Genomic DNA, 926,538 nt, shown 5'->3' with positions numbered 1-926,538 from the left:
TTTGGGCTGTGGGATGAAATCGGAGCACCCAGAGGAAACCCACCCAGACACGGGGAGAACGTGCAGACTCCGCACAGACAGTGACCCAGCCGGGAATCGAACCTGGGACCCTGGCACTGTGAAGCAACTGTGCTAACCACCATGCTACCTCGCTGCCCCATGGTGCCTTGCAGATGGTGGACAGGTTTTGGGGAGTCAAGAGGTGAGTTAGTCGCCACAGAATTCCCTGCCTCTGACCTGCTTCTGTAGTGTTATGATCCCAGTTAATGTTCTAACTGGATGGGAAGATCCCAGATTTGAACCCGGCTCAAAAGACCACAATTGTTTACTTTTTAAAACAAAATGGGGAGGAACAGAGCCACAGGACTGTTAATTAGTTTTAACAATGAGAAAACAGATTATTAAACACTGAAAAATTGGATTATAATATGATGCTCCCCCTTTAGCTTAACAATTACACACAGGTTTACGAGTAACACAGATTACAAAGCACACCTTAAGATCATTTACACAGTCCTTTTTAAGCACACAAGGTGACTGTGGTAAGACATACTCCTCTCTGAACTTAATGTCTGTGGATTTCTCCTCAAAATCCCCCCAGAATGATTCTTGTACAGCAAGCCACCTTGTCTCACTGAACTTTTAAATCTTCTAAATTTTAAAGTCACACTTTTAAATCTTCATTTAAATTATACTTTCCCCCTCAAGGTTTGGCTTTCAGGTTTTTCACTTCTCCCTTCAGGTTTCCTTTGTCTTACAGGCTTTTACACAAACTCGGAGGTCCAGCCACTGATCTCCACAATTTTTTCAAACAATGGGTGGGATTCTCCGTCAGCGGGATGCTCCGTTTTGCCGGCAGCCCGGGGGTTTCCTGACAGGGTGGGGCTGCCCCACAATGGGAAACCCCATTGACCGGCCGGCGTAACGGAGCGTCCCGCCAGCGGGGTGAGGATGAAATGTGGCGTGGTGGGATGGAGCATCCCACCGAGTATCTCTCAAACTGTAGTAATTTCTCACAAACCTTAACGCTACTGCAGATATCTTTCTGGCCTCTCATGATCTAATGCCTTTTCAACTCTATGACTTTACTAAACAGTAACCTATTCTGGTTCCCTGTTTCCTCTGTACCCTTAATTCCAGACTACTTCAAAACTTCTCTCAATTTCTCTACTTTCCTTAACTAGCTGGACTTTATGTCTCCTTAACCACGACTCCATAGTATGGCTTTTCTTCTGGCAAGGCTGAGAGAGATGCTCCAGCTGCCTTCTAAAACCAATTGCTTCTAGCAGAGCTGTGAGAGCTTCCTTCACTCTCACTAGTTATCTCCAACTGCAATCAAATTAGCTGAACTAAAACGTAAAAGCTTCTCTACCTTACAGGGCCCCGGTTGCTAAGCAACCGCTGTCGGTTTATTTACTTTTCACTTTTGTAGTTCTCTCTGAGCACAATGGGCTGGATTCTACAGCTGCGCCCTCCACAAGATCACCACGGACAGGATGGGGACCATGTAAAGGTCCGTTGACCTTAGACGAGAATTTCTTGTCACCGGGCAGGTGCAGCCAAAGAATCCCGCTCAATAGAGTCACAGTTGGAATTGAAACCAACCCCCGCACGCACAAACACCTTGTCCAGCAAGAATCTAACTATATGTTTTAGCCTTCCAGGCATAGAAACATGAAATTAAATCCACTTAAAACTATATCTTATTTCTAATGTTTACCAATACAAATATAAATTCCTTAAAACTACCTTTGTTTTCCTAACAGTAGCCACAATATTTATATGGCTAGTCCAGTTGCATTTTAGGTCAATGGTAACCCCCAGGACGATGATAATGAGGGATTCAGTGATGGTAATGTCAGAGGAAGGTGATTAGACGCTTTCTTATTGAAGAACTACATTTCCTTGTAAATATTTGATACACTGCATCATTTGTTACATTGTAACAGCAAGAAACCTCCCATGTCTGGATTAGAGAGGCAATATTAAAAAAAGAAAGTAGGGAATGGGATGAAACAAAACAAACTATTCTCCCCTCCTGTCAGCCATGACTCAAGCTGTAGTTAGAAAGCCAGAATAAGTAACACAAATGTTGCAAAATGTTGGCAGGTCCATCCGGAAGTGAAAAGGATTAAATTGTTTTGTTTCAGATGTTGACGCTTTGCTGAATTAATGTGTCAGGCGCAGCTTTCCAGATGCAGGAATTGGAGGCTTTGCTTTGAATTATATTGAAAGGGGAAATTCTAGTGGAGGGAAAAATAATGAATAATACATCAACAATAACAGCTTGCATTTATATGGAATTTTTTTTACATAGAATAACATCCCAAAGCACTTCACAAGAGTGGTCAGACAAAAATGTGAAACAGAGTTGCATAAGGAAATGTAAGGGCAGGTAACTAAACATTTGGTCACAGAGGACAGCAAGGTGTACACAGGTAGCTTTAGGGAGGGGATTCCAGAGTTTGGAGCTTGACAGCTGCCAAAGGTGGGGCAAAGAAAATGGGACGGGGGGGCGGGGGGGGGGGGGGGGGGTTACACAGAAGAGGCCAGAGTTAGACGAACACAAAGTTCCCAAAGTTTTGTCGGGCTGGAGGAGGTTACAGAAACAGGGAAGAGCAAGACCAAGGAGGGATCTGAGAACAAGGATGAGAATTTAAAAATTGATACTTTGCTGATATAGAGGCTACGCTGGAAAATCCATGGTGATGGTAGAGAAGACCTGGTGCAAGTTAGGATATGGGCAGCAGAGTTTTGGCTGAGCTCAAGTTTAAAGAAGGCAGAAGATGAGAGTCCGGCCAGGAGAGCACTGGAATAGTCCAGTCATGGATGAAGATTTCAGCAGGAGCTGAGTGTGGTGATAAGCATCACTGTAAATACACAAGGGGTTAATGTAAATATACGTAGACTAGCTAGACAATAGAAGGAGCACCAGAGACATCATGACACAGACATTCAACCAATAGGCCAGTAAGATAGGACGCGACCAATGGGCATTCGCGATAGACACAGAGGTGACACTACCACAGGGGGGCATTAACCAACCCATATAAAAGGACACAGCACGCATGATCTTCCTCTTTCCAGTGGAGACACTTCGTGAGTAGACAGGGTTGATTTGAAACACATCACACCCACCACGTGGATTGTAGCAGACTGGTTCGTCAGTCTGAGTAGCTATAGCAGGATTAACAGGAGAGTCGAATCCAAGTAGGAGAATTGTTAACAGTTTAAATAAATGTGTTAAATCTATCTCCAAGTCTGAACCTTCCTTTGTCAGAGTGCACATCAAGGAAGCAGCTTATGCTACGTCAAGAGCATAACAAAACACTGAGCTGAGGCGAGGGTGGAGATGTAAGGAGGCATTCCTGATAAGGGAGCAGATAAGGGGGTCAGACACGCCTCACAGGTGCTAAAGGTTGTGAAGTGCCTGAGTCTTTAGACAGGGACTGATGGAGTCAATGCAGTTGTTTGCCACAGTGACAGTTTTAGATAGAGGATCTGGACTGGCGCAGGCTTGGAGGGCCGAAGGGCCTGTTCCTGTGCTGTAATTTTTCTTTGTTCTCTTAGCTGGACTCGGAAACCCATCTGGCAACAATGAACTCTCAAAAAGAATCTCATTCTGAACAAACCTTGGCCTTTTTCAGGGGCTAGTGGAAATGCTGTGCATTTATAGCATTTCATGTTTCTACTTCACAATCGACATGACAGATTCCATGGCGACAGGAGTTCCAGCATGTTTCAGGAGACATCAGATGCATTCTATCCAGACCTGACCGCTTTTGAACTTTGCAGCTGTTTACTCATTTCATTACCATTTGTTATATTCTCCGTCACCTGAGATTACGGTTTGAGAGTACCACTGACATCTCGCAGTCGTGATAAGTTCCTTTGATTACTTCACCTGACAGTTAGCCAATCTGTTAGCCCTGCTTGTCGTCATGCCGATGATAAGAGCTATACTTTTAACTCTTTGCTTACTACAGACATATCAACAAAATCTCATTGTTTCCTCATTGTTCCCCTTCTGACTTTAATTTTCTCCCTGGTTAATATCTTAACATCCTTCACTTTGCTTTTTATTATTTTTATACAGATCCCTCAATCGACATTACCCGAGCAGAGTATCAGGTCATTCTCAACTTTCTTAGCGGAAACTTGTTCTGTAGGTCTGATGTGGCTCAGGTGTTGTTGGAGCTGCGCCTGGAGCTGCAAGTGGAGAATATTCCATCACACTCTCTGTCAGCTTTGACAAAGGGTCATCGGACTCGAAACGTTAGCTCTTTTCTCTCCCTACAGATGCTGCCAGACTTGCTGAGATTTTCCAGCATTTTCCCTTTCATTCCATCACACTCCTTACTGCCTTGTAGACGGTAGAGAGGCTTTGGGGAGTCAGGAAGTGAATTACTGCAACAGGCAATTTATACACAGCAACATCCCACAGCAGCAATGTATCATTGACCAGAGAATATGTTATTAGTGATGTTGGGAGGGGGATAAATAATACTCATGACGCTAAGAAAGCAGATTGAGCCTTTGTTTCATCATCTCCCCATGACAATCAATGGCTGAATCGCTGAAATCAGCCACTACCAACATCCTGGCCGGTGACCAGAAACTGAACTGGACTAAACATATAAATACTGTGGCTATAAGAGCAGGTCAGCGGCTGGGAATTCTGCAAAGAATAACTCACCTCCTGACTCCACCATCTAAAAGGCACAAGTCAGGAGTGTGATGGAATAATCTCCACTTGCCTGGATGGGTGCAGCTCCAACAACACTCAAGAAGCTCAACCCTATCTAGGACAAATCAGCCTGCTGGATCGACACCTCATCCACCACTTGCACATTCACTCCCTCCATCACCAATGCACAGTATAAGAAGAGTACCATCTACAAGATGCACTGCAGCAACTCACCAATATTCCTTCGACTGCACCTTCTACATCCCCATCATTGACAACCTAGAAGGAAAAGGGCAACAGGCGCACCTGCAAGATCCCCTCCAAGCCATGCACTATCCTTACTTGGAAATATATCGGCATTCTTTCACTGTTGCTGGGCCAAACTCCTGGAACTCCCTCCCTAACAGCACAATGGATACACCTACTGCAGTGGTTCAAGAAGGCGGTTCACCATCAACTTCTCAAGGTCAAATCAGGAGGAGATAAAAATGTTGGCCCTTCCAGCAACTCCCACATCCCATGAATGGATATTTTTAAATGTCTCAGCTGAAAGACAGCTCCTCCAACAGTGCAGCATTCCCTCAATACAGCCCTAGCGTGACATCCTCAATGACATACTCAATTGTTTCAAGTGGGAATTGAACTCATACCATTCTGACTCAGGAATGGGAGTACTACCAAGTGAACCATGGCTGACACCTTTTAGAGAGAATTGCCTTATCTGTCTTAAATTAATAAACAAGTAAAGATCTCTGGGAGGAAATAGCTGCCTTTGAAATCTGATGCTCAGGCATATGCTTAAAATTTCATACACGGACCATAGGACAAATGAAGAGATGACAAGGAAGCTGCAAAAATGCAGACTTCCCAAAGAACCAGATAAAGTCCAGACAACCAGGGAATTGGGACAGAAGGAATGTCTTAGGAAGACTGAAGTTAAGGGAAATTAGGCCAAAAGGTTGAGCAAGGTATTGTTCAGGGAAATTCAAGGGAAAAGCAGATGAAGTGAAAGAAATTGAAGAAACAGCTGCAATAATCAGATTTAAAGTGGGACAGCAGCCTTCAGAGGTAAATCAAAGGTTTGGTGCCATCTTAATACAGTCTGGGATCGATAGTTAAAGCAATTGTGAAGAGTTTGTGCAACCATAAGACCATAAGACATAGGAGCAGAATTAGGCCACTCGGTCCATCGAGTCTGCTCCGCCATTCAATCATGGCTGATATTTTTCTCATCCCAATTCTCCTGTCTTCTCCCCATAACCGCTGATCCCCTTATTAATCAAGAACCTATCTATCGACTTCCGGTGGCGGCTATGAGGGAATAGGTTGCACATTTGGTGGCTCCTGTTTCGGTCGGACTTTTGGACCTTGTCCCCCGACTTTTTTGCGCTTTTGAGCGCGGAACTAGAAAGCAATAGTACTCAGGCACTGAACCCATACAGAGTTGTATGGACTTAAGAAGCTGGAGGGACCGTAAACAGCAGAAGAAGTGGTCAAGCAAGGGCACGGTGGAGGCTGTGAGAGAGATCAATATGGCCAATGTCCAGAGCAAGGTGCCAACAGCCCAGCCTACAATAGAGCAGGTGCTACAGGCCATGCAGGAGGGCTTTTTGGCTCTGAAGCACGATAATTTGGAGCCGCTCCAGAAGTCGTTTGACCAATTGGATAAAAAGGCTGGATGATCAGACTGAGAAGCTCCAGGAGCTGGCGAAGACGGTGGAGGAGCAGGCTGACTTTCAAAAGGTGGCGGACGTGGATATTCGGAGGTTGAGGGATCATCAAAAAATGCTCCTGAATGGCTGGAGGACCTGGACAACAGATCTCGCCGGCAGAATGTAAGAATCGTTGGCCTCCAGGAGGGAATTGAGGGGCTGGATGCTGCCGCATATGTGGAGGGTATGTTTCAGAAGCTGCTGGGGAATGAGGTGGTCCCTCACCCGCCTGTTGTGGACAGGGCACACAGAGTGCAGGTGAGGCAGCCGCGATGAGGGGGTCCCGCACGAGCGATGGTGGTTTGGTTCCACGGGTACCTGGACAAGGAGCGGGTTCTGCAATGGGCCAAGAGCACACGAAGCTGTACTTGGGACAATAGCACCCTGCGTGTTTACCAAGACCTGAGTACTGAAGTGGCCAGGAGGAGGGGAGGCTACAGGCAGGTGAAGGAGATTTTGTAGAAGAACAAGGTGAAATTCGGGTTGCTTTTTCCGGCGCGATTGTGGGTTACGTATGAGAGTCAGCACCACTATTTCGAGGAACCCGAGGAGGCGATGGACTTTGTTAAGAAGCAAGGGCTGGTCCTGAGCTGAGGACTCTTGGACTCCTGGTAGAACTTTTAAGTCTATTTTGTTTCTCTCTCGTTTTGAGAGATGCCTGCATGCTTGGGTCCGTTCTTTTCGTTTTGTTCGACCTTTTTAGGTCGATGTATTTTGGTTGTGGTGGGTTTTTCTTGTTCTTTTTCGTGGTTTCCTTGAATGTTTCCTTTTTGGGGTCTCTTGTTTGGTTGGAGTTTTGGTAGAAGGAAAATAAAAAATAAAATAGCTAAAAAGGTGTGGTTATGATGGGGGTTTTGGGGTTTTTTTTTGCAATCTTTTTCTGTGTTTGTAGGGGAAGGGCTGAGAGTGCCTGGTACTTCTTATCTCTATCTGTTTGATCTAAATTGCATTATTGTTGAGGATGTCTCTGACTTGTATAGAGTATTTGTTTAAGCAGGGCTGGTTTAGGGAAGTGGTATGGATGGGTCGGGGGGGGGATGGGAGCCAGGGAACAATGGGTGAGAGACATGCTGCCGCCGAGGTGGGGAGCCACCAGGCTAGCTGGGTGGGCTAGTCAACAGAAGCCAGGTGGGGGGTGTTCATATAGTTAGATTAGAGCAGGGGTTCGGTGGTAGGATGGTGTTGCTAGGGGGGAGAGGGGGGAGTTGATCTGCTGACGAGGATGGAAATTGGACATGGCAACAGTGAGGAGGTCATGGGTGGAGCCAGCCAGGAGGCGGGCCAGAGGAAGCGCAACACATAGCTGGAGGGCTGGCCAAGGAAAGGGGATGGCTGATCAGCAGGGGGGGAGGGGCGAAGTGCCCCCCAATCAGGCTAAACGGGCCAGTGAAGAGGGCGCGTGTGTGTTCGCGCATTTGCAGGTTCTGAAGGCAAACGTAGTCATGCTGCAGGAGATGCACCTGAAAGTGGCAGACCACGTTAGGTTAAGGAAGGGCTGAGTTAGTCAGGTCTTTCATTCGGGGCTCAACACTAAGACTAGGGGGTTGCGATCCTGATTAATAAAAGGGTTCAATTTGAGGCGGAGGGTACAGTTGCGGATAGGGGCGGCAGATTTGTTATGGTTAGGGGTAAGCTCGAAGGGGTGAGAGTAGTCCTGGTTAGTGTGTATGCCCCTAATTGGGACTATGTGGATTTTATCAGGAGGTTGCTATGGACGATCCCTGACTTGGACTCGTGCAAACTGATCATGGGCGGGGACTTTAACACAATCCTGGACCTGAGCCTGGATCGGTCGTGCTCCAAAACGGGCAGGTTGTCAGCGATGAGAGGATTCATGGAGCAAACGGGGGGAGCTGATCCGTGGAGATTTAGCTGGCCGTCGGCGAGGGAATTTTCGTACTACTCCTACATCCACAAGGTGTATTCCTGAATTGATTTCTTTGTCATGAGTAGGGACTTGCTGGCCGGGATGCTAGGGGCAGAATATTTGGCAATTACCATATCGGACCATGCTCCGAACTGGGTAGATCTACAGATTTGTAAGGATAGCTTCCAGCGCCCACAATGGAGGCTGGAAGTTGGATTGCTAACGGATGAGGTGGTGTGTGAGAAACTCAGGAAATGCATGCAGAATTACCTGCAGGTAACTGATACTGGAGAAGTCTCAGCAGCAGTGATCTGGGAGGCACTGAAGGCAGTGGTGAGAGGGGAGCTGATCTCAATCCGGGCTCAAAGGGACAGGACAGATAGGGCAGAAACGGACCGACTGGTTAAGAAAATTTTACAGACAGATAGGAGCTATGCGGGGTCCCCGAGGCCAGAATTACTCAGGAAACGACAGAGGCGGCAGGCCAAGTTCCCGGTGCTGACTATTGGCAAGACTGTAGAGCAGCTTAGAAAGGCAAAAGGCGCAATATATGAGCATGGAGAGAAGGCCAGCAGAATGCTCGCGCAACAACTAAGGAAGAGTGAAGCAGCTAGGGAGATAGGAAGGATAGCGGATGGGGAAGGAAATCTGGTGGGGGACCCGCAGGACTGAACAAGATGTTTAGGGACTTTTATAGTAAGCTCTACACTTCGGAAGCCCCAAGGGACCAGAGGGGATGAGGCGATTCCTGGACGGACTGACCTTCCCAAGAGTGGGTAGGGGGTTGGTAGACGGACTGGGGGTCCTGGTCAGGATCAAAGAGGTATTGGGGGGCCTGAAGGCCATGCAGTCGAGTAAAGCCCCGGGGCCGGATGGGTATCTGGTGGATTTTTACAAAAGGTTTGCCAAGATAGTGGGGCTGGTGCTGGTCAGGGTTTTTAATGAGGCAAGAGACAGAGGGGTTCTATCCCCGATGATGTTGTATGCCACTATTTTGCTTATTCTGAAATGGGATAAAGACCCGGAGGCTTGTGGGTCTTACAGGCCAATCTCTTTGATCAACGCAGACGCTAAGTTACTGGCCAAGATCTTGGTGACTAGAATTGAGGACTGTGCACTGGACATAATTGCGGAGGACCAAACCGGGTTCGTAAAGGGGAGGCACCTGGTGGCCAATCTAAGAAGGAGGCAATGATTTGGCCTCCGCAGCATTTTGCAGAAATGAGTTCCACAGATTCACCACCCTCTGGCTGAAGAAATTCCTCCTCATCTCTGTTTTAAAGGATCGTCCCTCTAGTCTGAGATTGTGTCCTCTGGTTCTAGTTTTTCCTTTCTACATCCACTCTATCCAGGCCTTGTTGTATCCTGTAAGTTTCAATAAGATCCCCTCTCATCCTTCTAAACTCCAACGAGTACAGACCCAGAGTCCTCAACCGTTCCTCATACAACAAGCTCTTCATTCCAGGGATCATTCTTGTGAACCTCCTCTGGATCCTTTCCAAGGCCAGCACATCCTTCCTTAGATACGGGACCCAAAACTGCTCACAATACTCCAAATGGGGGTCTGACCAGAGCCTCAGAAGTACATACCTGTTCGAGTCTCTCGACATGAATGCTGACATTTCATTTGCCTTCCTAACTGCGGACTGAACCTGCATGTTAACTTTAAGAGAATCGTGAACAAGGACTCCCAAGTCCCTTTGTGCTTCTGATTTCCTTAGCATCCCCCATTTTGAAAATAGTCTACGCCTCCATTTCTCCTTCCAAAGTGCATAAACCTCAAACATTTCCACATTGTATTCCATCTGCCACTTGATTGCCTACTCTCCTAGCCTGTCCAAGTCCTTCTGCAGCCTGCCAGCTTCCTCAATATTACCTGTCCCTCTGCAGATCTTTGTATCATCTGCAAACTTAGTAACAGCGCCTTCCGTTCCTTCGTCCAGATCAATAATGTATATTGTAAAAAATTGTAGTCCCAGCACCGACCCCTGAGGCACACCACTAGTCACCGGCTGTCATCGTGCAAAAGAGTCAAGGCACAGACATGGGGTGGGTGGGGGGGGATTTAAAACCTGAAGGTGAATCATGGATGAAAGCTGCTGAAGGAAAGCATTAGTTTAAAAGAAATTTTGAAAGTGTGACTTTTTGAAAATGGAATTTGAAATCACTTGTGTGAATGCCGGAGTTCAGTGAGACGGGGACGGCGGGGGGGGGGGGGGGGGGGGGGGGGGAGATTGTTCTCTGCCTGCCTTGCGCCTGGTGCACATCCCACTTTACTGGGTGAATAGTAAGAGAGCCGTAAACAGGCTCTGTGCCGGACGCCCAATGCAGCGCAATGCTCCCGGCCTGCTGCTGGTGACGGAAAATGAGCATTTAAATATGCTGCGTCCATTTAAAGCCAGATTCTCCCAGCTCCCGGAAATTAGATTGGAGAAATGCGAACAATTGCACAAGAGATGGGCACGCAGAGGATCAAAATTCTCCAGACAGGAGGTTTAAAGCAAATGCACTTTGGAACAGCAATACAAACGGCAGTTACAGACCATCAAATCTCATAGCGATCACCCCTGGATTTAGTTGACACACGTCTCAATGCCTCTGATGGCACTAAAATGCTGGAACCCCCTGCACCAGCGCGGTGAAAGGGACAGAGATGATGCTTAAGGCAACTTGAAGGGTCCCTGTACAAATGGGGCAGCAAAACTATCTGGAAATTGCAGATTTTTAATTGAGGCTACTGTAATAAAAATCGGGGGGGGGGGGGGGGGGTTATTTATAAAAAGCAAGTGACTGGCCTCTCCCCTTGACAGAGGAGACAGTGAAACTTAATGTAACAAAAATCCCAAACACACGGTGGCTCCCATGCACTCGACTCATCGTTGGGAGACCCTGCTCAGAGATTGCCAACTAGTAATGGCTTCAGGGTCAGGTGTGTAAGGACCTGCCCAGCCTTGAAATGGGCGTCAGTGCTGCTGGCAAGTGAAGGAGTCATTCCTAAATGACTACACCTTCAGGAATATACATTCCTGGCCTCCAATGCTGGAATTAAATGGATACCCTGCTGGTGATCATCCTTTCATTAATGAAATTACCTCTCATTAAGTGCAGTATTATAATTAACAATTATAAGTATAATGGACAGAAGTTGTAACACGGTAGTACAGTGGTCAGCACTGTTGCTTCACAACGCCAGGGTCCCGGGTTCGATTCCCGGTTTGGGTCACTGTCTATGCGGATTCTGCACGTTCTCCCCGTGTCTGCGTGGGTTTCATCCGGGTGCTCTGGTTTCTCCCCAGAAGTCCCGAAAGACATGCTGTTAGGTAATTTGGACATTCTGAATTCTCCCTCAGTGAACCCAAACTGGCGCCTGAGTGTGGCGACAAAGGGATTTTCACAGGAACTTCATGGCATGCGTTAATGTAACCGTACTTGAGACAATAATAAATATTATTATTATTAGTAGTACCCCTTTCCCAACCCCTCCTTCCTAACTACCCGCACTCTATACACACACAGACAAACAATTCAGATGGGACAGGGTGGTGAAAAGATAAAGAAAATATGAATAAAATAAAAGGATAAGGATCTTTGTGGCCCTGGGATAATTTCCGGTTAGTCGCTCTCCAAAGTTCAGCTTGCTTTTGATACTTCTTCCTTCTAAGCTTGAGATGGTTCTCTCTGGTTGTCTACCTTCTCTGCAGACTCAGCATAATTTCCAGTTCACAGCAAAGGATGTGCCAGGCACTCACTGCTTTCAGAACATTAGAGCAGTTATTTCACCAGTGGCGAGAGAGAGAGAGACCATTCTTTCACTTCCAAGGTCTAAACACCTCTGCCCAGTTCTCTCAGAAAGTATCACTGACCGCTGTCAGGCAGAACACTGTCCCTGGCCAACCCACCAGTTGCCAGCCAACCAATCAATCTGACTCCCTCCAAACCTGGTTCCTAAGATCCACTCGGTGCCGAGGAGTCTGACTTCTCCTTTCCAAAAACAGAACCTGGGAACACAGTGTCCTGACATGCAGGCTGCTTCAACTTCAAGTCTTCTGTTTAAAGGCACATCCCAATTATGGGTCCACAGGCCAAAATAATTAAATAACATTTTAAAAATGTGAACAAAGGAAATAGACAGGATGTGCCCTTACATATACTGCTTCACAATATAAAAAATCATCCAATGCGGGTGTCGCTGGTAAGGCCGGGATTGGTTGCTCACTCCTAAACGTCCTTGAACTGGTTAAACAGTTGGCTCAGTAAGAAGAAGCAAAGAATAATGGTTGATGGATGTCCTTGCACCTGAAAAGTTGTTTCAAATGGTGTTCCACAGGACTTGGTGTTGGGACCCTTACTGTTTATGTTATATATTAACGATTTGGACATGAACATAGGGGGCACGTTTAGGAAATTTGCAGACAACACCGAGATTGGTCGAGTAGTGGATAGTGTAGAGGATAGCTACTATCTCCAAAATGATGTAGATGTGTTGGTGGAGTGGCCGATAAAGTGGCAGATGGAATTTAACACAGAGAAGTGTGAGGTCATGTATTTGTGGAGGTCAAATAGTTATAGGAGTACACAATAAATGGGAATATACTAAGAGGGGTAGGTGAAGTGAGAGATCTTGGCGTACAGGTACACAGGTAACTAAAGGCAGCACTTCAAGTAGACAAGGTTGTAAAGAAAGCACATATACAAAAGAAGCAGGCGGAGGCCATTCAGCCCTTTGAGCCTGCTCTGCCACTCATTATGATCATGGCTGATCATCAAGTTCAATATCCTGATGCTGCCTTCCCTCCATATCCCTTGATCTCTTTAGCCCCACGATCTATATCTAATTCCTTCTTGAAATTACACAATGTTTTCACCTCAACTACTTTCTGAGATAGTGAATTTCACAGATTCACCATGCTCTGGGTGAAGAAATTTCTCCTCACCTCAGTCCTAAAAGGTTTATTCCTTATCCTCAAAATATGAGCCCTAGTTCTGGACTCCCCCACCATGAGGAACATTCTTTCTGAATCTACCCTGTCTAATCCTGTCAGAATTTTGCAAGTTTCTACGAGATCCCCTCTCACTCTTCTAAACTCTAATCAATATAATCCTAACCAATTTAGTCTCTCCTCATGGGACAGTCCCACCATGCCAGGAATCATCCTAGTAAACCTTCGCTGCACTCCTTCCATCGCAAGAATATCAATTATTACTTCATGCTGCAATCCTTGGAATAAAGAAGGCTGAGGGGTGACTTAATTGAGATGTACAAGATTATGAGAGGAAGAGACAGAGTGGACAGGATAAAATTGTTTCCCTTGGTGGAAAATTCTAAAACCAGGGGACACAGATTCAAGATAAGTGGCAGAAGGTGTAACGGGGACACAAGGAAGAACTTTTTAATGCAGAGGGTTGTGGGTGTCTGGAATTCACTGCCCAAATTGTTGGTGGAGGCGGAAACCCTAAACTCTTTTAAAAAGTACCTGGATCTGCACCTTAAATGCTGTAAGCTGCAGGGCTGTGGGTCGGGTGCAGGAAGGTGGAATTAGAAAGGGCACCTGAGTGTCCTTGGACTGGCATAGATAAGATGGGCCAAAGGGCCTCCTTCTGTGCTGTAATTTTTCTATGGTTCTGAGTTGCTCGCTCGGCCATTTCAGGGGCAGTTCAGAGTCAACCACATTGCTGTGGGCCTGGAATCACGTGTCGGCCAGACCAGCTAAGGATGGCAGATTTCCTTCTCTAAAACCAAAGGGTCATAGTTGTCATGGCCAACATTACCAAAACTAGTTACAAAAATCCCAGATTTTTATTTTATGAATTAAATTCCACCAGCTGCCATGGTGAGATTTGAACCCATGTCCCCATACCATTAGACTGGGCCTCTGGACTATTAGTCCCATATGATTACCACCACGCCACCATTTCCCATGTTTTCCCCATAATCCTTTAATACCTTTGGCTAACAGGTGTCTATGGATGGATTTCCTGGCCCTTCCCACTTCCTGGTAAGTTTGACACCCCATGATGGGTTCCCGGATGCGAGGCCAGCAGGCCACACAAATAACCATTGTCCTCGGCGAAACTGGAAGATAGCTCACCGCCTCTGCGGCAGGCTTGAAAATCCTTGCCTACAAGGCTCAGCTTTAAAATAAAACTTGCTGTATGAATGGAAATAGCCCACCTGATTTGTTCCAGAGCTCTTCATAGGAGCATCACAAAGCAAAATTTGACATTGATCCACGTAAGGTTGATGTGTTGGGCTGGCTGGGTCTATGTTGCCTGCATTTGATGCAGTGTAGAGAGAGAGACAGGCTTCCAACACTTGATGAGATGCAACACGATTTTATTTAACATCTAACGATATTACATGCTTAACTGTGGGTTGACACTATGCTGACTTGACTGGAGACCTGAGGCTAGCCTGACCAGACTTACTGGCTACCACATGGTGCTTGCACTGGCTACTGCTCACGAGCTCTGACTGTCTCAGAGGCTGGATCCCAAGAGAGCAGGAAAACTGGTGCCCTCTGGCTTTATAGTGGTCGTGTCCTGTCTGGTGATTGGCTGCTGTGTTCTGTGTGCTCACTGGTCATCCTGTGTGTCAATCACTGCCTGTCTGCACTCCATCATATACATGGATGTATATTATGACAAAGGTGATGAGAGGTGAGGTGACGCTTGTTCAAAGAGGTAGGTTATAATTTCAAGGAGCATCTTAAAGAAGGAAACAATGGTAGAGGGAGAGAGATTTTGTAATGGCCATTTGGGAGGGGGGTGCAGATTACAGAGAAAGGGAGGGAATGAAGCCAGAGGCGAATTTGAAAACTAGGGTGAGAGTTTTAAAATCGAACCATAGCTTAAGCGAGGGCCAATATAGGTCAGCAGGCATGGTCGTAAGATTTTCTGGAAGTGGTAATAAAAAATAAAACAGCAAAATGATACATATAGATGTGGCAGCTGACTGCAATCTCTATTCCAGCACTGTAGAGTAATCCACAAACCACAAAGACCAGTCATTGAGTTTTGCAAATCTACTTTCCAATTGGAATGATCATTGGATTCAGGAACATCTGGTGCTGTACGCTATTAATAAGCCAATCAGCAACACAGAATGGCACAGTGGTTAGCACTGCTCCCTCACAGCGCCAGGAACCCGGGATCAATTCTGGCCTTGGGTGACTGTGATGGAGTTTGCACTTTCTCTCCATATCTGCGTGGGTTTCCTCCGGTTTCCTCCCACAGCGCAAAGATGTGCAGGTTAGGTGGATTGGCCATGCTAAACTTCCCCTTAGTGTCCAGGGATGTGCAGGTGGGGTTGAGGGGTCGTGGGGATAGAGCGGGGTGGTCGGAGGAGTAGACCGAGGTAGCATGCTCTTTCGGAGGGTCAGTGCTGACTCATTGGCCTCATTCTGCACAGTAGGAATTCTATGATAACATATCTCAATGCAAGTATCAAAATATCTAAAACAGATTACATTTAGTAAACATTGTCAGACCATCTTAATGTATAGTTATACAATGAATGTTCTAGATTGTAGAAAACTAACCTTGTGGGAGAACTTTATCTATTATTTTTAACTTTATTAATGTTGAAGAGCCCTGTCTATGAACACTGGGACTTAAATCAGCAAGTTCCAATTAGAGAAGAATATGGTTAAAGCAGTATAATTCTGATCAGCCAGTTCTGCATTTTACTAACACAAATACCAATTCAAACCGTACCCTTATATATAATATACATTCCAGTTTCATCTAAAGATGGTAAATAAGCTTTCCTTTGGGTAGTGGCTTTTTTATTCCTTAGGACTGTCCTTTTTCCACACTACAGCAATCCAGAGCAGTTGTTGGGGAGAGTTGCTATGGTTACAGTTGGTGTAACGAGCCATCTGTCAAGTTTCTTCTGAGTGTGCACAAAATAAATTCAATTTTCCATGTATGTGAGAAAACTGTGCCATGTGGTGTTACTGGGCATAAAACATTGCAGTAAACAAAACTTCACTGTTTCTTCAGGTTGACCCTTAACACTAAAATTGCTTCTTGTACAATCTCTATAGCATCTCTACAGTGAATTTAAAATTGTCTTTGAATACCTGAATCTGTAAAAGAGGATTTTGTATTTGGGATTAGAAACCAACCAATACATAAAACTCTTTGAGAACATCCACATGAAGTAAGCTGAATGCAGGGATAGATGAGCTATGATACCTTGGTCTAGGTTCTGATCTAATTATACTCAGTCAAAACATTGATGTGTACGATTGAAAAGGATGTGAACTATGGCCCCTGAAAGGACTCTATGCATAGAATACGATTTCATGGCGTGTGGGTTCTGCTGGCTGGGCCAGCATTTCTTATTGCCCTTTCCTAATTGCCCTTGAGAAGTTGGTAGTGAGGTGCCTTCTTGAACTTCTGCAGTCCATTTGGTGCAGGTACATTGGGAGGTGACAATGGATTGGATTTGTTTATTGTCACGTGTACCAAGGTACAGTGAAAAGTATTTTTCTGCGAGCAGCTCAAACAGATCATTTACATGAAAATAAAATAAAAATAAAATATATAATAGGCAACACAAGGTACACAATGTATATACATAGACACCGGCATCAGGTGAAGCATACCGGAGTGTAGGATTAATCAGGTCAGTCCATAAGGGAGTCATTTGGAAGTCTGGTAACAGCAGGGAAGAAGCTGTTTTTGAATCTGTTTGTGCGTGTTCTCAGACTTTTGTGTCTCCTGCCCAACGGAAGAAGTTGGAAGAGTGAGTAAGACGGGTGGGTGGGGTCTTTGATTATGCTGCCCACTTTTCCCAGGCAGCGGGAGGTGTAGATGGAGTCAATGGATGGGAAACAGGTTTTTGAGATGGACTGGGCTGTGTTCACGACTCTCCGAAGTTTCTTGCGGTCTTGGGCTGAGCAGTTGCCATACCAGGCTGTGATGCAGCCAGATAGGATGCTTTCTATGGTGCATCTGTAAAAGTTGGTAAGAGTCAGTGTGGACACGCCGAATTTCCTTAGTTTCCTGAGGGAGTATAGGCGCTGTTGTGCTTACTTGGTGGTAGCGTCAACTGGGTGGGCCAGGACAGATTTTTGACAGCAACCCGAGGAATTTGAAGCCATCAACCATCTCCACCTCAGCCTCGTTGATGCTGACAGGGATGTGTACAGTACTTTGCTTCCTGAAGTCAATGACCAGCTCTTTAGTTTTGCTGGCATTGAGGGAGAGATTGTTGTTGTTGCACCACTCCACAGGGTTCTCTATGTCACTCCTGGAATGACCATTGGCCTGGATTTTGCTTTCAGTGCCCAAGGAACTAATTTTCCTGTTTACCTCGCTGACAGTTACTTGTCAGCAGGGATTGCCACAACTCTGGCATCTGTTTTAATGCGATGCTCTCTACAGAGAAATCTTTGGCATCCATGAGGCTTTTGAACCAGTCAGATTGAGAATCTGCATTGAGCTGTCTAAGGTCCAAACTAAGAAGCTTAAAGCAGGAAACAAATTAGGTTTGAATTGTGTACGGAAAGTGAATTAAAGATGGAATTAAAAGCAGACAAGCTGAAAAGTAAAAAAAATATATATTTAAAATAAAAATTTTGTAACATAAATGTTTTCTGAAGATATTAAACTCCACATTTCTAAACATAATTTTTCAGTGTGGACATGCCGAATTTCCTTAGTTTCCTGAGGAAGTATAGGCGCTGGTCGATCAGAAGTAATTATCACTTACTATGCTATTAAAAACTCTACTATTTCTAAATGCATAGGCCATGACTTATTCAGTCACTTTTAATGCAGAATTAGTGTGCAATTGCCCAGGTTGATTCCTTCATAGTGATAAAGGTTCCAAGTCAATTATGAGGACTGCAACAGCACACCCTGTGGAGGAACAGAGTATCTCTGGCAGAAGCTTCCAGATTTTTATCAAAAACAGAAAATACTCGACAATCCCAGCAGATCTGACAGCATCTGTGGAGAGAAAAAGGAGCTGACGTTTCAAGTCAGTATGACTCTTTGCCAAAGCTGGAGAGAACTGGAAATAGGATCAGATTTATGCTGTAGTGTGTGTGTGGGGGGTTGGAGAGAGGGCCAGCGCTCGGTGGCAAGCACTAAGAGGGAAATGGGCAGCAAGGAAGGTGGACAGGGAAAAACAGACAAGCAGAAATCTTGCTTCAGGGTAGGCATTCCTGGAAGAGACGTGGCAGTGAATTAAACACAAAGAAAAAAGAAAATTACTGCAGATGCTGGAATCTGAAGCAAAAACAGAAAATGCTGGACAACCTCAGCAGGTCTGACAGCATCTGTGGAGAGAGAAGGGAGCTAACGTTGAGAGTCTGGACGACTCTTTGTCAAAGCTCGTGTTTGAAACAAACCTGTTGGACTTTAACCTGGTGTTGTAAGACTTCTTACAAAGCTAGAGAGAACTGGGAATGGGGTCAGATTTCCTGTTTCGAGTTCTCTCTGGCTTTTCCACTTCTCTCTACACTGAACCCTGAAGAAATGTGAATGATTCAGAGCTTTGCCAATACTATTACGGCAAAATCTTAACCATTGTGCCTTTAAAAATGTTTTCCAATTAAGGGGCAATTTAGCACATCTTTGGGTTGTGGGGGTTGTAGTGATATCATGGTCATGTTGTAATTCACCAACTTACCACTAGGATTCTCATTAGTATATAAGTGAATGTTAGAGTCAGGTGACCTCAGACTGACTAGGGAGCTGGGAGAAGAGGTTGTTTGTACATGCTCATACTGTTTTTCTTCTGTTGTTTTGTATATATTTGACCCACAATTAATGTTAATAAATCATTTATAGCTTTAGCCACAAGTGTTAGAACATACAGTGCAGAAGGAGGCCATTTGGCCTATCGAGTCTGTACCGACTCACTTAAACCCTCACTTTCACCCTATCCCTGTAACCCAATAACCCCTCCTAACCTTTCTGGACACTAAGGGCAAGTTATCATGGCCAATCCACGTAACCTGCACATCTTTAGACTGTGGGAGGAAACCGGAGCACCCAAAGGAAACCCACGCAAACACGGGGAGAACGTACAGACTCCGCAGACAGTGACCCAGTGGGGAAATCGAACCTGGGACCCTGGTGCTGTGAAGCCACAGTGCTAGCCACTTGTGCTAACGTACTGCCCTCAGTTCTTGTACTATAAATCAGGCCATCCGACAAGAACGTTACATGGTACCAGGGTTTTATGGTATTAAACACTGATAAAAAAAACTATCAGCCTGCCATGAGGTCCACAGAGGTTTGAAGATTTTGCAGACTGCTAGAATGAACCATATGGAGTTGTTGAAGCCACCAATGAGTCTCAGATTTCATGGTAATGGGGACAGCGACTGGCTTGTGTTTAAGCGACAATTTAATCTGTTTCTTACTGCAGTACATTTAGGAGATCAATCAGATTCGCATAAGGTAGCGATGTTCCTAACAGTGTTTAATATGTTTAAATTTGCAAATGATATAGATGGTAAAAATCCTAACAAAGTAATTCAAATATTTAATGAATATTGCACCTCCAGAAAGAGAGAAATTTATGAATACTGTGTTTAGATCACATTTACAGAAGACAGAGGAGTCCATAGATCATTTCATCACTAATTTAAAATTAAAAGCTAAAACCTGTAATTTGTCTGCGGTGGAATCTTCCATGATTCGGGACCAGATTGTGATTGGTGTGATAAGCTGAGGGAATGGTTGCTGAGGGAATCAGAGCTGTCCTTGGAACAAACAGTTAAGATTTGTCAGGCTCCAGTGATGAAACATCATTGTTTGTTGGAGTAATAACAGAAAAGAATATTTTTTTGGAGACATCAGAATATTCTCCAGCACTTTAAAAAAAAAATGCAAACGCATACTTCATTTAAAATAAATGCGGTTGATGAGGACAAATGGCTGCTACCACTTGAAGTGAATGGTACCGTGGTCCAATCGAAGTTAAACAGTTTATTCTGGCCTATTCTGTATTGTGTCCGAGGGCTTGGATTCATTATCAGGTGATCAGACCTGTGACGAATTAGGTCTAGTGCAGTTGGTACACAGGATCCACACAGGATTGGAGTAGTACTCCAACGATTTTGAGAACATTATCAGCAAATTCAGAGATGTGTTCACAGATTTTAGTGCACTACCATTCGCCAACGAGAAACAACTTAAAGAAGATGCATTATCTAAAGTACCTATACAAACTATTAGTAGTGAAATTGCTGAACATGTAGATGTAGAAGTCAATCTCATTTCTACCCTACCACCTGTATCAGATACAAAACCGCAAGTTATCAAGTAGAAGAACCTACCAGTGGGGTAAACCCCATGGTATGTGTGTGTGTGGTGATATGCATGTGCACAGTAATGTACATAGTTATCTGTTAATGTATATAGTTACCAATATGACCTCCAACCAGCAGGTGTCGATAGAAATCCACTATGTGACTCGAGATATCCAGCTGTTGGGAGTAAATCGTACTAGAGGACAGTTACACTAGACATAGCTCCAGGAGAATTCACTGAATTCATTTATTCGTTACCGTTTGTATCATAGTTCGTTAGTTATCTTTTCATGTGTTCATTTTGTTAATAAACTATCTTATTAGTCAAAGCACTAGATGCTGTGTGCATCTGTACTAAAGGTCACAGCACAGAACATAACAGCGTGAAACAAAAAATTGGTGATGCTTGTATAGGCGTGGATCCCAAAGATGTTAACGAGAAAAGTGTACATATTGTAAAACAATCATTACAGAAAGCCAATCTGATCCATATCTCGCAAAATTGTGTTAAAAAGCGTTACGATTGTCACATGGTAGATCGCCAGCAGAGTTACTCAGGAATAGAAGGTTGCGTACCACACTTCCATACTTGGTAAAGAAGGAGAATGCAGTGGTACTGCGGGAAATGTAAAACATTAAAACAAAACAAAAACAGTCTATGATAGAGTGTCTGGAACTTTACCACCCGAGTAGTGGTGACATTGTGACAATAGAGGATTCAGGCAATTGGTTGAGAAAAGCCATTGTACTTGAAGTAGCACCTCATCCCTACACTGTACAAACAGAGGAAGGGTTGGTTTTAAGATGGTGAGCAGGTTTTGGGGAGCCAGATTAGTTACTCCCTGCAGGATTCCTAGCCTCTATCCAGCTCTTGTAGCCACAGTATTTGTACTGCTGGTCCAGTTTAGTTGCTGGTCAATGGCAGCCCCCTCAGGATGTCAATAGTGGGAGTTACCATTAACCAGAACCTGATAATTTGCTTCCACATTAGCTCACCCAATTAGCTGCCATAATTTCAGCTTTAACAGAAGTCACTCCCCATACTGTGTACTTTAAGGCTGAGCAGTCAAATCATTCAACTGGAGACAGTTAATAAGGTGCAATACTTCAGTTGTCACTTTGTCTACCTTCCCTAACAACATGCCGGATGTGTTGGTTATCTTGGCTATGGCTGTATAATTATTCCAGAACTTCCAATCTCCAGTGGTGGTGGTGGTACCCTGGAAGTATCACAGATGATGTGCTGGGGAACCCCAGAAGTCCCCACTTACAGACTTTATGAGAATAGCTCAGGAAGTTTAAACTTCTGATAGGAAATTATTCTGCACTGGGAACATCCAAAGTCTACAATTGTACACTTTGGATGTTTCCAATTCTCTTAGCACAGGTTACCCAGGAAAGGTCAGAAGGATAAAAATCATTTCCAACTCCTGGGAACTATAGTACCGACTCGATCCACCCCCCCCCCCCCCCCCCCTACACTTCTCAAAGTGACATTTAAACAAGGGACCTTTAAACTTACCTGATTTACAGCAGCTAGTGCCAGTAAAATGGGTACCAGTCATCACCCCCCCCCCCCCCTCCCCCCATATCAATGCTGTTGTCTTGCATTAAAGGACTCGGGAACTAGTCATTTCTGACTAGGCACTGATTGGAAGGTCAGACGGGTGATTGCCACTCTACTGATCTTAACAAACAGGTTGTTTTGCTTCTGCTGAATATCAGCTCCATGTCCCTGTCTTTGCTGTTCATTTCTCTGGGAATGAAACTAAATTGGATACTTCCAGTCACTTAACAGAAACTGACTCAACAGGCCAAAGCAAAAATATGACCGTATTAAACCTCTATAAAGAGGATTTCTCTCCTGGAGCATCAGTATAAACAATCTTAGTTTATGTAATGTTTCTCATTTCCATCTTGCACAATACAAAAACCTATTTCCAAAGAGGATCAAATAAAGGTAGCTACAGATCAATGAACTGAATTACCTCGCTTATTTCAGGAATATATTTTAAAAGTAGTGAGAGCTCAGTGAGAATGACAGAATAAATCTACAGTAGATTTCAAAAATAGTCTGAATAACCGTACAATTTTATGAACTTGGCTGTGATTCATGAGGGATTGTTATATTTGTTGCATGTTGCAAAGTGACCAATAACCAGTTGGTGAACTCCCATTTGCTTTTTTTAAATATTCGTTCATGGATTTGAGTGTATATTGCCTATCCCTTAGAGTCAACCACATTGCTGTGGGGCTGGAGTCACATGTAGGTCAGACCAGGTAAGATTTCCTCCCTAAAGGACATCCGTGACCAAATGGGTTTTTACAACAATCAACAATGGTTTCATGGTTGTCATTAGACTTTTAATTCTAGATTTTTATTGAATTCAAATTTCACCATTTGTAGTGGTGGGATTCGAACCCAGGTCCCCAGAGCATTACCCTGGGTTTCTGGTTTACAAGTCCAGTGACAATACCACTACACCGCCACCTCTTCCTTGCTGATGTCTATCATCTTGTGGCCCACGATAACATATGACAACCATGCATCACTTTATAACATGCCTGTACTCATCCAGTCAGGCAAAAGCATTAAATCTGCAACAACTGTCATTATCAGTGACAACACTTTAGGCACTGGACGGATTCACTGATCGGGGTAACACGATGGCGGGGCCAAATGAGTAGTTACTGACCAAAAAAAGATTGCCCAAAGTAACATGTGCTGCTGCAATTTTTAAACGAGAAGTTAACGTGTGCATATTTTCTGGAATTAAGAGTGGGCATGTGGTATGTAGCAATATAAACTCTCAACTACATTCTGATGATATAGTTTTGTACCTTTAAACATGTGCAGGGCCTTTCAAAAGGTTATCAATATTGTTACAAATGCTGGACTTTAAGATGGGGGGGGGGCCTATGTTTTAAACTGTCGCCGTTAATTCAAAGTAAAATGGAGTAGCTTGGAGAAGGCTGTGTGACTGCTGACAAAACCTGTCCAGGAACAAGCCTACGAGACCTCATACTAAATCGGTTCTGAGGCAAAAGCATGTGACCTGCTGGTTAGAAAAACTCAAATTGAAACTTGTTGAAAGGAAGGTGCAAATTTTAATACCTGAACCCAAAGGAGGTGCAGGTGGTCCTGCTGCAACAGACTGAATCAGTTAGACAGAGATACCTGGAGACAAAGACCTACAACAGGTGCTGCTATGCCCAGAAGAAAAGGAATGTTTTTGTATTAACCACTAGAGTGCTGGCGAGGACCGGTTCCCAGTTCAAAGAAATGAGGCTTGTGTAGAGTGAAAGACTAGGGGGTTACCAAGGGGTGCCTGCCTACTGGATTGAGTGAAGGGATTTTGTTTAAAAGGAAAAAAATTGTGACCTACCAGCTTACATGAAGGTAAGGACTGAAATGGTGTTTGGCATGCTTTGAGGACATCTATGCCAAACCCGTAACATCCATTGGGCCTAGAGAAGGTGCAGCTGCAAACCAACAATGGCAATATGAACTACCAGCTCTGTGGACATCTATGCCAATCTTACATTGAACTGTTCAATCATAAGAGGACCCGCAGAAGACAATAACTTATTTACAGTTTGGACATACTTGAAAAACAAGGGATCAACCACCACCATTCAACACACTGCCTGGAGATTTGGAGTAATTATTTATACCTCTGCTTGGTTATATTGCCATCTTCTAACTATATAATATATATAACATATATATATATATAACAAATTGTGCAAACAAAAAATCCTTTAAAAGGATTGAGTAAAACAATGATCTTCAAATATAATCAGCTTTATTGTATAGTAAAATAGTTTATACATTCTGTTAAAAAAAAATCGTTTTTATACAATCTCCACAGGTAATTTTTCAATAAATACACAGAATCTCACACTCATGACAAGGAAAATGTACAATATGTCTACAGTGCATCAGGTTATTGGAATATTGGTCTGATCGGAAAAGGCACTATCCTCCAGGAATGTCTTTGGGGAGCAGCAACAAGAACCAATCCATCACTTGGCTCCACAGAACGTGAAAGCAGCACTATTTAGAAACTCGGATGCATCACAGAACTGAACGGTATTTACATGCAAACATAATCCAGACTGCACAGGCAGACTCAGGATATGGATACACTCTCACACGGACAGCCAGTCGGACCTGGTCCCCTCGACAGCAAATTATTTCCTCACAGAATGGAGATCTAAAATGGAAAACAATTAAAACACGAGTTAATACCTAGGGCTCAGAGGCACACTCGAATCAAATGATCGTGGGTTGAAGACCCACTCCAGAGACTTGAGCACAAAATCTAGCCTGACACTGGAGTTACATAATTAAATAAAAAGCTACGGACCACAAAATATCTGTTAAAAAAACTCAAGTTCGCCAATGTCGTTTAGGGAGGGAAATGTGTCACTGTTAACGTGGTTTGGCCGACATGCGATTCCAGACCCACTGGAATGTGGTTGACGCCAGACCTTCTGAAATGGCCCAGCGAGCTATTCAGTTGTACTCAAATTAGGGATGGGTAATAAATGCTGACCTTGCCAATCAAATTACAAAAAGTAATGAGGGAGTGCTGCATTGGCAGAGGTGCCATCGTTCAGAAAAGATGTTAAAACAAGGCTCTTTTAGGTGGATATAAAATATCCCATGGCATTATTCCGAAGACAACCAGGCAAGTTCTGCCCAACATATCTCTCCATCAGCAGCATTAATCTGAGAATATCTTGTTATAATCCCCTTGTTGTTTGTACTGTTCACAAACTGGCTGCCCGGTTTTCTATATTAACAGTGACTACACTTCATTGGCTATAAATTTCATTGGGATGTCCTTATTGTGAAAAGGATTTTAGAAATGCAAGCTTTTTTAAAAGATGATTTTAAAAAGGCAACCCATCAAAAAGATCATTTTCCTCAATAGCAAGTCCATCTATTCAGTTAAGTTATTTATACTTTTGGCTGGATGTAATTTCCTCTTGTTCAAGTTTAGAAATTAAGCTACTTAAAATGTTAAGTTGGCAATAACTCCAGAGAGTGAAAGGAGCCCCAGTGTACTGTTCTTTAGACAACATTGCAACAGCTTCCAATTCACAGCCTGTCAGAACAGATTGATACAAATATGCAAAGATCTGGCAATAGTCATGGGAATTACGATCTTCAGAATTTTTTGGGGGGGGGGGGGGGGGGGGGGAAAGAGGGAAGGAGTGATAAAACACAGCATACTCACTGCATGAATCAATCATTGTTACACTATGTATACATCTGGCTCTTCATACACATCACATTTCAAACAATATACTGACTTAACCTCTGGTTGGATTACTCGTGTTAATGTCTAGGATTCATCTTCATGAACATCTTAAAGTAAGTTACACCCTCTTACCCAAATTGCTATAGTCCAGAGACTAGACACCAACACTCCCTCTCGTTTTTTGGCAACAGTGCAGGCAATTTAATTAAGAACATGACCCGTTTAGGTTTTACTAATCACTCCCCGTGTCGGCAGGGATCTTACCCTCACAACCCAAAAAGATGTACAGTGTGGATGAATTGGTCTCCTAAATCGCTCCTTAATTGGATACTCTATAAAAAGGTTTATCACATCTCGTGGAAATTTGAAGGGTTCTCCAATGCCTTCACACACATCCTGAAGTGCAATGCCCAGGATGGGAAGCAATACTAGAGCCAAGGCTGAACTAGAGCCTTATGCAAGTTCAACATAACCTCTTTGCTCTTGTGCTCTATGACCCTATTAATAAATCCTAGGATAATGTATGCTTTATTCACCATTTTCTGCGCCTGTCTCGCCACCTTCAATGACTTATGCACATAGACATCCAGGGTCCCTTTGCTCCTGCACACCATTTAGATTGTACCATTGGTTTTATGTTGTCTTACAATCATAGAATGCCTACAGTGCAGGAGGATTCCACTTGGCCCATCGAGTCGACACCAACCCTCTGAAAGAGCACCTTACCTCAGCCCGCTCCCTCACACCTACACATTTTTGAACACTAAGGGGCAATTTTACCATGGCCAACCCACCTAACCTGCACATCTTGGACTGTGGGGGGAATACCGGAGCACGTGGAGGAACCCACTCAGACATGGGGAAAAAGTGTAGACTCCACACAGACAGCCACCCAAGGCCAGAACTGAACCTGGATCGCTGGCACTGTGAGGCAGCAGTGCTAACCTCTGTGCCACCGTCTTTCAGTGCTCTTCCTACCAAAATGAATCACTCTACAATTCTTGGTATTGAACTTCATCTGCCATCTGTCCTGTCCACCCATTCCACCAACTTATCTCTTATCTTTTTGAAGTTCTACACTATCCTTCCTCACAGTTCATAATGCTTTTAAGTGTCGTATTATTTGCAAATTTTGAAACTGTTCCCTGCACACCAAGATATAAATCATTAAAATATATCAGAAAAAGCAAGAGCCCCAATACTGAACCCTGAGGAACTCCACTACAAACCTTCCTCCAGCACAAAAAACACCCATTAACCACTACTCTCGATTTCCTGTCACTCAGCCAATTTTGTATCCACGTTGCTATAGTCTCTTTTGTTCTATGAGCTACAACTTTACTCATAGGTCTGTTGTGTGGCACTGTATCAAATGCCTTCTGCCGACTTCAGAATTTTAATCAGATGGGACAAAGCGCTCTCAGCCAACCAGCATGTTTGATACTGGTTGACTGGGTTTCCTGGGCTAAGCCTATCAATCAGGCTGACCTCCGGGCATTGAGCTGGTCAGGGTTAAAAGTCTCACACTGCATGTGGGTTTCTCGTGTGCTACCAGATTCCAATCTCTGCTACTCCCAACAGTCGATAATTAAAAACTGCCCCACACAAAATGCTCTCCATCTTGTCATTCTATCAGTAGGGGTGCAACTTGGAGTCAAGGTATGCCCCCAGGGAGAAAACAATTGGAGTACTTGGATATTGCTCTAAAGCCCGTCTGAAGGAAGAAAGCAAATCATCTCTTAACAGTATGGATGACAGAAGCTAATTTAATTCAATCAACTTAAAAGCAGGTCTTCACTCTGGAACTTCCCTTTCATGGTGATTGTGCTGTAGATTCTCAATGGGTTAGCATTAAGTCATTAGAGAAAAGGATCAGCAACAGTTTCAGACCGTTAAATTTTACTGCCTTTTCATCAAATGTGTTGAATTGTGATCCATGTGTACTTTACCAGTGTACAAAACCTTAATGTATTGCAATATAATTGCTGTTTATGCATTAATAACTCTTGAGTTGTGTAATCTACCCTCCCTGCGCGCGCGCACACACACACAAAAAAACAATCACTTTGTGGAGATGGTCAGGATTTACCGTAAACATGTTGCAAATGCTCTCCTAGGATTTCGATGCACAAAGTGAATAGGGAAGCCTTTAAAGGTATGTCCATCAGGCACTGCTCTTTTGATAGCATCCTGAAACTCTTCATTGCCTGCGGACACTCCAGTTGTGCGTTCAATCTCGTACGCAGCAAGTGCTGGTGAGAGCAGGTAAGACAGATGGTCATCCCAGACAGTATTCAGATTGAGGTCCTATTGTATTAGAAAGTATTACAGTAAGAGGTTACAGGGGAAGCCAGAAAGCAAGTAACAACACCTCAACTATTGATTAACATCTCAATATAATACATCCTATATCAGCCTGAAAAATCTATGGCATATACTGTATGAGATGTGGTTATTAAGTCAGGCCTTCTCAACCTTGCCCCTCTCTGGAAGTGTGGTGATCCTCATGTTAAATCACCACCAGTCAGCTCTCTACCACAAAGGGGAAAGCAGCCTATGGTCATCTAGGACTAAGGCAACTTTACCTTTATGAGATGTGGATATATGATTAAACATTATGGTATCAAAAAGTTTTTTATTATCTCAGCATTATTACTGAAATATGAAAAGCCACAATAACAAATTACTCCACTAATCTTTCCGAATGTTGCACGTTGTATTGCACAGTAACTTCACAAGGTTTACAAAAGAGCACAGTATGACACAGCTAAAGCAACAAAATGATAGGAATTGAAGTCTATATAATGGGACTTTCTGTGCCCCATCCCAAATAAAGGAGGTTTGTCTTTATGCCAAGTGTAGAGATGTTCAACTCCCAAATTAAAGCAATGGCCAATTTGCTCTGACACACAGAGCAAGAAATAAAAAGATGTTTTAGCAGCCTGTTGAATGACACAAAAGCATGCATTTTAAAAGGCCAGCAATTCTGTCATTACTTCAGTCAGAGCATCTTCTATTCAATTTACATGGAGAATGATGTGGAGATGCAGACGTTGGACTCGGGTGAGCACAGTAAGAACTCTTACAACACCAGGTTAAAGTCCAACATGTTTGTTTCAAACACTAGCTTTCGGAGCACTGCTCCTAGATTTCACCTGAGGAAGGAGCAGTGCTCCGAAAGCTAGTGTTTGAAACAAACATGTTGGACTTTAACCTGGTGTTGTAAGACCTCTTACTGTACATGGAGAATGACAGGGTCTTAACTTTTCAACCTATTTAACCCTATTGCAACTGGGAACCTCAATTGATTTGCTCAATTTTGTTAAAGCTCTTTAAAGTTCTGTACATTAAATCTTACTCAAAATGCTTCATGCCGTCTGAAAGAATACCTGCACTCAATATTAATAAAAATTATTTACTTTGTACATCGCATTTTAGAACAATTCTCCGCAAAAGGTAAAGTAGTGCTGGAGGGGCAGAAGTTTTTTAAATTATTGCCGAGAAAGTTAGGCTATAGGCATTTCTAGATCCAGTGGGTGAATGGTCCGGTTTCTGAAAGATAATTTAATTTAAATGTACTTCTACACACGTGGGCAGGATAATGTAAAACATGCTTGCAAATATAAGGCTTTTAAGTGGCAGAAAATCTTGGGATAGCCTAATCTCTAGCCTCTTGGCATAGACTGTGCATCTTTAGAACGCCAAGGTCCATTATCAAAATGATTAACTATGAAACAAAATATACTATATTATCCTTACATAAGGCCTTAGTTCGGTCTCATTTTGAATAATTCAGAGCTGCAAGTTCAGGATGCCAACACATTGGCTAGGAAATCTAGACTCCCTCTACACTGATGATATAAAAGAAAGTTATTAGAGTAAAAACTGCTTAATTTAGTTTCTGTCCTCTTTAAATATACTTACATAAAGAATGGTGATTCAGGGATGTGGTTTACTAATCCCACCTTGTGTTTGGATACGTAGAAATACTATCACTTTACTGAAGATCACAAATACTTTTTCACTTTTGGCAATCTCCTTACCTTCCTGTGCTCAGAAATCAGACTCCTCAAAACCAGCTCGATCTCATTGCTTGCAGCTGCACCATCCATCACAGGGGCACATAAAGGTGGAAATGCTGGCAGTGAAATAGAGGACCCAGGAGAGCACACGGATTTAATGGCCTCAGTACTCATGGATTTCCACTTTGATTCGTCATTTAGGTCAAAGTGACACAATTCGACTATGTCAGATGGCTGGCAATTAGCATGAAAGTTCTGGTGATTGAAAAGGCAGCCTATTGAACAATACGGATAGGCTCTTTTTGGCTGTTCTACTAGTGGTGGGTCATCTGGTCTTACAGGCCTGTGGACATATCTAAAACAACAGGAATAGATCAGCTTTAAATGTACAGAGATTTCAATGATAGTCAAGAACATGTATATAAACATTCAGGATTGTCAAAAAAGAAACAAACCCCCTTGGATTATGTCCAAATAGGAATGCTGCTGGTGGACTGGAGCAAAGAAACATTTATAAAGGACATAGAGGTAACCCTGGGAACTACAGACTAGGAAAGTGGACATCTACTTATGAATAAAATTGTGGGGCAGGCTTGATGGCCTAGATTGCCTGTTCCTGCCCTTCATTTTTAGTTTCTAAACATTGCCGCATGCTGAAAGAAGTAATTAAGCAGCAAGAATTATTGTTTTAAACAATAGTCAACATGATTTTCCAGAAGCAAAGTCTGACAGATTATTGAATTTCAAGGTTACTCATGGAGTGTCTAAAATCCACAACTCCATCGCTTTAAGGCAGAGCTTCCTCGGCCGACTTCTGCTCGAGGAAGCAAGTCATAAAAGAATAAAATTGCAGGCGGGGAAGCTTCTGGGGAGATTCAGAAATTGTCTCAAGAGGAAGCAAGGGTTGCTCAAGGACTCAGTCCTGGTCTGTTACCCAAATTTAACCCATTACTGCAGATTGGGGCTTTTCGGTCCTACTCAAGAAAGAAATTAAAAAATAAAAAGTTGGCATCAGTGAAAATAACTGTCAACCGTGATAAAACTCAACTGGCTCACTGGTGGCTTTTAGTGAAAGTAACATGTGATCTTTATCCAGAATAGCCCAACCTGCTGCCCGTATAAACCACTTAGCTCCATCAAAAACCACAGCAAGGAATGTTGCAGATGTTCAAGGCGGTGGCATGCCAATACTTTCCCAGGACAACTAGAGATGGGAATGAATGGTGGCCTTGCCAGTGATACTCATCCAAAAATGGTACTACAAATACAAAATTCTTCAGATGCTTTGGCAACATCCCGTTTTTCAGCAATATTCAGGTTCTGTCCTACCAAGTGACTGTTTATAAGATTGTTATTTTAGGACTGCCTTTTAATTTAGGATAAAATGGAGGAATGTAGGGATGGTTACATGACCTGCTTGAATTCTACACAACATTAAACTCGAGTGGTAGGTTGCTAAAGGTTAAAGGGTTGGCCAGGTTCTTTACTGAGAGGGTGATGATGCAGTATGTTCCCACCTGTAAACAATGGGAAGAGCATCTGTGCTATCCGTTAGTCTCAAACGGAAGTGCTAGAAATGTCAGATTTTATAAACAGTTATAGTTTAAACTGCCTATTTAATTCCAAGATAGAATAGTGTTGGGGCTCATTTGGATTTTTACCAGTTTGCAAGGCGCATGTGATTCATAATGCCAGAGCCATGAGATTTGGGAAGGATTAAGCCCTTAGCAAACAACTGAAGTATCAGGTCACAGGGTTTCATCGAAAATACAAGCTGGAGGTGGCCATTCAGCCCTGCTCCGCCATTCATTATGATCGTGGCTGATCAAGTTCATACCCTTATCCTGCTTTCCCCCCATATGCCTTGATCCCTTTCGCCCCAAGAGTTATATGTAATTCCTTCTTGAAATTACACAATGTTTTCACCTCAACTACTTTCTGTGGTAGTAAATTCCACAGATTTATCACTCTCTGGGTGAAGAAATTTCTTCTTAGCTCAGTCCTAAAAGGTTTACCCCCATATCCTTAAACTATGACCCCTAGTTCTGGATCTCTAGTTTTGTTAGAGATCACAAAACCTCAAAGACCTGGTCTTTCTACCAGAATCAGAAAGCAAGTAGCAAGAGACAAAGGTCTTGTACCACAGTGAAGATGGGAGCTCGCACTCAAATTGAAGAGACCAAGCACGCAAGGATTTGAGAGAGGCTGGAAGAGACCCCTAGCTTTGGTTAGGGGGAGATGTCTCAGTGTAACCCTCACCTTTAAAGTCAGTTCAGGGATTCAAAGTTACCTGGATGGAAAAGGAAAAAGGACAGCAAGAGAGAATAACTGAACGACTTCTGAGAGAACACAACATCCACCTAAGGGACAAAGTATAACCGTAGCATGGGATAATATCATTTTATAAGTTAAATGGGGGGTACTTTTCTATATGTATAAGTTGCCTACTGAATAATGCTCAGCCAATGTTTCTTTTAATTTGTTACAACAGAAGTCTTAAAATTGGAAATCATGTCATGTGACCTTCCAGTCTATCACTGGGAATCCAAATATCTGTGCACGTGCTCCCCGTGTCTGCGTGGGTTTCCTCCGGGTGCTCCGGTTTCCTCCCACAGTCCAAAGATGTGCAGTTTAGGTGGACTGACCATGCTAAATTTCCCGGAGTGTCCAAAAAGGTTAGATGGGGTTATTGGGTTAGGGGTGGAAGTGAGGGCTTAAGTGGGTTGGTGCAGACTCGATGGGCCGAATGGCCTCCTTTTGCACTGCATGTTCTATGTTATCTAGTCACTACACTATAATTGTGTAATCCCTGGTATATGTTTAGCTGCTCTCCACCTTTTCCCCTGTTTTTCAAAAGGACGCAGAGGAATGATACATGCCAAAGCTATGAGGAAACATCAAAACAAGAAAAGACAGTTAGTGACATTAATTGAAATTTAAGATTCCAGGGAGTACAGATAAACTAATAAAATGTTGAAAGAACCATCATTTCTGCAAACACAGGCCACAGACCTGTGCTCAAATGAGAAGTGGCAAACAAGACAGTTTAGATTTAATAACTTCACACAAGAGTTGTGAGCACATGGAACAGATTGCCTCAGGAAACAGTCAAAACAGATAGCACCAGCAAATTAGAGGGGAACTGGTTAGTTGTCGGGCAATAAAAGTAACTAAGATACAACACAAAAAATGGTATTTCTGAACCTTGTAGTCTGTTCTGGTCCTACACATCCTGCCTTTTAATTAAAGGCAAGGGGAATATTCCAACTCGAATTTTCACAAGGTGAGAATGCCGAGATACTTTCTACTGAAGTAAATCACACGTAATTATATTAAGATTCAATATATAGAGTATGTTCAGGAGCTGGAATTGAGGCAAGGTCCAGTTATTTTGCCATGTCTTGATCAAATCTACCAACATGATCTGGTCAGTTCACTGAGCTGGCAAATTAATTATGTGGCTTTTTAAACACACAGGACATAGATCAGAAGGCTGCAAAGCCTCCTGTGCAACTGCCCCAGAAATCTCTTGTGGGCTGCCTGCATATTCACCTGCTCAGTCATTGAATGGTGCATACGAGGGCCAGTAGAAAAACTCACTGGTAAAACCCATTGGTTGAATAATAGATCTGCTGTGTTTAAGAGACTTGATTTGTTTATGGATGGCTTCAAAACCACAAGCACCCTGATTTCACCTGTGTCCAGTTAAGCTCTCCCAGAAAACGACAGCTCCATCAGTTCCATAAGTCATCACCCAAGTGTGGGGGACCCTTTTTGCTTTTGTTCCAACACACACATAGGCATCCAATCCAAAACCCAGCAGCAAACTGCACAGTAAATTGGCATGATCCTCACAGTCTCCCTGCAGGTTACCAACAGTGACATTGATTGTAGACAACAGAATGATTTTTCAGCATATAACAACAATACATACATATACCAGAGTATTTTACTTTAATTTTCCCTCTCGTGTACTTTTCTATTCTCCTCCCAATTATTGAAATAATAGGATGCAATTTGTCAGCATAATAGCAAAGACTTCTTGTCAATAAGTAATTAACTGGATGTAAAGTGCTTTCAATCATCCTGAGAATATAATCAGCTGTAATATAAATGCAAGTTTCATTCTTTATAACTTACAAAAAGCCTGAAGAAGGCCCCGTCACTGGTGAATTAGGAAAATATTTAACCGGGCAAGTTGGCATCTAAAATTTCTCAACTAGTTTTGAGTCAAGTACAGTCTGAACGCGGTGGGGATCAGGTAGAGGAGGAGTAGGGAGGTGTTCAGTGGACTAGTTAGTAGATATGATGTGCAAGTGCTCAAGTGTAAGTACAGGAACAAAATAACGAAAATGGACATCAGAGGGGACAGTTATATGTCATTCTTCTAAGACAGGGGTGGGCAAACTACGGCCCGCGGGCCGCATGCGGCCCGCCAAAGGTATTTCTGCGGCCCACCAAGTCATTAAAAAAAAAAAAAAAAAAATTTTTTTTTTTAAAATTTTTTTTTTTTTTTTTAAATTTTTTTTAAGGTTAATGGTGGGGGCTGTTGGGTTACTTACTGGTATAGAGTGGATACGTTGACTTGAGTAGGGTGATCATTGCTCAGCACAACATCGAGGGCCGAAGGGCCTGTTCTGTGCTGTACTGTTCTATGTTCTATATGAGGCGCCCAGAATCATAACCGGGTGAAGTAATTATTTTACTTAATATACTATGCGGCCCTTTGTGAATTGTGAATTTCTGAATGTGGCCCTTGCACAGAAAAGTTTGCCCACCCCTGTTCTAAGATGTCGGAATGACAAATAGCAGTTGACTCTGGCGGGAGTTTCTGCAGAAAAATCAGAGACATGATAGAAGGGGAGCAGTTTAAAAGAGTAGTCACATCAATGACAGATGGGAAGCAGGAAGTGGAGGAGGAATGATGAGCGAGGACATAGAAAGGAAGACTAAAGAACAGCTCACAACAGGGCGGAACATTGGTTAGCGCTGCTATCTCATAGCGCCAGGGGCCCAGGTTCAATTCCAGCCTTGGCCGACTGCCCTTGTGGAGTTTGCACTTTCTCCCCATGTCTGCGTGGGTTTCCTCCCAGTCCAAAGATGTACAGGTTAGGTGGATTAGCCATGCTAAATTGCCCCTTAGTGTCCAAAAGGATAGGTGGGGCCACTAGATTACGGGGATAGGGTGGGGGAGTAAAGACTAGGTAGGGTGCTCTTTCAGAGGATCAGTGCAGACTCGATGTAGAATAGGTGTGCCTAGATAAACATGAAGCTTTCAAAAGATATTCAAAGTTTTCATTCTCCTTGGGAAAAAGGGAATTCTTCAGGTCAGGCATTAAACAAACAAGAGATGGCTTGAGGTTGGAAAGAGGCAAAGATTAACATCACACCTAAATACATGAGGCGTGAATAGTTAGACAGAGGAGCACAATCCTTTACCATTCAGACCAAGAGCCCCAGTATTATTTGCATCAGATGCTAAAGTAAGGGGTATATTGTGTAGATTGGAAAATATTGTGAAAGAGGCAGGAGAGCAGTCAGTTATTATGGGCCATTTGGGAACCAACCATACAGCTATAGAACGGTCTAAAATTCTACGAGATGAATTTAGAAGATTAGGACATATTTCAGGAGCAGGTGGTAACTTCAGCATCCATAGGAATAACAGGAGTAGGGAGACTTGCACACAGCCCAAAAACACGGGCCTTAATTTTAATGGCACCCCATCTCCTCCTGATAGGTACCAAAGAGTTGCGTATGGGGTTCAAATACTGAGCGTCAAAATCCCGCTTCATTCCAAGCTGCTTGAATGTCATGGCAGCAATTTAGGTCCTGGGTGATGGTCACACCAAAAGCAGGCAGGGACCTACTTAAGGTTCAAAAGCTATAACCCAATCTGATTGTTCTGGAACACCTCCGCTCACTTCCAGCTGGCACGTGACTCCATACAGTGGTTAAACTTGTTATTGGATATTGAATCTGACCATGTGCTAAGCAGAAGTCCAGTCTTGCCTTTATTTAACTGACAGCCTGTCATTAAGATTGGATGTGCCCCCACATCCCAATAAATAAAATCTAGTAGCTCTTGCATCTACGTATTGCTTTGGCGCATTGGGATTTGTAACCTTTCAAAAGAAAGAGGAAAACAGGGCAAACACCTATGGGAATTCTGGTGTCACAGCATTGGGGCAAGGAGAACGAGGATGCTCTAGAACTAGAATTAGGAAAAGGCAGAAGTCAGGAAACCAAATCAAGATTTTGATTAAAAAGACCTTGTTCAGCCTTGGCCCCCTGACAAAGACAGAATTTACAACTATCGTTGAGAACAGAAATGACAAAAAGAATACCTTGCCTCTGCACAGAAAAGGCAGCAGAGTACACCACTGCTCCTGCTTGGATCCACCTCCCACCACTGCTGCTCTTTCATAACCAAGAACATTGACAAATCGGGCAGCCTGCCTCGGTGTGTCCAGAAGCCTTCCAGCTCGCAATGGTCTTACATAGGAGCAAACGGGACGGTTCACACCATTCTCATCCTGAGGTGGGGGACAGGGAAGAGGAAAATAGTCAGCCCTTCCGCTGAGGAAAATCAAGTCAATTTATAAATATTTAAGCCAAATGCAAACAAATGAAGGTCAGAAGCAGTTAAAAAAGGTGTAATTAAACAGCTTGTAGGCAGTTGAATCTTCCGAGAGAAAGCATCCCATACAAGGTAAAGAATATTAAATTGAAACTTAAAGGAATACCAGCAGAAAGCATTTCGAACTTCAAGACTCAAACATGTGTTGTACCTCCAATTATGTCAATCTTAAGTTAAAGCATGAAAGGATTTTGTTGATTGGAGCGTGCACCAAATTCAATTCAATTTGTCTACTCATCATTTACATAAATATTTGGAGAGAATTCCGCACTGAAAAATAAATTAAATGCTTTTTTAAAATTTACAAATTTAATACAACGTGGTTAAGCGTCAGGAAGTTGAGCCACACAGACAACGATGATTCCAGGTTCAACCCTTAGGCTGAGCATTAAGTTGACTGCAACCAGGACACCAGTAGCAGCGTTGGAGGAGAATGGTTCTTAAAAAGGTGAATTACCTGCTGCAGAATTCCCAACATTTGACCTGCTTTGTCACCACAGCATTTTGATGGCTGGTATAGTTCAGCTACTAGTTAATGCTGACCCCAGGATGTTGATAGTGCGGAAATTCAGCAATGTTAATGCCACTGAGCATCAAGGGAAGATGATTAGATTCTCCTTTGTTGGAGATGATCATTATTTGACACTCAAGTCCAAAGATGTGCAGGTTAGGTGGATTGGCCACACTAAATTTCCCCTTAGGGTCCAAAGGTTAGATGGGGCTACAGAGACAGGGCAGGGGGAGTGGGCCAAGGTAGGGTGTTCTTTCAGAGAGTCGGTGCAGACTCGATGGGCCGAATGGCCTCCTTCTACACTGTAGGGATTCTGTTGTTAAGTGGCAATAACATTTGTACGGCAGATCAGCCCAAGCCTGAATATTACTTTAGGCCTTCCTGCGTGCAGGCATAAACTATTGAACAGTTGTGATTGGTACTGAACTCTGCAGTCATCAGTTAACATCCCCATGTCTGACCTTACGATGGAGGGAAGTTCACTGAGCCTTAGTGAGCAAGTTACTGGTGAGTACGTACAGCAGGATAGGACTGCCCATGACTCCTATCATTACTTTGTTGATCATCGAAGGAATGACAAATGGAGCACTAATTGGCCAGATAGAATTTGTGCTGCCTTTTGTGAGCAGAATATAGCTGGCCAGTTTATCACATTGACAGGTAGATGCCAGTGTTGTATGGTCACAGCTTAGCTAGAGGCCCAGCTATTTATGGGAGCTTAGGATGGTACAGTTTCATATCTGACCCAGCACAATCATGACTCATCCAATGAGTTCATCTTTACTATTCCTCCAGATGAGGCAAACAGTGAAACATCATTGTTATCCCATCTTTCTATTACTCCACCTTGGGGGATTATTCTGCACACAATTAATACATTAGATAGGACATAATAAAACTGGGCGATAGTATTTTAGTTGGCCATTTCCAACAGTCCAATCTATACATCAGCCTAATTAATTAAAAATAGTATATAGTTTTGTCTTTTAAAGGGAACAGCTATGAAAAAGAATATTAACTATCCAAGCAGCGAACAGGAAAATACTGGAGATACCAGAAATCCGAAACAAAAGCAGAAAATGCTCAGCAGATCATACAGCATGTGGATAAAGGAAGAAAAGTTAATATTTCAGATATTACCCTTCAATCATCAACCTTGACAAACAGCATGTAAGGAGGAACACAGTGGAGGTGGGTGATGGATGGGGAAGGATGGTTTTGAAAGATCACATGATAAAGAATGATTTGAAAAATGATTAGGTGAAGAACAGATGGTTAAACAATAGAAGTGTTAACAATAAAGGAAGCATGGTGAAAGAGAAATTATTTTTCTCCAACCCTTTTTGCTCCCGAAACATGGTGACTGTTCAGCAACTCCCAACACCAAGCCTTGCGCGCGGACAATATAGATACAAACCTGTGCAAATATTTTCACAAGTCTTGTGTTATGTGAAGGACGGATCTGCAGATACTCTCTCCACCACTGTTTGGCATAGACAAGATATAAGCGTTCCTTTTCTGCAGTCTTCTGACGCTCTAAAGCTAGCTGTAAATTTGAAGTGAAGTTAAAAATTAAAATAATTACTTTATGGACACAACAGAAAAACAAATCCTTTGACAGATCACAGTACTGTGCCATGCAATAAGGGGTGGGTGTCACCACTGTCATTTGGTAGAGTTTAGATCTGACTGTACAGTCAGGGTCAAGGTGCTTACCCATATTCAGAGAATACATTTTTTCTATATTGTGCCAATTATTTCTCCTTTTCTGAAGTTAATGAGCATTAAGACCAAAGAGTTCCTTGTCCAAATGGTTCCTGATTGAGTTACCCTAGAAAAAGTTGGACAAATTTATGGGACGAAAGGAGGCCATTCAGTCCATCAAGTCCATGCCAGCACTCTTGGAACAATCCAGTCAGTCGCACTCATCCACTTTGGTTCCTGTAGCCCTGCAAGGTTACTTCCTTCAAATTCCATAGAGTTTCCTATTGAAATCATTGGTTGTTTGTGCTTCACCACCTTAGTGGGCAGTGAATTCTAGGTCAGGGAGGAACAGTACGCGATCAAAGTGACAGGGGATTATAGTCAGGGGATAAGACAGGAGTCTGTGCAGCAGTAAACGTGACTCCAGGATGGTGTGTTGCCTCAGAGGTATTAGCATCAGCTCTGGGGCAGTACAGCCTGTATACGCTGGACAGTTTACACCTCAATAGGACTGGGATTAATATCCTTGCAGGGAGATTTGCTAGTGCTGTTGAGAGTTTAAACTAGTTTGCTGGGTGGAACCCGAGCGGTAGCCCAGAGAATAGCAAGTTAATAGGTGGACTTGGAGAAAGGGAGAAAGTAATGGAGTCTAAATCAAAGTTATATTACATGTGTGTGAATTTACAAAGTTGAGTTAATAAGACATGCGAGATACAAGCACAGGTTACCATGTGCAATTATGATGCTGGGGTGATAACGGAGACCTGGCTCTCTTGATTGCGATGATTGAACCTGCCTCCACCACACTTCCAATCTGTGGATTCCAGATCTGAACCACTCACTGTGTGAAAACATTTTATCTCACATTTAATTTGCTTCTTTTGTAAGTCACTTGAAACCTGTGCCCTCTCGTTCTCAATCCCTTTACGAGGGGGAACAGTTTTTCCCATCCACTCTCAATCCCCCCTGATTTTAAACACCCCTATCAAATCTTCTTCCTTCCCACTCCCTGGCAATCTGAGATTAAGACTCAATATCTGCTCTCTGTCACTGGTACCAATGTGCACCACAGCTTTCTTCCGACAACATATGTCAGGAGGGTGATAAAATACCCTTCACTTCCCTGGATGAGTCAATAACATTCAAGAAACTCAGCACCATCCAGGAGAAAGGTGGCTGCTTGATAGGCATCCCATCCACCACCTTCAACATTCACTCCCTCCATCACCGTCGCACAGTGGGTACTACATACAAGATGCACTGCAGCAACTTACGAACACTCCTTCAACATCACTTTCCAACCTCAGAGCCTCTATCATCTAAAAGGACATGAGCAGCAATGGCCAGATGCAGGAGAACACTACCACCTGAAAATTCCCCTCCCAATACACACACACCATTGTGATTTTGAACGATATTGCCATGCCTTCACTGCTGCTGGGTGAAAATCTGGAACTGGCACTTTAGGTGTACAGTTAGACATCCGACTGCAGTTTTACGGCATGAGGAATGATAAGAAACAGATGTAGATCTCGAGAAAATTGCAACCTTTTCATTCATATATGAAAAACAAACCAGTTTGCCGTTCATCAGTTTTAGCTTAGTTGGCTGGACAGCTGGTTTGTGATAGAGCAAAGCCAAAAAAGCGTGAGTTCAATCCCCATACCAGTTGAGGTTATTCATGAAAGTCCCGCCTTCTCAACCTTGCCCCTCGCCTGAGGTGTGGTGATCCTCAGGTTAAATGACCACCAGTCCGCTCTCCCCCTCAAAAGGGGAAAGCAGCCTATGGTCATCTGGGACTATGGCGACTTTACTTAACTTTTAAATTCACCAGAAAGCAACTTACTCCACCTTCTGGAAAAGTGAGGGTCTGCGCATGGTAGCATGTGCTTGATTATAATATTTAATACATGAAACAACTGGTTCATTGTTATGTCCCTGGTCATGCTATATACATTTGACAATAAAATTACTTTCTATATCCTGGAGGACAATGATTTCCAGAATTTGACTGTTCACTGGGATCAGTGGAATACAGCCCTCTGGAGGAAATACAGTGAGCTGATATCATTGCAGGCTTCAGGCAAAAAGAAAAATATTTTATAATCTGAACCTAAATGATACATTTCTAGTTATACAGAGATACGGTGAGGAAGTGAATTTATAATCATACCTCATTCAGAATCAAGTTCTTTATCTGCTTTATGTGTGAGATGCTGAACTAAGTTTATAACCTCCAAGAATTTTTAAACAGCTAAAAAAAAACAAAAAATCTGGTTGACACATCTAAAACAGAGCAGGAACAGGATTTGCAAATGTGATGTGTGATGTTTATACTCAGGTAAAACTAGAATTCTTTTTCTGGCTGCTTTATCAGATGATGGGATTGTCTGATATCAGTAGACGGGACTGTCTGATATCAGTAGACGGGACTGTTTTATACAAGATTCCCTTCTCAGGTTTCTTTTTCTGGCTGCTTTATTAGTAGACGGGATTGTCTGATATCAGTAACCGGGATTGTCTGATATCAGTAGACGGGACTGTCTGATATCAGTAGACGGGAGTATCTGATATCAGTAGACGGGACTGTCTGATATCAGTAGACGGGATCGTCTTATATCAGTAGACGGGATTGTTTTATACAAGATTCCCTCCTCAGGTTTCTCATCAGCAAAACAATTTCTCCAAAACACTGGACTCAGCCGCACAATACCAGCAATTTTCCAACTTCTCTCTCCAAAAGTGACAGTGAAATAATTTTAGCAGGAACCTACAGAAATGGATATTAGTTTAGCTCAATGCGAATGCCACCCGAAAATGCTTTCTCTCAAGATAATTAGAATTCACTGTTTCCTCCCAATCCAATAGAGAGGAAGAGATTGTACCCCAGACAGATTATAAGGCAAACCCTACCTGCGTATTTACCCGAGACAGATTATAAAACAAAGCAAACCCTACCTGCGTATTTACCCGAGACAGATTATAAAACAAAGCAAACCCTACCTGCGTATTTACCCTAGACAGATTATAAAACAAAGCAAACCCTACCTGCGTATTTACCCGAGACAGATTATAAAACAAAGCAAACCCTACCTGCGTATTTACCCGAGGCAGATTATAAAACAAAGCAAACCCTACCTGCGTATTTACCCGAGGCAGATTATAAAACAAAGCAAACCCTACCTGCGTATTTACCCGAGACAGATTATAAAACATACCCTACCTGTTTATTAACCCTAGACAGATTATAAAACATACCCTACCTGAGTATTTACCCCAGACAGATTATAAGGCATACTCTACCTGCATATTTACCCTGGACAGATTATAAAGCATACCCCTTGACAGATTATAAGGCATACTGTACCTGAGTATTTACTATTTCCTGGATCAGTGGCTGCACCAAATGGGGATATATTTCAAGTCTTATATTTAAAACTCCAACTGGAACTTTTGACTCTGTGCCTGAAAGTGGAAGAATTTGTTTGAGTAAAGATTTAATGTCAAATGCATTCAAAACTATAATCTTCATACTAACGCAACTACAGATCTATGAAGTACGTAATAAAAGAAAAATAGGAATACACAATAGATTAGCCAGCATCAGTAAATAAAATGACACCTCGGGTATGTGCCCTTCCAGAGAAAGTGGGGTGCTGCTGCACCAACAGATTCAAAAGCAGCTCCTTGCCCGCCTTTAACACATTCTTAAATGGTCCTCTTATGGACTGAACTGATCTTTCTACACATCTTCTCTACAGCTGTAGCAGTATATACTCCGTATGCTTCATCTGATGTCTATGGTTTATTGTAGGTCCTGTTTTTCATGTATGGAACGATCTGCCTGAACTGTGCGCAGAACAATACTTTCCACTGTACCTCGGTACACGTGGCAATAAATCTAAATCTAATCCTGAGCAGGTGCCTAATTACTCAATCAGTGAAGGCCACATTTACACTAATTAATGATATTTTTCCAGTAACTCTATTGCTTACATTGAGGCTATTCGGTCAACAAGAAATCAATACAGAAACATTTAAATTGTTACTTCCTGCAGGTTTACACATCTACACATTTAGTTACATTTTAAAAATTCAGAAACTTGAAATCTGTATTTTTGAAAGCATTAGTGTGAACATCAACATTGATTGGGTTTGTAATGGCAGTGATGGAGATGCAATAAGTGCATGTGTGACTTACTGCACATATGCCTGCACAGCAAAAATATCATAACCAAACTTGGATTAAACTTGTACTGGACAAAATTAACTAATCATTAAATGTAAATGTTTAACCAAGAACATGCAATGTAATTCTTACCTACACCCAATAGTTCTAAAGATATGTTCATTTGTCCATCTGGTGAACTCAGCAAAGACCGCCATTCTAAGTAGTGTGAAGCCATTAAGGTTGTTTCTCCAGACGTATCGGTCTTTATAAGAACCATGTGCACAGGATCACAGATTGATAATAGAGCCGTTGCATCAGCCATCCTACTGCCATCACCTAGGAAAAAAGTAGTATCAGGTCACATGAGCTACAAGCACAAGTTCTTCAGGAAGCACAATCTGGCTGTACAATAAGCAGTTCTATGATGTTGATGATTGGGTAAAGCCACATTTTGTGGCTTTATAGAATGCAGCCAACAATCTATATGAAAATGCAGCTTTTTAAAAGATTCTTCCATGGGATTTGAGCATCATTGGCAAGGCCAACATTTGTTGCCCATTCCTAATTGCCCTAGAAACAGTATGCTGTCTCAACAAAGTTCTCCTGAACATTTGGTATGTCCTGGGATTATACCGAAGTCTTCTAACAGTTCCACCACAGAAACCCTGCTCCTGTGCATAAATGGGATTTCCAGTTCTAGCAGGAGAGTGCAAGAAACAGAAGCATGTCCTTCACCTGCAAACTCTTGACACTCAAACACAGGGGCAGCAATGTTGTGGGAATGCTCATCTCTAAATTCCTCACCAAGTGACCCAGTGGATCATGTACTTACCAACTAAGCTATTGACAGAAGATTTTATGATGTTCTTGGATGCGGGAAGTTTTGAACTAGTTTCCATTACACAGGCAAGTGTGAATTTTGGGTGTGATGTGCTCTTTTGTGTACTGCACAGGGGCCACATTCCAGACATTACAACTCGAATGCGACTCGGTTATAAATACTACAGACTACTGATGCAGACGGATCTTACTGTCCTCAGTTCATTCTCTTTAATCCCAGTTCCTTGCAAGCTGCACCCATAAATTTTGAGTTCTCATCAGTGGACTGATTTTACAAACAAATTTGGTTACTTTCACCCAAACTCACCTGAACTGTCTTTATGAACTTCCAGTAGAAACCCATCCTGCAGATCAGGCTCACAGGCACACGGCACTGGCTTGGAGCGGAAGCGCTGGTTTCGGAAATGTAAGAGGAGCGTAAACGTAGAGCATATTTGTCCTGGTAACGGCTGTGGTTCTTGCAAATGCTCAAGGAAAGCTTTACCACCCAAAACCTGAAGGTATAGGTTTCGTCTGGTGGGATCAATGTTTGCTGAAATGTGAATTAAAAAACATGAATACCCAGGCTTTATAAAAGACAGAGTTACAATTTATATAAGCACCTTTCACACCTTCAGAAGAACCCAAAGCTCCGAACAGCAAATAAAGTACTTCTGAAGTGTAAAAGGTAAAGTTGCCATAGTCCCAGATGACCATAGGCTACTTTCCTCTTTGAGGAGAGCTGACAGGTGGTGGTTTAACCTGAGGGTCACCACACCTCGGTCGAGGGGCAAGGTTGAGGAGGAATAACTTCATGAATAAATTCTGAAATTGTTTTAATGTAGGAAACTGCAGCAACAATTTGACTACAGTAAGCTCCAGACAATGATTAGGTGTTGGCCAGAAAACATGTTTAGTGATATCGCTGAGGGATAAATCATGACCAGATATTCCCTCTTTCAAAAATTGCTGAAGGACTGTTTTCATCTTTTATCAGTTTAACATCTATCCAAAAGAGAGCAAGTGCAGCGCACACTTACTCCAGTGATGTACTAGATTAAATGTACAAAACACAGGATGAGATTTGAACCCACAACCTCTGATCCACCATTGAGCTGTAAGCTCACAAGTACCAATTTATCAAATAATGAAATAAGATATTATTTCCACTTGGCTTTGACTGTCACTTTACATTTTATGTGAAACATTTATGGAAGAGGGGGGTGTAACTATCTCAGTGGCTTCCAAAGCACATTCTAACCTTTATTCCTCTAACCACATCCTGTCAAGGTTTGCAGTGCCATCTGCTCCCTGGGTAAGCCATGCTTGACAAACTTACTTGAGCTCTTTGAGGATGTAACCAGCAAGGTGGATAATGGGGAACCTGTAAATGTGGCATATCTAGACTGTCAGAAGGTGTTTGACAAGGTGCTGCATAAAAGACTGATCCAGAAGGCAAGATCACAGGAAGAGTACTAGATTGGATTGAGGATTAGCTGACTGACAGAAAGCAGAAGCTTGGAATAAATGGGTCCTTCTCTGGCTGGTGAACTGTAACTAGCGGGGCGCTGCAGGGGTCAGTCCTCGATCTCAACTGTTTACAATCTATATAAATGATCTGCAAGCAGGGACAGAGTGTAACATAGCAAAATTTGTGGATGGTACTGAAATAGGCGGGAAAGCACGGTAGCATTGTGGATAGCGCAATTGCTTCACAGCTCCAGGGTCCCAAGTTCAATTCCGGCTTGGGTCACTGTCTGTGCGGAGTCTGCACATCCTCCCCGTGTGTGCGTGGGTTTCCTCCGGGTGCTCCGGTTTCCTCCCACAGTCCAAAGATGTGCGGGTTAGGTGGATTGGCCATGGTAAATTGCCCAGTGTCCAAAATTGCCCTTAGTGTTGGGTGGGGTTACTGGGTTATGGGGATAGGGTGGAGGTGTTGACCTTGGGTAGGGTACTCTTTCCAAGAGCCGGTGCAGACTCGATGGGCCGAATGGCCTCCTTCTGCACTGTAAATTCTATGAAAGTAATTCTATGAAAGCAGGCAATGAAAAGGAGATAAACGAGTTTAGACGGATACGGGTAGGCTAGGAGAATGGACCAAAATTTGGCAGATGGAGTTTAATGTGGATAAATGTGAGCCGAAGAAATAGAAAAGCAAATTATGATCCAAATGGAAAGCAGATTCAAAATGCATCTGCGCAGCGGGATCTGGGTATCTTTGTTCATGAATCGCAGAAGGTCGGTATGCAGGTACAGCACGTAATTAGAAAGACAAATGAAATTTTAGCGATAGTTGCAAAAGGACTGGAGTATAAAAGCAGAGAGGTGTTGTTGCAATTGTGTAGGGTGTTGGTGAGACCACAGCTGGAGTATTGTGCCCAGTTTTGGTCTCCTTATTTGAGGAAGGATGTGGTGGCATTGGAGGCATCTCAGAGGAGGTTCACCAGATCGATTCCGGGGATGAAAGGGTTGAAAGGGGGCAGCAGGGTAGCATGGTGGTTAGCATAAATGCTTCACAGCTCCAGGGTCCCAGGTTCAATTCCCGGCTGGGTCACTGTCTGTGTGGAGTCTGCACGTCCTCCCCCTGTGTGCGTGGGTTTCCTCCGGGTGCTCCGGTTTCCTCCCACAGTCCAAAGATGTGCGGGTTAGGTGGATTGGCCATGCTAAATTGCCCGTAGTGTCCTAATAAAAGTAGGGTTAAGGGAGAGGTTGTTGGGTTACGGGTATAGGGTGGATACGTGGGTTTGAGTAGGGTGATCATGGCTCGGCACAACATTGAGGGCCGAAGGGCCTGTTCTGTGCTGTACTGTTCTATGTTCTATTGTATAAGGAGACATTGAACAGTTTGGGCTTATACTCGCTGGAGTTTAGAATAATGAGAGGGGATCTGATCGAGGTATATAAAATACTAAGAGGAATTGATAAAGTAAACGTAGACCAAATGTTCCCCTTTGTAGGCTAATCTAGAACGAGAGATCATGGATATAGATTAAGAGATGGTAGATTTAAAATTGAGATGAGGAGGAACTGCTTCTCGCAAAGGGTGGTGAATTTGCGGAACTCGCTGCCCCATAGTGCGGTGGAATCTGTGTCATTAAATGGTTTAAAGAAAGAGATAGATATATTTCTGATTTAAAAATGGGTTAGAGGGATATGGGGAACAGATTTTGAGACCAGGAAGAGATCAGCCACGATTTGATTGGCAGAGCAGGCTCAAAGGTCTGAATTGCCTATTTCTGCTCATAATTCCCACTTTTCCTGTCTACGCACAAAGCCCCTCAGCCATCGACAAAGCTCAAGTCAGGAGGGCCAGACAATACTCAGTCCTCATGTGGACGGCTGCAGCCACAATTCTCCAAGTTCAGAACCATCGAAACAGAACACTTCGCCTGATTAATACTCCTGCCACTACACTGATATTGATCCTCACCATCATCAGCACACTGACTGCAGGCAGTACTTACAATCTACAGGATGCACTGCGGTAACTCAGGTCCCTCACCTGCAAACTCTGACACACAAATACAAGAGCAGCAATGTTGTGGGAACAAACCTCTAAATTCCCTGTCATATGACCCATCATTCCTCCCTTGTCAGTCAGTCACCATCCTGCAATTTGCGACCCAGCACCATGTAGAAGCACCATCAGTATAGCAATGGTTTAAGAAAATGAACCACTCCACAAAACTACGAGATGTAAGCAATAAATAGAGACGCTCACATCCTAACACATTAAAGATAAATGTTTCTGAGCATCACCTCTCAATGAAAAACGTTATGTGAGCCATGAAAATCAAGAAAAAATAAATTACAGAAAGGAAGTGGGAATCTAAACATACTTTACTGTACTTAGCTTGTTTGAACCACCTTTTTTCATGAGTAACTGGGTTTATTCCACTGAGTTTCTGCCTGAAATCCCGCTACTTTGGCTCTTTTTCATGTGTAATTTTCTGGGATTAATTTAATCTCCTTTGTTAATAATGATTCCGCACAACAGTGTGATCGCCAGCTAGCTAGCGGATGAGAAAACAGTGTCTTCAACATTCAGACCCTTGATGGAACCACATTCAATACATTTAACCAGTAAACATTACACCCAAAATGCTTGCAACAGACACCGACTTTCTAACCTGAAAGGCAGCCGGTTATTTCTCCTGGATCACCTGCAGCTTTCCCTTTCCTCTGCATAGAAGAGGTCAACAGGGGAAAAACACAGACTGAATCAAAGTGAGGGCTGAGTTTCTACAAACCTACGTTGTGTTTGCCCACTCAAAATAACAGCTGGCATATTGTACAATTAGGGGACGAGATGCGGTGCACTTCACTGTTTAGCTTTTGCCAGGCTAGATTTGGATTATGTGCAAAAATCACTAACAATATTTAATTTAAGAAAACAATGAAAACGCTAACAAAAACACACTGCGTCTGTACATTTTACAGGATTACAAAGCAAGTATGAGAGGGCTGAAATTGATACGGTGACAGAAGTACTCACTTTTCCTTAATTCCACCGGTTCCTTGTCAATAAAGTGTGTTGCCGATTTTGAATTGGGTGTACTTTCTTTGACCTGCACTTCCCAGAAATGAAAAATGTCTTTATTCTATTTCATTAAAAATGTAGGAAACACTGGTCATGTTAAAATATGGAATTACAGCATTCCAAGCTAAAACACACTTTAATTGCAGGCATGGGAAAAGGATGCAGAGGAAGCCATTGGATAGATCAAGTTATCAGTGTAATCATAGAATCCCTACAGTGCAGAATGAGGCCATTCAGCCCCTCGAGTCTGCATCAACCCTTTGTATGATCACTCTGCCCATTTATGTGTGTCCCTCCTGCCCTACCCCATAGTCCCATAACCTAACCTGCACATCCCTCGACATTAAGAGGCAATTTGGCATAGCCAATCCACCTAACTTGCATATCTTTGGACTGTGGGTGGAAACCTGAGCACCCGGAGGAAACTCACGCAGACACGGGGAGAAAGCACAAACTCCACACAGAGTCACCCGATGCTGGAATTGAACCCGGATCCCTGGTGCTGTGGGGCAGCAATGCTAACCACTGTGCCGTGTAATGGATTGGATTGGATTTGTTTATTGTCACGTGTACCGAGGTACAGTGAAAAGTATTTTTCTGCAAGCAGCTCAACAGATCATTCAGTACATGGAAGAAAAGGGAATTAAACAAAATTCAAGAAAATACATGAGAATACATAATAGGGCAACACAAGGTATACAATGTAACTACATAAGCATTGGCATCGGCTGAAGCATACAGGGTGTAGTGTTAATGAGGTCAGTCAATAAGAGGGTCATTTAGGAGTCTGGTGACAGTGGGGAAGAAGCTGTTTTTGAGTCTGTTCGTGCATGTTCTCAGACTTCTGAATCTCCTGCCCGATGGAAGAAGTTGGAAAAGTGAGTAAGCCGGGTGGGAAGGATCCTTGATTATGCTGCCCGCTTTCCCCCGGCAGCGGGAGGTGTAAATGAAGTCCATGGATGGGAGGCAGGTTCGTGTGATGGACTGGGCGGTATTCACGACTCTCTGAAGTTCCTTGCGGTCCTGGGCCGAGTAGTTGCCATACCAGGCTGTGATGCAGCCTGATAGGATGCTTTCTATAGTGCATCTGTAAAAGTTGGTAAGGGTTAATGTGGACATGTTGAATTTCCTTAGTTTCCTGAGGAAGTATAGGCGCTGTTGTGCTTTCTTGGTGATAGCGTCGACGTGAGTGGACCAGGACAGAATTTTGGTGATGTGCACCCCATGGAATTTGAAACTGCTAACCATCTCCACCTCGGCCCCGTTGATGCTGACAGGGGTGTGTACAGTACTTTGCTTCCTGAAGTCGATGACCAGCTCTTTACTTTTGCTGGCATTGAGGGAGAGATTGTTGTCGTTACACTACTCCACTAGGTTCTCTATCTCCCTCCTGTATTCGGACTCGTCGTTATTCGCGATCCGGCCCACTATAGTCGTATCGTCAGCAAACTTGTAGATGGAGTTGGAACCAAGTTTTGCCACGCAGTCGTGTGTGTACAGGGAGTAGAGTAGGGGGCTAAGTACACAGCCTTGCGGGGCACCGGTATTGAGGACTATTGTGGAGGAGGTGTTGGTGTTCATTCTTACTGATTGTGGTCTGTTGGTCAGAAAGTCAAGGATCCAGTTGCAGAGTGGAGAGCCAAGTCCTAGGTTTTGGAGCTTTGATATGAGGTTGGCTGGGATTATGGTATTGAAGGCGGAGCTGTAGTCAATAAATAGGAGTTTGATGTAGGAGTCCTTGTTTTCGAGATGCTCTAGGGATGAGTGTAGGGAAATGGCATCTGATGTGGACCGGTTGCGACGGTATGCAAATTGAAGTGGGTCAAGGCATTCCGGTAGTATGGAGGTGATGCGCTTCATGATCAGCCTCTCGAAGCACTTCATTACAACTGACGTCAGGGCCACCGGGCGATGGTCATGTTGCCTCATACTGGCTGGATCCGGGAGAGGCCAAAGAACCCATGGTTCGCCACACAAGAATGCAGGCGAAAGCTCACGGTTGGATTGAAAAGATTAAATCCGGGAGTTAAAATGAGGCGAGTTGCCTAATGTGGGATGAGCCTCTGCGTAAAGAAAATATCATTACGAATACCAGTTCTTAGAGTGCAAGTTGCCAGGCGAAGAGAAAAGAAATAAACCCTTGGGAGCCATCACGTGGAATTGATTCTAGCAAAATTGAACATTTATGTGAAGGAGAATGTAAAGTTAATCTGTGAAATGTGTTTTGTTTGCTTCTCTGAGCATGCTCGGATACATACATTCAGGGGCCTGTGCTTTTCTCCCTTTACTGAGTACCACCATTTATTTTTTAAATTTAGTACAACTACCCTATCTATTTTTTTTTTATATTCATTTTTTCATCATAGAATTTACAGTGCAGAAGGAGGCCATTCGGCCCATCGAGTCTGCACCGGATCTTGGAAAAGAGCACCCTACTCAAGCCCACACATCCACCCTATCCCCGTAACCCCAGTTAACCATTTTTGGGCACTAAGGGCAATTTAGCTTAGCCAATCCACCTAACCTGTACATTTTTGGACTGTGGGAGGAAACCAGAGCACCCGGAGGAAACCCATGCAGACACGGGGAGAACTTGCAGACTCCGAACGCACAGACAGGGATGTAGGCTTCGTTGGTTAGGCCAGCATTTGTTGCCCATCCCCAATTCCCCTTGAGAAGGTGGTGGTGAGCTGCCTTCTTGAACCGCTGCAGTCCATGTGGTATAGGCACCCACTGTGCTGTTAGGGAGAAAGTTCCAGGATGTTGCCCCAGCGACAGTGAAGGAACAGCGATATATTTCTAAGTCAGGATGGTGAGTGACTTAGAGAGGAACTTCCAAGTGGTGGTGTTCCCATGTATTTGCTGCTCTTGACCTTCTAGATGGCAGTGGTCGTGGTTTGGAAGATGCAGTATAAGGAACCTTGGTGAGTTACTGCAGTGCATCTTGTAGATGGTACACACGGCTGCTACTGTGCATCGGTGGTGGAGGAAGTGAATGTTTGTGGAAAGGGTAGCATCAAGCGGGCTTTGTCCTGGATGGTGTTGAACTTCTTGAGTGTTATTGGAGCTACACTCATCTAGGCACGTGGAGAGTATTCCATCACACTCCTGACTTGTGCCTTGTAGGTGACCGACAGGCTTTGGGAAGTCAGGATGTGAGTTACTTGCCACTGTTCAGTTTGTGGTCAATGGTAACCCCTAGGGTGTTGATTGTGAGGGATTCAGCGATGGTAATGCCATTGAATGTCATGGGGCAAGATTTGATTCGCTCTTACTGGAGATGGTCATTGCCTGGCACTTAGTATGGCACAAATGTTACTCGTCACTTGTCAGCCCAAGCCTGGATATTGTCCAGGTCTTGCTGCATTCGCACGTGGACTGCTTCAGTGTCTGTGGAGTCATGAACAGTGCTGAACATTATGCAGTCATGAGTGAACATTCTCACTTCTGATCTTGTAAAAGGAAGGTAATTGATGAAGCAGCTGAAGATAGTTTGGCCTCAGACACCACCCTGAAGAATTCCTATAGTGATGCCCAGTACGGAGATGGCGGACCTCCAACAGTGACCCAGGGCTGAGATCGATCCCGAGTCCTCGGTGCTGTGAGGCAGCAGAGCTAACCACTGCGCCACCCATTTTACAACAGAGTTAATGCACTAATAGATCTCAGTAGCTGAGTGTCAGGAAGCAGAAATTTGCGGAGAATGGGTATTTTTCAGACTGGGATTCCCAAGAATCAAGAATGTGGCAGGGCGGGTTCAGAATATGGTTATGAAGGCAAGACATCCTGAGCTTTATAAATAAGAGGTCTAGCAAAATCAAAGAGGTGATGGTGAATCTTTGTAAGACACTGCCTCAGCCTCAACTGGAGTACTGCATCCAGTCCTGAGCATCACACTTTAGAAAAGATGGAAGTCATTAGAGCGGATGCAGAAAAGATTCCTGAGAATAGTTCCAGGGATGGGAGACTGCAGTTACATTGGTGGATTGGAGAAGCTGGCACTGTTCTTTTTACAGAGAAGGTTGAGATGAGATTTGATCAAAGTGTTAAAAATCATGAGGGATCAAGACAGAGAAAACTGAAAGAAATGACTTGTTCCCATTGGCAGCAAGGTTGAGAACAAGACACAGATTTACGGTGAATGGCAAACGAATCAACGGTAACATGAAGAAAAGCTTTTATGCAGCAAGTGGTTAGGATCTGGAATGTTCTACCAGAGTGTGGTGTCATGCGAGTGTCCCTTTAAGAAAGGTTTGGTCAAGGGCAGCACGGTGGCGCAAGTGGTTAGCATGATTGCCTCACGGCGCCGAGGTCCCAGGTTCGATCCCGGCTCTGGGTCACTTCTCCCCGTGTTTGTGTGGGTTTTGCCCCCACAACCCAAAAGATATGCAAGATAGGTGGATTGGCCACACTAAATTTCCCCTTAATTGGAAAAAATGAATTGGATACTCTAAATGTATTTAAAAGAAAGGTTTGGTCTTACCACATGGCTTGTGGTTGACCATGGCTGACCACCCTGTCAGGTGAGAGGGGTTTTAGGATTTTAGTTTGTGGCTTTGGACTGCAGAAGCAAAAAAACATTGTTTCCCTGTTTCTGGTTAAAAGCTGCTCCAGGAACTGAAAGCACATTGAGTGTGGCAAACTGCCTTGGTAACTGCTTTCCAGAAGGAGTTTTGAATTGCTGGTTGGAGGCTGGATCTCAGGGAAAGGACCAGTCCCATTCAAGTGAGATTAGTGTGCTGGGCCACACCCTTGAATGTGTTTAGGTTTATTGGATTTTGTATTCAACTGGAACAGCTACTAAGGGGGATTCATTAAAAGTTATATACATAGATTACTGTAGCTGTTGTGTGTTTTATCATGTTTGTAATTGAGAACAACTTCTTGCTATGTGTTTTATATATGTTAACTACATTCTTATAATAAATTTGTTTTAATAAAAGTGCCTAGGAAGTCTGATGAATAACACCTGAAATGAAAGCTCTTGTGCTCATCCTAGCCAAATTCAACATAATAGGTAATTGGTCAGGTGAGCTTCATGATACACTTTGGAGTTTCTAAGTCCTGGTCCATAACTGTGGTACATGCAGATTCAATCATGGCATTCAAAACAGAACTAAACAATTATGAGATAAATAATTTGCAGGGCTACAGTGAAAAGGGAGGACAGAGTTGTTCTTTCAGAGAGCCAGCATGAACACAATGGCCCAAATGGCCTCAGGCTGTAACATTTCTACACGACAGCCTCTGTATAGAAGGAAACAGTTGCCTCGTTACAGCTTTCCAGTGACATGACTGCCTACCCCGCAATTCCAAACATGTCCATTTGTTTTAATGGGGACATCGAGACTCGTGATATTTTAAATCCACACTTTTCAGTGATCACATTAAATATAAACCAACAATTTTCTTTGTAAATGAGATTTTGATGCTCGGATTTTAATACTAGAGAAATCTCTAGAATGGGACTTGAATTTACGACATTATGTTTCAGCGGTGAGAATGCATATTGGTACTCTGAAATCCTCACAGAAATTCAAAAGTCCATAACACAAGACTGTTACAATGCAATAAAATGCTTACAGTTAAAAATTGGAGTTCCTTCATGACATCATCTACAATGCCACGGCGTTGCAATGCTTTAATGAGATCGGCCTCAGATAAAGCTCGTGAAGAAACAGCCAGTTCTTCCCGGACTGACTCGGCCAAGATTTCTCTAATCTTTTCATGGACATTCATCTGGTCAAAAAAATAATTAGCAAGTCATTAACGTTGACAAACGGGTTTAAATTTAAAAGGAACATAAAAAATACATGTTGAATCTTTTAGAAAACGGTTTGTATCTTAAAGGTAACCGGGCTAAAAATAACTCCTCTGCTCAAATATACCACATGTAAGGTGGAAAAAGAATCTCCTTGTGGCACGGGCAAACAATATAAACGCGATCACCTAAACCTCAAAATAGGTCAGACTTAAATCTGATGTTTCCATAAACCCTTGGATTGCACAAATGATTAACACAGATCACCGGTTTGTAGACTCCTGATCTATCTATTAAATTTATGTTTAAATCTGATCTTAATTAACAATGCTGAAAAAGTAAATCTGCAATGTATGACAAAGCACGTGGAACCCAAAAACAATACCACCTCAAAGCAAGATTCCCACAAAGATCTCTGTGGCATGGATTCTGCTTACACAGCCAGTGATGGTGTTTAGCAGTGCACCATTAAAAACCCAGGTACACCTCATTCAACAAAACAACAACTTTTTCCAAGGAATTCCACAGCATGCTAAGAATGGAATCTCGGACTTCTGGTGGCATAAATGTAGGGGCATGCACAAGATGGCTCCCACTGGAGTACTGCACTTTTCACCCCTTTTCTTAGTACCACGGATTGTTTACTCTAGAAAACCCAGTTATTGTAACAGTCTCATGTTACGGACTTTTGAATTTCCATGAAAATTTCAGAGTACCAATGTGCACTCTCACCGCTGAAACAGAATGTCGCAAATTCAAGTCTCATTCTAGAGATTTGAAGAGATAATCTAAACCGACACCCTGGTGAGGGACTGATGCAGGGTTGGAGCTGGCATCTTTGGGCTGAAACATGTGCCTGATATGGGTATAAAAGATTCCAGAGCCATTTTTAAAGGTGGGAAATCCTGGCTGATATTTATCCTTCAACCAATATCACTAATAAAAAATGATCCAGGGATTTACCTGATTGCTGTTTTGGGAGCTTGCTGTGGACGAACTGTTTGCTGCACTTTCTTACATTACAATAGCGACTACGCGTCAAAAAGTACTTCATTGTCTGTGAAGCATCTGAGACATCCTGCAGTCATGAAATATAAATGTAATATAATTGAAAGTCCTTTGTTTTTTTTAGATTTAATATAGAATGCATTTAAATATGTACAGCAAGCTGCCACAAACAGCAATGTGGCCATGACAAAACAATGTGTTGTAGTGATGCTTATTGAGGTATTTTTTTTAAATGTTGAACACTCAAGCTACTTGAGAATTTTATTTTGCTGTACAGTAAAAATTTAAGCGATGAGGGAGATTGTCTTCCAGGCCAGTGGATGTCTACAATAACAGTCACTTCTGTTTCTCGTTCATTTTTGTCTGAGCCTTGTTACTATTTGACCATCTTATTAGCAGCCACATTTCTTTTTGGCGACCGTGCGACGTTTACATTTTGGGCGTTTCCATGCTTTTCTACACTTTGGACATTTTTGCGCTTTCTGTTTCTTACAACCCATCGCTGTGTCTGAGCTTGATCCAAAGACATTGAAATCCTCTAATATTACCCTTTACTTTTACATTTGAGATTTGCCAAAGTAAGGGCTCTTCTATCTCTGCCTGACTGTTTGGGAGCCCACTGGAAACTCTCAGCATCACGATTGCCCCTTTTTGTTTTTAAGTTCCACCCATATGGCCTCAACTGAGGAGCCTGCTCAAATATCATCCCTCCTCAATGCAGTAATTGACTCCTCTGTCAATATTGTGACACCACCTCCTCTTTTACACAGTGCCGTCTCGCATGAAGACTATATTCTGGAATATAGAGTTGTCAGTACTGTCCCTCTCTTAACCACGGTACACGGCACGATAGTACAGTGGTTAGCACTGTTGCTTCACTGCACCAGGGTCCCAGGTTCGATTCCCGGCTTGGGTCACTGTCTGTGTGGAGTCTGCACATTCTCCGTGTCTGCGTGGGTTCCTCTGGGTGCTCCGGTTTCCTCCCATAAGTCCCAAAAGACGTGCTTGCGCCAGAGCGAGGCGACTTTTTGCAAGCTGTGCCCAGCATACCGTCTAATTCTATCTTCTACTCTTGCTCAATGCTTCTAAAACTTCATTCCAACTCTTTTAAACTCTCTAACAATGTTCTAATTCAACTACTTGCAGATTTAGCGATCTTTAGGACCCTGGAGATGCCTGAAACTGACCCCACACATACTCTATTCCACCTTCTTCCGTCAGGAAAAAGATACCAAAGTTTGAGGTCACGTACCAACCAACTCAAGAACAGCTTCTTCCCTACTGCCATCAGACTTTTGAATGGTCCTACCTCGTATTTTGTTCTTTTCTCTACACCTTGCTATAACTGTAACATTATATTCTGCAGTCTCTCCTTCCTTTCCAATGTACGGTATGCATGGTTTGTACAGCATGCAAAAAACAATACTTTTCACTGAATACTAATACATGTGACAATAATAAATCAAATCAAATTGGACATTCTGAATTCTCCCTCCATGTAGCCGAACAGGCGCCGGAGTGTGGCGGCTAGGGAATTTTCACAGTAACTTTATTGCAGTGTTAATGTACGCATACTTGCGACAATAATAAAATATTATTATTACCATGCCTCTGCAAGAGCAATATTATCATACTCCCATGTATTGCGTTAATCAATGCCTTCAATTCATCTGCCTTACCGGTAAGACTCCTTGCATTAAAATGCCATCTAGCTCTGTGTCTCAATATGTCTATCTGCGTTCTACCTTCCAGACTGACTTCGTTTGTCTTCTACATTTAGATGTGCATCATTCTCTACTGAACGTCCTTCTGTAACCCACCCTGTGCCAAGTTAACCTGCATTCTGTAACCCACCCCCTGCCCACAACACTCGCAAACCTTCCCGTAAGGGTGTTGGTCCTGTTCCAGTTCAGGTGCAAACCATCTGACTTCTACAGGTCCCACCTTCCCCCAAAACAGACCCAGTAATGCAGGAATCAAAAGCCTTCCCCTCCTGCACCATCTCTTCAGTCATTCATTCACATATCCTCCTATTCCTATAATCACGAGCATATGGCACCAGGAATAATCCAGGGAATACAACCTTTTAGGTCCTGCTTTTCAATCTGCTACCGACTTCCCTAAATTCTTGTTGTAGGACCTCATCCCTCTTTCTACCTATGTTGTCGGTATCAATGTGAACCACGACCTCTGACCATGCACCCACCCCTTCAGAATGCCCAGCAGGTGTTCAGTGACATCCTTGACCCTGGAACCAGGGAGGCAACACACCATCCTGAACTTACTTCTGCAGCCGCAAAAACACCTGTCTTCACCTCTCACTATTGAGTCTCCTGCCACAATTGCTCTTTCGCTCTTAGTCCTCCCCTTTTGTGCAGCTGAGCCACCCAGAGTGCAGTGAACTTGGCACTGGTTGCTCTCAACATTTTCAACACAGGTAAACATTTCTCAAGTGAGTTGCACTCTTGGGGTTTTCCGCACTACCTGCCTGCCCCCCTTCTGACTGGTGACCACCCATTCTCTCCCTTACTGGCCTTCAACATCATAATCCCAGCCAAGCTCATATCAAGACTCCAAAACCTAGGACTCGGCTCCTCCCTCTGCAACTGGACCCTCAACCTCTTGATCCATAAACCATAATCAGTAAGGATAAACAACTCCTCCTCCACAATAGTCTTCAAAATTGGTGCCCTGCAAGGCTGCGCACTGAAGTCTCTACTATACTGTCTATACACATGACTGTGTGGCAAAATTCAGCTCCAGCGACAGGTTTGCTGATGACACAACCATAATGGGTATATCTCAAACAATGATGAGTCAAGAAGGGAGATAAAGAACCTATTAACATAGTGTAATGATAACACTTTCTCCCTCAATATCAGCAAAACTATGGAGCTTGTCATGGACTTCACCACACACATCCCTGCCTGCATCAATGGTGCCATGGTGGAGATGGTTGACAGCTTCAAATTCCTAGGTGTGCATTTCATCAACAATCTGTCCTGGTCCACCCACGTTGACGCTACGACCAAGAAAGCACAACAGAGCCTACACTTCCTCAGGAAACTAAGGAAATTTGGCATGTCCACATTGACTGTTACAAATTTTTACAGAAAGCATCATAGAAAGCATCTGGCTGCACCACAGCCTGGCATGGCAACTACTTGGCCCAGGGCAAGAAACTACAGAGAGTCGTGAACACCGCCCAGTCCATCACACAAACACGCCTCCCATCCATCGACTCTATTTACACCTCTCGGTGCTTGGAGAAAGCGGGCAGCATAATCAAAGACGCCTCCCACCCGGCTTACTCACTCTTGCAACTTCTGCCATCGGGCAGGAGATAGAAGAGTGAGAGAACACGCACAAATAGATTCAAAAATAGTTTCTTCCCCGCTGTTACCAAACTCCTAAATGCCCCTCTTATGGACTGACCTGATCTCTCCAAGCATCTTCTCTACAGAGTACTATTACACTCCTGTACGTTTCATCCGATGTCTGTATCTATGCATTTACATTGTGTATTTATTGTATGTTCTATGTTTTTCAAGTATGGAACGTGTGGTGAGCCACGTATTGCTATTGTATTTATTCACTGTTGATCTATTGCTGTTATTATTGTTGTCATTATTATTGTATATGCTCACTGTTACTGTTGTTCCATTGCTAGTTATTGCTGTTGTTGTATTGATGCTGCTGTTGGCTCTGCCTGTGGTTCCGCCCCTCTGAGGAGATATATAACCGGCCGATCTGGGACAGGCTCTCAGTGCGGGAGGAGCTACTGGTTGGCACAACCACTGTTCTTCGATAACAACCGACTCGATTGAATTGATGGTTATCAATTTAATCAAATACTTTTTTTTAAGCAATGGATGCCGGTCTAAAAACAGAATGATTCGAACTTGACTCGCAGGCGCCTGAAGCTACGGCCATCTTCGAGCATTGGCTCAGTTAATTAGAGTCCTACCTCAGCTCCTTCGCCGCCGAGGTCACCCCGGAAATCAAACACCATCCCGGCCTCATACGCGGAGGGAGTGGAGCTGCTCAGAAGACAGTTTGTGGGGCCAGTAAACGAGGTACTCGCTCGACACCTCCAGACCACGTGGCGCCAACGCCAGGGTGAGTCGCTGGCAGAATATCTGCACGTGCTGAGGGTACCCGTCCGCAGTTGCAACAGCAGGACGATCACAGCAGTGCAGCACGCAGAGCTGATGATCCGAGACACCTATGTGACACGTGTCCGGTCCAGCTACATCTGGCAACGGCTGTTCGAGAAAGGGGCCCTCGACCTCGAGGAGTCGGTGAAACTGGCTACCTCGCTGGAAGTGGCTTTCCAGAGCCCGGTGCCTTCCCATCCGACCACGCGGAATCCTCGGGGACGTCAGAGGCGCAGCCATCACCCGACCCAGGTGTGCCTCATACCTGCGCCGCGGGGGAGCCTGCCAGCTCTGGAGGGCCCGTACTTCTGCGGGCAGTGCCAGCACCCCCGGCAGCATTGCCTGGCTCGCAACGCTACGTGCAACGAGTGTGGCAAGTAGGGATACTACGCTAAGGTACGCCTAGCCAGGCCTAAAGTCCAAGTTCAAAAATCAAAAGCCTACCAAGCCTGGTCTGAGACTCAGCCCCCAGAGCGTGGCAGTGTGCCTGCCAGGACCACCCCCTGCTGACGCGTCACTCGCCTTGTGCGACCCGTGGGGGCCGCCATCTTGTCTGACGTCCTCAAAGTTGACCGCCGTGTATGATCCATGGGGGCCGCCATCTTGTCCGACGTAGTCGGCGTGCCCGCACGTGCGACCCATGGGGGCCGCCGTCTTGTCTGACATCATCAACGTCGACCGTCGCGTGCGATCCATAGGGGTTGCCAGATTGGCCGACTTCGTTGGTGCCACCAATTCGGAACCAGCACGACGATGCCGAGGCTCACAGTCATCAACTCAGCTTGATCCAACTCGACCAGTCCCGGCCGTTCCGCCATCAAAACTCCCATGATGTCCGTCAGACACAACAGGCAGGAGACATCCTGCCTCTTAGACTCCGGGAGCATGGATAGCTTCATCCACCCGGACATGGCAAGGCGCTGTTTCCTCCAGATCCTCCCCCTCTCACAAACCGTATCCCTTGCTTCCGGATCTCATACTGTGCAGATCCGGGGGTATTGCACTGTCAACCTAGTGATACAGGGCGTCGAGTACGCCAATTTCAACCTCTACATCCACCCCCATCTCTGCGCCCCTCTTCTACTAGGGTTAGACTTTCAATGTCGCCTCCGTAGCCTAACCCTAAAGTTCGGGGGACCCCTGCCCCCTCTCAGTCTGCAGCCTCGCGAGCCTGAAAGTCGCCTGTACCTCGCTCTTCACGAACCTCACCCCAGACTGTAAGCCCGTTGTCACCTGAAGCAGACGGTATAGTGCTCAAGACAAGGCCTTCATCAGGTCAGAGGTCCAGCGGCTCCTGAGGGAAGGGATCATTGAGGCTAGGAGTAGCCCCTGGAGAGCACAAGTGGTGGTTGTCAGGACCGGGGCGAAGAACCGGATGGTAATCGACAGCAGTCAGACGATCAACCTGTACACGCTGCTCGATGCGTACCCCCTCCCGCGCATATCTGACATGGTCAATCAGATTGCACAGTATTGAGTCTTCTCTACGGAAGACTTGAAGTCCGCGTACCACCAGCTCCCTATCTGGCGGGAGGACCGCCAATCAACTGCCTTTGAGGCAGGTGGCCGTCTCTTTCATTTCCTCGGCGTTCTTATCGGCGTCACCAACGGGGTTTCGGTCTTCCAACCAACGATGGACCGAATGGTTGACCCGAGTACTCACGGGCCATGTTCCCGTACTTGGATAATGTTACCATCTGCAGCCATGACCTGCTGGACCATGACGCCAATCTTCAAAAATTCCTCCGCATCGCCCGACTCCTTAATTTGACATACAATAAGAAGAAATCCGTTTTCCACACAACCCGACTAGCCATCCTCGGCTATGTCGTGGAAAACTGGGTCCTAGGGCCTGACCCCAACCGCATGCGCCCTCTCCTGCAACAGCCCCTTCCCCACTGCCCCAAAAACGTGCTTTGGGTTCTTCTTTTACTATGACAGTGGGTCCCCAATTATGTGGACAAAGCCCACCCACTCATTAAGTCCACCACTTTTCCCCTGATGGCTGAGGCCCACCTGCCCTTCAACCGCATCAGAACCGAGATTGCCAAGGCCACAATGCACGCTGTGGATGAATCCATACCGTTCCAGGTAGAAAGCGATGCGCCTGACTTTGCCCTGGCAGCCACTCTTAACCAGACAGGGAGGCCTGTCGCAATTTTTTCCCGTACCCCCCATGCCTCCGAGATTCGACACTCCTCTGTTGAAAAGGAGGCGCAAGCCATTGTGTAAGCTGTGCTGCACTGGAGGCATTAACTGGCCGGCAGGAGATTCACTCTCCTCACAGACCAACGGTCGGTTGTCTTCATGTTTAATAACACGCAGCGGGTCACAATTAAGAGCAAGATTTTGCGGTGGAGGATCGAGCTCTCCTCCCATAACTACGTCTTGTATTATCCTGGGAAGCTCAATGAGCCCCCAGATGCCCTGTCCCATGGCACCTGTGACAATGTGCAGGTAGACCGGTTATGAGCTATCCACAATGACCTCTGTCACCCGGCTTCTTCACTTTGTCAAGGCCTGCAACCTGCCCTACTCCACAGAGGTGGTCAGGGCCATGACCAGGGACTGCCAAATCTGTGCGGAGTGCAAGCTGCACTTCTATCGGCCAGACAAGGCCCACCTGGCGAAGGCTTCCCGCCCTTTTGAGCGCCTCAGCATGGATTTCAAAGGGCCCCTCCCCTCCACTGATTGTAACGTGTACTTTCTCGACGTTTTTGATGAGTACTCACGTTTTCCTTTGCAATCCCATGCCTCGACATGTCTTCTGCCACTGTCATCAAGGCCCTGCGCAGCATCTTCACCCTGTTCGGTTTCCCCACTTATATACATAGAGATCGGGGCTCCTCATTTATGAGTGATGAGCTGCATCAGTACCTGCTCAGCAAGGGCACGCCTCGAGCAGGACTACCAGCTACAACCACCGGGGAAACGGGCAGGTGGAGAGGGAGAATGCTACAGTTTGGAAGGCCGTCCTTCTGGCCCTACGGTCTAGAAGTCTCTCAGTCGCCTGCTGGCAGGAGGTCCTCCCCGACGCACTCCACTCTATCCAATCACTCTTGTATACTGCCACTAACGAGATCCCTCACGACCGTCTATTTGTCTTTCCCAGGACATCGATCTCTGGGGTCTTGCTTCCATCCTGGCTCACGACACCTGGGCCAATACTCCTCCGGAAACACGCAAGGAGCCATAAGGTCGACCCCTCGGTCAAGAGGGTTCAGCTTCTCCACGTGAACCCTCAGTATGCCTACATGACACACTGCAACGGACGGCAGGACACAGTCTCTCTCAGGGACCTGGCCCCCATGGGTATCCCTGCACCCACCATCACCTCATCCCTTCCTTCTACCTCTCCATTCTATCTACCCCATCATCCTTGGGTATCCTCACACCCAGCATCACCTCATCCCTTCCCTTCTACCTCCCATTCTACCCCATCATCCTTTCCCGGGTGCATTAGCACCGCCCCTGTGCTGTCACCCTGTTGTGAGGACGACGTGCTCCCGGAGTCGAAGGTCTCGACGCCAGCACCTACACTGCAGCCGGGGCTGAGACGTTTACAGCGGACGATACACCCTCCTGTGAGACTGAACCTATGAGTCCGCTTCACCCCCACAGGTCTTTTTTTTAAACAGGGGGGTGAATGTGGTGAGCCACGTATGGCTATTGTATATATTCACTGTTGATCTATTGTTGTTATTATCATTGTCACTATTATTGTATAAACTCACTGTTACTGTTGTTCCATTGTTAGTTATTGCTATTGTTATGTTGATGCTGCTGTTCACCCCCCCTGTGGTTCCGCCCTTCTGAGGAGGTATATAACCAGCTAATCTGGGACAGGCTCTCAATACAGGAGGAGCTACTGGTTGGCACATTTCTATTTGGTTACAACCACTATTCTTCGATAACGGACTTGACTAAATTGATGGTTATCAGAACAATCTGCCTGGACTGTACGCAGGACAAACAATAAATCTAAATTTTAAGTCGCGGGGTGACCACATTGATAACCCTGCTGTCCACGAACCCCTCAGCCTGTCGGATGCACCGCTGTGCCTCCAGCCCAGGGTCCAGCTCCCAAACCCGGCTCTCAAGCTGGCCAAACCGGTGGCACTTGCTGCAAATGTGGACATCCAGACTGCACGGAGCGTTGAGGAATTCCCACATGCTGCATAGTCCGGAATTTACTGAGAGGACCAAGGATTTAAATGGCGATTGACCAATTGATTAACCCTAAGAAGCAGAGCTGCAGAACAGGGCTGCCAGGCACGGCGGCTCCAAACTGCACCTGAGGCGAAGCCGCAAAGCCAGGCCTGATCCTCCCCCCCAACTCTTCGAGCGGGGGCACGGTTGTGGCTCACCTGGGTCAGTTGGTTGCGAATGATTTGCTTCAGTTCAGAAGCTTTGTCAGGCGTCAGCGACATGTTGGAGAATATTTTACCGGTACTGTCACCGTGCGCAACAGCAACTCCCCCTCCTCCCAACAACCTCCCACCCACCGACTGCCAGTCCCTGGCTTCTGATTACAAACCCCACCCCTTGGTCCAACGGCTAACAGGCCCCGCCCATTAACACCCCGTCAATCACCTCTAAGCCCGGCCTCCCACCGTACCCCCGCTGTCCGGATCTCAAACGGCGCTAAGCTCCACGGTCATCAAGCCCCGCCTCACAGTTACCCTCCAATAGTCGTCGTGCTCCGCCCCCAAACCGGCAACCAACAACCACCAAAGCAGCTGGCCACCAAGCCCCGCCCCCTGGCCAACTGTACCCGAGCCCCGCCCCTAACAGGGGCCAAGCTCCGCCCCATTGCCGTCAATTGCCGCGCCGCAGTTCCAGCGTTTGAAATTCTGGCGCCAGAATCGAGCGGGAATTCACCCACACCGCGCCTGACGTTAAAAAGGGCCCCACACCCACACCAAAATCCCCAGCAACCGGCAATGTTCAGTTAAATTTGTAAGAAACAGCCGCGGCTGGCTGCTTCGTCTTTGATTTAAAAGTTTGTTTTAAAACAAGTAAAAGGGGCGGGCGCGTGCGTGCGTGCCTCACAATGTCCGACGTTCTGTGTAAAAGGTCCCCTCCGTGTGGCGTCATTAGAAAGCGTCAAGCAGGAGGGTGAGAGTTGGACAAGTTGTCAAAGCGGCAGAATGGAGACGGTTTTCATCCCGAGTGGGAATTGTTGTGTAAACCTGAAAGGTTACACTCTTATCATGGTGGGTAGTTGCATTGAAAATGTGCAGTCTTTAATAAAGTGTAGTCAATTCTGGTCAACGTTGACATATTTGTAGTGGAGATTCTGGTGATTAAACGTCAAACTCTCTTCCATTCATTAATTGTTCCAAGTGTTGGTATTGAATTATCTGAAGTATTCTGCATGCAATCCCTTATTACAATGAGATTGGATAGGGCTAGTGTCCAGTATGGGCCAGTAGGGCTGAGATTTTGTGCTGTTAAATTCTGTCATGTCGTTCTGTGTAGAATGTGCTAGAAGCACAGGTTTGACAGAAGGTGCTGGGCTTGCCTGCAAGCCAGGCTCACCGTAGGACGTTGTTGGGCATCTAAAATGCTTGGCCTCTTCTTGGATGTACTTGACCTGACTTTCTGGCATCTTTTCTTTCTGATTCCCAACTTATGAGATATTTTGCTATTAGTTCATTTTCTTCACTCTGGAATTATTGTTGCAGGTCTGGGAAGCAAATCCGTTGCATGAGGTGCCCTATCTATGATTAGAAAGGACCCAAGGGATGGTAATTTCACCCAGCTGTGTCACCAGGATGGAAGACATAGGAACGGGAGCAATAGGAATGAACATAGGTGATGATTCACTTTCATCCTGTTTTCCCTTTATGACATTCATATTTAGAAATCTGTCAATCTTGGCTTCAAACGGGGCTGCATGGTGGCGCAGTGGTTAGCATCGCTGCCTTACTGTGCCGAGGTCCCAGGTTCGATCCCGGCTCTGGGTCACTGTCCATGTGGAGTTTGCACATTCTCCCCGTGTTTGCATGGGTTTAGCCCCCACAACCCAAAGATGTGTAGGGTAGGTGGGTTGGCCACACTAAGTTGCCCCTTAATTGAAAAAAATGAATTGAGTACTCTAAATATATTTTTTAAAATCTTGGCTTCAAGCATGGTAGCACAGTGGTTAGCACCTGCACATCTTTTGAGTTGTGGGGTGTAACCCACGCAGTCATGGGGCGAATGTGCAAACTCCACAAGGACAGTGATCCAGGGTCGGGATTCGAACCCAGGTCCTCAGCGCTAACCACTGCACCACATGCCACCCTAACTGTGGGTCGCACAGTGGTTAACACTGTTGCTTCACAGCTCCAGGTTCGATTCCTGGCTTGGGTCTTTGTCTGTGCAGAGTCCGCACATTCTCCCTGTGCCTGCGTGGGTTTCCTCCGGGTGCTCCGATTTCCTCCCACAGTCCAAACATATGCAGGTTAGGTGGATTGGCCATGGTAAATTGCCATTAATGTCCAAAAAGGTTAGGTGGGGTTACTGGATTATGGGGATAGAGTGGAGGTGTGGTCTTTCCAGGGGCCGGTGCAGACGCGATGAGCTGAATGGCTTCCTTCTGCACTGTAAATTCTATGATTCTATTCTATGAAGCAAACTGAGCTAACACAGCCCCCTGAGTAAAAACATTTCTCCTTATCTCGGTCCCATATTTTGAAATTGTGCCCCCTGGTTTTAGACTCTCCAACCAGGGGAAACATCTCATCTGCATCTACTCTGTTTATTCTTTTAAATATTTTGTAGGTTTCAGTGAGATCACCTGTCATTCTTGACCGGCCCAGTTTTCTCCATCTCTCCCCATAGGATAGTCCTGCCATCATGCTGGTGAACCTTTGTTGCACCCCATCCCTGGCAGCAATATTCTTCCTAAGGTAGGGGGACTTTGCTCCTCCTGTACTCATCCTCTTGCGATAAGGGCTAACATACCATTAGACTTTCTAATTGCTTGCTGTACCTGCATTTTAGCTTTCAATTACCTATTGACCAGCACATCTATGCTTTCTAATCATTTAGCTGAGGGTATTGTGCGCCATGTTCCTATAGTTTGTCATTTGTGACTTTTTGATAAAAGCAGTTTCAGTGCTATACAGAGACAAAACCTGGAATTGCAGGAAGGATCGGCATTGATTTGGGAACTGACCACATTCTGAGACTTTAGAGACAAAAGGGCGGTCACCTGAAATGAAAATGAAAATCGCTTTATTGTCACGAGTAGGCTCAATGAAGTTACTGTGAAAAGCCCCTAGTCGCCACATTCCGGCGCTTGTCCGGGGAGACTGGCACGGGAAACGAACCGTGCTGCTGGCCTGCTTGGTCTGCTTTAAAAGCCAGCGATTTAGCCCAGTGAGCTAAACCAGCCCCATATCTGGTGATAATTGCAAAGACAGAAGGGCCGAGGCTGGGCATTTTAAAGTGAAGTACATAGAAGCTACAACGTGGACATTTGCTATTTAGCCCAACTAGTTCTTGTTGATGTCAACCTCCACATGAGCAAATAGTTCACCATTCATTTGCTCTCTTCTGATAACAAATATGCAAATTAGCTGCTGTTGTGAAAGAATATTTGATTCCCAAAATGAGAGCGTATTCAATTTTTCAACATTCCTTGAGCACTAAATCTATGTGCAAAATTATGGATTACTTTCAGCTAAATGCTGCTGTTGTTTGGTGCTGTGGAATTGCATAACCAGCTGGATGTTTGCGCAGGAGAACACTGCTTCCACAAAACCTTGCGGTGTAGTAGGCTGTTGCACTGCGTGTCAACTGTGGCTTTGTGGTAAGAGTCTCTCCTCTGAGTCGCAAGATTCTGGATCCAAGTCCCACTTTGTGACTTGAGCAGAAACATCTAGGCTGACCCCTCCCAGTACAGCATTGAGAGAGTGCTGCACTGCCAGAGGTGCCGCCTTTCAGATGAGACGTTAACCAGAGCTTTGTCCAAAGACTGGTGGACCTAAAAGATCCCGTGACACTATTTTGAGCGAGAACAGGAGATTTATCACTTTGGGCTTGACCAATATTTATCCCTCAAATATCAAATAAACAGATGATCTGGTCATTATCACATTGATGTTGATTGCTGTTTGCTGTGCACAAATTGGCTGTTGTGTTTCGTGCATTACAACAGTGACTACGTTTTCAAAACTACTTTATTGGCTGGAAAGCATTTAAGACATCTGGTAGTTGTGAAAAGTAATAACTCCACCCATGGATTAATATAGAGATACTTTCTTAACATTTTGAGCTATTGTAACATCATGTCTGTTGTGTAGGGAGAAGTAAAAAATGGGTCAGAGTGGTGGAATACAGTTTGACATGAGGGATATTCCTATAGAGTGTGTTCCCAATATCAAGGCTACAATTGTGGATGAAAATGAGGGGAACAAAGCAGTGGGCGGTGGCATGTGGATGTGAGATGTTTTGTATTCTAATACGTGAAAAATTAAGGTGGTAAGTCAAAGGCTTTATTGCTGCTATTGTCATGTGAGAGTACCTTTAAGAAATTGGTGTTTTTTATAGAATAACTAGTGGGTGTACCCTTAAGAAATGGGTGTTTATTACTGCAGTGATGTCAGAGTCTGGGTTGAGCTGAGCTGTCTGTTACCTTTTAGTTTCACTTTGAGATAAGCTTGGGTGTATCTTTTTTTGGTTTTGTTTCAATGTTGGAGCTGCAATCAGCCACTGAATGTGTAATGTTGTTCTCTCTGCCATGTAATGTTGTTCTCTCTGCCATGTAAAGACTATCTCTTGATCATTTGGTGAATTCAGAGTTATAACTGTTCTCAGTAGTGAATTTAAAGCTGATGTGCTTCTGTTAAAAGTTTTTTAGAGTCCGATGGATGTTAAAAGGAAAGTAAGGATTACTTAGTGTTGTATTCTTTAGGGGTTGTATTTGAATTAATGGTTGCTAAGATGTTCACTATGTTTTAAAAAGGTTAACTTGAGTTCATAGAATGAAATTCTATCGGATTGGTTTAGTGAACTTAAAGGCAGTGAGGGGTGAGCATATTTTGGTTGCTTTTTAGGTGTGGTATTCCAGTTTAAGTGAGGAGTCTGTTGTGGATAATGGCTTTTTCAGAGGCTCTGACGTTTTTTGGGGGTGGAGACTAAAAGCAGACTGATAGATTTGGCAAAAACATTGCAGTTAACATTACCTGACAAAATGTGAAAAGATGAGGTAATTATGGTGGTGGCTAAGCATTTAAAGTTGCCTGAGATACAGTTTGACTCATTGGAAATGGCAAAAATTCAGTTACTAATGGAACATGAGAAAGAATTAAAGCAGCTTGAGTAAGAAAGAGAGGAAAAAGAAAGATAGAGAGAGGAAAAAGATAGACAGGACAAAGAAAAGGAGAGAGAACGAAGGAGAAAAGAAAGAATAGCCCTAGCAGAACAAAAAGAAAGAGAAAGGAAGATACAGATCAGGGAAAAAGATAAAGAGAGAGTTTGAACTTCAGAAAATGGCCATGAAACATGACAGTCAGTTAAAATTGGCAGACGTAAAGGGAAACGTACATTTGGATGATGGTGATGTGAATAGTGAGAAAGAGCGTCATAGTCGAAGACTTGATGGGGATTTATTTAAATATGTCCAAGCATTGCCAAGGTTTGATGAGAAGGAGGTAGAAGCCTTTTTCATTTCATTTGAGAAGGTAGCTAAACAAATGAAATGGCCACAGGACATGTGGGTATTACTGATTCAAACAAAGCTTATAGGTAGGGCTAGTGAAGTGTTAGCATCACTACCGGAGGTGGTATCTGGGACGTATGAGGAGGTGAAAAAAAGCCATCTTGGTGCATATGAACTAGTGCCTGAAGCCGACAGACAAAGGTTTAGAAATTTAAGGTAAGAATTTGGTCAAACATACATGGAGTTTGAAAGGCTCAAACAGAGTAATTTTGATAGGTGGATAAGGGCTTTGAAAATAGACCAAACATATGAAGCTCTCAGAGAAATTATGCTTTTGGAGGAGTTTAAAAATTCAGTTCCTGATGTAGTGAGAACTCGTGTGGAAGAGCTGAGGGTTAAAACTGCAAGATTAGCAGCAGGCATGGCAGATGATTATGAATTAGTTCATAAATCAAAGATTGGTTTTCGACATCAGTTTCAGCCTGTGAAGGATAGAAACTGGGGACATGAGAAATACTCAAGTGGTAAAGGTAAAGGTGATCTGATGGGAGATAATAAGGGGAGTGTACCTCAGATTAAAAAAGAAATCCAGGAGGATGGAAGAGACACAAAAAATTTCAAATGTTTTCACTAGGCCATGTAAAGTCAGTGTTGGTGGTTAAAGAAAAGCACTGGGAAGGCCGATGTGGTAAAACAGGATAAGACAGTGGGGTTTGTTAAAGTGGTAAAGGAACGCCCAAGTGAAGCGAAGGAGGTGCAAAAGATTGCATAGCCTGATCAAGATGTGATTGATAAAAAGGTGCCAGATCTCTTTAAGGAATTTACTTGTGTGGGTAAAGTTTACTCGTGTATCAGGAGGAGCAGGTAAAGAATTTTAAAGAGATACGGGAACTAGTCAGTCTTTAATGGTAAGAGATGAGGAGTTATGTAGTTTGGGAAGAATATTGCCAGAAAAGGTGGTAATATGTGGAATTCAGGGTGAGAGTAGTGTTCAATTATATAAGGTAAGGTTGGAAAGTTCAGTGAAGAGCGGTGAAGTGGTAGTAGGAGTAATCGAGAAACTATCTTGTCCAGGAATACAGTTTATCTTGTGTTATGGGCCCGGGTTTAGAGAACCCCAAAGTGTATCATGGAGTTCACCTGATCCGCAACTTTTAATAGATTGTGGTATGGGGAGCACACAGCCCACTCTACAGGTGTGTTGCAGTAGAAGTGGAAAAGTATTTTTTAAAGCAAAACAATGTTTATTCTATGAACTCAAGTTAACCTTTTAAAACATAGTGAACATCTTAGCAACCATTAATTCATATACAACCCCCAAAGACTACAACACTAAGTAATCCTTTAAGCTTTCCTTTTAACATCCATGAGATTGAAAAAAACCTTTAAACAGAAGCACATCAGGTTAAAGTCACTACTAAGAGCAGTTATTAGTTTTAAATCACCAAAGGATCGATTTACAGTTGTTAGATTACCGAGAGAGAGACTCATACACCTTCTGGTTGTGACTGCAGCTATCCAGCTCTGAAAATGAAACTAAAACACACCCTGCAGCAAAGAGCCTAAAAGTAAAAAGCTGCCAGGCAGCCCAGCTCCCCCCACACTCTGACATCACTGCAGTAATAAACACCCATTTCTTCAAGGTATTCTCACTTCAGATATTTATATACACACCCATTTATAAACACCCATTTCTTAAAGGTACTCTCACATGACACTTGGGTGTCATGTGAGACATGTATAGCTGGATCGCAGGTGATGCCGAGTGTGGTTGATAAGTCAGTGGAAAATCAGACAACTGAAGTGTTGAAGGACAAATATCCTGGGATTTTTCCAGATTGTGTAGTAACAAGGTCGTAAAGTCACATGTTAAGACAAGAGGAGAAATCAAAGAGTGAAGTTGAAGTTCGATTATCAGAAACGATTTTTGCTCAGATGGTTGAAAAGGAACAAGAACAGGTGGAGGATGAGGCAGATATTTTTAGTTCAGGAAAATCGGCAGAGTTACAACAAAAAGATATAGAAATAAAACGGACGTATCAGAAAGCATCTACTGAAGAGGAATCTGAGTGTATACCAGAATGTTATTACCGTAAAAGTGATGTCTTGATGAGAAAATGGAGACGTTTACATATGCAGGCGGATGAAAAGTGGACAGAAGTTCATCAAGTAGTATTGCCGATAGGGTATAGAAAGGAGGTATTGCGAGTAGCGCATGAGGTACCAGTGGGAGGTCATTTGGGAATAAGGAAAACTCGAGCTAAAATGCAAACACATTTTTATTGGCCTACATAAAGATGTAGTTAAATTTTGTCGATCATGTCAAGTGATAGGGAAACCTCAAGCAGTAATAAAACCAGCACTCTTAATACCCATTCCAGCATTTGAGGAACCTTTTACAAAGGTCTTAATTGATTGCATAGGACCGCTTCCTAAAACGAAAAGTGGGAATCAATATCTTTTGACTATAATGGATGTGTCTACTAGGTTTCCAGAGGCCATTCCAGTACGTAATAGTGTAGCTAAATAGATTGTGGATGAGTTACTTAAATCCTTTACTAGATATGGACTACCCACAGAAATACAATCGGATCAAGGATCAAATTTTACCTCGAGGTTATTCAAAGAAGCTACGGATAGCTTAGCAATAAAACAATTTAAATCAACTGCATACCATCCAGAATTGCCGGGAGCATTAGAAAGGTGGCATCAGACATTAAAGACAATGTTGAGGGCTTATTGTCACGATTATCCAGAGGATTGGGATAAAGGAATTCCATTCGTACTGTTTGCAATTAGGGATGCACCTAATGAGTCAACCAAATTCAGTCCTTTTGAACTAATTTTTGGTCAAAAGGACCACTTAAATTGATTAAGGAAAAATTGGTGAGTGAGAAATCGGAAATTACATTCTTGGATTACATGTCAAATTTTAGGGAACGATTAAATAGAGCAGGTGAATTGGCTAGATAACATTTAAAAGTTGCACAAAATGTGATGAAAAGGGTAGCAGACAAGAAATCCAAAGTCTGTAGTTTTGCGAATGGAGATAGAGTTTTAGTGTTGTTAACAGTGGTGGGTGAGCCTTTAAAAGCTAGGTTTTGTGGACCGTCTCAGATTGAAAGGAAATTAAATGAGGTGAATTATGTGGTAAAAACACCGGATAGAAGACTCACCGGGTGTGTCATGTCAATATGCTGAAAAGGGAAGGAGAGAAAAAAGAGGAGGTTTTAATGATTCTAACTCAAAGTGACAAACCAAATCCAGATGACTGTGAATTTGACATAACCTCAAATTAAATTGGAAAATGAAGACATTCTTAAAAATTGGGATAAATTGTTGAGTTACCTTCCAGAGGAAAAACGGACTGACCTGAAAGAGTTATTGATATCACATGGGCATTTTTGTGGAGATAAATTGGGAAGCACTAAAATGGCTATACATGAAATGATAATCGCTTATTGTCACAAGTAGGCTTCAAAATGAAGTTACTTTGAAAAGCCCCAAGTCGCCACATTCCGGCGCCTGTTCAGGGAGGCTGGTGCAGGAATTGAATTGTGCTGCTGGCCTGCCTTGGTCTGCTTTAAAAGCCAGCTCTTTAGCCCTGTGCTAAACCAGCCCCTATGATGTAGATGTGGGGGAATGCTGGTCCAATCCAACAACATCAATAAAGACTTAACCGTTTAAAATTGGCACAGGTTAACAAAGAGATTGAGAGTATGCTTAAACATGGCATAATTGAAGTGGGTTTCAGCCAATGGAGCTCACCCATAGTGATGGTACCTAAACCAGATGGTACCCAATGGCTGTGTGTGGACTATAAGAACGGACTCTTATCCTATTCCACGTTTGGAGGATTGCATTGAGAAAGTGGGACAATCAGCTTTTATTTCCAAACTGGATTTACTTAAAGGTATCCAAAAGGGCAAAGGAGATTTCAGCTTTTGTGACTCCAGATGGTAGAGACCAATTCAAAGTTGTGACATTTGACATGAAAATCGCCCAGCCACATTTCAAAAGTTAACTAACAAAGTTGTTTCAGGATTACCCAATTGTGTGGTATACAGCGACGATCTGGTAATTTTCAGCCAGACGTGGAAAGAACATTTAAAACATCTGATGGAGTTATTCGATCGACTTCAGGAGGCGGGTTCGGTGATAAACCTAGCCAAAAGTGAATTTGGAAAAGCCCAAGTCACTTTCCTTGGCCATACAATCGGACAGGGTTGAATGGTCCCACGGGATGTGAAACCAAAAGTTATTGAGGAGTTTCCAATACCTCGACAGGAGGGGAAATAATGCGATTTCTTGGCATGAGTGGATTTGATCGAACATTTGTGCAAAATGTTTGTAGCGTGGTTGCTCCACTGATGGACTTGCTGAAGAAACGTCGAAAATATCAGTGGACAGCGGAGTTTCAACAGGCATTTGACTGCCTGAAAGCTGTGATAACCAATGATCCTGTATTGGAGAATTACAAGGGACTCTGTGATCAGATTGAACTAAAGTATCTGACTTTAAAGAGACATGCCGAGGTGTAGAGAAGTGGATGGATTGTGCAGAGACCTTTTTGTTCAAGAGATTGTCAATTAAGAGGGATTCCAGGTGGAGGAAGAAGAACAAAAAAAAAGGACTATAATATTATACCTGTTTGTGTTCTTTTTTGAAATGTAAAAAGTATATTTACTGTGTGCATTTCTTAAAGGATAGTGAAAAATTGTTTTTTTTTTTGTTGGGTGGAAGTATCATGTGAGAGTACCCTTACGAAATCGGTGTTTTTTTAATAGAATAACTGTAGTGGGTGTACCTTTAAGAAATGGCTGTTTATTACTGCAGTGATGTCAAGAGTGTGGGTGGAGCTGGGCTGTCTGTCAGCTTTTAGTTTCACTTTGAGAAAAGCTTGGGTGTGTCTGTATATTTTTGGTTTTGTTTCAGTGTTGGAGCTGCAGTCAGCCACAATGTGTAATGTTCTCTCTGCCATGTAAAGACTATGTCTTGATCATTTGGTGAATTCAGAGTTATAACTGTTCTCAGTAGTGAATTTAAAGCTGACGTGCTTCTGTTAAAAGTTTTTTTAAAAGTCTTAGGGATGTTAAAAGGAAAGTAAGGATTACTTAGTGTTGTATTCTTTGGGGGTTGTATTTGAATTAATGGTTGCTAAGATGTTCACTGTGTGTTTTAAAAAGGTTAACTTGAGTTCATAGAATAAACATTGTTTTGCTTTAAAAAATACTTTTCCATTTCTGCTGTACCACACCTGTAGAGTGGGCCGTATGCTCCCCATAACCACAATCTATTAAAAGTTGTGGGTCAGGTGAACTCCATGATACACTTTGGGGTTCTCTAAACCCTGGCCCATAACACTATCTTCGCATTCACATGCACTGCTGCATTAGCAGAGACAGGTATATTGGCCACGTGTCTCATAATGACTCTGGCGATTGTGTGACCTGTTGTGAATGGGACGGATGGGGTAATGGGTAATTACAAAATCAGGAAGGCACTTTATTTCTGTGGTCCTACAATGGATCAGTTTGATTGCCAGTCAGAATGTGGTGAAATTGTCATTTTCAATTATTTGATGTTTTTGCTGTTGCAGCCAGTTGTGTCTGTGGGAAATGTTGGTCAGCTAACGGTGGACCTGATCATTTCTACACTCACTTTGCCCCGGGTTGGTTATATCCACAGTGACTGCCTCCTTCCAGTGGTAGGAAACAATCCATACGCCACAACTTCCAAGAATTCAGCGGAAATATGCATCTGCTCTGAGGGTGAGTGAGAGGAGAATGAGGGTGAAGAACTCTTGACGTGTTATAAATATGTAGGAATTTAAATTTATGTTTTTATGTGGAAAATTTTCAAAAATCCTTTGATTGGAACTGTGTCAAAGGATTGGAAAACTGTCAAAATGGGGAAGGCCGCAAAATGCAGGAAATTAAAGACCAGTTAGTCTAACTTCAGTTATTGGAAAAATATTAGAATTGATTATCAAGGAGAGAATAGCAGTCCATTTGGAAAGTCCGAACCTAATGAAGTAGAGTCAGCATGGTTTCATGAAGAGGAAATCATGTCTGACAAATTTACTTGTTATCAGCTAGAGTTGACAGAGGTGAACCAGTTGATGTATATTTGGATTTTCAAAAGGCATTTCATAAGGTGCCACACAAAAAGCTACTATGCAAGATAGCTCGTGATGTTGGAGGTAATATTCTGGCATGGATAGAAGCTAGCTAACAGGAAGCAGCGAGTAATGATAAGGGAGTCTTTCTCAAGGTAGAGGAAAATAACCAATGGAGTGCCACAGGGATCAGTGCTGGGACCGCAGCTCTATATTAATAATTGTAGGTAGGAACAGACAACTGTGTTCAAACGTGCGGATTATACAAAGGTGGGAGGGGGGAGGCATTCTGTAGGATGTAAATAGTTTATAGAGAGAAACGATATTGACAGGTTAAGTGAGTGGGTAGAAAATAGGCAAATGGAATTCAATGTGGGAAAATGTGACATTGTTCATTTTGGAAGAAAAAATGAAAAGGTAGATTATTATTAAAATGGAGAGAGACTGCAGAAAGCTGTGGCAGAAATAGACTTTGGGTCCTTGTTCATGAAACTCAGAAAGCTAGTGCACAGGTGCAGTAGGTAATACTGGCTTTTATTAAGAGGGCTGGAGTATAAAATAGAGGTATTTTTGCACAGCACGGTAGCACAGTGAATAGCATTGTGGCTTCACAGCGCCAGGGTCCCAGGTTTGATTCCCCACTGGGTCACTGTCTGTGCGGAGTCTGCACGTCTCCCCGTGTCTGCGTGGGCTTCCACCCACAGTCCAAAGACGTGTGGATTAGGCGGTTTGGCCATCCTAAATTGCCCTTAGTGTCTGAAAAGGCTTAAGAGGTGTTTTTGGGTTACGGTGATAGGGTGGAACAAGGGCTTAAGTGGGTTGGTGCAGACTCGATGGGCTAATGGCCTCCTTCTGCACTTTATGTTCTATATATTGCTACAACTGTACAAGGGACAAGTGAGGCCACATTTAGAATACTGTGTATGGTTTTGGTTCCCTTATTTAAGAAAAGATACCACGTCCCCCGCATGTATTTAATTTCGTAGCCCCCAGCCACACCGAGGCACTGAATGGAGAAGCTGAACTCCACTCCAGCAGAACCTGCCTGTGAGCGATCAGCGAGGCGAAGGCCAAAACATCTGCCCTGCCACCTCGAATATGGCCTCTAGGGGACCCAGCTCCCTGCTTAAAATCGCCAACATGGTGCCGAAGAAAGAGTCCTAAACGCTTTGCCCGTTCTGGTGTGGGAGGGGGCCCAGCGAATCATACACATACTTTCTGTATGTGCGTGATTAGCTGGGCCCTTTCCCACACCTCCCGTACTTATCCGCTGCTCCTTCAAACACCCGACTCATCCTTGCCCTTGTTAAGTGTGCCCGATGCACCACCTTCAATTATGTAAGCCCGAATCCTGCAAATGACAGCAGCACACTGGTTAGCACTATGGCTTCACAGCGCCAAGGTCCCAGATTCGTTTCCCAGCTTGGGTCACTGCCTGCAGAGTTTGCACATTCTCCCCGTGTCTGAGTGGGTTTTCTCCTGGTGCTCCGGTTTCCTCCCACTGTTCCCGAAAGACATGCTGTTAGGTAATTTGGACATTCTGAATTCTCTCTGTGTACCCGAACAGGTGCTGGAATGTGCCGACTAGGCGCTTTTCACAGTAACTTCATTGCAATGTAAGCCTACTTGTGACAATAAAGATTATTATTATTATTGCTGTAGCATTCATCCTCCACAAGGCTTCACACCACACCCCATGACAATGGGAGACTATCCCACCTTGATAGATCTGCTCATCAAGCTTGTAAAATTTAGCTGAAATGCAAGTTCGTCAGCCGAAACGGCAACTCCCCAAATTAGTTCCCCTCCCCGATGGGCTGACTGGAAAACATTCACTTTTGTCCCAATTCGATTTATACCCAGAAAAAGCTCAGAACAACTTTAGTATCCCCATTATGTCCCCCGTTGTCGGGACAGGTTGTTGGCATACAGAGGCACTCTATGCTTCCCCCTCCACTTGTTCTAGCTCTTCAAGGCGATGGCCAAAGGCTCAATCGCTAATGCGAATAGGAGAGGGGACATAGTGCACCCCTGCCTCATTCCCATATGCAGTAGGATGTAACCCAAGCTTACGTTATTTGTCCTCACACTAGCCTTTGGCTATTGATACAACAAATTAACCCACGGAACAAACTTCGGCCCTATCCTGAATCACTTCAGCACCGCAAACCGATAACTCCACCCTATCACCGAAAACGGATATCTCCACTCCTCCACCCTATCAAAGGCCTTCTCCGAATTCAGAGCCACATTCACTTCCTCCTCAACCCCTCTGTTCGAAACAGCACCACATTCAACAGACACTGCGTGTTGGAAGACAATCGCCCTTCACAAAGACCCTTCACAAATCCTGTCTGATCTTCCCTAATGACCTGCGGGAGACACCCCTCCAACCTGAGCACTAACACCTTTTTAAAAATCTTTGCATCCACATTCAATAACAGAATTGATTGGTATGACCCACATTCCACCGTGTCCCTATTCTTCTTCAGAAGGAGTGAAATGGAGACCTGACTGATCATTTCTGGGAGCGCTCCCCGAGCCACAACTCCTCAAATGTTTTGCCCGCAAACCTTTTATAAAACTCCACTGGCAACGCATCTTCCCCCCCCCCCCCACTTCCGCTCCTCCTGTTCCATCCTTGGACACTCCAACCCCTCCAAAAAATCAACTATGTCCAAATCATCCGTTGGAGTTTCTGGGTTGTACAGCTTTTTGTAAAACGCATCAGGCATACTATTCACCTTCTCTGGGGCTGAAACCAACTCACCGGAGGACGGTTGGAAATTGCAATCACAGAGTACTCCGCTTTCCTTAATCCTGGCAGCAGAGCCCTCTTCATTCTTAAAAAAAAATTTCCCATCACCATCACATGCTACCCCCCCTGATCTTCCACCACCCTCCCTATGTGGAACCGGATTCTTTTGGTTATCAGAACTGCCACACACGCAATGCAATACTTGCTTACCCACTCTTTATTTTGATAATAACAGTAATATTTATTGTTACAAGTAGGCTTACATTAACACTGCAATGAAGTTACTGCGAAAGTAGGAGGAGCTGTACCTGGAACTTCACTCGGAAGTATGTCTCCTACAACACCACCACATCGGCCCGTACAATATGGCACCTTACCCCACCCAGTGGGTACTCCAGCCACACAAATGCACATCAGCCCCCCCCCCCCCCCCCCCCAAGTTACCAACATTAAGCTTACCCATTCCCCTTCCCAGAAATCCCCCTACTACCACTTCCTCTCAAAACCACCTGATTCCCCACTCTATCCATCCCCCTACTATTCACACCTCCTGCCCCATCCCACCAATCAACACTGCCACCTGAAAAAAACCCAAAACCCCCACCAAAGGACCAGCTCCTGAACCCTTACCCCCTCCTCAGCTACTCTCCAAATAGATAAGGGCATTAGATCAGCTAGGCAAACAAATATACAAATTTATCGAAACATGTCCCCAACACAACACCAATGTTTCTCATCCGCCATGATCAGCCAAGTCCCAGAACAAATGCCCCCATCTCCTCCGCCATCTCGAAATAATGGTGTCTCCCATTGTGCATGACCCTCCATTTCAGCAGTGGACCACCCCGAAGCACACTCCACTCTTATACAGTGCTGCCTTTTTGCCAAATCCACCGTGAGGTCCTGGTCAATTCTAATCGCAGTGCCTTCCCACTTCGTCTCCCATGTCTGCTGAGCCCACCTCAACACCTTCTCCTTTGCCTGGTAGCTACGAAAGCACATGATCATCGCTCTCAACGGCTCATTCACCCGTGGCTTTGGCCAGTGCGATCGGTGGGCACGATCCAATTTCACGGGGGGGGGGCACAGGTGCACAAACATTTTCCTCTTCCCCCATCAGTTTCCTCAGGATCTCCACTCTAAACTCTTGGCCTCCATGCCTTCCAGCAGCCCCACAATCTTTTACTTCTCCCTCTGAGACCGGTTCTGCACATTTACTCTCAGGCTGCTATTCTGGTCTTCCATTTTGGCTTCAAGCGAGGAAACTGGTCACTGTGTCTTCTCCACCCTTTTCAATACCTTGCCCTGCTCCTGTGCTGTCTGCAACATTCTTCTGAGTGTCTCCCTAATCGGAGCCAAGTCCTCCATCGAATGCCTGAGGCGCTCCAGCATCTCCTTCCTTTGCCCCTCAAAGTGTTCATTGAACTGCCGTTCGAATTCCACTTCCATCATCTCCGTCAATGTATCCTCCGTTATCTAGGCAGCCTCTCCCGGCCCACTCGCCTCCGCCATCCTCCCTGCCTACGCACCCTTCATTGTGCTTGAGCCTTTATTGTGCTCGAAAGGATTCGTGCTCGAACACTTCCTCCCCTGCTTCTTCTGCAGGTTCTTGGCCATCCTCCACCAACCACTCGATGGGGACAACTTTTCATGCAATGTTCCCCACAAAAAACGGGTAAAAGGGGCCTAAAACCCAGGACTCTGACGGGAGCAACCCAACATGTGACCTCCTGCTACATGCCTCCACCGGAAGTTCTGAGATCGATTAGGTTTTGAATCAGTTCGGAAATTAAGAGTTATGGAGATGAGGCAGGAAAGTGGACTTAGTGAATGTTAGATCAGCCATGATCATGGCTGAGCAAGCTTGAAGGGCTGAATGGCCAATTCCTGTTTCTATTTCTTGTGGTCTTATCTGCTCTGAAGTTTTTAAGACTATGAAAGGGATGAATGAAATTTGAGGTAGATTGTTCAATTGTTATCTGATGCTTTAAGGGTTATAAATTGTCAAATAACTTATTAAACATATTGAAGTTCGATGTAATTTATGTCCAGTAAATCCATTTCCTGCTGTGGATAAGACATTGAGGATTGAGACTTGAACTGATGTAGCTTATTGGTCTGTTCCACAAGCTTAGGACTATACCAACTTTGTCCCAGTATCATTTTGGTGAATCTAAAAGAGTTAATTTGTGGGAACAGGTTGCATGGACTAGGCTGCCTTTGATTATAGAAGATTAGTGAGTCATATAAAGGAGACCTTGTGTCGCAGTGTAGCGTCCCTACCTCTGGCCCAGAAGCTCCAGGTTCAGGTACAACGGCAGACTTGTTGGCCACAGAAGGAGAGTTCAACATGGTTCAACGGGCTAACAATCAGCTTGGAAATGCTTCCGTCGCTTCCCTTACTATTCCCCAAAGGGAACAAATCAATGTGGGTGCGAAGATATACTAAAAAATATGGGGTCATATAATTGAGGTGTTCAAGGTGATTGAAGGAATTGGTAGGGTAGATAGAAAGAAAATACGTTTGCGGGGCAATCCAGAACAGGGAGACATAACCTTAAAATTCGAGCAAGTCAGCTCTGGGAAAGAGGAAATCTCATCCCTCAGGGCTTTCAAAAATAAAAGCAGCTGCATCTAGACCTGTTAAACATAGCAAAACCAAGATTGATTTTGTTAGGCAAGGATACTTCTTTCATGGAATGTGAGCATCACTGGCAAGGCCAGCATTTGTTGAACATCCTGAATTGTATGGCTTGCTAGACCATTTCAGGTGGCAGTAAGACTAAGCTACAATGCTGTGCGTCTGGAACCACAGGTAGGCCAGACCAGGTATGAATGACAGATTTCCTTCCCTAAAGGATATTAGTGAACTGGTGGAGTTTTTAAGGCAATCGATGGTAGTTTTGTGGTCACCATTACTGAGACGAGCTTCATGTTCCAGATTTAAGAATAAAATTTAAATTCCATCAGCTGCCGTGGTTGGATTAAAGGGTATAGAATGATTAAAGAATGAAGGTGGATGGAAGGAGTTAAGATACAGATCAGCCAATATTAATTGGAAGACTGGACAGGTCTGTGAAGCTGAATTGCCTTCTGTTTCTGTGGACGTCCGTCTGTTATTGTGGTTCTGTATAAACACACTCAAGAACATGAGAACTTGGAGCAGGATTAGGCATCTGGCCCCTCTAGCCTGCCCCACATTCAATAAGATCATGGCTGATCTTTTTGTTACTCAGTTCTACTTACCTGCCCGCTCACCATGGTCCTTAATTCCTTTACTGTTCAAAATATCTATCTTTGCCTTAAAAACATTCAACCAGGTAGCCTCAACTGCTTCACTGGGCAGGGAATTCCACAGATTCACAACCTTTTGGGTGAAGAAGTTCCTCAACTCAATCCTAATAAAAAAGATACATACATCTTTCTTTCTCTGTAACACAGACCTCACTAACATACTGTAGTATGTTTTCCAAAGGCAGCCATTATAATTAGTAATAATGAAATTGGAGCCGGTTTAGCTGACTTGGCTAGACAGCTGGTTTGTGATGAGAGCAAGGGCCATCAGTGCTCAATTCCTGTACCGGCTGAGGTTAGTCATGAAGGCCTCATCATCTCAACCTTTCCCCTTGCCTGAGGTGTGGTGACCCCCCCTTTCAGAGCAAAGCAGCCTATGGTCATCTGTGACCTGCATCCATGGACAATGTGGTTTCTTGTTCTATTTGTGAAGGAATATCCCTTGATATTCATTTACCTAGTAAGACTGGAGGTTTTTATTTCTTGAGGATATGCTGTATTAACACCATGGGGAGGCAGTGGTATAATGATATTGTCACTGGACTAGTAAACCAAAGACCCAGAGTAATGTTCTTGGGAACCAGGTTCAAATCCTGCCACTGCACATGGTGAAATTTGAATTCAATAAAAATCTGGTATTAAAAGTCTAATGATGACCATGAAACCATTGTCGATTGTCGTAAAAACCTATCTGGTTCATAAATGTCCTTTAGGGAAGGAAATCTGCCGTTGCAGTCTGGCCTACATGTGACTCTGGAGCCACAGCAATGTCGTTGACTTTTAACTGCCCCCTCAAGGGCAATTAGGGATGGGCAATAAATGCTGGCACGACCCATGGCCAAATTTTTTTAAAAACTGGTTCCTAAACAACAAAACTTCAAAGTGATAACTCAGTGGCCTTGTGTGTTACTTATGTGATTATTTTCTGTGTTTCAGTTTATGCATCAACAGATCGGAAGTTGGCGGTCCTACAGATTCGGTCACCAATTATTCAGGTATTCAGTGTAGCAAAATTGGGCGATTTTCTGACTTTGTTTAATTATGTTTTAAAACAGTTGGATTTTAAGCTCTTTTACCACCTGTATATGATGATAAAATCTGTGACATGAAATGTTTGTGATGAGTTGCTAAATTAAAAATTAATTCCAGAAACTTTGTTTTAGTATGCACTTAATTCTGCATTGCATCGAGATATTCAGCGAGTAGATATGTCCTGGTTAAAATTGTTGTGACTGATCATGACTGATGAAACAGCATGGATGGAAATATACGTAATAGGAGCAGAAATAGGCTATTTGCCCCTCGCCTTCTCCATCATTCATTTTATTTTAGATTTTCCAATTATTAAGGGGCAATTTAGCATGGCCAGCCCACCTACCCTGCACATCTTTTGAGTTGTGGGGTGAAACCTGCACAGTCACGGGGAGAATGTGAAAACTGCACACAGACAGTGACCCGGGGCTGGGATTGAACCTGGGTCCTTGGCGCCATGAGGCAGCAGTGCTAACCACTTTGCCACTGTGGTGCCCTTCTCCATCATTCAATAAGATCATGACTGATCTGGTTGTATTTGAATTTGCACATTCCCATCATAAATTTGAGAATCAATCTACCTCTGCATTAAAAATATTCATTGCCCCTCCTTCTTGCAGAGTTCCAAAGTGCAACCCCTAATTTTCAAGCAATGCCCCCTAGTTCTGAATTCACCCACAAGAGAAAACATCTTTGTCACGTCCACCTTGTCATGACCTTTCAAACGTTGCTTACCAAACACACTTGTCCTTTTATGCCACATAAGATTGTGACTGCAGTGTCACATCATTTCAGAGGATTTGAAATATGAAGAAGAAAGGAAAGAAGTTATTCCTTGTTCTGTTTATTTATACCATTTCTCCAGTAGTTGTAAAGGTGCAGGGCAGGTTAAGCACAGCGAAGGCATGCCGCAATTCATACTGCATGTGAATAATGTCATGAGCAATCTGCGAGTTAATTGGGGTGTTCTGGGATCATAGGATCCCTACCGATCAGAAGGAGGCCATTTGACCTACTGGGTCTGCACCGAACCTTTGAAAGGACACCATACCCAGGCTCCCACCCTTTCCCTGTATATCTTTGGACTGTGGGAGGAAAGCATATAGACATGGGGAGAATGCACAAACTCCATACAGCAGTAACCCAGGTCCCTGGCTCTGTGAAGCAACAGTGCTGACCATTGTGCCACCGCGTTATTGTGCATACTGTGCTACCCTGTTCCCTTCATTGAATAATGTCTCTTGAACGAAACTGTGAAAGGCTTGGTTTAAATAACAACGGATTATTGTGATAATACTGTGGATGCTGGAGATCTGAAATAAAAATAAAGTGCTGGAAAAACTCCGGTCCGGCAGCATCTGTGGAGAGAGAAACAGCTAATGTTTCGAGCCCAGCATGACTGATTTTTGTAGAAGAGTCCAATTGGATTTGATATGTTGACTTTGTTTCTTAGATCATAGATCATAGAATTTACAGTGCAGAAGGAGACCATTCAGCCCATCGAGTCTGCACTGGCCCTTGGAAAGAGCACCCTACTTAAGCCCACGCCTCCACCCTATCCCCGTAACCCAGTAAACTCACCTAACCTTTTGGGCACTAAGGGGCAATTTAGCATGGCTAATCCACCTAACCTGCACATCTTTGGACTGGCACAGATGCTGTCAGACCTGCTGAATTTTTCCAACGGGATCTGTTCTTCTAATAGATTATTGTGATCTGCTAATTACTAAACCAAATGCATGAAGTGTTTGACAGTAATGTTATGATGAAGTTGTATTCATTGAATTCACGTTGCTTCAGTAAGACCACGACCTGGTGGTCATAGTAGCATCTCCTGTTCTGAGATGAAAAGGCAATACATTAAACCATTCTTGTTTTGGAACATAATCATTTTACTTACAGGCAGCCCAGTCCTTTCGAAGGCAGGACATTGGCCTCATTTAAGAAACAGCAAAGTGTTTCATTGGAGGTAGAGTTTCTAATTTGGAAGTATGTGATCAGATGGGCTTTTTTTCATCTAAATCTTTCTTGTGACATATTGGGTTGTTGCGTTTGAGCTCCAGGGTGTTGTGCCTTTTAGAGAGGGGGGGGGGTCTTGGTATTACTCACACGAATGAAGGGGGTTGGCCAGGTTGCGATCACTTGGTGTGGATATCTTCTTCCCTGAGCTCAGGGCTCCTCATCAGCGGTGCCTGCTCCTGGGGGCTCCCAGGGTGTCGCTGATGATGTATTCCAATGTTCCTTTCATCCAGGTTCTGCTAGTGCTGAGACATGATACACACACCTGGCCTGAGTTCTATTGTCTCATCAAGACTTAAAATAATTAATAGAAGTAAGTAGGATACTCCTGTTTAACCAGGTTGATTTAATCAAGATCTATTGTCATCTGAAAACTCTTGGCTGACCAGCTATTTGCCAGTTAGAGCCTGATGACCTCTTTGTTTATTGTTATTCCTGTTGTAAAGTATATTTTACTGTCTCAGTTATTTACATATTCATAGCATGGTCTTTTTGTCCTTTTCTGTTAACATGATAAATATTGTAATTGGGTGATCATAGAAGTTCTGTTCAGCCATTATGTTTCTCCGCCTTCCTGAGTGGTCTGGCAGGCGGCCAATATCAATTCTGGCCAGGACCTTATTTGGTAGTTCCTGTTTTTGGCCTACATGTAGTTTTCCCCTCTCAGCCTGTCCCTGGTACCACAACAGAGTGATCAGAATGTGAAACTTACTGCTGCCAGGAGCGGTTGAGTCAAATAGTTTAGATGTGTTTCAGAGATGCAAGAGAAGTACGAGATAAATGCTTGAGGGGGAGAAAGGAACAGAAGAATGTCTGTTGGGGTGAGAGGAAACTTGTATGGAGCATAAAGCACTAGCTTTGACCTGTTGTACTGAATGTTTTTTAAGTTGTAAATTCCAGAGACTAACCAGAATTTCATCTGCCCGTTACAGGGTAAACACCGCTTGTTTCGACAGCAACTCCTTTCCTGGATTAAAGAAAGTGAATTCAGCAAAGTTGTAACCCTGTCCAGCAGTTATGCCTACCAACGTGTTGACCAGCAGCTCATTGGGTAGGTTCAGCATCAACATTGCGATTGGCTTTTAGAGACGGAATAATTGAGGTTTGAAAGATCTAAGGGAGACTAGTGCATCACTGATCCCTGGAGGTTGGGTCTAATTTGCGAGATTTCCAACAAAAACAACCCATCGAGTTTGCATTTGGACAGACTACTGAGCTAGGTGCCTGTATAATGTGTGAGTGGACTGCTTTGTGTTTAAAGGTAGGAACAAGTCTAGAAGAACAAATGTGTGCCATTTTTAGTGTTATTGCACTATTTGTTTAATTACTCCTGTTACAAGGCTCTTTGTCTAAAGATGCATTTTGCTTACCATATTAAGCCTGACCTTGTCCGAGGCTCAACTATCTTCATATGCTTCATCTATGACATTCCCTCCATCATAAGATCAGCAGTCAGGATGTTTGCTGATGATGCACAATGTTCAGCATAATTACCAACTCCTTTGATACTGAAATGGTCTGTGCCCATATATAGCAAGACCTGGACAACATTCGGGCTTGGAATGACAAGTGGTAAATATTCGTGCCAGGCATTGACCATCTCCAACAAGAGAGAACCAACCTGTCTCCCTTTGACAATGGACAATTCAGCAATGGTAATATCATTGAATATCAACACTCGGTGTACCATTGACCAGAAACTGAACTGGCCCAGCCATATAAATACTGTGGCTGCTGGCGCAGGCCAGAGGCTGGGAATTCTGTAGCGAGTAACTCTCCTCCTGACTCCCTAAAACCAGCCCACCATCTACAAGACACAAGTCATTGGGATGATGGAATAGTCTCCACTTGCCTGGATGACTGCAGCTCCAACAACACTCAAGCTTGACATCATCCAGGACAAAGCAGCCCACTTGATTGGCACCACATCGACTATCGGCGCAACAGTGGGTACCATTTACAATATGCACTGCAGCAACTCGCCATGGCCTCTTTGGTAGCACCTTCTAAACCCACAATCTCCATCACCTAGAAGAACATGGGTAGCAGAAGTATGGGGACATCACCGCCTACCTGTGTGTTCCCCTCCAAGCCAAGCACTGTCTTGACTTGGAAATATATTGCCATTCCTGCACTGTCGCTGGGTCAAAATCCTGGAACTCCCTCCCTAACAACACTGTGGGGCAGCGGTTCAAGAATGTAGCTCCCCACCAGTTTGACGAGGACAATTGGGGATGGGCAATAAGTTCTGGCCTAGTCGGTGATGCCCATGTCACATGAAAGGGGGAAAAAAACTTTGCATATTAAGCTATGCACAAATTTTGATTCCTCATGTATTAGGGCAGAAGGTGTTTTAAGCCGGAGCCCTTTCTGATCAACGGGACGAGAAGTTGGAAGTGAACATAGCACTTCCTGGTTCCCGGTGGATCGGTGGTGGGCGGGAGGGGGCACACACATTCCATTTAACTGCTTGCTCTACAATTTGTATAAAACATGAGAATTGCCACAACTTAATTGCTTGTTCGATTGCATTAAAAGAAAATAAACCAATGCAGTCAGACTCTTTAAAAGCTGCATTCCTTTTTCACAGCACTCCTCTGCGGTATTTGGCAACGCCTGCTCTGCAGACCATTGTGGGAGACAAATTCCACACCCTCAAGTGGAAAGAACTTGAGCGGGTAGCAGCGTTCCCTGGGATTAACGAGATGGAACAGGAGATCTCCATCCCAGGAGGCGGCATTACAAAATCACTCTATAGTGACAGGTAGGGATGTTGATATGTCTGAGGTACTGCACCTGGTGATGCTCTCGAACTGAGAACAAAGCTTCGCTATGTAACTGAAGGGACCAGTGTGACACAGGGCACGTGAGGTCTCCCAAGTCCCGAGAGGAACAGAATATAACTGAAATTCATCACAACATGTCCAAGGCTGAAGCAAATTAGGTTGGTACAACCTGCTCCTTATTTACAATTTTGTAACAGAAACTTTGTAAACCTAGAATGCTCTGTACCATACCACGCATTCTAGGATGATGGAGACTCGGGAATTCAAGCTGGTCAAGTTATTCTCATGAATGCTGGACTGATACAGCACTTTTAATGTAAAAATGGAATGTTTGAAGAAGAAATGGAAGCTTTGCCAGGAGGGTGCCCAAAAGCTTGGATGAAGTGATGTGTCCTCACAAGATTTGCAATGGAGGGAAGGAAAAGCGGTGAGTTAATAGGATTTGTCGAGGAATTTCCAAAGAATGAGACCAAGGGAACTGAAGACTTTCCTGCAACGATAGAGCGGAGAGAGAGAACAAATCATGGTAGACACAAGGCAGTCAAGAGGACATGGATGCTGTGGATGGGGCAGGTGTATAGACCAGGCACACCAACCAATACAAGTCAGAAAGGATGAGTGAATGGAACTCTGCCGAGAAGGAGGCTGTCGATGATTTGGAGTTACTGAAGGTGTAGTCGCCAAGGGGCACAGGGATGACCAGAATGGGTAAAGACAGAGAAACCATGTGATAGTTTGGAAGCTTAGTTTTGGGTTGAACAAAGCACTGAGGCTGTGTACAGTATGATTTGGCCTGAGCGAGCAGGAGAGAAGAGGGTGGACGGGAAGGAAAAGGTTTTTGGTGGGATTAAAAACAATGGCATTGATCTTGATATGTAAGAAATTTTGGTTCATAGCTTAATCTCAGACAGGCAATTGTTATCAAATTAAGACTGGAAAAAAAACTGCTGGAAGATTGTGCTGAGCTTGGGCTCCTCCTTTTGGTATGGCACGTGGATTCCAATCACAGGCTGAAAACATTTCACCTTTCCCTCTTCTGTTCAGAAGAGGCCCTATCAGAAGAGGCAGCACGGGAGCACAAGTGGCTAGCACTGTGGCTTCACAGCGCCAGGGTCCCAGGTTCGATTCCCCACTGGGTCACTGTCTGTGCGGAGTCTGCACGTTCTCCCCGTGTCTGCGTGGGTTTCCTCCGGGTGCTCCGGTTTCCTCCCACAGTCCAAAGACGTGCAGGTTAGGTGGATTGGCCTTGCTAAATTACCCTTAGTGACCAAAAAGGTTAGGAGGGGTTATTGGGTTAGGGGTGGAAGTGAGGGCTTAAGTGGGTCGGTGCAGACTCGATGGGCCGAATGGCCTCCTTCTGCACTGTATGTTCTATCTTCCATTTAAATCTCCTTTGGTGCGGGTAGTTCTTTTATTCATTGGCTGCCCGAGTTACATGATACGTGTATTAGGAAGCTGCCTGTTGGAAACACCAATTGCCAGAGTTCCCAACAATTAAATCCACGTCTTTCAAATCCAAGTCATTGATTGGTTGGCTTCAGGTGCTAATCTCAGGTGGGCCACAAGAGGGTGCTCTTTGTCATAAAACTACCCAAGCATATTAAAAAGCTGACTCGATACAATGCACAAAAATACTAAATAGCATTGACTGGAGCTCTGAGCAGTCTCTGGTCGTGTGGCCTGCTGAACACAGCAATAGTGAGGGCCCAAAGGATTGAATCATTTTTGTACAGATAGCCCTTATTTTACCCAAGGTACAAATATTGCTGTACCTGTTTGTGTGCTAACTCTTCTCCTTATTTTGTTTGTGTGTAGTTGCACAGAAGGAATCCCGTTGGCAGTGCTCCTGATTTTTTGTTCCGAAGGGGATAATATCCCTGATGCGTTCAACCTTCTGAGCTTCCTGAATGAGTGGATGGAGCTGATAGAAAAAACTGTAAGTTGTGCCATTTATCTTTGTGATTACTAAGATTATTTGAACATTGGCTTGATTATGGTGCACTTTCTCTATCAAAATATCAAATTTTCAATATAGCGAACCAAAGCTTTGCGTGGAAAAAGCAGCGAGTGTTTGCCACATGCCGTTATTGATGCAAAGTCAGCCAGCATGCTCCAGGGAAGAAGAAATATGTCATCATTTGCCAACCTCCGAATCTTTCTTAAAAGCAAATTACTGCGGAATCTGAAACGAAAATTGGAAATGCTGGGAAATCTCAGCAGGTCTGACAGCATCTGTGGAGAGAGAACGGAGCTATCCTTTAGAGTCCTTCGTCAGAAGAGTCTGTTTTTAATCTGGAATTTACTGTTTGATTTGTCACTCCATAGATTTGCACCGTCTCTTGACATTAACCTTCCTGTAATATTCAAGACCTTGCTGGATTTGCACATCATTTGTGTATTAAACATGCTACAGAAAGCACACAATTCACACACTGTTTGTTAATGAAATGTCAATCCATCTCTCATAGTCATTTACAGTGCAGGAGGTCATTTGGCTGATCCAAATGCATTCTCGCTCTCCACTTGTTCCATTCCTCAACTTGTTCCCTATAATCCTGCAAGTTTATTTCCTTCAAGTGCCCAACCAATTTCCTTTTGAAATTGTTTATTGTTTCCATTTCCTCCACCCTTGTGGGTACCAGGTTCCTGGTCATCCAGGATCCTGGTCATTCCCACTTGCTGGTCAAAAGGTTCTTCCTCACATTCCCCCTCTGTGCCCCCTGGTCCATGTACACAATCATCTAATAACAGTTTTCCCTTGTCTACCTTATCTAAACCTGCCATAGTCTTGTACACCTCAATCAAAACTCACCTCAATTTTCTTTGCTTTAAGGACAGCTACAGCTTCTCCAACCTTGTCTTGTAGTGAAAATCCCCCATCCTTGGAACCGTTTAGGTAAATCTCCTCTGCATCCACTCGCACATCCTTTTCCTTTCTAATGCGTAGTGACCAGAATTGGACGCAGTTCCATAGATGGGTCCTTACCAGAGCTTTTGCAGGTTCAGCATAACTCACCCTGCTTTTCCCAAGCAGCAATGGAGGCAAGGTAATTAAATATTGAAAATTGAGGTAGATTGACTCCCTTGATAGTCAATAATCTAATGGTGTAGTGGGTAGGCTTGTAATTGGAGCTGAGGCCTGGGGGGATTCCTGGTATGTAGTCTGAACACGGGTGTTTTTTTTAAATTTGTGTGGGTTATTTTTTGTGTGCTTTTTTAACATTTATGGTTTACTTCTTTACTCCTTGGAGAAAATCTGCCTTCATATTGCTTAATTCCACTTTGGCAGGAAGTAGGCTATACCATCACTTAGAGCGACTGGTCTCATACAATCTTACAGCCGGTTCTATATTTGTCCTACCCACTCTGGGCTTTCCTGGTACTTGTGTGGTCTGCCTAGCCTCTGCGACAGTGTAACTTAGATACTGTATGCTTGTTACCATTCCTGGGTGACCCCAACACTGCATTTTACACAAATGTGTCTCCTTTTACCCCTATCACTTTCACCAAAGCTCAATTATTGTTGCATTCTGTTGCCTTTTTTTTTTTAAGAGCTGTTCTTGCTGTCAAAAAGACATTTTGGAATATTATTTCAGCTTCAGATGTTATCTGTGCGGAGGTGATCATTGAAGAACACTAATCTAGGTCACAGGTCGCACTCTTGCACCGCATGTAATTCTGGGGCTGGTTTAACACACTTCGCTAAATCGCTGGCTTTTAAAGCAGACCAAGGCCGGCCAGCAGCACGGTTCAATTCCCGTGCCAGCCTCCCCGAACAGGCGCCGGAATGTGGCGACTAGGGGCTTTTCACAGTAACTTCATTGAAGCCTACTCGTGACAATAAGTGATTTTCATTTCATTTCATTTCATGATTCCCAAGTGAAGCACTGCCGGTCTTTATTATTTTCTCCTCTTCCTTTTTAAAGATTTTCTCTGCATTGGCCCCAACTGTATTGTCTGAGCTGCACAGATCCAATTGGTTAAATAGCAACTTGTTACACAGATTATAAACATGCACTTGGATTTCTTAAGTTACAGCGGCACAGTAGCACAGTGCTTAGCACTGTTGCTTCACAGCTCCAGGGTCCCAGGTTCGATTCCCGGCTTGGTCACTGTCTGTGTGGAATCTGCACGTCCTCCCTGTGTCTGCGTGGGTTTCCTCCGGGTGCTCCGATTTCCTCCCATAAGTCTCGAAAGATGTGCTGTTAGCGAATCCGAATTCTCCCTCACTGTACCCGAACAGGCGCCGGAATGTGGTTTTATAGCTGATCAAGTGGAGCATTCAAGCGCAGATAGATGTAAAGGAATATGATCTAGTTGGGTTCATGGAGACATGGCTCCAAGGTGACCAAGGATAGGAACTAAACATCGAGGAGTGCTATTCAGTTTTTGGGAAGGACAAACAGAAAGGAAAAGGTGGTGGAGTTGCTTTATTGAATAAAGAAAGTGTTGATATAATATTGAGGAAAGATATTAGCACAGATGATGTAGCATCTATGTGGGTCGAGTTAAGAAACACCAAGGGGCAAAATGATTCATTGGGGTGGTGTACAGCCCACCAAACTGCAATGGTAATGTTGGGAATAGCATTAGGTAGGAAATCAGAGATACATGTGATAAAGGAACATCTGTGATTATGGGTGACTTTAATCTGCATATAGATTGGGTGAGTATAGATTGGGAGGGCAGCACAGTAGCATGGTGGTTAGCACAACTGCTTCACAGCTCCAGGGTCCCAGGTTCGATTCCCGGCTTGGGTCACTGTGCGGAGTGCCCTTAGTGTCCAAAAATTACCCTTAGTGTTGGGTGGGGTTACTGGGTTATGGGGATAGGATGGTGTGGGCTTGGATAGGGTGCTCTTTCAACGAGCCGGTGCAGACTCGATAGGCCGAATGGCCTCCTTTTGCACTGTAAATTCTATGATTCTATGAGTCATAACACATTAGAGGAGGAATGTCTGGAGTGTATACAGGATGGTTTTCTGGACCAATACATTGAAGAACCAACAAGGGAACAAGCCATCTTGGACTCTGTGTTGTGCAATGAGAAAGGATTAGTTGGCAATGTACTTGTGAGAGAACCCTTGGGATGAACGACCATAATATAATGAATTCTTTATCAACATGAATAGTGAGGTAGTTGATTCTGAGACCAGGATCCTGAACCTCAATAAAGGTAACCATGATGATGTGAGGCACGAGCTGGCTGTGATGGACTGGGAAACATTACTGAAAGGAAGGGCAGTGGACAGGCAATGGCAGACATTCAAGGAACGAATAGGTAAACTCCAAAAGTTGTTTATTCCTATTTGGTACAAGAGTAGAAAGGGAACTGTGGCCAAACCTTGGCTTACAAGGGAAATTAGAGATTGTGTTAGATTCAAAAAAGAAGCATACAAACTCGCAGAAAAAGAACCTGAGGATTGAGAACTGTTTAAAATTCAGCAAAGGTAAACCAAGAAATTGATTAAGAAGGGAAAAATACAATATGACAGGAAGCAACAGGGAACATAAAAACTGACTAAAAGAAAACGGGAAACTATAGGCCAGTGAGCCTAATGTTGGTAGCAGGGAAGTTGCTAGAGTCCATTATCAAGGTTTTTGTAGCACAGCAGTTGGAAAGCAGTGGTATAATCAGTCAAAGTCAGCACCACCCTTTCAGGCAGTGAGTTCCAGATTCCAACCCCCACCCTCTGAGTGTAAAAGTTTTTCCTCATCTCCTGTAAACCTCCTGCCCATTACCGTAAATCTATGCCCCCCGATTATTGACCCCTCCACTAAAGGGAAAAGTTCCTTCCTATCCATCCTATCTATGTCTCATAATTTTCTACACCTCAATCAGGTCCCCCCTCGGCTTTCTCTGCTCCAGGGGAAACAGCCCCAGCGTATCCAGTCTCTCTTGATAGCTGAAACGATCCAGCCCAGGCAACATCCTGGTGAATCTTCTCTGCACCCTCTCCAGTGCAATCACTTCTTTTCTATAATGTGGAGGTGCCGGCGTTGGACTGGGGTGAGCACATTAAGAAGTCTTAAAACACCAGGTTAAAGTCCAACATGTTTGTTTCAAACACTAGCTTTCGGAGCGCTGCTCCTTCCTGAGGAGAATTCACCTGAGGAAGGAGCTGCTCTCCGAAAGCTAGTGTTTGAAACAAACATGTTGGACTTTGGTTCCTTTCTATAGTGTGGTGACCAGAACTGCATACAGTATTCCAGCTAGGGCCTGCATTTTATACAGCTCCAACATAACCTCCCTGCTCTTGTATTCAACCCCTCGGTTAATAAAGGCAAGAATCCTAAAGCTGCCTTAACTCCTAATCTACCTGGCCTGTGGTCTTCAGGGCTCTATGTAATTTTCTTCAGGAGACCTGATGATGGTGCTGTGCTCCAAAAGCTAGTGACTCCAAACAAACCTTTTGGACTTTAACCTGGTGTTGTCAGGCTACTTACTAGAATATTTTGAACTGGCCCCAAAAAAGGAAAAAATGAACTGTATTTTATTCTAGTAGGTAAAAACTTTTCTCAGAAATTTAAATTTCTTGAACTTTTTTCTCAATCCAATCTGTCTTTCCCTGTCATTTACTTTTCTTTATCTGATTTGACTAATTCGCCCTCCTCCTCTCTCATTCCTTTTGCTTTTTCAATTGGCGAAGGAGCTGCTCCTTGCTCTTTTTTTACTTGAGAGCCGAAGCCAATTTTATGCAACCTGTCCTAATAGTTCAGCACTTTTGGGAAGTGGTAAATCCTGGGCTATATATCTCAAATGGATATATCTTTCCATATGGAGTTGTGTTTCAACTTCTAGTTGAGCCATCTTCGTCAGCTTCCACCAAAACACAATCTTGTGCTCATCCTCTTTTTGGCCACTCATTTGAGGCTGAACCATATCTGTACTTTGTTTGTATCCTGATCAATACATAAGCAGAATACTTCATATTGACAGCATTATCTGTCCCCATCGATCTGCGATCCAATATTGAATATTATGTAGCTGTGTGTGTATTAGAGGATATGTCCCAGTATGGCAGATTGTTTAAGCCGACTATGGCAAACGGGACTTCTCAATTAGTATGGTGGCACTTACAGGGGGTTTCTATTTGAGGCCACCTCCCAAAGTAAAAACCAAAAACTGTTTGATATTTATTTTTGTCAAATTACTAAATGTTCCCTCCCAGTCATCTATTTTCCAGGAGCGATCCAGCCATTTACTAGGCAGTGTATTGGGTTTGCTAATGTTTGGGGATTCAATGCTTGCCACTGTGCCCCAGAACTAAAGGCGAAACTTGGAGAGACTAGTGTTGAGAAATGACATCTGACTTGGCAGGCTATGAATAACACTGCCAGTCACTCCTGATTAATGCTATTCTATTTGCATATGGAGTTTGAACATTTTAGGGAAGACTCTTATGATCTAATGTTCTGGCTATAGCACCATGGTGTTTGATTAACTGAAAATGCTTTACTTCCTCAGAGTGATCAAAACACCATGGCACAGACACAATGGAAGATCCCGAGTTCTTGGAGATTACTGTTTGGCAGTGGCATCCCACCAGCTCTCTTCTAATTCAGCAGATCTAACTAAGGTGACCTTAAATGGGTTGAAGCTGTGTTTACAATCCAAGACTTCTCGTTGGTCAATAAATGACATAATGGCAATATGCTAAAAAATACTTCAATAATCTTGATCTAAATTATGTACTTTGTATCTATATATCAGCTGTTGAAACCATGCTGCTAGCAGTTATTAAATCCATTATAAAACATTCAATTCTAGATATGTGTGCAGATAATTGTAAAGAGGCTCACATAGAATTGACTTGTAAACTGCCTGTGTTAGTGTGTGTCAAATGTGTGGGTGATGTATTTTAAATGCTACGTTTGCATGTGCAGATATTGAAATATGAACAGCTGATAGTAGAAAGAGGGAGAATGTATCCTCTTGTAGGGAAAGAGCATAACTAGAAGCCATCAATATAAAATAGTCACCAAGAAATCCAATGGGGCATCTTTTTAATTTGTGATTGAATGGGATTAGTGAGAATATGGAACTTGCTGCCACGGGGAGTGGTGGAGCAAATGGTATGGATGCATTTAAGAGAACCTACGCAACAAGCACATGCAGTTCTGATAGATTTAGATGAAATATGGGAGGCGGTTCAATTGGAGCATAGGCACCTCGGACTCTATGGCCTGTTTCTGTGCTTATGTTTTGCACAAGAACCTTCGTTTTCAGAAGCAGTTGTACATTGTTCAAGTCTGATTTTATTGTTTCCTAGATAGCATTTATGCACCCTCTTCAGTCTCAATTGAGCCAGAAACAAGATTTCAGAATATTGTTACTTAAAAATAATAAAATATTTTCTCTACTCTTGGCATCTTGCTTTTTGTTTTTAAATTGTTATTTATAACTTTCCCCTGTTATCTACACCAGTCACTGAGGCAGTTGACAATGGTTCAAAGAGCTTAAGGATGAAGTTGACCTTGACCTAGGAATCTTGGCATGGTCCAACCAAGCTAGAGAAGTCATATTCAAACTGTCCAGTTCACTGTCTAAAGAGACTAATAGAAATCTCTTCAAAAGCCTACCTGTTCTGAGATACAGAAGTTTTAGTGAGGAGCTGAAGGAAATTAGTATTAGTAAAGAAATGGTTTTGGGGAAATTAATGGGATTGAAGGCGGACAAATTTCCAGGGTCTGATAATCTTCATCCCAGAATACTTAAGGAACTGGCCTGAGAAAGAGGAGATCCCTTGGTGGTCACTTCCAAAATGCTTTGGACTTGGGACGTTCCTACAGATTGGAGGATAGCGAATGTAACCTTGCTATTCAAAAAGGGAGGTAGAGAGAAAACAAGGAACTATAGACCAGTGAGCCTAACGTCAGTAGTCGGGAAGTTGCTGGAGTCCATTATCAAGGATTTCATAGCACAACGTTTAGAAAGCACTGGTATAATCAGACAAAGTCAGCATGGATTTACAAAGGGGAAATAATGCTTGACAAATCTATAATTCTTTGAAGATGGAACTAGCAGCGTTGACCAGGGAGAACTGGTGGATGAACATAGAACATTACAGTGCAGTACGGGCCCTTCGGCCCTCGATGTTGCGCCGACCTGTGAAACCATCTGAAGCCTATCTGACCTACACTATTCCATTTTCATCCATATGTCTATCCAGCGACCACTTAAATGCCCTTAAAGTTGGCGAGTCTACTACTGTTGCAGGCAGGGCGTTCCACACCCCTACTACACTCTGAGTAAAGAAACTGCCTCTGACATCTGTCCTATATCTAGTACCCCTCAATTTAAAGCTATGTCCCCTCGTGTTGGTCATCACCATCCGAGGAAAGAGACTCTCACTGTCCACCCTATCTAACCCTCTGACTATCTTATATGTCTCTATTAAGTCACCTCTCAGCCTTCTCCTCTCTAACGAAAACAACCTCAAGTCCCTGAGCCTTTCCTCGTAAGACCTTCCCTCCATACCAGGCAACATTCTAGTAAATCTCCTCTGAACCCTTTCCAAAGCTTCCACATCCTTCCTATAATGTGGTGACCAGAACTGCACGCAGTACTCCAGGAGCGGCCGCACCAGAGTTATGTACAGCTGCAGCATGATCTTGTGGCTCCGAAACTCAATCCCCCTACTGATAAAGGCTAGCACACCATATGCCTTCTTAACAGCCCTATTAACCTGGGTGGCAACTTTCAGGGATTTATGTACCTGGATGCCGAGATCTCTCTGTTCATCTACACTACCAAGAATCTTGCCATTTTCCCAGTACTCTGCATTCCTGTTACTCCTTCCAAAGTGAACCACCTCACACTTTTCCGCATTAAACTCCATCTGCCAGCTCTGCAGCTTATCTATGTCCCTCTGTATCCTATAACATCCTTCAGCACTATCCACAACTCCACCGACCTTCGTATCATCTGGAAATTTACTAACCCATCCTTCTACACCCTCTTCCAGGTCATTTATAAAAATGACAAACAGCAATAGCCCCAAAACAGATCCTTGCGGTACACCACTAGTAACTGAACTCCAGGATGAACATTTGCCATCAACCACCACCCTCTGTCTTCTTTCAGCTAGCCAATTACTGATCCAAACCGCTAAATCACCTACAATCCCATACTTCCGTATTTTCTGCAATAGCCTACCGTGGGGCACCTTATCAAACGCCTTACTGAAATCCATATACACCACATCAACCGCTTTACCCTCATCCACCTGTTTGGTACCTTCTCAAAAAACTCAATAAGGTTTGTGAGGCATGACCTACCCTTCACAAAACCGTGTTGACTATCGCTAATCAACTTGTTCTTTTCAAGATGATTATAAACCCCATCTCTTATAACCTTTTCCAACATTTTACCCACAACCGAAGTAAGGCTCACAGGTCTATAATTACCAGGGCTGTCTCTACTCCCCTTCTTGAACAAGGGGACAACATTTGCTATCCTCCAGTCTTCCGGCACTATTCCTGTCGACAAAGACGACATAAAGATCAAGGACAAAGGCTCTGCAATCTCCTCCCTGGCTTCCCAGAGAATCCTAGGATAAATCCCATCTGGCCCAGGGGACTCATCTATTTTTACACTTTCCAAAATTGCTAACACCTCCTCCTTGTGAACCTCAATTCCATCTAGCCTGGTCGACTGAACCTGAGTGTTCTCCTCGACAACATTGTCTTTCTCCAGTGTAAACACTGACGAAAAATATCCATTTAACGCTTCCCCTATCTCCTCTGATTCCACACACAACTTTCCACTACTATCATTGATTGGCCCTAATCTTACTCGAGTCATTCTTTTGTTCCTGATATACCTATAGAAAGCCTTAGGGTTTTCCTTGATCCTATCCGCCAACGACTTTTCGTGTCCTCTCCTCGCTCTTAACTCTCCCTTTAGGTCCTTCCTGGCTAACTTGTAACTCTCAAGTGCCCTAACTGAGCCTTCATGTCTCATCCTACCATAAGCCGCCTTCTTCCTCTTGACAAGTGCTTCAACTTCCTTAGTAAACCACGGTTCCCTTGCTCGACAACTTCCTCCCTGCCTGACAGGTACATACTTATCAAGGACACGCAGTTGCTGTTCCTTGAAAAAGCCCCACATTTCGATTGTACCCATCCCCTGCAGTTTCCTTCCCCATCCTATACATCCTAAATCTTGCCGAATAGCATCATAATGTAGTTTATTTAGACTTTCTGAAGGCCTTCAACAAGGTCTCCATCAGATTACTATGTAAAGTTAATGCACATGGGATTACATGTGCATCTTGAGATGGATAGAAAGCTGGTTAGCAAACAGGAAGCAAAAAGTTGGAATAAATGGGTCTGTTTTCCATTTCCGAGGAATTTTTTCCGAGGCGCTGAAGGAAGTGGAAGAGACATTATTGCAGCACAGTAATATACTTACCTCGATGGGGAGGAGATGCGGAAGGTGATGGAGATCACCAAGGATCTGCGAGACAAAATGGAAGACCTGGAAAACAGATCCAGGCGATAGAATTTGAAGATTGTGGGGCTGCCGAAGGAGTGGAAGGACCGAGGCCGGCTGAGTATTTTGCCACGATGTTGGCGAAGCTATTGGGGGAGGGGGAGGATCCCTCCCAATATGCACTGGAGTGGGTTCATCGGTCGAGGGCCTGTACCAAAGGCGAGTGAGCTGCCAAGAGTAGTGACTCTGTGCTTCCGTAGGTACAGTGTGAAGGAGAAGGTCCTGTGCTGGGCCAAGCAAAAGTGGGTGGTGCAGTGGGCTGGAGCTGGTATACGCGTATACCAGGACTTTACGGTGGAGCTGGCGAGGAGGCAGGCTGCCTTCAACCGGGTGAAGAGGGCACTGTACATTAGCAAGGTGCAGTGCGACATTGTATATCCAGCGATTTTTCTTTGTTTTTTCTTCCACCGTGGGAGGGTTTGTTTTATTTGATGCATATATTGTATATTGACAGGTGGGCCGTTGGGTGGGAGGATGGGATAGTTGTTGATGTTAAGGGTATTGACTTTGTATTTGTTACCGTTTACTGCTTGTTGGGGGGATGTCAATTTTGAAGGAAAATGTGAAAATGGAGAATAAAAATATTTTTAAAAAATGTATCTAGACAGATATATGAATGGGCAGGGAGCAGAGGGATACAGATCCTTATAAAATAGGCGATAGTTTTGAAATGAAATGAAAATCGCTTATTGTCATGAGTAGACTTCAATGAAGTTACTGTGAAAAGCTCCTAGTTGCCACATTCCGGCGCCTGTTCAGGGAGGCTGTTACAGGAATTGAACCATGCTGCTGGCCTGCTTTCAAAGCCAGCGATTTAGCCCAGTGTGCTAACAGCATCCTGTTTATGGAGAATACCATGTGTGATGTTACTTCATAGTAGCTCCGTGAAATGACTTGAAAAAGTTAGTTACATTTGTGCCACATAATTGGGTTATTGCCAGGCAACGGCCTGGAAATCCCGTTCTGGCTGAAGTAGACTTGGGGCCTGCCTCCTTATCTTACATGTAGTTTTTTTTTTAAATCATGCACTTTGCCATGGTACCTTAAATGGAAAATTCAAGAAAATTGATTGGCTTTGAAGCATTTATTCCTCACTATATATACCCAATTATTTTTCTTGTATATCGATATCATGGTTATTTCTAAAATTTTAAAAACTGAACAACAACCTTTAAATTGGTTGAAGCTGTCTATGAACCCAGAACAAAAGAAGCCATTTTGCAGTTTCAAAACTCTCATACCTCATTATTTCTGAGGAGCTAATAATGATCACCTGGAGACTGCACAGCCAAAGGAAACTGCATTGTATTTGATAACCCAGGCTTGCCAGCAGAGATAGAACATGTACTCAGACAATGGCCCACTCCAACATTCCCTTTAACCCATGGCAGCCCTGAAGACCAAGCCACGTTCCAGAGCCTGGACAGCATTCTCTTGCAGTGAGGTAATGACCCCCTGACCTAAAGCCTCTGGCTTGTTGAACAAATTAATGCCACTCAGTTTTGGTAAAACAAAGCAGTTTGAAGAAAACAATCAATGTTGCCCAAGAAAGATTAACATTTGGAATAGCACACTGCTCATTACAATTTTTACAACTAAATCTGGATTGAACGGGTTCGGCCCAATGACTTGTTTCTGTGCTGCATATCCATTCTAATACTGATCTTTTACAAAGTCCTCTTAAATGTACCCTTTTATTAGAATTATTAAACTACCCTTTCCTGCAACTTCTGTTTATATAACACCTTTACTGGAATAAGATACCTGTGAAGCTCTTTGGGATATTTTATCAAACAAAATTTGACCCTGAGCCATATTATATTAGAATATCACATCATATTAGAATAACACATCATACCACATCATATTATATTAGACTGGGTTAAAGGGAGGTTAGTATTCTTGATTAATTTTAATCGACGCAATTCATAAAATATGAGGAGGCAACAATAAACCAATGTTTCTTTCCGTTTTTTTTAATGATTTTTGCTGTGGTCTGACCACAGCTAATTACAAGCATAAAATATTTTTGACTACAACAGCACTTAGCAACATCATCTGTAAAGTATTGCAATACCAGACCATAGGTCTATAAACTATGACATCACCATTGCTTAATTAATAGAGGCAAATACACAGGTTTAAATTTTTTGTTGATAATGTTATGGAAATAAGCAAATACTGTTTTTAAAAATCCATAAAAGCAAATTTTGCCATTATAGGTCACATCGATTGCTATTAATTGTACAAAATTACATTGTACAGTTAATATTTCTGCCAGCATCACCTTCTGATAACAGAACATAAGGAACATTCAAATTTTTCTGATATTGCTGTACATGATATGTGTTGGTAACATTATGGGCCTTCTAATGGTTTGAAAGCTACTTTGAAATGTCCAGTAACTGACACAGCAAAGCATGAATAAAGACCAGCAAAAAACTAACAGCTAGAATGCTGACATTTGCATTTGTATATTCTGATCTGTGCAGCATTGCTATATTAGAAAAAGTTCTCTATATGAAAATGTTTGTCTTCAAGGAACTGTAAGGATACATATCAATTGATAAAATGCTAAACATCTGTTAGAACCAACCGTATTTGCAGTTCATTATTAGACCAGATAAGCTACATATTTTGGATGATTCTATTCAGGTTACTATTAATGGAGTTGGCAGAGGTTCTTGTGTAAATTATTATAAATTGTTTTAACTGGAACAATAAAAATTCCTGTATTTGAGGAGGTTTGATGGACTTTTACATCGTCTGCCCGTCCACTCATTTGCTTCAAATGTACGTGGCAGAGTTGTAAGTTAGTAAAATTTCTTACCATGCGACTCCTTTGGAAAAATCAGAGTTATTTTTCCCTTTTCACGGTCAATTTGGGATTGGGAAGTGCCATAATTAATTCCACCACTTGATCACAAATTTTCCAATTTTGTATGACAAACCTTGGCCAAAACAGAATACAAATTACCCATTTAATTTTTTAATTCAAAATTGGTGACTAGATTCTGGCTCAAAATGCCAATGTACCTCTGGAGGCTGTCATTGTGGCTATGCTGTACAGCAGTGAACCATTTTGGAGAGGTGCAAACCACCAGCTCCAATTGTTTGGTAGTTCCGCCTATGATTCAGCACTTGAATCTCTCAGATTAAAGGCATTGTACTATATTGTTTCCTTCAAAAAAAATGTCAACATGAGGACCTGATTCATCCTATTGAAGTTGTTTTGAGAATTTATCCCATTCCAATTATTTTTAATACTTTTAAACAATTTTGACAAGTTATTTTTTTCCTAAATATGATTTTATATTTAATATAATTCAAAGAATTAAATTATTAAAAATGACTTCCTTTAAACTAATACTGGTCCAAATGAGTGACAACTGAATGACGGACAAAATAAAATTGTGAATATTCTGTTGCATTTTTAACGGCAACTTAGCAAATCTTCACTGCAAAGTTCCATTAAGAATTCTGTTACATACAAATGAATGAACTACCTCCCCAACTAAGGAGATAATAGTCAAGCTGAGTAATTTCAGCTTTTTACTTCAGCATTATAGGATAACTTTTAGGAAAATAAAGTACATAGATTTTTTTTCTGTATGTATTTCTTTGCGAGCTTTTGTTTACAAAAAGGACAAAGCACATGGTAGGCATTCATAAATTCTATGCCATTGTGTTAAAATTTATGTAATTTATACATTATCATACATTATTAACAATGTCCTTTTACTACCCATTGGGCAGGATATGTGCATAATATATTCAAGTTATATACAGCACCTTACAAATAAACATAAGAGACAAATAACAAAAGAAGCACCATATTGAAGTGAGGCACAGCAAAGGTGGGAGCTCAAGAGTGCAAGGGGATTCCTATATCTGCTCAAACCTGAAAATGAGGCACCTTATCTGCTCACATACTAGTAACATGCAAGCCTCTTCAAAAAATACATAGATCAGTTCTACCACAGCTTACAGAACAAGGCAACATAGAAAGCATAAAGAGATTTCTTCACACATCGTGTCTTGTGATATGCCACATGATTATTATAAGCTGACATACAAATTATTTAAAGCAATAGCAGCATTAGAAGCAACAGCAACAATAGCACTGAACAAGTTAACTCTGGCAGTCTTTAGAAATCATACACCTATGATACAAAAAAGGAACCCTTCAGAATCAAATAAACATAGTGACTGAGATTGTTTATCTTTCATTCAAAAGTCATACAGGATACTGCAATGCATGAAGAAAAGTCATTTATGAAAAATTATTCTTTTAAAAATAGCAAAAATGCAATATTGCCTGGTGTTGAAAAAATACATCTGCAATAGTGAAGATGCATTAAGTGTTAAGGTATTTATTTTATTCTAGCATGTCTAAAAAGGTTCATCTCGTCTAAGTTCCTACCCCAGATCATCCCTAACTTGAGGCTATATGCAATGAGAAAAGGCTAAAGTAGGAGGCAAGATTCTAAAAAGATCCTTCAAAGCCCTTGAGAAAACAGACCTAAAGCTAATCTAAACATTGTAAAATGTGTCTGTCAACTTATTAAACCTGTGACTGGTGAATTATAAATGTTCACATTAGTCTATAAAGAATGTGCTCTTTGAAGTGAGATACATTATTAACCAATAGTATCTGTGGTATAAACAGTAAAAAGGACACAAAAGGTCAAGCTAAGAAACAGTGAACAAGTTGGCTGGATGACTTACTGTTCAGTTCTAACCATTTACTATTCAAATCCGCAGCTGTTATCTACTTCAATTATAATGCCTATCGATTGAAGAAACACCATACCAAGAGATTGGATATACACGTGGCAGTTATATGTCCTATTATGATTGTGCTCACTGCATAACTTCCGTCATTAGCACAGACATTTCTGTGTCCACAAAGACTGGTTTCAAAGCATGATTCTGGAGAACTCTAAATCTTTGCATTCCACGTTACAGCTGCATGGGAGTAGGAGGAGGGTGTAGTGTTGGGAAAGGGAGGGTAAATGTTTTGCAATCATGTGAAATTAATAAAAAAATGTTTATTAGCGTGAAACTCCACTTGATTAAGAAAATAAAGTAACTTTGCTACTTGTGAGTTACCATCTAAGATGGCTGTGCCATATAACTGAAAACATTGTGCGCTGAGTGAACTTGTAAGTTGAGTTGCAAGTTATAATAAAGGAACATGACCTTCCAGTTTTTTGAAAACGAGGGTGCTCTTTCCAAGGGCCGGTGCAGACTCAATGGGCTGAATGGCCTCCTTCTGCACTGTAAATTCTATGATCTACTATTATTTCTGCCCATGCCTATTTTTATTAGCAACAATGAAACATGGAAAAAATATGTAAGTATTATTATTCAACAGTGCTCAATTTTACCGCTATGCAATTCAAGATTAATATCTTTGCACTCTCACTTCAACAACAGATGTATACGAAGCCATGAAGAAGTGAAATATATAAGCATTATTTATTACGTGCATCTGCTAAACATTACATCTTGGGACTCGGTTGCATGATTTTCTTTCAATTTTCTGAAACCAAAAGTCTCAAGGATGCTTTAATGTGAAAAGTTATACAGTACTGCCTGTTTTCCACAGGCTGTGAAAGTGCACAAAGGCAAAAAGCAAGAGGTAAAATATATGCAGAAATTTAGTAAACCGCAACTGTTTTGCATTTTTAACTACAACTGCTGAGGACTACAGAAAATTGACAAAAAGTCAATATAGTTTCAAGTATTCGTATTACATGTCACTTCAAAAAGGTAGTTTGGAAATGTGAGGAATGAAACACAACTAATCGTTTGTAACGTGGAATGCAGTCAGTACAGACTGTATTTGTCACCTCCTGGGAGATTCTCAGTGCCTCCTATGTCTCTGGCAATACTTCATTCTAATTTCTACAGATAGACATATAACCAAATGAACAGATTGAAAATAATACAGTCACAATTCACATGGAAGGACTTTTGCTTTTGTTGAAATATCTTGCACATGCTGAACCTCAGTTTTTGCTAAAAATGTGTCAGGCAAGTGTTTGAAAATTTCCAAAAGCAACAGGCAGTAATTAGCTCCAATTTGTTGAGGAAAAACCTTTCTAAGATGTGAGCATTTTAAGAGAAAAAAAACTAATAACAATAGATCCACATGTAATGTAATGCGAATCTTGGTCACTGCAATTCAAGACTGAATTTAAACTAATCTATAATCTATGTTTCACTTCTGGAAATGAACACAAGATTTCCAAGTCTAAACATTCATGTTTTTTTTCTGCAGACAATACAATTAACTAAACATTTATTGCACGTTTGCAAATTTCGAAGCTCTTATGAGAGAGCACTCTAATGAAAACTTAGTGATATGTTGCACAGTCATTTTACATAACGCAATGTAACTAATTTAATGAGACTAAGGTTAAGCATGTGCAAAAAGGCTGATATCTTTGAGCAGTTGAAATTATGCATTTATTCTAAACAGCTGCAGAATTGGAGTAATTGAGCTTTAAACCACCTTCCATCTAGTAGACTTCAAGATGGAAATTCTCATCATATTGTGTTCCTAATAGTTATTGCAACAAGAGTTAACAGTTTGTGTCCCTGTATTTTCCATTTCTTGTGTAAATAGGCATTAGGCTGGAACCGGAAATCTTTTTTCAAAAACAACCTCCATACACTTAAAACACTAACTAGTCCCCTGCATCCTTAGAAATGCTTCTCCATATGTCCATGTGTGAAGACAACAGTTTATGTTTTCCCCTAAAGCAACTCCCCTTTTTTCAAACAAAAAAATAGTGCAACATTTCAATTTTTCACAAACAAGTTAAATCATTGCATTTTTCTTTCACCTTTTTGTCTTGGCACTCAAAAGGAATTTCAATTTTTTGTTTGAAAATATCACAGAACTGGCCAAAAAATGTACAGTTATCATTCAACAACTTAAGCATCCATCTCAGGCAATTCAGTTACTACAAAAAATCTACAAGCCAACAGCAGATTCTGTGTTAAAGATCTTTAAAATTAAATAATTCAGATAAAAAACTTTGCCAAAAACTGCTAGTTTGCCAAAGTGGAAGTTATACTGTTAGAATCAATATTTCATGCACTCCCGTAAAGAAAACTAACAACTTTTTGTTTGGTATTACTAAACTGTAGCAGTTCCCACTGAACAACATATTGTGCCACAGGAGTGCAGCCCAATGGTGCCACAACTGTTTCAGTTCACGCATCCACCGAGGCAGTCAAACAATTTTTCCTGTGTTTAAGTCCTTCCCTTCGAATGGGACAATTGTGCCGTCTTCACTATTCTGTTGAAAATGGTATCCACTGCACCCGTGTGTTGAAGCATGTGTGCTCTGCTGGTGATGGAAAAAAGCTGACCCTGGGTAGTGACCCATGACCTCACTGTAAGTGGGTGGTGGTCCTTCCATCCTTCCATTACTGCTATAATTTGTTGCACTTATGCCCGAATTGTTGCTTGGTGGGCGTGGTCCTCCATTGTACATAGCGACATCGATCAAGTCACTATCAAAGATAGTTCTGTTAGGTGGAGCCCTAACAGACTCACGGTTGAGTTCCAATTGTTGTTCTGGATCTCTAAGTTGCAATGTGCATAACCCCTGATACGGAGGAGGTTCCTCTCCATCTGACAGTGAAATGGTGGGAGGAAGATCAATCTCATGTTGCATGTAGGGGTATGTGGGTTGGAAGCGGCTAAAGCGGTCCCTCTGCATGAACGATGGGGCTGTAAATCTGTCTGTTGATCTTGGAGTATACATCAACTGAAAGCAAAAAAAAGAAACATTTTAGGGTTGCAGTTGGACTGAGATTATAAGTGATGATTTTTATATGGCATCTGTTATTACATTAAACATTTTTACAGCCAACCTCAGGAATGCAACTATCTAAAGAATCATTGATTTTTAGAAGAATGATTTTGAGCCTCCATGTACCGATGAATAAAGAATGTCTAAAACCACTGTTTTCTGTGTGATAATGGCAAGTGAATTTTAATATGTATCAATGCAAAAGTGACACTATACGATAGCGGTCAAATTGACAATCTGATTTAGATTATTGTTAGGGTTCTTACCCAGTGTGGCTGGTGCAAAGCTAGGTTTAAAAATTGCCAAATCAGTCCAGAAAGAAAGGGAGTGCACCTCTCGCATCAAAACCTGGGAGCGGCAGCTAGCAGTCTAATTTAGATCTGCCAGTTATTTACTGCAGTAAATAGGCACTAGTCTTAGACATGAATTTGTAATATCACAGCACTGTAAGTTAAAAATGATCCGTAGTAAAAGCCAAGGGCAACTTTAAAAATATAAACTTTAAAGGTATGAGGATGAACTAAAACCAACTGTTAAGAACTTCAAAAAATACCAGAGAAACAGTGAACACTTTAAAAATTGTACTGAATACAAAAGGTAAATAGTTATCCACAAAAAAGGTAAACAAGCAGTTCCTCAAATTAATTTTTAAAAAGCAATCGAAATAAATGAGAAGGATGATGAAAAAGCAACTTCAACAGGAAAAAAATAAAATGGAGAACAATGGGAGGTTTATAATAATTTGTAAAACATTAAAATAGATTTTCAGTTTTGAAAAAGGGAATTGAGCTGTAGCATCATACTTGAAACATCTTTGCAGCACCCAGAATAAAAAGGTAGTTATAGAGGAAGTTAAAATTCTATGAATGAAAGTGGTGATGAAGCTGATGTTTTGAAATATTAAATTGAATCTCAGCTTGATTTCCATACATCCAGTATACCAGAGGAATTTGATAACGGTGTAGCAGGGGTACTTGATTAGAATCAACTAACCTCGGGCCCATTTAGTAATTGTAACAATATAATATTGAATGATAACTGAGCAGAAAAGCCATGTTTTATTTGCAACACAGGTTTACAAACATGCAAAATGGTGGGAGACAATCATTCTTTGAGCATGGCACAAAGACAGTGTCTTTTAAAACTTTCTGCTCCATCTAGTTGGATTGGAGAACAAGTCCATTTGTCTTATTATATTTACACATCATTATATAGAACAGTACAGCACAGAACAGGCCCTTCGGCCCTCGATGTTGTGCCGAGCATTGTCCGAAGCCAAGATCATTACTTTTCTGATCTCCTTGCCTTGACGCCACATTTCCCTGTAGATTGGGAAACAATCAGCTGAGTCTGATCCAGACTCGACGGCCCATGAGCAGGTCCGCTGGCGCGACTCCCGTTGTAGCGTGTAGCATGGTCCTGTAATTTGGACCATTAGTCTTCCATTTTCAGATGGTTTATACATTTCATATAGAGAAGTGTTTAATAGTATTCAAATAGAGCTTTATATCATGAATCATTTAGCTGGAACATACCTCTGAAGCAGTATGACGAGATATTGTGCTATCTGATGGGCACAGGTACCCTTCCTATTGAAAAGAAGCAGATAATTACATCAATTGTGCACTACTGATTATCAGTTCTCATTACCTTGTCCGAAACAAAAAGTAGGTAAAACCTTCTGCAATCAATAACGTTTACTGGTTATGCAGTGAGTGACAACAATCTGCTGTGCAAGCACCAGAATTATGTTTAGTTATAACCAATACATTCAACTCCCAACAAGTTGGGCCAATACCAGACGCAATTAAGAATGTCTAATGGGGGGGAAGCATGGTGGCGCAGTGGGTTAGCTCTGCTGCCTCACGGCACCGAGGTACCAGGTTCGATCCCGGCTCTGGGTCACTGTCCGTGTGGAGTTTGCACATTCTCCCAGTGTTTGCGTGGGTTTCGCCCCCACAGCCCAAAGATGTGCAGGGTAGGTGGATTGGCCACACTAAATTGCCCCTTAATTGGAAAAGATTAATTGGGTACTCTAAATTTAGAAAAAAAAAGAATGTCTAATGGGATGATATGACCAATGTTGGTTATGTTTTATAGACAGATCTCTATGAATAGCATCGTGCAGTGGGTTAGCCCTGCTGCCTCACGACGCCGAGGTCCCAGGTTCGATCCCGACTCTGTGTCACTGTCCGTGTGGAGTTTGCACATTCTTCCCATGTTTGCGTGGGTTTCGCCCCCACAGCCCAAAGATGTGCAGGGTAGGTGGATTGGCCACGCTAAATTGCCCCTTAATTGGAAAAAATTAAATGGGTACTCTAAATTTAGGGAAAAAAAAGAATGTCTAATGGGATGATGTGACCAATGTTGGTTATGTTTTATAGACAGATCTCTATGAATAGGATCGTGCTTTATGCACTAATCCCTCTTGTTAAGCCAATTAGAACATAAATAACTCTTGTCTTGAATTTATAATTACACAGTAAGCTTGGAACTGCCCGAGTGTAAATTAACATAAATTATAGGAAAAAAATTGCAAAGCACTTTCTTTTTTTATCATGAATATTAATGTAAAAGTTCGTAAATTTCATGCCCTACATGGGAAATAAGCCCCCCTCAAGCCTTTCCACATTCAACTAAATCATGGCTGATCTTCTAACTCAACATCATTTTCCCACACTAGCCCATATCCTTTGATGTTTTTAATACCTATAAATCTATTGATCTCGTCTTGAATATCATCAATAGCTGTGCCACCACAGCCATCTAGAATGGAGTGTTCCAAAGATTCACTACCCTTATTTACTCTGCTTCTGGCCTACTCCTTATTCTGATGATGTCCCCGGTTCTAGGCCACCACCCTCCGCCAAGAGAAACATCCCTCCTGCATCTACGCAGTGGAGCCCAAGTTGCAATGAGATCACCTCTCACCCTTCTAAATTCTAATCAATAATAATAATAATCTTTATTATTGTCACAAGTAGGCTTAGATTAACACTGCAATGAAGTTACTGTGAATATCCCCAGTTGCCACACTCCGGCACCTGTTCGGGTACACAGGGAGAATTCATACTGACCTCACCTAACAGCACGTCTTTCGGGACTCGTGGAAGGAAACTGGAGCAGCCAGAGGAAACCCACGCAGACACGGGAAAATGCAGACTCTGCACAGACAGTGACCCTCGCCAGGAATTGAACTAGGGACCCTGGCACTGTGAAGCAACTGTTCTAACCACTATGCTACATTAATGTCACAAGATCCCACTTCTTTAATAATTTAAAAAAAAATTTTATATAAAAGACTTAAAGAAAAATGAAGCACTATTAACAATAATATAAATCTTACATACTCCGGTTTATTTCCCACTTTCCCCAAGAATTCTCTTATATGACACATCAACCTGAAAGTTATTTACTTTTGTAGGGTCCACCCAAGAATGTCACAGTGCCCTGGAGAATGCACCTTAGCTCCAGCTATTCTCGGAGGTAAAATTTTCATTTACCCTCTCTTAGCCAACCACCGTTAGCTGCTTCATCAGTGACCTTCCTCCCATCATAAGGTCAAAAGTGGGAAAGTTCACTGATGATTGCACAATGTTCAGCACCATTCGTGATTCCTGAGATACTGAAGCAGTCCATGCCCATATGCAGCAAAACCTGGAAAATATCTAATCACCTCCCTGGGACATTCAATGTCATAACTATCGCTGAATCTCCCTCTATCAACATCCCACGGGGTTACCATTGACCAGACACTGAACTGGACTAGCCTGTGGCTAGAAGAGCAGGTCAGAATCTTCAGGTCACCTCCTCACCCTCCCCAAAGCCTGCTCACCATCGACAAGGCACAAGTCAGGCCCAGTCTCCTGATACTCCCCTCATCAGACAATCCCACCAACCAAGGAATCATTTGGGTGAACCTTCATTCCACTCCCTCTATGGCAAGCATATCCTTCCTCGGGTAAGGAGATCAAGCAATCACAATACTCCAGGTGCTGTCTCACCTAAGTATATACAGTTGCAGCAAGCCATCTTTATTCTTGTACATATATCCTTTTGCAATAAAAGTCAACATACCATTTGTCTTCCTAACTGCTTGCTGTACCTGCATGTTAGCTTTCAGTGACTCATGAACAACGACACCCAGATCCTTTTGGACATCAACACTTCCCGAATCTGGGCAGCACAGTAGCACAGTGGATAGCACAGTTGCTTCACATCTCTAGGGTCCCAGGTTCAATTCCTGGCTTGGATCACTGTCTGTATGAAGTCTGCACGTTCTCCCCGTGTCCACACTTCGGGCAGAATTTTTCTGCCCCGCCCACCACGGGTGGGATGTGGACCATTGACCTTGGGTGGGAATTTCCGGTCGCTGAGCGGGCGCGGCTGGAGAGTCCCGCCCTTAGAATTTTCATGCAGTGTGGAACGAAAGTCACTAGCAAGACTCGCTCCTCAGAGATCGGGGCACCATTTTGGAAGAGTGTTTTAGTAACTGAGGAAGTCAGTGGTAGTGGAAGAAGGATTTATTGACAATGTTTATATACAATACACTGCCCAGGGCAGTAAATCTCTCCAATTCAGTCTCTGTTAGGACAACCAACTGGTCCAGGCCCTGCTTGGACCGGTGTTATACGTAGGCCTAACGATCTCCAGATGGGTGGCCTCCACCCCCTACCTGGGAAGCTTGTACCTAACAGGGCGATTGACAATGGTTTCCTCGTGGTCCTCATCAGGGTTTTAACACCCTTTCCCCCACCAACGTCCATAAGCTCCCCTTCAGCCGCTAACGAGACTGTGTTTCAGCGGTTCTGGGTCAGGCAGTGTGTATCGGTTCGTCAACTACCTTTTCCTGGCTGGTGTCCGAAGTGTTATCGCTGGAACCTAGGTCCCGGACATGACTTTGTCTGTCTGCACGGATGCGTCCATGTCCATTTTCAAGCCGGAGTCATCCTCATCCTGCTGGTCTGGGCACTGGAATACAGGCGGCTGAGTCCCCTGGCCTAGGGATGGTTCCTGCCATATAGGGGACATAAATGTTGCCGGTAAGACGTTGTGAAGTGTGGGCTCCCGCTTCTTGAAGTAGTCCAAATGCTTCCGCTGAACTCTCCCTTGAATCCAAACTTTGTAGACCAGTCCTGTTCTCTCCAGCACAACACCTGGGAACCAAAGTGCCCCATCTCCAAAGTTGTGGGTATAGACCGCGTCCCTTGAGTGAAACTGCTGCCCTGGCATTCTCCGGTAATGGTGCTGCTTCTGCGCCTCCTGCTGCACCTCCACTTTCCCGTTGAAGTTCAGAAATGTGAGGTTCAACTGGGTTCTAAGCCTTTGACCCAGCAGCAATTCTGAAGGGGATATCCCCGTCGCTATGTGTGGTGCTGTTTAAAAGGAACTGCAGCAGTCTCTGAACAGATTGTGCCTTTAAATCTGGACATGTTCAATGATTCCCTCTCCCAGGGATGGTGCCTGTGTTGTTCCTTGTGTCTTGATAAAGCTCATAGTCTCAAAGTTGAAGTAGATGCTTTTATTGTGAGTTTGTTCTGTCTTCAGTGCTTAACTTAAAGTTACATCGATGCTGCTAGTGTGTGTCTAGCTCCCAGTTCCCGTTCTGTGAAGTGTGTCCTCACTTCCTGTTCCTCTGTATTTATATCTCTCCCGTGCTCCCTCTAGTGCTTCCTCAGTTGTATTGCATCTACACTGATATACAATCACCACATCCCCCCTTTTTTCTTTACATATTTTCTGTACACTGTTAAAGAAAATTGTACAAAAACAGTTAGATTACTTACAATATGTGTATCTATACAAGTGATGGTTGTAATGCATATTTTACAAAGCCAATTTATATTTATGAGTCCAATCTTAATAAAAACATTTATGAGTCCAAACTTGATTAATTTGTTCATTGAGTTTTTTATTTTTCGTTGTTGACGTGGTGATATTGCTACTGAAACTCCGTTGTGAATGTTGTCGGTGTTCTTGTTATTTTAAGTAACCAATACGTCATCCCGAGGTGTTTGAATGGTCGAACCACTGATGTTGACTGACATGGACTTTTTTCTGTGCTTGTGGTATCGATTTAGTGTGTCATCTGCCTTGAAAGCTGGTGTGCTTGCTTGTTCTGGATCAGATGTGAGTTTGTGAGATTCATTGTCATCCCATGGCATGTTTGTAGTCTTGTCATTGTTTTGCAGTGTGCTGTGGCATTGTCCTTCATGTGCAGAGTTGTACCATTTTGTATATTTTGTAGTTTCATTGTTGTTGTTTCTGTCTTTGTTGTTTTTGTTGTCGTTCTAGTTGCTGTTTTTGTCATTTCTGTCTTTGTTTTCATTGTCGTTTTTGTTGTTGTTTTTGTCGTTTCTGTCTTGGTTCTTGTCGTGCTTGTTGTTGTCTTGTTATGCTGCTTGTTGTTTTTGTTGTTCTCCTTGTAGTTTTTGTCGTTGTGTTTGTATTGTTTTTGCAGTGCTTCTTGCGATTTTTGTTGTTCTTATCGCGCTTCATGTTTCTTTTGTTCTTGCTGTTGTGTTCTTGTTTCTGCTGTGCTTCTTGTGGTTTTTGTTTTTCTTGTTGTGCTCAATGAGTGTCCCGTGTGGATAATTTGAGTAATTGTCACAGTTATTGGTGCGAGTGTCCTTTGTGGTATCTGTTATATTGAATGTTTCGTCTAGAGAATGGTGAGAATGATCTGATGTTGCATTGATGCTGGTGACATCAGTCATTTGTGGTGGATTTGATTCCTCTTCTTTGCTTTCTTGGTGCTCCTCTTCTGGAGTCAAATTCTTCACAATTTCATTTTCTTGTTGGTCTTTGTATTCCGTATTCCTCTTTCCTCTTCTGGAGTCATTTGTAGTGGATTTAGTTCCTCTTCTTTGCTTTCTTGGTGCTCCTCTTCTGGAGTCAAATTCTTCACAAATTCATTTTCTTGTTGGTCTTGGTGCTCCTCTTCTGGAGTCAAAATCTTCACGATTTCTATTGACGTGGTCTCTCTGGACTCTTGGTGCTCCTCTTCTGGAGTCACAATCTTCACGGTTTCTATTGACGTGGTCTCTCTGGACTCATGAGTGGCCCTACTCTGTGCTTCTGTACAGACAAGCTGAGATCTGTCAGTCTTGCTGTGATCCTGCACCTCCTGTATGTCGAGTGTGATCACATTGTCACTGTTTTCGCATGCAGAGGGTAGATTTACATTGTCTTCTTCTTGATTATGTGAGCTTGGTAGACTTTCATAGTCTGCTTGTGGTTGCTCAGATACGGTGGGTTGACCTTCATGGTCTTGTTCATGCATGGTGTTCGCTAGGGAGTGTTTGCTTGCTTCCATTTTGGAGTCTTTCAACGAGCTGTCTGTGGAGGCTCGCGTCACTCTCTTTGTGGAGTCTTTCATCGCACTCTCTGTGGAGCCTGTCATCGCTCTCTTTGTGGAGTCTTTCTGTGCTCTCTGTGTGGCGTCGTCTTCATCTTGGGTATTGCTGTCATCCAAAGTATCGACAATCTGCCATGCCACCACGGTGTTGGATTCAGCAACCATGAGTAGAGTCGTGTTGAGTTTTGCGACCGTGTCGCTGATGCTGTGATCAGCATATCTGAATAACTCAGCCATGTCTGAGTAGTATTGTTCGAAAAACAAATAATCTTTTTTTGTTTTGGAATTGTTTTTGTTCTCTTCACTTTGGGTGGTGCAGACTGCTTGTTCCAGGGTGTTGTGAGAGTTATTGTCAACTGCTGGTGTAAGTTCAGGCGTTTTTCTGTCTTTTGAGGTAAGAAAATTGGGTTTTACAGCTTTAAAATTCTTGTTTTTAATTTTCGGGCATTTCCCTTTTAAGTGGGCGTGGTCCTCAGAAGTCATGACGCTCGTGATGTCATGCGTAGGAATCGATTGCGCATGCGCAAATCGGTCTTCCTTTACTGTGCGGTTTTGTGTCCACTACGCATGCGCGGCTTGCGCATGCGCAGAACCATCTTCGAATGGTGCACTCGTTCCTTTCAAATGGGCATGCGCGGCTTGCGCATGCGCATAACGATCCGCAACCAAAACTTTTTTTAACTGCGCCTAAAGTTATATTGATGCTGCTAGTGTGTGTCTAGCTCCCAGTTCCCGTTCTGTGAAGTGTGTCCTCACTTCCTGTTCCTCTGTATTTATATCTCTCCCTTGCTCCCTCTAGTGCTTCCTCAGTTGTATTGCATCTACACTGATATACAATCACCACAGTGCCCTCTACCCTTACTGAGGCCTATATCTCTTTGCTTCTTAAGAGGGACAAAGACCCAACCGAGTATGGTTCGTGCCGTCCTATTTCACTTTTGAATGGGGTTGTCATGCTACTTGCCAAAGTGCTGGTGCTTTGGTTGGATCCTTGCGTCCCAAATATAATCTTGGAGGATCAGGCGGGCTTTGTGACAGGTTGACAATTGTCGGCTAATATACATCCCTTTGATAGATGTTGTCCTTTCCCCCTCCTCAGTGCCCGAACTGGAGATGATTGTATCTGTTGATGCTGAAAAGGCATTTGAGAGAGTGCGGTGGGAGTATTTATTTGAGATTCTTGGGAAGTTTGGTTTTGGCCACAAATTTAGTTCTTGGATTCATTTACTGTATACTGCCAGTGTTCGTACGAATGTCCTGAACTGTGATTATTTTCCTTTGAATAGGGGCACGAGGCAGGGCTGCCACTGTCCCCACTCCTATTTGCACTGGCAATAGAGCCACTCGCTATAGTGCTGAGGTCCTCTGTTGAGTGGGGGTGGATTAATCAGGGAGGGGTGGAGCATCGGGTGTCACTTTATGTGGATGACCTACTTCTCTATATTATGGACCCAGCATCCTCCATGAACGACATAATGAAGTTGCTTAGCACCTATGGCCCCTTTTCTGAACTTAGGCAAGAGTGAATGTTTCCTGGTCAACCTCTCTGGGAGGAGAGCCCAACTGGGGATGTAATATATTCGCCTTGCCAAAACAAGGTTACGTTATCTTGGGTCCTCGTGGTCCACAACTGGGCCTCACTTCATAAATTAAATTACAACAGTCTGGTTACTGGTATCAAAGCAGATTTGCAGAGGTGGAGCACCTTCCCATATCTTTGGCACATAGGGTTCAGACTATTAAAATTAACACTCTCAAGATTTTTATTTCTCTTTCAGTGTCTCCCCATTGGTCCTCGTGGGGAAAGTGGAGTTGCACGAGGCACTTCACAAAAAGTGGGAAGACCGCTTTGAGGAGCTGGACGTTCGCACGAGGCGAAATAATTTGAGGATCCTGGGCCTGGCGGAGGGGCTGGAGGGGTCGGATCTCCCGGCGTATGTGACCATGATGTTGAGCTCGTTGATGGGGGCGGGGTCCTTCCATTTGCCCCTGGAGCTTGAGGGAGCTCACAGTGTGCTAGCCAGGAGGCCTAAGGCAAATGAGCCCCCGAGGGCGGTGCTGGTGCGGTTCCAGCGATTCAGCGACCGGGACTGTGTGCTGCGCTGGGCCAAGAAAGAGAGGAGCAGCAAGTGGGAGAATTCGGTAGTGAGAATCTACCAGGACTGGAGTGCGGAGGTGGCTAAGCGGCGGGCCGGGTTCAACCGGACGAAGGCGGTGCTGCATGCCAAGCAGGTCAGATTTGGAATGCTGCAGCCTGCGCGCCTGTGGGTGACATACAAGGACCGGCACCACTACTTCGAGTCCCCGGAGGAGGTGTGGGCCTTTGTACAGGCGGAGAAGCTGGACTCGAACTAGGGCCTGGGGACACACTATGGCCGTTGCTGTTTTCGCTGTTGCTGTTCTTTAACTTTGACATGTGTGTTTTTTATGCTGGTTTTCTTTTTGTTCTGTTTCCGGCTGGGTCTGTCTGTTTGGTATGGGTGTGGGGAATGTTGGGGGTTTGTATTTTATATGTTCTCTTCTGTACGGGGCTGGGGGTTGGGGTGAAACTGGATTTTGGGGAACTGCGTCAGAAGGGTGGGGTGTGGCAGTGTGAAAGCGCGGACTTTCCTCTGGTTTCCCGCGCCGCGGGGCGGGGGGGCGGAGCTGGCGGTGGGGGGCGTGGCCTCTACTGGTTTTCTTTCCCGCGCTGATGCGGTGCCAAGGAGGTGTGGCAAGAGGGGGATGACCCCATGCCGGGAGGGGAGGGGTTTTGGCGGGAGCTGCCGGGGTCAGCAGAAGTCAGCTGACTCACGGAAGTACCATGGAGGGTGCGTCGCGGCTAGGAGGGGTCCTAGCCTGGGGGGGGTTGGGGGGGGGGGATACCGGTTGCTGCTGGAACGGTCAGGAAGGAGCTGGTGTGGGCCGGGGGGGGTAGAGGAGCGGCGTTATCGCCATGGGGAATGGGTCGGGCGGGGCGAGCTGGCCTGGGGCGAGCAGTCGATAAGCTATGGCTAGCCGGCGGGGGAGGGGGGCGGGTTGCCCTCTGATCCGGCTGATTACCTGGAACGTGAGGGGGCTGAATGGGCCGGTTAAGAGAACTAGGGTATTTTCTCATCTGAAGGGGTTGAAGGCGAACGTGGCTATGCTCCAGGAGACCCACTTGAAGGTGGCGGACCAGGTTCGTCTGAGGAAGGGGTGGGTGGGGCAGGTTTTTCACTCAGGATTGGACGCGAAGAACCGGGGGGGGTGGCGATTCTGGTGGGGAAGAGGGTGGCGTTCGAGACGGCTGAAGTGGTGTCGGACAAGGAGGGAAGATATATTATGGTGAAGGGTAGGCTGCAGGGAGAGAAGGTGGTGCTGGTTAATGTATATGCCCCGAATTGGGATGATGCTGGCTTCATGAGGCGATTGTTGGGCCGCATTCCGGACCTGGAGGCAGGGGGCCTGATCATGGGGGGAGACTTTAACACAGTGCTGGATCCCCCACTGGACCGGTCCAGTTCAAGGACGGGTAGGAGACCGGCGGCGGCCAAAGTACTGAGCGGATTCATGGACCAGATGGGAGGGGTGGATCCCTGGAGGTTTGGGAGACCGAGAGCACGGGAGTATTCCTTTTTCTCTCATGTCCATAGGGTTTACTCACGAATAGATTTTTTCATCCTGAGCAGGGGATTGATCCCGAGGGTGCAGGATGCCGAGTATTCGGCCATAGCAATTTCAGACCATGCTCCGCACTGGGTTGATCTGGAGATGGGGGAGGCGCGGGACTAGCGCCCGCTCTGGCGCCTGGATGTGGGGATGCTGGCTGATGAGGAGGTGTGTAGGAGGGTCCGGAGAAGTATTGAGGGGTATCTTGATACCAATGACACAGGGGAGGTCCGGGTGGGGATGGTTTGGGAAGCTCTGAAAGCAGTGATCCGGGGGGAGCTGATCTCCATCCGGGCCCATAGGGAAAGGAGGGAGAGGAAGGAGAGGGAGAGACTGGTGGGGGAGCTCCTGGATGTGGACAGGAGATACGCGGAGGGGTTGCTGGGGGAACGGCGTAGTTTGCAGGCCAAATTTGACTTGTTGACCACCAGAAAGGAGGAGACACAGTGGAGGAGGGCACAGGGCGCGGTATATGAGTATGGGGAGAAAGCGAGCAGGATGTTGGCGCATCAGCTCCGTAGGCGAGATGCTGCTAGGGAAATTGGTGGAGTGACGGATGGGGGTGGGAATGTAGTGCAGAAGGGGACAGAAGTAAATGGGGTTTTTAGGGACTTCTACGAGGAACTGTACCGGTCGGAACCTCCGATGGGGAGAGGGGGGATGGAGAGCTTCATGAACAGGCTATGTTTCCCAAGGGTTCAAGAGGAGCTGGTAGAGGGGCTGGGGGCGCCGATAGAGTTGGAGGAGCTAGTCAGGGGGATTGGACAAATGCAGTCAGGTAAGGCCCCGGGGCCGGACGGGTTCCCGGTGGAATTTTATAAAAAGTATGCGGATCTGGTGGGCCCCCTGTTGGTGCGAGCCTTCATTGAGGCATGGGAGGGGGGGGCTTTGCCCCCGACGATGTCGCGGGCACTGATCTCTCTGATCCTAAAGCGGGATAAGGACCCCTTGCAGTGTGGATCATACAGGCCTATCTTGCTCCTCAATGTTGACGCCAAGTTGCTGGCGAAGATCCTGGCCACCAGGATAGAGGATTGTGTGCCACGGATGATACACGAAGATCAGACAGGATTTGTCAAGGGACGGCAGCTCAACACGAATGTGCGGCGACTGCTAAATGTTATCATGATGCCGGCAGTGGAGGGGGAGGCGGAGATAGTGGTGGCGCTGGATGCAGAGAAAGCGTTTGATAGAGTTGAGTGGGGGTACCTGTGGGAGGTGCTGGAGCGGTTCGGATTTGGGGAGGGATTCACCAAATGGGTGAGGCTGCTCTACGCGGCTCCGATGGCGAGTGTAGTTACAAATGGAAGGAGATTGGAGTACTTTAGGCTCTACCGTAGGACCAGGCAGGGGTGCCCCCTGTCCCCCTTGCTCTTTGCACTGGCGATTACCTCTGGCTATGGCGTTGAGGGAGTCAGGGAGATGGAGGGGTCTGGTGTGGGGTGGGGAGGAACATCGGGTATCGCTGTATGCGGACGACCTGCTGTTGTATGTGGCGGACCCAGAAGGGGGACTGCCGGGGGTGATGGAGCTGTTGGCGGAATTTGGTGGCTTCTCGGGCTATAAGCTAAATTTAGGCAAGAGCCTAAATTCAGGAGGAGGGAATTGGGAGGCTCCCGTTTAAGAGGGCAGTGAAGAGTTTCAGATATCTGAGGGTGCAGGTGGCCAGGAGTTGGGGGACTCTCCATAAGCTTAATTTTACCAGGCTGGTGGAGCAGATGGAGGAGGAATTTAAAAGGTGGGACATGGTGCCGCTATCGTTGGCGGGTAGAGTGCAGTCCGTCAAAATGACAGTTCTCCCGAGGTTCTTGTTCCTCTTCCAGTGTTTGGCCATCTTTATCCCTAGGGCCTTTTTTAGAAGGGTGACCAGCAGCATCATGAGCTTTGTTTGGGCGCATGGGACCCCGAGGGTGAAGTGGGTCTTCTTGGAGCGGGGTAGAGATGGGGGGGGCTGGCGTTACCCAATCTCTCGGGGTACTACTGGACAGCCAATGTGTCGATGGTGCGCAAGTGGGTGATGGAGGGGGAGGGGGCAGCATGGAAACGGATGGAGAGGGCGTCCTGTGGAGATACAAGCCTGGGGGCGCTGGTAACGGCGCCGTGGCCGCTCCTTCCTACGAGGTATACCACGAGTCCGGTGGTGGCGGCTACCCTCAAGATTTAGGGGCAGTGGAGGCGACATAGGGGAGAAGTGCGGGGCTCGATGGAGGCTCTGTTAAGGGCGAACCATAGGTTCGTCCCGGGGAACATTGATGGGGGTTTCAGGGTTGGCACAGAGCGGGCATCAGACAGCTGAGGGACCTGTTTATTGATGGGAGGTTTGCGAGCCTGGGGGAGTTGGAGGAGAAATTTGGGCTCCCCCCCGGGAAACATGTTCAGGTATCTGCAGGTAAAGGCATTTGCTAGACGGCAGGTGGAGGGATTCCCTTCGCTTCCCGCGAAGGGGGTGAGTGACAGGGTGCTTTCGGGGGTCTGGGTCGGAGAGGGGAAGATATCTGATATCTACAAGGTTATGCAGGAGGTGGAGGAGGCGTCAGTAGAGGAGCTGAAAACTAAGTGGGAGGGGGAACTGGGGGAACAGATCGAAGACGGGACATGGGCTGATGCCCTGGAGAGGGTTAATTCTTCCTCCTCGTGTGCGCGGCTTAGCCTCATCCAATTCAAGATGCTGCACCGGGCCCACATGACTGGGACGAGGATGAGTAGGTTCTTTGGGGGTGAAGACAGGTGTGTCAGGTGCTCGGGGCGTCCAGCGAACCATGCCCATATGTTCTGGGCATGCCCGGCACTGGAGGAGTTCTGGAAGGGGGTGGCGAGGGTGGTGGGATCCAGGGTCAAGCCAAGATGGGGACTCGCGATTTTTGGGGTTGGGGTGGAGCCGGGAGTGCAGGAGGCGAAAGAGGCCGGTGTTCTGGCCTTTGCGTCCCTAGTAGCCCAGCGAAGGATTTTGCTACAATGGAAGGATGCGAGGCTCCCAAGCGTGGAGACCTGGATCAATGACATGGCGGGTTTTATTAAGCTAGAGAAGGTCAAATTCGCCTTGAGAGGATCGGTACAAGGGTTCTTTAGGCGGTGGCAACCTTTCCTCGACTTTCTGGCTCAACGATAGGGTACTGGGACAGTAGCAGGGGAGGGGGGGGGGGAAGGGGAAGGGAAAAGGAACGATGACTATGTTTGTTTATTTAATTTAATTTTTGGTTAATTTAATTTAAATTTATTTTTAAGTTCTCTTGTTGGGGTTGGGGGGGGTATGATACATGCGTTGATACTGTCTGGGGGGTGTTACAGTTGTTATGGGTTATTTTGTTGCATTTCATTGTTTCTTGTTATATTTTATATTTTCTGTAAAAAATTCCAATAAAAATTAGTTTAAAAAAAATCTTGCTGTGTGTTGGACGGGCAGCATTTTCTCTTAGAGACATCGATAGAGAATAGCAATGCAGAAGGAAACAAACAATTGACTGGCTATTAGTTCTGCCTTTGTGATTATTGTTAACAAAATTTAACATGGAAAGGGAAGAGCAGATGTTTTCTTTTCCAAATGTAAGCAGAGGGTTTTCCATGTTTGCAATTATCGACTGAAGAATCAGAAGTTGGAAAACTGCAGAAGGAATAGAATTTCTTATATCTCTGCAGCACTTTCTGGTAGTTTGCCAGATGAATGCACTAGCCAGTGTGGTATTAAGTTTGAATGACCAGCAGGAAACAGTTTTTGTTTTTTGTTCTTGGCTATTGCAACAATTGGGCTGGAGGGAAGAGGCTAGGTGAAATCAGCCAGGTTTCTGCCCATGATTGTTAACTAGCGAATTGTGCTGAGACGTGTATAGTTAGAAACATTGGGTGGCTCACCTCTAATGCCCTGTATAGTCAGATAACTTGGTGATGACCAAGCGGTTGAGGTAATGCCAGATTGCTAGCATTCATAAACTATTCCAGCAACAGCAGACCCCCAGGTGAAAGAGAAGTAAATCAACAAAAAAATATAATCAAACATACTTTTAAAAAGTTTAATAAAATCAGTTCATAGGAACATAGGAATTAGAGCAGAAGTAGGCAATTCAACCCTTTGAGCCTGCTCTGCCACTCAATCAAATCGTGGCTGATCTCTTCCTGGTCTCAAAGCCACCTCCCTACCTGTTCCCCATATCCCTTCAGAAATACATAAGAAATATATCTATCTCCCTTGTGAAATCATTTAATGATTCGGATTCCACTGCACTATGGGGCAGCGAGTTCCACAAATTCACCACCCTCTGCGTGGAGTAGTGACTCCTCATCTCAGTTTTAAATCTCAACCTATATCTGTGACCTATTCAGTTCAGTTTAGCAATTTGTTAGATTTTAATTTTGCATAGTCTGCAAGATATAGCGTATCTTTTTTATACAATGGGTTTCCCAACTATAGGGTCGGGAAAGAAACAGTTTCTTAATTCCTGTCAATGCCATGTTGAGTACAAAATCAAAGACGCATGAAGGAATCATTTATTTACGTCCTGTGGGCAGTACTTCCTTACTGCTTCTTAAGTTTGCAAGATGAAGTTGAGAATTCACTGTGTGGAGAATCTTGTGTTGCATTGCATCTTCAGTATTTTGTGGCAATTTTAATGAATTTATTTTTAAAATGTTAAGCGCCATCTAAGAGAATGTACAAATCTACAAATATTCAGAAGTGAAAAATAAGGCTGAATAATTTGAGAGCTGCAGATTACATCATAAACCTCAATTTGGAGACGGAATGGTTTATGACAATATTAGAATTTATAAATAAATTAATTATTCTCTACCATCCACTGTTCTTAGTATCATATTATTGTTTTAGTAAAATGAGAACAATGACAACTTTGAGATGTAGCACACTAATCACACCTATTGTCTGTAAGTTTAATATTGTTATTTATAGAATCAGACTGTCATGCAACGTGTAAGAATGTTACGGATATTTATTCAGAATTTCAGGAAACATATTTAGAAGTCTGTAGTATCTATTACATATATCAGACACATATTTCATAAAGGTCTAACAATACTGTCCAGCTTTAGCTATAAACCACTACTCAACTATTTAGACAACAGAGCTACCAATTTTACCTTGGAGTGGGATTTGGTCAAGAAGGGTGGTGTGAATGTAAACTATCCCTGAACACGACATGAACATGAGAGGCCCAAGCAATTTAATTCCAGCATCATTTTGAGTAGAATGCAATGGATGGCCAATGGACCTGAATGGAAGTTTAGACAGCAGGACGGTCCCAGCCAGCACCAGAAAGAGGTTTGCCGACAAGCAAGTAAAATGGATTGGATTGGATTTGTTTATTGTCACGTGTACCAAGGTACAGTGAAAAGTATTTTTCTGCGAGCAGCTCAAACAGATTATTTAGTACATGAAAATAAAATAAATTAAAAATATAAATGCATAATAGGGAAACAAAAGGTACACAACGTAAAAACATAGGCACCAGCATCGGGTGAAGCACACAGAGTGTGGTGTTAATGAGGTCAGTCCATAAGAGGGTAATTTAGGAATCTGGTAATAGCGGGGAAGAAGCTGTTTTTGAGTCTGTTCATGTGCGTTCTCAGACTTTTGTATCTCCTGCCCGATGGAAGAAGTTGGAAGAGTGAGTAAACCGGGTGGGAGGGGTCTTTGATTATGCTGCCCGCTTTCCACAGGCAGCGGGAGGTGTAGATGGAGTCAATGGATGGGAGGCAGGTTTGTGTGATGGACTGGGCTGTGTTCATGACTCTGAAGTTTCTTGTAGTCTTGGGCCGAGCAGTTGCCATACCAGGCTGTGATACAGCCAGATAGGATGCTTTCTGTGATGCATCTGTAAAAGTTGGTAAGAGTCAGTGTGGACATGCCGAATTTCCTTAGTTTCCTGAGACGCTGTTGTGCTTTCTTGGTGGTAGCGCGATGTGGATGGACCAGGACAGATTTTCGGTGATGTGCATCCCAAGGAATTCAAAGCTGTCAACCATCTCCACCTCGGCCCCGTTGATGCTGACATGGGTGTGTACAGTACTCTGCTTCCTGAAGTCAATGACCAGCTCTTTAGTTTTGCAGGCAGTGAGGGATAGATTGTTGTCGTTGCACCACTCCACTAGTTCCAGTATTGAGGACTATCGTGGAGGTGTTGTTGTCTATTCTTATTGATTGTGGTCTGTGGATCAGAACGTTGAGGATCCAGTTGCAGAGGGAGGAGCCAAGTCCTAGGTTTTGGAGCTTTGATAAGAGCTTGGCTGGGATTATGGTGTTGAAGGCGGAGCTGTAGTCAATAAATAGGAGTCTGATGTAGGAGTCCTTGTTGTCGAGATGCTGTAGAGATGTGAGGGAGATGGCGTCTGCTGTGGACCGGTTGCGGCGGTATGCGAATTGCAGTGGATCTAGGCATTCTGGGAGTATGGAGTTGATGCACTTCATGACCAACCTCTCAAAGAACTTCATTACAATTAATGTCAGGGCCACCGGACAGTATTAATTGAGGCATGTTTCCTGGTTCTTCTTTAGCACCTGTATGAGGGTGGTCTTCTTGAAGCAGGTGGGGACCTCGGACCGGAGTAGGGACCGGTTGGAGATGTCAGCAAACACATCTGCCAGCTGGTCCACGCAGGCTCTGAGTGCACGACCAGGGATCCTGTCCGGGCCCGTCACCTTCCGAGGGTTCACTTTCAGGAAGGCCGATCTGATTTTGGAAGGGGAGAGGTTTTCAGAAGTATCTCAGGGGAGGGAAGAGGATAGCCCAGTGCAGGATGCCTAAAAGTATCTTGCAGAGCCCAAAAAGAGCTCTCCTGAGAATTTTGCACCCATAAGAAAAGCAAATAAAATTTCTTAAAATTGAAGAAACCAGGTTCCAGGCACAACATTAATCTGGCTGTTTTTAACTCTCTGCCGTGCTCGGTTCCAGAAAACCAGTGGTGAAGGATGAATTGAGACAATCTTTACACTCTTTTATATTTACTTGCAGAGGTAAGTATTATAAGCATGCACCTCCTTACTCAAATCACCACAGTTTTAATTTGTTTTTATTTATTAGGGACTTAAGTGAATCCCCAGTTCAAGATCATCATCTGCATACAATTAATACACAATCAATAATTTTCTTTTCTCACTTTAAATAAAAATTAGAGTTAATATGTACAGTCAAATTTCTAAACAAATTAAATCAAATACTTCTAATGTTCCACGTAAAGCACTATATTATGTGACCTCCACCCCCTCCAGGACCTCTAGAATTTCTACTTTTGTAAAACAATCTAACAATTGATGACTTGATTCCAAAGAACTAATTTTAAAGATTTATTTTCCCTGCAGCATTTGTTTCAAGCCAGCAATGTCAAGCTTTTCTCTGACTCTATTTTTGTAGAATGTATATTATCTCACAACGAATGATTATCTACACAATGTGTATACTACCTTCAGCACACCCATTGCACAGAATTGCACTTAAATATTTGACAAGTCAATGGCCTAACAATGGCCATCTCTCAGTAGCTAAAGCGCTTTTAACAACCCCTTTTATTTTCTTTAAACTAAAGACCATTTCCCAATGGCACCAAGATACCCGAGGTGGTGGGATCTATCCTTTCACCTTGGAGATCTCGGGCAAGTGCCGTTCAGCATTGGTCCCCACAAATGGAATGGCACTCGTGGGGCTCTCCCAGGGGATCGGACACCCCCAGGTACATGCCCTTTAGGCAGGGTGGTACCCTAACTGCTGCTACCACCTGGGCACCCTGGAACTGCAAGTCTAGAACTCTGGCAGCCTGGCTGCCAAGGTGCCCAGGTGGCACTGCCAGGGTGCCAGGTTGGCACTGCCAGTGTGCCAATCTGGCATTTTATGTGAGCTGGCAATCGGGGCTGGGGGTGCCCTACGCAGGTGTGTGCGGTGTGCAAGAGAGGGGGACATGTGTGTGTCTGTGTATTCAAAAGAGAATTGGATTGCTCTCTGAAAAGAAAGAATGTGTAAGGTTACAGGGATAAGGCAGGGGATTGGGACTAGGTAGAATTCTCTTTCAGAATGGCCTCCTACTGCACTGTAACAACTCTGTGATTCTCTGTGATATTTGCCTGACATTTATTCACTCCCTATTGCTTCAACATCGACAAAGGCTGCTAATGGATTCAAATGCTTTCTATATAAGTTTTCATAGGTTTTGTCACCCAAGCGCAATACCTTCCTTTAGTTCTTACCGTCTGTATAAACTCTACTTGGAGACTATTTTGCACTCCCACCACCCGCCCAAACCCACAAGTAGATCTTGAAATTTTTTTCAGATAAGATAATGGAAAAAGGAGATGGCAGAAGAATTGAATAGGTATTTTGCATCACTCTTCACTATAGAGGATACAAGTGTCATCCCAGAAGCAGCTAAAAACAAGGAAATGTGTGTTCGGTTTCCTCCCACAGTCCAAAGATGTGTAGGTTAGGTGGATTGGCCATGCTAAATTACACCTTCGTGTCAAAAAGGTTAGGTGGGGTTATTGAGTTACAGGGATAGGGTGGAGGTGTGGGCTTAAATAGGGTGCTCGTTCCAAGGGCGGTGCAAACTTGATGGGCCGAATGGCCTCTTTCTGCGCTGTAAATTCTATGATTCTGTGATAAGAACCTGAGGGGTATTGGCAGAGTGGATGTGGAGTGGATGTTTCTTCTTGTGGGAGAATCTAAAACTAGAGGCTCACTGCTTAGAAATAAAGGGTCGTCCATTCAAAATGGAGATGAGACAAAATGCTTTTACTCAGAGGGTTGTGAGTCTTTCCTGTGAACTCTCTTCCTGAAAAGGTTGTGGAGACAGAGCTCTTGAATATTTTTAAGGTAGAGGTGAATAGATTCTTGGTAAGCAAGGTGGTGATAGGTTATCAGGAGTAGGCGGAGTGCAGATTTGAGGTTACAATCAGATCAGCCATGACGTTATTGAATGGTGGAGCAGGCTTGAGGGACGGTTGCACAGTGGTTCGTACTGCTGCCTCACAGTTCCAGGGACACAGGTTTGATTCCAACCTTGGGTGACTGTTTGTGTGGAGTTTGCATGTTCTCCCTGTGTCTACGTGGGTTTCCATAAGACCATAAGACATAGGAGTGGAAGTAAGGCCATTCGGCCCATCGAGTCCACTCCGCCATTCAATCATGGCTGATGGGCATTTCAACTCCACCTACCAGCATTCTCCCCGTAGCCCTTAATTCCTCGCGACATCAAGAATTTATCTATCTCTGCCTTGAAGCCATTTAGCGTCCCGGCCTCCACTGCACTCCGCGGCAGTGAATTCCACAGGCCCACCACTCTCTGGCTGAAGAAATGTCTCCGCATTTCTGTTCTGAATTTACCCCCTCTAATTCTAAGGCTGTGCCCACGGGTCCTCGTCTCCTCGCCTAACGGAAACAGTTTCTTTGCGTCCACCCTTTTTAAGCCATGTATTATCTTGTAAGTTTCTATTAGATCTCCCCTTAACCTTCTAAACTCCAATGAATACAATCCCAGGATCCTCAGCCGTTCATCATATGTTAGACCCGCCATTCCAGGGATCATCCGTGTGAATCTCCGCTGGACACGCTCCAGTGCCAGTATGTCCTTCCTGAGATGTGGGGCCCAAAACTGGACACAGTACTCCAAATGGGGCCTAACCAGAGCCTTATAAAGGCTCAGTAGCACATCGCTGCTTTTATATTCCAACCCTCTTGAGATAAATGACAACATTGCATTCGCTTTCTTAATCACAGATTCAACCTGCATGTTTACCTTTAGGGAATCCTCGACTAGCACTCCCAGATCCCTTTGTACTTTGGCATTATGAATTTTCTCACCGTTTAGAAAGTAGTCTATGCTTGGATTCTTTTTTCCAAAGTGCAAGACCTCACATTTTCTCACGGTGAATTGCATCAGCCATTTCCTGCACCACTCTCCCAAACTGTCTAGATCCTTCTGCAGCCTCCCCACTTCCTCAGCACTACCTGCCTGACCACCTAACTTTGTATCATCGGCAAACTTCGCTAGAATGCCCCCAGTCCCTTCATCCAGATCATTAATATATATGGTGAACAGCTGCGGCCCCAACACTGAACCCTGTGGGACACCGCTGGTCACCGGCTGCCATTCCGAAAAAGAACCTTTTATCCCAACTCTCTGCCTTCTGTCAGATAGCCAATCCTCAACCCATGCCAGTAGCTCACCTCGAACACCATGGGCCCTCACCTTACTCAGCAGCCTCCTGTGTGGCACCTTATCAAAGGCCTTTTGGAAATCCAGATAGACCACATCCACTGGGTTTCCCTGGTCTAACCTACTTGTCACCTCCTCAAAGAATTCTAACAGGTTCGTCAGGCACGACCTCCCCTTACTAAATCCATGTTGACTTGTTCTAATCCGACCCTGCTCTTCCAAGAATTTAGAAATCTCATCCTTAACGATCGATTCTAGAATTTTACCAACAACCGAGGTTAGGCTAATTGGCCTATAATTTTCCATCTTTTGTCTTGATCCTTTCTTGAACAAGGGGGTTACAACAGCGATCTTCCAATCGTTCGGGACTTTCCCTGACTCCAGTGATTTTTGAAAGATCTCAACCAACGCTTCCGCTATTTCTTCAGCCACCTCCCTCAGAACTCTAGGGTGTAGCCCATCGGGGCCAGGAGATTTGTCAATTTTAAGACCTTTTAGCTTTTTTAGCACCATCTCTTTTGTAATGGCAACCATACTCAACTCAGCCCCCTGACCCTCTATAATTTTTGGGATATTACTCATGTCTTCCACTGTGAAGACAGACGCAAAGTACTTATTAAGTTCTCCAGCCATTTCCTCGTCTCCCATCACTAGCCTTCCGGAATCAGTTTGAAATGGCCCAATGTCTACTTTGGCCTGTCGTTTGTTTCTTATGTATTGAAAGAAACTTTTACTATCATTTCTTATATTACTGGCTAGCCTGCCTTCATATTTGATCCTCTCCTTCCTTATTTGTCTCTTTGTTAACCTCTGTTTGTTTTTGTAGCCTTCCCAATCTTCTGATTTCCCAGTGCTTTTGGCAAACTTTATAGGATCTCTCTTTTTCTTTGATACATTTCCTGACCTCCTTTATCAGCCATGGCTGTCTAATCCCTCCCCGGATAATCTTTCTTTTCTTGGGGATGAACCTCTGTACAGTGTCCTCAATTATGCATACAAACTCCTGCCATTTTTGCTCTGCTGTCTTCCCCACTAGGGTCTGCTTCCAGTCGATTTTCGCCAGTTCCTCTCTCATGCCCTCGTAATTACCTTTATTTAACTGTAACACCATTACATCCGATTTTGCCTTCTCTCTTTCAAACTGCAGACTGAACTCAACCATATTATGATCACTGCTTCCTAAGTGTTCCCTTACTTTAAGATCTTTTATAAAGTCTGGTTCATTACATAGCACTAGGTCCAGACTAGCCTGCTCCCTTGTGGGCTCCATGACAAGCTGTTCCAAAAAGCCATCTTGTAAGCATTCCATGAATTCCTTTTCTTTGGATCCACTGGCTACGTTATTTACCCAATCCACCTGCATATTGAAGTCCCCCATGATCACCGTGACCTTGCCTTTCTGACATGCCTTTTCTATTTCCCGGTACATGTTGCGCCCCTGGTCCTGACCACTGTTAGGAGGTCTGTACATAACTCACATTATGGTTTTTTTGCCTTTGTGGTTCCTCAATTCTACCCACACAGACTCCACATCATCCGACCCTATGTCGTTTAGTGCCATAGATTTAATTTTGTTCTTAACTAACAAGGCAACCCCACCCCCTCGGCCCACCTCCCTGTCTTTTCGATAGGTTGTATATCCTTGGATGTTTAACTGCCAGTCCTGAACCCCCTGCAGCCATGCCTCTGTGATGCCTACCACATCATAATCATTCACGATGATCTGTGCCATTAGTTCGTTTCCTCTGGGTGTTCCGGTTTCCTCCCACAGTCCAAAGACATGCATGTTAGGTGGATTGGCAATGATCAATGAGCAGGCTTACGGGTATGTTATATTACTGTATTGTAATGTAAATATTACTCTTTTGTCTTGCCGGATTGTATTGAATTCTGATGAGAAGTAGTCGAAGTCTTCCATATGATGACAAATTATTTATTGAGGAATATATAATAATCTTGTGAGTTCTTTCACTTTAATAGTAGACTAGTAAAACAAGTAAGTAAGTTAAGATTAAACTAACAATTATGATATTACACTGCACTCTGATCTGATCACGTCATCACTCTAGCTGTTCTCCACACACACTAACCTACAGAAAGAGCGGGAAACTCCTTATATAGCTCCTATTAGTGTTGCCATCTAGTGATCATCTGTCTGTACTTACTTTACATTAGCTGAACATATATTAACACATAACACATAGATCACTACAGGGTATACAGCGGGAGAGTAGGCCTAGGTAGAGTGCGCTTTTGGAAGGTTGGTGCAGATTCGATGGGCCAAATGGCTTCCTTCTGCACTGTAGAGACTGAATGGCGTGCTCCTTCTCCTTGATCACATGTTCATAAGCTGACTCAATAATTGAGAGCACTATTACCCTGTTATCACTATGGTAGGAAGGAGCACAAGTTTTTAACAATTTATACCAACAGACAAAAATCAGCCCGCTAGTTTCTTCTGATTGTGGGGCTTGTGGTAGAGGTTGGGCAGGAGTGGAGGAGGGGAGAGAAATTCTTTCCATCACCAATAATGTATTCCACACAACGTGCTGGCTAGTAAAACATGGGCATATGGGAAACCACCACCTGCAAGTTCTCCATTAGCCACACATCATCCAAACTTGGAACTATATCACTTTTTCTTCACTGTCGCTCGATCAAAATCCTGAACTCCCTTCCCAACCACACTGTGGGAATACCCAAAGCCGGTGGTTCAGAAGATAGCTTACCATCACCTCCTCAAGAACAATAAGGAATGGACATCATATGCTGGTCTTGCGAGCATTGCACACATCGCATGAAAGAATTTTTAAAAATTAAAATCCTACAACAATTCCGGGAATTGCAAAACACCTTTGCCAACTTGTCCACTTCATAGATCTATTTACCCTTATGTAAATTATATGTACTCCCAATTATCTTAATTTGCACTTTAATCACTTGAGAATTTTTTTAACCCCCCACATTATACTCTTTAAACACATATAGATTCTTAACATAATGAAACCAAATATTTTATGATGTGTATTAATCAAGGCTATTTCTGAGCAAAATCTCTGCAAACATTTGAGGCAGAAAATTTGAAATTCCTAACCTTAAAAAGTCTGTGCATTTCACTTCAAATTCAACAGGTTTCTCATTACATAAAATTACATAATAAATTGTAGAAGCCACTGTCTACTGTCCAAAAAATGCACATTTTGCAAAAATGGACCAATAAAGGTTTAAAAAGGTTTTAATTTGGAACATTCTTACACTTCCTGCAACTAGTCAAAGTTATGAAAAGTTAATAAAGAGCTTAATAACAGTGGAATGAGCAAATTAGGAACAAAAGTTAGCATATATTTAGAAGGTCCTTTGGAATGATCTGGTAATGTGTTCACAACATATATTTCCACACTTATTTTGTAAAATAGTTTCAATTTGAACAATAAGTGTACAGTGTTGAACTTACTGGCTGCAGAGCTTCCTCTTGCCGCCTGTCTTGACTTTGTCGATTTATGAAAGACCGTGTTAAAAGTTTGTAGTGGTTCAGCAAGCAAATGATTACAACGACCATCACTGTCATTACTACAACAATGATGATTATCTTGACAAATTCTTGTTCAGCTGAAACAACAGAGGAAAACAAATTGCTTAAAATTGCCAGGATTGATTTTTTTTCAAAAATATACTTTATTTATGAAATTTGTAATAAGCACATTACAAAACATTGCAAATCGAATATTACTGAAAATGTGATTAAATTCAACTTTTCTGCTCTGTACATGATCCTCTAAGGTGTCTCAATGTAATTGCAATACTCTCGATACTTACAATAGACATTCCATGTCAGGCAGAGAGCAAAAGGTCAAAATACTTTAAATTGAATAGTACAGAAAATGCAATATAATTCAACTTTTCTCCATACAGCATGTTGTATTCTGGAGGTGCTTCATCACAATTTCAATATTCATTCTATGTCAGGCATTTGGCCCAGAAATTCTACAGTTTCTAGCCTCTCAGTGTAATATGGCTAAAACGTCTTAAACAGCAACCTTTCCCCATTGTACCTCTGTATCGTTTGCCCCAAGCTTATTGCGTCCTTCAGTGAGGACAGATCACACTTTTTTAAAATGCAGATCCTTATAATTTGCAATGTTTGCTTAAAATGGCTTCCTTGATAGCATTTTGATAGTTGCACATTATAGTTCAACAAACTCCTGATTGTATCTAGTCGAAACATAAAAATCTAGATAATTATTGAAAAAAAGTTCTCTCCTGCTGAAGCTAAAATACATCTTACAAGATTTAAAAAGAGCTACCTTTTTCCCAACTCCAGTCATTTGACTGTGTAACCTTCACATTGGTGACATTCACTTCATCACTCTGCATCATCAAGATGTGGAATTCAGCAATGCACATCCAGCTGCACTTGAACATGTTACATTAGCAGAGTGAGGCAGACTTCAGAGGCAGTGTGAAGCTTCACAATGTTTGCATGTGCTGTAGATATCACAAATACTCAGGTGCTAGACTTAAACGCTGTGGCAGAGACAGCAGACTATGACGACCACAAATTAACTGAAATCAATGGACGAGAACACACACAGTGTGGCAGGATGTTGCTTGCACTGTGGAAACAGATTAATATTCTTATGGCCTTGTCTCTTTTGCTTGGCAAAGGAGTTTTTTTGGCTAGTTGTTTACTAAAATTAAATCTACAGGAAAAGAACTAGACATTTCAACTTCTGGGTTCTTCAGCCAGCTCACCACAAAGGAAACTAGAACAGCACATGAGAGTATGTGCAAAGTCCAACGGACGGATGAGGCAACACCCTCTAACTTATGGAGAATTCTTGCTACTTGCCTCACAACCCTGAAAATTGAAAATATCAGCTTGTATTAGACATCATCCTCTATATTCGTAAACCAAACATTTTTGGCAAGTTCTATTGCAAGTTAATCAATATTTGGGGTTTTGAAATATACATGTTCAGGGCAACATTCTGCACTCAAAGCTCTTCGAAACATTCTGTCATGCCACTGCACTATTTTCCAATGCTTTAGATTTAGCCATTTAGTTGTCAAAAATCATTTTTTAAATTGTGCTTGGCAGTCCACACAAGAAACATGTAGTATTTCTTCTTTAACTAATGAATCTATGACACATTCAACAAGCTGAGCTTTACTTATATACAGTCAGGATGAGTACTAATGCACAATCCTCCCTGAGAGTGAAACTTCCATAAACAGTATGTGTAAGCAGTTATTATAACCCGTTCATTTCCTGCTGGGCACAGTAGAACAAAAATTAGCAGGCAAAGAGAGTGTGTCTATGTTTAAAAACATGGATATTTATTATTAACATGATGTCACCAAGTTAACAAGATCTTGGTAGCCATCTATAATGTTTGCACATGATCTGCATCTCCATTAAAAAAAATAAACAATTGCATATCACAAAATCAGGGGATCGGGAATGGTTCAGAAATAAAGATCAAATATTGCACAGATCTATGAAACAGCATTTTTAAAGGAAACGACGCAATTTTTTTTGGTTGGCTTTTTTTGGTTACTTGTTTTTATCGATTTTTCTTTCTTTTTGTTAGATTTCCATAATATTAAAGTAGGATGTGTCAATGTAAATGTGTTGTATTTTTTTCTCCTTTATCTTAAAGAATCAAGGAATCATGAGAAGTTACATAAGGCATAATAATATCTGTTGCTAACTGGCAGGGAGGTACTAGCCTGCATGTAAAATACTGAGATGAATTCTCCGCCTCCCCACCCACATTAGCAGCTTGATTCTCCGTTCCGCTGCTGGCCAATGGGATTTTCTATTGTAGCCACCCCACAAAGCTGGGAAACCTGCGGGCGGGTGTGCGCTGCCGGAGAAATGGAGAATCTCGCCAGTGGAGAATGCATCCCACTGTTTTGTTTCTCATTTATTTATTTTTCAGAGATTTGAGTTTTATTTTATCCATCTCTTCTGCTACATTTCCAGACTGGACCTATTTTGTATTAATGGTGCCAGTTTATCGACACCATTGTAAATGATTACTGAAACTGTTGCCAGGAGTTCCAGTGGTGGCCATGGAGTGAATGGTCACACACAGGGCAGCCCCAGCTCAAAGGCGTAGATCTGAGCTCTTTCTACCCCAAAACGGGAGAATTTTGACGGGAAAGTGTAGTTGAAGGTGTGGAGGTGAAGATCCCACTGTGAGTGGCATGTCTGCTGGTTATCAGACCCGGCAGAAGAAGGTGAAACACCTGGCGAGGAACTGGAAGAGACCTGTGGCGCAGTAGCAATTGGAAAGATGGCGGAGAGGGAAGGATTGTCGTAGGTTGGAAAACCCCAGATGGAGCAGTGAATGGCGTTTATTAGAGAGGAGTTTCGCCAACAAAGAAAGGAAATGCAGGAAGACCGACCGAAGAGCATCAAAGGAACGGTTGCACCCCTGAAAGGTTCGATGGAAAGGGTCGACAAGTGTTTCGAGGCACAAGGGTCGCAGGTCCGAGAGATGGAGAGGGTGATGTCGAACCACAATGCTCGGGTGGTGGCATTGGAGGGGAAGGTTGGACTTCTGGGGGGACCTTTACAAGTCATTAAGAGGAAAGATAGAAGAGCAGGAGAACAGGCCTAGAAGGCAGAATCTGCGTATCGTCGGCCTGCCTGAAGAGTGGAAGGAACGAGTGCCACAAGATATGTCTCGAGGGTGCTGGTGATGCAACCATCAATTTACTTGAGACATGAGTAGAAGTAAACCGTGGCTTTAATCAACTTAGAACAGTGCCTGCCTGCGATTGAACCAATACTGAGAACCGCCTACAGGTCGACTGCTCTTTATACCTCTCTTCAAAGGGAGGAGCCATGGGCGGAGCCCATACATGCCCCAACATGTTCCCCTATGGATATTGCCATACAATGGCCCATAGGAGAAGCCCACAAGGGCAACAGCATAGCACAGATACAAATACACTGGGGGATTATTGGTATAATACATTCACCACATTCACCCCCTGTTAAAAAAATGAAGTCCGGCGGGGGTGACGGGTTCATAAGTTCAGCCGGTCTGGCGCATGGATTTTGCGCTGTGATCGCTGAAGCTCTGGCGTTGTTGCTGGCCCGGGTGTCGAACTCATCTGTGCTGGCATCGGTAGTGAGGGCGCTGGTGCGGGTACAGACGTGGACTCCGGGAGCGTCTCTTCTGGAGCTTCATTCCTGTGGATCGGTGAAGGGGGGATGGCGGGCGGGAGGGAGCGCGGGAGCCATATGGGGCGGGGGCGCTGGTCATGGTTGGTTGGGCGGGATATGGTGGAGGGTCGGTGGTGGTGGTGGTGGAACCGGCGGGCGCCAGGTCCCGGAGGGAGACCGTATCCTGTCGGCCATTGGGGTGTTCGATATAAGCGTAATGGGGGTTGGAGTGTAGGAGCTGGACCCTCTCTACCAGAGGATCGGACTTATGGCTCCTGACGTGCCTTCTAAGTAGGACTGGCCCCGGTGTCTTCAGCCAGGATGGAAGCGAGGCCCCTGAGGTGGACCTCCTAGGGAAAACAAATAGGCGGTCATGAGGGGTCTCGTTTGTGGCCGTGCAAAGTAGGAACCTAATAGAGTGGAGTGCATCGGGGAGGACCTCCTGCCAGTGAGAAATTGGGAGATTCCTGGACCGCAGGGTCAGTAGAACGGTCTTCCAGACCGTCGCTTTCTCCCTCTCCACCTGCCCGTTTCCCCTGGGGTTATAACTGGTAGTCCTGCTCGAGGTGATGTCCTTACTGAGCAGGTACTGACGCAGTTTGTCGCTCATGAACGACGAGCCCCAGTCATGTGGACATAAATGGGGAAACCAAACAGGGTGAAGACACTATGAAGGGCTTTAATGATGGTGAACGTGGTCATATCGGGGCAAGGGATTACAAAGGGGAAGCGGGAGAACTCATCAATAATATTGAGGAAATATGTATTGCGGTTATTGGAGGGGAGGGGCACTTTTAAATCGATACTGAGGCGCTCAAAGGGCCGGGATGCCTTTACCAGGTGGGCCTTATCTGGTCGATGGAAGTGCGGTTTACACTCCACACAGATCTGGCAGTCCCTGGTCATGGCTCTGACCTCCTCGGTGGAGTAGGGCAGATTGCGGGCCTTGATATAGTGGATAAGCCGGGTGACCCCTGGGTGGCAGAGGTCATCGTGGATAGGCCGTAGTCGGTCATCTTGCGCGCTGGCGCATGTGCCGCAGGACAGGGCATCTGGGGGCTCGTTGAGCTTCCGAGGACGATATACTATATAGTAATTATGGGTGGAGAGTTCGATCCTCCACCTCACGATCTTATCGTTCTTGATTTTGCCCCGCTGTGTATTGTCGAACATGAAGGCTACCGATCGTTGGTCGGTGACGAGGGTAAACCTCCTACCAGCGAGGTAGTGCCTCCAGTGCCGTGCGGCTTCCACGATGGCTTGGGCCTCCTTCTCGACTGAGGAGTGCCGAATTTCGGAGGTGGCGAGGGTGCGCGAAAAAAATGCTACTGGCCTGCCTGCCTGATTGAGGGTAGCGGCGAGGGCGACCTCTGATGCATCGCGGCTTTGGCGATGTCCGCCTTGATGCAGCTGAAGGCCTGGCGGGCCTCAGTTGCCAGTGGGAAGATGGTGGCCTTGAATAGTGGGCGGGCTTTGTCCGCATAGTTGGGGACCCACTGGGCATAATATGAAAAGAACCCGAGGCACCTCTTCAGGGCCTTGGGGCAGTGGGGGAGGGGAAGTTGAAGGAGGGGGCGCATACAGTCAGGGTCGGGTCCTAGAACCCCATTTTCCACGATGTAGCCGAGGATGGCTAGTCTGGTTGTGCGGAAAATGCATTCCTCCTTGTTGTACGTGAGGTTTAGGGTTTGGGCGGTTTGGAGAAATCAGTGGAGGTTGGCGTCATGGTCCTGCTGATCATGGCCGCAGATAGCAACATTGTCCAAGTATGGAAATGTGGCCCGCAGCCCGTACTGGTCCATCATTCTGTCCATTCTTCTTTGGAACACCAAAACCCCATTCGTGACGCCAAAGGGGACCTGAAGGAAGTGGAAAAGGCGGCCGTCTGCCTCAAAAGGCGTGTAGTGGCAGTTTTCCGGGTGGATTGGGAGCTGGTGGTATGCAGATTTCAGATCCACCGTGGAGAACACCCGGTAGTGTGCGATCTGGTTTACCATGTCTGCAATCCTGGGAAGGGGGTACGCATCGAGTTGCGTGTACCAGTTTATGGTTTGGCTGTAATCTACAACCATCCAGTTCTTTTCCCCGGTCTTGACGACCACCAACTGAGCTCTCCAGGGGCTATTGCTGGCCTCAATTACTCCCTCCCGCAAGAGTCGCTGGACCTCGGACCTGATAAAAGTCCTGTCCTGTATGCTATAGCGCATACTGTGTAGAGTGGGGGAAGGTCGACTTTTAGGGTCGCGAGGCTGCATATGGTGAGTGGGGGTAGGGACCCCCCGAACTTCAGGTTTAGGCTCCTGAGGTTGCATTGGAAATCTAGTCCCAATAGGAGAAGAGCGCAGAAGTCTGGGAGCACATAAAGTTTAAAATTGGCGTACTCGGAGCCAGAGCCCTGTATTGCTAGGGTTGCGGTAGTGCACCCTTGGATTTGCACCGAGTGCGACCCAGAGGCGAGGGAGATGGTTTGGTGCGCCGGGAAAATTGTGAGCAAGCAGCGTCTTACCATGTCCGGGTGAATGAAGCTCTCTGTGCTCCCAGAATCGAAAAGGCAACGCGTCTCGTGCCCGTTTACCCGGACGGTCATCATAGAGCTCTGGAGGTGCTTGGGTCGCGACTGGTCCAGGGTGACCGCGCTGAGTTGTGTGTAGTCGGCGTGGTCGGAGGTGTTGGGGCGGCTCTGTGATGGCTGCCCTTGTTGATCGTACGCGTCGAGCGCGTAGCAGATGGCGGCCAAGATGGTGGCCCCCCTTTGGTCGAGTGTGGCGGGCGGTGAGGAAGTTGCCGTCTAAGATGGCGGCCCCCATGGATCGCACGTGGACGGCGGCGTGGGGGGAGGATTCCCAAGATGGCGGCCCCTGTGAGTCGCATGTGCTATGAGGGCTGGAAGATAGCTGCCCCCACGGATAGCACGAGGCTGATGACTTGTCTGCAGGGGGTGGAGTCGGCAGACACGCTGCCACACTGCGGGGTCTGCGGACCTGTGAGTCAGAGGATCGGGCCTGTGAGTTAGAGTTCTTGGACCTGGCCAGGCAAACTTTGGCGAAATGTCCTTTTCTCCCGCAGCTGCTGCAGTTCGTGTTACGGGCCAGGCAGTGCTGCTGTGGGTGTTGGGACTGGCCACAGAAATAGCAGGGTAGCCCCCCATGTTGGGCGGGCGGCCGTGCGGCACAGGCCTGGGGTAGTCTTTGGTCGGTGGTCCACGAGGGGGTCACGTAGTCAGCCGGGAACGGGTTAAGGCTCTGAAACGCTACTTCCCGAGAGGAGGCTAACTTTACTGTCTGATCCAGGTCCAGGGTCCCCTTTAGGAGTAGACGCTGTCTCACATAGGTGGACCGAACTCCCGCCGCGTAGACGTCTCGGATGGCGAGTTCCATATGTTGAGTGGCCGTAACGGCCTGGTAGTTGCAGCTGCGTGCGAGGACTTTGAGGTCGTGTAGGTAGTCTTCTAGCGATTCCCCGGGACGTTGGCGGCAAGTGGTGAGGATGTGTCGCGCGTAGACCTCGTTCACGGGCCGTACATAGTGGCGTTCGAGCATCGCGAGGGCATCTGCATAGGAGGAGGCCCTGTCGAGTTGAACAGAGATTTGATGGCTCACCCGTGCGTGGAAGAGGCTCAGCTTCTGTTCGTCGGTGACGGAAGGCGTGGAGAAGGCTGCGAGATAGGCTTTGAAGCAGCGGAGCCAGTGCAAAAAAATTTATTTCGCCTCTGCGGCCTGCGGATCGAGTTCCAGTCGGTCAGGTTTGAGGGCCGATTCCATAGTTGCATTTAAGTTGATTAAATTGATGCGACAATCAATTTAGAACATCAATTTAGAACTAGAAGAGTGCCTGCCTGCGACTGAACCAATACTGAGAACCGCCTACAGGTCGACTGCTCTTTATAACTCTCTTCCAGGAGAGGAGTCATGAGCTGAGCCCATACATGCCCCAACATGTTCCCCTATGGATAATGCCATACAATGGCCCATAGGATAAGCCCACAAGGGCAACAGCATAGCACAGATACAAATACAAGGGCAACAGCACAGATGCAAATACACTGGTGGATTATTGGTATAATACGTCCACCACAGCTGGCAAGGCTGGTGGCGGACGGGATGCTGGACAAGGCCCCAGAGGTGGATAGAGCGCACAGGTCTCTCAGGCAGAAGCCAAGAACAGGGCGAGCCACCGCGAGTGGTGATTCTAAAGCTCCACATATTTGTGGAGAAGGAAGAGATCCTGAGGAGGACCAGGGAGAAACAGAACTGTGCATGAGAGGTGAACTAGTTCTGAATATACCAGAACATTGGGGCAGAACTGGCAAAAAGGCATGCTCGGTTCAAAAGGGCCAAGGTGGCTCTCTTTCAGATCAGGTTTGGGGTGCCGCACCCGGTGAAAATGTGGGTGACTTTCGAAGGCCGGGAGTACAATCTTGAAACCCCAGAGGAGGCCAATTACTTTATCAAAGAGATGCAACGTGGCGGTGTTGGATGAGAAGCATTGTCATGGGGAGAGAAGGGGGCCATTTTGGATGGGCCTGGTATAGGGTGAAATTAAAAGGGACAGAATTGGTAGGGGAGGATGGCGGACAGTAGAGGGGAGTGGAGGCGCAGGCCTCCGGTAAGGCTCATAACATGGAACGTGTGGGAGCTAAACGGGCAGGTGAAGAGATCTCGGGTCTTTCCGCACCTAAGGAGTTTGGAAGCAGGGGTGGACTTTGTACAGGAGACGCACCTCTGCGTGAGGGATCAGGTTAGGCTGAGAAAGGAATGGGTGGGTCAGATATTTTACTCGGGGTTTGACTCAAAGTCACAGGGGAGTGGCCATTTTGCTGAGTAAAAAGACGGGGGGGCTGGATTCTCCGCAGCCCCGTGCCGAAATCGTGTTTCGCAAGGGGACGCTGATTCTCCAGGACCCGAGAATCAGCGTGATCACGGAGTACTCCGCATGGCTGAGGGCCCATTGACAGAGGCCAGCCCAGCGATCCTCCACCCCCGACTGGCCGAGTTTCCGACGGCGTGGAACTAACTTGCTATTGCCGGTCGGGATGCTCGTGTGGTGGCTGCGGACTCAGGCTGCGGCTGCTCTGGTGGGGGGGGGGGGGGGGGGGGGGGGGGGGGGCATCGGCGGACACCGGGGGGTGGGGGGTCCTTATAGGCCACCGGGAGACAAATCCGCGCGGTCAGATGCTCGGGCGCGCGGCCGATTGGGGTGGGGGTATCTAGTTTTTATGTGTGGCTCCGTGGTCTGAGTCCGCCATGGTGCTCAGCGCGGCCGCTGTCGTGCACATGCGCGGACTCAAAACCGGAAGTGCGGGGGCCCGTATCCGCAGCTAAAGCTGTGTGAATTACTCTGGGTCCCTGCTAGCCTCCAGCGTTTTTACGCCGGTGTGCAGACATAGTCCTATTTTGGGAGAATCCAGCCCGGGTTTGTGAGTGCGAAAGAAGTGAGGGGTCCGGGCAGGAGTAACGTGCTGGTGAGCGGGGTGTTGAAGGAGGTGCTGGTGAATGTATATGAAGTTGATGTGGGGTTCGTGAGGATTCTGCGAGGAGGGATTCCGGACTTGGCCACACATCAGTTGATTATGAGAGGAGAAATGAGAGGAGGGGTTGAGGGGAATATAGTTTGGGGAGTATGGAGTGAGGCACTGCATTGGGTGAATGCGACCTCTTGGTGTGCGAGGATGAGTTTGATACAGTTTAAGGAGGTGCACAGTGTGCACTTGTCTCGGGCGAGGATGAGTGGGTTCTTCCAGGGGGTGGCATACGAGTGTGAGAAGTGTGGGCAAGGACCAGCAAATCATGCGCATATGTTCTGGGGCTGTGAGAAGTTAGAAATATTGGGCGGGAGTGTTATGGACACTAGCAAAGATTCTGGGGGTGGATGTCGGGCTGGACTCGATGGTGGCGATATCAGAAAAACCGGAGCTGATGGAGGCGAGTAAGACCGATGTTGTGGCCTTCGCCTCTCTGGTTGCCCGGCGAAGAATTTTGCTGGAATGGTGGTCGACCACATCGCCTGGAAGGAGGCTGCCAGCCGCCGCCGTTTATCGGGCCTGGGCGCAGGTGGCAGAGGTGGTCAGCACCATGGGCAACACTGCCCAGACCGGCTTATCGTGCCAGAAAAAACTGCATGACCAACTCAGGGCGGCCAGGGTGAGTAGGCAGCACTGTGTCCCAGGCACCAACCTCCATCAACAAGCCCGGAAGGTGGGTGAACCCCACCCTGCACCACATATTGGCACCCATACCGGCTGCCATGGTCGGGTGCCAAGGCACTGAAACCACCAGCTCCCGACTTCCTGGACTGCATGTGTCAGACAGTCTAACACTCAGGAGAAGGACACTCATAACTGTCGGGAGTGGGAGAAGGCTGGAGGGGGACTGCGGGACCTGCATCCCCTCACCGCAGTGGAACAGAGGGCACTGGAAATGATGGCAGGCCCAAAGAAAGGGCAGTCGCCGGGGTGCAGGTTGGCATCAGGCAAGGAAGTGAGACCTCACTGAGTTGTGGTTCCCCATGGCATGTGTGTCATCCCTGCACAACACCCTCACACCCCATGGGGAGGCGGTGGCATAGTGGTATTGTCGCTGGATTAGTAAAGCAGAAACCCAAGGTAATGCTCTGGGAACCTGGGTTCTAATCACACTGCAGATGGTGAAATTTGAATTCAATAAAAATCTGGAATTAAAAGTCTAATGATGACCATGAAACCATTGTCGACTGTCGTAAAAATCCATCTGGTCCTTACCTGGTCTAGCTTACATGTGACTCCAGACCCACAACAATGTGGTTGACTCTTAACTGCCCCCTCAAAGGCAATTAGGAATCGGCAATAAATGCTGGCCCAGCCAGCGATGCCCACATCTCATGAACAAATTAAAAAAAACACCCATTACCCTCACAACCCCCAACAATACACACCCACACCTCCCCAACACACCCCCACTACCCCAGGCCCGCAGTGCAATCATGCGCCTTTTCTTGTGTATTGCTGGTGGTGATGTGACGGACCCCAGCCTCTGCCATAGCCACAGGCAGAACCCCAGGTGCCAACCAGTAATGATGACATCACTGACACAGATGGGAGCACTCGACCCGAATCCCAGGACACACCGGAGCCCAAGTCCGGGGATGACACTGACTTCCCAACACAGCTGTCTCCAACACCCTTCACCATCCCAGAGACAGTCATCTCGGTTGGGCACTTTAGGGACACTATCTGGTACGCACCACATAAATGCTCTGGTACAGCAGGTGGAAGTAGGAACTCCTGAGGGGTGGACATTCAGAGGGCGGATCAACCCCAGGGGCTAACTGCAGTCCAGACGGGTTTTGGGCTTCTGGAACAGACGGTCCCATTGATCGTGGAGATGCAGGGACTACATGAGGGGTTGTCGGTGAGAATCCAGCACCTGCAGGTGTGGTTGGAGGAGTCCAACCGTGTGCAAGAGCAGGAGGTGGCGTCGACCAAGCATGCCACCCAGGCCAACACCGCACGGGTGGTGTACGCAGTGGAGGCCTTTGGGGCGAAAGTTTCGGGCATGGATCAACCAACATATCCAAGGCCTGGGCCACTCTGTGCAGGTGGTGGCTGAGGGTTTGGATTTGGATTTGTTTATTGTCACGTACAGTGAAAAGTACTGTTCTGTGTACAGTCCGGACAGATCATTCCATACATGAGAAAAAAAAACTTAGGGAAAACAGGAGCAGGAAAGGGCTTCTCACTGGCAGTCATGTGCCAGGGCCACCTGGACTTGCAGCGGCGCTCGTGAGCATGGCCCAGTCACAGTGGGAATGTTCCTCTGGGGCAGGATCCACTGCTGCACACTGCGCTGCTGTGGCTTCCTCCTCCTCGAGCAGCACCAGCTCATACAGTCGTAGGGCATCCCCCAGGGTTGCAGTGACTAGCAGGAAGCAGCCATTGCTGGTTGAATTCCAATATCCATCGTCTTCAGGGCATGAAAGGCTGACATGTTAGCATGGTGCGAAATCCCCTGTCCAACCAGGTCTAACGGGCTACATGGTGGCCCCAGTTGGCACTGTGGGCTCTGCACCCGCATGTCCTCCCCCACCCCCCCAATCTCCACACACCAGGCCCCATCGGTGGCCAGCACCATGGAGGCCTCTGGCCCTGGCGCCCATTCCTGCTGCCAGACGTACCATCAGCTGCCGCTCCCCTTGCCAGCAGTACGCTCACCCAGTGCCCCTGTAGGGGCTACTGTGGGCGTGCCCTGGGTAGGCTGTCTGATGCCCTGCCAGCGGGTGGTGGCCGGTTGGGTGGTGGGGGTATGGCGCAGGGTGGGGTGTGGGGTATGGGGTGAGGTGGTGGGCTGGGGGCATCCATAGGGCCAGTGTCACTCTGTGGAACTAGGGGCCAAGGTGGGTGGTCAGTGGCAGCAGGATAGCTGCCTTGCAGGCCACGGCAATGGCGGTCCATGGCTGGGCATTGCCCCAGTCCTGTGAGGGGGATCACTCTGACCACTTGGCCCGTTCCCCCGTCACCCTCTCCCCCCCTAGCCAGCCCGGTCAATGTCCAGCCCGGCAACCCACAGTCGCGCCTCTCTCTGTCCTACCCTCTCTCTCCCTCATCAGCCACGACGCCAGTTTCACGATTTTTAAAAGCACAAATGAAATTTCCCCGAGAATTCGGGCCATTTGAGTTGGAGAATCGCGGACGCCTCGAAGAATACCAGGTCAAGCCTGCTAATTATATGCAAAGGGTGTTTACTGTACGTACATTCCGGAATGCACTGACGCCGTTGTCAAGGTGACGGAGAATTGAGATTTGGTGTCAGGTTGGCACCCACTGTGCTTTCGGTACCGGAACCAATTCTCCACCCAATTGCATTTCCCTATTTCGGCATCGGCCAAAATTTCCCCTGGAATTTCCTCCGTACATCTCTCGCCTTACCATTCTCAATTAAAACCATTAAAACCTACCTCTTTGACTGAACTTTGTCATCTGACCTAAAATCTACCGATGTGCCTTGCGATCATACTTCGTTTTATAATGCTCTTGTGAAGTGCCTTGGAATTTTTCATTATGTTAAAGCGCTATAATTTGTTATTGTTGTCATATTAAACTTCTTAGACTGCACATTTTAATACCAGTGTGTAATTCTGGCCAATAAGTCACAGAATAATACATTCAAACCTGAAGAGATAGTAAAGGGAACTGTCAAGAAATTGATGCTACATTCAATGGATCACGGTGTAGTAAAAGAATGCAGGAAGTGAAAATAACGAGTGGCTTTACAGAAGTAAGATAATGAAACAGTTTGTAGAATTGGACAAGAAATCCGGGGGAAGTGAGTTCAAACATGGAGAGTTGTGAAATTAGAATCAATAAATTTGGTGAATTGTATTTGAACAGCACAGTCCAAAGATGTGCGGGTTAGGTGGTACTGTTCTATGTTCTATGTATGTTGGCACCAGAAACATCACCATTAAAGCTGCCAGATCGATTCACTAATAACCTTTAGGGAAGAAAACCTACAAAATAATTGCTCAAGGTGACCTGCTATCGCCTTTTCAGTGGTAATAAATATGGGTTGTATTCCAAGAATGAATGAAAATGTAGTAAAAAGTGTAGATAAGTGTGGTGAATGTAATATAGATGTATATATGTTAATTCGCACTGTCTTTGTAAGCGCAGTAGCGCTATCCTACCACTAGGGGGAGTAGCGCTGGGAGCACTCAGGAACTTGTACTGGGCTCCACCCTTGGCTCCGCCCATGACTCCTCCCCCTAGTGCAGCTGTATAAATACCCGTGTCCAGAGTCAGCCTGGGTCACTACGAGTTCATCGACAGGTAACAGGCTGGCTCTGAAGTAAGTCGATTAAAGCCTAGATTCACATCGGAAACACGTGTCTGGTGAATTGATGGTTCCATCAATTTAATCGACTTAAGAACAGTAAAGATCGATTATGGAATCGGCCCTCAAGCATGGACACCTGGAACTCAACCCGCAGGATGCAGAGGCTAAAGAAATCTTCTCCCACTGGATCCGGTGCTTCAAGGCCTACCTGGCCGAAGCGAGCACAGCCGAAACTACAGAGGATCAGAAGCTAAGTCTACTGCACACGAGGGTGAGCCACAGAATCTCTACGCAACTAAACTCGGCCAGTTCATAAACTGCGGCGCTAGCAGTTCTCGAAAAAATGTATGTAAGGCCCATTAATGAAGTTTACGCTCGCCATGTGTCCACGACTCGCCGTCAGCGGCCTACGGAATCACTCGCCGAATTCCTGAGAGAACTTAATAATTTGTCCAACACAGGGAATTGGCGGTACGCGATGATTTTGTAGCGGGCCTCAGGACTAACTATGTGCGCCAACGACTGCTGGAAAAGGGGGCCCAGGACTTAGAAACGACTGTGGAAGCTGCGACCATGATGGAGGTCTCCTTCCGCAGCCTTAACTCGTTCCCCGCGGACCCCATGACTCCATCATGGGCCCCCGACCAGCGACTCCCCCAGGCCTGTGCTATGTGGCCGCCCAGCCATCATGCTGCCCCGGCCAGCCACTATGCTGCTCCAGCCAGCCACTATGCTGTTCCAGCCTGCCATTTCTGCGGCCAGAATCAGCACCCACGGCAGCACTGCCCGGCCCGCAACGCGGCCTGCAGCAGCTGCGGGCGAAAAGGACATTATGCAAGAGTGTGCCTCGCAAAAAGGGCCCCAGCTTCCAACACCCCAGCGACTCGCAGTAATCGCTCCCCTCACTCGCAGCCCCGCGGGGCCCGAAACGCTGCGACCTATGCCCCGACTCCGCCCCCTCCAGCCACGTGCGATCCATGGGGGCCGTCATCTTGGAAAACCTCCACCACACGGCCGGCCACGTGCGACTCATGGGGGCCGCCATCTTGGACGCCATCTTCCTCGCCGCCCGCCACGTGCGATCCACGGGCCCAATCGGCATCTCCGCGCTTGGACAACTCAGCGGAGGAATTCGAACTCAGAGGGCAGTCATCACGGGGCCACTTCAGCACAGCTGATCGAGCCGCCGACTACCCGCAACTCAGCGCGGTCACCCTGGACCAATCACGACCAAAGAATCTACGAAACTCGATGGCAGAGGTCCATATCAACGGGTACAAAACGCCATGCCTCTTCGACTCCGGGAGCATAGCGAGTTTCATACATCCAGACCTGGTAAGACGCTGTTCGCTCCCCGTTTTCCCCGCGCAGCAAACTATCGCGCTCGCTTCAGGCTCCCACTCAGTCCAGATCCAGGGACGCACTGCCGCGACACTCACAATCCGAGGCGCTAGTTACTCGAAATTCAAACTCTACGTTTTTCCCGAACTCTGCGCGCCACTCTTATTAGGCCTAGACTTCCAATGCAACCTCAAGAGCCTCACCCTCAGCTTCGGAGGGCCCCTGCCCCCACTCACGATCTGCAGCCTCGCTACGCTGCGAATTCCCCCCCTCCTCTCTTTGCCAATCTCACTAAGGACTGTAAACCCGTAGCCACTCGTAGCAGGCGGTATAGCCTGCAGGATAGGGTATTTGTCAGAGCAGAGGTCCGAAGGCTACTCAGTGAGGAAGTTATAGAGGCCAGCAATAGTCCCTGGAGAGCTCAGGTGGTGGTCGACTACAGTCAGACTATAAATAGATTCACGCTCCTCGCGCGTATCCCCTCCCCAGGATTGCAGACATGGTAAACCAGATCGCCCAGTACTGGCTATTTTCCACGGTGTATCTGAAGTCTGCATACCACCAGCTCCCAATCCGCCCGGAGGACCGCCACTACACGGCATTCGAGGCTGATGGCCGCCTCTTCCATTTCCTCCGGGTCACTTTCGGCGTCACTAATGGGGTCTCAGTGTTCCAACGAGCAATGGACCGAATGGTGGACCAGTACGGGCTGCGGGCCACGTTTCCGTACTTGGACAATGTCACCATCTGTGGCTATGACCAGCAGGACCACGATGCCAACCTCCACCGTTTTCTCCAGACGGCACAGAAACTGAACCTCACGTACAACAAGGAGAAATGCGTTTTCCACATTCAGACTAGCCATCCTCGGATATGTCGTGGAAAATGGAGTCCTGGGCCCCGACCCGGACCCTATACGCCCCGTCTTAGAACTCCCTCCCCTCATTGTCCCAAGGCCCTCAAACGGTGCTTGGGATTTTTTTCCGACTACACCCAGTGGGTCCCTCAATATGCGGACAAAGCCCGCCCACTCTTTAGGACCACACGATTTCCCCTGTCAGCCGAGGCACGCCAGGCCTTCGACGGCATCAAGGAGGACATCGCCAAAGCGGCCATGTGGGCTGTGGATGAATCCACCCCATTTCAGGTAGAGAGCGATGCCTCAGAGGTAGCTCTTGCAGCCACGTTAAATCAGGCAGGGAGACCCGTTGCATTTTTCTCCCGTACCCTCTCCGCTTCAGAACTCCGACACTCTTCAGTCGAGAAAGAAGCACAAGCCATTGTGAAGGCTATCCGTCACTAGAGGCACTACCTCGCAGGTAGGAGGTTCACCCTCATCACCGACCAAAGATCGGTTGCCTTCATGTTCGACAACTCGCAAAGGGGCAAAATAAAAAACGATAAAATTCTGAGGTGGAGGATCGAACTCTCCACCTACAATTACGATATCAAATATCGACCCAGGAAGCTCAACGTGCCTCCGGATGCCCTATCCGCGGGACATGCGCCAGCGCGCAGATCGACCGATTAAAAAGCAACCACAGTGACCTCTGCCACCCGGGGGTCACCTGGCTCGCCCACTACATCAGGGCCCGAAACCTGCCTTTCTCCAACGAGGAGGTAAAAGCGGTCACCAGGGACCTCCCGATCTGTGCAGAGTGCAAACCGGACCAGACAGGGCCCACCTGGTCAAGTCTTCTAGGCCCTTTGAACGCCTTGCGATTGATTTCAAAGGGCCACTCCCCTCAACTAACAAGAACGTTTACGTCTTAAACGTCGTAGACAAATTCTCCCATTTTCTATTAGGGCCCTGCATAGCATCTTCACCCTGTTTGGTTTCCCCAGCTACGTACACAGCGACCGGGGTTCGTCCTTCATGAGCGACGAGCTGCGTCAGTACCTGCTCGAAAAGGGCATTGCCTCGAGCAGGATTACCAGCTACAACCCCAGGGGGAACGGGCAGGTGGAAAGGGAGAACGCGACGGTCTGGAAGACCGTCCTACTGACCCTCCGGTCTAGAAAGCTCCAAGTCTCCCAGTTGCAGGAAGTCCTCCCAGACGCGCTCCACGCTATTAGGTCCCTTTTGTGTACGCCGACCAACCAGACCCCTCACGAGAGGCTCTTCATTTTTTCCAGGGGCACTACCACGGGGGTCTCACTTCCAGCATGGCTGAGGACGCCGGGCCCCGTACTCCTGAGAAAACACGTCAGGGCGCACAAAACCGAGAAGGTGCGCCTGCTCCACTCCAACCCCCAGTACGCATTCGTCGAATTCCCTGACGGCCGTCAGGACACTGTATCCCTCCGAGATCTGGCGCCGGATCCAGCGCCCCCTATACCCCCACAGAAGGATCTCTCACCCTATACCCCATGCTGCCACCCCCTTGCGCTCCCGAGCCCACGAGCTAGCTCCACCAGTTCCGCGCGCCCACGCCAGCCAGCCCCCAGCGCCCCCAGTCTCCGGTCGAACCAGGAGAGTATGAAGCTCAGTCACAACCCTCCCTGGAGTCGCCCATCGTACTCCAGCACACTACACCCATCCAGCCACCGCAAGAGGCTGCAACCCCGGTGCTCCGCAGATCTCAGCGGACAATTCGACCGCCAGACAGACTGACTTTATAGACTAGACCACCACCCCCGCCGGACTTGATTTTTTTGAAAGGGGCGTATGTGGTGAATGTAATAAAAATGTATATATGTTAATTCACACTGTCTTTGTAAGCGCAGTAGCGCTATCCTAGGGGGAGTAGCGCTGGGAGCACTCAGGAACTTGTACTGGGCTCCACCCTTGGCTCCGCCCACGACTCCTCCCCCTAGTGCAGCTGTATATATACCCGTGTCCAGAGTCAGCCTGGGTCACCACGAGTTCATTGACAGGTAACAGGCTGGCGCTCTGAAGTAAGTCGATTAAAGCCTAGATTCACATCGGAAACACGTGTCTGGTGAATTGATGGTTCCATCAATAAGGTAAATTAATAGTGCTGCTTTAATGCAAACCAAGACATTAGACACAAAATGAACATTTAGAACAGATATTGTTGAGCATTGCTTCATGCAAAATGTGAACACTTGAAATGGTCTTCCAGATAAATACAAATCTTTGATTATTTCAAGATATCATTAAATGAAACAATGAGGGAAGATTTAAGCTTTATAAAATAATTTTGGATGCATATGCCATGATGCCCTCATCTAAACTTATCTAATGAACGTAGTGCTAACGTCATTGTGGAAATCCAAAATCTTACTCAAAGGTGTTCAATATTTTTCTCATGAAGCAATGACCTGTAACTTACTCAGAGTGGAAAGCCCTGGTGGATTGCTCGCGTGGATGGACTCACCCTTGCTGAAATTCCAAAGCCCCTGTCTTGTCTTACTCACTCAGACTGGGTGAAGGAGGAGCAGCGAAGCTGCATCAGCAAGGAGTAACTCGGGTCCTGTTTTTACGGCACTAGCAGGGGTAAAGGAGATATTTAAGGGGACAATTTAAAGGGAGACGGTAAGTTTCAAAGGTAAGTGGTTCGGACAATCGGGGGGGGGAGACTGGAATGGAGGAAGTGGGTGGGTGGGGGGGGGGGGGGGGGGTGATTGGGTCAGACCGGAGAAGGGAGGGGGTGTGGGGGATGGTGTGAGGGATCCACTGGGGTGAGTGCCGGGTGTTCCGTACAAGACTTGGTCTGGGTGTTTAAATAGTTACTCTGGAGTTAGGAATTATCTTTTTCCTTCTAACTCTTTCTAACTATTAGGGTAAAACTGGCAGAACTATTAGACGTTAGCGATTTAAATAATTTCTGTTGGATGGTTCCCAGTTCAGCACAATTGTCCAGGGGAGGTTAGCACTTCTGGAGATTTCCCGGTAAACCCTTACATGGGATCTTCTTAGAGCAATTTCCCAGCGCATCATTGGGGTACCCCCTAACTGTGTCGCTGGGGAACCAGAAGTTAAGGGTCAGTGCTTCACCTGGACCCATCTTTGATGCCTCAAAGTAAAAAAAACAATGTCTGTTAGTACCTGTAATCTACAGGAACTTTTAAATCAGAGCGGCATTTACAGGCGCCGGAATGTGTCGACTAGGGGCTTTACACAGTAACTTCATTTGAAGCCTACATGTGACAATAAGCGATTTTCATTTCATTTCATTTGAAGTCAAAGGTCATCCAAACCTACTGGGAGGTACAATTTAAAAATACATTTATCCCAAACAAACTATATCAAGGGCACAACATTACATCTCAGCAGTTGACCAAATACATGGAATACAGCAGAAACTAGATAATATACAGCACTCTAAGGATTGTGCTTTCAAAGCAGATGCTGCTCAGGAATGAAACAGGACAAGTTTTAAATGCTTACTCCTGGTGCCCTTGTAGTTAAGAGCATTTAGTACTGTGTGAATATTACACTTGGATACCTTTATATTGCAAAGCAAAATCATTAGAGGTACAAAATAAAAATATGATTCCATTCCTTCAATTATTTTATTTAAGGAACAGTAAACTTAAAGATGTCCTTAAACTCATTACACCATCAAACTTTTTGGTTGTGCAAATTCATTATGAACATTCATAAATTGGTCTTTAACTTTGGTGATTATCTAATTTTAAAATTTCAAACTCTTGGGAAAAACATTTGACATTTCACTGCATTCAAATAATTAGCCAAGAGCTACAGTACACAGAAATATTTACATGTATTTACTCTGAAAGTGAAGAAGCAGTGGGAGGCTTTCTTTTGTTTTATTCAGGTTTGGCTATTATATAACGATGAAGCAAAGCTGTGCAGCTCCGGAAGGCTGATGTATTGGCTAGACAGTCAGGTATTAGATACTCAAGCTGTCTGAATGCTATGAAAATCTAATTGTGTTAGTGGCTGCTGTCAATGTGACAAGGCAGAGCAAGGCTCATTTTTATTCCACACACAAGGCTATGCTTGTATTAGTCTTTGAGTGCCTGGTATATTTGTCACTTCAAATGCATCGACGATAAGCTATTCCACGTTATCTATAGCTTTTCACCAGGCAGTGCAATGAAAGGATAAGCATAACCTAATAGCCTATGCAGACATGAAATCATGAAATCTGTCAGCTCTGCATAAAACATAGTTTCACTAGACTATGGGGAGTTGTTGCTCTGTGAATCACATTTTTTACTCGTCTTAAATTGCATTTTTCATTCAGGCAATATCAATGGAGTTCTTCTCGATTGGAAGGATGCTGGTACTGTATAAACCGATTTACACTATTACTTATTACGAGCAACAAAATAATATAATAATCTTTATTAATGTCACAAGTAGGTTTACATTAACACTGCAATGAAGTTACTGCGAAAATTCCCCAGTCACCACACTCCGGCGCTTGTTCGGGTACACAGAGGGAGAATTCAGGGTGTCCAATTCACCTAACAGCACGTCTTTGGAGACTTGTGGGAGGAAGCTGGAGCACCCGGAGGAAACCCACTCAGACACGGGGAGAACGTGCAGACTCCGCACAGTGACCCAAGCCAGGAATCGAACCCGGGTCTCTGGCAATATCCAATTAAATGCAATTAAAACAATGAAAGTAAATTAACCATAAATTGAGTCCTGGATAGCCATGGGATAATAAGGGTCTAATCTCCTGAATAAATGCACAGTGCTGAAGGGCTATATGCCCATCAACCTACTTGCTCACAATTTTTTTTAAATTTCCAATTAAGGGGCAATTTAGTGTGGCCAATCCACCTACACTGCACATCTTTGGGTTGTGAGGGTGAGACCAACACAGACTCTACACGAACAGTGATTTGGGGCCAGGAGTGAACCCGGGGACACGGCACCACTTTTATTACAGAGATTCAAAAGAAGGCCTCTTGCGAGATTCAATGGCCTTGACACGTCACCAAGTCGGGCGTGACAAGCCTGGTAAATCTCTTGACTGTTGATATCTTGCTGTGCTCAAAATTATTGAATTTATTTTTTTAGGAAACATTTTATTGAGGCATTTATAATTTTAACATTTAACATATTAACATTCTAAATAACAGAACGATCCAACACATGCAAAAATCTCACAGTTACATACCCAACTTCCCCCGCCCTAACTCCTAACTACCCATATATTAGATTCCCTGCCCTTATTCTCCACTTCCATGCCTCCCTTTTCTCCCTCCCCCATTCCCCTCCCCCACTTCTGTTGACGGTCAGTTTTCCTTAAAAAAGCCGATGAACGGCTGCCACCTCCGAGCGAACCCATGTATTGAACCCCTGAAGGCGAACTTAATTTTCTCTAGCCTGAGAAACTCTGCCATGTCACTGACCCACACCCCCGACTTTGGAGGCTCCGAGTCCCTCCATCCCAGCAAAATCCATCTCCGGGCCACCAGGGAGGCAAAGGCCAAGACGTCAGCCTTTCTCCCCCCCTGGGCTCCCGGATCTTCCATCACTCCAAATATTGCCACCTATGGACTCGGAATCACCCTCCCTTTCAGGACTTCTGACATGACATCTGCGAATCCCTGCCAAAATCCCTAGCTTCGGACATGCTCAAAACATATGTACATGCATGGCAGGACTTCCCCCACACCTGTCCTCCACCTCCTCAAAAAGCCTACTGATCCGGGAGACAGTCATATGAGCCCTGTGGACCACTTTGAACTGGATCAGGCTGAGCCTGGCACACGATGAGGATGCATTGATTCTTTTCAGGGCCTTCTCCCATAGCCCAACTTCCAACCCCCCCCCACTCCTACTCATCTTCCCATTACCTCTTCACCTCCCCGATTGGGAACCCTTCCCACTCCATCAATTCCTTATATATTTCCGAGACCCTCCCCTCCCCAACCCCTGTTTTTGACATCACCTTATCCTGTAGTCCCCTTAGAGGGAGGCGAGGGAAGCTTGAAACCTGCCTCCGGACAAAGTCCCATACGTGCAGGTACCGAAATCCGTTGTGACCCGGTAACTCAAACTCCTCCTCTAGCTCCTCCAGGCTCGGGAAACCCTCCTCAATTAAAACATCCCCAAATCTCTCAACTCCTGCCCGCTGTCACCTCATAAAGCCCCCATCCAACCCGCCCCGGGGCGAACCGGTGATTGTCACAGATCGGTGACCACATCGACACCCCCTCCAGTCTCATATGCTGCCTCCATTGCCCCCACACTCTCAGGGCTGCCACTACCATTGGGCTTGTGGAGTACCGAGATGGCGAGAACGGCAGCAGAGGGGCCGTCAACAGAGCCTCCAGACATGTGCCCTTACACAATGCAACCTCTACCTGCTCCCACACCGACCCCTCCCCCCATTACCCACTTCCTCACCATCGAAATATTAGCCGCCGAGTAGTAATGAATAAAGTTCGGAAGGGCCAAGCCTCCTTCTCCATGCCCCCACTCAAGAAAGACATTCGTCACCCTCGGGGCTTTCCCAGCCCATATAAATCCGAGATCGCTGCGTTCATTTTCCTAAAAAATGCCTTGGGGATAAAGATTGGGAGACACTGAAACACAAACAGCAATCTCGGGAGGACTGTCATTTTCACAGTCTGTACCCTCCCCGCCAATAACAGCGGGAGCATGTCCCATCTGTTATATATAGGAGCAAATTGTCCGAGGAGGTTCACAAGAATGAGCCCTGGAATGAAGAGCTTGTCATATGAGGAGCAATTGAGGACTCTGGGTCTGTACTCATTGGAGTTTAGAAGGATGAGGGGGGATCTTATTGAAACTTACAGGATACTGTGAGGCCTGGATAGAATGGACGTGGAGAGGATGTTTCCACTAGTAGGAAAAACGAGAACCAGAGGGCACAACCTCAGATCAAAGGGGCAATCCTTTAAAATAGAGATGAGGAGAAGGCTCTAAGAAGTACACCAACTTCATGTCTCTAGCCTGAGAGAACACTCAGAGCAAGTCAGTGTAGCTGGCAACTGTGCCTGAAATGCCACCCATTGCAGGAAGAGGATGAATGATCTCATCTGTTCTGCCAGGGTAAGTCATCCTTCAACACCCTCCAATATCAAACTCTGATCATGCACTCAAAAAGGCTCCACTCTTCAGCAATCTTACGCAACCATTAACAGGGGATACATGTCAACATTCATTCTCTCGCAAAGACTTTCACATCACCACCATACCATCTATCATTTTGCTCACACTCCATCGTCTGGCCCTTCTGAGGAGGGCCCACCACACACATACAGGGGATATGCATCTTACATAACCTCGGCGCCATCCCTTCTCATCACATGCCTTTCTTTCATCTTCATAAAAGGCAAGCTGGCACACAACAGGCAGGAAAGATCACACACCAGATGAGAGACAGCCTGACATTATTGCTCCCGCTGAATTTGAGGAGGTTGCAGCCGAGCTGGTTGAGGAGGGCAGGGATCATTCCTGTGGAGAAGGGGAGATCGGCATCCCCCAGCAACCTAGATCATAGCTCCATCACTTCATCAAATCCTGACAATCACTGAGTCACGTGTAGTCTTATTTAGCTCATGCTCATCAACTGAAACTCTATTCTCTATTTTCTAAACATTAGCAGATAAAGACCCACAAGGCAGCCGGGCAGCAGTCTGAGCCCCCAGATCACATCTGAAGAAAAGAACCATCATAATGTTCACCTGAACCCTCCACCAGCGCAGAGACGCACACATCAGTGGGGCCCAGCTGACTTTCTGGCGAACACCTCACTGACACGTCCCCATGACAGTCAGAGGCAGTGACATCCCAGGTCTTTAGCACTTGAACAGCAGATAGAGAACACTCAGTCTGAGTTAGATAAGGAGCCTCTGGAACTGGCCGCCAACTCAATGCTGTACATGTAACGACAGGTGGCAGTACATCAGGCAGAGATCTGACAGCCATTCAGAAGACTAGAGAAAACAATGGAGGAGGCCATCCATGTTCTGTCTGCTGTTGCGGCTTTGAGTGCCAGGAGGTCACCATGGGAAGGTTGGTGACTACCAAGGAGACCTTGGTCCAGCTGGTGATGACAGATTTGCACTCAGCCCTCTATTGCCACACATCTTGGTGAGCACCATCATAGTGGTGACATGGGGACAAAGCATCTTGAACTCTCACCAGGTGCACCATCGTTTGCAGGAGTCAGGGCAGGGCCCTCGGGCACCCACAGGGAGAGTGAGCATCATCTGGACACCCCAGGGTATCCTCTCAGGATAGTCAAAGGGTGTGCAGCCGCTCCCAGATCCCTCTGTCTGTGACCCCATCTATTACAGCTGCTCAGGACGCTGAGGACACTTTTGCCGATGAGCAGGAGACCCTTATCAGGCTGGCGTTGGACTACCTGAGGATTTCCGGCAAGGTCATCACAGATATCAGGATTAGCAGATAGCTGCCTCCACCTCTGCTATCAGGGTTATACCAAGGTGTAGCTGTAGGTTAGGAAAGTTAAGAAATTTTGACATCATTTTTGAGTGACGGTGTGCTGTCACTGTAAAGAAATTGCAATTTTCTGAATACTTTTGATGGTTATGTGAATGTTTTGGTCAACTGAAGGAATTGCATATTTGTACAGTGGAATGCTTTTATATTGAGGTTTGGACACCCTTCCACTCAGTGATAGTGTCCCACTATGAGATTAACATTCATGTGATGTCAACCTTTGTTGAACTAATCTCCACAGCCTTGTGTGATGTCAAGGAGACGTGTTTAAATCTTTACTTGAAGTGTGTGATGTAAGCTATTCTAGCCATTCTTCCTAAAGGAACACAATTGAATGAGGGCAACTCATCAGCATTGATATTCCAGGGGCATCTGTGACTCCTCAGCGGCAGCAGCAGAAGGCAAGACATGCATGGGAGGAGCAGGTCCCTAGTCACACCAATGTTTGCATCCTTAGATGGCGGCAAAAGCTTCCAAGTTCTCTATCGCATTGCTCTTACTCCTCCATGAACTCTCAGTTCCCATTCACAGGGTAGCGCGTACCAAAGCAGAGATCATGGCCTGGTGATTCATGAAGCCAGAACGTGCAACAGGACTCATTCTTGCTGTGAGTGGCTGGATATCTCCTGAGATGAAACAGAATGGCATTGAGGGCTAGGAGAGATGTGGTCATGTGTCCTCCCTTAACTTTATTCTTCCTGGAACTTGTCAGCAATAAAGTATCATGGGCACATCTCCCATGTATTCCTTCCTCAATGGTTTCATAGCACCCATATTGATACTCAGCAGTCTCCTGAGGTTCCTGGGCCTCCTGACCTTCATCCTCCAATGAGCTCTCACCCTCCTCCAATTCATCCTTTGGCAAGGGATCACCTCTTTGTACTGCCAGGTTTTGAAGGGGACAGACAACACTCTGCTATCATGTGGGAAACCCTTTTCGGAGTGTATTCCAATGAACTACCTGAGTAGTCCAAGCAACTGAAGCGTATCTTCAGAAACCTTATAGTTTTCTCTATAAGAAACCATATGAACAGCATCGTACCTCTCCTCAGCATGATTTTGAAGGCAAAGCACCAGTTTCAGTGGGTACTCTTTATTCAAAGCAGCCACCCTGCAGGCATACTAACCCTACACAAATCTCAGACACCTGGGAGTGACTCAGGATGTAAGAGTCATGGCAATTCTCAGGATGCTATGCACAAACCTGCAGTATGTGCTTCTGATATTCACACACCAGTCGTACATTGTTGGAATGATAGCCCTTACTGTTTATAAACATTAGGTGCTACTACCATGGAGCCCGTATGTCCACATGAGTGCAGTCGACAGCATCTTCCACTCTTCGGAAGCCTGAAATGGCAACAAAACAGGTGAATCTCCAGCCTGGCTATCATTGTCCAGAGCAAACCTGACGAAATGATGGGCATTTTTGTAAAGGACATCCGTAACCTCCTTTATGCATCGATGTGTTGCAGACTGAGAGATACTGCACAGGTCCCCTGCTGACCCTGGAAAGACCCAGTGGCAAAGAAATTGAAAGCGGCGATTACCTTAATTCAAAGACACTGGAATGGGATAGCCTCCATGTGGCATAAAGTCTTCATGAACAAGTTTACATTATGTGATGTACCAGATCTTGGGATAAGTGTAGATATTCCCAGCATTGCCTCTCACTTACTTGTAAATAGTAGACTCTTTTACGATAAATACAAGGTCAGGCGGGTCACCTCTATTGTCTGGGTCTCTCCTCTTCATCCTCCTGCTCATGCTCTGGCTCCCCTTGATCATATCCCTCCTGCTGCAGCTGCACTTGGCGTCACCACTCCGTCCTTTGCCTCCTCCATTGTATTTTATTTTAGCGTGTGCAGGAATCACTGAGCCAGGCAATAGCTTCTGCAGTAGCTAAATGGAGCTCTCTGCATCCTCTGCTGAATTTTGCCATTGGGCAGGCTTTAATGATGTGAGTCCAGGTTTTCAATTTGCTGTACCAAGGCCTTGGCCAGTACGCAAACAATTTACGAGAACTCAATGTTGGCATGTGGGATCTGTTGTGAGGAAGTGGTTGTTAGTGGTGGTGTGTTTGTTCCATTTCTGCTGCCATAGGGCCTCAGCTATTATTTCTTGGCATGGTCTTAGCCATACAGGCTGATGTAATGGGAGGTGAGCAACAGTTGGATTATTTTTTTATTTTTTAAATATAAATTTAGAGTACCCAATTCATTTTTCCAATTAAGGGGCAATTTAGCATGGCCAATCCACCTAGCCTGCACATCTTTGGGTTGTGGGGGCGAAACCCACGCAAACACGGGGAGAATGTGCAAACTCCACACGAACAGTGACCAAGGGCCGGGATCGATCCTGGGACCTCGGCGCCATGAGGCAGCAGAGCTAACCAACTGCGCCACCGTGCTGCCCTAACAGTTGGATTATTAAGGTCCTTGTGAAGCGGGAGGCTTGGGTTGATGAAAATATCTTCCCGGAGCTTTGGGTGTCTATGGATCAGCGTTTACATTGTGTCATCCATCAGTACACAGTAAAACCTGCGGAAGTCAATGATCCTGCAAGCAAATCAAATTCAGCAAGCTCAGGCTTCGAGAATCCCGGTATCATCACATCTAAAACTGCCAGCAATATGAATTCCATTGCATTAGGACTCTGACAAAGGCAGCATTGAGTCCTGGGTCCATTTGTCCTTTTGCCTTCTCTCTGAAATTAAACGTTTAAATGGAGAATGATTAAAGAGTCAAGAAAGTAAAGCTCTGAATATGAAACCCATGAGAAAGAGAAGGATCCACAGCTTTGCCTGCCCTACTTGCATGGTGGCTGATGTAGCCTTGTCCTTGAGACGCTAGCACACGCATGGAGGTGACTAAGTTGGCATCCCAGAAATGTGACACCTGGAATCGTGTGGGGGATGCTCAGGTGCAAATGAGATGAGTGACCCCAAACTAGATCTGTGCTCTAATCTCTGATGTGGCATACTAATGACTATTCAGTTGCTCATGATCAAAGAGTGGATACCCTTTGGCCCATTATAAATGCTGATTCTGGTGATCACATGACAGGCTTTCATAGATGGAATACCATATATGATGCAGCAGTATCTCCTTCACTATTGCCTGAATTCACAATGTCTACAGTCCTAGGTGTTATTTTTGAAATGCAGCAACTGTGATGTGAGCCATCGGGTTTTGAGTTTTCCTTTTAACAGCGCTAATGAAGGCATTGCCTTTCAGTAGCTTTCTTCCCAAGGAGATCTTCTTTCTTTCAAACTAAACTGACTCCTCTTAACTCTTCTGACGCCAACAAGTTAGAGGTCACCCCCAGAAGGGGCCACTTAGCCCAACAGTGCACGCCTCCCACACTGCCACAGATCCCTCCTGCTCAGATTCACTGTTACTTTTGGTTTGAGCTAGCACCATTACTGTGGTACAGCAGGATGGTGGTCCTTCACTATTATTTCCAAATGGAATTTTACACTCCCTCTCTCACTGTCCATGTGCCAGATATATACCTCGAACTTCACAATGTGAAGATAGAGCTTCTTCCTGTTGTACTCCAGCCTTCCTTGGCACTGAGGCAGCAGTGTAATCCCTGTGCCACCGTGCTGCCTTCAATGAGAAGAATAAGAGGTGACCTTATTGAGACATATAGGATTCTCAGGGGGCTTGACAGGGTAGATACCGAGAGGATGTTTCCTCTTGTGGGAAAGTCTAGAACCAGAGGGTGTAATCTCAGAGTAAGTGGTCATCCATATAAGATGGAGATGAGGAGGAATTTCATCTCTCAGGGGGTAGTAAATCTCGAGAATTCCTTACCGCTGAGAGGTTGGGTCAAGGCTGAGTAAGACAGATTTTTAATCAGTAAGAGAATCAAGAGTTATGGGCATAAGGCAGGAAAGTGGAGTTGAGGATTATCAGAGCCATGATCTCATTGAATGGCGGAGAAGACTTGATAGGCCAAATGGCCTACTTCTGCTCCTGTATCTTATGGTCTTATTATTGATAGGGATTTTGTCTTCACAGTGAAGTCTACACATCTTTATCTGGTAAATCTAACAAGCTGGCAAGTATTCTGAGAGGTACAGGGTCAGGTAAATCGTTGATTTTAACACTTAACACCTCTTGTGCAAATAAGCATTAAAACACTGACAAAAGAGATCACAGAAAACAAATTTATAACCTCATACAGATGTTAATCAAGCAAAGTCAACACTCTCTGCATCTGCGTAAACAAACTCATTCACATAATCCGATAACAGTCTGGACACTCAGCCAAGCTCCTTAAATTTTAAATGTCAATTATTTCTGCTAATGCTATTAACCTTGGGTGGGATTCTTGAACCACCGCCGGGTCGGAGAATCGCCGGGGGGCGGCATGAATCCCGCCCCCGCTGTCTCCCGAAGTCTACGGCATCAGAGATTCGGCGGGGAGGGGGCGGAAATTACGCCGCGCCTGTCGGTGGGCCCCCCCGCCCGGCGATTCTCCGGCCCGCGATGGGCCCAAGTCCCGCTGCTGTCATGCCGGTCCCGCCGGCGGGAATCAAACCACCTACCTTACCGGCGGAACCAGGCGGCGCAAGCAGGCTCCGGGGGGCGCAGGGCGATCTGGTCCCGGGGGGTTCCCCCACGGTGGCCTGGCCCGCGATCGGGGCCCATTGATCAGCGGGCGGGTCTGTGCCGTGGGGGCACATTTTCCTTCCACGTCAGGCATCAGCCTTCACGATGGCGGATGCGGAAGTGACCCCCTCTCCTGCGCTTGCGTGGGGATGACGTCAGCAGCCGCTGACGCTCCGGCGCATGCGCGGACTACCGCCGGCCGGCGAAGTCCCTTCGGCCCCGGCTGGCGTGGTGCCAAAGGCTCTCCCACCGGCTGGTGGGGCGCCAACCACTCCGGCGCTGGCCTATACCCTCAAGGTGAGGGCTTGGCCCCTAAAGGTGCGGAGAAATCCGCATCATTGGGGCTGCCCGACGCCGGAGTGGTTCACGCCACTCCATCCTGCCGGGACCCCCTGCCCCGCCGGGTAGCGGAGAATCCCGGCCCTGATCTTTGTTAATTGTAGCAAAACATGTAGTGAGAAATCTCAGCAATTGACAAAACCATTCTGCCTTTCAATAAATACAGCTTATTTGAAACTTTAGCAAACCTAGCATACCCATATTAATCTGTGGATTCTAGATCCTGCAGTGCCCACAACTTTGCTGCGATACCGTTAGAGCCCGTTAATGCTTGAAGGGAAAGTTGAACACCCATGGATTAACTGACAAAATTATGGTGGGAAAGGCAAGAAAGTGGAGGTATGATCAGATCAGCCATGATCTTGTCAAATCGGAGAATGGGCGTCAAACCCAAGTCGGGTCCGACCTTGCTCCCCGGAGAATCGTGGGAGCAACGTCGGACCCGACTTGGGTTTGACGCCTATTCTCTGATTCAGCCCCGGGAGAATCGCCGGCAATCGCTCGCGCACGCATGATCTGGAGGAGGGGGGGCGTTTTCGGTGTCGGTGGGTCGGCCATGTCGCGCGGGACGGCCAACACAGGCTGCCGCCGTGCGCATGCGCGGACCCCCGACCGGAAGTGCAGGGCCCCGTATCGGCAGCCGGAGCTGTGAGGAGCACTCCAGTGCCCTGCTAGTCCTCTGCAAATCAGAGAATCACCCTGGACTTTCTCCAGGTAAGTCCAGAGTGATTCGCATGTGTTTTTTCGCAGGTGTGGGGACATAATGCCATTATTGGAGAATCCCAGGTTTTATGGGCCGAAAAGTCTATTCCTGGCCTAGTTTTTAAAAAAACATTTTTTATTCTTCTCCTTTTTCACGTTTTCTTCCAAATTTACACCCACCAAAAATAAACAATAATCAGTAACAAATATGTCAATCCCCATATCAATAACAACGATCACATCCTCCCACCAAACCCCAAACATTAGCCCGCATGTTCACACAAACAAATGACAAAAAGGAATTAGGGATCACCCAGAGTCGCCATTAACACACACAGCCCCCCCTTCCCCCAACCCTCCCACCCACATGCCCCGAATAATGTTCAATGTTATCCAGTTCTTGAAAGTGCATAATGAACAATGCCCATGAATTGTAGAACCCTTCCAGCCTTCCCCTCAGTTCAAATTTAACCTTCTCAAAAGTCAAGAATTCCAACAGGTCCCCCCGCCAGGCCAGGGCACAGGGTGGAGAGGCTGCTCTCCATCCCATCAGGATCTGCCTTTGGGCGATCAACGAGGTGAAGGCTACAACATCTGCGTCCGCACCGTTTCCAACCCTGGCTGGTCCGACACCCTGAATCTGGTCTCCTGGCGGCCCGTTTCATGTGCACCAGTTTCATGTGCACCATTTCAGAAATTTCCCTAAAAACCTCCTTCCAGAAATCCTCTAGCTTTGCCCCCCCCCCCCCAGCGCAACGTTCACACACATCGTCTACTCCTTCAAAGAATCGGCTGATTCGCGCCCTTGTGAGGTGTGCTCTGTATACCACCTTCAGCTGTATCAGCCTCAACCTCGCGCACGAGGCAGAGGCATTCACTCTCCGAAGCACCTCATACCAGAACCCCTCCTCCATATCCTCTCCCAACTCTTTCTCCCACTTTGAATCAGAGAATTTACAGTGCAGAAGGATGCCATTCAGCCCATCGAGTCGGCACTGGCTCTTGGAAAGAGCACCCTACCCAAGTCCACACCTCCACCCTATCCCCATAACCCAGCAACCCCACCCAACACTAAGGGCAATTTCGGACACTAAGGGCAATTTAGCATGGCCAATCCACCTAACACATCTTTGGACTGTGGGAGGAAACCGGAACCCGGAGGAAACCCACGCACACACGGGGAGAACGTGCAGACTCCGCACAGACAAACCCAAGCCGGGAATCAAACCTGGGACCCTGGAGCTGTGAAGCAATTGTGCTATCCTCAATGCTACCGTGCAGTTGTTCATATTATTTTCTCATGGTAATTTCCTCCCACCTTTAGGAAACAGTTCAGTGATGTAAATATAGCATTGCAACTGGCTTTCCACTCGTGACATTCATAACTGATAACAATGCAAGGCAGGGAATCACATGATGTGAGCCTGGGAATAGCTGTGTTTCCATGAGCTTCGGCACTACTCAGTCTATGATCCTTACATTTATCGTGCTCACACAGTTTGTGCTTAAATAATCTGAGACTGAGAACTCCATATTATGTTCCAGGACAATTTCTGGCTAAATGTTGGTGACAAACTGCCGAGAAATAAATATTGTCGACAAAAAAGAGCAGACAGAAGTGATTGGGGTAGAGACAACTCCTCAACGTGACGACTTAGTGAACTAACAGGCTCTCGATCCAGCACTCTCAAAGACATTACAACTGATGACTGCTAATATTCTGAAGGTCATTGACGAGAAACTTGGTCTATTACCACAAAATATAAGTGCTCATACCATAGAACAAAGAACAAAGAAAAGTACAGCACAAGAACAGGCCCTTCGGCCCTCCAAGCCTGCGCCGACCATGCTGCCCGTCTAAACTAAAATCTTCTACATTTCCGGGATCCGCTATTCCCATCCTATTCATGTATTTGTGAAGATGCCACTTAAACGTCACTATCGTCCCTGCTTCCACCACATATGCCTCCCAGTAATTGACCCCTCTACCCTGGGAAAAAGTCTCTGACTATCAACTCTGATGATGCCCCTCATAATTCTGTAGACCTCTATCAGGTCACCCCTCAACCTCCTTCGTTCCAGTGAGAACAAACCGAGTTTATTCAAACTCTTCTCATAGTTAATGCCCTCCATAACAGGCAACATCCTGGTAAATCTTTTCTGCACCCTCTCTAAAGCCTCCACATCCTTCTGGTAGTGTGGCGACCAGAATTGAACACTATACTCCAAGTGTGACCGAACTAAGGTTCTATAAAGCTGCAACATGACTTGCCAATTCTTATACTCAATGTCCCAGCCAATGAAGGCAAGCATGCCGTATGCCTTCTTGACTACCTTCTCCACCTGTGTTGTCCCTTTCAGTGAACTGTGGACCTGTACACCTAGATCTCTCTGACTGTCAATACTCCAGAGGGTTCTACCATTCACTGTATATTCCCTATCTGTATTAGACCTTCCAAAATGCATTACCTCACATTTGTCCGGATTAAACTCCATCTGCCATCTCTCCGCCCAAGTCTCCAAACAATCTAAATCCTGCTGCATCCTCTGACAGTCCTCATCGCTATCTGCAATTCCACCAACCTTTGTGTCGTCTGCAAACTTACTAATCAGACCAGTTACATTTTCCTCCAAATCATTTATATATACTGCGAACAGCAAAGATCCGAGCACTGATCCCTGCGGAACACCATTAATCACAGCCCTCCAATCAGAAAAGCACCCTTCCATTACTACTCTCTGCCTTCTATGACCTAGCTAGTTCTGTATCCATCTTGCCAGCTCACCTCTGATCCCATATGACTTCACCTTTTGGACCAGTCTGTCATGAAGGACCTTGTCAAAGGCCTTACTGAAGTCCATAAAGACAACATCCACTGCCCTACCTGTATCAATCATCTTTGTGACCTCCTCAAAAAACTGTCAAGTTAGTGAGACACGACCTCCCCTTCACAAAACCGTGCTGCCTCTCCCTAATACGTCCACTTGCTTCCAAATGGGAGTAGATCCTGTCTCGAAGAATTCTCTCCAGTAATTTCCCTACCACTGACGTAAGGCTCACTGGCCTGTAGTTCCCTGGATCATCCTTGCTACCCTTCTTAAACAAAGGAATAATATTGGCTATTCTCCAGTCCTCTGGGGCATCACCTGAAAACAGTGAGGATCCAAAGGTTTCTGTCGAGGTCTCAGTAATTTCCTCTCTTGCCTCCTTCAGTATTCTGGGGTAGATCCCATTAGGCCCTGGGGACTTCGCCACATTAATATTTTTCAAGACGCCCAACACCTCGTCTTTTTGGATCTCAATGTGACCCATGCTATCTACACACCTTTCTCCAAACTCAACATCCACCAATTCCTTTTCTTTGGTGAATACTGATGCAAAGTATTCATTTAGTACCTTGCCCATTTCCTCTTGCTCCACACATAGATTCCCTCCCCGTCCTTCAGTAGGCCAACTGTTTCCCTGGCTACCCTCTTGCTTTTTATGTACGTCTAAAAAGCCTTGGGATTTTCCTTAACCCTATTTGCCAATGACTTTTCATGACCCATTTTAGCCCTCCTGACTCCTTGCTTAAGTTCCTTCCTACTTTCATATATAATAATATAATGTACAGTGCAGAAGGAGGCCATTTGGCCCATCGAGTCTGCACCTGCTCTTGGAAAGAGCACCCTACCCAAGCCCACACCTCCACCCTATCCCCATAACCCAGTAACCCCACCCAACACTAAGGCCAATTTTGGACACTAAGGGCAATTTAGCATGGCCAGTTCACCTAACCTGCACATCTTTGGACTGTGGGAGGAAACCGGAGCACCCAGAGGAAACCCACGCACACATGGGGAGAACGTGCAGACTCCGCACAGACAGTGATCCAAGCCGGGAATCGAACCTGGGACCCTGGAGCTGTGAAGCAATTGTGCTAACCACTATGCTACTGAGCTGCCCAAATATTTCCTTATATTCCACACAGGCTTCGTCTGTTTCCAGCCTTCTAGCCCTGACAAATGCCTCCTTTTTCTTTTTGACGAGGCCTACATTACCTCTCGTTATCCAAGGTTCCCGAAATTTGCCATATTTGTCCTTCTTCCTCACAGACATGCCGGTCCTGAATTCCTTTGAACTGACATTTGAAAGCTTCCCACATGTCAAATGTTGATTTACCCTCAAACATCTGCCCCCAATCTAGGTTCTTCAGTTCCTGCCTAATATTGTTATAATTAGCCTTCCCCCAATTTAGCACATTCACCCTAGGACCACTCATATCCTTGTCCACCAGCACTTTAAAACTTACTGAATTGTGGTCACTGTTCCCAAAATGCTCCCCTACTGAAACTTCTACCACCTGGCCGAGCTCAATCCCCAATACCAGGTCCAGTACAGCCCATTCCCTAGTTGAACTATCTACATATTGTTTTAAGAAGCCCTCCTGGATGCTTCTTACAAACTCTGCCCCGTCCAAGCCCCTAGCACTATGTGAGTCCCAGTCAATATTGGGGAAGTTAAAGTCTCCCATCACAACAACCCTGTTGCTTTTTACTTCTTTCCAAAATCTGTCTACCTATCTGTTCCTCTATCTCCCACTGGCTGTTGGGAGGGCTGTAGTAAACCCCCAGCATTGTGACTGCACCCTTCTTATTCCTGATTTCTACCCATGTAGCCTCGCTGCCCTCTGAGGTGTCCTCCTGCAGTACAGCTGTGATATTCTCCCTAACCAGTAGCGCAACTCCTGCATCCCTTCTACATCCCCTCTATCCCGCTTGAAACATCTAAATCCTGGAATGTTTAGCTGCCAATCCTGTCCTTTCCTCAACCAAGTTTCTGTCATGGCAACAACATCATAGTTCCAAGTACTAATCCAAGCTCTTATCCAAGTTCATCTGCCTTACCCATTATACTTCTTGCATTAAAACATATGCATTCTGGCCACCCGAGACAGAACTGCAAAAGTTTGACGAAGTGGAGGAGAGAATTAGTACTGTTGAAAATGCAACTTCCTCGGTAGAGGCGCGTTTAATATCCTCGGAAAAGCAGCTGTGTGGTATGCCAGAATTTTTTGATCACATGGAAAACCGAGGCTGGCACACTGGTTGGCCTACTCAGTATGCTCTTTGGAGGATCAGTACAGATCAATGGGCAGAATGGCCTCCTTCTACTCTGCAGGACTTCTGAGGAGTCTAAGAATGTCCAGATTACCAGTTTGCCAGGAGGAACTAAAGGTAATTTCCCAGTTAAATTGAGAGCTGGCTGCCACATCTTTTTAATTTAGAAACAAAAGGTGGGCACATTAAATTAGAAAGGCACATCATATCCTGTCTCCGAGGTCCAGGGACAACCAACCACCCCAGCCAATAATTGTCCATTTTCATAACTTCAAGGATCGGCAAAGAGTATTGAAGGCAGCCAGACATAATGGGGCCTTGGTCTATCAAAGAACGACGGTCTTTTTTTCAAGATTTCCCGGTGGCGAAGCATCAGAGACGCATGGAATTTGATCAAGTTAGAAGACACCTGAAGGGGACACCTGAAGGCCACTGAAGTGTAATATGCTCTACTACATCCTGTTACATTGAGAGTGACATCCCTCAACAAAAGACATTCAACAATCCGGCTAAAGCCCTGGCTTTTGTGAACTCCATGTAAGGCAATAATTTGGAGTAACAGATTCCAGCTCACTGTATAATCTGGACTCCATGCTTTGTCATTATAATTTCTTCCTGATTCCGAGTTGATATTTTTCATTCTGACAGGGACAATTTAGCAATTGAGCACTACAGTGAGTTTTTATTGTTAATAATAATAAAAATCCCTTATTGTCACAAGTAGGCTTCAATGAAGTTACTGTGAAAACCCCTCGTCGCCACATTCTGGTCCCTGTTCGGGGAGGCCAGTACGGGAATTGAACCCGCGCTGCTGGACTTGTTCTGCATTACAAGCCAGCTGTTTAGCCCACTGTGCTGAATAGCAGGGACTTCCAGCTGTCTTCAATGAAAATTACTCCTCAGCATGGTCCTTCTAGTTAAGGAATACGCTGTGCTTGTGTTATGATACTAGGGCTGTGTGAAGAGTATTCTGATTCCTTTCTTTTCATCCGTACCTTAGAATGGAGGTATATGTTTTATGGTCTCCTTTGTTCTGAGCATGATGTTTGCTGTCTGACCAAAATGTTCAGGGTTGTCTCATGCTATGTAGCATGATCTAAGACTGTTCACCATACCGTATCTGTACTAAATTTTGATGTCACTTGTCTGACCACTGTGTATTTATTAGAATGATAAAATACGTTGGCTTTCTGTACTCAACAAAAGGCACCAATCATTTGGTAAACACATTGTGGTTCATTGATTAAAACAAGGCATATGAGAACACTGAATACTGCAAAGGCTGTGGGCCTTGACAATATGCCGGCAATAGTATTGAAGGTTTTGATCCCTTTAGCCCCGAGCTATATCTAACACCTTCTTGAAAACTTACAATGTTTTGACCTCAACTGCTTTCTGTGGTAGCGAATTCCACAGGCTCATCACCCTCTGGACAAAGAAAATTCTCCTAATCTTCACCCTCACAACCCAAAAATGGTCAGACCCCATTTGGAATATTGTGAGCAGTTTTGGGCCCCATAACTAAGGAAGGATGTGCTGGCCTTGGAAAGGGTCATAGAATTTACAGTGCAGAAGGAGGCCATTCGGCCCATCAAGTCTGCACCGGCTGTTGGAAAGAGCACCCTACCCAAGGTCAACACCTCCACCCTATCCCCATAACCCCACCCAACACTAAGGGCAATTTTGGACACCAAGGGCAATTTATCATGGCCAATCCACCTAACCTGCACATCTTTGGACTGTGGGAGGAAACCGGAACACCCGGAGGAAACCCATGCACACACGGGGAGGATGTGCAGACTCCGCACAGACAGTGACCCAAGCTGGAATCGAACCTGGGACCCTGGAGCTGTGAAGCAATTATGCTATCCACAATGCTACCATGCTATCCAGAGGACGTTCACAAGAATGATCCCTGGAATGAAGAGCTTGTCGTATGAGGAAAGGTTGAGGACTCTGCGTCTGTAACCGTTGGAGTTTAGTAGCATGAGGGGGGATCTTATTGAAACTGACAGGATACTGAGAGGCCTGGATAGAATGGACGTGGCTAGGGTTTTTCCACTTGTAGGAAAAACTAGAACCAGAGGACACAATCTCAGACTAAAGGGACGATCTTTTAAAACAGAGATGAGAAGGAATTTTTTCAGCTATCGGATGGTGAATCTGTGGAACTCTTTGCTGCAGAGGGCTGTGGAGGCCAAATCACTGAGAGTCTTTAAGACAGAGATAGATAGGAGCTTGATTAATAAGGGGATCAGGAGTTATAGGGAGAAGCCAAGAGAATGGGGATGAGAAAAATATCAGCCACGATTGAATGGCGGAGCAGACTCGCTGGGCTGAGTGGCCAAATTCTGCTCCTATGTCTTGTGGTCTTATGTGCAGGATAGGTGGATTGGCCATGCTAAATTGCCCCTTAATTGGAAAAAAATAATCGGGTACTCTGTACACAAATATTTTATTTAAATGTTTCCGTGTATCGTCCAGCGGGGAACGTGTCTCTTCTAACAGTCCGCATATAGGTCCCCGCAGTTCCCCCTTCCTAGGTTGCCCGCGCCCAGCAGTTCCTCTATCATTGAGTGTCTCGGCGTCCATGGGTATGATGTCATCTTGCGGAGGAAGTTTTTGATTTGTAAATGCCGTAATGACCTTATAACAGCAAAACGGAACTATGATCAAAGGATGAGTTACTGACAGAGAAAGGGGCCATTACTAATTTGCTATCTCAACCATAAGATTTGAGGGTTTTAAGTCTGGGAGGATGTTCCAATCCTCACTAGACACAAAGGAGGAAACCGGAGGACCGGAGAAATGTGAACGCGGTACCATTGTTTAAAAACAGATCAAAGGAAATGTCGAACAATTATAGGCCAGTTAGTCTTACATCGGTGGTGGGCGAATTAGTAGAATTTTGAACCCTCTTCCCATGCAAATTAACTAACCCTTTGAGTTCATCCTATTCAAAGGTTGCTGTGGGGTTATTACTGGAAAATTGGATCACAAAAACCAAGGGGTTGGGAAATATGCCACTACTTGTAAGGAGGGAAACAAATCAAACAGCTTTCTGTTTATGGAAGTGTGATGAGAGGAGAAATTGGTGCTGTTTATCTCCACACTTCTCCTGTTCATTGCATATGCCATTTTGTCTTTCCCAACACATTTCCTTCTAATGCCACCCCTCTGCATCCCACTCCCCAATTTCTTATCACCTACTACCCCACAATACTTCCAGCCAGGGTAACTTTTGGGACCCCGTTACATTCTGCAATACTTTTCTCCATTAATCTCAGGACTCCGCCACTACAAGGTGCAAATCAGAAATGTGATGGAATTATCTCTACAGATCAGGATGAGTGCAGCTCCAACAACACTCAAGAAGCTTGACATCATCCAGGAGAAAGCAGCCCGCTTGATCAGCACCCCATCAAACATCTTAAGCATTCACTCTCTCCACCACCGATGCACAGTGGCTGCAATGTGCACCATGCAAGATGAATGGCAACAGCTTACCAAGGCTCCTTCGACAGCACTTTCCAAACCTGTGATCTTCACCTAGAAAGACAAGGACAGCAGCTGCATGGGATTCCTTCACTGTTGCTGCATCAAAAACCTGGGGCGCGATTCTCCGCAACGGCCGACGCCGGAGTGAAACCCGGAGTGTTTCACTCCGGCATCGGAGGCCGCTCCTCACCCCCTATTCTCCCCCCCCCCCCCCCCCCCCCCCCCCCCCGGAGGCTAGGAGCGGCATTGCGAGAAACTCGGCCGCCGGGCCTTGACGCTTGCGTCAAAGCGGCGCACCGAGAATGACACGGTGCCTAAGTGACGTCAGCCGCGCATGCGCAGGTTGGCTGGCTCCAACCCGCGCATTCGCGTTTGCCGTCTTCCTCTCCGCTGCCCCGCAAGACGTGGCGGCTTGATCTTGCGGGGCGGCGGAGGGGAAAGAGTGCGTTTCTTAAGAGACGCCGGCCCGACGATCGGTGGGCACCAATCGCGGGCCAGTCACCTCACGAGCACGCACGTGGTGTGCTCGATCCTCTATCCGCCCCCCCCCCCCCCCCCCCACAGGTCCCACACTTACCTGTCGCGCGATGTTCACGCCGACAGCGACCAGGTGTGGTTGCCGCCGGCGTGAACCCGTCGGGGTCGTCAGGCCGCTCGGCACATCCGGGCTGGAGAATCGCTGGGAAAAACGGCGAGCGGCGATTCTCCGAGCGGCGTGTTGCAAAAGGCGACACGCCATTTTGGGGGTGGGTGGGAGAATCACGCGGGGTGCCAGGGCGGCGTGGCGTGATTCGCCCGGCCCTCCCGCAATTCTCCCACCTGGTGTGGGGAGCGGAGAATCGCGCCCCTGGGATTCCCTTCTTAACATTATTTGTGGGATGTGGATATCGTTGGCAAGGCCAGCATTTGTTGTCCATCCCTACTTTCCCTGACTTGCTAAGAAGGCAGTTAAGAGTTAACCATATTACTGTGAGTCTGGAGTCATATCTAGGCCAGACCGCATAAGGACAGAAGACTTCCCGTACCAGCCTCCCCAGACAGGCGCCGGAATGTGGCGACTAGGGGCTTCTCACAGTAACTTCATTGAAGCCTACTCGTGAGAATAAGCGATTTTATTTTATTTTTTTTTCCTTTCTCAGATATACAGTGACGAGGATGTGCTGAGAACATCAGGTGGTTCTCCTCGCGCAAACCTGAAAAATAGGCACTTTTTGCTCGAAAAACACCTGCAAACGATACAAATCATCTCCACACTACTAACAAAACGAAGAAAGAAGGAAAGATGCCGAACAATAGCCAATCCAGATGACGAGGGGAGACCAGGAGTGGAAAGAGCCTGGACAAATAGCAATCGGCTGAACTGACCAGCGCACGAGGCAGCGAATCTCGGACTTTGTCAGAGCGCGAGGAACCGACCCGCCACATGAGAAGCCCCCCTCACCAGGGGATGGATGGAGGTTGTTCGTCTCAAGAGAGTTGAAGGAACACCGAAAAGAAATGAAATCGGACATACAAGCTGCGGTGAAGGGTGTGAAAGCCGAAGCTCTGGCGAACATGCAGATAGACTGGACAAAACCAAAAAACAATTGGAGGGCCAGGAAGCAACAATTAAAGATCTGAAGAGGGCTGTTCGGACCATGCAACCAGATCATCGATCATGGAAAAGGAGGTGGCCAGGCTGCTCACGACACAAGGCAACCTGAGAGGAAAGGTTGAGAATCAGGAGAATCGATTGAGCAGCAGAACCTATGAATCGTGGGCCTACCGGAGGGGATTGAAGGTAGAAACCCCACAGACTATGTGCCCCAAATGCTGGTTGACCTGGTGGGAAGGGACAGCTTCCCCAACCCATCAGAAATCGTTAGAGCTTACCTGTCGCTCCGACCAAAGCCCAAAACCGGGGAACAGCCAAAGGCGATAATTGCTAAAATGCACCGGTACCAGCAACAGGAAAGAATCCTGCGCTGTGCAAAAACTGCAGCTGGGAAGGTCACAAGATCCGGATCTACGAGGACATTGGGGCTGACCTGGCCAAGCGCCGGGCCAAATTAACAACCGACGGCTGTGCTGTATAGAAACGGCATAAGACTCGGAATGCTGTACCCAGTCAAGCTCTAGATCACACATCAAGGCAGAGAACACTTTTTCATGGTCCCTGCGAACGTTGACAAGTTTGTTGCAGAGAGCGGACTGGAGAAGTGGCAGCAGGTGCAGCGATGAAGAGCTCACAGAATAAGACTCTTATAACGCAATGTTTTAACAAACAAATTTATCTCCATTTTACAGTCTGTACAGCCAAGAGTAGATCATTGCCACATCGACTGCTTTACGTGGGAGAACACTGCCTCGTTTTGGAGACATGAGCATAAGAGAGGAACGGATGATCAAGTACAGCTACGCACAGGGGAAGATGAGGGAAATGGCGGACAGGGAGCACAGAGACCGGGCAACGGGAGGACGTGCAACAACCCCAGGGAGGGTGGCCACCATACTAGCAAAGTAGCTAGCACCAGGATTCATGAGGAAGATAGAGGCCGCGGCACATCCCCCACAAGGGTGAAGGCGCCTGGTTGGGGGGGGGGGGGGGGGGGGGGTGTGTGTGTGTGTGTGTGCAGATAACAGGCCCGGAGGGTTACCCAGGGGAAGAAGTGAGGAGAAGGGGGAAAGGGGGAACAGGGGGTTTAGCTACTGGACGAAAAGGGGGGGGGGGGGGGGGAAGAAAGAAGATAGGGGGGGGGGGGGGGGAAAGACACCATAAGGGAGAAATATGTTAAAAGAGATGGAGGGCATTAGACTGGCTATAACAGGCCACACGTGGTGACTTAGAACAAAATGGCGCTGCAAGCAACCACTTGGGAAGGTCCCCGGATAAAGGGAAATAGCAGAGTGTAACGGCGCACCCACATGGTGAATTCACAGTTTACAGCCATTTTGGGTGCCTCCTGGACAAAGGGAAACCCTGGAGCGCAGATGCACGACTTCATGGGGAGAACAGTGACCATGGCCATTTTGGATGGCTTCCTAACAAAGGGAAACCCCGGAGTGCAGGTGCTATCCACCATCTAAGTATGGTTGATCCCACAGGATTGGGGGGGACAAAACCCCCCATCAGGCTTGTCACCTGGAACGTCAGGGGACTTAATGGTCCAGTGATAAGATCCAGAATCTTCGCCCACCTGAAAAACATGAAAGCCAACATAGTCTTCCTCCAAGAGACGCTCCTGAGGGGGAAGGACTGACTGGATAAAGAATAAGGGGGAGCAAGGGGGATGGTACGTCATGGTCAGCGGTGTCCTGGAGGGGCCACCAGTGGCCCTGGTCAACATGTACGCTCCCAACAAGGACGACACAAAGTTTATAAAGAAGGCCATGGCGGAAATCCCCGACATGTTTACGCACCGGGGGGGGGGGGGGGGGGGGGGGGGGGGCTTTAACTGTGTACAGGACCCACGGACAAATAGGTCTTTAAAAATGGGAAATACCTCCAACATAGTGAAGGAACTATTCATGGAGCAGATGGGGACGGTGGACCCATGGTGATTCACCCACCCAGGGGACAAGGAGTTCTCCTTCTTCTCTCAGGTACATTACGTCTATTCACGGATCGACATCTTTGCAGTGAGAAAATTGGTGCTTCCAGGGCTAGTAAGGGCGGAATACTCCGCGATCGTAATCTCCGACCACACTTCACATTACATAGATGTGAGGTTGGAGACGCGCAATGCCCAATCTCCCCCATGGAGGTTGGAAACGGCTCTCCTGGCCGACAGGGATTTTAGTGAGACAATATCACAGGCGATATACGAGTATATTACTAATAACCAGAACGGGGATGTCTCACCCTCCACTTTTTGGGAGGTGCTGAAGACTGTGATCAGGGGAGAAATTGTCGCTTATAGAGCACAAAGGGACAGAGAAGAGAGGGCAGCTGGGCACCATACTTGAAGATGACTGGCGATACTCCAAGGCCCTGACCGTAGAGCTCCTGGCGGAGAGGAAAAAGCTACAAATGGACTTTGATCTGCTCTCCACAAGGAAAGCAGTGCATCAACTTCACCAGCACGGGGGATCCTGTACAAACATGGAGACAAAGCTAGCCTCCTGCTGGCTCACCAGCTGAGAAAACAGGCAGCCATGAGGGAAATATCACAGATCAGGTACAGCAGAGGCAAATTTGTAGCAGAACGGACAAGGTGAACAAAGTGTTTGATACCTTCTACCAGGGGCTGTACACCTTGGAGCCCCAGAAGGGGACTTGGGGATGAAGCAGTCGTGGGGTAGGACAGGAGATGGGGCCTAAAAGCACTGCTAGAATTGGGGGAGGTCATGGAGAGTATTAGTTCCATGCAGGTGGGGAAGGCGCCGGGACGGTTTCCCGGCGGACGTCTACACAAGATTCACGTCAGCACTGTTCCTGCACCTGCAGCAGATATTCACAGACTCGCTGGCGAGGGGCATACTGCCTCCATGCTAGTACAAGCCTCAATCTCTCTGATATCTAAAAAAGACCCAAAAGAATGCAGTTCCTACAGACCCATCTCGCTTACAAACGTAGATGCAAAAATACTGGCCAAGATCTAGCCAAAAAGCTGGAGGACTGTGTACCAGAAGTGGGGGCAGCATGGTAGCTTAGTGGTTAGCACATTTGCTTCACAGCTCCAGGGTCCCAGGTATGATTCCCGGCTTGGGTCACTGTCTGTCCGGAGTCTGCATGTTCTCCCTGTGTGTGTGTGGGTTTCCTCCGGGTGCTCCGGTTTCCTCCCACAGTCCAAAGATGTGTAGGTTAGGTGGATTGGCTATGCTAAATTGCTATTAGTGTCCAAAATTGCCCTTAGTGTTGGGTGGGGTTACTGGGTTATGGGGATAGGGTGGAGGTGTGAGCTTGGGTAGGGTGCTTTTTCCAAGAGCCGGTGCAGACTCGATGGGCCGAATTGCCTCCTTCTGCACTGTAAATTCTATGATGTCCTATGATGAAAACCAGACAGGCTTTGTCAAGGGTAGACAGCTAACTTTGAACATCAGACTCCTGCTGAACGTGATCATGACCCCATCCGGGGACAGAGTACCTGAGGTAATCATCTCCCTAGATGCTGAAAAAGTCTTCAACAAAGTCGAATCGAAGTACCACTTGAAGGTACTGGAGCAGTTTGGGCTTGGAACAGGGTTCATCGCCTGGGTGAAATTCCTGTACAATGCTCCCACGGACAAATACTACCAGCTCTAAGTACTTCCAGCTGCACAGGGGCACAAAGCAGGGATGCCCGGTATCCCCGCTGCTGTTCACCCTAGCGATCGAGCCATTAGCCACCTTGCTCAGGCCGGCAAAGAATTGGAAAAGGAGCCGAGAAGAACACAGAGCATAGAGTCTCGCTCTATGCAGATGACGGGCTCCTCAAAGTCTCGGACCCGCGAAGCAGCATCGAAGGAATCATGGCTCTCTTGAACGAGTTTGGAACCTTCTTGGGCTACAAACTTAACGTGAGCAAAAGCGAGATCTTCCCAGTGAGTCTGCAAGGTGGAGGGGAGGCGCTTGAGGGCCTGGCACAAATTCCGCTACCTGGGGATCCAAATCGCTCATGACTGGACAGGGACACGCAAGTGGAACCTGACCAGCCTGATGGAGGAAGTTAAAATGGACCTGCAAAGATGGGACACACTATCACTCTCCCTGGCAGGGAGGATGCAGACGATCAAAATGAATGTACGGCCTGTGGTGAATGTAATATATATGATATAATTCACACTGTCTTTGTAAGCGGAGTAGCGTTATCCAACCACTAGGGGGAGTAGCTCTGGGAGTACTCAGGAACTTGTCCTGGGCTCCACCCTTGGCTCCACCCACGACTCCTCCCCCTAGTGCTGCTGTATAAATACCCTTGTCCAGAGTTAGCCTGAGTTCACTAAGAGTTCATCAACGGGTAACAGGCTGGCTCTGAAATAAGTCGATTAAAGCCTAGATTCATATCGGAAACACGTGTCTGGTGAATTGATGGTTCCATCAATTTCATCGACCTAAGAACAGTAAAGATCGATCATGGAATCGGCCCTCAAGCCTGGACGCCTGGAACTCGACCCGCAGGATGCAGAGGCTAAAGAAATCTTCTCCCACTGGCTGCGGTGCTTCAAGGCCTACCTGGCAGAAGCGAGCACAGCCGAAACGACAGAGGATCAGAAGCTAAGTCTACTGCACGCGAGGGTGAGCCACAGAATCTCTACGCAATTAAACTCGGCCAGTTCATATACTGCTGCGCTAGCAGTTCTCTATAAAATTTATGTAAGGCCTATTAATGAAGTTTACGCTCGCCATGTGTTCACGACTCGCCGTCAGCGGCCTACAGTCGCCAACGACTGCTGGAAAAGGGGCCCCAGGACTTAGAAACGACTGTGGAAGCTGCTACCACGATGGAGGTCTCCTTCCGCAGCCTTAACTCGTTCCCCGCTGACCCCGCAACCCAATCATGGGCCCCCGACTCCCCCAGACCTGTGCTACGCGGCCGCCCAGCCTCCATGCTGCCCCAGCCAGCCACTATGCTGCTCCAGCCAGCCACTATGCTGCTCCAGCCTGCCATTTCTGCGGCCAGCACTGCCTGGCCCTGCAACGCGACCTGCAGCAGCTGCGGGCGAAAAGGACATTAAAGAGTGTGCCTCGCTAAAAGGGCCCCAGCTTCCAACTCCCCAGCGACTCAAAGTAATCGCTCCCCTCACTCGGAGGCCCGCGGGGCCTGGAACGCTGCGGCCTATGCCCCGACTCCACCCCCTCCAGCCACGTGCGATCCATGGGGGCCGCCATCTTGGAAAACCTCCACCATGCGGCCGGCCACGTGCGACTCATGGGGGCCGCCATCTTGGACGCCATCTTCCTCGCCGCCCGCCACGTGCGATCCACGGGCCCAATCGGCATCTCCGCGCTCGGACAACTCAGCGGAGGAATTCGAACTCAGAGGGCAGTCATCACGGGGCCACTCCAGCACAGCTATTCGAGCCACAGACTACCCGCAACTCAGCGCGGTCACCCTGGACCAATCACGACCAAAGAATCTACGAAACTCGATGGCAGAGGTCCATATCAATGGGTACAGAACGCCATGCCTCTTCGACTCCGGGAGCACTGAGAGCTTCATACATCCAGACCTGGTAAGACGCTGTTCGCTCCCCGTTTTCCCCGTGCAGCAAACTATCTCGCTCGCTTCAGGCTTCCATTCGGTCCAGATCCAGGGGCGCACCGCCGCGACACTCACAATCCGAGGCGCTAGCTACTCGAAATTCCAACTCTACGTTTTGCCCGAACTCTGCGCGCCACTCTTATTAGGCCTGGACTTCCAATGTAACCTCAAGAGCCTCACCCTCAGCTTCGGAGGGCCCCTGCCCCCACTCACTATCTGCAGCCTCGCTACGCTGCGAATCCCCCCCCCCCCCTCCTCTCTTCGCCAATCTCATAAAGGACTGTAAACCCGTATCCACACGTAGCAGGCGGTATAGCCTGCAGGATACGGTATTTATCAGAGCAGAGGTCCGAAGGCTACTCAGTGAGGGGATTATAGAGGCCAGCAATAGTCCCTGGAGAGCTCAGGTGGTGGTCGTTAAGACCGGGGAAAAATTCCGTACGGTGGTCGACTACAGTCAGACCATAAATAGATTTACGCTCCTCGACGGGTATCCCCTCCCCAGGATTGCAGACATGGTAAACCAGATCGCCTAGTACCGGCTCTTTTCCACGGTGGATCTGAAGTCTGCATACCACCAGCTCCCAATCCGCCCGGAGGACCGCCACTACACGGCATTCGAGGCCGATGGCCGCCTCTTCCATTTCCTCCGGGTCCCTTTCGGCGTTACTAATGGGGTCTCGGTGTTCCAACGAGCAATGGACCGAATGGTGGACCAGTACGGGCTGCGGGCCACGTTTCCGTACTTGGACAATGTCACCATCTGCGGCTATGACCAGCAGGACCACGACGCCAACCTCCACCGTTTTCTCCAGATGGCACAGAAACTGAATCTCACGTACAACAAGGCGAAATGCGTTTTCCGCACAACCAGACTAGCCATCCTCGGCTATGTCGTGGAAAACGGAGTTCTGGGCCTAGACCCTAGACCCCTCTTAGAACTCCCCCTCCCCCATTGCCCCAAGGCCCTCAAACGGTGCTTGGGCTTCTTCTCCTACTATGCCCAGTGGGTCCCTCAATATGCGGACAAAGCCCGCCCACTCTTTAGGGCCACACAATTTCCCCTGTCAGCCGAGGCACGCCAGGCCTTCGACGGCATCAAGGAGGACATCGCCAAAGCGGTCATGCGGGCGGTGGATGAATCCACCCCATTTCAGGTAGAGAGCGACGCCTCAGAGGTATCTCTTGCAGCCACGTTAAATCAGGCAGGGAGACCAGTCGCATTTTTCTCCCGTACCCTCTCCGCTTCAGAACTCCGACACTCCTCAGTCGAGAAAGAAGCACAAGCCATTGTGGAGGCTATCCGTCACTGGAGGCACTATCTCGCAGGTAGGAGGTTCACCCTCATCACCGACCAAAGATCGGTTGCCTTCATGTTCGACAACTCGCAAAGGAGCTAAATTAAAAACGACAAAATTCTGAGGTGGAGGATCGAACTCTCCACCTACAATTACAATATTAAACATCGACCCGGGAAGCTCAATGAGCCTCCGGATGCCCTATCCCGCGGGACATGCGCCAGCGCGCAGATCGACCGATTAAAAGTCATCCACAATGACCTCTGCCACCCGGGGGTCACCCGGCTCGCCCACTACATCAGGGCCCGAAACCTGCCTTTCTCCAACGAGGAGGTAAAAGCGGTCACCAGGGACTGCCCGATCTGTGCGGAGTGCAAACCGCACTTCTATAGACCAGACAGGGCCCACCTGGTCAAGTCTTCTAGGCCCTTTGAACGCCTCGCGATTGATTTCAAAGGGCCACTCCCCTCAACTAACAAGAACGTTTACTTTTTAAACATCGTAGACGAGTTCTCCCATTTCCCATTCGCTATCCCGTGCCCCGACATGACCTCCCACACAGTCATTAGGGCCCTGCATAGCATCTTCACCCTGTTCTGTTTCCCCAGCTACGTACACAGCGACCGGGGTTCGTCCTTCATGAGTGACGAGCTGCGTCAGTACCTGCTCGACAAGGGCATTGCCTCGAGCAGGATTACCAGCTACAACCCCAGGGGGAACGGGCAGGTGGAGAGGGAGAACGCGACGGTCTGGAAGACCGTCCTACTGACCCTCCGGTCTAGAAAGCTCCAAGTCTCCCAGTGGCAGGAAGTCCTCCCAGACCCGCACCACGCTATTAGGTCCCTTTTGTGCTCGGCGACCAATCAGACCCCTCACAAGAGGCTCTTCATTTTTTCCAGGGGTACTACCACGGGGGTCTCACTTCCGGCATGACTGAGGACGCCGGGCCCCGTACTTCTGAGGAAACATGTCAGGGTGCACAAAACCGACCCCCTTGTTGAAAAGGTGCGCCTGCTCCACTCCAACCCCCAGTACGCATTCGTCGAGTTCCCTGACAGCCGTAGACACGGTATCCCTCCGGGATCTGGCACCCGCCGGATCCAGCGCCCCCTCTACCCCCATAGAAGGACCTCTCACCCTACACCCTATGCTGCCGCGCCCGAGCCCACAAGCCCGCTCCACCAGTTCCGCGCACCCGCGCCGGCCAGCCCCCAGCGCCCCAGTCCCCGGTCGAACCAGGAGAGTATGAAGCTCGGATACAACCCTCCCTGGAGTCTGCCATCGTACCCCAGCACACAACACCCATCCAGACACCGCAAGAGGCTGCACCCCGGTGCTCCGCAGATCACAGCGGACAATTCGACCACCGGACAGACTGACGTTGTAGGCCACCACCCCTGCCGGACTTGATTTTTTTGCAGGGGGTGAATGTGGTGAATGTAATATATATGATATGATAATTCACACTGTCTTTGTAAGCGCAGTGGCGTTATCCAACCACTAGGGGGAGTAGCTCTGGGAGTACTCAGGAACTTGTACTGGGCTCCACCCTTGGCCCTGCCCACAACTCCTCAACCTAGTGCTGCTGTATAAATACCCTTGTCCAGAGTCAGCCTGAGTTCACTAAGAGTTCATCAACGGGTAACAGGCTGGCTCTGAAGTAAGTCGATTAAAGCCTTGATTCATATCGGAAAGACGTGTCTGGTGAATTGATGGTTCCATCACTGCCCAGGTTCCTCTTCCTGTTTAGATCCATCCCAATCTACATCTCCAAGGCCTTTTTCAACTCATTGGATAAACTGATTATGGCGTTTGTTTGGGAGGGGAAAAATGCAAGAATCCCAAAGAACGAGATGCATGGGTGGGCCTAGCCCTCCCAAACCTACAATAGTATCACTGGGTCGCGATCTCAGAGAGAGTAAAGGGATGGATAAAGGAGCCAGGAACTGTGTGGGTGCTAATGGAGGAGGGCTCCCGGAGAGGGACTCCCATCCTCACCTAACAAATATTCAACAAGCCCAGTGGTGATAGTAACACTCCAGTTATGGAACAAATTACAACAGCATTTCGGGCTGATATGTCCGAAAAGGCCCCCATCTGCAACAACCACAGATTCACGCCAGCAACTATGAACACCACCTTCAAAAGGTGAGGCAGGTCAGGAGGGATGCTGGCAGGGAATTGTACACTGACTACGCTCGAAAGATTCCAGCTGATGGGGGGAAACAAGGACGTACACACGATGACCACAACAATCACTGCTAGAGGACCTGCTGGATGTGGACATCTTGGGGAAAAGGAACTGTTGTGACATGTACGGGCGACTGCTTAGAGGGACCAACACCCACCTTGATGAGACAAGGGAGAATGGGAGGAGGACTTGGGGTTTGAAATAGGGTGGGGACTCTGGAGCGAAGCACTGCACAGGGTCAATTCCACCATGCGCAAGGCTAAACCTAATGCAGCAAAGGTGGTACACAGAATTCACTTAACCAGAACCCGAATGAGCACGTTCTTTCTAGATGTGGAGGACAGATGCGAATGGTGCCAAGGAGGCATGGCCAACCACGCCCATATGTTCTGGTCTTGCCACAGACTTGCTGGGTTCTGGACAGCCTTTGAGGCAATGTCCAAAGTGGTGGGGGATGAGGGTGGTGCCTTGTCCAAGAGTGGCAGTCTTCAGGGTATCAGAACAGCCAGATCTCTTCATGGGGATGGGGTCCGACACCCTTACCTTTGCCTTCCTAATCGCCCGCCTGAGAATCCTGCTTGGCTGGCGGTCAGCAGCACCGCCCAAAGCTGCAGACTGGCTTTCCGACCTGTCAGAATTTCTCCAAATGGAGAAAATTAAATTTGCCATCCGAGCACTGGAAGAAGGCTTCCACAAAATGCGTGAGCCATTCACTTGGTTGTTCCAAGACCTGTTTGTAGCCAACAACTAAGAAACCAAAGATTAGGAGGGTGTAGCCACGACACAGTAAAGAAGGGGGGGGGGAGTGGGATCAAGAGAACCAGGAGACACAGCGGGGGAGGAGGCGGCAACAAACGACCTGACCCAAAGGGAAGAAAAGCAAAGGGAAAACCAATGGGAAGCAAAACACAAGGGACCACAATCGCCACTGCAAACACTGTAAGGAAGGAATAAAAGGAAAGGAAGGGGAAATTGTGATGGATCTATGTAAATAGTCAAAACCGATCTATATGTAAATAGTTCTACTTTTACTTCTTATATTCTCTTGTTTAACTGTCACTGTTTGTTCGTATTTATATTTGTTTTGTGTACCAAAAACTCAATAAAAACATTTTTAAAAAAAAGAGTTCCTTCCCTCAAGGGCATTAGTGAACCACGTGGGTTTTTAAAACAATTGATGATGGTTTCATGGTCATTACCACTGAGACTAGCTTTCAATTCCAGATTTTATTAATTGAAGTTAAATTCCACCAGCTGCTGTGGTGAGATTTGAACCCATATTCCCAGAGCATTAGGTGGGTGACATTGCCAGTGACATTAGTCCAGTGACATTACCACTATGCTCCCATTTCTTCCCAATGATAGATTTCATGATTCAGGAAGAGTTTGCAGAACCTAAAAGGGAAGAAAGTTAATTTAAAAATGGGGAAAATCAGAACAAACGTAAGCAGAACAATAGAGTGCCAGCACACTGGAGTATTGATGTTTGGCACCATCGCACTGTGAATAAAAGTTTAATGCCAAATGCATTTCACATCTCAGTTGTATCAGTGTCAAGAACTATTAAATGGAAACACAGTGTTTCCCAAAAGATGTGAGAAAATAGTTTAACATTTGCAAGGTAACATCGCAGTACAACAGAAGTCTGGGAGCAGTTGCCTGCCTCTCAGCTGCCATTGGGGCATAATAGTACCAAATAAGAAATAGTATTTTTTTAAAGCATTGTATTAAGGATTTATATTCATGGCATAACTATATCTTCCACTTTATATAATATGTAACCAAAGGTCATCAATTTCAAATAATTGACGAGAATTGACTTTGTCAGTTATTTTAAATCGATCACTTCTATAGGCGAAATGAAGAGATTGCACTATATGATAGGATGGTGGGAGCAGATTTATAGCAGCTTTGAAATGACAATTGGATATGTACTTGAAGAGGACTAATTTGCAGGGTTGTGGGAGAAAAGTTGAGATGTGGGGCTAAACTGGATAACCTTTTCAAGACACCAAGCTGAATAGCCTCCTTCTATGCTGAAAAATTCCATGCATTAATTTCATGGTATGGTTTATTTCTTTTATTCTTCAAAAACTTTTCTAATTAAGGGGCAATTTAGCAAGGCCAATCCACCTACCCTGCATATCTTTGGGTTGAGACCCACGCAGATGCGAGAAGAATGCAAATTCCACACGGACAGTGACTCGGGGCCGGGATGGAACCCAGGTGCACGGTGCCGTGAGTCCGCAGTGCCAATCATTGCGCCACCGTGCGACCCCAATTTATTCCTTTCGTTCCAACTTTAGTTCCAACACAGTACAAAACTTGACAATTGTAGTTACACAATACAACAAGTGAAAAAAAAATCAAGTTATTTACATGGGCACATGAACAAAGTTACAAAGTCAACAAGAAGGATGTCTACATCAAGAAGCCATGATGTGGAGGTGCCGACTCTGGACCGGGGTGCTCCTTCACCTGATGAAGGAGCAGCGCTCCGAAAGCGTGTGATTGCAAATATACCTGTTGGGCTTTAACCTGGTGTTGTGAGTCTTCTTACTGTATATTCAAGAAGGATGTCAAACATTATCTTCTTACGGTCAAGTATAATTTTTGGATATCCTAGTGTGATGTTCTTTGTGATTCTTGTTCTCAGTATGGATGTTGTAGTGTTCACAAAGACCAGAGAAGCTAAGTTCATTAACAAAGCTAACATTTATTTACACTACTCAATTAAGCTCGACCACTTACTCGTCTAGTAAACAATAGTCTACTAATCTACAATCTAAACTCAACTGACACTGGTTTCTACACTCTCTCTAAAACTGTACTGTCCTCTCTATCACTGCTCTCTCTAGCTCTCCTCCAGCTCTCTCTCAGAAGCCTGTGAGTCAGTGCTTTATATAGTCCTGCATTTAGCTCCACCTAGTGGTTAATTATGATATGACATTAACCCTTTGTATTCTGAACATTTCCCATAATGTATAACTTAGTTCCCCACTCCTATTACTTGTTGACAGCACACCAACCTCACCCAGTTTAGTTTATTTACCCTTTTAGCCGTGTAACAGAGCAATTCCACCAAGTTGAGACTGTATGCCTGCGGCGCATATTCCACATTTACAACTCACACCAAAGGTTGACAGGGCCAAATTCTACACTAATTCCGTCCAAAGACTCAAGAACAAACTGCTTATATGTATCATGTGAACATAAAAATTTAATAAATTTTGGAGAAGATTTCAGCAAAACAAAACTGAAGATGGTAGAAAAATCTACACAGAATTTCACCCTACCAAAGTAATGTGGAGTAGAACTTCGTGAACTGAGCTTTCAAGGTAATGATTGGGATTTTCCAGTCTCCCAACCGCGTATTTCTTGGCGGCGGGAGGCAGCGCGTTGTTTGCTAGTGGCAGGATTCTCTGTTCTCGCCACTGTGAATGGGATTTCCCACTGAAGCCACCCATCACTGCTGGAAAAGCCATGCATGGGTGTGCTCAGCTGCTGGCATGAATCGTTTGTGAATCACTGAAAACTAGTACGCAGGTACAGCAGGTAATAAGGAAGGAAAATTGAATTTTGGCCTTTATAGCTAAAGGAATAGAATATAAAGTAAGGAAGTGTTGCTGCAACTGTACAAGGCATGGTGAGACCGCACCTGGAGTACTGAGTACAATTTTGGTCCCCTTATTTGAAGAGGGATGTGGTTGCATTAGAGGTAGTTCAGAGGAGGTTCACTTGACTGATTCCAGAGATGAGGGCTTTGTCTTATGACAAGAGATTGAGCAGTTGAGGCCTATACTCTCCCATTGTTTAGAAGAATGAGAGGAGATCAAATTGAGGTATATAAGACGATAAAAGTTATTGACAAAGTAGACATAGAAGCAGACGCTTCGTCTTGTGGGGCAATCTCGAATGAGAGGTCATAATTTTAGGATAAGGGGTAGCAAATTTAAAACAGAGATGAGGAGAAATTGCTTCTCTCAAAGGGTCATGAATCTGTGGAATTCACTACCCCAGATTGGGACACTGAGTAAAGTTAAGGAGGAGATAGACAGATTTTAAATTAGTAATGGGTTGAAGGGTTGAGAACAAGCAGGAAAGTGGAGTTGAGGTGGAGATGAGATCAGCCCTGATCATATTGAATGGAGGAGCAGAATCGAGGGGTTGAATTGTCTACTCCTTCTCCTAGTTATTATGTTCTTATTTCCTAAACCTTTCCCCACCTGAGTGAGAGTGGAAGTCCCTTGTCGAGCCAATTTGGTTAATGCTGCAGGGTAGCCTAGATTGGTGGGGGATGGGTTTCCTCCTGACTCTTCAGGTGGCAAGGCAGGAAATCCCACCGTCTGCAAAATCCTACCCCACAGTCAAAGCTCTATGTGATTCGAGTTGCTGCTATATAGCAACCACGTTTATGGCCAAAGAAGAATAGGAAATCAAAAAATGTGTCTCTTAAGTCACACCTAGCTTATTTAATATAGGTTAATTTAAAAAACATAAAGGGTAACAGAAAAAGCAGGAAAATGAAATAGAGCTATCAATAGTAGACATGATGGGCTAAATGGTTTTCTGTGCTGAAATTTCTATGAATTTTAAATTGTGCTCAATCACATAAAACACAAACAATAAGGGGCAACCATCAAATAAACAGCTGTGTGGGCATGTGATTTAACACAGATTATTGCTTGATGAGGAAGTACAATGTTAATAACACGTGCACCCTTAAATAGACTGAAGAAGAGGAAATAGGTGGATATTCATCAGCTTTTGTAAAACACATGGCTGCACAGTAAAGTTTAATATATATATTATATATTTGGCATGTAATGAGCTTTTGAGGCCCACCCTTCCTTTGGAAGAACTTTGTGTTAACATCTAGTATACAAAGCAGTAGAGCACCGCATAACTTGGCAGTAATGCCATGCAACGGCATTGTGTACGGTGCGCAACGGGATGACGCTATTTCAGAGGGGGCAGGGACTTGCAAACCGCCGGCGGCCCCGATTTGGGCGTCGGATTGGATTCTCCACCCGATTGTCTATAACGATATCGGCGTCGGGCTATGGAGAATCCCACCCCACATCGTCAACCATAAATACTGCTAATGCTAGAAATCTAGGGCGGGATTCTCCGTTTCTGAGACTAAGTGTTGACGCCAACGCAGATTTTATGGACTTTCACGACAGCAAAACTGGCGCCGCACCTGGACCGATTCTGCTACTGTTAAGGGGCTAGCACTGTCGCCATGTGGAACACAATCGATTCTAATCTGAAACGGTGCCGGAATCGGCGGTTCCGCGATTGACACTCAGGAGGCTGACAAGCTGCAGTTGTACATACACACTTTACTCCCCACACACACCATCCCAGCCAACAAGGTGGCAGCGAGGAGAGCAGCCCTGAGGATTACCAATGCCGAGCTGAAGACTCTCTTGGGCGCAGTGGAGGAGAGGTGGATGACCCTGAACCCCGGCCCTGGATGGATGTTGTCAGCCACCACCATTTGCCATGCCTGGGCGCAGGTGGCAGAGCTCGTCAGTGCAATGGGCAACACCGTACCGACTGGCCAGCGGTGACGTAAAAAACAGAACAACCAGCCAGGGTGAGTAGGCAGCATTGTGCTCCTGGCACCAACCCTCATAACCCCCCCCCCCCCCCCCCCCCCGGCGCCAGGAGAAGGCTGCACACAACCGCCGGGTGTGGGAGAATGTGGTATATTGGTGATAACCCTGTCGATGATCTGGCATGTCTTGCAGAGGTTTCCATGGCAGGGTTGTGTGATGTGGTGGTCGCTGTTCTCCTGAAGGTTGGGAAGTTTGCTGTAGACAATGGTTTGCTTGAGGTTGCGCGGTTGTTTGAAGGAAAGTAGTGTAGGTGTGGGGATGGCTTCATCGATGACGTGTTGAAGGCTCCAAAGAAGATGTCATAGTTTCTCCCCACCCCGGGTCACTGTCCTTGTGGAGTTTACACATTCTCCCCGTGTCTGCATGGTCTCACCCCCACAACCCAAAGATGTGTGGTGTAGCTGGATTGGCCTGGCTAAATTGCCCCTTAATAGAAAAAAAAGAATTGGACACTTTAAATTTTAAAAAAGTTTTGGAAGTCCTTCAGTTCAGGTTAGTGTTTCAGTGAGGTCTTCAATTAGCCGCTTGGAGTCTAGAATTCTGTGCTCTGGGAGAGTTCCATTTTCCAGCTAGGTGTTGCTATGGTCATAACCAGCTACCAAACACCATGGGCTGGATTCTCCGAATTTGAGACAAAGTGCTGGCGCCGGCGAGAAAACAGTGGTGTTTTACGACAGCAAAAATGACACAACAGGTGCACCGATTCAGCAACTCTAAATAGGCTAGCACCATCGCCACGTGGAACATAACCGGTTCCAAGCGAAACGGCGCCAGATCTGTGTTTGCCGTACATGGGCTCACACACCGCAGCCGCGCTTAAATGATCCATTCCCCACACACACAGTCCCACTCAACAAGATGGCTGGAAGAAGAGCAGCGCCACGGTTCAGGGATGTTGAGCTGGACACCCTCCTGGACGCCATGGAGGAGAGAAGGATGACCTGTACCCTAGCCTGGGAGGAAGGTCGTTAGGCGCCGCCGTTCGCCGTGCCTGGGTGCAGGTGGCAGAGGCAATCAATGCTGTTGGCTACGACGTCCGGGCTGGCATCCAGTGCAGGAAGAAACTGCAAGACCTCCTCAGAACGACCAGGGTGAGTAGGCAACGCTGTGACCCCGGCACCAAAACGCCTCCCCCCCCCCCCCAACACACATGTAACCCGACCCCCCTCTCCCCGGGGAACAGCTGAAACCCCCCCCCCCCCCCCCGCCCTGCTCCACATCCAGCCACAATGGCAGGGTGCTCCGGCCACTGATGCCATGATCTTCTACCCAACCCCGGCGCCTGAAGCGCATCTTTGGCGTCAAACCGGCATCTACCGCGATTTCGGTGTCGGAAGCTATTCTATGCCCAATCGCATTTCACGATTTTGGTGTCAGCAAACGGAGAATCCAGCCCCATATTTCTCTTTTATCTCTTATCTGAACGTTTCACCTTGGACCAGGCTTTTAGCATACAAGTATCAATTGTATTCTTATATTTCCACTTTGAACTAATCTCTTCAACAGTTTTAACACCTAAAATGCTACATTCCAGTGTTCCCCACATCACTGAAGTAAACACTTGTTTCCATTCATGCTAAGCCAATTCACATATCGAAAACATTCCAGACAGCTGGATTCTTATCAGTTCCCCTTTTATCCAATTCATTCCTTTATTTTATCCAAAACTTCTTGAATCTTTATTCTTAAACCTTCATTTTATTTCAAGGTCTTGTCAGCTCTTCACAGTCTTAGAGCAACAAAAGGTAGGAGATGCCACAAATGCCATTTGCAGATTTATATTGAAAACATAATCACAAAGGGATCAAACAATATTGACTATTATTGTGCTCCTTTGCCCAACCTTATTGTCCACGTGTTTACTTCAGTATACAAAAGTATTCCTTAAGAAGATTTTGCATCCACAGATTGCAAGGCAAATATGTTTTTACTGACAATCACTGTGAAGGTCTCATCAAATAATGGCCATTTGAGTGAAGTACTGTACTGTAATTTGACTGACCCAGGAAACGACTGAAACATAGTCACACATACTGAAGAGCAGAATAGGGACAAATTTGCTGGAAAAGTAAAAAGTGGTTCTGATGAAACCATAAAATATACAAACAAAAATGAGAAAAGCCAAATCACTCCACCTGAGGTTACTTAAAGGTAACACTCTCGGCAGCGTTGGATCTTGTTCTAGGGAGTGAAATCAGGCAATTGAAGCATGTTTGAATGGTAGGGCATGTTTAATAGAAATATTTACTTTATCATACAGTCTATCAGTAAAATGATGAGGGGAACCTAGCTATAACAATTTGTGATGCAGAATGCATGAAACTGTTGTGATCATATTGTTAGATTTAGAGCAATAATGGAAATGGATAATGTTCAATGGTGAAGATACTGAACAGGGGGCTTTCTGGTGGTGGCCATGGAGTGAACGGTCGCACACAGGGCAGCTCCTGCTCAAAGGTGTTGGTTTGGGCATTTTATATCCATTAGTGGGATAGCTCCGGAAGGAAAGTGGTGCAGAAGGTGAAGAGGGAGAGGTTCACCCCAAGATTGGCATGTCTACTGGCCACCAGGCCCGGCAAAAAACATTTACAGACCTGGCTACGGAATTAGAGGGGACCTTTGGTGCAGCAACAATTGCTAGAATGGCAGAGGGGGAAGTGTCGTCGTCAGTGGGAAAGCCCCAGATGGAGCAGTTGATGGTCTTCATCAAGGAGGAATTGTGCCAACAAAGGAAGGAGATGCATGGCGACTGGTGAAAGGCCATTGAGGGAGCAGTAGTACCTCAGCCAGGATCGATGGGCCAGGTAGAGAAGTGCCTCGAGGCACAAGGGGCGACGATATGCAGGATGGAGAAGGTGATGTCCGACCAGAGTGATTGGATCATGTCCTTGAAGGCAGAGGTGGGGTTACAGGGGCATCTATTTAAGTCGCTGCAAGTGATGGTGGAGGAGAAGGATAACAGGGACAGGAAATTGCAAATTGTGGGTCTGTCAGAGGGTGTGGAAGTAACAAACGCCACAAAGTATGTGACGAGGATGCTGGCCAGGTTAGTGGAGGAGAGGGTGCTGGAAAAGGTGAGGTCAGTGATTGGGGATTATTTGGAGATTAATTAGAATGGGATGATGTCAGTGGCCATGTTCTGGGATACATTGAAGGCGGTGGTCCGAGGGGAGATTATCTTGTTCATGGCGCACAGTGATAGGAGAGGGAGGTGCATGGATGGCGGCTAGACAGATAGTCGAGGTGAATAGGAGATACTCGGGGGCTCCGACTAAACAGCCGTTGGTGGAGAGGAAGGGGTTGCAGGGCTGTTTGATAGATTGACGATGGGAAAGGCGGTGGGGCAGTTACAGAGGGCGAGGGAGTGCAATATGAATATGCAGAGGAGGCGAGCCGTATGCTGGATCACCAGCTGCGGAGGCAGGCAAGGGAAATTCTACGGGTGCAGACAGAGAAGGGGGAGATGTGGTTAGACCCAGGGAGGATAAACGAGGTGTTCAGGGGGTATTATGGGAAGCTGTACAACGTACTAGCCGGGTGGAGAGGATTAGGATATTGGACGGTTTTTGGATGGGTGGGAATTTCAAAGGTTGGAAGAAGAGAGGAGGCTGGCATTGGAGGAGCCGCTGGGGCTGAAGGAGATCATTGATAGTATCAGGGGGATGAAGTCGGAGAAGGCCCCAGGACTGGATGACTTCCCGGCAGAGTATTATAAGGAGTTTGTGGCAAAGTTGACACCGCATTTGTTGGGGATGTTTAATCAGGCGTTGGAGAAAGGGGAGTTGCCAGTGACGTTGACACAGGCATCGATCATGCTAATTCCAAAGAGGGAGAAAGGTCCATTGGAGTGTGCGTCATATAGGCACATTTCTTTGTTGAATATGGACGTAAACATACTGGCTAAGGTGTTGGCAGGGAAGAGACCTGTGGCCAGCAACAATTGGAAAGATGGCAGAGGGGGAGGGTTTTCGCATGCTAGAAAACCCCAGATGGAGCAGCTGATGGCATTCACCAGAGAGGAATTCCACCAGCAATGAAAGGAGATGAAAGGGGACCAATCGATGGCCTTCGAAGGAGTGGTAGCACCCTTGAAAGGCTCGATGGAGAGTCAAGAAGTGCTTGGAGGCACAGGGGTTGCAGATCTGGGAGGTAGAGAGGGTGATGTCTGACCACAGCGATCGGGTGGTGGCACTGGAGGTGGAGGTGGGGCTCCTGGAGGACCTTTGCAAGTCACTAAGGGCAAAGGTAGAGGAGGAGGAAAATAGATCTAGAAGGCAGAACCTGCGTATCGTTGGCCTGCCTGAAGGCGTGGAAGGCACGAGTGCTATGAGATATGTGTCAAGTATGCTGGCTGGGCTGGTGGCGGAGGAGGTGTTGGACAAGGCCCCAGAAATGGGTAGAGCAGGTTCAATCTAGAGCAGAAGCCAAGAGCGGGGGAGCCACTGCAGGCGGTGATTGTGAGGCTCCACAAGTTTATGTAGAAGGCAAAGATCCTGCGGTGGGCCAGGCAGAAGCGGAAATGTAAATGGGAGGGGAAACAACGTCCAAATATATGGACCTGGCGAAAAGGCATACTGGGTTCAATAGGGCCATGGCAGCTCTTTATGAAAGGTAGATCACGTTTGGGGAGCTGTACCTGGTGAAACTTAGGGTGACGTTTGAAGGCCGGGAGTACTTTTTGAAACCCCATAAGAGTCCAATGGCTTATTAGCGATCATAAACTGGAGGAAGAACTGAACATGATGGGAGACGGAGGAGTTGGAACAACGGAGTTTGGAAGATGCGGGTCGTGTGTGCAGGAAGGGGGCGGGGGGGGGGGGGGGGGGGGGGGGGGGGAATTCTCAGGTGGGGATGTTATTGTTCCGGTTATTTGTTAAGGGGCAGTGGAGGAGCAGCATAGTCATGGATGAAGAAAAGGACCATCTTGGATGGGCGTGGTTTAGGGTGAAATTGGAATCGGAAGGGGAGGATGGTGGAAGGTAGAGGGGAATGGAGCCACAAGTCTCCAGTAACGTTTGTACTATGGAACATGCGGGGGTTGAACCGGCCGGTGAAGAGATCTCGGGTCTTTACGAACTTGAGAAGCTTGAAGGCGGGGGCTGGTCTTCCTGCAGGTGATGCACCTCTGGGTGAAGGACCAGGTGAGGTTAAGAAAGGGATGGGTGGGTCAGATATTCCACTCGGGGTTTGATTCAAAGTCATGCGGGGTGGCATCCTGTTCAGTAAAAAAACGGGTGTGTAAATGCCAAGGAAATGCGGAATCCAGGGGGGAGATACGTGATGGTGGGCAGTGAGCAGGGTGCGGGAGCAGACGCGGTGGTGCTAGTGAACTTATATGCACCTAATTGGACGATGTGAGGTTTGTGAGAGGGTTACTGGGAACGGTCCAGACCTGGACACGCATCAATTGATTATGGGAGGGGACTTTAATTGCGTGCTGGAGCAGAGGGTGCATAGGTCGAACCCCAAATCAATGGGAAGGCAGAGAATTTGATTTGATTTGATTTGATTTGATTTGATTTGTCACATGTACCGAAGTACAGTGAAAAGTATTTTTCTGCAGCCGAGGGAACGTACACAGTACATACATAGTAGACAAAAGAATAATCAACAGAGAACATTGACAAATGGTACATTGACAAACGGTGATTGGTTACAGTGCGGAACAAGGAGCCAAACAAAGCAAATACATGAGCAAGAGCAGCATAGGGCAGCGTGAATAGTGTTCTTACAGGGAACAGATCAGTCTGAGGGAGAGTCGTTGAGGAGTCTTGTAGCTGTGGGGAAGAAGCTGTTCCTATGTCTGGAATGAAAGAGAAAATGCTGGAAAATCTCAGCAAGTCTGGCAGCATCTGTAGGGAGAGAAAAGAGCTAACGTTTCAAGTCCGATGACTCTTTGTCAAAGCTAACAGACAGGAGAAACTGGGAAATATTTATACTGCGGCATGAGAATGAAAGATGAGTCATAGCCACAGAAACCCAGGGAAACCGGGTGCTAATGGCCACAGAAACCAAGGGGAAAGAGTGCTAATGGCAGTCCCCAGAGAGGAAAAAAGACGTGAAAGGTCAAACAGCAGGGAAACTAATGATGGAACCATCAATTCAGCGAACACGTGTAGTTGGATCTGAACAGAGACTTTAATACACTTACAATAGAGCCAGCCTATTCATCGTTGAACTTCAGGTGAAATGGCAGGCTGGCTCTAAGGCACTGATCTTTATACATCGGTCCCAGGGGGAATAGTCCTGGGCGGAGCCAAGGGAGGAGCCCAGTACAAACTCTCGCGTACTCCCAGAGCGACTCCCCCTGGTGGTCGGATAGTGCAACTGCACTTACAATGGGTAGATAACGAACATATATACATGGAGTGATATTGGCAACTATATATAGTGTGAATCACATTATAGTGATATATAGTATTAGTGTGAATCAGAGGATGAACTGTAGGTGTGGGGGAGGGGAAGGGGGAAGCAAAGAGGAGAAAGGTGCAAGAAAGGTGGAAAAGATGGGGGGGAATTAAATGTATATAAGAAAGAAAGAAATGGTAAAAGACAGTTAAAATGAAATGAAAACAAATGGGTCGAGGTGGGACTGATCATCTGAAGTTGTTGAATTCGATGTTCAGGCCCCACCTTTCTCTATTGCACATCTGTAGAAGTTTGTGAGAGTCGATGCAGACATGCCAAATTTCTTTAGCTTCCATAGGAAGTAGAGACGTTGTTGGGCTTTCTTGACTGCTGCATCGACATGGGTGGACCAGGAGAGACTGTTGGTGATGGCGAAGGAGCTGGGAGGGTTTATGGAAAGGATGGGCATGGTGGACTTATGGAGGTTTAAGAACCCAGGGGAGAGGGAGAACTCCTTCTTCTCGCACGTGTACCAAGTATATTTCTTGTAGTGATCTCTGTATGTAGTACTACATGATCAGACTATGTTAAGCAAGTACAGGCAATTGAACACTAGATGGCCACACTATCAGGACCTATAAAAAGATTTTCCTGCTCTTTCCTGGAGGAGAGTGCAAAGAGTACAGAAGAATGAAATGAGAATGAATGAAATGAAAATCGCTTATTGACACAAACAGGCTTCAAATTAAGTGACTGTGAAAAGCCCCTAGTCGCCCATATTCCGGCACGTGTTCGGGGAGGCTGGTACAGGAATTGAACCCACGCTACTGGCCTTGGTCTGCCTTACAAGCCAGGTATTTAGCCCACTGTGCTAAACCAGCCCCTTTTAGAGACAGCTAGAGAGAAGAAGTTAATAGATATCAGTATAGCATTATCTTATTTAATAGTTAATCTACAGTTATTTGTTTGTTTACTAGTTCCGTATTAAATTTTTAAAAACTCATGAGATTATTTCATATTACTCATTAAATACTTTATCATCACTGGAAGACTATGGGCGGTATTAGAACATAGAACAGTACAGCACAGAACAGGCCCTTCGGCCCTCAATGTTGTGCCGAGCCATGATCACCCTACTCAAACCCACGTATCACCCTATACCCGTAACCCAACAACCCCCCCCTTAACCTTACTTTTATTAGGACACTACGGGCAATTTAGCATGGCCAATCCACCTAACCCGCACATCTTTGGACTGTGGGAGGAAACCGGAGCACCCGGAGGAAACCCACGCACACAGTGGGAGGACGTGCAGACTCCGCACAGACAGTGACCCAGCCGGGAATCGAACCTGGGACCCTGGAGCTGTGAAGCATTTATGCTAACCACCATGCTACCCTGCTGTCCTATCCGCTCACGATAAAAATCAGGATGGCCGTCATAAAATCGGCCGAGGTTCACGACGGCCTCAGGGCCCGCTCCCCGCACCTAATTCACCCCCACCCTGGGGGCTAGGAGCGGGCCTCCGTCTTTCCCGGCCGCGACCTTGTCGCTCCGGAAATGACGCACAAAATGGCGCATTTGTGAGGTAATCCGCGCATGCGCGGGTTGCCGGGTCCAACCCGCGCATGCGCGGATGACTTCATCGCGCAGACGGCGCGAACCGCGCATGCGCGGTGGCTGTCTTTCTCCTCAGCTGCCCGGCAAGACGTGGCGGCTTGATCTTGCCGGGCGGTGGAAGGGAAAGAGTGCGTCCATTTTGGACGCTGGCCCGACGATCGGTGGGCACCGATCGCGGGCCTGTCCCCTCCCGAGCACAGTCGTGGTGCTCCCGTGCCAATCGGGCCCCTAGATGCCCCAAACGGGCATCTGGCGCCCGTTTCACGAATGCAGCAACCAGGTGTGGTTTCTTGCATATTGAAACGGGCGTGAAGGGCCGGCCGCTCAGCCCATTGGGCTCAGAGAATCGGCGTTCGCCGTTTTAAACGGCGAGCGGCGATTTTTTCCGAGCCGGGGGGGGGGGGGGGGATCGCTGGAGGCACCGGGGGGCGTGAAAAATGTCGGGAGGCCCTCCCACGGTTCTCCCACGCCACATGGGGAGCGGAGAATTCTGCCCGTCTATATTTCATCAACTCAGCTAGACAAACAGAGTAATATATACATTACAATATCGTAATATAACATGGTACCAGGTCTGAATAAGCTTTAAGAAAGACTAGTAAGTAAATTAAAACAAAGAAGATAAAATTCCGATCCTGACTATTTGACTGGTGAAGTCATCGCAGAAACAGAATCCTCAACAATGAATCGATTTTCGTTGGACTAAGTGCAGGCTCCCAGACATCCGAAGACAACCTTAATCTTAATTGGAGACTGTTTAAGCAACAATTCCAGCTTTATCTGGAAGCTAAAGATTTAAATACTGTTTCAGAAGCTAGAAAAATCGATTTGTTTCTGTCTCTAGCAGAACAGTAAGCAATTGAAATCTACAGCACATTTATTTTTGCTGCAGGCGAAGATAAATCTAAAGTTGAACATATAATCGCTAAATTCGATGGTCACTGCAGAATGCAAACAAACAAAATATTGGAGTGATTTAGATTTCATAAGCAAGTTCAAAAGATTGGAGAATCTGTTAATTACTTCATAACTGATCTAAAACACCTAACTCAGACTGTAATTATGCTGATCTGCATGACTCTATAGTGAGAGATCAAATCGTCTATGGTATAACAGATGAATCTTTAAGAGAAGCCTTATTGCGTCAAAATGATCTTATGTTAAACATTGCTGTTGAAAAATGCATCTTCAGTGAACAAATTAAAAGTCAATACTTAGAGTTTCATCCGAAAGAAAAAGGCGCGAAAGTCCACCACAAGGCTGAGAATATGAAAATGGTATCGCAGGTAGCTCAGAGCCATGTTCGAGACGGCAGCTATTTTGCGCATTTCCCAACTCGGGACATGCGCACTTCGTATAGAAATGTGAGACTCCGCAAAAGAGGTCTGCGCATATGCACGAACGTCAATGATGCGTCACAGCAACAATGTGATGACGTGTCACAGATGTGGCAACAGCCATTTAAAGGGAAACTGCCCAGCTTTTGGAAAGCGCTGTTTGAGCTGTTCAAAGATGAATCATTATGCTTCTCAGTGTCAGTCTTCAGCAAATTATCTCCCTCCTACACACAAAAAGAATTATAACGTGAGAGCAATTGAAAAAGATGAAAAAGTCAATTCACCGCAAGATATTTCCCAAGGTGATGAAATTTTCTCATTGGAAAATATATTGTTTGTCGGAGTGATTGAAGCATCAATGAAGACAGATCGTCAAGCAACAAAGGAAGCTCTTCATGCAACTTTGAAAACTCTTCAAGCAATAAAGAATCTGCAACTCAACATCGTCAGTAATGAATGGATGACATTATGTATCAACAGTATGTATCAACAATAGCCCAATAACATTTAAGTTAGATGCAGGCGCATCAGCAAATCTACTCAACTCCAAGGACTTGACTACTATCATAGGTGACTATGACATAGTACCTGCGGAATGTTCACTGAAAGATTACAATGGAAATCAAATCATTTCGCATGGCTCTTGTTATCTAATGCCAGGGCATTCACATGAAGCTAAGATTTGAAATTGTGGATGATCACCGATCTTCGCTATCGGTGCTCAGGCATGTAAAGATTTACAGCTGATTCATAGAATCTTTTTTTTTTTTTTTTTGAAGTTTTTTATTTAACACAAATTGTAACAGTTACAAAGCGAAAAATGGCCCTGTGCAAAGAGCCTTAACATAGTGAAACGAACAGTGGGAAAGAATAACATGTTAATAAATGTTGAAACCAAAAATCCTTCCATACGGCACTTTCCCTGCCAGCTCTGTTTACCCCCTGCCACACGTGTTCAACTACACTAAGCTAACGTGGCCCTAACCCTCTTCTCCCTCCCCGCCCCCCCCCCCCCCCCCCCCCCCCCCGCCTGGTCTCCCCTACTCCCCCAGGCCTGGCCTGCCAGGTCAGCCCTGCGCTTGGCCCTAGCCCGCCCCCCCCCCCCCCCCCCCCCCGATCTCCCTGGTGCCCCCTGACCTACACTAGTCACACTGACCCCTGCCCTTGGCGCCTACCTGTCTCCCGTCCCAGCGCTCAGGCCCTCCCCCCACCCACCAGGGACCCATTAACCTAATTGTATCCCACCGAGCCCTTTCAAGTCCCGTGACTAGCCCCTAGCCCATCCCCCCATCAGAGGCCCCGATCTCGCACCAGAAGGTACCAAGCACAGGCCCCCCCCCCCCCCCCCCCCCCCCCATTGCGATCCCCCCAAAGGACCCTAAACAGTGCGCCCTCCAACCCCCACTCTCTGTCCAGGCTGAAAACAATCTTAGATAAAACATTACAGTACAGGCTAGTTTAACAAACCGCCGCCACACAAAATGTCTGAAAGCCCCGAGTCCTTTAGTTCCAGTCCAGCTTCTTTTTCTTAGTAAAAGTCCTAATCAGAGCAACTTTAAGTTAACAGGCCGCCGCCACTGTACAGCACTGAAAGAACTCAGTGCCCATTAGTTCAAGTCCAGCTTCTTGTCTTTGATAAAGGTCCAAACCTGTTCTGGTGTCTCAAAGTAGTAGTGGAGTTCCTCAAACGTAACCCAAAGCTTTGCAGGATATAGCATTCCAAACCTCACCTCCTTTTTGTAGAGGGCTGCCTTTACCTTGATGAATCCTGCACGCCTCTTGGCCAGCTCCGTTCCCAAGTCCTGGTAAATGCGCACCTCGCAGTTCTCCCATCTGCTGCTCCTCTCCGCCTTGGCCCATCGCAGCACACGTTCCCTGTCAGCAAGCCGGTGAAAGCGGACCACCAAGGCCCTCGGTCGGTCGCCCGTCCTGGGCTTCCTTGCGGGGGCTCTATGTGCCCCATCCAACTCCAGGGGTTGAGGGAAGGCCTCCGGTCCCATCAGCGCCTCAAGCATACCCGTCACGTATGCGCCCACATCCGACCCCTCGCAGCCCTCGGGGAGGCCAACGATTCTTAAATTCTGCCTCCTGGCTCTGTTCCCCAGCTCTTCAAGCTGCTCCTGCATCCTCCTCTGACGGGCGTTCAGCTCCTCCACCTCGTGCTCCAGCTCCGTTACCGTGCCCTCCTGACTGGAGAGCTTCGCCTCGACCTCCCTTGGGCCGCCTGTGTCTCGACCATTCGGTCCATCACCGCTCTCATCGGGTCCAGCGTGTCCCTCCTCAGCTCGGCGAAGCAGTTCTTGAAAAACTCCATCTGCTCCTCCCTTGGCCAGTGAGCCTCCGCTCCCCGGTCCCCGCCGTCCGCCATGCTTGGCCGCCCAGCCTGGGTTCCCCGCTGCTCCCGCTTCGATCCTTGCCGCTCCACTCGACCGCTTCTGGTCCAGCTGCCCATACCCCGGGAAGAAAGCCTCTTCCCTGTCGTCTCCTCCACCGATTCAGGCTGCCAGGTCCCTAAAAAGTCCGTAGACAAAGGTCCGTTTGCCCATCTCGGGCGGAACGATCCGACCTGCGACCTGCCTCCTCGAGGGCGCCACCGGAAACCGATTCAGAGAATCTTAATAAATACTTCTGAGACATCTACAATAGAAGATGACATCCAACAATTATTGAAAGAATACCCTGATGTTTTTCATGGCATGGGCACATTGCTATATCAATATAAAATTCTTCTTAAAAAAGATGCCAAGCCAGTGATACATCCACCAAGACGAGTACCGGCACCAGTACCAGAGAAAGATTGAAAGCTAAACTCACGAGACTGCAATTTCAAGGAATAATATCGAAAGCGACACAACCAACAGATTGGGTGAGCTCCCTAGTCAGTGTAAAAAAAAAACATCTGGTGACATAAGGATATGCATGGATGACTAAAGACCTCAACAGAAACATTTGTTGAGAGCATTACCCAATACCTAAAAGAGAGGAAATCATCTCAGAAATGGCCAATGCCAAAATATTCACCAAATTAGATGCCTCAGAAAGTTTTTGGCAGATGCAGCTTGATGACTCCAGCAAGCTCCTCTGCACGTTCAACACACCTTTTGGGTAGTATTGTTTCAATAGAATTCCCTTCGGGATTATTTCTTTTTTTTTTAAATAATTTTTATTGAAAAATTTTGATTTTATACAACATTGACACACCTTAGTAAAATACCGAAAATAACAATAATATTAACAATCATATACATTCGCCCCACCTCCATGAACAACACAGCATTTTTAACAACAACGCAAATTAACACACTATAAAGTTACAGAATAGACACTACAATAGTGCAACCCCACCCCCCACCCCATCCATCCGGGTTGCTGCTGCTATTGACCAAGTTACCTATCTCTGAGCCAGGAAGTCCAGAAAAGGCTGCCATCGTTTATAGAACCCTTGTATTGATCCTCTCAGGGCAAATTTGACCTTTTCGAATTTTATAAATCCCGCCATGTCACTGATCCAGGTCTCCACGCTTGGGGGCCTTGCATCCTTCCACTGTAACAGAATCCTTCGGCGGGCTACTAGGGACGCAAAGGCCAGGACACCGGCCTCTTTCGCCTCCTGCACTCCCGGCTCTACCGCAACTCCAAAGATCGCGAGTCCCCACCCTGGTTTGACCCTGGATCCAACCACCCTCGACACCGTCTCCGCCAACCCCTTCCAGAATTCTTCCAGTGCTGGGCATGCCCAGAATATATGGGCGTGGTTCGCTGGACTCCCCGAACATCTGGTGCACCTATCCTCACACCCAAAGAACCTACTCATCCTAGTCCCAGACATGTGGGCCCGGTGCAGCACCTTAAATTGGATGAGACTAAGCCTCGCACATGAGGAGGAAGAGTTAACTCTCTCCAAGGCATCCGCCCAAGTCCCGTCCTCTATCTGCTCCCCGAGTTCCTCCTCCCATTTAGCCTTCAGCTCCTCCACTGACGACTCCTCCACCTCCTGCATTACCTTATAGATGTCAGACACCTTCCCCTCTCCGACCCACACCCCCGAAAGCACTCTGTCCATCGTCCCCTGCGAGGGCAGCAAAGGGAATCCCTCTACCTGTCGCCTAGCAAATGCCTTTACCTGCAGGTATCTGAACATGTTCCCTTGGGGAAGGCCAAATTTATCTTCCAGTTCCCCCAGGCCCGCAAACCTCCCGCCAATAAACAGGTCCCTCAATTTGCTGAAACCGCCCTTTGCCACCCCCTAAATCCCCCATCCGTGTTCCCCGGGATAAACCGATGGTTGCCACCCAGTGGAGCCTCCATCGAGCCCCCTGTTTCCCCCCAATGCCGTCTCCACTGTCCCCAGATTCTTAGGGTCGCCGCCACCACCGGGCTCGTGGTAAACCTCTTAGGGGAGAGCGATAACGGTGCCGTTGCCATGGCACCCAGGCTCGTACCTCTACATGACGCCATCTCCATTCTTTTCCATGCCGCCCCTCCCCCCTCCATCACCCATTTACGCACCATTGACACATTGGCTGCCCAATAGTACCCCAGAAGGTTGGGCAGCGCCAGCCCGCCTCTATCCCTTCCTCGCTCCAGGAACACCCTCTTCACTCTCAGAGTCCCATGTGCCCACACAAAGCTCAAAATACTGCTAGTCACTCTCCTAAAGAAGGCCCTGGGGATAAATATGGGCAGGCACTGAAAGTGGAACAAGAACCTCGGAAGCACCATCATTTTGACGGACCGTACCCTCCCCGCCAACGACAATGGCAGCATGTCCCACCTCTTGAACTCCTCCTCCATCTGATCTACAAGTCTGGTGAAGTTATGCTTGTGAAGAGTCCCCCAGTCCCTGGCCACCTGCACCCCCAGGTACCTAAAGCTCTCCCCTGCCCGCCTAAGCGGGAGCCTACCAATTCCTTCTCCTGGGTCTCCAGGGTGCACCACAAACACCTCGCTCTTGCCTAAATTTAATTTATAACCTGAAAAGGTCCCAAACTCAGCTAGCAACTCCATCACTCCCGGCATCCCTCCCACCGGGTCCGCCACATACAGTAACAGGTCATCGGCATACAACGACACCCTATATTCCTCTCCACCTCGCACCAAGCCTCACCACCTCTCTGAATCTCTCAACGCCATCGCCAGCGGCTCGAATGCCAGTGCAAACAACAAGGGGGACAGGGGGCAACCCTGCCTGGTCCCTCGGTAAAGCCGGAAGTACTCCGACCTCCTCCTATTCGTGGCCACGCACGCCAATGGGCCTCATATAGCAGCCTTACCCATCTAATGAACCCTTCACCAAATCCAAACCTCCCCAACACCTCCCATAGGTACCCCCACTCCACTCTATCGAAGGCCTTCTCCGCATCCAGCGCCACCACTATCTCTGCCTCCCCCTCAATCGCCGGCATCATGATGACATTCAGCAATCTCCGCACATTCGTGTTCAGCTGCCTTCCCTTCACAAAACCTGTCTGGTCCTCGTGCACAACCCCTGGCACACAGTCCTCTATCCTGGTGGCCAGGGTTTTTGCCAGCACCTTAGCATCCACGTTGAGGAGAGATATGGGCCTGTATGAACCACACTGCTGGGGGTCCTTGTCCTTCTTTAAAATTAACGAGATCAGCGCCCGCAACATCGTCGGGGGCAAAGTCCCCCCTTCCCACGCTTCATTGAGTGTCCGCACCAGCAAGGGGCCCACTAGGTCCACAAACTTTTTATAAAATTCCACCGGGAACCCATCCGGCCCCGGTGCCTTCCCTGACTGCATCTGCCCGATCCCCTTAACTAGCTCCTCCAGCTCAAACGGCGCACCCAGCCCCTCCACCTTCTCCTCCTGCACCTTTGGGAAAGAAAGCCTGTCAAGGAACCTCTCCATTCCCCCCCTCTCCCCGTTGGCTCCGACCGGTACAGTTCCCCGTAAAAGTCCTTGAAGACCTCATTCACCTCTACCCCCTTCCGCACCACATTCCCACTCTTGTCTCTCACTCCAGCAATCTCCTTAGCCGCATCCCGCTTGCGGAGCTGATGAGCCAGCATCCTACTCGCCTTTTCACCATGTTCGTACACTGCCCCTTGTGCCTTCCTCCACTGTGCCTCCGCCTTTCTAGTGGTCAGCAAATCAAATTTAGCCTGCAAGCTGCGCCTCTCCCCCAACAGTCCCTCCTCTGGTGCCTCTGCATACCTCCTGTCCACCTCCAGCATCTTTCCCACCAGTCTATCCCTCTCACTCCTCTCGCTCCTCTCCCTGTGTGCTCGGATGGATATCAGCTCCCCACGAATTACTGCCTTCAGGGCTTCCCAGACCATCCCCACCTGAACCTCCCCCGTATCATTCACCTCAAGGTACCCCTCAATACTTGCCCGGACCCTCCTACACACCTCCTCCTCCGCCAACAACCCCACATCCAACCGCCACAACGGACGTTGGTCCCGCACCTCTCCCATCTCCAACTCTATCGAATGCGGAGCGTGGTCGGAGATTGCGATGGCCGAATACTCGGCCTCCTCTACTCTCGGAATCAGTCCCCTACTCACCACGAAGAAATCTATCCGAGAGTAGACCCTATGTATGTGGGAGAAGAAAGAGTACTTGCATGCCCTCGGCCTCACAAACCTCCATGGATCCACTCCACCCATCTGATCCATAAACCCTCTCAGTACCTTGGCCGCCGCCGGCCTCCTACCCGTCCTACAGCTGGACCGATCCAGTGAAGGATCCAACACCGTATTAAAGTCCCCCCTATGATCAGACCTCCCGCCTCCAGATCCGGGATCCGTCCCAACATACGCCTCATAAAGCCCGCATCATCCCAATTTGGGGCAAAAACACTAGCCAGTACCACCTTCTCTCCTTGTAGCCTGCCCCTAACCATAACATACCTACCCCCTTTATCCGCCACCACCTCCGATGCTCCTTCGAGATTATTTCTGCATCAGAAATATTTCTTCGCACAATGGAGCAAATGACAGAGAACATTGAAGGTGTTCCTGTTTATGTCGATGGCACAATTATCTAGTCTACGACAACAGAAGAACACATAATACGTCTCAGAAAGGTTTTCAAGAGAATACATAAGTATGGTTTGAAGCTCAACCAATCGAAGTGTATGTTTGCCACCTCATCACTAAAATTTCTTGGTGACAACATAACAGCACATGGTATCAAACCTGACGATGTTAAAATTTGAGGTATTAAAACAATGCAGCAACTGAAAGACAAGAAAGCTGTCTTGCGCTTTCTTGGGTTTGTGAATTTCCTGGACAAATTTATATCAAATCTTTCAACCAGAACTACTGCATTACGTCAGCTCATCAAGAAAAACACTGATTTTGAATGGACTCAGTGTCACAATGATGAAAGGTTAGATCTTACACAACAGCTGATCCAGGCTCTAAGCTTGACATTTTTTGACCCGACAAAGCCCACGAAAATTTAGACTGAACCGTCAGAATGGCATAGGTGCCGTTTTGTTACAGCAAGACAGCCACAACAACGGGATCCCATCGCCCATGCATCCAGATCAATGACATCAACTGAGTGCAGGTACGCCCAGATTGAAAAGGAATGTCTTGGACTTGTTATTGGAATTACAAAATTTCATGATTATGTATACAACTTACCAAAATTTACTGTGGAAACAGACCATCGTCCACCTGTTAACATTATCGACAAGAATCGTAATGATATGACACCTAGACTACAACGGCTTATGATGAAATTGGGCAGATATGATTTTAACCTTATCTATACTCCAGGTAAAGAGTTAATCATAGCAGACACTCTGTCAAGATCGACTGACACAGATATCACATCAACCGAATCAATCAATGAAATTGATGCTCATTTACATGTATTTAGAGAACTACTGCCTGCGTCCGATCACAAACCTCAACAGATACGTGAGAAACACAGAAGGATGCCACTTTGACCAAAGTAATCCATCACTTGTAGAATGGATGGGCAAAAAGTCAATGTCCACAATACCAGAGTATACAGTCTGAACTGACGATATTAGATGGTATTCTACTGCAACATGACAGAATCGTCATTCTAGAGAGTCTAAAGTCAGAAATGCAAAGCAAACTTCATGAAGGCCATCTCGGCATCAAGAAGTGCAAACGAAGAGCGAGGCAAGCTGTATACTGGCCAGGTATTAATCAAGATATCATACATATGATCATGTCATGTTCTAGTTGCCAAAAATACCAAAGTCAACAGTGCAAAGAAAAATTGCAACAGCATGACATTACCATGTCACCATGGGTGAAAGTAGGTATCGACCTTTTTCATTCATATGGCAAAGATTACATTTTAGTCATTGACTATTATTAAAATTTTCCAGAAGTCATGAAACTGACTGATCTCACATCTCACAGCTGTTATTAAAGCATGCAAATACATCTTTACGAGATATGGAATACCGCAAACCATAATGTCTGATAATGGTCCGTGTTTTACCAGCTGGGAATGGAAAGAATTTGAAACAACATACAATTTCAACCATATCACCTCAAGCCCTCATTTCCCACAGTCTAACGGAAAGTTTTCAGGTTCATGTTATCAAACAATTATTAAGTAAAGCCAGATACTCACATGGAAGATAAGTGAAGCCAGTGAAGCTCAACGCAAGTTGGAGGAACAACATCTCATCTTCCGGTCTTTCGGTCTCAACATCGAATTCAACAACTTCAGATGATTAGCTCTACCCTGCCTCAACCCATTTGTTTTCATCCCATTTCATTTTAACTGTCTTTTCCCATATCTTTCTCTCTTGTCTTTCTTTATATATATTTAACCCCCCTCTATCTTATCCACCTTTCCTTACCCCTTCTCCCCTTTGCTTCCCCTTCCCCTCCCCCCACATCTACATGTGTCACAGTTTACCCTCTGATGTTAGTTTCCCTGCTGTTTGGCCTTTCACACCTTTTGTTCTCTCTGGGGACTGCCATTAGCACTCTTTCCCTGTGGTTTCTGTGGCTATTAGTACTCCATTTCCCTGGGTTTCTGTGGCTATGACTCATCTTTCATTCTCACTCCACAGTATAAATATTTCCCACTTTCTCTGTCTTATAGCTTTGACAAAAGGTCATCTGGACTCGAAACGTTAGCTCTTTTCTCTCCCTACAGATGCTGCCAGGCCTGTGAAATTTTCCAGCATTTTCTCTTTGGTGCCAGAGACTCACAATCTGACTTCTATTTAGCTTTGTTAACTTACAGATCATCACATTTCACCTCAGGATTATCTCCAGCACAAATGTCTTTTAACAGAAACATTAGGGCTATATTACCTCAACTGCATATTACTGATCCTGATCAACATGATGTTGTACAAAAACTTCATCACCAACGTCAAAAACAGAAACAGTACTATGATCAACATGCCAAGAATCTGAACCTCTTGAAGTAGATGAGATTGTTCGCATCAGACTTCCTGAAGGAGGTTGGTCGGATACTGCTTGAGTTCTCAGACAGGTTAAACCTAGATCATATCTGGTAAAAACATCAAATGATGTACTAATCAGAAGAAATCGTCGTGATCTTCTACAAGTTAAGGTTCACACACCAGTTTTTCCTGATTTTGATTTACATCAATCTGTTTCAAGACATGTTCATAATAATAACCTTTTATTGTCACAAGTATGAAGTTACTGTCGCCACATTCCGGCGCCTGTTCAGGTAAACTGGTACGGGAATTGAACCCACGCTGCTGGCCTTGTTCTGCATCACAAACCATCTGTCTAGCCCACTGAGCTAAACCAGCTTCTGTTGAACAACAACATTCTATTCCATCACAGAGCAAGAATATAAAAACTTCTACATCACCGTTGAAATTAAGAAGATCTACCAGAAGTAGAAGAAAACTAAATAGACTCAATCTATGAACTTTAAAGTGATTCTAGTATTTGCTGTACTATGGAAACCACTGCATTTCTAATGTAAAAATTTATTTTGTGTACACAAGAAAATGTTAAAAAAGGGAGATGTAGTGATCTCTGTATGTAGTAATACATGATCAGACTATGTTAAGCAAGTACAGGCAATTGAACACTAGATGGCCACACTATCAGGACCTATAAAAAGATTACATGTACACAAAAACATTCAATAGTACAAGTGGGGGGGGGGGGGGCAAAAACCTTCAACAAACTGTAAATCGTGAGAGGCGGAGAATGTACTCTGACTTATTTATGTTTTTGTTCTTTTGAATATGTTTGGAATAAAATACATTTAAAAGAAAAGATGAGTGCGAGAGGTGTGGATGGGGGCCAGCAAATCATGTACCCATGTTTTGGGGTTGCAAGAAGCTGGAGGGATACTGGGAGGCAGTGTTTGGGAAGCTATCTAAGATTGGGGGGGGGGGAGGTCAAGCTGGACCCATCAGAAGTGCCGGAGCTTCTTGATGGGAACCTGACGTCCACCCCCCACAATCATAGATAGTGTCCCAAACACTGCATCCCAGTATCTCTCCAGCTACTTGCAACCCCCAAACATGTGCAAATGATTAGCCGGCCCCCGTCGACACTTCTTGCACTTATCGGCCACCCCTGGAAGAACCCACTCATCCTCGCCCGAGTCACATGTACCTTATGCGCCACCTTAATCTGGATGAAGCTCATTCTCACGCAAGAGGAGGTTGAGTTCACCCTCTGCATTGCCTCGCACCACAGTCCCCAGTCTACTTCCCCCCAACTCCTCCTCCCATTTGTTCTTGATCCTCACCACTTGCTCCCCCAACACCCGTATATATCTCTAAACCTACCAGCCCCCAACACTTCTGGGTGCAGCAGTTGCTCCAATAAGCTGTGCCCCGGCAACATGGGAAATACCCTCCACTCTTTTCGCTCAAAGTCCCTCACCTGCAAATATCTAAATTCAGTCCCACTCGGTAATTCAAACGTCTCCCGCAACTCATTCAGACCTGCAAACTTTCCTTCCGAGTACAAGTCCCTAACCCTCTCCAGCCCCACTTCCCTCCATTTCCCATACATCCCATCCACCTCCCCCAGCTTAAACCTGTAGTTTCAACACAGTGGCGTCAACACTGACATCCCCATCAACTTAAAATGTCTCTTCGGCTGTCTTCACACCCTGACCGTCGACTGTACCGGGCTCCCCTTATACTTCCCCGGAGCTAATGGCAGCCGAGCTGTCACCATAGCACTCAGACTGGATCCCCTACAGAACTCCTCCTCGATCTTGATCCACTCAGCACCTCCCCCCACCCCCCCCCCACCATCACCTCACCTTGTCCACATTTGCCGCCCAATATTAGTGCAGCAGATTTAGTAAACCAACCCCCCTTTATATCTGCCTCTGTAGCAGAGCCGTCTTTATGTTGGCACCTTCCCTGCCCATATGAACTCTGAGATCACTGTCTCCAGCTTCCGGAAGAAGGCCTTAGGGAGAAGGATCGGGATGGTCAGGAAAACAAACAGGAACCTTGGCAGCACATTCATCTTTACCACCTGCACCCTCCCTGCCAGTGTCAGGTACAACGTAGCCCATCTCTTAAAATTCCCTTAATCCCCTCCACCAACATTGTTAAATTCCACCTGTGCATCGCAGGTGTCACCTGAATCCCCAAATACCTAAACCTTTCCCTCGGTATATTGAACGGCAAACCTCCAAGTTGCCCCCCACCCCCTGCCCGCCCACCCCACCGCGTTCACCAGAAGCATCTAATTCTTCCCAACATTTAACTTACAACCGGAGAAGGCTCCAACCCTCTCCAATATTCCCATGATCCTACTCATACTCTCCAGCGGATCCGACACAAAAAGCAACAGGTCATCTGTGTACAACAACACCCTGTGCTCCCTGCTCCCCTCACAATCCTCTGCCACTCCACAGACTCCCTGAGGGCCATCGCCAAGGGCTCAATTGCCAGCGCGAACATCAGTGGTGACAACGGACACTCCTGTCTCATTCCCCTATGCAGTCCAAAACTCTGTGAGCTCATCTCGTTTGTACTTCACTTGCTCCCGGGAATACATACAAAAGGCACACCCATGCCACAAACTTCAGGCCAAACCCAAACCTAGCCAAAATTTCAAATAAATACCTCCACTCCATCAATCAAAGGCCTTCTCTGCATCCACAGAAACAATAAACTCTGGCACCCCTGACGGAGTCATAACCACATTTAACAGCCTCCTGAAGTTGCCAGCTCTTTACAAAACCCGTTTGATCCTCAGAGACCACCCCTGGCACACATCCTACCATCCTCCCTGCCAACTACTTAGCCAGTACTTTCACGTCCGTATTCAACAATAAAATGGGCCACAGGCCAACGGATCCTTCCCCTTCTTTGGGATTAGCGTAATCAGCGCCTGTGTCAACGCCTTTGGCAACTCCTCTTTTCTAACGCCTCACTAAACATCCCCAACAAATGTGGTGCCAACTTTCCAGAAATGCGTTAGAAAACTCCACCGGGAAGCTGTCCGGTCCTGGGCCCTTGCCTGACTTCATTCCTCTGAAACTATCAACCACCTCCCTCAACCCAAGCAGCTTCTCCAACGCCTGCCTCTTCTCTTTCTCCAACCTTGAAAACTCCAACCCATCCAAAAAATGCCCCATATCCACTTCCTCTCCACCTGCCCCAGCCCTATGCAGCTTCTCATAATACCCCCTGAACACCTCATTTATCCTTCCAGGCTCTGACACCACCTCCCCCATCTCTGTCTGCACCTGTAGAATTTCCCTGGATGCCGCCCATCTCTGCAGCTGGTGGGCCAGCACAAGGCTCACCATCTATCCCTACTGATATTGCCCTCCTTAACTGCTCCATCGTTTTTCCCGTCGTCATCCGATCAAACTGCCCCTGCAACCTCTTCCTCTTTGCCAACTGCTCATTCGTGGGAGCCCTCATGTATCACCATCCACCTCGCCTGTCGCATCCATGCTCCTCCCTCCTCCCATCTCTGTGTGCCTTGAATGTGATATTCTCCCCTCAGACCACCACCTTTAACCCCTCCCAGAATGTGGCTGCCAACACCTCCCCATTCTGACATAATCTCCAATTGCCAGCCTTATCTTTTCGCAAAACAGCTTATCTGCCAGAATATCAAAATCTGGTCTCAGCCCAGCCTCTACACTTGCCCCGAGCTAAGCCTCACCTCCAGCCAATGTGGCGCATGATCTGAAATCACAGTTCCCGGATATTCCGCCCCATCACCCCCTTCAACACCGCTCGACTCACCACAAAGAAATCAATTCTAGAGTACACATGTGAGAAGAAGGAATACTCCTGGGAACCCCTGGGTTCCTGAACCTCCACGGGTCAACCATTCCCGTACCTCCCATAAACCCTCCCAACTCCTTCGACATCCTCACCTTCCTATTGGCTTGGGGCTCGACCTGTCCACCTTCGGATCCATCACACAATTAAAATGTCCACCATGATCAGCTGGTGCGCATCTAAGTCTGGGATTGCACCGAATAACCCCGCATCATCCTATTTTGGCGCATATACGTTGACTAGCACCTCCGGTGTCCCCTCCAACACCCCACTCACTATCACATATCTTCCCCCCCGGGTCCCGGACTTCCTTGGACCGTACAAACTCCGTCCTTTTGTTCAACAAAATGGCCACCCCCGTGACTTTGAGTCAAACCCTGAATGAAATACTTGTCCCACCCATCCCTTCCTCAACCTAACCTGATCCTTCACCCGGAGGTATGTCTCCTGTAGAAAAATCATCGCCTTCAAACTCCTCAGGTGCGCAAAAACCCTGGACCTCTTAATCAGCCCGTTTAACCTCGGGCGTTCCAAGTCCCAACTCTTACCAGAGCTTATGCCTCCATTCCCCTCTACCATCCACCATCATCCTCCACCAGTTCTACCTCACTTAATCCCGTCTTGAACCAGGCCCATGAAAGATGGCCCCCCTCTCCGCCCATGATCAGGCCCAGTCTCCAATTCTGCCACATCACAATCTCCCTCCCCTCCCACCCCCACCTGGCCACCTCTTGCGACCTCCTCCCCAGCTTCACCTCCATTCACCAGCTTTACCTTGCTAACGTGGCAACTCCCACTTAAATGCCCCCCCCCCTGCACACTTCTCCCCCACCTTCTCCGCAAACGTGTGCAACTGCACAATCACCCCACTGCGGCGGCTCTGATGCCCTCGGCTTCTGCCTTGGGGACCTGTGAGCCTGGTTCATCTCTGGGGCCTTGTCTAGCACCCTCTCCACCGCCAACCCGGTCAGCAACCTCGACACACACTCGTTCCTTCAACACCCTCTGGCAGACCCAAATTCGCAGGTTCCGTCGCCTGGACCTGTTATCCTGCTCCCCACCTTTACTCGCACTGACTTGCATAGATCTCTCAGTATCCCAACGTCCACCTCCGAAGACACAATCTGATTGCTTTTGTCGGACACAACCTTCTCCACCTCACGTATCGTCGCACCTTGTGCCCCGGGCACTTCTCTATCCTGTCAATCGATCCTCACAGAGGTGCTACTGCTCCATTAATGGCCTTTGGACCAGTCACCATGCATCTCCTTCCTTTGCTGGTGAAATTCCTCCTTGATGAAGGCCATCAACTGCTCCATCTGGGGCTTTCCCACTGACAAAAACTGCCATTCTTGCAATAGTAGCTGCGCCACAGGTCCCCCCAATTCCTTAGCCAGGTCCTTAACTGTTTTTGCCAGGTCTGGTAGCCAGTAGACAGGCCAATCTTGGGGAAAAATTCTCCATCCACACCATCCGCACCACTTATCTGCCGGAGTTATCCCGCTAACAGGTATAAAATTCCCAAACCATCCCCTTTGATCCGGAGCTGCTCTGTGTGTCACCACTCATTCCATGGCCCACCATCGGAAATCTACAGTCTTCTAAATTGATATCTGGCAGATTTTCAGAGAGTATCCTGCCGGCTCTGCCGGCGAGTTCCCCACTGCTATCCAATGACACTTAGGGCGTAATTCACCCAAATGGGAACAAAGTCCATAGCGAGCGCTTTTGGCCGCATGTTTCCCGGCACTCACAGTGCCGAGAAACACATGGTATTCAACATGACTCGCATTGTATAAGGGGCCTCAACGGGGAACATGCGGATGAGTCTGCGCATATTCCCGTTTTTTACAGTGGGGAGCTCCACTCGCTGGAACTGGCACCCCGAACTCCCAGGCCCCCGACGCGATCCCTGACTTCTCCCCAGCCCGAACACACTTATGGGAGGGTCCCCACCACACTCTCCTCCACCACATCCCCCCAACACCCCACAGGGCACCCCGGCCCGATCACGCCTGCGCAAACAATGCCAACCTGGCAGTGCCATGTCATCTGGCAAATGCCACCTGGCACCTTGGCAATGCCAGGTTGGCACCCAGAGGGCCACTCAGCACTATCCCTGATCACCTCCAATGGCCTAGCAGACTCCCAGGTGCCATTCCGCCTGGTCCACGTTCTTGTGGACCAGTACTGATCTGCGCCCGGTTGCAGCCCCCCAGCAGAGGCCGATAGATCGAGGGAGGCCAGTAGATCCTGAGTAGGTAGGCCTTAAGTAGGTTTAAGACCTACTATAGCGGGCGTCGTTTGGTTCCATAATTGCGTTAGCAGTGCAGAGAAGGTTAACTTGACTCAATCCGGGGATGAGGGGCATACTTTATGAATCATAGAATTTACAGTGCAGAAGGAGGCCATTCGACCCATCGAGTCTGCACCGGCTCTTAGAAAGAGCACCCTACTTAAGCCCACACCACCACACTATCCCTAAACCCAGTAACTCCGGCTAACCTTTTTTGAACATTAAGGGCAATTTACCATGGCCAATCCAACTAACCTGTACGTCCTTGGACTGTGGGAGGAAACTGGAGCACCCGGAGGAAGCCCACGCAGACACGGGGAGAACATGCAGACTCCAGACAGACAGTGGACCCAAGCCGGGAATCGAACCTGGGACCCTGGAGCTCTGAAGCAACTGTGCTAACCACTGTGCTACCGTGCTGCCTTGTGCTACCGTGAAGAAGATTGAACAGGTTAGGCCTAGATCCATTGGAGTTTAGAAGAATAAGAGGTGATCTTATTGAACCATATGAGATCCTGAGGGGATTTGATAGGGTAGATACCAGGCAGATGTCTTTGGGACAGACTAGAACCAGGGACATACTTTAAGAATAAGAGGTCTACTGTTTAAGCTGGATATGATGAGAATGATGACATTCAAGATTGCAAATGGTGATGATATGTAACACTGATCCAGGGGGGTAAATTAGCACAGTGGTTTGCACAGTTGCCTCACAGCTCCAGGGTCCCAGGCTTGATTCCTGGCTTGGGTCACTGTTTGTGCGTAGTTTGAACGTTCTCCCCATGTCTGCGTGGGTTTCCTCTGGGTGCTCCGGTTTCCTCCCACAGTCAAAAGATGTGCAGCATAGGTGGATTGGCCATGATAAATTGCCCTTTGTGTCCAAAAAAGTTGGGATGGGTAGGGTTACGGGGATAGGGTGTGGACTTAGGTAGGGTGCTCTTTCCAAGGACTGGTGCAGACCTCAATGGGCTGAATGGCCTACTGCACTGTAAATTCTATGATGACGTGGTAGCACGGGTAGCATTGTGGATAGTACAATCGCTTCACAGCTCCAGGGTCCCAGGTTCGATTCCGGCTTGGGTCACTGTCTGTGCGGAGTCTGCACATCCTCCCCGTGTGTGCGTGGGTTCCTCCGGGTGCTCCGGTTTCCTCCCACAGTCCAAAGATGTGCAGGTTAGGTGGATTGGCCATGATAATTGCCCTTAGTGTCCAAAATTGCCCTTAGTGTTGGGTGGGGTTAGGGCGGAGTTGTTGTCCTTGGATAGGGTGCCTTCTTTCCAAGAGCCGGTGCAGACTCGATGGGCTGAATGGCCTCCCTTCTGCACTGTAATTCTATGATTCTATGATCGTCCCAGCATGTAACTGCCAAACAATTTTCCCAAACTACCAGGGAATGCAGGCTTTAGAAGAATCTCCCTTAGTGTGCATCACAATATACAATATTGAATAAGTTTTAAATCAACAAATGCCATGGGGTGGGTTTCTGGCTGTTCTCGTCAGTGCAACCTTCCAGTCCCGCCGATGGTGAAAATGAAATGAAAAATGAAATGAAAATCGCTTATTGTCACGAGTACACTTCAATGAAGTTACTGTGAAAAGCCCTTAGTCGCCACATTCCGGCGCCTGTTCGGGGAGGCTGTTACGGGAATCGAACTGTGCTGCTGGCCTGCCTTGGTCTGCTTTCAAAGCCAGCGATTTAGCCCAGTGTGCTAAACAGCCCCTAACAGTTTCCAGTTTCCTGCTGGTAGGGAGGGATTCAATGGGAAATCCGATTGACAGTGGTGGACCAGAAGATCCTGCCGACAGCCAATGACGGGCCACGTCCTGTCACTAAGAAACACAATGTGGAGATGCCGGCGTTGGACTGGGTGAAGGAGCACTGCTCCTTCATTCACCTGAGGAAGGAGCAGTGCTCTGAAAGCTAGTTGATCTGAAACAAACCTGTTGAACTTTAACCTGGTGTTGTACGACTTCTTATGAAGAAACACGCCATGGGGGCATGGAAAACTCCCCCCTGAGCTTCTCTACATGTTTCTTGGATTTGTCAGCTGAGAAAATCAACTGAATGCTCTACAACCAGCTTGAAATAAGCCATGGTTTCTGGAAAAAAAAAATCCTGCTATTGTGCAGTCATCGAGAGAGCATGACAGAGAACTTTATCTACTATCAATAAGTAACAAAATTATACAGTGACTATGGTACGAGAGATAAACTTTTGTGTTTGCAGAGATGCACAAGGTTGGCATCTTTAAACTACTTAATTTTTTTAACAAAGCAATAAATTTATGATGCTGCCAGATGTATCCTTCTTGAAGTTTGCCCAGAGCTTTCATATAATTATATTGTGACTCAGATATGATGGGTCAATGGTTTACTTGATTCCAAGAGTTTCACGTAATAGTCAAATCACAACAGGTGTCATGATCTTCAGTGCATCAGTCAGGTCCATCCCAGCATCCTCTATAGAGGTTGGACACAACATTATGTAGCAGGCAAACATATTTTGTGAACACATGTCCACCACCATTGGGGAATATATGATGTTAATAAAAAATGAGTCAATCTCATTTTACATGCTATGGGAGGGCCCTTAAGGCGGGTCCTCAGAGAGAGATTATCTGATATTGAGTGGTCTGACAATAATTGGCTGGGCTGGAGTTACTTTGACTGAATGATCACTCTCTTAAGTAAACCTCACCATCCAGTAGTCAGAACAGAAATTATACCACACATATGAAATGAAATGAAATCGCTTATTGTCACAAGTAGGCTTCAAATGAAGTTACTGTGAAAAGCCCCTAGTCGGCCACATTCCGGCGCCTGTTCGGGGAGGCTGATACGGGAATCGAACCGTGCTGCTGGGCCTGCCTTGGTCTGCTTTCAAAGCCATCAATTTAGCCCTGTGCTAAACAGCCCCAGTGATTACCCGTGCAATGTTGCACTGGTACACAATAACAGAAAATCAAGTGCTATTGGTCAGAATAAGACAGGTCCAGATGTGTTTTATTTTTTGGCATGTTGAAACATGCTCTTCATGACTCTTCCATGTTGCATGCAGGTGGCTAGGAGGAGAATGCTATTGGAGTTAAACAGTCAATTTCTTGGCATGCAATTATCTTTTCTTATGGGGTGTAATCACAGCTGACCCCAGCAATTAAATCCTCCAAGGATTGTTAGTTTGTCATTTTGTGACATTGACAGCGAGGCCTTTAGAGACTTTCAAATATGAGTATCCCCTCACCACCACATTTGAGAATTTCTGATAAAGTAGCAACATCAAGCAGGAAAATTTAATCTGCTACTTGGACTAACCAAACTACAATGTTATTATCTGTATTAACAGAGAGTATTTTCATCATACCATACTTAAAAATGTCTATCGACATAAACTTGACTAAAAGAGGAATACAGCGAAGAACAGAATTTCAGTGAACAGTAATGTGCTGCCTATCTTTGTGGCCTTTGGCTAATTATGGATGGATGGAAACCAGACACTTAGTCAGAGTCCTAAGAGGGTTATTCTTTGATAGCCACTAGTGCCATGTTGTATAGCTTGCAAACGCTTGCTTTGTAACAATTCTGTCATTTTAAGAGACAGAGGGTGCAAAATGCAAGAGTCCCATGTCGAGTACCTTTAGGCCGGGTGCTCTTGAGACACCCCTCCCCCTATGCCCCAACTCACCTAGAAAAGGGTAATCAGTCCCCCCCACACCCCACCTAATAAGGGCTGGACACTCCTGGGCCCGATCCCCGGCGTGGGCAAAATGCCACCTGGGACTTTGGCACTGTCAGCATGGCACCCTGGCAGTGCCACCTGGGCACTCTGGCAGGGGAACTACCAGGGTGGTCAGGCTGGCACTGCCAGGGTACGCAGGTGGCATCAAGGGCACCCCCCACCCCCCACCCCCGCATAGTGCAGGTATACCTGGTCCCCATTTGTGGAGATCAGTACTAATTGGCTTGGGGGTTAGATTCCACACCTTAGAACCTAGAACATTACAGCGCAGTACAGGCCCTCCGGCCCTCGATGTTGCGCCGACCTGTGAAACCACTCTAAAGCCCATCTACACTATTCCCTTATCATCCAAATGTCTATCCAATGACCATTTGAATGCCCTTAGTTACACGTTGGGTAACTCATGCGAGTGCATATCAAGCAGCACTTTAATATGGAGATTAGCCAGATCCGGCTGTGTATTGTCCAGATCACAATGTCTCGTGAGATCCCATTAGATCTCGCGAGGCGTGGTGTGTCTAGCAAATCCCACGAGAGGCCTTCCACGAGATTTACCGTCCGCGTCCGCTCCGGTCCGGGTGCGACGTAACCGTTTGATATTTGCCCCCAAAAATATTTTAAACCTATTATCCCGATAAAATTAGGACAATTAAATGTCCCGCTTTGGATTTCTTTTAATATCCAGGCACCATCACTGATGTGGTGGTTGTTTAGGTGAAATGTGACATTCTGGAATTCTCCCTCAGTGTACCCGAACAGGTGCCGGAGTGTGGCGACTAGAGGATTTCAGAGTAACTTCTTGCAGTGTTAATGTAAGCCTATTGTGACATTAATAAAGATTATAACAGTCCCAACTTCTCCAATCTATCTATTTAATTGAAGGTACTCATCCTTGGAACCATTCATGTGAAACTTTCTGCAGGCTCTCTTCATATCCTTCCTGAAGTATAGGGCATAGAACTGAATGTAATATTCCAGTTGAGGGCCGAACCATTTTGAAATCTATGCCCCTATTATGCTTTATTATCGCTCAAATCAACATGTTTCATCACCTTCAATGATTTATGCACTGACACATCAGGGTCCCTTTACCATCTACAGAATTGTACCCTTTATTCCATATTGTCTCTCAGCATTCTTCCAACCTAAATGAATCACTTTAATGCTTCTCTGCATTAAATTCATCTGCCACTTGACTGCCCATACCACCAGCCTGTCTATGTCTTTCTAAGATCTACATTGTCCTATTTACAGTTCGCAATATTTCCAAGTTTTGTATCGTCCACAAACTTTGAATTTGTGCACTGTGCACCAAGGGTTCTAATACTGTCCCCTGGGGGAACTCCACTATAAGCCTTCCTCCAGCCTAAAATACATCTGCAAACCATTACTCTCTGTTTCCTGTCACTCAGCCAAATTTCTTATTGGCAACTTCAGTTCATTTATTTTATTTCATGTGCTTAGCTTTTCTGAACAAGTCTGTTATGCTGCACTTTATCAAACACCTTTTGGAAACATCTTGGCATGCCAAGGCTACATTTCATGGAGCAGACAGCAACTGGCTCATTTTGTTCCAGGGATTTGTGGACAAGGGAAGGAAGCAGGACAGCTACTGGCTCATTTGTTCCATGGGATTTGTGGACAAGGGAAGGAGGGAGGGAGGGATGGAATAGGAAAAGCTTGAGAGGAACAACAGAACTGGCTACTCAGAATAACAGAATCTTTAAGCGTAGAAGGAGGCCATTCAGTTTATTGAGTCTGCATTGACTCTCTGAAAGAGACATTCCACCTCCTCCTACTGACCTTCCGTATCCCTGTAACCTTGCACATTCTTGCTTTTCATAGAGTCATAGATGTTTACAACATGGAAACAGACCCTTCGGCCCAGCTTGTCCATGCCACCCAGTTTCTATCACTAAGCTAGTCCCACTTGCCCGCATTTGGCCTATGTCCCTCTATACCCACCCTGCCCATGTAACTGTCTAACTGCTTTTAAAATTTTTATATAGGGAAATGTGGACAATACTAAACAACAAGCAGGCACAGAGCCTGGATGTACATTTGGGAAACAGTCAGCAGAACTCTGGGTCGATTAACATATTGATGGCCCATCTCCGAGGGACAAAGGACTAATACTCAGGTAGCCGATACTGTCGCAGACATCCCGGCGCCAGTACCCCAACCGAAAGACACAAACAAAGCAAGGCCAACGGCCACTTAAGACACACCCAGCCATCAGGGCACCCACCCCTTTATTGGTTTTGATCGATGACAATGATCAAGAAGCTGCCCAATTAATTGGGACCAAGTTAAGGCCGCCTAAAAGCACGCAAAGTGCCTCCAAGTATAAGAAGGAATCCCAGCAAAGATTCAGTCTCTTGGATTCGGCTCTCAAGCGGAGAGACCCATCCACCAGCATCACCAGAAGCAGTGAGTTCAAGTCAATGCTCGCTACCAGACAGACGACCTTAGCTGTTCTCCTGTTACCAATCTCTTCGAATCCAACAGCCTCAGATCCAAACAACGGCCATTGTTCCTCTGACCTAAGTGGGCACCCGAAGTTAAATATAGGTGTTAGTGATAGATATAGGTTAGCCTGTAGTTTTATTGTGCAGTGAGTAGATCTTACTGTGTGTAAATAAAGTAGTATTGACTTTGAACTAACTAACTGGTGTATTGGCTCTTTGATCTGTATCCGGGTTGAACCTTGTGGCGGTATCGAGAGATACCTGGCGACTCTGAAAGCATACTCATAATTAGGATTAAGAAAAGTGACCTTATAACCGCCGTTATTTATAACCAAATAAATATAGCAACAGTATCTCTCCCCTCTCACCTGAAACATAATGCCTTCTTGTGCTAGACTACTCTATCTTTGGGAAAATATGTTGACTATATACTTTATCTATGCTCCTCATTATTTTATAGACCTCTATAGATCACCCCTAAGCCTCCTATGCTCCAGGGAAAAAAAGTCCCAAAATATCCAGCCTCTCCTTATACTCAGACCATCAAGTCCTGGTAGCATCCTCGTAAATCTCTTCTGCGCTCTTTCCAGTTTAACAATATCCTTCCTGTAATAGGCTGACCAGAACTGAATACAGTATTTCATGTGTGGTCTTATGCAACTTCAACAAGATGTCCCAACTCCTGTATTCAATATTCTGACCAATAAAACCTAGCATGTTGAATGCCTTCTTCACCACCCTGTCCACCTGTGACTCCACCTTCAATGAGCTATAAACCTGCACTCCTAGATCCCTTTGTTCTGTAACTCTTCCCAACTCCCTACCATTAACTGAGTAGGTCCTGCCCTGATTTGATCTACCAAAACACATCACCTCACATTTTCAGATAGTAATCCAATTCCCTTTTGAATACTTGATTGAACCAACCTCCATCACCCTCTCAGCAGGTTTGTTCCAAACTCCAACAACCCGAAACTTTTCCTCACATCACTTTTATTCCTTTTGCCAATGATTTTGAGTCTGTGCTGTCTAGTTTTTGATGCTCTCTTGAGTGGGAGCAGTTCTCAATATGTACACTATCCAAACCCCTCAGCATCTTAAATACCTCCATCAAGTTTCCGCTCAGCTAACATTAGCGGGGGGTGGGGGGTTTGGGGGAGGGGTACTGTATATGTTAATGATGACTATGGGTGATTCCTGATTCCTTTTTGTTATTTATTTATGTTAACATGCGGGCTGCTGTTTGAGGGTTTGCCGTTGTTGCTATGGGGATTGACATTGCATTCGTTATTGATTCTTGTTGGTGGGTGTAAATTTGGGAGAAAATTGTGAAAAAGGAGAAGAATAAAGATATTTATTGAAAAAAGTTTCCGCTCAGCTTTCCTCTCTTCAAGAAAAAGTGGCCCAACCTCTCCTCATGGCTACAGTTCTTAATTCCTGAGATCATTCTTGTGAATATCCTCTGTACTCTCTGCAATCCCTTCACATCTTTCCTCAAGTATAATACCCAGAACTGGACACTACTCCAGATGAGGCCGAACCACTGTCATTTACAAGTTCAACATGACCTTATTATTCTTGTCCTCAATGCCCTTATTAATAAAGGTTAAAATGCTTTATGCTTTATTAGCTGCTCTCTCAATCATGCCCTGCTATCGTCAATTACTTATGTACATAAATGTCAAAATCTCTATGTTCCTGCACTTCCTTTAGTTTATAGTGTTTTTCCATATTCTTCCTGCCAAAATGAACCATCTCACATTTCTCTGCATTGAACTTCACCTGCCACTTGTTTTCCCAATCCACCAACATGTCTCTGTCCTTTTGAAGTTCAAGACTCTCTTCCTTACAATTGACAACATTTACAATCTTTGTATCATCTGCAAATTTTGAAATCATGCCCTGAACACCACTGTCTAGATCATTAATATATATCAGGAAGAGGGTTCCAACACTGATCCCTACAGAACTATATTAAAAACCTTCCTCCAATCTGAAATACAAACATTGATTTTAATACGGGACAATTCACCGCAGCTAATTGCTTCTTTTCAAAAAGCAGTCAACTTGTAAAATTGAAAAGTGGGAAGAATACAACTTGAAACATTTAGGAATACAAGAAAATACAATACTTAAAAATGAGAAGAGATCGAAAGGCTGAAATGCCACAGAATAACTAGCAGGAAGCCTCCCTGCCAGTGATCTGACAAACTACGGTCAAGCTTAAGATGAAGGTATTCTCATGTTAGACATTACGGAAACTAGATGTAGAATCAAATGGATAAAAAAGTATTGCGTTAAGAAGCAGAAGACAATACTTTAAAATAATGTAATGTAATCAGCAAGGCTGTTAGAAGGGTGATATATATCCTGAATCGCTCTCAGCCAGGCACTCACTCTGACTCTCAGCTAGCAGTGTGATCTTGGTCATGGGAAGAACTGAACACAAAAACCGAGCAGAACTGCAAAACAACCAGGAGAAAACCACAGATAAAGAAGAGAGATTGTCAAGGAGGCCCAGGAAGGTCTGATCAACCAACCAGGAGAATCCAGAAGCAAGTTCTTTTCACTTCTCTGTAAAACAGTGATTTTATCTTTTAAAAGAAAAAATAATGATAAAATAACTTTAAAGTTTTAACCTGAAACAGTGGTCATTACAAAGTCTACTTTGCTTACTTAGCAATGCGGGACCCAGGATCGATGCTACTAAGTGGTAAGTAGATAAAATTCTTCTATGAAGATATGGTTATGCCGGGGGATAACTTTAAAAAAAAAAATTTATTTTTTCTCCTCCTTTTTCACATTTTCTCCCAAATTTACACTCACCAACAATAAACAATAATCAGTAACAAATATGTCAATCCCCATATCAATAACAACGATCTTACCCTTCCACCAAACCCCAAACAGTAGCCCGCATGTTCACATAAACAAATAACAAAAAGGAATCAGGAATCACCCATAGTCACCATCAACACACACCGCCCCCCTCCCCCAACCCTCCCACCCACCCCCCAACTAATGTTCGATGTTATCCAGTTCTTGAAAGTGCATGATGAATAATGCCCATGAATTGTAGAACCCCTCCATCCATCCCCTCAGTTCAAACTTAACCTTCTCAAGAGTCAAGAATTCCAACAAGTCCCCCCGCCATGCCAGGGCACAGGGTGGAGAGGCTGCTCTCCATCCCATCAGGATGCGCCTTCGGGCGATCAACGAGGCGAAGGACACAACATCTGCCTCCGCACCCGTTTCCAACCCTAGCTGGTCTGATACCCCGGACATGGCCTCCCGGGGGCCCGGGTCCAGTTTCACGTGCACCACTTTAGAAATTACTCTAAAAACCTCCTTCCAGTAATCCTCTAGCTTTGGACAGGACCAAAACATATGAACGTGATTAGTGCCCCCCCCCCCCCCCCCCCCCCCCAACGCAACGTTCACACACACCTTCTACTCCTTCAAAGAATCAGCTCATCCTCACCCTCGTGAGGTGTGCTTTGTATACCACCTTCAGCTGTATCAGCTCCAACCTCGCGCACGAGGTGGAGGCATTCACTCTCCGGAGCACCTCACACCAGAACCCCTCCTCCATATCCTCTCCCAACTCTTCCTCCCACTTTGCTTTGATCCCTTCCAATGGTGCCTTCTCCTCTTCCAAAATAGTTCCGTAAACCACTGACACTACCCCCTTCTCCAGTCTCCCTGTCATCAGCACCTCCTCCAGCAATGTAGAGGCCGGCTCCTCCGGGAAGTTCTGTATCTCCTTTCTGGCAAAGTCTCAAACCTGCATGTATCTAGACATTTCCCCCTGCTCCAGCCCATACTTCGCTTCCAGCTCCTTCAATCCTGCAAACCGACCCCAAAGAAACAAATCTTTCAGTGTCTTAATCCCCTTCTCCTCCCATTTCCGAAAATTTCCATCCCACCTCCCTGGCTCAAATCTGTGGTTCCCCCGAATCGGCATTTCCTTTGACCCTGCCCCCAACCCGAAGTGTTGGCGAAACTGCGTCCAAATTTTCAATGAAGCTATTATTACGGGACTCACTGAGTACTTCCCTGGGGCTAACGGGAGCGGCGCTGTTGGTAGTGCTTTCAATCCCGACCCCCTGGACAAATTCTCCTCCATTCTGACCCACTGGGAATCAACCCCTCTGACCCAGCTCCACACCTTCTCCACATTCGCCGCCCAGTAGTAATATATCAGGTTCGGAAGACCTAAACCCCCTGCCTGCCTTCCCCTCTGTAGTAGCACCTTTTTAACTCTGGCCACCTTCCCTCCCCATATGAACGACGTAAAACTTCCCTCAATCTCTCTAAAAAAGCCTTTGGCAGGAAAATCGCAGGCATTGAAAAATAAACAAAAATCACGGCAACACGTTCATTTTAACCACCTGTACCTGACAGAGGGAGACTGTCCCACCTTGCCAATCAGCTTTCACTCTCCCACCAAACTAGAAATGTTGTACCTGTGGAGCTCCCCCCCCCCCCCCCCCCCCCCCCCCCCACTCCCGGGCAACCTGCACCCCCAGGTACCTAAAGTGAGTCCCTGCCCTGCCCTTGGCCGAGACACCACAAAATACTCACTCTTGTCGAGAGTAAGTTTGTATCCCGAGAAAGGCCCAAACACTCGAAGCAGCTCCAATATTCCCCCTATCAACACACTCGGTTCCGACACGTATAACAGCAAGTCATCGGCATACAAGGACACCCTATGCTCTATTCCCCCCTGCACTATTCCTTTCCATACCCCCGACCTTCTTAATGCGATGGCCAATGGATCAATCGCGAGTGCAAACAGCAGGGGGAACATAGGACATCCTTGCCTCGTCTCACGGTGGAGAGAAAAGTATCTTGAGCTGATGTTTTGTGTGCGGACACTCGCCCTCGACCCCTTATATAATAGCTTTACCCAGTTCACAAATCTTGATCCAATCCCAAGCCACTCCAGAACTGCCATCAAGTACCCCCAATCTACCCTGTCGAACACCTTCTCAGTGTCCAATGCCACAACCACCTCTGTTTCCTTCCCCTCTGCCGGTGCCATAACAACGTTCAATATGCCGGGGGACAACTTGAAACACTAGTTTGACCCGAATAGCACCCACCTAAGTCTGCATAGGAGTCAAGGAGTGAGAATCCCTGTTCACCATTTAGAATATCTTGACCCTTTTTTGGTATAGAGGGAACTCTAAGAATAGTGGTGAGTTTTTTAATTCATACCTCCTCAAAAAACTCCAGAAAGTTAGTTAAACATAACTTTTCCTTAATGAACCCACGTGGGCTTTCCTTAATTATCTTGCACTTTTTAAGTGACAATTGATTTTGTCCCGAACTATGGTTTCCAGACATTTCACTGCCACCAAAGTCAAACTGACTGGTCTGTAGTTGCCGGCTTTATCTGTGTACCCCTTTTTGAACAGAGTGTAACATTTGCAATTCATGATTTCTTAGAAAATGTTGTCCAATAGTATTATGCATGAGCAATATGAGTGGTATTTGCCACTAACAGGATACTGCCGTCAAGCCAAAACGATGAACTGCCTATCACACAAATGATTAACATAGTATATGAATTTCAGTGTGATGCCAGATACGTAGGCCAGACATCCCAAAGACTGGCGGACAGTATCAAACAGCATGGCCCTTCCGCTGTTTGCAATGGAAAATACCATAGCCAACCAGCCCGTACTTGCAAAACACTGTGTCGAACATTAGATGTGATTCCACAATTGGACAACATTTGCAACATGATTATCACTGAGCTAAAAATTATGTTGATAACCACTTTAAGACTGTCAGTCGTTCTCGCAATGTGGCACATTTGTGTGTGCTGGACGCTACATATATTAATACACGGGCCCTGTTCTTTGCAGACACAAAGAACATATACAAACATTGTGCCTGTTCAGCTAAACAAAAGAAGTAATAGCCATTTGATGGTTCATTCGACAGGGCAATGCCTTGACTAATCAAAGTAAAGTTGATTGGTTTAAATTTAAGCAATGCATGGGTGGCATGTGGCACTGTGGATAGCACTGGGACTGCGGCACTCAGGACTCGGGTTCGAATCCTGGCCCTGGGTCACTGCCCGTGTGGAGTTTTCACATTCTCCCCATGTCTACGTGGGTTTTACCCCCACAACCAAAAGATGTGCAGTTTAGGTGGATTGGCCATGCTAAATTGCCCCATAATTGGAAAAAATATATATAATTGGGTACGCTAAATGTATTTAAAAACATTTTTTTAAATTTAGCAATGCTTGGCAGTTAACTGTCAGTCATCATCAACTGGTGCATTCTCGATTACAGCATTGCTACCAATCAGCAATACTCAAGTTCTGTATCACCAAATTACTATTTAATGACAAAGGGTAATCTGATATAGCTACAATTTTGAAACAACCAAAATCACAATTCATTCAGTTAGTGCTTACTGACTGATAACTGTAGTAACATCTCCAAACCTACAACCATATTAACAGAACGGAGATCCTGAAGAACACCCAAGGCGACACAAATGACCTCAAGTACAAAAAAATTAGTCAAATAAGAGAAATTAACCAGCCAATTTAGTTTGGAAATTGAATCTGATGGGGTTAATGCATTCAAACTGAATTTATTTACAATGTAATACCATGGTCCATTCTCCCTGCCATCTTATTCAACCCTTGTCACTGAAACATAATTAATTTAATAAAATAGTTAGAGCACCTATTATCTACGTCCTTCAGATGGATTTGCCAATGATTTGCCCCCGAATTTTACCTTTTGATGTTTAATTACAGTAAGTTCTGGAAATGCTTTACTTGAAAGCCGGGTGAGCCACCTGATGCTCCAGGTGGAAAACAAAATAGACGAACAAGTCAAAGTAGGAATTTTCGAGCATCTTTTAGCAACCAGCACAGAAATATGGGAACAGGGTGACCTTGAGCTCAGGGCATGAAATATATGCCTTGCAGAAGTATTTGAGTAATACAAGTCAGCTTATGCTTATGTTAAACTCATTGGTGGAAGAATTCATTAACACAATTTTATATGCACATTTATGTATGTGAAGGGAATAAATGGGCAATTCGATGGCAAGTTGTGCCAGCAGCTGCCACTTACTTTGACAGTTGGGCACACTTCAGTCTGCAGTCATGATCCAAAACCAAGTCGCCAAACTGAAGTTCCTGTTTGCAGACATACATAAGCTGACTTATTTTTATTTCAGCAATTTCTTTGGAAGTAGCAATTGTTGCTAAATGTTGCTAAGTGTGCTTTACACTTAATTGCTCTGTTTTATAACCTTGCTCTAGAGTCGGCAGGTATCTTTATGATACCACTACGAGGTTCAAGTTCACGTGCTGATCAATAACTCAATACACCAGTTAGTAAGGTTCAAATCAAAACACATTTATTATATACACAGTCAATCGCTACTCAGGCATAAAATACTAGTCACTAGGCTATTTCTAGCGCTAACAGGCCAATAAGCTTTGGAAAAGGGACCCACTAGGTCAGGGGAACAATTGGCCTTTCATTCGATCCTGAGTCAGGCTTCCAGCTGGTATGGACTAAGGGTTAGGAGCGCCTATCTCGTAGCGTGCGTTGACTGGACACTTACTTGGTTGGTGCAGCTGCTAGGCAGGTCACGGTCAAGAGTTGTTTCGAGCTGCTGAGAGACCCTGCCAAGAAGAATGAATTGAACTTGGGGACTCTACTTTATAGTCCCCAGGGGCTTCGCGCCCTTTTAGGCGGACCCCGTACCTGGTTCCAAGTGATTGGACTGAGTTCTGATCACTTGGATCGATTTCTCCAATACTGGAACTGTTCCCTGATCGCTGGGCGGTTCCTAAATGTCCGTTGACCTTCCTTTGTCTTGGCTCCTGCTGGCGCCGAGGAGTCTGGTTTGGTCTTGATTACTTTAATGTATCTAATTGTTCCTGGGGATTGCTCATTAATATGTAGATAGCTTTTGGTTTTGGTTCTGTCAGGGTTCTGCAAGTCTTGATACACAGGAGATTTTGCACCTGCTTGTTTTTCTGTCCTTGGCTGAATTTCCCTGCATTCTTAGCGAATCTCCATTTAAAAGTCGGGAAGTGGCCAACCCAGGTGGCTACACAATACATAGCAATATGTCTCCTATCAGCTAAAAAATAACTCAGCATTGTTAAGAGTACGAACATGTTAAAACCATATCCCACAGCTTTGCTGAAAGAGAACAGAGACCAACAGTCAATTAAAATACAGAAAGAATGGAAACTATATTAAATAAAACACTGGTTATAAACAGTATTGTGTCACACTAAGAAGTGTGGTCCAGGCATTTTATGTTAATACTTAAATTTGCTCTAAAAAAATCAATGTAAAGGCAAGAGATTTAAATGGGGGAGATGGACAAAGAGAAAGGGGCAGCTTAAATAAATATAAATATTTATATTAGATAGAGAAGATCTACAATTAACATGATTTTCTCAGTCCAGCTGCTACAAGTAAGATATCGTGAACAACGGAGACCACACGACATTGTCTTCATCTATCTCACAAAGGCATTCGGCCATGTGAGCAGAAGCAGTCTATTTAAGCTGCTGGAGAAAATTGGCTGTCTGCCGAAGCTGCTCAATGTGATCTCCTCTTCCCACGACAACATGATGGGTAAGGTCAGCTATGACGTTGCAACATTGGAATCCTTTGAAATCCTCAGTATGGTCAAAACAGGGTTGTTTTCAGGCACCTACATGCTTTTGCATATTCCTCTCTTTACTGGTGCCATATGCCTTCAGGTTATCTACAGGAGGTGTCTTAATAAATATTAGAACTGGCAGAAAGCCATTCAGCCTGGTCCGCCTGAGATCCAAGGTGCGCCCAGTCCTCAGAGAGTTGTGCTATGTTGATGATGCCTCCAGCATTGACAATCTGATGTTGGGAGTTGTTTGTTGATAGCTTCACATATCTAGGTTCCACAATCACCAGAAATTTGTCACTTGATATTGAAAGCAACACAAAGGTTACAGCTGTTATTACCAAGCTGAGTAAAAGGGTCGGATTCTCCGTTCCTGAGGCTAAGTGTTGACAGTGGGGCAGCATTAGTGGACTTCTATGGCAGCAAAACTGGTGCCGCACCTGGACCTTGAGGGGCTAGCACCGGCGCCATGTGGAACACAATCGATTCCAATGAGAAAGGGTGTCAGATTCGCCAGGTACGCAATTGGCACTCAAAGGCTGACAAGCTGCAGATGTAGAAACACACTTCACTTCCCATACACATCATCCCAGCCAACAAAATGGCAGTGAGGAGATCAGCTTTACATATGCCAAGCTCGAGACTCTGCCAGATGCCATGGAGGAGAGGCGGGCGACCCCGTACCCTGGCCTGGGAATGTGGCTGCCAGCCGCTGCTGATGGTTCAACCTGGGTGCAGGTGGCAGAGGCCGTTAGCGCTGTCAGCAACACCAACCAGACAATGCGGGAAGAGACTGCACGACCTCCTCAGGGCGGCCTGGTGAGTAGGCAGCACTGTGCCCCTGGCACCAACCCCTATTCCACACACATAACTACACCCCCCACACCCGCAGAGCGGCCGAGCCCTCACCCTGCACCACATGCCGGTACTCATCCCGACTCCCATGGCCGAGTCCCTGGCCACTGAAGCCACCAGCTACCAATGGTTTCCCATTGCGGGGCAGCCCCACACCATCGGGAAACTCCAGGCTGCTGGCAAAATGGAGAATCCCGACAGCGGAGAATTCAGCCCATTGTCTCTGGCAATTGCAGTTTTCAACCCCACTCCTAGAACTTCAAGATCAGCATCACAGCTCTGGACACCAACAGAGGGTCAACACTCTCATGTTTTTTAACTTTCCAGCATTGAACTTTAATTTGGCTAAGAAAGTAACGACCTATAGTACAACTTGTAAATTTTGTATGCTTGTGTATGGGCGAATGTGGGTGGAAAGTTTGAGATCCGACTTAACTTTTAAAACATTTAAATATCTTTATATGGGCAGGATTTTAACACAGTAAAAACGAATCCTTCTTCATTTTAAACCCAAGAAAGCTTGCCAGACTCATTTTTTTTGTCATCAGCATGTAAATGTTTAAGCACAGTCATTGAGTATTGAATTATAGAATTATAGAATTTACAGTGCAGAAGGAGGCCATTCGGCCCATCGAGTCTGCACCGGCTCCTGGAAAGAGCACCCTACCCAAGGTTAACACCTCCACCCTATCCCCATAACCCAGTAATCCCACCCAACACTAAGGGCAATTTTGGACACTAAGGGCAATTTATCATGTCCAATCCACCTAACTTGCAGATCTTTGGACTGTGGGAGGAAACCGGAGCACCCGGAGGAAACCCACGCGCACACAGTGATCCAAGCCGGAATCGAACCTGGGACCCTGGAGCTGTGAAGCGATTGTGCTATCCACAATGCTACCGTGCTGCCCAAGGTGGAGGGAGTGAGCATTTAAGTTGGTGTGTCACATGCTGAATGTAAATACCTACATTCTTCTAAATTCACATAAAGAATGACTGTGGAGTCAATTTTACTGATTCTTACATGGCCATAACAGTGTGGCATCATGAAAGACAATTGGAATCAGGGGAAAACTTTCCATGGTTGGACTCATATCTAACACAAAAGAAGATGGCTGTGGCTGTTGGAGATGCACCATGTCAGTCCCAGCACATCATTGCAGGAGTTCCTTAGGGTGGTGTTCTCGACCACCATCTTCAGCTGCTTAATCAAGGCCCCCACCTCTCCCTCCATCAGGAATACTCTTCACTTGCCAGAATGAGAGCACCCCCAGCAACACTCAAGAAACTTGACATCATCCAGGACAAAGCAGTCTGCTTGATCAGCATGCCACACACCAACTTAAATGCTCACTCCCTCCACCATCAATGCATAGAGGCAGCAGTATGCTCTATATACAAGGTGGACTACAGCAACTCACCAAAGTTTCTTCAAAATACCATTCAAAGCCATGATTATTGGGTATTCAAGGTATTTCTAGTGTTTTCCCCACAGTGGAACAAGGGCATTTTAAGAGACTAATCGGAATTACATCATTGGCTGTTTGTCCTGGCAAATGGGCAGTGTAACATAGCACCCTGTAGTGTTAACATCTTCTAATAATGTTCTTTGTTTGTTTGAACCTCTGAAGCCTGCAAACCTAATTTTAAAACCACGACATGAAAACTGGCAGCGAGGTAGGCAAGCAGTGTTTGTAGGCACCTGAAAAAAAATGTTGAACAGTGTTTGTAAGGACCCAAAAATAAAAATAAATAATTAAAATTGATGCTCCATGAAAGCTGGCGACAGGGGAGCCAAACAATAGTTGTAGCCACCAGAGAAACTGAAAACTTATTGAGGAATTCGAAGAAAACAACTTTGAAAAGAAGATTGCCACGTGTTCTGCCTGAAACAATCTGGAATATTAGCAGGAGCGAGTAGCAGGTACTCCGCAACAACAAATTTAGAGCGGAAGGTACAAAATACAAAAGGAAGTCAGGCGTATCTCTGTAGGTGCATGCACACAAGGGGTTAATGGGTAAATAGAAGCACCACATGATCACTAGAGGGCTGGAACCAACAGGGGTATAAAAAGCAGCCACACGGAGTCACTCTCTCTCTCGTGGGTGTACTGTGAACAGGGTAACATCAGAATCACATAGATAGTTAGTGGAGTTACGTTTAGTTATCATTGTTAAATCTTGTTAACCAATTCCTAGTTTCCATGTTAAGGTAAAGAACTCATGCATTTATAGTTATAGTTACTCAATAAATCTTTGGACGTCTTCTTCAACAAGATTCAGAGGATCTCACCATCAACCAAAGATTGAGTAACACGTGTTATCGACCACGCGGGTAACACTACATGGTACCAAGGAGTGTTGGCCTTAACATCAAAAACAGAAACTAGCTAGATTGTAGAAACTAGTTCGACAATCAAAAATAAAAGAAGAGACAAAAAAAGGAGAAAATTTCGGATAAGATATTCGGCCAAGGAAGGCATTGCAACACTTGGATCTCTCGGGCACAAACTGGTAAGATGGAATCACTTCCAGCTCCAGAACACCTCAGAACCTCTGATAATCTCCAGTATAACTGGAAGATTTTCCTGCAACAATTTAATTTGTTTCTGGAAATTAAGGACATGGCCGCTGCGCCAGATTCCAAAAAAATAGCATTCCTCCGAGCTGCGGCAGGGAAACCGGCCATGGAGATATATAATTCGTTCAATTTCTTGGAAGGTGAAGACAAAACTAAATTTAAAGTCATTATCGCAAAATTTGAAGAACACTGTAAAAGTCAGTCTGGTGAGATGCTGGAAAGACTTAAATATCATAATAGGTGCCAGAGATTCGGAGAGTCAATCACTGATTTCATTGCAGACCTCCAGGTACTAGCACAAGGCTGTAATTATGCTGATGTCAGAGATGTTATGATAATAGATCAATTAATTTATAGACTATCTGATAAAACTTTAACGAGAAAACGTTCACAACAACCGTATCTAACTCTAGACATCGCGATTAAACAGTGGGTAGTGCATGAACAGAAAAAAAATCAGTACCTTCAATCTATCCAAAGAAAAAACGGTGCCAAAACTTACCACGAGGCAGAGGCAGGATCTCACTCGATGCAGCAGCACTTTTTGATTGGCAGCCATCTTGAGTGAGAGCGTTCCGGCCAGTATGCACATGCGCATTTCTCAAACAGAGAAAAAAACGGCAAAATACACTTGCGTGCATGTGCGAGAAGCCGCGCATGCGCAGTTGCGAAAAGAGCGCACAGTACAGAAAACTTGGACTGCGCATGCGCAGCTGATTCGTATGCGTTACGTCACAAGCGTCATGACGTCAGAGGAACAGGGCCAAGCTCACTTGAAAGGGAAATGCCCGAAAATTGCAAATAAGAAATTTAAAGCTACAAACCACAGATTTCTTTCCTCGGACGACAAAATAAAGCCCGAGCCTCCACCCAGAGTTAAAGATTACCGCCGCAGCACCCTGGAACAAGCAGTTTGCAACACCCAAAGAGGAGAGCACAATGACAAATCCAAAGTAGAAAGAGAGAATTTGCTCATTGACTATTACTGCTCAGACATGGATGAGTTATTCGGAATTGATGATCGTTGCATCAGCAACACGGTTGAAAAGCTCAACACGAATCTTCTCATGGTAGTTGAATCCAATACCATGATGCCATGGCAGATTGTCGATACATTGGCTGACAGCAATACCCAAGAAGAAGAAGACAACGCCACACAGAGTGCACAGATCGACTCCACAGAGAGAACAGTGCAAGACTCCACTGAGGGAGTGATACCGGCCTCCATAGCGTTGACAGGCTCCAGAATGGCCGCAAGCAAAGACTCCAGAGCGACAACTGTGCACGAAGAAGACTATGAAGGTGTATCCACCTTATCTAAGCAACCAGCAGCAGACTATGAAAGTCTACCCAGCTTATTTGAGCCACCAAAAGACTATGAAAGTCCACCCAGCTCATTTAACCGGCAAGGAGACACTGAATGTCTACCCACTGTATGTGAAAACAGTGACACAGTGATCACACTCGACATACAGAGTGTGCAGGATTACAGCGAGACTGACAGATCTCAGCTCGTCTGTACAGAAGCACAGAGTAGGACTACTCTTGGGTCCAGTGAGACCACGTCAATTGAAATCTTGAATATTTTAACTCCTGAAGAGGAGCATAAAGACATCACAGATGATTCAAATGTACCGGAAATATCTCCAGCAGAGAAGCACCAAGGCAGCAAAGAAGAGCAATCAAATCCACCACAAATGATTGATGTCACCAACATCAATACGACATCAGATCATTCTCACAGTTCTCAAGAAGAAACGCTCAATGTAACTGACACCAATAACTGTGACAATTACTCAAATTATCCACACGGAACACACATTGAGCGCAACAAGAGTACAAACATGCCATGGCATGGCAACAAATCTCACGAATTTGCATTTGCTCCACAACAAACAAGCAAACCAGCTTTCAAGAAAGATGCAACACAGAATCGTTACCACAAGCATTAAAAAAAGTATAAATCAGACAACAAAGTGATTCGACCATTCCGATGTCTCGTGATGTCCTCATGTACACACATAAACACTGACAGTGGTCACAACGACATGACAACATCAACACTGCCACCTCAACGACAGGCGAAGAGATCAACCCACCTGATCAAACTCATACAGTCTGGACTCACAAAGTTTTTCGTTGGATTGGACTTTTTAAACGTTGATTGACTTTGTACAGTCATTATTACCATCGCATTCTGTACACAGCGTTAATTGTTTTATCTGTTCCCAGTTGGCTTAATTCATTATGTTTGTTCAATTTTCGTTACACCATACAGAAAATCTGTAACACATTAAAAAGAGGGGGTGGAGTGATCTCTGTAGGTGCATGCACACAAGGGGTTAATGGGTAAATAGAAGCACCACATGATCACCAGAGGGCTGGACCAACAGGGGTATAAAAAGCAGCCACACGGGGTCTCTCTCCCTCTCTCTCGTGTGTGTACTGTGAACAGGGTAAGATCAGCATTACATAGATAGTTAGTGGAGTTACGTTTAGTTATTACATAGAACATAGAACAGTACAGCACAGAACAGGCCCTTCGGCCCTCGATGTTGTGCTGAGCAATGATCACCCTACTCAAGTCAACGTATCCACCCTATACCAGTAACCCAACAACCCCCTCCCCCCCCCCCCCCCCCCCCCCAATTAACCTTATTTTTTAGGACACTAAGGCCAATCCACCTAACCCGCACATCTTTGGACTGTGGGAGGAAACCGGAGCACCCGGAGGAAACCCACGCACACACGGGGAGGACGTGCAGACTCCGCACAGACAGTGACCCAGCCGGGAATCGAACCTGGGACCCTGGAGCTATGAAGCATTTATGCTAACCACCATGCTACCGTGCTGCCTGTTTTTAATTATTATTATTGTTAAATATTGTTAACCAATTCCAAGTTTCCATGTTAAGGTAAAAAAACTCATGCATTTATAGTTATAGTTACTCAATAAATCTTTGTTGTTACTGGATGAGTTTAAGTCTTCTTCAACAAGATTCAGAGGACCTTACCATCAACCAAGGATTGAGTAACATGTGTTATCGACCACGCAGGAAAAACCACAAGGCTGAGTTCAGGTTTACCTTGTTTTGGGGAAAAAGGAAGCAACATAGTGATGAAAATTCGTGGCACATCGTGCACACGCACTTCCTTGCAGAATGAAAAATGGGAGGACCTTTTGGCGCTGTGGGACCATTTGAGGAAAATACAGGGCAATGGACCTCATACAGAGAGAAATTTTACTATTTTGTTCAAGCGAACAAGATAGTAGCAGATATAAAAGTCCCAACTTTCCTGAGCATAATGGGGGAGGGGGAAACATTTAACTTCCTGAGGAGTCTGGTAAAGCCAGAAAAGTCAGGCACGAAAACCTACAATGAAATAGTGGAAATATCGCAGGACCACTATTCACCGAAACCTTCAGTCATTGCCGAAAGGTTGAGATTTCATAAATGCAACCAATAAGATGAATTGTTTGCACAGTTTGTAGTTACCCTGAAAAAACTGGTTGAATGATGCGAATTCGGGGATGTATTAAACAATACCAGAGAGAGATTAGTCTGTGCTTTAAGGAACAAAGCTATTCAAAAGCAGTTGTTAACCAAAAGCAACCTGACCTGGCTTAGGAAGTTACTGGATCCATGGAATTAACAGCCAAAGGAGCTCAACAGTTTAGTTCGAGCACAAGAATTCACAAGATGTTGGTTGCAACTCGAACACAGACAGATTTGCCATAGGTGTGCAGAAACCAGGCACTCAGCAGCAGATTGTTGGTGCAAAGACATCATGTGTAACAATTGTGGCAGAAAGGGCCACATTGGATGTGCTTGTTGCAAAAAGAAACAAGCTTCAGCCAAAAGTTGGAAAAAGCAAGAGCCAAATAAATCAAATGGGAAACTAAACAAAGGAAAAAGCATCCATGTGATACAAAAAGAACATGAGAAGAAACTTTATTCACAGTCCGAAGACGAACTGTCAATAAAAGTACTGGCCATTGCTTATGAAACAAACAGTTACTGGGCCACTCTATTACTCAATGGTCAACCGGTGAAGACGGAGGTGGACACTGAGGCAGCTGTCATGTTGGTACCAGAAACTGCTTATCAAGAAAAGCTCCAACATACTGCTTAGAAACCCTCGAAGATAGTGTTAAAAACCTATACTACTGAAGTGGTTCCGCTGAGGGGCCATATTGATGAATCAGTGCAATTAGTTGGGTGGCAGAATTGTCTTTGCACATAGTCAAAGGAAATCAGCACTAATGGGTAGCACTTGGCTGGAAAAGGTCATATTAAATTCGACCACGGTAAATTTCATGACTGATTCCAAATCAGGTCTACCAAAATCCTGAAAAAATATGCCATCGTCTTCAATGGTGAGCTGGGAAGCAAGAAGGATATCTCAGGAAAGCTAAAGATCAAGGAAGGAAGTCAGGCGTGATGCTTAAAGGCTAGGTCATTGCCGTATGCAATCAGACCTAAGGTAGATTCAGAATTAGAACGGCTGGTCAAAACGGAAGTCCTTGAACCCATTAACGTGAGTGATTGGGCCACGCCAATCGTACTCGTGATGAAAGAAGACAGATCAGTACATATTTGTGGTGATTTTAAAGTCACTACTGTATTAATCCTGTACTGTGTGCCGGGCAGTACCTTTTGCCCTTGATTGATGACAAACTCGCTGGGTGGCTGGAGAGCAACACTTCAGTAAAATTGACCTCAATGAACCATATCTTCAAATGAACGTGGATCAAGATTCACAACAGTTCTTGATGATTGTGACACACAATCAATAACAAAGACTACCATTTGGCATCAATGAATCTGGGGAAGGGTGTGTAGATAGCTTGGGTCCCCCGGAGATCAAAAAGGAGGTGTTGGGCGTCTTGAAAAACAATAAGCTAGATACGTCCCCAGGGCCTGATGGGATCTATCCCAGAATACTGAGGGAGCCAAAGGAAGAAATTGCTGGGGCCTTGACAGAAATCTTTGTATCCTCACTGACTACAGGTGAGGTCCCAGAGGACTGGAGAATAGCTAAAGTTGTTCCTTTGTTTAAGAAGGGTAGCAAGGATAATCCAGGAAATTACAGACCGGCTAGCCTTACGTCAGTAGTAGCGAAATTATTGGAGAGGATTCTTCGAGACAGGATTTACTCCCATTTGGACGAAGGTGGACATATTAGCGAGAGGCAGCATGGCTTTCTGAAGGGAGGTCGTGTCTCACTAATTTGTGGGCGACTGTTGGTGGGGGGTGGGGGGGCAGGTGGAGACTGGGGAGCTGAATATACATTTGGGTGCCGGAGAAACAATTACAGTGGGCAATACTCAAATGGGTTTGGTGTTGGTGTTGTCGCTTGCTTCTCCTGGACGGATCTCGCTGCCGTCTCGCACTCACCTCCGCTTCTGCCGTTCCTCCCATCTTTTGTCTTTATTCTCCTCGTTCCCTGCTCCTGGAGATGCCTTGTTCGTTATTGTATCCCGTGCCTTCCCTCCGGCTCTCGTTTCCCTGCCTCCCCCCCACCTCCCTGGTTCTCCTCTCTTGTTCCCTGTCTCTTCCCTCTCCACCCCCTCCTCTCCCCCACCTCTTGTGATTCGCCTTTCTTTCCTCTTAGGTTTAGCTGTTCCCCCCCCCCCCCCATCCCGGTCTATCACTCCCTCTCATGCTTTGGCGACTTTCTCCTGATTCTTGGCTAGCTGTGCACCACCTTAAACTGTATCAGGCTCATCCTTGCACAGGAGGAGGTCCCATTAACCCTATGCAGTGCCTCACTCCATACTCCCCAATTGTTCTCCCCTCCCAATTGCCCGTCGGTTTTCTCCTTGATTTTCACCACACACCCGCCTCCCTGTCACCCCCCCCCCCCCCCCCCCCCCCACCCCGGTCACCCCCAGCCACTTGTATATATCCCCAATTCTTCCTTCCCCATCCACATACAGAAGCAACAGTCGTTCCAGCAGGGTGTACCCTGGCAATCTAGGGAACCACCTCCAGACCTTTTGCGCAAAGTCCCTAACCTGCAGATACCTGAACTCACTCCGCCTCAGCAGCTCTACCCTCTCCCTTAGCTCCTCCAGACTGGCGAACCCCTCCTCCCCTTAGCTTGGCCAGCCCCACTTCCCTCCACCTCCTGTATACACTATCCATCCCCCCCGGCTCAAACCCATGATTCTCGCACAGCGGCGTTAACACCGACTTCTCTTCCACCCTAAAATGCCTCCTCAACTGATTCCATATCTTCACCGTGAATTGCATCACCGGGTTCCCTGAATGCCTACTTGGAGCCATTGGCAACGCTGCCGTCACCATTGCCCTCAAACTAGACCCCACTTCTAGTGTTTCCTCACTAGCAGCTTTGCAGTGGAACAGGGGCACTTTAAGAGACCAACCACGTGACATAATTGGAGATGATATCATTGGTAATTTGCGCAGGCAGACGGACAGTGTAACTGAACAGCCTGTAGTGTTATCATCTTCTCATTTGTTTGTTTGTTTGAACCTCTTGAGGCCTGCAGACTTAATTTTAAAACCATCACAGCAACTTCTACCACCCAGAAACACATGGGCAGCAGAAGCATGGGAACACCTCAAGTTCTCTTCCATGCCACACACCATCTTGACTTGGAACTAAATCATTGTTCCTTCTCTGTTCCTGGATCAAAATCATGGAACTCCCTTCATAACAGCATTGTGAGTGCGCGCACAACAGATTGACTGCTGCGGTTCAAGGAGGTGGCTCACCACTAGCTTCTCAAGGGCGATTATGGATGCAGATGTTGGCCTTTCCTTTTTTGACATTTGTTTTAACAGTACCCAATTATTTTTTTCCAATTAAGGGCAATTTACCTAACCTGCACATCTTTGGGTTGTGGGGGTGAAACACATGCAGACACAGAGAGGATGGGCAAGCTCCACACGGACAGTGACCCAGGGCCGGGATTCAAACCCAAGCCCTCAGCGCCGCAGTCCCAGTGCTAACCACTGCGCCAGATGTTGGCTTTTCCAGAAACAAGCACATCCCATGAAAGAATTTAAAAATGTAACATTTCAAGTGTACCATTAATATTATACACTCTGCCATGTATTGATAGAATTATCACAGAATCCCTACAGTGCAGAAGGAGGCCATTCAGCCCATTCAGTCTGCAACTACCCTCTAAAAGAGCACCCTATCTAGGCCCAATCCCCCACCCTATCCTTGCAACCCCATAACCCCATCTAACCTTCACAACCCTGGACACCAAGGGGCAATTTAGCATGCTCATCCACCTAACCAGCACTTCTTTGTACTGTGTGGGGAAACCGGAGCACCCGGAGGAAACCCACCGAGACACAAGGGGAAAGTGCAAACTCCACACTGTCACCCATGGCCGGAAATGAATGCGGGTCCCTGGTGCTGTGAGACAGCAGTGCTAACCACTGTGCCACCTTAACCATCGACAACAAAAATAAATATGTGGAGATGCTGGCGTTGGACTGGGGTGAGCACAGTAAGACGTCTTACAACACCAGGTTAAAGTCCAACATGTTTGTTTCAAACACTAGCTTTCGGAGCACTGCTCCTTCCTCAGGTGAATGAAGAGGTATGTTCCAGAAACACATATATAGACAAATTCAAAGATGCCAGACAATGCTTAAAATGCGAGCATTTGCAGGTAATTAAATCTTTACAGATCCAAAGATAGGAATAACCCCAGGTTAAAGAGGTGTGAATTGTCTCAAGCCAGGACAGTTGGTAGGATTTCGCAAGCCCAGGCCAGATGGTGGGGGATGAATGTAATGCGACATGAATCCCAGGTCCCGGTTGATGCCGCACTCATGTGTGTGGAACTTGGCAATAAGTTTCTGCTCGGCGATTCTGCGTTGTCGCGCGTCCTGAAGGCCGCCTTGGAGAATGCTTACCCGGAGATCAGAGGCTGAATGCCCTTGACTGCTGAAGTGTTCCCCGACTGGAAGGGAACATTCCTGCCTGGTGATTGTCGCGCGATGTCCGTTCATTCGTTGTCGCAGCATCTTCAGAACAGCGACCACGACATCACACAACCCTGCCATGGCAATCTCTGCAAGACCTGCCAGATCATCGACATGGATACCACCATTACACGTGAGAACACCACCCACCAGGTACGCAGTACATACTCGTCCGACTCGGCCAACGTTGTCTACCTCATATGCTGCAGGAAAGGATGTCCCAAAGCGTGGTACATTGGCGAGACCATGCAGACGCTGCGACAACGAATTAATGGACATCGCGCGACAATCACCCGGCAGGAATGTTCCCTTCCAGTCAGGGAAGCCGGGGAAGTTTCTGGAACATACCTCTTCATTCACCTGAGGAAGGAGCAGTGCTCCGAAAGCTAGTGTTTGAAACAAACATGTTAGACTTTAACCTGGTGTTGTAAAATAAATATGATCTGGAATGAATCCAGCAGAGATGGAATTATTGAATACTGTAACAGCATCGTCAGCAGGTCCTTGAATCAACTGCTTTTGCAAGAGAAATGCTCAAGTTCATATGATAAATTGCCAAGACGATGCAGACAAAACTCTAATTTCATAGATGTCTATGCGTTATAAGGTATAACTTTCAATCTTCCAATCAAAACTTGCATTTTTAAAAAATGTCTCTAACCAAGAAGTAAAGTAAAAACAGTTATAGTGCCAGACTGCAAATTTAATTTAAATTACATCACTCCAACTTGTCTTGCTGCAAAAGCCAGCGATTCAGTTAAATGTCTCCGAACAAATTATAGCGCATGTGCTTGTGGAAAGGGATGGGTAGGGCAGGTTAGAAAAATAAATCACACATGCCCCTTTAATCCCACAATCGGAGAATACAAACAGTCAATTGCACCTATTATGGACAAATGAGTACCCAATTCAATCAACCTCATTTTAACTGAAATGCACACCACCCACATTTCTAAAGCACATCTTCAATTAAAAACCATTAACATTTCGGCAATGTTTACCATTATTTTTGTGAAAGCTTACATCTTTTCTCTTTCCCTCTCAACCACTCAATAAACATTGCAATGAAACAATGAGGAATCAATGCAGAGACATTGGGCGGGATTTTCCCGACGGGAGTCTAAGTGCCGACGCTGGAGTAATAACTGGAGTGTTTTACTCCGGCATCGGCACCCATTCCCAGACCCCCATTCTGGGGCCTCCGTAGGCTGGCAGGGGAGTGACGTGATTTGAGGGGGCGGGGCCTCAGCGTGGCATTGGAGACCCGGAGGCGCGTAAAAGCCTTGGGTCCCGCGCATGCGCAGTTGGGCAGGCACCAACTAGCGCATGCGCAGTGGCCGTCCTCCCACAGGCCGCCCCGCATAACAATGGCGCAGGGCTATAACATTGCTAGTGGAGGAAAGGAGGCCAGCCGACAGAGGCCAGCCCTCCGATCAGTGGGCCCCGATCGCGGGCCAGACACCATCAGAGCCCCCCCCCCCCCCCCCCCCGGCCGCCCCCGAGTGTTCCCGCAGAATTCCCGCCGGCAGTGAGCAGGGGTGAACAGTGCCTGCGGGACTCTGTCGTGTCGGAGCGGCTGGTCGGCCCAGCCAGGCCGGAGAATCGGCGCCCTGCCGATTACAGCGGCCCGCGCCAAACGCGCCGGCGTAAATGGCGCCAATTCTCCGCACCTCGGAGACTCGCTCGCCAGTGTCGGGAATCGTGGCGCGGTTGCTCCGATTCTCCGCCCGGCGAGGGGCTCGGAGAATCGCCCCCATTGCATACATTGGTGGTGTTTGAACTACATTGGAAATATTTGTTTCAAATCAATGCTGTCCTGTGTAAATTAACCACACTTCTAATTTCTTTGTTGCCTAGAAAACTCTCTTTCTGCATTCCTTCAGGCATCCAATGCTCCACAAGTAATAGATCAAGGACTGAACTACAGAAACAAAACGCAAAAAAGTTACTATACTTACATATTTCCATACTCTGGTGTTGTGCATTCTGCAGTTACAGGAGCAGGACACATTGCTATTTGGAATGACAGTGCTGTTTGCAATTATTAAGTTATACATTAGTAACAATGAGCAGAAACTGCAGCTATAGCAGCTTAGTGACCAACCTTTACAAGCCTACTGTCAGAAATTAACACAAATATCCATACTTTACACCATATTCATAGACAAAACTCTTGCTGTGATGATGCATTGGTTTGTTCATTGAGGAGAGCATTTGCTGTTATCTGATCTTGGGGGTTGGGACAAAGTATGAGACAGACAAATGAATGAAGGTGTTCAGACAAATTCTCCACTGAAGGCGACAGTGGCAATGGAATGGTCTAGCCGTGGGGGAGGGAAAAGAATTCTGATTATTCATTAAGAGCCGCCACAACCAATCAATGTAGCAATCGAAATAGCTAACCTTAGGCTGACCTGCAGTGTAAATGATCTTCAGCAGATGCGCTAGGCCCCATACACCCATAGTGGTGAGTTTATAAATAACCAAACCAGTTAAAACAGTTTCTTCCTTTTTGATAATTGTAGCAGCATAAAACAATTGCCAGGGGGCTGACAGGTAACATCTGATTGATCAGTAATCCAGAAACTCCAATTAAAAAAGAGGAGGGCTTTCTCTGCCTCATCTGTACCAAAGAAACATATTCTCCGCTCCCGGGACTAAGTGCCCACGCCAGCGTGAATGCCGTTGCATTTCACGACGGCGCGAACAGGTCCTGGGCATGACCTATTCTGGCCCCCACAGGGGGCCAGCACGGCGCTGGAGTGGTTCACGCATCCCTATGCAGCGGCAAATGGGCACGCCAACCTACGCATGCGCAGTTGGGGCAGCTCAATCCTGCGCATGCGCAGTTGAGCCGCGCCATCCTGCGCAGGAAACTACTTATGCGTGTCGGCCACTCACCAACATGGCGCCGGTGTTCTGGGGCCGGCCACGGAAGGTGGTCGGCCCGGGTGGGGAAGAGGCCAGCCTGCCGATCGGCGAGCCCCGATCGCAGGCCAGACTCCATCGGAGCCCCCCCCCCCCCCCCCCACCCCCAGCGTTCCCGCACAGTTCCCATCGGCAGTGACCAGGGGTGGACGTCGCCGGTGGGAACCTGTCATGTCGGAGTGGCCGCTCGGCCCATCCGGGCCAGAGAATTGCCGCTCGGCGTTTGCAACGATTCTCCGAGTGGCCCGGCACGATCCGCGCGGCGCTGGTTTCAGAGAGGGGGGGGAGTGGAAGAATTGCGTGCGGGGGGGGGGGGGCGGGGTGGCGTGACGTGATTCGCGCGGCGCCCCGGGGATTCTCCCACCCAGCATGGGGGGGGGGCGAAGAATACTGCCCAACAGTCGCAAGTGGAAGCAATTTCTGAAATTTTTACATGTTTAGCTAATTCAAGTGAATAAGTATTCAAATTATAGTTTTGGGAATGTAAAATACAAACAATCAATTAGTAGTGGGATCTGAATGCTACTGTAAAAAAACGTCACAGCTTTTATTGATGAAAATCCAAGACAAAATGCTGGCCAAAAAAATGAAAACGGTTTCCTCCAAAGGGAAAAATAAGCAAAACCAATCAGACAGTTCACAGTCTTAGAAAGTGGTAATAAAAATGGTAATAAATGTGAAATACATCTTACAAATACTGTCTCCAACATATTTTCTAAAGATTGCCTGTCTACGTTGTCTGCCAAAAACTATGCACTTTATTTCCCTCCTTCCTTGCAGAATACAAAAAAATTTGGAAATCTAATTTCTTGTTGGCGTTTGTCATGTTAGTACCATCGGCAGACATTTTTAGCTGTACTGATAGCATAGTCTCGAGGGTGGAATTCCTCAATGAGAAATTGGAGAAAGCCGATTTACTGTGTAATTAATGACATATTTAAAAGCTGTGCACATCCATCATTTTGTCAGAATGTTAATGGGAAAATAAAAGAAGCTGCCCATTTGGGGAGGCGGGGAGGTGGGGGGGGGGGGGGGGGGGGAATGCACCCCCAAGGTGCTCTGAACACTATGTTATTGCATGGTTGTTCTTCTGCATGAGAACCTCCAAGGCCACGATTAAGATTAAGTTCTCTTTCGATCCCGGCTCTGGGTCACTGTCCGTGTGGAGTTTACACATTCTCCCCGTGTTTGCTTGGGTTTCGCATCCATAACCCAAAGATGTGCAGGGTAGGTGGATTGGCCATGCTAAATTGGCCCTTAATTGGAAAAAAATGAAGTGGGTACTGACCATAAGACACAGGAGCAGAATTAGGCAACTTGGCCCATCGAGTCTGCTGCGCTATTCAATCATGACTGATATTTTCTTCATCCCCATTCTCCTGCCTTCTCCCCAGAACCCCTGATCCCCTTATTAATCAAGAACCTATCTATCTCTGTCTTAAAGACACTCAGTGACTTGGCCTCCACAGCCTTCTGCGGCAAAGAGTTCCACAGATTCAACACCTTCTGGCTGAAGAAATTCCTCCTCATCTGTTTTAAAGGACCGTCCCTTTAGTCTAATAATAATCTTTATTGTCACAAGTAGGATTACATTAACACTGCACTGAAGTTACTGTGAAAAGCCTGAGGCTGTGCCCTCTGGTTCTACTATTTCTTACTAGTGGAAACACCCTCTCCACATCCACTCCATCCGGGCATCAAGTTTCAATAAAAGCCACCCCTCATCCTTCTAAACTCCAACGAGTACATACCTAGAGTCCTCAACTGCTCCTCATATGACAAGCTTTTCATTCCAGGAATCATTTTTGTGAACATCCTCTGGACCCTTTCCAAGGCCAACACATCCTTCCTTAGATACGGGGCCCAAAACTGCTCACAATGCTCCAAATAGGGTGTGACCAGAGCCTTATACAGCCTCAGAAATACATCCCTGCTCTTGTTTATACTGGTCCCAACTCCCTCCAGAATTGGTCCCAATGTCCCAGGAATTGGAACGCAACCTGTAGTATTATAACTATCGTAAGAAGTCTTACAACACCAGGTTAAAGTCCAACAGGCTTGTTTCAAACATTCCTTCCTTAGGAGCAGTGCTCCGAAAGCTCGTGTTTGAAACAAACCTGTTGGACTTTAACCTGGTGTTGTAAGACTTCTTACTGTGCTCACCCCAGTCCAACGCCGGCATCTCCACATCATTATAACTATCAGCATTACAAGGGTTAATGTAGTGTGAAGAGTAGCCAGTAGAAGGAGCTGTAGATACAATTATATAAAGTGATGCTAGATCTTAGGGGAGGTGTGTATGCAGGAGACAGCTAATGAAGGTCATAAGAGCAGTTAGTGTGAGAAGGTTAGATTATCATAGAATCATAGAATTTACGGTGCAGAAGGAGGCCATTCAGCCCATCGAGTCTGCACCGGCTCTTGGAAAGAGCACCCTACCCAAGGTCAACAACTCCACCCTATCCCCATAACCCCATAAACCAGTAACCCCACCCAACACTAAGGGCAATTTTGGACTCTAAGGGCAATTTATCATGGCCAATCCATCTAACCTGCACATCTTTGGACTGTGGGAGGAAACTGGAGCACCCGGAGGAAACCCACGCACACACGGGGAGAATGTGCAGACTCCGACAGACAGTGACCCAAGCCGGAATCGAACCTGGGACCCTGGAGCTGTGAAGCAATTGTGCTATCCACAATGCTACCGTGCTGCCCTAAAGTTTATAATTTATACCAATAGTGAGATTAGCAATAGAGTGAGTGTAGTTAGCTGTTATTGATCGATTCTGTATTCTAAAGGGCTAAGTGTCGAAACCCAGTTTAGTAGTGTAAATAAAGTCATAGCTTTCTTTAAGTAAAAGCTATACTGTGGTCTTTATGCAACACTATGCCAACCATCCAAAATAAACAACACAATGAACACCACACAACCCTCGCAAACTCTCTTCAGCCACATATTCATCTGATACATCCTGCTATTTCTGCTCTGTCTAGCACCCGCCACTAGTTGTAATTCTGAGATCACTACCTTTGAGGTCCTACTTTTCAACTTATTTCTTAATGCCCTAGATCCTGCTTTTAAGACCTCATCCTTTTTTTGACCTGTGTTGTACCAATGTGTACCATGATCACTGGCTTCTCACCCTCCCTCTCCAGAAAGTCCTGTGGCCGCTCTGAGACATCCTTGACCCTAGCATCAGGGAGGCAACACACCATCCTTTGCGGGTCACAAAAATGCCTATCTATTGCATTCCCACACGTTGTACTCCTCCCACGTGCAGCAGAGCATTGAATTTGGCTGTTGCTGCTTTCACTTGAGAGATCATTTCCCGCTGGAGATTCTTTTTCTGCCTGGTGTTCATCTATTCTCTTCCGGTCTGTGGAATATTAGCCGGCAGTGTGACCACCTCTCTATATGTGGCTATCCACAATACTCTCCTTCTCGCGGATGCTCCACAGTGTTGCCAGCTGCTGCTCCAGTTCCAAAACCGTTGCTTCCTGGTGTTGCAGCTGGAGACTCTTCCACCACACATGCTGGCCCCAGGCACTGGAAATGTCCTCGCTTCCACACAAAGTAGGAGGAGCACACCGTGGCTTTGATCATGACTTACCCCTTTACATTAAACCTTTTGGAAGATACCTAAAATCAAATAATATCAATTCCACTAGGTACCTTCTCTCTGGTCCTCGTTAGTACAGAATATCCCTTACAAACTGTGGACCACAAAATATAGACCTTGCAACGTATTAGTGATAGAAGTGGTAAATAGCTACGCGATTATACTCAACCAAAAAAGCTGATTCCATTTGCCCCATATCACTTTTGATTCCTGACGTCCCCTCAGGAGCTCCAAACTCCAATCTTGCACTCCACTCTCAGTGTCGCTCTTTCTCGGGGTCTTTTATTTCCCAGCTCTGCTCTCAGTCTTGTTCTTTTGCGGGCTCTTTTATCCTCTCCACTCTGCTTTCAGCGCTTTTATTAGCTCTTTCATGTGCTAATTTATCTCTCTGGCTCCACTCTCAATCTTTCTTGCGCTCTTTTATCTCTTTGGTTTCTCTCTCGTTCATTCTTGCACCCTTTTATCCTCCCCGCTCCATTCTCAGTCTCGCTCTTTCTTGCGCTCCTTTATCTCCCTAGCTCTGCTCTCGACATAGTTGTACAAAGTTGCAAGCTGCAAAGTAAAAAATAAAAAATCCTCTTGCTGAAAGCTCACATTGCTTACACTGCAGGCAACAAACCGAATGGTCCTCCTTGCCAGTACAGCACTTGAGACAACACTGACATTCCCTATGGCCAGGAACACTCATTTAACTGAGTTAATACAGCTGCACAGACTAAACAGATCAGAAATTTACAGACATGCATCTCAACTGAACCTAAACTGTCTGCTTGAAATGATAATTTTACTTTGTTCTATATCTGTTGATTCAACATTGCAATTAAATTGAGCAAACAAAAGGAACCGTTTCAAAATATTGACCAGTTGAGGGAAGTTGCACGTACATTTGTCAGCCATTTGTCATAACCAAAAAAGGGGAGAAAACAGATATGTATCCATGCCATATTAAATCTGTTTAATGGCATACACTCCCAATACCTTTCATGCAAATTCATGTGTAAATTTATTACAGTGCTTGTTAACCCTTTAGTTGATGCCATCATATGAATCTTCACATCTTGTGACACATGCAGTATATTAACAATCCATTAGATGCACTGAATAAATATTTGATTTGATTTGATTTATTTTCTTTGATTTATTATTGTCACATGTATTAGTATACAGTGAAAAGTGTTGTTTCTTGCATGCTATACAAACAATGCATACCTTGCATAGGGAAGGAAGGTGAGACTACAGAATATAATGTTACAGTCATAACTAGGATGTAGAGAAAAGATCAACTTAATACGAGGTAGCTCCATTCAAAAGTCTGATGGCAGCAGGGAAGAAGCTGTTCTTGAGTTGGTTGGTACGTGACCTCAAACTTTGGTATCTTTTTCCTGACAGGAGAAGGTAGGAGAGAGTATGTCCGGGGTGCATGGGGTCCTTAATTATGCTGGTTGCCTTTCCGAGGCAATGGGAATTATAGATAGAGTCAATGGATGGGAGGCTGGTTTGCGTGATGGACTGGGCTACATTAACAACCTTTTGTAGTTTCCTGCGGTCTTGGGCAGAGCAGGAACCATACCAAACTGTGATACAACCAGAAACAATGCTTTCAATGGTGCATCTGTAAAGGTTGGTGGGAGTCGTAGCTGACATGCCAAATTTCCTTAGTCTTCTGAGAAAGTAGAGTCGTTGGTGGGCTTTCTTAACTACAGTAGTCCACCTTTATAACGCGGGTGTTGGGGTCCAAGACCCCAACCCGCGTTGTAACCGAGCCGCGGATATCCATGATGGGGGTTTTAAATTTATTTAAAAATCTATGCTAGCGCTTCCCATTGTGAGTCTACGGGGGGCGGGGGGAGAGGTCAGACCCCCGTAGACTCACAATGGGAAGCGCTAGCATAGATTTTTAAATAAATTTAAAACCCCCATCGTGGATCCAATTAAAATTTCAGCGGCCGGCTCACTTTGATCCGGAGAGGGAAGCTGCTCTCACTGAAATCAGCCGGCCGCTGAAATTGACACTGCCCGCTGCTCTCTCCCTCCAATCCAACTTTTAAGTTTTAATGTTTCTGATTGGAGGGAGAGAGCAGCCGGCAGTGTCAATTTCTTTTTTTCCCCTCCGGCTCGCCCCCTCTCCCCCCACATCCTCCAACTAGACCCCTCTCCCCCCACACCCTCCGGCTCGCCCCCTCTCCCCCCCCAACACCCTCCGGCTCGCCCCCTCTCACACAACACCCTCCGGTTCGCCCCCTCTCCCCCCACATCCTCCAACTAGACCCCTCTCCCCCCACACCCTCCGGCTCGCTCCCTCTCCCCCCCAACACCCTCCGGCTCGCCCCCTCTCCCCCCCTCCCCCCACACCCTCCGGTTCGCCCCCTCTCCCCCCACATCCTCCAACTAGACCCCTCTCCCCCCACACCCTCCGGCTCACCCCCTCTCCCCCCCCAACACCCTCCGGTTCGCCCCCTCTCCCCCCACATCCTCCAATTAGACCCCTCTCCCCCCCACACCCTCCGGCTCGCCCCCTCTCCCCCAACACCCACTGGGCTCTGTCTCCTCCTCTCCCCCAACACCCACTGGGCTCTGTCTCCTCCTCTCCCCCAACACCCACTGGGCTCTGTCTCCTCCTCTCCCCTCCCCCCACCCCACCCACCTCACACCCTCCGGCTAGCCCCCTCTCCCCCCACAATCTCCAACTAGCCCCCTCTCCCCGCACACCCTCCTGCTCGCCCCCTCTCCCCCCCCCCCCCCACACCCTCCGGCTCGCCCCCTCTCCCCCCACTCCCCCACACCCTCCTGCTCTCCCCCACAGCGTCTAGCTCGCCCTTCTCCCCCCACACACTCCGGCTCGCCCCCTCCCCCCCCCTCCTCCTCCCCCCCTCTCCTCCTCCCCCCCCTCTCCTCCCCCCCCTCTCCTCCTCCCCCCCCCCCGCTCCTCCTCCCCCCCCCTCCTCCTCCTCCCCCCCCTCTCCTCCCCCCTCCCCCCACACCCGCAGGGCCCTCCTCTCTCCCCCAACACCCGCAGGGCCCTCCTCTCTCCCCCAACACCCGCAGGGCCCTCCTCTCTCCCCCAACACCCGCAGGGCCCTCCTCTCTCCCCCAACACCCGCAGGGGGGTCTCCCCCACACCCGCAGGGGGGTCTCCCCCACACCCGCAGGGGGGTCTCCCCCACACCCGCCCCCCCATCCTCTCCCCCCCAACACCCGCCCCCCTCCTCTCCCCCAACACCCGCCCCCTCCTCTCCCCCCCAACACCCGCCCCCCCTCCTCTCCTCCCCCAACACCCGCCCCCCTCCTCTCCCCCCCAACACCCGCCCCCCCTCCTCTCCCCCCAACACCCGCCCCCCCTCCTCTCCCCCCCAACACCCGCCCCCCCTCCTCTCCCCCGCAACACCCCCCCCCCCCTCCCCTCCCCCCCAACACCCGCCCCCCCTCCTCTCCCCCCAACACCCGCCCCCCCTCCTCTCCCCCAACACCCGCCCCCCCTCCTCTCCCCCCCAACATCCGCCCCCCCCCTCCTCTCCCCCCCTCCTCTCCCCCCCTCCTCTCCCCCCCAACACCCGCCCCCCCCTCCTCTCCCCCCCAACACCCGCCCCCCCCTCCTCTCCCCCCCAACACCCGCCCCCCCCTCCTCTCCCCCCCAACACCCGCCCCCCCTCCTCTCCCCCCAACACCCCGCCCCCCCCTCCTCTCCCCCCCAACACCCGCCCCCCCTCCTCTCCCCCCCAACACCCGCCCCCCCTCCTCTCCCCCCCAACACCCGCCCCCCTCCTCTCCCCCCAACACCCGCCCCCCCTCCTCTCCCCCCCAACACCCGCCCCCCTCCTCTCCCCCCCCCCAACACCCCGCCCCCCCCCTCCTCTCCCCCCCAACACCCCGCCCCCCCTCCTCTCCCCCCCCAACACACCCGCCCCCCTCCTCTCCCCCCCAACACCCGCCCCCCCTCCTCTCCCCCCAACAACCCCGCCCCCCCTCCTCTCTCCCCCAACACCCCCCCCATCCTCTCCCCCCACACCCCCCCGCCCCTCCTCTCCCCCCTCCTCTCCCCCCCACACCCGCCCCCCCTCCCCCCCCCCCAACACCCGCCCCCCCCTCCTCTCCCCCAACACCCCGCCCCCCTCCTCTCCCCCCCAACACCCGCCCCCCTCCTCTCCCCCCAACACCCGCCCCCCTCCTCTCCCCCCAACACCCGCCCCCCCTCCTCTCCCCCCAACACCCGCCCCCCCTCCTCTCCCCCCAACACCCCCGCCCCCCCTCCTCTCCCCCCAACACCCGCCCCCCTCCTCTCCCCCCAACACCCGCCCCCCCTCCTCTCCCCCCAACACCCGCCCCCCCTCCTCTCCCCCCAACACCCGCCCCCCTCCTCTCCCCCCCAACACCCCGCCCCCCCTCCTCTCCCCCCAACACCCGCCCCCCTCCTCTCCCCCCAACACCCCCCCCCCCTCCTCTCCCCCCAACACCCGCCCCCCCTCCTCTCCCCACAAAACACCTGCCCCCCCCCTCCTCTCCCCCCAACACCCGCCCCCCCCCTCCTCTCCCCCCCAACAACCCCGCCCCCCCTCCTCTCCCCCCCAACACCCGCCCCCCCTCCTCTCCCCCCTCCTCTCCCCCCCCAACACCCGCCCTCCCTCCTCTCCCCCCTCCTCTCCCCCCCAACACCCGCCCCCCCTCCTCTCCCCCCTCCTCTCTCCCCCACAACACCCGCCCCCCCTCCTCTCCCCCCCTCCTCTCCCCCCCCAACACCCCGCCCCCCCTCCTCTCCCCCCCTCCTCTCCCCCCCTCCTCTCCCCCCCTCCTCTCCCCCCCTCCTCTCCCCCAACACCCGCCCCCCCCTCCTCTCCCCCCCCAACACCCGCCCCCCCCCTCCTCTCCCCCCCAACACCCGCCCCCCCTCCTCTCCCCCAAACACCCGCCCCCCCTCCTCTCCCCCAACACCCCGCCCCCCCTCCTCCTCCCCCAACAACCCGCCCCCCATCCTCTCCCCCAACACCACCGCCCCCCATCCTCTCCCCCACCACCCGCCCCCCATCCTCTCCCCCAACACCCGCCCCCCATCCTCTCCCCCAACACCCGCCCCCCCTCCTCTCCCCCCCAACACCCGCCCCCCCTCCTCTCCCCCCCAACACCCGCCCCCCCTCCTCTCCCCCCCAACACCCGCCCCCCCCTCCTCTCCCCCCCAACCCCACACCCGCCCCCTCCTCTCCCCCCCACACACCCCCCCCCTCCTCCTCTCCCCCCCTCACACCCGCCCCCCCTTCCTCTCCCCCCCAACACCCGCCCCCCCTCCTCTCCCCCCCAACACCCCCCCCCTCCTCTCCCCCCTCCTCTCCCCCCCCAACACACGCCCCCCCTCCTCTCCCCCCCCAACACCCCGCCCCCCTCCTCTCCCCCCTCCTCTCCCCCCCAACACCCGCCCCCCTCCTCTCCCCCCCAACACCCCCCCCCCTCCTCTCCCCCCCAACACCCGCCCCCCCTCCTCCCCCCCCCAACACCCGCCCCCCTCCTCTCCCCCCCAACACCCGCCCCCCCTCCTCTCCCCCCCAACACCCGCCCCCCCTCCTCTCCCCCCCAACACCCGCCCCCCCTCCTCTCCCCCCAACACCCGCCCCCCCTCCTCTCCCCCCCAACACCTGCCCCCCCTCCTCTCCCCCCAACACCCGCCCCCCCTCCTCTCCCCCCTCCTCTCCCCCTCCTCTCCCCCCTCCTCTCCCCCTCCTCCCCCCCCTCCTCTCTCCCCCTCCTCTCCCCCCCTCCTCTCCCCCCCCTCCTCTCCCCCCTCCTCCCCCCCTCCTCTCTCCCCCCTCCTCTCCCCCCCAACACCCGCCCCCCTCCTCTCCCCCTCCTCTCCCCCCTCCTCTCCCCCCTCCTCCTCTCCCCCCTCCTCTCCCCCCCCTCCTCTCCCCCCCTCCTCTCCCCCCCAACACCCGCCCCCCTCCTCTCCCCCCAACACCCTCCCCCCTCCCCCCAACACCCGCCCCCCTCCTCTCCCCCCCAACACACCCCCCCCCTCCTCTCCCCCTCCTCTCCCCCCCAACACCCCCCCCCCTCCTCTCCCCCCCCAACACCCGCCCCCCCTCTTCTCTCCCCCCCAACACCCCCCCCCCCAACACCCGCCCCCCTCTTCTCCCCCCCAACACCCACCCCCCCAACACCCGCCCCCCTCTTCTCCCCCCCAACACCCGCCCCCCTCTTCTCCCCCCCTTCTCCCCCCTTCTCCCCCCCCTTCTCCCCCCCCCCCAAACACCCCCCCCTCTTCTCCCCCCCCCCCAAACACCCGCCCCCCCTCTTCTCCCCTCGCCAACACCCGCCCCCCCTCGGCAGTGTCAATTTCAGCGGCCAGCTGATTGTTTCAGTGAGAGAGCAGCTTCCCTCTCTGGATCAAAGTGAGCCGGCCGCTGAAATTGACACTGCCCGCTGCTCTCTCCCTCCAATCCAACTTTTAAGTTTTAATGTTTCTGATTGGAGGGAGAGAGCAGCGGGCAGTGTCAATTTCAGCGGACGGCTCACTTTGATCCGGAGAGGGAAGCTGCTCTCTCACTGAAACAATCAGCTGGCCGCTGAAATTGACACTGCCCGCTGCTCTCTCCCTCCAATCCAACTTTTAAGTTTTCATGTTTCTGATTGTCAATTTCAGCGGCCGGCTGATTATTTCAGTGAGAGCAGCTTCCCTCTCCGGATCAAAGTGAGCCGTCCCGCTGAAATTGACACAACTGACAGTTGGGGTCCATCAGCCCCCCCGCGGTATATCGCGAACCGCGGTATTGCGGAGCGCGGTATAACGGGGGACTACTGTATATTGTCAGCATGGGGAGACCAGGACAGGTTGTTGGTAATCTGGACACCTAAAAACTTGAAGTTCTCGACCCTTTCTACTTTGTTCTCATTGATGTAGACAGGGGCATGTTCTCCTCTACATTTCCTTAAGTTGATGACAATCTTCTTCGTTTCGTTGACATTGAGGGAGAGATTATTGTCGGCGCACCAGTTCACCAGATTCTCTATCTCATTCCTGTACTCTGTCTCGTCATTGTTTGAAATTCGATCCACTACGGTAGTGTCATCAGCAAATTTGAGAATCGAGTTGGAGGGGAATTTAGCCACACCATATAGCAGCGTTCTTCTCCTGGTCCATCTTATTTATGCCTCACAGACGTTAATTTCCTATTCCCTGACCTCCTCATTTAATCATCTACACTATGATTCACCTGTACATCACAGATCCTCCTCTTTCTGCCCTCTCCCAGCCTCCCTCCATCTTGTACAACTTTGCACTCTACAATATCCATTTTAATCCTTTTCTTCGGCTATTTGTTTCCCCACCACACACTGGCTGAGCTTACCATATTGGAAACACTTCCTCTTTTTCCCAACATTATTATAACTTTGTTTCGTGGCATTTGATTCTCCCACCAACTGTTCCCTAGGTCTTTAACTCTCATATGACCATTGGCTATATTTGTTTTCTTTCATGGGATGTGAGAGTCCCCAGCAAGGCCAGCATTTGTTGCCCAGCTTTAACTGCCCTTTAGAGCCAACCACATTGTTGTGAATCTGGCACCACATTGGAGTGACTCAGTGGCACAGCTGCCTCACAGCGCCAGGGACTCGGGTTTAATTCTGATCTGACTGTTTGGAGTTTGCATATTCTTCCCGTGCCTGCGGGGGTTTCCTCCGGGTGATCTGGTCTCCTCCCACAGTCCAAAGATGTGCAGGTTAGGTGGATTGGCCATGATAAATTGCCCTAGGTGGGATTACGGGGTGGGGTTTGGCCCTAGTTACGGTGCTCTTTCAGAGGGTCGGTGCAGAAATCATGGGCCAAATGGCCTCCTTCTGCATTGTAGGGATTCTATGATTGACACGTAGGGCAGACTGAGTAAGGATTTGAGGTTGTAATTAGTATAACCAGGGGGGGCATAAGGGGAAAACTGATGGATGTAGTAAACCTGGATTTTTAGAAGACATTCAATAAGGGGCAACACAAGAGGCTGTTACCCAAGATTAGGTCTCAGAAATGGAGATAATACATTGGCATGGATTGAAAATTGATTAATAGACAGAAAGCTGGAAGTAGGAACAAATTAGATGACAGAATGTAACTAATTGAGTGCTGTAGGGATCATTAAAATCTATATCAATGACTCAGATGAGGGACCAAGTGTAAGATATCCAAGTTTGCTGACAATACATCGATAGTGGGAAAATAAATCGTTATGAGGATATATCGAGGCTGCAAATGATATAGATTGGTTAAGTGATTGGACAAGAATGTGGCAGATTAAATAAAAATATGGATATGTGAAATTATCCACTTTGGTAGAAAGAATGCACAAGTTGAATATTTTTTCGAATTTAGAAATTGGTAAAGTTGGTATTCAGAGGATCAATGAAGTTCAATGAAGAGTGCAGGAGACCATGCCAAGAACAGAACCAGGCATCCCAACAATGTCATGCTAAGCTGTTGAAGGTAAAACACAATGGTGGACAATGAAACAACTAAAAGGAGGCTGCGGAGCCACAAATATCGGCATCCTCAATGAAGGGGTAGCCCAGAACATCAGTGCAAATGACAAAGCATCTTCTGCCAGAAGTGCCAAGTAGATAATCTAGCCCAGCCTCCTCCTGAGGTCCCCAGCATTACAGTTTAAAGTTTCCGGCCAAGCTGGATTTGGATTTGATTTATTGTCATGTGTACCAAGGTACAGTTCTGCGTACAGTCCAGACAGATCATTCCATACACGAGAAAACATAGGACATACATAAATGCACAATGTAAATACATAGGCACAGGCATCGGGTGAAGCATACGGAGTGTAGTGCCACTCAGTGAAAGAAGATGTTTGAAGAGAAAAGAGCTAACGTTTCGAGTCCAATGACTCGAGTCATCGGACTCAAAACGTTAGCTCTTTTCTCTCCCTACAGATGCTGCCAGACTTGCTGAGATTTTCCAGCATTTTCCCTCTCGTTTCATTTCCAGCATCCGCAGTAATTTGCTTTTATTAGATGTGTGAAGAGATCAGTTCAGTCCATAAGAGCGTCATTCAGGAGTCTCAAAGGTTAGAGATAATGTTAGTATGAGAATTAAGTTTTAAAACGTTAGTACGGTTCTAAGCGATGTAGGAAGAGGAACTGTGGGAGAGCGCTTGCAGAGAGTCACCATGTCTCATGTGATATCAAAAGTTTATTAGGAATGGGCAATAAATACTGGCCTTGCGAGTTACACCCATATTCAAATAGAAATATTTTTAAAAAAAGAGATGGCTAAAGGCACAGGGTACAGACATGGCTGTGGGCCCTTACAACATCCCAGCAGCAGTACTGAAGACTTGTGTTCTACACGTTAAGTGGTGGGGAAACTTGTGCACTCCGACGATGCCTTGAGTAATGGCGCTGAGAGATCCTTTGCTCTGGTAGAGTATCCCATGGCGGCAAGATCGAGGGGAAATAGCAGATAATTTTGGTCCAAATTGTCCTAAATGGTAGAACAGGCGAAGGAAGATTCTACATCTCATCAATGGTGAAGTCGGAAGAAGGCTGCAATGGCAACGATGTCCCAGCATCGTGGTTGACAAGTCACCAAAATCTAACCACCAACCCATCAATATCACGTAGACAATGACAGAGCCCAAAGGGCCTACATTAAGCAAAATCACAAGCAGGCTGAAATTAAAGATATTTGCCGAGTTCTGTAGCATTGGGGAAGTGGCTGAAAGTGCCAAGGCAAGAATCTCTGCACAAGCTACAGATGCATGATGGTCTTCGGATACCTGTGTTGAGACAGATGTGTATTTGAGCAGCAGGATCTGTAACTGAGTAGGCCTCTTCAGAAGACTCTTTGCTCACCCCAAATGGGAATGGGTCTGGAAAAGGCTGTTCCACTTTTTCCTGGCTTGGGAACCACACTTTTCAGAATCACCATCTTTGTGATCAAAGAAAACAAACTTTAAATTTTGAAGCTTGGAACTGTGAGGTACGGTGACCTCACAGTTTTTATTATATATACTCATTGCTATTTCTAAAATATTAAACCTGAACAAATATCTTTAAAATGGCAGCCCTCCACCCCCGCCCCCAATCCCGGCTGTGCCCCCCTGTATAAAAGAGTTACTTGGCAGTTTTGGGAAAACTCGCACCTCCTTATCTCTGAGGAGCCACCAATGACTCCCTGTGGACTGTACAGCTCAACTTCAAAGGGCTATGTAAAGCCCATCTGCATTTAATAACCCAGGTTGACCACAAAGGGATGGATCGTCTGCTGAGACAAAAGCCCTGCATCATTCCCTTCAACTCTCAATGGCCGAGATATTTAAGTCTTTGGAATCCAGGCGCTGGATACACATCCTTTTGTCAAAGATCTTTTGGAAGGGTGGAAGTCAAGTGACATGGACTTCTGGCTTGTGGAACAAGTAACTTAGTAGTTTTTTACATTTTTATTCACCATATTTTCATAATTTTTTGCCATACAAAGAAAAACAACAGCAATATAAAACATGTAACATAGTCTCGGAGAACAAAACAAAACAACGCCCCCTCCCTCCCCCCGTGGCATTCAACGGCAACCAACTCCCGAAATTGCATGATAAACAAACCCCAGGAATTGTAGAAGCTCTCCTTCTCCCCCTCAGCTTCATCTTCACCGTCTTCTTTCCGCACCTTTGGGGAGGCCCGACGCTGGAGTGGTTGGCGCCACTCCGCTACGCCGGGACCCCCCGCCCCACCGGGTAGGGGAGAATTTTGTCCATGATTATAGAACATTTGGAAAGCATTAACGGGATCTGACAAAGCCAGCATGGGTATATGAAAGACAAATGATGCTTAGCCAATCTGCTGAAATCTTTTGAGGATGTAATTAATAGAATAGATAAGGGAGAATCAGTAGATGCAGTATTTTTCAACTTTCAGAAGGTTTTTGATAAATAACAAAGCAAAATTAAAGCACATGAGCTAGGGGGTAATGTATTGGTATGGATCGAGAATTGCTGCAATCATTCTATACTTTATGCCATTTTGGCATCTTGGTAAAGTAATTTCTAAATTCTAGAATCATCACTCAGTAATGAGCTCATATACCCAACACATTTTGCAAAATACAAAGTATTACATAAATGTGCTGAATTAGCTTAAATTTCATTTTCTTAAAAGTGATAAATCATATGAAACAATACTGTGCATAAATTGAACACAGGAAAAAGTGGGTAGCTAAACTTCAAATTAATTACTACTAAATATTTACAACAATAATAATGCAGGCAGTGAACCAGTGGAATTACTCAAAATGTTTCTCAAAAATTCTTTTGGCTGTAATTATGGTTTCTTTACTAAGCTGAGAACTTACTATTGGAAATGAGATACAAGACAAGAAAGATTATGACTTAAATAATTTGGTCCTGCCTGCCACTCAAATCATAATGGAGGGGATGACTAATTTGATGGACCAGTGATAGGTCCATTGACCTCAGGCGGGAATTATCTGTGACTGGGCAAGCAGGATCAGAAAATTCTGCTTTACAATTTATACAGTGAATAGCACGATCCTCCATTCAAATGTCTCAATATATATATACAGTTAGAAGTGTGTATCTATTCAAATCCTTAGGCTTGAGTTCATGAAGCCCCCATGACCACCTTTTCAGTTGAGGTTCCGAAAAGATTATGGCTCAGTTGGGAGCATTCCCGTCTCTGAGTCACAAGTTCCCACTCCGGGCTTGAGCATAAAAATCTAGGCTTCAGTATTGAGGTAACGCTGCACTGTTATCTTACGGATGCGACATTAAACCAAAGCCCCATCAGCCTGCTCAAGTGGATGTAAAAGATCCCACAGCACTATTTTGGAAAAGAGCCGGGGGTTATTCTGGTGTCCTTACCATTATTTATCCCTCAATCAACATTGCAAAAAATTATCTGGTCATTATCACATTGCTATTTGTGGGAGTTTGCAGTGCACAAAATTGCCTTTCGCATTTCCTACAGCACAACAGTGACCACACTTCAAATGTACTTCATTGGCTGTAACACACTTTGAAAAATCGGGTGGGCATGAAAAATGCAAATTAATGCAAGTTTTTTCTTTATTCTTTCATGTGATGTGAGCATCGCTGGCAAGACCAGTGTTTGTTGCTCATCCCTAATTGTCCTTGAAATAAGTGGCTTGCGAAGCCAATCAGAGGGCAGTTAAGAGTCAACTACATTGCTGTGGTATGGAGTCATATGTAGGCCAGACCAGGTAAAGATTTCCTTCCCTAAAGGACATGAGCGAACCAAGTGGGTTTTTACAACAATCGATGATAGTTTCATGGTCACCATTACTTAGACTAGCTTTATATTGCAGATTTAATTATTTAAATCCACCTTCTGCTATGGTGAAATTTGAATCCATGTTCCCATGGCGTAAACCTGGGCCTCTGGATTACTAGCTCAATTAAATTACCAGTACACCAACACCTTTTATGTAAATAGAATTCTCAGGATTATAAATAAGATTGGTCATTCCTGCTTGAGCTGCAGCACAACCACTGTCAACTTTGTGAAGCACTATCTTGCCAATCCTTTCAAGTCACTGAGCAGTAAAAATAACAAAATCAGTGGTGGGCTTTGGTTATAAAACATTAATGATGATGTAAGCATTAATTTTTAGGTTTTTCAATGACAACATTAAAAGAAAAAAAGTCAATTTACATACTCTGTTCTCTCATAACAAAACTGGGAATGTACATGAGACAGCCAAACAAACATATCAGAGGTCAAAATGGCAACGTTTAAAAAAAAATTCTGCGTGATTGCTTGTGAGGAATATCATCGTGGACGCATGTATAGAGGAGTCGCAAGACCACTTTAGGATTGTGCATGTGCTTGGATCATGCATGAGCGAAAAGCACATAGCCTTGCCAAACCTGGATCCACTTTCTGACTGCATTGGTGGTGAACCACCAAATAGAACAGAATCACAGAATTGTTACAATACAATAGGCGGCCATTCAGCCTGTTGTGTCTGCACCATTTCTTCCAACATGCAATTCGCCAACTGCTATTCCCCCCTTAACTCTACACGTTCTTCCTTTTCAGATAGCAGTCTAATTCACTTTTGAATACCTCAATTGAACCTGCCTCCACCACACCCTGAAGCAGTGGACTCCGGGCCTTAACCACTTGCTGTGCAGAAAAGATTTACCTCATGTTGCTTTTGATTCTTTAGCCAATGCCTAAATTTATGGGGCGCGATTCTCCGCTGCCCACGACGGGTCGGAGAATAGCGGGAGGGCCTTCCCAACATTTTTCCCGACCTCCCGCTATTCTCCCCCCCCCCCCCCCCCCCCCACGGCTGCCCCACGACACGAATCGCTGCTCACCGTTTTTTTTACGGCGAACAGCGATTCTCCCCTGGCCGATGGGCCGAGTTCCCAGGCCTTTACGGCCGTTTTCACGAACGCAAACACACCTGCTCTCACCGTTCGTGAAAACGGCCGCAAAGTGCCGTCCCGGACAACCATGGCACCGATTGGCACGGCCGCACCACGGCCGTGCCAGGGGTGGCATGGGCCCGCGATCAGTGGGCACAGTGCGCGGGTGACATCACCGTGCGCATCAGCCGCCGTGACGCTTGGCGCGTGGGCTTAGCGACGGTCGCTAAGCCCGCGATGCCGTGCTTCACAGGGCCGTGCTGCTAGCCCCGCCCGGGGGGGAGAATCGGGTCCCGGGAGGGGGCGCGGAGGCTGCCGTGAAATACGGCCAGTTTCACGGCAGCCTTTACGACTCGCCGCATTTGCGGAGAATCGCGCCCATGCTCTCTCATTCTTGATCCTTTCATGAGTGGGAACAGTTTTTCCCTATCTACTCTGTCCAGGCACATCGTGATTTTGAATATCTCTATCAAATCTCCTCTCATCCTTCTCTTCTCCAAAAAAAACAGTCCCAACTTCTATAATCTATTTTCATAACTGAAGTTCCACATCCCTGGAACCATTCTCGTGAATCTATTCTGCCCTTTCTCCGATGCCTCCACCTCTTTCCAGAAGTGCAGACCCAAAACTGTACACAATACTCCAGCTGAGGCCGAACATAGTGCCTATTACAAGTTAATAATCTCCATGGCTCTTGTACTCTATGCACCTATTAATAATGCCAAGGATATTGTATGTTTTATTAACTACACTCTCAAAATGTCCTGCCACCGTCATTGATTTATATACACATACACCCAGGTCCATCTGCTCCAACAGCCCCTTTAGAGTTTAATTTTATTTTGTATCTCCAGTTTCTTCCTACCAAAATGAATCATTTCACATTTCTCCACATTGAACTTCATCTGTCACTTGCCCACCCATTTCACCAACTTATTATTCCCTTTTGAAATTCTACACTATCCTCCTCACAGTTCACAGTGCCTCCAAGTTTCATTTCATCAGCAAATTTTGAATTTGTGGCCTGTACACCATGGTCTAGGTCATTAATATATATCAGGAACACAGGATTGCTTTTCCTCACTATTCATAGTGGAATGGCTTTGCCCCTGTGTGAAGATTCCGAAGCTAATATAGGCTAGGCAACGAGAGTAAGGAAGCTGGTGTGGATGTGTTGCTGGCCAGTAGGGTTTCTACGCTAGCAGCTGGTCAGGCTGCGATGACAGCCGAAGGAAGGACTTAAGACACATATTGGACCAGAAGGGTTGCTCACCACTGTGGCTACAACCAGCAATCATGCTGCAGCAGGATGTTGAATTTTAATTAATATTTCTGTCTTAAAGATTTTGCTCTTGGTCAGCATTGACTTGTTAGCAGAAGTTTATGGACTCATTCATGTCTCACTCCAAGACGTAAGAATCAAAATCTAGACTGACATTACAGTGCAGCAGCGGGAGAGTTCTACACTGTTGGAAGTGCCATGTTTCAGGTAGATGTTAAATAAAAGTCCCATCTTTTTGTGTGGGTGGATGTAGAAGGTTCCATGGCACTTTTTTGAAGAGCAAAGAAGGGAGTGATTCCCATTGTCTTAGTCAACATTTATCACTCAATCAAAATCACGAAAACAATCATCTGGTCATTATCTGTTTGCAGGAGCGTGTTGTATGCACATTGGCAGTCATGTTTCTGACATCACATGAGGGAGATTTGGAAAGTTAAAAAGAAATGACAAAAGACAAGAGCAGAGTAGCGATACATGTAATAGTAACCAGAGTGCAACAGGAAAGTAAATAGCGCACAAATGCAAGAGTGCATCAGCAAATATGGTCAGAAAAGGGATAAATTGTTAAAAACTAACAGAAGGGGGGAGAATTCAGGTGAAGCGAGATCGAGGAATCCAAAAATAAAAGTTCAGGCAATTGAAAAGCATATTGACGTGGGTAAGGACAAGCTGAATGGGACAGGACGTATCGGTGAATTTACCAGTAATAATGCCCAAAGCATAAGATACATACAGTAGTAATTAATCAAATTGAAGTCACTTTATCTGAACTTGAAAGCATCCAAAAAAAGATAGCTGAACCTGTGACACAAATAGAGATAAATGGTTTAAATCTAATCACCATTACAGAGACATGGTTACAAGGTGACCAAGGTTTGTAAATAAGTATTCCAGGGTACATTACATCCCAAAAAAAAGAGGAGGGGGCTGCACGGCGGTGGAGTGGTTGGGTTCGATCTCAGCACCGGGTCACTGTCTGTGTGGGGTTTGCATATTCTCTCCGTGCTGATTGTGTGTTTCACCCACACAACCCAAAGATGTGCAGTGTAGGTGGATTGGATAAGCTAAATTGTCCCTTAATTGGAAAAATTAAAAAAGGAGGAGATGGGATTGCCCTGAAAATAAAGGATGGCGTAAGGACATCTGTCAGAAAGGATCTTGGTTCAGAAAAATCATGATGTAGAATGTGTATGGCTAGAAATTAGGAATAGCAAGAGTCAGAAAACATTGGTGGGAGGATTTTATAACCCCTAATAGTAGTTATACTATTGGACAGAGCATTAAACAAGAAAATATTGGAGCTTGTAAAAAAGGCAATGTAATAGTTTTGGGGGCTTTAATCTTCATATAGACTGGACCAATCAAATTGGAAAAGGTGATCTTTTGTTGAATGCTTTGAGACATTTTCCTAAAACAATATGCTTTTTAAAAAATATTTTTATTGGTATTTTCAATTTTTACACAGTATGTTTAATATTTACAGTGCATGTGTTTCTTATATATACATCCTGTTATCTGTGTTGATGCGCTTCTTCCCCCCACCCCCCTTTTGGTACCCTCCCTATTCAAGCAGGGTGAACTGTTGCCTGGCTTCTACTCTGCCCTTCTCCCCGCCCCCTTCTTTCCTTTGTGCTTTCTGCTGTGTCTGCCTTGCGGGTTGGGGGGGTTGTGCTGATCCCCTCGGTTCCCCTGAGTTCCCTCCTCTCTTCCTTCCCCCTCCCCCCAGAATTGTGTATTCCTGTTTGTCTTCTCCCATCTCTCATTTTTTCCTCTAGTTACTGTTCGCTTCGAACAGGTCTTGGAACAGGCCGACAAATTGCCCCCATGCTTTGAGGAAGCCTTCCTCCGAACCTCAGATGGTATACTTGATCTTCTCCAAGTGGAGAAATTCTGCCAGGTCTCCCAACCAGTCTGCAGCTTTAGGTGGTGCTGCTGATCGCCAGCCAAGCAGGATTCTCCGGCGTGTGATTAGGGAAGCGAAAGCAAGGGCATCTGCCCTTTTCCCCTTGTGTAGCTCTGGCTGTTCGGATACCCCAAAGATTGCCACTCTTGGGCAGCGCTCCACCCTCACAGCCTTGGGCATTGCCTCGGAAAAGGATATCTAGTACCCTACAAGTTTAGGACAGGACCAAAACATGTGGGTGTGGTCCGCCGGGCCTCTCTGGCACCATTCATATTTATCTTCCGCCTACGGGAAAAACCTGTTCATTCGGGTTCTGGTTAGGTGCGCTCTGTGCAACCTGAACTTCATGAAGCTGAGCCTTGCGCAGGAGGAGGTGGAGGTGGCCCTGCTCAGTGCCTCGCTCCAGAGCCCCTAGCACACTTCTGTCCCCAGTTTGTCTCCCCTTTCCGTCTGGTCTCGTCCAATGGCATTCGTGCCCTGTCCAGTAACTGTCCATACAATTTTCCGCAGTTTCTCCCTTTCTTGCTGTCCATATTTATCAGGTCCTCTAGTAGTGCGGTCTCAGGGGCCTTGGGGTATCCTACTGTTTCTTTGCAAAGGAAGTGCTTTACTTGTAGGTGCCTTAGTTCCTGTCCTGTCGGTAGTTCGAGTTCCTCCGTCAGTTTCCCCTGTGTTGCTAGTCTGTTTCCCATAGAGAAGTCCCTGACTGTCAGCGTCCCGTCTTGTCTCTATTGCTTGAAGGTTGTGACTAGCATGGTTTCTGCAGATGGGGGCCATGGGAAACATCTCGGTCAGCCCAAAGTGTTGCCTCATTTGATTCCACGACCTTAGTGTGGCTACCACCACTGGGCAGGATGTGTACTTTGTCGGGGGGGGGTTTGCTGCCTTGGCGAGGACCCGGAGGGTCATCCCCTTGCAGGAGGCCTCCTTCATCTTTATCCATTCCTAATTGGGTTCACGTACCCATCCCCTCACTCTTTCTGCCGTGGCTGCCCAGTGGTAATATTGCAGGTTTGGAAAGGCCACCGCTATTTTTTCTCCTTTGCAGTATTGCTTTGGGGACTCTCAGGTTCTTACACCCCCACACAAACTCCATTCTGTCTATCTTTTGGAAAAAGGACTTGGGGATGAAGATCGGTATTGATCTGAACAGGAAGAAGAACCTCGGCAGTGCGTTTATCTTGATTGTCTGCACCCTCCCTGCTAGGGAGAGTGGGAGCGCGTCCCACCTTTGCAGGTCCTTTTTGACTTTCTCCGCCAGGCTGGTCAGATTTCACTTGTGGATCTGTGTCCGGTAGCACAGTGGGTAGCACTGCTGCTTCACAGCTCCAGGGTCCCAGGTTCGATTCCCGGTTTGGTCACTGTTGTGTAGATTATGCACGTCGTCCCCATGTCTGCGTGGGTTTCCTCCGGGTTCTTCGGTTTCCTCCCACAAGTCCCGAAAGACGTACTGTTAGGGCATTTGGACATTCAGCATTCTCCCTCCATGTACCCAAACAGGCAACGCAATGTGGCGGCCAGGGGCTTTTCACAGTAACTTCATTGCAGTGTTAATGTAAGCCTACCTGTGACAATAAAGATTATAACAAATATAAAAGAAGTTCCTGGCTATTTGGATCCCCAGGTAGGGGAATTTGTTTTGGGCTAGTTTGAATGGGAGTCCCTCCAGATCTGTCCCTTCCCCGTATGGGTTCACTGGGAATGCCTTGCTTTTGCCCAGGTTAAGTTTGTAACCCGAGAAGGTTCCAAACACTTTCAGGGTCTGCATGGTTGCTCCTAGTCCTTCCTGCGGTTTCGAGACGTAGAGGAGCAGGTCATCTGCATAGTGTGAGACTGTGCTCTTTGCCTCCCCTTTGGATGACCTTCCAGCTCTTTGCGTCTCACAGAGCTATCGCCATGGTTTCGATTGCTTGGGCAAACAGGTGCGAGGACAGTGGGCATTCCTGCCTTGTGCCTCTGTGAGCTGGAAGTATTCAGAGCTGGTGGTGTTGGTTCAAACGCTTGCCTTGGGGACGTTGTACAGGAGTTTCACCCAGGAAGTGGATCCTGCTACTAGCCCTAACTGAGGAGGTACTTCCATTTGACTCTGTTGAAGGCCTTTTATGTGTCCAGGGAGACGATCACCTCAGGTGTTCTCTCCCCGGGTGTCATTATTACATTCATCAGCTGCCTGATGTTTGCAGTGAGTTGCCTACCCTTGACGAAGTCTTGGTCTTATGCGACCACCTCTGGTACGCAGTTCTCCAGTCTTTTGACCAAGACCTTCGCGAGTATCTTTGCGTCTACATTCAGTAGTGAAACGGGTCTGTATGAGCCACATTCCGTGGGTCTTTGTCCTTTTTGGGTATCAACGATGTTGCGGCCTGTGCTAGTGTAGGAGGCAGGGTGCCCCTTGCGACCGAGTCTGCGAACATGTCCCTTAAATGTGTGGCCAGGGCCGGAACAAATTGTTTGTAGAAGTCCACCAGGAACCCGTCCGTTCCCAGTGCCTTCCATTGATCAGCCCATCTCACCAGCCCATCTATATCCTCCTGTAATCTAAGGCTATCCTCCTCACTATTTACCACCCCACCAATTTTCATGTCTGCAAACTTAATGATCAACCCTCCTACATTAATGTTGAAATCATTTATATAAACCACAAATAGCAACAGCACGAACACTGATCTCTGCAGGACCCCACTGGACATAGGCTACCAGTCAGAAAAACACCCCTCGACCATCAACCTCTGCTTCTGCCACTCAGCCAATTCTGGATCCAATTTGCCAAATTTCCTTGGATCCCATGGACTCTTACCTTCATTATCAGTCTCCCATATAAAAGTAAGGTAAAGTTGCCATAATCCCAGATTACCATAGGTTGCTTTCCCCTTTGAGGGGGAGAGCTGACGGGTGGTGATTTAACCTGAGGATCACCAGACCTCAGCCAAGGGGCAAGGTTGAGACGGCAGGCTTCATGAATAACCTCAGCCAGTAAGGGGATTGAACTTGCGCTGCTGGCTTTGCTTTGTAACACAAACAAGCTGTCTAGCCAAGTGATCTAAACCGGCCCCCAATCCAGTCCCCCATGAGGGACCTTATCATAAACCTTGCTGAAGTCCAAGTAGGCTTCGTCAAATGCATTGCCCTCATCCACACACCTCTTCAAAAACTTCAACCAAGTTGGTCAAACATGAAATGAAATGAAAATTGCTTATTGTCACAAGTCGGCTTCAATGAAGTTACTGTGAAAAGCCCCTTGTCACCACATTCCGGCGCCTGTTCGGGGAGGCTGGTACGGGAATTGAACCGTGCTGCTGGCCTGCCTTGGTCTGCTTTAAAAGCCAGCAATTTAGCCTAGTGTGCTAAACCAGCCCCTGGGGCTCCATGATCTCCATTTAAGGGGGAAACCCACAGATATTCCCCTTGATCCTCAATGGGCCTAACCCTTTCCCTGGTTATCATCTGCCCATTGATATGGGTGGCATAGTAGCACAGTGGTTACCACTGTTGCTTCACAGCGCCAGGGTCCCAGGTTTGATTCCTGCTTGGGTCACTGTCTGTGCGAAGTCTGCACGTTCTCCCCGTGTCTGTGTGGGTTTCCTCTGGGTGCTCCGGTTTCCTCCCACAAGTCCCGAAAGACGTGCTTGTTAGGTGAATTGGACATCCTGAATTCTCCCTCTGTGTACCCCGAACAGGCGCCAGAGTGTGGCGACTAGGGCATTTTCACAGTAACTTCATTGCAGTGTTAATGTAAGCCTACTTGTGACAATAAAGATTATTATTATTAACAGTGGTCAGAAGACATATTGTATTCTAGCCTGTATTATCCAAAGCGGAGAGTTTAAGAGCATGGAGGTTATATTGGAACTGCATAAAATGTGGGTTAGGTCACAGCTAGAGTATTGTCTGCAATTCTGGAATCCACATTATAGGAGGGATGTGATAGCACCAGAAAATGGCAGAGGAGATTTACCAGGGTATGGCCTGAGCTGAAGAGCTTTAGCTTTGAACAGAAACTGGATAGACAGGGTTGTTATCCTTGCAGCAGAGGAGACTGAGGGGGACATGATTGAATGTATAAAATTATTAGAGGAATCAGTAAGAAACTTTTTCCCTTGGTGGAGGAATCAATGACCAGGGGGCTTAGATTTAAGGTGAGGGGCAGGAGGTTTAGAGGGGATGTGAGGAAAAACATTCGGAACCCACTGCCTGAAAGGGTGGTGGAGGCAGAGAACCTCACAACACTTAAGAAGTATTTAGATGTGCATTTGTGATGCCAAGGCATACAAAGCCATGGGCCACGTGCTGGAAAATGGGATTAAAACAGTTACGTAGTAGTTTTTGACCAGCGCAGAAATGATGGGCCGAAGGGCCTTTGACTCTACGACTCTGAATCTAAGCAGTCAGGAACGGCATGGAAAAAGCAGAGGACAAAATAAATGACCGGATGGCAGAAAAGAAACCCCATCAAAAGGAAAAAGTAGAGTAATCTATATCGTCACAAGTAGGCTTCCATTAACACTGCAATGAAGTTACTGTCAAGCCCCTAGTCGCCACATTCCGGCGCCTGTTTGGGTACACTGAGGGAGAATTCAGAATGTCCAATTCACCCAACAGCAGGGGCTGGTTTAGCACAGTGGGCTAAACAGCTGACTTACATAGAACATAGAAAAATACAGCACAGAACAGGCCCTTCGGCCCACGATGTTGTGCCGAACTTTTAGAACATAGAACATTACAGCGCAGTACAGGCCCTTCGGCCCTCGTTGTTGCGCCGACCGTGAAACCCCTCTAAAGCCCATCTACACTATTCCCTTAACTTCCATATGACTATCCAATGACCATTTGAATGCGTTTAGTGTTGGCGAGTCCACTACTGTTGCAGGCGGGGCATTCCACGCCCTTACTACTCTCTGAGTAAAGAACCTACCTCTGACATCTGTCCTATATCTATCTCCCCTCAATTTAAAGCTATGTCCCCTCGTGCTAGACATCACCATCCGAGGAAAAAGGCTCTCACTGTCCACCCTATCCAATCCTCTGATCATCTTGTTTTGTCCTAGATTAAGAACAAATTAATCTCCACCCCATTATTCTACCGTAATCCATGTACCTATCCAATAGCCACTTGAAGGTCCCTAATGTTTCCGCCTCAACTACTTCCACAGGCAGTGCATTCCACGCCCCCACTACTCTCTGGGTAAAGAACCTACCTCTGACATTCCCCCCTATATCTTCCACCATTCACCTTAAATTTATGTCCCCTTGTAATGGTTTGTACCACCCGGGGAAAAAGTCTATGTCTGTATTCTCTATCTATTCCCCTGATCATCTTATAAACCTCTATCAAGTTGTAATGCAGAACAAGGCCAGCAGCGCGTGTTCAATTCCCGTACCGGCCTCCCCGAACAGGCGCCGGAATATGGCAACTAGGGGCTTTTCACAGTAACTTCATTGAAGCCTACTTGTGACAATAAACGATTATTATTATTATTATTTCAGGATTAGTGGGAGGAAACCGGAGCACCTGGAGGAATCCCATGCAGACTCAGGGAGAATGTGCAGACTCTGCACAGACAGTGACCCAAACCGGGAATCGAACCTGGGACCCTGGTACTGTGAAGCAGTAGTGCTAACCACTGAGCTACCATGCCGCCCACTCTCTGGATCACCTGGCCCTGGGACTCCAGCCTTTGTTTCACTTTCTCGATCCCCACTTTAATTGGCTCCACCACTTTGGCCAAGTCTTCCAGGGCCTCCTTCCTATAGTGACTGAACTTTGCATTTGAAAATTCCACTAGCTGTTCTGTTAACCACTGGGTGTGCAGAACAGCCCCTTTGCTTCACACCATCTTATCCTGTGGCCCACCACGAAGACATTTCTGTTCCAGCAGCTCTTTTCTTCTCGGCCCACTCTTAGTTTGTGGATCCATTCACCAGCCACACCAGAGGACTAACACCTTCTACAGGCATTCCTGCATCTCTTGCCATCAAACACTTTGCCTTTCGGGTGCGGAAAAGACCAGAAAATACAGCCTTAAATTGGAGCCACCAAATGTGCGACCGTTCACTCCATGGCCGCCACTGGAAGTCCATTAATGGGCCTTTAAGGAAGGAAACCTGTTGTCTTCACCTGGTCTGACCTACATGTGACTCTAGACCCAAGCAATGTAGTTGAATCTTAACTGCTCTTTGAAATGGCGTAGCAAACCACTCAGCTATATGGAATCGCTATGAAGTCTAAAAGGAATTAAACTATACACCTCTCTAAGCATCGATTTAGGCACCGGAAATTACAACAGCAAACCAGGCCTGTTGACCTTTCAAAATTCTCATTACTGACATCTTGGGGCTTCTAGCAAACTTGGGAGAACTGTCCCAAACAACAGCCTGACATAAACTATGTCCCAGACTCCACTATTACCATCCCTGGGTATGCCCTGTCCCATTGGCTGCAGGGACACCACAGAGGTGGGTGCACAGTGGTATACAGTTGGAAGGGGGTTGCCCTGTGATTCTCAACATGGAGCCTTGACCCCATGCAATCTCATGGCATCAGGTCAAACATGGGCAAGGAAACAAGGTAGATTACTACTTACGATTGCCCATCTGCTGATGAATCAGTACTCCTCCATGTAGAACGTCAATTGGAAGAGGCACTGAGTGAGACAAGGGCACAAAATGTACTCTGGGTGGGGTATTTTAGTGTCCATCACCAAGAATGACTTGGTAGCACCACTAATAAAATGTGAGAAAAAATTGTTTTCATACAGCGCATGGTTCGGGTCTGGAATGCACTGCCTGCAAGTGTGGTGGAGGCAGTTTCAATCGAGGCATTTAACATTGCATTAGATGATTATTTGAATAGAAACATTGTGAAGAGGCATGAGGGATATTTGTTTAGAGAGCTCGAATTGCCAAATGGCCTCCTTCTGCACTGTGACAATTCTGTAATTCTGACTGAACTCGCCAATTCTTAAAGAAAATAGCTTCTGGACTGGGTCTGTGGCAGGTGCTGAGGGAACCAACAAGAGGGAAAACCCTACTTGACTTCGTCCTCAGCATCTTCCTGCGATAGTAGTGGTAGAAGTTACCACTGCACAGTCTTCGTGGAGACAATATCGCATCTTCATCGTATTGTGTGGCATTATCATCGTGTTAGACTCTGTAGATTTTGAACAGGTTTAATAGCTCAAAACTGGACATTCATGAGGTGCAGTGGGCCAACAGCAGCACCAGAATTCTATTCAACCACAATCTGCAACCTCATAACCTGGCACTTCCCCCATTCTACCATCACCATGAAGCTGGGTTTAATGCTCAATCAATGAGGAATGCAGGAGGACATGCTACGAGCAGCACCAAGCATACCTAAAAATGAGATGTCAACCTAGTGAAGCTACAACACAGGACTACATGCATGCCAAACAGCAGAAAGAGCAAGTAAGAGACAGAGTTAAGCAATCCCACAACCAATGGATCAGATCTACGTTCTGCAGTCCTGCCACGGCCAGTCATGAATGGTTCTGAACAATTAAACAACTAATAAGAGGAGGAAACTCTGCAAATATCCCCATGTTCAATGATGGTGGTGCCCAGAACATCAGTGCAAAAGGCAAGGCTGAAGCATGTGCAACAAACTTCAGCCAGAAGTGCCAGGTGGATGATTCATCTCAGCCTCCTCCTGAGATCCCCAGCATCACTGATGCCTGTCTTCAGTCAATTCCATTCACTATATCAATAAACGGCTGAAGGCTATGGGCTCTGAGAACATTCCATCCATAGTACTGAAAGATTGCTCTCCAGAACTAGCTGCACCTCTAGTTAAGCTGTTCCAGCAGAGCTACAGCACTGGCATTTACCCATAAATGTGGTAAATTGCCCAGGTATGCCGAGTTCACAAAAAGCAGGACAAATCTAATCTGGTCAATTACAGCCCCATCAGTCTACTCTTGATCTTCAGCAAAGTGATTAAAAGTGTCATTGTCGTTATTAAGCGGCACTTACTCAGTAATTACCAATACTCAGCTTAGGTGCCAGCAGAGCCACCCAGCTCCTTATCTCATTACAGCCTTAGTCCAAACATAGACAAAAGAGCTGAACTCAAGAGGAGAGTTGAGACTGATTGATATCCAGACAACATTTGACCAAGTGTACCATTAAGGAGTCCTCGTAGAGCTGAAGTCTATAAGATTCTACTGGTTGGAACCATACCGAGCACAAAGGAAGATGATTGTGGTTGTTACAGGTCAATAATTTCAGTCTCGGGACTACAGGACAGGGTACATAAGAACATAAGAACTAGGAGCAGGAGTAGGCCATCTGGCCCCTCGAGCCTGCTCCGCCATTCAATTAGATCATGGCTGATCTTTTGTGGACTCAGCTCCACTTTCCGGCCCGAACACCATAACCCTTAATCCCTTTATTCTTCAAAAAACTATCTATCTTTACCTTAAAAACATGTAATGAAGGAGCCTCAACTGCTTCACTGGGCAAGGAATTCCATAGATTCACAACCCTTTGGGTGAAGAAGTTCCTCCTAAACTCAGTCCTAAATCTACTTCCCCTTATTTTGAGGCTATGCCCCCTAGTTCTGCTGTCACCCGCCAGTGGAAACAACCTGCCCGCATCTATCCTATCTATTCCCTTCATAATTTTAAATGTTCCTATAAGATCCCCCCTCATCCTTCTAAATTCCAACGAGTACAGTCCCAGTCTACTCAACCTCTCCTCATAATCCAACCCCTTCAGCTCTGGGATTAACCTAGTGAATCTCCGCTGCACACCCTCCAGCGCCAGTACGTCCTTTCTCAAGTAAGGAGACCAAAACTGAACACAATACTCCAGGTGTGGCCGCACTAACACCTTATACAATTGCAACATAACCTCCCTAGTCTTAAACTCCATCCCTCTAGCAATGAAGGACAAAATTCCATTTGCCTTCTTAATCACCTGTTGCACTTGTAAACCAACCTTCTGTGACTCATGCACTAGCACACCCAAGTCTCTCTGAACAGCGGCATGCTTTAATATTTTATCGTTTAAATAATAATCCCGTTTGCTGTTATTCCTACCAAAATGGATAACCTCACATTTGTCAACATTGTATTCCATCTGCCAGACCCGAGCCCATTCACTTAACCTATCCAAATCCCTCTGCAGACTTCCAGTATCCTCTGCACTTTTCGCTTTACCACTCATCTTAGTGTCATCTGCAAACTTGGACACATTGCCCTTGGTCCCCAACTCCAAATCATCAATGTAAATTGTGAACAATTGTGGGCCCAACACGGATCCCTGAGGGACACCACTAGCTACTGATTGCCAACCAGAGAAACACCCATTTATCCCAACTCTTTGCTTTCTATTAATTAACCAATCCTCTATCCATGCTACTACTTTACCCTTAATGCCATGCATCTTTATCTTATGCAGCAACCTTTTGTGTGGCACCTTGTCAAAGGCTTTCTGGAAATCCAGATATACCACATCCATCGGCTCCCCGTTATCTACTGCACTGGTAATGACCTCAAAAAATTCCACTAAATTAGTTAGGCACGACCTGCCTTTTACGAACCCATGCTGCGTCTGCCCAATGGGACAATTTCTATCCAGATGCCTCGCAATTTCTTCCTTGATGATAGATTCCAGCATCTTCCCTATTACCGAAGTTAAACTCACTGGCCTATAATTTCCTGCTTTCTGCCTACCTCCTTTTTTAAACAGTGGCGTCACGTTTGCTAATTTCCAATCCACCGGGACCACCCCAGAGTCTAGTGAATTTCGGTAAATTATCACTAGTGCATCTGCAATTTCCCTAGCCATCTCTTTTAGCACTCTGGGATGCATTCCATCAGGGCCAGGAGACTTGTCTACCTTTAGCCCCATTAGCTTGCCCATCACTCCCTCCTTAGTGATAACAATCCTCTCAAGGACTGTCATAGCCTCATTTCTATCAGTCGCTGGCATGTTATTTGTGTCTTCCACTGTGAAGACCGACCCAAAAAACCTGTTCAGTTCCTCAGCCATTTCCTCATTTCCCATTATTAAAACTCCCTTCTCATCCTCTAAAGGACCAATATTTACCTTAGCCACTCTTTTTTGTCTTATATATTTGTAAAAACTTTTACTGTCTGTTTTTATATTCTGAGCAAGTTTACTCTCATACTCTATCTTACTCTTCTTTATAGCTTTTTTAGTAGCTTTCTGTTGCCCCCTAAAGATTTCCCAGTCCTCTAATCTCCCAGCAATCTTTGCCACTTTGTATGCTTTTCCCTTCAATTTGATACTCTCCCTTATTTCCTTAGATATCCACGGTCGATTTTCCCTCTTTCTTCCGTCCTTCCTTTTTGTTGGTATAAACCTTTGCTGAGCACTGTGAAAAATCGCTTGGAAGGTTCTCCACTGTTCCTCAACTGTTCCACCATAAAGTCTTAGCTCCCAGTCTACCTTAGCTAGTTCTTCTCTCATCCCCTTGTAATCTCCTTTGTTTAAACACAAAACACTAGTATTTGATTTTACCTTCTCACCCTCCATCTGTATTTTAAATTCCACCATATTGTGATCGCTCCTTCCGAGAGGATCCCTAACTATGGGATCATGAATCAATCCTGTCTCATTACACAGGACAAGATCTAGGACCGCTTGTTCCCTCGTAGGTTCCATTACATACTGTTCTAGGAAACTATCGCGGATACGTTCTATAAACTCCTCCTCACGGTTGCCTTGACCGACCTGGTTAAACCAATCGACATGTAGATTAAAATCCCCCATGATAACTGCTGTACCATTTCTACATGCATCAGTTATTTCTTTGTTTATTGCCTGCCCCACCATATCGTTATTATTTGGTGGCCGATAGACTACTCCTATCAGTGACTTTTTCGCCTTACTATTCCTGATTTCCACCCAAATGGATTCAACCTTATCCTCCATAGCACCGATGTCATCCCTTACTATTGCCCGGATGTCATCCTTAAATAACAGAGCAACACCACCTCCCTTACCATCCACTCTGTCCTTCCGAATAGTTTGATACCCTCGGATATTTAACTCCCAGTCGTGACCATCCTTTAACCATGTTTCAGTAATGGCCACTAAATCATAGTCATTTACGATGATTTGTGCCACCAACTCATTTACTTTATTCCGAATACTACGAGCATTCAGGTAAAGTACACTTATGTTGGTTTTTTTACCTCTGTTTTGAATCTTAACATCTCCAGTTTTATTCCTTTTGTTATTACTGGGCCTATTCACTGGGCCCTCAGTCACTGTACCTTGTACTGTCGCCCTTATGGATTTCTGACTATGTCTTCTCTGCCTTGCACTTTTCCCCTTACTTCCTTTTGTTTCTGTCCAATCACTTTCAGCTGCATCATCAATGACCTCCCGTCCATCATAAGGCCAGAAGTGGAGATGTTCGTTGATGATTGCACAACATTTAGCATCATTGGCGACTCATCAGATACTGAGGCATCCTTTCTCCATATGCAGAAAGGCCAGGACAATGTTCAGGCTTGGGCTGATAAGTGGCAAGTAACAGTCACACCATACAAGTGGCAGGCAATAACCATCTCCAACAAGAGAGAAACCAACCATCTCCCCATCGAGGGCCGAAGGGCCTGTTCTGTGCTGTACTGTTCTATGACATTCAATGGCATTATCATCACTGAATCCCAACTATAAACATCCTGGGGATTACCATTGACCATAAACTGAAGTGTACCAGGGCAGCATGTTGGCACAGTGGTTAGCATTACTGCCTCATAGCTCCAGGGACCCGGATTCAAATTCTGGCCATGGGTGACTGTCTGTGTGGAGTTTCTTCCCGTGTCTGCATGGGTTTCGTCCGGGTGCTCTGGTTCCCACCCACAGTCCAAAGATGTGCAGGTTGGGTAGATTGGCTGTGCCAAATTGCCCCTTAGTTTCCGAAAGGTTAGGTGAGGTTATAATCTTTATAATCTTAATTATTGTCACATGTAGGCTTACATTAACACTGCAATGAAGTTACTGTGAAAAGCCACACTCCAGCGCCTGCTCGGGTACACTGAGGGAGAAATCAGAATGTCCAATTTTCCCTAACATAACATCTTTCGGGACTTGTGGGAGGAAACCGGAGCACCCGGAGAAAACCCATGCACACACGGGGAGAACGTACTGGGTTACAGGGATAGGGTGGAGGAGTAGGCTTATGTAGGGTGCTCTTTCCAAGGGCCGGTGCAGATCCAATGGGCCAAATGGCCTCCTTCTGCACTGTAAATTCTAGGATTCTATGATATAACTACTGTGCCTACAAGGACAGGTCAGAGGCTGGCAATTCTGGGGCAAGTAACTCACCTCCTGACCATATACACCAACTACAAGGCACAAGTCAGAAGTGTGATGGAGTCTTCTTTTGCCTGAATAACTGAAGCTCCAACAATGCTCAAGAAGCTCGAGACCATCCAGGACAAAGCTGCCAAAGTAATTGGCACTCTATTGTTATGGACCAGGGTTTAGAAACTCCAAAGTATATTGTGGAGTTCACCTGACCTATAACTTTTTGTTGAATTTTGTTAGGATGAGCACAAGAGCCTTCACTTGAGGTGTGATTCAATTGTCTTCCGAGACACTTTAATCAAAAACAAGCTTTATTCTAAGAATTTAGTTAACATTTATATAAACACACACAGCAAGAATTTTTACCAATTACAAACATAAAAACCCCACACAGCTACAGTAATATATGTACAACACTTAATGAATTCCTCCTTTTACTATTCCAATTCAAAAACAAAACCCATAAACCAAAAAAAAACATTTTCAAGGGCGTGGTCCAGCAATCTGCATTCTCACTTGAATAAGAATGGCTTTTCCTGAGATTCTGACCCCCGTCTCACCAGCAGGTTTAAACCCTTCTGGAAAAGAAACTATATCTTTTAAGGGGAGGGATTCTCCGACCCCCCGCCGGGGCGGAGAATCGCAGGGGGCCGGCGTGAATCCCATCCCCGCCGACTGCCGAATTCTCCGGCACCGGGGATTTGGCGGGGGCGGGAATTGCGCCACGCCGGTCGGCGGCCGCTGGCAGCGGCTCCCCTGGCGATTCTCCAGCCTGCAATGGGCTGAAGTCCCGCCTGTTCTATGCTTGTCCCACTGGCATAAATTGGAGTTGGTCCCTTACCAGCGGGACCTGGCGGCGCAGGCGGGCTCTGGGGTTCTTCGGGGGTCGTGGGGGGATTTGGCTCCAGGAGGTGCCCCCACGGTGGCCTGGCCCGCGGTCGGGGCCTACCGATCCGTGGGCGGGCCCGTGCCGTGGGGACACTCTATTCTTACACGCCAGCCGTGTAAGCCTCCACAATGGCCGGCGCGAAGGTGAAGTCCCCTGCGCATGCGCGGCGATGACGTCAGCAGATGCTGGTGCTCCCACGCATGTGCGGACCTGCGCCATCCGGCGGAGTCCCTTCGGCCCCGGCTGGCGTGGCGCCAAAGGCGTTCCATGCTGGCTGACGGGGCGCAAACCACTCTGGCGCCGTCCTAGCCTCTGAAGGTGCGGAGGATTCCGCACCTATGGGGCAGCCAGACACCGGAGTGGTTCCTGCCACTCCACTGCGCCATTTCCCCCCGCCCCGCCAATTCCCGGAGAATCCCGCCCAAGTTACCAAAACAGCAGGTCGCTAAAATCAATGTGTTTCTATTGGAACAAATATTTAAAATGAAAATAGAGAGACAGGCCAAAACATTTCTGTTCTCTGAGTCCACAGTAGCCAAATGTGAAAGCGAAACCAATAAACAGCTCACAGAGTCACAGCCTTGCTCCACCCACACAATGACATCACTGAATCCATGTGATAAGACAAAAACCTTTCTTAAAGGGACACACATGACACTATCCACTACCTTCAACATCCGCTCCCTTCACCACCAATGCACAGTGGCAGTTATGTATGCCATCTAAAGATGCATGGCAGCAACGCACTAAGAATCCTTCGACAGCACCTTCCACACCCATGACCTCTACCACCTAGAAGGAAAAGCCAGCAGACGCATGGGAACACCACCAAATGCAAGTTCCCCTCCAAGCCACACACCATCCAGACATGGAACTATATCGCCGTTCCGTCACTGTTGCTGGGTCAGAATCTTGGAGCACACTTTCTAACAGTATTGTGGGTGTTCCTACACCACATGGACTGCAGCAACTCAAGAAGGTAGCTCACTACCACCTTTTCAAGGGCAATTAGCAATGGGCAAAATGCTTGCATAGCCAGCAACACCACATCCCATGAATGAATAAATAATGAAGGAGGTTAAGGATAGTATTTAAACTAAAATAACACGCTTATAATAATGCAAAGAAAGGTAGTAATTCAGAAGATTGGATAATGAGGGATATTGTGAACCGCGTTAAATAGAAAAAGGAGGCTTTTGTATTGCCTAGAAGGGTGGGGACAGTCTAAGCCCTTGAGGAGTATAAAGAAAGTAGGAAGACACTTAAGTGGGAAATTAGGAAGGCTAGGAGAGGTCAAGAAAAGTCCTTGGCAAGTAAGAAGACTTACAACACCAAGTTAAAGTCCAACAGGTTTATTTTGAATCACTAGCTTTCGAAGTGCAGCTCATTCAGGTGAGTTACCTGATGAAGGAGCTGCACTCTGAAAGCTAGTGATTCCAAATAAACCTGTTTGCCATTAACCTGGTGTTGTAAGACGTTTTACTGTGACCACCCCAATCTAACGCCAGGATCTCCACATCTTGGCAAGTAGGAGTAACGTGAATCCATAAGCTTTTTATTCATATGCAAAAAGCAAGAGGGTGGCCAGGGAAAGTATTGGACCTCTTAAGGACAGTGAATGGAATCTATGTGTTGGGCCAAAGGAAATGGACGAGGTACTGGGCATGGATAGGATAGGTATAGAGGGATACAGCACAAAGAAGTGCTGAGGGTTTTGGCCGAGGTTAGTATCTTGACTGGTACAGGCTTGGAGGACCAACGGGTATGTTCCTGTGCTGTATTGTTCTTTGTACTAAATGAGGACTTTGCATCAATGTTCACCAAAGAAAAGGAATTTGTGGAAGATGATTCTTCGGTAGGGTGTGTGGACAGTCTGGGTAACGTTGACAGCAAAAGGAGGAGGTGTTGGGTCTTTTAAAAGATATTAAGGTAGATAAGTCTCCTGGGCCGGATGGGATTTACCCCAGAATATTGAGGCAAGCAAGGGAACAAATTGCTGGGTCCTTAACTGGCATCTTTGTATTTTCATTGGCTGCAGGTGAGATCCCAGAGGATGGAGAATAGCTAATGTGATACCGCTGTTTAAGAAAGGTAGCAGGGATAATCCTGGAAACTATAGGCGGTGACCCTCAAGCTGATAGTGGGTAAATTATTGGAGAGAATTCCCAGGAACAGGATTTATATCCATTTGGAAACAAATGGACTCATTAGCGACAGGCAGCATGGGTTTGTGAAGGGGAGATTGTACCTCACTAACTTGACTGGGTTTTTTGAGGAGGTGACAAAGATCACTGATGAGGGAGGGCGGTGGATGATGTTTGACAAGGTGCCTCATGGCAGACTGGTACAAAAGGTGAAGTCACATAGGATCAGAGGTGAGATGGTAAGATGGATACAGAACTGGCGCGGTTACAGAAGGCAAAGGGTAGCAGTAGAAGGGTGTTTTTCTGAATGGAAGGTTGTGACTAGTGGTGTTCCACAGGTATCGGTGCTGGGGTCTCTGTTGTTTGTGGTGTACATCAACTAATTGGAGGAAAACGTAGCTGGTCTGATTAGTAAGTTTGTGGATGTCCCCAAGGTTGGTGGAGTGACAGTGTTGAGGATTGTCAGAGGATGCAGCAGGACATAGATAGGTTGGAGACTTGGGCTGAGAAATGGCAAATGGAGTTTAATCCAGACAAATGTGAGGTAATGCAGTTTGCTAGGTCTAACATAGAGAGGAAATATACTGTAAATGGCAAAAATAGAATTTAGAAAGTCAGAGAGATATGGGTGTGCAGGTCCACAAATCATTGAAAGTAGCAACACAAGTGGACAACGTAGTCAAGAAAGCATACGGAATGCTTGCCTTCATTGGACAGGGCATCGAGTATAAAAACTTGCAAGCCATGCTGCATGGAACCTTGGTAAAGCCGCACTTGGAATATTGCTCACAATTCTGGTCGCCACACTACCAGAAGGATGAGGAGGCTTTGGAGAGGGTGCAGAGGAGGTTTTCCAGGATGTTGCCTGGTCATGGAGGGTGTTAGTTGTGTGGAGAGGCTGAATAGACTCGGACTGTTTTCACTAGAACTAAGGACGTTGAGGGGTGACTTGATAGAGGTCTACAAGGTTATGAGGTGCATGGATAGAGTGGATGGGCTGGCACTCTTTCCCAGGATAGAGGGGTCAGTCACCAGGGGGCATAGGTTTAAGGTCTGTAGGGCAAAGAGTCGAGGAGATGTGCAAGGCAGGTTTTTTACACAGAGGGTGGTGAGAGCCTGGAACGCATTGCCAGGGGAGATTGTGGAAGCAGATACATTAATAGTGTTCAAAAGGCATCTTGACAAATACATGGATAGGATGGGTAAAGAGAGATGCGGCACAAGGAAGTGTTGAGGGTTTTGGTCGAGGTTGGTATCATGACCGGTACAGGCTTGGAGGCCAAAGGGCCTGTTCCTGTGCTGTTTTGTTCTTTGTTCTTAAAAGGGTCACATTGAAGGTAATGAACATGCCTCTATGAAGAGGGTTATGTATTCCTGTGTGTGTAGAATGTGAAGTGCATAGTTGTATTCATCTGCCTTGGGCAATTATTTTTCCAGGTTTCAACAGCACATACTTGACTGTCGCTGAAAAAACATATTTCATACATTCTCTCCAAATGCTCAGTGGCAGATAATTTACACACATTAAGCTCCTGCAAACAGCAATAAGCAAATAATCTGATTTTGTGATGTTGATTGAGGGATAAGTATTGGTCCAGACAATGGGAACAACTCTGCTCTTCTTCAAAGGCGTGCATGGGCTCTTTTACATCTACTTGAGAGGGTAGTTGGGGCCTTGGTTTAACATCTCATCTGAATGATGGCTCCTCTGTCAATGCAGCAATCATTTAGCACTACAAGCGTAAGCCTTCTTTTTGTGCTTCAGTCCTGGAGTGAGATATTTACCACAAGCTTTGTGTAATTAAATTGCCATTTAGGTTTGAATACATGGTTGCATTTTCTGAACAGATTTAATTTGCAGTTTTTCTATACGCTTCTACTTGAATATTAAGTCGTTTTTATGGTTTTAATATTTACTTAGCAGTAAAGTAAAATGTTTAGTTTTTCAAATGAGAGCTAACAGTTTGAATTAAGAGCAACTAGAGTTCTGTCCATAAACTTTGCTAATACTGCCGTAAATAGCAAATAAAGTATAACCAAGTGCAATATTGTGATTACTCTCTTTGGTTTTTCTCCATTCCAATGGGTTGCGATGTTCTCTGTTTTTCCTGTCAGGATGTTTGAGTGCGCAGTGTTGAACAAAGAGCATCAAGCTAAGTAAATTAACAAAGCTGATATATTTACACTACTTAAATAAGATTCAAACATGTTAAAAGATAAAAGTTATTAAATTAAACTATACGGTATCTCTAATCACAGATCTCTCAATTATACAACTAATCTCTCTCATGCCTAAACACCTTCTCCCCGAATCCCAGGAGTCACATGATATTTATATGACTGCTCCTTATCTCCATCTGGTGGTGAGAAGTATTAACATCAAATTATTAACTCTTTGTCTTCTTTACAATATACATATTGTTACATCCCCCTTTCTTTGAAGATGTTTGTACATTGTCACAAACATATAGACATGATAAGCAATGTATGCTGTATTGACATAAATGCGTATTGTTATGTGTTAAAAAAAATTCAACTTTTTACAGTTCATAGATTGAGTCTGTCGGCTTTCTTTTGATTCGAGTCGACCTTCTCAATCTTGGTTATTCAGCAGCAGGTGTTCCTATCTTTTCCTGTGTGAATACATCTTGATTTTATGATGTTGAAGTTGTAGCAGTTGCTTTGAGTAGTTCTTTGTTAAACTCAATATTCAGAAAGATCGGATAAATCGCCTTCACTTTTAGAAGGGCTCTCCTGTTTCTTCTTAGAATAGAACCGTCATTTGTCATCATGACACACAAGTGTGGAGCTGCCTAGCGAATCACACGTGCCATGCAGGACCATCCTCCACTGGGAATTTGTACCTTGACGTAATAACCTGGTTCTAGCTTTGCTAATTCCTTAGCCGTTCTGTCATAATACTGTTGTTCCATGTGTTTGTTCTGTCTCATCTTGTTTACAACATCTTCAGTATCAGGATCTGGGGCGGGATTCTCTGACCCCCCGTTGGGTCAGAGAATCGCCGGGGGGATGGCGTGAATCCCATCCCGCCACTCCGCGCCGGCTCCCGACTTCTCCGGCGCCGGTTTTTTGGCAGGGGCGGAGATCGCACCGCGCCGGTCGGGGGCCGTTGGCAGTGGCCTTCCCAGCGATTCTCCGGTCCCCAATGGGCCAAGCGGCTGCCCGTTTTCGGCCAGTCCCGCCGGCGTGGATTAGACCAGGTCCGTATTGGCAGGACCTGGCTCTGAGAGCGGCCTGCGGAGTCCTCGGGGGTGGGGGTGGGGGGCACGGGGGTATCTGGCCCCGGGGGGCCCCCATGGTGGCCTGGCCCGCGATCGGGGCCCACCAATCTGCGGGTGGACCTGTGCCGTGGGGACACTGTTTCCCTCCACGCCGGCCTGTGTAAAGCTCCGCCATGGCCGGCGTGGAAAAGAAACCTCCTGCGTATGCGCAGGAATCACGGCAGCAGTTCTGGGAACACGCTGACGCTCCTGCGCATGCGCCAACTCGCGCCGGTCGGCGGAGGCCCTTTGGCGCATCGCCAACCACTCCAGTGCCGCGCGTAGCCCCCGAAGGTGCGGAGGCCCGCCCCTCTGAATACCAGAGAATCCCAGCCAAGGTGTCTCTAAGTATAGAAACATTGTACGTAGCTGTCGATTCATTAGCAATTCAGCTGGTGATAAACCTGTAGCTAATGGTGTAGCTCTGTAGCTTAGTAGAGCTAGAAATGGATCACTTGCTGAATCCAGCGATTTCTTTAAGCGTTTCTTCGCAATGTGAACACCTATTTCCGCTTTTCCGTTTCATTGCGGATGTAATGGGCTACATGTTATGTGTTTAAAATCATATTTCTGTGAATATTCTGTCCAATCCGTGCATGGACCGTTGTCTGTCATGACAGTGATCAGGGTCCCATGTTGAGCAAACACTTCTTTGGTGGCTTTGATTACTGCTTGTGAACCAGAATTGGATAGTTGTATCACCTCAAGGTAATTCGAATAATAAGATGATTAGTAAATAATCTTTACCGTGGAGGTAAAATAGATCGATACCAATCTTTGACCATGGAGTCTTTACAAGATCATGCATCGTCAATGTTTCTTTTTGTTGCTGTGATTGGTTGCATTGATATATCTCACACTCTGACACTAGGTTAGTGATGACTGCAGTAATACCTGGCCAGTAGACTGACTGTCTAGCTCTTTGTTTGCACTTTTGAATTCCTTTTTAAAAAAATGTATTTTATTACAAAATGTGTGAAAGCAAATTACAGCCAATAAACACCCCAGGAAACAAACTTCCCACAACAATCAACTGTATAGTCTGGACAGATTTTTCTCCTTTTTCAGCCCCCTCTCCCACCACACATCCCCACCCCCCTGCGACAAACAGCTGCTCAAACACGGTCACAAAAATCCCCCACCTTTTCTCAAACTGCCCTGCTCAGCCCCTTAACTGATACTTTATCTTCTCTAACCGCAGGAAGCTATAAATGTCACCCAACCATACCGCTACCCCTGGTGGCAATGTCGACCGCCACTGCAGCAAAATCCAGTACCGTGCAATCAGAGAGGCGAAGGCCACGACACCAGCCTTCCTCCTCTCCATGAGCTCCGGCTTCTCTGAAACCCCAAATATCGCCATCAAAGGGTCCGGGTCCACTCCCTCCTCCACTATCCTGGCTAAGACCGCGAACAGTCCCGCCCAGAATCTTCCCAATTTTTCGCAACCCCAATACATGTGCGCATGATTTGCTGGCCCTCGCTCACACCTCTCACACTCATCTGCTACCCCCTGAAAGAACCCACTCATCCTCGCCCGAGTCATATGCACCCTGTGCACCACCTGAAATTGTATTAGGCTCATCCTTGCACAAGAGGAGGTCCCGTTTACCCTACACAGTGCCTCACTCCATACTCCCCAATTGATCTCCATTCCCAACTCCGCTCCCCATTTCTCCTTGATCTTCAACACCAGCTCACCTCCCTGCTCCCTCACCCACTTGTATATATCCCCAATTCTTCCCTCCCCTTCCACATCCGCAAGCAGCAGTCACTCCAGGGGTATCCCAGTAACGTAGGGAACCCCCTCCAAACCTTTCGCACAAAGTCCCAAACCTGCAGATACCCAAACTCACAACCCCTCGGCAGCTCTACCCTCTTCCTTAGCTCCTCCAAACAGGCGAATCCTTCCTCCAAATCCTACAGACTGGCGAATCATTCCTCCAAATCTTACAGACTGGCGAATCCTTCCTCCAAATCACTTTTCGATTCCCAAGCGTCTCTCGTGAACCTTGGTTAAAATCATTTGCCTTAGCGTTGTTAGAATCACTATACGGTCTTGCCTTAGCGTTGTTAGAATCACTATGCGGTCTTGCCTTCACGTTGTTACAATCACTATGCGGTCTTGCCTTAGCAGGAATCCATTGATGCTACTTAGATCAGCTCGAATGTTTCTATAACTAGAACAATTTCCTTTAGGCCAACCATCTCTCATACCACGCATTACACGCTGTAATGTGCCATCTTTGCTGGTTTCATCTTTTATTAATCTGAGTTTCTCATCTGATACTGGTAGATCTGTTTCTAAGAAGTTAGCTTGAGCTTCCACTTCCTGGACTATGTAATTCATTCCAGTATCTTCTTCAGTTGCACGTGACAGTGCATCAGCTACCACTGGGTGTGTATACAGCTCAAAGTCATAACGTCGAAGTTTCATTATGATTCGTGGTAGTCTCGATGACATATGATTCAAATTCTTTGTAATAATTGTTACAAGTTGACGATGATCTGTTTTTCTACAGTAAAGGTCGGTAACCCATATACATAGTCATGGAACTTCTCGATTCCTGTGAGAAGGCCTAGACATTGTTTCTCTATCTGCGCTTGCTCTGTTCACTATTCACAACGCCCTATGCTGTTCTTGCTCATGTATTTGCTTTGTTTGGCCCCTTGTCCCGCACTGTAACCAATCACTGTTTGTCGATGTCCCATTTGTCAATGTACTCTGTTGATAATTCTTTTAGTCTACTCTGTACGTTCCCTCGGCTGCAGAAAAATACTTTTCACTGTATTTCGGTACATGTGACGATAAATCAAATCAAATCAAAATTCAGTCGGAGTCATCGCACTGGGTTGCCATTGCTCATCAGATGTTTTCTGAGGTAGCGAGACTTCCGGTTGCGGCTATGACTAGCTAAGCCACACATTTGGAAGCTCCTGCGACAAAGGTGTTTTTGGGCCAATTGGAGGGCCCCAGCGGTGCTGAAAAGACGAATCCCGGTGGGGGAAGGTCCCCTGAGGAGAACTAGACCGATTTTATGGTCGGTACCCGGAGTGGAGCGGCAAGAAAAACGGCAGCAGCTCCCCAAAAAAAGCGGGGGAAGAAAATCAAAATGGCGGCCGGCGGCGCATCGGAGGAGTGGAAGAAATGGGCGGAGGAGCAGCAGGCCGCTCTCCTCCGTTTTTTCACGGAGATGAAAGTGGAGCTCTTAGAGTCCATGAACGCGACGGCCACCAGGTTGGTGGGAGCCCAGGCGATCCAAGAGGCGTCGATTAAAGAGCTGCAGCAGGAGATGACCGCGAGGGAGGAGGAGGCCACAGTCATCGGGGCAAAGGTGGAGGTGCACGAGGCACTCCACATGAAGTGGCAGAGCCGCTTCGAGGAGCTGGACACTCGGATGAGGAGGAAAAATTTGAGGATCCTGGGCCTGGAAGAAGGCCTGGAGGGGTCGGATCTCCCGGGATATGTGGCGGAGATGTTGAGCTCCCTGATGGGGGAAGGGGCCGGTCCGGCGCCCCTGGAATTGGAAGAGGCATACCGGGTCATGGCCAGGAGGTCTAGGGCAAACGAGCCCCCGAGGGCGGTGCTGGTGCGGTTCCAGCGGCTAAGTGATCGAGAGAAAGTCCTGAGGTGGGCAAAAAGGGAGAAAAGCAGCAAGTGGCAGAACTCGACGGTAAGGGTGTACCAGGACTGGAGTGCGGAGGTGGCAAAGCGGCGGGCCCGGTACAACCGGACAAAGGCGGTGCTACACGCGAAAAAGATCAAATTTGGAATGCTGCAGCCGGTGCGCTTGTGGGTCACCTACAAGGACCAACATCATTATTTCGAGTCCCCAGAGGAGGCCTGGACCTTTGTACAAGAGGAAAAGTTGGACACGAACTAAAACCTGGGAGCACCGGCGGTCGTAGCCGCCTGGGGACTCTTGATTGAGCAAGTGGCCCTTTTCTTTTTCAGGCCAGGTCGGAACTGGGTAACAGTTTCGTGGATTGTTTGGGGTGTTTTTTCTCGAACGGTTGACTTTTCTGAATATCTTGAAGGTTTCGAGTTGTTGGGTGTTTCTGTATATTTGTACTGTTGAAATCTCTATTGTGGGTCGTTGGCTTCTTATGGGGTGTTTCTTCCCGTTTCCAATTTCCCTTAGTTATTTACCCCTTTTACCCTTTTCCTTTGGGTGCTTGGGGGGGTTTTTTTGTTCTTTTTTTTCTTTTCGGGTTATGGTTATCTGCGGTTATTTATACTGTTTGATGGAGGGTGATGGTTGGGCACACTGTTAGTTGATAGCTAGTTAATTATTTTGTTATTTAAGTATGTAGTTAAGTATTTATGTATTTAGTTGCCATTGGGTATTTATATCGTTAAGTTGGGGAGACGGGACGGGGGGGAGCGGGTTGATTATGCGGGTCTTTCTCTGGGGTTTTAAGGGGATCTTTCACGGGCGCAGATGGGGTGAACCGGGAGGAGTCGGAATGTGGCAGGAGCAGCCGGGTCAGCGGAGACCAGCTGACTCTCGGGAGTACGATGTTGGGTACATCGCGGCTAGGAGGGGTCCTAGCCGAGGGGGGGGGGGGGGCACACCGGGTTGCTGCTGGAAAGACCAGGGACGAGAAGGGGAGAGCCGGGGGGGGGGGGGGTGGGGGGGGGGGGGGGGGGGGGGGGCATCGCTATGGGAAGCGGGTCAGAAAAGGAGGGATGACCCGGGGCGAGCAAGGGACAAGACATGGCTAATCGACAGGGAGTAGGGACGGGTCGCTCTGCGATCCGATTGATCACGTGGAACGTAAGGGGGCTGAATGGGCCGGTCAAAAGATCAAGGGTCTTCTCACACCTGAAGGGACTGAAGGCTGATGTAGCAATGCTGCAGGAGACTCATTTGAGGGTAGCAGATCAGGTCCGCCTGAGAAGGGGGTGGGTGGGACAGGTGTTCCACTCAGGCTTGGATATCAAGAACCGGGGGGTGGCGATTTTGGTGGGAAAGAGGGTGTCGTTTGTGGCGGCAGAGGTGGTGGCAGACAAGGAGGGCAGGTATGTGATGGTGAGGGGTAGGTTACAGGGAGAGAATGTGGTACTGGTAAATGTGTATGCCCCGAACTGGGACGACGCGGGTTTTATGAGGCGCCTGCTGGGCCTCATCCCGGGACTGGAGGCAGGGGGCCTGATCATGGGAGGGGACTTTAATACGGTGTTAGACCCTGGGCTGGATAGATCGAGTTCCAGGACGAATAGGAGGCCGGCAGCGGCAGAGGTGTTAAGGGGGTTCATGGAGCAGATGGGAGGGGTAGACCCATGGAGATTTGGTAGGCCTAGAGCGAGGGAGTATTCTTTTTTCTCCCACGTCCACAGAGTGTACTCTAGGATCGATTTTTTCGTATTGAACAGGGGGCTGATACCGAGAGTGCAGGACACGGAGTACTCGGCCATTGCGATATCGGACCATGCACCACATTGGGTGGACGTGGACATGGGGGAGGCGCGGGATCAACGCCCGTTGTGGCGCCTGGATGTCGGGCTGTTGGCGGACGAAGAGGTGTGCAGAAGGGTGAGAACGGGCATTGAGAACTATCTGGGTACGAATGTCACAGGTGAGGTGCAGGTGGGGACGGTCTGGGAGGCCTTGAAAGCAGTGATTAGAGGAGAGCTGATCTCCATAAGGGCACACAGAGAGAGGAAGGAGAGGCAGGAAAGGGAGAGGCTGGTGGGGGAGCTCCTAGAAGTAGATAGGAAATATGCGGCGGCACCAGAGGAGGGGCTATTAAGGGAGCGGCGTAGCTTGCAGGCCAGGTTCGACCTACTGACCACTAGGAAGGCGGAAATGCAGTGGAGAAGGGCGCAGGGTGCGGCGTATGAGTACGGGGAAAAGGCGAGCAGGATGCTGGCACACCAGCTTCGTAAGCGAGATGCAGCCAGAGAGATTGGGGGAGTGAGAGAGAGGGGTGGGGACGTAGTGCAGAAGGGGCAAGAGGTGAATAGGGTCTTTAGGGACTTCTATAGGGAATTGTATAGGTCTGAACCGCCGAAGAGGAGAGGGGGAATGAAGAACTTTCTCGACAAATTGGGGTTCCCAAAGGTACAGGAGGAGCTGGTAGAAGGGTTGGGGGCACCGATAGAGCTGCAGGAGCTAATTAAAGGGATAGGCCAGATGCAGGCGGGGAAGGCGCCGGGGCCGGATGGGTTCCCGGTGGAGTTTTACAGGAAATTTGTGGACTTGGTGGGTCCAGTGCTGGTGCGAGCCTTTAATGAGGCGCGCGAGGGGGGGGTTCTGCCCCCAACAATGTCGCAGGCCCTGATCTCCTTGATTTTGAAGCGAGACAAGGACCCGGTCCAGTGCGGGTCCTACAGGCCCATCTCCCTCCTGAATGTTGACGCCAAGCTGTTAGCAAAGGTCCTGGCAACCAGGATAGAGGACTGTGTGCCAGGGGTAGTCCATGAAGACCAGACGGGGTTCGTGAAGGGACGCCAACTTAACACAAATGTCCGGAGATTGTTAAATGTGATTATGATGCCAGCAGTGGAAGGGGAGGCGGAGATAGTGGTAGCGTTGGACGCGGAGAAGGCATTTGACAGGGTGGAGTGGGAATACTTGTGGAAGACGTTGGAAAGGTTTGGGTTTGGGGAGGGATTTATCAAGTGGGTAAAACTGCTCTATTCAGCTCCGATGGCAAGTGTGGTAACAAACGGGAGGAGGTCAGAATATTTTGGGCTCCATCGAGGTACTAGGCAGGGATGTCCCCTATCCCCCTTACTCTTTGCATTAGCGATTGAGCCGTTGGCGATGGCACTGAGGGGTTCAGGGGGGTGGAGAGGACTGACAAGGGGAGGGGAGGAACATCGGGTCTCGCTCTATGCGGATGATTTGTTGTTGTATGTGGCAGACCCGGAGGGGGGAATGCCGGAGGTAATGGGGATACTAGCGGAGTTCGGGGACTTTTCGGGGTATAAATTAAATCTGGGGAAAAGTGAGGTCTTTGTAATACACCCGGGAGACCAAGGGGAGGGAATTGGGAGGCTCCCCTTCAAAAGAGCAGTTAAAAGTTTTAGGTATTTGGGGGTGCAGGTGGCAAAGAACTGGGGGACCCTCCACAAGTTGAACTTTTCCAGACTGGTGGAACAGATGGAGGAGGAGTTTAAGAGGTGGGACATGGTGCCGCTGTCGCTGGCAGGGAGGGTGCAGTCAGTTAAAATGACGGTCCTCCCGAGGTTCTTGTTTTTGTTCCAGTGTCTGCCCATCTTCCTCCCCAGGGCCTTTTTCAAGAAGGTAACGAGTAGTATCATGGGGTATGTGTGGGCACATGGCACCCCGAGAGTTAGAAGGGTCTTTTTGGAGCGGAGTAGGGATAGTGGAGGGCTGGCGTTACCCAACCTTTCAGGATATTACTGGGCGGCAAATACATCGATGGTACGAAAGTGGATGATGGAAGGGGAGGGGGCAGCCTGGAAGCGCATGGAGAGGGCGTCCTGCGGCAACATAAGCTTAGGGGCACTGGTAACGGCACCATGGCCGCTCCCTCCCACGAGGTATACCACGAGCCCGGTGGTGGCGGCCACCCTCAAGATCTGGGGGCAGTGGAGGCGACACAGGGGGGAAGTGGGAGGTCTGATAGGGGCACCACTAAGAGGGAACCACAGATTTGCGCCGGGAAACACAGGAGGGGGATTCCAGAGCTGGCAGAGGGCGGGTATTAGACAACTGAGGGACTTGTTTATAGAGGGGAGGTTTGCGAGCCTGGGAGAGCTGGAGGAGAAATTTGGGCTCCCCCCGGGGAACACGTTCAGGTACCTCCAAGTGAAGGCATTTGCCAGATGACAGGTAGAGGGGTTCCCCGCGCTCCCCGACAGGGGGGTGAGTGATAGGGTGCTATCAGGGGTCTGGGTCGGGGAGGGGAAGATCTCGGACATCTATAAGATTATGCAGGAGGTGGAGGAGGTACCAGTAGTGGAGCTGAAAGATAAGTGGGAGTTAGAGCTGGGGGAACAGATAGAGGACGGGACATGGGCAGACGCCCTGGAGAGGGTCAACTCGTCGTCGTCATGTGCGAGACTAAGTCTCATTCAATTTAAGGTACTGCATAGAGCCCACATGACGGGGACAAGGATGAGTCGGTTTTTCGGGGGTGAAGACAGGTGTATTAGATGTTCGGGAAGCCCTGCGAATCATGCACATATGTTTTGGGCATGTCCGGCACTGGAGGAGTTCTGGAAGGGGGTGGCAGGGACGGTGTCGAGAGTGGTGGGGTCCAGGGTCAAGCCAGGATGGAGACTTGCGATCTTCAGGGTTGGGGTGGAACCGGGGGTACAGGAGGCGAGGGAGGCTGGAATATTAGCCTTTGCGTCCTTGGTGGCTCGGAGGAGGATCTTGATTCAGTGGAGGGACGAAAGGCCTCCGAGTGTTAACACCTGGTTAAACGACATGGCAAACTTCATCCAATTGGAAAGGATCAAATTCGCCCTGAGAGGGTCGGTGCAGGGGTTTTTCAGGCGATGGCAACCCTTCCTAGACCTCTTGGATCAGAGATAGAAACTGAGGCCGTGACAGCAGCAACCCGGGAGGGGAGGGGAGGGCGGGAGGGAGGGGGGGGGGGAGGGGGGACAAAGACGAAGGAAGTACGGTAGCGGTGGTGGCACGGGCAAGGCCTGCCCGAGGACGCTGCTAGAAATGATAAGTTGGTCTGACTGTCGGTTCGCCGGCGGGGGGGGACGCGCGAGTAGGGGGGGGGGGACTTTTCTCTTTTTTTGTTAAGTAGGGGGGTTTGACTTTGTTTTGTTATAATTTAAATGTAAATGTAGGGGGGGTTAATATGTTTGTATTTTGAAAAATTTCTTCAATAAAAATTATTTTAAAAAAAAGATGTTTTCTGAGGTAGCATAGCTCCTGTGCCATCCTTACTTGCATTGATTGAGATTTTCGTCTCACTCATTGGGTTGAAGAATGATATTACTCGTGCTGTAGTGAGCGCTGTCTTCAACTCAGACCACTCCTTTTCATGTTCTTTCTGCCATGTGAACAGAACATTCGTCTTTATCAGCTGTCTCAAAGCTGTTTTTCTTGATGATAAGTTTGGAATAAACTTTCAAGGAAGTTCACGACACCTAGCAGTCTGAGAACCGCTTTCTTGTCCTTGGGCACAGACATCTTATTAATTGCTGCAATTTTCTCAGTCTGGCTGCACACCTTGAGCAGAAATCTGGTCACCCAAAAATGTGAATTTGGATATACCGAATTGGCATTTCGTTCGATTGAGCTTCAAACCAAACTTGTCTATTCATTGCATTAGTTGCAGTAGTCTGGCATTATGTTCTTCACGAGTTGCTGACCGTACAATTATACCGTCAACGTAGATTCCTACACCGTCAAGTCCTTCGGTCATTTGCTCCATTACACGATGGAATATCTCTGAGGATATTATGCCAAAACGCATTCTGTTAAGGCAATACCGGCCATAGGGAGTATTGAACGTGCATAACTTTCTGCTGGATTCATCTAGTTTCAATTGCCAGACCCCTTTCAAGGCATCTAGTTTAGAAAAAACCTTGGAATCTGCCAATTCATTCATGATCTCTTGACGTTTTGGATAATGTTTCCTTTTTATATTCTGATTGAGGTCTTTTGAATCAATGCAGATTCTGAGATCTCCATTTGATTTTTAAGTATTTTTATTAAGGTATTTGCAACATTTTTAGAACAATAACAAAAACAATAACATTAACATGGTAAAATAAACGCCATTTGATTTTTTGACACATACCATTGAAGTAACCAAGTCAGTGGGCTCTATCACCATCGTGATGATTCCCAATTGCTGCATGCGGTTGAGTTCCTGTTTCATGCGTTCTCTCAAGGCAATGGAGTTACTCTGAAAATCCCCTAGTCGCCACAATACAGCGCCTGTTTGGGTACACTGAGGGAGAACTCAGAATGTCCAAATCACCTAACAAGCACGTCTTTCGGGACTTGTGGGAGGAAACCGGAGTACCCGGAGGAAACTTGGAGAGAACAGGGAGAACATGCAGACTATGCACAGACATTGAACGAAGCCGGGAATCGAACCCCAGTCCCTGGCGCTGTGAAGCAACAGTGCTCAAAGGGGAAAGCAGCCATAGATCATCTGGAGCACAGTAAGAAGTCTTACAACACCAGGTTAAAGTCCAACAGGTTTGTTTCAAACACGAGCTTTCGGAGCGCAGCTCCTTCCTCAGGTGAATGTGAGGAAGGAGCTGCGCTCCGAAAGCTCGTGTTTGAAACAAACCTGTTGGACTTTAACCTGCTGTTGTAAGACTTCTTACTGTGCTCACCCCAGTCCAACGTCGGCATCTCCACATCATTAGATCATCTGGGACTATGGCGAGTTTGACTTTACACTAAGGAAAGGAGGCAGTGGCGCTGTGGTATTGTCACTGGACCAGTGAACCAGGAACCTAGGATAGTGCTCTGGGGACCTGGGTTTGTATCCCGCCACTGCAGATTTGAAATTTGAATCCATAAAATTCTGCAACACGAAGCCATTGTCGATTGACGTAAAAACCCATCTGATTCACTAATGTCCTTTAGGGAAGGAAATCTGTCATCCTTACCTGGTCTGGCCCACATGTGACTCCAAAAGCCACAACAATGTGTTTGACTCTTAACTGCCCCCTCAATGGCAATTAGGGATGGGCAATAAATGCTGGCCCAGCCAGCGACGCCTGCGCCCCACAAACTAATTTTTAAAAACTTAATATTCAAATACCAGGATTTCACTCAATCTGTAGAATCTGCTATTTTGTCTTGAAACAAAAATACAACCAGGCACCTAGATTGCCAAGTTGGCCACTGATCCGAGTCATGAAACAAATATAATAGGGTGGTGAAAAAGGCATATAGGACATTTGCCTTCAGCAATCAAGGCATAGATTACAAAAGAGGTTATGTTAGAGCCGTAAATAACTTTGGTGAGGCCACAGCGGGAGTAATGTGTGAAGTTCTAGTCACCACATTATAGGAAGGATATGATTGCATTGCAGGAGGTGCCAGGTGATTTATTGGGGTGCTGGCTGGGATGGGACATTTAAATTATGAAGAGAGGTTAGATAGGCTTGGGTTGTTTTCGTTGGAGCAGAGAAGACTGAGGGGTGACTTGATCAAGGTGTACAAGATTATTGTGACTAAAAGATTATTGTACAAAATTAAAGCGCATGGGATTGGGGGGAAATGTATTGAGGGACATAGAAAACTGGTTGGCAGAGAGGAAACAGAGTAGGGATTAATGGCTCCTTTTCAAATTGGCAGGCACTAACTAGTGGGGTGCCACAGGGATTGGTACTGGGACCAGCTATTCACAATATATATTAATGATTTGGATGAGGAAACAAAATGCAACATCTCAAAGTTTGCAGATGATACCAAGTTAGGTGTGAGGGTGAATTGTGACGAGGATGCAGGGATCCTACAGCATGATCTGGGCAGGCTGGACGAGTGGGCAAATCAATGGCAGATGCAGTATAATTTGGATAAGTGTGAGGTTATTCACTATGGAAGCAAAAACAGGAAGGCAGATTACTATCTGAATCATTGTAAATTGGGAGAGGGGAGTGTGCAGCGGGACCTGGGTGTCCTTGTGCACCAGTCGCTGAAGGTAAGCATGCAGGTGAAGTTGTCGGTAAAGAAGGCTAATGGTTGTTGGCTTTCATTGCGAGAGGTTGAGTATAGAAGCAGGGATGTGCTGCTGCAATTATACAGGGCCTTGGTGAGGCCACACTTGGAGTATTGTGTGCAATTTTGGTCTCCTTCTCTGAGGAAGGATGTTCTTGCTCTCAAGGGAGTGCAGCGAAGGTTTACCAGACTGATTCCAGGGATGGCGGGACTGTCATATGAGGAGAAATTGACGAGGTTGGGATTGTTCTCGCTGGAGTTCAGAAGAATGAGGAGGGATCTCATAGCGACTTATAACATTTTAACGCAACTAGACAGGGTAGATGCAGGGAAGATGTTACCAATAATGGGCATGTCCAGAACCAGGGGTCGCAATCTGAGGATTCAAGGTAAACCGTTTCAGGACAGATATAAGGAGACATTTCTTCACACAAAGAGTGGTGAACCAGTGGAATTCATATGTATTATGAGGGGCATGGACAGGGTGGACAGGGAGCAGTTGTTCCCCTTAGTTGAAGTGTCAGTTACGAGGGGACACAAGGTCAAGATGAGGGACAAGAGGTTTAGGGGGGATGTGAGGATAATTTTTTTAATCCAGAGAGTGGTAGAGGCGGGTTGCTCACATCATTTAAAAAGTGCCTGGATGAGCACTTGGCACATTATAACATTCAAGGCTATGGGCCAAGTACTGGTAAATGGGATTAGGTAGGTAGGTAAGGTGTTTTTCACGTGTGCAGACTTGATGGGCCGAAGTGCCTCTTCTGCATTGTGAAATTCGTGATTCTGCGAAATATAAAGTTGCATGCATTAAAAAAGGAGTATGACAGGATCACAGAATCAGGGACACTTTTTTTTTAGTGTATCTTCACACCCAAACTGTTTTTTCACCCTTTAGATAATAGTGGTGGAAGGATTTCTGAGTTGATACCCAAGCACGTTGAACCGCATTATGAATGCTCCTTCTGTGGCCAACAAGTCCTGACGTAGGACTTGAAATCTGGTGAACTGGTGTGACGACAATAATCTCGCCCTCAATGTCAACAAAATGAAGGATATTGTCATCAACTTCAGGAAACATAGTGGAGAACATGCCCCTGTCTGCATCAATGGGAACGAAGTAGAAAGGGTCGAGAGCGTCAAGTTTTTAGGTGTCCAGATCACCAACAACCTGTCCTGGTCCATGGGGTTCTGTAATGAACCAAGCAGGCCGTGAGTGCAGCGCCAGAGGGAAATCTCAAGGATGAACATCCACTGCCTCTAAATCCGGTAGTCGCTGCGCCTGGAGAAGCGACCTCTGCGAAAATGGAATCTGTGGAAAAGGTGGCCTTCTGGATCGAATGTGGTCTAAATGCTTGCGTTGGATATGACCCTGGGCTTGCACCTGGTAAGAGATTGGGCCCATTCGGCGAAAGATAACGCCGGGTTCTGTAATGAACCAAGCAGGCCGTGAGTGCAGCGCCAGAGGTGGGTGCGAAGTCTGCGACCCAATGGGAGTTCAGCGGGAGTTACCCCAGTCACCGCATGCGGAGTGGTCCCCTAAGACAACAAAAATATGAGCCAGTCTAGTGTCCATGGACCCGGAAGACTGTTTCTTGAGGCCCAGTTTGAACGTCTGCACTACGTGCCCAGCAACCCATTGAAACCGGGTGATATGGAGTGGTGTGGTATGCCGTTCATCTTCATGAGCCCTGTGAACTTCTCACTTGCGAAAGGAGTGCCATTGTCCGTGACGAGCACCTTGGGGAGGCCATGCATGCTAAAATATAAACGCATCTTCTTGATGGTTGCATCTCTAGCCACTTTGATTGGGCATCATTCAATAAGTGGAACATGGATCCTTGAAAAGGGTCGGCAAAATCTACATGCAAGCGGGCACAAGACTGCCTTGGCCACTCCCAGTGATGTAGAGGCATGGCCGGTGGAAGCTTTTGATGCTCTTGGTAAACGGAGCAGTGTTGAGCCATTTTCTTAATGTCGGCGTCGAGGCCCAGCCACCAGACATAACTTCGTGCCAACATTTTCATTTTGGTCACGCCCGGATGACCATTGTGGAGGTCTTCCAGTTTGCTTGATGGTTATGGTAGAGTGATGGATATGATGGGCCGTGAGGTTTTCCACCCTCTTGAGTTGCTAGATCTGTTTGAAATCTATTGCGCTATTTTGTAATCCGAAACAAGACGAACAAGAAAAACAACATTGTACCTTGGAATCCTTTTCCTCCAATTGTCTTGATATTCAGAGTTTAAGTTAGCAAAATCATCATTTGCCTGACCATAAAAAATCTTCCAACAGACTGCAGAAATGAAATAGTGATAAACTTTGCAGAATGCGCTGGGCATTACGTTTCCAGCCAGTTTCTGTGGTTTAAAAGCTAATCATCCAGGTATTTAGCTGTTTACTCCTGCAGACTTGCTTAGCATAGAAATGGGACATCTGCCCAGGATAATGAGGTAATGTCTAGGTTTCACACCAATCTGCAGCACTGGTAAGACACTACTTCAACATTCTCCTGCAATAAAATTTGTTTGAACGACGCAATTATATATTAACAATTAATTTGTATGGTTTCCTGTTTTCTGCATTGAACTTAATTGCAATTAATAATTTTACAACATAATTTAGGCACATCTACTCGAATATTTGATTAAAATATTATCATGTCTGAAAGACATTAATATGAGAAACAAACCAAATAATGCCGAACTGAAAAGCAATAGTCATCTTTTTCATTTAAATGCAACTTTTAATTCCTGCTCCCTTCTGAAATTTCAATTCTTGGTAACCCTGTAGGTGGCATCAACCTACGTGAACTTGATTTAATTGGTAACTGTTCATATGTGAACATTAACCTGAGAATTATGAAGCTATTTGTGCAAGAAAGTCATCATACCCGAGATCCACACACATGCTTGTCAGTATCTGTCACCAAATAGTAAAAAGAGCTGTAACCCGAGCTATTTTTTTCACTTACCTAATCCAGGAGCACAAGTTAATTGTATTTGTTGCAAATATCTCATTCATAATTCATTGCGCGATTCAACAGAAAACAGTTAAAAGTCCATTTTTGGACACGTTTAGTGGGGTGTTCCTTGGCGGCAGCAGCCCCAAGATTCACGCCACTGTTCACCGGCACTTAGCCAGTTTTTTGGGCCCCGGGGAGTTTCTCCCCGCCGATGCCACACTTCAGACTTTTCCTGATGGCGAGATCAGGTCCTCGCAGATCGGGGTGACATTTTGAACAACAGCCCCAATCTCTAGATGCCCCCCTTTCAGGCCCACCCTGCTTTATTGACCCTGCCCTTCAACTTCCCCAAACATTCTCGAGGCCCCTGGAACACCCCCCCCCCCCCCCCCCCCCCCCCCCCCCCCACCCCCCTCCAATGGGCAAGGCCCCCTTGGGCCTGATCCCTGGTCTTGGCAACCTGGCCATCTGGCACTGCCAGCCTGGCATGCTCACAGTGCTGCTGGAACGCTGGCAGTGCAACCTGGGCACACTGGAAGTGCCAGAGTGGCTGAATTGTGCATTTTAGGGAATAACTTTTAGTTTTAGGAATTAAAGTTTTAATCAAAGAAAATGGGAGCATCTGATTGAGAAACTGGTTAAAAACAACTGATGCAAATAAAAGTCAAACAAGCCGAGGGTTATTACACCATAAGACGTTGGAGCAGAAGTGGGCCATTCAGCCCATTAAGTCTGTTCCGCCAGTCAACGAGATCATGACTGATCTGTAATCTTCAACTCCACTTTCCCGTTTTATCCCCATAGCCCTTGATTCCTTTATTTATGAAAAATCTGTCTGTCACAGCCTTGAGCATGCTTAATGAGCCAGCCTCCACAGCCTTCTGTGGTAAATAATTCCACACTCACTACCCTCTGGGGGAAGTAATTCCTCCTCATATCTGCTTTAAATGGGGGACCCCTGACTCTGAGATTATGCCCGTTGGTCCTCGACTCTCCCATAAGGATAAATAACCTCTCAGCATCTGTCCTCTGAAGCATTCTGAGAATCCTATATTTCTCAATAAGGTAGCCTCTCATTCTCCTAAACACCAGTGAATACAGACACAACCTACTCAACCTCTCCCCATAAGAAACTCCCTCCATATCCGGGATCAACTTCGTGATACTTCTCTGGAGTGCTTCCAATGCCAGTGTATCTTTCCTTACATAGGCGGATCAAAACTGTTCATAGAACATAGAGCAAGGAACAAAGGACAATACAGCACAGGAACAGGCCCTTCGGCCTTCCAAGCCTGTGCCAATCACGTGTACTCTCTAGACCAACCGCCTGTATCCTTCTATACCCCGTCTGTTCATGTGCCTGTCCAGATAAGTCTTAAAGGTCGCTAATGTATCTGCCTCAACCACCTCACTTGGCAGTGCATTCCAGGCCACCACCACCCTCTGTGTAAAAAACTTACTCCGCATATCTCCACTGAACCTTACCCCCCTCACCTTGAACTTGTGCTCCCTTGTAATTGTCATTTCTGCCGTGGGAAAAAGTCTTCAACTGTTCACCGTATCTATACCCCCTAATAATTTTAGAAACTTCTATTAGGTCGCCCCTCAGCCTCCATATCTCTAGGGAGAACAATCCCAGTTTATTCAATCTCTCCTCACAGCTAATACCCTCCATACCAGGCAATATCCTGGTAAACCTTTTCTGTACTCTCTCCAAAGCCTCCACGTCCTTCTGGTAGTCCGGTGACCAGAATTAGACACAGTATTCCAAATGTGGCCAAACCAACATTCTATATAACTGTAACATAATAGTCGAGCTTTTATACTAGAGGGTAGTGAGTGTGGAATTCTTTATCACAGATGGCTGTGGAGGCTGGTACATTAAGCATGTTCAAAGCTATGTTGGACAGATTTTTAATCAGTAAGGGAATCAAGGGCTATGGGGATAAAGTGGGAAATTGGAGTTGAAGAAGTGGGCTGAATGGCCTACTTCTGCTCCAACGTCTTATGGTGTAATAAACCTAACACCGTCCTATGAAGGCAAGCTTGCCATATGCTTTCTTCACCACCATTTCCACCTGTGCTGCCACTTTTAAGGATCTGTGGACCTGCACGCTTAGATCTCTCTGTGTCTCCTGATGGTTCTGCAATTTATTTTATAGCTCCCACCTGACTTGGATCTACCAAAGTGCATCACCTCGCATATGTCTGGGTTAAATTAAATCAGCCATTTCTCTGCCCAATTTTGCAGATGGGCGGCTCTACCACTTTTTAAGGGTTCCCTTCGGTGTCACTAACGGGGTCTCGGTCTTCCAGCGAGAGATGGACCGAATAGTTGACCGATACGGTTTACGGGCAACATTCCCGTATCTCGATAATGTCACCATCTGCGGTAACGACCAGCAGGACCACGACACCAACCTCCGAAAATTCCTCCAGACCGCGAAAATCCTTAACCTTACGTATAACAAGGATAAATGATAAATGCGTGTTTAGCACCGATCGCCTAGCCATCTCGGCTACGTAGTGCGAAATGGAGTTATAGGCCCCGACCCTGAACGCATGCGCCCCCTTATGGAGTTCCTCCTCCCTCACTGCTCCAAGGCCCTGAAGCACTGCCTAGGTTTTTTTTCTTACTACGCCCAGTGGGTCCCCAACTATGCAGACAAGGCTCTGATCCAATCCTCAGTTTTTCCCTTGTCGATAGAGGCCCGCCAGGCCTTCAGCCGCATCAAAGGAGACATTGCAAAGGCCACGATGCATGCCATCGACGAGTCCCTCCCCTTCCAGGTCGAGAGTGACGCATCTGACGTAGCTCTGGCGGCCACCCTCAACCAAGCGGGCAGACCCGTGGCCTTCTTCTCATGTACCCTCCATGCTTCCGAAATCCGCCACTCCTCAGTCGAAAAGGAGGCCCAGGCCATAGTAGAAGCTGTGCGACATTGGAGGCATTACCTGGCCGGCAGGAGATTCACTCGCCTCACTGACCAACAGTCGGTCGTCTTCATATTCGATAATGCACAGCAGGGCAAGATAAAAAACGATAAGATCTTGCGTTGGAGGATCGAACTCTCCACCTATAACTACGAGATCTTGTATCATCCTGGGAAGCTAAACCAGCCTCCTGATGCCCTGTCCCCGCGGCACATGTGGACCGCCTCCGAGCCCTCCACGAGGACCTCTGCCACCCAGGGGTCACTCGCTTCTTCCATTTTGTCAAGACCCGCAACCTGCCCTACTCCATTGAGGAGGTCACGACAGCCACCAGGAATTACCAAATCTGCACGGAGTGCAAGCAGCACTTCTACCGGCCAGAGAAAGCGCACCTGATAAAGGCTTCCTGTCCTTTTTAACGCCTCAGTATGGACTTCAAAGGTCCCCTCCCCTCCACCGACCGCAACACGTACTTCCTGAAAGAGATTGACGAATATTCCCGATTCCCATTCGCCATCCCCTGCCCCGACATGACCGCAACCACTGTCATCAAAGCCCTCCATAGCATCTTTACACTGTTCAGGTTCCCCACTTACATACATAGTGATAGGGGGTCCTCCTTTATGAGCAACGAACTGCGTCAATTCCTGCTCAGCAAGGGCATTGCCTCGAGCAGGCCGACCAGTTACAACCCCGGGGTAACAGACAGGTAGAGAGGGAGAACGGTCTAGAAATCTCCCAGTCTCCCGCTGGCAGGAAGTCCTCCCGGATGCCCTCCATTCCATCCGGTCACTGCTCTGCACCACGACCAACCAAACACCTCACGAACATCTCATTGTTTTCCCCAGGACGTCCTCCACTGGGACCTCGCTCCCGACCTGGCTGGCAGCCCCTGGACCCATCCTGCTCCGAAAACATGTGCGAGCGCACATGTCGGACCTGTTGGTCGAGAGGGTCCATCTTCTCCACGCTAACCCCCAGTATGCCTACGTGGTGTATCCCGACGGCTGACAAGACACAGTCTCCCTACGAAACCTGGTGCCCATCGGATCCCCGCGCACACCCCCGCAACCAGTCCCACCCCCCATCCCACCGGTGCACCTTACAGCTGCCCCCTTCCCAGGAGGATCGGTTCTTCCGCCGGCCCCGTCTAGGCTCCCCCGCCCACTGATGCACCCCGCAGACGCTCCCTTCCCAGGTCAATTAGCTTCCCCACCAGCGCCGTCTAGGGGTGTTGAAGCAGTCAAATCCATGTTGACTATCCCTGACTAGTCCATGCCTTTCTTTGTGACAGTTAATCCTATCTCTCAGGATTGATTCTACCAATTTGTCCACCACTGACGTAAGGCTAACTGGCCTATAATTGTTCAGCATTTCCTTTGATCCCTTTTTAAACAATGGTACCACGTTTGCATTTCTCCAGTCCTCTGGTACCTCCACTGTGACTAATGAGGATTGGAAAATCATCCTCAGAGCATCCACTATCTCCTCCCTGACCTCCTTCAGTAGCCTCAGAAACTTGGCGACTTACAAACTTTCAAGGATTTCAATCCTTCGAGTACTTCCTCTCTCGTTATATGATTATCCCATCCAGTATCTCACAGTGTTCCTCCAGGACTACTATATCTTCATCATCCATTTCCTTTGTAAACTCAGAGGCAAAATATTTGTTTAAAACCCTTGTAATAGCCTCTGCATCTACACACAAGTTCCCGTCTTCATCTCTGACAGGTCCCACTTTTTTCCTTAATTAACCGTTTACTATTAATGTATTGGTAAAACATCTTTGAGTTTTTTTAACTTTAATCTTTCTTCATGCCCTCACTTTGATTTCCTCTTTCCTTTTTGACTTTGTTCCTGCACTTCCTATACTTGTCTGCAATGCTTAGTTCGTTATGCCTATCGTATGCTTTTTTTTTCTGATTGACATTCCCCTGTATTCCTTGAGACAACCAGGGGGGTATAAATTTGGCAGTACCACTCTTATTTTTATACCCCATTCCCTCTGTAATAAAGGCTAACATTTCATTTGTCTTCCCAATTACCTGCTGAACCCTATTCCACCTGAAAGTTAGCATGTGTTTATCTTGCAAGGTCATAGTTGATAGTGAAAAACCTTGAACAATGAATGATCCATCTCTAGGCTTGTAATAGAACTAATGAGTCTGGAGGGAGGGAAATTGCATCTATTAGAAATATAAATCATTCATAAAAGTTGCAGAATCTAAGAGTTGCATTGAAGGGAACTGTTTGTGTTGAACATTTGCATTTATGTTTGAATCATCCAGAGCATGTCATGATGCATGGAGATAGTGATTCAGAATGGAACTTTCGTTAGAAAGTTATTTTGTTCAACTTATGTGTGTGCGTTTGCTGACAGTTCAGTTTGGGTTTAATAAGGGAAAAGCAGCTGTAAGGATTGCTCTCGCTTGCAACTATTGGAAGCAATTTACAGTGGACTTACAGAGCCTTGTTGCAGAAAGCAGTCAGATTGAATACTTAGGTTTGTAAAGAACGATATAGCAGCTGCGGGAGCAGACTTTGAAAATGCCATGTATATATACCCACAGCCAGGCAATGAGTTGAAGAATCCTCATTAATAAAGTCTTCAAAGAAAATTGGAAGATCGCTGAGACAAAAGTTAATTGAAGGATCCCATGAAATTTGTATCTTAAGGAATAGATAGAATATTAAGGAAAATTAAAGCAAATTCCAGAGGGTTGTGACATACCTTTGGATTGGTCCCAGAAAAAGTGAATAAACCGTCAAGATTTTTTAATGTATGAGAATTCTTGAGGGGGGCAGCAAAAGTAAAAATGAAAGTTAATAGTGCGTAATTTAGATAGTTAATTTTTACATACAATAAAATTTATTTCTGCTGTAAAATGAGAAATCTTGCGGCATAGCTCTTTCAGTTATTTGATGGGTGTTCTGATTTCTCTTTAAACGTCAACAGTTCTTAACAGGATCCTAACATACTTCTTAAATGCTGCCGATACTAAGAGTGTAGATTATAAACTGAATTGTATATCACAGCATAATGGTTAGGTTGCTGGACTGGAATCCAAAATCCTCAACTAATACTAAGGTACAAGTTCAAATTTGATATCAGCTACGGAATTTCATTTTTTTCTGCTGTTGAAGCTTTTCATTTGGGCACTCATCGAGACAGTTTGCAAGAATAGTAATAGTAAGGGAACAACAATTTATATTTCATGAGAGGAGAATGCAGATTGATTGGCAAGTGGACTCTGACTGGTATCGGCATTGCAGTATAATAATAATCTTTATTATTGTCACTGTTCAGCACTGGTTTAGCACAGTGGCTGGCTTAGCACAGTGGGCTAAACAGCTGGCTTGTAAAGCAGAAGAAGGCCAGCAGCGCGGGTTCAATTCCCGTACCAGCCTCCCCGAAAAGGCACCGGAATGTGGCTTTTCACAGTAACTTAATTTGAAGCCTATTTGTGACAATAAGTGATTTTAATTTTCAAATAGGCTTACATTAACACTGCAATGAAGTTACTGTGAAAATCTCCTAGTCACCACACTTTGGCGCCTGTTTGGGTACACAAAGGGAGAATTCTGAATGTCCATTTCACCCAACAAGCACGTCTTTCGGGACTTGTGGGAGGAAACCGGAGCACCTGGAGGAAACCCACAGCACGACAAGTCGTATTCTCCACTAACATGATGCTGCCATCTCTAAAAAGCTGTTCTGCATATCACACAGATGAGTAATGGGGTATATGAATTCCATTGCCAGTGTTATGTCAGGTATGTGAGCCACACGTTCCAATGACTGTGGGTCATGTCAAACTCCATGTCCGTTTGGTTTTTACAAGAGGCAAAATTCCCGTGGCTTCAAAACTCAAAACACAGTGTCCAACAATAGATGTGATTCTGAGATTGGACACTTGCTAAACAATCCTGATTATGCTAAGAATTACACAGAAAATCAATTTAAGATTATCATTCAGGATCACAATGTATTTCACTTACGCATGCTAGAAGCTACATACGTTCACTTTGCAGACAGAAGGAGAATGTCCATGCATTGTGCCTTTTTCAACCAAACAAAAGCTTGGGAGACAACCATTCCCTGGTTTGTTCTCCATGGCATGCATTACCAAATTACTATTTAATTTGTTAATTAAGGGTGCGATTCAGCAGACTTGAAACAAAGTGGGACTTGAAACAGGTGGAACTGCCAAGATAGCACCAGCAGAGCCAGGGCACCACCCTGCCCAAAGAGCTTGGCGCCTCTGATCCCCTGGTAGACCCCACGAGTGCTGTTCTGTCCGATCCCCGTTTGTGAGGACCAGTGCTGAACAGCGCTCGCCCGAGGTCTCTAAGGTGAAGGGGATGAATTCCAAAGCCTCAGGTACCTCGCGATTCTGCACATCAGAGTGAGACTAACTGTCTCCCTCTAATATATAGATTTACCAAATCATGATCTTGCCCACAATGGGTGAGATTTACATCGCAGCATCTTGTGAGATTGTGTTGGATCTCGTGAGGCATTGTGCGCTGGGTATATCCCAGAAGCGGGGTCTCCAGGCATTTAACAGCCATGCTGCGCCACAGCGAGTTGCTTTTGGATGTAGCGCGTCCACTGGATCGCACCCAAAGTGTTTTCACATCTCAAGAGCCATGGCACTGATATTGCATTCCTTCAAGAAACTTGGCTTTGTATTAAAGATCTTAGCAGATTAGATAAAGCATGGCCAAATGTTTCATTCCAACCTCAATGGCAAAGCTAGGGGATGTCAATTATGATTACAAAAGAACACAGTTACCTCCTTTAAACATAGAACATACAGTGCAGAAGGAGGCCATTCGGCCCATCGAGTCTGCACCGACCCACTTAAGCCCTCACTTCCACCCTATCCCCGTAACCCAATAACCGCTCCTAACCTTTTAAGGGCAATTTATCATGGCCAATCCACCTAACCTGCATGTTTTTGGATTGTGGGAGGAAACCGTAGCACCCGGAGGAAACCCACGCAGACACGGGGAAGATGTGCAGACTCCGCACAGACAGTGACCCAGCGGGGAATCGAACCTGGGCCCCTGCCGCTGTGAAGCCACAGTGCTATCCACTTGTGCTACCGTGCTGCCCAAACATAATCTCAGACCCTGGAGGATGTTATACAATAGTCAGTGGCATACTTTTTCAAATCCCTGCAGGTTTGATGCCTTTGACAGAGATCATACAAAATTTATCACATCGCTTCAAGCCTCCCTTCCTAATCAAGACACCCAGCATTTATTGCGGATAAGATGGCCACCAAGAGTGGCTCGATAATATCATCACAGACTGAGCTGGCTGCATCCTAAAGGACATAGCTGCTGGACTGGGACTGCAGCAGGTGGTGAGGGAACCAACAGGAGAGAAAAAAATACTGACTTCATCCTCACCAACCTGCCTGCTACAGATGCATCTGTCCATGACAGTATTGGCAGAAGTGACCACCGCATAGTCCTTGTAGAGACAAATTTCCATCTTCACATTGAGGATCCCCTTCATCATGTTGTGTGGCACGAACACCATGATAAATGGGATAAACAACAAACAGATTTAGCATCTCAAGACTGGGCATCCATGAGGCACCGTGGGCCATCAGCTGCAGCAGAATTGTACTCAACCATAATCTGCAACCTCATGGCCCGGCATATCACGGTAGCACAGTGGTTAGCACTGTTGCTTCAATAGCGCCAGGGTCCCTGTTTCAATTCCTGGCTTGGGTCACTGTCTGTGCGGAGTCTGCACGTTCTCCCTGTGACTGTGTGGGTTTCATCCCGGTGCTCCGGTTTCCTCCCACAAGTCCCGAAAGACGTGCTTGTTAGGTGAAGTGGACATTCTGAATTCTCTCCCTGTGCCGAACAGGTGCTGGAATGTGGCGACTAGGGGCTTTTCACAGTAACTTCATTGCAGTGTTAATATAAGCCTACTTGTGACAATAAAGATTATTATCATATCCCCCACTCTACTATTACCATCAAGCCAGGGGATCAACCCTGGTTCAATGAACAGTGCAGGAGAGTAGGCCAGGAGCAACACCAGGCATACCTAAAAATGAGGTGTCAACCTGGTAAAGCTACAATACAGGACTACCTATGTGCCAAACAGCATAAGCAGCAGGTAAAAGATAGAGCCAAGCGATTCCACAACGAACACATTAGATCTAAGCCCTGCAGTCCTGCCACATCCATGAATGGTGGTGGTCAATTAAACAACTCATTGGAGGAGGAGTCTCCACAAATATCCCCATCCTCAATGATGGAGAAGCCCAGCACATCAGTGCAAAAGACAAGGCTGAAGCATTCGCAACAACCTTCTGCAAGAAGTGCCAAGTGGATGATCCATCTCGGTCTCCTACGGAGGTCCCCAACATCACAATGTCAGTCTTCAGCCAATATGATTCACTCCATGTGATATCAAGAAATGGTGAAAGACACTGATATTCAAAAGCTATGGGCCCTGACAATATTCCAGCAATAATACCAAAGACTTGTGCTCCCGAACTTAATGCATCCCTAACTCCTGAACTTACTGCACCCCTAGCTAAGCTATTCCAGTACATCTGCATCACTGACATCGGGACTTCCGGTAACGTCACATGCGGTGAGGACGCACACATCGCAGCTCCCTAAAGGACTTGCTTTTCAGAGCCTTTTTTGCCCATTTTTGGGGGGAATTTTCTCTCGCCAAAACATTTTCTACTGATTGCACAGGATCCCTCATCCACCAAATGAAGAAAAAAGGAAACAAGCAACCCGCAGAACCACATTCTTCAACAGATTCAGAGGCATCGAGCAGCTTCCTTGTGGACAAAATGGCGGAGGCTGCACCGCCGGCCTCCTCGATCATCGCAGACATGCTAGCAAGCCTGCTAGTTAAAGAATTTGATACTCGCTTATTGATCCATGGATTAAGTAGGGGTATTAGGCAGGGTTGTCCCTTGTCACCTTTCCTGTTTGCCCTAGAGATTTGCCATTAGCGATTGCGTTGAGATCCTCAGGTAAATGAAGATGGATAGTGCAGGGAGGGGGAATGGATAGTGGAGTGTCCCTATATGCTGATGACCTGCTTCTTTATATTATGGACTTACGGACCCAGTCTCTTCTATGGATGAAATAATAAAGCGACTCAGGAGCTTTGGCACCTTTTCGGGATACAAACTGAACCTGAAGAAAAGTGAATGTCTTCCGGTTACCCCCCCAGGGAGGGGAACTGATCTGGGGATATTACCTTTTCACCTTGCCAGAGGTAACTTTTGTTATCTGGGTGGCTTGCGTCTGACCATCGCTCCATAGATTGAACAACACTCATTTGGTCAGCAGGGTGAGGTCCGACTTGCAAAAATGGGATAACCTCCCTCTGTCCTTGGCGGGCAGTATCCAGATGATAAAAATGAATATTTTCCCGATGTTTTTATTTCTTTTTCAGTGCCTCCCGATCTTTCTCCCCATAGCCTTTTTTGCTAAGATTAATAAGTTTGTGGCCCCCTTTATTTCGGAGGTAAGATTCCAATAGTCCATAGGGCTTTCCTTCAGAGGGACCGGCAGTCAAGGGGTCTTGCAACCCAACTTACTCATTTACTATTGGGCGGCCAACATTGAGAGGTATTGGAATGGTTTGGGGAGCTGGTCCCCATGTGGAGACAGATGGAGGCAAGCTCCTGTAGAGGCTCTAATAAAGGGGATTTTGCAACAGCTCTGCTTCCCTTCTCTTTGATGAGGTTCTCTTTGAATCCAGTGGTACTGCCTTCTCTTAAAATATGGCGGCAATTTAGGCAGCATTACAGATTAACATCCATCAATTTGCTGGCCCCTATCTGCGGCAACCATCTATTTGCTCCTTTGGGCTTAGACACAATGTTTAGGTCATGGGAGAAGAAAGGCCCATGGGATTTTTAGGGTTTTTTTTGTGGAAGGACTGTTTGCTAGTTTTTGGGTATTTTTCGACAAGGTTTCAACCCCCAGGAATTAACTTGTTCCGTTACCTCCGGGTGCGTTGTTTTGTTCAAAAGGTTTTTTTCTATATTCCCCTTGGCTCCGTAGCCCTCCTTAGAACATAGAACACACAGTGCAGAAGGAGGCCATTCGGCCCATCAAGTCTTCACCGACCCACTTAAGCCCTCAGTTCAACCCTATCCCCTTAACCCAATAACTCCTCCTACACTTTTTTGGACACTAAGGACAATTTAGCATGGCCAATCCACCTAACCTGCCCATCTTTGGACTGTGGGAGGAAACCGGAGCACCCGGAGGAAACCCACGCAGACATGGGGAGAACGTGCAGACTCCGCACCGACAGCGACCCAGCAGGGAATCGAACCTGGGACCCTGGCGCTGTGAAGCCACAGTGCTAACCACTATGCTACCGTGCTGCCCTTGCTGAGTAGGATCCTATCATTTCCAGGGTCTGGTAGGGGAGCATTTCCAACATCTATGGGCAAATAAAGATAAACATAGCGCAGAGTAAGAGCAGGCAGAGGGAAGCCGCAGAGCTCAGCGGGACTGTAGGCCTGGAGTGCGTTTGTTTCATTGCAAGTTTAACAGGTAAAACAGATGAACTGAGAGCCTGGATTACTGCATGGATCTATGATGGAATTTCAATTATGGAGACATGGCTAAAGGAGGGACAGGACTGGCAGTTTAACATTCAAGGATATTGTTGTTTCAGGTGGGACAGAGTGGCTATTTGAGGGCAAATCCACGTCTGACATGTGGGAGGCATTTTAAGGCCAGTTGATTGAGGTACAGGACAGGCGTGTCCCAGCAAAAATGAAGGATAGAAATCACAGGATTCAGGAACCATGGATGACAAGGGAAATTGTAAACTGAGTCAAAAGGAAAAAGAGGTGGGGGTGTTGCATTGCTGATTAGGGAGCAGATTACAGCTGTGTTAGGGAGGACACACTGGAGGGCTCTTGTAGTGAGACATTATGGGTGGAGCTCAGGAATAAGAAGGGTTAAATCACAATGTTGGAGTGTAATATAGACCTTCCAACAGCCCGCAGAGGACAGAGGAGCAATTGTGTAGTCTGGTACTGAAAAGGTGTGAAAAACCAGGGGCTGGTTTAGCACAATGGGCTAAACAGCTGGCTTGTAATGCAGAATGTAGATCATATAGACCCATTTCGCTGCTTAACATAGATGCAAAAATACACACAAAAGTCCTGGCCAAGAGACTGGAAAACTGTGTACCAGAAGTGGTCGCAGAGGGCCAGACGGGCTCTGTCAAGGGTAGACAGCTAACTGCGAACATCAAAAAGCTCTTGAATGTGATACCAACTCCATCCGGGTAGAGAACATCAGAGGCGATCATCTCCCTGGACGCAGAAAAGGCCTTTGACAGAGTCGAATGGAAGTACCTCATTGAGGTACTGGAGCGGTCTGGGCTAGGGACGGGATTCATCTCATGGGTGAAACACTGGAAAATGCCCCCAAGGCGAGCGTTCGGACTAACATACACCACTCTGAATACGTCCAGCTGCACAGAGGGACCAGGCAGGGAAGCTCGCTGTTCCCGCTCCTATTTGCCCTGGCAATTGAAATCCTGGCGATTGCACTGCGAGACTGCAAAAGGCTGGAAGGATATCTGAACAGGAGGCAGAGAGCATAGAGTCTCTATGCAGATGGCCTGCTCCTCTACATCTTGGACCCGCGGAAAGGTTTGAAGGAAACTATAAGGCTCATGGAAGAATTTGGGGCCTTCTTGGGCTACAAACTTAACCTGGGCAAGAGTGAGGTATTCCCAGTGAACCCGAATGGGGGAGGGACAGAGCTGGAGGGTCTACCATTCAAACTAGCCCAAAATAAATTCCGCTACCTTGGAACCCAGATAGCCAACCACTGCATACGGGTCCACAAATGGAATCTCACCAGTCTGAATCCCACAGCAAAATGATGGAAGGAGACATTAACAGTGCTATCAAGCAGCGCTTACTCAGCAATAACCTGCTCACGGGCGCTCGGTTCGGGTTGCACCAAGGTCACTCAGCTCCTGACCTCAGTACAGCCTTGGTTCAAACATGGATAAAAGAGTTGAATGCCAGAGATGTGGCGAGTGTGACTGTCCTTGACATCAAGGCAGTATTTGACCTATAATGGCATCAAGGAGCCCCAGCTAAACTGGAGAAAATGGGAATCAGGGGGGAAAATCTCCGCTGGTTGAAGTCATACCTGGCACAAAAGAATATAGTGGTTATAGTGGTTGGAGGTCAATCATCTCAGCTTTAGGATATCACTTTTGGAGTTCCTCAGTGTAGTGTCCTGGGCCCATCCATCTTCAGCTGTTTCATCAATCACCTCTCTTCCATCATAAGGTCATACGTGGGGTAGTTCACAGATGACTGCACAATGTTCAGCACATTTGCAACTCATCAGATACTGAAGCAGTCCATGTCCAAATGCAGCAAGACCTGGACAATATCCAGGTTTGGGCTGACAAGTTACATTTGTGCCACACAAGTGCCAGGCAATGACCATCTCCTAAAAGAGACGATCTAACTACTGCCCCTTGACATTCAATGGCATTACCATCGCCGAATCTCCCACAATCAACATGCTGGGGGTTTCCACTGATCAGAAACTGAACTAGACTAGCCATATTAATACTGTGGCTACCGGAGCAGGTCAAAGGCTGGGAATCCTATGGCTAGTAACTCACCTCCTGATCCCCAAAGCCATCTAGAAGGCACAAGTCATGGAATGGAATGCTCTCCACTTGCCTGGATGAGTGTAGCTCCAACACTCAAGAAGCTCGACACCATCCAGGATGAAGCAGGCCACTTGACTGCACCCCCTTCCACAAACATTCAATTCCTCCACCACTGACGAACAGTGGCAGCCGTCTATACCATCACAAGATGCACTTCAGGAACTTGCCACGGGTCCTTTGGCAGCACCTTCCAAACCCACGACCACTACCATCTAGAAGAACAAGAGCAGCACATACCTGATAATCCCACCACCTGCATATTCCCCTCCAAGTCACTTTATTTGTTCATGGGACGTGGCCGTCTCAGGCTGGGCAGCATTTATCGCCCATCATTAATTGCCCTTGAGGGCAGCAGTTAAGAGTCAACCATATTGCTGCTGTGGATCTGCAGTAACATGCAGGCTAGACCAGGTAAGAATGATAGATTTCCTTCCCTAAAGGATATTAGTGAACAAAATGGGTTTTTATGACAATTCACAATGGTTTCATGGTCATCATTAGATTTTTAATTCCAGGTGTTTCTTAAATTCAAATTTTACCATCTGCAGTGGTGGGATTTGAACCTGGGTCCCCAGAGCAATACCCTGGGTCTCTGGTTTACTAGTCCAGTGACAATACCACTATGCAACCGCCTCCCCATGTGTCATTCCTTCACTGTCTGTGGGTGTATCTACACCTCAGGGATTGCAGCAGTTCAAAAAGACAGCTCACCACCACCTACTGAATACTGAAGGCAACAAGGGATGGGCAATAAATATTGGCCTAACCAGCGACGCCCACTGTAATGAACTCCAATTGGCTTTATTGGTTGGCCAATTGGAGTATGAGCTCCCTCAATGATAGCTCATTGAGGGGGCCCATATAATCACCTGTGTAGGCTTTGTGTGCAGTCTTAAATTGACTGGACTGCTAGCAGCACTGTTTGTAGCTGCTCTTGTAATATCGTTATTGTAAATAAATATTGGTGTGGTGACGGAACTCCTGCCTCCCGTGGATTACTACAGTGGCGACGAGGTAAACTACGAATTTTGCGGAGACCAGCTGCCGCACTCGGAGGATAAGCCTTGCCATTTTAAAAATGCCGTTTTTTGGGAGGTTAGAGGCATTCAACCCGGCTATTAAGGACTGGTCCCAGTATGTGGAGAGATTGTGTTCCTTCTTCCGGGCAAATGATATACTGACGGACAAAAGGAGACGGCTTATCCTGCTGTCGGCGTGCGGACCCTCCGCTTTCGCCATTATACGTAGTCTGACTTATCCCGATGCGCCGGACACGAAAACTTTCCAAGAAGTAACGGAATTGGTGAAAGAGCACTACGACCCAAAACCACCCCTCATTTTGCGTAGGTACAGATTCTACACAGCAAAGCGGGAAGACAGAGAGTCAGTCACGAATTTCTTGACCCGCCTGAGAAGGCTGGCGGAAAAATGTGAGTTCGGCCCGACGCTAAATGAAATGCTTCGGGACCGGTTAGTGTGTGGTATAAACGACCTCACAATACAGAAACGCCTGTTGGTGGAAATGGAGCTAGACTGCAGGCAGGCGTTGCAGCTCAAACTGTCCCTAGAAAAGGCAGCAAGTGGGGCGCAGGAACTACAGGGCACGCCAATGGAGGTAGATACCTGTGAGAGGGACTACCACAACGGGTCCTGCTACCAGATAGCCGCTCTCAGGAAAAACCTGAGGAATAGAGGGAAAAAGGAAAACCGCAGAACTGCCCCCAAGTCTGCCAGGACTAACTGGAGACAGAGGGAAGTACCGGCTGAGGCTCCCCAACAGAGAAGGACCGTTTCTGGCACCAGTGGGGTAACAACGACAGAAACCCGAGAAGCAGGTGGCAAAAGAGGAATAGCAGGTGGGGGCGCAGGGAAGTACACAACCTAGACACCCCATCCTCCTCCGAAGGGGAACAATTATAGAATATTACAACGAAGAAAGCAGAACCCATTAGGATTACCCCACGGGTGAACGGGCGGCCGACAATAATGGAAATAGACACGGGTGCGGCCGTATCAGTAACGGGAGTGGCAGCATTTAGAAAAATCAAAGATGGACTCCAGCCACTAACCCTAACAAAAACATCGACGAAACTTAAAACCTACACGGGGGAACCCCTGGAAGTTCTAGGCACGACTCATGTACCTGTGGAATATGAGAAACAATTGCTCAGGTTACCGTTGACAATAGTAGAGGGCTTCGGACCGAGCTTAATTGGACGGAACTGGCTGAAAGACCTAAAATTAGATTGGATGAAAATTTTACAGAGTGGAAGCGGGCAGTTGAGTGGAGTACTCCAAAAATACCCGGAGGTCTTCCAGGAAGGTTTGGGGGAAATCATAGGCACCAAAGCAACTTTGCACGTGGACCCAGAAGCCCTTCCGAAATTTTGTAAGGCCAGGCCGGTACCTTTTGCATTAAGGAAGAAAGTAGATGACGAAATAGAAAGGTTATGGCGCGACGGCATTATCAGACCAGTACAATTTGCAAAATGGGCAGCGCCGGTGGTACCAATTTTGAAGCCAGACGGCTCGATACGTCTCTGTGGAGATTTCAAACAGACAGTAAACAAATACGCACTGCTGGACAAATACCCAATCCTGAAAATAGACGACCTATATGCCAAATTGGCAGGTGGGGTTTTGTTCACGAAACTAGACATGAGCCACGCCTACCTGCAGTTAAAACTGGAGAAGGGCTCCCAGAAGTTCGCTACGATCAACACCCTGAAGGGCCTTTTTCGTTATACTAGGCTACCTTTTGGAGTGTCATCAGCCTGCGTTATATTCCAGCGTACGATGGAAAATATTCTGCAGGGACTACCGCAGGTGGCGATTTATTTGGACGATGTCTTAATCACGGGTAGGACAAACAGGGAACACTTAAGGAACCTGGAGGAAGTGCTCAGGCGTTTCGCAAAGGCAGGCGTACGGTTAAAAAGGGAAAAATGTGTTTTTCTGGCCCCACAAGTGACGTACCTGGGATATAAAGTAGACGAGTCAGGCTTACATCCATTAGAAGACAGAGTAAGGGCAATAAAAGAAGCCCCAGCTCCCACCACGATCCAGGTGTTACGATCATTTCTAGGGTTGGTAACCTATTATGGAAAATTTATTGAAAATAGGGCGTCCATCCTAGAACCCCTCCTCCAGCTACTAAAAAAGGGGCAAGAATTGAAATGGTCCACCCGCCAAAACCGAGCATTTAGGGACATTAAGGAACAGCTGTCATCTGAAAATGTCCTAGAGCATTATGACCCAAGGAAGGAGTTGGTGGTCACTTGTGATGCATAGGAGCCGTCTTAGCCCATTGAGGAAGGAATGGGGAAGAACGGCCAATAGCCTATGCTTCGAGGACCTTGGCGATGGCTGAGAGGAAGTACGCCCAAATCGAGAAGGAAGGACTGCCGGTGATATTCGCAGTAAAAAATTTTCACCAGTATCTGTACGGGCGGACATTCACCATAGTGACGGACCATAAGCCGTTATTAGGGTTATTAAAAGAAGACAAGTCAATACCCCCGATTGCATCAGCTAGAATCCAACGCTGGGCGTTGCTACTGGCGACATATAGATACGTTCTGGAGCACAGACTGGGAACGCGAGTAGCACATGCAGATTCTTTGAGCAGACTTCCCCTCCCGGACACTCCGCCGCAAATACCAAAAGTAGAGGAGACAGTAATGACTCTAAATTTTTGGACACCCTGCCAGTAGACGCACAACATATTCGGTTGTGGACGCAAAAAGACCCAGTTTTAGCCAAGATGAAGCATTTACTGCTAACAGGGGAACTGGAAAGACCAGTGGAGCCCCAGATGCACCCATACTGGAGCAGAAGGGACCAAATAACCGTAGAAGACGGTATCCTACTATGGGCCGTCAGGCAATCTTAACTGAGTTACATCACGGACACCCAGGGGTGTCTAAAATGAAGATGCTAGCTCGAAGCTATGTTTGGTGGCCAGGTTTGGACACAGACATAGCAGCCTTGGTACGTCGGTGCCAGGAGTGCCAACAGGGGTAAAGAATGCCACCAGCGGCGTCATTGCACCCGTGGGAATGGCCAGGCAGACCGTGGACCCACCTGCATATTGACCACGCCGGCCTTTCATGGGCTCAATGTTTTTGGTGATAGTGGACGCCCACTCCAAATGGTTGGACGTCCACCGGGTAAACACGGCAAGCACAGCATCGACAATTGAAAAGCTCAGGGCCTCGTTTGCAACACATGGACTTCCGGAGGTATTGGTGTCGGACAATGGAATGGCATTCACAAGTGGGGAATTTGGAAAATTCCTGAAGGAAAACGGAGTCCGTCACATCAAAACGGCCCCTTACCATCCAGCGACCAATGGCCTGGCAGAGAGAGTGGTCCAGACACTTAAAGCGGGACTCAAGAAGCAGCCAGCAGCGTCAATAGACACAAAGCTCTCCCGCTGGCTGTTTGATTACAGGACCACACCGCATTCCACAACGGGCATACCGCCAGCTGAACTTTTAATGGGAAGGCGAACGAGGCTGAGTCTCTTTTTACCAAATTTAACGGGGAAAGTGGAGAAACAACAGGAGGCCCAACGCAGGGGGCATGATAATAGTCGGCAGCAGAGACATTTCCAGGTGGGGGTACCGGTTTGGGTCAAGAATTATGGGAATGGACCAACGTGGGTCAAAGGCATGGTAGAGTCCCAAACAGGGCCCATATCCTATGAGGTTTCAATAGGAGGTAAGGTGCTGAATTAGAATTAGAACAGTACAGCACAGAACAGGCCCTTCGGCCCTCAATGTTGTGCCGAGCAATGATCACCCTACTCAAGCCCACGTATCCACCCTATATCCGTAACCCAACAACCCCCCCCTTAACCTTACTTTTTAGGACACTACGGGCAATTTAGCATGGCCAATCCACCTAACCCGCACATCTTTGGACTGTGGGAGGAAACCGGAGCACCCGGAGGAAACCCACGCACACACGGGGAGGACGTGCAGACTCCGCACAGACAGTGACCCAGCCAGGAATCGAACCTGGGACCCTGGAGCTGTGAAGCATTGATGCTAACCACCATGCTACCGTGCCCCCTGAAGAAACACCTAGACCAAATCAGGGCAGCGGAACCACACCTGGAGGCAGGCGAAGCAGGACCGCCTCAAGCTGGGATAGCCCAGACGGAAAGGATACCCACACCCCAGCCCCGAGCAATTTCTCCAGACCCCGTCATCCAGTCATAAGAGTCGGAGATGGACACACTCGACGAGGCCGCCGCGACACCTCTCCCCGAGGAGGAGGAAGAACAACTTCCAAGGAAGTCGTAAAGGAAAAGGCGGGCACCTATAAGGTACACCCCGCCCACTTCGGAGAACGACCCGGCGGACGACACAGAGGTGACAGACCCAGACATGAGGAGCAGGAAGAAGCTCAGAGGAATGCCAGCTGGCAGGAATTCCTCAGACCTTGGGGGGGGGGGGGGGGGGGGGGGGGGGGTGTAATGAACTCCAATTGGCTTTATTGGTTGGCCAATTGGAGTATGAGCTCCCTCAATGATAGCTCATTGAGGGGGCCCATATAATCACCTGTGTAGGCTTTGTGTGCAGTCTTAAGTTGACTGGACTGCTAGCAGCACTGTTTGTAGCTGCTCCTGTAATATCGTTATTGTAAATAAATATTGGTGTGGTGACGGAACTCCTGCCTCCCGTGGATTACTACACCCACATCCTGTAAATTCATTTTTTTTTAACTCATGGAATGACTGTAGCCCTCTAAGATGGACACCTACTACAAAATGGAGAACTGCTAAGGCTGCAGGGAAAAACAGCCATAGTAAGGAGACACAGCTTGCAGAAGCATTTAACATTTTGCACGTACAAAACCGATTTTCAAGGCAGCTGCAGAAACTCAGCCAAAGGTGCAAATAGGAAAGCGATCTGCATATTAATGAGGTGATACCGGCCAGCCCAGATACAATAGACACATTTAAGTATCGATTGATACTTTCTATAGCTACCCAGCCAGAATGGCGCCAGAGAACCCAGGTCAATGACCCCTAGGAACCACCCCCGCCATCGGGGAACGACTCCAGGATAGGGGAATTCGAATGATAAGGATTGGGAAAGACCCAATCGATACCTAGCAGATGAAAGAGCCCGCCCCAAGGGGCACGGACCTCTGGGGACCTATAAAAAGAAGGTCAAGCACATGATTCGGTCTGTTGCTTCCAGACTCCGGCCTAGGCTGTTGTGTCCTGACTCCGACCCCAGCCTCCAGATCCTGTCTTTCATCACCGGCCGTTGAGCATCAGCCATCTTTCAGTAAGTGCCAAACAACGATCGCTACGTGACCCAGGCATTGCTTATACTCTTGCCGACTATTAGTGAACAGAAGGTGCAGACCAGAAAAGGAACAAAGGCCTTGTCCCCTGACCTTGCTGGTTCCTACTTAGATAAGTATTTAGTCGTTTAATAGTAGAAATAAGTATTAGTCTTTTAGCGTGTGCATGAGTATTTATTATATCTGTTATAATAAACACTAATTGTTTAGACTTACTGATCGGTGTTTAGACTTATTGCTTTGAACTTGACCTTGATAACTTGTGACGGTGTCTCTGACATTCACCTGGCGACTCCTGAGCATAGATACAGATACAGAGCCAAACCAGTGTTAAGCACATGTCCTTTAAATGGAGGTGTGTTAATCACACTAACAGTAGAACGAGCAACATGACCAACAATGCCAGTACACCATAGGCCTTCGCTGGTCTCCCCTTCTGCCTCTCAGCCAGATAGGTGGCCGGGCCTTCAGAGTGTGTGGTGGTCGCTGCACATGGAGTCCCGCCTGTATTGTTGCTGCTGCCTTCTACAGCATCTGCCTGTGTCAGCTGCCACAAGCATAACAAGGGCAGCCTCTGTGGATTCCACACCAGCAAACATTGCTTTTTCTAGAAGAAATTGGAGAAGGAGAGAGACCGACAATCCGTTAGGGCTTCCATCCCAGGACCCTCAAAACCCCAAGTACCACTGCCTCCCCCTATCCCCCTCACCTTTAGCATGACTGTCCCGCTTTCTCTCAGAGTGCCATCCAGCGAGAAAGTTGTGCTGGCAACTTGCCACCGGCCAGATCAGGAGCCCCTGGACCCTAGACCTCTGCCAAGAACATTAGGGAGGCTGTGCTCAGCTGTCCTCCGCTCATCCAGACACTTACCCTTTGGCCGTGAGAGGATCCTCGGTGGTGAAGCCCTGCTCTTTACTGTTTGATTGTTGGCAGCTGCCTCTGGTGCTGATGCTCCAAGAGTACAGGCACACTGTTCAGGTTTCAAATTTGCTGGACATGCAGTGCACTAATCATCCGCTGAGACGTGGTGGCACCTGTGATTTCGAGGAGGCACTTAAGAGTTGAGAATATTTTGTTTATTAAATGGTCAACAGTAAGAGTTAATTTTCAAATCTGTAAGTTAAATTCCACATATCATACTAACCATTAAACAACAAGGAAATGTCACCGTTCCATATTGGTACCAATACAAAACTATATCAGCTCATGTTTTTTTTAAAAAACCTTCGCAGGCCCCTCAACAGAAATGGAAGATAAGCCTGAGAATATGTTATCATGTCCAGAACTTTGTCGTAGAAATGATCTGTCCATCAATGCTTTACTTCTTCCATGTGTCAGTGCCATTCTCTGTCCAGGGGTCGCAGCTATCAGGCCCTCCCACACGAACAAATCTCACCAGAACCAAATCCTGGCATCCACATAGTCCCTAACGCTCAAGGTACAGTTGAACATCCTTGACTTGCAGCACATTTAACCCGCAGTGACATGCCAATTACATGCAGCACTCATCATCCAATCCCTGAAAGAGTACCGTAAATGACACCCATGAATTGTAAACCGCCTCCCCAACTCCTCCCCCCCTCCACTTCCTCTTATAAAACTCCTGCCCCCAACCTCTGTTCCTTCCCCCCCAACTTTCCACCCCGGTTAGACTCATCGGAACCTGTTCTGCTAGGCTCCGATGGCCGCAGCTCCTCCCCCCACCTCACTCCCGTTCACTGGCCGGCTTAAACCGGCCAGCGTGGAGGCCCCCGCCCGGATCTCTTTCCCCCTTGCCCGGTCCCAGGAAAACCAAGAAATCCCCTTTAGCACACAAACCCCACATACACACCCAAGCCCCAAAGAACCATCATTGCAAATGAAAGTCCCAACTCTTCCCTTGTCGAAATATATACAACATTGGTTCATTTAGCACATACACCAACCGCAGTGAAAAAATACAGTTACATGAGACTACATCGGTACATGACCATTTCTCAATTCTGCCACAGTCCTTCTGCCTTCGCAAACTCCTCCGCTGCTTCCGCCATCCCAAGATAAAAGTATTGTCCTTCTTTCTGGCTCCAGAAAAAGATGGAAACAGCAACAGCAGCCTCCAGACATTTGCAGTCATAAGCAGCAGCAAGCACCAAACACAACCTGCAACTTAAAGTGCTCTCGCAACTAACAAAGCAAATTCCTCATTTGAAATAGCATTCAGCTGTGAAGCTAAAGGCTGCTCATAGTCAACGGGGGTCAAATTGACTTTCAGGAAAGAAGCTTCAGCATGGTTCTGTCCTGGAAGAGTTTGTTCCACACAGGCTGCAGCACTGGTTGTCCATGTTATGGGTCTCCACAATATTTAAAGATGACTTGAAGGCCTAACAGATGCCAAGCCCCTCACCCCCTGGCCCAGCGTTACTCCCAAACCTGGAACGCTTTAGTCCCCTGACCAAGCCCAACCCCCTGAGTGTACACCTGCGCCCGCATCCCCCATCTAACATCTTCACTTCCCCTCAGTAGCCACTGCACCAACTCCCAATTTTATGCACCATAATGTCAATGCCCTCAGTGATGTTCCTCAGTGACTGGACCATGCTCTGGAGTACCTCAATAATGTCACCTGCGTCTAGGACACGCCCCTCAGCGACTGGGACATGATATCGAGGCTCTCAGCCAATGTCATCACAGACTGAGCCACCATGTGCCTTTGGCACCACCACTCCAGACATGGTTGTCATGCTTCAGGTTTTCATTGCAGTCGCCACCCTAGCAGTATTGGCCTCGGTGCCATGCATTGTCGGCACCGACTCCTGCGCCCGGAAGCCTTTAGGATTCCTCCAATCAGCTATGCACTTGCTGAAATGTACCTGACATCTTCATCTGAATGTCATGGCTCTGGCCTATCATCTGCATCAGCCCAGGGAGAACCTTGGCCAGAGGTTGTTGTTGTCCAGAACCTTGATCACAACGCAGCTGGTGAATGCCGGGAGAGGCTTGCAGCGAGCCTCCCGACAGGGTCTGCATCTCTAAGGATTCTCCGAAGTCCCGCAAGATGTATGAGTCGGAACCCTGCCCCAAATGGGAGTGACTGAATGATGCTCTTGGAAGTAGGTTGTAAACCTACAGAACGGCGGAATGGCACACGGGAGGTCTCCCGGGCCATTGGACACGCCAGGGTGGTCAGGAGGAGGCCGAGGTGGATCAACCACTCCGCCAGGATGAGGCCGAGGTGGATCAACCACTCCGCCCTTTTGACTGAAGATGGTTGCTAGTGATTCAGTCTTGTCTCTTGCACGTATGTGTTGTGCTTCCCCATCATTGAGGATGAGGATATTTGTGGAGCCTCCATCTGTTCCGGTTAGTTGTTTAATTGTCCACCACCATTCAAGGCTGGATATGGCAGGGTTGCAGTTTTTTGATCTAATCCATTGGATATAGGATTGCTTAGCTTTGTCTATTACATGATGCTTCTGCTATTTGACATACATGGAATCCTGTGTTGAAGCTTCACCAGGTTGACGCCTCATTTTTAGGTGTGCCTGGTTCTGATCCTGGCATGTTCTTCCGCATTCTTCATTGAACCAGGGTTGATCCCCTGACTTAATTGTTAGGATAGAATGAGAAAAGTGCTGGGCCAAGATATTACAGGTTGTAGTTGAATCCAATTCTGGCTGACCACCCACAGCACCTCATGGGTGCCATGTTTGGAGTTGCTAAGTCTGGTTTGAATTTAGCATATTTAGTACAGTGTTAGTACCGCATAACACAATGGGTAGTATCCTGTGTGAAGATGAGGCTTCGTCTCCACAAGGATTGTGCATTGTTAGGGCAGCACGGTGGCCTAGAGGTTAGCACAGCTGCCTCACGGCGCTGAGGTCCCAGGTTCGATCCTGGCTCTGGGTCACTGTCCGTGTGGAGTTTGCACATTCTCCCCGTGTCTACGTGGGTTTCACCCCCACAACCCAAAAATGTGCAGAGTAGGTGGATTGGCCAAACTAAATTGCCCCTTAATTGGAAAAAATAATTGGGTAATCTAAATTTATTTTAAAAAAAGGATTGTGCATTGTCACTCCCACCGATAATGCCATGGACAGATAATGCCTGTGACAGGTAGATTAATGAGGATGAGGTCAAGTAGGAATTTTCCCTCTGGTTGGTTTCCTCACCATCTGCCTGAGAACCAGTCTGGCAGATCATTTATTCAGGACTTGCACAGCTCGATCAGTAGTGGTGCTACTGAATCACTCCTGATGATGGACATTGAAGTCACCCGCCCTGATATTCCAGGTGCTCAGGCTAATGCTCAGGTGACATTGGTTGAATTACCACCATAACAATAGGTTGAGGTTCAAATCCCACCACTGCAACAGGTTGAGTTTAAATTCAGTTAATTAATAAAATCTGGAATTGAAAGCTAGCTTCAGTAATGGTGATCATAAAACTATCATTTGTTGTAATAATAACTCACCTGATTCACTAATGCCCCTTAGAGAAGGAAATCTGCCGTCCGGCAGATGTATGGGAACACAGCCACATCCAGGTTCCACTTGGGTTACTATCCTAACTTGGAATTATAGTGCTGTTTCTTCATTGTTGATGAGTCAAAATCCTGGAACTCCCTCCCTGACACTTTGTGGGTGTACCTATATCTCATAGACTGCAAAAGTTCAAGAAGTTGCCTCACCATCATAATCTCAAGGACAATTAGGGATGTGCAATAAATGTCAGCCTTTCCAACGACACTCATCCCAAAAGACGAACAAATACATTTCTCCCAGAGCCTTTTAATTACAGCATCCAATAGTTTAAATGTACTCTCTTAGCTTCATCTCCTTTTGCATTTTGACACTTTTCAACTCAGTCATATGCTCCATGATTGGAGTAAATTGGGTCTATATCTCTAGAATTCAGAAGAATGAGAGGTGATCTCATTGAAACATAGAAGATTCCGAAGGAACTTGATAGGGAAGACACTGAGAGGTTGTATCCCCAGGCTGAGAAATCTACAACACGGGGACACCATTATAGGATTAGGGGCTGACATTTAGTACTGAGGGTTGTGAATATCTGCCAAGGATAAGGTGAGCAGGTGAGAAAGTGACATCAAGGCTGAGGATCAAGACTTCCGGTGGCAGTGATGCAGCAATAAGCCACACATGTGGGAGCTCCCGTTTTAAAGAGATTTTTCGGCTCTTTTGAGAGTCCAAAACGGAAATTTTTCGACGTCTCCCGGTGGGGGAAGGTGTGCTGAACGACTTTCTCTGCAGTCCATGCCTCGAACTCGGAGTGGAAAGGTGGAAAAAACAGCAGCAGCTCCTCAGAAAAAACGGGGGAAGGGATCCAAGATGGCCACCGACAGAGCTCCAGAGGAGTGGAGACTCTGGGCCCAGAAACAACAAACTGATCTCCTGCGCTGCTTTAAAGAATTCAAGGATGAAGTACTGAGCTCTCTGCAGGAAACAAACAGAAGGCTGTCAGAGATTCAGTCCACCCAGGGTGCTGCCATCAAGAAGTTGCAGACGCAGGCCATTGAACGAGAGGAGGAGGCCGTGGTCCTCGTGAGTAAGGTGGAGGGGCACGAAGCACTCCACAAGAAGTGGCAGGAACGCTTCGAGGAGCTGGATCACCGCATGAGGCGGAAAAACCTGCGGATCTTGGGCCTTGCGGAGGGGCTGGAGGGATCGGACCTGACAGCCTATGTGGCTGTAATGCTGGGTTCGCTAGTGGGGGCCGGGTCTCTCCATCTGCCCCTGGAGCTGGAGGGAGCACACAGAGTACTGGCCAGGAGGCCTAAGGAGAATGAACCCCCGCGTGCGGTGCTGGTGAGGTTCCACCGGTTCAGTGATCGGGACTGCGTGCTGCGCTGGGCCAAGAAGGTGAAGAGCAGCAATTGGGAGAATGGGGTAGTGCGGATCTACCAGGACTGGAGTGCGGAGGTGGCTAAGCGGCGGTCCGGATTTAATCGGACGAAAGAGGTGCTTTATAGAAAAAAGATAAAGTTCGGAATGTTGCAGCCGGCGCGCCTGTGGGTAACTTATTTGGACCGGCACCATTATTTCGATTCCCCGGAGGAGGCGTGGGCCTTCGTGCGGACGGAGAAACTGGACTTGAACTAGGGGTTGGGGGTTGCGAGGTCGGCTGTAAGATATTAGTGCTGGATTCGGCTGTTGCTGTGTTCTCTTTTTCTTCTGTTTTTTTCTTCTTGTTTTAGTACTTTTGCAATTTTGATATGGTTATTTACGGGGGGTTGTTCTGCTATGTTTTTGTTTTTGTGCTTGGGGCATTGTTTGGGCTGTGTATCTTGCGGGGAGGGTCGGGGGGGTATGTTGTATTCTATGTCGGAGTAGGGGTATGGAGGGGGGCTGATATTTGGGAGCTGCGTCAGAAGGGTGTGGTGGGGCAGGGCGAAAGCGCGGGCTTTCCTCTGGTTTCCCGCGCTGCGGGGCTGGGGGGCGGAGATGGTGACGTGGGAGGTGGGGCCTTAACTGGTTCTTCCCCGCGCTGGAGCGGTGCCAGGAAGAGGGATAGATTGGGGGATGATCCCACTTCGGGAGGGGTCGGGCTATTGGCGGGAGTTTCCGGGGTCAGCAGAAGTTAGCTGACCCACGGAAGTACAATGGAGGACGGTTCGCGGCTGGGAGGGTTCCTAGCCTGGGGGGGAAGGGAGGGGGGGAAAGGGGAATACCGGGTTGCTGCTGGTAGGGTCAAGAAGGAGCTGGTGGGGGCTGGGGGGACAGAGGTGACGGGTTGTCGCTATGGGGACGGGGTCGAGCAGGGGATGCTGGCCTGGGGCGGGCAGTCGACGGGCTATGGCTAGCCGACGGGGGAGGGGGGCGGGACGCCCTCTGATCCGGTTGGTCACCTGGAATGTGAGAGGGTTGAATGGGCCGGTGAAGCGGTCAAGGGTACTGGCTCACCTGAAGGGGCTAAAGGCGGATGTGGCAATGCTTCAGGAGACCCACCTGAGGGTGGCGGACCAGGTCCGCCTGAGGAAGGGATGGGTGGGGCAGGTTTTCCACTCGGGGTTGGATGTGAGGAACCGGGGAGTGGCGATTCTGGTGGGGAAAAATGTGTTGTTTGAGGCATCGGAGGTGGTGGCGGATAAGGGGGGTAGGTATGTGATGGTTAGGGGCAGGCTACAAGGAGAGAAGGTGGTACTGGCTAGTGTGTATGCCCCAAATTGGGACGATGCGGGCTTTATGAGGCGTATGTTGGGACGGATCCCGGATCTGGAGGCGGGAGGTCTGATCATAGGGGGGGACTTTAATACGGTGTTGGATCCTTCACTGGATCGGTCCAGCTCTAGGACGGGTAGGAGGCCGGCGGCGGCCAAGGTACTGAGAGGGTTTATGGATCAGATGGGTGGAGTGGATCCATGGAGGTTTGTGAGGCCGAGGGCACGTGAGTACTCTTTCTTCTCCCACGTACATAGGGTCTACTCTCGGATAGATTTCTTCGTGGTGAGTAGGGGACTGATTCCGAGAGTGGAGGAGGCCGAGTATTCGGCCATTGCAATCTCTGACCACGCTCCGCATTGTATAGAGTTGGAGATGGGGGAGGTGCGAGACCAACGTCCATTGTGGCGGTTGGATGTGGGGTTGTTGGCGGAGGAGGAGGTGTGTAGGAGGGTCCGGGCAAGTATTGAGGGGTACCTTGAGGTGAATGATACGGGGGAGGTTCAGGTGGGGATGGTCTGGGAAGCCCTGAAGGCAGTAATTCGTGGGGAGCTGATATCCATCCGGGCACACAGGGAGAGGAGCGAGAGGAGTGAGAGGGATAGACTGGTGGGAAAGATGCTGGAAGTGGACAGGAGGTATGCAGATGCACCAGAGGAGGGACTGTTGGGGGAGAGGCGCAGCCTGCAGGCTAAATTTGATTTGCTGACCACTAGAAAGGCTGAGGCACAGTGGAGGAAGGCACAAGGGGCAGTGTACGAACATGGTGAAAAGGCGAGTAGGATGCTGGCTCATCAGCTCCGTAAGCGGGATGCGGCTAAGGAGATTGCTGGAGTGAGAGACAAGAGTGGGAATGTGGTGCGGAAGGGGGTAGAGGTGAATGAGGTCTTCAAGGACTTTTACGGGGAACTGTACCAGTCGGAGCCAACGGGGGAGAGGAGGGGAATGGAGAGGTTCCTTAACAGGCTTTCTTTCCCGAAGGTGCAGGAGGAGAAGGTGGAGGGGCTGGTGCGCCGATTGAGCTGGAGGAGCTAGTTAAGGGGATCGGGCAGATGCAGTCAGGGAAGGCACCGGGGCCGGATGGGTTCCCGGTGGAATTTTATAAAAAATTCGTGGACCTAGTGGGCCCCTTGCTGGTGCGGACACTCAACGAAGCGTGGGAAGGGGGGACTTTGCCCCCGACGATGTCACGGGCGCTGATCTCGTTAATTTTAAAGAAGGACAAGGACCCCAGCAGTGTGGGTCATACAGGCCCATATCTCTCCTCAACGTGGATGCTAAGGTGTTGGCAAAAATCCTGGCCACCAGGATAGAGGACTGTGTGCCAGGGGTTGTGCATGAGGACCAGACAGGTTTTGTGAAGGGAAGGCAGCTGAACACGAATGTGCGAAGATTGCTGAATGTCATTATGATGCCGGCGATTGAGGGGGAGGCAGAGATAGTGGTGGCGCTGGATGCAGAGAAGGCCTTCGATAGAGTGGAGTGGGGGTACCTATGGGAGGTGTTGGGGAGGTTTGGATTTGGTGAAGGGTTCATTAGATGGGTAAGGCTGCTATATGAGGCCCATTGGCGTGCGTGGCCACGAATAGGAGGAGGTCGGAGTACTTCCGGCTTTACCGAGGGACCAGGCAGGGTTGCCCCTTGTCCCCCTTGTTGTTTGCACTGGCAATCGAGCCGCTGGCAATGGCATTGAGAGATTCAGAGAGGTGGAGAGGCTTGGTGCGAGGTGGAGAGGAACATAGGGTGTCGTTGTATGCCGACGACCTGTTACTGTATGTGGCGGACCCGGTGGGAGGGATGCCGGGAGTGATGGAGTTACTAGCCGAGTTTGGGACCTTCTCAGGTTATAAATTAAACTTAGGCAAGAGCGAGGTGTTTGTGGTGCACCCTGGAGACCAGGAGGAAGGAATTGGTAGGCTCCCGCTTAGGCGGGCAGGGGAGAGCTTTAGGTACCTGGGGGTGCAAGTGGCCAGGGACTGGGGGACTCTCCACAAGCATAACTTTACCAGACTTGTAGATCAGATGGAGGAGGAGTTCAGGAGGTGGGACATGCTGCCATTGTCGTTGGCGGGGAGGGTGCAGTCCGTCAAAATGACAGTGCTTCCGAGGTTCTTGTTCCTTTTTCAGTGCCTGCCCATATTTATCCCCAGGGCCTTCTTTAGGAGAGTGACCGGCAGTATTCTGAGCTTTGTGTGGGCACATGGGACTCCGAGAGTGAGGAGGGTGTTCCTGGAGCGAGGAAGGGATAGAGGTGGGCTGGCGCTGCCCAACCTTCTGGGGTACTATTGGGCAGCCAATGTGTCAATGGTGCGTAAATGGGTGATGGAGGGGGGAGGGGCGGCGTGGAAAAGAATGGAGATGGCGTCATGTAGAGGTACAAGCCTGGGTGCCATGGTAATGGCACCGTTGCCGCTCTCCCCCAAGAGGGTTACCACGAGCCCGGTGGTGGCGGCGACCCTAAGAATCTGGGGACAGTGGAGACGGCATCGGGGGGAAACAGGGGGCTCGATGCAGGCTCCACTGGGTGGCAACCATCGGTTCATCCCGGGAAACACGGATGGGGGATTCAGGGGATGGCAAAGGGCGGGCATCAGCAAATTGAGGGACCTGTTTATTGGCGGGAGGTTTGCGGGCCTGGGGGAACTGGAAGATAAATTTGGCCTTACCCAGGGGAACATGTTCAGATACCTGCAGGTAAAGGCGTTTGCTAGGCGACAGGTAGAGGGATTCCCTTTGCTGCCCTCGCAGGGGACGACAGACAGAGTGCTTTCGGGGGTGTGGGTAGGAGAGGGGAAGGTGTCTGACATCTATAAGGTAATGCAGGAGGTGGAGGAGTCGTCAGTGGAGGAGCTGAAGGCTAAATGGGAGGAGGAACTCGGGGAGCAGATAGAGGACGGGACTTGGGCGGAGGCCTTGGACAGAGTCAACTCCTCCTCCTCATGTGCGAGGCTTAGTCTCATCCAATTTAAGGTGCTGCACCGGGCCCATATGTCCGGGACTAGGATGAGTAGGTTCTTCGGGGGTGAGGACAGGTGCACCAGATGTTCGGGGAGTCCTGCGAACCACGCCCATATGTTATGGGCATGCCCAGCACTGGAGGAATTCTGGAAGGGGGTGGCGGGGACGGTGTCGAGGGTGGTTGGATCCAGGGTCAAACCAGGGTGGGGACTCGCGATTTTTGGGGTTGGGGTGGAGCCGGGAGTGCAGGAGGCGAAAGAGGCCGGTGTCCTGGCCTTTGCGTCCCTAGTAGCCCGTCGAAGGATTCTGTTACAATGGAAGGATGCAAGGCCCCCAAGCGTGGAGACCTGGATCAGTGACATGGCGGGATTTATAAAATTGGAAAAGGTCAAATTTGCCCTGAGAGGATCAATACAAGGGTTCTATAAACGATGGCAGCCTTTTCTGGACTTCCTGGCTCAGAGATAGGTAACTGGGTCAATAGCAGCAGCAACCCGGGGGGGGGGGGGGGGGGGGGTGCATTATTGTAGTGTTTATTCTGTAACTTTATAGTGTGTTAATTTGCGTTGTTGTTAAAATGCTGGGTTGTTCATGGGGATGAGGCAAATGTATATGATTGTTAATATTATTGTTATTTTCGGTATTTTACTAAGGTGCGTTATTGTTGTATAAAATCAAAATTTCTCAATAAAAATTATTTTTTAAAAAAAGGCTGAGGATCAACCATGATCGTGTTGATTGGCTCGCAGGCTTGAGAGTCCATATGATCTACTGCTGCTCCTATTCTTAACTGTTCTTCTTTCCTATGTCTGGTCTAAATTTCATCTCATTATTCCCTCAATACACAACTCATCCTCATCGCTCCATCAACTGTTCATTTCCACTTGCTTTTCCTTTGGGGTGAGTGTTCAGCAGCCCAGTTATTCTCAACCATTTTTTGAGAAAAGTTATTCCTTTCTCGGAGTTACAATGCCAAAGCGCAGAGTGGACAGGGCAAGCCCTTAATACATAGCCTTGGTTGCTCCAAAACCAATTCAAATTCAAGTTGAATCAAATTCATGTTCCCCACAAGAGTCACATACTAGATCCAAGCTGACGAGCAGCATTACACCAGATCTTGGGCTTGATTGTAGCCAAAAGGATGAGATGTTATCCTCAATTCTCTGTTATCCCTGTCTCCCCTCCTCTCACTTTCCTCATGCTTTTCCTACTACTCCTTTCCTCTTAGACATATTATGATTGCATTACCCAAATTCAACTTAGCAACAGTTCTGGATAAAAGTGCCAGGTCCTCCAAGTCCAACATTTTGAGAGAGTTTTTTGAGTGGTCCTTAATACGTTCAAGTATAAACTTCAATGAAGTAATACAAAGACACAAAAAAGTGATTATATTTATGTAGCTGTTGTTATGAACCACTAACTACTTTTCCATGAATTTCCCCCCAGAGTAATTGATCTTTCTAATGTTTAAACAAAGGCTTTAAACAAAGTTTAATATTCCAAAAGGTTCAGAAAGAATTTTGAGCAATCCATGGATGCAGTTACGTTATTTTATGTTCTTATTGCTAACTATCATCTATTGTGCGTGTGTCTATGCATGGCTTTCATTCAGATATATGAAAATTATTTGGAGCATTCTGCCACATGCAGTTAATACCAATAATCTGATCAAACCTTAAATTTGATAGTGTCATTTGACTAAAGGAGACAACTGGTAGAGCTGGTGCACACTGCCAAGATTACTCATTTGTTGTTTGTTTTTTTGTCTAGATTTCAGAGGCGTTAAAGACGATAGCGAGATGACTGTTAATGCAGCTGTAGGGGAGTTTGCCAATTATAGATAAAGGCATTCAAATCTGCTGAGCTTGGAGTTTATCTAACCATTGTTGTAGAAAAGAAAAAAATATTTCTTGAATACAATTTAATTCAGCAACAAATAATGCAGCAAGATATTTCTATTATATATTTATCATATGAATAATATAAAGTTAGTTTGAGCTGCATGTGGTTGTATACAGTCCCGGTCCTTCAGAACATATTTAATTCTTGATGAAAAGATACAGGAAATAATTTTAAAAATTAGAATAAATTTGTAATTCATCCATAATCAGCCAGAGTCCACAAGGGCAGTAGGGATATATCTCTCACTGTTGTGTGTCAAGAGCATAAGCAGCAAATACTAGACAGAGCTAAGCGATTCCACAATGAATGCATCGAATCTAAGCTCTGCAATCCTGTCACATCCAGCCATGAATGATATTGGACAATTAAACAACTCACTGGAGGAGGAGGCACCACAAATAGCCCCATCCTCAATGACGGAGGAGCCAAGCACATTTGTGCAAAAGACAAGGTTGAGGCATTCGCAACAATCTTCAGCCAGAAGCGCTAAGTGAATGATCCATCCCAGTCTCCTCCAGAGGTCCCCAGCATCACAGATGTCAGTCTTCAGCCAATACGATTCACTCCACGTGATATCAAGAGATGTCATAGAATTTACAGTGCAGAAGGAGGCCATTCAGCCCATTGAGTCTGCACCGGCTCTTAGAAAGAGCACCCTACCCAACGTCAACAACTCCACCCTATCCCCATAACCCAGTAACCCCACCCAACACTAAGGGCAATTTTGGACACTAAGGGCAATTTATCATGTCCAATCCACCTAACTTGCACATCTTTGGACTGTGGGAGGAAACCGGAGCACCCGGAGGAAACCCACGCACACACGGGGAGGATGTGCAGACTCCGCACAGACAGTGACCCAAGCCGGAATCGAACCTGGGACCCTGGGGCTGTGAAGCAATTGTTCTATCCACAATGCTACCGTGCTGCCAAATGGCTGAAGGCACTTGATACTGCAAAGGCTATGGTCCCTGACAATATTCTGGCAATAGTACTGAAGACTTGTGCTTCAGAACTTCTTGTATTCATTGTATTCAAGAACTAGCCAAACTATTCCAGTACTGCTGCAACTCTGACATCTATCCAGCAATGTGGAAAATTACCCAGGGTGACCTGTAGACAAAAAACAGGACAAATCCAACCCAGCCAAATACTGCCCTATCACTTTACTCACCATCATCAGCAAGGTGGTGGAAGCAGTCATCAACAGTGCTATCAAGCGGCATTTACTCAGCAATAACCTGCTCATGGATGTTCAGTTTGGGTTCCGCCAGGGTCACTCAGCTCCGGACCTCATTACAGCCTTGGTTCAAACATGGACAAAAGAGTTGAATGCCAGAGGTGAGGTGAGAGTGACTGCCCATATCAAGGCAGCATTTGACCGAGTATGGCATCAAGGAGTCCTAGCTAAACTGGAGTCAATGGGAATCAGGGGGAAAACTCTCCGCTGGTTGGAGTCATACCTGGCACAAAGGAAGATGGCTCTGGTCGTTGGAGGTCAATCATCTCAGCTCCAGAAAATCATTGCAGGAGTTCCGCAGAGTAGTATCCTAGGCCTAACCATCTTCGGTTGCTTCATAAATGACCTCCATCATAAGGTCAGAAGTGGTGATTTTTGCGGTTGACTACACAATATTCGCACCATTCGCGGCTCCTCATATAATGAAGCAGTCTATGTCCAAATGCAGCAAAACCTGGACAATACCCAGGCTTGGGCTGAGAAGTGGAAAGTTACATTTGCGCCACACAAGTGCTAGGAAATGACCATCTCCTACAAGAGAGGATCTAACCATTGCCCCTTGACAGTCAATGTCATTACCATCGCTAAATTCCCCCACAATCAACATCCTGATCTGACCACTTCCACTCCTTGTTTTGACACAGCATGTTATGCGACGGTTTTAAAATGGTCCCCAAATTTGGCACAAATCCTAAGGATTGCAACTGGTCAACACTCTCAGAGACGCGGGTGCCTCTGTAATAGCCTTTACTTGTGAAGGCGTGTGGCATCTATTACATGTCCCAAATACTCCACTGAAGACTGGACGAATTTACACTGTTCCTTGTGGACTCTCAACATAGTCCTTGAATCTCTGAGGAGTGGCATCCAGATTCCGAAGATGTTATTCTTTGACTTTACCGGTAACCAGAATGTCATCTAAGTAATGCTGTACTCCGCTTAGCCCACTCAGGATTTGGACGTCCATTGCTCTTTGGAACAATGCTGGAGCTGATGTGATACCAAAAGGTAACCTTTGATAGCGAAATAACCATTTTGGCGTAATTTAATTAAATGGGGACAAAGTCCCATAGCGTTTATCCGCTTGTTTCCCAGTGCTCTCAGCGCCGAGAAACACATGGCTATGAAACACGACTTGCATTCATTAGGGGGCATCAACAGGGAGTATGCGGCCTCCCTATTTTGTACACTCCTCAGTGTAGCGAGAGATCAGGACACCATCTTTAAAGGGCGCCTGATCTTTGAGGTTCCCGAAGTGACACCCAACGCCCCCACCCCAACGCACTATGGGAGGGTCTCTGCCCCTCCCCCCCCACATGGTTGTGCAGGTGACAGTGTTCAGGCAATGTGTCCGAGCCGCAAAGTCCGAGTGGGATGCCAGGCAGTCACACCAGCCTGCGACATGGCATGTCAATCCACGGGAATCCACTTGGGAGCTGGTGAGTGCTCATATTACTAGCATTGCCAATTCCTTCCTAGAGATAGCCCTCAGCTGTGCGGGGAGAGGCCACCATGGTCATTGGGGGTTAAAGCGACATATGCCACATTACCACGAACAGGGCTCTGTCCTGTGGTGTTTAGTGCGACGGACAGGACACGGCTGAGGTCGCCCCTAGTATGGATATACATGATGGGGGGGGGGGGGGGGGGGGGGGGGGTGTGGCATGTCGGACCAACGTGCGTTGGGCCCTCCGCCCACCCCAGTCTACGGGCGACCCCCCCACTGGTGGCAGCCGCCATCCCTGACCGGGCCCGCCCCTGCCCCATGTGAGCTCTGGGGCAGCCAGAAATGGCTACTCACCTCCTCCGATACCCACAGCAGCCATTTCGCCAGCTTCATGTTTTTATATAGGTGTTCTAAAGCTCACCCGCGTGACGGCTCGCTGGGTATATTACAGGAGGCCATTAGAAAGGGGGTCCTTCCCGTTGATGGGATGGAGATTGGCCTTAATTGGTGATTACTGGTTTCTCGCCACGCCGCTGCTGGATCTTGGTCTTGCTAACGGGAGCATGCCGGTTAGATCAGAAATCGATCGGTGCCTTGCGCGCTTCCAGATTTGGAACTCTCCTGCAAACTAACTGGCCCTCTTGGATTCATACTGGCACGGCTGTTAGATTGCACAATCTGTCGCATTCAACTGCCATTCGTTAAGGGATCACTTTGTCCATATTATTTCCAACATTTCACTGTTTCAATATGAGAAATTGAACAAATGAATTGGATTGAGGCATTAGATGGTGAGTTGGAAAAAAAATCACTTGAACAAAATGACAGATCTGTGGCCTGATTTGCTTGAACTGACAGTTTTCCTGCATTTATTCTTCCAGGTTTACAGTCGTATCCTATTTGTATATTGGGGGGTTGAATTTATCTCTAAAAGGAGGAATACTGTTTAATTTTAGGGCACCAAAAATACAACTGGTTAAGCTTCCAAATGATGATCCACTAGCCAAGACATTTTAAGTGGGAACAATTGTTTGAGAGGCAAAACCTAAAAATTTTGGCGATAGTAATACGACAGAGTTTCTATCATTGACAATATGCACATACAGTACAAAGTGTATGTAAACATGCCATTTGAGCTACTAAGAAAAAAGGGTATTCCTAATTATTTTCGGGCTTCTGTTTGAATATTTCCACGTATGTCCTTACTGTGAATTTTTGGGAATGAATTCTGTGTATTGCTGAATTTGTTTTTGTGTGTTTTGGGTTAACTCAAACACAGCCAGTCACAAATAACATGGATCAAAAATATAGTAAGTAAATCTGTTACTTTTGAGAAAATAAAACCAAACCACTTCACTGCCACTTTAGTCAGAAGATTTTGCTGCACTCCATGTTTGCAACAGCTTCTTCTGAATCACAGCTGTACTACATTTCCATTGTTGGCAAAAGTCTTGGGAGAAGACTAAGTGAACTTCAAAATTGTTTCATGTTCCTGTAAAGTCTCAGGCAAGAGACCAGTCAGAAGTGATGACCGTAGAAAAGTTTTGATTTATTCCCCTTACTATTTACACCTCCTACTCCCTGAATGATCTTCCGTGGCCAGCCCACAGCCGGGGTATTTATGTCCCGACAGTCCTAAGAAAAGGGGAGCAGTCTCACTCCCTCCCTCATCTGGGTAAATCGTATTCAGATGTGGCCATAGGGACTTTGAGGTTGCAGGCCTGCTGTAGGGTTATAACATGCCCCTCACCCTCCCCGCTCCAGTCTAATACATCGTCCATTTCAACGGGAGAGGGGAATCCTTTGGGATGAACTTCCTGTAATAGTTTATAAGGCCCAAGAATGAGTTCTGTGGGATCTTCGGTATGGGCGACTGCCCGTTGCCCTGTACTTTATTGTCTACTGGGTGTAGTCAGTGTCTGTCCACCCAGTAGCCCAAACAGACCACCTCCTTCGCGTGAAAAATGCACTTTTTGCGCCGCAGGCAGACCCTGGTTGCCTCAAAACGACATAGCACATTCTCTAGATTTTTGAGGTGCTCCCAGTTGGAGGAATTGGTGATCAAAATATCATCCAGGTAGACTGCCACCTGTGGTAATCCTTGGAGGATATTTTCCATCACTCTTTGGAACGTGGCACATGCTAAAGAGACTCCAAATAGCAGCCCAGTGTATTCATACAACTCCCTTTGTGTGCTGATGGTCACATATTTGCGTGAGGACGGGTCCAAGACCAATTGAAGATGGGTGGGGCCCATGTTGAGCTTGATGAAGATCTTTCCTTCGCTGAGCTGTGTATGTAGGTCCTCAATCTTTGGCATGGGGTAACGTTCCAGACAGGATACTCAGTTGACTGCCATTTTATAATCTCCACAGAGGTGATCGGAACTGTCAGACTTCATTACAGGCATGACCGGGGCAGCCCACTCTGTAAATTGCCCCAGGCGAATGATTCCCAACATCTGCAAACAGTCCAGTTCTGCATCGACCTTCGGTTTCAAAGCGTAGAGAATGGGTGTGCCCGGAAATAGCATAGTTGGGCTTCTGGGTCCACCGACATCTTGGGGGCGACCCCTGAAGAGTACTGAGGACATTCTGGAATATCCCCGGGAAACATGCCAATACCACATCCGACCCGTCGTGCTACTTCCAGCATACTTGCTGCCAGTCCACCCAGAGACATTTCATTCAGACATGCCCCAGCAAATTTGGGCCCAAATCTTTTACCGCTAACAGTGGCAAGTTCGCTGACTGAGCCCCGTATTCCACGGGGACTTCTGAGGTGCCCGCGATCTCCAGTGGCTCCCCGATGTACATCGCCAGCCGGCCCTCGGTATCTCGTAATGCCAAGACGCTTATCCCTGAACGAATTTGGTCGTATGTGCGGCGGCTGATCACAGAAACCGTGGCTCCGGTATCAGGCTCCATCCATATCAGGAAACCATTGATCTGGACCACTTGGCTAGGCGCCATCCGTGGTGCCAAAATGCAGTAAAGGTGGTGGGCCCCCTCCAGTTCGTTTTCAAAGGAATGCGTCCGCCCTCTGGGACGGTCATCGGGTTGGTGGTGACTGGTGGGCGTAATTTCTCACTGGTGTCTGACCCGCCAACTCATTCTGGTGCCGGAACATTCATCCCGTGCATCAGGGATCTCCAGCATGCGAGAAGCATGGCGTCCCTCGTCAGGAAAACGTTGTCTTCGGTCCTGGTCACCCGGAGTGCGACCCCAATGGTGGGAGTCCGGAAATGCAGTACGGGAGAGGGGCAATCCGAACCCATCTCTTCTGGGCTGCAGAGAAACATGGAGTGGGAGGGTAAAGACCCAGTTGTCGTGGTCCACGTAGGTACCAACGGCATAGGTAGAGCAAGAACAGAGGTTCTGCTAAGGAAGTATGAACAGCTAGGAGCTAAATTAAAAAGCAGAACCAAAAAGGTAATCATCTCCGGATTACTACCTGAGCCATGAGATAATTGGCACAGGGTTAATAAGATTCAGGAGGTAAATGCGTGGCTCAAAGATTGGTTCACGTTTTTCAAAAGGAGTACTAATTGGTGCCAGCGTGAGCACTTGTTGGGGAGGCTGATGAATAACGGGAGGCCTTTGAATATAGGATCACTCTCGTTGATTGTATGGAAATGGGGCTTAAGTGGTGATAATTATTTCTCGGCATGCTATAGCGAGATCCTGATATTGCCTACAGGAGCATGCCCTGTTGGGAGACCGAGGTTCAGGAAGGCCATCCTTTGGAGCACCTGGACACCGCGTTCTGGCTCTCCCAGGACAAAGCTATCTCGGTCGCTTTCTTCAGGTCCAGTTTGGTTTCACCCAACAAACATTCTTGGGGCGCCCCCATCTCTGATCCCGCAAACCAAACGGTCTCTGAGTGCCTCAGATAATGTCGGGCCGGCGAGTTTCCACAGTTGGCCCAGGAATTTCTGTTACAGGTTCGCCCAGGTGTTGAGAAGCTGTGTGAAAACGAAAACGGCCAACGATTAGCAGTGGTTTTCGATCAAAATGTTTGCTGACCATTGTAACGAGCTTCGCAAATTGGCGGCTGTCAGGGGAGTCGTGGAAAGTTAATCTTTTAATAATGCTGTAAGTCTCCGCACCACAAACCATGAGGAGGGTTACCGTCAATCTGTCATCCCCGACTATGTTATTCAGACGAAAAAAGTAGCGCATTGGCTCAATGTACTAGGTTCAATCCCCTGTTTCGGCATTGAACACCTCTAGCTTACTGATGAGTGGAATATCTGCTGCCTGAATTGGAAGTGACAATGACCATCTCCAACAAGAGAGATTCTAACCATTGCCTCTTGACATTCAATGGCATTAAAATCACTGAATCCCCTACCATTAATATCCTGAGGGTTATCATTGACCAGAAGCTGAACTGGACCTGACAGATAAATACTGTGGCTTCAAGAACAGGTCAGAGGCTGGGAATTCCGTGGCCAGTGTTACGACACCCTGGCAAATGCGAAGTCAATTCCTGCCCCACTCGTCCCAGAGTCACAACACAAGTGAATTAAACAATAATTATTTTAAATACCCAAAATCTTTGACCGTTGGCTGTCCAATAAATACAGTCAGCAGGTTTGCAAGTTTAAACACAGTTGCTGTTTATTTATAACTAGAACAAGCATGAAATGTGGAGTAAATGCAGCTGCTTAGTGACAAGCTAATAGACTCCCCCTTTAACTGCCCCACACACGACACAGTCAACACAGAGAGGTGGAAAGGGATAAAGAATAATAAGAATTATGGTCAAAAGATGGGCGGAATTCTCCGCTCCCCACGTGGCGTGGGAGAATCGTGGGAGGGCCTCCCGACATTTTTTACGCCCCCCCTGGTGCCCCCAGCGATGCCCCCCCCCTCCCCCCCGCCGAGCGGCCGGCCCTTTACGCCCGTTTCACCACGGCAGCAACCACACCTGGTCGCTGCATTCGTGAAACGGGCGCCAGATGCCCGTTTGGGGCATCTAGGGGCCCAATTTGGACGGGAGCACCGCGACTGTGCTCGGGAGGGGACAGGCCCGCGATCGGTGCCCACCGATCGTCAGGTCAGCATCCAAAACGGACGCACTCTTTCCCCTCCGCCGCCCGGCAAGATCAATCCGCCACGTCTTGCCGGGCGGCGGCGGAGAAAGAAGGCACCACGCATGCGCGGGTTCGTGCCATCTGCGCGCTGATGTCATCCGCGCATGTGCGGGTTGGAACTGGCAACCCGCGCATGCGTGGATGACATCAGAAAAGTGCCGTTTGCGCGTCATTTCCGGCACGACAAGGTCGCGGCCGGGAACGACGGGGGCCCGCTCCTAGCCCCCCGGGTGGGGGTGAATTAGGTGCGGGGAGCGGGCCCCGAGGCCGTCGTGAAGCTCAGCCGATTTCACGACGGCCATCCCGATTTTTATCGTGAGCGGTGAATACCGCCCAAGAGTCCTTGCTTCAGATGATGAGTTCTTTAGTGTACTTTCTTCACAGTATGAGTATGGATTAAAGTCTCTGGTTTACATCCTGTAATGATCTTTCTTGCAGTTAACAATATCTTATTTGCAGCTTTTCCAGGTGAGACCACTGCCTTCAGATCAGTCTGTTCTGCAGGGAGAGTTGTCAGATTATGGCTTCTGCTTGCATCAACCTTTTCTGCAGAGGGAATTGGTTCCCACAGTGGCCTTTAGGTGAGAATTCGCTGGTTACTTCTGGAGAAAACAGAGGGGGGGGGGGGAAAGAGAGGTTTTCTCCCTTATCTGCCAAAGCAAAACTGAAAGCTCCTAAGGTCTCTGAACCAATCGCCCCTTGTTACTGGGCAGACACAGCCTTTTGGACCAATCCATTAGCTGTCAGCCAAATCAATCAGAACAAAACTCAGCCAATCTCTGTCATTGGTGCCAGTCAGTCCACAACTCCAGTCCAAACCAGCACAGGCTTTTGCTCAAATCAAAGATATAGGCCATTTTCCTTAAAGACACATGTCCATAAATCATTCATGGATCAAAAATGTAATGGCAAAAATAAAAGAAAGGGGAAATAAGGGAATAAACAGGGAACAAACAGGACAACGTGACTCCCCAAAGCCTGTCCACTGACTACATGACACAAATCAGGAATGTGATGGAATGCTTTCCATTTGCCTGGATCCGTGCAACTCCAATAACACTCAAGAAGTTCAACGCCATCCAAGACAAAGCAGCACACTCAATCAGCATTCCACCCACCAATTTAAACATTCACGCTCTCCACCAGTGAAGTACAATGGCACCAATGTGTACCATCTACATGATGCACTGCAGCAACTTGTCAAGCCTCCTTATACATCACCTTCCAAACCTGCGACCGTTACCACCTAGAAGGACACGGGTAGCATGGTGCTCTTTCAGAGGGTTGGTACAGATGTGATGGGCTGAATGGCTTCCTTTTGCTCTGTAGGAATTCTATTGATGCTTAGTAACATCACTCATGAAAGTTCCACTTCAAGCCACATAACATCCTGACTTGGAACTACATCATTATTCCTTCACTGTCGCTGGGTCAAAATCCTGGTACTCCCTCCCTAACAACACAGTAGGTGTAACACCACATGGACTTCAGTTGTTCAAAATGGAGGCTCACCACCACTTTCGCAAGAGCAATTAGGGCTGAGCAATAAATGCTGGCCTTTCCAGCAACTCTCACATCCCATGAAAGAACAAAAAAAGGTTGGAACCATTAATTTCATCTTGAACTGATGTGCTTTCTTTATAAATATTTAAATTTTTAATTTGTTAAAGTAACTGGCTCTTCCTCCTTGAAGTACAGTCCAACCTCGCCAATCTATCTACATAATTAAAGTTTCTCAACCATTCTTGTAAACCTCTTCTGCGCTCTCTCCAATCCATTCACATCCTTCCTATAATGTGGCACACAGGACTGTGCACAATATTCCAGCTGAGGCCCAACTAGTCTCTTGCATAAATTCAGCATAACCTCCTTGCTCTCATACTTTATGCCCCTATTAATAAATCCCAGGACATTGTATTATTTATTAACTGCTCTCTCCACCTGTCCTGCCACCTTCAATGATCTATGCATATATATGCCCAGGTTCCTCTGCTTCTGCATCCCTTTAAGAATTTTACCCCTTATTTTATATTGTCACTCTATGTGCTTCTTCACAAAATGCTTCATACTTCTCCACATTAAACTTCATCTGCCACCTCTCCGCCCACTCCCCCACCTTGTCTATGTTCTTTTGAACTTCTATACTGTCCTCTTCAGTGTTTACAATCCTTCCAGGTTTTGTGCCCTCCGCAAACTTTGAAATTGTCCCTTGCACACCAAGATCTAGATCATAACTGTATATTACAAAAATCAGGTAAAGCAAGGGTCTCAATACCGACTACTGGTAACACCATTATAAACCTCTGGAAACCTCATTAATATTTGAATGTTGTGCTGCTATGATGCAATTATGATCCAGTCAGTGGACCAGGACAGATTGTTAGGAAGATTAAGGGTGGCACAGTGGTTAGAGCTGCTGCCTCACAGCGCCATGGACCCGGGTTCAATTCCAGCCTCGGGTGACTGTCTGTGTGAAGTTTGTACATTCTCCCCATGTCTGTGTGGGTTACCGCCGGTTTCCTCCCACAGTCCAAAGATGTGCAGGATAGGTGGATTGGTCACCTATTGTTCACCGTAAGTCCAAAAGGGGTTACAGGAATAGAGTGGGGGAGTGAGCCTTGATAGGGTACTCATTCAGAAGGCCGGTGTAGACCCGATGGGCCGGATGACTTCCTTCTGAATATTGGTGATATTCACGCCTAGGAACTTGAAGCTGTCAACTATCTCCATTTTGACACCATTGATACAGACGGGGGTGTGGACGACACTTCTCTTCCTGAAGTTGATGACCAGCTCCTTTGTTTTGTTGGCATTGAGGGAGAGATTGTTGTCATTGCACCTCTCTGCCTCTCTACACCTCTCTGCCTCTTTACACCTCTCTGTCTCGCTACACCTCTCTGCCTCTCTACACCTCTCTGCCTCTTTACTTCACTTTCCTCCTTTAAGTCACTCCTAAAACCTACCTCTTTGAACGAGTTTTTTGTCATCTGACCTAATATCTCCTCATGTGGCTTAGTGTCTATTTTGTTTCATAATGCTCCTGTGAAGTACCTTTGTTTATTATCTTAGAGGAACCATAAAAGTATAAATTGCTGTTTCAGCTGAGCAATCATGGAAATCACTAAGGACATACATATGCCACATCAGGGCAGTACAATGGCACGGTGGGTTAGCCCTGCTGCCTCACGCCGCCTAGGTCCCAGGTTCGATCCAGGCTCTGGGTCACTGTCCGTGTGGAGCTTGCTCCCACAACCCAAAAGATGTGCAGCGTAGGTGGATTAGCCATGCTAAATTGCCCCTTAATTAGAAAAAATAAATTGGGTACTCTAAATTTTAAAAAAACATGCCACATCAAAGAGGTGAAACTTGGTAACAAAAGGCTTAAGGTCCAAAAATACATTCTTATTGCTGTCGGGTCATAAGGAACGCAAATTCTCCTGTTCGGGACCTCTTCTAGATCCTCACCTGCTTGCCACCATGTTTCACTGATAGGTCCAGAACTGTGTTAGCCACAGTCAGCAGTTAACATCACACTAGATCGTAATTGCATCATAATAGCCCGACATTTAAATGTTAATGAGGTTTCCACCTCCCTTAAATGGACAACATCATTTAAGAACAAAGGGAGAAATGTGCGTCTATTTTAAACAGCCAGGGTTAAAAATCGACTCTTTAATTTTTGGCCGGCATTGTAGCACAGTGATTAGCACTGCTGCTTCACAGCGTCAGGGTCCCAGGTTCAATTCCCGGCTTGGGTCACTGCCTGTGCGGAGTCTGCATGTTCTCCCCATGTCTGCGTGGTTTTTCTCCGGGCACTCCGATTTCCTCTCACAAGTCCCAAAAGACTTGCTTGTTAGGTGAATTGGACATTCTGAATTCTCCCTCTGTGTACCTGAACAGGCACCGGAGGGTGGCAACTGGGGGATTTTCACAGTAGCTTCATTGCAGTGTTAATGTAAGCCTACTTGTGACACTAATAAAGATTACATTAAGATTCAAAACGGAGGTATAAAAGCCAACATAAGGGCACTTTACCTGAATGCTCGTAGTATTCGGAATAAGGTAAATGAGTTGATGCCGCAAATCATCGTGAATGACTATGATTTAGTAGCCATTACATGGTTACAGAATGGTCACGACTGGGAGTTAAATATCCATGGGTGTAAAACTACTCGGAAAGACAGAGTGGATGGTAAGGGAGGTGGTGTAGCTCTGTTATTTAAGGATGACATCCGGGCAGTAATGACGTATGAGATCCGTGCTATGGAGGATATGGTTGAATCCATTTGGATGGAAATAAGGACTAGTAAAGCGAAAAAGTCACTGATAGTTGTAGTCTATAGGCCACCAAATAGTAACATTATGGTGGGGCAGGCGATAAACAAAGAAATAACTGATGCATGTAGAAATGGTACAGCAATTACCATGGGGGATTTTAATCTACATGTCGATAGGTTTAACCAGGCAGGTCAAGGCAGCCTTGAGGAGGAGTTTATAGAATGTATCCACGATAGTTTCCTAGAACAGTATGTAATGGGAACCTATGAGGGAACAAGCGATCCCAGATCTGGTCCTGTGTAATGAGACAGGATTGATTAATGATCTCATGGTTAGGGATCCTCTCGGAAGCAGCGATCACAATATGGTGGAATTTAAAATGCAGATGGAGGGTAACAAGGTAAAATCAAACACTGGCTAAGGTAGACTGGGAGCAAATACTTTATGGTGAAACAGGTGATGAACAGTGAAGAACCTGTCAAGTGATTTTTCACAGTGCTCAGCAAACATTTATACCAACGAAAAGAAAGGACGGTAGAAAGATGGAAAATAGACCGTGGATAGTTAAGGGAATAAGGAAGAGTATCAAATTGAAGGAAAAAGCATACAAAGTGGCAAAGACTAGAGGGAGACTAGAGGATTGGGAAATCTTTAGGGGGCAACAGAAAGCTACTAAAAAAGATATAAAGAAGAGTAATTATTCAGATTATGACAGTAAACTTGCTCAGAATATAAAAACAGATAGTAAATGTTTCTACAAATATATAAAACAAAAAAGAGTGGCTAAGGTAAATATTGATCCTTTAGAGGATGAGAAGGGAGATTTAATAATGGGAGATGAGGAAATGGCTGAGGAACTGAATAGGTTTTTTGGGTAGGTCTTCACAATGGAAGACACAAATAACATGCCAGTGCCTGATGGAAATGAGGCCATGACAGGTGAGGACCTTGAGATTATTGTTATCACGAAGGAGGTAGTAATGGGCAAGCAAATGGGGTAAAGATAGACAAGTCTCCTGGTCCTGATGGAATGCATCCCAGGGTACTAAAAGAGATGGCTAGGGAAACTGCAAATGCACTCGTGATAATTTACCAAAATTCACTAGACTCTGGGGTGGTCCTAGCGATTGGAAATTAGCAAACATGACACCACTGTTTAAAAAAGGAGGTCGGCAGAAAACAGGTAATTATAGGCCAGATGGCTTAACTTCAGTAGTAGGGAATATGCTGGAATCTATCATCAAGGAAGAAATAGCGAGGCATCTGGATGGAACTTGTCCCATAAAGGCAGGTCGTGCCTATCTAATTTAGTGGAATTGTTTGAGGACATTACCAGTGCGGTAGACAATGGGGAGCCAATGGATGTGGCATATCTGGATTTCCAGAAAGCTTTTGACAAGGTGCCACACAAAAGGTTACTGCATAGGATAATGATGCATGGCATTAAGGGTAAAGTAGTAGCATGGATAGGGGATTGGTTAATTAATAGAAAGCAAAGAGTGGGGATTAGTGGGTGTTTCGCTGGTTGGCAATCAGTAGCTAGTGGTGTCCATCAGGGATCAGTGTTGGGCCCACAATTGTTCACAATTTACATAGATGATTTGGAGTTGGGGGCCAAGTGCAATGTGTCCAGGTTTGCAGACGGCACTAAGATGAGTGGTAAAGCGAAAAGTGCAGAGGATACTGGAAATCTGCAGAGGGATTTGGATACTTTAACTGAATGGGCTAGTGTCTGGCAGATGGAATACAAATGTGCGGTTATCCATTTTGGTAGGAATAACAGCAAAAGGGATTATTACTTAAATGATAAAATATTTAAAAATGCTGCTGTGCAGAGGACCTGGGTGTCCGAGTGCATGAGTCGCAAAAAGTTGGTTTAGAGGTGCAACAGGTGATTAAGAAGGCGAATGGAGTTTTGCCCTTCATTGCTAGAGGGATGGAATTTAAGACTAGGGAGGTTATGCTGCAACTGTATAAACTGCTAGTGAGGCCACACCTGGAGTATTGTGTTCAGTTTTGGTCTCCTTACCTGAGAAAGGACGTACTGGCACTGGAGGGAGTGCAGAGGTTAATCCCAGAGTTGAGGGGGTTGGATTACGAGCAGAGGTTGGGTAGGCTGGGACCAAAGAGAAAATGCTGGAAAATCTCAGCAGGTCTGGCAGCATCTGTAGGGAGAGAAAAGAGCTAGCATTTCGAGTCCAGATCACCTTTGTCAAAGCTGACAAAGTAGACTGACGCCGTACTCGTTGGAACTTAGAAGGATGCGGCGGGATATTATAGAAACATATTAAATTATGAAGGGAATAGATAGGATAGATGCAGGGAAGTTGTTTCCACGGGCGGGTGAAAGCAGAACTAGGGGGTATAGCCCCAAAATAAAGGGAAGTAGATTTAGGACTGAGTTGAGGAGGAACTTCTTCACCAAAGGGTTGTGAATCTATGGAATTCCCTGCCCAGTAAAGCAGTTGAGGATCCTTCATTAAATGTTTTCAAGATAAAGATAGAAAGTTTTTTGAAGAATAAAGGGTTATGGTGTTCAGGCGGGAAAGTAGAGCTGAGTCCACAAAAGATCAGCCATGATCTCATTGAATGGCAGAGCATGCTCAAAGGGCCATATGGCCTAATCCTGGAGCTCCTAGTTCTTATGTTCTTATATTATTATTTTGGATTTAATAGAAAGCAGGTAGCTGTGTTCCTAAACATCCAGGATCAGCAGTGCCACCAGACAGAAATTGATCAATCTGTAGACTACACAAATCAGAGTTAACGTCAATAATGTTATCACACATCTTTCCCCAGAGCTAAATAATGCAGAACGTTAAACTGTGATAACTATTGACTTGTTACATAAAACAGAGGATGTTTTCAAGACTGCAAACTAATATCTGCATTGATTGATATTTGATTATAAGAGAAAATGCCCTTACTTTCTCTATTACCTAAGCCAAAGTCATAGTTTATGCTACATCTTCACTGGGCACAGTCTGTCTAGACAGTATTCATGATCCATCTGCCTTGTTCAGCCAGGATGATGACAAACACTATTAGAATTCACAAGCTTTCGCTGTGCAAGTCAGTAATCCCACTCTGAAAATTACTATCAATGTTAAAGCTCTTAAAATAGCATCATCCATTTCATTAACATCTGCACTAGACTACTAAATATTTAATGAACTTGATAAATTTCACCTCCACAAAAGCTGCTGCATATGAAAGCAGAATCCAACTATTCAGCTAGCTCTTTCAGTTTTAAAAAACAATCCTATCCCTGTGTTGAAAGGGGAATAAGCAACTGAAAAAAATGTTAACTACATTCTTTAATATGAGGGTAAAATAAGAAATAACTGATTCAGTTGGTAGCACTCTCATCTCCAATTCAGAAGGTTCAAGGTTCAAGCCCCGCTCCTGAAGCTTGAGTACAAAAATCAAGGCTGACCTCCAGCGAAGCACTGAGGGAGCAGTGCACTGTCGGAAGTAAGCCTGCTCAGGTGGATGGAAAAGAACCTATGTCACCTTTTCAAAGAATAATAGGGGAATTATCCCCAGTGTCCTTGACAATATTTATCCTTCCAGCAACACCACAAAAACAGATTATCTGATCACTGTCACCCTGCTGTTTGTGGAAGTTTGCTGCACGCAAAATTGACTGCCATGTTTCCAACATTACAACAGTGGCTGCAATTCAGAAGTCATTCATTAGCTGTAATATGTTTTGGGGCCTCTTGAGGTCTGGAAATGAACTTCATAAATGCAAGTCTGATTCTCTTTTCTCTAATAACCTCAGGATGTCTGAAGCACTTTGCTGCCAATGAAGAAGTGCTGTAACCGCTGTACTGAAAGATATAACAGGCAATCGGTATAAACAGCAAGATCTAGTTTCTACACCTAGTTTTAAAATAAATCATGCTGTGAAACAACATGCCCTGGATTTTTATTTTTAGAGTACACAAGTGATTTGTTTAAGTGCATGGCCCCTTTAAATGCATGTAAATGTTGTGTAAAGCTGACCTGTCTGTGACTTGCACAGAAGCACTTGGCTTGCAGCAAGGCCACGCAGGTTGGAGACAACATTGCTGTAGAAAATGTATTACTCAGCATTATTGACAAAATTTGTTAATTTGCCATTTTATTGTATGTTGGATGTTTAGCATAAACAGAAAATAGTCACTGTTTTGGGGTTGCCGTTCCAACTGAAGCCAGTGCAAATTTAAACCAGTATGAACATGTCTCATGGCAAGGTCTCACAATGTTTGGTTTTAGCATGTAGTCTAGTGTCCCAATTACACAACCACTTTCATAATGACCCACTTACAAAACACTTTGTGCCACTATGGAAGTGCCAGAATAATTAAAGCAGACGAGAACTCAAACTGAATCAGGATATTCTTTCCTGTTATGGAGTATACCCACTCATCCTACTTAACTGAACCCAGAATATTTAGATACGTTTTGGCAACTAAACCATCTAAGTGGATTGCTTTATCATTATCATTTCGACAATGCTTCAGGAAGGCAGAACCCAGTCATTTAATAGGAAGTTTTTAAGATTTGAATTAAAACAGAAAATTCTGGAAAGGCTCTGCAGATCTGGCAGCATCCATTGAGAAAAGCAGAGCTCTGAAGGAGAGTCATATGGAGTCAAAACTTTTTTTAAAGCATTTTATTGAAGGCATTTTCAATATATACATAACCAAGAAATACAAAAGCGACCACGGCAACAGGAAACAAACCCCTCCCTCCCTACACCACCCCAATAAGCACCCAGCCACTCACTCCACTGCCACCCCAATACACTTAGATAGTTTAGTTGCCAATTTTTCACCACCCACCCAGACAAAAAAATAAGATGGAACCCGTAACCCACTGCCCGACACCTCAATACTCCTTAAAGAAGTTAATGAACAGCTTCCACCTCGAGGTGAACCCCTCCTCCAAACCTTGAATGGTGAATTTGATCTTTTCCAAATGCAGGAACTCTACCAAATCGTTCACCCGTACCCCTGCCTTTGACGGTTCCGAGTCCCGCCTACACAACAAAATCCACCTCCGGGCTATCAGGGAGGCAGAGGTCAACAGTCAGCCTCTCTCCTCACCTGCACTCCCGGACCTTCCGACATTCCAAATATCCCCAACTACGGACTCGGAGCTACCTCTACCCCGGACATTTTTGATGATACTTTCGAAAATCCCTTCCAAAACCCTCTCAACCTCAGACACGCCCAAAGCATATGCACATGAGTCGCCGGACTCCCCGCACACCATCCACACCTATTCTCCGCCCCTGGAAAGAACCAACTCATGCTGGACACTGTCATGCGGGCCCTGTGCACCACTTTAAATTGTATAAGGCCTAGTCTCGCATAGGACGGGGATGGATTCACCCTTGCAGAGCTTCACTCCATACTCCGGCCCCCAGTGTCCCACCCCGTCGGGCGGCACGGTAGCACAATGGTTAGCACTGTTGCTTCTCAGCACCAGTGTCCCAGGTTCAATTCCGGCTTGGGTCACGGCCTGTGTGGAGTCTGCACATTCTGCCCATGTCTGCTTGGGTTTTATTTTATTGAGGCATTTATGTATGTACACATCGAACACAACCATAAAACAAAACAAGCAAACAGGGTTGCAAATAATCAAAGCAACTAAATACCTAACACCCCACCATCCCGCCCTCCGCTCCCCAACTCCCCTACCTCCTTTTCTAACCCCCCCCCCCTCACTGCTGACACCTTAACTATTCTCGAAGAAGTCGATGAATGGCTGCCATCTCCAGGCAAACCCTTCCATAGACACTCTCAACACAAACTTTATCTTCTCCAGCCTGAGGAACTCTGCCAGGTCGCTCACCCAAACCCCCGATTTCGGCGGCCCTGAATCCCGCCATTCGAATAAGATCCATCTCCGGGCTACCAGGGAGAAAAAGGCCAAGACTTCGGCCTCTCTCACCCCCTGGACTCCCAGGTCTTCTGACACTCCAAAGATTGTCACTTCTGGACTTGGGAGCATCTTCACCTTCAAGACCTCCGGCATAACATCAGCGAACTCTTTCCAGAACCCCCCAAGCCTCGGACAGAGCCAAAATATGTGGACATGATTGCGGGTCCCCCCCCCGCGCACCACCCACACCTATCCTCCATTCCCTTAATCCCAAACTCGAGTCTTTACAAGAGGCTGCCTCTATCTGCACCCTTACCGATCCCTCCCCCACTACCCACTTCCTAACCATGGCTATATTCACCGCCTATAGTAATTCAACAATTTTGGAAGAGCTAACCCCGCGCCCTCTCCCGACCCCATTCCAGCAGCACTTTCTTCACCCGCGGGGCTTTAACTGCCCAAACAAACCCCAAAATCAGTGCATTCACCCTCCTAAAAAAAGCATTTGGCAGGAAGATCAGGAGATTATGGAACACAAACAAGAACCTCGAGAGAACCATCATCTTCACCGATTGCCACTGTCCCGCTGGCGACAGCGGGAGCACATCCCATCTTCTAAAATCCCCCTTCATCTGTTCCACCAACGGAGCCAGATTCAGCTTGTGCAACTGCTCCCACCCCCGCGCCACCTGAATGCCCAAATACCAAAAGCTCGCCCCCACTACTCTAAACGGCAATTCCCCCAACCTCTTCTGCCCCCTCTCTTGGATTGGAAAAATCTCGCTCTTCCCCATACTCAATTTGCATCCTGAGAACTGGCCAAATTCCTCCAACATGCTCATGATCTCCCCAATAACTTCCAAAGGGTTTGATGTATAGAGCACTAGATCGTCCGTGTACAACCGAGACCCAATGCTCCACCCCCCCTGCACCTAACCCTGCCAGTCCCTTGATGTCGTAAGTGCCATCGCCAATGGCTCTATAGCCAAGGCAAAGAACAATGGGGAGAGTGGGTTTAAGACCTACTTCTGGGAGTGACGTTTAGTCCCATGAGTGAGTCCCGTGAGGCACGGAGACTGCCGCAAAGCCTGTGAGAGGGCTATCCTGGGATTCTCCAGCCACATTGTGCTCTCACTCGAGCGCAACATGGCCAAAGAATCGCGCCCGCGTTTCAACCTGCAACAAATGCCACGTGCCACTATGTCAAGACCAGTGCTAAATGTCAACTTTAACTTCAACTTTAACTTCTATTTCCAGCATTTCAAAAACATTTCACCTACTTCAAAGCATCAGTTGGTATAATATCTGTTAATGCAGTAAATACACAGGTCTCAAAACAAATTTCTAAAAGCCTCAAATAATACATCGAAACATAGGTAGAAAATAGAAGCAGGAAGCCAATCGGCGCTTCGAGCCTGCTCCACCATAATATGATCATGGTTGACCTTCAAGTACAAGGGGAGATGGTGGCGTAATGGTATTGTCACTGGACTAGTAAACCAGAGACCCAGAGTTCAAATCCTGCCACTTGCAGGTGGTGAAATCTGAATTCAATAAAAATCTGGAATCAAAAGTCTAATGATGACCATGAAACCATTGTTGATTGTCGTAAAAACCCATCACTAATATCCTTTTGGAAAGTCTGGCCTACATGTCACTCCAGACCCACAGTAATGTGCTTAACTCTTAACTCCCCTTCAAAGACAATTAGGGATGGGCAATAAATGCTGGCACAGCCTGTGACAGGAACGCCTTCCCCCATATCCCTTGATCCCTTTAACCCCAATAGCTATATCTAATTCCATCTTGAAATTAAACATTCCGTGATAGTGAATTCCACAGATTCACCACTGAAGAAATTTCTCCTCACCTAAGTTCTAAAAGTTTTACCCCTTATCCTCAAACTATGACCCCTAGTTCTGGACTCCCCCACCATCGGGGACATTCTTTCTAAATCTACCTTTTCACTCTGTTCATCCTGAATTTTATAAGTTTTTATGAGATCCCCTCTCACTCTTCTAAACTCCAATGAATATAATCCTAACCAATTTAGTCTCTCCTCATGTGACAATCCCGCCATCCCAGGAATCAGCCTGAAACCTTCGCTGCATACCCTCCACAGCAAGAACATCTATTAATACTTCATGCTGCAATCTCATTTTCAAACAAATTGACATAAGTAACCATAAAAACATTATTATTTTTCCAACCGTCCAACGCAGTAATGAATAGGAGCTAAGTTCAACACTTACAATTAAAGATTGTTGGGGGTGGATGCTCAGTTACTAGCGGGCAGTTTTCTTCATCACTGTTATCTCCACAATCGTTTAGTTGGTTGCAAATCAAATTTCCATATTTTAAACATCTGTCATTGGTGCAGTGGAACTTGCACTCTGTAAAAGAACACGTCATTATTTACTGGTAGGCATTATCCATTAAGGTACTTTTTCCTCAATCTCAACAGTCACTATTAAAAAGAATTTGTGAGAGAGTTTTAGAAATTTTGAATTCCAGAAGTTTTAAACATTTAAAACTTTGAAGTCTTGCAATGAAACACTACAAAGTAAGTCAGACTGCCAAGTTACTGAATGACCTTTTCAATAATCAATTACAGTACAGTAGTTAATACCTTTCTATTCATTACAAATGCAGTTAGGATTCCACAGCAGGAAATGTGTGGTCAGCAAAGTCTGACAAACAGAAATGAGGTTCTTCTTTATTATCTTCCTTACCTATCAACATGAGGTAATACATCTCTTCCACTTTACATCCAGATCACTCCCCGGGTTATTCATAAATAAACACAAATCTGATTTATGTGGATAGATCATTAGCAAGGCACTCAAATCCCAAACAAGGAGGATTGCTGAGATGTGATGTGAGGGATCACTTTGTGACATAAAATTTGAGCCTTGATCCGATTGTATTTCCTTAGGTAATTCATATCTTGTAAAAGATTGAACTAATTTTTCCACTTTTGCCATAATTTTCCCCAAAGGCATTCGCTCAGGAAATCTTGTTGAAACACCCATAATTGTTAAAAGATGCTGATTCCTCTTCTGGTTTTTGGTAGGGGTCCTACACAATCTATTAAGACTCTGCTAAACAGTTCTTCAAAATCTGGGTATCAGAATTAAGCGTGAAGGTCCAATTGATGGTTGGGGATTCCCCACTACCTGTTGTGTATGACATTCCCATACCAGCCTCCCCGGACAGGCGCCGGAATGTGGCAACTAGGCTTGGTGTGGTGACTAGGCTTTTCACAGTAACTTCATTGAAGCCTACTCGTGACAATAAGCGATTTTCATTTTCACATGCCTGACAGAATTTAACCATGAGAGTAATTGTCTGTTCCTAAGGCTAAGTGCCGGTGGCAAGGGAAGATCTGTGGTGTTTCACAATGGGAAAATCAGTGTGAAACTCTCACTGATTCTGCTACCGTTGAGGAGCTAACATCGGCCCGTGGAACACCCGTGGATCACGCGGAAAACGGCTGGAGAATCGCCAGGTCCCGGGCTGCACATGAGAAGGGCTGACAGGCTGCAGCTGTGCACGCCTACACCCCCACCGTTCGCACCAGAAAACATGGTGCTGGCCGTGCTGGATTGCCCACCCAGCCCATCCTCAGGCCACCCCCACCACTCCCTCCAGCCCTAGCAGCCAGCGGCACCGATCCCGACCGAGTGTCGATGCTCTAGGTACTGATCGCTGGGACCACACGTCAGGAACTACACCCATCTGAGGTGGAGCATCATGGATGGGCCGGCTGATGACACGTCAACGGCATTGCGACTGTGCACGGAATGCGTCTCGTTGATGCCGATTTAGAGAGGGCGGAGCATCATGAACTGGCATGAAACTGCCGCCTGACCCGATTCCGCCGTCGGAAGCCATTTTTTGCCTGATCGCTGTTCCCGATTTTGACGTCGGGCTACGGAGAATTCAGCCCCATTGTCTTTATGTGTTCCTGGCCAATAAAATTTTAAAAATATTTTAGCCTGCGTTTTCCGCATACCTAAGTGACTTGCCATTAGAATTTCCTGAGCCTCTTGTAAAATTCCATTATGATATTCAGCCTGAACTACCACCCATTCGACATTTGTTGGTGTTTGAGGTGGCCTCCATTTCCTTATTTAAAAAAATATATATTTTACTAAGGCATTTATGGTTTCACAATAAACAATACAAATACAAATGCACACATAGTTCAGTACGTAACACATCCCTCCATTTACCATTGTTCCTGCCTACTCTAAACACAAAATAGCATAACTCCCCACTACCCACCCTCTCTTATTGAATCTGCTGACAGTTTAGTTTTCTCCGAAGAAGTCGATAAACAGCTGCCACCTCCAGACGAACCCTAATGTTGATCCTTTCAGGACGAACTTAATTTTCTCAAGTCTGAGAAACCCAGCCAAGTCACTAACCAAACCCCTGATTTTGGGGGCTTCGAGTCCCTCCACGCTAATAAGATCTGTCTCCAGGCTACCAAGGAGGCAAAGGCCAAAACGTCAGCCTCTCTCTCCCCATGGACTCCCGGATCTTCCGACACTCCGAAAATCGCCACCTCTGGACTCGGCGCCACCCTTGTTTTTAGTACCGTGGACATGACATCCGCAAATTCCTGCCAGTATCCCCTAAGCTTTGGGCATGACCCCCAAAACATATGGACATGGTTTGCTTTCCCTCCCGCACACCTCACACACTTGTCCTCTATCCCAAAAAACTTGCTCATCCGGGCCACCGTCCTGTGTGCCCGGTGAACCACCTTGAATTGTATCAGGCTGAGCCTGGCACATGTAGACTCTGCTCAGAGGATCCTCCCACAGACCTGCCTCTACCTCATCTCCCAGCTCATCTTCCCATTTATGCTTTAGATCACCTATCTGAGTTTCCTCCCACACCATGAGTTCTTTATAGATATCTGCTCCCTCACTGCCGTTTTAGAAACTACCTTCTCCTGTATCCCCTGTGGCGGTAGAGGTGGAAAGGTTGCAATCTGCCTTTGTGCAAACCCTCTTATCTGCATTAATCGAAACCCATTCCCTCCCAGCAATTCAAACTCCTCCTCCAAGTCCTCTAAACATCGAAAGCTCTGATTAATAAATAGATCCCCCAGCCTCTCAATCCCTGCTCTCTGCCAACTCCGAAACTCCCCCATCTAGCCTCCCCGGGACAAACCGGGTGATTACCACAAATTGGAGCCCACACCGACACTCCCTCCACTCCTATATTCTTCCACCACTGCCCCCAAACTCTCAGACCAGCCACCACCACCGGGGTTGTGGAGTGCCGGCCCGGCGAGAATGGCAGAGGAGCCGTTACCAATGCCCCCAAATTTGTGCCCTTACATGATATCCCCCCCCCCCCTCCCCCATTACCCACTTCCTGATCATGGCTATATTTGCCGTCCGCCGGCTCATTCACCCGCGGCTTCCTCGCAAGCTCAATATGTGCCCTGTCCACTTCCAGGGGTCAAGAAAACGCACCTTCGCTAAGCAGCTTCTCAAACATACGTGTCACGTATGCCCCTGCGTCCGATCCCTCGATGCCCTACGGGAGGCCAAAGTTTGTCAAATTCGTCCTGTGCGACCTTTTCTCCAAATCCTCCACCTTCTCCTGCAGCCTTTTCTGATGGTCCCTCATCAGATCCATCTCCATTGCCATCGTGGTCAGCTGGTCCTCGTGCTCAGCCACCTTCTCTTCCACCTTCTGGATCGCCAGTCCCTGGGCTTTCAACCTTTGCTCCACCCGATCAATCCCCGTCTTAATCGGGTCCAGGTACTCTTGTCTTTGCTTGGCGAAACTCTCCTGGGAGAATTTGATCAGCTGCTCCATTGACCATTGGGCCAGCAATCCCAGCTCCTGACCCTCCGCCATGATTTCCTGTACTAAAGACTCCACTCTCTTCTTTGCCCAACAATCTCTTCTTTGCAGACCACTTCTGGTCCACGACTCCATAAACCGGTGGCGGATTCCTCTTCTCTGCCTCACCAGTCTCCAATTTTACTGGTCAAAAACCAATAAATCGGGGGAAAAGGTCCCAAAAGTCCACCACGAGCGGGAGCTACCAAATAAGCGATCTTTCACTTCATGGCTGCCACCGGAAATCCCCTCCATTTCCTTATTAACACTTTATCTTTTAAATAATAACACTCTGGTACAGGCTCTTGATTCACTCTCTAAGTAGGCTATTTGCTACTGCTCTCTCAACTCAGAATCAACCTGCAGCTTTTTAAAAAAATAATTTTTATTGGAATTTTTTTACAGAAAATATAAAAATATAACAACAACTATAGCAACAAGCAGTAATATGCAACTAACAGCCCCATAACACCCACAATTCCCCCCAAACCGTAACATCACATGTATCACACTCCCCCCTCCCCCCCCCCCCCCCCCCGGGTTGCTGCTGCTGCTGTCCCAGTACCCTATCGTTGAGCCAGAAAGCCGAGGAAAGGTTGCCACCGTTTAAAGAACCCTTGCACCGATCCTCTCAGGGCGAATTTGACCTTCTCAAGCTTAATGAAGCCCGCCATGTCATTGATCCAGGTCTCCACGCTTGGGGGCCTCACGTCCTTCCATTGTAGCAAAATCCTTCGCCGGGCTACTAGGGACGCAAAGGCCAGCACACCGGCCTCTTTCGCCTCCTGCACTCCCAGCTCTACCCCAACCCCAAAGATCACGAGTCCCCATCCTGGCTTGACCCTGGATCCCACCACCCTTGACACCGTCGTCGCCACCCCCTTCCAGAACTCCTCCAATGCCGGGCATGCCCAGAACATATGGGCATGGTTCGCTGGACTCACCGAGCACCTGACACACCTATCTTCACCCCCGAAGAACCTACTCATCCTCATCCCAGTCATGTGGGCCCTATGCAGCACCTTGAATTGAATGAGGCTAAGCCGCGCACACGAGGAGGAAGAATTTACCCTCTCCAGGGCATCAGCCCATGTCCTGTCTTCGATCTGTTCCCCCAGTTCCCCCTCCCACTTTGTTTTCAGCTCCTCTACTGACGCCTCTTCGACCTCCTGCATAAGCTTGCAGATATCGGATATCTTCCCCTCCCCGACCCAGACCCCCGAGAGCACCCTGTCACTCACCTCCCTCGCGGGGAGCGCAGGGAATCCCTCCACCTGCCGTCTAGCAAATGCCTTTACCTGCAGATATCTAAACATGTTTCCCGGCGGGAGCCCAAATTTCTCCTCCGACTCCCCCAGGCTCGCAAACCTTCCGTCGATAAACAGGTCCCTCAGCTGTCTAATGCCCGCTCTATACCATCCCTGAAATCCCCCATCCATGTTCCCCGGGACGAACCTATGGTTCCCCCTTAACGGAGCCTCCATCGAGCCCCCCACTTCTCCCCTATGTCGCCGCCACTGCCCCAAAATCTTGAGGGTAGCCGCCACCACCGGACTCGTGGTATGCCTCGTGGGAGGGAGCGGCCACGGCGCCGTTACCAGGGCCCCCAGGCTTGTATCCCCACATGACGCTCTCTCCATCCGTTTCCATGCTGTCCCCTCCCCCTCCATCACCCACTTACGCACCATCGACACGTTGGCCGCCCAGTAGTACCCCGAGAGGTTGGGCAACGCCAGCCCCCCCCCCCCCCCCCCCCCCCCCATCTCCACTCCAAGAAGACCCTCTTCACCCTCGGGGTGCCATGCGTCCAAACAAATCCTATGATGCTGCTGGCCACCCTTTTTGAAAAGGCCCTAGGGGTAAAGATGGGCAAGCACTGGAAGAGGAACAAGAACCTCGGGAGAACCGTCATTTTGACGGATTGCACTCTGCCCGCCAGCGATAGTGGCACTATGTCCCACCTTTTAAATTCCTCCTCCATCTGTTCCACTAGTCTGGTGAAGTTAAGCTTATGAAGAGCCCCCCAACTCCTGGCCACCTGCACCCCCAGGTACCTGAAACTCTTCACTGCCCTCCTGAAGGGGAGCCTCCTAATTCCCTCCTCCTGATCTCCCGGGTGCACTACAGATACCTCGCTCTTTCCTAAGTTTAGCTTATAGCCCGAGAAGCGCCCAAATTCCGCTAACAGCTCCATCACCCCCGGCATTCCCCCCTCTGGGTCCGCCACATATAACAGCAGGTCGTCCGCATACAGCGATACCCGGTGCTCCTCCCCACCCCACACCAGACCCCACCATTTCCCTGACTCCCTCAACACCATGGCCAGCGGTTCAATCGCCAGTGCAAAGAGCAGGGGGGACAGGGGACACCCCTGCCTAGGTCCCACGATAGAGCCTAATAACCTGCAGCTTTTGTACTACAGAAGATGAGCTAATCATGTCAGCCTCATTCTCTTCACCTTCCTCTTTTTTGCTTAAGTTTTTGAAAATAATGTCAGGTAACTAAGTTTCTAAATCATCTCCCTTTTGTATATGTTCTGCCTCTTTCCTCTCCAATTTCATAGACACTTGGAACTAGTCACAACACAGTCAGGAAACAATCCAGGATATTTCTGCTGTATGTCGTATCACAGTTTCTTTCACGTCAACAGGTTGTTCCAACACCCTCGGTGAAGCTAATATTTTTGAGCCAAACAGGTCATTCCCAAGATAAAATCAATTCCTGCTATAGAGATTTGATGTATGACTCCAACCTCTTCAATTACTAAATCATTCTTTCCTCCATTTGTCCCTCTCGAAGACAAATTGTATCTTCAGACAGCATCAATGACTGGTTTGCTCCAGTGACTCTCAATATCTTTATCTTTATTGGTTTGCCTCCTTGATTAGAAGAATAAGAGAATATCGCTCCTTTATAAACAAAATCTTAAAATCTTTCCATGGTTTGTTTTTCCACGTTTACTTGACTAATCTGAGAAATTATCCCTACCTAGATTCTGAGCTTACTATGCACCTGCAAAATGGTTACTGTTTTATCACTTCTCTCCTTTCTGAAGTTAACAGTTACTAAAGGTATTTTAGGCATCCCTATTACTGCAAAATGTCCACCAATTAATAAGCAGCAATTAGCTTTGGTACGTCCAGTTATATTGCAATGGAAGTGTAGGTTGGATTCTTCGGCCACACCTGCCGCAAGATCGCCATGTAAAGGTCCGTTGACCTCAGGCGGGAATTTCTGGTCGCCGGGCGGGCGCGGGAGTGAAGAATCCAAGCCAAACTGTTTTCTTTATATTACTTTTAGGTTCTAGCGTATCCTCTTTACTATTTTAATGTGCTTCTGTCTATTCCCTCGAACTAGTATCTTATCCATCACCAGACTATCCATTCTTCCAATTTCTCTATCAATTCCCTTGTGACATTTCCGCACAAGTAACTGCCTGTGTGAGATATTAACCAAAACTGCTGCTTCTTGGATCTTTGTTACTTGACGTTCATCAAAAAAGTCTTAATGGTTACTGGGTACAGTTCTGGAATTCTTTCACAATCATTTTTTAAATATAAATTTAGAGTACCCAATTCATTTTTTCCAATTTAGGGGCAATTTAGCGTGGCCAATCCACCTAGCTTGCACATTTTTGAGTTGTGGGGGTAAAGCCCATGCAAACATTGGGAGAATTTGCAAACTCCCCACGGACAGTGACCCAGAGCCGGAATTGAACCTGGGACCTCGGTGCCGTGAGGCCACAGTGCTAACCCATTGCGCCACCGTGCTGCCCATTCTTTCATAATCATAATTACCCTCACATTCACAAACTGCTTTTCTAACTTCAGTGATCAAAACCACTGTTCTCACAGCCATTCATTTTCTCTTGCAAATTCTTCAAATGTCTGATTAGGTTTCTTTCATATGGTCCTAAACATTAATTGATAAGCTCCAGAAACAATCTTATAAGCATTTGAGTATTGGTTCTTAACCACTTCATAGTGTCTTCTGACAGACTCATTTACACCTTCATAACTGTACCTGACAGGACACTATAACATTAAGGTCCAAGCATCTTTTGACTACTTCAATTCCACAGCTATCTTTTCAAATGAGGTGAAACATCTTTCAAATTCGTCCTCTGTAAACTTTAAAAAATGAAGGCTTTTAGTTGAATAAAAAATCCTCAGCCGAATCAGAATCACCCTCTGAACCACAATTTCTCCTTTCTTTCTTAATTTTAAGCTTTTCTCTAACAGTCATATTGTTTGATTTCCTTCTCTTTGAAGCTCAACTTTAAGCTTTCACATTTCCATTTCTCTTTCTTTTTCTTTCTCCACTAAAGCTTCTGTTTTTCTCTATCTCCTTCTATCTCAAGCTGCTTCATTTGCAACTGAATCTTAGCTAACTATAGCTGTGACACATCAACTTCAGATTCTCCAATTCTGGGGCTATGTCCCCACACTGGCGTGGGAACGGTTACACCTGGAAAACTGGCACAAAATGACCACTGATTCCACGTTTTGCTGGGGGCTAGCAGGAAGGCGGCGTAGAGCACCCGGCTCTAGCTGCTGATATGACCCGGAACATTGCTGGGACCATGGCCGCGCATGCGCACAGTGGCTGCCTGCAGCAGCCACACCGTGCTTCATGGCGGAGGCCGCTCGCGGACATGGTCCGCCAAATGTTCGCGCGCCCCGGACTGCCCCACTACAGTGCCCCTAGCCCCAGATAATGCCCCACTCTGCCTGCGGATCGGCTGTCCCCCGACTGGACTGAGTCCGCAGCCGCCACGCTGAGTTCCCGACGGATGAGACCGCACGAGCATCGGGGGCCAAGCCTCATCGATAGGTGGTGCGGCGTACTCTGCAAGTATGCCGATTTGGAGGGGGTGGAGCATTGCGAAAGCGGCGCGCCCCTGATTCAGTCGGGAAATGTGATTCTACGGCCGTTCGCCAAATGCAATTTCGCCGTTGGCGACCAGAGAATCCAGCTCCAGGTTTCTCTCCTTTCAATTCTAAATTCTGGGTAATAACTTTCATCATATAATCCTTACGAACTGCTGCTTTCATTTCTACCTACAATTTAACTGCTAACTCTTACAATTCAGCCTTAGCCAAATAATCCACTATTACATTTTCTATTCCCAGAAAAGTCTTAGCAACAATCAAAGCCATTTTTGAGTTTCAACTGGTGTAAAATACTTCACAGTAAATCCTGTGCCTATATCCAATACTTTCATGTACTAGTTTCTTAAAGGAATCACAGATCACACTTAAATTCAAGGATTTTTAATCTCGCAAGTGCCCCACTTTGTTATGATCACAGCTGATGTTAATACTGGACAAGGACTTAGAATGGCAGTGATGTGGTGAGCAGTTGCACACATGGTGGCTCCTACCAGGGTACTTGGTTTTTGGCCCTTTCTGCTTGGTTCTTGGGAGATTTCTGGGAGGAAATTGACGTAATTTGATTAAATAACGTTCTTGTTCGAGTAATGTGGGCAGAAGTAGTTCAAAGCAGAAGTCGGGCAAGGGAGCAGCGACAGAATCAAAGGTTCCTAGATCCCTACCAGGGGGTAACATGTTGGCGGCTTCTGCTGAGTTTGTGGTCCCTCAGTGGATGACTGAGAGGTTGGTTAGCTTCCTGACCGACAAATTTAGGAAGCAATGACAGGCAGTCGCCGAAGATCTTGAGAAGGCAATAGAGGGGGCTTTGGCCCCAATTTGGGCGACCATGGACAAGATGGACCGGAGTAAGGGCAGCACGGTGGCACAGTGGTTAGCACTAGGACTGCTGTGCTGAGGATCCGTGTTCGAATCCTGGCCCTGGGTCACTGTCCATGTGGAGTTTGCACATTCTCCCCATGTCTGCGTGGGTTTCACCCCCACAACCCAAAGATGTGCAGGTTAGGTGGATTGGCCACACTAAATTGCCCCTTAATTGGAAAAAAAAATGATTGGGTACTCTAAATTTATTTTTTAAAAGATGGACTGGAGTACAGAGGTACATGGGGCAACAATACAGAAGGTTGAGGTGGCGCTGTCTGACCACATGATCAGATTGCCTCCTTGCAGGCAGAGATGGTGGTACTGGTGGAGGAGTGGAGGGTGCTAAAGGCGTCAAAATGTGAGGATCATTGGGCTGTGGAGGGCTTGGAGGGCTCCAACTCCACAGACTATATGTCCAAGATGTTCGTAAAGTCGATGGGGAAGGGGTCTTCCTGACCCCTCCTGAGTCAGTAAGAAGTCTGACAACACCAGGTTAAAGTCCAACAGGTTTGTTTTGAATCGCTAGCTTTCGGAGCGCAGCTCCTTCCTCAGGTGAATGAAGAGGTGGGTTCCACAAACACATACATAGACAAATTCAATGATGCAAGATGATACTTTGAATGCGATTCATTGCAGGTAATTAAGTCTTTACAGGTCCAGATGGTGCGACTGGAGAGAGGGATAATCACAGGTTAAAGATGTGTGAATTGTCTCAAGCCAGGACAGTTTGTGGGATTTTGCAAGCCCAGGCCAGATGGTGGAGGGTGAATGTAATTCGACATGAATCCAAGGTCCCGGTTGAGGCCATACTCATGCGTGCGGAACTTGACTATCAGTTTCTACTCGCCGATTCTGCGTTGTCACGCATCCTGAAGTTGGACCGTGCCTGTAAATCACTGATGCAACTTCGGGTGATCATAGTCAGGTTTCAGCGTTAGCTAGATAAGGAGTGGGTGGACGAAGGACAATCAAGACTGTAGATGGGAGGGTCATGTCATCAGACTGATTCAAGATGTTGGGGCAGAGCTGGTGAGAAGGCATGCGACATTTAATGAGGCCGAGACCACGCTGCACAAGAACAACGTGAGGTTTGATGTGGTGTACCGGCTCATCTTCGGGTAACGTTCCAGGACAGACTATTATTTCCATACGCCGGATGATGCAAATGAATTTGTCAGGAAGCACGGACTGGGGGTGAACTAAAGTGCTTGAGGACTATGGAGTTTGTTGTTTGTTCAATGTTAAGTTTATCTGTATTTGTATCTTGTAGTGTAGCCACCGAAGCTGGCCACTTCCCAACATAAAATGGAACATTGAGTTGCATGCAGGGAAAATTGGACAATGACAGAGAGACAAGCAGGTTGCAGAACCTCTCTGTGGATTCTGTCTGTGAAAAAACCAGACAGCACAGAAACTAACAAGCTGCGCATATTAATTGAGCGATTCCCGGTGATTCCCAGGCACAATGAACACAACAATTAGAAGAGATTGAAACATTCTATAGCAGCTCAGACATCCCGGCGCCAGTGGAGTCTGAAGGACACAAATAAGGTGGAAAGAACCGCCCAGTGATCGAGGAACAGTCCCGTTATTGGGGAAATTCAAATCAATCGATTGGGAAGAGACCCAATCAATTGCAAGTTTATAGAGGGTCCGCCCAGATGGGCGCGAAACCCAAAACAGTACAAGACAGAGACCCCGACCCCAGTTCTCTCTCTTAGCCAGGCTCTCTTAGCCAGCCCTCCTCGCTCTCAGCCAGCCCTCCGCTCTTAGCCGGCCCTCCCAGCAGAACACCTTTGCAGCAGCTCTCCAGGAACTTGGACGTGAGAAGGAGAGGCCTGGCCAATTGCTACACCGACAAGTGTCATACAACGCACGCTACGAGAGTAGACACTCCTGACCCCTTTAGTCCACACCAACTGGAAGCCTGCGGATCCAGGACAAAGCAAGAGGCCATTGTTCCCTGAATCGGCAGTTCCCTTATTCCAGATAAGTATTGGCCTAGTAGTGGTAGGAACAGTTTAGTCTTAGTATTATGTGCATGAGTAGTAAATAACTGTGTAATAATAAACGTGTCTTGTTTGAACTTACTAACTGGTGTATTGAGTCATTGATCTGAACTTGAACTTGAATCTTGTGGCGGTATCATAAGGATACCTGGCGACTCTAGAGCTAAGGAATAAAACAGAGCCAATTGACTGTAAAGCACACTCACCCAGAACGAGCAACATTTAGTGGCGAACTCTGACGGGACTCGACTAGAAGTGCCCCCCCCCCCACTCCGAGAGAACCCAGCAATTTTAATCAGAAATCCAATTGGGAAAAGGAAAAAAAAAACACAAGTGGTCAAGTAGTTCACATCAATCCTTATAATTCGGAAGTGTGTGTTTTTTGCATGTGTAACTAACAGGGTTATAAGGTAAAACCGAGAGATTTTTGTTGCGACAAACTGTCGGGAGTTTATAATTCGGAAAATAGCGAAAGCCGTACCTGCAATTCATAACACCGCCTTAGCATCCCTTGTTCTAAATTTAAAAGAGAGCATAAGATAGAAGAGATGGCCATGCAGGCAATGGAACGCCTCATGCACCCCCAAGAGTTTGTGGTCGCAGCGACCAGCAGAGTAGGTCAGTGTCCCGTTTGGGAACAAGAGGTCAGAAGTACCTCAAAGGGAAAGGATGGCCCCTTTGGAGCGAATTCTGTTCGAATGAGGAAACAGGCCCCGGGAGTATAGGACATACTTGGTGGGGAGTTTTTGTAATGTAGGGGAGGCCTTGGGCTTGCGCCTGGGCATTTTGGTGGGTGTTTGTTTTGGGCGAAGTTGAGGATTATATATTGCATTGTGGAGTTTTTTTGGGCGGGAGGTGGACTGGTGCTGTTTTTCCCCTAGGTTCTGTATTAAAGTTTGGTTTGGTTTTGACATATTGTTGTGTTGACTTTGATTTTTACCCTGTTTGCGAATAACCCTGCTAGCTGTTTAGCTAGTTTTTCAAAAATATTATTATTAAGGCATTTATAAATATATACATAAAACACAATCCAAAACCAAGAACAAGAAAAAATATACAGGAAATCATATAGCCAATAAATAATACCCCAACATCCGAGGTCGCTTATCCACACCCCCGGTTTTGGCAGCCCTAAGTCCCTCCATACCAACAAAATCCGTCTCCAGACTACAAGGGAGGCAAAGGCCAAGATATCAGCTTCTGTTGCCCCATGGACTCCTGGGTCTTCCGACACTCCGAAAATTGCCACTTCTGGACTCGGGACAACCTTCACACTCAGTACTTCAGACATAACGTCAGCAAACCCCACCAGAATCCCTCCCGTTTCAGACAAGCTCAGATCATGTGGGCACAACGGCCACACCTATCCTCTACTCCTTCAAGGAACCTGCTCTTTCTGGCCACCGTCATAAGCGCCCTATGGACTACTTTAAATTCAATGAGGCTACAGCAGCATGGTGGCGCAGTGGTTAGCACTGTTGCCTCACAGCGCCTCACAGGCTCTGGGTCACTGTCCGTGTGGAGTTTGCACATTCTTCCCATGCTTGCGTGTGTTTCGCCCCCACAACAGAAAGATGTGCAGGGTAGGTTGATTGGCCACGCTAAATTGCACTTAATTGGAAAAATGAATTGGGTACTCTAAATTTAAAAATAAATAAATAAATTGAATGAGACTAAGTCTAGCACACAAAGAGGATGTGTTCACTCTCCTCATAGCCTCTTCCCATCTCCCCTCCCCAACTCTTCCTCCCACTTCCGCTTAACTGCCCCGATTGGAGCACCCTCCCAGTCCATCAATTCCTTATAAATCTCCGACAGCCTACCCTCACTGACTCCTGTTTTTGACACCACCTTGTCCTGCAGCCCCAGGGCGGCAGGTCAGGAAAGGACGACACCTGCTTCCTAATATAATTCCGCACCTGTAAGTATCGGAACCCATTCTCGTTGGGCAGCTCATAGTCCTCTACCAGTTCCTTTAAGCTGCCCCCAAAAATAGGTCCCCAAACTGTTCGATCCTGGCCCGCCGCCACCCCCGGAACCCCGCATCCAGCCCCCCGGAGCAAACCTATAGTTCCCACAAATCGGAGCCCAAAACGAAGCACCCTCCAACCCCAGGTGCTGCTGCCAGCCCCTCCCCCGCTCCAGAAGCACATTCTTTACCCGGGGAGACTTCCCGACCCAAACAAGCACCAAAATTAGGGTGTTGATTTTCCTGGAAAAAGGCTTTTGGGATAAAAATCGGGAGGTTCTAAAAAGCGAATAGGAACCTTGGGAGCACCGTCATTTTCACGGTTTGCACCCACCCGTCAGCGACAACGGGAGCATATCCCACTTCTTAAAATCCCCCCTCATCTGCTGAACCAGCTCTGCTAGGTTCAGTTTGTGCAAATATACCCATCCCCTTGCCACCTGAATGTCCAAGTATCTAAAGTTCTTCCTCACCACTTTAAACAGCAGCTCACCCAGCCTCCTCTCCTGTCCCCTTGCTTGATCTCTAAGCCCCATTGCCAGTGGCTCTCTCGCCAGGGCAAAAAGCTGCGGGGTGAGTGAGCATCCCTGCCTTGTCCCACGATGTAATCCAAAATACCCCGTGCTCACCCGATTCGACCTTACACTTGCTACCGGCGCCCTATATCGCAACTAATCCACCCTGTACAAACCTGAACCCTTCCTGAACTTCCCACAAATATTCCCATTCTACCCGATCAAAGGCTTTCTCCGCATCCATAGCGGCTGCCACCTACACCTCCTGTCTCACCGGGGCATTATAATCACATTCAATAAGTACCTAACATTGGCTGACAAATGCCTCCCCTTTACAAATCCTGTCTGGTCCTCCCCTATCAACCCCGGTACACAGTCCCCAATCCGCGACACCAAGATCTTTGCCAGCAGTTTGCCATCCACATTCAGCAGCGAGATCGGGCGATAAGTCTCACACTGCTCCGGGTCCTTATCCTTCTTCAGTATTAAGGATATCGAGGCCTGCGATACCAGCAGGGGTCCCAGGTCCCTAGAAGACTTCTGAAACAATTCCACCAGGAACCCATCTGGACCCAGGCCTTCCCTGCCTGCACCACCCCCATACCCTCCAGCACCTCCACCAGTTCTACCAAACCCTCATCCACTTTGGGGAGTTCAGCCCATCCAAAAAACATTGCCTCTCCATTCACCCCCACCAGATCCAAGACCACTCTTCCCCTCCCATCCTTCATCTTTCCGATCTCCCTCGCCGCCTCCTGCTTCCTCAGTTGATGAGCCAACATTCTACTTGGCTTCTCCCCATATTCATATACTGTCCCTGGCCTTCCTTAATTGCCCCACTGCCATCCCTGTGGACACCAACCCAAACTCCATCTGGAGTTCCTGCTGCTCCTTCAACAAGCGTGCCTTCGAAGCCTCCGAATATCTATTTTCCCGGTTGAATCTGGCTTTCCTTTTTGCCAGTTCCTCGCCCAGGTCCTGATATACCCGAAGCTCGTTGACTTCCTAGGTACACTTCCATATTCTGCCTGGCCCACCACAAGATCATCTCTTTGGCCAGAAACAGGTGTAACCTCACCACCATCGCCCTCGGTGGCTCATTTGCCTGCTGCTTCCTCATAAGCGCTGTAGGTGCCTGATCAACCTCCAGGGGCCGGTTGAAAGCCCCCTCCCCCATTAGCTTCTCCAACATCTTGGCCACATAAGAGCCTGCGTCCGCTCCCTCGATGTGCTCCGGCATCCCCACTATTCTCAGATTCTTCCTTCCGGGAGCAATTCTCCAAATCCTCCACTTTGTCCTTCAGCCACTTCTGCATCCCAACTTCGGCCGCCAACAAGGTAAGCTGCTCCTTGTGCTCCCCACCACCTCTCCCAACTTCTGGATCGCCTGGTTCTGGGTCTCCAGCCTCAGCTCTACCCGGTCGATCCCTGCTTTCAGCGCGTCTACCACTTTCACCAGGTCCTTCTGAACCTCCCTCCTCTGCTGGCTGAACGTTTCGTTAAGAAAGTCAACCAACTGTTCCGACAACCATTGGGTTGGTAAGGTTGACACTTTACCCAACGCCATTGTCCCCTGTGTCGTACAAAGAGTTTCTAGCTCCTGCAGCTCCTTTCTTCTGGACCCACTTCTGGTCCACGCATCCATCCACCTACCTCGCCAGTGGAGTATAGCTTTCCTCCACCACCTCTGCACCTTTTCCTCCAAAACATCCACCCGGCAATCAGGGAAAAGGACCAAAAAAAAACTGCCTCAAGCGAGAACTGCCAAATGTGCAACCACTCACACCATGGCCACCACCGGAAGTCCACTTCAGGTAGTTAATGGGAGTGCAGAAGTGGGGGGGATGTCTTGTTTGGGCCTGGGGACTGGAGTAGAAGGGGGGAGGGGTCTTTTGCTCTTCAGTTGGTTGGTCCTTAGGATGGATTGGGGTTGGGTGGGGGGAGAGAGGGAGAAGGGGGTGACTGCTGACAATGACTATATTTTAATTTGGGAACTGGCTTTATGGGGGATGTGGCGGACATCTTGGGTGGGCCGGAAGCTGGCACAGGCATAGGCACTGCTGGATTGCCTCACAGGGTTGATATGGATAATCCTGGGTTGGGGGGCAGAGGTCCCTGATCCGGTTGACATTCTGGAATGTGAGGGGGTTAAACGTCCCGGGAGCTTGCATCTGTGAGAAGTTTGCAGGTGGATGTGTTTTTTTTTACTGGAGACCCATGTAAGTATCAAGGATCAAACGAGGTTGAGGAAGGGATGAGGGATGGGTGGGGCAGGCATACTACTCGGGTTTTGATTGAAGGGCGTGGGGGGCCCGCTGTGTTGATTAATAAGAGGGTGGCTTTTTCTGCGAGCAATATATTGGTGGGCTCAGGTGACAGATAAGTAATAGTCAGTGGGTCGTTGGTGGGTACGCCGGTGCAGCAAACGGGATTACTATTTAAACGATAAAATATTAAAGCATGCCGCTGTGCAGAGAGACCTGGGTGTGCTAGTGCATGAGTCACAGAAAGTTGGTTTACAGGTGCAACAGTGATTAAGAAGGCAAATGGAATTTTGTCCTTCATTGCTAGAGGGATGGAGTTTAAGACTAGGGAGGTTATGTTGCAATTGTATAATGTTAGTGAGGCCACACCTGGAGTATTGTGTTCAGTTTTGGTCTCCTTACTTGAGAAAGGACATACTGGCACTGGAGGATGTGCAGAGGAGATTCACTAGGTTAATCCCAGAGCTGAAGGGGTTGGATTATGAGGAGAGGTTGAGTAGACTGGGACTGTACTCGTTGGAATTTAGAAGGATGAGGGGGGATCTTATAGAAACATAAAAAATTATGAAGGGAATAGATAGGATAGATGCGGGCAGGTTGTTTCTACTGGCGGGTGAAAGCAGAACTAGGGGACATAGCCTCAAAATAAGGGGAAGTAGATTTAGGACTGAGTTTAGGAGGAACTTCTTCACCCATAGGGTTGTGAATCTATGGAATTCCTTGCCCAGTGAAACAGTTGAGGCTCCTTCATTAAATGTTTTTAAGGTAAAGATAGATAGTTTTTTGAAGAATAAAGGGATTAAGGGTTATGGTGTTCGGGCCGGAAAGTGGAGCGGAGTCCACAAAAGATCAGCCATGATCTCATTGAATGGTGGAGCAGGCTCGAGGGGCCAGATGGCCTACTCCTGCTCCTAGTTCTTATGTTCTTATGTATGCACCGAACTAGGATGATTGACATGGCATTCATTAACAAGGCGCTGGTGTCTATCCCAGATCTTCATTCTCATCAGCTAATTATGAGGGGGAACTTTAATTGTGTTTTGGATCCTGGACTGGATAGGTCGAGTCCCAAGTTGTGGAGTCCATTTGGGGTGGCAAAGGAGTTATTGGGGTTAATGGAACAGATGGGGGGGCAGTCCCTTGGAGGTTTAAGTTTCCGAGGGATAAGGAATTAACTTTTTTTCTCATGTCCAATGGTTGTACTCCTGAATAGACTTCTTCGTGATGGGTAGTTCTCCACAGGGTGAGGGGGCAGGGTACTCAGCGATCGTGATATCGGATCATGCTCTGCATTTTGTGGACCTGGTGTTGGAGCCGGGCCGCTCGCAAAGGCCTTGGTGGTGACTGGACACGGTGTTGCTCGCAGATAAGAGATTTTGTTTGCGAGTAGGGTAAGTTCCACAGGAATGAGGAGGAATCGCTGTCCACGCTCTGGGAGGCCCTGAAGGTGATGGTTAGAGGGGAAATAATTTATTTTAAGAGATAAATCTGAGATGGTGGAGAGGCAGAGGTTGGTGGCTTCCATTCACTCGGTCGCCCCAACACCGGAGTTACTGGTGGACAGAAAAACATTGCAAATGGAGTTTGAATTGTTGACAACGGGTAAGGCAATGATTTGGTTGCATTGCTTGATGGGGACTTTCTATGTTTTGGGGAGAAGGCCAGTCGTCAGCTGGCTCACCAGCTGAGGAGGCAGACAGCTTCACGGGAGATAGTACAAGTCAGGGTCTCGAGTGATAGTTTCTGCCCCAGAAAAGGTTTTTCTTAATGATGTATTTTATTCCAAACATGTGTAAAAAAACAGCAACATATACAAAAACACACCACACAAACTCACACAGTCCACAGTTTGTACAATGTTCCCCTTTTACACCCCTCCCCCCACCTGCCACCACCCCCTCAGTGACGAACAGTTCCTAAAACATTGACATGTACAACCCCACTGTGTCCCGAAGCCCTCTGCTGACCCCCTCAATTCAAATTAAATATTTTCCAACCGGAGAAAATCGTACAAATCCCCCAGCCAGGCGGCCACCTCCGGCGGCGTACCGGCTTCCAATTTAGCAAGATCCTTCACCAGGCAATTAGAAAGGTGAAGGACACAACATCAGCCCCCTTCCCCTCCAGCATCTCTGCGACTTCTGATACCCCAAGGATCGCCACCATTGGGTCCAGCGTGACCTCCACCCCCCCAATTCTAGATAACATCCCAAACACCGCTTCCTAGTAACTCTCCAACTTCTCGCAACCCCAGAACATGTGCACATGATTCACTGACCCTCACCCACAATTCTCGCACTCATCGGTCATCCCCTGAAAGAACTCACTCATCCTCGTCTGGGTCATATGTACCCTGTGCATCGCCTTGAACTGAATCAAGCTCTCCTCACGTAGGAGGAGGTTGAATTCACCCTGTGCATCGCCTTGCACCACACTCCCCAGCCTATTTCCCTCCCCAACTCCTCCCCTTTGTTCTAGATCTTCACCATCTTCGCACCCTTCCCCCTCCCCCGCTCCCCATATATATTTCCAATCCTGTCCTCTCCCAACTCATCCGGGAGCAGCAGTTGCTCCAATAAGGTGTACACCGGCAATCTGGGAAATGTCCTCCACTCTTTTCACGCAAAGTCCCTCACCTGAATGTATCCAAATTCACTCCCCCCTGGACAACTCAAACTTGTCCCACCACTCATCCAGATCTGCAAACTTCCCTTCCAAGTACAAGTCCCTCACCAGGCCCGCCTCCCTCCACTTCCCATTTATCCCACCCATCTCCCCCGGGTTAAACCTGTGGTTCCTGCACAATGATGTGAACACCGTCATCACCTCCAACTTAAAGTGTATCCGCAGCTGATTCCACAGGCTGACCGTCGACTGTACCATCGGGCTCCCTGTAAACTCCCCCGGAGCTAGGGGCAGCTGAGCCGTCACCAAAGCCCTCAGACTGGAGCCCCTAAAGGACTCCACCTCCATCTTGACCCACGCCCTCTTGACCCACTCCACCCCTCCACCAACGCCTCCCCCTCTCCATATTTGCCGCCCAATAATAGTGCAGCAGGTTCGGGAGCACCAACCCGTTTTCTGTCTCTGCCTCTGTGACAGGGCCCTCTTTATCCTCGGCACCTTCCCAGCCCATATAAAGTCCGATAACATTGTCTCATATTTCTGGAAAAGGGCCTTGGGGAGAAAGATCAGGAGGGTCTGAAAAACAAACAGGAACCTTGGCAGCACATTTATCTTTACCATCTGCACCCTCCATGCCAGTGTCAGATGTAATGTATCCCATCTCTTCAAATCCCCCCTAAATTCCTCCACCAATGTTGTCAAATTCCACCTGTGCATCGTAGCCCATTCCCTCGTCACCTCAATCCCCAAATATGTGAACCTTTCCCTTGCTACCTTGAATGGTAACACCCCCAAGTTGGCCCCCCACCCTGCCGCATTCACCGGAATCACCTCACTCTTCCCGACATTTAACTTATACTCAGAAAAGATCCCAAACCTCTCCAATATTCCCAATATCCTACCCATACTCTCCAACAGGTCCGACACAAACAACAACAGGTCGTCTGCATACAGCGACACCCAGTTCTTGCTGCTCCCATTCACAATCTCCTGGCACTCCACTAACCCCCTCAGAGCTATCACCAAAGGCTCAATCGCCAGTGCGAACAACAACAGCGACAGCGGACACCCTGTCTCTTCCCCTGTGCACAGTCCAAAACTCCGTGATCTCATATCATTTGTATGAAAACTTGCCACCGGGCCCAAGTACAACAGGTGCGCCCATGCCACAAACTTTGGCCAAACCGAAACCTACCCAAGATCTCAAATAAATACCTCCACTCCACCCGATCAAATGCCTTCTCTGCATCCATAGAGACAATAACCTCTGGCACCCGCCCCACTGACGGAGTCATAACCACATTTAACAGCCTCCTGATGTTACTAGAGAGCTGCCTGCCCTTTACAAAACCCGTTTGATCCTCAGCGACCATCCCTGGCTCATATCCCTCCATCCTCCCCACCACTAACTTAGACAGCACTTTCAGGTCTGTGTTCAACAACAAAATGGGCCTTTGCGACCTGCACACCATCAGATCCTTTCCCGTTTGGGTACACTGGGGGAGAATTCAGAATGTCCAATTCTCCTAACAAGAACGTCTTTTGGGACTTGTGGGAGGAAACCAGAGCACCCGGAGGAAACTCATAAAGACATGGGGAGAATGTGCAGACTCCGCACATAGAGTGACCCAAGCAGGATTCAAAACCGGGTCCCTGGTACTATGAAGCAACAGTGCTAATTACTGTTCTACCATGCTGCCCACCTTTTCCACCTTGCGTATCGTCTTCACTTGTGCCTCAAGGCACTTCTCTAGATGGTCCATCGATTTTTGCAGAGGCGATTCTACAACTCCTTCCTTTGCTGGCAAAGTTTGTATTTGATGAAGGCCATAAACTGGTCCATCTGGAGCTTTCCCACTGCCGACGACCTTTCCCCCTCCGCCATTCTCGCAGTTGTTGCTGCACGACAGGTCCCCTCCAATTCCTTAGCCAGGTCTTCAACTGTTTTTGCGGGACAGGAAGCCGTAGACATGCCAATCTTGGGGAGAACCTGTCCCTTCTGCACCACTTTCCTGCCGGAGCTACCTCACAGGTATAAAGTGCCCAAACCACCACCGTCAAGCAAAAGATGCCCTGTCACCCACTCACTCCATTTCCACAACCGGAAGTCCCCCCAGAGGTTAATGAGGTGTTTGAGGCCTTCCACCGTGGGTTGTATGCGTATGAGCCTCCAGCCTATGAACACACGACTGTGTGGCAAAATTTAGCTCCAACACCATCTACAAGTTTGCTGATGACACGACCCTAGTGAGTCGGATCTCGAACAACAATGAGTCAGAGTACAGGAGGGAGATAGAGAACCTAGTGGAGTGGTACAATGACAACAATCTCTCCCTCAATATCAGCAAAACTAAAGAGCTGGTCATTGACTTCAGGAAGCAAAGTATCGTGCACACCCCTGTCTGCATCAGCGGGGCCGAGGTGGAGATGGTTGGCAGCTTCAAATTCCTAGGTGTGCACATCACCAGCTATCTGTCCTGGTCCACCCATGCGATGCTGTGGCCAAGAAAACATAACAGTGCCTGTACTTTCTCAGGAAACTAAGGAAATTCAACATGTCCACATTGACTCTTACCAATGTTTACAGATGCACCATAGAAAGCATCCTATCTGGCTGCATCACAGCCTGGTATGGCAACTGCTCGGCTCAAGACTGATAGAAACTGCAGAGAGTCGTGAACACAGCCCAGTCCATCATGCAAACAGCCTCCCATCCATTGATTCTGTCTGCACCTCTTGCTGCCTTGGGAAAGCGGGCAGCATAATCAAAGACCCCTCCCACCCGGGTTATTCACTCATCCAACTTCTTCCATTGGGCAGGAGGTGCAAAAGTCTGAGAACACGCATTAACAGATTCAAAAACAGCATCTTCCCCGCTGTTACCAGACTCCTAAACGACCCTCTTATGGACTGATCTGATCTCTTCACACATCTTCACTAGTGAGAAGTACTACACTCCTTATGCTGCACCCGATGCCTGTATCTATGTATTTACATTGTGTATTTATGTATACCTATGTTTTTTTCATGCATGGAACGAAATGTCTGGACTGTACACAGAACAATACTTTTCACTGTACCTCGGTAACATGTGACAATAAAACAAGCCCAAATCCAGATCCAGTAGGGGGGCTCAACAATAAGACAACTTTTGGATGGGCTGACCTTCTCGGAGATGGAGCAAAAGAGGAGGCAGAAGTTGGAGATGGCAATTGGGTTGAAGGAGATCATGTGTTGTATTTGGTTAATGCAGCTGGGCAAAGCACCGGGGCTGGATGAGTTCCCCACTGAATCTTACAAAACGTTCCGGGTCAGTTGGTCCTACTTTTGCTGGATATGTTTAACAATTCCATGTTCCGTGGGTGTTGCCGGCCACGCTGATGCAGGCATTGATTTTCTTGATCCTGAAGGAGGACAAGGATCCCGTGGAATGTGGGTCGTAACGGTCTATTTTGTTGTGAAACGCTAAGTTGTTGGCTAAGGTGTTGACGATGAGGTTGGAACCCGGCCTACCAGAGGTGATTTCAGAGGAGCAGACTGGATTTGTTAAAGGTCGGCAGCTGTTGGGCAATATTAGGAGATTGTTAAATGTTGTGTTGTCGCCCTCCTTAGAGACCAGGCCAGAGGTGATTATTTTGACGGACTCAGAGAAGGTGTTTGATAGAGTGAGCGGGGTACCTCTTTGAGATCCTGGGGCGTTTTGGCTTTGGGACAAAATTTATTTCATGGATTAAGTTATTATACAGGTCCCTCATTGTGAGTGTATGTTGTAACGCTCTGGGTTTGGGTTATTTCTAACTGAACAGAGTTACAAGACAGGGGTTTCCATTGTCTCCGCTGCTGTTTGCCTTAGCAATTGAGCCGCTGGCCATTGCATTGTGGTTGTCCATCGGACGGAGGGGGCAGAGTGTGGGGGAGGAATCAGAGTGTTCTTATATGTGGACAATCTGTTGCTATGTATTGCGGACCTTCTCTCCAATGTGGGGGAGATAATGGAGCTGCTCAGGAAGTTTAGCTCGTCTTTGGGGCACAAGCTAAATCTGGATAAGAATGAATTTTTTCCAGTGAACCACTCAGGGAGAGGAGCTGATCTGCAGAGGCTGTTGTTCCGTCCAGCCAAGATTAGCTTCCGGTATCTGGCTGGCCCATGATTGGGCCACGCTTCATAAACTTAACACGTCTAATCTGGTGGATGGAGTGAGGGCCAATTTGAAAAGATCTTAGAACTCCTGTCTTTCCTCTCTGACATATAAGCTCTGAACTTCTTTTCTGTCTTTTCCTGTGTTTCTATGTGTCGCTGTGTCCCAGTCGCTAGGCAACAGAACAGTTTTTCTACTTAGTATTTTTCCCTGAATCACTAAACTACTAACTCCTTTGTAATCCACCTCTGCACTTCAACGGTTGCGAAACCTCATTGAAATGCATGAATACAATTAAATATTGAAACCTGTTCCTTTTGCTAGGAGGCCCTCCAGACCTCCTGGCACCAAGCTCACAAAAAAATAAAGAAAACGGAATCCATGACTTCCGGTGGTGGTCATGGTGTAAGTGGTCGCACACAGGGTAGCTCCTGCTTGAAGGCGTAGAAAAGAGCTCTTTTTACCCGAAATCGTGCGCAGCTTCGATGGAAAAGTGGAACTGAAGGTCGGAGGAGAAGATCCCTCCGGGAGAGGTATGTCTGCTGGTATCAAACCCGGCAGAAGAAGGTAAAGGAGATGGCTAAGGATTTGGAAGGGATCTGTGGCGCAGCAGGCAGTGGAAGAATGGCGGAGGGGGAAGGGCCGTGCAAGTAGCAACGCCCCTGATTCAACAGTTGATGGCGTTCATCAAGGAAGAATTCCACCAGCAGAGGAAGGAGATGCAGGAGGATCGCTCGAAGGCCTTCAAAAGGGTAGTGGCACCCCTGAAGGGATCGATGGAGAGGGTAGAGAAATGGTTGGAGGCACAGGGGCTGCATATCCGAGAGATTGAGAGGGTGATGTTGGACCATAGCAATTGGGAGGTGGCATTGGAGGCGGAGGCGGTGCTTTTAGGCGACCTTTGCAGGACATTGAGAGCAAAGGTGGAAGAGCAGGAAAATAGGTCAAGGCGGCAGAATTTGCGGATAGTGAGCCTGCCTGAAGGAGTGGAAGGTGCGAGTGCCATGAGGTATGTTTTGAGGATGCTGGCAGGACTGGTGGCAGAAGGAGTGCTGGACAAGGCCCCAGAGGTGGACAGAGGGCCACATCACTGAGGCAAAAGCCCAGAGCAGCTGTGGGCAAGTTCGTGGGGAAGTGGAAGATTCTGCAGTGGGCCAGGGAGAAGCGCAACTGCGAATGGGAGGGGAACAAGGTCTGAATATACCAGGACATTGTAGCTGAGCTGGAAAAACGGCATGGGGGTTCAACAGGGCTAAGGCGGTGATGTATCGACAACAGATCAGGTTTGGGGTGCTCTACCCGGTGAAACTATGGGTGACCGATAAAGGTCGGAAATACTATTTTGAGACCCCAGTAGTGGCCAATGACTTTGTCAAGGAGCATAAACTGGGGGAACTGAACTGAACAATTTTGGGAGACAGAGGAGCTGGCACTTTGAAGTAATTTAGAACACGGGTAGAGTGGGGGTTGGAGGGAGGGGGTGATTTTTCTTTTCCTCTGATGTGGAGGGTTTTTTCTTCTTTTTACTATCGGGTCAACATGGGGCAGCAGGGGTGAAAGTTTGTCAGGGGACAGCTGTCCCCATCCCCCTCCTGCTGCCTGGGACTGTGTTTTTTCTTTTTGTTTTGTCTTTGGGGGAGGTGACCTGTGGTTTGAGATGAGTCTTTGTTTGGGTGGTGGGCGGTGGGGGGGGTGTCAGCAGGGTGTCTTCTTCACAGAACAGAGAGGTGAGGGCGGGGAGGGGTGGGGGGTCAGTAGGAGAAGCCTTTTGGAAGGAGTTGCTACACTGGCAGGAATTGCTGGTGAACGGAAGTGAGGTGGGGGAGAAGGCTGAGAGAAGTGGCCATAGATGGGAGGAGGCAGTGGGAGGGGGGGGGGAAGGAGAGGGGAGGAAGGGTGATGCGACGAGGCGTGGTTGGAGAAGAAACATAGTCGGGGCGGAGAAAGCGGCCAACTTGGATGGGCCAGGTACAGGGTGAAATTAATGGGGGAAGAGCTGAAAGGTGAGGGTGGCAGATGGTGTAGGGGAATGGAAGCGTAGGCCTCCGGTACTACTGATAACATGGAACTTGCAGGGGCTCAATGGGCCGGTGAAGAGATCTCGGGTCTTTTCACACCTAAGGAGTTTAAAAGCTGAGGTAGTCATTCTGCAGAAGTCGCAGCTCCACGTGAAGGACCAGGTTAGGCTGAGGAAGGGATGGGTGGGTCAGGATTTCCACTCAGGGTTTGATTCAAAGTCGCGAGGGTGGCAATTTAAAAAAATATATATTTTATTCAGGTATTTGAAAATTTTTATAACAGTAACAAAAACAATGACATCAACATGGTAAAATAAACAATTCCCCCCCCCAAAGCCCAATCTTCACACACCTCAACCATACAACCCCCCCCCCCCCCGCTTTGGAATACTGCATCGGCTGACATTTCAAATTTTCCCTGAGAAAGTCAACGAACGGCTGCCACCTTCGGGAGAACCCTAACATTGACCCTCTTAAGGCAAACTTTATTTCCTCAAGACTGAGAAACCCAGCCATGTCACTAACACAGGTCTCTACACTCGGGGGCTTCGAGCCCCTCCACATTAATAAGATCCGTCTCCGGGCTACCAGGGAGACAGAGGCCAGGACGTCGGCCTCTTTCGCCCTCTGAACTTCCGGATCTTCTGACACTCCAAAGATCGTTACCTCCAGACTCGGCACCACCCGTGTTTTTAGCACCGTGGACATTGCCTGAGCAAAACCCTGTAGCATTGTGGATAGCACAATCGCTTCACAGCTCCAGGGTCCCAGGTTCGATTCCGGCTTGGGTCACTGTCTGTGCAGAGTCTGCACATCCTCCCTGTGTGTGCGTGGGTTTCCTCCGGGTGCTCCGGTTTCCTCCCACAGTCCAAAGATGTGCAGGTTAGGTGGATTGGACATGATAAAGTGCCCTTAGTGTCCAAAATTGCCCTTAGTGTTGGGTGTGGTTACTGGGTTATGGGGATAGGGTGGAGGTGTTAACCTTGGGTAGGGTGCTCTTTCCAAGAGTCGGTGTAGACTCGATGGGCTGAATGGCCTCCTTCTGCACTGTAAATTCTATGAAAACCCTCTAATCTTTGGGCATGCCCAAAACATGTGGGCTTCCCACACACCTCGCACACCTATCCTCTACACTGAAAACTTGCTCATCCTAGCCACTGTCATGTGTGCCCGGTGGACTACCTTAAATTGTATCAGGCTAAGTCTGGCACACGATGAGGAGGTGTTAACCCTGCTTAGGGGATCCGCCCACAGACCCGCCTCTATCTCTCCTCCTAGCTCGTCCTCCCACTTGCCCTTAAGCTCCTCCACCTCCGAAAGCTCCTGGTAAATATCCGATACCTTCCCCTCTCCCACCCAGGTACTGGAAAATACTCTATCCTGTATCCCCCCGTGGCGGCAGCAGCAGAAAGGCCGGTACCTGTTTTCTCAGGAAGTCGCGCACCTGCAAATACCTAAAACCATTCCCTGCTGCCAATTTAAATTTATCCTCCAAAGCTTTCAAGCTGGGAAAGCTCCCATCTACAAATAGATACCTCATCCTTCTAATTCCTGCCCTCTACCAACTCCAGAACCTGCCATCTAGCCTGCCCGGTACAAACCTGTGGTTGTTATAAATCGGGGTCCAAATCGATGCTCTCTTCACTCTCTTATATCTCCTCCACTGCCCCCAGATCCTCAGAGCCGCCACTACCACCGGACTTGTGGAGTATCAGGCCAGTGAGAACGGCAGAGGTGCCGTTACCAATGCTCCCAGACTGGTGTCTTTACATGACGCCGCCTCCATCTGCTCCCATGCCGACCCCTCCCTCACTACCCCCTTCCTGATCATGGCTATATTAGCTGCCCAGTAGTAATTGCAGAAGTTCGGAAGCGCCAACCCACCCTCCCCCCAACTGCACTCCAGCAACACTTTCTTTACTCGTGGGGTTTTACTCGCCCACACAAAGCCCAAAATAATCTTATTCACCTGCTTGAAAAAGGCCTTAGGGATGAAGATGGGGAGGCACTGAAAGACAAACAGAAATCTGGGGCGGACCATCATTGTCACGGTCTGTACCCTCCCCGCCAATGATAGCGGGAGCATGTCCATCTCTTAAAGTCCCCTCCCATTTGTTCCACCAACCGGGATAGGTTTAACTTGTGTAGTACCTCCCATTTCCGGGCCACATGGATTCCCAGATATCGAAGGCTCTTCCCTACCATTCTAAGCGGCAGCTCTCCCAGTCTCTTCTCCTGCCCTCTTGCCTGGATCGCAAACATCTCGCTTTTCCCCAGGTTCGATTTATTCCCCGAAAAATTGCCAAATTCCCCCAAGATTTGCATTACTTCCCCCATCCCCTCCAACAGGTCCGAAATGTGCAAGAGCAGGTCATCTGCGTAGAGCAAGATCCGGTGCTTCCCCCCGCCCCGCACCCCCCGAAGCAGCCCTTTCCAGTTCCTAGAGGCTCTTAACACCATGGCCAATGGCTCTATGGCCAGAGCAAACAGTAATGGGGAGAGGGGCACCCTTGCCTTGTCCCTCGGTGTAGTTCAAAATACCCCAACCTCAGCCGGTTCGTACGCACACTCGCTACTGGTGCCTGATAGAGCAACCGCACCCAGTCAATAAAGCCCTCACCAAACCCAAACCTTCCCAGCGCCTCCCACAGGTAATTCCACTCCACCCGATCAAAAGCCTTCTCCGCATCCATAGCCACCACCACCTCTGCCTCCTCTCCTCCTGAGGGCATCATAATAGGGGCTGGTTTAGCACACTGGGCTAAATCGCTGGCTTTTAAAGCAGACCAAGGCAGGCCAGCAGTATGGTTAAATTGCCATACCAGCCTCCCCGAACAGGCGCCGGAATGTGGCGACTAGGGGCTTTTCGCTCGTGACAATAAGCGATTTTCATTTTTATTTCATTTCATAATAACATTTAAAAGCCTTTGAACATTGGCCTTGAGTTGCCTGCCCTTAAATCTCGTCTGGTCTTCCCCTATCACCCCCGGGACACATTCCTCTATCCTTGTATCCAATATCTTAGCCAACAGTTTGGCATCCACATTCAGTAGAGAAATCGGCCTGTATGACCCGCATTGCTCCGGATCCTTCTCCCGTTTCAAGATCAATTAAATCGAGGCCTGCAACATTGTTTGAGGGGAGGACTCTCTGCTTTCTTGCTTCGTTAAATGTCCTCACCAGCAGTGGGCTCAATATCTCTGAAAACTTCTTATAAAATTCCACCCGGTAGCCGTCAGGCCCCGGGGCCTGGCCCAACTGCATGTCCTCCAGCCCCTTGACTATTTCCTCAATCTCAATTGGGGCTCCCAATCCCTCCACCACGCCCTCCTCCATCCTCGGGAACCTTAACTGACCCAGAAATTGCCTCATCCCCTCCACCCCAGCCGGGGGTTCTGACTCACATAATTTACTATAAAAGTCCTTAAACACCTCGTTCACCCCCGCTGGGTCCAGGATAGTATTATCGTCTCTACTCTTTACTTTACCTATCTCCCTGGCCACCTCTCTTTTCCCGAGCTGGTGCGCCAACATTCTGCTTGCCTTTTCCCCGTACTCATTGGTCGCCCCCCTTGCTTTCCTCAACTGTTCCACTGCTTTCCCTGTGGTCAACAGCCCAAACCCCACCTGTGACCTCCGCCACTCCCTCAGTAGCCCATGTCTGGGGCCTCCGAGTATCTCCTGTCCACCTGGAGTATCTCCTCCACTAATCTATCCCTCTCAGCCCGTTCCACCTTTTCTCTGTGGGCCTGTATCAAGATTAATTCCCCTCTGACTACTGCCTTCAAAGCTTCCCAGACCGTCGCTGCAGGGACCTCCCCAGTATCATTTGTGTCTAGATAGTTCTGGATGGACTTGTTAACCCGCCCACAGACCACCTCGTCCGCTAGCAACCCCACATCCAGTCTCCACAGCAGGTGTTGCCCTCTCTCCACACTAACCCGTAGATCCACCCAGTGCGGGGCATGATCCGACACTGCAATTGCCGAGTACTCAGTATCCACCACCTTCGGATCAAAAAAGTCGATGCAAGAGTATACCTGTGGACATGTGAAAAAAAGAAAACTCCTTCGTCCTTGGCCGTGCAAACCTCCACGGGGCTATGCCCCCCATCTGTTCCATAAAACCATTCAATTCCTTTGCCGCAGCTGGCCTCCTCCCTGTCCTGGGTTTTGACCGGTCCAAATCCGGATGAATGACTGTGTTGAAGTCCCCTCCCATGATCAGGTTATGTGACTATGTCTGATATGTTACCTAACACCCGCCTCATAAATTCCAACGTCCCAATTCGGAGCATATATGTTCACAAGTACCACTCGCACCCCCTCCAGCTTCCCACTCACCATTATGTACCTACCCACCTACACGATTCTCCCTGCCTCGAATGCCTCTCATTTGCTGATCAAGATCGCTAACCCACTGGTCTTTGAGTCCAGTCCTGAGTGGAACACTTAGCTAATCCACCCCTACCACAATCTCGTCTGGTTTGTAACCTTCAGGTGTGTCTCTTGTAGCAATGCCACGCCTGCCTTCAGTACCCTCAAATGCGCAAACACGCGAGCCCTCTTGACCGGCCCATTCAGTCCTCTCACGGTCCAAACCCCCCCCCCCGGGCCGACCCACCCCCCCCCCCCCGGGCCGCTCCCAGGTCCTGATAAATGCGCAACTCACAGTTCTCCCACTTGCTGCTCCGGTCTTTCTTGGCCCACCGCAAAACGTGTTCCTTGTCTATGAAACAGTGATAACGTACCACCATGGTCCTCGGTGGTTCGTTTGCTCTGGGCTTCCTCACGAGGGCACTATGCACTCTGTCCAATTCCAGGGGCCGAGGGAACACCCCAGCCCCCATCAACTTCTCCAACATGTCCGTCATAGGTCCGCGCATCCGATCCCTCACTGCCTTCAGGGAGGCTAACAATTCTGAGATTCTGTCTCCTGGACCTATTCTCCAGGTCCTCCAGCTTCTCCTGCATTCTTTTCTGACGGTCGTTCATCATCACCACCTTGCTTTCCAGCACGGTTATATACACCTCGTGCTCGGATAACTTTTGTTTGACCTCCTGGATCGCTCTCCCGTGGGTTTCCTGATTCTGAACCACTTGATCAATCGAAGCCTTAATCGGGTCCAGCGTGCCCTTCTTCAGCTTGGCGAAGCAATCCTCGAAAAACTTCACCGGCTGCTTCATTGACCACTGTGCCGTCTCCCTGCGGCCCTTACCCTCCGCCATGCTGTCCCGTGTTACCAGCTCTGCTTGTGTCTCCCTTGTAGGACTTTGTCGTCTCACACAGCCACTTCAGGTCCAATTTGCCGTACACCGGAGGGGGATTTCTCCTTACTGTCTCACTCTTCACTGCTTTATCCCATAAAATCAGAAAAAAAACAAGGGAAAAAGGTCCAAAAGTCCGTTACAGATGGGAGCTATCAAATGTGCGACCTATGGCATGGCTGCCACCGGAAGTCCAGGGTGGCAATTTTGATGAGTAAGGAAATGGGGTGAGGGATCTGGGTGAGAGATATGTGATGGTGAGTGGGGTATTAGAAGAGACGCCGGTGGTACTGGTGAATATGTATGCACCGAATTGGGACGGTGTAGGTTTTATGAAGGGGTTGCTGGCAGCAATCCCGGACATGGCCATGCATCAGTTGATTATGAGATTTTAACTGTGTCCAAGAGCCGAGGGTAGATAGGTCAAGCTCCAGGTCAATGGGTAGAATACGAATGGCAAAGGAGCTGGGCGGGTTTATGGAAAAGATGGGTATGGTGGACCTGTGACGCTTCAAGAACCCAGGGGGAAGGGAGTATTCCTTTTTCTCACGTGTATAGGGTGTATTCAAGATTCAACTTTTTTGTGGTGAGCCAGGAGGTTTTGGTTGGGGTGGAGGGGGCAGAATACGCGTGGATGGTAGTCTCAGACCATGCACCCCACTAGCTGCAGATTTGGCTTAGATCGGGAAGGGAGCAGAGGCCAGGGTGGAGACTCGATTCGGGGTTGTTGGCAGATAGAGGGTTTTTTGTGTGCGAACCAATGACATGGGTCGACCGAACTTTGAACTGCACAGGGGAACAAGGCAGGGGTGCCTGCTGTTGCTGCTGCCATTTGCGCTGGCTACAGAGCCTCTGGCAATGGCTCTTCAGAGGTCAGGAGAGTGGCGAGGGATTACGCGGGGACGAAGGGAGCATCAGGTGTTGCTGTACACGGACAACCTACTATTGTATGTTTCGGACCCGCTGGAGAGCATAGAGAGGATCATGGGCCAGTTGGGGAAGTTTGGGCCGTACTCAGGAGATAACTTAAATGTAGGGCAAAGCAAAGTGTTCCCGGTGAATGAGTTGGGTCGACAAGCTAATCTAGAGGGGATGCCATTTAAGGTGGCCAGACAGGTTTAGAAACCTGGGGATTCAGGTAGCAAGAGAGCGGGTGATGCTACACAAATGGAATTTAACAAAACTGGTGGAGGAGGTTAGGGAGGATCTGAAGAGGTGGAACACGCCGCGATTGATTTTGGCAGGGAGGATCCCAGTGGTGAAGATGAACATTCTGCCGAGGGTCCTTTTCATATTCCGGACACCTTCGATTTTTGTACTGAAGGCCTTCTTTAGAAAACTGGATATGGGGGACTTCCGGTGGCGGCCATGGAGTGAGTGGTTGCATATTTGGCAGCTCCCGCTCATGGTGGTCTTTTTGTGGCCTTTATGCCGGCTTGTTGCAGGAATTTTGGAGGAAAAAGGTACAGAAGTGAGAGCAGAAGAGAGAGACTTCTAGTTTATGGAGCTGCGGTCCAGAAGTGCCCGGGAAAAAGTGAACCAGTTGGTTGAAGCGAGTGAGGCGCGGACAACGCATGCGGAGATGGCGAATGGGCAGGGTCTGGCACTGTTGGCTCAGTGGTCAATGGACCAGTTGGTGAGCTTCCTGAATGAGAAGTTTCACCCAACAGCAGAACGAAAGTGTGGAGGACTGGCCCGGGCGGTGGACTCGATCAAGGTAGTGGTTGACCACGTGGAGATGAGACTGACGGCCCAGGGACAGATGATCAGAGGCTGGAAGAGCAGGCGGGGAACCATGAGGAACAGTCCATCCCGATAGCAGCAGAGATATGGCTGATGCATGACCAACAGAAGCGACTGCTGGAGAAAGTGGAGGACCTGGAGAACCGTTCTCGGAGACAGAACATCCAGATCGTGGGTCTGCCGGAGGGAATCGAACGATCGGATGCACGTCAGTATGTTGGGAAGATGCTGGAAAAGCTGCTTGCGGAAGATGCGTTTGACCGGCCTTTGGAGGTGGATCGGACCCACAGGGCACTGATGCGCAAGGGGGTGAGCAGCCAAGGGCGATGATCATAAGGTGGGCAAGGCAGACGAGGCGATGTACTTGGAAAGATGTCGAGATCCGGGTGTATAAAGACTTGGGAGCAGAGCTCACGAAGAGGAGGGCGAATTTTAATAGAGTCAAGTCGGCCCTGTACAAGAAGAACATAAAGTTCGGACTACTGTACCAAGCTCGCCTTGGGTGACCTATGGCTGGGAGTTGTACTTTGGCTCGGCGGAAGAGGCAGCGGACTTTATGAAGGAGAATAGACTGGCAGGAGAAGGAGGACCTTGAACTTCGATTGGGGAAAACTGAACTATGTTGTGAAAAATTTTGGGTTTATGTTGTTTGGATTTTTTTCGTTTTTTCCGTTTTTCGGTTCTGGTTGGGGTTAGGTCAGTTTACAGTGCTTTGTTAAGGGATGACGGGTGGGTCTTTGTGTTTGGACCTTGGGAGGATTGTTTGTTTGTTTTTACTTCTTGCCTTTGTTTTGACTGTTTGCACTAAGTGCGGGGAGAGGAGAATCAGTGGGGGGTTGAATGCTAGGGGCCATGGACGGGGGCTGCCAGGCTAGCTGTGCAGGCTAATTCACGGAAGCAAAGTGGGGGTGAGCTGAAGATCGATGTGGCGGGGCGGAATGGAAGGGGAAGGGGGAGTGGGAGTGGGGGTGTTGGGCGGGGGGAGGGTTATACTGCTGATGGGAAGGGGACTTTCAAAGTGGAGGAGGAGGGTTGCTGACGGTAGTTGCTCGAGGGCAGGCCAGGGCAGGTGCAGGACATAAGCCATAGACTGGCCTAGAAGAGGTTATGGCTGATCGGCAGGGGAGGAGGGGCGCGGACTGAATGGGCCAGGGAAAAGGGCCCGTGTGTTCGCGCACTTGAGGCAACTGAAGACGGACGTGGCCATGTTGCAGGAGACACATCTGAAGGTGGGGGATCAGATTAGGTTAAGGAAGGAATGGGTTGAGCAGATGTTCCATTCGGGATTAGATTTTAAAACGTGGGGGGTGGCGATCTTGCTTAATAAGCGGGTGGCATTCGAGGTGGGGAATATAGAAGCGGACCCGGGGGGTAGATATGTAATGGTTAGTGGGAAGCTGAAGGAATGGCCGTGGTATTAGTAAATATATATGCCCCGAACTGGGATGGCGTTGATTTTGTTAGACGGGTACTGGGGAAGATTCCGGACCTAGATTCACATTGACTGGTTATGGGGGAGATTTCAATACGGTCCTGGATCCAAGATTGGACAGGTCGAGTTCTAGGTCTGGGAAGGTATCAGCTATGGCAAATGAGTTTTGGGGGTTCATGGAGTGCATGGGGGGGGGGGGGGGGGGTCGAGTCGTGGAGATTTGGGAGGCCGAGGAGAAAGGAGTTTTCATTCTACTCGCATGTGCGTAAGGTGTATTCCCGGATAGACTTCTTTGTGATGGACAAAACGCTGCTGGTTGAGGTGGTAGATGCTGAATATTCAGTAATAGTGGTGTCAGACCACGCCCCCCCACTGGGTGGAGATGCAAGTTAGCGAAGGAAAGGCCCAGCACCCGCAATGGAGATTGGATGTGGGGCTGCTAGTGGAGGAGGAGGCATGTGAGCGGGTGAGGGAGGCCATTCGGGATATATAAGGATCAATGACACGGGTGAGGTTTCGGCGGGGGTGATTTGGGAGGCACTGAAGGCGGTTATTAGGGGGGAATTCATCTCAATTCAGGCCCATAAGGAGAAGGCTGAGCGGACGGAGTTGGACCGATTGGTAGGCAAAATTTTACAGGTAGACAGGAGGTACGTGGAGTCTCCGGATGACGGGCTTTTGAGCAAGCGTCAGAGACTGCAGCTGGAATTTGGGCTCCTGTCCACAAGTAAGGCAGAGGGACAGCTGAGGGGGGTAAAGGGGGCAGTGTATGAATAGAGGGAAGAATCCAGCAGGATGCTGATGCACCAGCTGAGTAAACAGCAGGTGGCGAGAGAGATTGGGAAAGTGAGAGATACAGGGCGGAAGGTGGTTCTGGATCTGGCGGGGATGAATGATGTGTTTCGGGAGTTTTATAGTAAATTATACTGATGGGAAGGAGGGGAGGAGGGCATGAAACGATTTTTTGGGGGGCTGGAGTTCCCGAGAATAGATGAGGAGTTTGTGGAGGATTTGGGAGCCCCAATTGGGCTTGGGGAGGTTGCAATCGGGTAAAGCCCCGAGACCAAACGGATACCCGGTTGAGTTTTATAAAAAGTTTTCCGGGCTGTTGGGGCCGCTCCTGGTAAAGGCTGTTAATGAGTCAAAGGAGCACCTCCTCGTGTGCGAGGCTGAGCCTCATTCAATTTAAGGTGCTGCATAGAGCTCACATGACGGGGACAAGGATGAGCCGGTTCTTTGGGGGTGAGGACAGGTGTGTCAGATGTCTGGGAAGCCCAGCGAACCATGTGCATATGTTCTGGGCATGTCCGGTGCTGGAAGGGTTCTGGAAGGGGGTGGCAAGGACGGTGTCGAAGGTGGTGGGGTCCAGGGTCAAACCAGGATGGGGGCTTGCGATCTTTGGGGTCGGGGTAGAACCGGGGGTACAGGAGGCTAGGGAGGCCGGAATACTGGCCTTTGCGTCCTTAGTGGCTCGACGAAGGATATTAATTCAATGGAAGGACGCGAGGCCTCCAAGCGTTGAAACTTGGATTAACGATATGGCTAGCTATATTCAGCTAGAAAGAATCAAATTTGCCCTGAGAGGGTCGGTACAGGGATTCTCCAGGCGGTGGCAACCTTTCCTTGACTTTTTAGATCAGAGATAGACGTTCGGGGTCGTGGCAGCAGCAACCCGGGGGGGGGGGGGGGGGGGGGAGGGGAGGGGGGGGGGGGGAAGGGGAGGGGGGGGGGGAGGGAGGGGGGGGAGGAGGGGGGGGAGGGGGGGAGGGGGGAGGGGGGGGAGGGGGGGGAGGGGGGGGGAAGGGGAGGGAGGGGAGGGAGGGGGGGAGGGGGGGAGGGGGGGAGGGGGGGAGGGGGGAGGGGGGGGGGGGAGGGGAGGGGGGGGCAGCAAGGGTCGTGGGGGGGACATGCACGACTGTAACGCGGGCAAGTCTGCTCGCTGCTCATGTCTGAAACTGTAGGCTGCCTTGTTTGTTAAGGTTGCCTGGGGGGGGGGGGGGGGAGGACTGGTGCGCGCGAGAGGGCGGGCAAGGGAGGGACATTTGCCTAGAGGGATTGTGTTGTAAATAATTTAAAAATTAGTAGGGGTAAATGTTTGTATGGAAAAACTCTTTCAAAAAAAAAAATATTTAAAAAAAAAAAATGAGTCAAAGGAGCTGGGAGTGCTCCCCCCAACGTTATCGCAGGCATTGATTTCCCTTATTTTGAAGCGGGATAAGGATAAGCGAGAGCTGTGGTTTGTATAGGCCAATCTCCCTGTTAATATGGATGCAAAATTGCTGGCAAAGATCCTGGCCACACAGATAGAGGATTGTGTTCCGGGGCAGTAGGGGAGGACCAGACCGGATTTTTGATGGGACGAGACCTGGCGTCTAACATTAGGCGGCTCCTAAATGTAATAATGGTGCCTGCGGAGGGGCGCGAGGTCGAGGTGGTGGTGGCCGTGGATGCAGAAAAAGCCTGTGATTGGGTGGAGTGGAAGTATTTGTGGGATGTCCTGGGAAGGTTTGGGTTTGGGCAGCGATTTGTGGACTGGGTCCGGTTACTATATCAGTGGCGAACGCAAGGACAAACCGGGTTCGATCAGAATATTTTAGCCTGTACCAGGGGACGAGACGGAGGTGTCCACTCTCCCCACTGCTATTTGCCCTGGCCATAGAGCCTTTGGCAACGGCGCTGAGAGCATCGAACACTTGGCGTGTGAGAGGGGGGTGTAGAAGATAGGATCTCACTCTGTGTGGGCGATTTGCTCCTTTATATAACAGACCCATTGGGGGGAATTGCAGGAATTATGAGGATACTGAAGGAATTTGGTCGGTTCTCAGGTTACAAACTGAATATGGGCAAGAGTGAGGTTTTGCGATCCAGGGAGCAGGAGAGGAGACTGAGGGAGATGCCCTTCAAAGTGGTGGGAGGGTGCTTTAGGTAATTGGGGATTTAAGTGGCAAGGAACTGGGGTCAGCTTCATAAACTAAATTTGGGCAGGTTGATTGAGCAAATGAAAGGGTACTTCGGTAGGTGGGACGTACTCCCGCTGTCATTGGCAGGGAGGGTACAGACTGTGAAAATGATAGTCCTCCCGAGATTGCTGTTCGTGTTTCAGTTTCTTCCAATTTTCATCCCCAAAGCATTTTTTAGGAGCATGAATGCAGCGATTTCAGGTTTTATATGGGGAGAGAAAGCCCCGAGAGTGAAGAAGGTCCTTCTTAAGCGGGGGCACGGGGAGGGGGGCTTGGCCCTTCCGAACTTTATTAATTACTACTGGGCGGCTAATATATCGATGGTTAGGAAATGGGTAGTGGGGGAGGGGTCGGTGTGGGAGCGAGTGGAGGCGGCTTCTTGCAAGGGAACAAGTCTGAAGGCTTTGGGTTTTTTTTGAATAGATTTAGAGTACCCAATTATTTTTTTTTCCAATTAAGGGGCAATTTAGCGTGACTAATCCACCTAGCCTACACATTTTTGGGTTGTGGGGGTGAAACCCATGCAAACACAGGGACAGTGACCCAGGGCCGGGATTCGAACCCAGGTCCTCAGCGCTGCAGTACCAGTGCTAACCACTGCGCCACATGTCGCCTTCTGAAGGCTTTATTAATGGCACGTCTGCCGTTCTCACCGGCTCCGTACTCCATACATTTACAGTGGTAGTGGCAGTCCTGAGGGTGTGGGGGCAACGGAGGCAGCGCATGAGACTGCAGGGGGCGTCGGTGTGGTCGATGATTTGTGATAATCACTGGTTTGCTCCAGGGGAGTTCGACTACAGCTATTTGATAAACACCCATTTCTTAAAGGTATTCTCACATGACAATATATATATATATATATACTTAAAAACTGAAACCACGTTCCTTCTCTCTTAACACACAAATACAAATGATGAATGGAGCACACCAGAATGACAGGGAGTGGGATAGCTTGATCTTGGTTTCGGACAAAGCTCGGCACAACATCGTGGGCCAAAGGGCCTGTTCTGTGCTGTACTGTTCTATGTTCTATAAATTAATCTGGAAGTTATACATTGTTCCTAATTTATATCTGAGAAAAACAAGTTGTTTATATTTTGTTATGATCCTGTCAGGGACTGCTAACGTTTGAACAGAAATCCAGCAATAAAATCCAGTCCGACAACACCATGCCTCAGGATTTCATTTTAAAAAATAAAATAAAACTGTTTAATACAAGCACTATTAACGTAACATTCCTGTTTACAACTTATAAATTCAGTTTTACTTTTATCTCCATCCCTCAGAATTCCCTTATACATTACAGCAATCTTAAAAATAGGTGTATCGCAAGATCCAGCAGCCCAGGGGACGGGAGAGACCGACATCCTGGCCTTTGCGTCCCTGGTGGCCAGGAGACGGATCTTACTAGGGTGGAGGTACTCGGAGCCCCCGAATTCAGGGGTTAGCGACATGGCTGTGTTTCTCAGACTCGGAAAAATTAAATTTGCTTTGAGGGTTTCGTTGCAGGGGTTTGCTCGGAGGTGGCAGCCGTTCATCGACTTCTTTGAGAAAAATTAAGCTGTCAGCAGGGGGGGGGGGGAAGGGGAGGCATGGGAGTTGGTTGGGGAAGGTGGCACTGTTTGTGTAAGCCATGTTGGCTGGGGTTTGTGCCCGGGGGGGTTTGTTGGGTATATTGTTGTGGTATAGTTTTTTATTGAAATTTGATGTTTAAAATTGTTAAAATTAGAAATGCCTCAATAAAATATTTTCTAAAAAAAAAAACAATCTTGAAAGCATATTTACTTCTCTAGAGACCAACCCAATGGTATGCCACATCCCTCCAAAATTCACTTTAACTCCCCTCAGTGTTCCAGCTTTCCTCCAAGAAAAGACACCATGTGAGCCCTTCCATTAGATTTTGAGCTATGCAGCCCTTTCTTTACAGACCACACAAATGTGGATGCCTCAGCTCTTGGTTTGGTTGCCGGCACACATGCAACTATCTTCCCACAGATTTCCACGTGAACTCTGCTGACTCCATTCTGCATAAGACTCAGTGAGGTTCTGGAATCCATAATAATATTATATATTTTTTTTTTTAAATAATTTTTATTGAAGAAATTTTTCAAAATACAAACATTTTAACCCCCCCTACATTTAAATTTAAATTATATCAAAACAAAGTCAAACCCCCCCACTTAACAAAAAGTCCCCCCCACCCCCTACTCGCGCGTCCCCCCCACCCCACCCCCCCCCCCCCCCCCCCCCCCCCCCCCCCCCCCCCCCCCCGCCGGCGAACCGACAGTCAGACCAACTTATCATTTCTGGCAGTGTCCTCGGGCAGGCCTTGCCCGTGCCACCACCGCTGCCGTACTTCCTTCGTTGTTGTCCCCCCCCCCCCCCCCCCCCCCCCCCCCCCCTCCCTCCCGCCCTCCCCTCCCCTCCCGGGTTGCTGCTGTCACGACCTCAGTTTCTATCTCTGATCTAAGAGGTCCAGGAAGGGTTGCCATCGCCTGAAAAACCCCTGCACCGACCCTCTCAGGGCGAATTTGATCCTTTCCAATTGGATGAAGTTGGCCATGTCGTTTAACCAGGTGTTAACACTTGGAGGCCTTTCGTCCCTCCACTGAATCAAGATCCTCCTCCGAGCCACTAAGGACGCAAAGGCTAATATTCCAGCCTCCCTCGCCTCCTGTATCCCCGGCTCCACCCCAACCCCGAAGATCGCAAGTCCCCATCCTGGCTTGACCCTGGACCCCACCACTCTCGACACCGTCCCTGCCACCCCCTTCCAGAACTCCTCCAGTGCCGGACATGCCCAAAACATATGTGCATGATTCGCAGGGCTTCCCGAACATCTAATACACCTGTCTTCACCCCCGAAAAACCGACTCATCCTTGTCCCTGTCATGTGGGCTCTATGCAGTACCTTAAATTGAATGAGACTTAGTCTCGCACATGACGACGACGAGTTGACCCTCTCCAGGGCGTCTGCCCATGTCCCGTCCTCTATCTGTTCCCCCAGCTCTAACTCCCACTTATCTTTCAGCTCCACTACTGGTACCTCCTCCACCTCCTGCATAATCTTGTAGATGTCCGAGATCTTCCCCTCCCCGACCCAGACCCCTGATAGCACCCTATCACTCACCCCCCTGTCGGGAAGCGCGGGGAACCCCTCTACCTGTCGTCTGGCAAATGCCTTCACTTGGAGGTACCTGAACGTGTTCCCCGGGGGGAGCCCAAATTTCTCCTCCAGCTCTCCCAAGCTCGCAAACCTCCCCTCTATAAACAAGTCCCTCAGTTGTCTAATTCCCGCCCTCTGCCAGCTCTGGAATCCCCCTCCTGTATTTCCCGGTGCAAATCTGTGGTTCCCTCTTAATGGTGCCCCTATCAGACCTCCCATTTCCCCCCTGTGTCGCCTCCACTGCCCCCAGATCTTGAGGGTGGCCGCCACCACCGGGCTCGTGGTATACCTCGTGGGAGGGAGCGGCCATGGTGCCGTTACCAGTGCCCCTAAGCTTATGTTGCCGCAGGACGCCCTCTCCATGCGCTTCCAGGCTGCCCCCTCCCCTTTCATCATCCACTTTCGTACCATCGATGTATTTGCCGCCCAGTAATATCCTGAAAGGTTGGGTAACGCCAGCCCTCCACTATCCCTACTCCGCTCCAAAAAGACCCTTCTAACTCTAGGGGTGCCATGTGCCCACACATACCCCATGATACTACTCGTTACCTTCTTGAAAAAGGCCCTGGGGAGGAAGATGGGCAGACACTGGAACAAAAACAAGAACCTCGGGAGGACCGTCATTTTAACTGACTGCACCCTCCCTGCCAGCGACAGCGGCACCATGTCCCACCTCTTAAACTCCTCCTCCATCTGTTCCACCAGTCTGGAAAAGTTCAACTTGTGGAGGGTCCCCCAGTTCTTTGCCACCTGCACCCCCAAGTACCTAAAACTTTTAACTGCTCTTTTGAAGGGGAGCCTCCCAATTCCCTCCTCCTGGTCTCCCGGGTGTATTACAAAGACCTCACTTTTCCCCAGATTTAATTTATACCCCGAAAAGTCCCCGAACTCCGCTAGTATCCCCATTACCTCCGGCATCCCCCCCTCCGGGTCTGCCACATACAACAACAAATCATCCGCATAGAGCGAGACCCGATGTTCCTCCCCTCCCCTTGTCAGTCCTCTCCACCCCCCTGAACCCCTCAGTGCCATCGCCAACGGCTCAATCGCTAATGCAAAGAGTAAGGGGGATAGGGGACATCCCTGCCTAGTACCTCGATGGAGCCCAAAATATTCTGACCTCCTCCCGTTTGTTACCACACTCGCCATCGGAGCTGAATAGAGCAGTTTTACCCACTTGATAAATCCCTCCCCAAACCCAAACCTTTCCAACGTCTCCCACAAGTATTCCCACTCCACCCTGTCAAATGCCTTCTCCGCATCCAGCGCTACCACTATCTCCGCCTCCCCCTCCACTGCTGGCATCATGATCACGTTTAACAATCTCCGGACATTTGTGTTAAGTTGGCGTCCCTTCACGAACCCCGTCTGGTCTTCATGGATTACCCCTGGCACACAGTCCTCTATCCTGGTTGCCAGGACCTTTGCTAACAGCTTGGCGTCAACATTTAGGAGGGAGATGGGCCTGTAGGACCCGCACTGGACCGGGTCCTTGTCCCGCTTCAAAATCAAGGAGATCAGGGCCTGCGACATTGTTGGGGCAGGACCCCCCCCTCGCGCGCCTCATTAAAGGCTCTCATCAGCACTGGACCCACCAAGTCCACAAATTTCCTGTAAAACTCCACCGGGAACCCACCCGGCCCCGGCGCCTTCCCCGCCTGCATCTGGCCTATCCCTTTAATTAGCTCCTGCAGCTCTATCGGCGCCCCCAACCCTTCTACCAGCTCCTCCTGTACCTTTGGGAACCTCAATTTGTCGAGAAAGTTCTTCATTCCCCCTCTCCTCTTCGGCGGTTCAGACCTATACAATTCCCCATAGAAGTCCCTAAAGACCCTATTCACCTCTTGCCCCTTCTGCACTACGTCCCCACCCCTCTCTCTCACTCCCCCAATCTCTCTGGCTGCATCTCGCTTACGAAGCTGGTGTGCCAGCATCCTGCTCGCCTTTTCCCCGTACTCATACGCCGCACCCTGCGCCCTTCTCCACTGCGTTTCCGCCTTCCTAGTGGTCAGTAGGTCGAACCTGGCCTGCAAGCTACGCCGCTCCCTTAATAGCCCCTCCTCTGGTGCCGCCGCATATTTCCTATCTACTTCTAGGAGCTCCCCCACCAGCCTCTCCCTTTCCTGCCTCTCCTTCCTCTCTCTGTGTGCCCTTATGGAGATCAGCTCTCCTCTAATCACTGCTTTCAAGGCCTCCCAGACCGTCCCCACCTGCACCTCACCTGTGTCATTCGTACCCAGATAGTTCTCAATGCCCGTTCTCACCCTTCGGCACACCTCTTCGTCCGCCAACAGCCCTACATCCATGCGCCACAACGGGCGTTGATCCCGCGCCTCCCCCATTTCCACGTCCACCCAATGTGGTGCATGGTCCGATATCGCAATGGCCGAGTACTCCGTGTCCTGCACTCTCGGTATCAGCCCCCTGTTCAATACGAAAAAATCTATCCTAGAGTACACTCTGTGGACGTGGGAGAAAAAAGAATACTCCCTCGCCCTAGGCCTACCAAATCTCCATGGGTCTACCCCTCCCATCTGCTCCATGAACCCCCTTAACACCTCTCCCGCTGCCGGCCTCCTATTCGTCCTGGAACTTGATCTATCCAGCCCAGGGTCTAACACCGTATTAAAGTCCCCTCCCATGATCAGGCCCCCTGCCTCCAGTCCCGGGATGAGGCCCAGCAGGCGCCTCATAAAGCCCGCGTCGTCCAAGTTCGGGGCATACACATTTACCAGTACCACATTCTCTCCCTGCAGCCTACCCCTCGCCATCACATACCTGCCCTCCTTATCTGCCACCACCTCTGCCGCCACAAACGGCACCCTCTTTCCCACCAAAATCGCCACCCCCCGGTTCTTGATATCCAAGCCTGAGTGGAACACCTGTCCCACCCACCCCCTTCTCAGGCGGACCTGATCTGCTACCCTCAAATGAGTCTCCTGCAGCATTGCTACATCAGCCTTCAGTCCCTTCAGGTGTGAGAAGACCCTTGATCTTTTGACCGGCCCATTCAGCCCCCTTAAGTTCCACGTGATCAATCGGATCGCTGAGCGACCCGTCCCTACTCCCTGTCGATTAGCCATGTCTTGTCCCTTGCTCGCCCCGGGTCATCCCTCCTTTTCTGACCCGCTTCCCATAGCGATGCCCCCCCCCCCCCCCCCCCCCCCCCCGGCTCTCCCCTTCTCGTCCCTGGTCTTTCCAGCAGCAACCCGGTGTCCCCCCTTAAACCCCCCCCCCCCCCGGCTAGGACCCCTCCTAGCCGCGATGTACCCAACATCGTACTCCCAAGAGTCAGCTGGTCTCCGCTGACCCGGCTGCTCCTGCCACATTCCGACTCCTCCCGGTTCGCCCCATCTGCGCCCGTGAAAGATCCCCTTAAAACCCCAGAGAAAGACCCGCATAATCAGCCCACTCCCCCCCCGTCCCGTCTCCCCAACTTAACGATATAAATACCCAATGGCAAATAAATACATAAATACTTAACTACATACTTAAATAACAAAATAATTAACTAGCTATCAACTAACAGTGTGCTCAACCATCACCCTCCATCAAACAGTATAAATAACCACAGGTAACCATAACCAGAAAAGAAAGACAGAACAGAAAACAAGCACCCAAAGGGAAAGGGTAAAAGGGGTAGATAACTAAGGGAAATTGGAAACGGGAAGAAACACCCCATAAGAAGCCAACGACCCACAATAGAGATTTCAACAGTTCAAATATACAGAAACACCCAACAACTCGAAACCTTCAAGATATTCAGAAAAGTCAAACGTTTGAGAAAAAACACCCCAAACAATCCACGAAACTGTTACCCAGTTCCGACCTGGCCTGAAAAAGAAAAGGGCCACTTGCTCAATCAAGAGTCCCCAGGCGGCTACGACCGCCGGTGCTCCCAGGTTTTAGTTCGTGTCCAACTTTTCCTCTTGTACAAAGGTCCAGGCCTCCTCTGGGGACTCGAAGTAATGATGTTGGTCCTTGTAGGTGACTCACAAGCGCGCCGGCTGCAGCATTCCAAATTTGATCTTTTTCGCGTGTAGCACCGCCTTTGTCCGGTTGAACCGGGCCCGCCGCTTTGCCACCTCCGCACTCCAGTCCTGGTACAGCCTTACCGTCGAGTTCTGCCACTTGCTGCTTTTCTCCCTTTTTGCCCACCTCAGGACTTTCTCTCAATCACTTAGCTGCTGGAACCGCACCAGCACCGCCCTCGGGGGCTCGTTTGCCCTAGGCCTCCTGGCCATGACCCGGTATGCCTCTTCCAGTTCCAGGGGCGCCGGACCGGCCCCTCCCCCTTTCAGGCAGCTCAACATCTCCGCCACATATCTCGGGAGATCCGACCCCTCCAGGCCTTCTTCCAGGCCCAGGATCCTCAAATTTTTCCTCCTCATCCGAGTGTCCAGCTCCTCGAAGCGGCTCTGCCACTTCATGTGGAGTGCCTCGTGCACCTCCACCTTTGCCCCGATGACTGTGGCCTCCTCCTCCCTCGCGGTCATCTCCTGCTGCAGCTCTCTGATCGACGCCTCTTGGGTCGCCTGGGCTCCCATCAACCTGGTGGTCGTCGCGTTCATGGACTCTAAGAGCTCCACTTTCAGTTCCGTGAAAAAACGGAGGAGAGCGGCCTGCTGCTCCTCCGCCCATTTCTTCCATTCCTCCGGTACGCCGCCGGCCGCCATTTTGATTTTCTTCCCTCGCTTTTTTTGGGGAGCTGCTGCCGTTTTTCTTGCCGCTCCACTCCGGGTACCGACCATAAAATCGGTCTAGTTCTCCTCAGGGGACCTTCCCCCACCGGGATTCGTCTTTACTGCACCTTTGGGGCCCTCCAGTTGGCCCGAAAACACCTTTGTCGCAGGAGCTTCCAAGTGTGCGACTTAGCTAGTCATAGCCGCAACCGGAAGTCCATAATATTATATTTAACACTTTAATCTCCAACCTAAGTTATATTCTGTTCTAAAACATTATATGAACCAAATTTTCAGAACAATCTCTAGCTTTTAACAAATTGGCTCTTGCTCTTCTCTGCTCAGCCTCCAGCAGTTCAACATCTTCCTTGTGTCTCAGCAGAACTTGATGCAATATTCAAAATGCATTCTAACCAGAGTTCTAAACAGTTAGGTCATACCTTTCTCAAACTCCCGTTCTATTGTTTTCGTTGTGTAGTTCAAAATTATATCAACTCTAATTTTGGCAAGGATTCCGAATAGTTTTGAAGGATCAGAAGATGAGCTAGTTATCACAGAGTACCAAGTCTCATTCTGAGTATTGTAGGAAGTGTTGATTCAGCTGGCAGAATTAAGCATCAAGTCAGTACTAACAACCAAGATGTTGATGCTGGTGCACTTGGCAATGGTGTTACGGTCAAAAGTCCGGGAAAGGTGGTAAGGTTCTTTTTATTGGTGTTATACGCAACTTCTCAGCCAGTGCTGAATGTCAGACAAGCAGTCTGATAATTTAGTGACAGTGCATGAGTCAGCACAGTTAGATGTCATCTACTTATGTGTCAAAACACTCTCTGGGTTTTTGGAAGATGCCCCCGAGGGGCAGCGTTTGAATTAGATAGGTGGAGCCAAGCTAGATCATAGAAACCCTGCAGTAGGAGGCCATTCGGCCCATTGAGTCTGCACTGACACACCAAAACAGCCCCGTACATATTTCCACTCTCCCACCCTGTAACTTCATAAGCCCCTTCACCTTTGGGCACTTAGGGGCAATTTAGCTTGGCCAATCCGCCCAAGCTGCAGATCTTTGGACTATGAGAGGAAACCGGAGCACCCAGAGGAAACCCTTGCAGACACAGGGAGAACATGCAAACTCCACACTGTCACCCAAGGCTGTAATCGAACTCAGGTCCCTTTGGGGGCAATTAGAACGAACTGTGTGGAAGCAAGTAGAGAAGCCATTACAAGTGATACTTGGTTATGCGTTGATTTTTTAAAAATTTAGTGTACCCAATTATTTTCTTTTCCAATTAAGGGGCAATTTAGTGTGACCAATCCACCTAACCTGCACATCTTTGGGTTGTGGGGGTTAAACCCACGCACTAACGGGGAGGATGTGCAAACTCCATATGATGTGGAGATGCCGGAGATGATGTGGAGATGCGGGGCTGTCAACATGGACAGTGACCCAGGGTAGGGATTCGAACCCGGGTCCTCAGCGCCGTTGTCCCAGTGTTAACCACTGAGCCGCGTGCCACCCTGGTTATCATAGAATTTACAGTGCAGAAGGAGGCCATTCGGCCCATCGAGTCTGCACCGGCTCTTGGAAAGAGCACCCTACCCAAGATCAACATCTCCACCCTATCCCCATAACCCAGTACCCCTACCCAACACTAAGAGCAGTTTTGGACACTAAGGGCAATTTATCATGGCCAGTCCACCTAACCTGCACATCTTTGGACTATGGGAGGAAACCTGAGCTTCCGGAGGAAACCCACGCACACACGGGGAGGATGTGCAGACCCGCAATGATAGTGACCCAAGCCAGAATCGAACCTGGGACCTGGGGCTGTGGAGCAATTGTGCTATCCACAATGCTACCGTGCTCCTGTTATGCTGAGATAGCAAGAATGGAACCATGCATCGATTTAGGAGATGACAACACAACCTTGGACTTGAAAGGAAAGGGAATTTGAACACGGGACAGCAATTTGTAAAGACAGTGGGGTCAAGTATTGGTATTTTAAAGAGAGGGGTAATGACAGAACATCTAAAGAAGGGAGGGATAGTGCTTGAAGCGAACCAGTCACAATATCAGCTAATGTTATGATTAGTAAGAGAACTTCAGTTAGTAGTTTCGTGGGAATACGGTCAGAGAGCTGGTTTAGCTCAGTGGGCTAGATAGCTGGTTTGTAATGAGAACAAGGCCAGCAGCACGGGTTCAATTCCCATGCCAGCTGAGAATTCTGAATTATCCCTCTGTGTACCCAAACAAGCGCTGGAATGTGGCGACTAGGGACCTTTCACAGTAACTTCATTGCAGTGTTAATATAAGCCTACTTGTGACAATAAAATATTATTATTGGGGCTAGTTTAGCACAGTGGGCTAAACAACTGGCTTGTAATGCAGAACAAGGCCAGCAGTATGGGTTCAATTCCCATACCGGCCTCCCCGAACAGGCGCCGGAATTAGGGGCTTTTCACAGTAACTTCATTGAAGCCTACTTGTGACAATAAGCAATTATTAATATTAAGAAAGCAAGAGATAGGACTCATTGATGAGATGCGCTCAGAGAGGGCATGACGGGAAATAGCAGAAAAACTAGAGTGTTAAGCACCAGTGAGAGGAAAGCTTGAGAGATAGTTTGACTTGGTAGACTACGGGAAGGGAAGCAGACAGCTAATCCAATGTTCTCAACCTTTTTTTTGAAATCGACAAAGAAACTTGCGCACATTTAATTCAGCATTTTCAAAATGTAACCTCAACGATTTATAAGAACGGGGAAACCAAACAAATGCCGTCCTTAACTAGGGTGCAAAACACCTTAAAGAATAGAGACATAAAGTCGCAAACAGAACGATGCCGAAGTCTATAGATTAAAGCTGGGAAAAACGTTTCCTCCTCCTGCTCGCTCACTCTCTCTCTCTCCCCAATGTTCTCAATCTTAATGACAAAATAGTTACCGAGTTTAGTGTTGTGCGTCATGTTTGCATGCCAGGATGATCCTGAAGTAGTAAGGCGTTTTAGCAGATGGAGCAGTACCCGCCTGTGCTTTATGTCAGATCTGGTGGTGAATGGCTAAACTAGTTGTCTGTAATAACCACCACAGAGGGTAGAGATGGGTGCCATGGCAGGGGAATGGTCAGGCTGTGAGTCAGTAATGGTTTTCGTGACGACTATGACATCAAATCTGAAGTTAAGAGAGCGGCTGAGCAAATTAGTACTTGCAGAAACATCATGGCCAAAAGCTAGACAGTTTGAGTTTTGAAAGAAAAACAGAATGTGATACAATTAATCAGCAGGTAATGCAGCATCTCTGAAGAGAGAAACAGAGTTAACATTTTGACTCAATATGACTCTTCTTTGTGGGGGGGGGGGGGGTTTCCAGTACTTCGTTTTTATTTCAGATAACCAGCATCCACAGTATTTTCCTTTTCTTTTATTGGATTTTGAAAATGCAGTTTTAAACAAATTAAGGGGTAATCTTTTCCAGGGTGGACACAGAAGGAAGGGTTGAGACAGGAAAGGGAAGTTTGAATGGAGACTGTTACAAGAAAATGATCAGAGATAGCTTTATCTAGAAACATAAATATAGGAGCAGGAGTAGGCCATTTGGTCCTTTGAGCCTGCTCCGCCGATTCAACATGATCATGGCTGACCCTCTATCTCAAACACCATACTCCCGCTCTCTCTCCATACTCCTTGACACCTTTAGAGTCTAGAAATCTATCTATTTCCTTCTTAAATATATTCAGCGACTTGGCTTCCAAAGCCTTCTGTGGTAGAGAATTCCATAGATACACCAACCTCCAAGTGAAGAAATCTCTCCTCATCTCGGTCATAAATGGCCTCACCTGTATCCTGAAACTGTGGCCCTTGTTCTAGCCCCTCCAGCCAGAGGAAACAATATCCCAGCATCCAGTAATTGAGGCAAAAACATTAAAGCAAAAACCCAAAGTAATTGAGGCAAAAACATTGTGTAATTCCAAGAAGGAATTAGATATAGCTTTTGGGACAAATGGATTAAGGGATACGGGGAAGGCGGGATCAGGGTAATGAACTTAATGATCAGTCATGATCATAATGAATGGTGGAGCAGGCTCAAAGGGCTGAATGGCCTACTCCTGTTTCTATTTTCTATATATGTTTCTATGTATCGCTTCACTCTCTCTATAGCAAGTATATCCTTTCTCAGATACGGAAACTGAAACAAAAAAGGAGACCAAAAAGCACATAATGCCCCGGGGGTTGGATTCTCCGGTCGTCGACGGTGAAATTGGGTTCGGCGATCGGCCGGAGAATCAAAGTTCCCAACAAAATCGGGGGCCATGCCGCTTTTGCGCTGCTCCGCCCCCTCCAAACCGGCGTACTCAGAGAGTACACGGCGCCACGTATCAACGGCCTCAGGATGTTGCCTGAGGCCTGCCCCCCCCGATGCTCTGCCCCCTACCGGCTGAGTTCCCGACGGCGTGGGTCTCTCCTGGTCTCACCCATCGGTAACTCGGCATGACGGCTGCGGACTCAGTCCAACGCCACTACAGTCGGGGAGAGCCGATCCGTGGGCAAGGGGAACTTTAATAGGGCTGGGGGAACTGTTTGGGGGTGACCCGGGGCTTGGGAACCGGCCAAAGGGGGGGGCACTATTTCGCAGGCCATGTCCGCGAGTGGCCGGTGCCACGTTGCACGGCACGGCCACCACCATGCGCATGCGCGGCCACGGACCCGGCAATTCTTCGGCCCGTATAGGCAGCTAGAGCCGGGTGTTCTACGCTGCCGGCATGCTAGACCCCAGATACACGAAGGATAATTTCCGGGCGTAAAACGCCACCATTCCCACGCCACGTGAGGGCATAGCCTCACAATCGGAGAATCCTGCTCCAGGTGTAGTCTCACCTCGGCCCTGTAAAGCTGCAATAAACCATCCTTGCTTCTGTATTCCATGTCCACTTGCAATCTGTGATCAATATGATGTGAGTAACGGGGTCACGTCAGAAGGCAAGGTCAATAAGGTGGCCTTGTTAATGGTTTGGGGAGTTTACATGGTGGGAAAGATTTAAGAAGAATAAGAGGACATCAAACTCAAAGGAGAGAGCATAATGAATTGAAATGAAGGTTGAAAAATCACCAAAGAAGTCATTCAGTGCAGAGGTTGAGGAACAAAATTGTGAAGACATCATGGTCCACTATTAATTATTATTACTGAATTGGGACACTTTCTCATTGATATCAAAATTATTTCTCAAAGGCCAATGTGAGATGAAGCACCAAAGGAAAGATTTCAGAACCAGAAGGCTGAATTTGGACCGCTGGTCTGCTTTGTGCTTTTCACCAACAAATTTTGTTTTCATTATAAATTCAGACACAGAAAATTAAAATGGAAAAACATTTATCACAGTTGTGTGACAACAGAAAGTTTTTACAAAGATTTTGAATAAGACAAATGATGCTACATTTACACACACGCTTACATGTCTATTCGAACCCGGGTCCTCAGCGCTGTTGTCCCAGTATTAACCACTGAGCCGTGTGCCGCCCTGGTTATGCTGAGATAGCAAGAATGGAACCAGGCATCGATTTAGGAGATGACAACACAACCTTGGACTTGAAAGGAAAGGGAATTTGAACACGGGACAGCAATTTGTAAAGACAGTGGGGTCAAGGATTGGTATTTTAAAGAGAGGGGTAATGACAGCACATTTAAAGCAGGGAGGGACAGTACTTGAAGAGAACCATTCACAATAACAGCTAATGTTATGATTAGGAAGATAAATTGAGTAGTTAGTAGTTAGTTAGTTTCTCCTGCAAAAAAATATACCCAGAGATTTTAAATAATGAAGGTAACCTGAATTACAACAAAATGTGTTATTGCTTTATGCCACGAGGAAAATTCAATTCACAAAACTGAAAACCAACACAAATTACATGGATCACCATTCACTGATAAAAACAAAATTAGAATGAACACTCCAGCACAACTACGTAAATACTGTACCAGTTAATTTATGCATTTAAAGATTTCCAACTACGTGATCACTAAATTTATAGAGCAGCAGATGCCAACAATTCATTAAAGTAATGAACAAGAGAGCATCATAGAATCAATAGAGAAGCAGGTACATCAAATCAATAAATTAATGAATCACCAGACACCAACCAATTCATAAATTAATGGAGTTATAGCACATGAATTAATCCAGTCTTGAAGTAACTTGTCCTGCAAACCAATAACTTAATGGAGCATCAGGAATCCATGAGTCAATAATGGCAGTGCAGGGGTGGCATCAGTAAATCAATAAATCAATAGAACTGTGGGCACACTAACAATTCATTAGATTAATTGAAGAGCAGGTGCCAGTAATATATTTTTGAAGCAGTTGACATACAAAATATAATTAATAGAACAGCTGGAGCACCAAATAAAATAATGGACCAGCAGGCCTAGCAATTAATACTTGATGGAGCTGCAGGAGCAACACTCAACAGTGAATTAATAACTTAATGAACACAACATGTCGGGATGTTAGTGGAACAGCAGGCTTCAGTGAATCAATAAAACAATGGAATTCACCAATAACTCAAATTAGTGGGGCGTAGGCACCATTGAATCAATAAATTATATACCAATCAATAAATTTATGAAATAAATTCGGCCCACAATCTATGTTAACGGTTCAGTGCAGTACAGAAGAATAGTTGCACTGTTGAAGTTCCATCTTTGATATGAGATTTTAAAACAATGCCCCATCTGCCCTTTCGGATAGCCATAAAAGATCCTGCAGCAGTAATCAAAGAGGAGGGTCATTCCCCTCACTACCGAGGCCAACATTGATGCTTCAACCATCTCTAAGAAACTGCCTAGCTGTATGCAGACAGGCTACCAGTTTCCTGCCTTATAATAACTACGTTACAGCAGTATTTACTGTCCTGGAGAAGCAGAATAGAGGGAATCTGCATATAATGCAGGTATAATATTTGTTTTGTGGGTCGGTTGGTTCAGTTGGCTGGATGGCTGGGTGGTGATGCGGAGCTCTTTCTCAAAATGGGAGAGAGTCTATGATCCTCGGGGACTATGGTGACTTTCAATATTTGCTTTTACACAGAAAATGCTATTTTTCTGGGAACAATATCAGAAATAAGGGGCGTCCCACTAACAGGAGAAGCACTAAGTGCCGTAGCGGGCATGATTTCCTAGGTGCTTCCCGACAGCTGATCCGGTGAGACAGCAGCCGGTGTCTAATGTCAATTAGGATCGGAAATGATCCCTTACGAGCTGCAGGGCAGAAATGGCCATCCTGCCAGCTGATTCGCTTGGACTGCGCCTGGCAGCTCCTCACTTATAAGGGGCAGCAGCACACAAACCGCATTCTCCGAATACACTCCAGACAGCATACAGCCATGCCACCACGGACACCTACCTGCTCCACGCTTCGGGGACGCCGACCTGGCCAGGCTGATGGCAAGATGGAACACCCTGTTCCCCCGAGTGGGTCAGAGGATTAGCCACCGGGCCGCCAATGCCACCTGAGAGGCAGTGGCAGCAGCCGTTAGTTTGGGCAGCATGACCAGGAGGACCTCAGTCCAGTGCAGGAAGAAGACCTACAACCTCCATCAGGTCGCACTGTAAATTGACACTGGCCCCCTGTAGGGGGCATCGATCCTGCCTGCCATCCCCACTGACCTCTGCACCCTACCAACCCCCCTCTCAAGTGGGTAGTGCATGTCAGACAAAATTATTCTTTCCTCTCACTGTTGACATGCCCTTTCTTTCGCAGGCCAGGCCATCTGGTGAGCACCACAGTTGCTGATGCACCTCAGGTGCAGGCTGGAACATCCGAGGGAGTCAGCAGTCGGAGGTCTGCTGGATCCCAGGATGCAGCTGGGTCCCAGTCAAATGCTCACCCTCTGGATAAGGTTATCCTGGAGCTGGTGCAGACGCTAGGACATGACAATGAGAGACAAGAGGGGATGTCAGTGACACTCCAGCGAGTGCGTAGCCGATTGGAAGAGTCCTAAAGGCTACAGGAGCAGGAGATATCGTTGGCAATGCATGTCACCGAGGACAACACTGCAATGGAAACCCTGGAGCACGACGTCAGCGTCATGAGTGGTGGTGTCCAAGGAGTGGCTCAGTCAGTGACGATCATGGCTGAGGGTCTCGACACCATGCCCGGCTGATCGTAGAGGGATGTGTCCCAGAAGCAGGTAGGCATTGCCATGGCACTGCGGAGCATGTCTCAGTCACGAAGGAGCATGGGTGAAGGTGTTGACACCATGATGCAGACAATGGGGAGGTGCCAGGACCGGACGACGCACGGGCATCTGGAATTCACTCCAGCTGCACTCCTTCTCATGGAGTCCCCCAGGGCCCTACATGCAACGCCCGGGAGAAGGGAGCACTGGAGGCCGACCCTGAGACTCCTGCCAGGGAGACGACGGCTGACTCCACCTCTCCAGAGTTTCCCCCTCCTTACCCCGTCCTGAGATCAAAGGGCAGAACAGTGTGGCACAGCGACACAAGTAAGGCGGGCGAGGCCCTCCAGAGGACGCCCACCAGGAGCATCAAAGGCCACAGGGTGCGAAAAGCAGCAGGCTGCCTCTATCTCCGATCCTCATCCTGGGGACACACCTAGGCATAGCGGCACGACATGGAAGCTTAAGAAGGTTGAGGATCAGAATGGGCACTGGGGGTGAAGGGGGGCACCATCATTAGCTAGGGACAGTTAGGGTTTCGTAAGTGCACCACCAGAGCAGTCCAGGTATCGGAGCCGCATTTTCATCAGTCTCCACATCGGTCTCCGGCCTCCGTACCGGCCTAATCAGCCAGGATCTCAGCGGGTACCCCTTATCCCCAAGAGCCAACCCGTCATCCTGGAGTGGTCCTTGAAAGCGGCGGGGACCTCGGGACGTGTTTCAGGATGTAGCTGTCGTGCACACCCCCTGGGAAGCGTGCACACACATGTGCATGATTCATAGGTGGTGGTGGCACAGGAGATGAATATTCAGTGAGTGGAACCACTTCCTGTTAATGAAGGGTGCTCCCTAATGCTCTGGTGCATGCAAGGAAACATGCGTCCCATCAATTACCCCCTGGATGTTGGGCATCCCAGCGATGGCAGAGAATCCTGATGCCTGGGCATCTTGATGGGCTTGGTCCAGCTTGATGTTTATATAGTCAGCTGTCCAGGCATATTCACTTGTGCGTTGCAGGTTGTGATTTGCCACACAAGTTTGTTCAAGCCCTGGAATTAACCTGCATGTGTGGCGCATTGGGAACTACGCATCTGCATTTTGGGACCTGGGAACATTCCCAGAGCCTTGTGGGATTTCCCATTCATGACATCGTCGACACTCGAAAAAAAGTGCAGATTTTGGAATTTTTCGGTTTTCGGTATTTCGGATAATGGATGCTCAACCAGTAATGAGCTTGTAGAATGGGTTGCCCTCCTTCAGAATTTATTTTCTCAAAGATTTGAACTCACATGTATGTTCATTTTACCCTACTTAAGATAAATTCATATCATTTTTTCTATGCCTTATTTCATTAAAAAAAAATTTGCATCAATACTTAGCATCAAAATTACAAGAACAATTTATGGGACCTACACAATCAAAACAGTTGTGTGAAACAGCACGAGGAACTGTGCATTACTCTAGCGGCACGGTGGCACAGTGGTTAGCACTCTTCCTCACAGCGCCAGGGATCCGCATTCGATTCCAGTCATAGGTGACTGTGTGGAGTTTGCACTTTCTCCCTGCATCTGCGTGGGAGTGCAGGGGAGTGGGCCGAAGTGGAGTGCTCTTTCAGAGGGTCGGTGTAGACTTGATAGGCCAAATGGCCTCCTTCTGCACTGTAGGGATTCTATAAACAGCGAAGTTGACAACAAACATTCGCAAATGGAGATAAGGTCAGAAAAAATATTACACTTTTACAGCAGAGGACACTTTTCCAAGGTGCATGGCAGGACACAAAATAACTGAACTAAATCCTAATTCTGATTAATTTTGATAAATCTGGACAAGAGGTAAAATAATTCACTTGTCCACTTGAGATGTCTGGACACAAAACAATTAAAAATGACAGCCCAAGATCTTCAATGTTAAGTTTAGAAGCACAAGGTTCCAGACTCTCTTAAACTTAATCTCTAACCCTAATCAATACTCATATCAGGTCTTGAAAAAATATTTATGTTAATTTACGTTTCGTAGAATCATAGAAGTTTATTCATAGAATGGCACAATTCAGTTCATCTTCTCTGTACTGTCCAAGAAAAACATCCAGCCTAATCCAACTTTCCGGCACTTGCTCTTTAACCTTGTATGTGCCTATTTTCTGCAAGAATAATTCAACAATTCTCATCCCACTAGCGCCGTGAACACTCCCGCCCAGAATCTCTCCAACGTTTTGCAGCCCCAGAACATTTGTGCGGGATTCACTGGTCCCCACCACTCGTCTGCCACCCCCTGAAAGAACCCACTCATTCTTGCCCGCGTCATATGTACTTTGTGTATGACCTTGAACTGTATCAGGCTCACCCTTGCGCACGAGGGGGTCGCATTTACCCTCCATAGCACCTCACTCCATACTCCCCAGTTTACCTCCCCTCCTAGCTTCTTCTCTCACTTTTCCTTAATCTTCACCACCCGCTCACCTCCCTGTTCTCCCAGCCACCTGTATGTCTCCGATCCTGCCCTCCTTTTCCACATCCAAAAGCAACTGTCGCTCCAGCAGGGTGACCCTCGGCAACCTGAGGAACTCTTTCCAAACCTTCTGCGCGGAGTTCCTTACCTGCAGGTACCTAAACTCATTTCCTCTTGGGAGCTCTACCCTCTTATTCAATTCATCTGTACTGGCAAACCCTTCTTCCAGATACAAATCCCTCATCTTAATCAGCCCCATTTCTCCATTTCATTTACATGCCATCTATCCACCCCCAGCACGAAATGGTGGTTTTCACACAACGGCGTTAACACCGACATCTCCTCTACCTTAAAGTGGTTCCAGATCTTCACCGTGGACTGCACCACCGGGCTCCCTGAGTATTTGCTCGGCGCCATTGGCAATGCTGTCATCACCATAGCCCTTAAGCTGGACCCCTATAGGATTCCTCCTCCATCCTAACCCATTCTGTCTTCTCTCCTTCCTACCATTCCCCCACCTTCTCAATGTTCGCTTCCAATATTAATTTAGCAGGTTCGGCAACGGCAACCTTCCCTGCTGCCTCTGGCTCTGTAACAAGTTCTCTGTTGGATCAGAAATACATCAACTCACAGCCTTTCTGATGTGAGAGAGAATAAAGGGTGTGGTCCAGGCCTCAACTCTGCTTTCCTTAGGTCTCTGGAAATCATCCCTCTCAGGCAGGATCCAATCACCACCTGTTACCGGGCAGAATATGGCCTTTTGGGCTATATTCGTTGGCCACCAGCCAACCAATCAAATTGAGTCCCCATCTTTTGGGTGCCAAAACGTCTGGATTCTGTTGTCCAAAGCTAGCAGCACCATGTACTATGTTGCAACTTCTTGAATTCCTTATTCTCTCTGCAGCTTGACTCAAAGAATAATGTCCATTAAGCATCCATGGATCAAAAATGACAACTGCAAAACTAAAGAATAGGGAAATAAGGAACCATCAGGATGGACCCTTACATTATAAACACAGCTTCAAGCTTCCTTTGCTCCCCAAAATTCTTGAACGTGTTGTCAAATGTACATTGATGGCACCCACTACCTCTCTCGCCTCCTCCACTATCTCCATACTGCCAGACTGATTATCCGGCGTCTAGCACTGGATGAATAGGAGCCTCCCCAAACAATAATGCTGGGAAGATTGGAACTATTGTCCTCAGCACAAACTCTGTTCTGTAGCCATCAACTCCACACATTTCCTGACACCTCCCTGAGGCCAAACCAGAACGTTGACATCCGTTGTGTCATACAACCTTGCCAGAGAAAACCATCTCAAGCATAGAAGCAAGAAGTATCAAAATGAAAGCTGAACTTCAGAAAGACACTAGCCAGAGTCACCCCAGTGCATCAAAGACCCTTATTCTTTTATTTCTATTAATATTTTTTCTCTTCCACCACACTTTCTCCTCTGTGTTTTGTGTATAGAGAATGGGGGTAGTTAGGAAGGGGGAGTTGGAAAAGGGGGTTTAGATAGTCAGTTACATTTCCTGTCCGTTTAATTATAATACCGTACATAATAAAAGGTTATTTCTATTTAAAGTTACAAACTTGGTGATGCAGTTTATTGGGCTCAACCAAGTATCACGGGTTTAAAAAAAAAATCTTATTTCTTCTGTGTTGCAACGCTTACTAGCCCAGGGTATTGTGACAATGGAAGGAGGATCATTGATGAAATAGCTGGAGCTGCTTGGGCCTAGGACCGACCCAGAGGAGGTCTTGAAAGATGTCCTAAAACTGAGATGGTTGAGCTCCAACAAGTATGAGCATCTTCCTTTCTGGTCAGTATGACTCCAACCAGAGAGTTTCCACCCTGATTACCATTGACACCAGGTTTGTTAAGACTTCCTACTGCCACACTCAGTCAAATGCTGCATTCATGTCAGGGGCAGTCACTTCCATCTCACCTGTGGAGTTCAGCTTTACTGATGGTGAAGAGTAAACTAATAATGCAATAATTCACCAGTTTGCATTTGTCCTGCTTTTTGTGTACAGGAGATACCTAGGCAATTCTCTACATTGCTGGGTAGGTGCCGGAGCTGTTGCTGTACTAGAACAGCTTGGCTCGGGGTGTGACAAGTTCTGGAACACAAGTCTTCAGTACTATTGCCAGAATTGTGACCAAAGAATAGAACCATATAATTCCTACAGTGCAGAAGGAGGCTATTCAGCCCATTGAGTCTACACTAACCCTCTGAAAGAGAACCCTACTTTATTTTTTTAAAAATTTGCAGTCCCCAATTTTTTTTTTGCAAGAGGCAATTTAGCAAGGCCAATACACCCTACCCTGCACATCATTGGGTTGTGGGGGCGAGGCCCACGCAGACACGGGGAGAATGTGAAAACTCCACACGGATAGTGACCCGGGGTCGGGATCGAACCCGGGTCCTCAACGCTGTGAGGCAGCAGTGCTAACCACTGCGCCACCATGCTGCCCTAGAACACTACTTAGACCCATGCTCCCACCTTATCCGTGTAACCCCACCTAACCTGCACATCTTTGAATACTAAGGGGCAATTTAGCATGGCCAATCCACCTAACCTGCACATCTTTGGACTGTGGGAGAAAACCAGAGCATCTGGAGGAAACCCACGCAGAGAACGTGCAAACTCCACACAGTCACCCAAGGCTGGAATCGAACCTGGCTCTCTGGCGCTGTGAGGCAGTTGTGTATCCACTGTGCCACCAAGATTTTAGGAAAATTGGATCAATGTATTGGACAATTTAAGGGTTAAAAGCCTGGGGGTATATGTAATTGACTGCAGTGATCCTGATTTTTAAAAAATGGATTCTATTTTGCAGGTCCTCGGAACTTTAGCAACCAGAAAGTGACATTGTCAGAGGAATATGTTTTTCAGTCTGGGCTAATGCACTGTGGTTTGACCAGGGACAGTCCCTGCAGAGGTAATGTACTTTCGGTCCCCCGAAAGTTAATTTGTTTTAAACCTTGGGGAGATTATGTCATTGCTGGATGGAGCTAAAAGATTCAGAGAGAGATTTTTTGTGAAAAGTTAAAGTCTGATCTGGTAATCCTTGTTTTGACCACAAGTAAAGACAATTCTTTCCCAGTAGGACAATTTAAAAAGGGTAATACAATTTTAAAACAGAATAGTCTTGTCTGAAGGCAAGGAAGAGGCTGAAACAACCCAGTTGAAGCAGCTATTTGAAGACATTCAGCCAGAGTCTGCAGAATTTCTAACTGGGGCCCAAACCTGTTCTGCAGAGCAAATATTACTCTTTGTCCAGCAGATTTATAATAATAATCTTTATTAGTGTCACAAGAAGGCTTACATTACACTGCAATGAAAATCCCCTCGTCACCACACTACGACGCCTGTTTGGGTACACCGAGGGAGAATTCAGACTGTCCAATTCACCTAACAAGCACGTCTTTTGGGATTTGTGGGAGGAAACCCACGCAGGCACGGGGAGAACGTGCAGACTCAGCACAGTGACCCAAACCAGGAATCAAACCCAGGTCCCTGGCGCTGTAAAGCAATAATACTAACCGCTGTGCTACCGTGCCGCCCATTTTAAGATAGATTGAGATCTGTATGTTTATTTTCTTGTTATTTAATGGGGAATTGAGTAGTAGTGTTATGGAGTAATTGAAAGTTGTTATTTTCGGGTGTGAAGTTCGGGGCAGCAGGGTAGCATGGTGGTTAGCATAAATGCTTCACAGCTCCAGGGTCCCAGGTTCGATTCCCGGCTGGGTCACTGTCTGTGTGGAGTCTGCACGTCCTCCCCCTGTGTGCGTGGGTTTCCTCCGGGTGCTCCGGTTTCCTCCCACAGTCCAAAGATGTGCGGGTTAGGTGGATTGGCCATGCTAAATTGCCCGTGCTAAATTGCCCGTAGTGTCCTAATAAAAGTAAGGTTAAGGGGGGGGGGTTGTTGGGTTACGGGTATAGGGTGGATACGTGGGTTTGAGTAGGGTGATCATGGCTCAGCACAACATTGAGGGCCGAAGGGCCTGTTCTGTGCTGTACTGTTCTATGTTCTATGAAGTTAACGAGTTTAATAGCGTAGTCATAATAAAGTTTTGTTTTAAAATACCACCGCCTTATTTTTTCTTTTCATCACTCTTGGAGCGAATCATTCTTTCCACACAGTCTTACAAAATAAAATAAAATATTGTGGTTTTGGTCAGTATCCTAGCCACTGTTGGGATGTGGTCTGGGATTGTAATAGAATATTATCAGGGCCCATAGCCTTTGCAGTATCCCGTACCTTCAGCTGTTGCTTGATATCACATGGGATGAACCGAATTGGCTGAAGATTGGCATCTGTCATCCTTGGACCATCCGGAGGAGGCCGAGATGGATCATACACTTGGCACTTCAGGTTGAAGATTGTTGCAAATATTTCGGCCTCATGTTTTGCATGATGTGTTGGGTTCCCCCATCATTGAGAATGGGGATATTTCTGGAGCCTCTTAATTTTCTTGCCTGTTTCTTCATCATTGACTCCCACAACAACATATATTTGTACAGACCCTTTCAACATAATGAAGCAACCCAAGGACTTCAGAGGAATATTATAAAACAAAGTACAACACCAAGCTACATTTGTAAATATTAGGTCAAGTGATCAAACACTTGGCTGATGAGATATGTGGTAAGCGGTGCAGTAAAAGAGGAAAGCAAGCTGTAGAGGTGAAGGGATATCGGAAGGGAATTCCAGACCTCGCAGATTAGGCAACTGTAGGTGCAACCACCAATGAAAGAGTAATTATAATTGGGAATGCAATAGTGGCCAGAATGAGTGGAGTTCTGCTATCTCGGAGGGTTATGAGGTTGGAGGAGAATAACAGAGATAGGGAGGATCAAGGCTATTGAGAGATTTGAAAACAAGGATGAGAATTTTAAAATTGGCAGGGTGCCAATGCAAGTCACCCAGCCCAGGAGTGACTGGGGAACAGGAAATGCTGCAAGTTAATACAAAGGCAGCAGAGTTTTGGATGGCTTCAAGTTTACAGAGTGTAGAATGTGGGAGACCAGGTAGGAGTGCAATCAAATACTTGAGTTAGGAGGTAATGAAGGCATGAATAAAGGTTTCAGCAACAGATGAGCTGAGATGGATTCAGGGGGCGACAACACATTCTAGAACTTTGGAGACAAAGGGCAAATGGGTAGGGATGTTTCTTATGAAGAGGTGATGATCAAGATAGATTAAAAGGAAAGAGGACAACATTTGAAGAGAGAGAATTGTTTATAACATTTGTTAATATGGGGATCCAGGGGTGCCGCGGTGGCGCAGTGGTTAGCACTGCTGCCCCACTGAGGACCCAGGTTCGATCCGGGTCTGTGTGAAGTTTGTACATGCTCCCTGTGTTTGCTTGAGTCTCATCCCCACACACAGATGTGCAGGCTAGGTGGATTGATCACGCTAAATTGCCCCTTAATTGAAAACAAAAGGAATTGGGTACTCTAAATGTATTTTAATAACATGGGGGTCCAGGCGGGGAAGTTGGGTGATCAGCAGTTTAGAGGGAATGGGATCGAGGAAGCAGGTGGTACGTCTCATAGATCATAGAATTTACAGTGCAGAAGGAGGCCATTCAGCCCATCGAGTCTGCACCGGCTCTTGGAAAGAGCACCCTAACCAAAGTCAACACCTCCACCCTATCCCCATATCCCAGTAACCCCACCTTACTAAGGGCAATTTTGGACACTAAGGGCAATTTATCATGGCCAATCCACTTAACCTGCACATCTTTGGACTGTGGGAGGAAACCAGAGCACCCGGAGGAAACCCACGCACACACGGGGAGGATGTGCAGACTCCGCACAGACAGTGATCCAAGCCGGAATCGAACCTGGGACCATGAAGCGATTGTGCTATCCACAATGCTACCGTGCTGCCCTGTCATGAACAAGATGAGCTCAGAGAGGGCACATGGAGAGAAAAATGATAAACTAGAGAAAGATGCGAGTTTGGGACTTGCCCAAGGAGAAGCATTAAAGGCAGAACGACCAGGTGGGCTAAAGCAAGGGGGTATCATAGTAGAGGCAGATGTTCTGATGGGATGGTCTTCATCTGAATCATGCTGGGACCAGAATCCTGGTGAATCGTACAACTAGGGCTGTAGATAGGGCTTTAAACTGAATCGAGCGGTTCAGTTGCGGGGAAAATTAGAAAACCAAAATTCGAGGAGGAGTAGGAGTGCAGGTTAGTGATATGACGGATGATTAGCAGAAAATAAAGGTGAGGGACAGAATGAGTGAATGTCTTTTTGCAACAAGGAATTATAAAAAAGTAGGGAAATTCGACAATCAAACAAATTTAAAAGATTTGTATCTAAATGCACAAAGCATTTGGAACAAAATTAATGAGTTAGCGGCACAAATATAGAGGCTAAAGGGTATGATTTGGTGGTGATTACTAAGACATGGGTACAAGGAGACCAGGTCTGGGAATTGAATATCCAAGGTTACTTGGTATTTTGGAAAGATAGACTGAAAGGAAAAGAAGGTGGTGCAGCTTTGCTGGTGAAGAAAGGGATCAGTGCTGTAATGAAAAACAATATAAGCACTAGAGATCAACATGTGAAATTAGTCTGGATACAAATAAGAAATAGCAAAGGGAAGATGTCCCTGGTAGGAGTAATCTATAGGCTCCCAAACAGTAGTTCCGCAGTGGGGCACATTAGTAACCAGGAAACATTGGAGGCTTGTGAGAAAGGTACGGCAATAATCATGGGTGATTTTAATATGCACATAGACTGGATTAATCAAATCCACAAGGATAGCCTCGAGGGAGAGCTCATTGAATGTATTTGAGATTGTTTCTTGGAACAATATGTTGTGGAACCAATCAGGGAGCAGGTCATTCTGGATTTGGTATTGGCTAATGAAGAGGGATTAATTGATGATCTCCTAGTTAAGGATCCTCTAGGGAATAGTGACCATAGTATGATAAACTTCAAATTTCAGTTTGGGGGTTTTAAATGCTGCAAATGGACTTTAACCTGCTATCCACTAGGAAAGCAGTGTACCAACTCCGCCAGACACGGGGGACCTTCTACGAACACGGAGACAAGGCTGGCTGCCTGTTGGCTCACCAGCTGAGAAAGCAGGCAGCCACGAGGGAAATAGCGCAGGTTAAGAATAGCAGAGGCAGACAGGTAACAGAGCCAAAGGAGGTCAATCGGGCATTTGAGACCTTCTACTGGGGACTGTACACCTCCGAGCCCCCCAAAGGGGATGTGGGAATGAAACAGTTCGTGGACAGACTGGAACTACCAGTGGTGGGGGAAGACAGATGGGGGGGGGAGCTAGAAGCACCAATAGACCTGGGATAAATTATGGAGAGCACCAGCTCCATGCAGGCGGGGAAGGCACCGGGACCCGACAGGTTCCCAGAGGACTTCTACAAAACATTTGCACCAGTCCTGGCCCCACACCTAAGGGGCATGTTCGCGGACTCACTGGCAGGGGCCACCCTGCGCCCCACGCTAGCGCAGGCCACAATCTCACTAATACCTAAAAAAGATAAAGTCCTGATGGAATGTGGATCATACAGACCCATTTCACTGCTGAATGTGGATGTGAAAATACTCGCGAAGGTCCTGGCCAAAAGGCTGGAGGGCTGTGTACCAGAGGTGGTCGCAGAGGACCAAACGGGCTTTGTCAAGGGGAGGCAGCTCACATCGAACATCAGGCGGCTGCTGAATGTAATAATGACCCCCCCCCCCCCCGGGAGAGAACACCAGAGGTGATCATCTCCTTGGACGCAGAAAAGGCCTTCGACAGAGTCAAATGGAACTACCTCCTTGAGGTACTGGAACGGTTTGGGCTAGGAGCAAGATTCACCGCCTAGGTGAGGCTCCTGTACAACGCTCCCAAAGCGAGTGTCGAACTAACACCACCAGGTCTGGCTATATACAGCTACAGAGAGGAGCAAGACAGGGCTGCTCCTTGTCCCCACAGATCCACAAGTAGAACCTGACCAGCTTGGTGGAGGAAGTAAGAAAAGACCTTCAACGGTGGCGCTCACTCCCACTCTTCCTGGCGGGGAGAGTGCAGATGATCAAGATAAACAAACTGCCAAGGTTCCTCTTCTTGTTTACATCTATCCCGATCTTCATCCCCAAGGCCTTTTTCGAAAATGTAAACAGTCTAATCAAGGTGTTTGCGTGGGGGGTAAGAACCCAAGAATTCCCAAACCGACACTGCAAAGAGGAAAAGTCAAATGGGGATTGGTTTTACCGAACCTACAATACTACCACTGGGCAGCAACGGCAGAAAAAGTGAGGGGATGGGTACAAGAACCCGACTCAGATTGGGTAAAAATGGAGGAGGCATCCTGCAAAGGAACGGCCCTCCGAGCCCTGGCTACAGCAGCACTCCCATCCTCCTCAACAAGGTACACAACGAGCCCAGTGGTAGCCGCCATGCTGAGAACGTGGACCCAGTTGAGACAGCACTTCGGGATAACTAAAATGTCCCCCATGGCCCCCACCTGCGGCAATCACAGAATCCCCCCAGCCATGCTAGATACCACCTTCAGAAAATGGAGGCGGGATGGGGGCAGCGAGGTGGCGCCTCTGGAGTAAAGCACTGAGCAGGGTGAACTCCACCTCCTCCTGCGCAAGACTGAGCCTAATGTAGCTCAAGGTGGTGCACAGAGAACACCTGACCAGAACCCGAATGAGCAGATTCTTATCGGAGGTGGAGGTCAAATGTGAGCGGTGCCAGAGGGGCCCGGCCAAGCACACCCACATGTTTTGGGCTTGCCCCAAGCTTGCTGGGTTGTGGGCAGCCTTCACCGAGGCAATTTCCAAGGTTGTGGGGGTGAGGGTGAAGCCTGCCCAATAGTGGTAATCTTCGGGGGGGGGGGGGGGGGGGGGGGGGGGAATCATAGACCGATCCAGAGGGCAACGAAATGTACATAAAGTTAGTTAAATGAAGGACAAAATAAACCTCTCTATAAAATAAAGTAAATTAGCACGGGCAAGAAAAATGTAAACTATATACAGAACAACTGCTTAGAAATATGAGAAAAGCCAATAAAAAGATTTTCCAAAAAAAGTTAAGTGGGGGTGAGAAAGTGGAGTCCCACACTAGCGTTCTGGAACTAAACAAAGGTAATTACATAGGCATTAGGACAGATTTGGCCCAAGTAGAGTGGGCAGATGAGCAGTGGCAGTTATTTAAGGAGATGCTCAATTCTGCACAACTAAAATATATTCCTGGGCAGCACTGTGGCGCAGTGGTTAGCATTGCTGCCTCACGGCGCCAAAGTCCCAGATTCGAACCCGGCTCTGGATCACTGTCTACGTGGAGTTTGCACATTCTCCCCATGTTTGCGTGGATTTTACGTCCCATAACCCAAAGATGTGCAGGGAAGGGGGATTGGCCACGCTAAATTGCCTCTTCATTGGAAAAAATGAATTGGTAATCTAAATTTAAAAAAAAAATTTTTAATACATTTTTAAAAATATATTCCAGAGAGGAAGATGGTAAAAGGGATAAAAGCATCCATGGCTAAGCAAGGAGGTTATCGACAATATAAAGTCAAAAGCTAAGGTGCAGCATGTGGCAAAAGCCAGTGGCAGGCTGGAAGATTGGGAAACTTTCAAACATAAACAAAGGATTACAAAAGAAAATAAATAAAAGAGCTAAGGTAAATGATGAAACAAAGCTAGCGCAAAATATCAAAAATCCCACAAGAAGCGGCGGCAGAGAGCAGGACACTCGCCTGGTATGAAATGAAAATCTCTTATTGTCACAAGTAGGCTTCAAACGAAGTTACTGTGAAAAGCCCCGAGTCGCCACATTCTGGCGCCTGTTTGGGGCACTGACGTCACATACTCTGGGCATGAAATTACAAAGAACAATACAGCCCAGGAACAGGCCCTTCAGCCCTCCAAGCTGGGACCGGTCAGGATACCACTCTTGGCCAAATCCCTCAGCACTTTCTTTAAGGAGGAGTTTCCTCTGTGTTGTAAGACCATAAGACATAGGAGCAGAATTAGGCCACTCGGCCGAGCGAGTCTGCTCGCCATTCAATCATGGCGGATATTTTTCTCATCCCCATTCTCCTGCCTTCTCCCCATAAGCCCTGATCCCCTTATTAATCAAAAACCTATCTATCTCTATCTTAAATAAACACTTAGTGATTTGGCCTCCACAGCCTTCTGCGGCAAAGAGTTTCACAGGTTCACCACCCTCTGGCTGAAGAAATTCTTCCTCATCTCTGTTTTAAAAGATCGTTCCTTTAGTCTGAGATTGTGTCCTCTGATTCTGGTTTTTCCTACAAGTGTAAACATTCTTTAACATCCACTCTATCCAGGCCACACAGTATCCTGTAAGGTTCAATAAGATCCCCTCTCATCCTTCCAAACTCCAACGAGTACAGACCCAGAGTCCTCAACCGTTCCTCATACGACAAGCTCTTCATTCCAAGGATCATTCTTGTGAACCTCCTCTGGACCCTTTCCAAGCCCAGCACATCCTTCCTTAGATACGGGACCCAAAACTGCTCACAATACTCCAAATGGAGTCTGACCAGAGCCTTATATAGCCTCAGAAGTACATCCCTGGTCTTGTATTCTAGCCCTCTCAACATGAACGCTAACATTGCATTTGCCTTCCTAACTGCCGACCAAACCCGCATGTTAACCTCAAGAGAATCGTGAACAAGGACTCCCAAGTCCCTTTATGCCTTTGATTTCCTAAGCATCTTCCCATTTAGAAAATAGTCTATGCCTCCATTTCTCCTTCCAAAGTGCATAACCTCACACTTTTCCACATTGTATTCCATCTGCCACTTCTTTGCCCACTCTCCTAGCCTGTCCAAGTCTTTCTGAAGCCCACCTGCTTCCTCAATACTACCTGCCCCTCTACAGATCTTTGAATCATCTGTAAACTTGGCAACCATGCCTTCAGTTCCTTCCTCCAGATCATTAATGTATATTGTGAAAAGTTGTGGTCCCAGCACTGACACCTGAGGCACACCACTAGTCACTGGCTGCCATCCTGAAAAAGACCCCATTATCCCCACTCTCTGCCTTCTGCCAGTCAGTCAATCCTTTATCCATGCCAGGATCTTACCCTGAACACTATAGGCTCTTATTTAATAGTCTCCTGGGCGGCACCTTGTCAAAGGCCATCTGGAAATCTAAATAAATCACGTCCACTGGTTCTCCTTTGTCTAACTTCCTTGTTACTTCCTCAAAGAACTCTAACAGACTTGTCAGACATGACCTCCCCTTGACAAAGCCGTGCTGACTCAGTCCTATTTTGTCATGCATTTCCAAGTACTCCACGATCTCATCTTTAATAATGGACTCTAAAATCTTACCAATGACCAAAGTCAGGCTAACCCGCCACTAATTTCCTGTGTTCTGCCTCCCTCCCTTCTTAAACAGTGGTGTTACATTAGCCACTTTCCAGTCCTCTGGGACCCTTCCTGCCGCCAGTTATTCCTGAAAGATCATCACCAATGTCTCCACAATCTCCTCAGCTATCTCTTTTAGAACCCTGGGGTGTAGTCCATCCGGTCCAGGTGATGTATCCACCTTCAGACCTTTCAGTTTCCCCAGAACCTTCTCCTTAGTAATGGTCACTGCACTCACCTCTGCCCCCTGGTTCTCTTGGAGCTCTGGCATCCCACTGGTGTCTTCCACCGTGAAGACTGATGCAAAGTAACTATTCAGTTCATCTGCCATTTCTTTGTTTCCTATTATCACTTCTCCAGCCACATTTTCCAGTGGTCCAATGTCTATTTTTGCCTCTCTCTTACCTTTTATATATTGAAAAAAATTCTTCCTATCTTCCTTTATATTACTAGCTAGCTTGCACGCATACTACTTCTCCCCCCTTATTGCTTTTTTAGTTGTCCTCTGCTCGCTTTTAAAGGCTTCCCAATCCTCTGGCTTCCCACTAATCCTCACCACTTTATATGCTTTTATGCTGTCCTTGACTTCCCTCGTCAGCCATGGCGGCCCTTGTCCTCCCCTTAGCATGTTTCTTCCTCCTTGGGATGAATTTCTGTTGTGCTTCCCGAATAACCCCCAAAAAATCCTGCCATTGCTGTTCCACTGTCTTCCCTGCTAGGCTCCTTTTCCAACTCTGGCCAGCTCCTCCCTCATGCCTTTGTTGTTACCCTTATTTAATTGTAATACCGTTACATCTGATTGCAGCTTCTCCCTCTCAAACTGCAGGGTAAATTCTATCATATTGTGGTCACTGCTCCCTAAGGGTTCCTTCACCTTAAGTTCCCTAATCAAGTCTGCCTCAATACACATCACTAAATCCAGAATTGACTGTTCCCTAGTAGGCTCTGTCACAAGCTGCTCGAAAAAGTCATCTCTTAGACATTCCAAATTCCTTTTCTTGGGATCCACTACCAATCAGATTTTCCCAGTCGGTCTGCATACTGAAGTCCCCCATGATTATTGCAATATTGCCTTTTTTACATGCCTTTTCTATCTCTTGATTTATTTTCTGTCCCACCTCCTGACTACTGCTAGGGGGCCTGTACATAACTCCCATCAGGGTCTTTTTACCTTTGAGATTCCTCAACTCAACCACAGAGATTCTATGCCTTCTGATCCTATATCGCTCCTTGCTATCGATTTAACTTTATTCACGTCTCTAAGATGCCCATAACATCGTTCCGGCCAATTTCAATGTGCGCAACAAGCTCATTTACCTTGTTCCATATACTGTGCGCATTTAGGTACAACACCCTCAATTCTGCATTGATCACCTCCCTTTTCATACTTGTCACCTTTTTTGCTCTGTCTGAGGGTGATGTTGTTCTTTTATTTTGATTCTCTATTGCCCCTTCAGTTATTTGTAGCTGACAGCAAGCAAGCAACATGTGAAGAGTTGAAGATGGATCTTTTAGGACTAGGGAAGAGATGGACAGGGACACAAACAGGCCAGGATTTCACAACTGAATCTGCTGGAGAGAGATTTGCAGGACAGCTCAAGGCAGTACGTGGCAGTGCTGTGAGCTCCAGGATCTGATGAACAACCCATACATAAATTAAACATTGAATGATGAAGCAAGTGAGATCGTGAGGACCAAGCAGGCTCATCTGCCACATTAAAAGTAAGCAGAAATGGTGGCAAGGTTTGGGTGGAGTGGGTTGCGAAGGTTGGCCAGCATCAGTCGCAAAGGTCGGCTAGCGTGGGTCCCTAAGGCCAGCCAGTTGGCAAAAATGGTTCCCGGAAAAAAAGTTTGAAAAAAACGGTCCAAGGGCATTAAAGGAAGTGGCAGTGGGGATAGTGGATCCATTGGTTATAATATTCCCAAATTCCCTGGGCATGGTAAAGGTTCCAGTGGATTGGAAAAATGTTAATGTAACACCCTTATTCAAAAAGGGAGGGAGGCAGAATGTAGGAAGTTCCAGACTAGTTAGTTTAACATCTGTTGTTGGGAAATCATTAGGATTCATTATTGAGGAAGTAATATCAGGACATTTGGAAAGTCAAAAAGCAATCCATCAGTGTCAGCATGGTTTTATGAAGGGTAAATCATGTCTGACTAATTTGCTAGAGTTCTTCAAAGATGTAAGAAGCCAAGTGGATAAGGAGGATTCTGTAGATGTAGTATATTTTGACTTCCACAAGGCGTCTGATAAGGTGTCACACAGACGGTTAATACACAAGGTTAGATCACATGGGATTGGTGGTAATTTAGGGGTAATTTATTAGCTCAGATAGAAGACTGGCTGACGGACAGAAGACAGAGAGTCGGGATAAATTAATATTTTTCTGGATGGCAAGATGTAACTTGTGAGGTACCACGGGGTTCAGTCCTTGGGCCCCAACTATTTACAATCTACATTAATGACTTGGATACAGGGATAGAAGGTTCTATAGTCAAATTTTCAGATGACACTACAATTGGTGGGACAGTACGTTGAAATGAGGAAATGAGAACCGTACAAATGGATATAGTTAGGCAGGTGAGGTGAGGGGGGCACGGTAGCATAGTGGTTACACAGTTGTTTCACAGCTCCAGGATCCCAGGTTTGATTCCCAGCTTGGGTCACTGTCTGTGCGGAGTTTGCACTTTCTCCCCGTGTCTGCGTGAGTTTCCTCCAGGTGCTCCGGTTTCCTCCCACAGTCCAAAAATGTGCAGGTTAGGTGGATTGGCCATGCTAAATTGCCCTTAGTGTCCAAAAAGGTTGGGTTGGGTTACTGGGATAGGGTGGGAGTGTGGGCTTAGGTAGGGTGCTCTTTCCAAGAGCCGGTGGAGACTCAATGGGCGAATAGCCTTCTTCTGCACTGTAAATTCTATGATTCTATGAGTGGACCAAAATGTAGCAGATGGAGTTTAACATGGATAAGTGTGAGGTCATCCATTTTGGTCAAAAGATGAAAAGGCAACTTATTATCTAAATGGGGAGAGATTTGGAGTGTTCCGATGCAGAGGGATCTGGGTGTCCTCGTGCAAGCGCCGCAGAAAACTAGCATGCAGGTACAACAGGTAATAAAGAAAGCAAATGGAATATTGGCATTATAGCTAAAGGAATAGAGTATAAAGGTAAGGAAGTGTATGAGGCATTGGCAAGACCGCACTTGGCGAATTGTTGACAGTTTTGGTCCCCTTATTTGAAAACAATTTTTTAAAAATAAATTTTTCAATTCATTTTTTTTCCAATTAAGGGGCAATTTAGCATAGCCGATCCACCTAGCCTGCATATCTTTTGAGTTGTAGGGGTGAAACCCCACAAACACGGGGAGAATGTACAAACTCCACATGGACAGTGACCCAGAGCCGGGATCGAACCTGGGACCTCGGCGCCGTGAGGCAGCAGTGCTAATCATTGCACCACTGTGCTGCCCTTGGTCCCCCTATTTGATGAAAGATGTAGGTTCACTAGATTGATTCCAGAGTTGAGGGCCTGGATTCTCCGTCCCACCGCGTCGGATTTCTGGTTCAGTAGCCCGGCGGGATGCTCTGTTTCGCCGGCTGGTTAATGGGGTTTCCCATTGTGGGGCAGCCCCATGTCGGGAAACTCCTAGGCTGCCAGCAAAATAGAGCATCCCGATGGCAGAGAATCCAGCCCAAGGAGTTTGTCTTATGAAGAGAGATTGAGCCGTTTATGCCTTTACTCTCCAGAGGTTAAAAGAGTGAGGGGAGATCAAATTGAGGTCCAGATGATGATAAACGGTATGGATAAAGTAGATGTGGAGCGGATGCTTCCTCTTGTGGGGCATTCTAGAACGAGAGACCACAGTCTCAGGATAAGGGGTTGCAAATTTAAAACAGAGATGAGGAGAAAATATTTCTCCCAAAGTGTTGCGAATCTGTGCAATTCGCTATCTCAGAGTGCGGTGGATGCTGGGACAGGGAATAAATTTAAGGAGGACTTAGATTTTTAATTCGTAATGGGTTGAAGAGTGAAGGAGAACGGACAAGTTGGTGGAGTTGAGGCCTAGATGAGGTCAGCCATGATCGTACTGAACGGTGAAGCAAGCTCGAGAGGTTAAATTGCCTACTACTGCTCCCAGTTCTTATGTTATTTTATAAGAAAGAACTATTCAATCTAATTCCACATTCCAGCTCTTGGTCTATAGCACTGTAAGTAACAGCACCTCAAGTACAAATCTGTTCTTAATTAATAAGGGGATCAGGGGTTGGAGGGAGAAGGCAGGAGAAAGGGGATGAGGAACATATCAGCCATGATCGAATGGTGGAGCAGACTCGATGGGCTGAATGGCCTGATTCTGTTCCTATATCTTGTGATAGGATTGTCTCAACCTTAGTGACAAAGAGGTCCATAAGCTCATTGCACTTGTTGGTGGTGAGAGTGGAGTGGAAAGGGGACAGGTGTTTGAGAGTCTACAGTCAAAAGAAGGTATCTTGCATTAATTGGTCTGGCCAATCTGGCAATGGCTGGTTAAGCCAGTTGTTTGCCATATCCTTTCAAGATTGCATTCTTAGACTAAAGTGAGCAGAGATGAGGGCTATACCATGGGGAAATGGTCAGGGAGAGAGAGGGAGTAAATCCATGAAGTATAATCTCTGCATTAATAACACTATGCTTGATTAAACTAGTGGTTCTTGAAGCCTGTCTTTCTTTGTCCCATTTGATCAACAAAAATTATAAGAAAACAAAGTACTTTTTTTAAATTCCCAAATGACCAGAATACAAGAGTGTGATGACTCCAGAATGATAAATGGATCCCAAACTGGACAGTGAAATATGAAACTGAAAGCAAATCCTTTTTTTTTAAAGTATTTTTATTGGAGTTTTCCATTTTTACAGAAATCGCATCACAAAACAAACCAAAAGTATAGCCATAGGTAACAATGTACAACAAGTACAGCACACAGCAATAGTCAATGGAAGAATGGGAACGAATAAGAGCGGATAAATCAGGGACAAGATCCCCAACATATTCCCTTCACAGATACAAGACCTGTCTACACCAGAACAGGATACAGGCAACATCACAGACCTACAAAATGACAGAAGGAAGAAAATAATGTCCTCAAAGTAAAGGGAAAATCGACTAATACTCACAGAATAAATTACACTTGTCTCCAGGCCCAAGCCAGAACAGACAGTCATGACATAACTACAGGATGAACAGGGAGGACTGGGCACCACAAAGCCTCAAATCTCAACCTAGAGTCTCCTATTAAAAAATGGATACACCGATCCAAGAAGCAAGAGGATATTGATCATTGATCCTGGAGCTGAACTTGGCCTAACCCGGCATCATCACCAAATAAAAACTCAGGAGAACTAAGCCCTAAGTATTATCATCATACCTGGCAAAGAGGGAGGCCCATAACAGGAGAAACAACTGATTCGTCCCCAAGGGGGAACCAGACAAGTCCCAATACTCCACAGGATAATACACTGTCCGCCAGGGCCTGAAAACGGAAAGGTGCTAAACAAAATAAAGACAAATTCACAATGAGTAACCTTCCTCAAACACAGCAAGGGCAGAACTAATCCTGCCAACCCCTCCCACCCTTGTCCTGCTCTGGCTCTACTCATTCTCCCACCAAGGATACATTAGGATAAAGAGACACTGTACAAATTCTAAACACAACATTCAGCATAACATGATGTAACTTATTAAATCAGGATAACCAATGGTGCAGGACATCAACCCAAATTATTCACTTCCCTGCAAGCAAATGTATTGGCAACATCAACATACAACACATAATTACGTGGGAGTAAAGTCTAGAATACCAACTGAGATTCGAGGCCATTATCAGGATAAAAACTTCTGCTCTGGCACACAAAGAAAGTAGAAGCAAGGATAAAGTAGAATCAAAAACAGTGAGCAATCTTCAGGATCTTCCATGAATTCCAAAGATCGAAGCACAAAACCATATTGCTTCCAACATGCCGTCTCACTCGAACCTCTTGCTTCTTGGATCGCTGTATCCATTTTTTAATGGGAGACTCTGGGTTGAGATTTGAGGCTTTGTGGTGCCCAGTCCTCCCCTGTTCATCCTGTAGTTATGTCATGACTGTCTTGCCCTCAACCTAGGCTCCAGCGGGAGGAAATGACCTGGCCGGCTTAGCCATCTCCAACCTCTCTTAACTGATGCCGGGACAACATGGGGCCAAAGGTCGGGAGGCCAATTCCACTCCCAGTCTCGAAGACAGGATTAAATGTGCTCCACTGACAGTGTGGATTCTGCAACATGAACCTCCTTGTGCGTCTCCAATGCCTCCATAGAAACGCCTCGAACTCTTGACATTGGTTTTGATGACCTGCACCACAGAGCCGAGACATTCAGAAAGATTAATAGCATGGTAAGCAGCCATCATCCATCGGTATACAACACACCGTCAGGGCAGTAGGCCGCCCAAAAGTAGCTACAGTGCTGAAGGCAAGGCCCCACCCCAACTCCTTCCAGTCACCAGAGATCAATGATGATTTAAGCAATTTGTCTTGACTCATTGGTGCCAAAACACTGACCAAGAAATCTCAGAACATAGTAAAAATGATGTAAACCAAGAAAAGACATAAAGGAAATAGGCACACGGATTTTCAATAAAGGTTAGAAGATGACCAGAACCGGAACGCAATAACCCAACTGTCCCAAACTCACATCACATCTCAATGCAAATCATTTTCTTGATAATAGGTTTATTTACAGAATGCAATCTCACACATCTGCCTTCTGTCTACTACTAGGTGTACCTGCACTCCCCCTTTATAGGTGCGGGAAGCACTTAATCAAAAAATGCCCTTCAGCTGTGTATCTTAACAACTTAATTAACATAATATTCGAACAGGAATGGTCATCCAACCAGCTTTTATTTTCCTTGGTGGGGCAGCCATGCCGGCGCCCACTGACACCTCGGCTGCTGCCGTAGGGTGAGGGAGCGCCCTTGTGGCTGGAAAGCTGAGATGAAGACCAACAGGGTGATTCGCCAGCGGTTAGGTTCGGATCCTTCTGACCCTCTGACTCTGACTGACCCAGTACCCCTGGCTACTGACTCGGGTGCAGCCGTTACGCCTCACACTACCATCACCCAGGAACACCCACAGCCCGGTGACATTTCGTCATCGGATGACGGGTCCGGTGACACTTCTGCGCAAGCCCCTGTGGTGGCAGTAGTGAGGTGCGTGACCTCGAACCAGAGGGTGCTCTGTCCCAGCCATAAATTCTGAAGAGAAGCATTGAGAGACAAGGAGTCAGCTTGGAGAGGCCTTCAGAGATAGTGGTCTCCGCGGTGTGTGACCTGCTCCTCCACAAAATGGCATCACTCCAGGTTCATTCCAATAGATGAACACGCCCAGTCCCCGAAAGAAAAGAGGCAGGGGGATAGTGAGGAAATCCCAGCAGCTGCCGCTGGCACCCGAGCAGGGTGCTTCAGGGTCGGAAGGGACCCTAGGGGGCCCGTTCCACCCAGTACAATTAAGCACCCTGGATGTGTTCAATTTTCTCAGGGGAGGGGCACAGCGATAACCCTCTGTCCCAATCGCTGTCTTCAGGCACGTCTGCCACCATCCCGAAGCTGTTTCCGGAGTTGTTTTCAGGACCTTCTGGTGACTAGGCGGCGGGGGCGGAGCAGGGATCTGCACCACCGCCTCCGGCTGGCCCAACACTAGGAGGAGCCTGAGGAGACCCCGCCTGTCGATCCCGGTGGCAGGATCAAGGCAGGCTCTGGGTTGGTTGATGGGCCCGTGTCGCCCACCGCGCTCAGTGTGGTGGAGGATCCAGGCCCGGAAGGCGATAGTCCGATGGCTGACAGCCGCCCAGTGTCGGATTCGCAATGAGGCTCTCTGCAGTGGGGTGCAGGGCTCACACGTCCCTGACACTGTGTCGCCCCTACCCCCTTTGGGGGACTCTCGGAATCTGGCACATCATAATTGATGGACCTTTTGTTATTCTGCTTCCTGAACTAGTACAGGCAGTGCCCTATTGGGCCCCCCTCCACCAACACCCCAACTCCCTCCCTCCCCACCACCCTCCTTTCTCCTCTCTCCCAACACCCCCCCCCCACTTCCTTTCCCTTCTGTTGGTACTGAGGGGGGGGGGGGGGGGTACCCTGTTTCTCCAAAGCAAAATTAGTGTTTTTACCGTTTGGCCTTTTAAAACTGTGTTGTGAACTGTTTTAATAATCAGAGTATCCTACCCCTATGTTGGTACAGAGGGGAGGGTACCCTCTTTCCTCCAATGTTAAATTAGTGTTTGTACCGTTTGGTCTAGTACAAATTTGTAACTGTTTTAATATAAAGATATGTAGTTTTTATCACCCATCCCTACTTGTCCTTAGGGTTAAAATTGATCACATTATTAGAATTAGAGTCACATTAGGTGACACCAAGGCAGGTACCCCTCCCTGAAAGACTTCTATGAACCAGGTGAGTTATTTTAAAAAAACATTTAATTAGGGTATTTGTAGTTTTCATAATAATAACGAGAACAGCAATATAAACATGGTGTAAAAAACATTTCCATCCCTATCGCATACTTCTCACCCCCAATAATGAAACAATAGCCTAATGCTGCCCCACCCTCTAGATTTCTGCCTCTGCTGACATTTAAATTTTCTCTGAGAAAGTCGACGAACGGCTGCCACCTCCGTACGAACCCTAACACATTGACCCTCTTAGGGCGAACTTTCTTTTCTCAAGACTGAGAAACCCAGCCATATCACTAACCCAGGTCTCTAATTTTGGGGGCTTAGAGTCCCTCCACATTAACAGAATCCATCTCCGGGCTACCAGGGAGGCAAAGGCCAAAACGTCAGCCTCTTTCGCCCCCTGGACTCCCGGCTCTTCCGACACTCCAAAGATCGCCACCTCTGGACTCAGCACCACCCGTGTTTTATGTACTGTGGACATAGACTGAGCAAAACCCTGCAAAAACCCTCTAAGCATCGGACATGCCCAAAATATTTGAACTAGATTTGCTGGACCTCCCGCGCACCTCGCACACCTGTCCTCTACCCCAAAAAACTTGCTCATCCGGGCCACCGTCATGTGTGCCCGGTGGACTACCATAAATTGTATCAGGCTAATGATGAGGATGTGTTAACCCTGCTTAAGGCATTCACCCACAGACCAGCCTCAATCTCTCCCCCTAGCTCATCTTCCTATTTGCCCTTTAGTTCCTCTATCTGACTTTCCTCCGACTCCTTAAGTTCTTTGTAGATATCTGATACTTTACCCTCTCCCACTCATGTTCTGGAAACTATCCTGTATCCACTGTGGTGGCAGGAGCGAGAAGACTGGAACCTGCCTTCTCAGAAAATCCCGCACCTGCAAATACCTAAAGCCATCCCCTGCTGGCAGTTCAAATTTCTCCTCCACATCCTTCAAGCTAGGGAAGCTCCCGCCTGTAAATGGATCTCCCATCCTCTCAATTCCTACTCTCTGCCATCTCCAAAACCCTCCATCCAGCCTTCCCGGCACAAACCGATGGTTGTTGTAAATCGGGGTCCAGACCGATGCTCCCTCAGCTCTCCTATATTTCCTCCACTGTCCCCAGACTCTCAGAGCCGCCACGACAGACCGGGCTTGTGGAGTACCAGGCCGGCGAGAACGGCAGAAGTGTCGTTATCAGTGCCCTCAAACTTGTGTTCTTTCACGATGCCGTCTCTACTCGCTCCCACATTGACCCCCCCCCCAAACTACCCACTTCCTAATCATGGCTATATTAGCCGCCCAGCAGTAGTTAGAAAGGTTTGGCAGTGCAAACCCACTCTCCCCCCAATTACGCTCCAACAACACTTTGTTCACTCGCGGGGTTTTTCCCCCAGAATCCTCATAATTTCTTCCATCCCCTCTAATGGGTCCGATACATACAGGAGCAGGTCATCTGCGTAAAGCAAGACTCTGTGTTCCACTCCCCCTCGGACCAGCCCCTTCCAGCCCCTTGAGGCTCTCACCGCAATTGCCAGCGGCTCAATGGCTAACGCCAACAAGTGTGGAGAGGGGGCATCCCTGTCTCGTCCCCGATACAGCCTAAAATAGTCCGATGTTGTCCTATTCGTCCGTACGCTTGCAATAGGAGCCTGACACAACAACCTGACCCAGTCAATAAAACCCCTCCCAAATCTAAAACCGTCCCAGAACTTCCCACAGATATTCCCATTCTACCCGATCAAAAGCCTTCTCTGCGTCCATTGCGACCACTACCTCCACCTCCCTACCTTCCAGTGGCATCATGATCACATTTAACAACCTTCTTACATTGGACACCAACTGCCTTCCCTTAACGAACCCGGTCTGGTCCTCCCAATAACGTCCGGAACACAATCCTCAATACTAGAGGACAAGATTTTGGCCAGCAGTTTGGCGTCCACATTCAATAGAGATATCGGCCCATAGGACCCACACAGCTCCGGGTCCTTGTCCCTCTTCAGGATCAATGAGATCGTGGCCTGTGACATCGTCAGGGGAAGCACCCCACACTCCCTTGCCTCATTGAATGTCCTCACCAACAGCAGCCCCAATATCCCAGATAACATTTTATGGAACTCCACTTGGTAGTCGTCCGGCCCCGGGGCTTTACCCGACTGCATGGCCTTCAGACCCTCTGCTATCTCTTCCAACCCGATCAGGGTCCACCTTCGGGAAATTCAGCCCCCCTAAAAAGTGCCTCATCTCCTCCGGCCCCGCTGGGGGTTTCGACCCATACAGCCTGCTGTAAAACGCCTTGAACGCCTTATTCACTCCTGCTGAGTCTCCAACCAGGATCCCGTCCCCATCCTTTACTTTCCCTATCTCCCTGGCTGCATCCCTCTTTCCAAGCTGCTATGCAAGCATTCTGCTGGCCTTCTCCCTATGCTCATAGATCGCCCCCCCCCCCCCCCCCCCCCCCCCCTACTCACCTTCCACAGCTGCTCTACACCGCCCTCCCTGTCTGTAGCCTCCATCATTCCCTTAAAAGCCCTGCCTCTGGGGTCTCCGCATAGCTCCTGTCGACCTGCAATATCTCCTTTATCAGTCGGTCCGTCTCTGCTCTGTCTACCTGCTCCCTGTGGGCCCATATCGAGATCATCTCCCCTCTAACCACCGCTTTCAATGTCTCCCAGACCATCGTTGCCGAAACGTCACCCGTGCCGTTGACTTCCAGGTAGTTCTGAATACATTTCCTCAGCCGCCCGCACATCTCTTCGTCAGCTAAAAGTCCCACGACCAGCCTCCAGTGTGGGCGCTGGCTACTCTCCCTGCTAACCTGTAAGTCAACCCAGTGCGGGGCATGATCTGAGATTGTGATCGCCAAATACCCCGTGTCCTCCACCCCCGTCAGTAGAGCCCTATTCAAAATTTAAAAATGAATCTGGGAGTACACTTTATGCACGTGTGAGTAGAAGGAAAACTCCTTCACTCTTGGCTGCCCAAATGGCTCCTTTGCCATTGCCGGCACCCTGCCCGTCTTTGAGCTTGACCGGTCTAAACCAGGGTCAATAACTGTGTTGAAGTTCCCTCCCATGATAAACTTATGTTAAACTAGGTCCGGGATCTTCCCCAGCATCCTCTTTATAAAATCCACATCATTCCAATTTGGTGCATACACATTTATTAGTACCACCTGCACCCCCTCCAGTTTCCCACTGACCATAATGTACCGGCCTTCCACATCCGTAACTATTCTTTCCACCTCAAACACCACTCGCTTATTAATCCGGATCGCGGATTAATAAGCGCCCCTTAATTAACACCCCTCTAGTCTTCGAGTCCAGCCCCGAGTGAAAAACCATCCCTTCCTTAATCTGATCTGATCAGCTACTCTAAGGTGCGTCTCCTGTAGCATTACCACATAAGAACATAAGAACGAGGAGCAGGAGTAGGCCATCTGGCCCCTCGAGCCTGCTCCACCATTCAATGAGATCATGGCTCATCTTTTGTGGACTCAGCTCCACTTTCCGGCCCGAACACCATAACCCTTAATCCCTTTATTCTTCAAAAAACGATCTATCTTTACCTTAAAACACTTAATGAAGGAGCCTCAACTGCTTAACTGGGCAAGGAATTCCATAGATTCACAACCCTTTGGGTGAAGAAGTTCCTCCTAAACTCAGTCCTAAATCTACTTCCCTTTATTTATAGGCTATGCCCCCTAGTTCTGCTTTCACCCGCCAGTGGAAACAACCTGCCCGCATCTATCCTATCTATTCCCTTCATAATTTTATATGTTTCTATAAGATCCCCCCTCACCCTCATCCTTCCAAATTCTAACGAGTACAGTCCCAGTCTACTCAACCTCTCCTTGTAATCTGACCCCTTCAGCTCTGGGATTAACCTAGTGAATCTCTTCTGCACTACCTCCAGTGCCAGTACGTCCTTTCTCAAGTAAGGAGACCAAAACTGAACACAATACTCCAGGTGTGGCCTCACTAACACTGTATACAATTGCAGCATAACCTCCCTAACCTTAAACTCCATCCCTCTAGCAATGAAGGACAAAATTCCATTTGCCTTCTTAATCACCTGTTGCACCTGCAAACCAACTTTCTGTGACTCATGCACTAGCACACCCAGGCCTCTCTGCACAGCATCATGCTTTAATATTTATCATTTAAATAATAATCCTTTTTGCTGTTATTCCTACCAAAATGGATAACCTCACATTTGTCAACATTGTATTCCATCTGCCAGACCCTAGCCCATTCACTTAACCTATCCAAATCCCTCTGCAGATTTCCAGTATCCTCTGCACTTTTCGCTTTACCACTCATCCTACTGTCATCTGCAAACTTGGACACATTGCCCTTGGTCCCCAACTCCAAATCATCTATGTAAATTGTGAACAATTGTGGGCCCAACACAGATCCCTGAGGGACACCACTAGCTACTGACTGCCAACCAGAGAAACACCCATTAATCCCCACTCTTTGCTTTCTATTAATTAACCAATCCTCTATCCATGCTACTACTTTACCCTTAATGCCATGCATTTCTATCTTATACAGCAACCTTTTGTGAGGCACCTTGTCAAAGGCTTTCTGGAAATCCAGATATACCACATCCATTGGCTCCCCGTTATCTACTGCACTGGTAATGTCCTCAAAAAATTCCACTAAATTAGTTAGGCACGACCTGCCCTTTATGAACCCATGCTGCGTCTGCCCAATGGGAAAATTTCTATCCAGATGCCTCGCTATTTCTTCCTTGATGATAGATTCCAGCATCTTCCCTATTACCGAAGTTAAGCTCACTGGCCTATAATTACCCGCTCTCTGCCTACCTCCGTTTTTAAACAGTGGTGTCACGTTTGCTAATTTCCAATCCACCCCAGAGTCTAGTGAATTTTGGTAAATCATCACTAGTGCATCTGCAATTTCCCTAGCCATCTCTTTTAGCACTCTGGGATGCATTCCATTAGGGCCAGGAGACTTGTCTACCTTTAGCCCCATTAGCTTGCCCATCACTACCTCCTTAGTGATAACAATCCTCTCAAATTCCTCACCTGTCATAGCCTCATCTCTATCAGTCACTGGCATGTTATTTGTGTCTTCCACTGTGAAGACCGACCCAAAAAACCTGTTCAGTGCCTCAGCCATTTCCTCATCTCCCATTATTAAAACTCCCTTCTCATCCTCTAAAGGACCAATATTTACCTTAGCCACTCTTTTTTGTCTTATATATTTGTAAAAACTTTTACTGTCTGTTTTTATATTCTGAGCAAGTTTACTCTCATACTCTATCTTACTCTTCTTTATAGCTTTTTTTAGTAGCTTTCTGTTGCCCCCTAAAGATTTCCCAGTCCTATAGTCTCCCACCAATCTTTGCCACTTTGTATGCTCTTTCCTTCAATTTGATACTCTCCCTTATTTCCTTAGATATCCACGGTCGATTTTCTCTCTTTCTACCGTCCTTCCTTTTTGTTGGTATAAACCTTTGCTGAGCATGGTGAAAAATCGCTTGGAAGGTTCTCCACTGTTCCTCAACTGTTCCACCATAAAGTCTTAGCTCCCAGTCTACCTTAGCTAGTTCTTCTCTCATCCCATTGTAATCTTCTTTGTTTAAACACAAAACACTAGTATTTGATTTTACCTCCTCACCCTCCATCTGTATTTTAAATTCCACCATATTGTGATCGCTCCTTCCGAGAGGAACCCTAACTATGAGATCATGAATCAATCCTGTCTCATTACACAGGACAAGATAAGATCTAGGACCGCTTGTTCCCTCGTAGATTCCATTACATACTGTTCTAGGAAACTATCGCGGATACATTCCATAAACTCCTCCTCAAGGTTGCCTTGACTGACCTGGTTAAACCAATCGACATGTAGATTAAAATCCCCCATGAAAACTGCTGTACCATTTCTACATGCATCAGTTATTTCTTTGTTTATTGCCTGCCCCACCATAACGTTACTATTTGGTGGCCGATAGACTACTCCTATCAGCGACTTTTTCGCCTTACTATTCCTGATTTCCACCCAAATAGATTCAACCTTATCCTCCATAGCACCGATGTCATCCCTTACTATTGCCCAGATGTCATCCTTAAATAACAGAGCTACACCACCTCCCTTACCATCCACTTACCATCCGCCTTCAGTTCCCTCAGATGCGCGAACACGCGTGCGCTCATAACCGGCTCATTTAGTCCTCTTACATTCCAGGTGATCAGCCTAGTTGGGAGACTCATCGCCCCTCCCCCTCCACCGATCAGTCATCACCCTTCTTGGGCCAGTCTCCAGCCCACGCCCCATGCCTCCACCAGCCCGCCCCCAGGCAGCCTCCGCCCCCGACCACCTTTCTGTCCCTCAGCAAGTCCCTCCCTCGTCAGCAGAACATCTTCCCCCCTCCCCCCTAGTAACAGCACAATGTAAACTGACCCCTTCGACAAGCATAACATCTGCTCACCCCTCACTGCGCTTCCGTGAGCTAGCCCGCCCAGCCAGCTTGGTGACCCCCGCCCATTGCGTCAGACATTCTCCCACCTATTATTCCCTCCCCCTCACCCCGCTCATACACACATACTCAAACGAAAAACCAGTCCCAACACAATTGCCCTAGAAAAGATCAAACAGAAGATCCAGCATCTAACAAACACACCTCCATCGCCCATCAGTGCAAATGTAACTTTAACTCACTCCGCTCTGCCACTGGCCCCAAATCAATACAGAAGGCATTACAAATAACGTCCGAAAAACGGAAAACAAGAAACTTTTTTAAGGTGTACGTTGCAGCAAAGTTCAAAGTCCTCAGTCCGCCACCAGTACTTTCCTTTTCGCAAAGTCCATCGCTTCCTCGGGCAACTTGAAATAAAAATGTTGCTCCTCATACGTGACCCAGAGACGGGCCAAACTTCACCTTTTTCTTAAAAAGGGTCGACTTTATCTGATTGAGCCCCGCTCTTCTCCTGGCAACCTCTACACTCAGATCCTGATAGATCCGCAGGATACTGTTCTCCCATTTACAACTCTGTGGCTGCCTGGCCCACTGTAATATATGCTCCTTGTCCAAGTACCTGTGAAATCTCACCACCATTGCCCTTGGGGGGTCCCCAGTTGCGGCTTCCTCGCGAGCGCTCTGTGAGCTCTGTCCACCTCCAAGGGTCGGGGGAAATTCCCATCCCCCAGCAACTTCTCGAACATGTTCGCTATGTATGCCCCAGCGTCCACTCCTTCGGACCCCTCCGGGAGACCGACGATTCTCAGGTTCTGCTGGCGGGACCTGTTCTCTGGGTCCTCCACCTTCTCCAGGAGCCTTTTCTCCTGGTCTCTCAGCATCCCCACCTCCAATTCCAGCGCAGTTTGATGTTTCTCCTGCTCAGCCAGCGCCTTCTCTACTTTCTGGATTGCCCGATCTTAGGCATCCAATCTGAGCTCCAGCCGCGCAATTGATTCTTCAATCGGGTCCAAGCATTCCTGCTTATGCTTGTCGAAGCCCTCCTGGATAAATTGCATCAGCTACTCTGTTGACCACTGGGTCGACAAGCCTTGGGTTGACCGAGCCTTCTCTGTTCGTCTGTTTCTTCCTTTGTGAGCACTTTTAGTTCGCCTCTCCATCCATCACCTTGGGAATCCAATCGACAATTGCGTCTACTATCAATTTTCCAAATCAAGTCCGGTAAAAAATCGGGGGAAAAGGTCCAAAGGTCCGACCTGAGCGGGAGCCACCAAATGTGCGATATACTCTTTCATAGCTGCCACCGGAAGTTCTGCATTTGCCTTCTTAACTTCCGACTGAACCTGCACATTAACCTTAAGAGAATCGTGAACAAGGATGCCCAAGTCCCTTTGTACTTCTGATTTCCTAAGCATTTCCCCGTTTAGAAAATAGTCTACGCCTAAATTCCTCCTTCCAAAGTGCATAACCTCATACTTTTCCACATTGTATTTCATTTGCCACTTCATTGCCCACTCTCCTAGCTTGTCAAGTCTTTCTGCAGCCCCCTTGCTTCCTCAATACTACCTGCCCCTCTACAGATCTTTGTATCATCTGCAAACTTAGCAACAGTGCCTTCAGTAACTTCTTCCAGATCATTAATGTAGATTGTGAAAAGTTGTGGTCCCAGCACAGACCCCTGATGCACACCACTAGTCACCAGCTGCCATCCTGAAAAAAAAAACCTTTAACCTTGATTGGGGCAGCAGGGTAGCATGGTGGTTAGCATAAATGCTTCACAGCTCCAGGGTCCCAGGTTCGATTCCCGGCTGGGTCACTGTCTGTGTGGAGTATGCACGTCCTCCCCCTGTGTGCGTGGGTTTCCTCCGGGTGCTCCGGTTTCCTCCCACAGTCCAAAGATGTGCGGGTTAGGTGGATTGGCCATGCTAAATTGCCCGTAGTGTCCTAATAAAAGTAAGGTTAAGGGGGGGTTGTTGGGTTACGGGTATAGGGTGGATACGTGGGTTTGTGTAGGGTGATCATGGCTCGGCACAACATTGAGGGCCGAAGGGCCTGTTCTGTGCTGTACTGTTCTATGTTCTATGTAACCCCCCTCTCAGCCTTCTGCCGTTCAGCCAATCCATGCGAGGATCTTACCCTGAACACATGGGCTCTTAATTTATTTAACAGTCTCCTATGTGGCACCTTGTCAAAGGCCTTCTGGAAATCTAAATAAATCACGTCCACTGGTTCTTCTTTGTATAACTTCCTTGTTACCTCCTCAAAGAACAGCCCAAACTTCACCTGTAACCTCCGCCGCTCCTTCAGTAGCCCCGTATCTGGAGCTTCCGAATATCTCCTATCCATAGAACATAGAACATTACAGCGCAGTACAGGCCCTTCAGCCCACGATGTTGCACCTTCCTGTGAAACCCCTCTAAAGTCCCTCTACACTATTCCCTTATCGTCCATATGCCTATCCAATGACCATTTGAATGTGTTTAGTGTTGGCGAGTCCACTACTGTTGCAGGCAGGGCATTCCACGCCCTTACTACTCTCTGAGTAAAGAACCTACCTCTGACATCTGTCCTATATCTATCTCCCCTCAATTTAAAGCTATGTCCCCTCGTGCTGGACATCACCATCCGAGGAAAAAGGCTCTCGATGTCCAGCCTATTTAATCCTCTGATCATCTTGTATGCCTCAATTAAGTCCCCTCGTAACCTTCTTCTCTCTAACGAAAACAGCCTCAAGTCCTTCAGCCTTTCCTCACATGATCTTCCCTCCATACCAGGCAACATTCTTGTAAATCTCCTCTGTACCCTTTCCAATGCTTCCACATCCTTCCTATAATGTGGCGACCAGAACTGCACACAATACTCCAAATGCGGCCGCACCAGAATTTTGTACAACTGCAACATGACCTCATGGCTCCGATACTCAATTCCTCTACCAATAAAAGCTAACACACCGTACGCCTTCTTAACAACCCTCTCAACCTGGGTGGTAACTTTCAGGGATCTATGGACATGGACACCGAGATCTCTCTGCTCGTCCATACTACCAAGAATCTTTCCATTAGCCCAGTACTCTGCCTTTCTGTTATTCCTTCCAAAATGAATCACCTCACACGTTTCTGCATTAAACTCCATTTGCCACCTGTTAGCCCAGCTCTGCAGCTTATCTATGTCCCTCTGTAACTTGTAACATCCTTCTGCACTGTCCACAACTCCACCGACTTTAGTGTAATCTGCAAATTTACTCACCCATCCTTCTACGCCCTCCTCCAGGTCATTTATAAAAATGACAAACAGCAACGGCCCCAAAACAGATCCTTGTGGCACACCACTAGTAACTGGACACCAGTCAGAGCATTTCCCATCAACCACCACTCTTTGTCTTCTATCAGCTAGCCAATTTCTGATCCAAACTGCTAAATCACCCTGAATCCCATGCCTCTGTATTTTCTGCAATAGCCTACCGTGGGGAACCTTAACAAACGCTTTACTGAAATCCATATACACCACATCAACTGCTTTACCCTCATCCACCTGTTTGGTCACCTTCTCGAAGAACTCAATGAGGTTTGTGAGGCACGACCTACCCTTCACAAAACCAAATTATTCCTTTCCAGATGATTATACATCCTATCTCTTATAAACCTTTCCAAGACTTTTCCCACAACAGAAATAAGGCTCACTGGTCTATAGTTACCGGGGTTATCTCTACTCCCCTTCTTGTACAAGGGGACAACATTTGCTATCCTCCAGTCCACTGGCACTATTCCTGTAGACAAAGATGACTTAAAGATCAAAGCCAAAGGCTCAGCAATCTCTTCCCTAGCTTCCCAGAGAATCCTAGGATAAATCCCATCCGGCCCAGGGGACTTATCTATTTTCACACTTTCCAGAATCGCTAATACCTCCTCCTTATGAACCTCACGCCCTTCTAGTCTAGTAGCCTGTATCTCAGTATTCTCCTCGACAACTTTGTCTTTTTCCTGTGTGAATACTGACGAAAAATACTCATTTAGCACCTCTCCTATCTCCTCGGACTCTACGCACAACTTCCTACTACTGTCCTACTCTTACCTTAGTCATTCTTTTATTCCTGACATACCTATAGAAAGCTTTAGGGCTATCCTTGATCCTACCTGCCAAAGACTTCTCATGTCCTCGCTTGGCTCTTCTTAGCTCTCTCTTTAGAGCCTTCCTAGCTAACTTGTAACTCTCAAGCGACCCAACTGAACCATCACGTCTCATCTTCACATAAGCCTCCTTCTTCCTCTTGACAAGTGATTCAACTGCTTTAGTAACCTATGATTCCCTCACTCGACCAGTTCCTCCCTGCCTAACAGGTACATACTTATCAAGGACACGCAGTAGCTGTTCCTTGAACATGCTCCACATTTCCATTGTGTCCATCCCCTGCAGTTTTCCTCTCCGGGCAATGCATCCTAAGTCTTGCCTCATCGCATCATAATTGCCTTTCCCCCAGCAATAACTCTTGCCCTGCGGTTTATACCTATCCCTTTCCATCGCTAAAGTAAACGTAATCGAATTGTGGTCACTATCACCAAAATGCTCACCTACCTCCAAATCTAACACCTGTCCTGGTTCATTACCCAGTACCAAATCCAATACGGCCTCACCTCTTGTTGGCCTATCTACATACTGCATCAGGGAACCCTCCTGCACACATTGGACAAAAACGGATCCATCTAAAGTACTCGAACTATAGTGTTTTCAGTCAATATTTGGAAAGTTAAAATCCCCCATAACAACTACCCTGTTATTTTCGCTCCTATCCAGAATTATCTTTGCAATCCTTTCCTCTACATCTCTGGAACCTTTTGGAGGCCTATAGAAAAGCCCTAACAGGGTGACCTCTCCTTTCCTGTTTCTTAACTCAGCCCATACTACCTCAGTATTCGAGTCCTCATCAAATGTCCTCTCAGCCACCGTAATACTGCCCTTGACTAACAATGCCACCCCTCCCCCTCTCTTACCACCTTCCCGGAACTTACTGAAATATCTAAACCCCGGCACCTGCAACAACTATTCCTCGCCCTGCTCTATCCATGTCTCCGAAATAGCCACAACATCGAAGTCCCAGCAAGCTCACCCACCTTATTCCGGATGCTCCTGGCATTGAAGTAGACGCACTTTGGACCACCTTCCTTCCTGCCGGTACACTCCTGCAACTTTGAAACCTTACTCATGACCTCACTACTCTCAGCTTCTTGTGTACTGGAGCTACAATTCAGGTTCCCAATCCCCTGCTGAACTAGTTTAAACCCTCCCGAAGAGCATTAGCAAACCTCCCCCCGAGGATATTAGTACCCCTCTGGTCCAGGTGTAGACCATCCCGTTTTTAGAGGTCCCACCTACCCCAGAATGAGCCCCAATTGTCCAGGAATCTGAAACCCTCCCTCCTGCACCATCCCTGCAGCCACGTGTTCAACTGCTCTCTCTCCCTGTTCCTCGACTCGCTAGCACGTGACACAGGTAACAACCCAGAGATAATAACTCTGTTTGTTCTAGCTCTAAGTTTCCACCCTAGCTCCCTGAATTCCTCCCTTACATCCCTATCCCTTTTCCTACCTATGTCGTTGGTACCTATGTGGACCACGACTTGGGGCTGCTCCCCCTCCCCCTTAAGGATCCCGAAAACACAATCTGAGACATCGCGGACCCTGGCGCCTGGGAGGCAACACACCAACCGCGAGTCTGTCTCGTTCCCACAGAATCTCCTATCTATCCCCCTAACTATGGAGTCTCCAATGACTAATGTTCTACTCCTTTCCCCCCTTCCCTTCTGAGCAACAGGGACAGACTCTGTGCCAGAGACCTGTACCCCATGGCTGACCCCTGGTAAGTCGTCCCCCCCCAACAGTATCCAAAGCGGTATACCTGTTACTAAGGGGAACGACCACATGGGATCCCTGTACTGACTGCTTACCCACAGCCCCTCTCACCGTCACCCATCTATCTTTATTCTTTGGCATAACTACCTCCCTGAAGCTTCTATCTATGACCCCCTCTGCCTCCCGAATGATCCGAAGTTCATCCAGCTCCAGTTCCCTGACACGGTTTCTGAGGAGCTGGAGTTGGGTGCACTTCCCACAGATGAAATCAGCAGGGACACTGACGGCGTCCCTCACCTCAAACATTCTGCAGGAGGAGCATTGTACTGCCTTCCCTGACATCACCTCTAGATTTTTAAAAAACAAGAAAAAGAAAGGAAGAGCTTACCTGATATTCCCTCAAACCCTGCTCCCGCTGAAAGGTAAGCAAATTTAAAGGCACTCACTCACCTTCACGACAGGCCCCTGCTCCCGCTTCCCAACGACCGTGGGTTTTTTTTGGTTAGAGGAGGAGGTAGGGGGGGAAACACTGACGAAGTGTTTCGGGTTTAACTGTCACTTGACAACAGCCCCTCCACAAACCACCTTCAAATCAGGCTGACCGCACTGCGAGTATGCAAATTTCCCCGGAACAGCCAATCAGTAGCTCTGCTCTGCTGCCCTCTGCTGGATGCTTGCCTTCACTCGAACTCCTCGGGTCTCTTTCGCAGGTACACCTTCAAATTAGGCTGACCGCACTGCGAGTATGCAAATTTCCCCGGAACAGCCAATCAGTAGCTCTGCTCTCCCCAACCAAGCTATCCCTCTCTGCTCGTTCCACCTTTTCCCTATGGGCCCGTATCAAAATTAACTTCCCTCTAACCATTGCCTTCAGAGCGTCCCACACTGTTGCTGCCGAGACTTATCCCGTATCATTTATTTCCAAATAGTTCTGAATGGACTTGCTCACCCGCTCACACACCCCCTCATCTGCCAATAGTCCAACGTCCAACCTCCATAGCGGGCACGGCCCTCTCTCCATACTAGCCTGTAGATCCACCCAATGTGGGGCATGATCCAACACTGCGATTGCCGTGTACTCGGTATCAACCACCCCCTGCAGTAGAGCCCTGCTCATGATAAAAAAGTCGATCGAGAATATACTTTGTGGGCATGGGAGAAAAAAGAAGTCCTTCACTCTTGGCCGTTCGAACCTCCAGGGGTCCATGTCCCCCATCTGTTACATAAACCCCATTAATTTCTTCGCTACGGCTGGCACTCCCCCAGTCCTAGATTTTGACCAGTCCAATCCTGGATCAATGACTGTATTGAAATTTCCCCCCATGATCAGATTATGTGATCTAGGTCCGGGATCTTACCTAACACCCGCCTCATAAATTCCACATCATCCCCATTTGGTGCATATTCATTCACGAGTACCACCCGCATCCCATCAAGCTTCCCACTCACCATAATATACCTGCCCCCCGCGTCTGACACAATTCTCCCTGCCTCAAATGCCACCCGTTTGTTAATCAGGATCGCGACCCCCCCTGGTCTTAATAGTCCAGCCCTGAATGAAATACCTGGCCGACACACCTCTTCCTCAATCTGGTCTGGTCTATAACCTTTAGGTGTGTATCTTGTAACATTGCCACGTCTGCCTTCAATGCCCTCAGATGCGCGAACACGCGACCCCCCCCCCCCCCCCCCCCCCCCCGGGCTTGGACATACATATTCAAAGCATCACAGTCCCCAGTAAACCAACAGTAGAAAAAAATCTTGCCACCCAACTTCCAATGGAACTGAGTTAACTTTACATTTCTGAGCAGCTGCTCAAACATCTTAACACAACGAAAACCAAAGGAAATAGGAAGGGGCAAAAGCAACCAAAGAAAAAAAAACAAGAAACTAAAATAACCCCTTGTTACAGAGAGCACTGCATATTCAAAACAACACAGAAGTGACTTTGACCAAATCACCACTGCAATGCCCTCCCCTAAGGTTCAGTGACCCTGCTAGCCTTTTGTCCTTGATAAGGTTCATCACTTAGTCCGGTAATTCAAAGTAAAGTTCCCGGCCCTCAAACCCGACCCAAAGAGGCGCTGGATACAACATCCCGAACTTCACCCCCTTCTTGAAGAGGGCCGAATTTTCCCTATTAAATCCGGCTCACCTTCTGGCCAATTCCGCGCCCAGGTCCTGGTAGATGCGCAACGCACAGTTCTTCCACTTACAGCTCCACATCTGCTTGGCCCACCGCAAAATCAGTTCTTTGTCCAGGAACCGGTGCATTCGCGCCACCATCGCCCTCGGCGGTTCATTCGCCCTCGGCTTCCTTGCAAGAGCTCTATGCGCTCTGTCCACTTCTAAGGGTCGCGTAAATGACCCATCTCCCATCTTTCCAGCATACTTGCCACATATGCCCTCGCGTTCAATCCTTCACTGCCCTCAGGGAGGCTGACGATCCTCAGGTTCTGTCTCCTGGACCTGTTCTCCAAGTCCTCCAGCTTCTCCTGCAACCTTTTCATCAGCCCCACCTCGGCCTCCAAAGCGGTTAGATAGTCCACGCGATCGGACGCCTTTTCCTCCACCTTCTGAATCGCCCGTCGGTGGGTTTCGAGACTCTGTTCCACCCAATCAATCGATGCCTTAATCGGGTCAAGTGTATCTTTCCTTCGCTTGGTGAAGCTCTCCTCAAAGAACTTCACCAGCTGTACCGGAGACCACTGTGCCACCACCCCAGGATCCTGCACTTCCGCCATGCTTTCCTTTGCTGCCGGCTCTGCAACCATCTTCCTTGCTTCACTATGTCTTCTTACATGGCCACTTCTAGTCCAATGCTCCATACATTGGTGGGGGATTTCTCCTCACTCTCCACCGATTTATTAAGTAAAATTCCGAAAAAAAACAGGAGAAAAGGTCCAAAGGTTTTGTCACAAGCGGGAGCTATCAAATGTGCGACCTCCTACTCCATGGCTGCCACCAGAAGTCCTGAACCAGGTGAGTTTTTAATGATAATCTGGCGGCTTTCAGTTAATTTTTGCCTGGTGAGAATTTACAAAATCCCAGATTTATCAAATTCCACTTCCTGACTCTCAACCCTGTGATTTGAACTCAACAATTCTGGGCAGATAGTCTAGTATCTTAATCATGAGGCTGCCATGCAGCTGGAAAAGCTCATTCTCATCCAAGTTATCAAAGCCAGATTAATAATAATAATAATAATAATAATCTTTATTGTCACAGGTAGGCTTACATTAATACTGCAACAAAGTTACTGTGAAGATCCCTATAGACGCCACATTCTGGCACCTGTTCCGGTACACAGAGGGAGAATTCAGAATGTCCAAATTACCTAACAGCACGTCTTTCGGAACTTGTGCGAGGAAACCGGAGGACCCAGAGGAAACGCATGCAGACACATGGAGAACGTGCAGATTGCGCACTGACAGTGACCAAAGCAGGGAATCGAACCTGGGACGCTAAAGCTGTGAAGCAACAGTGTTAACCACTGTGCTACCATGCTGCCCATATACCAAACAGACTCCTGAATGACCCTCTTATGGACCGAACATATCTCTCCACACATCTTCTCTATTGAGTAGTACTAAACTCTATATGCTCACACGATGCCAATGATCATGTTCTTACATAGTGTATTTTTGTTTTTTCATGTATGGAACAATCTGTTTGGACTGTACGTAGAACAATATTTTTCATTGCACCTTGATACACGTGACAATACATCAAATCCAAAACCACCAATGAATGAATGAAAATAAAAACAACAACTTGAAGGTGCTGTACAAAATATTAGAACAAAGAACAATACAGCACAGGAACAGGCCCTTCGGCCCTCCAAGCCTGTACTGGTCATGATGCCAACCTTGGCCAAAACCTTCAGCACTTCCTTGTACCATATCCCTCTATATCCATCCTATCCATGTGTTTGTCATGATGCCTTTTGAACGCTGTTAATGTATCTGCTTCAACAACCTCCCCAGGCAATGCGTTCCAGGCACTCGCCACCCTCTGTGTAGGGCGCCCAGATCTCTCTGACTTTCTATATTCCCAAGAGTTTTGCCATTTACGATCTATTTCCCCTCAATGTTAGACTGACAAAATGCACTACCTCACATTTGTCTGGATTAAACTCCATTTGCCATTTCTCTGCTCAAATCTCCAACCTATCTATGTCCTGCTGTATCCTCTGACAATCCTCAACACTATCTGCCACTCCACCAACCTTGATGTCATCCGGAACTTACTAATCAGACCAGCTACACTTTCCTCCAAATTGTTTATGTATACTACAAACAACAGGGGCCCCAGTACAGATACCTGTGAAACACCACAAGTCACACCCTTCCATTCAGAAAAATACCCTTCTACTACTACCCTTTGCCCTCTGTGACCGAGTCATTTCTGTATCCATTTTACCACCTCACCTCTAATCCTGTGTGACTTCACCTTTTGTACCAGTCTGCCATGAGGCACCTTGTCAAAGGCTTTACTGAAGTCCACGTAAACAACATCCACTGTCTTTACCTCATTAATCATATTTGTCACCTCCTCAAAAAACTTGATCAAGTTAGTGAGGCACGACCTCCCCTTCACAAACCCTTCTTCATTACATAAAGAACCTTCTTCATTACATACTGACTGCGCCACAGTGTACTACCAATGTACAATTTGTGATCAAAAAACTATGTTCTGAATCTCAAACCTCAGTTTCTCCATGTTTTGCAGTGTATACTCTGATACATAATATTCACAATATACCATAAGACACAAGGGCACTTGGTTCTCAAAGATCCTTTTATAATAAAGGAGCATAAATTTATAAGCTCCAACTCTAGTTCTATGCTTCCGGTCTATAAACCTACAAAGGGAGTGGTCACTGACTGGTCTTGTGTATCTCTTTGCAGTTATCTAAAGAATGGCACCATCAAAAAATACCCATAGTCCAATCAGCCACAGTTGATGTATCACCTGAAGAGCGCAGTCTAGAACATTTGCCAGCCTGTCACAGCAACATTTACCATTTCAACTAAGATACTTGTGTTAAAATGATATGGCACAGGAGGAGGCCATTCAGTCCACCTTGCTTGCACAGGGTCTTTCCAGGAGCCCTCCAATTAGGCTCACTGACCAGCTGCACAAATTGCTTATTAGGCCACAGCTGGAGCATTGTGAGCAGTCGCCATACTGCAGGAAGGATGAGATTTCACCAGAGGGGGTACAGAGGTGATTCACCAGGATGTTGCTTGGCCTGGAGCATTTCAGCTATGAAGATGTAAGGTAAGGGGCAGGAGATTCCGGCGGGATTTGACGAGAAACCTTTTCACCCAGAGGGTGGTGGAAATCTGCAATTCAGTGCCTGAAAGGGAACTCCTACAACATTTAAGAAGCATTTTGATGAGCACTTGAAATGCCATAGCATACAAGGTAACAGACCAAGTGCTGGAAAATGGGACTAGAATAGATAGGTGCTTGATGGCCGGCGCAGACGCAATGAGCCGACGGCCTCATTTTCTGCAGTGAAACTCTGACTAATTACGTTAAATCCATGTCTTCTGGTTATTGACCCACTTGTCATTGGAAAGTTTCTCTATTTACTCAAACTTGATTTCATTCCAAATGTTATTGGTCACTCAATTTGCAATTAGAATATACTGCACCCTGAAATTAATTTTGTCACAGTATTGATCTAAAATAACCATTTTTCTGATGCAGAATCTATGGGAAATCTCTACAGTAGATACCATTGTAAGAACACATACCTTTTAAAGCATTTGTGGCTTGAAAATCAGCTTCCTGCATACTGTTTTCCAAGCAATGCTTGCAAATCCAACTTCAACCTATCCTCACTGGGCAAAACTGAACAGGAAGCAGCCAGGACACTTCCATTGCCGGTCTTGACAGTCCATTTCTAGCTGCAGTGCATTTCATCTGCCAACAATCTCCAGAAGCAGTTGTGCAAACAGAAGTTGAAGTTCCAAGCTGATAAAGATATTAGCAAAGTATTATCCGCCAAGCCACAAAACCTTTGCCATTGTGAGTTTGAAAATCACGGCAGAGTAAGAAACTGTCCCCACCAGCGTCTTTTTAAAAACGCATTTACTGTATAATCTTCTCCAGGATTCAGTCACAAGCACTTTTCATTCCCATCCTATGATGCTTCATGCAATGTCCTGAAAAATTAAAAAGCAGAGATTATATTTTGATGAATTTTAGACTTATTAAAATGAATATGTCTGACTAAAGGAAACCAACTTCAAGGGCAGCTATAGTTCACATCAAAGACCTTCAAAAATAAAACAAATGCCGTCCAACAATTCTCAGAACAGAACTATTCTGTTGACTTTGAAGTACAAAGAAATAGGGTTGCAATCTATTTCACACACACATCAAGCTAATCATTTAAAAAAGAAAAAACTGATCAATGCTTAATGATCTTCGCTGCTGCCCCTCTTTAGATGCAAACTTTTACGCAGAAGCTATTCATAACTGAAGAACATTTTCACCTAAATAGAAATTTGGTTGGTAAATTAAAACATTTGTTATTTAGTGATGTAAAGTGGTTTTCCATATTGCATTTCTAACAGAAAGCATTTAACTAGCAAATACCGTTACAATTGTGTGTTAACCAGTTCCTGCAACTTGTTAAAAATAGGTTTTGTTTTATAATAAATCAATCATTCTGAGTTTATTGATAGAAGCCTGTTAAAGTCTGGGTACAAATAAGGTAAATAATTGGCCATTTTGATGGGTAAATTAAACTTTTGAACTAATGGAGTGTCTGTGGAGTAGTGGGGCTTGATAATCTGTGTACTCCTTCCACCTTGGTCGTGAGAAAAGTAATTTTCATATTATAGTTTAAAATGGTACTGTGGTGAGGGTTTAATGAGTGTTTCAAAATATTTCCAGAAAATTCACAGTAAAAATAATTCTGTCAAATTATTTTGATTGAACATTAACAAACGGATAAATCCGATTTATGTCAGAGGGCGCAATTCTCCCAAAAGGGAACAAAGTCCCCTACCGAGAGTGTTCAGCTGCATGTTTCCCGGCACCCGCAGCGCTGAGAAACACATGGCTACTCAATGCGACTTGCGCTGAATAAGGGGCCTAAACTGACTATGTGCGGCCAAGGCTGCACATAGTCAGATTTGTACAGTGGGGAGCTCCGGCGAGAGATCAGGACACCATTTTTAAATGGCATCCCAATCTCTGAGGCCCCTGAAACAATCCCCAAGCCCCCAGCTCAAACACAATATGGGCCCGCCCCCAACGTTACCCCCCCCCCCCCCCCCCCCCCCCCCCCCCCACCAAACACTCACGCCGGGCAACCCCGGCCCAATCGCGTGATTGTGTAAAATGGCAGCTTGGCAGGGTCAGGCTAGCACTGCCAGGGTACCCAGGTGGCACCAGCAGTGCCAGGGCACCACCCTGCCCACCCAAAGGGCATGCAGCTGGGGGCCTCCAATCCCCTTAGAGAACCCCACGTGTCCGTTTGTGGGGATCAGTGCTGGATGGCACGCGCCCGACATCTCTGAGGCGAAGATGCTGAATCTCAAAGCCTCAGCTACCTCAGGAATCTGAACATTAGAGTGGGATCCGGCTTTCAATGGCCATGTTACGTTGCGGCGAGCTGCTTTTCTGGCGCAGCGTGGCCATTGGATCGCGCCGTGAGAGTTTGAAATTAGCCAAGTTTCATATAGCTAAGTAAAGTTGATTCAAATCATATATATGTCTTCACACACATTTTACAACTTTGTAAAATATTTTTATTCTCCATTTTCACATTATCTTCAGAGTTTACACCCCACTCACAAGCAGTAAACGGTAATAAATACAAAGTCAATTCCCTTATCAACAACAACGATCCCATCCTCCCACCACCCCAAACAACAACCCACCTGACAATGTAAGCATCAAATAAAACAAACCCTCCCACGGTGGGACAAACAATGGAGAAATAAAAGAAAAAGGAATCAGGAATCGCCTATGGTCACCATTAACCTACAGAGTCCCTCCCCCGGACATTTAATGCCATCCAATCCCCGAAAGAGTACCATAAATGACACCCATGCATTGCAAGCCCCCACTCCCCAACTCCTCCCCTCCACTTCCTCTTCCAAAACTACTCCCCCCAACCTCTGTTCCTTCCCCCCATCTGTCCACCCCGGCTAGACACATCGGAGCCTGTTCTACCAGGCTCCGAAGCCGCAGCCCCTCCCCCCGCCTTACTCTCGTTCACTGGCCGGCTTAAACCGGCCAGCGTGGAGGCCCCCTCCCGGGTCCCTTTCCCCCTTGCCCAGCCCCAGGAAAACCAAGAAATCCCCTTTAGCACACAAACCCCGCATACACACCCAAGCCCCAAAGAACCATCATTGCTAGTGAAAGTCCCATCTCTTCTCTTGTCCAAGTATGTACAACGTTGGCTCATTTAGCACATACACCAGCCGCAGTGAAAAAATACAGCTACATGAGGCTACATCGGTACAAGACCACTTCTCAATTCAGCCACAGTCCTTCTGCCTTCGCAAACTCCTCCTCTGCTTCCGCCGTCCCGAAATAAAAGTCCTTGGATTTGTATGTCACCCTCAACTTAGCTGGGTATACTATGCCGCATTGCACCTCACTGATGTACGGTGCATTCTTCACCCGACTGAAGGCACGAGGTGGAGGCATTCACTCTCGGGAGCACCTCACACCAGAACCCCTCCCTCCATACCCTCTCCCAACTCTTCCTCCCGCTTTGCTTTGATCCCTTCCAGTAGTGCCTTCTCCTCTTCCAAAATAGCCCCGCCAACACTACCCCCTTCTCCAGTCCCCCTGTCGTCAGCACCTCCTCCAGCAATGTGGAGGCCGGCACCACCGGGAAGCTCTGTATCTCCTTCCTGGCAAAATCTCAAACCTGTATGTACCTAAACATTTCCCCTGCTCCAGCCCATACTTCGCCCCCAATCCTGCAAACTGACCCCCAAGAAATAAATATTTTAGTGCTTTAATCCCCTTCTCCTCCGATCTCCGAAAATTTCCATCCCACTTCCCTGGCTCAAATCTGTGGTTCCCCCAAAACGGCATTTCCCTTGACCCTGCCCCCAACCTGAAGTGTTGGCGAGACTGCCTCCAAATTCTCAATTGAGCCATTTTTACCGGACACCCTAAGTATTTCCACGGGGCCATCGGGAGCGGTGCTGTTGCTAGCGCCTTCAATCTCATCCCCCTACACAAACTCTCCTCCATTCTGGCCCACTGGGAATCAACCTCTCTGACCCAGCTCCGCATCTTCTCCACATTCGGCGCCCAGTAATAATACATCAGGTTCGGAAGACCCAAACCCCCTGCCTGCCTTCCACTCTGTAGAAGCACCTTTCTAACTCTGGCCACCTTCCCTCCCAATATGAACGAGGTAATCATTCCTTCAATATTTCTAAAAAATGCCTTTGGCAGGAAAATCGGCAGGCGTTGGAAAATAAACTGAAATCGCGGCAACACGTTCATTTTAACCATAAGACATAGGAGCAGAATTAGGCCACTCGGCCCATCGGCTTCACCGTTCAATCATGGCAGATATTTTTCTCATCCCCATTCTCCTGCCTTCTCCCCATAACCCCTGATCCCCTTACTGATCAAAAACCTATCTATCTCTGTTTAAAGACACTCAGTGATGTGGCCTCCACAGCCTTCTGTGGCAATAAAGTTCCACAGATTCACCACCCTCTGGCTGAAGACATTCCTCCTCATCTCTGTTTTAAAAGATCGTCCCTTTAGTCTGAGATTGTGTCCTCTGCTTCTAGTTTTTCCTACAAGTGGAAATATCCTCTCCACGTCCACTCTATCCAGGCCCCACAGTATCCTGTAAGTTTCAATAAGATCCCCCTCATCCTTCTAAACAACGAGTACAGACCCAGAGTCCTCAACCATTCCTCATATGACAAGCTCTTCATTCTTCTGAACCTCTCTGCACCCCTTCCAAGGCCAGCACATCCTTCCTTAGATAGGGGCCCAAAACTGCTCACAATGCTCCAAATGGGGTCTGACCAGCGCCTTTTACAGCCTTAGAAGTACATATTTGCTCTTGTATTCTAGTCCTCTCGAAGTGAATGCTAACATTGCATTTACATTTCCTAACTGCTGACTGAACCTGCTCATTAACCTTAAGAGAATCTTGAACAAGGACTCCCAAGTCCCTTAGTGCTTTTGATTTCCTCAAAGACCACTAACAGATTTGTCAGCCAAAACCTCCTCTTTACGAAGCAGTACTGACTCAGTCCTATTTTATCATGCACTTCCAAGTAGTCCGCGATTTCTTCTTTTTTAAAGAAATACTATTCTCCTCCTTTTTTACATTTTCTCCCAAATTTACACCCACCAACAATAAACAAAAGCAGTAACGAATATAATGTCAATCCCCATAGCAACAACAATCCCATCAACTCCCAAACAACTGCCTGCATGTTAACAAAAACAAATAACAAAAAGGAATCAGGAATCACCGATAGTCACCATTAACACCAGCCCTGCCAACCCCCGCGCCTCCCCACTAGTGTTCGATTTTATCCCATTCTTGAAAGTGCAGAATGAATAATGCCCATGAATTGTAGAACCCCTCCATTCTTCCCCTCAGTTCAAACTTAATCTTCTCAAGAGTCAAGTATTCCAACAGCTCCCCCCGCAATGCCAGGGCACAGGATGGAGAGGTTGCTCTCCATCCCAACAGGATTCCACTCCCGAGCAACCTGTAGCCCCAGGTATCTAAAGTGTGTCCCTGCCCTAAGGAATGGCAGCCTCCCCACCCCTGCCCCCACTCCCGGCCGAGACACCACAAAATACTCACTTTTGTCCACAATTTCATCTTTAATAATGGACTTTAAAATCTCACCAATGACCGAAGTGGCCTATAATTACCTGTCTTCTGCCTCCCTCCCTTCTTAAACAGCGGTGTTACATTAGCCACTCTCCAGTCCTCTGGGACCCTTCCTCCCTCCAGTGATTCCTGAACTATCACCAAGCCTCCACAATCTCCTCAGCCATCTCTTTTAGAACCCTGGGGTGTAGCCCATCCGGTCCAAGTGAATTATCCACCTTAAAACTTTTCAGTTTCCCCAGAACCTTCTCCTTAGTGATGACCACTGCAGTCACCTCTGCTCCCTGATTCTCCTGGAGCTCTGGCGTCCCACTGGTGTCTTCCACTGTGAAGACTGATGCAAAGTAACTATCCAGTTTCTTTGCTTCCTATTATTACTTCTCCACATTTTCCAGTGGTCCAATGTCTATTTTTGCCTCTCTCTTACCTTTTATGTATTGAAAAAAACTCTTCCCATATTTTTTTATATTACTAGCTAGCTTGCACTCAGATTTCATCTTCTCCCCGTTATTGATTTTTTTAGTTGTCCTCTGCTCCCTTTTAAAGGCTTCCCAATCCTCAGGTTTCCCACTAATCCTCACCACTTTGTATGCTTTTTCTTTTATGCAGTCCTCGACTTCCGTCGTCAGCCATGGATGACTCCCCTTAGCATGTTTCCTCCTCCTTAGGATGAATTTTTGTTGTACCTCCCGAATAACCCCCCAAAACTCCTGCCATTGCTGTTCCACTGTCTTCCCTGCTAGGCACCTTTTCCAATCAACTCTGGCCAGCTCTTCCCTCATGTCCTTGTAGTTACCCTTATTTAATTGTAATAACGTTCCATCTGATTGCAGCTTCTCCCTTTCAAACTGCAAGGTAAATTCTATCATATTGTGGTCACTGCTCCCTAAGGGTTCCTTCACCTTAAGTTCCCTAATCAAGTCTGCCTCATTACACATCACCAAATCCAGAATTGCCTGTTCCCTAGAGGGCTCTGTCACAATCTGCTCCAATAAAACATCTCTTAGACATTCCACAAATTCCTTTTCTTGGGATCCACTACCAACCTGATTTTCCCAGTCCACCTGCATATATTGAAGTTCCCCATGATTATTGTAATATTGCCTTTTTTTGCATGCCTTTTCTATCTCTTAATTTATTTTTTGCCCCAGATCCTGACTACTGCTAGGGGGCCTGTACATAACGCCCATCAAGGTCTTTTTACCTTTGTGATTCCTCACCTCTACCCACTATGCCTTCTGATCCCACATCGCTCCTTGCTATTGATTTAACTTTATTCCTTACTAACAATGCAACCCTGCCCCCTTTGTCCATCTGCCTGTCCTTTCGATAGGACACATATCCTTGTATATTTAGATCCCAGCCCTGATCCTGTTGCAGCCACGTCTCTGTGATGCCCATAACATCATACCAGCTAATTTCAATGTGCGCAACAAGCTCATTTACCTTGTTCCGAATACTGTGCGCATTTAGGTCCAACACCCTCAGTCCTGCATTGACCACCTCCTTTCTCATACTCGTAACCTTTTTTGCTCTGCCTGAGGGTGATGTTGTTCTCTTATTTTTGTTCACTATTTCCCCTTCAGAAAATATAGCCATGGTAAGGAAGTGGGTTGTTGGGGAGGGGTCAGTATGGGAGCGGATGGAGGCAGCCTTGAGTAAGGCCACTAGCTTGGGGCCACTGTTGACGGCGCCTGTGCCGATCTCGCCAGTCAGGCACTCCAGAAGTCCGGTGGTGGTGGTGGCCCTGACCGTGTGGGGACAATGGCAGCAGCACCTGAGGCTAGAAGGGACCTCGGTTTGGGCTCTGATCTGTGGGAATCACAGGTTTTTTCCAGGGTGGGGGTCTGGACACGGGATTCCAAGGTTGGTGGCGGGCGATAATTGAACAGTTTGGGGATCTATTTGTAGGGGGCAGCTTCCCGAACTTGGAGGGCCAGGTAGAGGAGTATGAGTTGCCCAGCGGACAACAGGTTCTGGTACTTACGGTGTGAAATTATGTGAGAACACAGGTGCCGTCCATTCCCGATCTGCCACCCCCAGGATAAGGTGCATTCAAAAACAGATGTTGGTGAGCGCAGGGTGTCAGAGATTTATAATGAATTAATGGATTGGGAGGGTGCCCCAATAGGAGTAGTTAAGCAGAAATGGGAGGAGGAGCTGGGGGGGAGAGTTGGAGGCTGGGTTATGGGAGGAGGCTCTAAAGAGGGTGAATGCATCCTTTTTGTTCGTCAGGCTGAGTCTCACTCAATTTAAAGTAGTCCACAGAGCGCACATGATGATGGCTAGAATGAGTAGGTTCTTTGAGGGGGTGGAGAATAGGTGTGGGCGGTGTGCGGGGATGTATTCGGGGTTAATAAGAAAAGATGGAGGCAGAGAGGTAGAGGGACATGGTAGGGAGGACGAGTTATGATTGCTGGTTCCTTATTTAGTTATGATGTGATCTCCTGTTTGTACTCTTTTTGGTCTTGGTTGCGTTTGATGCTTATTTCTAAACCCCATATAAAAATATTTATTGAAAAAACTAATGGTGCTGACGTTGTGCACCAGGCTCTCCACTGCAGTCACCACCCCAGCAGTGTTGGCCTCGGTGCCACTCATTGTTGGCAACATCTCCACTGCCCGTAGCCTCTGGGACTCCTCCATTTGGCAATGGACCTGCTGGAGTGTCACTGACCGTTTCTATTAACTCTGAGTAACCCTGTACCAAAGGCTCAGCATCAGGCTGGGACCCAACTGAGTCCTGTGATCCAGCAGACCTCCGACTGTTACCTCACCTTGGGATGCCTGTCTCCACCTGATGTACATCAGCAGCTGTGTGGTGCTCACCAGATTGTGCCCCAGAAACCTGACCAATAACGTTTCCCACCGAGGTGCGTGTATCTGCACTGGTAGAGGGTGGGGATGACAGCTATGATGCTGCGACCGTGACTTTCTCGGAGCTCCCCTCTGAGATGGTCTCCTGGGAGGCTGGAGAGGGGGCCACCCGTGATGGGCCAGTGGGGGACCTGCGGGAGAATGGCCATGTGGTCAGTGGGAGGGATGGATCAGACAGAAACTCACGTTTTGACAGGTCATCCAGATGGGGCCCGGTGGTTCCTAACCCTACGGATTCCACCAACTTCCGCATGGGTGACCTACAGGGGCCGTTCCTCAAAGGAAGTGAGGAGCCCGGCACCCACTGCCCTCTCCCGACGGTTGTGCGAGCGTGTTTCCTGAGGAGACATCATTAGTCACATGCATGGTTCACAGTGGTGTAAGGGGGTTGTAAAGCAAGAGTTGGAGGAACTGAAGGGAGGGGGTGGTGAAGGGAGGGTTTGGGGCCGCATGGCAAGTTGGGGGGGGGGGGGGGGGGGTGTTGGATACTGGATACTCGTGTGGGGGCGGTGGTGTTGGTGTCAACTCACTCGTGCTGCCTGGTGTAGGTTGTTGACCTCTTTTTGGCACGGGAGGCCAGTCCTCCTGGTCACACTCCCAGAGCTTACAGCCACCGCCACCTCGTACCAAGCAGCACTGACTGCCCTGTAGCTCTACCCTTGGGGGAATAGGACATCTCTCCTGGCCTCCACTGCGTCGAGGAGCCTCCCCAGGTCTGCATCGCCGAATCTTCAGGCCTGTCTTCTCGCCGCTATTGTTACGAGCTGACTGCTGTTGGCTGAGCAAGTGCTGCTTGACCTTGTTGGGGGGGGGGGGGGCTGGTTTATTTATTTATTTATTTATTGAATATAAATAAATTTAATAAGATTGCATTTATTGAATGATCGTATCAATAATGAAACAGACTTAAGATGTGGGTGCAATAAATGCATCAATTAAATATATTTAAATAGTTAAACATTTTTAATCACTGTAGCCACCTGAGTTGGCCACTTCCCGACTCCAAAATGGATGCCCGCTAAGAATGCAGGGAGAAATGGCCAAGCACAGGAAAACAAGCAGGTGCAAAGTTTCCTGTATATTAGAACTTGCAGAAACCCAGACAGAACCGAAACCAAAAAACCATCTGCATAGTAATGAGCGATCCCCGGGAACAATTGGTAACATTAAGAGTAATCAAGACCAAACCAGACTCCTCGGCGCCAGCAGGAGCCAAGACAAAGGAAGGCCAACGGACACTTAGGAACCGCCCAGCGATCAGGGAACAGCTCCAGTATTGGAGAAATCGATAGAAGCGATTGGAACTTAGTCCAATCAATTGGCACCAGATACAGGGTCTGCCCAAAAGGGCGCGAAGCCCCTGGGAACTATAAAATAGAGTCCCCAAGTTCAATTCGTTCTTCTTGGCAGGTCTTCTTGGCAGGGTCTGTCAGCAGCTCAAAACAACTCTTGACCTTGACCTGCCTAGCAGCTGCACCAACCATGTAAGTGTCCAATCAACGCACGCTACGAGATAGGAGCTCCTAACCATTAATCCATACCAGCTGGAAGCCTGCAGACTCAGAATCGAACAAAAGGCCATTTGTTCCCCTGACCTGGTGGGCCAGTTTCCAAAGCTAAGTATTGGCCTTTTAGTGTTAGAGATAGTCTAGTGAGTATTATTTTATGCATGAGTAGCGATTGACTGTGTATATAATAAATGTGTTTTGATTTGAACCTTACTAACTGGTGTATTGAGTTATTGATCAGCACTTGAACTTGAACCTCGTGGTGGTATCATAAAAGATACCTGGCGACTCTAGAGCAAGGTGATTAAACAGAGCAATTAAGTGTAAAGCACACTTTGCAAATTAGCAACATCACGAAAAAGACTAATTAATTTATCATTTGACAGCTCCATTTCAAAGTTTAAGCTTACATCTATTTTTTCCAAGTAGGGGTAACATCAAGTTAGCTGATAGATGATAGACAAACAGACAGAAAAATAAGCAATAAAAAACATTTCCTGCAAAAAAATCAAGGTTGTCTTTTGGGTACATGACACTACCGTTCTGAAATTAGGACAGGAAAGTGTGTAGGTGTTTGCAGGAATTCACACACAGACCTCTAAAGTAAAACATTAGTTGGTTTATTACCTCAAAACTATCCCATAGATATGCCGTGTAAAGTAAATTTGGATTGAAATATCACAACACCAAAATGTATGTCTTTCTTCCAGAAATGTAAAAGCAAGTTGCAATTGGTTGAACAAGTTGGCCCAATTACATTAGGCATACTTAGAATTACAAACTAGTTCTGAAAACCACTTACTTTAGGGAATGAACAGATTGCTAAAGAATTTTGATGAATAAAAAATAAATTAAATTACCATAACACCACAGTAAAGCTTTCTGGATGTCAAGTGAAGCCTTAATCGATGACTGTTCTCTGAAGTATATCAGTCAGCTGGTGTTCTGCTCAATAATTAGCATAATTAAATTATTTATTGTTCTACAAGAACGTTGTTTCAAAATCAATTGCAAAGTTTCTGTTTGCATTCGTCAGCAAATTTAAACTCTTGATGGAGAACATATCTATCTATATTGTCCATCAAAATGAATTTCTAAAATATATTTCATCAAGAATCTGTAACCACTCTTTGGTGAGGACACGCAGCGCTTACTTTGAAAATTAGTTGATTTCTATAGCACTGCTAAAAGGCAATCGGGGTTCTACTACACTGTTGTGGTGCTCCAGCAAGCCAAAGCTGTGTTTTACCTGGCCTTTCACTTTAATGCCATTAGCGAGATGCCTGCAGGGAATATGCTCTAAATCGGCATATTATGCCAGTTGATTAGAGGCTATGTGTAAATTCTCAGGCCCAGAGGTTTCAATATTCAGGAGAGTCATACTGTGACCATATTCACTTGCAACATGTGAAGTAAAGCAGTTTAATTATTTGTTTTTGCCCTCATCAATACGTTTTTCCGTTCACCTTTGAAAGAGTGAAGATGCACAAGACACATGCAGAAGATGTGATCAAATTCTGATCACAAGTCACCATTGTGTCGCCCACAGTTTACGCCTTCATATAATTAGATATTCAATACTTTCTGGTTTAGGGTTCCCATAACGGAAGAAAGACAAAGACTAAAACTATGTATTTGTTTTAAATAACGTGAAGACAGGTGAGGCAGGCGGAGCAAGACGTGAACTTACAATCCAAGGAGGGGCATTGGAAAAGTGCAGCTGACCAACTGTTCTTCATGACTCAGGAAAAGGCAGACGCAAATCTCACCCATGAACACTTTGACTGCCTTCAGCCACCTAGACTCCAGGTTTTAGAGTTCTCTCCCAAGATTTCCTTCCAAACTTACTTCATTGGCCATTAATTTCTTGGTTGACTTGGTGCCATTTTTATCAAGTCTCTGAAGCACCTGAGGAAAAGTTTCTTTTCAAAATCAATTCCCAAATAAGGGCAATTTGGCATGGCCAATCCACCTACCCTGCACATCTTTGGGTTGAGGGGGTGAGACCCATGCAGACTCAGGAGAATGTCCGAACATCCGCACGGACAGTGGCCCGGGGCCGGGATCAAACACGGGTCCTTGGCGCCGTGAGGCAGCAGTGCTAACAACAGCGCCACCGTACCGCCCAAAAGCTTCTTTAAGTTAAAAGCATTATATAGTTGTAAAAATGTTGCTATTCTTGGGAGTTCAGTGCCTGAACGATATCCAAGACAGCTGTAAAACTTGCAGCTGACATTCTTAGTAATCTGCTTCATCCCAATAGCTAATTTTCATCTGGTTCATATAAATTACGCTACAAAGGTGGTTATGAAATCTTTAATCACAAATATCCTATAACATATTGCTATTAAAGGTTGCTAAACCATACACAACTAGAAAGTGCATTTTTTTAAAAGCAGGCTAGTGAAATACACAATGGAAATGACAGATCAAGTGTAGGTTCACATTGAGGATCTTACTTGAACTTTAAAATGATATAGTTACCTTAGATAAACATTATGAGGCCTCCCATCACCATCATGTTTCTTCTAAAATGATTACTTGCGGTGTAGTTCCTTCCTTCAGATGTTCCCCAGGGCCAGTTTTTCCCTCTGTCTTTCTTCATATGAATAATTTTCTCCATTCATCATTTAAACCTGTCCACTCTTCTGATTCTTCCTCTTTACATCTTTATTCACCTACTGTGAAAAAAATTAAACAAACACTTTTGTCAAAGATTTAGCTTAACTCAAACTCCTTCAATTATGCCACGGCGCATGAAGGAATTAAAACCTATCTTCCTTCACAGAAATATCATCCCAGCCTGACTCAATATTTTGTTCCAACAATTATTTAGTTTGTCTGTTGGAGGGGAAGCAAGCTATACATTTCAAATGCAAACCATCTAATTTGTTCAAACAATTTACTGCAGATAAGGGCTTCTAAATCAAACAGATGTATAAGATAACCCCATGTTTTCAAAGCCAAGAATCATGCTTTTGCATTACTTAGCATATTAGTCAACTTCCACCATCCCCCTTTTAGCTGCAAAATGCTATACTTGCATTAATTTGGCCTCAAAAGTTCACCCCGCAAATGCATGCTTTTTTTAAACTTATTTTACAGGAGGTGGGCTTAGCTGACTAGGCCAGCATTTGTTGCCCATCCCTAATTGCCCTTGAGATGGTGATGATGAGCTGCCTTCTTGAACCGCAACAGTCCATGTGGTATAGGTACACCCACTGTGCTATTAGGGAGAAGTTCCAGAATTACGACCCAATGAGTGAAGGAACAGCGATATACTTCCAAGTCAGGATGATGAGGGACTTAGAAGGGAACTTCCAGGTGGTGGTGGTCCCATGTATCTGCTGCCTTTGTCCTTCTAGATGGTAGTGGGCGTGGATTTAGAAAGTGATGTCTATGGAGCCTTGGGTGAGTTCCTGCAGTGCATCTTGCGTGATTTGTTCCAGCCCACTTCACCCAGTCACAATACATGTAAAATTAAATTTTTTATTACTACCCATGGTTTTCGTTGAGTTAAATTGACTACAGTTACCGGGTTTGAAAATTTAAACATGAGTAATCTTTTATTATTAACAATAATTAGAATAAAATAAGCAAAAAATACTACTGGCTATCTACTATCTGACTCCAACCCCTACCCCCGCCCACTTTCTAACTCCCCCCACTCTCTACACACACACACACACAGACAAACAGCTCACAGGGAAAAGGCTAGTTGAGAGGTAAAGATAATATAATAAAATAAAAGAATAAAGAATCTTTGATGCAGATGGATGTCTTCCAGGTGGTTTTTATCACAAGGTTAGGCCTTTTCTGTTCCTCCAGCATGTAATGATCTTCACTGCAGACTCACATAGACAGCAGACAATGGGCAGCAGAGAGAGGGAGAAAACAGAGCTCCTCTTCTTTTGAGGGTCTAGAGGCTTCTGGCAGGTTCTCTCCAAAAAAAACCTGGCAGGAACAACTCGCTGAATGTTGTCAGGCAGAACACTGTCCCTGGTCAATCACTGGTTGCCAGTTCGGCAATCGAAATCTCTTCCCCCAAAACTGGTTCCTAAGATTCATTTGGCGCTGAATACTCTGGTTTCTCTTCTCCAAAATACAAAATCTAGGAACACACTGTCCTAGCAAGCACTCTTCTGCTTCAAGGCACATTCTGATTATGGGTCCACTGACCAATAATAATAAACAAAAATAAATGGGAACAAAGGAAATAAACTGGAAGGACTTTTCCATAGGTATGACTCCAACCATTTTCCCTGATTCCCATTGAATCCAGTTTTGATAAGGCTCCTTGATGCCAGATGCGATCAAATGCTGTCTTGATGTCAAGGGCAGTCACTCTCACCTCACCTCTGGAATTTTGGTCTTTTGTCCATGTTTGAACCAAGGCTGTAATGAGGTCAGGAGCTGACGACCCTGGCGGAACCCAAACTGAGCATCAGTGACAAGGGGCGAAATTCTCCGATTCCCTGCAGGGTCAGTGGCGTGGCGTGGGGGCACTCTTTTTCTTCCGCTGCTGCCACGGCCTCCACTATGGCGGATGCGGAAGAGAATACCCCAGTGCGCATGCGCCGGGCGTCAAAGGCCGCTGGAGCCGGTTTGGGCGCCAGTCGGTGTGGTGCCAACCGCTCCGGCACGGGCCTAGCCCCTCAATGTGAGGGCTTGGCCCCTAAAGATGCGGAGAATTCCGCACCTTTGGGGAGGCCCGATGTCAGAGTGGTTGGCGCCACTCCGCTACGCCGGGACCCCCCGCCCCGCCGGGTAGGGGAGAATCCCGCCCAAGGTTAGTGCTAAGTTAGTGCCTAGGTTGATTGCACTATTGATGACCCATTCCATCACTTTGCTGATACAAAAGAGACCAGAGGGGAAATTTCTTCACACAGAGCATGGTGAGCATCTGGAACGGACTGCCAGAGGCAGGTACAATTTTGTCCTTTAAAAAGCAGTTGGACAGTTACATGGACAGGGTGGGTTAGAGAGATATGGACCAAATGCAGGCAAGCGGGACTAGCTTAGTGATTGAAACTGGGCAGCATGGACCAGCTGGGCCGATGGACCTGTTTCCATGCTGTAAACATCTGTGACTTTCTGAGAAATAGGATCAGGAATAGGTCATTTGGCCCTTCAAGCCTACTCTGCCATTTAATAAAATCATGGCTGATCTAACACTCACTGAGTCCACTTTCTTGCCTTATCTCCATAATTCTTAATTCACCAACAAATTCTCCATCTTGAAAATGTTCAAGGACTCAACCTCCACAGCTTCCTGGGGTAAAAGAATTCCAAAGATTCACCACACTTTGGGAGAAGAAATTCTTCCTCAATTCAATCTTAAATCAGTACCCCCTTTTCTGTGACTATGCCCTCCGGTGCTACATTCTCCCATGAGTTGAAACATCTCCCAACATTTGCTCAGTCGAGCTCCCCTAAGAATCTTACAAATTTCAATTATATCACCTCTGAACTCCAAGGAGTACAGACACAACCTGTTTAATCTTTCCTCACACAGCAGTCCCTCAATACCCAGGATCATCCTAGTAAACCTCCTCTGTCCTACCTCCAATGATATTTCTTTCAGGAGACCACTGTGCCAACCACCAGACTGACTCCTGGGATGGCAGGACGGTCTTATGGGCACATGGGGCTGGATGTTCATGAGTAAGTGGGATCTGGAGTGCAGGATTTGCTTCCTTTCATTCTCTACCACCACTCTGCCTCATCATTAAGATGTTGGTACTCAAAGCATGATACACCTTGATGGACAATTGTCACCATTCTCAATGACAGGCAGTAAGCTTCTCCCAGTCATTAAGGTCAGTGCTGCCATGCTTCGGAGTATGTTTGAAGCATTTTTAAATTGTCCTTCCCTGGAACGTTAGCCATTTAAGAGTTGGAGAACAGGACCTGCTAGCGAAGATGGCCGTGAGACAAAAAGATCTGAAAATCAGTGCTCAAGACCAAAGGATCTGAAATTTTTCTAAAAGTAATCATGTAATTAACTTTTTATGTTCTGCAGTGAAATGCAAATGTTTCTAGCCACTTCAAATAGGAATTATTAGACTTCAAGTGGTTGAAATATTAATTTTCTCTTTGTTTACCTCTATTACCGACAATAGTGTATTTATAGAAAATCACCAAAGTGACTTTAGCATTTCAGCATTCAATGGGGAAAATGCTTGAATCCATTATCAAGGACTTTATGGCGGAACATTTAGAAAGCAGTGGTAGGGTCAATCAGAGTCAGCATGGATTTATGAGGGGAAAATCATGCTTGACAAATCTGTTGGAATTCTTTGAAGAGGTAACCAGTACAGTCGACAAGGGGGAGCTAGTCGATGTGATATATTTGGACTTTCAGAAGGCGTTTGACAAAGTCCCGCCTAAGAGATTATTGTGCAAAATTAAAGCACATGGGATTGGGGGAAATGTACTGAGATTGATAGAAAACTGGTTGGCAGAGAGGAAACAAATAGTAGGGATTAATGGGTCCTTTTCAAATTGGCAGTCAGTAACCAGTGGGGTACCACAGGGATCAGTGCTGGGACCCCAGCTATTCACAATATATATTAATGATTTGGATGAGGGAACAAAATGTAACATTTCAAAGTTTGCAGATGATACCAAATTAGGTGGGAGGGTGAATTGTGACGAGGATGCAGGGATGCTACAGCAAGATCTGGACAGGTTGGGTGAGTGGGCAAACCAATGGCAGATGCAGTATAATTTGGATAAGTGTGAGGTTACTCATTTTGGAAGCAAAAATAGGATGGCAGATACTACCTCAATGGTTGTAAATTGGGAGAGGGAAGTGTGCAGCGGGACCTGGGTGTCCTTGTGCACCATTCGCTGAAGGTGCAGCAGGCGGTAAAGAAGGCTAATGGAATGTTGGCCTTCATTGCAAGAGGTTTCGAATATAGAAGCAGGGATGTGTTGCTGCAATTGTACAGGGCCTTGGTGAGGCCACTCTTGGGAGTATTGTGTGCAGTTTTGGTCTCCATCTCTGAGGAAGGATGTTCTTGCTCTTGAGGGAGTGCAGCAAAGGTTTACCAGACTGATTCCAGGGATGGCAGGACTGTCATATGAGGAGAGATGACTAGGTTGGAATTTTTCTCACTGGAGTTCAGAAGAATGAGGGGGGGATCTCATAGAGACTTATAAAATTCTAACAGGACTAGACAGGGTAGATGCAAGGAAGATGTTACCAATGATGGGTGTGTCCAGAACCAGGGGTCACAGCCTGAGCATTCAGGGTAAACCATTTCGGACAGAGATAAGGCGACATTTCTTCACACACAGAGTGGTGAGCCTGTGGAATTCATTACCATAGGAAGTAGTTGATGCTAAAACTTTGAATATATTCAAGAGGTGGCTGGATATAGCACTTGGGGAGAATGGGATCTAAGGCTATGGGGAGAAAGCAGGGTTAGGCTATTAAGTTGGATGATCAGCCATGATCATGATGAATAGCGGAGCAGGCTCGAAGGGTCAAAAGGCGTCCTCCTGCTCCTATCTTCTATGTATCTATGTGTATGTAATACAAGATGAAGTCCATACTAACCACAGAACAGAACTTTTGTGGATTATGTACATGTGTGCAAAGCAAGGGACAAAGGCAGTGAGTAGTTCACAAACTATTTTCCACTTTGACTACCACCTTCCTTTCTCAAGAGCAATTAGAGATGAGCAACAAAGGATGTGAGCAACAAAGATTGGCACGTTGCCAGTGGTGTCTACATCCCATGAATGAATATATAAAAAACACTTGAAAGTTAAAGTGACCCCGGAGTTCCGCAAAAACAAAACAGCAATAAAGCAGCACAGTAACATTTGGTATGTTATTATTAAAGTTCATGTTTTAGACATGAACATAAAATATAATTCATCACTGGAATATGAAAATCTGTGTTTTTATAGTACTTTCTAAAAATGTTATTTTATATATGCATGTAGGCTTCAGCCAAGTTCTCCATTTTCCATGGTGGCAGAAGATTCATTGAAGCCCTCTCCCCTCTCCCATAAATTGTAATCTGCTCCTCTCCCTCGACACATACCCTTTTTCTCACCTACTTTTACCCCACACACTCATTCAATCGGCATCCCCTCTTCTCGAACTCTCATTCCTTCACTCATGCCCTCCCTCCCCACAGCCCGCCCATTTATTCCCACTCAGTCCCCTCTCGCTCTCCACTCAGTCCCTCATCATTCTCCATCTTCCACCCAACCTAGATTTCTCAAACTTGCCCAGACTCGGCTCTTTGTGGGCAGCTGTGGCTCCTTGGCCAGAACTGGATCTGTATTTCCGGGGAAGAGGTGAGCCACCTTCCCAGGGATTTGAGCTGGGACCCCAGGGGCTCAGATCCCAGCAGGTCAGAAAGCTACATCTCTTCTATTACTGGGTGTTCGAGTAGCCTGGACGGCAGAAAGTGGCAACTGCTGCTGAGGCAAGGATGTGGCTGAGACCTTGGCCAGCTGGAATCTTCATTCTACCAGGGTCAGACTCTGAGCCAGATGCGGAGCAGCGGGCTGTGATCGGGTCGAGGCCTCGGATTGAGCAAACAGATCCAGTCTTACTCTGCCAATGGCAGTGATTACTCCAACAGGGGCAACACCAGGAAGATGGCCAGTACAAGAAGGCACTTTGCAGGCTGTACATGGGAGCAGTGGCTCCTAGGGGCAGAGCCTCTGCATCTCCTAATCATGCAAAGCCAAGTCAGAATTGGCAGCTGATGGACTTCCAGTGACGGTGGACGGGAGGCAGCCACACGCTGGAGGGCTCCCACTCGGGAATAGAAATTTTGGGGTTTTAACACCTGGTCCCAGGGGCAACAGACGCTGCAAAAGCTGTAAGAAGGCACAGGCAGGAGAAATGTCCAAGTTTGGGGAAAAAACGGCCGTGAAAAAGGGGGTTAATGAAAGTCCGCCGGTGAGTGGAAAAGTCAGTGCAGCAACTGTAAGGAAAGCGGAGGCTGGGGCACCAGGAGAGGCCGCATTGCTCACAGCAGAAGAAATTACCACAGTGATGGGTGTGGAACTTGAAAAACAGTTCACAAAGCACATGGAAGCGATGGAGAAGGAGATGGGGGCGGTATTGAAAGTGCTGGTGGAGTAGGCGATTGCCCCGGTGAGGGCGGCGGCGGAGGTGTGGGAGCAAGGTGAGACACTGAAAGAAGTGGAAGAGGCATTATCGCAGCACAGTGATCAACACACCTCAATGGGGAATGAGTTGCGGAAGATGATAGAGACCAACAAGGATCTGCAAGCCAAAATGGAAGACCTGGAAAACAGATCCAGGCGGCAGAATCTGAGGATCGTGGGTCTGCCGGAAGGGGTGGAAGGCCCGACAGAGTATTTTGCCACAATGTTGGCAAAGCTATTGGGAGGTCTATACCAAAGGTGAGTGAGCCGCCAAGAGTAGTAACTGTGTGTTTCCATAGGGGCAGCACGGTAGTATTGTGGATAGCCGAATTGCTTCACAGCTCCAGGGTCCCAGGTTCGATTCCAGCTTGGGTCACTGTCTGTGCGGAGTCTGCACATCCTCCCCGTGTGTGCGTGGGTTTCCTCCGGGTGCTCCGGTTTCCTCCCACAGTCCAAAGATGTGCAGGTTAGGTGGATTGGCCATGATAAATTGCCCTTAGTGTCCAAAATTGCCCTTAGTGTTGGGTGGGTTACTGGGTTACGGGGATAGTGTGGAGGTGTTGCCCTTGGGTAGGGTGCTCTTTCCAAGAGCCGGTGCAGACTCGATGGGCCGAATGGCCTCCTTCTGTACTGTAAATTCTATAATTCTATGTATAGAGTGAAGGAGAAGGTTCTGTACTGGGCAAAGCAGAAGTGGGTGGTGCAGTGGGCTGGAGCTAGTATACGCATATACCAGGACTTTGTGGTGGAGCTGGCGAGGAGGCAGGCTGCCTTCAGCCGGGTGAAGAAGGCACTGTACATCAGCAAAGTGCAGTGCGGCATAGTATATCCAGCTAAGTTGAGGGTGCCCGACAAATCCAAGGACTTTTATTTTGGGACGGCGGAAGCGGCGGAGTAGTTTGCGAAGGCAGGACTGTGGCAGAATTGAGAAATGGGACTGGGAGCGGGTCATGTACCGATGTAGCCTCATGTAACTTTATTTTTTCTACTGTGTGTTGGTGTTTGTACTAAATGAGTCGACGCTGTATATTTGGACAAAGGAAGAGTTGGCACTTTCATTGGCAATGACAGTTCTTTGGGGCTTGGGTGTGTATGCTAGGGTTGTGTGCTAAAGGGGATTTCTTGGTTTTCCTGGGACCGGGCAAGGGGGAAAGAGACCCGGGCGGGGGCCTCCACATTGGCCGGTTTAAGCCGGCCAGTGAACGGGAGTGTGGTGGGGGGGGGAAGTGCTGCGGTCATCGGAGCCTGGTAGAACAGGTTTCGGTGAGTCCAGCCGGGGTGAAAAGTTGGGGAAGGAACCAAGGTTGGGGGGAGGAGTTAACAAGAGGAAGTGGAGGGGAGGAATCTGGGGGGTGAGTTTGGGGGGGGGGGGGGGTCTACAATTCATGGGTGTCATTCACGGTACTCTTTCGGGGATTGGAAGGCATTGAATATTAGAGGGGGGGTGGACTATATATGTCAATGGTGACCATAGGCGATTCCTGATTCCTTTTTCTTTTTTCTTCCTTGGGAGGTTTTGTTTTATTTGATGCTTACATTGTCAGGTGGGCCGCTGTTTGGGGGGTGGTGGGAGGATGGGATCACTGTTGTTAATAAAGGGATTGACATTGTATTCGTTACCGTTCACTGTTTGTTGGTGGGGTGTAAATTCTGAAGAAAATGTGAAAATGGAGAATAAAAATATTTTTTAAAAAAAGAATTGCCAGCTGATTAAAGTGAGAGGGGCTGAGTGACAGCTCCCCTGGATCTGGCGGGGGTCAGGAAAAACATTAAACGGGCAGAAGTCTGTGATCCAAAATTTGGAATTCCACCAAACAGCAGAAATTTCTAAATCCTGGAGATGGTTTTCGGCCACCTGGACGTGGCTTCAAGGAACACACAAGCATTTATTCGATGGTCCTCCCATTGGATCTGCAGATGTGGCGCTGGCATTGCTGATGAAATATCATTTCCTCATCACGATTTTTCACTGACCTACATTGGTTCACAATCTGATAACAACATGATTTTTACATTCTCAACCTTGTTTTCTCCAAGGTGGTAACTTCCTCCAGGCCTACACCAAGATCACTGTGCTCCTTCAGTTCTGGCCTCTGATTTTTAACTGGGCAACTTGCCTTCAGTTGCTTCGGTCCCAAGCACAGGAATTCCCTAAAATATAAACATTCCTTTTTACTACGTGTGATTGTGGTGTAGGGGAAACATATTATGAATAAAGGATTGGTTGGCCAACAGAAACTGTGTAGGGATAAACGGGTATTTTGCAGGTTGGCATGCTATAACCAGTGGAGTGCTGTTGGGATGCTGGGGCCACAACTATTTACAATCTATATAAATGATTTGGATGAAGGGACAGAAAGTAAGGTTGCCAACTCTGTTAATGAGACAAAAATAGGAAGGGAAGTAAGTTGTGAGGGGTATACAAAGAGTCTGCAAAGGGATTTAGATAGGTTAAGTGAGTGGGCAAAAAAATGGCAGTGCAGTATAGTGTGAAAAAATGTGAACTCGGCCACTCACGGAGGTAGTATGTAGTTAAATGGAGAAAGTTTTCAAAACTTTGCAGTAATGAGGGGTCTGGGTGTCCTAGTACATGAATCACAAAAAATTAGTAGACAGCAGCAAGTGATTAGGAAGGCAAATGGAACTTCAGCGACATGTATGAGAGACTGGTAGAAAGGGCCGACACCGTACTGGACGGAAGAAGAAACAAATGGGAGGAACACCTGGGGATTGAAATAGGGTGGGGACTCTGGAGCGAAGCACTGCATAGAGTCAACTCCATTTCCACGTGCGCAAAGCTCAACCTGACGCAACTAAAAGTGGTACATAGAGCCCACTTAACAAAAACTCAAATGAGTAGGTTATTCCCGGAGGTGGAGTATAGATGTGAACAATGTCAAGGAGGCCCGGCCATCCACACCCACATGTTCTGGTCTTGCCAAGACTTGCAGGGTACTGGACAGCCTTCTTTGAGGCAATGTCCAAAGTGGTGGGGATGAGGATGGAGCCTTGCCCGAAAGTGGTGGTCTTCGGGGTATCAGGCCAGCCAGATCTATTACTGGGGAGGAGGGCGGACGCCCTTGCCTTTACCTCCCTGATCGCCCGCCGTAGAATCTGTTCGGTTGGCGGTCAGCAGCACCACCCAAAGCTGCAGCTGCAGACGGGCTGTCTGACCTCTCAGAATCTCTCCAAATGGAGAAAATCAAATTCGCCATCTGAGAGTCAGACAAGGGCTTCCACAGAACATGGGAGCCATTCACCCAACTGTTCCGGGACCTGTTTGTGACCAAAGGACAAGCAGAAGAATAGCCAGGCAGCCAACAATCAGGGGAATGTAGCCAAGGCGTGAGAGGAAGGGATAGACCGGGGGTGGGGGGTGAAACTGCTAAACCTAAGAGAAAAGGAAAGCGAACCACAGGAGAAGGGGAGGAGGGAGGGAGGGGGGGGGGGGGGGGGGGGGGGGAGGAGACAAGGAACAATAGAGGGGAACCAGAGAAATGAAATGAAATGAAAATCACTTATTATCACAAGTAGGCTTCAAGTGAAGTTACTGTGAAAAGCCCTGAGTCGCCACATTCCGGCGCCTGTTCGGGGAGACTGGTACGGGAACTGAACCGTGCTGTTGGCCTGCCTTGGTCTGCTTTCAAAGCCTGCGATTTAGCCCTGTGCCAAACCAGCCCCAGGGGAGGATGGAGGTAAGGGAATGATAGCTGGAAGGAGAGCATGGGAAATGATAACAAACTTGGGAAACACAGGAACAGAGAGCGGAAAATACGGGCGAAAGACGGGATGAGCAGCCAAAGCGGAGGTGAACGCAAGACGACAATGGCAGCGAAAACCATCCGGGAGAAGCAAGTAACAACACCAGATCCATTCTCGTATTTCCCTCTCTGTATTGGACGTAACCAATGTAATTGTTTCTCCGGCACCCAAATGTATATATACCTCCCCAGTTTCTCTCTCCCCCCCACAAACAGGTGCCTACTTATGCGTTAAAAATAATATTGCTAACTGTACAGAGTTCCTGTTGTTGAGTTCGTGCACAATATCCTACCAGTTTTTTGTTTTCTTTCATTTTCTTCTCTTCTATGTATATATATTTTATTCTGTGGACATAACTGTAAATATACTTTGTTCAAAAACCCAACAAAAAACATTTATATAAAAAAAAAGGAAGGCAAATAGAATGTTGACATTTCATAGAATCCCGAGTGCAGAAGGAGGCCATTCAGCCCATCGAGTCTGCACCAGCCTATGGAAAGACCATCCTATTTAAGGCCACGCCTCCATCCTATCCCCATAACCCTACCTAACCTTTTAGACACTTAGGGGCAATTTAGCATGGCCAATTCACCTAACCTGCACATCTTTGGACTGTGGGAGGAAATCGGAGTACCTGAAGGAAACCCACGCAGACACGTGGAGGAAGTGCAAACTCCATGCAGACAATCACCCGAGGCCAGAATTGAGCCCAGGTCCCTGGAACCATGAGGCAGTAGTGCTAACCACTGTTCCACCCTTTGTTGCAAGGAGGATGAAATATAAAAGCAGGTACGTTTTACTAGTATTGTATATTGTGAGACAATACCTGGAGTACTGCGTACAGTTTTGGTCTCCTTACTCAAGAAAGGATATAATTGCATCAGAAGTTAAAAGAAGCAGGCAGCACGGTGGCACAGTGTGTTAGCACTGCTACCTCAATGCGCCGAGGTCCCAGGTTCGATCCCGGCTCTGGGTCACTGTCCGTGTGGAGTTTGCACATTCTCCCCGTGTTTGCTTGGATTTCGCCCCCACAACCCCAAGATGTGCAGGGTAGGTGGTTTGGCCACGCTAAACTACCCCTTAATTGGAAACAAAATGTATTGGGTACTCTAAATCTATTTAAATAAAGGAAGTTAAAAGAAGGTTCAGTCGACTGATTCCTGGAATGAGGGATCAGCTCATGAAGAAAGGTTGGGCAGTTGGGCCTGGGCCTGGAGCTATGAGAGCTTAGATGACTGAGAGGTGGTCCTAGAGATGAACTTAGAACATGGATCAGTACTTGGAACTACGATGTTGTGGCCATTAAGGAGACATGGATTTCACAGGGGCAGAAATGGTTGCTAGATGTTCCGGGGTTTAAATGTTTTAAGAAGAATAGCGAGGGAGGTAAAAGAGGAAGGTGTGTGGCACTGTTAATTAGGGAGTGTATCACAGCTGCAGAAAAGCAGGTAGTTGAGGAGGGTTTGTCTGCTGAGTCAGTATGGGTGGAAGTGAGAAACAAGAAAGGAGCAGTCACTTTATTGGGAGTTTTCTATAAACTCCCCAATAATAGCAGAGAGATGGAGAAACAGATTGAGCAGCAGATCTTGGAAAGGTGCGAAAGTAACAGAGTTGTTGTCATGGGTGACTTTAACTTCCCTAATATTGACTGGAACCTCCTTACTGCAAATGGTTTGGATGGAGCAGATTTTTTCAGATATGTACAGGAAGGATTCCTGACTCAATATGTAGATAGGCCGAATAGGGGGGAGGCCATATTGGATTTTGTGCTTGGTGTCTCGGTCAGATGTCTCGGTGGGAGACCATTTCGGTGACAATGACCACAACCCCTTGACCTTTACCATAGACATGGAGATGGATAAGAACAGACAGTATGGGGAAGTATTTAATCAGGGGAGGGGAAATTATACTACTATTAGACAGGAACTGAGGAACAAAAAGTGGGAACAGTTGTTCTTGGGGAAATGCACAACAGCAGTGTGGGGGTTGTTTAAGGAGCACTTGCTGCGAGTGCTGGATAGTTTTATCCCACTGAGACGTGGAAGGAATAGTAAGGTGAAGGGGCCTTGGATGACAAGAGAAGTGGAGCTTTTAGTCAAGGGGAAGATGGAAGCTTACGCAAGGTTGAGGAAGCAAGGATCTGGCACAACCCGAGAGGATTACAAGGTAGCCAGGGAGGAACTCAAAAATGGACTTAGGAGAGCTAGAAGGGGGCATCAAAAAGCCCTGGCGGGCGTTCTACACTTACGTGAGAAATCAGATGATGATTGAAGTGATGATCAAAGGATGATCAGGGATAGTGGAGGGGACTTGTACCGAGAGTCTGAGGAGATAGGGGAGCCCCTAAATTAATATTTTGCTTCTGTATTCACTAGAGAGAGGGACCTGTTGCTCATGAGAACAGCGTGAACCAAGTTAATAGACTCGAACAGGTTGATATTAAGGAGGAGGATGTTCTGGAAATTTTGAAAAGCAACAGGAGAGATAAGTCCCCTGGGCCTGGAGGAATATACCCAAGGTTACTACAGGAAGCGAGAGAGGAGATTGCTGTGGCGTTTGTAATGATCTTTGAGTCCTTTCTCTCCACTGGAGTAGCACCGGGTGATTGGAGGGAGGCGAATGTTGTTCCCCTGTTCAAGAAAGGGAATAGGGAAATCCCTGGGAATTACTCAACAGTCAGTCTTACATCTGTGGTGAGCAAAATATTGGAAAGGATTCTGAGAGATTTGATTTATGATTATTTAGTAAAACATAGCTTGATTAAAGATATGATGTGGAGATGCCGACGTTGGACTGGGGTGAGCACAGTAAGGAGTCTTACACCAGGTTAAAGTCCAACAGGTTTGATTCAAACACGAGCTTTCGTGTTGCTTTCATGACCTGAGGAAGGAGCTGCGCTCCGAAAGCTCGTGTTTGAATCAAACCTGTTGGACTTTAACCTGGTGTTGTAAGACTTCTTACTGTGATTAAAGATAGTCAGCGTGGCTTTGTGAGACGCAGATCATGCCTCACAAGCCTCATTGAATTCTTTGAGGATGTGACAAGACACATGTATATGGATATGGTGTATATGGATTTCAGAGAGGCATGGTAGGCTCATTCAGAAAGTTAGGGGGCATGGGATACAGGGAAATTTGGCTGTCTGGATACAGAATTGGCTGGCCAAGACAGCGAGTGGTACAAAAGGTGAAGTCACACGGGATCAGAGGTGAGCTGGCAAGATGGATACAGAACTAGCTAGGTCATAGAAGGCAGAGAGTAGCAATGGAAGAGTGCTTTTCTGATTGGTGGGCTGTGACTACTGTTCCGCAGGGATTAATGCTGGGACCTTTGCTGTTTGTAGTATACACAAATGATTTGGAGGAAAATGTAACTGGTCTGATTAGTAAGTTTGCGGATGACACAAAGGTTGGTGGAATTGCGGATAGCGATGAGGACTGTCAGAAGATACAGCAGGAATTAGATTGTTTGGAGACTTGGGCGGAGAGATGGCAGATAGAGTTTATTCCGGTCTAATGTGAGGTAATGCATTTTGGAAGGTCTAATACAGGTATGGAATATACAGTGAATGGTAGAACTCTCCAGAGTATTGACAGTCAGAGAGAACTAGGTGTACAGGTCCACAGGTCACTGAAAGGGGCAACACAGGTGGAGAAGGTAGTCAAGAAGGCATACAGCATGCTTGCCTTCATTGGCCGGAGCATTGAGTATAAGAACTGGCAAGTCATGTTGCAGCTGTATAGAACCTTAGTTAGGCCACATTTGGAGTATAGTGTTCAATTCTGGTCGCCACACTACTAGAAGGATGTGGAGGCTTTAGAGAGGGTGCAGAAGAGATTTACCAGGATGTTGCCTGGTACGGAGGGCATTAGCTATGAGGAGAGGTTGAATAAACTCGGTTTGTTCTCACTGGAATGACGGAGGTTGAGGGGTGACCTGATAGAGGTCTACAAAATTGAGGAGCATAGACAGAGTGGATAGTCAGAGACTTTTTCCCTGGGTTGAGGGGTCAATTACTAGGGGGCATAGGTTTAAGGTGTGAGGGGCAAGGTTTAGAGGAGATGTACGAGGCAAGTTTTATTTTTTTTACAGAGGGTAGTGGGTGCCTGGAACTCGCTGCCGGAGGTGGTGGTGGAAGCAGGGACGATAGTGACGTTTAAGGGGCATCTTGACAAATACATGAATGGATGGGAATAGAGGGATACGGACCCTGGAAGTGTAGTTGATTTTAGTTTAGACGGGAGCATTGTCAGCGCAGACCTGGAGGGCCGAAGGGCCTGTTCCTGTGCTGTACTTTTCTTTGTTCTTTGTTGGTAGTGAATGGAAAGTATTCCGCCTGGAGGTCGGTGACCAGTGGTGTTCTGCAGGGATCTGTTCTGGGACATCTGCTCTTTGTGGTTTTTATAAATTACTTGGATGAGGAAGTGGAAGGGTGGGTTAGTAAATTTGATGATGACACGAAGGTTGGTAGAGTTGTCGTGTCGAGGGCTGCTGCAGGTTACAACAGGACATTGACAGGATGCAGATCTGGGCTGAGAAGTGGCAGATGGAGCTCAACCTAGATAAATGTGAAGTGATTCATTTTGGAAGGTTGAATTTAAAGCTGAATACAGGGTTAAAGGCAGGATTCTTGGAAGTGTGGAGGAACAAAGGGATCTTGGGGTCCACGTACATAGATCCCTCAAAGTTGCCACCCAGGTTGATAGGGTTGTTAAGAAGGCGTTTGATGTGTTGGCTTTCATTAACATGGGGATTGAGTTTAAGAGCCGTGAGGTTTGGCTGCAGCTTTATAAAACCCTAGTTAGACCACACTTGGAATATTGTGTCCAGTTCTAGACGCCTCATTACAGGAAGGATGTGGATGCTTTGGAGAGGGTGCACAGGAGATTTATCAGGATAATGCCTGGACTGGAGGGCATGTTTTATGAAGAAAGGTTGAGGGAGCTAGGGCTTTTCTCACTGGGGCAAAGAAGGAAGAGAGGTGACTTGATAGAGGTGTACAAGGTGATGAAAGTCATTGATAGAGTGGATAGCCAGACTTTTCCCCAGGGCGGAAATGGCTGTCACGAGGGGACATAGTTTTAAGGTGATTGGAGGAAGATATAGGGGAGATGTCAGAGGTAGGTTCTTTACACAGAGAGTGGTGGGTGCATGGAATGCACAGTCAGCGGAGGTGGTGGAGTCAGAGTCATTAGGGACATTTGAGCGACTCTTGGACAGGCACGTGGACAGCAGTAAATTGAAGGGGTGTAGGTTAGGTTGATCTTAGATTAAGATAAATGGTCAGCACAACATGGGCCGAAGGGCCTGTACTGTGCTGTACTATTCTATGTTCTATGGGGGGTTTGGAGGCAGAAAGGAATGTTCCCCTTGTTGGAGAGACTGACACCAGGGGACACAGTTCTAAATAAGGACTCTCCCACTTAAGATGGCAATGAGAATTTTTTTCTCTCATATGGTCATTGGTCTGTGACATTCTCTTCCCCAGACAACAGTGAAGGCAGGGTCATTGAATTTTTAAAAGTGTTTTTATTGAATTTTTCACACCTTATATTTAAAAATTTGTTTTATATTACACATTTTTAGTTCCAACATTAAGTTACAGGTGTAGTACCTGAGAATAGTATTTTACAAAAGGTAATCAGGGTGCATTTCTGGTTCATACAAGCAGAATTTTTAAAACGGATACCTGTTACAAGAAAAAAAAAAAGAGATTTGACAATAAAGAGAAAAAATAGAAAATTTAACAAGTTCTGCGAAGACTGGGCTCGCTGTACATATTTACAATTCACACTTTGTCTCTTTGGTGGCTGTGAGCCTTATTTAGCCGGTCAGCCTCTTCTGCATTGCCTGTTGTTGGCCCTGGCATGTGCTTCTCCGTTTGTTGTTATGCCCTCTCGTCTTCTTTTTGCCCTTGGGTTTATGCGTCTGCCTCTGTGCCTATGCAACTTGCAGTCTTCTTGTGGGTGTCCCCCAACCTTCCTTTCCATTTGCTATGGCTCATCTGTTTCTCCCACCCACCCCGCCACGCTCTATCGGTTGTTGACTACAAACAGGTCCTGGAACAAGTTGGTGAATGGCTTCCATGTCTTGTGGAAGCCCTCTTCCAACCTCGGATGGCGAATTTGATTTTCTTCAATTGGAGAAATTCCGATAGGTCTGACAGCCAGACTGCATCTTTGGGTGGTGTTGATCGCCAGCTGAGCAGGACTCTTCGGCGGGAGATTCGGAAGGCAAAAGCAAGGGCGTCAGTCTGTGGCCATGGTTCATCTTTCATTCCCCCACCTTACAGTATAAATATCTCCCACTTTCTATGTCTTTTAGCTTTGACAAAGGCCATCTGGACTCGAAACGTTTGCTCTTTTCTCTCCCTACAGATGCTGCCAGACCTGCTGAGATTTTCCAGCATTTTCTCTTTTGGTTTCAGATTCCAGCATCCTCAGTAATTTGCCCCCCCCCCCCCCCCGGGCCACCACCAATGGTTAGTTGGTGGCTATTGATGTCGGGGATTTTTGCCTTGATCTTCTTTATAAACTCCGTGTCGTCCCAGTTGGGAGCGTACATGTTTTTTTTTAATTTATAAATTAAGAATACACAATTGTTTTTTCTCCAATTAAGGAGCAATTTAGCTTGGCCAATCCATCCAACCTGCACATCTTTTGGGTTGTGGGGCTATAACCCACGTAGACATGTGGAGAATGTGCAAACACCACAAGGACAGTGATCCAGGGTCAGATTTTGAACCCGGGTCCTCAGTGCTAACCACTGCGCCACGTCGCCCTAACCATAGCTGGCGTGGTAGCACAGTGGTTATCACTGTTGCTTCACAGCTCCAGGGTCCCAGATTTGATTTCCGACTTGAGGAACTGTCTGGGCGGAGTCTGTATGTTCTCCCTGTGTCTGCGTGGGTTTCCTCCGGGTGCTCTGGTTTCCTCCCACAGTCTAAAGACGTGCAGGTTAGGTGGATTGGCCATGCTAAATTGCCCTTCGTGTCCAAAAAGGATAGGTGGGGTTATTGGGTTACAGGGTTAGGGTGGAGGTAGGGGCTTGAGTGCATTGCTCTTTCCAAGCGCCAGTGCAGACTCGATGGGCCGAATGGCCTCCTTCTCCACTGTAAATTCTATGATCTAAAGGGAACATACATGTTGACCAGGACCACTGGTGCCCCACTCAGGTCACTGCTGACTATGGATGTACCGTCCCCCTTGGTCCATAACAGTCCTCGTTGCAGTAAATGCTGTCCTCTTATTAAGTAGTAGGGCTACTCCCCTAGCTCTCGTCCCGTAGCAAGAATGGTATGGCTGTCCCACCCAGCCTTTCTTTTTTTTTAAATAAACAATTTTAATGAGGTATTTTTTGGCATTGTAAACAATAGAATTACAGAACGAGAAAACAAAATGACCGTAAACAAATTACATTGTGCAATTGCCGCAGCCCACCCCACCCAGATCTGCCTAATTGGCCCGCTATACTACATTCTCCTAACCCCCCCCCCCCCCCGCTGACGCGATTAATTCTCCGCAAAGAAGTCAATGAATGGTTGCCACCTCCGGACGAACCCTAACAACGACCCTCTCAAGGCAAACATGATTTTGTCTAAGCCCAGGAAACTCGCCATGTCTGACAGCCAGACTTCCGACTTCGGGGGCTTTGAGTCCCTCCAAGCCAGAAGTATCCATCTCTGGGCTACCAGGGAAGCAAAGGCCAAGACATCGGCCTCTTTCTCCCCCTGGGCCACTGAAACCCCAAAAATCGCCAACTCTGGACTCATTGCCACCCTCGTGTTCAATACTCTGGACATGACATCCTCGAACGCCTGGCAGTACCTCCTAAGTTTTGGACAAGCCCAAAACAGGTGGACATGGTCTGCCGGTCCTCTCAGACACTTTACACACCTGGCCTCTACGCCGAAGAATCTGTTCATCCGGGACACTGTCATGTGGGCCCGGTGGACGATCTTAAATTGAGTCAGGCCCAGCCTGGCACATGTTGCAGTCCCATTAAGCCTGCTCAGCGCGTCCGCCCACAGGCCTTCCTCAATCTCCTGTCCCAGCTCCTCCTCCCATTTATGCCTCAGCTCCTTGGTCTGCGTCTCCTCCGCCCCCATGAGCTCCTATCCGAGACACTTCCCTCCCCCACCTATCCTCTAGACCAGGGATGGGCAAACTTTTCCGTGCAAGGGCCACATTCAGAAATTCACAATTTTAAAGGGCCGCATAGTATATTAAGTAAAATAATTAATATTTTAAATAGCCAAAATAAAAGGTCTTTAAAGAAAAAAAAGCACATTTATTTGAAAAACAAAGTAACTCAGTAAGTAACAGAACAATGTCAATGAGAATGATGCATCTGACTGCAGTCATTTACCAGTTTGTTGAAATCAGGTGTCAAGTTGCTTGTGCTGATCCTTAACACTGACAGAAGCACAGCCTAGCCGAGTCAACGATAAAAACGCACGTAGTGGAGTGGATGAGTGGGGCTGCCTTATTGGTCGGTTCAGTTGGGTGTGCGACCAATAGGAGTCCAGGTTACAAACAATAATAAGGCTTATTGTTTGTAACCTGGACTCCTATTGGTCGCACACCCAACTAAACCGACCAATGAGACAGCCCCACTCATCCACCCCACTACGCGCGTTTTTATGCGGCCCACCAATGAGGTGCCCGGAATCATAACCGGCATTTTTGAAAAGCCGCCGGGGAAAAGCCACTGAAGTAAATGCGCTTATTGAATAAGCGCATTTACTTCAGCGGCTTTTCCCCGGCGGCTTTTCAAAAATGCCAGTTATGATTCCGGGCACCTCATTGGCGGGCCGCATAAAAACCTTTGTCGGGCCGCATGCGGCCCGTGGGCAGTAGTTTGCCCACCCCTGCTCTAGACACTACCCTATCTTGGATCCCCCTTAGTGGCAAGAGTGGAAAAGATGGCATCTGCCTACGCACCTGAATATACCGGAATTCATTCCCCCTCGTCAACCCAAATTTGGCCTCCAGCGCCGTCAAGCTATGATCCCTTCCAAAAACAAATCTCCATTCCGCTCAATCCCCGCCCTCCGCCATACCCGAAACCCCCCCCCCCCCCCCATCTAACCTCCCCGGGGCAAACGATGGTTGTCACATATCGGGGATCAGACCGTGCTCCCGTTGCTCCCACATGCCTCCTCCACTCTCCCTAGATCCGAAGGGCCGACACCACTACAGGACTGGCGGAAACTGCAGAGGCGCCGTCACCAACGCCCCCAGACTGGTACCCCTACATGAGGCTGCCTCCACCCGCTCCCAGGTCGACCAACTCCCCCCCCCAACACCCACCACCCACTTCCTTATCATGGCTATGTTAGCCGCCCAATAATAGTTGCTGAAATTCGGCAGTGCAAGCCCCCCTTGCCCCCAGTTCCGCTCAAGCATCACGCTCTTCACCCAGCCTTTCTTAACCGCAGTCGGTCCTTCTCCCTCATGTGTCTCTTTGAGGAGGATTATGTCGGCTTTCATACTTTTCAGGTGGATGAAGACTCTGGATCTTTTTACTGGGCCGTTAATTCCCCTGGCGTTCCAGGTGAGTACTCTGATGGGGGTTCTGTCATCCTCCCCTCCTGCGGGATCAAGCATACTTACCATGAGAATGCGCCCCTGCACTCCGTGGTTTCCCTTTGTTAGGGGGCCATCCAAAATGGCCACGGTCACTGTACTTACCATGAGGTCGGATCCCTACCCTCCAGGGTTTCCCTTTGTTCAGGGGCCACCCAACATGGCCGCCAACAATCTGTGCACTATATGGGTGAACCCTGGGCTCCAGGGTTTCCCTTTGCTTGGGTACCCTCCAAAGTGGCTGTTTGCGGTGCCATTTTGATCCATGTCACCATGTGTGGCCTCTTGTAGCCAGCCTAGAGCACTTCCCCCTACCCCTTGTCCCTTTGTTTCCCTTATGATTCTGTTTCCCCCGGCCTCCTCTCCCCTTTCTATTTGTCCCCCCCTAGCTATCCCCCTGCTGGTGTTTATACCACCCGTCCCCCCCTCCCCTGGTTGCCAGCTGCTCTCTCTCTCTTCCCCCCTGTGGAAGATTTGCTGTGGCCCACCTCCTCACTCTTACCTCCTGGCGCTAGCTTTCCTGCTGATGTAGTGACATCCCTCCCGGCGTTGGTTATGAACCTACCCTTCGCCTGCAATATAGTCTCCTCCCTTTTCATCCTCTTCACTCTCTCCTGCACTCAGTAGCACTCGCCCCTTCCTTCCTACGTTTTCACTTCCAGATTCGGAGCGAGGCGGTACAGTCTCGTGCAAAGTGTCTCAGATAATTTTAGTCCCTTTGGGTGATCTTTTCATCACTGCCATTGTTCCTGTTTTCCAAGCCCATTTACCTGGACGAATTTGGCGTCCACAGGGGTCGTGAAATAATGCTCCCTGCCCTGGAAATGTAATCCATAGTTTGGCCGGGTACTGCATCCCAAACCTCACGTTGCTCTTGTGCAGAGCCGCCATCGCTCTGTTGATTTCCGTGCCGTGCTTGGCCAGGTCTGCCCCAATGTCCTGATCTGGTGTCCTTCCCAGTTTCAGCTCTTTGTTTGCCTGGCCCAGCACATGATTCTTTACCGGTCTTGGTACCGGTGCATTTTTGCGATTATCATCCTTGGCTGCTCTCCAGCCGGAGTGACCTGTGTTCTCTGTCTATTTCTGGCAGGTTGGGGAAGCTATCCTTTCCCACCAGGTTTCCCAGCATCTGGGCCAGATAGCCCCTGGGGTCCCTGCCTTTGGTTCCCTCCTTTAGTTCTGGCGCCATGACCGGTTCTCCTGGTCCTTTATTTTAGACTTCCCTGCGTCGCCACCAACCTCGTCATCTCTGTCTCTAGGGTGGCGATCCGGTCGCTCTGATCCATTGAGGTTCTTTCCAATTCCTTGATGGTGTTCCCCTGGGCCTCCAGTTGTCTCTCTGCCTTGTCCAGGACCACCTGCATCGTGGCCAGGGTTTCAGTGATTGCCACCCTGACCGCCGCTTTAATGTTGGTCTTGATTTCATCCTTGAGCTGCCCTAGCTCGCTAGTGAGGAACTTCCTCCATCCACTCGCCGGGGGGGGCACGTGCTGTTACCTCTTGTTCTGGTGTGGCTGGCGTTTCTTCGCCTCGTGCGTCCGTCTGGACCACTCGCATCTCTTGTCTGCCGCTTTTTGTTTCTTTGTGGCCTCTGGAGATCCTGTGTGGAGTTTTCACGTTCTCCCTGTGTCTGCGTGGGTTTCCTCCGGATGCTCTGGTTTCCTCCCACAGTCCAAGGATGTGCAGGTTAGGTGGATCGGCCACGCTAAATTGCCCTTAGTATCCAAAAAAGAGTAGGTGGGTTACTGGGTTATGGGGATAGGGTGAAGGTGTGGGGTGTTCTTTCCAGGGGTTGGTGCAGACTCGATGGGCCAAATGGCCTCCTTCTGCACTGTAAATTCTATGTCTATTCTATGTCTATTTCTAATCAATTCTCCTCCTTCAGGTGCTATGCCCTTACAGGGCATTGGTAAACATGGACTTCGATTGGATTAGTCCATAATTACGCTTGGCAAAGGTCAGCATTATGGCTGACCAGAAAACTCTCATTGAGTCACATTGCTGCGGGTCAGGAGTCACATGCAGACCAGACAGGGTGACAGATTTCCTTCCCTAAAGGACATTAGTTAATCTGATGGGTTTGTACAATTAAGACTTTTAATTCCAGATTTTTTTTTTTACTGAATTCAAATTTCACCACCTGCCGTTGTGGGATTCAAACCCAGATCCCCAGAGCATTGCCCTTGGTCTCTGGATTACTTGTCTAGTAAAAATACCACTGCGCCACCACTTCACACAATAGGATAAGTTATGGTCAGCAGTGAATTAGATAAACTGAAGTTTAGAGAGTGAGAATGAAGGTCAGAAGAGAGAATATGCCTTTAGAAACACAAATGAATTTGCTACAAGAAGAAAATATTATTTATTTATCTACAAGCTATTCAGTGATACAAGTGATATAAATTCATGGACCTTTTAAATCATTTTTCAAATATTACAGGTGCCTCAAACATTTTAAAATAATTCCAAATTTTCCTTTTTGTAATTAACTCCAAGTCAAAGGCTTGCACCCCCCCCCCCCCCCCCCCCCCCAACCACCACCACTCCCCTTGGGAAAAATAAAGCTTTTCCGTAGTAACGTTTTCTTTACGACAATATTCAAAATACAGCAAGTTCTTAACATCATAAACATTTTAACCAATAGCATATTGCATGTTACAGAGGTAGTAACAATACATCATATTTAAAAGACAAGCTTCATTACAAACGCAAAGTTTTACTTGAAGCACCAAAACAGACTTTGGTCCTTGGATTTGAACTTTTCTCGGAAGACTAGTGGGTTGCGGTGGACTAGTACTTAAGAGTTCCAACTCTCTGCCAAACTTGTTTCTTTTATTCTTGGTTGATTCACTTTTTCATTTTGCCTAGACCATACAACTTTTCCATGTTCTTGCTGAAAAGATTGTAATGTTGCTTTTTAAAACCTGTACTGGATTATGCAAAGACTGAACCCTCTGATGGGCCCAAAGGTTTTTGCAATATTTTTTGGTCTGGTTAACTTTATCAAGAACATTACTGATTGCTGGCAAACCATCTGCTTCTGTGAATTGAATCAAATGCTTGTCATATTGCTTCTGACTGTCTGGATTCAGCTATTTCCTTTGCTCTCCTTTAAAAATAGACAATAATTGTCATCAGGGTTTCCACTATCTAAACAGACATGGAACTACTCTGATCAGTTTTTAAACTCGACCTCCATTTTACTCCATGTCTTTTAATGTTCAAGTCTTGGAAAAAAATTTCAACCACTAAATTTTCCTTCATAACAATTGAAAAAGATTGGAGTACAGGATAGCGACGTCTTACTTTAATGGTATAGAACCTTGGTTAGACCACATCTGGAGTAACGTGTACAGTTTTAGTCCCCTTACCCAAGAAAGGATATACTTGCCATAGAGTGAGTGCAACAGAGATTCACCAAACTAATTCTTGGGATGGCAGGACTGTCCTAGGAAGAGAAAATGAGTCTGTATTATCTAGAGTTTAGAAGAATGAGAGGTCACCTCCTGGAAACTTACAAAATTCTTGAGAGGCTAGACAGGTAAGATACAAAAAGGATGTTTCCACTGGTTGGGGAGGGCTAGAACCAGGGGACACAGTCACAGAATAAGGAGCAAGTCATTTAGGACTGAGCTGAAGAGGAATTTCTTCTGTCTACCCAAGGGCTGTGGAAGCTCAGTCATTGAGCATGTTCAAGACAGAGATTTCTAGATACTGACATCAAAGGATATGGGGATAACGTGAGAAAATGGTGTTGAGGTAGATGATCAGCCATGATCTAGTTGAATAGCAGAGCAGGCTTGAGAGGCCGAATAGCTTACTTCGGCTCCTAAATTCCTATGTTTCTATGTTTCATCTCATCCTAGAACAAAGAACAATACAGCACTGGAACAGATCCTCTGGCCCCCCGGTACCGGTATCCTGTACCGGTCATACCACCCTTGTCCAAAAACCCTCAGCATTGTCTAGTGCCGTATCCCTCTATACCCATCCTATCCATTTATTTGTCAAAACGCCTTTTGAACGCCATTAATGTATCTGCTTCCACAACCTACAATGCGTTCCAGGCACTCACTACCCTCTATGTAAAAAACCTGCCTCACTCAACTTGCCAGTATTTACACTCTATGCCCCGTCCAATGAAGGCAAGCATTCCAAATGCTTTCTTGACTACCTTGTCCACTTGTGTTGCCACTTTCAAAGATCTTTGAACCTGTAAGCCCAGATCTGACTTTATATATTCCTCAGAGTTTTGCCATTTACTGTATATTTACCCTCTATTTTAGACCTATCAAAATGCATTACCACACATTTGTCCGGAATAAACTCCATTTACCATTTCTCTGCCCAAGTCTCCAACCTACCGGTGTCCAGCTGTATCCTCTGACAATCCTCAACACTATCTGCCACTCCACCAAACTTGGTTGTCATCCATGAATTTACAAATCACACCAGCTACATTTTCCTCCAAATTGTTTATGTATACTACAAACAACAGAGGCCCCAGCACCAATCCCTCTGGAACACCACTAGTCACAACCTTCCATTCAGAAAAACACCCTTCTACTGCTACCCTTTACCTTCTGTGACCGAGCCAGTTCTGTATCCATCTTATCACCTCACCTCTGATCGCGTGTGACTTCACTTTTTGTACCAGCCTGCCATGAGGAATCTTGTCAAAGGCTTTTCTGAAGTCCATGTAAACAACATCCACTGCCCTTCCCTCATCGATATTCTTTGTCACCTCCTCAAAAAACTAGATCAAGTTAGTGAGGCACGACCTCCCCTTCACAAAACCATGCTGTCTATCGCTAATGAGCACAGTAAGAAGTCTTACAACACCAGGTTAAAGTCCAACATGTTTGTCTCAAACACTAGCTTTCGGAGCACTGCTCCTTCCTCAGGTGAATTCACCTGAGGAAGGAGCAGTGCTCCGAAACCTAGTGTTTGAAACAAACATGTTGGACTTTAACCTGGTGTTGTAAGACTTCTTATTGTGCTCACCCCAGTCCAACGCCGGCATCTCCACATTATCGCTAATGAGTCCATTTGTTTCCAAATGGGCATAAATCCTGTCCCTGAGAATTCTCCACAATAATTTACCTACCACTGACGTGAGGCTCACCGGCCTATTGTTTCCAGGATTATCCCTGCTACCTTTCTTACACAGCGGTACCACATTAGCAATTCTCCAGTCCTCTAGGGATCTCACCTGTAGCCAATGAGGATACAAAGATGTATCCCAGCAATTTCCTCCCTTGCTTCCCTCTGTAATCTGGGTAAATCCCACCTGGCCCAGGAGATCTACCTTAATGTCTTTTAAAACACCCAATACCTCCGCCTTTTCGATGTCAACGTGACCCAGGCTATCCACCCACCCTATCCAAGAACCATCTTCCACAAAGTCCCTTTCTTTGGTGAACACTGATGCAAAGTATTCATTTAGTACCTCGTCCTTTGGCTAAACACAGATTACCTCCACTGTCCTTAAGTGGTCCAGTCCTTTCCCTGGCCACTCTCTTGCTTTTTACATATGGATAAAAAGCTTTGGGATTCACCTTAATCCTACTTGCCAAGGACTTTTCATTACCTCTCCTCGCCCTCCTAATTTTCTGCTTAAGTACCTTCCTAGGGGCAGCACGGTGGCCTAGTGGTTAGCACAACCGCCTCACGGCGCTGAGGTCCCAGGTTCGATCCCGGCTCTGGGTCACTGTCCGTGTGGAGTTTGCACATTCTCCCCGTGTCTGTGTGGGTTTCACCTCCACAACCCAAAAATGTGCAGAGTAGGTGGATTGACCACGCTAAATTGCCCCTTAATTGGAAAAAATAATTGGGTAATCTAAATTTCTTTATACTCCTCAAGGGTTTTGACTGTCCCCACCCTCGTTATCCAAGGCTCCCATACTTATCCTTCGTTCTCTCAGGAACATGACTTTCCTGAATCCTAATCAACTGTCGCTTGTTCGATGTTGATTTACCCTCCAACAGTCAATCCAAATTCTTCAATTCCTGTCTAATGTTAGCGTAATTTGCCTTTTCCCAGTTTAGCACCTTGCCCTCATCCCTATCCAAAGGGTACTTTGAAATTTACCGAATTGTGGTCACCACTCCCAAATTGTTACCCTATTTCTTGAAACCTCAACCACCTGTCCAGGCTCATTCCCCAATACCAGGTCCAGAACTGCCTCTTCCCTAGTTGGACTATCTACATATTGCATCAAGAAGCCTTCAATTTTCTGTTGAATAAAATCATCTTTAGTTGCTTTTAAGAACTTAATTAAAGTTATGTTGATGCTCACATAAAAAAGCTGAATATATTTATTTAGTTAATGAAGGGGTTGGTTTAGCTAACTAGGCTAAATCGCTGACTTTTAAAGCAGACCAAGCAGGCCGGCAGCATGGTTCGATTCCCGTACCAGCCTCCCCGGACAGGTGCCGGAACGTGGCGACTAGGGGCTTTTCACAGTAACTTCATTGCAGCCTACTTGTGACAATAAGCGATTTTAATTTTCATTTCAATTATCTGAATGATAATTTTTCTGTTCATCCTCTCATTGAATTCAAACTTTATCGAATTCCTTTTTAGCAAGAGTAATTGCCTTGTCATTTTGAAGTAATCTACATTTGAGAACACATATCCTTCCTTGTAGTTCTATAATATCTGCACAGGATTCAGCTTTCCCCCTCTCCTTCAAAGCATTCATTTCCTTTGTTTCACCATTAGCTTTGAGTACTGCTGCTAAATGTTTCACCTGAGGAAGGAGCAGTGCTCTGAAAGCTAGTCTTTCGAAACAAACTGTTGGACTTTAACCTGGTGTTGTAAGACTTCTTACTGTGCTCACCCCAGTTCAACGCCGGCATCTCCACATCATGGCTAAATGTTTTGTCACACCTTGATCATGCCATTCCTGCATTTTTAATTCAGATAGCATCAACACATCCCCAACTGCCATTAACGTTTTCTCCTCAAACTGATGCTCCAATATATCCTTTTAAAGTTAGCAGACAAATTTTCTGACTGTTTGGACATATCTCTATTCAAAACATTATTTTTTGTCACAGAGTTTTAAAAAACACTATTTTTTAACACATTCTGCTTTTCCTACACCTCAGTTTCAACAGATTTCCTGAAACCACTGAAGACGGCAATACCTTATCTCAACCAAGACATATCCTAACAAGAAATCAATACCGTCAACAGATAAAGAAGGAACGACACCCACAGAAACAAAACTAGTGACAAAGCCACATTTCAAATTAACCTTATATGAAGGAACAGGTAAACAATTTTCATCAATACCCAAAATCAAAATATTATTCCGCTAACATGGCACCTACCATCACTGTGCTGCTCCTGTATCTCTCTGGATAACAACTGACTTGCTTTTTTAGAAAAAAATGTTGTTAAGGCATTTATAAATATATACATAAAACACAACCAAAAACAAGAAAAAGATAACAGGAAGTCGCATAACCAATAAATAACACCCCACCACCCACCCTGCCGTTCCCCTCCATCCACCCTGCCTTCCCCATTTGTACCCCCTATAACCCTCCCCATTGCTGAGTGACGTCTTAACTATCTTTGAAGAAGTCAATAAACGGCTTCCATCTCCAGGCAAACCCTCCCACAGACCCTTTCAAGGCGAACTTGATTTTTTTCCAGCTTCAGGAATTCCGCGAGGTCGCTCACCTACACCCACAGTTTCGGCGACGCCTCGTCCCTCCATTCCAACAAGATCTTCATAGTGAAGAAGTTTATATAAGATTACAACAGGATCTTGACGAATTGGACCAGTGAGCCGATGAAGTTTAATTTGGATAAATGTGAGGCGATGCATTTTGGTAGATCAAAACAGGGCAGGATCTGCTCAGTTAATGGTGGGGAGTTGGGGACAGTTACAGAACAAAGAGATCGAAGGGAATAGGTTTATAGCTTCTTGAAGGTGGAGTCTCAGGTGAAATCACTGAGTGTCTTTAAGACAGAGATAGATAGGTTCTTGATTAATAAGGGGATCAGGGGTTATGGGGAAAAGGCAGGAAAATGGGGATGAGAAAATATCAGCCATGATTGAATAGCGGAGCAGACTCGATGGGCCGCGTGGCCTAATTCTGCTTCTATGTCTTATGGGCAGGGTGGTGAAGAAGGCATTCAGCATGCTAGGTTTTATTGGTCAGAATATTGAATACAGGAGTTGGGACGTCTTGTTGAAGTTATACAAGACATTGGTAAGACCACGTATGGAATACTGGGTTTAGTTCTGGTCACCCTATTATAGGAAGGATATTGTTAAACTAAAAAGAGTGCAGATGAGATTTACGAGGATGCTACCAGGACTTGATGATCTGAGTTATAAGGGGAGGCTGGTACTTTTTTTCCTGGAGCGTAGAAGGCTTAGGGGTGATCTTATAGAGGTCTATAAAATAATGAGGAGCATAGATAAGTCAACATCTTTTCCCAAAGGTAGAGGAGTCTAGAACTAGAAGGCATAGGTTTAAGGTGAGAGGGGAGAGACACAAAAGAGACCAGAGGGGAAATGATTTCACAGAGGATGGTGAGCATCTGGAGCGAGCTGTCAAAGGCAGTGGTAGAGGCGGGTACAATTTTTTGCTTCTAAAAAAGTTAGACAGTTACATGGGCAGGGTGGGTATAGAGGGATATGGGCCAAATGCGGCCAAGTGGGACTAGCTTAGTTATAGAAACTGGGTGGCATGGACAAGCTGGGTCGAAGGGCCTGTTTCCATGCTGTAAACATCTATTACATCCGTCTCCGGGCTACCAGGGAGGCAAAGGCCAGGATATCGGCCTCTCTCGCCCCCTGGACTCCCAGGTTTTCATTGCCTATGGCTCTATCGCCAGGGCAAAAAGCAACAGAGAGTGAGCATCCCTGCCTTGTCCCACAAAATACCCCAAACCCACCCGATTCAACCCAACACTCGCTACTGGCGCCCTATATTGCAACCGGACCCAATCGACAAATCGCTGCCCAAAACCCAACCATCCCAGTACTTCCCACAGATATTCCCATTCTACTCGATCAAAGGATTTCTCCGCATCCATAGTGACTGCCACCTCCACCTCCTGTCCCACAAGAGGCATCATAATCACATGTAATAAGCGCCTGACATTCGCCGACAGATGCCTCCCCTTTACAAACCCCGTCTTGTCCTCCCCAATCACCCCCGGCACACTGTCCTCGATCCGCAAAGCTAAGATCTTTGTCAATATCTTGGCATCCACATTTAGCAGCGAGATCGGGTGGTAGGACCCACACTGCTCCAGGTCCTTATCCTTGTTCAGAATTAAGGATATCTCCAACCAGCGGAAAGTTTCCCCCTCCGATTCCCATTGACTTGTTTAGCTAGGGCTCTTTGATGCCATACTCAGTCAAATGCTGCCTTGATGTCAAGGGCAGCCATTCTCACCTCACTTCTGGAATTCAGTTCTTTTGCCCATGTTTGAACCAAGGCTGTAATGAGGTCAGGAGCTGAGTGACCCTGGCGGAACCCAAACTGAGCGTCCATGAGCAGGTGATTGCTGAATAAGTGCTGCTTGATAGCATTGTTGATGAATGCTTCCATCACTTTGCTGATGATGGAGAGTAGACTGATTGGCTGGGTTGAATTTGTCCTGTTTCTTGTGCACAGGGCTCACGTGGGCAATTTTCCACACTGCTGGATAGATGCCAGTGTTGAGCTGCACTGGAAGAGCTTGGCATGGGGTGCGGCAAGTTCTGGAGCACAAGACTTCAATACTATTGCTGGGATATTGTCAGGGCACAAAGTCTTTGCAATATCCAGTGCCTTCAGCCATTTCTTTATATCATGTGGAGTGCATCTTGTTGGCTGAAGACTGGCATCTGTGATTCTGGGGACCTCTGCAGGAGACTGAGATGGATCATCCACTCAGCACTTCTGGCTGAAGATCGTTGTGAATGCCTCAGCCTTGTCTTTTGCACATAGGTGCTGGGCTCCTTTATCATTGAGGATGGGGCTCTTTGTGGAGCCTTCTTCTCCAGTGAACTGTTCAATTGTCCACCACCATTCATGTCCGGATGTGGCAGGACTACAGAGCTTCTATCTCATGCATGTGTTGCAGAATTGCTTACCTCTGTGGACAGCACGGTAGCACAGCAGTTAGCACTGTTCCCACTTGGGTCACTGCCTGTGCAGAGTCTGCACGTTCTCCCCGTGTCTGCATGGGTTTCCTCCGGGCGCTCCGGTTTCCTCCCACAAGTCCCGAAAGACGTGCTTGTTAGGTGAATTGGACATTCTGAATTTTCCCTCTGTGTACCCGAACTGGCGCCCGAGTGTGGCGACTTGGGGATTTTCACAGTAACTTCATTGTGGTGTTAATGTAAGTCTACTTGTGACAGTAATAAAGATTATTATTATGCTCTGGGGTCCTGGGTTCGAATCCCGCCTTGGCAGATGGTGAAATTTAAATTCAATAAAAATCTGGAATTAAAAGTATAATGATGACCATGAAACCATTGCCGATTGTCATAAAAACCCCTCTGGTTCACTAATGTCCTTCAGGGAAGGATATCTGCCGTCCTTACTGGTCTATATGCAAGTCCAGACCCACACAGCGATGTGGTTGACTCTTAACTGCCCCCATTGAAATGGCCGAGCAAGCCCCACAGTTCACAGGCAATTAGGAATGGGTAATAAATGCTGGCCCAGCCCAGCAATGCCCACATCCCAAGAACGAAAAAGAAAACTCCAAAAGGTTTGTCAAACATGATTTTCTTTTCATAAATCTGCCAAATGTTATTATTTTCTAAGCGTCCCGTTATCACATCTTTTACAATAGATTCTAATATTTTCCCACTGATGTCAGGTTATCAGGTCAATTTATATCTCACTCCTTTCTTAAATAATGGTGTTACATTTGATAACCTTTCAATCTGCAAGCACCGTTCTACAATTTTGGAAGATGGCCAAAAATGCATCCACTATCTCTACAGCCACCTCTTTCAATACATGGGACATAGATCATCAGATCCTTATATGTGTTCAGGGGGGTACTACGAGAAGCTGTACAGGGCGGGGCTGGATGGAGAGGAAGGGGATTTGAAACGGTTCATGGATTGATGTTGGGAATGTTTAGTGAGGCGTTGGGGAAGGGGGACGCACACACCAGTGTCGATCATGTTAATCCTGAGGAAGGGGAAGGATCTGTTGGAGTGTGGGTCGTATAGGCTCATTTTGTTGTTGAACACAGACGTGAAAGTGCTGGCTAAGCTGGTGGCGGGGTGGATGGAGGGATGCATGCCAGGGGTGGTCACTGAGGATCAAACAGGTTTAGTAAAGGGTAGGCAGCTCTCCAGTATCAGGAGACTGTTGAATGTGGTTATGACTCCGTCAGTGGGGCTGGTGCCGGAGGTGTTTCTATGGATGCAGAGAAGGCTTTTGATCAGGAGGAGTGGAGGCATTTATTTGAGATCTTGGGTAGGTTTGGGTTTGGTCTGAAGTTTGTGCTGTGGGTGCGCTTGTTATATGTAGCCCCGGTGGCAAGTGTCTGTACAAAGGGGATGAGTTCACGGAGTTTAGGGTTGCATAGCAAAAAGAGACAGGGGTGTCCGCTGTCACCGTTTTTGTTTGCGCTGGTGATTGAGCCCTTGCCGATGGTCCTTAAGGAATCTGTGGAGTGGCAAGGGATTGTGAGGCGGAGCAGGGAACAACAGATGTCGTTGTACGCGGACAACCTGTTGTTGTTCGTGTCAGACCCGTTGGAGAGTATGGGATATTGGAGAGGTTCGGGGCCTCCTTATTCATAAGATATATCGGCCCATCGGGTCTACTCCACCATTCTCTAGTCCCAGCTCCACTGTCACGCCTCTGGGTAGAAGTTAAATGTCAGAAATAGTTTGCGGTGAATGCTGTGGGGCGGGGGGCCAACTTGGGGATGTGGCCATTTAAGGTAGCCAGGGAAAGGTTCATACACTTGGGGGTTCAAGTGACGAGGGAATGGGCTACGCTGCACAGGTGAAGTTTGACAATGTTGGTAGAGTAGATTAGACGGAATTTTAAGAGATGGGATACATTACACCTGACACTGGCAGGGAGGCTGCCAAGGTTCCTGTTTGTGTTCCAAACCCTCCAGATCTTTCTCCTGTAGGCCTTCTTCCGGAAATTGGAGAGTGATTTTGGGCTGGGAAGGGGCCAAGGGTAAAGAGGGGCCTGCTATAAGGCTGTAACCTGGGAGCCCAGTGGTACAGTTGATGGACAGGGTGTAGAATCAACCACGGAAACACTTTAAGTTAGAGGGGATGTTGGTGTTGGCACCACTGTACGGGTTTAAGCAGAGGGAGATGGATGGGATGTTTGGGAAGTGGAGGAGGCTGGGCTGGTGAGGGACTTCATAGAATTTACAGATCATAGAATTTACAGTGCAGAAGGAGGCCATTCGGCCCATCGAGCCTGCACCGGCTCCTGGAAAGAGCACTCTACCCAAGGTTAACACCTCCACCCTATCCCCATAACCCAGTAACCCCACCCAACACTAAGGGCAATTTTGGACATTAAGGGCAATTTAGCATGGTCAATCCACCTAACCTGCACATCTTTGGACTGTGGGAGGAAACCGGAGCACCCGGAGGAAACCCACGCACACACGGGGAGGATATGCAGACTCCGCAGACAGTGACCCAAGCCGGAATCGAGCCGGACTTGTATCTTGAAGGGAGGTTTACAGATCTGGTGAGTTGTGGGAGAGGTGTGAGTTGCCGAGGGGCAATGAATTTAGATACATACAGGCGACTTTGCACAAAAGGATTTAGAGGACGTTTCCCAGGTTGCCGGGGTACACCCTATTAGAGCAACTGCTGCTCCCAGCTGAGTTGGAAGAGGGTAGGATTGGGGACATATATGGGTGGTTGGGAGAGTGGGGGCGGCGGTGCAAGTGATGAAGATCAAGAACAAATGGGAGGAGTTGGGGGGAAGGAAATAGGCTGGGGATTGTGGTGCGATGCAATGCACAGAATACATTCAAACTCCTCCTGCATGAGGATGAGCTTGATTCCATAAGACCATAGGAGCAGAATTAGGCACTCAGCCCCCATAGGGTCTGCCATTCAATCATGTCTGATATTTTTCTCATCCCCAGTCCCCTGCCTTCTCCCATAATCCCTGATCCCCTTATTAATCAAAAACCTATCTATCTCTGTCTTAAAGACACTCAGTGATTTGGCCTCCACAGCCTTCTGCGGCGAAGTGTTCCACAGATTCACCACCCCCTGGCTGAAGAAATTCCTCTACATCTTTGTTTTAGAGTATCGTCCCATTAGTTTGAGATTGGATTGGATTTTGTTTATTGTTACGTGTACCAAGGTACAGTGAAAAATACTTTTCAGCGAACAGCTCAATTGATCAGTAAGTACATGAAAAGAAAAGGAAATAAAAGAAAATACATGATAGGGCAACACAAGGTACACAATCTAACTACAAAGTTCTCTGACTTTTGTATCTCCTGCCCGATGGAAGAAGTTGGAAGAGTGAGTAAGCCGGGTGGGAGGGGTGTTTGATTATGCTGCCCGCTTTCCCCAGGCAGCATGAGGTGTAGATGGAGTCAATGGATGGGAGGCAGGTTTGTGTGATGGACTGGCTGTGTTCACGACTCTCTGAAGTTTCTTGCGGTCTTGGGCTGAGCAGTTGCCATACCAGGCTGTGATGCAGCCAGATAGGATGCTTTCTATGGTAGATAGGATGGTTTCTACTGGTTGTGTCACCTGGTTCTAGTTTTTCCTACATGTGGAAACATCCTCTCCGCGTCCACTCTATCCAGGCCTCGCTGTATCCGGTAAGTTTCAATAATATCCCCCCTCATCCTTCTAAACTCCAACGAGTACAGACCCAGAGTCCTCAACCGTTCCTCATACGATAAGCTATCGATTCTAGGGATCATTCTTGTAAACCTCCTCTGGACCCTTTCCAAGGCCAGCACAACTTTCCTTAGAAACGGGGCCCATAACTGCTCAGAACACTCCAAACGGGATTGGACCAGAGCCTTATACCGCCTTAGAAGTACATCCCTGCTCTTGTATTCTAGCCCTCTAGACATGAATGCTAACATTGCATTTGCCTTCCTAACTGCTGACTGAACCTGCACGTTAACCAAAAGAATCTTGAACAAGGATTCTCAAGTCCCTTTGTGCTTCTGATTTCCCAAGTATTTCCCCATTTAGAAAATAGTCTATGCCTCCATTCTTCCTTCCAAAATGCATAACCTCACACTTTTCCACATTGTATTCCATCTGCCACGTTTTTTTGTTATAAATTTAGAGTATCCAATTCATTTTTTCCAATTAAGGGGAATTTAACATGGCCAATCCACCTACCCTGCACATCTTTTGGGTTGTGGGGGAGAAACCCACGCAAACACGGGGAGAATGTGCAAACTCCACACGGAAAGTAACCCAGAGCCGGGATCGAACCTGGGACCACAGCGCCATGAGGCAACTGTGCTAACCACTTGCTATGAAGCAACCGTGCTAACCATCGTGCTGCCAATCTGCCACTTATTTAACAGTCTCCTGTGCAGCACCTTGTCAAAGGCCTTCTGGAAATCTAAATAAATCACATCCACTGGTTCTCCTTTGTCTAACTTTGTTACCTCCTCAAAGAACTCTAACAGATTTATCAGACCGGACCTCCCCTTGAAGAAGCCGTGCTGACTCAGTCCTATTTTATCATGCACTTCCAAGTACTCCGCGATCTCATCTTTAATAATGGACTCTAAACGTCTACCAATGATCGAAGTCAGGCTGGCCGGCCTATAATTTCCCATCTTCTGCCGCCCTCCCTTCTTAAACAGCAGTATTACATTAGCCACTTTCCAGTCCTCTGGGACTCTCCCTGCCACCAGTGATTCCTGAAAGGTCACCACAAATATCTCCACAATCTCCTGAGCTGTCTCTTTTAGAACCTGGGATGTAGTCCATCCGGTCCAGGTTATTTATCCACCTTCAGACCTTTTGGTTTCTCCAGAACCTTCTCCTTAGTGATGACCACTGCACTCACCTCCACCCCCTGATTCTCCTGGTGTTCTGCCATCCCACTGGTGTCTTCCACCGTGAAGACTGATGTAAAGTAACTATTCAGTTCCACTGCCATTTCTTTGTTTCCTATTATTACTTCTCCGCCACATTTTCCAGTCGTCCAATTTCTATTTTTGCCTCTCTTACCTTTCATATATTGGAAAAAAAACTCTCCCTATCACCTTTTATATTAATAGCTAGCTTACACTCAAATTTCATCTTCTCCCCCTACTGCTTTTTAGTTGTCCTCTGCTCACTTTTAAAGACTTCCCAAACCTCTGGCTTCCCACTAATCTTCGCCACTTTGTATGTTTTTTCTTTTGCTTTTATGCTGTTCTTGACTTCCCTCGTCAGCCAAAGATGCCTCGTCCTCCCCTTAGTATGTTTCCTCCTCCTTGGGATGAATTTCTGTTTTACCGCCTGAATAACCCCCAAAAACCCCTGCCATTGCTATTCTACTGCCTTCCCTGTTAGGCTTCTTTTTCAAACAATTCTGGCCAGCTCCCCCCTCTCATGTCCTAGTAATGACCCATATTTAATTGTAATACCGTTACATATAATTCCAGCTTCTCCCTCTCAAACTGCAGGGTAAATTCTATCATATTGTGGTCACTGCTCCCTAAAGGTTCCTTCACCTTAAGTTCCCTAATCAAGTCTGCCTCATAATAATAATAATCATAATAATCGCTTGTCACACGTAGGCTTCAAGGAAATTACAGTGAAAAGCCGCTAGTCGCCACATTCCGGTGCCTGTTTGGGGAGGCAGCTACGGGAATTGAACCCATACTGTCACGTTTACCAAGGTACAGTGAAAAGTATTGTTCTGCAAACAGTCCAGACAGATTGTTTCATATATGAAAAAACATAGGACATCCATAAATACACAATGTAAATACATAGGCACAGACATTGGGTGAGCATACGGAGTGTTGTATTACTCAGTAGAGAAGAGGTGTGAATAGATGATTTCAGTCCATAAGAGGGTCATTCAGGAGTCTGGTAACAGCGATAAAGAAGCTGTTTTTGAACCTGTTAGTGCGTGTTTTCAGACTTTTATATCTCCTGCCCGATGGAAGAAGTTGGAAGAGAGAATAACCCGGTTGGGAGGGGTCTTTGATTATGCGGCCCGCTTTCCCAAGGCAGCGGGAGGGAGGTGTAGACAGAGTCAATGGATGGAAGGCTGGTTTGTGTGATAGACTGGGCTGTGTTCACGACTCTCTGTAGTTGCTTCCGATCTTGGGCCGAGCAGTTGCTAAACCAAGCTGGCATTGTTCTGCATTGCAAGCTAGCTATTTAGCCCACTGTGCTAAACCAAATCCAGAATTGCCTGTTCCCTAGTAGACTCTGTCACAAGCTGCTCTAAAAAATACATCTCTTAGACATACCACAAATTCCTTTTATTGGGATCCACTACCACCCTGATTTTCCAAGTCCATCTGCATATATTGAAGTCCCCCATGATTATTGTGATATTGACTTTGTTTGCACGCCTTTTCCATCTCTTGATTTATTTTCTGCCCCACATCCTAACGACTGCTCGGGGGCCTGCCCAGAACGCTAACCACAGAAATTCTGTGCCTTCTGATCCGATATTGCTTCTTTCTATCGATTTAACTTCATTCTTTGCTAACAATGCAACACCGCCCCCTTTGCCCATCTGCCTGTCCTTTCAATAGGACACATATCCTTGTATATTTAGATTCCAGCCCTGATCCCCTTGCAGCCACATCCCTGTGATGCCCACAACATCGTACCGGCCAATTTCAATGTGCGCAACAAGCTCATTTACCTTATTCCGTATACTGCGCGCAGTAAGGTACAACACCCTCTGTCCTGTATTGACCATCTTCCTTCTCACACTTGTCACCTTTTTTGCTCTGCCTGAGGGTGATGTTGTTCTCTTATTTTTGTTTCTTTTCCACTCTGTTTCCCACCGCCTTGCCATCCTAGTTTAAATCCTCCAGAGTGACTCGAGCAAACCTCCCAGCCAGAATATTGGTGCCCCTCTAGTTTAGATGCAACCTGTCCTTCTTGTACAGGTCCCATCTGCCCCAGAAGAGATCCTAATGGTCCAGAAAGCTCAAACTCTCCCTCCTACACCACCAGTTTAGCCACGTGTTTAGCTGCACTATCCTTCTATTTCTTGCCTCACTGGCACGTGGCATAGTGCGTAATCCTGAAATTACAACCCCAAGAGGTCCTGCTTTTTAGATTACTGCCCAACTTCCTGAATTCCTTCTGTAGGATCTCATCACACTTTCTGCCTATGTCTCTAGTACCTATGTGCACTACCCCCTTCAGGATGTCCTGTGTTCGTTCAGAGATATCCTTGACCCTGGCACTAGGGAAGCAACATACCATCCTGGAGACTCTTTCAAGACCACAGAAGTGCCTTTCTGTGTCCCTTACTAGAGTCCCCTACAACTATCGCTCTTCTACACTTTTCCCTCCCCTGTTGAGCAACAAAGTCAGTTGTGATGCCACAGTTCTCTGGCTGCTGTTCAAGGTGGTGCACAGGGTACATATGACCCAGATGAGGATGAGTGGGTTCTTTCAAGGGGTAGCCGATGAGTGCGAGAAGTGTGGGCGTAGGCTGACAAATCATGCACTCGTTATGGGGTTGCGAGAAGCTGGAGCGTTACTGAGAAGCGGTTGTTGTGACGTTATCTAAAATTGTGGGGATGCAGGTCAGGCTCGACCCAATGGTGGTGATCTTTAGAGTATTGGAAATGCCCAAGCTGCTGAAGGGGAAGGGGGCCAATGTCATGGCCTCTCCAATTGCACGTTCAAGGATCTTGTGAAATTGGGGGTCGGATATGCCACCGGATGTGGCTGTCTGGCTGGGGGACCTTTATGACTTTCTTCGGTTGGAAAAGATCAAATTTCAGTTGTGGGGGTCGGGGGAGGGCTTTGAGACATGGTGGGAGTTACTCATGACAATGTTTGAGGAACTGTTCACCACAGGGTAGGGAGGGTAGGGGGCAAAGGGGGGACAAATTGTACAAACTGGAGTGAGGTTGTGGACTGTGTTGTTGTGTATGTTTCTGTTCTTTTACACATATTTGGAATAAAATACATTTTTTTTTAAAAAGTCACCAGGTCCCAGGGATTTCTTTACTTTCTTCAATTAGTTATTTTGTTTACTTTAACTTTGGTGAATACCACGCCCTGATTTCTTGGGATTTCCTCTCTGCTGACCTCTTCCTCTACTTTAAATACTGACACACAAGTCACTGTTCAGCATGTCCACTATTTCCTTATTTTCACGCCCTTGGCTTTTTTCAACATTGTCAAAGTAAACAACCAAACCTTTCTCTATTTGAGCTGACACTAAGGATGATCACAACTGTGGGCAAAAGTAAGTTAAAGGCCAAGTTTTTGAAAGAGGCTGGCTGAGCCTTTCAAATATATAAAAACCGATCTACAGTGAGGTAGTCTCAACTCTTTTCAGTTACTGATAGGTTAGGTTAAGATTATCCTGGCTGGACTTACAGGATTTGTTGCTTACTTTTTTAAACATTCGTTTTTACAGCCCCATCATTGGCTGGCCAGCATTTATTGCCCATCCCTAGTTGCCCTTCAGAAGGTGGTCGTGAGTTGCCTTCTTGAACCGCTGCAGTCCCTAAGGTGTAGGTACACCCACAGTGTTGCTAGGTTGGATGGGGTTCCAGCATACTGACCCAGCGACAGTGAAGGAACGCTGATATATTTCCAAGTCGGGAGTAGTGAGTGACTTGGAAGGGAACCTGCAGGTGATGGGGTTCCCAGGTATCTGCTGCTCTTGTCCTTCTAGATGGTTGTGGCCATGGGTTTGGAAGGTAATGTCCAAGGAACTTTAGAGAGTTACTGCAGTGCATCATGTAGATAGTACACACGACTGCCACTGTTTGTCGGTGGTGGAGGGATTGAATGTTTGTGCAAGGGGTAGCAATCAAGCAGCTGCTTTGTCCTGGATGTTGTCAAGCTTCTTGGGTGCTGTTGGAGTTGCATCATCCAGGCAAGTGGAGAGCATTCCATCACACTCCTGACTTGTGCCTTGTAGATAGTGGACAGGCTTTGCAGGCAGCACAGCGGTTAGTGCTGCTGTCTCACAGCGCTAGGGACCCGGGTTCAATTCCAGTCTTGGGTCACTGTCTGTGTGGAGGTTGTACGGCCTCCCAGTGTCTACGTGAGTTTCCTCCGGGTACACCCACAGTCCAAAGATGCGTAGACGAGGTAGATTGGCCATGTTAAATTTCCCCCGAGTGTCCAAAAGGTGAGATGGGGTTATTGGGTTACAGGGATAGAGTGAGGGCTTGGGCCTAGGTAGGTGCTCTTTCAGAGGGATGGTGCCGCCTCGATGGGCCGAATAGCGTCCTTTTGCACTGTAGTGATTCTGCATTCTTTGGGGGGGGGGGGGGGGGGGGGGTTTAGGAAGTGAGTTACTCGCCATAGGTTTCCTGTTTCCTAACCTTTGACCTGCTCTGGTAACCACAGTATTAATATGGCTAGTCCAGTTCAGTTTCTGATCAATGTTGATTGAGGGGGATTCAGCGATGGCAATGCCATGATGTCAAGGGGCCATGGTTAGATCCTCTCTTGTAGGAAATGGTCATTGCCTGGCATTTCTGTGACCAACATAACTTGCCACCCCAAGCCTGGATATGTCCAGGTCATGCTGTATTTTGAGATGGACTACTTTGTTATCTGATATCACAAAAGGTGCTGAACATTTGTGCAGTCATCGGTGAACATCCCCACTTCTCATATTATGATGGAAATGAGGTCATTAATGAAGCAGCTGACGATGATTGGCCTAGGGCACTACACTGAGGAACTCCTGCAGTGATGTCCTGGAGCTGAGATGATTGACCTTCAACCACCACAACCATTTTCTTTTGTGCCAGATATGACTCCAACCAGCCCAGTTTTCCCCCTGATTCCCATTGACTCCAGTTTAGCTCGTGTTCCTTGAAGCCATACTTGGTCAAATGCTACCTTGATGTCAAGGGCAGTCACCTCACCTCTGGCATTCAGCTCTTTTGTCCATGTTTGAACCAAGGCTGTAATGAGGTCCGGAGCCAAGTAGTCCTGGCGGAACACAAATGGAGCATCCAAGAACGGGGCAGCACGGTAGCATAGGGGCAGCACGGTAGCATAGTGGTTAGCATAATGCTTCACAGCTCCAGGGTCCCAGGTTCGATTCCCGGCTGGGTCACTGTCTGTGTGGAGTCTGCACATCCTCCCCGTGTGTGCATGGGTTTCCTCCAGGTGCTCCAGTTTCCTCCCACAGTCCAAAGATGTGCGGGTTAGGTGGATTGGCCATGATAAATTGCCCGTAGTGTCCTAATAGTAAGGTTAAGGGGGGGGGGGTTGTTGGGTTACGGGTATAGGGTGGATACGTGGGTTTGAGTAGGGTGATCTTTGCTCGGCACAACATCGAGGGCCGAGGGGCCTGTTCTGTGCTGTTCTATGTTCTATGTTAACAGGTTATTACCGAGTAAATGTCGCCTGATAGCACTGTTGATGACTTCTTCCATCACTTTGCTGATGATGGAAAGTAAATGGATAGGACAGTAACTGACTGGGCTGGATTGCTCCTGTTTCTTGTGTACAGGACACCCCTGGGCAATTTTCAACATTGCCGGGTAGATGCCAGTGTTGTAGCTGTACAGGAACAGCTTAGTTTGGGGTGCGGCAAGTTCTGGAGCACAAGTCTACAGTAATATTGCCAAAATATTGTGAGGGCCCATAGTCTTTGCAGTATCCAGTGCCTTCATCGGTTTCCTGATGTCGGAGTGTATCGTATTGGGCTGAAGGCTGACATCTGCGATGATGGGACCAGCAAAGGAGACCGAGATGGATCAACCACTCTGCACATCTGGCTGAAGATTGTTGTGAATTCTTCAGTCTGGTCTTTGGCACCGATGTGCTGGGCTCCTCCATCATTGAGGATGGGGATATTTGTGGAGCCTCCTCCTCCAGTAAGAGTTGTTTAATTGTCCACCACCATTCACGGCTGAATGTGAAGGACTGCAGAGCTTAGATCAGATGTGTTTGTTGTGGAATCACTTACCTGTGTCTTATTTGCTGCTTATGCTGTTTGACACACAAGTAGTCCTGTGTTGTAGCTTCATCAGTTTGACACCTCATTTTTAGGTATACCCAGTGTTGCTCCTGGCATTCTCTCCTGCACTCTTCATTGAACCAGGGCTGATCCCCTGGCTTGGTGGTAATGGCAGATTGGGGGAAATGCCAGGCCATGTGGTTGCAGATTCTGGTTGAGTACGATTCTGCTGCTGATGGCCCACAGCGCCTTGTGAATGCCCAATCTTGAGTTGCTAGATCTGTTCAAAGTCTATCCCATTTAGCATGGTGGGAGTGCCACACAATATGATGGAGAGATCCTGAATTTGAACAAAGAACAATACAGCATAGGAACAGGCCCCGGCCCTCCAAGCCTGTACCGGTCATGATACCAACCTTTGCCAAAACCCTCAGCACCTCCACCGTATCCCTCTATACCCATTCTATCCATGTGTTTTCAAGATGCCTTTTCAACGCCGTTATTGTATCTGCTTCCACAACCTCCCCTGGCAACGGATTCCAGGCACTCACCACCCTCTGCGTAAAAAACCTGCCTCGCACATATCCTCTAAACCAGGGGTGGGCAAACTACGGCCGGCGGGCCGCATGCGGCCCGCCAAAGGTCTTTATGCGGCCCACCAAGATCAAGTCATAAAAAAATAAATTAAAAAATTTTTTTTTTTATATAAGGTTAATGTGGGGGGCTGTTGGGTTACTGGTATAGGGTGGATACGTTGACTTGAGTAGGGTGATCATTGCTCGGCACAACATCGAGGGCCGAAGGGCCTGTTCTGTGCTGTACTGTTCTATGTTCTATATGAGGCACCCAGAATCATAACCGGGTGAAGCGCCATTTTTGAAAAGTAGAGATAAAGAGGGCTAAAGGCAGGATGCCGCCGGGGGAAGCGCTGAGGTATATGCCGCACGCTAATTGGTTACAACCGGGACTATTGATACTATGCGGCCCTTTAAAATTGTGAATTTCTGAATGTGGCCCTTGAACGGAAAGGTTTGCCCACCCCTGCTCTAAACTTTGCCCCATGGACCTTAAACCTATACCCCTGGTGACTGACCTGTCCACCCTTGGAAAGAGTGCCTGCCCATCCACTCTATCCATGCCCCTCATAATCTTGTAGATGGGACTTTGTCTCCACAAGGACTGTGTGGTGGTTACTTCTACTGATACTTTCATGGACAGATGCATCTGCACCAGGCAGGTTGATGAGGATGAGGTCAAGTATGTTTTTTTCCTCTTGTTGGTTCCCTCCACCTTCTGCAGTCCCAGTCTAGCAACTATGTCCTTCAGGACCCTACCAGCTCGGTCTGTGCTGGTACTACCGAGCCACTCTTGGTGATCCGAGCCACTCTTGGTGATGGACATCGAAGTTCCACACCCAGAGTATATTCTGCGCCCTTGCCACCCTCAGTGTTTCCAGCAAGTAGTGTTCAACAGGGAGGAGCACGGATTCAGCAGCTGATTGTCTGCGGTACGTGGTAATCAGGTTTCATTGCCAAGTTTAACCTGAAGCCATGAATTTCATGGGGTCCAGAGTCAATGTCGAGGAGTCCCAGGGCAATTCCCTCCCAAATGTACACCACTGTACCACTACCTCTGCTGGGTTTGTCCTACCGGTGAGACAGGACATACCCAGGAATGGTGATAGTGGTGTGAGTATGACTATGTCACGCTTTTGCTTGACTAATCTCTGAGACAGTTCTCCCACATTTGGCACAAGCCCCCAGATGTTAGTAATGAGGGTGTTGCAGGGTTGACAGGGCTGGGTTTGCCTTTGTCGCTTCCAGTGCCGAGGTTGATGCCAGGTGGTCCATCTGGTTTAATTCCTTTATTGTGTTTTCGTAGCGATTGAGTACAATTGAGTGGCTTCTGGGCCATTTAAGAGTCAACCATATTGCTGTGGATCTGGAGTCACATGTATGCCAGACCAGGTGAGGAAGGCAGATTTCCTTCTCCAAAGGACATTAGTGAGCCAAATGGACTTTTATGACAATTGACAATAGTTTCATGGTCATCATTAGACTTCTCATTCCAGATATTTTTATTGAGTTTAAATTCCACCATGGGACTCGAGTCCCCAAATCATCATCCTGGGTCTCTAGATTACTAGTCCAGCATGGATAATACCACTACTCCCAGCTAGCCTGGCAGCCCCCGCACATGGTGCCAAACATTCTACCCCCCCACTGATTCTCCTCCACCCCCCTGCTTGCACACATGATGCAAATAATAAGAAAAAAGGTGCACTCACCCAGCACAATCCTCCAGCATCCCACCAAAGAACACCACAAGAAAAAAAAAACGGCCAGAGTGAAAAGAGGTTCTCCCCTGACCACCCCCCAAAAAGAAACAAAGCAATAAAAACAAACAAAATCCAAAAAGGGGGACAAAGAGAACCAACATCCATTCACACATTCTCCGAAGTTCAATGTCCTCTTTCTCCTGCCAGTTCATTGTCTCTCACAAACTCCATCGTCTCCTCCGGTGCTCCAAAGTAATACTTGCAACCACTGTGGGTCAGCCAGAGGCAGGCCGGGTACAGCATGCCGAACTTCACCCCCTTCTTAAAGAAGGCAGTCTTGACTCGGTTGAATCCGGCTCTACTCTTGGTCAGTTCCACACCCAGGTCCTGGCATACCCGGAGCTCTTTACCCTCCCAGGTACATCTCCTCATCTGCCTGGCCCACCTCAAGATCTTCTCCTTATCCAGGAATCGATGGAACCTCACCACAATCACCCTTGGCAGCGCGTTCACCTGTGGCTTTATCAGCACCCTGCGCGCCCGATCAACATCCAGGGGCCTGCAAAAGGCCCCATCCCCCAACAGCTTCTCCAGCATTTTGATGACCTAAGAGCCTGCGATTAGGAGCAAAACTTCCATATTAGTTTAACATGCCCCAAAACAATCAAAAGTTGATTTATGCTTTGAGGTGCAGGTTACAAGTTGTATTTTTGAAGGCAATTTGTGCAGTCCCTTTGCATCTATGACCTAAACTAGACATTCAATGGAAGATTTGAAGAATTCACATTTATCTTTTCGTACTCGTCTGTAATCTTATCGTCTCCATGTGCAGCATCCAAATTTTGAAGATGGTCTTCATTCTTTCCAGCAACTAAGAAATCATCTACGTAGCACCAGATCCTTTCTAGTTATGCTTAGAATTTGATCCAGGGCATGGTGGAACACCGCCGGTGTGTACGTGATGTTAAATGGAAGCCTTTTACATCTGAATAGCCCTATGTGGGTCATGATTGTCAAATATTGTTGTGAATCTGGATCCACATTTATCTGGACATGAGCTTACCTACCGTCAACTTTACTGAAATGCTGGCCTCCAGCCCAGCAGATAAATCATCAAATAAAGGCCATGATAAATTGCCCTTAGTGACCAAAAAAGTTAGGTGGTGTTATTCGGTTACGGTGATAGGATAAGTGAGGGCTTAAGTGGGTCGGTGCAGACTCGATGGGCCGACCAATAAATAAATAACCTTTATTGTCACAAGTAGGCTTACATTAACACTGCAATGAAGTTACTGTGATCCGACGCGTGTTCAGGTACACAGAGGGAGAATTCAGGATTCTCAGCTTGTAGGGGAATTGAACCCACGTTGCTGGTCTTGTTCTGCATCACAAACCAGCTGTCTAGCCCACTGGGCTAAACCAGCCTTTCATACAACCAAGCCAGCCCTCCACACAGACAATGACAATTCATCATCTTACAGTCATTCTGATCGTATTTTATCCTTTTTGTGATACCTGGATTATTTTCTCTCTATTTGGTTTTCCATTTGATACACTTGGTTCTTGCTTTTAATAGTTCTTATTTGGATCTTGTTGTTTCTTTCCCTAACATTCAAGTTTGATGTGCCCCTTTTAACTACAATTCCTGCATTTTGCATCTTTGCTCCAGCAGTCGGCTGCTTTGTGCTCAGTTTTTGCACATCGATGGCAATTTCAAACCTGTGTCTGTAATCGGGTGTCAGCTGACATTTTATGGATTCTAGTGCTCCATCTTAATTGTTGGGCTTCCTTAGCTACTAATTCCATAGAGATCGCGACTTCTAAACCCGTCTTTAGGTTTAAGGTGCTTTCAATTAACAGCCTTTTTGGGTAGCTTTGTTTCTTTTCTAAAAAAAATATTTTTATTTAAGTTTGCATTTTTACACTGTACAAGAAATGGATGAAAACGGTGACAATTTACATGTTGTTCTTTTTCGGCAACCCCCCTCCCCTTTTCTGCTGTCTCCAGGTCCTATCCTAGGCCTTTTCTTTCACCGTAGATGGTTTGTTTGGTGTTTGTCTTATTATTATAGCTTTTTTTTTAAAAAGAGTAACCAATTAATTTTTTCTAATTAAGGACCAATTTAGCGTGGCCAATTCACCTACCCTGCACATCTTAGGGTTGTGGGGGCGCAACCCACGCAAACACGGGGAGAATGTGCAAACTCCACAAGGACAGTGACCCAGGGCCAGGATCGAACCTGGGACCTCGGTGCCATGAGGCAGCAGTGCTAACCGCTGCACCATTGTGCTGCCCATTCTTATGGCTTTCTGATGGGTGCTCTGGTCCCCATGTTGCTCTCTCCCCGAGTCCCCTTTGGCATTTCCTTGGGTCTCTCCCTCATTGCCACACACCCGCCCCCTCCATTCCGGTCTACAGTCTGTTGGCCCCCGTGCACCCCCCCCCCCCCCCCCCCCCCCCCTCCACCCACCCCCCATTCTATCAGTTGTTGGCTTTGAACAGATCTTGGAACAGGCTGATGAATGGTCCCCACGCTTTGCAGAAACCATTTTCCTACCCTCGGATGGTGCACTTGATCTTCTCCAGCTGGAGAAATTCCGATAGGTCTGGCAGCCAGCCTGCACCCATGGATGGTGCTGATCGCCAGCCAAGCAGGATTCTTCGGCAGACGATTGAGGAAGCAAAGGCAAGGACGTCAGCTTTGTTTACACTAGTTTGTCTCTAATGTCACAGAAAACATAGATACATAGAACCCCTACAGTGCAGGAGGCCATTCAGTCCAACGAGCCTGCACCAAGCCTCTGAAAGTGCACCCTGCCAAGGACAACTCCCCTTCCTGGAGGAAACCCACACAAATGCGAGGAGAACGTACAGACTCGTACAGACACCAACAGACAATCACGCAAGGTTGGAATTGAACCCGGGTCCCTGGCGCTGAGAGGCAGCAGTGCTATCCATTGTCTCACTGCACCACCCCAAGACATCTCCAAATTCATCGCTATGAATTGTGTGATTGATTACCCCTTCTTGTTGGTATAGAACCTAAACCTCTTGGTGATGACCAATGGCTTAGGCAAGAGGTGACCCTGCAATATCATCATAGGTTTTCGAACCTGGATTTCCTGACTACACCAGACTTCCACAGGAAGTTGTATGTTGCCCCCCCGTCCCCCAATTGTAATCAGGAGGTCGGGATTACATTATCTGCCGCAATTTTATTTGCTTCGACAAAATAATCTAAACTTTCAGTGTAGGAGCTCCATCACTCGGTGTTCCCCTCATACAGTCCCACGGTGCCAAATATTCCTGCCATTTTTACTATGGAAAGGGCTTGTGTAAGCACGATGTGCCACTAAATATTTAATACGACCGTGCTTGTTTTTCAAACGAGGTTCAGCCCGTTTCCTTCCAAGTTTTGGAACACCCATGTGGCAAGCTTATTTTTGATGCCGTTTCCTCTGAAATCTACATTTAAATTTCAGTTCCCCCGATGGCTGTTCCGATATTTAGCACCCCTCCAATGCCAGCTTTGATGTAGCAAAGTTTTTAGCTTCTTAATCCTCTGATGATTTTCCCATTTTTTTTACTTCTTCAGGAGTCTGTCAGCATGACCTCCTCCTCCTCACCAGTTTTCTGTACTGTTAAAGGATAGGCTTGCAAACCACGAAGGTACAAACAAACATGAGCTTTATTGGAAAGGTGTTTACTCTATAGGCTGTTAGGATAGCCTACCCTTTACCTGTGCAAACAGCCAATGACATAATCAATACATCACGTGGTCGTGCTCTTAAAGAGACCTTGTTCCAATCAAGAGTAAGACGATAGGACCATAAGATATAGGAGCAGAATTAGGCCACATGGCCCATCGAGTCTGCTCCGCCATTCAATCGCGGCTGATATTTTCTCATCCCCATTCGCCTGCCTTCTCCCCATTACCCCTGATCCCCTTATTAATCAAAATTATCCATTGTCTATCTCTTTTTTTAAATATATTTATTCAAAGTTTTTCAAAAAGTTTTACTGACCACTCCAAAAAGGAAAGTAATACAAAGAGAAATGGGCAACATGTCAATCGAACATGCCCTCTAAACGATAAACAGTTTAACAAACTAACACACAACTCAAAATGAAATAGGCCCCTATGAAAGCGCCCCTTTCAAAAAGGAAAATAAATCACCCCGGGTTGCTGCTGCTGTTGACCTCCACCTAACATTCCGCAAGAAAGTCAAGGAACTGTTGCCACCGCCCAGAGAACCTCTGCAAGGACCTTCGCAAGGCATCTTCTCCAACCTACGAAATCCCGCCATGTCATTGATCCAAGCCTCCATACCTGGGGGCGTCGCGTCCCTCCACAATAACAAGAGGCTACCAAGGAGGCAAAGGTCAGAACTCCGGCCTCTTTCGACTCATGCACTCCCGGATCCTCTGATACCCCAAATAACCCTATCCCCCAACTCGGTTTTACCCGAGTGTCCAGGACCTTGGACATGACCTTTGTAAAGCCCTTCCAAAACTCCGCAAGCGCCGGGCACGCCCATAACATATGGGCATGATTTGCTGGGCTCCCCGAACACCTCACACATCTGTCCTCCACCCCAAAAAACCTATTCATCCTCGCCCCTGTCATATGCACCCTGTGCACCACTCTGGATCAGGCTGAGCCTGGCGCAAGATGAGGAGGAATTGACCCTGCCCAGGGCATCAGCCCACAGGCCCTCATCCAGCTCCTCACCCAGCTCATCCTCCCATTTGCCCTTCAACTCCTCCACCGAGGCTTCCTCCGCCTCCTGCAGCTTCTGGTATATCTCCGAGATTTTACCCTCTCCGACCCACACAGCCAAAATCACCCTGTCCTGTATCCTTCGGGCAGGCAGCAACGGAAATTCTCCCACCTGCTTCCTGACAAACGCCCGAACCTGCATGTACCTGAAGGCATTTCCCGGGGGTAACCCAAATTTCTCTTCTAGTGCCTTTAAGCTGGCAAATGTCCCGTCAATGAATAGATCCCCAGCCTTCTAATTCCCGCCCGGTGCCAGCTTCGGAACCCACCATCTATCCTACCCGGGGCAAACCTATGGTTATTCCGTATCGGGGACCAGACTGAGGCCCCCGTCTCCCCTCTGTGCCGCCTCCGTTGCCCCCAAATCTTCAGCGTTGCCATCACCACTGGGCTCGTGGTATACCGCGTCGGCGGAAGCAGCAACGGTGCCGTCACCAGTGCCCACAGACAAGTACCTACACAAGACGCCTCCTCTAGTCTTTTCCATGCCGGCCCCTCTCCCTCCTTCATCCACCTCCGAATCATCGACACATTTGCTGCCCAGTAGTAGCTACAGATTCGGCAGAGCCAACCCCCCCCCCCCCGACTGCGCTCCAAGAACAGTCTTTTAACCCTCGGGGTCTTATTGGCCCACACAAATCCCATGATACTCTTGCTCACTCGCTTGAAAAAAGCCTTAGGGATGAGGATGGGCAGGCATTGAAACACGAACAAAAACCTGGGGAGGACCGTCATCTTGACAGACTGCACCCTACCCGCTAGGGAGACCGGTAGCATGTCCCACCTCTTAAAGTCCTCCTCCATCTGGTCCACCGCCGCATCAGATTGAGCTTATGCAAGACCCCCCAACTCTTCGCCACCTGAATACCCAAATACCAAAACTCCTCTCCACCATCTTGAGCGGCAGCTCCTCCAACCTCTTTTCCTGGCCCCGCGCATGCACCACAAAGAGCTCGCTCTTCCCAACATTAAGCTTATACCCCGAGAAGTCTCTAAACTTCCTGAGGGTCTGCATAACCTCCCCCATCCCCTCCACCGGGTCGGTAATATAGAAAAGCAAATCATCCGCATAGAACATTACAGCACAGAACAGGCCCCTCGGCCCTCGATGTTGTGCCGAGCAACGACCACCCCACTCAAATCCACGCATCCACCCCACACCCGTAACCCAACAACCCCCTCCTCTTAACCTTACTTTTTAGGACACTACGGGCAATTTATCATGGCCAATCCACCTAACCCGCACATCTTTGGACTGTGGGAGGAAACCGGAGCACCCGGAGGAAACCCACGCACACACGGGGAGGACGTGCAGACTCCACACAGACAGTGACCCAGCCGGGAATCGAACCTGGAACCCTGGAGCTGTGAAGCATTTATGCTAACCACCATGCTACATATAATGAGACACGGTGCTCCTCCCCCACACCTCGAACCAAACCCCTCCAGCTTCTAGATTCCCTCAGCACCATGGCCAATGGCTCAATCGCCAAAGCAAACAGCAGGAGGTACAGAGGGCACCCCTGCCTCGTTCCACGATACAGTCTGAAGTACTCTGACCTCAACCGGTTCGTCGATACACTCGCCCCCGGGCCTGGGTATAACAATTTAACCCACCCTATGAACCCAAACCCAAACCTACCCAGCACCCCCACAGGTACTCCCACTCCACCCGGTCAAAGGCCCTTCTTCACGTCCATAGCCGCCGCCACCTCTGCATCTCTCTCTCTCCTCCCCCCCGCCCCCCCCCCCCCCCCCCTACTCCAAGGGCATCATATCACATTCAGAAGCCTCCGTACATTTGCATTCAACTGCCTGCCCTTCACAAATCCTGTCTGATCCTCATGTATCACTCCCTGGACATAATTCTCAATCCTAGTGGCCAGGACCTTCGCCAACAACTTGGCATCCACATTAAGGAGTGAAATCGGCCTATACGAGCCACACTGCAGGTCTTTGTCTCGCTTAAGAATAAGCGAGATCAGAGCTCTCAACATCGTCTGGGGGAGACTACCTTTTTCTCTCGCCTCGTTAAAAGTTCTCAACAGCAACAGAGCCAACAGTTCCGAAAACTTCCTCTAAAATTCAATCGGGAACCCATCCGGTCCCGGGGCCTTACCCGCCAGCATACTCCAAACCCCTTAACCAGCTCCTCCATCCCAATCGGGGCCCCCAAGCCCTCTATCTGCTCCTCCTCCACCCTCGGAAACCTCAATTGGTCCAAGAACCGCCGAATCCCCCCCCCCCCCAACCTGGGGCTTTGATTTATACAAGTTCTCATTAAAGTCCCTAAAGACCTAATTTATTCTGACTGGACTCCGCACCATATTCCCTCCGTTGTCCCTGATTCCCCCAATTTCCCTAGCCACCTCCTTCTCCGCAGCTGATGCGCCAGCATCCGGCTCACCTGCTCCCCATATTCATACGCAGCTCCTTGTACCTTCCTCCACTGGGCTTCAGCTTTCCCCGTCGTCAACAAGTCAAACTTCGTTTGGAGGCTCCGGTGCTCCTTCAACAGCCCCTCCTCGGGAGATTCCGCATATCTCCTATCCACCCTAAGTATCTCTCCTACCAATCTATCCCTCTCCCTCTTCTCTCTGTGAGCCCTGATGGAGGTCAGCTCCCCTCTAACCACCACCTTCAGCGCCTCCCAGACCACAATCACAGAGGCCTCCCCATTGTCATTGGCATCCATATACCTCTGTATACACCCCTGGATCCGCCTACAGATCTCCTCATCCGCCAATAATCCCACATCCAAGCGCCACAACGGGCGCTGGCCCCTCTCTTCTCCCAACTCCAGCTCCACCCAATGCGGGGCGTGATCCGAAATCGCGATGGCAGAGTACTCCGTCCCTTCTACTCTCGGGATCAGTGCCCTGCTCACCACGAAAAAGTCTATCCGTGAATAGACTTTGTGCACATGGGAAAATAAGAAGAACTCCCTCGCCCTTGGCCTAGCAAACGTCCACAGATCCACTCCTCCCATCTGATCCATAAACCCCCTCAGAATCGTGGCCGTAGCTGGCCTCTTACCCGACCTAGACCGATCCATTGCCGGGTCCAGTACTGTGTTGAAATTCCCGCCCCCATAATTAGGTTCCCCACCTCCAAATCCAAGATCCGACTTAGCATCCACTTCATGAACCTTGCATCGTCCCAATTTGGGGCTTATACATTCCCGGACCACCCGGACCCCCTGCAGCATACCACTCACCATCACATACCGGCCCCCTTTATCCGCCATAATGCCCACCGCCTCAAAAGTCACCCGCTTGCTCACCAAGATTGCTACCCCCTCTGTTCTTCGCGTCCAACCCGGAGTGAAAGACCTGACCTACCCATCCCTTCCTCAGCCTGGTCTGATCTGCAACTTTCAGGTGCGTCTCCTGTAGCATGGCTACGTCTGCCTTCAGTCCCTTTAAGTGTGCAAATACCCAGGCCCTCTTGATCGGCCCATTTAGGCCTCTCACATTCCACGTGATAAGCCGGATCGGGGTACTCCTCTCCCCCGCCACCGACTAGCCATCTCCTTTTTTGGGCCAGCCACGTGCACACGTCTCCCACTCCTTCCAGCCCCCCAGGCGGAGGCTCCCTGCCTCGACTCCCTGTTATCTCCAATTCCCCCTCGGTCAATACAGCAGCAACACAGTAACCCCCCCCCCCTCCTCCGGCCAAGCAATTGCTTGACCCCCCCTACTTCCCCCATTGCACTCCCATAAGTCAGCTGACTCCTGCTGACCCCAGCCGCTCCCGCCTCTGCCACCGATCCCCGCAGAGTTCCCTCCTAAAACCCAAGTCCCCCCCCCCCCCCCCCCCCCCCCCACACCCCCTGCAAACCAATGTGGACTCCAATCCACTACCGCCTCCCCGCGTCCGGCCCCGCCCCCTCTTTCTGCAGGAAAAGAAAACCCGTGCTCCCAGTCCGGGCTGACCCTGCCCTCTATGGCGCAGCTCCATTCTCCTGCAACCTCACCCCCATCCCCAGAGGCCCAGGGTTCCCGGCCCCTTCCCCCCCCACCGAACGTGGGGAACAACCCCTCCCAGACCAGCACCCGCACAGAAAAAAAAAGAAACACAAATATCACCCTCTCCCACTCCACAACATCCCCCAAAGCATGCTACAGATCACTAATTTGAGTCCAGCTTTTCATTTTTGATAAAGGTCCACGCCTCGTCCGGCGTATCAAAATAGTGGTGACGGTCCTGATATGTGACCCACAGTCCCGCGGGCTGCAACAGCCCAAACTTCCCTTTCCGTGGAGAACCGCCTTGGCCCGATTGAATCTTGCCCTCTTCTTGGCCAGCTCTGCACTCCAGTCCTGGTAAATTTCAGCATTCTCCCACCTGCTGCTCCGCTCCTTCTTCGCCCATGTCAAGACACACTCCCTGTCGGGTAGCGGTGAAACCTCACCACCACAGCTCTCGGCGGCTCATTCGCCCTCGGTCTCCTCGCCAGGACTCTGTGCGCCCCATCCAGCTCCAAGGGCCTCGGAAAGGCTCCCGCACCCATCAGCATGCTCAGCATCGTGGCTACATACGACCCAGCATCCGACCCCTCCGCACCCTCAGGGAGACCCAGAATCCGCTAATTCTTCCTTCTCGACCTGTTTTCCAGGTTCTCGAATTTCTCCTGCCACTTTTTATGGAGCGCCTTGTGCGCCTCCACCTTCACTGCCAGGCCCAGGGTCTCGCCCTCGTTATCAGAGGCCTTCTGCTGCACCTCTTTAATCGCTGTTCCGTTCATCCTCTGGGTCTCTACCAGCCTTTCCATCGACGCCTTCATAGGGGCCAACATCTCTGCCTTCAATTCCGCAAAGCAGCTTCGTAGAAACTCTTGCTGCTCCCGCGACCATTGAGCCCACGCCGCCTGGTCTCCGCCCGCCGCCATCTTGCTTTTTTGCACCCGTTCTCCTCTCTTCTCTAATGCCCCTTTTTTGACCGCACCGCTCCTGGTCCACTCCATACAGTGCTGGGGGGACCTTACTGCCGTCTTCCCACACCGGGAATCGTCAACCAAGTGCTGCTGGGGCTCCTTAAAAGGGCCCAAAAGTCTGTTTTCGGCAGGAGCTGCCGAACGTGCGACCTACCCAGGCATAGCCGCAACTGGAAGTCGTGTCGATCTCTGTCTTAAAGACACTCAGTGAATTGGTCTCCACAGCTTTCTGCGGTAAAAAGTTCCACAGATTCACCACCCTCTGGCTGAAGAAATACCTCCTCATCTCGGTTTTAACGGATCTGAGATGGTGTCCTCTGGTTCTAGTTTTTGTAAACATGAATACACAACATCTCGCAAAATGACCCCAAGGATGAACCCAAGATGGCAAGCAATAAATTACTGGAAAGGAAAAGATACTTGGCATAATTTCCTAATTTTGTTCCAGAAAGGAAGACCTGTGTTTGAAGTAAAACCGAAATGAAGCATCAATCGTATCATTGGCAGTTAAGTGAAACAACCAGATACAAAAATGCAGATTTGGACAAAGAGCAGCAAGATGATTTGAGAGGAAGGGTCCAAATGTTTTGCTATGGGTATTTGAAATATAATTTCAACAATGTTTGGCACTAGGATCAAGAACCAGAGGTTCATTTAAGATGAATAGCACAAGCATCTATAGCAACTGGAGAAAAAACTTTGACAGAGCAAGTATGAGCTGGGAGGATATGCTATATAAAATATTTGTTGGATTATGGCAGTTCTTGTCACCTCATTATGAAAGAGGTGATTGCATGAGAGGAGATTTAAGAGGCTATTGCCTGGACTGGAAAATGTAGTTAGGAGAAAAAATTGGAGAGGCTAGAGTTGTTTTCTTTGTAACAGAAAGGGGTTGAGGGAGATCGATAAAACTGAGGGGCTTAGATAAAATGGACAGATGCCCCTATTTCCCTTGTGGTGGGGATCTAGAACTCACTGCCTAAAAGGCTGCTGGAGGCAGGAACCTTCATAACATTTAAAAGTACTTAAATAGACACATGAAGTCCCATATCATACAAGACTACAGACCAGGAACTAGAAAATGGGATTATGTTGGATGGCCACCTGTCAGTTCGCACGGACAATTACCAAACGGCCTCCTTACATGCCGCAAATGTCTATGATTCTACAAGTAGTTAGGATCTGAAATACATTGCCGGGGAGACTGGTGGAGGCAGATTCAATTTTGGCTTTTATACGGGAATTGGATAAGCATACAAACCGTGAATATTTTCAGGGAAAGAGAGCAGGAGTGGAAAGAGTTGATTTGCTTGCAGGGTGCTGGCATGAACACAGCTGGCCAAATGTCCTGCTTCTGTGCTAATTCATAGAATAGAATAATACAATCCCTACAGTGTGGAAGGAGACAATTTTGCCCATGGAGTCTGCACCGACCCTCCGAAAGAGCACCCTACCTAGGCCCACTCCTTGCCCCATCGTTGTAACTCCACCTAACCTTTGGACACTGAGGGACAATTTAGCATGGCCAATCCACCTAACCTACACATCCTTGGACTGTGGGAGGAAGCCAGACACCTGGAGGAAACCCACACGGACACGGGAGAACCTGCAAACTCCATAATGACAGTCAGCCAAGGTCGGAATTGAACTCAGGTCCCTGGCAATGCAAAGCAGCAATGCTAACCATCGTGCTGGCCCAATGGATTCACTGGTTAGTGACAGAACTATAAACATTTTTTCATCTTCTTACAACAGTGACTACACTTCAAAAGTACCGCATTGTCTGTAAAGCATTTTGTCACATCCGGTGGTCATGAAAAACGAACACCGCAAAGTCTTTCTTTTATATATAAGCATATGCATGTGCAGGATTTAAAAAGGAATGGATTGTTTGCAACTATTTTGTGCTTGAAAATAATGCTCATGACATCATATGAACACAAGTCACCTGAAGCCATAATCGTTTTTTGAAATCATAACATTGTATAAGCGCAGCAACATGCTGCACCTCTCAGTCATGGGATGCGGGTTGGTGGCTACGATCCTTCACAACCGAAACACCAAATCCCAAAGGCAGAAAGGTCAGGGACCCAATTAAGTTCAAATCTCCCCCAAAAATATCAGGAAGGCGTCATCGAGTTTGAGGCGCTTTTTCATCCTCCCAGAAGACAAAGGGAACAAATACATGTCAAAAATAAATGACTCCTCTTTCAAACTTCACACTGCAAATATGCTAAAATATCCATCCAGACATTATTGGCATGGGGGGGGGGGGGGGGGGTACTGCGTTCAGCACAGACTGCAGCAAGATGTATCCAGGATTTGGCATTGAAGGGCATAATCGAAATGAAAAAATAAATCAGGGGATTAAGGAACGACAGATTAATGTTTGCGCCCGGACAGGCTCGGAGTTTATCATTCATGGTTATTCAACAGTCCAAAAGCAACTCAGAACCAAGGTGAGCCACCATGAAGCATCCTCAATCACCCTGCACTTTCGCAACAAACTTTAAAAATACAAACAAGTTCGACCCTTCCTGCAATGGAATTATGACATATTGAACTCGATTAATACATCAGTAGCCTCTTGGCACAGCTAGCAAGCGCCCAGATTTTTTTTTTCGGGTCCAGTTTATTAACCACAAAACAAACCAGCTGTTCAAGCAATTTAAACAGCCAACGCAATGACGAAGAATGCCCATCATATGTTTTTAAATCACCAAACTGCCTCCGATTGCGCTGCAATAATTACTTGAGGCACAAGTTCTGCGAGGCACGTGTTGTACTTTAAAGGGTTTTTTATTTTGCTGTCACCAAGTGTGAGGTTTTTTTTGGGGGGGGGGGTTGTTACTGGACGTGCTGTTGACTTTAAACTTGGGCCTCTGGCTAAACACAAGAGGCACGGCGACAGACAGCTTTTTTTTAATGTGTGACTGCCCCCAAGTCTGGCTCGCAGCTCTCCTCCCTGTCTGGCTCCGATAGGAACACAAACACACAAATCTGCAGCCAGACACCGCAAACAACCATTTTTTAAAAATACAACCCGCCGCTCGCAATCGGCCGAGCGACGGGGATGATTATCGCCAAAATAGCACAATCGCGCTTCCCGAATTTCAAAGAACCCCATTCCCCTCCGCCCTGCCAATAAATAAATAAATAAACCGTGGATAAATGCAATGACAGCGAGACTCACACACTCTCTCTCAGCCCCGCGGCTCTTGTCTGGCGTCTTTCTCACTGACTGAGTGACTGAGCTGCGCTCGAGCTCCTCCTCCTCCTCGCGCCGCCGCTCCCCCCACTCCTCACCAACCGTCCTAACCGTCTCTCACACACAGCCTCCGCGCGCGCGACCCCCCTCCCCCGCCGCGTGTCGTCACCCCCTCCTCCGCCGCGTGTCGTCACCCAACTCGAGCTCCATTCATACAAACCCGGGGGGCGCGAGCAGCGGCAAGGACAAGGGTAAAGAAACCTCTCTGCCCCTTCCACCCCCCCACCCAACCACCGCGCTCATCTCCCCTCGCCGTCACCGCGCCACCTGCAGGACGGGAAGGTGACAGACACCACACCGTCTGGGGGGTGGGCTGTGTCTTTCCAGTGATGTTGCGCGCCACTTTTAGGTGAGTTGGAGGAATTTTCAAAAGTTTCTCACGGAGTCAACGCTCTTGCATATTTGTTTATCTTAACGAGCTGTTCAAAGAGACAAAAAAACACGTCGAGTTTCACTTTCTCGGAACAAGAGCATTTCCAAAATCGAAAAAAATTATTCACTACCAAGGGTTGTAAATAAAATTTGTTTATTCATGGCAATTTTTCTCAATTGCCTCAGGGTGAGTTTTTGTGCACAAGAGGCGAGGAGGCAGTGGCGTGGTGGTATTGTCACTGGATTAGTAATCCATTGGAATATAGGGACTGGAGTTGGCCATTCAGCCCCTTGAGCCTGCTCCACCTTTCAATGAGATCATGGCTGATCTGTGACCTAACTCCATATACTTGCCATTTGCCCATTTCCTTTAACACTTTTACTCACCAAAAATTTATCTATCTCAAATTTAAAATGAACTGATCTAGCATCGGTGTCATTGCCATTTGTGATGTGGAGATGCTGGCGTTGGACTGGGGTGAGCACAGTAAGAAGTCTTACAACACCAGGTTGAAGTCCAACAGGTTTGTTTCAAACACGAGCTTACGGAGCATAGCTCCTTCACCTGAGGAAGGAGCTACGCTCCGTAAGCTCGTGTTTGAAACAAACCTGTTGGACTTCAACCTGGTGTTGTAAGACTTCTTATTGTCATTTGTGGAAGAGAGTTCCAAGCTTCTAGCACCCTTTGTATGTAGAATTGCTTCCCAACATCTCCCCTGAATGGTCTGGCCCTAATATTTAGACTATACCCTAGTTCTAGAATCTCCAATCAGTGGAAACAGTTTATCTTTATCTACCCTGTCTTTTCCTGTTAATATCTTGAAGACATCGGTCAAATCACCCCTTCTAAATTCTAGAGAAAACAGGCCCAACAAGCCACTTAGTTGCTTCATATCGCTAAAAAGTCTAAAGACAACGGCATACGCAGCCCCTGCAAAGTCTTCCTTACTAACTGGGAACTAGTGCCAAAATTATGAGAGCTGTCTCACAGACTTGGTAAGCAACAGCCTGACATTGTCATACTCACGGAATCATACCTTACTGACAATGTCCCAGACACCACCATCACAATTCCACCAGAGGAGGTAGCACAGTGGTATACAGTCAGAAGGGAGTTGCCCTTTCGACTCCAGGCCCTATGAAGTTTCATGGATCTGGACAAAAATGGGCAAGGAGACCCCTACCTAATTACTGCCTACCATTCCCATCAGCTGATGAATTGATTGATTGATATTTATTGTCACGTGTACTAAAGTACAGTGAAAAGCATTTGATTTGATTTGTCACATGTACCGAAGTACAGTGAAAAGTATTTTTCTGCGGCCAAGGGGACGTACACAGTACATACATAGTAGATAAGAATAATCAACAGTGTACATTGACAAATGGTACATCGACTGTGATTGGCCCCTTGTTCGGCACTAACCAAACAAAGCAAACACATGAACAAGAGCAGCATAGGACGTTGCGAATAGTGTTCTTACAGGGAACAGATCAGTCCAATGGGGAGTCAATGAGGAGTCTAGTAGCTGTGGGGAAGAAGCAGTTCCTATGTCTGGATATGCGGGCCATATTTTTCTGCAGCCACGGGAACATACATAGTACGGGGACATAGTAGAAAAAAGAATAATTGACAGTACATTGACAAATGGTACATCAACAAATAGTGATTAGTTACAGTGCGGAACAAGGGCCAAACAAGCAATACATGAGCAAGAGCAGCATAGGGCGTCGTGAATAGTGTTCTTACAGGGAACAGGTCAGTCTGAGGGAGAGTCGTTGAGGAGCCTAGTAGCTGTGGGGAAGAAGCTGTTCTTCTGTCTCATCAGTACCCCTCCACATTGAACACCATTTGGAGGAAGCACTGAGGGTTGCAAGGGCAAAGAAGTACTCGAGGTGGGGGACTTCCATGTCCATCACCAAGAGAGGGTCGGTAACATCACTCCTTACCAAGCTGGCTAAGTCCAAAAGGGCATAGCTGCAAGACTGCATCTGTGGCAGGTGGTAAGAAAACCAACATGAGGGAAAAACCGACTTGACTACTTCCCCATAAACCTGCCTGCCGCAACTGCATCTTTCCATGACAGATTAGTTGAATGACCACCTTACAGTCCTTGTGGAGATGAAGTCCCGTCTTCGCATTGAAGATACCGTCTATTGTGTTGTAGCACTACTGCAATGCTAAATGGGATAGATTTAGAACAGGCCTAGCAACTGAAGACTGGGTTGATCATTAGGTGAATTGAACATTCTGAATTCTCCCTCAGTGTACCCGAGCAGGCGATAGTGTGGCGACTAGTGGATTTTCACAGTAACTTTGCAGTGTTATTTAAGACTACTTGTGACACTAATAAGGGTGGCACAGTGTTTAGCACTGTTGCATCACAGCACCAGGGTTCGATTCTGACCTCGGGTGACTGTGGAGTTTTCACTTTCTCCCCGTGCCTGCGTGGGTTTCCTCTGGTTGCTCACAGTCCAAAGATGTGCAGGCGAGGTGGATTTGCAATATTAAATTGCCTCATTGGGTTGCGTTTCAGGAATAGGGTGGGGGATTGGGCTGAGGTGGGGCGGTCTTTCTAAGGGTCGGTGCAGACTCGATGAGCCAAATGGCCTCCTTCTGCACTGTAGGGACTCTATGAAAGATTATTATTATTAGATACTGTGGGCCATTAGCAGCAGCAGAATTGTACTCAACCTCATGGTCCAGCATATCCTCCACTCTACCATTACTGCCAAGCCAGGGGATCAAACCTGGTTCAACAAAGATTGCAGGAGGGTATGCCAGGAGCAACACCAGGCATACCTAAAAATGAAGTGTCAGGAGGCCATTCGGCGCCGGCCCTTGGAAAGGGCACCCCCCTCAAACCTCACACCTCCACCCTATCTCCGTAACCCCACCTAACCTTTTTGGACACAAAGGGCAATTTCACATGGCCAATCCACCTAACCTGCACATCTTTGGACTGTGGGAGGAAACCAGGTCACCTGGAGCAAACCCATGCAGACACGGGGAGAACATGCAGACTCCGCACAGACAGTGACTCAAGCCGGGACTTGAACCCGGTGCTGTGAAGCAACCGTGCTAGCCACTGTGCAACCATGCCGCCTTCAACTTTGATTTGATTTGATTTGTTATTGTCACATGTATTAGTTTACGGTGAAAAGTATTGTTTCTTGCATGCTATACAGAAACGCATATCGTACATAGAGAAAGAAGGAGAGACTACAGAATGTAATGTTACAGGATCTGAGTGCACAATCAGGGACCTGTCAGGACCCGTTGCTTTCAGAGGGTTCACTTTCAAGAAGGCCGATCTGACTTCGGAAGCTGTGACCGTAAGAATGGGTGTGTCCGAGGCTGCTGGGGCAGTTGTCAATGGCTAATAACTGATTTTTCAAAATTGTGATTTCAGATTAATTTTTTTTTTTTTTTTAAATGGTAATGGATTTTCTTTCAAATTAAGGAAAATAAGTAACAGAATGAAGTTTTCATGATGAGATTTAATAGGTGGCGATCAGGCTACATCAATCAATCCATATAGATTATTGGTTGGCCCTGATTACAATCCTTGGTTTCAATTCTGAGGCTATGTCCCCACGCCAGCGTGGGAATGGTGGTGTTTTATGCCCGAAAAAATGGCGCAAAACGGCCACCGATCCTCCGTTTGGCTGGGGGCTAGCAGCAAGGCAGCGTAGAGCACACAGCTCTGGCTGCCGATACGGCCCGGAGAATTGCTGGGTCCGTGGCTGGGCATGCGCACGGCAGTGGCCGTGTGCGGACCTAGCCAGTGAAATAGTGCCCCCCCCCCCTTTGGCTGGCTCACGTGCCCCAGACAACCCCCCCCCCACAGTGCCCCCAGCCTGCAGCCGTCTCCCCTTCCCGCAAATCAGCCCTCGCCCAACTGTGGCAGCGTTAGACTGAGTCCGTACCGAGTTCCAGACAGGATGGGAACACACGTGATCCACATCATTGGGAACTCAGCAGGTCAGTGATGGATCATTGGGGCATGGTCCTCAGACAATGTCCTGACGCCGTCGATACGTCGTGCGGCATGGCTTTGGAGAGGTGGAGCATCGCGAACGCGGTGCCCCCCTGATGTGGTCGGGATCTGTGATTCTCCGGCCGATCGCCGAACCCGATTGAGGCGTCAGCAACCGGAGAATCCAGCCCAATGTGTCTCAGAAAATTAAGAACAGGGTGGGCCATTTCATTTTTGAATTCTTCTAAATTCTTCAAATACCGTGTATAAAACACAGTATCCAAGGTAATTTTTTCTAGTCATTCATATATATGTACTTTCTGTCTCTTCTTTCTTAGGCAAGATTATGACAGGACGTCCTACAAGAGAGGAGAAAAATTAAAACATGCTAAATTTGAAGGCAGCAGAACTTGTCCATCTGTTAGATGTCACTTTGGCATACACAAATGTTGATCTGAAAGAGATCACTGAAAACCTAAATCTTGAAACTTATGTAACTGTTCAAATAAGCACAAAACTTAAGTAAGTTAAATAAAGCTGTATTAAAATCAAGCTGTTGTGAGGACTGATTTGTCTGTTTTGTCAGTTGACGCCAGTAGAGGGCAGCAACATATTGGCACCCCATATGGAACATGTCCAATGGCCCGGCCTGGAGTTAAACATCTCAAACGCCCAGCCTGGGCCTGAATTAAGAAAGCAGTAACCTCACGTGATGGTCAGGATTAAATGGGTGAAGGGAGCATAAACAAAGGATTGGGTAGCCGATTAGTTCCGAGGGTGTGCTCGAACTACTGACGTTGAGACAAATTATTAAAGCAAAGGATTAGAGTGACTTCATCAGCAAAAGTAACCTCCAATAATCAGCCTTGAGGGATGTTCAGCAGACCTCGAGTGTGTAGACGAGGAGAGACCAGACAGGAAGTTAGTGACAAAGGTACCTGGGAAGGAATTGTAACGGATTAAGGAGAGACACCCTCTCCTCTTCCTCTCCGCACCGAACCTCAAAAGCAGTCAATTCCCATGTTGATTAACTGAGTTCTGAGAAATGGCCGAGTCTCAGTGGAATGGGAATCGGCCCTCAGGGAGTACCTAAACCATAAATGGCCTAAGTGGATAGACAGTTTGGGGAAAAACTAAACGGTCTGGGACCTGTCAGACAGAGACAGTGGAAGAACCCCACCCTGAGTTAGCAAAACCTGTGTCTACATGTGAGACAGCCATAGCAATACTTAGTTGTATACAAGAGTTAAAAGAAACAGATAGAATATTTAAGACATGATAAAGACCTGGAGATAGAAAATTTAAAACGAGTTGAAAGCTGCAAAATCAGATTTACTGACAGAGGTGCAAAAGAATCAGATGAATTTGGTACATATAAGCAAATGGAAACTGAGAAAGTTTATCTGGAAAAGGAGTGAGCTGTTAGTGAATGAAGCTCAGCCCAGAAAGAAATCAAAAGGGTAAAGAAGAGATATACTAATTGGGTGGCACAGTGGTTAGCACTGCTGCCTACAGCGCTCAGGTCCCGGGTTTGATCCAGGTCACTGTCTGTGTGGAGTTTGCACATTCTCCTCGTGTCTGTGAGTTTCACCCCCATAACTCAAAAATATGCAGGTTAGGTGGATTGCCCCTTAGTTTGAAAAAAAAATTGGGTACTCTAAATTTATTTAACAAAAGAAATGTGCTAATTTACAAGCAACCATAAAAGCTTTGCATCAAACAAGTAAAACGGTTCGACATCACGCTACCGATCATTTGAAATGTCAGCACGAGTCAGATAAGTTGAAGTCGCAACTCCAGATCTGGAGGGTCAGATGTGCGCCTTCAAAGCTGTAGAATTAAAGAATATGAAGGGAGTGTACGGTGGGGTGTATGGAGATCAGGAGGAAATCAAGAGGTCTGACCATTCTCCTCCTTGGTCTGAAGATCCAAGCCCCAGTCCCTCCGCTCCACAAGGAGAACCAATTCCCATGAACCACATCACAAAAACTCGGACTTGAGGCATGGAGTATGACATGCCACATACAGTGGCCCAGTTATTGGAAATAGCAATAAAGGTCCTCAAGAGTTCTTTATTACTTCCAGCAACGGGGGATTGTTCAGGGTTTAAATATGGATGAGGGGAGGAAACTCTTGTTGATGTGTTTAGGTTTGGCTGTTTGCTCAGTCTCACCCAGGGGGAGCACAGTAAGAAGTCTTACAACACCAGGTTAAAGTCCAACAGGTTTGTTTCAAACACTAGCTTTCGGAGCACTGCTCCTTCCTCAGGTGAATGAAGATGTATGTTCCAGAAACAGAGATATAGACAAAGTCAAAGATGCAAGACGATACTTTGAATGAGAGTCTTTGCAGGTAATTAAGTCTTTACAGATCCAGAGAGAGGGGTAATCCCAGGTTAAAGAGGTGTGAATTGTCTCTAGCCAGGACAGTTGGTAGGATTTCGCAAGCCCAGGCCAGATGGTGGTGGATGAATGTAATGCGACATGAATCCAAGGTCCCGGTTGAGGCCGCACTCATGTGTGCAGAGCTTGGCTATAAGTTTCTGTTCGGCGATTCTGCATTGTCGCGCATCCTGAAAGCCACCTTAGAGAACACTTACCCAAAGATCAGAGGCTGAATGCCCTTGACCACTGAAGTGTTCCCCGACTGGAAGGGAACATTCCTGCCTGGCGATTGTCGCACGATGCCCGTTCATCTGTTGTTGCAGCGTCTACATGGTCTCGCCAAAGTACCACGCTTCAGGACATTCTTTCTTGCAGCGTATAATGTAGACAACGTTGGTTGAGGCGCACAAGGGGACCCAGGGGAACCCAGGGGGAACACTCGAGAAAGTGGCCATCCCAACAGCTGTGGGATTCAGTAGAGAGGACCCGGTAAAAGGTCTGAATAAGTGAAATGAAAATGAAATGAAAATCGCTTATCGTCTCGAGTAGGCTTCAATGAAGTTACTGTGAAAAGCCCCTAGTCGCCACATTCCGGCGCCTGTTCGGGGAGGCAGTTACGGGAAGTGCAGGCAAAGGAAAGGGGAGCATCACATGTCCTTTGCTAACCACCTGTGGACACTAATGCTCCAAGGCCGTGACACTACAGTTAAGAGAATCAGAACACCTACACTCCTCGCAGACAAGACCGTTCATGCCAAAACATAAAGGGGGGAAACCCGGGACACCTGGGCCGGGGCCACCACCGCCCCGCCCTTAACATTTTTCTTGAGGCACAGATGACGGATGAGGATTTGAAACAAATCAGGGGTGGAGCATTTCCGGCATCTCATAACAAATCGAAAGCTAACATAAAGGACAGTCTCGTCCTTAAGGGTGGAAGTTATGTGGTGCCGACCCAGGATCGGAACCCCCCCCCCCCCCCCCCCAACCCCACACACATACACAACATTGAATTAAAACAAGGAACTCCTTTAACTGCTCAGGTGATGCAGAATGCCATGACCCTATTCGGAATAAAACGGAGCCTCTCCTCCACAGTATAGCGGTATAATGGAAAGAATGAAATTAACTTTGAAAGACATGAATCCGGTAAACTGCCCAACAAAATAACTCTACTTGGAAAGCAGTTCTGCCCTTTGTCCTAAAGATATTCCGAAATACCGGATCCAGCTGAGCAGGTTTTACTCCCCATGTCCCGATGACAGGATGCCCCATGAGAGGAATGGAACCCTTGCTGGGATTGGATATGTCAGAGCCAGAATGAACAGCTGTCAGCCACACTGTACAACAATTGATGGATAATATCCAAGCCTCCCATATGGCTGCTGCAGTTAAAATGGGACAGAAAAGGAAGGGCAGCAAAGCACATTTTGATGGGAAGGTCAAGCCTGTGGAGTATGAGATTGGGAAAAAAAGTCATGTTCCAAATTCTGGAATGTTTTTATCCCCTAAATATAGTGAACCACATTCTGTAGTAGACAAAACAAAGTCCCTTGGTGCACAAAGTATTGTAAGACTCTGGTAAAAATGGGTGGTACCATGTAAACCAGTTGAAGATATTCAACTCTCCGGGCAATCACCAGCACCATGTGTTGCTAGATGTGCGAGGGTTTATGTGATGGACATGTTGGCGAAGTTGATGGGGGCTGAGGCGTTCCCTCGGCCTCTGGAAGTGGATAGAGCACACAGAGCCCTCACGAAGAAGCCCCGAGTGAACGTGCCGCTGAGGGTGATGGTGGTACATTTTCACCATTTCCTGGACTAGGAACTCGTTCTGTGATGAGCCAAGAAAAAACGGAGCAGCATGTGGGAGAATTGTGAGCTGCGCATTTATCAGGACCTGCGCGCGGATTTGGCCAAGAGGTGAGCTGGGTTTAATCGGGCAAAAACAGCCCTCTTTAAGAATGGGGTGAAGTTTGGGATATTGTACCCAGCCTGTCTGTGGGTCACACATGAGGAACGGGACTTCTACTTTGATGTCCGGACGATGCATGAATGTTTATTAAAGAAAAAAGACTGGACGTGAACTAAAAGACACTGAAGCCTTGGAGAGTACTGTGGTGGCGATTTGTTGTGCTGGGCTGTATAAGTGGTGTTATGTGTAATAAGGGGTTGTTTTGATGGCTAAAGTTAACTTTGTCTGACAGGGAAGCTGGAGGGGGTGCGGATGGTACTTGTGAACAAATATGCTCCGAATTGGGACGATGTGGAATTTATGAGACGGGTGTTAGGTTAGATCCCAGACTTAGAGTCACATAACCTGATTAAGGGAGGAGATTTTATCACAGTCATTGATCCGGAATTGGACCGGTCAAAATCCAAGACAGGGAGGAGGCCGGCTGCGGCAAAGGAATTGAAGGGGTTTATGGAACAGATCGGGGAAGTAGACCCATGGAGGTTTACACGGCTGAGGACGAAGGAGTTTTCTTGTTTCTCCCATGTCCACAAGGTATAGTCTCGCATTGACGTTTTTGTTCTGAGCTAATACCGGGGGTGGTGGATACTGAGTACTCGGCAATCGCAGTGTCGGATCATGCCCCACATTGGGTGGATCTACGGGTTAGTGTGGAGAGAGGGCAACGCCTGCTGTTGAGGCTTGATGTGGGGTTGTTAGCAGACGAGGCAGTCTGTGGGCGGGTTAACAAGTCCATCCAGAACTACCTGGAAATAAATGATACGGGGGAGGTCTCTGCAGCGACGGTTTGAGAAGCATTGAAGGCTGTGGTCAGAGGGGAATTAATCTCGATACGGGCCCACAGAGAAAAGGCGGAACGGGCTGAGGGGGATAGGTTAGTGGAGGAGATACTCCAGGTGGACTGGAGAAACTCAGAGGCCCCGGACGCGGGGCTACTGAGGGAGCGGCGGAGGTTACAGGCAGAGTATGGGCTGTTGACTATAGGGAAACGGTGTAACAGTTGAGGAAGGCAAGGGGGACAATTTAGGAGTATGGGGAAAAGGCAAGCAGAATGTTAGCGGACCAGCTCAGAAAAAGGGAGGCGGCCAGGGAGATAGGGAGAGTAAAGAGTAGAGGACGGAATAGTGTCCTGGACCCAGTGGAGGTGAATGAGGTGTTTAAGGACTTTTATATGAGTCGCAACCCCCGGCTGGGGTGGAGGGGATGAGGCAGTTTTTGGATCAATTGAGATTTCCGAGGGTAGAGGGGATCTAGTGGAAGGGTTGGGAGCCCCAATTGAGATTGAGGAAATAATCGAGGGGCTGGAGGGCATGCAGTCGGGCAAGGCCCCGGAGCCTGTCGGTTACCCGTTGGAATTCTATAAGTTTTCTGAGATATTGAGCCCACTGCTGGTGAGGACATTTAATGAAGCAAGAGAGAAGGGACTCCTCCCCCCAACAATGTCGCAGGCCTCGATTTCATTGATCCTGAAACGGGAGAAGGATCCGGAGGAATGCGGATCATACAGGCCAATTTCTCTACTGAATGTGGATGCCAAACTGCTGGCTAAGATACTGGCCACAAGGATAGAGGACTGTGTCCCGGGGTTGATAGGGGAAGACCAGATGGGATTTGTAAAGGGCAGGCAACTCAAGGCCAATGTTCAAAGGCTTTTAAATGTTATTATGATGCTCTCAGAAGCAGAGGAGTCGGAGGTGGTGGGAGCGATAGATGCGGAGAAGGCTTTTGATCAGGTGGAGTGGAATTACCTGTGGGAGGCGCTGGGAAGGTTTGGATTTGATGAGAGCTTTATTGACTGGGTGCGGTTTCTCTATCAGGCACCAGTAGCGAATGTGCGTACGAACCGGCTGAGGTCGGGATATTTTAAACTACACCGAGGGACGAGGCAAGGGTGCCCCCTCTCCCCGTTACTATTTGCTCTGGCCATAGAGCAGTTGGCCATGGCGTTAAGAGCCTCTAGGACCTGGAAAGGGCTGGTTCGGCGGTTGGGGGGGGGGGGGGGGGGAAGTGGAGCAAAGGGTCTTGCTTTACGCAGGTGACCTGCTCTTGTATATTTCAGACCCATTGGAGGGGATGGGGGAAGTAATGCAAATCCTGGATTGGGCAATTTTTCGGGGTATAAATAGAACATGGGGAAAAGCGAGATGTTTGTGATCCAGGCAAGAGGACAGGCGAAGAGACTGGTAGAGTTGCCGCTTAGAATGGTAGGGTGATGAGTGCTGATTCTGGCCGCAAAAGTGGCAGGGCGGCCACGCGGCGCAGGCCTGGGGGAGTCGCTGGTCGGGGGCCCATGACGGGGTCGCGGGGAACGAGGTGAGGCTGCGGAAGGAGACCTCCATAGTTGTAGCAAGTTCAACAGTTGCTTCAAGATTTAGGGCCCCCTTTTCCAGCAGTCGCTGGCGCACGTAATTCGATCTAAGGCCCGCAACAAAGGCATCACGTACAGCAAGTTCTCTATGTTTCGCCGTGGTTACCGCCTGGTAATTACAGTCACTAGATAAAGTTTTAAGCTCTCTCAGGAATTCTGTGAGCGATTCCGTAGGCCGCTAGCGGCGAGTAGTGAACACGTGTCGTGCATAGACTTCATTAACAGGCCTCACATACATTTTGTCGAGTAGCGCTAGGGCTTCAGTATAGGAGCCGGTACAGTTTAGTTGAGTAGAAATTCTGTGGCTCACCCTCGCATGCAGTAGGCTCAGTTTCTGCTCCTCCGTTGTTTCGGCTGTGCTTGCTTTCAGCCAGATAGGCTTTAAAACACTGGAGCCAATGAGAAAAAAATTATTTTGCCTCTGCATCCTGTGGGTCGAGTTCCAGTCGCTCAGGCTTGAGGGCTGATTCCATGATTGATCCTGACTGTTTCTTAAGTAGATTAAATTGATGAGACCATCAATTCATGAGACACGTGCTTTAAGATATGAACAGTGGTTTTAATCTACTTACAACAGAGCCAGCCTGTAACACGATAAACCCTGGATGAACTGGTCGGCTGGCTCTGGGCATCGATCTTTATACAGCAGTCCAGGGGGAGGAGCCGGGGGAGGAGCCGTGGGTGGAGCCCTGTACAAACTCCTATGCATTCCCAGTGCTACTCCCCCTAGTGGTCGGGAAACACAACTGCGCTCACAATAATATGGTATCATATATATTACAGTGTGAATTACATTCACCACATTCACTCCCTCCAAAAAAAATCAAGTCCAGCGGGGGTGGTGGTTCACAAATGGAGTCTGTCCGGTGGTCGAGTCGTCCGCTGCGATCTGCGGAGCACCGGGGTTGCAGCCTCTTGTGGTGGCTGGATGGGTGTTGTGGGTTGGGGTACGATGGCGGACTCCGGGGGTGATTGCTGTCCGAGCTCCATACCCGTCTGGTTTGACTGGGGGCGCTGGGAGCTAGCCGGTGTGGGGGCGCTGGGAGCTAGCCGGTGTGGGGGCGCTGGGAGCTAGCCGGTGTGGGGGCGCTGGGAGCTAGCCGGTGTGGGGGCGCTGGGAGCTAGCCGGTGTGGGGGCGCTGGGGGTTAGCCGGTGTGGGGGGGCTGGGAGCTAGCCGGGCGCAAAACAAATGTAGCGAGCTAGTGGGCTCAGGAGCGCGAGGGGGCGGCTGGGTGGGGTGTAGAGTGAGGGGTACCTCTGCAGTGATAGTGGGGATGCTGGATCCAGCGGGTACTAGGTCCCGGAGGGAACTCTACAAAGGCGTACTGGGGGTTTGAGTGAAGCAGGCGCACCTTCTTTACAAGGGGGTCAGTTTTGTGCACCCTGACATGCTTCCTGAGAAGTCTTCAGCCATGCCGGGAGAGAGACCCCCGTGGTAGTGCCCCTGGAAAAACTAAAGAGATGCTCATGAGGGGTCTGGTTGGTCGCGGTACATAAGAGTGACCTAATAGCGTGGAGCGCGTCTGGGAGGACTTCCTGCCAATGGGAGACTGGGAGATTCCTGGACCGGAGGGTCAGCAGGACGGTCTTCCAGACCGTCGCGTTCTCCCTCTCCACCTGCCCGTTCCCCCTGGGGTTGTAGCTGATAGTGCTGCTCGAGGCGATGCCCTTGTCGAGCAGGTACTGACGCAGCTCGTCGCTCATGAAGGACGAACCCCGGTCACTGTGTACGTAGCTGGGGAAACCAAACAGGGTGAAGATACTATGCAGGGCCCTAATGACTGTGTGGGTGGTCATATCGGGGCACGGGATAGCAAAGGGGAAGCGGGAGAACTCGTCTATAATGTTTAGGAAGTAAACGTTCCTGTTAGTTGAGGGTAGTGGCCCTTTGAAATCGATCACGAGGCGTTCAAAGGGCCTAGAAGCCTTGACCAGGTGGGCCCTGTCTGGTCTATAGAAGTGCGGTTTGCACTCCGCGCAGATCGGGCAGTCCCTGGTGACAGCTTTTACCTCCTCGGTGGAGAAAGGCAGATTTCGGGTTTTGATGTAATGGGCGAGCCGGGTGACCCCCGGGTGGCAGAGGTCGTAGTGGATAACTTTTAGGCGGTCGCTCTGTGCGCCAGCGCACGTCCAGCGGGATAGGGCAACTGGGGGCTCGTTGAGCTTCCCCGGTCGATACTTAATATCGTAGCTATAGGTGGAGAGTTCGATCCTCCACCGCAGAATTTTATCATTTTTAATTTTGCCCCTTTGCGAGTTGTCAAACATGAAGGCAGCCGATCTTTGGTCGGTGATGAGGGTGAACCTCCTACCTGCGAGGTAGTGCCTCCAGTGACGAATAGCCTCCACAATGGCTCGTGCTTCCTTTTCGACTGCCGAGTGTTGGAGTTCCGAAGCAGAGAGGGTTCGGGAGAAGAATGCGACTGGTCTCCCTGCCTGATTTAAAGTGGCTGCAAGAGCTACCTCTGAGGCATCGCTCTCAACCTGAAAGGGGGTGGATTCATCCACCGCCCGCATGGCCGCTTTGGTGATGTCCTCCTTGATGCAGTTGAAGGCCTGGCGCGCCTCAGCTGACAGGGGAAACAGTGTGGCCTTAAAGAGTGGGCGGGCTTTGTCCGCATAGTGAGGGACCCACTGGGCGTAATACGAAAAGAATCCCAAGCACCGTTTGAGGGCCTTGGGACAATGAGGGAGAGGGAGTTCGAAGAGGGGGCGCATACGGTCCGGGTCGGGGCCCAGGACTCCGTTTTCCACGACATAGCCGAGGATGGCTAGTCTGGTTGTGCGGAAAATGCATTTCTCCTTGTTATATGTTAGATTTAGTTTCTGAGTCGTCTGGAGAAAACGGTAGAGATTGGCGTCCTGGTCCTGCTGGTCATAGCCGCAGATGGTAACGTTATCCAAGTACGGGAACGTGGCCCATAGCCCGTACTGGTCCACCATTCGTTCCATTGCTCTTTGGAACACCGAAACCCCATTTGTGACGCCGAAGGGAACCCGGAGGAAATGGAATAGGCGGCCATCGGCCTCGAACGCCGTGTAGTGGCGGTCCTCCGGGCGGATTGGGAGCTGGTGGTATGCAGACTTGAGATCCACCGTGGAAAAAATCCAATACTAGGCGATCTGGTTAACCATGTCTGTAATCCTGGGGAGAGGGTACGCATTGAGGAGCGTAAATCTATTAATGGTTTGACTATAGTCTACGACCATGCGGAATTGTTCCCCGGTCTTGACGACCACCACCTGAACTCTCCAGGGACTATTACTGGCCTCTATGATCCCCTCACTGAGGAACCTTCGGACCTCCGATCGAATGAACACCCTATCCTGTAGGCTGTACCGCCTGCTGCGAGTGGCTACGGGTTTACAGTCCGGGGTGAGGTTGGCAAAGAGAGGAGGGTGGGTGATTCGCAACGTGGCTAGGTTGCAGATAGTGAGTAGGGGTAGGGGCCCGCCGAAACTGAGGGTCAGACTCTTGAGATTACACTGGAAACCAAGGCCTAATAAGAGCAGGGCACAGATGTCGGGCAGGACGTAGAGCTGGAATTTTGCATAGCTTGCGCCTTGGATTGTGAGCGTCTCGGCGGTGCGCCCTTGGATCTGGACAGAGTGGGAGCCCGAAGCGAGGGAGATAGTTTGCCGTGCAGGGAAAATGGGGAGCGAACAGCGTCTTACCAGATCTGGGTGCACAAAGCTCTCAGTGCTCCCGGAGTCGAAAAGGCACGGCGTGCTGTACCCGTTGATTTGGACCGTCGCCATCGAGTTGCGTAGATGCTTCGGGCGCGATTGGTCCAGTGTGACTGCGCTGAGTTGCGGGTAGTCGGCGGCTCGATCAGCTGTGCTGGAGTGGCCCCGTGATGACTGCCCTCTGAGTTCGTAGTCGTCGAGGTGAGTTTCAGAGTTTGAAGGGGATGGATCCCAAGATGGCCACCCCATGAGTCGCACATGGCCGGCAGCATGGAGGTGGATTGCCAAGATGGCCGCCCCCATGAGTCGCACATGGCCGGCCGCATGGAGGTGGATTGCCAAGATGGTCGCCCCCATGAGTCGCACATGGCCGGCCACATGGAGGAGGATTGTCAAGATTGCCACCCCCATGAGTCGCACATGGCCGGCCGCATGGAGGATTGCCAAGATGGCCACCCCCATGAGTCGCACATGTCAGGTGGGGGCGGAGTCGGCATACAGGCTGCAGCATTTCGGGGCCTGCGGGCCTGTGAATTCAGGGAACGAGTGCTTTGAGCCGTGGGAGGGTTAGAAGCTGGGGCTTTCTTCGCCAGACACACACTGGCATAGTGTCCTTCTCGCCCGCAGCTGCTGCAGGTCGCATTACGGGCCGGGCAGTGCTGCCGCGAGTGCTGATTCTGGCCGCAAAAGTGGCAGTGTGGCCACGCGGCGCAGGCCTGGGGGAGTCGCTGGTCGGGGGCCCATGACGGGGTCGCGGGGAACGAGGTGAGGCTGCGGAAGGAGACCTCCATAGTTGTAGCAAGTTCAAGTTCAACAGTTGCTTCAAGATTTAGGGCCCCCTTTTCCAGCAGTCACTGGCGCACGTAATTCGATCTAAGGCCCGCAACAAAGGCATCGCATACAGCAAGTTCTCTATGTTTCGCCGTGGTTACCGCCTGGTAATTACAGTCACTAGATAAAGTTTTAAGCTCTCTCAGGAATTCTGCGAGCGATTCCGTAGGCCGCTAGCGGCGAGTAGTGAACACGTGTCGAGTGTAGACCTCATTAACAGGCCTCATACATTTTGTCGAGTAGCGCTAGGGCTTCAGTATAGGAGCCGGTACAGTTTAGTTGAGTAGAAATTCTGTGGCTCACCCTCGCATGCAGTAGGCTCAGTTTCTGCTCCTCCGTTGTTTCGGCTGTGCTTGTTTCAGCCAGATAGGCTTTAAAACACTGGAGCCGATGAAAAAAAAATTATTTTCCTCTGCATCCTGTGGGTCGAGTTCCAGTCGCTCAGGCTTGAGGGCTGATTCCATGATTGATCCTGACTGTTTCTTAAGTAGATTAAATTGATGAGACCATCAATTCACGAGACACGTGCTTTAAGATATGAACAGTGGTTTTAATCTACTTACAACAGAGCCAGCCTGTAACACGATGAACCCTGGATGAACTGGTCGGCTGGCTCTGGGCATCGATCTTTATACAGCAGTCCAGGGGGAGGAGCTGTGGGCGGAGCCAAGGGTGGAGCCCTGTACAAACTCCTATGCATTCCCAGTGCTACTCCCCCTAGTGGTCGGGCAACACAACTGCGCTTACAATAATATGGTATCATATATATTACAGTGTGAATTACATTCACCACATAGGAAAGAGCTTTTAGTATCTGGGAATCCAGGTGGCCGGGGAAAGGGAGGCACTGCACAAGTTAAACCTATCCCAGCTGGTAGAACAAATGAAAAGGGACTTTAAGAGATGGGACATGCTCCCGCTATCACTGGCCGGGAGGGTACAAACCGTGAAAATGACGGTCCTCCCCAGATTTCTGTTTGTCTTTCAATGCCTCCCCATCTTCATCCCAAAAGCCTTTTTCAAGCGGGTGAATAAGGTTATTTCAGGCTTTGTGTGGTCGGGTAGAACCCCGCAAGTGAATATAGTGTTGCTGGAGCGCAGTTGGGGGGGGGAGGGTTAGCTGGCCCTGCCAAACCTCTGCAATTACTACTAGGCAGCTAATATAGCCATGATCAGGAAGTGGGTAGTGTGTGTGTGTGTGTGTGTGTGTGTGTGTGTGGGGGGGGGGGGGGGGGGTCGGTGTGGGAGTGGATGGAGGTGGCGTCATGCAAAGACACAAGTTTGGGAGCATTGGTAACAGCACCTCTGCTGTTCTCGCCGGCCTGATACTCCACAAGCCCGGTGGTGGTGGCGGCTCTGAGAATCTGGGGGCAGTGGAGGAGAGCATCGGTTTGGACCCTGATTTATAATAATTATCGGTTTGTGCCGGGTAGGCTGGATGGTGGGTTCTGGAGATGGCAAAGGGCAGGAATTAGAAGGATTGGGGAATCTATTTATAGACGGGAGCTTCCCCAGCTTGAAAGCCTTGGAGGATAAATTTGAATCGCCAGCAGGGAATGGGTTTAGGTATTTGTAGGTGTGAGACTTCCTGAGAAAGCAGGTTCCGGCCTTCCCGCTGCTGCCACCATGGGGGATACAGTTGTCTCCAGTACCTGGGTGGGAGAGGGGAAGGTATCAGACATTTTTACAAGGAGGTGTGGGGATGCGGAGGAAACCCCGGTGGAGGAGCTTAAGGGCAAGTGGGAGGACGAGCTAGGAGGAGAGATAGAGGCGGGTCTGTGGGCGGATGCCCTAAGCAGGGTTAACACCTCCTCATTATGTGCCAGGCTTAGCCTGATACAATTTAAGGTAGTCCACCGGGCGCATATGACAGTGGCTAGGATGAGCAGGTTTCTCGGGTCAGAGGATAGGTGTGCGGGAAGCCCAGCAGACCATGTCCACATGTTCTGGGCATGCCCGAAGCTTAGAGGGTTCTGGCAGGGTTTCACTAAGGCAATGTCCATGGTACTCAAAGCACAGGTGGTGCTGAGTCCGGAGCTGCCATTTTTTGGAGTGTCAGAAGAGCCGGGAGTTCAGGGGGTGAAAGAGGCTGACGTCTTGGCCTTTGCCTCCCTGGTAGCCCGGAGACGGATCTTATTAATGTGGAGGGACTCGAAGCCCCCGAGTGTAGAGACCTGTGTTAGTGACATGGCTGGGTATCTCAGTCTTGAGAAAATAAAGTTTGCCTTGAGAGGTTCACCCGGAGGTGGCAGCCATTCGTCGACTTTCGCGGGGAAAATTAAACTTTCAGCTGTAGCAGTATTCCAAGGGGGGGGGGGGGGGGGGGAGAGAAAGCGGGCCGGATTGTTGTTTCATGGTTGGAGCATATGAAGATTGGGGTAGCAGGGTGGGAGTTTATTGTACCACGTGCATGGCATTGTTCTTGTTATTTTTATTATTATAAAAACTTGCAAATACCCTAATAAAAACATTTTAAAAAAAAACAAACATCTGGTTCACTAATGTCCTTTAGGGAAGGAAATCTGCCATCCTTACCTGGTCTGGCCTACATATGATCCACAGCAATGTCGTTGACCCTCTAAAATGCCACTCAGGGGCAGCACGGTGGCCTAGTGGTTAGCACAACCGCCTCACGGTGCTGAGGTCCCAGGTTCGATCCCGGCTCTGGGTCACTGTCCGTGTGGAGTTTGCACATTCTCCCCGTGCCTGCGTGGGTTTCGCCCCCACAACCCAAAAATGTGCAGAGTAGGTGGACTGGCCACGCTAAATTGCCCCTTAATTGGAAAAAATAATTGGGTAATCTAAATTTAAAAAAATAAATAAATAAAAAAATAAAATAAAATGCCACTCAGTTCGAGGGCAATTAGCGACAGGCAACAAATGATGGCCTTGCCTGCAACGCCCACAGCCTATGAAAGAATAAAGAAAAAAAAAGTCAATCCCAAGAAATAAGGCTGTGAAATCTGGGAAAAGAAAATGGTAGGAAATTAAAGTATTGATTGAGGTGAAACATGCCTTCCTAAAGACAAGATGCCATCTGATGGGGCAAGGGCAATAAAGGGATTCATTTTGTATTAATACTGATGTATATTCACCCATTCACCACTCAATAGAAGTCATTTTAACTTTTGCAACAAGTGTAAAATAGACAACACTAGATCAACCGATCATCATCCACCTCTCCATTGATTTCAGATATGTGAAAAGAGAACTCCCTTAACCTATATTACTCAGCAGCTCCTGTTACATGGTACAGTGGTGATGCCCTCTTGGGTAATATTTAACATTGAGCACATTGACGGTACTTTCTGCTGTAAATGAATTTGGAAACAAAGTTAATATAGCAGTGGAGTTTACACCAGTGAAGCTCGGTTAGGTTTGTTTAAGTAATAGACTTGTCACATGGAACAATATGAACTTAAGAATTCAGAGCTTTTCTGTGGTGTGTCATTCCTGTGCAATGTCACCATGGAGAAATTGAAATGAGGAACCAACATATGGGGCGGGATACTCCATTGGTCAACTCCAAAACCAGGAAAGGCAATTGGGCGGAGAATCGATTCCGACGCTGAAATTGCTACAGGCTCCAATTTGAAGCCAAATCGCAATGCTCCAGCACCTCGACAGTGACATCAATGCAGTCCGGAACACACGTGCAGTCAACACCGTTTGTATATTAGTGGGCCCAACCCGGTATTCTCCAGGGCCTCCGCGATTCTCCGCCTCTGATGGGCTGAGTTCCCGACGGCGTGGTTCACTTGTGCTTTTAAAAATCGTGAAACCGGCGTGGCTGCTGCTGAGGGAGAGAGTTATAGCTTGTAGGGCTAATGGGATCAAAGGATATGGGGGGGGGGGGGGGCAGGGGGAGAGGGAACAGGTTCTGAGTTGGATGATCAGCCATGATCATAATGAATGGTGAGCAGGCTTGAAGGGCTGAATGGCCTAATCCTGCTCCTTATTTCTGTTTTACGATTAGCCACCTCTCATTGCCCACTCCAACCCTTTACGCTCAAGATAAAAGCATATTATTCCGGATGCTGGAATCTTAAACAAAAAACAAAAATGCTGGACAATCTCAGCAGATCTGGCAGCATCTGTGGAGAGAGAAGGGAGCTAATTTTTCGATTCTAGACGGCTCTTTGTCAAACCTAATGTTTCAAGTCTAGACGGCTCTTTGGCAAAGCTAATGTTTCAAGTCTAGACGGCTCTTTGGCAAAGCTAATGTTTCGATTCTAGATGGCTCTTTGTCAAAGCTAATGTTGAGTCTAGACGGCTCTTTGGCAAAGCTAATGTTTCGATTCTAGATGGCTCTTTGTCAAAGCTAATGTTGAGTCTAGACGGCTCTTTGTCAAAGCTAATGTTGAGTCTAGACGGCTCTTTGTCAAAGCTAATGCTTCGAGTCTAGACGGCTCTTTGGCAAAGCTAATGTTTCGAGTCTAGACGGCTCTTTGTCAAAGCTAATGTTTCGAGTCTATACGGCTCTTTGTCAAAGCTAATGTTTCGAGTCTAGACGGCTCTTTGGCAAAGCTAATGCTTCGAGTCTAGACGGCTCTTTGGCAAAGCTAATGTTTCGAGTCTAGACGGCTCTTTGGCAAAGCTAATGTTTCGAGTCTAGACGGCTCTTTGTCAAAGCTAATGTTTCGAGTCTAGACGGCTCTTTGGCAAAGCTAATGTTTCGAGTCTAGACGGCTCTTTGGCAAAGCTAATGTTTCGAGTCTAGACGGCTCTTTGTCAAAGCTAATGTTTCGAGTCTAGACGGCTCTTTGGCAAAGCTAATGTTTCGAGTCTAGACGGCTCTTTGGCAAAGCAAGCACTATCAAGGCTGCTCTCAGTGAGGGAAGTGACCCGTAATTGGATTCTCCCATCAGGAGATCTGCCTGTGGAATCACAACCAGCTTGCTTCAGAGTACACAGATGAAGCCCAAAGGTCAAATTCTTTTATCTTTGAGCTTCTTGCATTGGACATCTATTAATAATGCAGTCCTAAAGGCTTGGCTCCAAAACAGGCCCAAATGGAGTTTCGCCCCATTTTTTCCAACTGCTGTGAACACAATTAAAGAATTTGTGTAACAGAAGTACAGTAACTGAGGGTTACAAACTGAAGAACATTGGACGTAAATAAGATTGATAAATTGAACCGAACAGGCTACAAAGACTGTATTAATGCAATGAAATACTCTCCACTTGCCTGGATGAGTGCAGCTCCAACAACACTCAAGAAGCTCGATACCATCCAGGATAAAGCAACCCGCATGATTACTCCCCCTTCCACAAACATTCAAACCATCTACCACGACAAACATGGGCAGCCATGTGTACCATCTACGAGATGCACTTCAGAAACTCACCAAGGTTCCGTGGTCAGCAGCTTCCAAACCCACGACCACTACCATCTAGAAGGACAAGAGCAGCAGATACCTGGGAATCCCACCACCTGGAGGTTCCCCTCCAAGTCACTCACCACCCTGACTTGGAAATATATCGGCGTTCCTTCATTGTCGCTGGAAATCCCTCTTTAACAGCACAGTGGGTGTACTAAATCCAAGGACTGCAGCGGGGCAAGAAGGCAACTCACCACACCTTCTGAAGGTGAACTAGGATGGGCAATACATGCTGGCCTAACCAGCGACACCTACATCCCGTAAATGGATTAAAAATAATTGCCTTTTTAGCTGAGGATGTGCTAGTTTTGCACCAAATACAAAAAATGATTCCACATATAAAAAGTTCCAACTCCCTATGTGCTCAAAAAACAGGCACTCTCCACGAACACAGTGTAGCATAGCCAACTGTCCTATGAAACCAATAAAAAGCCACAAGCTTTTGATTTGGCATCATGAATATTTCATCAAGTCAGTTATATGTGGTAAAACTTTCCACTTAATCCACTGACTTGTGGCACTATCTACTCGACACTATTTAAATGGAAAATTGAATTATATGCATTTTTAACGTGAATTAGAAAGCGTCAAAACACTTGGCACTCAGTCCTCATTAAAATAAGCCACCATACATTTAAACTTAGTCTCAAAAACAATTGTGATTAAGTGGGTGATTCCAGTCTCAGCAAGATCAACCAGAATATAGCAATGTGGTTAAATGCAGCATCTCAGGGCTTAGTTGAGGACTGATATCAAAGGTGTGGGAATTATTTGTTGATTCAATCCTCCTGAAGTGGGTAGTACATTGACAAATGGTGGGATTGCGAAAGACAGAGAAAGAGTAGCAAAGCTTGGCAGAGAAGAGTTTTGAGAATTTTGTTTTATTTTCTGCTATTCTCCTAATTTATTTGACAAGGCAGCAAAATTCTACACTTAATCTGGCTTTTGGAACAATTCACTGACCGCTGATTCTTCCACAAGTTATTGTGACACATCGAACAACAACTGCTTTCAGAATCTAAATGTTCGGACCTCCCACTACATCCAACAATTGCTTAAAATTTGGCAACTCTTGAAAATGTTCTCAAAGCTCCTAATTTATTCTGTAAAGGGAAGAAACTGGCAGGAAAACCTGATTTCTGTGCATTCCTGAGCAACTGAAGGGAAGAGAGACTTAACAAGTCAAATCTATTGTTAGCCATTTGCACAATGGAGACATTGAACCACAAAATGTTTTGAGCAGGGTTGAGCAGTGAGGCTGGATAGACATCCAGTGATAGGTGGAGGCCGGGGAGAGATTAATAAAGATGTTGTGGACAAAAAGGTACAGTGAATGTAAACGATGGTGACCATGGCTAAGAAGAGTGCTGATAGTGACACAGTAAGTCATCAGAATATGTTAATGAAAAAAGAAAGGTAAGCAGTGTGTGAATGGATAACCTGGAACAGGTGGCCCTGGTGGAGTGGGGTGGGTAGGGAAGACAATGGTAAGGGAAAACCAAGATGGAAAGCTGGATGAAAAGGGGGGGGGGGATGGAAAAATTAATCAACGGAAGAAATTAAAATAAATTGATCTCATCCTATTTCCAGTTCTCTCCAGCTCCAGCAAAGTCATCCAGACTTGAAATGTTAGCTCTGCTCTCTCTCTCCACAGATGCTGTCAGGCCCACTGAGATTTTCCAGCATTTTCTATCTTTGTTTGATGTACTTTCACATTCAGTTCGAAGGGGAGAAGTGAGAGTCTAAGATCAACGTTCTAAACCAGAATAAAGGTCATTATAAGGGTATGAAGGCAGGGCTAGCTGAAGGAAACTGCAAGGCACACTTAAAAAAAGAATTAATAATGCTCAGCAAATATTTATTAAAGTGAGAAAGAAACACACTTTGAAAAGGGTATATAAGGAAGTTAAGAACATAAGAACTAGGAGCAGGATTAGGCCATCTGGCCCCTTGAGCCTGCTCCGCCATTCAATGAGATCATGGCTGATCTTTTTTGGACTCAGCTCCACTTTCCGGCCCGAACACCATTATCACTAGTGCATTTGCAATTTCCCTAGCCATCTCTTTTAGCACTCTGGGATGCATTCCATCAGGGCCAGGAGACTTGTCTACCTTTAGCCCCATTAGTTTGCCCATCACTACCTCCTTAGTGATAACAATCCTCTCAAGGTCCTCACCTGTCATAGCCTAATTTCTATCAGTCACTGGCATGTTATTTGTGTCTTCCACTGTGAAGACCGACCCAAAAAACCTGTTCAGTTCCTCAGCCATTTCCTCATCTCCCATTATTAAAACTCCGTTCTCATCCTCTAAAGGACCAATATTTACCTTAGCCTCTCTTTTTTGTTTTATATATTTGTAGAAACTTTTACTATCTGTTTTTATATTCTGAGCAAGTTTACTCTCATACTCTATCTTACTCTTCTTCATAGCATTTTTAGTAGCTTTCTGTTGCCCCCTAAAGATTTCCCAGTCCTCTAGTCTCCCACTAATCTTTGCCACTTTGTATGCCTTTTCCTTCAATTTGATACTCTCCCTCATTTCCTCAGATATCCACGGCCGATTTTCCCTCTTTCTACCGTCCTTCCTTTTTGTTGGTATAAATCTTTGCTGAGCACTATGAAAAATTGCTTGGAAGGTTCTCCACTGTTCCTCAACTGTTTCACCATAAAGTCTTTGCTCCCAGTTTACCTTAGCTAGCTCTTCTCTCATCCCATTGTAATCTCCTTTGTTGAAGCACAAAACACTAGTGTTTGATTTTACCTTCTCACCCTTCATCTGTATTTTAAATTCCACCATATTGTGATCGCTCCTTCCGAGAGGATCCCTTACTATGAGATCATTAATCAATCCTGTCTTATTACACAAGACCAGATCTAGGACCGCTTGTTCCCTCGTAGGTTCCATTACATACTGTTCTAGGAAACTATCGTGGATACATTCTATAAACTCTTCCTCAAGGCTGCCTTGGCCAACCTGGTTAAACCAATCAACATGTAGATTAAAATCCCCCATGATAACTGCTGTACCATTAAGGATAGTATCAAATTGAAAGAAAAACTGTAAAATCAGAAGATTGGACATTTTAAGAACCAGCAAAAAGTGACTAAAAAAATACAATAAAGAGGGGGAAGAGTTGAATATGAGATAACACTAGCTAGAAATGGAAAGACAGATAGTAAAGTTTCTACAAGTATTTACAAAGGAAAATAGTGACTAGTCTTCGTGTTGGTCCTCTAAAATGTGATTCTGGGAAATTGATCATGGAAAACAAAGAAATGGCAGATGCCTTGAACATATGGATTCAGCAACCCCATTGTGCCGGGCGCAACGGGTGAATTGTGCACGAGCCCCAAATCGGGCTGATCTCGAGTCACATGACTCACTCCACCTGGTGCTATCTGGCTCTCACCCTTACTGCAATGTGTTGGTGACGGCAGTCAATGCCAGCAGCCTGACACCGAGGATGGGCATCTAAACCTGCAAGAAAATGAATTACCTGCTGTAAGGGTGAGTTCCCACCTGTCGCCTCCTGGCATCAGTCCCATCTGCACACCTGAAATCTCACACTTAATACACTCGCAGCACCTCACACCCTCGCAACATCCAACCTCCCAGTATCCTCCTCAGAAGCCCTCAGCACACCTCATCGCAACCCCTTCATGTCTGGGCATGGTGCCCACACATGCCACCCACTATAGACCCCTACTGGCTAGCCATCCATCTCACAATGTTCTCTTTTTATTCCTGCAGGAGTAGATAGTCCAAACTAAGAGAGGATGTAGACAGGTGGGGGATTCCGGAGTTGCGACTCTTTGGCCCCTATGGAGAAAGGGCCATGGAGATCACAGGGGTGAGCGAGGAGCAAGTAGTGACTGAGAGCGAGGTTGGCTGGTGTTAGAGAAGTGGGGATCTGCTGCACCTTCATCCAGGTGACCTGCCTCAAATTAGTTCTTTATTTCCCAGGCCCTTGTCCATAAGACATCCGAACAGAATTAGGCCACTCAGCCCATCAAGTCTGCTCCACCATTCAATCATGGCTGATATTATCTCATCCCCATTCTCCTGCCTTCTCCCCATAACCCCTGATCCCCTTATTAATCAAGATCCTATCTATCTCTGTCTTAAAGACACTCTGATTTGGCCTCCACAGCCTTCTGCGGCAATGAGTTCCACAGATTCACCACCCTCTGGCTGAAGAAATTTCTCCTCCTGATTGGATTTAGTTTATTATTGTCACATGTGTATATATAAATATACACACACACACAGTGAAAAGTATTGTTTCTTGCATGCTGTACAATGCATACCGTACACAGGGAAGGAAGGAGACTGCAGAATATGTTACAGTTATAGCAAGGTGTAGAGAAAAGATCAACTCCTCATCTCTGTTTTAAAGGATCGTCCCTTTAGTCTGAGATGGTGTCTTCTGGTTCTAGTTTTCCCTACAAGTGGAAACATCCTCTCCATGTCCACTCTATCCAGGCCTTGCAGTATCCTGTAAGTCTCAATAAGATCCCCCCTCATCCCTTGTCCTTCCCATTCACTAAAACCATGTCTCGTGTTGCAGGACTGCCATGGGATGAGGCCGGGCCATCCGGACTTGCTGCCCCCCCCCCCCCCCCCAAACACAGGAGACTACCTAGCAGGAGAGCTCTGAGGAGAACACCGACAACACGTCACAACTATCACCTGCACCTTCCACCAAAACACCTCGAGATTACCAGACAGGCTTCTGGCTCACAATCTGGTGAGCACCACACAACTGTTAATACACATCAGGTGCACACAGGAACGTCCAAGGGAGTGGGCAGTCGAAAGTCTTCTGGATCCTAGGACACAGTTGCCCCCAGCCAGATGCCATGCCTCTGAAAAAGGTTCCGGCGATTAGATTGGATTTGTTTATTGTCACGTGTACCGAGTTAAAATGAAAAGTACTTTTCTGCGTGCAGCTCAAACAGATCATTTCGTACATGAAAAGAAAATACATAATAGGGCAACACAAGGTACACAGTGTAAATACATAGACGTAGACATTGGGCGGAGTATACAGGAGTGTAGTATTAATCAGGTCAGCCCATAAGAGGGTTGGTTAGGAGTCTGGCAACAGCAGAGAAACCATAAAATCCAGGAGGGGTTGTCAGTAACTGCAAGGCTGATTGGAGGAGTGCTCGAAGGATCATCAAGGCCTGTACACCATAGGGCTACGTCAGTGTACTCTTCTGGCCCCTCCTCAGCCTGATGGGCAGCCAGGTCTTATGCCCGAGCTGTGGCTGCCTGATGCTGTAGTGCAGGCTCCAGCCTGCATTGGCCTTGACACAGTCGCCGATGTCTGTCTGCCTCAACTCCTTAAAAAAAAAATGTTTTTATGGGATGTGGGAGTCACTGGCTCAGCCAGCATTTGTTGCCCATCCTTAATTTCCCTTGAGAAGATGGTGGTGAGCTGCCTTCTTGAACTGCTGCAGTCCATGTGGTGCAGCTGCATCCACAGTGCTGTTAGGAAGGGAGCTCCAGGATTTTGATCCAGCGGCAGTGAAGGAACGGCGATACATTTCCAAGTCAGGATGGTGAATGACTGGGAGGTAAGCTTCCAGGTGGTGGTGGGCCCAGCTATCTGCTGCCCTTATCCTTCTAGATGGCAGTGATGAGTTTGGAAGATGCTGCCCAAGGAGCTTTGGTGAGTTCTTGCAGCGCATTTTGTAGATGGTACACACAGCTGCTGTGTGTCGCTGGTGAAGGGTTTGAATGTTTGTGGAAGGATGCCGATCAAGCAGGCTGCTCGGTCCTGGATGGTGTCAACCTTCTGGAATGTTTAAAAAAAAATTTGGAGTACCCAATTCATTATTTCCAATTAAGGGGCAATTTAGCGTGTTCAATCCACCTACCTTGCACATCTTTGGATTGTGGGGGCAAAACCCACGCAAACATGGGGAGAATGTGCAAACTCCACACGGACAGTAGCCCAGAGCCGGGATCGAACCTGGGACCTCGGCACCATGAGACTGCAGTGCTGCCACTGCACCAGTGTTGCCCAAGCTTCTGGAATGTTGTTGGAGCTGCACTCATCCAGGCAAGTGGAGAGTATTCCATCACAGTCCTGACTCGCACCTTGTAGGAAGTGGACAGGCTAGGGAGTTAGGAGAGTTACTCGCCTCAGGATTCCTAGCCTGACCTGCTCTTGTAGCTACAGCATTTATAAGGCTAGTCCAGTTCATTCTCTGGTCAATGGTAACCCCCAGGATGTTGATTCAGTGATCGTAATGTCATTGAACGTCAAATGGCGATGGTTTGATTCGCTCTTATTGGAGATGGTCATTGCCTGGTACTTGTGTGGCGCGAATGTGACTTGCTACTTCCCAGCCCAAGTCTGAATATTATCCAAGTCTTGTTGCATTTGCACATGGACTGCTTCAGAGTCTAAGGAGTCGCGAATGGCGCTGAACATTTTGCAATCATCGGCAAACATACCGACATCTGACCTTACGTTGGAAGGAAGGTCATTGATTAAGCAACTGAGATAGTTGGGCCGAGGTCACTATCCTGAGGAATTCCTGCAGTGCTGTCCTGGGACTGAGATGACAATCATCTACCTTTGTGCCAGTTATGATTCCAACTAGTGGAAAGTGTTCCCCGATTACCATTATCCAATTTTGTTAGGGCTCCTCTGCCATGCTTGGTCAAATGCTGCCTTGATGTCAAGGGTAGTCACTCACCTCCAGAGTTCAGCTTTTAGAATCTATACAGGCAGAAGGCCATTCAGTCCATCGAGTCTGCATGACCATTTGAAAGAGCACCCAAACTAGGACCCCTCCCGCACCCTATCCCCACAACCCACCTAACCTGCACATCCCTGCAAACTAAGGGGCAATTTATCATGGCCAATCCACCTAACCTGCACATCTTTGGACTGTGGGTAGAAACCAGAGCAGCTGAATGAAACCCACGCAGACACAGGGAGAAGTGCAAACTCCACAGTCACTCAAGGCTGGAATTGAACCCGGATCCCTGGCACTTTACTGATGTTTGAGTGTAGACTGATAGGGCGGTAATTGGCCAGGTTGGATTTGTCCTGCTTTGTGTGCACAGGACGAACCTCAGCAATTTTCCACTTGCAGAGTTGTAGCTGTACTGGAACAGCTTGGCTAGGCGTGCGGCCAGTTCTGGAGCACAAGTGTCCAGTACTACTGCCGCAATATTGTCAAGGTCCATAGCCTTTGCAGTATTCACTGCCTTGTTTCTTCACGTAGGGTGAATCGTATTGGCTGAAAACTGGCTTCTGTGATGCTGGGGACCTCCGGAAGAGACCGAGATGGATCATCCACTTGGCACTTCTGGATGAACATTGTTGCCTCGTCTTTTGCACATATGTGCTGGGCTCCTCCATCATTGAGGATAGGGATATTTGTGGAGCCTCTTCCTAGAGGTGTTTAATTGTCCACCATCATTCATGACTGGATATGGTAGGACTGCAGTTTAGATCTGATGCATTTGTTGTGGGATCGTTTAGCTCTATTACTTGCTGCTTATGTTTTTTGGCTTGCAAGTAATCCTGTGTTGCAGCTTCACCAAGTTGACATCTCATTTTTAGGTATGCCTGGTGTTGCTCCTGACATGCCTTCCTGCACCCTTCATTGAACCAGGGTTGATTCCGACTTGGTGGTAGTGGTAGAGTGGAGGATACGTTGGGCCATGAGGTTAGATCGAGTCTGAATACAATTCTGCTGCTGCTGCTGGCCCACAGCGCCTCTTGGATGCCCAGTCTGGAGTTGTTAGATCTGTTCTGAATCTATCCCATTCAGCACAATGGTAGTGCCACACAACACGATGGATGGTATCCCCAATCTGAAGACTGCGGCAATTATGAAGATGGCCAACTCGTCTGGCTCAATCCCAAAATTCATCTTTAATCTGGGAAGTGGAGGAGAGAGAGCAAGTAAGATCATCCAATACCCCTTGTACTCATGACCCCGGAGGCTGATAACACATCACCATCCCTGGCACCCAGCACCACCTTGAATATCTGCTGCTCATAACACATCGCCTCAACTACCACAAGGCAATGGCCCCCTCCTGGCCATCCATAATCCCATTCAACAGTTCCCTCCCTTCACTTCAGCAATGGGATCCTTCATTTCAGCAATAGGGTCCTTCATGTGCTGGAGAACATGGATGCCCATGCAATGCCGGATGGCTCCTGCATCCATCAGTAATCATGTGACCAGTGCTGCAAGGCACTCTTGCCTACCTCTCACGGTGCCTGGTCCATGGTCCTCTGCCCTTGCCAATGAGGGATTCTTTCCCTGACCTGGAAAGTGAATCAGCTGAGAGATGAATCATGATGGCCAATTGGTTGGATGAGCACGACTCTTAGGAATGCAAGAGGTCACAAGTACTATCAGAGGCAATAAAACAATATTGAAGCAACCAGTTTTCTAATAGTGCTGATAATTAATATAACCGCGGACAGGGGCGGCATGTGGCCCAGTGGATAGCACTAGGACTGCGGCACTGAAGACCCAGGTTCGAATCACGGCCCTGGGTCACTGTCCGTGTGAATTCGCCCCATGTCTGCGTGGGTTTCACCGCCAGAACCCAAAGATGTGCTGGTTAGGTGGATTGGCCATGCTAAATTGCCCCTTAATTGGAAAAGAAAATTAATTGGCTACTCGAAATTAAAAAAAAAAATTATATATATAGAACAGCAGACAGAAAACATAGTAGGGATATGATGCATATTTTGAACAAATCAGAACTGTGTCGTTAAATCCATTATAAATCAGGACTTATTCCTGGAAAAGAACAAAATCTAAGTACCTATTCAGTATTTAACTCCATTTTCTTGATTGCTTCAAGTACTGCCACAAAATAAAGCTGCAACATCTGCAGGATAATTTTCTGATTTAAAATTGACGAAATGTCTTGAAAGTCATCAAGTTTAATTTACAATACTGACTTTATTTCAATTATACAGCATAAAAAACTATTCCAATGTATACAAAATGACCACAAAAATAAAGCTTGTGCAAAATAATTCAAGTTATACAATACTGAAGGAAAGACAGAAACCTGTATAGCTTCCTGCTATAGCAAGCTGGCATCTTTATTTAGTATACTACAAATGTCTACCAAAATACTTTCTCTCCTTTTCAAGAGTCACTGTGCTGATGTTAAATCCCACTGGCACCAGTGTATAAATATCTCCATTTACAAAATACATAATTTAAAGAGTTGTACATGAAAGGTGCATTTTCCATTTGTTACTGTAAAATTCTATATATTATTTCCAGTGGAACATATTTTCTTCTTGGGAGTAGACCTCAAAAGTTCAACCAGGCACTTATTTTGACAAAAGTTAATTTTTGTTCACTCTTTTCTGACAGCTTCACCAATAAGTCGAATAGGGAAACTTCCACATGTATCGGTTTGTATCACGAGCAGTGCCTCGAATCTTCCGTCTGACTCCGGTTTGAACCGGACGGGTAGATTGATGTAGTGTTGAGCACTAAACAAAAAAAAAGTTAATTCATGAAATAAAAGCATCTTGAAAAAAATTTGAATCAGCTTTTCCCGCCCAAAAGATCAAGTAATTGTCCATTTCCATCATACGTTTCAGACTAAGATTGCATCTTTAAAGATGATAGCAGCAGCATTCACATTTCTATTCTTTGCTCTGTTAACTTCATTTAGGAGGGGACAAATTGAATATAATTGAAACCCATTTGAAGATTAAAGTTCAAATTGAGAATCCTAAAAATGTACAACATAGGAGCTCATATGGCTCAGCAAATCCAGGACGACAGAGGGGTTAAAAATTACATAAATCTCTGGTTAGACTCCATTTAGAGTACTGAATTTTTTACTGGCCACCACACCCAGGAAGAATGCCTTGGGAGAAGGTGCAGAACAGATTCGCTGGAATGATACTGGGGCTAGAAGGGTTAAATTGTAATAACAAACCGAGAAGAGGCTTCTGTACTCTCAAGTGAAAGATTAAGGGGTTACTGACATATGTGTATGTTTGGGGTGGGAGGTAGGAAGAGAACAAGGGATAATAGCCTTGAAATCAGAGCTGGGCTAGTCAGGGCTGGTATCAGGAAACATTGCTTCACACAAGAGAGCAACTAAAAAGGGTAACTGGAAATCTAGAACTCCCTTCCTCAGGAAGCTGTTGAAGCATAGGGTCAACTGAAGTAGTCGAAACAGAGACTGATAGATTTTTGTTAGTCAAAGGGTGACAAAACTAAGACTGATACATGTAGTTAAGATACAAACCAGCCACTACCTAGTAGAATGGCAAAGAGCTCATGGGGTTACTACTGTTCTTATACTTTGTTGTCTGGAATAACTCATCAGACCCACAGGGATGACCCAATTCATCTCCCCGTGGAGCTAGTGGCATCTGAGGCTCGTGAATCTAGTGCTTAAAAGCCAGCCCGGATTGGGACCGACATGATTGGTCGCGCCGGCTGGGACTTGTGCACTCTGTGCTGCGGCCTTTACTTTTGTTTACCAGACAAATTCTCATTTGTGAAACCTTCTTTTCACAGGGGCTTTTCACAGTAACTTCATTTGAAGCTTACTTGTGACAATAATCGATTTTAATTTCTTTGGACTCTTGAAGATTTTATACTGTCCATGACATACAGCTGTGTAGTGTTCCTTTGCTTTAGATATTTAACAATTTAATTTTATTGTTCCTTATTCACCAGATGAAGCACTTTATGGGGGAGGGGGATCCATAATTAATCCAAATTTCCACATTGCTCTGTCCGTAAATCTGGTGTCATGTGAGAGTGCCTTTAAGAATTGGATGTTTAAGAAATGTACCGTTAAGAATTAAAGCTGATCATATTACTGAAGTGATGTCACCGGGGGGGGGGGGGGGGGGGGGGGGGGGGGGGGGGGGGGGGGGAGAAAGGGGGAAGGAGGAGAGCTGAACTCGTGTGGCTGCGAGCTGCATCGCTGGTGATCTCTGCCATGAAGGACTATCTCTTAATCCTTTGGTGAAATCAGAACTGTAAAAGGGTCTCAGTATTGAATATAAATCTAATGTGCTTCTGTTTGAAGGATTTGTTAAGTCTTTTGGATGTGTAAAGGAACAGTTTGCAGGATTGGGTAGTGTTGCATTATTTTCGGGGTTATCTTTGAAGTAAGGGGTGCTAAGAGATCCAATGTTTATTTAAAAGGTTAATTTGAGTTCATGGAATAAAGATTGTTTTGTTTTAAAAGCCACGTGTCCATAATTGTAATACTCCAGCTGGGGAACAAGCCATGTGCTTCAAAAGCAACAATCCATTAAAGGTGGGGGTTGGTTGAACTCCATGATACATTTTGGGGTTCTGAAAACACCTCTTCCATAACACTGCAAACAGCTCATTGAAGGGAAAGCAAGATTGGGAACTAATTTATTTCTTGGGAAGTGATTTGTCGATAATACAACACAAATCAAAACACTTTCTAAAAGTTCAAATCGAAGATTAATGCCATTCATCTTCTGGGAGATAGATGGAGGATTATTGAAGAAGGAAATGATAAATAGGGGTTTCATACAGCATCCAAGTCCTCATGGTGTGTTAAATCACTCACAGCTAAATTAATTAGTTCTCAAGTGCAAACATTGTCCAGACTCCATGCAGACCAGGGGACATCACAAATTCAATCCCTTGCAATTAGCAATGCTAATAGATGCAAGAAGGATGTTACCGATGGTGGGGGTGTCCAGAATCAGGGGTCAGTCTGAAGATACAGGGTAGACCATTTAGGCCTGAGATAAGGAGAAATATCTTCACCCGGCGTGTGGAAGTTTCTACCACAGAAAGTATTTGATGCAAAAACATTGTATGTTTTCAAGAAGCAGTTAGACATAGTACTCAGGGCGAAGGGGATTGAAGGATGTGGTGGTGGTGGGAGGAGAGAGAGAAAGAGAGAGAGAGAGAAGAGAAAGAGAGGCGGGATGAGGCTATTGAGTTGGTTGATGAGGCATGACAATGAATGGCAGAACAGGCTCGAAGAGCCTCCTCCTGCTCCTATTTCATGTTTCAACTGGGATTCGGTAGGGAAAAGGTGCTACAGTAGACTTCAGCACCCAGTGGGAAAGGAAGTCAGTTAAAGGCATGTAAGTATTAGATGAGCAAAGAATTACGCTTTGCTGTAGTTTCACACCTCCACCCCTCCAAGATTGAAAACTGCGACATATATATATATTTGTCACACAATTATCAATTTTAAACACAATATATGTTTTGATTTAGTTCCAAGCAGTATCATTTTGGTGATCAGGATTGTGAAATCAGGGCAGCACGGTGGCCTAGTGGTTAGCACAGCTGCCTCACGGCGCTGAGGCCCCAGGTTCGAATCCCGGCTCTGGGTCACTGTCCGTGTGGAGTTTGCACATTCTCCCCGTGTCTGCGTGGGTTACACCCCCACAACCCAAAAAAATGTGCAGAGTAGGTGGATTGACCACGCTAAATTGCGTCTTCACCTGAAATCAAATTTCAGGTATTTATCAAAGAAATCCTTGTTCGGTAATATTCTTCATTCATTTTGGCCTCATATTTCAAGCTGATATTCTCAATCTTGGATCTCATCCTCTCAATAGCTTTCAAGTAAACACACACTATGAAGAGAATTACCAGCCATTAGCGTGTTCTGTTTATCATCCACCACAAGGAAATATTCTTCTCTACAGTGAGCTACATCAAGATGCTGAGGACATAGCATAATCATAAGAGCCAAGAACAAGCATAAAACCCAAATTTCTTGTACAATGTTTCAATCATTGAGGTTTGAAATTTAGTACGCTCACTATTCAAAGTTTTGCCTCCTCGTTACTTTAGACTTTTATTGATCACTCACCGCAATGAATAATTGGAATGCTTGAGATAAAATGGCTCCCTGGGATTTATAAATTTCAGCTGCAAATCAACACCAAGAGCATTAGTACAGCTACAAGCAAATACAAACACATGCACATCATAAAATACGTGCTTTGTTAAATTAAAGTTTACGCCCAACAGCCACTTAATCCAAACAAGATATTTTAAGAATGGGTCACAATTTTAGCATAAAGCAAGAACTGTTGTTTTCAAAGATATATGCACCACTTCAAATTATCTGTATTAATTGACATGCCTCAATTACATAATTTATCCTGCCGTCCTAGATCACTTAACATATGAAAAAAAACATGTAAACAAAAAGGTTGTTAAATTTAATAAGCGAATACCCAACCTACATAACCAGCACCTGATGTCAGAAAATGAGAGCTGTGGTTAAGATCTGAACAAAGTCAAATGATGAGGCTGATGAGCCTGGAGAAAGACAATTGCTGCTCCGCGAGCAGCAAATGAACTCCACTTAAACCCCTTTCCTGTTATGTTTTCCTTCAAGTGCAAGAGATGCAACACCTACCCTTTATTCTACTACACATGGTCTAGGACCCTCACTCTTTTCAGGCAGGGCAGCAATTTACTTGTACTTCCACTTTATTGTCCTGTATTGGCTGCTCAGAATGCAGTCTCCTCCACATTGAGTGATTGCTTTATTGAACACCACCTTCCGTTTGCAAAGGCAATGCTGAACTCTGGCTTGCTGCCACCTCAATTGTCCTTCCCTGTCTAATCTGACCTTGGCCTCCCGAGTTTCAATGAAGCTCAATGCAAGCTTCAGGTACGGTTCCAAATCGCAGGTGATTTGATTTCTCTTTCACTTCATCCTACTCACAGTCGTTTCTATTCTCCACAACCCCTTTCCCTAGCACTATTCTTCCCTATAAGTTGTCAATTTGCAATTTAAAGAAAGGCCATCTACCTCCCCCTTTAAATACAGCCATATGGACAGCAGGGTGTATTATCTGAATGAATCATACTGCAACTCAAGCAGCTTGCAGAGAAGGAGGAAGGAAAAGTTGAAAGGAGTCGCATCACTAAATATCTATTATTGCAACAAAACAGGCTTCATGTGCACATGAAGTACAGACAAATTTAAAATGCAGTGGAAACCAGAAACTGGATATGGTATATTTCTATATTTACAAATGTCATTTGTTTCAGGTCTCCAGGGAGACAAATTCTAAAATCACAGATGTGCCTACCCTCTCCGAGAATACACCTGAATTAATATATATTATTTGTTCATGGGATCACAAGCAAGGCCAGCATTTGTTGGCCATCCCTAGAGTCAACATTACTGTGGATCTGGAATCGGTGGTGCAGACCAGTCAGGGATGCCAGATGTATTTCTGGGAAGGATATTGATAAAGCAGATGGATGTTTTATGACAATCAATTATAGTTTAATAGTCATCATTAGTTAGATATAGCACTTAGGGCAAAGGGGATCAAAGGATATGGGGGAAAGTGGGATGTTATTGAGTTGGATGACCAGCCATGATCGTAATGAATGACGGAGTGGGCTTGAAGGGCTGAATGGCCTCCTCCTGCTCCTATTTTCTTTTCTATTACTGCGACGAGCTTTCAATTCACATTTTATTAATTAAATTTAAGTGACCCTCACAAGTTTGCAGTTTCCTAAACGAATGCCAGGTAGGCCTCGGAATTTGAAAACAAAGCAGTCTCATACTTAGCATGCTTCTGTTCCGACACAATTTTACACCATAATGATGTGCTCAACCCATTTAGCAGGTTTACAAAACACTGCATGTGGTTCTTCAGTCAAGTTTAAAATAAAATCCACACAAAGAATCCAATGGATGCAGATATTAAAGTATTTTGTCCTCAATGCAGTTGAAGTCACTGCTTTGAAATACAGTGAGTAGTGGCTGCACAAATAAAACATGCTTATGCATAATGCACCCCATGCTTTGAAAAAGGTACGTGACAACTGTATTATTCATATGTGTTGCTAAAGTAAATTAGAGTGTGGTTCAAAACATCATTGATCAGAGTCTTTGTCACCTTGTCTTAATATCTTTATGGCTTGGTGTCTATAGAAATACAAGTTAATGCTTCATGTCGTTGCCATGACAAAGGTAAGAGCGAGTAAAGCCCACCAGTTAATAGTTATTAAAAAATATTACTGGAATTTATGACTGCTTTTCTGCAAGTTAAGACAAGGGAATCCCTCAAATATCTTGCTTTTATATGCCCAATTCTTTCTAGAAAGTTGAAATAACAGCTCAGCAGCATAGATATCGTGGTTACCATAAAAACATGTTCAACCCAACCTCAATCACAGACATCAGCAACAGCCTGCCTCTGCAGAGTGCGTTTAACCTCTTAAAACAGAAAAAACCCTCACAGGTGGAATCAAACAACAATTGACACAAGCCAAGGCCAATTAAATAGGTGACCATAAACCTAGTTGTAGGTCTTTAGAAGGGACTTGAAGGAAGTGGTTTAGGAGTTATCTTCATAGCTTCAGGTCGGAATAGTTGACCACATGACCAACAATGTTAGGATGAAGGAAGTGAGGGTTGCATAAGAGACCAGAATTGGAGGAACATGGGAGTATTTAAATTTTGTGCTTAAAGATAGAGAGGAATGGCACCATGAAGGATGAGAACATTCAAATTGAGGCATGGAGTCAGTGAATGACAGAGAGCGCAAGGAAGAATAGGACTTGATGCAAGTTCAGATACAGGTAGCTGAATTTTGCATAAGCATCAAGTTAAGAGTGTGTGCAAGAAGGGGATCTGCCCAAGAGAACAATTGAATAGTCAAATCAGAAATCAAGAATAAAGGTTTCAGCAGAAAGAAACTTTGGAGATGAAATTTATGTTTTCAAGGGCAGAGGACCTTTTTTTGTGAAAGGGTAATGATGACAGATTTGAACAATGGGGACACCATTAGAAGAGATGGAATGCTATTTTTAAAAATTGTTCATGGGGATGTTTGCAAGGTCAGCATTTATCATCAACTTATTATTTCAAGGTTGTGGTGGCAGCCGCTTTCTCCTTCTGCTACAATACTTAACGGTGTAGGCAGTTCCAGGATTTTGACCCAATGACCAGGATACATTTCCAAATCCAAATAATCTGAATTAGAGTGAAATTGCAGGTAGCAGTTCCATGCATCTACGACACTGGCTTAGGTAGAAGTGGTTGGGGTTTAAAAAGGTTTGTAATGTCAGTTAGCAAGGGCGCCTGGAACAAAATGCGTTGTCAGTGGTTTTGTGGGAATAGGGCAGGGAGCAAAAGGTGAATCCCATGGTCAAAATGTTGAGGAAGGAGAGAAACTGGAGGAAGATAGAACTTTCTGGGAGAGGGTAGAGAAGCTTGACTTAATTTGGAACAGGAAGGGAGAAAAGTACCTGAATCTTCAAGACAATGAAGTCTGCAAGTTCCATACACTTCTTATTGGAGGTGAGGGTGGTGGAAATTCCCAGATTGACGGCTTTTATTAGAGCGGGGTTTCGCCAACAAAGAAAGGAAATCAGGAGGACCGGTCAAAGCACATCGAAGGAACGTTGCACCCCTGAAAGGCTCGATGGAGCGGGTTGAGAAGTGTTTGGAAGCACAAGGGTCGCAAGAAAAGGAGTTGGAGAGGGTGATGTTGGACCACAGCGATCTGGTGATGGCATTGGATGCGAAGATGGGGCTCCTGAGTAACCTTTGCAAGTCATTAAGGGCAAAGGTGGAACAGCAGAACAGGTCGAGAAGGCAGAACCTACGTATCGTCAGCCTGCCTGAAGGAATGGAAGGCACAAGTTCCACGAGATACGTCTTGAGGGTTCTGGCAGGGCTGGTGGCGGAGGGGGTGCTGGACAAGGCCCCAGAGATGGATAGAGCGCATAGGTGTGTAAGGCAGAAGCCAAGAGCAGGGGAGCCACCACAGGCGCCGATTGTAAGGCTCCACAAGTTTGTGGAGAAAGAAATTATCCTGTGGTGGGCTAGGGAGAAACAGAACTGTGAATGGGAGGGACACAAGGTCTGAATATACCAGGACATTTGAGCAGAGCTGGTAAAAAGGCATGCCAGGTTCAACATGACAAAGGCGGCTTTCTATTGATGGCAGATTAGGTTTGGGGTGCTGTACCCAACAAAATTGTGGGTGACTTTCGAAGTCTGGGAGTATTATTTTGAAACCCCAAAGGAGGCCAATGACTTTATTTAGGAGCACAAACTGGGGGAGAACTGAACTTTGATGGTAGATGAAGGAGTTGGCACAACGGAGTTCAGAGGTCATGGCTAGTGTGGGGTTGGAGGGTGGGGGCTTTTCTTTCTTCTCAGGTGGAGGGTTTTCGAGGGACAACTATTTATGGGGATAATAAGTTGTAAGGGGTCAACTGCCATGCCCTCCCCTCTCCTGCCACCTGTGCTGGTGTTTATTTTTTTGGAGACGGTGACCTGTGGTTTTGGATGGGCCTTTGTTTGGGTGGATGAGGGGGAGGTCCACGGGGAGTTGTTTACACAAATCAAGGAGGAAAGGGTGTGTGTGGGGGGTGGGGGTAGATGGGAGGAGCCTTCAGGCAGGAGCTGCCATGCTGGCAGGTACTGCTGGTGAAAGGACATGAGGAGGGTGAGATGGCTGCGAGGGATGGTCGCAGGGGTCCGGGGGGGGGGGGGGGGGGGGGGGGGTCTTTCTGCAGGAGGCGTTAGTTATGGGGGGGGGGGGGGGCATTTTGTTGAGTAAAAAGATGGGGTTTGAGAGTGTGGAGGAAATGAGGGACGCGGGTGGGAGATACGTGATGGTGAGCGGGATGTTGGAGGGGAAGCCAGTGGTGCTTGTGAATGTATACAATGTTTGTGATGGGGTTCCTGGGAGCTTTTCTGGACTTGGCCGCAATCAGTTCATTATGGGAGGAGATTTTAATTGTGTGCTGGAGCAGAGTGGACAGGTCGAGCCCCAGGTCAATGGAAAGGTGGAAAGGCTGCAGATGGCAAAAAGCTGGGACGGTTTATGGAAAGGATGGTTATGGTGAACCTGTGGAGGTTTAAGGGCCCTCGGAGAGGAGAAGAGTTTCAGGTGCCTCCTTCTTGCAGGTGTACGAGGTATTCTCCAGAAATTTTTTTTTTTTTTTTTTAAAAGTGGTGAGCCATGAGGTGTTGGTGGGGGCAGAGTATGCGGGGATAGTAATCTCGGACCATGCGCTGCACTCGCTGGAGGTTCGACTTAGTTCGGGACAGGAGCACATTCCGGGATGGTGGTTAGACTCGGGGCTGTTAGTGGACAGGGGGTTTTGCGATAAGGTGCGGTCGGTGATTAAGGATGACGTGGAGTTGAACCAAAACTGATGTATTGGCAGCCACATTCTGGGAGGCATTGACGGCGGTGGTTCAGGGGGAGATTCTCTCATTCAAGGAGCACGGAGAGGAAAAGAAGAGGAGTACGAACGACTATTGGTCGAGATATTCAAGGTGGGTAGGGAGTATTCAAGGGCCTCCATCGTGTAGAAAAAAGTTATAGGAATATTTTGACAGCTGGATGACGGGAAGGGCGATTGGACAGCCACAGAGGGCGAGGGGATGCAGTACAAATATGGAGAGAAAGCGAGCCACAAGTTAGCCCATCAGCTACGGTGGCAGGCCGGGTCCAGGGAAACCTTGAGGGTACGGACAGGGAAGAGGAGGTACTGTCGGAGCCGGGGAAGATAAATAAGGTGTTCAGGGGATATTATGAGGAATTGTACAGGGCAGGTCCAGGGAGTGACGTTGGCAATATGAGGCAGTTCCTAGATGGGTTTGAATTTCCGGGCTGGATGAGGAGGGGAGGGAGGCGCTAGAGGAGCCTCTCGGGCTGAGGGAGGTAATGGAGAGTACAAGAGGGATGAAGTCAGGGAAGGCCCCAGAGCTCGATGGGTTATCCGGCGGAATTTTATAAGGAATTCCTGGCGGAATTGGCACTATACCTACTGGGGGCATTTAGAGATGAAGGGTCTGTTCCTGTGCTGTATTGTTCTTTGACACTGAGACCAAAGACAGGCCCATATCGCTGTTAAATACAGACGTGCAAGTGCTGGCTAAGTTAGTGGTGGGGAGGATGGAAGGATGCGCTCTAGGGGTGGTTGCACAGGACCAAACGGACTTCGTAAAGGGCAGGCAACTCTAGAGCAATGCAAGGCGATTACTGAATATGATCATGACCCCATCTAGAGGACATGTACCGGAGGTGGTGGCGTCTATGGACGCAGAGAAGGCTTTTGATTGAGAGGAGTGGCAGTACCTGTTCAAGATCCTGGGCAGGTTTGGGCCAAAGTTTGTGCCATGGGTTCGTCTGTTGTACGTGGCCCCGGTGGCGGGTGTATGGACCAATGAGATTAGCTCATGGAGTTACAGGTTGCATTGGGAACGAGGCAGGAATGCCTGATATCACCGCTACTGCAATAACCTTTAGGAGGGGCGGGGGAGTAGGGAGTACTGGGTGTCGATGTACATGCTTGATCTAGTATTATATGTGTCAGACCCATTGGAGAGTATGGGAAGGATTATGAGCTTATTAAAAGTTCTCGGGTTATAAGTTGAACATGGGGAAAAGTGAGGTGTTCCTTGTGAATGAGCTAATTTAGGGAGGTTGCCATTTAGGGTAGCCAGGGATAGGTTTAGGTACTTGGGGATCCAGGTGACGGTAGAGTGGGTTCAGTGGAGGGCTTTGAAGCATGGTGGGGGCTGTTCGTGGCCATGTTCGAGGAGTTGTTCGTCGCGGCGTGTGGGGGGGGGGGGGGGGGGGGGGGGTAACGTGCACAGACTGTTAAACTGAGTTGGGGAGTGTGTTCCACGGATTATTTATGATTTTCTACTTTCTGAATGAGCTTGGAATAAAATACATTAAAAAAAAACATTCCGGCTGCATCTCTTAGATTTAAGGAAGTGAAGATGAAGGCCAGACCACTGGAATGGGCAGGTTGGAAGAGAGGGTTTTACTGGGGGCAAAGGGAAATGTGGAGGGGAATGTGTGACAGAGCACCTGGAAGGTGCAGAAGAATTGTGTTGAATTAAAAAGCAAGGTTAAACAGTTGGGAGTTTCAAAGTGCTGCTTTAAGTGACTTGCAAAGAGATTTTTCCTGGAAATACCAGCAGAGGTCGTAGACAATTGGGGCAAACACAAGTTACCTCACAGTTTAAACACAAGTGTGACATTGTGGCACTGGTCCCTCACAGCATACAAGATACCTAGGCAACATAGTGTAGGAGATATAAAGTTTGGGGTGTAATATAATTCTTACACTTGCCCCCCAGGCATCACTGTGGCAATAATTCTCAAGCAGAATCAAATTGTCTTGATTATTGGAAGTAAAGTCAAAAAGATACATTTTCTCTGTAATTCTGATACTACAGAAGCAATCCGGGTAGCAACTTATTTCAGTTGTATATCCCAGATTTGAGCGCAGTGGTTAGCATTGCTGCCTCATGGCGCCAAGGGCTCGGGTTTGATACCGGCCTGTTCTACTGTCCGTGTGGAGTTTGAACATTCTCCCCGTGGCTGCGTGGGTCCATCCCAAAGATGTGCAGGATAGGTGAATTGGCCACGCTAAATTGCCCCTTAATTGGAAAAAAAGAATTGGGTACTCTAAATTTATTTTAAAAAGTAAACTCCAGGGCAGCATGGTGGCGCAGTGGGTTAGCACTGCTGCCTCATGGCGCTAAGGTCCCAGGTTCGATCCCGGTTCTGGGTCACTGTCTGTGTGGAGTTTGCACATTCTACCAGTGTTTCCGTGGGTTTCACCCCCACAACCCAAAGATGTGCAGGCTAGGCGGAGATTGGCAAAGCTAAATTGCCCCTTAATTGGAAAAAATGAATTGGATATTCTAAATTTATTTAAAAAAAAAGTATATCCCAGATTTGTTTAAATGATTTTTAAATTTAGGAGAAATGTTTCCGTGTTTGATCTCCACAAAATCTGGATTTAGCAATACTGAAAACGAAGAAGAAACACAAAAAATAGTTTATACAATGTTATATGTCCTCAGGATAACTCTGAGCACTTCATCATCAACAACCTCCGAAGCGGTTACTGGTGTGAGTAAACATATTTTGCTTTTGTCCATCACAATCCTGTTTTTGGAAATGTAGATTTTGGTACATTTTAGTCTGATGATAATTTAGCAGGCTGCGTCTTATAACATCTTCAACCTTACTGTACGGGAAAAAACTCACCATGTGCACAACAGACGAACTATTACGCAAATTAACCTTTAATGTGCTCGATTCCCCAACAGGTGTTGCCGGGAACAAGTATAAATCCTCAGGAGCGAATACACCTTTGTGAACTGGCTGTTCTTGTCTGAAAAGGACAAACTTAAAATTTTAGTTATCAATTTGATTGGCTCAAAGATCACTTGGAATAATTGTAATGATCCCAAGATAGATATGCATCTGGGCAAACATAGCAAATACATAATCCATCTTTCCACACCCCCCCTTGGCCATCAGGGAAAGGTGGGATCATTGAATCATAAGAGCCAAGTTCAGAAGGAGGTCATTTGCAAATTTTCATTTGACATGATCCTTGCATGGTCCAGGACAGGCCAAGACCATGCCCATTACAGTCATGGTCCAGGACAGGCCAAGACCATGCCCATTACAGTCATGGTCCAGGACAGGCCAAGACCATGCCCATTACAGTCATGGTCCAGGACAGGCCAAGACCATGCCCATTACAGTCATGGTCCAGGCACACAATCTTGGATTGGGAATTAGTTGCATTTGTCCTCAAATTATGAAGTCTTATTTTCTGGAATTGTCACAGCTCCTTCGAGCAATCAAAACACTTTAAACTAAACAAGCCCATCACTGAGGAAAGACAAAACCGCCTCACGGCGCTGAGGTCCCAGGTTCGATCCCGGCTCTGAGTCACTGTCCGTGTGGAGTTTGCACATTCTCCCCGTGTCTGCGTGGGTTTCGCCCCCACAACCCAAAAATGTGCAAAGTAGGTGGATTGGCCACGCTAAATTGCCCCTTAATTGGAAAAAAATAATTGGCTAATCTAAATTTATAAAAAAAAAAGATCTGTTCAGATGATTTCTATACATAGCATTCTAACAGCACTGTGGGTGTACCTACACCGCAAGGATTGCAATGGTTCAAGAAGGCAGTTCACCACCACTTTCTGAAGGGCAACTAGGGATGGGCAATAAATGCTGCCCGAGTCAGTGATACCTAATTCCCGGAAATAAATTTAAGAGAAAATATGTTCTGCTATTTTTCCAGACATTTGTTAAATCTATCCACAATCAAACCTGAATGCCTCCCAAGTGGTTCATTATGTTTAATGGCTCAGTAAGTTAAGTAACTGAATCACACATACCAGGAAACCTCCAGGTTCAGGCCCCAGTATACCAAATTAACTTTGAAGAACACTCATTTGCTTCAAATGCTTAAGGGTTTGCAGGACGGTGTGGAAAAGGAGAAGAAATAATGTGGTTGACTGACTTATCAGATAAGGATAAGATGTAAGGAACCTCATGTTAAAACCTTGCTTTCCCCATTTAAATCTGGCTTTCCTGTGTAAGGTTTGGATTTGATTTGTCACATGTACCGAGGTACAGTGAAAAGTATTGTTCCGCATAAAGTCCAGACAGATCGTTACATACATGGAAAAACATAGGACATACGATAAATACACAATGTAAATACATAGACACAGACATCAGGTGAAGCATCAAAGTGTCCTTTTTGTGGGACCCCTTTATGTTCTATTATGCTGGATTCCACAATTCTGCAGACTTTGATTTTAAACTGAAACACCCCCTGGTACAAGGTGCTATTTGAACTGACCCGAGGACTCCCCTCAGTGAAGGGTGCTTTGTGGCATAGTCCAACGATGCCACATTTTGATGGATTTGGCTAGCAGCCAGTCAGCTCCCCTGGTATCCTGGGGTAACTGGTTTTCAATTTGGATTGGTTGAAGGAGTTTCAGAACATTTTGGCAAAGAATACAAACACATTTTGGGTCAGTTCTGTTTAAGCACAGGAGAGCGCACGTGAGGACTCTAGCCAGGTCTGTGAAAGCCTAACCTCTGTTTGAAAAGCTGAGGAAGGCACAGTGCTGATACTGCTTTCCTGAGACCTCTAAAGAGAAGGAAGAAAAAACATTTTTCTTGTTCTGTACCCTGCAGCCAGAGAGGCAGAGTGGATGGAAAACCCTCTTTTAAATTCTCAGGCAGAAAATTCGAAGATAGTCTCAGTGAGACCAAGAGCCAAATCAGGTGGAGGTCAGTCAAGTGAAAGTGACAACCCAGAGGAAATTCTACACCCTGCGGGTTCGAAATTGAAGGCACAAACTAGAAGATCTGATGCAACCGGTGGAGTTCAACACTTCATTTCCAGAGAAGATCGCTGACCTCAAAAGACCACAAAATCAGCAGCGAAGATACTCATCTCTCATGCCCTTTTAATCCCCATTATTTTGATCCTTCCCTACCCCACTATGTGTCTGTCTTATGTGCATGTGGGAGGAGGGTGGGACAGTTGTTGGGGAACAATTAGATGTGCAGACTGGGGCCTTTGGAGCTGGAGTTGACAGCGCACTCGCTCAGGGTATCGTAACACAAATTGGGGGCTTGTCTTGGATATGGAGCATTAGATGGCAAATTTGAGTTACAGTGTAGAGACACCAGGTTTGTTGTAATATAACAGGATGGCTATGGAAGCTGCTAAGCATTTTCTCCAGGTGGAAGACTCAACTCTGGTCTACTTATTGGGGCTTAATAAAGAAAAACGTGTCAAGTTGGCACGTGAATTACAAATGAATGTATCAGCTAGAGCTACAAAGCCGGAGAGAATTAACCGTGCACTCGCCTGGGGTGTCGTAATAAAGATTAGAATTGGCTGTAGCTCTTGTTGAACAAGCGATTCACATATGTTGTCAATACACTTGTGGCCCAAAGAACTAGAACTCAAGAAGGAATCAACACTTGCAAGATTGGAGGAAAGAATAGGAAGTTGGCAACACAACAATAACAAAAAACCTGAATGTACGAGAGCCAGTCTTTCACTGATTCAAGATATTTGACAGGGTAAGCATTCTCCTAGCTGGAGAATCAAACACAGAGCCAAATTTCAGGATAAGGGGACAAGAGATTCTTTCATCCAAAGGGTCTTGAATCTTTTGGAATTCTGCACTGCAGAAGGTGGGTAACTCATCATTGAATACATTTCAAGCTGAGATCTAGACAAGAGTTTTGGTTCTCAGAGAATCAAGGGATATAGGGCGCAGACATGAAAGGGGAGTGGAGATTGTACTGAAATGGTGGAGCAGGCTTAAAGAGTCATATGTTCTACTCCTGTTCCTACATACATAGAAACATACTTGGAAAATAGGAGTAGCTGGATTTGGCTGTTCAAGCCTGCTCCGCCATTCATCATCATGGCTGATCATCAAGTTCAATATACAGTAGTCCCCCGTTATACCGCGCTCCGCAATACCGCGGTTTGCAATATACCGCGGGGGGGATTATGGACCCCAACTGTCAGTTGTCAATTTCAGCGGCCGGCTGATTATTTCAGTGAGAGCAGCTTCCCTCTCTGGATCAAAGTGAGCCGGCCGCTGAAATTGACACTGCTGGCTGCTCTCTCCCTCCAATCAGAAACATTAAAACTTAAAAGTTGGATTGGAGGGAGAGAGCAGCCGGCAGTGTCAATTTCAGCGGCCGGCTCACTTTGATCCAGAGAGGGAAGCTGCTCTCACTGAAATAATCAGCCGGCCGCTGAAATTGACACTGCCGAGGGGGGGGGGGGGGGGGGGGGGGGGGGGAGAAAGAGGGGGGGGGGGGGGGGGGGGGGGGGGGGGGGAGAAGAGGATCGCAAGATGGCGAGGTTTTTGCACTGAATTGATCCCTTAAGTGATGCTGTTTGGAGCTCCTTGGTCCTGATAGGGTCATCCATGACAGCAAGGTTGGTGTTGGGGGGGGGGGGGGGGGGAGGGAGAAGAGGGGGGGGGGGGAGAAGAGAGGGGGGGGGGAGTTGGGGGGGGGGGGGGAAGAGGAGGGGGGAAGAGGAGGGGGGCGGGTGTTGGGGGGGGGAGAGGAGGGGGGCGGGTGTTGGGGGAGAGGAGGGGGGCGGGCGGGGGGGGAGAGGAGGGGGGCGGGCGGGGGGAGAGGAGGGGGGCGGGCGGGGGGAGAGGAGGGGGGCGGGCGGGGGGGGAGGAGAGGAGGGGGGCGGGCGGGGGGGAGACCCCCCTGGGGGTGTGGGGGAGAGAGGGTGGACCTGCGGGTGTTGGGGGAGAGAGGAGGGCCCTGCGGGTGTTTGGGGGGGGGGGGGGGGAAGAGGAGGGGGGCGGGTGTTGGGGGGGAGAGGAGGGGGGCGGGTGTGGGGGGAGACCCCCCTGTGGGTGTGGGGGAGAGAGGGGGGCCCTGCGGGTGTTGCGGGAGAGAGGGAGGTCCTGCGGGTGTTGGGGGGGGGGGGGGAGGAGAGGTGGGGGGGCGGGTGTTGGGGGGGAGCGGGTGTGGGGGAGACCCCCCTGTGGGTGTGGGGGAGACCCCCCTGGGGGTGTGGGGGAGACCCCCCTGGGGGCGTGGGGGAGGGAGGGTGGACCTGCGGGTGTTGGGGGAGAGAGGAGGGCCCTGCGGGTGTTGGGGGAGAGAGGGGGGCCCTGCGGGTGTTGGGGGACGGGGGGAGGAGAGGGGGGGGGGAGAGGAGGGGGCGAGCCGGAGGGTGTGGGGGGACAGGGGGCAAGCTGGACGCTGTGGGGGAGAGCAGGAGGGTGTGGGGGAGAGGGAGCGAGCCAGAAGGTGTGGGGGAGAGGGGGCGAGCTGGACGCTGTGGGGGAGAGCAGGAGGGTGTGGGGGAGAGGGGGAGAGGGAGCGAGCCGGAGGGTGTGGGGGAGAGGGAGCGAGCCGGAAGGTGTGGGGGGAGAGGGGGCGAGCTGGAGGGTGTGGGGGGAGAGGGGGCGAGCCGGAGGGTGTGGGGGGAGAGGGGGCGAGCCGGAGGATGTGGGGGGAGAGGGGGCGAGCCGGAGGGTGTGGGGGGAGAGGGGGCGAGCCGGAGGGTGTGGGGGGAGAGGGGGCGAGCCGGAGGGTGTGGGGGAGGGGGGGCGAGCCGGAGGATGTGGGGGGAGAGGGGGCGAGCCGGAGGGTGTGGGGGGAGAGGGGGCGAGCCGGAGGGTGTGGGGGGAGAGGGGGCGAGCCGGAGGGTGTGGGGGGAGAGGGGGCGAGCCGGAGGGTGGGGGGGAGAGGGGGCGAGCCGGAGGGTGTTGGGGGGGAGAGGGGGGCGAGTTGGAGGATGTGGGGGGAGAGGGGGCAAGCCGGAGGAAAAAAAAATAAGAAATTGACACTGCCGGCTGCTCTCTCCCTCCAATCAGAAACATTAAAACTTAAAAGTTGAATTGGAGGGAGAGAGCAGCCGGCAGTGTCAATTTCAGCGGCCGGCTGATTTCACTGAGAGCAGCTTCCCTCTCCGGATCAAAGTGAGCCGGCCGCTGAAATTTTAATTGGATCCACGATGGGGGTTTTAAATTTATTTAAAAATCTATGCTAGCGCTTCCCATTGTGAGTCTACGGGGGTCTGACCTCTCCCCCGCCCCCCGTAGACTCTCAATGGGAAGCGCTAGCATAGATTTTTAAATAAATTTAAAACCCCCATCGTGGATATCCGCAGCTCGGTTGCAACGCGGGTGGCTGTCTTGGACCCCAACACCCGCGTTATAAAGGGGGACTACTGTAGTGACCCTGCAGTGCCCCATATCCCTTGATCCTTTTAGCCCCAAGAGCTATATCTAATTCTTCCTTTAAATCACACATTTTGGCCTCAACTACTTTCTGAGGTAGTGAATTCCACAGATTCATCACTCTCTGGGTGAAGAAATTTCTCCTCACCTCAGTCCTAAAAGGTTTACCCTATATCCTTAAACTATGACCCCTAGTTCTGGATCCTCCACCATCGGTAACATTCTTTCTTAATCTACACCTCTAAACCGGTCAGAATTTTCTAACTTTCTATGACATCCCCTCTCACTCTTCTAAACTCTAACCAATATAATCCTAACCAATGTGGTCTCTCCTCACGCGACAGTCCCGCCATCCCAGGAATCAGCCTGGTAATACTTCACTACATTCCCCTCAAAGCAAAAACATCCTTCCTCAGATAAGAATACCAAAATTGCACACTACTCCAGGTGTGCAATTGTACGAAAACATCCCTATTCCTATACTCAAATCCTCTTGTTACTTCAAATCACTTGCCTTCTTTACTGCCTGCTGTACCTGCATGTTTACTTTCAACGACTGATGCACGAGGACACCAAGGTGAAGCTGAGTATCCATCTTTCTCAATTTACGCCCATTCAAATAATAATCAGCCTATTTTTACTAAGCGTGGATAACCGCACATTTGTCCACATTATACTGCATCTGCCATGCATATGCTCACTCACTCAGCCTGTCTAAATCACGCTGAAGCATCTCTGCACCCTCCTCACTACTCACCTTCCCACCCAACTTTGTATCATCTGCAAATTTAGAGATAATACATTTAGTTCCCTCGTCCAAATCATTATTATATAATGTGAACAGTTGGGGTCCTAGCACAGATCCCTGTGGTACCCCACTAGTCACTGCCTACCAATTGGAAAGACCCATTCATTCCAACTCTTTGCTTCCTGTCTGCTAACCAGCTTTCTATCCATCTCAAGACACTACCCGTAATCCCATGCTCCTTAACTTTACATATTCATCTGCTGTGAGGCTTTGTCAAAAGCCTTCTGAAAGTCTAAATAAATCACATCTACCGGTTCTCCCTGGTCAACTCTACTAGTTATATGTTCAGAGAATTCTATGACTTTGTGTGACTTTACCACTGCGTTCCAAATGCTGTGCCACAAATTCCTTGATAATGGACTCTCGCAACTTCCCCACTACAGACATTAGGCTCGCAGGTCTATAGTTCCCTGTTTTCACTCTACCTCCCAATAGCAGGCTTACATTAGCATTCTTGTTACATTACATTTTTATTATGTTAACAATTTTTCTACTGACCCAGTTCTGGTCAATCTTTCTGATAGTGATTTCCTCGTTTTCATTGCTATTTCAGTTTTCACCAGTTCAGTCGCTGAATCATTTTGCTTTGAGCTCCCTTTAGCCTTTGTCCCCTGAAGAGAGATGAATTGTGTTTGTTACTCAACTGTTAGCAATGAAACAAACAAAAAATACCAATAATCATATCATATTTACACTTCTATGTGGAAGGCAGATTCCTTTATCCTTTCAGCTTTACCAGCTACCCCATTGTATATTTCTTTTCACTCTCAGGATGTGGATGCCGTCAGGAATGCCAACACTTGTTATCCACCCTTCAGTCCTTTTCAGAAAGTGATAAGCTGCCTTCTTGAAATTGCTGCAGTCCCATGTAGTGTAGATACACCCTAACACTGTGATATTAGGTAAAGACTTCTAAGATTTTAATCCGGCAACAATGAAGGATCAGTGATACATTTTCAAGTAAGGATAGCGCGTACTTTGGAGGTGGTGGTGTTCCCATATCTGCTGACCATGTCCTTCTAGCAAGCAGAGGTCACAAGTCTGGAAAGTGCTGGCTTAGAAGCCCTAGCAGTGCATCTTGTAGATGGTGCACACTGCAGCCACAGTGCACTGGTGGTGGAGGTAGTGAAGGGGGGCAGATAGGGCATCAATACATACATAGATACATAGAAGATAGGAGCAGCGGGAGGCCTTCTGGCCCTTCGAGCCTTCTCCACCATTCATCACGATCATGGCTGATCATCCAATTCAATAGCTTTCTCCCCATAGCCTTTGATCCCATTCTCCCCAAGTGCGATATCCAGCCACCTCTTGAATATATTCAAAGTTTTAGCATCAAGCCGTTCACTTTGTCTTGAACGGCATTCAGCATTTTGAGGGTTGTTGGACCTGTATCATCCAGGTAAGTGGAAAGTATTTGATCACAGTCCTGACTAGTGCCCCATAGATGGTGAAAAGGCTTTGGGGATTCAGGTAGTGAGTGAGTTGCTGCAGAATTCCCAGCTTTTGACCTGCCCTTGGAGCCACAGGATTTATATACTGGTTCAGTTCAGCTTCTGATCAATGGTGACTCCATGACGTTATTTGTGGGGGAGTCAGCTACGATAATGCCACTGAATGTCAGGAATGTCACTCTTGGTGCAGATGGTCATTGCCTGGCTTTTGTGGCACAAATCGTACTTGCTCTTGCTGCATGCACACACGGACTGCTTAGTCATTTAAGGAATTGTGAATGGAACTGAACACGGCAATCAACAGACATCCCCATTTCTGACCTTATGATGGAGGCAATGTCATTGATGGAAGCATTCATGGTTGGACAGAGAATATTCCTGAGAAACTCCTGCAGTGACTTCCTGGGACTGAGATGGTTGGCATCCAAACAGGCATGATTCCAGTTAGCCCAGTTCCCATTGACTTAAAGTTTACTGGGGCTTCTTACTGCAACACTCAGTCAAATGCTGCCTTCATTACAAGAGCTGTGACTCTCTCATCACCTCTTGAATTCAGCTCTTCTGTCCATATTTGCACCATGGCTGTATTTGAGGTGTGAAGCCAAGTAGTGCTGGTGGAACGCAAATTGAGCAACTGTGAGCAGATTATTGGTGACTTGATATCATTGATTACCCCTTCCTCCAGGGTTGAAAGTGGACCAATGGGTTGGTTACTGGCTGGATTTTATTTGTCCTGCTTTTGAGAGACAGGAGGTAGCTGAGCAATAGAAACATAGAAACTGCAACATAGAAACAGGGGTAGACCATTTGAGGAAGTGAGCAAACGAATATGCTGGACAGTAGGACCCTGAGGGTAATGAGTTCACAGACAGAGAACAAAGGGATGAGCAAAGCATGGCTCGGGGGATGGTAGCCTCGTAGAGAGAATGGTGAAAAGGATGTTGGGTAACAAGAGGCCCAGGATAAGTGAGCCAATTAGGATATATGACCAGGTGAGGAGGTGTGTAAAATGACCAATGGGAAGTTTGTATGCGAATCTTGATGTAATTTGAAGTATATCTCCAGTGTTCCTTTGTCCTGAGGTTCTCTTTATCCTGGGCTCTCAGAAGACAGTGTGTGTGTCCTGAGGTCCTATGGATTGAGTCAGCCTTGCAAGTTAGTTATAATTAAATGATATGATACCTGCAAATCCATCTCAGATTTTATTGAATCCAGACTAACAGCAAAATAATCAGGAATTAACATTTGGTGCCGAAACCCGGGATTTCTCTATATGCTTGCCTTTCATCTGCGAAATCAGAATTGGACTGCTCTCGGAAGGGGAAAAAGGAAATGGGCCCACGATATGAATAGATAAAACTTGCCATATCGATTTTCCTCTGTCTCGTATTCTGCTAACAGTCTAATCACTCGCATTTGATCAGGTAAGATTGTCTCGACGAAATCAAAGGTCAGTCTGATGGATTAGAAGAATTGATTTCAGTCAATGCAGGTACGGCTGAGGGTTGGAATGAGGTAACAATTCAGTTGGTGACTGAGGGAATGTTGCCTGGTCAGTCAGTTGTACGCGAGTAGAAAATTAAAAATTGGTTCTATTAAATTACACTTTAATTCGGTTAAGGTCTTTAACGGATTGATGTGATGTCGCTGAAACAGTTCAGTAAAAGACCGCTGATGAGATGTTTGCGGACAGTTCAATTCCGTACAATTCGAATTGGCTAAAATTGGTTAAGGTCTTTATCGGGTTAATGCGATGTCGCAGAACAGTTCAGTAAAAGACTGCTGATGGAATGTTTGCGGACAGTTCAATTCCGTACAAATATAATTGGTTACGCTAACATTTATTATGGGAAGATATGGGTTGTTTGAATGAAACAGAATTGGGAGATGAATGGTCACTAGGGGGAACCAGAGACAAACTTGTGTGTTGATAAATGAAAGTATAATGGTTTGAATTATTTAGTTTGAATGGAGATCTCCAATGAATGAATGAGTCTGTTTAATAAGAATGTGATATCCTCTGTTCCTAGTTTTGTGAAATGTTGTGTTTTAGGAGGTATTAAAGTGAGATTTAAAACGGAGTAAGTATTTGAAAGTTCTTTAGAAACTTAGTAATAATGATTAACATTGTGGGAGTTAATTAGAACATAATTCTCAGGAAATAAACACAAAGTGAAATCAAAATGTATAAATTGGGATTTGTAAATTATTACTGTAGTTGCAACTCGGCATAGTTTTGGCTGCTAAGAAAAATAAATAAATAAATAAAATAGTTTCACATCAATTAGAAGTTATAAATGGCAGGCAAGAAATGTGATCAATATTATGAGGTAGAAATTTAATATGCTCAGCACTAAATTGATCTTCGCATAAACACAAAGAGAAGTTTTACTCCCAAGCAGTCAGAGCTCTGTGCAGGAAATTACTTTGAAACTAACGGGTTGAAATTGACACGGCACAGCTCCACCAGGGTCCTAGTACCCGATGCATCACTAGAAAGTTACTAGCAGTAGAAATGAAGTTTAGAGTGTTAAACATATTGTAGAAGGAGCTTTAAGGAATAAAGATATTAGACCAGAAGTTAGAGATTACATTATAGAGGGGGTATTAGGCAATAGAAACGTTAGACCTGAAGTTAGATTAGGAGAATTACTTGCAGTATCAGGAAATAAGAATCTGATGACGGGGAAAGATTTAATAAAATTATGATGCAGGAAAAATTAGGATATTAAAACCAATTGATGACAGAGAGGAAGTGTGAGAGAAACTGCCGAATAAAACCACAGGAGAAGTAATCATAAAAAATTTGGGTGAACATACAATTGTATTAGAGAACCATGGCGTCTGGAGCAAAAGAAATTGTGTCAGAATTTAAAAATCTGGTCAAATTGAACAATAACAGAGGAATTATGATACTCCATCGGCAGCCTAAGGGCAATGAGCGTAGGAATGTAATCAGTAAAGATTTAAATATATGGAATGATAGAACAAGGGCGGTGATTAATGGCCCTCAGTTTAAAATGGTTCACAGTGAGCATCAGGAAACCACAAGTCAGGACTGTGGGACATTCTGTAGCCCGAATGTTTGGACTGGTAGTAGTCATATGAGACCCAGGAGACGGTCAGATACTGGGTATTCAGGAGAATTGATAATGCATTTGCAAAGACAGCGATGGGATGCTGCAGCCCCCAGGGAGATTTGGGGCATTCAGTTTTGTCATGGTTGTTTTGTGAAATATCAGGCAACTTTAATGATTGAGGTTTGTGACCACAGGGGGGATTTTGAATCCAAGAAGTGTCAGTGTAAGTGGGATGGTAGATTAATGACAACGTGCAATTACTGCAAGGATAATTTGGCCGACAACAATGTGACTCTAAAAGGCTGTGCAAGCTTGTGGACAAGTGACAGACTTGTGGTATCGATTTGTGAGGAAGTACGTGGTTTATGCTGTTGGGATGACCTGGGGATGTAAAATGAGCCTAACAGTGTTAGAGACTGTATCACTGCAATGATGCCGTGCCACAGGATAGATCATATCCCCAATTCGCTCAGACAAGGGAAAAATGAATGTTTGGGTGTGGGTGTCAGGATGCCAGTGAATTGAAACCTGTTAGCAGCATCAATAGGACAGATGAATCAGTGAAAATATTATGTTCGGAACTTATCCTGTCACAATCAGAATTAAAAACATTGAAATAGATGCAGTAGCAATATCCAAAATGTATCAGGGAAAGTTTCGACCTGATTGAATCACTGAGTTAGAAAAGAGGAATGGTAGCAATGGAAATCCGGAAGTCCTGGAGATGGTACTTCTGGAATATCCAAACAAAGATAGGAAGATGCAAATCAAGAAATAGGGCCCTCTCCGCCTTTGACCTGTTCATTTTAGTTTCAGATGAATTAACAATAATACAGATGAAGAACCTGAACAACACTCTGCAGAAGAATGTTTCAGACAGTATGGGAAAAAAACTAATGATACAATTGGCTACATGTTTGAGGGAATTGAATGATAGAGCCCGGAAGAAAAACCTTACGGGTTAGCAACAAATCAAAATATCAAATTATTACTGAATACTGAAACCGTCAGACATCTCTAACGGGACGTTAGCTGATGGGTGATCTGTGGTCTCCAGGAAGGACGTATTTCGCGGTGGAGTTATTAAGGGTCTCGGCAGACAGCAGCGACTGACGAGGAACCCCCGTATTTTAAATGACAATAGTCTAGAATTTTGGCAGCTTGCTGCCGCGAGGGGAATTGTAACCAATGCAGCAACCAATATAGCATTGGAGAGTATAACAGTTATTACAGATGAAATGTCCTGTAATTGTTAGGGACTGTTATGTATAAATTCAATTGGGTTGTAACCACAAAAAGTTAACTGTACTAAGTGTGAGTGGTGTTTAACAAAAAAACAAATAATGGCAAGTATACACTCCATGCTGTAAGGAAAATGATAACAGACAACAGGGGTTTGAAGAAAACCGAGCTATTGTCTCAAGTAAGCCAGGGCTGGCAGGCTACATGATTCAGTACAATGTTCGACGTCAGAGTCAGGAAGTCAGGAATAGAAACAGGATCGGTTGAAGCTCCTGCAATTAATACAGCAAGATAATCAGTGCATGATACATGATATCATAATTTACCATTCCTATGGGAAACGGAAAGCACTTCCTACAAAAAACCCCCAGTGAGGGATAAGGACCTTTTGGTCGCTGATGGACTGAGTTGTGTGCTGCTTCTAAGGGACATGAGGAAGCTTTTATGGTGCTACTACCCCAAGGTAGTCAGATGCCTTGGAGATAGTGGAACAACCGGATATGGCTATTGTGTTACCTTCCTGAGTAGCGCCAGCTATGGTTCACGGTGATTGGGACTTGAGGAAAGCACATCACAAAGGGTCTATCAACACTGGTCTGCGAGATGGATGCATTTACCATTGATTTTCCTGCACAGTTTACAAATCATGACATGTACATACGAATGACAAGGCTGAGGGATAGTTGCTAGTCAGTATAACTATAAGAAGGATATAAATCCTAAGGGCAACACGGTAGCATTGTGGATGGCTATCTATCTTGTCGGATTCAGCTCAGTGTTCTCTCATAGCTCGGTCATGGGGTTTTACCTGATGCATGGATTGATAATACTTGTTATTATAATTGTATACTGCATAATCATTGGATGCCTTAATATGTGTTGTACGCTGGCTAGGGCTCGGATGCTGCCGATAGGCTTGGCCCATCATTATTCACCAAAGATGACATCTCGTTACTGGTGACCATCACACCAGACGGAAGAGGACAGAGAGCCAGAGGCTGTAAAAATGTGATGAGGTGTTTATGTACGGAATACCGGTTCAGTTAAGTTCTGATAACGGGCCTCATTTTATTGGACAGATTAACAAGGAGTTCTGCTCCCAGTTGGGCATACGCCAGCAGTTACACTGTGCGTACAGACCGCAGGCGGCCGGGTTGGTTGAGGGACACAATCAGACCCTCAAAACTAAATTGGCTAAATTAAGAACGGACACAGGACTGACATGGCTTAAGTTGCTCCCCGTTGCCCTCTTTCAGCTGTGGGTCACACCTGCAGGAGCGGCCTGGCTCTCTCCTGCCGAGATCTTTTACGGCAGGCCCATTAGAACACCTTGCCACCTGCCTGTTCCCAGATTTGTCCAGTTTCACCATCTGACTAAAGAAAGGACTAACTATGTTCTAGCCCTCACTAACGTCAAGGAGCTCCATGGCCAGGTCCGCGCAGCTCACCCGTCGCCGTCCCTATCACATAGCTTGCTCTCAGTGCAGCCTGGTAGTTATGTCATGGTCAAAAAATTGGACTCGGAAAGGGTCAGAGCCACGATGTGAGGGGCCCTTCCAAGTTCTCCTTACCACCCCCACTGCAGTTAAAGTGGAGGGGCGGAGTGCTTGGGTCCACCTCCACCACTGTAAAAAGGTTGGTCACTAACCTGCCTCCCTTCCCCAGCGCTGTTTTACAGGTGTGAAGCATGATGGGGTGGCTACACACCACCTGTGAGATCTTCGGCATCGCCTCGCTTGGAGTGACATCGGCGGCGGAAATGGAACAGGGGAATATCATCTACATCTGTAACCCCAACCGAAGTATGCGGACATTTCACCTCTGCAGAGGTTCTTCGCTGCCCCCATATACGAGGACGTGGCATGGACTCATGGAAGGTCATCCGGCTAACGGACCGTGCAGGACTTATGAAGCAATTGCACCGGTCTCAACGATGGGAAGAGAAGACTGCATGGACATTGCCTTGTTTTTGGAGTATATGTAAATTTGATTTTGGATGCATTAACCTTGGTGCCTTACAGGTAAAATCAGACTGTGAGGAGGGGGTAGGAAGAGGTTGTGAGAGTGAGAGAGGGACTAGACAGAGGAAGGGCTGTGTAAGGAGGGAGGTACAACTAGAACTTAGGTTATCAGGAGGTGTACTTAATTCATTTAGGACCAGGAATGAGGGAAACCTGGACAGTATGAATCTCTTCTACTAGATCTACCACCACTTGTATGGCCAGGGACGGGTTGTCTGCTACCCGAACCCCGCATCGGTGTCTAGGTTATTTTCTGTTTCACCGCTTTGGGGCACTCCCCAAACTGTGGTTCATTGTCAGCGTTCCGAGCCACCACCCGAGCAAGTCACTCTTCCTTACGATCCGGCTTCCGCACCACCGGCTATTTGCCTTCCCCTTCCTCGGGATAATTCCCACTCACAGTCTTCACTGTTAGGATCCACGAGCGTGCAGCGGCCGATGGGGTGCTGCAATAGGATTTAGAAATGCAGCAACGAGTTTTCTTAGCAGAGGGGCCATAACTACAGCTTGGACCGATGGGTTATCATGAAATGATAAAAGGAGGGAATGAGGAAGTGAGCAAACGAATATGCTGGACAGTAGGACCCGGAAGGTAATGAGTTCACAGACAGAGAACAAAGGGATGAGCAAAGCATGGCTCGGGGGATGGTAGCCTCGTAGAGAGAATGGTGAAAAGGATGTTGGGTAACAAGAGGCCCAGGATAAGTGAGCCAATTAGGATATATGACCAGGTGAGGAGGTGTGTAAAATGACCAATGGGAAGTTTGTATGCGAATCTTGATGTAATTTGAAGTATATCTCCAGTGTTCCTTTGTCCTGAGGTTCTCTTTATCCTGGGCTCTCAGAAGACAGTGTGTGTGTCCTGAGGTCCTATGGATTGAGTCAGCCTTGCAAGTTAGTTATAATTAAATGATATGATACCTGCAAATCCATCTCAGATTTTATTGAATCCAGACTAACAGCAAAATAATCAGGAATTAACACATTCAGCCCCTCGAGCTTGTCCTGCCATCATGGCTGATCTGTGGCCTAACTCCATATCCCTTAATCTATCTATCACAGATTTAAAATGAACAACTGTTCATGCTTCTACTGCTGTTTGTGACAGAGAGTTCCAAACCTCTACCACCCTTCGAGCGAAGATCTCTCCTGAATGGTCAAGCCCTAACTTTTAGATTATGCCCCTTGTTTTGGAATCCCCAACCATTGGAAACAGTTTGTCTTTATCTACCCTGTCTTTCCCTGTTAATATCTTAACTATATCTTAATCTTAAATCCTTAATCTTTTAAATTCTGGCGAAAACAGGCCCAATTTGTGTAATCTCTCCTCGTAACTTAACACCCGTTGGCCGGAAATCATTTTAATAAACCTCCGTTGCACTCCCTCTAAGGCTAAAATATAATTCCTTAGGTGTGGTGCACAGAACTGCTCGCTGTAATCCAAGTGGGGTCTAACGAGGGTTTTGTGTAGCTCCAGCATAACTTGTGTCTTTATACTCCAATTGTCCAGATACAAATGCTAGCATTCTATTAGCCTTGTGATTATTTTCTGCATTTATTCATGACATTTTAAGGATCCAAGCACCTGAACTCCAAAGTCTCTGAACATCTACTGTACTTAACCTCTTTCCATTTAAAAATACTCTGCTCTATCCTTTTTCGTCCAAAATGGATAACCTCACACTTGATCCGTGTGTCTGCACTCCTAGGTTCTCTTGTTCCCCACACTACTGAGAACTTTAGCAGGTAGCATATTTCCATTCTCTTCTTTTCCACAGAATGAACTGTTTCACACTTATCTTTGTTAAACTGCGTGTTCCACATAACTGCCTACTCATCTAACCCATATACATAATGCTCACCCATTCAAAATGTCAGTCCTCCCATTCAAAAAGTAGAAATGTAAATGTCAGTTCAAAAAAAGTATAAAGTTACCGACTGAACCACTTAGATGGTTCATTTTTTAAAAAAGGTAAATGAAGGCCGTGTAAGATAAAGCTATAACTATAACAGCACTTACCACCCCATGAAGTTGAAACCGAATCTTGTGCTTCATATGTGGCTCGGCAGCCAGGCGGCATTCCAAATCCCAGAACTGAGAATAGTCACCCTTATCTCGAGGCATAAAGGTAATCGGCAACTTCAAAAAATAAGATTCATTTCAGTACATCATTAATTTTTCTGCACGTTTGAGTTTCAGATACTGCAAAATCCATTCTGCATCAACTTAGTTTAATAATAATCTTTTATTAGTGTCACAAGCAGACTTACATTAACACTGCAATGAAGTTACTGTGAAAATCCCCTAGTCGCCACATTCCGGCGCCTGTTCAGGTACACAGAGGGAGAATTCAGAATGTCCAATTTACCCAACAGTACATCTTTCGGGACTTGTGGGAGGAAACTGGAGCACCAGGAGGAAACCCACACAGACACGGGGAGAACCCCCAACTAGGCTGATCACGTGGAGGGCTAAATGGGCCTGTTAAGAGACCACGCGTGTTCACGCATTTGAGAAGACTGAAGGCAGACGTGGTAATGCTAAAGGAGACGCACCTTACGAGTAACTGATGAGATCAGATTAAGGAAGGGATGGGTCGGACAGGTTTTTCACTCGGGGCTGGACTCGAAGACTAGAGGGGTTGCAATCCTGACGAATAAGCGAATGGTATTTGGGATGGGAAGAATAGTTGCGGATGTGGGAGGCCGGTACATTATGGTCAGTGGGAAACTGGAGGGGTTGCAGATGGTACTAGTAAATGTAAACGTGCCAAATTGGGATGATGTGGAATTTATAAAGAGGATGTTGGGGAAGATCCCGGACCTGGATTCGCACAAGTTGTTCATGGGAGGGGACTTTAACACAGTTATTGACCCTGGGTTAGACCGGTCGAGCTCAAGGACAGGCAGGGTGCCAGCAATGGCAAAAGAGCTAAAGGGGCTTATGGAACAGGTGGGGGGGGGGTGGTCCCATGGAGATTTGGGCAGCCAAGAGCGAAGGAGTACTCCTTCTACTCACATGTGCATAAAATGTACTCCCGGATTGATTTTTAAAATTCTGAATAGGGCTCTACTGATGGGGGTAGTGGGCACGGGGTATTTGGCGATCACAATCTCAAATCATGCCCCGCACTGGGTTGGCCTACATTTTAGCAGGGAGAGTAGCCAGCGCTCACACTGGAGGCTGGGCATGGGGTTTTTAGCTGACGAAGAGGTGTGCGGGCGGCTGAGGAAATGTATTCAGAACTACCTGGAAGTCAACGACACAGGTGAAGTTTCAGTGGCGGTGGTCTTGGAGGTATTGAAGGCGGTGGTTAGAGGGGAGCTGATCTCGGTATGGGCCCATAGGCAGAAGGCAGACAGAGCAGAGACGGACCGACTGATAAAAGAGATATTGCAGGTCGACAGGCGTTATGCGGAGACCCCAGAGGCAGGGATTTTAAAGGAACGACGGAGGCTACAAGCGGAGTTTGGCTTGTTAACGACAGGGAGGGCGGTACAGCAGCTGAGGAAAGCAAGGGGGGTGATCTATGAGCATGGGGAGAAGGGCAGCAGAATGCTTGACAGCAGCTTAGAAAAAGGGATGCAGCCAGGGAGATAGGGAAAGTAAAGGACGGGGGCGGGATCCTGGTTGGAGACTCAGCAGGGGTGACTAAGGCGTTCAAGGAGTTTTACAGTAGGCTGTATGGGTCGGAACCCCCAGCGGGGATGAGGCACTTTTTAGGGGGGCTGAATTTCCCGAAGGTGGACGGCGGGTTGGTAGAAGGGCTGGGGGCCCCGATCGAGTTGGAAGAGATAGCAGAGGGTCTGAAGGACATGCAGTCGGGTAAAGCCCCGGGGCCGAACGGGTACCCAGTGGAGTTTTATAAAAAGTTCTCTGGGATATTGGGGCTGCTGTTGATGAGGACATTCAATGAGGCAAGGGAGCATGGGGTGCTTCCCCCGCGATGTCACGGGTCACAATCTCATTGATCCTGAAGTGGGACAAGGACCCAATGCTATTTGGGTCCAACAGGCTGATATCCCTATTGAATGAGAACGTCAAACTGCTGGCCAAAATCTTGTCCTCTCGGATTGAAGACTGTGCTATGGACGTGATTGGGGAGGACCAGACTGGGTTCGTTAAGGGTAGGCAGTTGGTGGCCAATGTAAGAAGGTTGTTCAATGTGATCATGATGCCCCCAGAAGGTAGGGATGTGGTGGTAGTGGTCGCAATGGACGCAGAAAAGGCTTTTGATCGGGTGGAATGGGAATATCTGTGGGAGGTTCAGATTTTGGGGGGGGGGGGGGGCTTTACTGACTGGGTCAGGTTGTCGCGTCAGGCTCCTGAGCGTATTGACGAATAGGACAACACCCAGAGGGGCTGGTTTAACTCACTGGGCTAAATCGCTGGTTTTTAAAGAAGACCAAGCAGGCCAGCAGCACGGTTCAATTCCCGTACCGGCCTCCCCGGACAGGCGCCGGAATGTGGCGACTAGGGGCTTTTCACAGTAACTTCATTGAAGCCTACTCGTGACAATAAGCGATTTTCATTTCATTTTCATTTCAGGTTGCATCGGGGGACGAGACAGGGATGCTCCCTCTCCCCACTGTTGTTCGCGTTAGCCATAGAGATGGAAGAAAGTATGAAGATTCTGGGGGAATTTGGCTGGTTTTCGGGGTATAAACTAAATATGGGGAAAAGTGAGATGTTCGTGGTCCAGGCAAGGGGCAGGAGAGGCGATTGGGGGAACTGCCGTTTAGGGTGGTAGGGGGAAGCTTTCGGTATCCAGGTGGCATGGGAATGGGAACACAAGTTAAATTTGGCCCGATTAGTAGACCAAATGAAGGATGATTTTCGGAGGTGGGACGCGTTCCCGTTGTCACTAGCTGGGATGGTGCAGACAGTGAAAATGACGGACCTCCCGAGATTCCTGTTTGTTTCAGTGTCTTCCTATCTTTATGCCACGGTCCTTTTTTAAATGGGTCAATGGGTTTGTATCACTGGCTTTGTATGGGTGGGTAAGACACCTAGTAAAAAAGGGAATGCTTGAGCGCTGCCAAATTTTAGAAATTATTATTGGGCGGCGAATGCAGCCATGATCGGGAAGTGGCTGGTGGGGGAGGGTCGGTGTGAGAGGGTTTTGAGGCAGCTTCATGCAAGGGCACCAGTTTGGGGGTACTCCACCAGCCCCTTGGTGGTGGTGGCCCGGAGGGTTTGGGAGCAATGGAGGAGGGAGCATTGGTGTGGTCTCCAATCTGTAATAATCAACGGTTCGCCCCGGGAAGGTTGGATGGAGGGTTTCGGAGATGGCAGAGAGCAGGGATTGAGAGGATGGGGGAATATGTTTATAGAGGGGAGCTTTTCTAGCCTGAGGGAGCTGGAGGAGAAATTTGGATTGGAGGGGAGAAATTAATTTAGGTACCTGCAGGCGCAGACTTCCGACGCAGGCAGGTCTCAACCTTCCCGCTCCTACCACCAAGGGGGATACAGGATGTGGTAGTTTCGAGAGTGTGGGTGGGAGAAGGGAGGGTTTCTGACATTTACAAGGAACTCATGGGGTCAGAGGAGACGCAGACCGAGGAGTTGAGATGCAAATGGGAAGAGGAGTTAGGAGGAGAGATAGAGGATGGTCTCTAGGCGAACGCTTTGAGTAGAGTCAACGCGTCCCACAACATGTGCCAGGCTTAGCCTGATACTGTTTAAGGTTGTGCATCGGGCCCATGTGACAGTGGCCCGGATGAGCAGGTTCTTTGGGGTAGAAGATATGTGCGCAAGGTGTGTGAGGGGGTCAGCAAACCATGTCCATATGTTCTGGGCATGCTCGAAGCTCAGGGGACTCTGGCAGGGGTTTGAGGAGGTCATGTCCACAGTATTAAAACAAGGGTGGCTCAGAGTCCAGAGGTGGCTATTTTCGGTGTGTCGGAAGATACGGGAATCCAGGAGGAGAAAGGGGCAGACGTTCTAGCCTTTGCTTCCCTGGTAGCCCGGAGACGGATTCTATTAGCTTGGAGGGACCCAAAGCCCCCGATGACAGACGCCTGGCTAACTGACATGGCTAGCTTTCTCTGTCTGGATCAAGTTCGCCTTGAGAGGGTCAATGTTAGGGTTCGCCCGGAGGTGGCAGCCATTCGTTGACTTCTTTGCGGAAAATTAAACGTCAGCAGAAAGGGCGGGGGCTGGGGGTTAGATTATTTTAGAGTAGGGGGTTAGTAAAGGTGGGACGGAGGAAGACGGATTTTGCATTATGTTCATAAATTCATGTACATTGTGTATTTTGTTGTTGTTGTAGTAAAACCATAAATACCTCAATAAAATGTTCATTAAAAAAAGATAATATTGAGGCAAACATCATCCTTTCTTCTAGAATAATTTATACCTTTTTAGCCATTCATAATATTTCCCCCCCTGAATTTGGAGCAATTAATGCAATGCCAATGGGCTATGGCACAGCGTCAGAATGGGAAAATAATGCAAGATTGTGAACCACCAATTCTGAAGTGCTAACAGCATGATTGCTACTGCTCATCTGAATAGCCAGCAAAAAGGGTGGCACGGTGGCGCAGTGGTTAGCACTGCTGCCTCACAGCACCGAGGACCTCAGTTCGATCCCGCCCCTGGGTCACTGTCCGTGTGGAATTTGCACATTCTCCTCGTGTCTGTGTGGGTCTCACCCCCACAACCCAAAGATGTGCAGGGTAGGTGAATTGGCCACGGTAAACTGCCCTTTAATTGGAACAAAAAAAAAAATTCGATACTCAAAATTTGTTTAAAAAAAATAACCAGCCAAAGAATAAAAACCGCTACTCGAGAAGAAGCAAATTGTAAGTGTACTGTTTTTTAAATGTATGAAATCAACTTTAGAAAAAGGTACATTTTTATTCTCCTAATATCACACGGTAGGTAGGTGACTAGTGGTGGGCTTTTTCACCATCCTCCACTGCAGTTCTTGCGCAGATGGTGCTCAGACAATGATGCTGGGCAGAACACTGCGGGAGTATGAAAAAGCGATGGAGGCATGTCCAAATTAGGATGGAGGGTGACCATTTTATGGTCTTGTATATGGTGTGAACTGAGAAACAGAAAGAATTACATGGGTTCTGGAGGATAACCACCATTACAGCTTTTTTTTAAACCATAAGTTGTAGCTGTGTGCAACAGAGACAATATTCCAAGTACCCAAACACAGCTAAAATGCAAGTTTTTGCTAAAGTTGGTGTGAGATGGAGGAGTTAGTCCGCGAAAGTTGGGTGTTATGGTCGTTTTGTGTTGCCGGAGGGTGGGAATTTTTTCGATAGTTATAACTTTGTAAGAGGGTGATATTCCCCCCCACCCCCTTTGTTGTATTTTGTTTAGGGAGGAGGTGATGTGTGATTTGGAGTGCTTTTCTTTATGTGTAAGGTGTGTGTATAGTGGGGCCCTTGGATGGGGTGTTGGTTAGGTGGGTGTTCAGGGGGGTAAGGGGCCTGTTGCACAGGCTAAGGAGGGACTGATGGGGGAGGGATGTGCAGGTGTGGCCTTTGAGCGGGAGTTGTCACGCTAGCAAGCAATGCTAGGTGAATAGAGATGAGGTGGCGAGAGGTGGCCAGGTGGGCTTGCGACATGGCAGGGTTGGAGGTTGGTTGAGTGTGGTCATGGGAGGGGAGGGGGGCCAACTTGGATGGGCCCAGTTTAGGGTGGTATTAAGTGGGGCAGGACTGGTGGGCGAGGCACAAGTCTACGCTAAGTGTTGTGACGTGGAACGTCCGGGAGCTAAATGGGCCGGTTAAGAGGTTCTGGGTTTTTGCGCACCCGAGGAATTTGAAAGCGAGGTGATTTTTCTGCAGGAGACTTATCCCTGGCTGAAGGATCAGGTTTGGCTGAGGAAGGGATGGCTGGGACAAGAATTTCACTTGGGTTTGATTTATTTGAAGTTGCGGGGTGATGGCCAGTTTGCTGAACCAAAGGATAGGGTTTGTGGGGGGCAAGATTCGTGATAGTGAGTGGGGTTTTGGAGGGTACGGCATTGGTGCTAGACAACGTATGTGTGCCTAATTGGTATGATGCTGGGTTTGTAAAGGGGTTAGTGGGAGCGATCCCAGACTTGAATATGCACCAACTGATTATGGGTGGAGATTTTAATTGTGTGTTGGAGCCGGCAAATCTTAAAGTCAATAGGAAGGTCGAGGATGGCAAAGGAGTTAGGAAGGTTAATGGAACATATGGGAACGATATTAGGGGGTAGCATGGTAGCACAAGTGATTAGTACTGTGGCTTCACAGCGCCAGGGTTCCAGGTTCGATTCACTGCTGGGTCACTGTGTGCGGAGTCTGCACATTCACCCCGTGTCTGCATGGGTTTCCTCCTTGCTCCAGTTTCCTCCCACAATCCAAAGACGCGCAAGTTAGGTGGATTGGCCATGACAAATTGCCCTCAGTGACCAAAAAGGTTCGGAGGGGTTATTGGGTTACAGGGATAGGGTGGAAGTGAGATCTTAAGTGGGTCGGTGCAGACCCAATGGGCCGAATGGCTTGCTTCTGCACTATGTTCTAACGGTCGATCCATGGAGGTTCAGAACCCCGGGTAAAGGTTGTACTCCAGAATTCATCTCTTTCTGGTCAGTTGTGCAGTGCTGATGGGAGCGGAGTATGCAGGAATTATGATCTCGGAAGAATGCGCCGGATTGGCTGGAGAGGAGGCTTAGCTCGGGGCAGGTGAAGAGGCCGAGACGGAGGCTAGACTTGGGTCTCTTAATAATAATCTTTATTGTCACAAGTAGGCTTACATTAACGCTGCAATGAAGTTACTGTGAATAGCCCCTAGTCGCCACATTCCATTGCCTGTTCGTGGAGGCTGGTATGGGAATTGAACCCACGCTGCTGGCCTGCCTTGGTCTGCTTTAAAAGCCAGCTATTTAGCCCACTGTGCTAAACCAGTGGTAGATAAGGGGTTTTGCAAAGAGGCGAGGTCGGCGATTGGGGAATATGTGGAGCTTAATCAGAATGGGGAGGTGTCGGTGGCCACGTTCTGGGAAGCATTGAAGGTGGTGGTTCAAGAGGAGATTATCTCTTTCAAGGCACACAGCAACAGGAGGAGCATGGACAGCTGCTGGATGAGATAGTTGAGGTGGACAGGAGATACTTGGGTGGGTGGGGGGCCCACTAAGGAGTTGTTGGCGGAGAGGAAGTTGTAAGGGCAGTTCGATAGGTTGTCGACAGGAAAGGCAGTGGGGCAGTTACAGAGGGTGAGGGGGGTGCAGTACGAGTAGAGAGAGAAGGCGAGCCTCATGTTGGCCCACCAGCTGCGCAGGCAGGTGGCGTAAGAGCTGGGGAGGATAAACAAGGTGCTCAGGGGGTATTATGAGAAGTTGTATCGGGCTGAACCAGGTGGAGAGAAAGGGGATATGGGGCAGTTGCACAGGTTGCTGTTCCGAAAGTTGGAGGAAGAAAGGCAGGCGTTGGAGACGCCGCCGGTGTAGAGGGAGGTGATAGATAACATCAGGGGAATGTATTCGGGGAAAGCCCCAGGACCGGACAGCTTTCCGGTGGAGTTTTATACGGTGTTTGCGGTAGAGTTGGCACCTCATTTGTTGGGGATGTTTAGTGAGGCTTGGAGAAGGGGGGAGTTTCCAGAGGTGCTGACACAGGCGTCAATCACACGGATTCCGAAGCAGGGGAAGGATCCGCTGGATTGTGGATCGTATTGACCCATCCCGTTGTTGAATACGGCCGTGAAAGTACTGGCTAAAGGTGTTGGTGGAGAGGATGGAGGGATGTGTGCCAGGGATGGTTTCCGAGGACCAAACGGGTTTTGTAAATGGCTAGCCGCACTCTAGCAATATCAGGAGGCTGCTAAATATGGTAATGACTCAGTCAGGTGCAGCAGGCACCGGAGGTTATTGTTTCTATGGATGCTGAGAAGGCCTTTGATCGGGTGGAGAGGAAGCACTTATTTGAAATTCTGGGAACGTTCGGGTTTGGATGAAAGGTTATGACGGCGTGTGATGTGTGTCCCCACTGGCAAGTGTGCGCACAAATGAGATGAGTTCACCAACTTTGGGATTGCACAGGGATTGGATTGGATTTTGTTTATTGTCACGTGTACGGAGGTACAGTGAAAAGTTTTTTTCTGCGAGCAACTCAACAGATCATTAAGTACATGAAAAGAAAAGAAAATACAAAATAGGGCAACACAAGGTACACAATGTAACTACATAAACACTGGCATCGGGTGAAGCATACAAGGGTGCAGTGTTAATCAGGTCAGTCCATAACGAGGCAGGGATGTCTGCTGTTGCCGCTGCTGTTTGCGCCGGCGACCGAAACCTTGGCGATGGCCCCTCAGAGTTTACGAGTTGGCAATAGATTGTGAGGGGGAGCAGGGTGCCGGCTGCCATTCTAAGTGGACGTCCTGTTGCTGTTTGTGTCGGACCTGCTGGAGAGTATGGGCAGGATCATGGGACTGTTGGAGAGATCTGGGGCCTTCTCCGGGTAGAAGTTGAATGTCAGGAAGTGCTAGGTGTTCCTGGTGAACGCGGCGGGGCGGGAGGCTAATTTGGGGCGATGCCGTTTAAGGTAGCTAAAGAGAGCTTTCGATATTTTATCGAACCTGGGCCCCTGGCGTTGTGAAGCTATATTGCTAACCACGATGCTACCATGCTGCCCACCGTTAAGGGGGGTTTTAAGAGTTGGGATACATTGTGCCTGACGCTGGCAGGGAGGGTGCAGGTATTAAAGATGAGTAAGCTGCCAAGGTTCCGGTCTGTTTTCTAGACTCTCCTTTCTCCCCAAGGCCTTCTTCTCGAGGTTGGAGACAGCGATTTCTGAGTTCATAAGGTGCCGAGGGTAAAGAGGGCTCTGTTGCAGAGGCAGAAAGGAGGGGTTGGCACTCCCAAACCTGCAGCACCACTATTGGGTGGCGAATGTGGAGAAGGTGAAGTGATGTTGGTGGGGGTGGGCAGAGTGGGTCAGGATGGAAGAGGAGTCCTGTAGAGGATCCAGTCCGAGTGCCATGATGACGGCTCTGCTGCCTTTAGCTCCGGGGAAATACACTGGGAGCCCCGTGGCTGCAGTCGACAGTCATGGTGTGGAATCAGCGGAGGAGGCATTTTAAGCTGGAGGGATGTCGGTATTGACGCCATTGTGTGGGAGCCACAGGTTTAAGCCGGGGGAGATAGATGGGATTAATGGAAATGGAGGGAGGACAGCCTGGGGAGGGTCAGGAACTTGTACTCGGAAGGGAAGTTTGCAAGTCTGGATGAACTGCGGGAGAGGTTTGAATTCCCAAGGAATAGCGAGCTAAGATACATGCAGGTGCAGGGCTTTCTGTGGAGTGGAGGCATTTCCCCGGCTGCTGGAGTACACGCTGATGGAGCAACTGCTACTCGAGGATAAGCTAGGGGAGGGCAGGATTGGAGATATATACAGGTGGTTGGGGAAGCAGGGCAAGTGGTGAAGATCAAGAATAAATGGGAGGAGGAGTTGGGGCGGGGAGCGGGGGGAGAAAATAGGTTGGGATTGGGGTGCAAGGTGATGGAGAGTGAACACAACCTCCTCCTACGCGAGGATGAGTTTGATTCAGTTCAAAATGGTGCAGAGGGTACATGAGTGGGTTCTTCCAGGGAGTGGCCAGTGGGTGCGAGAAGTGTGGTCGGGGCCGGCGAACCATGCGCATATGTTCTGGGGTTGCGAGAAGCTGGAGAGATACTGGGAGGTGATGTTTGGGACACTATCTAAGATAGATTGTGGGGTGGAGGTTAAGCTGGCCCGATGGTGGCGATTTTGAAGTACTAGAGGTTTGGGAGGGGAAGGGGGCCGATGTTGTGGCCTTCAACTCTGTAATTGCCCAGCGAAGGATCCTATTAAATTGGAGGTCGGATACGCTGCTGGGGGTGGCGACTTGGCTGGGGGATTTGTATGACTTTCTCCGGTTGGAGAAGATTAAGATAGAGTTGAGGGGGTCAGTGGAGGGCTTTGAGTTGTGGTGGGGGTTGCTCATGATGCTATTTGAGGAATTGCTTGTTGGGGAGGGGGGGAGAATGTACAAATTGTGGATTGTGATTGTATGGAGTGTGTATTTTAAAAGAAAGCTCTATGAAAATTGATTATTACCTTCTCTTTACAGTGTGCCTGCAGTGTTCCAGACACTCTAGAGCATCTAAAGACTGTATAGGTTGCTCTGTAAATGTCTCCACTCTCATCCACCCCCTGTTGGGTATAATAAAAACATTTATGTTTAACTCGTTTATTTATCAACAGGGCATAATTTTTAACTATACACCAATAACAGTGCAGTACATCAAGACAACAAAATACAATTACACCATCACACATGCGCCATGACAGTATGGGGAATAACAGTCACACATCCTACCATTAAAAAGAGTGCATTCTTCTTGATCCCCTTGAGCTTAACTATATTTAAAAAGGTAGAATATTGATATGAATAGAACAGAAAAAAAGTGTAGCAGTATTGCTGTGCGAGGGTAAAGTTCCTTCCATTCCCAAGTTTTGAACACTATTGCCCGAATTTAATATTTTTCTGGAAACTGGCTGGAAGACACAGGATGGAGAGCCAGTCACCTTGCCAACTTCCCCCTCATTAAGACAGGGCAGAGACGAGCAAGAGCTACCTTCCTACTGGAAGCCAACTAAGGTGCTGAACTGGCCTTAGCACATCATGGCAGGCCTGCCTGCAGACTGGCAAAGTGTTCCGGCAAGGCATCCCACTGGGAAGACCCCTTCTGACAGAATCCCTCCCTCCCCCACCAGGGCCTAAGTGACTGGCCCCACCTCAGTATTTCTACCTCACTTATCTCTCATCCGGGCCTTTGGCTCTGCTTCTTGTCCTAGGCCTCTTGTGCTGCTGGCACTGAAGAGATGCTGGCTTCTGACTGACCAACAGGTCCTAGAGGCAGGACCTTAATCTTCAACGGCACAGGAATCCCAATAGTAGAAAGTGAGTGCCTGATTAGAATTTAATCCCATTGCTGCTCCTGGAAGTGACCATAGCAAAGTTGCCACTGGTTATCTGGCCAACGATGGGGCCACCGCTGTAGCCACTAAATTCAGTCTTACACGTGGGCAATCCGTCACCCCACTCCCCGGAACAGCTTGGTGGGTCAATACATTGTATATGCAACAGTAGGTCACACAGACAATGTTCCAAGTTTTTCATCTGTCCAGAGAACTGATGTCAGTTGAGAAGTGGTAGGACCATAAACAAGGAGCAGTACTCGCTGGTATTTCATGTTCCACACACCATTTACCTTATAATCTATCTCAGTTCAATTTTCCAGAGAGCTATGCCCACATTTTACAGTGGTAATGACATTGTCAGCAGTCATAGATGTTAGTTGTTGAAACTGACAGCAACCTCCGAAGTCTGCAGTTAAATGCAGAAATTGTCACATTGCCCACAGTGCGCCGAGGTTTGCAATCAAGTAGTAATTTGAACTAATGAAAATCTGCCATTTAAAGTTATTAGCCTTACTGGGAAAAAACTCTTGAAGAAAGTTATAACAGTTGAATGAGGTGTAACTGGATGTTTAATCTGCATAGTAACATTCTAATTGCTGTCAAAATACCTCACTGTACCTGAAAAACTAATTTTATACTTGTGGACTCTTCTGATAAGTTTTAGCAATCATAATGAAGACAATGCTAACAAACTACTCAGATGAAAATTAATGATTTAACATCGACAAATTCTAAGGCCTGTGAAATAAGCAAAACCTACTGAAACATGATTTCTTTATCTCAGAAACCGTTATTGCGCTAGCTCACCTTTACATATGGAGGTGCAAATGACGATAAAAACCATTTCACGGTTTCTTCACCTTCATTTTCAATTTCCAGTAAGGATTCTGTGTTGAGATTTACACATTGTTAGTAATTTTAAAACCAATAGTAACACTTTTGTGCTGTGTCAACCTTGGCTCAGTCCCTTGATAAGGTGGCTGTCAGTTCAAAGCCCATTCCAGACTTAGGCTGCTATCACAGTTCAGTATTGAAGGAATACTCTGTTATTACAGAGGCTGTTATTTGGATTGGATTGGTTTATTGTCACGTGTACTGAGGTACAGTGAAAAGTATTGCTCTGTGAGCAGCTCAAACAGATCATTCCGCACATGGAAATAAAATACATTAAAGGGCAAACATAAAATACATAATGTAAATGCATAGACACAGGCATCGGGTGAAGCATACAGGAGTTTAGTACTACTCAGTAGAGAAGATGTATGAAGAGATCAGATCTGTCCATAAGTGGGTCATTTAGGAGTCTGGTAACAGCGGGAAGCTGTTTTTGAACCTGTTTGTGCGGCTTCTCAGACTTCTGTATCTCCTGCCTGATGGAAGAAGTTGGAAGAGTGAGTAAGCCGGGTGGGAGGGGTCTTTGATTTTGCTTCCCGCATTCCCAAGGCAGGGGAAGGTGTAGATAGAGTCAATGGATGGGAGGTGGATTTGAGTGATGGACTGGTCGATGTATACGACTGTGTAGTTTCTTCCGGTCTTGAGCCGAGCAGTTGCCATACCAGGCTGTGATGCAGCCAGATAGGATGCCTTCTATGGTGCACCTGTAAAAGATGGTGAGAGTCAAGGTGGACATGTCAAATTTTAAGTTTCCTGAGGAAGTATAGGCGCTGTTGTGCTTTCTTGGTCGTAGCATCGATGTGGGTGGACCAGGACAGATTTTGGTGATGTGCACACCAAAGAATTTGAAGCTGTCAGCCATCTCCACCTTGGCACCACTGACCAGACAGGGGTGCGTACAATGCTTTGCTTCTTGACATCAATGACCAGCTCTAGTTTTGCTGACATTGAGGGAGAGATTGTTGTCGTTACACCACTCCACTAGGTTCTCTATCTCCCTTCTGTATTCGGACTCATTGCTATCCGCAATCCGACCCACTACGGTCGTCAGCAAACTTGTAGATGGTGTTGGAGCCATATTTTGTCGTATGTGTACAGGGAATAGTAGGGGGGTAAGTATGCAGCCTTGCGGGGCCCTGGTTATTGAGGACTATCGTGGAGGTGGTGTTGTTGCTTATTCTTACTGATTGTGGTCTGTGGGTCAGAAAGTCGAGGATCTAGTTGCAGAGTGAGGAGCCAAATCCTAGGTTTTGGAGCTTTGATATGATCTTGGGATTATGGTGTTGAAGGCAATAATAATTTATTGTAGTCAATAAATAGGAGTCTGATGTAGGAGTCCTTGTTGTCGAGATGTTCCAGGAACGAGTGTAAAGCCAGGGAGATGGCGTCTGCTGTGGACCGGTTGCGGCGGTATGCGAATTGCAGTGGATCTAAGCATTCTGGTAGTAGGGAGTTGATGTGCCTCATGACCAACCTCTCGAAGCACTTCATTACGATCGATGTCAAGGCTACCGAATGATAGTCATTGAGGCACATTGCCTGGTTTTTCTTTGTCATCGGTATGATGGTGGTCTTCTTGAAGCTGGTGGGGACCTCGGAACGGAGAAGGGAGAGGTTAAAAATGTCCGTGCACACATCTGCCAGCTGGTCCGCACAGGATCCGAGTGTACGACCAGGGCCTGTCGCCTGCCAAGGGTTCACTTTCAAGAAAGCCCATCTGACTTTGGAAGCTGGGACGGTGGTGGGTGTGGAAGTGGCCGGGGCTGCTAGGGCAGTAGACAGTTTCCTGCTTGAACCGAGCATAGAATGCATTGAGTTCATCAGGGAGGGGTGCGCTGCTGCTGGAGATTCTGCTCGGCTTTGCTTTGTGGTCAGTTATGTTGTTTAAGCCTTGCCACAACCGACGAGAGTCTGTAATGCTTGGCACTGAAAGGGTAGGGCCTGGGGGACATTGCCCATGAAAGGGGGCATGAGTGGGAGTTTGAGGGGGTCGAAGAAAAGTGTGCGTGTCTGTGTGTGGGGAGATTGGGGATTGGAGAGTCACCAAGGACTAAATGGGCCAAACCGCATCCTTCTGTGCTATATAACCAAGGACAAAGATGACTATTCTCGCAGACCTATTGGTGTGCACTCTTCAATTTATCTTGAACTGCACATAAATCACGGAAACACCATACAGCCAGCACAGTTAATAAAGTTCTTGATTTTTACCTGAACTAGAACCAGCTGCTGTTGAGGAAAAACGTATAGTTCTGTTCTTTATCTTTAGTTTGGTAGGAGGGGACTTTAACAGAGGCTTTTCCAGATGAAGGTTAGGTGTCCAAGGTTCTGTATCCAGCATTGCAGTTGGGCTTAATACAGCTGCAGACACATCCATTATAACATCTTCTCGGATTTGTACTTTAATTAACTGAATAGGAAATAAAAACATTTATCTGATGTAATGGCCAATGTACAGCAGATAATTAAAATAAAGGATCTAGGTATCTGTGAATTAATTTGTGGAATTAGTACTTGGGAGAGATATTAGGAGGGGGTAAACCAAGGGCTTGGCCCACAGTGGGTTTAAAGGACAGTCCTGACCAAGGGAGGAAATGCCACAGCGTGGAATTTTGTTTGGAATTCGTGGGAGCTTATTATGTTCAAGAAAGATTGATAGATTTCTAGATACTAATAGAACAAAGAACATTACAGCACAGGAACAGGCACTTCGGCCCACCATGCCTGCAACGATCCAGATTCCTTATTTAGACCTACCACTTATTGCCCAAATGATGTCCACCTCCATTCCCTGCCCATTCATGCAGCGATCTTGTTGCTAAAGTGCCTGCCTCCACTGGCAAAGTGTTCCAAGCACCCACCACCCTCTGCCTGAAAAGCTTTCCCCGCATATCTCCCCTAAATTTTCCCACTCTCACCTTGAACCCATGCCCCCTTGTAATCGAGTCTTCCACCCTGGGAAAATGCTTGACTATTCACCCTGTCTATAACGCTCATAATTTTGTCGACCTCTATCAGATCTCCCCCTCAGCCTTCCGCTTGCCAATGAAAAAAATCTGAGTTTATTCAACCTCTCCTCATAGCCAACACCCTCCAGATCAGGCAACGTCCTGGTAAACCTTCCTTGCACTCTCTCCAAAGCATGCACGTCCTTCTGGTACTGTGGCGACCAGAGCTGCATGCAATCATGTTATGAAGGGAAATGGGTATAGTACAGGGAATAGTGCAGGATATAGCACAGAGGTAAATGATCAGCCATGACTTGTTTGCAGAAACTAGCAAGGAAAGACAACACCTTACTTGGGCTCACACAAATTTATTTAAAAAGGGTATAATTCTTATATGCAGTACTACTGGCCTAGATAAAGCAATAAAGGGGGCAGAAATAAACTTTAAAAAATATACAAATAGATTACCCAATGGAAATTTCCCTGTTGCACTTGAGCAGTTCTCGTTCTCGTTGTGTTTTACTGGATAATCTACTTGGAAACTAACCTTTACTTATGCACACAATAGTCCAACAAAAGTAACTAAAATAAATTTTAAAATCACCTTAATTAAATTATACATTTCCTACCTGTTGTGCGTTGTCACAGTGCACATAGATCTGTCCACTCCATGGTATAGCAGAAGGTTTAGCAACGAGAGAAGGGTTTGGACTGACAAGAATTAGTAAGTGGCTCCTGAAAAAAAGCACAGCTTATTTTTCACCATAACAATCAAAATAGAAACCTTGCAAATTTTAAATTCTTATTTATAAACTTTGTCAAATTAACATTTATTAACCGTTGACCTCTTTGTATTGGACTGGTTCTTAGTAATCCAGCCGTTTCATTTCCCTGGCTAACTGAATAGGGAACTACCCCAGTGACCCGAACATTGGAAGTAGGAAAATTGTTAAGAGTCCATTATCAAATACTTCACAGCACAGCATTTGGAAAGCAGTGGTATAATCAGACAGTCGGCATGGATTTACGAAAGGAAAATCATGATAAATCTACAAGAATTCTTCTAAGACGTGACTAGTAAAGTTGACCAGGGAGAACTGGTAGATGTGATTTACCTGGACTTTCTGAAGGCTTTCGACAAGGTCTCACATAGCAGACTACTATGTAAACTTTTTTTTTTCTTTTAATTTAGAGTACCCAATTCATTTTCTCCAATTAAGGGGCAATTTAGCTTGTCCAATCCACCTACCCTGCACATCTTTGGGTTGTGGGGGTGAAACCCACGCAAACACGGGGAGAATGTGCAAATTCCACACTGACAGTGACCCAGAGCTGGGATCGAACCTGGGACCTCGGCGCCGTGAGGCAGCAGTGCTACTCACTGCGCCACCGTGCTGCCACTACTATGTAAACTTAAAGCGCATGGGATTATGGGTAGTGTCTTGAGATGGATAGAAAGTTGATTAGCAAACAGGAAGCAAAAAGTTGGAATGAATGGGTCTTTTCATAATTGGCAGGCAGTGACTAGTGGTTTCTGAAGGACTCTGTGCTACGACGCCAACTGTTCACAGTATATATTAGTGATTTGGACAAAGGAACTAAATGTATTATCTACAAATTTGCAGATAATACAAAGTTGGTGGGATGGTGAGCTGGGAGGAGAATGCAGAGATGCTTCAGCGGGATTTGGACAGGCTGAGTGACTGGGCACGTGCATGGTAAATGCAGTAAAATGTGGATAAATGTGAGGTTATTTGCTTCGGTAGCAAAAATAGGAAGGCAGATTATTATTTGAATGGGTGTAAATTGAGAGAGATGGATACTCAGCGAGACCTTGGTGTCCTCATGCATCTGTCGCTGAAAGTAAGCGCGCAGGTCCAGCAGGCGGTAAAGGCAGCAAATGGTACGCTGGCCTTCAGAGCAGGTGGATTTGAGTATAGGGACAGAGATGTTTTACTGCAATTGTATAGGGCATTGGTGTTGCCACACCTGGAGTATTGTGTGCTATGCAAATAGTGCAGGAAGGTTTACCAGGTTGATTCCTGAGATGGCAGAACTGTCATACGAGGAGAAACAAGTCGAAAGAATGTTCACAATGGTGAGGGTTAAGTTAATAAGATTTGGCGACCTATCTGCAATGTAAACTGCCTTTATTACATGGTTTTCTTATGGAAAAATTATTTTCATTTATCATGTAGTTTTTAAATAAGGAAAACATTAGGAGTTCTAAACGAGGGGTAGCTGTAGTTCCATGCACCCCCCCCCCCCCCCCCCCCCCCCCCCCGACCCCCTGCCGACACACCAGTTATCCACCATGAATTGTTAATCGTTTAAATATAAAATACTGCTAAAAAAAAATCTTTAATTCTTGAATGAGTGGAGACTCATCCATTCAGAATGTAGCCACTCTGGTGGAGGAGCCCAATTACAGAAGTACACACTCCTGAATACATAGCTTCCTTAAAGGGAGGATTCTGCCAGGCTACATGGGCAACAACAGTAAAAGTTCAGAAGTAGAACGACAATGAGGCCCACAACCTCACTTGTCATATTTATAAAGTTGCAATGTGCCTGACTTTGTGCAGGGTAGGTGGATTGGCCTCGCTAAATTGCCCCTTAATTGGAAAAAATGAATTGGGTACTCTAAATTTATTTTTAAAAACTTGATGTGACATGGGGAAGGTGTTGGGATAGATTAAGAGGTTATAGCTGGGCACTTAGACAAGCCCAAGGTAACTGGGAAGAGTCAGATTGGCTTTGTGAAAAGGAAATCATGTTTAACCAATTCACAAGAGTTTTTTTGAAGGTGTAACATGTGCTTTAGATAGTGGGGAGCCTGTAAATGTACTGGGATTTCCAGAAAGTAAGGCTTCACATCAAAAATTAGTGCTAAACATAAAAGGTCATGGTGTAGGGGGTAACATATTAGCCCGAATTGAAAATTGGCTGGCTGGCAGAAAACAGACTGCACAAATGGGGTTTGTCTGATCAGCATATGACCATTTAGATCAATGATTTAATGAGGGAAGCTAAGTTTGCAGATGGCCCACATACAAGTAGGAAATATGTTGTGAAGGTGACTTACAGAGGTTGCAGATGGATATAGATAGGTTGAGTGAGTGGGCAAGCACAAATCTGGCAGACAGAGCTTAATGTGGGAAAATGAGAAGTTGGTCACTTTGGCAGAAAAAAAAAAGCAGAGTATTAATGAAATGGAGAACAACTGCAGAATGTCGAGGTGCAAAGGATCTAGGTGTACTTGTGCAGCAGTCACAAAAGGTTTGTATGCAGTGCGACATGTAATCAGGATGGCCAATGGAACACTATCCTGCATTATGAGTGGAATTTACATAAAATAAGGATGTATGCTTCAAGGCATTGGTGAGAGAGACCGCATCTTGCATAATGTGGTTACCTAGATTGATACCTGGAATGAATGGGTCGTCTGAGGAACATAGATTGGAAAGGCTGCACTTGTTTCCATTGGAGTTTAGAAGAATGAGGGGTGACTTGATTGACGTATCCAAGTTTCTCAATGGTATTGACAAGGTGGTTGTAGAAATTATGTTCCCTCTGGTGAGTCCTGAACTAGGACGCAGTGCTTTAAAATTAGGAGTCACCCTTAGAGGACAGAAGGAGAATTTTTTTCTCAAGCAGCATGTTCAGCTTTGGAAATCTTTGGCTCAGAAGGCGGTGGAAGCAGGCTCACTGAATATTTTTAATGCAGAGGTAGATCGATTCCCTTGCCCAACAAGAATCAATGGGGATGGGGCTAGACAGGAATGTGGAAGTCAAAACACAAACAGATCTGGCAGCACAGTGGCACACTGCTGCCTCACGACACCAAGGGTCTGGGTTCGATTCTGGCCCTGGGTCCCTGACTGCGTGAAGTTTTCACATTCTTCCAGTGTCTGCGTGGGTCTCACTGCCACAACCCAAAAAGATGTGCAGGCACATTGCACCTTAATTGGAAAACAAAATTGGATACTCTAAATTCAGTGCAAAACAAAAACACAAACAGATCAGCCATGATCTTATTGATTGGCGCAGCAGATTGAAGGACCGAATAGCCCACTTCTGCTCCCATTTTGGTAGTTTGTATGTTCTTGCCATGCACACACAGGTCCCAAAGGCATTGTGCTGAAAAGGATATCTGGTATTTTGATACCGTAAAAAGTTCGAAGCTCTCGAAAAATTAGGCAGCTGTTAGACAGCAAGTACACATTGCTGACCGTAAAATACAGCCAATAGCTGAGAGACCTCAGCATATTCATATCGACAGAATTACAAATTCAAGCTAGTAAAATTTGTTATGCTACCAGTAATGAATCACAATCATCAACAACGTAAATATCCCTCACTTCAAGAATCATTTAAATTGAAAATGTGAGATTATACATACTCTGGATCAACGATTCCATGTTGGGGTGTCACTGTTAAAGAGTGCGCTGGCCAAGACAGCTCAAAAGACAAAGACCTAGGGGAGTGATTTATAATCTGTACATGCCCAGTCTGCGTCGATCCATCTATAAATGTAGAAACAAATTTCAACATTAGAAGTAGTGAGACTTTACATTATCAAATTCCCAAGCCCATGGTAGCCATGCACATCATCATTCATAGGATTGAGAATCAGTGTCTATGGTGGCATCACTTTCCAAAATAAGCCAACCTTCAAATTTGCTACGTGCTGCAAGTAAACCTACAAATCACATGACTGTGGCTGTGACTAATGCTATAAAGACATTATCTCCCATGGACAACCAGTGCATATATTTTACCAAAAACTGGATAAAGAATGTTGCTTTCTCAAATGTGGAGTATTATGTCAGCTTATATGACCCATTACCCAGGTGATGGGATAAACCCAAGTTATGTTTCCTTTCCACCGTTTACTTCTTCAAAGGAAAAAGAAGTTTCAATCTGCCTGGTTCCTCTTATTTTCTCATCAACAGAACTGCATTGCAACATTACTCACCAACTGATGGCACAGAAAGAATTAAATATTCAGGCCGTACAGTCCACGATGATTTTGCTTTGGGTGACTGGTTCTGCATTTGATTAGAAGCATTCAAAGATAATGGAGAACCTTGCGGTCCTCTCACTGGAAGAACATCCAACGATGCACTTGATGCATTTCTTTCTGAGCTTCCAAGTACACTACAACAAAATGATATCAGATCAATGTCACTTATCTAATATTTTTGTTAAACATATTGACTTTAAAAAAAATAAACAAGAAACCAATTTACTTCTCAGATAAATATTTAAATTCTATTCAAGTATATGTACAAAAGGTGACTATTTTCCCAAGAGCATAAAGAAAAAGGCTGCAGCATTACTGACTGAACCCTGAGAAAATGCAGCTGTCAGACTGGGGCTATGGGAGGTGGTGAGGGAACCAAGAGGGAAGAACCTACCTGATCTCCTTCTGGCCAAACTACCTGTCACAGGTACAGTTGTCCATGAGTGTTAGTAGGTGACCACCACACAATCCTTGTGGAGACAAAGTTCTGTCTTCACATTTAGAATACCCCCTATGGTGTGATTTTAAAACTTATTTCATGGATTTGGGCATCACTGGCCAAAATGTCATTTAAATGTCCGTTCCCAATTGTCCTCGAGAAGGTCACACTTAGCCACCTTCAACAGCTGCAGACCTTGTGGTGCACTCAGTGCTGTCAGGAAGGGAGTTACAGAATTTTGACCCAGTGACAGTGAAGAACTGGTGAGATGGTTCCAACTGAAGATGGTGCGTGGTTTGGAGGGAAACTTGCCAGCGGTGATGCCTCTATGCATCTGCTGTCCTCATCCTCCTAGATGGTAGAGGTCATGGGTTTGGAAGGTGCTATGGAAGGAGCCTTGGTGAGTTGCTGCAGTGCATCCTGTTGATGGTAGTTAGTGCTACCACTGTGCATTGGTGGTGGAGGGACTCGATGTTGAAGGTGGTTGATGGGATGCCAATCTAGTGGGCTGCTTTGTCCTGGATGGTGTCAAGTGAGTATCGTTGGAGCTGCACTCACCCAGGCAAGTGGCTTGGTCAGTCAGGAAATGCGTTAGTCTTTGTAGAATCTCAAGCCTCTGACCTGCTCTTGTACTATCATATTAATGTAGTATTTATTAGCTAAAGGCTTGGAATCCTACGTTGAATAACTAACCTCCTGACCCCCCCCCCCCCCCCCAAAGCCTGTCCACCTCCTGACCCCCCAAAGCCTGTCCACCATTTACAAGGCACAAGTCAGGAATGTAACAGAATATTCTCCACTTGCCTGGATGAGTGCAGCTCAAACAACACTCAAGAAGCTCAACACCATCCAGGACAAAGCAGCCCACTTGATTGCTCCCCCATCCACAAACATTCAAACCCTCCACCACTGACAACAGTGGCAGCCGTGTGTACCATCTACAAGATGCACTGCAGTAACTCACCAAGGTTCCTTCGACAACACCTTCCAAACCCACGACCACTATCATCTCAAGGACAAGAGCAGCAGATAACTGGGAACCCCATCACCTGGAGGTTCTCCTCCAAGTCACTCCATCCTGACTTGGAAATATATTGCCTTCACTGTCACTGGAAGAACATTTTGGAACTCTCTCCTGAACATCACAGGGGATATACCTACACGTCAATGACTGCAGCGCTTCAAGAAGGCAACTCACCACCAACTTGTGAAAGGCAACTAGGGTTGGGCAATAATTGCAGGCCTAACCGCATCCTGCAAAATGAATTTAAAAAAAAACAAACATTTTTATAAATGGCTAGCCCAGTTTGGGTTCTGGTCAATGATAACCCCAGGATTTTGACAGGGGGATTCAGCATTGAATGTCAAAGGGAAATGGTTAGATTCTCTATTGTTGGAGATGATCATTGCCTGACATTTGCGAAGTTTGAATGTTGCGAGTCACCTTACAGCCCAAGCCTGAATGTTGCCCAGGTCTTGCTGCACACGAGCACAGAATGCTTCAAGGTCCAAGTTGCAAATGGTAACAATAATAAACTTTGTTATTGGCACAAGTAGGCTTACATTAATACTGCAATGAAGTTACTGTGAAAATCCCCTATTCGCCACACTCCTGTGCCTATTCGGGTACACTGAGGGACAATTCAGAATGCCCAAATTACCTAGCAGCATGCCTTTTGGGATTTATAGGAGGAAACCGGAGACGGAGGAAACCCATGCAGACACGGGGAGACTCTACACAGACAGTGTCCCAAGCCAGGGATCAAACCTCGGACCCTGGTGCTATGAAGCAACAGTGCTAGCCACTGTGCTACCGTGCTGCCCATATCATCAGTGAACATCCTCATTTCTGACCTTATAGTGAAGCAGCTGAATGTGGTTGGGTGTGCGAGACTACCCTGCGTAACTCCTACTAGAGTGCTTCCCCAGGACCAAGATGACAGAACACCAATAGCCACAACCATCTTCTTTTGTGCTCCAACTATTGGGGAGTTTCCCCATTGGTTCCCATTTATTCCAGTTTTGCTAGGGGTCCTTTAATGCCAGACTCCCTCAAATGCTGCCTCAATTTCAACGATAGTTACTCTCAACTCATCTCTTTGATCAATGTTTGGGTGAAGGTGGTCAGTGAGTAGGTTATTGCTAAGTACCACTTGATAGTGCATGATGACACATTCCAATATTTTGCTGATGGTTGAGTAGACTGATGAGGTTGGTCAGGTTGGATTTGCCCACCCTTTTGGTGGACATGAAATACGTGGGCAATTTTCTACATTGCCAGGTAAATGCCAGTGTTAAGACCATAAGACATTGGAGCAGAATTAGACCACTCGACCCATCGAGTCTGCTCCGCCATTCAATCATGGCTGATATTTTTCTCATCCCCACTCTCCTGCCTTCTTCCCATAACCCCTGATCCCTTTATTAATCAAGAACCTATCTATCTCTGGCTGATGAAGTTCCTCCTCATTTCTGTTTTAAAGGATCAACCCTTTAGCCCTCTAGTTTTTCCTACAAGTGAAAACATCCTCTCCACGTTCCCTCTATCTAGGCCTTGCAGCATCCTGTAAGTTTCAAGAAGATCCCTCCTCATCCTTCAACGAGTACAGACCCAGAGTCCTCAACCGTTTCTCATACGACAAGCTCTTCATTCTGAGGATCATTCTTGTGAATTTCCTCTGGACCCTTTCCAAGGCCAGTACATTCTTCCTTAGATACCGGGCCCAAAATTGTTGTAGCTGAACTGGAAGAGCTCGTCTTGGGGCATAGCTAGTTTTGGAACACCAGTCTTCAGAATTATTGCCAGAACATTGTCAGGGCCATACCCTTTGCAGAACCCAGTGCCATCAGCAATTTTCATAATACCATATGGCATGATTCAAATTGGCTGAAGACTAGGGTCTGTGATGCTGAGGATCTCAGGAGGACGACAAAATGGATCTTTCATTCTGCAGTTCTTACTGAAGAATGCTGAAAATGCTTCAGCCTTATCTTTTGCACTGATGTGCTGAAGTCCTCCATCATCAAGGATGGGAATATTCATAGAGCTTCCTCCTCTAGGTAGTTGTTTAATTGTCCACCACCACTCATGACTGGATGCGGCAGGACTGCAGAACCTAGTTCTGTACTTTGGGCGTGGGATCACATAGCTGTTTATCACATGCTGCTTTCGCTGTTTGCCATGTGCCTAGAGACAACACCAGACAGTATTCAAAGGCCTCAATTGGTATGCATCTCTCCCGGTAACAAGTTCAGAATGGAAGTTTAGATAATAATTAAATGTGAATAGCTTATGGAGGAGTGTTATTGAAAATATGGAAAGATGTGTCATTTGAAACGTGGAAGTCTGGCAATATCTGGTCTGAGAGAAACATCAGAGGATACAGGGAAAGATCCCACGAAGTGTTAATAGCAGCTGCAAAGAGCAGGATTATAAAATACAGATTCTTTCTCTCAAGCAGGCATGGCAAGCACACAGGATTTTTGTGTGAAGCTAAAAACAATGGCTCACACCTTCATTGAAAGTAACTATCTTAGTAGGCATCTGGAAAAGCATGGATGAGAGTTTCAGTTGAGCTAAGTGATAAATGTAAACCTTTCAAGTTATAACCAAGTGGATTTTAGCATACAGCTAAAAGCAATGTTTCACACCTTTATTGAAATTAACTATCTTAGTAAGCAGCTGGAAAGGAAAGGATGAGATTCAGTTGAATTTGGTGACAATTCTAGGTGTGAAGTTCTGCCGATATCAGGTAAATTAAAGAAAATTGGAGACAACCGGTCTACGAGAAACATAATTTAAAGCCAAAATCAAAGTCAAAATTATGAGCTGAGGATACAATTAGAAAATAAAACTATAGAAATGACAGGAACCAAACCAAAATTCACACCTCTATTGAAACCAAAGCATTTTTGAATATCACAAGGGAACTTTGAACATCACAAAAGAAACAATGTAATCAGAGACCTGAGAGGTGAGGTCATGTCAAAATGAATACTTAGTTGTATTAGAATGTTTAAATCAAAGATACATTTTATAATCAAAATGAAATAAAAGTTACTTTACAATGTCATAAAAACTGAATAACTGTTAGAAAGAGAATATAAATCCAGAGACCAGAGCAGGAACTACCAGAACCAGAATTCAGAGAGAAGGAGAGAAGGCACAAGAGAAGCAAGCAGATTCAGTTTACAGCCAGCTCGGTCATGGGAAAGATAAGACATAGCAGCCGAGCTAAAACAGCTAATAAATCTAAGGAAGACTAGAATTTAAACAGGAAGCAGAGTCAGCTCAGAGATAGCCAGCAGAGCCAGCTCTCATAGCTCAGTACATGGGATCGACAAGACATAGCAACCGAGATAACCAGCGAATACATCTAAAGAAGAAGACTTTAAAGAAGATGGATTGTCAAGCTGGGCCTGAAGGTCCCTTCAACCAACCAGAAGGATCCAGAAGCAAGATCATTTTACCTTTCTGTAAAGAAAGTGATTGTAGTTTTTAAAAGAAAAAAATATAATAATAAAATAACTCAATTTAACCTGAAACAGTGGTTATTCCTAAGTCTACTTTACTTACTTAGCAATGCGGGACCCAGGATCGATGCTACTAAGTGGTAAGTAGATTAAATCTTTGGTGAGGGTATGGGTTATACCGGGGATAACTTGAAAATATAGTTTGACCCGAATAGCACCCACTGAAGCCTGCATTGGAGTCAGGGAGTGAGAATCCCTGTTCACCATTTAGAATGTCGGCCCTTTTTGGTATAAGGGGAATTCTAAGAATAGTGGTGAGTTTTCAACAACAGGAGAAACAAATTATTTAAGATAGGGAAGGTCCATAAGATATACATATAGTCATGGAGGTTGACAGGTGAAGGCAGGTGAATACACAGAAGGCATAATCAAAGAACAAAGGTACATATGCCCAGACCCAGAGAAGCCAGGAGAAACATTTAAGATCTAGCAGTCTCAGAAAACAGACAGGCCAGTCTCCAGCTACTAAACCTGAATGCCATGTTTACAGCAAACAAGCTTCCAAGGCTTAGAGCCGAGACAGTGCAGAAAACCTTTGTAACAGCAGTTTTAACATATATTTGCTGGACCAGGAAAAAGATGGTTCCCAGATTTGAACATCATCCCTGCACTGTGTGGTAACTATGGTTGGCTATTCAATTTGGATATTATTTGGGGAACAGAAAAAGTCTTAGAGTTCAAATTCATTGATATATTTTATAACAAGGGTAAGTTTTATAGAAACTGTGTGCGTTTTGCAAATATAGAGTATAGTCTTATTTGTCTTTTCTTTACTATAATAAATAGTCTTTAATAATTGTTACCCAACAAGTGGACTATTTATTCTCATTGGGGTTTTCATTTGTCTCCTTGCACCAAAACAAAACTATACACCCTCACGAACCAGTGTACCAAGTTGGGATAATATCCCAATTATTTGCATGACACATGCAAATAATCCTGTGTTGTAGCTTCACCAGGTTGACACCTCATTTTTAGGTATGCCTGGTGCTGCTCCTGGCATACCCACCTGCACTCTTCAACCAGGGTCAATCCCTTGGTTTGATGATAATGGTATAGTGGACAATCTGCTGGGCCACAAAGTAATAGTCTTTCTTAGTGTCACAATCAGGCTTACATTAACACTGCAATTAAGGTACTGTGAAAATTCCCTAGTCGCCACACTCTGGTGCCTGCTCGGGTACACAGAGGGAGAATTCAGAATGCCTAAATTACCAATCAGCACGTCTTTCGGGACTTGTGGGAGGAAACCGGAGCACCGGAGGAAACCCATGCAAACACGGGGAGAACATGCCAACTCCGCACAGACAGTGACCCAAGCCAGGAATCGAACCTGGGACCCTGGAGCTGTGAAACAACAGTGCTACCCACTGTGCTACCGATTATTGCAGGTTGTAGCCAAACAAAACTCTAATGCCTCACGGATGCCCAGTTTTGCGTTGCTAGATTGATTTTAATTAAGCATGGTGTTTGCGCTTCACAACACAATGGAGGGTATCCTATATATGAAGACAAACTTTGCTCAACAGGGGCCTACTCTGCCTGTAGTACAGATTGTAGAAGAATATATTTCTGCTACTGTTGATGGCCCACAGCACCTCATGGATGGCCAGTTTGAGTTGTGAGATCTGTTTGAGACTTATCCCATTTAGCACAATGGTGGTGCCCCACAACCCTATCTGGTCTGGCCTACATGTGACTCCAGATCCGGAATAATGTGGTTGAGTCTTAACCCTGTCCTCTGAAATGGTCCAGCAAGCCACTCGGTTGTATCAAAACCAGTGGTCACTCCTAACAATACTGTTGCCATGCTCTGTAACAGGCAGGACTGACGAGGACTAGGTCAAATAGGTTATTCCCCTCATGTTGGTTCCTCACCACCTACCACAGACCCAGTCCTGCAGGTATGCCCATTATGACGTGGCCAGCTGCGTCAGTGGTGGAGTTACTGATCCACTCTTGATATTGAAGACCACACGCAGAGTACATTTTGTGGTGTTGCGATTCTGTTTCTTCAAATGCCGTTCAATATGGAGAAATACTGACACATCAGCTTGGGGAGTGGGGCTGATACCATGAGACTTCACAGGACCCAGTCAATGTTGACAGCTCCTCGGGCAACTCTCTCCCAACTGCATGGCACTGCGCCACACCCTCTGGTGGGTCTGTCTTATCCTCTTGTCTTATTGCAAACAAGAATGCTGGTGGTGGTGTCTGGGACATTAACGGTATAATTCCACACGCATGACTGCGTCAGACTATTGATTGACTTGTGTGCAAAATGTCTCTCATCATTTAAAAAAAAAATTTAGAGTACCCAATTATTTTTTCCAATTAAGGGGCAATTTAGCATGGCCAATTCACCTAACCCGCACATCTTTTTGGGTTGTGGGGCCGAAACCCACGCAGACACGGGGAGAATGTGCAAACTCCACACAGAGTGACCCAGGGCCGGGATTTGAACCCGGGTCCTCAGCGCCGTAGGCTGCAATGCTAACCACTGTGCCACCGTGCTGCCCGTCTCTCCCAATTTTGGCACAAACCCCCAAATTTAAGGAGGACTTGCAGGGTTGACAGGGGTCATTTCAGATGACCAGGTTATGCTGGGTGGTCCAACAGGTTTCCTTTTTTTTTCGATTTTGTAGTGGTTTTGATACAACCAAGTGGCTTGCTGGACCATTTCAGAGTCAACCACATTATTGTGGATCTGGAGTCACATGTAGGCCAGACCTGATAGGGCTGTGTGGCACTACCATTGTGTTAAATGGGATAAGTCTCAAACAGATCTAGCAACGGAAACTGGGCATCCATGAGGTGCTGTGGTCCATCAACAGTAGCAGAATTGTATTCTTCTACAATCTGTAATACAGGCAGAGTAGGTCTCTATTGAGCTTTCTCTGCCATTCAATATGATTATGGCTGTAATTCTACTTTGATATCTTTTTTCCCACATTACCCCCATTTCACTATGTCATTGGAATATAGAAATCTCGTCATTCTCTGCTTTAAATATACACAATGACAAGAAATTCCACAGCCCCCTGAGTAGAGAATTCCAAAGATTCACAAACTTCTGGAGTAAATTCCAACCTTGGGTCACTGTCCATGTGGTGTTTGCACTTTCTCCCTGTGTGTGCACGGTTTCCTCCCACAGCCCAAAGATGTGCATGTTAGGTGGATTGGCCATGCTAAATTTTCCCTAGTGTCCAACGGTTAGGTGGGGTGATGGGGATAGTGCGGAGGAGCTGGCCCAGGTAGGATGCTCTTTCGGAGGGTCGGTGCAGACTCGATGGGCCCAATGGCCTTTTCTGCACTGTAGGAATTCTATGATAATCCCTGGGAACAAATCTGGTGAGCCTTTTTTGCACTCCCTCTATGGCAATACTATCCTTCCTAAGAGACCAAAACTGCACACAGTACTCCAGGTGTCCCAAAACACATGCAGTTTGGTAATTTGGACATTCTGAATTGTCCCTCAGTGTATCCGAACTGGCACTGGAGTGTGGTGACTAGAGGATTTTCACAGTAACTTCAATGCAGTGTTAATGTAAGCCTATTTGTGACAATAATAAAGATTATTATTAGGTGTTGTCTAACCAAGGTTCTATGCAATTGAAGAAAGACTTTGCCACTTATCACTTGCGATAAAAGCCTAATACGCCAAGAGCCTTCTAATTGCCTTCTGCACTGCATTTTAGCTTTCAATGACTTATTGATAAGAACACTTAATCTCTCACCTATTTAAGAAATACTCTGCACATTTGTTCCTCCTCCTAAAGTGGATAATCTCACATTTTGCACATCCTTTCCTCCTCCGAAAGTGGTTAATCTTGTATTTTTCCATATTGTATTGCATTTGCCATGTTATGACCAATCAACAAGTCTGTCCAAAACCTCTTGCAGCCACTTTGCATCTTCATCACAAGACCCATTCCCACACCTAGCTTTGTGTCACCCATGAACTTGAAAATATTACATTTGGCTCCACATCCAAATCATCGATATATATTGTGAATATCTAGGGTTCCAAGTACTGATCCTTGTGTTACCCAACTAGTCACAGCCCACTGTGAGAACGATCCCTTTATTCCTATCTATGCCAGTTTATTACACCTATCCCATGTGCTTTAATTTTGCTAACCAGCCACAACTGGCGGACTTAATCAAAAACCTTCTGAAAATCCACCGACGGCCTGGCACTCTACCATTACCATCAAACCCTGGTTCAACGAAAAGTGCAGAAGTATGCCAGAAGCAGCACCAGGCTTTTGTGATGAATATCGGAATTTTTAAATCTATGTGGTCTTTTCAGCAATGGTATTAAAATATCTTGGGTTCAGGTATACAGTTTATATGCCTGCTAAAGCTGTGATTAAGGGGTTAACAGCATTAGCAGATCGAGATGTCATAGGAGGGGCTGGGTCTGTTTTTAGTTTCGTTTTCAGCACGGTCCCGGGTCTGTTGTTTCGTATTTTCATTTTTGAAGTTCTGCTCTGGGCCGGGATTCTCCCCTACCCGGCGGGGCAGGGGGTCCCGGTGTGATGGAGTGGCGTGAACCACTCCGGCGTCGGGCCGCCCCAAAGGTGCGGAAGTCATAGGCTAAAGAAGTCTCCGCACCTTTAGGGGCCAAGTCCTAACATTGAGGGGCTAGGCCCGCGCCGGAGTGGTTGGCGCTCCGCCAGCTGGCGTGGACGGCCTGCCGTTTTTCTCAGATTGAATTCTGAAAACTTCCTAAAGACTGTGAATAAACTTCCTAAAGACTGTGAATAAACTGTAAGCCACTGAGTGTTAACTGTATATTAAGTGGCATTTGACCTGTGTGTTCATTTTTCTTAAAAGTTTAAAAGTAGATGGGAAAAGTAAGCGCAAATGCTTTTCATTTTTAAAGAAAAAAAAGAACTGTTTAACTGTTAATTGAAAAAATGTTTCTCAGAGATGTTAATTCATCGTTAAGTGATTGCCCCTGACATCAAGGCAATATTGGTAGTTTCAAAATCAAGGTTTTAGTGTGGCCATCATTTTGTAGTCTGAATTACTATGTTATTTTGCATTTTGTGCCAAATTGGCAAAAGTCATTAAAAAATCTAAGCCTGCAATCTTGTAAACAAACCAGATTAGTTAAATAGACAGCCTTAATTGAAGAATAAGTGCTTAATATATGTATTTGTAAGGCTGGTAATGTATTATGTAATACAAAAGGTTTATAATACTTAATTTTAAGTAAGCATTCTTCAAATGTCATGAGAATTGTAATTTGCACCCAGCCCAATATAAAAAGATAACTTTCTGACTTGTAACTTTTTTAATAGTTCTGAATTACCCATTTAAAGTGTTCTTCCTTGCCACATGGTTATGTCTGTAGAACCTGGTATGATTTACAATTGCGCAGTTACTGCAAACGAGTGAACCCCATAAATCTTAGTTCAAATAAAAACTCATTGTCACAGTAGTATTTGACTAGAGTGTTGCATCAAGGCGCCACAGCAAAAGCTGGAGTTAGTGGGAATCAGGTGTGTGTGGGCGGGGAAAGAGAGAGTAGAGAGAGAGAGAGAGAGAGAGCGAGAGCGAGAGCGAAACTCTCCTGCGGTTGGACTCATACATAGCACAAAGGAAGATGGTTGGGGTTGTTGGCGGTCAATTCTGAACAGCCACAATTCTTTCAAAATCATATCATGCACAATTAAATCCATACACTTAAATCTAGTTTTCAAGTTCGGAAATAATATTTCTACATGTTCAAATACCTTTCGGACCCAACACTCATGTTCGATGATGGAAATGAATTCAAGGCTTCTGTATCAATGTTCTCAGTTGCAGAACTTCCAGTGACAGAGAGTATCACCGTATTCAGATTTCCATAGAAAATCCGCATATCATTTGGCCTCCTTGGTATGTCATAGGCTATAGAGAGAAAAAATAAAACAAAACAGCTTCAATATTTTTTTCAAAAGTTACTTTATTCAAATATATTCATCTATTTTGCAAGTTGGATCACTCAACTGAGTTATGCTTCTGTGGTAAATAGTGCAATCAGGAGAATCAGATACAAGTATGCCAATCAAGGTGCACATGACCATCCTTGACCAAAATGCTATCAAGAGTAGGCATCCTCATGAATAGCCTCCCTAGCCTCCTACCCAGAGGGTTCCTATTACTGCCATGGCAGACTGAAAATAAAGTCTAACTTTCTGGGTCTGCATGGAATTGCCTCTTGCCAACTTAAGCTACTGTGACATTTGGGGGGGGGGGGGGGGGGGGGGGGGAGAGGAGATGATGATGATGTGTGTGTTGGTGTGACGCGGGAGGGGGTGTCGCTGTGATTTGACAATGGATGGAACTCTATTGCTGATTGGTCAGTCTGCTGCCTTTGTAAAAGGTCAGTACATTAATATTCATTGACACAGTTGATCAATGTACTGACCTATTACGAAGAGTATATTGCCTGAAATGTTGAGGCTTAAAAGTTCTTCCAAGGAACTCTTCGGGGTGGGGTGCAGCACGGTGGTTCGATCCCAGCTCTGGGCCACTGTCCGTGTGGAGTTTGCACATTCTCCCCGTGTTTGCGTGGGTTTTGCCCCCACAACCCAAAGATGAATTGGCCACGCTAAACTGCCCCTTAATTGGAAAAAATGAATTGGGTACACTAAATTTATTTTTAAAAAGAATGAATTCTTCAGGTAACAACTGCCTTTCAGAGCAACTTTTACATGGTATAGCCATAAATTTGTGTTACTTAATGTAGTTGTTTTCACTGAAAACCTTCAAACAACTTTTGACATGAACAGAATTAATTAAACACAAACTCTCAATTTAATATCTAAAATACGATTGGTTTGATAACCGTGTTGGTGGTGTGCCACAGCTGCAACATTTGGCGAGTTTATGGAGATCACTGGTGATCCTGGACAACATATGAAGTAATTGCATGTAATTCAATGTTAGATAGTGGTAATGTTACTGAAGTGCGAGAAAACTGGGTTGGTGATCTGGGGACACAAGCTCAAATACTACCACAGCAGCTGCCAGAACTTAAATTTTAATTAATTCAATTAATTAATACCAATCTGCAATTGAAAGCTAGTTTTAGAAATGATAACAATTATGCTAACCAACAGTCAGATTGTTGTGAAAACCCATCTGGTTCATTTATGTCCTTCAGGGAAAAGATCTGTTCTAATGTGGTCTGGTCTACATGTAACTCCAGATCTTCAGCAGGGGGAAATCATGCCTGACAAATTTATAAGAATTCATTGAGGTGGTAGTGAGCAGGATAGATAAAGGGGAACCAGTAGATGCAATTTACTTGGATTTCCAAAAAGTAATTGATAAAGTCCCGCACAAAAGACTATTTAATAAGGAAAGAGCCATGGTATTGGGAATAGTATATTAGCATGGCCCGAGGATTGGCTAACTCCGGGGTTTTCAACCAGTGTGCCACGACACATGAAATGTGCACGTGTGCCGCCACCTGATGCAGGGATGTTTCGGTGAGTGTAGTACTTGAATGTGGAGGCTCAATGGGCATGCACAGTACCAATCAGCCTCCAACTCCCACCATGCTGCGGGCTCATCGGGCATGCGTGCTGGCTTGTGAGCGCAATGCTGGACACTCGCAGCCTCCGTTTCCCTGACCCACCATCCCAGAACTTGCTTCACAAACTCCAGTCAGCAGTGCAGGATTGATGAAAAGATAGAACTGTAGCCGGTTACTGCTATTCACAAATGCTGAACTCGCTGTGGTTTGCGCTGCAATTGTGTGTGTAACGTACTGAAGATCAAATACAATTTTTAAAAAAAAACTGCATGGAAAGGTTTCTTTTAGTTACACTCTGAAACATCAACAGTGTTCACCATTTCTTGCTTTGGTATAATATTGTTTTTCAACTGAGCTAATAATAACTATTTAAAAATCTCTGACTTTGTCATCAAACCTGCTGACAAAGAAGGTGCTGTTGTCGTCTGGCGTACCGACCTCGACCTCGCAGAGGATGAGCTGCAACTCTCAGATACTGCCTCCGACATCCCCCCCGGACCATGACCTGACCACTGAACATCAAGCCGTTATCTCTAACACCGTTAGCGACCCAATTTCCTCCAGATGCCTTCCCCCTACGGCTTCCAACTTCAGTTTCCCAACCCCAGACAGCCTGCTTTTACCTACTTCCCAAAATTCTCAAAAAGGATTGTCCCGGTAGGCCCATTGTGTCAGCATGCTCCTGCCCCACCAAACTTATTTCCTCTTATATTGACCCCATCCTCACTCTTCTGGTCTATTCCCTCCCCACCTACATCCGGGATTCCTCTGATGGCCTGCGTCATATTGACAGCTTCCAGTACGCAGGCCCCAACCGCCTCCTCTTCACCATTGGATGCGCAATCTCTCTACACCTCCATCCCACACCAGATGGCCTGAGAGCTCTTTGCTTCTTTCTCAAAAAGAGGCCCGGACAATTCCCATCCACCACCACTCCCCTCCGCCTGGCTGAACTCGTTCTCTCTCTCAACAACTTTGTGAGGGGTGAAGGACGGGGGCTGAACTGAATATGAAATTTGATTTCTCATGTTATGGCTGGGAAGGTATTTGTTTTGTGTTTCACATGTTTGGTTGTTCAGAAGGATTGGGTTTTGACTTCTGTTGGCTTTTGATATGTGGGGGGAGGGGGCTCTGATGGGGGCCACCTCACTGGCAAACTTAAGTTGGCTAGTGAATACGTGAGAGGTGAGGGGAGGGGCTGCAACCAGCCGAATGTGGGTGGACCGGTTTCGACTGGCCTAGGTGTGAAGGTGCATTGATGGGAAGCATGCAGAGAGGAGCGGTTTCGAGAGGAAGTGATTGGGGTGGAGAAAGAAGTCTGGGGTAGTTGGTGGATGGTAACCACCCATGGTGTGGTCATGGCTGATGGGATGGGCAAGGGCTGGGATGAGAGACCCTCAGTCCGATTGGTAACACGAGGGGATTGGGTGGACTGGTGAAGCAAGCGAGAGTCTTTTTGCATTTAAACAGATTGAGAGCCGATGTGGTGCTGCTAAAGGACACCCATCTGAGAGTGAAGGACCAGGTAGGGTTGGGTGAGCCAGGTGTTTCACTTGGGCTTTGTTAGCCGTGCCTGGGAGATAGCGATACTGGTGGGTAAGAGGGTTAGGTTTCAGATGGAGAATGTGATGGCCGATCAGGGGGCAGATAAGATATAGTAATGGCCGATTAGGAGGGCAGGTTGGTGTGTGTCGTTGGTTAGCTTGTATGCCCCAAATTGGGATGATGTAGATTTATGAAGAGGATTTTGGTGGTCATCTCAAGCCTGGACACGCATCAGTTAATTTTAGTTGGGGATTTCAAGTGTTGCATCCAAAGATGGATCGATCTAAGCCATGCTCCTTGACCTTTTTGATGAGAGCGAAGGTATTGGCAGCGATTCAGAGGGAGATGGGGTAGCGGACCCGTGGCGGTTTTTACATCCAGAGGTTCAAGAGTATTCCATTTTTTCACCAGTGTCATAATATATATTCAAGGTTTAATTTCTTCATTATGGAGAGGTTATTGTTGTCGGGGGTGAAAAAAGCAGCACAATTGGCGATTGTTATTTCAGATCACGCTCCACACCTGGTGGATGTAGTCTTGGAGAAGGGGCTTGCAAAGAGGCCGGCATGGAGGAAGGATGTGGGAATGCTTGCGGATCCGGGTTTTTGTGTGAGGATGGCAAAGGTGATTGACAATAATGTTGGGTTCAATAAAAATGGGGCGGTCTCGCAGTCACTGATATGGGATATGTTAAAATTGGTGGCATGGGGCGAGATCATCTTGTATCAGGCGCAGGTAGAGAGGGAGGCAAGAGAGGAGCGGCAGTGGCTGGTAGACAAAATTTTAGAAGTTGATGGGAAGTATGCTGAAGATCCCACTCTGGAACATTTGGCCAGTCGAAAGGTACTGCAGATGCAGTTTGACCTACAGTTTGGTCTACAGGGAAAGCGGTATGCCAGTTGAAGCGGGTACAGGATGTGGTGTACAAGTACGGGGAGAAGGTCAGTCACTTGCTGGCATGATAGTTTCACCAGTTGGTGGCCTCCCGGGAGATTGTTCAGGTCCGGGATAGGGTGAGGTGGCTGGTGACTGTGTTGCAGTAGGTGAGTAGACCATTTGAGGAGGTTTAAAATAAGTTGTATAGGTCGGAGCCCCCGGGGTAAATGAGTTGGTTGTATGAGGGTGTTTTTGGAGGTTCCAGTGGAAGAGGAGGATAGGGCAGGGTTGGAGGGGCCAGTGGGGATCGAGGAGGTTCAGATGGTGACAGGGAAAATGCAAACAGGTAAAGCATCGGGGCCGGATGGGTTCCCGGTGGAAGCTAGGGAGGCATTTCTGGAGACAGGCATCCATTTTGCTTTTGTTAAAAAAGGACAAGGACCCAGTGGAGTGTGGGCCGTGTCGGGCAATATTCCTGTTAAATGTGGATGTCAAGATTCTTGCCGAAACGTTGCCGCTTAGGCTGGAGGAGTGCCTCCCGCATGTGGGTGGGGAGGAATAGACGGAGTTTGTAAAGGGTAGGCAGTTTTCCTCATATATGCAGTACTTGCTAAAGGTCTCCCCAGCAGAAGGAGGAGCGGGAAAGAGAGAGAGAGAGAACAGAAGGTGGTGGTAGTGCTGGATGCGGAGAGGGAGTTATTTGTTTGCGATGTTGGAACGGTTTGGGATTGGACCTATGTTTGCGGCATGGGTCAAATTGTTATACAAGGAACTGAAGGCGAGTGTTTGTACGAATGAGGGGGAATTGGGATATTTTCAGCTGCATAGTGGAACGAGACAGGGGTGTCCTCTGTTCTCCCTTTAGTTTGCGCTTGGCCATTGCACTGAGGAACTCGGATAAATGGAGGGGGAGGCGTGTAGCATGTGGTATTCCCTATATGCCGACAACCAGTTGTTATATATTTCCAACCCTGTTCCCAAGGTGGGGGATATAATTGGGCTGTCCAAGCAATTTGGGGCTTTTTCGGGATACAAACTGAATTTGAATGCTTTTTGGTTTCAATTCCGGGGACAGGAGCTGGCTTGGGGGGGATTGTCATTTCGTGTGGCGACTACTCACTTCAGGTATCTGGGGGTGCAAGTGGCTCGGGATTGGGCATGGCTCTGTAAATTGAATTTTACAAGCCTGGTGAGCAGGGTCAAGGTGGGTCTGTTCAGGTGGGCTAGCCTCCCCCTATCATTGGCAGGTCAGGTACAGTTAGTAAAGATTAGTTTTTATGGGTGGTTGATTTTGTCGTTTGTTTGGGCAAGTAAGGTGGTGAGGATTTGGAAAACAGTTGAGGGATGGAGGGCGTAGGATTTTTCTGTTTTTTTGTTTGCTTTGTATAGTCTTGTTTTATGTATTAAATGTTAAAATCCGAATAAAAATATTATTTAAAAAAAGGATAGCTGAAGGAGAACAAGTGGATATAGGGTAAAAGCAAATTACTGCGGATGCTGGAATCTGAAACGAAAGAGAAAAATGCTGGAAAATCCCAGCAAGTCTGGCAGCATCTGTAGGGAGAGAAAAGAGCTAATGTTTCGAGTCCAAAGACTCTTTGTCAAAGCTATAGGGGGGTTGGATTTTCAAAAAGCATTTGATTAAGGTTTCATACGAGAGGTTATTGCACAGGGCACAAATTCAAAATTTATAGATGACAACCTGCAAATATTGTGAACTGAGGAGGAAAGTGATAGACTTCAAGACAACATATGCTGATGGAATGGGTGGATATATGGCAGGTGAAATTTAATGCAGCTAAGTGTAGACTGATAGATTTGCCAAGGAAAGACAACATAAGGATACAATTCCAAAGGAAGTGGAGCAGCAGAGGCATGCACAAATCATTGAATTTGACAGGACAGGTTAAGAAAGTGATTCAGGTATATGAGATCCTGGGCTTTATAAACAGAGTAGAAAGCATAGAGTACAAAAATAAGGAAGTTATGGTGAACCTTTATGAAACATAGCTTTAGTCCCAAATGGAGCATAGTGTCCAGTTAGGAAGGACGTGAGGCCATTAGAGAGGTATAGGTAAGATTTTAGAATTGTTCGAGGAACAAATTCAATTCTGTGGATAGACAAACAAAACTGGGGAGTTCTCCTTCCCGTGAAGATTGAGAGGAGATTTGTTGATTTTGAACAACAGGGATATGGACAGTTGTTAGAGGGACTGTTCTCATTGGCAGAAGGAGTGAGAACCAGAACATGGATTCAAGGTTAATGCAAAGAAACAGAGGCGACATGAAAAAAGCTTTTCTATGCAGCAAGTGGTTAGGAATGGAATGCACTGCCCAAGAATGTGGTGGATACAGATTTAATTATGACTATGAACTGGATAATTTCTGAAGAGAAAATTTGAAGGGTCATGGGACTAGTTGAATTATTACTGCAGAGATCCATGGACACAAGTGGTCTAAATGGTCTCCTTCTGTGCTGTAGCCATTGAGTCTAACTGGTGCTCAAGAGATTGGAGTACTATATTAGCATCAATTGATGACTGATTAATGGTCATAAAACAGAAATGTCACTGTTGGCAAAATGCAACTTACGGGGTTCTGCAAGGTTCAGTACTTAGGAGTTACAATCTATAATTAATGCTTTAGAAGGACGAGACTCTATTCAAGTCTGATGATGCAAAGTTGGGAGCAATATGCAAAGATTCTGCCAAGGATATAGACACTGCAAATGGCTAGACAAAAATGTGGCAATGAATAATGGAAAATATATTATTTTGGTAGAAAAAATGGAAAGTAAAATAATTTTAAATGACAAAACTAGGAAATATTAATATTCAGAGGGCCCTGCTATAGGAGTTGCAGAAAATTAACATGCAGGTGCAGTAAACAATTAGGAAAGCAAATCTTATATCAGCCTTTCTTGCAAGTATCAGAATACTGAACTCCTACTGCAATTGTACATGAGATCATGGAAAAATTATACTTGGAGTAGAGTTTTGGTCTTCTTACAGAGTGTTATTATTATACATCTTATTTAGATTCATCACTGATGTCATCAGTAAGTGCTGTGATGTCATTACTTGTTGTTGTCACCTGTGTGAGTCCATACTGTATCTTAAACTCCATTAATTTTATATCTTAAAGATCAACTTTTACTGCATTTTTGACTACCGTTTTGTGGTCAAGTTACCACAGGTCTCCTTACCCAATGAAGGATACATGTCTTCAGAATGCAACAAAGGTTCATTAGATTGATTTCTAGACTATGATGAGAAGATTTCCCTACATGAGAGCAAGTAAGTTAGACCTTAGAATTTATAGGAATGAGCTGATCTCACAAAACAAACTTAAGGGGCTCAACAAGAGTCGACAACTGTGGGGTCATAGTGTCAGAATATGGGGTCAGCCATTTCAGATTAGAATCAAAGAGCAATTTAGTGTGGTCGATCCACCTAACCTGCACATTTTGGGGTTGTGGGGGTGAAACCCACACAGACACGGGGAGAATGTGTAAACTCCACACAAACAGTGACCCAGAACCGGGATTGAACCTGGGTCCTCAGCGCCATAGGCAGCAAGGCTGACCACTGCACCATTGTGCCACCCACAGAATTCTAGAATTTACACTGCAGAAGGAGGCCATTCAGCCCATCAGGTCTGCACCAGCCCTCATAAACAGCACCCGACTTAAGCCCATGCCTTTATCCAATCTCAGTAATCCCACCTAACCTTTCGACACTAAGGGGAAATTTAGCATGGCCAATCCACCTAATCTACACACCTTTGGACTGTGGGAGGAAACCGGAGCACCTGGAGGAAACCCAGGCAGACATGGGGAGAAACTGCAAACTCCACACAGACAGTCACCCGAGGCGGGAATTGAACTCGGGTCCCTGGAGCTGTGAGGCAGCAGTGCTAACCATTAGGACTAAAATGTCTTTACTCGGAGGGTTGTGAAAGTTTGAAATTCTCTACCCCATGGGGAAGTGGATGTTGACTATATTCAAGACAGAGTTGTAGGTCTGATTTTTGTATAGTAAGGGCGTGAAGACGTGGGTGAATATCAGAGGAAAGGGAGCAGAAGTAGAAGTACAGCTAATATCTTAATCACAGAGTGGGCTCAAAAAGGCATACAACATTTTCCTGCTCCGTTTTCTCACGTTCTTGTATTGCACCTGAAGTCCTGAGAATGGTTAAGGAATTTTGGTTGAACAAGTGTCAGGGGGCCCTTTGGATTTACCAGCTCCATCGTTTACTTGAGCCATTGACTGGTGTATACTCATAACCACAAATACTAATTTACATAAAACCCTTTATCCAAGCCCTAGCAATTTGCTGTTAAATGTATCATAAATTTGGACTTCCGGTGGCTGTGATGGAGTAGGAAGCCACACATTTGGGAGCTCCCGTTTTAAAGAGACTTTTCGGCTCTTTTGAGAGCCCAAAACGGAAATTTTTCGACGTCTCCCGGTGGGGGAAGGTGTGCTGAACAACTTTCCCCGCAGTCCATGCCTCGAACTCGGAGTGGAAAGGGGGAAAAAAACGGCAGCAGCTCCTCAGAAAAAACGGGGGAAGGAATCCAAGATGGCCACCGGAGGAGCCCCAGAGGATTGGAGGCTGTGGGCCCAGGAGCAACAAACTGATCTCCTGCTCTGCTTTAAAGAATTCAAGGATGAGGTGCTGAGCTCTCTGCAGGAAACGAACAGAAGGCTGTCAGAGATTCAGTCCACCCAGGGTGCTGCCATCAAGGAGTTGCAGACGCAGGCCACTGAACGAGAGGAGGAGGCCGTGGTCCTCGTGAGTAAGGTGGAGGGGCACGAGGCACTCCACAAGAAGTGGCAGGAACGCTTCGAGGAGCTTGATCACCGCATGAGGCGGAAAAACCTGCGGATCCTGGGCCTTGCGGAGGGGCTAGAGGGGTCGGACCTGACAGCCTACGTGGCTGTAATGCTGAACTCGCTAGTGGGGGCCGGGTCTTTCCATCTGCCCTTGGAGCTGGAGGGAGCGCACAGGGTGCTGGCCAGGAGGCCTAAGGAAGATGAACCCCCATGTGCGGCGCTGGTGAGGTTCCACCTGTTCAGTGATCGGGAGTGCGTGCTGCGCTGGGCCAAGAAGGTGAAGAGCAGCAAGTGGGAGAATGGGGTAGTACGGATCTACCAGGATTGGAGTGCGGAGGTGGCTAAGCGGCGGTCCGGATTTAATCGGACGAAAGAGGTGCTTTATAGAAAAAAGATAAAGTTCGGAATGTTGCAGCCCGCGCGCCTGTGGGTAACTTATTCGGACCGGCACCATTATTTCGATTCCCCAGAGGAGGCGTGGGCCTTCGTGCGGACGGAGAAACTGGACTTGAACTAGGGGTTGGGGGTTGCGAGGTCGGCTGCAAGATATTAGTGCTGGATTCTGCTGTTGCTGTGTTCTCTTTTTCTTCTGTTTTTCTCTTCTTGTCTTAGTACTTTTGCAATTTTGATATGGTTATTTACAGAGGGGTTGTTCTGCTATGTTTTTGTGCTGTGGGGCATTGTTTGGGCTGTGTATCTTGTGGGGAGGGTTGGGGGATCTGTTGTATTCTATATCGGAGTGGGGGTATGGAGTGGGGCTGATATTTGGGAGCTGCGTCAGAAGGGTGTGGTGGGGCAGTGCGAAAGCTTTCCTCTGGTTTCCCGCGCTGTGGGGCAGAGATGGTGACGGGGGAGGCGGGGCCTTAACTGGTTCTTCCCCGCGCTGGAGCGGTGCCTGGAGGAGGGATAGATTGGGGGATGATCCCACTTCGGGAGGGGTCGGGCTATGGGCGGGAGTTTCCGGGGTCAGCAGAAGCTAGCTGACCCATGGAAGTACAATGGGGGACGGTTCGCGGCTGGGAGGGTTCCTAGCCTGGGGGGAGGAGGGGGGGGGGGGGGGGGGGGGGGGAGGGGGGGGGGGGAAATACCGGGTTGCTGCTGGTAGGGTCAAGAAGGAGCTGGGGGGACAGAGGTGAGGTGTTGTCGCTATGGGGACTGGGTCGGGCAGGGGGTGCTGGCCTGGGGCGGGCAGTCGACGGGTTATGGCTAGCCGACGGGGGAGGGGGGCGGGACGCCCTCTGATCCGGTTGGTCACTTGGAATGCGAGAGGGTTGAATGGGCCGGTGAAGCGGTCGAGGGTACTGGCTCACCTGAAGAGGCTAAAGGCAGATGTGGCAATGCTTCAGGAGACCCACCTGAGGGTGGCAGACCAGGTCCGCCTGAGGAAGGGATGGGTGGGGCAGGTTTTCCACTCTGGGCTGGATGTGAAGAACCGGGGAGTGGCGATTCTGGTGGGGAAAAATGTGTTGATTGAGGCATCGGAGGTGGTGGCGGATAAGGGGGGTAGGTATGTTATGGTTAGGGGCAGGCTACAAGGAGAGAAGGTGGTACTGGCTAGTGTGTATGCCCCAAATTGGGACGATGCGGGCTTTATGAGGCGTATGTTGGGACGGATCCCGGATCTGGAGGCGGGAGGTCTGATCATAGGGGGGGGACTTTAATACGGTGTTGGATCCTTCACTGGATCGGTCCAGCTCTAGGACGGGTAGGAGGCTGGCGGCGGCCAAGGTACCGAGAGGGTTTATGGATCAGATGGGTGGAGTGGATCCATGGAGGTTTGTGAGGCCGAGGGCACGCGAGTACTCTTTCTTCTCCCACGTACATAGGGTCTACTCTCGGATAGATTTCTTCGTGGTGAGTAGGGGACTGATTCAGAGAGTAGAGGAGGCCGAGTATTTGGCCATCGCAATCTCCGACCACGCTCCGCATTGGATAGAGTTGGAGATGGGAGAGGTGCGGGACCAACGTCCGTTGTGGCGGTTGGATGTGAGGTTGTTGGCGGAGGAGGAGGTGTGTAGGAGGGTCCGGGCAAGTATTGAGGGGTACCTTGAGGTGAATGATACGGGGGAGGTTCAGGTGGGGATGGTCTGGGAAGCCCTGAAGGCAGTAATTCGTGGGGAGCTGATATGCATCCGAGCACACAGGGAGAGGAGCGAGAGGAGTGAGAGGGATAGACTGGTGGGAAAGATGCTGGAGGTGGACAGGAGGTATGCAGAGGCACCAGAGGAGGGACTGTTGGGGGAGACGCGCAGTGTGCAGGCTAAATTTGATTTACTGACCACTAGAAAGGCGGAGGCACAGTGGAGGAAGGCACAAGGGGCAGTGTACGAACATGGTGAAAAGGCGAGTAGGATGCTGGCTCATCAGCTCCGCAAGCGGGATGCGGCTAAGGAGATTGCTGGAGTGAGAGACAAGAGTGGGAATGTGGTGCGGAAGGGGGTAGAGGTGAATGAGGTCTTCAAGGACTTTTACGGGGAACTGTACCGGTCGGAGCCAACGGGGGAGAGGGGGGGAATGGAGAGGTTCCTTGACAGGCTTTCTTTCCCGAAGGTGCAGGAGAAGGTGGAGGGGCTGGGTGCGCCGATTGAGCTGGAGGAGCTAGTTAAGGGGATCGGGCAGATGCAGTCAGGGAAGGCACCGGGGCCGGATGGGTTCCCGGTGGAATTTTGTAAAAAGTTTGTGGACCTAGTGGGCCCCTTGCTGGTGCGGACACTCAATGAAGCGTGGGAAGGGGGGACTTTGCTCCTGACGATGTCGCGGGCGCTGATCTCGTTAATTTTAAAGAAGGACAAGGACCCCCAGCAGTGTGGTTCATACAGGCCCATATCTCTCCTCAACGTGGATGCTAAGGTGCTGGCAAAAATCCTGGCTACCAGGATAGAGGACTGTGTGCCAAGGGTTGTGCACGAGGACCAGACAGGTTTTGTGAAGGGAAGGCAGCTGAACACGAATGTGCGGAGATTGCTGAATGTCATCATGATGCCGGTGATTGAGGGGGAGGCAGAGATAGTGGTGGCGCTGGATGCGGAGAAGGCCTTCGATAGAGTGGAGTGGGGGTACCTATGGGAGGTGTTGGGGAGGTTTGGATTTGGTGAAGGGTTCATTAGATGGGTAAGGCTGCTATATGAGGCCCCGATGGCGTGCGTGGCCACGAATAGGAGGAGGTCGGAGTACTTCCGGCTTTACCGAGGGACCAGGCAGGGTTGCCCCCTGTCCCCCTTGTTGTTTGCACTGGCAATCGAGCCGCTGGCGATGGTGTTGAGAGATTCAGAGAGGTGGAGAGGCTTGGTGCGAGGTGGAGAGGAACATAGGGTGTCGTTGTATGCCGACAACCTGTTACTGTATGTGGCGGACCCGGTGGGAGGGATGCCGGGAGTGATGGAGTTGCTAGCTGAGTTTGGGACCATTTCAGGTTATAAATTAAATTTAGGCAAGAGCGAGGTGTTTGTGGTGCACCCTGGAGACCAGGAGGAAGGAATTGGTAGGCTCCGCTTAGGCGGGCAGGGGAGAGCTTTAGGTACCTGGGGGTGCAGGTGGCCAGGGACTGGGGGACTCTTCACAAGCATAACTTCACCAGACTTGTCGATCAGATGGAGGAGGAGTTCAAGAGGTGGGACATGCTGTCATTGTCGTTGGCGGGGAGGGTACAGTCCGTCAAAATGACGGTGCTTCCGAGGTTCTTGTTCCTCTTTCAGTGCCTGCCCATATTTATCCCCAGGGCCTTCTTCAGGAGAGTGACTAGCAGTATTTTGAGCTTTGTGTGGGCACATGGGACTCCGAGAGTGAAGAGGGTGTTCCTGGAGCGAGGAAGGGATAGAGACGGGCTGGCGCTGCCCAACCTTCTGGGGTACTATTGGGCAGCCAATGTGTCAATGGTGTGTAAATGGGTGATGGAGGGGGGAGGGGCGGTGTGGAAAAGAATGGAGATGGCGTCATGTAGAGGTATGAGCCTGGGTGCCATGGCAACGGCACCGTTGCCGCTCTCTCCTAAGAGGTTTACCACAAGCCCGGTGGTGGCGGCGACCCCAAGAATCTGGGGACAGTGGAGACGGCATCGGGGGGAAACAGGGGGCTCGATGGGTGGCAACCATCGGGTCATCCCGGGGAACACGGATGGGGGATTTAGGGGGTGGCAAAGGGCGGGCATCAGCAAATTGAGGGACCTGTTTATTGGCGGGAGGTTTGTGGGCCTGGGGGAACTGGAAGATAAATTTGGCCTTCCCCAAGGGAACATGTTCAGATACCTGCAGGTAAAGGCGTTTGCTAGGCGACAGGTAGAGGGATTCCCTTTGCTGCCCTCGCAGGGGACGATGGACAGAGTGCTTTCGGGGGTGTGGGTCGGAGAGGGGAAGGTGTCTGACATCTATAAGGTAATGCAGGAGGTGGAGGAGTCGTCAGTGGAGGAGCTGAAGGCTAAATGGGAGGAGGAACTCGGGGAGCAGATAGAGGACGGGACTTAGGCGGATGCCTTGGAGAGAGTTAACTCTTCCTCATGTGCAAGGCTTAGTCTCATCCAATTTAAGATGCTGCACCGGGCCCACATGTCCGGGACCAGGATGAGTAAGTTCTTTGGGGGCGAGGATAGGTGCACCAGATGTTCGGGGAGTCCAGCGAACCACGCCCATATGTTCTGGGCATGCCCAGCACTGGAAGAATTCTGGAAGGGGGTGGCGGAGTCGGTGTCGAGGGTGGTTGGATCCAGGGTCAAACCAGGGTGGGGACTCGCGATCTTTGGAGTTGCGGTAGAGCCGGGAGTGCAGGAGGCGAAAGAGGCCGGTGTCCTGGCCTTTGCATCCCGAGTAGCCCGCCGAAGGATTCTGTTACAGTGGTAGGATGCAAGGCCCCCAAGCGTGGAGACCTGGATCAGTGACATGGCGGGATTTATAAAATTGGAAAAGGTCAAATTTGCCCTGAAAGGATCAATACAAGGGTTCTATAAATGATGGCACCCTTTTCTGGGGGGGGGGGAATGCACTATTGTAGTGTCTATTCTGTAACTTTATAGTGTGTTAATTTGCATTGTTGTTAAAATGCTGTGTTGTTCATGGAGGTGGGGCGAATGTATATGATTGTTAATATTATTGTTATTTTCGGTATTTTACTAAGGTGTGTCAATGTTGTATAAAATCAAAATTTTTCAATAAAAATTATTTTAAAACAAAAAGTATCATAAATTTGGAGACATATGTTCTATTTTAAATAAATGAAGCATGCTTGTAAAATACAGGCCTGTTTTCCAAACTTTGCAACAATTCAAAGCAAGCATACATTTTTAAAATCCACCTTTTTCCCTCAAATTAAGGTTGAACATTAAAAAAGGGTTGAAAATTAGAACTTTCAATGAAAGTTTCACCTATATTAAAATGAAATCCATGAAAAATTAACTTTGCAGGCTAAATGAAAGATAAATAAACAATTAATTACCTTCTGACACTAACTCTTCCCCAGGAAACTTTTGATCAAAATTAATCTTCCGAAGTGGACTGCTTCCATAAACTATCTGTTCAACTCCACGACGATTCTGGCTCAGTGCTCTGAGGTAATGATTGGGGGCAGGGAGGGAGAGAAGAAGACGACGACGAGGTAAGGTAACAATCAAAGTTAAGTGTAGGCTGATAACTAAAGCAACTAGCCTAATGTTCAAAGGACTGGTTCTCTGATTTAGTACATTTACATTTTAAGCTTAAAAAATTGCTATTTTGTTCTCATTTTACAGTGAATCTTCATGCTGATAACAAGGAATACTAATAAAACACACTTTCTGAATGGACAAAGATTCCGAAGAAAGCCAGCTATTCAATAAAGTTCCCTCTCTCTCCTTGTATGTCATAACTCAGAAGGCCAACCTTTTACTGAAAGACTGTAAACTCTTTCCTCATGTCATCAAGTCTGAAGGAATTTGCTAATGAAAAATTGTGAATAGTTTAAAATTGTGGAATTTCCTCAAGTTTGGTTTGTAAACAATGTCGTTAACCTCAACTATTTTAGTCTCGTCTTCTGACAGATGCAATTTACATTATGTCCACACAGCAATCGGTAGACACCCTTTAGAACCCTGGATGATTTTTGTCTGTAGTCCAGATATGCAGATAACAAATATCCTGATTCAACTACTGCCAGACAAATGTTTTTAAACGAGTCACCAGGGTAACAGAAGAAACTACTAAATTTACTGCTAGAAAAAAAGTCAGAAGGAATGGACAAGTATAATCTTCTCAAACTTCCAAAGTAACACAAATTGTAAACATGTCACTTACCTTCTTAGCTGCTGTCGTGCCACCTCGTCTCCACAAAAGAAACAAATTCTACAAAGCAATGCGGAATCCATTTTACAGTGAAGGTATTCTCTTAAAGTGGAGTTGCAGGTTACTGTAATTATCTGAGAAAGAAGTCACATACACATGGATCAAAACCAAACTAAGGTCTGACACCATACACAACAACCAGTGAATGCTGGAAATTTGAAAACAAAGAAACTGGAAATACTGAATAGTTCAAGTGGCATCTCTAGAGACAGAAACAACAAGTTAATATTTCATCAGAACTGGAAAAAGTTAGAAATGCAATAAATTTCAAGAACCTGTACAGGCAGAGAAAGAAGTTAGGAGACTAGAGAACAAACAAAAGAGAATATGTTGCCAACGCAGTCAAGCTACTCTCTATCTTGCAAAGAATACCGTGACTCAAACACCACACATCGCACCATCTTCTCCAGGTCTGCCACTAATCTAAACTCTTTTTAAAAATTCGTAGGTTATATCTACAATACCTGAACTCTGTAAAACTTCCCCTGTTCCTTAAACAACACCCAAAGTAAATAAATCTCTATAAGATGAAACCAGTTTATAATTATCACTCAATATATTTATTCTCACTGGGCTTTCACTTATCTCCTCACACAAAACAAAACTATACACCCTCACGAACCAGTGTTCCAAATTGGGATACCCTCGCAGATATCATCAGTGTGCTTCATGACAGTACACCCATAGAGATGCAAGACACAGAGTTCCAGGATTTTGACCCAGCTACAGTCCAAGAAACAGCAAGATATATATCAAGTCAGGATGGGAAGTGGTTTGGAGGGGATCTTCCAGGTGGTGGTGTCCAATGAGTTTGTTGTTCTTGCCCTTTTAGATGGTAGTGGCTGTGGGTTTGGAAGGTGTTATCTCAGGAGCCTCGGTGAGCTTCTGTAGTGCATCTTGTAGATACTGTACACTGCTGCGGTTCTGCAATAGGTTAGGCGGGGTAATGGGGATAGGGCGGGGTAGAGATAGGGTGCTCTTTCAGAGGGTTGGTGCAGACTTGATTTGCCGAATGGCCTTCTTCTGCACTGTAGGGATTCGATGGAGAAGAGTGTGCGAGTATTTGTGGATGGGGTGCCAATCAAGCGGGCTGCTTGATTGTAAAGTCAGAAAGTTACCTATTTTCTTAGAAATTAGTTATTCTTGTTCTTTACTACACACTATCTTACCTCTCGAGTCCGTTCCTTGAGTACAAATTGAGCTGGAGAAATATTTATAACATTGGTGGTCATAAAAGTTTTCATCTGTGAATCCATGAAACAAGCTGCCTTAATGTAAGCAGCCCGAGAGCCAGTGTTTCTCATACAGAAAGTTATCTTGTTCATTTTGTCTGGGGCGATATTGTTTAAATTCACCATATAGCTGCCTGATTGTTTATTAACATCTTCCAATATAATGTTGCTTGTTCCTCCATAACCGGAAAGTGGAATCTGCAAACAAAGGTGAGGTTTTGATGCACGCACACAATTAGTTTCAACTTATTGGTCACTTGCAGAATCTACAATACAATTACAATCTTATCCTGACTTTCCTTTCTTGGGAATCATATGGGCCATCTACATAATGCAGGGAAGTTACCAGTCAGACAACCTTTACAAAGAATTAGAATTTATGAAAACAAATTAGCTTCAGGAGGACAGCTACAATTTATGCTGTTCACATAAGCATCGATTTTTATCCTGATGGTTTTCTTAGCCCTTTCCCAGTTTGTTTTTGTTGGGAAAAACAGGAGTAAATGCCGCTAAACAAAAAAGTTCAGGAGGTAGGAATTTATTCATCAGGATCCCAAATACTACCAAGAACTGGGACAGATTGATTTGGGAAATGAATTCATGATTACAGACAGGTTAGATTCTAGAGCACTCTGACCCAACACAAATCAGATGGGCTACATCTGAATATAGACGACCATTAACGGGAGGATGACAGACACTGAAAAGAAACAGTTAATCCAGAGCAAAAGCCACTCATGGCTTATGTGTTTTGATAATGAAATAGAACTAACACTAGGTTGCTTTAACTACTGGCAGATAGGACCTCCTGGTTTATCATTCGCAAAAGAAAAATTACATTTTGTGAAGCCCCTATACAGCATTGACACACAATACCTAAAAGAAACACATTAGAACTGCTGGTATGATTGTGAACTGCTCTTTTAATGTTTCGCTAGTTTGACTGCATCCAGGGTTACCTGCAATCATGTTTCTAAGAGCAAGACCTTGTGGGGTTTGACATTTTGCCACGTACTGCTTTGGATGACCTTGTCGTAGGAGAAGTGATTTTTAAAAAAAAGAAAATATTTTATTGAGGCATTTATAATTTTAACATTCTAAACAACAGAGCAGTCCAACACATGCAAAACCCCCAAAATAACATACCCAACTTCCCCCCCACCCTAATTCCTAGCTACCCATATATTAGATTCCCTGCCCTTAGTAAGGAAAGTAATTTAAGCTACTGTGCATCTTTCAGAATTTAAAAGACCAAGTAATTGAACTGATCTGTTTTGCAGCATTTATTTTGTTTTAGTTTTAATTAATTATATACTTACGGTGAATTTTACTCCTGGTCGAGTTGAACGTATCCCAGACTGCTTAATTTCGAGCCTTGCCAACATGCAAGCAACCCGTGTTGGTGCAAATAAAAGATGCACACAGACATCTTCTTTAGGGCAAACCATCAACTCGCGATTATTAGTTAGTCTTTCCTCAGGACCAAATGTGCTCTGTAACTAAAAAAGAAACAATTGTTCTATCAGAAATTAAAGAATACCTTGACTAACATTTTCAAAACTACTGCCGACAGAAACATCAGAATTTGTATCAGTTAGAAAATATACCATTTAAAAACCACAGCAAAAAACAAATCTCAAGTGTAAAGCTCGGCTCATTTTGAGTGCCGACTGCTTGCTCAAGCACAAATATTTATTAGCACAACAGAGAACCACCTGAAAAGATGTGAACTAGACTGGATGGTGTTTTTCCTTGGCCAAGGTCAAGTCAAGTCCTTGGTACAGTGGACCATTGATATACATTGTGACTACTAGCTTCAGATATTAAGGGTAATAAATTTAAATTTAATTAATCATACTTTCTATTTTGCAGATGGGTGAGCTTACAAAATAGTGGATGCATCATTTTGCTCACTTTTAACCTGACCAATGTTTTTTTTTAGAAAATATTTTTTTGAAGCATTTGTAATTTTCACAGTTTAACACATTAACATTTCTTACACAACCGCGTGGGCCGCCACATGCAAAATACCCAAACAAAAAACCCAGAAAACAACGCCCCCAACTACCCCAGCCCTATTCCTGAATTACCCGAATACGAAGTTCCCTGTCCTCATCTAACATTGCCATGCGTCCTGTTTCTCCCCCCACCCCCTTCCTGCTGCGTTCAATTTTCCTTGAAGAAACCGATGAACGGTTGCCATCTCCGGGCGAACCCCTGAAAAGCGATTTTCATTTCATATCATTCAAGGCAAACTTGATTTTTTTTTCCAGACCGAGAAACCTTGCCTTTTGCTGACCCACACTCCTGCCTTCGGGGGCTCAGAGTCCCTCCACCCCAGCAAAACCCGTCTCCGGGCCACGAGGGAGGAGAAAGCCAGGACATCAGCCTCCCTCTCCCCCCTTGGCCCCCAGATCTTCCAATACCTCAAATATTGCCAGTTCTGGACTTAGAGTTACCCTCCCTTCCAGGACTTCTGACATAACGCCCGCAAATCCCTGCCAGAATCCCCACAATTTTGGACACGGCCAGAACATATGTACATGGTTCGCTGGGCTACCCGCACACATCTGTCCTCCACTTTCTCAAAGAACCTGCTCATCCAGGCCGCCGTCATGTGGGCTCTGTCCACCTTGAACTGGATCAAGCCAAGCCCGGCACACAACGAGGATAAATTGACCCTCTTCAAAGCTTTTCCCCACAATTCAATTTCCAGCACTTCTCCCAGCTCCTCTTCCCACTTCCTCTTCACCTCTCTGATACTCCATCAACTCCTTGTATATCTCCAAAACCCACCTCCCTCCAACCCCTGTTTTTGACATCACCTTGAACTGTAGTCCCCTCAGGGAGAGGCGGGGGAAGCTTGGAACCTGCCTCCATACAAAGTCTCGTACCTGTAGTTACCAAAACCCATTCCCACCCGGCAACTCAAACTCCTCTAATACCTCCAGGCTCGGGAAACCCTTGTGAATGAAGAGATTCCCAAATCTCTCAATCCCTGCCCCCATCCAACCCCCGGGGCAAATTGGTGGTTGTCACAAATCGGTGACCACACACGCCTCTTCCAATCTCATGTGTTGCCTCCATTGCCGCCACACCCTCAGGGCTGCCACCACCACAGGGCTTGCAGATTACCGGGCTGGCGAGAACGGCAGAGGCGCTGTTAGTAAAGCCTCCAGGCTCATAACCTTGCATGGTGCCGCTTCCACTCGCTCCCAACCAGACCCCTCCCCCACCACCCGACCCTTCCCCCACCACCCACTTCCTGACCATCGATATGTTGGCCACCTAGTACTAGTTAATAAAGCTTGGGAGGGCCAAGCCCCCCTCTCCGCGACCCCGTTGCAAGAGCGCCTTCTTTACTCTCGGGGTTTTACCCACCCACACAAAACCCGATATTGCCGTGTTCTTTTTCCTGAAAAAAGCCTTTGGGATAAAAATCGGAAGACATTGAAAAAAGAAAAGCAGTCTCGGAAGGACCGTCATCATCACCGTCTGGACCCTCCCCGCCAGCATCAGCAGGAGCATGTCCCATCTGCGAAGTCCCTTTTCATTTGATCAACCGCTTTGCCCAGATTTAACTTATGAAGCTGCCCCCAATCCTCAGCACTCGAATCCCCAGATATCTAAACCTCCTCTCAGCCAGTTTAAAAGGTAACTCCTTCAATCTCCCTTCTCATGAACATCTCGCTCATTCCCATATTTAAATTGTAACCTGAAAATCGGACAAATTTTCCTCGTATCTCCATGATTTCGGCCACCCCCCCCAACCGGGTCTGTGATATGGAGCAGCAAGTCGTCCGCATAGAGAGAGACCCTGTGCTCCACCCCCCCCCCCCCAAACCTCACTATCCCCCGCCCAGGCATTCGATGATTTAAGGGCTATAAGGGCTCTATGGCCAGGGCAAACAGTAATGGGGAAAGCAGGCATCCCTGCCTTGTCCCCCGACAGAGAATAAAGTATTCTGGCCGGACTCAGTTGGTTCTTACATTCGCCACCAGAGCCGGATATAACATTATAATATTAAGAAGCCGTCTAATATTGGATGTCAGGTGCCTGCCCTTCACAAATCCTTCTGATCCTCCTAGATTACCTCCGGGATACAATCCTCTATTCGGGTGGCCAAGATAATTGCCAGCAATTTGGCATCCACATTCAAAAGGGAAATTGGCTTGTACGATCCACAGCTCTCCAGGCCCTTGTCTCACTTCAGAATGAGAGATTGATGCATGTGATAGCTTTGGGGAAAGCACTCCCAGCTCCTTGGACTCGTTAAAAGCCTTGACCAGAAGCGGCCCCAGCAGCCCAGAAAACTTTTTATAAAATTCCACTGGGAAACCATCGGGTCCGAGGCCTTGTCCGATTGCATCGCCCCCAATCCGTCTATCACCTCCCTGAGCCCAATTGGGCCCCCCAGGACTTCCACCAGCTCATCTACCTTTGGAAACTCTAGCCTCTCCAGGAATTGATTCATACCCTCCTCCCCCACCGGGGGTTCTGACTCATATAATCGACGATAGAATTCACGGAACACGTTATTAACCACCCCCGGATCCATCACTACCTTCCCCCTCATATCCTTTATTTTTTTCTATTTCTCTCGCCGTCTCCTGCTTCCTCAGCTGATGCGCCAGCATCCTGCTAGTCTTCTCCCCATATTCATATATTGCCCCTTTTACCCTCCTCAGCTGTCCCTCCACCTTATCTGTGGAAACGAGTCCAAATTCAATTTGGAGTCGCTGATGCTCCTTTAGGAGCTCCTCATTCGGAGACTCCGCATATCTCCTGTCCACCTATAAGATTTCTCCTACAACCTGTCCTGCTCCGCCCGTTCAGTCTTTTCCCTGTGGGCCCGAATCTAAATACATTCCCCTCTAATAACCGCCTTCAATGCCTCCCACACCACCCCAGCTGCGGTCTCTCCCGTGTCGAATGGCCTCCCTCACAGATCTTGTCGTCCGCTAACAGTCCTGCATCTAATTTCCACTGCGGGCGCTGGGACTTTCCTGTGCTGACCCGCAGGTTTATCCAATGTGGCGCATGGTCTGACACCACAATTGCTGAGTACTCAGTGTCCTCCACCCCCGCTAACAGTGTTTTATCCAGTACAAGGTAATCTATCCTGGAGTATGCCTTGTGCACATGAGAGTAGAATGAATACTCCTTGCTCTGTGGCCTCTCAAATCTCCACGGATCAACCCCTCCCATGCGCTCCATGAACCCCGCAGTTTTTTCGCCATTTCTGATACCTTCCCTGGCCTGGAACTCAAACAGTCCATCCTCGGATCTAGGACCTTGTTGAAGTCACGCCCATAATCAACCGGCGCGAGTCAAGGTCCTGGATCTTTCCCAGCACCTTCCTGACAAACGCGACATCATGGGGTATATATATTTACTAACACCAATGCCCCCCCCCCCCCCGCTTCAGCTCTTCCTCCCGCTTTGCTCCCCATACAACCTGACCAATGTTTAAAGACAACCTACATTATAATGTCAGATGCAATAACAGTCATGAAAGCCAACTTGGAAGCAGAAATTATTTAAGTATGACTTAAACAAAAGCCTATTTTCTTGCAGAAAGAACAAAGAAGAACAAAGAATATAAAAGTGAAAACTAAATGATTAATTCAAATGCCCTGGAGGAAAAAAGCCCCTCAGGTTTCCAAATGCAAGTTGCATATTAATGCATACTTTCATTTCAGACTTACTTGAAAACAGTCTTGATCTTGACCTTTGATGAACAGACGCAACTGCTGAGTAAGAGATGAAGAATTGTTTCTGAGAATAAGCTTCTGTTGACTGCAAGACAAAAAAAATTAGAAAACGTACAAACTAGCAAAAAGGAACTTTGTAAATTAGAAATAAGACACAAGAGGAATAAACTTTCACTGATGGTTTTCAGAACAATTTCGGCTCTCTAGATAAAGGAGTTAATTAATGGGTTATTTGGTTGAACATAGGTTCACTGCCATTCTAGGTTATATGAAAGTCGCCATAGTCCCAGAGGATCATTGGCTGCTCTCCCCTTTTGAGAGCTGACTGATGGCGATCTAACATGAGGGTCACCTCACCTCAGGGGAGGTGCAAGATTGAGGTGGGGCCCTTCATAGATAACTTCAGCCAGCACGGGAATTGAACACACACCGTCAGTGTCACTCTACATCATGAAGCAACTGTCCAGCCAACTGAGCTAATCGACTCCAAACTAGATTATACATCTTTACAGTGTTTATGAATACAGTGACAGTAAGCTAAAATTTGTGAATACAACTATACAATTATACATGTAAAAATGGAAGAAAAAAAGTCAAAGAGGAAGACAAATTTATGATGCCCAGTATGTTGACTTCCCTCCTTTCATATGCTCCTAGAGATCTGGAGGAAAGATTGACAACACAGCCATGCGTTGGAAGTAACATGGGTGAGAACGAGTGGTGCATTTTACTGCAAACAAAGTTTGTTTACTCAATAAAGTCTACTTATAAACGCCACCATGGAACTGCAGCAAATGGATTTTGTGTTCGATTGAAACTACAACAATTTCACCTGATAAAACACTGAAATCCAAGAATGGAAGATCGTTATATACGCAATTATATACGCAAGATCAAGTTCAGTCACTTACTGCATTGATTGACGGCAGAATTACCAATCATTACTGTTCTGGCCAGGAATACTGGTGCCATTGTATGCCGACACTTAATCTTCTTAAAACAATGAGTTTGTTCACTGGATGCAGGTGCTGTTGGCACCAGCAGCACTGATTGCCTGAAGATATGGTCATGAGCCAGCTTCTTGGACTGCTGCAATCTGTGTGGAGTGGGCTACAGCCACATTGTGGGTAGGCAAGGATTTCATCATCAGAAAGATCAAGGAACAGCTTGAAGTGATAGATATGAACTAGTTTGTACAACTGGCTCTGGTGAGGGATATTTCCCATTAAGGTTACTGATTGCTGGATATTACACATTATTTGAGAATAAAACATACTAGAAACCATCATCTTATTAAGCGTGCTTCAAGTTATATTCTTTTGATGGCCCTTGGAAAGCACAGCATAGCAAATGAACTAGCCTGGGGTACCAAGCACAAATTGATTGATCTCTAAAACAAATTACATAATACAATCTTGTAATAATAATGGGACCTCTCTATTGCATCGTTTAGGAATACTTCAACCCTTGCATGCATTTTTAGACATGTGGATTTAGTATAAAAGTGTTCAGTTATTGATACAAGTCTGACTCTACCGGTTTGCATCAACAAAAACAACAAATAAAATTGACCTTTCTGCAAAACTGGCCTTTCTGGGCAGCACGGTAGCACAGTGGTTAGCATTGTTGCTTCACAGCGTCAGGGCGCCAGGATCAATTCCCAACTTGGGTCACTGTCTGTGCGGAGTCTGCACGTTTTCCCCGTTTCTGCGTGGGTTTCCTCCGGTTTCCTTCCACAGATCCCCAAAGACTGCTGTTAGGTGGAATGGACATTCTGAATTCTCCCTCTGTGTACCCGAACAGGTGCCGGAATATGGCAACTCGGTGCTTTTCACAGTAACTTCATTGTAGTGTTAATGTACTACTTGTGACACTAATTTTTTTATAAATGTTTTTATTCAGTTTTCATATTTTATATTGAACAAATTACAAATTGTTAGGAGAAAGAAAAAAAAACAAACACGCAAAAATTAACATACATATTTACAGGTAAGCATCTTCGTAGTAGTAACTGCGCCCCCCCCCCCCCCCCCCCCCCCCTCAACATGTTTATTTAGTTTGGTTTTGGGGCCTTAGCTAGCCATCGAACCCCCGTAACGAACCTGTAGCCCCCCCCCCCCCCTCCCGCTACCTTCCCCCGACTATTCTTCCTCTTGTACATTGGCCACAAATAGGTCCCGGAACAGTTGCATGAATGGCTCCCACGTTCTGTGGAAGCCGTCGTCCGACCCTCGGATGGCGAATTTGATTTTCTCCATTTGGAGAGATTCCGAGAGGTCGGACAGCCAGTCCGCAGCTCTGGGCGGTGCTGCTGACCGCCAGCCAAACAGGATTCTACGGCGGGCGATCAGGGAGGCAAAGGCAAGGGCGTCCGCCCTCCTCCCCAGGAATAGATCTGGCTGTTCTGAAACCCCGAAGACCGCCACTATCGGGCATGGCTCCACCCTCACTCCCACCACTTTGGACATTACCTCGAAGAAGGCTGTCCAGTACTCCACGAGTCTGGGGCAAGACCAGAACATGTGGGCGTGGTTGGCCGGGCCTCTTTGGCACCGTTCACATCTGTCTTCCACCTCCGGGAAGAACCTACTCATACGGGTTCTTGTTAAGTGGGCTCTATGTACCACTTTTAGTTGCGTCAGGCTGAGCCTTGCGCACGTGGAGGTGGAGTTGACCCTATGCAGTGCTTCGCTCCAGAGTCCCCACCCGATCTCCATCCCCAGGTCGTCCTCCCATTTCCTCCTTGTTGCGTCCAGTACGGTGTCGTCCCTATCTACCAGTCGGTCATACATGTCACTACAGTTCCCTTTCTCTAGGATACTTGCGTCCAGTAGGTCTTCCAGTAGTGTGTGTCGTGGCGGTTGTGGGTACGTCCTTGTCTCCTTTCGTAGGAAGTTTTTGAGCTGCAGGTACCGTAGCTCGTTCCCCCCAGCTAGCTGAAATTTCTCTGTCAGTTCGTCCAGTGTTGCGATCCTGTCGTCCGTGTATAGGTCCCTGACTGTCAGTGTCCCCCCGTCCTGCCTCCACCTTTTGAAGGTGGCGTCGGTCAGTGCTGGTTTGAACCTATGGTTGTTGCAGATGGGAGCCCTGTTCGACATTTTGGTCAGGCCAAGTTGCTGCCGCAGTTGGTTCCAGGATTGGAGGGTGGCTGTCACCACTGGGCTGCTGGAGTGTTTTTTGGGTGGGGATGGGAGTGCTGCCGTGGCGAGGGCCCGGAGGGAGGTTCCCATGCAGGAGGCCTCCTCCGCACGCACCCACTCAGCTTCTGGCTCCTGGATCCATCCCCTTACTCGCTCGGCTGTTGCTGCCCAGTGGTAGAATTGTAGATTCGGGAGGGCTAACCCTCCCCTGGTTTTTGTTTTTTGTAAGACCTTCTTTGGGATCCTAGCATTTTTACCCCCCCATACGAACGCCATGATGAGTTTGTCCAGCGCTTTGAAAAAGGCCTTGGGGATGTAGATCGGAATGGATCTAAACAGGAAGAGGAACCTGGGCAGTACGTTCATTTTGATCGTCTGAACTCTCCCCGCGAGGGAGAGCGGGAGTGTGTTCCATCTTTGCAGGTCCTTTTTAACTTCCTCCGTCAGGCTGGTGAGGTTCCATTTGTGGATCCCTTTCCAGTCATGGGCTATTTGGATCCCCAGGTAGCGGAATTTATGTCGGGCTTGTTTGAACGGCAGCCCCTTTAGTGCTGCCCCCCCCCCCCCCCCCCCCCCTTGCGGGTGTACTGGGAAGATCTCACTTTTGCTCATGTTGAGTTTGTAGCCCGAGAAGGTTGTGACACTAATAAAGATAATTTAAAAACCTGCACCAAGCTAGCTTTGGAACAAAACAACTTTGATAATGTAACTGTACACTCCTCAAAAATAATTTCACAAATATCAAAAGTGGATTCCGCCGCTGTTCACAATTCCTTCCCATGACCAGAAAGATGCTGCACATAATTTTCACCCTGTACATTACAAGACACCAAGAATAAAGAAACAAGATCTAGGCCAACAGGAAGTTTTGAAACTTTTACTACAAATCATAGTAAAACTAAGAACTTTCAATTGAAATTTAAACACCCGAGTATACGACACCTCACAACTTTCACATCGATTTCCATCTCTGAACAGTGCTACACAGCCTGCAGCTGGTAAGCACAACTGCATATTTGATTCTGTAGCCAAACCCTATTACCGCTGATAGTCATTCAAGGCATCACATTGAAAATAGCCCTCCCCATCTCCAGATCCAGAAATGCCACAGCAAAACCCTACATACTAAAGGACAGATTGACAACAGTGAAGAAAGCAGGATTCTGGAGGTAGCATTCCGTCTTGGCAAGATAATGGCTTGCGCCATGGTGGTCAACTCTGTTAAGCATTCCCTGTTGAGGCTCAGGAGCCTGACACAAATACAGCAGTCTGTGATACATTTGCTGCAGAGGAAGACAGTGCGCCAAGGTACATAATTCACTTTCCTCCGTTTTCTCTGGGCTTCCTTCTTGACCAGCTGAGCTTTTGGTGTGCCTCTTCCCTTCAGTCTCCAGAGGTTATGGCCATCATTGACCATCTCTCAGACGTTACGTCAAATGTTTCCCATCTTCACAACGCTCGCAAGTGACCTGGTGGTGGGGGCATGGAAGCACAGGAGATTGTGATAGTGGCCAGTTCACTGGAAAGACGATCTTTGGATATAGGTGCATTGCAGATGTTACTGGCATAGCAATGAGGATATGCTGACACAATTAGCGCACTCCTGCGTTGGTGACACAGTCCTGCCAAAAGACTATGTTGAGAATACGTTAAAGTCAGTAAGGGTGGAAATTGTTCAGTCTTTTCTCCTGCCTGGCATGTTGTCCAGTGTGAAGATACAGGCTTGGCACATGTGCACTTTGGTATTCTCAGTCAGGTTGTTGTTCCATATTCTCTTATTTAGCTTGGGTTTAACAGTTGCAACTTTTGCCATGTGTATTGATTTCAGCATCAAGTGACAGATTTCTCGTGATCATGGACTCCAAGGGCGGAAATTTCCCCAATAATGGCAAAGACTAATTTTTGGTGCTTCCGGATTGCAATCTTTAGGTACTTTAAAAACGCCTCGGGGATGCTGCATGTAAGCAGCTCCATAGCACCGTCTCTGATTCAAGCGAGGAAACCAGCTCCTCGATACAAAGAGTGGGCCCTCACCCGTATGCTAGATGCGGGCAACAAATACCCTCAGGGTTTATGGAAGCGGTCCAGAGGATGCCCACCAAGGGATTCTCAGGCAACAAGTTGTGGAAGGCAGCAGACCACCTCCACTTTCGATGTGCATCCTGGGAATACACCGAGACATACTGGGAGGGTTTGGAAGGTTAAGGGTTTGAAGGGACAGAGAGTGGGCACAGGTGAAGTTAAGCAGATAGCTGGGTGTTTGAAATCAAATATCACAAATGCACATGTTACCACATTAAAAACTCTTTGTTATTCATAACCTTAACAACTTACTGTCGTTAACCCTCCACCTAGTAGGATAGTGCTTCACCCCATCTGAACACAGGTCTTCTCAGAGGCCCTCAAAGTCAGGCAGGCCCAATCAAAGTGAAAATAACATAATTCCTGGAAGGACTCCGGCATTAATTAGTGAGCCCCAGACCCTTGTCCCTAATCCCCCTCTAGTGCAATGCAACAAAGGGATTTAGGGCAGAAACTCACTTGCCCATGAGCCGGGGAGTCAGCGCGCTGGCAACAGACAGACAGGAGTCAAACATAAGCAATAGCTGAGGTGCATCACAGAGCTTTCCTCACTATGATTTATCATCACCTTCCTGAATTTTCTTTTGTTTTTTAAACAAACAATTTTATTGAGGTAGTTTTTTGGCATTGTAAACAATTACATACATCAACAGAAAGAAAGCAAAAAAGGCAAAAATGTGCAAACAACCACGTACATTCAAGACTTCGATCGTAACATACTGCACAAGCCCGCTCCTCTCCCACCGGCACTACCCGCCAATTTATCCCTCCTACTCTACTCTAACCTCCCCCTCCACCCCTCCTCTGCTGACGCTCACTCTCCCGCAAAGAAGTCAATGAATGGTTGCCACCTTCGGGCAAACCCCTGTACAGATCCCCTCAGGGCGAACTTAATTTTTTCCATACCCAGGAAACTCGACATGTCCGTAAGCCACAACTCAGTCTTCGGGGGATTTGAGTCCCTCCATGCCAATAATATTCGTCGCCGGGCTATCAGGGAAGCAAAGGCCACAACATCGGCCTCTTTCTCACCCTGGACTCCCGGGTCTTCCGAAACCCCAAAAATTGCCACTCCTGGACCCATCGCCACCCTTGTTTTTAGCACCCGGGACATGATCCCCGCAAATCCCTCCCAGTACCCCCTAAGCATTGGGCATGCCCAAAACATGTGTACATGGTTCGCTGGTCCTCCTGCGCATTTGTCCTCTACCCCAAAGAATTTGCTCATCTGAGCCACCGTCATGTGGGCCCGGTGAACAACCTTAAATTGAATCAGGCCGAGCCTGGCACATGTTGCAGTCTAATTCACCCTACTCGGGGCTTCTGCCCACATCCCGTCCTCCATTTCCCCGCCTAGCTCCTCCTTCCATTTGAGTTTCAGTTCCTCCGTCTGGGACCCTTCCTCCTTCATGAGCACCATATAAATATCAGAGACTCTACCCTCCCCTCCTTCCCCCCCTAGAGACTATTCTGTCTTGGATCCCCAATGGCGGGAGGCATGGGAAGGATGAGACCCGTCTACAGACAAAGTCCCGCAACTGCAGGTACCTGAAATCATTTCCCCTTACAAGACCAAATTTCTCCTCAAACTCGCAAAGCTCCCTTCCAGGAATATATCGCCCACCCTCCCCACCCGCCACCATGCCAGAAACCCCCATCCATACTCCCAGGGGCAAACCGATGGTTGTCGCAGATTGGCGCCCAGACAGACGCCCCCATCTCCCCTACATGCCTCCTCCACTGGCCCCATATCCGCAGGGTCGCCACCACTACCGGGCTGATGGGAGTACCTGGCAGGCGGCAACGGAAGAGGAGCCGTGACCAGGGCTGCCAAGCTGGAGCCCCTGCACGAAGCCACCTCCACCCGTTCCCAGATAGACCCCGTACCCACCATCCACTTCCTTATCATAGCGATATTAGCCGCCCAGTAATAGTTAATCAGACTCGGCAAAGCCAGCCCTCCCTTGCTGCGGCTCCTCTCAAGCATCGCCTTCTTCACCCGCGGGGATCTTCCCGCCCAGACAAAGCTCATGATCATCTTGTTAACCCTTTTGAAGAAGGACTGTGGGATAAAGATCGGGAGGCACTGAAAAATAAACAGGAATCTAGGGAGGATTGTCACCGTTACAGTCTGCACCCTCCCTGCCAGCGACAGCGGGAATCATCCCATCTCCGAAACTCTCCCTTCATTCGCTCCACCACCCTGGCCAAATTTAACTTGTGCAGCCTGCCCCAGTCTCGCGCCACCTGGGTCCCCAAGTACCGGAAATTTTCCTCAACCAGCCTACATGGTAGCCCTCTCAATCTGTTCTCCTGGCCCCTCGCCTGCACCACAAACGTCTCACTCTTGGCCATATTCAATTTATATCCTGAGAACAGGCCGAACTTCCTCAACATTTCCAGTATGCTTCACATCCCGGCCACTGGATCCGACACGTAGAGGAGCAGGTCGTCCACATAAAGAGAGACCCTATGTTCCATCCCGCCCCTAACCATCCCCTTCCATCCCTTTGCGGCTCTCAGTGCAAATCGCCAGCGGCTCTATGGCCAGCGCAAACAGCAGCGAAGAGAGCGGGCATCCCTGTCTTGTCCCACGGTATAGTCTAAAATACTCGACACTTCTCTGTTTGTCCTGACGCTGGCCTTGGGGGCCTGATATAACAACTTGATCCAATTCACCAGTCCCTCCCCGAACCCAAACTGTCCGAGCACCTCTCATAGATAACCCCACTCCACCCGGTCAAAGGCCTCTCGGCATCCATCGCCACCACTACCTCCACCTCCCTGCCCGTCTGGGGCATCATTATCACATTAAGTAATCTTCTCAAGTTGGCTGATAGTTGCCTGCCTTTCACGAACCCAGTTTGGTCATCCCCTATCACCTCCGGAACGCAGTCCTCAATTGTGATCACCAGTACCTTTGCCAGGAGCTTGGCATCTACATTGATCAGGGAGATTGGCCTGTAGGACCCGCACGCTTCCGGATCTTTACCCCGCTTCAATATCAGTGATATAGTGGCTTGCGACATCGTCGGCGGCAGGGTCCCTCTGTCCCTTGCCTCATTAAAAACCCTCGCCAAGACTGGGCCCACCAGCTCAGAACTTCCTGTAAAACTCAACTGGGTATCCATCCGGCCCTGGAGCTTTCCCCGACTGCATGGCCTTTAGCCCCCCCAATACCTCCTCCACACTAATTGGGGCCCCCAGCTCATACACTCGCCCCCCCACCTACTGTTGGGAATATTAACCCGTCCAGAAACCTTTTCATCTCCTCCGGTTCTTCCGGAGGCTCCGAAGTGTACAGCTTGCTATAGAAGTCCCGGAATACTTTATTCAATCCTGCCGGGTCCTCCACTCTGCACCCCTCCCCATCCATCACTCTACTTATTTCCCTGGCCACCTCCCTCTTCCTGAGTTGCTGCGCTAACAATCTGCTCGCCTTTTCCCCATGCTCGTACACCACGACCCTCGCCTTCCATGGCCCTACTCGTGGATAGCGCTCCCAGTTCCACCTGTAGTTTCTGCCTCTCCCGGAGTAAAACCTCCCCCGGGGACTCCGCGTGTTCCTCATCTATCCGCCACATTTCCCTAACCAATCTGTCCATCTCTGCCCTGTCCGCCCCAATTGAGATCAACTCTCCCCGCACTACTGCCTTTAGCGCCTCCCACAGGGTCGCCGCTGAGACCTCCCCCGTATCATTCACCTGCAAATAATTTTGCATACACCTCCGAAGCCTCTCACAGATCCCCTCCTCCGACAGTCTAGCCTCCATTGTGGGCGTTGGTGCTTCACCCCTGACCTGCAGGTCTACCCAGTGCGGGGCATGGTCCGAGATAGTGATTGCCGAATATTCCGTGTTCTTTACCTCCCCTATACAGTCCCTGCTTAGGACAAAGAAGTCTATCCTAGAATATACTTTGTGAACGTGCGAGTAAAACGAGTAGCCCCTTACCGTCGGCTGTCTCGCTCTTCCTGCATTTTCTGATCAGCATGCACAAGGACTCCTCAGACCCAGCACCCTGATGAGGAAGGTTTACTGCGACCCTCCTTCCATGGTCGCAGAGGCGTTAGCACGGTCTTGGGGAGGGGTGGGACGTCTTGAGCTGTAAGACTATATGGTGTTCCTATAGTGTGAAGCAGGAAGTGATGAGGGCAGCCCTGGTCATTCTGCCCATGCGATCTTTCACCTTGGCCTGCCCTCCATCCTCTGGCTCCTCTCCTGCCTCTTCCTTTACACCTCCCTTCTCATCCTTGGAGATGTTCCGTTACTCCGAGTCTTCAGCAGTAAGGTGGCACTGCTGTTGTGCCAAGTCATGTAGGTCACAGCAGACCACCACAATGTGGGACTCCCTCTGGGGCTGTACTGCAGGGCCCCGTCGGACACGTTGAGGGAGCAGAAGCACATTTTAGCCCAATGCACCGCTCTATCACAGAGCGGGTGGCACGGTGAGCCTCGCTTCAGCGGGCCTCTGCTTCAGTCTCGGCTCCACCTGTGTCATCAGCAAAAGCATTAGCCCCAAACGCCATCCCTGAAGCCTTGGATGACCCTCGAATATTTCATGGATTTAAGATTGCCCAAGTATGTAGCTGTCATGCACGCTCCCTGGAAAACATGCACATACATGCATGAACCTCATCTGGTGGTTACACACCAGCTGGACATTAAGGGAGTGGAACCACTTCCTGTTATGAACAGGACTCCCTGATGCCATGGGGCACATAGAGCGACATGCGTGCAATCGATTGCCCCGTACATCTGTGACAGACCAGCTATGGTAAAGAATCCCACAGCCCTCTCGTCATGCTGGGCCTGGCCCAGGTTGAAATGGATAAAGTCCAGTGCTCTCGCATAGGGCGACATGGTGGCACGCTGGTTAGCACTGCTGCCTCACACGCCAGAGATCCGGTTTGATTCCGACCTCAGGTGACTGTGTAGAGTTTGCACATTCTTCCCGTGTCTGCGTGGGTTTCCTCTGGGTGCTCCGGTTTCTTCCCACAGTCCAAAGATGTGCAGGTTAGTGGATTGCATATGCTAAATTTTCCCTCGGTTGGGTTGCAGGGATAGGGTGGGTATTTGGGCCTTTCAGAGTGTCGGTGCAGACTCAATGGGCCGAATTGCCTCCTTCTGCACTGTTGGAATTCTATGACCTCGCTGACGCATTTATAGATGGATGACTGCGAGATGCCATACAGGTCACCCATAGAGTGAAGAAACGAATCCGTTGTGCAGATGTTGAGGGCTGCTGTGACCCTCAGTCACAGGGAGGGGGTGCACCCCCACCTCCACGTTGCCCCAGGTTGTGGACAGAATGTGGCACAGGTACTGCACCATCTCCCTGATGAGGTGGAGTCTCCTGCGGCACATGTTGTCCAAGAGTTCCATGAAGGAGACACTGGTCTTGTAAACCTTCAGTCTCCTTCTTTGCCTTCATGCCCCCTGCTCAGCTGCTACTGCCTCCGGCACTTAAGCCTGTTTTTTAAAGCAATATTCTGTATCAACAGATAAGGCAGGTGAAACTACATTACTGTCAAGCACTGAAGAAATTAAACATAAATAATCTACTTTCAACTTGTTTTAAAATCAATGTACAAAATTACTAAACTTTTCTTGGGTGCAAGCCTTGCGTTCTTCAGTTGTGCTTAATAAAAAAGTTAGCTAACCCAGTTTGTTGTACAGAATCTAAAACAGCTCAAATTCAAGGCATGCGTTCATTCATTATTACGATCCCAGACCAGACCCGAACAGTGGCTAGGAAACTGGACAGAAACCCCAATAATTCATTTTAATTTTGCAAGACTGTGAGGAGTGATTTAACACAAAATAGCTTTCCGGTATGTTAAAACAATCTTCATTACTACCACAGTATTAAAATATCTTTAACATCGCACAAGAAAATAGCTTACAATTGCCCCGTAAACAATGCTAATCAATACAGTGACACAATAACCCATAACTGCTATCTTGATTTCCACTCAAAACAGCAAAAACATTTCCGGTCACAAACCATTTTTAAATACAGTTAGTGATCAGGAATACTTGCTGTAAAGAGGGGTCTTGGACACTCCACTTTAAGAACGATCTTTTGAGGCTGCTTGAAAGGAAGAGACCTGACACCCCATCAGAACAATGCAGGATCTCTGGCTGTATTCTTCAGAAACCTTCTCAGCTCCCCTTTCAGCCAAAAACTAACTCTGAAAACCTCAACACCTGACTGCTTCAACCCCGGCTCATTCCATTAACTACATCATCTTACTAACTGAACACAATGTCCTAATTATTATTCCCCAGGGAACCCTCTTAATATAAATAAAAGTCCATTAGCACAATTTTTTATGGTGCTTTAACTGCACCTCTCTCCAAAAAGCCTAGCTGTCTTTCAAACCAGGATTTTTAAAACATGACTGCAGCAGTCACATGCTATCCCAGGCTTTTAACCCTCAATGCACCAAATATGTATAATACACTATATTCATCACATCCTATAAACATTTTAGGTAATTAATTTTCATTTCACCCACTACTGAGCCCGTTTTCTTTTTCTCCTCCCATTTCAGTCAGTTGTCATTTTTCACATGGGAATAATTGTTATCTCAGTTCTCCCCTTCATGGCATCACGGTTTTCACAGAAACTTGATTCAAGGGTGGCAGACGATACCTTGCCACTTAACGGAGTGCTCCGACACCTGGCCAGTCTATAACTTGTGTTCTTGCAAATTAACACCGTCTCCATCCCTTTTTCCATGTTCACTTTTCTCACTACTTGACTTGTCTCTACAGATTTCTGCTCCACTACATACTGAAAACAGACCTCATTAGTCATAAATAACATTCTTTGTAACTGCAATCATCCAGCAATACCTCCCCCACCCCCCCCCCCCCCCCCCCCCCCCCATCATTTGCAGCAGCGTTTGACACAGGTGCCCATATCATCCTTCTCCGAAGCCCTTCTCTTCACTGTCCAAACCAAACTGACATTGCTCCACCCTTACTTATCCAAATCAGCTAAACCTCATGTTGCAATGCAAGTTTTAACCACGTTAAACACTTAAATGTGCGGTTGGCAGAATGCAATCAGTGGTTTTCAATCAAGTGCATTTTAACAATTGCGTTGATGCTCTATGTTATTTATGCCTCTATAATATTTTACAATGCCAATTCGTTAAAATTCCTCAATTTTACAATAGGATCTTTAAAAAATTTGCAAGTGAAAAGTAACCCTCAATTAACAGGAGTAGATTGTAAAATAAAGGTTTGATGGTTTATTAAAAACAATTAACTTAAAAATAAAGATGATCAAGTTCCATGAGTTCCGTCATAATTGGAATTCAACATTAATAGCATCTTAGAATAATGTTAATTGCCAATAGCAACAGTACTTACACTGTCCTTCCAAGAGAAACACCACCCCACGACATAAATTGCTTGTTGGACAGAATTGGTGGTACATCAACTAAGGAATTTGAAGATGAGGAGATTGATTGGACTGATTCAGGTCTCCCAAGCAATCCTTTCAAACCAACTTCATACTGGGGACCAAAAGGCTGGACCAGAATAGTCAAATGGCTAGAAAGAAGAATAAATTATTATTCACACTATCAACATCTAGGTTTCCCTGGTTTCAATTTCTTCTCCCATTTAAAAGCACAAATTTATTTTTTAAATTTCAAAAAGGTTTCTCGGGGTAAAAATAGTGTGTCACTTGAAGGAATGATTGAGATACAGAATTACTTTATTCATAATCAGGGACTTTTCACAGTAACATCATTGCAGTGTTGTAAGCCTACTTGTGACAATAATAAAGATTATACGGCATCGTTAGCATAATGAAACCTCTCAAGGTGCTTTACAGAAACATCATAAAACAAAACATGACATAGCCAACAGGAGACATGACCAAATATTTGATCAAAAATGTAGATTTTAAGGAGTATTTTAAAGGTGGAGAGCAAACTAGAGAGGTTGGAAGATGGAGGGAGGTATTCCAAAGTTTGCCACCAAGGTGACTGACGGCATGGCCACCAATAACACAGCAAATTAAAGCTGGAGATGCACAAGAGGCCAAAATTAGAGGACGACAAAAATCTTGAGATTACAGAGATAGGGAGAGATGAGGCCGTGGAGGAATTTGAAAACAAGGATGCAAGATCTGAAAACAAGCATGAGAATTTTAAAATCAAGTTGTCAATGCAGATCACGGAGAACAAGGATGATAGGGGAACAGAGACTTGCTACAATTTAGCATACAGGCAGCAAGCTTTGAATGACCTCAGGTTTACGGAGGGTAGAATGTGGAAGACAACCATTGAAATAGTCAAGGTTAGAGCCAATAATGAGGGTTTCAGCAGCAGATGAGCTGATCAAAAGAACATAAGATTTTAGAATGAGTAGACTAATCAGCCCATTGAGCCTGTTCCAGTATTCATTAATTACGGGAGTGAAGGTGGTTTAGTAATAATGTCACTAGACTGAGGATCCAGAGGTGGGATTTAAATTCAAATCAATAAAATCTGATTGAAAGCTAGTTTCAGTAATGGTGATCACGAAAAGTTGATCGAATGTTACAAAAACCCATCTGATTCACTAATAGAACATAGAAAATACAGCACAGAACAGGCCCTTCGGCAATGTCATCTAGAGAAAGAAATTTGCCATTTCCCTAGTCTAGTCTATATTGAAATCCAGGCCCAGAATGTGGTCGATTTAAAAAAAAAATTTAGAGTACCCAATTATTGTTGGGTAATCTAGAGTGGCCAATTAACCTACCCTGCACATCTTTTGGGTTGTGAGACCCACACAGGCGGGGAGAATGTGCAAACTCCACATGGACAGTGACCCAGGGCTGGGATCGAACCAGAGTCCTCAGCGCCAGGCAGCAGCAGTGCTAACCATTGTGCCACCAGCCGCCCAAACATGGTCCACTCTAACTGCTCTCTGAAATAGCCCAGCAAGCACTCCGTTCAAGAGCAAATAGATGGGCATTAAATGTTGGCCTCATCAACAATGCCCAAGTCCCATAAAAGAAAAAGATAATGCTGATCTAGCCCCAATCCAAAATAAATGTTTATCCCATCCAGGGATGGCTGCCAGGCCTCCATAATGCTCGATTCCCTTGTCAATCAAAAATCTGTCTAACTCAGCCTTGAATATATACGAACAAGGAAGTAGGCCATTTAGCCTCTTAAGCTTACTCTGCCATTGAATAAGATCATGGCTGCTCAACTGGGAACCTAAACGAGCCAGCCTCACTCTTTTTGCTGGGGAGGAGAATCCCAAATGCTAACAACCCTCAGAGAAGAAATTCCTCATCTGAGGGTGGCCACTTATTTTTAAACTGTGCTCCCAGCTCTCCAAGAGAGGAAACATCCTCTCAGCATCTATACTGTCAAGCACCCTTCTATGTTTCAATCAGATCATCTCTGATTCTTCTAAACTCCAATGAGTAGAGGCCTAATCTGAACCTTTCCTCATAAGACAACCCTTTAATAACAGGAATCAGCCTACTGAGCCTTCTCTGAGCTGCTTCCATTGCAAGTATATCTCTCCTTAAGTAGGGAGGCCAAAGCTGCATCATATTCCGGGTGCAGTGCAGTCTCACTAATATAATGTACAGTGTAGCAAGACTCCCCAACTTTTCAGAAGTGTTAATTGTTTCTCTCTCCACAGATGCTGCCAGACCGGAGATTATCCAGCATTTTCTGTTTTTATCTGTTATTCATATGCCCTGATCAGATGGGTATCTCTTCTTCCACGGTGATATGAAGATGCCTGTGCTGTTAAAAGTCAGGTTCAATTCAAAATTTTGAAATAATCAATGCTTGTTTAACTTTGCTACTGTGAATTACTTACATGCAAACCCAAAAATAATGTTAACCTTATCCAGGCTACAAAGAATTGCACTGATGAGAACAGAGTAGATGCTGCAAGCATTTTCTCTTCATTGGAGAGTCTAAAACAAGACAAAGTTTCAGAACAAAGAGTCGGCTATTTAGGACAACGGTAAGGAGATATTTTGTCACTCAGGGTTGTTGGTCTTTGAAATGTTCTACTTCAGGCGCTATTGATGTTCAGCTGGTTACTGTATTCAAGATTGAGCTTGATAAGATTTTGGATACCAAGGTAATCAAGGTATGTGGGAATAGAGTAGAGGTTGAAAATTAGCCATAATCTTACTGTTTGGCAGCGCAGGCTTAAGGGACTGTTTGGCCTACTCCCATTTCGTATCTCCTTGGCCCTGTTCGTAATAGCAAGACTTTAAAATGTAGCAATGTTTCCTGGATATGAATGGATCTATTAAAAACTCGTAACAACATTAACATAGTGCTTCACAGATGACAATTAAGCAGAAGGAGGTAGAACCAAGAAGCGAGGGGTTAAAAGGGGTGACTAATAGATTGGTTGAAGAGATAGGTTTTGATGGTTTTAAGCGTTGTAGAGAGCCATCAACATTTAGCTAGGCAATTCCTCAAAGTGGAACTCAGAAGGTTGCAAGACAGTGAAAAGATATGAAAATGTGTATCTTCATTTTAACAAGTTGTGGAGCAGGAGTCAATGTGGGCACATGAGGATAGGAGCTGAGCATGACTGACTACTCCAGAATGTGAGTGACAAAACGTTTAATAAATTGGAGTTCACAGAAGATGGGAGGAAGAAAAGTATCATCTGGAGATAGCTTAGACATACATGAGGACTCAAGTGAAGAATTGGAGGTACTGCATAGATGGACATAATCAGTTATGGTGACAGAACGGATATTGGCAGTTCAGTGTCGAGCAGAATAGTAATGGACTTCGTGAGTAAGAGGCAGCATTCAAAGAAGAGGAAATAAAGGATTATAAGATCAATTATTGAGCAAAACTAAAAGGCGAATGATAATGGTATACCTTTGTATCTCACTTTGAGTATTCTGTGGAGTAAATGAAACTGCAACTTCCAATTCTTCTCCAGGTCGAATTAAAAGATTTTCTGGCTTTGCTAAAAAACAGCATTCTGCAGTCTAAAATAAATTAAGAGACAACTCAGCATTAAATATCCGTAATGTAAACAAACATCGCCAAGTTCATGTTTTCAGCAGTGAACTTTATTGAAAAAATGTGATTTTAAAAACAGCTGATATTAAGCAGGTACTGTTTCTCACTTGGTCGATTGATGATATGGAGGTACATGTTTATATCCCCAATTAGCAGACAGATCTCAGTATACGAATGATCATAACATTTTCATTTTCATTTATAAAAGGAAGCAATGTGAATAATTCTACACAAAGTATTCTGACCAATAAATACCATTGATGTGCTTAAGAATGCAGTTGTAGGGTATTACGATCCGGAACCAGACCCCAACAGTGGCTAGGATACTGGACAGAAACCCCAATATTTTATTTTAATTTTGTAAGATTGTGAGGAAAGGATACCTCGCTCCAGGAGTGATTTCACAGAAAACAGGGATATGGGGCGGGTTTCCCCATCCTGCCGTACCAGATTTCTGGTGCAGCACGCTGTCGGGATTCTCCGTTTCGCCAGCTGGCCAATGGGGTTTCCCATTGTGGGACAGCCCCACGCTGTTGCAAAATCCCCGGGCGGCTGGCGAAACGGAGCATTCCGACGGCGCAGAATTCAGCCCATGGTATATTAAAATAAACTTTATTACTAACAGTATTAAAACATCTTTAACATCACGCAAGAAAATACCTTACAATTACCCCTTAAACAGTGCTAATCAATACAGTGACCCCCAAAACCCTTAACTGCGATCTTTATTTCCACTCAAACAACAAAACCATCTCAGGTCCCAATCCAATTTTACATACACCTAGCAATCAAGAATACTTGCTGTCTTGAATTCCACTTTGAGAAAGAGTACCTTTTGAGACTGCTGAAAAAAACCAGACCGCTCTGGCTGTATTTCGTCAGAAACCTTCTCAGCTCACCTTCCAGCCAGAAACTATAACTGAACCTCAACACCCGACTGCTTCAACGCCTGGCTCCCCCCATTAACTACCTCATCTTACTAAACTGAACACAATGTATCTTATTAATGACCCCACAGGGAAGCCTCTTAATATAAATAAAAATCCAATTAAGCCTAAAATTTTAGGATGCTTTAATTGCACATCTGGCTCCAAAAAACTTAGCTGCCTTGCAAACCAGGATCTTTAAAAACACCACTGCAGCAGTCATACACAAACAAACCCAAGCTTTTAAACCTTACTGCACCAAATACATATATCTGAAATTCCTACATTAAATCACACAGGGGAATAGTTAGTTGACTACCAAGATCAAGTATTCAACCCAGTTTTCACCAGACAAGTAATTCATTAAAAAAAATTTTTCCCCAATTAAGGGGCAATTTAGCATGGCCAATCCACCTAACCTGCACATCTTTGGGTTGTGGGGGTGAAACACATGCAGACACAGGGAGAACGTGCAAACTCCACATGGACAGTGACCCAGGGCCGGGGTTCGAACCCGGGTCCTTAGTGCCGTAAGCAGCAATGCTAACCATTGCGCCATGTGAGATAGAGAACCTAGTGGAGTGATGCAGCGACAACAATCTCTCCCTGAATGCCAGCGCAACTAAAGAGCTGGTCATTGACTTCAGCAAGCAAAGTACTGTACACACCCCTCTCAGCATCAATGGGGCCGAGGTGGAGATGGTTAGCAGTTTCAAATTCCTAGGGGTGCATATCGCCAAAAAATCTGTCCTGGTCCACACATGTCGACGCTACCACCAAGAAAGCACGACAGCGCCTATACTTCCTCAGGAAACTAAGGAAATTCGGCATGTCCACATTAACTCTCACCAACTTTTACAGATGCACCATTGAAAGCATCCTATCTGGCTGCATCACAGCCTGGTATGACAACTGCTCGGCCCAGGACCGCAAGAAACTTCAGAGTTGTGAACACAGCCCAGTCCATCACACGAACCTGCCTCCTATCCATTGACTCCATCTACACCTCCCGCTGCCTGGGGAAAGCGGGCAGCATAATCAAAGACTCCTCCCACCCGGCTTACTCACTCTTCCAACTTCTTCCATCGGGCAGGAGATACAGAAGTCTGAGAACACGCACAAACAGACTCAAAAACAGCTTCTTCCCCGCTGTTACCAGACTCCTAAACGACCCTCTTATGGACTGACCTGATTAACACTATATCCCTGTATGCTTCACCCGATGCCGGTGCTTATGTAGTCACATTGTATACCTTGTGTTGCCCTATTATGTATTTCTTTTTATTCTCTTTTCTTTCCATGTACTTAATGATCTGTTGAACTGCTCGCAGAAAAATACTTTTCACTGTACCTCGGTACACGTGACAATAAACAAATCCAATTCAATCCAATGTGCCGCCCCTCCAGACAAGTAATTCACAAGACCAAGCAAGCAAATTGCATTTCAGGATTTTGTTTTCCCTCAGTTTACTTAATGCTAACTTTTAAATGCTAAAATTTTATGTATATACAAAGCAAATTCATACTATCTAACAAATAAAACCCTAGGAAAGTGAGCTGCTACCTGAAAAAATGGCATCAAGCATCCATTTTAGCAGCTGAATAATGTGAGAGTGCTGGGAAGAGCCATCTTAACAATGTGGCAGTATACACGCTATCCACCTGGATGGGTGCAGACACAAAATCACTCACTACCGGTCAGCCAGGACAGAGTATTTTGCTCATTTGGCACCTCTACCACTCGACTTAACATCTAAACCCACCCTCCAATACCACTGGTACACTCTGGCTGCAGTACAATATACTGTAGTATCCCCCCCCCACCAGGCAACCTTAGCATCAGGAAAGGCAAGAGCAGTGATGTTGCAAGAATACCACAATCTCCAATAATGTTTTTCTTAAGACACACACCATCCTGATTTACACATAGTCTGTTGTTCCTTCATTCTTGGTGGGACAACAATCTTCAATTCCCAATCGGAGACCATAATGGGACATTTAGCACCACAGGATTGCAGTGTACATCACGCAACTAGAGTCAGGCAATAAATACAATGATGGCTCGCTTTGCTCTCTTCAAGAACAAATTGAACTATGCAAGCCTAATTTGTTTTTTTTTTAAATTGGCATGATATTTCTAAATAAAAGTATTTTTTTAAACCTCTTTTCAATCCCCCTGCCCTCAAGCCTTATTGCTGCTGACATAATTAAGAGGATTTTGCAAGAACAACTGCATACGTTTGTAGGAAACAAAACTAAAAGGGAAATAGTGTGATAAATGCAGGATTTTAGATGTACTAGATTATAAACGTTTGGCAATTTAAGGGCTAAAAGCCTGGGTTAGAGTTTGTCATGTTTTTAAAAAATAATCTCGTTTTGCAAGAGCAGATAGCTTTTAGGAGGCAAAGGTGAAACTAACAAGAGTAAAAAGCCAGGGCAATGTTGCTTGATTAGGGGGAGTCCATGTGTTTTCAGCCTGGGGTGTTAATTTCTTTTCATTGCTAGGTGGAGCTACGGCATTTGGCCATTTTGGGAAAGCTTTTGAGTTAAGTTCTGATCTGCTAACATGGAGTCTTCAAGGTAGTTTGCTCTCACAGTAGGATAGTTAAAAAAAAATTAATGGTCTTTAAAGCCGTGCAGACTTGTTGGAGGACAAGGGGGAAACTGAAACAAACCAGTTGAAACAGCTTTTACAAGACACCCAGTCAGAGTCTGCAGGGGTTCTAAGAGGTGCCAAATCTGTTCTGGAAAGCAAGTATACTCTGTGTCATTGGGATGTAGGATGGATGGAGGGCTGTATGTTTTTTTTCTAGTTGTTTAATTGAGAATGGAGATTGTAATTAAGGGGTAACTGTAAGCTATTTTCAGTTATGTTAAAGAGTTTAATATTGTGTTTTTAAAAATAAATTTAGAGAACCCAATTCTTTTCTTTTCCAATTAAGGGGCATTTAGCATGCCCAATTCACCTACCCTGCACATCTTTTCTGTTGTGGGGGTGAGAACCACACAGACAGGGGAATATGAAAACACCGCACGGACAGTAACCCACGGTCGGATTCAAACCTGGGTCCTCAGCGCCGTGAGGCAGCAGTGCTGAACACTGCACCACCATAGAACATAGAACAGTACAGCACAGAACAGGCCCTTCGGCCCTCTATGTTGTGCCGAGCAATGATCACTCTACTCAAACCCACGTATCCACCCTATACCCGTAACCCAAACAACCCCCCCTTAACCTTACTTTTTAGGACACTACGGGCAATTTAGCATGGCCAATCCACCTAACCCGCACATCTTTGGACTGTGGGAGGAAACCGGAGCACCCGGAGGAAACCCACGCACACACGGGGAGGACGTGCAGACTCCGCACAGACAGTGACCCAGCCGGGAACCGAACCTGGGACCCTGGAGCTGTGAAGCATTTATGCTAACCACCATGCTACCGTGCTGCCCATGATAGTGTGTTAATAATAGTTTGTTTTTAAAAATACCAAATCCCTATTTCTTTGTGCAATCACCCCTGGAGAGAAGTATTCGTTTCGCACAGACTTACAAAATATTTTTTTTTTTTTTTTTCTTTTCTTTTTTTAAAAATTTTAGATTACCCAATTGTTTTTTCTATTAAGGGGAAATTTAGAGTGGCCAATCCACCTACTCTGCACATTTTTGGATTGTGGGGGCGAAACCCACGCAGACACGGGGAGAATGTGCAAACTCCACACGGACAGTGACCCAGAGCCGGGATCGAACCTGGGACCTCAGCGCCGTGAGGCGGTTGTGCTAACCACTAGGCCACCGTGCTGCCCTAGACTTACAAAATAAACCAAAAAACAAATATTGGGTCTGGTATCCTAGCCACTGTTGGGTCTGTTTTGGGATCGTAATGAATAGTATGGGTTACACCATTAAAAAAGACTCGAGTTGTTTCATAAGGTGACTAACAACTCACCTGAATCTTGAGCTGTGCAGCAATATTTCCTGCATTTTTCAGGGGGAGGATTTGTTTCGCTGTCATACCAGGCTGAGCACACATTACAAGAGTCTAAATGTAAAAACAATGAAAACCTCAGAGCATGTGCAACACACACTGCAGTAATAACAGAATCCACTCATCTTCAGTTTCCATACTTGTACAAAAAAATGTCAACAATTTGTCTCTGGAAGATTGGCATTCACAAAAAACAGCTGGTCTTCAAAACGTTTTCATTATGTGATTTCCTATGCAGCAGATACTTATAACCTCCATTTAGAAATACATTCTCTTGCCAATTGCAACTGTAATTTGGCTACCTGACCCAAATGCTCAGCCACTGTTTGAACTGAATCATAAGCTGATATTGCTAAGGGCCCTTTAAAATATAACCCAGTTGATCCATTTGTTAACATAGAAAATTACTTCAGGCATTACGTCTAGCAGAAAAAATAATTAGATTTCACAGCGTCCCAGCACTTGGATTTTCACTTTTGTCCCCCTTCCTTCCACCCCCATGCTAACAATTTATACTTGTGTACAAAGAGAGATGACAGCAGTGGAAAATGGACTATGAATTGACCGGTTTGTTTGCATGGCTTAGTGCTAGATCAGGCATTATGTCTACCCACAAGGCTGCCAGAAAATCTAAGAATAAATCCGTTGATGTCTTCAAGTGCTTGTTTCAGCATACCTGCAGGTCTTTTGGAGCATGTATTCTAGCAATTCCAACTTTGGCACAGAGTGGTACACTGTTAATAACGTTGCTGGGGCCAGGACTGTCAACCTCTACATCAATTCTTGCAAAATAGTCCTCAGCTTCACCTAAAGGATCTGAAATAAAAATCATAACATTGAAGTTATAATACAATTTAAAGCTCAAGGTTTCTGAATGAACTAGTTTTATCTCACAGAAGACAGAGAAGCCACTTGTCTGTGCCAGCTATCTGAAATTCATTTAATCCCATTTTTCCACTACCATTTTATTATTTACCATCTAAAAGTGAACATGGATTCCACGTCCGCTACCATGTTAGAATATCGCATGCTGCAACAATCCTCTGCATTAAAAATATTGTTGGCATCTTCCATCTACGAAAGATGATGAACACCAAAGAAAACAAGTCCATTTCAGATGGGGGGGGGGGGGGGGGGGGGTCTTCATTTGCCACATCTTTGCTGTTGGCTCAGCAGGCCAATCCTTGAGAGGCAGGTTCCGTCACAAGTGCTGAGGCTACCAAGTGTTCTTGGTTTCAGTGTGGACTTGTTTTCAGAATTGTCAAGCCACTGGTCATTGTGCTGGTGCATGCGAGCCCATGAAGGCAGTGTCACTATTTCCTCCCTTGTCAGTTAGTGACTCCAAGGTGCAATAACTGACATCTAGGACTTTTAGGTCACACATGTAAGCATCCTTGACAGAGCTTTGGGCTTCCAACAACTTCCATCTTTGCTGTCTGCTGCAAATTATGGGTCTATATCCTGGAAGGATAAAAATCACAAATGCGGCAGTCCTCTCGAAGGCAGAGTTCGAAGTTTGTTAGCACTCAAAACAAAGGATGCTTAATTGGCTCGGGCACATCTGCAGGACAGAAGATGGTTGCATACCCATCAGCTTTCTGCATGGTGAGGTAACCAGTGCAAAACACCATCACGGCGCAGTAAAAATAACTTCTTCCTTTATTCTTTCAACACCATCTAAAAATATACCGTCAATATGAACTCACGAATCAGGAGAATAACTTCCCTCATCTTCCTTAACAAAACCATTCATTATTTTGAGCATCATTATTAAATTTCCTTTTAAGCATTTCTGTTGCAGTTTAAGGGGAGTCAGTTTCTCCTCATAATTAAAACCTTATACCTAATAATAATAATCTCTATTAGTGTCACATTAGACTTGCAGACTCCGCACAGAGTGACCCAAGCCGGGAATCAAACCTGGGACCCTAGTGCTGTGAAGCAACAGTGCTAACCACTGTGCTACCGTGCCACCCATCTATCCTAATACCGCCACTATTTCATAAAATTTCTGTATATAGTGCTGCATTGACATTTTGTCCCCAAAGTAGGGCATAGTATTCGACATTTAGCCGTATTAAAGATTTGCATAAGTTTACAATTACATTTTTGTTTTTAAGATTTTCTGACCCTAGTTATTAGACCCAGGATCCCTTGTGCTCTTTAAAAAAAATGGTTTCTAGTTTACCAACTAATGTAACAAAGCAGTTACAGTTTTGATTAAGGACTGGTGTCGGAAAGCATGGATACTGTCAAATCATATTTGTTCAGCTATATATAGATATAATTGTTTTGATTTTAAATAGAAGAAAACAAAATAAACAAATAACACATTAAAATGATTAATATAAGAAACAGAATAGAAAATAAACAAATAACTCATCAAAATGCTTAACATAAGAAATAGGAGGAGTGGCCATATGGGCCTTTGGGTTTATTGTGCCATTGAATAAGATAATGGCTGCAGCTCCACTTATCAGCCTGTTTCCCATAACTCCCAGCACCCTTACAGTTCAGTTCAAGAATCTGCCTATCTAATATTGAATATATTCAAAGACTCTGGGTAAACAAAGATTCACAACCCTGAGATGAAATTTGTCTTCATTGATGTCTTAAATGTCCTTAATAAAAACACTGCCCCCTCGTTCTAGCTTGGGGCCGATTTAGCTCAATTGGCTAGACAGCCGGTTCATGATGTAGAGCAGTGTTCTTCAAAGTCAGTGGCGAGTGTCGGGAGGGTCGCTGAGCCGTTGTCCGCGGTGCTCCCGATCGCGCAAATCCCCGCGCAGCAGCCGGCATTTAATAAAAATAAAAAATCGGCCGCATTGCGCATGCTTGCCCGATCATCGTGCGCACATGCGCGCAATGCAGCCAAGTTTCATTTCAACATGTTTGCAGAATGCTCATGCGCGCCGATAATCGGGCACGTATGCGCAGTGCGGCCGTTGTTTTTTTTAAATGGTTGCAACTTTTTGGTTTACAAGTTCTGTCGTGGTTTTTATTCATTTAATTTTTATTTTTTTCATTTATTTTATTAATTTTATTTTTTTACAAGTTCGGTGGGGTTTTATTCATTTTTTTCATTTATTTTACTCTTTTTTTTTTACAAGTTCGGGGAGGGGGGTTTATTTGATAAAAATTTACAGGAAAAATATGCAGAACTTTGGACATATGGAGACTCCATGCTTTCCGACACCGGAAGACTTCACCTTCATCCAACAGGTTCCATTGGAGGAGCGTGTACGAGGGCCAAAGGGACCCAAAACCATTTCCTCCATTTTTGTCAGCAGCAAACAAGGTAAAAGAAAATGGTGGGTCGCGCAGGATGGCCGGCGTGGGTCGCAAAGGTCGGCCGGCGTGGGTTGCGAAGGTCGGTCGTTTGGTAAAAATGGGTCCTCAGAGAAAAAGTTTGAAGAACACTGATGTAGAGCAAAGCGTGGGTTCAATTCCCAGACTTGCTGAGGTAATTTATGAAGGCTTGCCTTCTCAACTTTGCCCTTTGCCGGAGCTGTGGTGATCCTCAGGTTAAATCACCACCAGTCAGCTCTCCCCCTCAAAGGGGAAAGCAGTCGATGGTCACCTGGGGCTATGCAGCCTTATGTCATCTATGGCAACTTTACCTTTCACCTTGGTTCCAGACTGCCTTATCATCTTCTCAGCATCCACCCTCTCAAGCCTCTTCAGAATCTTAGTCTTTTAATAAGATCACCGTGTATTTTTCTCAATGAGTATAGGTCCAACCTGCTCACCTTTCAACCCAAGAACCATCTAGTGCAGTCATTTTCAAAGTTGGGGTTGCAACCCGCAGGTGGGTAACGGAGCCATCCAACGCAGTATTCCCAATCGCAGGAATTAATGCACAACGGCCGCAGCAGCCGGCTTTTAAAAATGACGGCCGCGACCTGTTTTCAAACTGCGGGCACGCTGTGCATGCATGCCTCTCATCAATGCACAGGCCCAGAGCCCAGTAAGAAACACCTCCTCACATCAGCGCGCTGACCCAGGAGAAGAATTTTTCCAAGGGAGTCTTCGTGCCTGAAGCAAGGGAGAGAGCAGGTCACATGCTCCAAAAACAAGTCACGTGCTCTGGGCACAATTGGGATTCTTCCATTTCGTCAGCAGCAAACAAGCAACAGGAGGGTAAAGTTTAGAATGGATTGTTTTGTAATAAGAAAGAGGGGGCAAGAGACACAAACAGGCCAGGATCTCATAACTAAATCTGCTGCAGAGAGTGGCTCAGGAGAATCCATAGCAGGACGAAGCAGTGGTGGTGTGAGCTATTCAGGAGAATCCACAACAGGACAAAGCAGTGCTGATGTGATCTCCAAGACCTCTGATGTACAACCCATACAGAAATGCAACATTGAACGACAAAGCAAGTGAGATCATGAGGACCAAGCAGTCTCACCTGTCAAATTAAAGTAAGAAATCTTACAACACCAGGTTAAAGTCCAACAGATTTGTTTCGAATCACTAGCTTTTGGAGCACTGCTCCTTCCTCAGGTGAAGGATTCACCCGAGGAAGGAGTAGTTCTCCAAAAGCTAGTGATTCAAAACAAACCTGTTGGACTATAACCTGGTGTTGCAAGACTTCTTACTGTGCTCACCCCAGTCCAACACCGGCATCTCCACATCGTCGAATTAAAGGTAAGCGAAAATGGTGGGTCGTGAAGGCCGGTCGGCGTGGGGCATGAAGGTCGACCGGCATGGGTCCCGAAGGTTGTCCAGTTGGTAAAAATTAGTCCCCAGAAAAAAAGTTTGAAAAACACTGATCTAGTGAAACTTCTCTAACTTGCCTCCAGTGCAAGAATATTCCTCCTTAACTAAGGAGACTAAAACCGTACACAGTACTCTTGGCATGGTCTCACCAATGCCTTGCATAGCTCTAGCAATACATCCCCAAGTTAAACCCCATTTCCCATGTAATAAAAGCCAACATTTCATTTGTCTTTCAAGTACTTGCTGTATTCACATGCTTCATGTGAAGGACACTAAGATCCCCCTGAAGCACAGTATTCTGGATAACCCTAAATATTCTGTTTCTACTCCATTTGGTAAATTTTGCCCACTTACTTTACATGTCCACATATCCTTGCAGACTCTTTGCATCCTCCTCACAACTTGTTTTCCTACCTATCTTTGTTTCATCAGCAGATTATGCTGCAATACCCAGGCTGCCTCATGCAAGTCATTAATACAGATTAAGATTAGTTGAGGGAGAAAGCCTGAGATATAATTGTTCAAAACATTTCAAAGTGCAAAATTAAATAAATACCTGAACTACTGATGTATTTTTGAGGTGCATGAAAATGAACCCACAGAACAAAACTTTCAGGCTCCTGTTTAAAAAAAAAAGAAACAAACTTAAAATCATAAAATGCTGTAAAAGGTCCATTGAAAAAAAACAAAGTGAAGAACATACAGATTTGTGGAATGTTGTGTCAAAACATTCTAAACTTAGCTAAAGTATATAAAAGGGTGGCACAGTGGCAAGCACTGATGCCTCACAGCTCCAGGGACCCGGGTTCAATTCTGGGCTCGGGTGATTGTCTGTGTGGATTTGCATTGTCTGTGTGGATTTGCACTTTCTCCCCGTGTCTGCGGTTTCCTCCCACAGTTCAAAGATGTGCAGGTTAGATGGACTGGCCATGCTAAATTGCCCCAAAGTGTCCAAAAGGTTATTTGAGGTTATGGGGATAGCGTGGATGCGTGGGCTTAAGCAGGGTACTATTTCCAAGGGCTTGTGCAGACTAGATGGGCCGAAAGGCCTCCTTCTCCACTGTAAATTCTATGATTCTATGATAATTGGTACTCTCAGTGAAGACAATGGTCATGAATGTTTCGGCTGACCAGCAGTTTCAGTGTTTCTAATCACCATCTTCTTTAGAACCACGGTTTTGTTTTAAAATATATACTAGGGAGTAGTTTCATCAAGTTTATGCCTCTTGGTTATCAAGCATGGATAGGCAGAACATCCATTTGATGTCTACAACAAGAGATTAAGTATTCTAACTGGAGCACTAGACGCAGTAACTGTTTTTTGATCACTGGTGCATGTATTTTGAAAAATACAATTCGATTCAGTGGCATTGGTAAAGTCACAATAGCTAGCATCACACTCTTTGAAGAACATGAAATTAAACAATGTATTTTAGCAATGCTCGAATTACTAATAAAGGACTTTTTAAAAAAAAAAGCTTTTTGCCATTTCCCCAAACTACGATGCTTGCAGTTCTCAGTGAATTGCCCCTAATACCATTCAATGGTTGTGAAAATGTATAAAGTCAGCTTGGGATAATGGGCTCTCCAATTTCCTTTCCTTCATTTGGAAGTGATTAGCCCATACTTTGCATCTGTCACAGTTTCACAGCTTTGGATGGTGGATCATTTATATTTTTTTTAATACCGATACACCACTCAGTGAGGCAGTCAATTGAGAGCATCCCAAAATTGGTCCAAACATGGCTTCGAACCAACTAGAGAGCTGATTTGCAGCTAGATGATACTGGGAAACCATGATGAGAATGCACAGTATTCAACAGATAATAAATTCTAAATCCTTCAGATTTACACACCACTCAGGTCAGTCCAGAGCCAAGGTCACTGTTATTTTCCCGAGGTCACTGCAATGATTGGGAATACTTTCATCAATGACCGAAAATATTCTCACAGAGGAAGGGAGATCCAATCGTCTGTGCCACTCATAGGTTAGGAAAGTATTTTCTCGCTTCCAATAGATCATGTAAATTAAAACACTGTTAAGCTTGCCTTCAGGACACAGAAAAGCAAAATTTCAACAACAGCATTAAATCTTTCTAAAAATAATTTTTTCTCAGCACAGAACAATCTGGAAAGTTTGGCGTCCATTTCATATGAACATACGAATGAGGAGTCGTCGGCCACTCAGCCCCTCAAGCCTGCTCTGCTATTCATTAAGATCATGGCTGATCTGATTGTAACCTCAAACCCACATTCCTCCCTACCCCCAATAACCTTTCACCCCCTTGTTAATCAAGAATCTTTCTTGCTCTGTCTTGAAAATATTCAACCCTGCTTTCACTGCCTTTGAGGGAGAAGCTCCAAAGATTCACCACAGACCATAAGAAATGTGAAGAGTACTTCATTCAATCCTTTGAGCCTGCTCTGCCATTTAATAAGATCATGACTGATCTAACACTCACTAAATTCACTTTCCTGCCTTACCTCCATAACCCTTAATTTCCCAACTGATTAAAAACCTATTGATCTCGGCCTTGAAAACGTTCAAGGACTCGGCCTCCATATTTCCCTGGGGAACGAATTCCAAAGATTCACCACTCAGAAGAAATTCTTCTTCAATCGGTCTTAAATAACTACGCACTTATTCTGCGATTATGTCCTCTGGTCCTACAATCTCCCATGCGCGAGTGGAAACATCCTCCCAACATTTAGCATATCTAACCCCCTAAGAATCTTATATATGTTTTAATCATATCACCTCCCATTCTTCTGAACTCCAAGGAATACAGTCCCAACCTCTTTAAATCTTTCTTCAACAGGCAGTCCCTCCATACTGGTTGGGGGGGGTCATTCTAGTAAACCTTCTCTGTACTACCTCCAATGAGAATTTACACCTTCCCTTAAATAAAGGGACCAATTCTGTACACAGAACTCACAAATCTCACACTGACTGATATATGCAGCCTTTCAAAATGTATAAATGATCCTGTGACAGAAATAAATTCTAAACAGAATGAGCACTTTTACTCTTGAAAAAAGATCGAAAATGAATATTAAATAACACATTTGAGCCGAGGCTCAGAATTTCTCATTACCTCTCCATCATAGCTGGCTCTCATCACATGATTCATGACTGACGGGGCCACCAATGGAGAGATTCTCTCAGTCTGTGGCGCAGTTTCTGTCAACGTGTCAGACTTGGAGAACGTAAAACATCTCCATGCAACAGCATTCTGTATAGCACAAAATATATTTAGATTTATTGCTAACTGACATGACACTGCTAAAGTAAATCAAGTTTTCCTGTTGAGGACAGGCTGTCTCCTGTTTATGTAGAGGACAGTGGATGGTGCACTGGGTTAGGATACTGCTCATGGCAGAAGACTCTGGTTTTTCTAAGATCTTAAGTAACAAGATATCTTGAAATGAATTTCAGGTTATAGTTTAATCACCTAATACAAGTATGGAACACAACAAAATTGATTGGTCCATGTCAAAATACCTTTGCTGATACAGTACTTACTTTGCTGATACTTGCTTTCACTTGGAGCATAGTGTTCAATTCTGGTCGCCACACTACCAGAAGGAAGTGGAGGCTTTAGAGAGGGTGCAGAAGAGATTTACTAGGCTGCTGCCTCGTACAGAGGGCATTAGCTATGATGAGAGGTTGAATAAACTTGGTTTGTTCTCACTTGAACGACGGAGGTTGAGTGGCGACCTGATAGAGGTCTACAAAATTATGAGGGGCATAGACAGAATGGATAGTCAGGAGACTTTTTCCCAGGGTAGTGGGGTCAATTACTAGGGGGCATAGGTTCATGGTGCAAGGTTTAGAAGAGATGTACGAGGCAGGTTTTTTTTTTTTTAAACACAGAGGGTAGTGGGTGCCTGGAACTCACTGCCGGAAGAGGTGGTGGAAGCAGGGACGATAGTGACGTTTAAGGGGCATCTTGACAAATACATGAATAGGATGGGAATAGAGGGATATGGACCACGGAAGTGTAGAGATTTTAAGTTTAGACGGGCAGCATGGTCGGAGCAGGCTTGGAGGGCCGAAGGGTCTGTTCCTGTGCTGTACTTTTCTTTGTTCTTTGTATGCAACAGCATAATCCCTCAATAACATAGCAATAGGATGTCAGGTACCATAGCTATGGAAGTTACAAACGAGGAGAATTCACAGCTTCAGTTCCGCATTCTACAAAGTCATGTCCAACAGCATCAGCTCCGCATTCTACAAATTCATGTCCAACAGCATCCATTTTCTCAGGATGCAATGTTTAAAGCCAGTCATCATTTCACTTCATTTTTAAATTTCTTTGAATTTAATATTCACTGGTTAAAGCTGAGCAAAGAACTGAATGTCAGTCAGAACCAGTCAGCTCCAGATCTTAGTACAAACTTGTTCAAACATAAATTAAAGAGCTAAACTCCAGAGAGAAGACGAGGATGACTGCCCATTTGACCAAGTGTGGCATCAAACAGAGCCTAATAAAAACTGTGGGGGGCTGGAAGAGAAATAGTCTGCATGATTGACATCTCATGCACTATTATAGGTGCCGGAATGCGGCGACTAGGGGCTTTTCACAGTAACTTCATTGAAGCCTACTCGTGACAATAAGCGATTTTCATTTTTTTTTTCATGAACATTCAATTCATCCACTACTGATGCACTGTGACAGCATTTTGTGCAATCTACAAGATGCACTGTAAAATTCCTCATGTTTTCAACTGTACCTCCAAAACACTCAGCCGTTGGCACTTGGCTGGACACTTGGGAATACCATAATTCTATGATCTCAGTTTCTCTCCAAGTGACACACCTGTGACATTATACAAATGTACAGCGTGTGAAGAGTTAATGTGAAGACTAGCCACTAGAGGGAGCTAAGGGACAATACTACTGTATAAACTGCACTGGCTCTTAAGTTAGGGGGAGGAGTTTAGACTGAAACTGAAGAAGATGAGATTCAAAGTGTATTGCAGAGCTAGTTAAGATATAATAGTTATAATTAGTAGATAGAGATTGTGTTAGTGAGTGTAGTTTAATTCTCACATGTATGTTTGCTATTCAGAATAAATGTCAAATTCAAATTTAGTGTTAATAAAATTAGTTTAGTTCTTCAAAAGAGCTTTGTGTATCTTTGTGATCACTACACTTTCCATCCTGGAAACCTCTCTCAAAGATCACAACACCATCCTGACTTGGGAATATAATGCTATTCCTTCCTCATCACTGTATCAAAATCCTGGAATTTGCTCCACATTAGTACTGTGGGTAAACATACACCACATAGATTGCAGCAATTCATCACCACATGGAACATAATTAGAACTGGGCAATAAATGCTGCCATTGCCAGGTGCACCACATCGTGAATGACTAAAAACAATTTAAACAAGACTCTGCATTTTGTAGGCTATTGACATATCAACTGTCTGACATCAGGACAAAGAGGTTAAGTCTTAATGCAAATGGCAAAGATAGCTTTATAACTGACCAAAATACATTAATTTAGTAAATTTGTCAATATTTAAAGACATTTTAGAAACTTACTGCATTGATGACGAGCCGAATGGGAACAGTGGCATGAGTCTCATTAATCAGTTTGAGAGAGAGTGTTTTACCGCCACCAGGCACCAAGTCACCAAAATCCAAGCTTTTGCTTTTCCCAGCCAAAACCTATAATTTAGACAGGATATAAGAATTTCAGAAATAGAAGTACGAGTAGACAATATGGCCTGTCCAGCCGATTCCAGCACTCAATATGATTGTGGTTGATCCTCGGTTTCAACTCCACTTTCCTGCTTGTTCGAAATGCCCCTGGTTTCCCAAAACAAAAACCTGCCAAATTCAGGAGTCACAATCACCTGGGGTACAGAATTCCAAAGATTCACAACTCTTAGCATGAAGAAAGTTCTCCTCATCTCATCCCTAAATTATCAGTCACTTATCCTGAGATACTGCCCCCAGTTCTAGATTCCCCAACCAGGGGAAACACAATGTATACCCTGTAAAATCCCTTTGTACGTCTCAAGATCACCTCTCATTCTTGTGAACCAATTTACTCAGCCTATCATCGCAGGGAACGTTCACTGTATCCCCTCCACAAAAGTATATCCCCTCCACAAGTATGGAGACCAAAACTGCTCACAACATTCTAGATGTGGTCTCACCAAAGCCCTGTACAATTGTAGAACAACATATTTATTCTTGTACTCCAATCTCTTTGCAATCCAGATCAACATGCCTTTTACCTTTCTAATTGCTTGTTGTGCTGGCATGTTAACTTCTTCTATGAGAATACCCAAGTCTCTAGCATTTAAAAGTTGCAGGTCTTTTAAAACAAAAATCTGCTTTTCTATTCTTACAAAGTAATCTCTTGCATCCCCAAATAATATTTCATCTGTGACCTTGTTACACTTCACATGTCTATATCTCTTTGCACCCTCTGTCTCCTCCTCACTTTTGTATCGTCAGCAAACTGAGATACATTATTCTTGGTCTCTTCGACTAAATAAAGGGCTGCTGCCCTTGCATGGATTCTTGTGGCACTCCATTAGTTACAGCCGAACAACTTGAAAATGCCCCATTTATCCCTGCTCTGTTCTATGTCTGTTAAGAAATCCTCTGCTCATACTAATCATATTACACCCAACTCCAGAAGTTCTTATCTTGCCAAACTTTTTGTGGCACCTTATTAAATGCCTTCTGGAAATCCAAGTATTCTAACACCTACTGGTACCCCTTTACCTACTCGTTACAGCCTCAAAAAAACTAATAAATTTGCTAACTACAATTTCTCTTCTGTAAAACCATGTTCACTTGCTATGCTTTTCTAAGTGCATTGTTAACACTTCCTTAATAATGTATTCCAGCATCGTCCTGACAATTGATGCCAGGTCAACTGGCTTGTGGTTTCCGCTTCTTCTTTCTCGCTTCTTTCTTGAATAGCGGTGTTGCATTGTTAACTTTAAATCTGCGAAGACGGTTCTAGAATCTAGGGAATTCTGGAAAATCGAAACCACCACATCAATTACTTTTGCAGTTCTTTTAGAACCCTTGAATGTAGACCATTAAGCCCTGGGGATTGGTTGGATTTCAGTCCCTTATGTTTTCCAGTATGTTGTCCTCTGCTGATATTTACAACGTTAAGTTTCTTATTATCTGGTAGGTTATAAGACCATAAGACATAGAAGCAGAATTACGCCACTCGGCCCATCGAGTCTGCTCTGCCATTAAATTATGGCTGCTATTTTTCTCATCCCCATTCTCCTGCCTTCTCCCCATAACCACTGATCCCCTTACTGATCAAAAAATGATCTCTGTCTTAAAGGCACTCAGTGATGTGGCCTCCACAGCCTTCTGCGGCAAAGAGTTCCACAGATTCACCACCCTCTGGCTGAAGAAATTCCCCCATATCTCTGTTTTAAAGGATCGTCCCTTTAGTCTGAGATTGTGTCCTCTGATTCTAGTTTTTCCTACAAGTGGAAACATTTTCTCCACGTCCACTCTATGCAGGCCACACAGTAAGTTTCAATAAGATGCCCCCCCTCGTCTTCTAAACTCCAACGAGTACAGACCCAGAGTCCTCAACCTTTCCTCATTCGACAAGCTCTTGTGAACCTCCTCTGGACCCTTTCCAAGGCCAGCACTTCCTTCCTTAGATACGGGGCCCAAAAGTGCTCATAATACTCCAAATGGAGTCTGACCAAAGATCCTATATAGCCTCAGAAGTACATTGCTGGTCTTGTATTCTAGCCCTCTCGACATGAACGCCAACATTTCATTTGCCTTCCTAACTGCCGACTGAACATGTACATTAACCTTAAGAGAATCGTAGACAAGGACTCCCAAGTCCCGTTGTGCTTCTGATTTCCTTAGCATCTTCCCATTTAGAAAATAGTTTATGCCTCCATTTCGCCTTCCAAAGTGCATAACCTGACACTTTTCTACATTGTATTCCATCTGCCACTTCTTTGCCCACTCTCCTAGCCTGTCCAAGTCCTTCTGAAGCCTGCCTGCTTCCTCTCAATACTACCTGCCCCTCTACAGATCTTTGTATTATCTGCAAACTTAGCAACCATGCCTTCAGTTCCTTCTTCCAGATCATTAACGTATATTGTGAAAAGTTGTGGTCTTTCACCGACCCCTGAGGTACACCACTAGTCATCGGTTGCCATCCTGAAAAAGACCCCTTTATCCCCATTCTCTGCCTTCTGCCAGTCAGCCAATCCACTATCCATGCCAGGATCTTACCCGGAACACTTAACTTATTTAACAGTCTCCTATGCGGCACCTTGTCAAAGGCCTTCTGGAAATCTAAATAAATCACGTCCACAGATTCTCCTTTGTCTAAACTCCTTGTTACTTCCTCAAAGAACTCTAACAGATCTAACCTCCCCTTGACGAAGTCTTGCTGACTCAGTCCTATTTTACCATGCACTTCCAAATACTCCGCGATCTCATCTTTAATAATGGACTCTAAATCTTACCAAATCGGCCTATAATTTCCCGTCTTCTGCCTCCCTCCTTTCTTTAACAGTGGTGTTACATTAGCCACTTTCCAGTCCTCTGGGACTCTTCCTGCCTCCAGTGATTCCTGAAAGATCCATCACCAATGCCTCCACAATCTCCCCAGCTATCTCTTTTAGACCCTGGGGTGTAGTCCATCCATTCCAGGTGATTTATCCACCTTCAGACCTTTCAGTTTCCCCAGACCTTCTCCTTTGTAATGGTCACTGCACTCATCTCTGCCCCCTGGTTCTCCTGGAGCTCTGGCATCCCACTGGTGTCTTCCACCGTGAAGACTGATGCAAAGTAACCATTCAGTTCGTCTGCCATTTCTTTGTTTCCTATTATTATTTCTCCAGCCACATTTTCCAGTGGTCCAATGTTTATTTTTGCCTCTCTCTTAACTTTTATATATTGAAAAAAAACTCTTTCTAGCTTCCTTTTTTAACATCCAATAAATCCATGTACACATTTCTCCCTCCCACCGAACCAAACCCCCCTCCCGGGTTGCTGCTGCTGCCGGCCTATTTCCCTACCGTTCCGCCAGGAAGTCTAGGAAAGGCTGCCACCGCCTAAAGAACCCTTGCACCGACCCTCTCAGGGAGAATTTCACCCTCTCCAACTTGATGAACCCCGCCATGTCATTGATCCAGGCCTCCACGGTTGGGGGCCTCGCATCCTTCCACTGAAGCAAAATCCTACACCGGGCTACTAGGGACGCAAAGGCCAGAACACCGGCCTCTTTCTCCTCCTGCACTCCCGGCTCCGCTGCTACCCCAAATATCGCGAGTCCCCAGCCTGGTTCAACCCTCGATCCTACCACCCTCGACACCGTGCTTGCTACCCCCTTCCAAAAGCCCCCCCAAAGCTGGGCATGCCCAGAACATATGGGCATGGTTCGCTGGGCTCCCCGAGCACCCAGCACACCTGTCTTCGCCCCCGAAGAACCTGCTCATCCTCGTCCCGGTCATATGAGCCCTATGTAGCACCTTGAACTGTATGAGGCTAAGCCTCTCACAAGAAGAGGAGGAATTCACCCTTTCCAGGGCATCCGCCCACATCCCCATCTCAATCTCCTCACCCAGCTCCTCTTCCCATTTACCCTTCAGCTCCTCCACCGAGGCCTCGTTTACCTCCTGCATTACGTGGTATACGTCCGAAATCCTCCCTTCTCCAACCCACACCCCCGAGAGCACCCTGTTCCGTACCCCACGTGGGGGCAACAGAGGGAACCCCTCCACCTGCCGCCTGGCAAACGCCCTAACCTGCATGTACCGAAACATGTTCCCGGGGGGAGCCCAAACTTCCCCTCTAACTCACCCAGGCTCGCGAACCTCCCATCCACAAACAGGTCCCTCAACTTCCTAATACCTACCCTGTGCCAGCCAGAAACCCGCCATCGATGCTCCCTGGAACAAACCGGCGGTTCCCCCGTATCGGGGACTCCATCGAGCCCCCCACCTCCCCCCTATGCCGTCTCCACTGCCCCCAAATTTTGAAGGTAGCCGCCACCACCGGGCTCGTGGTATACCTCGTTGGAGGGAGCAGCAACAGCGCCGATACCAGCGCCTCCAGGCTCGTATCCACACAGGATGCCATCTCCATCCTCTTCCATGCTGCCCCTTCCCCGCCCATTACCCACTTACGCACCATCGTTGCGTTGGCAGCCCAATAGCCCCCCCCTATCCCTGCCCCGCTCCAAAAACACCCTTCTCACCCTCCGAGTCCCATGCGCCCATACAAATCCCGTGATACTCCTGTTAACCCTCCTAAAAAAGGCCTTCGGGATAAGGATGGGAAGGCACTGGAACAGGAACAAAAAACTCGGGAGTACTGTCATCTTGACGGACTGCACCCACCCGCCAGCGATAACATATCCCACCTTTTAAACTCCTCCTCCATTTGCTCCACCAACCTTGTGAGGTTAAGCTTGTGCAGGGCCCCCCAGCTCCTAGCCACCTGGACTCCCAGGTACCTAAAACTCCTCCCTGACTGCTTCAGTGGGAGCCTACCAATCCCCTCCTCTTGATCCCCCGGGTGCACAACGAACAGCTCGGTCTTACCCAGGTTGAGCTTATACCCAGAAAAGCCCCCAAATTTGCTGAGAATCCTCATCACCTCCGGCATTCCCCCCACCGGGTCCGCCACATACAGCAACAGGTCGTCCGCATAAAGCGACACTCTATGCTCCTCCCCACCACGCACCAGGCCCCTCCAGTTCCCCGACTCCCTCAACGCCATGGCCAGGGGCTCAATTGCCAACGCAAAGAGCAAGGGGGACAGGGGACACCCCTGTCTCGTCCTCCGGTGCAGCCGAAAGTACTCAGACCTCCTCCTATTCGTGGCTACACTCGCCATCGGGGCCTCATAAAGCAGCCTCACCCAGCGGACAAACCCCTCCCCAAACCTTTCCAACACCTCCCACAGATACCCCCACTCAACCCCATCAAAGGCCTTCTCCGCGTCTAATGCCACCACCATCTCCGCCTCCCCTTCCACAGCCGGCATCATAATGTTGGTATTCAACTGCCTTCCCTTTACAAACCCCGTCTGGTCCTCGTGAATGACCCCCGACACACAATCTCCTATCCTTGTAGCTAAGATCTTCGCCAACAGCCTGGCGTCTACATTTAGCAGCGAGAGCGGCCTATATGACCCACACTGCAGGGGGTCCTTGTCCCGCTTTAGGATCAAGGAAATCAGCGCCCGTGACATAGTTGGTGGCAGAGTCCCCCCCCTCCCATGCCTCGTTAAAGGTCCGAACCAACAGGGGGTCCAACAGGTCCGCATACATTTGATAGAATTTGGCCGGAAACCCATCCGGCCCCGGCGCCTTCCCCGACTGCATGCTCCCTATCCCTTTGACCAGCTCCTCCAGCTCAATCGGTGCCCCCAGTCCCTCCACCTGCCCCGCCTCCACCTTCGGAAATCGCAGCTTGTCCAAGAAGCGCCCCATTCCCCCCCCACCTCCACCGGGGATTCAGACTGGTACAGTTCCCCATAAAATTCCCTCAAGACCCCATTAACGTCTACCACCCTCCGCACCACCTTCCCATCTCTATCCTTCACTCCCCCAATCTCCCGGGCCGCGTCTCGCTTTCGGCATCCTACTCGCCTTCTCCCCGAATTCATACACCGCTCCCTGTGCTTTCCTCCACTGAGCTTCCGCCTTTCTGGTGGTCAGTAGGTCGAACCTGGCCTGAAGGCTACGCCGCTCCCCCAGCAAACCCTGCTCCGGAGCCTCCGCATATCTCCTGTCCACCCTCACCATCTCCCCCACCAATCTCTCCCTCTCTCTCTGCTCTCCCCTCTCCCTATGGGTTCGGATGGAAATCAACTCCCCTCTAATCACCGCCTTCAATGCCTCCCAGACCGTCCCCACTCGGACCTCCCCGTTATTGTTGGCCTCAAGGTACCTCTTGATACACCCCCGAACCCTCCCGGCCACCTCCTCGTCTGCCAGCAGCCCCACCTCCAAGCTCAAGAGCGGACGCTGGTCCCTCTCCTCCCCCAGCCAGAGGTCCACCCAGTGCGGGGCATGATCCGAAATGGCTATGGCAGAGTATTCAGAATCCTCCACCCTCGAAACCAGCCCCCTGCTCAGGACAAAAAAAATAGATCCTGGAATAGGCCTTATGCACGTGGAAGAAAAACGAGTACTCCCTGGCCCTTGGCCTCGCAAACCTCCAGGGATCCACTCCTCCCATCTGATCCATAAACCCCCTCAACACCGTAGCCGCCGCCGGCCTCCTACATGTCCGGGACCTGGATCGATCCAATGGGGGATCCAGCACCGTGTTGAAGTCCCCCAACCCCCCCATGATCAGACCCCCCGCCTCCAGATCCGGAATGCGGCCCAACATGCGGCGCATAAACCCCGCATCATCCCAGTTTGGGACGTAAACATTCACCAGCACCACCCGCTCCCCCTGCAGCTTACCACTCACCATCACATACGTCCCGCCACTGTCAGCCACCACATTTGACGCCTCAAACGACACCCTCTTTCCCACCAGGATCGCCACCCCCCCCGATTCTTCTCATCCAGCCCCGAATGAAATACTTGGCCCACCCATCCCTTCCTCAGTCGAACCTGGTCTGCCACTTTCAGGTGCATCTCTTGGAGCATGACAACATCCGCCTTCAGCCCCTTCAAGTGCGTAATGTAGCCACCTGGGGTGGCCACTGCCCAACACAAAATGAAAGATTGCAAGGAATGCAGGGAAAATGGACATGTTGTAAAGCAAACAGCTTGCAAAACGATTGTATATCGGGACGACTGCAGAAACCAGTTTTGACTGTTGCAGAAACCAGACAGCACTGTGAAAAGAAACCAGTTAACATACTAATGACGCGATACCGGCCGATCCCCAGATACAATGGAAACAAGTTAAACACAGATCGATACATTCTATGGAAGGCCAGACCCTTTGGCACCAGAGGAGCCCAAAACAATAAGTCCCAAGAACCGCACCAGCGACCGAGGAACTGCCCCATGATTGGGGGGTTCAAACATATCGATTGGGAAGAGACCCAATCGATTCCAAGCAGGTAAAGGAGTCCGCCCAAAGGGGCGCGGATCCGCTGGGACCTATAAAAGAAAGGTCCCACACATGGTTCAGTCTCCTGTCTCCTGTTCCAGCCTTCGGACAGCAGCCACCAACAAGTAAGTGCCTCCCAACGACCGCTACCAGAGATAGGCACTCCCGACTCCCTTTTTAATTGATACCAACCTGAAGTCTGCAGACCAGAGCAGAGCAAGAGGCCTTGTTCCCTGACCCAGCAGTTCCTTCGAGATAAGTATTAGTTATTTAGTGGTAGGAATAAGTTTAATCCTTTTAGCATGTGCATGGGTAGTTATTATAATTGTATTATAATAAACTCTAGTTGTTTGGACTTACTAATTGGTGTATGGTTTTATTGCTTTGAACGTCAACTTGAAGCTTGTGGCGGTGTCTTAACGACACCTGGCGACTCCAGAGCTTAGACAAGAAACAGCCAAATTGAGTGTTCAGCACACTCACCCAGAACGACCAACATTTAGTGGCAGACTCTGCCGGGACTCGATTAGAAGTGGCCCCCCCACTCCGAGAGAACCCAGAAATTTGAATTGGAAATCCAATTGGGAAAAGGAAAAACCACAAGTGTTCAAGGAGTTCAAATCAATAATGATAATTCGGAAGTGTGTTTTTGCATGCGTAACTAACAGGGTTGTAAGGTTAAACCGAGAGATTTTTGTTGCGTCAAACTGTCGGGAGTTTTATAATCGGAACATAGCGAAAGCCGTACCCGTATTTAAAAGCATTACCTGATCATCCCCTGTTCCAAATTAAAGAGAGAAAGAGGAAATGGCCATGCAGGCAATGGAACGCATCATGAACCCAGAGCAGTTCGTGGTCGCAGCAACCAGCAGTAGCAGAGTAGGCCAGTGTCCCGTATGGGAGCTGGAACTCAGGAAATATCTCAAAGGGAAAGGATGGCCCCTTTGGAGTGAGTTTTGTGTGAATGAGGAGACAGGTCCCAGGGGTTTAGGACATACTTGGTGGGAGAACCTTTCTCAAATTCACAAAAATAATTTAAGTAAAGCACGCAAGCCGATGGCAATTGTGTCCTGCTTGGCACAATTGCGAGGCACAGAGGAGGTCGTTCGGATGCTCCGAGCAGAATTAGAGGAAAGGAATAGGATGAGTAAAGTGGATGTCAGGGACATCGAAAAGGAAAACCTAGAGTTAAGAAGGAAGCTGGCAGAGAAGGATAGAGAGGTGGATGATGCCAAGAGGGCACATCAGACTTGTCTAGCCCATCTGAGCAGTTCCCAAACCCAATATGAAAAAGCCTATCAAGGTGTGCAGCGTGCAGTCCTGGTAAGAGAAGAGTCAGAAAAGCAGGTAGAGGCACTGCAAAGGCAATGCTCTGACCGAAAGGCAGCTTTAAGAGCACTCCATGTTGCCACCACTGAGCAAAGGCAAAGCACAGTGGATCACGCGAAGTGTAGGAAGCAGACTGTGGAGCTGCAATCTCTGCTTTCCGTACAGAATGGGTTCCAAAGCACCTCTGGAACACAGTTAGATGAAGAAAATGCCCCAGATTGGCAAGAATTGAGCGAGACAGCGCAGCGCTATGTTCAGGGAACATGGGCGCCAGCAGCGCAACAGAAAAGGAAAACGCCCCAACCCCCCACAGATCATATAGCACCCGCACCTATGAACCCAGTCACCACCCAAAGAAAGGCAACCACAGAAGGCGCACCCGACATCACCTACACCACCCCCTTAACTGTAACACAACACAGGGACGCGTGTGAGAAAATCACCCCGTTCCTCCCCACCGCAGATCCCCACCAATTTTTCACGAAAGTGAAACAGCAGGCTATCATGTACGGCCTGGATGAGCGAGAGCAAGTGAAGCTCACAGTTTTGAGTTTAGACTCATCAGTAGTTGCAGCCCTCCCCGACCCACAGAACGTTGGAGGAGGCACACTAGAGGAGATGCATACATCTATTTTAGACGGGATAGGGTACAATAGAGGAGACCTAGTCGAAGGCCTAAATAAGTGTAGGCAGAAGAGGATCCCACAGCATTCGCAGGAAGGCTGTGGATTCATTTCACTGCCGTTTTTGGTGATTTAGACCGCGCGCATTTAACCCGCGACAATATAGTTAAATGGACCCGCACCATAATCTCCCACGCCACAGATGCAGGACAGAATGTCTGCAGTAGTTATGACCCCTCAGACGAGGCCCATAATGAAAAATGGGTTTTGAAAAGATTGTCCCGCGCTCGGGAGCAATCTGTCCAAGGCAAGGGTAAAGTGAAGACCCCAGAAGAAGCTCAGGCTGCAGCAGATATACAGGCAGCAAGAGCGCACCAAAACCCCGCATGGGTAAATGAAGGAAAGAACAGCCCCCCACAGAAGTAGCAACAGTAAACACCCGGGCCCGCTTGACCGGCCCGTTCAGCCCCCTCACATTCCAAGTTATCAGCCGGATCAGAGGGCTCCCTGCCCCCCTCCCCTGCCGACTAGCCATAACCCATCCCCTGCCCGCCACTGTCCAGTGTCCCCCCGCTCGGCCTGTTCCCCATGGCGGCAACCCCCCCCCCCCCCCCGCCCCGCATTCTCCAGCTCCTTCCTGGCCATTCCAGCAGCAACCCGGCACCCCCCCCCAACCAGGCTAGGACCCCTCCGAGCCACGCCCCCCCCTCCATAGCACTCCCATGAGCCAGCTAACTTCTGCTGACCCCAGCGACTCCCGCCACACCTCCGACCCCTCCCCACGTGGCGCTACTCCTCCTCCTCCTCCGTGCCCATCAGCAGGCCCTCCTCCCCTCCCCCACTCTTGCATGGGAAAATAAAAGCAAGCAAAGGCCCCGACCCCGCCCCCATCACCCCGCAGCGCAGGAAACCAGAGGAAAACCCGCGCTTTCACCCTGCCCAACCCCGCCTCCTCTAGGGCAACTCCCATGGCCGGTCCCCACCACCAGTTCCCCGCACTCCCAGTTTACCTCCCTGCCTGAACCCGTCCACCAGACTCATACAAAAAGACATAAAGACATCGCCCCACCCACCCTAAAGCCAACACACCTCCTGCATGAAACAGAGAACCCCCCCTCCAAAAACAAATAGACACAGTTACATTTACATACAAAACCCCCATCCCTGACCCTCAGTTTGAGTCCAATTTCTCGGCCTGCACAAAGGCCCACGTCTCCTCCGGGGACTCAAAGTAATGGTGACGGTCCTTGTAGGTGACCCACAGACACGCCGGCTGCAACATGCCAAACTTCACACTGTCTGTGGAGCACAGCCTTCGTCCGGTTGTACCCGGCCCTCCGCTTAGCCACCTCCGCACTCCAGTCCTGGTAGATCCGCACCACCGTGTTCTCCCACTTGCTGCTCCGCTCCTTCTTGGCTCACCGAAGCACGCACTCCCGGTCAACGAATCGGTGGAACCGCACCAGCACCGCCCGCGGCGGCTCATTCGGCTTGGGCCTCCTGGTCAGTATTCTGTGGGGCCCCTCCAGCTCCAGGGGCCCCTAGAAGGACCCAGCTCCCATCAGCGAGTTCAACAAAACGACCACATAGGCCGCCAGGTACGACCCCTCCGTGAGGCCCAGGATCCGTAAATTTCTCCGCCTCGACCGGTTGTCCATCTCCTCGAACCACTCCTGCCACTTTTTATGGAGCGCCTCGTGCATCTCCACTTTCCCCGCGAGGGCCGCGGCCTCATCCTCCCTTTCGGAGGCCTGCTGCTGCAGCTCCCGGATTGCGGCCCCCTGGGCTTCCCGAGTCTCCAGCAGCTTACCAGTGGTAGCCTTCAGCGACTCCAGCAGCTCCACCGTAAGCTCCTGAAAGCAGCACAGAAGAGTCTCCTGCTGCTCCTGCGCCCACTTCCTCGAGGGCTCAGCCGGCCGCCATTTTGTTTTCATTCCCCCGTTTTTCCAGGGGCGCTGTCACCGCTTTTCTGCTCGCCCCACTCCTGGTCTGGACCATAGAACCCTGGGGATCTACTGCAGACCCCTTCCCACGTTGGGAATCGTCGATAAAGCGCCGCTGGGGGCCCTGAAAAGAGCCCCAAAGTCCGTTTCTAGCGGGAGCTGCCGAACTTGCGACTTAGCTCCGCATAGCCGCAACCGGAAGTCTCTTTCTATCTTCCTTTATATTACTAGCTAGCTTGCACTCATACTTCATCTTCTCCCCCAGTATTGCTTTTATCGTTGTCCTCTGCTCGCTTTTAAAGGCTTCCCAATCCTCTGGCTTCCCACAAATCCTTGCCATTTTGTATGCTTTTTCTTTTGCTTTTATGCTGTCCTTGACTTCCCTCGTCAGCCTCTATTTCTGCTATGTAAACTGTATCTTCTAGTGTGAAGACAAAATATTTATTCAAAATCTCTTCCACCATTAAACAAAAAGAAAGGGCGGCATGGTGGCGGAATGGTTAGCACTGCTGCCTACGGCACCGAGGACCCAGGTTCGATCCCGGCCCTGGGTCATTGTCTGCGTAGAATTTGCACATTCTTCCCATGTCTGCAAGGTTTCACCCCCACAACCCAAAGATAATTGGGTACTCCTAATTTTAAAAACAAAAACATATGTATGAAACAAACAGAGAAGCTAGTGCATCCTGGCGACCCATTTAAAATTTTAACCAGCCAGGTCTTCCAAAGGTCACTTGAAGGCTTCAATTTACACTCTTAAAAATACAGCTTGCAATGGAACACACTGCAATACAATACTACTACACAATACAAGATATTGAAATTTATGTTTATATGTAAATATAAAATAAAGAACACAGATTTGCAAAACAACAGAGAGCAGGGGGATTCACTCACAAAGTACTACGACAACAAACCCAAGCGTATAATTTGTCGGAACTAGAGTTGCACTTGATCTCGATTTAAAAAATTAGGATAAAATAAGGAAAAAGTGAATCCTCATTGTGAACATGTATACAGTCCTAAAGATGTAATAAAGCGATGACTCTGTTCTTAACCCTCTTTCACTCTATTTTTAAAAATTCCAGTTAAGGGGCAATTTAGAGGGGCCAATCCACCTACCCTGAACATCTTTGTTGTGGGTTGAGACCCACGCAGACACGGGGAGAATGTGTAAACTCCACAAGGGCAGTGACCCAGGGCCGGGATCGAACGCGGGTCCTTGACGCCGTCACGCAGCAGTGCTAACCACTGCACCGCCCAACCCTCTTTCACACATGCATTGCTGGTATCTGCATGCGCCTCCCCCCCCCCCCACCCACCCCCAAAACTTTTGATAAGCTCTCAGTTAAATATAACTCCAATGTGTAAGATATTACTCTTAAAGGTGGTCAGACTTCTATCATAGGATTCAATATAGCAAGTAGCGGTTAAAACACAAGATTGGATTAATTTAACAACACCTGACCAATAGGGCTCTCGTGGCACATATGTACTATACATAAATTACATATTTAACAGTTATTTACCTCAATCAATGGGTCTTCTGCCACAGCTGTAATAATTACCCTCACAGCAAGTGCTTCGGCTCTGGCAATTGTATTGGCATCTGCCGAAACGGGACACGAGGAGACACCTATTACACACTGAAAAATCCCAGAGTGACGTGGAAGGAACATCAATTTTAAATCTTCAGTAACATGAGGGCCAATGATAGTTTTGTTCTTGAATATCCAACATTGGTGAGCAAATGTATCCATCTGGAAAGTACAAATTATTGAAACTTGAATAGGGTATTGTAATTTTACTGACCATCATTTAGTATAGCCCTGAAATGCATCCATCTGGAAATGAAATTAATTTGATTTTTGTTACAGAAGATGCCCATTTTACCAACAAACCTGCTCTGACTCTCTGGAAAAGAGATCTACTTCCATAATCTTTTACCCTTTGAATGTCAAACTTGTATTGAGTGCCCGTCTAAATAATCGGGAATTCTGTTTCCATTGCCATGTCTGGTTAAGATATATATACCACGTTCTAATAACCACCTGCGTCAATAAAAAGCCTCTCTCTTTCCCAGTGATGTTGAACATATGCCTTTTGGACACTTACAGTGACCAGCAGAAATCGTTTTTCCTGTGTACTTTGTCACAAAACTCTTCTTTCGCTCGGATATTTCTACCAGCTCTGCATTAATGGAGTTCCAGTTTACTTAAATCTGTCTTCACAACTAAAACCTGTTCGAACTGCAGCCTAACTCACGATTAACATTTATTTAGCAGTATTTCTTTGCTTTTGCACACAGGTTAAAACACCATAAACCTTTTTAGATTGGATTAATAATCCTATCACTTTCAAACACATACACCTAATCTATATATCCCTTTATAGCTTAACCATTTGGAAACTTGCCTGTCTCTCCACCCCCCACCAGCATTGTTGCAAATCAAATTAATCTGACATAACAGTTGAATCAGCCCACATATGCCTTCTTGATTCTTGAAGTAATTTGCAGTGCAATGCACAGACACCCATTTGCTTGCAAATTTTGCCCCGTTTAAGAGACGAGTGGGTCTGAACATTCCATTACAAAACGTCGGTTCTTCCACATGCTCACGACTGGTGCCTTAAAGAGCAGCCAGACCCAATCCACAAACCCCTGGCCGAACCCAAACCGCCTCAGCACCTCCAACAGATATGCCAACTCCACACGATCAGCCGCCTTCTCCGCATCCATCGCTATCACTGCCTCCACACCTCCGAATGCATCATGATTACATTGAGTAGCCTCCTCACATTCACTGACAACTGCCTCCCCTTCACAAAACCCGTTTGATCATCACCTACCCCCCCGGCACACACTACTCAATTTGCAATGCCAACACTTTCGCCAATAACTTGCCGACCACATTCAATAGTGATATTTGGTGGCACGATCCACACTGCTCCGTGTCTTTGTTCTACTTCAAAATTAGTGAGATGGAAGCCTGCAACAACATTGTGTGTGTGTGTGTGTGTGTGTGTGTGTGTGTGTGTGTGTGTGATAGGAGGGTGGGGGGGGGGGTACAAAGAGAAAAATAATTCCCTTCTCTCTTTGCTTCATTATACACCCTCACCAGCAGTAGCCCCAGGTCCGCCCCAAACCTTGTATAAAACTCTACCGGCAACTTGTCTGACCCCGGGGCCTTCCCTGCCTGCGTCGTCTCCAAACCATCCATCACCTTCCTCAGTCGAATTGGATCCCCCAGTCCCTGAACCAGCCCTATCTCCACTTTAGAAACTCTAACCCATCCAGAAACCGCCACATTCCCTCCTCCCTGGTCGGGGGCTCCGACTCGTAGTCTCGAACACCCCATTCACCCTCCGGGTCCATCATCATCTTGCCCTTATCATCCCTAACCTATCGCTCTCCCTCACCGCCTCCTGCTTTCTCAACTGGTGGGCCAACATCCTACTTGTCATTTCCCCATCATCATACGCTGCCCCTCCGCAGCTGCCTGCAGAAACTCCCAACTGAAGCCTTTGTCTCTTCTTCAACAACACTGCCTTCGGCGCCTCCAAGTATCTCCTGTCCACACTCAAAATTCCATCCACCAGCCTTGCCCTCTCCTCCCGCTCCACTTGCCTTCTAGAGCCCGAATTGATATGAACTACCCACTGACTACGGCCTCGAGTGTCTCCCAGAGTGGCAGCTGTGACCCCCTGTTCAACTTGAAGTAGCCCTGAATGGCAGCCCTCACCTGCTCACACACCTCCTCATCCGCCAGCAAACTCACATCCAGCCTCCACTGCAGGCATTGCCCCCATCCCCCGGCTAGCCGTAAATCCACCCAGTGCAGCGCGTGGTCAGAAATCACAATTGCCAAATTCTCAGAGTCAGCCACCCCCACCAGCAGCGTCTTGTCCAACACAAAGAAAACTCAATCAGGGAATCAGCCGAGGGCAACACGGTAGCACAGTGGTTAGCACACTTGTGTCATTGCTCCAGGGTCCCATGTTTGATTCCTGGATTGGGTCACCGACTGTGCGGAGTCTGCACATTTTCCCCGTGTCTGCGTGGGTTTCCACCGGGTACTCCGGTTTCCTCCTACAGTGCAAAGATGTGCAGGTTAGATGGATTGGCCATGCTAAATTGCCCTTAGTGTCCAAAAAGGTTAGGTGGGGTTACTGGGTTACGGGGATAGGGTGGAGGCGTGGGCTTAAGTAGGGTGCTCTTTCCCAGAGCTGGCGCAGACTTGGATGGACTGAATGGCCTCCTTCGGCACTGTAAATTCCATAATTCTATGAGTACACCGGTGCACATGGGAGAAGAATGAAACTCCTTCACCCTCAGCCTCCCAAACCTCCATGAATCCACTCCCCCCATGCGCAGATGACCTGCTCTTCTATGTATCAAACCCCCTAGACAACATGGGAAAGGTACCAAAACTCCCCAGGGAGTTAGGTGCCTTCTTAGGTTACAAACTCAACCTGGGAATGAGCGAAATCATCCCTGTGAACCCCGAGAGGGGGGAGCAGAGCTGGAAGAACTACCGTTTAAAGTGACCCAAACCAAGTTCAGGTACCTGGGAATCCAAGTGGCACTCACCTGGACACGGCTCCACAAATTGAACCTCTCCAGCCTGGAGGTGGTGGTGAAGAGGGTCCTGCAAAGATGGGACTCACTCCCTCTTCTGCTAGCGGGAAGAGTACAGACGGTCAAAATGAAAGTGCTGACTAGGTTCCTCCTCGTATTCAGAGATATTACATTTGGGATGTGGAGGGGGGTCAGAGGGACACTGTAGAGGACCTGTATGTGGACAATCCCTGGGGGAAACTCTCAGGAAGGTCCCCAACTCCCAAAGGTAAACAAGTTCAAGTACCTGCAGCTGCGTGACTTTCTCCACAAGGAGACCAAAACATTCCCCCAGAGCCCTGGATACACATTTCAAAACAAAATGGTAGGGCTGGACAGGTTGGGGGGGGGGGGGGGGGGGGGGGGGGGGGGGGGAGAAAACAACAAATGTGTCGACATCTATGACGACTCAGAGAAGGTCACCACCCACTGGACGAGACCAGACAGAAATGGGAGGAACTGGGCATGGGGATAGTGGGATTACTCTGGGCCAAGGCACTGCACTGGATCAACTCCACATCCTCCTGTGCTGAGTTAAGCAAATGCAGCTCAAGGTGGTGCACAGAGCGCACCTTACAAAGACACGCATGAGCAGGTTCTTCCCGTAGGTGAAGGATGGTTGCAAGTGGTGTAAGGGGGTCCCTACCAACCACACCGCCTGGATGAAAGGTAGCCTGCATATAGCAGAGAAGGAACGGAGAGGAACGCCATTCGCAGCAAGGAACACAGATCCCTCCCACACGTGGCAAATTGGGAGGACGGAACAGTTTAACCTCGCCCGAGAACTCAAGAGGGGAACCTACCAAGCAAAACCCATGTAATTGTAAACTATTTAAAGAGTCCTAGCAATAATTGTAAAACGTATGGGAAGTTGTGTGCACCCAGCATAATTAAGGGCCCCAGACATACTCTCTTGCACCTTCTTCCGTCAGGAAAAAGATACCAAAGTTTAAGGTCACGTACCAACCGACTCAAGAATAGCTTTTTCCCTGCTGCCATCAGACTTTTGAATGGACCTACCTCGTATTAAGTTGATCTTTTCTCTACACCTTGCTATAACTGTATTATATTCTGCAGTTTCTCCTTCCTTCCCTATGTACGGTATGCATTGTTTGTACAGCATGCAAGAAACAATACTTTTCACTGGATATTAATACATGTGACAATAATAAATCAAATCAAAATCTTATTACTAAATGTTAAGAGTCCCAATTAGAACACTTTGTCCAATTCTTTTTTTCCAATTAAGGGGCAATTTAGCATGGGCAATTCACCTACCCTGCACATCTTTTTGGGTTGTCGGGGTGAGACCCATGCAGACATGGGAGACACGGACAGTGACCTGAGGCTAGGATCGAACCCGGGTGCTCAGCGCCGTGAGGCAGCAGTACTAACCACTGCGCCACCATGAATAAGAACACTTCTAATGTAACTATGGTAGGGAAAAGATACAACTAGGACCACTGTCACAGATGTGGTGACAGCTTGTGATACCTGTGTTGGTGTTGTTATTGGTTTGGTTATTATTATTGTTTCTGTATTGTTCCGCAAAGGTTGGGCATGGAGTGCAATAATGCCAATAAAAATATGGATAGAACAGTACAGCACAGAACAGGCCCTTCGGCCCTCGATGTTGTGCCGAGCAATGATCGCCCTACTCAAACCCACGTATCCACCCTATACCCGTAACCCAACAACCCCCCCCCTTAACCTTACTTTTTAGGACACTACGGGCAATTTAGCATGGCCAATCCACCTAACCCGCACATCTTTGGACCGTGGGAGGAAACCGGAGCACCCGGAGGAAACCCACGCACACACGGGGAGGACGTGCAGACTCCACACAGACAGTGACCCAGCCAGGAATCGAACCTGGGACCCTGGAGCTGTGAAGCATTTATGCTAACCACCATGCTACCGTGCTGCCCTAATATATTTTTTAAAATTCCAAGTGTGGTCTCACCAAGGCCCTGTATAATTAATTGCAGCAAGACATCCCTGCTCCTGTACTCAAATCTTCTTGCAATGAAGACCAGCATACCATTTGCCTTCTTTACCTTCATGTTTATCTTCAGTGACTGGTTAATAAGGACATCCAGGTTTCGTTGCACATTGCCCTCTAATATATGGCCTTTCAGATAACAGTCTCCCTTCTCATTTTTGCTACCAAAGTGGATAACTTCACATTTCTCCAAATTATTCTTCATCTGCCATTCATTTGCCCACTCACTCAACTTGTCCAAATCACATGAAGGATCTCTGCATCCTCCTCACAGCTCACCCTCCCACCCAGCTTTGCGTCATCTGCAAATAGAGATATTACATTTTGTTCCCTCATCCAAATTATTTATATTGTAAATAGATAAGTTGGGTTGGATAATTATGTTGTAGAAATTGTGGTGCAGAAATTGTAGATGTGAAAGAGACAAACTGGAAAAAATGACAAGAAATCAGGTAGATGGGGTGGGGGACAGGGATCTTCCATGTGAGAATTTTTTTTAAAGCTTGTTTGAAGCATTTATTTCCTTATATAAAGCAGGCAGGCAGGAGACCATTCAATTGAACAATGTGTTTACTCCATGTGGTAACAGTTTAAGGTAGATGTACAAAACACATATTTAAAAAGTTAGGTTCTAAGTACAAAAGGGCTAGTGCTAATGCAACCGTCATGACTTTCAGTATCTAGAATTCTCCAGCTATTAACATAACTGCCCAACAGCAAGATGCATGTACCTACACAGCAAGGACTACAGTGGTTCAAGTAAGCAGTTCATCACACACTATCACAGGCCTCAGGGATGAGCAATAAAGGATCACATTCTATGAATGAATCAAGCAAAACTAGTATCCAGGAACAGCATGCATGGATTCAAAAATAGATTAAAAGCAAACATTTAAAATCGGGAAGGCTGAAAGCTGGACGAAAATGGAAGGGTATCCTCAGATACTGGAAAATACAAATTTGAACAACTCAGGGGCGGTTATCCTGCTGCAAGCCTATTTGATGACAAACATGTTAAAATAATACAAACCTTCTCTCCATTCAATGTAACACTAACAACTCCAATAGAGACTTGCATCCACCGTTCAGTTGGATTGAACATGCTGAGTGATGTTTGCGATGCTATTCCAACACAACACGAATTTGGAAACTTCAATTCCTCCGGGACCAGCACATGACCTAACACAATAGGATTTTTAGGGGAAAAAGAACTCGGCGTTAAGAAAAAAATGAAATTGCACAAAATCTCATCAGTTTAGAAAGTTATTAAACCACACCATTTTTTGGGGACTTTAAATATAATTTAACACACTTTCAGTCATCAAATTGCTTCCAGGCCACAGCCAAAATCTCTTCATTTTATGATTAAAAATGAAAATTAACTATATTTTGAGCTTTGATTGAATAATACAACCATGGGACTTTTGCCACTAACTCTTTTCCCTCCTCCTTACTCAGTGCAAATATGTCTCTAATCAATCCAGTCAAATCACAGATACATTGCTCAGCCAATAAATCATATATTGAGCTCTCATTTCCCAGCAAGTTATCCAAGGGTTTACTGCTGAACTCCCTTACTGCTGAAGACCATGTTTCCAACCTTTCACGATGGGGATTAAAAGCACAACGCTTTCTTGGATTATAGTTCTCTCAGTGCCCCTCAGGATCACATTTACATGTTGGTTTCAGCGCAACAGGGGGAACCTGCACAAGAATGGCTGCTGCCATCTGGCTTGAAGTTGCTTGAAGAAAAAAATTCCTTGGTGATTCCACAATCGGAAATCTATAAGCCCTTGAGAAAAGGCCTGTGCAACTGGATTGATAATTACTTCCTGCAGAGATCAGATTTAAATTTGCCTTTTGTTTGCATACAATGCTGGCACCAATAAGTCAAAATGTCTTCATGTCAGCATTTTCTTAGTACCAGAAAGCTCTTGATGCCATTGATACCAAGGGGCTTCAAAAGATTCCTTGGCACATATGGGTGCCAATGTTATTTCACAGCATTCTATTTTGGAGAGTGCCCAACTAAAATTGAAATTAAGCAAAATTATTCAGCATCATGCGGCACCAATGCTTCTAACAAGTGTGTCAACTTACGACTAGAAGTAGACCATACAGACCTCTGAGCCTGCTCTGCCATTCAATACAATCATGGCTGATCCCCTGCCTCAATTTCATTTTCCCACCTGCATCCCATATTCCTCGACTTAGGTCAAAATCCATCCAACCCAGCCTTGAACATACTGAACTGTGGAGCATCTACAATTGGGTAGAGAATTCTAAACAATCGCAATCCTTTGAGTGAAGAAATTTATTTTATCTTGGTGCTAAATAATTGAACCTTTATCCTGAGGTTGTGCCCTTCGGGCTGCACGGTAGCACAGTGGCTAGCACTGTTATTTCACATCTCCAGGGATGCGGGTTTGATTCCCGGCTTGAGTCACTGTCTGTGCAGTCTGCACGTTCTCCTAGTGTCTGCGTGGGTTTCCTCCGGGTGCTCCGGTTTCCTCCCACAAGTCCCGAAAGATGTGCTTGTTAGAGGAATTGAACATTCTGAATTCTCCCTCAGTGTAGCCAAACAGACGCCGGAGTGTGGCGACTGGGGGATTTTCACAGTAACTTCATTGCAGTGTTAATGTAAGCCTACTTGTGACACTAATAAAGATTATTATATTATTATTTTGAGGCGTCAACCAGAGGGAAAGCAATCTGTGTCTACCCTGTCAACTAATTCAGGATCTTGATAATTCAATGAGATCATGTCTCATCTTCTAAATTCCAAAGCACATAAATCCAATTTACTCTGCCATGCATACGACAACCATCTCATCCCAGGGCAAGAACATGGCAGATGGAATCTAATGTGAAAAAATGAGGTTGGCAGAAGGAACAGATGCAGAGTATTTTTTCAAATGATAGATTAGAAAGTGTAGATGTGCAAAAGAACTTGGGTGCCCTCATCAGTAAACCACTGAAGGCTAACATGCAGGTGAAGCAGGCAATTAGGATGGCTAATGGTATGTTGGCCTTTATCACAAGAGTACAGGAATAGTGCCAATTTGCGATCAAGGTAATGTATTTTATAAATCACAGTAAGAAATCTTACATAACCAGGTTAAAGTCCAACAGGTTTGTTTGGAATCAATAGCTTTTGGAGTGTAGCTCCTTCATCAAGTGAAAAAAATTCAGCATTTCCAGTTCCAACAACAATTTCAACTCCAGAAGTTATTAGAAAAACTTACCAACATCTTTCAATTGATATCCTCCTGACCACTGATCAATCATACCCATTCGAGAAGAGTAGTTAACGGACTGTAAATCCAAAGGTATTGTATGTGCACTGTAGAACTGAGTTGGGTCTAGTATCCTTGTTCTCAATTTAGGGTCAAGTTGAGTCCCAAATTCTTGAATATTTCCCATGAGTATATTAGCATCAGATGCAAGATTATGCATATTAGAAGACAAAGTGTTGCCCAAGTAGCATGAAGTCAAAGGCACATTTAGACAATTGGCATTAGAGGTCAGAGATCCCAAATACTGCTGGGCCAGTGGAGTTGTTAATAGTGAATGCCCAGTAAGTAATGTTGGACCTGCCATGGGCCCACCTGAAGAAGCCCCTTGAGGTTTAAAGCTTGAAATAGGCATATATCTGCAATCAGTATTTAATGGTGGGTGAACACCTAATGGACCATTAGTTGTAGAGGCAGCATTCAACAATTTAACGCAATGTATTTTGTTCATCTTGTCCGTAGATCCACGAATATGATCAGTTTTTTGTAGTGCAGATGATTCTTCATACGCCATTGGTTTGCCTGATGCTGCAGGAGGAAAAGCATCTAATTGCTGATTAACTGATTGTAGTATCTTTGCTTTCTCAGTCTGTCGAAAAGATAACTTGTCAGCTATTTGTGAAAGACATCCATCTTCTGCTTTTCCCACAGGACTTCTGCTTTCATGGTTTTTCTGTTGATCACAACCGGATTGTGGGCAAGGTTTGCAAGAATCATTTGCATGTTCTTCCAATGAGTTTGGAAATGTCAATTCACTTGGATTAACTAAAGTTTGGTCTGGAGTTGGAGTGGGACTTGATCGAATAATTGTAGTGCTTAGTTCGATGGTTTTGTCATGCTGTGAAAGAAAATTACACTTTTAGGAACAGAATGTGGTTTGCTAAAGGCATTGACAGAACAGTTATTTCTGAACAATGATGGCTGTATTAATATGCAAATACTGTATAAACATAGGACAGAATTGTAGAATCCCGACAGTGCTGAAACAAGTCATTCAGCCCTTATACTCTGAAAGAGCACCTGACCCAGGCCCAATCCCCACCACCCCGCCTGGGGGCAATTTAGCATGGCCAATCCACCTAACCTGCACATCTTTAGACTGTGGGAGGAAACCGGGGCACCCGGAGGAAACCCATGTAGACACAGACGAATGCGCAAAAAACCCGGGTCTCTAATACTGAGGCAGCAATGGTAACCACCGTGCCACCATGCCGAAAAGAAAGTTACTGGCTCCTATACATCAGATACAATCTACCGTCTTTTTGGCATTTTTCAGTTTGTAACAGCTCATGTATATCTGGTATTTACAAACGAGTTTGCTTATTTGCACCGTTAGATGGGACCCCGGTCACTATTGGCCTCGAACAGGTCTTGGAACATGCTGATGAATTGCCGCAAACTTCATGGAATCCCTCGTTTGACTCTTGGATGATGTACTTGGATCATCTCCAGGTCTGCCAGCCAATCTGCAGCTGTGGGTGCTGCTGCTGATCTCCAGCCGACCAGGATTCGCCAGCGTGCAATTAGGGAAGAGAAAGCCAGGGCGCTGGGCCTCTTCCCCATATGGAGATCTGGCTGGTCCGATACCCCGAAGACTACCACTCCCGGACACGGCTCCACCCTCACCCCCACAATCCTGGACATCACGTCGAAGGCGGCATGCCCAGAACATGTGGGCATGGTTGGCCAGGCCTCCCTGGCACCATTCACATTTGTCCTCCACCTCCAGGAAGAACCTGCTCATTCGGTTTCTAGTTAGGTGGGCTCTGTGTACCACTAAACTGCATGAGGCTTCGCCGAGCGCAGGAGGTGACGTTGGCCCTATTCAGTGCTTTGCTCCAGAGTCCCCAACCCACCGCCATCCCCAATTTGTCCTTCCCTTTCCGTCTAGCTTCGTCCAGTGGTAGCCTTGCCCTGTCCAGCAACTGTCCGTATATGTTCCCACAGTCTGCCCCTCCTTACTGTCTGTGTTGATTAGTTCCTCGAGTAAAGTGTCTCGCAGGGCCCTGGGGTACTGCCGTCACCTTGTGGAGATAGTGTTTAATTTGGAGGTGCCTAGGCAGCACGCTACCTTGTTCCAGGTTTGATCCCGATTCTGGGTCACTGTCCATGTGGAGTTTGCACATTCTCCCCGTGTTTGCGTGGGTTCCGCTCCCACAACCTAAAGATGTGCAGGATAGGTGGATTGGCCACACCAAATTGCCCCCGAATTGGAAAAGATGAATTGAGTACTCAAAATTTATAAGAATTTTTTAAAAAAAAAATTTGGAGGTGCCTGAGCTCTTGTCCCTTCGGCAGGTCCAAGTCCTCCATCAGCTCATCCAAATTCGCCAGTCTGTCCCCTACCTAAAAGGTCCCCAACTGCTAGTGTCCCTCCGCCCCATCTTCACTTTTTAAAGGTGGTGTCAAGCACGGCTGGTGGGAATTTGTGGTTACCGCAGATGGGGGCCATGGAGGACATCTCGGTTAGACCAAAATGCTGCTTCATTGCATGATTGCTTTTAATGATGGCTAGCAGACCTGGAGACGATCCAAGTACATCATCCAAGGGTCAAACAAGGGCTTTCATAAAGTGAGGGGGCCATTCATCAGCTGTTCTGTGGGTCCAAGATGTAGAGGAGCAGGTCATCCGCATTGAGCGACACTGTTGTGCTGCCTGCCCCCTCTTAAGTTACCGTTCCAGCTTTTTGCATCCCGCAGAGCGATTACCAGTGGTTTGATTGCCAGGGCAAACAAGAGCGGGGACAGCAGGCATCCCTGCCTTGTGCCTCAGTGCAACTGGAAATATTCAGAGCTGGTGGTGTTGGTCCGAACACTCGCTTTTGGGACACCATACAGGAATTTCATCCACGAGGTGAATCTTGCCCCCAGTCTGCCTTTTCTGCGTTCAGGGAGATGATCACCTCTGGCGTTCTCTTCCCGGAAGGGGTCATTATTACATTTAGCAGTCGCCTGATGTTCACCTGCGCTCTCTCGTGGCTGCCTGCTTTCTCAGCTGGTGAGCCAGGAGGTGTTCAGCCTTTTCCCCCGTGTTTGTAGAAGATCTCCCGTGTCTGACACAGTTGGTGCACTGCTTGCCTGGTGGATAGAAGGTTAAAGTTTATTTGCAGCTTTTTCCTCTCCACCAGAAGCTCTACGGTCGGGGCCTCGGAGTATTTTCTGTCGACCTCCAGAATGGAGTTGATCAGTTGTTGCCTGGCTGCCCTATTCCCCATCTCTTTGTGCCATCTAGGCTATAATCTCTTCCCTAGTCACCGCCTTCAATGTCTCCCAGAACGTGGAAGGGGAGACTTTCCCGTTCCGGTTTTATGTAAATACGTGCCTATGGCTTGTGATGTGTTTTTGGCAGAAGACTTTGTCAGCCAGCAGGGCCCATCTCCAACCTCACATCCGTGTAATGTGGACCGTGATCGGAGATGACTGTCACGGAATATTCCGCTCTTACTATTTCTGGAAGCACTGCTTTCCCCACTGCAAAGAAGTCTACCTGTGAGTATGTCTTGTGCACCGGCAAGAAGAAATAAAATTCCCTCTCACCGGGGAGTAGAAATCGCCATGGGTCCACCGTTACCATCTGTTCCATAAATGCCCCCAGTTCCCTAGCCCTGCCTGTCCTTTGCCCCGATCTGGGATTCGATCAGTCTGTCAGTGGGCCCTGTAGACATTTGAAGTTGCCCCCCCCCCCCCCCCCCCCCCCCCCCCCCCCGCATGGTCTTCTTTATAAAGACTGTCTCGTCCCAGTTGGGCACCTACACATTTACCAGAACTCCCGGTGCCCCATCTCGGACACTGCTGACTGTGACGTACCGTCTCCCTTGGTCTGTAACTGTCCTCGTCACAGTGAACCTCGTCCTCTTACTAAGCAATATGGCTACTCCCCGAGCCCTTGTCCTGTAACATGGTACGTCTGTCCCACCCAGCCTTTTCTTACCCGCAGTCGGTCCTTCCCTCAGGTGTGTTTCCTGCAAGAAGATTATGTCGGCTTTCAGGCTCCTGTTGTGGGCAAAGACTCTGGATCTTTGCAACGGGTTGTTAAGTCCCCTAACATTCCAGGTGATGGGGTGGTCCACCCCACCACATCCCTCCTAATCCTGGTTGGGTGCCCCCCCCCACCACCCAAACGGATCAACCATACTTACCTGGTGAACGTCCCCTGCCCTCCGGGGTTTTCCTCTTGTTAGGGTGCCATCCAAAATGGCTGCAGTCAACGTTCTCACCAGAAGGTCGGGCTTCTGCACTCCGGGGCCCTCCTTTGCGCAAGGGGCACCCAACACGGCTCCAACTATGTGTGCGTGACATGGGTGCACCTCTGCACTCCATAGGTTTCTTTTTGCCCAGGGACCCTCCAAAGTGGCTGCTTTCGGCACCATCTTTTTTCATCAGTCTGTTCCTTACTCGCTGAATCCCGAACGGAAGCCAAATATTTTTCCTGCTCTGTTCCTTTCTTGTTCCTTTTCCCCTTGCTGAAGCGATGGTGTCTTCTCGAACACCATCGAATGGGAGCCAGGGGCTCTTCCATCGACTTGAGGAGGTGCCCCGACACGACCTGCCGTTGCTTCTCAAATTCCACCAAGATGCTGGTAAGCATCTCAGCAGTTAGTGGAGTTGCTGGATTCACAGAAGCTGTCTCCACCATTTTCTCTACTAACGTGCCCTGGAAAGCTTCCGATTCAGTCATCAAACTTCGGCTTTCAGGCTTTTTATTCCTGGTCTTCCGGGGCATTTCCTCTACGTAAGCACCTTATTTCAACAGACAAATGTTTTTTTTTTCGTAAACAGAACAAATCCCAGAATCTGGCCAAAAAGGGCTAAAAGTGAGAGCCACCTCATGCACGTTTCTCCCCTGCTTAATGCCACCATACATCCCAAATGTGCGCACGCACAAAAAAATATTTTGCAACGTGCTTTCTACATTTGTTTTTTCGAACAAGTGGTTATAATTGAAAGTTTGTACAACTATTCCAAATTGTGATCTTTAGGGTGGCACGGTGACACAGTGGTGAGCACTGCTGCCTCACGGCATCAAGGACCTGGGTTCAATCACAGCCCCGGGTCACTATCCATGTGGAGTTTGCACATTCTCCCAGTATCTGCGTGGGTCTCGCCCCCACAACCCAAAGATGTACAGGGTAGGTGGATTTGCCATGTTAAATTGCCCCTTAATTGGGAAAATTAAAAAAAGAAATTGTGATATTTAAATCTTTTAAAATTACTTCCACAACAGGCAATGAAATAACGCAACATTAAGATGTACTACTCATTCACCCATTAACTTTCAACTTGAAGATGTCCTCTCCACCGTGACTTGATGTTCTCCTGCTGAAACCCTCATTCATGCCTTTCTTCTCTCCAGATGTAATTGTTCCAATGCTCACCTGGCTAGTCTTCCACTTTCCACCTCAGGTAAACCTGAGCTCACCCAAAACTTAAGGGCAGCAGGGTAGCATGGTGGTTAGCATAAATGCTTCACAGCTCCAGGGTCCCAGGTTCGTTTCCCGGCTGGGTCACTGTCGGTGTGGAGTCTGCACGTCCTCCCCCTGTGTGCGTGGGTTTCCTCCGGGTGCTCCGGTTTCCTCCCACAGTCCAAAGATGTGCGGGTTAGGTGGATTGACCATGCTAAATTGCCCGTAGTGCCCTGATAAAAGTAAGGTTAAGGGCACAACATTGAGGGCCGAAGGGCCTGTTCTGTGCTGTACTGTTCTATGTTCTATACCCTATCTCACAACCATTTGTCCATCACCCTGTATTCGCTGACCTGTGCCTGATTAGACAATGCCTTGATTTTCTATCTCTCAATGATTTTCAAATATCTCCTTGGCTTTGTCCCTCCCTTATCTTGTAACCTTATCCATCCCAATGTTTGCCAAAATAAATGCATACCACCAATTATGACCACTGGTGATCGTGTTCAACTGTTTGGGTTTTACTTTCTGGAATTCATTCCATAAACCTCTGTGGTTTTGGCCACCTCTCTTTTTATGTGGCTGTCAATCTCAATATTGCCTTATAGGTCTACGTCAAATATTGTTCAATAACATTCTTGTGAAATGCTTTGGGAAATTTTACCACATTAAAATTACTTTGATTTTACTACTTCTTTAATAATATTAATAATATTATTATTCAGTCAATTAAAGGTTTCCAGACGCAAGTATCCTAGAGAAAGGGAACTGTAGTGACATGTATGACCGACTGGTAGATAGGGACGACACCGTACTGGACGCAACAAGAAGGAAATGGGAGGACGACCTGGGGATGGAGATAGGGTGGGGACTCTGGAGCGAAGCACTGCATAGGGTCAACTCCACCTCCACGTGCGCAAGGCTCAGCCTGACGCAACTAAAAGTGGTACATAGAGCCCACTTAACAAGAACCCGTATGAGTAGGTTCTTCCCGGAGGTGGAAGACAGATGTGAACGGTGCCAAAGAGGCCCGGCCAACCACGCCCACATGTTCTGGTCTTGCCCCAGACTCGTGGAGTACTGGACAGCCTTCTTCGAGGTTATGTCCAAAGTGGTGGGAGTGAGGGTGGAGCCATGCCCGATAGTGGCGGTCTTCGGGGTTTCAGAACAGCCAGATCTATTCCTGGGGAGGAGGGCGGACGCCCTTGCCTTTGCCTCCCTGATCGCCCGCCGTAGAATCCTGTTTGGCTGGCGGTCAGCAGCACCGCCCAGAGCTGCGGATTGGCTGTCCGACCTCTCGGAATCTCTCCAAATGGAGAAAATCAAATTTGCCATCCGAGGGTCGGACGACGGCTTCCACAGAACGTGGGAGCCATTCATGCAACTGTTCCGGGACCTATTTGTGGCCAATGTACAAGAGGAAGAATAGTCGGGGGAAGGTAGCGGGAGGGGCTACAGGTTCGGTACGGGGGTTCGATGGCTAGCTAAGGCCCAAAACCAAACTAAATAAACATGTTGGGGGGGGGGGGGGGGGGGGCGGGCACAGTTACTACTACGAAGATGCTTACCTGTAAATATGTATGTTAATTTTTGCGTGTTTGTTTGTTGTTTTTTTTCTCCTAACAATTTGTAATTTGTTCAATATAAAATATGAAAACTGAATAAAAACATTTATAAAAAAATTAAAGGTTTCCACAGCTTTTTCCTACCTTAGCATTCGCAGGACTGCCAATGGCTGTACTGTTTTGCAACGTTTCATCTACACCAGAGATATAGCTTAGTCTGCTAAGGTTTGGGTTGGAGTATGTCAATGAAGAGAAACCACTAGAAAAAGTAAGATATATTTTAAGGAATAGAAAATAAACCTTGCACTTAACATATTAAGATAACAAACCATCAATGCAAGAAAGATTTCGTTTTGTTGGTCGTTCTTTCCTGGTGGTCCCAAGCTCCACGGTTTCTTGGATGCTGCTAGATCTCCAGTACTCACCAGAGTTCTCCATTTTAAAATTAATTAATTAATGCTAGAAATGTCAGTCAGCAGGAAGTGCTTCACCATTGAGATGTGGGAAATACATGACTCTTCAAGCGGTCCGGACAACTACATCTACAGGAAAGGGACCCAATGCAGCTCCTCACAGACCACATGGATCGGATGAAGCAGCAGTCAGATGCACTTCGAAGCATGCAGGTGGCCGAGAATGTCATAGGCTGGAGTTTTGGAGACGTGGTCACACCCAAGGTGCAGACAGATAGATGGGTGACCGTTAGAAGGGGCAGCAGACGGTGCAGGAATCCCCCGTGGCTACCCCCTCTCTAACAACCGTTGGATACTGTTTGGGGGGGGGGGGGTTGTTACAGGGGAAAATAGCAGCAGCCAGAGCTGTGGCACAATGGCTGGCTCTGTTGTTTAGCAGGGAGGGTCAAAACAGTAGTTATAGGTGACTCTATAGGCAAAGGCACAGATAGGTGCCTCTGTGGCAGTGAAAGGGACTCCAGGATGGTATGTTGCCTTCCTGAACAAGGGTGTCTCTGAACAGGCATGGGATATTCTGACAGGAGGTGAACTGCCAAAGGATACGGTACATATTGGTACTAACAATGTAGGCAAGAAGAGTGGCGAGGTCCTGCAGGGGGAGTTTGGTAGTAAATTATAAAATAGGACCTCCAGGGTTGTAATCTCAGGATTACTCCCTGTGCCACGTGCCAGTGAGGCTAGGAATAGGAAGATAGAGTAGCTAAACACGTGTCTAAGGAGCTGGTGTAAGAGGGAGGGTTTCAGATATCTGGATCATTGGGATCTCTTCTGAGGCAGGTGGGATCTGAACAAAGAGGACGGGTTGCACCTAAACTGGAGCGGCATCAATAGCCTGGCCAGGAGGCTTGCTAGATCACTCAGGAGAGTTTAAACTAGTGTTGCCGGGGAGGGAGAGGGGAAGAACCAGAGCAGTAGGTCAGCAGGTGAAGTAACTGAAGGAGAGCTAGAGACCAAGGACAGTAAGGCTAAGAGGAAGAGCAGGCAGGGAGCAATTGCTGAACACAGTGGGACTGGTGGTCTGAAGTTCATTTGTTTCAACGCGAGAAGTATAACAGGTAAAGCAGATGAACTTAGCTTGGATTAGTAGATAGATAGAGAAATACAGCACAGAACAGGCCCTTCGGCCCACGATGTTGCGCCGAACTTTTGTCCTAGGTTAATCATAGAATTTTGGACAATTTTTCATGGCCAATCCACCCAACCTGCACATCTTTGGACTGTGGGAGGAAACCGGAGTACCCGGAGGAAACCCACGCAGTCACGGGGAGGATGTGCAGACTCCACACAGACAGTGACCCAAGTCGAAATCGAACTTGGGACCCTGGAGCTGTGAAGCAATTGTGCTATCCACAATGCTACCGTGCTGCCCTTAAGAAGTTAACCTACACTCCCTTATTCTACCCTAATCCAAGTACCTATCCAATAGCCGCTTGAAGGTCCATAAATTTTCCGACTCAACTACTACCACAGGCAGTGCATTCCATGCCCCCACTACTCTCTGGGTAAAGAACCTACCTCTGACATCCCCTCTATATCTTCCACCATTTATCTTAAATTTATGTCCCCTTGTAATGGTGTGTTCCACCCGGGGAAAAAGTCTCTGACTGTCTACTCTATCTATTCCCCTGATCATCTTATAAACCTCTATCAAGTCGCCCCTCATCCTTCTCCATTCTAATGAGAAAAGGCCTAGCACCCTCAACCTTTCCTCATATGACCTACTCTCCATTCCAGGCAACATCCTGGTAAATCTCCTTTGCACCTTTTCCAAAGCTTCCACATCCTTCCTAAAATGAGGTGACCAGAACTGCACACAGTACTCCAAATGTGGCCTGACCAAGGTTTTGTACAGCTGCATCATCACCTCACGGCTCGTAAATTCAATCCCTCTGCTAATGAACGCTAGCACACCATAGGCCTTCTTCACAGCTCTATCCACTTGAGTGGCAACTTTCAAAGAACTATGAACATAGACCCCAAGATCTCTCTGCTCCTCCACATTGCCAAGAACCCTACCATTAACCCTGTATTCCGCATTCAGATTTGTCCTTCCAAAATGGACAACCTCACACTTGTCAGGGTTAAACTCCATCTGCCACTTCTCAGCCCAGCTCTGCATTCTATCTGTCTCTTTGAAGCCGACAACAGCCCTCCTCACTATCCACAACTCCACCAATCTTCGTATCATCTGCAAATTTACTGACCCACCCTTCAACTCCCTCATCCAAGTCGTTAATGAAAATCACAAACAGCAGAGGACCCAGAACTGATCCCTGCGGTACGCCACTGATAACTGGGCTCCAGGCTGAATATTTGCCATCCACCACAGCTCTCTGTCTTCTATCGGTTAGCCAGTTTGTTATCCAACTGGCCAAATTTCCCACTATCCCATGCCTCCTTACTTTCTGCATAAGCCTACCATGGGGAACCTTATCAAATGCCTTACTAAAATCCATGTACACTATATCCACTGCTTTACCTTCATCCACATGCTTGGTCACCTCCTCAAAGAATTCAATAAGACTTGTAAGGCAAGACCTACCCCTCACAAATCCGTGCTGACTATCCCTAATCAAGCAATGCCTTTCCAGATGCTCAGAAATCCTATCCCTCAGTACCCTTTCCATTACTTTGCCTACCACCGAAGTAAGACTAACTGGCCTGTAATTCCCAGGGTTATCCCTATTCCCTTTTTTGAACAGGGGCACGACATTCGCCACTCTCCAATCCTCTGGTACTACCCCTGTTGGCAGCGAGGACGAAAAGATCATTGCCAACGGCTCTGCAATTTCATTTCTTGCTTCCCATAGAATCCTTGGATATATCCCGTCAGGCCCGGGGGACTTGTCTATCCTCAAGTTTTTCAAAACGCGCAACACATCTTCCTTCCTGACAAGTATCGCCTCAAGCTTATCAGTCTGCTTCACGCTGTCCTCTCCAACAATATGGCCCCTCTCGTTTGTAAATACTGAAGAAAAATACTTGTTCAAGACCTCTCCTATCTCTTCAGACTCAATACACAATCTCCCGCTACTGTCCTTAATCGGACCTACCCTCGCTCTAGTCATTCTCATATTTCTCACATATGTGTAAAAGGCCTTGGGGTTTTCCTTGATCCTACCCACCAAAGATTTTTCATGCCCTCTCTTAGCTCTCCTAATCCCTTTCTTCAGTTCCCTCCTGGCTATCTTGTATCCCTCCAGCGCCCTGTCTGAACCTTGTTTCTTCAGCCTTACATAAGTCTCCTTCTTCCTCTTAACAAGACATTCAACCTCTCTTGTCAACCATGGTTCCCTCACTCGACCATTTCTTCCCTGCCTGACCGGGACATACTATCAAAGACACGCAGTACCTGTTCCTTGAATAAGTTCCACATTTCACTTGTGTCCTTCCCTGACAGCCTATGTTCCCAACTTCTGCACTTCAATTCTTGTCTGACAGCATTGAATTTACCCTTCCCCCAATTATAAACCTTGCCCTGTTGCTCGCACCTATCCCTCTCCATTACTAAAGTGAAAGTCACAGAATTGTGGTCACTACCTCCAAAATGCTCCCCCACTAACAAATCTATCACCTGCCCTGGTTCATTACCAAGTACTAAATCCAATATGGCCTCCCCTCTGGTCGGACAATCTACATACTGTTAGAAAAGCTTCCTGGACACACTGCACAAACACTACCCCATCCAAACTATTTGATCTAAAGAGTTTCCACTCAATGTTTGGGAAGTTGAAGTCGCCCATGACTACTACCCTGTGACTTCTGCACCTTTCCAAAATCTGTTTCCCAATCTGTTCCTCCACATCTCTGCTGCTATTGGGGGGCCTATAGAAAACTCCCAACAAGGTGACTGCTCCTTTCCTATTTCTAACTTCAACCCATATTACCTCAGTAGGCACATCCCCCTCGAACTGCCTTTCTGCAGCTGTTATACTATCTCTAATTAACAATGCCACCCCCCCCCCCCACCTCTTTACCATCCTCCCTAATCTTGTTGAAACATCTATAACCAGGGACCTCCAACAACCATTTCTGCCCCTCTTCTATCCAAGTTTCTGTGATGGCCACCACATCGTAGTCCCAAGTACAGATCCATGCCTTAAGTTCACCCACCTTATTCCTGATGCTTCTTGCATTAAAGTATACACACTTCAACCCATCTCCTTGCCTGCAAGTACTCTCCTTTGTCAGTGTTACCTTCCCCACTGCATCACTATGTGCTTTGGCGTCCTGACTATCGTCTACCTTAGTTGCTGGACTACAGATCCGGTTCCCATTCCCCTGCCAAATTAGTTTAAACCCTCCCGAAGAGTACTAGAAAACCTCCCCCCCAGGATATTGGTGCCCCTCTGGTTCAGATGCAACCCGTCCTGCTTGTACAGGTCCCACCTTCCCCAGAATGCGCTCCAATTATCCAAATACCTGAAGCCCTCCCGCCTACACCATTCCTGCAGCCACGTGTTCAACTGCACTCTCTCCCTATTCCTAGCCTCGCTATCACGTGGCACCGGCAACAAACCAGAGATGACAACTCTGTCTGTCCTGGCCTTTAACTTCCAGCCTAACTCCCTAAACTTGTTTATTACCTCCACACCCTTTTTCCTACCTACATCGTTGGTACCAATGTGCACCACGACTTCTGGCTGCTCACCCTCCCCCTTCAGGATCCTGAAGACACGATCAGAGACATCCCTGGCCCTGGCACCCGGGAGGCAACATACCTTTCAGGAGTCTCGCTCGCGACCACAGAATCTCCTATCTATTCCCCATACCATTGAATCTCCTATTACTATTGCTTTTCTATGCTCCCCCCTTCCCTTCTGAGCCCCAGAGCCAGACTCAGTGCCAGAGACCTGGCCGCTGGGGCCTTCCCCCGGTAGGTCATCCCCCCCAACAGCATCCAAAACGGTATACTTGTTTTGAAGGGGAATGGCCACGAGGGATCCCTGCACTGTCTGCCTGTTAGTTTTCTTTCCCCTGACTGTAACCCAGCTACTCTTGTCCAGTACCTTTGGTGTGGCTACCTCCCTGTAACTCTTCTCTATAACCCCCTCTGCCTCCCGGATGATCCGAAGTTCATCCAGCTCCAGCACCTTAACACGGTCTCTGAGGAGCTGGAGTTGGGTGCACTTCCCGCAGGTATAGTCAGCGGGGACACCGGTGGTATCCCTCACCACCCACATCCTCCAGGAGGAGCATGCAACTGCCCTTGCCTCCATCCCCTCTTACTTTACAAAATTAGCTGCCCCGTGGACCAACTGGACCTCCGCCCTCCGACTCTACTTCCAGTCAGCTGCACTCTAAACTCCTGGCTCCCTTCACGCTCTTTGATAAATAAAGGAAATGAAATGTAAGGAACACCTTACTCCCTCCTCACCTAACTCCCTCAGTCACCAAACTCTCACTGTAGCACTCAAATGCCACAAGCTCAGCACTCCAATGCAAACAAAGTCTGTACTGTAACTAGCTCCTATTTATACTGTGACTCTAGCTTCTGAAAACTGGCCTAATGCAATTAACTAATTAACAAGCTCCAGGTGCAAGTAAGTCCAAGTAGAACCTTGTTTAAAGCTGATACAAAATTCACCCTCTTATAGACCAAACAGCAACTTTTAAGTTAATTAACTAAATAAAAGAAATACTAGACTTTAAATAAAAATGAACCCTTATACTCCCTCAGTCACCAAACTCTCACTGTAGCACTCAAATGCCACAAGCTCAGCACTCAGTGCAAACTTGGAACTATGATGTTGTTTCTATTACAAAGACTTGGTTGAGGGAGGGACAAGATTAGCAGCTAAACGTTCCAAGATTTAGATGCTTCCAGCAGGATAGAGGGGGATATAAAAGGGGCGGGGGAGTTGCATTACTGGTTAGTGAGAATATCACAGCTGGAGCGAGGGACTACACCTTGGAGGGCTCATGCAATGAGGCAATATGGGTAGAGCTCAGAATAGGAATTACAATGTTGTGTGTTTACTTCAGGCCTCCCAACATCCAGCAGGTGATAGAGGAGCAGATATGCAGATAGATTTTTGGAAAGTTGTAAAAAAACAACTGGGTCATAGTGGTAGGTGATTTTAACTTCCCCTATATTGACTGGGACTCACTTGGTGCGAGAGGCTTGGATGGGGCAGAATTTTTAAGTAGGGTTCTTGAACCCTCCAGGGGGGAACTCTTGAAACAATGTGTAAATTGTCCAACGCGGGAAGGGGCTGTACTGGGCCTGGTATTGAGGAATGAGCCCGGCCAGGCGGTCGAAGTTTCAGTAGGGGAGCATTTAGAGAACAAGTCTGTAAATTTTAAAGATACTTGTGGATATGGGTGGTCCTCGGGTGAAGATGCTCAATTCGGGGGGGGGGGGGGGGGGGGGGGGGGAGGTAGGGGGGCAGCTGTTTGAGGGGATGCTATTGGGTTAAATGGATGGATGGGATGTGTTATTTGGTGATATGTATAAAATGAAAAATGTTTGAATTAAAATATTTTTAACAAAAAAAAATGTTTGCTTTTAGTGACTTGTTGATGAGGGATTTGAAAATGGGCAAAATCTATTGCAATCCATGACAGTCATAATCCAAGAGGCGGGTAGGCAATTCTTCTGTCACTTTATCCAAATTCTCCCCTCCTTTCCTGTAGGTTGTGTTTCTACAGAAGCTGGCCAAGTTTCAGCCCCCGGCAAGCGTCTAATTGTCATCTTTGAAGCAACAGGGTACACATGCAAACTATTTAACTGTTGGGAAAAGAGGAAGAACGATGGTCATTGTGCTTTGTTGAGGGAACTTAAGAATCGCTGGGCAGCGATATTTATCGATGCCCTTCCCATAGTTCTTACTAATGGTTGGGTTCAGCAATAAAGAAAAAGTGCTGTATGGGCAGCATGGTAGCATGGTGGTTAGCATCAATGCTTCACAGCTCCAGGGTCCCAGGTTCGATTCCCGGCTGGGTCACTGTCTGTGCGGAGTCTGCACGGCCTCCCCGTGCGTGCGTGGGTTTCCTCCGGTTTCCTCCCACAGTCCAAAGATGTGCGGGTTAGGTGGATTGACCATGCTAAATTGCCCGTAGTGTCCTAAAAAAAGTAAGGTTAAGGGGGAGTTGTTGGGTTACGGGTATAGGGTGGATACGCGAGTTTGAGTAGGGTGATCATTGCTCGGCACAACATCGAGGGCCGAAGGGCCTGTTCTGTGCTGTACTGTTCTATGTTCTATGTAAAGCAGAACTAAATTGGGTTTGAACAAGAGATTTGGGAAAGTGTTCCAGAGTACTTTTTCTTTGCAAACAAAAATATTAGTATTCTACTGGGAAAAGCATCCAATTGATTACAAATGTTCAAACTTCTGGTCTTCTTTACCTGCCACTTGCAGTGGATGCAGTAAAACAAATATTCATAAAATTGAGCAGGGACACGTGACAGCAAACCGATTTACCTTGTCCTTGCGGCAGTTTGTAAATCTGTTACTTGGCTTGGTGAAGAATGAGTCAATGGCTTCAAATTGACCTGATCTGTTGCAGAACCATGATCTATAATGAAAGAAATGTATTTCACTTAAAAATTATGTATTTACTACCCATCATATAATTAAGTTTCAACAACAGTAGTCAACAGTATTGTGGTAGCACCAACACACAACACCAGAGCTGCAAAAGTTGTCTGTACTCTGACCACAGCTTCACTTCATCCTATGAATTTAGAAGCAATGAATTTACTGGCAAATATATTGCTTCTTCCAATGTACAAACAGACTTCTTTACATAATTCACAAGGCTGCTATTTTCTACCCCAAAATATTTTATATAACTCTCCAATGTAATTCAAATCTGATCAGTGTTACACGGCAAATACAGATAAAATATGTTACTTTAAAAGCCAGTACGTATTTTTTGGCATAAAATTACATGCACATGAAAATTGCTCAACTACTAAAAGTTATATACATAAATTGTGCATTACCAGACACACACATCTGTTGAAAAATATAATCAAGTGATTCCATTACCAACTTGTATTCATCTTTTAAGGTAATAAAATGTCCCATGGCACTTCACAGGAGCGTTAAAAAAAAAATGACACCAAGCCACATAGGAGATACTAGGTCAGATCAAAAGCTTCGCCCAGAGGTAGGTTTAGAGTGTCTTGAAGGTGGAAAATCATAGACATTTACAGTGTATTACAATTACAGTGCAGAAGGAGGCCATTCGGTCCATCGAGTATGCACCGGCCCTTGATAAGAGCACCCTACTTAAGCCCAGGCCTCCGCCCTACCCCCATAATCCACCTAACCTTTTGTTCATAAAGGGGCAATTTAGCATGGCCAATCCACCTAACCTGAACAGCTTTAAAATGAAAGAGAGAAAGCGTATTCTAGAGCGTGGGGCCTAGGCAACTCAAGGCATCGCCACCAATGGTGGATGATTAAACTTGGGGATTCACAAGATCTAGAATTAGATCTTGGAGGGTTGTGGGCTGGAGGCGAATACATGTCCAATGTGGGAAGTGGAGCTATGGAGGGATTTGAAAACAGGGATCAGTATTTTAAAACCAGGACATTTTTGATCGGTAACCAACATAGGTCAGCGAGAACAAGGGTGACAGGGGAATGGGACTTTGTTCGAGTTAAGACACAATCAAGAGTCAGATGATCTCAAGTTTACACTTCATGGGCAGCACGGTGGCACAGTGGTTAGCACTGCTGCCTCACGACGCCGAGGTCCCAGGTTTGATTCCGGCACTGGGTCACTGTCCGTGTGGAGTTTGCACATTCTCCCTGTGTTTGTGTGCATTTCACCCCCACAACCCAAAGATGTGCAGGGTAGGTGGATTGGTCATGCTAAATTGTCCCTTAATTGGAAAAAATGAATTGGGTACTCAAAATGGTTTTTAAAAAGTTTACACTTCATTAAGTTGGATGGTTCTAGAGGTAGCCCTCAGAGAAATTGCCATTTTATTTTAATTACAGTAACCAATATAATTTTAAGCAATTGGTACTTCATTATTTAGTGACGGCTTACCAGTTTCATTGCGCTTTGGTGCAGCTACGTCACAATTAGATTGCTGAAAGCTGACCACCTCTTCCTGGTTATGGAGATCTGAGCTTTTTTGTTTATCTCTTCCCACTTGCGGCTTTGAAGTTGCACGCATTGCTCTGCCATCTTCGTATATTGTTGCACTCGTTGATTTCCTAAATTTTTGCTCCACAGGTCCAATGATATGCATTTTTGGACAATGCAGGCTGGAATTATTCATTGCCACACCTTGAACAGCCGTGGGTTGTAAAGAAACAGTGACATTTGAGTTTTTCAGTTCCTTCTTAAACATTCTTCCATCAGGTGATGTATCTGAAGACCTTTCCTCAACATCCTTTTGCATCATATCTGCTCCGCTTTCAATCCGTGTTTGACAAAGAGCTTTATCCAAGTTCGGTTCATTCTCTGCCAGACAAACTTTCCGTGTCGACGAAGTAGTTAGAAAGGATTCATCACTTTTCTCCACTGCTATAACTGTGCCATTTATCTTTGGCACTTCAGTCAGAGTATTTCCACTTGAAATAACTTGATTCTCAAAAATTCCTTGTTTTGTCATTAACGTTATGTTGGTAAGCTGACTGTCATCATGATTGGGATCAGGAAACTTGTTCTTCTCATGTGCAAAAGATTTTGTATGATCATTCTGACTATATGGTCTGTGCTTACCCTCAACTAGTTTGGCTGATTGACAAGTTTCAGCTGACTGAGTTACACTTTCTGTTTCAATAGCACTTAATTGGCCCAACTCTTCTTTTGAATGTATCGTTTTCTTTTCTTGCTTGCCTCTTCTACTCGAGGAAGATTTCTTTGAAAATGAATTGGACGTGATGGGAGGATTTCTCAAATTTTCAGATGAAACTACAGAATCTAAACTGTGAGCAGAAATAGAGTCTAACAATGATTTAAATTCAGATTTCATGACTTCACTTTCACCGGCCTCAGATCTTTCACAATTCTTCTCCACAAAAACACTCAAATCCTTCATGCTGCTTTCCTGGTCGTGCAACTGCACACTTGATTTCCTGTTAGCTGTTGCAGGCTCAAGTTTCTTCCTGTTCTTATTAGAAAGCTCTAAAATCATTGCAGCTAGCTGAGCAGGATCAGCACTCACGGAAGCATCAGCTATAGCAGAAGCAATTGTACTTATGCTCAAGATGGAATCTGTGCCATTGAATAATCTCGGTTCTTCAGCTTTCGCACATGAACTCAAACGTTTCATACTCTTTGTATAAATAAAAGGGGAAAGGTTTTAGTCACAAGCTCATCATCTGAAGTGCAATTTAAAGCAAATATCCAAATGATGTTCTCTGAATGCAAGTTTGTACTCAGTAGGTCAATGAGTTTAATACATAGCACATATTATATTAAACATAGCAGCTGTTTTCAAGGGTAATTAGGGATAGGAAAAAAAACGCTGGCCAAGCCAGTGACACCCAGGCCCCATGAAAGAATAAAAAAGACCAAAATTGGCACTGACCCCATGTTCATTCATGGAAATATTGGAACTTGGTTCCTTGTTTTGAAATTGATCATTTTCAGTCTGCTTATTAATCAGAAATGTAGTAGAAAATTCTGTAGGAGTTTCTTCATCACTTTGCTTCAGGTCAGCTGCATAAAAATAAAATCCATGATGTTTAATAATGTAACAGTCATGAAAAATAAGAGTGAGACAGAATGAACAAACAGGAACAAGCACAGATAGTGAACAAAACTTTGCTTTTCCTCTCAACCAACAATACCAGATACTCCACCATGGCAACACGAACTGTGAAAAATATAAGTTTTAAACAGAATTTACAATAACAAGTGACAATTTGAAGTAGCCATCAATTTAAGTTTACACAAAACAAGAAATGTAATTTTGCAGCACTTTAACACTTTAGAAAAGCACAGATTTTGAGGCAACTTAATTGAGGCCGGTTTAGCTCAGTTATCATAGAATTTACAGTGCAGAAGGAGGCCATTCAGCCCATCGAGTCTGCACCGGCTCTTGGAAAGAGCACCCTACCCAAGGTCAACAACTCCACCCTATCCCCATAACCCCACCCAACACTAAGGGCAATTTTGGACACTAGGGGCAATTTATCATGGCCAATCCACCTAACCTGCACATCTTTGGACTGTAGGAGGAAACCGGAGCACCCGGAGGAAACCCACGCACACACGAGGAGGATGTGCAGACTCCGCACAGACAGTGACCCAAGCCGGAATCGAACCTGGGACCCTGGAGCTGTGAAGCGATTGTGCTATCCACAATGTTACCGTGCTGCCCAGTTGGCTGGTGATGTAGGATAAAGCCAACACCGCAGGTTAGATTCCCATACTGGCTGAGATTATTTATGAACGTCTGCCTTCTAAACCTTGTCCCTCACCTGGTGTGGTAATTCTCAACTTAAATCACCACCAGTCAGCACTCCCCCTCAAAAGGGGAAAGCTATAATTTAAGGTTCTGTACCCCTTGCTCAACCCCCACCTGTTCCAGTCAAGGAAATATTAGTGCTTTATCTGTCCAATCAAATGGTGGCGTTTCTCAACTTTACTCCCTCCAAGGCCACTATATCCTAGAGTAGTATGGAGTGCTGGAATATAACCAGGATCCTGCACAGCCGTATCATAACGTACACTCCATGGTATTTCAACCTTCCTTGAGAAAAAGGCTAAAATTCCATTAGCCAATAAAACAAAAACAGTGCACAACAGTCTGATGCCACTATATTCTGATGAAGTGTCCAAAATCTGAGAGTGGGGGGCAGGGGATATGGTGTGGGGTATGAAAGGGTTTTTGTTCATGGAATGTATACATTTCTTGTGACGCCAGTGCATACTACACACCCCTAACTGCTCGAGGTGCTGATGGTGAGGCATCTTCTTGAACCTTTGCAATCTTGCTGCGTAGGCACGTGTTTGCATGGGTTTCCTCCGACAGTGCAAGTTAGGTGGGATTATGGGGTTACAGGGATAGGGCGGGGGAATGGTCTTGTGTAGGGTGCTCTTTCAGAGGGTCGGTGTGGACTAGACAGGCCGAATGGCCTCCTTCTCCACTGTAGGAATTCTATAACAAACAAATCTACTGATCACCTCTTATTCTATGAATTGTGCCCTAGTAATAGACTCTTATAGTGTAGCAGTTGACCAGTTGGTCCATACCAACTCTACAAAAGAGCCACTCCACTGCTCTTTTCCCATACACCTGCAAATTCTTCCTTCTGAAATATATTTCCAATTCCTTTTTGAAAGTTATTATTGTCATCTTCCACCTTTCCGGCACTGCATTCCAGGATATAAAATTAAAATATCCTCTATCCTCTTGCTTTTTTCCTAATCATCTTAAATAGTGTCCTTTGGTTAATGACCCACGTACCAGTGGAAACAGTAATTTCTCATGATTTATATTATCACAAACTCAACTTTGGTAACATGCACATTTATTAAAGAATACTCAACTCTTGCAAACAAATGTATAAGATTTATTTTACCTGAATGAAGTGTGTCATCGCTGCAAAGCTCGCTGGTTTCATGTTTGGCTTGCGACAAATTAGGTTCAAATAAAGGAACAGGTGCTCTGTGCTCTGGTGATGTTATGGAATATCCAAATGAAGGCTAACAGATTTAGCAAGAGTCTGAATTATTACCAATATAAACTTTAAAGCAAAATATATAGATAACAGAAGTTTAATTATACATTTTTATTACAAGTTTTAAACTTCTGAGGAGGGTCTTCTTAGTTACGCAAATAGTCTAAGGAGAATAGATTAAGATTGTACTTAACAGAGAAATGTAAAACAGGGATTTAATTCGAAGCCGAAGCAGTTGTTCTTAATATTTATTTTTAAAAATACACACACGTATTCCAACCTTGAACTAACCCGTTTTATGCCACAGTTATGTTCTCCAAGACATCCAAGAGCCTCTGATCTTTCACCAAAGAATTCTCCCAGAGTGAGGCGGAGATAACTCTGACTGCCTTGCATAAAGTCAGATCCTGCCTGTGATGCTCGCAATATCAAGCAGCTGTTAGCTGGCAGCTGCCATGATTCACTTCCACATGATCCACTTGCAAATGTCACATCCATTTTATCCTCCTGTGGAGAAGGTGAGAAGACATGACATATTATGAACCTCGAGTCGCAATGATAGTAGTTTATTGTACTTAGGGTCTCTGATCATGTCCATGGATGCCAAGCAATAGAAATAATTACTAATTTCACAATTCAATTAATTGAAAATTTTCTGCTTTCAGTATCATTCCAGTTCCATTTGTTTGTGGACTCGTCAACACAGTTGTTAAGGAGATTGTGCTGAATAGATGGACATACAATAAACCTTAGTAGTGGTTTGGGAAAAAATATACCCAGGTCCACATTTAATGTAGTTGATAGATAGATAGATAGAGAAATACAGCACAGAACAGGCCCTTCGGCCCACGATGTTGCGCCGAACTTTTGTCCTAGGTTAATCATAGAATTTTGGACAATTTTTCATGGCCAATCCACCCAACCTGCACATCTTTGGACTGTGGGAGGAAACCGGAGTACCCGGAAGAAACCCACGCAGTCACGGGGAGGATGTGCAGACTCCACACAGACAGTGACCCAAGTCGAAATCGAACTTGGGACCCTGGAGCTGTGAAGCAATTGTGCTATCCACAATGCTACCGTGCTGCCCTTAAGAAGTTAACCTACACTCCATTATTCTACCCTAATCCAAGTACCTATCCAATAGCCGCTTGAAGGTCCCTAACTTTTCCGACTCAACTACTACCACAGGCAGTGCATTCCATGCCCCCACTACTCTCTGGGTAAAGAACCTACCTCTGACATCCCCTCTATATCTTCCACCATTTATCTTAAATTTATGTCCCCTTGTAATGGTGTGTTCTACCCGGGGAAAAAGTCTCTGACTGTCTACTCTATCTATTCCCCTGATCATCTTATAAACCTCTATCAAGTCGCCCCTCATCCTTCTCCGTTCTAATGAGAAAAGGCCTAGCACCCTCAACCTTTCCTCGTATGACCTACTCTCCATTCCAGGCAACATCCTGGTAAATCTCCTTTGCACCTTTTCCAAAGCTTCCACATCCTTCCTAAAATGAGGTGACCAGAACTGCACACAGTACTCCAAATGTGGCCTGACCAAGGTTTTGTACAGCTGCATCATCACCTCACGGCTCTTAAATTCAATCCCTCTGCTAATGAACGCTAGCACACCATAGGCCTTCTTCACAGCTCTATCCACTTGAGTGGCAACTTTCAAAGAACTATGAACATAGACCCCAAGATCTCGCTGCTCCTCCACATTGCCAAGAACCCTACCATTAACCCTGTATTCCGCATTCAGATTTGTCCTTCCAAAATGGACAACCTCACACTTGTCAGGGTTAAACTCCATCTGCCACTTCTCAGCCCAGCTCTGCATTCTATCTATGTCTCTTTGAAGCTGACAACAGCCCTCCTCACTATCCACAACTCCACCAATCTTCGTATCATCTGCAAATTTACTGACCCACCCTTCAACTCCCTCATCCAAGTCGTTAATGAAAATCACAAACAGCAGAGGACCCAGAACTGATCCCTGCGGTACGCCACTGATAACTGGGCTCCAGGCTGAATATTTGCCATCCACCACCACTCTCTGTCTTCTATCGGTTAGCCAGTTTGTTATCCAACTGGCCAAATTTCCCACTATCCCATGCCTCCTTACTTTCTGCATAAGCCTACCATGGGGAACCTTATCAAATGCCTTACTAAAATCCATATACACTATATCCACTGCTTTACCTTCATCCACATGCTTGGTCACCTCCTCAAAGAAGTTAATAAGACTTGTAAGTCAAGACCTACCCCTCACAAATCCATGCTGACTATCCATAATCAAGCAGTGTCTTTCCAGATGCTCAGAAATCCTATCCTTCAGTAACCTTTCCATTACTTTTCCTACCACCGAAGAAAGACTAACTGGCCTGTAATTCCCAGGGTTATCCCTATTCCCTTTTTTGAACAGGGGCACGACATTCGCCACTCTCCAATCCTCTGGTACCACCCCTGTTGACAGCGAGGACGAAGAGATCATTGCCAACGGCTCTGCAATTTTATTTCTTGCTTCCCATAGAATCCTTGGATATATCCCGTCAGGCCCGGGGGACTTGTCTATCCTCAAGTTTTTCAAAACGCGCAACACATCTTCCTTCCTGACAAGTATCTCCTCAAGCTTATCAGTCTGCTTCACGCTGTCCTCTCCAACAATATGGCCCCTCTCGTTTGTAAATACTGAAGAAAAATACTTGTTCAAGACCTCTCCTATCTCTTCAGACTCAATACACAATCTCCCGCTACTGTCCTTAATCGGACCTACCCTCGCTCTAGTCATTCTCATATTTCTCACATATGTGTAAAAGGCCTTGGGGTTTTCCTTGATCCTACCCGCCAAAGATTTTTCATGCCCTCTCTTAGCTCTCCTAATCCCTTTCTTCAGTTCCCTCCTGGCTATCTTGTATCCCTCCAGCGCCCTGTCTGAACCTTGTTTCTTCAGCCTTACATAAGTCTCCTTCTTCCTCTTAACAAGACATTCAACCTCTCTTGTCAACCATGGTTCCCTCACTCGACCATCTCTTCCCTGCCTGACAGGGACATACATATCAAAGACACGCAGTACCTGTTCCTTGAAAAAGTTCCACATTTCACTTGTGTCCTTCCCTGACAGCCTATGTTCCCAACTTCTGCACTTCAGTTGGTGCAAACATTTTCACCTGTCCTTTAGTGATTTGTTCAAATTTATTTCAATATGCACTAGGCGATCCAAAGTTATTTATAAATTGTAATTTTGAATAAATTAGTTTAATTAATTTGTCTGGCAAAAATATTTGGAAGCAGTTCTGATACAGTCACGAGGCCAAATTCAGTTAATAAGGAAAAATTTAAATGCACCTGATTTATGTCTAGAATTAACATCACCAGCAAACAGGTGATGTGTTGTTACAAATCATAAAGGATTTTAATCTTATGTAACCTTTTATTGAAATTTATGTCTGGCCTACATGATAATCATTTAAAGGTATTACTGCTCGTCTTTTACAACCAGTTGAAGAAAATTTGTCTCAAAGTTTTTAGAAAATCCTTAAAGGCTGAAGACAAGATGAGAACCAGACTTTTCTTGTATCATTGTTCAAAAGTAGGAATGGCAAAAATTGTATCAGAGTCAAGAATTAATTAGGACCGAGAAGACTATAATGCATGGAAGATTTTTTTTCTATAAAAAATTACAATACTCAATTATTTTTTTCCAATTAAGGGACAATTCAGCGTGGCCAATCCACCTACCCAGCACATTTTTAGGTTGTGGGAGTGAGACATGGGGCAAAGGTGCAAACTTCACACGGACAGTGACCCGGGCTGTGATCAAGCTGGGTCCTCGGCGTCATGAGGCACCAGTGCTAACCACTGAACCATCCCCTCACTTGAAGATTTAGCTTGCTGTTGACTTTTTGAATCCTGCTATGGTCCATAAGTGGCTTAAAACAGTCTTACTTAAAGAAGCTATGCCCCAGTTCAACTCAATCGTTGTTACAATTATTCATTGTTCACTGGCCATTTACTTGGAAGCTAAAAAGACCCCATGCTCAAATAACACAAACAGTTGAGATGTACATCTGATTAGACGTTTTGTGAATTTACATAGAAAAATACAGTTAACAGCAAGTTATTCTGATTGGCTGCTTATTGTTTGAGGGAGTCATCAGTCTCTTTTTCCAAATCACAGTTTATCTGGTGTTAGCATTTTGCAAAAGTCTCATTGCAAACATAGCCATGTCCCTCCATAGATGGTGAATTTCTATGTTCTAATTACTAGCCTATCCCACCGTTTAGCTATGTTTAGCTAATAATTTTGTAGATTTTCTGATTTCCCTCCTAACCCGAACATCTGGTAACTTCTGGAGTGATGTCAACATGACATCCAAAAACTGCATTCCTCACGTGCACTAAAAATAAAGAAAAACAATTAAAACTCAGTTTGCTGTAATATGATGTGAGATTACAGCACCACCTGCTCAGCAACCAGGCATTCTTGGAACTTTGAGAGAAAAGTAAGATTCAAGGCAAGTAAGACTGGCAACATTATAGCACGATACATTATTTCATCAGCCGGGGACCACTGCAGCAATTAACATATTTAAAATTGCATTGAAGGTGGTCACAGAGGACCAGATGGGCTTCGTCAAAGGTAGACAGCTCACCTTGAACATCAGGCGCCTGCTGAACGTGATAATGAACCCCTCCGGGGAGAGAACACAAGAGGTGATCGTCTCCCTGGACGCAGAAAAGGCCTTCGACAGAGTCGAATGGAAATACCTCAGAGGTACTGGAGCGGTTCGGGCTTGGAACAGGGTTCACCGCTTGGGTAAAGCTCCTATACAACGCCCCCATGGCGAGTGTACAGACCAACAATACCAACTCCCAATACTTCCAGCTGCACAGGGGAACCAGACAAGGATGCCCACTGTCCCTGCTGCTGTTCGCACTAGCAATCGAACCGCTAGCAATCGCGCTCAGGGCAGCGAAAAATTGGAGGGGGATCCGAAGGGGAGGCAGAGAGCACAGAGTCTCACTCTATGCAGATGATCTGCTCCTCTACATCTCGGACCCACAAAGCAGCATGGACGGAATCATCGCGCTCCTGAAAGAGTTTGGAGCCTTCTCGGGCTACAAACTCAACATGAGCAAAAGCGAGATCTTCCCAGTACACCAGCAAGGGGGGGGGGCAGCACTAGAGGGGCTGCTGTTCAAACAAGCCCGACATAAATTCCGCTACCTGGGGATCCAAATAGCCCATGACTGGGAAGGGATCCACAAATGGAACCTCACCAGCCTGGCGGAGGAAGTAAAAAAGGACCTGCAAAGATGGAACACACTCCCACTCTCCCTCGCGGGGAGAGTCCAGACGATCAAAATGAACGCCCAGGTTCCTCTTCCTGTTTAGATCCATTCCGATCTACATCCCCAAGGCCTTCTTCAAAGCGCTGGACAAACTTATCATGGCGTTCGTATGGGGGGGGTAAAAATGCTAGGATCCCAAAGAAGGTCCTACAAAAAACAAAATCCGGGGGGGGCTAGCCCTCCCGAATCTACAATTCTACCACTGGGCGGCAACAGCCGAGCGAGTAAGGGGATGGATCCAGGAGCCAGAAGCCGAGTGGGTGCGTGCGGAGGAGGCCTCCTGCATGGGGACCTCCCTCCGGGCCCTCGCCACGGCAGCACTCCCATCCCCACCCAAAAAACACTCCAGCAGCCCAGTGGTGACAGCCACCCTCCAATCCTGGAACCAACTGCGGCAGCAATTTGGCCTGAACAAAATGTCGGACAAGGCTCCCATCTGCAACAACCATAGGTTCAAACCAGCACTGACTGACGCCACCTTCAAAAGGTGGAGGCAGGACGGGGGGACACTGACAGTCAGGGACCTATACACGGACGACAGGATCGCAACACTGGACGAACTGACAGAGAAATTTCAGCTAGCTGGGGGGAACGAGCTACGATACCTGCAGCTCAAAAACTTCCTACGAAAGGAGACAAGGACGTACCCACAACCGCCACGACAGACACTACTGGAAGACCTACTGGACGCAAGTATCCTAGAGAAAGGGAACTGTAGCGACATGCATGACCGACTGGTAGAAAGGGACGACACCGTACTGGACGCAACAAGAAGGAAATGGGAGGACGACCTGGGGATGGAGATAGGGTGGGGACTCTGGAGCGAAGCACTGCATAGGGCCAACTCCACCTCCACGTGCGCAAGGCTCAGCCTGGCGCAACTAAAAGTGGTACATAGAGCCCACTTAACGAGAAACCACATGAGTAGGTTCTTCCCGGAGGTGGAGGACAGATGTGAACGGTGCCAAAGAGGCCTGGCCAACCACGCCCACATGTTCTGGTCTTGCCCCAGACTTGTGGAGTACTGGACAGCCTTCTTCGAGGCTATGTCCAAAGTGGTGGGGGTGAGGGTGGAGCCATGCCCGATAGTGGCGGTCTTCGGGGTTTCAGACCAGCCAGATCTATACCTGGGGAGGAGAGCGGACGCCCTTGCCTTTGCCTCCCTGATCGCCCGCCGTAGAATCCTGTTTGGCTGGCGGTCAGCAGCACCGCCCAGAGCTGCAGACTGGCTGTCCGACCTCTCGGAATCTCTCCAAATGGAGAAAATCAAATTCGCCATCCGAGGGTCGGACGACGGCTTCCACAGAACGTGGGAGCCATTCATGCAACTGTTCCGGCACCTGTTTGTGGCCAACGTACAAGAGGAAGAATAGTCGGGTAGCCAAGAATCATGGGAAAATGGACGGGAATCCGGGGGGGGGGGGGGGGGGACTACGGGTTCGTTACGGGGGTTTGATGGCTAGCTAAGGCCCAAAACCAAACTAAATAAATGCCAATAAACATGTGCCTCGGCCATATTGGTGAATGTAAAATATGTATGCCGGCTAAAGGGGGGAGGCCACAGTTATTATTACGAAGATGCTTGGCTGTAAATATATATATTAATTTTTGCGTGTTTTTTTTCTCTATCTCTAACAATTTGTAATTTGTTCAATATAAAACATGAAAACTGAATAAAAAACATTTATAAAATTGCATTGAGCAGCTACACTAACTTAAATACTAATGTAGACATATTAGGTATGTAGCTATCATTCACTTATTCCATTACAATTTAATAAAGTTGAATGCAGCACCAATGGTCAGGAGAATAAAGAAGAGCCCTGTCGATGTATGGCATAGAAACATTTGCTAAAGGGGTGTTAAAATACTGTATTTTCTCTCAGCCTTTTCTACAATTCTTCCTCTAGAAATTCCAGGTTCCCCATTTCAGTCTGTTTTGAGAGGTAAACCCTAGACCTTCAAAGGCATTCACCTTCATCGAGATAAGTTTTCATTGAATTGCATTAGAATAATGAACAGAATCATTTTCTCTCAAACCTGAATAAACCGGTGTTCTTCCTCAAATTCTTCTTGATCTTCTTCTATCAATGCAGCAGCTTTGTCTGTAAAAAGCATTAAAAGGAATCAGCAAAACATTTTAAAAAACAGGCTTCATCAAAGCTAAAAATGTTATGCAATAACCAAAATCTTACTGCCACTAATGAATTCTTCTTCGTGAATACTGTTAGCTAGATTGGTTGGCAGATTGAACTGATCCTGTTCTTTATCCAATGAATAATAGTAAGCCAGATCTGTCACCCAGTTCCCTTCTTCATTTTGGTAAATCACACTTGACCTCTCCTCTGCAAAAAGAAAACATTTTGAGTACTTATTTAACAGGAGCCATTTACGCCCAATTTTCTCCATCTCCTTTCTTGAAGATATGGACTTTACATGGTACAGTTCCATAGTATCAGCAACCTTATATTCATAAAATCATAGAATCCGGAAAGTGCAGAAGGAGGTCATTGGGCCCATCAAGTCTGAACAAATGCTCCGAAAGAGAACCCCACCTAGGCCTGTTACCCCACCTAACCATTGGACACTATAGGGCAATTTAGCATGACCAATGCACCTAACCTGCACACCTTTGGATCATGGGAGGAAACCGGAGCACCTGGAGGAAATCCACGCAGACACAGGGAGAAAGTTCCAACTCCACAGTCACCCGAGGCTGGAATTGAACCCTGGTCCCTAGCGCTGTGATGCAGCAGTGCTAACTGCTGTGCCATCATGCCGCATCCATTCCACATTTGAAGCCTCTATGAATTAAGGCAGTTTCTTTGACTCTCAAATATCAAAGTTGAGCCATAGACTGCCCTCATCTGACATTAACATACGTGCACATTTAGACCCCTGGATTCTGATCCCCCTTTAAATTTAGGTACATAGCATAGAAACTATATGACATATACTGGCCACTTCTTCAGATGTCGTTGAGAAGCAACATGCAGAAGCAGGTGGTGGCCATGAATGGATTTTTTGGGGGTGGAGGAGGAGAGAAGAGGCACTGCAATGGTATCAGTATATGGAAGAGAAACCATGAAACTAAGTGAGGGAAAACCCACCAATCCCGACAACAGAAATGGTGTTGGAGGAGGATGCTGTGATAGATCACTTCCAAGACTGTATACAAGTGAAGGGGGGGGGGGGGGGGGGGGGGAATACTGTACATGGTCACAATCAAATCAAACAATCAGTTGTGATTTTTTTTCTGGAGCCATTCAGTGATGTTTAATAAAGGGAAACTGGACTGTGTTATTGATAATTTGGAAAGATGTGTCATTTGAAACATGGAAGTCTGGCAATATCTGGTCTGAGAGAAACATGAGAGGATACAGGGAAAGATCCCACAAAGGGATTCTTTCTCCCAAGCAAGCTTAGCAAACACACAGGATTTTTGTATGAAGCTAAAAACAATGGCTCACGCCTTCATTGAAAGTAACTATCTTAGTAAGCATCTGGAAAAGCATGGATGAAGGTTTCAGTTGAATTTGGTGAATTCTAGGTGTGAAATTCGACTAACACCAAGTAAATTAAAGAAAATTGGAGACTATTGGTCTACGAGAAACATAATTTAAAGCCAAAATCAAAGTCAAAATTATGAGCTAGGGCCACAATTGGAAAATAAAACTATAGAAATGACAGAAACCAAACCAAAATTCACACCTCTGTTGAAAGCAAAGCATTTTTGAATATCACAAAGGAACTTTGAACATCACAAAGGAAACAATGTAATCAGAGACCCGAGAGGTGAGGTCACGTCAAAATGAATACTTAGTTGTATTAGAATGTTTAGATCAAAGATACTTTTTACAATCAAAGTGAACTAATAATTACTTTACAATAAGGTCATAAAAACTTAATAACTGTTAGAAAGAGAATATAAACCCAGAGACCAGAGCAGGAACTACCAGAACCAGAACTCAGAGAGAAGGAACAAGAGAAGCAAGCAGATTCAGCTTACAGCCAGCTCAGTCATGGGAAAGATAAGACATAGCAGCCGAGCTAAAACAGCTAATAAATCTAAGGAAGACTAGAATTTAAACAGGAAGCAGAGTCAGCTCAGAGATAGCCAGCAGAGCCAGCTCTCATAGCTCAGTACATGGGATCGACAAGACATAGCAACCGAGCTAACCAGCGAATACATCTAAAGAAGAACAGACTTTAAAGAAGATGGATTGTCAAGGTGGGCCTGAAGGTCCCTTCAACCAACCAGAAGGATCCAGAAGCAAGATCTTTTTACCTTTCTGTAAAGAAAGTGATTGTAGCTTTTAAAAGAAAAAATATTATAATAAAATAACTTAATTTAACCTGAAACAGTGGTTATTCCTAAGTCTACTTTACTTACTTAGCAATGCAGGACCCAGGATCGATGCTACTAAGTGGTAAGTAGATGAAATCTTCGGTGAAGGTATGGGTTATACCGGGGGAAAACGTGAAAATATAGTTTGACCTGAATAGCACCCACCGAAGCCTGCATCGGAGTCAGGGAGTGAGAATCCCTGTTCACCATTTAGAATATCGGCCCTTTTTGGTATAGGGGGAATTCTAAGAATAGTGGTGAGTTTTCAACAACAACTGTAGAGATTGAAGCTTGACAGTTGTGGGAAAGATAGGAAGACATTTGTCAGGCTTCAAATTGCAAGAACTTCAAGGAATGAACTTTGGAGACGGGGAAGTAGTTTGCAAAGACAGTGGGTTACATTACAGTTTTTTTTTCATTTTGAGAGAATGAGGTTGTTTTGTAAAGGGAAAGGAACAGTACCTGAGGAAGGAATATTAAATACAATGTCAGCTGCCATAGGACCCTGGGAGGGAAGCCAAGTGATTAGCAGTTCAGTGGGAATAGGATACAGGACAGAGGAAATTGCTTTCGTGGCCAAGGCGAGTTGGGAGAGGATACAGGGGAATGAGAAAAACGTACATCAAAACTAAGATGAAGGAAACTCTGGGAAGAAGTGTCACTTAATGGCCAAAGGGAAGGAAGGGATATAGCGACAAGCATTTTAAATTCCTTGCAATCAGCCCTCAATTATCTAAACTCAATGGAATACAAAGAAAGTTCATACAAGCCACTAACTTTTTAAACTGTACTCCCCTCAGAAGGCATCATCTCTTTAGATACGTGCACTGGCACAAAATTGAATACAGTTCTCTGGATGAAGTCTGACTGAAATTTCTACATTTTCTCACTTTTATATTTCAACCTCCTTTTGCTAGTAAAGGGGAGACGGGAGGGAAGGTTCCAGGGAAGAGAAAAATAAGGGAGACAGCAGAAGCAGACTATGGTCTGGACTGTCAACCAAATGCACAGATGAATGGACTTATGTCAACATAGCAGGGAAGAGAGATGGCACAATGCATTTTGTGCCAGCTTTATGCTATCAATTCAAAGTTATATTGTGCTTGTGTAGATCACTATTCCACTTCCACAAGATATTTTTTAAATGATAAAAAGCTGGAGTAGTAATATTGAAGCCAACTATAATTAATATTTTACTTGCATTAATCCTTAGCAATCAGTTAAACATACGTCAGCAGCAAAACACCTAGCACCTTAAGTCTTAGTCGGCATGTCTATGTAGTCTAGAATTAATAACTGTCAAATACCTTCTCCATTATCCCACAGGGAGCACCCAGTGCTCCAGTCAGCTTTCTGCTGCTTATGAAACGGAGAACTTTTTGATGAGTCTTGCCATGTCTCAACTGCACTATGATCTGGATACACAGGTGATAAGTAGACAGCAGCAAGAGGTGGGCCTGAATCAGAATTTAAGGTCCGATCAGCATCATCGCCTCTTCCTTTAGCTGCTGTCTGGCCTATTATCATGTCGCCACAAGGTCCACCTCTAAGACCCAAGTCGTCATTACCACGAGCTGAGCAAGTCATCTGAGAAAGACGAAAAGGTGAGCCTTGGGGAGTAAAAAGTGATTGGTCATCTGTGGAAGTATTGCCACCTACAGAGCGAAAGTATACAGAATCCAGCTTCATTTCATTCACTGCATTCTGTGGAACAAAAACAAAAATAAATTTAGGCTATGGCTCATTTGCACAAATCTTTAAAACTATACATTATGAAAGTCAACATTATGAAAGTCAACAAAACAATGTTATTGCATGCATTATGTTTTTACCTCAAAGAGGTGGCTAATTAGAAACAAACGTTATTTTTTTCGAAGTAATCCAGAAGGTTCCTATAACATCCATAATATCAATTTCTATTATTCAGAAAATAGACCAGACAGAAGAATACTAGATTCCTGTGAGTATTTTACAGAACTGGGTGGCAATTCTTTGACCCACTGCACTACTGCTCCTTCTGGCTGGGTTGAATTAATTCCAGGTTGTGTAATGTTGCAATCCCCCAAAAGATCCCTTGTGAAATTACTTTGCAGCCTTTATTCAGTTCCAACGCTCTCAAAATTCACAGCAGAACAATTAATTATTCAGGGCTTAATAAATTTTTTTGAAGGAAATGTGCTTTTCAGAGGTTGAGATCATGTCACAAACGAAAAGAAATGATTCTACATTCGACTATTGAACTGATATGCAAGTCCCAGTACATTTAACTTTATATTGGTTTAATTGGTAATCTTTAACTTGTAACCATTTTGCACATTGGTAAAGATATCTATACGGAGTTAGAATGTTTAAGGAGAACTAGCAATGGTAAAGGGGGAAATCTGAAACTAACTAGCAAAGTTTGTTATCTTTTGTCTCATCAGTAGACAAGTATTAAACAAAATAGACAACCCATCCAGGCCTTTAAATTATGCTGTGGGATACACTGTACAAATCTTTGCTCAACTGGTTTGGTTCGAAATTCCATCAAATCTAGAAAATATCAATTCTAAAAATCAATAGTTCACGAAAATTTTAATTCTGCAAATTAATAGAACCTGTGCTCTAACCTGAAACCAACCAATCCCCTTATTCTTTGTTTCCTTGCCTCCATATTGACCTTCCTATCAATGTCAAAAGCAAAGTTGGCATCGTCCCAGATGACCATTGGCTGATTTCTCCTCGAGGGGGAGAGCTGAGGGGGGTGATTTAACCCAAGGATTACCACACCTCAGGCGAGGGGCAAGGTTGAGAAGGTGGAGCCTTCATGAATAACCTCACCCAGTGTGGGAATTGAACCCGCATTGTTGGCCTCGCTCTGCATCATGAATCAACCATCCAGCCAACTGAGCTAAACCGGCCCCAAGACACCACCCTCTCACCACCACATGATCGAGACCCTGACTGGTCGCTCTCTTCGTTCTTCTCCCAGATGTCCCCCTGTCCATTCTATAGTTGTCAATTTTCCCTGCTCAAAAAAATAACTACGGCCAAGTCCCTCTGCCTCAGACATCAAGTTTCAGGTGGCACAGTGACAGTGGTTAGCACTGCTGCCTCACAGCGATAAAGACCCGGGTTAATTCTATAATAATAATCTTTATTGTCACAAGTAGGCTTACATTGCAATGAAGTTACTGTGAAAAGCCCCTAGTCGCCACATTCCGGCGCCTGTTCGGGTACAGAGGGAGAATTCAGAATGTACAGATTACCAAAAAGCACGTCTTTCTGGACTTGTGGGAGGAAACCAGAGCACCCGGAGGAAATCCGCACAGACACAGGGAGAGCGTGCAGACTCCACACAGACAGGGACCCGGCTGGGAATCGAACCTGGGACCTTGGAGCTGTGAAGCCACAGTGCTAACCACGGTACTACGTGCTGCCCCTGGTCACTGTCTGTGTGGAGTTTCCACATTCTCCTGAGGAGTATTGTGTGCACTTCTGGTCACCTCACTATAGGAAGGATGTGGAAGCATTGGAAAGGGTGCAAAGGAGATTTACTAGGATGCTGCCTGGTTTACAGGATAGGTCTCATGAGGAAAGGCTGAGGGAGCTAGGGCTTTTCTCTTTGGAGCGGAGGAGGATGAGAGGCGACTTAATAGAGGTTTATAAGATGATGAGGGGGATAGATAGAGCGGACGTTCAAAGATTATTTCCTCAGGTGGATGTAGCTGTTACAAGGGGGCATAACCATAAGGTTCAAGGTGGGAGATATAGGAGGGATGTCCGAGGTAGGTTAGGGTGTGGAATGGACTGCCTGCTGTGATAGTGGAGTCGGACACTTTAGGAACTTACAAGCGGTTATTGGATAGGCATATGGAGCACACCAGAATGACGGAGTGGGATAGCTTGATCTTCGTTTCGTACAATGCTTGGCACAACATCGAGGGCCGAAGGGCCTGTTCTGTGCTGTACTGTTCTATGTGTGGGTCTCACACCCACAACCCAAAGATGTGCAGGGTAGGTGGATTGGCCACACTAAACAATTGCCACTTAATTGGAATTTTTTTTAAAGTTTCAGATTCTAGAGTAACGGGAGGTCAGTGTTCATGCAAGAATAAATTATGCAAAAGATGGGTATGCTCTCATATCTTTAGGTTAATTAACAGGAACTGAAGTATAAGGACTCAGGAATTACATTTGAAGGAAAATTCCTCGCCTTTTGGTAAGGTTAATAAGCAAATGACTTGAATTATAGAAGATGAGGCTTCTGACTTATTGGGTGGGCTAAACAGCATTAGTTTTACAAATAACAGATTGTTTTAGGATAAATCTGGGTACTTCATTAAGGATGGCGCGCTTCTAATTGGAAGATGGAGATTTTCTAATAGCAGATGGAATCAAATCTGGACAAAGAAGTTAATGGTCAGAACATAACTGTGGGAAAGCAGAACTTAAAATTAGAGAAGAAACAGGAAATAGTATTGTGGACTTAAAAAAGCTAAACGGTCGTGAGTCAGCACTTGGGACTAACCAATATGTCACCATGGCACCCCATCTGCAATAATCACAGGTTAATTCCTGTAACAATGGAGCCGCTTTCAAAAGGTGGAGAGAGGACGAGGGGACACTGACGGTTAGGGACATGTACACGGATGGGAAAGTAGCAACCCTAGGGGAGCTCGAGAGAAAACCCTCAGATTCCAGGACATGTTGGACAAGCTAGGGGAGGGGAACTGTGCGGACATGGATGGATTATTGCTAGAAGAGACTTGCTCATGCCTGTGCGAGACAAAGTAAAAGTGGGAGGAAGAACTAGGCAGGGAGTGTAGTCCGGGGGGGGGGGGGGGGGGGGGGGGGGGGCTTGAATCGAAGCACTGCACAAGGCAAACTTCACCTCCAAGTGCTGAGCCCAATGCAACTCAAGGTAGTGCACAGGGCGTACCAAACTAGAACACGCATCATTGGGTTCTTCCCGGAGGTGGAAGACAAATGTGAACAGTGCCATGGAGCTTCAGCCAACCGCACTCATGTTCTGGTCTTGCCCCAGACTTCTCAGGCACTGGGTGTCCTGCTTTGAGACCATGTCCACGGTTGTGAGAGTGAAGGTGAAGCCGTGCTAACTACTGGCGGTCTTCGAGGTATCAGAGCAGCCCGAGCTCTACATGGGGAGGGGGACCTGACGTCCTAGCCTTTGCCTCCCTGATCACCTGCCGGAGACTCCTGCTCGGTTGCCGATCGGCAGCATCACCCAAGGCTGCAGGCTGACTGTCCGACCTGGCGGAATTTCTCAGGCAGGGAAAATAAAGTTCACCACCCTTCGGTCAGAAGAAGGCTTTCACAGGACATGGAAGCATTCACCACCAACTTGTTTCAAGACCTGTTTGTAGCCATCAACCAATAAAGTAGGGGGGCACGGGACTAGTCACGGAATAAGCAAAGGGGGGGGGGGGGGGGGGGGGGGGAATAAATGATTGCACCCATAAAGAATCTGGACAGGCAGAAGAGAAGACAACTGCAGGACACAGGTTGATGATGAATTACTGCCTGAACTACAATGTACATAAATTACTGAAAATACGTATTTTGGCCACATCTGGCCCTGTAAAGTTGGCAATGAAATTTGAAAAACCCCAATAAAAGATATTTTTTAGAAAAGCTAAAAGGCCCCAAAACAAAAAAAAGAGTCCAGAACAAAATTGGGAGCCTTTCCTTGAATGCTAGAAACAAGAATAACATGCTGAGACTGAAAGTAAGTGTATCAGAATAAACATACCATTTTAAGAATTGTGGGATCATGAAAATGGTAATGAATTCAATATAAAGACTGTTTGGCAATAATAATGGTATAGGAGAGGTTATTTTTTGCTTTTGCAAATGTCATTAAGAGCATTGCAACTTTCTGTAAGGATGTTCAAGTGTAATACCACCACTCTCCTAACCACAGCATGGGCAAACATAATTTACTATCAAAATTGTTTCATCATTTTACTAATGGGAATAGTCCCATTAGATTGGAAGTTGGCAAATGTTACACCAGGAGAGAAAAAAGTGAACTACACTCAGGCCAGTTAACATCAGTTGTTGTGAAAATGCTGGAATCTATTAAGGAGTACAGTATTAGAACAAATCAACGTGGTTTTACTAAAGGCAACTCCTGTTTAACAAATTTGACTTTTTTTGAGGATGTAACTCATAGATAAAGGTTAACCGATAGGTGTAGTATACTTGGATTTCTAACAGGGATTCGATAAGGTGCCAGACAAAAAGTAAATGGGGAAGATAAGGCCTCATGGAGTTGGGGTAACATATTAGCATAGATAGGGATTGGTTAACAGATAGAAAGCAGAGTGGGCATAAACAGGGTATTTTCATGTTGGCAGATAGGGAGTGCTGCAAGGATCAGTACTGGGGCTTCAGCTACAAGCTATATTAATTACTTTGACGAAGAGACAATGGGCGCGATTGACCAGCCTCGTTGCGCCTGACTCGGTGACGTGGCGAGGCTGTAAAATCTCATGAGAGGCACCTCACAGAATTTGTGACGCTTGGAACGCCTCACAAAATCGTGAGAAAGACCCCACTACTTTGGCTGCAAGAATAAAAGAGCAATTTTTCTTTTAAAAAAGGTGAGAAACTTGAAAGTGTTGATAAAACCTATAGAATTCCTTCAGTGCAGGAGGCGGCTTTTCGGCCCACTGAGTCTACACAGATCTTCTGAAAGAGCATCGTACCTCGGCCCACTCCCCTGCCCTATCCCTGTAACCTAATCTGTTCATCCCTGGACACTAAGGGGCAATTTAGCATGGCAAATCTACCTAACCTGCACATCTTTGGACTGTGGAAGGAAACGGGAGCCAAAAGAAACCCATGCAGAGATGGGGAGAAAGTGCAAGCTCCCAATTTGGACAGTCACCCAAGGCCGGAATTGAAGTCAGGTCCCTGGCACCGTGAGGCAGTAGTGCTAATCACTGATGTCCAGATATTTGGTTGTGCTCATACAAAGAATACAAAGCTAGCATGCAAGTACAGCAAGCAATTAGGAAGGCAAATGGCATATTGGTCTGTATTGCAGGGGAATCGGTGTAGAAGGGTAAAGCAGTTTTACTGCAATCGTATAAGTTTTTATGAAACTACCAACTGGAATACAATGTGGAGCTTTGCCCTTCACATTTAAGGATATATTTGCATTGGAGGTGGTACAGTGAAGGTTCACTAAATTGAATTGAGTAAATTGGGCTTATATTTTCTGGAGCTTGAAAGAATGAGAAGCGATCTCATACAAACACATAGGATTCTGAAGGGCTTGATAAGGTTGTACCAAGATATTGTTTCCACTGGTCGGGGAATCTAAAACAAGGGGGCACAATCATTTAAGATTGAGATGAAGAGAAATAACTTCACTCAAAGGATTGAGATTCTTTGAACCTAAAGGATCATGGATGCTCCATTGTTGAATACATTTAAGGCTGGGATAGACAGATTTTTGGTCTCTCAGGGAATTAAGGGATATGGGGATCGAGCAAGAAAATGGGAGTTGGAGCTCAAGATTAGCCGTGAACACAATGAATGACAAAGCAGGTCCGATGAACTGTGTGGCCTCCTCTTTCTACCAGTTTTAACATTCACCATTTTGAAGTGTGGAGTCTGACCAGCATCTTCTCCTCTGCCACACAACAATCACAGCTTTGAGAGCTCAGATTCCAGAAACAAAAAAAGCAGAAGCACCAAGCCACAAATATACCTGAAGAAGGAGCCGTGCTCCGAAAGCTCGTGTTTGAAACAAACCTGTTGGACTTTAACCTGGTGTTGTAAGACTTCTTACTGTGCTCACCCCAGTCCAACGCCGGCATCTCCACATCATGACAAATATAAGAATGCATGCACTCAAACCCTGGCCTGCAGCTGTTGTTTCATTCTCAAGGTTTTCCTCATTAGCTGTATAATTGACTACATAGGGAACAACTTCTGCAAGGCAGCTTTTGATTTAGTCTAAAACCAAAAACGGATTCCAGCAAATGCTTAATACAAGTCCTTACAGGAAGGAGGATCTTTGTCAGAGATATAATGCCATGAAGCTCTCGCACACTCCAGGACACTCGGCAGATTAGTGTGCCAAGAGCTTTCATTCCTACTATTTCCGACTTGCATAATTCTCTCACTCCATTTATGTCTTAGAGATGGGCCATTAAGTTAACGTTCTTTGAAGTCAGACATTGATGTTACATCAAGTCTGTAGAAATTCCAAAGTGATTTAAATATTATAACAATCATCATCTTTGAATGGGCTTCACTTACTGCAGCTTCCTGGCGATGAGTTGAAATTCTTCTGGAGGATAACGTGAGGGCTCTTCCAGGAATAGTAGTAATGACTTTTCCATTGCCTACTGGACCTAAACGACCCTCTGTCTAAAAGAGAAGATAACTACAGCATTAGAAGCAGTACATAACTAAATTGCATTCTACGATTATGGACATTTAAATACAGCATCTCAAATCTAGAGAGTTCATTAGGTTGAAAAAAATGTATGTTTTTACTTTCTTACCTCGTTCTGATCAGCAATAAACTCTCCACTCCCTTCTAATGGAACTGTACTGTGTGCTTGATCTTGTCCAGCAATATTCCTATCTACTATTCTGGGGCCTCGCAAATTATCATATGTTGCAGTATTAGGGGGAACAGTTGTTGTACTATCATTGTCATCTTCTTCTCCAGCTATATTTCTGTCCACTATTTCACATTCCCACCGATCATCATAGGTTGTAGGATTAGAAGGAACAACTGATATACCGGCATTTCCATCTTCTTCATTCCCACTGCTACCATCCCCTCCATCACCTGCAAAATTACAAAGTTGTATTAAGTATAAATTCATGTACAAACACTAATAGTTTATACAAAATAAGTAGATCATCTTGGGGCAGCAGGGTAGCACAGTGGTTAGCACTGCTGCTTCACAGCACCAGGGTCCTATGTTCAATTCCCAGCTTGGATCACTGTCTGTGAGGAGTCTGCATGTTCTCCCATGTCTGTGTGGGTTTCCACCGGCTGCTCTGGTTTCCTCCCACAAGTCCCGAAAGACATGCTTCTTAGGTGAATTGGACATTCTGAATTCTCCTTCTGTGTACCCGAACAGGTGTCAGTGTGGCGACTAGGGGATTTTCACAGTAACTTCATTGCAGTGTTCAAGTAAGCGTACTTGTGACACTAATAAAGATTATCTAACTCCGGTACCATTAATGCCAAGTTGCTACTCATTACTTTGTTTATTAGTTTTATCATTTAAAATGTAATTTTTTTAACGATCAAAGAACAGGAGTAGGCAGTTCAGCCCCTCGAGCCTGCTCTGCTATTTAATAGGACCATGGCTAATCTGATAGGAACCTCAAATCTGCATCCCTTCTACCTCTGATAACCTATCACCCCTTGCTTACCACCTCTGCTTCCACAACCTTGTTGTGAAGAGTTCCAAATACTCATGACCCTCCGAGTCAAAAATGTTTGCCCCCCCACACCCCAGGATCAACATCCCTACATCCAATCCGTTTAGCCTGTCACATTTTATATGTTCCAATGAGATCCCCGCTCACTCTTTTAAATTCCAGTGAATGGAGGCCCAGATGACTCCATCTCTCCTCATGTTACAATCCTACCATCCCAGAAATTAGCCTGGTCAGCTGTACTCCCTCCACAGCAAGTATATCCTTGAACTGGCAAGGAGACCAAAACCGCACACAATACTCCAGTGGTCTCATCAAGACTGTGCACAGTTGCAGCAAAAAATCCTTGCTCCTCTTCTAAATTCTTCTTGTAATTAAGGCAAAACATACCATTTGCCTTCTTAACTGCTTGCAGTACCCGTGACTGGTGGACACAGACACCCAGATCCTTTTATATGTCATGATGTGGAGATGCCGGCGTTGGACTGGGGTGAGCATAGTAAGAAGTCTTACAACACCAGGTTAAAGTCCAACATTTTTGTTTTGAACACTAGCTTTTGGAGCACTGCTCCTTCCTCAGGTGCTTTTATATGTCAACATTTCCCAATCTATTCATAATTTAAAAAAATACTTTGCCATTCTGTTTCTCCATCCAAAGTGAATAATTTCACATTTATTTATGTTATATTGCATTTGCCACGTATCTGTCCACTCACTCAACTTGTCTAAATCACTTTGATACCTCTCAAGATCATCAACATTGGGCGACTACGTGGAGTTTGCACCTTCTCCCAGTGTCTGCTTGGGTTTCCTCCGGGTGCTCTGGTTTCCTCCCACAGTCCAAAGATGCGCAGGTCAGGTGGATTGACCATGCTAAATTACCCTTTAGTGTCCAAAAAGGTTAGGTGGGGTTGCGGTGCTTCAGCCGGTCATAGAACATACTGTGCAGAAGGAGGCCATTCAGCCCATCGGGTCTGCACCGACCCACTTAAGCCCTCACTTCCACCCCATCCCCGTAACCCAATAACCCTCCGAACCTTTTTTGGACACTAAGGACAATTTTAGCATGCCCAATCCACCTAACCTGCACGTCTTTGGACTTGATGCACTGTAGGAATTCTGGATTCATATAACCACCAAATTTTGTGTTATCAAGAAATTTGGAAATATTACTTGTGGTTCCCTTATCCACATCATTGATGTATACTGTGAATGGCTGGGGCATAAGCACTGATTCCTGCGGGACACCACTAGTCATGGCCTGCTGCTTCAAAGAAGATCAATTTGTGCTACTCTCAATTTCCTGCCTGCTAACCAATTCTCAATGCATGCCAATATATTACCCCCAATCCCAGGGTTTTAATTATGCATACTAACCCTTTATGGGATTTTATTCCAGTCTTAAATAGGCAACCTTTTTTTTTTAAACAGTGAATCTCCCACGAGAGGAAACATCCTCTCCACATCCACCTCGTCGATTCCCGTCAACTCACGTCAGGACCTACCTTGCCAATACGCCTCAGAAAGTTATATGTTTCAATCAAGTTGCCTTTCACTCTTCTAAACTCCAATGGATACAAGTCGAGCCTGCTTAACCTTTCCTCATAAGGCAACACACCTATTCCAGGTATTAGTCTGATAAACCTTCTCTGAACTGCTTCCAACACATTTACATTGTTTCTTAAATAAGGTGATCAACACTATACACGGTACTTCAAATGTGAACTTACTAGTGCCCTGTACAACTGAAGAGGAAAAACTTTCCTCTTTTTGCATTTTATTACTTGCATTGACTGGGTCACCTGTATATGCACGAATTGTGAAAGGTACAGCTAAAATCACCATACCAGCCTGCACACCACTGCTTGGGGAAAGAAAGAAAAAAAACCTGCCAGGTTTTCCGAAAGCAAGTGTGGACATTATGAAAGTGGTGAGATTGTTTTATGATAACTTCAGTCTCAACCATCAGCCCACACTCACCAACCATGGCGAAGTGAAGACTTCTACCACCTGTGGAACCACACCTCAGCAACAGTCTCTTGAGATGCACAGGATAGTGAATTAGTCGAGCAGAATTAAAAGGCCACCTCAATAAACTTAGTCAGGAAGTCTGTGGGAAACCCAATAAATATTTCAAAAACGTTAGAGTAGGTCACGGTCAGACTATAATACACACAGATGACAGCATCTGAGTGTCGAGGCTCTGTTTTCCAAGAGGTGACAGATGGCCTACATTCATTCAGATATCCAAAAGGATAGAAAATGCCTCAAGTGCAATTTCCCCTGTCGAATTTTAGGTTTCCAAAAGGGATGTGCAGCCCCTTCATATGCCCTAATTTGGATCAAGACAATGAAATTAACACGACCACCAAACTCGTTCCCTCTCATTTGGAGCAGTCACACACAATTAGCTCACTACAGGGTCTGGTCCAATAATGTTATGTGATTTTCCAAGTCTGACTAATGGTTCTACTCATTCTGGTTGCTAGCAAGAGTTCACATGAAAGCTACCCGAGTGAGAGTTTCGCAAACTGGGGCAGAGTTGTGCAAGGATATGCTGTCTTGATGAGGGGAAAAATATTTAGCACAAGTTATTGGAGAAGGTGGAGCAGGTGAATGCTGGCACTTTGCTCTCAGACGAAAGACTGAAGATACAATAAAAAAAAGATATTTTTCAGATCCCAATTTCACAGAGGAGCTGTACAGGGATGTGAATCTTATGGGCGACTCACAAAAAGAACTCGAGAACCTCTGATTTGAGCCCTCTGCAGCAGGTCAGCAGAAAAAAGGCAAACTCTACCCCTTTAATTAGTTAATCAGTACCTGGAGGCAAGTTACATTTGATTAGGATTCAGGAAAGTCACTCTCCTGAGAGAACGAAGGAGAAATCTGGGAAGTTTAGGGAGCCTTAGATAACAAGGGATATTGTAAACCTCATCAAAAGAAAAAGGAGTAACAAGGTCTTTGAGGAATTCTATGAGAGGTTGTACAGGTTTAAGAGCCACCTGGGTGAGACCGGGAGATGCAGGAATTTCTAGATGGGTTGGAGTACCCGAGGTTAGGGGAAGGGGACAGGGCTACATTAGAGGGGGGCGATAATGGAGCAGGAGATAAAAAGATGCGATTGGGGGGGATGCAGTCAGGGCAGGTGGCAGGACCGGATGGGTTTCCGGTGCAATATTATAAAAAATTCAAGGATAAGTTGGCACCCCTGATGGTGGGGATGTTTGAGGAGGCGATAGGGAAGGGGGTGTTGCCACAAACTTTGGGGCAGGAAGCTATTTCCCTGCTGCTAAAAAAAAAATAAGGACCTGCCGGAGTATGGGTCATATAGGCCCATATCACTTTTAAACGTGGACGCAAAAGTATTGGTGAAGGTACTGATGGGTAGGCTGGAGGAGTGCCTCCTGAAGGTGATAGGTGAAGATCAAGACAGGGTTTGTGAGAGGGAGGCAACTCTTTTCAAACGTTAGACGGGTACTGAACGTGGTTATAGCACCGGCGGAGTGGTTGTGGCATTGGACACTGAGAAGGCGTTTGACCGGGTAGAATGGGGGTACTTGATGGCAGTTCTGAAGCGGTTTGGATTGGACCAAGATTTGTGGACTGGGTAAAGTTACTATACAAGGAGCAGAGGGCGAGTGTCCGCACAAATAACATCAGCTCGAGATACGTTTCTCTCTACCGTGGGTCTAGGCAGGGATATCCTATGTCCCGCTTGCTGTTTGCACTCGCGATTGAGCCATTGGCCATTGCATTAATAAGTTTGGAGGTATGGAAAGGGATAGTGCGGGGGGGGGGGGGGTGATAGATAAGAGCATAGGGTGTCCTTATATGCCGATGACTTGCTGTTACACGTGCTGGAACTGAGTGTGTCAATAGGGGGAATACTGGAGCTGCTTCGGGTGTTTGGCTCTCTCGGGGTACAAACTAAATCTAAACAAGAGTGAGTATTTTGTGGTGTCTCGGCCACGGGTGGGGCTGGGGTGGGGGCTGCCATTCCGTAGGGCAGGGACTCACTTTAGATATCTGGGGGTGCAGGTTGCCCGGGAGTGGGGGGAGGCCTCCGCAGGTATAACATTTTTAGTTTGGTGGGGAGAGTGAAAGCTGATCTGGCAATGTGGGATGGTCTTCCTCTGTCACTGGCGGGTCGGGTTCAGCCGGTTAAAATGAACATGCTGCCGTGATTTCTGTTCATTTTCCAATGCCTGCCGATTTTCCTGCCAAAGTCATTTTTCAGGAGACTGAAGGAATGATTACCTCGTTCATATGGGGAGGGAAGGTGGCCAGAGTTAGAAAGGTGCTGCTACAGAGGGGAAGGCAGGCAGGGGTTTTAGGTCTTCCGAACCTGATGTATTATTACTGGGCAGCGAATGTGGAGAAGGTGCGGAGCTGGGTCAGAGGGGTTGATTCTCAGTGGGTCAGAACGGAAGAGAGCTTGTGCAGGGGGTCGGGATTGAAAGCACTAGCAACAGCACCGCTCCCGATAGCCCAGGGAAAAACTCAGGGAGCCCGGTGATAATAGCTTCATTGAAATGAAAATGAAATGAAAATCGCTTATTGTCACGAGTAGGCTTCAATGAAGTTACTGTGAAAAGCCGCTTGTCGCCACATTCCGGCGCCTGTCCGGGGAGGCTGGTACAGGAATCGAACCGTGCTGCTGGCCTGCTTTAAAAGCCAGCGATTTAGCCCAGTGAGCTAAACCAGCCCGTTTTATTGATATGGGGATTGATAGATTCATTATTGATTATTGTTGGTGGGTTTAAATTTGGGAGAAAACGTGAAAAAGAATAAAAATATTTTTTTTTTAAAAGGAGACTTTTGTATGGTTTAAAAGGGCAGAGACAGTCGAAACCCTTGAGGAATATAAAGAAAGTAGGAAGGTACTTAAGCGGAAAATTAGGAGAGGTAATGAAAAGCCCTTGCAAATAGGATTAAGGTGAATCCCAAAGCTTTTTATTCATATGTCAAAAGCAAGATGGTGGCCTGGGAAAGGATTGGACCACTTAAGGACAGTGGGGGGAATCTATGTGTTGAGCCAGAGCAAATGGGCGAGGTATTCAATGAGTACTTTGCATCAGTGTTCACCAAAGAAAAGGACTTTGTGGAAGATGATTCTTGGGTAGGGTGCGTGGACAGTCTGTATCATGTTGACATTGGAGGTAGTATTGGTTTTTTAAAAAAAAGACATTAAGGTAGAAAAGTCTCCTGGGTCAGATGGGATTTACTGCAGAATACAGAGGGAAACAAGGGAGGAAATTGCTGGGACCTTGACTGACATCTTTGTATCCTCATTGGCTACAGGTGAGATCCCAGAGGACTGGAGAATAACTAATGTGCTGTTTAAGAAAGGTAGCAGGGATAATCCTGCCAACTATAGGCCGGTGAGCCTCACATCGGTTGTAGGTAATTATTAGACAATTCTCAGGGACAGGGTTTATACCTATTTGGAAACAAATGGACTTATTAGCGATAGACAGCATGGTTTTGTGAAAGGGGAGGTCGTGCCTCACTAACTTGATCGAGTTTTTTTGAGGAGGTGACAAAGATGATTGATGAGGGGAGGGCAGTAGATGTTGTTTCCATCGACCTCTGGGTTATGGGCCCAGCCGCTTCCGCTGTGCCACTCTGCTCCTGGTAGATGTTGTTTACATGGCCTTCAGTAAAGCCTTTGAAAAGGTACCTCATGGGAGACTGTACAAAAAGGCAAAGTCACACGGGATCAGAGGCAAGGTGGCAAGATGGATACAGTACTGGCTCGGTCACAGAAGGCAAAGGTTAGCAGAAGGCTGTTTTTCTGAATGGGAGGTTGTGACTGGTGGTGTTCAACAGGGATCGATGATGGGGCCTCTGTTGTTTGTAGTATACATAAATGATTTGGAGGAAAATGTAGCTGGTCTGATTAGTAAGTTCACAGGTGACACCAAGGTTGGTGGAATGGTAGATAGTGTTGAGGATTGTCAGAGAATACAGCAGGACATAAATAGGTTGCAGACTTGGGCAGAGAAATGGCAAATGGAGTTTAATCCAGACAAATGTGAGGTAATGCATTTTGGTAGGTCTAAGATAGAGGGGAAATATACCGTAAATGGCAAAACTCTTAGGAATAGAGAAAGTCAGAGAGATCTGGGCGTGCAGGTCCACAGATCTTTGAAAGTGGCAACACAAGTGGACAAGGGGGGGGGGGGGTTGTTGGGTTACGGGTATAGGGTGGATACGTGGGTTTGAGTAGGGTGATCATGGCTCGGCACAACATTGAGGGCCGAAGGGCCTGTTCTGTGCTGTACTGTTCTATGTTCTAAGGTAGTAAAGAAAGCATACGGAATGCTTGCCTTCATTCGATGGGACATAGAGTACGCAAACTGGCCAAGACATGCTACAGTTGTATAGAACCTTGGTAAGGCCGCACTTGAAATACTGCGCACAATTCTGGTCGCCACGCTACCAGAAGGATGTGGAGGTGTTGGAGAGGGTGCAGAGGAGGTTTACCAGGATGTTGCTGGTCTGGAGAGTGTTAGTTATGTAGAGAGGCTGAATAGACTCGGAATGTTTTCATTAGAATGATGGAGGGTGACCCGATAGAGGTCTACAACATTATGAGGGGCATGAAGAGAGTGGATGGGCAGGCACTCTTTCCCAGGGTGGAGGGGTCAGTCACCAGGGGGCATAGGTATGGGTTCGTGGGGCAAAGTTTGCGAGGCAGGTTTTTTTTTTTTTAATACACAGAGGGTGGTGAGTGGCTGGTACGCGTTGCCAGGGAAGGTTGTGGAAGTAGATACATTAACGGCATTCAAAAGGCATCTTGACAAATACACGGATGGGATGGAAATAGAGGGAAATTGCTCTAGGAAGTGCTGAGGGTTTTGGCCAAGGGTGGCATCATGACAGGTACAGGCTTGGAGGGCCGAAGGGCCTTTCCTTTGCTGTATTGTTCTTTGTACATGGAAAAACACTCGCACTGTCAGGATAAACACTACTTTATCTAAAGCTGAAACAGGAAAATCATCCAGTCACAATACACCACAGTAAAGTCTAAATATGGATCAGATCAGGGGGTGATATCAGAGGCAGTATGGACCAAAATAACTCATTGTACTGGCTCACAACGCGAGACTGTAAAAGCACAATTGCCAAGACATCTTGAACACAAGAGAAAATGCTACTAAACATTTCCAATTCAATTTGACCTCGGAATAGAAAACTCCTACTAAAGGGATAAGGAAAGCAAAACAGTCACAATAACACTCACCAACTTTAGCTAGGCATCATCACAATTGTATGAAAATTGATGATGTAACAGTTTTACATTCAATATTGTGCTTACCTACAACTGGAGAGTTTATGACCTGACCCTCTGCCGATCTTCGGAATTCAAATCCAATGTCATTTAGTTCATCAAGTGGTCCAATGGACTCATCAGAACTACCACCTTCTAATCCTGGCCGAAAGCTGGGATGATTGCTCTCTCCAAGCTGCATTGAAAATTAAGAAGTTGATAATTAGTATTTTGAAGGTTCCTACATTGTTTATTCAGCAAATACACTGCTTGCTGTGTTATTGCAATATATAAATGAAAAATATTCATGCTCAATCTCCATTTTATATGAAGATAAATTGCAATTCATGTGTCAGGACACCAAGTAAGCACAGGGTTACACCCACCTGTAACATCTCTGTTATATGGCCCATCACTATTTACCATCCAGGTTCAGACAAGAAGCTACACAGGCAGGTAGTATATACCTCAATGTGAATCACAGCTTGGAGAAATTTTCCAATGTTCAAGAACACAAGAGATGGAAGCAGGAGGAGCCGCTGTGATCCATCAAGCTTGCCCTGCCACTTAACATGATCATGACTGATCTTGGTATTCAACTCCACTTTCATGCCTCTCCTCAAATCCCTTGGTTCCAGAGTCCCAGCCTTAAACATAGTCAACAAAGGAGCATCCACAACCCTCTAGGGTGGAGAATTCCAGAGATTTGCAAGCCTTTTGAAGGAAGTAATTTCTCCTAATTTGAGTCCTAAATGATCAGCCCCATATCCTGAGACTTTGCCAGTGCTGTAGATTCCACAGCCAGGGGAAACAATCTCTCAGGGTCCATCCTGTTAGGACCTGTTCAGAATCTTAGATATTTCAATGAGATCACCTCTCATTCTTCTAAACTCCAGAGAATATAACACCCAATGTACTCCGCCTCCAATCAAAGGATAATTCTCTCATCCCATGGACCAATCCTCTTTGCTATACTGCCTCAAAATGCATGCATACCCTTCCATAAATGTGGAGACCAAATAGTCTCATAGTCTTTCAGCTGTGGTCTCATCAAAGCCAATTTGTAGCAAGATTTGGAGTTGGGGACCAAGGGCAATGTGTCCAAGTTTGCAGACGACACTAAGATGAGTGGTGAAAAGTGCAGAGGATACTGGAAGTCTGCAGAGGGATTTGGATAGGTTAAGTGAATGGGCTAGGGTCTGGCAGATGGAATACAATGTTGACAAATGTGAGGTTATCCATTTTCATAGGAATAACAGCAAATGGGATTATTATTTAAATGATAAAATATTAAAGCATGCTGCTGTGCAGAGAGACCTAGGTGTGCCAGTGCACGAGTCACAGAAAGTTGGTTTACAGGTGCAACAGGTGATTAAGAAGGCAAATGGAATTTTGTCCTTCATTGCTAGAGGGATGGAGTTTAAGACTAGGGAGGTTATGTTGCAATTGTATAAGGTGTTAGTGAGGCCACACCTGGAGTATTGTGCTCAGTTTTGGTCTCCTTACTTGAGAAAGGACGTACTGGCACTGGAGGGTGTGCAGAGGAGATTCACCAGGTTAATCCCAGAGCTGAAGGGGTTGGATTACGAGGAGAGGTTGAGTAGACTGGGACTGTACTTGTTGGAATTTAGAAGGATGAGGGGGGATCTTATAGAAACACATAAAATTATGAAGGGAATAGAAAGGATGCGGGTAGGTTGTTTCCACTGGCATGTGAAAGCAGAACTAGGGGGCATAGCCTCAAAATAAGGTTAAGTAGATTTAGGACTGAGTTTAGGAGGAACTTCTTCACCCAAAGGGTTGTGAATCTATGGAATTCCTTGCCCATTGAAGCAGTTGAGGCTCCTTCATTAAATTTTTTAAAGGTAAAGATAAATAGTTTTTTTAAGAATAAGGGGATTAAGGGTTATGGTGTTCGGGCCAGAAAGTAGAGCTGAGTCCACAAAAGATCAGCCATGATCTCATTGAATGGTGGAGCAGGCTCGAGGGGCCAGATGGCCTTCTCCTGCTCCTAGTTCTTATGTTCCAGTAATCATTTGGGAAAGATACACCAATCATGACAGAGCAAATCCACTGTGCAAGATTAACCTAAAATGATATGAAACTACACTTGTTTAAACATTAAGGTTATGTGGGATACAGCTGTTCCCATTTGCATTTGTTTTCTCAACAATTTTCTCTCAAAGGTGTGCCCTACAGTTGAAGTGGCTATCATTCTCATCGGCATGCACACATGCATTGCCATTTTTCCACATGCTTAAACTCGGGCATGTGGCATCAGTTGTAGCACTTTACCACTGTTGGGAGAACACTGCCAAGACTGGAAATCAAATCTGAGTCCTTTCTGGTCTGTAATGCTTCGCTACTTACGGTAACTTAAGCTTAATAAACAATTGGTAGCAGAAGTTTAGGATAAAACCAAAAGCAAAGGCAGGAAAATCACTATTGATTCTGAGGTTACAGGCAGACGTAACGCTGAGTCTGCATCTTTCCGTTGAGATTTTATATTTGACGGTAGTTTTACTCAAATACCAGAATACACTTTCTATACTAACCCTTGTCTTTATTTCCCCTTGGTTCTGGTCAATTTACTTTTTCCATATATAATCTTTTGTGACTTCCTGGCCTTATATTTTGGAATTGATCTCTACAATGCATTTTAATAAATTATCTGACCCAATTCCAAAGCTATAGATTTATAGAGCCACATCTGGTCTTAAAGTTCAATGGATGTTGATAAGTGTACTCACTTCTGATCAACAGAAATCAATATAATGATTAATCCCTACCAATTCAATTTTTTTGATGAATTCAAACAAAGTAGTTTCAAAGATGTGCACAAAAACACAAACTGAAATATAGTTTCATTTATTCCCCACACAAATCTAGAAAATACGTTTTTTTTTTTAAAAAGTATAATAGAATCTGCATACCAATTGCCTTGAAAAACTGGACAGCAGTAACTGTCCTTGCAAAGCACTCTGTTGCTGGACAGCCTCTAATTCATCTTCTGAATCTGTATCACTTGATGGTGCAGAATCCATTCCAGTGGCCGCTTGTCGAACAGGGGGCATCTGAAAGTTACTCTGCAACATTGCAAACAATTCTTCAACGTTCAAAATTGTCCATTTCAGAGAAACCACTTTTCATAAGATCAAGAATACAATTCTATGAAACATGCAAGTGCTTCTTCTTTTATGTTTATGAAGTCCAATTATTACCTTCTAATTCCACTCAAGTGCAGATTGTCAATCCTTATGCATTTCAACCCCATGTCTCCCACAAAATGGATAAATATTGTGCAACTATGTTCATCTCAGTTCCTTGAAAATCAATGGGTTTTGCAGATAAATGTACGAGGATTAAAGCAAGAGGGTGGCCAGGGAAAGGGTTGGCCCACTGAAGGATAGGCAAGGGAATCTATGTGCGGAGCCAGAGGAAATGGGCGAGGTACTAAATTAATACTTTGCATCAATATTCACTAAAGAGAAGGAATTGGTGGCTGTTAAGTCTGGAGAAGGGTGTTGATAGCCTGGGTCACATTGAGATCTAAAAAGACGAGGTGTTGGGCGCCTTGAAAAATATTAAGGTAGATAGGTCCCCAGGGCCGGATGGGATCTACCCCAGAATACTGAAGGAGGCAAGAGAGGAAATTGCTGAGGCCCTTGACAGAAATCTTTGGATCCTCACTGTCTTCAGGTGATGTCCCGGAGGACTGGAGAATAGCCAATGTTGTTCCTTTGTTTAAGAAGGGTAGCAAGGATAATCTAGGGAACTACAGGTCGGTGAGCCTTACGTCAGTGGTAGAGAAATTACTGGAGAGAATTCTTCGAGACAGGATCTACTCCTATTTGGAAGCAAATGGACGTATTAGTGAGAGGCAGCATGGTTTTGTGAGGGGGAGGTCGTGTCTCACTAACTTGATAGAGTTTTACAAAGAGGTCACAAAGATGATTGATGCAGGTAGGGCAGTGGACGTCGTCTATATGGACTTCAGTAAGGTCTTTGACAAGGCCCCTCATGGTAGACTGGTACAAAAGGTGAAGTCACACGGGATCATAGGTGAGCTAGCAAGGTGGATACAGAACTGGTTAGGTCATAGAAGGCAGAGAGTAGTAATGGAAGGGTGCTTTTCTAATTGGAGGGTAGTGACTAGTGGTGTTCCGCAGGGATCAGTGCTGGGACCTTTGCTGTTCGTAGTATATATAAATGATTTGGAAGAAAATGTAACTGGTGAGATTAGTAAGTTTGCAGATGACACAAAGGTTGGTGGAATTGCAGATAGCGATGAGGACTGTCAGAGGATACAGCAGGATTTAGATCGTTTGGAGACTTGGGCGGAGAGATGGCAGATGGAGTTTAATCCGACAAATGTGAGGTAATGCATTTTGGAAGGTCTAATGCAGGTAGGGAATATACAGTGAATGGCAGAACCCTCAAGAGTATTGACAGTCCGAGAGTTCTATGTGTACAGGTCCACAGGTCGCTGAAAGGGGCAACACAGGTGGAGAAGGTAGTCAAGAAGGCTTACGGCATGCTTCCCTTCATTGGCCGGGGCATTGAGTATAAAAATTGGCAAGTCATGTTGCAGCTGTATAGAACCTTAGTTAGACCACACTTGGAGTATAGTGTTCAATTCTGGTCGCCACACTGCCAGAAGGATGTGGAGGCTCTAGAGAGGGTGCAGAAGAGATTTACCAGGATGTTGGTTGGTATGGAGGGCATTAGCTATGAGGAGCGGTTGAATAAACTCGGTTTGTTCTCACTGGAACGACGGAGGTTGAGGGGCGATCTGATAGAGGTCTACACAATTATGAGGGGCATAGACAGGGTGGATATTCAGAGGCTTTTCCCCAGGGTAGTGGGGTCAATTACTAGGGAGCATAGGTTTATGGTGCGAGGGACAAGGTTTCGAAGAGATGTACGAGGCAGGCTTTTTTTTTTTAACACAGAGGGTAGTGGGTGCCTGGAACTCGCTGCCAGAGGAGGTGGTGGAAGCAGGGACAATAGTGACGGTTAAGGGGCATCTTGACAAATACATGAATAGGATGGGAATAGAGGGATATGGACCCAGAAAGTGTAGAAGATTTTAGTTTAGACAGGCAGCATGGTCGGCACGGGCTTGGAGGGCCGAAGGGCCTGTTCCTGTGCTGTACGTTTCTTTGTTCTTTGAGTTGTAAATCAATGACAACTGGAGGTTTAGTCGACCACTGACCTAATTCTAATTCAAAAATATCCAGGAAGGTTTGGTTACCCATTACTGTCATTTAACACCTAGGACTCTGGGTGTTGTTTGCTTATATTAAGTGTGGTCACAATTATAATTCCTTGATTGCAAGTATTCTGCAATGTGAACAACATGATACAAATGTAAATCAGAGATTCAATGCACAATGGTCAACTAACTGAGTGGCACTGAGATTCAAGAACTGGTCAAAAATAATTAGATGCTAGGATAAGCTAGGTAAAATCTTGTTCTTACCAACCGTAAAATATTAATAGGCCTTCCACATGGCTAGTTATATTTGATAGCTAGGCATTATATTGAGGCTAGTTCAGTCCGTTTGTCCCTGGAGATTCAGCCGCCAAGCAAACAAAGCTGAAGAGTTTGCAATCACCTTTGGTTAGAAATACCAACTGAATGATCCTTCTTTTTATTCAATTTAAAGTACCCGATTCTTTTATTTTTCCAATTAAGCGTGAATATAGCATGGCCAATCCACTTACCCTGCACATTATTGGGTTATGGGGGTGAGAACATGCAAACTCTACACGGACAGTGACCCGGGGCTGGGATCGAACTCGGGACCTCGGCGCCGTGAGGCAACAGTGCTGAACACAGTGGATGATCCCTTTTGGTCTCATCCTAATGTCCCTCTGACTTTAGATAGAACATAGAACATACAGTGCAGGAGGCTATTCAGCCCATCGAGTCTGCACCGACCCACTTAAACCCTCACGTCCGCCCTATCCCAGTAACCCAACAACCTCTCCGAACCTTTTTTTTTGGCCATGAAGGGCAATTTATAGTGGCCAATCCACCTAGCCTGCACGTTTTGGACTGTGGGTGGAAACCGGAGCACCCGGAGGAAACCCACGCATACACGAGGCAAACATGCAGACTCCGCACAGACAGTGACCCAGTAGGGAATCAAACCTGGGACCCTAGCACTGTGCAGCCACAGTGCTATCCAGTTGTGCTGCCATGCTGCCCTTGATGGTAGGCTTCAACTAATTCAATTGATTCTACAATTCATTTCAGTTTTTCTAAATTTAACATTTTGGTAATTCTGAATTAGTTGCACTTACCAAAGGCCAATAGTAAAGAATAGTTTCTGTATTAACAGATAACATTATTTCAAGAAATATTCAATGACGTAAGAATGTTACCATATTGGTGTATTATGTTTTATTGGACAAGACTAAAACAACTAGTAATTTATGTTTCTGTCTGAGGACTAGTAATTTAAATTTCTGTCTGGGCATTTCAAATATAGAAATATAAGATGTTACTGGTGAATCTGAACCTTAATTATACCAAAGGCCAGAACATTGGCCTCTTCAACCCCTGGATCTTCTGACATCCCGAGGGCGACCTCTGAACTCGGCACCACCTCCACCCCCAGCACTTCACACATTACATCCGCGAACCCCTGCCAGAACCCTATGGACATGCCCAGAACAAGTGGATGTGATTCGCAGGCTGCACTGCCACACCCATCTTCTACACCCTCAAAGAACCTACTCATCCCTGCTACCGTCATATGCGCCCTATGTATTACTATGAACTGGATGAGGCTTAACCTCACACACGACGAGTGGTTAGCATTGCTGCCTATGGCACCGAGGACCCTGGTTCGAATCCCGGCCCTGGGTCACTGTCTGTGTGGAGTTTGACAAAATATTAAAATGTTATTTATACTGTTATACTTTTTAAAAAAAAATTTTTTTATTTTTTTTTTTATAAAGAGTACCCAATTATTTTTCCAATTAAGGGGCAATTTTAGCGTGGCCAATATACCTATCCTGTACATCTTTGGGTTGTGGGGGTGAAACCCACGCAGACACAGGGAGAATGTGCAAACTCCACACGGACAGTGACCCAGGGCCGGGATTCGAACCCGGGTCCTCAGCGCCGTAGGCAGCATAGAACATAGAACAGTACAGCACAGAACAGGCCCTTCGGCCCTCGATGTTGTGCCGAGCAATGATCACCCTACTCAAACCCACGTATCCACCCTATACCCGTAACCCAACAACCCCCCCCGAACCTTACTTTTTAGGACACTACGGTCAATTTAGCATGGCCAATCCACCTAACCCGCACATTTTTGGACTGTGGGAGGAAACCGGAGCACCCGGAGGAAACCCACGCACACACGGGGAGGACGTGCAGACTCCGCACAGACAGTGACCCAGCCGGGAATCGAACCTGGTAATGCGAACCATAGTGCCACCGTGCTGCCCTATACCGTTATATATGATGCACTGGCAAGGCTGTTGAGTTTTACCTGTTGCCATCTACTTTCTTGAAGTGCAGCTTGGACTTCAGGGAGTTCTTGTCCTTCAGTGTGACCTCTCTTCATTCCTGGTGGGACCAACTGTTTGAAGTAAGCTTCCAGTCTATCATCCCGAAATGCCTCAGTATCAAATTCATCATCTGTTAGAATTGAAGCATTATTAATTTTTGTGCAGCTTCTTATATTTATAGCACAACATTGTAAATCAAAGTATGCCACAGAGCCGAGACGTGGGCAGAGGCCCTACGGAGGGGAAACGAGTCCTCGTCGTGTGCGAGGTTAAGCCTCATTCAGTTTATAGTAATACATAGGGCGCATATGACGGTAGCAAGGATGAGTAGGTTCTTTGAAGGGGTAGAAGATGGGTGCCGCGGTGCAGCCTGTGAATCACATCCACTTGTTCTGGGCATGTCTAAAGTTGAAAGGGTTATGGCAGGGGTTCGCGGATGTAACGTGTGAGGTGCTGGGGTGGAGGTGGTCCCGAGTCCAGAGGTCGCACTCGAGATGTCGGAAGATCCAGGGAATTGACGAGGCCGGCGTTCTGGCCTTTGCCTTCTTGATAGACCAGAGACAGATTTTGTTTGGGTGGCGGGACTTGGAGCCGCCTAAAGTAGGGGCGTGGGTGGGTGACCTGGCGGAATTCCTGAGGCTGGAGAAGGGCAGGTTCGTCTCGAGGGGGGTCGGTGGATGGGTTCACTCTGAGGTGGAAGCCGTTTATCGATTTCTTCAAGGAGGTTTAAGGGATCAGCGGGGGAGGGGAAGAGTGCATGTTGGTTGGTCACAATGCTGTTTGGTTGTCCTTCTGCTTTTGTTTGTTTATATGAAAATGACTTGAATAAAATATTTATAAAAAAATCTTTTTAACAATGAAGCCTTATGTTTAACTACTGTACTTGCAGTCACTGGGGAAAACAGGACAACATCATTGTGCACCGTACCTGTGGACGGGTCTTCCAAACTTGCCAGTGACAAGAGCCTTTCATCTTCTAACAAACTCGCTAGGCTGTCGCTGTATCGTCTTAAACTCAAATCCTCATCTGTTTGTTTTATAGCAGGGAAGTTCCCAGGTTCCTTTCTGCCATCAACCTGGCGATGTACAAGACAATAATTACAACATCAGGATTAGTTCTAAAAAAATGCATAAAGAGTGAATGGTCGTGAAATTTGTTCTAATGAGCATTGTGTGTTTTTGAGGGGTTTGCACATTATCCCCGTGTCTGCGTGGGTTTCTTCAGGGTGTTCCAGTTTGCTCCCACAGTCCAAAGGTGTGCAGGTGAGGTGGATTGAACATGATCAATGCATGGGATTAGAGGAATAGAGCAGGGGAGTTGGCCTAGGTAGAGTGTGTTTTCGGAGGGTCAATGCAGACTCGATGGGCAAACGGTCTCCTTCTGCAGTGTAGGAATTCTGTGAGACTTGTAACTAGCTATCTTGCTCACTGCTAGAAGTGAGCTACTAAAATTATATAATTGATGTGTATGACAATTTAGTGCTAATAATACAAATGAAATTCAAAGAGTTTAAAAGATAGAGGTGATACAAAAAGAGAGTTAATATGGTATGAAAACGACAATGAAAAATTGCAAAGGATTTTATAAATATCAGAGTAAAAGGATAAATTTGATCAAGATAAAAAAGGAAATCTTGTGGAGATCAACAGCACAAGGTTGCGGAGGCCAAATCACAGATTGTCTTTAAGACAGAGATAGATAGCTTCTTGATTAATAGGAGGATCACGGGTAATGGGAAGGCAGGAGAATGGGGATGAGAAAAATATCAGCCATGATTGAATGGCGAAGCAGACTCGATGGGCCGAGTGGCCTTATTCTGCTCCCATGTCGGAACGAAAGATGCTTTGGGGCAGCATGGTGGTTAGCATAAATGCTTCACAGCTCCAGGGTCCCAGGTTCGATTCCCGGCTGGGTCACTGTCTGTGCGGAGTCTGCACGTCCTCCCCATGTGTGCGTGGGTTTCCTCCGGGTGCTCCGGTTTCCTCCCACAGTCCAAAGATGTGCGGGTTAGGTGGATTGGCCATGCTAAATTGCCCGTAGTGTCCTAAAAAGTAAGGTTAAGGGGGCGGTTGTTGGGTTACGGGTATAGGGTGGATACGTGGGTTTAGAACATAGAACAGTACAGCACAGAACAGGCCCTTCGGCCCTCGATGTTGTGCCGAGCAATGTTCACCCTACTTAAACCCACGTAACCCGTATACCCGTAACCCAACAATCCCCCCATTAACCTTACACTACGGGCAATTTAGCATGGCCAATCCACCTAACCCGCACATCTTTGGACTGTGGGAGGAAACCGGAGCACCCGGAGGAAACCCACGCACACAGGGGGAGGACGTGCAGACTCCACACAGACAGTGACCCAGCCGGGAATCGAACCTGGGACCCTGGAGCTGTGAAGCATTGATGCTAACCACCATGCTACCGTGAGGCCCCGTGAGTAGGGTGATCATTGCTCGGCACAACATCGAGGGCCGAAGGGCCTGTTCTGTGCTGTACTGTTCTATGTTCTATGCTAAATTAGTGTTTTTTAACTAAATGAGAGATAGCAGGAATAAAGGACTACAAGAGCAGCCGAATGAGACATTCAGATAGAACAAAGATTATACATTAAGGTGGGTGATGGTCTTAATAGGTAACCACTGTTTCCATATCTCCAATCCAAACAAATCTATTACATTCCTTTTTTTTTAAAGTTCCTACAGTGCAAGAGGCCCATTGAGTCTGCACCGACCCCCTGAAAGATCACCGACCTAAGCCCACTTCCCCACCGTATCCCCATAACCCCACCTAACTTCACATCCCTAGACACTAAGTGGCAATTTATCTTGGGAAATCCACCTAACCTGTTCATCTTTGGAATGTCGGAGTAAACTGGAGCACCCGGCGGAAACCCACACAGACATGGGGAGAAAGTTCAAACTTCACACAGTCACCAAGGCCGGAATTGAACTTGGGTTCCTGGCACTGAGGTAGCAGTGCTAAGCACTGTGCAACCGTGCCGCCCATTGATCCTAATGTGTGTCCTGCAGCCAACTTTGTATCCTTACAATCACATGCAGTTTGATACTTTGCACCTTAATGTCAATCTAATTCAAAGAACAGATATAGGGATCACACAGGAAATTTTTGAAAATAATGTGAAAAGTTGATTAAAAGTAGTGTTAAAAAAAGGTAAGTTTTGAGAATTGACATAACAGGAATAAAAGGGTAGAAGGCCTGTACTTATTGGTTTTATCCTTGCACACTTTAAAAGCTTGAGTAGCCAATACCCAATTGCACAGTGAATCAAATTTAGACCTCACTGCATTTCAACTACTCTCACCCCACCTAATGCCTATGTCCAGCATGAATCTAACTACAGGCCCTTTCCAGGCACAGAAACATGAAATTAAACTCATTAAAATTATATCTTATTTCTAATGTTTACCGATACACATATCAATCCCTTAAAACTACCTTTGTTTTCCTAACAGAACGATTGGAGGATTATATCCAGCGCCTCTGCAATTTCTCCCCTTACTGCTCTCAGTATTCTTGGATGCATTTGGTACAATCCTGGTGACTTAAATAAGTACAGCCAGCCTAACTAATACTTCCTCTGATAGAATGTTTAGCCCATCCAGTGTTTCTTCTTCCTCAGTAAAAGACAGATGCAAAATACTCATTTAGTACTTTAGCAATGCCCTCTGCCTCCACATGCAAATCCCCTTTTTGTTTCTGAATCAGAAGTCTTCTTTTTACATTACCTTTAGAACACACTTTTGGATCCTCGTGTTCACCATCAGTCTCTTCTCATACTCTCTCTTCGCTTCTCATTTCTTTTTCCACTTCCCCTCTAAACTTTCTATATTCAGCCTAGTTTTCATTTGCATTATCAATCTGTCATACCTGCCCTTTTTCTGCTTCATCTTACTCTCTCGTTCCTCATCCAAAAAGAGTTCTGGATTTGCTCATTCTACCTTTCCCCCTCAGATGCATGTACCATGACAATATCTGAACTCTCTCCTCCTTAAAAGACACTCCACTGTTCCATTTGGGTCTTGCCTGCCAAACTTTTATTCTAATTTACCTGGGCCAGATCTATACTCAACCCATTGAAATGGGTCCTGCCTCAATTAATTATTCTTTTTACTCTGGTTAACTCCTTGTCATAGTGCCAGTAAATAAAATTTAGACCCCACTGCATTTCACCCTACTCTGACCCCACATAATACCCTACAATTTTTTAATCCAGTGCTATAGGTCTTTCCCAGTTCATTGTGTTTTTCCTATCTATTGTTACCACCTGGTTCTTATCCCCCGCTACGTTCATTTAAACCCTCCCCAATAGTACTAGCAAACCAACCTGTCACAACACTGTTTGCAGTTCTGTTCGGGTGCAACCCACAAGACCTACAGCTCTCCCAACTCCTCCAGAAGAGATGCCAATATCCCAGGGAGCTAAATAAGGGTGGCATGGTGGCGCAGTGGTTAGCACTGCTGCCGCACGGAGCAAAGGCCTCAGGTTCGATTCCGGGTCACTGTTCGTGTGGAGTTTGCACATTTCTCCTCCCACAACACAAAATGATGTGCAGGGTAGGTGGATTGGCCACGCTAAATTGCCCCTTAATTGGAAAAAAAAAGAATTGGATACTCTAAATTTTAAAACAAATCCCAGGAAGCTAAAGCCCTCTGACCTGCACCATTTCTTCAGCCACACATTCGTCTGCTCGATCCAATTTCTCTACACATTGGCATGTGGCACTGGGAGAAATTTGGAGGTTAATACTTTTTAGGTCCTACTCATTTTGCTTCTCTCCTAGATCCCCAAATTCTGCCTCCAGGACATTACACTCTACCCATGTCATTGGTATGGATACGGAGCATGGCTGCTGGCTGTTCATTCGCTCAACACTAATCAGCATCCAACATCCCCACCTTTGGCCTTATGTTCGAGGGAAGGTCATTTACGAATTAGTTGAAGATTGTTAGCCTAAGGATGCTACCATGAGGAACACTTGTAACAATATCCGTGGGGTGACTGAGTTAAGCAAAACAGCATTCATATTCATTTACAGCATCTAGAATGTTTGTCATGGGTGCTTTAAAAAGCAAGATTAACCTAGTGCTGAGGACCTGGAGTTTGCACATTCTCCCGTGTTTCATCCCTACAACCCAAAGATGTGCAGGTTAGGTGGATTGGCCACATTAAATTGGAAAAAAATAATTGGGTACTCCAAATTTATATTTAAAAAAAATAAGATTAAAGTTCAAACAGCTATTATCTCCTTCTGATAATGACATTCTCCAAATATTTCAAATATGCCGCATGTGGGCATTTAGTGACCAAAAGTTTTCAAATGATAAAGATAAGTTCAATGAACAAACTGCTTTAAAAAGCTACAATTCATTAAGAAGTACAACCAATTTGTATTTTGGGTGCAAATACCTTCTTTTCTTTATTGTTAGTATCGTCAGTCAGATTATCCAACCCAGAATGAATCCCTGCAAAAGCAAGCAGCAAACTTAAGCAGACAAAAGACAAAGAAAAAAATTGTCAGAATTTTGAATTCATTTCAGGATATGATCATTGCTGGCAAGGCTGATCTATCGTGGCCATCTCTACTTGCTCTGAGGTAATGGTGGACTACCTTCTTGAGCCGTTGTCACCCATGTAGCAACGGTGCTCTACATGCCATTAGGTGTTGAATCAATTTGATACACCCGAGTGGCTTGCTAAACCACCTGAAACGGGCAGTTATAAACCAATTATGTGGGTCTGGAGTAGTCTCCTGCAAGGAAGACAGATTTCATTTGCTAAAGGACTTTTTTGAAGCAGTCCTTACTTTTTCTGATTTTCTTTCTATCTCCAGATTTAAAACAACAGAATGCTAATTCTCAATGGTAAATGTGGGTCCACGTGGAATTGAAAATTATTTATATTTTTCCCCACTTGCAAGTATGCATGTCAAAATATAATAAAATGATCTTTCCGAAGGGACGGGCGATGGCCTCCGTTGCCCTCAGCCCGGAAGTGTAGATTTTAGTTTAGTCAGGCAGCATGGTCGGCACACGCTTGGAGGGCCCAAGGGCCTGTTCCTGTGCTGTACTTTTCTTTGTTCTTTGTTAATTTGAACTCAATTAATAAATCAATTATTCCGCTTTAATTCAGATCCAAATGAGGTTATAGTGGCAAGCTCAATTTCAATTAATTTTTTTCAAATTTGATAATTTCAAGGAAACCATTTAGAGTATTTTATAAAACTTTATTGAGATATTCAGAATGGCTGCTCACACATACCATCTAGTTTACCATCAGACAATATCCCAAATTTGGCATCTCGTCGATTGTTATATTTCCCTGAAAACGCATGTTCTGAATTTACTTCCGAGGGGGGAGATTCATCCAAGTGCTTGTTCATCGCATCAGGAATACAGTGAGCATCAAGGAAGTCATTGACATGTTCTCTAAAATAAAAAGCACAGAAAAAAATTCCAACAGTAGAAAATGCATTGATCAGTTTGGAATTTTAAAAATAAGCTTCATTTTGTAAAATGGAGATATGGACGATCATAGAAAATCGGTGGGGGAGGCCATTCGGCCCTTTGAGCCTGCTCTGCCATTCATGATGATCATCCAACTCAACAGCCTGATTCCCCCCATAGCCTTTGATCCCCTTCGCCCAAGTGCTATATCTAACTGCTTCATGAAAACATACAATATTTTGGTCTCAACTGCTTTCTGTGGTGGCGAATTCCACAGGCCGATCACACCCTGGGTGAAAAAAATGTCTTCTCCTCTCCTTTCCTTAATGGTCTACCCAGTGTCCTTGTAGTGTGACCCCTGGTTCTGGATACCCCCACCATCAGAACATCCTTCTTGCATCTACCCTGTTAGAATTTTATAGGCTTCTACGAGATCCCCCCCACCTCATTCTTCTGAACTCTAGTGAATACAATCATAACTGACTCAATCTCATATGCCAGTCCTGTGATCTCAGGAATCAGTCTGGTAAACCTGCTCTGCACACTCTCTCTCTCTCTCTCTCTCGTAAAGAATATCCTTCCTCAGATAAGATGACCAAAACTGCACACTATTCCTCGTGTGGCCTCACCAGGGTCCTGTACATTGCAGCAAGACATTCCTGCTCCTGTACTCGAATCCTCTCACTATGAAGGCCAACATGCCATTTGCCTTCTTTACTGTCTGCTGCACCTGCATGCTTACCTTCAGCGACTGGCCATTCAGATAATAATCTGCCTTTCCATTTTTGCTCCCAAAGTGGTAATCTCACATTTATCCAAATATACTGCATCTGCCAATCATTGGCCCACTGACTCAAGTTGTCCAAATCACACTGAAGCATCTCTGCATCCTCCTCACAGCTCACCCTCCCAACCAGCTTTGTGACATCTGCAAATTTGCAGATATTGCATTTTGTTCCCTCATCTAAATCATTAATATATATTGTGAATAGCTGTGGTTCCAGCACTGGTCCCTGCAGTACATCTCTAGTCATTGCCTGCCATTTGGAAAAAGACTCATTTATTCCTACTCTTTGTTTCTTGTCTGCCGACCAGTTTTCTATCCATCTCAATACACTAATCCCATGCGTAAATTTTACATGCTAATCTCCTATGTGTGATTTAGGCAAAAAACCTTCTGAAAGTCCAAATAAATCACATCCACTAGTTCCTTCAATCAACTCTACTAGTTACATACTCTAAGAATTCCATTGCATTTGTTAAACATGATTTCCCTTTGGTAAATCCATGCTGACTCTGTCCAACCCAGTCATTGTTTTCCTCACTCCCAAATTACTCCAGCAAAGCACCTAGCATGATGAATGCCAATGGTACTCATCAGATGAATTTCAGATGTACTACAATATATTTGGATGCTCTTTGGAGAATAGTTATATCCCACAATGAAATGGATCCCTTTACATATGATTAAGTAACTAAAGGCACCCTTAAGAGATGATTTCGGAGTACAATGCAAAGAACTCTTTCTTTTGTAGATACTCATTACTCTGGTTTCTGTCAGCTTTTTCTACAAGGTATAGGAGTATAGATTTCAATCTGGCAGCTGAGTAAATTAAAATTAGTTTTGATTATGTTCAAAAATAGAATTTAAGTGGATTGTTTATACAACAAAGAAATGTTATTTTGTAGCTTCAGAACCATTGTCGTCTTTGAACATTGCAAAATAACATCTAACTTATGTGGTTTGAAAAATTAAATTGTAAATGTCTTTTTTCTGATAGATCTGCACAGACTCCTGAAACCGGTCGGTAAAATCTCCTTTGCTGGTCATAGCTTTTGGTCAGTTTAAAAAAAAAAAAAAAAATCTTTTTATTGACATTTTCAAAATGATATACATTGCTGTTCGTTTTGATTTATTGTAACATCACAAAAGGTCACTCTCTCCTTGACCGTGTTCCCCCCCCCCCCCCCCCCCCCCCCCACACACCCCCACCCTTTTTCCACTGCTGCTCCCTATTTTCTCTTGCTGGGTTTTGCTACCTCACCTTGTCCTGGCAATTTCCCCCTGGCTATTTATTTATGTGTTGGCCACAAACAGGTCGCGGAACGGCTCCCATGTTTTGTGGAAGCCCTCTTCCAACCCATGGATGGTGAATTTGATTTTCTCCATTTGGAGAAATTCTGCTAAGACGGAGAGCCAGTCTGCAGCTTTTGGTGGTGCTGCTGATCGCCAACCAAGCAGGATTCTACGGTGGGCGATGAGGGAGGCAAAGGCAAGGGCGTCCGCCCTTCTCCCCAGTAATCGATCTGGCTGGTCTGATACCCTGAAGACCTCCACTTTCGGGCATGGTTCCACCCTCGTCCCACCACTTTGGACATTCCCTCGAAGAAGGCTGTCCAATACCCAGCAAGTTTGGGGGCTTTTGGTCAAAGACTTGTAAGCAAAAGCCCATGCGATTAAAGGGGTAAAAGGCAATGTGGATCCAAAATATGCCAAGAGGCAGACAGTAGAGATTAATCACGAACAGTTGTTTTCCAGAATGGAGAGAATTACAGTGCTGTTAACCAGGGTCTGGTATTTGGAACACTGGTCTTTTTGATGCCAATTACAATCTAGACTTGGACACAGGGTACATTTTTTACAAAAAGTTTGCAAAACACGAAACTGTACTAAAAACATGGAGGACAATATTGAGGCTTCACAAGGAGAGAAACAGACTAGTGAAATCAGTAGGCATAAAAATAACTGAAATTTACTGCAGGAAAGCACAAGTCGGTGTCCCATTCCATTTTCAACGCAACTCCAAATTATAAGCACTTTGCTGTTCTTAGCTTTAAAAGGGTGACCTACATTGGTTCCCAGTTAAGTAATGCCTCAATTTTTGAGCTTGAACCCTTTTGTGGTCATTTGCTTCATATCTCTCTCTAATCTCCTCCAGTCCACAATCCTATTCAGTGTTTTCTGCATTTTCTGGGGCTTGTTTAGCACAGTGGGCTAAACAGCTGGCTTGTAATGCAGAGCAATGCCAGCAGCGCGGGTTCAATTCCCGTACCGGCCTACCCGAACAGGCACCGGAATGTCGCGGTTAGGGGTTTTTCACAGTAACTTCACAGAAGCCTGCTTCTGACAATAAGCTATTCTTATTGTTATTATTATTCCTACAATTCTGGCCTCTTGAACATCCCCGATTCTAAAACACCCCATCATTGGCAACTGTGCCTTCAGCTGTCACAGTGCTAAGAAATTTGAAGACTAGGTCATTTGGTTAATCAAGCCTGTTCCACCAATCAATAAGCTTATAGCTTTTCTGGCCTTAACAGGCCTTTTAGCCTTCCTGCCTACCCCACTACATAACTCTCAACTGCCTTTTAGATCAAAAATACGTCGAGATCAATGCGGAATATATTCAATGACCCCGCCTTCATTACTTTCTGTGGAAGAGAATTCCAAACACCAACAACCTTCAGAAGAAATTCCTCCAGACTTAAATGAGAGACCCTTATTTATAAAACTGCGTCCCCTTATTCCATCCCCACCGGGGGCAAAAACATTCTCACAGCATCTACTCTGTGAAATCCACTGTAATTCCGAGATGTTTCAATAAGATCATCTCTCATTCATTTAAACTCCCACGCATACAGACTTAATCTGCTCAAACTTTCCTCGTAAAACAAGTCATTCATAGCAGGAATCAGTCTAATTAACATTCTCTGAATTGCTTCCAATGCAAGCATATCCCATAAGGAGGACCAAAACTGTACACAGTACTCTAAAGTTAAGATCTGAGCAATGCCCTGTACAGCTGTAGCAAGATTTCCTTGCTTTTAGACACCACCCCCCTTGCAATAAAAGCTAACATTCCATTTTCATTCCAAATTACTTACTGTACCAGCATGATAGCTTGTGTTTCATCTACAAGGACACCCAGGCCTTTCTGCACTGCACACTCTTGCCATTTAAATAATAGCCTGCTTTTCTATTCTTCCCACCAAAATGGATAACCTCAGACTTTACAACATTACACACCATCTGCCAAAATTTTGCCCACTTAACCCAACTCTATCCCGTTGCAGAGTTTAGAACCTCAACTTGATTCCTACCTGCCTATTTTTGTGTTGCCAGCAAATTTCACTACAATTTACTCAGTTCCATCCTCCAAGACATTATTAGGAGACCATAAATAGTTAGAGCTCCAGCAAAGATCCCTCCAACATTACAGTTGGCTAACCTGAAAGTCACCAATTTATCCTGATTTGGTTTCCTGTTAGCTGGCCAATCTTCTATCCATGCTAATATGTCACCTCAACACGATGAGCTTATATTGCAGTAATCTTTGAGTGCCTTTTGGAAATCCACAAACAGTACATCTACAGGTTTCACGTTATCCACCCAGTCTGTTACATCCTCGAAAGAACTCGAATAAATACTTTGTGCACAATTTCCCTTTCATAAAACCTTGTGAACTCTCCCTGATGCACTATGATTTTTTTTTAAATGTCCTGTTACTACCTCTTTAATAATGGATTCCAGCATTTTCCGAATGACAGATGTGAGGCTAACTGACCTAGTTTCCTGCTTTGTGTCCCTGCCTTGGTGAACATTTGAGGTTTTTGAATCCATTGTTTCATTTCCAGAATATAGGACTTTAAGATCATCTAAGCTCTGGAATTTCCTTCCTCAACGTCTCTTCCTCTCTATCCACCCTTAAGACAGCCCTTAAAACCAAACTATTTCTCCATCAACCCCAATATATTTTTGAAGCATGAGAATGACCAGATACTTACAGTTCATCTTTAAAACTAAGTGCAAACATTTTACAGGTTTCCGAATTCGAAACATTTGATGGATGTATCTCCGCTCTGGAAAATCTTCCTTCTTCCAAGTATGAAGTTTGAATATCTGGAATTCTGCAAGACACGTGTTTGAATTTACATGGAAATTACATAAAAATTATATTCATTTGCTAAAGAATAATAATGCTGTTATTTCAATGTCTCAGAAAAAGGGGCTGGTTTACGACTTTCAGATTGAATTATACAATCCCTGCAGTGCAGAACGAGGCCATTTGGCCCATCAAGTCTGCACGAACCCTCCAAAGGAGCACACCATCTAGGCCCACGCCCCTGCCCTAACCCCATGACCCCACCAAAGATTTTGGGCACTATGGGGCAATTTAGCATGGCCAATCCACTTACCCTGCACATCTTTGGACTGTGGGAGGAAACTGGAGCACCCGGAGGAAACCCATGCAGATACGGAGAGAACATGTAAACTAAACAATCACTGAGGCCGGAATTGAACCCGGGTTCCTTGTGTCATGAGGCAACAGTGCTAGTCACTGTGCCATCGTGCTGTCCCTTGCAGCATTTAACGTTAATGGCTCCAAGAAGGTCTCACATGACTGTCCATATTATTCATGCAGAATTGACTCACAAACTACAGGTCTATTATGTCAATATAGTATATTTAGGACTGCTCAGAGTCTCTCAAGACAAACTGTCAAGAGAACATGGTTCTCATACAAACCACAAGCACCTACGTGATCTATTTGTGCCTGTACTCACTGGAGTTCAGAAGAATGGGAGGCAACCTTTACAGCTCCAGTGTCCCAGGTTCGATTCCCGGCTGGGTCACTGTCTGTGTGGAGTCTGCACGTCCTCCCCGTGTGTGCGTGGGTTTCCTCCGGGTGCTCCGGTTTCCTCCCACAGTCCAAAGATGTGCGGGTTAGGTGGATTGGCCATGCTAAATTGCCCGTAGTGTAAGGTTAATGGGGGGATTGTTGGGTTACGGGTATACGGGTTACGTGGGTTTAAGTAGGGTGATCATTGCTCGGCACAACATCGAGGGCCGAAGGGCCTGTTCTGTGCTGTACTGTTCTATGTTCTATGAGACATATAGAATTCTCAAGAGGCTTGAGAATGGGTAGATGCTGAAAGGTGTTTTCCCTAATAGGAGTCCAGGACTAGAGAGCATAATCTCAGAGAAAAGTCTCACCCATTTACAACAGAGGAGGAATTTCTTCTCTGCGGAGTAGTGAATCTGTGGAATTCTCTACTGCAGAGGACTATAAAGACTGGGTCATTAGGTATGTTCAAGGTTAGGGCAGCATGGTGGCGCAGTGGCCCTGCTGCATCAAGGCACCGAGGTCCCAGGTTCGATCCCGGCTCTGGGTCACTGTCCATGTGGAGTTTGCATGGGTTTCACCCCCACAACTCAAAGATGTGCAGGCTGGTGAATTGGCCACGCTAAATTGGAAAAAATGAATTGGGTACTCTAAATTTATTTCAAAAAAGTATGTTCAAGGCGGAGTTGGCAGATTTTTCATCAATAAGGGAGTCGAGGGTTATGGGGGTCCAGCGGTAAAGCGGAGTTACGCAGAAAATAGAAGCAGGAGGAGGCCATTCGATCCTTCGAACCTGCTCCACCATTCATTATGATCATGGCTGATCATCAAGTTCAATGTCCTGATCCCACCTCCTCCTCCCCCACTTTAGCCCAAGAACTATATCTATCTAATTCCTTCTTAAAATTACACAACGTTTTGGCCTGAACTACTTTCTGTGGTAGTGAATTTCACAGATTCACCACTCTCTGGGTGAAGAAATTTCTCTTCACCCCAGTCCTAAAAGGTTTACCGCATCCTCAACTATGGCCCCGAGTTCTGGACCCTCCTACCCTCGGGAACAGTCTTTCTGACTCAACCCTGTCTAATTCTGTTAGAATTTTATACATTTCTATGAGATCCTCGCACTCTTCTAAACTCAAAAAGAATCCAAACAGACTTAGTCCTGCCACCCCAGGAATTAGCCTGGTAAACCTTTGCGGCACTCCCTCCATAGCAAGAACATCCTTCTTCAAATAAGGACACCAAAACTACACACAACACTCCAGCTGTGGCCTCACCAATGCCTTATGCAGTAAAACATCCCTATTCCTATACTCAGTTAGAGATTATCACATCAGATCAATCACGATCTAACTGAATGGCAGAGCAGACTCGATGGGCCGAATGGCCTACTTATGCTCCAATATGTGGAAGGTGCTACAGTTAAACCCGGAGAGCAAGCTAGAAAGACGATCACTAACATCATGATTAATAATAACTCACATAGCCAGACCCAAAATTCTCAAAACCAGGTCCTTAGAATTAGCATTTTCTCTTAACAGATTAAAATTTCCTTTATTTTTTCTTATAAATTTAGAGTACAAATTATTTTTTTCAATTAAGGGACAATTTAGCATGGCCAATCTACCTATCCTGCACATCTTTGGGTTGTGGGGGTGAGACCCACGCAGACACAGGGGGAATGTACAAACTCTACACGGAGTGACCCAGGGCCGGGATCGAACCGAAAATTCCTTTATAAATTTAAAAACAAATCAAGCCATTTACAAATCAACAAGAAACAAATGTAGCTCGTTCCTGCACTACATCTATGCTTCTTGCAAAAATCACTGCACCATTGCCTCTCCCCCTCTCCCCCCCCCCCCCCCCCCCCCCCCCCCCTCCACATTAGATTTTCTTCAAATCCAGTGGACATCTAATCCCTTAGAATTTGGAAACAGTTTAGGTAGCATTTCAAGCTCCTTTCCTGTCTTCGGTGGCCCTATTTACAATATTCGCCTTTTCTGACATGCTGGTTTGGACTCGACATTTAAATCTTGGGAGGTGAAGAGTTGGGCACCTGTTCTTCGATTCGTTTGGGCACCTGTTCGTGGAGAGGACCTTTGCCAGTTTTAAGGAATTAGTCGAGAACTTTCACCTGCCTAATTCCAGTCTCTTTAGGTATTTCCAAGTGCGCGTTTTTTCATGTAAAGCTTTTCTTTCCCTTTCCTTTGGCACTACCCTATTCCCTGAAGATGATTCTGGACGAAATTCTTTGATAATGGGGCTATGTCCCCATGGCAGTGAGAAAACGGGCGCAAATCACTGTACTTTCCTGGAGAAAGTCCAGAGCGATTCACCGTTTTGCAGGGGGCTAGCAGGGCCCTGGTGTGCTCCTCGCAGCTCCGGCTGCCGTTACAGGGCCCTGCACTTCTGACCACGGGTCCGTGCAACATGGCGGACCCACACCGCGGGCTGGCCCCGAGAATATAGCCCCGCACAGATCGCGCACACCCGCCGATCGGTGGCCCCCGATCGCGAGCCTGGCCACCCTGGAAGACCCCCCTCCAGCTGACGGATACGCCCCCCCCCCCCTCCCCCAACCAGGGCGGCCGCAGACTGAGTCCACAGCCGCCACTCTGAGCTCCCGCCAGGTGAAGCCATGAGTGAACCGCGCCGGCGGGAACTCGGCCAGTTGAGAATCGCTGCGGGGGCCTCTTTCATTGGCCCTCAACCGACACCATGTCAACTGCGCGCACGTGATCGGCGGCAATTCTCCTGTCCCTGGAGAATCACGGGAGCAGCGTCGGGCCCGATCGCAGGTCTGATGCCATTCTCCGCCCCCGTGCAGAGCACGATTGCAGCTCCGAGAACCCCGGCCTCTGTCTCTGGCTAGGCCTGATGGGGATTTATTTCGGATACATATCCAGGCAGCACGGTGGCGCAGTGGGTTAACCATGCAGCCTCATGGCGCCGAGGTCCCAGGTTCGATCCCAGCTCTGGGTCGCTGTCCGTGTGGAGTTTACACATTCTCCCCACAACCCAAAGATGTGTAAGATAGGTGGATTGGCCATGCTAAATTGTCCCTCAAATGGAAAAATGAATTGGGTACTCTAAATTTAAAAAATATATATATATAGTCATATCCTTTCAACAAATTCTGCTTCGCCGAGTGGTGTGAGGGCAAAATGGTAGAGTTATTTGGATCCCATTGTTGATGGTGGTGTAGAATAAGGCCTTTCAGAGGGTTAACTCCAAGCCTCCATATGCTCGGCTGAGCCAGATTCAGTTTAGGGTTTTGCATAGGACACACTTGACCAGGACAAGGATGAGAAAGTTCTTCCCTGATGTTGAGGATATGTGTGAGCATTGTTCTCTTGGGCAGCTAACCATATGCATATTTTCTGGTGATGTCCCAAACTTACAGGTTTTTGGACTTCATTCTTTAACACGGCATTAGCTATGAGGAGAGGTTGAATAAACCTGGTTTGTTCTCACTGGAACGAAGGAGGTTGAGAGGCGACCTGATAGAGGTCTACAAAATTATGAGCAATATAAATTAGGGGCTGGTTTAGCTCACTCGGCTAAATCGCTGACTTTTAAAGCAGACCAAGCAGGCCAGCAGCACGGTTCGATTCCCGTACCAGCCTCCCCGGACAGGCGCCGGAACGTGGCGACTAGGAGCTTTTCACAGTAACTTCATTGAAGCCTACTCGTGACAATAAGCGATTTTCATTTTTCATGAGGGGCATAAACAGAGTGGATAGTCAGAGACTTTTTGCAGGGTAGAGGGGTCAATTATTAGGGTTTAACGTGTGAGGGGCAAAGTTTAGAGGAGATGTATGAGGCAAGTTTTTTTTTTGTTTTTTTTTTTACACAGAGGGTAGTGGGTGCCTGCAACTCGCTGCCGGAGGAGGTGGTGGAAGCAGGGTCGATAGTGACGTTTAAGGGGCACCTTGACCAAAACATGAATAAGATGGGAATAGAGGGATATGGACCCCAGAAATGTAGAAGATTTTAGTTTAGACGGGCAGCATCGTCGACGCAGGCTTGGAGGGCCGAAGGGCCTGTTTCTGTGCTGTACTTTTCTTTGTTTATTTTGGAGATACTCCATGTAGATTTGGATCCGTGTCCGCTGGTGGCCATATTTGGGGTGTCGGATTCACCAGTGATACAGTCTGGGGTGAAGGCAGAGTCCTTGCCTTTGCGTCGTTGATAGCCCAGAGGCGAATATTGTTTCGTTGGAAGTCTCCCACTCCGCCTAGTGCTTCTGTTTGGCTGGCTGACTTTTTAAAAAATATAAATTTAGAGTACCCAATTCATATTTTCCAATTAAGGGGCAATTTAGCGTGGCCAATCCACCTAGCTTGCACATTCTTGGGTTGTGGGGGCGAAACCCATGCAAACACGGGGAGAACATGCAAACTCCACACGGATCCAGAGCCAGGATTGAACCTGGGACCTCAGCGCCGTGAGGCCCCAGTGCTAACCCACTGCGCCACCGTGCTGCCCTGGCTGGCTGACTTAATGTCATTTCTGCGTTTGGAGGTCAAGTTCACCATCGGGGGTCAGTGGAGAGGTTTTATCCAAGATGGCAACTGTTTATTTCCTTTTTTAAGGAGTTGGTCACCGTCAGTTGTTCGGGGGTTTACGTTTGTTTTTGTATTTAGGTTAATTAGGTGTGGTTTGGTGTTTTCCTTTTTTTTTGTGATTGCAATGTTTTGTCTTTTTTCCTGTTTGATTGTTTTGGGTTGTATTGATTATGAAATTTTTTTTAATAAACATTATTTTTTAAACAAGAAATGCACGTGGTTAAACGGCTCACCTGTTGCCCGAATCACATTGATGTTTAGCAACTGTTGATGCAGCTACAGGAAGTCCAAAATTTGAAGAAACTGTGACATTTTCCAGCATTTCACTGCTGTTGACCCTCATAGACTGCAACAGAAAACTTGGAAAGGTTTCATCCTCCAGATTTCTGTCACTTTCCATTACAGATATTTGATCTTCACCTGCAAAAAAGGTTGAAATAAATAAACGGAATAAAACATGAAGAAAAAGTGTAACCTCAATACTACCTACAACAACAGGTTCCAACATTCTTGCCAAAGTCAGAACATCATAGACTCCAGTCCCATTAAGGACGTGTATATAATCTCTAGGCTAACAGTACTGACAGTAGTGAGGAAACGCAGCATTGTAGAGGTGCCATCTTTCAAAGTATGTTAAGCAGGACTTTAGTGGGCTTAAAAGATTCCATACTTCAAGCTATAGATGAGGGATGGCTCTGAACCTCCTCTGAACTGCCTCCAATGCCACGACATCTTTTCTCAAATAAGGGGACCAAAACGCTGCACAATACTCCAGGTGCAGTCTTATCAATACCGTGTGTAGTTGCAACAACACTTCCTTACCGCCATACTCAATTCCTTTTGCTATAAATGCCAACATTCCATTTGCTTTCCTTATTATCTGCTGCACCTGCATGCTCGTTTTCTGTGACTCATGCACGAGGACACCCAGATCCCGCTGCATCACAGCACCCCGAAGTTTCTCCCATACTTAGCTGCATACCGGTAACTATACTTCAAAAGTAATTGATTGGTTGTGAAGCATGTAAAGTGCCGAAAACAGAACAGTTAACAAAATATATGGGATCATGGATTTCATAGAGGTGTTGAGTACAAAAGCAGTGACGTTATGCTGAACCTGTGTAAAGCTCTGGTTAAGCCACAATTGGAGTACCGAGCGAGCAGTTCTGGTCACCACACTTCTGGAAAGATGTCGAGGGTTCTCGAGAGGGTGCAGAAGAGGTTTACCAGCCATGGATGAGAGATTTTAGCTACGAGGCGAGGTTGAAGCAGCTGGGCTAATTCTCCTTGGAACAGAGATTTGATAAAGGTGTACATGATCATGACAGGTAATAAGGTACATAAAGCAAAACTGTTCCCATTAGCTGATGGTACAAGGACTAGGGGACACAAATTTAAGGTTTTAGGCAAGAGTTGGACAAGAGGGGAATGTGAGGAAGAACTTTTTATGCAGCAAAGTGATAATGACCAGGAACTGGGGCTGGTTTAGCACACTGGGCTAAATCATTGGCTTTTAAAGCAGATCAAGGCAGGTCAGCAGCACGGTTCAATTCCCGTACCAGCCTCCCCGAACAGGCGCCGGAATGTGACGACTAGGGGCTTTTCACAGTAACTTCATTGAAGCCTACTCATGACACTAAGCAATTCTCATTTTTCAACACTCTGCCTGCACTGGTGGATAATGAATTAATGAATGATTTCAAAAGGAAATTGAATGGACAGTTTCGGGAAATAAATCTAAAGAGACATAGGGATAGAGTGGAGGAATGGAACAGATTGGATTATTTTTCAGAGAACTGGCATAGGCTTGATGTGCTGAATCATCTACTTCTGTGCTTCAAAGACTCTGACAGATCTACCCCCAAATTACCATGAAATACCAGAAATCTTAAGGAGGACTTGTCAGGATGGATGCTGAGAGATTGTTTCCCTGACTGGAGAGACAGAACTAGGGCTCCAAGTCCTTGGAAAAGGGCTTGGCTATTTAGAATTGAAATAATGAGAAATTCCTCCACTCAATGTGAATCTTCAGAATTTTCTACCCCAGCGAGTTCTCAGTTGAGTATATTTAGAACCAGGATCGATAATTTTTTGGACAACAAGGGGATCGAAGGATAGAGTGGGAAAGCAGAGGCAAGGTAGATGATCAGCCATGATCTTATCGAATGGCAGAGGAAGCCCAAGGGACCATATGGCAGGCACCTATTTCACATATTAACTTGTTTTTTTGTTTTAAATGGAATGAAGCAAGTTGGATCTCTGGTCTATCACATTCAGAACTCAAGAGACTAGGCAACAAGAATAAATTTCACAATTGGCAGGTTTCTTATCCAAGGTTCAAAACTGTTGGACTACAAGAATAATTTATAGCATCCCTGTATTGTATTATAAAATTTGCCATCCTTACCCGGTCTGGCCTTCATGCAACTCCAGATCCACAGCAATGGCCCTCTGAAATGTCCTATATGCCATTCAATTCAAGGGCAATTAGGAAAACAAATACCGGCCTTATCAGCAATGCCCACGCCCCAGGCGTAAGATGGCTGGTCGCCATCATCTACTGTCTTTGCCCCTGCCCATCTCTATAACCTCTCAGTCTGCCCTCCTGTACACACCCCTTCACCTCACCACTAGCAGCCAGGCTTTCAGATGCCTTCATCTAATGTCACAATTCTCTGCCCGAAATCTTCCTCCCCAACTCTAAAACCACCTCTTTGACCTAGCTTTTGAATCATCCCTCTTTGTATCATAGAATCAAAGAATAGTGTAGAAGAACAGATGCAACTAAACTCTTCATAAATGTTAAACATCTTTTATCAAATCTCCTAACCGTATCACCAGTCGAACCACTTAATCCATCATTCCTGTAACCATTTTAGAAAATCTCTTCATCCGTCATTCTTGTAACCATTTTAGGAACTCTCTTCAGTACCCAGTCCAAATTATTCAAATCCTTCCTGAATAATGATGTCCAAAATTGAACACAATATTTGAGCTGAGGCCATCATTGGCTCAGCATTCAATTTTTATGGTTACACTTCGGCGAAACGCATGGGCGACAATCCGTGACCATATTTTCAACTGAAAACTTCTCATTTATACAGCAACTTTCAAGACCTCAGGACATTCCAAAGAGCGTAAAAGCTAATAAAGTACATCTGAAGTGTAATCAATGTTGCAACATAGGAAATGCAATAGCCAATCGGTGTACAAGATCCCATAAACTGCAGTTTGATAATAACTGGATAATCTGAGTTTTTGCAGGTATGAACATCGGCCAAAATCAGAGGAAACTGCCCCAGTCTTCTTCAAAATAAAGCCATGGAATTTTATGCCCACCTTAAAAAAATGGACAGGGCCTAGGTTCAATAGTATACCCAGTTGCAGCCTGGGTTATGTACTCACAGATTGGGACTGGAAGGCGCAACAATATAACTTTGATGCAATGGCTGCTAGTAAGCCACAACTGGCATGGTTAAAAAGATGTCAGTCAAGGGGATCAATAGTTATGGGGATGAGAAAAATATCAGCCATGATTGAATGGCAGAGCAGACTCGATGGGCCGAGTGGCCTAATTCTGCTCCTATGTCTTATAAGTGCAACATGCTGTTATGGTTAGTCTGCCACTTGCATGGCTATACTGGGAATTATCAACCTCACAAAAGGAAATGACGACCAATTTCCCAGGCCTGATACAAAAAATTATTTCACCATAAAAGAATGCAATCAAAGTAAACAACATTTTAAGGCAGGTTGCTTCCCCTTGTACCTCAAACTGAAGATTTTATCTTTGTGTTTAAAATCACTATGAATTTTGCTGTTACCTTTTCTAATCACTCCCACCAACAAACCCCTCCTTTGACACTGGTATCTTATGCACGCCTTCCACCATCCTGTCAGCAGCTGTGCCATTAGCTGCCTAAACTCCTTAATGCGGAACCCACTCTCAGTCCTCACCAATATTTATTCTTCAGCCAACAACACTGAAAGAAAACGGACTTCCAGTGGTGACCATGGAATGAGTGGTCACACACAAGGCAGCTCCGGCTCAATGGCATTGGTTTTGGCATTTTTTACCCGTTAGTTGGGTAGTTTTGGCAGAGAAGTGGAGTGGAAAATGTAAAAGAAGATGTTGTCCCTGGATTGGCATGTCTACTGGCTATCAGACCCGGCAGAATACAGTGAAGGACCCGGTTAAGGAGTTGGAGGAGACCTGTGGCACAGCACCAATTGTGAGAATGGCAGGGAAGGGTTGTCATCAGTGGGAAAGCCTCAGATGGAGGAATTTTGACAGCACAGCAAGGAGATGACGTGACTGGTCGAAGGTGATTGAGGGAGCTGTGGCACCTCTTAGTGGAATGTTGGATTGGGTAGAAAATCAGGTGGAAAAGTGCCTCGAAACGCATGGACGACGGTCCGTGAGATGGAAAAGGTGGTGTCCAACCAGAATGACCATATTGTGTTATTGGAGGCAGAGGTGAGGATCTTGGGGGATCTATGCAAGTCACTGCAGTCGAAGGTGGAGGAGCAGAACAAGTCCACACGACAGAACTTACGGATTGTGGGGCTGCCGGAGGTGTGAAGGGGACGAGTGCCATGAAGTATGTGTCGATGATGTTGGATAAGTTGGAGGAGGTAGTGTTGGACAAGGCCCCAGAAATGGATCACGTCCATAGGCCCTGTAGGCAGAAACTGAGAGAACGGGAGCCGCTGTGGGCAGTGATTGTGCAGATGCTCACGTTTTTGGACAAGGAGAAGGATCCTGAGATGGGCCAAGGTGAAGCGGGTCTGTGAATGGGAAGGTAAATTGGCACTGAGCTGTGCAGGCTTCAGCAAGGCCAAAACAGTGTTGTACAGATGACAGGTTTGGTTCAGGGTGCTGGACCCGGCCAGTCTCTGGGTGACTCATGACAATCGGGAGTATTATCTTGAGACACCGGAGGAAGCCAATGAGTTTCTAAAGGACCTTAAGCTGGGGGACAACTATGGGAAGGTATGGGGTGGAGGAGATAAGTACATGAAAGCTGGGAGTTACAGTTGTTCTGGGTTGCCTACAAGGGGGGGGGGGGGTTTCAAAAGCTACAAGTTTATAGGGGGGGGGGGGGGGGGGTAAATCGCTCCCCCCTCCTACGTCTTCTTTTTTCGGAGGTTATTTCTGAATTCTATTGTTTTTTCATGCAAGGGATGTGCTAGATGGGACTCTGGGTCTTTTGGTATTTGGGTCTTTTGATATTCAGGGTGGTTGCAGGCCTGTTGCTCAGGCTAAGGCTCAGGGAAAAGGCTTGTATGGGGGCCTTTGGGTGGTAGTTGCCACACGAGCAGGCAATGCTAGTGAACGGGAATGGTGGTGGTTGGGCGCAAGGATTGGCCTGCTTCCCGGGAGGGGGGCGCGACGTGGCAGGTTTTCAGGATATGCATGATCATGGACAGGGCAGGGGGAGGGGTACCTGGTTTAGAGTGGGATTGGGTGAGACAGAACCGAGGGTGAGGCAAACCTCTGATGAAAATTGTGACATGGAATTTCGCGCGTTAAACAGACCAGTCAAGAGATCGCCTGAAGAGTTTGAGAGCGGAGATGCATCTCCGGGTGAAAAATCAGGTCAGGCTGAGGACGTGACCAGTATTTCACACGGGGGTTTTGACTGCGTTATGGAGCCGAGGTTGATATGTCGAGCCCCATCTCAAATCGGAAGGTCAAGGATGGCGAGAGAACTGGGAGGGTTTATAGATAGAATGGGGATAGTGCATCCGTAGAGGTTCAGAACCCGGGAGGGAGTACTCCTTCTTCTTGCACATGTCAAGGTGTAGTCTAGAATTGAGTTTTGCGTGGTGAGTCAGGCAGTGCTGATGGGTGTGGTAGGGACAGAATATGCGGAAACTGTGATTTCCAACTACGCACCGCATTGGCTAGATGTGAATCTTAGTCAGGGCAGATGCAGAGGCGGAGGTTCGGTTCAGGACTTCATTTTTTAGTAATCTTTATTGTCACAAGTAGGTTTACATTAACACTGCAATGAAGTTACTGTGAAAAGCCTCTAGTCGCCACATTCTGGCACCTGTTTGAATACACAGAGGGAAAATTCAGAATGTCCAATTCACCTAACAGCATGTCTTTCGGGACTTGTGGGAGGAAACCAGAGCGCCCGGAGGAAACCCATGCAGACACAGGGAGAACGTGCAGACTCCGCACAGAGTGACCGAAGCCAGGAATCGAACCTGGGACCCTGGCGCTGCGAAGCAACAGTGCTAACCATTGTTGCCCCTAGCGGACAAAGCGTTTTGTGAGAAGGTGAGAGCGGCAATTAGGAACCACTGTGGAGCTTAATCAGAATTGGGAGGTGTATGCGTCGTGTGCATATGAACGAGACAAGTTCTGGGTATTTTGGGACTGAGGCAGGGTGCCTGCTGTCGCATTGTTATTTGTGCTGGCGATTGAGCCCTTGGCAATGGCCCTTTGGGGGTCGGCTGAGTGGCAAGGGAGCATCGGGTGTCGTTGTACGCAAATGACCGGCTGTTGTTTATGGCTGATCCGTTTATGGGCGTGTTGGAGAGGTTTGGGGCCTCTGCCAGGGGACTTGCACGACTTTCTCTGGCTGGAGATCAAGTTTGAGTTGAAGGGGTCAGAAGAGGATTTAGAGGTGCTGTGGAGGCTCTTCATGACTTTATTTGAGGAGATGTTCGTTGCAGCGTGTGGGGGGGGGGGGGGGGGGGTTAAAATGGGAAAAGCTGTTTGCTGTGCTTTGATGGACTGTGTATTTTGTTGATGTAATGTATGTTTGGAATAAAATATCTTTATTAAAACAAAAACCGAAAGAAAACATTGGAGCCCTGGATAGAACTCTTCATAGAAGCACTGTGCCCACATTAAGCACTGGCTACAGGCAAGTGATGTATATAATAAATATTATAGCAAGGAGGTCAACTGTACAAGAGTCTTAATTATACCTCAAACACTCACTACAGCTTAAGACTTTAACAAGGTAATCTTAATTGCTCTAAAGCTTTCTGTAAGTAATTACTTCTCTGCAATTTTCTCCCTACATCCTTCAAATAATCTGGTCTTTATCGCAATGCTGCAAAAACATGCTATGCACAAATTAGCTGCAATACTTCTTATATTACAAGACTGGCTGCATTCAAGTCATTCATTGGCTGTAATGGACTTGGGTGCCGCCCGAGTTCAGAAAACAGACTATATGAAAACAAGATTTCATTCTTTAAACGTTTCCATCTCCAAGATCTTACTTAAAAACAACCTAGTAATCAAGTTTTTGAAGAGTTTTTTTGTTGTTGATGGGATGTGGACAATGCTGCTCAGGCCAGCAGTTATTGCCCATCCCCAATTTCCTTGAGAAGGTGGTGATGTGCTGCCTTCTTGAACAGCTGCAGCTCTCTGGTTAGGGAACATATTACAGCTGGACAGAGGGAGGACACCATGGAAGAATCAAGTAACGAGGCACTGGGGGCAGAGATCAGAAACAGGAAAGGGGCAGTCACTATGATGGAGGTGTACTACAGGCCTTCCAATAGCCCACAGGAAGTTGAACAACAGATATGTAAGCAGATTCTGGATAGATATAAAAATAATAGGATTGTTGTAGTGGGAGACTTTAAATTTTCCACATATTGACTGGAAATCCCTTAGGGCTAGGGGTCTGGATGGTGAGGAATTTGTTAAGTGTGTCCAAGAAGGTTATTTTTGGAATAATATGTGGATAATCCGAACAGAGAGGGGGTTATATTGGACCCAATACTCGGGAACGAGCCCGGCCAGGTCATCAAAGTTGCACTGGGAGAACATGTGGCGAATAGTGACCACATTCCGTAAGCTTTCGGATACTCATGGAAAAGGACAGGTGTTGTCCAAGGGTTAAGGTGCTAAATTGAGGGACGACTAACTACAACCAGATTAGGCAGGATTTGGAGACTGTCGTTTGGGAGAGGCTGTTTGAGGGTAAATCCACATTTGGCATGTGGGAGTCTTTTAAGGAGTAGTTGACAGGCAAGTGTCAGTAAAAAGGTCAGGATTTAGGAACCATGGATGACCAGGGAAATTGAAAATCTTGTCAAAAAGAAAAAAAAGATGCATACGTGTGGTACAGGGAACTAAAAACATATAAAGCACTTGAGGAATACAAGGAAAGTAGAAAAGATGCTGACTAATCGTGATTAATTCTGGTCTTCCTACATGGAGATTAATTCCACCCCTCAAGAATTTTTTCCAATAATTTCCCTACCACTGATAGAATAGAATGAAATTATAGAATTCCTTCAGCCCATTAAGTCAGCACTGGCCCTCTGAAACAGCACTCTACCTGTGGACACCAAGGGTAATTTAGCACAGCCAATACATCTAACCTGCACATTTTGGGCTGTTGGAGGAAACCAAAGCACCCGGAGGAAACCCACGGGGAGAACATGTAGACTCCATCGCAGTCACCCGAGGTCGGAATTGAACCCAGGTTTGAGCGGCAGCGCTAACCAATGTGCCACAATGTTAGACTCGCTGGCCTGTGATTACCTGGTTTGTCCCTGGTCCCCTTCTTGACTAATGGAACCGCATTAGCTGTCCTCCAGTCCTGTCCTCTGGCACCTCTCCAGTGGCCGGAGAAGATGTGAAAATTTCCCCAACATGGCTGTAATATTTACAACTGAATCGGTTGTCCCCACACAATTACCAGCAGACAAGTGCTCCCCAAATCCCAACCATGGTTGTTGCAAATTTATTAAAGAAGTGCATTAGTTACCAGCGTTATCTAAACTGTGCGCTGAGGGGAAAGAACAATGGGTAATATAGCGCCAAACTTTTAGCAGAGTTACGGGGGGGGGGGGGGGGCGGTGTTATTGTGAGGGGAACAGTTTGATGACTGGCGCACAAATAAACACAAGAAAAGGCCAACCGAAGACTATGGTTCAACCGAGGGCATACTCACCTTACATCAAAGTTTACATGCGCGCTCCTGCTTATTGATGGGATACGCACTGTCACCGATGGGCAGGCTTCCGTCACCCTCCCCACCCCAAGCCCGCTCCTTCGGTTAGGCCCCGGGAGTGGGAACGGTCGGCGGATTCCCGTCTGCCCGGGGGGGGCGGGGTTACTTTTCAAGCCAGGCGCGTGCGCGGTACCTCCCCTTCGGTCTTCCCCAGAGGCGCGAGACTGGCGCGAGCCCGGCGCGTCCCTCAGCGTCAGGACGGTTTGAATTTGAAAGAGGGCGGCCGTTAAACCGCCAAAAATAACCTCCCCCGCCACCACAGGAATACCTCCACCGGGCCTGCGTTCTCCGGCGCCCGAACCAACCCTCGCTCACCGTTAAAATGAAAGGTTCCTTCGCATTCAACCAGGCCCGAGCCAACAATAAATAAGCGCTGTTTTTCTCCTCTTGAGTCACGCTGTCCCTGATACGAAATGAAAACTTGAAGGGCTTATTTTTTTTAATTTCGGGGCGGCCAGCTTGTTGGGCGGACGCCCGGGAGAAGATTAAATAGACTGTGTTGAGTGACAATGGAGGTTTGCGGCCGGATAAAGCCGAGGTCATGAGGCCCAAATCTGGTCTCTTGCCCAGCACTGCCAATCTTAATTGCTCTTAAAATGTAACCTCTGGCTCCCACCCTGTCATCAATTCCTCAACAATTCCTCCCCCCCCCCCCCCCCAATGTCGTCAACTTAATCCCAAACCCCAAATTTAAAACCTACCTTTGACCTTTTAATATAGTTTGATTTAGCAAACTATATTTAGTATAGTAAACGACCCCAGCCCCTTCTCAAGACTGATATCGATACAAACATGTTTTGACAGTCAGTCTTAGAAGGAGATATCGAAAAAAAATTCTTATGGTATCAGGAAAGAGGACCAGAACTTTGGACAAAGATTCTTTAGCAGATATTTAGCACTATATACTTTGTATGCTTCACCCAATGTCTCTCTATGTATTTACATTGTGTATTTATCGTGTTTTCTTTGTTTTTCCTAGTTGAATGATCTGCCTGGACTGCACGCAGAACAATACTTTTCACTGTACCTCGGTACAAGTGACAATAATTGTAAATCTAAAGATAGGAAAGGTTCGAACTGAACACCCAAGATAACAAGGCATGGCTGCTAATGGCAGAGCGATTAAATTTTGGGATGGCCGAGAATAAATGTGTGCAGACGTCTCGTAAAGGCTGGAGGACGTTACAGAGACGATGAGGACATGGACAAGAAATTAGTGTTTGGTTTTGAGTACTGATGAAAATTATGGTTCATCCCAGGGATGCAGTCAGAGCCATGTCCATGGCACCATGGGTCGCTCAAGCTGTCCAGGGAGGTAGAAGAAAGTCTGAAGGAACAATCGAGATGGGTGCGTCAATATTTAGGGGAATAGACATGCATTTCTGCAGCTGCAGATATTAATCCAGGATGGTGTGTTGCCTTCCTGGTCAAGGAGTCATAGCTCAGATTCATGGATTCCCTCCAGTGCAGAAGACAGCCATTCAGCCCATCGAGCCGGCACTGACTCTTCGAAAGAGGACCCTACCTAGGCCCAAACCCCCACCCTATCCTCGCAACCCCACCCAACCTTCGGGACAATTTAGCATAGCCAATCCACCTAGCCTGCACATCTTTGGACTGTGGGAGGAAACCAGAGCACATGGAGAAAATGCTAGACAGTATCTGGAGGACAGAATCGAACCCCAGTCCCTGGTGCTGTGAAGCAGCAATGCTAACCACTGTGCCGCATTAATGTCACTGGATGTCTGCAGAACTCCGAGGGGTGAGAATGATCAACCAGCAGTCATGGTTCACATTGGTTCAAACAACATAGGCAGAAGGATGTGGTCCTGCAGTCCGAATTTAGAGAATTAGTTAGGAAATTAGCAAGCACGCCCTCAAAAGTGTAAATCTCCAGATAGTTTACGGGTTTTCGCAGTCAGAATAACTCTGAAGTAATTTAAGAATGGAAGACAGGACCCAATTTCAGGGTTCCCACTCCCATTACCAACACCCCCAAATTTCACTAGCTATGGGATAAGGGTATGATTAGCAAGACTTGTGCACTTTGCAATCCTGACCTCGCAAGCTGCACTGCGGGGATAGGCATCTCCCAGTTCCCCACAATTTTTATGGATCGGAGCAGCATTCACCGGCCCTCAGAGGAGTTGTGAACCACGGATTTCGGAACCTTTTGAAATGTACCCAAGATTACAGGTTCAAAAAGGCAGCTCACAACCACCTTCTCAAGAGCAATTAGGAATGGGCAATAAATGTTGGACTAGCCAGCGATGCCAACATCATAGAACAGAATACAATCCCCACTGTGCAGAAGAAGGCCTCGATCTACACTGACTGTCTGAAAGAACACCCCTGCCTAGTCTCACACCCCTGCCCTATCCCCACCTAACCTTTGGACACTAGGGGCAACTTAGCAGGGCCAATCCACCTAATCACATTTTTGGATATCCAATGAACAAATTTTTAAATAAAACTTATTATAATCACTTAAAGATGTCAATCAAACAAACTTGACAGCAGTTTCCAGCTGTCAAAACAACCCCTGCTGAGATAATCCTTTTATGAGTCTGGGTTTTCAGCCAAGCATGGATAATGATGACAGCAAGAACTGTTTAAATAGAATTGGATGGCCTCATATTTAAGTGACCATAAGTTGTTATTTCTGGATGGGGTGGGCTTGAGTTGACCTGGGTACTATGTGGGTGGGTGGCATAGGCTGGCATGGATGTGGCATGGGAAGTGGATAGGGTTGAGAGAGCTTGAAGGATGAGGGCTAAAGGGCCTAACAGCCTTTAATACAACTGGAACAAAGCCCCAGATAACAGACGCAGATCTTCTAACTATCCAACCTTGTCAGTAGCTGCGCCCAGGTTCACTGGGCCCAACTGTATCCCACACCTACACCCCGCACCACTCCCAGAGCAAAGATTGTGGAAAAAAATCCTGGAACCGCCTTCCTTATAACACTGTGGTTGTACTTACACCACACGGACAGCAGCAGTTCAAGAAGGCAGCTCACTACCACCTTCTCAAGGGCAATTAGGGGTAGTCAATAAATGCTGGCCTAGACAGTGATCCCATGACACAATAAAATAAAAATTGAGAGAACATTCTATCAAGGTGGTCTGCCGAGTTGGGAAATTTCTTGACTTGAGATACCCGCCTCAACATCAGAAATCTAGCCCTTAAACAGTAATGTGTGCATATCTGGTCACCATATTATCAAAAGGGTATAGAGACACTGGAGAGTGCAGAGAAGATTTACAAACACGTACTAATTAGCAGCAGTAGGCCACTCAGCCCCTCAAGCTTACTCTGCCATTCAATAAGTTCATCATTGATCAGATTCCTACCAACGCTCGTTAACCTTTCACCCCCTTGTTAATCAAAAATCTATCCAGCTCTGCCTTAAAATACCTTTGAGGAAGAATTCCAGAGACTCATGAACCTCCGAGAGAAAAAAAATTCTCTTCATCTTAAACGAGTGACCCTTTTTATTACAACAGTGACCCCCTAGTCCTAGATTCTCCGACAAGAGAAAATATCGTCTCCACATCCACTGTTGAGACATCTCAGGTTCTTAAAAGGTTTCGATCAAGTCGCCTCTTACTCTTTTAAACTCTGGTGGATACAAATCTAACCTTGCCAATCTTTCTCCATAAGACAACCTGCCCATTTCTGGTATTAGTAGCAAAGCGCCTCTGAACAGCTTCTAACACATCTTTCCTTAAAACTCAGTACTGTACAGAATACTCCAGATGTGGTCTCACTAATGCCCTTTACAACTGAAGCATAACTTCCCTACTTTTATAAACAATTCCCCTCACATAAGCTATAATATTTTATTGGCTTTCCTAATAACTTGCTGTACCTGTATACTAGACTTTAGAGATTCATGCACTCGGGTACCTAGATCCCTCTGCACCTCAGAGCTCTGCAACCTCTCACCATTTACATAAGCTTTTTTATTTTTCCGACAAAAATGGACAATTTCACATTTGCCCACATTATACATGCCCTTTTGTAGCCTCACATCATCTTTACAATTGACTTTCCTACCAATCTTTATGTTGTCAGCAAATTTAGCAATCATGTCTTCAGCCCCTCATCCAAGCTATTTACATAAGTTGTAAAAAATTGAGGCCTCAGCACTAATCCCTTGGCACATTCTGTCAACCAGAAAATGACCCATTTATGTCAATTCTGTTTCCAGTTAGCTAGCCAATCTTCAATCCATGCCAATGAGTTTTTATTTTCTGCAACTTATGGGTGGCACAGTGATTAGCGCTGCTGCCTCAGCTTGGAGTTGTGGAGTATGGTAGCCTTCATCTCACTCTCTGTAAATAGTTACTTACCTTAATAAACTATTTATTTGTTGATTTACTTGGTGGTGGCCAGTCTTTCAGAATATTACACCATCAATATAAGATAGCCACCAAGAAATCCAAAAGAGAATTAGGAAGAAACTTCTTTAATCAAAGCGTAGTGGGAATGTGGAACTCGCTACTGCACGAGGTTTAAAAATTATTTTATGGGACAGGGCAGCATGGCGGCGCAGTGGCTAGCACTGCTGCCTCACGGCACCAAGGTCCCAGGTTCGATCCCGGCTCTGGGACACTGTCCGTTTGGAATTTGCAAATTCTCCCTGTGTTTGCGTGGGTTTTGCTCCCACACCCAAAGCTGTGCAGGGTGGGTGGATTGGCTATGCTAAATTGCCTCTTAATTGAAAAAAATGAATTGGGTACTCAATTTATTATTTTTAAAAAGGAAAAAAATATTTTATGGGATATGAGCATCTCTAGCAAGGCCGACATTCTTTGCCCATCCCTCCCTCCAAGCCGTTAGAACCTATAATATTGGGACATGGAACTGAACTTAAAAAGTCTAGCATTTTGTCACCCAACAGGTAGAAGCAGAAAGAGCTCGGTCCTGTAAATTAATAATATTAATCTATAATAATCTTTATTATCGTCAGAAATAGGCTTACATTAACACTGCAATGAAGTTACTGTGAAAATACCCTGGTCGCCACACTCCGGCACCTGTTCAGGTACACAGAGGGAGAATTCAGAATGTCCAAATTACCTAACAGCACGTCTTTCGGGACTTGTGGGAGGAAACCGGAGTGCCTGGAGGAAACCCACGCAGACATGGGGCAAACGTGCAGACTCCACACAGAGTGACCCAAGCCGGGAATTGAACTGGAGGCCCTGGTGCTGTGAAGCAACAGTGCTAACCACTGTGCTACCATGCCACCCTGGTCACAATCGACACTACTACTGAAACATAGGAACTAATTTATAGGTGCTTACAAGACAAATTCATCTATGTGCCTCTTCCATCATGGAAATCTTCACTTCTGAAAAGACAGATCACCTTCTAACCTCTGAAGGACCTTTGATTCTGAACTCGCAAGAAACTATAACTCCTTATTGTGGTCTTGCCCGACACTCCTTTCTTTTCTTAATTCCTTTTATTGTAGGATTGCAAACGAGGCATAACTCCTTTCTGTGTTTTGTGTGTGTAAAATAAATCAACCCTCTTATTTTACCTTATCTTGTGTTAGTTTGGGATTAGAATTGGATCACTCCAAATTGAAAATACACTTATAAAGGGGGAAATCAAAAACATATTTCCGTTTATGTCAAGAGGGCTAGAACACAAGAACAGGGAAGTACTTTTAAAGGCTGTATAAGGCTCTGGTCAGACCCCATTTGGAGTATTGAGAGTCAAGAGGGCTAGAACACAAGAACAGGGATGTACTTTTAAGGCTGTATAAGGCTCTGGTCAGACCCCATTTGGAGTATTGAGAGCAGTTTTGGACCCCGTATCTAAGGAAGAATGTGCTGGCCTTGGAAAGGGTCCAGAGGAGGTTCACAAGAATGATCCCTGGAATGAAGAGCTTGTCATATGAGGAGTGGTTGAGGACTCTGGGTCTGTGCTCATTGGCATTTAGAAGGACGAGGGGGGGAATTTATTGAAACTTACAGGATACTGCGAGGCCTGGATAGAGTGGATGCGAAGAGGATGTTTCCACTTGTACAAAAAACTAGAACCAGAGGACACAATCTCAGACTGAAGGGGCAATCCTTTAAAACTGAGATGAGGAATTTCATCAGCCAGAGGGTGGTGAATCTGTGGAATTCATTCCCGCAGAAGGCTGTGGAGGCCAAATCACTGAGTGTCTTTAAGACAGATAGATAGGTTCTTGATGAGTAGGGGGTTCAAGGGTTATAGGGAGAAGGCAGGAGAATGGGGATGAGAAACAAAACAGCCATGATTTAATGACGGAGCAGACCTGATGGACGGAGTGGCCTAATTCTGCTTCTATGTCTTATGGTTTTATAATGGCCCTGATTTATCTTATTTCTCCTTTTTTTAAATTTATTACCACTTGTCCTTTAACCATCATGTCCGCAACATGCTCATTTTATGCAATTTTCCTTTTCTTGTAATATGTGATTTTTTTTACCAATCCTTGCTGCATTTCCTTCTTACAGTGGTGAATCGGTCATACCCAAAATCCAGTTTGAGTGCTCAGTGAATACTCAGAAAATCTGGCAGCCAGATTTTCAGATGGACTGCAAATTGATGATACTTGCATAGGAAAGATGTGTGATTAAAGAGGTTTGTGTGAGGCTTTGTCACTAGAGGAAGCCAACAGCGATTTATTTGTGTTGGAGTTCTTCACCGTTTTTATCAATAATAATCTTTATTGTCACAAGTAGGCTTACATCAACACTGCAATGACGTGACTGTGAAAAGCCCCTAGTCACCACATTCCAGCGCCTGTTGAGGTACATAGAATTTACAGTGCAGAAGGAGAACATTTGGTCCATCGAGTCTGCACTGGCCTTGGAAAGAGCACCACTTAAGCCCCACACCTCCACCATATCCCCGTAACCCCACTTAACCTTATTGGACACTAAGGGCAATTTAGCATGGCCAATCTACCTAGTCTGCACATCTTTGGACTGTGGGAGGAAACCGGAGCACCCAGAGGAAACCCATGCAGACACAAGGAGAACGTGCAAACTCCGCACAGGCAGCGACCCAAGCTGGGAATCAAACCTGGACATTGGCACTGTGAAGCAACAATGCTAACCACTGTTCTACCATGCACAATTGGATAAGGGCAGCAGAAGTATAATCCTTAAGTCACGTTTTACATGACTCTCCAAATAGCTAGCCTTAGATGTGTGGTATTTTGATATCTGTACATGTTACTTTGTATTTTTAATAATTTAACAGTGTGTCACTTTTGTTTCCAAGGCAGACTTCTTATTTTGTTTGCAAATGGATACATTTAAATAATTCAATAAAGTCAGTTTACTGATAAACCACCAGCTTGTCAACCCAAAATCCCTTTAATTGAATACTATTTTCAAACATTTATACTATTTGAGACACAAATAATATTGAACAAAATCTATTCAATGAGAGATCAGTACTCAGTGAATGAATGACTAACATTTGCCTGACGGGGAAAAAAAATTATAATCGAGTCAGTTGTTTGCATGCATCTTTATTTAACAAAACAATTTTACACTCAATTCATTATTCAGTGTAATCCTATACCATCACATGTATAAGTATTTGGCAAGACACTGACTACATGGTGGTCTACTTCACCTCAAGGACAGGAATGGCATCATAGCTCAGCTTCCATCATCATCCTGCCATAAGCCATGCTGGATGCACCACTCTGAGGCTGGTAACATAGTTAAGACAGAATTTTCTCTCAAACACAACACAAGAAATATTCAGTAAAATCAATCATTTAAAATGTATATTTCTTTCAAAAAGTACTTATAATACAGATTAATCGCCGTTAAAAATCAATTAACAGTAGGCATATCTAAGGCACACCACAACTCCCCAGTTTAGCTTGGTCTACTAGCTGTTATATACAGATGTCAATTGCAGCTTTCCAATCTCAAATATTTTGGAACTACCAGATTGATAGAGAAATTGCAACATCTATACAATTTATATGAGAGTTAGGACCTCAATAAACCAACTATTGAGAAACTTACTCTGTACAGTAGAAGTGAGGAAGGATGGAAAATATCTTAGCAGAAACATACACAATCACAGCTCTGCATAAATAAGCCTTTTTTATTGCACCCCCTCATTCTCTGGCAAGGAATTGAGAGTTCTGCAGGAGTATCGACTGTGAGGGTTACGATACTGAAGGTGAGTTGTATCAGCATCACAAGACTGTTCTGCCATAGGAAGAGGAAGAGGAAGAAGCTGGGCATTACTGGACCATCTTGATCCAGCCCGAGCATGGTCCGAAGGGGGAAAGAAATACCTGAAACAATGTCGACGGGAACACACAGGTGAGAGGGAAAAAAATGGGAGAAAAGAAGAACAGAAGACAAAGAGAAAAAGTGGTGAATATAAGAAAATGAAAGATATACATGCCTGGAAAAAGAAACAAACAAAAACACTGGGTCTAGGTTCAGGAAACTGACCACAGCAAGGCAATTCCATGCAACAGTTCAATGACGTTTAAGTATTTTTCATATGTATTCTCAACTTCCTCCATCATTAAGTAAACACAACACCTATCAATCAATATTAGGAGAGAGTTTGGAGACTGCAAAAAAATTAATCTGAAATACAAGACTGAAAAAAACAAGCACACGCAATACTGTGTTTATGTGATTCTCAATTTATTTAATTCATTCTAATTAGAAAACACAGAACAGTGGTTCCACAGTGAGAAAAAAGGAACATGTCTGGCTTTGTACGTCCTCATTAGTACCTGCCATGAGTAACACTGCATATGTGGTGTCATTGTGTGTGCAGTTGCTGTTTAGAAGGATGATTACCGTGAATCAAACTAGTTAAAACTGTATTCTCCTTTCAGCCTTCATACTTTTGCAGTATTTTGCTTAAATGTTTACAAAGGAAGTCATTTATCGTCACCTTAATGTTATACATACATTATGTATATGGCTATAGAAGATGTAGTATTGATTTCATCCAAGCTTGCTTCTCTAAGATAATGTAACATGTGCCTCTCCTGAGTTTCCTGTACATTGGTGCCAACTCTTCAAGAACAATGTCAAACTTATTCAGGAAAATAAACACTAGCAAACAGGGGGGAAAAAAAATGTAATTTTATAAAGCCTTCCATCCAAGATTATTAGTAAGCAGGTTGCTGGTTGGCCTCTGATGACACTGGGGAGGGGGAAAACTTTTCATTCCTGTGTGCATGCAACAAGCAGCAAAACAGCCAAGTTATTCCAGTTAGCTCGAGATCAGCTGTGCTTTCTGTCTGTTGAAAAGGGCATTATATATGTAGAAGGCAAGGTGTATCAAGGTTTCCTAAAAGAAAAAAAAATGAACATATACCACATTTCAAATGTGAAAATGTTTGTAATCCTTTCTATTTGATTATATTTTCGGGGGTGGGTTGGAGAAAAAAAGGAGAACATTTCAAATGTAACATTCACTTTAATGGCTAAGTAAAGAAATCCAAATTCTTTGCTCCATTTATTCTTGCTCCAAAGGTTTGTGTCTTTGATGTTAATGTCGCCAATGACCCAGAGGACCATAGGCTGCTCTCCCCTTTGAGCGCTGATAGGTGGTGATTTAACCCAAGGGTCACTAACATAGGAATTAGGAGAAGTGGGCATTTCAGCCCCTCGAGCCTGCTCTGCCATTCAATCAGATCATGGCTGATCTCTTCCTGGTCTCAAATCCACCTCCCTACCTGTTCCCCATATCCCTTTAACCCTTGCCCCGACACCTGAGGCAAGGGTGAGATGAGTAACCTCAGCCAGGGATTGAACCCGCGCTGTTGGTGTCACTCTGCATCACGAACCAGCCGTTTAACTAAGTTAACCGACCCCTGGTTTCTTTGATATGTCAATACAAATCTTGTGTACTGCAAAGATATGCAAGCAATATCCAGACACAGATCTGCACAACAAACTCAAATTTAAAAATTGAGTAACCTAAACTGGGTGGGAGTGGTACCTCTAGTCGATGCACTGTTATGGAAGCAATGCTTCTTGCCACCAAGTTAGCGATCACTGCCAGGTTCCTGATCTTAAGCCAAGCATCAGGAACATTGTTTCCTCAGAAAGGGATGGAGAGTCAGAGGTGAAATCTCCAGTCAGATGGGCGAGGAATTGGCGCAAGACTTGACACCGTCAACTAATGGAGCTAGAGAAAAGACCCTCAGCTATTTTCTTCCCTATGAATACAGAGCTGCCATCTACATCCAGCACCATCTTTATCAGGCTCAAAAATCAGCAACCCAGCATGTCCTGATTGGCAATCTACAGGACTTTTCTATGATGTTACTCTACTGAAACTGGGATACATGAAATGCCTTCAGAATGCGACAGAAAATGGTCCAGCTCCACTGGCCTTTGAATCAGCAGTTACATTTAAAAACACTTACACCTAAGTAGGAACCCCCTCCCACCTCCATTTTTTCTCGAATCATATTCTTGGATTTCTGGGTTTTCTTTCCAATGAAATATCACTGATCTATAATAAATCTAACTGGTTTACGTGTACATTCCACTGGTATTGTCTCATGCATTTTTGGGGCTTGATTTATGACAAATCGGGCAAATTGAACTCTGAATTATTTTAATCCATTAAGTACAAGCTCAGAGTTTTGTACAGTTAAGTGCCAGGAGGATGATTTTCAGTTCCAAGCTTTTGCAATAATACTTTGTGTTTGTTATTGTGTTTCCCTGTTCTTCCTTTTCTAAATTTGGATATTCATTATTTCAGAAGTGTTTCAGTGGTACATGCATCAATTGTTCAAAGTAAAACCAGTTTAGAGTTATGGACACAACACAGTGACACAGCACGGAGTTCCCACTGTTGTCTCTTCATCTTGAGAAGTTTATGGTTATGGAATCTAGTGTATGACTATGACTATACCCAGTACTTTTAAATAAATCTGTTGAAATAAATGAAGAATTTAAGAGCAGATCCTCTTCATTTTGGGATTTATGTCAAGGGTCGGGAGTTTATGTCAAGGGTCGGGAGTTTATTCAGGCAGATTCGCTTTACAGCTACATAATACATTATTTTTAAAAGATGCTATCATTCAAAAATCTTCAAAGGTAATGCAGAAGAAAAAAGGAGCAGTAGCAGCATATTGATTTTTGAACAAATCTTCCCACAATACTCAATTTCCCAAATGGCAAGTCTCTTAATTATGCCTGAATTTGGGAAAGGTGGCCATTAGAGGACAGAGTGATCCACACCACTCAGTAGCAATCACAGAACAGCACTGGCAGATTCCCAAATTCAGTGGGCATCACTCACATCACCTATTACGCATTCTTCAAAATAGATAGCTTCTAGTCTCACCCCAGCATAAAAAGAGAAAAGTTTCAGTGAAGCCAACCAGTGTTTACGACAGGATTGGACATTTGGTGCTGGAGTCCATTGGGCCCCGGTGTTCAAACCCTACAGTGTAATGCCAACCTAGCTAACGCTCAAAAAAAAAACCCAAGTCAAATGAAATGTATTAGCCTCCAGATTAAGATGTTGTGTTTATATTTCTCAAATCTTCATCAATGTCTCTGAACTGAAAGCATCATCAACCTACCTTCCTCCAGAAGATGTTCCATTCACTGTATTCTGTGAGGACGAACTGCCAAATACTGAGGAAGAATTAACAATTCCCAATGGCTGTTGGAGCAAGGCATTATTTACAGGACTTCCATCTCCTTTCAATATGCCAGTACATTTCCAATTGTCCATATAATTAGCTGAAAAACAAAAAAGGGACTTCAGTCCACAGGGACATGCAAAGCATTTATGACCCCAAGTGAAAATAAATTAACATTTCATGCATTTGATAGATTAATGTGCTTTTAACCTAGAATATAGGCCACAGTTATAAATACTGCCTTTAATGTAGCATTTCACAGTTGCATTAACAGACATTTGATACGGAGCCAAAGAAGGAGATATTAAGACAAAAGCTTGATTAAAATGGTAGGTTCTAAGTAGCAAGAAAAGGGAGGCAGAAAGAGTTTAGGGAGAGAAATACAGATCCGACGGCAGCCACCGGAGCCAAAGGAGAGTGGAGCTGGGGAGATTTAAAAAAAAAGAAACTGAGAGCGGAGTCGCGAGGTGTGCTAAGTTGGAGTTTGGATTCAGTGATGGTAATGCCATTGAATGTCAAGGGATGATGGTTAGATCCTCTCTTGCAGGAGATGGTCATTGCCTGCCACTTTTGTGACATGAATGTAACTTGCCACTTGTCAGCCCAAGCCTCGATATACCGTTACAATACTGTAGAGGAAGAATTCCTGGAGTGTATATGGGATTGTTTTCTGGACCAATAAGTTGAGGAACCAACTAGGGAACAGACATCCTAGACTGGGTATTGTGTAATGAGAAAGGAATAACTGGCAATCTAGTTGTGCTATCCCCCTTGGGCCTGACGGTCCATATTCTTCATGGTCATGCATGAACCTGTCATTCATCAAGATTCACTTTTAACAATCATCAATACTTAGCAGCTAGGAGCTGGAACCCCAGCATCTCCAGAAACAGAAGGGCTAAGATTCAAGTGCATTGCTCTTCCTGCCAATCCTGATCTGTGTGACAGAGTTACTCACTGGAAACATTTCACTAGCAATTGAGGAAACCCACAATAGGCAAGAGGAAAAAAACATCTACAGTAAAATGTTGTTTCCCCAAATCAGAAACCGTCTCTGCAAAATAAAGAGACTCACTCCATTAAGCAGGAATCAAATTGCATGGCTACAATTAGATTACAGCGCACAGCAATAAAATGAGGAACAAGTGAAGTAGCACCCAGTTTCTAGCTGGTGTTTCAAAGCTCAATTTAAAACCAAAGAAATCAGCTACATAAGGTAGTACATCTCTCCTTTCACTGCTTTGGTCTCTTATCAACAATTACTATCTTGCAGGGTCATTTAATAATAACCAGAAGTCCTAGCAGTATTATCAGACACCAGCTTTCAGTTTACATCAGTACTCACATTGCAGGTAAAACCAAAAGGTAATGAGAATGCTAATTTGCATTATTAAAACAGTTGAAAATGTCAAGTTATTATAAAATACCTAGTAATTAGATCTTGATGTTAAAAGTTCATGTGAGAGTATTCCTGTGTAACAGTGTAATAATGCTAGCTGCAAAATTGAAATTAAAACCACTTTGCCAATAGCCACTCAACTGATCTTATTGATGCATTGAGATCAACAAATGGCAATCTTCAACCAAACCTCTCAATAATTACAATACAACACACTCAAAATAATTGTTTGACATAAATCCAAGTGTGTTTAGAAATTCACGGTCACCTTTCCATAATCTGACACATCCATCATCTCCTGAAGATGCCAAGACTGTACCAGTGATGTTCCAGCTCACACGCCATACCTGCGAATTGTGGTTTTCGAACTGGGCCACTGTCTGAATTTCAAATTTTGTTGGCCCTCCCGAACCACTTAATTCTTTTCTATGGGAAAAGATGATAAAGGTGCAAAGTTTACTTTTTATTAGTTGTGTCCCCTCGTTATGTACCCTGTTAGAAATAATCAGATTAGTGGTTATGTTGCTGGTACTCTAAATTTATTTTAAAAATAGATTATACACACTCCCCAATCACATCACACCAAGATAAAAGCAAAATACTGCAGATGCTAGAGATGTGAAATAAAGACAGGAACCCTCAGAGGGTCTGGCAGCATCTGTGTTCAAAAGAGTCATAATGGAAACTGGACGGAATTTTGAGCCTGTGTTAGCCAATGAGAAGCCACAACGGGTGCAGAATTCTGCGAGAATAGGGAAATGGAGTTCACCAATTTTCCAGGCCTCTCGTTGTGCAGTGCAGTGTCCCACAAACAGTGCTGTAACCAGGTTTCTGCTCAGGAACATCGGGATCCTCCTTTACATGATTTAACATCTCACTGGTGAGCTCTCCTTCCAGGACTCCCCCCACCAATAATAATCTTATTAGTGTCACAAGTAGGCTCACATTAGGCTTGTGGTGACTAGAAAATCCTCTAGTCACCACATTCCGACGCCTGTTCGGGTACACGGAGGGAGAATTCAGAATGTCCAATTCACCCAACAAGCACATCTTTCAGGACTTGTGGGAGGAAACCAACGCAGACTCCGCAGAGACAGTGACCCAAGCGGGAATTGAACCCGGGACCCTGGTGCTGTGAAGCAACAGTGATAACCAACCGGGCTAGCGTGAAGTCATGCCGATGTGATTTACAACAGCTGTATAAAAACGGCAACATGGCAACCTCACTTCCAATGGGGATATCAGAGGTTAGCGCTCAGGTTGCCATCACCCTCCAGGGTGTCAATTGCAGAGGGGGCAGCAGAGAGGATGAGGGGTCCCAGATAAGTCCAACCCAGGGCCGGGGAGACTGGTTCAGTTTCGGCATCTCAGGGAATGGGGTTCACTCGCAGGCCTTAGCAGCCCTTCATGGCTGTGAGTCCCTTGGTTTAAAGGGGTGGTAAATCATGGAATCTTACAACACAGAAGGAAGCGATTAGGCTCAACTGCTCCATAGCTCACGTGAGACAAACAATTAATCCTTTTTAATTATGTTTTGTTTATCCGCATTACTTTAATAGCTTTGTGGATTCTGTGTCTATTGCTGTTCCAACGAGACTAATTTATAACAGTTATAAATTGTATTTTTAATTGCTACGGCTTCCTGGGCTGATAGGTGGAATCACTCTTACAATTATCAACAGCTGAGATGGGGTGAGGTATTGTAAAAAGGTTAGAAATGCATTAAATTAATAAAGAATAGAAAAATTCATAATGCATTTTTACATTCATAGAATATTTCATTTTTGAGTTTTAAATTATTATTCACATGCTCTGATTAAGTGCCGCCAGTCAAATGTTGCAATTTCAAATCCGACTGAGCACTGAGTTAAGCATCGGCTGTGGCTCAGTGGATAGCGTTCTTTGCTAACTGGGCAGGAAATTGTGGTTCAAACCAAATGACAGAAACTTGAGCACGTAATCCAGGGCTGACACTTAGTCAATATTTATCCCTCACTCAGTAAAATGGATTACCCAGTTTAATCTATTTAATTGCTGTTTGTGGGACACTGCACTGCACAAATCTGCTGTTATGTGTCCTAGATTCCAATAGTGACTACGTTTCTGGCCACATTGGCTGTAAACATCTGGAAGACCAGAGCTAATATCTAACTTGTCATCACTTTTTAAATTTCCCTCCCAGGCTCCCGTCCAATTCCATATCCTCTCCATCACTAAGACCATCTACTTCCACTTCTTTAATGTCACTGACTCCGCTGCAGCCTTAATGATCAGCTGCTGAAGCCATCATCGATGCTGTTACCTCCAGACTTGACTGCTCAATGCTCTTATGGCCACTCTCCTGCTACTCAGATCCTAATCTGCACCAAGTTTTATTTACCCTGTGCTTGTCGACCAAAGTTGGCTCCTGGGCAGGCAACACTCCAATTCTAACATTCTGATCCTCATGTTGAAACCCCTCCCAAGCTTTGCCCTCCCTATCTCTGTAACATCCTCCAGCCCGATGTGCACGCTAAAGTCCTCCAATTCGGGTGAAGCCCACGTTTCCTTCGCTGAATGTTGGAAATCCAAAAAGAAACAGAAATTGCCGGAAGTGCTCAGCAGGTCTGTGGCATCTGTGGAGGGAGGAACTGTTCACATTTCAGGTCTGTGACCTTTTATCTGAACTAGGAAAAATTTGAAAAAGGTGATAACCAATTATTCTATTCTTTGTTATTGTGGTATTGGTTCAGGCAAGAATGTTGGCCACAACTCGCTGCTCTTTTTCAAGTGCCAAGAGGATCTTTATCATCCACCTGACTTCATTTACTACATTTCTAACTTCTCCCAGTTCCGGTGAAAGTCATAGACCGTAAACATTAACTCTTGGTTCTAAAGGCAGCACACTGGATCAGTGGTTAGCATTGCTACCTACGGCGCCCAGGACCCAGGTTCGATCCCCACCCCAGGTCACTGTCCATATGGGGTTTGCACATTTTCACTGTGTCTGCGTGGGTCTCACCCCACAACCCAAAAGATGTGCAGAATAGGTGGATTGGCCACCCTAAATTGCCCCTTAATTAAATTTTTTTCTTTTTTTTAAACTCTTGCTTCTCTCTCTCAACAGGTGCTGCCAGCCCTGCTGAGTATTTCCAGCATTTTATGTTTTATTTCAGATTTCTAGCATTGGCAGTATTTTGCTTTTGTATTATCTCCAGTATTTGCTATTCATAAAACACCTACTATATTCCACAAAGCAACAATCACGATGATTTAACATGCTAGGGTAGCACGGTGGTTAGCACTGCTGCCTACGGAGCTGAGGACCCAGGTTCGATCCCGGGTCACTGTCTGTGTGGAGTTTGCACATTCTCCCCGTGTCTATGTGGGTTTCATCCCCGCTACCCGAAGATGTGCAGGGTAGGTGGATTGGCCGCACTAAATTGCCCCTTAATCCGAAAATATATAATTGGGCACTCTAAATTTTTTAAAAAGTTACACGGTACTATACAATGCCCCGAGTGGCACAAGGTAGTATATAAATACAAATTATATCGCATAGCTTCAATACAAATTTGCTTTGGCCATTTTACATACAATAGGTAAGGCAGAAATTAAGACTGAAGTAATGCTCACCTTAAAGGTTTTAGTGTGAAAATTCGAACATCTTTATTTGCTACTGCAAGGATATGGAAAGACCTTCCAAGGTTTGGAGCAAATGCAATATCATGCACCGGATCGGTGACTGTAATTAGGGTTTCAGCTTTTGCATACTTCCTAAAAACAAAACACAGATATCAAATCGGGATTCAGATCATTTATTTTTCTTTGCTCGCATTTTCTTTTCACTTCCACCGTTGAAACTGAAACATGCTGCTGCAAAGTGCAAGAGCTCCTTCGTAAATGGGAGGATAACGAGAACAAGGCAGTGACCAAAACCTCCTGCATCAGAAACTGCTTTGGTGATACCGAATACATTCCGTAGGTGTCCAGGTTGAAGAAATGGGACAACCTGCAGCTAACCTACTCACTTTCATGCTCGTTATTCAACATTGCCGCTGAGGAAAGTGATGTTTTGATCTGTAAGGAAGTGGAGGGTTGTGGGAGCACAGGCAGGAAAGTGGAGTTAATGCCACCATCAGATCAGCCATGATTTTACTGAATGGCGGAGGTGGCTCAAAGGGCAAAATGGCCCCGCCCCTGCTCTTACTTCTTATGATCTTTTGCTCAGTCAGACCCACAAGATAAAGTCCATAAAGGGACTGGCCACTATTTCCTAGCTAGTTATAGTTGGCCCACAACCCTAAAGCAAGAGAATGGCATATCCTAGCATCTCATACATCTACAGTTTCTGGGAGGGTGCCGAGAAAAAGGATATTAATTTTATATATAATGCCACTGCACATCAGCACCACAAGTACTTTTTGCAAACAGTCGTCAATAGAATGCTAAAGAGATGGTGCAGGAAAATATATTTATTTTAAATTAAAGTTGAATATCCCAATACGAAACTTTTAACCTGTTTCAAAAAGATAAGCGAGGGATAAACCAATTGGTGAAATCACAGGTTGTTGTTACCTGTAGATTTTAGTCACTGATGGTCTCCCACCGACTTTTTTTCCTGTTTTACAAAAGGGTCAGGCAGAGGTAACCACCCATGCTGATGGATTTTGAGCTGCACACCAGAGACCAGAAAGGTAACGACTTTCATTAATAACCCGTGCTTTAAGCAGATTTCAGTTGGGACAGCAGTGAGGTAATGTAATACTTGGTTTCACAGGCTCCAGGTTAAGGGATTGACAAAATCCAATCAGAGTCTCCAATTTGGAACCTGCGCAACAAGCGCTTGAATCTGTGTGGGTCCAGGGACATTCAGGATCTGGACTGGTATGGTCGTTTCCTGCACCATCTGGGTTTATACATGAAGATCTGGCACTTGGGTTACACCTCAACAGACAATAACTGTTATTGGAACTTTATTCCAGAGCATGTGCAGGCACCATCAGGAGAGGATGGCAAAAAAATGTACATTTTCTTTACATTCCTTCACATCTTACCTGGTGTTTTCGTTGTATTCATAAACCTGCACTTTCCCCCCTACGTTTGTGCTGCTGTCATCGCTTCCCACTGCTATCATAGGGGGATGAGAACGGGAACTGTGAAGAATGGCATGAGAAAAAGAATGTTTGAGATCTACATCTTAAGCGCTACATAATAATGGTGACAGCATGCAATCAAATCTGTACAAATATCAACTCTCAAGCGAGATCATTTTCACTGTGCTTGAAAGGTGCACTATTTCTTTTTCAAATGCTCTTGAAAAGACCGGGGAAACAAAAATAAATAAATGGAGAGAGTTTCGGCTGAACCCATGGCTGATTACACAGACGATCCGATTCAGAAGCAGGTAACTTGACATTAATTTTCTTTATTTGTTGATGGGATATGGGCGTCGCTGGCGAGGCCAACATTTAATGCCCATCCCCAAGGGCATTTAAGAGTCAACCCCATTGCTGTGGGTCTGGAGTCACATGTAGGCCAGACCGGGTAAGGATGACAGATTTCCTTCCCTAAAGGACATTCATTAGTGAACCTAAAATCGACAATGGTTTTATGGTCATCATTAGACTTTTAATTCCAGCTTTTTTTTTTCAATTCAAGTTTCACCATCTGCCCTGGTGGGATTTGAACCCAGGTCCCCAGAACATTACCCTGGGTCTCTAGATTATCAATCCAGTGACAATACCACTACGCCACTGCCTCCCCAACGTAGGACACAGCATGGACACAGAATTATAACGTGTATTTCCAATAGCTGTTAAGATTCCAAACACAATAGACATTTTAAGCAGATTTTTCCTGATCAAAGAGGTTGATGGGAGACGAGAATTTTTTATTTTTTTTTACATACACAAGTTATTGTGGTCTGGAATACACTCGCTGACAAGGTAGTCGGAGCAGATTCAGTAAAAAACTTTGACAAGGGAATTCAATAATTATTTGAAAGTGAGAAAACTGTAGGATCAGATGGAAAGAGCAAGGGTCTGGACTGATTGGATTGCTCTTTCATAGAGCTGACACAGGCTTGGTGGGCTGCCAGATTCTATGAAAGCAAGGGATATCGGTGTTGAAGGAAATGCAACATTCTGAATTTAGCCACTCACCGAGATCAAATACAGTGGAAAACAACTGGAGGAGCAAATGCGACGAGAGAAAAAGCTGCAAATGTGATGTGAGAAAAACATTTTCACACACCGACTCTCTCATGCCTGGAATGCACTGCCAGGAAGCATGATGGAGGCAGGTTCAGCCGAGGCATTCAAGAGGGCATTGAATGATTAATTAAATAGACACAGTGTGTAGTGGTACAGGGAAAAGGCAGGGGAACTGCACGAAGTCACAATGCTCACTTGTAGCACCAGTGCAGACACGATGGGACAAATAGTCTCCTTCTGCACCACAACAGTCCTGTGATTGTGCGAGATGGTAAAAGAAGAAGCAGAGGTGATCACCCCATTGTGGCTAAAGTTTCTCCAAATGGATAATGGTCCTACTTATATTAATGGTTTGCTTTTTTGGGAATTGTTTCCACAGTATAGTCTACACCACAGCACAGGAACAGGCCATGCAGCCAAACTGGTTAATGACAATGTTTATGTTCCACAAAGTGTAGCCCTGGCCCTAAGCCTACTGGGAAATATGGCCAAGTTACAAAAGACACTGTAGCCTGATGGGAAATATGGCCCAGTAACAAAGATACTATGGAAATCACAGAGGCTTTCTGGAGCCTTCCTGGGAATGCAGTTTCTACAACAGGATGGAAGATAGCAAGAGGCCCCGAGCCTTAAAGAAGATTGTCATCAGCTCAAGGAACCAGAGTAACAAGCTTTGGGAACAAAGGCAAAGGCAGGATGAGCGTTAATAAGTGTGAAGAATAACAAGTCATAAAACAGTTGCTATGGTTTGATCAAACATCAGTTTATTGGATCTTTGAAACACAACCTCAGCAACCGGGATCATAAAACAGACATTATCAAACCGACATTATCAAACCTTCGAAAAGCTCGAAGAAATCATAAAGAGCAATGATTCAAAGCTTCATCAGCGAAAAACTCAGAAACTACCAGCTCAGAAGATTGCCCCGAGTCAAGGGCTCGCTGATCAGTAAAGCATCCTTCGAGAAAGCTTGGCCAGCTGTTCTGATTAGGATGACGTTTTGAGTTTGATTCGTGAATTGAATAACAGTTAGCACTTATTCAGTATTAGTCCGTGTGACACTTATTGAGTATTAGTCTATGTGACACTTATTGAGTATTAGTCCCTGTGACAATTATTGAGTATTAGTCCGTGTGACAATTATTGAGTATTAGTCCGTGTGACAATTATTGAGTATTAGTCCGTGAGACAATTATTGAGTATTAGTCCGTGTGACAGTTTTATTATGGGTTAAGTAGTCTGTGTGACAATAATTAACTGCAGAAGACACATTTGTGTGACACATTTGATCCGAATAAAGTAAACTTGATTCAAGAACACCCGTGTGTGTAGTTTGTGTGACGTGTCAGTTGTGACCCTCGTCCAGGAGGGGTAACATAAGCCTCCTTCTCCCCGACTTCACCTCTTCGTACAGCATGACCCTCTATTTCTTTCTCCCACAGGTTTACCTAGCTTATTCTAAAACACATTCTTGCCTTTCCCTTCAACTGCTCCACATTGCTGCGGCACAATTAAGAAATCATCTTGACAATTTTATTTACAGTAACTGATTACAGTAGTTCAACAGAAACTTATTCTGAATTTGAATCACAGAATTAACAGTGCAGGAGGCCGCCATTCGGCCCATCAAGTCTGCACCGGCCCTTGGAAAGAGCACCCTTTCCAAGCCCATACCTCCATCCTATCCCCGTAACCCCACCCAATCTTTTTTGGACACTAAGGGCAATTTAGCATGGCCAATCCACGTAACTTGCACATCTTTGGATTGTGGGAAAAAACCGGAGCACCCAGAGGAAACCCACACAGACAGGGGGAGAACGTGCTAACCCCTCATTTTTAGGTATGCCTGGTGCTGCTCCTGGCATACCCACCTGCACTCTTGGTAGTCAGAGTAGAAATGAAAGAATAGGCAGGATGAATGCGTGGCTTGAGAGATGGTGCAGGACGGAGGGGTTCAGATTTTTGGGACATTGGGACCGGTACTGGAGGAGGTGGGACTACTACAAATTGGACGGTCCACACCTGGGCCGGACTGGAACCAATCTCCTTGGGGGTGCTTTTGCAAACGCTGTTGGGGAGGGTTTAAACTAATGTGGCAGGGGGATGGGAACCAAATGAGGTTAGTGGACAGTAAGGAGGTTGTAACTAAAGCCTGTAAGGAACTAGATCATGAAGTCAGCGTGACTAAGGGGAAGAGTAGGCAGAGAGCAGACGATGAACGCAATGGGACTGGTGGTCTGAGGTGCATTTGTTTTAATGCAAGAAATGTAGTAGGTAAGGCAGATGAATTTAGGGCTTGGATTAGTACCTGGGAGTATGATGTTATTGCTATTACTGAGACTTGGTTGAGGGAAGGGCATGATTGGCAAGTAAATATCCCAGGATATCGATGCTTCAGGCGGGATAGAGAGGGAGGTAAAAGGGCGGAGGAGTTGCATTACTGGTCAGAGAGGATACCACAGCTGTGCTGAAGTGGGCACTATGGAGGACTCGAGCAGTGAGGCGATACGGGCAGAGCTCGGAAATAGGAAGGGTGCGGTAACAACGTTGGGGTTGTACTACAGACCTCCCAACAGCAAGCGTGATATAGAGGTACAAATATGTAAACAGATTATGGAAAGATATAGGAGCAACAGGGTGGTGGTGATAGGAGATTTTAATTTTCCCAACATTGACTGGGATACACATAGTGTCAGAGGTCCAAATGGAGCAGAATTTGTAAGGAGCATCCAGGAGGGTTTTCTAGAGCAGTATGTAAATAGTCCAACTCGGGAAGGGGCCATACTGGACCTGGTGTTGGGGAATGAGCCCGGCCAGGTGGTTGAAGTTTCAGTCGGGGATTACTTTGGGAATAGTGATCACAATTCCGTAAGTTTTAGAATACTCATGGACAAACACGAGAGTGGTCCTAAAGGAAGAGTGCTAAATTGGGGGAAGACCAACTATACCAAAATTCGGCAGGAGCTGGGGAATGTGGATTGGGAGCAGCCGTTTGAAAGTAAATCCACATTTGATATGTGGGAGGCTTTTAATGAGAGGTTGATTAGAGTGCAGGACAGACATGTCCCTGTAAAAACGAGTGATAGAAATGGCAAGATTAGGGAACCATGGATGACAGGTGCAATTTTGAGACTAGCTAAGAGGAAAAAGGAAGCATACATAAGGTCTAGGCGACTGAAGACAGACGAAGCTTTGGAAGAATATTGGGAATGTAGGACCAATCTGAAACGAGGAATCAAGAGGGCTAAAAGGGGTCATGAAATATCTTTAGCAAACAGGGTTAAGGAAAATCCCAAAGCCTTTTATTCATATATAAGGAGCAAGAGGGTAACTAGAGAAAGGGTTGGCCCACTCAAGGACAAAGGAGGAAAGTTATGCATGGAGTCAGAGAAAATGGGTGAGATTCTTAACAAGTACTTTGCATCGGTATTCACCGAGGAGAGGACATGACGGATGTTGAAGTTAGGGATAGATGTTTGATTACTCTAGGTCAAGTCGGCATAAGGAGGGAGGATGTGTTGGGTACTCGAAAAGGCATTTAGGTGGACAAGTCCCCAGGTCCGGATGGGATCTATCCCAGGTTACTGAGGGAAGTGAGAGGAAATAGCTGGGGCCTTAACAGATATCTTTGCAGTATCCTTGAACACGGATGAGGTACTGGAGAATTGCTAATGTTGTCCCCTTGTTTAAGAAGGGTAGCAGGGATAATCCAGGTAATTATAGACCAGTGAGCCTGACGTCAGTGGTAGGGAAGCTGCTGGAGAAGATACTGAGGGATAGGATCTATTCCCATTTGCAAGAAAATGGACTTATCAGTGATAGGCAACATGGTTTTGTGCAGGGAAGGTCATGTTTTACCAACTTAATAGAATTCTTTGAAGAAGTGACAAAGTTGATTGATGAGGGCAGGGCTGTAGATGTCATATACATGGACTTCAGTAAGACATTTGATAAGGTTCCCCATGGTAGCTGATGGAGAAAGTGAAGTCTCATTGGGTCCAGGGTGTACTAGCTAGATGGATAAAGAACTGGCTGGGCAACAGGAGACAAGAGAGTAGTAGTGGAAGGGAGTTTCTCAAAATGGAGAACTGTGACCAGTGGTGTTCCACAGTGCTGGGACCACTGTTGTTTGTAATATACATAAATGATCTGGAGGAAGGTATAGGTGGTCTGATTAGCAAGTTTGCAGATGACACTAAGGTTGGTGGAGTAGTAGATAGTGAAGGGGACTGTCAGAGAATACAGCAGAATATAGACAGATTGGAGAGTTGGGCGGAGAAATGGCAGATGGAGTTCAATCCGGGCAAATGCGTGGTGATGCATTTTAGAAGATCCAATTCAAGAGTGAACTATTCAGTAAATGAAAAATCCCTGGGGAAAATTGATGTACAGAGAGATCTGGGTGTTCAGGTCCATTGTACCCTGAAGGTGGCTGCGCAGGTCGATAGAGTGGTCAAGCAGGCATACGGCATGCTTTCCTTCATCGGAAGGGGTATTGAGTACAAGAGTTGGCAGGTCATGTTACAGTTGTATAAGACTTTGATTCGGCCACACTTGGAATGCTGCGTACAGTTCTGGTCGCCACATTACCAAAAGGATGTGGATGCTTTGGAGAAGGTGCAGAGGAGGTTCACCAGGATGTTGCCTGGTATGGAGGGCGCTAACTATGAAGAGAGGTTGAGTAGATTAGGATTATTTTCATTAGAAAGACGGAGGTTGAGGGGGGACCTTATTGAGGTCTACAAAATCATGAGAGGTATAGACAGGGTGGATAGCAAGAAGCTTTTCCCCAGTGTGGGGGACTCAATTACTAGGGGTCACGAGTTCAAGGTGAGAAGGGAAAAGTTTAAGGGAGATTTGCGTGGAACGTTCTTTACGCAGAGGGTGGTGGGTGCCTGGAACACATTGCCAGCAGAGGTGGTAGAGGCAGGCACGATAAAGTCATTTAAGATGTATTTAGACAGACACATGAATGGGCAGGGAGCAGAGGGATACAGATCCTTAGAAAATAGGCGACAGTTTTAGATAGAGGATCTGGATCAGTGCAGGATGGGAGGGCCGAAGGGCCTGTTCCTGTGCTGTAATATTTCTTTGTTCTTCAACCAGGGTCAATCCCTTGGTTTGATGATAATGGTAGAGTGGACAATTTGCCGGGCCACAAAGTTTCTTAGTGTCACAATTAGGCTTATATTAACACTGCAATTAAGTTACTGTGAAAAGCCCGTAGTCACCACAGTCACCACTAGCCTGTTCGGCTACACGGAGGGAGAATTCAGAATGTCCAAATTACCAATCAGCATGTCTTTCGGGACATGTGGAAGGAAACTGGAGCACCGGAGGAAACCCACGCAGACACAGGGAGAACATGCAGACTCCGCACAGTGACCCAAGCCGGGAATCGAACCTGGGACCCTGGAGCTGTGAAGCAATTGTGCTAACCACTGTATTACCACGCCGCCCATTCACTTCGTAAAAACGGTAATAACGCCCTTTGTTCACCAAAAAAAAAACGAAGTTAGATTTTACCTTGCTGGAGTTACTGTTTTGTCTGTAACTGGGGCACTGTTAAATTAAAATGCTCTCAAACTGCGAGGTGAAAATGCCCTCTCTCACCTTGAAGGGTTCCAGGAAATACAGCTGCAGTTCAATTTGCACGAGATCTCATGTTGCAATGACCACTGACTGAGGTTCATGACGTCTGGGGCCTCGTAGATTCGCACAACACCATCTGCAGAACAGGTGGCTAGAACCAAACCCATGTGTTTCGGAGCAAATTTCACATCAGTCACCGAGGTTCTGCTGTCCACAAGTGTAGTCCTCTTCACCTGTTTGGAGAAGGTCAGTCAAAGGCCTATTAATGTACATGTAGCTATTGACAATGGTTTTGGTTTCATTCCAATACCCTCTCTCATTCTCCCTCCTCTCCGGGAAGGCACTGACTCTTCAGACGAGCAATTTCGGTGCAGACTTCCAATATTCACTTGAAGCTATTCCTTGTGCAAGTGGTAAGTTATTGGACCATGAGGGGCATCATATCTGAATTTAATCCTGTTCTCACCTGACACACGATATTACAGCGCAGACCAAATAAAATGAAATGAAAAATGAAAATCGCTTATTGTCACGAGTAGACTTCAATGAAGTTACTGTGAAAAGCCCCTAGTCGCCACATTCTGGCGCCTGTTCGGGGAGGCTGTTACGGGAATCGAACCGTGCTGCTGACCTGCTTGGTCTGCTTTAAAAGCCAGCGATTTAGCCCAGTGTGCTAAACAGCCCCCTGTTTCAGGAGCATGAATGGAGGAATCCTCAATGATTTCATTTCACTCTCTCCCTAATACAGTGGATACACTCAATTGTGCTTTGACAAAGAGTCATCCAGACTCCAAACATTAGCTCCCTTCTCTCTCCACAGATGCTGTCAGACCTGCTGTTATTGTCCAGTATTTTCTGCTTTTGTTTCAGATTTCAGCATCCGTGGTAATTTGCTTTATTTACACTCAATTGTCATGGCTAAAGACAATATTTAATGAAAGGGAAAATGCACCAGTCACAGCCTTCTGCCCAGTGCCTTAATAAGTGAACATATAATTTTGTTTTCTATTCCTTCATGGGATGTGGGCGGTGCTGGCTGGGCCAACATTTTTTGCCCATCCCTGGGGACATTTAAGAGTCGATCACATTGCTGTGGGTCTGCAGTCACATATAGGACAGACCGGGTAAGGATGACAGATTTCCTTCCCTTAAAGACATCAGTGAACCAGATGGGTTTTGACGACATGGTCGTCATTAGACTTTTAATTCCAGATTTTTGTATTGTATTAAAATCCCACCAACTGTCCTGGTGGGATTCGAACCCAGGTCTCCAGAGCATTTCCCTGGGTTTCTGGATTACTAAACCAGTGGCAATACCACTACGCCACTGCCTCCCCTCACAGGAATGTGCCCACAGACAGGAGCTGTTAAAATGGGTATTAATAAATAGAAATACTGGAAAAAAAAGAGGGCGACAAGTTGCATCAACCGTGCTTCTGAGGCAGAAGGCGTGGGCTCAAGTCCCAATCCAAAGACTCGAGGACAGAATCTAGGCTGACGTCACAGTACTACACTGAGGGAATGTTGCACTGTCAAAGACACTGCCTTTTGGATGGCATGTTAAACTGATGCCTTGCCTGTGATCTCAGGGAGATGTAAAGGATTCTGGGGTACTATTCTGATAACATGTGCCCTGGGTAATATTTATCCCTCAAACAACATCTCAAAAACACCTGGTCATCATCACATTGGTGTCTGTGGTAGCTTACTGTGCACAAAACTAGTTGCCGCATTAAAACAGCGATTGCTCTTCATAGGTACTGCATTAGATGTAAAGTCCTTTGGGACCTCCTGGGGTCGTGAAAGGTGCTACTGAAATGCACATTTTTTTCTTTTCACTTCCAATTGGCATCTATTTGCATTTCCCCATACATTGGCCAGCTTACAATTCTGATGGATAATTAAACCAATACTCACCATTTTACTGACTGCATGAAAAAAATATTTCAACTTGAAATATTGGTTTGTCTAGTAGTAGAATAAATATAATATGTTGAACTTTATAAATGTAATTGTTGCACCTCAGGTGGATTAGTTGACCTGGGGACTGGAATGTGGTAAAACTGTAATTCGCTACAATCCATCGCAAACCAGCAGCACCATCCAAAATCAACCAAAACCCCGCAGCACCAGTGATGAAGAGATCCAAACTTACCCAATGGCTCTGTCCCCGTAGTTTATCATTAGACTCGCCCACTATCTCCTCCCATACAGCTGCTGTCCGATCGAAGGAGCAGGAAGCTAACACTTGCCCAAATTCAGGGTGGGCCCATGTTACTCGCCATACTGATCCACTGTGTGTCTACAAAACAGATTGTATAAAATACTATGCGTTAGGGTGGAGAGCAGTGGTAAGAATTTCAGTTATAATGGTAGCCAACATTATGAGCGGCACAGTGGTTAGCACTGATGCCTCACAGCTCCGGGGACACCCGTTCGATTCAGGCCTTGGGTGACTGTGTGGAGTTCGCACATTCTCCCAGTGGGTTTTCTCCGGCTTCCTCCCACAGTCCAAAGATGTTCAAGTTATGTGGAGTGCCCATGCTAAATTGTCTCTTAGTGTCCAAAGATATGTAGTTAGGTAAGGGGGATGGGGCAGGGGAGTGGGCCTGGGTAGAGTGTTCGTTTAGACGGTCGGTGCAGACTCGATGGGCCAAATGGCCTCCTTCTGCACTGTTGCGATTCTATTCTATAATGTTACAGAATAGAAACAGGCCACCCTCCCAACCTGCCAAGACTTTATCCAACTGTATTAGCACGATAGAGTTGTCCAGTGGAGGAGATTGTCCAGAATTGGTCTCTCTTCTCTGGGGTTTAGAATAAAGGGAGGTGATATTCTTGACGTTATACTGATCTGAGAGGGTAGATGCTGTGAAGCTTCTTTACCCTGGCCGGAGAATCTAGAACACAAGGTCATAGCCTCAGGATAAGAGATTGGCAATTTAGCACTGGGATGAGGAGACGTTTCTTCACGCAGAGGGTTGTGGATCTTTGGAATTCTTTAATCAATGAACATATGCAAGAGTGAGATGGGCAGATTTTCTTTTTGACACTAGGGGAATCAAGGGATATGGGGAGGAAAATGGACTTGAAGTAGAAAGTCAGCATCGACTTAGACATAGACATAGAACAGTACAGCACAGAACAGGCCCTTCGGCCCTCGATGTTGTGCCGAGCAATGATCACCCTACTTAAACCCACGTAACCCGTATACCCGTAACCCAACAATCCCCCCATTAACTTTACACTACGGGCAATTTAGCATGGCCAATCCACCTAACCTGCACATCTTTGGACTGTGGGAGGAAACCGGAGCACCCGGAGGAAACCCACGCACACACGGGGAGGACGTGCAGACTCCATACAGACAGTGACCCAGCCGGGAATCGAACCTGGGACCCTGGAGCTGTGAAGCATTGATGCTAACCACCATGCTACCGTGAGGCCCCTATTGAAGGACTATAAGGACTCTTCCTGATCCAATTCCTTATATTCTTATAACATTTTATTCTCTTCTCTGTCATGTATTAATCTAGCTTGATCTAAATCAGCTTTCCAGCTGGACTCTTCCGACTTCACATTATTTTCAGTAAAAGGTTTGTTTCTGTCCTCCCCACCAAGGCACAGTTGCAGGAGACTGGTTTCACATTCTAACCACTCGCTGGGGAAAGACATTTCTCTTGAACTCTTCACTGGGTTTTATTTTCAGCATTTTCTGTTTTTATTTTGCATAAAGGGAGTCTTTAGTCACAAATTCAAACCACCAAAAGAACTGTGATAAACTTGAACAGTTTGATATTTTAAAATTTCTGATTAGAGTTTATTATTCAGTCTGTAATGCAGGTTTTACAGATTTGAACGATGTGAAGGAGCCTTCGCACGATGTGATCACAGTCTTTTTTTTAAATTTAGAGTACCCAATTCACTTTTTCCAATGAAGGGGAAATCTAGCGTGGCCAGTCTACCTAGCCTGCACATCTTTGGATTGTGGGGGCGAAACCCACGCAAACACGGGGAGAATGTACAAACTCCATACAGACAGTGACCCAGAGCTAGGATCGAACCCTGGTCCTCGGCGCCGTGAGGCAGCAGGACTAACCCATTGCGTCACCATGCTGCCCCACAAACACACAACGTTTGGGGTTGAAGCTGAAATAATGGTGATTTGTAAGGGAGAGATTATGGAGCTTTGTTTTCTCCAAATTCAGAGTCCTTGCGAGATTGGATAGTATACGCACACACATTAAAAAGTTACAAATGGACTAGCTAAGCCGCACATTTGGAAGCTCCTGCAACAAAGGTGTTTTTGGGCCAATTGGAGGGCCCCAACGGCGCTGAAAAAACGAATCCCGGTGGGGGAAGGTCCCCTGAGGAGAACTAGACCGATTTTATGGTCGGTACCCGGAGTGGAGCGGCAAGAAAAAACGGCAGCAGCTCCCCAAAAAAAAGCGGGGGAAGAAAATCAAAATGGCGGCCGGCGGTGCATCGGAGGAGTGGAAGAAATGGGCGGAGGAGCAGCAGGCCACTCTCCTCCGTTTTTTCACGGAGATGAAAGTGGAACTCTTAGAGTCCATGAACGCGACGGCCACCAGGTTGGTGGGAGCCCAGGCGATCCAAGAGGCGTCGATTAAAGATCTGCAGCAGGAGATGACCGCGAGGGAGGAGGAGGCCACAGTCATCGGGGCAAAGGTGGAGGTGCACGAGGCACTCCACATGAAGTGGCAGAGCCGCTTCGAGGAGCTGGACACTCGGATGAGGAGGAAAAATTTGAGGATCCTGGGCCTGGAAGAAGGCCTGGAGGGGTCGGATCTCCCGGGATATGTGGCGGAGATGTTGAGCTCCCTGATGGGGGAAGGGGCCGGTCCGGCGCCCCTGGAATTGGAAGAGGCATACCGGGTCATGGCCAGGAGGCCTAGGGCAAACGAGCCCCCGAGGGCGGTGCTGGTGCGGTTCCAGCGGCTAAGTGATCGAGAGAAAGTCCTGAGGTGGGCTAAAAGGGAGAAAAGCAGCAAGTGGCAGAACTCGACGGTAAGGGTGTACCAGGACTGGAGTGCGGAGGTGGCAAAGCGGCGGGCCCGGTACAACCGGACAAAGGCGGTGCTACACGCGAAAAAGATCAAATTTGGAATGCTGCAACCGGCGCGCTTGTGGGTCACCTACAAGGACCGACATCATTATTTCGAGTCCCCAGAGGAGGCCTGGACCTTTGTACAAGAGGAAAAGTTGGACACGAACTAAAACCTAGGAGCACCGGCGGTCGTAGCCGCCGGGGGACTCTTGATTGAGCAAGTGGCCCTTTTCTTTTTCAGGCCAGGTCGGAACTGGGTAACAGTTTCGTGGATTGTTTGGGGTGTTTTTTCTCGAACGGTTGACTTTTCTGAATATTTTGAAGGTTTCGAGTTGTTGGGTGTTTCTGTGTATTTGTACTGTTGAAATCTCTATGGTGGGTCGTTGGCTTCTTATGGGGTGTTTTTTCCAGTTTCCAATTTCCCTTAGTTATTTACCCCTCTTACCCTTTTTCTTTGGGTGCTTGGGGGGGTTTTTGGTTCTTTTTTTTCTTTTCGGGTTATGGTTATCTGCGGTTATTTATACTGTTTGATGGAGGGTGATGGTTGGGCACACTGTTAGTTGATAGTTAGTTAATTATTTTGTTATTTAAGTATGTAGTTAAGTATTTATGTATTTAGTTGCCATTGGGTATTTGTATTTATATTGTTAAGTTGGGGAGACGGGACGGGGGGGAGCGGGTTGATTATGCGGGTCTTTCTCGGGGGTTTTAAGGGGATCTTTCACGGGCGCAGATGGGATGAACCGGGAGGAGTCGGAATGTGGCAGGAGCAGCCGGGTCAGCGGAGACCAGCTGACTCTCGGGAGTACGATGTGGGGTACATCGCGGCAAGGAGGGGTCCTAGCCGGGGGGGGGGGGGGGACACCGGGTTGCTGCTGGAAAGACCAGGGACGAGAAGGGGAGAGCCGGGGGGGGTGGGGGGGGGGGGGGGGGCCATCGCTATGGGAAGCGGGTCAGAAAAGAAGGGATGACCCGGGGCGAGCAAGGGACAAGACATGGCTAATCGACAGGGAGTAGGGACGGGTCGCTCTGCGACCCGATTGATCACGTGGAACGTAAGGGGGCTGAATGGGCCGGTCAAAAGATCAAGGGTCTTCTCACACCTGAAGGGACTGAAGGCTGATGTAGCAATGCTGCAGGAGACTCATTTGAGGGTAGCAGATCAGGTCCGCCTGAGAAGGGGGTGGGTGGGACAGGTGTTCCACTCAGGCTTGGATATCAAAAACCGGGGGGTGGCGATTTTGGTGGGAAAGAGGGTGTCGTTTGTGGCGGCAGAGGTGGTGGCAGACAAGGAGGGCAGGTACGTGATGGTGAGGGGTAGGCTGCAGGGAGAGAATGTGGTACTGGTAAATGTGTATGCCCCGAACTGGGACGACGCGGGTTTTATGAGGCGCCTGTTGGGCCTCATCCCGGGACTGGAGGCAGGGGGTCTGATCATGGGAGGGGACTTTAATACGGTGTTAGACCCTGGGCTGGATAGATCGAGTTCCAGGACGAATAGGAGGCCGGCAGCGGCAGAGGTGTTAAGGGGGTTCATGGAGCAGATGGGAGGGGTAGACCCATGGAGATTTGGTAGGCCTAGGGCGAGGGAGTATTCTTTTTTCTCCCACGTCCACGGAGTGTACTCTAGGATCGATTTTTTCGTATTGAACAGGGGGCTGATACCGAGGGTGCAGGACACGGAGTACTCGGCCATTGCGATATCGGACCATGCACCACATTGGGTGGACGTGGACATGGGGGAGGCGCGGGACCAACGCCCGTTGTGGCGCCTGGATGTAGGGCTGTTGGCGGACGAAGAGGTGTGCAGAAGGGTGAGAACGGGCATTGAGAACTATCTGGGTACGAATGACACAGGTGAGGTGCAGGTGGGGACGGTCTGGGAGGCCTTGAAAGCAGTGATTAGAGGAGAGCTGATCTCCATAAGGGCACACAGAGAGAGGAAGGAGAGGCAGGAAAGGGAGAGGCTGGTGGGGGAGCTCCTAGAAGTAGATAGGAAATATGCGGCGGCGCCAGAGGAGGGGCTATTAAGGGAGCGGCGTAGCTTGCAGGCCAGGTTCGACCTACTGACCACTAGGAAGGCGGAAATGCAGTGGAGAAGGGCGCAGGGTGCGGCGTATGAGTACGGGGAAAAGGCGAGCAGGATGCTGGCACACCAGCTTCGTAAGCGAGATGCAGCCAGAGAGATTGGGGGAGTGAGAGAGAGGGGTGGGGACGTAGTGCAGAAGGGGCAAGAGGTGAATAGGGTCTTTAGGGACTTCTATAGGGAATTGTATAGGTCTGAACCGCCGAAGAGGAGAGGGGGAATGAAGAACTTTCTCGACAAATTGGGGTTCCCAAAGGTACAGGAGGAGCTGGTGGAAGGGTTGGGGGCGCCGATAGAGCTGCAGGAGCTAATTAAAGGGATAGGCCAGATGCAGGCGGGGAAGGCGCCGGGGCCGGATGGGTTCCCGGTGGAGTTTTACAGGAAATTTGTGGACTTGGTGGGTCCAGTGCTGGTGCGAGCCTTTAATGAGGCGCGCGAGGGGGGGGTTCTGCCCCCAACAATGTCGCAGGCCCTGATCTCCTTGATTTTGAAGCGGGACAAGGACCCGGTCCAGTGCGGGTCCTACAGGCCCATCTCCCTCCTGAATGTTGACGCCAAGCTGTTAGCAAAGGTCCTGGCAACCAGGATAGAGGACTGTGTGCCAGGGGTAGTCCATGAAGACCAGACGGGGTTCGTGAAGGGACGCCAACTTAACACAAATGTCCGGAGATTGTTAAATGTGATTATGATGCCAGCAGTGGAAGGGGAGGCGGAGATAGTGGTAGCGCTGGACGCGGAGAAGGCATTTGACAGGGTGGAGTGGGAATACTTGTGGGAGACGTTGGAAAGGTTTGGGTTTGGGGAGGGATTTATCAAGTGGGTAAAACTGCTCTATTCAGCTCCGATGGCAAGTGTGGTAACAAACGGGAGGAGGTCAGAATATTTTGGGCTCCATCGAGGTACTAGGCAGGGATGTCCCCTATCTCCCTTACTCTTTGCATTAGCGATTGAGCCGTTGGCGATGGCACTGAGGGGTTCAGGGGGGTGGAGAGGACTGACAAGGGGAGGGGAGGAACATCGGGTCTCGCTCTATGCGGATGATTTGTTGTTGTATGTGGCAGACCCGGAGGGGGGAATGCCGGAGGTAATGGGGATACTAGCGGAGTTCGGGGACTTTTCGGGATATAAATTAAATCTGGGGAAAAGTGAGGTCTTTGTAATACACCCGGGAGACCAAGGGGAGGGAATTGGGAGGCTCCCCTTCAAAAGAGCAGTTAAAAGTTTTAGGTATTTGGGGGTGCAGGTGGCAAAGAACTGGGGGACCCTCCACAAGTTGAACTTTTCCAGACTGGTGGAACAGATGGAGGAGGAGTTTAAGAGGTGGGACATGGTGCCGCTGTCGCTGGCAGGGAGGGTGCAGTCAGTTAAAATGACGGTCCTCCCGAGGTTCTTGTTTTTGTTCCAGTGTCTGCCCATCTTCCTCCCCAGGGCCTTTTTCAAGAAGGTAACGAGTAGTATCATGGGGTATGTGTGGGCACATGGCACCCCGAGAGTTAGAAGGGTCTTTTTGGAGCGGAGTAGGGATAGTGGAGGGCTGGCGTTACCCAACCTTTCAGGATATTACTGGGCGGCAAATACATCGATGGTACGAAAGTGGATGATGGAAGGGGAGGGGGCAGCCTGGAAGCGCATGGAGAGGGCGTCCTGCGGCAACATAAGCTTAGGGGCACTGGTAACGGCACCATGGCCGCTCCCTCCCACGAGGTATACCACGAGCCCAGTGGTGGCGGCCACCCTCAAGATCTGGGGGCAGTGGAGGCGACACGGGGGGAAGTGGGAGGTCTGATAGGGGCACCACTAAGAGGGAACCACAGATTTGCGCCGGGAAACACAGGAGGGGGATTCCAGAGCTGGCAGAGGGCGGGTATTAGACAACTGAGGGACTTGTTTATAGAGGGGAGGTTTGCGAGCCTGGGAGAGCTGGAGGAGAAATTTGGGCTCCCCCCGGGGAACACGTTCAGGTACCTCCAAGTGAAGGCATTTGCCAGACGACAGGTAGCGGGGTTCCCCGCGCTCCCCGACAGGGGGGTGAGTGATAGGGTGCTATCAGGGGTCTGGGTCGGGGAGGGGAAGATCTCGGACATCTATAAGATTATGCAGGAGGTGGAGGAGGTACCAGTAGTGGAGCTGAAAGATAAGTGGGAGTTAGAGCTGGGGGAACAGATAGAGGACGGGACATGGGCAGACGCCCTGGAGAGGGTCAACTCGTCGTCGTCATGTGCGAGACTAAGTCTCATTCAATTTAAGGTACTGCATAGAGCCCACATGACGGGGACAAGGATGAGTCGGTTTTTCGGGGGTGAAGACAGGTGTATTAGATGTTCGGGAAGCCCTGCGAATCATGCACATATGTTTTGGGCATGTCCGGCACTGGAGGAGTTCTGGAAGGGGGTGGCAGGGACGGTGTCGAGAGTGGTGGGGTCCAGGGTCAAGCCAGGATGGGGACTTGCGATCTTCGGGGTTGGGGTGGAACCGGGGGTACAGGAGGCGAGGGAGGCTGGAATATTAGCCTTTGCGTCCTTGGTGGCTCGGAGGAGGATCCTGATTCAGTGGAGGGACGAAAGGCCTCCGAGTGTTAACACCTGGTTAAACGACATGGCAAACTTCATCCAATTGGAAAGGATCAAATTCGCCCTGAGAGGGTCGGTGCAGGGGTTTTCCAGGCGATGGCAACCCTTCCTAGACCTCTTGGATCAGAGATAGAAACTGAGGCCGTGACAGCAGCAACCCGGGAGGGGAGGGGAGGGCGGGAGGGAGGGGGGAGGGGGGGGGGGGGGGGGGGGAGGGGGGAGAAAGACGAAGGAAGTACGGTAGCGGTGGTGGCACGGGCAAGGCCTGCCCGAGGACGCTGCTAGAAATGATAAGTTGGTCTGACTGTCGGTTCGCCGGCGGGGGGGGGGACGCGCGGGTAGGGGGGGGGGGGGACTTTTTTCTTTTTCTTGTTAAGTAGGGGGGTTTGACTTTGTTTTGTTATAATTTAAATGTGAATGTAGGGGGGGTTAAAATGTTTGTATTTTGAAAAATTCAATAAAAATTATTTAAAAAAAAAAAAAATAAATAAAAAAAAGTTACAAATGGTGGACGTGTCTACATGAATACAGTGTGGTTAAGAGGCACTGGTGCCTCTAACCTCAAGCAGAAGCTTCTTACCTTCCAGCTTGCTGTGCAGTGCCACTCCCCAGATTCACCTTTGTCCCACACCTGTCAAACCAATGTAGAATTTGTTAAAAACTACGACATCAATACTATTCCACCAGCTGCTTCTTTATTGATAACACAAGTTCCTAACATCACACTTTCCTGATTGGTATTGAGATTACATTGCACAGGGAATGAATGGAGTACAAAACCTGTGGAACATTGAACCATTGCAATTGAAACTGTTGGACCAGTGGATGCGATCTATGTACCTTTGTCCCAAGTGGTGATTAAGTGCTTCCCCAGGAATATTAAGTAGGAAAAGTTCCATCTCTTCCCAACTCCCATGTGCCGAGCAGCACATTACATCCTTGCTGACCAGCAAGGCCAGGGGATGAATGGCACATTGCTAGATAACCAGGAAGGAATACCCCACTCTTCTCAATTCGACATTCAATCAACTTGTGTCACAATGTAGGCGGTTCTGAATGGAATAATGCCAGGTTTTTACAGATGTTATAAAAGGTCTTCAGTTCTCTATCTGGAGGACAGCCTGTGGGAGTCTGATTCTGGGAGTCTGCAAGGTGATTGAAACAGGCCAAGAGGGAGGGAGTGATGGGCTGCTCATTTCTGATGCAATTTGGATGTGTGCCCCCCCCCCCACCCTCTCCTCCCTACCGACGCCTCCCAACCTCTCTCCACCTACCGACTTGCCTCCCAACCTCTCTCCACCTCCCTCCCTATCCTCAACCCCGCCGTACCCCCTCCTCTCCCCGACTCAGCCCCCACCCCCCAACTCCCCCACCCCACTCACCACCCTTACCCCCCCCACCCCACTCCCTCACCCCCCAACACCACCACCACCTCACCCCCCCACCACCCTCTCACCCCCCACCCTCTCACCCCCAACACCCCACCCCTCCAACACCCTCACCCCAACCACACCACACGCCTTTACCCCCCACCACCCCACCCACCTCCTTACCCCCCACCCCCCTCTTCACCCCACCCCCCTTCACCCCTCCCCCCTCTTCACCCCTCACCCCACCCCCCCTCTTCACCCTTCACCCCCCTCCCCTTCCACCTCCCTTCACCCCCCTCCCCTCTTCACCCATCACCCCCCCTTGCCCTCTTCACCCCTCTTCCCACCCCCCTCTTCACCCCCTTCCCCTCTTCACCCCCCTCCCCCTCTTCACCCCTCACCCCCCTCTCCACCCCTCACCCCCGCTTCACCCCCCCTCCCCCTCTTCACCCCTCACCCCCTCTTCACCCCCCTCCCCCTCTTCACCCCCTTCCCCCTCTTCACCCCTTCTCTTCACCCCCCTCCCCCTCTTCACCCCCCCTCCCCCACTTCACCCCCCCCTCCCCCACTTCACCCCCCCCTCCCCCTTCACCCCCCCTCTTCACCCCTCCCCCTTCACCCCCCTCCCCTCCTCACCCCCCTCCCCTCTTCACCCCCCTCTTCACCCCCTCCCCTTCTTCATCCCCCCTCCCCTTCTTCAGCCCCCCCTCCCCTTCTTCAGCCCCCCTCCCCTTCTTCAGCCCCCCCTCCCTCTTCACCCCCCTCCCCACCCTCTTCACCCCCCCTCCCGCCCCCCACCCCCTCTTCACCCCCTCCTCCCCTCCTCACCCCCTCTTCACCCCCCCCTCCCCACCCCTCCCCCTCTTCACCCACCTCCCCTCTTCACCCCCTTCCCCATCTTCACCCCCCCTCCCCACCCCCCTCCCCCTCTTCCCCCCTCCCCCCCCCACCCTTCACCCCCCCCACCCCGCCTTCACCCCCACCACCCCCCCTCTTCACCCCCCACCCCGCCTTCACCCCCACCACCCCCCCTCTTCACCCCCCCACCCCCCCTCTTCACCCCCCCACCCCCCCCACCCCCCCCCCACCACCCCCCCTCTTCACCCCTCACCCCCCTCTCCACTCCTCCTCACCCCCCTCCCCTCCCCACCCCCTCCCCTCTTCACCCCCTCCCCTTCTTCACCCCTCCCCTTCTTCAGCCCCCCTCCCTCTTCACCCCCCCTCCCCGCCCACCACCCCCTCCCTCTTCACCCCCCTCCCCTCTCCCCTTCCCCACCCCCTCCCCCCCTCCCCACCCCCCTCCCCCTCTTCACCCCCGCTTCCCCCCTTCACCACCCCACCCTTCACCCCCTACCCCCCTCCTTCACCCCCCCACCCCCCCCTTCACCCCCACTTCACCCCCCTCTTCAGCCCCCCACCCCCTCTTCACCCCCCCACCCCAACCCCTCTTCACCCCCCCTGCCCCTCTTCACGCCCCCCTCCCTGCCCCTCTTCACCCCCCTCCCTGCCCCTCTTCACCCCCCCCCCTCCCTGCCCCTTTTCCCCCCACCCTGCTCCTCTTCACCCCTCCTCCCTGCCCCTCTTCACCCCCCCTCTGCCCCTCATCACCCCCCCCGCCCCTCTTCACCCCCCTTCTGCCCCTCTTCACCCCCCTCTGCCCCTCTTCACCCCCCTCTGCCCCTCTTCACACCCCCCCGCCCCTCTTCACCCCCCGCCCCTCTTCACCCCCCCGCCCCTCTTCACCCCCCGCCCCTCTTCACCCCCCCGCCCCTCTTCACCCCCCTCTGCCCCTCTTCACCCCCCTCTGCCCCTCTTCACCCCCCGACCCTCTTCACCCCCCCGACCCTCTTCACCCCCCCTGCCCCTCTTCACACCCCCCGCCCCTCTTCACCCCCCTGCCCCTCTTCCCCCCCCTGCCCCTCTTCACCCCCCCGCCCTCTTCACCCCCCCCGCCCTCTTCACCCCCCCGCCCCTCTTCACCCCCCCCGCCCCTCTTCACCCCCCCCGCCCCTCTTCACCCCCCCGCCCCTCTTCACCCCCCCCGCCCCTCTTCACCCCCCCCGCCCCTCTTCACCCCCCCGCCCCTCTTCACCTCCCCTGCCCCTCTTCACCTCCCCTGCCCCTCTTCACCCCCCCGCCCCTCTTCCCCCTCTGCCCCTCTTCCCCCGCCCTCTTCCCCCCTGCCCCTCTTCACCCCCCGCCCCTCTTCCACCCCCCCCTGCCCCTCTTCAACCCCCCTGCCCCTCTTCACCCCCCCGCCCTCTTCACACCCCCCTGCCCCTCTTCACCCCCCCCGCCCCTCTTCACCCCCCCTCCCCTGCCCCTCGTCACCCCCCCCTCCCCTGCCCCTCTTCACCCCCCCCTCCCCTGCCCCTCTTCACCCCCCCTCCCCTGCCCCTCTTCACCCCCCCTCCCCTGCCCCTCTTCACCCCGGCCCTGCCCCTCTTCACCCCCTCCCTGCCCCTCTTCACCCCCCTCCCCTGCCCCTCTTCACCCCCCCTCCCCGGCCCCTCTTCACCCCCCCTCGTTCACCCCCCCCTCCCCACCCCCTCTCTTCACACCCCCCCCTGCCCTCTTCACCCCCCTCCCCTGCCCCTCTTCACCCCCCCCTCCCCTGGCGCCTCTTCAACCCCCCCCTCTTCAAACCCCCTCCCCCTCTGTCACCCCCCTCCCCCTCTTCACCCCCCTCCCCTGCCCCTCTACACCCCCCTCCCCTGCCCCTCTTCACCCCCCTAGCCCCTCTTCACCCCCCCGCCCCCTTCACCCCCCTGCCCCTCTTCACCCCCCCTGCCCCTCTTCACCCCCCCTCCCCTCTTCACCCCCCCCTCCCCTGCCCCTCCCCCCCCCTCCCCTGCCCCTCCACCCCCCTCCCCTGCCCCTCTTCACCCCCCTCCCCTGCCCCTCTTCACCCCCCCTCCCCTGCCCCTCTTCAACCCCCCCTGCCCTGCCCCTCTTCAACCCCCCCCGCCCTGCCCTCTTCACCCCCCCTCCCCTGCCCCTCTTCACCCTCCCCTTCCCCTCTTCACCCCTCCCCTTCCCCTCTTCACCCCCCTCCCCCTCCCCTGCCCCTCTTCACCCCTCCCCTTCCCCTCTTCACCCCCCCCTCCCCTTCTTCACCCCCCCGCCCCTCTTCACCCCCCCTGCCCCTCTTCACCCCCCCCCCCCTCTTCACCCCCCCTGCCCCTCTTCACCCCCCCCGCCCCTCTTCACCCCCCCGCCCCTCTTCACCCCCCCCGCCCCTCTTCACCCCCCCCCATCCCTCTTCACCCCCCCTGCCCCTCTTCACCCCCCCTGCCCCTCTTCACCCCCCCTGCCCCTCTTCACCCCCCCGCCCCTCTTCACACCCCCCCCGCCCCTCTTCACACCCCCCCTGCCCCTCTTCACCCCCCCTGCCCTCTTCACACCCCCCCCGCCCCTCTTCACCCCCCTGCCCCTCTTCACACCCCCCCTGCCCCTCTTCACACCCCCCCTGCCCCTCTTCACCCCCAGCCCCTCTTCACCCACTCCCCCCCGCCCCTCTTCACCCACTCCCCCCCGCCCCTCTTCACCCACTCCCCCCCACCCCTCTTCACCCCCTCCCCCTGCCCCTCTTCACCCCCTCCCCCCTGCCCCTCTTCATCCCCTCCCCCCTGCCCTCTTCACCCCTGCCCCTTTTCACCCCCTCCCCCCTGCCCCTCTTCACCCCCTCCCCCCTGCCCCTCTCACCCCCTCCCCACCCCCCCCTCCCCCCTGCCCTCTTCACCCCCTCCCCCCTGCCCCTCTTCACCCCCCCGCCCCTCTTCACCCCCCCCGCCCCTCTTCACCCCCCCGCCCCTCTTCCCCCCCCCTGCCCCTCTTCACCCCCCCTGCCCCTCTTCACCCCCCCGCCCCTCTTCACACCCCCCCGCCCTCTTCACACCCCCCCTGCCCCTCTTCCCCCCCCCTGCCCCTCTTCACACCCCCCCCGCCCCTCTTCACCCCCCTGCCCCTCTTCACACCCCCCCTGCCCCTCTTCACACCCCCCTCCCCCTCTTCACCCCCCCCCTCTTCACCCACTCCTCCCCCCCCTCTTCACCCACTCCCCCCCGCCCCTCTTCACCCACTCCCCCCCCCCTCTTCACCCCCTCCCCCTGCCCCCTCTTCACCCCTCCCCCCTGCCCCTCTTCATCCCCTCCCCCTGCCCCTCTTCATCCCCTGCCCCTTTCACACCCCCTCCCCCCTGCCCCTCTTCACCCCCTCCCCCCTGCCCCTCTTCACCCCCTCCCCACCCCCTCCCCCCTGCCCCTCTTCACCCCCTCCCCCTGCCCCTCTTCACCCCCTCCCCACCCCCTCCCCCCTCCCCCTCTTCACCCCCTCCCCCCCCCTCCCCACCCCCTCCCCCTCTTCACCCCCTCCCCACCCCCTCCCCCTCTTCACCCCCTCCCCACCCCCTCCCCCCTCCCCCTCTTCACCCCCTCCCCCCTCCCCCTCTTCACCCACGCCCCCTTCACCCCCTCCCCCTCTTCACCCCCTCCCCCTCTTCACCCCCTCCCCCCTCTTCACCCCCTCCCCCTCTTCACCCCCGCCCCCTCTTCACCCCCTCCCCACCCCCTCCCCTGCCCCTCTTCACCCCCTCCCCCCTGCCCCTCTTCACCCCCTGCCCCTCTCCCTCTTCACCCCCTCCCCCTCTTCACCCCCTCCCCCCTGCCCCTCTTCACCCCCTCCCCCCTGCCCCTCTTCACCCCCCCCCCCCTGCCCCTCTTCACCCCCTCCCCCCTGCCCCTCTTCACCCCCTCCCCCCTGCCCCTCTTCACCCCCTCCCCCCTGCCCCTCTTCACCCCCTCCCCCCTGCCCCTCTTCACCCCCTCCCCCTGCCCCTCTTCACCCCCTACCCCCCCTGCCCCTCTTCACCCCCTCCCTCTCTGCCCCTTCACCCCCTCCCTCTCTGCCCCTTCACCCCCTCCCCCCCTGCCCCTTCACCCCCTCCCCCCCTGCCCCTCTTCACCCCCTCTTCACCCCCTCCCCACCCCCTCCCCCTCCTCCCTCCCCCCTCCCCCACCGCCGCCTCCTCTCCACCTTCACGCTCTGATCGCTGGAGCAAGTCGCCATCCTCCGCCCGTGGAAGTCGAAGGAAACATCGTGGATCAGGTCCTTGTGATCGGCCGCGATGCTCCGGGCCACGAACATCCCCCCGGCCGCTTCTGGCTGCGGAAACGCGCGGGCCTCAGTCAGACCAAATCCGGCAGGGGGGGAGGGGTGATTTGGCGCCTCCTGCGCGGCCGATAATTACGGAGCCAGGCCGGTTGGTGGCGCTGTCCCTGGCTGCTGTATCACCGAGGAGCCGGTTGGTGGTGCTGTCCCTGCCTGCTGTATTACAGAGGAGCCGGTTGGTGGCGCTGTCCCTGCCTGCTGTATTACAGAGGAGCCGGTTGGTGGTGCTGTCCCTGCCTGCTGTATTACAGAGGAGCCGGTTGGTGGCGCTGTCCCTGCCTGCTGTATTACAGAGGAGCCGGTTGGTGGCGCTGTCCCTGGCTGCTGTGTTACAGAGGAGCCGGTTGGTGGCGCTGTCCCTGCCTGCTGTGTTACAGAGGAGCCGGTTGGTGGCGCTGTCCCTGCCTGCTGTATTACAGAGGAGCCGGTTGGTGGCGCTGTCCCTGGCTGCTGTATTACAGAGGAGCCGGTTGGTGGCACTGTCCCTGCCTGCTGTATTACAGAGGAGCCGGTTGGTGGCGCTGCCCCTGCCTGCTGTATCACCGAGGAGCCGGTTGGTGGCGCTGTCCCTGCCTGCTGTGTTACAGAGGAGCCGGTTGGTGGTGCTGTCCCTGGCTGCTGTATTACAGAGGAGCCGGTTGGTGGCGCTGTCCCTGGCTGCTGTGTTACAGAGGAGCCGGTTGGTGGCGCTGTCCCTGGCTGCTGTATCACGGAGGAGCCGGTTGGTGGCGCTGTCCCTGCCTGCTGTATCACGGAGGAGCCGGTTGGTGGCGCTGTCCCTGCCTGCTGTATTACAGAGGAGCCGGTTGGTGGCGCTGTCCCTGGCTGCTGTATTACAGAGGAGCCGGTTGGTGGCGCTGTCCCTGCCTGCTGTATCACGGAGGAGCCGGTTGGTGGCGCTGTCCCTGCCTGCTGTATCACGGAGGAGCCGGTTGGTGGCGCTGTCCCTGCCTGCTGTATTACAGAGGAGCCGGTTGGTGGCGCTGTCCCTGCCTGCTGTGTTACAGAGGAGCCGGTTGGTGGCGCTGTCCCTGCCTGCTGTATTACAGAGGAGCCGGTTGGTGGCGCTGTCCCTGCCTGCTGTGTTACAGAGGAGCCGGTTGGTGGCGCTGTCCCTGCCTGCTGTATTACAGAGGAGCCGGTTGGTGGCACTGTCCCTGCCTGCTGTATTACAGAGGAGCCGGTTGGTGGCGCTGTCCCTGGCTGCTGTATTACAGAGGAGCCGGTTGGTGGCGCTGTCCCTGCCTGCTGTATTACAGAGGAGCCGGTTGGTGGCGCTGTCCCTGGCTGCTGTATTACAGAGGAGCCGGTTGGTGGCACTGTCCCTGCCTGCTGTATTACAGAGGAGCCGGTTGGTGGCGCTGCCCCTGCCTGCTGTATCACCGAGGAGCCGGTTGGTGGCGCTGTCCCTGCCTGCTGTGTCACGGAGGAGCCGGTTGGTGGCACTGTCCCTGCCTGCTGTATCACGGAGGAGCCGGTTGATGGCGCTGTCCCTGCCTGCTGTATTACAGAGGAGCCGGTAGGTGGCGCTGTCCCTGCCTGCTGTATCACGGAGGAGCCGGTTGGTGGCACTGTCCCTGCCTGCTGTATCACGGAGGAGCCGGTTGGTGGCGCTGTCCCTGCCTGCTGTATCACGGAGGAGCCGGTTGGTGGCGCTGTCCCTGCCTGCTGTATTACAGAGGAGCCGGTTGGTGGCGCTGTCCCTGCCTGCTGTATTACAGAGGAGCCGGTTGGTGGCGCTGTCCCTGGCTGCTGTATTACAGAGGAGCCGGTTGGTGGCACTGTCCCTGCCTGCTGTATTACAGAGGAGCCGGTTGGTGGCGCTGCCCCTGCCTGCTGTATCACCGAGGAGCCGGTTGGTGGCGCTGTCCCTGCCTGCTGTGTCACGGAGGAGCCGGTTGGTGGCACTGTCCCTGCCTGCTGTATCACGGAGGAGCCGGTTGATGGCGCTGTCCCTGCCTGCTGTATTACAGAGGAGCCGGTAGGTGGCGCTGTCCCTGCCTGCTGTATCACGGAGGAGCCGGTTGGTGGCACTGTCCCTGCCTGCTGTATCACGGAGGAGCCGGTTGGTGGCGCTGTCCCTGCCTGCTGTATCACGGAGGAGCCGGTTGGTGGCGCTGTCCCTGCCTGCTGTATTACAGAGGAGCCGGTTGGTGGCACTGTGCCTGCCTGTTGGAGCACGGAGGAGCCGGTAGGTGGCGTTGTCTCTGGCTGCTGTGTCACGGAGGAGCCGGTTGGTGGCACTGCCCCTGCCTGTTGTATCACGGAGGAGCCGGTTGGTGGCGCTGCCCCTGCCTGTTGGAGCAAGGAGGAGCCGGTTGGTGGCGCTGTGCCTGCCTGTTGTATCACGGAGGAGACGGTTGGTGGCGCTGTGCCTGCCTGTTGTATCACGGAGGAGACGGTTGGTGGTGCTGTGCCTGCCTGTTGTATCACGGAGGAGACGGTTGGTGGCGCTGTGCCTGCCTGTTGTATCACGGAGGAGACGGTTGGTGGCGCTGTGCCTGCCTGTTGTGTCACGGAGGAGCCGGTAGGCGGCGCTGTCCCTGCCTGTTGGAGCACAGAGGAGCCGGTAGGTGGCGTTGTCTGTGGCTGTTGTATCGCGGAGGAGCCGGTTGGTGGCGCTGTCCTTGCCTGTTGTATCACAGAGCCGGTCGGCGGCCTGTTGTCTTACTCCACCAGGTTAAAGTCCAAACAGATTTTTTTTCGAATCACTAGCTTTCGGAGCAAAGCTCCTTCCTCAGGTGAATGAAGAGCTCAGGTGTATGGGCAGCACGGTAGCATGGTGGTTAGCATAAATGCTTCACAGCTCCAGGGTCCCAGGTTCGATTCCCGGCTTGGGTCACTGTCTGTGTGGAGTCTGCACGTCCTCCCCGTGTGTGCGTGGGTTTCCTCCGGGTGCTCCGGTTTCCTCCCACAGTCCAAAGATGTGCGGGTTAGGTAGATTGGCCAGGCTAAATTGCCCGTAGTGTCCTAAAAAGTAAGGTTAAGGGGGGGGGGGGGGGTGTTGGGTTACGGGTATAGGGTGGATACGTGGGTTTGAGTAGGGTGATCATTGCTCGGCACAACATCGAGGGCCGAAGGGCCTGTTCTGTGCTGTACTGTTCTATGTTCTATGTTCTAAGAGGTGGGTTCCGGAAACACATATAAAACAAAGAACAATACAGCACAGGAACAGGCCCTTCGGCCCTCCAAGCCTGTACCAGTCATGATACCAACCTTTGCCAAAACCCTCAGCACTTCCTTGTACCGTATCCCTCTATACACATCCTATCCATGTGTTTGTCGTTAATGTATCTGCTTCCACAACCTCTCCTGGAAACGCGTTCCTGGCACTCGCCACTCTCTGCGTAAAAAAGCTGGCTCACACATCTCCTCTAAACTTTGCCCCATGGACCTTAAACCTATGCCCCCTGGTGACTGACCTCTCTGCTCCGGGAAAGAGTGCCTACGCGTCCACTCTATCCATCCCCCTCATGATCTTGTAGATCTCTTATCAGGTCATCCCTCATCCTCCGTCTTTCTAATGCAAACAGTCAGAGTCTATTCAGCCTCTCCACATAGCTAACACCCTCCAGACCAGGAAACATCCTGGTAGACCTCCTCTGCACCCTCTCCAAAGCCTCCACATCCTTCTGGTAGTGTGGTGACCAGAATTGTGCTGTCCCTGGCTGTTATATCACAGAGGAGCTGGTTGGTGGCGTTGTCTCTGGCTGTTGTATTACGGAGGGGGATACCAAGCGACAAAGTCAGTGATGCAAGACAATGCTTTGAATGCGAGTCTTTGCAGGTAATTAAGTCTTTACAGGTCTAGATGTTGCAACCATCCCAGAGGGATAATCACAGGTTAAAGAGGTGTGAATTGTCTCAAGCCATGACAGTTGGTAGGATTTTGCAAGCCCAGGCCAGATGGTTGGGGGTAAATGTCATGCAACATGAATCCAAGGTCCCGGTTGAGACCGTACCCATGCGTGTGGAACTTGGCTCTCAGTTTCTACTCGTGATTCTGCGTTGTCGCTGGTCCTGAAGCGCCTTAGAGAATGCTTACCCGGAGATCAGAGGCTGAATGCCCTTGACTGCTGAAGTGTTCCCCGACTAGAGGAGAACATTCCTGCCTGGTGATTGTCGCGCAATGTCCGTTCATCCGTTGTCGCGTCGTCTGCATGGTCTCGCCAATGTACCACCCTCTGAGCGTGATAATCCAAAAGCTGTTTTGCCTGCCCGGTGCCAGGATTTGGGATATCTACTCAGGGCTGGAGAGGAATGTTCAGTGGGGGGGGGGGGGGGAGGATACAGTGGTCGTGAACCATGTAGATACCAACAACATAGGTAAGAATAGGGAAGGTGATCTGCAGGAGGAGTATGAGGAGCTAGGCAATAAATTAAAATGCAGAAGCACAAAGGTAATAACCTCTGAATTATTAACTGAGTGCAAATTGGCAGAGGGTAAATAAGATTAGAGAGATGAATGTGTGGCTCAAAGACTAGTGTGGGGAAAAGTGGGTCCCAGTTAGTGGGACATTGGCACCAGTACAAACTTCTTAGAGGGTTTCACAGGGTGGATGCAGAAAGGATGTTTCCATTCGCTGTGGGATCCAGAGCCACATGTGATTGATAGATTTCTACATATTAAACACATCAAGGGATATGGGAATAATGCAGGACAATTGTGTTGAAGTAGCAGGTCATCCATGATCTCTTTGAATGGCGAAGGGGACTGGATGGGCTGAATGGTCTACTCCTCTGATTTCTTATGTTCTTACCGTTAGCAACTGGCTACTGACCATCTTCCTCCTGAGTGTTGGTCATAACATGCTTGAGTGTCAGATCCTCCTAACCATGGCTACTCTGAGCCCACGTCAAGCCATTTCTACTGTGTGGCCACGTGTCTGCTCTGACCAGTATCATTGAAAATTACTTTCAGAGAAACCTGAAGACCCATGCTGTCTTCCTCAATCTAACAGCAGCCCCTGGCACTGTTTGACATGCTGTTGAAAATATAGAGTCCTGCTATTTTAAGCCTCTGGCTGAATTGTATTACTGCCTTGGGGTTAACGTGCTCACTGATGCATGATCACTTGTACAAAGACTAAGGTTGGATACAACTGGACTAGGGGCTGGTTTAGCTCACCAGGCTAAATCGCTGGCTTTTAAAGCAAACCAAGCAGGCCAGCAGCACAGTTCGATTCCCGTACCAGCCTCCCCGGACAGGCGCCGGAATGTGGCGACTAGGGGCTTTTCACAGGAACTTCATTGAAGCCTACTCGTGACAATAAGCGATTTTCATTTCAACTGTGGCTTTATTGCTCTAAGATGTGTGGCCTCCCACAGCAGTTGGCGAAATGGCTGCTTAATAGAGGACACGCATATTTATACTCCTCTTCCTGGGCGGAGCCAGCAGGCAGGGGCTACCGGCGAACCAGTAGTACAGGTCCTACCTTACATCACCTAATACAGGTGTAACAGTGGTTTACCACATTAACCCCCTGTTAGAAATGAGTCCGGCGGTAGTGAATTTATGTACAGTGTTTTATCAGGGGAACAATAATGTCCTTTGAAAGTCAGGTGCCAGTTAGAGATTCAACCAGTCTGGTGCTTTGACGTTCCGCTGGGAGCGACGTAGCTGTGGCGGCGATATCGATGCTGGCGATGTCGATGGTGGCCTGATGTTGGATGACTCCGGGAGTGTGCCGAAATTCTCTTCATGCTCTGGCGTGGGCAGGAGGAGGAGGGATGGTCCTGGTGGGGTTAATGTTGGGAGCGCCGGGGGAGGGGAGGGTAGCGCCGGGCCTGAGAAGTGTGTATGGGTGGAACCTGCTGGTGCCAGGTCTCTGAGGGAGACAGTATCTCGGCGGCCGTCGGGGTACGCCACATAGGCATACTGAGGGTTGGCATCGAGCAAGTGCACCCTAACCACCAACGGGTCCGCCTTGTGGAGTCGGACGTGCCTACAGAACAGGACCGGTCCTGGAGCTGCGAACCAAGTCGGGAGCGACACCCTGAATGTGGACTACCGTATCCGGGTGGATGAAGCTTTCGGTGCTCCCAGAGTCCAGCAGGCAAGGGGTCACGTGACCGTTGATTCTCACACTGGTTGAAGCAGTGGCTAGGTTGTGCGGACGAGACTGGTTGACCGTCACTGAGGCGAGCTGCGGTCGGTCGTCGCTGGCGTCAGAAGATGGAGAGGGTGTGGGGCCCCAGGTCATGGAATGCTGTCAGCGTCCATGCCCCGTGGGGAAGACAAGATGATGGTGCGTGAAGATCCTGCAGGGGACAAAATAGCAGCTCATGGGCCAAATGTTGCGGGGGCTGGACAAGATGGCAGCGCCCATGGGCCGCACGTTGCAGGGACTGGACAAGATGGCGGCGCCCATGGGCCGCACATGGACTGAGGGGGGAAGATGGCGGCGCCCACTGGCCGCTTGCGGCCCCGGGAGGCGAAGATGGCGGCGCCCACTGGCTGCGCGTGGTCCGGGGAGGTGAAGATGGCGGCGCCCATTGTGTGTCGGTCAGGGGGGAGGGGGCGATAGTGGTTACTGCGCGGGCCTGGCACACCACGACGAAGTGCCCCTTTTTGCCGCAAGCCTTGCAAAGGGTAGTGCGGGCCAGGCAGCGTTGGTGGGGGTGCTTCTGCTGGCCGCAGACGTAACATTGGGGACCCCCGGGGTGCACGGGTTGGCGTCTGGTGCAGGCGTACTGGCTGGGTAAAGCCCCGGCTGGGGCGGCCGTCTGTGGGGTCCACGAGGGACAGGAGGGGTGGGCCGCGTGGCCGGAGTGGTAGGTCTGAGCATTACGTGAGGCGACCGTCATGGAGAGTGCTAGCTTTTTAGTCTCAGTTAGGTCGAGCGTGGCCCCTTCGAGCAGTCTTTGGCGTATGAGGTCCGACCCAATCCCCGTTACAAACGCATCGAGCATAAGAAGGGTGGAATGTTCCGTGGCCGTAATGGCCTGACAGTCACAGTCCTGGACGAGTGGGATTACGGCCCACCAGAAGTCTTTTATGGACTCACCAGGGAGTTGAGAGCGAGTGGCGAGTACGTGCCTGGCGAAGAGTGTGTTTGTTTTCTGTGTGTAGTTTTCTTTGAGGAGCGCCATGGCGTCTGCATAGTTCACGGCGTCCTGGATCAGCTGAAACACGTTGGAGCTCAACCTTGAGTACAGGATCTGTATCTTCTGAGCCTCCGTCGGAGGGGTGGACGCTGAGTTGATATAGGCCTCGAAGCAAGCCAACCAGTGATTAAAGTCCTTTTTGGCGTCGCTTGATTGCGGATCCAGCTGCAGGCGATCTGGTTTGATTCGGAGGTCGATCTTTTAGAAAATCTTACAGCAATAAATTGAGGCACGATCAATTGTACAAAGACTAAGGTTGGATACAACTGTGGCTTTATTGCAGTAAGATGTGCAAATAAATAAAATTTATTTTGCCCATAAAGGCATTTTCCAATTTTATTTGTTTAGTAAGGAACCGGTCAAACCAGATTTTCAGAGCCAAAAAGTAAGTTTATTAGTTACTAAATCCGAGGAAAAAATAAAGATACGAGACATACATATATGTAAAAAAAGAAGTAAAGGAGTTGAATAAAATGTTCAAGAATACATGATTAAGTCCTTTGCTCGCCTTTGAGCTGGAGATTGTTAAATGTTGCGGCTGTTTGAAGTTAGTGGTTTCCTGTAAAATCCTGGAGTTGACTTGGTTTCACTCTGTTGAAATGAAATGAAAATCGCTTATTGTCACGAGTAGGCTTCAAATGAAGTTACTGTGAAAAGCCCTCAGTCGCCACATTCCGGCGCCTGTTCAGGGATTGAACCGTGCTGCTGGCCTGTCTTGGTCTGCTTTCAACACCAGCGATTTAGCCCTGTACTAAACAGCCCCAGACAACACTCTTTTAACTTGAGAGAGAAAAATCTTTCCTGCTCTTTTTCAGCAGTGTTTTCAGATGACTGTGATGTTTCTTGATCGTCCTCCTGATTCTGCTTGGCAAACCAGTTTTAAAACCTTCTCTCTATATTCCCAGAAAGGAATTTGATTCATGTGTCTTGCAGCATGTTTGCAGAGCACGTAATTCATTTTTGACCTTATTATCTCTGAACCTTTGACACATTTCAAGATAGAAATCAACAGGAGATAAGACCATAAGACCATAAGACATAGGAGTGGAAGTAAGGCCATTTGGCCCATCGAGTCCACTCCACCATTCAATCATGGTTGATTTCAACTCCATTTACCCGCTCTCTCCCCATAGCCCTTAATTCCTCGAATAAGACCATAAGACATAATGGGGTTATTTCACCCTGATCAGGGGGGTTTGAATGCCCCATGAGTATCTGACTAGTCAGCAGTTCTCATTATCATGGTAGAACTACAGCTGATCAAAGTTCAGCACTTTGCTTTTGAATGTCTTCCTTTCAAAACATTTCTTGTTTCAAGTGGGCTTTGGCAACAGGTCTGCAGTGTAATTGATATAGAAACATTCCTGAGAAGTGGTTAAGTCACTGTATCAGACATCAGGTGACTCACAGCAGCCATTTTTTGATCAGCTTCTTTTCTTGTATTAAAAAAAAACTTAAAAGAGTTCACTATGCCTCTGATTATCTGGCAAAGTTGTAAGTAGATGTCAATTGGTCACAATTTGCTGTTGTCATGTTTATTGCAAAGGGAATGGAATATAAAAGTTGGGATGTTTTGGTGCAGTTGTACAAGATGTTGGTGAGACCAGATCTGGAGTATTATGTACAATTTTGGGCTCATGATTTAAGAAAGGATATGCATGCATTAGAATAGTTTTTTTTCAAAGTCAGGGTTGTCGGGACGGTGTCGGGAGGGTCATGGAGTGATTGGTCCTGCCGTTCCTGCGGTGATCCCGGTCATGGGAGATGCACCCAACAGCCATTACCGGCTATTACATCAAGAATTGTGGCCGCTGCTGCCTTTTAAGTGGAGATACATGGTGAGGCTGTGTGGAGTCTTCTGTCCTGACACACAGCAGAGGGCAGGCGATGCACACTGCACAAAGAATTGACATGAAGCGTCATCCAGGAAAGTGGTTTTAGGTGGCGCAGTGGGTTAGCCATCATGGTGCCGAGGTCCCAGGTTCGATCCCGGCCCTGGGTCACTGTCCGTGTGGAGTTTGCACATTCTCCCCGTGTTTGCATGGGTTTCGCCCCCGCAACCCAAAGATGTGCAGGCGAGGTGGATTGGCCACGCTAATTTGCCCCTTAATTGGAAAAAATGAATTGGGTACTCTAAACTTATAAAAAGAAGGAAAGTGGTTTTAGTGCCAAAGCAGGGAGCAGAGTTGTTTTGATTCTGCAGCTGCTGGCAAGCAAAGCAATTGATCTGTGAAGATCAAGGTGATTTTCTTAAAAGTAAGTGATGGCTGGATGTTAAGGAATGGGTTAAGAAACGTTCCAATTAAATGTCTCATTGATCCAATAATTGGCACTGAAGGGCAGCACGGTGGCACAGTGGTTAGCATTGCTGCCTACGGCGCTGAGGACCCGGGTTCGAATCCCGGCCCTGGGTCACTGTCCGTGTGGAGTTTGCCCATTCTCCCCGTGTCTGCTTGGGTTTCACCCCCACAACCCAAAGATGTGCAGGATAGGTAGATTGGCCACTCTAAAATTGCCCCTTAATTGGAAAACATTATTGGGTACTCTAAATTTATTTAAAAAAATAAATAAAAAAATAATTGGCACTGATACGTAAAGAGGCTACAGGTGGCCTTGGGGACATGTGATGTGATGATAGAGTTTGGTGCTGAGTGTGTTCAAAGGAGAATAAAGGTGTTTGTGAAAAGGAGCAGAACTCTTGACTCTTTACTCAACAGCAGCCTGATGCTAACATTGGTAGAAGAGGATGGTTGCTGTGTAAATGTAAAGGGTTGAAAGATACTTTTCCAGGGAAAAAAACCCAATTATTTTCAGCCAAGGACTGATTGAGAAGGAAAAAGAAAATATGGCTGAAACTAGAAAAACCATGTCCGGATATGACTATCCGCCATTATTTTCTGCAAGGGGATCGTACGACCAATGGAGAAGTGCAGTAGTTATGTGGACTAAGGTAACTGCCTTGGGAAAGAGGAAACAAGGTATGGCATTGGCTCTTTCCCTACCTGATGAGAGTAAAATCCAAATCAAAGTATTTTCTGAACTGGAATTGGAACAGTTAGACTCAAAAGAAGGCCTGGAGACTCTATTACAGTTTATGGATAAGATTTATCAAAAGGATGACTTGTTAAGTGTATTTGAAGCCTGGTCAAAATTCGATAGATTCCGGAAAACAGAGGATATCTCTATTGAGGACTATATAATGGAATTTAACAGACTACACAGAAGGCTGCACAAACACCGCCTAGAATTTCCATAGTCTGTGTTGGCATTTAAGTTACTGGACTGTGCCAGAGTGTCCAATATGGATAGGCTCCTGGTTTTGACAGGAGGTAAGTTTGCGGATAATGATACCTTATTCGATCAGATGATAGAGGCTTTAAAGAAGTTCCTGGGGAAACATTCAATTCCTTTGGCTCCCATGTCACAAATGGGTCAGTCAGCGATAAAGCAGACTATGGAAGATACTGACAGGATGGCGAGATCGTACGGCTACAAACAGGTTAGGAGAATATGGAAGGAGATCGGGGCCCGGAAATTATGAGGACAGAAACTCATTTAAAACTTATAATAGAAGGAGGGACATGGAGAATAGAAATAGGAAAATTACCCCAGAAATGCCCGGGGTCTGATAAATCGATGTTTTTGGTGTGACTCTCAAAATATGCTTTCAATTGTCCAACACGTTATAATAGAGTGTTTGAAGCTACACATGACATGGAAGAGTCGGAAGAGGAAAAAGATAGTGACCAGAAAGAAGGCATTGTCCTCTTAACAAATGGTTTTACTCCGGTAATGAGGGTGTTGGTTGCAGAATCTTTAAATTGTGCTGTATTGGACAGTGGCTGCACATCTACTGTGTGTGAAATTGACTGGTTAAAATGTTACCTGGACTCTTTGAATGCTGAAAATCGTAACAAGGTTAAGGAATTTGAAAGTTCCACAAGTTTCAGGTTTGGGGATGATAATACTCTGAAGTCGCTGAAAAGAGTGATGATCCCTTGCAGTATTGCTGGAGTGAATCATTTCATCAGCACGGATGTTGTATCTGCTTCTGAGCAGACCGTTGATGATGAAAGCACACATGAAACTGGATATGGAACATGATAAGGCAATAGTTTTTGGAAAGACGGTGGACTTACAATTTACACAGTCAGGACACTATTGTATTCTATTACTGACAAATAATATTTCAGGTGCAGTTGTTAAGGATGTGTTATTGGCAGCTGGAATTGGGACATTAGCTGATCAAAAGCATGTATTAAAACTGCATAGGCAATTTGCGCACCCGTCGCATCAGAGGCTGAAATTTTTTTTAAAGGATGCAGGGGTAAGGGATGAAGACTATACTAAACTGATAAAACAGGTTAGTGATCACTGTGAGGTTTGCAGGAAGTACAGAGGAACACCATCATGACCGATAGTGACCCTAACTGTGGCCAGGGATTTTAACAACATTGTGGCCATGGACCTTAAGATCTGGGATAAAGCTAACAATATATTTATTTTGCATTTTGTAGATTTAGCAACCAGATTTAGTCAATCAACCATTGTACGAAGTAAAGAAAAGAGAGTAATCCTGGATCAGATCGTGGAAAAATGGATAGGGACAGGAATGATGGCAAAATTCCTTACACAGAACCTGGGAGAATTTGCTAATGATGAGTTTAGGGATATGTGTGAAAACCTAAATATCCCAGTTATGAATACGGCTGCAGAAAGACCATTTAGCAATGGTGTGTGTGAAAGAAACCATGCAGTAATAGATTACATGCTCCGGAAAATTTTGGCAGATAGACCAAATTGCAAGTTAAATTCAGCCTTAGCATGGGCGGTACATGCAAAGTATTTGTTGCAGACGATGGGGGCTATAGTCCCTATCAATTAGTATTTGGTAGAAATCCTAAAATCAATTTTGGTTGACCAGCCTCCAGCTTTGGAAGGGACTACAATTAGCTCTGCCTTTGCTGGGCATTTAAATGTATTACATAGCAGTGGAAAATATTTTTGGAGGCAGAAGTCTCTGAAAGACTTCGCAGAGCTTTAAGGCATAATGTATGGCCATCAAATACTGTTTTTCAGCTAGGAGACATAGTATACTACAAGAAAGACAACTTAATGAATGAAAAGCCCCTGGGAAGATCATAGGCATAGAAGGCAAAACAATTATTTTGCAATATGGCATTCAGACTGTTACGGTACATTCATCAAGGATAATGGGTACAGATTTTCAAATTTAGGCAGAGCAGACAGGCATGATGAGGAACCAGGGTCATCTGGTACGCACGTGTAACAGAACTATGAGGACCGGTTAACTGATATAGACAGGGTTTTGTGTAGTGGAACACAATACTTCTGATGAATTAGAACAGGCCATTTTTCTGAAAGGACAACTGCCAAACGTTGGTACAAAAGTGGCAAACTTCCCTGCAGGGTCTAGTCAATGGAAGGATGCAACTGTTGTTAGTAGAGCAGGGAAGGCCACTGGAAAGTATAAACACTGGTTGAATGTACAGCAGTCAGGGGAGGGTGTCAAGACAATGGATTGGGAACATGAAGTTCAAAAATGGAGGGCACAAAAACGCAGTGCCAGTTCCGATAGTACATCGGATAGTGAACAGGTTCACAGGAAATGGTCGAGAACTATTGAAAGGACATCTCATAGCAGAAGGGAAAGATCAAGCAGTAGCAGTACAGAACGAGGTACCAGACGGGATAGGGGACATAGTTTGTCAAGGTCTCGGAACATGGGTAAGACTATGAATGCTTCTAGGAGTAGAAGCACACATGCACGTGAGATTTTGGTGGCCTCCAACAAATTGGATGAAAAAGTTATCAAAGGTGCCAAACAGCAATGCATAGCTGGAGTGAATTTAGGGTATACACGGAAGTACTGGATAGGGGACAAAGAGCTCTATCCCACAGGTGGATTTGCATGGAAAAGGTTCTTCCGGATGGAACTTATAAGGCAAAGGCCAGGCCTGTGGCAAGGGGATTTGAAGAAAACTTAGAAGATCAGGATTTAAGGGTAGATTCACCTAAGGCAGGAAAGGTTATTTTAAAGATCTTCTTGGCTCTATTAGCCACAAAGGCATAGGAATGCAAATCTATAGATATAAAAGTTGCCTTTTTGCAGGAGCATCAGCTTCAGAGAGATATTTTTCTCCGTCTTCCTAAAGAGGCAGCTAACACAGAAGGGGTACTCTGGAAGTTGAACAAATGTGTACATGGATTAAATGATTCATCCAGGGTCTGGTATTTTTCAGTATGGTCAGTTTTGTTAAAGTTAGGCTGCTGCCAGTTGAAAGCAGATCCAGCAATGTTTTACTGGCACCTTAAGGGAAATTTTTCTGGCATCTTTATGATGCATGCTGATGATTGTTTTGTGGGGTGGGACTAGTGATTTCATAGCTATTGTAATCTCTGGGTTGAGGAAAGAATTCGGGGTTGGAAGTCAGATTTCTGGTGCATTTAAATATATTGGACTGGAAATTGGACAGAATAAGTTAGGGGCAACTTTACGTCAACAATCTTATTTGGAGATCATCAGCCCAATAGCGGTTATTCGCAGTTAGGTTTCACAAAAAGACGCAGTGGTTTCAAAGATGGAAAAAGAGCAACTGCAAAGTTTAATTGGGCAATTGAATTGGTTAGGTAGACAGACTAGACCGGACATTAATTTTGATATCTTAGAGTTGAGTACAAAAATGAATGATCCTAAAGTGGAAGACATAATGAGGGCAAATAAAGCGTTGGTCAAACTAAAAATGCAGGAGTGTGTTTTGAGGTTCCCGGTTTTAGGTGATCTCAGGTACTTGAAACTCATAGTTTATAGTGATGTGCCCTATGCAAATTTATGTGATGGGGTTTCAAGTGCAGGAGGTTTTAGAATTTTCCTTCTGGGGAACAATGGTAAATGTTGCCCTGTTGTGTGGGAAACAAAGAAAATAAGGAGATTGGTCAAAAGCACTTTGGCTGCTGAGACTTTAAGCCTTGTCAAGGCGGTGGATATGGCCTTTTATATATCTCAGATATTGTCAGACATTTTGGGATTAGGAGATTTGGGTAACATACCCATTGAGTGTCACATTGACAATAAATCCCTGTGGGAAAATGTGCACTCTACAAAAAGTGTCAATGAAAAAAAGGCTAATGATAGGCATTGCAAGTTTGAAGCAGGGAACCTCAAAACACACTCCTGCATTTTTAGTTTGACCAACGCTTTATTTGCCCTCATTATGTCTTCCACTTTAGGATCATTAGGTAGCATGGTGGTTAGCATAAATGCTTCACAGCTCCAGGGTCCCAGGTTCAGTTCCCGGCTGGGTCACTGTCTGTGCGGAGTCTGCACGTCCTCCCCGTGTGTGCGTGGGTTTCCTCCGGGTGCTCCGGTTTCCTCCCACAGTCCAAAAATGTGCGGGTTAGGTGGATTGGCCATGCTAAATTGCCCGTAGTGTCCTAAAAAGTAAGGTTAAGGGGGGGGGGGGGTGTTGGGTTACGGGTATAGGGTGGATACGTGGGTTTGAGTAGGGTGATCATTGCTCGGCACAACATCGAGGGCCGAAGGGTCTGTTCTGTGCTGTACTGTTCTATGTTCAGAAGTTGGACAGAGGGGAGATAGCAAAAATTAAATAGGTCAACAGTAGCTCTCAATTATCTGACTGTTTAACGAAAAGAGGGGCTAGTTCACAGAAACATTTGGATATTGTTAACGAAGGGCGTCTGTTTCTGTGACTTTTTGTTTTGGGGTTTTTTCCCTTCCAAAAATCAAGTAAAAAGAGGGGGGAAATTGCATATGTTTTTGAGTTTCTTGTCATTTTGTTTTCACCAAATTAGTTTTTTGTTCTCCAAAGAAGCAGAGACTGTTACGGAATGGGTTAAGAAACATTCCAATTAGATATCTCATTGATCCAATAATTGTCACTGATATGTAAAGAGACTACAGGTGACCTTTGGGGTATGTGACATGATGATAGAGTTTGGTGCTGAGTGTGTTCAAGGAATAATAAAGGTGTTTGTGAAAAGGAGCAGAACTCTTTACTCAACAGCAGCTAACACCGGAGACTCAAATAGGCAGTTTACCTATTGGACAGGATCGCATGACAGCATCTGCCTGAGAAAGCAGCACAGGAAAAGACAGAGCAATCAGAATTTTAGAACTCCAGGGCCTCTGGTTAACAGCCCTCAAAAAAGAAACTTAATTCAAAACAAAGAATAAATATGATTTAGTGAGCAATGGTTTTGTCAATTGTGACAATGTTAATTATGAGGCAAAGCCCATGTGTGTTATATGCAGGGAAGTACAGGCAAATGAGAGAAGTTTCCAATTTTGAAAGTGAAGTAGTGTGTGTAAAATTCCTGTTCAGGGTGAGACTGCAATCAGTTAATTTACAGCTGACTCAAAATGAAATGACTAGACTTCTGCAGCTTACGCATAATACCACATTAAAAATGCTCCAAATGACCACAAGGTTATTAGCATTCTGGTGTAGCATCTCACAGGAGTATCCAGGATGAGCAACATTTGTATTTTGTTACTATTGCCCTTCACAATGACCTACATTTCCATTTTCAAAAAGATGAAGACGGCACAAAGGAACTGGCTGAACTCTGCACCTGATATGCGCATTTCCCTCTCCTCCTTTGAACCGGATTCAAGTGAGATCATGAGGACAAAGCAGACTCCCCTTTCGCATTCAAAGGTTAGCAATCATGGCGTGTGACGCGAAGGTTAGTCAGCGTGTGTCACAAAGATTGGTCAGTGTGTGTTGCGAAGGTTGGCCAGTTTGGGTCATGAAGGAAAGCCGGTTGCCAAAAGTGGGTCTCAGGAACAATAGGTTGAAAAACAATGCATTAGAAGGAGTTCCGAGAAGGTTCACTAGACTGAAACCTGCCGTGGGTGATTATCTTACAAGGAAAGGTTGTACAGCCAGGGCTTGTACTCATTGGAGTTTAAAAGTATGAGAGGTGATCTTATTGAAAAATCTAAGATCATGAAGGAACTCATGAAGGAAGGATTTTCCCCCTATGGGAGAGACTAGAACTAGGACACAATTAAAAAATAAAGGGTCTTCCATTTACGACAGGGATTGTGTAAAGGTTTGCTTAGTCGGGCTCACAAAAGGTTCAGATACGTGTAGGGTTGAATAGTTGTGTTTACTGATAACATATAGCTGTTTACATATGTACAAAGTATAGCCCAGATTAGGATCTAATGTCATGCTGACTTTTACTCAAGTCTCTCCGCACTACTCCTGACTAATATCATGTGTCTCGACATCATATGTTCTCCAGTCCCACATTAACCCTTGCTATGCCAAATACCTGAGGAAAGGTTGGATAGACCGGGCCTGCATCCATTGGATCTTGGAAGAATGAGATTATCTTATTGAATATTGGGCGGGATTTACCGACTAGCCGTTGTGTTTCAGTGGCGGAGGTGACCCGCTAGCGGGATCTATTATCCCGCCATTATCAATGGGATTTCCCGTTGACAGCACTCTCGTCGCCGGAAAAACGGTGTGCTGGTGTGGGACGGGAGTACCCACCGGTGTGAACATCCAGTATATCCTGCCCATAGGATCCTGAGTGGACTTGACAGGGTGGATATTTTCCCTTGTGGGAAAGACTGAATAAGTGACAGAGTTCAGGATGGAAATTAAGAGAAATTAATTCTGAGGATTGTGAGTCTTTGGAACATTCATATCCAGAGACCAGTGGAGGCAGGGTGATTGGATATTTTTAAGGCAGGGGTAGATAGATTATTCATTAACGAGGGAGTCAAAAGTTATCAGGGGTCAGCAAAATGGGGAGCTGAGGCCACAGTCAGATCACCATGATCTCAGTGAATGGTGGAGGAGGCTCGAGGGGTCAAACGACTTATGTCTGCTCCAAAATCATATGTTCATAAGGTATGGCCATCAATGGTGGTGTAATTAAAATCGGGGATGTGTAGGAGACCAGAAGTGGAGGAGTGCAATGGTTTCCAAGGGTTGTAGGGCTGGAGGAGAGTACACAGATGGGGAGGGGCGAGGCCTGTAACCTACTTTTGAGATTGAACATCCAATTTTCCCGAGTCTTTCTTCAAATTTCACTTCTCTGATACTTGTGGTTCAGTCTCTTTACCATTTTTGGTACTACTTCCAAGCTTGAATGTTTCATTGAATAGAAACAGACAGTGCTCAGGATGTGGTCTGATCAGAGTGCTTGCTGTATGATTTAAGCACAATTTCCTGCAACTTTTACTCTGTTCTTGTAGCTCTATAGTTCAGCATTCAGTGTTCTTGGTTGATTGCAGTTTTGCAGTAATGACAGGTATTGAGCATCCAGTCTGATGATATCCCTAGACCTTTTTCATCTTTACTTTTAACTAGTTTCTGGGAGTGAATATTGACTGTTTTATTCCCATGTAAATTCACTTCTGCACTGTAAAGTTAACCATCACTGATTTGTTCAGATACATTTTATATGTTCATTATCTTCATTTGAAGTTCTCTTGTCGCCTTAGATTTTTTGTTTGCTACCCTAGCATTACTACCATTACAAATAACGGCTGACAACCCAGTGAAATACTGAGAGTGCTGCACTGTTGGAGATTACCTCTTTTGAATGAGATATTAAACTGGAGCCATCTACCCTCTCGGGTGGCTACATAAGATAACATGTCAATACTTGAAAGTAGAGCAGGGGAGTTCTCCTTTGGTCATAAAAGGCACTGTATAAATGAAAGTATTTATCTTATTGTCAATTTTTATTATTTGGTTCCACCTTAAATCCCTGACACATTAAGGTAAACTTTCAGCCTTTCATGTGGAACTTTATTAAAGGCTTTTTGGAAATTTAATTACACTATGTTATATCATAGTCTTCCTGGGAGATCTTCCCTTCTTAGTCCATGTGAGTTAATATTTACCAGGTTATTGTCCAACAAGTAATCTTCAAGCTTACTCAATTTTGTGATATTAATTTGAGATTGATTTACAGGCCTAGGTACGTTTTGTCATCTTTATTAAAAACAGACACTAAATTAGTCTGACAAGATATTGTTAGCGACTTGTACATCTCTACCCTTGTTTTTCTTAACACCATGGGATTTATCTGTTTTAATTCCTTTCAGCTTCTTATGGACCTTCATCTCATTTATACCACATTGTTAGTTCTATTTTCAACTAGGATTGTAGGTGTTGAACCACCAGGATTTTCTATGCAGTTCACTGACCGCAGCAGAAAGGCCTATCTGATGTTCTCATAGATACCTGAAGAGCTGGCAGAGTGCTGAATGTAATAGTCTTCACCAAAGCTGTTCAAATGTTTCAGACTAGACTGATTGAATTCCTGGAATTTGTGGTTCCGAATCTGCCTTCACTTGAATGTTTAACGGTTTATCTGTGAAAAGAGGCACAGCACCCGATTCAAACCCAGGTCGCGAGAGAGCGCAATCCATTGACTCTAATCCAGACTGAACTCAGGACCAGACAAATTGCCGCCCAGGACAAGAATAAACAGAAAATGTTGGAAATACTCAGCAGGTCAGGCAGCATCTGTGGAGAAGTAAAGTTAACGTTTCAGGTTTGTGACCTTTCATCAGAACCAGTGAAAGGTCACAGATCTGAAATATTGGTTGTAATTTCCGAGAGAGCCCCAGCTCAGTAGGGGGGTGGGGGGAAGATAGAGATAGAGATAGAGAAATACAGCACAGAACAGGCCCTTCGGCCCACGATGTTGCGCCGAACTTTTGTCCTAGGTTAATCATAGAATTTTGGACAATATTTCATGGCCAATCCACCAAACCTGTACATCTTTGGACTGTGGGAGGAAACCAGAGTACCCGGAGGAAACCCACGCAGTCACGGGGAGGATGTGCAAACTCCACACAGACAGTGACCCAAGTCGAAATCGAACTTGGGACCCTGGAGCTGTGAAGCAATTGTGCTATCCACAATGCTACCGTGCTGCCCTTAAGAAGTTAACCTACACTCCATTATTCTACCCTAATCCAAGTACCTATCCAATAGCCGCTTGAAGGTCCCTAACTTTTCCGACTCAACTACTTCCACAGGCAGTGCATTCCATGCCCCCACTACTCTCTGGGTAAAGAACCTACCTCTGACATCCCCTCTATATCTTCCACCATTTATCTTAAATTTATGTCCCCTTGTAATGGTGTGTTCCACCCGGGGAAAAAGTCTCTGACTGTCTACTCTATCTATTCCCCTGATCGTCTTATAAACCTCTATCAAGTCGCCCCTCATCCTTCTCCGTTCTAATGAGAAAAGGCCTAGCACCCTCAACCTTTCCTCGTATGACCTACTCTCCATTCCAGGCAACATCCTGGTAAATCTCCTTTGCAGCTTTTCCAAAGCTTCCATATCCTTCCTAAAATGAGGTGACCAGAACTGCACACAGTACTCCAAATGTGGCCTGACCAAGGTTTTGTACAGCTGCATCATCACCTCACGGCTCTTAAATTCAATCCCTCTGCTAATGAACGCTAGCACACCATAGGCCTTCTTCACAGCTCTATCCACTTGAGTGGCAACTTTCAAAGATCTATGAACATAGACCCCAAGATCTCTCTGCTCCTCCACATTGCCAAGAACCCTACCATTAACCCTGTATTCCGCATTCATATTTACCTAATTTTAGGAAGGATGTGGAAGCTTTGGAAAAGGTGCAAAGGAGATTTACCAGGATGTTGCCTGGAATGGAGAGTAGGTCTTACGAGGAAAGGTTGAGGATGCTAGGCCTTTTCTCATTAGAACGGAGAAGGATGAGGGGCGACTTGATAGAAGTTTAAAAGATGATCAGGGGAATAGATAGAGTAGACAGTCAGAGACATTTTCCCCAGGTGGAACAAACCGTTACAAGGGGACATAAATTTAAGGTAAATGGTGGAAGATATAGGGGGGATGTCAGAGGTAGGTTGTTTTCCCAGAGAGTAGTGGGGGCATGGAATGCACTGCCTGAGGAAGTAGTTGAGTCGGAAAAGTTAGGGACCTTCAAGCGGCTATTGGATAGGTACATGGATTATGGTAGAATAATGGAGTGTAGATTAATTTGTTCTTAAGGGCAGCACGGTAGCATTGTGGATAGCATAATTGCTTCACAGCTCCAGGGTCCCAGGTTCAATTTCGGCTTGGGTCACTGTCTGTGTGGAGTCTGCACATCCTCCCCGTGTGTACGTGGGTTTCCTCCGGGTGCTCCGGTTTCCTCCCACAGTCCAAAGATGTGCAGGTTGGGTGGATTAGCCATGATAAATTGCCCTTAGTATCCAAAATTCTATGATCTATGATTAACCGAGGACAAAAGTTCGGCACAACATTGTGGGCCGAAGGGCCTGTTCTGTGCTGTATTTTTCTATGCCAAAAGCTGAAGCTGCTGTCAGCATTCTGAATTAGCATCTCCCAGGAGTGTCCAGTGCTGAGTAAAACGAGCCTTTTGTTGCTATTGATTTTCATGACGACCTCCATGTGCGATGTTGGATTTTCCGTTCTCACAAGTTGAAGACGGCACAAAGAAAATGACTGAACTCTGAACCTGATATGCACATTGCCCTCTCCTCCTGTGAACCTGATTAGAGTGAGTTTATGAGGACCAAGCAGGTTCCCCTTTCGCATTAAAGGTAAGCAAACATGGCATCTGTCGCAAAGATCAACCAGCATAGGTCCTGAAGGTGGCCAGCGTGGTTCCCAAAGGATTTGGATTTTGTTTATTGTCACATGTACCGAGGTACAGTGAAAAGTATTTTTCTGCGATCAGCTCAACAGATCATTAAGTACATGAAAATAAAAGAAAATACATAATAGGGCAACACAAGATACACAATGTAACTACATAACACCGGCATCGGGTGAAGCATACAGGGGTGTAGTGTTAATGAGGTAAGTCCATAAGAGGGTCTTTTAGGAGTCTGGTAACAGCGGGGAAGCAGCTGTTTGAGTCTGTTCATGCGTGTTCTCAGACTTCTGTATCTCCTGCCCGATGGAAGAAGTTGGAATAGTAAGTTGGGTGGGAGGGGTCTTTGATTATGCTGCCTGCTTTCCCCAGGCAGCGGGTGTAGATGGAGTCAATGGATGAAGGCCAACTGGGGTTGGCAAAAGTGGGAAAAATTTGGAGTGCTTGCTGCCCATTTGCTGGCTCGCACAGTCCCATGCTATTTGAGGACATTTGTAATTTCAATGGAGGTCGGCTCCCTGTGAGGTCATCGGAGTCGGAAGCTCCACCTTCCAAACATGGGCAGCAAATGTCCTCAAGGCCCAGGAACTACAGTCGGTAAGATTTCCCCTCTTGATCAAAGAGACCTGGCAGCTCAGGTCTTCCAAAATTACTAATTACTTTCATCCCTCTGGGGGCCTCTCCATTTTTAAGTGCCCTCTGTTCTTACTTATTTCAGCAGCACACACCTCTCCTGGTGGGACTGCTGAGGATCCAGAGCTGCTGCCCCGCTGATTGTCGCAGCAGTTCTGGGAGCCTGCGCGCCATCCTTAATTGGTGAATGGCACAGGTCAGGAGCCTGGTAAAATATTCTCCGATTGCCTCCAGCATTCATGAAGCTCGACCCATCCAGAACAAAGCAGCCCACTTGATTGGCACCCATCCACAAACCTTCACTCTCTCCACCACTAACTCACAGTGGAAGCCGTGTGTACCACTTACAAGATGCACTGCAGGAACTCAGCAAGGATCCTTCCAAACCCATGACCACTACCATCCAGAAGGACAAGGGCAGCAGATACACGGGAACACCACCACCTCAAGTTCCCTTCCAAGCCATTCACCATCCTGACTTGGAAATATTGGTCGTTCCTTTACTATCGCTGGGTCAAAATCGTGGAACTTCCTCCCCAACAGCACTGTGGGTGTACCTGCATCACACAGACGGCAGAGGTTCAAGAAGGCAGCTTACCGACTTCCGGTGGCGGCGGGTAGGAAGAAGCCGCACGTTGTAGGGCTCCCGCCCGAGATTGATTTTTTGGTGTATTGATCCCAGTAGCAACTTTTTAGGAAACAAGGGTTGGAAGGCACAGAGAAGAGAGATGTCCAAAGCTCAAAGAAAAACTGCTGTGAAAAGGGGGTTAATGAAGGTCCGCCGGTGGGTGGAAAGGTCGGGTCAGGAACTGGAAGGAAGGTGGAGGCGGGGATGCCAGATGAGGCCGCACTGCTCACGGCAGAAAGGATGACCGAGGCGATGGCTGTGGAACTTGAAAGACAGTTCACAAAGCACATGGAAGCGATGAGGAAGGAATTGGGGGTGGTATTGAAAGCGCTGGTGGAAGAGGCGATTGCCCCGGTGAGGGCGGCAGTATCGAGTGCAGTGGCTGAGGTGCGGGAGCAAGACGAGGCGCTGAAGGAAGTGGAAGGGGCACTAGCGCAGCACAGTGACCAACTCACATTGATGGAGAAGGAGCTGCGGAGGGTGATAGAGACCAACAAGGGTCTGCGAGCCAAAATGGAAGACCTGTAAAGCAGATCTTGGCGTCAGAATCTGAGGATTGTGGGTCTGCCCGAAGAGGTGGAAGATTTGAGGCCGACGGAGTATTTTGCCATGATGTTGGCGGAGCTATTGGGGGAGGGGGAATATTCCTCTTGATATGAACTGGGTCGGGATCATAGGTCGTGGAGGCCTATACCAAAGGCGAGTGAGCCGCCAAGAGTGGTGACTGTTTGTTTCCGTAGGTACTGCGTGAAGGAGAAGGTCCTCTGTTGGGCAAAGCAGAAGTGGGAGGTGCAGTGGGCTGGAGTTGGTATATGCATATACCAGGACTTTATGGTAGAGTTGTCGAGGAGGCAATAGGCCTTCAGCTGAGTGAAGACGGCACTGTATAACAGCAAGGTGCGGTGCGGCATCGCGTACCTACAAATCCAAAGACTTTTATTTTGAGACGGTGGAAGCGGCGGAGGTGTTTGCGAAGGCAGAAGGGCTGTGGCAGAACTGAGAAATGGGACTGAGGACTGGTCTTGTACTGAGGGTAGGGGGTTGGGAGAGTATGTAGCTGTGTGTAGCTTTAGCTTTTCACTGCACGTTGTTGTATGTTTGAAATTAGTCAATGCTGTCTATTTAGACAAGGTAGGAGTTGGGACTTCTCTTTGAAATGATGGTTCTTTGGGGCTTGTGTGTTTATGCTGGGGTTGTGTGTTAAAGGGGATTTCTTTGTTTCCCTGGGACCGGGCGGGGGGAAGGGGACCCAGGCGGGGGCCTCCACACTGGCTGGAGTAAGCCGGCCGGTGAAGGGGAGTGAGGTAGGGGGAGGGACTGCGGCAATCAGAGCCTGGTAGTATAGCTTTTGATGAGCCTAGCCAGGATGAAATGTTGGGGAAAGGGTCCAATACAGGGTGAGGTGTTTTCGAGAGGAAGTGGAGGTGAGGAGTCTGGGGATTGGGGGGGTTCGCAATTCATGGGTGTCATTCATTGTACACTTTCGGGGATTGGATGGCCTTGTATATTAGCGGAGGGGGGGGGGGGGGGGGGGGGGGGGTGGATGGACTGTGTTAATGGTGACCATGGACGATTCCTGATTCCTTTTCAGGGTTTTCTTTATTTGATGATTACGTTGTCATGTGGGTTGTTGTGTGGGGGTTAGTGGGAGGATGGGATCGTTGTTGTTAATAAGGGATGTGACATTGTATCCATTACTGTTTATTGGTGGGGGTAAATTTGAAGAAAATGTAAAAAAGGAGAATAAAAACATTTTAAAAAAAAAGAGAAGGCAACTCACCATTTGTTCAGGGAAATTAGGAATGGGCAATTAACGCTGGCCTAGCCAGCATTGACCACATCTCTTAACTGAATTTAACAAATGGCAACCATGACTGGGCTTGCCGTCTACTGAAACAGTGGAACAGCAGGGAGCTCAGAGTACGAGCGCTGACGGGAGACCCCAGGAATCACCATGATTCTCGGACAATTCCATTGAGGCTTTAACACAAGCAGTATCTCTGAGAGATGAACTGCTCTGAACATCTGGAAAAAGAAACCTGCTAACAGAGACAGAAAGTGCATGGATAGAGGACTCGAAGGAGGTCAGCAGCCAGGGGATCAGCAGAAAGACACGGATCCAGTGCAGAGAATGCTTCATCAGCCCGGTAACGTCTGAAAAGGTGTGTGGCAGACAACACCGGGGTAACAGGCCTCAGACTGGATATACCAGCCTGCAAAAGCGCAGAGTCGAATGCGTTCCCACTAACCCAGATCCAGTGGACAGTTGCATCAGAATCTCAAACACTAGGGGTACAATTAAACAGAGGTCACTCACATGCAATGCACTCTGTCACCAATGGGGTTGGTTGTGCTGAAACACCTGTTCAAGAGCCAGAGTTCTCTCTCACACACAGCAGACTGACAGTGAGTCTCTCACACACAGCCCACTGACAGTGAGTCTCTCACAGACAAAGCAGACTGACAGCGAGTCTCTCACACACAGCAGACTGACAGTGAGTCTCTCACACACACAGCAGACTGACAGTGAGTCTCTCACACGCACAGCCCACTGACAGTGAGTCTCTCACTCATACAGCCCACTGACAGTGAGTCTCTCACACACACAGCAGACTGACAGTGAGTCTCTCACACACACAGCAGACTGACAGTGAGTCTCTCACACACACAGCAGACTGACAGTGAGTTTCACACACACAGCAGACTGACAGTGAGTCTCTCTTACACACAGCAGACTGACAGTGAGTCTCTCACACATACAGCCCACTGACAGTGAGTCTCTCACACATACAGCCCACTGACAGTGAGTCTCTCACACACACAGCAGACTGACAGTGAGTCTCTCACACACAGCAGACTGACAGCGAGTCTCTCACAGACACAGCAGACTGACAATGAGTCTCTCACAGACACAGCAGACTGACAGTGAGTCTCTCACACACACAGCAGACCGACAGGGAGTCTCTCTCACACACAGCAGACTGACAGTGAGTCTCTCACACACACACAGCAGATTGACAGTGAGTCTCTCACACAGACAGCACACTAACAGTGAGTCGCTCTGCACAGCAGACTGACAGTGAGTCTCTCACACACACAGCAGACTGACAATGAGTCTCTCACAGACACAGCAGACTGACAATGAGTCTCTCATACACACAGCAGACCGACAGTGAGTCTCTCACACACACAGCAGACCGACAGCGAGTCTCTCTCACACACAGCAGACCGACAGCGAGTCTCTCTCACACACAGCAGACTGACAGTGAGTCTCTCACACACACACAGCAGACTGACAGCGAGTCTCTCACACACAGCAGACTGACAGTGAGTCTCTCACACACACAGACTGACAGTGAGTCTCTCACACACAGCAGACTGACAGTGAGTCTCTCTTACACACAGCAGACTGACAGCGAGTCTCTCACAGACACAGCAGACTGACAATGAGTCTCTCACAGACACAGCAGACTGACAATGAGTCTCTCACACACACAGCAGACTGACAGTGAGTCTCTCACACACACAGCAGACTGACAGTGAGTCTCTCTTACACACAGCAGACTGACAGCGAGTCTCTCACAGACACAGCAGACTGACAGCGAGTCTCTCACACACACAGCAGACTGACAGTGAGTCTCTCACACATACAGCCCACTGACAGTGAGTCTCTCACACACACAGCAGACTGACAGCGAGTCTCTCACACACAGCAGACTGACAGTGAGTCTCTCACACACACAGCAGACTGACAGCCAGTCTCTCTCACACACAGCAGACTGACAGTGAGTCTCTCACACACACAGCAGACTGACAGCGAGTCTCTCACACACACAGCAGACTGACAGTGAGTCTCACACACACAGCAGACCGACAGCGAGTCTCTCAGACACACAGCAGACTGACAATGAGTCTCTCACAGACACAGCAGACTGCCAGTGAGTCTCTCACACACACAGCAGACTGACAGCGAGTCTCTCACACACACAGCAGACTGACAGTGAGTCTCTCTTACAGACAGCAGACTGACAGCGAGTCTCTCACAGACACAGCAGACTGACAATGAGTCTCTCACAGACACAGCAGACTGACAGTGAGTCTCTCACACACAGCAGACTGACAGTGAGTCTCTCACACACACACAGCAGATTGACAGTGAGTCTCTCACACAGACAGCACACTAACAGTGAGTCGCTCTGCACAGCAGACTGACAGCGAGTCTCTCACACACACAGCAGATTGACAGCGAGTCTCTCACACACACAGCAGACTGACAGTGAGTCTCACACACACAGCAGACTGACAGTGAGTCTCACACACACACAGCAGATTGACAGCGAGTCTCTCTACACAGCAGACTGACAGTCTCACACACACACACAGTTAATGAGTCTGTCTCACACACACATACATTGTCAACGAGTCTCTGAATCACACACACAGTCAATGAGTCTCTCTCTGTCTCACACTGTCAATGAGTCTCTCTCTGTCTCACACACCGTCAATGAGTCTCTCTCTGTCTCTCACACAGTGTCAATGAGTCTCTCTCTGTCTCACACTGTCAATGAGTCTCTCTCTGTCTCACACACCGTCAATGAGTCTCTCTCTGTCTCACACACACTGTCAATGAGTCTCTCTCTGTCTCACACACCGTCAATGAGTCTCTCTCTGTCTCTCACACAGTGTCAATGAGTCTCTCTCTGTCTCACACTGTCAATGAGTCTCTCTCTGTCTCACACACCGTCAATGAGTCTCTCTCTGTCTCACACACACTGTCAATGAGTCTCTCTCTGTCTCACACACCGTCAATGAGTCTCTCTCTGTCTCTCACAGTGTCAATGAGTCTCTCTCTGTCTCTCACACACTGTCAATGAGTCTCTCTCTGTCTCTCACACACTGTCAATGAATCTCTCTGTCTCACACACCGTCAATGAGTCTCTCTCTGTCTCTCACACACTGTCAATGAGTCTCTCTCTGTCTCTCACACTGTCAATGAGTCTCTCTCTGTCTCACACACAGTGTCAATGAGTCTCTCTCTGTCTCTCACACAGTGTCAATGAGTCTCTCTGTCTCACACAGTGTCAATGAGTCTCTCTGTCTCACACACTGTCAATGAGTCTCTCTCTGTCTCTCACACAGTCAATGAGTCTCTCTCTGTCTCTCACAGTCAATTAGTCTCTCTCTGTCTCTCACAGTCAATTAGTCTCTCTCTGTCTCACACACACAGTGTCAATGAGTCTCTCTCTGTCTCTCACACACTGTCAATGAGTCTCTCTCTGTCTCTCACACAGTGTCAATGAGTCTGTCTCACACACTGTCAATGAGTCTCTCTGTCTCTCACACACACACAGTCAATGAGTCTCTCTCGGTCTCTCACACACACAGTCAATGAGTCTCTCTGTCTCTCACACACACACAGTCAATGAGTCTCTCTCTGTCTCACACACTGTCAATGAGTCTATCTCTGTCTCTCACACACTGTCAATGAGTCTCTCTCTGTCTCACACACCGTCAATGAGTCTCTCTCTGTCTCACACAGTCAATGAGTCTCTCTCTGTCTCTCAAACTGTCAATGAGTCTCTCTGTCTCTCACAGTGTCAATGAGTCTCTCTGTCTCTCTCACACACTGTCAATGAGTCTCTTTTTGTCTCACACACAGTGTCAATGAGTCTCTTTCTGTCTCACACACAGTGTCAATGAGTCTGTCTCACACACTGTCAATGAGTCTCTCTCTGTCTCTCACACACAGTGTCAATGAGTCTCTCTCTGTCTCTCACACACACTGTCAATGAGTCTCTCTCTGTCTCTCACACACTGTCAATGAGTTTCTCTCTGTCTCTCACACACAGTGTCAATGAGTCTCTGTCTCTCACACTGTCAATGAGTCTCTCTCTGTCTCACACACTGTCAATGAGTCTCTCTCTGTCTCACACACCGTCAATGAGTCACTCTGTCTCTCAGTGTCAATGAGTCTCTTTCTGTCTCACATACTGTCAATGAGTCTCTCTCTGTCTCTCACACACTGTCAATGAGTCTCCCTCTGTCTCACACACCGTCAATGAGTCTCTCTCTGTCTCTCACACACACTGTCAATGAGTGTCTCTGTCTCTCACACACAGCGTCAATGAGTCTCTCTCTGTCTCTCACACTGTCAATGAGTCTCTGTCTCTCACAGTGTCAATGAGTCTCTCTCTATCTCACACAGTCAATAAGTCTCTCTCAGTCTCACACACTGTCAATGAGTCTCTCTCTGTCTCTCACACACTGTCAATGAGTCTTTCTCTGTCTCACACACCGTCAATGAGTCTCTCTCTGTCTCTCACACAGTGTCAATGAGTCTCTCTCTGTCTCACACACCGTCAATGAGTCTCTCCCTGTCTCACACACAGTGTCAATGAGTCTGTCTCACACACTGTCAATGAGTCTCTCCTCTGTCTCTCACACACTGTCAATGAGTCTCTCTCTGTCTCTCACACACAGTGTCAATGAGTCTCTGTCTGTCACACTGTCAATGAGTCTCTCTCTGTCTCACACACTGTCAATGAGTCTCTCTCTGTCTCACACACCGTCAATGAGTCTCTCTGTCTCTCACAGTGTCAATGAGTCTCTTTCTGTCTCACATACTGTCAATGAGTCTCTCTCTGTCTCACACACTGTCAATGAGTCTCTCTCTGTCTCTCACACACTGTCAATGAGTCTCTCTCTATCTCACACAGTCAATGAGTCTCTCTCTATCTCACACAGTCAATGAGTCTCTCTCTGTCTCACACACTGTCAATGAGTCTGTCTCACACACTGTCAATGAGTCTCTCCTCTGTCTCTCACACACTGTCAATGAGTCTCTCTCTGTCTCTCACACACAGTGTCAATGAGTCTCTGTCTGTCACACTGTCAATGAGTCTCTCTCTGTCTCACACACTGTCAATGAGTCTCTCTCTGTCTCACACACCGTCAATGAGTCTCTCTGTCTCTCACAGTGTCAATGAGTCTCTTTCTGTCTCACATACTGTCAATGAGTCTCTCTCTGTCTCTCACACAGTGTCAATGAGTCTCTCTGTCTCACACACTGTCAATGAGTCTCTCTGTCTCTCACACACACACAGTCAATGAGTCTCTCTCGGTCTCTCACACACACACAGTCAATGAGTCTCTCTCTGTCTCACACACTGTCAATGAGTCTATCTCTGTCTCTCACACACTGTCAATGAGTCTCTCTCTGTCTCACACACCGTCAATGAGTCTCTCTCTGTCTCTCAAACTGTCAATGAGTCTCTCTGTCTCTCACAGTGTCAATGAGTCTCTTTCTGTCTTACAAACAGTGTCAATGAGTCTCTTTTTGTCTCACACACAGTGTCAATGAGTCTCTTTCTGTCTCACACACAGTGTCAATGAGTCTGTCTCACACACTGTCAATGAGTCTCTCTCTGTCTCTCACACACAGTGTCAATGAGTCTCTCTCTGTCTCTCACACACACTGTCAATGAGTCTCTCTCTGTCTCTCACACACTGTCAATGAGTTTCTCTCTGTCTCTCACACACAGTGTCAATGAGTCTCTGTCTCTCACACTGTCAATGAGTCTCTCTCTGTCTCACACACTGTCAATGAGTCTCTCTCTGTCTCACACACCGTCAATGAGTCTCTCTGTCTCTCAGTGTCAATGAGTCTTTTTCTGTCTCACATACTGTCAATGAGTCTCTCTCTGTCTCACACACTGTCAATGAGTCTCTCTCTGTCTCTCACACACTGTCAATGAGTCTCCCTCTGTCTCACACACCGTCAATGAGTCTCTCTCTGTCTCTCACACACACTGTCAATGAGTGTCTCTGTCTCTCACACACAGCGTCAATGAGTCTCTCTGTCTCTCACACACAGCGTCAATGAGTCTCTCTCTGTCTCTCACACTGTCAATGAGTCTCTGTCTCTCACAGTGTCAATGAGTCTCTCTCTATCTCACACAGTCAATAAGTCTCTCTCAGTCTCACACACTGTCAATGAGTCTCTCTCTGTCTCTCACACACTGTCAATGAGTCTTTCTCTGTCTCACACACCGTCAATGAGTCTCTCTCTGTCTCTCACACAGTGTCAATGAGTCTCTCTCTGTCTCACACACCGTCAATGAGTCTCTCACTGTCTCACACACAGTGTCAATGAGTCTGTCTCACACACTGTCAATGAGTCTCTCCTCTGTCTCTCACACACTGTCAATGAGTCTCTCTCTGTCTCTCACACACAGTGTCAATGAGTCTCTGTCTGTCACACTGTCAATGAGTCTCTCTCTGTCTCACACACTGTCAATGAGTCTCTCTCTGTCTCACACACTGTCAATGAGTCTCTCTCTGTCTCACACACTGTCAATGAGTCTCTCCTCTGTCTCTCACACACTGTCAATGAGTCTCTCTCTGTCTCTCACACACAGTGTCAATGAGTCTCTGTCTGTCACACTGTCAATGAGTCTCTCTCTGTCTCACACACCGTCAATGAGTCTCTCTGTCTCTCACAGTGTCAATGAGTCTCTTTCTGTCTCACATACTGTCAATGAGTCTCTCTCTGTCTCACACACTGTCAATGAGTCACTCTCTGTCTCTCACACACTGTCAATGAGTCTCTCTCTATCTCACACAGTCAATGAGTCTCTCTCTGTCTCACACACTGTCAATGAGTCTCTCTCTGTCTCACACACCATCAATGAGTCTCTCTCTGTCTCTCACACTGTCAATGAGTCTCTCTCTGTCTCTCACACACACTGTCAATGAGTCTCTCTCTGTCTCTCACACACAGCGTCAATGAGTCTCTCTCTGTCTCTCACACCCACACAGTCAACGAGTCTCTCTCTGTCTCACACAGTGTCAATGAGTCGCTCTGTCTGACACAGACTGTCAATGAGTCTCTCTCTGTCTCACATACTGTCAATGGGTCTCTGTCTCACACACAGTCAATGAGTCTCTCTCTGTCTCACACACTGTCAATGAGTCTGTCTCACACACTGTCAATGAGTCTCTTTCTGTTTCACACACAGTCAATGAGTCTCTCTCTGTCTCACACACTGTCAATGAGTCTGTCTCACACACTGTCAATGAGTCTCTCTCTGTCTCACACAAACACAGTCAATGAGTCTCTCTCTGTCTCACACACAGTCTATGAGTCTCTCTCTGTCTCACACACTGTCAATGAGTCTGTCTCACACACTGTCAATGAGTCTCTCTCTGTCTCACACACACACACAGTCAATGAGTCTCTCTCTGTCTCACACACACTCAGTGAGTCTCTCTCTGTCTCACACGCCGTTAATGAGTCTCTCTCTGTCTCACACAGTCAATGAGCCTCTAACTCACACACACTGTCAACGAGTCTCTCTCTGTCTCACACACTATCAAGGAGTCTCTCGCTGTCTCCCACAGGGCTAAATCGCTGGCTTTGAAAGCAGACCAAGGCAGGCCAGCAGCACGGTTCAATTCCCGTAACTGCCTCCCCGAACAGGCGTTGGTATGTGGCGACTAGGGGCTTTTCACAGTAACTTCATTCGTAGCCTACTTGTGACAATAAGCGAGTTTCATTTTATTTCATACACACTGTCAATGAGTCTCTCTCTGTGTCTCACACAGTGTCAATGTGTCTCTCTCACATAGTGTCAATGTGTCTCTCTCACACAGTGTCAACGAGTCTCTCTCTGTCTCTCACACACAGTGTCAATGAGTCTCTCTCTGTCTCACACAGTGTCAATGAGTCTGTCTCACACACAGTGTCAATGAGTCTCTCTCTGTCTCTCACACACACTGTCAATGAGTCTCTCTCTGTCTCTCACACCCTGTCAATGAGTCTCTCTCTATCTCACACAGTCAATGAGTCTCTCTCTGTCTCACACACTGTCAATGAGTCTCTGTCTCTCACACACACTGTCAATGAGTCTCTCTCTGTCTCTCACACTGTCAATGAGTCTCTGTCTCTCACAGTGTCAATGAGTCTCTTTCTGTCTCACACACAGTGTCAATGAGTCTCTTTCTGTCTCACATACTGTCAATGAGTCTCTCTCTGTCTCTCACACACAGTGTCAATGAGTCTCTCTCTGTCTCACACACCGTCAATGAGTCTCTCTGTCTCTCACACACAGTGTCAATGAGTCTCTCTCTGTCTCACACACCGTCAATGAGTCTCTCTGTCTCTCACACACTGTCAATGAGTCTCTCTCTGTCTCTCACACACAGTGTCAATGAGTCTCTCTCTGTCTCTCTCTGTCTCTCTCACACACTGTCAATGAGTCTCTCTCTGTCTCTCACACAGTGTCAATGAGTCTCTTTCTGTCTCACACACAGTGTCAATGAGTCTCTCTCTCACACGGTGTCATAAGAACATAAGAACTTAAGAACTAGGAGCAGGAGTAGGCCATCTGGCCCCTCGAGCCTGCTCCGCCATTCAATGAGATCATGGCTGATCTTTTGTGGACTCAGCTCCACTTTCCGGCCCGAACACCATAACCCTTAATCCCTTTATTCTTCAAAAAACTATCTATCTTTGCCTTAAAAACATGTAATGAAGGAGCCTCAACTGCTTCACTGGGCAAGGAATTCCATAGATTCACAACCCTTTGAGTGAAGAAGTTCCTCCTAAACTCAGTCCTAAATCTACTTCCCCTTATTTTGAGGATATGCCCCCTAGTTCTGCTGTCACCCGCCAGTGGAAACAACCTGCCCGCATCTATCCTATCTATTCCCTTCATAATTTTAAATGTTTCTATAAGATCCCCCCTCATCCTTCTAAATTCCAACGAGTACAGTCCCAGTCTACTCAACCTCTCCTCATAATCCAACCCCTTCAGCTCTGGGATTAACCTAGTGAATCTCCTCTGCACACCCTCCAGCGCCAGTACGTCCTTTCTCAAGTAAGGAGACCAAAACTGAACACAATACTCCAGGTGTGGCCGCACTAACACCTTATACTAATGTGTCAATGAGTCTCTTTCTGTCTCACACACAGTGTCAATGAGTCTCTTTCTGTCTCACACACAGTGTCAACGAGTCTCTCTCTGTCTCACACCCACACAGTCAATGAGTCTCTCCCTGTCTCTCACACACTGTCAATGAGTCTCTCTGTCTCACATACACACAGTCAATGAGTCTCTCTCTGTCTCACACAGTGTCAATGAGTCGCTCTGTCTGACGCAGACTGTCAATGAGTCTCTCTCTGTCTCACATACTGTCAATGGGTCTCTGTCTCACACACAGTCAATGAGTCTCTCTGTCACACACACACTGTCAATGAGTGTCTGACTCTCACACACACACTGTCAATGAGTCTCTGTCTCTCACACTGTCAATGAGTCTCTTTCTGTCTCACACAGTCAATGAGTCTCTCTCTGTCTCTCACACACTGTCAATAAGGCACTCTCTCACACACACTGTCAATGTGTCTCTCTGTCTCACACACAGTCAATTAGTCTCTCTCTGTCTCACACACTGTCAATGAGTCTGTCTCTCACACACTGTCAATGAATCTCTCTCTGTCTCACACAAACACAGTCAATGAGTCTCTCTCTGTCTCTCACACACTGTCAATAAGGCACTCTCTCACACACACTGTCAATGTGTCTCTCTGTCTCACACACTGTCAATGAGTCTGTCTCACACACAGTCAATGAGTCTCTCTCTGTCTCACACACAGTCTATGAGTCTCTCTCTGTCTCTCACACACTGTCAATGAGTCTTTCTCTGTCTCACACACAGTGTCAATGAGTCTCTCTCTGTCTCTCACACACACTGTCAATGAGTCTCTCCATGTCTATCACACACTGTCAATGAGTATCTCTCTGTCTCTCACACACTGTCAATGAGTCTCTCTCTGTCTCACACATAGTGTCAATGAGTCTCTCTCTGTCTCACACACAGTGTCAATGAGTCTCTTTCTGTCTCACACACAGTGTCAATGAGTCTCTTTCTGTCTCACACACAGTGTCAACGAGTCTCTCTCTGTCTCACACCCACACAGTCAATGAGTCTCTCCCTGTCTCTCACACACTGTCAATGAGTCTCTCTGTCTCACATACACACAGTCAACGAGTCTCTCTCTGTCTCACACAGTGTCAATGAGTCGCTCTGTCTGACGCAGACTGTCAATGAGTCTGTCTCTGTCTCACATACTGTCAATGGGTCTCTGTCTCACACACAGTCAATGAGTCTCTCTGTCACACACACACTGTCAATGAGTGTCTGACTCTCACACACACACTGTCAATGAGTCTCTGTCTCTCACACTGTCAATGAGTCTCTTTCTGTCTCACACACAGTCAATGAGTCTCTCTCTGTCTCTCACACACTGTCAATAAGGCACTCTCTCACACACACTGTCAATGTGTCTCTCTGTCTCACACACAGTCAATTAGTCTCTCTCTGTCTCACACACTGTCAATGAGTCTGTCTCTCACACACTGTCAATGAGTCTCTCTCTGTCTCACACAAACACAGTCAATGAGTCTCTCTCTGTCTCACACAAACACAGTCAATGAGTCTCTCTCTGTCTCACACACTGTCAATGAGTCTCTCTCTGTCTCACACACACACACAGTAAATGAGTCTCTCTCTGTCTCACACACAGTCAGTGAGTCTCTCTCTGTCTCACACGCCGTTAATGAGTCTCTCTCTGTCTCACACAGTCAATGAGTCTCTGTCTCACACACACTGTCAATGAGTCTCTCTCTGTCTCACACACTCTCAAGGAGTCTCTCGCTGTCTCGCACAGGGCTAAATCGCTGGCTTTGAAAGCAGACCAAGGCAGGCCAGCAGCACGGTTCAATTCCCGTAACTGCCTCCCCGAACAGGCGTTGGTATGTGGCGACTAGGGGCTTTTCACAGTAACTTCATTCGAAGCCTACTTGTGACAATAAGCAAGTTTCATTTTATTTCATACACACTGTCAATGAGTCTCTCTCTGTGTCTCACACAGTGTCAATGCGTCTCTCTCACATAGTGTCAATGTGTCTCTCTCACACAGTGTCAACGAGTCTCTCTCTGTCTCTCACACACAGTGTCAATGAGTCTCTCTCTGTCTCACACAGTGTCAATGAGTCTGTCTCACACACAGTGTCAATGAGTCTCTCTCTGTCTCTCACACACTGTCAACGAGTCTCTCTCTGTGTCTCACACAGTGTCAATGTGTCTCTCTCACATAGTGTCAATGTGTCTCTCTCACATAGTGTCAATGTGTCTCTCTCACATAGTGTCAATGTGTCTCTCTCACACAGTGTCAACGAGTCTCTCTCTGTCTCTCACACACAGTGTCAATGAGTCTCTCTCTGTCTCACACAGTGTCAATGAGTCTGTCTCACACACTGTCAATGACTGTGTTGATTCCGCTTCCGGGTTCCAACCTGTCCGGTGCCGCGCATGCGTGCTGCGGCCACCCACCAAGTTGCGGCGCCTGCGCGCTGCGGGCCGGGCCAGCCACAGCTCCGGGTTTCCATGTCGGAGGCCGGAGAGTGCGGGGGAACCGGGCTCTGAGGAAAGGAAACCTCACCGAGCGGGAGGAGGGGAAGCAAAACCGGAGGCGACGGGACTCTACCGCCGCCAATCACATGCTTAAAACATGGAGGAAAAATTCGCCGAGATCGACGAGCAGAGCCGCTGGTCTCAGTCATACTTGGTAAGTTTTTAAAAGTTCTCATCGTCGGTGCTCGGCCATGTATTTATCGGACCACATCTCATATCGCCGGCGATGAAAGCGACCAGCGGACGGACGCCCGACTCCCGGTTTCTGCTAACGGAAGCCAGGCCTGCAGGCGCGAGAGCAGCAGTGGCACTGCGCCTGCGCCTGTTTAAAGGTCTTTTTCCGCTTGCCGATGGTTGATGGCTTGGAACTCCCCCCGTAAAGGGGATGTGTCCCTCGTTGCAATTGCGACATGAACTTCACCATGGGCCGCCGCAAAGCAAGACCGCAGGCTACTGCAACATTAGAGAAACTGCTCGGGGTGCTGTGCACTTTCCAAGTCCCCGTCTGCAGGGCTGACTCCTCACTTCGTTTTCAAACGTTCCACTCAGAACCTATTACATCTCACCCACAAATTCAGATCGGAAGGCAGGCAGGCAGAGTTGCTTCTCTTCTGTCCTCTTTCTTCAACCTTGTTGTTACACAGCTGTTTGCTTAAGTTTAGATTGTAGGACACCCCCTGCTACCAGCGTGGTGGCTCCCTGTGTTTTTCATTGTTAAAAGCTTGGGCATGTCTCTGCGGCAGGTTTCACAATTACATTTCTCCTAATTTGCATTCTTTCCACTGTTTACATCATGGCTCAGTTCAGTTATACTGATATGACCCAGTTTAGTAGCAAGTAATACGGCAAGGTGATTTGTAGACCAGTGTTAAAGCTTTTAGAGCTATGCTCACACTGATAGTTATTTTGTTTTCTGCACTTGTAGAATGCTAGAATTCTCATCGCATTGATGTGGGCTTCAATCAGATAAACAATTGGAGTTATATTTTGATATAAATGGATGAGTGGATTTGTGGACATTGGTGTCCTGGAACCCAATTAAATGAGCATTATTATAAACAAATTGTACACTTTGAGAGGGAGAGGATGATTGAGGTAGGAAAAATAGATTGAGACTACACCCTTTCACAGTGCTGACATGCCCTGAGGGCCCCCATCATGTTGCAATACTCCACCATCAACCACTGCCAATGTTAGCAGATGATGTGGAGATGCCGGCGTTGGACTGGGGTGAGACTGGGGTAAGACTTCTTACAATGTTAGCAGACTGTGGGATCCTGGTTCCTTGTTGTGCCGCCCCTAGGATTCTGCTCTGTTCCGCAGACATCACAACTTTCACAATGCTGTTACTTAATGGGACTTTTCCACTCCAGCACATTAGCGCAAGTGTATAGCACTGTGGCTTCACAGTGCCAGGGTTCCAGGTCCTAAGTTCGATTCCCCGCTGGGTCACTGTCTGTGCGGAGTCTGCACGTTCTCCCTGTGTCTGCGTGGGTTTCCTCCGGTTTCCTCCCGCAGTCCAAAGATGTGCAGGTTAGGTGGATTGGCCATGATAAATTGCCCTTAGTGTCCAAAAAAAAGTTAGGAGGGGTTATTGGGTTACAGGGATAGGGTGGAAGTGGGGGCTTAGGTGGTTTGGTGCAGACTCGATGGGCCGAATGGCCTCCTGCAATGTATGTTCTATATTGACAAATCCGCTCGTTACCCTTCAACAGCACCTCCCTTCCCTGCAGCCTCTTTGGGGAGGGCAAGAGCAGCAAGACTGTGGGCCCACCATTATTGCCACATAGTCTTTATATCATTCGGTGTATTGACGATGCTGTTGCTGGGTCTGTTTTGTTGAATTCCCTCCCTTCCAACACCTTGGAAGCAAGATCACCTTAAGAAGGATGAGATTTCAGTAAAAATATCCAGTGCGGCATCCTAAGTTTAATTAAGAAAGAAATAAACATGACCGTGCTAGCATTAGCCACATATCGAGAGCTAATAAAGTGATGGCGTTTCTCCCCTGACCACTTACGGTGCTACCAAATCCTGGAATTTTCAGTCATCCCAGTGCCTACTCATCCAACACATATTCAACACCCCCTGCCCCCTCCAACTGTGTGAGATCCCAGGAACAAGCCAGTAAAGCCAATACCTGTGTCACCTTCTGTAGTGCAAACAAACTAGGTTTGTGCTCCACAAAGAAATGGAAAGAAAGACTTGCATTTTTAGACTTTTTTATGACCACTGGACGTCACAGAAGCACAATTGTTACAGCACAGGAGGCCTTTCAGCCTGTCTTGACTGCACCGGCTCTCATCGGAGTAATTTACCTAATGCCACTCCCCCTCTCTTGGCCCTGCAAATTCTTCCTTTTCAGGTTACAGCCCAATTTCCTTTTGAATACTTTGATTGGACCTTCTTCCAACACATTCTCAGGCAGTGCATTCCAGATGAGGATCATTCACTGCGTGGAAAAGTTTTCCTCGTGTTGCCATTGTTTCTTTTGCTCATTTCCGTAAATATGTGCCCTCTCATTCTTCCTCCTTCTACCGATGGGAGTGTTTTTCACCTATCTCCTTTGTCCAGGCCGCTCCTGATTTTGAGCACCGCTATCAAATTTCCTCTCAACCTTCTCCAAGGAAATCAGTCCCAACTTTTCCAACCTATCTACATAACTGAAGTTCCTCATCCCTGGGACCGTTCTTGTGAATCTTTTCTGCGCCATCTCTATTGCCTTCATTAGTGTCCAGAATGGGGCATATTATTCCTGTTGAGGCTGAACCAGTGTTCCATACCAGTTGAAAGGTGCTTTAGCAGAAATTAAGTACTTTCTGAAGTACCTCTCGTAAAGTATGAAATGCGGCAGCCACTTTGTATGTAGCAAACGCCCACAATCATCATTATAGCAATATGATAATGACAAGATAATCTGTTTTTGTTGATTGAATGATAAATAATGGCGAGGACACCAAGGAAAGCTTCTCGACTCTTTTTTTCTGAATAGTGCCATGGAAAATTTTACATCCACTCGAGCAAGTAGATGGGGCTTCATTTTGACATAAAATCTGAAAGACAGGTTCTGACAGTGCAGTGTTCCCTCAGATTGTTTCTTTTTCACAGGATGGGGGCTAATGTCTTTTAAGGAAGAAAATCTGCCATCCTTACCCATTTGCCCTACATGTGCCTCCAGACCCACAACAATGATTCTTAACTGCCCTCTGAAATGGTCCAGCAAGTCACTCAGTTTAAGGGAAATTAGTGGTGGGCAACAAATGCTGGCGTTGCCAGTGATGGACAGGTTTGCTCGAGCTCCTTGATGTTAAGGTCAGGTGAACCCACCTCGCCTCTTGAGTTCAGCTCTTTTGCCCATGTTTGGATTAAGGCTGTATTGAGGTCTGGAGCTGAGTGGTCCTGGTGGAACACAAACATAGCATCAGTGAGTAGATTATTGCTGAGTAAATACCATTTGATATCACTTTCAGAAATACTTTCCATCACTTTGCTGATGACTAATAGTAGACTAATGGGGTGAGAATTGGCTAGGTTGGATTTGTTCTGCTTTTTGCGTATAGGACATGCCTAGACAGTTTCCATATTGCTGGGTAGGTGACAGTAGCTGTACTGAAACAGCTTGGCTAAGGGCACAGGTAGTTCTGAAGCACCAATCTTCAGTACCATTGCTGGAATGTTGGCAGGCTTTTAGCCTTGCCGTATCCAGTGCCTTCAGCTGTTTCTTGATATTACATGGAGAGAATGGAATTGGTCGACGACTGACATCTTTGATGCTGCAGACCTCAGCAGGAAGCTGAGATGGATTATCCACTTGGCACTTGTGGCTGAAGATCATTGCACATGCTTCAGCACTGTCTTTTGTATTGATATGGTGGACACCCACCCCCATCTTTGAGGATGGGGATATTTGTGGAGCCTCCTTCACCTGTTTATTTACCTTGGCCTTTAAAGAAGGTGGAGAGTTTAAAAAGTAAATAAATGAATGAACATACAGGAATCAAGGCTACTCATTTATGATTCGCACGTAATTTGATCTCCAAACTCTGGTCGATATTACAGAATGGAAATTAACTCCATCCCGACAATGTGTTTCAGTGAATGGCATCTGTTCCATGGTAGCAAGAATAGACGATTCAGTTCCTCTTGTTTGTTTTGTCATTTAATCAGGTCACGGCTGATCTATATCAACATCATTTACCCGCTTTTGTTTCATATCCATTAATAATCCTTATCCTAGGTGCTAACAGTGATTCCGTTGATAGCACTCTCCTTTGAGATATGGTTTAAGGTCACTGCAGGATTTGAGCACAAAAGTCAGAGCTCTCATCCAGGTGCAGTTCTGAGGGAGTTTTGCAGTTGCAGGTGCTATCTTTTGAGGTATTAAACCAAGGCCCCATTTGCCTTCTCAGGTGGATATTGAGATCTGACTACAATTGCATCTATAGAGGGATAGGGTATTGCTGGAAAGGCCAGCATTTGTTGCCCATCCCTAATTGTCCTTGAAAAGCTGGTGGTGAGTCTTGAACTGGCTGCAGTCCATCTAGTGCAGGTACACCCATTGTGATGTTAGGAAGAGAGTTCGGCTTTTTGACTCGGCAACAGTGAACAAACTGAACTATCCAAATTGGGATGTTGTACAGCCTGGAGGGAAACTTGCAGTCGATGGTGTTCCCACCTATTGCTCTTGCCCTTCCGGTGGTAGAAGGTTTGGGCTTGGAATGTGCTGTTGAAGGATCTTTGCTGGGTTTCTGTGATGCATCTTGTGGATGAAATGTCGTGAAGCCACAATGATGGAGGGGAGGTCACTGATGAAGTAGCTGAAGATGCTTGGGTCTAACACACTCCTGCAATCATATCCCAAGACTATATTGAACAAGAACAGGTGCTCTCTGATTTCATTCCGAAGTGGATTAGCTTTAATTTTAATATCGTGCTGCCTTGTTCTAGTTTCCTAATTGGAGAAAGTAATTTCTGTCTCTACTCCATTGAATTTCACATATTTTGTTTTGATCACCTGCTGAACAAACAAAACCCAAGGGAATAGAAGCCACATTTATAAAACTTGACCTCAATTTGATTTCTAACATGATTCTGGTGAATTCATACTGTATCTCTTCGATGGTCAATATATATCTTCTGCACTTTTGGTGCATTAATTCCTTTGTTGAACGTTGTTGTTGCCTTCCTGAAAGGTGCAACTTTAAATGAATCCACATTAAGTGAATCAGGCTTTCCTATTTCGGCTAATGTAAAAGCTTTAGTTAGGTTCTTCCTCGCCAGAAAAAAAAACACCCTATAAGTTGAAATACAGTACATTGCTAAATTTGTAAACAAAATAGCTTTCAAAATAGAATAAATGCAGAAGTAAAAGAAATATGCAAACTCTTCTATTTACTTTCTGCTCGCCGTCCATTGCTGCCCTTTTCACTCACCATCTCCCGCTCCATAACCCTCCAGCTCCCTGCCCCACCCCCAACCCTTTCATGGGCCACCCCTCCTATTCGCCACTTACCTTTGGTTCATTACCCAGTACCAAATCCAATGTGGCCTCGCTTCTTGTTGGCTTATCTACATACTGTGTCAGGAAACCCTCCTGCACACATTGGACAAAAACTGACCCATCTAAAGTACTCTAACTATAGCATTTCCAGTCAATATTTGGAAAGTTAAAAGCATTTGTTGTACATCCCTAACTGCCCTTGAACTGAGTGGCTTGCTAGGCTATTTCAGAGGGCAGTTAAAAGCCAACCACATAAGCCAGGCCAGGTAAGGGTAGCAGATTTCCTTCCCTAAAAAAGGACATTAGTGGACCAGATGGGTTTTAGAATAATTGATGATGGTTTCATGGTCACCATTACGGACACCAGTTTTCAATTATTATTTAAATTCCTCTAGCTGTCATGATGGGATTTATTTTTTTATTCAATTTTACGGGATGTGGGCTTTGCTTGCTAAGCCACATCCCTAATTGGCCTTAAGGTAGTGGCGAGCTGCCTTCGTGAATTGCTGCAGTCAGTGCGGTGTAGGTGCCTTGCAGATGGTAGACAGGCTTTGGGGAGTCAGGAGGTGAGCTACTTACTGCCTATGACCTTTTCTTGAGCCAGAGTATTTATACGGCTAGTCCAGTTCAGTTTCTGGTCAATGGTAACCCCTGGATGTTGATAATTCAGTGATGGTAATGTCATTGAATGGCATGGGGCGATGATTTGTTTCTCTCTTATTGGAGAAGATCATTCTTGCCACAAAAGTGCCAGGCAATGTTACTTGTCAGCCCAAGCCTGGATATTGTCCCGGTCTTGCTGCATTTGCAAGTGTCTGGGTTGTGGCAAATGGTGCTGAATATTGCACAATCATCAAACATCCTCATTCCTGACCTTATGAGAAAGGAAGGTCATTGGTAAAGCAGTTGAAGGTGGTTGGGCCTAGGACACTACCCTGAGGAACTCCTGCAGTGATGTCCTGGGGCTCAGGTTGACCTCCAACAACCAAGACCATCTTCCTTTGTGCTAGGTATGACGCCAACCAGTGAAGAGTTTTACCCCAAATCCGTGTCGACTCGTTTTACTGGTGCCTCTTGATGCCATATTCGATCAAACGCTGCCTTGATATCAAATGCAATCACTCTCACCCCACCTCTGGAGTTCAGCTCTTTTGTCCATGTTTGAATGAAAACTGTAATGAAGTCAGGAGCTGACTGGCCGGGTTTGATTTGTCCTGTTTCTTGTGTACAGGACACCCCTGGGCAATGTTTTGCCGGGTAGATGCTTGTGTTGTAGCTGGAACAGCTTGGCTAGGGGTCGATAAGTTCTGGGCAAAGTCTTGGAAAGGATTATAAGAGATAGGATTTATAATCATCTAGAAAGGAATAATTTGATTAGGGATAGACAACATGGTTTTGTGAAGGGTAGGTCGTGCCTCACAAACCTTATTGAGTTCTTTGAGAAGGTGACCAAACAGGTGGATGAGGGTAAAGCAGTTGATGTGGTGTGTATGGATTTCGGTAAAGCGTTTGTTAAGGTTCCCCACGGGAGGCTATTGCAGAAAATACGGAGGCATGGGATTGAGGGTGATTTAGCAGTTTGGATCAGATATTGGCTAGCTGTAAGAAGACAGAGGGTGGTGGTTGACGGGAGATGTTCAGCCTGGAGTTCAGTTACTGGTGGTGTACCACAAGGATCTGTTTTGGGGCCACTGCTGTTTGTTATTTTTATAAATGACCTGGAGGAGGGCATAGAAGGATTGGTGAGTAAATTTGCGGACGACACTAAAGTTGGTGGAGTTGCTGACAGCGTGGAAGGATGTTGCAAGTTGCAGAGGGACCTAGAAAAGCTGCAGAGCTGGGCTGAGGGGTGGCAAATGGAGTCTAATGCAGAAAAGTGTGAGGTGATTCATTTTGGAAGGAGTAACAGGAAAACAGAGTACTGGGCTAATGGTAAGATTCTTGGTAGTGTGGATGAGCATAGAGATCTCAGTGTCCATTTACATAGACCCCTAAAAGTTGACACCCAGGTTGATAGGGTTGTTAAGAAGGCGTAGGTGTGTTAGCTTTTATTGGTAAAGGGATTGAGTTAGGAGCCATGAGGTCATGTCGCAACTGTACAAAACTCTGGTGTGGCTGCAGTTGGAGTATTGTGTGCAGTTGTGGTCGCTGCATTATAGGAAGTGTTGCTCGTTCTGGGCGAGTGTGCTTTACACTCAATTGGCTCTGTTTTATTCCTTAGCTCTAGAGTCGGCAGGTATCGTTATGATACCGCCACAAGATTCAAGTTCAAGTTCAGACCAATGACTCAATACACCAGTTAGTAAGTTCAAACAAGCCACATTTATTATTACACAGTTATTTACTACTCATGCATATAACACTAAAAGACTAAGCTATTCCTACCACTAACAGGCCAATACTTATCTGGAATAAGGGAACTGCCGGATCAGGGAACAATGGCCTCTTGCTTTGTCCTGGATCTGCTGGCTTCCAGTTGGTGTGGACTAAAGGGGTCAGGAGTGTCTACTCTCGTAGCGTGCGTTGTATGACACTTACTTGATGGCGGCTGCTCACCAGGCCTCTCCTTCTCAAGGTCTTCTGCTGCAAAGGTGTTCTGCTGGGAGGGCCGGCTGGTCAAGAAGAAAGAATCAGTCCTGGGACCTGACTTTTATAGGTCCCAGGGGCTTCGCCCCCTTCTGGGCTGACCCTCTATAAACTTGCAATCGATTGGGTCTCTTCCCAATAGATTGATTTGAATTTCCCCAATAACGGGGCTGTTCCTCGATCACTGGGTGGTTCTTTCCACCTTATTTGTTGTGTTCATTGTGCCTGGGAATCACCGGGAATCGCTCACTTAATATGCACAGCTCGTTAGTTACAATGCTGTCTGGTTTCTTTAGCAGCTAGAATACACAGGGGATTCTGCAAACTGCTTGTCTCTTTGCAACTGTCCATTTTTCCCTGTAACCTTTGCGTTCTTCCATTTTGTGTGAGGAAGTGGCCAACCCAGGTGGCTACAGAAGGATGTGGAAGCATTGGAAAGGGTGCAGAGGAGATTTACCAGGATGTTGCCTGGTATGAAGGGAAGATCTTGTGAGGAAAGGCTAAGGGACCTGAGGCTGTTTTTCGTTAGAGAGAAGAAGGTTAAGAGGTGACTTAATTGAGGCATACAAGATGATCAGAGAATTAGATAGGGTGGACAGTGAGAGCCTTTTTCCTCGGATGGTGATGGCTAGCATGAGGTGACATAGCTTTAAATTGAGGGGAGATAGATATAGGACAAATGTCAGAGGTAGGGGGTGAAATTCTCCCAAAGGGAGACAAAGTGCCGACGCCAGAGTGAAAACTGGAGTGTTTCACTCCGGCATCGGAGGCCGCTCCTCGCCCCCTATTCTCCAGCCCCCGGGGGGCTAGGAGCGGCGCCGCGTCATTCTCGGGTGCCGGGCCTTGACGCTTGCGTCAAAGCGGCGCCGCCTGAATGACGTGGCCAGCGGCGCCCGCCTAAATGACATCACCCGCGCATTCGCAAGTTGGCAGGCGCCAACCCGTGCATGCGCGGTAGCAGTCTTCCCCTCCGCTGCCCTGCAAGACATGTCGGAGTGATCTTGCGGGGCAGTGGAGGGAAGAGAGTGCGTCTTTCAGAGACGCTGGCCCGACGATCGGTTGGCACCGATCGCGGACCAGACCCCTCCTGAGCACCCCGCTGGTGCTTGATTCTCCCTCCGCCCCCCACAGGCCCCACACGCAGCGGTCGCGCTCTGTTCACGCCGGCAGCGACCAGGTGTGGTTGGCGCCGGCGTGAACCGGTCGGGTTCGGCAGGCCGCTAGGCCCATCTGGGCCAGAGAATCGCCGCTCGACCGGAGCGGCAATTATCCGAGTGGCCTGTCGCAAAACGCGACACGCTGTTTTGGAGGGGGTGGGAGAATCGCGTGCGGGTGCCAGGGCGGCGTGGCGTGATTCGCCCGGCACTCCCGCGATTCTCCCACCCGGCGTGGGGTCGGAGAATCGCGCCCCGGTTCTTTACTCAAGAGAGTAGTAGGGGCGTGGAATGCCCTGCCTGCAACAGTAGTGGACTCGCCAACATTAAGGGCATTTAAATGATCATTGGATAAACATGGATGATAATGGAATAGTGTAGATTGGTTTCACAGGTCGGCGCAACATCGAGGCGCGAAGGACCTGTACTGTGCTGTAATGATCTAATTCTTAAAAAACAAAATAATGGCATTTTCAGTGATGTGCACATCCCTTGAAAGAATAAAAACAAACATGTTCCAAAAGAGTCCAGTGAACGGAGGGATGCAACTATTGTGAGACATGCAAGAAAAGCTACTGGCAAACTTAAATCTTCGTCAAATGTTCAAGATGATTTTAAGAGTTTGGACAGTTTCCATAAGCTAAGCTTGTGTTCCCTTACGTTTAAAGGTTTGATGAGTGACTTCATTGAGCCTATTTGAATATGCATGTAATAAAGGAACACTTGTGATTCTGGGTGACTTTAATCTGCGTATGGATTGGGTGAGTCAAATTAGTCACAGTACAATAGAGGAGGATTTTCTGAGTGCATACAGGATGGTTTTCTGGACCAAGATGTTGAGCAACCAACAAGGGAACAAGCCATCTTGGACTGCGTGTTGTGCAATGAGACAGGATTAGTCGGCAATTTACTTGTGAGACAACCCTTGGGAATGAGTGACCATAATATGATAGAATTTTTTATCAAGGCGGATAGTGAATTAGTTGGTTCCGAGACCAGGGTCCTGATCCTCAATAAAGGTAACCATGATGATGTGAGGCATGAGCTGGCTATGATGGACTGGGAATCATTGCTGAAAAGGACAGTGGGCAGACAATGATAGGCATTCAAGGAACGAATGGTGAACTCCAAAAGTTGTTTATTCCTTTTTGACGCAAGAGTAGAAAGGGAACTATGGCCAAACCAAGGCTGACAAGAGAAATTAGCAATAGTATTAGATTCACAAAAGAGGCATACAAATTGGCAAGAAAAAGCAATAGACCTGATGATTGGGAACAGCTTAAAATTCAGCAAAAGCGGACCAAGGGATTGATTAAGAAGGGGAAAAAAGCTAGCGGGAAACATAAATCTGACAAAAAGTTTCTATAGGTATGTAAAGAAAAAAAAGATTGATAAAAGCTAATGTAGGCCCCTAACAGTCAGAAACGGGGGAATTCAAAAAGGAGCAAAGAAATGGCTGAGGAACTAAATTCGTACTTTGCTTTTGTCTTCACAAAGAAAGACATGAATAATGTACCAACGGTTCTGAGATATACAAGTTTTAGTGAGGAGCTGAAGGAAATTAGTATTAGTAAAGAAATGGTTTTGGGGAAATTAATGTGATTGAAGTGGACAAATCCCCAGGGCCTGATAATCTGCATCCCACAGGACTTGAGGAAGTGGCCCAAGACATAGTGGATCTATTGGTCATTTTCCAAAATTCTTTGGACTCTGGAATGGTTCCTCCAGATTGGCGAATAGCTAATATAATCCCACTATTCAAAAAGGGAGGTAGAGTGAAAACAGGACCTATAGACCAGTGAGCCTAATATCAGCAGCAAGGAAGTTGCGAGAGTCCATTATCAAGGATTTCATAGCGCAGCATTTGGAAAGCAGTAGTGTAATCAGATAAAGTCAGCATGGATTTACAAAAGAAAATCATCCTTGACAAACCTACTACAATTCTTTGAAGATGTAACTAGTAGAGTTGACCAGGGAGAACCAATGAATGTGGTTTATATAGACTTTTAGAAGGCATTCAACAAGCTCTCACATAGCAGATTGCTAGGTGAAGTTAAAACGCATGGGATTCCGGGTCGTGTCTTAAGATGAATAGAAAGCTAGTTAGCAAACGGGAATTAGAAAGATGGAATAAATGGGTCTTTTTCCGATTGGCAGGCAGTGACGAGTGGAGTGCCACAGTGATCTGTGCTGGGACCCCAACTGTTCACGTTATATTAATGATTTGGACACGCGATCTCCAAATTTGCAGATGATACAAAGTTGGGTGTGAGGGTTAACTGTGAGGGAAGAGGATGCAGAGATGCTTCAGTGGGATTTGAACAGGCTGAGTAAGTGGACATATGCATGGCAGATGTAGTATAGTGTGGATAAATGTGAGGTTATCCACTTTTTGGTAGCAAAAATAGGAAGGCAGATTATTATTTGAATGGGTGTAAATTGAGCGAGGAGGATACTCCATGAGGCCTTGGTATCCTTGTGCGTCAGTCACTGAAAGTAAACGCGCAGGTACAGCAGGCAGTAAAGAAGGCAAATGTATGTTGGCATCCATAGCGATAGGATTTAAGTATAAGAATAGGGATGTTTCACTGCAATTGTAAAAGGCATTGATGAGGCCACACCTGGAGTATTGTGTACAGTTTTGGTGTCCTTGTTTGAGGAAGCATGTTCTTGCTATGGGGGGAGTGTGGCAAAGGTTTACCAGGCTAATTCCTGGGAATGTGGGACCGTCATTAGGGTTATATTCATTGGAGTTTAGAAGAATGAGAGGGGATCTCTTAGAAACTTACAATTTCTAATAGGATTAGACAGAGTAGATTCAAAAAGAATGCTCCCGATGGTGGGGGAGTCCAGAACTAGGAGTCATAGTTTGACGATAAGGGGTAAACCTTTTAGGACTGAGGTGAGGAGAAATTTCTTCACCTAGAGAGCGGTAAATCTGTGAAGTTCACTGCCATAAAGATGTTGAGGCCAAAATATAGTGTAATTTCAAGAAGGAATTAGACATAGCTCTTGGAGCTGAAGGAATCCAGTGATATGGGGGGAAAGTCGGGATCAGGATATTGACCTTGATGATCAGCCATGATAATGAATAGCGGAGTAGGCTCGAACAGCCTCCTCCTGCTTTTATTTTCTATGTATGTTTCTATGTATTAAAGGGATTTTCAAAATTTGTTCTTCGGTGCAATTGTTGCAGGCAAAGCCAGCATTTGTTGTCTGTCCATCCCTTTGTTGCACTCAAAGGTGGTGGTGTGATGCTTTGTTGAACTGCCGTAGTCGACCTGGTGTAGGTGCACCAATAGTGCTGTTAGGGAGGGAGTTCCAAGATTTTGACTCCGTGATATTGAAGGAATGGTTCTAAAGTTTCACGGCAAGATGATGTGTGACTTGGAGGGAAATAGTTGGGTGGTTGTGGTTCCTGTCTAATCCTGTAAAAAATTTGTACATTTATATGAGATCCCCTCTCACTCTTCTAAACGGCAATGAATATAATCCTAACTGACTTAGTCTCCCCTCATATGACAGACCCGCTTTTCCAGGAATCGGCCTGGTAAACCTTTGCCGCACTCCCTCCATAGCAAGAACATCCTTCCTCAAGTGGCTGCTGCTTTTGTTCTTCTAGGTGTGGGAGAATGCAAGTTTGGAAAGTGCTTACAAGAGCACTGAAAAACTTTCCTCTGATATGGTATTCGAGCACAAGAGGAAATAATTGAAATTAGAACGTGGTCATTGAGGAGTGAAATCAGAATACATTCTTTCATAAAACGCACAATGAAAATGCAGAATTTCCTTATATACAGCACCTGCCAACTCTCCCAAAAAAACAATACTGATGCTGGGTTAGTTGAGATTTTCAAAAGAGGATGATGGATTTTAGTTGAGTAAGGGTGTGAAGCGATTTAGAACAAAGTGGTGATAGAAGAAAGCTAAACGGCAATAGTTCAGTTGTGTTTTTTGCATCCTGAAAACAGCTGAAATATCCTAAAGTTTCTCTGATGTTTATGTGACATTGATACCTGGTTTGAGTAAGCTTATTTTTTCTGCCAACTTACCATTTTTGATGTATTCATTCTCACAGACTAATCAGGGAAATGTATGGCTGTTTCGTTTTGGTTTGGGTGCGCCTTGCTTATTGTCTGCCTATGTTAATGTAGATTCCTTTTTATTTGATGGCAGGAAATTCGAAATGAATCTGAAGACTTCCCATACAAAGTAGCCAAATTTCCAGAAAACCGGGTTCGAAACAGATACAGAGATGTCAGCCCTTGTAAGTAGAATGTTGCAGATGTTGTGCTCTGTAAACTCCACGTGTCTTGTATCCATGGAGGCAGTTACATGTTTCAGACACATTGGTGACATTAACAATGAAGTTACTTGTTGAGGGTGGTAGGATCCAGAGTCAAGCCAGGCTGGGGACTTGCAATTTTTGGGGTTGCAGTGGAGCCGGGAGTGCAGGAGGCGAAAGAGGCCGGTGTTCTGGCCTTTGCGTCCCTAGTAGCCCGGCGGAGGATCTTGCTTCAATGGAAGGATGCGAGGCCCCCAAGCGTGGAGGCCTGGATCAATGATATGGCGGGGTTCATCAAATTGGAGAAGGTGAAATTTGCCCTGAGGGGATCAGTACAGGGGTTCTTTAGGCGGTGGCAGCCTTTCCTGGACTTCCTGGCAGAACGGTGGGAAAATAGGCCGGCAGCAGCAGCAACCCGGGAGGGAGAGGAAGGGAGGGGGGGGGGGGGGGGGGTTTGTTTCGGGGAAGGGAGAAATGTGTATATGTGCTTATTGAATATGCCGGGTGTTTATATATTTCTTCTTTTTGTAGTTACTGGGGGGGGGGTTTGGTTTTGGGGGGTTAGTGTGTTTTTCTTTTTGTTGTTGTTAATACTGTTTTCTTGTTCTTATTTTCAGTTTTTGATATGTTTTTGAAAATCTCAATAAAAATTATTTTTTTAAAAACCAATGAAGTTACTGTGAAAATCCCCCAGTCGCCACATTCTGCCACCTGTTTGGGGACACAGAGGGAGAATTCAGAATGTCCAAATGACCTAACGGCATGTCTTTCAGTGCTACCCACTGCTACCGTGCCGCCCATCAATTCAGAACCACTCTAAACTTGTACATTTATTTTTTGTACATTTATTTTTCTCAATGCAAGTTTTTGATGGAAATCACCTATGTCTACTTGTCACACCATAATTGCATCCAGATGGGCTTTGACATTGGCAGAAAAGTGTCATTACAAGGCGATAAATTGAAAACTGTCTCTGTCACCCTAACTGTGAATATTGGAATTTATCATGCAACAGCGACTGCTGCAGTTCAAGAAGGCAACTCGCCACCACCTTCTGAAGGGCAACTGGGGATGGGTAATAACTGGGGATGGGTAATGGCCTAACCAGCGATGTCCACATCCCGCAAATGAATTTAAAAAAGACTTTAAGTCAATGCAAAGCATTTTAGGAATTACCGGTTGATTCTTTTTTTTCCAAACACTCTTGCCTCTGACTTAAAAGGGAATGGGTCTAAAGATTCGATGGGTCGAAAGATTCGATGAAGAGACTGCGAGTGTTTTTTTCTTAAAAACATTTTATTGAGGTATTTTTGGTATTGTAACAACAACTAAATAAACAATGTACATGAAACTATAAACATAGTGAAAAAGCTGTCTCCCTTCCTTACAGGTCCCACCTTTTATTAACCCCCTACTCTAAACTAATCTAACCCCGCCCCCCCCCCCCTTCAGACGATTAATTTTCCGCGAAGGAGTCGACGAACGGTTGCCACCTCCGGGCGAACCCGAACAGTGACCCTCTCAAAGCAAACTTGATTTTCTCCAAACAGAGAAAGCTAGCCATGTCCGATAGCCATGTCTCTGACTTCGGGGGCTTCGAGTCCCTCCAAGCTAATAGTATCCATCTCCGGGCTACCAGGGAAGCAAAGGCTAGAACATCTGCCTCTTTTTCCTCCTGGAAATCCCGCGTCTTCCGACACCCCAAAAATCATCACCTCTGGACTCAGTGCCACCCTTGTTTTTAACACCGTGGACATGACATCTGCAAACCCCTGCCAAAATTCCCTAAGCTTTGGGCAGATCCAGAACATGTGGACATGGTTCACTAGTCCTCCCGCACATTTTGCACACCTGTCTTCCACCCCAAAGAATCTGCTCATCCGGGCCACTGTCATGTGAGCCTGATGTACGACCTTGAATTGTATCAGGCTGAGCCTGGCACATGTTGCGGAAGCGTTGACTCTACTCAATGCGTCCGCCCATAAACTGCGATTGTTTTTACTCAGGCCTGATGTGCCCTCTCAAGTGGATGTGAAATATTACAGGATGCCATTTGAATATGAGCAAAAGAGTTTTCCAAGGGTGACGTCAAATGGTGCCAAACCAGCACCATCAAAGAAAAATTATTGGGTCATTTATCTCATTACTGTTTGTGGGATCCTTCTTTGCATAAATTGGCTATGATTATTGTCCACATTACACATGTTAAACTTCAAATGCACTTTGGCTGTAAAGAACCTTGGGATGTCCCAGGCATCGTTTAAATGAAAGTTTGTCATTTCACTTGGATACACTTGACTCCACAATGTGTTGCTGGTCTAATTAGTTCATGTCAGCAGATTATTCTACTGTGGGGGTTGCATCCTCGTCCTGAGTGTTTAAGTTGAGGTTTATCCAACAGCAGTCACTGCACAGGTTTATACGGTTAAACACTGTTATTGTTTACACACCTAAAAATAATTCTGATCTGTCTGGGCATGAGAATTAGAAAGTAGCTAGTGTGGAACACGTCAGTTCTGTGTAAATTCCACAACTGTCTGCTGGTTGTTATTCAATTTGAATGTGAAAGTACTTCAGCTGTTTCCAGAAAATGATGATTTATTTTAAAGATTAATTGTCCTGGAACAGAACCCTCAGTTATTATCTCGTCAGCCGTGATCAATCTTTTCCTTGGAGTTGCATCAGAGTGTGTTATACCTATAAGGTTAAAGTTGAGGTTGTAATTTATTCATGAACTCATGATACCTAAACAATATCGAGTGAACCATGAGCAGCTTTTGATGTATGCTGCAGCCTTGAAACTATACTACTTTGTAAGTATTGGGGAAACCAGGGGATCTTGAAGCCTTATAATAGGGTCTTGATCTGTGGCTACAGCAGCTTGGCATTGACAACCCGCAACCGCATTTTATAACCTTGATTTGCGGTACCTGTGGCATAACCTGCCTCTTGTGGCTTGCTCTCTTCAGCCGTCGGCAAAAGTGCACCATAGGAAGCTACCCCATCCCCAAAGGATTTAATTTGCTGTAGGTCCACTTTAAGCAGATGGTAGGAACAAAGAACAATACAGCACAGGAACAGGCCCTTCGGCCCTCCAAGCCTGTACCGGTCATGATACCACCCTAGGCCAATATAGAAATATAAAGATAATCTTTGTTGTCACTTTATTTTAAGTAGGCTTACATTAACACTGCAATGAAGTTACTTGAAAGGCCCCTAGTTGCCACACTCCAGCGCCTGTTCAGGTACACAGAGGGAGAATTCAGAATGTCCAATTATCTAACAGCACGTCTTTCGGGACTTGTAGGAGGAAACTGGAGCACCCGGAGGAAACCCACGCAGACACTGGGAGAACATGCAGACTCCACACGGATAGTGATCCAAGCCGGGAATCAAACCTGGGATCCTGGAGCTGTGAAGCAACAGTGGTGACCACTGTGCAACATGGATAGGATGATGGCGCTGATAATGGGGCTTAAGGAAAGTCTCAATGTCTGAATAAGGGAGATGTATGCCGTGGGTGTAATTAAGGCATGTCCTTAGACTTGGGAATATTGTGGAGGGTTCTAGAATTGTTGTCAGGAGAGTTAAGGTGTTAGGAACTAGAGCGTGGGAAGATAATTCTTTGGAAAGGAGCTACTGGTGTTTAGTACCAGGGAGGGGGTTGTGGGATATGACTAACCATGATCTTGTAGTATTGGGCGTTACCAGAATCTGGCAGTACTATGGGAAAGCAAGGCCCAGCAGCCTAATTTGTATTGTTAGTGGACTAGTAACCCTGTGACCCAATGTAATGCTCTGGGGGTCCGGGTTCAAATCCCACACCGCCAGATATTGAAATTTGAATTCAATAAAAAGCGGGAATATGAAGTCTAATGATGACTTTGAAAATTATATCAATTATCATAAAAACCCATCTGACTTTCGAATGTCCTTTTAAAGGAAATCTGCCATCCTTATTTGGTCTGGCCTACGTGCAACTGCAGAGAGCAGTAATGTGGTTGACTCCTCAATGCTCTCTGAAATGGCCTAGCAAGCCACTCTGGATAATGAGGAATAGGCAACAAATGCTGACCCAGCCAGCCATGCACTCATCCCATGAACGATTTAAAAATAAAAATTCCATCGAGAAGTGACTTAAGTGTTCAAAAACCCATTATTTGCATAAGCCTCAGAGTGGTTCAGCAAAGATTTTCTTCTACTGAATTTTCAACACAAACATAGTGACGTTGGTAAAAATGAAGTCTAGTATTAAATTCTAGCTGTTTTCTTTTTTAACCAAAGAACAAAGAAACCTGATTTGGTTTTAATCACAGATGTCTGCAAAGTTTCTAATGAAAAATAGCATGATGAATTTCGATCAGAGAATCCCAACAGTACAGAAGGAGGCCATTTGGCCCATTGAGTCTTCACCGACCCTCTGAAAAGAGCACCCTATCTAGTCCCACTGCCCTGCACACTAAGGAGCAGTTTAGCATGGCCAATCCACCTAACTTGACCACCTTTGGACTGTGGGAGGCAACCGGCAGAATCCTTCGCAGACATGGGGAGAATGTGCAAACTCCCCACAGACAGTCACTGAAGAACAGAATTGAACCCGGTGCCTGGCGTGGTGAGGCAGCAGTGCCTGCCACTGTGCCGCCTCACTTAATGTCAGAATTTGCTACAGTTAACCATGCTGAATTCAACCTCCCAGTGTAGTTTGAAGCTTTTTGAGGAGAATAAAAAGCAAAGGAGTTCTGGAATTCTCATGGCAGGGGAGTACACCCTCTACCCTGCACTGATGAACAGGTTTGAGTGCACAGAAATTTGCACAGAATGCACAAATGTGGTTCACTTTTAAAAAGTAAATTTAGAGTACCAATTCATTTTTTCCAATTAGGGGACAATTTAGCCATTTGGCCCATCTTGTCCATGCCAGCCAGAGGACACCTACGTGCCCTTTCTAATCCTACCTTCTTGCACCTGGCCCATAATCCTGAGGGTTATAGCACTTGAGGTGCAGACCCAGATACTTCTTTAAAAGTTTAGGGTCTCTGCCTCCACCACCAACTCGGGCAATGAATTCCAGACACCCACTACCCTCTGCATAAAAAATTTCTTCCTCATGTCCCCGTTACACCTTCTGCCACTTATCTTGAATCTAAGTCCCTGGTTCTAGAAATCTCCGCCAAAGGAAACTATTTTATCCTGTCCACTCTATCTCTTCCCCTCATAATCATTTACACCTCATTAAACCATCCCTTAGCCTTCTTTGTTCCAAGGAAAATAACTCCAACCTATCCAATCTCTCCTCGTAGCTACATTTTTCTAGCTCTGGCAGCATTCTTGTAAACCTCCTCTGCACTCTCTCCAGAGCAATTATGACGTTCCTGTAATGTGGTGACCAGAACTGCACACATTACTCCAGTTATAACCTCAGCAGTGTTTTATACAATTTTAACATTATATCCTTCCTTTTACATTCTATACCTCGGTCAGTGAAGGGAAGCATTTCTTATGCCTTCTTTACAGTCTTGTCTACTTGAACTGCAGCCTTTAGGGACCTGTGTACTTGTACACCAAGATCTCTCACTTCATCTACCCTTCTCTGTATTAAAACCTGTCTGCCACCATACCACCCACTCCACCAACCCATCTATATCATTTTGGAGATTATAGCTATCCTCCACACTATCCACTGCTCAGCCAATCTTTGTGTTGTCTGCAAATTTCCCAATCATGCCGCCAGGTTCACATCATTAATATATAATACAAACAGTCAGGGTCCCAACACCCAAGTCCTGTCGAACAACATTTGAAACAACTTTCCATTCATAAGGGTATCTATCGGAAATTACCCTTTGTTTCCTGTTACTAAGCCAACTTTTTAACCTGTTTACCACTGGATTTATGCCACGGTTTATCCTGTGACCCATAGGCTTTTACTTTTTTGACCAGTCTGTCATGTGAGTGTCAAATGCCTTGATAGAATCTGTACACAACATCCCCTGCACTACCTTCATCAACCCTTCTTGTCACTTCTTCAAAGAATTCGCTCAAATTTGTGAGGCAAGATCTTCTTTTAATAAATCCTTGCTGACCATCCCTGAATAATAGTCCATGCCTTTCTACGTGACAGTTAATCCTATCTCTCCGGATTGATTTTACGAATTTACCCACTGACATAACACTAACTGGCCTATAATTGTTTGGCATTTCCTTTGATCCCTTTTTAAACAATGGAATTACGTTTGCATTTCTCCAGTCCTCTGGTACCTCCCCTGTATCTCGTGAGGATTGGAAAATCACCCTCACGAGCATCTGCTATCTCCTCCCTAACCTCCTTCAGCCTCAAACACTCAATCTGACCGTGGCGGTCTGGCCGTGGCAACCTATCAACTTTCAAGGATTCAGTGGCAGCCCTGATGTTTCCGATGCGCTGAGGCCTTGAAGTAAAAACCTTTGTAAAGGTTTTAACGGGACACAAAGAACAAGCCAGTGGGTTTCAGTGTGAGTAGGTTTTTGCTAAGCAAGTGCTGTCAGATAGCACTATTGATAACTCCTCCATCACTTAACTGATGATCAAGAGTGGGCTGATGGAATTGTCTGGGTTGCATTTATCCTGTATTTTGTGCACAGGATATATACTTGAGCAACTTTCCACATAAAGGGAGGTAGAAGGGGCCTATTTTCTGGGGAACAACGGGCATGAGTTTAGATTCTGCACAAAACTTTCCTTTGATGAACTTGAGAATTGGGAAGATTAGAACAGGAGGTGGCTATTTGGCTTTTCAATCTGCTGCACCATTCAATAAGATCATGGCTCATTTTGTGGTGGTGGTCTCGGCTGCACTTTCCTATCCTGCCCCATCACGTTTGACTTCATTGCCTCTCAAAAATATGTCTAACTCTGCCCTAAATAAATTGAAAGACCCAGCTTCTGTTACTTTCTGGGACAGTGAGTTGCACACAACAACCCTTTGGGAAAACTTTGTCTTAAAAGGGAGACCTGGAGAAAAAGGTTCTCCTCACTTCTGTCTTAAAAGGTAGACTCTTAACTCTTAAATTGTGTCCCACAACAGGAAACGTCCTCCAGATATCCAGCCTATCACGTCCTGACAGGCTCTTGTATGTTTCAGCATGATCTCTTTTCTAACTTCCATGGTATACATCTAACCTGTTCAACCATTCTATATATATATATATATATATATATAAGTTCCTCTAGATCCGCACTGAATGTTGCTTTGTCAAAAAAAAATCTTTTTGGTTTAGTTAAATACGACTTTCCTTTTGCAATGAAGATTCAAGCCACTGCATCTGGTATTTATTGCCGGCAGGATGCATGCCAACAGTCTTGGGGACTTGTCAGTCTTCAGATCTACTAATTTTCCTCACGTCCTTTCCCTGGTGATTAGTGATTGAATTCCGTTCATCCCTCCCTATCACCTCTTGATTTTCAAGAATCTTTGGGAAGGTGAAGACAGACACTCAATACCTGTTCAGCGCCTCTGTCATTTCTTTGTTTTCTAATATCAATTTGTCCGACTCTAGATAGAGGCCAACACTGGCTTCAGTTACTCTTTTCAGTTACATATTGAGGCTGGATGCACCAATAAAGAACAAAGAACATTACAGCACAGGAACAGGCCCTTTGCCCCACCACGCCGGTGTAGATCCACATTCCTTATTTAGACCTACTACTTATTGCCCAAACGAGGCAGAGGTATTGGTCGAGGATGATGTGGTTAACTGTGCAAGAGGCAAAGAGAAATTCAGGAGGAATAATGCACTGTATCTTAAACATTGCTAATGTACCTGCCTCCGCCACCTCCACTGACAACTCGTTCCAGGCACCCACCATCTTCTGTGTGAAAGATTTTTCCCACACATCTGCCCTAAACTTTCCCCCTCTTACCTAAGCCCCCTTGTAATTGAATCTTCCACACTGGCAAAAGCTTCTGACTATTCACCCTCTGGTATGTAGAGTTTCTTTTAATTCTGCTTTCCAAGAAATCAAGGCCATCTTTTCTGTTCCCCATTGGAAGAACTGCTCTTGTTTGCCACAAGGTGATTGATTGCCACAAGGTGATTGATTGATTGTATCAGTTCTGGAGGAAATTACGGCTCAGCCAGGACTCTGTCAGGCAGATCCGCAAGAAGAGGTGGGAGCTAGCTGTTGGTGTCATCCATATACATGTGGAAGATGAGTCCCATGTCTGTGGATGATGCTAAAAAGAGACAATATATAGATGAGAGACAGGAGGTGACCGGAATTAATCCCTGCCTTGTTTGGTTGGGTGGCAGAGAAGCCTTCGGTGGCAATCAGTTAGGTAAAAATTGACCGACACAAGGGTGATGTTAACAAAGCAGAGGTATTGGTTGAGGATGATGTGGTTAACTGTGCATGAGGCAAAGAGAAATTCAGGAGGAATGATGCACTGTGATCACAGATGCAGTGAGTGTCATTTGTAAATTTGGTTAGGGTGTTTTGCTTCTGCAGGAGAGGACTAAACATGATGTGGGCTTGAAACATAGTTCTGATGAGATGAAGATGGGTTTGGATTTGGATTCTGGACCTTTGGAGCAAAAGGGGACTTTGGAGGTGGGATGATAATTGGTAAGGATAGAAATGTCAAACAAGATTGGGTTTTTTTGAGCTGGAGTAGGTTGACAACACCTTTGAAAGGGAAGGTGCTGGTTGATGTGGAGGGGAAGTCCTTCTAATGGGCTAGACTGAAGAGAAATCAGTTTAACAGGGATGAAGTTAAGGAAAGAGCAATTGAGTCTCAGATCTGATCAACTTGGGCGGCATTTAGAGAGAAACTATAGAGAGCAGAGAGTTTGAGGACTGGGATGGAGACCTGGAGAAATTTGGCTTTGCAGGGAAGGGAGAAATAGGAGAAGAAACTGAGTTGGTAGCCTTTATCTTTGTGATCGAAAAGTCCATGTGCCTCTGATAATTCTTAAAAGGTGAGATTGGAGGGGCAGGGGAGAATAACATGAGAAGGTAGTTAATAAATAAATCCAAGGTTATCTTTGCCTTTCAGGATGACCATATTGGGTAGTTAAAAATGAGACAGATGAAGCCGTGGAAAGCTCGCATTTCACTGTAAGGCTTGTTTCCATTGAATTAATTCGCATTTAAAGCGTAAAACTGCTGTTACCATGAAAGGGACTTTCCACTGTGGTTCACAGTAGTTGAAAAGAACAGAGTAATGAAAGTAATGACGACTTCACTTAACAAAAGAGGCAGCTAAGGTTTGTGCTTCACTTTTCTTGATCAACTCCACCCTCAAATGCTCCATTCCGTTGTACCTTATGACTAGCACAAATTTCTATCTGTTGGATTCTCCTTTCTCAAGCTCGTGATTCAATAGTTGTACACTGCGCTTGCACCATTTCATTAATGCTGTAAGTTCATTGGTTTGTCATTATGTTTTACCGTTGAGTCATTTTTAGATTCTTGTTGTCTGCTAAATACCTCCTTGAAGAAATCCAAGAAAACATAAAAATTGAAGGAGGTGCGTGGTACTTGCCCAGACTGGTTTGACTTGACTACTGGAACGATTCCCAAACAATGGGATGCCCCAGACGGAAGATCCAAAAACAAAATTCACCTAAACCTAGAGCCATGTGCCTGGGCTTGTCACGTTTGATGGTATAACACTGGGTGATGTCAACTTTCAGATGTGTGGGATATGTTCCAGTGGAAACTCTGATGTAGATTGTGACAGGTCTTTTTTTGTTTGTTCCTGCTTTCTCTGCACTGTCACTTTGTGCCTGGTACAACAAAACGAGGAAGTTGATTTGCTTCTGAGATGTTTCCTTGTGCCTGGTACAACAAAACGAGGAAGTTGATTTGCTTCTGAGATGTTTCTTTGTGCCTGGTACAACAAAACGAGGAAGTTGATTTGCCTCTGAGATGTTTGTCTGGGCCAATCATGATGAAGATTGTTCTCTGCCTTGCCCCCACCCTTGGAAGATGTTGGATTATTCAGTTGACAGCACCTTTTTGGATGGTTATATCTGGTGACATTAGGGAAGATGCATGGCATTGGTTTCCTTTTGTCCTTTTTCGTTTGGAGGATCTACCTGCTCAGTATTTGGATCCTCAATCTGGGGCTATCTGTTGGAGAATTCCATTCAGAATGGAACATTGAGGAAAGGTCGGGGGACATGTAAATAGCGACCCACAAGCACCATTTCAGAAATGCAGATACGAGGCATAGACATACTGAGGGGCTGTGGTGGGGAAATGCAAAATTGGCAGGTACAGAAAGAAAATTGCCGGTGAGATAGGGGAGGAAGCGTGTTGAGAGATTGGTCTTGACTGACCAGCCAACAAAGATGGAGCACATTGCAGAGTGAAATACAAGCAGATACACATACGAAAGGCTGATCATGACCAGCGTTAAGTTTAAACTTTGCAAGTGCTTTGCTACGTAGCAACCGAGAATGTGCCGTACAAACGACAAATGGGCTGCTCACAAACAATCCAGAGGAACGCTGCAGTGCAGCAAATGGGTCACGGGATTTAGAGGAACGTTGATCATGACAAATGCTGGTAATGGACATGATTGTAGAGGTAATTCAAGATACAGAGGCTAAGATTGGAGCCAAAAAGAAGCAAGTGAATGGATAGTAGTACTTTCACAATACTGGTATACCATAATATGACAAAGAAGATCGAAATTCATATTCCTTAAAACAAATAGGCAAGAGATTTATTAATTCATCACCAACCTCTGGCGACAGCAAAAAGATTTTCTTTAATGGCAAATTTGGAAAAAGAACTGCATTGTAACACACCTTCTGTAATGTAACATTCACTGTTCTCCAGTGACTTTCAAGCACGCACAATTTTTCTAAAGACCTCTATGCTGATAGAATCCCCTATGGAACCATAAAATAAACTGTATAACCGGCTTCCGGTTGAGGCTATGCGGAGCTAAGCCGCACGTTCGGCAGTTCCCGCTATTTAGGGACTTTTGGGCCGTTTCGAGGGCCCCAAACGGTGCTGTTTCTACGCACCCCGGTGGGGGAAGGTGCCTGGAAGAACTTGCCCCACACTATATGGTGCTCACCCGGAGTGGGAAGAAGAAAAAGGCTGCAGTAACTCCCCCAAAAAAATGGGGGAAGAAAAACAAAATGGCGGCCGGCACTCCTGCTATTTAGGGACTTTTGGGCCGTTTTGAGGGCCCCAAACGGCGCTGTTTCTACGCATCCTGGTGGGGGAAGGTGCCTGGAAGAACTTGCCCCACATTATATGGTGAAAAAGGCTGCAGTAACGCCCCCAAAAAAACGGGCGAAGAAAAACAAAATGGCGTCCGGCGCTCCCGCTATTTAAGGACTTTTGGGCCGTTTTGAGGGCCCCAAACGGTGCTGTTGCTACGTATCCCGGTGGGGGAAGGTGCCTGGAAGAACTTGCCCCACACTATATGGTGAAAAAGGCTGCAGTAACTCCCCCAAAAAAACGGGAGAAGAAAAACAAAATGGCGGCCGGCGCAACACCCGAGGACTGGTGGAAGAGGGCGCAGGAGCAACAGGCCTGGATCCTACGTTGTTTTGCTGAGCTGAAGGCTGACCTGCTGGACTCCATGAATGCAACTACGACCAAGCTGCTTGGGACCCAGGCGGCACAGGAGGAGTCTATTCGGGAGTTGCAGCGGCAGGCCGTTGAAAGAGAGGAGGAGGCCGTGGTCCTCATTGGGAAAGTGGAGTTGCACGAGGCACTTCATAAAAAGTGGCAGGACCGCTTGGAGGAGCTGGACGTTCGCACGAGGCGAAAGAATCTGAGGATCCTGGGCCTGGCGGAGGGGCTGGAGGGGTCGGATCTCCCGGCGTATGTGACCACGATGTTGAGCTCATTGATGAGAGCGGGGTCCTTCCATTTGCCCCTGGAGCTCGAGGGAGCGCACAGAGTGATGGCCAGGAGGCCCAAGGCAGGTGAGCCCCCGAGGGCGGTGCTGGTGCGGTTCCACCGATTCAGTGACCGGGAGTGTGTGCTGCGCTGGGCCAAGAAAGAGAGGAGCAGTAAATGGGAGAATTTGGTAGTGAGGATCTACCAGGACTGGAGTGCGGAGGTGGCTAAGCGGCGGGCCGGGTTCAACCGGACGAAGGCGGTGCTTCATGCTAAGCAGGTCAGGTTTGGAATGCTGCAGCCTGCGCGCCTGTGGGTGCCATACAAGGACCGGCACCATTACTTCGAGTCCCCGGAGGAGGCATGGGCCTTTGTACAGGCGGAGAAGCTGGACTCGAACTAGGGCCTGGGGACATACTTTGGCCGGCGTTGTTTCCGCTGTGGCTGTTTTAGAACATAGAACATAGAACAGTACAGCACAGAACAGGCCCTTCGGCCCTCAATGTTGTGCCGAGCCATGATCACCCTACTCAAACCCACGTATCCACCCTATACCCGTAACCCAACAACCCCCCCCCTTAACCTTACTTTAATTAGGACACTACGGGCAATTTAGCATGGCCAATCCACCTAACCCGCACATCTTTGGACTGTGGGAGGAAACCGGAGCACCTGGAGGAAACCCACGCACACGGGGAGGGCGTGCAGACTCCACACAGACAGTGACCCAGCCGGGAATCGAACCTGGGACCCTGGAGCTGTGAAGCATTTATGCTAACCACCATGCTACCCTGCTGCCCCTTTTGTTCCAACTGTTTTAACTTTTTGAACTTCGACATGTGTGTTATGTATGCTGGTTTTCTGTTTGCTCTGGTTACGGGTGGGTTTGTTTGTTGGGCATGGTTGTGGGTTAGGTGGGGAGTGTTGGGGGTTTGTGTTCTATATGTTCTCTTCTGTACGGGGCTGGGGATTGAGGGGAAACTGGATTTTGGGGAACTGCGTCAGAAGGGTGGGGTGTGGCAGTGTGAAAGCGTGGGCTTTCCTCTGGTTTCCCGCGCTGCGGGGCGGGGGGTGGAGCTTGCGGTGGGGGCGGGGCCTCTACGGGTCTTTTTTCCCATGCTGCAGCAATGCCAAGGAGGTGTGGCAAGAGGGGGATGACCCCAAGCCGGGAGGGGATAGGTTTTGGCGGGAGCTGCCGGGGTCAGCAGAAGTCAGCTGACTCACGGAAGTACCATGGAGGGTGCGTCGCGGCTAGGAGGGGTCCTAGCCTGGGGGAGGGATACCGGGTTGCTGCTGGAATGACTAGGAAGGAGCCGATGGGGGCCGGGGGGGGGGGGGGGGGGAAGAGGAGAGGTGCTATCGCCATGGGGAACGGGTCGAGCGGGGTGTGCTGGCCTGGGGCGAACATCTGCCAAGCTATGGCTAGTCGGCGGGGGAGGGGGGGCGGGTTGCCCTCTGATCCGGCTGATTACCTGGAACGTGAGGGGGCTGAATGGGCCGGTTAAGAGAACTAGGGTGTTCTCCTATCTAAGGGGGTTGAAGGCGGACGTGGCTATGCTCCAGGAGACCCACCTGAAGGTGGCGGACCAGGTCCGTCTGAGGAAGGGGTGGGTGGGGCAGGTTTATCATTCAGGATTGGACGCGAAGAACCGGGGGGTGGCGATTCTAGTGGGGAAGAGGGTGGCGTTTGAGGCGGCTGAGGTGGTGTCGGACAAGGAGGGCAGATATATTATGCTGAGGGGTAGGCTGTAGGGAGAGAAGGTGGTGCTGGTGAACGTATATGCCACGAATTGGGATGATGCTGGCTTCATGAGGCGATTGTTGGGCCGCATCCCGGACCTGGAGGCAGGGGGCCTGATCATGGGGGGAGACTTTAACACAGTGCTGGATCCCACACTGGACCGGTCCAGTTCAAGGACGGGTAGGAGACCGGCGGCGGCCAAAGTACTGAGGGGATACATGGACCAGATGGGAGGGGTGGATCCCTGGAGGTTTGGGAGACCGAGAGCGCGGGAGTATTCCTTTTTCTCTCACGTCCATAGGGTTTATTCCCGGATAGACTTTTTTGTCCTGAGCAGGGGATTGATCCCGAGGGTGCAGGATGCCGAGTATTCGGCCATAGCGATTTCGGACCATGCCCCGCACTGGGTTGATCTGGAGATGGGGGAGGCACGGGACCAGCGCCCACTCTGGCGCCTGGATGTGGGGATGCTGGCGGAGGAGGAGGTGTGTAAGAGGGTTCGGAGAAGCATTGAGGGGTATCTGGATACCAATGATACAGGGGGGGGGTCCAGGTGGGGATGGTCTGGGAGGCTCTGAAAGCAGTGATCCGGGGGGAGCTGGTCTCCAGCCGGGCCCACAGGGAAAGGAGGGAGAGGAAGGAGAGGGAGAGACTGGCGGGAGAGCTTCTGGAGGTGGACAGGAGATATGCGGAGGCACCGGAGGAGGGGCTGCTGGGAGAACGGCGCAGGTTGCAGGCCAATTTTGACTTGTTGACCACCAGAAAGGCGGAGACACAGTGGAGGAGCGCGCAGGGCGCAGTATATGAGTATGGAGAGAAGGCGAGCAGGATGTTGGCGCATCAGCTCCGTAGGCGAGATGCGGCTAGGGAAATTGGGGGAGTGAAGGATGGGGGTAGAAATGTAGTGCAGAAGGGGACAGAAGTAAACGGGGTCTTTAGGGACTTTTACGAGTGATTGTACCGGTCGGAACCTCCGAGGGGGAGAGAGGGGATGGAGAGCTTCCGAGGGTTCAAGAGAGGCTGGTAGAGGGGCTGGGGTTGCTGATAGAGTTGGAGGAGCTAGTCAGGGGGATCGGGCAAATGCAGTCAGGTAAGGCCCCGGGGCTGGACGGGTTCCCGGCAGAATTTTACAATGAGGCGTGGGAGGGGGGGGGGGCTTTGCCCCCGACGATGTCGCGGGCACTGATCTCTTTGATCCTAAAACGGGATAAGGACGCCTTGCAGTGCGGATCATATAGGCCTATCTCGCTCCTTAACGTAGACGCTAATTTGCTGGCGAAGATCCTGGCTACCAGGATAGAGGATTGTGTGCCAGAGGTAATTCATGAAGATCAGACAGGATTTGTCAAGGGGCGGCAGCTCAACACGAATGTGCGGCGACTGCTAAATGTTATCATGATGCCGGCAGTGGAGGGGGAGGCGGAGATAGTGGTGGCGCTGGATGCAGAGAAAGCGTTTGATAGAGTTGAGTGGGGGTACCTGTGGGAGGTGCTGGAGAGGTTTGGATTTGGGGAGGGATTCATCAAATGGGTGAGGCTGCTTTACGCGGCGCCGATGGCGAGTGTAGTCACAAATGGAAGGAGATCGGAGTATTTTAGGCTTTATCGTGGGACCAGGTGTCCCCTGTCCCCCCTGCTCTTTGCACTGGCGATTGAACCGCTGGCCATGGCGTTGAGGGAGTCAGGGAAGTGGAGGGGTCTGGGGTGGGGAGGAGCACCGGGTATCGCTGTATGCGGATGACCTGCTGTTATATGTGGCGGACCCAGAGGGGGGAATGCCGGGGGTGATGGAGCTGTTAGCGGAATTTGGGGGCTTCTCGGGCTATAAGCTGAACTTAGGAAAGAGCGAGGTATTTGTAGTGCACCCGGGAGATCAGGAGGAGGGAATTGGGAGGCTCCCCTTCAGGAGGGCAGTGAAGAGTTTCAGGTACCTGGGGGTGCAGGTGGCCAGGAGATGGGGGGCTCTTCATAAGCTTAACTTCACCAGACTAGTGGAACAGATGGAGGAGGAATTTAAAAGGTGGGACATGGTGCCGCTATCGCTGGCGGGCAGAGTGCAATCCGTCAAAATGACTGTTCTCCCGAGGTTCTTGTTCCTCTTCCAGTGCTTGCCCATCTTTATCCCTTGGGCCTTTTTTAAAAGGGTGACCAGCAGCATCATGGGATTTGTTTGGACGCATGGCACCCCGAGGGTGAAGAGGGTCTTCTTGGAGCGGAGTAGAGATGGGGGGGGGCTGGCGTTGCCCAACCTCTCGGGGTACTACTGGGCGGCCAACGTGTCGATGGTGAGTAAGTGGGTGATGGAGGGGGAGGGGGCAGCATGGAAACGGATGGAGAGAGCGTCCTGTGGGGATACAAGCCTGGGGGCCCTGGTAACGGCGCCGTGGCCGCTCCCTCCCACGAGGTATACCATGAGTCCGGTGGTGGCGGCTATCCTCAAGATTTGGGGGCAGTGGAGGTGACATAGGGGAGAAGTTGGGGGCTCGATGGAGGCTCCGTTAAGGGGGAACCATAGGTTCGTCCCGGGGAACATGGATGGGGGATTTCAGGGATGGTATAGAGCGGGCATTAGACAGCTGAGGGACCTGTTTATCGACGGAAGGTTTGCGAGCCTGGGGGAGTTGGAGGAGAAATTTGGGCTCCCGCCGGGAAACATGTTTAGATATCTGCAGGTAAAGGCATTTGCTAGACGGCAGGTGGAGGGATTCCCTGCGCTCCCCGCGAGGGGGGGTGAGTGACAGGGTGCTCTCGGGGGTCTGGGTCGGGGAGGGGAAGATATCTGATATCTACAAGCTTATGCAGGAGGTGGAAGAGGCGTTAGTAGAGGAGCTGAAAACGGGGAGGGGGAACAGATCGAAGACGGGACATGGGCTGATGCCCTGGAGAGGGTAAATTCTTCCTCCTCGTGTGCGCGGCTTAGCCTCATCCAATTCAAGGTGCTGCATAGGGTCCACATGACTGGGACGAGGATGAGTAGGTTCTTTGGGGTGAAGATAGGTGTGTCAGGTGCTCGGGGAGTCCAGCGAACCATGCCCATATGTTCTGGGCATGCCTGGCATTGGAGGAGTTCTGGAAGGGGGTGGCGAGGACAGTGTCAAGGGTGGTGGGATCCAGGGTCAAGCCAGGATGGGGACTCGCGATCTTTGGGGTTGGGGTAGAGCCGGGAGTGCAGGAGGCGAAAGAGGCCGGTGTGCTGGCCTTTGCGTCCCTAGTAGCCCGGCGAAGGATTTTGCTACAGTGGAAGGACGCGAGGCCCCCAAGCGTGGAGACCTGGATCAATGACATGGCGGGCTTCATTAAGCTTGAGAAGGTTAAATTCACCCTGAGAGGATCGGTGCAAGGGTTCTTTAAACGGTGGCAACCTTTCCTCGACTTTCTGGCTCAACGATAGGGTACTGGGACAGTAGCAGCAGCAACCTGGGGGGGGGGGGGGGGGGGGGGGGAACGTTGATTATGTTTGCTTATTTTATTTAAATTTGATTTATTTAATTTTAATTTATGGTTAAGTTCTCTTGGTGGGGTGGGGGGAGTGTGATACATGTGATGTTACGGTATGGGGGGAATTGTGGGTGTTATGGGGCTGTTAGTTGCATATTACTGCTTGTTGCTATACTTGTTGTTATATTTTTATATTTTCTGTAAAAAATTCCAATAAAAATTATTTTTAAACAAAAACTGTATAACCAAACTTTCCTTGATTATAATCTGTTAAATGAACATATAAAAATAAACGTCATGACGCATATTATTCGAGTAATGGAGAAATCAAGTATCTTGCTTATTTTGTGGTCATTAGTTGAGAATTATTATGCTTCAGCTTTCTTTATCCCCTATTTTGTAAAGATCAGCATCATTATCTCTTAAAACACTGCTAAATTTAAAGATCAGCTTGTAAATGTTGCAGTCATCACAAATGTTTGTGACATTCGGGACACCATGCAGAAAATATGAAATGTGTTAAACTTTAATTATAGCCTTTGTAATATTCTGAATGGAAATGTTATTTAAAGGATGACCAGGCACTACTACAAAAGGGAAACAAAAAGGAACAGTTTCACTTTCACGCCTAGCCGATCCTGATGGGCAGGAAATTAATTGGCGACTGAGTCAGCGGTTATGGAGGACAGGCGAAAAAGTGGTGTTTTTAGGCCATAGTCAGATAGGCCATGATGTTGAATGGTGGAGCAGACTTGACGGGCTGCATGGCCTATTCCCACTCTCTTATGTCACGTCCCTATAATGGTTGTTACGTGCCAGGACACCAACTGCAATGACCATTACCATTGTTTAGCCAGTCTTGTACCTTGCCAACCCTTTATGATACATTCCTTATCTTTTTTTTCTTGGTCATTAGTTACAGTCTGATATTGTTTCCCTATTAGCTTGTTTATTTCACCTCACTAAAGCTCCTAGGCACCTTCCAAACCTGTGATCTCTACCACCTGGAACTATATCACTGTTGCTGGGTCAAAATCTTGGAACTCTCTCCCTAGCAGCACAGTGGGTGTTTCTATATCACAATGACTGTAGTGATTCATGAAGGCAGCTCACTACCACCATCTCAAAGGCAGTTAGAGATAGGCAATAAATGGTGGCCTAGCCAGTGGCACCCATATCCTGTGATAAATAAAAGGAAAACTGCCTCCCAATGAATTAGCCGAATTATTTTGAAGTTCATTTTCAATGCCATATATTGATGCCCATCTTCGATGAAAACTAGATTGCAATTGAATCATCGCAAAGAGACAATTTCTTTGATGTGCACAATGTTACTTCAGTTATATCTATCATATATATTCTATCAAATGATAAATCATTTCTAATGTTCTTTACTCCAACATTAATACCAGGCCAATTTTAAACTTGACCACTAAATTTGGTCGTATGTAGAAATAAGTAGCTTGTTGCAGTGAATATGAGTGAATATGAGCTATCTAAAGATCAGGGCTGTTCAGAGCGCATCGCTGCAGGATATGCAGCCTATTTATTTATTTAATAAATTGTGTAAACCCTTTATGCGCACTAAAATAATTTTACAGCAAAAATAGATGATGATTCAATGCTAAATATTGTAATTGAAGAGCATTTCCTCCCAGCAGTTGGAGAGTTAAGCAGCTGTGGAGGCTGCATCAAGAACTATTCATAGTATTGCATTAGTTCGTCTTTTTGAAAGTGATGTCATCTTTCCGAGAACACTTAGGGCTTTGGTTTACCAGCAAGAGTAGAACTTTTCCTGTTGACACCTGAAATGTAAGCATTGTTAACATGATTATAGAACATCATTGAATCCTCAAAGAGGTAGAAACTAGCTGAATATGCCCTTTTGGAATACAGTTTATTTAGGAGTTGTTGTCTGCTGCTGTTTAAATTGCCCCAAACAAAAGGTAGTTATGTTTAATGTAAAATGTTAGCTGTTTCAGTACAGTGTGACAATTGGTGAATATTTTTGTAGTCAGCATATCGTCACCTTAATTTTAGACTGGAGAGATGTTTTTAAAAATGTCCTAAATGTGTTTAAAAGCATCGGTTGAATAACACATTGTTATGCACATTAAGATGATAGCATAAGCAGTTCTAATTAATGTACTGTAACTTGATATGGGCAGCACGGTAGCATTGTGGATAGCACAAATGCTTCACAGCTCCAGGGTCCCAGGTTCGATTCCGGCTTGGGTCACTGTCTGTGCGGAGTCTGCACATCCTCCTCGTGTGTGCGTGGGTTTCCTCCGGGTGCTCCGGTTTCCTCCCACAGTCCAAAGATGTGCAGGTTAGGTGGATTGGCCATGATAAATTGCCCATAGTGTCCAAAATTTCCCTTAGTGTTGGGTGGGGTTTCTGGGTTATGGGGATAGGGTGAAGGTGTTGACCTTGGGTAAGGTGCTCTTTCCAAGAGCCGGTGCAAACTCGATGGGCCGAATGGCCTCCTTCTGCACTGTAAATTCTATGAAACCTGGTAAAGACAAACCTATATGGGTTTTAATTGCTCCAAGTGAAAGATTTTTCATAATTCCATTGTTGTATTTTTTTTTCCTTTTTCTCAATCAATCTAATCTATAAAATGCTGGCAGGGAATTCAAACCATTCTGCCGTAAATATTCAACTTGCCTTAGTTGTTTTATGGAACAAACTACACAGGAAAATAATAATGTTTTTTATTACATTTAAATAAAATGTTTTTTTTTGTGGGCTGGCTTGATAATAGTGGCAACTTGAAGGTTACCACAAGTGGTACTGTTGTTTGTTATACATTCCTTCAACTCACCCACACCATACAGCAGTTTATTGTGATTCTTGACAAATCAGTTTTTCTGCTTTACTAGCAGGTCTCTGCTGGCATTGCTCACCAAGCCCAGGTTTTGTGCAAGTTGAATATTTATGTGTAACGTATTAGATCAATAGCATTACCAGGAACTTTGATCAGCATTGGGAGTGTTACTGAGATTTTACACTGGTACAGGCCCAGAAGTCGAGTAGCACTGGAATAGGGATGAGGGAATTTTTGGTGTTGCAGTATTTTTGTGGGGGATTGAGGTGAGGGTAATGAGGTGGGTGTCACGGGCTTGGGGAGCAGCAGAGAGGAAAGCTTTTGACTAGGGCAAGTCTTGGTCCATAAGGTTTAAAATAATATTCATAAGCTTAATTATTGTCACAAGTAGGCTTACATTAACACTGCAATGAAGTTACTGTGAAAAGCCCCAAGTCGCCACATTCCGGTGCCTGTTCGGGTACACAGAGGGAGAATTCAGAATGCCCAATTCACCTAACAAGTATGTCTTTCGGGACTTGTGGGAGGAACCGGAGCACCAGGAGGAAACCCATGCAGACACTGGGAGAACGTGCGGACCCCACACAGACAGTAACCCAATGTGGTGCTGTGCTGTAAAAGTGGTGCCTTTAAGTCAGAATGTTGAGAGTTCAAACCCATCTACACACACAGGTTAGCATGACATTTCAGTGACGTGCTCAGGCAATGTTGCATTGTTAGATGTTCTGCTTGCCTACACAGGTGGATATATTTGAAAAAAATAGTACCCTTCCCAATGTTCATCAAACTGCACCGTCACAAACAGGTTAACTCCTTTCATGTTCATTTTATCTTTCATGCTAGGAACTTGCTGAAATCAAATTGAATTTCCGTAATAGTGAGTAAACCACAAAGTGGTTGTGATACTGTTTACATTGAATTACTGGATAATAGTGTACGGTTTCAAGAAACCCCTCTAATTATAATTTTGGTATCAGTTTCCCGTTCTCAAATAATTCAAGAAATGTACAGAAGCGTTTGGAATTATGTTGTATAAAGTGTTCTCTGAAGTGGGCAGCACGGTAGCACAAGTGGCTAGCACTGTGGCTTCGCAGTGCCAGGGTCCCAGGTTCGATTCCCTGCTGGGACGGAGTGCGTGGGTTTCCTCCGGGTGCTCTGGTTTCCTCCCACAGTCCAAAGACGTGCAGGTTAGGTGGATTGGCCATGATAAATTGCCCTTTGTGTCTAAAAATGTTAGAAGGGGTTATTGGGTTAGGGTGGAAGTGAGGGCTTAAGTGGGTAGGTGCAGACTTGATTGGTCAAATGGCCTCCTTCTGCACTGTATATTCTAATGTTCTAAAATTAGGGCAAGATAGTATTTTTCCCCGGAGGGCTGGTGCAGGAAGACTTTGAGGCCACCTGCCAGCTGGAAATGGGGCATTAGAGAGTAGTGGGCAATGGCTTACAGTCCTATTCGTTCTAGCCACTGCAATCGTTTCATGAACCTTTTGGTTGGCAGGAGTGCCTGTCTGAGTTGGGCAATAAGTCCATTTAATCTGCAAATTGTGATTTTATGAACTACATAGCACGGTTTGCCAATTTAGAACAGTACTGTACAGAACATACCCATTACGTGCTTTTCTCAGTATCAGCTGGCAGTCCTGCCAAAGAGGAGTTGGTGAGTTTTTCTGAATTTATGTGGGGTTGGGAGGGTATGAGAGCTGTTTTAGACTTCACAAACCAGCCTGGCCTGCTGTTTCTTCAGCCTAGAGGCTGCACAGTGATGCAACCGCCAGAGCTGGCAGAATAGCCCAGGGAGCTAGTTTTTCCGACTGCAGGCCACAGACTGAATGCTGAGGATGTCTGTCCCCCAAAATGAAATGGACTGGACTTCCTACAGGACTATTTGGCAGGTGGGGGTGGGTGCCAGTGGGCAGAATGTCACAGCTGGTTGCCCAAAGTCTGCCTGGGAATAAAAAATCTACCCTTCTATTTGGAAACTCCAGGTGAGTATGCAGGTTCTCCATGCCCCATTTTTTTGTTTAATCAAGATGAGGACAGAGGGCTTTCTCATTCCAGGCAGACATCATTGGGATCCTGCCCTATACGCAGCACAGGTACACTGTCAGCCAGGTTAATGATTTGAAGCTGCTTAATCTTAACTCATTCAATTTCAGTTCTCTGCTGCCATTTGGGGAAGAACACTTTTTTGCATCAGTTGATGTTGATTCAAATCCAGATCCACTGTCCTATCTAAGTTTAATTTCTCCTCAATTCATATTTTATGTATTGTGTGCTGTGAGCTAAAATGTTAATTGTGATCTGACACCCCCATCAAAGTATTTATTGCTTTTTTTTTAATTGTAGTTGACCACAGCCGTGTTAAACTTCAGAAAGCCGACAATGATTACATCAATGCAAGCCTCATTGTCATGGAAGAAGCCGAGAGAAACTACATTTTAACCCAGGTATGTAGATGTCGAAAGAGTCACATAAGAGTGATTGTTACAGTGTGATTGGGAATACTGCTGTACTCCATTTTAAGTCACCTTGAACACAATAGTTTTGTCATAGGTGTGTGTGTGTGTGTGTGTGTGTGTGTGTGTGAATCAATGAAGGGCTTTTAAAATATATTTTTATTAAAGATGTTCCAATCTTACAATACTTTTAACAACAAAACCCATATTACCATAACACAAAACCCAACATAACAAAAACCCTGACCAATCATGCCCACCCCATCCACCCAAGATAAAAAAGACAATCGACAAACTGAAAAATAACATTAACCCTCCCTGGAAACGCTGGTGACTAATTCCTTAAAGTAGGTAATGAACGGCTGCCACCTCCCGTAGAGCCCTTCAACCGACCCTCTAACGGTGTACTGGGCACTCTCCAGGAACAAGAATTAATGAGGTCACCCAACCATACCGAGGCACTATAAGGCTATACGACATAGGGGCAGAATTAGGCCACTAGGCCCATCGATTCTGTTCTGCCAAACAATCATGGCTGATATTTTTTTCATCCCCATTCTCCTGCCTTCCCCCATAACCCCTGATCCCCTTATTGATCAAGAACCTATCTATCTCTGTCTTAAAGACACTCAGTGATTTGGCCTCCACAACCTTCTGCAGCAGAGTTCCACAGATTCACCACCCTCTGGCTGAACAAATTCCTCTTCATCTCTTTTTAAAGGATTGTTCCTTTAGTCTGAGGTGGTGTCCTCTGCTTCTAGTTTTTCCTACGAGTGGAAATATTTTCTCCACGTCCACTCTATCCAAGCCTCGCAGTATCCTGTAAGTTTCAGTAAGATCCCCCTCATCCTTCTAAACTCCAACGAGTACAGACCCAGAGTCCTCAACCATTCCTCATACGACAAATTCTTCATTCCAGGGATCACTCTTGTGAACCTCCTCTGGACCTTTCCAAGGCCAGCACATCCTTCCTCAGATATGGGACCCAAAGCTGCTCACAATACTCCAAATGGGGTCTGACCAGAGCCTTATATAGCCTCAGAAGTACATCTCTGGCCTTGTATTCTAGCCCTCTCGACACTAGGTAGAGACAAAGACCTCCATCCCAGCAGAACTCACCCTCCGGACAATCAGCAAGGCGAAGGCAAGCTCATCTGCCTTCACTCCCGTCTGCAGCCCCTGCGAGTCCAATAGCCCAAAATTAGCCACAGACAGTGACCCGAGGCCGAATTGAACCCGGGTCCCTGGAGCGGTGAGGTGAGCAGCACCAGAGGACAAGGCTCCAGTTCGATATTCAGAATCGCAGATATGGGAATTCGATCTTGCAAAAATATGCTGATTATATTTTTGGGATATATATTGCTGCTTTATTTTGGAGTAATCAGGGAAAACAAAACCTATTCCTTTTTTGGTTCTTTGCCACATCACGAGGAATGGAGACGATACATTTACATGATGTTTTGTTTCTTTCATATTTATCTTGTGTATTGGGACCAAAACCTTGAGCTGGGAACCCATCTCCTGAAATTATATACATTTAAAGTGAAAACTCACTTCAATATAGGTTGTTTAGATTTACAAATAGTCGTTTGGTAGTACAGAACTTGAGTATTGCTAGAAAATGACATTTTGTCAAAACTTTTCATTTTGCACTCATCAAGACAATCACGAGAATATAATGTCGGGTGGCACAGTGGTTAGCACTGCTACCTCACAGCTCCAGGGACCCGGGTTCAATTCCAGCCCCGGGTCACTGTCTGTGTGGAGTTTGCACTTTCTCCCCGTGTCTGCGTGGGTTTCCTCCGAGTGCTCCGGTTTCCTCCCACAATACAAAGACGTGCAGGTTAGGTGGATTGGCCATGCTAAATTGCCCCTAAGTGTCCAAAAGGTTAGGTGAGGTTACTGGGTTTACAGGGTGGAGGCGTGGGCTTTAGTGGAGTGCTGTTTCCAAGGGCTGGTGCAGACTTAATGGGCCGAATGGTGTCCTTCTGCACTGTAAATTCTATGGGTCTATGAATCCAAAAATGTGCAGGGTAGGTGGATTAGCCACACTAAATTGCACCTTAATTGGGAAAAAAATGAGCACTTTAAATTTTTTTTTGAACTATCAATGTCAGGGGAAATAACTTTTATACTGTATGACAGGAGCGTGTCGATTGGTTGGCAAGTGGACTCTGAATGGTAGAGGTGTTGACATGGAGAATTCACCAGTAGATGACTGACAGTTAGCCGCCAAGCATTGTTTAAAATTTAAACCAGGCACTTTGACTCAGATTGGTCACGGTGAGATGACCAATGAATGGCTACCACTTATTTTGTTTCGCTGAAACAGGTGCAATGTGTAATCAGGTTCTTTTTGCCTGCAAAGACCAGGACCCTGTGTCTTAATGTACGTAACGTCCAGTACACACACATGCTGCACACTGGGAGCCTGACTGAAGATTATTTAGCAAATATTCAATTGCAAATCACACCTAATGTCTTGTTTGTAAGCATGGACTGGTTGAGTATGGTCTGTACTTTGCCTGTTGCAATTTCAAATAGTGCTTGGCAGTTAGCTTTCAATCACCATCAACTGTTGCATTCTCCATGGCAATACCTTTACAGTCAGAGTCCACTCGGCAGCTAATCAACATCCTCCTCTCATACTGTATAAAGTTGTTGTTTCTCCTGACATTGGTATTCTTTTAATTGTCCTGATGAGTGCCGGATGGAAAGCTTCGACAAAATGTCTTTTTTCAGCAATCCTCAAGTTTAGATTAAAATAGTGGTTTACAGGAGCGTATCATATCACTTAAAATGGGGTATTCCTGCAATTTCAAAATTTGTGCTTATTCCTACAAATCGATCACAAGTGACCAAAAGCCATGAGAAGTATACTTATTATCTGCTTGCTGTCCGTGACTGCAGAAGTGCATGGCCTATGTTGAGTTTGGCAGTCGTGTCTCTCAAGAGTTGAGAATATCTGCAAAGCAGTGGCTAGCGGCCTCATGGCTCTGAGGACCCGGGTTCGAAACTGGCCCCGGGTCACTGTCTGTGTGGAGACATTCTCCCCGTGTTTGTGTGGGTCTCGCCCCCACAATGCAAAGATGTGCAGGACAGGTGAATTGAACACTCTAAATTGTCCCTTAATTGGAAAAAAAATGAATTGGGTACTAAGAGAGAATATCTGCAAAGAAATTCCAAACCTATTGTTTTTCACATAGAATGAAGTGAAGTTGGCCACTCCAAGAAATAATCCAGTGAGTTATTTAAGAGAACACAAATCTAGAAAGTGTTGAAGTTCCTCATAATTTCTTAATTTCAATTACCTTGGAACATCTGACTACTAAACCATAAAATTTTGTAACCCTCCTGTATTTATCAATATTGAGGACAAGATATCGAAATGGTCAAGTTGTCAATTGTTGCAATTCCTTTTAGCAGGAAGATTTACTGCCCATTGATGTTAAGCTTGCAACAGTACCAGCATTCACAGTTGCAAGAATGTAGTCAGGGTAGTAATTGTATTATACAGTCCAGGAATTCCTTTGGAGCTGCGCCCATTCCACTTGTATCGTCCAAAGTCATGTCAGTGACAAGTACTTGGTACTACAGTGCTCTGTGGCACCATGCCCATATCAACAGACCATCCAGATTTTCATTGACTCTAATGGAAGTGACTTTTCATTCATTTACGAAACAGCTGAGTCCAGTGAATTATATAAACCGAATGAAGTGGGATCAGAGTGCAGTAATGGCGGAGAATCAATGGAACAATGTGCTACAAAGAAATGGGAGGAAAACATGCTCTTGTTATACAATTCATCTCAGTGAGATTCTTTTTTAAATAAAAAATTGATTTGATCTGCTCTCCTGACAGCTGACTGGTGCTAATATATTGTTCCACAGGTGCCACAGTCTCTGGTGTCTTGTGCAAATGATCATTCTTCAGATGGAACATAATAGGGCCATGTCTGCAGGGAGTTTTCTGATTGAGGGCAACAGCTTTCAACAGGTGCTGTTTGCATAAGGTGCCCTATACACCTATATACATATGCATGCAGACATTACTTATTTTTCTTTCTTTAAAAATAAATTTAAGAGTACCAAATTCATTTTTTCCAATTAAGGAGCAATTTCACGTGGCCAATCCACCTACCCTGCACATCTGTGGGGGCGAAACCTACGCAAACACGGGGAGAATGTGCAAACTCCCCACGGACAGTGACTCAGAGCCGGGATCAAACCTGGGACCTCGGCGCCGTGAGGCAGCAGTGCTAACCACGGTGCCACTGTGCTGCCCTCGCAAACAGACACTTCTAATACTCGTCACTATGTATTGGTACGGGGCAAAGTATCTAACGTGGGATTAATGGCCTGACTGTTATCTGCTCCAAAACACAATAGGTTTCAAGCAGGGGCCTCATTAGTCATCCAGAAACCGCACTAAGTGAGACTTGAGGTGTCTGAATTCCTTTAATTAATAAGCTGTTGAATCTTTTAAAAAAAAATTTTATTCTCCTTTTTCACGTTTTCTCCCAAATTTACACCCAACAATAAACAATAATCAGTAACGAATGTAATGTCAATCCCCATATCAATAACAACGATCCCATCCTCCCACCAAACCCCAAACATTGGCCTGCATGTTAACATAAACAAATGACAAAAAGGAATCCGGAATCACCCATAGTCACCATTAACACGAACAGTCCCCCTCTCCCCAACCCTAATGGCGATGTAATCCAATTCTCGAAAGTGCATAATGAATAACGCCCATGAATTATAGAACCCCTCCATCCTTCCCCTCAGTTCAAATTTGACCTTTCAAAGTGTTAAGAATTCCAGCAGGTTGACGAAGGCTCCAACATCTGCTTCCGCTCTCATTTCCAACCGTGGCTAGTCCATCACCCCAAATATGGCCTCCTGAGGGCCCGGGTCCAGTTTCACGTGCACCTCTTTAGAAATTACCCTAAACACCACCTTGTAATCCTGCAGGTTTGGACAGGACCAAAACATATGAAAGTGGTTTGCGGGGCCCCCCCGCCCCCGCAATGTTCACACACATCTTCTACCCCCTCAAAGAGCCGGCTCATCCTCACCCTTGAAAGGTGCGCTCTATGCACCATCTTCAGCTGTATCAGCCCCAACCTTGCACACGAGGTGGAGACATTCACCCTCCGGAGCACCTCACCAGAACCCCTCCTCCATATCCTCTCCCAACGCTACCTCCCTCTTCCTCCCACTTTGCCTTAATCCCTTCTAGCGGCGCCTTCTCCTCCTCCAAAATAGCCCTGTAAACCGCCGGTACTACCTCCTTCTCCAGTCCCCCTGTCGTCAGCACCTCCTCCAGCAACGTGGTAGCTGGCCCTACTGTGAAGCTCTATCTCCTTTCTGGCAAAGTCTCAAACCTATGTATCTAAATATTTCCCACAGCTCCAGCCCATACTTCTCTCCCAGCTCTTTCAATCCCGCAAAATGACGCCCAAGAAATAAATCTTTTAGTGTCCTAATCCCTTTCTCCTCCCATTTCTGAAAAGTTCCATTCCATTTCCCTGGCTCAAATCTATGGTTCCCCCAAATCGGCATTTCCCTTGACCCTGCCCCAACCTGGAGTACTGTTGAAACTGCCTCTAAATTCTCAACAAAGCTATTACCACCGGATTCTGAGTGTCTCCCCGGGACCGTCAGGAGCAGTGCTGTCGCTAATGCCTTCAATCCCGACCCCCTACCCAAACTCTCTTCTCCATTCTGACCCATTGGGAGTCAAACTCTCTGACCCAGCTCCGTACCTTCTCCACATTTGTCGCCCAGTAATAAAACATCAGGTTCGGAAGACCCAAACCCCCTGCCTGCCTTCCTCTCTGTAGTAGCACCGTTTTAATCTGGCTACCTTCCCTCCCGATATGAATGAGGTAATCATCCCTTCAATCTCTCTAAAAAATGACTTTGGCAGGAAAATCAGCAGGCATTGAAAAATGAACAGGAATCGTGGCAGCACATTCATTTTAACTGCATCTTAGTCATTGTTTGACCTCCAAAGAGAACATTAACTCTGGGAAAACCACATATTGCTGTCTATCATCTTTCCATGAAACGGGCAGCAGCCAAAGGAGCTCTGTCCAGGTGCAAATGCCTTGCCCTCATCCCTAAATGCCCACGACCATCGGATCAGATCTAAACTCCGCAGCCCTGTCGCATTCAGTCGTGAATGATGGTGGATAATTAAACAACCCACTGGAGTAGGAGGCTCGGTCCATTTCTGTCTCCTACAGTGGCTCCCACAGATGCCAGTCTTCAGCCAATTCGATTCTCCCTATGTGATATCAAGAAACAGCTGAATGCACTGGACAATATGATCCCTGACAATATTCCGGCAATAGTACTGAAGACTTGTGTTCCAGAACTTGCTGTGCCCCTGGCCATAGAATTCCTACAGTGCTAAATGGGACATTTGACCCAGAGAGTCTGCATTGACATTCTGAAAGAGCATCCTACCGAGGCCTGCTCCCCCGACCTATCACTACAACCCCAACTAATGTGCACATCTTTGGACTGTGGAAGGAAACTGGAGCATTTGGAAGAAACCCATCCAGACGAGGAGAAAGTGCAAACTCCACACAAGCCACCCAAGGCTGGAATTGAACCTGTGTCCATAACGCTGTGAGGTAACAGTGCTACCCACTGTGCCACCGTCCTGCCCTGGTACAACTGCAGCACTGGAATCTACCCGGCAATATGGAAAATTGTCCAGGTATGTCCTGTACACACAAAGCAGGAAATCCAACCCAGCGAATCACCACCCTATTATCTCAATCATCAGTAAAGTGATTGAAGTGATATCAACAGTGCTATCAAGCAGCAATTAGTTAACAATAACCTGCTCACAGGCGCTAAGTTTGGGTTCCGTCAGGGTCACTTGGCTCCTGACCTCATTACAGCAAAACTGGAGTCAGTGGGAATTGAGGAAAACTCTGCATTTGTTGGAGCCATGCCTAGCACAAAGGACGATGTTTGTTGGAGATCAGTCATCTCGGCTCTAGGACATCGATGCAGGAGTGCCTCAGGGTTGTGTCCAGGTAGGCCCAATTATCTTCAGTTGCTTCATCAATGACCTTCCTTCCAACATAAAGTCAGATGTGGGGATGTTCGCTGATTGTACAATCATCAGCGAACCATGTTCAGCACCTTTCGTGACGACAAGGGCACTGAAGCAGTCCATGTGCAAACGCAGAAAGACTTTGATAATGTCCAGGGTTGGTTGGGCTGACAAGTGGCAAATAGGGGCTGGTTTAGCACAGTGGGCTAAACAGCTGGCTTATAATGCGGAACAATGCGAGCAGCGCGGGCTCAATTGCTGTAGCGGCCTCCCCGAACAGGCGCCGGAATGTGGCGACTAGGGGCATTCACAGTAACTTCAATGAAGCCTAGCTGTGACAATAAGCTGTTATTGTTGTATTATGTAACATTCACACCACAACAAGTGCCAGACAATGACCATCTCCAACAAAAAGAATCTAATCATTACCACCTGACATTCAATGGTTGACCAGAAACTGAGCTGGATTAGCCATATAAATACTGCAGCGTCAAGAGCAGATCCTAGGCTAGGAATTAGGCGGCAAGTAACTCGCCACCTGACTTCCTAAAGCCTGTCCACCACCTACCAGACACAAGTCAGGGTTATGATGGAATACTCGCCACTTGACTGCATGAATGGAGCTCCATCAACACTGCAGAATAACCATCCAGGACAAAACAAACCTGCAGTCTTCGACAAACTTTCACTCCCTCCTCCAGTAATGCACAGTACAGCAGTTTGTACCATTTACAAGATGCACTGGGGGAACTCATCAAGGCTCCTTGGGCAACACCTTCCAAGGCTATGCCCACCACCATCTAGAAGGACAAGATGTGGAGATGCCGGCGTTGGACTGGGGTGAGCACAGTAAGAAGTCTTACAACACCAGGTTAAGTCCAACAGGTTTGTTTCAAACACGAGCTTTCGGAGCGCAGCTCCTTCCTCAGGTGAATGGAGAGGTATGTTCCAGAAACATTTATATAGACAAAGTCAGAGATGCTGAACAATGCTTGGAATACGAGCATTTGCAGGTAATCAAATCATTACAGATCCAGGGAGAGGGATAATCACAGGTTAAAGAGGTGCAAATTGTCTTAAGCCAGAACAGTTGGTAGGATTTTGTAAGTCCAGGCCAGATGGTGGGGGGGGGGTGAATGTAATGAGACATGAATCCAAGATCCCAGTTGAGGCCGCACTCATGCGTGCGGAACTTAGCTATAAGTTTTTGCTCGGCAATTCTGCGTTGTCGCGTGTCCTGAAGTCCGCCTTGGAGAACGCTTACCCGGAGATCAGAGGCTGAATGCCCTTGACTGCTGAAGTGTTCCCCGACTGGAAGGGAACATTCCTGCCTGGTGATTGTCGCACGATGCCCGTTCATTCGTTGTCGCAGTGTCTGCATGGTCTTGCCAATGTACCACACTTTGGGACATCCTTTCCTGCAGCGTAAGAGGTAGACTACATTGGTCGAGTCGCACGAGTATGTGCCGCTTGAGACAATTTGCACCTCTTTAACCTGTGATTATCCCTCTCCCTGGATCTGTAATGGTTTGATTACCTGCAAATGCTCGCATTCCAAGCATTGTTCAGCATCTCTGACTTTGTCTATATAAATGTTTCTGGAACATACCTCTCCATTCACCTGAGGAAGGAGCTGCGCTCCGAAAGCTCGTGTTTGAAACAAACCTGTTGGACTTTAACCTGGTGTTGTAAGACTTCTTACTAAAAGGACAAGGGCAGCAGGTACATGGGAACACCGCCACCTGGAAGTTCCCCTCCATGTGGCTCATCATCCTGACTTTATATATTGCTTTCCTTCACTGTCACTGGGACAAAATCATTGAACTCCCTCCCTGATTGCACAGTGGGTGTACGTACACCACATGGACTGCAGTAGTTCAAGAAGGCAACACACCACCACTATCCCAAGGGCAGTAAGGGATGGGCAATTTTATTTTCTGTTATCTTGAGTTTGCTGTACAACCTATTCACACTGGTTTGGAACTCTCCAAATTTCAGGGATGGGGAAAATACTCCCTTTATAAAGGGGGAAATCAAAACACACTTCTGTTTATTTTTTTTTTAAAGATATAACATTTTTAAAGTGAGAATAGATAGTTGACATTCACATCAAATCGATGGTTGTGTTGAGTCCATCATGCAAGATTGCAAGGGTTGAAACCTGTAGTAGAACTGTTGGCAGCAACTATTCAAGTGGGTGCATGGATGCCAGGAGTTGGTGAAAGTAAATCGGTCAGCTCTCACATCCCCGCTGAATTTCCAACCGTAAATTCGAGGTTTATTTGCAGAAGACACTAACTCACCCGTACCAGGCCGCAAGAATTAAAAATAAATAAATTTAGAGTACCAAATTCATTTTTTCCAATTAAGAGGCAATTTTGTGTGGCCAATCCACCTCTTTGCACATCTTTGGGTAGTGGGGGAGAAACCAATGCAAACACGGGGAGAATGTGCAAACTCCACACGGACAATGATCCAGGGCCGGGATCGAACCTGGGACCTCGGTGCTGTGAGGCAGCAGCGCTAACCACTGCACCACCAGGCTGCCCCCGGGCCACAAGAATACGCCTCCTTCTGCTCCACCATTCCCTGTATGGCAGCATCTGTTTATATTTCAGCTCCAGTATTTTGCTTTCATTTGGCACATAATAATCTTTATTGTCACAGGCAGGCATACATTAACACTACAATGAAGTTACTGTGAAAAGCCCCCTAGTCGCCACATTCTGGCACCTGTTCGGGTACACGGAGAATTACGATTATCCAATTCACCCAACAGCACGTCTTTCGGGATGGGTAGCGAGAAGAGAAATCACGGCAGTTTAAATTAATCCCCTCTTCTCAGTAATGATGTGGATCACACACTTATTGCCTTGTGCTGATCACATTTCAAAAGTAAATGAGTCACTTGTTGTGATGGTTTAGTGCCAAATAAGCCCAGGTGTTGGAAACAACTTATAATCGCCACCGGGGCATGAATAGTTCTCAAGTCATTTGTGGCCTGGAACTCTCCATCTTTATAAAATTGCATCACCGTTACAGCTGTAAACCTTTTAATCGGGAAACTGTTCAGATCTCAAAATAAATTTACACTGGGGCAGAAAATTATTTTGTGGGCATCTTCCACAACTACATGAAGTTGTCAGTCTCAAATAGATTCTCTGTGCAATATTTCCCTCCTTTTGAAGCAAAGCGACTTCTGTGCCACAGCTACGAGTCGAGGCTCGGACGTTTAGTAAATATCTGATCAAATGTATAAACGTTTGCATTGTTTAAAAAAAAAAATCATTTTATTGGCATTTCTCATTTATAAACAGTTGTTACTTATATACATTACATTTTTCTTGCCCGCGCTAATTTGCTTTATTTTACAGAGAGGTTTGTTTTGTCCTTCATTGGACTAACTGTATGTACTCTCTTGTGGTTTCCCCAAAACATGTGGGTGGTTGGCCGGGCCCCTCTGGCACCGTTCACATTTGTCTTCCACCAATGAATCTGCTCATTCGGGTTCTGGTCAGGTACGCTCTGTGCACCACTTTGAGCTGCATTAGGCTTAGCCTTGCATAGGAGGAGGTGGAGCTCGCCCTGCTCAGTGCTTCGCTCCAGAGGCCCCATCCCACCTCTGTCCCCAGTTCATCCTCCCATTTTTGTCTGGTCCCGTCCAGTGGTGTTCGGGCTCTGTCCAGTAGCTGTCCGTATATTTTCTGACATAGGCACAAGCGCCCCCCCCCCCCCCTTCTCGCTGCTTGTGCCTATCAGGTCTTCCAGGAGTGTGCTTTCTGGGGCCCCAGCGTACCCTACTGTCTCTTTGCGGAGGAAGTACTTTATTTGGAGGTGTCTCCATTCCTGTCCTCTTGATAGTTTCCACTTCCCCGTCAGTTCGTCCAGTGTCGCCAGTCTGCACCCTACGTACAAGTCCCCGACCGTCAGTGTGCCCCCATCCCGTGTGCCTCCGTCTCGTGTGCCCCCGTCTTGCCTCCTAACTTTTGAAGGTGGTATCTAGCATGGCTGGGGGGAATCTGAGATTGCTGCAGATGGGACCATAAGGAACATTTTGGTTATTCCAAAGTGCTGTCTCAACTGGGTCCATGTTCTCAGGGTGGCCACTACCACTGGGCTCGTTGTGTACCTTGTTGAGGAGGATGGGAGTGCTGTTGTGGCCAGGGCTCGGAGGGTTGTTCCTTTATAGGATGCCTCCTCCATTTTTACCCAATCTGTGTTGGGTTCTTGTACACATCCCCTTACTTTTTCTGCCATTGCTGCCCAGTGGTAATATTGTAGGTTCGGTAGAGCCAGGCCCACTCTGACTTTTCCTCTTTGCAGTGTCGGTTTGGGAATTCTCGGGCTCTTGCCCCCTCACGCAAACGCCATGATTAGCCTGTCTATGTTTTGGAAAAAGGCCTTGTGGTTGAAGATCGGAATGGATGTAAACAGGAAGAGGAACCTTGGCAGTACGTTCATCTTGGCTCTTCCCGCCAGGGAGAGTGGGAGTGAGCCCCACCGTTGAGGGGCTTTTCACAGTGACTTCATTGAAGCCTACTCGTGACAATAAGCGATTTTCATTTCATTTCATTGAAGGTCTTTTCTTACTTTGTCCACCAGGCTGGTCAGGTTCCACTTGTGGATCTGTGTCCAGTCTCTGGCTGTTTGGATCCCTGGGTAACAGAATCTGTTCTGGGCCGTTTTAAATGGGAGCCCCTCCAGCTCTGTCCCTCCGCCTTTTGGGTTCACTGGGAACGCCTCACTTTTGCCCAGGTTAAGTTTGTAGCCTGAGAAGGTTCCAAACTCTTTCAGTATTTGCAGTATTGCCTTCAGTCCCTCCTGTGGCTTTGAGACACAGAGGAGCAGGTCATCTGCATAGAGTGAGACTCTGTGCTCTCTGTCTCCTCTCCGGATTCCCTTCCAGCTTTTCGCGTCCCGCAGGGGTATCGCCAGGGGTTCGATCGCTAGCGCGAACAAGAGTGGAAATAGGGGGCAACCCTGACTTGTTCCTCTCTGTAGCTGGACGTATTCAGAGCTGGTGGTGTGTGTTCGGACACTCTCTTTGGGAACGTTATACAGAAGCCTCACCCAAGCGGTGAATCCCACTCCTAGCCCAAACCGTTCCAGTAACTTGAGGAGGTAGCTCCATTCGACTCTGTCAAAGGCCTTTTCTGCGTCCAGGGAGACTATCACCTCTGATGTTCTCTCCCCGGGCGCGGGACGACGACATTATCACATTCAGCAGCCGCCTGATGTTCGCTGTGACCCTTGACAAAGCCCGTTTGGTCCTCTGCGACCATCTCTGGTACGCAGCCTTTTGGCCAGACCTTTGAGTATTTTCGCATCCACGTTCAGCAGTGAAATGGGTCTGTATGATCCACATTCCGTCAGGTCTTTATCTTTTTTGGGTATTAGTGAGATTGTGGCCTGCGTTAGCGTTGGGAGCAGGGTGCCCCCTGCCAGTGAGTCCGCAAAAATGTCCCTTAGGTGTAGGGCCAGGACTGGTGCTAATGTTTTGTAGAAGTCCACTGGGAACCTATCAGGTCCCGGTGCCTTCCCCGCCTGCATGGAGCTGGTGCTCTCCATAATTTCTCCCAGGTCTGGTGCTTCCAGCTCTCCCCCCCCCGTCTGTCGTCCCCCACCACTGGTAGTTCCAGTCTGTCTAGGAACTGTTTCATTCCCGCGCCCCTGTTGGGGGGCTCGGAGGTGTATAGTCTCCGGTAGAAGGTCTTGAATGCCTGATTGACCTCCTTTTGGCTCTGTTACCAGTCTGCCTTTACTATCCTTAACCGCTATTTCCCTCGTGGCTGTCTGCTTTCTCAGCTGGTGAACCAATAAGCGGCCAGCCTTGACATCGTGTTTGTAGAAGGTCCCCCGTGTCTGGCGGAGTTGGTACACTACTTTCCTAGTGGGTAGCAGGTTAAAGTCCAGTTGAAGTTTTTTCCTGTCCGCCAGCAGCTCTACGGTCGGGGCCTCGGAGTACTTTCTATCGACTTCCAGGATGGAGTCCACTAGCTGTTGCCTGGCCACCCTCTCTTCCCTATCTCTACTTGCCTTGTAGGCTATGATCTCTCCTCTGATCACGGCCTTCAGTGCCTCCCAGAATGTGGAGGGTGAGACCACCCCGTTTTGGTTGTTACTAACGTAATCGCCTATGGCATGCGATATTTTTTGGCAGAGAGCCTTGTCGGCCAGGAGGTCCGTGTCCAGCCTCCATGTGGGGCGCTGGGCCCGGCCTATCTCCAACCTCACATCCATATAATGTGGAGCGTGGTCGGAGATAAAGATCGCGGAGTAGTCCATTCCCGTGATCCTTGGAAGCACCATTTCCCCACTGCAAAGATCCCATATTTCCCATATGGCCCTGGCCCTATTTCGAAGGAAGTAGGGAGCTACCCTCAGTGTATTGGCCAAATTTGAGCCCTCTGTCAATGGCACAAAACAGCTTATCTGCTGTTTGTGGGAGTTTGCTGTTTGTAAACTGGTTGTTGCATTTCCTAAACTGCAATCGCAACTGCACTTCAAAACTATTTCATTGTTTGCAAAGCACTTTGAGACATCTGATGGTGGTGAAAAGCGCTGTATAAATGCAAGTTTTTCTTTTGACACACGTTGAATAATTTTAACACCAAAATTGTGAGTTTGGAATTGGGAAGTAAAAGTAAAAATTTTCAAGCAGAATTCCAACCCCCAAGTTGGGTCAAAGGGTTTACAACAAAGCCACTGTCAGCAGATGTGTCGGTTGTCAGACCCCGCTCCAAAGGAGAATACCTCCTTTAATTTTAACAAGGTTTTGTTTTTATCCTATGTTAGCTGGCTTTCCCATGCTCTGGAAACTGCAGGTTAAAGAAGGTGGAAAGGGATTGGATCATAAGGTAAATTCCTGTAGCGCACTGCGTGTGAGCTAGGCGGAGCAGGAGTATTCCTTCTCGCCGCAACAAATTTACCCTGCAACCCACCCCCATCTCTAAACTGTTCCAAAACCATCAGTCTAGCTGATTTTCGGGAGGAAATCTGGGGTCGAAGATCAGATTGAAAACCCTCTGCCTCACTCCAAAATCCTACCCCTACCCCAGTAAATATCGAGGCCCTGGTATTTTGGAGTATTTCCCGATCAGCTGATGTTTATTATGGCAATCTAATATTTCAGATTTGTACCTTTTTTCTAAAAGGGGTCGTTGTTCACCCTATTGGAGATTCTGTCAATAAAATCATGTTTCAAGTCACGGAGAATTTGGATCTTCCCTGTGTCTGTGAACCTTTGCCTAAGGTATGAGGAAAAGTATATGGACCATCTTAATTCTAAAAGTGGGTTTGCCTATGATTCTGCACATGCTGAATTACTACTGTAGAGGTTTAGGTGCAATGAGTTGAAACCAAATGATACTCCGCATGATGTATGTTTGGGAGTATTTTGTTGATCTTCATGGGAGGTGAGCATCACTGGCTAGGCCAGCATTTGTTGCACATCCCCGATTGTCCTTGAGAAGGTGCTGGTGAGTAGCCACCTTGAAACTCTTGAAGTCCATATGGTGTGGACATACCCACAGTGCTGATGGGGAGAGAGTTCCAGGATTTTGAGAATACGACCGTGAAAGAACGGCGATATAGTTCCAAGTCCAAGATGCAATGATGTTTCAAACTGATTTGGAGAGGCCAAGTGACTGGGCAAAAAATTGGAATACATTATGGGGGAATGTGAGGTTATCCACTTTGGTAAGAAAAACAGAAATGCAGAATATTTCTTTAAAAATGAGAGGCTGAGAAATGGATTGGATTGGTTTACCGAGGTACAGTGAAAAGTATTGTTCTGCATTCAGCTCAAACGGATCATTCTGTACATGAAAAGAAAACATAATAATAAAATACACAATATAAATACATAGACACAAGCATTGGGTGACGCATACAGGAGTGTAGTACTACTCAGTAGTGATCAAATCAGTGCAGAAGAGGATCGTTTAGGAGTCTGGTAACAGCGGGGAAGAAGCTGTTTTTGAATCTGTTAGTGCGTGTTCTTAGACTTTTGTATCTCCTGCCCGATGGAAGAAGTTGGAAGAGTGAGTAAGCCAGGTGGGGGGGATCTTTGATTATGCTGCCTGCATTCCCAAGTTAGTGGGAGACAGAGTTAATGGATGGGAGGCAGGTTCATGTGATGGACTGGGCGGTGTTCACAACTCTCTGAAGTTTCTTCCTGTCTTGGGCCGAGCAGTTGCCATACCAGGCTGTGGTGCAGCCAGATAGGACGCTTTCTATGTTGCACCTGTAAAAGTTGGTAAAAGTCAATGTGGGCATCCCGAATTTCCTTAGTTCCCAGAGGAAATATAGGCGCTGTTGTGCTTTCTTGATTGTAGTGCCGACTTGGGTGGACCAGGGCACATTGTTGGTGATGTGCACCCCTAGGAATTTGAAGCTGTCAACCATCTCCACCTCGGCCCCGTTGATGCAGACAGGGGATCATGTTTTACTTCATAAAGTCAATGACCAGCTCTTTAGTTTTGCTGACATTTGAAGGAGTGACTGTTGTCATTACACCGCGCCACTAGGTTCTCTATCTCCCTCCTGTATTCTGACTCATCGTAGTTCGAGATCCGACCCACTACGGTAGTGTCGTTAGTAACCTTGCAGATGGACTTGGAGCCACATTTTGCCACACAGTCATGTGTGTGTATAGGGAGTATAGTAGGGGGCTAAGTACTCTGTCTTGTGGGGCCCCGGTATTGAGGACTATCGTGGAGGAGCTGTCGTTGTTTATTCGTACTGATTGTTGTCTATGGGTCAGAAAGTCGAGGATCCAGTTGCAGAGTGGAGAGCCAAGTCCTAGGTTTGGAGCTTTGCAATGAGCTTGGCTGGGACTATGGTGTTGAAGGCAGAGCTGTAGTCAATAAATAGGAGTCTAATGTAGGAGTCCTTGTTGTCAAGATGTTCCAGGGAATGAGTGTAGGGCCGGGGAGATGGCGTCTGCTGTGGACCGGTTGTGGCAGTATGCAAACCTCCAAGGGTCTTGGGTATCCTTGTTCATGAGTCACTGAAAACTAACATGCAAGTACAGCAAGAAATTAAGAAGGCAAATAGCGTGTTGGCATTTATGCCGAGAGGGTATGAGTAAAGATGTCTTACTTCAATTATATAAGGCCTTGTGAGACCACACCTGGAGTATTGTGTGCAGTTTTTGTCACCTTAACCTGAGGAAAGATATACTTGTCATAGAGGAAGTGCAATGAAGGTTCACCTCTGCTTTCTGTCTGATAACCAATTCTTAATCCAAATTAGTGTATTTGCATTCCCCAATCCCATGTGCTCTAATTTTATTTACTAACCTCCTGGCTGGGACTTTATCAAAAGCTTTCTGAAAATTCAGATACACCACATCCACTGGTTCTCCTTTATCAAAATGGTACAAGTAACATCCTCAAAAAAACTCCAAGTTATCAATCATGATTTTCCTTTCCTAAATCCGTGTTGACTGTCCAATTTTTGCATTTCTTTTTTAAATTTAGTGTACCAATTTTTAGAGTATTCAATTTTTCCAATTAAGCGGCAATTTAGCGTGACCAATCCACCTAGCCTGCACATCTTTTGGGTTGTGGGGGCGAAACCCACGCAAACACGGGGAGAATGTGCAAACTCTGCACGTACAGTGACCCAGAGCCGGGATTGAACCTGGGACCTCGGTGCGTGAGGCAGCAGGGCTAACCTACTGCGCCACTGTGCTGCCTTGCATTATTTTCTTAATGTCCAGTTACCACATCCTTTATAATAGGTTCTAACATTTTCCCTGCTACTGACGTCAAACGGGTTTGTAATTTCTCCTTATCTCTCTTCCTTCCTTCTTAAATAGTGGGGTTACATTTGCTACTTTCCAGTCTGCAGGCACCTTTCAGAATTTTCAAAGCTATCCAGCATGCATCCACTAGTTCCCTTGGCCATCTCCTGCAACATTCTGGAATAAAGCTCATCTGGTTCAGGGGATTTAGCAACCTTCAATCAGTTATCTTTTGAAATACTGTCCCTTTACTAGTACTAATTTCTTTTAATTCCTTAGTTTTATAAGTCCCTTGGTTGCCTAGCATTGCTGAGAGATTTTCAGTGAAGACGGATGCAAAGTAGCTGCTTAGTTTCTGCTGTCTCCACCTGTAATGGCCCACATTTGTCCTAGCTAATCGTTTTATTTTCATGTACCTAAAAAAGCTTTTGCAGTCTGCTTTTCTATTCCTTGTTAGTTTTCATTCATCTTCTATTTTTCTTTTCTTAATCAGTTCCTTGGTGGTGTTTTGCTGGGTTCTAAATTGCTCAGTCTTCAGGCTTACCACTTTTTCTGGCCTCCTTGTAAGCCATTTCCTTTAATGCACTCTTTAACTACTTTTGATGACCACAGATTTGCCTTTTCCCTTGGGTGCCTTTGAGAATGTGTATCGGTTGTAGACTGTGTAGTATTTTTTAAAAAACATTTTAAAAATAGAATTGACAGTGCAGAAGGAGGCCATTCAGCCCATCGGGTCGGCACCTGCCCTTGGAAATAGCACCCTACCTAAGCCCACACCTCCACCCTATTCTCGTAACCCAGTAAGCCCACCTAGCCTTGACAATTTAGCATGGCCAAGCCACCTAACCTGCATATTTTTAGACTGTGGGAGGAAACCCATGCAGGCACGGGGAGGACGTGCAGACTCCGCACAGACAGCGATCCAAGCCGGGAATCAAACCTGGGACCATGGAGCTGTGAAGCAACTGTGCTAATCACTGTGCTACCTTTGCCTGCCTATTGTCAAATATTTTTTGTGTATTTTCCCACTGAATCTTTGGAATTCTCTGACCCGGAGGGCTGTGGAGACTCAGTCATTGAGTAAGTTTAAGACTGAGATTAGTAGTTTGCTGTATATTTTAAAAACATCAGGGGAGATGGGGATAGTGCAGGAAAACAGTGCTGAAGTAGATCAGCCATGATCTTATCGAATGGTGAAGTGGACCCGAGGGGTTGAATGGGGGTGGGGGTGCCCTGTTTTGTCCTTAGGCCTCTTCTCAGTCAGAAAAGTGGAGGAAACTGCAATATAGGGAATAATTGATCTTTCTTGGATAAGGAAAAAGTCTGATTTTTTAAAAAAATCATTAAATTGATATTCAGTGATGTTTGATGCCTGTTGAAGTTATTTGATTTTAACTGGAGTAGTAGTACGAGGTACCATTACCCAAGGAAGTATACTCTCAGAATATGCCCACATATTTAAGGGCAGCAGGGTAGCATGGTGGTTAGCATAAATGCTTCACAGCTCCAGGGTCCCAGGTTTGATTCTCGGCTGGGTCACTGTCTGTGTGGAGTCTGCACGTCCTCCCCGTGTGTGCGTGGGTTTCCTCCGGGTGCTCCAGTTTCCTCCCACAGTCCAAAGATGTGCGGGTTAGGTGGATTGGCCATGCTAAATTGCCCATAGTGTCCTAAAAAGTAAGGTTAAGGGGGGGGTTGTTGGGTTACGGGTATAGGGTGGATACGTGTGTTTGAGTAGGGTGATCATTGCTCGGCACAACATCGAGGGCTGAGGGCCTGTTCTGTGCTGTACTGTTCTATGTTCTATGTTCTATGCCATGGTATAGGAAAAGAAAAATTAGAGAATAAAATACTGATCTGTGAAATTTTAAAAGCCATCCTGCTTGTATTTAAACCTTCCCAAAATGAAATTTTTGAGTGTAGCTTAGTTGGGAAAGTGATCATTTTACTATTGCAGAATGCACACTCTTTGGCACTAAAAGCTATGAATGTATTCACTGGTGTCCTGCAGGAAAGACGAGTGTGAATCTGTGCTATGTGCAATGCCGACCACACTTGAAAGTTTTACCGTGAGATCTGAATGATTGACAGTGTTTGGCAGTTCAGTAAAATCTGAAAATTAGTTTAAGATTAAATATTAAGATGATTTTTTTGTTATTTATGGGGCAAAGATTGACGTGTGGAGTTGGATTGCAGATTAGCCATGATGGCTTTAAATGGCAGAATAAGCTCAAGGGGTTAACTGAACTATTCTTGTTTCTATGTATTCAGCAGTTTAAAGAAGCTTCAGATTCATGGGTAACAACTGTCCCTTTATAGTATGCATGCACTTTTTAATAAATCAGATTTATTCCAGTATATTACTTTGTGTGCCTCTCCTTACAGGGTCCACTTCCCAATTCTTGTGGTCATTTCTGGCAAATGGTATGGGAACAAAAAAGTAGAGCAGTTGTGATGTTGAATCGTGTCATCGAAAAGGGATCAGTAAGTGAAATGTTTTAGAACTTAAATATTAGTGGCTTGATTTTTATTGCATGACTTTGGAGTTGAGCCTTCAACAAAATATTCTCCTGGTAACTTGTATTGAATGATGTTAAGAAATAGCAAATTACCATCTAAGTAATAAGCTGTGAACAGAGTGTTCTTGTCTTCCTGTCTTAGTTAAAATGTACAAGGTAAAAAGTCTTGTAATGCATGATATTTTGAAACAGTCTCCACATGATTCCTGATCTCAAGTCTGCCATCTGGGGGAAGCACTGAGTAGAGTTATGACCCCTCTCTCTGAAAAGCATTACTCACAATAATGCTGTACATCTCCCAATGATTGATTGCACTGGCATTGACACAGGTTACCTGATTCCACTTTCAGGCAGGACAATATTGTGATACGTGGGTGGGTTTTTTTTTGGTTAACCCAATGTTTGATGCATGAAAATGAATCGCCACGTTGAAGATTAACTGAGGAAAGGTACTGATAAATCTACAATTCCTATTTGGCCGAAACAGAGTACATACCCATCTCATAAGGCCACAGTCCACTTAAATAAATCCAGAAAGCTTAAAATGCACATTTGGCAGAGCCTGTGCTCAGGCGTAAGACTGGAATTTTAAACAACTGCAACAATGTACAGATCACTGGGATCCAAAATTGTATTTTCTTGGAAGGAAAATTGGAACCTAGTGGGAAAATTAATATTTTGTCATGAGTGCCACATGGTAGAGGAAGAGAATTCAGGATAATTTTAAGGTTTCTTTTTATTGAGAAATGTTAGAAAATGCCGCCCAAGTGTCATCGGCTACTCCAAAATAATTTGCTGCAATTTAATCTTAAACTAGAAAATGTATATCCCGGTGTATGGTAATTATAGTTGACTTGTTTCCCACATTTGTCCCTATCTAACATTGTTTCCTTTCATAAAGGCTTGACTTGTGCCTGTATATGGTTCCATAGGGAGCTGCCTATCCTCGTGTTACTTCACTCCAATGACCATTCCCTCTCGTCTGACCGTAACATTTCGGCCAGTGATTCTTAAACAAGTCTTTTTTCCAGATCCATTGTTGAAGAATATTTTGGCTTCAGGGTTTTATTCTTTTTTTTCTTTTTTTATATAAATTAAGTACCCAATTCATTTCTTCCAATTAAGGGGCAATTTAGCATGGCCAATCCACCTACCCTGCACAGTGCTAACCACTGCACCACCGTGCTGCCGCAGGGTTTTATTCTAAGGTGTTATCACCTCTATAGTTTCCCCTCCAATATTTATAGATCGTCCATTATCTAAGCAGTTCCATTTCTCCCTTTTATCCCGTGGGTTTGACTTTTGGGTGTAGTCAGGTTGGGGTAATAATTAAATGTGGACATTTTGCTATTTAAAATGCTACTTCTTACTAATAGCATTGTTTTGCCACAGATAATCTTAAAGACTTGCCATTTATGGATAAAATTGTCTTCTACTTATCATTTTTTCTTTCTGTGTAGCTGCTATCAAGTGAAATGCTGTGTAGTTTCAGAATAGTAGCTGAACGCAGTTTCATGAATGCATCTGTGCCACAGAACAATGTGCAAATTTGTTTTAGTAAGCTCTATGTTTTTAGTATTCTGAAAAACAAATGGTAAATATTATTGTCTGCTTTGCAGGTAAAATGTGAAAAGTATTGGCCAAGCAAAAAAGATGAAGTAATGCCATTTGAAGACACTCAGTTCAGCTTAAAATTGTTGTCTGAAGATGAAAAATCTTACTACACTGTGCGGCAACTACAATTACAAAGAGTCTTTGTAAGGATACAAATTTTAAAAATGAATTTAAGAGTACCCAGTTCATTTTTCCCAATTTAGGGGCAATTTAGTGTGGCCAATCCACCTACCCTGCACATCTTTTGGGTTGTGGGGACGAAACCCACGCAAACACGGGGAGAATGTGCAAACTCAACATGGACAGGGCTGTCCTTGCAAGAATACAGTTAACTAAAACAAATGCGGAAACTGTGTTTATCATATCATAGAATTTACAGTGCAGAAGGAGGCCATTCGGCCCATCGAGTCTGCACCGGCTCTTAGAGTACCCGACCCAAGGTCAACACCTACACCCTATCCCCATAACCCAGTAACCCCACCCAACACTAAGGGCAATTTTGGACACTTAAGGGCAATTTATCATGGCCAATCCACCTAACCTAAACATCTTTGGACTGTGGGAGGAAACCGGAGCACCCGGAGGAAACCCACGCGCACACGGGGAGGATGTGCAGACTCCGCACAGACAGTGACCCAAGCCGGAATCGAACCTGGGACTCTGGAGCTGTGAAGCAATTGTGCTATCCACAATGCTACCATGTTACGTGAGCCTACTTTATAGGACCGATTTCCTTCCACCCTGACATAAGCCAGCTAGGGCACACCTGACGTGTACTCTACCTGACCTGATTCTGCTGCTTGTATACTGAATTCAAACCTTTGCCTGAGGCTTGGTGTTCATTTAGGCCTTTCCTGTTACTTGCAAGACCATGCACCCACATGTTGGATAGGTTTAATAATAATCTTTACTAGTGTCACAAGTAGGCTTACATTAACACTGCAATGAAGTTACTGTGAAAATTCAGGGCCTTCTGAAAAATGAAATGAAAATCGCTTATTGTCACAAGTAGGCTTCAAATGAGGTTACTGTGAAAAGCCCCAAGTCGCCACATTCCGGCTCCTGTTCGGGGAGACTGGTACGGGAATTGAACCGTGCTGCTGGCCTGCCTTGGTCTGCTTTCAAAGCCAGCAATTTAGCCCAGTGTGCTAAACCACTGGTTGCTTTTGAAAAACTGACGAGAAAGTCTTGATTTCCAATGTCCATCTTGCTGACCCTGAAAGAAGAGAGGAATATTTTCCATGGCTTTGATCTTACCCTTCTCAGATTCTTCAATCTGAGGGGAACTGGGGGCAAGATTAAGGCCAGAAATTGTAGGTACAAGTCCAGTGGGGCTCCTGACAAGTGGAGACTTGGGAAATGTAGTGATGTTGCTTCAGCTTAATTTGCAAGGCCTTCAAACATCAGATCATAAGAAATGGGAGCAGAAGTAGGTTATCCGGCCCACCTAGTCTGTTCCATCATTCCATAATATCATGACTGATCTGATTGTCTTCCTAACTCTTTCCTGCACCTATAACGCTTAACTCTCTTCATAGAATCATAGAATTTACAGTGCAGAAGGAGGCCATTCGGCCCATCAAGTCTGCACCGGGGCATCCTACTTAAGCCCACAGCTCAACCCCACCTAAATGTTTTGGACACTAAGGGCAATTTAGCATGGTTAATCCACCTAACCACATCTTTGGACTGTGGGAAGAAACCGGAACACGCGGAGGAAACCCACGCAGACACGGGGACAACTCTGCACAGACAGTGACCCAAGCTGGGAGTCAATCCTGGGACCCTGGAGCTGTGAAGCAACGGTGCTAACCACTGTGCGACCGTGCCGCTCTTTTGTAGGTCAAAAATCTGTAATTCAGCCTTTGATCCATTCAATGACCCAGCCTCCACTGCTCTATCTGGGGAAGAGAATTCCAAAGAGTAATCGCCCTATGGAAGAAGAAATTCCTCCTCATTTGTTTTAAATGGGAGACCCCTTATTTTTAATTTGTGCCCCCTAGCTGTAAACGTTTGTTACAATTCTAAAACTAAAGTATGTGTCCTCTTTCATAAAATTAAAGCCCCAGAACGTAACCCCTTTCTGAACATTAATTGGAGAAAATATTAATTCTAAATAATGATCCCAAATGTCGTGAATTTTTTTGTGATTTGTGATTTATTTTCTCTACTGTGCATTTAAACTTTCTTGACCTTTTTATATAACATTTATATAGTTTGAAAATGTGGTACTGTAGATTCCTCCAATGTCAGCAACAACTTAACTTGTGTTATTTGTTCTTATTTGGTTCGTTAGACTGGAGAGACCAGAGAAATCTTACACTTCCATTATACTACTTGGCCTGATTTTGGAGTGCCAGAATCCCCCGCTTCGTTCCTTAATTTCCTGTTAAAAGTGAGAGAATCGGGCTCCTTGAACTCTGAATGTGGACCTGCCATAGTCCATTGCAGCGCAGGCATTGGACGATCTGGTACCTTCGCATTAGTAGATACCTGTCTTCTTTTGGTGAGTAAACATGTAACAACTTGTTGTTGAAAACGCCATGCTGTTGCCCCCTTCTCTTCAGATGCACATTAAATCGATGCTAGATGATTCATTAGGGTATTATTTTCACATGTCACGGAAAACCCATTTATTTATTTTTAAAAATAAATTTAGAGTACTCAATTCATTTTTTCCAATTAAGGGGCCATTTAGCGTGGCCAATCCACCAAACCTGCACATCTTTGGGTTGTGGGGGCGAAACCGACGCAAACACAGGGAGAATGTGCAAACTCCACATGGACAGTGATCCAGACCAGGATCTAACCTGGGACCTCGGCGCCGTGAGGCAGCAATGCTAACCACTGCGACAACGTGCTGCCCTCGAAAACCCAATTGTAACGCCAAAGGTTGATTTAATGTTCAGACAGTAGAACAAGTTACCCATTAAATTTGCAACCGGGCTGATAAAATAACTTGGTGGAGTTCACTTCAAGTTGAGCAGGGTAAATCGCCTGAGTCAACTTTCTGTGGCTGATAATCTGGAGAATTGATCTGCTACTAGACCTTTGATAATGCAGTTCTCTGGTTTTCACAAGTGTGTCTGATGGTCTTAGCGCAACACCTTGTGATTGTTCTTTTTTCAGTGGACAATAACGTGGTTCAGAGGATATAAATATAGCCTTTTTCAAGCAATGCTGTTCCAAAGCATGTGGTACTTAAATAATTCATAGCACCAAGGTGCCTGAACAGTTGTGTTTATAGGGATAATCAAACAAAGAAATATAACTTTAAAAAAAAACTACTTGAGCAATAAGCTTTTACCTTCGTAGAGGGGTCACTAACCAGGGGGCATACGTTTAAGCTAATGGGCAGGAGCTTTAAGGACAAACCTTTTCACTCAGAGGGTGGTGGGAATCTGGAACTCACTACCTGAGTGGTAGAGGCAGGAACCCTCAACATTTAAGAAGCATTTAGATGACTTCCGGTGGCAACGTGTATGTAGAGGTCGCACGTCGGGTGGCACCTGCTAGAGTTTAAAACTGGCCCTTTATGCACAGTTTTTAGGGGCTTTTTTGAATGATTAGGTGTTGGAAGGTCTGAGAAGATTGTGGAATGTTGAAGTTCCAGAAGAAGAATCGGGAGGAACGGGGAAGCTGATTGTCCATCGGTGAGTGCGGCTGTGAGTCCAAAAGGAGGAAAGATGGCGGGTATTAGTTGGTGGAGAGGGGCTGCTCCCATTGCAGAGGAAAAGCTGACTGAAGTGGTGTCAGGAGAGTGTGAGCTGTTGTTCTTCAAGCACATCGACATGCATCGGAAAGAGATGATTACCTCATTTAAGACTCTTGCCCCTGTAACGGCGACTTTGACTAAGACGTCAACGGCAGGTACAGGAGCAAGGAGAAGTGTTGAAGGGGTGGAGGAGGCATTGTTGCAGCAGAGCGACCAGTTCACCTCTATGGGTGAGGAGCTGCGGAGGGTGGTGGAGAGTAATAAAGGGCTGAGAGCCAAAGTGGAGGACCTGGAGAACACCTCATGAAGGCAGAATTTGAGGATCGTGGGATTGCCTGAGGGGGTGGAGTGCTGGAGGCTGACTTGTGTACTTTGCGGAGATTTTCGCCAAAGACGAATGACCCACCGAAGGCTGTGATAGTCTGCTTTCACAGCTACCAGGTGAAAGAGAAGGTCTTGAGACGGGCGAAGCAGAAGTGGGAAGGCATTAGTATTCGAATATGCCAAAATGTTACGGCGGAGCTGACAGGCAGTTGGGTGGTCATAGGTCGGATAAGGTGGCGTTGTATAGTGGCAACATGAGGTTTGGAGTGGTCTGCCTGTTATGTGAGGTTTGGAGTGGTCTACCCTGCGAAGCTGAGGACTTATTTTGAAGGCTGAAGGACTGGGAAAGCGATGAATTTGGACTTTCATGATGTTGACCATGTTTTTTTAAAAATATTTTCTTTGATGTAACTCCCCACTTGTTTTTTTTTGTTACTTGTGGGAGGGTTATTGTTTATGCTTGGTGTGGTAGTAGGGAAGTAAGTGTTTTGGGATTGGATTTTGTGTGTTTTTCCATGTTGGGTTTTGGGGTTGGCAGTTTGGAAGATTTGGGTGTTGGGGTTTGTATGTTTGTGGGGGATGGGATTATGGCAGCGGCCACCTCACTAGCAAGCGCAGGTTGGCTAGTGAATGGGAGCGAGGTGGGGGGAGAGGCGCAGTATGTTTGGGGACTAAGCTGTCTGCTGAGCAGGATATTTTTCTTCCAGATGGAGAAACGCCAAGACCCTTCCTCTGTGGACATCAGACAAGTACTATTAGAAATGAGGAAGTATCGGATGGGACTCATACAGACTCCAGATCAGTTGAGATTTTCGTACATGGCGGTTATAGAGGGAGCCAAATATATCAGAGGAGACTCATCTGCACAGGTAAAAACGTAATCATTATTTCTAATCTGTGACATTGTGGTCCACGGCCCATTGTTCCAGAGTAGGATTTACTCCAATGAGAAAGGTGGTGTGAGAGGTGGGACAGCAGCAGCCACAGCAGGATGAATAAATCCTTTGTTGTGCTTTTCACAAAACTTGAAAATCATGTTCCTTTTTCATGTTGACAACTTTGACATAGTTTCGCAGCTTTGCTTCACATCCCAAAGAACTTAGGTAGCAGTGATTTAGTTTTATCCTGTCAGACTTGGTTCAAGAAGGCAGCTTACCACCATCTTCTTGAGGGCTATTGGGGACGGGCAATGAATTTTGATCTAGCCAGCGAAGCCCACAACCCGTGAATGAATGAAACAAAAACATTTCCTTGGTCCTATAAACCTGTGCTTGTGCTCTCATGGCTTTCCGTAGAGGGAAAGGGGGCGATTTGATATCAGACAGACAGAAACCACGACCACCATCCCCCACTCTGCCTTTACTTTCATTACATTTTTGTCGTTTGATCTGCCTTGCCCTCTAACCTACCTCTGACCTTCCTCTTTGCTCTATCTGCGTTTGCCCCCTTTTAACAGTGTAAGGCCCATCATTTCTACCTTTCTTAGTTCCAAAGAAGAGTCATATTGGACTCAAAACGCTAACTCCGGTCCTCTCTCCGTGGATACGGCTGCCTAATTTTGCCTGCACTTTCTGGTTGTGTTGACGACAAAAACTCTGTGTGGATCTCGAAATGAATTGGCTTGGAAATGCCGTACAATTGTGTAAAAAGCTTTGCCTTGGCTTTTCTGCTGCTGAAAATTCCTCATTGAATGCCTTTGTTGTTTCTAGACTTGACTATCCCTAATGCACTATAATCTGGCCCCCCACCCTCCATAAACATTAACTCATCCTTGTACCTTTATGTTTATAATAACATTGCCAGGAACATCACACAATAATAAAGAGAAATCTCCAGAATGGGTATACAGGTTGAGCATCCCTTATCCGAAATTCTGAAAACTGAAAAATTCCAAACTCTGCACTTTTTTGTTTGAGCGCTGACGTGATGTCACAAGTCCACAGGCGATGCAGAGGTCTCAAGCGCCGTCCCCAAACATTTTTTTAAAAAATGTTTTTATTGGCATTTTCAATTTTTACAGAATAACAATTTAACGAATAGTGCACCTGATATTTACATGTTGTACAGTTTCTTATTTACATACTTTTTAAACATACATTCCCCACCCCGCCCCCTTCCATTGGTAATCCCCTCTTCTGCCCTGAGTGTCATATGACTGAGCTCCGCTCCACTACGGCAGTTTTTGTTGTTCTGGGGGGATGGGGGGTTTCCTGCCCCTTCCCCGCCTCCCTTTTTCCCCATGTTTCTCTCTGTGACACCCTTGAGGTTCCCTCCTCATCTCCTATCCCCTTCCCCCTTTGCTCCTCCTCGTTGCATGTGTTCTTGTGTGCTCTCACCCATTCCCCCCCCCCCCCCCCCCCCCCCCCCCCTTTCCCCAGTTGCTGTTATCCTCAAACAGGCTGATGAACTTTGTGGAAGCCCTCGTCCGACCCTTGGATGGTATACTTGATCTTCTCCAGGTGCAGAAATTCCGACAGGTCTGCCAGCCAGTCTGCGGCCTTGGGTGGCGCTGCTAATGTCCTGCCGAGCAGGAGTCTCCAGTGGGTGATTAGGGAGGCAAAGGCATCTGCCCTTCTCCCCATAAAGAGTTCTGGCTGTTCCGATACCCCGAGGACTGCCACAAGTGGGCATGGCTCCACCCTCACCCCCAGAACTTTGCACATGGCTTTGAAAAAAGCAGTCCAGTAACCGACAAGTCTGGGAAAGTACCAGAGTATTTTTGTGGTTGGCCGGGCCTCCCTGGCACCGTTCACATTTGTCCTCCACCTCCGAGATGAACTCGCTCATGCGTGTTCTGGTCAAGTGTACCTTGTGCACTACCTTTAATTGCATTAGGCTCAGCCCTGCGCATGATGTGAAGTTCACCCTATGCACTACTTTGATCCAGAATCATTTTCCTATCTCTATGCCTAGCTCATCCTCCCACTTCTCCCGTGTCTTGTCCAGTGGTGACTGTGGTTTCCTCCAGAAAGCGTCTATACGTGTCCGTGCAGTTACCGTCCTCTAGCTCGCACGAGGTTAGACGTCTGTCCAGTAGGGAATGTCCTGGTAACTGGGAGAAAGTTGCTGTCTCATTGGGGAGGAGGTTCCTTATTTCCATATACTGGAGCTCATTTCCTTTCGGGGGCTGGAGCTTTTCCGTCAGTTCCCCCAGGGATGGGGGGTGGGAGGCGTGGTCAGTGCTCGGAGGGACAGCTTCCCAATCTACTCCTGGCTCTTTGATCCATCCCCGTACTCTCAGCTGCCCAGTGGTACGATAGGAGGTTTGGAAGGACCAGGCCCCCCATATTCCTCCTTCTCTGTAGGACAGTCCTGCGGCTCCTCGGGTTCTTCTCCCACCATACAGACGCAAGCGCACTGACGCAGACCGCCTTGGGGATGAATATCGGGACGGACCTCAACGCAATCTGGAACTTGGGCAGCACATTTATTTTCGTAGTCTGCACTCTCCCACTAGGGAGAGAGGGAATGAGTACCACCTCCATAGTCCCTCTTTACCTCTTCCACCAGACTCAACAGCTTCAATTGGTAGATCTGTGTTTAGCCATGGGTTATTTTGTGAGCCATCCAATGGCACGGTAGCACAGTGGTTAGCACTGTTGCTTCACAGCGACAGGGACCAAGGTTCGATTCCAGCCTTGGGTCACTGTCTGTGCGGAGTATGCACGCTCTCCCCATGTATTTGCATGGGTTTCCCCCGGGTGCTCTGATTTCCTCCCGCAAGTCCCGAAAGACGTACTTGTTAGGCGAATTGCACATTATGAATTCTCCCTCCGTGTACCTGAACAGGTGCTGTAGTGTGGCGACTAGGGGCTATTAACGGTAGCTTCGATGCAGTGTTAATGTAAGCCTACTCGTGACACTAATAAAGATTATTATAAAAGATGACTGCTGATGTCTTCTTTGTTCTGGCAGCTTCCATGTGTGACCTGTTGTAACCAGCACCCCCCCCCCCCACCCCCCCCCCCACCCCCCCCCCCCCCCCCCCCCCCCCCCCCCCCCGCACCCTGCTCCAACCCAATTTGCTTTCCCCATTGTGCCAGCCTTCCCTCTTTTTCAGGAGCTCTGCTGCGCCCCCCATCTTGCTTCCGTGGGAGCAGCCCCTACTGCTGTCCTGTTGTTGTCCCCCCCAACCTGTGTTGCTCTGTCGGGTGGTCGCTTTCTCAAGTTTCTGCTCTATTGCCTGCTGTGTCTCCAGTCTCATAGAATTTACAGTGCAGGAGGCGGCCCATCGGGTCTGCACCGGTTCTTAGAAAGAGCACCCTACTTAAGCCTGCGCCCCCACCCTATCCCCGTAACCCAGTACCCCCACTTAACCTTTTGGACAGTAAGGGGCAAGTTATCACGGCCAATCCATCTAACCTGCACATCTTTGGACTGTGGGAACAAACCGGAGCACCCGGAGGAAACCCATGATCTCTGCTCAATTCTTTCCAGAGCCTCTTTGAAGGAGGCAAGTGCGACTTCTATGGCCAACCTCATGGCCAACATGATGTCCTACTTAATGGAGCCCCTGTGTTTTTGGAGCTCTCGTGAAAAAAGCTCCGCCTATTGTTCCATCGGTAGGTGGGCCTGCATTCATGTTGGCGATCCCACTCCGTCCGCCATGCTCTACTCCACTTCATTCCACATGTCTGAGGTCTGGATCTTTCTCTCCTGACTTTTGCTGTACTGTTTTTCCGGCTCTGTGGCTGGTTTGAAGGCATTTCCTTGGATGGTTAATTTGGGGTGAGGGTGTTTTTTTTCTTTTTTGTTATTTTGGTGTCCGATTTCTGGGTTCAAAGGACCTAAATTGAAGTTCCCATGGGAGACTCACCTGTTAGATAGATAGATAGAACAGTACAGCACAGAACAGGCCCTTCGGCCCTCAATGTTGTGCCGAGCCATGATCACCCCACTTAAACCCACGTAACCCGCAACCCAACAATCCCCCCATTAACCTTACACTACGGGCAATTTAGCATGGCCAATCCACCTAACCCGCACATCTTTGGACTGTGGGAGGAAACCGGAGCACCCGGAGGAAACCCACGCACACACGGGGAGGACGTGCAGACTCCACACAGACAGTTCAGCACATTGCCACCACCGGAAGGTACCATCCTTGTACCTTAAACTGGATCATGGTCAACTCTGTTGGCTCACCTACAGTGGCTCCCGGTCCGGTAATTCCTGATCTTTCCCGAGATCACCAAACGAATCAGCTAAAGGGGACGATTTCTCAAGGAGGAAAGCATGGATTTGATACCTCAGCTTGTAAACTCTGGCAAGCGTCCAACCCCTTGACAGCCAACGTACTTCTGTGTGGAACAATAAATGCGTGTACTTGGCCCCCATGTTGGAAAAAGAGCTTCAAAAAGCCTTGTATTGAATGCGCTGTGTTTAATGAAATTCACAACTTTCTCAATACCTTTTAATGCTACTTCAAGATTGGATGGAGTTCCTTTCGATGCCATTGTCTCACGCTGAATGATTCCAAACAACGTCCTGACCAGCTGCCTCTTTAATCATTATTATAACTCCGCTATTTTTCCCAGTTATGTTGGCTGCCCCATCGCCTGTGATTCCTCTGCAAGGAACCCAGTCGAGCCCACACTTTTCAAACACTTAACTATTCAATGCTTCATAAATCTCTGCACCAGTCATGTTGGTAATGTCAGGCAGCACAGCAAATCTTCAACAAATTCCTTATGCCAAACATACCTAAAGTAAAGGGCAGCATGGTAGCATAGTGGTTACCACAGTTGCTTCACAGCTCCAGGATCCCAGGTTCGATTTCCGGCTTAGTGGCTGTCTGTGCGGAGTCTGCATGTTCTCCCGATGTCTGCATGGGTTTCTTCCAGGTGCTCCGGTTTCCTCCCACAGTCCAAAGATGTGCAGGTTAGGTGGATTGGCCATGATACATTACCCTGAGTATCCAAAAAGGTTAGGTGGGGTTACGGGGATAGGGTGAAGGTGTGGCTTAATAGGGTGCTCTTTCCAAGTGCCGGTGCAGACTTGATGGGCCAAATGGCCTCCAGCACTGTAGGGGTTGGTTTAGCTGGCTTTGAAAGCAGACCAAGACAGGCCAGCAGCACGGTTCAATTCCCGACCAACCTCCCCGAACAGGCGCCAGAATGTGGCGACGAGGGGCTTTTCACAGTAACTTCATTTGAAGCCTACTTGTGACGATAAGCGATTTTCATTTGCATTTTCTTTCTATGATCTAAACTAACAAGGTTTCACAATCTGAAACGTCTGCACTTTCATCCAGTGGTATTGAAACTTCCTGCGCTGATTTTAAATGAGAAATAAGCTGGGCGTCTAAATTCTCAGCAATATCACAAATTCGGCGAGCCACTATTAACACTCGAGTGGATGGATTTCAGTTTTTCGGCTAACCCCTCATCTAGGACTGTACAAACTGGGCGCGATTCTCCGCAAATGCGGTGAGTCGTAAAGGCTGCCGTGAAACTGGCCGTGTTTCACGGCAGCCTCCGCGCCCCCTCCCGGGACCCGATTCTCCCCCCAGGGCGGGGCTAGCAGCGGGGCCCCGTGAAGCACGGCATCGCGGGCTTAGCGACCGTCGCTAAGTCCGCGCGCCAAGCGTCACACCGGCTGACGCGCACGATGTTGTCAGCCGCGCGCGATGTTGTCAGCCGCGCGCGATGTTGTCAGCCGCGCACGCGTGGGTTGGACGGCTCCAACCCGCGCATGCGCGGATGAAGTCATCACGCAGACGCGTCAAACCCGCGCATGCGCAGGCCGTCATGCCCCTCAGCCACCCCACGGACTGATCCTGCGGGGCAGCGGAAGAACAAATAGTGCGCAGGTATCGGACCCGCTGCCCGCGATTGGTGCCCACCGATCGCAGGCCCATGCCACCCTTGGCACGGCTGTGGTGCGGCCATGCCAATCGGTGCCATGGTTGTCCGGGACGGGCACTTTGCAGCTGTTTTCACGAACGCTGAAAGCAGGTGTGAAAACGGCCGTGAACTCCGCGGTATTCGGCCCATCGGCCTGTGGAGAATCGCTGTTCGCCGTAAAAAAACGGTGAGCAGCGATTCGTGTCGGGGGGCGGCCGGAGTGGGGGGCGAATAGCAGGAGGCCGTGAAAATTGTCGGGAAGGCCCTCCCGCTATTCTCCGACTTGTCGTGGGCAGCGGAGAATCGTGCCCACTATGTCTATTGTAGCAGGGGGAATTAATCTATGCTGCAGTGTGGGGCAATTTCCTTGTAGCTACATGGTAAGCAACCATGCAAGAAGCTAACTGAAATGAAAAAATGAAAATCGCTTATTGTCACGAGTAGGCTTCAATGAAGTTACTGTGAAAAGCCCCTAGCCACCACATTCCGGCGCCTGTCCGGGGAGGCTGGTACGGGACTTTGTCTTAATGTAACTTTTCTGCTAAGGACTTCAGCTGACGATTTAAGTTCTCACTGCATCCTTTGAAAGAAATCAAGAGGTTTGTCCTCTTAACTCGCTATGCTTCGTCTTCAAGTGCCTTCGAAGTTTTGAGGGCTTTAAACTTTTATCTGCTGGTATTTTCCTGCATATAACACACATGGGCTTTGTATCCTCTTTGAAACTTAGCCGGTGGCACTTGTTCCCTCCACACCCTCCGACAGACCTATAATTAATTCACAAATTCTGTTGCTTTGACCAATTCTGGTCGTCCACCTTCGTCTCCCCCAGCATTGCCAGCTCTGCTTCCCAACAACACGATTCTGAGGCAATGGTCCGACACTGCCCTTTCCACCACACAGATTATCACACTTTGCGACTCCAGGCGCTTCTCCCAATCCAGAGTCCCGTGAATCGCCCTGGATCACTTTTCGCTGTTGCCAAAACTCACCCTTGACAAGTGCATTAACTTCTCCACAGGCAGTGTGGCAGACGATGATGACACTTCCCTCTCTGCCATTTTCACCATTGGGGCTGCGCCACACATGTCCTCTAACTCGAGCTCCAGGGCTTTTATCGACTTTTGCCAGGCACGATAACCCACCGGCATTCCATTCTGGGGTGGAAGCCAACACCCTCCACTCACTTCACAAGGTTTTGCCAAAAAAAAAGAAATGAAATGAAAATTGCTAATTGTCACAAGTAGGCTTCAAATGAAGTTACTGTGAAAAGCCCCTAGTCGCCACATTCCGGTGCCTGTTCGGGGAGGCTGGTACAGGAATTGAACCGTACTGCTGGCCTGCCTTGGTCTGCTTTAAAATCCAGCTCTTTAGCCCGGTGCTAAACCAGCCCCAAATCACCCATAGCTGGATAGAAAGGGCCAAAACTAATTCACCCAAGCAGGAGCCATGACCAATCAACTCATGACCACCACCGAAAGTACTTCACATGGGATTTGCATTGACACAATTAATAAAGCCATGCCTCAAGAAATCATCTTTATACTGCTTTGTTCCTGATTTCTGTGTCTTAATGGGTTGTTCACCAGAAGCCCTGGAGCTAACCCCAGCACTGCTTTCTCCTGCCGTGGACTCTCATGAGAAGCTCACATCAGAACTGTTTTGTTCTGCCGCGGAGTCTCCTGAGCAGCTCTCTCCAGATTTAGCTGAGAGATCATGGCCTTTATATGTCTCTGTCCCTCATCTTCCTTATTTCAAAATGATGCTTTTTCAATTCTTCACAGTCCTGTTCCTTGCTTGCTGGCAGCTACAAAATGTAGGAATCTCTCCTCCTTGATTTCGGGAGGAGAGATTCCTCTATTTTGTAGCTGCCAGCAGGCAAGCAACAGGACTGTGAAGAATTGAAAATGGATCAAACGGTGCGTGAGCTGCTTTCTGCCGCAGCTTCTGGTGGGAAGACTCCGCTTTTTTAAAAAGAAAGTTGGCCCTGAGCGCGCTGACATCAGGAGGTGGCGGTCTGCCCTGCTTGACTCCAGGCCTGCTCACTGCCAGATCCGACTGAAGGGGCATGCATGCACAGGAACGGCCGGCATTCTTGAAAGCTGGTCATGGCCGGCATTTTTAAAAGGCCGTCGCGGCCATTGAGCGCTTCTCCCGCGATCGAGAATGCCACGACTGTTCTCACTCAATATTAGTAGTTCTATCACCCGGAACACAAATCAAAACATCCTATTGGAATCTATAGAATTTCTACAGTGCAGAAGGAGACCATTCGGCCCATCAAGTCTTCACCAACCCTCTGAAAGACCATTCGACCTGGTCCTATTCCCCTACCCTATCCCTGTAACCCCACCTGATCTGGACATCCTAAAGATCAGATGAACTTCCCTGATTGGATTTATGATGTGGCTTTGATATTTAAAGTTTTAAAAATTTGCCCAATTCTTTCTTCTCCAATTAAGGGGCAATTTAACGTGGCCAATCCACCTACCCTGCACATCTTTGCATTGTGGGGTGAGAGCCACACAGACACTGGGAGAATGTGCAAACTCCACACGGACAGTGACCCAGGGCTGGGATTCGAACCTGGGTCCTCAGCGCCGCAGTCCCAGTGCTAACCATTGTGCCACATGCCGCCCCTATATCAGTCTTGACATTTCGGTCAACGCACTGTCCGCAACGTTTTTTGAGGAGAATTTGTGATTTCACTTGTAAATGATTTAGTTCTAATTTTAGGACTTTTCTTGTTTTTCTCTATGTTCACCCACCAAATGAAATTGTTTTTCTGTATTTGCCCAATCAAATTATTTTATTCAAAGGACCTTGATTAGATCATCCCCAGTTTTCTAAAGTCAAGAGAATGCAAGTCGCGTTCATGCAGTCAGTCCTCTTAATTTAACTCTTCTGTTTTCTGCACTGTATCCCCACCAAGACCAGTACATCCTTCCAGTATATTTTTCTGTTCTAGATGGAGTTTAACCAAGACTTCTTCCTCATTTTTGAATTACAAGCTCCTTGAGATAAAGGCGGGAATTGAACCCGCGCTGCATCACAAACCAGCTGTCTAGCCCACTGAGCTAACCCAGCCAGACAAAGTATATACAGGTGGTTGGAAACACTTTGAAGAAATTGTTGTGTTGTGTGTGTGTATAAATGAATGCCGATGAAACACTGTTGTTGATCCGTGTAGGTCCTGAGAAGGAAGTGTAATACTACAGAATGGTATTACTCTGTATGGCAACATTGTTAAACAGGTGATCATCCATATAGGACTCTATTATTTACTCCATGCTTGTACAAGAGAAGGCTATCACTTGTAGGCAAGTGTGCTACCAAACGTGACTGCCTGGGGTTAATGGCTCCTGAAGTGAGAGGGGCTCATTATCATCAAACATACTCCTTCTAGACATACATCTACCTTTATCATGGATTTTACTCACGTATTCCATCTATTTTAGGAAGATTTGGCATAATTTCTCCTTTGTTTTTGTATTCTTGTTTAGAAATGTCAAAGGTCATTATCCAACCAGCTTCTGGGACTCCAGTCTACTTGATGCAACATTAAAAACCACATCATATAGGACAGCTTGTAGAGCTTATTTCTGGTCATGATATCTAGTTTTAATCTTTGTGACCCAACACATATCTGATATTTCTCTTTCTATCCTTCGAGTGCTATATTTAAAGTTGCAATGGGTGAGTGATTTATAGAACTTAAGATTTTAAAAAATGGAATACACTTAAACACAAATTAAATTAATTCCAACATATGATGCTTTGTTTAAAAAATAATTCTCTCTTGGGGTGAGTAAGGTAAGTGAGATCTTTGATAATATAGTAGAAACTTTAAGCAAAACTAATCCTCCAACAGGGAAGCAGTAGGGCTGGTATTGAGGAAACATTAAGCCAATGGGCCAAAGAACCAGCTTCACATCAGTGGTGTGAATGTGACCTATTAGATAATTAAGTTTGTGAAACATTTGTGCCGTCCTACCATGGTTGAGAATATTGACAAGATAATTTACTCGAAAGAAACACTGGGTGTGTTGTTTTTGAAAAATGATATTGCTATAATAAGACTGAGCATGGTTCCTTTTACTTCCTGCAATTTGCTTTTGTATCACATTGTAATTGTAAAAACAGGACAAGGTTTTAATTGGTTTTCTGTACGCTAACAGAAAAGATGGAAAGAGCTTTCTAACGAAGACCAGGATCCTGTAACAGACCATCCATCTCCACCTCCAAAACGCACTCTTCCACGGTGTAATGAGAATAGGGATCCTGATTTACCAGTGGAAGAAGCAACAGAAGCAGAAAATAACACGGCCCCGGAAGAAACTTTCAGTAAAGTGCAAGAAAACACCGAGACCAAAGCAAAGTATGTAACATGATACTATGTTTTTAAAAAATGAAATCTATAACCCTGTTTAGTTTCTTTTTCATTTCATCCCTAGAATAATAGAAAATCACGAGGCAAGAGGGAGGGAGGAACTTAATCACACTCACCAGGAAAACTGATGAGACTAAAGGCTGACAGGTCTCCAGTCCTGACCTGCATCCCAGGATCTTAAAATAAGTGGCCAATGGTGGTACAGTGGTTAGCACTGCTGTCTCACAGCGCTGAGGACCCAGGTTCGGGGTCACTGACATTGTGGAGTTTGCATGTTCTCCCGTGTCTGCGTGGGTCTCACCCCCACAACCCAAAGATGTGCAGGTTAGGTGGATTGGCCACGCTAAATTGCCCTTTAATTGAAGAAAAAATAATTGTGTACTCTAAATTTATATTTTAAAAAATGGCTGCAGAGATGGTGGATGCATTAGTTGTAATCTTCCATTTCGAAAATTAAATAATCCGGCACAGCCAGCATGGTTTTGTGAAACGGAAATCGCGTTTGACAAATTCTTTGCGTTCTTTTGAGGAAGTAACAAGCAGAGTGAATAAAGGGGAACCTGTGGATGCGGTGCACTTGGTTCTCCAAAAGGCATTTAATAAGCCTCATAAAAGGTTACTACGCAAGATAAGAGCTAATGGTGTTGGGGCGATACATTAGGATGGATTGAGTATTAGCTAACTGACCGGAAACAAAGTTTCAGGTTGGCAAACTAACTAGTAGACTGCCGCAGGTACGGAGCCTCAACTGTTTTAATGACTTGGATGAAGGAACCAAGTGTATTGTAGCCAAATTGCTGATGGTACAAAATAGGTAGAAAAGCAAGTTGTGTGAAGGACACGAAAGTCTGGTATGCCTGCAATCAGTGGCGGACTGGGTCTAAAAATATTGGTTGCCAGGAGACAAAGGGGGCCCACCCACAACTACAATGCTATCATTTAATTTTCATAACGAATAAATAACATTTTCAAAAAGTACATATGGAAAAAAGGGTACAATTAAAATTTTTGTGGAAAAAATGTGTATTTCTTAGTAATTACAGTGTACATGTACTGTACATATTACTGGCAGTAGATACCAAATGTAAATACAGAATGTTATAATTGAATTTTTTATTTATTTTTTTAAATTTTTAAGTAATTGGTTGATATTTTTAAATAGTGTACTGCACAATTTACACATTAACAGATAGTTCAAAAGCACAATAGGGCATTGTATGCAGTCCACTATATTAAGAGTAATCGTTTGTGTTCGCTAGATGATTGTGCGAATCTGCCAATAATTGCTTCTGCATCCAATTAATCTAACAATTCCTTTTCAATGGATAGCAACATGTATGATTCCAAATTCTCCTCAGACAGCGAATTTCTTAACCTTGACTTTATGATCTTTAGCTTTGAAAATGTCCTCTCGCATTGGACTTGAGTAACTGATAATGTGCAGATGACTTTATAAAGTTCATAAAGGTTATCGTATGCCTTGTCATGAAGTCTGTTGGATGCCAGAATTTTTAGTACACACGATGGGCAAGTGCTGCAAATTTTACAATTGTTGCAACTGGAATCCATATTCTCACCATCATTAAGCAATAGCTTTAATACATCAAAGTTTGAAGCAAAAGAAAACAATTTCAATATTACTTGATCTTTGCTGATTTGTGGAAACAGCTAAATAATACCTTCCAATGCTTCATCTTCAAGGCCCTTCTCTGCAATAGTTTTAAACTTTGCTGGGTCCAAGCAGGACAAATCTTTATACAACTGTTTGTGTTGTACAAAGCGTGATTCTAGTGACTGGACAATGCGATCCATTATTAGGCTAAACACATTTACTCGAAAATCAGCTAGAAAATCTGAGGAATTTCTTTCATCATCAATAAGCTCATCTGCCATTCTTTTCTTCTTCCTCTGCCTCTTAACTGTCAATGCTGTTTCCAACGCATCAATTTCCAATGTTTGATTTTCATCCATATTCATCTGTGAAATCCTGTCATTACATTTATTTACAAATTCCAAAGCCTTGCTGTGAACGTTATCAAATGTTCTTGTTTGTTCCTTCAACTTTGTTGTAGCTGAATCTACCAAACTCCATGCAGTAAACATATCTAAACCACTTGTCTGTAGATAACTTGATAACGGGGTTGTAGTTTCAAATATATACAAGTAAGTAAATGCTGTCAATATGGTTTCAAACTTTAGAAGACTTTGAAGTAAAACATTTGCTTCATGTTTTGTTTTTGCATCAAACTTTTCTGAATCTTGTATCATTGGTAAGCATGTCAATAGATTTACGAAAGTACTGGCAGCGGCATCATCAAAACGTCCAAATATAGTTGTTGCTGCATTGGATTTTCCTGACCATCTGGTCTCACCAATTAGCTTTAATCGTTTCATTTTTTCTTGTCCTAGATGTTTTCCAACAACTTCTATCCATACAGCCATTCTCTTGTATGATGCTTTCACAAAAGTTGCTATATTCTGGAGCAAATTGAAAAACGAAACTGCAGGCACACAACATTTTGTTGTTTAAGTTATCACCAAATTGAAGACATGGGCATAGCACCATATATGAACATGTTGATCAGCCACATCAGCAATTTTACTTTGTAAACCATTATACTGACCATGGTAGCTTGCAGCGCCATCTGTGCTATCAGATAAACATTTTTGGGGGTCAATTTTAAGATGCTGTAATGTTTCAATCAATAGATCAAAAAGTCCCTGTCCTGTACCATCATTACTTGGCACAACTGAAAGTAGTCGCTCACAGATAATACCTTTAAGCACATACCAAATAATAATGTTAAACTGATCGATGGATGAATTATCTTGTGTTGAATCAACCTGAATAGAATAATATTTTGCTTGAGAAACTTCATGACTAATTCTTTCTTGTATCATATTCTTCATAATTTTGATTAACATGTTTATAGTTGTTTTGCTCAGGTGTGTAACAAGTCCACCACGGCCTTTACTTTGAGCCTTTCCTTGTTGCTCTAATTGTTTGATTCTTTGTTTAGACTTGTTTTGCACTACAGAAACGTGAGCTGCCATAATGGGGTCATATTTTGCCATCAACTGCACTGTAGCTAAAAAATTGCCATGATTCAGAACCTCATTATCTAGAGTGTAGGCCGATTCATTTCTGTGACCTCGAAAAGGAAGTGCTTGCTTGCCTAACATCTTTATGATGTCTATAATCCTCATGACAATACTTCTCTGCTTCAATACTTCTTCTTTCCTTTTAATTAGTGATGCTGCAAAAAATTTACCTAAGGTGCCATCATTAACCATACTGATATATTGCTGAGCATTTCTGACGTGTTGTTGTCGATTCATGTAAAGTCAAGCTCTGGCTAATACGCCTGTAGTCACTAAAGCCACGTGCAAAGGGTGATGGATTACAAGTGTTGGGAAACTCGAAGGCTAAGCAGTATGAACAATATAAGCATCTATTTTCGTTGTTATATGTTAGCCATTTTCTTGGGACTGAGTCATTCATAATTTTCCTCTCATACAAACAAGCATCAAATGGCAGATCATCAAGTGGCTGAAGTGGATGTTCAGCAAAAAACTTTTTTAGCTTTGCTCGTGATGGATATTGGAAGATTCCAGTAATTGATCGTTCATTTTCTTGCGTAGGTTCATTTACAGGATGTGCTTCAGAAACCAAGTCATTTATGCTTGAAGGAATATCTGATTCCCTGTCACTAGTTGAAGCTATGTGTTCAGATGTTGCAACTACAGGCAGTACAGACCTGGGTTGATTAGTAATGGATGCACTTGTATTTGTCTCTACATTCAAAGTAGCTCTTCTCTGTTCTTGTAACTCGCATGTCATTGCATCATCACCATGAGCATTGTTTCTTGCTTCTTGATTATTTGTTGCAGAACTGGATATTGATGTGGATTGTGCTTGTGGTATTATAAACTCTGTAATAGGCCTGCATCGCTTGGCTGATTCCTTCCTTTCTGCTTCTTTTTGTTCTTTGCGTTTTAGTGACCCAGATTTATGCTTTTTCTTTTCCATCTGGTAGGGGTAATATTCCTGAAATAAAAACTTAATTAAAAATAGTCCACATTGGGAAAAATTAATATTGATGATTGCAAGAATAACTTGAAGGAACGCCAGATAAACCCCTACTTGATAAAAAATATAAAATAACTTACTTACACTTCAATAGGCTATGTTCATTAGTCAATACTACTGTGGCCTATGCAGCTTCAGAAGAGGAGATAATCCACTGTCCAGTGTTCACACCAGCAAGCAACTGAGACAACTGTTGAAACTTAGAAGTTTGGTCCGACTATAGTAAGACATTAAGAATGGTCCCACGACCAAAGTTAACATGTCCAGTTTGATACCAGTGTAGTGTTACAAGTTGCAACCCTTTGAGTTTACCGATCATGGCTTATCACTTCAATATCTTTGACCTCATGATTCACGGTCAAAGGTACCGCTTCTCCTTTTCGGTGACCTCACGACCCTATGTACTGCTTGATATCCTTTCAAGTTGCCGACCATCTCAAATCACGAACTGTAACTTTATCTTTAAATTCACACACTCTAGTTGAAAATGTGGATTTCCAACTATGTCCGACCCGGGTGAACCAGCCCCCCCCCCCACTCCTTTTCATATCCGTTTAACACTGCTTCGTTCCTTCATACATTGAGTGATTATTTGTTTGTTTCTTTATTGCATTTTTATTTGGTATTGCTCTTTTTTAAAAACAATTATATTTTATTAAGTTAGAATACAAATCTCAGGAAAGAAGTTGGAGATTTATTTATCTAATTAATTATAATTTTTAAGGGCCCTTCAGAGATTCACAGGCCCCTTCTTGGCTCTCCGGGCCCCGGACCGATGTACCGGCTGAACCAAGACTACTGCTTGATATCCTTTGAAGTTGCCGACCATCTCAAATCACGAATTGTAACTTTATCTTTAAATTCACACACACTTGCTGAAAACATGGAATTTCCTTAATTATGCCCGACCCGGGCCCCCCTATTCCACATCCTTCCACTACCTCCCCTGCTTCGTTCCTTTTCATGCACTGCTTATTTGTGTCCTGTTCTCTTTTTTTTCCTATTCCTTTTTATTACTAAAACAGTTGTCTGTGTTTGTTTCTTTATTGCATTTTTATTTGATATAGGGGGCCCACTTCATCAGGGGCCCACTTGCCATCGGGCAAGCTGACACCCTGGCCAGTCCGCCACTGCCTGCAATACATGGCACAGTGGTTAGCACCACTGTCTCACCTGGGTTCAATTCCGGCCTCGGGTGACTGTGTGGAGTTTGCTCTTTCTCCCAATGGCGGCATGGGTTTTATCCGGGTGCTCCCGTTTCCTCCTACAATCCAAAAATGGGCAAATTAGGTGGATCGGCATGATAAAAAATTGACCGTTGGTATCCAGCGATGTGAAGGTTGGGTGAAGTTCTGAAGATATGGCGGGGGAGTGGGCCTAGGTAGGGTGCTCTTTCAGAGGGTCGGTGCAGACTCAAGGAGCTGAATGACCTCCTTCTGCATTGTGGGGTTCTATGATATATAGACTGCAGTGGTTCAGGATGGCAGCACACCACCATCTACACACAATGCAGAAGGTTTCACCACAGATCACCTACACAGTTCATGTGATTCATCAGCAATTAGGTCATATCTTGGTGTTTGTTTCATTAGGCATTCAATCTTACTGAAAATCTATGTTGCTGGTTATTAATGCTTTCAAAACACAGTAGTCATAGCACAGAAAAGACCCTTCAGCCCATTGCATTTACGCCAGTAAAAAACAACCACCCAACTATTCTAATCCCATTTTCCAGCACTTGGCCCTTAGCCTTGAATTCCTTGGCATTGCAAGTTCACACCTAAATACTAGTTAAATGTTATGAGCCCAGGCAACATGCTGGTAAATGTCCGCTGCACCTTTTCCAGTTCTGTCGCATCCCTCCTATAATATGGATTCCAGAACTGCACACGATGGGCGGAATTTAATGGAAAGATTTCCAAGTTCATTTGTGTCTGGTTTTGCAGGGCGTTTCCCACCGGCGAGTTCCCCACCTCTATCAAATGACGCTTGGTCACTTTTTGGGCCCTGAGGAATTTCTCTACGGTTTTGCCCACACTTAGAAGCTGAACTCTGAGATTGGGCTGCCATTTTGAAAGGGTGCCCCATCCCTAGCTGAGCTTGTGAGGTCCCCCCATCCATGGGCAATGTAACCCCACCACACACATGGGCATTACCACACTCTCTCAGAGGCCCCTACATACTTGCCTTGCATCCCCCCCAACCTTCAAATTCCTCTCCATCCTCCTTTCGTGGACATGGCCCCCTGGCACTTGGCAGTGCCACCCTGGCAGTGCACGGCCAGCTTGGCAGTGCCATCTGGGCATCCTGGCAGTGCGAAGGTTCTAGAGTTCCAGTGGGAGAGCCATAGAGCCCCCTGCACTATTCCTGACCATCCAGGGGCCTAGGATGGACTGGGCAACCTAGGTGGATTGGCCATGCTAAATTGCCCCTCAGGTTGAGGTTATAGGAATGGAACAAAGAAAAGTACAGCACAGGAACAGGTCCTTCGGCGTTCCAAGCCTGCACCAACCATGCTGCCTGTCTAAACTAAAATCTTCTACGCTTCCAGGGTCCGTATACCTCTATTCCCATCCTATTCATGTATTTGTCAAGATGCCCCTTAACCGTCACTATCGTCCCTGCTTCCACCACCTCCTCTGGCAGCGAGTTCCAGGCACCCACTACCCTCTGTTTTAAAAAAAAACTTGCTTCGTACATCTCCTCAAAACCTTACCCTTCGCACCTTTACCTATGCCCCCTAGTAATTGACCCCTCTACCCTGGGAAAAAGTCTCTGACTATCCACTCTGTCTATGCCCTTCATAATTTTGTGGACCTCTATCAGGTCGCCCCTCTACCTCCTTCGTTCCAGTGAGAACAAACCACGTTTATTCAACCTTTTCTCACAGCTAATGCCCTCCATACCAAGCAACATCCTGGTAAATCTCTTCTGCACCCTCTCTAAAGCCTCCACATCCTTCTGGTAGTGTGGCGACCAGAATTGAACACGATACTCCAAGTGTGGCCTAACTAAGGTTCTATACAGCTGCAACATGACTTGCCAATTTTTATACTCAATGCCCCGCCAATGAAGGCAAGCATGTTGTATGCCTTCTTGACTACCTTCTCCACCTCTGTTGCCCCTTTCAGTGACCTGTGGACCTGTACACCAAGATCTCGCTGGCTGTCAACATACTTGAGGGTTCTACCATTCACTGTATATTCCCTACCTGCATTAGACCTTCCAAAATGCATTACCTCACATTTACAGTAGTGAACTCGCCAACATTGAGGGCATTTAAAAATTTATCGGATAAGCATATGGATGATAAGGGCATAGTGTAGGTTAGATGGCCTTTAGATTTTTTCCATGTCGGTGCAACATCGAGGGCCAAAGGGCCTGTACTGCGCTGTATCGTTCTATGTTCTATGTTCTATTTGTCCGGATTAAATTCCATCTGCCATCTCGCCGCCCAAGTCTCCAAACAATCTAAATCCTGCTGTATCCTCTGACAGTCCTCATCGATATCTGCAATTCGACCAACCTTTGTGTCGTCCGCAAACTTACTAATCAGACCAGTTATATTTTCCTCCAAATCATTTATATATACTATGAACAGCAAAGGTCCCAGCACTGATAGGGCGGGGGATTGGGCCTAGCTAGGGTGGTCTTTCAAAGTGTCGGTATGGACCTCATGGGCTGATTTGCTCCCTTCCGCACTGTAGGGCCTCTATGATCAGCCCATCTATAATCCTCTGTAATTGAAGGCCACCCTCCTTCCAATAGAAATGTTGGGGAACACACGGTTTAGTAAGAGGGAGGAACTGAAGAAGATCAATATTAGTAGAGAAATGGTGTTGGGAAAATTGATGGGATTGAAGGCTGATAAATCTCCAGGTCCTGATAATCTACATCCCAGACTACCTAAGGAAGTGGCATAAGTAGAAAGCCACTTCCTGAAGAAATAATTTTGCATTGTTGGTCATCTTCCTGGATTCTATAGACTCTGGAACAGATCCTGCAGATGGGAGGTAACTAATGTAACTCCGCTATTTAAAAAGGGAGGTAGGGGGTGGCATGTGGCGCAGTGGTTAGCACTGGGACTGCGGCGCTGAGGACCCAGGTTCGAATCCCGGCCCTGGGTCACTGTCCGTGTGGAGTTTGCACATTCTCCACATGTCTGCGTGGGTTTCACCGCTACAACCCAAAGATGCGCAGCTTGGGTGGATTGGCCATGCTAAATTACTCCTTAATTGGAAAAATAAAATAATTAGGTACTCTAAATTTATTTTAAAAATAAAAAATTTTTTTAAATGGAGGTAGAGAGAAAACAGGAAATTATAGACCAGTCAGCCTGAAGTTGGTAGTGGCGAAAATACTCAAGTCCGTTATAAAAGATTTAATAGCAAAGGACTTGGAAAACAGTGGCAGGATCGGACAAAGTCAGCAAGGATTTACTGAGAAGTCTTAACACCAGGATAAAGTCCAAAGGGATTATTTGGAATCTCGAGCTTTCAAAGACAACTTTATATAACTTTATATGCTGTGTTTGTGTAACCTACCTCTTAAAACAAGACATCCCTGCTCGTGTATGCTGAGGATACATTTAGGGCAGATGAGGAGAAATTTCTTCACCCACAGTGGTGAGCCTGTGGAATTTGTTACCGCAGGACATAGTTGAGGCCAAAGTATTGCATGTAGTACTTTGCATCAGTGTTCACCAAAGAAAAAGACGTTGTGGGAGATGATTCTTGGGTAGGGTGTGTGAACAGTCTGGGTCATGTTGACATTAAAAAGGAGGAGGTATTGGGTCTTTTAAAAGATATTAAGGTAGGATCTTACCCAAATGGGCAACTTCACCCTATTTAACACGTATAACAACATGAAATAAAAAATAGAACTATATACAATTTTCAATCCCCCCCCCTACCCTCAGTCCAAGACAAATCCTCAGTCCCATTTCTCACTTCTGCCCCAGTCCTTCTGTCTTCCCAAAACCTCTGGTGCTTCCACTGTCTCGAAATAAATCTTTGGAGTTGTAGGTAACCCTCAACATAGCTGGGTACACTATGCCGAACCGCACACCGCTGTTATACAGTGCCGTCTTCACTCGGCCAAAGGCCGCCTGCCTCCTCGCCAACCCAACGGTTAATCCTGGTATATACATATACCAGCTCCAGCCTACTGGAACTCCCGCTTCTGCTTGCCCAACTCAGGACCTTCTCCTTCACATGGTACCTATGGAAACAAAGAATTACGCTCTTGGCTCATTTGCCTTTGGTTTAGGCTTCACCGACTGATTAGCCCGATCAAGTTTGTACCGGGAGGAATCTTCCCCCTCCCCCAACAGCTCCGCAAACATCTTGGCCATGTACTCCGTCAGCCTCAGGTCCTCAACCCCTTCGGGCAGGTCCATGATCCTCAGATTTTGCCTCTATCTGTTTTCCAGGTCCTCCACCTTGGCTCGCAGAGCTTTGTTGGCCTTCACCACCCTCTGCAGCTCCTCACCGTTTGAGGTGAGCTGATTGCTGTGCTGCGATAAGGCCTCCTCCATTCCCTTCAGTTTCTTTTTTTTTAATTTAGAGTACCCAATTCATTTTTGTTTTCCAATTAAGGGGGAATTTAGCGTGGCCAATCCACCTACCCTGCACATCTTTGGGTTGTAGGGGCGAAACCCACGCAAACACTGGGAGAATGTGCAAACTCCACACGGACAGTGACCCAGGGCCGGGATCGAACCTGGGACCTCAGCGCCTTGAGGCGGCAGGGCTAACCCACTGCACCACCGTGCTGCCCCCCTTCAGTTTCTAACTCTGCTCCCGCACCTCGGCTGATGTACCGTCGTCTTCACCGGGGCAGTCGTCTCCTCTACCAGCACCTTCAATGCCGCCATCACCTCCTTCCTCATCACCTCCATGTGCTTTGCAAACTGCTTGTCAAATTCCACGACCATCACCTCGGTCATCTTTTCTGCCGTGAACAGTGCAGCCCCACCCAGCCTCTGCCATCTTTTCAGTTGCCAAGCTGACCCTATCGCTCGACGGTGAACTTTCACTCGCCCCCTTCTTCGCGGTGGCTTTCTTTTGGTTTTTGGACATCCTCCTCCTTCCTTATGTCTTCTTGCACTTATTTGTTGAAACATTTCCCATGGGTCCGGGTATTAAATTCTAAAAGATAATCAAGCCTCCAGCAGGGGCCACCCAACGTGCGATTTGCTCCTACACGCCAGCAACGGAAGTTAAGATGCCCTTTGGCCCATCGTGTCTGTATATGCTATCAAGCATCTAACTAGTCTATTCCCATTTTCCAGCATTTTTTACGTAGCCTTGTATGCTATTGCGTTTCAAGTACTCATCTAAATGTTTCTTAATTGTTGTGAGGGTTCCTGCCTTTTTCATCTTTTCAGTCAGTGAATACCAGATTTCCACCACCCTCTGGGTGAAAATGTTTTCCCTTGGCTTGGAGGACCGAAGGACCTGTTCCTGTGTTGTACTGTTCTTTGTTCTTGGAACCGCACTCTCTTACCGCTACCCCCCACGCCCTCCTGTCGAACCCCAAATGAAATACATGACTGACCCAGCCGTTCCTGAGCCTCACCTGATCTTTCACCTTCAGATGTGTCTCCTGTACCATGACAATATCAGCCTTTAAGCTATTTAGGTGCGCAAACACCTCTTGGCCTCACCAAATCCCTCACGTTCCGCATAACTCCAGAACAAACTCGGTTTGTTCTCACTGGAATGACGGAGGTTGAGGGGCGACCTAATAGAAGTCTACAAAATTATGAGGGGCATAGACAGAGTGGATGGTCAGAGGCTTTTCCCCAGGGTAGAGGGGTCAGTTACTAGGGGGCATAGGTTTAAGGTGCGAGGGGCAAGGTTTAGAGGAGATGTACGAGGCAAGTTTTTTTACACAGAGGGTAGTGGGTGCCTGGAATTTGCTGCCGGAGGAGGTGGTGGAAGCAGGGACGATAGTGACATTTAAGGGGCATCTTGACAAATACATGAATAGGATGGGAATGGAGGGATACGGACCCAGGAAGTGTAGAAGATTTTAGTTTAGACGGGCAGCATGGTCGGCACGGGCTTGGAGGGCCGAAGGGCCTGTTCCTGTGCTGTACTTTTCTTTGTTCTTTGTTCTCTTTGTATAAGTTTCCTGGGCCGGATGGGATTTACACCAGAATACGGAGGAAAGTAAGGGAAGAAATTGCTGGGGCTTTGACTGACATCTTTGTGTCCTCATTGGCTACAGGTGAGATCCCAGAGGACTGTAGAATAGCTAATGTGGTACCGCTGTTTGAGAAAGGTAGCAGGGATAATCCTGGAAACTATAGGCCGATGAGCCTCGAGTTGGTAGTAGGTAAATTATTGGAGAGAATTCTCAGGGACAGGATTTGTACCCATTTGGAAACAAATGGACTCATTAGCGATGGACAGCATGGTTTTGTGAAGGGGATGCCATGCATCACTAACTTAATCAGGTTCTCTGAGGAGGTGACAAAGATGATTGGGAGGGGAGGGCAGTGGATGTGATTTACATGGACTTCAGTAAAGCCTTTGACAAGTTGCCTCATGCCAGACTGGTACATAAGGTGAAGTTACACGTGATCAGAGGTGAGATGGTAAGTTGGATACAGAACTGGCTCGGTCACAGAAGGCAAAGGGTAGCAGTAGAAGGGTGCTTTTCTGAATGGAAGGTTGTGACTAGTGGTATTCCACAGGGATCTGAGCTGGGGCCTCTGTTTGTAGTGTACATAAATGTTTTGGAGGAAAATGTAGCTGGTCTGATTAGAAAGTTCATGGATGACACCAAGGTTGGTGGAGTGGCAGATAGTGTTGAGGACTGTCAGAGGATACAGCAGGACATAGATAGGTTGCAGACTTGGGCAAAGAAATGGCAAATGGAGTTTAATCCAGACAAATGTGAGTAATGCATTTTGGTAGGTCAAACATAGAGGGGAAATATACCATAAATGGCAAAACTCTTAGGAATATAGAAAGTCATAAAAATCTGGGCTTGAAGGTCCACAGATCTTTGAAGGTGGCAACACAGGTGGACAAGGCAGTCAAGAAAGCATCCGGAATGCTTGCCTTCATTGGACGGGGCATCGAGTATAAAAACTGGCTAAGACATGCTGCAGTTGTATAGAACCTTGGTAAAGCCGCACTTGAAATATTGCGTACAGTTCTAGTCGCCACACTGCCAGAAGGATGTGGAGGCTTTGGAGAGGGTGCAGAGAAGGTTTACCAGGATGTTGTCTGGCCTAGAGGGTGTTAGCAATGCGGAGAGGCTGAATAGACTCGGACTGTTTTCATTAGAACAACGGAGTTGTAGGTGACCTGATAGAGGTCTACAAGATTATATGGGGCATGGATTGAGTGGATGAGCAGGCACTCTGTCCCAGGGTGGAGGGGTCAGTCACCAGGGGGCATAGGTTTAAGTTCCGTGGGGCAAAGTTGAGAGGAGATGTGCGAGGCAGGTTGTTTTACACAGAGGGTGGTGAGTGCCTGGAACGTGTTGCCAGGGAGGTTGTGGAAGCAGATACGTTAATGACGTTCAGAAGGCATCTTGACATGTACATGGATAGGATGGGTATGGGGGATACAGCACAAGGAAGTGCTGAGGGTTTTGGCCAAGGCTGGTATCATGACCGGTACAAGCTTGGCGGACCGAAGAGCTTGTTTCAGTGCTGTTTTGTTCTTTGTTTTTTATAATAATCTTTATTGTCACAAGTAGGCTTACATTAACACTGCAATGAAGTTGCTGTGAAAATCCTTCAAGAAGCAGTTAGATATAGCACTTGAGGTGAAGGAGGTCAAAGGATATGGGGGCGGGGGGGAAAGTGAGATTAGGTTATTGAGTTGAATAATTAGCCATGATCGTAATGAATGGCGGAACAGGCTTGAAGGGCCGGATGGCCACCACCTGCTCCTATTTTCTGTCTTTCTAGGATCAGCCATCTATATTCTCCTGTAATCGTTGTTTAGTGAACAGCTGTTAACAAATGTGTCTCCCAGTATAGGTCATTGGTGTTTATGGGTCAACATATAGAGGAAAGGACTAGACAGGGTAGATACAAGAAGGATGTTCCCGATGGTGGGTGTGTCCAGAACCAGGGGTCACAGTCTGAGGATACGGGGTCGGCCATTTAGGACAGAGTTGAGGAGAAATTTCTTCACCCAGAGAGTGCTGAGCCAAGGCTGTTTGAGCCTCCAGCCTCAGGAGCGTATGTGTTTGGTAAATAAAGAACAACCTGGGTCTTCCTGACTCTGGGAGAAGTACAACATCTGCATGCAGAGCTGTTTCAACCTGTCTTTGATTTCTTTCTGACCTGGCATTATTTAAGTTACTTTTGTCTGTGCTGTTGCTGTCATAATTCTGTATTCTGGTGAATGAAATAATGTGCTGGTTTAAAATGATAATTTTCATATGTTTGTGTCGGGGAAGTTCACTTGGCAAAGCTGGTGGCTATGCATTTCATAATTTCTTGTGAGAAAGCATGCACCTAAAGTGAATTTTAGCCTCTCCCCGAAAGCCAAAAGAATTATGGTAATTACTGCCTGTACACGAAGGTGTCAGCAGCCACACTTCTGGCCGGTAATCTTAGAAGTTTCATGAGATTTCTTTAAATTTATTCTATGAAGAGGGCCTGGTGAGTCACTTTTCTAAAAAAAAAGAAGCAATTTTCATGTCAATGTTTGTAATGGAAATATTCACTTCATAGGAGATCTGTAGACAACATGAAAATAATTATGTATTCAATGTTTTTACTAAACAAAAATACCAATTTTGTACAATGGAACGATGCACTTTTTTAGTACGCCTTCAATTTTCTTTCCACTCCTTTCAGCGCTTACATTATCTGTGGGGGACTTGTTCCCAAGCTTCCGTAGATTCTGTTCTGAAATGGTGACCAGTGAGCATAAGGTTGACTTTGTGATGGTTTACGCTTTGGAATCCACTCTGCTGTTTTGCAGGTGTATAAGGACCTTGGTCAGAGGTTTGAGTTAGTGCCCCAGTGTAAGATAACCTGCACTGAATGGATTCTTTAAGAACTTTATACGTTTGGCATGTTATTGGTTGTTGATCAATCATTTTTTTGTTTGCCTTTCAGTAACCTTCGAAAACGACATCGTGAGGATAGGATAGCAAATACAGCGCAGAAGGTGCATAGAATGAAACAGAAGCTAAGTGAAACTGAGGTGAAACGAAAAAGGTGGTTATATTGGAGACCTGTTCTCATTAACGTTGCTGCAGTTGCTACTCTTGCAGTTGGAGCTATTGTTTGCTGCTCGATGTACTTTCAGTGATAAATTGTATAACTATGCATTTAATAGTGTTCAGAGACATTACATCTGAGGTGTAAGGCACTGAGGAATCCTATATCCCTTGCACAAGAGCAAGATGTTTGAGGATGACAGGTCAGAGGAGGATACACTAGAATGGAGGTACTGTTTAAGTTCCACTCACAATTTGCAACACAGATTCTCAGGTTCTTGTATTGCCTGGTGTTTGGATAATTAAAACAACCGAATAGAAGAAACATCCTGTTGTAAATATGTTATCAGACCTGTGCTGCAATAAACATTCAGTTAAAGATTGTGCTTCCATTAAAAGTGGGCTTTCTCCTGTTTCTTGCTGATATTTTCCAGGAGGAATTTGTTTATTTTTTATTTTTTGCCCCACAGTGGGACACCTGTACCGACCGAGCAGCCTGGGCATTTTGGTAGGCAGGTTTGAGTATCCATTCCCATAAAAGTTAAACCAGCAAGCAAGAGAGAGAAAATCCACCAACTGCCTTGCCACTGGGCCTCTTCCTTATTGCTTTGACCGGCTGCTGCTGCTGTTCTGCATTTTCTTAAACTGTTTTCCTTCTTTCCAATCAGTAGAATTGTTACGCATTCAAAGCATTTCTATAGCTTTAAAAAAAAAAGCTCAGCCTTAATTATTATTAAATAATTATGAAAATTATTTTGGATGGCATATTTTCCCATTTGTTTCTGTTTATACTGCTGTTAGTTAGTGACTTAGCAAAGGCATAGGAAGATTTTTGGAAATACAATTTTTAATTTCCTTTCATTGACTGAAGCATTTGGATTGTTTACTTGATCATTATGTATGTATAAAATACTAGTTAACTCCTTAACCCATAAGAGGTTTCCCAAAAAGAAAATGTACTGTCCTTGACTTTCTGTAGCCAGGTCTTTCATTTTCATGATTGTATGGAATATGTTTTCCAATTTTGAGTATTGAGATTTTCACTAATTTATTTTTAATTATTTACTCAACATTTTGATTTTCTGGACATGCTATCGATATTTAGAAACAATAGTCTTATCTTTTTTTAAAAACAAACAACTGACCATGTTGTAAAGCCACTGTTGCACCAGTGCTGGCAGGACATCCAAAGATGCTTCTGTGGGTTAAAGAGTTGAGAAGTGTTTCTTGCTACTGCTGGTGAATGATGTGACTATCCTGAAATGAAACAGTGGAACAGATTTATGTATTGGCCTAGGAAAGGGCAATCTGTTGACACAAACACAACAGATCACAATTTTTTAAAAAAATTGTTGTAGTTTTACATTCCAATGAGACCAGTTGAATAAAATTTAGCCTTGAGGAACATTTCGTTATATTGTATATTTGTATTAGAGATGATGCATCATATTATAAAATGAGTGGTTGTTGTAAACTTGCTGGTCCAGGACCTGAGGATCTAAATTGTACAGACCTGCTTTAAAATGGACTCCAGCAGTACTCATTGCCATAAGTAATGATTAATGACCCATGCCAACGCATTCGCATTCTTTCATGACAGAAATCTGGTATTGCACGTTAAAATTTATTATTTATTATTGGTGTTTTCCTTGACGTTCAGACCATTTTTTTGTTTTTATCTCCATCCTTTTTATTGAAAAAAGAGAGAAAATTCCAGTTCTTGGACCAGTTATTTTTTTCAGTTCTATGGGAAGGGGGGGCAGATAATAAAAATTATAAGCTTTGATAAACTTGCATCAGTAGGCTTACAAATGGATTGTATCAATAATTTATACTGGAGTTATTACTGACAGACAACCATAAGCAATATGTAATCCATTAAGAACATCCAGTGCTGTTATTACACTTTTGTATTGAAGAAGAAAGACCACTTACCCCTCCACCCAAGTCCTCAATGTGACAGGTGGCACATTTGCAGGCAATGCTTATTTTCCCAGACTGGATATACACTTGTTTTGCTGTTCCCTTTCATTAACACTCTCGTACACAAACTGTGAATATTTGATAGTTATGTTTCTCATTCTGCTTTTCTTCTCGTGTAGGACTAATGTTGTAGTCCACTATATGAGGAATTTTCTATGTTCTGGGCATTTTTTTAGTACCATAAAAGCAATTGCATCTGAAAATTGTGTCAGAGTTGTTAACGTTTTTCTTTCAGCTGCTATACGTTTAAGAGATAGTATATTGCAGTACTTGTAAAATTGAAAAACATGGAGAGATCAAATGGCAGATACCTTATGCAGATACACCATGCCCATGTCTGGCAATCATTTTTCTTTTGAAAAATAGTTTACTTCAAATTTTCAACATTCTAACAACAAATCAACACAATGCCAAATCCCCCCCCCACCCATTGATGGCAACCAGATCCCCCAAGTGTAAGATAAACAAACCGCATTTCTTGTGGAACCCCTCATCTGCCCCTCTCAGAACAAATTTCACCTTCCCCCAAATACAGGAACTCCATTAGATCCCCCAGCCACACCGAGGTACAGGGGGGAGAAGCTGACTTCCACCCCAATAGGACCCACCTGCGAGCGATCAACGGGGCGAAGGGTAAGATATCTGCCCCCGCAGATGTCTGTAACTCCAGCAAGTCTGACACCCTGAATATGGCCTCCAGGGGACCCAGCTCCAAATCCATGCGTAGAACCTCAGACATGGTGCTCAAAAAAGAGCCGCCAAAATTTCTCCAACTTCGGGCAGGACCAGAACACATGAACATGATTGGCTGGGTCCCTCCCACACAGCTCACAGCTGTCCTGCGCCCCCTCAAACAACTGGCACATCCTCGCCTTCGTTAAGTGCGTCCCCTACACCGCTTTTAATTAAATCAACCCCAGCCTTGTGCATGAGGTGGAGGCATTGATCCTTCGCAGCGCTTCGCACCATTAACACCCCCCCCCCCCAACACCATCACCAACCCTTCTTTCCACTTGACTTTAATTCTTTCCATGGTCACCTTTATCCTCCTCCATAACCCTACCGTAAATCGCAGAAATGACCCCACACTCTAGCCCCTCCACCGACAGCACCGCCAACAACGAGGAGGACGGTGCCAACAGGACGTTTGAGAAGTTTGGCACCTGTATATACCTGAAGTCCTCCTCACGCTGGAGCCTAAACTTCACTCCCAACTCCTCCAAACTTGCAAACCGCTCCTCCAAAAATGGATCCTTCATCTGTTTCACCGCGCTCCCCTCCCATCCACTGAAACCTCGCATCCATCCTCCCTGGCTCAAACCCATGGTTCCCTCTTATCGGCATCACCCTCAATATTGCCTCCAAATCTTCAGTGTGGCGACCACCACCAGACTACCTGGGGCAAACGGTGGCAACGCTGTTGCCAGCGCCTGCACACCCCAACCCTTTACAAGAACCAGCCTCCATCCGTATTCACAAAGCCTCCGGCTCTCTACTCCAGCCCCGCACCACTTCTGCATTCGCTGTCCAGTAGTAGTATAACAAGTTCGGAGGGGCCAACCCCCCCCCCCCCCCCCCCCCCCCCCGACCTCTGCCCCCTTTGGACCACCGCTTTGCTTATCCTCGCCACCGTCCCTGTCCACACAAACGATGGGACTAGTCTGTCCACCCCATTAAAGAATGAATTTGGCAAAAGACCAGCAGACACTGGAACAGAAACAGGAACCGTGGCAAAATGTTCATCTTCACTGCCTACACCAGGCCTGCCAGCAACAAGAGGAGACTATCCCATCGCACCAAGTCCTCCTTCATCCTCCCCACCAGGCTCGTGAAATTAAGCTTGCAACGTTGTGCCCCATTCCGCGCCAACTGCATTCCCAAATGCCTGAAACGAGTTGTCGCTGCACTGGATGGCAACCCTCCCACCCCCACCACTGCGCCTGGAGAAGATACCACAATATATTTGCTTTTCCCTAAATTTAACTTGTACACCGAAAACACCCCAAATTTCTTTAGCAACCCCATTATATCCCTCACTGATGAATTCTGGTCCGAATGTATAGAAGCAGATCATCCACGTACAGAGACACACCCCCCCCCCCCCCCCCCCCCCCCCAAACCTCACTATCCCCTTCCATAAATCCGAGTCCCTCAGCACAATGGCCAAGGGCGTTAATATTTACGTAATAGTGAGATGGATGCCTGCCCCATCATCTCCGGTAATACTCCCTAACCATTGCATCCTCAAACATTTCTACCATCTGCGGTGTCAACTCATCCTTTATCTTTTTATAGAATTCCACTGGGAATCTATCCAGCCCTGGCGCCTTACCCAACTGCATCTTCCCTATCACTGCCTGCATGTCTTCCACGCCAATTGGTTCCTCCAATTCCTCCCTCTTCTCTTCTCCCCCCCCCCCCCCCCCCCCCCCCACAAACACCTCCGGGCACTCAATTGCTTCATAAATTCCCTCATCTCTGACTCGTCCTCCGGTGCATCCGACTTGTACAACTCCCTGTTAAAGTCTTCAAATGCCTTATTCACCTGCTCCGACGACCAACTCCCCTATCCCGTTCCTAATCTGCAAGATCTCCCTTGCTACTGCCTGCCGACAGTGCTGGCCCGCCAGCAATCGATTGACCTTCTGACCATACTCATAGACCACCCCCCTCACTCACCTCCGCTGCCTACCCGTGGATAGAAGATCAAACTTTGCCTGCAACTCCTTCCTCAACAAACGTCCCAGCTCTGGGTCCTCCCCATATCTCTTGTCTATCTCCAAAATCTCACCCCTGCCATTCCTCCAGCACCTCCCTATCCCAGCGCCTCCCTATCCATCTTCGCATTAAATGGAAAGACTCGGTCCCTCACTACCGACTACAACGCCTCCCTGACCACCAGCAAGACCTCCCCGTTCCGATTAAACTCTATATACTCCTCCACCACCTTCCCCACCTTGGTGCAAATGTTTGGGTCTGCCATCAAACCCACATCTAGCCTCCTCGCTGACCTCTGGACCCACCCCAAGACCACATCCACCCAGAAGGGAGCATTGTGCAATGCCACAATCGGCGAATACTCTGCCTTCTTTACCCCAGCTAGCCCCGCCTTCCCCAATATGAAAAAGTTGATCTTTGAGTTCGCCTTCTGCACTGGCAAAAAGAGTGAATGCTCTCTATCCCACGGATGTAAAAAACATTCACGGATCACCCCTCCCATCTCCTTCATGAACTCGGTCAACCACCACCACCACCCTGAAGGGGCCAGCGAGCATGGCCGGGACCTGCCACATTCGGGCCCAACACCATATTCCAGTCCCCCACCCACTTCCCCGCCCCAATATCAACTGGTGAGTGTCCAAATCCAGTATGGCAGCTCGCATTTTCCTCACAAACCCAACGTCGTCCTAGTTTGGGGCATGCACATTAACTAGCACCACTAGCCTCCCTTCCAACAAACCCATCACTATCACGTTCCTGCCGTCACCATCTTCTCCATCTGAAACCTCACCCGTTTACCCATCAGTGTCGCCAAACCCTGGGCTCTGGTGTCGAAGCCCGAATGAAGCACCTGGCTCACCCAGCGCTTATCTGGTCCTTTATCCTTAAGATGGGTCTCCTGTAACAGCACCACATCCGCTTTCAGGCCCTTCAAGTGCAAGAAAACTGCCGCCTCCTCACCGGTACCCCCAACCCTCGCATGTTCTACGTCACCATTTTGACCGGGGTGTCTCACCACCCCTACCCTTCCTACCCTCCATGACCATTCCCCTGGGACCAGCCCCAAGCCACTGTCTCTCCAAACGCCCCAACCATTTCCACTTGAAACCCCTCGCCCAGTATCATTCCCATCCCCTCACCATTCATGCCTCCCCAGGCCCATCGAAACCTGCCATACAAACCCACCCCCCTAAACTCCCACCATTCCACGGTCGCTTCACTGCGCCAGGGTCCCAGTTTCGATTCCCGGGTTGGGTCACTGTCTAATCGGAGTCTGCCTGTGTCCGCGTGGGTTTTCTCCGGGTGCTCCGGTTTTCTCCCACAAGTCCTGAAAGACATGCTGTTAGGTAATTTGGACATTCTGAATTCTCCCTCTGTGTACCCGAACAGGCGCTGGAATGTGGCGACTAGGGGATTTTCCCAGTAACTTCATTGCAGTGTTAATGTAAGCCTACTTGTGACAATAAAGATTATTATTATCCAAACAACCCAAAACCCAAAAAACCATAAATCTCCATTGTCCTCTCCAAACCACCCCAGCCCAAACATCTTTAACAGTTAACCATAATATTCATGAAGGGAAAGAACAACATAAAGGAAAAACTCAGTCAAAAAACATCCAAACACAGTCCAGACCCAAGTCTTCTGCCTTCACAAACATCACCGTCTCAAAATAGTAGTTCCTACCATTATGCGTTACCCTTGATTTTGCTGGGTCGGTCACACCAAACCGCATGTTGCATTTATACACGCCTCCTGGCCAACTGAAGGTCGCCTGTCTCCTTGCCAGCTTTGTCGTCATCCTGATATGTACGTACACTTTTGCCGTCCCGCTTCTGCTTCGCCCACCTCGGCACCTTCTCCTTCACTTGAAAATTGTGAAAGCAGACAATTACAGCTCTCGTTCTTGGTTTTGGCTGGAGTGGAACGATTGGTGGGCACTATCCAATTCATAGTGGGAGGGGTCCTCCCCCTCCCCAATCAACTTTGCCAGCATCTCAGCTAAGTACACTGAAAGCCTCGGGCCCTCCACTCACTCAGGCACACCCACAATGCTCAAATTCTGCCTTTGTGTCCTGTTCTCCAGGTCCTGGAACTGTTTTTCAGTTAAAAGTGCAGTGTGTAGCTTAGTGTCTGATTGGCTGAAGCTGCCCCCACCCTAATTGCTGAGAGGCAGTTATCTGTCAGTCACCTGAGGCCTGTTTAGGGGCACAAAGGTGCACATTGTATTCTTCTCTTCGAAGTTTAGGTAGTTTTGAGTCATCAGTTAGCTGAGGCCTGCATAAAAGAAAGACAGAAAGCGCACTCAGTAAGCTTGCGCAAGTCAAGGAGACACAGCCGGAGTAAGGCACATCCAGAGTGGGAATTGCAACTTGGTAATTTGGTGCAGTGAGGTAATTCGGTGCAGAGTGAGAGAAGGTGCTTTTTCGGAGGTGCTTTCTAACCCTGGTAAGTGACTGGTAAGTAGTTTTTCTTTTCATTGTCTAATTTATTTATTTTTATTTTGAAATTGTAGCTGTATAAGTTTACCTAAGGTTTAAGAGATGGCAGGAGATCCCAGACCCGTGTCATGCTCCTCGTGTGCCATGTGGGAGCTCAGGGACACGTCCACTGTCCCTGGCTCTTTCACGTGCAGGAAGTGTGTTCAGTTGCAGCTCCTGTTAGACCGCTTGACGGCTCTGAAGCTGCGGATGGACTCACTTTGGAGCATCCGCGATGCTGAGGAGGTCGTGGATAGCATGTTTAGTGAGTTGGTCACACCGCAGGTGAAAGTTACTGAAGGAGATAGCAAATGGGTGACCAAAAGACAGAGCAATAGTAGGAAGGCAGTGCAGGTGTCCCCTGCGGTCATCTCCCTGAAAAACAGATATACCACTTTGGATACTGTTGGGGGAGATGGCTCACCAGGGGAAGGCAGCAGCAAGGTTCATGGCACTGTGGCTGGCTCTGCTGCGCAGCAGGGCAGGAAGAAAAATTGCAGGGCTATAGCGATAGGGAACTCGATCGTAAGGGGAATAGACAGGCGGTTCTGTGGACGCAATCGAGACTCCAGGGTGGTATGTTGCCTCCCTGGTGCAAGGGTCAAGGATGTCTCGGAGCGGCTGCAGGACATTCCGGGGGGGGGGGGGGGGGGGGGAAGGGTGAACAGCCAGCTGTCGTGGTGCACATAGGCACCAATGATATAGGTAAAAAATGGGATGAGGTCCTACAAGCTGAATTCGGGGAGTTAGGAGATAAGTTTAAAAAGTAGGACCTCAAAGGTAGTAATCTCAGGATTGCTACCAGTGCCACGAGCTAGTCAGAGTAGGAATGTCAGGATAGATAGGATGAATGCGTGGCTCGAGAGATAGTGCAAGAGGGAGGGATTCAAATTCCTGGGGCATTGGGACCGGTTCTGGGGGAGGTGGGACCAGTACAAACCGGACGGTCTGCACCTGGGCAGGACTGGAACCGATGTCCTAGGGGGGTGTTTGCTAGAGCTGTTGGGGAGGGTTTAAATTAATGTGGCAGGGGGATGGGAACTGATGCAGGAAGTTGGAAGGTAGTAAAACAGGGACAGAAGCAAAAGGGAGTAAGGGGGAAAGTGCAAGGCAGAAAAGACATAGTCAAAAATCAAAAAGGGTGACAGTACAAGGTACAGTGACTGAGGGGATAGGTCAGTGAATAGGCCCAGTAATACTAAAAGGAATAAAACTGGAGATGTTAAGATTCAAAACAGAGGTAAAAAAACCAACGTAAGTGTATTTTACCTGAATGCTCGTAGTATTTGGAATAAAGTAAATGAGTTGATGGCGCAAATCATCGTGAATGACTATGATTTAGTGGCCATTACTGAAACATGGTTAAAGGATGGTCATGACTGGGAGTTAAATATCCGAGGGTATCAAACTATTCGGAGGGACAGAGTGGATGGTAAGGGAGGTGGTGTAGTTCTGTTATTTAAGGATGACATCCGGGCAATAGTAAGGGATGATATCGGTGCTATGGAGGATAAGGTTGAATCCATTTGGGTGGAAATCAGGAATAGTAAGGTGAAAAAGTCACTGATAGGAGTAGTCTATCGGCCACCAAATAGTAACATTATGGTGGGGCAGGCAATAAACAAAGAAATAACTGATGCATGTAGAAATGGTACAGCAGTTATCATGGGGGATTTTAATCTACATGTCGATTGGTTTAACCAGGTCGGTCAAGGCAACCTTGAGGAGGAGTTTATAGAATGTGTCCGCGATAGTTTCCTAGAACAGTATGTAATGGAACCTACGAGGGAACAAGCGGTCCTAGATCTTGTCCTGTGTAATGAGACAGGATTGATTCATGATCTCATAGTTAGGGATCCTCTCGGAAGGAGTGATCACAATATGGTGGAATTTAAAATACAGATGGAGGGTGAGAAGGTAAAATCAAATACTAGTGTTTTGTGTTTAAACAAAGGAGTTTACAATGGGATGAGAGAAGAACTAGCTAAGGTAGACTGGGAGCAAAGACTTTATGGTGGAACAGTTGAGGAACAGTGGAGAACCTTCCAAGCGATTTTTCACAGTGCTCAGCAAAGGTTTATACCAACAAAAAGGAAGGACGGTAGAAAGAGGGAAAATCGACCGTGGATATCTAAGGAAATAGGGAGAGTATCAAATTGAAGAAAAAAGCATACAAAGTGGCAAATGTTGGTGGGAGACTAGAGGACTGGGAAATCTTTAGGGGGCAACAGAAAGCTACTAAAAAAAGTAAGATAGAGTATGAGAGTAAACTTGCTCAGAATATAAAAACAGACAGTAAATGTTTTTACAAATATATAAAACAAAAACGAGTGGCTACGGTAAATATTGGTCCTTTAGAGGATGAGAAGGGAGTTTTAATAATGGGAGATGAGGAAATGGCTGAGGAACTGAACAGGTTTTTTGGGTCGGTCTTCACAGTGGAAGACACAAATAACATGCCAGTGACTGATAGAAATGAGGCTATGACAGGTGTGGACCTTGAGAGGATTGTTATCACTAAGGAGGTAGTGATGGGCAAGCTAATGGGGCTAAAGGTAGACAAGTCTCCTGGCCCTGATGGAATGCATCCCAGAGTGCTAAAAGAGATGGCTAGGGAAATTGCAAATGCACTAGTGATGATTTACCAAAATTCACTAGACTCTGGGGTGATCCCGATGGATTGGAAATTAGCAAACGTGACACCCCTGTTTAAAAAAGGAGGTAGGCAGAGAGCAGGAAATTATAGGCCAGTGAGCTTAACTTCGGTAGTAGGGAAGATGATGGAATCTATCATCAAGGAAGAAATAGCGAGGCATCTGGATAGAAATTGTCCCATTGGGCAGACGCAGCATGGGTTCATAAAGGGCAGGTCGTGCCTAACTAATTTAGTGGAATTTTTTGAGGACATTACCAGTGCAGTAGATAACGGGGAGCCAATGGATGTGGTATATCTGGATTTCCAGAAAGCCTTTGACAAGGTGCCACGCAAAAGGTTGCTGCATAAGATAAAGAGGCATGGCATTAAGGGTAAAGTAGTAGCATGGATAGAGGATTGGTTAATTAATAGAAAGCAAAGAGTGGGGATTAATGTGTGTTTCTCTGGTTGGCAATCAGTAGCTAGTGGTGTCCCTCAGGGATCCGTGTTGGGCCCACAATTGTTCACAATTTACATAGATGATTTGGAGTTGGAGCCCAAGGGCAATGTGTCCAAGTTTGCAGATGACACTAAGATGAGTGGTAAAGCAAAAAGTACAGAGGATACTGGAAGTCTGCAGAGGGATTTGGATAGGTTAAGTGAATGGGCTAGGGTCTGGTAGATGGAATACAATGTTGACAAATGTGAGGTTATCCATTTTGGTAGGAATAATAGCAAACGGGATTATTATTTAAACGATAAAATATTAAAGCATGCTGCTGTGCAGAGAGACCTGGGTCACAGAAAGTTGGTTTACAGGTGCAACAGGTTTTAAGAAGGCAAATAGAATTTTGTCCTTCATTGCTAGAGGGATGGAGTTTAAGACTAGGGAGGTTATGTTGCAATTGTATACGGTGTTAGTGAGGCCACACCTGGAGTATTGTGTTCAGTTTTGGTGTCCTTACTTGAGAAAGGACGTACTGGCACTGGAGGGTGTGCAGAGGAGATTCACTAGGTTAATCCCAGAGCTGAAGGGGTTGGATTACGAAGAGAAGTTGAGTAGACTGGGACTGTACTCATTGGAATTTAGAAGGATGAGGGGGGATCTTATAGAAACATTTAAAATTATGAAGGGAATAGATAGGATAGATGCGGGCAGGTTGTTTCCACTGGCGGGTGAAAGCAGAACTAGGGGACATAGCCTCAAAATAAGGGGAAGTAGATTTAGGACTGAGTTTAGAAGGAACTTCTTCACCCAAAGGGTTGTGAATCTATGGAATTCCTTGCCCAATGAAGCAGTTGAGGCTCCTTCATTAAATGTTTTTAAGGTAAAGATGGGTAGTTTTTTGAAGAATAAAGGGATTAAGGGTTATGGTGTTCGGGCCAGAAAGTGGAGCCGAGTCCACAAAAGATCAGCCATGATCTCATTGAATGGCGGAGCAGGCTCGAGGGGCCAGATGGCCTTCTCCTGCTACTAGTTCTTATGTTCTTATGTCCTCTCCTTTGGCTCTCAGCCCTCTATTGATCTCCGTCACCTTCCGCCACTCCTCACCCATCGAGATGAGCTGGTCGCTATGCCGAGACTATGCCTCTTCCATCCTCTTCATTTTCTCTCCTTGCTCCCGCACTGTCGTCAAAGTCTGCACCAACTCCTCTCTCATCGGGACACGGGTCTCACCTTTGTCTGATGCCTTTCAAAATGTTTTGAGAACAGCCACTCAAATTCCCCTGCCATCACTTCAGCCATCATTTCCACCATCATGGGCACGGTCCCACCTGACAAGCTCTCTCCTGCCATTTTTTTTCCTGCTGAACTCCTCACCACATTTGATGGTAGACTTTATGGGTTCTTTCTTCCGGTTTTTGACATCCCTGAAGTGCCTTGGACCTTTCCACAGCTTCTGCACAAGGATTCTCCCCAAAACTGGGTGTAAAGAGCCTAAAAAACACAACTCTAGCAGGAGCCACCAAACATGCCTCAACTGGAAGTCTCCGGATATCATATTAAAGTATCAAGGGCAGCACGGTGGCGCAGTGGGTTAGCACTGCAGCCTCACGGCGTCGAGGTCCCAGGTTCGATCCCAGCTCTGGGTCACTGTCCGTGTGGAGTTTGCACATTCTCCCCGTGTTTGTGTGGGTTATGCCCCCACAACCCAAAGATGTGCAGGTTAGGTGGACTGGCCACGCTAAATTGCCCCTTAATTGGAAAAAATTAATTGGGTATTCTAAATTTAAAAAAAAAATATTAAAGTATCAAGACCTGTTCGAGCAAGAACTTGTAAAGTATGACAAATCTGGGCTCAAATTGAGTTGAATTGGTATATTTTTCAGAACCAGTTGACTAACCCATTGACAAAGTGAAAAGAGTGGGTTTCCTTTAAAAACTGATCTTGTCTGTTGAAAATAATTGACAGGTAAGGGCTTGATGTTTTTTTATTGGAGGGCAAAAAAACATTTGAAATTGTTACGATCCCCATAGAGACCGATAACATTTAAAAAGAAATTTAAACTTTTTCAGTTACTAGCCGAAAAGGATGATACCAGCTCAGAAAGAACCTGCAACCTCTTCTCTCTGCTGACTACACCGACTGCTGTTCTTTTCCTTATCCAATGGCTTGGAGCTCGGAACTGGCAAATCTGTTTTTTTTTTGCCAAAGCTGCCCTTGTCCATTGTTCACAAGTCTGAGAATTCCACACCTTGCTCAGCCGATCCTTTCCCTCGACTAAGCCGAACTTGTTGTCTGACGGACTTTGGAATAGTCACATGACCCCCTTCATTTTAACCTGAATTTAAAGACACAGCTCAAAATATCACAATCTTACAAGCCTCATAGTGTAATAAAATAAAGTTAAAGCAATATATAAGTAATCGAATCTCATCCCCTAAAAGTGCTGGGTGTAAAATATATTATTTCGGCATGGTGGCGCAGTGGTTAGCACTGCTGTCTCACGGTACCGAGGACCCAGGTTCGATCCCGGCTCCGGGTCACTGTCTGTGTGGAGTTTGCACATTCTCACCGTGTCTGCGTGAGTCTCCCCCACACAACCCAAAGATGTGCAGGTTAGATGAATTGGCATGCTAAATTGACCCTTAATTGGATTTTTTTTTTAAATTGGGTACTCTAAATTTATTTAAAAAAAATATTATTTCCTCACACCTTCACCATGGTCGAAGCAGCTGCTAGATTATTCCCTGATGTATGGTTAAGATTAGGAGATTGGTACATGAAAAACTGCAGTTATGTTGATGTGGCATCATTCCTTGGTGCAATATGTTGCAGCAAAATCTATGCATTCAGCAAGCATTTTATTGGGAAATACCTTATTCTATTCCTATTATAATATTGTGTAGCAAACAAATGACATCGCAATCTAATGGAACGAAAATAATTGCGGCTCCAGGAAAATTACCTGAAATATTGCTGGTATTTATGATTCGGTTGCTGTTAAAGGCACACATTTTCTATTTAAGCAGTTTCCCATCATGATTTCTAATGGGAAGATGAAATGATGCTCCCTCCAGGGAAGCTTTGGCCATTTTGTACATTGACGTATAAAATCTTTGGATAATTACTCATGATCTGCAAGCGAATGGGAAAGATGAGAACGTGACTGAGGAAGGAAAAAGAGGCAGGTGGTGATTCTTGAAATCTGCTTGAAGTCGTTCATTTTGGCAGATTTGAGGTTTGACTTGACAAATCGGTTCCAGCCTCATGAAGGCGGGTGGAAAATAAAGGGAGAGAAGTTGAAAGGTCAGGTGCTGCCTGACCTGCTGAGAATTTCTGTTTTTATTATTGTTGAACTCTTGATGCTTTATCAAAGCTTCAGTGATTTGCTACAGGCTGTTTTAACCATTGTTTCCCTCCCTACCAAATTTTCCAGATGTTTCTTGAAACCCCTGACTTGTGCTGAGATGTACTTTGACAGGCCTACTCCATCAGGTCCTCATCGAGACATGGCACTTTACAGCCTGGAAAGAGGCCTTATGGCCCATCTTGTCGAGCACCTAACTATTCTAATCCCATTTCCAACATTTTGTATGCAATAGCATTTTGAGTGCTCATCTAAATACTTCTTAAAGGTTGAGGGTTCCTGCCCTACTGCCCTTTCAGGCAGTGAGTTCCAGATTCTAACCACACTATGGGTGAAAAGGTTTTTCCTCAAATCTCCTCTTTACCTCCTGCCCATTACTTTAAATCTATGCCCCCCGGTAATTGGCCCCTCCACTAAGGGGAAAGTTCTTCTGATCTACACCATCTATGTCCCTTATAATTTTA

At 46.7% G+C, this 926,538-nt stretch overlaps 6 protein-coding genes and 1 long non-coding RNA gene across 17 annotated transcripts in view; 3 read left to right on the top strand and 4 right to left on the bottom strand.

Annotated features, from left to right (window-relative positions):
- Positions 1 to 24,324: 24,324 nt before the first annotated feature.
- Positions 24,325 to 63,661, bottom strand: cep76 (centrosomal protein 76). 3 transcript variants are annotated; one of them, XM_038808652.1, is made up of 13 exons: positions 63,509 to 63,661; positions 53,799 to 53,954; positions 48,171 to 48,243; positions 44,004 to 44,228; positions 43,007 to 43,192; positions 42,053 to 42,150; positions 38,399 to 38,527; positions 36,178 to 36,366; positions 33,526 to 33,692; positions 29,852 to 30,185; positions 27,898 to 28,115; positions 24,569 to 24,755; positions 24,325 to 24,535 (listed from the first exon to the last, which is right to left on the bottom strand). In XM_038808652.1, exons 1-12 carry the CDS (start codon positions 63,569 to 63,571, stop codon positions 24,617 to 24,619), a joined length of 1,977 nt encoding a protein of 658 aa, XP_038664580.1. In that variant the 5' UTR covers positions 63,572 to 63,661; the 3' UTR covers positions 24,325 to 24,535; positions 24,569 to 24,616. The 3 variants fall into 3 exon arrangements, with proteins under 3 accessions (XP_038664580.1, XP_038664581.1, XP_038664578.1); XM_038808653.1 differs by adding an exon at positions 54,940 to 55,054 and having other exon boundaries at positions 24,325 to 24,755; positions 63,509 to 63,640; XM_038808650.1 differs by having other exon boundaries at positions 24,325 to 24,755.
- A 541-nt stretch (positions 63,662 to 64,202) lies between these two features.
- psmg2 (proteasome (prosome, macropain) assembly chaperone 2) lies at positions 64,203 to 95,164 on the top strand. Its single transcript, XM_038808649.1, has 7 exons — positions 64,203 to 64,357; positions 74,393 to 74,564; positions 81,900 to 81,958; positions 84,947 to 85,065; positions 86,605 to 86,778; positions 88,616 to 88,736; positions 94,268 to 95,164. Exons 1-7 carry the CDS (start codon positions 64,292 to 64,294, stop codon positions 94,358 to 94,360), a joined length of 804 nt encoding a protein of 267 aa, XP_038664577.1. The 5' UTR covers positions 64,203 to 64,291; the 3' UTR covers positions 94,361 to 95,164.
- A 5,092-nt stretch (positions 95,165 to 100,256) lies between these two features.
- ldlrad4a (low density lipoprotein receptor class A domain containing 4a) lies at positions 100,257 to 506,199 on the bottom strand. 3 transcript variants are annotated; one of them, XM_038808646.1, is made up of 7 exons: positions 506,068 to 506,199; positions 449,787 to 449,983; positions 437,822 to 438,232; positions 345,133 to 345,273; positions 130,719 to 130,873; positions 107,664 to 107,717; positions 100,257 to 106,083 (listed from the first exon to the last, which is right to left on the bottom strand). In XM_038808646.1, the coding sequence occupies exons 3-7, from the start codon at positions 437,859 to 437,861 to the stop codon at positions 105,544 to 105,546; spliced, it is 930 nt and encodes a 309-aa protein (XP_038664574.1). In that variant the 5' UTR covers positions 437,862 to 438,232; positions 449,787 to 449,983; positions 506,068 to 506,199; the 3' UTR covers positions 100,257 to 105,543. The 3 variants fall into 3 exon arrangements, with proteins under 3 accessions (XP_038664574.1, XP_038664575.1, XP_038664576.1); XM_038808647.1 differs by lacking the exon at positions 506,068 to 506,199 and adding an exon at positions 458,466 to 458,484; XM_038808648.1 differs by lacking the exons at positions 345,133 to 345,273; positions 437,822 to 438,232; positions 449,787 to 449,983; positions 506,068 to 506,199 and adding an exon at positions 131,569 to 132,102.
- A 117-nt stretch (positions 506,200 to 506,316) lies between these two features.
- LOC119972248 lies at positions 506,317 to 511,046 on the top strand. Its single transcript, XR_005462016.1, has 2 exons — positions 506,317 to 506,491; positions 510,833 to 511,046. It is a non-coding gene; the product is annotated as an uncharacterized LOC119972248 (long non-coding RNA).
- A 25,009-nt stretch (positions 511,047 to 536,055) lies between these two features.
- On the bottom strand, positions 536,056 to 750,008 carry cep192 (centrosomal protein 192). Of its 4 annotated transcripts, none has more exons than XM_038808642.1 (47): positions 749,790 to 750,008; positions 740,715 to 740,901; positions 735,069 to 735,191; positions 730,099 to 730,265; positions 729,247 to 729,302; positions 724,743 to 724,890; positions 723,796 to 723,944; positions 719,218 to 719,370; positions 716,333 to 716,480; positions 708,114 to 708,406; positions 707,866 to 707,976; positions 700,899 to 701,295; positions 697,439 to 697,588; positions 697,284 to 697,348; positions 690,180 to 690,395; positions 689,790 to 689,913; positions 687,791 to 687,921; positions 686,299 to 687,535; positions 684,717 to 684,810; positions 676,964 to 677,078; positions 669,805 to 670,690; positions 667,590 to 667,738; positions 661,469 to 661,699; positions 648,546 to 648,671; positions 646,088 to 646,225; positions 643,549 to 643,612; positions 638,950 to 639,089; positions 638,235 to 638,327; positions 633,213 to 633,325; positions 629,713 to 629,895; positions 617,103 to 617,193; positions 612,713 to 612,892; positions 611,331 to 611,591; positions 610,114 to 610,235; positions 609,281 to 609,390; positions 594,808 to 594,964; positions 584,044 to 584,225; positions 583,468 to 583,591; positions 579,695 to 579,800; positions 578,329 to 578,527; positions 576,031 to 576,110; positions 574,357 to 574,452; positions 564,308 to 564,427; positions 554,989 to 555,101; positions 548,174 to 548,300; positions 539,977 to 540,035; positions 536,056 to 536,623 (listed from the first exon to the last, which is right to left on the bottom strand). In XM_038808642.1, the coding sequence occupies exons 2-47, from the start codon at positions 740,879 to 740,881 to the stop codon at positions 536,485 to 536,487; spliced, it is 8,433 nt and encodes a 2,810-aa protein (XP_038664570.1). In that variant the 5' UTR covers positions 740,882 to 740,901; positions 749,790 to 750,008; the 3' UTR covers positions 536,056 to 536,484. The 4 variants fall into 4 exon arrangements, with proteins under 4 accessions (XP_038664570.1, XP_038664569.1, XP_038664572.1 ...); XM_038808641.1 differs by lacking the exon at positions 749,790 to 750,008 and adding an exon at positions 749,415 to 749,591; XM_038808644.1 differs by lacking the exon at positions 749,790 to 750,008 and adding an exon at positions 749,415 to 749,590 and having other exon boundaries at positions 701,160 to 701,295.
- Positions 750,009 to 756,983: 6,975 nt separating this feature from the next.
- On the bottom strand, positions 756,984 to 790,630 carry seh1l (SEH1-like (S. cerevisiae)). Of its 3 annotated transcripts, none has more exons than XM_038808640.1 (9): positions 790,442 to 790,630; positions 784,618 to 784,668; positions 776,469 to 776,615; positions 774,335 to 774,546; positions 767,563 to 767,661; positions 766,142 to 766,282; positions 762,795 to 762,952; positions 761,065 to 761,227; positions 756,984 to 758,810 (listed from the first exon to the last, which is right to left on the bottom strand). In XM_038808640.1, exons 1-9 carry the CDS (start codon positions 790,550 to 790,552, stop codon positions 758,801 to 758,803), a joined length of 1,092 nt encoding a protein of 363 aa, XP_038664568.1. In that variant the 5' UTR covers positions 790,553 to 790,630; the 3' UTR covers positions 756,984 to 758,800. The 3 variants fall into 3 exon arrangements, with proteins under 3 accessions (XP_038664568.1, XP_038664566.1, XP_038664567.1); XM_038808638.1 differs by having other exon boundaries at positions 756,984 to 757,788; XM_038808639.1 differs by having other exon boundaries at positions 756,984 to 757,185.
- Positions 790,631 to 826,007: 35,377 nt separating this feature from the next.
- LOC119972243 (tyrosine-protein phosphatase non-receptor type 2-like) overlaps positions 826,008 to 926,538 on the top strand; it is a 108,903-nt gene continuing 8,372 nt past the window's right edge. The window contains exons 1-9 of one of the 2 annotated variants that reach the window (XM_038808636.1): positions 826,008 to 826,245; positions 839,508 to 839,598; positions 861,813 to 861,913; positions 881,134 to 881,232; positions 882,887 to 883,024; positions 885,178 to 885,387; positions 887,628 to 887,789; positions 897,941 to 898,140; positions 912,339 to 912,426. In XM_038808636.1, coding sequence (XP_038664564.1) covers positions 826,189 to 826,245; positions 839,508 to 839,598; positions 861,813 to 861,913; positions 881,134 to 881,232; positions 882,887 to 883,024; positions 885,178 to 885,387; positions 887,628 to 887,789; positions 897,941 to 898,140; positions 912,339 to 912,426 — 1,146 coding nt within the window. In that variant the 5' untranslated portion in view covers positions 826,008 to 826,188. Of the gene's footprint in view, positions 826,246 to 839,507; positions 839,599 to 861,812; positions 861,914 to 881,133; positions 881,233 to 882,886; positions 883,025 to 885,177; positions 885,388 to 887,627; positions 887,790 to 897,940; positions 898,141 to 912,338; positions 912,441 to 926,538 lie in introns of both variants that reach the window. The other variant, XM_038808637.1, reaches the window with a different exon arrangement.

Source organism: Scyliorhinus canicula, chromosome 10 (assembly GCF_902713615.1).
Source record: "Scyliorhinus canicula chromosome 10, sScyCan1.1, whole genome shotgun sequence".
Taxonomy (NCBI): Eukaryota; Metazoa; Chordata; class Chondrichthyes; order Carcharhiniformes; family Scyliorhinidae; genus Scyliorhinus; species Scyliorhinus canicula.
The sequence above is the reverse complement of the archived record's forward strand: the minus strand, read 5'-3'. Positions and strand labels throughout refer to the sequence as shown.

What these genes read in the sequence shown, in the direction of transcription:
- cep76 (XM_038808650.1), bottom strand. Translation starts at nt 63,571, where the DNA reads ATGTCGCTGACGCCTGACAAAGCTTCTGAACTGAAGCAAATCATTCGC. An exon ending in TTCGCAACCAACTGACCCAG is followed by an intron (nt 53,955 to 63,508) that starts GTGAGCCACAAC and finishes TTTTTTGACCAG; the next exon opens with ATGAATGTCCATGAAAAGAT. An exon ending in ACCGGTGGAATTAAGGAAAA is followed by an intron (nt 44,229 to 48,170) that starts GTGAGTACTTCT and finishes TTCACATTTCAG; the next exon opens with CAAACATTGATCCCACCAGA.
- psmg2 (XM_038808649.1), top strand. Translation starts at nt 64,292, where the DNA reads ATGGAGACGGTTTTCATCCCGAGTGGGAATTGTTGTGTAAACCTGAAA. An exon ending in AAGGTTACACTCTTATCATG is followed by an intron (nt 64,358 to 74,392) that starts GTGGGTAGTTGC and finishes TTGCTGTTGCAG; the next exon opens with CCAGTTGTGTCTGTGGGAAA. An exon ending in AAATCACTCTATAGTGACAG is followed by an intron (nt 86,779 to 88,615) that starts GTAGGGATGTTG and finishes GTTTGTGTGTAG; the next exon opens with TTGCACAGAAGGAATCCCGT.
- ldlrad4a (XM_038808646.1), bottom strand. Translation starts at nt 437,861, where the DNA reads ATGCAGGAAGCTGATTTTCAAGCCACAAATGCTTTAAAAG. An exon ending in AAGAGGAAGCTCTGCAGCCA is followed by an intron (nt 107,718 to 130,718) that starts GTAAGTTCAACA and finishes TCTTTTCAATAG; the next exon opens with GAAGGGTACCTGTGCCCATC. An exon ending in CTCGTCATACTGCTTCAGAG is followed by an intron (nt 106,084 to 107,663) that starts GTATGTTCCAGC and finishes TTTTGCTTTCAG; the next exon opens with TTGATGTATACTCCAAGATC.
- cep192 (XM_038808642.1), bottom strand. Translation starts at nt 740,881, where the DNA reads ATGGAAAGTGACAGAAATCTGGAGGATGAAACCTTTCCAAGTTTTCTG. An exon ending in CATAAACTCTCCAGTTGTAG is followed by an intron (nt 708,407 to 716,332) that starts GTAAGCACAATA and finishes GTAATTTTGCAG; the next exon opens with GTGATGGAGGGGATGGTAGC. An exon ending in CATTCCAATTATTCATTGCG is followed by an intron (nt 536,624 to 539,976) that starts GTGAGTGATCAA and finishes TTTTTTGTTTAG; the next exon opens with TGCTCAACACTACATCAATC.
- seh1l (XM_038808638.1), bottom strand. Translation starts at nt 790,552, where the DNA reads ATGTTCGTGGCCCGGAGCATCGCGGCCGATCACAAGGACCTGATCCAC. An exon ending in ACTGCACAGCAAGCTGGAAG is followed by an intron (nt 776,616 to 784,617) that starts GTAAGAAGCTTC and finishes TCTGTTTTGTAG; the next exon opens with ACACACAGTGGATCAGTATG. An exon ending in TTCACACTAAAACCTTTAAG is followed by an intron (nt 762,953 to 766,141) that starts GTGAGCATTACT and finishes CTTTTCCCATAG; the next exon opens with AAAAGAATTAAGTGGTTCGG.